At 34.4% G+C, this 1,105,632-nt stretch overlaps 26 protein-coding genes and 3 non-coding genes across 42 annotated transcripts; 15 read left to right on the top strand and 14 right to left on the bottom strand.

Annotated features, from left to right (window-relative positions):
- Window positions 1-4,248: 4,248 nt before the first annotated feature.
- Trnag-gcc (transfer RNA glycine (anticodon GCC)) lies at window positions 4,249-4,319 on the bottom strand. Its single transcript has one exon. It is a non-coding gene; the product is annotated as a tRNA-Gly (tRNA).
- Window positions 4,320-7,590: 3,271 nt separating this feature from the next.
- Trnag-gcc (transfer RNA glycine (anticodon GCC)) lies at window positions 7,591-7,661 on the top strand. Its single transcript has one exon. It is a non-coding gene; the product is annotated as a tRNA-Gly (tRNA).
- A 5,035-nt stretch (window positions 7,662-12,696) lies between these two features.
- LOC128559496 (uncharacterized) lies at window positions 12,697-32,161 on the bottom strand. Its single transcript, XM_053551299.1, has 5 exons — window positions 31,846-32,161; window positions 25,124-25,240; window positions 22,717-23,151; window positions 15,717-15,824; window positions 12,697-13,359 (listed from the first exon to the last, which is right to left on the bottom strand). Exons 1-5 carry the CDS (start codon window positions 32,026-32,028, stop codon window positions 12,838-12,840), a joined length of 1,365 nt encoding a protein of 454 aa, XP_053407274.1. The 5' UTR covers window positions 32,029-32,161; the 3' UTR covers window positions 12,697-12,837.
- Window positions 32,162-74,686: 42,525 nt separating this feature from the next.
- On the bottom strand, window positions 74,687-92,857 carry LOC128559492 (protein c-Fos-like). Of its 7 annotated transcripts, none has more exons than XM_053551279.1 (4): window positions 92,714-92,857; window positions 81,200-81,388; window positions 80,214-80,324; window positions 74,687-79,469 (listed from the first exon to the last, which is right to left on the bottom strand). In XM_053551279.1, exons 1-4 carry the CDS (start codon window positions 92,732-92,734, stop codon window positions 78,981-78,983), a joined length of 810 nt encoding a protein of 269 aa, XP_053407254.1. In that variant the 5' UTR covers window positions 92,735-92,857; the 3' UTR covers window positions 74,687-78,980. The 7 variants fall into 7 exon arrangements, with proteins under 7 accessions (XP_053407254.1, XP_053407246.1, XP_053407250.1 ...); XM_053551271.1 differs by lacking the exon at window positions 92,714-92,857 and adding an exon at window positions 90,316-90,366; XM_053551275.1 differs by lacking the exon at window positions 92,714-92,857 and adding an exon at window positions 89,299-89,562.
- A 37,406-nt stretch (window positions 92,858-130,263) lies between these two features.
- Window positions 130,264-161,747, bottom strand: LOC123533609 (uncharacterized). 3 transcript variants are annotated; one of them, XR_008372399.1, is made up of 4 exons: window positions 157,107-160,998; window positions 155,096-155,305; window positions 131,788-131,953; window positions 130,264-130,617 (listed from the first exon to the last, which is right to left on the bottom strand). XR_008372399.1 is itself a non-coding variant. In XM_053551252.1 (3 exons), exons 1-3 carry the CDS (start codon window positions 157,386-157,388, stop codon window positions 130,469-130,471), a joined length of 597 nt encoding a protein of 198 aa, XP_053407227.1. In that variant the 5' UTR covers window positions 157,389-161,747; the 3' UTR covers window positions 130,264-130,468. The 3 variants fall into 3 exon arrangements, 1 of the variants encoding a protein (XP_053407227.1); XR_008372396.1 differs by lacking the exon at window positions 131,788-131,953 and adding an exon at window positions 154,792-154,957 and having other exon boundaries at window positions 157,107-160,943; XM_053551252.1 differs by lacking the exons at window positions 131,788-131,953; window positions 155,096-155,305 and adding an exon at window positions 154,792-154,957 and having other exon boundaries at window positions 157,107-161,747.
- LOC128559490 (uncharacterized) lies at window positions 141,034-143,971 on the bottom strand. Its single transcript, XM_053551260.1, has 3 exons — window positions 143,766-143,971; window positions 143,478-143,643; window positions 141,034-141,901 (listed from the first exon to the last, which is right to left on the bottom strand). The coding sequence occupies exons 1-3, from the start codon at window positions 143,802-143,804 to the stop codon at window positions 141,771-141,773; spliced, it is 336 nt and encodes a 111-aa protein (XP_053407235.1). The 5' UTR covers window positions 143,805-143,971; the 3' UTR covers window positions 141,034-141,770.
- Window positions 161,748-162,827: 1,080 nt separating the features above from the next.
- On the bottom strand, window positions 162,828-170,457 carry LOC123545477 (uncharacterized). The gene is made up of 3 exons (XM_053537209.1): window positions 169,401-170,457; window positions 167,822-168,034; window positions 162,828-165,216 (listed from the first exon to the last, which is right to left on the bottom strand). The coding sequence occupies exons 1-3, from the start codon at window positions 169,686-169,688 to the stop codon at window positions 164,923-164,925; spliced, it is 795 nt and encodes a 264-aa protein (XP_053393184.1). The 5' UTR covers window positions 169,689-170,457; the 3' UTR covers window positions 162,828-164,922.
- A 19,346-nt stretch (window positions 170,458-189,803) lies between these two features.
- On the bottom strand, window positions 189,804-207,538 carry LOC123565059 (uncharacterized). The gene is made up of 5 exons (XM_045359069.2): window positions 206,839-207,538; window positions 198,345-198,722; window positions 197,508-197,724; window positions 196,730-196,915; window positions 189,804-192,022 (listed from the first exon to the last, which is right to left on the bottom strand). Exons 1-5 carry the CDS (start codon window positions 206,992-206,994, stop codon window positions 191,721-191,723), a joined length of 1,239 nt encoding a protein of 412 aa, XP_045215004.2. The 5' UTR covers window positions 206,995-207,538; the 3' UTR covers window positions 189,804-191,720.
- A 3,933-nt stretch (window positions 207,539-211,471) lies between these two features.
- LOC123545478 (uncharacterized) lies at window positions 211,472-217,118 on the bottom strand. Of its 2 annotated transcripts, XM_053537202.1 has the most exons (4): window positions 216,409-216,844; window positions 214,665-214,874; window positions 213,788-213,950; window positions 211,472-213,131 (listed from the first exon to the last, which is right to left on the bottom strand). In XM_053537202.1, exons 1-4 carry the CDS (start codon window positions 216,655-216,657, stop codon window positions 212,923-212,925), a joined length of 831 nt encoding a protein of 276 aa, XP_053393177.1. In that variant the 5' UTR covers window positions 216,658-216,844; the 3' UTR covers window positions 211,472-212,922. The 2 variants fall into 2 exon arrangements, with proteins under 2 accessions (XP_053393177.1, XP_053393180.1); XM_053537205.1 differs by lacking the exon at window positions 214,665-214,874 and having other exon boundaries at window positions 216,409-217,118.
- A 19,560-nt stretch (window positions 217,119-236,678) lies between these two features.
- LOC123545479 (paired mesoderm homeobox protein 2-like) lies at window positions 236,679-250,312 on the top strand. Its single transcript, XM_045331802.2, has 4 exons — window positions 236,679-236,942; window positions 241,477-241,727; window positions 248,586-248,888; window positions 249,701-250,312. Exons 1-4 carry the CDS (start codon window positions 236,810-236,812, stop codon window positions 249,800-249,802), a joined length of 789 nt encoding a protein of 262 aa, XP_045187737.1. The 5' UTR covers window positions 236,679-236,809; the 3' UTR covers window positions 249,803-250,312.
- Window positions 250,313-251,343: 1,031 nt separating this feature from the next.
- LOC123533624 (multiple coagulation factor deficiency protein 2 homolog) lies at window positions 251,344-302,682 on the bottom strand. Its single transcript, XM_053551239.1, has 6 exons — window positions 302,564-302,682; window positions 280,427-280,641; window positions 274,479-274,636; window positions 260,840-260,951; window positions 254,963-256,375; window positions 251,344-254,896 (listed from the first exon to the last, which is right to left on the bottom strand). The coding sequence occupies exons 2-5, from the start codon at window positions 280,627-280,629 to the stop codon at window positions 256,312-256,314; spliced, it is 537 nt and encodes a 178-aa protein (XP_053407214.1). The 5' UTR covers window positions 280,630-280,641; window positions 302,564-302,682; the 3' UTR covers window positions 251,344-254,896; window positions 254,963-256,311.
- A 17,430-nt stretch (window positions 302,683-320,112) lies between these two features.
- LOC123533646 (ras-related protein Rab-1A) lies at window positions 320,113-340,794 on the top strand. Its single transcript, XM_045315384.2, has 7 exons — window positions 320,113-320,278; window positions 328,121-328,193; window positions 329,719-329,766; window positions 330,167-330,214; window positions 333,304-333,399; window positions 334,455-334,586; window positions 336,580-340,794. Exons 1-7 carry the CDS (start codon window positions 320,265-320,267, stop codon window positions 336,775-336,777), a joined length of 609 nt encoding a protein of 202 aa, XP_045171319.2. The 5' UTR covers window positions 320,113-320,264; the 3' UTR covers window positions 336,778-340,794.
- Window positions 340,795-346,794: 6,000 nt separating this feature from the next.
- Window positions 346,795-364,366, top strand: LOC123545480 (uncharacterized). The gene is made up of 4 exons (XM_045331803.2): window positions 346,795-346,925; window positions 360,026-360,119; window positions 360,823-361,001; window positions 362,485-364,366. Exons 1-4 carry the CDS (start codon window positions 346,865-346,867, stop codon window positions 362,511-362,513), a joined length of 363 nt encoding a protein of 120 aa, XP_045187738.2. The 5' UTR covers window positions 346,795-346,864; the 3' UTR covers window positions 362,514-364,366.
- Window positions 364,367-367,338: 2,972 nt separating this feature from the next.
- LOC123545481 (uncharacterized) lies at window positions 367,339-372,282 on the top strand. Its single transcript, XM_045331804.2, has 4 exons — window positions 367,339-367,641; window positions 369,158-369,251; window positions 371,401-371,552; window positions 371,865-372,282. Exons 1-4 carry the CDS (start codon window positions 367,575-367,577, stop codon window positions 372,038-372,040), a joined length of 489 nt encoding a protein of 162 aa, XP_045187739.2. The 5' UTR covers window positions 367,339-367,574; the 3' UTR covers window positions 372,041-372,282.
- A 5,910-nt stretch (window positions 372,283-378,192) lies between these two features.
- Window positions 378,193-382,714, top strand: LOC123533652 (uncharacterized). The gene is made up of 7 exons (XM_045315397.2): window positions 378,193-378,348; window positions 379,102-379,174; window positions 379,747-379,794; window positions 380,034-380,081; window positions 380,276-380,371; window positions 380,767-380,898; window positions 381,160-382,714. Exons 1-7 carry the CDS (start codon window positions 378,308-378,310, stop codon window positions 381,367-381,369), a joined length of 648 nt encoding a protein of 215 aa, XP_045171332.2. The 5' UTR covers window positions 378,193-378,307; the 3' UTR covers window positions 381,370-382,714.
- A 2,181-nt stretch (window positions 382,715-384,895) lies between these two features.
- On the bottom strand, window positions 384,896-396,369 carry LOC123533691 (rRNA-processing protein FCF1 homolog). Its single transcript, XM_045315474.2, has 8 exons — window positions 396,283-396,369; window positions 393,709-393,776; window positions 392,160-392,246; window positions 390,565-390,713; window positions 389,589-389,661; window positions 388,912-388,999; window positions 388,046-388,140; window positions 384,896-385,015 (listed from the first exon to the last, which is right to left on the bottom strand). Exons 1-8 carry the CDS (start codon window positions 396,283-396,285, stop codon window positions 384,967-384,969), a joined length of 612 nt encoding a protein of 203 aa, XP_045171409.1. The 5' UTR covers window positions 396,286-396,369; the 3' UTR covers window positions 384,896-384,966.
- A 6,463-nt stretch (window positions 396,370-402,832) lies between these two features.
- LOC123533700 (gephyrin-like) lies at window positions 402,833-876,130 on the top strand. Of its 3 annotated transcripts, XM_053551160.1 has the most exons (27): window positions 402,834-402,977; window positions 405,263-405,338; window positions 406,941-406,998; window positions 407,296-407,388; window positions 411,043-411,137; window positions 411,466-411,532; window positions 413,779-413,886; window positions 436,125-436,191; window positions 438,004-438,167; window positions 438,643-438,810; window positions 439,178-439,309; window positions 439,700-439,901; window positions 440,223-440,338; window positions 441,453-441,668; window positions 445,509-445,577; window positions 446,911-447,037; window positions 452,930-453,061; window positions 469,028-469,120; window positions 469,492-469,547; window positions 470,147-470,325; window positions 470,824-470,977; window positions 471,894-472,015; window positions 473,314-473,401; window positions 473,693-473,766; window positions 474,235-474,403; window positions 479,953-480,194; window positions 876,081-876,130. In XM_053551160.1, the coding sequence occupies exons 1-26, from the start codon at window positions 402,902-402,904 to the stop codon at window positions 480,181-480,183; spliced, it is 3,132 nt and encodes a 1,043-aa protein (XP_053407135.1). In that variant the 5' UTR covers window positions 402,834-402,901; the 3' UTR covers window positions 480,184-480,194; window positions 876,081-876,130. The 3 variants fall into 3 exon arrangements, with proteins under 3 accessions (XP_045171430.2, XP_053407135.1, XP_045171421.2); XM_045315486.2 differs by lacking the exon at window positions 876,081-876,130 and having other exon boundaries at window positions 479,953-480,437; XM_045315495.2 differs by lacking the exons at window positions 436,125-436,191; window positions 438,004-438,167; window positions 438,643-438,810; ... (15 more) ...; window positions 479,953-480,194; window positions 876,081-876,130 and adding exons at window positions 417,933-419,379; window positions 419,615-423,275 and having other exon boundaries at window positions 402,833-402,977.
- Window positions 497,922-499,229, top strand: LOC123565068 (uncharacterized). Its single transcript, XM_045359080.2, has one exon. The coding sequence runs from the start codon at window positions 497,922-497,924 to the stop codon at window positions 499,227-499,229; it is 1,308 nt and encodes a 435-aa protein (XP_045215015.2).
- On the bottom strand, window positions 567,023-575,843 carry LOC123545482 (uncharacterized). Of its 3 annotated transcripts, none has more exons than XM_053551189.1 (3): window positions 575,467-575,645; window positions 568,981-569,111; window positions 567,023-568,089 (listed from the first exon to the last, which is right to left on the bottom strand). In XM_053551189.1, exons 1-3 carry the CDS (start codon window positions 575,550-575,552, stop codon window positions 567,644-567,646), a joined length of 663 nt encoding a protein of 220 aa, XP_053407164.1. In that variant the 5' UTR covers window positions 575,553-575,645; the 3' UTR covers window positions 567,023-567,643. The 3 variants fall into 3 exon arrangements, with proteins under 3 accessions (XP_053407164.1, XP_045187740.2, XP_045187741.2); XM_045331805.2 differs by lacking the exon at window positions 575,467-575,645 and adding an exon at window positions 575,234-575,368 and having other exon boundaries at window positions 567,025-568,089; XM_045331806.2 differs by lacking the exon at window positions 575,467-575,645 and adding an exon at window positions 575,703-575,843 and having other exon boundaries at window positions 567,026-568,089.
- LOC123545483 (uncharacterized) lies at window positions 580,072-585,233 on the bottom strand. Its single transcript, XM_045331807.2, has 2 exons — window positions 584,670-585,233; window positions 580,072-581,253 (listed from the first exon to the last, which is right to left on the bottom strand). The coding sequence occupies exons 1-2, from the start codon at window positions 584,803-584,805 to the stop codon at window positions 581,057-581,059; spliced, it is 333 nt and encodes a 110-aa protein (XP_045187742.2). The 5' UTR covers window positions 584,806-585,233; the 3' UTR covers window positions 580,072-581,056.
- Window positions 609,601-622,236, top strand: LOC123533717 (D-beta-hydroxybutyrate dehydrogenase, mitochondrial-like). Its single transcript, XM_053551177.1, has 7 exons — window positions 609,601-609,946; window positions 611,766-611,966; window positions 614,923-615,075; window positions 617,149-617,342; window positions 618,250-618,495; window positions 620,509-620,630; window positions 620,944-622,236. Exons 1-6 carry the CDS (start codon window positions 609,754-609,756, stop codon window positions 620,584-620,586), a joined length of 1,065 nt encoding a protein of 354 aa, XP_053407152.1. The 5' UTR covers window positions 609,601-609,753; the 3' UTR covers window positions 620,587-620,630; window positions 620,944-622,236.
- On the top strand, window positions 699,608-708,809 carry LOC123533721 (D-beta-hydroxybutyrate dehydrogenase, mitochondrial-like). Its single transcript, XM_045315528.2, has 6 exons — window positions 699,608-700,155; window positions 704,585-704,785; window positions 704,976-705,128; window positions 706,449-706,642; window positions 707,361-707,603; window positions 708,634-708,809. The coding sequence occupies exons 1-6, from the start codon at window positions 699,933-699,935 to the stop codon at window positions 708,721-708,723; spliced, it is 1,104 nt and encodes a 367-aa protein (XP_045171463.2). The 5' UTR covers window positions 699,608-699,932; the 3' UTR covers window positions 708,724-708,809.
- On the bottom strand, window positions 724,329-724,422 carry Trnak-uuu (transfer RNA lysine (anticodon UUU)). Its single transcript has 2 exons — window positions 724,386-724,422; window positions 724,329-724,364 (listed from the first exon to the last, which is right to left on the bottom strand). It is a non-coding gene; the product is annotated as a tRNA-Lys (tRNA).
- Window positions 775,903-781,781, top strand: LOC123545485 (D-beta-hydroxybutyrate dehydrogenase, mitochondrial-like). The gene is made up of 6 exons (XM_045331809.2): window positions 775,903-776,159; window positions 777,612-777,812; window positions 778,639-778,791; window positions 779,416-779,609; window positions 780,722-780,964; window positions 781,542-781,781. The coding sequence occupies exons 1-6, from the start codon at window positions 775,943-775,945 to the stop codon at window positions 781,632-781,634; spliced, it is 1,101 nt and encodes a 366-aa protein (XP_045187744.2). The 5' UTR covers window positions 775,903-775,942; the 3' UTR covers window positions 781,635-781,781.
- On the top strand, window positions 799,172-805,546 carry LOC123545486 (D-beta-hydroxybutyrate dehydrogenase, mitochondrial-like). The gene is made up of 5 exons (XM_045331810.2): window positions 799,172-801,250; window positions 801,400-801,552; window positions 801,995-802,188; window positions 803,817-804,053; window positions 805,290-805,546. The coding sequence occupies exons 1-5, from the start codon at window positions 801,016-801,018 to the stop codon at window positions 805,398-805,400; spliced, it is 930 nt and encodes a 309-aa protein (XP_045187745.2). The 5' UTR covers window positions 799,172-801,015; the 3' UTR covers window positions 805,401-805,546.
- On the top strand, window positions 828,897-832,456 carry LOC123552146 (uncharacterized). The gene is made up of 4 exons (XM_053518963.1): window positions 828,897-828,934; window positions 830,193-830,198; window positions 830,689-831,165; window positions 831,972-832,456. The coding sequence occupies exons 1-4, from the start codon at window positions 828,897-828,899 to the stop codon at window positions 832,057-832,059; spliced, it is 609 nt and encodes a 202-aa protein (XP_053374938.1). The 3' UTR covers window positions 832,060-832,456.
- Window positions 862,512-866,829, top strand: LOC123533729 (D-beta-hydroxybutyrate dehydrogenase, mitochondrial-like). The gene is made up of 6 exons (XM_045315550.2): window positions 862,512-862,754; window positions 863,062-863,262; window positions 863,475-863,627; window positions 864,052-864,244; window positions 864,732-864,974; window positions 866,433-866,829. The coding sequence occupies exons 1-4, from the start codon at window positions 862,532-862,534 to the stop codon at window positions 864,186-864,188; spliced, it is 714 nt and encodes a 237-aa protein (XP_045171485.2). The 5' UTR covers window positions 862,512-862,531; the 3' UTR covers window positions 864,189-864,244; window positions 864,732-864,974; window positions 866,433-866,829.
- A 79,267-nt stretch (window positions 876,131-955,397) lies between the features above and the next one.
- On the top strand, window positions 955,398-956,824 carry LOC123535853 (uncharacterized). Its single transcript, XM_045318607.2, has 2 exons — window positions 955,398-955,519; window positions 955,732-956,824. The coding sequence occupies exons 1-2, from the start codon at window positions 955,398-955,400 to the stop codon at window positions 956,822-956,824; spliced, it is 1,215 nt and encodes a 404-aa protein (XP_045174542.2).
- Window positions 956,825-977,290: 20,466 nt separating this feature from the next.
- LOC123533740 (uncharacterized) lies at window positions 977,291-1,002,479 on the bottom strand. The gene is made up of 3 exons (XM_045315572.2): window positions 1,001,059-1,002,479; window positions 981,098-981,220; window positions 977,291-979,434 (listed from the first exon to the last, which is right to left on the bottom strand). The coding sequence occupies exons 1-2, from the start codon at window positions 1,001,814-1,001,816 to the stop codon at window positions 981,133-981,135; spliced, it is 846 nt and encodes a 281-aa protein (XP_045171507.1). The 5' UTR covers window positions 1,001,817-1,002,479; the 3' UTR covers window positions 977,291-979,434; window positions 981,098-981,132.
- Window positions 1,002,480-1,105,632: the final 103,153 nt, after the last annotated feature.

The following is a 1,105,632-nucleotide window of genomic DNA, read 5'->3' as shown; positions in this document are numbered from 1 at the left end:
TAGCATTTTCAAAAACAAGAATTGAACACCGGGTCTCGAACCAACTTCTGTGAGTGGCAAATAAATTCCGCGACAGCAACTCGATCTCTCGGTCACAGAAACACTGTCCTGTATATAATTAAAGGTACAAGTGATCTTTTTATGCCCCCGGCATCTACTGATGCCGGAGGCATATAGTGATTGTCCTGTCCGTCCGTCCGTACGAGGTTAACCAAATGGGACCGTTTCGTCTAGCATCAATACCCCTTACTAGAATGACTTGATACTAATGCAGGTGGAACTGTGACCATTCCCCATTTTCAGACATCACCTGACCTAAGTTGGACCTTGAACTTGACCTCGTTTTGGACTTAGGTTGCTTTGTATCGACAATGATGCCACCGGGGGCATCAAGCGTTTATTGAACGCAGCTCCTTGTTTATTTCTGCTTTACATATTTTTAAATTGAAGAAAAGCAGCAGACGACTAAATCGTGACCACGTTTTTTGGATTCGCGCGACAAAATCATAGATGATAGGAATATGAACATTTGTAACTATTGTATGACCTTGTAAAGTGTATTCGATAATATAAAAATACCATTTTGTAACTATTCGAAAATTGTAAATTAATATTGTATTTCTTCCTATTAATATATGAGCCGTGCCATGGGAAAACCAACATAGTGGGTGTGCGACCAGCATGGATCCAGACCAGCCTGCGCATCCGCGCAGTCTGGTCAGGCTCCATGCTGTTCGCTTTTAAAGCCTATTGGAATTGGAGAAACTGCTAGCGAACAGCATGGATCCTGACCAGACTGCGCGGATGCACAGGCTGGTCTGGATCCATGCTGGTCGCACACCCACTATGTTGGTTTTCCCATGGCACGGCTCATATAAAGTGAACGTTTGATACAACGTTTGTATTCAGTACATGTCGCTTTCCTAGAATCTGTTATTTGAACTTAATTTTAGTCGCCACCGGTTACCCATATGGGCGATTCCTCCGAATAAGTATTAGGAGTTAGAGGATAGTGCACGGTACCCAGGATACTCCAGCTGGAGTAAAACGCCCATCACTGGACCTTGGTAAGTCAAAATCCGAAATATATCACAAAGTAATTTTATTAAGAGGAGCGTAAGATCGTGCTCGTGATCCCAGGTTTCGTAGCCTGGCATCTTACAACTAGACTCATGGGCCTCCGTGGCCGAGTTGTTAAGGTCACTGACTTCCAATCACTTGCCAGTCATCGATGTGGAATCGAAATCTCGTTTGGGGCGTATTCTTTTGGTAAGTACGTCATCTAGCTGGCTTATGAAATCCCGGTGGTTCTACCTAGGTGCCCGTCCGTGGGAGAGGCACCTGGGGCCTTTCTACGCCATTAAAAGTTGGAAAAGCCGCCATATAACCTAAACTGTGTCAGTATGATTCCAAGCCTAGCAAAAAACCTCGTCCGCTCTTTTATGGTGAATCCGACGACTTACTTTTCCTATACTGTGTTGATGCGCCGTAAAACCCGGCAAATAAATATTTTTTGTAAAGAAACTCTTAAACTGCGCGTGTCTTATTTGAACAAATGTCTATTTTAACTAACTTCAGTCGTTTACAGATGAAAAATTCGAAAAGCTTGCTAAAATATTATATCGTTTAATTACAATTTTATTACAGTTTTACAAAGTAGGAGGTTACGGTTTTCACTTCAGTTAAAGTAGCATCTTTAATACCAGTGGTTGATTGAACTTGATAATCGCGCAACCTCTTAATGGCTGATGGTATCGTATTTCAAAACGTGAAATTGATTTAATTCGATTTTCACACGAATTTGGACGAAAAAGAAACTATCAGGTGTCCCTTTCAATCGCCGTGCGACAATACATAAGCATTAACATCAATAAGATCCCATTAATTCGTTTACAATTTGTATTATGACAAAACACCTGCACTGCAGCTACTAAAGTGATTTTTTTTCTACGTCTGATTGATTTTATTGTTTTCTTTCAATTTTTTTGTAAAATAGAAACTTCTAAATTTCAAGTCAGCATTAATTGGCATCTGTCATAACGTTTAGATTTTACTGATAACGAACAAATTCTCATAGAATTAAATTTCAGCAGCGTATGATTTGTGATTTTTTTATTATAATGGAAAATGCATTTTTTCTTTGATCTTGATCGATGCAGTTAGTATTATACTATCGATATTCTTTGATTGATTTTTTTACAAGAAAACATTTAATTTAACGATAAAATTTCATGTGTGGTGAAAGGGCGTGTGAAAATAAAAAATATAAAGTATTATTACACTGAACAAAGATGAAAAGAAAGAAAAGACTATTTATTTAAGCGATGTTGCCTCATTTATGCGGTGCTTTGATTGTCTCTATTGTTATTCTACGCAGTTATATAATAAAAGGCACAACTTTCGTAATTGTACAAAAGGAAAATAAATATAAAAAAAAATGACTAAGTCACATTGTCCCGATTATAATACAAAATATTGATAATAATCTAAGCGTGGGCGGTGCCAGTGACACAAACATGTGTAATGAAAAAAAGCGTAAAAATTGTTCTCTGGGGTATAATAACTTATAATAGTTTGTTTATTGAAAGAACGTAACAATTACAACTCTTGTGTCAATGGCCAGTAGAATCTACATCGTGGTTTGGAATTATTCCAGGTGGCTAATAAGTGTTTCACAATTTACTTTATTTCTATTGTTGTTGTATTACTATCGGTGCTATTACTAACATGTTGGTAAACAATTACAGAAACTTCTTTAAAGTACTAAGGGTGAACATTCTCAGTTTAAAGCAAACAAGAATGAATAAATATATATTGTACTTTTACATAGCTCTGTGAAAACATCTTCGTATTGGACCAGTAGAGTTCATCATTAAATGAGGTCATTACAACTAAATCCGTTTCCAGTTGTTATATTTTCAGCATCATGTTCAAGAGTCAAGAGTCCGGCTTTAATTAAAAAAAAAAGGCCTTCATGTTTTTATGCCCCTGGGGTCAAAAACCTGAGAGCCATTTAGTGTTTAAACAGCGAGTCCATCCGTCATTTGTATATTCAACTACTGTTTCCATTCAGTTTGAATGAAATACATATCAAGGCGCATTGCTCCTGTAACACCGAGTTACAGGATGTGACACTTTGAAAACTGAAATGTCGCATTGGTCGTGTAGCACCAAGTTACAGAAGCGACACTTTAAAAATGGAAATGTCGCAGTATTCTCGAACGTTACAGATCGCGACACCTTAAAATTGGAAATGTCACATTGTTCTTATAGCACCAAGATACAGGCAGCGACACCTTGAAAATGGAAATGTTGCTTTTTTGTATAACCAAGTTACAAGACACACCTTAAAAATGGAAATGTCGCGTTGTTCTTGTAGCACTGACACCTTAAAAATGGAAATGTCGTTTTATTCTTGTACTTGAGAGGGATAATACGGTCATCGTCCCAGCATTACTTATCACGGGACAGCAATTAGACCAAATCACATGCTCGTGAAAATGTCATTTTGCCAAGAGGCTTGATCAGGTCATACAATAATTGAATAAATGTTTGATTTACCTCTGTTGATTAATATCGCCCACAAACGGGTATTAACGTGAAGAATAATCAACTTAAGAGGTTGACAACCCCGCAATTTATTGGTGTGTCATACTTATTATGTCATGCATATTTATCTTTCGCTAGATCTTGAAAATATCAAATCATTCGGAACGATTTTGTAGTGACAGGAAGAGAAATGAACTGCTGTTACTGTGTAGCTGACCGAGAAAGTGGGCTTTTTGTGGTGCAAACACTACTGCCTCGTGATCTGTTGTAAAACTCCCAAAACCACTTAAAATAAGCAAGTACTGAAGTACCTTCTAATTTTTTTCCGGGATTATTTCAAGTTTGACGTGCAAAAATCTTAATATGCGTTGGTACAGAACTACTGATCAGGACTTTTACAGCTCGCATTCCTACTATAAAATATCACATCATAAAGGATAGCCCGCTTTCATCTTGTGCAAAAAAAAAATCCCTTTTGTCCCAACTATTGTATATTTCTGTGCATGTTTGCATCTATCAGCGCTTTATTAAAGAATTACTTAATTTTTCGAGATCGCAGCCTGGATTTTCGAACACCTGTATTACACAGCACTCTAAATTACATGCAAGAATGCAAAAAACTACTGTACAAAAAGCCATTAAAAAATAAAATTGTAATTTAACTTAATTTTTAGATGTGACAAACGATACAAAAAAACTTGCATCGGCCGGGAATCGAACCCGGGCCGCCCGCGTGGCAGGCGAGCATTCTACCACTGAACCACCGATGCTTCACACACCTATATGGCCCAAAAAAATGGCAGTATCTTAGCTCGAATATGCGCGGTTATTTTAAATTGAGCGGACGGATTTTAACCGATTAATAACCGAGGTTTCCCTGTAAGCCTGATACTTGTAAAAAGTCCCTTTTATTTTGGTTTAAAGTTTCAGTACGTTGAAAGACTACACTACGCGTGACTTTTAATAACAAGATTTGACAGATAATTATTATCTCGCAATTATTGTTCGTCTCGTTAAACGTAATAAAGTGCTTCTATTTAAATTTATTATTATATACTTATGTCAAAGATCAACGTAAACTACCATTGGTTGTAAAATCTGATCTCTGTCAATGAATGAAGAGAATATAAAATTACTTAATTTACACACATTGCGGGGAAAGGGTTACTTAAGACAAACTACGTTGTAATTAAATATCTATTGTATACTTTTTTTGGAAGAGCAATTCATCGGTGGAGATTAAACAGTAGATACGATTATGGGACTATTTATCAGCTAAATTATCGTGTATGCCTATCAAATTATCTTTCTTTAGTCTTTTAGGATACCATTGGGGCCATCTGTTTATATTGAACCAATGTCAAAAACAATAGTTATTAAATCTCGTATTACCGGTAGGCGGTCTGGTTTGTCGCAGTTTTGGCGCCAACTTTAGAGATTGTCGTAGTAGAGAAATTTCCCAGGAAAATGACTCACTTAATGATATTTAAATAGTTCATTTAAAATGCAAATATCATGGTTTATTTTGTAATACTCGAAGCATGACCCTTGCTACATGTGCACGTGGAACTCGTGTTGTAAACGTTCACATAAAATACAGAATCTATAGCATGTTTTTTTTTTTCAATGAATGTTAAAGTCGAATATAAATATTACGCAACATTTAAAAACTAAAATCGTTAATCGACAAATATAATCTATGCATGTCGTTAAAACAACGCAAACTTTTTACTTATTATATTCCTTATTCACGGTCGAATTTCAAATTTCATCCGACGCGAGTTTTACTGACTGTATTTAGATGAATTAAAACACGAGCTTCACATGCACATAAGGCACTGATTATGCATCGAGTGTAAAAAAAAAAAGAAGTTTTGTTTTTTAAGTGTATTTACTGTAAAAAAAAATAAAAAGCAGGCCTGACCACCTTAGGTGAATGGCGCAGTTAGTTGTGGGGGAGGCGGGGGCGTGGGGTTGAAAACTCTTCAACCGAACTGCATGTGATGTCCAACTGTTTTCTTCTTAAAAATGTGTAAATACGACAATTTAATGACTTATAAACAGAAGTTGTAAGTTTCATGTTTGATTCGGGTAATGTCGTGACATCAACTCAAATCATGAATTTGCTAAATCATTCTGTCTTTACATGAGAGATCTTTCAATGCAAAACATGACTGTAATTTAAACTTAATGATTTATGTCTCTTTTACATGCATTTCTTTTCATGGTACTTTAAGGTATCAGATAACCAAAACATTGTTATATTTTAAGTCTACTACAATGACTCGGCGTAAATAAAAAAAACGTATCGCGCAGTATGACTCGCGTGTCCAATAGATTCGTTATAACCAATTTATGAATAAATCATACAGATACAGTATAAGATAGGTAAATTACATATATCGTCAAAGATCAGCTCGACAAAGTGTCGTCTGTCTAAATTAACAGCTGTTTTGGCGGTTCTGTTCTTCTAGGGTCACAGATTCGTTTGTTTCAAGGTCATCTTAATGGCGCTTATCGTACCTATCCCTATCTTCTTTGGTTCCAAAATCACGATCAGGCCGTTTAGTCATTAACGCTTTTTACAAAGTGACCTTGATTTATGGTCTGAGAAGCATGATGTAAGAATTAAACGAGTAAGTCTTTACGTTTAAAGGAAGCAAGTCTTTACATTTACTAAAAATAGAAGAACTATCACTAACAAATATCATGGTATTCCGTTTGGCACAAGCCAAGAACTCTCGGCAGACGAATCCGCCACAATAGTGCAAAGTCTAAGTTCAGGTTGATCAACGCTGCTAAAAAATAAAGCATTTCGCCCCTGTCGAAAAAGGTAGAGAGTCTGTCTCCCAATACCGGTGAGAAACCGTAACACACTTGCGAGAAGTTTCATTGATCTTAATTAAGTTTTTACTATTTATGTCCTGTTAAAGAAATTAGACTATCCATCTATTTATTTTTGATTTCACCTTCAAAATAGAGATTGACTGTATGTTGACATTTTGTGTGATACCCCGCACTGCATGGTAATTAAAACTGTTTCGGCTGGTCGTTTAGCCGTCAATATTGTAATCCCCGTTCTTTCTGAACTTGTGACCCTAAAGAACCCTAATTATCTTATAGACTAAGATGATGGTAGAGTTAAATGAAGCTAAAAAATGGGCGTGTCGTCTGCTAAAGCCAGTATGGTCATATCATTGTTAAGGGTCACAGCAACTTTCTGTCATTAAAGATGTAATTGTCGCAAGTTTTTATCAATGTACCCATCTCAAATTAACCCTAAATTATCCCAAATTAAGAAGTAAATGTTTGCCCTTTGTCAACAGAGGCTGGTAAATATATCGATGCTGTAAGATACTGATACCCTGATTGTACTAGGCGAGTAATGCGCAGTTAGAAAAGACCTTCTTTTATTACATCAAGGTCTACCCGTCTGGGTATTACATCATAATAAATTTGGGGTTTCCACTATTTTTTTATATTTTTTTTTTTTACTTTTGTTTGAAAACAAAATTCTGTCGTCATATTTTTTTATTCAAATTCTCCTATGTAGCTAGACGTATTTCTGTATTCAACAACACTGAAAAGTGATAGGCCCTATCTATTATTGTGTTAAGTTGTCCCGCCCAGTCATAATTATATTAGTATTTGTAGTAAAATACGTAGTTTAATAATAATTTAAGTAGACAGCTACGGAAAAGGTTATTAAATCATTTGTTAACCTTGCCGATATTCTAGTACACTGGTGTAAAAGAACGCGCCTAGTGCATTTTAATCGAACTCTTTAAAAAGCGCGCCATTTGATATCTACCTCATCTAACCTATTAAATTAATGATATAATGTAGGGTCATGATGAACTGACGTTTAACAATTTTCTACAAATTAATTTTAGTAGTATATCCAGATAACAAATCGATGAGAAAAGATTTAACCTAAAACAAAAAATATTTTCATTTAAACCAATGTGCCACGCGGCTGAACTGTAGTGTAGTCACACTACTTAGTGTACTCATGTTTATTTTCGACTGATATATATATAAGCATCGGTGGTTCAGTGGTAGAATGCTCGCCTGCCACGCGGGCGGCCCGGGTTCGATTCCCGGCCGATGCACATATTTTTTTCTTTCTATAAATGAGATGAAAGTTTAAAATAACAGTTTAACAAGTCAATTTGTTTTAAATTTTAGTCTGTGTCCAGACCATATATTTTGTTCACAGGAGATAACTTCTGAGGCTATTAAAATTTTGTATAAATATGTCCCTTTTCTTTCAGAGCACAGAAAGATCAAGTCAGAATATATAAGAAAATGATTAAAAGATTTTCAAAAAATCTAGTCAGTAGCCAGACTATTGAAATATTTGAAAGTCCAAACTATTTTGGGGCAGCTTCCATGTTGCTGAAAACAGAAACTTAATGTTAATTTTGCAAGAAAATAGTTCAGGTCTAATTTAGTCATTACTGAGAGATCTTCCCAAACAATATTTTATATTAAGCCTTAAAATGCAACTTCATAGCCTCATTATATGAGCCGTGCCATGGGAAAACCAACATAGTGGGTGTGCGACCAGCATGGATCCAGACCAGCCTGCGCATCCGCGCAGTCTGGTCAGGCTCCATGCTGTTCGCTAACAGTTTCTCCAATTCCAATAGGCTTTAAAAGCGAACAGCATGGAGCCTGACCAGACTGCGCAGATGCGCAGGCTGGTCTGGATCCATGCTGGTTGCACACCCACTATGTTGGTTTTCCCATGGCACGGCTCAATTATATGTCTCATGTTCCACAAGTTCAATAAATTCAGTAATGAAACTTTGGCCAACATTTCTATGAAAAATGTGACGGAAAGTTTACACCAAAAAACAACTTTCACAAACAATTTAATCTTTAAACAAATATCAATAAATAGGATACTACAAATCTAAAAGTAATGGATTAGCACAATAATCATTAGAAAAAATTTATCAGGTGTACCCGGTAATTCTCAATACTTTTCATGTACATGGTACAAAATCATTCAAATGTATACATTGAGAAAACTATTCACTGAATGTATAAGGTTTAATAGTTGCTCCAAAGAGCTATAAAAAGTATTTTATACTTCTTGGTTGCTCCAAGTTATTTTACAGATAAAACAGTAAGGCATTGTTTTTCATTATCATCTACAATAATCACTGGGAGCCTCCATGGCCGAGTGGTTAAGGTCACTGCATCAAATCACCTGCCCCTAACTACTGGGGGTTCAAAACCTCAGTTTTTCATGAGAGGAAGCCATCCAGCAGGTCAGTGGTTTTACCTAGGTGCCCAACTGTGCCTGAAATAATGCCTGGCGGCGTGGTACCTGGGGTCATCCTCCACCATGAAAAGCTGGAAAGTCATATATGACCTATAAGAAGGTGTGATGTTAAAACAACAACAAAAATATTGCAACAAAAAGGTTTTTGTTATTTGAATATAAACAGAGCTTAACCTTTAGCCTGCTGGTGGCAAGTGATTCTTGCCTTTGCGACCAGTGCAGACAAAGATCTGTCTTCACGTTCATGCAGGCTGATCATGGTCTGCACTATTCGCCATTTAGTCAGTAAAGTTTCAGTGAACACCCTTTCAAATAATAAATGGTATTGCCCAAATTGAATGATGGACCAGTTCATTTTAGAAATTTAGCAGGATAAAGGATAAGAAGTAACTTTGATGCTAACCATTCCCTTTAGCTTTAAATTATGGTTGATATTTGGCAAAACCTTTTTTTTCTAATTTAAATGTTCAATCTCTTTCACAGGGTTCTTGTTCCTCACCTTCATTCTGTGTCTAAAAATTCAGTATGTCTGCTTTACCCAACTGTTGAACATTCAAGCTTTATAATTCAAATTGTATATGACATCAAGTTTGACAACAGCAAATGAAAACAAAATGAAGCCTGAATTATGAATGATAAAATGGATAAATGAGCCGTGCCATGACAAAACCAACATAGTGGCTTTGCGACCAGCATGGATCCAGACCAGCCTGCGCATCCCCGCAGTCTGGTCAGGATCCATGCTCTTCGCTAACAGTTTCTCCAATTCCAATAGGCTTTAAAAGCGAACAGCATGGAGCCTGACCAGACTGCGCGGATGCGCAGGCTGGTCTGGATCCATGCTGGTCGCACACCCACTATGTTGGTTTTCCCATGGCACGGCTCAAATTAAAAAAATACTTACTGTCCACATGGTTACAAAATGCACTGGCAGTTTAAGTGGATGTAGCCGGCTGGCAGCACTGAAGAGTTCAGAAAACATATGAAGCAATATCTCATTTACCAGTCAAATATCTCAATTTAGCACGTCTTTTATCTTCAATATTCTTGAACAAAATTTGGCTTTGATGCCGACAGAGGTGAATGCACCTCATGCAGAAGTAAGAATGACACCTTGTTCTTGGTTATTAAATAGTATTTTGACAGCATTAGGTTAATATGAGGCAGTATTCTTAAATAGTTACTGCCTACTGACCTTAGCCAACTGACAAATTACTAAATTTAAACGGAATGGGGGACCAACTAAATACTGAGTATTGCAGTGGCAATACAAAAATTCCCTACCAACGGAAAACTTTCTATAGTGACCTTGACCTTTGACCTACAAGCATAGGTCATGTGTTGATACACTGTCTCATCATGGGGCACATTTTTGTGTAGTACTGAGATAATCCATCAATGCATATAAAAATTATTGAGCAGAAACAATTTTTACTTGTCAGTGACCTTCAATAGTGACCTTTGACTTACTAAGTCATGAATGTGCATAATCTACATATTGCCCTCTATTCACATACCAAATTTTCTGAACCTAGATTAAATACTTTTTGAGTAATTGCAGAGTAAGATTTGCGGATGGACAAACAGACAGACGGATGGAGAGCATTCCTTTAGTCCCCGCTGGTGTTCCACTGGTACGGGACTAATAACTTAACCTTAACATTATTGGCCAATTATCAAGGAAAACAAGAGCTCGTCAAAACACGAAATGCCCCCCTTGATGCATTCAGTAATTGCACCTTTGACCTTGACCTTTGACCTATTAACCTAACAAGAGATCACAGAGTGATCTTGGTTTCTGACCACTGAGCCATTTTTTAATGTTTCAAATTTTAAGACTAGCTCAAAATCAAAATTAAGGTTAAATTTCATTTCGGTACAAAACACTAAGCATGTGGTCCAAATTTGAAAACTGTGGCTTGAGAAATGTGAAAGTAGGTCACTAGATCATTTTCAAGGTAAAAGTTCATTTCGGTAGACAGAACTATGCAGGTGCTTCAGATCTGGAGGCTGTAGCTTGAGAAATGTGAAAGTAGATACTAGGTAAAAATCAATGTCAAATTTCAGTTCAGAACACAAAAATATGTAGGCAGTCCAAATTTGAAGCCTGTAGCTTCAGAAATGTCAAAGTAGGTCAATAGGTCAATCTCAAGATCAAAGTTCATTTCAGTACACAAAGCTATGCATGTGGTCCAAATTTGAAGGCTGTAGCTTGAGAAATGTGAATGTAGGTCACTAGGTTAAAATCAAGGTCAACACAAAACTATGCATGTGGTCCAAATCTGAAGCATGTACCTTCAAAAATGTGAAAGTAGGTCACTAGGTCAATAACAAGGTCAAAGTTCGTTTCGGTACACAAAGCTATGCATGTGGTCCAAATTTGAAGGCTGTAGCTACAGAAATGTGGAAGTAGGTCACTAGTCAAGATCAAGGTCAAATTTTATTTCGGAACACAAGACTATGCATGTGGTCCAAATTTGAAGGCTGTAGCTACAGAAATGTGGAAGTAGGTCACTAGGTCAAGATCAAGGTCAACTCACATCAAGGTTCATCTTGCTACTTAAAACAATACATGTGATCCAAATTTGAATGATGTAGGTTGTAGACATGAAGATAAGTTTTTCCCTATATAAGTCTATAAGAACCATGTGACACCCGAGGTGGGGCCATATTTGACCCTAGAGGGATAATTTGAACAAACTTGGTAGAGAACCACTAGATGATGCTACATTACAAATATCAAAACCCTAGTCTTTGTGGTTTGGACAAGAAGATTTTCAAAGTTTTTCCCTATATAAGTCTATGTAAACCATGTGACCCCCAGGGCGGGGCCATATTTAGCTCTAGGGGAATAATTTGGACAAACTTAGAAGAGGACCACTAGATGATGTCATATACAAAATATCAAAGCCCTAGGACCTGTGGTTTTGGACAAGAGGTTTTTCAAAGTTTTTTCCTATATAAGTCTATATACACAATGTGACTCCTGGGGTGGGGCCATATTTGACCCCGGGGAAATAATCTTAACAATCTTGGTAGAGGACCACTAGATTTTGCTACATACAAAATATTAAAGCCCTAGGCCCTGTTGTTTTGGACAAGAAGATCAGAAACCTTTTAACTGTTCCTGGCAAATGTGACCTTGACCTTTGACCTAATGACCACAAAATCAATAGGGGTCATCTACTGGTCATGACCAACCTCACTATCAATTTTCTTGATAACAGGCCTAAGCGTTCTTGAGTTATTGCCTGGAAACCATTTTATTGTTCCTGGTCACTGTGACCTTGACCTTTGATACACTGACCTCAAAATCAATAGGGGGTCATCTGCTGGTCATGACCAACCTCCCTATCAACATTCATGATCCTAGGCCCAAGCGTTCTTGAGTTATCATCCGGAAACAGTTTTACTGTTCAGGGTCACTGTTACCTTGACCTTTGACATACTGATCTCAAAATCAATAGGGGTCATCTGCTGGTGATTACCAACCTCTCTATCAACTTTCATGATCCTAGGCCCAAGCGTTCTTGAGTTATCATCCGGAAACTGTTTTACTAATCAGGTTCACTGTGACCTTGACCTTTGACATACAGATCTCAAAATCAATAGGGGTCATCTGCTGGTGATGACCAACCTCACTATCAACTTTCATGATTCTAGGGCCAAGCGTTCTTGAGTTATCATCCGGAAATGGATTGGTCTACATACAGACCGACAGACCGACATACAGACCAACTGACATCTGCAAAACAAAATACCCCTCTTTCTTCGAAGGGGCGCATAATAAATGTCTGATCAAGGACAAGAACTGGTGACACTGTGATCTGGATGCTTATCATGTCAGCTGGGTATACTTTGTATAAGATCTTTTAATAAAGTTAATTAATGATATAGAATACACATAATTCAAGATACAGAATACGAAGACTACACCACAATTTCAAAACAGACAGACAGACAAACAACACAAATATACAAAAGCAAATAAATATTTAATTTACATCAATTATTAATGGCCTGTCTATTTCTATAAGTTCAACATCAGAGTCATTATCAGAGTTATTTTGAACGTCTTCGCTTTTAATGTGTATCTCTCCAAAATTTCTTTCATCTTTTTCCACTAAATTGGCTTTAGTACTGCCAAAGTTATCAGACACAATGCTGTTTATTTCTTCAACTGTCATTTCTGTGTAACCTACAGCCACAGAGTCAGCAGTATCATTTGTGTCCTGACTACTGTCAAACTCAAACCCATTTCTGGTATCATCCGAATTATATTCCGAACTGGATATTATAATACTATTAGACAAATCTTCTTCCATTTTGAATTCTGTCCGAGGAGGAAGTTCGGGAATTTTAACTTCGGAGTTGAGAATAGATCTCAGCTTTTCGTTTGAAACTGAATCGTCAACTTCAGATCCAGTTGCCCATAATCTCAGGAATTGCTGCTGCTGTTCCAGTGTCGATATAATTGCATTCAGTGCGTTTTTACGCTCACTCAGTCTCTTCACCTCCTGTTTGATAAAAAATACCTTACTATGTACATATAATTTCCTAAGTATTGATACATTTGAAATAGATAGCAAACTTCTGATTGTTTTGCATGAAAAATGTGTTTCCGACTACTTAATACAACAAAATCATAAACTGCCACAGGTAAAGGGCCATAACTCCAGGGAAAATCACTGAACCATAACATTCAAACAGTATACACAACTAGACTTGGCAGTGGTAACTCCTCTGAAGTTTGGTGGAATTTCAACCAGTGGTACAAGAGAAGTAGCATAAATATCAAAGAATATAACAAATCAAGGGTCATGACTCTGCCAAAAATGAATATTAAAATCTGAACACTACAATGATATGCACTATTACACTTCACACTAATCATGTGCTAGATTTTGTAAAATTAAACCTAATTGTACACAACAAGTAGTGCCAACACTGTAAAATATGACAAATCAAGGGCCATAACTCTGCTGAAAATCACTGAACATGCACTTGTTGATGACATGCGTAACTAGGCTTGGCACTGATAACTCATGTAAGGTTTAGTGGATAACACCTAACAGGGTAAGAAAAGTTGATAAAATATAATTAAATTTGACAAATAAAGGACCATAACTCCCATGAAAATCACTGACCCAAAAAATGCTGACAGTATACAAAAATAAGATTTGGCACTGATCACATCTGTAAGATTTGGCGGAAATATACCTTATTATCAAAGAGAAGTGGCCAAAACATCATAAAATTTGACAAATCACGGCCCATAACACTGCCGAAAATGCAGATGATATGCACAACTAGGCATGGCAATGATCACTCTTAAAAGTTCAGTGTAAATCTGCCTGATGGTGTTGGAGCAGTTGCACGGACAAACTTTATAACAGACAGACACAGTCTGACAGCACTAAATCAATACGTCTACGCCACCACATAATAAATACAACCCATCAAACAAACAATGTTTCGCTTTTATATTTCTTTTCTATTTGACCGAACTGTTTCATCACAGTAAATGCAAGGCAAGGTTTTTCTATAATTTGACAAAGTGACCTGCTTTTTTCATCCCAGATATCAAAATTTCATGTTTGACTTAGATTTCATAAAGACAAACATCCTCAACACATAAATTAAGGAAGTAATTGTGACTTCTAGATTTTTCTTAGACAGTTGCCTAGTTTCAAACTTCACTTACATTTCATAAAGCCATTTTGGTCAGGTTTCATATAGATTAAGCCTAACAAAAAAAAATTGTTTCCAGTAACATGCTAAAAAAAAATGAGGGTAGGCAGGTCGGTATTTTTTTTTTTGTAATTTTTTTATTAAGTGGGACTTTTCGGAAATTATTTTTGTATCAAAAAATAAATACAAAGTAGGCAGTTATGACTTTTGAGCATCAGTAAATTGATTTCTAACATCACTGACCATGTTTAAAGCATAAAAAGTGCAGTTTTGCAACTTTTTGTTAAAAAGTTAAAATTCTCCAAAACCATAAAAACATTTAGGGTCGGGCCAAAAATTTAGGGTAGGTCGCGATACCGTAAACAAACATTTTTTTAGGCCTTAGCTAGAAAATGTGCCTTTTTGTGTGTTTTCTATGACTTGCTCTTGTGACCTACGTTTTGATTTTAGATATCCCGCTAGATTTTATTAGGGCAAACATTCTGACCAGTTTTCATACATGTCAGGAAGAAAATCTGGCTTCTAGTGTGTTCATAACTGTTTTCTATAATTTGACCCAGTGACTTACATTTAGATCCAAAATGACCTAGTTTCAAACTTGACCTACATTTCACAAACATTTCTACTGAAGATGAGAGCAAAAATGTGACCTCTAGAGTGTTATAAAGGCTTTTCTATTATCTGACATAGTGACCTAGTTTTTTACCTCAGCTGATCAAGTTTGAAGCTTAATTTCATAAAGATAATCATTCTGGCTAGGTTTGATAATGACAGGTCCATTAATGTGACCTCTACACTATTAACAGTAAAATTCTTGCAGATGCATGACATACTAGCCTTGTAATTCACTGAAGTAGAGCAATCATAACAGATTACCCTGAACGCAACATGTTGTGCTCTTATGAACTTTAAAGGTAAAGGTTTCTTATATAACATTAATCAATTTTGCAGCTGATGAAAGTTCCCACCTAGAAAGGGCTTTGCTAATGGCAAGTGTCATATTTATTTCCTGAACAGTATCAACATGGGTAATCACTCAGCAATGAACACTACTTGGGATATCAGGTGCAATCTGAAATTGAACCATATTTGATAGCACAGGGCTCCAACCTGCTAAACACTGCATATCCCTATTTACAAATAATTACCATTACATGTACATAGTAAAATTATCATTATATACCTGTGTCAAACTTTCCTCTTCCAATTTCCTTTTTTCTCGACATTTTCTTGCAGCTCGGTTGTTTGAGACGCGTCTCTTAATCATCTTTTCAATTTCTTCTTCTGACATCTGAAATATACCGTAAGGAATACTGACATCTGTAATATACCACAGGAATACTGACATCTGAAATATACTGTAGGCATACTGACATCTGTAATATACCATAGGAATACTGACATCTGTAATACACCATAGGAATACAGACATCTGAAATAAACCATAGGAATATTGATATCTGTTATATACAATAGGAATACTGACATCTGTAATACACCACAGGAATACTGGCATCTGTTATATACCATATGAATACTGACATCTGTTATATATCATAGGAATACTGACATCTGCAATATACCATAGGAATACTGATATCTGTAATACACAACATGAATACTGACATTTGAAATATACCATAGGAATACTGACATCTGTAATACACCATAGGAATACAGACATCTGAAATAAACCATAGGAATATTGATATCTGTTATATACAATAGGAATACTGACATCTGTAATACACCACAGGAATACTGGCATCTGTTATATACCATATGAATACTGACACCTGTTATATATCATAGGCATACTGACATCTGTAATATAACATAGGAATACTGATATCTGTAATACACCACAGGAATACCTACATCTGAAATATGGTATATATACCATAGAAGTACTGAGATCTGTAATATACCATAGATGTACTCAGTACCACTGCTTATGTACTTTTCCCTTTTTAAACACCCTGCCCTATTCAAACTCTAGAATAAACACTATACTGACATCTGAAATATACCCTAGGTGTCTGACGTCAGTACTAAAATGTAGGAATTCTTACATCTGTAACACACCATAGGAGTACAGACATCTGTATCACACCAAAGGAGTACTGAGATCTGAAATATACCATAGGAATACTGATATTTGCAATATACCATTAGGAATACTGACATCTTTAATATACCAAGGTAATACTGACATCTGTAATATAATCTGAAGTACTGACATATGTAATATACCGTAGGATTACTGACATCTGCAATATACCATAGGAATACTGACATCTTAAAATAATACTGACATCTGTAATACACAACAGGAGTGCTGACATCTGTAATATACCATAGGAATACTGACTTCTTAAAATAATACTGACATCTGTAATACACAACAGGAGTGCTGACATCTGTAATATACCATAGGATTACTGACATCTGAAATATACCATAGGAATACTGACATCTTAAATATACCATAAGGAATATTGACACCTGTAATACACAACAGGAGTGCTGACATCTGAAATATACCAACAAAATACTGACATCTGTAAAAACCATAGGAATACTGACATCTGTAATACACTGTAGAAATTCTGAATGGTCTGACATCTGTAATACACCACAGGATTACTGACATCTTCAATATACCATAGTAATACTGACATTTGTAACAAGCCTTAGAAACACTGACATCTATAATATACCATGGTAATACTGACATCTGTAACATGCCTTAGGAATACTGACATCTGTAATATACCACAGGAAGAGACCATACAAGGGACTGACAAAAAGTAGGTCAGATTTTTGTATTTAGAATGACAAGAAATACACTGAACTGCTGATATACCATGTGCCCAAAACTTTCAATATTTTTCAACATTTATTTTAAGATGGTGAACACTTCTCCCAGTCCACTGACCTTAAAAATCATAAATTTGCTTGACTATAACTTATAAGAATAGTTTGTTGTTTCCATGTGAAAAACTATGTACTAATTAGACTGGGGTGAAAATGCCTCTCTGAATGTTTTGTACTTGGTCACTTAAATTGTCCCTCTTTAAAAAAGAATGCCATTTGCAAATCAATACAAGAGGGCCATGATGGCCCTATATCGCTCACCTGTTATCATTGCACTTGAGGACAAGAAGGTCCTCAGAAACAATATCTAAGTCCAATGGAAAGGAAGAACAAAGGGAAGAAATTTAACCAAAAATAAAAAAAAAATTCTTACAAGGTACAGATATGTCAAAATACACCTAAAAATTGGAGGTACCATCCATGTTGTACCACAGAAGAGTGGCCTCGGATTTTCCCAACAGCCAATAATAAACAAGAGATCACAGAGTGATCTTGGCGCCCACCAATGTACCATTTTTGAGTGTTCCGAATTTCAAGACTTAATGGCTAGCTCAAGGTTAAATTTCATTTCCGTACACAACACTGTGCATGTGGTCCAAATTCGAAAGCTGTAGCTTGAGAAATGTGAAGGTAGGTCACTAGATCAATTTCACAAACAAAGTTCTTTGTACACAAAACTATATGCATGTGCATCAAGTTTGAAGGCTGTAGCTTGAGAAATCTGAAAGTAGGTCACTAGGTCAATCTTAAGGTCAAAGTTTATTTCGGTACACAAAACTATGCAAGTGGTCCAAATTTGAAGGCTGTAGCTTGAGAAATGTGAAAGTTGGTCACTAGGCCAAAATCAAGGTCAAATTACACTTCAGAACACAAATCTATGCATGTGGTCCAAATTTAAAGCCTGTACCTTCAAAAATGTGAAAGTAGGTCACCAGGTCAATGTCAAGGTCAAAGTTTGTTTCGGTACACAATCCTATGCATGTGGTCTAAATCTGAAGCCTGTAGCTACAGAAATGTGAAAGTAGGTCACTAGGTCAATCTTAAGGTCAAAGTTCATTTCGGTACACAAAACTATGCAAGTGGTCCAAATTTGAAGGCTGTAGCTCGAGAAATGTGAAAGTAGGTCACTAGGTCAAAATCAAGGTCAAATTTTATTTCAGAACACAGAACTATGTATGTGGTCCAAATTTGAAGCATGTACCTTCAAAAATGTGAAAGTAGGTCACTAGGTCAATCTTAAGGTCAAAGTTCATTTCCGTACACAAAACTATGCATGTGGTCCAAATTTGAAGGCTGTAGCTTGAGAAATGTGAAAGTAGGTCACTAGGTCAAAATCAAGGTCAAATTTCTTTCAGAACACGAAACTATGCATGTGGTCCAAATTTGAAGCCTGTACCTTCAAAAATGTAAAAGTAGGTCACTAGGTCAATGTCAAGGTCAAAGTTTTTTTCAGTGCACAAAACTATGCATGTGGTCCAAAATCGAAGGTTGTAGCTACAGAAATGTGAAAGTAGGTCACTAGGTCAAAATCAAGGTCAACCCATGTCAAGGTTCATCTTGCCACTCAAAACCATACACGTGGTCCAAATCTGAATGTTGTAGGTTATTGACAAGATTTTAAAAGCTTTTTCCTATACAAGTCTATATGAACCATATGACCCCCAAGGCGGGGCCATATTTGACCGTAGGGGGATAATTTGAACAAACTTGGTAGAGAACCACTAGATGATGCTACATTAAAAATGCCAAAGCCCTAGGCTTTGTGGTTTGGACCAGAAGATTTTCAAAGTTTTTCCCTATATAAGTCTATGTAAATCATGTGACCCCCGGGGCGGGGCCATATATGACTCTAGGGGAATAATTTGAACAATCTTAGTAGAAGACCACTAGATGATGTCACATACAAAATATCAAAGCCCTAGGCCCTGTGGTTTTGAACAAGAGGTTTTTCATAGTTTTTCCCTATATAATTCTATATAAACCATGTGACCCCAGGTGCGGGGCCATATTAGATTCCAGGGTAACAATTTGAATCATCTTGGTAGAGGACCACTAGATGATGCTTCATACCAAATATCAAAGCCCTAGGCTCTGTGGTTTTGGACAAGAAGATTTTCAAAGTTTTTCCCTATATAAATCTAAGTAAATTATAGAAATAAACAAAGGGCCATAACTCATTCAAAAACTGTTGAACCAGTCTGATTTTCAGGGGGACACAACTAGGGTACCAATACATCATTCTGACAAAGTTTGGTCAAAATCCCCCTGGTAGTTTCTGAGGAGATGCGATAACGAGAAATTGTTAACGGAAGGACGGACGGAAGGACGACGGACCATGGACGCAGAGTGATTTGAATTGCCAGCCATCTGATGATGGTGGGCTAAAAAGTTACTAAAAATAAGCTATTTATAGTAACGTAAAAGGGAAGTAATTAAAAAGAAAATTATTGTAAGTGAACAAAAGAAGGATCTGCCAAATAAATCTGTTGACATAAATGAAATTTCAGATCAGTATCTTCATTAGTTACGGAGATATACCCATTTTAATTTGAAATAAAGGGAGGTAATTTGATATAAAATCAGTCCATAGTTATCTACCCTGATTGGCTCAGTCCAACTAATGACAATATTGAAATTTCAAATAAGTCCTATAAGTACTTACTGATATAAATCCATTTTGATTACAATCAGGGGAGGTAATCAGATATAAAATAACTCTGGAAACTACGATTGGATCTGATTTGCCATGGAATCCAAGATTTATTGTTATTGAAGATATTTTGGAAGTTTGTATCAAATAAAACCATAAATGAAGTCTCTATATGGCTGCAAAAGCCAAAATAGCGAATTTTGGACCTTTAAGGTGCCATAACTCTGGAACCCATGATGGAATCTGGCCAGTTGAAGAAAGGAACCAAGATCTTGTGGTGATACAAGTTGTGTGCAAGTTTGGTTAAAATCAAATCATAAATGAAGCTGCTATTGTGCAGACAAGGTCAAAATAGCTTATTTTGGCCCTTTCAGGGGCCATAACTCTGGAACCCATTAAGGAATCTGGCCGGTTCAACAAAAAATCTTATGGCGACACAAGTTTTGTGCAAGTTTGATTATATTCAAATCATAAATGAAGCTGCTATTGTGCAGACAAGGTCAAAATAGCTAATTCTGGCCCTTTCAGGGGCCATAACTCTATAACGCATTAAGGAATCTCACCAGTTCAAGACAGGAACCAAGACCTTATAGTGATACAAGTTGTATGCAAGTTTGGTTAAAATCAAATCATAAATGAAGCTGCTATTGTGCAGACAAGGTCAAAATAGCTAATTCTGGCCCTTTCAGGGGCAATAACTCTGGAACCCATAATGGAATCTGTACAGTTCAAGAAAGGAACCAAGATCTTATGGTGTACAAGTTGTGTGCCAGTTTGGTAAAAATCAAATCATAAATGAAGCTGCTATTGTGCAGACAAGGTCAAAATAGCTAATTCTGGCCCTTTCAGGGGCAATAACTCTGGAACCCATGCTGGAATCTGGCCAGTTCAAGAAAGGAACCAAGATCTTATGGTGATACAAGTTGTGTGCCAGTTTGGTAAAAATCAAATCATAAATAAAGCTGCTATTGTGCAGACAAGGTCAAAATAGCTTATTCTGGTCCTTTCAGGGGCCATAACTCTGGAACCCATAATGGGATCTGGCCAGTTCAAGAAAGGAACTGAGATCTTATGGTGATACAAGTTGTGTGCAAGTTTGGTTAAAATAAAATCATAAATGAAACCACTATCGTGCAGACAAGAAATTGTTGACAGACGCAAGCACGGACGCACGGACTGACAACAGACGACGGATGAAGGGTGATCACAAAAGCTCACCTTGTCACTATGTGACAGGTGAGCTAAAAAAACCAAACAATTGATGAAAATATGTTAAAACTAGTTACTTGAAATTTCAGCACTGGGACTTTATTGCAAAATTTATGCAATAATAGAATTAGACCAAATATGACCATTATCAGGTACCAGTAGACAAAACATAGTCAAGGTGATGTCAGTTAAAAAAAGTCATCCGATTAACTTGTTTAACTTGACATAGTTTGTTTTTAATACTTCACACCAAACATATTACTGGTATAACTGATCTAAAAACAAAGAATAATATTATTATACCAATGTATGGGTCTCAGTCAACTACTTGTCTTGTTTTGGTGACTGTTTGTGTAATCTGAATATCCATTCATTCATAAAAAAAGTTCTAGATGAATGAGAAATATTTCATGAAGATGCAGTAAAAATGCGATTTCTAGAGGGCTGATCTTTTTTTCTTCTGTTTACTGTTCACTTCAGATTTTAAGTTTGGAAAGGAAAACATACTCCATAAGGAAAAATATTTTAACCAGATTTCATAAAGATCAGACAGAAAATGTAACCTCTAGAGTGTAAGGTTTTCCCATGATTGTAAAAAGTGACTTAGTTTGCCCTAAATGAGCTACTTCTGATTTTGCCTCAATGATAAAAAGTAGATATTTTACTAGCTTTCATGTAAGTGAGCTAGTAAATGTTGCCTCTCAGAAAATTTCTTTCAAATCATGCAGATTTAAAATTGCATAACATTATTTATTCCCCTTTGTAGAAATTCTGAGATTATCCCCCTTTCCTGAAAAAAAAGCACATTCCCTTCCTTCTTAGAAAAATTACCCCTGTAAAGTTAAAAACCCTTTACAGATATTAATCTTCATGAACTGACATAATAATGATAATATGAAGTAAAGTCGCAAGTATAAGTGGCAGATATTCATTTAAGAATGTCAAACATTTGAAACTTGTTCTGGTTTTTTTAATTACGACTTTGTCATGCTGTGCTCACAGATGTCGAAATAGTTCAAGGTACTTGCAGTTCATTCACTATCAGTAAGTGCAGATATACAAACAACGCAATATACAATATTCAAGCTACGATTTGCAATATAACAAAATCTAAAACATCAGAAAAACATTCCAATATGAACTTCACACGTATGCCACTATGGATATTTAAAAGAAAATCATACAAAAAATTTAAGGTAAAGTAAATGTTTTAGAAAACATAATAACACATATGGCAATGAAGCATCTAATATTTACACAATACTAATACATGTTTTAGTCGTACTGGAATTAAGCAATGCCTTCATGCTCAAATGTTTATAACTTCAATATTATTATTATTACGGCTGTCTGTTTAGATGCAATCTTAATTTTTTTTTATTTACAAACAAATGAAGGTCCACATGTAGGTTTTACTGATTGCTCATTACTAACATCTTATACAGACCTTCATATTCTGTGCGGCTTCCTGCCTTTGATTTTCTTCCTTCATTAAGTCAATCATCGTTTTTCCTTGAATCATACGTCTCTGTAAGATTGCCTGTTTCAGTTCGTGCCTCAATGCTTGACATGGCAAGTTTGAACTTTTTTCGGCATTCGCCGTCACAGACCCTCCTTGCATCGGGTTATGAATAGAAGTGAATGGCATGTGAATACTTGTACTCTTTGAAACAACTGGCGACTGCGGGCTTAGATTGCTCAAAGTGTATAATGGGAGCTTAATAACTGGGGCTTCAACCTTGGACTGGCCAGCTGATGGCCATGGATTAGTTTCTTCACGATTTCCAGCGTCTTGGTCAGATGTTGAAGTGACAGTGCAAGTGCTGGATGGTTTGACTCTGCCTACATCACTGCTTTTCTTCTCTTTCAATGGTGATGTTGTCTGAAGATAAAATAAATCTTTTATCTATAATAAAGTATAACAAACAGACAAATTCAGTGAACAGAACTTATCATTTCCAAATGGGTGGCAGTTTGGTCCCAATGTCTCATTCATTATTGATATTGATAATTCGGAAGTCAGTGCTAACATTGGACCCATCTGTTGAACCTTGATGTTCATGCCAGCTGCCTATATACCAAGTTTGGTCTCTAAACCTCATTCCTAACTTTCAGTTAATGAGCGAAAGCATTTTCCAATATTTAGCAAAAATGACCTTGCCTGGATTTAGCGTACGGCAAAAGAAATGATTTTATTAATTAAATGCAACAGGTGAGTAAATTTATTACAACGGCAACGTTACAATCTTTCTAAACTTAGAATATGATACATGTATTAAAACATCTGTCAGACATGATTCCAAAAAATTGACTTAAAATCAGCTCGAAATATGTTAATCTCTTTAGTCATGGGCAAATATCTAGGCAAATATCTTGTAAACAAGCGCAAGGACCTATACTTTATATTTCACTATATTTTGGGTTGTATGTTTATTTACGACTGTGAAAAGTTTCATTAAAATCTACAGTGTAGAAAAAATTCTATTTTCGAAAATGTTATCAAATTTGTGATTTTCCCTTAGCCTCCTACATTGTGTTATGGACACTTGTGCTAGGTCATATTTTTTCAAATCAGTTCAGCAAAAAATTTAGCAAACGACCCCACCTTTTTTATTTACAGAATTTTCTAAGCAAACTCTGAAGTTTTCAAAAATCAAATTTTAATCTAATTCTATATGGTAGAAAAAAATGTTGAGCCAAATGTTTAGAGCTAACTTAACAGATGCTATTAAGCAGCAAAACTGGACCTCTCACAAAAATACCCTACGTAAGTACTAAAGACCCTGACTCTAGTGTTCATCAAGTAACCTCAATGAAACTTGGAAGTCTGAAAAATACTCTGTGTACAATACCCTTTTCCAATTTAGATAAGGTGGGTGTATCTTGCGGTAATGCACAGTATTTTAAATTGACTTAAAGTAATTGGTGTAAACATTCCATGCACATTACTTTCAGAATAATCAAATGAGCCCCGCCATGAGAAAACTAACATAGTGCATTTGCGACCAGCAGATAAATAAAATTTTTAGCTCATAACTTTATTTTCACATTTAATAACAAACACTTAAGAACTTTGTTTTAAGAACTTCATTCAATTTCTTTTACATTTTACTACTACTTTCAAATTAAGCTGTCATGAATAAGATACTGTCCTACTACTTAACTGTAACAACTCGAAATAATGAGCCGCGCCATGAGAAAACCAACAGTGTGCTTGCGACCAGCATGGTCCGCTCAAGCCTACGCAATTAGAGGAATTGTTAGCTTCAAAGCATGATCATGGACTAGCTGTACAAAGCCAGGATGTGCTGTGATCCCTTGATCCTGCTGGTCGCAAATGCATTATGTTGGTTATATCACGGTGCAGCTCAAATGTGGATTTGAATCCACAGACTAAAATTCACTCATTTTAAAAGGACATTTTAACCTTGGTTCTGACTAAGTTTGGTGAACTTCTAAGAAGGGTTAATTAAGACAACAAGATAGCTTTAACCAAGTTTGATGAACATCCGACAAGAGCTTCATAAAAATGTTGTTTAAAGGTTTTGTTTTAAGCTCTGGTAGCCGGGCCTACATATAAATTCATTCAAAATACAACCATTGGATAAACTTTCCATTTCATGCAATGATGCTACAGACCAAGTTTGGTGAATATCAATAATCAGTTATCAACTCTTTTTAAAAGTAGACAACATAAATGTGACACTAGACTCAGGACAGTCACAATAACTCACCAACAAGGCTCTGATGCAGGACAGCTAAAAGGGAAAATGTTAAAAACTCAATTAATTTCTGAGTCCAAGACAAAAACATACACATGGTAAAAAGGTTATTAAACTTATTGCTACACCAACCTTTGATAAAATGCTTTCCTCTGGTACACTAGTTGTACTGTCTGTTCCAAATTTCGCATCCGTCTGCAAAGATGTCTTTATATCATCTGGTCTCTCTTTACAGATTAAAATCTGAACCTATTAAAAACGAAAATAAAATCAAAATTAGTAACTAGGTTGTATTGAAAGCAGTGACCAGTAATTTCCATTAATTTTGTGAACTTCAGTACTTCTCTTTTTCTTTGGCCAGCAATGTAGCTCATCTGAGGGTATCTGTACCAGCAAAAGAAGGCCAAAATCGCACAGAGAGAATACATATGCAAAGAAAAATTGCCAACTGTCATTAAAATATACAGGTAACAAGTAAGTCCTTCTTAGTTATAAAAAGAGGGCCATATGACAGCCCTAGATCTCTTAACTGAGTCTCACAGACGAAAATTATCCCGGCAATCTGAAATATGACTAGTGACCTCAAGTAGCCCAGTTTTGAATCTGATACAGATTTCATAGTGACAAATACTCTGACAAAGTTTTTTGAAGATCCAGTAGGAAAAAAATGTGGCCTCCTAACAAAGTTTTTCTATAATTTGACCGAGGGACCTACTTTCTGAACCCAGACAATCTGGTTTTGAACTTGTCTCAGATTTTACCAAGATAAATACATGTTATGATTATTAAAGTGCCATTTAGACTGGGCAAAAAATCTAGAATGTTTCAAACAGTAAAACGGTTGACAAGTTATGATGATGACACACAATCACCTTGAACAATGTGACTACTAACTTACCAAACTCTGAATTAGACTTTAATATTTAGTTTTGTTTTAACATTGTTTATTTATTTATTTATTTGGGTTTTACGGCGCACCAACACAGTATAGGTTATATGGCGCCAAACAGGACTACAAATTTTGCTTTCACATCTCATTTACATCGAAATAAAAAATGAGGAATGGAATCAAAATTTGTATACCTGCTGGAATCACAGAGTTACAGCAAAACCAAGTGTTAAGACCCTATTAGTCGCCTCTTATGATCATGCAAGGGTAAGGCAGTGGTTCCAATTCTTTTCATACACAGATCGTCCCAGAACCACATGGGGCCTTGTTTTAACATTGTATTTTATACCTAATATAACATATCTAAACTAGAGCTATCACTGAAGGTGATGAATGTAAAACCCACCACCCCTCCTGACACAGTACATTGTAGAGACCGTACCATAGCTCTTCGCATACTTTGATTTTTCAAACTAAAGTGATTTTTACAAGTGCACCGGTTACGATAAAAATGTAAACAACGGACTCTGTCTATGAAACTTTGAAATGAATGAATGACAGTCGATCTCAGTCATGATACTGATTGACAGTGAATGCTAATGACTCCATGTGTTGCAGAAAGGTATTTAGTTTGTAACTGTAATTTCCGATCAATTGAAATCCTCTCAAAACTGGTAAAATAATTACTTATATTTGGACAAATCTCATCGTCTTTGCCGTTCGGCAGCTGCAAAAAGGGCAAATATAAAAGAGTCAGTATAAGTAATATTTCACTGGTACTGCCAGTTAGTAAGTTCATACTCTGAACAACACGTCAGAGAAATTTGGGCAGATTTGACCAATTATGACGTTGGCAGCATTAGATTATATTTTTTCTTTACACAAAAATTGCCGTTAGGTAACAAAGCGAATACGCCGATAATCCGGAGTTCACCGATTATTGTTCCAGTTCACGCAATGTAATCCAGCAATTAAACTGCATAGCTATTAGCTACTGCTGTTATAGGGAAGTGGTAGAGTGTCTGCCTTAGGGGTGAGAGGTCCTGGGTTCGAGTCCCAGTTAGAGCTTAACTATTTAGATTCTGCTAAAACATAGTTTTGCTGTTAATAGACTGTTCCAGATGTTCTAAATTTTTAGCACACAGTATCATGGATCAGTATTTAGCAATCCAGATCAAAGTTGAATGTTAAATCAAATGCACCCAATTAGAAAATATTGACTATATTATGTCCCTTTGATGTTTATGCTCTCCATGTTCAAGAAGAGTTACATTTCCTTGATCACACAATTTTCGTTATCATGAAAATATTAAATGCTCATAACTCCGCACTTCTGGTTAAAATATTGTCTATATTTCTGTTTTTGAGAAATATATGGACATTTCTCTTCATTTCAAAGCTTTTTAACTTCAAACCTATGATTTGAAAAACTTAGGTACTATCTCTATACATTGCAATTTGACACACACAATATTGCATAATTATATGGACTGTATGTATACAGACTCTGTTATATAGTATACTATAGTAACAAAAAACAAAATCCCATAACTCTGCGGAATATTTTTCTGAAAGAACCTAACATGCACCATGTACAAGTAACACTGGTACTGATCACTTGTGTGAAGTTTCATTAAATTGTGTGCAATGGTTCGGGATATTAGGGGTTCACAAGATTGCATATGCAAACTCTATGTATATAGCATTGTAACACATAACAAAATCCCATAACTCTGCGGAATATTTACCTAAAAGAAAGTAACATTCACCATGCACAAGTAAGGTAAATCAGTTGTACATATATTAGACAAAGGGGTTGACCCAGAGTTCGAAACCATGGCAATGTGTATTCCCTATTAATATTTATGTAGGCTAAACACATGAACTTACTTCTAGACATAGCCCCTCACCTATGAAATAATTTAAGCTTAAACTAAAATGCAAGCCCTTGCTTTATATGAAGTTAAAAAAGAGAAGTTTTGAAAACAGAAACACTGAAGAAACAATTTTTTTTTCTGATTATGCCATGGTGACCTAAACTTTGTCTTAAACCCTTTGCAAGAACAGCATTTGTATAAAGCTTGCCTGTTTCATCAGATGGCCTTTAGAGTTACAAACTTCTTTCAATCTTGGAATAATCTTTTCTTTAAAAATATTAGCTGAAAGAAGGAGATATTACAGCCCACCAGTCTTTACATTAGGGTCCTAAAGATCCTGTATCACTCACCTGACCTAGTTCTTACCATCTAATTTAGTCTAGATAGAGACAAACATTCTTACCCTGTTTTATGTAATTCAGATAGATCAGTTTTTCAATGATTTGACCAAATGACAGTATTTGACCTCAGGTACCCTTCTTTTAAACTTGACCTAGATTCAGTACAGATAAACATTTTTTCAGATCAAGTTGAAAAATTGGCTTCTACAGTGTTAACCAAGCTTTTCTATGATCTGACCTAATGCCCTGGCTTTCTCCCTTAAATGACCCGGTTACAAATTTATCCTTTTTGAGTGTTAACAATGTCTTTCAATGATTTGACCTTGTGAACTAATTTTTGACCTAAATAATCCAGTTTCAAACTTCACCTAAATTTCATTATAATAAGCATTCTGACAAAGTTTTAAGAAGACCAAAAAGAGAATGTGGCCTCTGAATATTAGCAAGGTTTTTTATGGTTTGACCTAGTGTCCTAGTTTTTGACTAAGTAACCCAATTTTGACCTTGACCTAGATTTCATAAAGACAGTTGATTAACAAGGTCTTTCCATGATTTGACCTAGTGACCTAGTTTTTGACCTCATGTAACCCAATTTTGATCTTGATCTAGATTTCACTGAGACTATCATTCAGTGTGAGAAAGTTCTAAGTGTGGCCTCAAAAGAGTTAACAAGGCTTTTCTATGATTTAAGCTAATGACCTAGTTTTTGACCTCTGGTTAACCAGTGTTGAACTCGACCAACATTTCATAGAGAAAAACATTCTGACAAAGTTACATAAAGATGGAATTGAAAATGTCCTCCACAGTGTTAACAAGGTTTCTTTTCTATGATTTGACCTAGTGATCTTGTTTTTGACCTCCGAAAACCCAGTTTTAAATTTGCACTAGATTTCATAGAGACATAACATTCTAACAAAGTTTCATAAAGATGAGGTAGAAAATGATCCATATAAACTGGCCTAGTAGCGACACAGAAAATCTAATGTCAGGCAGTTTGTGGATGTGTTTAACTAGGGCTGTCATCGATAGAAACGATATCGATGTATCAACGATATTTTTTTGTCGATCGATTATCGATTCCCATTTTCAAAAATCGATATTTTACAGAGACAAATATCTATCCAAATAAACACTCAGACCCTAAAAAACAACTTAAGCTCACTAAGTTGTAAATTTGGATAAATTCAAAAATGGAGTGAAGGCAAAATAAAAATGAAAGATGCTATTAAAAATACAAATATAATCAAACAGAAATATGAAAAGTAGGCAATAAAACTAAAAATATCATTTACAGGAAGGTATATAGTATGCATATGAACAAATAGGTCGTTAACCTAACTTAACGACCAAATGACAGTATTTGATATATCGATGTATCGTCGATATTTGTCTTCTGATATATCGGTATCGCCGATATGCCTAAGACCCAGTCAATGACAGCCCTATGTTTAACATCCAATTTTGTAAATTAATGGAAATTTTCAGTGAAGACAGGAGAAATATTATGCTCTATGAACTATCATTGGTAACATTTTCAGTGATCTTTAAAACAAAATGTAATGTTATCTGTTGAAGTGCTTTAAATCGATATTTCTGTATGTTTGTATTAAATCAAATATTGATTGTACAACATGTTCCAGGTAAATTTAACCAACACTTTAATTAAGTTTAAATAGGCATCTTAAGTAATGCATGACTTTAGTAAAGTCATGTGATGATTTCATGTATAAATTACATTTCCAATGCAAAAATGTACATAATTATGGTAAATTAATTTAAGGCCTATATTAAAATGTAGACACATATACACAAATATTTATGTATGCATGCTGATTTCACTGTTCGTCGTATACTGTGCATGTGTATGTCCTCATGGGCTTTTAGCCTACTGGAATTGAATAAATAAAACTTATACTAGTTAAATGGCTTGTGTATAAGTGTATAATGCAGCTGCCATATTTTTTGCTGTAAAAAATGTTAATTTCTTAAGAATAAAAAATCCACTGTTTTGATACAAATGTAGGCCTTAAGTTACAGTAGTGATAATGAGCATTACATTTCATAAAATGGTCACAGTCAGTATATTATAAAAGACTATTAAGAAAGTTTAGGCTGTTAGAAAAACATCACTGTTTGCAGAAAACATGGACGTTCGGCGTTTGCCCACCCGATCACTGTCTTATCAGTTCTAAAAGTAGAAGATACGACAGAATTGTATACAAACACAATCTCTCCTATACATTTCTAGATATATTATAATTATAATGTTTTCTAGAGAGAAAAAATGCCAAAAATTCATTTTGAAATGTTTTTGGCCCTGTGGCTCATTGTCACAGGGGCCAAAAAAAATTCAAAATGACTTTCAAATATATTCATCTCAAAATAAAGTTACCTCTTTTAACTTTTAATATTTATGACATTATTAAACTACTATTATTATAGGGACCGCTAAAGTGCAAGTGCTCCTATAATTGTAATATTATAGGTAATTATAGGTGGGCCGGTGGTCTAGTGGTAACACGCTTGACTGTCAATCCAGAGGTCCGGGGTTCGAATCCCGGTCCAGGCACTGGAAATTTCTGAGATGTTCTTGAGTGTCTCCCACCTGTACTGGTTCTTCCCAGGAAAGTCAACTTCGCATGTATCGGTGTTATACACCTGGAATGTTAAAGAACCAGACTGTCTATTCGCAAAGAACTAGGCTAAGTTAGCCGGACAGGCCTGTATCTTCAAAGGATTTCTCTCTATCTGTTCTGGGGGTTTTATCTCACTCTGTCCCTCTGATCAGATCGCTCTGTGTCTGTACTAGTAGAGGATGAATTTCGCACCCTGTGTGACTGCGTTCGCTATATGTAAAGCGCCTTTGAACGTGTTTATCACGAACTGGCCATAAATTAAAATATAACTTACATGTATCTAAAGGGGATTCAATTCCTCATTAATCTATGTTAAAATTATCAAAAAAATATCCAAAATTACCAGTTTTCTGGTGAGTTCAACCTTTGTATGTACTGTACACGATAAACGTTTACCATGTGTTTACTTCCCATATAAAACCAATCGATAACTTTACATGACTGTGTACTGTGATTTAACTTCCATTATTTTGGTCCTTCAAAGTTTTGACGTTTAGATTGCTCGTCACAAATATAAAACAATTTGAACGTCTAATTATTTTGACTAAAGTGTCGGAAGCGATGAAAATTTCATTGGAAGTTGCTTAAACTATTTTGGTCGTTCGAGTGTTTGACGCAAGTGGGGATATTGTCCATAATGAAAAAAAATCTCAATACTTCCTAGGATCGTGTCAAATTAGTTGGCCTAGAGCATGACCTGATAAGCATAATGGGATATTAAGAGTTTTATAGCTTTAAAACGTTTGCGTAATAAATTAATCAGCCTTGTGTAAAAATTTTTACTGCATATGGAAAGATAAAAGGTCAAGGATTCAGGAAATAATTGCATTAGTCTCATTCAAAATGAGGAATTGGCACAGGAGGGCTTTGTAATATTTTATGATAACTAAAACAAGTTATGAGTTTAAGCAATAACTCAAATGGGTTATAAACTGCGATATCTTGAAACAGTTACACCCCTGATTGATAATGGAATGTGTCAAACTCCACCTCCTTATGTTTTGCATTATTTGAGACCAGTCAAGTTTAAAAATATTAACGATATTCAACTCTCGAGTATAATTATTTGGACAAAGTAAAGTTATGATCCGTGATTCAGATATGTGCCCACCTTTTTTTCTCCTGACAATGCCGTTAGACTTGCGGAGTTCTGCGAGCTTACTAACCCAGGTACCTCCTCCAGACCACTGCACAAGAAGTAGGTCGTTCCGGGTTCAACCGCAACATTCAAACCAAGCTGAGAATTCAGTCGACGGTGGAAAAACTCCGGCTTGCAGATTAATTTAACCGACATTTCCGAATTTAATATAACTTCCGGGATTATATGGACTGCCAAAAACCGTAAGGTAAAACCCAGAGATATCAAAATTAAAAAAGATTTGTGAAATTTATTACACAATCCAACTGATGCTAAAAATAGAATTACGAAACGGTGGCGTAGTGTCAGTTTTATATGCATGATAATCGACATTTTAAGGTACAAACCACTATATTCAACAATATCTTCAGATTGCACATATTCTGTAAAAACAAACAAACAAACAAACAAACAAAACCTATTAACTTCGACATAAGGCATAAACACACTTAATACCTAGTCTTCTTTATTCCATCTAAAACTGAGAAATTTCAAGTACAGGTCTGCAACATACACCAGTTTTGACAAACGGCGTTAGACCCAAAACAAACTAACAAACTTAAAAAGTCAGAAAAGAGAAAAGCAAATTCAAAAGTAAGACTTGTCTTTTGAAATTTCTCAGCTTTTGTTTAGTCCATACTGACTCTATTTCAGCTTACCGAGTTAATATCAAGCTCACAGTCCTTGAAAAAAGATAGTACTAACGTAGATCATGTCTAATATAGGACTCGAACCCGCCATTTCATTCGTTTGTATTGCGTCTCGTATTGTTAAATTTCAAAGTAATAAGAGGTAAATCCAAAATATAGTGGACTTCGTTTTAATTCATTACGAATCAGAAGCTACAAACTTGATGTAAAACTCATATTAAAATATTTGGTTGTATAAATGCGGGATACTTTAACCTCTTCACACACCAATTTCCCCTACAGTACTTTTTAAAATATATTGAAATGTAGCTTAAAAAGAAATAACTTTGGACAACGAAGTCCTTACGTTTTAACGTCGAAATAAAAACTAACAGGAACAGTCGCACTAGTTTTCATTTTGTGCACTACTGGCATTTCTTTGCACCAGATACAGCGCACTATAGGCATTTCTTTGCACCAGATACAGCGCACTATTGGTATTTCTTTGATCCAGATACAGCGCACTATTGGCATTTCTTTGCACCAGATCAGGGTCTTTCAAAAATGAAGTGACCCTGACCAGATACAGCGCATTATTGGCAATTTTTGCAAACGTTTCAGTTCGCTGTTGGAAAAGAAAACCTTTTATAAAACAAGAGATCACAGAGTGATCTTGGCGCCCACCAATGTGCCATTTTTGAGTGTTCCAAATTTCAAGACTTACTGACTAGCTCAAGGTCAAATTTCATTTCCGTACACAACACTTTGCATGTGGTCCAAATTCGAAAGCTGTAGCTAGAGAAATGTGAAAGTAGGTCACTATATCAATTTCAAGGACGAAATGTGAAAGTAGGTCACTAGGTCAAAATCAAGGTCAAATTACACTTCAGAACACAAATTTATGCATGTGGTCCAAATTTAAAGCCTGTACCTTCAAAAATGTGGAAGCAGGTTACTAGGTCAATGTCAAGGTCAAAGTTTGTTTCGGTACACAATCCTATACATGTGGTCTAAATTTGAAGCCTGTAGCTACAGAAATGTGAAAGTAGGTCACTAGGTCAATCTTAAGGTCAAAGTTCATTTCGGTACACAAAACTATGCATGTGGTCCAAATTTGAAGGCTGTCGCTCGAGAAATGTGAAAGTAGGTCACTAGGTTAAAATTAAGGTCAAATTTTATTTCGGAACACAGAACTATGCATGTGTTCCAAATTTGAAGCCTGTACCTTCAAAAATGTGAAAGTAGGTCACTAGGTCAATGTAAAGGTCAAAGTTTGTTTCGGTACACAAAACTATGCATGTAGTCCAAATTTGAAGGCTGTAGCTTGAGAAATGTGAAAGTAGGTCAGTAGGTCAAAATCAAGGTCAAATTCCAATTCAGAACACAAAACTATGCATGTGGTCCAAATTTGAAGCCTGTACCTTCAAAAATGTGAAAGTAGGTCACTAGGTCAAAGTCAAGGTCAAAGTTTTTTTCAGTGCACAAAACTATGCAAGTGGTCCAAATTTGAAGGCTGTAGCTACAGAAATGTGAAAGTAGGTCACTAGGTCAAAATCAAGGTCAACTCATGTCAAGGTTCATCTTGCCACTCAAAACCATACATGTGGTCCAAATTTGAATGTTGTAGGTTATTGACAAGAAGATTTTAAAAGCTTTTCCCTATATAAGTCTATATGAACCATGTGACCCCCAGGGCGGGGCCATATTTGACCCTAGGGGGATAATTTGAACAAACTTGGTAGAGAACCACTAGATGATGCTACATTACAAATGCCAAAGCCCTAGGCTTTGTGGTTTGGACAAGAAGATTTTCAACGCTTTTCCCTATGTAAGTCTATGTAAACCATGTGACCCCCGGAGCGGAGCCATATTTGACCCTAGGGGGATAATTTGAACAATCTTAGTAGAAGACCACTAGATGATGTCATATACAAAATATCAAAGCCCTAGGCCCTGTGGTTTTGAACAAGAGGTTTTTCAAAGTTTTTCCCTATATAAGTCTATATAAACCATGTGACCCCCGGGGCGGGGCCATATTAGACCCCAAGGAAATATTTTGAATCATCTTGGTAGAGGACCACTAGATGATGCTTCATACCAAATATCAAAGCCCTAGGCTCTGTGGTTTTGGACAAGAAGATTTTCAAAGTTTTTCCATATATAAATCTATGTAAATTATAGAAATAAACAAAGGGCCATAACTTACTAAAAAATTGTTGAACCAGTCTGATTTTCAGAGGGACACAACTAGGGTACCAATACATCATTCTGACAAAGTTTGGTCAAAATCCCCCAGTTAGTTTCTGAGGAGATGCGATAACGAGAAATTGTTAACGGACGGAAGGACGGACGGACGGACGGAAGGACGACGGACCACGGACGCAGAGTGATTTGAATAGCCCACCATCTGATGATGGTGGGCTAAAAATGTTTGCTGATAACATATGTTATATATAATTCATGGAAATTTTTTTTATTTATTATAAATCCATGTCACCGGCGGTTTATATGTTACACACATTGGAAAATAGGGAAGCTGAGAAATGACATCTTGAAAATATCTTCTCTGAAATTTGGAGAGGCCATTTTCTCGACTTACCTATATTCTGTCTATCTATTACGTTCGCAAGACAATATTATTTTTCTCATGGAGCATATTTTACATAACGGAAGTAGGGTGACCATTTCTAAACGCGGCAATTTAGGGGCCAGTGTCTACAGTTGGTATGCATTTCGTTACAAGATATTCATCCCCACCCAACCCCTTCTTCTTCTCGCATTTCAGTGTAGCAAATGTGTAATTGATGTCTTGCAGAAAAAAGAGGAGTGAGTGAAAATCTAGTAAGTATTCCAATGTGGTACTGAAGTTTCTTAATGTTATAATAATAATAAAAATACAGACTTTATTTAAGGGAGATTCACAGCTGGGCATGGACAAATCTTCCATATGGTCAGGCATGTCATATAATATGTGTTTTATATGGAACAAAAACAAACAATATCTTTTATTATTACATAACCTACAGAAGATTATTCGATTTAACTATGTACCACTCATTTATCCTATCAAATTTTAATTATTGTCCATTAACTTGGCATTTCACTGGGGAAAGTAATACCAAAAAAGTAGAAAAAATTCAGGAGCGTGCACTCCGGTTCATTTATGAAGACTATCATAGTCAATAGGAGGAGCTTTTAGTCAAATCTGGACTTCAAACGTTAAAAGTTCGTAGAATGAGGAATATTGCTTTGGAAACATTCAAAATTCTTTAGGCCCAAAATCCAAGTTATTTGCATGATCTAGTAGTTCAAACACTCGTCATATAATTTTAGGCATAAAAATATGACATCACTTCCAAAAGCTAAAACAGAACGTTATGATAGAAAATCATTCAGATTTGGTGCTAGTAAGTTATGGAATTCTCTAACTCAAGATTTCAGCGATACGTCAAGTTTTACTCAGTTCCGCTCCCTAATCGCTAGCTGGGATGGGCCTGACTGTTCGTGCAGTTCTTGTGGTAGATAAGCAGTCATGTTGTTTTTTATGTACAGGTGTTCACATTATATGTATTTAATTAAGCTTACTTTGCTAAATTGTAAATTGCATACTGTACCATCCTTTGTATGCTTGTGGTCATTATTTTGACATTTAACAGCACTTTTATGGACATGGATTTCCTGGTATATAAATATTATCACTACTGTAATAATTGAGTCTAGATTATCAATACTTAAAAAATAATGTTCTGTAATAATTATGTGATATGTAACTGATACTCATGTATAATGTGATGGTACCCTCTGTGATATTGAATATAGAATAGATAATTCTATGATAATTAGGTCTTTCTTAATCTTAACCTTAAAAACCAGTATTTTACTTATTTAACTGATGGACTTTTAATACTCGCTGATCTCTTATTTTTTAGTTTTTCGTATTGATGTATGTATATAATGTATGTCCTGCATAAAACTGGTATTTTAAATGCCAGCTATTTATTATGCGCTATGTTAAGTCGGTTTTAAAAGCTCACTGGAGCTTATGTTATTTGTTATATTTGCACCGACTTTGTAAATGAAATTTACTTGACTTGACTTGACTTGACTTGAATGGCATTTAAAGAATTGCCACTGATTTATTATTTCCGTTATGCATGCGCACGAAATAGTATGCCCGAAAAAAAACTGTTTTACGCATGACATCTCCAATGCAGCTGTGATTTAATATTATGATTGTAGCAAAAAAGAAAAAAGAAATCTGTGTAGTATCACGTTAAGAAATAATAAGAGACAATGAATAAAGATTGATAAACACAATCGGCTTTGATTTTTTGAAACTGGCACTGTACAATTCAAAATGTGCTTAATAAGTAGCTAGGGACAAACATATGAATCCTAACATGGCTCAGTCTTTTGTCAATTAAACAAAAAAAATTCAAGTTGCATATTCTGCTATAAACAAATTGTCGCACGGACCGGTGAGAGAACATTATAACGTCAATTATAACGTCAAATAGCCACTACGCGGATGAGTGAAGTCCAGTCTAATTTTCATCATCATGTTTTAATGCGCATGTTATATCGCAAATAAGCAAGAAAATCGCGTTACCTATCATCTCATTTACCACGGTTCAGCATTCAGATGCTTTCGGGCTAATGCTGTCATGGTTCAGTTTCTGCGCATCTGAACTTTGAACCGTTATAAATCAGTGGATTAACCACGCGAAAGATATGTAATAATTTGAAATGATAAAAATGTCAGTTCAGTTATTATAATAAATAAATTGTTATAATGCGTTTGAGCTTTTGTAAAAGCAAATACAATGCAACTGGAAGAAATGACCACCTTTACCTAGTATGCCAGTGGATTTGATAATTCTGAAATCCTCAGCAGGATGGAATTGTATATGTCCGAAGTTCGATAGAGAGTGGATAGGCAAGGGGTGGTGAGGGCCAGTCGGGGGGGGGGGGGGGGGGATGCTGTCTACTCGCCTTAGAGCCGCAGTACTTAAAAATGAAGTTGGTCTAGTGGTTACTTTCAAGGCACTAGCAGACGACCTCTCTATGTCGAGGACCTCTGAAATCTCAACATAGGTACGACGTTTATGAAAAAATATATCAGATTAAAAACAAAGATTTCATTCAGCAGCAAGTATTGTCTAAATATCTACTAATCAAAAATATATCAAGTCGCACTAACACTTGATCTTCCCTCCGATAATCCGAGATGGCGCGTGGCGTTGACATTATCTTCTCGCGATATCTCCCGCGACGAGATTAGTATCATCGGGCGCGTGCCACAAGTCGTCATATTTTAAATTTATACAAGGGTCTATTGTTTTCAGGTACATTTCAGTATGTAATCAACTTATTGATGCTTTGTCGAATTGAAATATAATTTTCCGTGGCGCTAATCAGCCAGACATATGTCACCAGCTAATGTCCCTGTAGTTGGTACAAGTTCTGTTTGCAATTTAAGAGTTTTATTATCAAAATATATATTACCACTCCAGCATTTTGATATATGATAAGATTCTAAATATTATAACATTGTCTATTCAAATCTGATTCAGCGTTTATTTTTTGCCTTCGGCAATTAAAGACTTCTTCTGAAGCCGTATCTGACAAAGAACATGGATCGTGGCTGCGGACTTCCATACCTCCTTGGCGGTTTCGCTGGAAGTGTGTTTGTTGCTTATATGTACGGAGTCCCATTCAGTGGCAGTTTGTCAATGTCTGTAGTCAATTTTGTCAATGACTAATTTGATAAACTTAATTTATCGCATAGTGCGGCAATTTTCCTTTGATCTTTGCAGCATGTTATACATAGTAACACACATTATTACTACAAAACTGTGCTGATATCTTACAAAACTGTTGCGATATATATCAACACGGAAATCTCTATGGAGTTTCATAAGAAAAAAAAGTGTTCCGATATATATCAGCACAGTAAAACTGTTCCGATATATATCGGAACACTTTTTCTCTATTGAGGTCCTATCAAGGGAGTATAATTTTTTCCTTTCAACGAAAAGATGATTTTAGCTCCAATTTACAGTTCACAGAGAAAGAATTGTCACAAACACCTACATTTATAAAGTAAAAGAATAAATAAACTAGAATATTTCAAAAACTTGATAGTTATTGCCAAATTCAGAAATACATGAAATATATGAAATTCTGAGATTTCTCAAATGTTTCTTTTTCTTTGATTTTTTTTACAAACAAAACAACAAGTTTTACAATATGTCTGGCCAATGAAATGCAAAGATTTAAAACCAATGCAGAAATTTGTTGGGTACTTTTATCTGGGGAACACATTTTCTAAAACAGAAGTTTTAGTGTTTCAGTCAGCGAGGCGCAGAAAGGGAATCAAAATAGTAAAAATAATAATAAACAAATTTAAATGAAAATAATATATAAATTTTAATGATAAACTATGCGATAAAACAGTTATAATATGTAGTGCTCGTGTGTTACCAGGATATATCAGAGCTAGGGGTACATCTCGTTATTCTTCTCTTCACATATCTGTCTCGGCCTACCGGCCTCGACGATATGTGCAGAGAAAAATACCCTCGATGTACCCCTAGCTCTGATATATCCTGGTAACACACTCTCACACATACTATAACTATTACTTAAACCATCAATAATAGTAAAGCGGCTTGTTTCCTTTTTGTCATACGCAAACAAGAAAATTCTACAAGTTTGAAAAGAAAGTATACAATTACAATTTTTTTTTTGTTAAAAAAAAAAACAACAAACAAACAAAAAAAAAAAACATCATTTGTTATACACCCAGCCAAATATGGCTTATGAGACACTGGTACAGATTTAAACTGCCCTGAGTCCATATTTGTAGGTTACAGGACCACATTATTAGTGATTAGTTATTAGAGTCTCATCTATGTACTTACATATGTCACATTTATAATACTTAAGATCTAATGCACATAGCCATTCTAATAAAAGAATTATAAGGTGCTTCTTAACTGCATTATGAAATAAAATAACTAAAATCTTGTCAGTTAAAGTGTACAAACTGGGGTGTTACCCCGCTACAGTCATACTAATGATAATGTTTGTTGCACACTATGCTGCATTAACATCTAACCGGAAACTATTTTAATGCTTTCTAATTTTTTTTTTGTATTTAATGTCGCACCGACACAATTATAGGTCATATGGTGACTTTCCAGCTTTGATGTGGAGGAAGACCCCATGTTCCCCTCCGTGCATTATTTCATCACGAGCGGGCACCTGGGTAGAACCACCGACCTTCCCGGCATAAGCCAGCTGGATGGCTTCCTCACATGCACGAAGAATTCAACGCCCCGAGTGAGGCTCGAACCCACGTCGATGAGGGGCAAGTGATTGCTTAATTTAAAAATAAGACAGTTAAAACACAGCATAAACAGTTAAAACACAGCATAATTACATTCTCATAATACTTAATATTTCTAATATTGCACTTCGTATAGTTATAGTATAAACAAAATACTGGTATTAAATGCACTTGTCTGTCTTCTATATGTTACAATGTACCATGTAAATATTTTAGATGTATATGTTATGTATTGTTTTGAGGGCCTCATGGAAGATTGATGTTGTTCGTCAAATGAGTTTTCCTCGTTAAATAAAGGCTTTATTATTATTATTATTATTATTATTATTATTATTATTATTATTCTGTAATTGTAAAAATAAGTTCTAAAAGTGAGAAAAGAAAAATCTTGACTAAAAGATCCTATCGCTTTAAAATGGTAAGGACTAAAATATTGTTGCACAAGACGTTGAACAATAAATTAACCATATTTATGTATTTAACTATAGTATGTTTTCTTCTTTTCAACATCAAGTTGAAACAGTTTGCAACCGAGAATTATAAACAGTCTGTAATCATTAAAAATTATTATTTTTTTTTTTGACAGAGGTTAAAACAGAGGTCTATCCAATATGCTTTTTCAAACAATTCATTCATGTAAGATCACTAAGAAAATACACTGTAATTATGTATAAGAAAATGGGTCTCATCCTCTGAGTCACAGTATATACACAGGAGTTAATTAACAGGGATTAATTTTGTTTGGCATATCGTCCAGCAAGAGGGAGGCCCTGAATGTAAAAGGAATATATTTGTGACAAATATAGGCGATAAAAGTGCCAGAGTCACTGCGATAACGCTGCTGTAGAAAAAAAATATCATGCTATATTATTAATTAAAAGTACAACATATTTGAGCCGTGCCACGGGAAAACCAACATAGTGGGTTTGCGACCAGCATGGATCCAGACCAGGCTGCGCATCCGCGCAGTCTGGTCAGGATACATGCTGTTCGCTTTCAAAGTCTATTGAAATTAAAGAAACTGTTAGCGAACAGCATGGATCCTGACCAGACTGCGCGGATGCGCAGGCTGGTCTGGATCCATGCTGGTCGCAAAGCCACTATGTTGGTTTTCTCCTGGCACGGCTCACTTCAATTCATTCTATTCTTTTCTGTTCATGCAGCGGAGCAACAACTGAATACAAAAATATCAACAAATAAAAACAAAATTTATCGTAAAATTATACGACCTTTTTTTCAGCATGTAATTTTGCCGAGTGTGAAGTTCTATAGTTTTGTTTTGACACCGAAACTGGCTGAAACTCCCATGAAAGTAATTGAAAAGGATTAATGACGCATAAGGGAATAAAAGACTTGAAACAAACACTCCAGTTCGGAAAAAAAATCCAAAAAGATACCAGGAATTCATTTTGGATGTCAGAAAATACAAACTAATATCCTAATATAAAATAATTGATTTGCTGATCATGACTAAAATTTTATTTCTGATACTAAAGAAAACAAAAACAAAAAACAAAAACAACAACAACATTCACGGTGGGGGCTGACAGAAAAAAGTAAATAAATGAGCTTGTCCAAATATTTAGTGACAAAAATTGAGGCGAAAATATGTAAGTGACCCGGTATCTCAGTCTATAGAGAGTATCGGAACGGTATTCTGAGGTCCCGGGTTCGAGTCTTAATTTAGCAGCACAATTGTTTGACCGTGAGTTCATACGAATTAGGTAATGGCAGTGTGCAAATAATATGAAGAATTTCGTGGGTAACCCAGTATAAGCACTAATGGTTTTAGCGTCGTTGTAGAAACCTGACCTATCTGTCAAACCTCTGAAAACACAACGGTTCTGGCTAACCGATTTCCGTTGATCGTTACGAATGGATTGAGTAATTACTGATGCGAATACGTAATAGCAGGAAAAACTATTTTTGAACGATATTTGTATCTGAGATAATTTTAGGATATAAGCCATTGGTGTGTATACAAAATTACGTATGCAATAAAATATGACGTCACTGACGTAGTGACTTTGCTCTTGGTATGTATACACGTGCGACCTGTTTTGAGACTAAATATAAAGACATTGCAATGAAAATATTATTTTTTTGTGTTTCTAAAACTTTGAAGTTTAGTATGGTGTATGGTTTAGTAGGGACTGATCACACAATGTATTTGTGCCGAAAAATACACCGAGCTCTACACGTGTGATTTCAAAGTGTGACGTTCCGTTAAAAAGTTCATCAACGGCGATATGTTCAATTTTACTCAAGCTAAAGAAAAAAATATATCAGTTGTATAAAATAATTAACATTTATTGAAGACGTTTTTGAATTTGATATAATTAGCTTTGCACAGAGAAATATGCACTTATTTTTGTCGCGGAATAATATTGCGCTCTTAAATTCGCGCGATGTTTCCGCGGCAGAACTAAGACATATCTGACACATGTCCCCGTGTACTGGGTTTCGGTTATTTCACAGACTGCCGCAACTAGCAACCTCGCTAATTGTTTGCCTGTAAACGGCAGTGTACAATTGCATTTTGTCACCTACTGTTTTAACCATTCAGTCAAGTACAACATTATGTCAAATTTTGCAACATCTTATAACAATAAAACCTTAAATTCACCATTGAGCTTGCTTTGAAAACGTGGTCCCAGTAAATGGATAACTAATAAAGAAATCGAAACAATTACCATATATTTGCTTTTTGTGACATTTGTGAAAATTCAATCAAGCAGCACTCAAAATGAACGTATCGTGTTGCACTATTTTATTCAGTGGCTTAATTGATTGTCGAGAACTCTGTGAACTTATTGTAATATATATCCTCAACATCTGCATGGAACTTGTTGAACTACTGAAAGTCTCCCATATTTCAATGCTTTTTAATTATTTATCGGGTTTGTGACTGTTTTTATGACAAATCTGGTGTGGATGACACAACGTTAATCGACTAAAATATTCTGACCCTCTGTAAATGATCTATGTGACCAATACTGGTGTATATATCTGTCAAATCGTTCAAAAGGTCCTTTATATATATATATATATATATAAAATCAAGTCGGACTGTCCTATTCGTACCTAACAGTATTTTGAGTCTCTGTGAATGATCATAATGTCCGAGACAATTATTTTAAGTCTGTAAAATACATACCATTGCAAATCCTTATGTAGACAATATTGAATGAATCGTTTCATTTTGTAAGATACATACAATATTTATGTCCAGCTGTGTCGTTAAATTGGTAAGAATTTCCGATATATTCGAGATCTGTGCACGGTGTTTTGTCGGGTCTTTACGTATTTCGCAATGTGAACGATCTATGCAAACTACACTGTTAATATCTTTTAAATACTACTTTTTCTTGGATTTTCTAGAAGTCCCAAAGTGGTTTATATCCGTCTTAACGTGTGTGCGAGCACACACACGCACGCACGCACGCACACGCACGCACACAAAACATTCAATTCCTATATTTATATTTTACTAGTAGTTTGCTACACTTTCCGCGGTTGTAATGTAATAAAACGTATTAGCTTCTGATGTCCCTTTCACGCTTCCGTAGAATCTACATTTTTTTCACCCAAAATTCATTTTAAAAATATTTCTAAAAGTCTAGATCTGCAGCTCTCAAATACGAAAATATCTGACATCCAATGCAAATACTGACACGTCGGTATTTTGTTTGCCAAAGATGTGGTAAAGATTTATCTCTTTTTCCAAAAATAAAAATTGTTTTCCTAGATCAGTGATATGCACATCCGTTGAGACATGGCTTAACCTGCGAAACACAGTATATTGATGTCAATCAAGCGTTTTATGACAAAATTCGAAATTTTGATAGTAAAATATCTAAAACAAATTGATTAAAAGATATTCCAACCGTATTTCTTGATTAAAACCCTCTTCAGGCATGGACTTATAATACGAGGTAGAAAAATTACTGTTGGTCTAATATTTCGTGGTTTTATAGAATGTTGCAGTTTAGCAGGATATGTTACAGTTGTGGGGTGCTGCTTCTGAATGTGTTACAGATTTAGGATGATACCTTTTCCTTCATCAGGATTCTGTTGTTAGATGTAAACACTGCTAAACAACATTTATTTTGTCATTTGAGGCAGTCAGACATGTACTAGAGTGGCGTTGCTGTAACGACGTTTAAAACACACCCTTTTCCATGCAAATTGACCGATCGTTTGAACAATCTCTGAATACATCGGTTGTTAAATGTTTTTCATAACTTCTGAATAAATCATCAAAGATATCGCGGAGCGAAATCGAAAAATGTTTTAAGTGTTTCTTTATTTATATTCACATAGATTAATTACTTTCGTTCAAATCTAAAAAGGGAGTGAATTCATGCGCGGATCCAATTTTGAAATTTAGCGCTTCATTTTCTGCATTCTGGGGGTATTTTAAGAGCATTTGAGAACACCTTACCACTGCAATTTTACATATAATATATCCCTTATTTTCACTGTTTTATGTGCTAATCTGTTAAATTTGGGGAAAAGGATAAAACCAAGTTTTCTTCGAGGTAGAATTTTTAGTTTCTTTAAGATAATTAATATAAATATGAATTATGTCGGGGTCGTATGAAGCAGCAGCCGCATATACTTCAAATGCGGTCCTAATATTGTCTTTTTCGAAAAAAAAAATACTTTCCTTCTTCTCTTCTTTCCTTTTCTGAAGGATTTTCGAGAGGGGGTCTGGACCCCCGCCCCCCCCCCCCCCCCCCACTCTGGATCCGCGCATGGAGTTACTATGTTTATAAGGTAACTCCTAATTTTTGAACAACCCGAATTTAATGTGCTCGTGCTCGCGTTTACGCAATGCCTACAGTCCTGAAACATGCCTTCTAATGGCGCACAGTCCTGAAAAGCCCTTGATACCGTCTATTCTCCGAATGCTGTAACGTTATCCAGGAATACTGTAACAGTAGCATCCTGAATCTGTAACATGATATCCTCCACAACCGAGTCTCGTGTAACAGTTCCTCCCCCGTGATTATTCTATAGAAAAAGTGACTCCTTCCATGTAAAATACTCACTGCCGAAATTACTACATTCGAACTCTCATACAATATCGATTCCCGGACATTATTCTATTTAAAAAAGTTACTCTTTCCGTGTAAAATACCGGCTCCTAAAAAGACTTTCGACGATAATATCAATTAAAAAGTGATCCCCACCAAACCTAACGGACAATTTTACTAGATCTACAACTCTAATACCCTCCATTGCCAATAGTCAACATTTTGATTGTACTACTACTACTGGTGCCGCTACTTCTATTGCTATTACCACATGTACTTCTTCTTCTTCTACTACTACTACTACTACTACTACTACTACTTCTACTACTACTACTACAACTTCTACTACTGATACTACTATACCTGCTTCCACTAATACGTCTTGTATATCTACCTCTTCTTCTTCTCCTGCTGCTGTTGTTGCTGTCACTTATTCCTCTGCTGCTGCTGCTGCTGCTGCTGCTACTGCCACTGCCACTACTACTACTACTACTGCTACTTCTTTCTATTGCTGCCGCTACCGTACCGTACTTTACTGCCACTGCTAAGTATTGCAACTTCTATTAATACTAAGTTCTATGCTAGCAGTTTCTTGTGCAGTTTTCTTCTGAAGAATTACTTCATACCGAAGTTTGCAGGGATTATTGACACTGGTGTGTTTTGTGAACGTATTGTGAATTGTTATTTTCCTGAAAAAAATGTATTCACCAAGATACAGCGTCTAGAAATAGAATCCCTTTTCCCGTTGCGGAATGCTCTGATTTCTGTGTCAAGTGATGGTATCTGGGGCTAATGGTCAAACGGAAGGACGGACGGACGGACAAGGGCAAATCTATATGCTCCCCTCCCACGAGTGGGGGCATAAAATGCAGCAATTAGGCCTTAGATACATGAGTTATCAGTAATTTGACCAAATGACCGGGGGTCGTTTTTTTTTTATGGGAGTCAATAGTCTTCGTGAGGTTCAGTTTACTTCACGTGGGGGAGTCAAAGTACTATGATCTGGAGGTCATAATACTATGACCGGGGGTCACTTTTTCTATAGAATAATGACCGGGGGGTCATTATTCTATGGGGGTCGAAATACTTCATTACACCGGCCGCATTGAGGCTTTAAAACTAAGCGGATATTGATCTTTTCAACAGCAAAAACCCCGCACACTTCATCATCTGATAAAAATACAGTTCCTGATTTTTAAAACATCATTCAGTCTAGGAATACATCATAATAGTTTTGATCTTTACGGTTCAGCTATTATTTAATTTAAGAAATAATTTATAGCACAAGAGTGTTTTAACACTATTTATGCACGATGGGCGGTTATACGTCGGGCGTAATAATTTCACGAGGGTGCAGCCCGGATGAAATTACTTGTACGACGTATTACCGCCCGAGTGTATAAATAGTGTTAAACCACTCTTTTGGTATGAATTATTTCGATTCTAATATGCTCTGAAAAATATAGTAGCGCTCTTTCTTGGTCGAAACAAAAACATTGACGTCACCGCACGTTTACGTGACGTTATTCTAGCGTAAGAGTGTTTTAACAGAGAAAAGCATATTAGAATGTTGTTTGTGAAGTTTTGGTCTCTAGTTTTGAAAGACGTTTTCTAACGACGTCATTTTGCTTATGTTTTTGTAAATGATGTAAGATTCAGTCTCGCGATAATATTGCACCAACGTTGTTTACACGAATTCTATGTAAAATTTTGATGCAGAGCATCAAATCGCCGGAGAACTGAATTTGCAACAAAGTAAAAACATCACGAAGTTAAATGATATTCATAATATGCTCCATATCGACAAAATTCATCATGTGATCAGAAACAGGTAAATAGAGTTTCCCAGCCAGTGTGTTTATGTACATACCACGTGTACACATTGCAAGGATTAATCAGTATTATCTTGAATAAATAACACACAAAAATTTAATTAAGTTTCAATTGTTTAAATGAAAGTACACAATTTTTCACTTACCCAGCAATACAGCTGCATTGTCCATCAAGAACATTTGAGCCGTGCCATGGGAAAACCAACATAGTGGCTTTGCGACCAGCATGGATCCAGACCAGCCTGCGCATCCGCGCAGTCTGGTCAGGATCCATGCTGTTCGCTAACAGTTTCTCTAATTCCAAAAGGCTTTGAAAGCGAACAGCATGGATCCTGACCAGACTGCGCGGATGCGCAGGCTGGTCTGGATCCATGCTGGTCGCAAAGCCAGTATGTTGGTTTTCTCATGGCACGGCTCATTTTGCTTTTAGAATGAATTTATTGTCTGTTTTACAAACAAAAGCATCGTGTGCGTAACATTCAATAAAAAAATTGTATCCTTTTTCAAAGACCCTGTTTTATTTCACCTTTCTTTTATGTAATCAGCAATATTTTATAATTCCATTTAATTTTTTTACTCCAATTCAAAGAACTACTAGAGGCCGTTTCTGAAATTTAATGTAGAATGTTTAAATTAGGATTCTGTGTAGGTTGAGGGTCTCATTGTTTATCTATTAGCAAGTGATAAGAAATAGATTAATTGTGGTTATTAATCTGACATGGTTGTAAGTCCATTGTAAAGGCATTCTCTCTGCAGTGTATTGAGAATGTTTACCAGTTTCAGATCACGTGATAGGGCTATTGATACGGAGTATAGGGATAAGTTTTTTTTATACATTTTTCTTATTTTCCTAAAAAGCTATCTTTTGAAATAATAAAAATCTTATGTAATTTTCAGCTACTAATTCCTTTATGTAAGCCTTTCATTAACTGGCTTATATTTCTTTTATTTACAATACATTTTTTTCATTGTCACAGTTCAATAGCTTCTCCTACCAGTTGCAGAATCCTAAAGCGTATCAAACATAGTCGCCGGTTTTGCCGGTTTCGCCGGTTTCTACCGGCGACTAATAAATCATTAAATGTCGTGATCTACTTAGAGTTTGTATCTGAGATAATCCATTCTACAAGTAGGCCTTCACACTATGGTAAGGTGACATTTTTCTAGGGGTAACCCGGACCCAATTTTTAACAAGGCATGTCATATACCGAAATGTTCGTAAAAGTTTGTGGATTCTGAAAAAGCCAACATAAATTGGCATAAATGGTGGCGAGCTGAGAAATCCAAGATGGCGTCCAAGATTGCCGCCGTAAAATGAAAACAAGGTGCTTTTTGTAAAAAATAAGGGTTTCTTCATTCATTTTTTTTATAGAATAAACTGCTGGCATATATTGTTTTGTAGAATTATTACAACACACCTTTCATGAATTGTTACTTTTAAAGGTAACAAATATGTCAAAAGGTCAAATTCCTGCTAAAAATACATTTTTTACCCATTCATTATCACTAATTTGTAGTTTTGAAGTTATAACTTATAAATCCTTTTGAAAGAATTCATAGAATGACACAAAAGGACTATCTGATACAAAGACTGAAAATGATTGATATTTTACGAAAAACTGTTGTAAAAGGTACTCATACTAATGTGACTTTATATGCGCGTTACAAGCAGGTAAACAGAAAAGTACTTGAAGAAGTTGATACATATTGATACATGTGTCTAATTTTCTTCCTCAAGTTATGCAGGTATGAAAAACAAATGTTGTGGTCAGGTTCTAGTTCTATTTTATGTTTTGTATTCTCCCAAGGATAGGGATTTATTATCCATTATGAGATCAGACCATTAGAATAGCTACATATTTGGTTCATTTACGGGTAATTGTTTTAAACTCTGTATATTGGTACATTTATTAATACTTGTTATCATGGACACCGATAATGTCGTATTATCCATAAACAGGTTTTCAATACAATTCAATTATTGTGCGCATATTGCCTCAAGCAAAGATTTGCATATATTTTTGCATAACTTGAAATATATTCACATTGACAGAACATTATAAAACGTTTTAAAAACGTTTCGACGATGTCACTGAAATAATTAAAAGTCTAATAAATCAGTTTTACAGGAACTGAAAAAATAATCATCGTCATATTTTCCAAAAAAAAATATATAATCATATTCGGTTTTAAATGTCAAAACTGAAAACAAATTGACACTATTACCTTGCTTAAACGTAAGAAAGATGCCATATATAAACTCTTTCTTCATACCCCTTGTTTAGTAGTTGACTGATAACCTATCCCAAAAGGAGATATGGTAGGTTGACAAAATGTCGCCCCTTTTTCGTTAGAGAAAGGGGGATCGATCCTGTGATTCGTGTATGTGGTCGCACGGTCACATTTATTTTTTACAACGGTGTCCCATTTTAGTGTGGTGAAAAATGTTCAGTGGGAAGGACTCTAAGTTTGCTGGGGTTACAATTTCTCGGTGATCATTGCTAATGATCAGTGTTGAGTGATCGGCACCGTGAGTACTGCTCACTGAGTAGTGTCAACGGCACGGTGAGTACTGCTCACTGAGTGCTTTTCACGGTACCATGAGTACTGCTCACTGAGTAGTGATCACTGCACCGTGAGTACTATTCACTGAGTACTTTTCATGGTACCGTGAGTACTGGTCACTGAGTAGGGTTAACGGCACGGTGAGTACTGCTCACTGAGTACTTTTCACGGTACCGTGAGTACTGCTCACTGAGTAGTGTTAACGGCACGGTGAGTACTGCTCCCTGAGTAGTATTCACGGTACTGTAAGTACTGCTCACTGACTAGCATTCAAGTTACTATGAGTACTGTACACCGAGAATGATCTTGAGGACGTTTTAGCATAAATACATCTGAAAACTGTCCTGGAATCATATGCTAAATATATACTTTTATCTATCCGATATTTGAGTTTTATGATTATTTGACCTTTTGACCTTTAATCTGCATAATAATTTTAGGCAATTTATGTTAAAAGGATACTCATAAAATCCGACATATCGTAGTAAAATATTAAACAAAACTAATTAAAATTTATATGAAGAAGTAGACATGATGGTGTGTTTAAACATTGTAGTCATCATTACCTTTGTGGCGGCCATCTTGGACGCCATTTTGGATTTCTCAGATCTCCACCATTTATGCCAATTTATGCCGGCAGCCTGATAAACTTCAGACCTTTATGAACATTTTGGTATATAGTTTGCCTTGTTAAAAATTGGGCCCGAGTTCAACTTTTTGAATGGCCTAATTGCCGCCCTACCACTACAACCTATAGCCTTGATCCTTGCAATAGGTCAGAAAGCGGATTCCTTAGATATTTTGCTCTGTAGAGCTAGTTTCCTTATTTTCTTTGCACTTTTTCGCTGAAATCAAATGACTAATCTTTGCTTGAATCTAGTAGGTAGCCTATTCAAAATGAAATAATAACATGACAGAATTTGGCATGGAAACTTAGATCATACACCATCACTTCGATTTGACCCCCAGTTTTCATTCTGATGTTTATTAAGCACTAAGAAATTGTAAGTTACATACATTTAAAATGGGCCCTGATGTGTGCTGCAGCCATTAGAAATATGTCAATTTTATATAGAATAAAGAAGAACAGCTATTTAGTGTGTTGTAACCATAAGTACACGACCCATACAAGCCGGGAACCAGTCGTCCCAGCTCTGAAGATATGATAAGTACTGAACTCACTCAATATTAAAAAGAACAAACTATCTTATAAGCTATTGTACCTGCTTGGTTCTATGGCATTCCGTTCTGGCGATCCTCGTGTTGACGCGGTTGAAGAACGCTAATTTGTCCATCTGGCGTGTAAGCGTGTTGGCGCTCTTCAGGCGCGCATACATGTAAGAACGAAATGGCAGAAATCATCAACTAGTGTGGGAATCAATCTAAATCTCCGCGTTGATTATTCACTATTAAAAAGTTTTATCAATTGATTAATCGTGTGTATCAATTTTAGCAAAAATAAGATGAAAAAGCTATTATTTTTTATTTTGAACAATAACATAATTACAGTAATTTTGGTAATTTTGAACGCATTGCCAAAGACAGTCAATTTTCACAATTCTGCGTAATTCAAAAATCATTTAACATGTACATTTGTACTAATGAAAGGCAATTTTACCAGATTTTGCTCATTTTAAGAGAATAATTACGAAGTCAAAATTCTCCAACGATAAACAATTTCATCAACGATCTCGTGATTGACCATTTATTCGTGATTTGTCCATGTCGTGCTCTCGCTGTCATAGCCTCAATATAATTTCAGGTCACGTGGAACAACTGCGCAACCGATATTGGTTATAATTTCTCATGCCTCCGTAAATATCAACTTGAAATGATGCATGTCGACTTAATCACCTCTTGCTGTGACATGCATATAGTCTTGTATATCACGATTTTTCCGTTTTATGTATGTCGACATAATCACCTCCTGCTGTGACATACTTAGCGACTCGTATATTTCTTGTCGCCCTGAGTGTCAACTTAAAATGATACACGTGACATTATTCACAGATAATATTTATTGACTTACATTGCTCCCTGTTTTTAACCCACAGAGATTCGACAGACATTTTTTTCTGATGTACATAAAGATACGACAAAATAGATTTCCCGCATGAAATAGGTTAATGAAATGTAGATGAAGGTTAGACCGGCGTATCTGTTTTAATCGTTATCGCATCATATTATAGTTAATTATTTACTTGTTTTTGTCTGAGTGGCATCTATCTATGCTGATGACAATCGTCAGCTAGGCTTTCATTATTAATAAGGTGAACCTATATTTGTCTCAATGAAAGATGGTTAACTCTAAGGTGTCTACTTATGTCTTTTATAAGGCTGTCTCACAGAAACGCGTTTATGAATTTTGCGGTTAATGATTATAATGACAGGTATATAGGACGCGCTCCCTGTCATAGTTAAATTTTATAGAACACTGGTTTATGTTTATGGCTGTTCTGTGCGGAAAAATTGCTAAAACGAGACTGAATCCAAAAATTATTTCTCTTTCGAAAGTCTCTGTACTTTCAAGTTGGTTTAAAAATTCAGCAATTTGGGCATTTTTAGTCTGAACCTTGCTAACTGTTTCATAGAAGTGCTTGTCTCTAGCTAGCATACTATAGCTCAATCCAAGGACAGAAAGTTTTTAGCCCGACCGCTGATGTTATTTTCCAAATCATAGACGTACTTGGTTTAATAGCTTAGTATGAAACGCATGTGACTGTCAATCTATATGACGTCCCGTGTTAGCAATTTTCTTTTTGTCTACAAGATTAATGAAATCTGTCAGATTCGAAACAGAGTCATCTAGAGTCAAAATATCTATATCAGGTGAGCGATAAAGCCCTTCATGGTCCCCCTGTTTGAATCAGAGGAGGGGCATGAAAGGCTTCAGGGTTCAGTATCATGGTCTGGCAGAATATGTGGCCTCTAGAGTGTCTAAAATGTTTTCTACGATTTGATTGAATGTCCTGTTTCTTTTTACCCCTGTGTTAATACCTAGCTTTAAACGTGACCTTGATTTTATGACAAACATTCTGACCATATTTCATAAAGATATTTCATAAAGATAAAGTAGAACACGGGACAACTGGAGTTGGATAAGCAAGCAGATGCTAATTCTAAAACGTAAAAGAATAATATTCAAAAGTTTTTATCATTCAACCCAATATCCTGTTTTTTACCCTAGTCAATAATATGGTGAAGCTATTGCTAAGTCAGTTATTAGTAAAGTTAAATCCAGGTTAGCGTTGCTGTAGGGTAAGTAAGTCTTTAACAGTGCATACGTAGAACAGTATTTTATCCTAGGGTCACTTATATTCTTTTAAATATGTATGTATGTTTGTCCTGTTTTATCTATATTTTTTACATTCATGATTTTTGTTAATGTGGAATGCATTATTTTTGTATGCGTATTTGTTTGTATTGTTTGCAATTTAGTCTGTAAAGCACTTTTGAACGTGTACATGTGCATGAAAAGAATGCTATATAAATGTGGTATAACAATAATAATAATAATAATAATAATAATAATAAATACTAGGAAACTACTAGTAATGTCACTTATTCAATGTCATTTTGACTATTCCTGATCCTGTTGGTACCCTGGTCTGTCCCAGTACTTTAAGAATAGGCTCCAGACTACCCAAAACAAGCGTGTCAGAAGACACCATGTTGGGCAAAAACATTTTTTTTTGTACTTAAACTGGTTACCAGTCCACAGAAGGGTCGAACAGATTATGTTGTGTCATATTCATAAGATCAGGTATGGTTCTGCCTCGGAGTATCTCGGAGAACACTTTATCCAATTAAACACAGTGCATAATTGCAATACATGCCAGGTCATGTGTTACAGTCTATTTCCACCCTGAATATGGTGATATTAGTTTCAGTTTTAGGGACACTGGTCGTTTTGCTAAACCTAAAGTCAACAGTTTTGGGAAGAAGTCGTTGCATGTAAAGGGGTACAGGGATGGAACAGTTTACCACGGTCCTTGTGAGATATCTACCCAGACTTCATCAGTTTAAGCCTGCTGTTAAAGAGCATTTTGTTGTCCTTGTATTCTAAATAACCTTAGGACGGCCAGCACATATTTATGCAATCTCGCCAGGCATATGTATGTTTTTGACAACACAGAAAATGACGTCACTCCACCTTCAGCTGTTTCCGGAAGTAAATAAAATGAAAGTAGAAATGCTAAACTTGAAAACGAAAGCCGCATTTTGATTCGTAGATAGTCAGGGGTCACGCGCAGGGGTCACCCCGTCTAAATGTATGCGCGTGGGCTTCTGTTTTTTTTTTTTTTTTTTTTTTTTTGCTATTGGGGAGTCAATTTTCAGCACTTTATTGCGAATTGAAATTACCTGGGCTTTAGTACAGCATGGCAGCGTTTAATCTATGAAAAAACATTTGAGCTCTGGGTAAACAGAAATCCCACAGGGGTCCGTAACGGACCAAGGGTACATTGATAATTTTGGAACTTCATCAAATCGCTCAAAATGTCATTTTTGATTTTGTCTGAGAGTGTCAGTATATGCCTCAGATGTAAGATATAACCGTATTTGAGAGCTGCAGACCTAGACATTTCAGAACTATTTTCAAAATAAGTTTCGTGTAATAAATGTTGTTTCTACGGAAGCGTGAAAGGGCCACCAGACGCTAATACGTTTTAGTACGTTAAGGCTGCGGAAAGGATATGTTACAAAGCTTTGAGATACTGTAATTGTTATTATTAGCATTCCAGTTACTACTTTTAGTCAGTAAAGTATTATACTGTGAAGTAACTTTTCCTAATTTTAAGTACCTGCCAGTTTTTAAAAATACTTAGTCCAATATAATTATCAATCGGTCTAAGTCATTTTTATTATAATTGACTGTTTTTTTATCTTTTAGTATTAAATTTTTATTGTTAATAATGTATCATTATTTCACAAATACTTTTGTTCAATATTCATTCTATTTATCTGCATTTAAGGTCATATGAGTACGTTTGTAGCTAAATTACATGTATCCATAAGCCATCTGTGATTAATATGAAATAAGGCAATGCTCAATTGGAAATCGTTATAGTCTATCAGAAATATGCGTTTGTATCAATTTAAAGTTAGATTTTGGATAAAAAAAAACAATACTGCCCATATTTGTACTGATGTGCAAGACGTTGCGGTTCGGACAAGGAAAAAGCGTATTCTTCTATAAAATTCCGAAGTCAGACGCTTTGTGCACGTGCCGGAAGACCACATTTTTTAATTTGATAGTACTGTATCTCATTTGGTACTTTCGTGTTACCGTATAGGGATCAATATCGATCCCCTATTAGACAATACTTGACTTTCCCATGGTTATGCCACTAATATCAAGGACCACAATGGAAATAACAGAAAATCTTTTTTCTCTATATTGTATCATCCTTGGTATTGGTGTGCATGACATAGTGATTAACAGTAATGTATGTTGAATATTGCTTTTTATTATTGCTGATATGCATATTTTTATTGCCATGCTGTGTTCAACATTTGATACCAAATAAATTAATATGAGCCGTGCCATGGGAAAACCAACATAGTGGCTTTGCGACCAGCATGGATCCAGACCAGCCTGCGCATCCGCGCAGTCTGGTCAGGATCCATGCTGTTCGCTAACAGTTTCCCAATTCCAATAGGCTTTAAAAGCGAACAGCATGGAGCCTGACCAGACTGCGCGGATGCGCAGGCTGGTCTGGATCCATGCTGGTCGCAAACCCACTATGTTGGTTTTCCCATGGCACGGCTCATATATCTATCCGTCTAGTCTGATACGTATTTCACAAAGACAAGTATTCTAACCAGGTTTCACGTAGATCGTGTAGTTTTTTTTTTATAGTTTATGTTTCGACTTTTCGGTCAAAAAGATTTCAGGTTTACACTTGACCTACAGTTTATAAAAGCAAACATTCTGAATATCTTTCATTTAGATCGGGTAGAAAATATGGCCTATGTTCTGTAAACAGGGTTTTTCTATGATATGACCTACTGACCTAGTTTTCAGCATAGATGTTCCTGCAGGATTTTATAAACCGGCAAACATTCTGACCAAGTTTCATGTAGTGCAGATAGAGAATTTGGTAGCATATTAACAATTGTTTTATATAACATGTCCTAGTGATATAGGTTTTAACCAAAGATGATAAAGCTTCGCATGCAATATAGATTTTCTGTCGAGGTTTTATGTAGATCATATAGATTTTGAGTAATAAGGCTTTTTCATGATTGACATGGTGATCTAGTTCAATTTGATTTCCCAGTTACAAAACTGACCTTGATCCATGATGACAAATATTCTGACAAAATATGGTTTAAAGAATATTTCTTTCTTTAGTTTGTCCCACTGACCTAGTTCGTAACCAAAGATAACCCAGTTTCAAACTTGACCTATATCTTATTACAACAAATATTCTGACCGTGATCTATACAAATCAGAAAGAAATTATGGCCTGTAATGTTATTACCAAACTTCTCTACTATATTCCTAAACCCTTACCCTGCTGTGTTTCTTAAATGGACTTGTCCATAATTCAGTATGGGCAGTACCATTTATTATTCAAAGGGGTGTTCACTGAAAACTTACTGACTGAATAGCTAACAGTGCAGACCATGATTAGTCTGCACTGGTCGCAAAGGCAGAATAACCTGCCGCCAGCAGGCTAAGGGTTAATGACCTAGTTCTTTTACAAAAGATAATCCAGTAAAGAACATGACATATATTTCATAAAAAAACAACAAAAAAAAAAACAAAAAAAAAAAACAACAAAAAACACCAAACAATTTGACAACACTTTTTAAGATAAGGAGAAAATGTGGCCTCTAGAATGTAAAAATAAAGTTTCATTTTGATTTGACTTAATGACCTAGTTTTGACCACATATCATCCAGTTACGAACTTCACTAAAATTTAATATAGACAAACCAAACATTCTGACATGGTTTCATGTAAATCATAGAGTAAATGTGAGGCAATAATAATGTTTTCCAATGATTTGACGGCCCACATAAGTGATTTACCCAAATGATCCACCTTTCAAAGCTGACCTAGTTTTTATTAAGACAGATATTGTGACCTTGCCTTACAATGACCAGGAAGAAATTGAGTGAACAATGTTTTTCTATTATTTCAAGAATTACTTTTTATCCCCATATGACCCAGTATCGAACTTGTTCGAGAGTTAACTGAAGCCAGGCCACGATATTATCCCATGCATGTTAATCACAGATAGAATATGGGAGTTTTTTCAAACATTTTGAAATTGTAACAGAAGTTGTTGTATGACCGAGACATGTGCTCAGTTTGTTTTAAAAGGCGAAAATATATTGGCTGAAGGTTGGCAGGGGCGGATTGGAAGGGGGAGGGGTGCTGACCTACAAGTGTCTTTTTTTATCAAACTGGTGTTTTCAGTAAAATTGTTACCGACGATCACATAAGCTACTTTTGAGCACTATGGGCTATTTTAAACAAACTAGCTTTCGTGTGCAATTTTAAAGTTACATGCTCTACCGTTATATTTTATTACATGGTATATTATACATGCTTTCTATTGGCTAGATGTAATAATCCGCCGCCGACAGATAAGTTAAAAATATAATAGGTGTTATTGCATTATGTTTGATTTATTTTACCGCACTGATATTATATTTCGCGACGTATTTAAAGACTCATTAATATTTGAACTAGTTGTATCTATTATCAATCAATATCACGGTATTGGTTGTTTAAATACAAAACCTTAACATAAATCATACGTTTGTTTTCTATAATTGGAATGACACTGATTCGCCTTTTTTCCTCAGATCATTAGAAAATAACTCATTGAACCCAATAAATTACCATTTAACTTTACTGGACCTTAATGTTGTTTTTGTCATTTTCAGGAAACATGTCTGCAACAAGGGTATCGGTTTACATGACACGTGACAGTGAAAACAGAAACAAATATGAAAAAAAAAAATGAAGTAAAGACATCGTTGAACAGGCAAACCATACTTTACAGCTTCTTTTGATCAATTAAATATATTGATTATGTGAATTTGATAAAATCGATTGTATCAGATAAAGATTTAGATAAAGAGCAAATCACTGTTTGAGATAAATTAATTCGGTTCTAACACGATTTCACGGTATCCACGAAATATTTTGCCTTTTTTTGTGTGTTTCTTTTCCGGCGCACTGCGATGACGTTTAACACGCAATGACGTAATAAATCTAACCTACTAACGGTGATTTTGTTAAAGAATTGATTTAGATCTATGTATTAATCACTGTTTCAGATATATTATTTCAAGTCTAACACGTTATCAAGGATCGCATAGTGCGGCAATTTTCCTTTGATCTTTGCAGCATGTTATACATAGTAACACACATTATTACTACAAAACTGTGCTGATATCTTACAAAACTGTTGCGATATATATCAACACGGAAATCTCTATGGAGTTTCATAAGAAAAAAAGTGTTCCGATATATATCAGCACAGTAAAACTGTTCCGATATATATCGGAACACTTTTTCTCTATTGAGGTCCTATCAAGGGAGTATAATTTTTTCCTTTCAAAGAAAAGATGATTTTAGCTCCAATTTACAGTTCACAGAGAAAGAATTGTCACAAACACCTACATTTATAAAGTAAAAGAATAAATAAACTAGAATATTTCAAAAACTTGATAGTTATTGCCAAATTCAGAAATACATGAAATATATGAAATTCTGAGATTTCTCAAATGTTTCTTTTTCTTTGATTTTTTTTACAAACAAAACAACAAGTTTTACAATATGTCTGGCCAATGAAAACCAATGCAGAAATTTGTTGGGTACTTTTATCTGGGGAACACATTTTCTAAAACAGAAGTTTTAGTGTTTCAGTCAGCGAGGCGCAGAAAGGGAATCAAAATAGTAAAAATAATAATAAACAAATTTAAATGAAAATGATATATATATTTTAATGATAAACTATGCGATAAAACAGTTATAATATGTAGTGCTCGTGTGTTACCAGGATATATCAGAGCTAGGGGTACATCTCGTTATTTTTCTCTTCACATATCTGTCTCGGCCTACCGGCCTCGACGATATGTGCAGAGAAAAATACCCTCGATGTACCCCTAACTCTGATATATACTGGTAACACACTCTCACACATACTATAACTATTACTTATTATGTACATTCTTGACGACATCCACCAAATACTTGCTGTTCTGTGTGGGTTTCTTTTCCAGCGCGCCGCTATGACGTTCGACGCTATGACGTCAATTCTGTGACGAACAAACAGTGAACTGTTGAATCTTCTAACACTTTTAAAAAAAATTATGTAAACGAAGACGGATTTTACAGTGTATTGTCTTGTCGATTAAAACACGTTTCGCAAAATGGCCTACTTTTGGCTATTCTGCCTAAAAAATCCAGATTAGAATCCCTTCCTGGTGTAATTCGATTGTGTTCGGCCTTCGTGATTAGATTACTACGCATCTGAACTCAAAACCTAGCCTGGGAATCCAGTCTGACAATTTCTAACTTTTTTTTATTCTACCTGCAAATTGACAATATCAGACAATGAACATTAATTAGCGCAAATTGAGTGATATCTTTAATGCATAAATATTAGGTATAATTTCTTTTGACAAAGCACAAATATTATCAACGGCTTCCCAGGCTACTCAAAACCGTGTTTTATTTGCCAACAAAGCACGCAAAACTAAAATCAGTTTCCCAAACAACATACAATTTGCATTTTTAATAGGAAAACAAATCAGGTTGTTTGAGAATAAATAATGACACACGATTTCATTTTTCTTTGCTTATGAAATAATAGATCCCAAATAGTGACTTGCTGTTGTCATTGTTCGGTGTTCAGATGGGAAAGAATTACATCACGAGAGCGCATCCGGAGTGATATAATAATAGAATAGATCTATATGCATCTGAACGACAAACGATGAAAAGTAAAAAGAAAAAGAAAACAGGCAGATATCGGGTGGAAATCTTCGAGCTATAGATAGCAGCCTAATCCTTGATAATGTGTTAGAATCGAAATAATGTACATAATATTCAGACGAGTACTAGTATGTCACCCGGGCTGCGCCCTTGTGATATAACCCCTTCACAACTTACTTGAAACAGTGATTTCATTCAACGACAAATCATTTTTTGACATATATTTTATTTCTTTAATAACACATGATTTCAGTCTTCTTTGATTGATAGGAAAACAGAGCTGGTCGTGTTAAAGCAGTCGTTAAAGTCCTTTAAGAATTAATCTCTCTGCTAAAAATCAACTCAGTTTAAAGGGAGAGAAAAGGGTGATTTTAGAGAAAATTTCAGTCCAAGTATGTGGAACGAAATAAAGTCAATTAAAGATTCATTGATCTAAACAGACTTTGTAAGTCTAAATAGGTCAAATCTTGAGAATTCCACCAGGTTTTTACCTTTAGTTTCGTACACCTGTTTCTTTATATCATTATATAATATATGGGATTCCAACAGGCGTTTAACAATTTTATTCAAATATTTACCTACATGTAACTTCCTGATATATACTGCAACGCAGTTTTATATCGTACTGTTATCTATCTAAATATGTACATGCATACACATAATATATTAAAAATCATGAAGTCAGTGTATACAGCTAAGGTGCGCGACATTTTGGTCCCTTATGACCTTGACATTTGATGACCTGCAATCCAGAATGATTAAATGTTAATTTTGTGCATTAAACGAAACATTAAACATATTATTCGGACTCGGACAGTAAAAACAAATAATCAGTTCCTACTGCCCTTGACCTTTTAACAATAAAAGTAATATTAATTTAACACAGGAGACACGAATGACCTTGATTGTTACATGTGCGGTTATGGATATATTAAATACTGTTAGGAATCCGAGTAAATAGGGCTCTGGTCAATTGAATCATCTATCATTTTGTATTTCGAAGCAAAATAACTTTTAAATCGTGATAAAAATATATATCATTTCCGTCCAAAGACGCACGTGCTTTATGCCGCACCAGGTACTGACGTAGGACAAACTATACTTTCCATATTTGATATATTAAAACGCGACAACGATATTGATTTCACTGATGTGCAAAAGAAATATATTTATTATAATGAAATAAATCATCAGTTTTGAATTATGTATTTATTTTCACATATTTATGCGTGCCTTGGGATTGAAACCCAGACTCATTGTTTGATTTTCTTCTATGTCGTCTGCCGTAATTTATAAGTTGTGAAAGAAGCAAACGTCCATATACCCAACGGAAATGGTTTCTGTTCATTCCTTTTGAGACATTTTCCCCCGCAGTCTTGCCTTATTACTATTTTAATTATATATAAATTTGGTGTGCACGAATATAGAAAGCAAGTAACTTTTGCACGTGTTCAGTTATTTCAGACATGCGAGGGAAAAATATTTATTTGTGGAAAATAAGAAATTACACATCTAGCTGCCATGGAGATTTAAATAAGTAAAATTAGACTGTGTACCGACTATGAATCAGCGAAAAAAACATTATTAATAGAAATTTGATGTATAAAAAACAAACGCGTAAATAAATATTGGTTAATGATGCTTCTAATCGTTATACAGTTTTGAGAATCGAATAAAGTAAATTCCTCTTTTTTTATATTTAAGCCTTGTCATATTAGGTTATAATAACTTTTATATCATTATATTAAAATGTTCTTTCAGTTTGTAATCCAGAAAGAAGAAACAGTTCAATTACTATACAGAAATTATATGTACCGAACTCATTTTGAGATAATGTAAGACGTAAAAACTGTTACGCTTCGTTTTGTATAAAATGCACTTTGTAACCGCACGCGTCTTCAAAGCTATTAAATAATTTCCTTAAGAAAGCCACTGTACTATATATAATATTGTTTTATTTTAATGGACGACTTCATCATTTTAAACTACGTATCGTTTTTAATATTTGTTCTGGATTTTATTTATTATTTTTTTTACAAAATACATATACTAGTATACATCTTTCCTATTCGCTTTGAAGTTAGGTAAAAAAAAGATCAGACAAACTTAGGTAACAAAAGGAATGGAAAGGTAACGCTAGGAAAGGAAAGGTAAAGTAATGAAAGGTAAGGTAAGGTGAGGTAAGACAAGTAAAGGTAACTAAGTAAAGGAAAGGTAAGGTAACATGACGTAAGTAAAGGAAATGTAATGTAAGTAAAGGTAAGGTAAGGTAAGGTAAACAAAGATAAGGTAAGGTTACGTAACGTTAGTGAAGGAAAGGTAAGGAAAGGTAATGTAAGTAAATGTAAGGTAAACCAAGATAAGGCAAGGTAACGTAATGAAAGGAAAACTAAGAAAAGGAATGGTAAGTAAAGTAAAGTAAAGGAAACGGGTAAGGCAGGGTAAGGTAAGGTAATCACCAACAATAAGCGAAACCAGTCCTAGTTAATTATTCATTAACATTCAAACTGAAGACGACGCTCTTGCTGTGAGTGACCATATCAAGAGGGACCAGCTCTCTGATATTGAAACATTATACAAAATATTGAAGTGTCTGCCGAATCGATCGGGTTTTTAATGTATTATCATCCAAATACATGTAACAGTCAATTTAGAAAATGTATTTATTTATTACTGCGTTTTATGTAAATATAAATTTTGTATTGAAACGTGTTATAAAATTAGCAATAGAAAAATATTAAGACCTGGGAGGTCGTGCGACATGGGATTACTTATGAATGTGTTTTATGTTTGAAATTTATGAAACTTTTTTACGATTTTTCCCCAGTATCATTATGTAATTTTATATTACATACAAGTGATAAACACGTCACCGGTGGTCCTTGAGTAGATTAGCGTATCACCTCACACTGTGAAACATTTGTTCGATAATAAGTAGAGATAGTACCTAAGTTTTTCAAATCATAGGTTTGAAGTTAAAAAGCTTTGAAATGAAGAGAAATGTCCATATATTTCTCAAAAACAGAAATATAGACAATATTTTAACCAGAAGTGCGGAGTTATGAGCATTTAATATTTTCATGATAACGAAAATTGTGTGATCAAGGAAATGTAACTCTTCTTGAACATGGAGAGCATAAACATCAAAGGGACATAATATAGTCAATATTTTCTAATTGGGTGCATTTGATTTAACATTCAACTTTGATCTGGATTGCTAAATACTGATCCATGATACTGTGTGCTAAAAATTTAGAACATCTGGAACAGTCTATTAACAGCAAAACTATGTTTTAGCAGAATCTAAATAGTTAAGCTCTAACTGGGACTCGAACCCAGGACCTCTCACCCCTAAGGCAGACACTCTACCACTTCCCTATAACAGCAGTAGCTAATAGCTATGCAGTTTAATTGCTGGATTACATTGCGTGAACTGGAACAATAATCGGTGAACTCCGGATTATCGGCGTATTCGCTTTGTTACCTAACGGCAATTTTTGTGTAAAGAAAAAATATAATCTAATGCTGCCAACGTCATAATTGGTCAAATCTGCCCAAATTTCTCTGACGTGTTGTTCAGAGTATGAACTTACTAACTGGCAGTACCAGTGAAATATTACTTATACTGACTCTTTTATATTTGCCCTTTTTGCAGCTGCCGAACGGCAAAGACGATGAGATTTGTCCAAATATAAGTAATTATTTTACCAGTTTTGAGAGGATTTCAATTGATCGGAAATTACAGTTACAAACTAAATACCTTTCTGCAACACATGGAGTCATTAGCATTCACTGTCAATCAGTATCATGACTGAGATCGACTGTCATTCATTCATTTCAAAGTTTCATAGACAGAGTCCGTTGTTTACATTTTTATCGTAACCGGTGCACTTGTAAAAATCACTTTAGTTTGAAAAATCAAAGTATGCGAAGAGCTATGGTACGGTCTCTATAATAAGAGATGAACGTCGTCATGTCGTCGCATGAAAACTGACTTCCAAATCAGAAATAACTTCAAGATTTTGTTGGTACAAGTCAATAACGTGGACTCTGAAAAAAAGTTATAGTATGGTTCCTCCTTAAATGAGATGTGTGGTCGCCTTATCGTCGACAGTTTTTGGCCCAATCTAAATGAAATCAGGTCTTACCTCAATATAGTTTAAAGGTATACTATACCAAAATTTCATATTTGAAAATATGAAGAATTACTACATGTAGTTAATGTTAACATTCGGTAAGCAAGTTTGTGTTTATTTACACATAATATGCACCAGGTTAAAAAATATTACACATTAATTTATGTATATAGCTAAACACAACACAAACGTGTACTACCACTAGAAGAAAAAGAAGTTTTTTTAACAAATGTCTGTTACTGCATGACATTTATTTGAGCATTAACTCTATATGAGCCGCGCCATGAGAAAACCAACATAGTGGCTTTGTGACCAGCATGGATCCAGACCAGCCTGCGCATCCGCGCAATCTGGTCAGGATCCATGCTGTTCGCTTTCAAAGCCTATTGCAATTAGAGAAACATTTAGCGAACAGCATGTATCCTGACCAGACTGCGCGGATGCGCAGGCTGGTCTGGATCCATGCTGGTCGCAAACGCACTATGTTGGTTTTCTCATGGCGCGGCTCATATACCTAATTATATTATATACTTAGTAAAGTTAAATACATTTGATGAGGAGTTTCTACATTCGAAGTAAAATTCTAAAGATGAAATATTTTAGTGAACTTTGAAGATGGACAGTGTATATCTTTAATAATCGGTTACATAGGGTCATGACTTTAGTCACTAGGTGAAATCATAGGGGAAAAAAACTTGTAAATTCTCTAGAGGCAACATTCTTTAATTGATAGAAATAAAATCTGTTGAAAATTATTGACTCACCAAAAACAATTTTGAAGCTATTGGATATCTTGGTTCAAAACCTTGGTAACTTTGTCAAATCATAGACTAGTATTGTTTGTAGACATTTTCAATACATAGTATGTTCTGCATTAAACCTAGATTTTTTTGTCTGTATCACACCTATTTTAATTTCGGAACAAAAAACACTAAGTCACTGGGTCATACCATAGAAAAACCTAGCTAACAAGCTAAAGGTCACATTTTCTATCAAACTAGAGATCACATTTTCTATCTGATTGTATGAAATCTGGCCAGAATGTTTGTTTTTCTGAAATCTATGTCAGGTATGAACCTGGGTGTAATACTATTTGAGCCGTGCCATGAGAAAATCAACATAATGGGTTTGCGACTAGCATGGATCCAGACCAGCCTGCGCATCCGCGCAGTCTGGTCAGGATCCATGCTGTTCGCTAATGGCTTCTCTAGTTGCAGTAGACTTTAAAAGCGAACAGCATGGATCCTGACCAGACTGCGCGGATGCGCAGGCTGGTCTGGATCCATGCTGGTCGCACACCCACTAAGTTGGTTTTCTCATGGCACGGCTCATTTCACTTAGACAAATCATAGGAAAGTGTTATCAACGCCCTAGTCTGGATTTCTTGTCTGTCTAGAACATGTTTATACCTGGATGGATATTCAAATAACTTGACATAAACATCATAAAAAAGGATGATGTGTCGCTTGCAAGACTATGTTGTATTTGGGTGTGGTGCATTTAAGTGTGCTCTTAATGATATCCATGTTCCCTTAAGAATATTAGTACCAAGATGAGCGATACAGGACCATAATGGCCCTCTTGTTTATTATAAATATGCAGTAAAAATAGTTATTAGTCTTCTAACATTACGATGTTACCTTTTTGCCTTTTCTAAAGAGGGTCAATCACATTTGAGCAACATATTATGACAATTTGCAGTTTAGAGATTTAAAAGAACAAGAAGACCCATTACATTGAGTTAGATCTCTAATGGAAATGTATATTTTATTTTTTTATTAAATTTTATAATGATCTCCCTTTAATATAAAAAAATTGAAGAAGATGACTCTTTCTTTTGATTTCAATAAAATTTTTAGTTTTACATTTGCATCTTGGATATTTCAATTACCTGAAACAAACGTGTAGCTTCAGAATTAATCTATTTATAATATATCTTGGTTGCGCAACCGAGATAGACAAAGGGAGGTAATAATTATTTTGTAAACTTGTATTTTTTATGAATTTTGGCAAAATAAGTACTTATCAATGCAAAACTTTGACAACTTGAATACAATGTTGCTTATATTCATTTTTTCCGTAGGCAAAATGTGTTTATTAGATTCATAGTTATGCTAAAATCACGCTAACTTGGTTGGGCAACAAGGATAGGAAAATCAAATTTTAAAAATACTTCCAGTGGAAATCTGACGTGTATAAAAGGTATATTAGATCGAACTTTCATATCTAAAAGCATGGACAATTACTTCATATAGTTTATATAACGTTTATGTGTGTGAACAGCAATATACATTAGGTTTAAATTGCATAGATAAACACAATGTAAATGTGTACTACAACTAAAAAAAACTGGCTTTAACAACCAACTGTTACTGCATGACATTTAATTATGAATGCGATTCTTAAATATCTGAAGATAAAATATTCTAGTGAAAGATGGCCATAGGATATCTTTAAGAACTCTGTGAACACAAACGGATGTAAATAATCAGTTGTTTAAGTTTTGAACAAATCCATTAGTTGAAACCACCTGCATGTGTAGCTTCAAAATTGATGATGCACTATATACGAACAAACCATATATTTCATGTAATATGTTTAATGCATTTTAATGGACATTATTGTGATAAAAAAACTTTAACAATATCCTTTTAAAACGCTATATGGTTTAATCACTTTCATTACATAAAAAGAAAACCCATTTTATCATTTTAATGAGCACGAAGTGTGTCTACTTGGCTATTGTTCAAAAGACATGTTGTTATAAACGCTCGTTTATAATACGTGTCATTATTTGCATTTAAATCTTTATTGCTTTTTATATCTCTTTGTGCAGTGTACTGTATTTATTAATATCTATATAAACGTAAATGGTGTTGATATATTTGAAATAGACTTTATTTTACGAGGCGTAAATTTCAACAGATATTAAAATAGATTTAGGTCAAAGTCTACTTCTTTAGTCTACTTCAGATATCGAAATAAGATTTAACACTTGTTTACTTTTTAACCTTATATTTCCCCACAGCTACTAGAAAAATATATATATATGCCAGTACATAATTACCGAATTACTTCTGTCAATTTTACACTACAGTACGTATTTAAAGAATAATATGAAACGTGCACTAGTTGTAGACCGGGCTCGCGTACACGCACGCACGCACGCACGTGCGTCATATGCACGCAACATAGTAACAGCCCTTATGTGAGCACTGAAAAGGGTGTGTCGAGTTCAATCAACTACTCCAGCAACACAACAACAACAACAGCAACACAACAAAATTTTAAAACAGGAAAACCTTAATATGGATGAGATACAGCTATCTAATACCGAAGTAAATTTCTTAAGTGCGCGTGTAATCAACAATTACAAATTCTGTGCAGTTCTTTCAGTTTTTATTTTTTTGTAAAAGTTATGACACAGCGTGTTCTAATACTGGTAATACAGTACCATGTTACAAAGTTAAAATTTGATACACTATGAAAGTGAATATTTCATGTTATGTCATGTTAACTTTAGCCCCGATTTGAAAGATGAAAGAAAAAATTTAAACTGTGATATATTTGATATACTATGAAAGTGAATTTCTCTTGTTTAATATGTTATGATAACTTAAGCACCGATTTGGAAGATGAAAGATACACTAAAACTGTGTTCTATTTGATATAATATGAAAGTGAATATGTTAAGCTATTTTAGGTTTAGGCAAATAAATTTTACTACACGTGACTTATTTTTACCAGATGATTATACAAGAACAATCATTTACTTCTCTTTCCGTCTTTGTTGTTGTATTGTTGCAGAAAAATACACGAATAAAACATTAACAAGACGAGCAAGTAGGTACTAGTAAATAGTCCCATGTTCCTTCATCGCCAATTTCACCAGTCTCACACGTTCAAACCATATTTTCCTCTCTCCGACCATACACTCTTCTCCCTAACCGTAATTCCTTTCCTCCAACGCTACACTCTTCTCTCCTACCTCCTACCCTACACTTTTCTCTCCTACCCTGCACTCTTCTCTCCTACCCTACACTCTTCTCTCATACCATGCACTCTTCTCTCCTACCCTACAATCCTCTCGTCAACCCAACACTCCTTTCCATCCCTGCACTCCTTGCGCCAACCTTACCCCTCTCTCCAAATCTACACGCCTATGTTACAACGGTAATCCTCGTAGTCATTCCAGAAGAAGGAAAACATATCTAGAGTCGCCTCGCAAAAGACATAAAAAAAACAAAAAAACCTACACACATGTTATAGCGTTTTTTTTTTTTTTAAAAAAAAATGCCCAATCTTCCTTTTTTGTATAGAGCCATGCAATCGACATATCGGTTATTAACTGTGTCGAGGAAGTTGGCAGGCTACCTAATTTATCACTTTGGTGTTCTCATCTATTAGGAAGGGAATTCTAGAAGAACGGAAAACTACCTGGTATATGTGCCAAAAGTAATATTTGCTAATATATGTATCTCTCTTGAGAACTAATTAAAAGTTGCGGTATATGATACACACTTATAGACAACCTGTTGTCTGTTAAGATACGCTGTGTCGTCGTACAAAAATATATTTTTAGTATGTATCGACTTGAAAAAGTCGTTGACGCCTATTTCATAGAGTTGTCGTCCTTGACTTCTGAGACGGAAGTTGAATTGAACTTTGCGTACCGTCCGTTTATTGACTGGTCAAAATGAACTGAAAATTAAGGGGGAAATCAAAATTTGTGTAAATAATACAATTTAGATTAGGCGATTTTTTATTTCATTTTCAGTACGCTAACTTGAACTTTGGCTGGAAAAAGGTCTTAAACAATTGTCAGTGGATTGTTCAATTATCAGAAAGAGGAAAAGATTCTTAACAAGCTAGAACAAATTGTTTTGTTCGTGTAAGTGTTTTACGTCATAACTACAAACTTTGCTATTTTTACAAGCACTTATAAAGAAGCAGTAAACCCATGTGCACTTAAGTCTGTCTGTTATCATATTGAACATAGCTTTTAAGTGTGCAAGTATTCCCATATGAAGAAACGCTCTTCAGTGTTGCATTATCTGGTGGTATACATCTACCCCACTTACCCAACGCCCATGCTCATATGAGCCGCGCCATGAGAAAACCAACATAGTGGGTTTGCGACCAGCATGGATCCAGACCAGCCTGCGCATCCGCGCAGTCTGGTCAGGCTCCATGCTGTTCGCTAACAGTTTCTCCAATTCCAAATTGCTTTAAAAGCGAACAGAATGGATCCTGACCAGACTGCGCGGATGCGCAGGCTGGTCTGGATCCATGCTGGTCGCAAACCCACTATGTTGGTTTTCTCATAGCACGGCTCATATAAGTCCCCCACACCCACTTCCTCATTATCTTGATGACTTCTGTGTACTCCGCTGTTATTTGTTTTTCCACGTTTAACACGTTTCATTCACACTTATGCTATAATACTATGATATTTCACACTGCTGCTATGATATTTCACTCTGTTGCTATGCTGTTGCTATTGCACACTGTTGCTATGGTATTGCACACTGTTGCTATGATATTTCACACTGCTACTCATAAAATTTTACTCTGTTGCTATGGTATTTCACCTTGTGGCTATGATATTGCACACTGTTGCTATGATATTTCACCTTGTTGCTATGATATTTCACTCTGTTGCTATGATATTTCACCTTGTTGCTATGATATTTCACTCTGTTGCTATGATATTTCACCTTGTTGCTATGAAATTGCACACTGTTGCTATGGTATTGCACACTGTTGCTATGATATTTCATACTGCTACTCATGAAATTTCACTCTGTTGCTTTGATATTTCACCTTGTTGCTATGAAATTGCACATTATTATTATGGTATTGCATACTGTTGCTATGATATTTCACACTGCTACTCATGAAATTTTACTCTGTTGCTATGATATTTCACCTTGTTGCTATGATATTGCACACTGTTGCTATGATATTGCACACTGCTGCTATGATAGTTCGCACTGTTGCTATGATATTGCACACTGTTGCTATGATAGTTCGCACTGTTGCTATGATATTGCACACTGTTAATCAAGAGTTGAATTTCCGACTAGCTTAGCTAGAAATTGTGTTCAGCCTTCAAACGGTTTTCATTTCTTTCCAGATCGGCATGGCAATGAGATAGTCCAGCTACAGAGGCTGGGTTAGGCCTAGTCCTGTACCGTGACCTATCATTTCCGGTACGTCTTCGTTAATACTACGCATCTGTTCGTCAGTACAAAGGTCCGGCTGCACTAGGCCAGGCCGTGTTAACACGAGAACATAGTTATCGTGCTTCAATGAAAGCACGATTATGATAATTAAAAGATTTTGAAGTAATTATTCGATAAACTTCATAAGGTATATTTGTATATAATATTATACTGAGCACGCTATATGATAAATATAAGTGATCTATACAAAGTGTTATATTTTTGTTTCTTGAGAGCAAATTATATTTTTGAGGTACATTTGTATAAATGTTTATTTTAATAATGGGCAAGCCAGTGTCTTGTTGACACAGTTGCCATGTTTTATTACATTTAAACACCTATTGTGTGATCATGTGTCATTATCTAATTCGCTTCATCGTTTACCTGTGGTATCAATGTCCTCCTGGATAATGGCTGTCCCTGCCTACATCTCACGCGCGCGAGATAATTAAATATTGGCACAAATAGTACTTCCAAGTGTTCACAGGAAACAGACCCGATTTGAGCTAGGCCAATGAACCTGTTACTAAATTTCAACAATTGAGAGTAATTACTTTAGGGTAATAAAATAAACAGATACAATAATGGCGCAATTTTAACGTAATTGTCAGTAAATAGATATTTTTACAATGTTCCGATGATTATTATCACATATGCTTGCTTCATCTCGGCTTTTTATTTTCTTTTACTGCGGATGTTTCATGTAAGAAAAGTTAAAATAAATCATTATGAACTGTCAGGGAAAGCCCCCGCTGTGTAAAAGGTGTAAAAAAAAACAACAACTGTTACATGTTTTGGACTAAACAGGGACGGGGTGTATCCAGCACAAAATAATTACAAACGCTTTTGTCCAATCTAAGTAAATTTTATCATGTTCAAGTGAAATAAAAGGACACGTATTATGACTCATAAATGTTCATAAAACTTGCACAACACTGCATGTTTAACTGTGACAGCTTTCAAATTTTGTTATATCGAAATCAAAAATATTACGCAATAAAATGTGTGGGGGTCTTCGATGGGGAAGGGGTAGGCGTCATATGCACATACCCAAGAAAAATCCACATAAATTTGATGCTAGCACCTGTTTAGTTATAAATATTGTCGAACAAAATATAATTATTCATTAGTGAAGTAATAATTATAGGTTATTAGCTTTGTATCGGGAAATATGCAAGAGTTCTGCAGCGAAAATTGTGCGCAACTTTAGTCCGCTAAAGAACGAGTGCATATCTCCCGATGCAAAGATAATAACCCTTTTATTACATACGTATCTACAAGTATAAATATTATGAATTTATTCAATAGTCTAAATGTGATTGACAATACTGAACTATATGAAAGAAGTATTATAGCTCTTTGACTAAACAAAAGAATTGATGAAACGACACACATTATGTTACGTCACGCGCCTGATATGAAATTCATAGTCAGTGTATAGAAAAATATTGACGTTTCCGGTACCATTATAACTTAACGGGGAACAGAAATGAGCCGCACCATGAGAAAACCAACATAGTGCGTTTGCGAACAGCATGGATCCAAACCAGCCTGCGCATCTGCGCAGTCCACTTTCAAACCCTATCGCAATTAGAGAAACTGTTAGCGAATAGTATGGATCCTGACCAGACTGCGCGGATACACAGGCTGGTCGCAAATGCACTATGTTGGTTTTCTCATGGTGCGGCTCAAATGAGTATGTAATAATTGGGAAGTACGTCAGTCCAACACTCAGGTGTAAATGGGGTTCAACACTAATTTCAGACATGATGAATCATACGTGCCAACAGAATGCCAATAGGAATAATAAAGAGAAAAAATAAATACTTAGTATTAAGTTTTCGAATCATTAAAACATTACTTTCTAACATTTCACTATTAGCTTACACTGATCAATACCTGCGTAATATTCTTGCGCCTACATTTCCACGAGACGACTGGATGAGACTTCATTGTGCAGAAATGTGCGGACTTTAGCCTAGATCTGCCAAAAGAAACATAAACATAAAAATGATGCATGTATGATTCATGCTTACGAGCGTTACGATATTGTAGTAACACCGGTGACCCATCCAGCGCCCTGGGTATAAAAAAGTAAACCACAAAGTTGAAATATCCAAATTCGGAAATCAGATAAAATGAATCAAAACGCAGACGATGAGACAGTGGTATTAATTTACAAACGAATGAATTCGAAAATGATCGCTGTGGTCTTAGGTCTTTTATTTACAACGACTTAGATGATTTTTATGTAAAAGATTTGCATCGGGTAACATAATATACCGTAACTTGCAAAGAACAATTGGGTTGGAAATGCATTGTCATTCTACGAGAGCAAATTACACCTTGATGTTCTAAACTGTTATCGATTTTATTTTTTATCATTAATCATACAATTGCCTTTGCCAATTGCACAATAAAGAACTTAATGTTTATTACTTATATGTATAAATAACGGCTTTCTCTCACTTATAATGGTATAAATATGGAAATGAAAATAGGCACTGTTTTTGTTATTAACATTTACTGCTTCTGCTACTGCTGCTTATGCTGATGGTGTTGTTGTTGCTAATGCTGTTGCTGCTAATACTGCCGTTGCTGTTGCTGCAACTACCGCTGATGATGATAAGGACGACAACATAGGCGATGATGTCTTTTTTTTCTGTTACTGCTATATACATTATACCGGATGAACTTGTTGTAGCTTTTCATATCATCTTTTTACCATTCAAATCGCGGAAAGATTAGAAGCTCTGTGTCAAGTGTTTTATGAGTATTATTGATGCTTTTGTTGTACATTTCATAAAAGAAAATACAACAGTTAACGAAATAACGTTAATTCGATCAAGGTTTATCACAATCACGTATGAGTAAAGATTTAATCTCAGATAAAACGAACGCAGTCCCATAATGTTAACTTAATAATGGTAAATGATAAAATCATTATATGAAATGGCGTGATTATTCATAAAAGCAATGGCGGACGGTGGTCAACAAACTTTCTAACATTTGATATCAGGTACAAGATCTCTATAGGTGCCAAGAATAATAATTAAATTGACCACTGTCAATGACCACAATTCACCTAGTGGCGGCCACTGAATCTTGGTTGCGTTTACATTTATTTGACGCCTCAAATGTTTGATACGCTCCCTATCAATTTGAAATGGAAGTTCGTGTTGAAATCTAAACTTAAAGGCTACCAATGTACTTTTTCCTAGTGGTGTCTTATTTTTTTAAAGTGCACTCGTTATAGATACTTATGAACATCCTTGCAGTTTGCTGCCGAAAATACAGCGGTTTACCATTTACAAGTACGTGTACGCTTACGTGTCGAAAACCCGTGTTTGTAGAAATAAACGTTTGCAGAAAATACGTGTTAAAGCTTTAGTCTAGATTATCTACACGTTTAAAACTACAGGTATATTTTGAACGTGGAGGAACGCTAAAATCGGTAATCATTTAAATTTCTTCAGACGCTTGTCAGAATAAAGACGGAACATCTACACGTACACGTGCACGTATGTAATCTCAGCATCTCAAACAGCCGGTGTCGGACCCCAGCAAACTTTACAGTACCAAAGTTTTACTAGTACGGTAGTCTATAATCTGTAAATTGAGCCGCACCATAAGAAAAGCAACATAGTTCATTTGCGACCAGCATGGATCCAGGATCCATACCGTTCGCTTCTAAGCCCTATTGTACTTAGAGAAACCGTTAGCGAACACTATGGATCCTGACCAGACTGCGCGGATGAGCAGGCTGGTCTGGATCCATGCTGGTCGCAAATGCACTATGTTGATTTTCTCATGGTGCGGCTAAATTGATAGAATAAGATTTTCGCGTTGAATTTGCGCATTAAATAGACTGCTTAAAATTAGTTCAAATATTTTGATAAGGGATATGGTATCAATTGAAGAACGCTGTCCCTTATCTGGCTGGCATTTGACGGTCCGTGAGCTAGCGCCGTCCACTAGGTTCACCATACGGTAGAATGTGGTAACAAGGTAATGTTTACGTATAAATATATTGTACTATTTAACTGTAGTTCTATCAAATGACCTTAACTAAATGACCGACATATGTCTATATTGAAATTTGTAATTGGATATTGACAATTAGCCGACTGGCCTTAAGTGACCGCTGACATGAACTCAAATGCCTATTACTAATTCTGTAATTGTGTCTGTTTTTCGTTTGGTACATACATGTGGTATTAAAATGATCATTTCCGTGTAATATTTAAATGATCCTAACCCAACAATTTCATTCACAATTGAAAGTGTTCATTTCCTTGTGCGTTGGAGCCTTATACATATGATCCAGACAACATATTATAGATTTGGCAAGCAGAACATCTTTAGTTTAATTAACCCTTATCACGCTGGACACGACTGATTGTGCCTTTGCGACCAGTTTATATCATGATCTGCCTGCACATCCGTGCAGTCTGATCATGATCTGCACTGTTCGCCATTCAGTATATTTTTTGTAAGCACCCCTTTTAACAGTTAACAGTAATTTCCAATTTGAAAGATGGACAAGTTCATTATAGAAATTTAGCAGAGTAAGGGTTGATATAAAGAAAATCTGTAGTTTAGCACGCTTAAGACCTTTATATACAAGTATAGAATGGTATACGCAAAACCTATAGGTTGTTATTTAGCAGACATACAATTTGGGTAGCAGACAGACGACATACAGTATGGGAAGCAGACGACATACAGTATGAGAGGCAGACGACATACAGTATGAGAGGCAGACGACATACAGTATGGGAAGCAGACGACATACAGTATGAGAGGCAGACGACATACAGTATGGGAAGCAGACGACATACAGTATGATAAGCAGACGACATACAGTATGAGAAGCAGACGACATATAGTCTCGAGGACGCAGGCGGCATTAGTCGTCTATATTTATCTCCTTTTTCCACACATATAAGATAGTTATCGGGCACATCTAATAAAAGGAATTGATTAAACCGTACCATATGTAGACTGATGAATAGCTGAAAAATGATTAATCGTTATTTACTGGGTACACGTGGGTTCAACATAATATGAAACAAAATTCAAAATTTGTCCATGTTTATTCATCATTTTCATTATTTTTAACATAAATTCAAATATCCCAGAACAATCCTTTATACTGAAACATAACCAATTAAGGCAAGAGAAAACACGTGAAAAACGAAATCAATTAGTAGATTATTACAATTCTTGTATGTACAAAAACAATACATTTCTATAAACATATTTTTTTTTCTAAAAGAATATTTCAAATATTAAATATTTCGACTTTTTTCATTGTTTTCTATCACCTTAAGATATGGTGTACAAAAATTAATTGGTAAAATGGGTATCAGGACAAAATCATTTCCGGAAAATAAACCCCTCCCTCGACCAACAAAAGTTTCTTTTTTAAAACATAAATGTGCTTAAATTAAAAAAAGAGAAAAGTTTTTGAAAAAAGTAAAATGATATAAATTGCTGTTGATATTTTTTGTATTTTATTTTTCTAATCCAAAAATGCCAAATGACATGCTTTTCTACCTTTGTTTGTATAATCAAAAAGTAAGAAGGGGGGAGGGTGGGGTTTGTTGTCCATGAGAGATTTTGCCTGACAAAGAATGAGATTCACCCTTCATATTTCACTTACAACTTCATACAAATTAACAAATGTCACCTCTTTTTCTGAATAAATTAAGTTTAAGTTATCGCAACTATTTCATTTTTCATCAGGTTTTCTATATATTTTCTATGCAACTACCCTTAAATATTTCAAAGAAAATTCATACAGGGTTATTTTTGTTTTAATTTTTAGAAAAAAAAAAGATAAAAGAAATTATGAAACTTTAATGTAAAGATATTAATCAAAGATAAATTTTCAAAAATATCTTTTCAATTCTTTCCATGTTCTAAATTTAAAAACGTAAAAAGGAAACTAAAACAATGTGTTGCGAGTTATTTTTACTAATTAAACAATCATTAAAAAACAATCATTAAATTATCGCTACTGTGAGATTATACATGTCCCTTATGAAACTAATCATCATGTGATTTAGTTTGTTTTTTTTCTGACCCAAAGTTCTATTCGTTAAAACACCTAAATAATCGATCCATTTTGGAAAAAAAAAACAAAAAAAACAAAACACTGAATCAAAGAAGCGTATACTTAACTGAAACCATTTTCATATCTATAAAAATTAATGCGATTGCATATACGTAAATATGTCTACATGTATATTTGATAAAAGTGCACGAAATGAACTGTTACACTTTACACGTACCGAACAGGGTATAGTCAAAATGAATTGTCCCTAAAAATATACTTGTAAAAATATATATTGAACTGCTCTAAAAGAAATGCGAAAAATATACCTTTTTATTTCATTATAGAAGTGTACTCCATATCTAATTATCCTTCTTTTTTGTTGAAAACACTTTAATACAAGTATAAAATATTCCTACCACTTTCTGAAAGAAAGCTAAAAAGTACAACTGGAGGATAGGCCGTGGTTTTCATCGACTTCTGATGAGTGTTTCGTGATGAAACTTATATCTACACAAAGAAATACATTAGTACATTTTCTATATTTTATTGTGGTATTGACATACTTTCATTCTTATTGAACACATGCGATTGACTGACTGTTTTTCTGCTTGATTTGAAGCGACAGATGTAGAAACCTGTAAAGCTAAAAAACTAAAAATAATTACCTATGGTCTGAGTGCTCAACTATTGCGATCAATATAAAATGAAGACGATACAATTGTTTTGCACTAGCCCATCTAAACAGTGCACTAAAACATGGATTTCATCCATGGGTATTTGAGCATAAGTCAGTGGTTCCAATACTTCTGTTCACGGTTAACCACTTAGTTTTTTTTATAGTTCATTGCAATTTCGAAATAGCACTTCTATTTTTGATCTATTAAGGTAACGGCATACCCATGAGTTATTTATGAACATCTAAGAGTATTTTTTTGTTGAAGTGTAGATTAAGGAGGTTTCAAATTTAGAAAATATAAAATATTTGATAGCTTCAAACATCTGAAATGTCTTATAGTATGATTCAAAATAACCACATGAGTATGAAATATTAATATAAAGAATGTAATTTTGTAAACTATGTTATGTACACTTATATTCCTTAAAAAAGAACATTGCACAATAGACTATCACCTATGTTCTATTTTTTCACTTAAGATATATTACATGGGTTGAACACGCAATTTAATGTTATCGTTTTAAATATATGTACATGTCACGAGACCTTTAGATTTAAAATCGTTATATATCATTTACTTAAATATTGGGAAACCTGACGATCAATGTCAAAAACAGTAGGCGGTATTCTGCGTCGAATTTTGTGATTGGATATTTAGTCTAGGGTTTATTTTTGAAGTCCTTTATCTCAAATTGTTATTATTCAAATACGAACCAATGGCAATTCGCCCGGTTGAAGTTAATATATTGAGACGTAATTTCTTCAACCACACAAGACCTAATTATCAAATTTATAGACAACCTTTCGGGGTTTATGAAGTGCGTAATAATCTAAGTGACAAGCCAGAGTCATAGATATGACAATATACAGGGGGTGCGTGAAGTTTTGTCTTACCTCAATATATATCTTATAAACCAGCAACAGAAAAAAAATACCTTTCGGTGAGAAATTGCAAAACAACAGGATAGTCTCTAACATCGAAATGAAAAAAAAAGCTAGCGACTACCACTCAAGTATTTTTGGAAAATGAAAATGCGTTCCTACGTGCCAAAGTTCATGCATTTCTTTAACCACTTATAAAAAAGAGCAGCTTTATGTTCCTTGGACTGTCCGTTTTAAACCACAACGAAACTTACACCCACACCCTGTATATCTGATTTAATGCCAAATGAATCAGGAAGGCTGTGTCGCCATGATTGAACGGTATTATACACAAACAAAATAATAACACAAAAAAGATGATTAACTTGGTTACAAATAAGATGATAATGAGGAATATAATGCAAAAATACTCCTAATAATCCAAGAACCACATATAAACATGCCACATTTTAAAATGGACTCATGAGATATATATATACGAGGCATTTTAGACTGAGTATACCAGCGCAATTTACACAAAAATGGACAAAACCTGTCATATTTTAAATTTCACATGCATTTAAAAAAATACATGCACTATGAAAATGCTGAATGATACATGCACAAGTGTAGTCAAAAAACATCACAATGTTAATATCAGGCAAAATTTGTCCTGAATATATTAGCAGATTACGGAATTATACAAGCATAATTACAAGATAGCTTTTTAGTCGGAATAACATCACGCTGTAAGTTATATGCAAATCACATTTTTTTTGTATACACACCCATCATCAAAATGCGGAATATTTATCAGTGGTTCTTGAATTTTTTAATGTTATATTTGAGATCACTATTCGAAAACTGATTGTCCCCAAACACCCAAGAGGACGAACACCACAAATATTGAGGATAAATTTATCGTCTGTTTTATCAAGGAAATGCAGAAATGCAGGTTTCGTGTTTGGTTCAGCTCGGTCCTTATCAATCAGCGTTCAAAGCCAAAAATAATTTCTTACGTAAGTTTTCAATCTAAGAGACAAACCACTTTTACTGTCCTTACGGAATTTCCTTCACCCGTAGCTTGCCGCAGAATCAAAATTTTCACTTTTTTCGTAAAAAGTGCATTCCTGCAAAAAATGTATAAAACTGAAAAGACCAAATTTATGACTTTGAACGCTCATGAAAACCACCCTCAAAAGTGTTCAGCTAAGCTTGGCTCGAGCCAACAGCAGACACAATATTCTAAAACAGTTCGTATACCGTCGGTATCCAAATAAAGTTAACAAATTATCTGCACCAAATGCCCAAAAGACTGAACAGCAGTCCCCGAACTTTTCTTTCAAATACACTGAAAATGTTAACTTCCTTATTGAATAACTCGCCACTGATATAGCAAAACTATTCCTGCCCAACTTTCTGTTTTTGTTTTAACATACTTTCACTAAAGGTTTATAGAAATGTTCCTATCTAAACCGTTTGTACCCACGTTTCTAAATCCAAAAAAGACAAAATATATTTAGTACAGTATGTGGATCAGACCCGAAAATGTCCAAGAAATAACACAGTTTTATTGATTATACATGTCCAGAACCACAAGTTTCAATACGCACTATATGTTGAACGTCTGTATTCGTTCTTTTGGCAAAGTATCAAAACCCTTTTATCTTCCTTTTAAAGTTTGATCAGTGTTGATATGAAATTAGTGTCAGTTAAATGAAAACAATGTTACACATTAGAATATGAAAAACATTTGTTTCTATGTGTAAAAAGTCATAAATTGAGAAAAGGTTCTTCGTCTAAATATTCACTGATTGACTGGCGTCCAAGTGCTACATCCGGCGACACGGGTGGAAAATCTGAAAAGTCGTCTGGAAGCTGGATTTCCGGTAATTCCCCTGCAGAAACGGTGCATGTGGGAAATGCCGTCTTTATCTCACTGGACGACGGTATGCCGGGATACATGAGAAAGTCCTGTTCCTGGTTCAAAGGGGCGTAATCGTCAAATGGATCCGCCAGTCCTGGAGTAGCTGTATCTCTCACAGGCATGGGCATTTCATTAGGAATACCGGGCGTTGGGCACGTGTACGGGCCATTACTGAAAAATGTAGTGTTACTGTCATAAGACGGTGACGGTGTGATGGCACGTGCGCATGTAAAAGAATGTTCCTCTAAGAGTTTTTGTAGCATTTCCTTTTCTACTTTTAATTTCTCTATCTCCATCGCTAGTTGACTGGTTCTCCTCTGTTCATTGATGAAGTCCTGAAATAGATAATATAATAATGCTTTTAAAAGTATACGCCTCTAAATTTAACTAAAAAGCTTCTCCGTAAACCTAAAGCCGTACCTGTCTTTATTTTGATTGATCTCTCATCAAAAATAAATTGAAAATAGACAGAGAGTTTGATACCTTGAGGTGATGTTTAAGTGGTCCATGATATAATTAGGTGGTCAGTGTGGCGAGTTTGCTGGCCAGTAATGTTTAAAAGCGTTAAACCAAACAGGGAATATCAATCAAATTCAACTTTGAGGTGTTTTATTGGGACTTTTAGTTGCTCTATTTTTATATTTGAATCCAAAGATGACCAAGTCATACGGCCCAATGTGAAATTGCGCATTTTTAACTAAAATGAAGGAATCTTTTCAATTAGAAGCTTTGAAAGGACTCAAAACTGCAGTTTTTCTTTTCATCTCAGCATCAAGAATAAATACTTAAAGCCTTTGCAAGTCAAGAATTTCAGACTTTGGTGCAACAACGAATATTCAAAAAATTCCTATTAAGTGATGTCTAAAAAAGATTCGCAGAAATAATGACCGTGGAAATATGTAATTTTAAGTAAATATACTAAGACCATTGCAGATATCTGATGTAAAAACTTGGCGATGGCACACAGGTTAAGTTCATGTTTATTTTTGTTTTACTTATAACGTTGACGAACACGCCGTGCTTTAATTTTACACTTAATAAAAATATATATATATTTTTTTTGAAAAATATACACTTACAATAGCCAGCTGTTCGTTCAAGTGTTTCTTTTTAACGCGACATCTCTCCGCCGCCCGACGATTTTGTTCCTTTCGTCTTAATTTTTTTTTGACTTCTTCTTCTGTCAGCTCCTACAACAAAATAGGTACACATAATTCTTCTCTCCCCCTCTTTGTAATAAAACCATAAAAAATGAATTTTTCAGTATACATATTTTAAGATTTCATTCAGTCATCACGCTTTGAACGACACCAGTTAAGATTTTAATATTTTCTCGCCCTCTTCCCTCACATATATATATATATATATAAATACATATTGCAAGACATCTGTAGATTCTATGAGTACTGTACTATACAGGTGTGAAAAAGAATGTCTGCAACCTCAAATATTCGCGGTTTTTTAGGTGCCGTATATTACACTATTTTTCTTTTTTCATATAGTCTCTGTCATATTTTTGTCATATATTAGATCTATTCACGAAATGGAAAAAATACACATGTTCAACCGCGATGAATATAGTACTGAAAAATCAAAGCAATTAAAAATTCGTTTATTCCGTTGAAATAGTGAGAAGTTTCAAACAGTGAGGGAGGCATGTTTAATGTACAAGTTTTAAATATGTGAAAATACAAAATTAGGAATGTAAAAAATGTGAATATTTTCATCGAAAAATAAAACTTATAATTTAAAACAAAGAACCTTTTTTTTCATATTTTTTCATGATAATTGTTTTTAGATGTTAAATTATTTGGTAAAGCAATAAAACCCAGACATCATACTACACAATTGCACAGATATTTATGAAACTTTAAAGAAGACCTGTTCTACAATTTCACCTCTTGTAACTGGATTGAAGATTAATCCGGAAAAAAAGTTGCGAAACATCTAAAATCCCACTGCGTCCTCAAGAAATACGTCACTGAACCACCGAGAAACACCAAAAACTATCGACTTCCAAAACCAACATCACCACCACCTCCATCACCATTTTTTTTTCACTTACCCTTTTGATTGTCGGCTTCTTTTCATCCAGGGTTATCTCCCCTTTCCCAGTCTTGTATCTTCTATTAAGGATAGTCAACTTTAACTCTTCTTTTAGAATCGGCATGATGGTCTTCGTATCTTTCGAAGCCTCAAATGCCATCTTTACACTGGGGTCAAGGTCGGAACTTCCAAGTGAACACTCCATTATCTGTAATAAAACAATAAAGACAAATCTATAATAACCCGGTCTAAGAATATGTATTTATTCACTCATCCCGGTATGAGAACTGCAACACACACGTAACATAAGTATTAGCTATTAGTTTGCAGTCTCATTTCACATTTATTTCCGCATTTAGAAAGATACATAAATATTTTACTTTAACTGTGTTTAACTCCTAACAAGAATAATGTTTTCAGATATCCACAAAACAAATAAGAATCATTCATTATTAATACATTGATCAGTATTATATTCTTACTTCAAATTTCCGACTTTTTAGTTTCCAGAAATATCCACAAAATGAAATATTGATAAACTTAAGCTAGTTAATTGTTTGAAATTTAAACCGACACACAACAAATAAGCATACTAATATAGTTGTAAGGTATAATCCAGGTTTTTCAATGTAAGTAACTTAATTCCAGTTCAGTCGAAATGAGAACACTTCTGTAGCAATGCATTAACTGATACAAAACTAGCAATGGATACGATTTATATATACATATTGGAAAAAGACATAACTCATTTAAACAATAAATAATATCAGGACTTTGAACCAGAGATTTTCATCAGTTGCGGTACAATTGAATGTTACCCAATAATAACATAACATACAGGCTTGACCACAATTCTTCAGAGGCGAATGACCGCCAGGACGAAACTATATCCTTAATGGTCAAGCCATTCTAGTCGCCAATAGGTGGACAATGTCCTCGTTAAATACCCTTCACTGCCAGGTAAACGAAAATGTACTGTGATTCAGAATTACTGACAAATCAAGGGTAATTTCCTGATTACCGACATAAGGCTCAAACAGATTTTAGGGATGAAGTATTTAAAGTAAAACTAATATGATCCGTGTCTCATATTTCGGCCAATACTGGTTGCTGCTTAGAAAATGTGTGTGCAGAGGTATTTTCTAGAATACAATGGGATATCAACCCAAAACATATACAAGATATGAGATACTCTAGCACTCATTTTGTCAACACTTTAAGTGTTTTGTTACTTACATCAAATTCACATGAAAACAGAATCTCTACGTAACTGGTAGGGGAAATTATATATTATTTCGACTAAATATTAGTATACAAGCAGCCTGAAGCAGCAGTTCTTTTAATTCATCACTTTCAATTAAAAACTGAACAGAAAACTTGAATTCATAGTCTATGCATGTCTTCAAATAGAACGAAATACTGAAATAAAAGCATAAAAAATAATGAATATTCATAGAATCTAATTATAAAGTTTTTAATTTTACTTAACAATCAAAATAAAAACATTATAAAAAATACAGCTTTATTAACAGGTTAATATTCGCTCACAAGTTATAAGTTTTAGCATTTGATAACCTAAAATATAATTCAATCGGTTAACTTTAAGTAGCATTTCTTCTTTCCTCCAAAATCAAAGAGCATACCCGCAAATTCTCACAATCAAAAATCAATTACAAAAGATTCCGCCGCCCGTTTTCCACTTATACTTGCGGCATAAGGAAGCTGGCCAAAATTCTTCTTGAAGCCACATTACTTGATTCTCAATGCAATTTATACTGGCAGGAAAAAACCCAACAGAAATATATACACAAGTGTCTATAAAAGCACCGTTAGAAGCATCGCATAACTTTATCATTTATTAATGCTATTAAGACAATAACAAACACATGACACTTGATTAAGTTTGAATTGAAGTATACACACCTTTTCTGGACGAAAAAATGTCCAGATGTTACAAAGTTCACCAGACACTGTCTACTGTCCTATTTAAAGGAAAACTAGTCTAGTTCAACTAAAATATAGGTTTCCTAGAAAAATCAAACGCGCTTTATTCGGTGAAATGTTGTTAAATTTGTCCCCCAAATTGTTCGTACGAATTATTTTGAAAAATGAAAATGTATATTACTGCTTTTAAATAATCGCTCCTTTTAAACGCATGCATTTTCACAACGCGATCGACACTCTAAGTGCATGTATCACGGCTGATAATAGGCTATTATTGATCAGTTGACTAGAGTATTGCGCAAATCAAACTTGACTGACCTATTTTTAGTTTCGATCAGCTGTTTTATCAAAACAAACGCACATGGCGATCGCAGGACTAAATACATTTTGAATTTAGTAACGTTTTTTTTTGTCTTTATTTCTGGGTGAAAAGTGCAAATGAACTATTTTTGTGGCTGTTAAGAGAGATGGCCTGATACATTCTAAAGCTACCAAAACCGCAAGATTTAACCACAAAATAATTAATTGTATGAGCCAACTATCGTAACTGGGCAAAAGTACGTTTCTATAGTTACAGCTCTATTTGTCAAGAAGTGTTCAATGTCACGTTACTCCAGCATGTTTTTTCCTACTTTGTTTTCAATTTTTGATGTCTTTGAGTACAACAACACAATTTTTAAAATCACGCAAATCTTTCAAATTAAAACGATCACTAGTGCACGAGAACTCGTGCAATCACGATAATAAAGTCCACACGATTGTCACAAAATTATGAAGAGTTTGCAGAAATACATTTTCCGACCTCTTTTTATCATTATAATGCAAACTCATGGTAGAACATCGCAGACGAGATCCGTGCCAAAAAGTGACTCACTCCCACCAGACTGGCGGATTCAAACAAAAAAAAAATCACGGAAAACTGCACAAAGAACTTACGTAAATCTCCACAAATTAATAGTTTTCCAATATTTTTGTCGCTCCTTTACACTGAAACACTTTTTTTCTGCAAGTACAGTTACATCAGAAAACGTAATTATGTTTTAATAATAAAATTATCACAGTGTAAAAATGAATCATCTGAGCAGGTTCGGTTGCACCGCAAAAATGATGTGATGTTCGTCCTTGCGGTCACTTTTATATGTTCGCAGCGCCAAGTTTAAATTCAAAATCCAAAACAAAAAATTGCATGCGTCTTTGTTGACAGTCGATTTTGATTTAATTGAAAATTTATCAAGTCATAACATGTCCAATATCATCACACGTGAGTAGGCGGAGTAACTTATCATCAATGAATATTCATGACCAATTAGATTAGCTTTTATATACCGGCGCGAGATGTGTATTGGTATACGCTTCGTGAGTGGCTACCGTTTCTTCTATTATTATATAGGAGACATAGAAACAGTATATACATACAAATTACTATAACAATCATCGGCCCGATTATGACACACGCCAAAAAGTAAATCTTTCATGCAATAGGTTACAAATAAATATAAATAACCTTTTCAAGGGCTTATGGAACGTGTATGCTTTTAAATGGCGTCAATATATCTCGAGAAAGAAAAAACGCACTGTTAAAAGCTAAATATAAATAGGTATTAATACATGATAGAAGAATAAGACAGAAAGAAAAAAAAAAACAACATCTTATACAAATATTATCTAGGTTAAGACTAACATATATGATTTTGTACATGTAGCTCAATTTTGATTCGGTTCATATTTTCTGGTTTCACGCAGCTAACAATCAGTTTTTAACAACAGGGAAAATCAGGACTTGCACGACCATAGCAACAGAAAAGCGCGCGGGATGCTGCGCTACGGAATCTGATTTGTGTTGCTATGCCCGTGACTGAATATTGAAAAAGCGCGCGTGCATTATTTGCAGACGAACATTTCGCTACTTTAAGAAAATGAATGTCATTTAAATGTGACAGAATGAAATTGCGCATTTTGTTTTGAATTATAAAGGTTATCATGTAAATATAAAATAGGACAAACGGTAGATAAATTGTGGCAGATCACTTAATTCTGCAGACGGTAGCTTTTGATGTCTGACGTCATCGATATTTTTAATTTTCTCTGACAGTTTGGGTCTTCCCCGTATATCGTCTGTTTCAAAATCGTTTCAATCACAATATGTCAAAAAGTTTCGCTCGGGCGCTCCGCAAGCTTGAAAATAACCTCAGGCGGTAAATAAACCGCACGAAAACTGCCAAAAACGGTGTTTTATTGTAGTAATTAACATATGAACTGATGTTGCGGCAACAACATCCAAATTATCGATGACTCAGGACCAGTAACTGTCCTCTTTGTAGCACATAGGTTAATCGGAATATTGCACTGCTTAAACACCCTTGGGAGCACTCAAACTTCTGTTATTGGAGCTTATAAATTTTGATTAAAGTAGTCCTTACGCAGCCGCGGGTACTGTTCATATATCATACATTGGTCGTCTGCCAGACTGCGTATTGGAGCTCGCACCTGGAAAAGTTGAGTGACTGAAGCCATCCCAGTCATTTTTCAACCGAATTGAGCGTCAGACTGCTTACCTAGAGGTAGCGGGTTCGAACACAACCAGGGGATAAATTTGATCTCTCGATTTCAAAGACCCCCTCCCCACTCCATCCCCCTGTTCCATCTCTTCAGTCCAAGGTACCGGTTTCGAATCACAAAAGCAGTAATTCGGGCTTAGTAACAGTTTGAAATAGAAGTTTAAGTGCATATTAATTGTTGTGGTTGTCCGCATCATATATCATGCGGACTGACACGAGTGCGCGGCACAGTTCTGCATTTTGGAAAGTGTCTTGATCTAGGTTTGTGGGACTACAAACTAGCGACCTTGAAATATGTAAATAGATATAGTTAATCACCAGGCACGAAACCGCAAATTACTCATATCACCCTATGAGGTCAAACCTAGTGACCCACTACTTGAGGTCAAAAACAACTGCGCAACTGCAGAAAAAATAATCAATATTAACAAGACTGATATGTAAGACTGGGTTGTTAAGTCTGAAGAAAAGTGTCAAAGGGTCTTACGTTCTGATCGATTTACTGTATAATTATTTCTGAATGCGACAGAAATAAACTACTTTCCGAGCAGACGTATTTTGTCGTTTCCGAATGAGTAGAAATGGACAAAGAAACGTACGCAGACGACCGAAGTTAACTTTTTTCCAGTGATGAAAGTCTACATCTGGTTTAGGAGTTATCGGGTGCAAAGGGCGAATAATAGAAACAGAAATGAAAAGTACAAATCTGAAAATTGTTATTTTTGCACTAAAACAACATTTCTTGTGTTATACTTGGTTATGCGAAGAAAAAGAAATGAGTCGATTTCGAGCCAGATTTTTGAGAATACCAGCATAGTTGCCGTGTGCAAGAAGGTACGGAAGATACGGTAGTGACCTCTGTAGGCTAGTTCAGATCAAATTTAACTTAAATTAAGCTACAAATAAAATTCGTAAGTAGACCTTGTGTTTTAAGGAATAAACACGCGACCGATCTATCAATATTTTTTTTCGTTTACATCCAATTCATCTGTTTTCATAACAGATGTTCTTGATTAAATACAGATAAAATAGCTTTATATCAAAACTAACTTCTAATTAAGTAACTATTCCATAATTGCGTTTCCATTAATTATTTTCCATATTTTTTCTTACCTTTTGTTCTACGTTATACTGTTACAAAGTTCATACGTTACAACATATATACATGACGTCTTGTTGTGAAATGCAGACGAAGACGTTTATTTTTAAGTATAACGATATTTTTATACCCTGTTTATACAACGGTCATAGCCACGCGTATAAACATTGAGTGTGCGCACGCGCAGAAAATGTGTTTTATCTAACTGCGCATTATAGTACTACGCTTCCTTATATGGAAAGCAGTGTAATGCATGATCTATACTGTATATTTATAAGATAAAGTAGGTGTTACAAATATAAGAAAACTAAAACTGCGCATTAAATTTTCATCAAGGCCTAGCTGTTTCAAAAACGTCAAAATTACCTTTTTTCTCATTAACACCTGTTTTTAAAAACTCTATTAAAAACATGTTACTAATTTGACTTAAATACACGTACTTTAATACATGTGTTTTTTTTCTCTTTTTTTATGACATGACAACATATTGTTGGCATATAAAACACGAATACAAATTGAAACAAATTTTACGGTTAACAACCTCGCAAAGAAAGAAGAAAAAAAAAAAACAAAAAAAAAAAAAAACAAACAATGTTTTACTAAAGCTAATAAGCCCTGATTTCAACTTAAAGTCGACAATGTTCATTGACTGTTAAAAGTTCTCTTTTCCATGTAGCCTTTCAGTTATTTTCGGCGCTTAGTTAAACCTGGCTTGTCAACTTCAAGGAACTGACAACCAGGGGATCAAACCTGGACACATACTTGACTTTAGACACATTAGCTACAGAAAACGTTCGCCGACCTGCATGCGATCGTTAGAGTCATCGGCTGTACCTACTCAGCTAACCGGGCGGACCACAATTTCCAGTAAGAAAAAGTCACTGATGAAAAAAAACATGTAACTCACTCTGAAGGAAAAGCCACGAAAACATTTTCTCAAATTAAGGCAAAAAAAAAAAAAAGAAAAAAAAAAGAAGATAATTCCGTGTTTAAAGCAATGATCTATAAAGGTTTGGTAGGGTAAGGAATGAGTTTTTTCAGTCAAGTAAAAACAGCAAAACCAGTCAAATGATGTGTAAAACGGTAATTATATAATACCAAATAAATCATGTGTAAATATATATCAAACTACATATTATAATTGTGAGATCTAGGGACAGTTGTGCTTACAATTGTATAGAAACACAACACAACTCTAAAAACATCATTAGGGTCGGGGTAGGTAGTGTCGGATGACCCTAAACCCAGAATTGGTTTTAGGCCTAAGGATGATTGGATGATTCCAATATTGCCTGCAATCATATAATACTTTATTGAAAAAAAAAAAATAACTGAAGCTTCTTTCTGTATTCTGTAAAAGCGTATGTTTATTATAATGTCACCCCTACTAAAAGGGGCAGCCAAGTTGGCTTATGAGACACCTACATACATTGAACAGCATTACTTCCCGATTCTTATTTTTTAAATGCCAGACACCAGGCAGGTAGGCAATCGGTAACCATTATTTAACTATCTGGCGGCTCACCAACCGGTCTCTCTTCAGTAACAAGTCCCGCCTCTGACAGGGCTCGAACCTGCGGGGCAGGTACCTTATCCATTAGGCCACCGCTGCTCGGTATATTACATGTCTTTTATACTCAACTGAAAATTCATAACTTGAATTGAATCAGTCTAATTTAAAGCTTTCAAAATAGCAGAAGTAGTACGTAAAATACCTTGGTTTGACATAACAAACGACATCACTAGATGTCACACTTACTAAAGACAATATTTCGCTAAGACATCAATGAGTGGTGTAATGTTTCCAACCGTAGCCGGCCAGTTAATATAAGCATGACTGTACTGTAAAAAATATTTTTTTCTCTCTTTCGGATAGCACAGTTAAAATCACTCGTTACTATGAAAAGCATTTATAATAGCCCTCAGCAAACGAACACACCTGATCGTGATGATGGTGTTGGTAGTTTGATCGGAATCATTTTGTTTCTAAATTTAAAATTCAACAATAGATAATTATTGCTTTTATAGGAAAATACAATAACTTTCAGAAAAAAACAAACGAAAAAAACAAACAAACGAAAAAACAACAACACAAAAAACAAGAAAAAAAAAACAACAACAAAAAAACAACAACAACAACAAAAAAAAACAACAGAAGATGAACCACCATAAGAACACAACAGAAAAAAAAACAACATCAAAAAACAATCCCCTTCTGATAGGTATATTTGAAACACAGTAAGTTATTTCGTACGTGTCTCATGTAATTTTTCTTTCAAGAAATTTGATTTTTTCGTCAATATGTTAACTTGGCAGCTCGTAGGATATTCTATGAAACTATCAGTTATTTTATTTTAAAATTATTTTCCATTTATCTCATGTCTTAAATTCATCAAGTAACACACCTGAATTTTATTGTAAATTTTTGAGACTGATAGGGCGCGTCTAATACGGAAACGTTTACCGATTTCTTTCTCAATTAAACAATTGGGTAATTTGTCAAAAAGTTTTACATACCTTGCTGCCAACTATATTACAGCCCATTCCCATATAAAATACAAGACTTAACGAAAACTCCTATATAAAGAGTATTGCAACTTGTTAGGTTTCCCTCTTCAACATATACAGTCACATGTACGTTTAGGCAAAACTTGTTCAATTTTCGGTTCCTGCAACCTGACGCGAGACGAAACACGTCATAAGTGACGTAGTTTATTAATCAATGCACAACATTTAATTAGTATTGTTACAAAATCTATGAATGCATATTAACAAGTTTAGTTGTCATATCCTCCGATAAAAAGCATACCCGGAAAACGTACGTCTTATCGTTTGTCTTAACCTAACATGTATGCTAAGGATACCACTTATGAAGTTTTCCAAGAATGATAACGGACGATAAAACCACTGTTCGATTAAAGTCGCCCAATTTCGTCCAGATAACGAATTTTATTTATATCACGGAACAATTGACGTAAAAAATGAAAACGAAAGCTATCTGTTGGTCATACACATTTTCTACTTTGCTTATTGACGTTGGACATCTGTTGCATTAAAATGAGGAATTTAATATCAGTATGTATATCGGCGCACGTGCTTCTAGATTTTCTACCGCGGATATTTTGACCAATGTATGTGTTGTTGGCGGCCCGCCTTGTGCAAATAGATCGATGTTTTATACGCCTGTACTGATCGCCGTTTCGCGTATTTTTAGCGTTGTATTTTATCTATGACCCGTTTGTTAAATTTTTATTCTGGATTTCCCAACCGAGATATCAAGGATTTATATATATATATAGCCTTTTAAATGAAATATTATCTTGTCTTAACAAAAGAACATAATTATGTAGGTAAAATTACGTGTTTACCTTAAACCTTTTGAACGCTTGTTTTTTTTTATCAAATATGTACCGTGTACAAGTACATGTATATACAATTGTTCTTCAAAGAAAGGTACTATTTTAGAACTTATCAATACACGGAAGTTAAACGTTCTCTTCTTTTTTTTTTTGAAAATGATTATAATACCAATACCTGTAATAAGTTCCTAGTAAAAAGTATGAATTGCATATACTTTGGTCACGATCACTCCGCCCTTGGTTAATATGTTCTGGGATCCCGTCATAAATATACCTATATAATACTGATATATACAACTTCCTGACCGATAAGTAGCTCACAGGTAAGGAGAAAACATTTCTGTTCTAATATTCAGACACGCATATCCTACAAGTTATAAAATTAATTCCAAGTGACACATTATACAGAACTCAGAATATGATACATTTCGTTCCACGCACGCCCTTTATGTCAAACATCTAAGGAATGCTATATCCGACTTAAAGGGTATGGGTAAGGAAAGCCTGATAATAAGTTAATAACATCATATGAAAGCTAACCTCAAGCCATTCATAACGCTGAAAGAATTTTTAAAATCGGGCCACTACTGAAAAAGATATGGCAGTTTGAAATTTAAGAAAATATATTTCTTGAGTGTAAGATGTAAAACATGGTAATTTCTTTCATTAGAGCTGGAAAAGGTAGAAAAATTATTTTATAGAGATAAGTAAGTATAGTTCAAATAAGTATCTAAAATTTTGATAAATCCGCCATGTTGTTTTTTTTGTTGCCATGGAAACAAAATGTCTGCCATTTTGATCAAATTTTCATTTGCTCACAACTGTCTCATTTTAAAACCGATTTTGAAAATTCTTTCACTCCTTTAAATGATTTAAGAAATCCTAGAAGATGGAATTAACATGAGAACAGCATTGCCTTTCCCTTTAAGGGATTTATACAGGTGTATAAAATAACGTACCAATATCATCGGTTCACTCTCTCATATTACGTACACGCGCTTTTCTTTTTCTTCTTCTGGGCTGAATGCGTATTCATATTTTTGACATTTTCTAAAACTCAGAACAACGTTCAATGAAAAAATATTGTTTAAAAATCGTGCGCAGTGACATTTATATTTAGCTGTTGCGAAAAGTATCACTTCCGTAACGGTTTTGTGAAAATATGCCCCTTTTCAAGTATGGCGCAATCAAGACATAATCAAGAGGGAGGGCATATATTTCTATAGGAACAAAAGTACTAGATAGGTAATCAAGCAGCACTCCCGGGCTAATGGCGGAAAGAAAAAATCCTCATATTTTCCCCAGCTAAAGTGGCATTTTCATGTTTTATGTAAGTCAGTTCCTGTTTTTATTTCATTGTGGGCCAATACATGACATTTTGGTAGCATTTTCAAGGAGATTTTTTTTTTGCATTTATAGAAATGTAAACAAACCTTATTACTCATGTGTTCATACCCACATTTTAGCTGTCAGTTTGGAAGATATTCCATAGTGTTGACCTGTCAGACAAAAATCTCTCTTAGAAGATACATGACCCCTACTTTTCTTGGTGTTTTTAGGTGGTTTATAGGTCATTTAAGAACATAAGGCTAGTAATTCTTTTTTAAAATGGGCCTGGCTATGTGTTACAGCTCTCAGAAGTTTGTTAATTTTATACAGAACATAATAGCAAATTTATTTACTACTGTATAGCCTATAGAAAATAAATTATCCATTAAAAATATAAAAATATAAGAATGGCGTCTTTCAGTTTAATAACTTTTCTGTTAAGAAATACAATTTATCGCATTATTTGTTAGAAATTAAATAAGTTTAAGGAAGGTAAAATATCATAACTGTATCACTCAGTTCATAATGTTTTTTTTGTTTCTTTTTGTTTGGTTTTGTTTAGATATTTCCGTTGTACATATAATTCTATTAGCAATTTTAATCTAAGTACTTGTCAGAATATATTACGATTCTCTGTGTCTTGAATTCTTATCTATTGAAATATGCCTGCAAATATTTTAAAAATGTGAAACTAGTGACACTTAAACCTATATGATAAAGAAATGCAAAGTAACTGAATTTTTAAGATAATTATAATGTGCGGTTTTCAATCAGGTTATGAAATATAACGAAATTAGACCTACTTAATAATTTCATCTCACGACATAGGTCATTTAAAAGTCAGTTGCATTCGCATGACGAAACGTAAATCATAGGTATTTATTCGATAAAAATATAAAAAGGCATACGAATAAGGGCTGATAAGCCATCTGTATACATGTATACCTTTTTCTCTAAAGACAACGCCCTATTGAAGTATTTTATCTGATTTCACCTCACAACATCTCCACAATAACCCGGATGCATTTATATATAGAGATGTAATATTCTTTAGATCTGTGTTTCACTTTCAAATAAACCAATCAGTTTAGATATGTTATCTTTTAAATACCCCCGCAATTTTTTTATGACAAGGATGTCAAAACAACGTAAAACTGACAGAATGTATTCTTTTTTTTCCGTTGAGTCGCCGCATAAAAGAAACTTCTGCAGAAATTGTAAATAATAAAAACCATTTTACTCACGTTTTCAACAACCTTCGCCATCGGCCAACGCGCTTGAACTAAATATTAACACGTGCAAGACCTTTTGCTAAAACATGTTGTAACATGCTGTCTATTTATGCGATGGGGAATCCCAAGTTACTAATGAGGCCAAGTGATACGATATGATTAGTTTTACATGCTATAACGTACAGATTTTACGTTTTTCTAAATTTTATATATTCCGATGACTTTTTAGCTTTAAATTATTTCATATTTCATCGAATTTTTAAGGTCCGCAGTCCTTTTACTTATACTTTGTAATCAATATTTTCCCTTATTAAATAAATTATGAAATGTAAATAAAATTTAAATTTTGACACAGTGGCGAAGAATTTATTATTATACTTGTATAATGCACTTGCAAGCATACGAAACTACTTTGATACAAACTTAAAACACAGTCATAAGTTTTTGTCAAATCTCTTGACATGCACTTGTTCAATACGTTTATCAGTTAGTATGTAAAAACAGTGTAGGCGAACAATTTTACTTGAAACCGCAGAACAGCTCATAGATAATTATATAATGATAATTTATTCATTTATACACTTGTCTGCATTGTCCCTGCTGATAAGACCTGCATTTATAATTTTTAAATTTTATCTTTTTCATGATATTACCTTTAGAATACAACATATAAACAAATCTAAAAATTGAAAATACAGAAGTCAAGTTTCTTTTACATTGTTCTTGACTTACGGTTTGATAAATTAGCATTTTATCATTTATAAATGTAAATTTTAAATTACAATGTATATGTTGAGTTCAAACATCATCACAATCACCACTAGTAACAACAGCAAAAAGAAAAAAGAAAAAAAGAAAGAAAGCTAGTAGCCCTTATTATAATTATCTAACATATTGTAGGGACATAGGATTGAGCTTAGCTTCATATTTCATGGACGATTAAATAATTTCAGAAATGTACATTCTGGATGTCGTCTGCTGAAGCAAACCTAAATGAAAAATAACGCAATAAAAGTTAATGTCAAATCATTACTAATGAATTCCAAGTTAATATTCGTTTCCGATTCTTGTTACTTCACCTGTATCTAATTAAATATGATTCATGTGTAATTCGTCATTTTCGGCTGCAAGGAAGGGTGTCGTCTGCTTTTTGACCTGACTCACCCGCAACAGACGACAATATCTCCGTGATGTCATTTTCAATTTTTGACTTTAGTTCCCACTTTAACAGTAAAAAAAGTAAAGAATATAATTATGTAGAAATAGTCTAAGGTCGAGAGAATTAGTTCCCCTTATATAATTTGTTTAAGTTTACATGTCAAGGGAGCGCAGTCGTATTTTTTTTCAAATAAAAACTGCTCAAGTTGTATCCCTTATTAGAAAGTGGAGGGCTTACACGGTTTGAAGGATTGAATTAAAATAGAAACTGTGATTTTGTTCATGTTTCGGCAACGAACCATATCCAGAGCGTGAAAAAAACAAACAAACAGACAAAGAAAAAAATAGGAACAAAGAAGGCGAAGAAGAAGAAGAATAATAATAAGAACAACAACAACAATAAAAACACAAAAAACACACACACACAAAAACAACCCACACAAAAAATCAAGTTCTTCCTGTTTCCGAAACATTTTTTTCTGTTTTTGTTTTCATCTACTGTTTGATAATGATTCATGTAGTTTCGGTCTATCCTTAATTATGACGTTGAAAAATAATTATCATATTACTATTTGAGATTGGTTCCTATAAAAAGCATGAACACTTCATATGTGTTCATGTATATTTTTGGTGTTATCGGTATATACGTTAGTGCCATTCCATTTATACCTACATAATACTTAATTATGCAACTTCCTCATTTTCATAAATCTGTCATAATTAGGTAAGGGAAAACAAATGATTATAATGTGAACTTTCAAAATTTGTTGTGACTAGACACACGCATCTATTAACAATGATGGATGTTCTAATAAGGGATTAATTATAATTGTATTTTTCTGACCTATTATTTATTGCCGCATGCTGTATATAGCTATGATGTAGAGGAACTGCTTACGTCAAAGGCATATTATCATTTAAAATATGGTTCTGTTCTATTCTGTTCTGCTTGAAGCACTTTACTATTATCAATTCAATTTCAGACATCATTTGTTCACAGATACACTGTGTACAAAATCAGTGTTTGGTATCGAATCTTTTATACGTTTAAAAATAACGAAACGTGACAGCAAATATCACCTTGTACATTGCACATGCACGCATGGACGCACGCACACAGGCACGCACGCACGCACGCAAGCAAGCAAGCAAAAAAAAAAATACATGTCGTTTTCTAATCAAATGTTGTTCTGGGTTCGAATGTCTAATATCGCTTGACTGTCCAATATTGTTCTGGATTCGGATGTTCAATATCGCTTCGAGTTCAAGAAACTGATGTAGAAAAGTCATGTTCAAGTTCGATAACCAGTTAGTTTGTATCACAGCAACGAGAGTTTCAGCCATTGCCTTAGCAATATTTGACAGTCTGCTATATAATTCATGATGTTCACCTTGATATCATACAATAACTGTTTACATATACAAAACTTAGACAGAATGTGTATCTTCATAATATCTAGGTCAATTCAATAACCACGATAATGCATGCATAATAAGTGGGAAACCACTTGACATGAATTATAATGATAGATGGCAATATTAGAAAAAAAAGGTTGCCAATAACTTAAATACCCTTCAGTTTGACTGGGTTGTTCATATCCTACAATCGCCAAATCATCAAAGCTCAACGGATGGCAAGAGAGTAAGATGGCGATGGTAGGATAGTAGGGTAGCGATGGTAGGATAGTAGGGTAGCGATGGTAGGATAGTAGGGTAACGATGGAAGGATAGTAGGATAGCGATGGTAGGGTAGCGATGGTAGGATAGTAGGGTAGCGATGGTAGGATAGTAGGGTAGCGATGTAAGGATAGTAGGGTAGCGATGGTAGGACAGTAGGGTAGCGATGGTAGGGTAGCGATGGTAGGATAGTAGGATAGCGATGGTAGGATAGTAGGGTAGCGATGTAAGGATAGTAGGGTAGCGATGGTAGGATAGTAGGATAGCGATGGTAGGATAGTAGGGTAGCGATGGTAGGATAGTAGGGTAGCGATGTAAGGATAGTAGGGTAGCGATGGTAGGATAGTAGGATAGCGATGGTAGGATAGTAGGACAGCGATGGTAGATTAGGGGTAGCGATGTAGTAGATGTAAGATAGTAGGGTAGCGATGGTAGGAAGTAGTAGATGGAAGGATGTGGTAGCGATGGATGGATAGTAGATAGCGATGGTGTTCATAGTAATGCATTAGACAGAGGGTAGCGATCAAGGATGGTAGGAGAGTAGGTAGTAGGTAGCGATGATAGGATAGTAGGGTAGCGATGGAAGGATAGTAGGATAGCGATGGTAGGATAGTAGGGTAGCGATGGAAGGATAGTAGGATAGCGATGGGCGATGGTAGGATAGTAGGATAGCGATGGTAGGATAGTAGGGTAGCGATGGTAGGATAGTAGGGTAGCGATGGTAGGATAGTAGGATAGCGAGATGTAGTAGGGTAGCGATGGTAAGGATAGTAGGATAGCGATGGATAGGATAGATAGGGTAGCGATGGTAAGGATAGTAGGGTAGCGATGGTAGGATAGAGGATAGTCGATGGTAGGATAGTAGGGTAGCGATGGTAGGATAGTAGGTAGCGATGGAAGGATAGTAGGGTAGCGATGGTAGGATAGTAGGATAGCGATGGTAGGATAGTAGGATAGCGATGGTAGGATAGTAGGGTAGCGATGGAAGGATAGTAGGGTAGCGATGGTAGGATAGTAGGGTAGCGATGGAAGGATAGTAGGATAGCGATGGTAGGATAGTAGGATAGCGATGGTAGGATAGCGATGGTAGGATAGTAGGGTAACGATGGAAGGATAGTAGGATAGCGATGGTAGGATAGTAGGGTAGCGATGATAGGATAGTAGGGTAGCGATGGTAGGATAGTAGGATAGCGATGGTAGGATAGTAGGATAGCGATGATAGGATAGTAGGGTAGCGATGTAAGGATAGTAGGATAGCGATGGAAGGATAGTAGGATAGCGATGGTAGGATAGTAGGGTAGCGATGATAGGATAGTAGGATAGCGATGATAGGATAGTAGGATAGCGATGATAGGATAGTAGGGTAGCGATGTAAGGATAGTAGGATAGCGATGGAAGGATAGTAGGATAGCGATGGTAGGATAGTAGGGTAGCGATGGTAGGATAGTAGGATAGCGATGGTAGGATAGTAGGGTAGCGATGGAAGGATAGTAGGATAGCGATGGTAGGGTAGCGATGGTAGGATAGTAGGGTAGCGATGGTAGGATAGTAGGGTAGCGATGTAGGATAGTAGGTAGCGATGGTAGGATAGTAGGATAGCGATGGTAGGTACGATGGTAGGATAGTAGGATGCGATGGTAGGATAGTAGGGTAGCGATGGTAGGTAGTAGGATAGCGATGTAGGATAGTAGGTGCGATGATAGGATGTAGGAATAGCGATGATAGATAGTAGGGTAGCGATGTAAGGATCAGTAGTAAGCGATGAAGGTAGTAGGATAGCGATGGTAGGATAGTAGGGTAGCGATGTAGGATGTACGATAGCGATGGTAGGATGTAGGTACGTGGAAGGATAGTAATAGCGATGTAGGTAGCGATGGTAGGATAGTAGGGTAGCGATGGTAGGATAGTAGGTAGCGATGTAGATAGTAGGATAGCGATGGTTAGACAGTAGGTTAGCGAATGGTAGGTAGCGATGTAGATAGTAGGAGTAGCGATGGTAGGATAGTAGGGTAGCGATGTAAGATAGTAGTAGCGATGGTTGGTAGTAATAAGCGAGATGGTAGGATAGTAGGTAGCGATGGTAGGTTAGTAGGTAGCGATGTAAGGATAGTAGGGTAGCGATGTAGATAGTAGATAGCGATGGTGGATAGTAGGTAGCGATGGTAGAAGTAGGTACGATGACAGATATAGGTAGCGATGTAGGATAGTAGGATAGCGATGGTAGGATAGTAGGGTATCGATGGTAGGACGACATGATGATATATTGCTTATTGCCATTCTTTTAACCTACTATTGGTGTTCTACCATCTTACTTTGATATTACCGCCATCCTACCATCTTACTATCCGTCTATCACGCATTGATATTTGGATTATGGGCGATGGTAGGATATGATCGGAACAGATTCCATAGGAAGGAATAGATGTTGCAGTTTTACGCCAAGAGTAGGAACTGCATAATGGGATGAAAAAAGCATTAGGGTGTCTGTTTATACGTATGTTGGCATAAACAAGAGAGCCAAGATGAGTAATATATCTCACCAGAGTTTCACGGCTCAAACAGGTATAAAAATAACTTTAAAAACTGGCCTGAAAGATCATAGGAGGGTATTTTCAACGTATTTCCATAGAGGCATATCGGGAAAACTAGACCAGTCCCTCTTTTTTACAATCAAGACTGCGGATGAAGTTCCAAGAACATTGAAACTATTTCAAATCAGACATTGGTTGGAGTAGAGTACTTGAACATTATTTCTGTTTTAGTCTTGTGACCATGTTTGACATCAAGCATTAAGAATATTCTATTAATTATTCAATGAACAGACGGAAATTGTTCGAATTGGGTCAGCGATTAACAGAATATTCCTTATTTCTTCTTATATAAACAGAAATTAACCAGGGCCTTGTGGCCATGTTTTTTGACAACAAAAGATTCAACACTCTTGGGAGAGGGTCTAAGAACAAGTCTTTGAAATCAGTTTAAAATTTAGGAGATTTTGTGTGAAGATTTTTTTCTATATTTAGCTCTGCAGGCCATGTTTTTCGAGAAATCGGAATAATTTTAAAATTCTTAGTAAAAGGTAGCCAAAGGGACATTTGTATACAATTATTTTAAAACTGGGCGAGCAATTTCTGACAAGATCTTTTCCAAATTTTCCATTTTAAGTAAAGTGGAAAGTAACCACGCTCCTTTCAAGTTCAAAGAATCATAATAATTTGAACAGTCTTGGTAGAAAGTCACCCATGGAATATTCTAATAGTATGATCTTTTTTTAAATCGCAGAAGCGGTTTAGGAGGAAATATTGTTTAAAGTATTTTTGTTTCATTTTTTAACTCTGGGTGCACGGTGAAAGTCCGAATATTGTATAATTTGTGACTTTCATTTTCGCCACGGTGTAGTACCCCGACAACATTGCTTGCCAATTGATTCAGGTGGGTGAGAAAATAATGGAGACTAAAACGAAGAAGATGGATATAAATATAAAAATGATTGCAACCTGTTTAGGAAAAAAATAGGTTAGACACGAGTTTTTTTTTCGCATTTACGGAACCCACGTTCACATATTAAAATGTTTATCTATAAAAATGTTAGAATGACCTCATTGTTGTATTATTTTTATTCTGGATTTCCCACTTTAAGATATCAGGTTCACAGATATCTAGATCTACCTGGCGTTTTAAATAGTCCGTTAAATGACAATAATCTAGTTGAAGGTAAATAATAGTTCATATAGAACGACATATGACTCAACTAGTTATGACTTAATAAAACATGCTGAAATTATTTTTTTCATTTTTGAAAAATGATAATGATCTAATGTCTGCGACTATTCTAAAAACGTCCTACCTTTTATCCGCCGTATCATCACGCCTTTTGGTTTATATATACAAGCTTTTGGAATACCATTACTTCATATTATATCTATATAGGATATACAACTTCCTGATTTTCATCGATCATTCACAGGTAAGGGTGGGGAAAACTAATGCATGTTCAAATATTCAGACACACGTGCACGGATTTGTTTGCAGTAACACTGCAAATTACACTCATGTAGGTGGACATACCAACGAGGTCATTTATTAGCATACGGAACGATTTAGGAACAGTTTCTACGAGAGACCGGTGGTGACACTTCAGACTTCACATTTCAGACTTCAGACTTCAAACTTCAGACTTTACACTTCATAGACATCACGTGACTTAACATCATCTGCTTATTGTGTATTGGCATACAGGTGTACGCCATTTCTTAACTGAGTGTTAAGTTTTATTAATTTTGCGACTTCCCGAGTATTCGAAAAATAAGGGGAAATTCAACGTCTTTCGCCGGTCCGTTTAAATCTTCTTGAGAAAAACTATTGGAATATTTTTAAACAATGTCACGGGAATGATCCATGGGTGACGCACATGAAAATTGCTAAAATAATTTCATTCAATGCTGAAGTCATGTTGGCATGGAAAGGAAAAATATTTTCAAAAATTCTTCATGTGTAAAAACAGAAAGGCCTAGAACGGGAGGGTGTGTGTGTGGGGGGGGGGGGGGGGGGGGGGAAGGGGGGCACCAGTCTAGAACGAAGACGTCACCGCCCCGAGGCACCTAGCGCCGAAAGCGGGTAGATACGGGAGCGGGGAGGAGGGACTTCTACCCATGTAAGGGGGTTCAGGGAGGTCTTGCCCTGTAAAGTTTTGAAATATAGGTATGAAATGGTGGCCTCTGGTCCGTTTCTGGTTCTAAGTTTTGAGAGAATATTATTCCTTTTCCGAAATAATTGGGTGCACCTTTGATAAGTATAGGTCACTTCTCAGCCAACTGTGGGGGTAGTCTTAGAGGTATTCAAATTATGCCACTGGATTCAAAATTGACCCCATCCGTGGGACAGTACTTTTAAACAGACTCATAAAGGAAAATCTTTTTAATATCTTCTTCTCTTAAGGTATATTATACTCTACTATATTTACTCAAATTATGCATCTGGAGCCAAAGGTAACTCAGTCAAAATCATTATACTTCAGTATGTCCATTCTCGGTAATTCCACGTTGTTTTTAAAAATAGAAAAAAAGAAGTGTGAAGTTAAAAGTGTGAACTCTGAAGTATGAAGTCAGAAGTGTGAAGTCTGAAGTATGAAGTGTAAAGTATGGAGTCTGAAGTGTGATGTATGAACTCTGAAGTTTGAAATGTGAACTCTGAAGTATGAAATGTGAAGTACGAAGTCAGAAGTGTGAAGTATGAAGTCTGAAATCTGAAGTTTGAAACGTGAAGTTTGACATGTTAAGTGTGAAGTCTGAACTAGGAAGTGTGAAGTGTGAACTCTGAAGTTTGAAGTATGAAGAAAGATCCTATATAATGATAAAGCATATAACCATGAAGTTTGAAGTCTGAAGTGCGAAGTATGAAATATGAAGTCTGAATTAAGAAGTGTCAATACCGGTCTTTCGTTTCGTTGGTGTCTCCCTTGGACTATGCGATATATAATACACATATACATGTATCTAGCGCAAATCAAATTCTACTATATTTTACAAAAAATATTATTTGTGTTGTCATGGTAACGGAAATTCCAACGCACCGATGCACCATGAGAAAATAGAGGCGTATAGATAAAGGGCCAGTGATCAAACCAAAAATACACGGATAAGTTATTTTTCAGTAAAATCATTTTAAACTGTCTCTAAATCTTCAAATGTATGATGTGGTAGAGATAAATGCTTAATTTGCTGCATTAAAGCAAAGATCTATAAAAATAAATATTTTTAAGTATTTTATACTTCTGTGATTAAAGACATGAAAAATATACAACATGCACAACAACACCAAAATGTTTTCATGTCAATCTTAACGTCACGTCTCTAAATGCCTAGAGGATTGTAAGTCTTCGTGAATAGTTTATCTTAATTTTGATGTTTTGAACGGCCCACATATAAATGTCATTTTTTCTGCATGTACGGTATCCAAAAATCAAGTGAGTTGGCCATCCTCACACGGTAATAAGCACGAAAGCGAAGATATTTGAACACCAGTTTACACTTTCTGCATTACAGAGGTTTCTTTCTGAATACACCAGATCTTACCGTTTCATTTTCAGAGAGCCCTTTGATTCCTATGCAACGCTGCTTATTGATCTTTATTTTTGTCATTCAAAATGATAAGCAAAAAGGTTATCTATTTTGAATTCAAATATTATTGAATATCAGTATTACATGTTTTACGTTATTTTCGTCCACACTGGTGAGTGAAATAAGTTAACAAAACATTTTTCTTCACAAATGAATGAAATGCGCCTAAAAATACGCTTGGAGTAAACTATTGGCAATTTATTTTAGGAAAAGTATCAGCGTTCTCATTTTTGGATATTTTTTTTAGATTTAACGTCGCACCGACACAATAATAGGTCAAATGGCGACCTTCCCAGGTGCCCCTCCCCTCCATGCATTATTTCATGACGAACAGGCACTGGGTAAGAACCACCGACCTTCCGTAAGCCAGTTGAATGGCTATCTCGCATGAAGTATTCAGCGCCCCGAGTAAGGCTCGAATCCACATCCGTGAGGGGCAAGTGATTTGAAATCAGCCACGGAGGCCCCCGGTATTGGATCAATGTGATGGATTAATGACATTTCGTAGGATCTGTAGTTTGTTTTGGGTTTAACGCCGTTTTTCAACAGTATTTCAGTTATGTAACGGTGGGCAGTTTCACTAACCGGTGTTCCTGGATTCTGTACCAGTATAAACCTGTTGCCAACTTCCCTACATGAATCAGAGGTGCAATACAAATGATTTCAGTCACAATGTCTATTATCAAATCGTCACGAAGAACATAAGCCTCGCCCGGGTATCGAACTCACGACCCAGCGTTCCGCAGACCTGTGCTCACCCTACTGAGCCAAGCGGCCGGCTCTTACTAGAGATAGAGGTTAAGGGGTTAATATAATGTTGATCATGAATTGTAAAGATAAGATAGATATGTCAGCTGTTGTGGAAGAGTGTTTTTTAACATTTCAGTGACTTTCATCAGAAAAAAATATATGCTCTATTTTTACCATTTACTAGTAGTTAGTTGTGTCAGGGCATTTTCATCAGAAACTGTTTTTTGTTCGTAGTGTATGTATGTGTGTTACCTTATTTTCAATGTATAATATATATATATTGTTGGGTTTAACGTCGCACCGACATAACTATTATAGGTCATATGACGACTTTCCAGCTTTGATGGTGGAGGAAGACCCCAGTTGCCCCTCCGTGCATTATTCCACCGACCTTCCGTAAGCCAGCTGGATGACTTCCTCACATGAAGAATTCAACGCCCCGAGTGAGGTAATTTCAGGTTAGAAGAAAATAGCAGTCCTATGAAATGGTTATGCAGCAAAAAACTTGCATTAAACTAAGAGGAAAGAAAGACTTGGCGTCACTTTGTCAAGTTCAAAGCGGTTCAGCTTTTTGGGATCACTGTCAAACCATCAGTCTGTCCTTCTGCCAGTGCATCTGGTATTTCATCTCAGATCCATCATTTGAGTACTTGAGATTCGTAAGGATATTTGTCTTGATAAGGAGATAACCCGTATCTATTTTGCGATCAAAAGGTTCATTGTCAAAGTCACTCGACTTGATTTTTGAAATGCTCCATAATTTGAGAACCCATACAAAGGATATGAACATATGAAATATTACATTAAGTCGTTATACTAGTACTAACAGAGGAGACTGTTCCTCTGAGTTGAATAAGAACATACAATACTCCCTGGTTACCGTGAATGTTCTTATCACCAGTGCTAAGATTTATTTATAACTATGAATGCCTGGTCAAGAAAAGGAAAAGCAATCTCAGTATTTATGCCGCACCATGAGAAAACCAACATAGTGCGTTTGCGACCAGCATGGATCCAGACCAGCCTGCCTCTGCTATTTTCAGAGTTACGGTCCATGAAACAGTAAAAAAATGCACATTTAAACCTACTGATGTGCCTAGCTAAAAAGTATTCGATTTAAATTCATGAAACCTTGCACGAGTCTTTATCATGATGTGACCTTGCACACTTTGCATTCTTCCTGAGAATCTTAGAGCTTATTCTAGCATAAAACTGCTGTTTTTGTCACTTTTCGGGGGTGTTTTAACAGGAGAGAAAACGTGTGTTAACAGAGAGATTCTCGCGCTCGCGTGCTGTTATAACACCTTTTTATATATGCGCGTTCCGTGGCAAAGCGTAAACGTCATTCGGCCCCCAAACGGATAATTCAAAACCAAATGACGTTAACGTAAAAAAACAACTCAGACAATCCCGCGCATTTCGTGGAAATTTAATGACGTTGAGTGACATTGTGTTCATTTATCAGTTTTTACGCGTTTTATGCTAGAATAGCGTTAGCGCATGTTTATTTCGTGTCATAACATCTGCAGAATCCCTCGGGATATGTTGGTACCCTCGCCCTAACGGGCTCGGGCACCAACCAATCCCTCGGGATTCTGCAGATGTTATAACACGAAAAAACATGCGTTATCCCTACATTACAAAGTTATGACCCATAGCTCAAAAAGTATATGGCATAGAATAATGAATCCTTTTTATAAAAGACTGCAAACTTTTGAATTATTGCCCCTTATTTGTGACAAATGTACCAGTGGGGGCACACCCTGTGTCCTACAGACATATTCTAGTTGAAAATGTTTTCTGCTCATTAACTTGACATATCATGCAAATATGGAATATTGAATTAAGTAGCTATATCTGTAATAACAGAGGTGACGTTTCCGCTGATACAAATTTTTAATAAAATTATTTGGCCAGTATAAATGTCTTCAATTTGAAATCATTTATACCCGAGATAAATAATACTTGTGATGTGTTGCCTCATAATGGTGTTTCTGTGTTCAGCAATTGTGAAATAGGTCAATTTGTATCACTTTTTAAAATTATGAAATAATTGTTACTTTTGATGGCATTATACATGTATATCTATCAATAATGTTGATATCAAATAGTGTTCACACTGAGCTCATAACGGTGCCTGTCCTTTGACAGACACATTTAAACTTTATCATTAATTTTGAAAGACAATTTTTCTGTAGCTCAGTAACTATTAATGTTGACTCTGCACAGTAAAAGTAACAATGTAAATGATGTAAACTTCAATTTAACTAATAGTGTTGTTTTATTTCTGAATCCAAAACTAACTGCCGACGTAAAAGTTTCATCAGACTGTGAAATATATATGTTCTGTTTGTTGCACAGAATAGAAGACAGTGTATATTATTCAACAATGTTGACTAAAATTGGCCCGTTAACAAATGTCTCGAGATCAACACCATATATGAAGGTGATCTGAACATTGTCCAAAGTCTTCAAGTCTCGTAGCAAACTGATTTAGATGAGACAGAAACAGGTGTAAAAATCAAAGGTGACTTTACGTGTTTCTTTTCAGGTATGTGTAGATCAAAGCTTCTGCACTCACGTCAGACAGAAAGTGCTTCTTCAGTTGGTTTAACATTTACAGCTAGCTAATCAAAAATTTGCCTTAGCTACATTGCATCTGCTATAGCTGTAACAAATGGAATTTCACTGCTAGTGCTTCCCATACACTTGTCTGCCTTAGGTCTCACTGACACTGAGAAAGATATGCAACTTTGAAGATTCCATTCATGTAGCTGAAGCAATTGAGTATTCGAAAACAGCTAGATATTTATGGCAATACAGCAGATGCTCCCATTGATCTGTCCACTATAGTTTCCAGTCTACCAAAGAGTATTTGGGCAAATAGAGACAATGTACCTTTACTTCAAAAGACGATTGTAATTCAAGTTAGCAGTTCGTCATAAACCAATTAAACCTAAATTAATTTAGGAATTTACATAATATTTTGTTGAAAACAGTGACTTATATAAAGAAGAGTGTATCACATTAAATGACAAACGATATGATCAATTACAAAAATATTCTGAAGTGAACTTTGCCTCAGATCAAAACTTGCAGAATTAGATGATCTTCAAACGGTAATGTTAACCCATCAGAATTTTGTAAAAAAAGTTGATATCTGGAAAGAAGTAACTAAAGAAAAGTTCAGTGTTGTTATATTTTCTAGTCCTTTGGGATCATGGAGTCCATTCATAAATGTGTAATAGAGTTCCGCTTAAGCCGGTTCTAGGGGGCGTGAGAGGTGTTGCACATTTCATTCCCCGTCATGAACAGACTCAATCAAACCGAGTCTGCTATTATTCCGCTTTGTTGCATTCTTTTCTTCCAAAGGATATTTTTACAGATTTTATTGACTATCACAACAGCAATCTAAGTGCCGTGTGGCGGGTGTAAAAACAATGATGAAAATCCAACAAGAAAAGCCACGTTCCAAAAACGCAGCCTCCCCCAACCGTCATCCGCAGCACGTGGACGCGCACACTAACAACAAACGCACAATCTCTCCCACACAAACACAACAAACGCACAAAGAAGACAAAACAAACAAAGAACACAGTGGGGCCCCGTCTTGGAACGGACAGTGGTAAAACATAACTGGGGAGCTTAAACTGGTTTATGGTGCACCTAACCTCACTCTTACCCCCACCATGTTCCAGAGTTACAGCAGGACAGTGTAAATAAAAGGTATTCCCGCCAGGTAAATTCCTAACATACGCAATGGAAACATAAGGGATGGTATGTAAAACATAAACATGCCCTTGTAAAATTATATATAAACAAACCTTAAGAACCAAATACGCATGTACTCAATGACTTTGCGGAAGACTGAGCATCAAGAGAAACGCCCTTATGTGCCCGACGAAACAGGCCAGAAGACAGGCATCAAAATAGCTCCTTCCCAGCGGGATTTAAGAACTGCCTATCATAAGAGTCCTCCACCTGCACCGAGAGGAAAGCATAGCGTCGGTTGAACACCAAACATGCGGTGTGTCTCAAAACAGTCGGGTCATAACCTCTTTTAATAAAACATATTATAACTTTACCAAACACAGTTGGAAAATTCCCATGACCCGAAGTTTGTAAACAACTTCCCCATAAAAGACAGGTTTTGCTATACCTTCTCTCAGAAGTGTACTTAAATTACTATTAAATTTTAAAACTAAATCTGAATTACGAAAGTAAAATTTAGCAAAGTATTTGCGTAATTTATAATAATGGTAGCCCTGCTGAAAACGTTTATTTGTAAAGTCTCCCCGTACTCAGTGTTGTTATATTTTCTGGTCTTTTGGGATCATGGAGTCCATTCAATAAATGTGTAATAGAGTTCCGATAAGTCGGTGCTAGGGGACGTGAGAGGTGTTGCACATTTCATTACGTGTTATGAACAGACTCAATAAAACCGAGTCTGCAATTATTCCGCTTGGTTGCTTTCTTTGCTTCCAAAGGATCTTTTTACAGATTTTATTGCAGGGTGCAGGCCATATGAAAACTATGCTTCAGAAGTCTGACTTATAAAGATGATGGTGTGCATATGATTCAGATTGAACCAGGTGAAACTAGTCATCCAATAAGTTTGTTTATAGATACGTATGCTCACGTAAAGTATTTTCCAATTCTATTTGATGGCGAATAAAGATCCGTAAAAAAGGTAATGGTATATTTCCCGGAGGCATACAGCACCCAAAACAAAGCCATAGAGCCATGCACCGCAAAGTAGGCCCGCAAGACAAGGAACCGTTACGAAAAAAATATAGTAGACGGGTTGATTCAAAAGTCCAACAAGTATGTTTTTTTCATTATATGCAAAATACAAAAAATAGGTAAGGGGTAGATAAAAGGGCGGCTGTTGGGGAAAGTGAAAAAAGCAAGAATGATTATTTAACAGGGAAAGTCACGCTGCAAAACAACGAAGTCTTCCTACATCGCATACCACAGCTGCAAAAACACGCACGTACACAAGACAAACACACACAGAGCAAACAAACAGACAAGCAGAAAAAACAACCCACTGGGGCACCGCTCGAGATACACATATATACACGAACAGTGTAAACAAGCAGGAACAAACAACACAGCGGGGCACCGCACAGGGACGGTCGGCGCCCCCCAAAATATGGTGGGCACCTAACCTCACTCATAGTAAAAGTTGAGGGGGCGTAAATGAATTGGGGGGAGAGTGGGGGGGGGGTGGGGGTGGGGGTGGAGAAACACCAACAACAAACAAGACATTATATGTATTATAAGAAGCAACAACAAAAAAAAAAACAAGTTGAAAATAGGGGCATCGCCTTAGACGGTCAGTAACCGGTTTAAACGCGTTTAGGGCATGCCAACCTCGCACTTACCATATTTCAACAAATTAGACAAGACAGTGTAAATAAAATAACTCCCCGCTGAGTAAGGCACTGACAACATACCAAATTATATAAAGTAAAACATAAATAGGGTCAAGCTAAGGTATAAACCAATGTACTCAACAACTTGTCTGAAGTCAGAGCACCAAGAACCTAACGTTAAAGGGCACGACTAAGCAAGCTGCAAGAAAGAAAAGCCACTCCCTCTGTCCATGTTTTTGTTGGATAGTCATCCTTGTTTTTGTAGGATTTACGAGAAAAGCAACACGGAGTCTTTCACCACAATTTGTCATCACACAAATTTGATAAATTACAGCCCCGACTTTCGGTGTCTGCAGGATTGTGTTTGGTATTTACGTATCGGAATTTAACATTTTCATGGCATATGATCTCCTTAACTCTTGATTTCTATGAAAACTGCCAGCTTTTTTAGACGATTTTCACACATTGTGAATCTGTCATCACTACTACTGAATCCAGTGGTAACTTAATCTGTGTTTATACAAACTGAATAGACCTTACACCTATAAGAACAGCTAAAAGTTCAAGCCTTGGTATGGACATGCTTTTTACTGGAGTATGGCTTACGGAAGGTCGGTGGTTCTACCCAGTTACCCGCTCGTGATGAAATAATGAACGGAGGGGCGGGGGTGGGGGTGGGGAGCACCTAGGGTCTTCCTCCATCATTAAAAGCTGGAAAGTCGCCATGTGACCTATTATTGTGTCGGTGCGACGTTAAAAAACAAAGAAAAATATCAAATAGGGAATGCCACGCACCCCAACAAAACAAATAAATATTTTACTGGAACAAGTCGGCTTTTACTGAAAATCAGATCATGATCAGACTTTCTGTCGTCCTTGGATTGTTGCTACAGATAGACTGATGTTGCATAAGCTTTCTTAGAAGCATCACAAAAACACACTTATATGTACTTTACGTCTTTCCGTGCATTTGAATGAGATACACACCCTTTTTATTTATTTCAACACTATCAATTGTCTTTAAGTCACTTTTTATTTCCAGCCATTCACTTGCATCTTCCATATCAAGGGGATGGTCCCAGTTCATATGTTTGCCCCAAACCGTTTGCATCAAGGTTTTTCCTCTCATTGTAATAAGAGCAAATAATCCTAGCGGATCGAAACACAAGTTTAGTAATATCCAGTTCTTCTTTGAGGATATTAGATTGTTCGATAGCAAGTGTGTCAGGTTAGATATGTCATGTGTGACCCAAAACTTCATCGACACATTTTTTGCTACGTTTTCTTTAGCAATTACATTATTCATTTCTTCGCTGCTGGTCATCCATTCTCGTAAGAACATTTTTTCATCGTTGAACATCGATTTTGCATCTCTATACAATGAAATTGCCTCTTTAACGGTATCAGTTCCCGTTATTACATTGTCCTTGTAGATATTTTCTGGTATTTTCTCACCTGGTATCGCTGAGTAGCTATTTCATCATCTGTATTTCCTTTTGCAACTGTAATTCCTATCGATTCAATGTTCCAGAAATCTTCAAGACTGAGTTTTGTAGGCAAGGCTTTATCAACATCTGTGATTACACTGTTCTCAATAAGGTTACTTCCATACGTCAAAATTAATATTTTCATGTCACATGAAGTTTTGGCCATATCAATTGATGTCGTTCTTACAGATAAGATCCAACCCAGCTTTGACGCTAGTAAGTACAATGCGGGATTCACTTCGAATTTTTTTCTGTTTCATATATATCCAGATATTAATCATTACCGATTAAAAGTTAAAGCGAATCTGACTCTCTTTCTGTTGGGATTGTATTCGCTTATACCAAGTTTTGAGTGAGTTATGCCAGCTTTATGTTCGGCCGGGTTGCGTTGTAGAAATCCACTGATATTTGGCACTATGTTTGCTGATATATTCATGTAATTTCCAATTTTTAGTTTTAGCTTCAGTGTTGTTTACTCTCGACTTTGCACTCCCAAATGTCACTAAATGTATTTCTTGCACGTTTTCCTCTACGAGATCTAGACGGCCTGCTAAAGACTTTGTTATGTAAGTCCTGTAGGAACCTGAGTCTAGGATCAATCGCAGGTTTTTACGTTTTTCACTTCCTTTTTCTTTTATTTCTGTTAAAGCTGTCTGCATTAACACTATTTCGTCATACCAAAGAAGTCCTGGTTCTTCCCATAAAGCTCTATATGACTGACTTCTTCCGAAAGATGAAAGATGTTAACATTCTCTCTGCGATTGTTTTGGAAATTTATTCTCACAAAGGCTTCTGTGATGTGTATTAACTTTTCCACAGTACACAAAAACTCGAGCTTTTACACTCCTTTGCCAAGTGGCCATTTTTCAAACATTTGAAACATCTCCGTTTTAATATTCTTTTTCTTTCTTCTACTGTTTTGTATTTGATCCAATGATCGCTCCAATGAGATTTTTTCACACAATCTACACTTCTTGGTAGGTGGTGATGTTGAACTTTTCTTCTCACTTGCAACAAACAGCCCAGGCGTATATTTAGGTACAGCCGGATAGTCAGGACGATTGAAGTTGGTGGCCTTTGGTGTTTGAAATCTGTGTACTTTATCGTTACGCTGAATTGCGTTTCAGAAGATTTGTTCTTTTCAGCTTTTTTTGACACTATGTACTGCCTAAGCAGATCAGGTAACTTTAATATTGTCCATTTATTGTCAGTTCCTTTCAGAATTTCTAGTTCTGGGTAACTTGCTATGGATCATTGACACAAACACGTGTAGATCGAGACTTCGAAACTGCGGAGATGGCATTCAAGATTACCCATAAAGTAATGTAGATAATTTACAAATATTGAAGATATTTACAGACCTATAGTATATGATTCGCCAGATGGCAGTTTGTGTGTATATTGCAAGCTATATCATGAATGAGGTCCGAGATAGGGACGATTAAGTTTTTAGAGACAGCTGCAGAAGAGCTAAAAACGGGAAAGACACGTTGCGTGATAAAATCAGGCTTATATCAATTTGTTTTAATCACTGTGAAGTATCTGTCCGAGAAACTGTATAATTATTGCTACAGCTAGCGATAATACAAAACTCCCAACATATGATTTTCTTAAACACGTTTCCGCCAGGAAAACGGGTTGAAATCCTGAAGTCGTTTCCTGAAATACAGCATTAACAGAAGTTGCTTGTCCAGGAATGATTGACAAGTGTTGTAATAGATCAGAGAATTTAGAGCTCTTATCTGCAGCAGAGCATGTAGCATTCTTTGAAAGGAAACCGCTTAAAAGTGAAGAAACAACTAAGGAAACTGAAGTCAAAATTGGTGACATCGGCAATAATATTGAGAGTGTAACACGAGGAACTGAAATTAGACTTTCTGATAGCTATCGACTGGTAAGCCTTCCAAAAGTCATACGGTATGTGAAGTACAATATTAGCACTCAGCCAGAACTACAATACAGGAAACTTCTAGTTTTATTCTCAATATTAAGAGATGAAATTTCTTTTATGGGATCAGCCAGTACTTACGAAGAGCGATGTTAAGTCTTAGATAAAGAAATAATTTGAGATGATTTTTCAACATCCAGAATCAACCACAACAGACAACGCTATCACCATGATTTCAATTACATTTTTGAGAAGTAGGTCTTCTGCCTCTGTTCCAAGGTGCAGATAAAAACTCTTCAACTCAATATACAAAATAATTATGAAAGGGAGCGCATTCGTACATACTTTCAATGAAAAGCATTTTGGGTTGTATCTCTTGAAACAGCATATAATTCAAACATGAGTAAAAAAGGAACTGAAACTCCATTTGTTTATAAAAACTTTTTTCATTTATATTTAAAGAAAGCTTTAGGGGTAATTACAGTTCAACTAGTTAGAAAATATTTGACAATTTCGAATCATATTTTTCTAATCTGTTTTTCATTAGAGCAGTTTCTTTTGCCAGGGGTATAAGTAAATAGACAATCATGAAATGTCTCAAAAATGAAAACAAGTGCGTAATATGATAACAAATTTTTTAATTTACAATTTGCTTTACATCAGAAAGTTTTACTGTAAAGTGGATATTCTTAGTTTTGAAGGAATCATCGAGTTAATTCTTAAATGTTCAGGCGTTTCAATAGATTGCTAGAAACTTATTTATATGTATACAAAATTTGTTTGTCGGTAGCAAAAGCATAAAAGTAGATTCTAAAATAATGTGCCTCTGCTTCTAAAATTTGTTTCGATCAATTAAATCAACAACAATAAAAAACAACAGATTTTTTTTCTAAAATTCGAAGAACTGGTATATATATTTTACATTTTTATAACACTAGTGACCTATTTTGAAAGCATAGAAGGGACGTGCGATTTTTTATTACATTTCGTGGCCACAACATAATTATCTCGTTCCCAAGACAAATTATCTCGTGGCCGCGACATATTATCTTGTGGCAAAGACTTATTATCTCCTGGCCACGACATCATTATTTCATGGCAACATCATACTTATCTCGTGACCACGACATAAATCAACCAGTTGCAGACCTGAAACATGGATGCCTTTCGTCGGATGACATTACATCTAGTGTTAATGATTAAAAATCTGTTGCAAATTATAAAAGTATTTTTGTTACATTTCGTCGAGATGGTACCTACCCAAGAAAAGGTAAGGGGAACAATTCTGAATTGACCAATAAACTCAAGCCAACATAAAACATTGGTCAAAAGTGAAAGAAAAATCAAATAGGTCCTTTTCCCAACAACTGATCAGGCAGACAAAATATGACCAAAATTTGTTTAAATCTCTTTGTATTCAATATACAACATGCACACTTTTCTCATGGCTTACACTGACAGTTATCTTTTTTTAGTTGTAGTGAGGCTCTGATAGAAAGTTTAGTAGTAGATGAAAATAAAGTAAAATAATATATAAATTCCTTTAAAGGAATTTTAAGACATTAATAAACGTTATTAAGTTTTGATCTTTTAGCCAAAGTTATTTATTGTTCTCAATGATGATAACTTGGTTTACACAAAATTTATATATTAAAATGTAAAATGTATATATCCAACAAAGAGGAATTACAAAAAAGTTAAATTGGTATCACCTTTGTGTAACAACGTAGGTAGATTGGTTATATTCAATATTTCAATGAATCATTTTGAAAGTGTTTCTTATGCTTTAGTCATTGTGAAGCATTTCTCTGACCGTTCAGGAGTAATTTGCTGCAAATAGTGTAACACAAAAAGTCAATGTCATCAAATGAAATTACAACATTTTAAGGTAGTGGTTGTAATTACAACATTTTAAGGTAGCTGATAGGTGGGGTCTCTCATTTACATTTATATCAACAATCATCACCAGAATTGAGTGCATTTATGAGTAGAAAATATTGATGGTAAAATTGTGTGGTTTGTTTACATTATAAAATCTTTAATAACTTCTTTCAGGTAAATTTTTGGTATGATTTTGGTAAGCTTATTATAAAGAGCATGTCATTCTCTTTCACTCAATTTTTTTTCATGAGATTTAGACTCTTGGCTAGTCTTGGATTTTGACTTTATTAAAAGACAAAAGGAATTTCAGTATAGGCTCTTTCAAAGTGTTGAAAGTAGACTAGACTTACACTATACTCTACTGAATTTATCTGGCTGTGAAGACTTTTGATATAGACTATAATTGGAGAAATCATTGCAAAAACGGCCAATACAAGAGTTATCCATTTTGCTTCAGATATTTTGAGAAAGTCATTTTTTAAATATCAAATATTTCTATTTTTACATGAAGTGGAGGAAAACCATAAATATATTTAGTAAATTGGTGCACTTAGCTATAATTTCACTCTGAAAAAAATCTGTAAAGATGAATTTGAATTTTTTAGGTACCATCTCTACATTGCACAGATGGACACATTCTTACACACCGACGGGAGTATCAGGTGTTTTCACCGGTGCTGGAAAACTCCACGTACGACCGTGGTGTAAGATGACTCGTACTCTAAATGATATATAACGAATTACACATATGTAAGTAAGTTTGTACAGGAATATTTCTTTTTTTTTACTCAGAACTGGATAAAAATCAAATACATTCACCGTTCCTTTCTGTTAAAGTGTATTTATTTCTCGGTTATAAAACTTTCTTTCCCGAAAGAAGATAACGTTACTCTGCAGATTATAAAATACTTGAGCTTAAAATTGTTGTTTTCTTTTGAAACGTAAGGACGTCTTCCCTGTTTGCGGATGTTTTTAACGCTCTTGACCTACTGTAATAGTGAAGAAAGGCATTCGTTTGATATTTTACTACTACTGGTTGAATCTGTAAGTAGTCGTCGAGAGTTAATTATGGCCTGGTAAGGGCATGTAAATTCAGTAAACAACATTTGCTATAAAACAATTTACAAAATATACATTGATGGGCATGTCTCGTGACTTACATTTATTTCTATTTTATAGCAAATAACTGTTTAAAAGCTATACATGTTCTCAACACTCCAGGCATATGAATATCTTAAGGTGACTGACTGTCTTACGTGCAAAAATGCAATAACAACCGGTTCAAACTCCCCGGTAAAGTGTACTTTGCCATTGACGGTTCCTCTCCGGTGCCCTACTGTTTGTATTTTGTTTGAAAGAATGAGTGTACGAAGACCTTGTAAGAAGGCCTGTGCTGACGTAAATATAGACTGGCTGTTTAATCTTAAATTTATTTGAGTCAGCTAGGCGGTATGGAATGTCTCTGCGTTAAATATATTTGTTGCATGTCAACTTGTTTACTATGCGTAGAACCCGTTTATCAAACTGCTCACTGTAGCTTAAGGTGAGAAATGCCCGATTGAAATAGGCTTTCATGTCCGCGGTTCTCATAGTATGCCAAGGGTAAGATAAAACATGTACAAAGGCCCCTTTTCTTATTTGGTGCCAGTGGATATTATATTGATTTCTGTTAATAATAAGATTAATAATGATACTGACAACTTTATTTAACGAGAATCCCATAGCCAGTCTAATATATGATGATCTTTAATATCAAGAATAGACAGTGAAATAAAAGACATGAATTATGAGAACCCATTTGTAAACAAACTTATCATTAGTGGCTTAAAAATAAACTTTAACAGTATGTAGTATTATGAATAACGATTAATGTCTAGGCGACATCATATATAAAATATATGCAAATGTTTGAAATGAAAGCTATTTGTAATCCGCGCACCAAAACCCTAAAAACTCTTGTGTGAGAAAAAAAACGGGAAAGCGTTGGATTACTTCTAAAAAGCAATACAATTTTTACTTAAACAGAATGAACTTGAATACTTGTAATAACAGACATAAACAAATAAAAAATGAAAATGACATAAGGACTATGTCACTTAGTGAAGGGACATAAAGGGAAAAATGAAATGTTTAATTGAAGAAAAAACTGAATCTTTCACTAATAATTGAAACTTATAACGCCCTAGATATTTTTTGAAAATCTTTAATAACAAATGAAGTATACTTATGCATCTGTGACTTTTTAATATAGGTAAAAGTAGTACAATAAATGATATGATGTCTTCACCATTTTGTTAGAATGATTTCTCGTTGTAATATTTTAGTTGAGAACTTTTATAACTGTATTATTAATATTATGAAAGATATTTCCAATACTAGGATGGGGCAATAAAAGTTTCGACTGGTGTTTAATTAAATAGTTACGAAGAGAATATTGCAAAAACAATGCCACTAAAAAAATAAGTAGGAATAAGTGAATAGAAAAAAGTATAGATTATGATGAATACAACTGAAAATATATGTAGCAGCTTAAATGTATATTCTTTCATGCCAGACAGGATTTTCTCTTGTTTTGGCCGGTGCTAGAAAAACTCGCCTTACACCCCGGGGAGTAAGATGACTCACGTGCTGTAACTTATGAATGAATACGATACTATAATAAAAAGTGTTCATAAGAAAAGCATTTATTTTACTTCATTTCTTCCATTGATTAAAGAATACGAAATGCAAGAAAAAGAATCTATCACTGGTTGAAGGTGCGGATGGAAATATCTGTCTCTGGGGTAACTGTCAGAGCCTCGTTACCGCCTTAGCAGTTAACATCGCGCCAGATATTTCCGTGTGCATCGTCAACCAGTGAAATATTCTTACAGTGTACATTAATACAATGATATAGTGGTGATAGTGAGCAGAAAATGAAATGCATAGATGGATTAATAATCACTTTCAATACAATTCATGTGGAATTGAATGTCAAAGCAATTCTGTCCAATATCCACTCACTGAGCTCAATGGGGATAGCGCAGATCTATGAATTATTCCGCGGTCCTTCTCTACAATAGTGGGTGCAAGGAAACTAACAAAAAATTTTAAGACAGCTTGTATATTAGGTTTGCTTAAAGAGCTAGAGAAAATAAATGAAAAATTATATTTCAACATACTAAATACTCCATTTTCTAAGGTCAAATACATCTTTGTTGGAAGTTAAAGCAATAAAAAGCTGTGATAAATTAAACCTTAATGTACAGCCGAAATATGGGTCCATGCTACAGTTATTATTACCAAATCCGTATTTTGTTAATCCAGATATAAGCTTTACGTCATTTTAAACGTCTTCAGGGTTTAAGTATTAACTCTTTTCAATTTTATGGTTCAAAAAATATTTTTTCTGTGTGTGAAATTCCGGTCCATGAACGTTTTTTCATAAATCTTTTTCTGTAATTAAGGCTAACCTACACATAACGTGAGTATATATCAATCTATAAACAAATTCTAAAGTCCAAACTGAAGCTTATTTTTATTGTAAAAATTTGTAGAAATATATAAACTGAAACTACGCTAATAAAGTTTTCGATGAAAAAATTCAGAAGTACTCTTAAAAATAAAAAAAAAAGTTCCGGACTTTTTTAGAATGTTGTATGATGTGGTATTTCATGTTCAAAGAGAAATCACGGAAATACCTTATTACGGAAATGGACCAGACAGTAGGTTTTAATGATGTAAAGTAAGCAAGAGTCTGCGAGTCGGATTACTTGAATCCTTGCAGAAAAATGGTCAACACTAATTGGTGGGTTCACAATATTCAATATACAATATTCAAGAGCGCCTAATATTTATAAATCATAATTTTGTGGAAAGCTGTCCACGTGTGTCTCCATATACAGTGCGGATGTCCCGTGACAAACTGATTTGTAATTCGTGAAATTGCTTCTGAATGCAATCGCGAATTTCTTGTGAAAAGAATTCCTTTATCCAAGACTGGGAGTCTTTCTTTTGACTAGTCTCCATGGTAGAGGTAGGACTATCAGAACTATACATATTGTAGCACTGTATGTTTCCGTCCAAATGCCTGTAAGTGCTTCCTGTAAAAATAAAGACTTAAGTCTAAAACGTGTAACTCAGTTATTTTTCTCGTATTTCAACTTTTTGCTTTAGTAATTTCTTGTCCTTTTTTATTAAAAAATATGATTCATTGGCATCGAATATGGATTCATTTTTAATAAAACTGAAGTAAAGAAACGCCACATTTATGTATGATAAATAGGGCGTTAACCAAAGGAAGGGGGTCCACGACAAATTAATTTGATCGGGTTATAAGCGGTGAAGTATGTTTGAGTTTAGCGTCTTTTCTAACAATTTTTCAGTCATATAAACTTGTCTGTGTTCTCTTGTGTAATGTTGAAAGTGTCAATATAAAGGTAGTACAAAACAAGTTTGGTAAAAAGCATTAAGTGATTTATGAGAACTAACCGTTTTAAATGCTGAGGATGAACAACGGATGTGGTATGATTTCATAAGCTCACCGTTGTCTTTAGTTTTTATTTGTAATAAATACCTGGTTTTATTCTAGGAAAAATTTCCACGAGACTGCTTGTGTCGTTTTCTTGGTCTTTGTGGACCCATTTTACTAATACGGAAGCACACTCATCTTTCTGCAGTTGTCTATCTGTAGAGGTGTCTTCCATGTCGACTTCAGTCTTCATGTCAAGCCTCTGTACAAAACGTTTCAAGCTCAGCTTCTTTTCTGTAAAATAATGAGATCCATTTGGTTATACGACTTTCGATTTTCAGTTCACCTCAAAATAGCGAACGAATGAGCCGGTAAAAAGTAAGTCGAAACCCGTTTGATCAGTATCGCATTACTGTTTCCGAATCGTGTAGATTTGTAAATGTCGGAAGGTACAAAAGTCTTTGTACACAAATGAACAACAGAATGTGATTGTAAACGTGCATTTATCAAATAATCGAAACATATGTACTTACATATTGCTCGTTTGATTTTGTTTTATTTCATTCCATAACAAACTGATGAACTTAAGTCTGCTCGTGTAGTGCCTTTGTACAAAAAGAATGATAAGACGGATGTTGGGAATTATCGTCCAGTTTCTATCCTTAGTATTGTATCTAAGATCTTTGAGCGAGTCATTTATGATCAGTTAGAACAGTACCTTGTGCAAAATAGTCTTTTGTATGAATATCAGTCAGGTTTTAGACATGGGTTTTCAACTGATACATGCCTTATTCACCTCACAGATTATATTCGTTTTCAGATGGATAAAGGTCATCTTGTGGGTATGGTTCTTTTAGATCTACAAAAGGCGTTTGATACCGTCAACCACTCAATTCTTTTAATGAAACTAAGAGCATTGGGTCTCACAGAGTCCTCTATCAGATGGTTTTCTTCGTATTTGTCTGATAGACGCCAATTGGTTGAAATATCATGTACTTTGTCTTCTTCTGCCAATATAACATGTGGTGTGCCCCAGGGATCTATATTAGGGCCTCTGCTTTTTCTTATTTATGTGAATGACATGTCAGCTGTTGTAAAAAACAAGCTGCTTCTCTATGCTGATGACTCAGCAATTCTTGTGTCTGCCAAAAACAAGTGTGATATTGAAAATCTCTTAAGTCAGGATCTGAATATTGTCAGTCAATGGCTTGTATGTAATAAACTATCTCTTCACCTTGGTAAGACAGAATCTATTTTATTTGGGTCAGTACAAAGGTTAAAAAAACATGGTAATCTTGATATAAACTGCAATGGTCAAACTATTGAATCCAAATCTTCAGTTAAATATCTTGGTGCAACCATTGATCAAAGTTTGTCATTTGAGTCAGTGGTCTGTTATTAAGAAATCCAATGCTCGGTTAAAATTCCTCTACCGTAAAAGTGAATTCCTCACTTTGCACACAAAAAAGCTCTTAGTTACATCACTTGTACAATGTCATTTCGACTATGCCTCTTCTACTTGGTTTAATAGTTTAACACAGGAATTAAAACACAAGTTACAGGTCACACAAAATAAACTTATACGTTTTGTGTTGAATTTAAATCCCATGTCACACATTGGAATTGAGCATTTTTCACGTCTTAACTGGTTACCAGTTTCAAGTAGAGTTAATCTAATAACTCTCTGTCATGTCTATAAAATAAATTCTAATATTGCTCCTTCATATTTAAGTGAACACTTTACCCCTATCAATACTGTTCATGATTATCCCACAAGGTTCAGAGCAAAGGCAAATGCCTCCCTTGATGGTACAGGTTTTTCAATGTCAGATAGTAAGAGATATGCTCTCCCAGTGGTCAAAGGTTTTGGGAAAAAAACATTTGCTTATAATGGTTGTTGTTTATGGAACAGTCTGCCACAAAATGTTAGGGATGCCACAACCATGTATTCATTTAAACGTAAGGTTAAGGAACATTTTTTAAGCTTAATATGACTTTTAGTTAGATTGCATTATAGATAGATTTTTGCATTGTGTTTTTTTACTAGTCAATCATTTTTTATACTAGTCAATCATTTTTAAGCATAGGATTTTTATACAAACTTATCTTCGGGCATTTTTCTGTGATTATTTTTTTACTGTGATAAATTATTCTTCCTATGTCATACAATACTATATCTTAAGGACCACAATGGAAATAAGAGTTTATTTTAACTCTTTTTTGTGTAATCCTTAACATATAATGTTGATTGACATGGCTATATTAATTCATACATGTTTGTTTATTGTTTGATTGTATGTTTTAATTATAAATCGCCATGTAAATTGTACATTTTATGTTGAAATAAATCTATCTATCTATCTACCGTTATTGCAGTCCTGGCACAATGAAAGTTTTTTAGAGTCGTACATTACGAAAAATATATAATGTTATATTGACTGATATTGTCAAAAGTTTTGAATTTAAATAGATGAATCTCACATACGGACAGCTTTTCTTACTTTATTAAAGGGTTAAAGATAGCTTAAATTGAGTATTAAGGTAGTTCTGCACGTTTGATAAACCGGAAGTGATGGCGTAACGCCATTTTTCCGGAAAACGTAGAATAAAGATTGGATTCGGCGTACGGAACAGAAAATCATTTTATGAATAAATTGCAACCTGTGAATAAATTTATTACAATGGCACTGTTGCTATATTGTAAAGTCAAAATATGATATTAAAACATATCACTCGTTAAATAATTCAAAATAACGTCTTAAAATTAGCGTGAAATGCACGGTTTACTTTAATCATGGTCAAATATCTCAAAAATAAGCACACGGGCCTATACATTTTATTTCATCAAATTATAGGCCATGTCTTTATTTACAACTGTGAGAAGTTTCATCCAAATCTACATTGTAGAACAATTTCTATTCGCGAAAATGTTATGAAAGTTATGATTTTCCCATAGACTCCCATTATGAAATATTGCGTGAGGTCCCTATTTTTCAAATCAGTCTCGCAAAAAATCAAGCACACGACCCTATCTTTTTTATTTGCTTAATTTTATAGGTATATTCTGAAGTTTTGAAAAATCAGTGTTTAATCAAATTCTACCTTGTAGGAATAATTTCGATCCAAACGTGCAGAACTACCTTAATTTTGAATCCTCTAAGCGGATAAACGTATATATAACTATGGATCTGCACTTATGGGTATGGACGCATAGACGTGTTAAGTTGCCCGGACAAACGGGCTAGGAAGAATCTTAAAGAAATCCTAAACACAACGATCACTTATTTAACCCTTAGCCTGCTGCAGGCGAATTTAACAGCCTTTGCAAACAGCTTGGAACCAGATCAGACGCCGATTAAATCGGCGTCTGATCAGGTTCCAAGCTGTTTGCTACTCTGACAATATTTCTTCCAATTTTGGAGCAAATTGAATGAACTTTACAATTTTAGCAGATGACATTTCCAGCAGACGACAATTTATCTAGCATGCTAAGGGTTAAGGACCTGCCATGCCTAAAGACAACTAGTCTAGATATCAGATTCTGTTCTGCATAATCAAATTTTGGGAGCTTAATGTACTTAAAGGGATATATGTACAAAATACAAAGAGAACGTTTTAGCAAGACAATAACTCTTACTAGTTGTACATTCTACTCTTAAACCCTTTGTGCAATTTAATTTGCTAAAACATGTTTGTCCTTTAGGTTTTGTTTCATATACTTTTCGGACAGAGCTATCGGTATACCCTTGCCAAAGTGCTAAATGACACAAACGTTGAGCAAAGCATCTGCGGAATTATAAGTTCCTAATAACTTAGCACGTGATTGTTTTCCAAACAGCCGTCCGTATGATTGCATTTGTGCTAAAAATAGACACGCATGCAAAGCTGGCCTCCTTCGAGGATCGCGATGACGAATTCACATATTCACAAAGAGCAACCAGTAGTAGAAAGCGATATCAGTAATGAATCTATAAAACGAAATCAATTGAAAAAACGTAAATAAATCAAATTCAAGCCTAGTTTTAGAAAGATTTTGATGGTGTATCAGAAATGTTTTACAAAGAAAAAAAAAGACAACACAAAATTAATGAAAAATGGTCTTTTTAAAATATTGTTCAGAAATAGCGCGACCTTTAGTGTTGCAATTTTGTAAAGATTTTAAATGTTGTCTTATATTCTTTCCCTTAGAATTTCATATCTCTGTTACTTTCTACAGAATGCTGGGGTCAGCTAGGGTCAGTGTGTATTTCAACACGTAGCTCGATAAATATCTACTAGGTGGCAGGACTAATGCTATAATTTATGAGATATCATTCCATATTTTGAGATAGCTTTCAATAGTTTGTAGCTGGTATAAAAGAGGGTTATTTTCATGTTTTCTGGGCTGATTGGTGAGTTTTTGAGGTGAAGAAAGAGGAAGAGAACTTATTGTATTAAAATAATAGCTGTACCTATTCGTTAAAACAGGAGTTTAGAGTAAACAGGAGTTTATGATTTGTGTTTTGTATATCCACATATTTTATTACTTTAGCCCCCTATATCTTAGCTCGTACAAACTCTTAGAATAATATCAGGGTAAGTTTTCAGAAACTTTAGATTAGTACAAATATTTTGAAATATGAATACAAACGTGGTACCTCCGTTTCTAGGCAGTTGCAGCACAACGTGATTCAGCTAAACTCCAGTCTTTTTAAAGTGTATGAAAACTGCACTAAGACTTAAATTTATGAGAAGGTAACATTGCTGACACCAGATTTTGGGTTAGAAAAAATATGTTTTTAAAACTTTTGGAAAAAATCTGTAAATCATAAATAAATGTGTATTGCAAGAACTTGATAGAATGTGTTAACATATTGAAGTTTACGATGTTTTTAAGTATAGACGACTTTACTTCAGCAGAATAAGCTAATATGTGATAAAAAGAATATTGCATTAACCGCATTGAACTTTATTAAAGGCTCAGAATGCCTTTGTTTAAAATGTGGCTGTCATATTTTCCGTTATAACACCACATGTGAAACCATCTTGTAACTTGCATTTTCAAACAGCTCTGTAGTTGAGTTTTCATTGTAACTTATGTAATCATGAATTATTTACTATGAGAAAATGATGAAAGTGTCCTTAGCATTTATAATAATTACAAAAGTAAGAAAGGAGCATATGATATTTTACCAAAACAAGCAAAATACAAAATAAGGGAGTACCATATTTTCTGCATATTCGCAACACCCCTACTTTTGCTTTCTTAGGGAGGTCTTTGAATTTATATAGATTTTCCCTCGGAGGTAAACGACGTAATTCATCTACACATTCTGCTAACAACCTCGGATCGTAAATATTTATTTCGTTTAAATCGTAAATACATGTAAAATACTACGGGCATAAAATTCAGACTACCAAAAACAGAATAGAACAATCTTTAATAATTAAAAAACGGCAGCAATTTAAACATAGGTTAAAACGGTTTTGTCAAACAGATTTCTGCTAAAGTCCATACTGTCGCATGATTATAGCGCGGCGTGTAGTTTATAAATAGAATAGGTGTGTACGTGACCTATCGGACGTACATAATATATGCGGTTTTTAAATAAGTAATATATGTCGTTGCGGTTTTTAATAAGTTTTAAATGAAACTTTGTTCTTATTTTATTATGTTTTTATTGTTCTTAATAAAAAGTATGATATAGGCAGTCCATGGCCGTGGCAGTTGTCCCTTGCATGTTTTGTGTGCAAGTCAGGAGGGGAACCGCGGGTCTCTTTATACATAAATTTGGTAATTAATAACTTTCAGTAAACAACATCAAAACATTTTGTAACATTTATTTAAACTTTTGAAACTTTTGACAATTTTGATCGAAACATTACAAAAACAAAACAATAATACCTCCACCAATACCCAGATATGTTCTAAAAATAACATCCAGGCTTTGAATTAAGGCCCCTTTTCATATATAGTACATTAACTACGATTTGGAACACATCCAGGCATCGACCTGTAATTGATAACAGGTCTCAAAGTTCAAATTTCGCTGGGCCTAACATTGATTAGTTTGGCCGGAAACGGCCATAACTACGCAGCGCAGCGTAACCAAATAAGAATGAACAAGGTTAGCTTTTAAAAAAAGCTAGAAAGCGGCTCGGTTTGTTCTTTTTATCAGGTAAGATGTGGACATGTACACAGTATATACAAAACCGTTGTGCAGAAATGGGTACCTGAATATGTATGTGTATGCTTTATAAGGAAAGACAAAGCATTGATATGAATATGTGACTAATTTTGGTTGTCAACAATTTGTCTTGCGTTCTCTGGATTGTGTGGGGCCAAATTTTTCCCGGGAAACTTCAGTGTAGAGAGTTAGTCTAAAAAACCCGAAAGACGCGAAACGAAACGAAAAGAACCCGAGTTAACTCAGTTCTGCTCTGCGTATTGGCTCATGATCACACATTAGTAATGTTACTTATGTCATGTTTATCTAGCAAAGTAAATCATTTATGTCCTAAATTAAAAAGTTTTCTGTTGCATGTGTGACTCAATCGAGTTCAAGTGCAGTATGCACTAACCGTGGCTCCCTATCAGTACCTTCAGTGCTTTGATCTTATGACGTCTCTTTTCGTTTCAAAGACATATTTGCGTTACTAATACTTATGGCCGCCAAACATGGGGGTAAATTTATGCTTTGTAAGCCCAATTTCTATTGGTTACTTTGCAAACGCAATATTTGGTCTTCGGTTTTTGTTTTATTGATACGATGAAGCTGGAATCCAGGTTGGTCCTAATTTTCGGAACGTTCGGAGTTATAGGTGTGTTCATGTTGTTTTCTCACTAAATTCCTAACGTAATACCGGCTCGCTGAGCCGGCATAAAGCAAAACAAAAGTAAACACGTGATAAGTACGATCGTCAAGAGAGATAGCGATTTATTTAAGCGATAGATACTTTATTTCCATTTAGATTACACGCCAAAAAGTAATGGAGATTTCCCCCAGGCATAATCTATTTTAGGAATAAGGTCAGTAATTCGGTCGAAAATGTGCTTCCGTGGTGTAGAAAGAAGTCCATAATAAATAGATCCTAATTTTCCCATTTTTTGCGCAAATTCGTGTAGAACGAGTGCTTTAATCACCATTTTTCACTACTAGAATACATTCTGCATGAAATGAGAAGGTTTTCATGTTCATACACCCCACATGGCAAGTTTTGCAGATCGAAACCGGAAGTAGGTGTTTACTGCGCGGACGAGAGCAAATATGCGCCATTTTTAGGGTAGCAGACCACAAATGACTGGCATTTCACTAGGAACTACATAACCCCCTATTTTCTTTTCATTTTTTCGTTAATTTGTGATAGAACTTCCATGAAAAAAAGTGTAGGAAAAGTGATGTTCTCTAAAGGTACGTAAAGACGACCTGAAGTTGTCGTTTTTTGTATGAAACAAAGAAGGATTTGAATTACTGACCTTTAACCTTTTAAGATTCCCTAATTTTAGGATACCTACGATTCTCGATAAAAGCTGTACCCCACGTTCGTCTCTTTTATCTTCGTTTCTGTGCTAAGTATATGTATATATATATTTATAGGAATTTGTTACTTTGGCATTCAATTCACCATAATTTACTTAAAGCTTGATAGAAAATGCAAGTATTTTTAACCTGATTAATATTCATACATAATTTAGAGGATGACATATCGAAGTATAGATGCTGTGTTTGTTACTTACATATTTTCCCTGATATTATGTCCCTAAAATTGTTTTATAAAAAAGTAAATTATCATTATAAAAATTATTAGTGAAAGCAGTGAGCTTCTTTATATACATATATATTAACGTTGACTTAATTTACCAATGTCAAAATGTGCAAAATCGTTATCAAAATTCAAGAGTTTTCACATTCTTTACTTCTTCTTCCTCTTTAGTTCCTCTGTTTCTGGTTATTATTCTTTATAAAACCTCATTTTTGTTTGCAATGTTCCTAACCAGTACGAGGTCTTGTTTTGCTCTGCGATACTTCTTCTGTTTGTACCACCTACAGCTTACACATTGATAGCAATTTCTCTGTCCTTTGGACACTTTTCTAAACAGGTGATTGCTTCTCGGTTATTATGATCTTTTTTTTACAAAACAAAAATACTTATTTATATGCAAGTCTATATTAAAGTCAACGAGTCAATTTGGCTTTTAAGTGTTGACTTTAATTTGGAACCGTGGTGGGGTGGGGGGGGGGAAGATAAGGTTACAAACGCAGCATTGACCGGTTTAAATTCACCAGTGGTGTGTTTGCCACTGCCAGGTACAAGACGGTGCCCGACTGTGTTCCTTTTATTGTTCATTTTGTCCTCGTTGTCTATAAGTTTTATTTTAATAGATATGTTTATGTGTACACATTGATACATACACTGCTATGGGGTTGCGGTTTGATGGTGCTGCGATCTCGGAACCTGACCTTTCCTGTTAGTTATTAATCTTTGTTTTTTTTTTTCAGACTTAGTTGCTTTTTGTCTCACTAATTGTCACTTCATCTCCAACGAAGCAAACACTATGTCTTTTTTCACCATCTGTAATCTGTAATATCATTACACTACCTTTCTCAAATTCAGTAGATGATTCCTCTCAAGAGTACCCCATGCTCACCTTATTTTGATACGGAAAACCCATAATATTTCAGATTTTGCAAACATCTTTCTCGCACAGTTTTCAATCAGTGTTTTGTGGTAGCCAGCATTTCTGTACTTTCAGTACTTTGATTTAGAATGCCGTCTATATAATCTTCCGTCTCTGAGTTTGGCTTTTTCCTACCTTATCCAATTTTCAATAATTCCTTACACGTGTCTGTCCGAAAATTGCACGTGGTCTTGCACGTTTTTGCCAGGAATCGAAGTATTATGTATTTTTAAAATTAACAACATGAAATAAATATTATTTTTTATTAATATGTTGAAACTTCAGTCGCTAACAGATAAAAAAAGCCTTAAAGCTCCTGTCATTAACGAAACCACTTAAAACCTCTTAAATAATACATCTGTAACAAACAACATGAGAGTAAAATAGGTATTTGATAAAATATACTTAGATGATCTAACGGAAATGCAGTTGATGTCTGTGTTCATTCATGAAACGTCAATTGTTTTGCAGCTATATATTGGTACTAAGAGAAACTATTTAGGAAGTATTATAAAAGTGCTTGCGTATCTATTTACTCGACTCTTTCAGGGTTAGGAGTTACGCAGTCTCTCCATACACAACTGCACCTCCCGTCTTCATGAAAACGGTCAAATTTCATTTTTGACACATTGTCATATACATGTTCAACAAAATAAATATTTTTCAACACAATAAGTACTTTTCAGCATAATAAGGCCTAAAAGTTGTTTGTTTACGGTATCCCGACCTCCCCTAAATTTTTGGCCCGAACCTAAATGTTATTATGGCCTTGGATATTTTTTTTTCAACTTTTTAACAAAAAGTTGCAAAACTGCACCTTTTTATGCTTTAAACATGGTCAGTGATGTTAGAAATCAACTTACTGATGCTTTTAAGGCATAACCCCCTTATCTGTATTCATTTCTGACACAAAAATAATTTCCGAATGTTCCACTTAATAAAAAAAATCCAAAAAAGAAAAACTACCGACCTACCTACCCTAATTGTTTTACCATGTTACTGGAAACGAACAATTTTTTGTTAGGCCTAAGTAATGTGCTTAATGTCAGTATCGCTTAGAGCGATTCAATTTGTAATGTTTGATAGAAGTAAGTCATCTTTAAGTCTGTTGTCTCATTTAGAAATATATGACAGCAATTGTTTCTTTGTACATTTTTACTGAAGATGCGAAAGACAAATCATAGTCGTTACCATTTTACATTGGATATGTATTAGCGCTTTAAACATGATATTGAAAAGGTACCGTAAAAGGAACAATTGGACAAGTAAAATGAGCCGCACCATGAGAAAACCAACATAGTGCATTTGCGACCAGCATGGATCCAGACCAGACTGCGCATCCGCAGTCTGGTCGGGATCCATGCTGTTCGCTAACGGTTTCTCTAATTGCAATAGGCTTTGAAAGCGAACAGCATGGATCCTGACCAGACTGCGCGGATGCGCAGGCTGGTCTGGATCCATGCTTGTCGCAAATGCACTATGTTGGTTTTCTCATGGTGCGGCTCAAATAGTTGTTAGTCGTATATAAATGGCTCTGAGCTTCGTTCGTCCGTATAAATGTCGTTACGCCTTATATGGGTAGATTAAATCTTATAAGATTTTTTGTCAACAGGCAGACTAAGTACCAGATTAATCCTAAGGAGAAAGGCGCCTCCTTATCAAAATGTTCTCACTTAATTCATTTTGATTAATTCCACGAGATTGGGGGCAAAATGTATGAGATTAAGTTATAAAATAAACAGTATTTTTCAAGATGTGTGTCCTATACACACAGGTGTTCCGTTTACTGTCATATATTATTTATTGACAATTAAAATTTTCAAGGAGAATTCATTGCTAAGAGTGTAAGGATACTAGAAAATGATAGATTGGAAAGAACAAAAATAATTCTTGGGGGTAGAGGTACAGAAACAATATGAACAACATTCCTTCATTCTAGCATAAAACTGATGTTATTGTCACTTTTCGGGGGTGTTTTAACAGGAGAGAAAACGTGTGTTAACAGAGAGGTTCTCGCGCTCACGTGCTGTTATAACACCTTTTTATATATGCGCGTTCCGTGGCAAAGCTTAACGTTTTATAGCCCAAAAACGGATAATTCAAAAGGAAATGACGTCAACGTGAAAGAATAACGTAGACTTTACCGCGCATTTCACGGGAATTTAATGACGTTGAGGGACAATATATTCATTTACCTCGTTTTTACGCGTTTTATGCTAGAATAGCGTTAGCGCATGTTCTTTTCGTGTTATAACATCTTCAGAATCCCGAGGGAATCGTTGGTACCCTCGCCCTAACGGGTTCGGGTACCAACGATTCCCGAGGGATTCTGCAGATGTTATAACACGAAAAAACATGCCTTATCCCTACAAAGGTTCATGACACTAGATTAAATACTGTTAGAAATGCATGTGACACAACCTTTTAGGCGCTGTATGAATATTTTTGACTAAGTCAAGAGTCTCAACTATGTCTTGCTGAATAAAATACCAAACACAATTTAATATGCTGAATAAAATGCTATCAAGTTTCGTTGTTCCACGTCGTAAATTTTTGCCCTAAATATAGAGTTATCCAACACTGTTTTTAAATAATTATGCTAATACTACCGTAGCTTGAGGAAAGATAGCGTTGATAAGAAATGCTATTTGACTTTCCTAATGAAATACGAATATATAATTTTGGTATACAAATAAGGTGTTTACGTTGAAACAGTTGGTTAAAGGTGAGGTGGTTATATAACTTGCGTTTGGTAACATTATGCCTTTAGTGTTATTTACAAAAATTGCCCGGGAGATTTCCAACAGGGGTATACCTTTAAGATTTTAGACACGACGTGCTGTAGTTTTTGTCGAAACGTGTTCCCAGTATATTTTTATCTGAGAATCTTTTGGTTGAATAAATTACAAAGATGAAAATTTGGTGCAAAACATCATTTTAATCAGTATTACACACATTGGCTTTACAAAGAACCATATCTTAGACAATACATTCAGACAAATAACTTAAGCAAATGAATATGTGCAATCCACAATTATATCACGATATACGGCAAAAAGCATTGCAATATGTAGTTTTATAAACACCCAATGACTTTCACAGAATATAAAAATGTTTTTATACACGAAACAAAAATGTTTTCTTTTGCGTAAATGTGGGTTATTGTTTATAAGCTTTAAAGAAAAAGCAAACATATGTTACTCTATCCAATGATAGCATTTTCATCTCTTGTTCATTAGTACCCGTATACAATTGGCTGAGAAACGGATTTCTTTCTCTGTATAAGTGAGTTATAATATTAGCAAATTTTCCTCGGTTTCTGTTTAGATATAACACAAATCAAGAAATCCGTTGATGTTATACACCACTCTGAAGAACAAGGATCGTTTTGAACTTTCAAAATATCTTGATATTTTCTGAAATTATCGTCGTCATAAAACGATATTGATGGGGTACCGCTATTTTCTACTTTAAAATTCAGCCATTGATTTCAAAATTCAGTTTTCGACAATACCTATTCATGAATTGTTATAAAATTTTCAATATGTCTTAGTTTGCATATACACAACACTTCCATGTAAAATGTTTGTAGAATTTCTTAAAAGATATTTATCGAAATTATAATTTTTCCCGATTTTTTTTTCAACGGAAAAAATATATTTTGACCATAAAGATATGCCTTGGAAAAGATCCTACTACCCTCATAGACACCTTTAGAATAATATACAAAATGAAGCCGCAATTCATGAAAAAACATGTTAATGATTAGGTATATAAAAGAGTAAATACATATTTCACGTATGCGTAAAATGTGAATCTTTAACATATATCATATTATTTAACAACTCGGCTCAATTACACCAAAATAGAACTGTGCTATTTAATATCATATACGCACAAATATTCTATACACAATACGAATAAATACGACTTGACAGATTGAAAAATATCCGTATTTACAGACTGTGGAAATCCCATTCTGTATATTGTCTTTGCTTGCTTTTTTCATTAATATTCATAACATGTTATACAAATTGTTTTTTGTTTCAGAGGAATGTGGAGTTGTTTTTTGGCTAATTTAAAGCAAAATAGGTAGGGAGTATATAAAAATGCTCATCTAGGATGAATTTTGCCCAGGCTGGATTATACTCGGTACCCCTGGTGAAATCCAAGCCAAGCAAAAATCAACATTTATTCACACTGATTTTAAAATTATTCTGCAACTTTAATTTTCAATCAAGAAGTATTTACTATGAAGGTTAAACATGAACGTTTAAATGAAGTTCTGAAATAGCATTTCTTTTACACTGATGTTTGTCGTCAAATCTTGCTGTTCTTTTTTTCGTCCAAGGAAACAGTTGAAAGGAACCTGTTTGGAGATGAGACTGAAAGAAGAACATCCAGTTTTGGATCATCGATGTATGCACTTAAACTCCTGATTGTATCTTGAAATCGCATTATTTCAGGGGCTGAAATAAATTCATATACACACACCATTATATGTAATACATGTGAATGCTACAGTTATATGGGAACTAAACTCTTCTTTAAACACACCTATCAGGCGATCATGATGTACTGTTAGAAAAGCAAAATAATTTACCTAAAATTCAGAAAAAACAGGATCTAACTGTTAGCTTTTTGGCTATCATAAAGTTTTTTTTCCCAGCCATAAATTTTTGTTTTATATTATGACTATAAACAGTCTTTGTAACAGAAATTAGGCCTATATACCCAGCGTGTTGTTCTGACCATTACAGTTTACTTGCAAAAGAATGCATTAATATTCAAAGAATTATAATAAAATTACTTTGCATGTAAAATTTTGACATGCAGGACATTAAAATTGTATACTTGTTTTATCCCGTGTCAGTCTGTAAATCCACTAGCATCATGACAAAAGCAAATATAATTTTGATAAACGAACAATATTTTAACCATATTTACAATATTCATGCCCAATACTTGATTACCATACAGTCCGTTGGTGTTCCATACTATTTGATACTTAAAATATCTAAAATAAAAAGGTTTCCCAATTTAAAAATGCCATTTATAAAGAAATAGAAATAAACAAACTGATTTAACCTCTTTATTAGAGCTTTCAGGACTTGCACCTTAGTTTCGTGTGGACATTAGTTTCGTGTCAGTACAGGACTTGGACAATAGTTTCGTGGCAGTGAAATTATATTCAGTGTTTGAGAAAGGACGTTACCAGGATAATGTCTACCATTATTTTTCAATTGACTTTACAACCAATGAAAACCCGACTGACCTAAAAGACAAACCATGTCCGGTATATATCTTTTGTTTACATACACTCATATTATGTACGTTTCGTTCACAACAAGTTGCCATAGAAAGCATGCATTGAGAATTCACTGTTCTAACAGCTATATAAAACGAGATTAATTAAAGAGAATAATAAAACTAAAAATATTAGATATGAATGACGACTTAAGCTATTTTAATTTGGGTATGAGTACATGGTTAATGTTTAAGAACTCGCTGATTTTATGGAAAATGTTTTAAACACTTCATGTAGTCATCCTTTCACTTAAAATATGCCTTTTTTTCAATACATAGCCACGATTGATTTCTTAGAAGAATATTGTTGTTGATATCTTTATACCACTTACTGAAAGTTTTGAAGAGGTCCGATGCCTGTTTTGACATTTTCACTGTTGAATCAATTGGACATGCCATTTCAGAATTTGTTAAATGGTGCAACTCTCGCATATGACTCGTCAGTCTTTCGCAATCCAACAATTGTTCATCGCATCTTTTGTGGGTGTCCGTCATCTCCTTGAAAAACAAAGAATATGGCGTCTGATATAAAAAAAAATACAAATGAATATCTGTATTTTGTATTCTTGCAACGTAACAAAATTATTCAGATAGTAACCCAACCGGAATGAAAAGATCAAAACCAAATACAGATATTCACCTTTATTTTTGAAGACAAAGAATGTATCTGATCTTCCATGGATTTTCGCTGCCTTTAATCATCTTTGATTTTGTCTTCATATTAGTCCAAAAGCTCTTTTAGAAAAGATGGATCAAAGTTGTTGACTACTTGTAACAGATTATGATTGCCAATTTGCACATTGTCATTAGCACCAAGCTCAACTAAACGATCTGCATGTTCCCTAGAAATCTAAAAGCAGAAAATGTTTATATTGATAGAAATATAGAAATGTTAAACTGTCGACACTTTGAATATGTTGTTGGCAACGCTGTGTACCAAACGTTCTTGAAATTTTAAGTGTAGTCAAGAATATAACTATCACAACATTGAATTGCCTGATATACATACACTTATTATCAGTATTTACTTTTTAAATTGAAACACAAAATAAGTAATAACAAACATATAACTTCACTGCACTTGTAATTTTTGCTTATAGCTTTTTGATGTTGGTCCATTGAAAATACTTTTAAGAAATGATTTTTTTTCCGGTGTTCATGCAAAATGAACGACAGAATAGGATTGGCAAATCCATGAATCACGCTAGAGATTCGTGTTTAATTTGCCGATCCTATTCTGTCGTTCATTTCGCACGAACGCCGAAAACAAAAGGTTCATTTCTTATATTTACATTTTATGCATTTAACATTAAAATCAGCTTCCCAGCCATTCAGTTCACCAGACGGAACAACTGCGACGTCATCTAAGGATCGTTCTCCCTGACCATACGCGGACGTCGTCAAAACAGCGACCCGTTATCACTAAGCAGCGTTGACGTAACTTTCGCGCCTTTCATTTTGCTATTCATACGAAATGAACGTCATAATTTTCAATGGAAAAGAATAGGGCGAATGTAAATATTAGGTTTTGAAGACACATTTTGTTAAATATTATATGTATTAGTCAGACGTTTGAAATATCTAATCGTTAACTCATTTCGTCATTTGATTCTTAGGTATTGCGTAAAAATGTGTCATATATTCATATCTTTACTTGGAAGTATTTATAATTTAGAAAAGTCACACACAGTTTTAATTGATATTAATGTAGTTTAAAGTGTCTTAAAGTGCAAGGACAAAGGTAAATCTGAAAGAGGTTATGTGGAAACATACTAATATACGCCATACTTAGTGATATGTCAGAATTGTTAATAATTGCTCAACTGCACGTACAAATTTCATCAGCTAGTAAACTATAACACATACACTTGTGTCAGTGAGTAATAAATGTATGAATATATCATTGTAATCATTTCACTATTGTCAATACATTGTAACCGAAGGCCATCCTGACAGGCATTCTCTTTACACTTTTAAGTATTTTTCAATAATTTTACCCATTCTCTTCTTTTACATGAGCTAGTTTAAAAAAGGAGATATTATATATTTTCAAATGTGTTAACTTACACGAACTTGGTTTTTATCATGTAACATAAAGCACCTTTAAACCTGTTGCAGTTCACAAGGAACTGTGTAAACTTACCTTAAAGTGCAGTAATGCAGTAACTTCAGGAAACATACCCTATCATTCATATTAATATGTTGTAAAGTTGGATTTTTACAACATAAGGTTACATAATATACAGTTTTAGTATTGCATAATATAATCTAACAGTCTAATATTTTATCATGAATGTTTGTACTTTCATACAGTATGGTATTTTAAGTTTTGAAAGCATAGACTTTAAACTAGTATGTTAAGGGCATCCGGCTAGTCTATTAAAGACTGATTTATCTAGACAGATCATTCTTCACATTCACACAGTTCAGTATATTCATTTGATAGTTTATTATTGCTTATATACTTCATAGTCATCAATACTTTCAGTTTATCTTTACTGTAACAAACTGCATTTAATATCATTACATACTTTCATTTTGTATTTTCATCAGCTATTTTTAGAAAGACCAGTTATGAAAGAACTTTGAGCTATTTTTAGATTATAGACAAAGAGTTTACATAAACATAGTCAAGGTCATAGCTGATATGTAAGAGAAATGTTGAATGGCTTATCAGAAAAGTGCTGACCAATCAGAATGTACTTTACATCCTTCATGGTTGAATGCATTCTGGAAGAGTTTACCTCAGTAGAATTTCAGAGCCAATTCTTCACCCTGGAAGGAATTTTTGGACTGACAACATCTAAAAACGCTCTTAGGGTTTAGTAATTAATAATTAATCAAATTTGTATTTATTTTTGGCTATATATTTAACTTAAGAGTTTTACTAAATTCGTTGTAATTTTTCTAAATTCTGTTGTTTTAGCAGTAATTATTTTAGATTTTCATCTTTAAATACTTTAATAATTATTGGTAATTAATTTACATTGCTGTAAATTTTAGGCACATAGTCATACAAGTATAGTGTCACAAAAATACATTTTGATACTTTAATATAATTAACATTTATTTAGATTATTATTTACTTTTTGGCAGAACTTAAAACTTTATTCTTTTCATTCAATAAGCTGATATGTCACCTTTATCGGTATTTTAGGCATTTTTCTATCTTGTATATTAAGTTCACTTTTTAAAATATTAATCTAGAAAGTTAAATAAAAATTTGGTTGGTTTTCAAATTCATTCAACATTTGTGTTTTTATTTTCCCTTTCTAAGTAAAGGATGGTGTCATCCTGACGTGTAAGTAATTCTGACGTAATAATTTACTACTAGCAAACTGCTTGACCACTGCTTCCAAGCAAACTATTAAACGAACAGACTGACTATAAAAAAGACAGCTTAAATATTTTATTCCCCACATCAATTAGAAGTGTTCGAAAGGTTAGAAGGGCAAAACTCAGAATGTCACATGAACACTTTCATGTTTAGAAAAACACTGTCATCCCAAAAAGGGTATCCATTTATGGCGTATAAACAGACTATTTTTCATAATAGGTGAATATACGGCATGTTTGTGCCTTCTTGAAATTATGGATAGAAGGCACACACCAGTCGTTTGTTGACCTTTTTAGCTTGTCTGATTCTTTAAAAAAAATCTACGAGGTGATCGTCGGCGTCGGCGTTGGTTAAACTTTTTGTTTAGGTCCACCTTTTCTCAATAAACATAAGAGTCATTATGGATCCACCAATGGCCGCCGCAATGAATGGCTGTTTTAACTTATATTTTTACTATTTATGGTTAGTTATATAATACATGTAATAAGATTTTAAACATCAATTTATGATATATACATTCAGTATGTATTTTTTATAGAAGGAAGATAATGTGTATCTGCATATTAACATAACTGGTGCAATAATATCAAGGACGATACTTTCCGCGAGACTGAACGTGCGATCTGACGTCGTTCACAAAAGATAATCTAAGTGGCGTCGTTCAATCTTTTTTTTTAATTTGCAACCACAAGTTCAAAAACAAATTCAATTCTAGATAAAACTCTTTTACCTACTGTAAAGATCAATATTGAATCGACACGACTTTGCGATTTTTCCTAGGATTTACGGATATTTCAAATTAAAATCAGAAACTGCATTTTTGTTGAAAGGCGACTTAAAATCTAACATGGGCGGATTTTATGGCTGTTCTATCTATTCGTTGTTAAGCTTAATTGTCAAATATTTATTAAAAGGTCTTCTTAGATTTATGGAAAGGAACCTCATTCGTTTGTGACAAATTGAATGTTATTTCAAGAATATTCAGTATAAAGGTACAAGAAATAAAACTCAAACCTTAAATATTTTCTTATTACGTTCGATAATTTGATACTTCATATAACAACAACATAAAAAGAAAGTTATAAAAATTACATTCATATATTCTTTAAGTCTTAATTTTCAAGACCCGAGTCAACATCTCATACCTGTTTCAATAGGTTTAGTTCATCTTCATACTGTTTAATCTTTCCTTCAAGAATTTTATGCTCATCTTCATACTTTTCAATCTTTTCTTCAAGAATTTTATATCCTTCTCTCAGCTGCATACATTTTTCTTTCCAGCTACGCTTAGTTCTTGATCGAGGGGCAAGACTTCCGGGCGGAAGCCAAAGAGGAACCCCATCTATCCGCCTTACGTGTTTTTCTCCGTCTGTTGAGCATTCAATGTCATTCTGGTTACGGCACTGTTTTCGGTTCTTTTTATCCATTTTTTTCTCAGTGACAAACGTAGCTAAAGAAATCGAAGCGCTATAATTATTATCATATTTCATTAAAAAAAAAGTTACTGTTTTCAATTCTTAACCCTTACTGTTTTACTTTGGCAATAAACACTGTTGCCTGTACGGTATTTATATTAGGCAAAACGTTATAATTGTTTCTATCCAAAAATGACACTGTTTTCGTTGCATCTTCCATTTTTCACTTAACATTGTACAATATTGCCAGGAATCGAAACATTACAATCTTCCATGTTTTACTTAACATTGCACAACATTGCCAGGAATCGAAACATTACAACCTTCCATTTTTTACTTAACATTGCACAACATTGCCAGGAATCGAAACATTACAACCTTCCATGTTTTACTTAACATTGCACAACATTGCCAGGAATCGAAACATTACAATCTTCCATGTTTTACTTAACATTGCACAACATTGCCAGGAATCGAAATTACAACCTTCCATGTTTTACTTAACATTGCACAATATTGCCAAGAATCGAAACATTACATTTGATTTTATAACTTAATATTAGGAAATAAATTATAAAAGTCCCCGAATTTACAGCTTAATAGCCATGCATCCTGTTGAAAGAAAAAATGTGTCTGAACACGCTCTTACATGAATGATGAATTCACCGAATAAATAAAACCGTTGACTTTGGCCCTAACACAAGACTAAAATTAAAGACTAAAAGTAAATATGTACTTAGCTTATTACTCTTGAAAGATCTGTAGAAGAAATGGATGTAGTGTGAATATACCTTACTTTTATGTGCGAATGCTTAAATGTTTCATGCTCCGATCAGAAAAAGCAGAATTTGATAAAATTATATGCGTAAAAATACAAATGTAAATCGAAGCAAACGAAAAGTATAATATGTTGTCATATATCATTATATTGCACAACTTTTTTAACTCCAGTCTTTGATTTGTTTTTGTTTTTTTGCACAACGGACTGTTGTTTCGGTAATTTTACACATGCCGACAAAACTCATATGGCACCACCCTCGTGCTGTAATCTACTACTGGTATGGAATGAAGATTGGAATATCTGGCTCTCGAGTTACTGTTCTGGTGGTAACTCGGCAGAGCCTCGTTACTTTTAAAACAGTTACCTTTGGGCCAGATATTCCCTTCTACGTCTACAATCAGTGACAGATTATTAAAATACTGACACATATCAATGAAAATTGGACACACTTTTTATTATTATTTTATTTTAGAAAAAACTTTCGGACAAAAGTTACTTGAATGAGTCGTGCCAGTCATAACATGGTAACCCTAAATTATTGAGAGCAACTGGGTGCTGGTAAGTGCCATCCTCGGGATAAAACACAACTGTGCGTTCAACCTTAAAGAAGACGTTCTTGCTAAGGTACGGAATACTACATGCATTATGCAAATGTACATTTAGGTTAAAATGTGCAAAAACCAACGTTAGAGCTTTGTGAACAGTTTGGATCCAGATAAGCTTCACAATTGCATTATAGTGTTAAAATTGACAATTGAACCGTATGGGCGTCAACTGATTCGGATCATTGCTGGTCGTAGTGCTCTAATGATGGTTTTACCACAGAGTGATCAATTTTATACGTTACCTGAGTATGCGAGTCGAAGATATTGCGCGACTTCAAGAGTGTAGTATTAATCATGCATACCTCTTGATGCCTAGCGATATATATTTTTGTTACATACGCCTTTTAATAAACTCATAAACGATACACATTGTTTATTTTGACTATGTAAAATTGGAAAGTATCGACATTGAAGTACGTTTTGATATCTAATATCGTCTTAGAACTACATTGTATATGGTCCGGCGAAAGACTTCACATTTTGATTTTGGTCTCAAAAGGCTTCACATTTTGATTTTGGTCACAATAATGTTTCAAATATGACTGTCTTACATGAAATGATTGCAAAGATTATACTTGTGTTAAAAAACAAAAATTAAACATAGTAAAATGTACTCCTCATATTCAATAATGACTGCTTAAAATGCATGTTGTGGTATATAACAACTAAAATCGCCTTTTAAATACAACAGACTAGAGGGCGGGTGACATACGATTGCAAACAACGCCCAATATGTCACTAAATCTGTGTTATAGTCCCTTCCATTTGTGACGACTAACAGTAAAAAGTCGAATAGGTACCATCACTGGATCTTATCTTGTATTTACTAATTTACACCCCCCCCCCACTGGATCAAATGACTGGGTCATATCGTTTTAGCTGTGTCTATCACAAAGTTTAACCTTGCTTAAAGCTCATTTATTTCTTAATGGCTCTCTTTGAAACTCACATACATTACTTCTTGCCACAAGTCATTCTCATAAATTTATAGACATTTCACCCTGACTTGCAAACACATTTTCCAGTTTTGGACAAATTTTTTTCATTTCTTTATGGATCCCTTTCATAATAACAGACATACAAAGTCAAGTTTTTCAAGGCAAATGCACACATTTAAAATTTCAAAGAAGTATAACCTAGTTTGTTGAAACAAATATTTTATTACAAAATAAATTATATTATTTTTCATCCGCCCATGTGCACTGTTACGAGCTTGAGCCAACTAGGTGGAGTTCGTGCCCAGAAACGTAGTCGAAGGCAATGTTCATTATATGCTTTTATAGTTTTTCCCCCATTTTATTATTTCGTTGATATGTCGTTTCTGAAACGGATTGTTATATTCGCACTCTTTTTCTACTGGGTGCTAATATTATTGTCCTGTCATAACCAAGAGCTTTAAAGTGACGGGAAAAACAAGGCACGTATCATGAATTCAAACAGACTCAATCAAACCGAGTCTGCTGTTATACATCTTTGTTGTATTCTATGCTTCCAAAGGATCTTTTTACAGATTTTATTTTTTACTGTTCCCTGATTCTTTCTGAATGGGTCTTGCAGTTTCTGTTCTTTAGATAGTTGTGCTTTGTTTTAGCTGACTGGCCATTCTTGAGTGCTTGGTCACTCTATACATCAGTTACCCACATTGTATACCGCTTCAACTGTTTCTGTCAATAGTTTTGGCCGCTTATTCTTAACCACTTACGGTTATCATTGGCTATCTTCAGTGATCTCTCTGCTATGTTGGTGGTAATGTCTAAGACTTGATGTACTGATGTAAGTCCTTATACATCTTATCTTGCTTAAGGATATCGCTAGGTTTGATAATCAAGGCCACTACGCCAGTGGTTTTGAAGTATTTACTACATACATTTAGAACATTTCTGAAGATCACATAATACATAAAATTGATTTCAATCAAACGTGTACACAACTTGTATTGGCATAATATCTCGGTTCCTTTCGAAAACTGACCAGATCCCATCATGAGTTCCAGAGTTACGGCCCCTCAAAGGGCCAAAATTGGCTATTTTGGCTTTTGCAGCCATATAGAGTTTGATTTCATACAAACTTGCAAAATATCTTTAACAATAATAGATCTTAGATTCCGTGATGAATCCGTCAGATCCAATCATAGGTTCCGGAGGTACGGACCCAGATAAACCCATAAAAGAGCCAAAATTTATTAATATTTACCTTGTGAACACGATAGAAGTGACACTTTACATTCGATTTTAATCACACTTACACATGACTTAAGTCACAGTAAGATCTCGGTTCATTTTGAAAAGCGGCTAGATTCAATCATGGGTTCTAGAGTTACTGCCCTTGAAAAGGGAAAAAAATCTATTTTGGCCCATTCAGTCATATAGAGGTTTCATTTATGCTTTGATTTGATACAATTTTGCAAGAATGTTTGCCTTGATGATTTCTAGGCCAAGTTCGAAACTGGGTCATGTTGGGTCAAAAACTAGGTCACAAGGTCAAACCAAAGGAAAAGCTTGTGGACACCCTAGAGGCCACATGTATAACCCTGTCTTCATGAAACTTGGTCAGAATGTTTATCTTGATAATTCCTATGCCAAGTTCTAAACTGGGTCATATAGGGTCAAAAACTAGGTCATCCAGTCAATCAAAGGACAAATCTTGTTAACACTCTTGAGGCCACATTTACGACTCTATCTTCATGAAACTTGGTCAGACTGTTTATCTTGATGATTCCTAGGCCAAGTTCGAAACTGGGTCATGTGGTGTCAAAAACTAAGTCACCCGCTCAAATCAACTCTAGAGGACATATTTATGACCCAGACTTCATGAAACTTGGTAAAAATGTTTTTTCTTGATGATTCCTAGACCGGATTCGAAACTGGGTTATTTGGGGTCAAAAACTAGGTCACCACTCAAATCAAAAGAAAAGCTTGTTAACTCTGTAGAGGCCACATTTATGTCTTCATGAAGCTTGGTCAGAATGTTTATCTTGATGATCTTTAGGCCATGTTTAATTGGTGATGTTGCTGTCTATGTATCTTTATCTAAAATCCCGCTATTTTACATGCATGTATTTGTATTCAAGTTATGATGATGAGTCAGCTTTGTTGAATAAATGTCTGTTGAATTCTAGTCTAAGTAGTAGCCCTCAGTGAAGTATGCTTAATACATGTATATATGAAGATCATTTCTGTAAGTGTTTTCGCATGACTTTGTTTCAATGCAAAGGTTTTGCCACTCTTTTGCCACTCTTTTAGTAAAATAGAATAGAAAAAGTGAAAAACCACAGGCCGCCCAACACGACATAAATGAAAATGTTGCAGGCTCGGCTTGATTTAGCCTGTTCATAGTATTTTCAAATACTAAATTAAGTCATTCACTATAAAGAAAATATAAAGTCTAATTGTTGAACTCATTATCATTTGAATTCGTTCGTTTTTTATCCCATCTTTAGTTTGAATTATGATGTAATCTTTATTGTCACAAACACTTATGTTTGTGGTGAATTATGGAGAGGTTTCGTTACGAAAACAGTATTTAAGATATATCAATTCAAATATTAATCATCATACTGTCATGTCTTACAACTATTGATTGTTTATTCAAAGCACTTTATCATCTATCTAGAGTATTTGTCTAGTATGAATTAACAAATATGCACTTTGCAAGATGAAGTATATAAAATGTCTGTCATTTGTTTCATTTTTCTATGTCGATATTAACACTAACAAATGATCAACTTAAATATCAAACTATCTTCTTAGTATACATTACTTTATATTCCTATACTGTCTCTGTCTAAATTTGTTAAAAGGAATGGCAAAACGTTTTGCAATAAATGTATAGCTACAAATACTTCAAATATCATCGTTTATAACAAGGCAGTTTTTGGTCTATTTCGACTTGATAAAAAACAACAACAATAGATAAAAGTATACTATTATAGCAGCAGCATAATCCTGGGTGTAATCTGCTCATCCTGACAAGCAGGATCACACTTGGCGGCACTTCTGTAACCCTGTCCTGGCAAATCCACTTCAACCGGTACAGTGTTTTGCTATAAATACCCCGAAGATATAAATCTTTTATCACATAACACTAATTAATGACTATGGTTCATCGAAATGTCTAAACATGCACGTGTAAAATAAGTTCTGAATTAACAATGCTCTTTGCCACAAGATCTTTTTAGTCATTTTCCGTCCAAGGAAATAGTTGCGAGAGACCTATGCGATGATGAGAGAGAAAGAATCTCTAGTTTTAGATCGTCGATGTACGCACTTAAATTTTTGACGTTATCCTGAAGCTGCATTATAACAGGAGCTGAAAAAAAATCAATGAATACATTATTATGTGTGATGCATGCCAATGATACTGCTGTATAGCTACTATTAAAACCCAATCTACTACACTCAACACAGATTTTTCTATGTTTTATGTAAAGCAAAACGTTTTAAATGTTTAATTTTCTTGTAAATGTATAGGAACAGTTTGAGTCTAATGAAAAAATATTTGATAGGGACGCTTTCCAGAGGCCGTAGCATTTGTTAACGTATGTTAAGTCGTATGGAATATGAGCATTTTACCTGATCTTACCCTTGGAAAGCGTGTGAGGGTAAGATTTTATTATGAACACATGATTGTGAAAAGCATCTGTGGTTATGACAAAGACCGATGTATTCCATGCCTAAATGAAAAGTGTAATATTAAGGTTCATTTCTTGATTTATTTTGTTGATGTCTATGGTGGTACATTTCTTCCTCGAGATAGCTAGATAATCTCGCCCTGTTCTTTCGTTTTGCGATGAAATAATAATCTTTATAATTCTGAATCTAGTCTAAAGCGGTTTTTGCAATACGTTTTCCGTTCAAGATCGTAACAATTATCAAGATCGTAACAATTATCATAAACAGTTGAACCTGCCTTAACGCCCCCTGTGTTAAACAGCTAGATTGTGCCGCTGCCATGGCTGGATGCTTAATACAGATTTTCCTATAGTGCCAGTGAGCACCATCGTTTATTTCACACATATAAAAATTTAATCAATTGGTTACTTTTCTTTCTATCACCTGACGATTCAACAGCAACCCTACTTTCTTATTTAAAATGTATTCATGATCTTTTAAGTACGTATAGCAATATCCAAAAGGTCTAAAACGCCATACTTTTTTGATATTGGACTCGAGTACAAAACATTCTTATTTTTCCATATTGGAATGGATAAGTCCCCCGATTCTTTATGCAAATGTCATTCGGAAATACATATCCAAGAAAAAAACTGCAATAATTTTCTTATTTCTGAACAAAACATTTAAGTTTGAGCACTCAGTTTCTTAGTTGCTATACGATGATAATGATTTAGGTTTAAAAGTTGTTTTGGGCGCTGTAGAACCAATATATTCTTTACTTGGAGTAATTACATTTTTAAGTGTTCATACCTGTGAATACCCTGCATCTAACATTAACATACGTATTATGAGGGACGGATAATTATTAAGAACTTATAGGGTTTATTGTAAGGTATCTGGGAATATTTCCAATCGTCAGTTCAATTTTATCATGGTATCTGTCTATCCTTTTATCAGACACAAAAGATGGTTCCTGCTATGCAAGAGATTTTTTTTTCATGAAATCTAGCTAAAGAAAATGGCAACTTGGACAATACGCAAGTCTTTATTAGCTAAAAATGGCCAGAGTCTATCCATAGCTATATCGACAGAAAAGATTTATCACGATATATGGTATTTTGTGATAGTTATGCTTGAACCTGTGCCGCTAACCGGTAGTAACTAAATGATTATCGTGATAATTTAGAGTCATCTTGAAAACATTTACGCGCCAGGTATCCAGCTATTCCGGGGCAAAAATATAACACAATAGATAACTCTATACCACTCACTGAATGTTTCGACCAGATCTTTTGCCTGCTGAGATATATTTACAATTGAACCAACTGGACATGATATTTCAGAGTTTGCTAAATGGTGCATTTCTCGCAGGTGACCTGAAAATCCACCGCAGTCCAGCAATTGTCCGCCACATACATTGTGCGTGTCCGTCAGCTCCTTAAAGACAAAAATTGGGTTCATATAAACATTAAATAATGTTGTTTTTTTTCATCGTTACAAAATTATTCATAGATTAACCTAACGATCATGACAATGTCAAGTCAAATACAGATATTCACCTTTATTCTAGTTGACAAAGCTTTTATCTGATCTTCCATGGATTTTCGTTGCTTCGTATCTTCTTTTATTTTGTCTTCGTATTGGTCTAGGAAATCCTTTAGAAAGGTTGAATCAAAGTTATTGACTACTTGCAATAGATTGTGATTACCAATTTGCACATTTTCACTAAGTCCCAGCTCGACAGTTCGAAATGTATGTTCCCTGGAAATCTAAAGGCAGAAAATATTTATACTCGGAGAAGTGGTAAACTTTCGTTTTTGCAATTATGTGTACCAAAAAAGTTATTTTCTTTAAATAATGTAAAAATAATTTTTGTACGAAATTGCTACAGGTGCCGTATAATACTTGAAGAAAGTCTTCTAAACGTTTGTATAGTTGTATTATATTTTGAAGGTTTATACCTATATATTTGTAAAGAGGTCTTTTAAATTCTTTGTACAGAGGCTATGAAGTGAAATCTTCATTATTAAGAAACCAATAGGGAGGGAGTATACGTTTTAAATGCAATTTGACTGTTAACACTCTAGAGGTCACAATTTTGACCTAATCTTAAAGAAACTTGGTCAGAATGTTACCCTCAATAGAATCTTGGACAAGTTCAATATTGGGTCATTGGGGTCAAAAACTAGGTCACCAGGTCAAATCAAAGGAAAAGCTTGTTAGGTGAACAATTTGACTGTTAACACTCTAGAGGTCACAATTTTGGCCTAATCTTAATATAACTTGGTCAGAATGTTACCCGCATAAAAATCTTGGACGAATTCGATATTGGGCCATCTGGGGTCAAAAACTAGGTCACCAGGTCAAATCAAAGGAAAAGCTTGTTAACACTCTAGAGGTCACAATTTTGGACTAATCTTAATGTAACTTGGTCAGAATGTTACCCTCAATAAAATCTTGGACGAATTTGATATTGGGTTATCTTGGATCAGAAACTAGGTCACCAGGTCAAATCAAAGGAAAAGATTTTTAACACTGCAGAGGCTACATTTATGACTGTTTCTTCATGAAGCTTGGTCAGAATGTTACTCATGATGATTTCAAAGTCCAATTTGAATCTGGGTTATGTAGGGTCAAAAACTAGGTCACCAGGTCAAATCAAAGGAAAAGGTAGTTAACATTCTAGAGGCCACATTTATGACCATATCTTAATGAAACTTGGTCAAAATGTTAACCTTAATGATCTATAGGTCATATTTAAATCTGGGTCAGGTGGGGTCAGAAACTAGGTCACCGGGTCAAATCAAAGGAAAAGCTTGTTAACACTTTAGAGGCCACATTTATGACTGCATCTTCATGAAATTTAGTCAGAATGTTAATCTTGATGATCTTTAAATCAGGTTCGAATCTGGGTCATGTGGTCTCAAAAACTAGGTAAGTGGGTCAAATCAAAGAAAAGTTTGTTAACACTCTAGAGAACACATTTATGACTATATCTTCATGAAACTTAGTCAGCATGTTAACCTTGGTGATTGTTAGGTCCAGTTTAAATCTGGACTATATATGGGGTCAAAAACTAGGTCTCCAGGTCAAATCAAAGGAAAAGCTAGTTAACACCCTAGAGGCCACATTTATGATCATATCTTAATGGAGCTTCGTCAGAAAGTTAATCTTGATGATCTGTAGGTCATGTTGAAATCTGGGTCAGGTGGGGTCAGAAACTAGGTCACCAGGTCAAATCAAAGGAAAAGCGTGTTAACACTCTAGAGGCCACATTTATGACTGTATCTTTATGAAACTTAGTCAGCGTATTAACCTTGTTGATCTTTAGGTCCAGTTTAAATCTGGATTATATGAGATCAAAAACTAGGTCTCCAGGTCAAATCAAAGGAAAAGCTAGTTAACACTCTAGAGGCCACATTTATGATCATATCTTAATGAAACTTGGTCAGAAAGTTAATCTTGATGATCTATAGGTCATGTTGAAATCTAGGTCAGGTGGGGTTACAAACTAGGTCACCAGGTCAAATCAAAGAAAAGCTTGTTAACACTCTAGAGGCCACATTTATGACTGTGTCTTCATGAAACTTAGTCAGAATGTTAATCTTGATGATCTTTAGGTGAAGTTCGAATCTGGGTCATGTGGGGTCAAATACTAGGTCACCGGGTCAAATCAAAGGAAAAGCTTGTTAACACACTAGAGGCCACATTTATGGCTGTATCTTCATGAAACTTAGTCAGAATGTTAACCTTGATGATCTTTAGGTCAAATCCGAATCTGGGTCATATGGAGTCAAAAACTAGGTCACCAGATCAAATCAAAGGAAAAGTTAGTTAACACTTTAGAGTCCACATTTATGACCATATCTTAATGAAACTATCTTGGTGATCTTTAGGCCAATAGGTCAGGTGAGCGATACAGGGCCTTCATGGCCCTCTTGATATTATTTCTTCCCAAGAATCGAAGTATTGTATATCTTTACAGTAATAGGTGGTTATTGCATCATTAGTTTACAAAAAAGCTTAGTAACCATCCTGACGAAAAATAAGGAGATAAAAATGTATCAAACACTTAAAACCCTTGTAATTTGCTAAAGGATGTTACCTTTTTACTGACTTTTTTTTGCGTCAGTGCTAAATACCACTACGACCTATTTGTTCCGGTATATTATCTGGTTAATAACTTTTAAGATCTCCAATTAAATATTTCAACAGGGTATAGATTGTCTCTCATCACAAGCGGCTGGAGGTGCAATCCGTTCATTTAACATTTAACTTTTTACAAAAGTAAGTCATATCTTGTTTGCCTGATCAGTTGTTATGAAAAGGACCTATTTGATTTTTCACTTTGATCATTGCTTTAATGTTGGCTCCAATTTAAATCATGTTGAATAGGTACCATCACTGTATCTTATCTTGTATTTGGTCTAGAAGCCCTTAAAGAAAATTGAGTCCAAAACTCTGGAATACTTGTTATAGGTTAGGTATCAGGCTCATATAACGGAACTTCGAGTTCTGTTGAAATCTATAAGCAGAAAATGTTTCTACTTACAGAAATTGTTAGTACGTGGCACATTAAAGAAGGCTTGGCAATAATGTATACCAAACATTTAAGAAATTTATAAAAAATGTAAAAAATCTGCAGCACGAAATTAAATTGTTTGAATGACACTTTAGGTGAGGAAAGCACAGGCAGGCTGTTGATATATGTAAATGTTACTCATCCTGTTTCTTGGAATAAAATATTAAAACTTAACGTGGTCGGTAGTATTTATTGCGTAGTATAATCATATTTCATACAATTACTGTGAGATACATATATTTTTAAGATCGTGGTAAGGGTGTTAGGGAAAAGAAAGAATCTCATTGAAGGTAGACTGAGATATTCCGCAGTACTAAATGATATGTAAGCAGTCTTACTGACCGTCACCGTCACAATACACATACACATTCGTCAGCGAGTAAATAATAGGCATTTTGCGGCGGGTCGTCAAATGCTCTCCAAGTCCGTTAAGTTACATGGAATTTGAAACGTGTTCAGTGAATATGAAATAAATATTATTTGTTATTATGTTGATAATTTAGGCGACAGTCTGTTGAAAAAAAGAGAAAGATAAAAATAGGCTTAAAACTCCTATCCTAAACGAAACCACTTAAAACCTCTTAAGTAATACATTTGTAACAAGCAACATGAGAGTACAGAGGTACTTAATATAATATACTTAGATGATCTAACGGAAATGCAGTTGGTGTCTATATTCATTCATGAAAAGTCAATTGTTTTGAACGCAAATTTTGGAAAAAAAATCTTTGTTAAAATAACCATTCACAAATGACACTTGTTGAAATGAATTCTTAAGAAGATGCTGCTGCTCATGGTCAAGTAGATCAGTCAGGTTTGACACATGCGCTAGCGTGTCAGTTGAGCTAATGACAATTCTGGCACTTGATCAAATCATTATTAAATTTCTTCCAGAAAATAAATATATATCTGGTTAGAAGTTCAGCTTTATTTGTAATAACTAACATATCCCCTCTTTCAGGTTCAGTTTGAAGCTATATATTGGTACTAAGAGAAAATATTTAAGAAGTATTCTAAAAGTGCTTGTGTATCTATTTACTCGACTCTCTCAGGGTTAGAATGTCGGCAGTCTCTCCATACACAACTGCACCTCCCGTCTTCATGAAAACGACGGTCAAATTTCATTTTTGACACATTATCATATACCAAGTGAATTTTTAACTCCTGAATAACTTTCCATGTCCAGAAATGAGATCGTGTTTTGAAGAGTATTGTCCCTTGGTTATTAGCCAAATTGTTTAAATTTGATTGTTTCCCTTTATACCATCTAAACGCGGGTATCGATTTTTGTTAATCTTTCTTATCTTGATAGTCTTGACTTTGCGCTGGTTTTGTTAAATGGGGGTATCGTAACGACATGGAATTTATAACTTGCCCGAGGCTATTTGCAGTATACATAACTTTGTAATTTCATCAAATTGGTGATTTTGAATGATAATCGGGTTTTTGTTTCAAAACTGAGAGCCGGGAAGGTTATTCCGATTACTCAGCGTACATTTTAGATATGTATTTAATCTTTTGATTATATATTTTAAGGGCAAAATATATACAATAACTTTAAAATCAATGAATAAAAATATAATTTTTAAAATTTAAATATTTTTATTCAAACATATAATTTAAAATAACACTTTTTATTTAATTTGACAAAGACGGAATTAGATGGACGTACATGTTTATTATCTGATATACATAACACTGCAATTTCTTCAAATTGGTGATTTTGAATGATAATCTGGTATTTGTTTAAAAATTGTCGGAAAGCATGTTATTCCTATTCCTCAGCGTATTTTTAAATACTTTTTACGGTGAAAATCGAAAAGCGGGTAACGCTTTACTCAAGGTTAACTGACTGGATTATAAATAATATATTTTGAAGTCATAATACTCTTATCCCGCTATATAGCGCTTTTGGTTACGACGGCGGGAAAATTTCTTAATTGCCGATGTGGTCATTGGTTCGGTTTCCGACGCGGTCATCCTTTTTTTTCTTTATTTGATTTTTTTTATAATATTTTAAAAACAAAAACTCATATCCTAATGTTCATAATATGAACAAACTTCAATTTGAGAGAAAGATGATTATCTTTAGCCGAATCTGGAGGTCAGTGCCCTAAAATACATATTTACATATAGTTTGTCAGTAATTAAGTTTTAAAGCCTTCTTAAGAAATATAGCATTTATTTCAAGATATCGGAAAATAATCTTGTTCTTGGACGATCTGGAGACCAGTCCCTTGAATTTTTTCAATATTTTTTTTAGGGTAAAATATAAATATGTATCTCGGGTCTCCTTGAAAAAAGTGTCTTTTCAATTTAAAAAGTATTTAAATATTATGGATCTGTGGCCTATAAATGCATTTCATTTTCCATAATGTGAACTTGGATTTTGAACAGTAAAAAAAAATTCAAAATTTATAACTTCATATCCATAATTTAGATTTTTACTTAAAAGTGTTTAGACAAGAGCTGTAATAATTGTCCCTAGCTGCGGGGCAAATCAGACAACCAGACACTAATCCAATTAGTAACCATAATATACACAAATCTGTCAGCAATCAGTTAACTTATTGGTAGAACGCGTTTTTTGACTTTAATCTTGTATGACAATATGATAGTGATGCTTGATTGGGGTTTATCATGTACAGATATGCAATAATTACGAATAATTGCAGTCGAATAATATGTTTTCATATTTGCCGATTACTTTTAAGTGAAGTATGTGAAAAAGAGTAAAACTTCAGATGTATGTTTTAATGTGAATATTACTTTCATTGTCCATGTATTTTATTTACATGTACAATATTCAAGTTTAACTCTAAATACTTCTAGTAGTGAAAATTAATATCAAATGAATTATAAATGGAATATCTTTATTTAAACATGTTATTTAAAATAACATTTTTTATTTAATCTGAAAAAGTAATGGCATTAAACACGGAATTACATCGACACACCTGTCTATCTAATTCAGAGACGTGTACCAGTTTAACCGTTGTCATCAGTACACGTGTACTTAGGCGGGTAAAAATTTCCAAATTAGTAAAATCAGTGATATTCAAACGTTTTGGGAAGCAAGAAGACATAAAAAAAACTTATAAATAAACTCATTGAAAGAAAGATTAACTTTTCTAGTTTACTTCAATAACTTAATAAATGTTGTGAGATGAGTATAAATATGAGAATATATCATTTAAAAAGACCATGTAAAGCTTAAAATCTGTCATTTCCTACAGAAATCAATGGGACTCGGGATAAAAAATAGTTACTTATTTCAAACGCTTAGGGAAGAAAGAAGATCATATTTCATTTTATTAAAAATTATATTGAAAGAAAATGTAAATATTGCAGATTACTTCAATAACTTAATAAATATTGTCAGATAATGCTTTTGATGTCATTTGATGTGTTAAAGTCTTTTCCCTTCTATATTTCAATAGGCGCAAATTGACCGATAACGGCTAATTGATACACTCGATAAGCTGTTATCAGGGGAGACAATTTCGCCAATAAGCCAGCAAATTGGCTTAGATTTCTGGGTATGATTGTATTTTCATGTTCAACAAAATAAGTAATTTTCAACACAATAAGTACTGTTCAGCACAATAAGGCCTAAAGATTGTTAGTTTACGATATCCCGATCTACTCTAAATTTTTGGCCCGACCCTAAATGTTTTATGGCATTGGATATTGTTTTCAACTTTTTAACAAAAAGTTGCAAAACTGCACTTTTCGCATAAATTGCATGGGAGATTTCCAAGATTTTAGACACGACATGCTGTAGTTTTTGTCGAAACGTGTTCCCAGTCTATTTTCATCTGAGAATCTTTTGGTTGAATAAATGAAAAAGATGACAAATTTGGTGCAAAACATCATTTTAATCAGTATTACACACATTTACAAGGAACCATATCTTAGATAATACATTCAGACAAATAACTTAAGCAAATGAATATGTGCAATCCACAATTATATTACGATATACGGCAAAATGACATTCACAGAATATAAAAATGTGTTTATACACGAAACAGAAATGTTTTCTTTTGCGTAAATGTGGGTTACTGTTTATAAGCTTTAAAAAACACAAAAAATATGTTACTCTATCCAAGGATAACATTTTCATCTCTTATTTATTAGAACCCGTATACAATTGGCTGAGAAACGGATTTCTTTCTCTGTATAAGTGAGTTATAATATTAGCAAACAGATATATATACGTTACAATCGAGGTAGACTAAATATTTGAAATTTCGAGTACGTTTCAAATATCTGTTCTAGCATAAAACAGCTGTTCTTGTCACTTTTCGGGGGTGTTTTTACAGGAGAAAAAACGTGTGTTAACTCGCGCTCACGTGCTGTTAAAACACCATTTCTTATATGCGCGTTCCGTGACAAAGCGTAAACGTAATACGGCCAGAAAACGGATAGTTCAATATGAAATGACGTCAACGTGAAAAAACAACGCTGACATTCCCGCGCATTTCATGGAAATTTAATGACGTTGAGGGACAATATATTCATTTATTAGTTTTTACGCGTTTTACGCTAGAATAGCGTTAGCGTATGTTCTTTTCGTGCTACAACGTCTTCAGAATCCCTCGGGAAATGTTGGTACCGTCGCCCTACCGGGCTAGGGCACCAACCAATCCCTTGGGATTTTGCAGATGTTATAACACGAAAAACATGCGTTATCCCTACATTAAAGTGCCACACTGATCTCCATAGAAATTGATAGTTTCAACGACAACACCACCGTAAATTATGTACACATTTCTGCTAAATAAAATCATTCAGTAAAAATAACATTCTATAAGTCAAGTATAAAGTATTTTTTTTTCTCTCAAAAAACGTCTAAAGCATGGCATTAATATCTTTCTAATTTCTAAGATATAATCCATTTACATAAAATTCTCAAGTTAAAGGTACTATACTTATAATTATACAATATTGCGTTTTGCAAATTCATCTACATGCATAGATGTATATTATGTCTTTCATAAAATCTACAAAAACCTGTGTAATACCAAATCTAATCTTTGCAGAATAATATACGTTCAATGTATTAAAATGTTTATTAAATGTCATTTTTAAATATTTTCCTTTATTTGAATTAACTATAATGGAAAGAAATACCACACTGCAATACTGCTGTGGTCTAACTTAGATGATTTTTTAATATTATTGTTTCAAGATATCACTGCCTAAATTTAAAGGTGGTAAAGAGTTTTGCAATGAATTCATATCTAGACGTTCTAAACAGAATTTTGTACAACATCAAAAGAGTAATAAAAATGAAAGGATATAAAGAGAAAAAATATTCGCAGTATTATCTATATACCAGACGTATTTAACGTGTGCATTGTAATAACAGTAATATGTTCAAAACCATACAATAAAATATGTAAATCAGTCAGATCAAATTTTAAATATGGAACAATACCTTTGTTTTCAAATCTAATTCCTGTATAAAATGAAGGTTAAACGTGAACGTTTAAATGAAGTTCTGAAATAGCATTTCTTTTACACTTATGTTTGTCATCAAATCTTGCTGTTCTTTTTTCGTCCAAGGAAACAGTTGAAAGGGACCTGTTTGGAGATGAGACTGAAAGAAGAAGATCAAGTTTTGGATCATCGATGTATGCACTGAAATTCCTGATTGTATCTTGAAGTCGCATCATTTCAGGGGCTGAAATAAATTCATATATACACATCATTATATGTAATGCCTGTGAATGCTACAGTTATTTGGCAACTAAACTCTATTTCCTAAATGCATCTATCCATCACGCTTCAGTGATCATGTGTGCAAATAGACAAGCCTGACAATTGACCTAATTTTCAGTAAGAAAGTCTTTAGGCCCACTATATACAGTTTTAATTACAGAAATCAAATACCCAGAGTATTATTGTGACCAACATTGTTTACTTGCAAAAGAATGCATCGACATTTATACTTTGCATATAAACCTTAAAATTGTGCACTTATTTTATTATATGTCAATCATTAAATCCACTAGCTTCATGAGAAAAGCAGATATAATTTTATTTAACGAACAACATTTTAACCATATTCACTATTTACATTATAACAATTTACCTGCCCAACACATTATTTACCATACTGTCCCGTACTGTCTCGTACTACATGATACTTAGATACGGACAATATTTTCAAAAAGTTACCCATCTTTTAGATAAACAACTTTCAAAACTACTGAAACCAATTAAGTCTTAATATTTTAACTTTCAGGACTTGAACATTAGTTCCGTGTCAGTGAAATTATATTCGATGTTTCAGAAGTGAAGATATCAGGATAAAATCTACCATCATTGACTTTACAACAAATTAAAACCCGATTTAACTAAAAGACAAATCATGTCAGGTATACATACGTTATGCCGTCGTATAATGTACGTTTATTTCACTACACGTTGCCATAGAAAGCATACAATTGAGATGCAACGTTAGACCATTCACTGTTCTAACAGGTAAATAAAACGAAATTAATTTAAGAGAATAAATAAAACTAAAAATATTAGATTTGAATGACCACTATTTTAATTTGGTATGAGTACATGGTTAATGTTTAAGTACTGATTGAGAGAATAGTTAACGTTTAAAGTACTCGTGGAGTACATGGTACGAGGGTCCTGCAAAAAGTTCTGTCATTTGGTTCGTATTCTTAGGTGCTACGTTTTATCAAAATTATTTTTATTACAAACCTTCAAAGTATTCCCTCTTTATCGAAACACATTTTTGTAACCTTTTTACCCAATCGCGAAAAGCAGATAAATAGTCTTCTTTTGATATCTGTTTGAGACACTGATAAATACCACTGCCAAGAGAACTTCTGGACTTATATTTCTTTCCAGAAATCATTTTCTTAAGCCTTGGAAATAAAAAAGTCACAGGGACTCAGGTCAGGTGAATAAGGCGAATAGTTTACAATCCTCTGCTTTGACGTTTCTTATTGTAAAACTCTTTCACTTTCTTCAGTACAGAGGTCTTGTAGAATCATTCAGTGACTGTATGACCAGATGGACAAGGCACTTGAACGACTGGTCCACTAGAATTGAAGAAAATTGCGTACACCATATATTTTTCGAGCTTATGGTTCTCTTGACAATAAAGGGGTGTTTTTGATATTTTCGCTTCCATTGCTTATTATCAGCCCTTCTCTGCGGCTCAAACATGTGCACCCATATTTTGTAAACTCTTGGCAAGTTAGAAATAACCCGTCTATCACAGCCTTTGTATGTTTTTAGAAGTTCCCGGGCACATTTAAGGCGTTGTTTCTTTTGCTCCTCAGTGATCAAATGAGATATCCACCTGGCGCAAACCTTTCTCAGGTGCAAACGCTTTTTTTTCAGAATTGTTTGCACACTGCCTTCTGATATGCCAGTACAACTGGTTATATCTCCCACCGACAATCGCGCACTCTGTTCGACCACAGCTTTTACAGCAGCGATATTTGCTTTGGTAACAGAGGACGGGTCATCTTCGACAGATAATTTCCCAGCTTTAAAAGCTTTAACCCTCCTACAAATTGTGCGCATTGAAATGGCCCGAGGTCCATATATACCACACAATTAATCAAATATCTGCTTTGAATCTATATCGAACCTAATACAGCATTTAATATAGCTACGAATTTCAGTCTTTTCGTCAATTTTAAAATGTGACAAGTAAATTGGTCAGTGTATATGGCGGCATGTATTTCAATTTTAAATAACTCGGTCGTTTGAAAAGCAATTTGCACGAACTAAACGGATATCGTTAGTTATTGGATTATTGGACACACCATGCAAGTGCAATGAAGCGTTTTAAAAAATACCTGGGATAAAACACTACGGAAGGCAGAACTTTTTTCACGACCCTCGTAAATGTTCTAAACACTTAATGTAGTCACCCTTACACTTCAAATATGCCATTTTCCCAATATAAAACCACGATCGATTTCTTAGTAGAATTTAGTTGTTGGTGTCTTTATACCACTTACTGAAAGTTTTGAAGAGATCTGTTGCCTGTTGAGACATTTTCACTATTGAATCAATTGGACATGCCGTTTCAGAATTTGTTAAATGGTGCAACTCTCGCATATGACTCGTCAGTCTTCCACAATCCAGCAATTGTTCGTTGCATCTTTTATGGGTGTCCGTCAACTCCTTGAAAAACAAAGAATATGACGTCTAATATAAAAAATACAATGAATGTCTGTATTTTGTATTCTTGCAACGTAACAAAATTATTCAGATATTAAACCTATAATAATAAAAATATCAAAGCCATATAGAATTATTCACCTTTATTCTAGAAGACAAAACATGTATCTGATCTTGCATGGATTTTCGCTGCTTTGAATCATCTTTGATTTTGTCTTCATATTGGTCTAAAAGCTTTTTCAGAAAAGTTGAATCAAAGTTGTGGATTACTTATAAAAGATTATGATCACCAATTTGCACATTGTCACTGGCACCAAGCTCAACTAACCGAACAGCATGTTCACTAGAAATCTAAAAGCAGAAAATGCTTGTATTGATAGAAATATAGAAATGTTAAATTGTCGACACTTTAAATACATTGTTGGCAACACTGTGTACCAAACGTTCTTGAAATGTTAAGTGTAGTCAAGAATATAACTATCACGAAATTGAATTGCCTGATATATATACATACACTTATTATCAGTATTTACTTTTTAAATTGAAACACAAATCAAGTAATAACAAACATATAACTTCACTGCATTTGTATTGTTTGCTTTTGGCTTTTTGATGTTGGTCCATTGAAAATAATTTAGGCATTGCAGACACATTTTGTTACATATTATATATATTAGTCAAATTTATGAAATATCGAAATGTTAACTCATTCTGTCATTTGATTATTAGGTAGAAGAACTGTATTGCGTAAAAATGAGTCATATTTTCATATCATTACATAGGACTATTTATAATTTAGAAACGTCATACACAGTCTTAATTGATATCAAATTGTAGTTAAAAGTGTCTAACAATGCAAGGACGAAAGTAAATCTGAAAGAGGTTAAGTGGATACCTGGTAATATATGCCATACTTTGTAATATTTTAGAATAGTTAATAACTGGTCAACTATACATACAAATATTTGTGATCGTTCATCAGCTAGTAGACTGTAACATATACACTTTTGTCAGTGAGTAATAAATGTATGAACATAACTTTGTTATTGGTATACTATTGTCAATACATGTACATTGTAACAGGAGGTCATCCTGCCAAGAATCAGCTTAACACATTAAAGAATTTATTCAATAATTTTACCCATCCTCATATTTTACATTAGTTAGTTTTAAAAAGGAGGGTGCAAATATTACTCTGTTATATATTTTCAAATTTGTTAACGTACACGAACATGGTTTTTATCACATAACATTAAACACATTTTAACCTGTTTCAGTTCATAATGAACTGGTAACTTACCTTTTAGTACAATAAAGCATTAATGTCTGGGAAACCTACCCTATCATTAATATTATTAGAAGTGTTCAAACGGTCAGAAGGGCAAAAAAAAAAACACAGCATGTCACATGAATATTTTCATGTTTAGAAAAACACTCACTGTCATCCTAAAATGGGTATCTATTCAAGGCATATAAAAACCTTTTTTTATAAGATTTAAAACATTAATTTTTATAAGAATATATATTCAGTATTTTTATAGAAGGAAGATAATGTGTATGTTCATATAAACATAATTTGTGCAATTATATCAAGGAAGACTGAACGTGCAATCTGATCTGACGTAGTTATCAAAAACATAAACATTGTGGCGTCGTTCAAAAGTCTTTGAAATTGACAGTTTCAAAATCATATTCAGTTGTAGACACAATGTAAATCTCCGTTTTCTCGCGGTAAAGATTAAAATTGAATCGATACGACTGTACGATTATTACTTGAATTACGGATTTTTCAAATTAAAATAAGGAACTGCATTTTTATTGGAAGGCGAATAAAATCTAACATGGGCGGGGTTTATGGCTGTTCTTTCTATTTATTGTTAGTCGAATATTTATTATAAGGTGTTCTTAGATTTATGGAAAGGAACTTCATTCGTTTGTGACAAGCTACTTTTACAATGTAACTACAAAGACTAAATATTATTTTTTTATGCATTGATTCAAGAATATTCAGTATAAACGTACAAGAAATGAAATTCTATTACGTTCAATACTTTAATACTTCATATAACAACAAATTAAAAGAAAGAATTAGAAAGTACATTCATATATTCTTTAAGTCTTAATTTTCCAGACCCGATTCAACATCTCATACCTGTTTCAATTGGTCCAGTTCATCTTCATACTTTCCGATCTTTTCTTCAAGAATTTTATTTTCATCTTCATATTTTTCAATCTTTTCTTCAAGAATTTTATATCCTTCTCTCAGCTGCATACATTTTTCTTTCCAGCTACGCTTAGTTCTTGATCGAGGCGCAAAACTTCCGTGCGGCAGCCAAAGAGGAACCCCATCTGTCCGCCTTACATGTTTTTCTCCGTCTGTAGAGCCTTCCATGTCATTCTGGTTACGGCACTGTTTTCGGTTCTTTTTACCCATATTTTTTCAGTGACAAATGTTGATATTGTACCGTATTTAAAGGAAGCGAAGCGCGATTATTATTAACATATTTCTGTCCAAAAATGCTAATATTTTCAATTCTTCCCACTTAATCACTGTTTTACCTCGGCAACGAACACTGTTACCTGTACCGTATTTATATTAGGCGAAAAGTTATAATTGTTTCTATCCAAAAATGACACTGTTTTCGTTGTATTTTCCATGTTTACTTAACCTTGCACAACATTGCCAGGAATCGACACATTACATTTGTTTTTATAGATTAATATCAGGAAATAAATAATTAAGTACACGAATTAACAGCTTAATAGCCATACATCCTGTTGAAAGAAATGTGATAAAATTGTATCTAACACGCGCTCTTCTATGATGAATAATACACTTGAACTTCGGGTCTAAACTTTGGTAACTAAAATGACATACTTAATATTAACATTCTTTAAAGATCTGAAGAGGAAATGGATGTAGTGTGACTAAAATTATCTACTTTTATGAGCGAAAGCTCCGACCAGAAATAAAAGCAGAATTTGATAAAATTATGTGCGGTAAAAATAATCGAAGTGAACGAAAAGTATAAATCAAAAAGCTTGGTAGTTCCTCTTTATTTCCTTATAGTATATATATTTCCTTTATTTTCAAATAAGTGTTTCAAAAAAAAAAAAAAAAAAAAAAAAAAAAAAGTACATAACGTTACGCTACAAATGATAAAACTAAACCAGAACTTTGCTGTTGTGCGTCATTAAATCGTAGTGTTGTCATTTCTGTTTTCAGTTCTTCGTTTAAACACGCTACTGTATTTCTAAGAAAGTAATCAGTTTTGCTTATTTATTGTATAATATGCAAGAACAATAATCTACCACTGGTAATAGATGAAGATTGGAATTTAATGAAGTTGACAAACGAACCGTATGTGTGAGGGCTGATATGGATCCTTGCTGGTTGGAATGCCCTAATGTTGGTTTCCGGTTTTATATGTAACCAGATTTGTTTTGAGAAGTATGCAAATCAGAGATATTGTGCGACTTCAGGAGTGTTATATTTATCAGTCCAGAGACTTCACATTTTGATTTTGTTCACAAAAAATGTATCAAATACGACTGTCTTACATAAAATAGTGGAATAGATTTCACTTGTGTTAAAAAATAAATTGTAAACAGAGTAAATTCAGCAATAACTGCTTGAGACCTATCTGTTCCATTTGTTTGAAATACAAGTTGTGGTATATAACAACTAAAGGTCTCCGTGAAAGTACTTTAACAGACTAGAGGACAGGTGATATACGATTGCAAACAATGTGTCGGCTCGTCCAATAAGTTTCTTGTTTCGCCGTTGTTTTACACATTTCTATATTCGCTAATCGAAACTGCTGCAGGTGTAATGAAGTATTTCGACCCCCATAGAATAATGACCCCCCGGTCATTATTCTATAGAAAAAGTGACCCCCGGTCATAGTATTATGACCTCCAGATCATAGTACTATGACTCCCCCACGTGAAGTAAACTGAACCTCACGAAGAATATTGCCTCCCATAAAAAAACGACCCCGGTCATTTGGTCAAATTTAGTGATAACTCATGTATCTAAGGTCTAATTGCTGCATTTTATGCCCCCACTCGGGGGAGGGCAGCATACAGATTTGCCCTTGTCCGTCCGTCCGTCCTTCCGTTTGACCATTAGCCCCAGATACCATCACTTGACACAGAAATCAGAGCATTCCGCAACGGGAAAAGGGATTCTATTTCTAGACGGTGTATCTTGGTGTATACAATTTTTTTCAGGAAAATAACAATTCACAATACGTTCACAAAACACACCAGTGTCAATAATCCCTGCAAACTTCGGTATGAAGTAATTCTTCAGAAGAAAACTGCACAAGAAACTGCTAGCATAGAAATTAGTATTAATAGAAGTTGCAATACTTAGCAGTGGCAGTAAAGTACGGTAGCGGCAACAATAGAAAGTAGTAGAAGTAGTAGTAGTAGTAGTAGTAGTGGCAGTGGTAGTAGCAGTTGCAGCAGCAGCAGCAGCAGCAGCAGAGGAATAAGTGACAGCAACAACAACAGCAGCAGGAGAAGAAGAGATAGATGTACACGACGTATTAGTGGAAGCAGGTATAGTAGTATCAGTAGTAGCAGTTGTAGTAGTAGTAGTAGTAGAAATAGTAGTAGAAGAAGAAGTACATGTAGTAATAGCAATAGAAGTAGCGGCACCAGTAGTAGTAGTACAATCAAAATGTTAACTATTGGCAATTGAGGGTATTAGAGTTGTAGATCTAGTAAAATTGTCCGTTAGGTTTGGTGGGGATCACTTTTTAATAGATATTATCGTCGAAAGTCTTTTTAGGAGCCGGTGTTTCACACGGAAAGAGTAATTTTTTTAAATAGAATAATGTCCGGGAATCGATATTGTATGAGAGTTCGAATGTAGTAATTTCGGCAGTGAGTATTTTACATGGAAGGAGTCACTTTTTCTATAGAATAATAACCGGGGTCGTTATTCTATGAGATTCGAAGGGAGTCATCTTTAGGGAGTCAGTATTTTACTTGGAGGGGTCAATTTTTCTATAGAATAATGACCGGGGGTCGTTATTCTATAGAGTTTTACAAAGGGAGTCAGTTTTTTATAAGGGGGGTCACATTTTCTATAGAATAAGGACCTGGGGTCGTTATTCTATGGGGGTCGAAATACTTCATTACACCGGCACATCGAAAGTGTTGGCAATGTCTCTCCTAAGTTGTATTTGGTGAAGTGAAAATCAATGTGAGAAAGAGTAGTACTACAAGGTCACAGCAGTGCGATTATTTTGTGATTTCAGAGTAAGTAGATTTTAGAAGATACATGACCCCTACTTTTCTCTTCATTTTATGTGAGTTTTATCATAATACTTTAAAATTAATATAATTAGTCAAGCTATGTGTGGCAGCTCTTTGAAAATTGTAATTTGAATATAAAAAATACAGGGAATACTATTTAGGCTAGTGTGCCCTAAAATTGTTAAGTGTCGTGGACGACAGTTAGTGGTCACGTGGTATTTTCCATCAAGGTCTTTGTAAGTACGTCGATTTTAACAATTTTACTGCTTCAATATAGAAAAAAAATAATTGACCACATGAAAGTGGAAAAATTGTTTTCAGTGGCGAAATGTTATTGTTCTGTGGAAAGTAGATCTAGCTTTAAATATGCATTTAAATAGTCTCAGCGCGGAAAAAAGACCCGCTTAAACGAAAATGAAGTCAGGCATCTTGAGAAGTTCACACGACGTAAATTTCATTTTATTTTATTATTTGCAGCAATATGTTGTAAAATTTTCATCGTTATGTTCTGTAAAGAATATAAGATTCTTTCTCTGGTTGTAGGTTTTTATGGGAATACCCGGCTCTCGGGTAACTGTTTATATGGTAACAAGGACCTATCCCACATGCACGTACAGCCAGTGACAAAATCTTTTTCTTGCATACCATATTCAAGAAAAGATATCAAATATTAGCTTCCATTTTAGCAACTTTTAGTCTCGGTTTTTGTTTAATCACTTGCAACGTAACGTCATGTATTTCTGAGAAAATAACGTTTTTGGAATAGAGAAATTAACTATCAGGAACAAAGAAGGATAATTACTGAAGATATTGAACTTTTATTCTTTTTGTATGAAGTAAGATTTAAATCACTATGTAAATCTACATGTACGTAGTTCGTAATATGTCATTAACAGCACGAGAGTCGCACAAGGAAATTTTCCAGCATCGGGGAAAATACTGAAAATCCTAGTCCACTGTGCAAGAATATAGCACGATCACAAGTTTCATCCCGTTTTACGCAAAAGCTATATCACTCACAGTGGGTGAGTGACATACAGCGAGCCGGTGTGGATTATATCTCTCTGATAAAACACATTTATTTCAGGTCTATAGGTCTAAACACAATAATTTGATAAATGTTAAAATATCGTATTGACTCGTAGACGGAACTAAAATCACTTACTTACTGACCTCAAGCAGTGACGTCATAAAACATAATACTTATGACGTCGAACCCATTACAACCGTTGCAAATGATTGGATTTTTCTCGAGTGACATTTTTATAATTGGATGTAATAATAAAACAATTGGTTTGGGCAATATGAGAATTTATCGACCAGGAAAAAGATGATATCAATCTCAGACTACGGTCTCGGTTAATATCACTTTTTTACAGATCGATAACTCCTGAAATCGACCTCTTCAAAGGGCAATAATTGTCTAGTATTTCATTAATTTGCATAAATTTCTGTATCATGCAGAGTAATGTTTAACGTAATAATTTTAAAAGTTTATTTTCAGAGGTTAGCATGTTTCAATATGTAATAGATCTACCTGTTTCAGTTATTTTGGGCATCTTCCAACAGCTGAATTGATTCCGCTAGCACAATATTTCCATCCAGTTTACAATGTTACTATGTTTAGTCATGAGCATGATGAGATGTCCTAACGGCACATATACTGGTGACCTATCCCTTCTCTTTGTTATTTCATTTGAATGTCAGTTTATACTTTTATTCCCATTTATTCCTCTATTCCTCTCTGAATTTAGTTCTAACATATGTAACATAGCGTTTAATTATACACAATTAATTTATAACTCACGAAACTTAGCCGTCATCCTTTTGAGAAAAATATGTTTAATTTCGTCTTTCCTCTTATATACACTTGTACTTTGTACTTGTCACGTACAGTAGTATTTCAGTAAGTACTTTTTCGGTTTTTAATCATTTGATAATGAAAGCTTATTGTTAGCATGTTTTGTTTTCGTCAGCCATGTTAGCCGACATACCACGATGATCACAGGTATGATAAATCTGACTAACTCGTGGTAACGAGATAGCTATGTCGTGGTAACGAGTTAGCTATGTCGTGTGAACAACTTACTATGTCGTGTGAACGTGATAGCAAGTCGTTCCCATGACATAGCTAACTCGTTCCCACGAGTTAATAAGTCGTTCCTTCGACATAACTAGCATTTCTACTGCACTATTCTTTTTTATTGCGCTACTCTTTTTTTTATTGCGCTACTCTTATTTTTCAATTCAATAGTTCTTATTTAAAATTGCACTTCTTTTTTATGTCGTTCGCACGACTTAGTAACTCGTTACCACAACATACTAAGTCCTTTTTAAGTGTCCAGATTAGCGAAAACGTTGCCATGGATGAAAATGACAACAAAAACAAAATGATGCCATCGTCGTTACCTACTGAAAACAAAGCATTTAATATTTGTATGATATCTAACCATCTTATAGTAGAAAACACACCTCTGCCTTTTTATAACTTCTATCTGCTCGTTTTCCAAAAACACAATCTTCGTGTATTTTTGTGACCTTTTAAAGATGGGAGGAAGAAGAGACAAATCATACGTTTGTGTGACTTTATACTTTTGGAATGCTGATATGGCATCAATAACATAATGATCAAAATGTATGCTACATCTCAAAGTACTTTATGTAATTTATAAGGCACTTGAAAAACAGCAAATGGCCGGTTATTTGTTTTTAAGTTTACATGTAGTAGGAATAAAATTAAAGATAAAATACACAATAACCATTTATCCTATGAGTGACTGTAATGCATATTCATATATTTGACACTTTGTTCAAAGCAACACAGTATTGTTTGCAATCTTGAATAATGAGAGATATTTCACTCCATTATCCAAATATCAAAATTTGATCTTTTTCAGTAAGTCAATGTCCCAATGATGCAAAACGTCAGAACCCAAAAGGAAATAATTTCGATCGAATTTCCTCAGTTATAGGTGAAATCAAGACTCCCAATTGGGGAACAGATTCATAAGAAATTCTTAATCTGCATTTGAAAACAAAATTGTCGTCTAGTTCAATCCAACGCTAGCTATGCGATCTTGCGTTCCATGCGAAAGACAGTTCTATGCTTCTGATAATGACCTTACCAAAACGTTGACAAAAGCAATTTCTACGAATTTCGTTTAAGATTTTATAATCATGATGTATCAGTTTTACCAACACATATTTTTCACTTACACATTCAAGATAGGTTGATCAGGTCCTTATGAGAAGTACGTTGTGAATTTACACCATAAAGACAAAAAACAAATAAGCCATCGATGCATTTTTTAACTTGAACCCATTTTATGGAAGTAGTCATAAGGATTGTCTTGTTAACATATGAATTCTTGCAACTGTGCCTATATTCTGCAAAAAAGCATTCTGCTAAAAAAGGCCACCCATCTACCTTATATCACTTCAGACAATCAATAATTTACATACACCATAACTAAGTCGATATCTTCTGGAAACATGTAGAGTATCGAAACATAATAATGATTATGGCACTTTCACGCTTCCATATGCCAAATCAGCATTTTTCAACATCATGTGAACAGGGCTTGGCTAAATCTTTTGAAAAATATCATTACCATGACCGATCTTGGAACAAATGAAAACGGCTCTGAACAAAAACTGATTGGAATGAGGCAATGGCCATGTTACTAAAACCTCTGCTGTGTAAAAACATATACTTTTTTGTCTTTAAAGTGCATGTACAGTTATCCTTGACCGCATTCGATCTTCCTGGTAAGGACAAGTTTTACTTTCCTGTTGTTCTAAAGATAAAGAGTAACCATTGGACAATAACTACAACAGAATATCACCAATGAGCAAAACGTGATCTGACACACATTATACTAAATGACGACAATTTATTTAATATGCCTGTATTTAGTCTAGTCTAGTTCAGTCCACTCATGCATATAAGTTGGTTTTCCTCTCTTCAAAACCCGTATGAGCTGCAATCAAAAATAGAATATGCTGATACAACATTCCTTTCGTATACTTGCCAAGTTTAGTTAAAGTACATACAGCAATTGAGATCAATTGAACAATTGTTGTACATATCTGACTTGATAGCACTGTAAAAGTCGACATGATTGTCAGAAACGACCATATGGTAACAATTACTTATTCTACGATGCTAGGTTTTGCATATAGGTCATATTTTTTTCGGGCGTTTCTAAGCAAATTGTTGTCCGCAATAGATATCATATGATGACCAATGTTTATATGCAATAAATGCTGAAACTAATTATATAATGAAAGTGATTAGAGTTGGATAATTACACAATGATATAAACATTTTAGCATGCAAATATATAGACCACATTTTGTTTGTTTCTGTTTAAGATCAAAAGATCTTACACCAAGTGAACACCAAATGCAATATATCCAGGAACGGCGCAGCCACCGATGAACTTGTAAAATATGGTGTTCAAGGGCGATAGGTATTTTGCTTTTATGCTTAAAACAAACAAATTTTCATTTTATTTTATATTTTAACTAAAGTGAAAAATAGATTTGGTGAAAATACCAGATATGTATATCACATCAATATTCCAATTATTTATGGAGTATGGACTTGCGCAGCTCTTCATTTTTTATATACTTAAAAGGACGTAATATAAATACGAGTTTATGCATTATATTATAAGATAAATTAATCAACTACAATTTTAAACATGCATGTTTAAATCTAGTTCGGAATTTATCCTTTTCTTGTTTTGGCATTTGCACCCATTGCTTTTGAATTGTCTTTCGTCTAAGGAAACACTGGAAAGCGCTCTTTGTGATAAACAAAAAGCATTAAAATTCTTTGCTAAATCTGTTATTTGTTGAGACATCGTTGCAATTGAACTATCTGGACAAGCCTCTTCTTGATCTGTTAATTGTTGAAGCTCTGTCTGGTTAACAATGTGTCCTAAACAATCCAGCATTTGTTCGCTTTTGCTACGAGCTTCCGTCAGTTTCTTTGAATAGATTGAAAAATGAAATGTATTAGTTTTAAATAATGAAAGTTCATTCCTATACGGATAAATGTGCGTATAAGCTTTCACTCTTTATGCATGATTGTGCAATTATGACACCTTATAGTGGTGCATGTTCAAAATATACATGTAAAGCCTAAATCTGAAGGTTCAAACGTGCATGTACAAATCAACTAGATTACAATCATAGTACATGAATGAGTGTTTTTATTTATCTGCGAATATTTACTCATCTTGAAATCTCAGTCTCAATGAAAAGTTTGTAAACAATTAACATCAATTATTATAATTTGTTTTGCAAAGTTTCAACATTCCCAGAAATTACGAGTTCAATTTTAGTGAGAAAAATGCTTTCTGCGACAAGTTAACCAGAGGCCCTAAAAACCATTTCAAGAGGAAATGTTGTCAATTAACTTGTAGAGCAATCTGTTGTTAATACACTTCAACTTAAAAATTTCAATAAGTTAAATGACGGTCTTTATGTAACAAAGTAACTGTTGAAAATGGTATTTCATACTTTTCAAATATACAATATTTATCACATTTCAACGTTAGCTAAATGACGTCACTTACGTCACTCAGCAACATTTGAACGTTATTCACAAGTCTGTTACTAAATTACAAGTGTCAAAAGACATATTGTTTGTTTATCTTCATAACGTCATCGGATCAGCAAGGGACGCGCGTGATTATTAAGTTTTATTGTCAGCTTGGTTACTCGACAACGAAAACATGTAAAATGCTCAAACAGACATGTACTGTACAGGGAAGAAAATACTCAGACCTCAATTTTTAAAGGCATCGGAGGTTCCTTCAAGGAAGGAGCGCATTAAATGATGATAAGGGCAGAGGTCTGAAATCTACCGTAGACGCGACGGTTAGTGACGTCAGTTTAAGACGTTATTGATGGTGACAGGCGGGTGAAAATACGTTATAGCTGCGTCGAGACAGGGCTCAGCTACGGGACTATTCAGCGTGTTGTCACTGAAGAAAAGAACAGGAGGAAGATTAGCGCGAGATGGATACCTCGACTACACAGTGTTGATTACAGGCGGAACCGGGTCAGTGCCTCTAGAAAATTCCTATATCGCTATCATCGCGAGGGCGCCAATATTCTAGATCGTGTCATGATCATTGACGAGACGTGGGTATATCTGTTCGATCCCGAAATCATAGAGCAGTCGCATCAGTAGAAAACCCCGGGTTCCCCAACTCCGAAGAAATTTAGAATCTGCAAACAAGCAAGTAGCAGATGTTCATTATCTTTGCCGACCGAAAGGACAAGATTCTGCAGCATGCCGTTCCAGTTGGATGTCAACCATACGTACTACGGAAAAGTAAGTGTTAGTTACTTAATATCAAGACTTATTACTCATAAATATTATTAATTATTGACCTTTATTTCTTACACTGGTTCTTAGAAGTGAGAATAAAAAGATAAAAAAATATTTTTTTAAGATTATTACATGTTGAATTAATAATTTGTGTTACAGGTTCTGCGAAGAAACCTCACACGAGTGTTACTTAAGAAGAGGTCCGGACTTAATTTCGAAGATGTCCTCTATCAGAACAAGGCGCACAACGCGCCTGCACATACTATGCAGACCACTTTGCTGGAGATAGGACTTCTCGGATTCCAGGTCATTGAGCACCCAGTTTATTCACTGGACATTACCCCAGTTTCTTGTTGTCAAGTCGGATCTGAAGGGCTACAGGTTTGATTCTTTTCTGGAACTGTCCCGCGCTGTACGAGATGTAGTATCTACTTTAGAGCTTACTTTTTATACTGACATGTTCGACCAGTGGATTGCTAGACATGAGAAGTGCGTTTCTTGTAAAGGCGATTACTTGGAAAAGTGACAGTCTTGAGCACTGTTGTTACATGGCGTTGCCGACGTCATTTACTGTTGTGTAATGTGCCCCGCTTACCTAATACTAGCTTTGTGTTTATGTAAATGTTTGTAATGTTTGATGTACTATTGTCATGGAAGTTTTAGGAAATAGTGCAAAAATGATCGAACAACTAAATATATAAATTCTAAAAATTGTTGTATTTCTTAAAAGAAAATTTCAAACCCAGTCCGGTTAATTATGGATCACCATTCGTATATCAAGAAGGCATGGCAAAAAGTAGTTTTTGTCTGATGTTGAAGGCCGACAATCCTATACTTTTCTTGTTTTTTAGCCAAAGGTCCCACCCAAAGTATTTTTCTTCACAATGAGCACCGTGACCCAACATCATACATATAAAAAAGTAATGAAATGTTGTTTTTATGCTAACAAACGTAGTCTGAATGTGTTTTTTTTTTAGAAAACACCTTTATTCAAAGTAACAATGGAAATTTTAAGATATTTGGATGTCTAAAATTGCTGATATTTACAATGGAAATCCTACTAAAATATTTCTAGACAATGATTTCAAAACCAATTAAGACAAATTATTCTTATTCTCACTCTTGCAGTTCTTTAGACTAATGTATGATTTATGTGCCATTGATTTATATAGTTATCTAGGAAAAAAATGCATTTACGTAAAACATGCATCAAATAATACAGTTGTATATGCAAATTTCCTAAATTGTCCAACCTCAATGTTTGAAGACAGATCTTGTATTTGCTCTTTCATCACTTGCCGCTGCCTTGCGTCTTCTTTAATTATATCTTCATACCGGTCCAAAAGCTTCTTAAGAAAGGTTGCATCAAAGTTATTCTGAACTACATGCAAATAATTATGGTTACCAATTTGTACGTTGTCACAGTTATCAAGGTTAACTAACCGGGCCGCATGTTCTTCAGAAACCTGGAATAAGATAAAAACAAATTGTCAACGAAGAATTGGCAAAACTTTAATAAACTGATATAAAGATAGTAAAGTTTCTCTCTTTCTAAAGAAGAAAATAATAACAAAAGAGTTTTCAAGTGAAATGATTTTAAATGAGATCATAAAATTAGCCTTAAAGTTTTGATTTTCTTAAATCGCTGGCAAATATGTTCAAATCAAATATATTTTTAGGAAAATATTTGAAAATTGTTTGAAAGTTATCATCTCTGATAAGTTTCATTTTAACACGATCCGCAGCAGTTGCAATATAAACATATAGCGCCGGGAATCGCCTATACATGAATCTACGATAAAATATAACTGTTCCATTCCACCCTACGATTGTATCATGACTGTGAGATTCTACTCTACTTCCGTTTTGTGCAGACTAAATACTCTACTTTTCAGTAGCAATAAAAAGTACATCAAATTTTCTGAAACAATCAATTTCTAAATGATGAATTTATTTGTTTATATTTTTACGGTAAGAAAATGTTTCAGACTTCAACATCGGGGCATCTAGATCTATATCTGGTCGTGTGCGTATTTTACAATTTCTGCGTTGTAGACACCACAAATGTCAACTAGATTCTACTTTGACAGTAAATAAATTATAATTCATGTTCCAATCTTCCAGACGCAAGTGTTTACATGTTTATATTCCGCAATGTTCTGGCGTGTATATTCAGTGCCATCATGTAGGTGACGTGTACTACTTTTAGAGACTGCATATATAAATTTTGAATGAAGTATTTACTTGTGATTTCTATATCCGACCTTAAATGTTATCGAAACATTTTCACAGCAGTAACAACTTAATACTTTAATTGAAATTTACTGAATATCGGAAAATTCCGTTTTATGCAACGCGTTCCATTCGTGGGAGGTTTTTATAATATCATATGACCAGCCGAAAATGACGTAGTGCTGTAAAATGCGAAGAATTTGCGTGGTTAGAATCGAAATAATAAATATGTTCCAATAATTTTATCAGTTAATAAAATATGGGCAGTCGTTCGGATGTGATGCTACGCACTCGTGATTGAATTATTATGCATCCGAAATCCTACCCATATCTTATTAACTGATAAAATATAGGGACACATTTATTATTTCTTAATTATTATTCTCAAACGGTCTGCATTTTTCCAAAACGCGAAAACATCCACATTTTTTAAAGACGCCTAGTTAAAAAAATCCTCGTTAAAGAAACGATGCTTTGAAAAATCAGAGTTAAATAAAGTTTAACGGTTTAGAAAATAAAAGATCTGAAAGTGCAGAATTGACTTAAGCAGAAAAATAAAAGCAGAAAAGTAATTAAAACTGCACTTCAAGCTTGACGTACCTCTTGCAATCGTTTTTGTTCATCTTCGTACTTTTTTATCTTTTCTTGTAATTGTTTATTTTCATCCCTCAATAATTGATTTTCTTCAGTTTGTGAAATGCATTTTGCTTTCCAATTTCGTTTTGTTTTTGTTCGTGGGGCTAGACTCCCATAAGGTAGCCAACGAGGATGCAACTCTTTGTTTCCCCCCGACGCCCCATTTAATCTCCCCTCGGTATCTTCAGCTGTTTTCTTTTTCGGATCTGTTTCTGTCGCAAGCCAGCTCTGCTTTCGTTTTTTCCTTCCCATTTAGTTGCAGTCAAACTAACAACGTGTTGTCTTAAATATTTTCTTATCACATATTAGTAAAGTTCAATATTTAAAACGTCACTGAGTAATACTAGATATAGTTAATTTCCCCTCATCAGTGAAATTATTGTTAACATATTGTTACAAGACAGGTTGTAACGATATTGTTTTTTTATTATCTAACCTAACAAATAGTCATTGAACACAAGCCAAATTAAACCAGACATGAGCATGTTTGTATAACAATCCCGACAATTAAAACAACCTATCAGTTATACTGTAACAAATGAGACAGTATCGATTGCGGTATCTGAAGAAGTATTTTCTTAGAACATTTTCTACTTTAAGAAAGGAAGTGATAGCAACGTTAACATTAAATAACATTAAAAATTAAACTTTAAATCCCATTTTTATCTGATCAAAATAAATAGTCCATCAGTCACATGAATATAACGCCTCAGGTTGTGAATGACTAACATATTTGTTCCAATTACATTGACATCATACTTTGATCCTGAGTATAAAGAGTGAAATAACTATGTTCTTAACCTAGTCGTTTTACTTACAATTATTGTTGTATTACATTGAGATAGTTGAGATAGTTAATCACGAACGGTACTCTGTTTATCTATGCTGCAATAAGGAAATGTTAAACATCATTTAGGCTAGGTGCAGCTTAAAATAGCATTTCCGTATCAAGTTCCTAAAATAATCGTTCGAAGTACTTAACCTCCAGTTTTCAATTGTTCTCCTTGAACAGCTGTCTTTTTTTCAAAGAAAATATCGTTATCCAGCCAACATTTACGGTTTCCCAACAAATGCATCGTCTGACCTTGAGTCTGTTTTGTAACATTCTACATATAATAACCAACTTTAACATGTCCGCCAATATGTTTTTAGTACTTGTCGTATTAAGGCAACATATTGGATTTATGGTGCAACCATTTAAAGAAAAACAAACACCTGCATTTTCTCTCTTTTCCCGTCACATCTTTCTTACATCTTTTAACTAAATATTAAGCTTATTGTATACATATGGATGTGTATATTAATTTTATAGATTGGCGAAAATGTTATAATTAATAAATACTTGTATGAAATGATTTTACCATCCATACAAACCACAAAGAAATTACACACATTTTGCTGTTTTATCATTTAATTATTTATTCCTTATATAAATTAGCATAGGCATTTTAAGTTCATTAAGGACAAACCCTCTCTAAACAGATGCTTTAAGTGTACATAGTTTTCGACCAATCAGAGCGCCCGATTTAAATCGCACAGTCTTTCAAGATTTGCATCTTGTAATCTAACGAGACAGCAAACGCAGTGGTCCTGTTGTAATACTGCCTGACCACGAAACCTTTGGTCGCTAGGTCGAACCCCGCTCCTTCAACTTAAATTACTAACACTCAGATAAGAGTCCTTAGTATGCGTAGTTAACATTGGTACGTTAAAGAAACTTAAAAGCTTCTGGAATTGGACCGACTTCCTAACCTATTTAACTTCTACTTTTCTTGTGTTGATCAGTTGTTTCAACCATTAGGCATTATTTGTCCCATCCGACTCATTTCGAGCATGAAGCCCGACTCGTTTCGACCATTAGGACCTATTGGTCGCATCCAACTCGTTTCGATCGTCAGGATCTATGGGTTCTTTTTTACCCAAAACTATGCTCTGAATTTTTTTATGTAACATACGGGATATATTAAGACTCATAATACAACTTTTTAAATTAGGCAACTTTCATAACAAGCTGCCAATGTCTTTGAGAAACTCCCCATGAACTTAAATTAGTAGCACATGGCTAGAAACTCATATCAGAGCATCACATTGTGTCAGATGGCTACAAAACAAACCTCATACATTTGCAACGGATTCTAAAATTTCTGTAATGTTGAATGCTTCAGTTTCGCGTTATATTTTAACTGTCTTTCATATCTCGATTTTTCGGCGTAGATGATGTTTCTAGATTAATTTCGTTGGCAGATTAACACCTGAATTGAAGAAAAGTCCTCAATTCAGTAGAAGCTTTGGAAGGTGTCAGACGTTTACTTGCAAAGGAAGTTGTAAAACGTTTTCTGACTCTCGAAGCCGGTGTAATGAAGTATTTCGACCCCCATAGAATAATGACCCCCCCGGTCATTATTCTATAGAAAAAGTGACCCCCCGGTCATAGTATTATGACCTCCAGATCATAGTACTATGACTCCCCCACGTGAAGTAAACTGAACCTCACGAAGAATATTGACTCCCATAAAAAAAACGACCACGGTCATTTGGTCAAATTTAGTGATAACTCATGTATCTTAGGCCTAATTGCTGCATTTTATGCCCCCACTCGGGGGAGGGGGGCATATAGATTTGCCCTTGTCCGTCCGTCCTTCCGTTTGACCATTAGCCCCAGATACCATCACTTGACACATAAATCAGAGCATTCCGCAACGGGAAAAGGGATTCTATTTCTAGACGCTGTATCTTGGTGTATACATTTTGTTCAAGAAAATAACAATTCACAATACGTTCACAAAACACAACAGTGTCAGTAATCCCTGCAAACTTCGGTATGAAGTAATTCTTCAGAAGAAAACTGCACAAGAAACTGCTAGCGAAGTTGCAATACTTAGCAGTGGCAGTAAAGTACGGTAGCGGCAACAATAGAAAGTAGTAGTAGTAGTAGTATTAGTAGTAGTGGCAGTGGTAGTGGCAGTTGCAGTAGCAGCAGCTGCAGCAGCAGCAGAGGAATAAGTGACAGCAACAACAGCAGCAGGAGAAGAAGAGGTAAATGTACAAGACGTATTAGTGGAAGTAGGTATAGTAATATCAGTAGAAGCAGTTGTAGTAGTAGTAGTAGAAGTAGTAGTAGTAGTAGTAGAAGAAGAAGAAGTACATGTAGTAATAGCAATAGAAGTAGCGGCACCAGTAGTAGTAGTACAATCAAAATGTTAACTATTGGCAATGGAGGGTATTAGAGTTGTAGATCTAGTAAAATTGTCCGTTAGGTTTGGTGGGGATCACTTTTTAATAGATATTATCGTCGAAAGTCTTTTTAGGAGCCGGTGTTTTACACGGAAAGAGTAACTTTTTTTAATAGAATAATGTCCGGGAATCGATATTGTATGAGAGTTCGAATGTAGTAATTTCGGCAGTGAGTATTTTACATGGAAGGGGTCACTTTTTCTATAGAATAATAACCGGGGTCGTTATTCTATGAGATTCGAAGGGAGTCATCTTTAGTGAGTCAGTATTTTACTTGGAGGGGTCAGTTTTTCTATAGAATAATGACCGGGGGTCGTTATCCTATAGAGTTTTCAAAGGGAGTCAGTTTTTTATAAGGGGAGTCAATATTTTACAGGAAAGGAGTCACATTTTCTATAGAATAATGACCGGGGGTCGTTATTCTATGGGTGTCGAAATACTTCATTACACCGGCATTAACTAGCTATCTCGATGCTGTCGACCATAACAGTCGAAAATAAAATGGAAGACGTAGATGCACTGGCAATTAAAAATACTGAATATGCAGCAGACGATAATTCTCTGTCTATATCACTTCTCATAGGCCATCAGTTCCAATAAATAAATATTCTTGCATACCAGACGGGGATTTCTAGTGATTTCACCGGTGCTGGAAAACTCCATCTTACACCCCGGGGTGTAAGATGACTCTCGGGCTGTAAATGACGTATAACGAACTACATATGTACAGAAGATGTGTGTAGTAATAATAATGTTTTTCGTGAAACGGGATAAAAATTAAATACCTTGATAGTTCCTCTTTGTTCTTTATAACATATTTCTCGATTCAAAAAACGTTAGTTTAATGAAATAATGTAACGTTTCATTGCAGATGATAAAACAAAACCGGATCTCTTACGTTGTTTTCGTCTCTGTAACGTCATGACGTACTTCCTGTTTACGGACGTAATGTTCCCGCGCTTTGTTAATACGCTACTATAAGAAAATCATTTGTTTGAATTTATTTTTTGCTCTTCTTTGTTTAATATGGTATGCAAGAAAAAGATCTATCACTGGCTGTAGGTGCAGATGGGAATATCCGGCCCTCGGGTAACTGTTTACACGGTTACTCGGCTGGAGCCTCGTAACCGCCTAAACAGTTACCCTCGAGACCGGAAATTCCCATCTGCACCTACAACCAGTGAAAGAATCTTATAATCTGTATTTTAACAACTACTCCTTCGCTGCGCCTCTTTAAATTGGTAGGGCATGTCAATGGCTCATACACTGAGACCTGACTAAGAGGCTTATTTTTTTTCACATGTATTACAGATACACTTGTGGATTTTTCTAACTAGACTACAAATATTGACACGAATTAAACTAAACATTTGACATAGATTCCTAAAATGTGCTCGAAAATAATAAAATTGTTGATTAATACTGTGTGAAAAATCGTTTCATTTCTGGTAAGTCAATGATCCGTGCAGATGAAAATATCAAAACTAATTGTTAAAATGGTATTCCATCTAAACCTTACTGTTTACAGTTTAACAGGACTAAATAATATTCCATTTAACTTCTATATAAACTGGACAATATGCACAGAACTGACTCACACTGCTATATATATATATCATTTTGAAGATTCATCCTAAAACTGACATAAAACAAAGATAAAAGGAAACTCTTTCAAAATTGCAATAATGTAGATGTATCTAATTGAACAGTATCGCATAGTTATTAGAAAAGATAATTTATCACGTGTCGTGGAGTGTAATGATTGGTATTACACTACCTGAAGTCGTTTAGAGATAGAAGATGTTGGTCAAACTGATTCTGTCTACATGAATGCCGAAAGTTTCAGTAGAGAAAAAGCTAGCATGTAATTAAAAAGAATGCTAATTTTGTGTCTTGCCATATTTATTTTAATAAACGCATTGAATAATAAGAGGGTGATCATAGGGTCAAGATGACACTATATCGCTCACCTGTTAAACTTGGCATTGGAATCATCACGATAAATATTCTGACGAAGTTTCATGAAGACAGAGTCATAAATACGGCATCTACAGTGTAAACAAGTTTTCCTTTGATGTGACCGGGTCACCTAGTTTTTAACTCAAATTGAACTTGACATAGGAATCGTCAAGATAAACATTCTGACCAAGTTTCATGAAGATAAAGTTATAAATATGGCCTCTAGGGTGTATACTAGCTTTTCCTTTTATTTGACCTGGTGACCTAGTGTTGACCCCACATGACCCAGTTTCAAGCATGGCATAGAGATAATCAAGATAAACATTCTGTTCAAGTTTTATCAAATTAAAGCATAAACGAAGCCTCAGGGACAGTAACTCTAGAACCCCTGATATAATCTAGCCGGTTTTCGAAAGGATCAATTTTAAAATGTCACTTCTATCATGTTCACAAGGTAAAAATAACAAATTTTGGCTCTTTCAGGGGTCAATCGTAACTCCGGAACCTATGATTATATCTGACGGATTCATCATGAAATGAAAGAAGATATTTTGCAAATTTATATAAAATTAAACCATACAAGAACCAAAAGCCAAAATAGCAAATTCAAACTATAAATGAAGTCTCTATATGGCTGCAAATAACTCTAAAACCCATGATGAGATCTGGCCGGTTTAAAAAGAAAAACAAAAAAACCCGAGATATTATGCCAATACAAGTGATGTGCAAGTTTGAATAAAATCGATTGCAAAATGTGGCCTATTTCGTGTTTACAAGCCAAAATAGCAAATATTGGACATTTAAGGGGCCATAACTCTAGATGATGGGATCTAGCCAGTTGAGATATTATGCCAATACAAGTTGTATGCAAGTTTGATTAAAATCGATTGCAAAATGTGGTCTCTATCGTGTTAACAAGAAATTGTGGACAGACGGAGGGACGGGCGACGGACGACGGGCAATCACAAAAGCTCACATTGTGACGTCACTACGTGACAGCTGAGCTAAAATGGTAAAATTATCAACAGAATTTGGCATTTCTAATCAACTCGTTTCACATGAAAATACACTACATTTTGATTCAACATTTCCGTAATAAATAAATAAATGGCATAATATATTGTAATAAAAACAACACAGTTTAACATTTTTTGAATGCTACGAAAAATGATTTTACTCATATGACACAGTAGATAAAACATATAAGATAAATATTGTTATAGCAGTTACCCGTATTTCTGTTCAAAGTAGATATGTTGATTTGTATTTTACAACAATTATGAAAGAAGACGTATGCTAAATTCCAAATTATGAAAAACATACGTGCTCTGTTCAAGAATACAGCTTAGTTAACTTATTGATATAATACAGTAATAATACGAAATAGGTTGCACTACAAGCATTAACTAACAGTGATAGCATCACAGAAACAAAAAGTATGTCTAAAATGAATTATTCCTAGTGATACAAAATAAATTATGAAGGTAGACAGATTTTTAAATGTAAGATTCTTGTTCGATTATTAACAAGAGCTGTCACTACTAGCGACAAATACCCCCGAAGCATGCCCAAGAATGCTACAGTTGCCTGCGCAAAAACAAAAAAAAAAAACAACACACACATCATTTCATGGACCTTGACATTGACCTTGACCCAAGAAACCCGGGTCATAAGCGTGACACACCATCTCATTATGGTTAACATTTGTATCAAATTATTTTCAAATCTCTTAATGAATGGCAGATTTATTGACCAGACAAGATAACCTTTGACTTCTAAGTGTGACATTGACCTTGAAGCTATGGGTCTGGGTCTTGCGCTGACACGTCATTTCTATACAGGGACCATTTATGCCAAGCAAAATTTAAAATCCCTTCATCAATGACAGAGTTATGGACCGGACAAGAAACAGACCATGTTAACCTTTAACCTCTAAGTGTGACATTGACCCTAGAGCTAAGGGTCTGGATCTTGCACATGACACGTCGTCTCATTCTGGGGAATATTTATGCCAAGAAATTTCAAAATCCCTTCATCAATGGCAGAGTTATGGACCGGACACGAAACAGACTCTGTTAACATTTGACCTCTAAGTGTGACCTTGACCTTAGAGATAAGGGTCGGGGTCTTGCGCATGACACGTCGTCTCATTATAGTGAATAGTTCGTCACCTTAGCGCAAGAAGTGAATAAGTCCTTCTTTAAGTCAATGGAGTAATCTTTTTGCACTGAGGTGACGAGTTATGCCAAGTTATTTCAAAATCCCTTCACGACAGAGGTACAGCCCGGACAAGAAATTACACGGATGCACAGACACACACACACGAACGGACGGACGGATGGACGGCGCGATTTTAATATGCCCACTTTCGGGGCATACAATCAAACAATATTTCCTGATTCAACAGATTTGCCATTATGGAATATAGACATTCGTCTTCTGCCATATCTTTACAACTTGGCTCATCCTTCTAAGGACGTAAATATAAATATTCGTTTTATTAAAGTAACCAAGTAAAGGGCTTCAGTGTGTTTTCAAACTTCAGAAATACCTCTATGAAATATAACAATTATTTTTATATTGTATCTCCTTAGTAAAAATAATTAAATCTAAACATTTTCTATTTCTCTCTTGAATTTACCGCTTATTTGAAATAGTACAGGGATAATAATAAGTTAACGCAGCTGAAGAGCAAAGGAAGTCTTTTTTTTTCTACAATATTCAAACTGAAATCTATGCAGATTAAATATATCAAATTTCTGCTCAGAACTTCGTATAGTGTCTGAATACAATCAATAAATTCTATTTAAAGTCGGCAAGACATCGTATCAAGAAATATTATTATTATTAATTATTATTTATCCGTATGCATTTATTTCCATTCATTTAATGTAATTCAAGTAATAAAACTATTACTAATTTGGTAGTTTTTTCGTTTGTTTTTCATTCTGAAATTGTATAACATATACAGGTGATATCTTTTTACCACAAAAACCCTCTTTCATAATATTTTTTATGATTTAATGTTTGTGATACAGCCTTCTACACAAACTGAAGCTCTGACCCTTTTTCAGTAATTATAGCCATTTTAATTTCTTCAAACTCTGGTTTTAGTGTGTGAATTTCATGTTGCACAATATCTCTTAACTCTTTCATTAGTCGCTCCCTAAATTGTTCAGATCTCTGGACAAGGTCATCGTTGGAATTCAGACTATCGGAACTATACGATGGGATCACAAATCTGTCTTGTCTTGTATCTCCCCTTCCTGAAATAATAGTAGCAAGCCTTTGTCCAAGTAATATTCTCAGCAGATGAATGAGCGTGGATGATGTGGATATTTACTATATTACATTTTACCTTTACAACAGTGTTTTTTTTTGACATAGAAAATATTAAATGTGGCCTTATTTGAATAGCACTGTAACATACCAAAGCGGGATACTCAAAATGGCTATATAACACAATTGTGCTTTTAAGAAAATGTCGCCCGACATTTAGTAGATATATTCATTACCATAATTTTCATTTAATAATAACTCAAGTATACCTGGCTTTATTCTAGGAAACATCTCTACCAATGCATTTGCATCATTTTCCTCGTGCAATTTAACCCACTTAACAAGTAGCGAAGCACAATCGTCTTTCTCCAAGGGTGAATCTGCAGACATCTTATTTTCGCTTACATAATCCTCCATTTCAAGTCTTTGGACAAATCTTTTAAAATTCATCCTCTGCACTGAAAATAGAAAACTTTTGCCATTATGTTAACAAGATAAAATGAAAAGACAAAATCAATTTATAATAATTAAGTTTCTGTCTGTCAGTATGTCATAGTTGAGCAAAATATTGAAAACGTTACTCATCTGTCGGTCTTTTGCACTTGCAGCGCGGTATCTTACTCGTTTTGCAAAAACGTGAACTTATTTGCGCATCTTTTCTATATTTGTAAGACGAAGAAAACGGACATAACTGAGCATCATATCGAGATTTTAAATGAATCAAAATAGAATTCTGTTCATATGTCAAAATATCGCATACTGTTTTATCTGGTAAAATATCCAGAATACCAAACTATATAAGAAACACATAGCCAGCTATATTACCACCAGAGAAGTTTATTGTCAATCAATTTATAAAAGTATCCTATTTTCCCCAATCCCCAATGATTATCCTTAACTATTTATCACCCGAGATCTCTAACAAATCAAAAACATGACATTTTCTTTTTAATTTTTGCATCGCAGGATTTTGCTGGCAAATTTCCGTAAACTTGAAAATATCTGATTGGTCAAATTTTGCGTTAAAGTCCACATAAAAAGACATGCTTTTTTTTATCACAATTGACCATTTGTGAACATATCCTGTCACAGAGGTCTCTGTAGTAAAACTGTTTGACCAAAACTGAGTTACTGAAATATTATTGCGAACGTCGTTTTTACCAAGTATTTTCACATTTGTAATTGAAAGACAAGAGGGCCATGATGGCCCTATATCGATCACCTGAGTACCATTGCTGTTGATGATAAGATCAAGTTTTGACATAGATCACATGGGCATACACATTTAATATTATCAGGATAAAAAATTTCTTATAACTGTCCCTTTAGACCTATGGGTCACATACTAGTCAGGGCCAATCTCCGTATCAAGTTTAAGCGTCCTAGGCTCAAATGCTGCATTTTTATGCTAACATGACTATTCCTTACCCTGGAAGACTTAAATAACATTTAAAACCAATCTCATTAGATGCTGCTGAGATATATTCATTTACATCAAATAAAGGGAGGTAATTTGTCATAAATTCAGTCGAAAGTTATCTACCCTGATTGTCCAAGTCCATCTGATGGCATAAATGACATTTCAAATCAGTATCTTCATTGGTTACTGAGATACACCCATTTTAATTTGAAACAAAGGGAGATAATCTGACATAAAATCAGTCAATAGATATCTACCCTTACTGTCTCAGTCCAACTAAAGACAATAATGAAGTTTATATTGTGTTCTATCAATATTTACCGAGATAAATCCATTTTTATTAAAATCAGGGGAGGTAATCATGCATTGGTATACGCATTTAGAAGACACAGAGTACAAGCCTGTACAACAATATATGAGAAATGTATTCATTTGATAAATGTTCAATCAAGAGTTAATTTACATGACTACTTCTTACCACGGAAGACATAAATAACGTTTCAAACCAATCTCATTAGAAGCTGCTAAGGTGTATTCATTTAGATAAAAAATAAAGGGAGGTAATTTGTCATAAATTCAGTCAATATGTATCTTCACTGATTGTCCAAGCCCATCTATTAACATAAATGAAATTTCAGATCAGTATCTTCATAAGTTACGGAGATATAACCATTTTAATTTGAAATAAAGGGAGGTAATTTGACATAAAATCAGTCCATAGTTATCTACCCTGATTGTCTCAGTCCAACTAGTGAAAATAATGGAATTTCAAATGAGTCCTATAAGTACTTACTGATATAAATCCATTTTGATTACAATCAGGGGAGATAAGCACATATAAAATAACTCAGGAACCTATGATTGGGTCTGACAGATTCATCATGGAATCCAAGACCTATTGTTCTTGAAGATATTTTGCAAGTTTGTATCAAATCAAATCATAAATGAAGTCTCTACATGGCTGCAAAAGCCAAAATAGCAAATTCTGGACCTTTAAGGGGCCATAACTCTAGAACCCATAATGGGATCTGGCCAGTTTTCGAAAGGAACCGAGATATTATGCCAACACAAGTTGTGTGCAAGTTTAATTAAAGTTGATTGCAAAATACTGTCTTTATCATGTTCACAAGCCAAAAATAGCAAATTTTGGCCCTTTAAGGGGCCATAACTCTAGAACCCATGCTGGGATCTGGCCAGTTTTCGAAAGGAACCGAGACGTTATGTCAAAACAAGTTATGTGCAAGTTTGATTAAGGCTGATTGCAAAATGTGGTCTCTATTGTGTTCACAAGCAAAACATAGCAATTTTTGGCCCTTTAAGGAGCCATAACTCTGGAACCCATGATTGGAACTGGCCGGTTTTCGAAAAGAACCGAGATATTATGCCAATACAACTTGTTTGCAAGTTTTTATAAAGTTGATTGCAAAATGTGGTCTCAATCGTGTTCACAAGCCAAAAATAGTAAATTTTAAGGGACCATAACTCTAGAACCCATGATGGGATCTGACCAATTTTCGAAAAGAACCGAGATATAATGCCAATACAAGTTGTGTGCAAGTTTGATTAAAATTGATTGCAAACTGTGGTCTCTATCGTGTTCACAAAAAATTGTGGACGGACGACGGACGACGGACGAAGTGCGATCACAAAAGCTCACATTGTCACTACGTGACAGGTGAGCTAATAAAAGCAGAAGACCCTTAAGGCTCGTACCTGTTTGTGTGTGTGGAACGTTCATATGTTAGTCTTAACTGTTCTTCTTACAAAATGCCTAGTTACGGTCTAGAAGCGATATAACTGTGTTCTAAGTATCTTATTTTTACATTCACCACATGTTTCGTTAGAAAGAAAATAACTTTTTATTTTTACATTGGTGCATGACAGGTAATTAGATGTGCAACACTCCTCACGGCTTCTAGCACTTGCTTAAGTGTAATTCTACTATAGCAAAACCGAATGCGCTCCGTGATCCAAAACGAACCAACACTGAGTTCAAATAATATACTGTCTTTTTACAAGAATCGCTAGCTCTATTAATAGATTTGTAAAAATTTCCAATTTTATTTATACACATTTTAACGTACAAAAATTAACTGTTCTTGTTGTACATACATGGACATTAATCAGATTTGTAACACAAGTTATTTAGAAGCCGTGACTAAATAATGGGGTCTTTCGTTTACCAAGAATAAACTGTACGGTTTTGCCTGGAAAATGAAAGTGCTATAAATCTTATATTTACCATATTTCTTGAATATTCGCAAAACACCTATTTTTGCATTCCCTGTAAGATCTGTAAACATATAATCTGTGGATCTTTCAGGAAGTGTTTGTAATTCGTAGACGCAATTAGCCATCAGTCTTGGATAGGTCCAACTTATAGTATAATCCAATAACTCCTTTGATACTTCTTGTTTTGTAGTGTTTCTGACATCCATTAATGCTCCTTTAACTTCCTGAAGTAATATGTCATTGTTCTTCATTAATTTTTTCAACCAGTTATTTAAAAATTTATTTCTGTTTTCTTGAAAGAAAAATGCTATAACTATGACAATGGAATGGTACTATACAAGAAATACATCTATGACCAGATTAAAAGAAATTACATTAGGAAAAAAAAACAAAGACCAAAATCAACAAAAAAGCCACATTCGACGAATGCAGCAATTCAACAATGGGGTACATATTGGCGTTGACTTACCTCCAGTACACTTTCTAGATTCAATATCTGGTTCCCTAGTTGCTCTTGAAAAGCTTTTGCTAACTTGAGATTGTCCTTGGCCAGTTTCAATTCGTGCATGATGTTCTCTAAATGTTTATGATATTGGGAAAGAAGCTCCAAGTCTGCTGTAAAAATATTCTGTATGTTTCCTGAGCCAATTTGTAAATTGTCCACATTGTTGAAGCTTTCATCCCGTTGTCTCAAATCGTCAAAGTCAAATTTCTCAAATGTTTCGCCAAAGCTTTTAAGCACCTGTTAAGTAAGAGTTTAAACTTTTAATGCGTATTCTTATATTTTTTTCAATGAACTTAATAAAGTCCCTATTAGACTATACGATCCCTGAGAATCACATAAGCCTACATTAAAATAGCTGGCCTGTAGTGTCAAAAGGTGGCCTGTTGGTCTAGTGATAACATGCTTGACTGTCAATCAAGAAGAATAGAGTTCGAATCCCGGTCCAGGCATCGGAAATTTCTGAGATACTCTTGATTGTAAACTCCCTTAACAAGATGCCATTACTGGTTATTCTCAGGAAAGACGGCTTCGCGTGTATCGGTCCTTCACACCGGGCACGTTTAGGAATCAGACAGTATATTTGCAAAGAGTTAGGCTAAGTTAGCCGGATATGTTTTCGGAGGACTTTCTCTTGCCGCTCTGTCCTCCTGGTTTCATTGCTCTGCGTCTTTACTGGTGTAAGATGAATTTGCGCCATGAGTGGCCCTGAGTGGTTACCTTTGTATGTAAAGCGCATTTTAACGTATTTGTACTGTAAAGGGCGCGATATAAATCTGGTATAATATAAAATGATAATAAAAATGATCGGTAGTTTCCATGCAATTGCGCATTCAACAACAGAAATAATAACAAAAATACATTTATTGCATAAAACATTACACAATGTATATATCAAATACAATTACCAATTACAAAATAAGCAAAAGATATGCATTTTGCAGGGGCAAAATATTTCTAATATCAATTATATTACATCAGTCGTTTTGGGTTTTCTAATTAACTTGCGAAATATATAGATTTTGCTGAGATTTTCACTATGTTTTTCTAGACTTTCCAGCATAGGTTTAGAGAAAATTGTATATTTGGCCAGGGTTAATTATACGATTTAACTACTTGTTTCTGAGAGTGCTGCACATAGGACGTATGGTAGGAAAGTGGTGCTCAGATTCAATTATTACTGTATAACAATTATTACATTTTCTTTATTTAGAGTTCGAGGTTGATTTTAATATCTTCCAAAAGATATGTCATGTGAAGAAATTTGGAATTTCGTCGATGCTTTTTATATTTATTCTCTTTAATGAATTCCAGGTTTTCAAATTAAAAGTATATAACCAAACGTCTTGAATTATTTATGTCAGCTTTGGTAATATATGTTTAAATTGATTTCACTTCATTAGCAAATCACTTGTTTTAGTAAGATAACCAGCATTCGCAGATAATAATTTTATCTGATATGCCCAATTGTTCTTATTATACGCATATTTAGTTTCTACATCTATTTAAGCGTGGTAAATGTTTAAACTGATTACACTTTATTAATTTTTCTAACACCCCTATATAACACGTAAAATTTAACTATGTCATACATAGATTTAATTGCTCCTGACGTTTTTAGAAACTTCTACCAATCCATGAATGCCACATATAATTTCCTTTTACTTGCTATTGCTTTTTTAATAAGAGCATGTAGAATAAAATACAGTCTACATTGGAATTATTCTTTTGAAAACCATATTAATTGTCAACCTGTTGTTCATGTTTATCGACACATTTTGGTTAATAACGTGATTAGAAATGGAGATATGCTTGAAAGGTAAGGTACCAAATAATCAGTTCTAGGACATTTAGAACTATTCTTGCACCTCCCCCACCCCCGCCCTCCAACCCCACCTCCCAGCCACCTAAATAAAAAAATGAATGATGAAGTCCGGAATATGTAAATTCTGTGTCTAAGTCTAATTTTATTTTCTTTCGTACAGATTTTCTGTTTCAGAATCAGTTCGGTCTTGGGATTAATTTATTCGCGACCCGTATAAACCATTCTAATGAACATACATGTCATCAACGATTTTCTGATTTATTTACCTGTTCTTTTTACACTGTATTTCAACATTTATTTTTTCCAAAATTATTTCGGACTACCTGTAGCTTGATTTGCTACTATTCTTCTTTTTGATTCATATCACGCATTTTATATTTACGTCTTATTTAAACCCAATTTTGATCCAAAAGCTCTATTTTCGATAGATTACGGATACTGTTGTGATTCAATATCACATTTTTGTTAGGCTTTGTTTATATTATATACATATACCTCCACTGTGTCTGACATTTTTAGTTCATTATGAAAAAATTATGAAACAGAAAAGTTCGTCCAAACGGAAAATGCAGAGTCATTCACGGGTCCGAACGGACAGTGCAGAGAGAGTCATTCACGGGTCCGAACGGATAATGCAGAGAGAGTCATTCACGGGTCCGAACGGAAAATGCAGAGACAGTCATTCACGGGTCAGGACGGAAAATGCCAAGAATCATTTATGGATCCAATACCTCAACCCGAAGTACGAAATGAGGTTAGACATGTTTTGTATATGCGATGTCTGAAATATTTTGTTAATGTTGTGTTTTCTCACCTTCAAATAATATTAGAAACAACAAATGGAATAAGAATGAAAAGGAATTTACCTGGCCAAGGAAAGAAAGTATCTCCTTGTTAGAGTTTCTGAATGACTCGTTATCATTCTTTAGCCCAATTATTTCTTTCTCTAATTGCATTTCTCTGTCTTTCAGAGCAGTGTTTTCGTTTTTAAGTTTTGTATTTTCTCTTTGAAAACGACTCAGGGCATTTTTAGATTGGTCTTTACAATCAGTTAGCTCTTTTTGAAGTTGTGCCATTTGGTATTTGTGAGTACCTTTTGTGCTCTTTGAACTGAACACTTTTCCAAACAAACCGAAGGTGCTATCTGTGACAGATTCCGTATTAGAAGCACTTGTTTGGGATCCAGATTTTCCAAATACTAGACTTTTAAAAGATCTACCCATTGACATTGTCGTCTTAGATCCTCTTTGAAAGCTTTCTGACCCCGAAAACTGTTCAGTGTCTGAATCACTGATTTCATCTTGTATCGGCTTTGAGTTTACTTCCAAATCTTCAAAATTATCAGATATCCCTCTTTCTTCTTTCACCGTTTCCATAATGAATACCTGCGTTTATCTTATTCTTTTAAACGCCACTTCGTATGATTTTAAAGCAGTAAAAAGGGTATTATTTGTAAGATTTTAAAGCAGTAAAAAGGGTATTCCATCTGACCAACACATTTATATATGTTAATCATATGATTAAGTATTAATATCGATATAAATACATTGGGTAATTCAACTTTTAATTAATCGTTTTAACCTTTTCACAATATATAATAATGTCGGTTATCAATTTCATTTGTAAAAATCCATGTCATTCTTTTGATAACAACAAGGCGTGATCCTGATAAAACACAGGAAGTATATTTGATAGACTGTACTTCATACAAAAATGCAAATTTATTCTATATTACTTGAGGAATTTGAGCATATAATTTATAATAATTTATTTAATTTATCTCGAAGCTATCAAGACACAATGGAAAAACTTCTCAGCTAGAATACAGAACTTTAGTGTTATGACATTAAGTTTGTTAAGACATATACATGTGCAGATAAAAGTATGAAGTTAAGTGATCAGTTCGTTACAGTTTCGTAAAACAGTTGTATTTGTCTTTCTAAATTGCAATCACTCTTTCAATACCAATGTCGTGACAGACACAATTTTGTGAATTGCATTATCGGTATTTTGTTATACTTTTACATACTTATAAAATATTCAACAAGTGTCAAAACGAAGTTAACTATCTTTAATATTTGTTTAATTTTATTTTCTTTTCGTAAACCTAGTATACTATTTTATACATAATAATTGAATATTTTGGTTCATAGAAAATCTTGTATATTAACTCAAGATTGTATCAGTCATATACTTACTTTAAGTTAATACTATTTGTATATATTTCCATTTAATGTTTAACCTAAACTTTCAAAATCCCATTTATTTTACTTTTGATTCTGTAGTGCGTTTTATTTTATTTACAGTATATTATTCAGTCCGTCAGAAGTGTTGAGCTGTTTTGCTTTTTCTGTTTTATTTTCTATTGTATTTATCAAAGAAAAAAAATGTATTTTGAAAAATCGCAACGTTCAATACGAATATAATTATTTTGCAAAAGGTTAGCGTGACGCAAAAACCCTATTCATAGAACTGTACATTTTGATTATAATTAATTCTAAACAAGATACACGAGTAAATTTTGAAATGGGATTTTGAAAAACATTTCCTGTTCTATCGATGAAAAAAAACTTGCATTGCCTGTAATAAAAACTTTTCATTTTCCTACTAAATATTTTCAAGCTTGATCATTAATATTATTATTATTTATATATATATGTAAGATTTCAATGCCTATGTTATTTTTTTCTCTCTTGATCGTTAGTGCTCGAGATCTGAGCATATTTGGTGTTCTTTTTTGGCTCCTTATATCCTTTTAAGTGTAACAAAGGTTGTCTTTTTGGGTATTTTCTATTTCCCAGACGTATACTAAATTCAATGTATTAATGTTGTTTTTGATTTGACTTTTTTGCTTGATATGCCATTTTTCTTAAAAAGTTTCGTTTCTAATAATACTATTAGTGTATTTTGGTTGACCTAACAGTTTATTTGGGTAGTTCCATTTAATGATTAAAGACACTGACCTCCAGATTTGGCTAAAATAATCTTTCTTTTAAAATGAAGTTTGGTCATATAAAGAACATTAGAATATGAGTTTTTGTTTCTAAAATATTTTAAAAATTCCAAATCAAGAAAAAAAAAAAAAAAAAAAGATCGCAGTTTGGAATCGAACTCCGGACCGCCGCGGCAATAAAGACATTTTCCTGTCGTCGTAACCAATAGCGTTACAGCCGAATACGTGAATTACGACTTCAAAATATAGATATTTATAATCGAGACAGAATACCTGGAGTAAAGCGTTACAAACGCTTTTCGATTTTATCGTAAAAAGTAGTAAAATCAGTAAATTCTCATGAGGGCTTGGCGCAAAACTAATGTATCTTGTTCTTTAGTTATATACACTTACAATAGTTTTGCACCAAGCCCTCGATGCGTTTCCGTAACATATAGTTTGTCAGTAATTAAGTTTTAAAGTCTTCTTAAGATATATAGCATTTATTTTCAGATATCTAAAAAATAATTTTTGTTGTCGAACGATCTGGAGGCCAGTCCCTTTAAGATATAATATACTGATATTCAGGAGTAAGTATAATGCCATTAGAACATATATAGATATTAAAAGTATATATTTATAAGCAATATGCCGGGCCTTTTTTTCGGGCTATACCAGGTCTATTTTCATACTTACTCAACAGGAATAACTCAGGTGTTTCTACAGAAAGCGTGTCCAGTATTATGAGTTCGAGTTTAGTATTGTGCTTATATACATTCTGTCTATCTTGAGACTAATGTTAGCTACTGCCGTACTGTGCTTAACTTGGTTACTGTATATACATTCTGCGAACGTTTCATGAACATTACTTATGAAATATGGCGTCTGACTTGTTATAAACGTGAACTTGAATATGATAATTTTGATTAATTCAAAGGAAAAAGCTCTGGTCTTGTTTCAACATTCTTAGCTTTTATCAAATTAGGCAGAATTGTATATACATTCTTTGTGAGTAGTAAATGTTTTATATATCTTTATATATTTACAGTAAAGTCTGTTGACTGATGAACGACATGGAACCTATATAATGTATCTGGTGTTAAGAGGAGGTAAACAGCATCTGTAAAGTTTTATTTTTACAGATACTAAAAGTATTTCCATAAGTACCACTTCAAGTTTTCTCTCCAACGTAAAACATTTTCCTTCACAGAGTACCTCATATGCCCTTGCCCATATATATCACTTACCCAGTCAGCGTTTTCTTCCATAAATGATAAAACAGGTTTTCTAAAATGTTAAAGATAATTTCATACGGCTTTATTGAAGACTTCTAAAATTTTGTTAAAAAGGAAACAACAGGGCTTTCATTATGTATCCATTAGGCGTTTTCGGGGGCTTGCTGACTTAGAATCACTTCCGCCCCCCCCCCCCCCCCACTTCCCCACCACGACACACACACACCAAAGTGATGCGCGGTTAAATGCATCTTCACCCTCCCCCCGTGTACATAAATATTAAATATGTCAGATTTACTGGACATTTGTTGATAAATATTTACATTATAATTTGATAAAGTAAAGATTTAAAAACAAGGAGAATATATTTGTTTTGTATCACCTTGGTATATATATCTTATTTACGTTCTGTATTACTCTAACATTTCTGTTATAGCATGTTTATCCATGTATTAGAACACATATTCGGATTTGCACAAGCACATCTCCTCTATTGTTTCCTTTTATATAGTTCCCCGAAGGGAGCCATATAGGGTGTGACAGAGTAACCCCGCTAGGATTTTTTTTGACAAATCCACTCACTCCCTCTAGACCATACGCCTGGCACCGCTCCTGATTATACTGGAATACGTCTATTTACTTAGAACTTGTAAGTGTACCTTATCAAGGTTATATATGTAGTTTGTTGTGTGTCTTTACATAGTCTTGACCGTATTTATTACTGTAACATTTTGTTTTTATATGTCGAATATTGCCTTATTGAACTCTGAGGATCATGCTAAAAGTTGTAACATGTATTGTATATTCGTAATCTAGTACCAGTCTAATCATTTATGCATTTAGTAACCCCTACTATTATACATGGTCTTATGGGGTAAAAAGTATTTATAAACAATAAACAAAGAAGAAATGCTTTCAGTCATTGGATATATATGGTATCATTTTAGGACAGAGATCAAATTTGTTTATCTCCATACAATGACTGGGACATTATGACAGGACAACGAAATGTAGAGTACGTAGTTACATAAAGACAGAAAAAAACAGCTTATCAAAAAGTGCTATATGTTTAGACGCTTTAATTAACTTCTAAAGGGAAAATTACTGGATAATAATATTGACGTTGGGATTGGTTTCATATATTTGAAATAGCATCTCCTTGTTGATGTCCAGTGTTTTGTTTGAAACTGGAAACGTTAAACAATGTTCTGTTTGAAAATATTTTCTATTTTAAGGCCATGTTATCTATCACAGGTGTATTGCAAGTGATAACAAGGGATTTCAGTAGGTCAAAAGTGATAGTGGAAAACCCACTCTGGGGTCATTAAAGTACTATTGATGTTGCTGTTATCATAGATATAACATGACTATATGTACAATTTCATCAGGAGTCTTCAGTCTACATATATAACAAATATACCGTGATGTTTCAACAATGCTTAAAACGATGCCATATGATAACTGCTTAAAACTGTCAGGAACTTGTAATTCAGTCTTTCACAAAAATGGTTTGTGGAACATGATCACACATTGGCATAGCTAACTAATATCTAACATAGCTTATTTTGTTTGTCAGTTAAACAATGAAGGAAGGCAAGCGTTTTATATTCTGCGCGGACAGGTTATAGAACAGAATCAAGTCAATTATGACAGCATATTACCACATAACACCTGGTTCATTTCTACTAGGAAGAAGTACAGCATATTTTTCATCATTTTGTTTTATTAAGTATATAAGAATGAAAATAAACAAGGACACAGTTTATCGCTCTGACTTAATCTGGGGATCGCATATTCGAATCCCACAGAGAGCAGAATTTAGTCGTTATCACCCCAATCCGCACATGAGGCCCGATTCAGAAAGCAGCGATTGAAATGACATAAGTTGTAAGAACTTTCTCAACATCTGATGTAAAATGTGTAATTGAGTACGCACTGATTATGTTGTCGAAAATCCATATACAGTGCATATGCCACGATTTCTAAACATATAAACAATTCCCTGTAAATTGAGAACATTGTCATATACGTCCACAAAATTCGATTTTACTGAAGACTTTCTTAACATAATGGCTCTCACTAATATCGCATCCGATTTACCTAATTGTAACTGATGAATAAATACATTTTATTTGATTTCACTTTTGAATATGGTACATGAATAGCTTGAAAATAAAATAGTTGTCTGTGTATGAAGCTGAAGCTTATTTATACACACAATGCACGTACATTGTCATATTTTCACTGTCAGTTACATTGATTGCATGAACTTTGTCGTTACTTTCAGATACTTCAAGGAAACTGAATAAACGAGTTCCAGATTATTTGATAAGGCCAGAATGTTACAAGTTTAAAACAATCAATTAACAAAATATACAAATACATCCTCATAGGATAATCATATATCGTGGGGTATGATACTAAAAAGATCTACACCAAAACGATATTAACAATTTTTACAGTGTATTTTGTCAACGTTTCATGCTTCCTCCAAGATAAACAATTTAGACAGAAGTCACTTAACGTCAAAACGACGATACTTATAATGGCGGATTTATACTTATCAATGAATCTATATGATTAGCCCTTTCCATTGGTCTGAAACACAGTCATATGATTAATGATTAACATCGTATTGACTTGTAAGCGGTGCAAACGCACGCAACGACTACGAGCAGTATTGACGTCATAGTTTTTGACGTCGTAGCAAGGTGATGCCGTAAAAAGCTTTAGACCAAAATATTTGAAAAATGTCCAAATGCTGCAAATCGAACTTTTTTCAAATAACATTTCAATTGTTGGATTCAGTGATACTAGTTTCGGTCAGCATGAGGATTTAAAGACATGGGAAAAGTGATATTAACCTCGGACTATGCCCTCGGTCGATATCACATTTTCAAAGTCCATAAATTTTCATATCGACACCTCTAAAAGTCAATAATTTTATGATAAACAAAATATTGAAGTATATTAATATGTCGTGCTTTTTGTCACCATTGCCAGTGTAAAGGATTCCTTTGTTGGGGATAACTATTATTTACATTGTCCTATAGCTTCAGAAAAGTTAGTATGGTGGGAATTATGAGTGAGCTTTGATACAAGATTAACGGTGTTTAAATGATCAAGTAGTACTTTTGCCATTGATCACTGCAAAGAGGAGCTCCTTTTGTGTTCCTCTTTGATTTTTATCGTCTAAACTATTTATATTTTACCTTGTGTGTATATATTTATGTTCATCGCTATCATACATACGTATCTAAAAAGTCGTGACATTATTAAATAATGAAAATAGTGACCACTTAAAAACTTTGAATTGATTGTTGCGTTGCAAAATGTTTTCAAAGGTGACGTTGACGTTATTTATATATGAAGTATTTCAATGTTGCGCTTTTAAAAATTCTTGAATGTATATATTTTAAAACTCACAAGTCGCACACACACACGCACGCACGCAAGCACGCACGCACACACACACACACACACACACTTGAGTAATTTACAAGACGCAGGCTGCACGCAGGCGCGCACGTACACATCTAAGCAATTTTATTTCTTTTCGAAATATACTTCCTGAACCAATATTTTACAACTTTTCTCCTAAGTTTTTTTTCGCTGATATTTTACAATTCCATAAAGTTTTTAATCTACTACTCGCAAGTAGATGTTTCAAGGGGTTGGCAACTTTATATCGGAAGGTTCTTTTGTCGTACTGGAAGAAACAAGACTTTTAATTTCACCGACGGACCTTTGGTGCTCCAAGCTGATTGTTTCCTTCAAGTCCTGTCCCAGCTGTGTCTGACCTCTCTTTAAAACTTGCATTTCTGTTTTAAAAGTCGTTTCAGCATTTTGCACACTAACTGAAATGTTCCTCATTTCTTGTAACAGTTCTGCCTTTTGTTCTTCAATACCAGCTAAAGATATACGGCTCACACTTCCGTCATATGTCATTGACCCAAGGGTTCCATAAACTAGAATAATTACAAGAAAAGGTTAAAGAAATGTTAATGCACATGGAAGTTTGAATACAAAATATAATTATAATGTGTCTTTTCAAAAATAATATGAAACAAACCGCTACGTATTCGACGGTTACAGTAATTGTGGTCCTTCTGCATAAACTGCTCTCCGCATAAACTGCTCTTTTCGCATGATGTTTTTAGTTCTTGACCGGCATTGTATTATATTAATGAAATTTAGGAATCAAGGAAAATCTTTAAAAATATATCTTAATTAAATGTACATAACATTTTTTTCACTTGCGCCACAGTAGCACTAGAATAAAAATAAAGGTAAAATCTTGTGTTAGAGAGTTAGAGATAATTTTGACCGTATTTTTTTTTTTAATTCATGTCTTCACAATGGTTTTAAACATGATTTTTTACATTTCACCCACGTATCGTCAGGCGTGGCATAAATACGTCAGCACAATAAGCGTGAAAGGCAAGTTTGTTCCCTAACCTTACAAAATACTTTTATCAATTTGTCAACTAATTGAAAGCCACTCTCATAGGATTTTTGTCTGATAAATATTATTTGTTTTATTGACCAATCATATTCTTCACTGCGAAACAGGCTGGTACAGGTAGTGATGTAATGAATAACAACAACAAAACTGTAACAACAACACCAAACCAGTGCTTAAACAGAAAATATTCTTAAGTCCAAAGATATATAGATTTTACTTTGCTCTGTTTAATATATTCATATACATTAACTCATTAACTACAGACAGAAAAGCCTTCGGGTTTCCTGTATTGAAAATAAGCGTCAACGTGATATTTAGCGCCATGTACGCATTTCAAATTTGATCAAATATTTTACTTAAAACATGTTTAAAACGAAATGTTACATAGCATAACTGTGTGGAAAAAGGACCTCGGACATTTTCCTATTCAGATTGCCTATCCAATTAAGGAAAAAGTGACATAGGGCTAGACTTCTGAAATTGCATAGTAACGATAGTTGAAGACCATTTCTTGATAAATGCGACTTTATTTTACAAGTTTACGAACAAAAAAGAAGACTTTGTAGACATTTCTCATTCTTTTCTATTAAGATATGAACATAAATCATTTCTACGTTTTAAACATCTTTCCCCCCAGTGACGCAGCAAAATATTTCACATGCCTTTGTAAATAATTATTATATGCATATGCTGCAAAAATGGTACTTCGTCACAGGGGGAAAAGTGTTTAAAATGAAAAAAGAAACTACGTACAGGGTGTCAGCAAATGAATTTTACATAAATAGATGATTTTACACGAGTTATTGGTTGCTCATGCTAACCCACGGATGTTTTGATTTTAACGCGCATGCGCTCTTTACGTGTGGCAAAAGAACTCTCAACGATAAGAAAACCTACATAAAATTATCATTTTATTACGAATTGTTTTGCCATTATTAAGATAATTTCAGTAATGTAATTTATTATACAGTATACTTTGATTAAAGACATGCATGTTAATTAATCATATCTTACCTGAAAATCCTGCTTTATTCTTAATATTCTTAATATTTATTTCATTACATCTATTTTTCCCACAACTTCTAATAGTTGTTATATATTTCTTTTTCTCCGTCTTGAATGACATCTACATACTTTGGGGTCGCGGCTCCATGTCACTGAAATTGCTATTTTAAGTGATATACCGGAAATCATTGCGTAACTATTATGTAAATAACATGATAAAACATAGATCACCTGGGTAATCAAGACCGTAACTTAATTTCTAAAGTGTCCCCTAATTAGAGCGGATCATAAAAGTCACTGAAGCAAATAAGATGGCTTTGATGTGATATACATAAATGCCTTGGGTCATTAATACCATTAAAAGAACGCACTCGGATTGATATATCACGTGGCGGAGCAGCTGTTTTGTGAACAAAAAAATAAACATTTCACGTGACATCTAGTATTTTAAAATCTATAAGAAGATACGTTGGAACTTTAATGGACATTTCCTTTTAAAACGATGAAAGTGCATTTACAAAAAAATCGAAATTCGTAAGATATGAATCAAATCAAGGACTGTTGCTACACACCGAAGGAAAATACCTGACATAAATCTCTATTTATTTTTGTTTCTTGTGTGTACATGCTGGATCATTTTCATATTGAAAATGTATTACAACAATTTTAAGATGATGATTATTATTTTTGAGTACTGAATGAATTGATCCCCATTTGAGAATAATTGGATACAAAACCAAAGACTGACCTTTGTTAATTTTCAACTTCGACTTTTAATTATATTTTAAGTATCATGTAAGCTAATTGCGAAATGTAGTAAGTTATGTGAGACCACGTTAGGAAAAAAACAAAGTCTTTGTTATTACCTAATTAATTCATGGAAAATATCATTCTTTATTTTTCTTAACCTAAATTTGTCGAGATCAAAATTGCGTCTATTAATCTAAAATCATCAATGATAATGCGCATAAGTTAAAGCTGTGGGTTTGCTAAGATCTACATATATTTTCCTTTGTCTTTCGGTGGATATTTACTATAAAACAAACCATTATTGATCGAATAGATTAAAATACAATATAACTCTAACGTAATTTATATTGTGCAGTAATGTCTTTTTGCCCTACGTAGAGTGCGCATGCGCGAAAATTGTTTCCCGTTGCCAAGGAAGTAGCTCTCTGTAAAAAGGTCTATATTTGGCACTTACTGCATGTGTTTCTTAAAATTTACGTATCTACAGCTTTATTCATTTTTGTAAATATTGCAAGCATAGAAAACACTAAACTAAATAAATAGCGAATATAGAAAGTCAAGCTAGAAGGCAGACTGATTCTTATAAGTTTATTTTATGAATTTTTCAATCAGATCTGTTACCTCTTGACAGTCTAAGCCCGTCGATTGAGTGTCATCAGGATTAACACAACTGCGTCTGTCGTAAATCAAGAACTAAGCAAGTGGCTTAGACAAATTACATATATATGTGTCTTCAACGTAAACATGACAATGAGATATAGACGAACTTCTATAGGAATAATGCCACTTTAGGGCAATTTTTTTACATTTTGTAGGACACAACTGAAGCGAACCTAGAATGCATTTTAAGAACAACATTTGCTTTTATTCGATCTAGCGTCCTATATACTTAACAGAACTACACCAAACACCAACTCCCTAACTGACCCCCTAACTGACTTTGTTGCTTCCAGAACTAACACTGACGCCCATAGAACTAGTACTGAATCGCCCAGAAATAAAACTGACACCCCCAGAATTAACATCATTTCGCTCACACGTCTGAAACTTATTTCGAAGCCAAACGAAATACTAGTAAGGACCTCAAAGAACTAACACAAACACCCAAAGAATATCTACATAAAAGTTGATACTAGCTAGTGAAGGTCTGTTCCACTGATATAAAATGCTAAAAGTAAGGCACCCCTGAACTCACAGTGGAATAGGCAGTCTCCTGCACCCCTCTGCTTCAACTGAAAAAGGCCAACTACGCCAATGTATAGCCAGCTACACCACTGCATGTATTCAATAATAATCCTCCACATAATGCCCGGTCAGTATTGCACATGTGTAAATACAGTATAGCAATAGATGTATAGAAAACAAACAATAGGCTATGATCAATGCATCGGTTATCATGGGCACTCGGGTGGAAATAACTAAAGTACAGTTAGGGGACCAAAAGTTTTGTTCCACTTTTATTTTTTCCTTTTCGTTTATTTTTTAAAATGTCAATAAAACTGATAATCTGCATGGTATAAGTTTATTTATTGTGTTAAAATATTTCATAGAAGACATACCTTAAATGCCAACCCTTTTTTTTAAACTAAAAATACACATTTTAATTTTTCAAAAATATGACCCTCAGTTACAAACTGTTAGAATTTCAAGTAAACGAATATGAAATAAAATTATTTTTTGTGACAGTTTGATAGGAATATAACTTATTTATCAGTATTTGAAGCCATTATATAAAACTATCAGCTATTGAAGTCAAGAAATAGCATTGAACTTAGGGCAAAATCCCTAGCATAATGTCCGATGTCCTTTTTTTACACAAACACTGAGTTGGTTATTAGCTGTGCAGAATATTTCGCCATCATTTGCGCCCTAATGGAACTATTCCGCAAAACGTATTACCATTTCCGGTCCTGGCGTTTATAAACGAAAGAGCGTGGCGACCTACCATTTGGCGCCATAAATGCGCAAGTAAACAGTTCTACCATATGCCATCTAAATTTTACAATAAAAGATATATTAGAACCTAAATAATTTATAGCAAAACCTTGTTTAAACACTATCATTACTCTCGGGCGGAAATGACTGCGCCCTCGTGAAATTATTACACCGACGTATAATTGCCCAACATTTATAAACAGTGTAAAACACGGTTTTGCAATAAATTATTTCTTAAATATCAAGATGCAATCAGTTTCTTGAAACAAAAGGTGAAAGAAAGACTTGCATATTTTCCATATTGCCAACTATCTATTAACCATGTTTCATCAATAAAAAAAGTTGAACTTTAAATTTCAAAGCAAGATCAACCTCTGTAACTGAAGGACAGACATCCGCGACAGCCGAATGGGCAGGCAAATGGACAAACTGAAATGTATATTCTTTATAAATTCCTTCTATGTATGTACATACAGCAGGTTTTATGAAGATACTGTTTCATAGTAGACACCAGTATTACCTGAACCATACTGTTTAAGTTTTGGCAGCTGCTCGCACAACGCTTCGTTGTCGTTTTTTGGGGATGTATGGACCCACTTAGTTAGAATCCATGTGCAATTGTCTTCGTTCAATATTGCGTCTTCTTCAATATCATATGCATCTATTCCCAAAATCTGTGCAAACTCTGCATTTGTAAGCTTCGGATCTAGAGATGTTGGAATGTTTAAATAAGTACGCATCATCCTGAGAAGCAGATGCTTGTTTTAGATATAAAAAAGCGTTTCAGACCAAGGGTTACAACGCTACCCCAAAAGCGTCTTTATTGCAAACATGTCATGACGCCCGTACAATTATTTCTTCTTAAAATTAAAAAAGTCATACACTGTACGTGGCAATTTACAGCAGGGTTCCTAGCTTTACAGTCGAACCGGCAAGGCACAAAAAATAATAGATTCAGAGATATCTTATAAACCAGCACCTACAGTATAACACACTGGGAGAGGTATATCATTGTTGTATTAAATGTCTGTTTTTGTTTGATAAATCAGCAGCGACTTTAACAAGCTATTCACTGACCCGGAACAGAGAAATTTCACATGCAGAGTGAATTAATGCATAGGTTTCTTTCTTTCTTTTTTAAAATAAATATACTTAAATACAAATTGATTGTTTCAACGGCAATAAATTGAAGATGACTATTATTGGCCAGAATAAATTTTTATGGGTTGTTTTCAAGAAAGAAAATAAGTATAAATCAATAGCCAAACCGGCTTGTACGAATGCATGACAACATATACCTTTCTGGCAGTATTTTCGTAAAATTCTCATGACACCGAACTTGGCTTTATCGGGGACGTCAGCAAAATGGTACTTCCTGTCTTGTTTATCTAATTTCTTTAGCTCATTGATGCAATTTGTCATCAGCGGTGACTCTGTAAGACCGATTGTGTATTTCAGTTTTAGAGTCTGGTTGTTATCATTTTCCTTTATATCCTTCAAGTCTTCGACCAGTTCCTGCAATTAAAATTTCAAGGACCTTATCTAGTATGATAATCACAAAGCATATTTTTCCATCGTGCCTTCCGGTTTAATAAAATCGGTCAAGTATCATTTTCAAATTTTTAATAACTAACTCAGGTACTTTACAAGAAAATCTATAAGAAAACATAGGGATAGAACGCGATCAAGCAAGATAAAGGCATATTCGATTTGAAACTGACTATGTTCATTAAAGGTAATGGAAAACGCAACACCTCTCACGCTTAGGAGAAACTATAAAGTATGAAATACACTGAAACGCAACACTCCTCACGGCAGCTAGCAACAGCTTAAATGGACTCCAAAAATGACGCCAAGATTTTTTTCTCTAAAGTACATGTAGTAACCAAAAAAGTATTTGCAGCTGACATTTGCAGCTGACTTCTTATGCCCTGTTAACAAGATTTTATCTTCGGGTGAAACTATAAGATTTTGCAACACAGTTGGATATTTGTACAAAACTAAAGTATCTGATCGCACATTCGTTTTGCACATTTTATCATTGATATTTAAATTAAACTGTGCAAGTTCAATGGTTATATACATTTGTACTTCTCATAATTTTATTTTAAAATAATAGCTGCCACATTATCAACCTGTAACAATCGGGTGCGTTCTTCTAGTCTTGTTGCTGTTCCTTCTAGTTCAGACTTGGTAGAACTAAGTTTTTCCGATGTTGATTCGAGATCATATTTTGTCTGTTGAAGTTCTTTTAGTTTTTCCTGAAGCGTTCTCTTAGTATTTTCTAGATGTCTCGTTGTGGTTTCAATGTCCACTTTGACTTTATTAAGATTTTCAAAGGCGTCTGTCAGACTAGTATGATAGCTTAGAAGAAGATCGTTCAGCTTCGAACCATCATATTCTTGAATAAGATTGTTGCTACCAACTTGAACTTTATCAGTATATGCAACATAACAGTTAATGTTCTTTTGGTCAAAATCATCACACAGTTTTCTTCGGTACAGCGAATCAATCTAAAAGATAAAAGAGAAAACATTTTTCTATTAAATGCTGATGTCTGATTTTAATAGTACGTGGCTGTGTAAAAAATGCTAAAATTGATAATATGACTTAAATTCATGTCTATATGTTATCTGCTAGATTTTTTTCTATGTTGTGTCTGTCATTTGCCACCCTTTGATTGACTGTAATTACATTTTTGATACTCTTTAGGCCAAGTTCATCTATGTTTCAGGGATACAACAATTATGTATATGTGTTGACTTTAACGCAATGATATCTGGAATGAGGTCTGTATTACGAAGAAATGTATGTTAAAACTAAGGGGGGAGAACGTAGCGAGAAAATGTATAATGGAATGAGAAAAGCTTTTGAAAAGAATGTTCAGCATAATAAAATTGGAGAGAAAAGCAGAGTAATGGAAGACATAGATAACTATGTCGGAAAAATCGGTAAAAAGATTGATAAAGTTGGATGGAGCAAGTACTGAACAATATTATACTACAGTTGAAATAAAGAATGGTGGTGGATCAGTTTCAAATAAAAGGGATGATGTGTTGGGAAAATAGAAATAATGCTTCGAGAATTTATTCAATCAAAGGTTAGGTTGCAGAAAATAATGGTGCTTTATGTTCAAAATAATTCTTTAAATTGTGATTCTCTTAAAAAGGAAACTTACAAATGCAGTAAAAGCTAAGAGTGACATGAAAGCAGCGGGTTTGTGTTCCGGTTAATGTTACTGTTCCATGTAAGATAGCGCACATGCTCCAGACAATAAGTAGGATTACGACGAAAAAGAACATTTTTATTGAAAAGGAGACTGCCTTTAACGAATGTGTAAAATATTCCTGCATTCTGTATCTTGACTGTGAAATTGAATATTACAAGTTTAACCGAAAATAAATTACAAGTGACTTAAATGTTCATATTTTAACAGGATAACCATAATTTCCAATTCCAAGGATGACAAGTACGTCCCAAACTTTTCGATGAATGCCAACATATTTACATGTAAATAAATTAATTTCTTTCATCTGCAGTGAAATATTTGAAGTAGAGAAATTCAACGCTCGCTTGGACAAATTTCTTTGCTAAAGCTTCAAAAACAAAAACAAGAGGGCCATGAAGGCCCCGTATCGCTCAACTGACCTACTGACCTAAAGATCTTAAAGATTAACATTTTGACCAAGTTTCATTAAGATATGGTCATAAATGCGGCCTCTACAGTGTTAATTAGCTTTTCCTTTGATTTTATCTGGTGACCTAGTTTTTGACACCCATATGACCAAGATTCGAAATTGACATAAAGATCATCAAGATTAACATTCTGACTAAGTTTCATGAAGATACAGTCATAAATTTAGCCTCTAGAGTGTTAACAAGCTTTTCCTTTGATTTGACCTAATGACCTAGTTTTTGACCTTACCTGACCAACATTCGAACTTTAACTAAAGATTATCAAGATTACCATTCTGAATAAGTTTCCTTAAGATATGGTCATAAACGAGGTCTTTTACAGTGTTAACTAGCTTTTCCTTTGACCTAGTTTTTGATCCTACATAACCCAGATTCATACTAGACCTTGAGATGAAGGTTAACATTCCGGCCAAGTTTCATGAAGATAAGTAATAAATTTGGCCTCTATAGTGTAAACAAGCTTTTGCAATGATTTGACATGGTGATCTAGTTCTTGACCCCGGATGACCAAATATCAAACTCTTCTAAGATTTTATTGAGAGTAACACTCTGATCAAGTTTCATTAAAACTGAGCCAAAATTGTGACCTCTAGAGTGTTAACAAGCTTTATAAAATGTCTAAGATTTCATTGAGGATAACTTTCTGACCAAGATTCATTAAGAGTGGGCCAAACTTGTGACCTCTAGAGTGTTAACAGTCTTTTCCTTTGATCTGACCTGGTGACCTAGTTTTTGACCCTACCTGACCCAGATTCAACCTTTACCTAAAGATCATCAATGTTAACATTCTGAACAAGTTTCATTAAGATATGGTCATAAATGTGGCTTCTACAGTGTTAAGTAGATTTTCCTTTGATTTGACCTGACGAGCTAGTTTTTTATCCTACATGACCCTGATTCAAACTGGATACTGACATCATCAAGATTAGCATTCTGGCCAAGTTTCAAGAAGACGTGGCCTCAACAGTGTTGCTCCAGATTACGCAACAACGAAAAGCTGTAGTTACTTTTTCTTTTTTTGCATTGATGGCGTACTTTTTATAAGTGCGCTTCGAATTATTGAGAAATAAATTTATACCAAAGCCTAGAAAAAACAACTATTGTTGAAATATAAAGTAGAGGCGACATTACTTGGCATTTTATTCATTAATTTTAAGCGTGACATTATTTTTGCTATATGTAATTTTTAAATGGGTTCCTTTTCAAATGTTTACAAACTGTGCATAAATGTTCATTCTGTAGCAACAGACATCTCAGTCAATCCCTTTGCAAAACATATGTTTAGGTGACACTGAATAAATCTTTGAACGATAATTGTTACGTTGAAGAAAAAAGAAGTGTCAACGTCTCTCAAAGAGACATTCTTGGCAGTTACCTAGGTGCCTACCATATGGCCTTAATTGTGTCATTGTAGAATAGATTTACTAGTCTATTGTTATCAGTATCACTATTATTATGCATTAAAAGAACCATTGTCATTTAATTTTTACAAAAGTTGTTGTTTATCTATGTCAATATCATCAGCAGAAAATACAGTTATTTTTTATATAAAGAGAGTAAAGGTGTCTACGAAATAAATGCCAAGCACAGATCCTCTTATTCGAGACTTACTGGGCCTAAAGTAAAACATTGGTTCCCCTCCTGCGACGGACGCCAAAAAAACCCCAAAAACAAAACAAATATATAAAAAAACAACAAAAAACAAGGAGCTGCGTTCAATAAACGCTTGATGACCCCAGTGGCATCCTTGTCGATAGATTTTGCACCTAACTCCAAAACCAGGTCAAGGTTAAGGTCAAACCGAGGTCAGGTGATGTTTGAAGATGAGGAATGGTCACAGGTTACATCTACATTAGTATCAAGTCATTCTAGTAAGGGGTATTGATGCTAGACGAAACGGTCCCATTTGGTTAACCAAGAGATGGTCCATATAAAGCAACCTAAGTCCAAAATGAGGTCAAGGTCAAGATCAAACTGAGGTCAGGTGATGTCTGAAGATGAGGAATGGTCACAGGTTACATCTGCATTAGTATCAAGTCATTCTAGTAAGGGGTATTGATGCTAGACGAAACGGTCCCATTTGGTTAACCTCGTACGGACTGACGAACGAATGAACTAACGAACGGACGGACATGCCTCACGCATCAGTAGATGCTGGGGGCATAAAAAACGCCGCGACCCAAAATATTTTATTGCATGATCCAGTTAGTTTTCTTTCTTCCAATTCTATTTTAATAGGTTTAGAGAGACAAAAACAAAAGGAAGTACATGCTGTATTTTTCACTTGGTTGCCTGTCATTAAAAAATCATACTGAACGTCTTTAGACTGATTTATAGAAACCATTCCGGTGCATTCCATGACTCCAGTTGATTTCATGACTTCAGTTTGTTTTGAGCAGCAAGGCCCCCATTCCCTTTAGCTCCGATGACTTGACACAGTAAAATGCGGTAAGAGTTATCCTTAAGTTTATTGACTGACATCGTGCTACATTGAAGTCCAGTCCACATGCGGTATCTATTACATTGCAAGATAATAAGAAACATGCACATTAGTTATTCCTCCGTGTTAAAATGCATAAATTATCTGTTAAAACGTGAGAAAATGTATAAACATAATAAATATATTGCATAATAAATCTATTGCATAAATTACTTCAAAACTGCAATTTAGTAAAAAATGATATATAATATATAAAGTATGTCAAAAGAAAGAATGTATGATTATTTTCTTACGTCTTAATTAGATTGTCTATATTTTTATTCTGAATATTTAACTGAATATGCTTTGTAAATATATATATAATTTTTTCCTTTACAAGTTGATTAGAAGCTTGATTTAAGATTTTAAAAAAAGGATTCATGTGAGTTATTTGGACGTCAACTTTTTTTAAAGATTTCTTTAAAATTGATAAGAATTTTGGTCTTCGTCTTTATAATGCATATTTTCTGACCTGGCGGAGATATTTTTAGTACAGGTTGTACCATTAAAATAAATAGGTAACTTGGTGCAATCGGATTTATTCGTACGGATTGAAACCAAATCTAATGATGTAGCCGATTACCCTAAACTAAACGATAGAATGGCCCATTGATGACCTTTCTATAAATATTTCTGCCAGGTCAGAAAATATGCACTATACCTGTACAGCAATTAGTAAACAAAGCATTAATTTTGCGTTTACGTATTGTTCTGAACACTGAAGTACTTTAAGAAGCATTTATATATCAAATAACTGAATAATTTTCAGGAGAAAGTAGAAAAGTAGTCTGTATGTGAGTGGAACTGGGATATATGCGTTTGTTTTATTAACTGGAGCATGGTCCGACGTAGATTTTCTATTTACTTCAGAGCAAGTATTTTCGTGCCTACCCAGCGGGGAAAGTGTGAATTTGTCTGAGCACTCGACGGGGATAGATATTCCTGTATGTGAGTGCAACTGGGATATGCGTTTTTCTTTTCAAAGTGGAGCATGGTTCGATGTATTAACAAATATTGTCTAGCTTACCCAGCGGGGAAATTAAACAGTTGTCCGAGCACTCGCCGGGGATATAAAATAGCGTGCACTAATATGATGTCACATTGTACTGGCACTATTGTGACGTCATAAACTTTATAAATAATTTTAGGAAATATCATACTCTATTTGTCTCCACGATCTATTTTGAATGTAATAGGCAAGGAATAATGTCTGCCTGTGTAAGACAGCTGTTTTTCCAACCCTCGGGACTTATTGGATAAAAACACCTCGCTAACGCTCGGTTTTCCATTCCACACTGTCCCTCGGGTAGGGAAAACCCCCGTCTTACACTTGTAGGCAGTTAAGTAAGATTTTATATTCTTGCCAACCTGGTTTGTCCGAACACGTGCCGGGGATAGATATTCCTGTCTTTCCCCGAGGGAAAAACCTTGTCTAAAATAGCGTTCTCTAAGGTGACATCACATAGTACCGGCATTACTGTGACGTTATGAACTTTATGTCAGAAAATGCCCAAATTTATTTGTCTCAACGATCAATTCTAAACGTGATTAGCAAGAAAAACTAGAGCTATCACTAAAGGTGATGAATGTACCCCCTGCATGCACTGACACAGTACATTGCAATTTGACTCACACAAGATTGCATAATTATGTGGACTGTATGTATATAGACTGTATGTATACAGTATAGTAACAAAAAACAAAGTCCCATAACTATGCAGAATATTTATCTAAAAGAATGTAACATGCAGCATGCACAACTAGGGCTGGTACTGATCACTTGTGTGAAGTTTCATTAAATTGTGTGTAAGGGTTTGGTAGATTAGGCACGCAAAAGATTGCATATGCAGACTGTATGTACATAGTATGTTAACAAGAAACAAAGTCCCATAACTCTGCAATTTTTGTCGCTGAAAGAACCTAACATGCCCCATGCACAACTACTGTTGTTACTGATCCCTTGTGTGAAGTTTCATTAAATTGTGTCAAGGGGATGAGGAGAGATGGTGCGCACAAGATTGTGTCTATGTATATAGTATAGTAACAAAAAAACAAAGTCCCATAACTCTGCAATTTTTTTTTTCTGAAAGAACCTAACATGCCCCATGCACAACTACTGTTGTTACTGATCACTTATGTGAAGTTTCATTAAATTGTGTCAAGGGGATGAGGAGAGATGGTGCGCACAAGATTGTATCTATGTATATAGTATAGTAACAAAAAAACAAAGTCCCATAACTCTGCAATTTTTTTTTCTAAAAGAAACTAACATGCCCCATGCACAACTGTTGTTGGTACTGATCACTTGTGTGAAGTTTCATTAAACTGTGTCAAGGGGATGAGGAGAGATGGTGCGCACAAGATTGTGTCTATATATATAGTATAGTAACAAAAAAACAAAGTCCCATAACTCTGCAATTTTTTTTTCTAAAAGAACCTAACATGCCCCATGCACAACTACTGTTGGTACTGATCACTTGTGTGAAGTTTCATTAAATTCTGTCAAGGGGATAAGGAGAGATGGTGCGCACAAGATTGCGTCTACGGACAGACGGACAGACGGCCAGACAGACATACAACCTGAAACCAGTATACCCCACCCACCCCTTACAACTTTGTTGTCGGGGGGTACAATGATCTCACATGTCTATCTGTGAAAGACAGCTGTTTTCCCAATCCTCGGGACAGTTTGGATAAAAAACCTTGCTAACGCTCGGGTAAGGAAAATCCTAGTCCAGCTCGTGACGTAATTATCACTTTCATTTTATTTCAGTCTGATATTTTTGTGGACGGACCGTCAGGGGAGGTAACTAGAGTCACGGATTTGGACTAGGAAAAACCGGTCTTACTAGTACACAGACAGGCGTGCAATACCCTTATAGTCATTCTGTTAGTTTTCCTTCCAATTGCTGTTTAAACATTATATACAAATAAATAAAACATAATTTTAAGCCATATGCATTTCAGATACTAGTTATCTGTGTTTGTAAAATAGAAGTATGGTTTACCATATAGAAAGTGCTGCATTCAGTGTTAGTTTAGCGACATTTTATGCTCCCTGAAGGGTGAGCATGTTAGTTGTTTGTCCGTCACACTTTCGTCCGGAGTACATTTTGAAAAGTATCATTGGCATTTAATTGAAACTTTACATAATCATAGAGGCCATTGGGACGAAGTGCAGTGTTAAAGAATCATAACACTATCATGCCTAGTTTTTTTTAATTATCTCCTTATATCATTCAAAATAAGGCTTGCCCGGAGCATTACATGAAAGGCCTTTATGGTATTTCATTGAAACTTCACAAAATGAGAGAGGCCATTAACGGAAAGTGCAGTGTTGAAGAACCATAACTCAACTTCACCTAATTTTTAGCTAACCTGAACAATGCTCAGGTGAGTTTTTCTGATCGCTCGATGTCCGTCATCTGTCTGCCGTCTGTCTGTTAACATTTAGCTTGTGTATGCGATAGAGGCTGTATTTTTCAATCGATCGTCATGGAATTTGGTCAGAATGATTGCCTTGTTGAAATCTAGGTCGAGTTTGAATATGAATTATCTGAGGTCAAAAGCTAGGTCATTAGGTCAAATCAAAGAAAAACTTTGTGTATGCAATTGAGGCTGTATTTTTTTCCAATTGATCTTAATGAAATTTAATCAGAATGAGTGTTTTGATGAAGTCTAGGTCGAGTTTGAATATGGGTCATCTGGGATCAAAAACTAGGTTACTAGGCCAGATTAAAGAAAAACCTTATGTATGTGGTAGAGGCTGTATTTTTTCAATTGATCTTCATAAATTTTCTTCAAAATGATCACCTTGATGAAATTTAAGTCGAGTTCGTATATGGGTCATCTTGGGTCAAAAACTAGGTCAAATCAAAGTAAAACCTTGTGTATGCAATAAGGGCTGTATTTTTCAATTGATCTTCATGAAATTTAGTCAGAATGATTGCCTCAATAAAATCTAGGAAGACTTTGAATATGGGTTATCTGGGGTCAAAAACTAGGTCACTAGGTTAAATCAAAGAAAAAACATTGTGTATGCGATAGAGGCTGTCTTTTTCAATTGATCTTCATGAAATTTGGTCAGAATGATTGTCTTGATAAAGTCTAGGTGAAGTTTGAATATGGGTCACCTGGGGGTCAAAAACTAGGTACCTAGGTTATATCTAAGGAAAACCTTGTGTATGCGATAAAGGCTGTATTTTTCAATTGATCGCCTTGATAAAAAATCTAGGTCAAGTTTGAATATGGGTCATCTGGGGTCAAAAACCTAGGTCACTAGGTCATATCTAAAAATACTTGTTTGAAACTCAAGAGACCGCATTTTTGGAGTACTTGTTTAATTATCTCCCTTTATTACACAAAATAAGACATGTCCGGAGCATTACTTCAAAAGTACTAATGGCATTTAATAATATCCCATACAATCTATACAGTATACAAAATACTCCTACCTTAGAAACAGATTTTAAATTGTCTTTGCATCTTTTCAATTCCTTCTTCAATTTTTCATTCTCTTTTGTGAGTTTTAGTTTTTCTCTGTCCTGCTTCTGTGTTTTTGGTTGGAGTTTTTTGTCCGATTTAAAGGCAGACGGACGTATTTTCCTCATTGCAGTCGAAACAACACTTGCAATGGAACTCTTAGAACCTGTGCTGGTTCTTGAAGTCGTTGAAAGTCTTCTTCGACTTGTTCTCCCATTAATCCGATATATACCAGCAGACGAAGCACCCGAAGCACACGAAGAATAACCAGACCGTTCAAATTCTGTGTCTGTAGCAGACGATCTACCCCAATCTTCATCACGTTTTCTCCAGTGATCATCAGGTCCACTCAAGTCTGTTTCCGAACCAGAATGATGGAACCTCCTTCGCTGCTGCTGCCTTTGGAACACTTCAAATCAAATACTTCTAACTAAATGAAGTGAGATGCAATTAACGCAATATCTGTATAAAACTTATGTTATCGTTCAGTTCAAAGGTATGTGAGTAAATTAAAGATTAAGATATCGGACAATTTTTACGTCTCCCTTTATTGAGAGGTTTATTTGTAAACTAATACGCGAACATATATATCACTGTAGTTGATAATATATAAGTACCTTCTTATATATGTACAGGTGCACTTCACAAAAAAGTTTCCAATGCGAGGTTATTTTTATGCACTTAATTATACGAATGTACCTGTTAATGCTACGGTCACAGCTATACATTACAAATACTGGAGTATATTCCAAATTAAATAATAAGGTCAGTTACTCCGGTAAAAGTATATGTTCTTGTATACTTGTATAAAATATGTCCATTAGCAGAAACACAAGGCATTGGCCATGATGTAGGCGTACATGTGAATGTCATCTAAAACCGCGTTGTCATTGACTAATCTCGAAAAAATTGTCCGATATCTTAATCTTTAATTTACTCACATACCTTTGAACTGAACGATAACATAAGTTTTATACAGATATACACGTGCATATCCATATATATGTTCGCCTACATACTGATGCGTGCACGTATATAAATATTTACATGCACTTATATATTTTTGCGTGCACGTATATTTTGAAACGTGTTCAAACCTAGCAAATATTGTAAAGTAAAAAGCAAAGAGATGAATCTGTTACATTTTAAGGATAACATGGTGTAGTAACCATATTTCATATCTTGTAATGGGATGGTAATATTTAAATGAAATTTGGTCACTTTAAAGACAATCAAAATTAAAAACGTTTCACCGAGAGATTTTTCTAATTTTATCATTTTTGGGGGAGATAATCGGTATTGAAGTTAGCATTAATGCCAATGGCAATTATATAATTTCTTTGATTATGAGAATTCGAGCTTGAGTTTCAAGAAAATTTTGCGGTAGAAAGCTGCATTATATGATTCTGATACAAATATCAAAAAGAAATCTAAAATTCCCCGTGGGGAAAAGGAGAAAATTAAGTTTTTCTGGTTTTCAGGGTAGGGAAAAGGAGAAAATTAAGTTTTTCTAGTTTTCAGGGGAGATAACTCATGAAAAACCAAAATTATCAGGGGAGGTAATCGAAAGGAAATTTTTGAGAACTTCTGTCACTATATAACTTGTCAATATGCACCTTATTTCTATCGTTTGACATTTTCAAAGCTTACATTATCAAGTTGTATGTACGCTTTTGGTGAAATTGAGGCCTACTACGGGTAGTCATCCTTAATACACAGTTTTGTATTTTGAAATTCGCTTATATGTTATATACATTAAAAGATATCGACATGATTTATATATGTTGCATAATTCATTTGAGATCGAATGTGAACCTCAGAACCTGCAAGCAACTAAAACAAGTCTGGAAGAATGAAAAGCCCAAAGCGAAAACAGATGTAGCAGATATATCCAAAAAGTCCAAATCGTCGTACATAACGAAAGGGGTTGCTCTGTCCCGTATCATTCTCTCCTCCTCAACATTTCTGCTATTACTTCATACAGAAAATTTAAATCAGTGTCTAAATATTCCGCCGCCATCTTTTCTTAAACCACCTATGCCCCAGGTTTAAAGTAACAATAGAAAGATAAGCCATTGCTGACATCGCTTAAAGCAGAAAAATTCAATCGAAGGTTTAACTTTTGTCGTGCCCCGTTATTCACGTGCTGTCTTAAGCGTTGTAAATATATCCGACACGGCTTAAATCGGGGGTTAAGTCATTACTAAATAGTTGAAAAACTGGCCAATAGTATTGTTATTTAATGCCTTACCATAAATAACGTCCAATCGTAAACGGTTAAGTGGTATTTCCCCAAGTTTAAATTCAGCCTAATGTGCTTTCAAATTGAAAATTACTGGCATGGTCTATCGGATTTCCGTTAACACTCACAAATATATTATAGCCAATGAAGCGTTGGGTTTCAAAAATCCACGTGCGAGAATTTCAAATGTGCACTGCATAGCACACAGACTGGCTAAAGCAAGTGCTGACTCTGCAAACCAATTACTTACATGAAGACAGTTTCATCCTTTCTATCAAAACTCTTTCATTTCTACCAAGATTCTGCAGTGCGAGTGGTAGGATTGAAACATATCGAGGTTTGTACATTTAATTTTATGTAGTTAACAATCTGCTATTTTTACGCGTACAAAATTTTCTCCTGTAATACCTGTACACATTGTAATCAGTTTTTATTACATTTTTTACAGTCAACCTTGGAGCTAAAAGAGGTCAAGTTTGTGAGATGGTTGTCACACATTGAGGCAGTGAAAACATAAGGAAAGGAAACAAGGATGAAAATTCAACCGGGAAAGCCACGTTCTAAAAACGCAGTCTCCACAAACGTAAACAAGTACACGGACGCGCACAGCACCGCCTTGCAATACAAGGTGGGTACTAGTGAATTACCATCATTAAAATATACGTTTGCTGTTGAATTCTCTAACAAGTTAACATTTTGAAACAAGGGTTCTACCTTGATAAAACATCACCGATATCAATATAAGCAGATACGTACAGGAATGTTTTTTTAAAGGCAACACCGATTCCAGAATGTATTATTATCTACTTTGCAGTGTATAAAAGTGTAACAAATATGACATAAATCTGCAAAAATGGAGACATTGTGCTCGATATTTAAATGTGACGTTTGTTACACATTACAGAACTAGAAATTCTCCTTTATTAAATTTGTTTAAACCAGTTTGTGGAAACGAATTTAGTAATCATCAGTGAAAATATTATATTTTCTGAAGTTGAGTTTGTTCATCTTCATACGTCTACATCTTTTCTGTTATAATTTTTTGTTCCCTGAATAACATTATAATAAGATGTAGATGGGAATATCCGGTTCGAGGGTAACTGTTTTTGGCGGTAACGAGGCTGTACCAAGTTACCGCCAAAATAATTACTCTAGAGCCGGATATTCGCATCTGCATGTACAACCAGTGCTATATTATCTTACTTGCAAACCGTTATATACGAATTATAGAGTAAATTTAGCAAAAAAAACAAACAAACTTTGTAGCACTCCCTTTATAGTAGCGTATTTAGTAAAGCGCGGGAAATTAACGTCAGTAAACAGAAATGACGTAATGACGTTTCAAAGACGCACAACAACAAAGTTCCGGTTTAGTTTTATCCGATGATTTATAGTGTAATGTTATGCTCATTCCGCATAATAACTTATTTTGAATCGAGAAATATACTATGAGAAATAATAGCAACTGTCAAGGTATTTGATTTTTATAGATACATTATTACGAACGGATGAATCGTTAGTTGTCATTAACAGCACGAGTGATACGGATGCCAGATGGGTTTTGCTGGCATGGGTAAAATCACCGGAAACCCCAATCCGGTGTGCAAGAAACACATTTTCCTTCAAGCTTTGTTTTGTTTTGTTTCTTAAAGCATAACTTCCGGGTGGCAGCCAGCGGAAAGATTCAGCTGTGCTTTTAACTACTTTTGACATTTTCAAGTGTTTCGTCAGTCTAAGCGGTTTTTGAAAATAGCCTGCACTGTTTTGTGGGGTTTCTTCCCCTTTAGTCGTAGCAGAATTTACACGGGTGACGTTTTGTCAAATAATAAGGTCATTTATTTCACAACAATCATTTTCCATGAATGTCAATTTATAGATCTAGTGTAACAGTAAATATTAAAACAACGAACGCCCTACGTTATTTTCGTCTAATCTAATCATCGAAACTATCCTTTCAGTTTTAACAAATACACGTAGTTATATTTATAACTTTTAATAAAAGTTTTTTCTCGAGGCTGACTTAACTGTTGTTTCGGGGAGCAAACCCCAGATCTTTTTGGTAAATCCGCTACCTCTAGCCCAAATTCGCCCCGAATTATTCTGGAATTTAGAACATGTTGTATAATTTTTTGTAACTGTTTCTGTACAATGGTCGTCAATATCAAAATGATGAAACAGGTCAAACAAAGTGAAAATGATTTTCCTTTTGTTTATATACAATACTTACCAAAAACCTGTCATTTTGATTTTATTATAAAGATGCAACCACTGCTATTGGAATAACATAATGGGATAAGATCAAATCATTTTATTTCATCTATAATCTTAACCATAGTTAAAAGAACCAGTGGAAGTTTCTAGAATTGGGGCTTCTTAATTTTGCATCTTTCGCTATTTCAAACATTATTATGGAGGAATCACCATTATGTGTTTTCGATCTCGATTATTATATTTACACAACATGTTATTAGAACGTTGTACTTAGTGGACCAGTGGTGATACGCAAAACTTCAAAACAAAGTTAGACGGTATTAGATCTAAACGTTCACGCTACTATTTTCTGTATAAAAATAACAATGTGTAACATCTTTTTTATCAGCATTTTTAGTCTTTCCCTTCTTGCGAGACTACCCTTATCGTGCAAAGTTTTTTTTTTAATCCATCCATAATTAGAATGATTATATTGTCGAAACTGACACGATTTCTCTTCATATAAACGATATATCAAATGTTTCTGTAGACTGAGAACTTTATCGCATACGTCCACAAGATTCGATTTTACTGAAGACTGTCCTAACGTAATGAATGCCATTGAAATAACATCACAAGTTACCCGATTGTAACTGATAAAAAAATACATATGATTTGATTTCACCTTGGATATGGTACATAAATAGCTTGCCAGTTAAACAGGTGTATATGTTTGAAGGTGAAGCTTATATTGTCATCGTTTAAAAACGGTGACCGACTTTTTGTGTTATCAAATTTGAGATAACCTCCGATAACTTACCTGTCAATAAGTTTCAATTGATATATCTTTCTAATTAATCTACAAAGTCATGTATCGTTTCGATTAATATACCGTTACGACTAGTAAAACTGAAATTGTTCAGGTCAATAAACGCTTTATTATGAGCCGTGACTCTGATCAATTGAAATAGCGAAGTTCATACAAGATGCTGATGACCAAGTTGTTGTTGTCGACATTGACGGTCGAATTCGTTCTAGTTCGCTCGTCTCATGTTTCATTGAAATTGGAAATGTCTGCAAGCACAATGATTGTCTACTACGATGAAAGTGAAAACATTGTAAATGTGTACAGCGCCCTTTGGTCAAACAGTGGCAAGAAAGCCCTGAAAGAATCAAACGAAGAAAAAAAAAGACTCTACAAGACAACAGAAGACGTAAAAAGGGCTTTAAAAAAGAATGAAGATAATAATGGTATAATAACCGGATATTTCGTCTGTTGAAATGTCATTGAAAACTATAAAGTAAAACATAAAGTTCTATTACATATTTTGTCATGTAATTTTTTGTTTCTTTTAGAGTAGACAATACACTTTCAGATGATACAAAAATATATGAGCTTACCAGGCATAAATATTTTATATATTTTGATAGCACTGTTATATAGATCTTGCTTATTTGTGGACCGGATATCTTAAAACATTATGCACGTACCCATGTATATCATACTTTTCTTTCGAGAATCATTCTAATTAGATCGGGTTTCATATAGAACTTCAAAACCGTCATGTATTACTGATTCTGTCCTGTAAAATTATAAGCAAAATGCTCTGCCACCATCCGCCAATTATAAGTGCGTGTTTAGACATAGATCTGAATTAATTATTCTTTGACACTTGCATTCTTCATCTTTCCCTAGTAGTCGTGCTTCGTCGAAGGACACGGTTGAACGCGACCTATGTGACAAACAGGGAGCAAACAGAAACTCTGATTTTGGTTCATCAATATAGGTCCTTAAGCTCTTCATGTTTTCTTGTAGGCGCGTTATTTCTGGGGCTGAAACACAGTCGAGATATAAGATAAAAACAAAACCATCATAAATCAAAACAAAAACATAATTTTCGATCTACATGTAGTAACAACAAGCCTTGTCGACCGTTTGCATGTATTGAACGGTATAGCAGACATATTACTTCACACATTATTCGTCATCAAGGAACACTTTAAAGAAAACATATCAAAAGCATACATGAAAGGAACATTGTGTATACGACCAATCATATTTGAAACAGGGGCACTGCCTTGTTATATCATGTGATGCACTTCGAATATAGCTCCTCGGGGAGCTGTATTTGTATATTTATTGCTCCTTAGGAGCAATATACGAAGGAGCACTATTCAAACGCAAGCCTGTGTTAATCTAAATGTGACTCCCTATACATGTATTAACATGCTATATTCGAAGGAAGCCGTGTACGGTGTAACACCGTCATTTGACAATCAACTTCCGGAAAAAAGAAGTTAAACAAGTTTGTGGCACGTCATTACTTTTGTTCTTTATTAAATCGGTATGTATTATGTGTATTATTATCATTATTATTGTTTCTTCATCGGCATTACTCATTACGAACTCTATTGCAGAAATGTTCAAAAACAGTAACATTAAAACGTAAATCTTAGGAAATATATAATAAAAAGATAGGATTGCATACCGACACTCTTGAACATTTCAGTTGTTTCTTTATATATCAATGCTATTGAACTAACTGGACATGCCATTTCTTGCTCTGGTGATGTGTGAAGTTCATGCAAGTGATCCATTAATTTGGAACAATCAAACAGTTTTTCACTTCTTTTATGAGTTTGCGTCAGTTCCTGTCAAGCAAAATAAAATGATACAGAATATATAATCTATTGCAATGAATTCACTTCATTTGATCTTAGCTTAAAGGCTTTTTTACAAAACAGAGCCAATTTATTCAACACTTTAACATTTATAGAATTTAACAATTGAATAAATTTTAACATACTTGGGTGTTTATAGTAATATCTAGGAATATATTGTGCTCTTAATAAGGCATACATTGGACATATTAAAACAAAATGATATTCATCTTCAAGGTCGTTACTTTGACAAAGTGTGCATTTTCTATCGTTTCTATCTATATTTCTGTGTCTACCAGTTTCAATAGAAAGCTGATGTGAAGATAAACGTAATTTATGTAAAATATTTATTAAACTATGACAATTCATTTTACTGATATATTCTGACATTTCGAAATCTTGTTTTAATTCTTTATATAAAAACAAAGAAGATCTTGAACATATATCTTGTCTCCACTTATTTATATATATATCTATAAGTCTAGTGCGCAAGACGGGTACAAACATATTAATATCTATGGAAGACGGAAATATCCATACTTCATGAAAGCCTGCGCTTTGTAATAAAGCCCTTACTTTTGAAGCCCAATTTACAACATTATTATTTTCAGCATCATTTCTTAAGACGTTTAAAGTGCTTGATAAAATACAGTTATTAAAAAATAACGAGACACAACTGCATCAAGTTACAAAAAAGTTCCATACTTCGATTTTTGTGGACAACTCTTGGATTGTTCCTTTCATTGACTGTCGTTGCCTTGCATCCTTTTCGATTTTATCTTCATATTGGTCGAGGAGATGATTTAGAAAGGTGGCATCGAAGTTATTATTGACTACTTGAAAGTTGTGGTTACCTATCTGTACGTTCTCACTGCTATCAAACTGAACTAATCGGGAAGCATGGTCCCTTGAAATCTGAAAAACGGTTAACGTCCGTCAAAGTTTATAAACGAAAAGAAATATTTTGTACTTGCTGATCTCGACCGGCCTGTCAGATTACGAGATTTTGTCTTTTACTGAATTTTATATTAGCTTCATTTTATTATGTTACAACAGTGTTTGGTATAAAATACGAATCTATGCTTTAAATAGCTCAGCATGCTATAATTATGCTTTTACATTATAAACTCCGTGCACACATTTTAAAAGAATAAAAAATTAATATACATGTACTTATTTTGTCATTTCTCTTTGTAGCATAAAACATGTACACACACTGCTACAATGTATATACGGATATTGAACATTTTTGTATGGCGGTTTTTAAGATTATTTAAGACAATTGCATAGATAGAGGATATTACATGAGTGTCTTTCCATATTGAATTTATTAAACTCGTTGAATAAAATTGATAAAATGCTCGAGCCGAGCATTTTATCAATTTTATTCAACGAGTTTAATAAATTCAATATGGAAAGACACAAATGTAATATTCTTTTTATCACATGTTAGCCTTTTCTATCGAAACATCAAAACTTCTACTTTCTTTTACTATATAAACAAGTCAGTTTGACCAACGTTTCCTATACTATAAATGACGTCGACGTCAAAGCTTTATTACACTGGTGTATTATTATTTTTATTTAATGGCTTTATTACACTCCCACGACGTCAGACATGTGATAAAATGTAATATATACATTCTGCAAATTTTCACACAAACTAGTTCAACCACACGACGTGTTATGCGCGGTTCATATTTATGATGGTGAAATGCTAATGAATTAAAGTCAGTGGCTTAAACCACCCGGACAAGTGTGTGTGTGTGTAGTGGGGGGGGGGGGGGGGGGGGGGGGGGGGGGGGAGGGGGGAGTTGGTGTCTAAAGTGGCCCTTTATCTCCTATTTGTTTTGTGCCTAAAATGTTACATGGAAATTTTATGTTTTTATTAGTTTATTAGTCAAATGATGCGATAAATAAGGGTATAAATAACTTGTGTCAGCTTGATAACTTACTACGTTTATCGCTGTGAAGATAGTTATGAGATAATTTCTCGATTTATATACGCATAAACTAGGGCACATAGTTTATGTTGCGTTAATTAAGTTAAAAGTTGTCATGGAATAAAAGTGATTACTTAATTAATTAACTGATTGCTTTGTTTATTGATTTATTAAGCGATACGTGTGACTATATATGTTTATATACCATTGGGTTCGGGTTTTAGCGTATTAGCACATTAATGTGCGGGTCAGTTATGAAAGAATACAAGCAAGTTTCTCATAATTAATAATGTAAAATTATGATATAGGCGTGATATCGACAATATAAATATATATATTCCCAAAATGGACACACAGGTATATGTTCAAATATGGAATTCTATAAACAATACTGCAAAACGGATGTTTATGATATAGAACAAAAATAATATCTTCGACGTTTTCTTTATACTAGTTTGTAGGAAAGAAATCAATAAATCATTCATTCAATAATAATATGAAAATACCTCTTGAAGTCGATGGTGTTCATCTTCATACTTCTGTACTTTTTCAGTTAGTTTTTTATTTTCTTCTCTTAATATCATACATTTTTCTTTCCAGCTTCGTTTAGTTTTTGTTCGTACGGAAAGACTTCCAGGTGGCAGCCAGGAAGGGTTCGGATCTTCCTTTAACCTCTTTTTAACATCTTCAGGTGTTTTGTCAGACGAAGTTATCTCCGACAACAGACTGCATTGCTTTCGGGATTTTTTCCCCATTTCGTTTCAGCCGAATTAACACATTTCGTTTTTTAATAATTAATATAATATATTCCTTTAATGTCAAATGATAAATTCATTTATTTCTAAGTGAATGTACGTAACCGCATGGTACTAACGTACATCAGGAAAGTAGTACTGGTATCGCTTTCATTTAATCTAATCGATGCATTAAATATAGATCAAAAACGTCTTTCTATTTATACCTTTATCTTACTTCATGATATGTCATACACATAATGACAATTCAGCGGTACTTTAAACAAATACTGAGGTTATATATCAACCGAAAAAAAAGTGTTCAAGTTTGTCATTAAACTTTTCAATAAATGTGGTAAAATCTGTGTACTTTGAATGATAAAATTTCTCAGCATACATGTATACAGAGAACAACGCTTAAAACATATCTGTTGTTTTAGTGATAAAACAGCCTTGAGTAAAGGCGAATCATGTGGATTTGTGTTTAAAGACACTTGCTGTACAGTCTCTCTGCATCCCACTTATCTAGTTGTTCCAGGACCTAAAATGAAAAAATCAAAGCACTGAGAGAACTGATGTGGGCAGCGGTTGACAGCTTCTGGTAATGGGCATGAACAGTTAGCTTAAGTTTAGTGATTCTCTGGCAAAAAAGTTCTAATTGTCTATGTGATACTGACCTTTGACCTACTGAACTCAAAATCAATAGGGGTCATTTGCTGGTCATGACAAATCTCCCGATCTCATGATCCTAGGGCCAAGCGTTCTCCAGTTATCATCCGGAAACTGATTTGTCTACAGACCGACCGACATCCATCACCAAACATTAATATTTACAATATACCCCTCCTGTATTCCTAGTCCCCCAATGCATAGACGTAATAGGCAAGAAGTCAATAGAGGATAGGAGCGAAAGACAAAGAGACACTAATGATTGGCTGCAATAGAGATCTTCTACTTGGCATGTCCAATCACCCTATGAAGTTGCAAAATTCTGGGTCAAGTGGTTCTCAAGTAAACCGTTTTCCATGTTCAGGCCCCTGTTACCTTGATCTTTGATCGAGTGAATCCAAAATCAACAGGGGTCATCTACTCTGCATGTGCAATCATCCTATTAAGTTTCAATATTCTGGGTCAAGTGATTCTCAAGTTATTGATCCAGAAAGAGTTTTTCCATCTTCATGCCTCTCTGACCTTTCCCTTAAGTCAAGTGACCCCAGAAACATTAAGGGTCATTGAATTTGTAATTCCTATCATCGTGTTTGAAGGTTCTGGGTCAAATGATTCTAAAGTGGTTGGTTGGAAGCTGTTTTCAAAGTTCTGGTTTCTGTGACCATAACTTTTGATCAAGTGATTTAAAAATCAATAGGGGTCATCTACTCTACATGTCCAATCATCCTATGAAGTTTCAACTTTCTGGGTCAAGTGGTTCCCAAGTTACTTATCAGAAACGGGTTTCCATGTTCAGGCCCCTGTGACACTGACAGGTGAATTTTTTTTTTCAAATGAGATATCATCTTGGTAAAAGCAGGCTAGGAATATATTATACATAAATTACATAGATTAAAAACACAGAATAGTTCCTAAACTAAAAGCAAACAATTATTTACAATGAAATTAGATGTTTCATTCAATTTTAAAACAACCAAAACAACTACTACTGTCTCCAATATCAGCACACATCATGCATATGATCTTAGGGTTGCATTCAGTCATTTTTCAGCTGTAGATTAATATAATATGCCTCATAATTTTGTTATAATGTATAGATTACGGCAAATATGTACTTAAGCAGTGCATTTTTTGATAAAGTTGAATCTCAGAAGCTTTCTGAAAGTTAAACAGACTTGAATTACGTAAAATTTATTGAGGACATGGAACTACTTGTTCTTCGGTTTCGGATAAGCTTTTTGACCGTAAATGTTTGGTATGGTAAATCTGTGGTCACGCTTCGCTGCCCACAAAAATGTACATATCATTTTTGATTATACGATTGGAATGGTAAATAATTGGTATGAAAATAAAGCAAAACATTAGTGTTAAAAACTATTTCTATGCAAAATGTATATAAATGGTAATTTGGCTGTGCCCATAATTATAGAATTGTGATCATATATACGCCTAATTAAACAGTTATTCTGTCATATAACTGCTGTTCTTGTTACTTTTCGGGGGTTGATTTAACAGGAGAGAAAACGTGTGTTAACGGATGGTTCATGACAATGGTAACATTAAAAGTATCGGCAACAACATGGGCTTTTTGAAAGTATTTCCTGGTTTTAAAACTATATGATCGAAAGTGTATCACAAGGTGGTAACTATAGATTTTATTAGTAAAAATATGAAAGTGGAAAACCCACCTTGAGATCATTTAATTACTATCCATGTTGGTGTTATCAGAGATATCACATGCCTACATGTACTCTTCAGTCTACATTTATAACATGCTATATATATTGTGATGTTTAAACTATACTTAAAATGAGGTAATGTGACTGCTAAAACAATTATCATCAACCTTTCATAAAGTTGGTAAAATCAAGACACTTTTGGAATATTACAACACATTGGCATAGTTTTGATGTATTGACAATTTTTTTAACCTGGATCGATTTGTTTGTCAGTTAAACAAAGGAGGAAGTCAAGAGATACATACTCTGCCGTAAACAACGGTTGACGCGCGAAACGGTTTGAGAATATTATCACGTCAACAAATTACTCTTTGTCATGTTTTTAAAATAAAAAATGGTCAATCCCCTGATTACATGGGTCATCATATCGTTAAACAGGATTCTGTTCACGCATACCAAACTAGATCTAGCCAAAATGGGTCATTTGTGCCACCGAAAGTTAAAGGTTTTGGTCTAAAGTCTTTTTCCTACTTGGGCTGCAAGTTATGGAACATGCTGCCTCCCCACATAAGACAATTGCCCAACATATCTAGTTTTAAAAGGGCGGTAAAGGACCACTTTCTTAACGATAAGCTTCGTTGCTGAACTTATGTGTTCTTTCTGTTATCTAGTCCCTGGTTGTAATGCATTTTTTTAAGAAATTATATTTTCACAATGTACTGTGATATTGATGTGATATTGGTGTCTATTTATTCATCTGTCTTTCGTTTAATTAAGAATCATAAATTGATTAGTTTGAGCAATTATAATTACATATGCATAACATATACGTTATTTTATAATAATGAACTCAGTAATTTTTTTATATATATTCATGTTAATGTTTCATGCCTCTCTATGTCAGACCATTGGTACCAAGGACCACAATGGAAATAAGAGATTTTTTTTCTCTTTCTTGTGTCATCCTTGATATTCTTGCATACCAGACGGGGATTTCCAGTATTTTTACCGGTGCTGGAAAACTCCATCTTACACCCCGGGGTGTAAGATGACTCTCGTGCTGTAAATGACGTATTACGAACTACATATATGTAGAAGATTTATGTAGTAATTAATATTTTATTTAAAAAACGGAATAAAAATTCAATACCTTGACTGTTCCTATTAGTTCCTGATAGTATATTTCTCGATTCAAATCACGTTATTTTATCAAAAATTCATAACGTTACGCTGCAACTGATAAAACAAAACCGGAACTAAACATTGTTATTTGTTTTGAAACGTCATGACGTCTTTCCTGTTTACGGACGTTGGTTTCCCGCGCTTTGTTTAAATACACTGCTATAAGAAATAGTTCTAAAAGGAAAGCCGTTCGATTGATTTTATTTTTATTATTATTTCTTGAAATCGGTATGCAAGAAAAAGAATCAATCACTGGTCGCGGGTAAAGATGGGAATATCCGGCACTCGGGTAACTGTTTAGGCGGTAACTCGGCTGGAAGCCTCGTTACCGCCTAAACAGTTACCCGAGTGCCGGATATTCCCATCTTTACCCGCGACCAGTGAAAGATTCTTATATTGATGTGACTGACATAGTTCATAACACATTACTTCATATGACAACTTTTATATGTGATTATAAATTTTATTATATGCATGTATTGTAACTATGTTATGTTTGCTCAATTATCGAAATAAATCTATCTATCTATCTAACGACGTCAAATTACCGCATGACGTCTGGTTCATTACTATTCGGAAGAAATAGAACATAAGTTATATGAGCATGTTAGAATGAAAATAAACAAGGCTTTCTTGTAACTTTATTGTCTGATTTAACATGATTCATCGTTCTGACTTCTAACCCAGAGATTGCCAAATGTGCATATGATTCGATTTAACTGAATACTGTCTTACCACTTTATCGTATCGACTGTCACTGATGTTGAATCCCACTTACCTGATTATAACTGAAATGAAAAATTGCATATGAGCCGCGCCATGAGAAAACCAACATAGTGGGTTTGCGACCAGCATGGATCCAGACCAGCCTGCGCATCCGCGCAGTCTGGTCAGGATCCATGCTGTTCGCTTTTAAAGCCTATTGGAATTGGAGAAACTGTTAGCGAACAGCATGGATCCTGACCAGACTGCGCGGATGCGCAGGCTGGTCTGGATCCATGCTGGTCGCCAACCCACTATGTTGGTTTTCTCATGGCACGGCTCATATCATGTTGAATTCATCTATGAATTTGTAACTAAATTTATGCATATAACGTAAAACATGTTTTTCTTCGCTTTTCGTAGTTACTTATTGGCCTTTACTCAGATACTGTATCAGTTTTACTCATAACGTACACATTTTTTTCTTGTATCGGACAGATTTTAGTATGTTAGATCTACATTATTATATCCTATGTTTTATTGTCAAATAAAAGCTATGTTCTGTTCTGTTCTGGATATTGTACATAAATAGCTTAAAAATAAAACACACAGAATACACAGAATGTACCTACATAGTCATCGTTTAATAAATTTGACCGATTATTTTGTGTTATCAAACTTGAGACAGCTTGCGATAAATTACCTATCAGTTATGAATTGTTAATTGATACATCTTTCCAATTAATCTACATCTATTGTTTCAATTACTATATATATTAATCTTTATTTACGTCTCATTCATGTACAATATCACAGTATAAAATTACATTTCAATACATAAATAAAATTAGTACATGACCGTTCAAATTTGAACTATAATAGACTTTCGCAAAAAATTACAATATCATTAATATGAATATTAATATGCGATGGTAATTACGATATATAAAAGTGAATGCCAGATCAATAAATATTCACTATGGACAACAGAGCAACTTTGAGTCAATTGATATAAAATATTTCATACAAAATGTCGATGATCAAGGTCTTGATGTAGACGATGACAATCGAGTTTGTTCTTTTTCGCTTGTCTAGTCCGTTTCATCAAAGCAAAGAGAGCTATACTGCAAGCACATTGTCAACCGCTGGTTATGTCCACTTCGATAAGAATATAAAAGTTGACATCGACATTGCGAACAACGCTCTTCGGTTAAACTGATAACAAGAAAGCATTGAAAGAAAAATATGGTGAAAATAAAGGTATCTCGAAAGAAATAGAAGAGTTAGAAGTGGCTGTGAAAACGGATGCAGATATAATGCTTTCTGTAGAAAAGGTAAATGAGATTGTAGCTTATCTGAAATGTGCAACAATTCCTGTGGTATGTAATGTGACAACTGTATTAATTCAAAGTTTCAAAGTTTCAAAGCTTATTGGCAAATTGGCATAAATACAATACCTTTGGCCATTAAACAATTTAAATACAGTACAGATGGCCAACATTTACTTCACAATACATGCGCAATATTCAATCTATCAATACAAAATATAGTATTTAAGTAACTAAGCAGGTATGATGTTTAGCGTTTCATTCCTTTTTGACATAGCATAGTGTACATATTCTGCCAAGTTTCTAATTGCTTTAGTATTCATACTTGACAATGTTTTGGTAAATTTCTGGATGGACAGGAATGGTACAGTAATACTATATTTTTTCTTAATTCTCTATATAATGGGCAATATGAAATAAAATGGTACTCAGATTCAACTACTTTTAAATTACAACATTTACAAAGTCTGTTATTTCTTTCAATATTTGTATATCTACCAGTTTCAATTTCTAACGAGTGAGAACCTAGTCGCAATCTTGAAAGATCTTTTCTTATTTTAGCATTAAAAACAACATTAAGATACTTTTCATATTTGAATTCACATTTGAAAAATTTATAATAATCTAACTTCGGCTGGCTAGCTATGGTTGCATTCCAGTTCTGTATATATTGATCATAAAGACTTTGTTTACACAAAGGCATGTAATTAACATTAGCATTAAAATCATCTCACATATTACTAAATCCTAGATTATCCAACAGTGTTTTCATTGCAAATGCCCAAGTATTATTTCTTTTTATATGAATAATTTATAATTGGTCAACAAAAATTGTGTGTATAGGATTATTCGTGTTTTTCATATTTTTGGTCCAGTACTTCAGTGCTTGTTCTTTACATTTAACAGTTAATGAATATCTACCTAACTCACCGATCACAGCTGCATTCGATGTTTGAGGTTTAACTCCAAGCAATTGTTTACAAAATTTAAGATGCAATCTATCAACTTCTTTGTAAATTGTAAATGCCCCATATTTCAGAACCATACAAGAGTATGGGAGATACCAACGAATCAAACATTCTAAGTTTAGTTTTAACATCAATGCTTATCTTATTAAATACCGAAAGCAAACTGTTGTTTAAGTGCCTGTTCATGCAGCATTTGTACAGCATACTTCATACAACCAGTATAGTGGAATTTAATACCAAGATACGTAAAAGAATCAACAATATCAATAGTTTCATCATTGACAGTCCACACAAAATTATGTCTAGTTTTGCGTTTTTCAAATACACATACTTTTGTTTTGTTAACATTAATTTTTAAACCCCATTTGCAAGAATATTCGAATAAATTATCTAACAAAGCTTGAAGACTGTTAGGATCAGTTGTAAAAAGAGCAATATCATCAGCGAACAACAGCATATATATTGACAACAATTCAATATCTTTATCAGTAATGTTTTCAAAATCAATTGACTCGCTTATATCATTAATAAATAAAATAAACAAAAGAGGAGAAAGCGGTTCTCCTTGTTTAACACCAAGTGACACATCAAAAAAGTCAGAAATACTCATATTTCTGCAGTTTCGTACACAAGATTTTACATTCATATATATTGCCTCTATCATGTTCGACATTTTGCAGCTCACACCAGATTTTACAAGTTTTATCCACAGAGCATCATGGTTAACAGTATCAAAGGCTTTTTCATAGTTAATGAATGCACAATACAATTTCGATTTGTTAAATAAAACCTTTTGGATAATACTATGCAATATAAATATACAATCCGTGGTGCTATGATTATCTCTAAAACCAAATTGTGTATCCTTAAAAATATTTTCATTTTTACACCATGTATTTATCCTATTTCGTAGTGTAAGAGAGAATATTTTAGCCATGATATTTACAAGTGTATAATGCCACGATAGTTAGCGGGATCAGCTTGATCTCCTTTCTTGAAAATAGGAACAATTATACCCTTTGTCCAAGACTCAGGATATTCACCTTTCTCATATATAAAATTAAAAAAAATTGTACTAGATATGGTGCAATAAAATATTTACTATCAATAAAGAAGTCTGCTACATTCTTAGTAATATCTGCATTTTATGTCTATTTAACACAGAGATAGTTTTGCATATTTCCTCAACAGTAAATGAACAATCTAAAATATCAATATCAACAATTTGGTCTCTATGTATATACTCATCGGCACCAAAAGTACTAGGGTGCGGTGAATTTGACATATTTCTGAAATGATTAACAAAGTCATTAATATCCGCTACATTATGATTAACATTGTTAGTATTTTTGTAACGTTTAATATGTTTCCAAAATTTTCTTGAATTGTGTTTGCTTAACATACTAGTAGATAAAGTCATTTTTTCTTTATTGTAAAATACAGATTTTGCAGCGCGTTTAGCTTTACAAAACGCACTCCTTGCATTTAAAAACAGCAGCTTATTTTCATTCGTTGGATTAGAGCTAAATAAACGTTTACATCTATAAAATTCAACCTTTTTACGTTTACAGTTATCATTAAACCAGCCCGACTTTTTACATTTTCTCGGTTTAGTTTGGCAAGTACGGTACTGTCTTTAATTCAAAAGAAATACCAAAAATAATATCTGACAAATTATTTACACAGGTATTTACATCAATGCTATTTGCGGACAAATCATCCATCACTTTATCAAATAACGGTTTTTTATTATTTAATACATCTTCATCGCAATTTTCCCATACAATCTTATCATACATCCTCCCATCAGTAAAATCATCATTCGTGTAACTTTAAAGTAAATGAGATAGAACAATGGTCCGAATATTCGGATAAATCATGAACACGCATATTGTTAAGTAACGAGTATAGGTTGCTATTGCAAATAACATAGTCAACAACACTGGCCGATATATATTGTTACGGTTTAAGTTAAAGCACGTAAAACGACATGGCTCCTTACGTCCATTCAATATATATAAACTGGACTGCTTACACATCGATAATAACTTATTTCCAAAATTATTCGATGTTTCATCAAAAAAGGACCGTACAGTTAACCCCGTAGGTACATCATTTTCGTAAGGTAAATCAACAAAACGGTGCATATTAATATTTGGTACAGTATCTGGTCTTTGACCCACACGTGAATTTAGGTCACCACATAATATAATGTCACCTAATTGAGCATAGTGGCGAATGTTTTCTTCAAGCGTATCAAAAGAAAAAGCAACTTCGAACAATGGTGAATCTCTTGACTTATAAACACTGGAATCCTCTGGAGGGATATAACAACAGCACAAATAAATATCATTTAATGATCCAAAGTACGCTTTTTTTAACTTGGTCCAAACAAGACCCTTTTCATTTAAGCTTTCTAGATTAATGTGACCTTTATGGTGGCTGATTTCTGCCATTTCGCGTTTTCGCCCCGCGACCCCTCCAAGCGAAAACACGAGAATTTACAAGTTAAAATGGCGGGGGCGCGGGGCGAAAACTCGCTGTTTAGCGGGGACGCGGAGCGAAAACACGATAATTAGCGGGGTCGCGAGTCGAGAGTTAGTAACTGGTATGTCGGGGGCGCGTGGCGAAAACACGATAATTAGCACTGCTTAAACGCCGAGTTTTCGCACCGCACCCCCGACATTCCAGTTCCTAAATCTCGCCCCTCGACACCGCTAATTATCGTGTTTTCGCTTCGCGCCCCTACTAAATAGCGAGTTTTCGCCCCGCGACCCCGCCGAGCGAAAACACGAAAATTAACAAGATAAAATGGCGGGGGCGCCAGGCGAAAATTCGCTATTTAGCGGGGGCGCGAAGCGAAAACATGATAATTAGCGGGGTCGCGGGGCGAGATTTAGTAACTGGATGTCGGGGCGCGGTGCGAAAACTCGACGTTTAAGCAGCGCTAATTATCGTGTTTTCGTCTCGCGCCCCCGACATACCAGTTACTAAATCTCGCCCCGAGACCCCGCTAAACAGCGAGTTTTCGCTCCGCGCCCACGCTAAATAGCGAGTTTTCGCCCCGCGCCCCCGCCATTTTAACTTGTTAATTCTCGTGTTTTCGCTCGGCGGGGTCGCGGGGCGAAAACGCGAAATGGCAGAAATCAGCCACCATAGACCTTTAAATTTACTCTTTTAATAAATTACTACACCTCTGCTATGGCGTTTTGCTTTTTTTTATTACATTTCGGACTTGGACAGGAAAAGCATTCATAATTATCGATCACAATTAATAATACATTTCAAGTATCTAAAGAAATATGTGTTTAAATTTAAAATAAATGAGATCGTGTTGATTCTGATTGACGAATTGAGTGGATTAGTTCTGGGTAAATCATTAAACAGTGTAGTAGTTATGATTAATCAGGAAAAGGAACTGAAATTTTAAATAGTCCATCTGAGGTTTCATTTGCAACCGTTACAATACTTAATTTATATATGAATACTCTGTAATAACAGATCATGTTCTCTAAGTGACGTTAGAGAGCCTAAATGACTGATTTCGTTTGAAAATTTCACGTTAAGACCGATTCATTTTCTTGAACAAAACATAAAACAACAGAAAAATGTAAAGCCATATATCTACGTCACCGCGGCATGCAAGTTTACTTCTCTCAAATAATGTGAATTGCTGTTAATAGAATTGATATTCACAGCAGCTACAGACCTCACACATGTTAATAGCAAACATTTTATTGTACTTGTAGAAAACTTTATTCGGCGTTAATTGAAATATATTTTGATTTAATATTTGCCTTCAAAAGAAGCTATAAATGCTCTACTCAAAGTTGACACAAACTTTTATTCTCATAATAAACGAAAAACGAATCGAATGCTAAAGTTAATTTTCCAGGATACTTTAGTAGGCAATCTGCACAATAGTATTCCCAAAACTTCTGTTTTCCCCTGTGAACCAAGGTTCTCAACAAATATCGCAAGTTTTTCTTAGAACCTAGGTTTTCAAGTCAAAGTGTTCCACATTAATAAATAAAACCCTGGCTTTTAAAACACATTGCATTTACCCATGCTGTTAGTTTAGATCATAAATTTTCCAGAGAACCTAGGTTTTGAAACTGCTGTGTATGCACAATTCCGTTAATCCCGGAATCTAACTTCAGTCCATAGACCTAATGAAAAGTCTGTATGTGTAACTGAGATGACAATTTTTGAAAACATAATCATAAAAACTGTCAATTTGAGAGCTCAAACTGAAGAAAAAGGCAACCAAAGGTGAGATTATAAGAATTTACATTCCCCTGATAGGATTGATAATTGTGTACAATACAGACTTTTGCTTTCATAAAGGTTTCAACAATAGAATGATGTCACTAAAATGTATCTAAAGATATACATGTATTTTGTACAAGATAATTTGATTTAAAATTAGTTCACGTTGTAAACTTATGATTTGATGATAAGAACATGATTTTTTTTAGAAAACCTTACGTTGTTAAGAACCTAGGTTCTCAAAATGTTGCTAGGTTTTGGAATAAAAACGCATTTTTTAAACTTTATACAATAATAATGAGAACCTAGGTTCACCGAGAAACTCGTTATCTCAGCTGAGAACATAACTTTTGGTAATTAATGTGTAAACCATATACTATATCATATGAAACAACTGCACCATTAGTAGTAAAGGATATATGAAAGAACAGTGGCATTTACAGTCAAATATACAGCTGAAACCGAAATCCATGGGATCGAGCTTTTATTTCGAGATAACCGAAATTCGACTTAAAATCATATGCTGTGTGCGTATTTTCAGGACGGGACGTGAAAGCCGGGATTTTGAAATAAACGAGTTCCAGATATCGAGTTTCAACTGTATATTCCAAATTAAAATTATCGTATTTGCACAGCTTATTTTCATTTAAAGAGTACAATAGCAAGTATTTGTTGTTAAATTTGGATTTGCACTAAACTATTGAAGCATACATGAATCTGTAAGAAATAAACTTTTAATCATTAAAAAAAATATCTCTTAACATTTACTTACTCGCTTCGATCTTACATTTATCATTAGTTTTATTTTCGTAAGTCAGGAACAAAGTAACAAATTATCCACTTTAATATATTTCTTCTACAAGGCTTTTCCTTTTTGTTTGAACAGTTCAATGCTTAGCATTCCAATAGGCTAAAGTACCAAAGTGGACCTACATGTTATTACCATAGGTTACCATAGGTACATCAAAATGGGCTAAGGTAGTAACATTTAAATCTAATGACAAACGAAGTTCAGACAACAGTCGCGACACATTAATAAACACTTACTTTACAATTATTATCATTGTATTATAAATCATATATACTGTCATGTTCATGAAAGTTATAAGTATAATACTAGTAGTTTGCTGATCCTGTTTCTTCCAGTTGTCCTTAAAATCAGTTTTATGTCATTTTAAGGTCTTACTTTGTCGTCGTCTTTTCGGGAATCAATTCAAGTGAACTGTCTATACGTACATAAATGTTTTAGCGCAACACTTAAGTTTTTTTGGATTTTTTGCCAGTTTCTTAAATGTTACATGAAGCACATTTCTGAAATTTGGGATACGTTTAGTGAACATGATAAAGAAATTTCAAAAGAAAAATGTTTTAAATTATCTTATATTTTGGCTCATTTTACGACTACATTTAAAAGTTACAAAACATAAATGATTGGAATTTTCTAAACAAGTAAATATGACTTTATCACAAAAACAAATTACAAAATGCACATAAACACCATTGTTTTATTAAAGCTAAAAAGAAAATTAAACTTTTTCGAGCATATTTTTGAACAAATTAAGTATCTACATTCCGGTATCCATGTAATACAACTTCGCTAATCTAGGCTCAGATCTTTATATACTCATTGTTTGATGTAGAAAGTTTATCGATGACAACAGAATTGAAATAAAACAACAAATCCTTGTCACAAATACGCAAATGTATTATTTCTTTCAAAAGTGTCTATTGATTAATCAACCTGGCTTTCGAAAAAGGGTGTTGCGTAAAAAATATACTCCCAATCAAAACCATTGCAAACCTTTCATATGAGAGGAAAGTAATGTTCAGATGGTCAACAATATTATACTTTGCAAATTAGCGATTGCAGAAAATAATAACCTTTTCAAGGGCCGACAGGAGTTTAACTTACGACTGAATAGAATTTCAAACGTTGCGTGTTGCATTGTTGTCTTCGTTATAATATAACTTGAATATACTTTCATTCAGAAAATTCTACGTTGTACACGCGGACATAGATAACAAATTATGAGCTTTTGAAAAATATCCATTGTCATAAGAGTACGAAAACAGTGGTAAATGAGCTTGGATTGATATAGCATTTCTTTAAGCTGATAACCAAATATTGTCATAGAATCGGGTAACAGTGCAACAAAAAGTACTATAGCTGGAACTGAGAAGATGTTAAAGAAAGACTCGCAGGGCAATACACAAACAAGTAATGTCTACCGAAATAAAGACATATGTAAGCTGAGTGGAGAGTTTCTCTCGTAATTTATAACCGTGTGTTTTTTAATTTAGATTATGGAGGAAAGTAACGGAAAATGCAAAGTTAATTATCTCAATAATTTAAAAAACAGCAGTAGCAAACGATGAAGACCCTAAAATAGTTTAAAATTGATCTGAATGACAAATGGAAGAGACATAAACGAACTATTAATGCAACTCGGTTGTTCTGGCCCAAACGTTACAGGGTAGTAACTGTAACGGATCTCAAACAGAACATTTGTTATAATGATATACAGATTCATTAAACATATACATATGCTTGTAAAGAGTTCAAATATAAGTTGAATACCTCTCGTAATGTATTGCCATTTGCAGTTAATGTTAATTTATGTTGTTGTGTACTACCAAAATCCCACTGTGTAACTCTGTATGGGAAATGATGACATAACAAGTTTTGAATTGAAAATGGGCAATTTTTATTTGCCGGATGAAAGCATGTTTAAGTAACAACATAAAACTAAGCATATGTTAATGCCATGAAACTGACCTACAATCATTATTCCCATATCTGGGCAGCAAGAAATCGCCGGTCTTAACAGCAAATTGATAATATTGAGACACATAAAATATATATACATACATGGAAAAAGTGTGGTTTTAACAGCAAATTGATAATAATGAGACAGCCCGGCAGAAAGCATATTAAATGAACCAAACGTTTGAGTGGCTAGACTGGTGAAGAAATATGGTATTATGCAAACGTTGAAATGATGACGCAGAGGAGGGGATGGAGGTGGGTTTTTTCTAGAAAACTGAAAGACTTCTTGTATTGTGAATTATACGCTATCTGATTGGCTGGCTCATTATTTATTCGTGTATGTGAAAAAATAAAGTTGTAAGAATGACTTTACTGGCTTAAGACTGCTAATACTTTATCGGCTTAAGACTACTAAATGAAACTGAGTACTGAAAGTGATACCTAACACGGGTAGCACCCACATAAATTATTTTATTTAACAATAAAATGCATTTATTTAATTTAACAATGATTTGTTTCTAGCTACAAAAGCATTTTGTACAAAATATCCTTTTCATAAAAGTTTTGTTTTCATGCAGAATTTTTCAGACAGATCTCACAAAACTTGATCGTATTTTTGGTCGTTTTCAGTACTTTGTATTAAAAAATGTTTCCATAAATCAGTATCTTGAAGGCATTTAATAATGAAGTGATATTCATCTTCAAGGGTGCTGCAAATACTACATGACCTTTCTTTGACTGATACACACATTGGTCTTGTCCATCTGTCCGATTCAATATTTTGTCTACGAGACGATACTCCTATTCTAGTTAATGAATGGCAACACTTATTCACTGCGAAATAATCTAAATATGGTTGAATAATATGAAATAATAAATCTAAGCTTGAAATCTTACTATTAGGATAAAACAAGCTGATTGTTTTGGTGTTGCCTACTTTTTATTCATGTGTTTCGCAGAGGGTTTTTATCCCAATTTACCTTACAACTTTAGACAGAAACACTATGCTAAACAAACTTGGAGACCTTGTACCAGCAAGAAAACATTACTTGTAACATTAACAGACTGGGAATGAAAATTATCGAAAACGATTGACATATTTGAATTGAACGACGTTCTCTGCCTTAACCATGAGAACATTTGTAGGCTTGTAACGGGTGGCCAAAATACGAAACAAAAACTTCAAAATATGGAGCAAAGCATCTTAGGCACTAAACCCAGACTTGAATTAAACAGCAGGGGCCCTTCAGTCAATAAAAGACAAACTAGAAAAGGTTTCAAACGATTTGATACTAGCCAGGAATAGATTTGAAGACACAGGTGAAAAATTCTGAGACACTTTTATTGCAGGTATAACCTCTTTACTTACAAATGCTTTGAAAATTATATCCGAATTTATACATTAATGAATAAATACTACGTTCTGTCACGATAAAGATCCCAGGGCGATGTCATGAAACTATTAATCGAGCATTGCCGAAGCTAAAATGGTCTGAATGCCATGCCAAGTTGGGCAGTTATTACTTTACCTTATATTTGACCATTGTGCGACATATTTGACGCATTTTGACTGCTCAATAATCCCTGAAAGCTGGAAGCAATAGGAACAACAAGCGTAACCAGAGCTACAAACCGCACTGTAAAGGAGACCAGCCGTATATAGACACTGTATTGGAACGGTATAGCAAATGCAGTTTTTCAAATACTTAGTACCTATGATCATAATCTTAATGAAAACAATATAAATCAAATTAAGGAGAAAGTAGGGTAGGAAAGGAGAGGGACAATGGTAGGGGAAAAATGTAAGACCGCTAACATACACGATAGAATACTAACATATAAAATGGTACGGAATATAGGAAGTTTTAAAATATGGACATCGCCTTGGGACGGTCAGTAACCTTTGTACCCTAGGGTTTTTACGCATTTGAGACATGCCAGCCTAACCCCAAATTCAACTGGCTTGTCAGACAAGACTGTGTAAATGAATTAGTACCCGCTGTATTACGCTCTAACATAAGTGGCAAATAGGGTCATTCCGATGTATCTGTAGGCTAATGTTATCAATAATTTATCTAAAATCAGAGAACCAAGAGCCTTAAAGACGTGTCTTGGCAAGTTGCAAGGAAAAAACAAATCCATCCGTCCGTTTTGTGTATAGTATATAATGTGTAGGATTTAGGACAAAGACATTGAGGAATATTACTTTTGCATTTACATTAAACAGAACAGGTCGATTTTTCCTGTAATTTCCTCTGTCGTATCGTAAAATGATTTAAATTGAGGATGCTGATGTATTGAAATCTATCAACTTTAATTCTATGCAGCCGGCAGTTTGTTCCCCAAACCCTATACTAATCCATTCTGCTTAAAAACGTAGATGTTTCAAGAAAACAAGTGTCTATTGTCTAATCTTAATGAAAAGTCATGGGAGCTTTAAAAAATATTGTCAACAAGGTAAATATTCTAAATATTTATCTTAAGCTACATCTAAATATGATACATGTGATCAAGTCGTATGTTTTATTAACAGAGATCATTGGTTTCAAAAAGAAGTCAGAAGTTCTGTGGTCCACTTGGGTAAATACAGTAAACAAAACTTTATTATATTGGTAAACGGTAACTTCAAATCCTTTGTTTCATATAAACTTCAACCACATTATCTCTGATTTATGTATCCTTAGAGAACATCATATTTTCTTACATACACTTTTCATGACAGCTCTATCACAAACTCACGGGGGAAAAAAATAAGAATTTGAATAGCATGCAATCTTTCACTTTCACATATCTGTTACATAAAATATATTTAGCTGCGTTTTCACTCTGACCCACTAGATAAGACTAAATGATTAAATCTTATAGTATTATTACTAATATAGTATACAATCAAGTTTTCACTGAAACATCTTCTTTAGAGACGCAGATAAATCAATAGTTCAAAAATCACTATTTATTGTTTATTGTTAAAACCACTCTTTAATATACTAGAAATAAATAAAGGTCCCAGGTATAATCCTTTTGTTGCATCTACTTTAATGTTTGCATCTTGACTGGCCATTTGCCGGGATGAATAATATTTAAAAAGTTCATAATAGGTTCCACACTAGGAATAACATGTTCACAGGGAAAATTATTCGTTTCTTGTATATTGAACGGTTCCTGAGGTAAATACTGATGGGGAGGGGGGGGGAGGGTTGATCACGATTTTATAATCCATAAACCTGGCACAATACTCATACCGAACTTCACTTGTAATAGCAATTAAATGACGACTTCGAGTTTTGAGATTTTATATATTAGACACGATATGCAACTATTAAACAATGTAAAATACATTGTACTATACCATATTATGAGCGATTTCACTTAACTATACATCTTATAAAATTTGGTAAACCGGCATCCATCATGAAATGTTGGGGTAACTAGCATTGAATGATGTGACTGACGGACGGACGGACCGTGAACTGATGGAAAGACGCCTACCAATATAGCATCAGAGAGGTCTACCCGCCCGCTTGGCTCAATAAGAAGAACGAAGATCCACGGATCGCAGGGTCAGAAGTTCCATTTGATATAATAGACGTTGTGCCAGGAGTCATTTCGTCCTACACCTCTTAATCATGTGGAGAATATGGCAGTAACTTTCGGAGAACAAGGTACAGAATTCAGCAACACTGGTAGATTAACTGTCCGCCGCCACATGACTAAACTACAGTCGAAAAAACGGCGCTAAACCCTCAAACAAAATCAGATAGAGATAGAAAAATGATAGATATTTTACTGCTAACCAGTGCTAAATATTTGCCATGCATTAGTGTTGGTTAAAATTGAATATTCCTCGCGTGACAGACATAGCTTGTGGTCAGTGCGAAGTTAATGAAGTCATTAGGAATACTCGATCAACTTGACCGTATGTAAATTGTTTTCGCCAGAAGTCGATACTGGGCTTCGGTAACTGACCGTGTCCGTAAATTCAAGTAGGATAAGTAAACATAAGAATGTAAAATTGTCCATGTGTTCATATTTTATTGCTTTATCTACAAATTTAAGTTTAATCAGTGTTAGCAATGATTAGACCATTGATTTTTAGCATTTTTTTCTGTGTCCGTACCACCACAGCAAAATGATTGTCAGCTGAAAAATAATAAATTTGAGGCCGGTAATTTAAGATGAAGTTAACATATTTTTTTTTTATTAAAGGACATTTGTCATCGTGTACTGTTAAAAATTATGTGAAAAGTTTTTCAAACTATTCCTTTATAATACTATTCTATGCTACTTAAAGCAAGGTTAATTAGATTATCAGGGAATCTTTGATGTTTCGTTTACATTTATTTGATATCGGTCTCTATATATCTCTTTAACAAAGAAAGAGATGCATTTTATGCAAAAAAGTGAGTATTAAAATCATGGACATAAGTCATTCCATGCCTGAATGGTAAGCTTTAATCCTTTAGCCATGCTGGCGGCAAGAGATTCTGCCTTTGCGACCGTGCAATCTGGTCATGGTCTGTCCTGTTCGCCATTCAGTCAGTATCTTTTTGGTAAGCACCTCTTTTAACAGTTAATGGTACTGTCCAAATTGAAAGATGAACAAGTTCATTATAGAAATTTAGCAGGTTAAGGGTTTAAGATAATGACTAACGTCTTAACTGACTTCGGCTGAGCTAAGCTTATTAAAACGCAGTCCTACAAACGGACGTGTTGAAAGATAGCGGTTCGGAAAACATTGGAAAATAAATTTTAAAAATATTGAAGTTTATTTATTTTAATCATTTAATTTCATTTTTACATATTACCAATAAACAATAAATCTAAATCTACTATCGACCCAAAAACATTCTGCATTGTAAGTATGGTTTGTTTCGGACTATTTGAAATTGATGAAACAGAAATTGTGTTTGTGCAATCACCACGATTAAAACACAACAGTGTTTATTGTTTACTTTTAACACTTGTATCTTTTAATTTTAGTGCATTTATATTTTTGCGAAAAAAAATGCATTTTGCACGTCCCTGTCATATTTAATCACAAGTCGCTAATTTTTCTCAAAATGTCACAATCCCTTTGATATTGCGGTGCACATCATGTTATGTTTGTAACACCCTTATTAAGACAATCACCCCGGGCAAGCCCGTGTACGCTGACTTCATAAGGCGTAACACCGCTACAATCTGACTAATAGCCCTCTAATTACCCGGTCCTTTTTTGTTTTAGGTGGCGGGGTAATACCGCCCTTCTTTACACATTGCTGTGGTCAGTTGTTAGCGACAGATGGATACTGTCCACTCCAGATTTTCCCATTGCAGAATGATAACATCTGGGCGATTTCAGTGGTGAAAACAAAAATATATCACAGGCTTGTTAACGAAAAATCTAAAAAGGTTATTCTTCTTCGCCCTTTTAATACTGATTTTTGAACAAATATGACAGAGAAATGTGCTGATATTAATTTTTGTTCAAAATTACTATTGAGAAAAAAAAAAGTGAAATATTTTATCATGTTGTAATATCATCTTTAGATGCATTCTGTTAAATGTCAATTATTGTCAACGTTTTTTTCCCCTCTAAAATAAATAGAAAATCTGATATAAACAAGGTTAAAGATACACTCAAGTATTTTTTCTTCATTGATTTTTAAAACGAAACTGTATTATTTTCTCAAAACTTTTTTTTCCAAAATAAATGTTAAAGTTAAACAGCTTCGTACTCAAATTAATTTTGTCTAACCGATGCTCACCCACGGGATGCAACATTGATACCATTTCTAATATTTTTTTTAAGAGAGCTGACCAGTATTTTGTCCAAATCCAATGCCATGTAGCATTTCTTGTAGCGTCCAAAATTTGACCACTACAGCAATAAAATCTACTGAATTTTACTATGATATGCTTAGCGAACATGGTCTTGCCTAAATTGTTTATTGAATATAGTTTTTATGTTTATAGAAGATCTTTATACATTAACCAAAAATGCTGCACATAACTGGTTATTAATTCTGGGCCGTCTACACCGAATATTCTATGTACTCATATTTTTCTGTTCAATTTAAGAGCACGTGCTCTTTTTCTCTTTCTGTAAATTTTATTACAGCAGCGGTCATATACACTGCCGACAGGAACGCCGGTAATAATTTTCTTCGTGTTCTTTTGAGACTGTCCGCTGAAATAAGACGTTATTTATGTATGAGCCATAATATTTGCAAATTGGAGGCATTATCACGTTTCTTCCATAATCGATCGCACTCGGAACTACTCGGATCTCCTTTTGGAGAAGAGTGCCATCGTCTTAGCCAATCAGATTACAGCAATCGGTGGCGCGTGAGATTTCCCTTTAATAATAAAACACCGTTAATTTTTATTGGCTAAAAAGTAACTCCCATCTTTTCATTTGTTCCTGATATAAAATGAATATCCAAGAAAATTTCATTATGTTTTGATAATTTCTTAGCTGTAGTTACGCCATAAAACTTGTGTTTAATCACACGTTTATAATTAATCGAATAAGCAAAGTATTGCGTTTAATTTTCTCTCAATATTGTTAAGAGGGTACCGTCTCTAAATTGTTTTAAGAAAAATAATTGAAAAAAGAAATATTAAAAAATGTTATCTGACGACGGTCGGCTTTCGATGGGAGAGGACGTCAGAGATGGAAAGAGGAAAATAGAAGAATTTGGAGGCTTATACTCGCTAGATCACACCGCTTCGTCTTCAAGATCTTTAAACGAGAATACAGGTAAATAAAACTATTTTATTAATAAAATATTTTTCCTCCTTTAATTCTTTTCTCTAGTAACGTCGAATTTTACACATTTGTTGTTGATGCTATTAACTCGAAGCTAAAGAAGTTGGACTTTTATGGTCTCCTGTGGAACTTTTCCATAGCATCTTAATGATAGCGGCATGTAATATGTTTAAACATAAGTAATTTCATTTTTTCGTTAACAAGTCCGCAAAATGAGGGTGTTAGACTTAGTTATCTAATACATTATGAGAGTAAACTAAATCCACGAGGGAATTTATTTTATATTGTTTACCCCCAAATAAAATAAGGGTAACGTAAAGACATCCCAAACCAGATTTGTTAGCAATAATTTTATTTACGGATAAACGAATTTTGAACAAGACGGTATTTCGCTTTCTTGACAGATTGCCATGGACTTGGTAATTAATAGAATTAATAAAAATTGCGCCAAATTGTATTACTTTAAACTCGTGCACTCAGGGCCTAGCAATAAACGAACGGTATTCAATTTGAAGGTTATGAAATTTCCATAATATGATATAGATCGTCGGTTGTAAACGGGTAATCAGATTTCCGAGACTTTAAAATAAAATGGCGAGTATTTCGTATGCGTTTAACATTTCTTCGTTGGAGGGTGAACTGTTTGTAATAAAAATGGAATAGAAAGGCAGGTATTTTTTAAATCGGATATGTTTTTTTTTTTCAACGGGTAGTACATTTCTTTGATTGCCGTTCTTATTCTAACATGACAAAACTGCGCTCGTATATTTTTTCCGCCATCTCTTAAACAGATCATTACGCTTTCTGTATAATATCAACATGAATGTGTTTCGTTCATGTTTTTCTAGGTCTTTTTAATAAATTTATATTTTCTTTTATAATAAATTAAAACACATTTAGATTACGAAATTAGGTCCGGCGTTCAAGCAAGAAATATACGCAAGAAAATACATGAAATGACACAAAATACGATGACTTGCAAGGAAACTTATTCTTTTTTATTCTTTTTCTCTTTTTGCTTACGTGAAATACCAGAAGTATAAAACATATTTCAATCACAAGCGAAAACACAGATTTTACTTCCTCAGTATCATGTGTATTAAAGATAAAACAAAATATCAAAAAATCAAATTGACCTTAGAAAAGAAAATTAAGCGTTCTTTCAACTCTCAATGCGCAATGATTTTGTTGTGTATTCTAATGTACTTCATATTTTTTCCACTTCAGTTAATTGGGAGAAATGTATAAAATTATTTTAAAATGCCCTAATAATGATGTCTTGAAGATATATTTTGAACAAACTTTGAAACATCAGACCCTTGGTGCTTTTATTAAGTGAAGAAAAAAACATACCTTTACTAAAGCACAGTTGATACAAATATGCACATTTAAACGATTCATTTAAAAAAGATGAAAATTGTGACAATGAGGCGCTTCTTTATCGCTTGAATGCAATCGCTTGAGCGTATTCATTAAAAAAAATAATAGTGGCCGTTTTACAAAAATGTATATGTACATATTTACACATTTAGTTGCTGCGTTTAGGATATAGTATCTTTATATATTTGTACTGTTCGATACTGTTGTGATGTATACCACTATGGGCTTATTAGCCTAAATGGAACGAAGTAAAATGAGCCGCGCCCTGAGAAATTTAACATAGTGGCTTTGCGACCAGCATGGATCCAGATCAGACTGCGCATCCATCCGCGCAGTCTGATCAGGATCCATGCTGTTCGCTTTCAAAGCCTATTGCAATTAGAAAAACCGTTAGCGAACAGCATGGATCCTGACCAGACTGCGCGGATGCGCAGGCTGCTCTGGATCCATGTTGGTCGCAAAGCCAAGTGCTATGTTGGTTTTCTCATGGCGCGGCTCAAATCGAGGGTTCAACGCAATAAGGGCGTATCTACATATGCCCTTATTGCGTTGAACCCTCGCAATGTCTGTTTGTCTGAGACATTTTCTCTGTTCGTCATAAACTGAGCGTGTTTATGTTTTCATGGGCTTATAACACATACAGGAATTGAGTGAATAAACATTAAAACTTGAGAAACAACAAACAAGAACCACGATTTTTATGCATTTTTTTCAGGTTTCGATACATGATTTTGACTAAGATGCGGGAAAGGCTTTTCAGTTTTTACAGTTATTATATATTTTGATATTTTTCATCATTTATTGATATATGTAGAATACAATATTCGGTCCAATTTTATTCTTTTATTCGTTGCACAAATTATGCACAAATTCAATAGTTTCATGGAAAGTCAGAAAACTATTACGGTTTACAAATTAATGTATCTATTTTTTGATTTGCAGCGTTGATTTTTTTTTCAAGCATATAAACTCTTGTACAAATATACTATTCTGGAAAATAGATAAATGAATTATAATTATGAAAAAGCGAGCGATTTTTTAAGGAAAGCCTGTGTAGATTTTCCGGAAGCTCAGAGCACTCCAGTCACAGTTATGAAGCCATGCATCTCAAAGTTGCCTAAAGATGCTCAAAAATGTCTCTATACAGAACATGTTTGCAATGTATTCTTGTCGATATTTTTGGAAATAACAAAATACTTGTATATAAGACGGCGGGTGTATTTTTTCCAAATTTTTACAAACAGATTCTTATTTTTCTCTTTCGGTCGCGTATCTATCATTTAAACATTTAAAGCGATTAAATATTGTATACCATTTGAAATTTGGTCCTATTTTTCTATTGAATTTTAAGTAGGTTTTCGTCCGTATAACATGGCACCGCCTCTCTTCTGTCATGTAAAGTATTTTAATAATTTTTAACCTCTGTTGTTGGGTATCTAAGATTTGTAATTTTCCTGAATTCTTTAACGGGAACCTTAAATTACCGTTCTGTCTTTTAGCACTGGGCCGAGAACCCGTACTTTTTTACCTGTTGAACTACTGCACGTGTTTGCTTCGATTTCGGATCTGGCTAATTGGCCAATAATTGATCAATATATAGCCGTCAATTTTTATACCTCTGAGACGTCATTACAAGGTCATGGAGACACGTGAACTTTGCCGCCATCTGTTTAACACTCTGTTACATCTAGCACAAAATCCAAACGGTCAGTTATCGAACTATATAATTTAATTATTCATATGTTTTCATTCTGTACTGTAGTATACATGTTTTCGTATGTATATGTTAATTGCCGATAACGGACTTCAAAGGTAATTTGTGACATTAATAAACCCGCAACAAGAGAAAAAGTTTTTGACTTATTCAAGTAATTTCTTTGCATCTGTTCAATGTTGTTTTTTTAGACTATAATAATATATTTCAATGGTGTACTTTTTTTAAAGAACCGCTATAAGCAACTCTTGATTGTTTCTAAGTATCTAAAATATTTTTTCCAGTTCATTAGCATTAACGTCCATATATTATTTGCCTTATTTCGAATTGAAATTACGATTTATGGAGAAAAACTTTGATTTAAAAAATCGGAATATTTTAGAAGGTATAACTAGAACTGAATTAATCCTTTCAGCTGTATGATATAGTTACCGTAAGGATTCTTAGTAAATCAGTTTTCTTTACTAAAATTGTCTAAATCATTTTCAAATTTCATATTACACTGATTTGTACATATTTTAAATTACTGGAAGAAAAACGTTAATTTTCATTGAAAACTTGTATAATTCAAGAGCTGTCAAGGAAAACAAAATAGGACATTTTTTATCGTTTACACTACATACATTCAAGTGCAACACTTACATGATTCTCAAAAACAAATAAAAATAGATTAAAGTAGGAAATCCTTTTTTGTCTAAAAATATACCGCATTAGCCGAATTTTGTTATATGCTATTACATCCTTTTAATTGTTGAGATGTTTACACAGAAAAAAGAAGAAGTTTTTCTCCGTTTATTTATAGGCTATCCTGCTTGATTTTCAATATAAAAATTAAAAAAAAAATATATATATTTATGTAATTTGTTAAATACGTTTGAAACACCTTTAACGTTACAAGGTTCTTTAAATATAGATAAGTACATTTTTAGATATCATTCCAAAAAAGCTAAAGGATGGTAATAACACTTCCTACTATTTTTTCTTAGTTTTGAATTCATGGTCAAAAATAGCCCAATAGCCTGACATTTTGAACATCAAAAAGTAGTAAAATTTGATTTTTTAAAAAAATTATTTGTCAATGGATTGTTGTAAAATGTTCAGGATATACTGATGAACATAAAGGCGATATTTTTTGGTAAAAATGTGTTTAAATTTTTTAGAAAAAATTAAATTTTGGAAAAAATTTTTTTTAAATGTTTTAGCGGTCAGGAAATCACAAAACACATTTTGCCCACACAACTGACATTATTCGAGACATCTTTAAAACTCAGAAAGTTTCGACCAGGATTTATATATTATATCTTGTATAATAAAACAAAACAAGTTTGTGGACCCTTTCTTTCAAGCATTCATGCGGCATCGTTTTCACATATACCTAAGTTACCTGCATTTATACGTAGTATACATCAGTTGAAACCGTTCCTTTTCCAGGACAAGAGGGAGCTTTTAAAAAGATCAAATCGGAACAATCACCCGTCACAACATCATCTCTCGGTACCGGAAGTTCTGGTTCTCATAATCCTAGCACGTGCCCAACTCCCGCTAGGCGGCGCCACCGGACGACCTTCACCCAAGAACAACTACAAGAGCTAGAAGCAGCATTCTCCAAGAGTCACTATCCCGACATCTACTGTAGAGAAGAGCTTGCAAGAATCACAAAATTAAACGAGGCGCGAATACAGGTCAGTTTCAACATTCTAGTCAGTATCTGTAGAATTATGCACAAATTTGTTTTTTTTTTTAAAAGCAAACGTTTCACTTAGGTTTTCATTTGTAACCTTAACATGAACACATAAACGCCCTTGAACAGAAATAAAATGTTCAAAGCCTTTCTATTCTCCAGCTAGTTATTACCACTTACGGAAGCTGGCCTTTTTCATTCCTATAGACCACAAGAATGCACAGGAGTTCTGAGTTAGATTTATACATTTTTATTTTCAAATGTCAAAAACACATGTTTTATGGTTTTTTTTTTTAAAAAAAAAGGCACAGCTTAAGATTCTTCTGTGTGTTTTGGTGACAGAATGAGAATTAATGAATACGAAAGCTCCAACATAATCTGGTAACGAAGACGAATAAAAAGAAATTAAGAGAAGAAAATTGCGGAAAAAGAAACATTTAACAAAATAGTGCAAGTAAAAAGATACAGACAATTGCATCGACATAAACCGTATGTTTATTCAAATGAAACCGAATATTTTTCCTTGGCATGGAGCAATAACTTTAACAAAAGATTGACGAAATTAAAACATAAAAGAAAAGCAAAAAAATGGATATCGTTATTCGCCTTTGTCAAAAGAAAGTAAATGCAGATGGCCGCCGTGAACGTTGTTGGCCTAAAAAAAAAAGAAAGAAAATAATGCGAAGCTTAAATGACGTATTTTAAAATGACTTGACTGATGAAGCAAACTTGGTTGCATTTCTTCTTTAGATGTGTGTTCTTTCTTATATCGCTTCATATTCTGAATTTATTCTTATCAATATCTTTCTTCAGTCTACAGTTTATGCCACGAAACAGGGTCGTTTATGTTTTGATTCACGTATCCCGCAACCGAGGCGTTGGCGGAGATACAGCCATTCATATAAACGGGAGATAATAGGATATTTCCATTTTATGGGGTATTTCCCATTGTAACTTTCACTAACTTTGGAAACAAAAAATCGAAATATTGCTATTCACCTAGACTGGCTAAAATTTACCGTACAATTTTGACATTCATTGAACTATCCAAACAAGGATTGTCCTTGATTTCTCTTTAAATATTAGACAATATCATTGATATTATACACCATTTAAAATAACTTCGAGGGCGGTAATACAAACTTTTTAAATGTTTTAAACATCTTGAATCTATGGTTGATGTTTAGTTTATCATAAAAACGATTTTAGTGGCGGTATTTTCTATTGCAAATTTATGCAATTTTGGACACAAAAAATTGTTAATATATAAATTTTGGCTTTATTTGTTTTTTAATTGTTATAAAAGTTTCACGATACCTTAGGTATTATAAAAGCAACATTTCCGTGTAGAAAAATGTAAAAACAAAAAAAAATATTAAAAAAAATCGAAACTGTGATTTTGTACGGATTTTTACCATGGGAAAATACACTTCATTCCACAAAACTGTTATTCTCAAAAATATTTTAAAAAGATTTCAAGATCCTACTACCACCCTCAGAGACCTCTTGAAGGATGTATAGTTTTATCTGGATCTAAAGCCGCATTTCGCGAAAACGTCTGTTACGGATTACACAGATCTAACAGTAGAAGTCTTGGTTAGATTAAAAAGTTTCATAAATGCAATGTAGTTTAATTGTTTTAAAATATTTTCTCAATGATTTTTCTTTCTTTTTTTTGGTCATAAAAACGGAAACAATTTCATGTATTTTTAAAATTCACAAGCTCCTATTGCAGCCTCTGGATGTCTGTACATCTTGAGGTACTGTTCATATTTGGTTTATGCATAATTTGGAAGAATTTTTTTTTTAATTTTGATCTCGTCTGCTTCACTTCCATAATGCATATTCGTAGCAACTGCCGTTGTACGAGTTAATAAACCAGAAAGTGCGCGCAACAATAAAATCGCATTCTGAAATACGGTTCACGAATCATTTTACATATATACGGTAAATCTTACACACAGCAAAATTAACACATTTAATGGTTTTTGTGCGTCTTCTGTTATTAGGCAAACTACATGATTAATAAGTTTCAAACTCAGACTCCAATTTCATGTACATGTACGTGAAAGAAGTAAACCTCTAATGAACATCACAGAAAGCAACATTTTTCTTTACAAAAAAAAAGGGAAAAAAGAGATCCGTTTCATAAAATTTAATATATTAAGAGTTGATATAAAAACAGTTCATTTTTATTTAATGCGTGACTTGCGCATTAAAGAGCTTTTCTACTTTTATGGATTATACTAGTCCTTTCAAACTGTTGCCAATATCTCGAATTAGAGAATGACTAATATTTCCCTTTACTAATAGAAGCAACTTCTAACTTTTGAAAATGTTGAAAACTTTAATATAGAGACTCGCCTCTTAAAGTTCTAAAGATACCTGTAATTCTCGCTGAAAAAGAGAATTCGGTATGATTAAGCGATGACCTAGAAACTACTTAATATTTTTAAGCAAAACTAAATAAATAAATAAATAAATAAATAAATAATAAAAATAAAAAATAAATAAATAAATAAATAAATAATAAAAATAGATAATAAAATAATTCATTATAATATGTTTTCCTGGTTTGGTAATGTAGTGTCTGAGTGTGTCTAGAATACCTTTGAAAAATCAAACAGAAAAAAATCCGACGACTAAACCTAAAAAAAAAATCAAACATTGGTGAAACAATACGTCAAAAATAATTTCTCCAAGAGGCATTCAATACATGCCCATAATTACAGACCGTGCATGCGTCGCGAAACATTATCCGACAAAAGGCGTTGTCTCTTATCTCCCGGCCTCTCAATACTTCAGGTCCACCTAAAAGGTCTTGGAATTAACAGATTTCAATTGATTTTGCCGGTTTTTCCTTGTCTAATTATCGTCCCTCATAGTACTTTTACCGTTATTTTAAATTATATTGGACTCCCCGGGGCGAGGCCGATCAAAACACTACAGGGTGTGCAAGGAGTTTCAAGATGTTTCAAGAGGTTTACGAGAAACAATGTTTTCTTTGAAAATGGTACTGTAGTGTCTATTAAGTTCGACAGAAGTTGTCGTGATGTCTTTGACTGGAATGAAGAAGACACTATTTCTAAGAAATTTAAAGAATGTGGAAGGAGCGTTAACAGATGGCGCTGTAAAATATGTCTGTTACTTTTAGATGTAACGGTACTAAAATAGGACTTAAAATCTGTAGTGTTTTCGTTTCGTTTTTCGTCCTTTAGCTTTAGCTACAATGCAGATAAAAAACTTTAAAGACATCACATGCCAATCTTTCACTAAGATATTTTATATTCAGATATCTACTTCAAATGTATTTAACTTTACAAAAATATATAAATCCATTGCATATGTACAGCTACAGACAGTACAGTCATAATTAAGCGTCCTATAGTAAGATAATTGTTAAAAAAAACTTCCAAGATTTTAGAGGTAACACAAATACCATGCATAGCTATACATGCATTCTGTACAATTTTAAACCTAACTCATAGTACTGTTTAAGTACAACTTTAATCAAAAGTACAATCAATCGCGGTGGTTCATCTTCATAGCATGAATTATATAAAGATTGAAGATGCGAAGAGTTTAAAAGGACCGTGCCATGTTGCAGTTAATGAAAATTGTAATTCTAAAATGCTTGTTATTTGTTACAATTAAGCCTTTAGGACAAATGATTATATATTTTCTGTTCTATTTAAAATACAATTTTTATGACGGGCGAATCTTTTATCGTTACTGCAAGGGTAGTAAAAATATAGAAAAATGCGGTTGATATGTTTATCTAAACATTTGTAAATGTGTGATGTAAGGTAGATTTTGTAATAAATAATGTTACATCGATCATAGTAAGGCGAACGAATATATTTGAAAAAAAAAAAGAAAATATATATATAATAAAAAACTATGGGGTTCACATCATAAATCATTTTGTCTTTGACGCAAAAACCAAACGTGCATTGAAAATGTCTTATCTATTGACCGGCTATTACTTATCTTCTAAGATTGCTATCGGCGGACAATGTAATTTTCGGAGAAAATAGCAACCATAGATTGATACTAAAGCAATTTCCATAGAAAATGCCCTAACAATTCTTCAAACTTAACGCTATAAACCTTTAGTAATATACTTTCAATAGATAAATATTCAAATACGTTTAACTGCTATTTTTGAGATAACGAAATTTCGAATCTCGACTCCGTCTTTTCTATGCTGATCAGAGGGTTCATTCCTTCTAGGGAAGACGAAATTAAATTTACGAAACTGCGGCTGAGTGCGTCGATGGCGATCGTGTGATGAGCATAATGAATTTTTAGCTGTCATTACGGAGAATTTCGATGCGTTGAGGTCTTTAGACATTAGCGACGATGCCCGTTCTAATCAAAACCTCGTCCCCAGTGCGCACGAGTTTATTCCGTGGATTTCTCTTTATTTGGAGAACAGTTTCTCGTGCAGATAGATCTTGTCTGCAAAAAATAGATTGTATGGCGAAGTAAACAGTAGTATGAAACACTTCTCTAAATTAGCATTTTTATTTGATTTTTTTATCCTTTTAAAGAATGGAAAACTAAGCTTTGATTTCCGAGTTGATTTGATTTTAAGTATTGTTTAAATTGATTTAAAGATTTTGTGATATTTTTTTTTTAAGAATCCGTTAAATAGGCGGTTTTAGTTTAAACATTTTAATGGCCAGCATTTACTATGAAGCAGAATTTCTATCTCTTTTTTTATCCAGACGATAATACTGCAATAAATGTAAATGCGTGCATACTCTTTAATTTGGCAATTGTACTAGAAAACAATTGACGATAATCGTAAGTTCTATGACTGGCGCGTGGCGTGTGAGTGCCGGCACGTGCTTCTGGTGAAATTCACGTCAGATGCGGCACACGTTTACAGACTTTTATTGGCTGTTAGTGAAACAAATATTTGTTTTGTAAATGATATACTAAACATACACGTGTGTAGGTGTAGGAATGTGACAAGGTTGATAATCATTTGTGTCGGGTAGACCTAATATAAAAGCATGAAGTGGCATTGAAAATGGTATTTCATTCAATGATAATTATCATTGCGCTTATATAATCTGGATAAAAGTAATCTGAAGATACAGTGATATATAAGACATGGCATTTCTTTAAAGCCCGTCGCGGTTGTGCACCATCAACCGCTGCATGCACGTTGTTCGCGGACCCAACAATCTGTCATTATATTCTAACAAGATTCATAATGTTGATCGTTATTCACTTAATGTAAGCACAGACAGTATTTTGCAGTCTTTTGTAGTTTTAGGGGAAATACCCATACTGCACTTCGATCCAAAGAGTGGAGACGTACTTTTTCGCCGGAGGGGAAAATGGACTTCGCGTACAGATATTTGCCATTTAAAAGATGTAGGGAAATGTCTTTGGCTCCATCTGAGACTAATTGAAAGCAAAGAAGCTCTCAGTGACTAAGGCCCGTCAATTTTCCCGCGTAATTCAATTACGTAAATGTGCTCGCATCTCAACTTTTCCTAACAGATATGGGAAGAGAAACGCTCTCGGAATTTCAACTAACGTACTACGAAAATTCGTGTCGGCTGCTTTATTTGGAGACATTGTTATCACGGAATGAAGTGAACTAATGGCTTGAGAATAGTCTAGTGTCCAATAGAGCGTGCTCCCACAACGCTGATCCTTTCATAGGGTCATTCTGGAATAAATTGAACATTTTTGTCATTTTTCTCTTTTCCTTCTGATTGCATGCTGAATTTTCAAGCGAGCGCTTGAATGAACGCCGTTTTCTGGAATCCGCGAACAGGGAATTGAAAAAACTCTTCTGAGAAATGGAACAATTATTTAAATCAATTCCGCTCGTAGGATTTTCCGCCGATCGCAAATGGCCATATGTACATGCTTGTCCCCGTATTGTGAATTTGTGATTTTGTACGGTAGCGGTGTTTTTCATGTTTCTCTCGTAATGAGGTACGCTCCTTCCTTCAGCCCAATCGATTAGGGGAATAGAGAAATAGAAGATAATCAAAATCTATTTTCGTCCAATTATTTATGCAAATGAAGCATCTCTTGCTTAACAGTTTACTTCATTAGAAGATCAAATCGAACGTGAAGTTCTCGGAAATTCCCCTGTAATCAACGATTTAACCTTTCCTCTGAATTGCTCGGAAGTCACACGAAAAATAAAAACGTACTGCGATTTTGACAAAAATTCTAGAATTTGTTTAGTACACTTAAAGAGCAAGTTTAAAAAAATGCACACAAACTTTTCGTTAATTGGAAACTTAATTGTTTTTTTAATTGATTCACATAAAAAATAGAATCGTTTGACATTGTTTTTTTTCTTCTAAATTGAGTTAATAAGCATTACTTTTATATTCACAGTTTTAACATGACACCAGACCAATCAGACTTGAAACTGCATCTTCGAGTGAATGTTATTTTTCACTTCGGTAAAACTAAGCATTTTCAAAATGAACCAGTAGTGACATCACACATTTTAAAAAATCAAATTCAACTCCGAGGATATTCTACAAACTACAAAATTTCGTTTCAATATAACATGGATTCAATACTTTGGTTTTAATCTAAAGTTTGAGATTGTGAACAAGAAGTCTAAGAGTTAAGTCCGTATAAAAATAGCCATTGCTCAAGTGAAATAAGTATCATTCCGCAATTTTAAAATTATGAATAATGTTATATGTTTAACTTAATGGTCATTGCGTATGGTTTATTTGGAAAGTCACCTGTTGATTTGAATAACGAGGCAGCTGTATCCGAATGGGCTCGAGTCTTCCTTTTGGAAGCATAATTTACATATCGCAGCCCTATTGAAATATAACTATTATACTGTTTCCTCCTTATTTAGGTATGGTTCCAAAACCGGCGGGCCAAGTACAGAAAACAAGAGAAACAACTAGCAAAATCGCTCTCCCCGGTCATACCATCCTGCAACAGCATGATGCGTAACATTTACCCGTCCAATAACCGACCATACGGCACTTATCCAAGTCCCGGAAGTATGAACAATATGGCGCGCTACCCGCAGATGAATACTTCCTATTCTCCAGTGGCCCAGTTTTCCAGCATGAACACGATGCAATCCAACATGGCGGCGACAATGCCAAGACAAATTCAACAGTTTCCAGGAATGACATCAGATTATAACTTGGTAAGTAGACTCTATATTTTCTTCATCAATTTCATAGTATTCGTTTTCATTAACATTTTGTGATAGTTAGATTTTATCCAGCCTGAACAGTTATGGATTTCCATTATAACTCTTGTTAGATTTTCCCAATCCGTAACAATGTGTTTCGTTAATTGCGGCTTTATTAAGTAAGATCAAGATAATTTATATGTGCTTCATTTTTAAGGTGTTTGATCTCTTTGACTTCTTATGTTATTTCAGTAATGTCAGTTTTAAAATCCGTTTTTAATGAGGACAATTATTTGACAAGAAACACATTTTTCCCTTTGTGGAAATAAGAATAAATCACAATTTCGAAAAAACAGTTCCTTTTATGCTAACTAAGTCACCCTAACAAATTTACAACAATCCATTCACAAACAGAATTAAAATTGATTTAAAAAAGGAATTGGTGCTGAAAATAGTTGAAATTTACTAACGGAAAATACCCACACCAAATTTGTTGATTTTATTATTTTGGGGGGATAAACTCAAAATTAACCAAGATGTTTTGAAATTTTAAACTTTAAGTTCTCTAGAACTGTATATAATATTGATGGAATTCTCTTATGCAAGAGAAATCAAGGAAAACCCTTACGGAAAAGGCGGATCCGGCTGTACAGCAGAATATACTACAAGTACATAGCGGTTACCCGGCATCCTTCGGTATATGTTCCACAATACTTTATGGGCCTATCTTGGAGATAAAGAAACTTTGTGAAATTAAGAAAAAAAAAACTTTTAAGATTTAATTATTTACTGTAAAGTGATAATAGTGAAATTCTTTGTTACAGGAAGTGCACGAAGACGACTGGTACAACAAAAGTTTGACGGCACTGCGCATGAACAATTCACATCCGGGTCTCGGAAATCCCATGTTGCAATACCAAGTGTAGACTGGCGGGAATTTTTAAGATTTAAAAATCCACAAAAAACATAATTGGTGCAATAGTGCTTAGATGAGATGAAGCTGGAAGACCTGATAAAGCATTGAATGGATATAATTTTCAATGAGCGAGAGCACGAGATGTTTAGTGATGACGTCAAACGTAATTTTTGCATAAAATTAAACACAATTATTTAGATCTATAGAAATTATGTGTTCAAATGTAAAGGCACACAATGATGCAAACTCGGAGCGACTGTATGGATTTATTTTCAGATCTAATAGCTGAAAGTATGTTGGTAACTGGTCTAAGGTAAAAAAGAGACAAACAAATTCAGTGTATGAATACATTTACTTTTAGGTGAAATGCAAACAACTAGATATCAGTTTACATTTAATTTACAATGATGATATTTTTTATCTTTAAATAGTGTAAATCTGTCATTTTATATACTCATTATTGTATTTATGTCACAGAGTCATTTGTTTATGGGATATTAAATTTCTAAAAATGCCAGAATGGGATATTTTTAATCATTTGAAAGACTGCTAGTATGAATGTGGTTGTTGAGCACAACTGCATGCACTCAGGTTGGCGAGCTGCCACCTTTGAATCATGTATCAAGAATTATTGGAAAATATCAATGTATATGAACTAGAAAAACTAGATTTAGCTCGATTTGATTAGCAATTTCTTCTCCATCCTAGCATTAAGGGGAGAGCCAGGAGTTCGGTTCGAGACCGTGAAAAATTCTGTGTCTATGGGGGCGGGGTCCGGGGCTTATCCACTTTAAGAAAGCCTCAAATGGTGCAATTCGACATATATCTGACATAGTTTGCGCATGAATATTGGACACAGTTTCATCTTATTAGGCACTTTGACAAAGTTGATAGCTTTTAATTTGACTGAAATCCAGTCCCAGCACTTCATCAACTATATATACAACTACTAGTAATATAAAGTTTTGCAAGTGAAGCAAGCCAAAGTGTTTTACTAAAAGGGCTGACGTCATCAAATGAACCCTCACTGGGATTAAAGCCCTGCTCCGCGGCTTTTCAAATTCTATTGTGTGTATGCAACCCATGATTACAATAGGTAACAGTTAATGGCCACCTGCCACACTTTAGCAAGCAAAACCACAGGTATTCTATATAAAATTTTATATAAAATAGGCCATTTTGACAGGCGTCACTGTTGTCAGGATTTTCAGTGACAATTTAAGGTTAAAAGGTAGGACTGGAGCAGGTCTTTAAGTGTGTGTGTGTGTGGTGTGTGTGTGTGGCGGGTGACACTGTCTTTGCCCCCCCCCCCCCCCCACCACTCCCCGCACTTGATCTGCCCTTGAGTATGCAGATGTTTAATGTCATGAACATGACACAGCCCATATGAGATCTTCAGACTCCTAACATCATTTAGTACAAAAATTAATGTATCTGAGAATATGTATGCCGAAGTTTGAATTAATAATTTAAACCCCTAGTGAATATTTATGAGAATACCTAAAGCCTTGAATTTTTTAAAACAAGGGTAAAGAAAAAACCAAAGTCCAATGAAGTCTTAATAAAATATTTTATTACAATAATTTATAGCATCGAATCACTATTCACAACGAAATATACCCCATATATACCATAATCATTAAAATACAACTAAACACATTCAAAAACATACACAAAATACATACTAGTCTAGGATCAAAGATCAAATATCCTGGAATGTATAAAACAATATACATCACTTTTGATTTCGAGGTGCGTGCGCAGTAGATTTTAATTCAAGTCCCGAAGTAAGAAAGGACCATCTGGTTAAATTCTAAAAAAGTTTTTAAGGTAGTGTGCACTTGTAATGAAGCTTGACAATTTCCGTATGATTTCATACTTTCATTACCAATTAACATTCTTCGGACATAAGTTGAACGTGAACACGGGTTTCTTTGAAAAAAAGGGAGAATGCTGAAATTGCATACGGCGAATATGACATTTGACAATTGTCAATACCCGTCCACTATAATGAGATTATATCTCATTAATAAAATTAACTATAAAACACCTTGTATGATTGTACATTTCACACAAGACTGGTAGGCTACATTTAAAATTCTATCATGTTGGTTTATCACCAAGATAATTCTGTCATGTAAAAAGGTGATTTACCAGCGGAATTTTTTTTTTTTGCTGTTTTTCATATTGTTCAAAAGCGGATTTATTTTTCAACAATAAAGGCAAGTTCTGTTAGTATCAGTAAGAGTTTAGGGAATAAATGCTGTAGACAAAGAGTACATTACCACAGAAAGTATTCAATATTTACACTTGAAGTTCTCCAACAACTGTATTTGATACAGTATTTTTTTGACAGTCCAAAGCCTGACCAAAGTATTTTCAACAGTATAACCTTTAATTTGAACACTGTACAAGTTTTATTCTTAATTACCTTTCATTATACCTAGTCCAGTTTGAAGTTTTCCAGTACCTGTGCACTTTGGTCCACAAACCCTAACTAAAAACTATATTGCCTAACTGGAAACTATTTTGCCTAACTATAGACTAGACTATCATAAACAATATGCCTAACAAGAAATTAATATGCATGTGTATTCTGCTATGCTGAACGATGTTGGAAGACACAAATGTGTATGAATACGGTACCTTTTGGCCAAATAGTTAAATATCCTTTTGCCGTTAAGCAACCTTTTAAAATATACGACTAAACAAAAGTCAAAAACAAAACTTGTGTAAATCAAGGATTGTGATTTACTATGTTAACCAGTCTGCATAAGAAGGCAACTAAATGGCATAAAAAATATTTTCTGTCTGGCCTCATTTTTCAATGATACAAGCATAAAATACCGCATAACATCTTGTGCAGAAAATAACATGTTCTAAACAGTATAAATATCTGAATATAAATATATCTAGAGTTTCTATGAAATGATGAAGCATATGTATAGGATGGTAAAGACGTAACAAACAATACCTTTAAAGCATCATGCCTGAATATACACATAAACACATCAAAGTTTTGTAAACATGAAGGTCTAAACAATTTTTCAAAGTTATAGTTCATGCAAGATGACATTTTTGGTGGAGCAGCTAACATTGCAAAATGTATGTGTTGAGTCATTTGTATTAGTCTAAACACAATCAAGTAATCTTAGACTAATAATCAAACATAGTACTAACTTTTAGGCAATGCCATAAACATGTAACTGACATATGTGAAAATCCTCACTAGCAATTTTGATAGAGCAAGAAACAGCTGTGACTGACATCATAACAAACACTGCTATATTTCTAAAATGGACAGGTCCATCATTAAATTTGGGCAGTACCACTTAATATTCAAAGGGGTGTCCACTGAAAATTTACTGACTGAATAGCAAACAGGGCAGATCCTGATCAGCCTGCACTAGTTGCAAAGGCAAAATCACTTGCCGCCAGCAGGCTAAAGATTAATTTAAAAGACAATCTTACTCTTCTACATCATGGCTAACTGGGTAAAGTATTGTTCTACATTTGAGTGATTCTTTAAGGAAATAAGTACTGTGTATAATACTTTAAACTATCTTATACTCCCTTATATGTTACATTGGCTAACATATATGTAATTTCTCATTTTCATCAATTTGGAGGCATGGTGCTTTAAAGTCATCTTAACTTACATATTATACAAGGTTTAATATTGTTAACACTTTGTTTGACTAGCATAATATAACAATTTAGATGTAAAGAAATACATACTGGACCTGGAAAGCCCTTTAACCACTCCTAATACTCTTCTTTTGTACAGAGTTACCTAGGTAAGAATTTCTTAGACCTAACTCATAAAAGTTTTTCGAGTTTTATATAATCTACTTAAATTATCACAAATCCACTTTGTCACAATAGTTTCAGAAAGAATGCAACTGCCATATATCTATATTTATATATACATTTACTATACATGTACTTTTCCCTAACATTCTTTCCTAACCTAAATATAAAATGTTTCATTCAATTCTAACAATCATTTGGTCTTTGAACACATTACACAAATGCACAAAGTAATGGCATTTACCCATGTATTAAAGCTATTTCAACAGCATATAAATCCTTAATCATACAAATATCAAAAGAGGTTAAAAAAAACACTTATTTTAAAAAAAATATACCAATACCAATACCATACAATTTATTTCCTCCGACTTGTATATGAACAAAAACCTATTTGGCACATCCCATCTAAAGCTTACACACTTTTTAATAATTCAATTGTACTTTAAAATGTAAGCTCAAGTCCACATAAATATGTCCATGCTTCTCACATATTTTCATTCAAAGCAGCTATTTCACATTTTTCAAACTGTTTTTACCAAAAGCAAAACTCCAGGAACATAAATTGCCTTCATTTTAGAATGTTTTTCTTCCTTTTTTTCCTTCAAAAGAAGTACACATCCTCATTACTCAAAGCATTATAAATAGCAAGCCTTTTCCAAACATTTTTCAAATTCTAAGGTACATGGAACATTTCACCATTTCTTTAAAGTAACTGGACATATTTATGTGATCCTATTATTTCAATGGTAATGTTAATACTAGATTTTGTATTATGAAATGTGTATATATATATAACATTTTAAAGAAAGGCAGACTATAAACTGGATTTCCTTTCAGTTAATAAAAATAAAAATATTATGAAAATGACAAAACAATAAACATGTATATAATAATATCTCAAATTTTCATAAATGTATTTCATCAGCAGAAAGCTCTAAAATTCTAAGATGTTGCTTTTTTTCAACAAAGCATTTTGTTATGATGAGACACTATACTAAACCAGGTAAATGCCAACTGGTTCTGTTTACCTTATCTGACTGGTTATGCATATTATTCATACATTCACAGTATGGGAGAGTTAAAGCTGCAGCTAAGAAATGGCATAACATACCGTATGGGAGAGTTAAAGCTGCAGCTAAGAAATGGCATAACATACCATATGGGAGAGTTAAAGCTGCAGCTAAGAAATGGCGTAACATACAGTATGGGAGAGTTAAAGCTGCAGCTAAGAAATGGTATAAAATACCATACGGGAGAGTTAAAGCTGCAGCTAAGAAATGGCATAACATACCTTATGGGAGAGTTACAGATGAAGCTAAGAAAGTTAAAGCTGCAGCTAAGAAATGGCATAACATACCGTATGGGAGAGTTAAAGCTGCAGCTAAGAAATGGCCTAACATACCGAAGTATCTCACTCACAAAAAAACTGAAGAATAAACTCCTTAATGATAAACAAAGTTGATAAGGGCAATTTCTTGATTAATGTTCAATTACCAGTATAGCATCCGAGAAAATTTATGGAGGCAAAAAAATGGTTAAATAGAACACAATATCATAATTACATTTAAAAATGAAACAAATGCCCCAGAAATACAAACAATATAACCCTAGTGTCAATCCAGTAATGTCAGGGTTTTTTCCCTATAGCGCCTTTTTGCTAGTGCCATTGTTTTCCACCAGCAAAATGATGGGTTCCACTAGCAATTATCTAAAGGTTGTTTATGTGCCAAATTTATTAAGCTGTTGTTTGGTTTCATATGAAAGTCTAATGATCAGCTCCATTTCCCACTTTTTCACAATTTGATTAGGCCGGGATGTTCTGGTTACGAACCAAAGTACTTCATGATTCTTTGGACTTTCGATTGGCTGCTTAACACATGTTTAACTGTACCTACATCTCTTTACCTTATGTTCTCTCATCAAACAAACTGACATTACTAAGAAAGCTTTCCTTCATTATTAGTATATTTTCATTAGATGCATTATTTTGTCATCTCAAATATAAAACCAAAGTAATACTATATTGCACTCCAAAAATTTGGTAAACGAATAAATTACTTCACTCAAAGGTAAACTAGGTGATCTGCTGCAGAACTTCAGTTCTCCTAAGAAACTTAGACATGCCAGAATGGACAATTCAATAAAATAAACAACAGCAAAACCAAAAACAACACAAATCCAGGTATTCTAAGATATAAACATGTGTGCCTCTTAAACTGTTGCACATCTCCAATGCTAATTCCTACTTTTCCAATCCTTTAGACCTTCCACTTAACTTTTGATTTAAATGCCATCACCATAAATATATCAAATTGTAAAATTACAAATTATGTCCTACTACTAACATAAAATTAACATAGGCTAATTGTAAGTTTAAAACATGTAAATGAAATGGTTCATATTGCAAATGATCGGGCCTAAAAATTATTACAAAGTCATATTAATCCAACGACAAGGTAATGGACCTGAAAAAACAATCTGCAATATCCTACATATTATCTTTTTCTTAAAAATGAGGGATGCTGAAATAGGATGCAAGCATAAGTAATCACAAAGAAACTGCAGATTGTCATTCCGGGTCCACTAAAGTAAATGGCTGTTACTTCCGTAGGAAAACTTCACTGATGAGGATGAGGATGATTTTTCCCTGTGTAAGATGATGATGATGATGATGATGACAAGGCAGATCGTTGAGGCATCAGCTGTTTATTTATTACCACCCCCTCTTGCTTTTCTCTGTGCCGTCACAAACTCTACATATTCTATATAGCTGAAAAAAAAGACCAGTTGCCTAATTATATTTTCACCGATTTTTCTGATATTAGACTTTCTTACAACAAGGAAGTACAACTACCAGAACTTTTGTACTATATATTGTAGATAACAATGTTTTTACATGTGATTTAATTTTGATCGATTTAAAGAGATGTACACTAGGTAAATTGTATCAACATTCATGTAACAATGCTATGAGGTGGGGTTATGTGAGGGGAGAGGGGTGCAGGCAACTACAGCACACAGTTATCTATCTTATTTGTGTGACATTAAAATGTTTCAATAAAATAATCGCTCATTCAAAATCCAAGACTCCATCTGGTACTGAATGGTTAAGGTCATAAATGTCTAACAAGAGGGCCATGCTGGCCCTATATATCGCTCACCAGAGTTGATCTGAGTCAGTCATTCAGACCAAGTTTCATAAAGATTGAGTCACAACTGTAGCCTTTAGAGTGTTCACAAACTTTTCCTTTGATTTCACCATGTGACCTTGTTTTTGATCCTAAATGACCCAGATTAAAACTTGACCTAGAGATCATCAAGACAAACATTCTGACCAAGTTTCATAATCAAAGGTCTAAAAGGCCTGAGAGTCGGCTAATGATTGATGTACTGGTAGTATAGTCTACCAGTTTCAGTTTGTTTTTAGTTTTTTTTTCCAAAAGTACAGAGATTTTGTTACAATAGATGAAATGGACATTCAATCGATGCCTAGTAAAACTTTGATTGACATTATACACGTATTTAAACCCAATATATTTCTCTAAAATTGAAGAAAAGTCCGTATTTTCAAACGCAAAGTTGTAGAAGCCTTGTTATAATCAGGTTACGTGTGTTCACCGACAAGTGCCCAGAATATTGTTAGGATTCATCTGTGAAGTCTCGCGGAAGAATTAACGTACTGCACATATCTTATTTGGGTCATTTAAAATGAAGCTGTCATAATTTAATTTCATCGATGTGGTAAACTCTTTGATAAGAGACATTCCAATGCTTTCAGAGGTACCCGTCTCAATTAAATACTAGCAGTATGTTCTGGAACTATATTTTGTTTTTCGCTGGATGTTACGCAAGCTTGGTAAGCCTGCGCAATTCATGAAATGCACAGCGCAATAAATTTGTTATTTGCGCAATGATTTTAAAGATTATTTTTTGAAACGGACAGGGTAACAAATGGATAATTTGGCTAGTAAGTTAATATGCAGTTTTTATTTGAATTTGTGAACATCATATTTGCTATTTTGTGACAAAATGGCATAAAATTAGTCACCATAATCATATGCAGGGATCACTTTTGGCAGATACTATTATGAGATTAATTCCCATTTGCCTTGAATCAATGAGATTTTTGACAAAATGAATGGGATTTTTTTTTATAATGGGATTTTACATCGGCGGACAGCTTTTATTACACTGAAAAGCAAACATCTGTTTATTTGTAAGAACAATTATCTTGTAAATAAACAAAACAGTTCCTTTCAGAGACACCTTTTACAACTCTAAAATTCAGTGCCAGGAATTGTTGAAAAGGTTGATGGAAGTTGTAACCAAGTCTTGGGTCGATCCACGTGGTTTTATTCGAGTATTGCACAATCACACTTCATAAATTTGACAGATTACATCGTATATTGGTCATAGCAAATGGGATTGGCATAACTGAACTTCATCCGATCAATGAACTCTTTGAAATTAAAGACAATCTAATGGAACTACATCAATTCGCTGTGTTGTGAGGCCATTTAATGTGAATGAGAAATCGGGTGATATGAAGGACTCATCAAACACTTTCAGCGTTTAGCCGACTCAAAAATTGAGTCACATCTGTGGCCTATAGAGTGTTCACAATCTTTTCCTTTAATCTGGCCTATGACCTAGTTTTTGAACCAACATGACCCAGATTTGAACTTGGCCTAGAGGTCACCAAGACAAACATTCTGACCAAATTTCATAAAGGTTGGGTCACAACTGTGGCCTCTAGAGTGTTCACAACCTTTTCCTTTGATTTGACCAGGTGACCTAGTTTTTGATCCCAACTGACCCATATTCGAATTTGACCTATAGATAATCAAGAAAAACATTCTGACTAATTCTAATGAGTTTCAAACTTGAATTGTGGTCTCTAGAGTGTTGACAAGATTTTCCTTTGATCTGGTCTACTGACCTAGTTTTTTACCCAGTTTCAAACTTGACCTAGAGATCATCAAGACAAACATTCTGACCAAGTTTCATTAAGATTGGGTCAGATTTAATCTGGCCTACTGACCTAGTTTTTGACTCAACATGACACAGTTTCAAACTTGACCTAGAGATCATCAAAACATTCTGACCAAGTTTCATAAAGATTGGGCCACAAATATGACCTCTAGAGTGTTCACAAGGCAAATGTTGACGGACAACTGACGCTGGACAATGACCTGTCACAACAGCTCACCAAGTTCTGACCAAGTTCATAAAGATTGGGTCACAAATGTGTCCTCTAGAGTGTTCACAAGCTTTTCCTATGATCTGGCCTACTGACCTAGTTTTTGACTCCTCATGACCCAGTTTCAAACTTGACCTAGAGATCATCAAGACAAATGTGGAATCTGGAGTGTTGACAAGATTTTCCTTTGATCTGGCCTACTGACCTACTTTTTGACCCAACATGCCCTAGTTTCGAACTTGACCTAGAGATCATTAAGAATAACAATCCGACTAAATTTCACACAGATTGGGTCACAAATGTGGCCTCTAGCAAGTTCACAAGCTTTTCCTTTGATCTGGCCTACTGACCTAGTTTTTGACCCCATATGACGCAGTTTCGAACCTGACCTAGAGATCATCAAGAAAAACATTCTGACCAAGTTTCATAAAGATTGGGTCACAAATGTGGCCTCTACGAGTGTTCAAAAGCCTTTCCTTTGATCTGGCCTACTGACCTAGTTTTTGACCCCACATGATCCAGTTTCGAACTTGACCTAGAGATCATCAAGACAAACATTCTTGGCAAGCTTCATTAAGATTGGGTCACAAATGTGGCCTCTGAAGTGTCCACAAGCTTTTCCATTGTTCTGGCCTACTGACCTTGTTTTTAACCAACATGACCCAGTTTAAACTTAACCTAGAGATCATAAAGACAAACATTTTGACAAAGTTTCATAAAGATTGGGTCACAAATGTGGCCTCTTGAGTGTTCACAAGCTTTTCCTTTGATCTGGCCTGCTGACCTAGTTTTTGATCCCACATAACCCAGTTTTGAACTTGACCTAGAGATCATCAAGACAAACATTATGACCAAGTTTCATTAAGATTGGGTCACAAATGTGGCCTCTAGAATGTTCACAAGCTTTTCCTTTGGTCTGGCCTATGACCTAGTTTTTGACCCAACATGACCCAGTTTCGAACCTGACCTAGAGATCATCAAGAAAAACATTCTGACCAAGTTTCATTAAGATTGGGTCACAAATGTGGCCTCTAGAGTGTTCACAAGCTTTTCCTTTGATCTGGCCTACGAACCTAGTTTTTGACTTCTCATGACCCAGTTTCAAACTTGACCTAGAGATCATCAAGACTAACATTCTGACCAAGTTTCATAAAGATTGGACCACAAATGTGGCCTCTCTATATATAGCTCACCTTGAGCACTATGTGTTCTGGTGAGCTAAAAATGGGCTTTTACCGAGCTGGAGCTAAAAACCTTAAAGGTTCAACATCATTTTCCAACAATATTTTTGTTATCAAATCTATACTGTGAAACTTTTTTTGTATGCACAAGTGTCATCATACATGTGATCTTTCCACAGAGGCCCACTGTGAAAATTGTCTAGCTGACCAGATTTTTCTAACAAGAAGAACACTGCCTTGCGGGTGCAGACGCTCATCTGATTTTTTTTTGTCTCTGTATGATTTAAATATTGTCCTACTCATGATTTTCTAAGTCCAAAAGGGGCCATAATTGTTGCAAAAAGCTGGATGGAGTTATATTTCTTGCTGTACAGGGTCAGCTACTGAAGGTGAACAAATGTTGCAAGTTTCAAAGCAATACTTTTGATAGTTTAGGAGAAAAACTGACCTAAACATAAAACTTAACCAAATAATGCCAACGCTGGTAAAGTGATGACAATAACTCATCATTCTTTTTTCTTTTTTAAAAATCAGATGAGCTAAAAATCAAGCATACAACACTATATTTTTTTCAGTGGCTGAGTTTTTTTTCTACTACAACGATGCTTTGAACAAATATGGTTTAATAAAATTCCACATTTTAGCACAATACTTGTTTCAAATATGCAGAACTACTTTTAGACACAATGTCTTCTTTCAGAGAACACACGAGGTTAAGAGACTGAACTTGTCACCTCTTGATTCCTGGGCTTGTGATCTATCTACTGAGCCAGCCAGAAGGGCTCCTTACCCAGCCTGACACACTCCCTTTATAAAGCTTTTTTAGTGAACCTGCTTCAATTTTTATACATACCCATCTCCATTTAAATCATCCTCTTTAAGCACCATATCAACTATATTAGCTATCTCTTCATCACTAAATACTTTTTGTTCAAATGCTTTTTTCTCTTGGTCACTTGTCTCCTCTGAAACATAATATCATGAACATATAACTTTTGGTGATCAATTTCATTACAACCTCACAAAGATCTGTTTAAAGTGAAAACTGGATTTACAGCAGTCAAACAGTTTTACAAAATATACAAGTGTTGATCTAGCTCCGAAGATATTCACAATTATGTTCAACTATGTTTTAGACCACAGCTGGTGCCAGATGAATTCTACTTTAATGCCATTATTATCCTGTATATCAATGAAGAAATATATTTATTTATATATAGCGAATGATATGGGGGTAGGGTGGACTTTGTCCTGAGCACCTGTGTTTTCGACCAATCTCAGAATGCAAACATGCAATTGGCTTATTCTTCAAAGTTAAGTCTTACCCTGCTAAGTTTCTAAAATGGACTACTCTATCTTTCAATTTGGACATTACCATTTATAGTTCATAGGAATATTCACTGAAGATTTACTGACTGAACAGCGAACATTGCAGATCATGATCAGACTGCATGGATGTGCAGGCTGATCTTGATCTGCACTGGTCACAAAGGCAGATACAATTGCCACTAGTATGCTAAGAAAAACTAATCAGATGCCACTGAATTTTTAGGCTGGTGTCTGATGTTATACTCTTTGATTCTTTGGTTATAATCATGGAACCAACAGTTTCAAAAAACTGGGGCAACAATACCTGAAATTCTGTCACTACCCGAGAAGGCTTTGAAATAACACTTTCAGGCATCGCACTCTTCTGGGCAATTACAAGAGCAAATACAATGGTGAACCTATTTATTGCATGTTTTTTTGGCTGATTTTACAGCCAACTTTGATTCAGAATCTCAAACAGAAAAAGAATATTAGACAAATTTTTGCAATAAAAACACTGGTATTCATAATCAAGAGACAAAAATGGGGCCTTAATTTTGCTGTAACTAAAGTCATAAAATAGTACCAAAAAAATGTTCTTATAATATTTGAGATAACAGTTTACATACAAAAACTTAACCAAAATTACAAATCTTGTAATGGATTAAACTTAACATATTCAATAATGGAACCTGTGCAGAGCATGTAAGATCAGGTTTGTGAAGTTTCTATCCCTTCCCCACTTGCGGTAACTGAGAAACCCACTTTCACACAAAAAAAACTTTACATATGAGGCTACAAATGGAAGAATGAGAGCTCTATTTATAATTCGAATAATTGAGCTTAAAGTTATCAGAGTCTGAAATTTACATATTTACTGTACAAAGAAACTACAACAGTTATCATGAAATTTTCATAATAAGTAACAGCTGAAAAACGGCCACTTACAAATATTTCTGAACAAACTGTAAATGAAATTAAGTTATGAATTCTTAAGTTCCCAGCTTTATATTCACAGTTACTGCTGAAGGAACTTTAGAGCTCATTTCTGACACTGTCTTGCATTACAATAACTCGTCTTACTCACATCTCACTGTCATGATATTATCCAATAAGAGACACTTGAGCAGACATTCACGTCTGTCTAACTCATTATGTATTCACAGGAGGCGGGGCTTGTTGACAACAGCATGTCAATCTGATGTTTTCAAGTGCTAACAAGAATTCTAATGAGATATCTCTTAACTTAAGTGACACAGGAACCATGCATCATCATTTACACTTAAAGCGATTAGTCCGCAGATATCTATTATTGTATTTTTGTAAAGAAGCCTTTCATTGGTACAAACTTACTTTTAAAATATGACGTTTTTTTTAATTATTATTTGATGTTATCATATTTAGTTAAAAGCCATGTTTTTTTTTGTTTTTGCTGGGTCGGTATATCATCACAGTGACACAGTTGGAAGGTCATGGAGCAACTTTCAGGTTTTCATGGTGGAGGAAGACCCCAGGTGCCCTTTCAGGCATTATTTCAAGCATGTGCTTGCTAGCCTTTAGTTCTAAAATGGACTGGTCCATCATTCAATTAGTGCAATACCATTTATTATCTGAAGGGCAATACCATTTATTATCTGAAGGGTAGTTCACTAAAAATTTACTGACTAAATAGCGAATAGTGAATTTAGATAATGATCAGCCTGCAAGGATGTGCAGGCTGGTCTTGGTCTGCACTCAAACTGCAAAGGTAAAATCTCTTGACACCAGCAGGCTGAAGGTTAGAACCACAGACCTTCCCATATGTCTGCTGAGTGCATCCTTACATGAAAGTATTCCACAAGTGCATTTTTGAACCCAAAGTGGTGAGAGGCAAGTGATTTTAAGTCAGCAACCTTTAACCAAGCCACGGAGGCCCCTAATGGTCAAGTGGTTAACGGTGCTGATTTTGAATCACATTTAAGAATGATCAAAATAAACATTTTGCTAAACTGTGTTCTTAATATTTCCGATTTAAAATTCAAGGACAGCTTTTCACTTGGGCATTTTGAAATTTCTCTAAACTTTTAGATTTTAGATAAACAATTTACATAAAACTGTATAATGAGGCAGCTTACTATAAATACTGACGAGCCTCAAGGTATCAAACTCTCTTTCAATTATTTCATAATATTCTCAATATGAAAAAGCTGACTGATGGCAGGGCATATTCTTATTATATAGAAACCTTTATAAATCTAATTAGCATGATTTAAATGTAAGATAATAGTAACAATAGTAATAATAGTACACATAACTGATATTTTTTGGGGGAAGTCAATGGACTGTGATGTAAACATATAGTATTTAAGGTCTTTTGTAAACATATAGTATTTAAGGTCTTAACACATACAGTTTATACCTAAGATAAAAGTTAAAATGCCGTAAGTTTTCTAACTGGCGACTAGTTTGTTTATAACTTTCTTATTTTAACTTGAAATTTTTTAAATTCTCACAACAAACAACACAAATTATTTAACTGTATTACATTTTCTTATAATCTATCAATTCAATCTTCAATCAAAGCTTTAATATATTTAAAATTTTGAACTAACTGCTACAAAAAAAATCAGCATCTACTTTTCAATTAATTTAACAGAAAAGACAAAATGATACAAAGAAATCCCGTTAAATTAGCCCAGCAGGCAATTGACAAAGAGGGGACAAATGTAGCATGGTGAAGATGAATCCTCGCGAGACTGTGATATTTGATCAGGAGCAATCAGCCAAAATGACCATCATCATAATTGAAAGGAATTCACAGTGGACGATTAGGGAACACGGAAATTGTTGTTATTGTGGTCACATAATGGTTCAAACAGTGACATATTGGGGTGAAAAAATAATGAAGTCTGCTCATAGAGTGTTAGATTGGAAAAAAATGAGAAAAAAAGTTTTGATTTTACTCCTTACCCTGATAAATTTCTATAATGAACTTGTCCATCTTTCAATTTGGACAGTACCATTAACTGTTAAAAGGGGTGCATATGAAAAAGTTATTGACTGAATGGCGAACAGTGCAGACTATGATCAGACTTCATGGATGTGCAGGCAGGCTGATCTTGGTCTGCACTGGTCGCAAAGGCAGAATCACTTGCCGCCAGCAGGGTTGAGGCTAGTTAAAAATAATCAAATTAAACTCCTGCAGGACAAGATGTACAGAGGTAAATAAAAACAGGAAAAAAACTGTTACAAATTTATGTTTCTATCACCTTTTTCCACAAAAAGGAAGGAAGTTTTGTTGTGATTCATTTGTTGATTGTTTGTTATATATTTTCTTTTCAAATCAATTCAGAAAGTTGTCTTTCTCTTCTGATTTGAATTTGATTTTTTTTTCTTCAAAATCACTTAAAAAATCACCCTCCTTGATCTTTTTCCTAACAAAAATAAGTTTACATCACACAAGCTATAATTAATTCATATATATAACTGTATTATACTTCATGAAGTTGTTACCTTCATGTAATTCATAATTTAACGTTAGTGTTGTCAAATAAACTGTACTTTGCAGCTTTCAATTAATATATAAAATCTAAAATTCTACTTTGTAACTTTATCCTTCAACAAGAAACAAAGATATTTGAGCCGTGCCATGAGAGAATCAACATAGTGGGTTTGGGACCAGCATGGATCCAGACCAGCCTGCGCATCCGCGCAGTCTGGTCAGGCTCCATGCTGTTCGCTTTTAAAGCCTATTGGAATTAAAGAAACTGTTAGCGAACAGCATGGATCCTGACCAGACTGCGCGGATGCGCAGGCTGGTCTGGATCCATGCTGGTCGCACACCCACTATGTTGGTTTTCTCATAGCATGGCTCATTTACCTGTTATAAAGCTATATATATAGCACCAGAGCAACAGGTAAGCTTTCCGAATAAATTCGGTAATACCCCATCATTCTGGTTTCAAATTGAATAGGCTACTGGCTTAACTGATAATTGGGTATATATTTTTTATGTTATCACCGTGGATGAAACTGTGTGACAAAGAAATAAACAGAATAAAGGATGTATATTCAGTTGAATTATTCACACAAGTATAAAATAATTTTAGGGCAGCCACGGATACTTAAAATTATTGTCATCATTTTTACACAACGAATAACCTGATATACCTGTAAGTCATTCAAAAAATATTTTTCACATCTGCACATGTTACCAAACCAAGGCCTACTTACTACTTAAATCTACATGAATTTTCTTTCTTCCTTAGAGCATAAAAAAAAGCTTTATTTTCAGTGCATTATTGATACTTGACATTAATCAATAAATTTGAAACTTGACTGCATCACAGTAAGCAAGAGTCAGATTATGAGCGGAAACTGTTACATTCTGCAGGGACATATATGCTATGATATACATACATTGGGATGACAGTTGGGTATTTTGGTTTTACATACGAGTTTTGATACTCATTAAACGAAAATTCTATTTCATATTTCACAAATTCTATTGGGTATTCACTCAAATACGCAGCATATCTGCTGCTCAAAGCACATTAATATAAATCCTAATTAAATGACCATATACCAAGACTCAATATTCCTTTGCTAAAAAAGACACACTTAAAAACTAATCAATCTCTATCCCCTGCCCCTAACAAAATTAACCCTTACCCTGATAAATTTCTATTATGAACTTGTCCTACTTTCAATTTGGACAGTACCATTAACAGTTAAAAGGGGTGTTTACCAAAAAATACTGACTGAATGGCGAACAGTGCAGACCATGATCAGACTGCACGGATGTGCAGGCTGATCTTGGTCTGCACTGGTCGCAAAGGCAGAATCACTTGCTGCCAGCAGGCTAAGGGTTAAAAGAATGCAAATATGAAAAATCAAAACTGTAACAATTTTTGGAAGTTAATTAGAGTTACTTTAAGAAAACTAATTCTAAGATAGCTAGTTAAAATGATGTCAACCTTGTCCTTACAAATATCTTAAACTTGTGAAAGTCTGGCAGTGACGCTATAAATATCTGCAACTGAAGATGCTTAACCTCAACTTTAGTGCAAATCTACAGAGCACTGGGATGAGAATTCGATCCCAAGGTGAGTCTTGTATTCTCTGTTGTGATTTCATAAAAGGAATTCTGTACGAAACCATTTCTTCTCCACCTCTGATTCATATGGAGAAGTTAGCAGTTACTTGCAGAGTATTAGCAAATACTAATACAGAATCCTAGAATACTGGTTACATCAACCAGTCAAAAGAGTATCTCAAATAGTATGACAGAACTGAAATTTTGATGGGAAATTAATTTCAACCTTTAATTCAGCAGTAAATGATCAGCCTGGTACACACTGCTTTTATTTTCATTTCATGGAACAGCTAATATGTCACAGCAGTGTCTGTGGTAAATTCCCAACCTCTCTCTCCTGATAAGCTATCTACAGAACAAGTTCCATCACAATATCTCATTCCTAACTTGAGGTACTAAGCAGGAACTATTCTTTTAATTTTCAGTAACCCTGATTTTGACCCAAACAGCCCCAATTATAGCCCAAAGCTTGGTCTCCATATAAGCTTGCTAAACACACAGCTGAAAACTGTTTTTCTATTTTTTGAAACAGTGTCATTCACCCAAGCAACCTCTAATGCAATCCCAACCTCAATCCCCGCTAAGCTTCCTAAATATATGTTCTATTGAAATATGCCATCCAAAAGTGCCACTGAAATGTGCCATTCAAAATTTAGTTATAGCATGGAAATATTTTCATTTTTAGTAACACTCACTTCAAACTTAAGCCCAGCCTCCCAAAATACAATACAAACTGATGTTTCATCTAAGCTTGCGATACACTTAGTTTAGAGACAATATGTCAATTCAATCTTGTTTTCCAAAAACTATTTTATGTCGCAATGACCTTGACCTTGAACAGCAGTCCAAAGTGCAGTCCCAGCCTTTCTATCTTTGAAAGCCAGCTAAACACCAACTTAAAGCTCTCAGAATTAGAACAATAACAAATTTCTACAAGCTACAAAACATGATAATTATTCTGTTTCAACTGGTCTTGTAACCTTAATATATGGTGGCTGATTTCTGCCATTTTGTTCTTTTTTTTTTTAGTTAAAAAAACTGTTGTTCTGGCAAATTGGTGCCCTGCAAATGACTGACAAATAAGCAGACTGATATGACAAATAAGGTATCTGTTGTGTTGGCATGCTAACTGGTTCTCCTGGCCCGTTTGAAGGGCGCCAATACACAAGAACAAAATGGCAGAAGCCAGCCACCGTATTAATGCTATCCTCATCACAACATTCACACAAATGAATCAGATGTGCAAGAAGCGCATTAAGTACATGTAATAAATTAAATCTTAAAATGTACATGTATTACAGTGAAAAAACACAGAATGTCACCCATGTGTCTGCCCACACAATAACTCACCTTTACGTTTCTGATTTTCTGGTAAAAAGAAACTATTTTGTCTAATATTACATTTCTATATACACAGAATAAAGTCTAAACCTTTCAGGTAATAAAAGTAGTTCAAAATATACATCTTATATCTACTAATAACAAGAGCTGTCCGTAAGACAGCCAAGCTCGACTATTCGAATTATTGTCCCAGAAGCAGGAAAATATTACCCAAAAAGGTTAAATATCAAAAGAGTTTTAAGTTCAAAAGGGGGAATAATTTGACCAAAATGCATATCAGTTATGGGACTTGCTGTTATCAACTAGTTTTATAACCCCGAAGGCACATGTGAAGTTTCAATTCAATATCTGCATTAGTTTTGGAGATAGAAACTAGCATGTAAAACTTTAACCAGAATTTTCAAAGTCCAAAAGGGGGCATAATTTGCCCAAAATACATGCCAGAGTTATGGGACTTGATCCAGTGAGGTTAGTAATTGATCTAGAAAAAGAAAAAATAAGTTTCAAATCTATATGCCTTTTAGAAATAGCTGTATGTACTTGCACGCAAAACTTTAACCAGAATTTGCTAAGTCCAAAAGGGGGCATAATTTGGCCAAAATGAAGGTCAGAGTTATGGAACTTGCTGCTATCAACTAGTTTTATAACCCCAAAGAAACATGTGAAGTTTCAAATCAATATCTGCATTAGTTTTGGAGATAATAACTTGCATGTAAAACTTTAAACAAAATTTTCTAAGTCTAAAAGGGGGCATAATTTGCTCAAAAAACATGTCAGAGTTATGGGTCTTGACCCAGTGAGGTTAGTAATTGATCTAGAAAAAGAAAAAGTAAGTTTCAAATCTATATGCCTTTTAGAAATAGCTGTATGTACTTGCACGCAAAACTTTAACCAGAATTTTCTAAGTCCAAAAGGGGGCATAATTTCGCCAAAATGAAAGTCAGAGTTATGGGACTTGCTGCTATCAACTAGTTTTATAACCCCGAAGACACATGTGAAGTTTCAAATCAATATCTGCATTAGTTTTGGAGCTAGTAACTTGCATGTAAAACTTTAACCAAAATTTTCTAAGTCCAAAAGGGGGCATAATTTGCTCAAAATACATGTCAGAGTTATGGGACTTGACCCAGAGAGGTTGGTAATTGACCTAGAAAAAGAAAAAATAAGTTTCAAAGCTATATGCCTTTAATTGATGGCTGTATCTACTTGCATGCAAAAACTTAACCAAGGTGTGACGCCGACGCCAGGGTGAGTAGAATAGCTAGACTATTCTTCGAATAGTCGAGCTAAAAATCATGAACAGATTTCTGATATATCCAGGCAACCATTTAATCTAGCTAAGATATGAAGTCAAGCCAAGAAGCAAAAATCCAGAATAACTGTATAACCAGTGCCACAGATGGGATACATACAAATTCCACCCTGCTCACTTTGACAAAGGCGGGAAAAATCCCCCCTGCTCACTTTGACAAAAGGGGACAAAAATCACCCCTGCTCACTTTGACAAAAGCGGACAAAAATCCCCCCTGATCACTTTGACAAAATGGGACAAAAATCACCCCTGCTCACTTTGACCAAGGGGGACAAAAATCACCCCTGCTCACTTTGACCAAGGGGGACAAATATCCCCCCTGCTCAACTTTGACCAAGAGGGACAAAAATCCCCCCTGCTCAACTTTGACCAAGGGGGACAAAAATCACCCCTGCTCACTCTGACCAAGGGGGACAAAAATCACCCCTGCTCAACTTTGACCAAGGGGGACAAAAATCCCCGCTGCTCAACTCTGACCAAGGGGTCAAAAATCCCCCCTGCTCAACTTTGACCAAGGGGGACAAAATCCCCACTTAAGACTTTTCCTACAATAACGGCAACATTTGCCATTGACATTTTACATAAAACAATTAATGCCTAGAACTCACCAACATGTATGTTTTAACAAATGACAGTGTTTATTAAATTTCGCAAAATTGACTGTAGTATTGAATTTCAAATTTTTCAGTTGTCTGAACAATAATATTTAAGTGAATGGTTTACAACTACTAGGGTAAGGCTATGAATATGCAGCTTTATAAAAATATTATTTGAGCCACACCATGAGAAAACCGACATAGTGCGTTTGCAACCAGCATGGATCCAGACCAGCCTGCGTATCCGTGCAGTCTGGTCAGGATCCATGCTGTTTGCTTTCAAAGCCTTTTGCAATCAGAGAAACCGTTAGAGATGTGCAGCTGGTCTGGATCCATGCTGGTCGCAAATGCACATGGCGCGGCTCATTTAAAATACAGTTGAAACTCGATATCTCAAAATTACAGATATCAGGGACATTTTTAAGTTACATCCTGTAAAAATGTGCACAAAATATCATTTGAAGTTGAATTTCGGTTATCTCGAAGTAAAATGCTTAATCCCTTGGAATTCAAGATACTGAGTTTCAGTGGTATATATTTGTCATATAAATACTAGCTGTCACCACCATCTTTAAATTTATTTTGGAAAGTTCATAAATTTTCAGTACAAATTTCGAGCTACCTGTGTAAACCCAATTCCCCTTCTCTCTCAACAGAACTGTTCCTATGCCTATGTATATGTACAACAGGCTGTCAACCAGCCTGCAGGTTTTAATGAAAATACAGGAATATTTTAGCCCTAAATATAGGAGTTTTAGCCAATTTTGGGGGTAAAATATCAGAAATTATGATGAAAATCTCAATATAGGAAAAAAAGGATATTACTTACTTGATATAATCACTATTTTCATTTTATAGATACCAAATATGCTAAAACCACTTTCAACAGCAATCTACTGTAGCAAGAGCACTATGTGATTGTAAAAATAGGTACAGGAGGGCGCATTCACTGCCATTGCTCACTTAAGGGGATTTTCCAAGGAAAATTTTAAAACACATGACAATGTATGATATGGTGGTCTTTGCTTCAAATTATGGGTACCCAAATATCATTCATCTAAACACAGGTCTGAATTACAGGCATATAACAACCTCACTAAATAGGCATACATCATTTTGGTTGACCCCTTCCCCAATTGCTGTTGAACCTGTAAGTGCTAACGGGTTCTCCCAAAAGAAAATTTTGAAATATAGGTATGGAATGGTGGCCTCTGGTGCATTATTTGGGTCTGAATTCTGAGTATGCAAATATAATTAATCTGTGCACCGGCATAGTCCAAGGCAAACAACGTCACTGCAGACATTATTCTGACAGAACCATAATGTTGTTCAACCTCTGCGAGTAGATATTTCAGGGTGCAATTCCCTCCTGTAAAGGGGTCTACCCCTGGAAATATATGTATGAAATGGTGCCTTCTGGTGTATTTTGGAGTAGGGGGACAATAATTCTCAGTCTGATCTTACTTATATTTTATGTGGACATTTTTTGCAGAGGTGCTCCAACAGATGGGCAACAAGTACACTGCATCCTTTTTAGAACAAGAGGGCCATAATGGCCCTATATCGCTCACCTGTTATCATTGCACTTCAGGACAAGAAGGTCAAAAAATCGTAATCAAGATCAATCAAAAGAATCATGAGTAAATATACAGATATGTCAAAATACACCTAAAAATTGGAGGTACCATCCATGTTGTACCACAGAAAAGTGGTCTAGGTTTTCCCCTACGGCCAACAATAAAGAAGTTACTAAATAAGCTATTTATAGTAACATAAAATAAAGTAACCCCTGGGACTGGGTCAATTTGACCCTGGGGGGGTCAAGATTTGAATTTTTTTTTTGTAGAGGTCCACTAGGCAATGCTACATGTCAAATATCTAAGCTCTTCTTGGTTTATTTTTTGAAAATTTTGAAAAATTTTCTATGTACAATCAAGTAACCCCATGGGGCGGGGTCAATTTGACCCCGGGGGTCATAATTTGAATGAATAATGTAGAAGTCTACTAGGCAATGCTACATGTCAAATATCTAAGATCTACGCCTTCTGGTTTATTTTTAGAATTTTTTTAAAGATTTTCCTATGTAAAATCAAGTGTCACCCCCTGGGGCGGGGTCAATTTTAACCACGGGGGACATGATTTGAACAAATTTTGTAGAGGTCCACTAGGCAATGCTACAAGTCAAATATCTAAGCTCTAGGCCTTCTGGTTTATTCTTAGAAATGTTTTGAAGATTTTCCCATGTAAAATCAAGTGACCCCTGGGTCAATTTTGACCCCGAGGTCATGATTTGAACAATTGTTGTAGAGGTCTACTAGGCAATGCTACATGTGAAATATCTAAGATCTAGGCCTTCTAGTTTATTTTTAGAAAAATTTTGAAGACTTTCCTATGTAAAATCAAGTGACCCCTAGGGCAGGGTCAATTTTGACCCCAGGGGTCATGATTTGAACAATTTTGTAGAGGTCCACTAGGCAATGCTACATGTGAAATATCTAAGCTCTAGGCCTTCTGGTTTATTTTTAGAAATGTTTTGAAGATTTTTCTATGTAAATTCAAGTGACCCCTGAGGTGGGGTCAATTTTGACCCCGGGGTCATGATTTGAACAATTTTAGTAGAGGTCCATTAGGCAATGCTACATGTCAAATATCTAAGCTCTAGGACTTCCAGTTTTTCAGAAGAAGATTTTTTAAGATTTTCTTATGTAAAATCAAGTGACCCCTGGGGCAGGGTCAATTTTGACCCCTGGGTCATGATTTGAACAAAATTGGTAGAGTTTCACTAGGCAATGCTTCACACCAAATATCTAAGCTCTAGGGCTTCTGGTTTTTGAGAAGAAGACTTTTAAAGTTTTCCTTTCGGTTGCCATGGCAACCAGAGTTCTGCATGGAATTCAATTCTTTGAACAATTTTGAAAGGGGGCCATCCAAGGATCATTCCTGTGAAGTTTGGTGTAATTCTGCCCAGTGGTTTTCAAGAAGAAGATTTTTTTACAAATTGTTGAAGGACGACGCACGACGCACGACGGACATCAAGCGGTCACAATAGCTCACCTTGTCACTTTGTGACAGGTGAGCTAAAAATGGTGATGCCTTGGAACACTGTAGACAGATATAGCTTGTAAATACAATTATCTAAAGGCAGTATTACTGCAATTAAGTTTTGAGACTTGTCACAGCCACATTTTGTGATAAAACACAGAACTATTAAAATATATAGGAATATACGGGAAATTCTAGTTTTTCAAAACATAGGATTTTTAAATAAAAATAGAAAAATATAGGAATATTAGAAATAGTTGAGAGCCTGGTACAGTCAGTCAGCCATGGGAGCAACACAATGCTTTAAGCAAGTAGCTGCTTATGACAAGTTAAATTATGAACAAGAGGGTCATGATGACCCTGGATGGCTCACCTGAGTAATATGAGCTACATGTTTCAAATGTAAAACTGATGATAAAATGTTAAGAAAGTCAGTAGGTCACATTCATGGTCACTGAAATTCAGTTTTTCGATTTGTGTGCAAAACTGTGCATGTCATCAAAATTTCAAGGCTGTATCTTAAAAAACAAAAAAGAAGGTCAGTAGGTCAAGGTCACAGTCAAGTGACATCATATTACTTGGGGTCATCAGGTAATTATAATTAAACAGTCTTGGAAATAGGATCAGATGATTTTATAAGATTTTTTCCTATATAACTCATATAATTAAACTAAGTGACCCCAGGGCGGGGCCTCTTTTAACCCCAGGGGCATAATTTGAACAATTTTGGTAGAGGACTACTAAACAATGCATCATACCAAATATCAATAGCCTAGGTTGTAAGGTTTCAGACAAGAAGATTTTTAAAACTTCTATATAAGTCTATATAAAACTTGGGACCCCTAGGGCAGGGCCTCTTTTCACCCAAGGGGTACAATTTGAACAATTTTGGTTGAGGACCATAAGACAATGCTACAAACCAAATATCAAAGGTCTAAGAGTTGTGGTTTCAAACAATAAGATTTTTAAACTTTTTTTCCTATATAAGTCTATGTAAAACTTGGAACCTCCGGGGCGGGGCCACATTTGACCCTAGGGGGATAATTTGAACAACCTTTGTAATGGACCACTAGATGATGCTACATACCAAATATCAAAGCCCTAGGCCATGTGGTTTTGTACAAGAAGATTTTCAAAGTTTTCCCTATATAAGTCTATATAAACCATGTGACCCCCAGGGCGGGGCCTTATTTGACCCTAGGGGAATAATTTGAACAATCTTGGTAGAAGACCACTAGATGATGCTACATACAAAATATCAAAGCCCTAGGCCATGTGGTTTTGTACAAGAAGATTTTAAAAATTTTCCCTATATAAGTCTATATAAACCATGTGACCCCCAGGGCGGGGCCATATTTGACCCTAGGGGGATAATTTGAACAATTTTGATAGAGGACCACTAGATGATGCTACACACTAGATATTAAAGCCCTAGGCCCTGTGGTTTTGGACAAGAAGATTTTTGAAGTTTTTCCTTTCGGTTGCCACGGCAACCAGAGTTCTGCATGGAATGCAATTCTTTGAACAATTTTGAAAGGGGGCCACCCAAGGATCATTCCTGTTTAGTTTGGTGTAATTCTGCCCAGTGGTTTTCAAGAAGAAGATTTTTTTAGAAAATGTTGACGGACGGACGACGGACGACACACGACGGACATTGAGTGGTCACAAAAGCTCACCATGAGCCTTTGGCTCAGGTGAGCTAAAAAGTCAATTTGGTAAGTAAGCTGACTAACTTACTGGCTAATTCAGATAAGTGGCGACTGCAGAATACAGGTGGACGCTATGGCAGGTTATATTGTATACTGAATAGCAAGCTCACCTTCATGGAAATGTGTAATAGCTTTAGTTATTTCTGTTCCATCTAGTTTATTATTTCCATCATAATCATGAAGTTTAAAATAATGGAATTCTAGTTCCTCTTCTGTCATCTGCTCTTTGGGCTTGTCAACAACGTCCTTTAAATGTTCCTTTATATGTCTGCAATATGGAAAGACAATGAAAAAATCATCCAAAAGTACAATGGACCCTTATAAATATCACGATAACCAGGCCCAGGCTCTTATAAATATCTGCAACTCAAAATAATCAGGCCAAGGCCTGCTTATCCACAACTGGAGTGTGTATCTATGGATGTCTGGGTTGTTATTTCAATCCCAAGTAGTGCGATCAATTCGTAACAGAAAATGCCAAAATACTTCAGAAAATGGGAAAAGCATCAAAATTGGCACAGCTATTTATTAAAGCATTAAAAACATTTTTTTCATGGGACCCATTTGATATCTGTCAAGATGGCCGATATGGCGGCCATTTTCCAAAATGGCCGCCAAAACTCAATATTTACCTTAGAAGATTCTAATGAAAGGTCATTATATTAACATTCACCCCAAAATGCACTAAATATAGATGTATATAATAAAATAAATCCTAAATTTGCATCAAATGCAAAAATAACAATTCAAATGATGTTAGTTTCTTTCTGTTTTCCATGGTAACGGCAAAAAATCTAACCTTTAAAACTTAGTTTAAGATTATCATTGTGTAGTTTTCATATTTTAAAGAATATTTTGTTTTAATATATGTAATTTATATTATTTCACTTGAATTCCTCCACAGCAGCATATTGAAACATTGTGTTATTCCCTTACCAGTATTTAGCCAGATGGGGCTTATGGGTTGCCCTGTATGCATGTCAATACGTCAGCCATGCAGAGTGGGATACTGCAATAACTTTGAAACTACAGCAGAATTTTTCATGATACATGGTACATGGATAGATGGCAATGCAGAGAATGCCAATGCCCATTTAAATTTGTTCCTATGGCAACAAATGTTGTTGCTATGGCAACAAATAGTGCACGATTATGACACAAAGTGTCATCCTGCATTTCTTCAAAACAAGGAGAGATTGTTTCTTGAGAAATTTTACATAGACAGAGGGACAAATTGAGAACATGCTTGTTATCTTATTTTCTCCTCTTGTACATCATTTTGTCCGTCTGTATGTCGGTCCATCATTTGCAAATGGCGGATTCTTCAATAACTTCAAAATTGCAAATTCTAAAGACTTCTTTATGAAACCTTGTTTATAGATGGTAAGTAATATGGAGAATGTGAAGGTCAATTAACTTAGTTGCTATATAAAATTGTAGTTTCTTTGACACCAAGTACGACAACTACCCCTTTCAGTTTGGGACTTCGAAATGCAAGAATAGATTATAGTGACGGGCTAGTAGGATCAAATGAAACAATGTTCCTTATTATGCACCTGCAGTCACAATGTCTGCGTAATAAATTGCTAACTGTGTAACAAAGAAGAGTAAGGCTGAAAATATAAAAGTTGCTTTCATGGACAACACTTAGTAACTATTCTGTGAAATATATTACTCTGAACATTGAGCTGAAATCTGAAATAAGGTACATGTCAGATACTCTTGTCAGTACACACAAGCACGAGATTGTCGACAACTTTAGTTAACTTGCATAAGGCAGTGCAGAGCATTTCAGCACGTTTGACAAATTACGTCTTCCTCGACAGACTTTATCGAGGTTGCAAATGCACTTGAAGGGCTATTGGTACGAGACTCGGGTACTTGAGACAAAAACTATTGGAAAGGTTCCAATATATCAAAGATCTCTCTGGTCAGCCTTATTTATCTTGACTAGGAATTTTAGGAAAGTGATAGAATACCCGACACCCATATGTGCTCGACCTAAAGGGCAACCTTTTTTAGTATGTTCAAGAGGTGTAGCAGATGATGCAGGAATGCACATTATAGCCCTAATCTATATGTGAACAGATGGTTGATCAAGCTACTTGACATGTTTTGCTGTAAAGAAGAGTATCGAAAGCCTCCATTTATACCCCCGAAATATAATCGAACAGTTTGCTTGTAGGAAGATGTAGAAAATGCATTTAAAAGCTTGATTCACCGGTAAGCGCGAGCTGTACTGGTTAGTTTTGTTTGACAAGACAGTGTTTATTCTTAATTGGACTGCTTAACTGGAAGTACAAATGGTAAATAGATAATATTTGTCGTCTTAAAACTAGTAATTTAAATTGGTATTAAAATTGTGTTTCGAATGTACCTGTGCTCATTAGAAAAATCCTCAAGTACTCACATTTAATTAAATTTTAATTTCAGTAAAATGTCCAGAAATAGATATTAGAGCACATTTTTCTTGTAGAAAGGATAGATTCGGCTCTTAATTTATACCCCAGTTACACTCAGCCACGTTCCCACTACGTTGTAAAAACTAGCAGGACACAGTAAGAACTTGTACAATGTAGAAGAAATACAGTAGACTCCGATAAGAACATGATAATTAATAATTTTGGTCTCCATGAGTGTAGAGAACGCGGTCGAATTTTGGACATGTTCAAAACAAATGTAGTGAGAACGCGGTCTAACCAGGAAGCAGGAAGGACGTAGTAATGATTAACTAAAACCTAGTAGGACATAGTACAAGCGTGGTGCGGGCGGGAAAGGCTGCATGGCGTGCTCACTGCGCTGTCATTGGGTTATCATTGCGTTCTTGCTACGTCAATGGAGTTCTTACTACAACTTATCTACGCTTGTGTGCTATGACCATGCTACGTGCATGCCACATTGTAGTATACCGCATAAGGTTATTAATACGTTCTTTCGGTTCTTAAAACATCTGTGTCACGTTTGCAGCAGGTTTCCGCCATGATTGGTTCAGATTCTGAAAATTAAGTATGAATACATGGATCCAATTCCCAATCACTTCGTTTTCAGTCAGCAATGGGTATCGAACATCATCAGGAATTGCCACATAATCATGGACTCAGCAGCACTGGCAGCTTGTAGTGGACTTTCGGACCTCCGTATATCCTTCACACTGCTTTTGCTTATTCCACGGCAGTCTCTCTATAAGACTGCTCTTTTTTCTTCACTGGGGCGTTGGGGTGGGGTGGGGGGGGTCGTCGTTTATTGTAATTTATGGCTGTTGAGTGTAGATGTGGACACAATTATGTCAATATAACTTGCAGAAGGAATGGAAAAAAAGAGACGCATGGCGTAGTATTTATAAGTAGCCGACGAATGCAGTGAAAAGGTGATAAGCATATGGTTAAAGCATGGTAAGCGAGAGGTGCAATCTGACTGATTGTACTAAGAATGTAGTAAGAACACACTGGACGTGAAGAAGCACGTGGTAAGAAAATTAGTGTGAACGTGTTAGACGTCGTGAGAACCTGGCAAGGATGTTAAAAGCGCGCAGTATGAACTTTAGAACTGCACATTTTTCGAGTTTGATCCCCGTCTCCACCGCGTCAAAATTTTCAGGAAGCAGTATGATCTTCATGGTCTTTGCCTGAGAGTGATCATGGCATTAGTGACTGTACATTATAAGCTTATGACATTAAACTATAAAACCATTGTTATGGCACAATGTGCTACAATTTGACAAAAACAGAATATTACAGGGACATGCAAATGTAAATTTGATTACGCTGATCAACCGGCAATGACTTTTTCCCAAAGAAATCATGATGATCTGACAGGCCAGGGATGTTCACATGGTCTGTCACACTAACATTATTAATGAATTATATAGTTTTATTAAGTGTCATTAGTTCTCTTAGTGTAAATGAATTGAAATGAATACGGCAACACTTACAAATTCTGAGTCACGAAAACTAATGACAAAGTGAAACACATGTCATTTATTCACTAATACACATTACAGACTAAAACTTCGTTTGCTCATACTCTGATAATTCGAACACCATTCTTCAATTAATCTATCGTCAGGTCCCAAACAAATTCCTTTATAATTATTTTTCGATCACTCATACTACGATAATTCGAATAAATTTAGTCGGTCCTGATGGGTTCCAGTTACCGAAGTTCGAATGTATTTATAATTAATTAATTACAATTGTTGTAAAGTTCTGCACAGGACTGTTGCCATTTTAAACTTTCTTGATATGCCAGTTACCATTATATACTTAATTTTGATTCATATAAACGCATTATGACTTTTTCTTCTGCTTAATAGACATTTTATCCAAGGGAGACAACTTTTTTCATTTTTGTTGGAAGAGCGGTATTTTTGTTAATATAATATGTTTTGGATTTATTCAGGCAGGTGGTTTTAGCTTATAATACTGATGACTGTAAGTGTCAATAGAAATTTTATATATAATATTATGTATTTTTGAAAATATATACATATATGGCGGCCATCTTGGATTTTTCGGCCATATTGGATTTTTCGGAGTGGGTCTCATGCTCATTTTTAGTATTTTGCCCTAAAGTAGTTATGTACCAAGTTTCATGCTTTTCCCATTTTCTGAAGTATTTTTACACCATTTTACTGTACTAAAGGTGACACTTTCCATGATGATTTGATAAAAGGCATTATGTCTGAAATCATTTGTCCTCCACCTCTGATTCATGTGGAGAAGTTGGCAATTACTTGCAAAGAACTGGTAAGTGCTGGTACTGGTTGTACATTCACAATGGAAATCAGACCATCTGCCTATAGATGCTTACAGCTCACCCTAAACTGTTGTGTTATATGGAGAGATAAATCAAACTAAATAATCATCTAATAAGAGTTGAATTACTTCCCTTGCATCAAAATTACATCAACTCAACAGAGTACCCAAAAGATTATACTAGGAGTTGATCTATATTTAAAAGACATGGTATAGATGACTAGTAGTCATTGACTACCTCTTTAAAACCTGAAAACAATGATGTAATTTCGCTGGCTAAAAATTGTTCCTACTGGTTGGCGACCCAGAATTTCGGACGACCCAGAAAATCAAACAGTCGCGTAAACGCTTATTTTGGCGTAAATTTTGATCATTTCTTGACAAGTACATAGACGTTTGCATTATGTGCAACATCATCTCGAGGGCTTAGAGCGAAACTGGTCTATCTGTATATAGAAATAGAAGCAGATAGACCAGTTTCGCTCTAAGCCCTCGATCTGCAATAATTGCAAATCAGTAAGTTAAACTTTCAAAAATGGAATATTTACATTTGTTCACGAAATGTTGTGACAGCTCTCACAGGGGGAAGCTGCATGTGCTTTCCGTGCACATGCGCATACATGTTTAGATGCCCCAACATTATTCAAGGGGAACTCATCTACAATCTGCTAAATGCCGACGAGAAAATTGCGTGTTATAAAACAAGTATCAATGTTTTCCCATCAATACCACGAGTTAAATGCATTTAAACCAAACTGTTTTACCTCAAATTTTGTGTCATATGTAGGCCAGCTAGATTTTTCAAACTCTCAGCAGCATCAAACATCAACAGTTGAATGTAAACAAGGTTAACAATACTTAAAATGTCTTTTTACCATTAAAACCAACCTAAACGTGATTCTGCCAAACAGAAGTGATGATAATTAGTATTTTCCTACTGTCCGATTTCTGGGTCCTGCAACACGCTGAAAACGTTAAATTTACGTACCCTCTTTCGGGCCTCAGTGACGTGTTCAGTTTATTTTTATATACAAACAAATTTGTGTTTAGCAACACCGAAGAACTGAACTTGATTCAGGTATCATTTTGTGAATCTTGAATTAAAAATTAAAATATGACAGATGAAAAGGTTGTGAAATTGTCCGAATCTGGGTCGTCAACCAGTAGTTTTCATCAATGAGAATATAAATTTGTTGACTACACATTTAAAAGATTAAGATGAAATAAGTAAGGATCTTTATCTGTGTGTCACTGCTTGATGCAATAATGAAATCTATAAAAAAAACTTTACACAGTATACTTACTCGGCATCATGTGGATTCACCCCAAAACCTTCTCTGATGTCTGTCCCATGTCCATGACCTCCTGGCTGACCATGACCTTCAGGCTGACCATGACCTCCAGGCTGACCATGGTGAGATGGGGGTATTCCAGGTGGGTGGGCACCTGGCTGACTACTACTGTAACACACACACACAACCAGGATGAAGAGAGTCTGTCTGATCATTGCTTAGGCTGTCTGAAAAAACAAAAGTAGCATCTACTTAAAACATTTTAATCAGGTTAGCCACATTATAAAAGATTTTATTAACAAAGACAGGAAAGGGCCTGTGTCTATTAGACCTTTTGGAAACACAGAATTCAACCAAGAAAAAAATAATAGCAGACATGGTTTGATTTAGCCTTGTTCATCACATGAGAGATAAAATGTGCAACACCCCGCCCCACCAGCACCAGATTCAGTAGCACTCTGATAAAGTAAACTAAAAGCTGAATGAACTCCCTAATCCCAAAAGACCAGAAAATTGATCATAAATATGGCTTCACTTACAGTGCAGGTTGATAAAACTGCTGTCGGTACACATGTGTATATAACATATCATGATTATAAATTAATAATAACTCACAGCTTACCATACTATATTTATACAAAGTAAATGCCCTGAAGGTTACTGAAGACTTTTCTGTCAAATCACAGCAACAGATTGTGGTCATGTCTATACTTTTTCAGTACTAAATATATTTATTATGTAATTTTCACAACTACTAGCCTAATACATCATCCATCTACTAACCTGAATAGTGATACCTGATAAATTCCAAGCAGCATCAGGCCAGTAGATTTACATAGTAATTTTTCAATTTTTTTATACAACAGTATAAAAATTACATACCTTTATAGCCACACTTTGTTCCTTAAAGTACATTTCTCAAAACAAAACAAGAGTTGTTAGTAGACTATGAAGCTCACCGCAAAAGATAAACAGTTTAACAAGAATGCATTCTGAGAGGGAGGTTATCTTTGACTGAACAAGAAACGATATTGAGAAATACAATGGATGGAGGGGAAGAATACTAACAGATACATAATATCAAGAAACACAAGCATCTGAAAGTGAAAAAGGACATATTTTGAGTGTGTGTGTGTTTGTTTGTGGGGGCGATATGCGTGGTATAATGAAGAAGAAACTAAAAGTGAAAGAAACATGGGCTTTACTTTTCGAACGGTTGTCCGTGAAGCAGGAATATTACTCTAAATGTTACAATATCTATAGAGTTGCAATCCAGTATCTGCATAAGTTTTGGAGATACATGTAGTAACTTGCATGTAAACCAGAAGTTTTTAAGTTCAAAAGGGGATATGATTTTGCAAAATACTTGTCAGAGTTATGGGCCTTGATGCTATGACCTAGTTTTATAAACCCAAAAGAAACATGTGAAGTTTCAATTCAATATTTGCATTACTTTTAAGATAGTAACTTGCATGGAAAACTTTTAACCATGATTTTCTCAGTCCAAAAGGGGGCATAATTTGGCCAAAATAAATGTCAGTGTAATAGGACTTGATGTTTTCACCTAGTTTTATAACCCCAATAGCACATGTGAAGTTTCAATTCAATATCAGCATTAGTTTTGGAGACAGTAACTTGCATGCAAAACTTTAACCAGGATGTCCAAAAGGGGGCATAATTTGCCTAAGATACATGACAGACTTATAGGACTTAATCCTGTGAGGTTGGTTACTGACCTAGAAAAAGAAAAAATAAGTTCAAAGCTTTATGCCTTTAAATGATAGCCATATGTACTTGCATGCAAAACTTTAAACAAGTTGTGACGCAGACGCCAGGGTGGGTAGAATTGCTCAGACTATTCTTCAAATAGTCAAGCTAAAAATGGTTAGTCGAAAAAGAAGCGTATTTTCGTAAAAATGTAAAATAGTGTTATGGAACCTGCATACTGCAGGTCAAATCATCACAGTGAACAAGGGTCTACGTATTCTTCAAACAGTCAAGATAAAAACAAATTATTTTTTTTTAAGTAACTATTTGTTACTTAAAACTGCTGAAGTGTGAACTCCCAACTATCAACAAAGTTTTGGCCAGCCGCTGATAATCTGTTCTGGTGCTAAAACAAGGTATTCCCCTTCAGTAATTATTATTGCAATAATCAAAGTAAATGTCAAGTGTTGTTTGTATAAGTTAGTGGGCCAACTATTCTGTCATTATTCACTACTAGATATAATTAGCAAACAAAAGGTGCAACAGAGATTATGTTAAGGACGTATGCTAGAATTCGGGATGAAATTTTTCCCAATAGGGGCAATCCGGGTAAGTACGGACGAATTTTACAACGGGAGATCAAGATCTAGCTACACGCAAGTAAATGAAAAGAATGATTACAAACTCTTTTCCGGTTCATTCGGAAATATATTCACGCGCGTTTTACCGTTTACTCCTTCCATTTGGTTGGTCCAAGATATAGAATATGACGTCTTAAAGTAAAGTGGCAAAAACGGCAAAGTACGGACACGGCAGGGAAAGTTCGGACACAAAAAAGAAAAACTACGGACACCATTAAATAGTAGGGAAAGTACGGACACTTCGAGCTTTTTAAAAAAGCGTTGAACAATTTTATTTTCACCTTAACAATAAATACATTGAAGATCTATTTCATTCGTTACAGATATTATTTCATGTAATTCATAAGGAAATTTAATTGTAATTTCAATTTACGAACATGATAATTAAACAAATAAACAATTATATCTTAATAATGATCTGAAACATATTTTTACAACACAGCTTTAAAACTTTTCTAGTTAATTTATGAAGATTTGCAATCAGTATGAGATTTTTTTATAAAGTATTTTGTCTTTACTTCTCTCTCTATATATGAAACTAACTCTATATAACTTTGAACATTAACCCATTTGCATTTAAAATCTTAGAAGCATCTTGTATGCGACCATCATTGCAGAAGAAGCCAATGTTACATCTTTGGGAAGGAACAACTCCTTTTTTGTACGTCGGTTCAAATTTAGGCTTCAACATCAAGGGTGATTGTACAAAGTTTTTTCGAAAAAGTTCAGCTACAGCAGCTGCATCTGATCGACGTAAGTATGCTACAGTGTCCTTGGAATCAGGGTACTGCAATATTGCTATAGCGTTTTCATCATAACGATTAACTGGTTCCGGTTTTGCAATATAGCTTTCGCCAACAGTCAATGCCCGGTTTCCATGGTGATGCATTCCTACAGCTTGAACGGCATAAATTATGACTTTCCTCATCACCTTGGATAAATCGTAAACAGTTATTGAAACGTTATCAAAGAATTTACACCGAAACACTGCTACAACTATGCACTATATATAGCCCATTTACTTTCAAGACAATGAAATTCAGTTAGTTACTAGCTAGCTGTGCTACGTTTTCATCTTCTACTTCATTTAACTACATATGTATGCAGACTATGTTTCCTTTTCCTTTTTAACCCTCTTAGTAGGTGGCCTACTTTTTTCTTCTCTCTTTTTTTCTTTTTTCTTTTTCAGTTTTTTCGTTTTCTATACGTAATTTTTCATTTATAACATCTGCACTGGTCAGCAAGCGATGGTGAGTAATAGATTTTCTATTTTTATTCTTTTTTACTGGAATGCTAACTGGTTTTGGGACGTAGGTTTCCTTTATTTCTTCGAATAAGCTTTTTTCTTTCTTTTCAGGGTAACTACTGGCTTCACCACAGAAACTGCTGTGTACGAAGAACTCATCTCCGTTTATATCTGTGAGCGGATCAGCCACTATATACCGTCTGATATCAGCTGGAATAGTTGAGCCGGGTCGCTTATATCAAGAACTTCATCTGCACACGCTTCATCGTTCTCTGCCCGGATAGACCTTGTACTGTTGTCGTTTGTTATACATTCAAATGATACTGATGGAGTTTCAATAAATGCCACAGAAAGAAAAGGGTCAGATGTTGTCTTGTAGAGTCATCAGGCAATGGAATAGCGGAGGCAGTGAACATCTCTTCTGATGCTTCTTCAGTCAGGCCGTGGGAAGTTTCCGTATCCAATAACTGGTTCTTTAGTTGTAATTCCGAGTTGGAAACTTCAGATTTCTCTGTTTTCCGACCTTTCAGCTGATCTAGCTTGTCAGACACCGAAAGGCTGGTTTGCTCAATGTCAGTCAGTGGTTTGTCAGTTGGTTCACTTGGACCGAACATTTGATCGGGGATAGCATTTCTGTTTAAAGGAAATATGCCACATGATCTGAAACCACTCTGGATATTTGAACTGGTTACTGCTTTATCCCATGATGTAGAAAACAATGCTGGAAAAGTCCACTTATTTATCTGGTTCAATGGACTTTCCTGTAGGAAACTTGAACACACGTCATTATACGCTCTATTAAGCGGACCAAAAACAGCCTTATCTAACGGCTGAAGGGCATGGGTTGTATGCGGTGGAAGAGCCAAAATATGAATATTCTCTTCCATAGCTCTCATAAGGATCCAAGAGTTTCATGAGATGAATGGCCGTCCAAAATGAGAAGTTGGGGCCTCTCGGAACCACAAAACTCTAAAAATACTTCATTAAAACCAACGTTCTCCTAGGTTATCGTCCATCCATCCGTTCTTTTGCCAAGCCCAACGTGTACCAATTGGGGCAGCGGAGTATTGAATCCATAAAGGGATCTTGAAGTTTTTCCCTTCACAACAAAATGGGTGGCATTCTTCTCCCAGAAGCGTTTACGCATGCCATAACTGTGATGTTTGTTGATTTTGAACTCGTTCTGCTCAAACAGTTTTTCTCTCCCTTCTCAGCAACAATGCGCACAGGATCATGTTCGAAATTCTTTCCCATCTCATTACAGTTCCATATTACCCTTGGATTCCCTTCAAGATTGAGACCTTCAACAATTGTACCTAAGTCATTAAAATAACTGTTAATTACTTCTCTATTCATCATACGTGCGCGTGTACTTGTCAGCTTTTCTGGTTTTCTGATGACTACATCCGGATGCCTGCGCTTCACTCCTTCCCACCAGTCCTTTCCTGCTGTAAAGTTGGTGTATCCCGATCCAATCTTCATTCTTCTGCAAAGAACGTTTGTTCCAGCAAGAACCTGCTTCCTGGTTAATCCAATTCCTCTCCTTGCCGCCATTTTTACCGCATCAACAATTTTTCTTTCTACATCTCTCGGAATATGCGGAGGGCGGCCGTTAGGAACATGTAACTCATGTTTACCGCTTATGCGGTCACCTATGGTGCTTTTTGGAACGCCATACATGGTAGATGCTTTCCGTATAGACATGCTGTTATCTTGAACAGCTTTCACTGCTTTTTCAAGGTCCCACTCTCTGTAGTTTTGTGTCTTCCCTCTTTTTGTATATACATACTTCTTCGGCATTCTGAAAGACGAGGATTACAATGAACATGCTGGATGTGAAAATACTACTACTACTACCACTACCACTACCACTATTACTGCTATCAAAAGCAGTCGTTGATGAAATACTTACAGTGCTACTATTAGAATAACAAACTGGTTGCAATAAAACAAGTACTACTACCACTACAGCAATGCTGGCCTGTTCACCAATACTGCTTCTCTATTTCTACTACTAATGCACATCCTAGTTGATTGATAGTACAATAAACACATGTGCAGTGAAACTATTGTGTAATTATTGTAATTGTAATGTATTTAAATATTTATGTAATAATTAAGCTATCTTTATACATTGTAATTCGTTACAAACACTCGAGTATACATGTATCTGCAATGACTGATGAAAAGAAATCATAGTGTCCGTAGTTTTTTTACATTAAAAAATAGTAGAGAAAGTTCGGACACTTTTTGTTTACTTATAAATCTTCACTAATTTAGTATTTTTCGACCTGATTTTACAACACAAACAAAGTTTAATAGTTATTTGAGCGTTTTAGCGTGTATTTCAAATGACAAAGAAAATATACAAACCTTTAATTGATGTTTTCTCTATACAATTTAAATTTTGCCGCTTTCAAAGTTTTGACGTGACGGAAGAGGAAGTGAAGGTCGAGTTTTCACGCATGTGTTAAATGGAGATAACTCTTCGACAGAGTTAAGGTTATTTGGAAATCAAAGTACCAAAAGGAGCGTTGAGGCGTAGGCATCGTCCCTTTGATAATCGATGTCAGAGTAAGCTTAGCACTTAAAAGCAACCTGAATAGGTTTGTCCGTTCTTACCCGTCAGTCCGTACTTACCCGGATTGCCCCTAATAGAATTTTTTAAAACTTTTTGGGGGAAAATGCCGATTTCAAGGGCAGATAACTCTTTTTCAATACCAGTGACCTATGATTTTTATTGCATATTTTTGTTTCTTAGATGATTGTCCTTCAATATTCGAAGTTTGAAGAAATTCTATTATTGGGAAAAATTTGCCCATCTCATATACAGGGAAATCTAGCGTACGCCTTTAATTCGATTTAATAGACTAAAACTACAGTTATCCATATGAAACTATTATTTAACATATTCTTTACCAGGGTTTTCCCTAGGATTTTTCATTTGGGGGACATGATGTCCCGTAGGTTTGCATTTTAGGGGACATACACATGATTTTTGGGGACATTTTAAATATTGATTATTGTTTGAGAACTTTAACTGTAGTTTTGCCCTGTATTGTTTAACAACAAAAAATGGAATAAAAACAGTGAAAGTCAATTCATGTTCTTTTTTTATCATTTTTAAAACTAACTTTTTAAACTGTTACTTTCCTGATACAGGTGACTGATACATGTTACGTAGGGTCCAGTATCATTTTCTTTCTCCGTACAACTTTATACCACCTTTTTGGAATTCCATAGTCTAATTTTAGCATTGGCGGAGATAGCCGATAGCTTTTTAGGCGGTTGAACATATACCGTCCGACAAACCAGATCGGCTTTTAGCAAATTAACCAAATAAGGTAATTTAACCTTGATTTTTCCCCGTTTGGTCGATGAAAGATAGGATGAGAATTTTGATTGGTTCGCTATATATTTCTGTCCAATAAAATAGCATGTTTCAAACTAAATTTGGCTTGCTCTCCAAGATGGACGCTCTGATAAACAAGAGCTGTCGCATGACAGCTCGCTCGACTATTCAAAGAACTGACTGAAGAATGGGGTCAAAATATTACAACAGATATTCAGATAAAAAAAATTTTATAGATTAGACAAACCATGTTCCTTTATTTGTGGATTTCGATAAGTCTTGCACTTAATGGCAATGTGTTGGTTGATGGTTATGAAATGTTCAAAGTTTCAAAGTCAAACAGTTTAAACAAAATATGGAATGGTATGAAAAATTTAACTGATTTCCAAGTTCAAAAAGGGCCATAATTCAGCCAAAATAGTGGTCAGAATTATGTACTCTTGCCTACAGATGGAAATCATGATGATAAACAAGTGTTCAAAGTTTAAAAGCCATATGTCAAATAATTTTGACAAAACATGGACTAGTATGAAAACAAAACAAATTTCCAAGTCCAAAAAGGGCCAAAATTCAGCCAAAATAGATGACAGAGTTATGTACTCTTGCCTACAGACAGAGAGAATATAATACTGAACAAGTTATAAAAGTTTCAAAGTCATATGTCAAATACTTTACACAAAATATGAACTAGTACGAAAAACTTAACCAAGATTTCTAAGTCAAAAGGGGCCATAATTCAGTCAAAATCCTTGATGGAGTTATGTACTCTTGCCTATAGCTGGACATGGTGATGGTAAACAAGTGTTGAAAGTTTCAAAGCTTTATCTCAAAAGACTTTGTCAAAACAGCAACTGGTACGAAAAACTTAACCATGATTTTTAAGTCAAAAGGGGCCATAATTCAGCCAAAATCCTTGATGGAGTTATGTGCTCTTGCCTATAGCTGGACATGGTGATGGTAAACAAGTGTTGAAAGTTTCAAAGCTTTATCTCAAAAGACTTTGTCAAAATGTGGACTGGTACGAAAAACTTAACCAATGTGTGACGCCGACACCGTGGTGAGTAGGATAGCTCTACTTATTCTTCGAATTATAGTCGAGCTAAAAATAGAAGATAAACAAAGATGTTGCTGAAAATTAAGTTTTTACCCGTAGGCTGTAGGGTACAACAAAAAAGAGCCAGAACAGAGACCGTTAAAAAAATGGAAGTGGGAAATGGATGAATTAACAAAAAAGAACTACGAGAAAAAAATTATCGGGAAGGACTTTTTGCGCGACATCGAGGTCGCACACCTGCAAATTTTTGGGGACATGACTGCCAAAAATCGCTGTAAGGAAAACCCTGCTTTACAGAAAATTAGTCCAATGCTTAATAATATGCATACCAGCAGCAGATGACAACGGGAGTACCTGGAGATGACAGCGATGATCTAAATTTAGTTGTTAATGTTTAGGCACTATCTGTAAACTTTGGAGCAATTGCAATTTGGCAGTCCCTACAATAATAGTGCTTAGTAGTTTAAGAATGTCTTAAAAATTAAAAGTTGTAAGCGGTAACTTTATTTTTAGATGCATTTGCTTGGGGGCTGCTGCCCCCACACCCCCACATTTCCCCCACTCCCCAACTTGCTGTGCATGAGCATTGTAAACTTCCGGGGACCGCTAAAGTGCATTCTACCCATAAACTTCTGTTGGAGAAAAAAGTTGTTTTTGGACACGAAAAAAAAAAAGAGAGGATATTTTGCGGATCATACTAATTTTAAGAGTTATTTTTTATGAAAATCAGACCCAAAACTGCTGATTGACTGTTTTACATGCATAGTTTTTAATTAGAATGTTGTAAACCATTAGTTTTAGAATGTTATAGCATTGTTGTGAAATTATATCTGATGTAAATATAGTGAAAAAGTGATGTTTCTGTTATTTAATAATAAAATTAAATGAAATTATAATGTTGTTATGTTATAAATGAAATTGTTACAACTGCATGAGGACAAAAGGATAATGGATCATAAAACAAGATGTTTGTAAACAATTTTTTTAAGTATCTAAAGTTTAATTGCACAATAATTAAATAATGTGGAAAAAGTTATAACTATTATATTCAACCACTAATTTTCTTAGTATCCTTGTGTATGTATACTGTCTGTCTCTGTGAATAGTGTGTTGGATTGTTATTTGTTTAAATATCGGTGCTTTTATAAGATAACGTATTTATGGAGTATCCTTGCATTAAGTGTAGAAACGAAGTCAGACCGCGTCAACATGCCATTGCCTGCGACTCGTATGGCAGCTGACAACACAGAACCTGTGACACAGGTAAGTTATATTCATGTTATTATTATTATTATTGATTTCTTGAATTACTTGACTTCAGTAAACAATATCTTTTGTGGAATACATATCATATTCCGAATTGTCTAACTACTTTTTTGGCAAATATGTAATTTTCTGGCTGAACTATACATCATATAAAATTATACATCATTTAGATATATACATTATTTAAAGGTGGTCAATCACATTTAAACAACATTTAATGACATTTTTTACTTTTTGTATATTCTGGTAGAGAATTATTTAAGGAACAAAAAGACCGATTACATAGAGTTTGATTCCTATTTGAAATGTATATTTTATTATTTTGTTTAAAATTTTGTAATTACTCCCCTTTAATATGAAAGTATATAAAAAGCTGAGTATTTCTTTTTATTTCGATAAAATGTCTAGTTTTACATTTGCATTTGATAGACATATCAACTACTGAACAATGATCTGAACCAAAAGGCAAGTTTTAAAGCTGTGTGTAGCTTCTGAATTCATTTATTTCCAATCTATCTTGGTTGCGCAACCAAGATAGGCAAAGGGAGGTAATAATAATTTTTCAAACTTGGTTTCTAATGAATTCCATCTAACTACGTAATTTTTAATGCAAATATTTTACAAATATATTACAATATGTCTAATATTTATACATTTCCTTAGGCAAAGTATGTTTATCAAATTTATACTTATGATAAAATAACTCTATCTTGGTTGGGCAACCAGGACAGGAAAATGAAATTTCAAAAATACCTCCAGTGAAAATCTAATTTGTATTAAGTGTTAAGTGAACATAAATGAGTGTAAATGATCAGATGCTAAAGTTTCGAACAAATCCGTTACATGGCCAAAATCTGATTATCCACCTTTAAGGAACAAAAAGGCCCATTACATAGAGTTAGACAGTTTGTATGTTTACAATGTTCCATTAGCTGACCAAAATCTGATTAACTACTTTTTACCATTTAATAATATTTTTATTTTATTTTATAAAATATTGTAAAATCTGGTCAGAAAGAAATAAACAATATACAGATCATAATCACATTATGAAAGCAAACAAATTCAAATATACAAGTAATCAATGCATTGTCAAGTTAATCTAATCAAAGGAGATAATGTGTTATCAGTAGGTGTTAATTCAATCAAGAGATTCTGTATATTGAATGGAATGAGAAATAAATAAAAAATATTTATTTTAAAGTACCAGAATTAAAAAGAAATAATGGGTCGTTCCATGAGGAAACCTGTATTAGTGACCAAAAAAATCAAAATTAAGATAACAAAATATTCATTAAGAACATTCTTTTATCTTTAAAATCTTTAAATTTGAAGTAATTATCTTAAAGTATAGGTCCATGCATTGGCCAGAGTATTCGCAACTTTGGACAGGTGATTATGTTCATGCTATTAGTATTTCACTGCCTTGATAAAAAAATTTATGAATTTTATAAGACTCTTCTCTTCCAGCAACAGCATGATAAGAGATTTTTTTCGGAAAATTATTTATAGTTTGTGTAAAAAGGTATTATTTTTTATAGTTTGTGTAAAAATGTATTAACATTCTTTTCAGTAATATCATTCTCTTACTATATTTTTTCAGTTACTTATGCATAATTTGTCATTTCTATCTCCTATAAATGTTTCTTATGTCTTTTACAGGTACCGTGCAAGTTCCTTGCTAAAAAAGATGAGCACCATTTACAAACCCAGGCTCACTACAACAGTTCACGAGGAGGAAAAACTGTGATAAAAACATTAACTAGCATAGGAGTGGATTTGACTTCTTGATATTGTGTAGCTGGAACACTTTGAATTGTTATATTGTGAATTTGACTTCTTGGTGTAGAACAGTGAATGAATAGTGCGATATGTGATTTTTACTTATTAACTATGCAGTTGTGACTGTTCTGATGTTTTATTAATGTTTTATAAATAAAGTTATAACTCTGATCAGGATTTTTGTTCATTCTACAAAAATTTAGATTGTATAGAAGAAAAGATTTTCCCTTCATAAATGTTCACACCTTATTACTGGTGATTAATGGGTTTATAACACCTACTAATATTAAGCCCTCAGCACAATTAATGCACAACCATGTATAGTTGATAGGTGTTGATTGCATTAATTTAGGTGCTAATAAATCATAAAATTTTGTGTATTATCAAAGGCAGTGGCTAGGGTTACGGTACCGTAATCCTAGCCTCCGATTCTAGGATTACGGAAGTTCCGTATTTCTAGACAACCCTATGGGGATAGGCTAGGAATACGGAAGTATTTAAGAGGCATCAAGTATATGTTAGGACATGAATAAATGATGTTGTAAACTTTCTTATTTCACTTAAAATTGCGACTTTTCATGCCTGTCGTATTATTTCGTGTTATCGATCCACCATTTGGGGTTAGTAAAAGAAGAAAGAGAAAAGAAAAAAAAAATAAAGAAGAACGATTAAAAATGAAAGAAAAAAATGCAAAATCATGACTATGAAATAATAACGTACTTTAAAAAAAATCAAAATCACAACAATGTTGTTTTTTTTTTAAAACAAAAAAAACACGATTATTTTTTTTATAGAAATTGAAAAGAAAAAGAAATGGGCCATAAACTGAGCGCCTCCTCGTGATGTGCCCGGATATAGTTGGACAATTATGTAAACATTGAAAAAATTACTATTGTAGACGCAACTTGACCGCGATGGTTGACTTTTCTATCATAATACATAATGAGGCACAACCTATTATCTGGAACAACTGATACATTATATTAGACCTTCCTGCTATTATTGAAAAGGAGTGTACGTAAAACACGAGCTGCATGAGAAAGTGGAATTTTAAATTTGTGAAATTATAAATTAGTGTATTGAAAAGTTTTAACTGATCACATGTAAGTATACATACTTTGATAATGCTCGTAAACAAACTAATTCCATATAAATATACATGGCCCCCTAATCACCCCTTTATTTCTACAAGAAATAATCGACATGAATAATCAGCCAAAGGGTCAACCATCGCGGTCAAGTTGCGACTACTATATTTTCGTTAAGATTTTAACTTTCATCATTCATAATCATTCATCAACAGTGCATAAATAATTGTCCACCTAAATTTTGCTAACTCAAAAAGGGCGAATCGATAACACGAAATAATGTGGCAGACATGAAAAATCGCTGTTTCAAGTGATACAAGTAAGTTTACAACATCATTTCGGCATGTCCTAACGTATATATTTGATTTCTCTTAAATACTTCCGTAATCCTAGCCTTTTCTCAGAGGGTTGTCTAGGAATACGGAACTTCCGTAATCCTAGAATCAGAGGCTAGGATTACGGTACCATAACCCTAGCCACTGCCATTATCAAAACATAATCCATAAGTTTCAAACCCTTTAAAAGATATGAATTAATTAAAAAGAATTAATAGATCTAATACAAAAAAAATTAGGGGGACGTTTTGACCAAATTCTAAACTGAATGGGGGACGTTTTGACCAAAATGGGGGGTGTTTTGTCCAGGGGACGTTTTGACTATGGGACGTTTTGACTTGATACCCATTCAAATGACAATAACTGGTATAAAAAATTCAGACAAACCAAAAATTAGTGACTGCACCAATTGTGTGTTCATTTAACGGTTATTAATAAAACCCGGCCCGGCCCGGCCCAAACCACGGAAATAGCCGATTCCGATTGTACGGAAACCCCCGGAACTTACGGACGGAAGGCTAATATAATTACGAATGGTGATACTGTCATCTTTATCAAGGCCAATTATGTGTATTTTATTCATTTTTATAAAAGTAGAAGCAAAGTATTTAATATTGATGATACGTGTGTTTGATGAAGTATTGCCTTGACATAAGCAAAGACCTAAAATAACAAGATATTTGAATCACACTCAATCAAAGAAGTAATACGTTCGGCAGTCGATGTGTCATTTTGTGTATCGGACAGACACGAGATAGCATTTGCAGATACTTTCAACAGAACTGGACAGGCTAGTTAAATGTAACGTCTTTATTTCACCCCTAACGAGTGACACTGGGTTGTGTAGTAAGGCGAAGGGTCTATACCGTGCACTGGAAGTATTATAAAATTTGGTTGCCCGCCCCAAGATAGCGTTTTAGCATATTAAGTATTAATTTTAATGAAAATATCTTGTCTTAGGAACATATGAATATAAACACTCTTATATTAAGGTTGTAAAAGATTTGCATTGATAAGTACACATTTGCAAAAATTACCTAGAAATGTAAGTTTATGAAATTATTATTATACTCCTTTTTGCCTATCTCGTTTGCGAAACCCATGATAGATCGAAAATAGATGAAACTAACGAAGCTATGCGCTGTTTTCATACTTGCCATTTGTTTCAGGTCGTTGAAGTATTCAAATTTGAATATAAAACTAAATAAACTGATAAATTATATCAAAATCTAAAAACATAGTCCACTTTTTACTTTTTTTTAATATTAAAGGGAGGCAATTACAAAATTTCATAAAAAATATCAAAATAAACATTTCCAGAAGAGGATAACTCTATGTAATAGGTCTTTGTTCCTGAAATACAAGAAAACTGAAGAAAAAAAAAAAATCATAAAATGTTTCTCAAATGAAATCATATGATTTAGCTTTAAACAAAACCGGGTGATTTTGTATTATGGAGATGATACCCGGAGTTACAGTAAGTTGTAGAAATGAATGAACTGGGTTATAAAATATGAAAGATCGGTCGCAAAGTCCCCCCCCCCCCCCCCCCCCCCCCCCCCCCAAACATGTCCGCTCAGTCCCGTTTAAAACAAAAAAATAAAAAACGGTAAATATCTAATACGGTGAAAATGGGAGGGTAGTGATAGCAATGAACTTTCATGTTTTTTAAAAATTTACTGTAACGTTATTTTTGTTTTTAGATTATTTAATTTTTGATTTCTCTTTCTTTTATATTTGAAATAATCCTAGCATAATCTATTTAACACAGAATTAAAAAAAAACCGGTCCGGTCGGACTACGAACTATCCTTTGCTATATGCTATACAACATCACACAATGTTAACTTTTTTGTTTTTAAAATGAACATTTTAAAGCATGGATTACAAATGTGTGCAATTCAGATGTAAAATTATTATACCCCACACAATGTCCAATGCACTTTTCCCATTAGTTTAACTTGAATAATATATCGTAAGCGTTTTTATATCTCGTGCGCAAAATCGTTATTTTCAATTTCTGCGCATGTGATATTATACAATAATTGCCTTTTGGTGAGGTCGATATGAGCCGCGCCATGAGAAAACCAACATCCGCTCAGTCTGGTCAGGATCCATGCTGTTTGCTAACGGTTTTTTCTAATCCAATAGGGAGCGGTGGTCTAGTGGATAAGGTGTTTTGGGCCCCTCAATCCAGAGGGCGTGGGTTCGAGCCCCACTGGGGTCACGACCATGACTTCTCATATGACACCAGTACTGTTTTTTCCAGGGAAACGGACTCGAGAGTGGTTACAATAAGCTTGAAGCTTTCATCACAATCGAGCTAAAAAAAATTTGTATAAACTAAAAACTAATCGCAATAGACAAAGTTGGTTTTCTCATGGCTTGGCTCATATGTGGATTTATCGGCCTGTTTAAAAACAATATCAATCTCGACGAATTTATCGACTTGATATCGCTTTAACAGGTCGATAAATCCACATATCGACCACACATAAAAACGACAATTGTTTTATTATCAAATCCAGCCTACTCATAAGTATAAACATTAGATACAAATGCTGCAGCCTTAGGTCATCTTTCGTGGTTAATTGTATACGACGTCGCATTGTTTTAACGTAATAAGCGTGGACGTCACAAACTGGAGGTCAATATGTGTGTTTTAGCTCCGCCTTCGAGAAAATACGATTTTTTTTTCGTTGACATGTGACTACATCTAGAACAATGGAAAGGACTATAAATATAGATTTTAAAGAAAAAAACAATAATTTCATATCACATGCGCAACAAAAGCTATTTTGTTTTTCTGCGCATGTGATATTACATTTTCATGTCTCCCTATGAGAGATCGATACTTTCGTACTGATTAAAAGACGATGCGCTTTTTTATACATAGGATTAAATTACTTTATCTTGTGTTTTATACATGTGTGAACCCGGCCTATTTTTTTTTTCTGCTTTTAAATGATTTGTTCTACATGCAACATTTGAAAACAATTTTTCATCAAATATCAAATGAAACTATCACCCTCAGATTGGGAAAATTTAAATAACTACTAACTACTAAGAAAATGAGTGCTCTCATTATATGTTCCGTAGTTATCGCCGCTTTTCGAATGTTACTGCTGCCCGATTTTGTTGAAGTATGCCCATAAATACAGCGTTATGTAAACCCCAAGACTATAGATTTCCTATCAAAAAGTAATGATTTTTATACAGCAAATTCGCGACAATTCTAAGTGCTTACTAGTAAAGTCTCCTTAATTCTGTCTTCATTATTTGGTAAGTAATAACTTTTTTAAATGTTAAATAAATCATTTCATTATTTTTTCGGTATAATAAAATAAATAATGTATTCCTGAGAGTGATCCCTCAATTAACTCTATCCGTGACTAATATTTTTCAATGTGACAATTGTAAGTTACTTTAGAGAAAGAATTTAGTATTTAAAATGTAAATGTATAATAAAATGTTGACGAAAATGGGCTTAAAATCCTAAAAGGCCACAACAGGAAATAATTCTTCCCGGCTTATTCTGACTTTTAAGTTGGTCGGGACTTTGATATGCACAATCAAAATTTTCCTAGCACCACAGCATAAAAATGAACCTGATAGTCATTTTATAATTTTATTTCATTCAAAAACATTTCAGGAACATTTTCAGAAAATAAAAGATACATACTAAGTGGCGAAGGGTCAGTAAAATGTTTAATAAGAAGTACTATATTATGTTTTTCATTACGCCGCTTTTGTGTGTAACATGTATTCAGGGATACACGCGTAACAATAAAGATCGGAAAGAAATCGAAAATGGCTAACAAAATAAGAATATAATTAAATGAAATTTATGCTGTTGTAAACTTTTTTGTGGTGATTACCTTATTTTTCCCTTAGATACAAGCATTTGTATGTAAAAATTGAGTGTGCAATAGCTGCGCGTGAAAATAGGGTAGGAGAAAATTAAGACAATACCGCGAAAACGAAGAAGGAGATCCCTGATTATTTTTCGCTCATATTATAATTCAAATTTTTTTTTTATCATAATTGTATTTGTGAAAAAAGAACACACTACTTAGTCATTCCATTTGAAAACATATAGGTTTCAATGGGCCTGTTATACCAAATGAAACATAATTACTATTTGGATATGATGGAAACCCAAAAAAAAAATAAATTAATCTCCGTAAAACAGAAACGTCACAACTATATATATTTAGGGTTGAGCTAAAATGTGATTTCTCGACGCGATTTGCGTAAGGAGTACGAATTTTTCCTTTTCAATACAATGTAATATCGGGTGAAGATCAACTTTTACTATTATGCAACTTGTTTTTGGAAAATCCCGCTCATTACACTTTCTTTACCGTAAAGATGAAAAAAAAATTGTAAGGTTAAAACTTTTCTGAGATGCTTTATGGATTTGGCCACACATGGGCAGTTTAACAAACCAATTATAGTTGAAGAATCACACTCAGATCTTTCGTAAAAAAATGCAAACTATCGTACAATTACTCGGTATATACAAAAGAAGAGCAACAGTTTTATTTGCATAATTAACGTGCGTGCGTCCGTAAACTTTTGCTTGTGACCACTCTAGAGGTCACATTTTTCATGGGATCCTTATGAAAGTTGGTCAGAATGTTCCTCTTGATGATATCTAGGTCAAGTTCGAAACTGGGTCACGTGCCATTCAGTAGGTCTAAAAATAGAAAAACATTGTGACCTCCCTAGAGGCCATATATTGCAAAAAGATCTTCATGAAACTTGGTCAGAATGTTTACCTTGATGATATCTAGGTCAAGTTTGAAACTGGGTCACGTGCCGTAAAAAACTAGGTCAGTAGGTCTAAAAATAGAAAAACCTTGTGACCTCTCTAGAGGCCATATATTTCACAAGATCTTCATGAAAATTGGTCAGAATGTTCATCTTGATAATATCTAGGTCAAGTTCGAAACTGGGTCACGTGCCTTTAAAAACTAGGTCAGTAGGTCAATTAATAGAACAAGAGGACCATGATGGTCCTGAATCGCTCACCTGTTCCCACATGACCCAGTTTTGAGAATGACGTTTTTTTCTATTATTTGACATAGTGACCTAGTTTTTGAGCTCATGTGACCCAGTTTTGAATTTGATCTAGATATCATCAAGATAAAAATTCTGACCAATTTTCATGAAGATCCATTGAAAAATATGGCCTCTAGAGAGGTCACAAGGTTTTTCTATTATTTGACCTATTGACCTAGTTTTCGAAGGTACGTGACCCTGTTTTTAAACATTCTCACTAACTTTCATGAAGATCTCATGAAAAATATGGCCTCTAGAGAGGTCACAAGGTTTTTCTATTTTTATACCTACTGGCCTAGTTTTTGAAATCATGTGACCCAGTTTCGAAACTGACCTAGATATCATCAAGGTGAACATTCTGACCAGTTTTCATGAAGATCTATTGAAAAATATGGCCTCTAGAGAGGTCAAAAGATTTTTCTAATTTCAGACCTACTGACCTAGTTTTTGACCGCAGTTGACCCAGTTTCAAACTTGACTAGATATCATCAAGGTGAACATTCAGACCAGCTTTCATACATATCCCATGAAAAGTATGGCCTCTAGAGGATCACAAGGTTTTTTTATTATTTGACCTACTGACCTAGTTTTTGAAGGCACGTGACCCAGTTTCAAACTTGACCTAGATATCATCAAGATGAACTTTCTGACCAATTTTCATGAAGATCCATTCAAGGGTATGGCCTCTACAGAGGTCACAAGGTTTTTCTATTTTAAGACCTACTGACCTAGTTTTTGATCTCAGTTGACCCAGTTTCAAACTTGACCTATATATCATCAATATTAACATTCAGACCAACTTTCATACACATCCCATGAAAAATATGGCCTCTAGAGAGGTCACAAGGTTTTTTCATTATTTGACCTACGAACCTACTTTTTGATGGCATGTGACCCAGTTTTGAACTTGACCTAGATATCATCAAGATGAACATTCTGACCAATTTTTATGAAGATCCATTCACAAGTATGGCCTCTAGAGAGGTCACAAGGTTTTTCTATTTTTAGACCTACTGACCTAGTTTTTGATTGCACGTGACCCAGTTTCAAACTTGACCTAGATATCATCAAGATGAACATTCAGACCAACTTTCATACAAATCCCATGAAAAATATGGCCTTTAGAGAGGTCACAAGGATTTTCTATTATTTGACCTACAGACCTAGTTTTTGAAGGGACGTGACCCAGTTTCTAACTTGACCTAGATATCATCAAGATGAACATTCTGACCAATTTTCATGAAGATCTTGTGTAATATATGGCCGCTAGAGTGGTCACAAGGTTTTTCTATTATTTGACCTACTGACCTAATTTTTGAAGGCACGTAACCCAGTTTCGAACTTGACCTAGATATCATCAAGATGAACGTTCTGACCAATTTTCATGAAGATCTCTTGAAATATATGGCCTCTAGAGAGGTCACAAGGTTTTTCTATTTTTAGACCTACTGACCTAGTTTTTGACCGCACGTGACCCGGTTTCGAACTTGACCTAGATATCATCAAGGTGAACATTCTGACCAATTTTCATAAAGACCCCATGTAAAATGTGACCTCTAGAGTGGTCACAAGCAAAAGTTTACGCACAGACGCACGCACGGAAGGACGGACGACGGACGCTGCGCGATCACAAAAGCTCACCTTGTCACTTTGTGACAGGTGAGCTAAAAACCTTGTGACCTCTCTAGAGGCCATATTTTTCATGGGATCTGTATGAAAGTTGGTCTGAATGTTCATCTTGATGATATCTAGGTCAAGTTCGAAACTGGGTTACATGCCGTCAAAAACTAGGTCAGTAGGTCTAAAAATAGAAAAACCTTGTGACCTCTCTAGAGGCCATATATTTCATGAGATCTTCATGAAAATTGGTCAGAATGTTCACCTTGATTTTATATCTAGGTCAAATTCGAAAGTGGGTCACGTGCGGTCAAAAACTAGGTCAGTAGGTCAAATAATAGAAAAACCTTGTGACCTCTCTAGAGGCCATATTTTTCATGGGATCTGTATGAAAATTGGTCTGAATGTTCATCTTGATGATATCTAGGTCAAATTTGAAAGTGGGTCACGTGCCGTCAAAAACCAGGTCAGTAGGTCAAATAATAGAAAAACCTTGTGACCTCTCTAAAGGCCATATTTTTCATGGGATCTGTATAAAAATTGATCTGAATGTTCATCTAGATGATATCTAGGTTAAATTTGAAACAGGGTCATGTGCGGTCAAAAACTAGGTCATTAGGTCTAAAAATAGAAAAACCTTGTGACCTCTCTAGAGACCATACTTATGAATGGATCTCCATAAAAATTGGTCAGAATGTTCATCTTGATGATATCTAGGTCAAGTTTGAAACTGGGTCACGTGCCTTAAAAAACTAGGTCAGTAGGTTAAATAATAAAAAAACCTTGTGACCTCTCTAGAGGCCATACTTTTCATGGGATCTGTATGAAAGTTGGTCTGAATGTTCATCTTGATGATATCTAGGTCAAGTTTGAAACTGGGTCAACTGCGATCAAAAACTAGGTCAGTAGGTCTAAAATTATTAAAATCTTTTTGACCTCTCTAGAGACCATATTTTACAATGGATCTTCATGAAAATTGGTCAGAATTTTTATCTTGATAATATCTAGGTCAAGTTCAAAACTGGGTCACATGAGCTCAAAAACTAGGTCACTATGTCAAATAATAGAAAAAACGACGTCATACTCAAAACTGGGTCATGTGGAAAGAGGTGAGCGATTCAGGACCATCATGGTCCTCTTGTTTGTAAATTATGATTAGCGGGCTCAAACGATTCTTCAGTTGTTTTGTATCAAAAATGCCGAGCACTAGCAAACTGACTGAAAAGGCATTCTGTATACAATAATATATCAAATCAACCTAAATAAATTGCAAAGTTTTGCAAGATATGTCTAACCATTGAAGTTTAATTTTGAAGTATCTAAATGCATAATCTAAAAGTGTAGAGCATTGGTAAATATCCAAACGAACCTTAACAAGTTTTTACTTGGTCTTTTTTCACGACACAGTGTGAATCGTTCTGTATATTGAGTGCAGTTAAATGGTAATTTTGTTCCCATTTAAAAGATTTCTTTTTCGCGTCGTGTTTTGGTTCACCAACTAATGTAAAATCCACTCGATGACTGCTTCCTTGAAAGTAACCAGTACTCGCACCGGAAGAAGTGACTGTTGGAGTCACGGTCAAAATCCGCTGACAGGATTCGACCCCGCGACCTCCGGTTTACGAGACATCTGTACAAAAAAGAAAAAAGGTAAAATTTGTATCTCGATTCTACTCTATATAGTTTTGAACTAATTTTAATATAACTTAAGTAAGTCAGTTTATTCAGAGATTACTTGCAAACTTAAAAAAAAAAAAAAAATGTTAAAACATTATAGCAACTTGCCGAATATGAAATCGATTATCGGAAGTGCAAATGCTATGCCACAAACTGCAATGTACCACAATATATTCAATTTGTGACTTTCATCGTACGTCAATTCAGTCGACTAAGTTCAAGAGATACTCAGAATACTGAGTGAACAAACCTACCTCAGTATTTTTTTCTATATATTTATACAGGAATATTTTAAAAATATGGGGTATCGTGTGTAAAACTTTTCAATATTCAACGCTGCATTCTTCGTGCGTAATCGGTATCCCGACCTATCCTATTTTTTTTTTACATGACCCTAAATGTTTTATGGTCTTTGAGATTTTTTAAAAACTTTTTAATTAAAAGTTTTAAAAAAATCCTGCTCATTCTATTCTTTAAAAATTGTCGGTGATATTAGAAATTATTCGTATTCATTTTTTCTGACATAAAAATAATTTCCGTAAAGTCTCATTGAACAAAAAAGTATAAAAAATCCTGCCTTTTTACTACCTATTTTTTTAGGCATGTTACCGGACACAAAGAATTATTTAGGCTTTGGGAATGCACAGGTGAAACAAAAACTCTTTGAGGCCCGAGAGGAATTCCTTTCTTCGAAATATAACATCTTTTTGGACAAAACGTGATTATAAAATAGTATATAATGATAACGATACAAAATATCGGGAACTAATTAGAAGGCTCGTCAAAACAACGCTATGTATAACGACTTCCTGTGTACAAGTTTACAAATTATATTAAGACGTTTTTGCAACCAGAAAGAACACGCAGTTTTAAACCATTCATCAAAGAAGTTCCTCGCGGGCATCATAAAGTTCAGTGTTTTTTTTTACTAAATTCTAAATATGTAAGTTGATATCGACACGATATCATTCGTAATTATATTAGCCTTCCGTCCGTAAGTTTCCGGTGGTTTCCGTACAATCAGAATCGGCTATTTCCGTGGTTTAGGCCGGGCCGGGCCGGGTTTTATTAATAACCTCATTTAACATTGAAAATGACACTATCTTATCCAGAAAACAGCATCAAATCCCGCACAATCTTTCAGTTCTTACATCCAATAAGGCTATTTCGTCCGGGCTATCCGAGTATTACATCACTTGTGAACATAAACATGTCAGTTTCCTACCTGAAAGGAACGGTTTTTTCACAATATTCAACTTGAAAACTGACAGAAAATGAGTGCTTATATTTAATTTTGTAAGTACTCCAAAAATATACTTACGTTTTAATTCAAAATTTGGAAAATATGTTAATTTTAGCAAGAAGTTTTGATGAGGTGTCACTTGCGGCAGTAGACTACTCTTCAAGGTGGAGATTTATCGCGACCGGCGTGATGGTCGAACACCACTAAATCAAGCTTTTCTTTAGGTTCGACAGACCTAAATAATATTCCCACTGACTGAAGGTTACCAGTAAATCTGGCTGTTCTTAATATCATACAAAATTCACTTACATGATAACGTTATTTCGACTTTTTCTAGAGCGTCAGATTTTCAGAGACTTATATTCTAATAAAGAATTGTATCGCTACTATTGAAAAAGGTAAAGAAAACGGGATGTTAACTAGCTTTTAAAAGAAATTAAGATGGTGTTGAGAGAGGGTACGAGGAAAGGAAGGAAGAAAGATTAGCACTATATATATCTGAACTACTTTCGACAAGGTCTGCGTAGGCTTACATGTTTTACTTCATCATGAACATCTTTCTCTCCCCTCCACAACCTAACTTTAATTTAGATGTGGCCGGCCAAAGTGAAAAATTAGTGTTCAATAACCTATTACGCCAAGATCAAATTACCCTATAAATTTTCTTTTTTTCTTCTTCTACTAAGTTTGACGTATAATGGAGTACAGAGGCTCTTGTTTGGATTTTTACCAAATTTAGACAAAACCCTTTTCAAATGACTATTTTATGACCTGTTAAGTAATATCCGGAAATAAGCCGTAAAATTTCCGGGTTTTCCAGGGAATACACATCTCCTCAATGCTAGTTCCTTAAGTACTATTAGATCTATATATTATTTCATATACAATCCGATTATTAATTTTGATAAGCATACTTCGATGTTTTTAGATATAAGATTTTCAGAGACGTATATTTCCATTTAACTCTCCGTGTTGACTCGAACCAAGGGCCTCGAAATACCGGCCCGATGCTCTATCGACCCGGTCGCTACACTCTTCTCCCAGCTTGTAACATTCAAGTCCTATACCGTGACATAATCCCCAGCCATATGAAATTCGTCCGCGAATTTCTAATGGGAAAGAGAACAAGATAAACATGATCTCGGAATATAAACCATCACGGTCCCATATTGGGCGACAGATGTCAAAGGGTAAGAAAAATGTGCAGCCAGTCTAGGACTAGAATCCAGGGCCTCAGAATAGCGTTCCGATGCTCTACCGACTGAGCTACCCGACCTCATTCACATCGTCTCCCCGTTTGTAACATTCAAGTCCTATGCCGAGACATCTCTACTACCAGTATATAAAAAGAAAAAGGGATGTTAGTCTCTACGTATTGAAGATATGCTTCATAAGCTACAATTCAAAAATATACTCATCTTCTTTCTGCGTCACCTTTCGGGACATAAAATTCTTATGCCGCCATTTTGTCAAACATGCGATAAGAGTATTCATTTTCTAAAGAATGCTGTAAATACTTCCTAAAACACAGCTGAGTAAAAGAAAACACGATGTCACTGAGGAAAGCACGAGGAAAGGAAGAAAGATTAGGTCTCATTATATCTGGACTAATTGCGAACAGATTTGCGTAGGCTTACATTTAATTTGGAAGTGATCAGCGGAGACAGGGGACACTAAAATTGATAAAAGATGGAGGAAAATAAATAAAATTTCTATATATCATGTAAAAAAAGCGAACGGTTCTTAGAGCTGTCACAGACAACCAGGTCCGTTTTGATAAAGATTTACTCACGCTATACTCATAAATGACTTTTAAAAAAGGCTCCAGCTTATTCACCGCGCTGTCCACGGTTTAGTCTCTGGTTTAGATTGTACTTTTTATACTGACATGTTCGACCAGTGGAATGCTAGACATGAGAAGTGCGTTTCTTGTAAGGGCGATTACTTGGAAAAGTGACAGTCTCGAGCACTTGTTGAACAGTTGTTACATGACGTTACCGACGTCATTTACAATAATGCAATGTGCCCCGCATACCCGATACTAGTTTTGTGTTTATGTACAAATGTAAATGTTTTCAATGTTTAATGTACTATTGTCATGAAATTTTCAGGAACTGTGCAACAAAGATTGAACAACTAAATATATAGTCTAATATAAATGCTACGAATGTTGTGATTCTTAAAAGAAAGTTGCAGACCCAGTCCGGTTAATTCTGGATCACCCCTCGTATTGACTAAAACAGTTCGAGAAAAAAAAAACACTGGAAAAAGGGTTTAAATCTGGTTCATTGAACAAAAACAAGAATCGAAAATAAACCGAGTATTGATTGGGATCGAACCCCTGTCAGTTTGAGTGTTATGCAGATGAATATTAAAGTATTCAGCAAACAAAAATCGCAATTTGACTGTAACGTGAAAGAGTCCAATTTCTAGTTTTAAACGCTCATTAGTTCATTAAAAGCGAAGGAACGCCAACGTTTTATGTCGCGTTGACATTGTATTCGTTAAAAAGCCTTCCGTAAATTGTAAACGTCAGCTCGGCCCATGTAAACTTATCAAAGGTTGCCAGTTTTTTAAAACTTTTTCCAAGCCGGTAGGAGACCGCCTTCCTTAATTTAATCAGAAATCACCTAAACACAGAGACATGAAAGAACTAAGGCATATACATGTTGTAGTTGGTGACAAGTAGGATAAATTGCCTGCTATGCTCTGGATTCCCAAATTGCACTAACAGCCTTATAAGGCTATTTTCTTTTCAACTTCTAGACAGTGTTCTCATACTTATATTTTCAAACTTTTAAAATTACTCACTGCTGTCAAAGAACATGTGAGAAAGTATTGTGATAAAGTATATGAGATTTCTAGGATAAATATTTTATGGTCAATAAAGAATAAAGAGTAGCGGAGACTTTCTTGACAGAATTTATATCAAGAACTACCAAGCTGAGTCTATAAGTACATATGAGCCGCGCCATGAGAAAATCAGCATAGTGGGTTTGCGACCAGCATGGATTCAGACCAGCCTGCGCATCCGCGCAGTCTGGTCAAGCTCCATGCTGTTCGCTTTTAAAGCCTATTGGAATTGGAGAAACTGTTAGCGAACAGCATGGATCCTGACCAGACTGCGCGGATGCGCAGGCTGGTCTGGATCCATGCTGGTCGCAAAGCCACTATGTTGGTTTTCTCATGGCACGGCTCAATTATGATTTCTCAATTTGATATACTACTCTACCACATAATCTTATTACAGACAAATTGATCGCTCTTATTGAAAACAACAACAACAAAACAAAACAAAAACAAAAAACATTTGCCCGAAAGAAATGCTTATATTTTGGCTGTGATTACGACAGAGCATTTTCACTAAAGTTAGTACATTTTAGTATATACAAATGCAGATAAACGTTACAAAAATGTGGGCTTTTGACGTTGTTTGCAAGATCGTCTCCTTTTTATTAGACAATATTTTTGTCAGGGTTAGAAATACTGTTTTCCAACAGGTGATTGGCATTCCCAGGTTAACTAATTGTGCGCCACTTGTCGCAGACTTGTTTTCATATTGCTATGAAAGAGATTTTATATTAAGCATATCCCAAGATCAATGTGAAAATGTCATCAATGCCTTTAATAGCACTTCTGGACGATTCGTATTTTGCTCCTATGACGGCTAATATATATCCTATAGAGCTTCAGTTAAATAAGGCTAACAACAAGGATACCATTGTTTCTTTTTTATATTTACATTTCTTCTTTGGTAATGGTATTTTACTTAGGAAAGCACATGGTAAGAGAGCTAACTTTAATTTTGATATTGTCGATTTCCCTTTACTTGTTGGAGATGTAGCCCGTGCCACATCTTATAATGTTTGTATATCACAGTTAATAAGACTTGTCAGAGCTTGAAGACTTTAATCGTAATATTGCTATTATAAAATGTTCATAATCTGTCTATATTTTGTGAGCGGAAGTCGCTGGCTGACGTCAGATGTTTTTCTGTGAGCTACAGCAATGTCGTCCACCCCGACATCAAATACTTTTAACCGGTCTATATTTTGTGAACAGCAATCGCTAGCTAATGTCAGATTTTTTTCTGTGCTGTCTGGGTTTTTTTGTGAGCGACAATCGCCAGTTCACCTCAGATTTTTTCTGTGAAGTTCTGTGTCGCCGATCCCGACATCAAATGTCCTTAAACAGTCTACGTTTTGTGAGAAGCAAATTTGTTCTGTTAAGTCACGCAATGTCGTCGTTCGACATAAAATGACCATTACTGAACGGCATACACTGGCTGACATCAAATATGTTCTGTGAAGTCAAGTATTGTCGCCGACAGACATATAATCCTGGTAACCTGTCCATATTTTCATGCGCTGCCATCGCTGATTTCGATCACATTTACTCAATGAAGCTAGGCAATATCGCTGGCCGAATCGGCACACCGGTAATTCGGACATACACAGCGCCAAGGTCATTTAACTCGTTTGAAATTGAATACACGAAGTCAGTTCTTACTTGGTTTACCTGGAAATAGAACAAAAATTTTGTGAAATGTTATGAAATGCTTGCATTTTCGTGAAGCCATCAATTACATGGTATAGACAAAATAGTACAAGATACAAATGTACTTTATGTTGTATAGTTTGCGAAGATGACTATTCCGTTGCCTGTGACATAAAAATACATGTATCTGGGGGGGGGTGGGGGGGTGAAACTTTTTACTTGAGTAAATAAGATCAAAGTATTTATTTTTAATTCAAACTTATTTTTACTGATATTGTATTGCAGAAATTCTGCCATTTCGGATAAAATTTTCGGTAACGATGATTTAAATTTTCTGTTGAAATACAGGCCGGAGAAAACAAAAGCTAGTGCTTTACACAAATGAACAAATTATTAGTGGGACTGGAAGGTAAATATTTTCATTGTGATAGCACTTCCTGATCTGCGAAAAGATGGCTAAAATGACAGCTTAACTTATATTACCTTTTAACGGGTTGACCTGTGGACAATCTGCTTGGAAGTCGCGGCCCGATGCCGACTTACATCCACGGATCGCGTCTGACAGAAGGAGGAACCTGTTTCTGGTATGCTGAATTAGCCGTCCGTGGTTGGTTTCTGGCTTCGTATTCCCGAATCTTTCGGCTAAAAATATCTTCCATGGCAGTCGATAAATCTGGACGCTGTGGGCCATTTTGGGCATGCAGGGTGGGTAGGGTATTCGAATCATTTCGTATTTTATTTTTCATCTCGTATTCGAGGACCTTTGGATTTTTCTCGAAAACACTCTTGTCAGCTACGCCTTCCATCAGCTGTATGTATCCTTTCTCATAATCTGTAACTGCATTTTGTCGGTTGCGGCGGTCTCCGAATTCTGTCTGGTAGGCGGAAGTGGTTACGTGAGCAGTCGTGGACCTTCTCATTGGTCGATCAATCTCCGTGCGAGTTTGTACTTTCTGTGGTTGTCTTTGTGCTATAATCATCAATACTAGCAAATCAGTACACTTTTCATATGGATAATATTTAATATCGCTGGTGCATCACACATTTGGTAGCAAGACTTTTCTCACGAAGAAGTTGAAAAGCTTTCGTAATATAACAACTGAGCTAAATAAACTAATTGTATGTACACAAGAACATGACTGTTACTAATCCGCTAAACGAAGTACAGCATTATTTGTTAGTTTAAATACATGATCAGTTTCATCATCATCATCAGCAGCAGCAGCAAGAGCATAATCATAACTATTGTGAAGATGTTCTTTAAAAAGATTGAAACTTCGAAAAGGTTATATCGAAAGAAATAGTTAGTGTAAATGCAAAGTAACTGATATATCACCATGCAGTTTTTTCCTTTCGTTGTGCCAGTCAGGTTCTTTATTCATCTGAAGGCGTCTGTCAAGCATTGGTCTTGGATTAGGCCGGTTGGTTACAAGATTTCGGCCAGCAGGAACTGCTGGGAGACGTACTCTCTCGGTCGCATCCCTGTGGTGATGTTTTGGACGAATGAGACAACCATATTCGTCCAATTTACGCCGATCTAGAACAATTACGATAAGTTTTGCATAAGTTTTGACAAGAGTAAATTTGGTTTCAATTAAACTAAAGTTTTATTGATATCAATGGGCATTTAGTTAACACTGTCTATCTACTAGTAGTTATATATTTTCAAAGATATGTTAGTAGAATTTACAAACGAGATTGAGAGAGCTTTCACTTTATATCGCTATAACATAATTATTATTGATTTTTCAAATATCAACTGAAAATTTGTAATACTTTAAAGTAACGTTGAAAGTTGGCTGTAAGATCAACCATCGTAGATGAAATTTTCTTAATATTCAAAAATATCAGGTCGTATGTCAGCATTCATATATTATCGTTCGGTATTCAGGCCTTCAATGCATTTAGCAAATCCAGATCATATCTGACCAACACGAGGTCCACTTTAATGAAGCCCATATAAGTATTCAGTCATAAGTGCCATTTTCCCGTACAGTGAAAGCCATTTTCATGCCAGATAAATTTTGCTGATGCTTGACTATAAAAGGAATGTCTGAGGGTGATTTTAAACATGTTATATACTTTCAAGTTTGCGCTATAGTAATGTATACGCAATAAGAGCGTCAGTCAAGTGACCATGGGTTTCTTGCATTGTAGTCAGCCCTTATTGTTTGTATTTTTCGGACCTACAAGGCAAGTGTCACAAGAAGTGAAGGACTGGAAATGCTGATTATACATTTCTTTTTTTATATATACATGTAGAAAGTGAAATCTATATCAACATTTGTATAAGATCTGATCTTCTTTTCAATTATCTAATTGAATGCTGCTACAGATCAAATTTCCACCAAGCAGTTCATTATTATTATTATTATTATTATTATACCAGATTTATATAGCACCTTTTCATGATCAATTTCACGTTCAAAGGCGCTTTACACAGTTCAAATGCAACCACACAGGGTGCATAAATTCATCCTCTACTAGTACAGGCACAGAGCGATCTGACCAGAGGGACAGATTGAGACAAAGCCCCCACGACAGAGAGATCAGGAATCAGATACAGGCTTGTCCGGCTAACTTAGCCTAGCTCGTTGCGAATAGACAGCCTGGTTCTTTAACGTGCACTGATACACGCAAGGATTGCCTGGGTTCCTGACCAGTACACCTCTAGTTGGGTGGGAAACACTGAAAAGCGTTTCTGAAAATTCCCGAGTAGCTGCCGGGGATCGAACCCACGACCTCAGGATTGGAAGGCCAGTGTGCAAACCACTGAGCTATCCGTCCACCCATGACGAAGAAGTCATTTAAGGATTTTTGTTTTCTATTTTTAGCTCTAGCGACCGCTAACATGGGTCAAGGAACCCACTCGAATAGGCTTATAAAGATGCTACAAGCCAAATTTAATGAATAACCATTAAGCGGCTCAGCGGCTCATAAAAAGGTCATTTAAAGATGTTTCTACTTTTACCTCTAGCGGCTAATTTCTCCTATTTAAATAAATATGGGAAAGGTCTTCATAATAATGCTACAGATCAAGTTTGAATGAGGGCCGACAAGACTTCATAAGATGAAGTTGTTTAAAGTTTTTTTTTTCTTTTTTTAAACTCCTGTGGCCCCTTCAAGGGACCAATTGCCCCCTCCCCTCCTTTTGATTAAAATCAGGAGAGAACCTTATAATAATGTTACAGAATAAGTGTCATATATATAGAAGTCGTTTAAAAGTGTTTCTATTTTTTAGCTCTAGCGGTCCCTAAAAGGGGTGAAGCGGAACCATTTGAATAAAATAGAGACGACCTTTCCTGAATGCTACAGACCAAGTTTGGTGTAATTCTGACAAGTAGTTATAGAGCAGAATATGTTAATGTAAATTTTTGACGAAGGACGACGGAAGCCCGACCATCCACCTATACTAACAGCTCTGCTTAACCTTCGGTTCATGTGAACTAAAATATTTTTTTAAGTTTTAGAAGTAACAAATGAGGACGAAATTGATTTATTTATTATCCAGTTTCATTTTGTTTTATTTACTTGATGAAGAAGTACGTCTAAAAATATAAAATTCCGATTTCAGTTACTTTAGCGTCTGTTCCACCTCCACTTCCCCTAAACACAAAAATAACGAAACTTCTACACCACCACCCCCGCAACAACACCTTCACTCCGCACCACCAACACCCTTTTCTCATATCTTGGTAACATCTTTCATATTACATGTACTAATTAACATTTAGGAAAAAATGATAACGTTTTAAACAGAATTTAATTACATTTTTCGATGATTTCAACCAAATTTTGTATATTTGATATTCTCACTCAAAATTGTATGCATAATTTTGACTCATCCACTAAAACCGTGTGATAAGTAATGATATACTCACTGTTGATATCATCAAAGTTGTACAAGTCGCAATACTCATCTTCACCTCTGAAACGAAAATTATACATCAGCTCACAATTTCCTTATGTATATATTTGATCATATTGTTCAATTAAGATTTAATTAAGCAACTTTCTTATGTTTTTAGCCTTAAGGTACTTCCGCCATCTTGAATTCAGTGTGACCTTCATTTGTGATGTGAAAATATAGTGAACCAAAATTTTCAAATGCCGCTGTTCCATAGCACAAGAACAGCTCAGTTTGCAAAACCTTAACTAAAAGTAGCTGTATAAAAAGTAAAACTGACATTTAGAAATAAACAAAGCAAATATTTTACCTGTAATTTTCCAAATGTTCGGTTACATTTATAAATCCTTTTCAATTACTTTATCAAAAATTCATGAATGGCAAAAGTTAGTTCAACGTTTCAATTAATGTATAGGAGAATTGTCTTACTGAATAGAACTAAACTTTTTACAAAATTTGTTTTCAAATCTGACCAATGCATGTATTAACAAGAGCGCCGCCAAGCGGGGCAATATACACCCGAAGGGTTACATCAGAGGATGGGAGCAAAATTTAAAGAACTTGACTGTTGAAGCCCAAAGGACAGGAACAAAAAAAAGAAATTAAAAAAAAAATTCTATGTCCACAAAAAAATTCTTACCAGGTAAAGATATGTCAAAATACATCTAATAATTGGATATACCATCCATGTTGTACCACAGAAAAGTGGTCTCGGTTTTTCCCTACTGCCAATAATAAAAAAGTTTCAAAATAAGCTATTTATAGTAACAAAAAAGGGAAGTAATTAAAAAAAATTATTGTAAGAGAAAAAAAAGGGATCTGCCAAATAAAAACAAGAACATTGCAATGCATAGCAATATACACAAAGCAAAGTCATATATGACCTTTGACCCTTAAGTGTGACCTTCACCTTGAAGCCAGTCATTTAAAACATGCGCTCTGCACGTGGCCTCAGTGTGGTGAACATTTGTGCCAATTTTCTTTGAAATCCTTCAAGCAGTTCAAGAGTTACAGAGCGGACACAGCAAAGTCATATATGACCTTTCACTTCTAAGTGTGACATTGACCTTGAAGCTAGTCATCCGAAACAAGCGCTCTACAAGTCGTCTCAGTGTGGTGAACATTTGTGCCAAGTTTCTTTGAAATCCTTCAAGCAGTTCAAGAGTTACAGAGCGGACACGAAACACACTCATATGACCTTTGACCCCTAAATGTGACCTTGACCTTGAAATGAGATATCCAAAACATGCACTCTGCATGTCGTCTCGGTGTGGTGAACATTTGTGTCAAGTTTCTTTGAAATCCTTCAAGGGGTTCAAGAGTTACAGAGCGGACACGAAATTGCTAACGGACGGATGGACGGACGGACGGACAGACGGACACCGGGACCATAACATAATACGTCCCTTCGGGCGTATAAAAACGAAATTTTCAGTATACATAAAAGTATTTCAGCATACATAAAAGTAGTGCAATGAGTGAACAAGATTTTTTCTATGTATGGTGTACCAAACTGCCTAAAATTTTCACTCATTTTCTTCCAATGCACTGTGGAGATAAGGTTCAGCGTAGCTTTCATGCTCGCAAATTTACCTACATATATATCATTTCGACTTTTATCATTTATTTTTTGTGTCCTTGCATTTCCAAAACTGTTTCGAGGATGCTGATTTTTCACATGAATTTCTAATTTCAATTTGCGGAATATTCTTAATGGTCAAAATTAAACTATTCTTAAATTGTAATTTCTGTTCGAGCCAAAAGGAATAAAGATTTAAATTTATGAGCACAATCAACAATTCATTTCATATGTATTTTACAGGTTTTTAACCAGTGTTTAGCTCTAAGTTTGAGTTTTCCTTCTATTTCTATGTGACCGCAGCACAAATATTCTAGACGTGTAAAAAGTAGTACCATATCTATTTTTTTATAATCTTTGTATTGTGTGAGTGTGTGAGCAACTGGGGACTAATGTTTTAAACAACAAAAACAAGCAGCAACGGATTCTAGAATAATTATGAACTTCGCATTCGAAATCATTCCGCTCTGTGGTTAGGGTTAGGGTTTAGGGGTTAGGGTTAGGGTTAGGGTTGAAATTGGCCCCATCCTGGGGCAAACTTAGTTTTACATAGAGTTGTATAGGGAAAACCTTTAAAAATCTTTTTGTCTTGAACCACAATCCACAGAGCTTAGATATTTGGCATGTAGCATTGTCTAGCGGACCTCTGCCAACATTGTTCAAATTATGACCGGTCAATGCAAAATGAAATGTTGATTCTTCAGGCGTATCGGTTGAAATATCACTCAATAAGCACTGGCTGGCTTTGATTTTTATTTTGTTGTATTTTTGCATGTAGGGCTTGATAATGCATCGTTTCTATTAAACATGATGACAAAAGCGTTTTAATAACTGTCACACGAGAGTTAACAAGTCTTCTAGACGCAATACAGTTTTCTCTTGAAGTACATATCTGAAATCTGGCATACGTTTAGACAAATATATTGTAAATTTCAAGAAGATAATTCAAGAAAATGTATTAAAGCCATCTTATATTTTTACTCTTTATGAGCTATTTTTAGTAAAGGAAGTACCAACTGCTTAATTTGTGCCAATGAAATATAGGTTCGCTCATTTAAAGCTAACTGCGTTTACTTCCGGTAACTTTTATGAAAAATCTTCATTAGAAAGTATCACTGATAAAAGGTGAATACTCGTCAAAAACAGGCAAGTGCTCATTTTATATATCCTTTCAAAAATCTCTGTGGATGATTTGCGCGCTCTCTCCTTCGAAATATTTTGACCTTAACGGGATCATAAATGATAGTACAAAAGTTCAAGTGTATTTGCAACTTTTACAAAATGCAGTTCCAAAACAAATGCTTCTTCCGTAAAAATGTGAGCTAGTTTGAAAATAAATGTGAGTTATTCATTTATTTTAAAATTCGTATGTTGCGACTTGATCAAAACTGGGTTATGTTTTTTAAATGAATGAAATTGTGTGGCTACTTATTTGAATTTGTTAAAAATTTGACAAACCATTAACATCACATTTCCGAAATGTGTTTAAACTGGTTTACAATTTAAAAAGTTTCTATTCAGTTATTTGAAAATTTTTGAGGAAAAGAAGATTTGTGAAGTGTATATTTAAAATATAGATATGATAAAACCTGTTAAATCAATAAAAATATATATGAGCCGTGCCATGAGAAAACCAACATAGTGACTTTGCGACCAGCATGGATCCAGACCAGCCTGCGCATCCGCGCAGTCTGGTCAGGATCCATGCTGTTCGCTTTCAAAGCCTATAGCAATTAGAGAAACCGTTAGCAAACAGTATGGATCCTGACCAGACTGCGCGGATGCGCAGGCTGGTCTGGATCTATGCTGGTCGCAAAGCCACTATGTTGGTTTTCCCACGGCGCGGCTCATATGTGGTGAACATTAGCACATGTATAAGATTTACTTGTACATTTTCAACAGTGTAAAAGACCGTTTTACATAGTGACCAAGTTTCTAAGTTTCTTCAATATATTCCCAGGTGGCATACATACATACATACATACATACATACATACAGAAATAAAAGACCAGAAGTGGACCCGTACTGGAGTAATTGGGTTGTAATGGGATTGGTACGGGCTTGGACTATATTTGACACTAGTGAAGAGTGTTTAAATTCAGTTCTATATCTTTATTTCTACACAACATAATGCGATATAATGAAACACACTACATAAATATGAGAACTAGAATAACAAAACACAAATGCAAACACTTACATTACAGGAAATATACATGTTATAACTTAAAAAAAAAGAATTATGTTGAAATATATAATATATATGTATGTGTCGTAGTCCAAACTGGAATCTAGACCGATTCCGGATCTGCCTTAACCAAACTCGAATATTTGTTATGAACTTAAAAAGATTATTTGTAACAGATGAAATTCGATATTCTAGTTTATATTTTTTGCATTAAAGCATTGAAGAATACTGGTAAGAACAAATGATAAATATAAATGCCTTAATTGGTTAAGTAAAATATATAATTACCAATTAAGGCGTTAAAAATAAACAAAGATGTAACCATATATATTGCCCATGTATACTTTCAAGCTCACATATCATTGCATCAATTTTATGTTCAATTTATGATGTAATACAGGTTTGAGAGTCTTATTGGCTACAAAATTCAAAACAAAAAGAAAATTCAGTGAACTTATGGATAATTATCTATCTTCAAGAAGATTCCAGTTTGGCCTAGGCAGATCCGGAATCGGTATAGCCATACTAGAATTCTAGTTTGGTCTAGGCAGATCTGGAATCAATCTAAACCAAACTGGAATTCTAGTTTGGTCTATGCCAAACTAGAATTCTAGTTTGGTCTAGGCAGATTCCGGATCTGCCTAGATTCCAGTTTGGACTACGACATATGCATGTCCTCAAAGCATGCATAACCTCTCCTGTAGCACTGCAAAACATTGTGCTACATACATATGATAAGGTTATATTGTAGGAAGTTCTTATAGAGGGAAGGACAAACAAAAAGAAAACCCATATTTACAAAGTTATAGTTGTGAGAGATCTGGCTGTCTTGCTCAGATATTAATCAATTTACTTAATTTTTTTGTATCTAAATAATCATAATTATACCATGAGGTATCTAGCACCCCCTCCACCCATCCAGCCCTATCAAGCTCAAACGGCCTGAAACGATTACTAAAATGAATCGAAAACGCGCGTTCATTCAATAATCTTGGAGGTGATTTTGGACATTTTACTATCTAATATTTACCTATAGTGCGGCATTTTCTAACTTCTTTCTGTATTTTACCGTTAAAAATATTTAATTTTGTAGAAATTTTGTCGCTGTTTTGGAACAGTACGTCGCTCTTCTGGACGACCGTCGTTGCTATACGGACGTTGCTTCCGGCGACTATTACGTAGCAACGTATCGTTACGCCACACGCATAATATAGTCCGTATTTCATTTATTCATTTCAGTGATAAAAATACTGATAATAATAATAACAAAAATATTATTGATACTATTATTATTAATACGATTATTGATTAGTTTTTTCTTTCCATTCTCCGGAGCTGCATAAAGTCGCTCTACAACAAAGTTTTCTTTTATTCGCATAAACTTAAAAAAAAAACTTTTATTAATGTTTAGTGCTTTTCTTAAAGACATAAGTGTAGGAATTTTCATAAATATTTTACTACAGTTTGTGCGACTAAATGTTCTCGCAAGAAGCAACATTTCTCTGCGCTGATAATGCCAATCCCACGATATTCATGCAGGAAATTTCATTATGTTTAAACCTGTTTTCCATTAAGGTTAAGAAGAAACAATATATATATGTTTTATATTTTCTAATGCTACAAGAGCGCATATTCTTACAAGAAGAAGCAAAGACATTCCCTTATGACACAACATATTTTGCGCCGCCGTACCGTCACCCATGTATCATTCATTATGTAATGTTCTGTGAACAAATGATCTTATCCCATTTTCATTCACATGACTGAGCTTAAGGAGCCACCATGGACACATTGTGCACAATACTGGTATAGGGAAATATTTACATTTGCGCAACTCTTTTCAACTGGAAATTATGACGTTCAATTTGTATGAACAGCAAAAGGAAAGGTCCCAAATTTACTACAACGTTGCTTAGTGACAACTGGTCGCTGTTTTGACGACGTCCGCGTATGGCCAGGAACAATGTTCCTTAGATGACGCCGCAGTTGTTCCGTCTGGTGAACAGAATGACCAGGAAGCTGATTTTAATGTTAACTGCAATAAAATGTGTGTCTTAATTTATAATTACAAATGGAAAGGAAATATAATGTAAATATACGAAATAATTTTTTCCCTAGTTCATGCGAAATTAACGACAGAAAAGGATCGGTAAATTAAACATGAATCGCTAGCGTTCATTTCGTATGAACGCCGAAAAACATTTTCATTTTTTTTTATTACGTTTCGCAAAATACAAGAAACGGGATACCTTTAACTACAGCCGAAATAGAAAAAGAGCGCAAAGGGCACAAGTAAGTATACAAGCGAAACACAATAAAGAATTATAAAATTGCAGATTACGCAGATTATGTAACAGTATACGGGTATTAAACGCATCGAGTTTACATAGCAAAAACTATCTACCAGTTATTGGTGCAGCAAGCACTGGCTTTTTAAGCAATTCGGCCTGTTCACATGCACATTTCTTGACCAAAAGTAAAGGCATATGCCATGCTGTAGATTAAATGATACCTTCAAGTCTACAAATAAGGTTTACGGTCTTGACATGGAAATATGAAATTAAAGTATGTACATCTGAAATATTTAAAGCACTCAGAGAATAATGCAACCATGCTAGCTGAAAGGTGGGCAAGACAGTAATATGACAGACAACAAAACGAGACACTTTTAACAAGAGAACAACAAGAGGCAACAAAGCACAAGTAGGATCACAAGAGCACAAGAGGCAAACAAAATAATTAACTGCACATAGTACACTTGCACATAGAGTCCGTCCAGGTGCGTATTACCAGGTACAGTCTTTATACTTATCCACCGTACACGTAGCCTATGTTGTTTGACAGACGTTCCTGCTTCCTGACAGACAGCTGTTATTATGATACGACCTCATTTCATATTCAGGGGGTAGGACGTAAATGGTGTCTTTCGGTGGTTTAAGTGAGCAAATTGTGTTTATTGGGTAAATATGGCGGATTTTGTTGACAAATCATCACCCTAGGTCGGATATTTCTTCTACTTTGGAAACATTGCATGCGTGCATTCTGTGACCACGCTATTTATCTCCTCCCGACAATTTACCTTCAGTCTATACCTAGCGCCGTAAAAAAGTTATTGAACGCTTTATACGGAGATAAACAGTTTAAGTCCTGCTCAAGTCGACTTTTCCAACGATTTTTGTAAAAACAACAACAAAAAAAGAAAAAGTGCAATTTCGGCCAAATTTATGATAGCCAATACTTTAGAATTATTAATTCTTACTTACGACTGCATAGCACAAGTTCAAGAACCTTTTATTGCCGATGTTTTCTTGTTTAAGCTGATTTCAGTATCTTACGGGGAACTTGAAGACAATTTGGTCTCTATTCGGGTGACTCTGTACGATTAGAGTTACTAGTATGATACCATTCCAATGTACAAGGAAAGTCGCCATAAAACATTTTTGATTGCCGAACCGTTTTCATATTTCATAAGACAAGTTAACAAAGGATGAGTTATTTTACAGCGTTGTACTGAATTACATAAAATGTGCGTAAATTTAAGTGCATGTACATAATTGTGAATAGATTATGGCATTTAAACGTTAGAGTAGTAAATTGTGATTTCCACGTACCGTCATGTTCTGTCTGATACATATAAGAAGATTAAGTGTCGTTTCCCAGTTGCGGGTTTAGTACCTCTATTCACAATTTTATGTAATTCAATACAACACAATAACATAAATCATCCTTTGTTAAATTGTTTTATGAACTGCTAGCTGTCACAACTGAAAACGGTTCGGCAATCGAAAATATTTTGTGGCGACATTCCTTGTACATTGGAATGGTATCATACTAGTAACTCTAACACAGTACAGAGTCACCCGAATAAAGACCAAATCTGAAATCGTTTTAAAGTTCCCCGTAATACCCCAGTCACACATACGGCGCGGATAGCTACGTTTAGCCACGGATAGAAACGTAGTTATCCGTATCGATACGTACCTGTGCCGTACCTGAAAGTAGTAATCAGTATCAATCCGTATTGACACTTGGTTAAAACGTATTCAAGACGTACTCCCAACTTGCAAGTTTCTCCAACTTTTGAACATGCACAAAAGTTTGAGCGATCCGTAGCCATTTGAGCGTGACTTAGTCCAACTTGGCCGAAACTTATTCATCCGTAGTTAAACGTACTAAACGTAGTTATCCGTACTGAAACGTACCTTGCCGTAGTTTGACTTGATGTCAAAGATAATCGTAATGAAAACGCTGGCTACACGTGGCCCAATTTATATGAAAATTACCGACCCGCTACTAAACCTTAATGCGAACGTAGTAATGCTTATTGATCCGTAGTTTAACGTAGTTATCCGAGGCAGTCCGTACTAAAGCGTAGTTCAGCGTAGTTCACCGCAGATCCGTCCACGCGCTGGACAAGTTGTCAGGCGCAGTACAACGTAGTTCAACGTAATACGCCGTACCTTTCCGTACTTATTCGCGTCCTGTATCTTTTTGTTCCCCGTTTCTCACCAATTTTCCCGTACTAAGACTTACTGCTCCGTACTTATCCGTGTCCAATCCCCCACAGATCATTCCCATCCGCACCGTAACTCAACGCACGGACATATCCGTATGTGTGACTACAGCTTAAGATACTGAAATCGGCTTAAACAAGAAAAAATCGGCAATAAAAGGTTCTTGCACTAATGCAAAATAATGCAGTCGTAAGTAGGCATAAGAATTAATAACTCTAAAGTCTTGGCTATTATAAATTTTTTTCGAACTTGAACTGTTTATTTTTTTTTTTTTACAAAACTCGTTGGAAAGATGGACTTGAGCAGAATTTGAACTATTTATCTCAGTATAAAGCGTTTCTTAAGGCGCCAGATACAGACTCGGGGTAAATCGTCGGGAGAAGGTAAATAGCGTGGTCACAGAATGCACGCATGCAATGTTTCCAAAGTAATAGAAAAACCGTTCACATAGGCCTACTTGGCAAAATATTTGCCCTAGGGTGATGATTTGTCAACAAAATCCTCCATATTTACCCCATAGACACTATTTTCTCACGAAAAACACTATGTACGTCCTACCCCCTGATTCTGAGGAGGGGCAGCCCCAAAAGTTTCTATTCAAAAAATGTTAGAGCATTTAGATTTACTGGTAAGGATTTTATGGCTGTAGGTGAAGATTGTTTATGGCTATCGGTAGCTATGGTTGCTGGTTGGCCTCCACCTTACCCGCCTCAACCCCTCCCCCATTCAACATCCCAATTAACGCTATTGTATCATATATCATTTATGAATTACACCGGCCTTATCCAACGCCTACGGCCAATGAGATGAAAAATATAGGCTGACGGGTTTCCTCAAAGTATAGGTATTTCCCGAAGATAGGATACCGGAAATAAGAAATTCCGATCACGTGAGGCCACGTTGGGAGGTGACGTCATACATAATATTAGCACATATCCACCTAGCGGAGAAGTCGGAAATCGGAAGAAGAAGCCATCTTGGAAAATAGGAGGGCAGAACCCGACAAAAACATAGAAAATTTGTGTGAATTCTGTTAATTTTGTACACCGTATATAGCTTCATTAGAGTGCCTCCAACATAAAACAAATTTACAATGAATCCAGAATAGTAAGTATGTCAAGAAATCATGAAATAAGCCCTGAATCAGATTGACAACACGTCATCAGGGATAAGTCGCAAAAACTTGTCTGGACTCTGGTTATGAGCTGATGACTGTGGCAAATAAATCACCATTATGTTTTAGCTGTAATGTCTGATAATGAGCGCTATATCGCTGTGGTTCAGAAGACGTAGACTGGCCGTCGGTCTATTGAGAAAAGAATTTCATCTGACCAGAAAATGTCTACCCCCACCCACTTTTTAATTTTGGGTGAAAATGAAGCTTAGCTAAAACATGTACATGGTTACATCTGTGTATATCTTAATGTGTGAGAAAACCCCAATAATTACCAGACATGGACAAAAGTTTGAGAAAGTAAACAATTCTTGAGGTGTAATCATGCTGAGCACGTGAATTACCTTGTTCGGGGTAAAACAGGAAAAGTACAAAAAACTTGTGTTTCTTTTTTCTTTAAGGTGCCATTATATATATCTTTTACTACAGCAATAGATGGTCAGTACTCTGTACCATTTTCAGTTTTGTGTTTGGTAGAAAATCTGAAATTATTTCAACAAAGAATAGTAAACAACCATCATAAACTATTTTACATCGGCAGTGGCTACGATTACGGTACCGTAATCCTAGCCTCCGATTCTAGGATTACGGAAGTTCCGTATTCCTAGACAACCCTATGAGGATAGGCTAGGATTACGGAAGTATTTAAGAGGCATCAAATGTCTGTTATGAAATGCATAACTCTTATTGTTAACTTACTTATTTCACATAAATAGGGTTGGATATCGTTAAGGACGAAGCGGTCCGATAACGATACCAACGAAACGATACGGTATTTTTAACGATACCGATACCGATACCAAGCTTTGAAGTACATCACCAGCATGCCCACTCATTTTTAAAGTTAAGGGTACATGTACCCCCTGCTTTTGCAAAATAGGGGTACACTTCAAAATCTGGGGGTACACTACATGGTAGATCTGAATTTTTTCTGTTTAACTACTGAAATTTGTATATCGAGGGTTCAATGCAATAAGGGCGTTTCTACATATAATTATTATATGTAGATACGCCCTTATTGCGTTGAACCCCCGATATACATGTTTTTTTTCATGCAGAACTCTCGTGGGTGGGGTATAACAGATGAGATAATTTTAGAGAATTTAAAATGTTTTTCCAAAGTTAAGATAGGAAATTTTGAATCATAGGACCCCTCCCAATATTATACTAAATATAAATAAGTTTTCAGCACGGTTCATGTATTCCCGATTTCGTGGACGGAACATGATTTGTCCGAAATAACATACAGTCAACTGAAGACTGATAAAAATCGCCAATCAATAATAAATGCCCAAACTATTACAGATATGCAATGTGTATCAAAATTGCAGTTAAATATCCAAAAATAAAATACTGTTAACCTTTAGTTGAGTTTATAAAAGCTAAAATGCCTTTTTGCATTTTGTATCCATACTTTTTTTGCACACGACCCATGTGACGTCTGACTAAAACACTTACGAAACCCCTCTATGCGGCTGACAATTACGCCGAGAATTCGGTGATGGAAATGAAATTATCACGACCCTGGACCGGATCTGCCTTTAAGACTGTACCAAACAATTGGCAAGTGCATGATGAAATAAACAGCGATTTGCCAGCTGAACAGGAGTTCCGAATCTCTGCGTGCATGTACCCCCAACAAGTGATTTTTATGCGTGCATTTGATATTTTGTGCGTGATTCACGTACTGCAGTGCGTGAATGGGCATGCTGCATCACATAAGTAATGATTTGGTTAGTATTAAATACACCCTTTTAAGTAGTTATGCAGGAAAATTTGCTTTGATATATAAAACACTTTAAGTCTGTTAATTTGATGTTGTACTAGAACTATGAGAGAGTAAAAAAATAAACATATCTAACAAACTAGAGTTTTCCAAAAAAAAACAAACAGAGTAGATACGTCGCTTACTGTGCAATTTAAATCTAGGACTCACTGGCTGTGGTAATGCTTGCTCAGCACTGACGAGAACTGTTAAATTCAACACTTACTAGCCTTCAAATTAGCCCATTTAACAAGTCAGACTCATTGTCACTCATGATAAATCGTCAACCAGATTAACTAGTAATGTATTTAAAGTGCAACATTTTCTTCAACACAATTTTCATTGACAAATAACCCTCAAAACTCTTGAAACAACCAATAATAACGTATTTCTATTAGTTCGCGAAAACCGATGACTTGTTTACGTAGGTTACAGCTTAGTTTCGTAACTTTTCATTCAAATCATTTTTGTTTTCATTTGTTTTGATAGAATATGACAAAGAGCAAACAAATGTCGTATATTTTGCAATTAAGTATGATTTACGTAGTTTAAAACGACGGGAAAAGATGTTTTTATAATAATATTTAGCATACAGAATTATTCGCAAGGCCAGCTCTCCATGTTATTCGGAGCGGTGTCACAGTAAACAATGTCGATCGCGTTATTGCTGTGTTTCAAATACTATTTGCTTATTTTCTGCTTTCTTTTGCCGCGGATTTGGTACTTATTTTGTTTATTTACTTTTATGGAAATACCGAAATCGGAACCGGTTCTTTACGAAACGGTATATACCGGTACTTTTCGAAGTGATTATTCGGTACGGTACCGATACCGGGAACCGGTATCCAACCCTACACATAAAATAGCGTTTTTTTCATGCCTGCCCTATTATCTTGTGTTATCGATCAGCCATTTTACTAAAAAAATTTTTTTGAAAATTGGCAGACAAATGAAGAATTATATTCTAAAAGGATTATAAAAAGTTTCTATACTTTAAATGATTTGTTTATGCCTGTCACTTAAATTTAGATTTCCGCGCATATAGAATCGGGCGAAATCAACACCCGAATACGTTTTTGTTTAAGTGAAATAAGTAAGTTTACAACATCATGTATGCCTGCTGCACAGTAAATGGGCCAAATGTGTTAGCATCAAAGTCAAAAATTAAAGTTAAAGATTACTTACCTGTTAAGCCTTTTTCATGAAATCATATGTTTTAACTTCATGAAAAAGTAAAATAATAGATAACTTTTTGCTGATTTTTGTTTTTATACATCATATTCTATCAGTGGTTGGGCAAGGGGACGGACGTTACATGGGAATGTAAAAAGCTTGTTTCTGAAGCTGTTTACTGTCATTAAGAAGAGAAAATTCACCAAATCAATAAACCAGTACATCTTTACAAGAAACTTATAAAAAATTTGCCAAAAATTGAAAAAAAAAATTTTTTTGTTATTTTACCTGTCGAAGCAGAGAAGGAAAAAACAGCCATACGCGTATTTTTCCTGTTACCATTTATAATATTATACTTAACTGGATAACAACCTTTTAAATGAAGACACAAGAACATAAGTTATTAAACAATTCAGTTTTTTGTATATTTCTTTTTTATTTAGGCTTCAAAACTAGTAAAGAGAAACTGATGGCAAAGGGGGACGGACGTTACATTATGAGGGGACAGATGTTACACTAATTATATACATTTGTTTTTCAAGCTTTAATGTGGCTCTACTGAATAAAAACAGATTCTGTTAATGTTAAACCTATCTAGATGAATGGAAAATGATATAAAGTAATAAAATAAAAAGAAATATGCTGAATTAGAGTCTTAAAATATGGAGGGAAAAAGAAAACAGTATCTTTTAATCAGGAAATTGATAGTGTTCATCCTATGTATTCACTGACTTAATGAAAGGTGTTTCTAAATTTTCATTATCATGCTAATGTTATTCAATAAAAGATATGTGTGCGGTAATGGTACATCTTACTGCTAGAGTTAAGTAAATTAGGATGGACGTTACAAATTCACCATAATTTCTAACAATTTTTTTTGCAAAAACTATGTTGAAGCATAAAACAAAACGAAACAGAACAAAATGAGAAAACGTATTAAAATATAACAAATGTATTTCTTTTCATGAACATGTAAATGGTATGTATCATATACTATCATACACTTTTAAGAAAGTGACAGTAATCATCATCTCAGCACAAGAAGGGGATAAGAGCTCTGACATCAAACACTTTTTTAACCGAGGTGAGGAGGATCATTTTGTTTCACTTTGAATTTCACAGATACCACTATAAATCATATTAATATACATAGATTAAGAAAAATCCCTTAAGTATGTAATCTGGAAGTAATGCTGAAAATACATTTAGATAGACAGTATTTTCTATTCCCCAACTTTGGGGATCGAAGGAAGGATCCATTAGGAGGGGGAAAATATGCTGTAATGACAAATACTATTTGGGTCCTTAATATGAGTTTGAAAAAAAAAATGCCCTGGACCCTGTACAACAGTTGGTACATTTACTTAAAATATCTGTGATTCATTGCCATGACACATCAGATTTTGTTTATGAAATGATCATAATTTAGAAAAAAAAATTATTCAATTTAGGGGTCTACACAACCATATGGCCATCATCACTGGCATGAGCCTGGATCATAAAATTAGTTCAACTTAAAAGAATTTCACACATTTAGTCCCACTCCTAATCTGCATATGACAGCAAGCTCCTCCCCTTTCTCAGTTTTTCAAAAGAAATCACTTTGTAGAGATAGGCCCTAAAATTTTCAATGATAATATTACATTAAATAAAGTCTAGAAAGTAATTTCCAAGTCCTTGAATAACCAAAATGATTTCACAAATGTGGAGTTATGATAGTTTTTGATTTATCAAGACAGAGTTTTAATATATAATTTAAGTTGTGATCCACAAAGAATGACAACTTTTGCCTTAGGCTAGTACTTATAATGTAGAGATCTATTGGTTTACTTCCCTTGCAATACACAATTGAGTGGAAATGAAAAACTGTTTTAAACACAATATCATACTTTTTGCACAACAAATCATTAAGGATTTATTTCATATGTTTGATTTACCCTTAAGACATGGTTCCTATGATTTGTTCAATTACATATGGTAAAAAATTAACTTTTAACAAGCCATTTAATATATATACGATAGTAACAGTAGGTAAATAATAGTGCAGATATTACAGTTTGCTTGTATCAAAATGTCACAATAGATCCACTTTTGTAATACAGAAACTGGTAGGATTAGTAAAGTGCAATTATATTGATCTCTATTTCCTATGCTACACTTTGTATATACAAGTTCATTAACGAGACAGTGTTTACAAGGACTAGGTATGGATCAGAAATGTATAGTACAGGGTCCAGTTTTATGGTACCTGTTACGCTTAAGTTTTCCCAAGTATGTTTTATACAAGATCGTTAGAGGTTAAGTGTTGTTTTTAGAATCTTACAAGGATCAGAGATATAAACATATATAAACTAGGCCCAGTTAAGTGGATCCATTTTATCAGTTTTGTTTATTTTCCTCATGTTGTTTTTATAGCCAACTGTTGTTCCAGCAGAGGTCTCGTTACATGTGACATATTATTGTTTTGAATAATGTCCTCATATTTGTAAATAAATGTTTCATTGGGAATGATTGAACACACAGCATCTTTATTTATCAATATATAACCTACAAAAAGTTACTGATGGATAACAAAATCAGAATATATGAAATATTCAATTATCATAATTTTTGTAACATCCGTCCCTTTTCTGTAACGTCCGTCCCCCTATTTTTCAGATGAAGATGATACAACATCATGTAAATCTAAATGAATCCTTTTTATATATTTATTACTTATTGATGCATGTCCTATCAAACAGGAGTTAATTTCATTTAAATTTCCTCACATAGCATAAAAAACAAAGATTTTTGCTCTAATTTTCAGGTTTTTTTCTAGTTTCAATTTAAAATACTCAAAAGTATGAAAAAAAATGTTTTTCAACATTGTTTTTGATAATTTCATACTTTTTACATACTCTTGTGAAATAATAGTATCAGATATTACCATCAAAACATGAAAACACTGCATTTTGTACAAGATTAAGAAAAGCATATATAGGGGGACGGACGTTACAGGGACGGATGTTACACATTACTTTTGATATTTCGTCATTTTTTTCCCAGCAAGGCTGCAGATCTATTTATTTTTCATTTTTTCATGATAGGTATGTCATTAAGCATATATGAAAGTAATTAATATCAATATATTCATATTCAATTATAAAATAATAGTGGGGGACGGACGTTACACTTTTTTTCACGCAAATGGTTTTTTGGGTGCTTAAATGGACTTTTTTACTAAAATGTCTATTGATAAGTGCTGCAAGCATTTTTTTCATATTCTACAAATACATAGTAAGACAATGAGCAAGAAAATTATTTTGAATGTGTAAAATTAAGACATTTTGTGTTCAATTCAAAATCTAGCATTTTTGTTAAAAACAGTGGTGTTACACGAGTCACTCTTTACTATCATATTCATAAAAATGTAACGACTTCAGTGATCATCCATGTTATACATCATTTTAAAGCTAATAAAATTATCTGTTTAAAGGTATTCAAATCAAACTTATATTTTGTTATTTGAAAATACTGTAGCATTTTTTGAAAAGTGTAAAAATCCAATGCTAACGCATTACATGAAAAAACGGCCTATTTTCAGCCATAAAATGGCTTTCAGATTTTTTTTTGGATGATTATGTGATTTTTTTTTTACTGCAGCATTTGAATACTAATAAGACACATTGAAAACAGTTTTAACAAAACTTGAAACAGATGTTCCTCTATAAATAAAATGCAGTTACATGTTTTTTGAAAAAATTGGCCCATTTACTGTGCAGCAGGCATGTAGCCTATGCATGCCTTAACATATTTTTGATGCCTCTTAAATACTTCCGTAATCCTAGCCTATCCTCATAGGGTTGTCTAGGAATACGGAACTTCCGTAATCCTAGAATCGGAGGCTAGGATTACGGTACCATAATCGTAGCCACTGCCTTTTACATCATACAAAGTTATGTGAACTTCAACAATTTCTTGATAAAATATATATAATTTTTTCTGTTGTTCTCCTAACGAGATAATTAACCCCTATCGAGAGATGCACCCTGCCTTATAATCTATGAATTTGTGTGAAATCTGCCCATGTTGCGAAATATGAATTGCATATATGTATTTGTGATCAGTTGTCTGCTGTTTTCCGGGCCATATAGGCATTGGAATGCTCTTTGTGTCGGAAATTTGTGAAGCAAAATTTAAAATTTAGACAGCAAGCTTTGTTCGGGTTCTTAAAATTTTCAGATATTTTAGAAATCGTTAAACAGGGATTTTTTACCTTTTCAAAACTGGGGCCCGAGCCCATTCCGTTGGGAAAAATGGCACATAAAACCTGAAAATTGGGAAATTCAAAAAATAAGTTTTACCATCATACAACCTTTATTTCAGCATTGTTATTGTTGGATGTCATATTGCAAGTCTTTTGTTTTATATATTTTTTGTCTTTTGAAAGTGTCTACGAAATTTTCTGGTATTTCTTCAGTGAGAAACTCACAGACACTCAACGTTCAGTAATATTTTGGGAAATTTAAACCTAAAAATTGTGAAAATAAGCTCATTTTTGCAATTGGGATGGGGCCCATATTCGGCCCCAAAATCAGCCTTAAAAAATCCCTGTTAAATGACATTGCAACCAAAATATTGTCTTGTAATAGGGGAGCTAATTGTAAGTGTGTCTGTGTTTAACACTGTTACTAGTCTGTTGGTCTTTGTGAGTTTTACAGCTGTATCTTCCAAGAAGCTGTATTTAAAAAAATCAAAAATTCATACTTAAAATCTAATTCTTTACTGCCAAGGTTAAATACTAGATAAGTAAGCATAAAGAATTTTTGTAACACTGTCAAAATTTGTTTTATTTCAGTGATTATCTGTTCAAGTTGTTACTTATTGGTGACTCAGGTGTGGGAAAGTCGTGTCTGTTGCTAAGATTTGCTGTAAGTAGACATTCCTATGTCCTTTGTATTTTTACTTCATCTTCAGTAGTTGCCTCACTCTAAAAGAGTATACTCGCGATTTGCATGCCTTATTTTTCAGCTACATGTATGATGCTGTAAAAATGAGTTATTTAAGTATGTTTGGCTTTTAGGTTGATAAGAGGCAGTGTTGGCAAAAAGCCGGTCAGTATGAATATTGACCGGGCGGGCAGTCAATACTGGTTAAAACAGGTCAATACTGGTAGATTCAGTACTATGGTCACTCTTGGGGGGTGGGGGGGTCAATACATGTTTATTTAACACTTTGACATTCACAGATAAGCACAGGCTATAATAGTAATATAAAAATAATAAAGCAATTTGAATAATATATAATTTTGTTAATTTTAAAGTATGTTTGGTCAATACTGGTCAATTCAGTTTTGGTCCGTGGCAACGTGTCCTGGTCAGGCTCCATTTTGGAAATACTTAGACTGGTCAATGCTAGTTTATTCAATTCTTTTATCTTATTACAATAGCCTTTATTTTACTTTGATTAAAGATTTGATTATTATAAATTACACTCAATGGTCAATTCTGGTCGATTTAAATTTTGGTCCTACACAATATCCCTGATCAATACATAATAGTAAATTATCATATAGTGATAAATTTAAAATACTGGTCAATTGAATACTTTTGATTGCTTTACATATTTTTAAAAAGTTACCAAGTTCAAGCATTGAGAATAATACTGCACTTGGGATTATTGATCATGACAGTTCCAATTTTTATTGGCTTAATGTGAGTTATTGAGTAACTAGATAAACAGGTCAGCAACTTATCTGTTGTATATTGTAAGACATGATGTCAATTAGGCAATGTGACAATTGCTGTCAGAACACAAACCACTTCAGTGAAAGGGTCCAGGTGTTCACTGCATTTTTTCATTATTTATAAATTACTTGTACTAGTAAAAATAATTATAATATATATCACAGTGTTGCTTTAACTAAATGATAATGCCTGAATTCACCTTAATCAAGCCCCAAAATGCTCTTAAACAGTCATTATTTAATTTTCACAAACTGCAAAATATCTTCAACAGTCAGTATTGACCAATCGACCAGTATTGACCATGTCAGGCAGTATTGACTGGGGGCGGTTTTAACCTGTAAAATTAAAACTGTCAGTTAAAAACCGGGGCGGTTTTAACCGTCCAACATTGATAAGGGGTCAACTGAGAGGATATTCCCATGACAGTTTCCCCATAGACACTAAGTTGTATTATTGTACTGTAAAAATTACATATATCTCTCATCGTCATCAGTTCCAAAACTGTAGGCAAACATCAGAAACCCTGTTATTTGAAAATAATGATATTTGCCATCTTATTTATCTTCTTTATAATGGATTCACTTAAATTAATGTTAATAGGTAAGTTGTAACATTGCATACTATAACTTTAATGCCATTATAAGTGAGATGAAAATGTCTGAATGTATATTGAAGCATTTCTTTATTTGACCTTCTTTGTTACTTTCAGGACGACACATACACAGAAAGCTATATCAGTACTATAGGTGTAGACTTTGTAAGTAACTAAATTATTATATCAGTATTGAGGAAAACAGCAGGGTTTCTTCATCTGACTATCCTTCGTGTAGTGGCGCAGTATTTAAACTCTTTTTGCTAAGGATTGAACATGATAAAAATAACTTCCGACCTCAGAAGTAATGAGTTAGTGAAAAATTGTAAGAAAAGGATATAAATTCTGATAAACTATGGGTCAAACTAAAAATATAATTGCATTTTGTCTTCAAAATTCAGCTTTAGTAGTACATTTTGCTGTCGTTACATGACCTGGATATTAAAATTACAAGTGAATTTGCTTGTAAGTTCTAAAGTCTGAATGGCATCTTGAAAAGTTAATTGATAAATAGTTATTGCTTTGTAATGTGGATATTATTATTATGTCTCTTTTTATATTTCAGAAAATTAGAACAATAGAATTAGATGGAAAAACTATAAAGTTACAAATTGTAAGTTGTTTCTCATTGCTGTATACTTTATGAAGTTTGTGACGTTGTGGCAGATACGCAATGTTTCTACATACACTTACCTTAACGTATTTTCAGCAGTTTCTATTGAAACAAAAGTTTACCATATTGCTGCTGAATATTCATACAAATCATATGATACAAGGCGGGTCAGATCGAAGCATATCCATATGAAATGGTGTGACTCTTGAGGCATTGATTTACATGTCCTTCTGTCTTTCTGCAATGAACATGAAATTTTATAACAGAAGCAACTCAAAATGCAGTCTTTGTCGATAAGTAATACTTGGTTTAAACATAGTTTATTCGTCGTTATCATATGCATATTATATAATACAAAATTATTGTACATGTATCAAATGAAATGGACGGAACTGGAAGCAAGATGCTTATATAATATTTGAAAAGTTGCTGTTGATGAAAATCTATAAAATTGTGTTGTTTTTTACTATTTATTTAAGACTATTAAATGCTAAATGAAACTTGTGTGAAATATTCAAACTGTCTGTTTTCTCATAAAAAAAATCACTTTTCCATTTGTGTGTCTAGATGAGACAGAGAGGTGTGTCTGTGACAGTTTTAGGTCTGCTGGAGAAGTCTTATATCTTGTTGTTACTGAGGAAAAAACAGTGATTGTCTAGATGTTTTGTTACCTAAGAATTAATTTAGATCTTTGTACTTGGTAGCTGCTGGTAACAGCAGTGCTAACTGTTTTCTGATAGTTCCTTCCATTAGATGTTTGATAAACCCATTTATGGCACGTTTGAAGGCTACGTTTTTAGCCAGATTGTGAGAACAAAGTCTTAAAACTAAAAAGTTTTCCTGACATTTTCCTTCAATTGGGAAATATTAATGGTGTATGTATGATTAAATTGAGAACTGTTAGTGAAAGTTTCTTCTATTGGGAAATATTTGTTATATAATAAAGATTAACATGAGGACATAGTAACTGTTGTAGGGTAAATAATTAGCTCGACTATTCGAAGAATAGTCTAGCTATTCTACTCACCCTGGCGTCGGCGTCGGCATCACACCTTGGTTAAGTTTTTGTATGCAAGTACATACAGCCATCAATTAAAGGCGTATAGCTTTGAAACTTATTTTTTCTTTTTCTAGGTCAATTACCAACCTCTCTGGGTCAAGTCCCATAACTCTGACATGTATTTTGAGCAAATTATGCCCCCTTTTGGACTTAGAAAATTTTGGTTAAAGTTTTACATGCAAGTAACTATCTCCAAAACTAATGCAGATATTGATTTGAAATTTCACATGTGTCTTCGGGGTTATAAAACTAGTTGATAGCAGCAAGTCCCATAACTCTGACTTTCATTTTGGCCAAATTATGCCCCCTTTTGGACTTAGAAAATTCTGTTTAAAGTTTTGCGTGCAAGTACATACAGCTATTACTAAAAGACCTATAGATTTGAAACTTATTTTTTCTTTTTCTAGATGAATTACCAACCTCACTGGATCAAGTCCCATAACTCTGGCATGTATTTTGGGCAAATTATGCCCCCTTTTGGACTTTGAAAATTCTGGTTAAAGTTTTACATGCAAGTTCCTATCTCCAAAACTAATGCAGATATTGAATTGAAACTTCACATGTGCCTCCGGGGTTATAAAACTAGTTGATAGCAGCAAGTCCCATAACTGATATGCATTTTGGTCAAATTATTCCCCCTTTTGAACTTAAAACTCTTTTAATATTTAATCTTTTTGGGTAATATTTTCCTGCTTCTGGGACAATATTTCATTAGTCGAGCTTGGCTGTCTTACGGACAGCTCTTGTTTTAATGATGTTTTCCTTAAATTGGGAAGTAGTCCTGGTGAATTAATGTTTATAGGAAGTAAAAAGTATATTAGGGAATATTTTTAGTGTATTATCTAATTTTTCAGTGGTAATTGTTTAACTTGATAGCATTTTGTAAAGAAAGGATGAAAAGCAGCTAAAAACATTATGTTATCTGTCAGTGTTGTAATTATTTCCTTGTAGACATTAAAGTACAAGTACGGTATATTTTGTTGAGGTCTAGGTAAGGAAAGGCAATCAGAAATTTTTAAGAAAAACATTTCTTCCTGTTGAAGTTGGTTACTAATTTTGCTGAAAAAAAAAACAAACAGCAGTGGAATATTATCTCAACAATGATTCTGCCAGCTTCTTCAAATCAGCTCTGTTTTTGTATTGAATTCATGTTATATTGTACATGTAAATCACAGTGAACAATTTGTTATCCACACATTCCCAAAGTGACAAAGTGCAGTTGGCCTTGTTGAGTACTAAGGTACAAATTCCATATGACTGAATTTGATTATAGACATAAAATATTTTTATGGTCATATTCTACTGGAGGTTATTCATTTCATAGAAACTGCTGCAGATATTTCAAGAATTTCACACAAACTAAAAATAATTCATGAATTGTTGCTACATGTGCATTTGTTGTCGAGCCCACTTGCGGTGAGCTCGATATAGTCGCCACTTTCGGTGTATGTGCGTCCGTACGACTGATTTTGTCCAGACCATAACTTTGACATGCATGGACCAATCTTGTTTATATTTTGCATGAATGTTAACCTCAATGAGAAGGCATGTCATGTGCAAACCCCATGTTCCTACCTCAAAGGTCAAGATCACACTTAGAGGTCAAAGGTCAAATTGAAGTTTGTCCTGAGCATTTTTTCTTCATGCATAGTGGGATTTTGATGTAACTTCGCATGAATGTTCACCATTATTAGACGGAGTGTCATGCGCAAGAACCAGGTCCCTAAGTCCAAGGTCAAGGTCACACTTGACAGCTAGCGGGCTGGCGGGTCCGTGGGCATACTTGTTATCTTAACATGTGGTAATACTTTACTATTTTTTTTTAAAAATTAAATCTCTGTTAAAAATTGTTTTGAGTCCCCAAAATGGCTACTTGTTCTGTTGAGGTAGATAAATATTACAAAAAAACCTTGGAACTATCTATGTTGTATAAAAAGCCAGAAAGTTGCCTTTTGATATTAATTGTACCAGTAAATTGTGTGACAATAATGTAACAAACAGATGTATTGATATTGCTTTGTTATTACAGTGGGACACTGCAGGACAGGAGAGATTCAGAACAATTACATCCAGCTACTACAGAGGTGCTCACGGTATCATTGTTGTCTATGATGTCACAGACCAAGTAAGTCTTTGGTTTTCAAGCCTTTATCATGCATATTCATATTGTAATAATGTCTCGGACAAGATTCTTCATTGTAGAGAGTGAAATTTTCAACTTCTGTGCATGTTGAACTACTTCAAAGAATGCTGAATTGCCTAACAAAAATATGCAATTTTAAGGAAAATGGTGAATGCCATTGTGGGTACAATATCAATCTGACTAAAGTACATCTCCTATTACGCTACGCATAGGATCTGAGAACGACCTATTCATAGCCTCGTTCTGACGACCCTTTCGCTAGCCAATCAGAGCTTAACTTACAAAATTTAGCAAATTACCTGGAGCCTTGTCTTTTGATATTTACAATTCTTATGTCAGAATATGTCAGATAGCCGGTTAGCTCAGTCGGTAGGCCACTTGCTTAGTAATCGAGGGGTCCCGAGTTCGAGCCCTGGAATAACTGCACATTTTTCTTACTCTTTGACATTCTAACAAGTCGTCTCATTGGTTAAAATAAAAATAGCAATGCTGGAAATCCAAAATATACAGAAGACGTATGTGAATGGGTCGTTCTCAGATCTTCGTTTAGAAGATCAAGTGCTTCAGTCAGATTGGGTACAATATCAAACATACAAGTTATTTATAAATTTATTGAAAACTATGTCTCTTTGTTTAATTGAAATACAGTTGGAAAAACATGTATAAGTTAGGTTAAGATTTCCTATGCACATGTAGTAAATCCCTATACATAACAATAAGCGACTTCTAGAATTGTCCGTTAACTTTAATTTGGTCGTCCACCCCAGGTAAATCATATGCAAGTCTATTTTACAGGTGCAGCAGAACTGATTATAAGTGTGTGGCTATATAATCTGAATAGTTTGTAATGTTTTTTGTCCTCTGACAGCTGTTGAAATAAAGATGGAAATCTTACTGGTATGCTTACTCATACATGAAACTGCAATTTTTTTGTGCAGAATGGGGGCTGTGTTCTATGAATTGCATAGCATTCTGCCTTTACCTTTCTTAATTCAGTTTGGATATTCATGTTTATACTGCTATTGTCAATATTGTAGGAATCTTTCAACAACGTGAAACAGTGGTTACAGGAAATAGAACGATATGCCAGTGAAAATGTCAATAAATTACTAGTTGGAAACAAATGTGATTTGACAGCAAAGAAAGTTGTAGATTACACTACAGCAAAGGTAAGGACAAGAGTTGTTCTGGGTGAATTGGGGTTTAATGTGAGAGCTGTAGTTAAGTGGAAAACAATGCGTCTCGTGGCTTGCTGGAGAAAGTATAAGAGTTGTTAAGCTGCCTGCAGTCAAAAGTTTTAAGCTTGACTGTTTGAAATTTTTCCCTGTTTTGTTTGTGTCAGTGTAAGAACAAGTTTTGCATGTAACTTACAGTAAGCAGGTTTAAGTACTAAGTCAAATGTTTTCAAACTTCATACATGTCCTAGGCATCATAAGGTGAACTCGAGAGAACAAGTTTTGTAACATGCTCTGTGTACACCTGGATACAGAGTGTTGGGAGTTGCCTGTGTCCACAGTCGGTCCATGTCCACTCCGTATCTTCTTAACCGCTTGGAAGATTTTCATAATGGAAACATCAGTTGTTAAACTCGTCAAGATTACGTGCAGCAGGATTTTCCTTAATGTGTAAAAAGCGTGGGATTATTTGATTTTTGGCAGTCGTCCCCAGATATCTGCAGGAGTGTGACCTCAATGTTGCGCAAAAAGTCCTTTCCAATAATTTCTTTCTCATAGTTCTTTTTCGTTAGTTTAAAAGCAAGACGCTTTATACAGTACATTTTAATAAGCGTCTATGTGACTAGGATATCTTTTGAACTGGCTATCGGATTTTTTGCCTTAAAATGCAAACCTAAGGGACATCATGTCCCACAAATGAAAAATCCTGGGGAAAACCTTGTGTGCAGCATGCACACACCTGGCCACAGAGTCCAAGGTCAAGGTCACACTTGAAGGTTAATTTGCTTAAATTCTTGTCTGCTCCACATTTTCTTAACCACTTGGAAAATTTTCATTAATTAAATATCAGTATTTTTAATCTCATCAAGAGGACTTACAAAGTGATCACAGCATTTTACTTTGTGTCAAAGCTGCATCTGGGGGTATTAATCGTCTTTAGTCAAAGTTTAGTGATTGCTCTAGTTTTACATTGCTGATACCAGATGCATACTAATGGCCTGTTATTGAATTTTTCACCACAGGGAAGTTGTAAAATACTTCTGGAAGTAGACTTAATCACATTTTATAGCTGTAATATGATGCATCATAATATAGTTGTAAAATTGTCAGTATAGCTTGCAAGCATGGGGGAGATTTGTTGATGAAGAAACTTTATAATAAACATTAAATTTTAAAAACATTCATAATCATAGAGAGTATTTTACTCAAGGATGTAAATGCATAATTAATGTCATTTTCTTTAACTTTTTTATTTCTTTTCATTAAAGAGGAAGAAAATTTATACTTGATGCTTCAGTAGCTATTAGGTTGTTTTATTACTAAAGCAGGTAGTTGAAGATTTCTTATGAAATCATCTTGTCAGCAGTGCCCTCCCAACCTCCAAAAGTCTGTAGACAAATAATAAAAAAATTCATCGGAATATAGTGCCACCGTAATTTGCACAGTAAAATGTTAAGTACCAATTGATTAAATTGGCAGCATAGATAAGTCTCTTAAAGCATTGTACAAGAATTTAAAACTAATTTTATCACTAGTAACAAACATCATATATTATGTTTCAACAATTTTAGAGCTGTTCCCTAGTTGTCTGAAGACTTTTGGAGAGCACCGTACACATAGATAAAGAAGTTTGAAAATGGTTCCACCAATACCCTTAATTTTATAAATACTGGTCTTTAAGACTATTTAGTGATACAAATTTTGGAAGTGATGTGTTTTCCCTTGATCTAGTTCTTACAAGCCATCCAGCTGGCTTACAGAAGGTCGTTCTACCTAGGAGCCCGCTCGTGATGAAATAATGCACGGAGAGGCACCTGGGGTCTTCCTCCACCATGAAAGCTGGAAAGTCGCTACATGACCTGTATTTGTGTCGGTGCAACGTTAAACCCAGCAAAAACAAATAAAGCCTTTTCAATGTTAGAAATATAGAAAGCTAAATGTATTTTAGAAATATAGAAAGCTAAATGTATTTTTAACAATTTTTCAGGAGTATGCTGATTCACTAGCAATCCCATTTTTAGAAACCAGTGCAAAGAATGCGACGAATGTAGAGCAGGCGTTTATGACAATGGCGGCAGAAATAAAGAATCGTATGGGACCAGTGACAGCAGCATCGGATAACAAACCAAATGTTAAAATAAACGCTAGCACACCTGTGAAACAAGGAGGCGGGGGTTGTTGTTAAGGATTGTTACATCTGTAGACTCGGAGGGACTGTGTAATTCATCTTAAAAGTGTCGGAATGTGAACGGAGCTCATTGACGGACTGATGAATTATTTTCACACAATTTTTGGGTCGGTCCGTCGTTCAAGAAGTGTAATTTTCGACATACTTGCCTGCATTTTAGTACTCTATCCTGCCAGTTTATGAAAATGAAAGACTGACATTGCCAAAATATGATGCTATTATTTGGGTGGCAGTTTAAATGTGTATACTATAATTGATGTTAAAACATAAAGGCTTTTTGGTTTTAAAGAATACTAAAATGCAAGCGAGTTATGCTTGTGTTCACATATACACATTTTATATGTAATATCATTAAATCAGTGATATCTTTCACACAAGTTCACCCTTGAAATATTCCTTATTTTCTTTCCAGAATGTTTTCCTATCGCATGAATTTTAAAATGTCATGTTCTTCTATTGAGAAGACTAAGAATATACAGTTTATCTTCAGGAATTAATCAGGTTACGCATACAAAATTATTTTTAATAGTGAAAAAAAAATTCATGCTTTCGCCCGAACACAAGGAAGGGCTGCCCTTTCTAGTTCTGTATATTTGTGTAAGAAGGGCTACCCTAGAAAAATAACTTTACGTATAAAGTGCGCCATAATGATTTCCGGTCTTAAAAAGTGTTTTAAGATCATTACAATTAAGGTTTAAGTATTTTACTTTTGAGTTAATAACTAATTTTTGTCCAGATTGTCTATTTCATTAATGATTATGTGTATTTCATACTTTATATTTACGAGTATATGATTATTTATGATGTGATATTGTAGCTATGAATGACTCGTTATTTGTTAGCGAATGTTTTATTTTATGTGTGTGGAGTAACTGATGGTCATAATAAAGTATCTGAAAAAATATATATTCATCTGTTAATTCATATATTGAGCATTCATTGCATTATGATTGATAGGTAAGTCTTTTCATCAAATGATTAAAACAGTTGTCATATTAACCCTTATCATGCTGGACACGATCGATTCTGCCTTTGTTACCAGTTAAGTTCATGATCAGCCTGCACATCTGTGCAGTTTGATCAAGATCTGTGCTGTTCACTATTCAGTATCCTTTTGGTAAGCTTTCCTTTTGACAGTTAATGGTACTGTCCACATTGAAAGATGGACAAGTTCATTATAGAAATTTAGCAGGGTAAGGGTTAAAGCAAAATTTAAAGTCTGCTTTAAAGATGCCTGCATTATCTAAGTATCTTGCTACAATGATGTAAATTATCATTCCATATAAGTGCTGTACAGTAAAGGAGATTTTGCTAGTTTTCTATAACAACAACTATATATACCTGCACTAAATGCAGGGACTTTTCGTAAAACTTTTTTTTTCTTTAACCAACATTAAATATCTGTTGGTGTTTATATTAGAATTTCTGAAGAGACTTGAAAAGTCCACAAGAAATACTCAAGGAGACTGGCCCTTTGACTTCCAGTGTATCTGTGTAAATGTTTAGATATATTATTGATTGAATGTTGCTTTGTGATTTCTTTAGGGAGCAGGACATTTTGAGGAAATAGTTGTCAAATCATGACCATATAATGTATTAATCATTTATAAATGTTTTTGGGAGAAAATATAACATAACATACCTGTTAATAATTCTTTGTGCAGAATGTTTCGGAGACATTTCAGGAATTTAAAAAAGCATAATTAAAAATTAACTGGTTTTAAGTACAAAATAATTGCATCACAGAAAAATCTTTCTTTTCTGTTACGATATTACAGAGGTCTGATGTTTTGGAAACAGTTCCAGAGTTATTTGAATTTTGATAGAGTGACTGTGCTAAAAAAGTTATAACACATTTTTTAGGTCATTGTAATGTTGTTTATTTCAAAGTGACAAATATCTCTTTACGGGTTTTTTCTTCAGAAGTAAGTAGTAAATTAAGAGAGTCGGGTCGTCATTAATTTCGTAAATTTTTGGAACAGTACGTTTTTGAAAACATGTTAAACACCAATACCCTGTGTGATATCTCTGTCTTCAAATAGCACTACTCTGTTAATAACTTTAAATTAGTGAATGATTTGTGTTTTAAAGGAAACAAAATTTATCATGTTTATAAATGTATACTTTGTATTTAAAAGAAGAAATGAAAATTTATATAAAGTGATCTAATGTCTTAGTTCATGACATATATCCCAAATTGATAGACCCTAAGGAAAGAACTACCGGTATAGTAGCCGTGTTGCACAGGTCCATTGTATGCTTTTCATAATATGATATATTTTCATTGTTTGATTTTAATTAATGCCATGATGTAAATACTTCTGAAATCTGGACAAGGCATTCCTGTACATTTATCATAGAATGTGTTTCAAAATATTCAGTCCAGTCGTGTTACATGGTTTTAAGTAATGAACATCACGTTTATCATTCGTTACCTGTTGTAGATATTTGAGTAAACACCATATTTGTGCATTTTTTGTGTGAACGGTAGAATTAATAGTTTTGAAGCAGGTCCGAGTCTATATGACCGGAGAAATATTGATCCCATTATAAGTTTTTAGAAAAGCAGTATGGAAGAAAGCATGTCTGCCAGTGCCAGGCTTAAATCCATTGCTGTCAGCAGTGTTCTAAGATAGTTTCAGACTGTTGTTAAATTCCTTAAAGTGATTTAGTTGATGAAAGCTGCTTGCTAAAATATAGACACCCTAGGGTTTCAAGTTAGCATTTTAAAGAAAATAATGTTACTGCAGATCTTATGGTTTTCAGAAAATATTTTGTTTTAATACATTTCAAAGCTCCAACAGTGATATTAGTGTCGCATCGATAACACTGAAAGATTTTATTTTAAAGTCTTATTGTAAATTTGAACATCACTTCATCCCTGTGACTTTTGGATTGTAAGAAAATACTGTGGTAGCCATAGAGGATGATTTGCTGGAGTTCGAAATTTCAGGCACAGAGACTTGTATTGAAATGGAAAGTTATTAAAACCATGCAGATTTTCATGCACTGCAACATTTTACAATGCTTTCACTTTGCAGTAAAGCTTTATGTTGAAAGACTGGGGGAAAATTCGAGAAACACCTCCAAAAGGGAGATAATAGAGTTATCAGAAAGTCATGTAAGCATACAACTAAAAGCATCTGTTAAATATATTTATTTCATGCTAATAAAAAACTGTTTTATCAATGAGATATAATCCATATCACTACCTGCAAGTGATATAGCTTAACCAGTCTATTGTACATTGTGTATTATTTCTAAGTTTTTTCATAAAATGGGATGAGAATTGTAATCACACTCTTAATTTATAGTATATTTTGCAATGCAAATAACCTTATCTTACAAGAATTTCATAACATTATCCTGCAAAAAATGAAATGAAACTGAGCTTCATGTCGAACGCGTCTTTGAAATGTCACAAGACTGGAGGTCATGTTCGTTTATTAGGGTCTGTTTTCCGCCCTGATATTAAACTTTATTGCAAAATGTATGTTTCAGAATAAGCATAAATAAAAAGAAAACATGTGAACATTTCTCAATGATATATGTTTTCCATATTAAAACAAACAAATCTCCTCTATATCTCTGTACTGGTATTAGAATTGGGACATCTGTAAAAAAAAAAAAAAAGCTTTTGTTAAGCTTGTAATAATGAAAGACGTGTTTGCTTTTTCTATGTAATCTAAAGGTTAGTTTGAGAGAGATGGCATGGAAGTTCTAATTTCAAATCTGTGAAAGTTAATATGCACTTTATGTATATCAAATTTATTCTTAAATTTTATATGTGTAAAGTTCTGTATATGTATTTAACTGTGGCTCTTTGTTTTGATAAAGACAGATGTCGAAACACTGGATTTTTGTGATTCAGTTTTTACTAGTAATTCTTTCTGTAGCTATTTTTACTTAAAAAAGTTTGTCTCTATCTTAACACTGGGGCCAAATGCTTTAATTAAGTCATGGATTTCTTGATAAAAATGAGGATACAAAATAAAAATGTACTATTATTTATAAGTTTGTTTTTGTTGTTTATTTCTTGGTTGAGTAATACTTCAAGAAAGGTGTGTGTGTGTTCGGGTTTAATGTCTTTTTCAACAATTTTTCAGTCATATAAACGACAGTGTCTACTTGTAGCAGTGAGCACAATGCCAAAGGTGTCTCTTCCTCACATGAAGTATAAAAATTATGTAGATTCTCTAAAAGCAATAAATAGATTCTCTAAAAGCAATATTCAGATTCCCTATAAGCAATATATAGATTTTCTAAAAGCAATATCCAGATTCTCTATAAGCAGTATATAGAATTTCTAAAAGCAATATATAGATTCTTTTAAAGCAATATTCAGATTCTCTATAAGCAGTATATAGAATTTCTAAAAGCAATATCCAGATTCTCTATAAGCAGTATATAGAATTTCTAAAAGCAATATATAGATTCTTTAAAAGCAATATTCAGATTCTCTATAAGCAGTATATAGATTTTCTAAAAGCAATATCCAGATTCTCTATAAGCAATATATAAATTTTCTAAAAGCAATATTCAGATTCATAGATTTTCTAAAAGCAATATATAGATTCTTTAAAAGCAATATTCAGATTCTCGATAAGCAATAGTCGGATTCTGTATAAGCAACATACATTTGTATAGTAGTAGATTCTCTAAAAGCAATATCCAGATTCTCGATAAGCAGTATATAGATTGTCTAAAAGCAATATATAGCTTCTTTAAAAGCAATATTCAGATTTTCTATAAGCAGTATATAGATTTTCTAGAAGCAATATAAAGATTCTTTAAAAACAATATTCAGCTTCTCTATAAGCAGTATATAGATTCCCTAAAAGCAATATATAGATTCTCTAAAAGCAATATTCAGATTCTCTATAAGCAATAGTCGGATTCTGTATAAGCAACATATACTAGTAGATTCTCTAAAAGCAATATCCAGATTCTGTAAGCAATATACAGATTCTTTAAAAGCAATACATAGATTCTTTAAAAGCAATATACAGATTCCCTATAAACAGTATATAGATTCTGTAAAAGCAATACATTTGTATATAGATTATCAGATTCTCTTATTAGCAATATTCAGATCCTCTATACTGTAAAATTGGAAATTTTCGCGAGGGATTAATTTTCGCTATATTTGCGAATAGAATCGCTTTTCACGAAATATGTGCCTCGCGAAAATTTCTGATTTTACAGTAAGCAACTTTCTAAAGGGAGGCATATTAGTTTTCAACTGTCCGTCCATTAGTTCGTTCGTTCGTCACAACGTTAACTTTTTGCATGAAGGCACTTTACTCGCGAACCACTGCACCCAGGACCTTCAAACTTCACATGCTGATAGTACTTATTGAGTACACGACCTTTACTGACTTTGGGGTCACCAGGTCAAAGGTCAAGGCGCTGCGGGGGCATTTGTCACCATTAGTAACAGCTCTTGTTTTAGATTCTCTTTAAGCAGTTATTGTGTCCTGAATGAAAATGGACTGTGTTGGTCCCATTGTCAAACCTAATGCTAATGCAAAGCTTGCATACACCATACAGCTGCAAATACAAGAAATGGATATCTGCATTTTTGCCCATATAGTTTTAGAGAAATATTCTCTGAACTAGTTTGTTGAAAGTGCATGTGTTATTTTTCAAAGGAGAAGAGACCGCAATAAAATCTAAGATCCTTGGGAAGCATAGAAGACAACCAAGCAAAAGAACAAATGACCAGGCAATATAATGATATCGATTCCAAATTACAACACACTGCCACACTGCTGCTGGGATAGTTAATGTTTAGGAGTATATCTTCAAAACATTGAACCGCCTCAATAGCCTAGCCTAGTGGTAAAGCGTCCGCTTCGAGTGCGGGAGGTCGTGGGTTCGATCCGAGGCATATCAAAGACGTGGAAAATGGTACCAGTAGCTCCCTTGCTTTGCACTCAACATTAAAAGGGAAACTGGCCTCTTCTCTCATACCCTCATGACGATGAATTCCAACAGGAATGAGGTGTCGAGAGTGATTAATGTAAGTTGTAGAACTGGCTTCACAATAGACCTAAAATAAATCAGTATAAACTAACAACATCTTTACCAACACTCTGCCTGACCATTATATGTTCTGCCGTACTGTCCCGTACAATGGAAACTTAAAATATTCTCAAAAAGTTGTCCTCGTTAGAAATGACTGTAAAGAAATAAAAATACACAATTGTTGAAAACTATGTTCAACGTAGTTACTAGTATGTGAAATTCCATCAAAACGAATATATGTAACGGTTCTTTGAAAAAATGAGTTTTTAAAGGTGCTGAAATTTCCGAGTGTGGCCCCTTTATGCATTCTTTTTCCGGAATTTAATGTATATATTAGTAAACCAACAGCTGTGTAGAGTAATATACATGTTTTATATGCTGTTCAATTTTCATATGAAACAAACTTCTTTCTATGATTTGGTGTTGTTTGATTTTTTTCTCAAAATGTAAGACCTAGCAAACTAATGGCAGATTCGGTTTCATTCGCTGGCTTAAACGGATTCGATTATAGTAAAATTAAATGGCCATGTTCACATTTTAGGTAGCTTGACACAAACATTTCTTAGACTTGTATCCTCAAGGCCATGAAGGCTGTTCTGGTTACTATTTTAAATTGTTAAATTTTCCCTGTGCTTTGACATTATTAAGGGGACGCATATTGCTACATTCACAGTTCATACAGAAATGCGGAAAGGGTGCATATTCAAGAAATCGATGGTGGGAAAATAAAAAACATATTCCTAAACTGATATAATACTGATGGACACCTGTAATATTCAGTATTTTGTGGATAAGGATGTGGTACTATGAATGTAATAGGAAAACAGAGGTCTTTGTGAAAGTACATTCAACACAAAATATTAAGCTTTTGTATCAGGAAAAAACAGGTTTTTTACAATAACAGTGTTCCAAATAATGTTGAAGGGATGAGATTTTCTTTCTAACACACCAGGTTTGCTTAAACATGTAAAAATTTAACACCACGCCATTTCAGCTCGGGATGGACGCCATATTTCTCATTGATAAAAATGTAAACAAAAAAATCAGAGTGGGATTAGCATTGCAAGGGCATAACATGACGTTCTACACAATGAATACCTTAGAACAGATATCTAAGATGCTACACAGGTCAGGCGGGTTAAATGCATAATGGCGATCACTTGAAATTCATCTTGAAAAGGTGGTTAATTTCAGTTTGTTTACATGGTTTTTAATTTTCCCACGACTTCTCGGCGATTCATTGCAAATGTATTACTGCGCCGGACGAAAGGTAACTCTAATAAACAACGGGAGACAACTTAGGTGTCAGCACGTGTACAATTTTTCAAAAAACATGTCGATGATTATAATTTCTTATCAAATAATGAATCCTATTCAGATATTCGTCTTTAATATTAGAAGATTATTAATTTCTGTGGACATTTGTCAAAAAATATTACTTACATTGGACTACTTTGCGCATCAAACTGGTTTCCGCTTCAGTTGTGAGGCACTTCCGTTATACTTTTTGACAACAATAACAAAACACAAAATGAATCAATAAAGTCACTTATAAACCGACTGCTACTTAAATCAGTGTAAGTAAAGTTGTTGTTACAACATTATACATGTTCGTTACGTTATGAGATAAAGTTTATCTTGAACTGCATAATCCATTAATTACGTTTAGATGATATTGCATTTACAACTTATTTGACCCCATTTTTTACGCGAATGACAGCATTCTCGTGCAACTCGTGCAAACAGAGTTATGAAAAGTATGGTGGAGAATTCAAGGACAAATTATAAATGACATTAAAGTGAGGATAACTGTATATTCGTCCAGTTTTGATCATTGACATGCCTGCTGTGTATTAGTAACTTTTGTGAACAAGATTAGAATGCTACTTTTGCACATATACACATTGATTGGACCTCTCAACCAAATTTCATACCTTATTTTAGGGATTTTTAAGACAATATATTTTCAAAAGTTTGTTGAATGTGTTTTGATATTTAAGTGCATTGTAGTTCATGAATACCAAGTTAAAAATTAATAATGGCAACATTTCTAGGCCCTTATTGTAAGCCACTAGACTTCTGTAACGATAAATGTTTAATGTATTGAGGGGAATATACTCTTTTAGTTTTGGAATGTGGCATTCCTTGACCACCGTATGTTTTCTTATGCACTACTTTGTAAACAAACTAAATAATGTGTTTTATCTTACATATGCGAAATGAAAAGCAAGACAGTGACCATATTTCACATTCTTTCTTTAAATTAGAATCTGTAGGACATTGATAAATGTTTGGACAAGGTGAAGCACTATTATTTTCGCACCAAAAAGTCTTAATTGTTGACTTTGAATGTACACAATAAGTCTTATGTAATTCAACAATAACTTTCTTGTTTCAGTTTTCTCGTTTTTATTTTAGTGAGCAATCCTTTGTGTACTTATAACAGTTGAAACAGTATCCATTTCATGTACCAAAACCTTGTACTTTTTTGCAGGTAAATTTTATCATACCCCACCCACTTTTTTCTAATTTCAAAGTATGCGTCCCCTTAATGTAGCACATACTGACAGTATTGCAATAATACTTAGTAAGAACGTGCCTTCTACACACGTAAACATTTCAGAAAAAAAACTTTGTTATATGTTTTGAGAATCACTGTAAAACTTGAAGGATTTTTTAAAAATATCTTACAAGAAAAACATTACATCGTTTGTATATAAAGTCAGCCCTCTTCAATATTTGGTATCATGTTCTTAATTTAGAAAAAAATACTGACACTTGGAATTCCATCATTATTTACCCCATACATCTATTTGATCGAAAACATGATTATCCACTCCGTTTTACGTATGAATGATTTAAAATTAAATTTTGAAAGTTGACGACATATGAGCCGTGCCATGAGAAAACCAACATAGTGGGTTTGCGACCAGCATAGATCCAGACCAGCCTGCGCATCCGCGCAGTCTGGTCAGGATCCATGCTGTTCGCTAACAGTTTCTCCAATTCCAATAGGCTTTAAAAGCGAACAGCATGGAGCCTGACCAGACTGCGCGGATGCGCAGGCTGGTCTGGATCCATGCTGGTCGCACACCCACTATGTTGGTTTTCTCATGGCACGGCTCAATTATATCTAAAATCTTTTTGATATCAAACATTTTACTTCAACTATTCACAGGAGAATTTGACAGAACTGCGTTCTTTGAATATGTCTTTCCTGTTTGACTTTTGTCCAGTCAAAAAGTCCAATCAATTCATCTTTGTCAATTCCTACGAGTTGATTTAAGCAATACGGTCGCGTCGCATAAGGCAGAACGCGCCAACGGACTGTTATGATTTTTTCACAAATAAAAGTTGACCATACTTCCTGGTATTTTTTTCCCAGTTCTCTTTTATTCTCTACTTTGCTGTTGTAAATCTTCAAACATGACGTTTTTTTCAGAAGAGCGAAAAATGACGTACTTGACAGGTATGATGTCTTGAAAGCTAAAGCGATTCAGGCTTGGAATCGCAAGTCTCAGTGCGGTTTATACCTGTGTAAAAGCACAAAAAAATAACATCTAATTCTTATGTAAATGAAAATAAATTACACTCAAAATGGAGGATGAAACATAAAAAGATAACGGACTTCGTAAACGACTATCTGTAGCCCGGATGACTGCACTAAAATGTGGGTGCCGCAGAACTTGAGAAAGTGTGCACTTTTATTAAAACGTTTCGATGTCAGTATCATGGTTTTAGTAAACTATCAAGTGAAAAAAAAATAATGAGGCTTAGATCAATCTTCATATGGTACGATTTTTAACTTTTCTCACATAGATTTACACAAAACTTTCACTTATTAATTTATAAACACGTGTTTTCTAATATGTATATAATTTATTATCTTGGGACGACAAGTTTATAAGCATGTAAGCACCAAAACTTCCTAGTTCTCCTCGAGAAAAGGGGTGATTCACTATCCCAAGATGTCAATAAATTAAATAAAAAGAACAGTTTTGCGTCTGTATTTGTCATCATTTTGATTTGGGGACGGAGAATAGGTTTTTATTGAAACATGGATGTCTTAAAGCAATTGATATATGTATGTTTGCTCGTGATAATATCACTTATTTTGGGTATGTTTTCTTAATTCATTGTTTTAGCAAAAATATGTCTAATTCGCAATTTATAAATATAATGCTTTTAAAACACCGGTAACGAGTAAAAATGTAAGGAACAGATGAATGACGATCGATTTTAGTCATTAATTTGCCGCATGAACAATATTAAGCAAAATAGCAGTTCTAAATAAGGTTTCAAATGAAAGACCATTGCTACCGTATATTAAGTAACCAAATACTGTCAATGTCATATCGCTATTATCATTTGTAGATATTGCCTTTCAAATATGGAAATATTTGGCCCGACACAATATTTTAACCAGAAGTGTATAGTTATGAGCATTTAATATTTTTATAAAAGATAACATTGTGTGATCAAGTAAATGTGTCTTTTAAAAATACATGTAGTCAATTCATTTAATTTGATAAAAAAAGAACAAAACTTATTTATAATCTAGTTTTTAACTTCGTATTGTAACTAATTTTTAATGTTATAGCTGAAAGCAGTATGCATTTTATAGTTATATTCAGACGGATAGATTCGTAAAATCAGTCGTTTTAATGTAGTTCATGCTACTATTTTATTGAAAAGAAATTTTTCGAAAAAAATACATAACAAGCGCTCGTCGGCTCCTACGACTTTGTAAATTAAACATTTGAACATTTAAAATTAAAAAGGGATCGGTTAGCTACTTTAAAAACTGCCATGCAGTTATTGTAGTGTTTGCATTATGCAGTTATTGTAGTGTTTGCATTATTTTATCTAAAACCCCTATGTATGATTACACCTAAAACTTAAAAAAAATGTAACAAACTGCAACGCAAAATGAAAGCTGTTCCCTCTTATCAAATTTTATTTTAGTTTCATTAGCGTATAAATTACATTGTATATAATAATTGTTTTCTCTTTAGCTTTGTTAGATAGGTACTTGAACAAAAGTTGTTAGTAAGCAAAAATGCCCCCATAATGCGCGTTCAACTATTTATGGTGTACTGTCATGCTATTTGATGCAAAAAGTATCGTACTGATACCAAATTTAAAATATGTGGTAAATATATTATCCTTGTTATAATGAGGTAAGAAATACTCGTTCAACATTCGTGAAGTGTGTCGTAAATCTGGCCATTTTACAACTTTAGTGACTGTTAAGGTATGACTGTAAGTGATATTAAAATCGTTTTATAATGTATATTATACTCAGACCACACCAGATTGATAACTTGGTCAACGGATTTCCTGCTCCATTTTTTTTCAGAATCAAAAAATAAGTTTTTATTGAAAATCAGCTTTCGCTCGCTTCAATTTTTGCAGACTGATTTCAAAATTTCAGAGCGGGCCTTTTTTTCACTGTGTAGGGGCCTTTTTTCACTGTGTATATAGCGACAAAGATTCATACCATTTAATACTTTTAATTATAATTGGAACATGTTTCAGCCTCTGTATTTGTCTCAACAATTGACCAGTATGCAAAATTGACAGCCGATGACAGAGTGGGAAAGATCATTAGGAAGAGTTTTCGCTAGTCATTTTCTTCTCAAGATGACATCAACATCTCATTATTTAAAACAGTGTCATCAAAAAATAACTGGTGATAAGAAAAACCTTTGCTGCGATTCTTAAAATACAATAGGGTTATTATAACAGTAGCTCGATCTTGGATGCTGTATTCGGCTCGAGTGGATTTTTGCCAGATTGGATCTCACAAGGCGCGCAAGCGCCGAGTTATGATCCAACCTTGCAAAATCCGCGATAGCCGAATACAAAATTCCAGGTCTAGCTTCTGTTATAATGACCCTTTTATTATATACCTCTACCTTTTTGTTTGATGTTTTGTTATTAAACGAAATCTTCAATGTATGGAACTAAGTGAAGTTGTTATGTGCGCTATTTATAGAACTGTGTCAGGTCATGCATACTAATGAATGAAGTCCGGCAGCATAGAATACCAAAGGTACAATACGGAATTTAAAAGGCACAATACGATTTTTTTTCTGCTTGTTCATATTTAATTGTGAAATACAAGCCGAATTTTTACAGAATTCATATAGATATATAATAAATATATATATATCGGCAATAATTGAGTAGCAGTTAAATGATGAACAGGTGATATAATTCAATTTGGACTACACGTGATATAGTGTTTTATTATACCTCACATAAACATCCAATGCAAATTTCCCATTAGTTTAACTTGAATAATATATCATATTCCCCAGTAATTTTATATCTCATGCGCAAAATCGTTATTTTCAGTTTCTGCGCATGTGATATGATACATAATTTCATATCACCTGCGCAAAAGCGCTATTTTGTTTTTCTGCGCATGTGATATTATTTTTTCATATCTCCCGTTGAGTAATTTCACTGAGAAAAAGACTTTAACGTTAACTTTTCAGAAGATGTGCTTTTATAATTAAGGATTAAATTTCTTTTTCTACGTGCCAAAAATTTCGAAAACAACTTTTTATCAAATATTGAATCGAAACTATTTCCATGAGATTAGAAATGATCTAACTAAGAAAATAAGTGCTCATACATATATGTTTCGTTTAGAAATATTAAAGTTATAGCCGTTTTTCGAATGTTACTGCTAGCGATTTCAGCAGTGTCACAATGTTAAAATGATAATGCGCATAGGCCTACTTTAACATAGGATTCAGCGATATGCAAACGTCTCGACTAAATCTATAAAAAATGTCTTATTACACAGAAGAGTTGCCATCCGAGTGCTAACAAGTAAGCACTCCTTAATTCAGTCTCCATTATTTGGCAATTCATTTTTAACGTTAGATAAATAATTTAAATCATTATGTTGATTTTACAGTAAATGTTTTGACCGTTAGTGTCATTTCGGTATAATAAAATAAATATTGCATTCCTGAAGTGTGATATGAAAAATGTTCACCCCTCGAAATATGAATATAGACCTCGGCTGGCGCCTCGGTCGATATTCATATATCTCGTGGTGAACATTTTTCATATCACCCTCTCAGGAATGCAATATTTATATATTATTATACCTCACATAAATGTCCAATGCAAATTTCCCATTAGTTCAACTTGAATAATATATCATATTCCCCAGTGATTTTATATCACATGCGCAAAATCGTTATTTTCAATTTCTGCGCAGGTGATATGATCCATAATTTCATATCACATGCGCAACAGCGTTATTTTGTTTTTCTGCGCATGTGATATTATTGTTTCATATCACCCGTTGAGAAATTCATACTTTCGCATTGATTATTTTCTTTTTTAAGCTACGTGCAAAAAATTTCGAAAACAATTTTTCATCAAATATTGAATCGAGACTACAACAATAAGTTTGGAAATAATCTAACTAAGAAAATGAGTACTCACACTTATATGTTTCATTTAGAAAGAAGAAAGTTATCGCCGTTTTTCGAATGCTACTGTTTGACGCAATGTTGAAATATTAGAATAAATATAGCTAGATGTCAGCGATATGTAATCGTCTCGACTAAATCTATCAAAAAAAATCTTATTACAGCAAAGTCGCCAAAAATTATGAGTCCTAACAAGTAAAGACTCTTTAATTCTGTCTTCATTATTTGGTTAGTAATTACTTTTTTAATGTTAAATAAATTATTATGTTGATTTTCCAGTAAATGCTTTGACCCTTATAAGCTTTCGGTATAATAAAATGAATATTGCATTCCTGAGAGGGTTATATGAAAAATGTTCACCCCTCGAAATATGAATATAGACCTCGGCTGGCGCCTCGGTCAATATTCATATATCTCGCGGTGAACATTTTTCATATCACCTTCTCAGAAATGCAATATTTATATAATATCATTGAGATTTTATTCTGTATGTGTGAGACAACAGTACTTGTTTCAGGCAGCTATAGTGATAACGATCCTTTCATCCGAAAGTTGTTGTGATTACACATTATCCCGTTAGCTCTTCAGTAGGAAGGCAGTAGGTATTGTTTACAAACTGCCAATTTCGCTAAATTTCTTCGTAAAAAGACTCGTATCAAATACAGTTTCTGAATATCCTCACATGATTTGTCCGTTCTAAAATGTTGATCAGATTGCCCATCAAAATGATATTTGTTTCAAGTGAATTTCAATTTCGGCAATTTTAATACTTTTTGTACATATGGGAAGAATTAAGTTCTCTTACCTACCATGATGTGCATACCTTACCTAGAGACCAAAATTGGGTAAAAACATGTGATAAAAATTGAACAAGTCTGGTGTCTATAGTCTGTTTGTGTATTTTAGGACAAATATAGTAAGGGCAATGGAACTACATACATGTGTTTGTGTAATACAATCTGACATTTGTAAAATACATGCTTTTGAATTTATTTAGGGCTCAAGCCTTTGACATTCGCACATTTACCTATTCCAAAAGTTATGTAGAGCCAAAGGCATAAAATAGTTTATGTTTGTCCTGCTGTTTACCTTCATAACTTGTAAGAAATAAAATATTTTTAACATAACTTTGAATTTAAGGAATGGTATATTGCTTCTATCAGCAGTGTTAAATGAACACAATTTTCCAGCGGAGAAGGGGTGCCATGTATTTTTTGGACAGTTTGTCATAAAACTCTCAATATTTAAGTATCTTTGGTTCTTTCATGTATTTTCAAGCCTTTTTGATATGTTTTAGCGGGGCTTGTTGATTCTTGTCACAAATTTTTTCTTCTTCTTCAGATCGCTCCTCGCCCGCTCCATAAATAGGTTAAATCCAAAAAAAAATTTTATTTCGCTCGCTCGCTCCTAATTGGTTTGGAAAAAATCCGATGACCAAGAAATTAATTTTGTGTGGCCTTAGTCAATTCATTAAGTGATTCATATATAAATGTAATCATGAAAACATTGAATTGCCAGAAAAAAAAGTTGTATGAATGTTTATAGTTCCGCCTAGATAGCTCAGTGGTAGAGCGTCCGCTTCAATTGCGCAAGGTCGTGGGTGAAATCCCTAGCTGCATCACACCAAAGACATATAAGAATGGTACCAGGAATTCCCTTGCTTGGCGCTCACCATTAAAAAGGAAACTGGCTTCACCTCTCTCATACACTCACGGCGATGAATATCACCAGGAATGAGGTGTCGAGAGTGTTTTATCTAAGTTTAAATAACTTGTTTCACAATGGACCTAAAATAAACTAGTATAAATCAAATCAAAATCAAGGCCAAAAAGGCGTAAAAAGTAAGTGATTCCACCGGATGTCGAGTGTTTGTCAAGTACATGATTTATGCTGATTTTCACTTTTGACCTACTGACACCAAACTGGATTTATCCAAGAACAAGAAACCTATGAAGTTTGAAGAAGACGTGTAAACAGTTCTCTAATTGTGGAATGGCAAACTTGTCAGGACCGATGGGCCTATAAAGTTGTAAGGTTCTATTGTACCCAAAGTTTCCCTAACTGTTCAACCCATTTCTGCAATTAGGGAGAAGCGATTGATGTAATGCATGTATTTTACTTGCGATAGATTGGTCCTTTGCGTGTTATTGAGCGTTCTCTAATTATGGATTGGACACCATTATAAGACTTATGTGACTTGATTTTGACCTTTGGACTCTAACTATTCAGGTTCTTCCACTTAACATGATCAATGCCTATGAAGATTTTTTGGAGTACTTCAAAGTGTACCTAAGGTCACCTGGCCTTAAATAACATTCTGATGTCATTTTTTTTTATCAAAAACAATGTTTCCACAAAGTTTAAGGTTCTATGTCAATTACGTCTCAAATTATGGTGTGCAAGCCATTTTGAGAGGTCAGGTCCGTGCGAATGTGACCTTTAGACCCAAAAGTGCTCAGGGTCAGTTACTTATTAGCACCAATTTGCCTATAAATTTTGTCATCACTAATAATTACCACAAAAAAGAAGCAGTCTGAATCATTCTGCCTAAAAATGAATATTAACATATTATATATCCAGTCCATGATATTTTTCCAGTGTTGATATCCTAATGGCATTTGTTTCAAATACGCAAGCTTCTAAGTGCTCAACTGGCTCAGTTACCCAAAGTTGCCCTAACTGTTCAACTCATTTCTGCAATAAGGGAGAAGCGATTGATGCAATACATGTATTCTACTTTCGATAGATTGGTCCTTTGCGTGTTATTGAGCATTTTTTGTTTATTAAAGATGGCCACGGCCTTATGGGACAATAGGTTACACTATACCAATTCAGTTCCTTCTTTATTTCATGTAAACAATAAGATCTTGAGTCCTTATTTTCAGTACGTTTTAGTTTTAAAGTGATATGAAAACCATATATATTCATTTAGTATAACATATCTTCCAAAAATTAAAGAAAATATTGAGATGTTATGTTACATATAAGAAAAATAACCTGTCCGAGAAACATCACCCTCTGAAAATGCTCCCATGAAAATTGCCGTTTAGCAATTACGCGTATGTAGACATTATCTCAATCAATAAAACTAAGACCTGAAAATTCACAGTGAAAATGGTCTACATCTTTTCTCAATACAATAAATAGGCAAAAAAAAATTAACTGCAACATCCTTATATGATCCATTATTTTAGATTTCATCAACAGCATGGAACTAGACTTTAGACTACTTCACAATGTAACACTGACTAGTCACTTCCTATTTCGTGTAATCAGTCCCAATATGCCTTTTGTAAGCTAGCTTTCGATTTGTCACTTTTCATAAACGAATCGCCATTTGAAAAGCTGCGAGCCAGGAATTGGAGATGTTCGGCGTTTTAGAAAGTTTTCATAATAAAATCCTTTCATAATACTGGCTCCCTGAGGTGAAATAGCATAATAGTAGGGTTAAATTAAGTGAATATTACCAAACCTTGATGATAACATCGTTTTGTTTTAAAATTGTACAGGCATATGTTTTTCAACTCAATTTGAAATAGCGGGACTCGATTCTTCTGTTTTGATCACCGATTCAGTTTTAAATTAGAGTTCAGTTCATTAGAGTTAACGTGTGCTAATCCGATAATATCCAGTTTTTATCAATAGAAATTACTCCAATTTAAAAATGGCACCCATAAACGTCACTATGGTAACCTCTCGCCCATAGTTACGAGACTAAAAGTCAATGAATTATACTATTCTCCGCACTTACTAATCTTTTGCATAACCACAATTGTACGCCATATTATCATGCAAATTTTGACTCATGGGTCTTAAATGACCTTCTGGTTGTTTTTAAGATAAACTCTTGAAACACTTGAAACTCTTGGTATAGTGAAAACTAGACAATATAGGTTTCTTACAAAGTATATCTGCCAAGACCATAATAATGAAGAAGGTCATACCAGTTAAAATGGTATTACCTCTCTACTGAAACATGTCTACAATACATATAATAGATCTACTTAGAAATAAAGGTAACACAATTTCATCATAAATGTAAACTTTTTTGTAGTATAACTTAATGAGATAATGCATTTTCAACAGCAATAATAAGTCTCCTAAAGCGTACCTTTTTATACATTATTTCATAACACTGAAATTCATATATGGTATTCGATTTACAATATTGAGAAAGCAGTAAAATAGAAAATTGGATGTCAAGTCTTTTAATTACCTCCTGTTTTAAAACTAGATAAATGCCATGCATTTCATTTGTCTTTTAATTACCTCCCTTTTACATGATAATTCATGACTACTTCTTTATATTTTATTATTTTTTCTTACTAATTAAGAAAATTAAATACAAATTAATTTCTTTATTGGTAAGAAAAAATAATAAATCTTTAAGGTTTAGAAGTATACCACCAAAACACAGAAATATTTGATAAACGAACAACATCGTTACCAATATCATCAAGTTAACTGACCATTACATGTTCTGTCGAACTGTCCCGTACTTAAAATATTCTGAAAAAGTTGTTCCCCTTTGAAAATGAATGCCATTTGTAAAGAAATAAAAATAAACAATAGCTGAAAACTGTGTTCCACCTAGTTATGTGAAATTTCAACACTCGCACGCTATTGTAAATGCATCAAAACAAACTTGTGTAACAGTTCTTTGAAAACGGTGAGTTTTTAAAGGCGTTTGACTGTCCGGAAGATGGACCCCTTTAGGCAGTCCTTTTCCGGAATTTAATGTTTATATCAGTATCCTGACACATGTTTTGTAGTTTTTTTTAATGATAGCGTATATATTACTCTACAAAACAACTGTCAGTATATTGATTTAAACATTGAATTCCGGAAAATGACCGCCTAAAGGAGCCCCACTTCCGGACAGTCAAACGCCTTTAAAACTCACCATTTTCAAGGAACTGTTACACATGTTCGTTTTGATGCATTTGAAATAGCGTGCGGGTGTTGAAATTTCACATAACTAGGTGGAACACAGTTTTCAGCAATTGTTTATTTATATATTTTTACAAATGGCATTCATTTTCAAAGGGGGACAACAAATATTTCTGTGTTTTGGTGATATACTCCTAAACCTTAAAATACAGATATTAACATTTGAAAGCAATTATAGATTTCCGGACATTCCAAACTACATGACATTTATAGACATGTTTTACATAGATACATTAGTTGTATGTTAATCTCATACTTAGAAGGCATGTAATATGTTTTGTGAAGTGTTCCTAAGCGGGGGATGGGGGTGGGGGTGGGGGCGTTGAAAACTCTGTTACAAATTCATGTTTATCATTATGTTTGAAGAACAAACACTTTTCCAAAACTTAAAAAATAGATATATCTTTTAAAGTCATCACATATCTATTATTGGAATCATACAGCGTAAGTCATAAGCCATTAATTTTGCTACTGAAGACAGAAACTCGGGCCACTAAAGGCGACTTTTACCAGGGAGGGAAGGAAAGCTATTTATCACGTGTTTGACGTCGCGAGAGTGTCAAGCCATTAAATAATCAAAGTACTGAAAGTACAAAAAGGCTGGCTACCACAAAACACTGACTGAAAACTGTGCGGGAAAAATATTTGCAAAATCTTAGATATTATGGGTTTTTCATATCAAACTAAGGCGAGCATAGAGTACTTTAATGATAAATCATCTCGATTAACTTGACAGACAGACTACAGATGGTGAAAAAATACATTATGTTTGCTACATTGGGGATAACATAGTTAGTGAGACTTCTTCTTCTTCGTTCGCACCGGAAGGCTGTATAGTCACAGCGATATTTCATGGTGGTGTGGTTCGTTAAGAGAGTGCCAATGGCCCAGCACCTCTGTCTTTAACTCTCTATGTGTCTGTCGGGGTTTCCTCACCCTTAGTTCCGAATTCATATCCTACCCTGGGAAGACGGGCTATTTGTCCCATAGCTGGGGGTCTGATCATATGCATCAGGGCGTGTCCACACACCGGTGGGACTGGCATGCCACATGTCTGTGGACAGATCTCCTCCGAGTCCCCTGCAGTTCTGCCTGAGGCCGAAAGGTGTTCAGTTACCGTTTGGCGCCAACAGGGAGGCACTGCAAAAGGGCTTGTCTGCAGAGAAGCTATGTACTGACAGGGAAGACATGCGCACTCGGCTTCTTGTTCACCAGAAGGCAATCCAGCGGCGAAAGCTGAAAGCGGAAGGTGACAGGCACAAAACACACAGCACACCAGATTTGACGCATCAGCAGACCAATGCCACACCATAAGTGAGACAAACAGCACATAATTCTCACTTGGGAATCTGAAAAACGCAAAGATTAATATCTAACAAAAAAGTCATGTTCCGAGAACGCACTCCAACCAAGCCACAACCTTGTAACAGTATATGTATTGATATATACACATAAACATATCTTCAAAATGTAAAAGAAGTAAAAATAAATAGACGAACTGGGTCAAAATGAACGATGAAAGAACACAGTCGGACACCGTCTTGTAAATGTCAGTGGCAAACACACCACAGGTTAATTTAAACCAGTTTATGCTACCTTTGTAACCTAATCATTGGCCCCCACCATGGTCTCAAAGTTAACACTAAAAAACCAAGTTGACTCATTGACTTTAATATAGCATGGACTTGCATATAAATAAGCAAAATCTCATATCAAAATACCGTGTTTAGGAGACTACTTTAACTTATTTTTCAGGGTGGCGTAGATTCAAGCCCCACCAGGACCAAACTTTATTTTTCATTATATTTCTTTTATCTTATAGGATAAACTTTTTTTCAAGATTTATTATCATTGATTTTTCAGTGTTGGAGCTTAATTTCTGTCCAATTAAATCCTTTTACTTGAAGCTCCCCAGAAAAATTGTTATTGACAAATTTATTTTGTGTTTTATAATTGTTACGCAATACTTTGACGTTTCTTTTAGCAAAATATTTGGTAAAATGAATTTTCTGCGATCGCTTTTGCGCAGTAGTCATCACTTCGGAATTTGTCTCTGTTTGAGCTTGAGAAAATAACATAAATCATGCAAAAAAAAAAAAAAAAAAAAAAAAAACACGGTAAAAGTCGTTTAAAAATGCAACACAGTCAGGATATATGTTAACTTCAGGACTGTATCAAGTTAATGCATTTGTTAAACATTACCATTACCGGACCACTATCTTAATATAACCTTTTAAGTAGCTTGTTTTCCAATCCATTCGATTAAAAATTTCTTTGTTTGTTTGTACTATTTTGATTGATGTATGTCTTTTTATCAAACTTTGTTAATTTAAATATAGTACTCATGTTTGTATATACAATTTGTGGAAATAAGTACAGTTTAAACTAATATAACCTGTAAAACAGTTGAAAACGTGTGTTTAAACAAAGATCTCTTACATCTACCTCCTTTAAGCAAATTAGAGACAAAGCACTTTTTACAATATTACTTTCATCTTTCGTCAGAACGTTTCTAAAACGAATTTGTTTGGTATAAAAATAGCCAAAAAAAAACAAAAAAAAACAAACAGAAAAAAACAAAAACAAACAAAACAACAACAAACATAACAAAACAACAACAACAAAAACTGCCGTTAGATCAAATAATATTTTATTTTCTATTGTTAATGTAAATTTTTTTCTGTAGCAAAATATAACATGTACGCTGTATTGGTATACAAATCGTAGAATATGGTCATTTGTTTCTTCTTACGTTACTGTGGCAATTCCACGCAGCGATTACGTCCCGTAGAACCTATAGCAACTGATCTGGAAGAATTGATTTTTAAAAAATATGCTTCCCTTTTACATTATAGATATTTTGTGCTCATTATTTATTGAATTATACGCAAAACCACACTAAGTTAAAGTAATACTTTTATAAAACATTTAATTAATAATGCGCAGTATAATTCATACCGACATTTCTTATGAAACTGTGCTCGGAACCAGTGTTTGTTTAATGAGCTATTTATAGACCGAGGTCATAATCTATAATGAAGTGGTCGCTGGAATTCCATTTAAACAACATAAACACTATCAAAGCGTTTCGATAAAATTTCAATTCGATGTGTGGTATATTTTTGTTAAATACGTCTTACATTTCACATAATTTATTAGCTTTATCTGCATATTACACAGTGTGTGTATTATGTCATTGAGTTTTACATTGCCAAAGATGAAAAAGTTCCATTCATACGGATATTTTATTCATGGGGGAGGGGGGGGGGGGGGGGGGGGGAATTAATTTACATTCATTATGTAATCATTTCTAATGTTATCTTAAAGGGTAACAGAGAGATGCATGACAATCATTTACAGTATAGTAGTCTATGCATTTGGACAGCTGTACGTTCTATTTATTCGTTGCTATTTAATATTTTCTTCAATTTCAAAAATTTCAGATGATAAAAACTTAGATGGAATTACAAAATGAACAGGGAATAAAAAGTACGTCAGGCCCATAATTCTAGTAAATGCATTTCAAAACGTTTGTTTAAGTGTTGAAAAACATGCAAAGAAATGACATACAATTCGAAAACTTTTTGAGACAATGACTTGTATGTTTTATTCGTAAGGTACCTTATGCTGGCTCCAGAAAATATTGTCTGAAAATAGTTAATCGACATATGTCACTTTCATGCCTATGAAATGCAGATATGCTCTTAAAATAGGTCTTTTTACTTGATTGTATTACTAATTCTACTTAAGGTCGGTTATCCGGACAACTAAAAATAAAATGTTTCAAAGATACTTGTTGGTCCAATGTGCGAAATTTTCCTTTGAAGAAATACATTATTTTTTTAAGAACAAAAATCAATTTATTTGGTATCATGAGTCCAGACTAGCATAGAGGTAGGTTAATAGTTTAATCGAAAAGTGGTGGTAGTGGCTGACTTACTCTTGCATTAGTTGAATGCTTTTGCTGAGATGAGAGAAATATAGGTGCAAAGATATTTAGAAAATTAGAAAAAAATCTTACTAAATAAAAAATACTGCGGTGTAGATCAAGAAGGTAAAACATAGTAAAAGGTATTAACATTTTGTGTCAATGCTTGACGACAAATATATATTATTGACGATTTGTAAGCAAATTGAATGGGGCAAATGCAATTATAATCATTCAGAATAAGAAAACCTTCTATATGTTTTGCATTGAATTTAGGTGGGACGGTGGTTTAGCGGTAACACGCTTGACTGTCAATCCGGGATCCGGTGTTGTACTCTTGTCCTTGTTTGTTCAAGGATATAAGTTTCTAAGACCCATAACATTTCGATAAAAGTAAGCAGTTTTGTGCCTCTGAGATTTGGACACACTTCAGCATGAAAACAAATTTAGGATTCAACATTTTATTGTTTTTTTTAACTATTGTGTGACAATGCTTCAAAGTTATGAACAGTTCTGTGCCTTCGATAAGTATTTTTACAAGATAAGTTCAATTTCCTATGTTCTTTACAGTCAGCACAGTGCATTTCTGCTATAACGTTTCACCTTTTTGCAAACGTAATTTAAAACAAATATTTATTTATTTGAATTTTATTAAATTCAATTTTTGGTGAACAACTTTAAAACACGAAATTTAACATGGGAGTATGTGTCTAGGTCGAAAAATCCTTGAATCCAATACAAATATATATTGTACGATCCCGTGTTTGCAACTTCGAGTCGTTAATTGGAAGAGCGAATTAGGTACAGAACATAAGTTAATAAGACAAACACGTGAAAACAATTTCTACTGTAATCTTTGCATGCATTTTCATTGTATTTTCAGATGTAAATAGTAAGGAGGTGTGCCACACTACAGACCTGTATGAATATTACTGTGACAGCGGATACTACTTCTGCGAAGACAACACTATGTGCTGGTAAATATTATCATGGGGCTGAAAATATCCAACGAAAGTAGGTCAAATAACATGTCAAAAAGTTAGAAATGATAAGCAGAAAATGTTATATGTTTTATTTGTTAATTTGGGCTATGTCAATGTTCATTAATGTATTATTTAGCATGGGAGATAATTGTGGTATTGTTGAAAGCAGAGTTACAGTTGTTATCTATTTTCGCATCTTTCTTTAAATTCCATTTACTCTGTTACTCTTTTTCTTATTGCAACCAGTTATTCTACAGGTCTCCCTCCACCCAAGTAGTTGCAAAGTTTTTGTTCTTATAACATATTAAAAAGTTAAGTTCAAAAAGGAACGTAATTGAAATATTACAGACAGTTTTGTTTTCTGCGCTGTTCATTTTTTCTCATTGCCACCTGTCCATATGGCAATTTTCTTAGAATTTCATGTAGTAATTGTAAAGGTAATGTCCGGACAAACGCTTAAAATAGAGTTATGGTTATTGCTCTGTACACTTTGTCTCCTTAGTATCTAAATTTTCAATAAATTACCTTTATAATGTTCAGATTTGATCCGGACAAAAATGTGACAAACTGACAGACAAATGGACAAACTGAAAACAGCAGTCCTGTGGGAGATCAAAATGATAACATGAAACGACAGGTCAGTTTAGAACAGTGACTTTTCGCTGTTTTATACTCTGTATTTTATTTTGTATTTTAGCCGTGGTTACAGTGGATCAAGTGGATCGAGTGGATCAAGTGGATCAGCCGGTGCAATTGCCGGCATAGTGGTTGGAAGTATCTTTGGCGTGATCTTTTGTATAAGAGGTATATGTGCTTGTTTATCGAAAATGCAGCGTCCTGGACGAATCACCCACGACGAACCAGTACAACAACCGGGTACTGTCACATTATATTTACGTAACTGAATCTAAAATTTCTTTTCAGATCGTGTCCTTATTTTTCTAAAGCTGGCTATGTTCCGTAACTAATGCCTCGAAGAATATGATAATAGTCACGGTAATTATGACATGAATATACAACGGAACAATTTAAAACACACATTTACATAACTAACTCTGAATACCTCCATAGATATACTTGTTGCTAAAATGAAACCCACCGAATTAGTAAACCTTATGATTTTCGCCTGGCTGGTATACGCGGACCATGAGGAAATGGTCAAGATAAGTTCTTGTTTTTTGTTCTTACAGTTTCCCTTTGTGACCTGCCTACTTTACAATGTATGGCCCTGTTTGCTGTACTCTGTGCTACCGAGAAATCTACGGCCTTACCTTTTTATTGTTAAGGTTTATGCAGCCCATCTTTATTGAATTTAAGGGTTTCGGATTTGTAGGGGACTGTTTAAATTGAAAAGTGTTATTTGTTGACTATCGAAAAAAATACCGATATGAAAACATTAGATAAAGCAAGATTAATTAGTACCTAAACTTTGCTCTCATTTTGTATTGCCGCCCTTTTACCAAGAAAAAGTAGTTTTCCTCTTGATTCGGTAAAAGATAGGGATCTTTGGCTTATCTAAGTAACCTATTGACAGATCTTAATTAATTTTTAAACAAATATAGATCATTACGGGACAATTGTGCACATGCAGTTCGTCAAGATCTCTTCATTTTCCAGAAATATTGTTCTTTAATTATTTTGAGGGAGGTGATGTATTCGAATCTTTCATTAGAATCTCTTTAGTGAATGCAGAGTTACTGGCCCTTCATTGTTTTAAATAAATCAAAGTAATCCATAAATGATTGATGGATCATCATGGAACATACAGACCACGAATGAACAGAGTTTTCCCTTGGATTTTGTAAATGATAAGAACCAACAAACGGTTCTTTTTGCATATATATTGTATATATCTGGAAATAAAAGATCTTTTAAAATATACTCCCCTCATTCACAAAACAACTTATTCGGCGGGGGATATAAATTCACTGAATTTGCTTGTTGTTTTGACTTCTTTATGTTTCTTATTCTTATCAAATCTGTTCAAGTACTGAAATAAATTGTCAGCAAATTAAAGAAGTCTAAATTTTAAAACGAGATTAAACATTTACATGCATTTTAACATAATATTAGTCGTTTACGTTTTTTTAACATTTAGAGAATACAGTAAATTTAAAATGCAACCTGTAACCTATACATTTCATTGATTTAATTTACTCGTCGAAGTCAATAAATGGGGAAAATGGCAGAATGTACCTCTAAGGGGTTTTATCGTTTTTTTCTCTCTCTCTAATTTTCGTGCCTATAATGACTGTCGGTTTCAGTACTACAACATGATAAACACATCTTGATATCTCTTCTTCCAAACAATTCTGTAATAATGTTAAAACGATTAATAACCATAATGTTTCAAATTCAGGGGTAGCTGTTATTTCCGACGGAAACTAGCACAGCCAGCCAAACAATGGCCAACAGTACTGTTTCCAGCAGTCAGCTAACGGTAATGATGTAGGAACCAGCAATGCAGCAATTCCACCGCCAACCTTACTACAGTCATAATTGTTTTGAACAATTAACCGTCGCACTGGCAACAGCGTTATCATAGAAACATTTAGATGCGATAATCAAACACATACCCGCCCAGTCATTATTGTACGACGAATTTGTGATACCATTTATTTATAATATTGTTAAAGTTTTAAGTGAAAATACCACATTTTTATCAGATTATTCACATTACTTACATAAGTTTCTTTCAATATCTTTTTTTTCATAAAAAGTGAAAATAATTGTTTTTGCTTTTTGATTGTATTTCTGCACTAATTCACCCTGCTGAAACGTATTCCTACAGGACAGGTGTATTTCGTCATTAATAATTAACATGTGCGTTTATTTCAAGACTCTTTGCCACATTCCTGATGTATCTAAATTAGTAAATCTAAACGTTTGAAAACAGAGAAAAAATAGAGAATATTATATTACTGTCTTTATAAATTTAAATTTAGTAGACAAATCGAAGAAAAATACAAGTACTGGTAATAAGTTGATATTCTGCTGAAACTGATTTAAATTTATAAAGACAGTAACCTAGTGTTGTATTTATCCTGTCTTCTGATTTAAGGTATTGGGCCCCTAATAGTAATGTTTAAAAAATGGCATTTGCTTGGTATATTCTTAAAGCTGACCATGTTTCACACTGTGTTGCAAATTTTAAACAACTTTTACCGTGCCGTTTTTTGTAAATTTTGTGTAATTTATGGTATTTCCTCACGCTAAAGAAGAGACACAATTCAGTGTGATGGCCACTATCTAAAACGTCTGCAGAGAATTCATTACAGCATTTATTTTGATAAAAGAAACATCAAGCTATTGTTAAACAATTATAAAACACAAAATAAAACTTTAAAAATCATTTTTTCCAGGGTGCCTCAAGTAAGCAGATTTAATGAGACAGAATTCTAACTCCAACATTGAAAAATTAAGATCAAATCCTGTGGGTCTGTTTTGAATTTTGTTCACTTCATTCAAAAATAAATTTGGGGCAATAGTAAAACCTACCTGCATTTCTTCCACAATATGTAATCTAAAGAATGAAGGCAAAATAGAGAACTTCTACCGCACGTAACTCAGTATTTTTAAAGATGTCTAACTCTACCCCTCCTGATTCAGAGGTAAATTCACATTGAACAGCAAAAAATCGATTGTAAAATGAAAAGTTTCCACTTTTGTACAATATATCCATTACTAGTCTTGAAAGAAGTAAAAACTTACGAGAAAAAAGGAAAACATGGAGAAAAAAATTTGGTCCTAGTGGGGTTTGAACCTACGCCCTCCTGAAAACTGCAGTCAAAGTAGGTTTATGGTAGGAATTGAATACTCTTCAAAAAGGAAATACTCTATTACGGGTCCAATACCTTAAATTAAAATTACTCTCCAGCTAGACATGTGTCTGTCTTAGCTTTGCCCCATGTGGTTCTGGGACGATCTATGTATGAAAAGAATTGGAACCACTGCCTTACCCTTGCATGATCGTAAGAGGCGACTAATAGGGTCTTAACACTTGGTTTTGCAGTAACGCTGTGATTCCAGCAGGTATGCAAATTTTGATTCCATATCTCATGTTTTTATTTCGATGTAAATGAGATGTGGAACCAAAATTTGTAGTCCTGTTTGGCGCCGTATAACCTATACTGTGTTGGTGCACCGTAAAACCCAAATAAATAAATAAATAAATAGCTTAAAAATTAAAACTCAAAGATACATTGTCCTTGCACAGGCTAACATGTATTTGGTTATTTGAATTGGAATAGCTTTGACTTAAAAATCTAACATCATAAAATAAAAGAGGAAAAACTTAGACTATTCGTACGTTTTGTACCGGACTTCTGTGTACTGTTAAACATTATTAAATTTGTTGCATATTGAAGTTTTTTTCCAAAGTTCAGTTTCAAGTCGGATACTCATGCTCATCAATCAAACGCTAGATCTTGGTTTTTACACAGGCTATAGCGCCGCCAGATTCAGGATATAGGTGACCGTTTCCTCGAAGATCTGAATTCATTAGCATTCGTTACTGATACAATTTTCCTTCATTTTAAGTGCAGAAACCTAAAATACTGCACAAACTCTATCCTTGTGAAGTTTCTTATACAAATTTAATGTTGTAGTTGCAAAATACATATGCGACGGCCTCACATACCTGATAAAACTCGTTTATTTAAATTGTTTTAGTAAAAAAAGAGTTAAATCCCGGCAAAACTATTTCATCACTGATCTAAAACAGCAAAATTTATTATTCCACAGGCGCGGAGTATTTGTGATAGCTTTTTGTCAGTGCAATGAATGCCGTAAATGACGATTTTGTCCTCTCGATTTGCAAAATTTCAAATTTTCATTTCTAATGTCTGGCCTGGCCCATAATAATGACATTAACTTTAAAAACACAAACAAGAAAAAATAGTTTCATAAGACAGGAAAGAAATAAAAGAGCAGAACAGGAAGCAACCACTTGGAAAATTCCTTTCTTTTTCTGTTTGATGAATGCGTTAGAAAGAAATAGTTTTGATCCATAAACTCTAAAATATGTGAATGTGCATTTCTAAAGCACATGGTGATGGAGTACCAATATTGTTTAAATGTAAGCGTATCCAAATATTTCGTTCATTGTGTTGCAATATTTTCGCCTTTTTTACGTAATTTGCATAAGGCTATTTGCAGTAGATGCGCATTTTTTTTTGGGGCGCAAATAACAAATTTGCGCATTTTGTAATCGCGCAGCGCAGATAACCAATTTGTGATTCAAGACGTACTGATTTTATCTTACGACAAAAAATCATATGAGGACATTTTATATAAAATTGTTTAATGATACAAATGACAAAAACCAGACATTCTTGAAGGTGTGAATTTTCTTTTTAAATAATAAAAAAGTGATCCATATATTCATGTAGTTATTTGGAGAAGATACATACGCCCTTGGTAATTTACGTACTATTTCTTTAAAAGTCGTTTTTAGAGTTACTTATCGTCGTCCCAGGTGTATTCTATAAAATTTATCGTTCTTACCTTTTTAATGCTTTTATAGTTTAATATTTAAAAACTAAAATTGTAACTTTCAAAAAACACACGAGTAAGATATCAAATCCTGGCATGTATACTAAGTATTTTTTTTATAAAATTTTGTTAATTTTACCGAGGAAATTATTTATGTCCTTAATCTTACTATTGTATGGCATTATAGTTCAAGGTTAAATCATGCCAATAGGTAATCTTAATTAAGCCACATTGCTATTTTTTCCTTTCAAGCCGAGTTTCTCGCCTCTATGTCCAACATTGATGAAACCCCGCCAGACTGTTTTGCCTAGGGTCTACAACAAAGACACCAGCATCGTGATGCCACTTCCTGTTCTACCAGTACTACATAATTATAAAGTTTTGTTTGGCTCGGAGTTTCCTTTTACTGCATGTTGCAGCCACTTTCAAAAAGGCTTATGGTGCAAGCCTAAATCATCTCTGCAATTAAAGCCCTCTACAGACGGTAAGTTTTTGTTGTACAACACCAATTAAATTCAAGATGTACAGCCAAATATTACCGTGTGTACGATGCTATTCCTTGATTTTGTAAATCTTAAGTCTTGACTTACAGATTAGGACATGTTCTATTTCGTAAGTTTTGCCTTACGTACCACCCACGTTGACAAACAACAAATTGGTAAATAATTAGTTGATAAGAGGCAAGTGAATGAAATTCCAGAAACAATTGCCCAAAAATAAACATAAATCTGAATATAAAATGGCTTCTAATGCATAATGGAAAAAGGATGACACTGAAAAGTTAAATGATTTGAGCCGCGTCATGAGAAAACCAACATAGTGCGTTTCCGACCAGCATCCGCGCTGTCTGGTCCATGATGTTAGCTAACGGTTTCTCTAATTGCAATAGACTTTGAAAGCAAACATCATTGATCCTGACCAGACTGCACGGATGCACAGGCTGGTCTGCATCCATACTGGTCGCAAAGCCACTTTGTTGGTTTTCTCATGGCGTGGCTCATTTGTGTCATGCGTAATCAAATTCATGGGACATAAAAAGGTGAATATTATTTTTTATTATTTATGGTTACATTCTTTTCAGTACCTGATGCACTATGCTTTACTAGGTAAATTTCTGTGATTTATATGGGAATGGAATACTGTCTGTATGTGAAAAATGCACAATTTCAAAATTGTACATCTTTGAGATAATTAGTGTTGTACAACAAAAACCTACCGTCTGTAGAGGGCTTTACTAACCTTGGCAACATTGAGTTACAAACCCCGATTATGCTGACATTGACAAAACTGAATCTAAAATGTAAACACTTCAAACATTTTTATGCACTCTATAGCAAAATATCGTTTTTTAACAAGTGCTTTATGTTTAATTAATTAAATCGGGGATATCGCGGCTAACAATAAATATATTAATCAGGTTTAAACTCGTTTTAATACATTTTGTTTTACAATCACCTATATATATATGATAAAGAATTTCAGTTCGACAAACATTCAAATAAAGGGCAGTTTGTTTTTCGTATGAGTTATGTGAAACAGCAAAGCTTGCACGTGATCACCGAGCTCCAAAGCAACAAACATGTGTGTAGCACTGCAATAATCCTTGGTCGCTTTGTAACCAGGAGCCCACATAGCTCAGTTGGCAGTACACCTGACTTGCGAGGTGGGTATCGTGGATTCTATTCCTACACTGGAGAGATATTTCTGTCCTTGAAAATACAATGGAGCTGCAAAAAACAAATCAAAGTTACCAAGTCGTAAAGATAATGTTTTTTTTTAATTTACATAATATCAGCAGAAACATAGACAAAAAGAATAGGCCTATAGCTTGGCCTTCGTTTTACAACATGTGTATTTTTGCATTATCTTAAAAATTATTGTATCCGCGTTTAGATTAGACATTTTGGACACAGAGGAAAGGAAAACACAGTTTTAACTGAATCAGTTGATCGAATAATGGATGCTTTAAAACAAACGGTACACATGTATATGCGCTTGCTGATGATAATATCTCTCCTTTGCGGTATGTTTACATAATTTAATTTATAATATTTAGACCTATGAATAAAATCGAATTCATCGTTTCATGTCATACCAGCATGAATTTTGGAGACCTATGGCAATGATATCTGTATATTAAGATGTGAAAGTGCACAAACAGTCTAATAAAAATTTTGTTTTCCTGTTGCAAAATAGGTCATTTTGCACCAGAACATAAGATACTAACTACTTATAAGGTGCCAGTTGAGTTTTTTTTCAAGATTTAAATGCAAGTTTGACTACTTTTGAAAGTAAGTTTAAGGTGTTATGGGTTTAAAAAGGTACGGTGAACCAATAATCAAATCGCAAGAGTCACTGTCAACTTTAAGTAGTCACTTATTTGAAAATGTTAAAGACACATGGTTTTCGATTAAAACATTTAAAGGTTGATGAAATAATACCCAAGATGTAAGGGTATGGCCATTTTTACCTTGCAATTTTAACCAAGATTTTGTGTTGCCCATTTTAAACAAAATAGTTTTCTGGACAAAACCAGTTCGCTTCAAATAACCTCGTAACCTTTGATATACACTATACAAATGTAAACTTGTAAAACTACGGTAAATGTAAGAATAGTGAATCAAATTATCCACCTTTGGTTTCTTGAATTATATCTATTTGTATTAGAATATGTCAAAAATCTTAAAACCATTGTCTGCATGTCTTGCTGATGTTTATTGTTATGAGAAGCTTGTATGACTATTGTCTACGATAATGTGTGCATGTTTTGCAGATGTATATGGCTATGGAATATGTTACTCCACTAGCTTGTATGACTAGTGTCTACCACAACATAAGCATGTTTTGCATGGTTATTAATTGTATTACTAGTGTCTACAACAATATGTGCATGTATTGCAGACATTTATGGTTATAAATTATGTCACTCCAGTAGCTTATTTTCTGCGAGCGATAATATGTGTAAGTTTGAAAATGTATATCGTTATGAATTGTGTTATCTCAATAGCATATACGACTATTGTCTACTATAATATATGTATGTTTTGCAATCTACAATGTATATGGTTATGAACTGTGTTACTCCTTACAGACCATTTATGGTTATAAACCATGTCACTCCACTAGCTTGTATGACTATTGTCTACGATAATATGTGGTTGTTTTGCAGATGTATATGGTCATGAATTGTGTAACTCCACGAGTTTGTGACCTTTTTACAATAATACGTGTATGTTTTGCAGATATACTAGCCTATGGTTATGAATTGTGTTGGTCCAGTAGCTTTTATGGCTATTGTCTACGATAATATGTGTATATTTGCAGATGTATTTGGTTATGAATAGTGTTATTCCACTATATGCATGAAAATTATCGTATGTTTGCAGATGTTCAGGGTTATAAATAGTGTTACTTAACAAGCTTGTGTGACCTTTTCTACAATAAAATGTGTATGTATTGCAAAAGTACATGGTTATTAATTGTGTTACTCCACTAGCTTGTATGACTATTGTCTACCATAATTTGTGCATGTTTTGCAGATGTTTATGGTTATGAAATGTGTTACTCCACTACCTTGTACGACTATTACTGTAGTGACGGATTCTACTGCTGTGTAAACAACACTAAGTGCTGGTAATTTCTTCATAGCTTTCGATACAGCATACCTATCCTAGTAAAAATTATTAGGCAATAACTCTTACATCCTATGATATTTGCTTTATTAGCTGGTTTTAGTTCATTTGTTTCTAGCTATAAACGATTCAAGTGGAGTTTCATCAAGTCAAAATTCCGATTTTCACCTGATAGAACATAAGAGGAAACACTCAGTATAACTAGAGAACTCCATAATATCTATGTATCTTATGTAAATTAGGGCCGAGTAAGAAGAGTCTCACTGAATAACCAAACATAATGCAGTACGCTTTAAAATTCAATTTTGAGTACAAAAAGGAAAATATGTGATCAATACCCACTAACACTTGCTTTAACAATACGTTATAGAACATACTGAACTAAAAAATGAATAATATAAAACTTCTGACGAAAAGACGTTACGGAGGTAAAATATTCTGTGAGCACTATTTACACCATTCCGATGGCATCTTTTTACTGAAAGATACCGCTTTATATGTTTTCTGAGTTTAGTCTACTTATTTTGTAATTATTACACGAATTACTCGGATTTGTTTCATTTTGCAGGTAAGTTTTGCGACATAGGTTGCAGCCACATTATTCCGCCCGACAACTTCCTAAGCCACTACTTTCGAGTTTTGAGAACATCCAGTTTTACTATAGGCATAATAGAATTCATTACCTCTCACGAACAGACTCTATCGAATCAGGTCTCCTGTTGTGTTGCTTGGTTGTGTTCCATGCTTCAACAGTACCTTTTCACAAATATTTCTCAGATTTATCTTAAATTAAGAACACATTTGTGTTATACATTGTCATAATGCATTGTATTACATGTATTGTCAAAATAAATACTGATACGAAACAGACGTAACAAAAGAGAAAAGTCAACAAACTTTCAACAAAAACAAATTCTAATATAAAAAGCAAGACTACAAGCGCAACATGAGAACTGAACATCCAAAACAAAGTATTTTCAAATATAAATGATGCCCAGATACTGAAAAGTTACAAACATAGTCTTTGTTACTGTCCTGTGACTTTGGTGCTCTGTGCTTCCGAGAGATCTACCCTTACCTATTATCTTTTGGAACATGGTGGTGATAAGAGTGATGTTAGGTGCACCATAAACCGGTTTAAGCCCCCAAGTGGTTTTGCCACTGCCACTTCCGAGGCGGTGCCCCACTGTGTTCCTATATTTGTTCGTTTTGTCCTAGTGTGTTTACTTTGTGTTCGTGTGTGCTGTTGCTTTGTGTGCGTGTGTGCTGGTGCTTTGTGTGCGTGTGTTGGTCGTGCTGGGTTAACGTTCGGGGAGGCTGCCTTGTTTGGAACGGGGCTTTCCCTGTTCGATATTTTTTAAAGCATTTAGCCAGAGACAAACACCACAAAGTAGAAAATGTGGGTAATGCCATCCTCACACTTTATTTTCAACTAGTTACAAAACAGACAGTGAAAATAAAACCAATCACCGCTTAGGTAAGCTCTGATATCAGACTGTAAACCATATAATAAGAGTCAATCCGAAACTCAATATCTTGTTTGAATTCAGAATACCAAAAAATAATTTTAAATGTCGATTTTTTAAGGAAAAACCGTTCAGACCGTTCTTGTATTTTGGAGGAAAGCGTCATTGAGTCTTGCACTTGATTTTGTCATCGCATCGTCAAATAGGAAAGCGTAGTAACAAACTGTACTGGTTAACTGTCTTCGCTGATCATGATTTTGTAACTTTATAATTCTATGTGACACATTAAAACCTTTTTATAAGGACTTATATAAAGTTAAGTATCCAAAAACAATATTTCCCACAATAATTTGAAACAATAACTAGGTCATCCAAGATTGTGCTCATTTGTTTGCAACCAAAGGGCTATAAATAAATATATATACATCTTTGTTGCAACCAAAAAGAACGTATACTACTCTTAAAAGATAACATGACTTTATTTAAAATGGTTAATTCTACCATATGTACAAGATAAGATATTTTCCTTGAGTCCCAGTAATCTGATAAATCCGAACCAGTCAAGTTTGAAAATAGTGATACAACTACAGCAATACGATAACTTTGCCATTTACATGTATGTCATTCAATTTCTTGCAATGCGCTTGCTGTTTTTCTAAATTCTCTATTTTGTCTACATTTTAGCCCTAACGCATCAGGCTTATCAGTTGGTGGCAGTGCTGCCGTGGTGATGGGAACTCTATTTATTGTCGTCTGCATTGTTGTAATACTAGTAGTCTGTGCAGCGAAGATACATAATCGACCAGGACAAAGGATACGGCCAATGCAACAATCTGGTATCAAAATAAACTCGTAGCTAATTACCTAAAATTACGTTCTTTCTAATGATATCTCAATACCTGATATTTTGTATGAAATGAGCATTCAGTATTATTGTCTTTCTGCTTTCTGTTTTAGTTGTCATGTTCAAATTATGGCGTGATGGATGTTGCATATTTCTTTGCCACTCATGAACAGGCTTAACATTTTGCTTGATTAGGTTCTCTGCGTCCAAGTAGGTCTGTATATCAGTTTTACTTTCAATATGCTTTGAAGATAGCAATATTCTGTTAAACTTAGATATTTTTTTCCAAATTTCATCTATTCAGGGCAAGCCATCATCGCAACGGCAAACCATCAAAGCCGTCAAGGTCAAGCCAACTTCGACCAGTCTATAAATGGACATCCGTCTTATGAGCAAGAACAAAATGGAAATTGGCACGTTATCGACAACAAGGCGGAAGCCAGCGACCTAGCATATCTCCCTAATCAAACGAATTGTTAGTGCATGTATCAGAGTAAAATTATGTAACCGTTTTCATGAAATAATTTTCAATGCGCTGGACAAATTCTCGGGCCATTGTTGCCAATGCATAGATAAAACAAACTTTTCAGTCATTAACAAGTTTTAAAATATGATATAGGAATGTTTTGATATTTCACTTTATATGAATCATTATAAATTAAGCAGAAAATATAAAAATGTGATATATTTCATCGCTTATTATTTAAAAGATACTGAATCTATGTTTGTTTTTGTTTGGTTTTAAGGTAGTGTATCTGAAATGACAAACGGTAATCTGTGAGGGAAAGGTGTTTGCAAAATCTTAATTTTATGGGTTTTCCATATCAAACTAAGGCAAGCATAGGGTATTGTTGTGCAGAATGATCTTGATTAACTTCAGAAAGGTAGTGTTAGCATATTACAGACTATAGCTAGTGCAAAAATACATTATATTTGTTCCATTGTGGATAATATAAGTAGTGAGACAAACGCCAATTAATTCTCACTTGGGAATCTGCAAAACGGAAAGATAAATATCTAACAGAAAAAGTTATGTTCCGAGAACGCAGTCCCATCAAACCTCAACCCCGTAGCAGTGTATGTATTGATGTATACACATAAACGTATGTACACAATATTAATGAAGTAAAACTTATATACAAACGAGGGCAAAGTGAACTATGAAGGAGCACAATCGGACACCGTCTTGTAACTGTCAGAGGCAATCACATCACTGGTTAATTTAAACAGGTTTATGCAACGCTTGTAACCTTATTCTTGGTCCCACCATGGTTCCAAAGTCAACACTTAAAAGCCAAGTTGATTCATTGACTTTAATATAGCCTGGGCTTGCATAAAAGTATAAATAAGCAGTGATAAGTAAAAGCTCATATCAATATACCTTGTTTAGAAAACTATCCCAAAGACGACGAAATTGCTTTCATTGTGCATGTTGTAGGGGGTACAAATTAAACAAGCAAATATTGCAGAGCAATACATGACTTCCAATCGAACATGCAATAAGAATAACGACATATAGTATAACAATGGTAAGACTTAGAATATGAATGACACAACATTGAATAACAATATCAGAGATACAGTAACAATAAGGAAATATAGAATAACAATAAGCCATAAGAATATCGAACATACAATAAGAATAACAACATATACAATAACAATGGTAAGACTTAGAATATGTACGTTAACCTTTGTGAGAAATAAGATGTTTGGCATGTTACAACAATGCCACTTTTCCATCTTCGGGTTAATACGTGTTTAGTAATGTAATCCGCTGAGCGCGAATTAGGAAAGAATAATTTTAACGTCAGAGGTTATTTCTATAAGGTCACGGAGTTTGACTGACCAGCTTGTAATGAGTTTGCGAGGTCAGTTTCTCAGTCAAGTGTGGCTTCCCCATTCTAAGTGTTCAAGAGAAGGAACAACAAGAGAAGGAAAAATGATAGGAGTAATTTTAGCATCACTAATAAAACAAAATCTGTTCTTATTTTGGTCTATACATGTATATTTAATATATATAATGTTGTAGATAGGTTATATGAGTATTATGAGCTATATAACTATATGCACATATATGTGATACTTTTGCTTCTGTATATGTCAAAATTGAGCGTACTGAAAAGATTGTGAATTTTATAGACGTCAGTACTTAACAGGTTGCCAATGCTTCTTTTTCGAAAAGTATTCCGAATTAGTTATATTTCACACTGTTCTTCGCATCCATATACAGGCAATGATGCAGCATAGGTATCATGATCACCAGATTCCTGTTCCATCAGTACCTGGTAATATGAGGTCAATCAAAAATATGTTTTGCATAGAAATGTGTAAGTATTATATGTACAACTTGAAAGGGGTGCATGCAAGATGAACAGATCTAAATCTGTCGAACTCGGGGTCTGAATTCGTATGTTTGTCAGAGTACGAGTTTACATTGCTTGTGCCAATCAATAGATTTCCGTGTCTATTTGGATGAAAAAATTACTTTAATTATCATATTACTTTAATGAATTCCACTGATGAATTTGCTTTTTGCAGGTAAATCTAGATTATTGAGAGATTCGAGATCAACCAGCTGTCAAACAGCAACACCCGACTGTACGCGAAAGTCAATATCGGTATATTCGTTTTAACTCAATAACCTGTGGACCATATTCTTTTCTTCGGCGTAGCTGTCTAAGCTCACTTTTGACCCGCTTAAAGAACCAATAAAAGTGGTAAATTTTTCAACCAATAAAAACAACGGGGCATGGACAGAAATGAATATATGCATTACTTTTTATTTAGCTGAAACAATATAATGTTTCACAAAAAGTTTCGTTACATTTTAATAGAGTATTACATAGAGATACAATACTGAGATACTGTCTCCTATGACAAAAGATTACTGTAGACAGGAGGTATTTAAACATTTTACCAGAATGATGATTGGCTTTTAGTACACGAATCCTTAAACTCCAAATTATCAATGTTTAGTATAGCTTACGGCCCTTGTAAGTTCGGCCATCTCCGTTAACTCTGTACTGTACTTGTGGATTAATTTCCACCGCTTAATTAAATTAATAGTAATAAATGCAAGTGTTTGATATGACTTGGGATCAAAACATTCCGTCTTTTTGCTAGTACATCTACCAAAAAGTGCCAGAAATGCAGTACTGATTTTAAATTGCACAGGAGTATTCAATTACTTTCGTAAAACAACGCGCGGGAGACTGTTCTTTATACTGTAATCCAACATTTTCATTATATTAAATCCCTACCAACGCCGAATATCTTTTTTTAAAGATATAGATCTAGAGGATATTTGTTTGTTTCAGTGAAATATCAATTTTATTTCACAAGTGAGCATCAAAAACTGATATTTTCACGAGTGGCTTTTTTTGGTGCTCACGAGTGAAATAAAATTGATATTTCACTGAAACAAACAAATTTTCTTTTTATTTCATGTGTAAAACTCTATTTTTGTTGCGTAATTTATAAAAATGTCGAAAATCGCGGGAAAGATCAACAGAAAGCATTACACAAATGACGTCATTTTAACGACGTCATCGTCATTATGGTCCCCGGTATTCATAACGCCCGGTATACAATTTGACTTCAACTGCGACGGAGGACCGGAACAAGTTCGGCAAAAACAGTGAAAATAAAAATGATAATCTACTGTTTCAAAACTGTGGATTATCACTTTTATTTCACTGAGAAAACTCTATAATTCACTGGAAAACATAAAATAAATTTCTTGTTTAAGTATGCTTTCACTTGGAATATTTCGCTGTTTCGCATCTAGTCGACCAACATATTAAAGCAAGCATCTTGTATCTATTAAAAAACGAAAATACTGTATACGTTTATTTCTCTGGTATGGATATTTTGGGCACAATTCTCCCACTCATCATGTTAACACCACTAAGTCAGCCAGTCACCGAACAAACTGTTGTATAAGGAGACATAGCAATCCGTAAAATGCTCCAAAAGGCTAAATTCAATAAATGCACTCAATAATTTAAAACTGCCCCGAAACATTTTTTGTTAATCCACTAAACTTCCCAATGGTAAGTCTTGGATGTTTTCCCCAGTTCTCCAACATCAGTGCTCTGCTTCAAAGTGTAAGCATGGTAAAATGTTGCATTGTACGTGTACATTGTGAAGTCTATGTAACTCTAGCGTCTGCGGTACTTTGTTGTTGTGATGATTTGGTTTGCAGTGCGCAGGTTCCTTAACTTTTATCACTTTTTACAAATTTATATCCCTTTTTATGATTTCGCAATTTTTGGAAATAATGTTTTGTATGTTAGCTGGTATTTCAGTATCCGCTAATGAAGATATAACATGTTTCAACTTAGCAATATATTTTCTCATTAGGCATAATATGAGACTCAAAACTGTTGTTCCCTTTTCGTTCTTGCTTATGCCTCTATTTTCATACCTTTAACTTTTTAAAAGGCAATGCTTCTGAATAGTCGAGAGTTGCTGTCTCCAACATATCTTATTACATGTATTTTAAAGACACTGACCTCCAGATCGGTCAATAACAGAAAAAAAGATATTTTTTTAGATAAAAAGGCCTTGAAACGTAGTTACTAACAGATCATATGTTACGGAAACTCATAAGAATTAAAAAATTAGTTGTTTCTACTATTCTTATCTTCATTCAAAATTAAAGAGCGTTTGTATCGGGGTACCGCAGGTAAACTGCCTTAATTATGAAGCTTAATATTTAACACTTGTCTAGTACGTATTCCTCCGTGATGCATTGGTTAAGACTGCTGGAAAATGTTTATTGCCATGGCGATCCCGGTTCGAATGCCGACTCGGGCATCTCTTTTTTTTCTTGATTTGGCAATCATGATAGTTTAGAAATAAAAACTCATGTTCTTATGTTTATAATATGACCAAACTTCGATTTTAAAGAGAGATAATTTTTAGCCAAACTCTGGGTGTCAGCGCCTTTAAACTTGGTCGAGAAAGGGATCATTACCGAGTATCAATGCAGCAAAAACAGTAGAGCATGAACAACACATACATTCAGATTTACAAAATTAAACTTCCTGGTATGACTACAATTTATGGACTTATGTAATTATATGTATGACTAACTGCGAGCAAACCCTCAAAAGACTTTTGTATGGACGCCGCCATATCAGAATGGTCTCCACGTCATTTTACAATGTTTGAATGTCTATGGGAAAAAATCACCAAATCTTGAATTTTAATTTCTTTTCACATTTTCAAAAATGCAAAACATGTACCGTCGTGCGACAATAAGATATCAGCATTCTGGTTCCCTCATAAAACATAATTTACATGTTGTCTTTAACATTTTTCACTCAATCTTATATACCGCACCACACTGGAGACGCGTGCTTACAGTTGGATGTTTCAACCCTCTGGGCAGGATATTTATTATTTTCAGTTTGTAATAAATGGTTTTAACCTCTATATGAAGCCAGTCTGTGCGTACCATGCAACGTTATGCGCACTGGTATCCGGCAAAATGGTTACGATAGCCTCATGAATTGGGGGGGTGGGGGGGGGGGGGGGGGGGCTGTTTCTGTTTGTTCGTTTCCATATTTTCCAGTTGGTGCATTCCATTTTATCTGACCACCATCATCTACAATATCATCCACACTTACATTGCATTTGTGTACACTATTCATTCTTCCTATTCATGAGTTACATATTGTAGGTTCCATAAAAATTCTTAGTTTTATACACTTTTAAAAAAATGTATTCATTATTATCTATGATAATGTTCTTTCGATTATTTCGCACTAAATTGTACCTAGTTGCACTGCTTTTGTATTATTCTCTTTTTATCCACTTGGCTGTCAAGAACTCGTATGACCATGATAACGGGTCTTAACATTTTTGTTTTCCGTCTACATCTTTTCTTTCTTCATGTTTTGTCACTAAGTGTAACTGTATTTGCCCTGTTCACATTTTATATACTTTCGTTTAGCCTATCTCTGTTTTTACTACATGTAGTATTTATGTTCATGCAAACAAATACTTCGATTCGAATAGATCCGAAAAAAATAAGGTGATTCGGAATACCTCATATATATATATATTTTATATTTGTTACAGTTTTGTCACAACCGTTTCAAAATTTATATACATACAGAGTGATAGGTATATAATGTAATTCATATCCGTTTATTATTTGTTTCGAGGAAAACTAAACATTACAATTTTCTCGGCAAAAATTTCTAGTAATATACGGTATTCTTATATGCTGTTTTCGTTTGTCAGTTATAGAGTGTAGAAAAACTTGATGACAAACAATATCCGTCAGTATCATAATAATGAAAAAGGTCATACACTACAATTGGTAAAATGTTTATCATAAACGTGCAACCATTATTTTTTTAAAATATAACATAAAGGAATAAACTCAGATTATTGTATTCCATCTATACTACGTGACGAGTAGACTGTATACTATTTTTTTAGTAAATATATTTTACTAAATATATTCATGGATAATCCAGTGAATCATTAATATAGGGTAGTGTCTATTTTTGGAAATTGAATCATAACCCAAGTCAAAACAGACCACGTCGCTTCAACTCACGTTTCAGTATGTTTACATTATACGGTATCAATCGTGATACGCGATTGGTCTATTTCTATAGCTGAAAACTACGTACTGTTGTGAAATTGCTTAAATATAAAAGTCGCGTTAAACATTTCATATTGTTAAACTTGACACTGGATATTAATTATTGAACATAACTGATAATAATGACGGCTACACATCAATATGATACAAGTCTACTGGACAAGTGAGTATATTAACTTTAAACAATCGTGCGACATGACATATATATATATATTTAAGTCTTGAATCTTTATGGGATTTACTATTAGTATATTCAATTACGCAAAATAAACAAAAATAGGTGCCATGACCGAAAAAAAAAAAAAAAAAAAAAAACAACATAAAAGAATCACAAATGAAAATTTTTGAAGGATCTGGATATTTGGTTGATTTTAGAGAGACAGTTCAATGAAAGGGAATGTCTCCAGATCACATCACTTTATTGCGTGACTAACGCTTTTGTTTTTCTACGTGTTCCACAGACAACAGTGTTTTATATATATATATGTAAATAACTGCTTAAACAGAACTTACTGACTCACTTGTTTACAGGTATACACAACTAAAGGCTTAAATACAGAACATGTACTGTTTTAATATAGTTCATTCCATCCTCTTTTTGATGTAACGTGTTGTTTATTTGTACAAATCGTCATGTCAGTGCAATAACTCAATAAGTGTATATATATTATATAAGCACTTATTGAGTTACTGCGCTGACATGACGAAATATAACATATAAACGTTTTATAGTAATGTAGACAAATGGACCACAAGTGCATTAAACATTGATAAAATTCAAGAACACGGTCCGTCCGACTGTATTTAGAAGAGCGGCGCGAAGCACTTCCGGTTTCTGTGATTATGGTGAAAAGTTGCAAAAACGTATTAAACGATAGTCGAAACAAATTTTAATCGATTTATATTTTTGTTTCAGTGACTTGTTGTTCAAAATGCTTATAATTGGAGATGCCGGCGTTGGTAAATCCTGCCTATTATTGCGTTATGCTGTAAGTATATGTACCGTCCTATACGGACATTAAATTCGCTAACATCGACTAGATGCATCTTTTTACATGTTTTGAAATAAAAGTTCTGGTGAAATTTTAAGTTTACCTAATAATTAGATTACAACTGGGAAATTTAAGACACGGGCTTATTTCAATGACGGGGAAGACCTCGAAACGTTTCACATCCAAGTACTTCAGGGCGAGTAGGGATTAGTCACTCATTCTTTTATGTCTATTTCATGTTCCAGAAACCCCTGATCATTAAATATTTTGAGTCTTCCCTTAAGACAATATAAATAAGTTATTTTCATATTTTCGTCATTTATATCATTTTCATGTTACGGCAACCATTTCCACGACAACCACTTATACTGTGATACGGAGGAGTATTAGTGCCATGTGCGTTTTGTTTTATTTATTAACTAAATTTCGAGTTAGTATAGAGTTAATAAATAACATACACTTGGCACTAATGCTCTGCCGTACTATGATGTATCGCGTCCACTTAATGTTCCGGCGACAAAAAAGAATCGAAGATTATAATTAACGTCTATATCTTATAATTATTTCAGGACAACGAATTTTCGGAATGCTACATCAGCACGATTGGAGTAGACTTTGTAAGTAATAATAGGTATTCTTCATTATCCGGAAAAGCATAGCCGAATTGATTGACATGGAAGAATAAGTAAAATACTCTAGACCAGTTTGCTGTTGAAGAAAGTCTTGTAAATGTACATTTAAATTGTAATATGAATACTTATATGCTTAAATCGTATTTAATTTAATGCTATTTTGTGACTGTTATTTGGGACATTTATACAAACTTTAATGAAATTGTTTTAACTTCTTTTTTCAGAAAATCAGGACTGTCGAGATGGACGGGAAAGTTATTAAATTGAATATGGTAATTATTCTATATATATATTTTTTTCATTAAATAGAATGTCAATTGATGATAAATGACAATTAAAAGGCAGCGGATTTACATTTGAGAAGTCAGATAACTCGAGATTCTCGGTAATTTAGTACGGACTTATACGAAGTGCACGTGAATGTATTCACAATACTAAATAAAATTTCACTGTTGCTTGATTTCAGTGGGATACGGCGGGTCAAGAACGATTTAAGACAATAACTTCTACATTTTACCGAGGAGCGCATGGTGTTATTCTTGTCTTTGATTTATCCGACATGGTAAGCTTTTATAAATATACTGTTGAACCTGCTTCAGCGGCTACTTGTCTCAAGAAACCAGTCTATTAACTTCCAAAACTGACTGTTATGTTATAAACGTGTCTGTAGTACTGTAGCAACGTGCTTAAAAAAAACCAAATTGTGTTGCTCCCTTGTAACTCTGGACAGTTTTGCAAACATTTCATTCGTGTTCAAAGCACTATTTTCGACAGCTGATGTTCTAAATTTTAAAATAGTTCAATCTCTGTTGTCCCCATAAACAAGCGAGAACTTCTTCACTTAAAATATCAAAGAGCTGTACAATTAAGTCCGCATTTGTCTTTGATATGCGAATATCTTTGCATGAGCTTTGTCATTTGCCAACATTTTATACAGGTATTGAATTATATTGACAGGAATCTTTTCAAAATCTGCGAGGCTGGTTTAAAGAAATTGATAAATATGGCGGACATCATGTGGCGAAACTGCTCGTCGGCAACAAGTCAGACATGAAGGCCAAACGGGTGGTTACCTATGAAATGGCTCAGGTATGTTTTACAGATACACCGTGTATGGTCATAAAGAAACCTATGTATAACCTGGCTACAATGAAATATTTTTCAGTAAAGGCAATTAAAATACTTTTATTTGAAAAAAAAGCAACTGACTCATGATGGACTTGGTTAGTGCTGATCTTAAAATACAACAGACACATTTCTTCAAACCAATTTCGATTTAAGTAGATGTTAAATATTTTCTTGCTCAACTACGGCAAGTTTGCTTATTTTGTTTATTTCTTTTATAAACAGGAATTTGCTGGCCAAATGGGCATTCCATACTTGGAAACAAGTGCAAAAACTGCCGCTAACGTTGAACAGGCTTTCATGACAATGACTGCTGAAATGAAGAAAGTCTTTGACACTGGTGCTTTCAAAAATCCTCCTAAACCAATCAAAATCACGGAAGGACGGCATGTGACCGGGAAGTCATGGTCGCTTGGCAACATGTGTGTTTGTTGAGTATGTTGTACGAGTGTATGTCTGGCGATATATTTCATTTGTTGTCCGGTTCATCAAAGAATGTGAAATTACAGTAGATTTAAGGATGACAGAGAGATACTTTAAAGGCCGCAAAGGAACAATACAAAGAGAATGACTGGATAGGGGACTGGTATGTACTCGGTCGAATATGTGCTGTGATTTCTAACCAGAGTACGAAAAATGCCAAATCGAAGTTCTTTTTTTCGTGGACTTTAACGTCACACTGACACAATGATAGGTCGTATGGCGACTTTCCAGCTTTTTAATGTGGATGAAGACCCATTGTGCCCTTCCGAGAATTATTTCGTCAGTGGCGGGCCCCAGGGAATAGCCAACGACCTTCCAGACAAGCCATAAATGTGATGTGCGAAAATAAAATATCATCCTCTGTATGTAATGACAGTTTTAAAACAAATGTCTACACGACGCTTTTAAAACTTGAGAAAGCATACAGACTAATATTGTCAGATCGTCTCAAGGTATTTGTACCTGGTCAAGCGTTCTGTATGTTACGCGTCTAAAACCATGTGGTCTCTAAACTGAATGCAAAGTAGTGTATCGTCGAAAAAGTGTTTAATAGTTCAAGCGACAAAAGTACCGTGCGACTGTGATCTAGTACAATGACCTCCCGTAACCAAATCCAAGTTCAAGCCAGAATTGTGATGTGCAAAAAATAAATTATCACCCACTGTGTGTAATGACGGTTTTAGAATAAACGTTTGAAAGACGCTTTTAAAACTTGAAAAAGCACGCAGAATAATTACCTGTACACACAATACGAGGCTGAACTGATTGATAAGATACAAGATGATTTTACTGAAACGTTTATGTTCACATAAGTGATATCAAAATACTTTTGCAACCTCAGCAGCATTGTGATGTATTTACGCTCGCTATATTAATGGTGAAAGATGGCGAAAAACTCCGTCAACTAGCAGAAAGGGGTTCATAGTGCTATTTAAAATCAATTTTGTTTTTATCTTCATCTACGACTTGGATGCACGTTTCAAAGTTCAGATGGTTGTGATTTTCCAGAATCTGGTGAACAACATAGTCCCCGCATGTTATTTTGTGCCATTATGTAGAGTACATACACCTTTAACTCAGTAAGATAATTTTAGACTAATAAATGATCAGACATGATCGGTAATATAATTATGACTTTCTATATTTTCTGCCTATTATTTTTTCATTGATCTGTGCAATATCTTTTGTTAACGTTTGTTGATATTTATAACATATTTTTGTAGACAATACATTTTAACGTTTTTTGTCAATATGTTATCTGTGATATAAAGTTGTAAATAAAGTTATTCTTAAAAGACACGATTTTCTGTCAGTGGACCAATTGTAGTTCCATTGTTGCAATGTTTTTGTCTCCATTCAACTGAAGAAATTGAAAAATTTCCTTCACTTCCCTAGAGAATTGATTTTATCATATATATATTGTGAACTTACCAAGGAAATTTTCAGGTACGGACAGTATATCAGTGCGAAAACAGGCCATTTCTAGATTGTTTAATCAAAGCTGTATTTCCCCAGGGAGTTGTCTGGATGTCACAGACAGCGAGAGAGATCTAACAGTATCTCGAGAGCATACCAATGTCATAAAATGTTTTTACCTCAATATAGACCCACACTTCAAAGATTAGGTATGAACATGTTTAAATGGCTTAATAAGAGCTATCGGAGGACATCAACGGTCAGCTGTTCAAAGGCTTTTTCATAAAAAAATACAGACATAAACAAGATTGAACATCACATCAGTTTTGAATCATAGGATTCTCCCCTCTTATGACGCTCAATCAAAATGAGATAACAGATCCAATAAAACAAGAGCTACCCAAATGTAAATATCAAGATGTTTAATTCGAAGGATATTTGACAAAAACATATCAGAATATGGGAAATTGATGTATCAACTAGTTTTATAAACCGAGAATGTTAAGATTCAATCAATACATTGTTTTGGGAAGTAACTTGCATGAACTTTAACCAGAATTTCTAAGTCCAAAGGGGCATAATAAGGTATAAAAATGTTAAGGTTTGAACTTGACCAGTGAGGTTGGTAATTGACCTAGAAAAAAATAAATAAGTTTCAAGTCATATTGCCTTTGGTATGAGCTGTATGTACTTGCACGCAAAACTTTAACCAGATTTTTCTAAGTCCAAAGGGGGCATAATTTGCCAAAAATACATGTCAGAGTTATGGGACTTGGTGCTATCAACTAGTATTATAACCCCCGAAGACACATGTGAAGTTTCAATTTAATATCTATAGTAGTTTTGGAGATAGTTACTTGCATGTAAAACTAACCAGGATTTTCTAAGTCCAAAAGGGGGCATAATTTGCCCAAAATACATGTCAGAGTTATGGGACTTGACCCAGTGAGGTAAGTAATTGATCTAGAAAAAGAATAAAAAGTTCAATCTATATGCTTTTTAGTATACGTATACTGACCAACTTAACGAATTTTAAGTCAAAAGGGCATAATCCAATACATGCAAGTTATGGACTGACAGGAGTAGTATTGATCAGAAAGAATAATAATTCAAATCTATATCTTTAGTAATAGCTGTATGTACTTGCACGCAAAACTTTAACCAGAATTTTCTAAGTCCAAAAGGGGGCATAATTTGCCCAAAATACATGTCAGAGTTATGGGACTTGACCCAGTGAGGTAGGTAATTGATCTAGAAAAAGAAAAAATAAGTTGCAAATCTATATGCCTTTTAGTAATAGCTGTATGTACTTGCACGCAAAACTTTAACCAGAATTTTCCAAGTCCAAAAGGGGGCATAATTTGGCCAAAATGAAGGTCAGAGTTATGGGACTTGGTGCTATCAACTAGTTTTATAACCCCGAAGACACATGTTAAGTTTCAATTCAATATCTGCATTAGTTTTGGAGATACATGTAGTAACTTGCATGTAAAACTTTAACCAGAATTTTCTAAGTCCAAAAGGGGGCATAATTTGCTCAAAATACATGTTAGAGTTATGGAACTTGACCCAGTGAGGTTGGTAATTGACCTAGAAAAAGAATAAATAAGTTTCAAAGCTATATGCCTTTAAATGATAGCTGTATGTACTTGCATGCAAAAACTTAACCAAGGTGAGACGCCGACGCCAGAGTGAGTAGAATAGCTAGACTATTCTTTGAATAGTCGAGCTAAAAATAGCTAAGTCAAAATGAGGCATAGCTTTGTGAAATAGCAACAGAGTTATGGTACCTGTGTAAAACACATCTTAACATCACAGTGAAAAAGTGTGTGCAGTTTCAGTAGTAGTACAGCTACTTATGTTTCCATGTGTAAGGTTTAATGCTACTTTTGAACAACAGCACAACCTGTGAGCCAGTTAAGTAGTACATTACATCTATTTGGCAAATTAAATCGAATATTTTTTTAGTAAGATTATAAAATTTGATGAAATTAAACAAGACTTCACGAAAATTCTACCGGTGTCTATCAAGATGTTGAAAATACAAAATACAAACACTAAATGCTGAGAACAATGTGACATATTTTATTTACATAACTATTCATACAGTAAATACAGACTTTTTCTTTATCATCATGTTTTAGGTGCCCCATAAGCATCTGGCATCCTTTCTATTGAGTATCTGGAAACATAAATTTGATAACTCTTTAGTAGTATAAATATAAACAAGAGCTGTCGGAGGACAGCAACGCTCGACTATTCAACAACCTTGTCGATGGAATGAATACGAAAGTCGAAAAAGGGGCATAATTTAGTAAAATAGCAAAATAGGGTTATGGAACCTGCATAGTGCTTATCAGCTCATGACAGTGGACAAGTGTGTGAAGTTTCAATCCATTCCCATTAGTGGGTACTGAGATACCAGCTTACATAAAAGAATTTAACCAAAAATTCCTAAGTCGAAAAAGGGGCATAATTTGTAAAATGCGAACTTGAGTTATTGACCCTTTGCACTGCATGTCATATCATGACAGTGAACAAGTGTGTGAAGTTTCAATCCTTTCCCATTAGTGGATACTGAGATACCAGCTTACATACAAAAACTTAACCAAAAATTTCTATATTGAAAAAGGGGCATAATTTTGTAAAAAAGCAAAATAGAGTTATGGGACCTGCTTTGTGCATGTCAGATCATGACAGTGAACAAGTGTGTGAAGTTTCAATCCAATTATCCATTCCCATTAGTGAGTACTGAGATACCAGCTTATATACAAAACCTTAACCAAAAACTTCGAAGTCGAAAAAGGGGCATTATTTTGTAAAAAAGCAAAATAGAGTTATGGAACCTGTGCAATGTAAGTCAGTTTATCACAGTAAATAAGTGTGTGAAGTTTCCATCCATTCCCACAAGTGGTTACTGAGATACCAGCTTACATACAAAACCTTAACCAAAAATTTCTAAGTCAAAAAAAGGGGCATAATTTTGTAAAAAAGCAAAATAGAGTTATGGAACCTGTGCAATGTAAGTCATTTTATCACAGTGAATAAGTGTGTGAAGTTTCAATCCATTCCCATAAGTTGTTGCTGAGATACCAGCTTACATACAAAAACTTAACCAAATCGGGATGCGGACGTGGATGCCGACGCATGGGCGAGTCCAATAGCTCTACTATTCTATGAATAGTCAAGCTAAAAATCTGACATACCAGTATATATTTTTTTCAAGGTACTTTTTCAATCAAAGTACACTGTGTTAAAATGAATCAAGTTTCCCAAAAAATTGTGAAAAAAGAGATGTAGAAGACAAACTCTCCTGTAAAATACCCTTTTTGAGACATGAATACTAAGATCGCGCCAACTTGTTAAAGCTATAAATGCAGTCTATTGAAATTCTACTATTACAGTAGTAATTCTAAATGCTTTCTTCATGACTACTGGTAAAATGCACTATTTGCATGAGAATTTCAAGGTTTGACAACTGTGAGTCTTTTGCTACTTCTGAGGCAAGAGGGCCATGATGGCCCTATATCGCTCACCAGAGTTGATCTGGCCTACTGACCTAGTTTCATATGACCCAGTTTCAATCTGACCTAGAGATCATCAAGACAAACATTCTGACCAAGTTTCAAAAAGATTGCATCACAACTGTGGCCTCAAGATTGTTAACAAGTTTTTTCTTTGATTTGACTGGGTGACCTAGTATCTGACCCCATATGACCCAGATTCGAACTGGACCTAGAGGTCATGAAGACAAACAAGCTGACCAATTCTCATGAGTTTCAAACTTAAAACTGTGGACTCTAGAGTGTTAACAAGATTTTCCTTTGATTTGGCCTACTAACCTAGTTTTTGATCCCAAATGACCCAGTTTCAAACCTAACCTAGAGATCACCTATACAAACATTCTGACTAAGTTTCGTAAGACTTGGTTACAACTGTGGCCTCTAAAGTGTTAACAAGCTTTTCCTTTGATTTGACTGTGTGACCTAGTTTTTGACCACAAATGACCCAGATTAGGTCATCAAGACAAACATGCTGACAAATTCTCATGAGTTTCAAACTTAAAATGTGGAATCTAGAGCATGTTGGGTGTTAAAAAGATTTTCCTTAGATCTGGCCTACTGATCTAGTTTTTGATCCCACAAGACCCAGTTTCAAACCTGACCTAGAGATCATCTATACAAACATCCTGACCAATTTTCATTAAGATTGGTTACAACTGTGTCCTCTGGAGTGTTAACAAGCTTTTCCTTTGATTTGACCGGATGACCTAGTTTTTGACCCACAAGACCCAGATTCGAACTTGATATAGAAGTCATCAAGACAAACACTCTGACCAATTCTCATGAGTTTCCAACTTAAACTGTGGACTAGAGTGTTAACAAGATTTTCCTTTGATCTGACCTACTGACCTAGTTTTTGACCCCACATGACCCAGTTTCGAACTTGACCTAGAGATCATCAAGACAAACATTCTGACCAAGTTTCATAAAGATTGGGTCACAAATGTGGCCTCTAGAGTGTAAACAAGGCAAATGTTGACGCACGACGGACGTCACACAATGACGGAGAATGACCGGGCACAATAGCTCACCTTGAGCACTTTGTACTCTGGTGAGCTAAAATCAAATAACTTTCAAAACAGTATTTCAGTTATGTAATCAGTTAACCTAACCAGTTTTCTTAGATACCATACCAGAACAAGCTAGTTTTCAGCAAATAACTGTGTCAACTTTCCTACACAGGTCAGTTGGACAAATGACTTAACAGATTGTCTTCTATCGAATCATCAAGGAGAACATTCATCTCAGTCAGGGACTGAACCTGTGACACCTCGGCTTATAGTCAGCCATTTTTGAATCTGTGCATACAGCTGAACCTGCCTTAGCAGGAACTTGTATTATGCAGCCACTTTCTTTAAGCAGCCGGTCAACTAACTTCTTATATTGACTTTTTATTCTAATTCAAACTTGTTTAAGCAGTTGCCTGCCTTACACAGCCAGATCTTTACACTGGCTGACTGGCTTCTTAATACAGGTTTGACTGTATAAACAAAACGTGTGCAAGATAAATTAGACTTGTGCATACTGAGCCAGCTGGGCACATGCTATTGAACCCGGGACCTACTGTTTCAGCAGAAACCTCCAAGAGCATACATATCATCTACACGTGTATGTCAAGAACCTAAGAAAGCCATTGGTTGATATATTACCTGTGTTGTTGAAGGTACATGATGGGCACTCCAGGTATCTTTCTTATTCTTCTCTTCAAGTCTTTATCACACGTTGCAACAATATAACACTTGTGCTGTAACAGAAACACACACCAGCCAACATTAATTTTCAAGTATATTACAACAATTTACGCTATTTTCATAGTATTGGGAAGTATTCATGTCGGTTTTATTTTTGCTAATATTTCTTAATAATGCCACCTGAGAATAAAAAATATTCCTAAATACAGTCAAACTTATTTGCTCGAACTTGGATAATTTGAACACCATCCTTCGTTTGAACTCATCGTCAGGTCCTGGCGAAATCCGTGTATAATGTTTATTACTCAATGGCTGGAACTGCCAATAACTCAAATTTTTCTGGTCTCGATCAAATTTTGTCAAATGAAGTTCGATTGTATCAATCTGCATCATGTCCTAAACAACAAACTTTCACGTACTCTCACGTATTCTTTACAGGAATTAGGCTGTTAACCATGAAACCATGAAATACAGTCTACTAAAAATTACCTAGAGTATTACTTTATCTCTTTTACAATCAGTTAAAATCTTTGGATCTTTGATTTATTAACAGTTGAAATATAGCTGAATATGAACAATAAAGTGATGTAGTTGCTACCAGCCATCACCTTTATAAGTATTTACTTGCACATCTTTAAAATGAAGCCCTACTTTTCTTCAACCAATAATATTTACTGGTGTCATTGAATGCAGCTTGAAAAACTTGAGAAACTGTTAAACACTGAATGCATTTGAAAGAGAAAATATCCCTGGCTAAATAAATAGTTGTAGGTTTGAATCTCGAATACATGGGCATTAACAACTGTATAATAAGCAATGCATACCTGTGTTACTCTTTGTACCAGGCAATCATCAGCATATGTTCCTTTATGTAGGCAGGGTAATCTCTCAAACCTGGCATCTCGTGCTATTCTGTGAAATAAATTAAGAAACTTTTTATAACTCAAAGCAATTTTTGTATTTAACTGTCACAAAGAGTGGTAAAAAAGAGAAACTACAGCAAAACTACAATATCTAGCAAAACCCTCAACACGAAGAACACTTTTTCAATCCCCAGTTAAGAGAACATTTTCTCATACACCGAAAGTTATATACAGATATAAATAAATAACTGTGACAAAATTTCGGCAAATTGGGCTATCACAATGACAGTAAGCTTTTTGTTTGTTTAGAACTTTGGGTTTTTACAGCTCCATACAAGTGCAATGAAGTCTAGGTCATATCGTGACTCTCCAACTTTGATGGGGGAGGATGAAACCACTTTACATTTAAAGCAGTGTTTCAGGCAGTCTAACATAGAGGGAGAAATTCTGATTTTCTTACATGAAAGAATTCTATCCCGTGAATGGGGCTTAACCCAACAGCAGTGAAGCACAATTCTAAGTCATCAACCTAAATTGTTAATCAAGGAAACCCTTAAACCAAAGGAGTATATATTCATTCAATTTGTACTTGAATGTTAATTAACGTGGGCCATTAACTATTACTTTCCTTTATTTACCTGAGAGCCACTCTGTATTTAGAACCCAATTTTTCCAGTTCAGCCAAAACACAGTCTGTTATATATGGTATACCTGATCAAGAAAAAAGAAGTTATTAGTGAAGTCCTGAAACTGCTATCCAAATAGATGTGCATAATTACATGGTATGAAAATGACAAATTTCAATACCTTACATGATCTCGTAGTCAGAGCCATAAAAGGAGGTTATGTAAACAATGTTATCAATAATTCTTTCGACTATGTTAATCAATATTCAAACCTTTGAGAACATATGAGAAAACAACGAATTATCAAAAAAAATCATATAAGAAAAAAAAATTCTATGTTCAGCCACATTATAAACAAAGGTATTATGACCCTTTAAGAAGCCGAAATTAGAACAAATTGTCTATTAGAAAGTTAACTAACTGGCTGTTTACGGCAAATTGCTGCTTAAAACAGGTGGCACTAAGGCAGGTATAATTTATGTTTGTTCTGCATTTCAGGTCTCCGCATTTTTCTCTTCAGTCCTTTCAACACATTTTTGTGTTTAAGCGGGATGCTTTGTACAAATTCAAGTGTATGTAATTTTATCCCAAAGGTTACTTGTATCCTTTTACAAAAAGAGGTTATAACTTTTGAGAGGGATTTAAATTCATTCCAAAGTGCTGTATAATAGTGTATTTCAACAGTACATTAGTTATGTAATGGTGGGCAGTTAACCTAAACAGAGGTCCTGGATTCTGTACCAGTACTAACCTGTTACCCACAGGTAACTCACAACCACTCTATATGAATCAAAGGTGGAGAACAAATGATTTGAGACCTAATGTCTTCTATCAAACATCACAGAGAACATAATGCTGTGCCAAGGGTTCAAACTCACAACCCTGAGATCTATAGATCTGTGCCCTTCCCACTGACCTAAGCAGGTAGGCAACAAAGCTGCTTTTATGTGATTTGTAAAATCCTGTGTCAAAGACAGTTGATACTTACATTTTGCATACAGACAATCCATCATGCCTTGTATAATGTCCACCTTGTTTTTTATAGAGAAGTTTATAAAGTTTGTATCCACTAGAACATGGTAAGGTGGTCCTAGCTGTGTGTTGTAACGGAAATACAATGCTGTAGATGCCTGTGGTCTGAAAAATAGTAAGTTTGTTTCTCTTGCAAATTATTTTTTTCATCTTTTAAGTTAATATTCAACAAAGCAGAAGTTTAAACAGTGTGACTCTAAGGGGGACTAACAATATAAAAAGCTGCTATCCCTTGTTATTTGAGTTATTCCCCTTAGAATCTATCTGTTGATTCTAAGGTAGCAGGGTACACTTCGAATTTTGGCCCCCGTCAATATTTGTTATAATTAGAATTTCGTGACTTTGGACGTCTGAAAATTACGGTGAGAGATAATGATTGTTAATTCTTTAGAAAAACAGCCAATACAGGTAAAATTCTGATGTAAGTTGTAAAACTAACTGCTGCTAGCTTTGTATGAATCGGTGAGTCACCTTGGCACGGGAAATTCAAATCACAGAAGGGTTCCGTGCTTGTTGATTCTCAGGAACTTTTTCGCTATTTTGTGAAAAAAAATGAGCCGGATGGGCCCCCATTCCGTTTATATCCTGTAGTTAAGTAGGGACTATTAAATTGAGAAATGCAATAAAATTGGGCATTGTTCTTGCAGCAAGATCATTGCAGGCTGTCAAAAAGTTCAAAATTGATGATTTTTGCATGCTATTTTTAATGGAATATGTTAAACTTTTGTTTTGATAACTTCCTGTATTCTTGTATGAGAATTCTGATCTTGCCATTAATTAAAAGCACAAAACATGCACGAAATTCATAAAATGGCCACCCTGATTCTGCTCATTAGGGAAGTGCAATATTGCGACTCGCTACATGTAAGCCTGGCCGTGCCCAAAATTTTCAAACCTAAGTGTACCCTGCTACCTAATGACATCACTTTATTTCTACAAGGATGTAAGCAACTATACTGTGATTTAATTTTTTTAGATAAAGCTTAAATGTAAGTCAGCACTTTAGCCTGGGAATATAACAAGATTAATGTACAATGCAAACAAGGCTGCTTACTATTTTATCAATAACGTTTCGGCCGAAATGTCTTAAGATTTTCTTTTTTCTTTTAAAATAATAGAAAAGATGGTGAAGAAAAGCTTTACAAAAAATGCCTGTCTTTTGTCTTTTCTTATCTTTTCTAGCAGTATGTTCAGTTATATTACTTACCAGTAAATCTATAAATTTGTGTATTTCTAACTGGTACCAACTAGCAATACCAGCACTTAGCATGTGACCAACTACACTCCTACTGTGAAAACATTAAAACTGAATTTTGTGGGTACAAAATTTTGTGGGCTCAAAATTTTGTAAACAGATGTTTTGTGACGAATTTGTGGATCACAAAATGAATGGGACCTTTACTTCTTTGTGTGGATTTAATTTAGAGGTTTGACCCTACAGTGAAATTCACAAGTAATAGTCTCCAATGAATGTTACTTGTTTCACAATATATGAAATACAGAAGTGAAAGATCAAACAAGAATGAGCAGAATGAGATACCCAGTACATACAGGTTTCTCTGTGTCATGTTGACAGATTTGTCTTTCCCTTTCTTCTTCTGTTTCCTCTTCTTACTCAAGTCACGGTCTTTACCCTTGCTGTAAACACAAAATGTAATAAACATATCATGAAAACTAACACATCAATACAGAATATTATTCTGCTGATCAAATGTGTATTTCCATTAATATTAAGATAAATTTCATTATGTCATTTTCTAATCATAGGCAGAGTTTTATGAGAGCACAGTGTTCAGTTACCAACTCTACATCACAACGTCACATGACATAAAATACATTTTATCAGAAAGATGTTGTACTGCCATGTGACATGACAATATTTGCTGTTCGAACAAGCACCAGCAAGCATCAGTCACCACATATAAGTTGAAAATTTAGTCCTTTCAGGGAGTTATAACTTTGGAAGTATGCAACCTTGTTAAATGTATACAGTACTAGACCCAAAATTCATATTTTTTTTTAATAACTTCACATGTTGATAAATATTCTTGGCAAGTTTGAAAAATGAAAAAAAAAAATTAAAAAAATGGGGGTGGGGTGGGGGTGTGGGGAAGGCGGGGGCACTGACCAGTGAGGGTACGAAACTTCACATGAATTTTGATGAAGGAAGTGGGGGGTGGGGGGAGGTGGGGAGAGGTGCATGATCCTGGTGGTGGGGGTGACCTGGTGGAGGAATGAGGTGGGGAGGACAACTGTGCATGTTGATAAATATTCATGAAAAGTTAAGGTTTAAAAAGAAAAGAAAAAAAAGACGTAATAATTTTGTTGGGTGGGGGGGAGGGGGTGTGACCTGGGCGGTGGGGGTGACCGGATGTAAGTACACAACTTCACATGTTGATAATAAATGTTCATGGAAAAAATGAAAGATGTTTAATGAAATTCTACCAATTGGTTAGTTTGTTATGTACAAAATATATGTGGATTGTTAAACAATTAAAGGGCAATAATTCTGAAGTTACTAAATAGATCCTGATGAAATTGTGTGTGCACTACCAAATTATGGTGATCTAAATTAAATTTAAGTCTCATAGTTCTATGTCAAATATGTCACAAGTTATGAAGCAGAAATTGCCATATCTATAGCACCATATACCGTTAACACTACTAAGTACCATAACTCTGGTGTTACGTACCATAACTCTAGTGTTACTTGGGCAATCTGACTGAAACTTGACGTGCCGAATTTCCCTATAGTGGTTAACATGTACATGAAGTTTAATTTAAATATTCCAAACCACTTCGGAGATATAGCTCCGGACCGATAGACGGACAGTTGGACTACGCCAAAACTATATTGCTCCGCCTTCGGCGAGGGATAGTAACTTTATGTGTATTATCAAGTCCATGCATTAGGTTAAAAATAATACACATTTAATACATGTTGGAGAACACAGTCTAATTATTTATAAAAGTTTTTTACAAAAAACTGCTACTGCATGAAATTAAATTATGAATGTAGCTTTACATGAACAATTTATATATTTAGTTTTCGAGATAAATACATCTGACAAGGATAGCACAGTATTGAAACATTACTTACATTCTTGAATCCCTGAGGCTAAGTACTCTTTTGACTTGTGCATACTTTTTGGCTTGTTTTGCTCTTGCCTGAAAAAAAGAAAATTAAAAACTAGAGCATAACATTTTGAAAGAATACACATCATGATCACCGCGGCCCTTTCTTATTTTCTAATAAAAGCGCAAAGTCTAACACCCTGATAAAGGGCAACATTGGTATATTGAATTAACTTGAAGTAATACCATTCAGCTTCCACACTGAAAAAGGTACCAAAGACATGAGCCTGAGACCACTTGTTTGCAGAGGCACTTTGATGTACATGTAAGAGGGAAAGCATACAGAAAATTTAGACTTGGAATGCATACATGTCAAGTTCCCAGGACAATTTTCCAGGAGATATCAGTTGAAAATCCAGGAGATTTGATGAAAATCCAGGAGTTTTATCAACCTTCATTTTTTAGGAAATTTTTGGTCGAACATAAAACTGTAAAACAGATTAGATCTAAACCTTTCTGACTTGATTAATTGATTTGGGCAATGGTTTCAGGGGTTGTAATTTATTTACATTTTATCCTTATCTGTTATCATGCTGGACACTATCAATTCTGCCTTTGCGACCAGTGCAGATCATGATCAGCCTGCACATACCTGAAGTCTGATCATGATCTGCACTGTATGCCATTCAGTCAGTCACCTCTTTTAACAGTTAATGGTACTGTCCAAACTGAAAGATGGGCAAGTTCATTATAGAAATTTAGCAGGGTAAGGGTTTAAATATTTTTTTCAAAAAAGTATTGATTAAAATTTATTCAATTATTATCTTTTAATAAGCAGAGGAGAATACTATCCAGTGAATAATCTGCAGGTCTTTTTGACATTCCTAGGATTTTAGCCCACAAGCAGTAGCTAAAATAGATTGGAAATGAATCTATTTCACCATTTTGACTTTATATAGTTTTAAAAAATTAGAGTTAGTGTTTTTATTCAATAAAAATGAAAATAAAAATACAAAATCATAGCTGTTAAAAAATGTTTAAACCTATTTCAAGTTGTTGACACTTCTGCCATCGGTGGTAATGATTCCCCTCACTCCAATTTATCTACTCAATTTCAAATGTATTAAATCTTTTCTCATCTAAAATTTCCATATCATGACGTTATGATTGTAAACTCGCCACTTAACACAATCTAAAAATATCCCATACATACACCTGTCTACTGATGTCATCAGAGCGTGACCTCGTTAAACTTTTATGATAGAGTGATGAATTAGGTCAGCCACAGTGTGTAATTAGTGATATAATATTTGATGCTTGGAATGAATTTTGGCCACTGGAATGTAAAAACTGTCTGGCTAAGGCTGGCATCTGTCCAAAATTACACTAGATATTTAAGAGATATTTAAGTTTTCCGTACGTCCGGGAAATTGGGTCTGAATCCGGGAAAGTCCCGGGAAACTAGCCATGTATGGGAATGTTGGCATCTTGCCAGTTGGGTAACACAACCCACTTAAAATTCAGTCTATAACATCTATTCTTACAGTCAGATTAAAATTTTAATGCAAAGAACTGTTACAAAATATCTCAGGTTTCAAATACATAAATATCATTTCACTCTAATGGCCATGGCTATCCACAAGACAATCAAGCAGATAATTTTCTTTATTAGCACGACCGTCATGCAGATTATTATCGTTTTCGTACGGCGATCATGCTTGGAAAGACATGCCGGGCATTGTTTTTCTGTTATCCACATGACTAAACATACTGCATAGTGCATACATATATGTAAAGTTTATTTAAACTTTTCTGAAATGTTCCTTGCTTATCACATCCCCATAGAACCATTTATTTGACAATTTTTAGTATGCATCATTTAGTAACAAGGTTTTTTTCGGCCAATTTTATAGCCGTTATTCGGTTATGTTCCCAATCGAAAATAGTATCTTTTTCTCCCAATTTCAAGCAAAAAATTTCCAATTCAAAACCAAAACATCCGAGAAAAATCCACCTGTTTATCGAGAAAAACAGCAAGTACGATGAAAATTGAGTAAAAAAAAAACGGTAGTACAATCGGATACATTCGGCAATCATTTCTATAATCTGCAAAAGCGTCTTACAGAAATAGACTGATATCAACAACAACAATGGAGTCAAATCTGGCCCTTAAAAATGCCTTCCAAGTCATGTTTTTCTTTGCTGGTCTGGGTAAGATCATTCCAAGCAGCACAGCTGGGGCTGAACGAGTGTTCAGTTTGATGAATCCTATGCACGGCTTCACAAAGCCGACTTTGCCAAGCGTCACTGGAGTCTGATGAGGATATGTATCCACAAAAAAGTCACCAGTCGCTTTCACCAGCACAACTTACCAGTCTTGTTGACTGATTCAAGAATATGGAAGTCCGGAAATTGATCCGACTTGATGATATATCCGTTTACTATCACACTAAATTTATCGCATAGCTGACGTTTCCAGAGAATCATATCAACCAATTTCCGAATAATTTGGAAGAGTTTAGAAACCACTTGCTGTAGAATTGTTTACTTTTGGATAAAGAGTGGATGTATGATGAGAAAACAAAACAAACATGCTTACCATAATACTTGATGAAATTTTACCAAGGGAGGTAATAATTACAGCACTGACTAATTTCTCTGATCTTCATAAGCCTTCCAATAATAAAGATCCGTCTATGTTGTACTGCCCAACAATCAATTCTGATTATGACTGGGAAACGCTTGCCTGGGAGAGACTGTTTAAAGATGAGCAAGCTCATTAAGTGCAAAGTTGAAAAGAGCTGCAATTATCCCCTTTTCTCGTATTCTCAAGGTTTCTCATATTCTCGTTTTTTTGCCTTAAAATTGTCAAATGATATAATGTTTGTTATTTTCTAGACAGGTATAGTACAAAACTGACACACTGAAAATTTCAAGTGATTTGAACGGATTAATAAAAAATATTGGCTTTTTACTGAATTTTCCAAAAAATCTTCTTCTTTTCTGGTAGTGTATCAAATGATTCACTATGCAATTAATTGTAATGATCAGTCTTGATCGAAGTCATTAATGGAAGAAATTGTCATATTTCTTGATGCATTTACCACAGAATATATCTTTTTATTACATCGTGGTAATTTTAATATATTAAATTCTGCAAGTTTTTTTGTGATGAAGAGTCAAATCTAAATCCACAGGAAAAGCCTACGAGAAACTATTGGTTCATTTCTGCGGTTGAGGGATCTATGGCTCCATCTGAAAGACAAATGAATTTTCTACAAAATTACACTCAAATATTGATTATGAAATGGTTAATATGTTACTGGGAATAAAATAATCCCTTAAGCCCCTGAGAATATAAGAAAACACCACACTAAGATTAAAAAACATAGATATAGATCAGATGGATACAGTTGAGAAATAGAAGTCTCTATGAAGATTTTATGGAAAAGCTGTCCCACCTAAATTTGGAACAGATGGTAAAAGTCCCAACCAGGTTGTCCAATACCCTTGACCTCTTCCTTACCTCCCATCCATCCCATGTCCACCTCGTCAAGACATTTCCCGGCTTGCAACCTCTGACCATGATATAGTATTTCATGAGGTCAAAATAAACAGAGGGCGACCCATCAAGCCAAAGAGACTAATAAAACATTATCGGAAAACTAACTGGGAGGCGATCAGATCTGACATGCGATCTTTTAGTAGTAGTTTTATTAGTAAGGCCCATACAAACCCTGATGAGGCTTGGAACTCATTTAAGGACAGCTTAAATGAGTCTTGTACCAAGCATATCCCTACTAGAATATCCAAATCCCGTGCCGACTTGCCTTGGTTAACTCCCAGAATTATCAGGCTTATCCACAGGCGTGATAAACTCTATCACAAACTCAGCAAATCCCCAAATCAAGCAAAGCACCAGAAACTGAAATCCCTAAAATCCTATATACAAAGGCAAATAAGAGCCTCATACTGGTCATACATGGAAAACGTCATCTTTAGCCATGATTCCCAACCTGGTAGAAATAAGAAATTCTATAGCTACATCAAACATAACAAAAAAGAAAATGTCGGCATAGCCGTTCTCAAATCAGATGGTATCACCCACACTGATCCAGTCACCAAAGCAAACATCCTTAATAAGCAATTTGAATCAGTTTTCTCCCCACCTAAGCCCCTAAGCCTTAAACATTTGTGCTCCAAACTGTTAACATCCCCTTCCTCCCTAATGGACCAAATAAACGTAACTCCAGAGGGTGTTGACAAACTCCTTCTTGACCTATCCCCACATAAAGCGTCGGGGCCAGATGAATTATCCCCCCCGTGTTCTCAAGGAACTTCTTCAGGAATTCGCCCCCGTCCTTTGCCACATCTTCAATTTATCCCTAAATACAGGCATCGCCCCTAAAGACTGGAAAAAGGCAACAGTTGCACCAGTCTTTAAAAAAGGTCTCAAATCAAAACCCAGCAACTGTCGACCGATTTCTCTGACCTGTATTGCGTCCAAACTCCTTGAGCACATCGTGGTTTCAAATCTTATGCCCTTCTTTGACAAACACAACATTATCAGCCAGTTCCAACATGGTTTTAGGTCGGGCCATAGTTGCGAAACTCAGCTTATTAATTTCACCTAGGAACTTTATAGCAATTTAGAACAAGGCCAACAAACTGACATCATCGTAATGGATTTTTCTAAGGCAATTGACAAAGTCGACCATTTGAGGCTAATTTACGAGTTACAATCCTAGGTGTTAGTCCCCAAATAACTAACTGGGTCAAATCCTTCCTCTCTAATCATACTCAGAAGGTCGCAGTTGAATGTCACCTGTCCAGTGAACTTCCGGTCCTGTCTGGAGTTCCACAGGGGTCTGTCCTTGGCCCCTGCCTTTTCCTTGTTTACATTAATGACCTGCCAGACTCAGTCAAATGTAAAACCGGAATATTTGCAGATGACACCATCGTATACCTCACAGTCAAATCAAATAATGATAGCATAGCCCGTCAAGAAGATCTCCATAAATTAGAAACATGGGAAAGAGTCTGGCAAATGGAATTTAACCCCGACAAATGTGAAGTCCTTAGAGTAAGTAGGAAAAGAAATCCATTATTTATCCTTACAGGTTACACAATACAGAGTTAAAGTCCACCTTATCAGCTAAATACCTAGGAATAACTATCTCCAATGATTTGAACTGGTCACAACACATAGAAAACATAACTTCTAAGGCAATCTCTTCCCTTCGATTTATTCAGAGAAATGTCAAGACAGATAACATAAAGGTCAAAGAAGCTGCATACACCACCTATGTCCGCCCCCAGCTAGAATACTGTTCAACTGTGTGGCATCCCTGGCAGAAAACTCTCGGCCATAAACTTGAACGAGTCCAAAGGTCAGCAGCTAGGTATGTTATGAATGATTACAACTATACAAGCAGTGTAACTGAAATGTTGAAATCCTTAGAATGGAAAACTCTCCAGTATCGTAGGTTAAACTGTTCATTACTTTTGTTTTACAAAGTAAGGACCCAGACCGTTGCAATTGACCAAGGTTACTTGACCCCCATTAGAAATCTGAACTACTTGATCCCTTATTCCAGCACTACTTTGCTAACTTATTTCCCTAGAAACATCCGTCTCTGGAACTCCCTCCCCACATCAGTCAAAGCTAGCCCCAGCCTCAGTATCTTTACAGAGAGGCTGGCGGCGGTCACTATGTAATTCTTCCATTCTGTCCTATTTTAACTGTAGCATACTGTCCTTTTATCTTTTACTTTTAATACTGTAATATACTAAATTTCTTTAACAACTGTTTCTCTGACAGCGCCGACCAGTCATAATCGGAAATCGATTGTTGGTTGTATTGATGTAGATGTAGATGTTGCCAGACTCTCAGTAAATACAATCAAGTTAGGGTTGGACTGTATTCATGTGTAGGGGGAGACCATTCCAAGAATGCATTGTTCCTGGAAAAAAGGAGGAGTTAGAATGGTACTGCGTAGGAGATTGTGGGATTAAGTAATTTAGGTTCCTTGTAGGTATGAGATGACTATGGTCAACTGCAATAAGACTGTACTTTAATCTAAAAAAATAAAATAAGAAAATTTTTGATGCGGCATTGTTAAAGGGATTGCAAATTAGGATCTTTAAGCATTCTGGTGACAATACTTGTTTGGCCATAGTTGTTACATACGTATCAAGCTGCAGATAGTTGTACTCGTTCAACTTTTATCGGAAATGTGCTCTTATTTCTTCATGTATCATCAAAAATGAATGAAACTGCTACATAATGTAGATTAGGGAATATTGAGTTGATATGACATGTGTTTTCTTTGGATAAATAATAAGTAAATGATAGTCCCCATGGCAACGTCATATGACGTCATCCGGCCCATTTTTGTCTCCTTTTCAAACTACATGCGCTAAAACATTACTTGCCACTGGCGTATTTTTCAAGCTACTTTTTCTTAATTGGGTAAATATAAATGTGAAGTGTAAGCGCTATGCCAATAACGTCATGCAAATTATAAATGTGACATCATTCAAATGTTTGACGGGCATATTGTGTTGGTCATCGCTTGAAGTCAGTGTTGAAAGGAGTCATGAGATAACACTTTGTTTTGAATCGAAAATCAAGAAAAGAGACACATGCGGTACTGCTAAAGGTTTAATGGACAATGCCCTGAAGTAAACAAAATTTTATTAGTGGAACGGGACGTTTAAAAGTGGTCAGGAGAATATCGCTGACGACTCGTGGTACGGACATGAAAAATGACGTTCAGTTACGTTTTATCAATTAAAGAGCTCCTTGATACGGCATCACAGTTCAGTGTCCCATTTCATCAGAACGACAGTTATATCATATGAACAATACTTATTTATTGGTAGGAATTTAAAGTGTAGAAAATGCATTTAATTGCGATAAACATTGAACCAATGGTAATCACAAGCTGTATCCATTAACTGTTTGTGATATGACACCGTCTTAATAATTCTTGGCCGCTTTTTGTGAAATGACGTTGCCTAGAAGACGATAAATAAATATTATATATGTTCTGATATTTGTAATTTAAATATTCGGACATATTATGTTTATATCAGTAATATTTCAATTTTCAGCAAAAATAGGACCAGAAATAAAGAAATGAGAGCACACTTCCGGATATTTATTGAACAACCCTCGTATTAGACAAGAGCTCCGATATTTCAGTAGAATCAGTACATTAATCTTTTGTTTCTGTTATCATTTTGTTTGGGTACGTACTTTCAAAGGATTTTCTTACATATTTGTTTATGTAACATTGTCATTGCTTGTTGTCCTAAACGGATACATTGTAATTAGATTTTGATTCAATGCAACAGTTAAGCTATGAAGCCAGTTTGCATATCATTAATTTGTTCCGGTCAAGTAAGTTAAATGAAACGTTACACGAGTTTTACTTGTTCCCTCACTTTCCCTTATATTTCCCTTTGGAACAACATTATAAATTAATGTTATGTTTAGTTTTTGAATATATTTGCCATACAATTTGCTGTCAAGTTTTTTTCAATAGTTCTAAATTATGTTACTTCTTTTGAAGGTAATTCATACCTCAACTGAGTTAGCCTACTCATTTGACATTAAAACCAATTACTACGTACGACATGAAGACCAGCTACCAGTTTGATAACAAGTTTTATTATTTTATTTTTCAGTCAATTAACAATCAATGAACGTTCATTCTGTAAAATGCTTGAATATCTGGTTTTGTATCATTCTGGCATGTCATAACTATAAAGGGAATTGGAATATAGCGGTGATGTATAACTGGTACTTATAGTTAATGCAATATTAAAAACAACAACAACAACAACAAAACACCTTTCAGTAAAATGGACATCGAGTTTTGCGGGAAGCGCTTCGAGGAATAATTTTTTGCAGATATGTTTCGGTGAGTTCTCAGACAACCATATGAGAGCCAATCCAGATTAATTTCAGGCAATTGCCACTGGTAAAAAAACAGGGATCAAAACATAACTTTTAACTTAAATTGGAGTACCATTTCTTCTGACGAGAATGTTAAACTTTTAGGTGTAACCTTTGATTTCAAACTAGAATTTGATACCCATATCTCTAACATCTGTAAAAAGGCTTCAAGGCAGTTAAATGTAAAGCAGTACATTTAAGACCATGTACTTGATTTAAAAACCATATAACATCAAAATGATATCGGCCCGATATTGGCAGATCATATCGTTGTCGCGAAATAGTGTGACAAGCAATGCTTCATCAGTTTTCTTCAAATATACACTTTATAAATTCTCAGAGTAATTTACTTGAGAACAGATGTGTCATGCATCATGTGTATGATGGTTATTTTATTTTATTGATATAATATTTTTCACAACTATTATACTACTTGTTTTATAGAGTTACGTAATTTTTCTGTATATTCTTAACACTATTAAAATTGTTCAGTTAGAATTTTAAACATATTTATATTTTCATTTTTTTTTTAAATATAAATATTCCTACGGCGGCATTCTACAAAAAATAAAAATGCATCTTAATTACAACCTCCTTTTATTACGTATAAAATGTTTATAAATACCGTCTACAAATTTTGCTTTTTGAACCTAGTTTGATTAATTCTGGCATACATCATATTTGCTTAATGAATTAGCACACATGAACAATTAGATTACTTTTTCACGTTTATCAATAATATTTTGAAAAATATAGCTATATTAGAGAATCCAGTATCGGCCCGATGTCAATTCGACTTAAGAAATGTAGTTACACTGACTGATGTCGATTTACCGATATCAATATATTTCGGCAGATCAACGGTCCGATCTCGGCGATGTATGATCATTTTGTGTCGATTCGCCGTAAAACCTAACTCACTCACTCACAACGGCCCGATGTCGGCGCTACATCGGCACATTTTGCCGACATTCCGACATTATACCTATATCGGGCCGATATAGTCATGCTGGCTGGGAAATATGTAAAATGTGTAATTTAACATGTTGATGTCTATGTATAAATATGTCGGTCAAAGTTATACATAGCTTATGTTTAAAATGTTATTTTATCTACAGTACCGACAATAAATAAATATTGACTTGACTTGACTTGAGTTATAGAAAATAAGTCAACATAGAACAATATTAACCTAATGAGGCTCCTGAAGAAAGAATAAAGTAAACGTTTGATCGAGTTAGGGAAAATCCAGGAAATGGCGTCAGGACAAAGTTCGGTGGCTTCAGCACTACACATGTCACAACGGCAGTTTAATGTTGGCATATTGACAGGTAAATTCTTTATAATTTCTGATAGCAATAAACTGCAACTGTCTCAATGCCTAGCCGTACTGGAGAAGTGTTTTTATATTGAGTTCCTGTTTTTGTTCGCCCTCAAAATTATTCGAACCAGTTATTGAATTTAGTAATTTTATTTACAGTTCAGGAAAGTTTTATATATTATGTATTCAACAGAGCATCTGTAAACCAGCAAATATTTTGATTTTACATTTTTTAAGTTATTTCAAAAGTAAGTTTGTGTAACGATAATAAAACAGGTAGGAGGATAAATCACAGTACACAGTCATGTAAAGTTACTGGTTTTATCGCTTGCGCATATAGCGGTGTAGACACGTTAACGTTAACCGTGTACTGTACATACATAAGATTTAGATCACCAGAAAATTCGTAATTTTGGATATTATTTGATAATTTTTACATAAATCAATGAGGAATTGAATCCCCTTTCGATGCATGTAAGTTTTATTTGAATTTATGGCTGATTCGTGAAATAATTGGCATTTAAACCTATAGCATGTAAAGCGTCAGCAGCTATGAAAATTTCATCGGTAATTGCTTCAACTATTTTGATCTTTTGAGTGTTTGACGCGAGTGGGGATATTGCCCATGGATATGAAAAAATTATCTCAATATTCATGATATTTCCCAGGTTCATGTGAAATTAGTTGGACTACTAGTCAATATAATTCGACGTTCTGATTGCTTTATATTTGTGGAGGGGCAATCTAAACGTCAAAACTTTGAAGGACCAAAATAATGGAGGATAAATCACAGTACACAGTCGTGTAAAGTTATTGGTTTTATCGACATATATTGGTGTGTAGACACGGTAAACGTTAATCGTGTACAGTACATATATAGGTTTTAATTACCAGAACATTTGTAATTTTGGATATTATTTGATAGTTTTTACATAAATCAATGAGGATTTGAATCCCCTTTCAATACATGTATTAAAGTTTTATTTGAATTTATGGCCAATTCGTTACATAATCGGCGTGTAAACCTATATAGCATGTAAAGCGTCGGCAGCGATGAAAGTTTCATCGGAAATTGCTTCCACTATTTTGGTCTTTCGAGTGATTGAGGCGAGTGGGGATATTGCCCATATGAAAAATTTATCTCAGTATTTCCTAGGATCACGTCAAATTTGTTTGACTAAGGCTTCTGGCTCTGCATGTACCTATCTTCCAATATTGCCTAACCCTTTACAGGGACATAGACACTTAATTCTCTCAATCTAGACACTGTCTGTCGTTAGAAAGACAAAATGTCTTAAAATCATTTCATTACAGTAACATTATTAATTCATTCAAACAACTAATTTAAAAGAAATTTTAAAAGAAACACTTTTTATACGTCTGAAGGGACGTATTATGTTATGATGCCGGTGCCGGTCAATTGGTCCATTCATCCTTCCTGTTAGCAATTTTGTGTTTGCTCTGTAACTCTTGAATCCCTTGAAGGATTTCGAAGTTAAACTTGACAGTCAAATGTTCACCACATTGAGACGACATGCAGCGCTCATGTTTTGGATGGCTCGGTTCAAGGTCAAGGTCACTCTTGGGAGTCAAAGGTCATATGACTCTGTTTCGTTTCCGCTCTGTAACTCTTGAACTGCTTGAAGGATTTTAAAGAAACTTGGCACAAATGTTTACTTGGTGACATTGAGATGACGTGCAGAGCCATGTTTTTTGGATGGCTTGCTTCAAGGTCAAGGTCACACTTAGGGTCAAAGGTCATACCATTGGGTGTATATTGCTCCACATTGCGGTGCTCTTAAATTTATACTAATCTGTTAAAATAAATCAACTTGGTTATGCAGCCTGAGGACAAGAAAAGTCAAATTTCTAAAATCATTCCAGTGAAAATCTAACTTGTACATTGCATTCAGTGAACAAAACTAAGTCTGACTGATCAGTTGTTAAAGATTCGAAAGTTTTTCCATCACATGACCAAACTCTTATTAACCTTTAGCCTGCTGGTGGCAAGTGATTCTGCCTTTGTGACCAGTGCAGACAGACCAAGGTGCATGCTGATCATGTTACTATTCAGTCTGTAAATTTTTAATGAACACCCTTTTAATGATAAGTGTTACTGCCCAAGTTGAATGATGGAGCAGTCCTTTAGCAGGCTAAAGGTTAAAGATTTAAGAAATAAATTGTAATTGCTATTAAGAATTATTTTTAGCTGAGCATTAGCGAGAGCAGCCTTGATGAAATACAGAATAACTTTTATTCCGGTCACTGTTTTTCATTATGAGACTTATATTTCAGTGAGTGATTCTTGTCACAGTGGAAGTTCAGAAGACAAAAGTGGACCAAATTTGAAGTTACTGACAAATACACTACTGTTAGTAAAACTTTCATCTCATCCCCAACCCCTATTCTTGTGCTCATGATAATATTATAGTAATTACAATGTATTTTCTGTACTGTCGAAGTAATCAATATTTTCATAGCCATAAATTGTTTCACAAAAGAATGGTCATTGAAATTTAATATGCATGTGATAAAGTATTTTCATAAACTTAATATGCCTGATATTCCTTATACATAGAGCTACTTATATGTACTACTGGTAATAACCAGGAGTTTGTTAAGGGGTGTCACCATATGTGAATCAAAGCAAGTGTGAGAAGCCCTGTGTGTTTTAAGGAAAAACTTAAAAAAATTAGGAATACATTCTTTGTAGTTTGACATGTACCATAAGATATATAATATTCTTGGGGGATTAAATTTCATGGTTGTGTCATTCCTTGAAAGTAAATCCAAATAAACAGGCAAAATTCACATTCATTTAATCTTCATTGAAATCCACAAATTCATTTCCCCACATTAAAATAGTCATTTTGGCAAAAACTGCAAAATTTCATGTCCACAAATTTGAATGATATAATTATAATGATACTTTTAAAATGCATGTATGCACTTACACATATGAGCCGTGCCATGAGAAAACCAACATAGTGCGTTTGCGACCAGCATGGATCCAGACCAGCCTCCGCATCCACGCAGTCTGGTCAAGATCCATGCTGTTCGCTTTTAAAACCTATTGCAATTAGAGAAACTGTTAGCGAACAGCATGGATCCTGACCAGACTGCACGGATGCGCAGGCTGGTCTGGATCCATGCTGGTCGCAAACGCACTATGTTGGTTTTCTCATGGCACGGCTCATTTACTCCCTGAAACGTCAATATTTTTCCATATTTACATCTAAACTTCATATCGGGTGCATGACATTTTAGTGTTTGACACAATCACAAAATCCATGAAGTTAAGTCCCAACAAACAAGCAATGTTAATCCCATTCTTTTATCTTGATAAGAGAAAATACACAAATTCATAACCCAAGGAAATTGCCATTTTTTTTGGCCAAGCACGAAATTTTATACTCACAAATTTAAATGATTTCATAGAAAATGTTACTATCTTTAACCCATACTTTCTATGCAAATGTTTACAAGTACTGTTTCCAAATAACTACTCACTTAAAGAATAGATTTTGTTTAAACAAGGCCTAATTTACAACTCATTATGTAAATACTTCAGTCCCAATGCTAAGATTAAAATCATCATTGTTAAAAGGAAAACATGGACTGACTGATTCAGCTCTATTCAGTTTATTGAAGATGGGTTATGGGTTATTAGTTACAAGTTTAATGCATCTTTAACGTCGACAACAGGGTGTATGACTTTATCGACCTTGACAAAGATCATGCTATGATGCCAGCAACAGAAAAAAAGCTGAACTTTCAGCAGTATATATTATGAAATAAAAGACTATTTGTCAACTTTGCACTAATAGGGTAGGAAAAAAAAGAGCGTCACTTGGTTTCCTCAGTATCGAATAAAAATGTAAGTTCAGTTGTTGTATTTTTATCTAGGCCAAGGTATGGATTCTGTTATTGAAATCTCAGTTGGAACTGTGGTATTTTTTTCTAAATATTGTAGGAACAATGGGTTTGTGACAGCTCAGGCAGTTGTTCCAGATGAAGTGGTAGAAATCAAGGTAAATGGAGCAATTTTGCATGACTTTTTCATGAGAAGGAATTTTCACAGTAACCAAGGTTTGTTAATAGAAGCATTCTTTGGGACCCATCATTTTTGGCCATTACAAATGCTTTGGTAATATTTGCAAAGTTTCTGTCAGAGTGACACGCAGTTTCAAGTTTTTTGAACCTCGGGGTAATAGTTTCGACTGCTGACTGACAAGCCATTCAATATGTGTATACTATGAGTTTAACAGTATTATGGACATAATGTATTTATCCTTGAAATGAAAATTATTGCTGTTGACACATTGCAGAAGAAGTTGATAGAATGGTGTGATAAATACAAGCTAAATCTGATCTTCACAACTGGAGGTACTGGGTTTGCTCCAAGAGATGTTACACCAGAGGTGAGTTTCCATATTTAATATATTGGGATGTTAAACTTTAGGAAGGTACTTAAAGCAACTAACCGACATATGACGGCTTGTGGATAATTGAAAAAACTGTATAGATATAAAACACCAATACATTTATATATATTTACAGTGGAACTAAACAGTCAATAAATTTCTTGTTTCTCAAAGTATTGGTAAATCAAATTTTCACACTATCAACGTTGGATCACAAATTCTGACTTCTGTCAAATCCCTTAGTCAAAGGTCTGTCAAATTACAAAGTCTAAATTCAATCTAATCAAAAAGTCTAATGTCTAAACACAAGGACTTAGGTCTGTCACAAAATCTGATGTCTTTCAAGTCACAGAATCTGTCAAATCACAAAGACTGATTTCTGTCAAATCAAAAAGTCTAACGTCTAAACACAAGGACTTAGGTCTGTCCAATCACAAAGTCTGATGTCTGATATATCACAAAGTTTGATATCTGATCTATCACAAAGTCTGATGTCTGATCTATTACAAAATCTGATATCTGATCTATCACAAAGTATGATGTCTGATCTATCACAAAGTCTGATATCTGATCTATCACAAAAAGTCTGATATCTGATCTATCACAAAGTCTGATATCTTTCAAATCATACAATCTGATGTCATTCAAGTCACAAAATCTGATGTCAAATCACAAAGACTGATTTCTGTCAAATAAAGAAGTCTAATGTCTAAAAACAAGACTTAAGGTCTGTCCAGTCACAAAGTCTGATGTCTGATATATCACAAAGTCTGATATCTGGTCTGTCACAAAGTCTGATGTCTGGAATATCACAAAGTCTGATGTCTGATCTATCACAAAGTCTGATGTCTGATCTATCACAAAATCTGATTGTCTGACCTATCACAAAGTCTGATGTCTGGAATATCACAAAGTCTGATGTCTGATCTATCACAATGTCTGATGTCTGATCTATCACAAATTCTGATGTCTAATCTATCACAAAGTCTGATGTCTGATCCATCACAAAGTCTGATGTTTGATCTATCACAAAGTCAGATATCTGATATATCACAAAGTCTGATGTCTGATCTATCACAAAGTCTGATGTCTGATATATCACAAAGTCTGATATCTGGTCTGTCACAAAGTCTGATGTCTGGAATATCACAAAGTCTGAAGTCGGATCTATCACAAAATCTGATGTCTGATATGTCACAAAGTCCGATGTCTGATCTATCACAAAGTCCGATGTCTGATATATCACAAAGTTGGATATCTGATCTATCACAAAGTCGGATATAGATCTGATCTATCACAAAGTCTGATATATGATATATCACAAAGTCTGATGTCTGATCTATCACAAAGTCTGATGTCTTTCAAATCACAAAATCTGATGTCCAATCACAAAGTCTGCGGTCTGTCAAATAACAAAATTTGATGTCAGATCAGAAAGTCTGATGTCTATCAAGTCACAACGTCTGTTTAACAATTCACAGAGTCTGATGGCTATAAAATCACAAAGTCTGATGGCTGTCAAATCACAAAATCTTCTGTCTGTCAAATCACAGAGTCTGATAGCTATCAAATCACAAAATCTTCTGTCTGTCAAATCACAGAGTCTGATGGCTATCAAATCACAGTCTGATAGCTATTAAATCACAGAGTCTGATGACTATCAAATCACAGAGTCTGATGGCTATCAAATCACAGAGTCTGATGGCTATCAAATCACAGAGTCTGATGGCTATCAAATCACAGAGTCTGATAGCTGTCAAATCACAAAGGCAAATGTCTGTCAAATCACAAGTTTGGTGTGTATCAGTTGGCTTTGAAAACAGTAGGTGCAGATTTCAGGATTTGCTACAAATTACAATATTTGAAATTTTAGTCTGTGGTTGAGACTGTATTTATATTTCGAGAGAACAACTGTGATATATTAATGTGCTGTGAAATTGTTGATTTTTAAGGGGGCCTATGTCACGTTTTTTATAGTTTCTGAAAATCTCATTGAATAATTTAAAAGTGAAATTGCATTTTTCGTCTTTGAAACTTTTATGTTGGCATAAAATGTCCACAAAAATGACAAAATTTGAAATATTTCACAATATCTCTTGAACCATTTTATGTGCAGTTCATCCAAAAAAGAAATTTAAGGAATCTTACTAAGAAATTGGCAGTCACACAGGCAGTTAGCTGCTTACATTATGGTTGTTGTATGTACAGATAAACTTCTTTTCAGAAATAATAAACTGCTTTCAAATTGTTTGTAGGTGATAAGTCTTGTCATTTTCATAAAAAGTTCTGATTCAACAAAGTCAAGTTATGTGGTGATGTTATTTTATACATTTTACAATCTCTACCCATTTTAAAAAGTCACACAATTATACGTACAAATCTCATTTATGAAACCATTGCATGGTAGATATTGAATTATTTCTGATACATGATCAAATATCTTTTTATGCCCCCGAAGGGAGGCATATAGTTTTTGAACCGTCTGTCTGTCTGTCGGTCTGTCAGTCTATCAGTCTGTCGGTCTGTCCGCATTTTTCGTGTCCGGTCCATATCTTTGTCATCGATGGATGGATTTTCAAATAACTTGGCATGAATGTGTACCACAGTAAGACGACGTGTCGCGCGCAAGACCCAGGTCCGTAGCTCAAAGGTCAAGGTCACACTTAGACGTTAAAGGTCATTTTTTATGATATTGCATTCGTGTCCGGTCCATATCTTTGTCATCCATGGATGGATTTTCAAATAACTTGGCATGAATGTGTACCACAGTAAGACGACATGTTGCGCGCAAGACCCAGGTCCATAGCTCAAAGGTCAAGGTCACACTTAGACGTTAAAGGTCATTTTTCATGATAGTGCATTCGTGTCCGGTCCCTATCTTTGTCATCCATGGATGGATTTTCAAATAACTTGGCATGAATGTGTACCACAGTAAGACGACATGTCGCACGCAAGACCCAGGTCCGTAGCTCAACAGTCAAGGTCACACTTAGACGTTAAAGGTCATATTTCATTATAGTGCATTGATGGGCGTGTCCGGTCCATACCTTTGTCATTCATGCATGGATTTTAAAATTATTGGGCATGAATGTGTACCACAGTAAGACGACGTGTCGCGCGCAAGACCCAGGTCCGTAGGTCAAAGGTCCTAAACTCTAACATCGGCCATAACTATTCATTCAAAGTGCCATTGGGGGCATGTGTCATCCTATGGAGACAGCTCTTGTTTCCCTAAGATATGGCAGGGTAAAGAAGTCTGTTTATTTTAACAAGATTTTCCATCCATATACAATGTAACCAAATTCCTTCATTTGTTAATTATAGGCCAGTTATAAAGTGTTTGTTGTTCTGTTGCAGTAAAACTCTATCTGTGTAATAACTTATAAATTGTCTTGAGTTTGCAAAATGAAACAAAAGATATCATGGCCTCTATTAATTTTTGTTGAAATTAGAAATTGCTTACTTAAACATATAACATATTTAAACATGTGAGAAATTTCAGGAATTTACTGTTTGAAATCTGTATTGTATTACAAAGATATCAGTTGAGGGTCCTCAGGTAGTGCTGGAGGGGGTGGAGTGGGGTGTGGATGGGGGGAGGGTCGGTTGTTAGAGGTTTTGTTAATTGTACATTGGATTTGATTTTTTTAGGCCACTAAGGCTGTGATAGAGAAAGAGGCACTGGGACTATCAGTCGCTATGTTGAAATCATCACTTGAAGTCACACCCATGGCTATGCTGTCGAGGTAACAACAGCAACTCTTGCCTTGATGTATTAATTTATGTCACAATATATTACACTCTTGAAGGAAAACTATATTGACATATTAAGTCTTGTGCATTTTGAAATTTTGTTTTCCATGAAAATTTGTCTAATGAAGATTAAAAACTATAAATTGTACATGTCAATGTTGCATAATTTCTGCCCTAGGACAAGTTTATATTTGCAGTTCAGTTGGATTATTTTACCCTTATAAGTAATATGTTTTAAATTATTTCTCAGTAATGTATTAGACTTTTCAAAAGTGGACTTGTACTCATTTGTTGACAGTATTTTGTTTGCATTTGTTTCAGACCAGTCTGTGGAATAAGGGGAGGGACAGTGATAATTAATTTACCTGGAAGTGCAAAGGGGTCTGAGGTACAGTCATTGTTTGTAACAATATTTAGTTCACCTGAGCAAAAATTTGCCCAAGACAAGCTATTGTGATTGACTTGTGTCCATCATCCGTTGTGATGAATCATTAACAATCTTGTGGTTTACTCCCTAGAGGACACAATTTTGAGTTAATCTAAATTATTTTGATCAGAATGTTTGCGTCAATAAAGTCTTTGAAGAGTTTGATATTCAGTCATCTGAGGTCAAAACTAAGCCACCATATTATATCAAAGAAAAATATTATTAACACTCTAAAGAGGCCACATTTCCTACCTGGCTGTCATGAAACTGTCAGAATTTTTGCCTTAACGAAACCACATTTTCCTCCTTGATGAAATTTGGCCAGAATATTTGTCCTTATTAAAGATAAATTAACCAAACCTTGAATTGAGAGGTTGCCTGTTGAATCTCCAGGCTGAAAGCTTAATTAAATTACAAATGACAATGTATCTAAAGACATTAAAATTTTGTTCTCCATGTTTGATTGATTTGGTGAAATTGTCAGTTTATACTTGTTAGTTTGTAGAGAAAGGTCATTACTGGTGTAGATTCTATGAACTTGAAAATCAGTTGAACAATGGTATTAAACCCAAAATCAGGCAAAAATAAGTTTGTTTGTTTGTTTTGGGCTTTATGCCATTTTTCAACAGTATTTCAGTCAAGTAACGGCGGGCAGTAAACCTAACCTGTGTTCCTGGATTCTGTACCAGTACAAACCTGTTCTCCGCAAGTAACTGCCAGCTTCCCCACATGAATCAGAGGTGGAGGACGAACGATTTCCGACACGATGTCTTTTATCAAATCGTCACGGAGAACATACGCTCCACCCAGGGATCGAATTCATGGCCCTGTGATCCATAGACCTAAGCAGGCTACAAATGTACTGAACTATGACATTGTTATATATTGTACATTCACTTGTACATAAAAGTTTTGATCATTTGAATAACTATATTATTTTCACTAATTTTTGTTTGGTCACTTTTCAATAGAAGCAGAATTGCTAATTGACTGTGGTTATACCAGTGATAGTGTTTAATCTTTAATCTCACTGCAAGTGATTGACAAATTACCCAAATGAAGCACAAACATAATTTGATCAGATTGAGATGTTTATGATGTGTGCTTTTTAGCTCGACTATTCATAGAATAGTGAGCTATTGCACTCGCCCATGCGTCGGCGTCCGCGTCGGCGTCGGCGTCCCCGTCCGCGTCCCGATTTTGGTTAAGGTTTTGTATGTAAGCTGGTATCTCAGTAACCACTTGTGGGAATGGATTGAAACTTCACACACTTATTCACTGTGACAAACTGACTTACATTGCACAGGTTCCATAACTCTATTTTGCTTTTTTACAAAATTATGCCCCTTTTTCGACTTAGAAATTTTTGGTTAAGGTTTTGTATGTAAGCTGGTAACTCAGTAACCACTTGTGGGAATGGATTGAAACTTAACACACTTATTCACTGTGATGAACTGATCTACATTGCACAGGTTCCATAACTCTATTTTGCTTTTTTACAAAATTATGCCCCTTTTTCGACTTAGAAATTTTTGGTTAAGGTTTTGTATGTAAGCTGGTATCTCAGTACTTACTAATGGGAATGGATTGAAACTTCACATACTTGTTCACTATCATGATCTGACATGCACTAAGCAAGTCCCATAACTCTACTCTCTTTTTTTTCAAAATTATGCCCCTTTTTCGACTTAGCAGTTTTTGGTTAAATTTTTGTATGTAATCTGATATCTCAGTATCTACTAATTGGAATGGATTGAAACTTCACACACTTGTTCACTGTCATGATCTAACATGCACTGTGAAGGTCCCATAACTCTACTTGGCATTTTTACAAAATTATGCCCCTTTGACTTAGCAGTTTTTTGTTAAGTTTTTATATGTAAGCTGGTATCTCAGTATCCACAAATTGGAAAGGATTGAAACTTCACACACTTGTTCACTGTCATGATATGACATGCAGTACAGAGGTTCAATACCTCTACTTTGCATTTTACAAAATTATGCCCCTTTTTCAACTTTTGTATTCATTCAGTTGACAAGGCTGTTGAATAGTCGAGTGTTGCTGTCCTCCGACAGCTCTTGTTGTTGATGTGTTCACTTATTACACAGTTTACTAAATTATAATCAATAGTTTGTTTCACAGTATATATTGGAGATTTATTTAACTAGAAAATCCATAGAATAACTAATATTTTTGACATTTACAGGAGTGCTTTAGGTTTGTTCTTCCTGCACTACCACATGCCATAAATCTTGTCAGGGGAGACAAGAAGCAGATTGTTGACACACACAAAATTGTACAGGAACAAGGCACAGTAAGTCTTCCTTGTTATCTCCCTTAGACCATGCTACTGGTGTTTGCAAAGTAGCACGTTTTACAGATACAAGAAAAATACAGTTTGATGGGAATACTTCTTTCTGAAGGTACTTCTCAACCATATTGTAGTGGCAAGTTAACCTAGCAAGGTACCTGGGTTTCTTACTGGCTTTAAAGAGGCCTCCATGGTCAAGCGATTATGATCTGACTTCCTTGCCCAGCACTGCTCTTGGTTTGAAACATTGCTTGAGATGTTTATGAGAGGAAACCATCCAGTTGGCTTGCAAAATTTTGGTTTTTCTACCCGAGTGCCAGCCTTTGCCTGAAAGAATGCTCGGAGGGGCACTTGGGGTCTTCCTCCACCATGAAAAGCTGGAAAGTTGTCATATGACCTATAAATTTCTCTGATCTGAAATACAACAAACAAACAGTTTTAACAGCACCGACTTCATGATTGCAGGCAGTGACAGCTTTCCAACATGTAGTAAAAGTGTATTGCCACAAAACATTTGAATTGCTTTATAATGTTTTATGCTAGACAGGGGCAAACCCGTTGAGAAAATCTCTTGCTCAATAAGATTTCATAGGAGGTAGCTACTATGACATTTAAGGTAAAAAATTGGTCATAATGCCAAGTAATAGAAAAGCCCTGTCTACAATTACACACTCAAGGAGCATACTTCCTACCTGATCAGTTATGTACATTTTTCGGTGTCTTTATGAAATTTAGAACATATTTGAAACTGGGTCATCTGGCGTCAAAAACTAGGACAGATCAAAGTATAACATTTTTGACACTCAGGGCCACATTTTGTTAGATTATTTACTTGATAAATCTTATTGGTTAACCTTGGGTCTAGGTCAATTCGGGCGGGGCGTATGTTCTCCGTGACTATTTGATAAACGACATTGTGTCTTAAATCATTAGTCCTCCACCTCTGATTCATGTGGGGAAGTAGGCACACACTTGCGGAGAACAGTTTTGTACTGGTACAGAATCCAGGAACACTGGAGAGGTTAACTGCCCGCCGTTACATGACCGAAATACTGTTGAAAAACGGCGTTAAACCCAAAACAAAATAAACAAAAACTACATGTAGGTCAGTATGTTAAACCTTAGAAATAAACTGTTGCACCCAAGAGGTAATATTTTCTACTTGATCTTCACGAAATGCCAGAATGTTTGTCATTTTGAAATCTATGTTAAATTATAGGAAAACATGGTACTGTCTGGATGTGCCACTTTTCTCACCTAATTTGATGAAACTTTTTCAGTCTTGGTAAAGTCCAGGTTCGAAATTAAGTCACCTGGCCCCAAAACTAGGTAATTACTACACGATTTTAGGTTAAATTGTTGTAAAACCTTGACACTCGAGAGGTCACATTTCATAGCCGACCTCTTTAAAACTCTAGTTCAGGTTTGAAACTTGATAAATCAGGGACAAAAAGTAGGTTACTAGGTCAGATCATAGAACAAAATTTGTTCACACTCCAGCGGTCTCATTTTTTTTACCTGATATACATGAAACCTGATCAGAATGTTTGATTCATGAAATCTAGGATGAATTTAAAATCGGGTTTATTTTTGATAAAAAACTAGGTTAGGTGAGAGCGTTCCTGGCCCTTTAATATTAAGATATCCACATGTAAGAAGAGAATGTATTTCGGTTTTAAATTACCACTCGGCATTTAAGGGATGTCATAGTAGTTGAATAGAATTATTATTACAGTGTTTATATGGCTTCTGGTTTTAATTGAAAAGTAAGACTGTTTCCAGGTCCAAGAACTATTTCATTTAAATAGGAAGGGTAAATCTGTAATGTTAATATAAAAGAAGCCATATGCAAGCAGCTGATTCAACAACATAATGCCGGATTAATTTCAAAATAGCTTTCTGCATTAAGTAATCCAAATTGTTATTAGTGAAATGAAATGTATCTTAATATGAGACACTTTCAGAGGATATTTTGAGATATCCAGATCTGTATGACATCTACATATGAAATTATTACTTTACACAATCATTAAAGAATATGTTGCAGAAAAGCAAGTCTTGTTGCAGTTGTGAAACGTGAGAATGATGAAGTACAAGTTTATAGGAATAAAAGTGCATTGCTATGCTTATTGATGTGAACTTGCATACATCAATTCATTTGAAATTATGAAAGAAAATAAGTCCTTAACATTGTGATGCGAATGTTTTCATTTAATTTATGACCTAATATTTCTGAGTTACTTAAAACACACTGCTTTAAACCTGTTTAATTAAAAGAAAAGTGACAAATATACAGACTACACATACAATTTTTCGTAGGACAATTGAATTGGATCAGTATGTCACAACTGTTATATTCGCCTTTCAGTACATATGTAATACTGTTGTATGATTTCTTCTTGACTTATTAAAAATGGATCAACACACATTTATACAGCTGGGCAGATCGTTTAAGGGTTTAATTCTTTAGATGTATTTATTATTATACAAAGATACTGTTCGTATAGCTGCTTTGAATGTTTGAATATAGCTAATGATTTATCTTATTTTACTGAAAAGATTGGCTATTACAGAGCATAGTTTATATTTTAGCAGGAATTAATGAAGTTTGAAAATACACGAATCCTTTCTTTTCTGGACTTACGTTACGAGGGTTCAACGCAATAAGGGCGTATCTACATATAATTATTATATGTAGATACGCCCTTATTGCGTTGAACCCTCGAAAATTTTGTGTATTGAGGAGTTTCTGTTTTTTTTAGTTCCTTCACTGGCTGCTTGATTGGACAAACATTTGTAACAATTATTTGTGGCAAATTTGTTTAATATATTCTCTGCATACTCCAAAGTGATTTGGTTTGGCTTTAACAGTTTTTAATATCATTCGCTAGCTGTCAAGTTTCACTGAAAAGCGTTGGTATAAGGAGATACGCATTTTTACCGAAGACAATCTTTAATTGAAAGCATTGGTATTTATATGAAATTAATGAAAACACTTCATTTGGGAATGGAATCTAGCTGATGGGTTTTGAGAGGTGACATCGGGTTGTTGTTCTATTTCCGAGGTACTTTTCAGAGATGCTTGTTATTCATGATTTCTTGTTAAATGTTGGAGAAAACTGAACTTGAAGTTAAAATGTTGTCATATATCAGTCCTTTATATGCTCAAAAGGAATTATTTACATCTTAGATTGATTTCTATATGACGGGATATATTGATTGTTTAAAGCGAGGAAATGCATGTCATTTCTGTTCTGTATCGAGTGGCAATTTTTCACTTGGAAGAGGGAGGCATGTTTCAAACACATGAGATATTGAACTAAACATTTGTCTATACATGTGTATTTGGAAATTTCTTCACCTTGATCATCACAAGGTTTAAAGATGATCGGTTTAGTCATTTGTAGTAACTTCAGAAATTTCAGTTTATATCTGTAACTGATGTCAATTTGAAAAGTCTGTGGCCCAGTGCATCTTTGCCTGGACCAATATCTGAGATTTTGCTATTGACGTTGTTCTCATTATTTGTAGATTAAACTACAGACAGGCCTTTGTTTTATCATAGCTGATTTGAATACCCTGTTATCAAGTCTAAGATGTCACCGCCTGAAGTTTCATTTCAGAAGCACCCTTCATTTGTTTGAAACACAATGTCGTTTGTTTCACATGAATTTACAAAACTTTTCGCATCAGCTCCTGAAAACGTTTGATACATGTATTTAACTGCAAGTGCATTTGAAAATCATAGATTCTTTGGACGGGCTGCAAGAAGTATAAATTAACGAAATAAACCATGCAGGAAAGAGACAGAATGCTGTAAGGAAAGATAACTTTCTTGAGGAAATGAGATAGTTTTCACCTTCTCAGATTATTTAAAGAGAATACATAGGATACCAGAAACCTTGTTTGAAAGTAGGGCATGACTTTGTTGACTAGAAAATGTTCATCTAAGAACTATTTGACATCTGCAACACATTGTATATGACATCTGTGCCCTGAGTTCCAACTGGCAAGAGCTAAAGATTAAAATTTGACAATATATTTTACAGAGTGATTTCTCGCAAGGGAGTCGAAGCAAATATTTGAAGCTGGACACCGGCAATAAACCCTGCACACAGAAGACAGCTAGTGAATTACTGAAGGGTAGGAAGAGAAGTTTCACAACAGGTCAGCCAACAGTGGACAACTTGCAGAATATTAATGGTCGTCAATTTGGAAGAACGGAAGAAAGGAAGAAAATGATGGAAGAACTGAAGGCAAGAAAACCTATACAAGTAAAGCCTGAGACACAAGGCGTGAGAGTGTACACTGTTGTACCAGTTCTTAAATCAGTACAGTCACCGTCTAATGAAAAGCCTCTTGCACAACGTGTATCAGAAGATGAATGGAAAAAACAAGTTTCAAAGATAAACTCAGGGTTATACAGAAAAGGAATAAATACTGATAAAAACAATAAAGATAATGCTAGAACATTGTCAAGCTCAGCAACTAACAATAAAGAAAGTTTAAGAAATGCTAAATATGTGCTTAATGCTCGTACAACTAAACCTTTAGACAAGACAGTTAGAAAAGATAAGCCAGTAGATTTTCCTGCTGATGATGATGACGATGATGGTGGTGATGAAGTTGATGATGGAAATAACAGTGATAATGATGATAACATAATAAGAACAGATGTTGATTTCTCAACAGAGATAAGCAGTCCTTTGAAAACAAAAAGTGGTTTGAACAAACCAGAACAGAATTGCGATGGGATAAACTTTGAGAGGGAAAGGGATTCAGTGTATGCCAAGATCTTGTGTGAAATGAGTAAAGGAAAAGGACCTATATGTCGAAAAACAAATGTTGAAAGAAATAACCATTCAGAAAGCATAGACAGTTTAAGAAATTTGAAACAGTTCGCAAGCAAAGATGCATCAGCGGACGCTGTTAGTAAAGACAGTATTGAAACTGCACTCAGTGAAGACAGTGATAGTGCAGTCAAAAGTTTACCATCGCAGTCCGAAATAAAAAAAGACAAGGTTAAATTTAACTTAAGTAGAGTTATAAGCAGAAGTGTGAGTGTGAATACTGATGAAGATATTGATCAGAACAAATCACAAAATCGCGTAATTAGTAAGAAAGCAAAGATACATTCTAGAGATGCTGAAGTTTGTTTTGCTCAGGTGGGCAGAAGTGCAAAGATTTGGATGCAAGAACATCCTCAGATCAAAGGCATATACCTCAACAAAGGCAAACGTGAAGTGAAGAGAAACATCGTGTCACTGAAGCGGTTGCCAACTGCTGTAGATAAAGGTAGTTACATGAGGAATGGGAGAATCAATGATAAAAATAGAATCGATGATGGGTTTGTTTTCACAGAAGAAGGACAAAGCAGACGAGATTTGTTTGAAGAAGGAAAAGTTCGAGATGAATACGTAGTCAACTGGTACATGTGGTGCCCTGGTCATGGGAACTGTAAACGAAAATGTGGCGGGTTTGGAAAATGCGAAGAAGGTATGTGTTGCTAAGCTTTATAAATAAATTTCATAGAATTAATATTTTTGTGTCAAGTTAGATCGCAGATCTATCAGTTAATATATCGGTAGTCAGCTTATTTTGATTATTGTTCAACCTATGGATCTGAATTAATTTCAGCTTGTTACTATATTTACCTAACTGTTATTCAGAAATTTTTTATTTTAGACGAAGGAAATATTCTGATATAATTTCTTTATTTATTAATAAACAGGCTGCACTGGTAACAGACATAAGCAAGATCGTCACAACTGTTCACTCATGATTAATTGGAAGCTTTATTTGAGTGATCTTGATAAATGGAGGATTCAGATTACTGGATCACATGTGCCGATTAGTATGGATTGGATATTGCCATATGGAGAAAAAGAAAGATTTGATGAAGATACAAGAGATCTGATTATAGAATGCTCACAAAAGGCAGCGGACGATATTGAGATTAAGGAGCTTATAGCACAGAAACAGAAGTTTGCATCACCAAGAGCTATTCCTTCGTGCCAGAGAATAAAAAGATTTAGAAAAAATAGAATCTATAAAGAAATGACAAGGGACCAAAATGTGAGAGACACTCTAGAGGTTAAAGAGCATCCTGTTTCTAATGAGATTGAAACTACCAGAGAGATTCAAGAACAGGTCGATGGTAATATGCCGATGGTACCGTTGAGTGACGATTGCAATGCAGAGGGTGAAGAAAAGCATGCTGATGATACTGCTGTCTCAATAAAGGATACTGCGTATGAAGAACAGAAAAGTGTGGAGGTGGTACAGGATGAAACTGGACAGTGGAAAGCTGTTGAAGGACCAGGTAGTGAGGGCTGTGTTGTGTCATACTATGATGGTGCACACATGTCTGGCAACATGTCTATGGATGCAACTAGTGACAATCAAGTTGATCAAGGGATGCTTCATCAATCTTATGATAGTCAGAATATAGCACAGACTTTACCTTTGGAAGTCATAAGTTGCAACTCATCTTCTCAGTTAGGATTTGCAGCAGGAAACACACCAAACATACAAGAGAGTGGATCAGAAATGGAATTAATAGCAGTTCCAGTGTCACAGTCGGCGCCACTTGATGCTGTTTCCATGCATCCTGTGTCGCAGATTCCGACAGTAGTGAATGCATTACCAGTGATAGTTGGTGGTGACGCTAATGGACAGCCGTGCTATGGGAACTTTGGAGATATCGCTTTCTTTGTTTGTCCACAGGACTCGAATCTGCAGGGACAATAAAACACGACAACTGCAAAAGATTGCTTTTGCTGTATACATGTATTTACGACAGCAAAGCTGCTACGTTTTCGTACTTTTTTAACAAATGACACATTTTCTTGGGGTTTAGAAACGACTATTTTTGCTGTTTAGGATATCCAGTTTATATGTTTTCGTTCATTAATATTTTTGTTGGCTGTGGAGGGGCGCATTTTGATTGATGTTGTTCATCTCTTTGACTAACCTTCATTTCTTCCTTTCTCATTGAGAAGTAAGTTAAAAAAATCTGGAGTCTTAAAACAAAATAGGATTTCTATTCAGTGTCTAAGTTTGTGCGCTGGGGTTTCATTTTCGATTTCAGTCAGTAAAACCACAGAGTTATGGATCTTGATTTAGTCAAAATATGTAGGAATGTGTGTGAAGTTGTGCACCTGTGGTTTTGTTTTGGATATGGCCTTTGCACAAAGGGCTTAAAAGTTTATGGCATATGTCTCAGAAGTATTTGACCTAATGTTATGAGACTTTGTAGGAATGTCATTTGACATATGAAGTTGTGCATCTGGGGTTTTATTTGAGACCCACCTTCTCAAAAAGCACTTTCTGTGCTCTTTCAGTTTCTTTCGTCTTCTTTTCATGTTGTGATGTTTGGTAGAATCCTCTCCTAATGCCTTTGACCTCTGACACGCAACTCAGATGTTGTTTTTTGCTCTTTTTTCTACTGTAATTATATCATTCTCTAGAAATTACTTTTTCAGTTTTAATTCCTTGTCAATGAATAGTTTACGTAGTACTGCAGTAACAAGTAACTTATGACCATGAAGTGGTAGTAAGTAGGGGCACTAGTGTTCTGTGTACACACGTCTAGTTTACTCTTAAGGTATTAGGCCCATAATAGAGTACCTCCTTTTTGAAGAGTATTCAATTCCTACAATAAACATACTTTGACTGCAATTTTCAGGGGGGCGTAGGTTCAAGCCCCACTAGGACCAAATTTTTTTCCCCTTATTTTCCTTTTTTCTAGTAAGTTTTTACTTCTTTCAAGACTTTTTATTGATTTATTGTACAAAAGTGGAAAAAAAAATCATTTGATATGCGATTTCTTGCTGTTAGAAGTGAATTTACCTCTGAAACAGAAGGGGTAGAGTTAGACATCTTTAAAAATACTGAGTAAAAGTTCTCTATTTTGCCTTTATTCTTTAGATTACATATTATGGAAGAAATGTAGGTAGGTTTTACTTCTGCCCAAATGTTATTTTTGAATAAAGTAAGCAAAATGCAAAACAGACCCGCAGGAATCGACCTTAATGTTTCAATATTGGAGTTGGAATTCTGTCTGATTAAATCCGTTTTCTCGAGGCACCCTAGAAAAAATGATATTGACAGTTTTTATTTTAAGTTTATGATTGTTTACCAATAGTTTGATGTTTCTTTTATAAAAAATAATGGCATAATGAATTCTCTGCAAACGTTTTGGATAAAGGCCACCACTCTGAAATTTGTCTCTACTTGAGCTTTAGGAAATACCATAAATTATACAAAGTTTATAAAAAACGGCACGGTAAAAGTTTTTAAAAATTTGCATATAAGTGCGAAGCATGGTCAATTGTAAGAATATACCAAGCAAATGCCATTTTTAGCTCATCTGATTTTTTGAAAAAAAATGATGAGTTATTGTCATCACTTGAGCGGTTGTCGGCGTCGGCGTCGGCGTCGGTGTCGGCGTCGGCGTCTGCGTCGGCGTTGCTTGGTTAAGTTTTATGTTTAGGTCAGCTTTTCTCCTAAACTATCAAAGCTATTGCTTTGAAACTTGGAATACTTGTTTACCATCATAAGCTGACCCTGTATAGCAAGAAACATAACTCCATCTTGCATTTTGCAAGATTTATGGCCCCTTTTGTACTTAGAAAATATCAGATTTCTTGGTTAAGTTTTATGTTTAGGTCAACTTTTCTCCTAAACTATCAAAGCTATTGCTTTGAAACTTGGAATACTTGTTCACCATCATAAGCAGACCCTGTACATCAAGAAACATAACTCCATCTTGCTTTTTGCAAGAATTATTGCCCCTTTTGGACTTTGAAAATCAGTTTTCTTGGTTAAATTTTATGTTTAGGTCAACTTTTATCCTAAACTATCAAAGCTATTGCTTTAAAACTTGCAACAGTTTTTCACCATCATAAGTGGACCCTGTACAGCAAGAAACATAACTCCATCCTGCTTTTTGCAAGAATGATGGCCCCTTTTGGACTTAGAAAATATCAGATTTCTTGGTTAAGTTTTATGTTTAGGTCAACTTTTTCTCTTAAACCATCAAAGCTATTGCTTTAAAACTTGCAACTGTTGTTCACCATCATAAGCTGACCCTGTAAAGCAAGCAACGTAACTCCATCCTGCTTTTTGCAATAATTATTGCCCCTTTTGGACTTAGAAAAATCATTTTCTTGGTTGAATATTATGTTTAAGTCAACTTTTCTCTTAAACTATCAAAGCTTTTGCTTTAAAACTTGCAACAGTTTTTCACCATCATAAGTGGACACTGAACATCAAGAAACATAACTTTATCCTGCTTTTTGCAAGAATGATGGCCCTTTTTAGACTTAGAAAATCATGGGTAGGATAATATTTCTATTATACAAAAAAATCAGATGAGCGTCAGCACCCGCAAGGCGGTGCTCTTGTTTAAACATTACTATTAGGGGCCTAATACCTTAAATGTTATCAAATGTCAATGATAAATAGTTTTCTCTTTTTTTCCTAAAGGAAGAAATGAGTTTGAACTTTAGTTTAATTAATATCGAAGTACAAAAATGTTAATGCATATTACTTGTACTTAAAAACTTCGTCTGACAGGATGCATTCTTTTTATGTATACTGTATGATACCTTAATTCAATACATACATCATAATGTGTTTCATTGAAATGTTGAAGTTTTAAGTCTTCACAAGAATGTGAATAATCTCCATTAAAATGAATTAAAAGATTGTATATCAGTGCTTATATTTTAACCAGATAATGAATCCCTTAAAGCTTCATTATTAAATGAAACTTTAAAAAATGCAAAAGGGTGTTAATAACCTTTACTCCGATAATGAATTAATTCATTAATCCCCGCCACAAATGGTGGGGGGTTATAGGAATGGTCTCTGTCCGTCCTTCCGTCTGTCCGTAACACTTTCCTGTCCGCTCCATATCTCCTAAACCTCTTCAAGGATTTTCATGAAACTTGGGTGAAATGAATCACCTCATCAAAACGATATACATAACTTATGAGTCAGCCATGCTAGCTCAAGGTTAAGGTCACAACTTAGGGTCAAAGGTTTGAGCCTTCCATTTTGTGTCCACTCTATCTCGTAAACCCCTTGAAGGATTTTCATCAAACATGGGTCAAATGATCACCTCATCAAGAACTCATGAGTCAGTCATGTCAACTCAAGGTCAAGGCATAACTCAAGGTCAAAGGTTTGAGCTCTGTATCTCCTTAACCCCTTGAAGGATGTTCATGGAACTTGGGTCAAATGATCACCTTATCAAGACATTGTGCAGAATTCATGTGTCAGCCGTGTCCAAGGTCAAGGTCACAGTTAAAGGTCAAAGGTTTAGTCTTTCACTATCCATAGCAGTGGCGGGGGATTTAGCTGTCTTTCAGACTGCCTTGTTGTCTCCCGCCGATGAAATCGGGAGGGGGGTATTGAAATGGCGTTGTCCGTCCGTCACGTCCGTGCATCCGTGCGTGCGTGCGTCCGTCCGCAGCCATATCTCAGTAACTAGCAGGTAGAATTTCATGAAACTTGAAATAAACATGAACCAACATACTGCGATGATGCCCGTCAAGTTTTTTTTTTGATTGGTCAATTTTCCTTAGAGTTATTGCCCTTGATTTAATGAAAAATGTCCGTCCGCAGCCATTTCTCAGTAACTATCATGTAGAATTTCATAAAACTTGAAATAAACATGCACCAACATACTGCGATGATGCCCGTCAAGTTTTTTTTGGATTGGTCAATTTCCCTTAGAGTTATTGCCCTTGATTTAATGAAAAATCCACGTCTGCAGCCATTTCTCAGTAACAAGCTGGTAGAATTTCATGAAACTTGAAATTAAAATGAACCAACATACTTCGATGATGTCTGTCATTTTTGTTTTTCAATTGGTCAATTTTCCTTAGAGTTATTGCCCTTTAATTGTTTGAAAATCTACAGATTTGTACATAACAAACCAACCAATTGGTAGAATTTCATTAAACATCTTTCATTCTTTTCCATGAACATTTATTATAAACATGTGAAGTTGTGTACCCACACCTGGTCACCACCGTGCCTTGGTCACACCCCCTCCCCCTTCCCCCCCCAAAAAAGATATTTTTTCATTCCTTTGTATTTTTTTTCAAACCTTCCATAAATATTTATCAACATGCAAAGTTGTACCATTCCCCCACCTCACTCCTCCACCCAGTCATGCCCACCACACCAAGCATGCATCACAATCACACCCCCCCCCCCATTTTTTTAATTTTTTTTTACATTTTTAATTTTCCATCAATATTTATAATCAACATACGATGTTTTGTACCCTCACCCAGTCACCCCCGCTCCACCCCCCTCACACACCAAAAAATAGCATTCATTTTCTGTTAAATTGATTTTGACTAATGAAATTATTTGCCTCTTAGTAACATCCTTAACTTTTTGCCGGATATACTGCTTTGCCGTTCCTCACCACAAACCCTTTCGGTGGGGGATACCAATTCATCGAATTTGCTTGTTTTATACAGGGACATCCGTGGCCGAATGATTAAGGTCACTGACTTCCAAGCACTTGCTCCTTGCCAATGTGGATTCAAGGTATAAATTGAGGAAGTTATCCATCCAGCTGGCTTACATAGTGTTGGTGGGTCTGCCGATTTTCTGGGGAACACTTCTGGAATGTTTTTTCTCCACGAAAAGCTAGAAAATTTGCCATATGGCCTAAACCGAACAAAAGTAAAAAATAAATAACTACCCCCCCCCACCCCAAAAAAACAACAACAAAAAAAACAACAAAACATTTCTTTTAATAACATGGGAGAGCAACTGTTGCGTTCTTACAGGAAATAGCTTGTTAACACTCTAGATGTCACAGTTTTGGCCCAGTCTTAATGAAACTTGGCCAGAATGTTACCCTCAATAAAATCTTGGATGAGTTCGATATTGGGTCATCAGGGGCTGAAAACTGGGTCACCAGGTCATGTCAAAGGAAAAGCTTGTTAACACTCTAGAGGTCACATTTGGCCCAATCTTAATGAAATTTGATCAGAATGTTACCCTTAATAAAATCTTAGATGAGTTCGGCCCGCCCGCTTAGCTCAGTAGGTAAGAGCGTTGGTCTACGGATCTCGGGGTCGCGAATTCGATCCTCGGGCGGGGCGTATGTTCTCCGTGACTATTTGATAAACGACATTGTGTCTGAAATCATTAGTCCTCCACCTCTGACTAATCATGTGGGGAAGTTGGCAGTTACTTGCGGAGAACAGGTTTGTACTGGTTCAGAATCCAGGAATACTGGTTAGGTTAACTGCCCGCCGTTACATGACTGAAATACTGTTGAAAAACGGCGTTAAACCCAAAACAAACAAACAAACAAACATAGATGAGTTGGATATTGGGTCATCTGGGGTCAAAAACTAGGTCACCAGGTCAAATCAAAGGAAAAGCTTGTTAACTTTGTAGAGGCCACATTTATGACTGTATCTTCATGAAAGCTGGTCAGAATGTTAATCCTGATGATCTTTAGGACATGTTCAAATCTTGGTCAGATGGGGTAAAAAACCTAGGTCACTAGGTCAAATCAAAGGAAAAGCTTGTTAACACTTTAAGAGGCCACATTTCTGACGTATCTTCATGAAACTTGGTCGGGAAGTTAATCTTGATGATCTTTAGGTTAAGTTCGAATCTGGGTCTTACGGGGTCAAAAACTAGGTCACCGGGTCAAATCAAAGGAAAAGCTTGTTAACACAAGAGGCCAAATTTAAACCTCTGTCTTCATGAAACTTAGTCAGAATGTTAATCTTGATGATCTTTAGGTCAGATTCGAATCTGGGTCATGTGGGTTCAGAAAGTAGGTCACCGGGTCAAATCAAAGGAAAAGCTAGTTAACACTTTAGAGGCCACATTTATCACCATATCTTAATGAAACTTGGTCAGAATGTTAATCTTGATATCTTTAGGTCAGTAGGTCAGGTGAGTGATACAGGGCCTTTATGGCCCTTTTGTTTTAACTAACCTGAGCAGTGTTCGATGTCCGTCGTCCGTCGTCTGTTCACACTTTGCTTGTGTATGCTATAGAGGCTGCATTTTTAGCTCACCTGGGCACGAAGTGCTCAAAGGTTAATTTTTGTGATCGCCCTGTGTCCGTCCGTCGTCCGTCGTCAACAATTTGACTGCAACACTCTAGAGGTCAAAATTTTGGCCCAAACTTAATAAAACTTGGTCAGAATGTTACCCTCAATAATATCTTGGATAAATTTGATATTTGGTCATCTGGGGTCAAAAACTAGGTCACCAGGTCAAATCAAAAGAAAAGCTTTTTAATACTGTAGAGGCCATATTTATGACTGTATCTTCATGAAACTTGGTCAGAATGTTAATCTGGATTATCTCAAGGTCCAGTTTGAATTTGGGTCATGTGGGGTCAAAAACTATATCACCAGGTCAAATCAAAAGAAGCGCTAGTTTATACTATAGAGGCCACATTTATGACCATATCTTAATGAAATTTGGCCAGAAAACTGTCGAAAAACGGCGTTAAACCCAAAACAAACAAAAAGAATGTTAATCTTGATGATCTATAGGTCATATTCAAGTGTGGGTCAGGTGGGGTCACAAACCAGGTCATTAGGTTAAATCAAAGGAAAAGCTTGTTAACACTAAGGGCCACATTTCTGACTGTATCTTCATGAAACTTAGTCAGAATGTTAATCTTGATGCTCTTTAGGCCAATTTCGAATCTGGGTCATGTCGGGTCAAAAGCTAGGTCACTGGGTCAAATCAAGGGTAAAGCTAGTTAATAATTTAGAGGCCACATATCATATCTTAATGAAACTTTGCCGAGATGTTAATCTTGATGGTCTTTAGGTCATTAGGTCAGGTGAGCGATACAGGGCCTTCATGGCCCTCTTGTTTAACTTTATCTTTATGAAATTTGATGATTGCCTTGGTGAAATCTAGGTCAAGTTCGAATATTGGTCATTTAGGGTAAAACAACTAGGTCACTAGGTTAAATCAAAGAAAAAGGGGCCTCCGTGGCCGAGTGGTTAAGGTCGCTGACTTAAAATCACTTGCCCCTCATCGATGTGGGTTCGAGCCACACTCGGGGCGTTGAATTGTTCGTGAGGAAGCCATCCAGCTGGCTTACGGAAGTTCGTTGGTTCTACCCAGGTGCCCGCTCGCGATGAAATAATGCACGGATGGACTCCTGCGGTCTTCCTCCACCATTAAAGCTGGAACGTCGCCATATGACCTCTCATGTGTCGGTGCGACGTTAAGTAAAAAAAACAACCTTGTGTATGTAATAGGGGTGCATTTTACATTGGATCTTCATAAAATTTGATCAAAATGTTTGTCTTGATAAAATCCAGGTTCGAAATGGGTTATCTGGGGTCAAAAACTACGTCACCCAGTCAGATCAAAGAAAAATATTGTGTATGCAATAAAAGCTGTATTTTTTACTGGATCTTCGTGAAATTTAATCAGAATGTTTGTCTTGATGAAATCTATGTTAAATTCCAATATGGGTCATCTGGGGTGAAAAACTAGGTCACCTGGTCTAATCAAAGCAAAACCTTGCAATAGGGGCTACATTTTCATTGAATTTTCGTGGAATTTTATCAGAATGATCTTTTTGATGAAATCTAGGTCAAGTTCGAATATGGGTAATCTTGGATTTAAAACTAGGTCACCTTTTCAAATGAAAGAGAAACTTTGTGTATGAAATAGGAACTAAATTTTTCACTTGATATTCGTGATCAGATTGTTTGTCTTGATTGAATCTAAACCAAGATTGAATATAAGTCATCTGGGGTAAAGAACTAGGCCACCCGGTCAAATCAAAGGAAAAGTTGGTATGTGCAATAGGGGCTGTGTTTTTTAGCTCGACTACTCACCACGGCGTCGGCGTCGGCGTCGGCGTCACACCTTGGTTAAGTTTTTCGTACCAGTCCACATTTTGACAAAGTCTTTTAAGATAAAGCTTTGAAACTTTCAACACTTGTTTACCATCATCATGGCCAGTTATAGGCAAGAGCACATAACTCCATCAAGGATTTTGGCTGAATTATGGCCCCTTTTGACTTAGAAATCATTGTTAAGTTTTTCGTACCAGTTCATATTTTGACAAATTCTTTGAAGATAAAGCTTTGAAACTTTCAACACTTGTTTACCATCACCATGGCCAGGTATAGGCAAGAGTACGTAACTCCATCAGGGATTTTGGCTGAATTATGGCTCCTTTCGACTTAGAAATCTTGGTTAAGTTTTTCGTACCAGTTCATATTTAGACAAAGTCTTTTGAGATAAAGCTTTGAAACTTTCAACACTTGTTAACCATCACCATGGCCAGTTATAGGCAAGAGTACATAACTCCATCAAGGATTTTGGCTGAATTATGGCCCTTTTTGACTTAGAAATCTGGGTTAATATTTCGTACCAGTTCATATTTTGACAAAGTCTTTTGAGATGAAGCTTTGAAACTTTCAACACCTGTTTACCATCACCATGTCCAGTTATAGGCAAGAGTACATAACTCCATCAAAGATTTTGGCTGAATTATGGCCCCTTTTGACTTAGAAATCTTGGTTAAGTTTTTCGTACCAGTTCATATTTTTTGTGTTTGACAAATGGCTTTTAAACTTTTATCACTTGTTTAGTATAATAGTCTCTATCTGTGGGAAAGAGAACATAACTCTGTCATCTATTTTGGCTGAATTATGGCCCTTTTTGGACTTTGAAATTGGTTCTGTTTTCATACAAGTCCATGTTTTGTCAAAACTATTTGACATATGGCTTTTAAACTTTGAACACTTGTTTATCATTATGATGTCCATCTGTAGGCAAGAGTACATAACTGTTTTGGCTGAATTATGGCCCTTTTTGGACTTTGAAATTGGTTCTGTTTTCATACAAGTCCATGTTTTGTCAAAACTATTTGACATATGGCTTTTAAACTTTGAACACTTGTTTATCATTATGATGTCCATCTGTAGGCAAGAGTACATAACTATTTTGGCTGAATTATGGCCCTTTTTGGACTTTGAAATTGGCTCATATATTGCCATTTAGTGCAAGACATCGAAATCAAAGTAATACAGGAACATTGTTTGTCTAATCTATTTATTTCTTTTGTCTGAATGTCCGTGGAAATATTTTGACCCCATTCTTCAATCAATTCTTCGAATAGTCGAGCGCGCTGTCATCAGACAGCTCTTGACTGGATATTAATGAAAGGGCATCGGACATTTTGCTATGGATATTGCCCAAATTTCAGTCCCATTTCATGACTTCAGTATCTGACAATTTTATATAATGGCTTCGAATAATCATAAATAAGTTATATACCTGTCAAACTGTCACAAAAAATAAGGCTTGCCTATTATAAAGTGTTTTAAAACAATAAATTAACTTTTACCATACAGATTATCTTTTTTATTAACATTTAAAAAAATACTTAAAAGCGAAAACTAAAAGTGGGACGAAGCGGAGGGGTATAGGTGACTATATAGGCAACTGTAGGTTCAGGGGTTGCCTGCGTTTTAGCATTTTATGACACATTTGGGCATGTAATAGATGCATCGTTTGCTATTTTCAAGGTCCCTATATATTATTGTTGGTGTGTTCGGTTCTTCAGTTTTTCGAAATCATGTTTAGGCACAGTCCTGCTGCGCTTAAATCAGGGTTCCCACGGTCAGGGAAAAATCAGGGAAAACCCGATTTTTTTTCAAGGTCAGGGAAAAGTCAGGGAATTGTGTAATTGGTCAGGGAAATTTGGAAATTGGGCAGAAGTCAGGGAAATTTGGAATTAGAGGTCGAGGGTTTAGGAATCAGTTTGTTAAAAAGCAGAAAGAATGAAATAAAAGGCTATGGCAGTTTCTTTGATTTTGGCGAAACCTAGCATTTTTACAAATATATCAGTGTATATTCTATATTTCACATCCAAATATTATAGTTTATCTATCATTAAGTCTGCTTAACAAAACTGGACTAAGTGTAGTATTTTAAGAGAAAAATTAACACTGTAGAACATACTTTTGTTGAGAAAGCTTATATCCATTCTGTTTGTTTCGAACAAGTGTCATGTTCTACAAATGCTATGAATTGTTAAGTTCTGCAGAGTTGAAAAATTATTTCATCGTAAAATGTACTGGCATAAAAGCCATAACAGTTACTGTTCTTTTCTGTAATTTATGCCTGCATTGAAATTTTACTGAGACCATTCTTATTTATCTTTTTCTTTTGCTGGTTACAAATTATAATGTGATCAAAATTACTAATACTTTGTTGGACTGTAGAGTAATTGATCTGAAATACTGTTGAAAACGGCGTTAAACCCAAAACAAACAAACAAAAGTACGATTTATCATCTATGTATTGTAATTTAGACACTAACCTAGTATATGATTTGTTTTTATCAACTCCTCTTTGCATTTCCAGTGCAGTTTATGAAAGTTCAGTGTTGAATACATTTGAATAGCTATGATGATAATTAGTGGTGGATTTTGTTAAAAATAAAAAGGTCGTTTTAATAGCGTGCTATGTCAGCATCTTAATTTTACCCTGTAATACTGTAGAATTCAGCTAACAGAAGAACTAAAAGATTAGGAAAGATAGAAAAGATGCGAACAAACTGATACTTAGGATGGAATACTTAGAGTGGAATTTAGGACATATTTGGCATCATGGCTTCAAGTCTAATACATTTGTATTGAGTTATAAAAGGGGAAAATCAATAAAAAAACTAAAATGTGTATGTAGGACACAGGGTGTGCCCCCACTGGTACATTTGTCACAAATAAGGAGAAATAATTCAAATGTTTGCAGTCTTAATGGGGTATAGCCTAAACAAACATTTTATGAAAAGGATTCATTATTCTAGGTCATACATTGTATACTATTTCGGCTATTTCAAGGGCCATAACTTTGTAATAAATGCGAACATTCACAGGAAGAATGCCAAGTGTGCAAGGACACAAGTTCATATCATGATTAAGACTCATGCAAGGTTTCATGAATCTATATCAAACATTTTTTGAGCCAGGTGTGTCACAAGGTGAACATGTGCATTTTTTACTATTTCAGGGGCCATAACTCTGAAAATCGGGGGCGGAGCCAGACGAAAAATAGGAGGTCCTCAAGTCCATATCATGATAAAGACTCTTGCAAGGTTTCATCAATTTATATCAAATACTTTTTGAGCTAGGCACGTCACAAGGTGAAAATGTGAAAACGAACTTCGGACGGACGCACGGACAAGACCAAATCTGTATGTTCCCACCACTCATGGGGGTGGAGGGTGGGGGGGGGGGGGGGGAAGGTGGGGGCACAATAATCAAAACACTGCTACTCTTGTATGTATAAAAGGTGTAAGGAAAGTTCTTTCCAACTGGAATAGCAAGTCAGCATAAATAATGGAAAACCAAGACATGTTAGTTTTGTGCCCCCCCCCCCCATGAGTGGTTGGGGCATATATATTTCGTCGCGTCCGTGCGTCTGTCCGTCCGAAGTTCGTGACGCGCCTAGCTCAAAAAGTATTTGATATAAATTGATGAAACCTTGCATGAGTCTTAATCATGATATGAACTTGTGCACCTCCTTTTTTCATTTTGGTCTGTCCCCCCTGTTTTTAGAGTTATGGCCCCTAAAATAGTCAAAAATGCACATTTTCACCTTGTGACGCGCCTAGCTCAAAAAGTATTTCATATAAATGATTAAAAACTTGCGTAAGCCTTTATCATGATATAAAATTGCACACCGTTTGTTTTTGGCCGGCCCCACCCCCTATTTTTTAAGTTATGGCCCCTAAAATAGTAAAAAAATGCACATTTTCACCTAATTATGTGCCTAGCTCAAAAAGTATTTAATGTAAATTCATGAAACCTTGTCTGAGTCTTTATCATGATGTGACCTTTCACACTTGGCATTCTTCTTGAGAATCTTTGCGCTTATTACAGAGTTATGGCCCTTGAAAGAGCAAAAATAGTGGATTTTTGTTTGTGACGCTCATAGCTCAAAAATATATGGCCTAGAATAATGAATCCTTTGCATAAAATGTTTGTTTAGGCTAAACCCCATTAACACTGCAAAACATTTGAATTATTGCCCCTTATTTGTGACAAATGTACCAATGAGGGCACACCCTGTGTCCTACAGACACATTCTAGTTTTTCAAATTATTGCCCTAGGTTCAAAAGTGTATGTGACATGTATGTAATATAGGTTAACATAGAAGAAACTTGACTCAGTACTTATACAAGCACACTTGAAGTCTTGTACACAGGTGAGCGCTTTAGGGTCAGTGACCCTCTTGTTATGTATCAACGTTATGAGAAGGTCATATGGAAGTATAGAATGCAAACAAGCAAATGTGTTCATGAGTGGTAAGGTGCAGAAGTAATAACACTTGAGTCAAAGTACTTTGCTAGTCGACAATGTATACGTAGGGGTGAGTTTACGTTCACCGCACGGCAGTTAATGGGGGTGGGGGATTGGCGGGTTTACGGCTACCACACTGCATTTAATGTGGGTTCTGGGATGGGCGAGATTATGTCTATCACACGGCACGTAATGGGGATGGGGGATCGGCGGGTTTAACGGCTACCATTCGGCTCTAAATGTGGGGGTGAGTTTACGGCCACTACATGGCACTTTATGTGGGACGAGTTTACGGCCTTTTTTCTGTAGATCCTTAGAAAGCAGAGAAACAGTTAAAACGACTAATAAGGTTTGATTAAGCCTCTTCAACAGAGGTAATGACATCTCATCCTCACCAGTAACAACTCGATTAGCCCAGTAACAGCACTATGTTGAAGTAAATCTGATCACTTTTATTTCTTGATGTTCTTAATGGCTACATGAAATCGCCATTCTATATACGGCTATATTGTCACAAATCTATATCAGTTGTCATTGAAATACGACATACAAAAATATCACAACAGTTTGAATGCTTAGTTATTAGCAACGCTATGTAAGTATAGGGATAGGTGTGATGAAATTGAGATCCAATAGGGAGCACAACAAATGGGCTATTCAAATATCGAAGCTACTCCAATCACTGAATACTGCATAGTGGCCTCCATGACCGAATGGTTACGGTTGCTGACTTTGAATCACTGGCCTCTCACCAACGTGGGTTCGAGCCTCACTTGGATCGTTGAAATTTACATTTGAGGAAGCCATCCAGCTGGCTTACTGAAGTTCAGTGGTTCTACCCAGGTGCCCGCCAGTAATGAAATTATGCATGGAAAGGCATCTGGGGCCTTCCTCCTCCATCAAAGCTGGAAAGTCGTCATACCGGTATGACCTTTAGGCGTGTCTATGCGGCGTTAAACCAGATAATAACAATAGCTCGCAGAACACGAAATGCCTCCCTTGATGCATTCAGTAACTGCACAAGGAACAGAAATTCTTTGGTCTCTGTGCACTGGACGTTTTGTTGTACTGACCTCAAAAATCAGTATGGGCAATCTGCTGGTCATGATCAACCTCCCTGTCAAGTTTCGTGATCGTAAGCCCAAGCATACTCGAGTTATCGTCCCGAAATGGTTTAACTGTTCGGGGTCACTGTGACCTTGACCTTTGACCTACTGACCTCCAAATCAATAAGGGTCATCTGCCTCCCTATCAAGTTTCGTGATCCTAGACACAAGCATTCTCAAGTTGTTGTTCGGAAATGGTTTAACTGTTCCGGGTCACTGTAAGCTTGGCTTTTCACCTAATGACCTCAAAATCAGTAGGGGTCTTCGGGTCTTCTGCTGGTCATGACTAACCTCCCTATCAACTTTCATGATCATAGGCCTAAGCGTTCTCGAGTTTTCCTCCAGAAACGGTTTAGCTGTTCCAGGTCACTGTTACTTTGACCTACTGACCTCAATATCTATAGGGGTAATCTGCATGTCGTGATCTACCTCCCTATAAAGTTTCGTGATCCTAAGTCTAAGCATTCTCAAGTTATCGTCTAGAACGGTTTAAGTTCCAAGTCACTGTGACCTTGACCTTTTACCTACTGATCTCAAAATCAATAGGGGTCGTCTGCTGGTCATGATCAACCTCCCTTTAAACTTTCATGATCCCAGGCCTAAGCGTTCTTGAGTTATCATCCGGGAACGGATTGGTTTACGGACGGACGGACCAACCGACCGAACATTGTTTTGTTTTATTTGTTTGTGTTTGGTTAAACGTCGTGCTGACATAATAATACGTAATGTGGCGATTTTCAGCTTTTAGTGGTAGAGGAAGCCACTCAGTGGTCATCTGGGCGTAATGTCAGGCGCGGGAAGGTACCTGGGTAGAAGCTCTGATCTTCTATAAGGCAGCTGTATGGCTTGCATGAAAGAATTCTACATCCCACCGATATTTCGAACCCAAAGTGGCAAGTGTAAGTGGCAAGTGATTCGTAATGAGTGGCCTTAACCATTAGGCCAGACGGCCACTTTTTCTCTGGAAATAACCCCGTTTAGCCAAAGTCACGTGTTTTTAAGGATCTTTTGATGACTGTTATTCTCTTTATCAGATTTCAAAATTAAAAATATTCCAAAGATAATGGAATACAGACATGGTATAACTCACCTGTTACATCGTTATTGGAAAGATTGAAAGATAATGAGTCTTAATTATAGCGTTGTATAAGATTTCTTACTATTTTTACCATATGATTGCTACAATGACATTAAAAAAAGATATGTCATATATATTTACTACAAATATTGAAATTTTAATGGCTTTTATAGAATTATGAATTCAGAACCAGCTGTGGCATTTGCTCTGATTTCTGTTGCACTTGAGTGGTTCGTAGTTGACATTGTGACCTAAACGAGAATAATGCGATTGATACTCGTTGTGATATACATCATGACGTCCTAGTAGATTTAGCTATACAAAGTTTGTGTCAAATTAAGTAAACCAAGTAAGAGCATAAGAACATTAATGAATACGGGTCCACTAGAATGAAATTTGTTTCGTTGGGTTTCAAGTCGCACTGACGCAGTGTCGATGACTTTTCAGCTTTGTTGGTGGAGACCTGAGGCTCCCACCCGGACATTATTTCAAGCATATTCAAACATCTTGATGTAAGTCAGATGGATGGCACAAGACGAACCAGGCGGGGCTCAAACTCACAGAGGTGAGATGCAAGCGATTCTTAACCATAGACAAACTATTGACCACGGATGCCCGTTACAGCGTAAGCGATGCACGTTTCAAATTCTGTACAGTACATACCTTGCTTATCTTATATATTAAAAAAATTACACAATATCTTTCTCTAGGTGAAGAAGGATCCACAACCGAATGCACATATCCAACATATTTCTCCACAGCTGGTCAGATTGCCTGGTAAGTTATGCCTTACATTGTAATTGTTTTGCGCATTCTGTTGCTTGGTACTGTGTCGGTCAGTCTTTCAGTTGGGTCGCCTCATGTGTACAATTAAACCATAACTTGGGTGGATATCAGTATATATGTTTTAACGACAAGGTTTTAACCATTTGGCCAAAAAGTGCAACATCGAGATAATCTCGTAGTTTACACTGATCTGAGATCAAGGCTTTGTCCACGCTTAAACTACAGTAAATCATTGGGTTTCATTTGTTACTATATATGAAGTCGTGTCAACCACAACTCGTTTATATAGCAATTATAATTTTATGAATGTATATATAATTGATACTCTGTATGGCTAAACTCGAAATTCATTTGTGCAAAGCATCATTTCAAACCTGTTATTAGCACCAGAATAAGTCTATTTGCTGATTCGATAGAATTCATAACATTCAATTTTCACAGTAAATAAAATTTAACAGTTTTCCTCACAGTTTTTCAATTTTTAATAGTTACATAATACAGTGGTCTGTGCTAAAGACACTCGACGAATTGAATATCTGCAACTTAAAAATTGAGATACTAGTACTTCTTGAAAATAGGACACCTTTAGAAAATATGGCTCTTTATTTTGGGTTACCTCTCAAATGAACTATTTACTTGGTAGATTATTACTAAGTCTTGTCAGAAATTATAAATCATATAATTCAGAACGTTTTAGCTAAAAATCGACTGCCCAAAGTCGTGTTAGTCCCTTAACGGTATCACCAGATGGGACTATAGGAATGCCCGCCGTCCATCCGTCTGTCCGAGCCAACATTTGCATAGTTAGGTGTGTCTATAGGAACAATATGTAACTGTACTTTTTCTTTAATGTCATTCATTCCGTAAGGCTTTTAAGTGGCTATTTTTCTGTTACGTAGCTAGTAGAACAAAAGAGAGAACAATATTTATAGTACCCATATAAAATTTTATACCCATATGTAGGAACGTCTGTCTCTCCATCCGCAAGTTTGGATCCTGCGATTACTCGAAAAGTATTCAAGCTAGGTTCATAAAACCTGGTAAGTGAATAGAGGGCAGTATGTAGATTATGCGCGTGTATGACTTATGCTTGTAGGTCAAGGTCACTATTGGAGGTCAAGTAAGAATTGTTTCTGCTTCATAACTTTTTTGCATTCATAAATTATCATAGTGCTACCCACAAATGTTCCCCATGATGAGACAGTTTGTCAAGACATGATCTTTACTTGTCGGTTAAAGGTCAAGGCCACCGGTAGGGGACTGCAGTACTCGGTCACTTGTCTTGTATAGACATAAGAACTTTTTCTTTTCACGTTGTTTTTCTATTTTTGTGTCTTCACACGTATATAGGTACCCGGGGATAATGATAATAAACTTGTACCATTATTAGAAGTATACATCAATTGGTAACTTACGCAGTTATAACTTCAATTTCGTTAAGGAAAAAATGCAATTATTTGAAACGTACACGTTTTGGATGACATGAACTTTATAGAGTTACCAGACTTCGTCTATCTTAAATTTGAAAGTTATTGATTGTACCGGACTTTATGTCTAAAACAAGATTGGCACTTATAGATTGTACCAGACGTTATGTCTGAAACATGTTTGGCACTTGTTGATTGTACCGGACGTTATGTCTAAAACATGTTTGTCACTTATGTCTAAAACAAGACTGGCATTTATAGATTGTACTGGACGTTATGTATAAAACAAGATTGTCACTTATAGATTGTATTGGAGGTTATGTCTAAGTCATGTTTGATATTTATAGATTGAACTAGGCTTCATGTCTTATTCCAGGTTTGATTGATGTGCACGTACACGTGAGAGATCCAGGTGCTACCCATAAAGAAGATTGGAACTCGTGCACATCAGCAGCCTTGGCGGGGGGAATCACGATGATCTTGGCAATGCCAAACACCAATCCACCTACAGTTGATGAAGCCGCATTTGAACTGACAATGGTAAGTGATTTATCTTTGTGTGGCTGCAATGGAGGTAGCTAGAAACTTTGTACTTGTACACTTGTTTAATATCATAAGACGAGAAAGAGGTCAAGAACCAGATCTCCCTTTAAATTTTGAAAGAATTATTGCCACTTTCAACTTGTGTATCTGTGTCAAATTTGATTAAGGTTTATTTTTCTTGACAGCTATAGCTTTGAAACGCTAAGTATTCTAGTTGAGGTAAAAGGTCAAGAACAAATCTTTTCTTGTATATTGATTTATGACAAGCGATGCACTTGTTGTATTTCATTTAATCTGAGTTATGTAAGCTTTTAAATTGCGATGTTAACATGGTTATTACTGTTTTTGAAAGTTGTACTCCAAACTACTCCAAATATAACCAAGACATGTTTTAATTCAGGGGGATAAAGTAAAGATTTTGCATATAACATTTATTTTTGACAGCGTAATCCTCTCACTGTATTTTTTTCAGGAAAAGGCAAATGCGGGTGCAAGATGTGATTATGGTATATTTGTTGGTGCAAGTACAGACAATGCCAGCAAACTTCCAGATATTGGTAGCAGAGCTGCTGCACTGAAGATGTACCTGAACGAGACATTCACAACACTCAAGCTGGACGACGTGTCCATCTGGATGAAGGTTTTAACTGTTTATAAATATGCGTATCATTAAAGGTCTGTTCGTTCTTTCATTTAGTATTTGTGGCGTGAACACCGTTGCCCACTCCCTCTCCCCTTCTTTCTCCACCCACTTTTGTAAATCAAGTTCAGAGACCTTTCCGGCACTATATATTATTCGCTTACAAACATGTCTTGTATCTATGAATTTATTATGACAGAATTGAGAGTGTTAGAATCTTAATTTACCCTTTTGCGTTGTATATCGGGTATTATGATCTCAAGATTTTAAAACTAATTTACGAATCCAAGTACTACATTTGTTGCGTTTTTTAAAATCTGTTGAATGTAAGTTTCATAAAACTGAATATTAACGCACTATGTTTCAGCATTTCGAACACTGGCCTGCACATCTGCCATTATGCACCCATGCTGAAGGGTCTCACACCGCTGCTGTTATTCTACTGGCAGAACTTTATAAAAGGCCTGTTCATGTCTGTCATGTTGCTAGAAAAGAAGAGGTAACAGAGTATCACATTTTCTTTTTGTTGAATTGCTTTTCATTTAGTCATTGTACTTGCATTAAATTGGTGATAGTTATCCAGTGCCAAAGGTTCTTTACCTTACAGGTGGACCAAAACCATTTACTTCATAACTCGTTCGTTATCTCTATTTCGTGGAGAGTGGGTGCAAGTTATTTTTGGGGGCCTCTGTACAAGTGAAGGGAAGTAATATGTTGAGTTTGAATCAAAAGTTGCTAAAGTCGCAGTATGGCATAAATTGTGTCGTTATGACTCTAAATTCCCAAGAAAATAAACAAACAAATAAGTAAATTACTTCATCAGAAATATGAAACAATTATAAAGAAATCAAGAAACATTTTTATCATGTCTCGTTAAAATGTCTTGCAGATTCTTGTTATTAAAGAAGCAAAGAAACGTGGGCTTCCGGTCACATGTGAAGTTGCTCCACACCATTTGTTTTTGACATCGGAAGATCTGGAGGTCATAGGTCAAGAACGAGGTCAGGTCAAGCCACCACTGGTTACAAAAGATGATCAAGATGCATTGTGGGAAAACATGTCAATAATTGACTGCTTTGCAACGGATCATGGTATGTTTGTTTTTGTGTTTATTTTGAATAATTGAAACTCCTCTGTTAAAAAATATTACATATTTTAGCTAAGTTTAAATTGACAAACTGCTTTAAAGACTCTTTAAAGAATCCAACAATTTTTCAAAGAACTTTTCAATGTAAACAGTTAATTGCTTGTTCTTTATTTCACTGAACAACAAACTTTTTTAAACCAAAGTGATAGTGGTGTCAGATACATTTTACATACCAAAAACGTTGTAGATTGTACTAAAATTTCATGAATATCGGCCATATATGTTGCATTAAGTATTTGCAAAATTCTATTTATTGCTATTTTAGCACCTCATACAAACGAAGAGAAGAACAGTGCAAAGCCTCCACCAGGGTTCCCTGGTCTTGAAACTATGTTACCACTACTTCTCACAGCTGTTAAAGAAGGTAGACTAACTCTTCAGGTCAGTGTTATTGTAACTGTTAGGTCAATTCTAAACTTAGTCTTGATTTCTGTATTATACTTACACATCAGGTTAGTTTTGAATTAGGTTTTCAGGTCAACTCCTTTCTGCTTTTGGCAACGCTATACCAGCTTTTTTTACTCATCAGTATGTGGTTAGGTTTTCGTATGTAAGGTGGCATCTTAGTAACCGCAAGTGGGAATGGATGGCAATTTCACTGTTCACTGTGATGATATGAAATGTAGCGTACAGGTTCCATAACTCTACATAGCATTTGACAAAGATATGTGGGAAAGCATGGAAAATTGTTCACTGTGTTGATCTAATATACAGAACGCTGGGGTTATAATTCTCAAAGTTATTCCCCTTTTTTCGACAGCAGGTTTTGGTTAAGTGTTTTTAAAATATAAGCTGATCTGTCGTAACTAGTGAGGTAAAAATAGACTGAAGGTCTTCACAATATAGTTTTTATATGATCTGCTTTTTCAAATAGCGCCCTAAGAGGGGGGATTTCTGTACATGTTAGTGATCTGATATCTCATGTAGCATAATGGGAGGTAGAAGTTCTATATATGTAAGTGATATGCTGTCTTATATAGCATCATAAAAGAAGGAAGTTCCTTGTATGTGATATGCTATCTTATATAGCATCATAAAAGAGGGAAGTTCCTTGTATGTGATATGCTATCTTATATAGCATCATAAAAGAGGGAAGTTCCTTGTATGTGATATGCTATCTTATATAGCATCATAAAAGAGGGAAGTTCCTTGTATGTGATATGCTATCTTATATAGCATCATAAAAGAGGGAAGTTCCTTGTATGTGATTTGCTATCTTATATAGCATCATAAAAGAGGGAAGTTCCTTGTATGTGATTTGCTGTCTCATATTGCATCATAAGACTCATGTAGCATCGTAAGAGGAGGAAGTTGGATATTACTTACTTTTAAGCAAACTTGTTGCACAGTTTGTACTTGTTTTTGTCATTGTACTTTAAGCAAAAATATTGCCCCCTGTTGTAAATACTTATCTCAGGGCATTCATTGGTTTAACTTTTTTGAGTAACAAGGCCTCTTGTATACTAAAGTCTTACACATTTACTTTTAAATGTAGGACCTGGTTGAAAAGCTGCATTCAAATCCAAAGCGTATTTTCGGTTTACCTGACCAGCCTGATACTTACGTTGAAATTGACTTAGAGTCTGCATGGACTGTACCAAAAGCAATGAAATTCAGCAAGGCTCAATGGACCCCTTTTGCTGGAAAGAAGGTGGTAGGCAAGGTGCAAAAGGTCGTTTTGAGAGGAACCACAGCTTTTGAGGATGGAAAGGTATTATATAGCTGTTATTATCAGCGTTGGATATGTTTTAATGTTACAGAGGTTTCAAAGTTAGTTAAAGAGGTGAAACACAAGATTTCAAGTCTGTAAGCCATATTTTGTACTCCGAGTTATCAGTTATTGTAAAGAATCTAGAGACACTAGATTTTTATTTATTTTGTTGTGTTTAACGTCGCACCGGCACAATTATAGGTCATATGGCGACTTTCCAGCTTTGATGGTAGAGGAAGACCCCATGTTCCCCTCCGTGCATTATTTCATGACGAGCGGGCACCTAGGTAGAACCACCGACCTCCAGTAAGTCAGCTGGATGGCTCACATGAAGAATTCAACGCCCCGAGCGAGACACTAGATTGGTTGAATAGCACTGAAATACTCCATTCCGTTCTGTTAAAATTGTGTGAACAAAGTGAGGTGAAAAGAACGCCAGTCACACCGCATACTATAATTTTAGGAAAAGAAAGGGTGGTAATTTAGGCCTTTCTTAAAAGTTTGGATTTTATCAACTATTTGTTATTTTATAATCCTAATAACAGTTTAGTTTGTTCGTTAAAAAACAAAAACGTTTCACTTGCCATTTTCAGCCTTTTTTTGAATTTATTTTTTTATTGTGATTTTGACTGTTCTTGTTATCGTATCACTACATCGTAGATCTGTTAAGAGTAAAAGCAACATAGTTATCATTATATTTTTGTAGTTATATTTTGAGAATTGTTTCCGCCGTTAACATGGGACTTTCTATAAGAACATATTTTGCTTGGTGCCTTCTCAACTCTTTTAACAAACAGAATATTGCAACGTCTTTTACCCTATTGATCGGGCATTGACATAATGAATTGATGACAATCCAACATGTTTAACTTACCCGGCTAAATTTCTAAAATGGACTGGTCCATCATTCAGTTTGGGCAATACCACTTATTATTCGAAGGGGTGTTCACTGAAAATTTACTGACTGAAAAGCGAATAGTACAGACCATGATCAGACTGCACGGATGTGCATGCTGATCTTGGTCTGCACTGGTCGCAAAGGCGGACTTGCCGCCAGCCCGCTTAAGGTTAAATATTTTCAAATACCTAAATCAGTTGAATTTTTTACCAACTAGTGGTGCATCATATCATCGTCAGCAGCCTTTATCAACCTTTGCTTAATAAACATACGCGGATAGTTGAATGAGGTGTAGAGTCTGGCATTTCCAATAGACCTTTAGAAGTAAGGAATCATGTAAATACCCGTATTTCACTTGCAACATTGTTGAAAACGAAATCGAATGCATTTTGACATATTAAGACGTTATTATTGCGTTACTAATATCAAATAGCAAACATGAACTAATCTGCTTTATGGTATTTTTTTTGCATAAAAGTTACCTATATTGCCCGTATGTAATCAATCAATAGTATTTTGTTACTTTTTAAAAGGAAACATATGGATGAAACACTTTGACAGCACATCCGAGATGATTATGAATTTATGTTTTCTCCCTTTGGCCATTTATATTTCATAAACCATCACTGCTTTGTGACTCATAGGATGTACAAACAATTTTCAGTTTGCAGTTTTTATGCGTTTGTTTTGTCTGATACTAATTACTGCAAATTTTAGTATTCCTACTTCAAGAACAAAACGGAGTAGGAACTCATTACGTTTAAGTGTAATTTAGCTATTAATGAGTTTTATAGCTGTCTTAAATCAGCGTATTGTTGTATCCATATACTTACGTTAAAGCTTGAGTATCTACTGTACAAAGATGAAATCCAGGGTATCCTCTTTTGCTGGAAAGAAGTGTAGCGTCAAATCTTAGAGGCCAAGCTTTGAGGATAAAGTATTGATAGTGCGTTTTTCACAGCTGAAGTTTATGTTAAAGGTTTACAGATAGTTCAGACAGGTGAACCCAACGTTTCAATCTGTAAGCTCATATTTGTCCCGAGATCAGATTTCCAGAACTGAGCCAAGATTTTGTAATTGTGGTTAACGTCGCCCCAATATGGTTTGGTACCCGTTTGGCAAGGAACCTGTTCTCCGTCATTATTCGTGGCGAGCGGGCCAACCTGGTATCCACACCTTATCAGTCTGGATGCTACATGATGATTCCCGCCTCGGGCGAACACATAGATTGGTTGGATAACTTGAAATACTCCATTCTTCTGTTAATTGTGTCGAAAAAGTGAGTGCAAAACGCCATCCACACGATACTAATTTGGAAAAAACAGGGTGTAATTACTGTCAAGTTATACAACAGTATTTTAATGCAATACTAGTTTGTCTTTCAGAAAAAAAAAACTATTGCAATTTCAGCTGTTGATTTGTCTTTTTGTTTACTGTTACTTATCTATCATAACACAATCTGTTGAGTACACATTTCATTCATATCTTTTGAACGTTTAATTTGAAATCTTCAACAAGGATTCATAACAACATATTTTGCTTGGGGCATTTAGTTTTTCAAAAAAATGTTTTTCCTGAGTTGACGGGCATTTGATTTTTGTGACAATCCACATTTAACTTACGCAAATTCTTGGACTGGTCCATCTCTCTTCATACCCTTATACGAAGTTTCATGAAATTACACAAAGCGACAGTACACCCATATCAGATCAGTTGTGCATGGGATTTGGTCTCTGTCGCAAAGGCGGAGTTGACGAGCGTTTGGTTAATTTTTAATACCTATAACAGTGAATTACAATCTTGTGGCATCATCTCTCGTCAGCACCTTGACACAATTTAATAAACATACGCATAGTGAATCAGTGCAGTAGTTGGCATTCATGTTTAGGGATCTTTAAAGAATTATAAATTGCGAACGAGTTTTGACTTTAGGTTTTTTCGTTACTAATATCAATACAACATCTAATATGCATCTTGTGGGTTTTTTATTGCACACTAGTTATATAAACTTCATAAAATTTCATAACCAACTGTTTGTTGGGACTCATAGGTTTTAGAAAAAAATTTCAGTTATGCATTTTTTTTTGTTTGTCTATACTAATATACTGCAAATTTTGACCATTCCTACTCAGACACGGTTATGGAACACACTAACGTTCTACAAGTTAAGTTTAGCATATGATGTTAGTTGTTAAAAACGTTTTCAGCGTTCGGGATTGTTGTTGTTACTATACTATTAGCCTTTCAACAATCTTGTTGCGAACCTTATCTCTCCTATTCCCTCTGACCACAATTTTCTCAAATTTACACAAGTGCATCACTTAAAACAGTAGTTGGTGGGGCAGTATTCTTAGAAAATATTGTCAAAGGTTTAGGGCTTCTACTTAAGTTTTAGCGTTTCTTTTGTAAATTACAGTCACAATTTGAATTTGTGCCGCCTATCTAACCCTTGCACCATTTGTTAAATCACAAAGAGAATTTAGAAACCCTGTTGGCACGAGATGTTGTCTTTATTTGTAAATATCCTAAGTTATGCGCTATCGGTTTCTGGTTACTAACTGTCAATCATAAGTCCATTCGATAATCCCATAATTATAGCACATTTGTGGATGCTAAATTGAAATGTACTATTTCCGGAGTTCATGCCGGACATATTACTTTTGTGATAGCATACTCGATCTCATATTTCCTCTCTGCTTTTGTTTTTTCTCTCACTATGTTCCTTTAGTCAGGTCACGGGTCTGTACTGGTAAATTATGAAAGTGGCGCCGAGTGGCTGCATATATCCGATATAATGACATATATCGAGTTAACAACAACCGCCAGACTAAACTTACATACTATGTTTCCTTTGACAGACTGTCATAGGCGTGGATGGGCACAACTATCTTGCGTAAAATGTTATTTGCGTTAAACTAACTTACATTTGTTTATCTGAATAGGTCTTAGCACCAGCTGGGTTTGGTAAAGATGTTCGCCAAGACCCTGAATATGCAAAACAACAACAAAAGGTAACAATTTTAAGTTATTTTTAGTCAATTTAATTACCAAAATTTACTGGGAAAAGTGAGACATGGAGTAGGTGCTAGTTTTATGTCAGCGTCAGTTTGATTCTTCCAGTACCCTGGTAGTTTTCTGTAGGGTGCTGTGCCTTTCTATTATGAGCACATAAAAAGGAATTAGCTCCAAATTCATTCAGTTTCAGCCGTGTAAGAAGGCAATTTTTCTGGCGAATATGCTTGAAATAATTACACCGCACCAAACAGTTTTGTTAGTTGTATTTGAATCACGTTGTTCTTCCCGTCTGTTCCATCGTCCACATCGTCCACCCGTTCATCCCAAATATTTAAGGCAATAACTAATGATAGGAAAGTAAGTTCTGGTGCAGAATACAGGAACACTGCTTAGATTAACTACCTGCCATTTCATAACTGAAATACTGTTAAGCTCAGAACAGACAAAACAATCTGACATTATTGAAAAAATATGAATGAAACACAAAGATAATGAGGAAGGAAAAGCAAAGTGGCCTTTGTGCTGAAATTAAAAGTTCCAACGTTAGTGGCTACGTAGTGGGTGTCTAATAAAATTACAAAAGATTTTTGATCATTGCAAACCGCCAAACAATTACCGGTCACAACGACTGCATTCAATTTTAGAAACAGTCTTCTTCGTTAGGAAATACATATTGAGAATAACACTGCTATGAATATAAAGCAAAAGTAACATATGTGAGATGGTGTTGGACCTTCAGTGTATTGAATGACATCTTAATCTTTGTATTTGTAAAGGCTTTGAAAAAGCGCCTTATTTTTCTGGACATTTAATAACAATTTTAAAAACAGACGCATGCTGTTTTTCGAAACAAGCCCGTAAACGCACTTTAGTGTGTAGTGTTGTGTCTTAAAGTTAGATAATGGTTACATTGTGAATTACTAAGTACAGAACAATTACGTAATGTCTAGTATTTTCCATTACGAGCTATGTTGAAACATTTACCGTCTTGTAAAAAAGACATTATTATGTCCTTTGAAACTACGTATCTACATGTATATTTATATTCAGTTTTTATGAAGTGGTCTCTTAGATTATGCAAATTTCGTTTTTTTTTTCATTTGCTGGCATACATATTTATACTGAAATTTTGCTGATTTTATGCAATACGTCCAATTTATAGTACAGATATGACTCCCATACTAATATTTTGTATATGTTTCACACTTTCATAATGTGGACGAGGACATGTATATGCGTCAGTTACTTACGTTGAAACTTCTGCTCTTAATTATTTAATCTGAAAAGTTAGTTTCAGTGTGTAAAATTGCTTCTAAATTATTTTCTTAGACGGAAATTGATAGTGCGACTGCTGAGGCCAGAAGGAGGAATGATGCATATATACACCACCATCATCACCATCGTGATCATCAGCATGATCACGGCTCACATCAGTGTCATCACGGACATCATTCTAGTAAGTAAATTCCAATGTATTTTTCTTCGTACATTGTGTCTAGATATTCTAGTAAGCTAATACCTATGTATTTGTCCTCGATCATTGTGTCGAGATATCATTCTAGGGAATCAATACCAGCGTATTTTCTTCGTCCACTGTGTCTAGACATTCTGGTAAGCTAATACCAATGTATTTTTCTTCGAACGTTGTGTCTAGATATCATTCTAGGAAGTCTATACTAACGCATTTTTGTTCGAACGTTATGTCTTGGTATGTCTATAGGAAGTCAATACCAACGTTTGTTTTGTCGTACGTTGTGTCTAGTTATCATTCTAGGGAGTCAATACCAATGTTTTTGTCTTTGTACATTGTTTCTAGATATCACTCTAGGGAGTCAATACCAACGTATTTTCTTCGTACGTTGTGTCAGTTATCATTCTAGTGTGTCAATACTTACCTGTTTTTCTCTGTACATTGTTTTAGACATCACTCTAGGGGGTCAATAACAACTTATTTTTCTTCGTACGTTGTGTCTAGGTATCATTCTAGGGAGTCAATACCAACGTTTTTGTCTTCGTACGTTGTGTCTAGGTATCGTTCTAGGGAATCAATATCGTCGTATTTTTCTTCGTACGTTATGTCTAGGTGCCATGCCAGGAAGTCAATACCAACGTGTTTTCGTCGTATGTTGTGTTAAGGAGCGCGGTGGTCTAGTGGATAAGGTGTCGGCCGCTCAATCCAGGGGTTGTGGGTTCGAGCCCCACTTGAGTCACGACCATGACTTCTCATATAACACCAGTTATTGGTTTTCCAGGAAGCGGATTCGCGAGTGGTTTCAATAAGCTTAAAGCTTTCATCACAATCGAGCTAAAACAAATTAGTATAAACTAACTAAGACATCGTTTTAGCAAGCCATTACCAACGAAGTGTTCTTCGTACATTATGTCAGACATTATTCGAGTATGTCAATGCTAAATTATTATTCTGCGTACAATTCGTCTAGATGTGTCAGTATGGCATGTCAGTACCAATGCATTTATTTCGTATATTTTGTTTAGACATCATTTTAGTAAGTCAATACCAATATAGCTTTCTTCGCACATTGTTTCTAGATGTGTCAAGATGCCGAAACGTTTTATTTATAAATATGTCTATTTTTTTAACATACAGGAATCTGCATGATATCAATAAAGAATCAGCTTTGGAGAAAAATCATGTGACAATGAGCTAAAAGCTTACCAGCTAAAGTAATATTTTCCAATCTCCAAACATTACGAAAGATTAGTTTCAAGTGTTTTCGATAGTTGACGTACATTCAAGTTACTAGGAAGTCAATTAAGGTAGAACCGAGGTACCCATATGTGCATTGTTTCAGACATTGACAAATATCATCTATATTTTTGTTGGCGAGGGGAGCGTTCATTTTGATTTACCTTTGTACTTACGTCTTTTTGTCCGTTCGTCAATCCACCCGTTTGTCTTTCCGTCCGTCAGTCTGAATTTGTGTCATGCCTATCTCAAATGGTATTGAATGTAGAGACATCAAACATCAGAAAATAGTTATACAGCGTATGAAGCTGTACATCTGGGATTTTTGTTTGGGGTTCACTCAATATACCAAAGTAATAGCCATTGACAGTCAAAAATATGCATAAATGTCTTAAATATTAAATAATTATTTGTTTTGGGGAATTAGCTCTGCAAACTTAGACTTCATGGCATTGACTTAGATAAAAATTTGTATAAATGGTCTAGAAGTTTGTGTTGAATGTATCTCACGAAATATTTGACCTAGCGTATTGAAACATTATAATATTGTTACGCAGCATGTATGTTATGACACTGGAATTTTGTTTTGGGGTTTCATTGTTCAAGATCAGAGATATTGCCCTTGACTTAGTCAAAATATACTCAAAGATCATAAACGTTTTTATCACTTGTATCTCAAAAAGTAGTAGAACTGGAGTAATGAAACGTTAAGAGGATTTTGTTATATAGCACGAAAAGCTTGGTTTCGTTTGTGGATTTCACTCCGCAAGACCAGAGTTATGGCCATTAGATTAGTCAGAAATATGCATGAAGGGCTTACAAGTGTGTCGCTTTTATCTCAAAAAGCATTTGACAAGGCGTGATAAAACATTAAGAGGATTGTAATCTAGCATGGGAACTTTTGCACCCGAGTTATAACCCTTGACATAGTTAAAATATGCATTAACCTTTACACTGCTAATTTTTTATAATGGACTGGTCCGTCATTCAGTTGGAGCAACACCACTTATTATTCAAATGAGTGTTCACTGAAAATTTACAGAATGAATAGCGAACAGTACAGACCATGATCAGCCTGCACGGATGTGGATGTGCAGGCTGATCTTGGTCTGCACTGGTCGCAAAGGCAAAATTACTTGCCACCAGCAGGCTAAAGGTTAAGGGCCTAAAAGTTTGTGTCACATTCACCTGAAAAAGTGTTTGAACTCGAATCATGCAAATCTAGAAATATTGTTAAGCATGTGAAGTTGTGCACCTAGTTTGGATTTATCTCACTCCCACAACCCCCTTCCCCTAACAAAAATTAAATAAAAATATATTTTTTTTAAAAGCATTTACACACTCAATTTCTTTAATCTTGTGTTTCGTGATGAGGTTTTGTAACATCCATACGCCCTGCAGCGCAGACTCACATCTAGACCCAAGGTAGACTGCAATTTTACTTAGTTTTACAATGTCAAGAAATAATATTTGACCCCGCACCGACAGGAAGTGGGGGCACCAGTGGACACACATCAATTTGAAGAAGCAATGTGAAACAACTATTTCATAGAAAACACATCTACTGCTAGAAAAGGAGTATTGAATAAAGAACATAGTACTGATAAAACGCCCTGCTGGCGTGTATGATTTGAAGTTCCTCCTATTTTTATGCCCCCAGCATCTACTGATGCGGGAGGCATATAGTGTTCGTCCTGTCCGTCCGTCCGTTCGTCCGTCCATACGAGGTTAACCAAATGGGACCGTTTCGTCTAGCGTCAATACCCCTTACTAGAATGACTTGATACTAATGCAGATGTAACCTGTGAACATTCCTCATCTTCAGACACCACCTGACCTGATTTTGACCTTGACCTTGACCTCATTTTGGACTTAGGTTGCTTTATATAGGCCATCTCTTGGTTAACCAAATGATACCGTTTCGTCTAGCATCAGTACCGCTTACAAGAATGAATTGATACTAATACAGATGTAACCTGTGACCATTCGTCATCTTCAAACATAACCTGACTTCAGTTTGACCTTGACCTTGACCTCATTTTGGACTTAGGTTGCTTTATATGGGCCATCTCTTGGTTAACCAAATGGGACCGTTTCGTCTAGCATTAATACCTCTTACAAGAATGAATTGATACTAATACAGATATAACCTGTGACCATTCCTCATCTTCAGACATCACCTGACCTCAGTTTGACCTTGACCTCGTTTTGGACTTAGGTTGCTTTATATCGACAAGGATACCACCGGGGGCATCAAGCGTTTATTGAACGCAGCTCCTTGTTTCCGTTATTGACTCTTACATTAACTCGTAATAACAATTTATCAACATTACTTCTAAAGCAATATTTTAAAATATTGAAGATTTTCCTCCTACAAGACACGTTTGCAAACCATTGCCTAATGCATAAACAGTTTATTTTGAATCTACAGAAATCATTAAGAAAAAAAAAAACACCAGTTTTTAACACCTCTGTCTTTGTTTACAATCTTTTGCTGAGATATATTTGAAGCATATTGCTTAATTGTCTTGAACACAGACGTTTATTATATCATCTTTCCCCACTTTTGTGATGTGATTTAGGGGGTCGGAGAGATGCTCATTCTTTATTAATTAGTATTTATAAATAGGATCATTTTCCCAGTAATTGAACAGCTCAGTTTTATAGTAATGATAGAAAAGTTTTTATGTCTTTATTTATCACGATAAATTGGAAAGTTCCAGAAATTTGACACTGTTTTTACCGGAATAAGGTTGTCTCAAGATTGGAAAATAATCAGTTTAAAAAAGCCTTCAGGGAAGAGTGTCTGTCGTCCTTCGTCGTCCGACGTCAACAGTTAAACTGTTAAAACTCTAGATGTCACAGATTTTGCCCAATCTTAATGAAACCTGGTTAGAATGTTACCCTTAATACAATCTCGAGGAGTTCGTTACGGGATCGTCATTAGGTCAGTTAACAGGAAAACCTTGTTAACATTATATAGGCCTTATTTTCCAAGTCATTTCAGTAATATTTTGTGTGAATGTTGTCTCTATGCAATCTAAGATTTGATACTGAGTTACTGAAGGTAAAAAACTAGGACACTATGTTAGATCATTGAAAATCTAGTTAACTTGCTATATGCTAAATGTTTTTTTTTTGTTCTTCATAAAAGTCTGTCAGAATGTATGTCTTTTCTGAAACGGAGGTCTTAAACCAGGTCACTAGATTATGCCATAGAAAAACCTCTTGATGTCATATTTTCAGCCTGATCTTCATAAATCTTTGTCAGAACGAAATCTAGATCAAATTCGTAACTAGGTAACGTGAGGTGAAAAACTAGGTTACTAGGTCAATCATTAAAAATCTTGTTAACAGTGGAGGCCATATTTCCGTTTGGTTTTCATACAAAATATCAAAATGTCAGTCTGTATGAAATCTAGATCAGGTTTTAATCTTGTTTTCGTGAGGTTTTAAACTAGGTCTCTAGGTCAGATCATAGAAAATATTAACAGTATAGAGCTCACATTTTCCTTTGATGATCATAGATCTTTGTCAGAATATTTATCTCATATGTACCGTAAATCATGTACAAAACTTGGTTAGCTGAGAACTAGGTCATATAGAAAAACCTTGTTTAAACTCCAGAGGTCACATTCTCTACTTGATGTTCATGTAATTTTGTTAGAATTTTGTCCTTCATGAAATCTAGTTCAGTTTTAAAGCTGGGTTATCTGAGAACTTCAACTAGGTCAGGAGGTAAGGTCATAGTAAAACTTTACCTAATTTTCTCCTTGAACATTATAAATCTTTGTCAGAATGTTTGCCACCAAATTTAAAAGTGGTTTACCTGAGATTAAAAACTAGATAACTGGCTAAGGTTGAATTATAGAAAAAGCCTTGTTAACAGTGTAGAGACCACATTATCTACCTTTTTCAAAATTTGTTTTCAGAATGTCTCTATGAAATCTACGTGTTTATATGAACTCTAGGTCAAATTAAGAAAAGTGATACTTGAAGCAGCAACTAGCTCACTAGGTGAAATTAGAAGAAAAAAAATAACAGTGTTAATACTTCAGAGGCCACATTTTCTTTATTTTCATAAAACTTTGTCGGAGTATTTGTTTCTGTAAAATTTACTTCAGATTTGAAACAGAATTATATAGGTCAAGAAGTTGATCAAATTATAGAAAGACATCGTTAACACGGGAAGAATGATTGTTTAAAATCTAGGATATTTTTTTGAGGTTCTGTAGGGCAAAGGTCAAGTTTACAGTGGCCATGAATTTGAAAATGGTTTTCGCCGAATAAGTAGAGACGAGCCTACAGTCCACACACTTTGTCGGATGATTGCATGTGGTCAGATGATGACCCCTTTTAAGCCCTTTTAAGTTGGGGTCTCATTCAAAGGTCAAGGTCATACTGATTTCTGGTCTGAGAATGGGACAGACCTTCATCGGTGGCAAACATGTTTATACAAACAGCTTATGTTTAATAAAGCAAAGATATTGTTACCTATCAATGTATGTGTGAACAAGTTTCATTTTCACCTCGGGATTCTCGAGTCTAGTTAGGTCATAACCATAATGGTTGGGAAGACAGCGTGATTTTCAAGTAAGACAGGTGCTTAAGTTTTAAATGTTTCCTATTCTGTATTATCAGGCCAAGTAGATGTCAGTCAGGTAGCTTACAGACCTCGGGAATCTCCGTTTCCTATGATCTCTGTTAGTGAAGCCGTTAACATAGTGATGGAGAACGCGTTACCGCTTTCGGAGGAGACCATCAACTTTACAGGTACGTTCATTTAAACCCTGGGGATATTTTTAAGAAATAACATAAAAAATTTCTAGAAATGTTAAATATAAATCAAACCCCAAGATATTTTGCATGTATATTACCACGTGTGACAGTAACGAATTTTCTGCAGATGTTTGAGTCATGGGTAATCCCATGATTATGGAAAAGAATGAATTATGATCAGATTTATATCTACACGTATATAGCTTTGTATGTATACGAAATGTCATGAGACTGCTTTGTGTCTTAATGTCAGGTTCAATCACTTGTACTTTATGACGTTTGTTTGTCAGTTTGATGCTCCAGTTTATCTTACTGGAAGTACAGTTACTGCTATTTCACTGTTTTTCACATGGGAATAGTTTTTGAGTTACATATTATCTCGTTTACTATGGATAGGTCGCAGCCCGCCCGCTTAGCTCAATAGGTAAGAGCGTTGGTCTACGGATCTCGGGGTCGCGAGTTCGATCCTCGGGCGGGGCGTATGTTCTCCGTGACTATTTGATAAACGACATTGTGTCTGATATCATTAGTCCTCCACCTCTGATTCACGTGGGGAAGTTGGCAATTACTTGCGGAGAACAGGTTTGTACTGGTACAGAATCCAGGAACACTGGTTAGGTTAACTGCCCGCCGTTACATGACTGAAATACTGTTGAAAAACGGCGTTAAACCCAAATCAAAACAAAATGGATAGGTCGCTGTGTTCTATATCACCGTAGGTGTGAAACCTTCAACTGCGTTAACTTATTAACATGCTGTTGTAATATTTCGAAATAAATTGCACAACAATGCCATGGTCTAAGTGCAATAACCTCACAACAAGAAATTGTAAATGTAAAAAAATTGAAACTTCTACAAAAGTGATACTTTATTAAAGTATTTATCATAGTTTCATAATTAATATAATAAACTGCATTTTGATATGTCATTGAGGCATGTTTGGTTTTGATTACCTGAAAAGTTACGATTATTCAATTTTACTCCTTTGGTAGGATAAGCCGTGCTGTTGATATATTACAATAGATGCATGTCCATATTCTAGAATGTCTAAGAAATGGTTTTAATTGTTTTGTCAGTTGTCACGCAAGAAACGTGAAAATTAAAGTTTGTCTACTTTCATGATTTTATTAGGTGGCCGATGGTCTAAAGGTTACGCGCTTGAATATCAATCCAGAGGTCCCAGCTTCGAATCTGGGTCCAGGCACTTACTCTTGAGTGTCTCCCACTTAACAAAAGGCCAGTACTGGTTTTTCTCAGGAAAGACTACTTCACGTGAATCAGTCCTTATTAACGGGGACGTTGAAGAACCAGACTGTCTGTTCGCAAAGAGCTAAACTAAGTTAGCCAGACGTGCCTGTGTTTCAAAGATTTCTCTCTCTCTGTGTTATGGTGGTTTTCTCTAGCTCTGTCCCTGTGGTCAGATCACACCGAGTTTGTACCGCTAGATGATGAACCGGCGCCCGACTGACTGCCATTGTAAGTACAGCGCCTTTGAGCGTGGTTGTCATGAAATAGGCGCTGTATATGTCTGGTATGATATATTATTTGTTCAGTGTTTCATACGTTTCACAAGATCATGAAAAAACAAACACTTTTGACTTATCTCAGTATCATAGTAATATTCGTCAGTTTTACAGATGTTGATAAATACTATTGTTTTTATTCATCACTATTTTAAAAATGAACTATGATCTTAGCTCTATAGCTTGCTGTTTTTCTATGAGGCCTTTTATTGGGATTTTGTTTACAAACGTCATACCATTTTTGGTAATGACAATTTTCCAATTATATTTGGTTAAGTTATATAGCGTTTTATTAAAAGAAAGTATGACCCAACTGTTTTGAGACACACCACATGTTTAGTGTTCAACCCTTTCGCAGTTGGACGCTACGCATTCCTCTTTATGTCCGATGGAACGAGCGAAGGACTGTATGATAATTAGTGCTTAAATCCCACCGGGACTGAGCTTTTCTGATATCTATCTTCTTGCATATTTCTTCGTTCCCTTGAGGGAGTTTGCCTTGATGCAGAGGCATTGAGTATATGCGTATTTGGTTCATAAGGTTTGCTTTTTATATAAATTTACAAGAGCATTTTTGTCTTTTACATAACTTGCCATCTGTTGCCATCACGCATGAAAGAGATTCATCTGGCGGGGATTACTTTTATTTACACTGTCGTGTGAGTTTGAAACATGGTGGGTGAGGATAGATTCACTATAAACCGGCTTTACCTGTTGGATATTTAGCTTTGTTTTTATTTTCGGAATGTATCTTGCTCGAGAGATAGTTACTGTTAGGCGGTAACGAGGCTATGCACAGTTACTACGTAAAAGATACTCGAAAGCCGGATATTCCAATCTGCACCAACAACCAGCGATAAATCTTTTATTTGCATGCCATATTCAACAAACAACAGAAAAAATTAATGACTTTCGTACAGCATTTTTTTTCTTATAGTAGTGTATTGAACCAACCGCGGGTAACTTAATGTCTATATAGAGGAAATGCGTCGTAACGTTAGAAAAACATTATAAAGATTAATATTTATCCAGTTTTAAGAAAAATGATAACAACATCCCAGTCAGGTAATCAAGAAATGTCATTTCCAGGATGGGCATCTGTTAAACTATGAATCGCAAGGCCAAACCAAAACGAGAGCCAAAATTTCCAAAAGATCTTCACGCCAGTAAAACGAATTATGTGACCAGGTTAAACTCGAGCGCTGCATTTTACGAATGTAGATTAATCCAGTATTTACTGAAAAGACACCCAGAGACAGTTGGAGATGAAGAAGGAAATTAAAATTATTTGAACTGACGTAGAACTATTTATTTTAAAACTAGATAACATATAGGAGGAAAATTATTAACAAGACCTAACACATATTATGGTAATATCGCGTAGGATGCAATTTACGATCGACTCAGTAATTTAGCGTGCTTAAAAAATCCAAGATAATCTTTGAGTCTTCTATTTTCTGAAATGTTATTGTTGTTAAACTACAATTCGTTGCACTAAATGACAAACGAATGCAGCAATACGTCAAATACTCTGGACTTTTACTACAACGCATTCGATAAACTTGGATATTCAAAACCGCTTGCAGAAAAAAGAGCTTTGCTCTGTGACAAAGTGATCGAACAATTTATGTTACGTGGTAAACTTTGGCATGAGAAGAATGATAATGTTGATTTGATCATTGCTGGCAGTCGTGGAGAAGGTTGTGGAATTTTCAGCGATGTTGACGTATTATTTGTCCATTTAAATGTTAAATGTTTTGAGGAATTTCCAGCTATTTTACCAGAGAGACCTTCACAGGCAGTATTTCAACTTGATTTTAAAGATGTTCCAAAAGGATACACAATGTTAAAATTGATAAAGATTGACGATCTCGTCGATGATTCCCAGAGAGCAAATGACCAGTATCTGACAAACATCAGGGCAGCACTTGTACAAAACAATGGATCGTATTACCTAAGAAACGATCGGTTAATAATTCATGACATAGAAGTTTTCCTTCATGTAAACGTCACAAAAGAAACTGTATTTGCGGACATAAATGGGCCTGCAAGATCATTCATAATTGATGCTAAATATATAAATTTGTCACTTGATCTCGTTCAAGCATTTCCATGTTCTTGTCTATCAGTTGGTTATAATTGGTGCAACCGACCTAGAAAGTATAACTGGCCATCTAAAGACTTGATAGAAACTGTGAAAGGACTAAATGTCCTAGTAGTTCCCGTTGGGAAGAAAGACGCAACAGACGAAATCTTACAGTGGAGAATCTCACAGACACTCGCTGAACAAGCGTTAGTACGTTCTTTTAACGATCCACAAATTAAAATATATGTCGCACTAAAAATGTTGGTAAGACACGAGCTAAAACCAGTTTGTGAGAATATTACTTCTTATATTGTTAAAAACACAATATTCTGGGTTTTCGAAAAATCAAGACCAGTTTACACGAAAGCTGACTTCCTTGATATGCTTTTGTATTCTTTGAGATATCTGAAGGTGAGCATAGAATGGAAGTACTTACCAAACTATATGATGCCCTCTAGGAATTTATTAGAAAATAAAGTATCTGTAAGGGACAGAACAGCATTAGTAGGCCGCCTTAATGACATGATTGAAGAAGGATGTGACGTTTTATTAAGATGTCCGTTAGTGAACGAAATGTTTGAAATGCCACACAATAGATTGCAAGAGAAAATAATTTACAGAGAGCTTCTCGATCAGATATTTCTGTCAACAGTCGCACTGCAACCTACAGATATAAAGCTGTACCTCAGATTTCTTTATGAATTGAAAGTTCAAAATAAAGAACATTTTATTCCAAAGTGGATTTTTGCGATTTCCCCATATATACGGAGATCTAATCCACTCGGATTTTTCAGTCGGATGATCTCGATGACAGATGAAGAAATTATTGTTCGTTTGTTTGAGGGATGGAAGCTTGGATACTATAAGGAGTGACTTGCAAAACGAACATACGTGTATTGTAAAGAAGTGAGATATTGAACATTCAGGATCAGCCTAGAGTCAATTTAGTTTTATGTTTTTATGCTACCCGAAGGGGAAGCATGTAGTCGTAGCTTCGTCCGTCCGTCCGTCTGTCCGTCCCGCATTTCTTGTCCGGGATATTTCTCAGCAACCACTGGATGGAATTTAGCGAAACTTCATAGGAAGCTTCACTATCAAGAGGAGATGCTCATATTATCTTCGTGTTCCGGTTGGATGATTTTTCACAGAGTTATTGTCCTTTGATTATTCAACAGTAGTATACTATAGTACAATTCTTGTCCGGGGTGTTTTTCAGGAACCACAGGTTGGAATTTAGCAATACTTCATATGGAACTTCACTATCAAGAGGAGATGCGCACATTTTCTTCGTCTTCCGGTTGGTTTTTCACAGAGTTATTGCCATTTGCTTATTCAACGGTAGTATACTATAGTACAATTCTTGTCCGGAGTATTTCTCAGCAACCACTGGTTGAAATTTAGCCATACTTCATAGGAAGCTTTACTATCAAGAGGAGATGCGCAAATTATCTTCATGTTCCGGTTGGATGATGTTTCACCCAGTTATTGCCATTTGATTATTCAACAATAGTATACTATAGTACAATTCTTGTCCGGAGAATTTCTCAGGAACCACTGGTTGGAATTTAGTGAAACCCAATATGAAGCTTCACTATCAAGAAGAGATGCGCATATTATCTTCATGTAATGTTTCACCCAGTTATTGCCCTTTGATTATTCAACAGTAGTATACTGTAGTACAGTTCTTGTCCGGAATATTTCTCAGCAACCATTGGTTGGAATTTAGCCATACTTCATAGGAGGCTTTACTAACAAGAGGAGATGCGCATATTATCTTCATGTTTCGGTTGGATGATTTTCACTGATTTAATGCCCTTTTATTATTCAACATTAACTATAGCGCCAACCTTATCTGAATACAATTTGCTTCAAACGATTAGTCGAACATCCTTCAAGTGAAAATTGTCTGTATTAAAAATTTTGCTACTTAGAGGATGTGGGGGCATCCGTGTCCTATGGACAAAAACGTTTTGTCAAAATGTTGCTACTTGTGCTACATGTCATCATAATATATTATTAATCGTCTTTTATATATTTAGCCACCAAAACGATAATGAATTTAGTTAGTGCAGGGTAAAAATAAGTTCAATCAAAAGAATTGAATATTATACTACAGCAAGTTTCATCAATTTTTCTAACATGACATACTTGTGGCAAGTTTGTGAGCATGGAAATGTGATCTGTCTGTTCGTTAATCCTGATTGACTTCAGTTTTAGAAAGAAGAATGAACGAAATAGATTTGTTTGAGAAAAAGTCTGGAAAATACTGAATAATACCACAAAATAGTTGGATATGTTGGAAAATGTATGGATGTACCCGTGATCAGTATATGAAAATAATATCGATATATCATTTTATTACGACTGTATGCAAAAGATAGCAGGATACAAAAAGGATGTTGGTTTACTGACTCTAGTAATTATCTATAGTATCCGTTTTAAGTTAGTAATACACTGATAATGGATTCAAAAGGTGCATGTTTATCATTGTGTATTTGCTAACCTGAATGTTGTACAGGATATGGTTCAGGAAAAAAATTGAGCCATTTACTACCTTAAGGGTGATGTTTTATAACCGAGTGTTGTTATTATTTTCCTGGTCCTTTTTGACCGCTGAACAAATTCAAGTTTACTTTGAAACAGCGTTGATTTTGCACATTTCACTGCCTCTCATGAACAGATCCAACTAAATCATAGTTGTTATTATTCTCCAAGTTGCAGATGGGATCTAAAGTTACCTACTGCACAAATATCTGAGGTTGATTGTGGATTCGCACCGTCTGGAAACTTTTCGTTTGAACAAAAAGTGATTTTGTTAAACTGCTGAACAGATGTTGGAGTATCTTATATTAGTCAACTTCAAAAGTGTTGAAATAATTGATGTATATATGTTTACGCCTACTGATAGATTTCTTGTCAATTACACGAGATATTACAAATTGGCTGAAGCCATTTCTCTTCTACATCTGTTGATAGTTGTCATTTACTTGTTGATAGCAGGTAAGTTTTGGTACAGAAGCCATGAATAGTTGTTGTGGTTGTAGATCATCGTTACGTAACTTAAATGCGACGTTAAAATCCAAATTCAAACCAACAAGCAGGCTTATCATAAATTAGGCAACAATTTATTCATTCACCTAATTCGCATCTATTTTCAGGACATATAATTATTAGATGACTAACTGCAAACGACTGTACTTGTTGTATAATAGTACTTTTGATAGAACGTATGTTATCATTGCTTTTCCCTGTAAAACTTAGATATTATGAGAATAGTGTTACGTCATCAATATAACTTAAATATAACTGAAAACGAGCTGTTCTAATTAAGAGCTAAGATATAAATCATAGCAATTAACTGATTAAGCTTGAAAAGCAAATAGATTTTTTTTTATCTTATGAGAACATGGTTTAGAAATTCTCATATTTTTACAATGCAAAGTTTATCACCTTGACTGGCTTAATTATAGACCTGCAACGCCCATTAACTTTTAACGTGAGGAAGCCATCCTTCTGGCTAACGAAGGTCAGTACCCACTCGAGCCTGAAAGCCCTGATAGGCACTTGAGGTCTTCCTCCACCAACAAAAGTTGGAAAGTTGTCAGTTGAACTATAATGGTGTTGTTGTGACTTAAACCCTATCAATATAATGTTACCTTATTATTCTTATGTATACTTGATTTTATTCATGTATGATTTTATTATTGATAGTTCGGGATCTTACATTTCAATCGTACGTTATTAAAATTCTCACGTTACTCACGTTCCCAGTTCTTGCGGTCTTTTTAAAACTACAATAAACAGGCATGCATAAAAAGTTTATCTTTCGTCCTGGGGCAAGTTTCTCAAGTGAATTAATTGAAAGTGATTAGCTTAACGGAAATTACATTGTGATGACTGATGTCGTTAACTGAAAGAAGGAAATTTCGTCTTACAAAGTACACACTGTATCCAGATTTCCTTGTCCCTGTATTTTTGCTTGATTTTGGGGTTCAGTATAATATATTATATTTTATCTGCAAAGTAATAACAATTAAAAGTCGCCTCATGATCATTTAATTATATATATGTGTGTGTGTGTGTGTCCAAAAAAGTCAGTTCAATCCATACATCGCAAATACTCAACACAACGTTTACCTCGCTAAAAGAAACATCTTTTAGACACGGCTTAGAGAATGTTTTAAAAACATCTCGTGTACAGAGATGCAAAATTGGTTCCAGGTGTCTTTTACATAATTCCCGTTCAGCTTTGTTTTCTATGCAGGACAGCGTATTTTGTCAGAATATAGTGTGATTAAGACAGTTTTGTGCCCCTTAATTATTTTTTTCGGGCGGAGTTGGGGGAGGGGGGCTAAAAGGTGCCCTTGTCCGTCCATCCGTCCGTCTGAATTTTTAAGACAGGGCGTATGTTCTTCCTTAAGATTTGGCAGAAGCCCATATGTCTGAAACCACATTTGATTCATATAAGGAATTTGTCAGTTTTAGGACTGATTAGGTTAACTAACGTTTTTACTGAACGGTGATACTGCCTTCGTTCAACGTAAATTCGATCAGACAAAAAGACAGACAAATACTTGTAATACAAATCTTACTCTTTTTTTAGCTCACCTGAGCCAAAGGTTCATGGTGAGCTTTTGTGACCGCTCAATGTCCGTCGTGCGTCGTGTGTCCGTCAACATTTTCTTAAAAAAATCTTCTTCTTGAAAACCACTGGGCAAAATTACACGAAATTTCACAGGAATGATCTTTGGGTGGCCCCCTTTCAAAATTTTTCAAAGATTGAATTGAATTCTATGCAGAACTCCATGGCAACCGAAAGGAAAAACTTCTTAAAAATCTTCTTGTCCAAAACCGCAAGGCGTAGAGCCTTGATATTTGGCATGTGACATCATCTAATGGGCCTCTATGAAGATTGTTCAAATTGTGCCCCTGGAGTGAAAAGGGGCCCTGCCCCGGGGGTCTCAAGTTTTACATAGACTTATATAGGAAAAAACTTTAAAAATCTTCTTGTCCAAAACCGCAAGGCGTAGAGCCTTGATATTTGGCATGTGACATCATCTAATGGTCCTCTATGAAGATTGTTCAAATTGTGCCCCTGGGGTGAAAAGGGGCCCCGCCCCGGGGGTCTCAAGTTTTACATAGACTTATATAGGAAAAAACTTTAAAAATCTTCTTGTCTGAAACTGCAAGGCCTAGGCTTTTGATATTTGGTATGTTGCATTGCCTTGTGGTCCTCTACCAAAATTGTTCAAATTATTACCCTGGGGTAAAAAGAGGCCCTGCCCCGGGGGGTCTCAATTTTTACATAGACTTATATAGGACATTTTTAGCTCACCTGAGCTCGATGTCCGGCGTCCGTCGTCTGTCTATCTGTCTGTCTGACAACATTTAGCTTGTGTATGCGATAGAGGCTGTATTTTTCAATTGATCTTCATGAAATTAGGTCAGAATGATTGCCTTGATGAATTCTAGGTCGAGTTTGAATATGGGTCATCTGGGGTCAAAACTAGGTCACTAGGTCATATCAAAGAAAATACTTGTTTAAACTCAAGAGACCACATTTTTGTTCCAATCTTAATGAAAATTGGCCAGAATATTTGTTTCCATGAAATCACTAGGTCAAACATGTTTACACTGTTATGGTATGTTTCTCAGGTGAGCGACCTAGGGCCATCTTGGCCCTCTTTTTTTAAAAATCTTCTTGCCTGAAACTGCAAGGCATAGGCTTTTGATATTTGGTATGTTGCCTTGCCTAGTGTTCCTGTACCAAAATTGTTCAAATTATGCCCCTGGGTGAAAAGAGGCCCTGCCCTGGGGGTCCCAAGTTTAACATAGATTTATAAAGGAAAATAAAATCTTCTTGTCTGAAAGTTCAAGGCCTAGGCCTTTGATATTTGGTATGTAGCATTGCCTAGTGGATCTCTAACAAGATTGTTCAAATCATGCCCCTGGGGTGAAAAGAGGGCCCTGGAGCTCACTTGTTATATGAGTTATATAGGAATAAATACTTCAAAAGTTATCAGATCATATTGCTTAGAATGTTTAATTATTATTACCTGATGACCCCAAGTGATTAGGGGGTCACCTGACTGTGACCTTGACCTACTGACCTACTTTCTTGTTTTTTAAGATACAGCCGTGAAATTTGGATGACATGTACAGTTTTGCACACTGATCTTAAAACTGACTTTCAGTGACCATGAATATGACCTACTGACCTACTTTCTTAATATTGTAGCATCAGTTTGCCATTTGAAACATGTTGCTCATATTACTCAGGTGAGCGATCCAGGGTCATCATGACCCTCTTGTTAATATATCACAAACAAACAAATGATTTTAGAATATTATGTTTAGCTTTTTACCTCTCTAAGTATAGGTGTTTTTTTTATTTACAAGTTTAAAACTACCTGTTGCGACGCTTTTCAAAACATGAAATATCAGGGTAAACACATGTTATCACAGAAAACATTTTAGGGAAGATAATACCAGTCTGTTATGTAGTATTTTTAGAATATAAATAATTGGTTGAATAAATGTTTGCTTTTTGATAAAAGTCCAAGATACAGCTATAAAATGTACCCTTGAAACCGAACTGCTTTTATTGAGCTTTACTTTAAAGAACTTGTACGTACTTCACAGCAATTAAGTAAATCATGTTTGAGCTTGAATAGAGGATATTTGATTATTTATTAGAGCATGATTTAGAAATCTCGTATTTTTTATATTTACCACCTATTTTAGATTAATAACAGAAACTTGGACGAACATAAGCCCTGAAATAGTTTTGTTTTGTTATATTAAGAAACGTATTGATCAGTGAACTAGTATATGTACCCTCAGGTACAAGTATATAGAATGAACTGCATTGTGTTCGTCCTTCTGTCTGTCTGTCCGTTCGTCCATTGGTCATTCTTTTCTGGATACAAAGTTGAAGTCAAAAGTTTCGTGTCCGCTCCATATCTTCTAAATTCCTGGAATCATTTGTTAACCTCATCAAGATAATATGCAGCAGATACAAGACAGATCCCTAGGACCAAAGTCTTGGTCATACTTGGAGGTCAAAGTCCAAATCTTTAAATGGATTTTCAAGTAACTACACATTATATGCACGATCATATTACCACGAAAGTCATGCATGAACCAGGTCATTAGGTACAAGGTTACTGTCACACTTGTAGGTCACAGGTCAAGATCATAACATTTACTTTCATTGTATGTAAGCGGTTTCTTGTTGTATTCAGTGATAGTTCTAGTTTCGCTTCTTGTCAGATAATTGTAAAAATGTTTTTATTCTATGAGGTAGAGGTATAAAATTAATACAGCCTGCTTAAAGTAAATGTATATATTTTGCATACGTAAAGAGATATTTAATAAATAGTGATTGGGTCATTAGTACTCTTAAGTCAAATATCTAGTTACCATCATTTGCACTATATAATATATGTTTTGAATTGGTGCCCATTTAGTTTTAACTTGTCATACACTGACATCCATTGTTTTGCCAGTTTCCACCAACCTCTTACACATTATAAGAAACAATTGCCGCAAATTTCCACTCAGAGCAACATATGATGAATTGGTCGAATTTAATATTGGTTTTCTCGATAAGTGCCGATCGGTTACCCAGAACTAGATGCCTGTTGACCAATACACCATGGAGGAATTTGTACTTGACTGTTTGTATAGAGCTTTTTATAAGGAATTTACCTTTGAAGCTTGTTAATTTTGAATAAATTAAATTTGATAAATTAGTAAAAGAACTAGTTATCATATATGTCCATAACTTACGGTCTGTTCCGCTAAAAGTGCATCAAAACGCAGCGCGAGAAAAATACAGAAGAAACAACAACTACATTTTATTTACAGCTTAGACACCATTTTATACTATCCTTGTACCTGTGCTTTCTTGTAAAACCCTTAAAGTGTTTTTTTATGCCCCCCTTCGAAGAATTATGCCCCCCTTCGAAGAAGGAGGGGTATATTGTTTTGCAGATGTCGGTCGGTCGGTCGGTCGGTCGGTCTGTATGTAGACCCATCCGTTTCCGGATGATAACTCAAGAACGCTTGGGCCTAGAATCCTGAAAGTTGATAGGGAGGTTGGTCATCACAAGCAGATGACCCCTATTGATTTTGAGATCTATATGTCAAAGGTCAAGGTCACAGTGACCCTGATTAGTAAAACGGTTTCCGGATGATAACTCAAGAACGCTTGGGCCTGGGATCATGAAAGTTGATAGGGAGGTTGATCATCACCGGCAGATGACCCCTATTGATTTTGAGGTCAGTGTGTCAAAGGTCAAGGTCACAGTGTCCCTGAACAGTAAAATGGTTTCCGGATGATAACTCAAGAACGCTTGGGCCTAGGATCATGAATATTCATAGGGAGGTTGGACATCACCAGCAGATGACCCCTATTGATTTTGAGGTCAGTATGTCAAAGATCAAGGTCACAGTGACCAGGAACAGTAACATGGTTTCCAGGCAATAACCCAAGAATGCTTAGGCCTGTTTTGAAGAAAATTGATAGTGAGGTTGGTCATGACCAGTAGATGGCCCCTATTGATTTTGAGGTCATTAGGTCAAAGGTCAAGGTCACATTTGCAAGGAACAGTTGAACGGTTTCTGATCTTCTTGTCCAAAACCACAGGGCCTAGGGCTTTGATATTTGGTATGTAGCAAAATCTAGTGGTCTTCTACCAAGATTGTTCCGATTATTTCCCTGGGGTCAAATATGGCCCCACCCCGGGGATCACATGGTTTATATAGACTTATTTAGGAAAAAACTTTGAAAAACCTCTTATCCAAAGCCACAGGTCCTAGGGCTTTGATATTTTGTATATGACATCATCTAGTGGTCCTCTACTAAGATTGTCCAAATTATGCCCCTAGGCTCAAATGTGGCCCCGCCCTGGGGGTCACATGGTTTACATAGACTTATATAGGAAAAAACTTTGAAAATCTTCTTGTCCAAACCACAAAGACTAGGGCTTTGATATTTGTAATGTAGCATCATCTAGTGGTTCTCTACCAAGTTTGTTCAAATTATCCCTCTAGGGTCAAATATGGCCCCACCCCGGGGGTCACATGGTTCATATAGACTTATATAGGGAAACACTTAGAATCTTCATGTCTATAACCTACATCATTCAAATTTGGACCACATGTATTGTTTTAAGTGGCAAGATGAACCTTGACATGAGTTGACCTTGATCTTGACCTAGTGACCTACTTTCACATTTCTGTAGCTACAGCCTTCAAATTTGGACCACATGCATAGGTTTGTGTACCGAAAAAAACTTTGACCTTGTTATTGACCTAGTGACCTACTTTCACATTTTTGAAGGTACACCTGGCTTCAGATTTGGACCACATGCATAGTTTTGTGTTCCGAAATCAATTTGACCTTGATTTTGACCTAGTGACCTACTTTCACATTTCTCAAGCTACAGCCTTCATATTTGGACCACATGCATAGTTTTGTGTACCAAAATGAACTTTGATCCTGAGATTGACCTAGTGACCTACTTTCACATTTCTGAAGCAACAGGCTTCAAATTTGGACTGCTTGCATATTTTTGTGTTCTGAATTGAAATTTGACATTGATTTTGACCCAGTGACCTACTTTCACATTTCTCAAGCTACAGCATAGATTGGACCAGAACAGTAGAACTTTTGTTTGCAGTGAGCTTATAATTTCTGATCTTTGTGCAATTATTGAATGCATCAAGGGGGGCATTTCGTAATCGACGAGCTCTTGTTTTCTCTGCAACACCTTGATCAATCCTTGCCGCTCTTTAAGTGTAGAAAAAATGCCACCTTTTAATGTCTTAGACGTATCACAGGTAAACGTCTAAGAATAATTTAGCATAATTGTTTTGAAAACTATATTTGAACTTGCAAGGACCTCTCTAAAGCATGTTGGTCTTGATAGAGGAACACTCGGAGGTTAATTAAATTATAAAAACGTGCCTTAAACTGCTTGATGGATGTTTTCGAGTCTTTATAAAATATATTCTCACATGACAAACCATATCTGTTTAAAGCGGCATGGAAGGCGTTGCAAATATTTCATCCAAGATGTCATTGAAATTATTGAGCGGAGTATTTTGAAAGTGACAATATCACTTGTTTTTATTAGCTCACCTGTCACGTAGTGACAGGGTGAGCTTTTGTGATCGCCCTTCGTCCGTCGTCCATCCACAATTTTTTGTCTGCACGATAGTGGTTTCATTTATGATTTTATTTTAACCAAACTTGCACACAACTTGTATCACCATAAGATCTTGGTTCCTTTCTTGAACTGGCCAGATCCCCGTATGGTTTCCAGATTTATGGCTCCTGAAATGGTCAAAATTAGCTATTTTGACCTTGTCTGCACAATAGCAGCTCCACTTATGATTTGAATTTAATCAAACTTGCACAAAACTTGTGTCACCATAAGATCTTGGTTCATTTCTTGAACCGGCCAGATCCCATAATGGGTTTCAGAGTTATGGCCCCTGAAAGGGCCAGAATTATCTATTTTGACCTTGTCTGCGCAATAGCAGCTTCATTTATGATTTGATTTTAACTAAACTCGCACACAAATTGTATCACCACAAGATCTTGATTCCTTTCTTGAACTGGCTAGATTCCGTTATGGGTTCCAGAGTGATGGCTTCTGATAGGGCCAGAATTAACTATTTTGACCTTGTCTGCACAATAGCAGCTTCATTTATGATTTGAATTTAATCAAACTTGCACAAAAACTTGTGTCATCATAAGATCTTGGTTCATTTCTTGAACTGGCCAGATCCCATAATGGGGTCCAGAGTTATGGCCCCTGAAAGGGCCAAAATTAGCTATTTTGACCTTGTCTGCACAATAGCAGCTTCATTTATGATTTGATTTTTACCAAACTTGCACACAACTTGTATAACCATAAGATCTTGGGTCCTTTCTTGAACTGGCCAGATCCCATTATGGGTTCCAGAGTTATGGCCCCTGAAATGGTCAAAATTAGCTATTTTGACCTTGTCTGCACAATAATAGCTTCATTTATGGTTTGAATTTAATCAAACTTGCACAAAAACTTGTGTCATCATAAGATCTTTGTTCCTTTCTTGAACTGGCCAGATCCCATAATGGGTTCCAGAGTCATGGCCCCGGAAAGGGCCAAAATGAGCTATTTTGACTTTGTCTGCACAATAGCAGCTTCATTTATGATTTGATTTTAACCAAACTTGCACACAACTTGTGTCACCATAAGATCTCGATTCCTTTTTATACGCCCTAAGAGACGTATGATATTATTGCCTCCGTGTCTGTCTGTCTGTCTGTCTGTTGGTTAGCAATTTCCCTTCCACTCTGTGACTCTTGAACCCCTTGAAGGATTTCAAAGAAACTTGACACAAATGTTCACCTAATCGAATCGATGTGCAGAGCGCATGTTTCGGATGGCTCACTTCAAGGTCAAGGTCACACTTAGGGGTCAAAGGTCATATGACTTTGTTCTGTATGTATATTGCTCTGCATTTGCGTTACATTAACGCAAGTAGACTTTCACACTTGGTGATGGATTTGAAAAGTTTCGTCGGAAGTTTTTAAAAAGCGCACCCTAGCGGACTGGTGCTCACAGGAAGTACTTCTTTCCGTAGTGAATACAGAACTTCATTCAATAGCTAAAAATTATTCATCACTCAACAATAATGAAAGAATGATTTCCAGTTGTTTGAAAAAAATATTATTTGCATTTAAAAGATCAAGCATCGGCCACAAAATGGAAAAAATGTCATTAATAAGCAGAAAGAAACGGGAACGCGGTAATGACGTCACCGTGACACCGGCTTCCCATAAATTTTGCAACGTAAGATATTCACTGTTATAGGCACGGTGACACTAAATGTAGACTTTTTCAAGTGAATAGGTTCTCCTGAATTCTTGTGACTAGCGAATAGTTTCTTTGTGACAAATAAATGATGCATAATATTTTTAGCTAACTCCGATTTCTTTGAGCTCGCTTTGAGGCTTTGCCTTATTTCATATTAATTTTTATACAGCTAATATATCCAAAATACTTTATGTATAGTTTCAGACTAATACATTGAACCATACTCGAGAAAACGGAATTTAAAAGTGTCTGTTTAAAAATGGCCCAAAAGTACTAGAAGGGTATAGTCGTCCGTGGTAGGTCTCTAGACTATGTCAAACATCTGATGGACAAGAATGCAGATGATATCACCTTGTGGTTTATGTGTACCAATAAGATATAGACAACTTAGAAACCCAACCATCATTCATATTTCAGCTCTACTGGCGTCTCTCCAGACCTCTACCAATGTGATATTATAAAACCGTTATTTTTTCAGAATGTTTAGGTTGTTTTCTGTCTGAAGATGTGTACGCAAAGGAAGCTCTTCCTCCATTCCCAGCTTCAATCAAAGACGGTTATGCAGTCATAGGTAAAAACATTTGTTATAATGTTTGTATGTACTCTGAAGGCTAACTATTACTGTTATAGACTTGTACTTCCGTATGCGGTAAAAGCTTGCTATAATTTAGCTCTCTTCAGTACACATTACTAATTTGATTTAGCATTTTATAGCGGTGCTCTGCTATTTACCATCGTTGCAATAGTTGCCTGAAGAATGGCATTCGATTTTAATGTGGAAAGCCTAGTCTGCAGAATATTGTATATTATATCCATGTATTTCATTTCCGGTATGTTGTCCAGAGGGATAAATATTTCGTCCATACTGTAGGGGCGACGTCGTGTATCATCGACTCCGTAGGCACTAGACAAACTTAATTTAGCTGTTGTTTTACATTTTAGCTGCTGACGGTGCCGGCACGAGATTTGTATCTGGTGGATCATCAGCCGGAGACGAGGTGAATTAATTGATAGTGATCTTTTTGCTAAGTCTAATAAAGACAAAAAGGGTTTCGAGATAACAATTTCACTGTTTTTTATTTTCGAATTGATCTAGCGCATTCACTTTCTTTACTCAGCCCCTGACAGTATTCTGTTCGTTTGTGGTTGTGTCTGCTATATGAAGATGTCAAACAATGACGTTTGATTAGATATTTCACTGTCTGCTGTATTCAAACTGTTACAGTATGCTTGTTTTGTTTGTTTGTTTTTGGGTTTAACGCCGTTTTTCAACAGTATTTCAGTCATATAACGGCGGGCAGTTAACCTAACCAGTATTCCTGGATTCTGTACCAGTACAAACCTGTTCTCCGCAAGTAACTGCCAACTTCCCCACATGAATCAGAGGTGGAGTACAGTATGCTTGTAGAGTCTTCGCAAGTTGTTACCCAAGATGAGTAACTGTTAACAGAACAGTTACAGACAAAATTAAATTTATTGTATTTTCGTGCAAAAACGACATAAACATTAAATAAAAACATGTGGTCTTTATGTCATACGACATTTTTAAAAATGATATTTCTTGATTCATTGTTTCTACCAATTTACTGCCGCACAGCCAGGAGGGAAAGTGGTACCAGGATATTGTGTTCGTATTAACACTGGTGCGCCTGTACCTGACGGGGCAGATGCTGTAGTTCAAGTGGAAGATACAATACTTGTGCGGTCAGCTGATGAAGGAAAAAAAGAATTAGAAATCAAAATTATGAAAGCACCAGCTGTTGGACAAGATATAAGGTATCTAAAATGTACTTAAAATATGGCTTTGATATCAGCAAATCTGACATACATGAGATGTCACCTTAAAATTAAAAGTCATTCTTATAGATTGTGATGCTCTTACAACATTCATTTAGCGAATTCAGTTAACGGACTTGCTATTAATTACTTACTATACTTTCATCTTAGGAGAGACGAACTGTACTAACTCTGCTTTAAGACAGAATTGACTGGTTCCCGGCCTGTAATGGCTGTGCTGAATGGGCAGCGCAAAAGTATTTTTCTTATTGCCAGACGGTTAGTTATTATGTTAGCATGACTGCATATCCTACCCAAGAGTTTTTTCAGCTGAACTTTAGGAATGCTGACAGCATAGGGTTAAATTCACACCTGGAAGTAATTGTCACTTATGTCGATTTTAGTGTGGCCATTTTCCTGAAATAGGGAGTAATTTGTGCAGTGTATATTATATTTTATTTCTAGGCCTAACACTGTCACATTATTCTTTTTCTTAAGAAAAATTGGGTCGGATATAGCTTTGGGAGAAAAAGTTTTGTGTAAAGGTCAGAAACTTGGACCATCTGAACTAGGAATCCTAGCAACGGTTGGAGTAACTCATATCAGATGCTTCAAATATCCAGTTGTAGGTGTCATGTCTACAGGAAATGAGGTTAGTTCTGTTTTAATTTATCATGTACACAATGAATTTCTGTTCGATTTTCTTAAATTTGCTCATTAATTTTCATAACAGTTTTACTTCGTGAAGGGATTGTTTGCATTGACAAAAACCCTTAACATTCTTTTAGACATTGGCCCAATTTGCACGGACTTTGCTTTTTGTTTCTGTTAAATGTAAAATATATATTGATAACGCATTTGTTTATTGAGTATACTTTGGGACAAAAACCTGACTTGTATCTGTTGTCCTGTTTTTCATGTAGCTGGGTTCTGGATTATCATCGGAATATCATAATAACATATTTCGTGTTATGAGAGTCTAAATAGAAGTTATTAAGTACAGTATTTCTTGAGTATGTTTAAAATTTCGTAACAAACGCATTAGAATTTAACATACTACATATATAGGTCCTCCTTAGACCTCATTAACTTATATTGATTTTATTTTTGTTATGGCCCCTTTTCAAAGGCATATGGTAATCTGATGGTCTGTGTGTCTGTCTCGTCGGTTTCCGATCGGTAACTGAAGAACGCTTTGGCGTAGGAACCTTAAACTGTACAGACAGGTAGACTTTTGTAGGCAAATAATCCCTACCGATTTTGAGAGTGGTTGCTTAAATTTCAAGGTCAATCATTAGTTGAAAAATCTGTTCCTGATCAATAACTGAAGAACGCATTCGCCGATATTTATCAAAACTCATAGGATGATTTTCTTTGGACAGTTGATGACCTTTGTTGTATTAAAGGTTAGTTGATCAAATAACATAGTAATAGTGATCTCGGTACTGAAAGTAGGTCAGGTCCTCGAAGGGAAGGGAGGGAGGCTTACGTGTTTTAAAAACAATTAACTCTGTTTGCAATAAGTTACAACTGAAAATGATTTTAAAATGTAACTCAATATTTAATAGTTGCTTGAGCCAGGGGAGACGTTGGTTCCCGGCAAAATACGAGACAGTAACAGAACAACTTTACTCGCACAGTTAAGAGAATATGGGTTTAGATGCGTGGATCTTGGAATTGCGGATGATACGTGAGTGGATTACTCTTTTTTTTTGCCATTATATTTACCTAATTGGTTATTTTTACTTTTTTCATTTGTTTTTCTGCAAACCTGAACATCTTACCTCGGACTATTTATTATAAATTAGTAGTTATTTTAAAACGAACTTTGTATTTTGGGCAACACTTCATAATTGAATGATGAATAACAGCGGAGTGTAATTTTCAACAGACTCCGCAAGAAGATCTTTTTGAAACATATAACTCAATCAAGCAACATGAGAGCAGACTCGGATTGATTGAGTTATGAGAGGCACTAAAACAGGTAGTACCCCATACGTTAAACTAGCACGGCTTTAAGTTAAATTCTCTTAAACTGATTCATTGAATGGTTTCCATGAGTAGGAAATATAACAACACTGAGACAAAGTACCTTTATGACTTTCATTTGCTTTGCACTCACTTGAACAGGAAATGTGTTTCATTTTCAAACCGATACACTGGTGTTTTGTATCATAAATAATGGTGTACTTCGATCATATTTGATCCGTAATTGACTTCGATCAAATTGTGATATTTTTGAGACAAAAAATGACTTTAGTTTTCGGTCGGTCATGAGTAGATATTGCGTTACGAGTTTGGCAGGTTTTCAATATTGAATAGGCGGGCCTCCGGGGCCGAGTGGTCAAGGTCGATGACTTCATATCACTTGCCCCCACCGATGTGGGTTCGAGCCTCACTCGGGGCGTTGAATTCTACATGTGAGGAAGTCATCCAGCTGGCTAACGGAAGGTCGGTGGTTCTACCCAGGTGCCTGCTCGTTATGAAATAATGCACGAAAGGGCACCTCGGGTCTTCCTCCACCATCAAAGCTGGAAAGTCGCCATATGACCTGTACTTGTGTCGGTGCGGTAACCCAACAACAAAAACATAATGTATATATATCTGTTTTATTAAGTCGCAGTATCATTAAGAACGTAAACGTAGTTGCTTGTAAAGCCATAGGTTACATCGACCAACTTGATATCATTTGTTGACGTTCAAGGTTATACGATTGGATTGTTGAACACCTCTTCTCCAGGTATTACTTCAGACGCCGGTGAGCACCTGTGTAAAAGAAATCGATAATTTGCAAGTTCATTCCAGGGTAGAATTCTACATCTAAAGTGATGTTTAATTAAGTGTGGGGAAGGTTTTTCGATTAACAATTTGACCACGATTGCCCCTGAATCATCAAGAAACATTTAGATTAGAACTCTTAGTATATTAATTAAGTGCTGGGTTAAGATGGTATATTGATGTACTTTCATGCGTTAAGTATTGTTTCAGTCCTGATGCTCTTCTAGTCATGTTAAGGAAAGCTCTAGATCAAGCAGATATTATTGTTACAAGTGGAGGTGTTTCCATGGGAGAAAAGGCTTGTATATTTAAAACAATACATTGCACCTTTTTAAGTTAAAGTTTCATTTTCATTTGACTATGAACGGTTCAGTTTGTTTGTTTCCTGCTGTTGTATTAAAATAACTACATTTAACTGCCATGAAATAATTTGACACTGTCATCTCAGCGGTTTTAATTTTTATGTAATGTTGTCTAAGAAGATTGTATGAAACAAGTTTCGTAAAATGTTAAAAAAAACTTATGTTACAAGCAGCTGCATTAAGTATCTCAACATAACAAGTAGTTAAAGAAAGTTGTATCTTTACAGGATCTTCTAAGACATGTTTTAGAAAAAGACTTGAAAGCTACAATACATTTTGGTCGTGTATTTATGAAACCAGGGTAAGAAAACTTCTTATGCAAACACTATCTGTCTCTTTCTCTGATGTCTTAAAGTTCCATAAAAATTTCATGTGACAAATAGATAAAGCAGTTGTCCAAATAGAGGCTGTCCATAATAATATGGTTAGAAAAGCGATGTTTTCAATATTACTCATAAACTAATACAGTTAGAATCATAAAGGGAGGTAATAAAACAGTGGATTGAGTTATCTTTTCATATATGAGGAAACATTTATCGATTATAATTAAACAACATTACGTATTTTTCAAGTTCACAGCAAAAACTAGGCAGCCACATCATGTATAAAGACAAAATGACCCCGAACATGTTTTTAGCAATGCATTGCATTTCATTTCTTCATTAGTGGCTCAGTTGAATACATGGAGGTCTTCATACGTTAAGAATGAACTGTTTTCCTTGTACGAAAACGTTGTATTTTGAAATACTTTCCTGTTTGAAATTTGCAGAAAACCAACGACGTTCTCCACTTTAGAATACAATGGACAACGAAAGCTATTCTTTGGACTTCCTGGAAATCCTGTGTCTGCAATTGTAACGTGCAACCTCTATGTCATTCCCGCAGTGAACAAAATTGGGGGAAACCCGAATCCTCAACGCACTGTGATAAAGGCAAAGGTAAACATATCGCTGAAAGCTTTAACGGTGAATATTTTGCTAAAGCAAACGTATAAATGTTACTATTTATTCAAAAGATACTATAAGTTATTTTTAAATCATATAAAGCTACTGTTGATAATTGTTTAAAGGGTACATTTCCATCTCCCTGGGCGGCACAGATTGGAGAAAACACGCACCTTGGTCAAAATCGACGTTAATATTTAAAAACCCACTGACATCGTTTTGTTCAGTCTAAATTGTTCGATCCTTGCTTTGTTGACCATAATTCTTTGTAATCCCTTAGAGAGTTGAAAATGACCTGTCTTGGTATAGTGGGGTAGATCTCCTTTTTACTGAACGAAGCAAAATGATGATAAAATGTACAGGGATGAAAAACTATTGCAAATTGTCTATTGATTTGTAGCTTTTTATGTGAAAAGTTGTCATCTTATGGAAGAAATATTATATTTGAATTTATACCAGCTTTTTATCCCGTGCCTTATTCCTTGATCGAATGTTTTTTATGAACATGCTTAGGGTGTTTTGTTTATTTTTAGCTCGACTATTCATAGAATAGTGAGCTATTGGACTTTCCCGTGCGTCGGCGTTGGCGGGATCTGGTTAAGTTTTTATATGTAAGCTGGTATTTCAGTAACCACTTGTGGGAATGTATTGAAACTTCACACACTTCTTATTCACTGTGATTTACTGACTTACATTGCACAGGTTCCATAACTCAATTTTCCTTCTTTACAGAATTACTCCCCTTTTTGTCCCCCGCCGATGAAATCGGGAGGGGGTATTGAAATGGCGTTGTCCGTCCGTTAGTGCGTCCGTGCGTCCGTCCGTCCCCAGCCATTTCTCAGTAACTTGCTGGAAGAATTTCATGAAACTTGAAATAAACATGAACCAACATACTGCGATGATGCCCGTCAAGTTTTTTTTTTATTGGTCAGTTTCCCTTAGAGTTATTGCCCTTGATTTAATGAAAAATGCCCCAAAATGTCCGTCTGCAGTCATTTCTCAGTAACTGTCATGTAGAATTTCATAAAACTTGACATAAACATGAACAAGCATACTGCGATGATGCCCGTCAATTTTTTTTATTCAGTTTCTCTTAGAGTTATTGCCCTTTAATTGTTTAAAATCCACAGATTTGTACATAACAAACCAACCTATTGATAGAATTTCATTAAACTTCTTTCATTCTTTTCCATGAACATTTATTATAAACATGTGAAGTTGTGTACCCACACCTGGTCACCACCTTGCCTTGGTCACACCCCCTCCCCCTCCCAACCCTACCCCCCAAAAAATAATTCCTTTTTATTATTTTTTTTTTCAAACCTTCCATAAAAAGCATTCATTTTCTGTTAAAGTGATTTTGACTAATGAAATTATTTGCTTCTTAGTAACATCCTTAACTTTTTGCTGGGTATATTTTTTTGCCATTCCTCACCACAAAACCTTTCGGCGGGGGATACCAATTCATTAAATTTGCTTGTTCGACTTAGAAAGATTTGGTTAAGGTTTTGTATGTAAGCTGGTATCTCAGTACTCACTGATGGGAATGGGTTGAAACTTCACACACTTGTTCACTGTCATGACCTGGCAGCAACTAAGTAGGCCCCATAACTCTACTCTGTTTTATTTTTCAAAATGCCCCGTTTCCGACTTAGCAGTTTTGGTTAAGTTTTTGTATGTAAGCTGGTATCTTAGTTTTCACTAGTGGGAATGGATTTAAACTTCACACACCCGTTCACTGTCATGATCTAATATGCACTGTGCAGGTCCCATAACTCTACTTTGCATTTTTTCAAAACTATGCCCCTTTTCGACTAAGCTGTTTTGGGTAAAGTTTTTAGCTTGACTATACGAAGTATGGAGAGCTATCCTACTCGACCTGGCGTCGGCGTCGGCGTCCTTCCGCGTCCGCACTTTGGTTAAAGTTTTGATGCACTTTATTTTTATCTTTGTTATTACTTGATCGCTTTACTTCAGACTTAAAATAGTTGTTCCTCATCACCACCCACATCATATGGCACAAGGGTCATAACTCTGGCACCAATATTTCATGAATTATCCCCCCTTTTTACTTAGAATTGTAGGTTAAAGTTTTCGTGCACTTTCACTTTATCTTAGTTATTATTTAATGGATTTGATTCAAACTTAAAATAGTTGTTCAGCGTCATCAATCACATCAAATGACACAAGAGCCATAACTCTTGCACCAGTATTTCATGAATTATCCCCCCTTTTTACTTAGAATTTCAGGTTAAAGTTTTGGCGTACTTTCACTTTATATCAGGTATAACTAAATGGATTTGATCCAGACTGAAAGTAGTTGTTCCACATTATCTCCCACATTATATGACACAATGTCCATGACTCTGATACGAATATTTGATGAATTATCCCCCCTTTTACTTACAATTTCGGGTTAAAGTTTCCATGCACTTTCACTCGATCTCAGTTATTACTAAATAGATTTGATTCAAACTTAAAATAGTTGTTCAACATCATCACTCACATCATATGACACAAGGGCCATAACCAGTATTTTATTTATTATCCCCATTTTTACTTATAATTTCAGGTTAAAGTTTTGATGCACTTTCACTATATCTCAGTTGTTACTGAATGGATTTGATTCAAACTTAAAATAGTTGTTCCACCTTACCACCCACATCATATGACACAAGGTCCAAAACTCTGGCATAATTTTTTCATTAATTATGCCACATTTTACAAAGAGCTAAAGGTTGGTTTTGATGCATTTTCACTATATCTTAGTTATTACAAAATGGATTTGATTCAACATGACACAAGGTGCATCACTTGCACCAGTATTTCATGAATTATGCCCCCTATTTGCTTAGAATTATACTTATTTGATGTTTTGATACACTTGATCCTTGTCTCTCTTATTACTTAATACTTTTGACACAGACTTAAGCTAATATCCAGTATCTTCATCCACATTGGAGTTATTAAACACTCCGATGACACCTCCAGCTTCATCAATTATGCCAAGTTCCGCTATCCACCATCGAAATAGTCGAGCGCGCTGTCTCCTGTAACAGCTCTTGTTGTATGTAAGCTGGTATTTCAGTATCCACTAGTGGGAGTGGATTGAAACTTTGCACATTTGTTCAATGTCATGATGTAACATGCACAGTGCATAAGTTTACTTTGCATTTTTTCAAAATTATGCGCCTTTTTCAACTTAGCAGTTTTTGCAGTGTTTGGTTAAGCTTTTGTATGTAAGCTGGTATCTCAGTATCCACTAATGGGAATGGATTGAAACTTGACACCTTGTCCACTGTCATGAGCTGATAAGCACTGTGCAGATTCCATAACAATGTTTTGCATTTTTACAAAATTATGCCCATTTTACGACTTTTGTATCCATTCAATTGACAAGGCTTTTGAATAGCCGAGCGTTGCTGTCCTCCGACCGAGCTATTGTTATATATTTCGTCACCTTAGCGCAAGAAAAGTGAATAAGTCCTTCTTTAAGTTAATGGAGTTATCTTTTCCTATCGATATGACGTTTCAAAATATGTTACTGCGACCGGTTGATTTTTTTATCAAATAGTAGAGCTATAATTGATGTCACTCTCTCGCAGATGTCGGTGTCAGCCTCGGCACCGCGTCTCAAATGTTTTGCATTAAAACTATCTGGACTAATGTTTTCAAAAAAGATGTATATGACATCATGCAATGATCTCACAGGATGAATATCATAACTCTTACACTCTAAACTTTAATTTGTCAGAATTATGCCTCTTTTCAACTTGTATCACTCTAGATTTTATTTTTTTTAAAAATCAATCCCCTTTTCAACTTAAAATATCAGGGTCAGCAGGTTTCAAACTTGACACATGTCTTTTGCATCAGAAGATGCACCTGACAGGATAACTTAATTCATATAATTCTACCTTTTTTGGTCAAAATTATGCCCTTTTATAACATAATAATTTCATGACACTTTCGCATATAAACATGTTTTTCAGGAATCACTTGACCAGACTTTTTATTCTTCTTCAGTTTTTTAGCTCGACTATACGAAGTATAAGGATGGCTATCCTACTCGCCCCGGCGTCGGCGTCGGCGTCTTTCCGCGTCCCCACCTTGGTTGAAGTTTTGGTGCACTTTCTCTTTTTTCAACTTACCTCTGTAATTACTTGATGGATTTGATTCAAACTTGAAATACTTATTCCTCATCATCATCCACATCATCTGACATAAGGGCCATAACTCTGGCACCAATATTTCATGAATTATCCCCCCTTATCACATAGATTTTCAGGTTAAAGTTTTGATGCACTTTCACTCTATCTCTGTTATTACAGAATGGATTTGATTCAAACTTAAAATAATTGTTCAGCATCATCACCCACATCATATGACACAAGGTGCATAACTCTGGCACCAATATTGAATGAATTATTCCCCCTTTTTACTTAGAATTTCAGGTTAAAGTTTTGGTGCACTTTCACTCTACCTCTGTATTACTGAATGGTTTTAATTCAAACTTAAAATAGTTGTTCAGCATCATCACCCACATTATATGACACAAGATGCATAACTCTGGCACAATTTTTCATGAATTATTCCCCTTTTTACTTAGAATTTCAGGTTAAAGTTTTATGCACTTTCACTCTATCTCTGTTATTACTGAATGGATCTGATTCAAACTTAAACAATTGTTCAACATCATTACCCTTATCATATGACACAAGGTGCATAACTCTGGGACCAATTTTTCATGAATTATTTCCCCTTTTTACTTAGAATTTTAGGTTAAAGTTTTGATGCACTTTCATTCTACCTCTGTTATTACTGAATGGATTTGATTCAAACTTAAAATAGTTGTTCAACATCATCACCCACACCATATGACGCAAGGTGCATAACTCTGGCACCAATTTTTCATTAATTATTCCCCCTTTTTACTTAGAATTTTAGGTTAAAGTTTTGATGCACTTTCACTCTGTCTCTGTTATTACTGAATGGATTTGATTCAAACTTAAAATAGTTGTTCAACATCATCACTCACACCATATGATACAGGGTGCATAACTCTGGCACCAATATTTAATGAATTATGCCCCTTTTTGCTTAGGATATACTTATATAGTGTTTGATACATTTTATCTTTACTTCTCTTATTACTTTAAGTTGATATTTTTGATATAGACTCAGGCTATTGTGCAATATCTTCATCCCCAATTGGAGTCATTAAACACTCCAGTGACAGCTCCAGTTTCCTCAGATGTGCCCAGTTTCACTATCCAGCATCGAAATAGTCGAGCGCGCTGTCTCCTGTGACAGCTCTTGTTAGGATGACCCAACATGGCAAGTTCCGTAATCCTGACTTACATTTTAGCACAATCGTACTCCCTTTTCAACTGGGATTTTTTTAAAAAAAGTTGTTGTGTGTAAGCTAGTATTAGGCTGACAGACATTAAATATTAAGCGCGCTTTTATTAACAGCTCCTGTTTAATTTGCCTTTGGATATAAAAATGAAAGTATTTTTGTATATACTTTTGGTACGTTTCAGGTTGATTCCGATATACGGCTGGATCCCAGACCTGAATACCATCGCGTTGTGCTTACATGGGACCCAGATTCACCTGTTCCAGTAGCGAGAAGTACAGGGAACCAGATAAGCAGCCGTCTGCTAAGTGTGAACACAGCAAACGCCTTACTCCTGTTGCCTCCACGTTCCCCAGAAAAGCCGGAAGTGAAAAAAGATGAAACGGTTGATGCCATGATAATCGCTAGATTGTAATGTGTTCAATAAATTACAGTCGCAATAGGTCTAAAACTATGCAGTCTGTAACAGTAAGAGAAACATTACAGTATAAATCCTTTTTAGTATATATTTAATTACAGTGATATAGATAAGTTCAACGTTTCAAAGAAAGAAAGTTGAAATGTGATTCTGTTATATTCAGATATAAATGTTTTGATGTTTAGTATTATAGACAATTATGTATATATATAATCAGGAAATTATGAAACAGAAGCGTTTTATCAACTTTTTGTAACTATTCAGTCATATAAATAAGTTGGAAAGGTTTGCGTGATGAAATATAATTGTGCAGAAAATTTTAAAACATATCGTGTTTTATTACTAAATTTATGAAAGATGGCGTAGTGCTCCTTTATATACTTTTACATATGCAGTCGCGATACCCCCAAAACTTTAACGATATTCTTGCTTAAAAACTTACTTTTTCACTTGATCCGGACTTGTATAAACGGCAGGAAAATCGTTAACTAATAAGGCGAGTCAGGTGTTGTTATTACATGAATTTTAAATGCTTTTCCAGGGACGAATACTTAATCCTACGCTGTTCAGGATTTCTGGTATCTGCGCCTTGTTTCTTTCTCACCTTTTTCATGGCTTAAAAGATAAATCTTAGTATGTGTTACAGTTACAATCCACAAATGCGTTACTATCTCCCTTATAGAGCCGACAGTATGCTTATTCACTACTTGCTCTGCGTCGCTTCAGTTTCTTTCGATAACTGAATATAATGAATCGCCTGTAAATTGTATGATTGCTTGTTTTAAGGACGATGTTGGGAAGTATCAGTCAGTATGTTTTATTTAATTTCTTACAAATTTTAAAATATAAATCTTTAAGGTAGTACCGCGTTTTGAATTTCCATTGATTCACGAAAACACAAGTTATCAGTTCTCTTTCCAAAAATTATGACGTTATGATTCAACACAATGTTGTTCTTTATTTATCAGAAAGTAATAATATGTCTTATGTTTACGAATCGGATAGAAATATTCGTCCCGAGGGCATCTGCGCATTGTGCGGTAACGAGGCTTGTCGAGTTACCGCCCATGTGCAGGTGGCCGAGGGACGGATATTTTTGTCCGATTCGTAATTACATGACTGATACTTTTTCTTGCATATCATATACAAATAAGCTTTTTTTCTTTTATTTCTCTTGCTTACCGTATTTTACTAATAATAGAATAAAGCAAATAGAAATGCACTCTTTGTTGTAGTAGAGTATGCACACAAAGCGCGGGAAATTAACACCCGTAAGCAAAAGTAACGTCATGACGTTTCAGTGACGCACAGTAACAAAGTTTAACTTTAGTTTTAGCGTTTGTAGCGTGACGGTATGTTTTTACCGTAAACAAAACGTATTTTGAACAGAGAAATATAGTATAAGGATCGGAGAGAAACTATGAAGATACCAGATTTTGTCGTATTTTACGTAAACAATATAACCAATGCATGAATCGCTAGATTATTTTTAACAGCACGAGAGTCATCTGGCATGGGGGTGACAGGTGAGTTTTTCCGCCGGAAACGCCAATCCGGTGTGTGTGCGTGCGTGCGTGTGTGTGTGTGTTCGGGTTTAACGTCTTTCTCAACAATTTTTCAGTCATCTGAACGACGGTGTCTACTTGTAGGAGTGAACACAATGCCCAACCTTATAGTGCTGCCTCACTCGAATATCACGCCGAAGACACATGACATGATACCCCACCCAGTAACAGTATACTGACACCGGACTGACCAGTTCTAGTACTAGTCTCTTAATGCTGAGTGCCAAACGATGAAACTTCTAGTACCATTTTTAGCTCACCTGTCACAAAGTGACAAGGTGTACTTTTGTGATCGCGCAGCGTCCGTCGTCCGTCCGTCCGTCCGTGCGTAAACTTTTGCTTGTGACCACTCTAGAGATCACATTTTTCATGGGATCTTTATGAAATTTGGTCAGAATGTTCACCTTGATGATATCTAGGTCAAATTCGAAACTGGGTCACGTGCGATCGAAAACTAGGTCAGTAGGTCTAAAAATAGAAAAACCTTGTGACCTCGCTAGAGGCCACACTTTTCAATGGATCTTCAGGAAAGTTAGTCAGAATGTTCAACTTGATGATATCTAGGTCAGGTTTGAAACTGGGTCACGTGCTATCAAAAACTAGGTCAGTAGGTCAAATAATAAAAAAAACCTTGTGACCTCTCTAGAGGCCATATTTTTCATGGGATCTGTATGAAAGTTGGTCTGAATGTTTATCTTGATGATATCTAGGTCAAGATCGAAACTGGGTCACGTGCGGTCCAAAACTAGGTCAGTAGGTCTAAAAATAGAAAAACCTTGTGACCTCTCTAGAGGCCACACTTTTCAATGGATCTTCATGAAAGTTAGTCAGAATGTTCAACTTGATGATATCTAGGTCAGGTTTGAAATTGGGTTACGTGCCATCAAAAACTAGGTCAGTAGGTCAAATAATAAAAAAACGTTGTGACCTCTCTAGAGGCCATATTTTTCATGGGATCTGTATGAAAGTTGGTCTGAATGTTTATCTTGATGATATCTAGGTAAAGTTCGAAACTGGGTCACGTGCCATCAAAAACTAGGTCAGTAGGTCAAATAATATAAAAAACTTGTGACCTCTCTAGAGGCCATATTTTTTCATGGGATCTGTATGAAAGTTGGTCTGATTGTTTATCTTGATGATATCTAGGTCAGTTTCGAAACTGGGTCACGTGCGGTCAAAAACTATGTCAGTAGGTCTAAAAATATAAATACCTTGTGACCTCTCTAGAGGCCATACTTTTCAATGGATCTTCATGAAAGTTTATCAGAATGTTTACCATGCTGATACCTATGTCAAGTTTAAAACTGGGTCACGTGCCATCAAAAACTAGGTCATTAAGTCAAATATTAAAAAAACCTTGTGACCTCTCTAGAGATCACATTTTTCATTGGATCTTTATGAAAGTTGGTCTGAATGTTCATCTTGATGATATCTAGGTCAAGTTTGAAACTGGGTCACGTGCGGTCCAAAACTAGGTCAGTAGGTCTAAAAATAGAAAAACCTTGTGACCTCTCTAGAGGCCATACTTTTCACTGGATCTTCATGAAAGTTAGAATGTTCACCTTGATGATATCTAGATAAAGTTTGAAACTGGGTCATGTGTCATCAAAAACTAGGTCAGTAGGTCAAATAATAGAAAAACCTTGTGACCTCTTCAGAGGCCATATTTTTCATGGGATCTGTATGAAAGTTGGTCTGAATACATCTTGATGATATCTAGGTCAAGTTTGAAACTGGGTCACATGAGCTCAAAAACTAGGTCACTATGTCAAATAATAGAAAAAACGACGTCACACTCAGTTCAAAACTTGGTCACGTGGGGACAGGTGAGCGATTCAGGACCATCATGGTCCTCTTGTTACGTCTTTGTTATAGCGAGGCCAGGGATCGAACACACGACCTCCCGCACTCGAAGCGGACGCTCTACCACTAGGCTACCGAAGCGGTTGTGTGGAAGAAGAAGAACCATTCCAGTGCCTTAGATCGTGTTTGGTACCCTTACTACCAACAATAAACTAAAACAATAGAAATTATCATGTGACTTCAGTGAGCTCAACAAAACCATTCAAAACACAAATAGTGATGTGAAATATAAAGTATGTTACACACTAGAATGTCTTAACAAAATGCAATGCATATACAGAAATAAGAGACAATAATTTTGAGTGAGTGAGTGAGTTGGGTTTTACGGCGAGTCGACACAAAATGGTCATATGTCGCCGCAATAATTTTGAAAGATCTAAATTTTATTTGGCGATGAGTCAAATCTTTCACCTGTCAAGTTTGTAATTAGTTTTTACGATCTTTCAATCTTTCACCTGTCAAGTTTGTAATTAGTTTTTACGATCTTTCAATCTTTCACCTGTCAAGTTTGTAATTAGTTTTTACGATCTTTCAAATTTGAAAGATCGTAAAAACTAATTACAAACTTGACAGGTGAAAGATTTGACTCATTCACTGTTAACTTACTGTCATTTTGTCTATATACCGCTCTGTAACCTAATTTCTTATACCCGCTTCGTGTATATGTAAAATCCCAAGAACATTGTCCACTGACCTGCTTTCCACCCGCAGAGTAAATTTAAGACAAGGCACTATGCGTTATATTAACTTTTAACGAGTATTGTGTGATGTTACACACAATCATATTCCAGCCATTTCTTCTATTGTATATGCAAGTTTAAAATAGTACCTAATAACGTCTTCTGTTGACCTCTCCACATCATGAGGCAAACAGAACGAGAACTGTTTAAAGTAGCTTGAAAGAAAGAATAAAGAATAGTTTTTTTTTCTGTTGTACATGCTAAAGATCCATGGCAATCTTAAATGCAATTTATTTTAAAGGACGGTATACACACGACTCACAAAATCTAACGAGCTTCTAATACAACCATCTCTGCAACATAAACATGCATAAATAACAATTATTTACCTGGTACCATTGATATCAAGGCAATCCAGGGCTGTAAATGTGGACAAGATTTAACCGAAGAAATTTCATTGCGTGACATTTTATCATATTGTCTTTCTTTTGAATTTACTTCTATCAACGTTAGACCATGTATACACTTTTACATTTCTTTTCACTGAACCAAACTGTATCGTCACTGCCGTCGTAAATTATAACCAAAAACATATATTCCAAAATTGGCATATCGTTCTAATTTAGAATTTTCTAGACACATTTTATGTTTTGGCAGAAATAATTTACGACGGCAGTGACGATACGGGTTGGGTCAGCGAAAAGAAATGTCTTTAACAGTCGCTGATGGGAAAAATTACGTCAAATTCCCAACTTGTTTGCCCTTGGGTTTGTAGGAAATTGACCATTTACCACTAAATTTAGTCCCGATATATACATAAGATACATCTAACGCCGCTGTACTCCTCGATTTTTGAAAAATGCTCCATTCAGTACTTAACAAAATGTCAAAAATGAAAATAATCACTCACCGATCTCGCTTGTTTTGTAAACATTAGCGAAATACTTGCGGTACCGGAAGCGAAATGCCTTCATTCCTCATCAGTACAGGCGGTACCGCAGGCACTGTTTAGTACCCGCGTTCAAGCCATAAAGTTGACATTTTTTAAGCTATGGTCACTTGTACACATACTTGTCATTATACTGTAGAGTTCTACTACTTGTTAAGATAGTAATAGACCGGAAGTTTAGATGAAACCTCGTTTACTCAGATAACGTAGAATAAATCCTGAAAATTGTTAAATGAATTAATTAAAACCCATGAATACATGTACTAAAACGATAACGTTACTAATTTCTAAATTTCTAAAGATAAAATACTTATCTTATACATTTTACACGTTAAATAATTCCAAATAATGTCCTGAGATCAGCGTGTAATATTTTAATCTCTTTATATTCCACAATATCAAAAAAAAAAAGAAAAAAAAAAAAAAAACACGGACCTATACAATTCATTTCACCATACTGTAGACCATGTGCGTATTTATGACTGTGAGAAATGTCATTCAAATCCACACGGAAAATTATGTTAGCCAAAATAGTGATGTCCAACAAATGTAGTCAGTCGACCATAAGACAGACTCCAGAAGAAGGCTGAAGGGTTCGACAAAATATTTTACCAGTGCAGCCAGGTCAGACCCGTAGAATGCAGTTTTAGGCTAGAAGGGTACTTGGACATGATACAGGGATACACGAGAGGTGAATTGTACCATCTGCAATTACAAATAAAATATGTTTCTGCACACCGTATTCAAAAATGAAAAATAATAGAGAAAATAAAATAAACTAAAACACATTCATATAGCACTTTTTTCTTAAAGTAGCGTTTTAACCAAAGCATTAAGGGTTTGCAGAGAGATGAAGAAGTTCGTTATACGTCATTTACAGCACGAGAGTCATCTAAGATGAAAATTTCCCAGGAATGCAAGAAATGGCCTTTCTAGGACAGATACCCATTACTGTATGAATTACAAAGGCTAAACAGGAATATGAGAGCGAAATATTTCAATTAAAATATCCATGCCAGTATAATTAATTATATGACCTGACGTTACTTATAACATATGACCGATCAGTGTAAGTGTAAAGGCGAGTCCTACATTTTACCGAAGTAGATTCATGCTGCAACATTTACTGGAAGGACACCAAAGACAATTGTAGATGAAAGTAGATTTTTTAACAAGGGAAAAATACTAAGTATCTTTATACTAGATAAAATATAATGTTTGTGGTTATACCGCGTGAAATACATTGTACTATCAATATCATTTCCGCATGCAACTAATTTTCCTGGATATTATTTTTGTTTCATATATTCTGAAATATTTATAGATGTTAAACTAACATTTGTTTTAGATAAATGACCTGTGCTTAAAATGACAAACAAATGCAGCAATACGTCAAATACTCTAGACTTTTACTACTATGCATTAGACAAACTTGGATATTCAAAATCACTTGCAGAAAAGAGAGTTTTGCTTTGGGACAAAGTGATGGAACAATTTCTGGTACGTGGTAAACTTTGGCATCGGTTGACTGGTAATGTTGATTTGATCATTGCTGGCAGTCGTGGAGAAGGTTGTGGAATTTTTAGCGATGTTGACGTATTATTTGTTCATTTATATGTTAAATGTTTTGAAGAAATTCCAGCTATTTTACCAGAGAGACCTTCACAGGCATTATTTCAACTTGATTTTAAAGATGTTCTAAAAGGATACACACTGTTGAAATTGATAAAGATTGACGAATTTCTCAATGATCGCCTGAGAGCAAACGACCCCTATCTGACAAACATCAGGGCAGCACTTGTGCAAAGCAATGGATCGTATTACCTAAGAAATGATCGGTTGTTAATTCATGACATATCTATTTTTCTTGATGAAAAAATCACAAAAGAAACTGTATTTGCGGACATAAATGGGCCTGCAAGGTCATTCATAGTTAATGTTAAATATTTAAATGTTTCACTGGATCTCGTTCAAGCATTTCCATGTTCTTGTCCATCAGTTGGTTATAATTGGTGCAACCGACCTAGAAAGTATAACTGGCCATCTAAAGACTTGATAGAAACTGTGAAAGGGTTAAATGTCCTAGTAGTTCCCGTTGGGAAGAAAGATGCACCAGACGAAATCTTACAGTGGAGAATCTCACATACACTCGCGGAACAAGCTTTAGTGCGTTCTTTTAACGATCCACAAATTAAAATATATGTCGCACTAAAAATGTTGGTAAAACACGAGCTAAAACTAGTATGTGAGAATATTACTTCCTATGTTGTTAAAAACACACTATTCTGGGTGTTCGAAAAATCAAGGCCAGTTTACACAAAAGCTAATTTTTTTGAAGTACTATTTTACTCATTGAGATATCTAAAGATGAGCATTGAATGGCAGTACTTACCAACCTATATGATGCCCTCTAGGAATTTATTAGAATATAAAGTCTCGGTAAGGGAAAAAGCAGCATTAGTGGACCGTCTTAAAGACATGATTGGAGAAGGGTGTGACATTTTATTAAGATGTCCGTTAGTGAACGACATGTTTGAATTACCAAGCAATACAATCCAACAGAAAATGATATACAGAGAGCTTCTGGATCAGATATTTCTGTCAATAGTTTCACTTCCACCTACTGAAAAAGAACTGTACACCAGACTTTCTCTTGCAGTGAAAAGGCGAAAAGAGCATTTTATTGCAAAGTGGATTTTAGCGATTGTTCCATATATTCGGAGATCAAATCCACTCGGATTTTTCAGCCGGATGATCTCGATGCCATGCGAAGAAATGATGTTTCGTTTGTCTGAGGGATGGAGGCTTGGATATTATAAGGAGTGACTTGTGAAAAGAAACGTAAATACGTCAGATATTGACTAAAAAAAAGGATAAATATCCCACAGGGGACGCCACGTTCCAAAGACGCAGCCTCTCTAAACATACAACCAGCACGCGGACATGCACACGGCCACCTCACATTACATATCATCACACACACTCACACAAAGCAAACACACTAGGTCAAGACAAACTAATAAAGGAACACACTTGGACACTGCCTTGGAAGGGTTAGTGGGAAAACCGCTACTGGGGAGGTTAAACCGGTTTTTGATGTACCGAACCTTACTTTCTGTTCACCACACCATGTTGCAAGGTCACATGACAATGTAGTTAGATTTAAAAAAAGTTGGATTTAACGTCGCACCGACACATGATGGGTCATATGGCGACTTTCCAGGTTTAATGGTGGAGGAAGACCCCAGGTGCCCCTCCGTGCATTATTTCATCACGAGCGGGCACCTAGGTAGAACCGCCGACCTTCCAAGGTGAAACCCTAACATACGAAAATTCAACTAAGAAGGCATATAAGGTAAAACACAAAATGCTCTTGAATATTTATACAAAAAGCAGCCCTGAGAAACCTAAAACGCATGTACTCAAAGTATTTAAAGAAGACAAAGCAATAAGAGAAACACCCTTAAGGTCAGAACAAAATGGGCCAGAAGACAAAATTCAAAATAGCATTGTCCCTGTGGAATTTAAAAACTACCTATCATAGAATTCTCCACCTGTTCCGTCAGGCATAAAGAGGGAATGCGTGGCGTCTAACTGTAAAAGGGCTGAACACCAAACATGCGGTGTGTCTCAAAACAGTTGGGTCATACCTCTTTTAATAAAACGTTCACCTATGTGTGTATTGTTGTTGTTTAGAACGTTTCCCTTGTTAGCTTTAAACGTTATAAGGCTGCTAAATCACCTTTGAGTCATTTCAAACTATATTTACGAATTTATAATAATAATCTTTAACATGCTTAGGAAAGGATATGCATAATTTTAGTTTGTTGCTTAAAAAGTTTAATTTCAATTTGCTTTGCAGTTCATTGGGATGATATGGTGCCCGTTTAACCATTATTTCGATATGCCATGTATGGGGAAACGTATGTTTTGAATTCGTTCCTCATTATTAACATAAATATTCAACGTTTTTCTTTCTTGTTTTTTTTTCAAACAATACATGTATAAAAATGTAGCTAGGTAATCAAGCAATACTTCCGGGCTAATCAGATAATGGAGATTGAATAACATTCCCATTTCTTTTCAGATAGTGTGGTATTTTTATGTTTTATATAAGTTCATGATATTTTGATAGCATTTGGAAGGACAATTTTTTAAACATGTGATCAGGCTCACGTTTTAGATGTCAGTTTGGTAGATGCTGATAAAGTTGACCTATCAGACAAACATATCTCTCTTACAAGATACTTTCTTAGTGTTTTTCTGTGATTTATAATTCATTTAAGTACATAATGTTAGGAATTCATTTTTAAAATTGGTCAAGCTTGTTACATCTACCACAAAATTGTTAATTTTGAATAGAACCTACAGTAAATATTTACTACTGTACTACCTACCTATAATTGAGACCAGTTCTGTACGACCACAGACGTCTTTGGTCATTGAAACACATAAAACATCTTTGAAAACTGACAGGTACAATTATGTAAGTTTTAAATAGACAACAAAGTAAATATTACTACTTTTCTACCTACCTACCTAGTAGATTTAAAATATAAATGTTAACAGTAAAACATTATTGTTAAAAGAATTGAATATCATGCAACATGTTTCACCAAATTACTTCAGTTTGCAAAACATAAATTCGAGCATTAAAATATGATAGCCGAAACTAACTGACTTTTAAGTTTTAGAATGCAAAATGATTACATTTAGTTCAAATATATATATTCATATATAATATGAATATGAATATAATTATGAAAATGAGCCGTGCCATAAGAAAACCAACATAGTGGGTTTGCGACCAGCATGGATCCAGACCAGCCTGCGCAGTCTTGTCAGGATCCATGCTGTCCGCTAACTGTTTCTCTAATTGCAATAGGCTTTGAAAGCAAAAAGCATGGATCCTGACCAGACTGCGCGGATGTGCAGGCTGGTCTGGATCCATGCTGGTCGCAAACCCACTATGTTGGTTTTCTCATGGCACGGCTCAAATGTTTTGAATAATACTACAGATCAGTTGGATAGTTTAAGAAATGTATCAAGATATAATCGTGATCAGTATATGAAAATGAATCTATATATCATTTTACTGTGATAGTATGCAAGCGATGTCTGCAATATAAAAGCAGGATAAAAAGACAACGCTAGTTTTTTTTTTTTTTGTTTTTTTTGTTTTTAAACGACACTGCCATTTATCCATGGTATCTCCATTCCATGAAATTCAATATATGCTAGTGATATATTGTTAATGAACTCAAAATGTGCATTTAAACCACTGTTTATTAATTTGACTTTTGAAGGAAAAAATTGAGTCATTTACTATTTTAAGTAGGATGTTTTGTAACCAAGTGATGTTATTTTCCTGGTAGTTTGTGGCTATTGAACATATTCAATCCTACTTTAAATCAGCTTTTGTTTTGCACTTACCATTACCTCTCTTGAACATATCAAACTTAACCGTGTTTGTTATTATTTTGCGTAGTTGCTTTCTTTAGGGATGGGCTGAGATTTAAAATTACCAACTTCAAAAACATCCGAGGTTTACTGTGGGTTACCATTTTACAAGGTCACAGAGTTGATACGTATTTGAGGAGCTGAACAGATATTGGACAGTCAAACTTCAAATGTTTTGTTTTATTTTTACTTGAAAAAATTGTGTGTATATGTTTACTCATACTAATATATTTCTTGCTACTTACTTGAGGATGACAATGTGACTGAAGCCAGTCCTCTTCTACATCTGTTGCTTGTGGATTACAGGCAAAGACTACTACAGAAGCCATGAACACTGGTTATAGTTGTTGGCGGCCGTTAAAATGAAAATCAAACAAACAAACAGACTCTTGTCTTAAACCATCAACTACGTGTTTATCATTCAAGCACGCAACAAAATATTTCGAAATATTTTACTTTATTTCTCTACTTAAATAAACCTATTTATTTATTCACCTGTTTCGGATATATACTGACTGTAATCGATTGTACATTGTACTTGTCGCGTAAATAAAATATTATTGTTAGAACGTATTTCTTACTTGTTTTTCCCTAGAAATCCTAGATGTTAATATGAGTTTTGTTGGGTATAACGTCGCACCGACACAATTATATGTCATATGGCGACTTTCCAGCTTTGATGGTGGAGGACGACCCCAGGTACCCCTCCGTGCACCAGCGTAGAACCATCGACCTTGATGGCTTCCTTACATGAAGAATTCAACGCCCCGAGTGAGGCTCGAACCCACATCGGTGATCGGGCAAGTGATTTCAAGTCAGCGACCGTAACCATTCAGCCACGTAGGCCCCTGGATGTTATGAGCTAGGATAAACACTACAGCAATTAACTGATTATGCTTGAAAAGTACATTATTTATTTGATTAGAACATGGTTTAGAAATTCTCATAATGTTTACAATGCAACATTCACCTTTACTGGCTTAGTTACAGACCTAAACCGCTCCTAAACGTTTAAGCTGTTCATCGTTCTGAGCAGGGAAGTATAAACTACTTTTTTTGGCTTGTCAAGGAAACATCTATAACTATTTTTGCTTTCTAATAGGCAAGTAAAAAAATACTTATGCATTAATATATTGCACTTAGTATTCCTGGATATGTTGCCTTATAGAGGGCCCTCCGTGGCCCTCCACTGATATCACTTGCCGCTCACTACTGTGCGTTCGATACCTCGCTGGTGGTGTAAAATATTTCAGGAAATCCTCCTTTGGCTAATGGAAGGGCGGTGGTTCTACCCAGGCTTTAGCCTTAAATAATGCTCGGATGGGCTCTTGAGGTCTTCATCCGCCAGCAACAGGTGAAACGTTGTAATTTAGTCATATAAATAAGTTGGAAAGGTTTGCGTGATGGAATATAATTGTGCAGTAAAAAATTACGGGGCCCTCAAGTGACATGTTACACACTTTTTTTCCAATTAGTTAATGTGAGACTTTTTTTTTATTTCGTTTAAACGAAATAAGTTATTTCGTTTAAACGAAATCATTTCGTTAAAACGAAATCATTTCGAGACAACAATTGCACTTTTTTTCACTTGCGCATTCACTAATTCTCTCAGCCCCTATCTGTGTTATGTTTCCATTTTTAATCGAGTCTGCTATATGAAGATGTCGAACAATGACGTTTGATTAGATATTTCACAGCTTGCTATATTCAAACTGTTACAATGTGCTTGTAGAGTCTTCGCTAGTTTTTACCCAAGATGAGTAACTGTTAACAGTAAAGTTGCAGACACATTTATTTTAACTTTAAGTAAAAACATGTGATCATTATGTCATACGATATTTGTTTGGAAAGCTATTTCTTGATTCATTATTTGCTTCTACAAATTTATGCTACACAGCAAGGCGGGAAAGTGGTACCAGGATATTGTGTTCGTATTAACACTGGGGCGCCTGTACCTGACGGGGCAAATGCTGTAGTTCAAGTAGAGGTTTGTACCTACATCGGTGAGGAGCAGGTGATTCGAAGTCAGCAATCTTAACTACTCTGAGGGAGTGGGGGATTTCTATAGTTGTATGTAATCTGCTGTCTCACATCCAGCGAGGGTTTAGGGCCTGTAGGTCCCCCGTACCAATATGAATAAAGATAGCACGGACATACTATCTTTTGGCACTAACCTCTCGATAGCATCGTAAGAGCGGACAGTTATATATTTTAATGTTCTCTACTATCTCGTAAAGCAGCATTAGTGCTGGAAGGTTTATGGTTGCATGTGATTTGCTAGCACATGTATTATCATAATACAATAGGTTTATTATAATTAAATAGTAACTTAATTTGCAAGTTGTATTCGGCTGGAATGGATTTTTGCTAGATCGGATCTCACGAGGCGCGCAAGGCTGTGTTTGATCCGACCTTGAGGGATTTTCTGTAAGGAGTTCATTGTTTAAATAAATCGGAGATCTTGACTAAGTCAAAATAAACACAAAGAGCATAAAAGATTTTATCACTTGCAAAAGGTATTCGAACTGGAGTAATGAATAAGAGGATTCTTATGTAGCACGAGAAGTAGTCACCTTGGTTACTTTTGGGGAATTTCCTCGACAAGACCAGAGTGATGGCGTAACGTCATTTATCCGGAAAGCGTAGAATATAGCATGGATTCGGCGTACGGAAATAAAACTCACTTATTGAATTAATGGCAACATGTGAGTAAATGTATTACAATGACACTGTTACTATCTTTCTACAGTGAAGATATGATGCTAAAACATCTGACACGTTAAATAATTCTAAATAATGTATTAAATTTAGCGTGAAATATGCGGTTTACTTTAAACATGGTCAAAAGTATCTCAAAAGTAAGCACACGGACCTGTACAGTTTATTTCACCACATTATAGGCCATGTGTTTATCTACAACTGTGAGAAGTTTCATTAAAATCTACATTGTAGAAAAAATGCTATTCACGAAAATGTTTTGAAAGTTATGATTTCCCCATAGACTCCCATTATGAAAAATAGCGCGAGGTCTAATTTTTTCATATCAGTAAAAAATCAAGCACACGACCCTATCATTTTTATTTTTTGCTTAATTTTCTAAGTATATTCTGAAGTTTTGAAAAATAAAAATTTAATCAAATTCTACATTGTAGAAAAAAAATCGATCCAAATGTGCAGAACTACCTTAAGAACTTAAATGTTTGTGTCGCTTGTATCTCAAAATGCACTTGACATGGAGCCATAAAGCATATGATTATTATCCAGCATGTGAACTTTTGCACAAGAGTTATAACCCTTGACAGTTAAAATATGCAGTAAGGGCCTGAAAGTTTGCGTCACATTCACCTGAAAACATTGTTTTACCTAGAACCTTGCAACTCAAGAAACGTTGTTCAGCATGACAAGTTGTGCACCTGTAGTTCATATTGGGATTTATCTCAATCACACATTACTTTCCCCTACTAAAAATTAAATAAAAAGATATATATTTTTTATATTCTTTACACACACAGTTTCTTTTAGCCTGTGTTTCGTAACGAGAGTTTGTAACATCCATCCCCCGTGCAGCGATGTCTCTCATCTAAACCCAAAGTAGTATGAAAGCTTACTGAGTCTTACAGTGTCAACAAATATATTTGACCTCACACCGACAGGAATTGGGGGCACCGGTGGACACACTTAAGTTGAAGAAGCAACTTGAAACAACTATTTCATAGAAAACGTAAACCGTTAGGCCAAGGAGTATTTAGTAAAGAACACAACAGATATAGAACGCCCTACCGGCGTGAATGATGTAAATTTCCTTCTACCTTATCCGTTATTGACACTTTCATTAACTCATAATAATAATTTTACAAAAGTACATTCAAAGTACATTCAAAGCAATATTTTAAAATATTGAACATTTTCCTCCTGAAAGACACGTTTGCAGATCATTGCCTACGCATAAGCTGTTTTTCTAAACTGTAAAAAATATATTTTGAAACATTTGGCTTAATTGTCTTGAACACTGACGTTTATCATGTCATCTTCCCCCGTTTTTGTCTTGTGATTTTGGAGGTCGCTGAGTGCTCAAGCTTTATTAATAAGTATCTATAAATGTCATCATTTTCCCAATTACTTTGAGGAAGAGGGGTATATTTTGCTCTTTTTCTACTGCTTGTCCGTTCATTGGTTGGTAGACCATTTTGTTTCTGATCACTAACGAGAGAACACCTTGTCTTACAATGGCAAAACGTTGTAGGATGATTTTCTGTGAGCAGTATATGATCACTACTACTTTTGTAGTCAGCAGGTAGAAAGAAAAGGTCACGGTGACAGCTCAATAACTAATGAGCGCTTTTGCAAACAGTCGTCAAACTTCATAGGCTGGTTGCCTGTGGTCATTGTCGAAATTAAGTGTTTGTCTTGTCACTTGTCATGCAAGAATATTTTATTTAAAAAATTGGCTACCTTCATGATTTTATTAGGTTGCCTTCTGGTCTAGTCATAGTATGATTCACTGTCAGTACAGAAATCCTGGGTTTCGAATCCTGGTCTAGGCACTGGAAATTTTAGATGTATTCTTTAGTGGCTCCCGTCTTACTAAAGGCATGTACTGGTTTTTCCAAGAAAATACTGTTTCGCGTGTATCGGTCTTTCATACCGGGCACTTTAAAGACCCAGTCTATTCGCAAAGAGCTAGACTGTTAGGTTAGCCGGACAGGTCTGAATCTAAAAGATCTCCCCCTCTCTCTCTCTTGTGTTATGGGGGCTTCAACTCGCTCTGTTCCTGTGCTCAGATCGCTCTGGGTCTGTACCGACAGAGGATGAAGTGGTGCCGTGAATGGCTGCCTTTGTACGTAAAACGCACTGGAACGTCTTTCTCATGAAAAAGGCGCTATATAAATCTGGTATAAAACATTGTATATATTTGAAATGTCAATGATTTATACGTTTGAAACAGTGTGAATTTAAATAAATTTAGTTACCTTGTTAGATATTTGTTCATTGCAGTCACAGTTTTTAATTATAAGACGAAGCCTGGGAAGCAGGTCTAATAGGAATTAAGAAAATAATGCATTTGCCTTTCAAAGAATGTCTGTAATAAGATGTCACCTAATTTATTGATTGTCTCAAATCATTTGGCTGGTATATGGAGTCTGCGTCAGGCAAACGTAAGAAGGATGCAACTGCAGTGCGGGATAAATACGGTTTTCTGGTGCTACATGAATTAATTAATTAGGAACAGGGTTGTCAAATCAATCATTGCAACATTAAGGAGGTAGGTTACATTGATTTTTGTATGTGCGCATACCCAACCGGAAGTTAACGTGACGATTTACGACGACGTTTACGACAAACTGAATGTGTTTATATATCCATTCTTCTTATAAAATGATAATGAACCTGTCTCCGATCTGATGCTTTATGGTTTAATAAGGGGGTATTGCTGTAAGTTTTGTAAGCTGTGAAATTTGTTAAAAAATGCAGATAACACGAAAATTTTACTTACGATAGAAATAAGATGATTTAAAGCCACATCAAGAAGAAAGATAATTCTGTTTAATATTTTTATACCCCCACAAAACGAAGTTTGGGAGGGAGTATATAGGAGTGAGCTTGGCGGTCGGTTGGTCCGTCCGTCCGTTGTTTTTTGTGGTTTCCGGATGATAACTCATAAAAGGCTTGACTGATTTGAATGATTTTTGATACACAGGTGTAACATCAGAAAATACAGGTCATGTTCGAATTTGGGGTCAATAGGTCAAAGGTCAAGGTCACGGTGACCCTGAACAGTTATACAGTTTCCGGATGATAACTTGAGAACGCTTGGGCCTATGATCATATATTTTGGTACACGTATGTAACATTATTATTATAAAAAAGGTCAAATCCAACTTTGGGGTCTGTAGGTCAAGGTCACAGTGACTCGGAACAGTTAAATGGTTTAAGGATGATAACTTGAGAACACTTGGGCCTAGGGTCATAATTTTTGGTACACAGATGTAACATCATTAAATACAGGTCAATTTCGACTTTGAGGTCTGTAGATCAAAGGTCAAGGTCACAGTGACTCGGAACTGTTAAACGGTTTCCAGATGATAACTTGAGAATGTTTGGGTGTAGGATCTTAAATGTTTGTACACTGGTGTAACATGATTAAATACAGGTCATGTTCGACTTTGATATTAGTAGGTCAAAGGTCAAGGTCACAATAACACGAAGCAGTTAAACGGTTTCCAGATGATAACTTGAGAACGTTTGGGCATAGGATCATGAAAATTGATAGCGAGGTTGGTTATGACCAGCAGATGACCTCTAATGATTTCGAGGACAGCAGTTCACAGGTCAAGGTCACAGTGACCCGGAACACTTAAACGGTCTTCGGACAAAAACTTCACAACGCTTTGGACTAGGATCACGAAATTTAATAGGGAGGTTGGTCATGACCAGCAGATGACCCGTAATTATTTTGGGTTCCAAAGGTCAAAGGTCATTTAAACCTCTTCCGTACAATAACTTGAGAACGCTTGGGCCGAGGATCATGAAACTTCATAGGGAGGTTGATCATGGTAGATGATCTCTATTGATTTTGAGGTCTGTAGGTCAAAGGTCAAGTAAGTTCAGCTTTGACATTGCCTTAGTTCTGTGACAAGGCCATATTGTGGGGTATAATTCGTCATTCCTGTGACAACTCTAGTTTTATAAGAAATAACGATAAAAAGCAAGATATAAGCTATATATTGGACATATATGTGTTACAGTACGAATTACAAAGGTCAAACAAGAAAATGAGAGCCTAATATTTTAATTAAAATATTCATGCCAGTAAGACAGATTATATGACCATACATTACGTATAACGTATGACCGTTCAGTGTAAAGGCGATCCCTGCATTTTACCAAAGTAGATTAATGCAACATTTACTGAATGGACACCAGAGAGTATTGTAGATGAAAGTAGAATTTGAATTATTATTTACCAGATTTTTATAGCGCCCTTTTCATCTATAAGATAAACGTTCAAAAGCGCTGAATTATTTGAACAAGGAAGAAGGACTGAGTATCTTAGATAGAATATTATATGTGTAGTTTCATCGCGTGGGATTATCATGCTATCAACTCAATAGTTCCGCGTGTTTAAACTATCCTAGATTTTCTTTTTGTTTCACAATTTCAGAAATATTTATGCATGTTAAACTAACATTTGTTTTATAACACTGATCTGTGCACTAAATGACAAACGAATGCAGCAGTACGTCTAAGACTTTGGACTTTTACTACAATGCATTCGACCAACTTGGATATTCCAAATCACTTGCAGAAAAAAGAGTTTTGCTTTGGGACAAAGCGATCGAACAATTTATGGTACGTGGTAAACTTTGGCATGAGAAGAATGATAATCTTGATCTGATCATTGTTGGAAGTCGTGGAGAAGGTTGTGGAATTTTAAGCGATGTTGACGTGTTATTTGTCCATTTATATGTTAAATGTTTTGAGGAATCTCCAACTTTTTTACCAGAGAGACCCTCACAAGCAGTATTTCAACTCGATTTTAAAGATGTTCCAGAAGGATACACAACGTTGAAATTGATAAAGATTGACGATCTCCTCGATGCTACCCAGAGATCAAGTGACCCATATCTGACAAACATCAGGGATGCACTTGTGGAAAAGAATGGATTGTGCTACCTAAGAAACGATCGGTTAATAATTCACGACATATCTAATTTCCTTAATGAAAGCATTACCAAAGAAACTGTATTTGCGGATATAAATGGGCCTGCAAGGTCAGTCATATTTGATGCTAAATATATAAATGTGTCAATGGATCTCGTTCAATCTTTTCCATGTTTTGGTCCATCAGTTGGTTATAATTGGAGCAACCGACCCAGAAAGTACAACTGGCCGCCCAAAAACTTGATAGAAACTGTGAAAGGATTAGATGTCCTAGTAGTTCCCGTTGGGAAGAAAGATGCAACAGACGAAATTTTACAGTGGAGAATCTCACAGACATTCGCTGAACAAGCGTTGGTGCGTTCTTTTAACGATCCACAAATAAAAATATTTGCCGCACTAAAAATGTTGGTAAAACACGAGCTAAAACCTATTTGTGAAAATATTACTTCCTATGTTGTTAAAAACACAATATTCTGGGTTTTCGAAAAGTCAAGACCAGTTTACACGAAAGGTGACTTCTTTGATGTACTTTTGTATTCTTTGAGATATCTGAAGGTGAGCATAGAATGGAAGTACTTACCAAACTACATGATGCCCTCTAGGAATTTATTAGAAAGTAAAGTATCTGTAAGGGACAGAACAGCATGTGTAGGCCGCCTTAATGACATGATTGAAGAAGGGTCTGACATTTTATTAAGATGTCCGTTAGTGAATGAAATGTTTGAAATGCCCCACAATAGATTGCAAGAGAAAATGATTTACAGAGAGCTTCTCGATCAGATATTTCAATCAGTAGTCGCATTCCCATCTACAAATTTAAAACTGTACTTCAGATTTCTCTATGAACTGAAAAAATCGAAATAAGGAACATTTTATTCCAATGTGGATTTTTGCGATTTATCCATATATACGGATATCTAATCCACTCGGATTTTTCAGCCGGATGATCTCGATGACAGATGAAGAAATTATTGTTCGTTTGATTGATGGATGGGAGCTAGGATACTATAAAGAATGACTTGCAAAATGAACGTACGTAAATACTAAATATTACGAACATTCAACCAAGAGTCCACCTAGTTGTGTATTTTTGAACCAGTTAGTTAATTGTTTTGCATGTTTTCCGTGTTAACTCATTTCAAACTATGAATTAATAACAATAATCTTAAAAATGCTTGCGAAAAAATAAACATAAATATGCTTACTCTTGTTTTAAATGTTTAATTTCAATTTGCATTGCAGTTCATTGGAATGATATTCTAGCCGTTTATCCATTATTTTGATTGGTCATAAATGAGAAAACGTATGTTTTGATTTCTTTGATAATAATAATCAAAGTTTCATTTTCGTTCTGTAAAATTATTGCAACTTGCGCTGTTATCATATAAAGTCGCTTAACCATGAGAAATCGTCTGGTATAAATATATATACAGGTAAATACGTACTAAACAGGTAATAAAGCAACACTTTCGGGCTATCCAGATAATGACGGATTGAGAAAAGTCCTTAATTCTTCTCAATTAAAGTGGCATTTTCATGTTTTAGGTATGCCAGTTCCTGTTTTTATTTCATTTTGGACCTATTCGTGACATTTTTGGTAACATTTTTAAGGACAATTTTTGCATTTAAAGAAATGTTTATAAAATCTGGAAAGTAGATCCCTCGGACGCACCGAGAACAAAGCAAACAGTGAAAATTGCAGACGCGGTTTTATTGAGTCTGTTCATGAGCAGTAATGGAATATAAACCTTATTACACAGGTATTCTTATCCATATTTCAGCTGTCAGTTTGGAAGATCTTCGTAGTGTTGACCTGTCAGACGAAAGATCTCTCTTAGAAGATACATAACCTCTACTTTCTTTGTGCTTTTTGTGGATAAGGCTTAGCCTAGTAATTCTTTTTTAAAATGGTACAAGATATGTGGGAAAGCTCTCACAAGACAATTTTGTATAGAACTTACTGTAAAATTTTACTACTGTGCTACCTTACTATATATAGATAGATAACCAGCAAAACTATAATTGTTTAAATAACGGAATGTCATACAACAGCAAGATTCCCCCATTTTTCTTAAACGACATACTTGGATTTGCAAAACATTCAACTTCCAGCATCAAAAATATGATCTACCTTTTCACCAAATCTGATTGACTTAAGTTTTTGAAAGAAAAATGACTAAGATAACTAAGATAGAGTTATATGCGAAATAAATAAGTGATTAAAGCACAAATTAGTTAGATATTTTTTGAAATGTGTTGATACACAATATATGAAAATATATCGATATATCTTTTTATTACGATTGTAAGCAAACGCTTACTGTATAAAAAGCTTTTCTTTAACAGACACTGCCAATTATCCATAGTATCTCCATTTAAGGAAATTGAAAATATGCTAGCAATACATTGATATTGAATTCAAAAAGTGCATTTATATCATTGTTTGTTTGTTAATTTGAATTTCGAACATAATATTCTCCAGGAGAAATTATGTATGAATAATGTTTAATAAGCAAATGATGCTATTTTCCTAGTCCGGTTTGGTCATTGAACAGACTCAAGCCTACTTTAAATCAGCTTGCTGTGGTTTTGTACTTTCCATTACCTCTGTTGAACATATCCAATTAAACAGTGCTTGTTTTTATTTTGCTTTCAATTGGTTGCTTCTTTAGGGAGTGATGGGATCTAAAATTACCATCTGCAAAAACGTCCGAGCTTTATTGTGAATTCACACCAACCGGAAACTTTTTGAACAAATCACATGTTTTAGCTGAAAAAGATGATTTGTTTTCCAAACAACCGCCTAACAGATACTGACACTGACTCGGTCAAAAAATTATTTGTATATGTTTACTCCTACAAATATGCTACTTACTTAAGGATGACAATGTGACTGAAGCCAGTCCTCTACTACATCTGTTGTTTGTTGTCATTTATTCGAGTATAGCAGGCAAATACTGCTACAGAAGCCATGAACACTGGTTATAGTTGTTGGCCGTTATAATTAAAATCAAACAAACAATCGGACTCGTGTCCTAAACCATATACTTCTTGTTTATCATTCAAGCACACAACAAAATATTTCGGAATATTTTGGCTCGCTTTATTTCTCTGCTACTTAAGGAGGAACCATACAGTAACTTTTCTTCAGACAAAATCTGCCTTGAAATTATTGTACCGGCAATATTTTTTAACGTAAATCCATAAATTATACATGAAATGAAAAATGACATGAATCTCCAGACGATGATTTAATCGGAATTGCTCTATGTTTTCGCTTTATAAAATGAGAGCCAAAAATCGAGTTTTCTTGTTACTTAAATTTTCCACAAAAAATAGCTTCGCTCAGCATTAAAAAAATATCCACCCGTAATTTTTGTTTACCAAAATTTAATACTGTAGAATCTGGTAAATAAGCGTATACGCCTATAATATTTATTCATTCACCTGTTTCGGATATGAGCCACGCCATGAGAAAACCAACAGTGGCTTTGCGACCAGCATGGATCCAGACCGGACTGCGCAGTCTGATCAAGATCCATGCTGTTCGCTAACAGTTTCTCTAATTGCTATAGGCCTTGAAAGAGTCTGGTCTGGATCCATGCTGGTCGCAAAGCCACTATGTTGGTTTTCTCATTCAATGCCCCGAGTGAGGCTCGAACCCACATCGGTGATCGGGCAAGTGATTTCAAGTAAGCGACCTTAACCATTCGCCACGAAGGTCACAGGATGTTATGAGCTAGGATAAACACTACAGCAATTAACTCATTATGCTTGAAAAGTACAATTTTATTTGAAGAGAACATGGTTAAGAAATTCTCATAATGTTTAAAATGCAAAGTTCACCTTTAGTGCTTTAACTTTACAGACCTAAACCGCTCCTAAACTTTTAAGTTGTTCATCGTTCTGAGCAAGGAAGTATAAACTACATTTTGTGGCTTGTCAAGGAAACATCTATAACTTTTATGGGTTTCTAATAGACAAGTAAGAAAAAAGTATGCGTTGATATACTGCACCTAGTATTCCTGGAACTTTTGCCTTATATGGGACCCTCCGTAGCCCTCCACTTACATCACTTGCCACTCACTACTCTGCGTTCGATACCTCGCTTGTGGTGTAATATATTTCAGGAAACCATTCTTTGGCTAATGGAAGGTCGGTGTTTCTACCCAGGCTGTAGCCTAAAGAAATGCTCGAATGGCCTCTTGAGGTCATCATCCACCAGCAACAGCTGAAACATTGTAATTTAGTTTAGTTTAAACAGTATTTTGTACTCAAATAAGCATAACATGATATGTATATAAGAAAGAAAGTGAAAAGGTGTAAAAATTTCTCAGCAATGAGTAGGGGAGAAAAAAAAGAAAAAAAAGAAGAAAAAGGTTCAGCTCTTAATGATTCAATCCCATCGCGAATCTAACAAAAGTCAAAACGGCCTGTCGCTGATATGAATTTCTGTGTTTTTTTTTAGTATTATCAGTTTATTTTGCTCATAAGTTAGATGTTAGTTGTCAATGGACAGGGAACAAGAGTGAAGATGGTGTGTCGTTGTTGTGTCGTTGTTGTGTGTAATTAGGACAGGGCGTTAAAAATGACTTACTGTCATAGCTACAAAAAGGAGATTCAATTTGTGTAGAAACAGATCATGTTTAAGTGCACGACATGAAAATCTAAGGCGTTGTTTGCGTTTAGATGTTTAAATGAATGTAAGGTTGTTTTGCTAGTGGTAGAAGATGGTAAATTGTTTCATTCTCTTATTGCAGAGGGCAAAAAAGGATGTTCGATACAGTTCTGTTCTACATCATAATAATGGTAACCTCTGTTATTGTCTTAAGTCAAATCTGTGCTGGATACGTTCGGGAATTAGTCTGTACATAAATCATTAGGAGTTAATTTGTATTTCATTTTATTACGCATCCTTCCTTTAAAAGTTTAGGAGTGAGCAGGTCTGGGCCACGGGACCTAGATGGGTTAACTGATGGCATTGCGTCTTTAATATCTTGTTCTGAAATGTGTATATGATCAAGGACGTGTGGCGGTTGGCCGGGATTGTCTTGGGTTGAGTTGTTGCTCTCGTCAATTGTTGATTGTTTTCAAAAGTAGGAGTTTCATTAACTTTATCTTTGTCGTCTGATGCTATTTTGCCATCATAGGACAAGTTAAGGAATGTAGATGACTTTATCTTATTCATGAATTTCTTAGATATTTTAAACCATGTTTTGACATCAAAATTTTCATGATTAAGCTGGTCATTAATTTTATTTTTAAAATCATTTTTGGCCTTTCTTAATTCTTTTGTGACTTCATTTCGTTTACTTTTAAATTCGTTCCAAAGAGATTCGTTATAACGTAGCTTTGCCTTTTTGAAAAGTCTACTTCTTTGTCTTATAAGTTTTCGAATTCCAGAGTGAAACAACGGTACATAAGAAGTATACCAGTCGATTTTGTTTAATAACCCACGAAAACTATCAAAGTCAGCCTTGTCGTATTTCAAAATCTTCCGTTGGAATGAGACTTTGTAAATGCTTTAATTTGACTTAAGGACACTAAGGGGTCGTATTATGTCGGTGCGACGTTAAACCCAACCAAGAAAAAACAAGAAACTAAGGGGTCGAGGGGTGTTTTACATGATTTTCCCCCATATTCTTAAGAATAAACATACTGTGTAGCATACCAAAATGAAGGTAAACAATTAAATAACATTCCTTTAGTAACATTTTCTGCATCATGATTCTTTTAAGACAACAAAATATATAAAAGTCGACTGTTATCTTCAAGCAGATTCAACTCTCTCATCAGTACTTCAAATGAGCTAAAGTTTTGTGCGCAGTATCGGAGGCCAATAAACTACCAACATGTATCAGAAATTTACCTAAATTGAAAAAAAAGAAAGAGTTACAGACAAAAGATAATAGGTCAGGGTAGATTTCGCGGAAGCACAGAGCATCAAAAACACAGCCCCAGAGCCACGCATTTGCAAACAACAAAAAGAAGCTGTAATCGAAAAATATTTCAGACGGGTTGCTTCAAACATCCAACAAGTACATATTCATTCATGCTAAATATTGATAGAGGGGAAGGAAATAGTAATAGACGAATTTGGGTTGGGACGGTGGGGGGGGGGGGGGGGGGGGGGGGGGGATGACCCGAAGTGGAAAGTTGAACAAGGACGAATATACATGGGAATTCCGTGTTCTTTAGAAACAGTCGCACTACAATGTAAACCACAATAGCGCAGACACTCATTTACCAAAGATAAACATACAATTACGATCAACTGAATAACATAGAAAAACGAACAAGCAACACATAAGAAAACAGTAGGGCACCGTTATAGACTCACAAGCATACAAACGCACCCACACAAGTAGGAAAAAGTCAAGTAACGTCTTTGGATTCGGCTGCCAAAACAAAGGGGAGCCACAAATACTTACTAAAAGTAAAGGGGGAGGGGATGCAAAAAGTAACGTAATCAAAGGGAAAGGAGCGGGCAATAAGGGGAGTGAGGCGGAGGAAAAACGCTTACAACAAACAAGAAAACATACGCAACAGACAATACAAGACAGACAATACAACCAGTTGAAAATAGGGGCACCGCCTTGGAACGGTCAGTAACCTATATAAAGGAAGCAATTATTTTGGAGTATCGGTTTCTTTCCCCCAATGAATTAAAAGTGATATAAATCAAGAATGGGTTCATTTATTTTACTGTGATACGCTTTTATAGAAAAAATTTCAAAGGAACAGACAGTTTGTATGCAATTTCCTTCATAAATAAAGGAATTGAATCACATCAGACACTTAACCTTCATTCTTTCAAACCATGTATTAATGGGTCCATAACTTGTACATTATTTATAATTATTCACAAATTATTAACCCACTCCACCAAGACAGCCAGTCAAAATCAGTTATATTTAACTGATGGAAATCACCCGAATAATTTCGATTTCATCAGGGCAATATAACTCCCTTTAACACTCCATCTAGAGCCTTGAATGACCACATAATGGTTATAATAATTGAGATATTCAGGAAGTCGTATGCTGTTTAAACTCATGTCAAATATCTTCTGTAATTCTGGAAATTCATCAAATATTTTTTATTTATATTTGAACTTTTAAATTCATTTTGGGCGTCTAATAGAGGAAAGTATGGTGCACTTATATGAAATAAAAACAAAAATGTCCAAAAAATGTCTATTGACCCCCTAGTGTATCCTTAAAATGGTGTTATTGTGACTTACATTCTAACAGTTTAATGTTACTTTATTGCTCTTACGTCTACTTGTATTATTCTTATATATACAGGTACTTTTATTTACATACGATTCTATAAGTAACAGTTCGGAATCTTATACTTAATTCGTATGTTGTTAATATTTATATCATGTTACTCCCGTACCCAGTTGTCACGATTATAAACACACATATTTCTTGTATCCAGGGACAGGTTTCTTAAGTGTACTAATTGAACCTATTAACTTAATGGAGAGAGCATTATACTTGACTGATTCATTAACTGAAATAAGGAAATTTCGAGATAAATGAAACCCCTTAGGCCTGACAAGATTAACTTCCGTATTTTTTTTGTCTCCGCTATGATTTGTTGTTCATCAAGTATCGCTGAGTATTTTTGTTTGAATCTTCTAGAATTCTATTTTTATCTGATTTGCAAGGAAATAGTAGGCACTTAAAAGTCACCCCATTATAATAAATATGTTTATAATAACCAACAGTCAGTTCACTTCCGTAGCTCTAAAATACTTAAAACAACGATGACTTCGTGCAGATAAAACAATTGCATGTTTATTGCTTTTAAACACGTCTCACAGTTTGATTTAAAAATTATCTTCTATATTGAGGTGCTAAATGTTTATAGGATAGCTTGAGTTTTTAACATTACTCCTGTTCAGTTTTAATCTCTATACAGAACAGCATATTTTGTCAAAACATAGTTCCACTGAACAATTCTTGATAACTAAGTTAGCCATAAGTGCTCTGTAATAAATTGTCTTTTTCTAATTAAAAATATTTTTGTCCAGTTTAACGTCACATCGGAATGGTAAACGATCATATAGCAGCTTTCTAGCACTCACGGTTGTAGAAGACTTCAGATGCCCTTCCAGGCAATATTTTAAGCACAGGTGGATATATGTGCAGAAAGACAGACCTTCAAATAAGCCACAGATAATTTTAATTTTAAGCTTTTAAATGTATAAATGGGTACAATAAACAGAAGACAAAATATTCTGAAATTATTTGTATGTTTGTATAAATTTTACAAATTGTTATATTCATGATACAAGTAATTGTTTGTCTGATTGGTTTTAAGTTTTAACGCCATTAGTATGTCAGTTAAGGATGTAGTATACCTTGTCCTAGGGCAGATTCAAAATAATTAAAGTTTTATTTCTTGTAATTCATTGTTTTAACTGCAATAATCTTTAAGTTCGTTGTCCCTGTCGCTTCAAATACAATTTTTCAATCAAGATTTGAAGAACATGACCCTCCAAAGGTAGTTGATATTTAATATAAGAAGGAAAATATGGATATTAAACACTTTTCAGTGTATTTCGGTTTTATTGTTATCGGTAGAAATCTGTGTTTTTGATTTTTTAACAGTATATACAATAACTTTCTAATCAAACCTTAAAATGTATATGTCGCGCGGATCGTGTTCCCATGGTAACGCAATTTCTCTTATTTTAAAGCAATTGTGTATGATAACATATTTTTCGAAGGCTTCAGTGCCATACTCTTTATGACCAGTATGGAATATTAGCATAATAATATTAGCAGAATATGAAATACTTTACATGGTACTCTAGTTATCTTAATTTTTAACTATTGCAACGCTAATGTTTCAAATTATCTTTAAGTTATATCTTGTTTTCTTAATCGTAATTTCTTAGAAAAATATCGAATATTTATATATTTCTCGTTAAATTTAGCTTCAAAACATGTTATTTCTAAGACAAGTAACATGATTGTTTCATTTGCCTTATTTTTATTTTTCTTCTTACAGCAATCTTTAAGTGCCATATGACGGCTGTAAAAAGTCTCCCCGTACTTAGATTCAGTGTTGTTATATTTTCTGGTCCTTTGGGATCATAGAGTCCATTCAACATCTTTGTAATAGAGTTTCGCTTGCCGGTGCTAGGCGGCGTGAGGATTGTTGCACTTTCATTACCTCTCATGAACAGACTAAATCAAAACGAGTCAGCTATTATTTCGCTTGGTTGCATTCTGTGCTTCCGAAGGATCTTATAGATTTTATTATTTATCTAAACAAATATCAAAGTAATAATTGCAAACCCAATGATTATTCCATAAAAATGTCAGGTGAAGACTGTTTTTAAAACAGTCTTCATCTGACATTTTTATGGAATAATCATTGGGCTTGCAATTAAAAACAGTCTTCATCTGACATTTTTATGGAATAATCAATGGGTTTGCAATTATTATTCTCATGGATAGGTTTGAAATACAAATGAAAAGCTGAAACTATGTTCCTGAAATAGACCAGTATCATTGCATATGAAATTTACATTTTAGACATATAGTTCATTGATTTCGTTTCCATGGTAACACTAATTCAATTGAGGATATCACTAATGTCTACAGAAATATGAACAATTTTAGAACACATATTTATCATATGAGTACAAAATGATCGATGGAAACGGAAAATAGGTATTACAAACCAAACTATCCAATATTTATTTGAAAATGGAATGAATAAGTAACCTTACACCCATCTATATACTCGGTAACATCAGTCTATATATCCACTTTTTACCTTCCACATTTGAACATTAGTGCATAAAATGCACAAATATGTTATTCAAAGCAACAAAATCATCAAAAATTAAAACAAATACTGACTGTTTGCAAATTAATCAAATGATAAAATGCCAGGAATTACGTACTTTCAAGAAATTAAGGTATACTATATCATTAAGTAACAACACCAGTCCTGATGTAACATCATTCGCATCCTAAAGGAGATATGTTTCCACCAAACCTTACAGGAGTTATCAGTGACCATCCTCGTTTTGCATATTGTCGGCATTTCCAGTTCCATAATTTTCAGGACAGTTATGATGTTTTGGCCACTGCTATTATATATGTTTATGCGGATATCCACCAAATCTTACAGCAGTGATCAGTGCCTAGTCTCATTGTGCATATTGTCGGCATACAGAGCTAACGTAATGAAACGACAAGTTCTACTTGTAAGCGACTAGTTTTATATCTATAGTATACACATATTTTTCATGTAAACCGCATCCAAATCCTAGTGAGGAAGCAGTTCAAAATCGCAAATTCATGGTGTATTCACTGCAATGATTTTAACCTTACAGTTACTCGGTTACAAGAACCTATGGACAAAATTTCTACAGTCAAATGAGGTACTAAGTGCAATCACAACCCTATTGTCTACAGTAATTTCTGATAAACGTTCACTTTTCTTGTCCTAAACTGTTATTTCACCATGACATTTAGTCTCATTTAAAGGTCACTATTTTCCCTGCTTAAAATGTAATGCTTTCTGAAGATAAATGCGCTTTCCTCGTAGATGACGGACGGTAGGTAACTGAAATGCTGTTAAGGTTCATGTTATGTGGTTGGTTACCTCCCCTCATCATGTTTACTAATAGGTGCACCCTTGCTCTTTGGAATTAACAACCCAAATTATTTAGATCAAGTGGGAGGGGCCTTCTAGAAAGGTTGTTATATCTTGGAATATAACGTAGTTTGCTTTAACCGTCCGTAGTCTGTTTAAGGGATAAGATATACATGTATGTTTTATTTCTTCACAAATACAGTGAGTGAGTGAGTTTGGTTTTACGGCGAATCGACACAAAATGGTCATATATCGCCGAGTCACAAATACAGAGATCAGTTATACAAATAAACACAGTGTCATATAACCAATCTTGCAATTAGTGAATGTTATACAAGCACGCAACTTTCAGATTCTCGCCCACTACTAAAACTAGTTTATTTTAATATTCTGAATCATCTGTTCAGCGTCTATTTTCAGAACATAAATTACAAGGTAAACACATGTCATGACCTGCTGCAAATGATTTAACGTATTTAACTGTGAAGTATTTACTAATTGTTTTAAAATGATAAAATATATGTTTATATTGTTTTGTTCTCGAATGCCTTGTTGCATAGATTGTTGCTTCAAACAAACTGTTATTTAACAAATAGTTGAACTTGCTTTTTTGCATTTAAGTACCTTGTTTAAGCTTAAGTAAAACCAGTGATATAAAAAGGTTATTCAAATTTCAATATTTATTTTATTTCCCATACAGACTTATTAAAGACATATAAAAGGAATAGTAAAAACCTTTTTGCAGTTTGTCAGATCTTTAAAGATTATTTTTATGTACAGAAAATCTCTTAATAAAACCTCCTTAAAATGAATTAACATATAACATCTTTACACAGAAAACACAAAATGAACTTATGCCATGTGATTATTCTTTGGTCATGCATCTTATTTAGCAGTTGCTAGTAACAGTTTTGCTAAAGATATAAGGATACAATACTTGTTCGGTCAGCTGATGAAGGGACTGAAGAGATAGAAAACAAAATCTTGAAAGCACTAACTGTTGGACAAGATATAAGGTATCTTAAATGTACTTTAAATATGGTTTATACATAAACAAATCTGATATACACGAGATTCCACCTCAAAAATAACGTAGAAAGGTCGTTTTTTTTATTAAATATCGAGTGTGATGCTTCGACTTTATCTTCACTTAGCGATTCAACTCACAGACTTGGGTAACTCTTGTAACTGCTAATAATCCATTCCACACAGAAGAGCCGATCCTTACTAACTCTGCTTTTAGGTGGAATTGACTGGTTCTCGGTCTGTAATTGATGTGCAGAATGAGCAGCGCAAAAGCAGTTTAACTTACTTCCAGGGCCCAGACTGTGACTGTAAATGATTGTAGATTGATTATATTAGCGTTACAGTCTACCCTTTAGTGATGAATGTTGATAGCATTGAGTAAAATGCACTCCTAAAAGACGTTGTCAAACCTTAAACATTATCACTACATACTGAGACTCGCTGACTCCATTTCTGCGGTTGTAACCTATCAAGTCCTAGCTTGTATCGATTTTTGAGCCATCTTCAATAATGAAGAATACTTAATTTATGCATATTATTGCATTTCTAGAACTTATACTGTTGCACCTTTTTTATTTTCTTAAGAACAATTGTGTCGGATATAACTTTGGGGAGAACAAGTTTTGTGTAAAGGCCAGAAACAAGGGCCATCTAAACTAGATATCCTAGCAACGGTTAGAGTAACCCTTATGAGATGTTTCAAACATCCAGTTGTTGGGTCATGTCTACAGAATATGAGGTTAGTTCTGTTTTAATTTATCGTGTACAAAATGATTTACTATTCCTTTTTCCGAACTTTTTTCTCACTGATTTTCTTAACACTTTTATTTCATGATGGGTATGTTTGCATGTAAAATAATACCGTTAGCATTCTTTAGACCTTAATGGCGACCCAGTCGTCACGGACTTAATTACTTTTTGTTTCTTTTTAACGTAAAACTGCACTGATAACGTATTCGCTTATTGAATATTTATTGGGACAAAATGCTGCCTTGCATATATTGTTCTGCATGCGTTTTATGTCACTAGATTCTGGATAATGAACAGAATATCAAAAGATTATTTTCGAGAAAAGTGTAACAGAAGTTATTAAGGACAATATTTCTTGAGCGTGATAACTCAAAAGTTGCTAAATCTGCAAAGGTTCGTAACTATTACAAGGCACTTTGACATATTATGAATATTACATAAATAGGATCTCCCTTCGTCTCATTTACTCTCATTGATTTTACTTTCAATATGCCCCCAAAGGGGCACCCGTCCAATCTGTTTCCAATCGATAACTGAAGAACTCTTCGGCACATGAACCTCAAACTAGGTAACTTGATTGTGACCAGCAGATGACTTTTATTGATTTTGAGATCCGTTACTCACAGGTCAAGGTCGCAATGGTTTTGAGCTTAAAATGTTAATGTTAACAGAAGGGCGCTTTGGCACACAGTCATGAAACAATAGCATGACTTGCTGTGGTCAGTAGATGACTTTTATTGTGATTAGGATCAGTAGGTCAAAGGGCCGTAAGTAGCACCAAATCCCTTTTGGTCATATTGCGGCGTTCCTGGCTATTATGTGGAGGAACACTTACAATTAGTTGCTTCTCTGAGTATTATTTCAGGCGCAAATGTGCCTCAGGAAAACAATTTGATACTCAGCAAGTTAATTCCATAAAAATAAATGAATTCTACACCAAAAGTGACGTTTGAATCAACAGATTGAGGGGCAAGAATTTCTATATCAGCGACCACAATCACTTGTTTACGTAGGCCCCCGAATCATCAAGAATTTTTTTAAGTAGAACTCTTCGAATATTTATCTAGTGCTGGTTAAGATGGTCCAAAACAGTGTAGCTTAATGCATTATATCATGCTCTTCTAGATATGTTAAGGAAAGCTCTTGATCAAGCAAATATCATTGTTACACGTGGACATGATTCCATGGGAGAAAAGGTTTGTACATTGTATGTATAAAATTTTACATGATATTTTTTAAAAAAAGAATTTCATTTTCATTTGACTATGAAGTTTCCAACCTGCTTGTTCTTGCTGGTGTATTAAAATAACTGAATTGTAACTGTCATCAAAATTGTGCCATGAAATAACACCAGATATTTGCTTTGACATTGTCGTCCCTACGTATTATATTTTTATGTAATTTGTCCTAAGAAGATTGTATAAAACAAGTGTGTTGGAAAGTTTTAAAACCTATGCTACAAGCATTTGCATCAGCTATCAAAACTTAACAAGTAGATAAAATAATAGAAAGTTGTATGTTTACAGCATCTTCTAAGACATGTTTTAGAAAAAGACTTGAACGCTATGATACATTTCGGTCGTGTCTCTTTCTCCGATGTCTTAATGTTCCATAGAGCTTTCAATTTTATGTAACGGATAGATATAGCAGCTGTCCAAATAGATATTATCGCCATACAAATAAAACAAGATGACACTTTAACACGTCTTGAACAATACATTGCATTTCACTTGCCCATTATTGACTCAGCTGAAAAAATAGAGTTCAATCTACCTTTAGAATGAAATGTTTTCCTTTCCCTTGTTGTAAACGTTGTATTGTAAGATACTTTCCTGTTTTAAATTTACAGACAACAAACAACGTTCTCTACTTTGGAATACAATTGACAACAAAACTATTCTTTGGACTTCCCGGAAATCCTGTGTCTGCCATGGTAACATGTAAACTTGATATCATTCCCGCTGTGAATAAAATGGCTAGAAAGCAAAATTCCCAACGTACTGTGATAAAGGCATATTTTGTTCAATATGTTTATTCTTGCTTTTTTTTAATAGTGTAATATGTTAGTATTTCTAAACACTTTAAAAATGCAGTATTACTTAAATCTTCGTCATGTGTTTTTGTATTGTGTTTCCATTGAATAGGTCAAAAGCTTTGACTCATAGTTTTTTCTGTTAATTTGCAAAAGAAAAAAATATGAATGCTATAATTTATACAAATATACAAAGTTCTATTTAACAGTCGAAACATCTGTTGATGATAGTATAAAGGGTGCAGTTTCATCTCTCTTGGTGGCACGGATTGGAGAAAACTTGCATCTGGATCAAAATCGACGTTAAAATTTCAAGATTTAAAAATTTTAAGATTTAAAAATTTAAGACCCTATATCGCTCACATGAGTTTAGTTGCTTGCTTATACAATTTTCGTTGCTAAAGCTTCAAAACAAAAATAACTAGGTGAGTAGGTCATGGTAAAGATTATTCAAGATAACAATTGAAATCTGCTTAATATTACACAAGTGGTCCAAATCTCTTTGCTGTAGCGTCAAAAACAAGAAAGTAAATTCATGGTGTATTCCCTGCAATGATTGTAACCTTACAGTTACTAGGTTACAAGAACCTATGGACAAAATTTCTACGGTCAAATGAGGTACTAAGTGCAATCACAACCCTATTGTCTACAGTAATTTCTGATAAATGATCACTTTTCTTGTCCTAAACTGTTATTTCACCATGACATTTAGTCTCATTTAAAGGTCACTATTTTTTCCCTGCTTCAAATGTAATGTTTTCTGAAGATAAATGCGTTTTCCTCGTAGATGACGGAAGGTAGGTAACTGAAATGCTGTTAAGGTTCATGTTATGTGGTTGGTTACCTCCCCTCATGTTTACTAATAGGTGCATAAAATCTGGAAAAACAAGAAAGTAGTTAAGTAGGTCAGGGTTGAGAATATTAAAGGTGAATATTGAAAACTGTATAAACAATTATATACATAGTCCAAGTTTCAATGCTGTACCTTCAAGAACAAGAAAGTAGGTCATTAGGTCAAGATTAAGACTATTCAATAAAATCTGGAAAGTAGATCCCTCGGAAGCACCGAGAACAAGGCAAACAGTGAAAATTGCAGACTCGGTTTGATTGAGTCTGTTCATGAGCGGTAATAGAAAATGCAACACTGCCCACGCCCCCTAGCACCTCAAGATGAGTATTGAAATCTGTATCAAACATTTTATATGTGGTCCAAATTTCTTTGCTGTAAATTTAAAATAAGAAAGTATGTCAGTAGGTAAAGGTTAATGACATTAAAGATGAGGATTAATCTGTATCAAAAGTTATAAATGTGGTCAAAATTTCTATGCTGGACCTTCAAAAACAAGAGAGTAGGTCAGTAGGTCATGAGTAAGACTATTCAAGATGTGTATTGAAATCTTTATCAAAAATTATACATGTGGGCTAAATTTCTATGCTGTAACTTCAGAAAAGTATGTCAGTAGATTAGTAAATCCAATGGTCATGTCAACAAACTTGATAGTGGACCACTCGACAATATTAAATACCAAATATCTAAGATATGGGTCTTTTGGTTCTGGACAAGAAGATTTTTGAATATGTTTCCTTTATAAGTCAATGTAAAACAAGGGACCCCTCGGCATGGCATTGACCGGAGGGTCATGATTTAAACAATCTTGGCAGACACCCACAAGAGCATGCCTAATACTAAATATCTAAGCTCTGGGTCTTATTATTTAAAACAAGAGTTTTTAAAGGTTTTTCCCTATACAAGGCTATTCAAACCAGGTGCCACATGGGGCGGGGCCAGTGTTAACCCCAGGTGGGGATAATTTGAACAATCTTGGTAAATGACTACTATACGTTGCTACATACCAAATATCAAGAAGCACTACTGGATGTACATACCATTAAACATGGTTTAAAACTCTGTAAAATATCCATTAAAATAGGAAAAACCGTTAATTAACCCCATTAATTCTTGCATCACTTTATTTAACAGGTTTCACAATATTAATGGGTTACATGTTAAAATACCATTAAAACACCCATTTTTGACCATGAATCATGCCGTTAAAAATTTGGTTTGGTGGCTAAAAAAGTTTATGGCTTTAAAAAATAATGAATGAAATTCTGTATATTTTGAATTTAACAGGATTATTCATGGCCCTTTACTTTGAATTAATGCCCATTAAATGTTTAGGTTCTGTACGATTTCATTTAAGAGTAAAATTAATGGCCCTTAACAGCAATGTGATGCCCATTAAATCCTACATTCTGTAAAATGTGATTCGTATATTTTCAGAAGCACAAAAAATATTTTTGTTTTTGGTTTTGGCTTGCGCTCGTCCCATTGAATGCTTTTAATTCCAGTCCAATATTGTTCTAAAATGGACTTTAATCACAATAAATACATACATACAACGCAAACATTGTCTATAATATATCATGATGTTATATTTATTTGCATTAAAGTTATCTTCCCTTGATGCAGTTCCGCCATTTTCTTCAAATGTTTGCCAAATTGTGTTCCTACGAAAAATCGGATTTATTTCAATAAATGTCGGATGAAAACATATTAATTTATTTGATACCATCAATCTGCATTATTTTGGTAAGAGTAAATACGTAATGATGCATGCCACTTTTCTGTTTTCTGTTTTTCCTGTCCAAGTAATCAGCATTTGTATACGAAAGTGGTAGGGGTAAGGAATTTACATTATGAGTTGTGTCCAGACCAGTTTAGATTTTCAAATTTTCCAATCCTCGAGTAGAAACTAAGGTTTATAGAGAAGTGAACAGTACACATGATTGTGAAGATTTACACTCTGATTTGAATTCACTTTGGGCATGGGCAGACCAATGGCTTCTTCGTTTCAGTGAATCAAAGAGTGTGGTACGCTTGATTAGGGGGAGCTACTTGTGATACAATCCCTCAAACATTTGCTCTTAGCTGTTTAAGTGCATGCACCTGAGCACAAAGTACTGAAGGAGAGCTGAATTGTGATCGCCCATTGTATGATGACATTGTTATCAACAGTGGCTTTTTGAATACACATGTACCAAAAATAATTTGTTAGAATGTTTGTCAATATAAAAATGTTGGTTAGTTAAAACTACCTACATGGTCACTTGATCTTAATAGTAAAACCTTTAAACCGGTACCTGTAAACCCTTCTCAGTACAACACAGTACAGTACAATACAATATCCATTTATTTTCTCATTTCATAAGAACATATGACAGAATAAGGATACAATATGACAAATGTTTGTACAAGGCTGTTACATGTGTTTACATAACAAAATAATGAGAAAAAAAGAATCAAATATTCTTCTAGCATTTTACAAAAGAGTACATATATATAGATACTATTACATGTGTAGTAATACGTAGTTTAAATCTATAAGGCAAATCTCAATATGAAGTTGATAATCTTAATAATGTCTAGTTCTGGAGGTAAATTTTCATGGCCTTTAATTTGATATACCATTGCAATATTACAAACTCATTAAAATTGAATCTGACATATTTAATGAGACCATTAACTAATTAACAGCCATTAATAGAGTATTAAAAAAATTAATGGCCCTCTTAGTTTTTACTAATTAATGTGAAATTAAGGGGTACTTTTTTAATGGCTCATTAATTTAATGCCAATTAAGAAATTTTCATGGGGTTTTAAGGAGCCAATTAAATTATTTTAATGGTTTATTTTTAGCAGCTTTTCATGGCCCTCAAAGTCATTTTAACAAAGTATATTTTACCAAGGTTTTAAAATACTTATTTCATGGCTTTTTAATATATGGCATTAAAGCTATGGTCATGAAAATGCCATTAAATAGTAAAAAGTAAGAGGTGAATTTTAATGGTGACCTGTTAAAACTCTGTTAAAAATGTTTGAAAAAATTAAGGCCAACTTCATGAGCCTTTTAATGGCATGTGCATCCAGTAGTGAAGATAGGATTATTAAAGTGGCCTTAAGAGTATTAACATGGTTTTCCTTTGATTTGACTAGGTGACCTAGTTTTTGACCCCATATGACACAGTTTTGAACTTCGCATAAGAAGAGATACATTCTGACCAAGTTACATTAAGATAGGGTCGTAAATGTGGCATCTTAAGTGTTAACAAGCTTTTCCTTTGATTTGACCTGGTGACCTAGCTTTTGACCCAACAAGACCCAGTTTCGAACTTGTCCTAGAGATCACCAAGAAAAACATATGTGCAAGTTGCATAAATGAAACCTCTATATGGCTAAAAGGGCCAAAATAGAAGGTTTTGCTCCTTAAAGAGGCAGTAACTCTAGAACCCATGATGGAATCTAGCCAGATTTCGAAAGGAACTGGAATCTTGTATTGCGACTTTAGTTGTGTGAAAGTGTGGTTAAAATCGAATGTAAAATGCCACTTCTATCCTGTTCACAAGGTACAAATTAACAAATTTTGGCTCTGTCAGGGATCAGTCAGGGGCCATAACTCCGGAACCTATGATTAGATCAGACGAATTTATTATGGAATCCAAGATCTATTTTTGTTAAAGATATTTTGCAAGTTTGTTACAAATCAAACCATAAATGAAGTCTTTTAAAGCCGAAAAGGTTAAAATAGCAAATCTTGGCTTTTAAGGGACCATAACTCTAGAATCCATGATGGAGTCTGGTCAGTTTCCAAAAGGAACCGAGATATTATGCCAATAAAGTTGTGTGCAAATTTGATTAAAATTGATTGCAAAATGTGATCTCTATCGTGTTCACAAGAAATTGTGGACGGACTACGACGACGAAGGGAGATCACAAAAGCTCACCTTGTCACTACGAGACAGGTGAGCCAAAATACAGAAAATCTTTTTATTTTCATTCTTATTTTTTTGAGTATAAATCTTTATCATCACTTAGTGTCAATATCGGTGTGACTTGGTGCAGAGAGGTATCTCTTTTATTGCACTGAAGTACCATGACTGTAAGCTATATAAAGAGGTAAAAATCGAACGTGCTGCAAATTGATAATTGAATTGTTGCATTTTGTGTGGAAGCAGGTGTTCAACTTAACAGAAGGAATATTATCCTTGAATTTATACCACTTTTTTTGTCCCGTAACTCATTCTTCTTATCGAATGCTTCTCACGAATCAACTTAAGGCGTGTTGCTTGATTTCTTTATAAGCATATACGAAAGTCTTCAACAAATATAAGAGATATGACTAAGAGACTGTACTAAAGATGAAAGGTAAGGATAGATTTCTCGGAAGCACAGAACACCCCAAATACAGCCGTAGTGTCATGCATCGCAAAGTAGGCCCCCAGCAAAAAGAAGCTGTAATAGAAAAATGTTGAAGACGGGTTGCTCAAAAATCCACCAACAACTACTTTTAAATTATAAAAAATATATGCCAAATTAAAGAAAATGGGGTTGGGGTGGTAAGGGGTAAATAAAAGGGTTGGATGTTGGGGGAATTGGAGCAAGGATGAATATTCAACATGGAAAGCCACGTTCCTTAAACGCCGTATTCCTACAACGTTCGCAGACACGCCCGTACAAAACACACGCACACGCACTCGCGCATGCGCAAACGCTCAAGCACACACACACGCACACACAACTGACATACACAGATTAACAAACAGACAAGTAAGAAAAACCAACACTGTGGGGCACACGCTTAGAGGACCATACGATATTAGTTGAAATGCTTGTTCAATATATGTAAACTGGTCGCTTTGGGAATATTTGTTGAATGCTCTCTATATGAATATCTTATCTTATATCCATATAGTGTTGATAGATATGCTTAAGCAAAAAAATTGTACAAATACCGTTAAGTAACAAAATCGCTTTTTATCAGTTGCAGATAAGGATCCTGCGTTATATGTGCAAAATTAGAGTTTTAAAACGTTCCAGATATGCATCAAATTTTACAATGTATTAGATAATGAAACGGCAAACATGCGATTTCAGCATTTTCAGGGTTTTGGGGAAAGCTATGTACATTTTGAGCTGTAATTTCATTGCATTAAGAGAGTACGTAACGGAAGAGAAATTGCCGAGTGTAATGAAATTCTTTTGGGGTACATATTGAAAAGCCAGGTCACTTTCCGAGGAAATGAAAGATTTTGTACAGTTTTAATGACCTGCTGCTGTAAAGAAGATGGAATTGCTCTGATATATTGTCTGTATTAAATATGCATTCAGTAATTGGGGAAAAAGTCACTCGTTTATGTTGCTGAATAATATACTGTTTACATCAGGTTTTAATTCATATTAATAGCAAAAAGACAATGTTAAAGTTCTCAATTGAGGCACTATGAATTGATTAGCTAGACTCTTTTCCCGCATTTTTCAGACACTTTAAGGATCTTTATAGACCTGTATTGTATATGAAACTCTCGTGTTATAACCACCTGCGGGAGAGCGTTCGCTGCTTATTTTGTTGGACAAAATTTACCTCCATTCCACTCTTATATGTTATGTTTGTGACCGAGACCGAGTTATGTGTATTAAAAGCTGCTGTGTCGAACATTAGGAAAAATTCTAAAAGTCGCAAAAAAGATATGTTGACGAAACTGTGCGAAGTGCGGTTGAACCGTTCTCATTTCCCTTGCATTAAATGAATTGTTTGTCTAGTTTAACACACGTTATTTCTAGTATATTTTCAAACAATTGATCTTCACCATAAGCAATTTCGTCTTCAGTGTTCATGTTAAATCAGTTGATTCACATTAAACTCAATTTGTTGACTTAAAACTTTTTGCAACATTTTCAGTTAAAATTCAAGTACATTTGTAATGAGAGGAAAACCATAAGGTTAAAGCATAACATAATATGCTGACAGGTATTTACTTGAAGCGGTTACACCTACTAGGTGACCTAGAGCAAAATGAATCTTTAGTTTCTCTAGTCCGTTTCCGCAGAATGAAAATATCCAATGTAATCACAAAGAATGTAAACAGGAAGGGGACTAATAAATCACTTTCATAAATAAACTTCAGGGTTTCAGAAATCCCATGTCTGGAATCCGGTGGCTACCAGAACATTCTGTCGGACTACTAATCTTTTTCAGAGCGTGCCCGCCGGACTACCTTGAAAGCCTGTATTAAGTAGCCTAGAAACCAATACTGTAGTCGTCATGCATAATTTTGACAGTAATCTATAATCCCATTGTTTATCGAGTGATACTAGTACACGCCGGAGGCATTAATTATCTTACAATCTATTGTCACAGTCGGCCAACAATTAACCATTTTTAATCATACCCGGAGGCAAATGTTTGTATGTGCACACGGGATTTTAGACTGATTCAATAGCATACAAGTCCCCGAATCAGTCTTAAAATTACGTCATTTTACAACCACCTGCCAAAGTGTACTTTCGTTTTCGCTGACCTCAATATTTATAGTTTTGAGAGGATATACAGGGATAAGTGACATTTGATTATGAGGGAGTGCTTACATAGACTTTATGCTTTTTAATTTAAATACTTGTACAGAATGAAAAAATGAACCATGATTAAGTAAAAATCGGCAAGTTCATGTCAGAAACTATATACAGGATTTTAACAAACATTAATTCGTATAAGTGATTACACAATGCCAAGAAAGTGAGACGTAATTTACTCGGCTTTAGTCCTTTTATTAGTAGGCTTATTAAAAGATGTTAAGAATCAGACAGAATTATTTGTCGACTTCAAATGATCTTATAAGAAAAACTGCAATTAATTAGAATGTTTGCAAGTTCATAAAAATGATTGATCGACTTTCTTTTTATGATTGTATATAGTAATAATTAAAGAAAGAAGAATTCCCAGTTTAAATATGTATAGTTCCATTTTCTAAAATGAAAAAGAAATGCAAAAATTTGAGAAGAAATGAGCGATGAAAATTGTTATTTTAGAGAAAAAAAATCTATAGCACCATATGGGTATGGCTAGAATTATGAATAATAAAATCTGTAAAAATATTCTTTGGAAGCAAAGGACGTAACCAAGAAGAATAATAGCAGACTCGGTTTGACTGAGTCTATTCATGTAAGGTAATAAAATATGCAACACCTCTCACGTCCCCTAGCACCGGCTTAAGCGGAACACTATTACAAATATCTTGAATGGACTCCATGATCCCAAAGGACCAGACAATATAACAACACTGAATCCAAGTAAGGGGAGATATTTTACAGCCGCCACACGGCATTTAAAGATTGCTGTTATGATAGTTAATAAAACCTGTAAAAACCCTATATTAATTTACACATTCCATCCCAACTGTAGACTGTAGCAAACAAGCACTAAGCAAATCATCCAAAACGGTCATTGCCGAATAAACTAAAATTTTCGGGCTACCAGTTTTGTAGATTTCTGAAACCTGAATAAACCATCAAAACGTAGTCATTATCTAAGGTTTTGTAACAAATTTGAAAGGAAAGAAAGGTACACCATACAGTGACATCCAAAAAGTATATAAATTGTTCTATATCCAATAAACTGATAGAAAATATGTAGCAGAACCAACAAACAAATCGATCAACAGAAATTTAAAAGTAATAAAAACAACAATAACAAGAGCTGTCTGATGACAGCACGCTCGACTATTCGAAGCATTGATTGAAGAATGGGGTCAAAATATTTCCACGGATATTCAGACAAAAGAAATAAATAGATTAGACAAACAATGTTCCTGTATTTCTTTGATTTCGATAAGGCTTGCACTAAATGGCAATGTACAAGCCAATTTCAAAGTCCAAAAAGGGCCATAATTCAGTCAAAATAGTTATGTACTCCTGCCTACAGATGGAAATCATAATGATAAACAAGTGTTCAAAGTTTAAAAGCCATATGTCAAATAGTTTTGACAAAACATGGACTTGTATGAAAACAGAACCAATTTCAAAGTCCAAAAAGGGCCATAATTCAGCCAAAATAGAGGACAGAGTTATGTACTCTTTCCTACTGATAGAGACTATTATACTAAACAAGTGATAAAAGTTTCAAAGCCATATGTCAAACACTTTACACAAAATATGAACTGGTACGAAAAACTTAACCAAGATTTCTAAGTAGAAAGGGGCCATAATTCAGCTAAAATACTTGATGGAGTTATGTACATTTGCCTATAACTGGACATGGTGATGGTTAACAGGTGTTGAAAGTTTCAAAGCTTTATCTCAAAAGACTTTGTCAAAATATGAACTGGTACGAAAAACTTAACCAAGATTTCTAAGTCAAAAGGGGCCATAATTCAGCCAAAATCCTTGATGGAGTTATGTACTCTTGCCTATAGCTGGACATGGTGATGGTAAACAGGTGTTGAAAGTTTCAAAGCTTTATCTCAAAAGACTTTGTCAAAATATGAACTGGTACGGAATATTAACCCAGATTTCTAGGTCAAAAAGGGCCATAATTCAGCCAAAATCCTTGATGGAGTTATGTGCTCTTGCCTATAACTGGATATGGTGATGCTAAACAAGTGTTGAAAGTTTCAAAGCTTTATCTCAAAAGACTTTGTCTAAATATGAACTTGTACGAAAAACTTAACCAAGATTTCTAAGTCGGAAGGGGCCATAATTCAGCCAAAATCCCTGATGGAGTTATGTACTCTTGCCTTTAACTGGCCATGGTGATGGTAAACAAGTGTTGAAAGTTTCAAAGCTTTGTCTTAAAAGACTGTCAAAATATGAACTGGTACGAAAAACTTATCCATGATTTCTAAGTCAAAAGGGGCCATAATTCAACCAAAATCCTTGATGGAGTTATGTGCTCTTGCTTATAACTGGCCATGATGATGGTAAACAAGTGTTGAAAGTTTCAAAGCTTTATCTCAAAAGACTTTGTCAAAATGTGGACTGGTACGAAAAACTTAACCAAGTTGTGACGCCGACGCCGACGCCGTGGTGGGTAGGATAGCTCTACTTATTCTTCGAATAGTCGAGCTAAAAATGATATAAATAAAAATTATGACGTAATTAACAAGAGTGAAAATAGAAAAGAAATGAACTTGGCACTGCTAATAACAATAACTCATTTCATACTGATGATGAAATTCTTTCAAACAAAGTAAATAAAACGTTTTACAATTTTCTTATATTCAGGAAAAACTGTATGTATCTTAGCTCAACTAATTGTTCTAAAAGCGTCGGTGCCATGTGTAAACACCTTGTTAACGTTTCTCAGCACACATCACAACTATATTAAACTTCAAACACTTTTCTGCTGTCGGTAAATCAACTGAATGATAAAGGTCTCATAACTCTCTCTTTGTCCATCTTTGTACAGCACATTTTTTCAACAATATTCTGTTTGCGATTGTCCAAGACTTCGCCTTTCAGTAACTACTTATTACAATTAAATGAAGCTTCACAGACATTTTTGCAATAATAGTACCAATTGAAGTACCATACCTCTCGCTATTATTTCGATGAAATTATGCCTTTTTGCACATAGCTTTTTTAAAAGAAATTTGATTTCAAGTTTCTGTTCCTTTTGCCTTTCATTATCTTCAGTAATCGCATCACCACTCTAGAAGAGTAAACTCGTGTTTTGGATATATTTTGTAATTCCCTTCTGTGCGGTGAAAGGGGGAATATACTTGTAGATATGTTGTTTATGCATCGATGGGTCCGTCCATCTATCTGCCCCCTTCCTCACACATCCCACGCACCTAAAAGCAAAATATATATTTTTTACTTTTAATTTCTTATGTTTCTTGATATAGTCTCTTAGTATCTTGTCAGCTGACCCGATCCTTCCCACCCTGTCCGCATTACTAATCCCCAATCACATTACCTCACCCCACCAAAAATGCAGTTTCAGTTCCTTGTGTTTCTTGTGTCTTCGTATCTCGTCTCTTCTCCTACATTACCCCAACATCACCCGCCACTACACACGTCCTCCATTCTTTTTCTAGTGTCTTGATATTGTATCTTAGTATCCTGTTTCAAATCTCCGCGCCCTCATTAGTCTCCATCCCCATCCAGCCCTGTTTCTCTTCTTAAAATTTAAATTTCTGATGTTTCTTGATATTTTCTCTTGGTATCCCTTCACCCCAGCCCCACCTCAAACCCCAACCCGTCCTTTTTTCACTCAGCCTCATCCAAGAACTATTTTAGTTTCTTGATATTGTCTCTTAGTAGCCCGTCATCCCCTTACATCACATTAAACTCACTTACACAACCACAGATTTTTTTCTTTAGTTTTAATTTTGTCTTTCCCTCTCCCCTACTCTCCAATCATCCCTTACGCTTCCAAGAGATTTTTTTACAATAAGTTTTTTGTGTTTCTTTATTTTGTCTTTTCGTATACCCACCCCCGGCCCCAACCCCTCAATCCTCTCCATCAACCTTGAAATATTTTATTCTTTTGATATTGTCATTAATCATCTCGTTACCACCGCCGACATTTCCCGCGCTACAACTCTCTACCCCCACCCCCCACCACCCCTTCCTCACCACAAAAAAACCTATTTGTTTTCATATATATTATATAGTTCCGTTACTTCGTTACTTAAGTGTCTTAACATGATACTCCTTTTCTTTTTTTAAAAAATAACCTCATATACTTTTCACTTTATTCTGTTCTCAATGTTGTTTCTTACTAAACCGACCCCAGTCAACAAACATTCCACACTATAAAAATAAACCCCCATTTGGAATGTGCTCTTACCTTAATTTTGCATCTTTTTCGACGAGCTTTTTGTTTACCGTCAAGTCTTGATACGTGAGTATGGCCTACAATAAAAGAAATTAATTTTTCAAGTTTAACAGACTTTTGTTATTCAGTTAAAGAATGAAAGATATAACAAATCTAATTATTATAACTAAACTTTACATACCACGCACAGAAATTTATTAAACTTTGATTGCAAGCTTAAAATGTCTCAGACGAAATGCTCAAACCATTCATTTCCATTTGTTAAAAGCATGCTGTCATCCTAATAGATTTATAATAGCCTAATGTAAAGTTATAGATATCCTTAAATGTCACCATAGCTATTAGTATAATATTGAAGCGAAATATACATGTACATAAAATGTATTTTATGTCTATTACACATCATTTTCAAATGTCATATTCTAACTATAGTAACTAATTTAGTTATATGGAGATTTACAATTAAACTGATGGCATTAAATGTAAAACGACAGTTTTAGTAACAATTTAATTTTAATCTGCTTTTCATAACTGCATTTAATTACATCCCACTATCTCTTAGTTGATCATACGAAGCAAGAAAATTTCACGGGAACTCGGTTAATGGAATAGACTTCTGTCGCATTTTAAGTTGAACCAGATCATGTAAATAGCTGATGCGTATTCAATTTGGCAATAAAGTTATGCTTAAAGAACTGGCCATTATTTATAAAGAATTTCTGCGTGATGTCAACAGAAAGCAAATAATTGTGTGGTTTTTAGAAAGGATAAATTCAGTGTAATACAACTTGCAGTACTAGCGCAATACTAATATGACCTTTTGTTGATAGAAGAAGTTGCGAGCAGGCTTAAATTCACACAAACATTGTATAAGAAAAGGATTACCGAATGTCACACTGATCAGACAGCTGTTGATGTGGAAGTAAATGTAAAGATATACGGTGCTGGCAAATATGAATGATGTTGACCGAGGACGTTATTTAATACAAAAATATTGTAATTTGTATTACGGTAGACGTTTGCCAAACTATCATTGTCTATGAAGGATATAGAAAGAAGTCTCGACGTTCAGCATAAAATACTATAATTTGTCAGTGAAACCTTACAGCTGCGACTTTTTACATTAATAGTCACAGGTTGATGTCCCTATGAATTTGAAATCGGTTGTTCATTGGTCTAAATGGCAATGACTTTGAGCTGAAAATCGGCTTCCGGTCGATTACTGAAGAATGCTTTTGAACAGGAATCTCAAAATTTGTGGACAAGTTGTCCGAAACCGGCATATGTTCCCTATCGACTCAAGAGTACGGTAACCATTGTTTAAAGGTTAGGACCAAAAATGGTCTCGGTAACTTTCAATTTACGGTCGGTTTTCAGTATCGATAACAGAAAAATGCTACGACACAGGAAGGGGAAAAGTGGTTACAGATTGGTTCTGATGGGCAGAAGACCCATATAGATTTTTAGTTTGGTTGCTCAGACTCGGTATAGTCTGATATTCACTCTAAACGTTAAAAACAAATGATACAGATATTTATGTATCTTACATGTTAAGCACTACTTTCACTACTGTACATGAACTTATACAGTTACAGTCACGAAGAGAGGTAATAAAAATGAACGATGTAATAAAAAAACAAAGGTTCAAACCTTTGGCAAATATTACAGAAAAGAATAATGGAAAATATCGATTTGTACTCTGAATGCATTTCATTTTAACGAGTTTCTATAAAACTAATTAGTGAGGCAATTTGATATACAATTCTTCTTTCCAAAACTGATACTTTTCATCTACTAACACATTATTTTTCACTACGTAAAAGGTCAACCTATCATAAGTATTCCACTATACACTCGATGAATAATGGAAGCGAGAACAATGGCTTATTTGAGTCTGATGTGGTCGACATAGGTCTGATTGATACACTAATGTATAGATATAATTGACACCCTCGCTATAAGGTGTCCTTTTCAAGCATATCATTAATTTTTGTATCGTTACAGCTGCGTCTTGTTATTAATACACCTCCATATAAGTTGAACGTAGATTATGTTTATTGCAATTTCAGGTAACTTCTAAAAGGACAAGTACACAATAACGAGAATAGATAACTCCTGTATAACAGCTTGTTTATATAAAATAAATAGCTGAAATTTATCACACGGATCTGATGCAAGGGGTCTTTAAAGTGCGTTCCTATTAAACAAATAGCTGTATAACTATATTGGGGTGAGAAACCGAGAAGTCCATGCTTTTGTTTTGTTTTTGTTGGGTTTAATGTCGCACCGACACCATTATATGTCATATGGCGACTTTCCAGCTTTGATGGTGGAGGAAGACCCAAAGGTGCCCCTCCGTGCCTTATTTCATCATGAGCAGGCACCTGGGTAGAACCACCGACCTTCCGTAAGCCAGCTGGATGGCTTTCTCACATGAAGATTTCAACGCTCCGAGTGAGGCTCGAACCCACATCGTTGAGGGGCAAGTGATTTGAAGTCAGCGACCTTAATCACTCCCCGAGAAGTCCATGCTATTTATGCAAAAAATACAAATATTTGTTTCATATTCCAGTCATGCATTACCACAGTCATGTATATAAATGTATTATATGCCTTTTCTAAATAAAATAAACTGGTGCTAAAATTCACACCCCTAGATGGGTAAGCACAGATCAAGCACATAAAATACATATGAATCTGCTCTTTGAATGTATTTGTTTCACGTAGTGAATGAACTACATTTCAATTCTAATTAAACCCAGTGTGTCAGTGCCTTATACCTTTGGTGCAATGTTCAACAGTATAAACCATGTATTGTGCCTGAGCGCGTACGTTCATACGCACGTCGTTGTATGTGTGTGTGTATGTGTTGGTGCGTGCGTGCGTGTGTGTGTGTCGTGTGCACGTGTACGTGTATGTGCGTTATATACTTGTACGAAACAGATTAATATTTAAACAGTTGCTAGTTAGTTGAAATACTAGAGGCAACAGAGAAACAAACCAGCAGCTATTAATAACAAAAGTAATTATTCAAATACATGTACATTGAAAGTGTTAACTAGCCGTATAGACCAATTATAAAACTACAAGAACAGTCTAAATTCTGTCTAGGCCAAATCTAAATTCAGTCGGTATTAATTCCAAATCTGACACAGAAACCAAACTGAATTTTATATATCCGAAGAATATAAATCCCCTCTTTAAGATATTTTTAAATTCACATTGTAACTCCATCAAATGTTAAATGTCCAAGCTGGTAATCCTTTGTTATTAAGAAATACAGTAAACTGGTTCAATAAGATCTTGTTTAGTTTCTTTTTTTCTGTTCTCATTCCTAATCAAAACATCATGGAAGATCCCAAAAAAAAACTTATTTTGGTCGGATAAAAATTCTGGCGAAATCCTGGATAAATTTAGAATTAATAATTACAAGGTGTCTTCAGTCAGTACATACGATTTTTCTACTTTGTATACGACTTTACCACATAACTTAGTAAATGAAAAACTAACTGCCCTAATTCAAAAGATTTTTGCCAGGGAAAATGCTACTTTTCTTGCTTGCAATTTTGATAAAGCTAATTGCATTGGTAAAGAATTATACTATGTGGGCCTGTGACGAAGTTTGTAAAGGCCTTTCTGTTTTTATTGAACAATATTTACATCAGGTTTGGGAATGCAGTTTTCTGACAAGTCATTGGTATTCCCATGGGAACAAATTGTGCACTCCTTGTCGCAGATACACAGGCAGACATAATTATTGCATTTAATAGTTTTTTTATGTTTAACGCCGTTTTTCAACAATATTTCAGCCATGTAACTGCGGGCAGTTAACCAAACCAGTGTTCCTGGATTCTGTACCAGTACATACCTGTTCTCCGCAAGTAACTGCCAACTTCCCCACATGAATCAGAGGTGGAGGACTAATGATTTCAGACACAATGCAATTTATCAAATAGTCACGGAGAACATACGCCCCACATGTGGATCGAACTTACGACCCCGCGATCCGTAGACCAACGCTCTTACCTAGTAAGCTAAGCGGGCGGGCTGCATTTAATAGTACATCAAGCTATCTAGATGAAATACTTAATATGGATAATCCGTTTTTTGCTCAGTTGTTGGATAATATTTATCCCCGTGAGCTGCAGTTAAATAAAACTAACAACTCGGATACTACCTACTGCTTCATTTCTAGATTTACATCTCTCTATTTACAACAATTTTATACATACCAAAATGTATGACAAGAGAAATGATTTTAATTTTAGTATTGTAAATTTCCCCCATTTGGATGGGGATGTACCCCAGGCTACATCTTATGGGATATATATTTCTCAGTTAATTCGGTTTGCAAGAACGTGTAGTCATGTTGAGGATTTCAATGAACGTAACCTATATATTACAAATAAACTTCTTCAACAGGGCTAAATTACGTAAATACTTTGCTAAATTTTACTATCGTAATTCAGATTTAGTTTTGAAATACAATAGCAATTTAAAGACACTTCTGGGAGAAGGTATATCAAAACCTGCTTTTTATGGGGAAGTGGTTTACAAACTTCGTAAGATTTTGGGTCATGGCAATTTTCCAATTGTATTTAGTCAAGTCATTAAACGTTTTATTTAAAGAGGTTATGACCCAACTGTTTTGAGACACACCGCATGTTTGGTGTTCAGCCCTTTTACAGTTGGACGCTACGCTTTCCTCTTTGATTGTGTCTGACGGAACAGGTGGAGGACTCTCTGATAAATAGTGCTTAAATCCCACCAGGACCGAGCTATTTTGATTTCCGTCTTCTTGCCTGTTTCGTCGGGCCCTTAAGGGTGTTTCCCTTTTTGCTCTGTCTACTGCAAAGGCATTGGGTACATGCGTTTTAGGTTCTTAAAGATTGTATTTTTATATATATATATATATATATATATATATATATATTTTTGTGTTTTACATTATATGCCTTCTGTTGCCTTTGCGTATGTTAGGGTTTTACCTGGCGGTGATAACCTTTATTTACGGAACATCGTGGCGGTAAAAATGAGGTTAGTGCACCATAAACCGGTTTAAGCTCCCCAGTTGTGGTTTTGCCACTGACCGTTCCAGGGCGGTGCCCCACTGTGTTCCTTTGTTTTGTCCTTCGTGTGCGCGTTTGGGGAGGCTGCGGCTTTCCCTGTTGGATACTCTTCCTTGTTTTCATTATCACCAAACATAAAAAAGATAATTCAGAAAAACCCTGAAAAGAAAACAAGACTTTGAATCAATGTCTACACCCTGTTTATCAGCTTGTATGATGAAACCTTCTGGAAAACCAAACAATATAAACAACTTGTTGACATGATGTGTCAGTAGCAGGACAAGCTTTTCAGTAAACAATGAGTGATCAAAATTCAAAAGGTAATAAGGTGAAGCATAATTAGAATGACATGTACATAATATAGGCCATCCAAACGTCTCAGAAAATAAAACAAAATGGCAAGAGCACATATACATGCATACAAATAGAAAATACAAAACACCGATTTAAGTGCAACAGTACTAATGAGGCGAATTGTAAAATCATTCACACTGTTTAAGGAAAAATATGTCCAAAACAGTGATTTGCATATAAAACAAAATCACTATTTATGGGTCATATGCGAATGAAAATATCTATCAAAAACATTGATCTGCCGTTGAACAAAATCATTCTTTTGAGTTCAGATGCGAAATAATTATATCACAAGGGCGCAGCCTCACAATCGATCCAATGTTAACAGTGTAGAAATTTCTAAGGCGGACCAAACAAAAGTATCAGTATGACATACATGTCTGTTGTTTTTTTTCTGACTGCAGTAACATATTAATACGCGAAAACTAGGTCACCGGATAATCTAGGTAAAGTAAGAAAAGTAACCCTGTTACAGTAGATATTACTGACATTGTTACTCACCCGCTTAGCAAATAAAAAGGGAATAAACATACATAATGATACATGCATAAAAAGAGATAGAAGTAAAAGTTTAAAAAATTGTAGTTGACAGTCGGGTATTGTGACAAGTGTATGATAAAACCTAGTCCCCCGAGTAAAAGTAATTGTATCACAAACTACCGAAAGAAATGTGTAGAATGGGGAAAAGGAGCCTGAAAGGGTCATACACAGTACCACACCCGCATCTGTCATCTACCATTTTATCACAAAATTAAGAGCAATCGGTTAATTTAAAAAGTAATGTAATCTATTTATAATAAATAGCTGCTCTAAATCTTGTAAGACATATTTTGATAATATTATATATACTAGCATGTATGACAAGGTTTCAAACAAACAGTAGACAGCTAAAAAATCACAAAGCATAAAAATAGTAACTATTAATAATACTTATATTACATAATTGGAATATATTACTTTGAAGATTACAGCTAGCCTAGAAGGAGTTGTGAGTTTATTTTGTGGCGATTTTGATGGAAACATTCAAAAGATTTTATGGAACTGGAAAAAAAAAACGTTCGAGAAAGCCAGAGAAATCTTTGAATTAGATTCGCAGAAAATATAACGGAAACCGAGTTTTTATCTGATTGTGATGGTGTGTAACGTTTTTATATATTCAGTTTATCTTTGTTTGTCTGTGTCTTCCTTGATCTTGTTCTCTGTTCTGATTTTTTAAGACGTTATTTGAAGATTACAGCTAAAAGGAGTAGTAAATATCATCTGGAGCGATTTTGATGAAAACATCGATAATATATTAAACTGAAAAGCAAAACAAAACAAAACAAAAACGTTATAGTTGAGTCAGATTTAAAATTTTAGAGAATGTTAACAGGAACCGAGATCGGGTTAAAATCTTTGATTTTGATGGTGTGAAACATTTTTATTTATTAGTGGCACCTGGGGTCTTTCTCCCTCGTGAAAACTGGAAGTTAGCTGTTGTGTACGACGTTAAATCCAAATCAATCAATGTTCACCATACAATCAAACCCTTTTGGCAAAACCCATAACTTTTATATGACGTTAATAGTTGTGCAAACTTTGAATTTTCTGTTCAGTTTTGTTAAAATCTACTTCTTGGTTACCATACCAGATACTGCTATGATACTTCATATGATAGTTGAACATAATAACTGAATGCATAAGGCAAGCACATGCGTTCCTATATCAAAGTAAACTTCACACATAGGATTAAAAGTCAAAATTTGTGTACACTTGTGTCTCCAGTTTATCACTTTAATCTTGTAACAGTTGTCCTGATATTTACGTATCTATTTGTACAATCTGAGTTGTCCGAGACAATCGATCATCCAGTACATTCCGTCCAGGTTTCATTCAAGTTGAGATATATATTATAGATTACGATTCTATCACAATATCAAGGACGATCGTTTACATTCTTAATGACAGCAACCAAAACTTAATATTTGCCTGTTCTGTGTGTGTTTTTTTCTAGTACGCCGCTATGACGTTAGACACTATGACGTAATGATTACGGCGTTCAAACTGTGACTTTGTTGCTTAATAAATACACCGTTTCAGACTCCTTTGTTTAAGAAATAATATACCCTAAACAGTGATTTATTATTGAATAAAATAATTGTTTGGAGGTCAGATGCGAAGGAAGTATATCACGAGGGCGCAGCCCTATTTATATAATAATATGACATGTAAACGAAAAACTACGATTTTAATTCAAGAGCAAATCATCGTTTGAAAATATTCATTTCGATTCCAACACGTCCAGAATAAATATGTACATTCTTGACGACACCAACCATATATTTGTCTGTTTTGTTTTTCTTTCCAGCTCGGCCCTATGACATTTGACGCTTGTTACGCACAAAATGCGAACTGTTGCTTAATAACAAACAATTTTCAGTCTTCCTTGTTTAATGGGAAAACAAATCGGGTCGTACAATATTTTTTTTTTTTTTTTTGAAAATACACTGTGGAGTGTAAGAATATTCAATAATTTACAGCATGATCAATGAACGTACATGTAGAAATATAAATTTTGTAACTGTATTTGCCTCTTTGTTTACCTCATCAGAGCTTCAAATTTGAATAGTCCCCAATAAATCATTGTTAGCACATGTGTTGAGTATAGACCGGTCATAGCAGAGACAATGGGCAACAATGTAAATGACAGGTATTGATTCTCGTTATAGGGTCATCAGTCTTAGAAATTGACTGCAACCTGCATTGTTTTCTTGTAATATCATGATGCATATTAATAACTGTAACTGTAAATTCGCCACTTACATTACGGGTTTAAAGTTGATACGTACATATTTAGCCCGCCAGCTTAGCTCAACAGAGCGAGCATAGATCTACGGATCGCAGGATCGTGAGCTCGAGCCCTGAGCGGGGCGTATGTTCTCCGTGACGATTTGATAAAGACATTATGTCTGAAATCATTCGTCCTCCACCTCTGATTCATGTGGGGAAGTTGGCATTTACTTGCGGAGAACAGGTTTGTACTAGTACAGAATCCATTAACACTGATTAGGTTAACTGCCCGCCGTTACATAACTGAAATACTTTTGAAAAATGGCGTTAAACCCAAAACAAACAAACAGACAAACGTACATATTTTATTAATAAAGACATAGTTTGTAAAATACGGAAATGTAAAAAATAATTTCAAATTACTTAAACAGAGGATATTACATTTGTGTCTTTTCATACTGAATTTATTAAACGAGTTGATTAAAATAACTAGATGCCCACGGGCAACATGTCGAGCCCGTCAGCTGTCAAAAGGAGTGAGAGTTGCACAGGGCACTCTGTCTCTTTGTCTCATTGTGGCAAAAATTCATGCCAAATAAAAAAGATTGCAAAAAGTTACAATATAAGTTATTTATAGAAACAACAAAGGGAAGTAAGTCTTAAAAAGGGAAGAAAAATATCTAAGTCCACACAAAATCCTTACCAGTCGAGATAGGTCAAAGTGCATCTCAAAATTGGATGTAACTTGCATGTTGTATTACAGAAAAGTGGTCTTGATTTTTTCATAAACAGTTACAATATAAGCTATTTATAGTAACAACAAAGGGAAGTCATTCTAGGTTCTTGCGCATGACATTCCGTCTTATGATGGTGAACAATTGTGCCAAGTTACATCAAAATCCCTCTATACATGAAAAAGAAATGCTCCGGACAAAGTTATTCTTGTATCTGACCTTGACCTTAGACCTAGAGACCTGGTTCTTGCACATGACACACTGTCTAATAGTGGTGAACACGTACACACGGAGATACTTTAAATACTAGTGTATTATCATTTTTATGTAATGGCCTTATTACACCCCCGCGATGTCAAACATGTGATAACTCACGACATAAATGTAATTGGGATGTACTGAACCACCATAGCATTTCCAACAATGCAAAATTGGATTAAAACATCATAAAATACAAGAATTTAGTTAAATATTATCCCTGAAGCAATTTTCACAGAAACATGCAATTTCTCGTACAGATTAAATAAAAGTCTTCAATGTAGATTTTAATATAACTTCTCGTAACTGTACATGTAAACATTTTCTATCACATGGCCAAAAGCTGTATGTAAAACCCGTGTCCTTAAGTTCGAAATATCTGCCTAAGATAAAAGAAAACCCCTAACTGGGCGCTGCTTCTATGCTGTTCTATTTCATACACTGCTTTACTCTTTTATTTGTGGTTTTGGCACACATTAATCGTTCCAGTCCGGTTCTTCTTCATGTTTTATTGTAAGTATTTGCAAGTATGATTTTATTCTAACATTAATGCATGCATTTATACATGTGCATGTGTTCAGTTTGGACAATCGTGACATTTTATTTAATACTAAACCGCAAAGCACGATGGTACGATGACGAAACAACGATGGTACGATGGTTAAATGGCGATGGCACGATGACGAAATCGCGATGGTGCGATGGTACGATGGTGAAATGTCAATGTAATATCGCGTTTTCGTCATCGTACCATCGCGTTTTCACCATCGTACCATCGTGCCATCGCGTTTTCATCATCGTGCCATCGCGTTTTCACAATCGTGCCATCGCGTTATCACCATCGTACCGTCGTGTTTTCACCATTGTGCCGTCGCGTTATCACCGTCGTGCCATCGCGTTTTCACCATCATGCCATCGCGTTATCACCATCGTATCATCGCGGTTTCACCATCGTACCATCGCGTTTTCACCATCGTACTATCGCGTTTTCACCATCGTACCATCGTCTTCCGGTTAGAAATGCGTAGTTCCGTGCACTTGTATTTTTGTCAACAATAGATGAATGTATCTCAATGTATTTTGTGAAAAAACATTTACCATTTAGATTCTGTTGTTTTGCAAAATGTTTTACAAAATGTTGAGTGCTCAGTTCATTAAAACTGTGTAACATCTTCAAGGCCATGTCCTTTGTATTTTATGTATGCATGAAAGTAAATAAAAAGCTGGATGTAATAGTCACATAATATCATTCAAACTCAGCTTATTCTTGTTAGGATGAAGAAGGTACATAGTGCAATGTGAAAATGAGATTGTATCAGGCCTGTATTTTACTGACACATATACTGTACCAATGAGCATGACCACTAGCAGGCGATGGTACGATGGTGAAAATGCGATGGTACGATGGTGATCATCCATGAATTCACCATCGCGTTTTTACCATCGTACCATCGTTGTTTTATCATCGTGCCATCGCACCATCGCGTTTTCGTCATCGTACCATCGTACATCGCGGTTTAGGATTCAATAAAAAGTCACGGATGTCAAAACGGAACACCGTAGGTATGGGAGGCAGCGTTGTTTGAATGCGAGGTTTCCTCCTGTTGAACTTTTTTTGTTGAACGTTTTTTTTTGTTAGTACATGTACCATTTGACAGATAGTACAGCAAAAGCGCATGTAGTCAAACTGTCTTACGCGGGTTCACATGTCCCGCTTAATCGTATTGTTATCAAACTCATCTTTATTTGATGACAAGATAATGCAGAGTGTAAAATCTGATGTGTGTGAATAAAGTTATGCAAACTGTTTTCTTTTAATCTGATACCTTTTGACCTTTGCATTGAAATAATTTACCTTACCGGTACTTCCTTTCCGAAACGATATAGCACAGAATAAATCACTTCGATCTGATTAGCAGTTTTTCCATATCTCTTTTTCCCCCTGTTTTTGCCATTTGTAATTCATTAACATATTGAACCACCATTGCTTTGTGACTCATATGATGTATAACAGTTTTCAATTTGCAATTTCTAGGCATTTATTTTATTATGTCTGATACCAATTATTTCAATTTTAATCTTATTGCGTTTAAACAAAACGGATTATGAAATACATCCAAGCAGTAATCCAGTTAAGTAGCCTGTGCTCATTAATCACTTTCGCATGTTGTTGATGTAAGTATCCACATTTAAAAGCAATTACGATCTTTTTAAGAGAAACCATATGAGCCGTGCCAAGCCTATTGGAATTGGAGAAACTGTTAGCGAACAGCATGGATCCTGGCCAGACTGCGCGGATGCGCAGGCTGGTCTGGATCCATGCTGGTCGCATACCCACTATGTTGGTTTTCCCATGGCACGGCTCATATGCTCTTATTCCAGCTGTCTCGGCGTATTAGACAGTTTCTCTACTTCCTTAAGCTGTAGCTTAATGTTGCACTTTTAAAGGTCTTTGCTATGCCATACTTGCCATTTGTAAAATAATATTCCTGTGTAAAGTTATTTTTCCTTATAACTTTATCTAAAACTTTTTGATGACCTAACGTTTCGTCAGTCTTTAAGTGCCGTGTGGCGCCTGTAAAAAGTCCCCAGTGTTGTTATATTTTCTGGTCCTTTGGGATCATGGAGTCCATTCAACATAGTGTAACAGACTTTCGCTTAAGCCGGTGCTAGGGGGCGTGAGATGTGTTGCACATTTCATTACCTGTCATGAGCAGACTCAATCAAACCGAGTCTGCTATTATTCTTCTTGGTTGCATTCTTTGCTTCCAAAGAATCTTTTTACAGGTTTTATTAACTATACCAACAGCAATCTTTAAGTGTCGTGCGGCGGCTGAAACAAATCTCCCCGTACTCGGAATTAGTGTTGTTATATTGCTGGTCCTTTGGGATCATGGAGTCCATTCAATATAGTGTAATAGAGTTCCGCTTAAGCCGGTGCTAGGGGTTGTAAGAGGTGTTGCACATTTCATTACCTGTCATGAACAGACTCAGTCAAACCGAGTCTGCTATTATTGTTCTTGGTTGCATTCTTTGCTTCCAAAGGATCTTTTTACAGATTTTATTGATTGCGATTCTTCCAGAGCACTGATGTCTTTAATGATTTTTTCATCCACAGTGGTATGCAATATATCATACTTCTGCTTCATAGATTTTATTAAAGTAGAAAGAACGTTTGGAGGTATGGCTTTCAAACTTCAAAACTAAATGGCTTGCCATCTGCCTATGACCCTCAAATCTCTCTTGGCACTGGAGGCAAAATGTGAAGGTCACAGCAATAATATTGCGTGTAACATCCAGGCTATAACGGGTTTGTGGAACATAACTACAGTGCATTCGCGATGCTACGAATCGCAATTTAACGAAATACCGGTATACTACGAAAAGGTGTTGTGGTCCCAGCTGCTTTCATCCTTATTTCTATGTAACAAAATCGCGGTTTTACGAAAGTGCAATTTTACGAAAAATGCGCTCCTACGAATATATTGTCATGCCCTTAAAGCCTGTTTTCAACTTGTTTAAGTTGCGATTTTACGAATGTATCGTCTAAGTGTCCACACCTACCATAACGGCGTGAAAATGCTCTAGAGTGGAAAGTGTCACTATCATTTAGCTGGGCGTAAACAGGGATTAAATTGTGAAAACCTAGTAATTAAATTTGAAACGCATACGCTGTACACTATGACACAAGTTAGTGCTTATTTTTTTCTCCTATAATATCCGATCGGGTGGCATACAAGACACACTTGCTTCGATATCTATACGTCTCAAACAATCACTGCATAAAGAAAATAAAACAATATTTAAGTCCTGATCGTCTGTATATTGTCGTTTTATTATACCAAACAATTCATTAAAGGGTAGATGAAGGTATCGGAATAATGCAATTGCGATTTTTTTCTAGTGCAACAATGTACCATGTATATGTTTTATGTACAGTGAATAAAAAGTTAAGAAATAAAACATCCCGTTCTACATTCTACATACCATCTGCGTTCAGATTCGAATAAGATTTGTAGTAAACCCAGATGTACATATAAAATATGTATACATGTACTCCATTACAAAAATCACGTGTTTAAATATCACGGGTTACGCCCTGTAGATATTTATGTGCCGTATAGCGAAATTTCCTAGGCTACGCTCGAACGAAAATGCGATATTACGAAAAAAACGGCCGGCTTTTCGTAGAATCGCGATTGTACTGTACTTAGTGTAAAATTTGATTTGTGTTACGCTAACTTTACTTTTTAAAATAGGTCTTAGCACCAGCTTGATTATGATGACATTAATCATCGTCAACTCTTTGAAGTCAATTTATATTGAAGCAAACATATTTTACTGAGATAAATTCTTAGTTTCTGATGAAATATTGTGTGACTGATCGGTTTAATTTTAGGTAAATTGTGAGACAATTTGTTTCTTCAAGCACATGGCCTCGTGGCCATTACTGTCTTTGGAGACCACTCAAAAGACAAATGAGCTATGATGAACGACGACGCCTAATTTGTAGCCATTAAAGATGGCATTTTTTGCAGTAGAAAATGTTTGAAATGATTTTATAGGCTATATTAAAATAATAAGATGCGTAAAGAAAATGTCAGACCACCGAAGCTTAAATTAGCACGTAGGCCTCGTAAATTAGGTATATCAACTAATCGCATTCACCACAAGAAAGGAAAGAAGTTTTTGTTAACATTTAAGTGTTTCAAAGATAAGAAGCGGTAGCCTTATCAGTAACAAAGCAGTCTGTGTCCAGTTCAACTTAGGCATTTATATATACGTATATTATACATAGATAAACTGATATTTAAAAAAAATGCATCGACTCTGCATATTTGTGTGAATCATTACCATTATTTTAAAAAGGTTTTTAAATGAAGCGCATTAGTTTTGTAAATTATTGTGCAAACAACAAATGAAAGGAAACAGTATTGAACCATAATTCAAAGGAAATCATTTAAATATTGCTAGTATCTACTGTTGTCTAGTAAAAAAACTAATAAGAAGGACGCCATCTAGTGTCTAAGCTTTGTCTTATTCCACTTTCTCACTGATACGAAGATCCACAAGTATGAAACTGTCTTGTTCCGAACATGCCATTATCCGCGATGTTTCAGTATGAACTTCAGCCAATTACGTAAACATGACAGAGGACAATATTTGAAATGTAGACAATCAAAAGGATAATCTTGCAGAAATCTCTAAGTTTATTGTGAGATAAACAATACCAAAGCCTGCACGCTTAGCTCAAAATGGAGAGCGCATATCCACGGATCGTGGGGTTGTGAGTTCGATCCTCGGGTGAGGCGAATGTTCTCCGTGACGATTTGATAAATGGCATTGTGTCTGAAATCATTCGCCCCTCACTTCTGATATATTATGGTGAAGTTGGCAGTTACTTGTGGAGAACAGGTTTGTACTGGTACAGAATCTAGAAAGACTGGTTAGGTTAACTGCCCGCCGTTACATAACAGAAATACAATTGAAAAACTGCGTTAAACACAAAACAGACAAACAAACAAACAAAACGTTCTGTCTAAACTTGACAAATTTTCCATTTAATACCCGTAATAAAACAGATGCATTTCTTTTTTTTCGAAACAAGCCCATGAATTTTATTTCAACATACATTGTTAAATTTTAAGTAGGACAATGGTTACGTTGTAAGTTGCTCAGAATAGTAAATAATATCTAATATATCTACTAGAAATTACTTATTAAAAAGTGTCGCTGAGACCTATACTATAATAATCTGCCAATAGATGTAGATGCAAATTGGAAACTCCGTATGAAGGTAAACGTTTTCGCGGTAATGATGCCCTTTACAACGGTCATTAAGCTCACGAGAGTCAAATGGCACGGGGAGATGCCAGATAGGTTACCTTGTAAATAGACACAATTGCGTTGGAGGATTTGTGGGCGCTGGCCTTGGTACGAAGCACAATGTTGTAGCGATGTCATTATGTTCATCCTGAACCGCTCGGTAGCCTAGTGGTAGAGCGTCCGCTTCGAGTGCGGGAGGTCGTGGGTTCGATCCCCGGCCGCGTCATACCAAAGACGTAAAAAGTGGTACTAGCAGCTTCCTCGCTTTGCGCTCAGCATTAAGGGGATAGTGCTAGGACTGGTCAGCCCGGTGTCAGTATAATGTGACTGGGTGGGGTATCATGCCCCGTGTCTACGGCGTGATATTCCAGTGAGGCAGCACTATAAAGTTGGGCATAGTGCTCACTGCTACAAGTAGACACCGTCGTTTATAAGACTGAAAAATTGTTGAAAAAGACGTTGAACCCGAACACACACACACACGCGCACGCACGCACGCACACACACACACACACACTCATCCTGCACGAAGTATTCTGCAATTTCGGCAGAGTGGCTGCAAATGTTTTGTTTCAATTTGATAGATTATTTAAGTAGGTACGGTCCCTGCCTGATTTGCATAGTTTTAGCAGCGCAAAATTGTTTAGTATACAGTATATATTATATTAAAGATGATCTTCAGAACTATTCCCCATGGTTTCAAGTCAACTAATAATTTCCAGGACTTATGATCCTTAGACGTAAATTTTGCGTAATATTCACGCAAGGTCAGTTTTACACGCAATCCTTGTATCAGGCGTGCGTACTTTGCAAGAAAGGTGTTGCGTAATTTGATCGTACGTTTATCGTCCATTTATAAAAGTTTTACGTTAACTGTTTTAGACTGCAACTTACAGTGCGACGCATGAAGCCAGAAATATGAAAGATCATGCACACATCGTCTCATTGTGATCATCAGCAAGGTAACGGCTCTTTTTTTATACACACATTTAATTTAGTATCAATCTGTATGATAAGTGTTAAATTTATCCTGCGAATCGTTGCGCATATAACCAACGTACAAAAATTTGTTATATGCGCTGCGCGTTTGGTAAATAGCGCAGATTGGTTATTTGCGCTCAACATATCCATTAAGAGTAGTGTTTCTGAGACAAAATCGTTTTCTATTGATCTCATAGCATACAAGCCAAGTCATGAACATACAGTTTGAACATGTTCTGTAAGATTCGTATATTTTAATTTTATACTTTTTCTTTTTCAAATACTAAAGGCTTGGTGCCTATCCGTGCATTACTTCATATACGGACAAAAGTAATTTTGAAATCTTGCATCTTTGAAAAGTCTTTTAAGCATTTTCATATTAGTAATTCATTTTTCCCGGCTTTATAAACTAAAAGCCTTGATAGACACGTGTTCCATAGAAAACAAATGAACCATCATAGTTTGATTATAGCGCTTGTGGTGCCAATTTATAGGATTTCTATTAATCACGGATTGCTTTACCTTCTTGGAAGTTAGAATCATCATCCATTATAATAACAACTCAGAATGGCATAGTACTTATTTCTTGAACTGAGTCACACATGCTACTGGGGTTCAATACACCGACAACGCTGTTTTGTTTCACCGTAAAATTTTGAAGTATAATTATATTCTTTTAATGATTTCGTTGTTATGTAAAAAATATGTTGTTTCATTATTATTGTCATGTACTAGTAAATTACATTTCAATGCATAAAAACATTTGCAATTCTTCATCAGCGGTATGAATAGTTTCGCAAACTGTGACACTGGATTCTTGGAGCCAGAGCCCCAAGATGCAATGACAATCCGCAATATTTGAAGCCAAGTAGTAGAGTCAATTGTTCCTTATGTAATTTGAACGTGTATGCAATTGTCCCGTGTTCTATTTAATATTTCATACTAATATTTGAAAAATAGATATTACAATGCGCTAAAGAATTCAATATTATTTTGTTTGATCTAATAGTATATCCACAACAATAGTGTATTAATTCACATAATGCAATGTTAAAGATGAATATATATAGAAAAATAACCCCATGCCAACAAAGTACTAATATGATATATACAAGAAATGTCAGGGCTATTAAGGCGATACAATTTTGTGTAGCTAAAATTAACCATTACCCAGTATAGATTATATTGAATCGTATTGACTAGACATTAATTAAATACCATAAAGGTTCACGCAAAAACATCACTGACCTCGAAACTGAACTATAGATGGATTATGTAACAGTTTAAAACAAACATGGCACTGACGAAAAAGAACCTGCTGATGTAGGAGTGTAATTTAACATATTACCTATTTTTCCATTTTCAGCTCTTATTATAACATAATTATAACGCTACTTCTCTCGCGATTTTTTTCAATATTGGAACATTTTCCTCCTACAAGATACATTAATTTTGCAGATCATTGTTAATGCATGACATGCATAAATTGTTAATACATTGCATCTGCTGGATACCAGAAGAAAAAAACATCAATTTTTAATGCTCCTGACAAGTTTTACAGTCTTTTATCTTTGGATCACTTTCCTTAATTGATTTTGATTATATCATCTCGCCCACATTTTTTAGTCTTTAATCTCCAATCTATTTGTTTGCAACCTTTGTGTACTGACTCAGCTTGTTTGAATTTCTATCCGCGGAAAAGGGTTAGATTTGCAGTAAGTAGGTCTTGCGAAAATGGTGTAATGCGAAAGGATAACTACTCTTTGTGGTTACTACTGTGGAAATATGGGCGTCAGTGGCCTTCCTTTGTGTTCTGTGATATAGTTGTATGATATACATAGCCAAATGTATAAATTTGGAAAACTGTCTTTTAAGCAATACCTATTTTATAACAATCGCTGGTATTTTATACAGATATTCCTTTTTCATTTAGTGAAACTCAACATGGGAAAAAGAAAATAAATACAGAAAGAAAAGATGTTTCTTTTGTTGAATGAATGAAGGAATGTCTTAATTTAAACTTCTTGGTCTTTGTGGCATGTCTTTTATACAACCATTATAACAGCTAAATGATTTCTATGTAATGTCAGAGTTAGACAACAAAAGCTGTTTCTGATTTCTTTACCATAATTACTTTGCTTAATATACAATCACTTAATTGCTTTCTTGTATAATTGTCTTTCTTTTCAGACAAATATAAATTCTAACATGACTGTGTTTAATTGTAGATACTTTATAACGAAATAACTAAATGAGCCACGCCATGAGAAAACCAACATAGTGGGTTTGCGACCAGCATGGATCCAGACCAGCCTGCGCATCCGCGCAGTCTGGTCAGGATCCATGCTGTTCGCTTTCAAAGCCTGTTGCAATTTGAAAAACTGTTAGCGAACAGCATGGATCCTGACCAGACTGCGCGGATGCGCAGGCTGGTCTGGATCCATGCTGGTGGCAAACCTACTATGTTGGTTTTCTCATGGAGCGGCTCAAAAACTTTCTATATTTGGTTGGCAAGCTGAATTTTTTCTTGCAAACTTAGCAAACGTTGTAAAGAAGGGAAGTACTAAGAATTTGTTTCTGAACAAGAAGGTTTGTCTTGATGTAGATTTTAGAGAACCAACAGAATATTCGAAGTCACATATGCTATGTTAAAGGTGAAAATTCATGGTGTACAGTTTTATTTTGCCTAAAAATGAATAGTTTTGATATGTTGTAATTCTAAAAAGGAGAACAGATGCTGACAAAATTGTATTCCTATAATGACCCTTCATTGTTGTATTTTAGATTCTTATTTTAGATTCATTAGAACAAACGAATTGTTTGCTTTCATATATTAGCTTATGCCAAAACAATATTTGTATATCGACTCAAGCTCATCTTTAAGTTCCGACTTATTCATTGTCAACGGTATCTGAAAACGCAGCACCATCTTATGCAAGCGTCAGTGTATCAGTGTATCAAATGAGATAGTAAAAACACTGTTAGAATAATGTTATATTGTTACTTCTTTCACATTCATTGTCGATATAACGGCTTCGCAATGTATGCCAAATACGTTTAACGATTGCGTCTTGGACCTTTAACACAGTATTCCCGAGTCGCTTTCCACAACCGACAGGTTCAAACAGTAGACACCACCTTTTCAGTAGATCGCCCCTCTAAATTAATAGATAAAAGGAAATCTTATAACCAAACATTTTTTACAGTGCTGAAAAAAAAAAAACAAGTAGTTTCTGTAGTAACATAAATATTTATGCATTCTAATAAATATCAAACAGCAGTAGAAATTTTATGCGTGAAACATAACAATAAAGTTCGACAATTTATTCGATTATTATGAAAGGGTATAACAAAACCACAGAATCAACAAACACATAATATGGAACACACAAGAAGAACACCAACATATATCGGTTGTGCATACTGAATTTTTACCTTCTGAAATAATATTTCTATACATCTTAAAGGAAAAAATGTTCAAAACAGTTTCAAATGTACAAAATGTTCGACAGTATTTTTTGGATCATATTTATACTCGTAGTGAAAATCGATTAAAACTAATAATTGTTATGTTATTTAGGTATCCTTTCTTTGATTAATCATGAGTGCAACCGCAATACATAAATTTGTCAGATCTCTATTACGGTGGAAGTATACCATAAAACATCCAAGTTGAAAAATGTAAAAGGCAAATTGTTTCCTATAATATCTATATTGTACAATGGATATTTCACCAATGCTTGATTTGAATTTTCAGAACACGTTCTTATTTGTTAAACATGGTTGACATGCAATCGTTAATTTCGTAAAGCAATATAGTTAGACTACTTTAGGGGGTAGGAAATAAATTGTTTGCTTAGAATAAATAGAACTCAAACGTATTACAAAAAAGCTTGTCAGTCTAAAGCTTACCTTAGCTTAAAATGTGTGTTCAGTCGTCCATTGTCTACTGTTTTCTTTAAACGACGTGTAACCGAAAATCAAAAACAAGTCCAAACTTTTCAAACATGTGAACCGCGCCATGAGAAAACCAACATAGTGCGTTTGCGACCAGCATGGATCCAGACCAGCCTGCGCATCCGCGCAGTCTGGTCAGGTTCTTGCTGTTCGCTTTCAAAGCCTATTGCAATTAGAGAAACCGTTAGCGAACAGAATGGATCCTGACCAGACTGCGCGGATGCGCAGGCTGGTCTGGATCCATGCTGGTCGCAAACGCACTATGTTGGTTTTCAATGGCGCGGCTAATGTGTATGTTTACATGCTTTCTTAACATAATAAAAAAGGTACAGACCTTTGAAGATTTTCGCGAACAGGATTTCTTCGAAAGTTGAGACTACGTTTAAAGTCATGTAAAACGCTCTGTCTGTATATAGAAAGGTGAGAGACTTCCTGATGTAATCAACTTAATGGAGTATATGTTTGATTGTCTTGTATCTATGTAAATCTATAGCTAGAGCACTTACTGAAAAATGTCACGACAGTTTCTACAACTTTCGTCTTACAAAGGATTATTCGGTTAGCTTTTTTTTACTGTATTTGTTCCAGCCCTTCCGATGTTGCTTCAATATACATCTGATCTTTAGAATAATTATTAAGAACTAAAAACAAAGTTCAGCAGTTTAGTATGTCTTGCCTTTCAAATATGTAAATAAATAGTAGTACTTCCGCTTTCTAAGAAAATATTTCGTCTAGGGTTGATTGTTTATGGACACTAAATATAACAATTTTATGGGCCTTATGAAAACAATAACATGGAGGGATGGAGAACTGTCTGTTAGAGTTGTACAATTTCCATTTGAAAAAAAATGTGAATCATTACAGTTATTCGATCATATTCAGTAACTCAGCGATAAGTCGGAAAATTATACAATCAGGAAACTACATATTTTATCCCTCAACTCGATATAGTAATGTTGTCCGTCCTTCCGTCTGAACTTCTGTCCGTCATACTTCCTTTTGTTCGAATGATCACTTTAAAAGGGAATTTAATGAAATTTGATATAATGATACATGGCAATGAGACGGTATCAGAACGAAAAGAAGCATAACTCCATATTGAATACCTTTTGAATTATCGCCTTCTTGTTCTTATTCTTTTATCCAGACGCAAAATAATAAAATGAAATATTATGAAACATAAGAAAAGGATAAATGAGTCGCGCCATGAGAAAACCAACATAGTGGCTTTGCGACCAGCATGGATCCAGACCAGCCTGCGCATCCGCGCAGTCTGGTCAGGATCCATGCTGTTCGCTAACGGTTTCTCTAATTGCAATAGACTTTGAAAGCGAACAGCATGGATCCTGACCAGACTGCGCGGATGCTCAGGCTGGTCTGGATCCATTCTGGTCGCAAACCCACTATGTTGGTTTTCTCACGGCGCGGCTCACATGGCAATGTTGTGGAGAACAGACTGAAAGAACCATTATTCTATCTTGACTATCTTAACTATGTCCCTTTATTACATAATTTTCTTTTGCACGGACCATAATTTTCAAACCACTGAAGGGTATATCATGAAATTTGAAATAATGATAAATGGAAATAGAGCTGGGTGGAGGGGGAAAGAGATATGATAATTTTAGAATAATTAAACTTGAAGTAAATTTCGAATAATTTTAGAATAATATCCTTATTTTTACTTAAGGCACATCCGATGGATTTTATTGTGCTTCTTTGTGCGTGTTGATTCTTTCCCGTCATTGTACTTTAGCTAAAATTACTCCAAGGTGTGGCCTAGAAGGGTTGAACCAGTTGATTAGATAAAGGCCGGTGGAGAACCCAAATCAAGAAATTAAAACAGAAATATTAACAATGTGTTTTATTCCCTTTCCAGAGAGCACTTTTTGCATATTAAACAGGGCTATCTCATCTTTAGGTGCTATTCACTTCTTCCTTTTAAAATACGAGTGGAAATTAACGGGTAATGCTACAAACAAAGTATTTCTTAACTTGTTACAGTCTATTGCAGTGACTTCAGTAATACGTAGAAATACGCAGTTTTGGTTATAATTTGTTTGAACCCTTCAAATGTACGTATACAGGTACAATTTATGAATACCTTTGTAAAAAGTCTGTCATATATGGCAAAACTTAATGCAAACAAGGTCCGGTTATTTTTACCTTGTGTTTCAAATCTGATATTTAACTAGTCTAGTAACACACACACACACACACACACACACGCGCGCACTCACGCACACGCAAACACGCACGGACGTATTTACGCATGCACACACACAAAGGAAAAATATATTTCTATAAAAAGTTTCTGTATTGAAAACAGTCTCGTCAATTTTGCACGTAAAACCAAAGTATTTATTTGATTTCAAAGCATGATTCCTTTATATAGAAATACATTTCTATGTCAAATTTGTTCAAATATCAACACAACAGAATAAAAAGAGATTCTCACTGTATGTATTGTAATTTGCATGTTTTGATGGAAAACTGTTATTTTTCTGTTTTTAACTTGGTCTCTCCCTTGAATGTTGGTAGCCGCAATCTATCAAATTAGTAGTTGATAGCTAACATATACATGTGGTTTAGGTCTTCATGAATATTAAAGGGAAATCTGTCTACAAAAAGGAAAGTACCAGATGTGCCTTTAATTGTCTAGACGATAACTTTAAAACCGCTGCTGGAATGTAAAAAAATCCAATTATAGATTGTTATGAGAAGACGTGCAGAGAACGAAAACCACCATTCTATCTTAAATACCTTTTTTTCACAATTATTTCCCTTTTACACTAAACTTTTTCCAAATCCAGACTATACTGTTTGAATTCCTGAAGAATTTTTATTTTTTGTTTGGTTTAACGGCACTCCGACACAACTGTAGGTAATATGGCGACTTTCCAGCTTTTGATGGTGGAGGAAGACCCAAGGTGCTCTACCAGGAAATATTACAGTCGGGCACCTGGGCAGAACCACCGACCTTCCGTAAGCTAGCTGGATGGCTTCCTCACATGAAGAAGTTTACGCCATAAGCGAGGCACGAACCCACATCGGTGAGGGCAGTTGAATTGAAGTCAGCTACCTTTAGCAATTATCTAAATGCAATGATACATGGCAATAATAGGAAGTGCTGTAGACTAAGTGTTTGTATCATCTACGTTATTGCACTGAAGTCTTAGAATGTCATACAGAATACTTTCTATTTCTGAACAGAATTAAACCAATAGATGGTAATATTTTTTTTCGCAAAAAAAAAAAAAACAAAGAAAAAAACAACAACAAAAAAAAAAAACCCACATAACCTCTTAATAACTGATTAATAATCAAACTCCCATTCCACTACTAAACATTGCCGAGGAAAGTGCTGTTGCTGACTTGTTAAATTTCATCTAAACAATACAGTAAAGCTGTCTATAAAGACCACCCTTGAGAGAATCATAATGTGGTCTTTATTGGGAGATGGTCTTTATTCACAGGTTAAAATACATTGTAAAATGTTAAAATGGGAAACAAAACATGTTGCCTTTAGAGTCAGGTGGTCTCTGTTCAGAGGTAGTCTTTAACACAGGGTTGACTGTATATTCCTTCCTCTTTTAACAATACATACAATGTATATACATAGACAATACACAAAACATTATAAAGAGGATTGTGTAACATAAGTAATTTCGGTTCTACCCCGAAGGTATATATTTAAAGACAAATTTATGGCATTGATTGCATTTTATTCTCAAGAAGACTAACAAAACGAATTTGGAGTAAATGTTGAATTTCAAATTGTCATAATAAGACCGTTCCTGTTAATTACTTTGTACAAATTATTTCATTTTTTTTTTCATAATGCTTCTTCAAAGACCTAGTTAGCTTAGCATCCAATTTAGCGGCTCTTTTTTTCTTGACTAAATTTAAATTGATGTACACATGTACACTCCTCAGGACGTTCGTGTCATTTTATTAAATTTTGTTAGTATGTATCAACATTATTTTGTCAGCCGGATCATATATGACAGCTAAGCTTACGCCACCTGCAGGAGTGCTTTTGTTTAAACTTTAGCCTGCTGGCGGCAAGTAAGTCTGCCTTTGCGACCAGTGCAGACCAAGATAATAAAATCTGGAAAGTAGATCCCTCGGAAGCATCGAGAACAAGGCAAACAGTGAAAATTGCAGACTCGGTTTGATTGAGTCTGTTCATGAGCAGTAATGGAAAATGCGACACTGACCACGCCCCCTAGCACCGGCTTAAGCAGTCTTCAATCTTCAAATCTAAATGAGTTGTAATCAATGATCCCGAAGGACCAGAAAATATAACAAGTTTGCTATTCAGTCAGTAAATTTTCAGTGAACACCCCGTCGAATAATAAATGGTATTGCCCAAATTGAATGATGGACAAGTCCATTTTTAGAAATTTAGCAGGCTAAGGGTTAAAGTGTTGAAAATCTACCCTCTTAGCACAGTAGATAAATAAGAACTGCGAATCCAGATATACGTAGTTCGAGCATCGACATATGAGCCGCGCCATGAGAAAACTAACATAGTGGCTTTGCGACCAGCATGGATCCAGACTGTTCGCTTTCAAAGCCTATTGCAATTAGAGAAACTGTTAGCGAACAGCATGGATCCTGACCGGTCTGGATCCATGCTGGTCGCAAAGCCACTATATTGGTTTTCTCATGGCGCGGCTCATATATACCCGTAGACGATATGACAAGAAGTTATTAATCCACTATTTGATTATGGAGTGTTCTTAACATGTGGATAAGAAACCAGATGCTGTACAGATCAATTAAATACACATGATTGTAGTTATAATATCTAATCGCCACTACATATAAGTAAAATAGGGCGTTTAACTCAGAATCAACTAGAAAAACATATACAAGTTTAATAAATAATGCACTTCGTGAATTTTGCAAAGTCAAACACAAGATTTCAGGGTATTACGGTTCGCGTTATTTCTTTACAGATAAAAACGTCTATTTATTCACCTGTTGGGTATCTATTTCAGGATACATACTCGTTATATGTTACAATCTTCTTACTTGTAAAAATATTATTGATCATAAATATGCTGGCATTGTCTTAATTTATAAGAGAACTGTGTTGCGTCATAAATACAACTTTTAGAGCTGCTTCATAGCAATTAACTTATTAAGCTTGCATAACACTGCTTCTATATTTTATGAGAAGATTGTAATTAATGCAAAACTTTACATATACCGCCTTAATATAATGTAAAAGACATATAAACGTACATATACATTAAAATAGTTCTTCGCTTCTATTTTACTGTTCTGTTCCAGGGGTGCTTGACTGATGTTTTTTTTTTTAACTATAAGCGGCTTTTCAAATTAAAATCTAAGTATTTTCTTCTGCTAGTAGGTTATTTAGGAATATAATATGTTTAAAGAAATATTGATTTGTTGCATCTGACATTTCAGCTCAGTTACGAAATAAACACATTGTTACCAGCATATCCATCATGTGGTCATTCTCATCCAAGGGAGGTTCTTCAGAATACCCCGAGAAGAACAAGAGGGAACCATGGTAGACCTCTGGTATGCGAGAATGTCATGTGGTATGTATTTTTTAATAATTTCTAATTGTTGGATATTATTTTCATTGAAAATCACTTATCGATTTTGAAGTAAAATCTTTGTATTTGTCTAATCATGTTTCATTACTAAACGTTATTGGAATGTTGTTCATTATGTGAAGTTGTGCACCTGGGTTTTATCTGGAATTTAGCCCTCCTATCCCCACCCCTTAAAAACTCTTTAGTTTCTTTAATTTGTGTTTCTTGATGATACTTTATAGAAAGCATAACTCTCCCATCCTCTGAGGACTCACACCTTCATCCAAAGGATAAATACAATTTTATTAAGTCATGCATTGTCAGCTGTTTAGTGACAGGAAGTGATGAGGCACCAGTGTCCTATCGACACATATCTAGTTTTCTTTTGTTTGGGTACTTTTGATCAAATGGAAACTTTCTAAATAAATGCATCCTTTTTCTAAAAAATACACGGATTACTAAGTTAGCTCTGCCTACGTGGTAGTATGTTGTACTTTATTTAAGGAAGTGGTGATATACACTTTTCTTTCCATAATCACTACTTTCATCTATAATTCAAGCGGATTAGCTCATTATGTAGGGTACAATGATATAGAATTGAGAGATCAGTCCCTCCTTTTGGGAAGATTGAGTCAGAAGTGATAAGTTATCCACCATGGTTCAAAAGGGAAGACGCAGGGGGGGGGGGGGGGGGGGGGGGGGGGGGCTCCGTGGTCGGGTGGTTAAGGTCACTGACTTCGAATCACTTGCCCTCACCGAAGTGGGTTCTAGCCTCACCCGGGGCGTTGAATTCTTCATGCGAGGAAGCCATCCATCTGACTTACGGATGGTCGGTGGTTCTACCAAGGCTCTCGCTCGTGTTTAAATAATACACGGATGGGCATTTGGGGTCTTCCTCCACCATCAAAGCTGGAAGTCGCCATATGACCTATAATTGTGTCGGTGCGACGTTAAACCCAACAAAATAAATAAAATAAATGAATCAGTGGGTTCGGGGTGAATTTCCAGTTACGTGTTGAGAAAAAGTAAGAACTAGTTCAGAATGCAGAAGTAATAGTTAGGTTAACGGACCACCGTTACTACGCTAGACAAAAAAAAAGAACAAACAGAAGTATAAAAGGACAGTAAATCTTGCTCTTTGTGAATATTTTACAAACGTACAAACAATTTCAGAATAATATGGTTCCCTATATTTTCCTTCTAAAAGAAGTCTGTTTACTTATTTAAACGTTAAATGAACTGTTACGTATCTATTTTAGAACATATGATCATCATGATAAAATAACAAACGCAATCTGCCTGCGACGTTTTATAGATGTCTTCGATGTGAAATTTGATTCGATAATACATAAATATTGCCTTGAAACTAATCTGAATTGACTAAGATTTTCTTTAAAAACTTGAATAGGAGCTGTTATTAGAGCATGGTTTAGATATCCTCATTTTTTACACTTTACCATCACACTGACTTAATAATAGAAACTTAGACGTACACAAACAGTATCTACATGTAGTTCTTTCCTGTTTTTGCCAAGAAACGTATTAGTAAAATACTTCTTTCGCTTCTTGTGAAATAAATAGTTGTTTTCGCTCTGATGAGGGTAAAGATGCAAATTCAATCTGTATCAAATAATCAATGCATTACGCCTATAAAGAGATATACAATAATAATTGAGCCGTGCCATGAGAAAACCAACATAGTGGGTGTGCGACCAGCATGGATCCAGACCAGCCTGCGCATCCGCGCAGTCTGGTCAGGCTCCATGCTGTTCGCTTTTAAAGCCTATTGGAATTGGAGAAACTGTTAGCGAACAGCATGGATCCTGACCAGACTGCGCGGATGCGCAGGCTGGTCTGGATCTATGCTGGTCGCAAACCCACTATGTTGGTTTTCTCATGGCACGGCTCAATTGATTCCATAATCAAGTACCAAGTTACCGCCATTTGCATTTCATATGTTTTATGTTGATTTCATGCTCCAGTTGGGAAGCCAGTTTCTTCCAGCTGATAGCACTATGGTTTTGTCAATACTGACCTTTTTCCTATCTTCCCTGTGCATCTCTCAGAGGATCTTTGGTACGTAGAGCGCAACCGAGCAAAATAATAGCACTTCCGGTTTCTGTAATGAAATATGCAACATACCTAACGCCCCTTAATATTGATTTAAGTAGAACTGTATTATACAGAATGTTGGATGGACTCCGTGATCTCAAAGGACAAGGAAATGAATATAAACAAACAAATAACTTTCAGATTCCCATGCTTACTTTTATTTATTTTGAATTTCAGAACCATCTGTTGCACGTCTATTTTCAGAATGTAAATTATCCAGGTGAACACATGTTATTATTTGCTGCAAACGATTTTGCGTGTTTTGTTTTGAAAAAACTTTCTAGTAATTATTAATGAAAGATATGTCTGCATTTTTTTCTCTGAAAGTGTAAGATGTTATGTGAAGTTTATTGCTGCGAAAACCTAATTTTAAACAAAACTGCTCTTTTTAAAGAGCTTGGATTTTCTTTACGGCAATTAAAGTATATTATTTAAGCTTACATAACACATGTTTAATCTTTATGAGAAGATGTAATATATTATGTATTTTATTGGCTATATAAAAGAGCCACAAAGAAGTATCAATTTTTATTGCCTTAAGCCAGGTAATAGTTAACACATTTTCTAGATAATTTTTGTTGGGTTAAACGTCTCCATAGCACAGTGAAGGCCACATGGCGACTCTCAAGCTTTTGGTGGTGGAGGAAGATCACTAATCATTTATTGACCATACTATGGCAAGAATAGGTTAGTAATTTACATGTACTAAAACATTATTGACAATAACGATTATCAAATCGTAAGTATATAAAGAATCAGTACAGAAATGCAATCTGCTAAACTGGCATTGAGGAGGAAATTTTATCGCTAATTTGTTTGCTTATGTTGTGACCCATCATTAGTGTGTAAAATGTTAGTGTTGATCAACAGAAAATATATATACAGCTTGAGCAAAAAGGTAAAATTATGTATTTTCAAGATATCCTGTATATATTCTACGCTTTCAAGCACCAGACACAAGCCTGTGAAACAATTCGTCGCCAAGTAATTCCTTTTTAGAAAAAAATGTAGTTGCTTGAGCATGGAAGACGTAAGTCCCCAATAAAATATTAAAAAGTACCAGACACACAGTTAAGAGAATACGGGTTAAAATGTGCCGATCTCAGAATTCTTAGACACCTGATTCGATGTTTTGGTTTTATCAGTATAATTACTGGATTGATTTTCTTAAATAATGTCCAACGTTACATAAAAAATGGTTACAAAAATACAAACGAACGTTATTTTTAATGGTGTAAAACACATTGTTCCAGTTAGGCAGACATATATGTATATACATGTATATTATTTTAGCGGGATGTAAAGGACAACAAGAAATGTCCATGCTATTCATGAAAGATTACCGTGTTCACGTTCTGGAGCTTATTACTGGTTAAATTCGGATGAATGTATGATTTTCAGTTACAAATTTCCTTTAGCTCATGTAAAGTTGTAGAAAATGTTTTATGTTTTTACTGAATCTTATTGTGTTAGACCACTTTCAGACTTAACAATACAAGTATTTTGTAACATAATAAAAAATGTCATTTGTTTCGTTTTACATTATAGTAGCCGAGTTTAATTTGTACAAATAATTATAATAAAAATAAAACTGTCGGTATAAGTATCAGTTAAAGAAGCAGCCTCGTACAACATACAGAGAATTTAGTTTTGTATCAAACATGATTTTTAGACAAACTTGATGCGTGCCAGTATCACCAAATACCTTTGTTTTTTTCGCTTTTAAGATTTTGTAATACTTATGAGAGGATTAACTGAGACGAGTCTGATAACATGTTTTGAATCCTTTATGATTTATCACACGCTACTTCATTAATAGTCATATACTTCACCAGGAGTGGCACACACTTTTGCATTTCCATTTATTCAGAAAGGCACCTTGTGCAATTTACAAAACAAATTATGATATACAGTGTTATTGATCGTAAAGATATAAGTATTAATACATTTATTTGTTCATTATTAGGATTAAACTGATGAAAAAATAGAATGAAGAGTTGTAGCGTATTATTTGTTAATCATTTAAAAAAGCTGATTTTAATATTAAATGTACCTTTTCGTTTTATGCAGAAAAACAACGTCTTCCACTTTGGAATACAATAGACAAAGACGTCTGTTCTACAATATTGACAAAGAAGTCTGTTCTTTGGACTTTCCAAACATCTTGTTTGTGCCATTGTGAGGTTTAACCACAATGCCATTCCCGATGTGAATAAAATGGCGGGAAATCCGAATTTGCAAAATATAGTGATGAAGGCAAAGATTTGTAAATTACCTTTTTACCATTTTTTTAAAAAAACGCGTTTTGTTTTGAAAAAAAAAAAAACAACAACACCCATTAAGCATAAAATTAATTTAAAGACAGGGTCTGCTATTAAAGTAAAAGAAATTAATGACAAATTTAGATATCTTCACACAAAGTTTTTTGAATGCAATTGTTTACTTGGAATACCCGATACGCCCTTCCAGAACAGCTGTTTCACCTGTTAATATTGGTTTACAGGGTGCAGTTTGTATCTTTCTGGGTGGCTTTGATTATTTAAACTTGCATCCGGATCGGAATATTCGTTAAATATTAAGAGCTCCTTAAATGATTCTGTATCTGAACGGTTTAATCAAAGCTCAGTTGAGCATAAACCTTTGACACTACTCAGAGAGGTGTGACTCAGTTCAGAAGAGGTAGGTCTATTTTTTGCTTTTGAATACAAAAGCTGTAACCATAATAACCAAATAAAAAAGCTAATGTGCTACAAATTGCAAATTTATTTGTTATATTTTGTGTGAAAGTAAGTGTTCAGCGTATGAGAGAAATATTACACTTGAAATTATGCCGATGTGAAGTACCATATCTTATCATTGTAAAACATTTTAAAAACATGTTTTTATATTTCTCGATAAATGTATTCAAAACGTAGTCCCATGAAATTTAGAGCAGTGATTGAATTCTCATATCTAGTCTTACTTAAAGACATTTTCTATATTTTTTCTATGGACAATTTTTTTTTCTTCAATTTTACATATATCTACTACAATATGTGCTCTATCGTTTTTAGTGATCATAAGTGTATGTCGGCATGTCCGTTTTTATATCATGGACAGGGTAAGTGCATGACCAATTTGAAATCGGTATTGAAATAATTATCAGAACCAAGAACTGAATCAGATACTAGGAAAAAAATCATGACAAATTGGTTTAATTATCTTAAGTTTCTTTCATATTTTTAACGTAATTAGCACAGATAACTATAACTTATTACAAATTTCAAAATATACGTGAAAAACTGTTTCTGTTTTTGTGAAAATTTCTCGGGTATACTGCAAATGTAACAAAACTTTCACAGTTAAATCATATTTGTTGTTTTTAACGAACATTTGTTCTTTCTTACTGTATAAATATAAAAATCATGGGTATCCATGCTTTTTCTGCGATATCTAGATATGTCTCGAATTTTGCCTGGGGCCATAACTCTATTGTCTGCTTGCATTGCTTCATTCCATGGATGTTTGATTCAGAAAAAAATCATCCTTTACATATGTTTTTTGTGGAACACGTAAAAATGCTCAAATATGAATAAGAATTTAAATGCAAGTGTATTCATTCGTGGCTACACCAGCCAAAGCTACATCTTTTATACTTTCAGCCGTCTTACTTGTAGACAAACATCTCTTTTTGTCTTTTCTTTAGATAGAAGCCGACCAATTCGCTTTAATTCGAAAAAAAGCATGTTCACAAACAGTTTGTTGTAATTCACGCAAAGTGTTCGATACCGTTTGCAAATTATTTCTATTTCTGTTTAACAGAACAGAACAGAATAGAACAGAACTTTATTCATAATAATATGACTTGAACATACGAAGTTCCTCGACATCATAGCTATGTACAGCATGCAGTAATAAACTATTTACATATATAGGTACAGTGAGAATGAAAATATACAGATATCTATGATAAAAATAATAGCAAATATACCTGGACTTGGCGATCAAATTTATGAATTCGTACTAAATATTTCATAGACAAAAACAGTACAGTGTAATATGTTTAAATACAAATCGTTTCAATCATACAAGTAATTTAAATTATCTAACGAAAAACAAAATCTATAAGTAACGGTAATAGGTTGCGCAGTCACAACTGCCGGAAATGCCCTTAAGGGGATATACTTGAGGAACAAACATAAAGTGACTGGCAAAAGTGGGAATTTGTTGAGTGTCACATATTTTGATATATTTCATTATTTTGTTTCCACAGGACTGTTGTCGACAAAACTGGGTATGCCAAACTTTCAGTGGAGCCGTTTTCTGTAGCAAGATAAAAGTTTCATTTAAACCTAACGGATACATTAAACAGATATTAGTATTTTTATTTCGGAAATTTTTGAACAATCTGCCGATTTTCATTACGGGTTTACCAGTTTAATCATAAGAGTATTGCGACAACACAGATAGAGGCCTGCTCACTTGCCATGTGGGTTCGAAATCCCAACTGGAGTGTAGAATTTTTCTCGTTTGAAAATGATGATTCTGACTTGCAGACGATCGCTAGTTTTACTACAAGGTACCGTCTTTAGTCTATAATAATGTCGAAAGGGGGCACATTTAATTTAGTTCTTTATCCACCGTCAAAGGCTGAGAAGTAACCATGTGATCACCCGGTATGACTTCTGCAGGTTGTTCAAGACGGCTTACATGAAAGTATGCAATATATCTAATGCAATTAGTGCATTTAGAACCACTGGCATCTGCCCTCTAAATCCTGGTGCCATATCTCCCGACGTGTTTATTCCGTCGACGACGTCAGAAATTGTCGGCGAAGAAGAGGGTCGCTGTAAGCAAGGCAACTGCTGCACTTCTTCCACTAACACCAATGCAGTCATGAAGCCGTCCGGCGATTCGGCCTGTCTAAAAGATCATTTCACTTCGGGGACACAATCTTCCGTTGATCGAGAAAATATTACTTCAACTCAACCTGGTTGCAGTTTTTCAAAATACCCAAAACTGCGTCGAAAGAAGAACAAAAAAGATCCTGACTGCGCGTTGCCTGACATAAAACGAGTTTATTCGTCAACTTGAAGAGAAAGATAAAGAAACACTCAGAAAACTTGAAGATAAAGAAAAGAGACAGAAAGAAAAAGAAAATCGCAAAGCAGAAAAAGAAAAATCAACAAGGGACAAAAGAAATTTAAAGAAAAAGGCTGCTAAGACAAACGACCGTGAAAATGCTGAGAACTTTTGTAGCTACTGTGGTGGCTTTTTCTTTGACGAGACGTCTGATGATGAAGACTGGGTTAAGTGCACTAAAGATGGCTGCAACTTTTGGTATCATGGGTCTTGTACAGGGGTAATTGGTTGGGGTCTCACGTCATTTGAATGTTCAAACCATTAGGAATACTACCCTGCGGCGTCATTGATATCTTCATCATTTTGCCACTGATGAACTAATTGACTGACAAAATTAGCAGTGGAATTGTATTACATGTTATGAACTCAAAACGTTCGAAACGCAAGATAAGTTGCACATCATACTAAAAGTTGTTTGTAAGTTGCTTCCACAGTGTTATGTTAAATGTTCTTTTAAATATGTTTTAACTTTGTTGTCCAAAAGATAAATCCTATATTAACGAAAAATACATTGTATTTGCTCCAAGGAAAGTTTGAGTATTTTAGTTGTTTAATTAGCCCTTGTTGTCTATTATCTTCACACATGAAGCTAGTCCACAGGAGGCCCCAAGCTGTAATTAAACGACTGTGTTTCATTGAGAGGGAAACTTTTGGTGTGAGTTAAATAACAACGTGTGTGTACATGTGTACATTAAATCATTAGACTTGTCTGACAATCACAATCAATCTGTCCGTCTGCACGTCAATTGATGCAAACACAACATTTTTGGTATGAAATTAGTCAGTATCTTGAAAACGCAAACACCATGAAACATCAGATGTCTATAAAGCCCACTACCTCATTATAAGACAACCGTCCACACATTCTCTTTAAGTGCAATATTTCTTGGCATTTGTAGACGTTTTGTTAGCTTTAAATGGATTGAACGATATTTGGATGCAGGGTGTTGCTTAAAACATATAGATAAAGACTCTGGTAGACGACGCAGTCCCAGCTTAAATAAGAAAATGCAAATTGCGCATGCGCAGAAGTATAAAGATATGACAGCTTGTTGTAAGATCTGCGACAAATTGTATACAAGTCCAGATGAGTATATTAGTTTATTTTTCTTTTTTAGTCCACATGACACAGGCGGCTCAGTTACCCTGACTATGTTGGGTTACTGAGCCATTTTGCACAATACATTCTGTTGCGTGTTCCAAAAACATCAAAATAACGATTCTGATATTTTTGCCCGAAATATGATACTAACATGTATCCCATCACTGAAAAAAAGTATTGTGAGATATTGTCATTTGTTTGCAAGAAACATGCTTTATAGTTCTTAAGTGGCTCAGTTACCCCTACTGGCATCAGGTATTTGATATATCAGTGTCCTACATGTAATACTGCCAGCAGAAATTGTGTCCCTAAAATCAGTTTATCAGTTTCCTGTAGATGTTACTGCCTCGTCATTTATTTGTATAGTTAGATATTTCACTCAATGCAGTTTCATCTGTTTATGTATGATATTAACATCTCCTGAATATGGGATTTATGAGGTTTTATTAGTTTCAAATCAAGTTCAAGAAGGCGTAATAGAGCGCCATCTAATGGAACGTCAAAACATTACGCTTGACGACGCCACGTCTTTGCGTTCTAAACGTTGACGGCAAACAGCTTGTTTGCTAGAGATTTCATTTCGCATCCATTTTTTTATCATTTTCAAACAATTTAGTATTTACTTGTAGTTCAAAAAAGGGGTAGATATAACTACTCCCCCTTTTAAATATCTTTTCCGATATATTCTTTTCCATCAAAGCTAGAACGAACGCATTGAAGAAGAAAAACAATATAAATGTTTAGAGTAATTATATGGCTTAGATTGTGTCAGCATTTGACCGTATTCATATTTATCGCTCAGATAAAAACTTCCACAGTTTTTATCAGCATGTATATTTTTTTTCAAATTTGAAAAACGTGAATATTATGACTGGATATAGCCACAAAATCGATGCCATTTTCAACTTTAGCTTGAAACAACAACTGGATGATATGAATGAACCGAAGTACGAAATACGAAAGATCGGTGCCGTCTCTAGACTTTTACGTAAAAATTTAGAACCCGGGTCCCCCGAAACATGATCGCTCAGAGTCTGTTTTAAAACAGCACTATCAAAAAAAAAAAAATAAATAAATATATTTTTTTAAAATATGAATATGAATAAACGAGAGAGAAGTGATAACAGTTAACTTCCGCGTTTCAAAAATTAACTGCTAACTTCATGTTTTTTCTTTTAAATATATTTGATTGCTCTTTGTTTCATAAATAAAATAATACAAGCATATCTTATGAACAAAGAACAAAAAAAAAAATAACAAACAAGAAAATACAACAACAAAAAATACAATTGGGTCGGGCTATAAATTATTTCAACATCGGCATATACAGCCATTACCACAATGTTAACTTTCACCTTTTTAAATGAACATTTTAAACCATGGTTGATAAATATATGCATTTCCAGTTTTGAAACTTTAAATACAAGTGATCCAAGGAACAAAAATGGTTAGGAATTAGTCTCTTGTCTAAATCATCCAGTCAAATATTATCCCCACCCCTCATATCGGACCGAATGACACACTTTTTGGAGAGTCGTCCGTCAATCGAGCGATCATAGGTTTAGTGTCCGGTACGGTCACTCCATCCGTGATTAATTTTTTTCAATGGGACAGTTGTAAGTTACTGTGGACAGAGAGTTTAGTGCTTGTAGCAAAATAAAATGTTGATGAAAACGGGCGTAAAACCCGGACACAAACAATATTTATTGACGGTTAATTCTGACTTTTAAGTTGGTTAAAATATGAAGAGACAAATCAACATGAAATTAACGACATACGTTAAAAGGGTGCGAAGTAAAGAGATAATTGCATTTATACATCTGATAAACCTTAACTGTGTTGAGTTTACGCCGTTTCTCAACATGAACAACCTTCAAATTATGCCAACCCGGACTCACACCCGCCTCACACCTCGACCCGGGCTCCTCCCAAACAAGAGTTTTCCCGGAATTGCGGTCACCTGTGCCTGGTGGGGGACAACTTTCTCTACAACGGCCACCCGGTCAGATCCAAAACTAAAGGTCTGGGGCGGATGGGGGCGCCAAAACTGAAAAAATGAAAAATTCCGAAAATGGCCTTAAACCAACTTTGAGACCCGCTCACGAGAAAACAAGAGTTTTCCCGGAATAGCCACTATGCTCAGCCCTAACTAAATGTCCCACAAGGACCTCCTATTAACTGCTGGAACGATTTTAGGCCACCCCGGACCCACGCCCGCCTCACACCTCGACCCGGGTTCCCCAAGCAAGAGTTTTCCCGGAATGACGGTCACCCGTGCCTGGTGGGGACTACCATCTCTACAACGGCCACCCGGTCCGATCTAAAACTAAAGGTCTGGGGCGGAGCTGGGGGTCCCCAAACTTCTCACATCCAAAATTTACATTATGCGATGGATTAACACCTAAATCTAGTTTAGTCCTAATTGTCCTTACGGAGCCAGGAAATCCGATTCAACCGCAAGCAACTTTTTGTCAATATTTATTCCTATCTTCACTTCAATAATCATTAAAAAATAGCACATTGAATATATATGCCTATAAAATACATTTACTCATTTTATTTAGAAAACGTGCCGGGCCAAACTTACCTTAAGTTTTCACTAATTTACCATAGGCGTAGGAGCGGGGGGTGGGGGGGGGGCGTTTGGGTGGGGGGCACCTCTTTCCCCAATTTTGAGCGTGAAATAACAGTACAGAAAAGGAAAAACGTCAATTTGAGACAACATTTAGATGTACTGATAGGGATCTACTTCATATGATGTCTGTTGTGAAGAAAGGGAAGGTTTTTATTTTACACAAAATATCTGATGTCAGTTACATCATCAAACTAGTGTAACAGCTTATGTACTGATGTAACTGCTGACAGTAGCTACGGCTGCTACTGCTGTACTGCCAACTTCAGGCCGATTAATTATTATGCTTGTTGGCGTCATATGTTTCCAAAGGTTTACTAGTGTAGCGGCTGTAAAAGGTATCCACTTACTTTGACTCATGGTTGCTGTTTCCTAGCCCTTTTGTTTGGAGTCTAATTGATTTTACTACCATACAAATCAGCTCGAGTGAGGGGTTTCGCATATTTCGTTACTTCTAATGAAAATACACTATGAATATAATTTGTGTGATCTTCTAATTGTTATTATCATTTATAAGTTGGTAAAAAGTTCTTAATGTGATATAGTTTGGGCTAAAACTAAACTTCGCTCAATGAATAATGCCTCTTCCCTCTTACAAAATATTTAGTCTTTATAACAGACTCCTGACAACCTGACAATTAACTTCTTATTTTCTAGTGAAACAATTAAACGATATTGCAAATAATACATAAAATCTGATTCAAACCTACTATACATAATCCTAAGTAAACTGATTTCTCTATGTCATATATGCTCTACTCAAAATTAAGAAGTAGAAGTATAATCGTAAGAAGCACTGAGAATACCATACGTAGTCAGAGGCCACCTACAATAAAATATGTAGTTGAAAGATACAGTAGACGCCAATATACATTCTAATAATATGAAAATGATAAAGAATTTGGGAGAAAAGTTAGGCGATATTTTTATTCCTAATTTGGAAAATTTAAAAGATTTTGCTTTGATGTGATCTGTGGCCACAGTACAAATAAGAGCTCTAATGACAGCGTACTCGATTTTTTGAAGCCCATTCACTCGATACTATCTTACATCAACAAAAGATTCAGCAAAATTTTCTCTTTTTTAAAAGAAGCACAGTTTTGCAAATTGTATGTCGGAGACATGCAGTAAATAGAAACCTGACTACATGCAAACTTTTAACAGAAACAACTTTCTCCAGTTTTAGAGCGGTAGAACGAATTCACACTTGGGTATATTTACATTAATTGTCATCTTTTTATACTAACACGCAATACTGTTTAAACATGCAAACATGCTTTGGTTTTTTACATAGACACTGTGCATTATATGCTATTGGTTTCAAACAGGAGTTCCCTTTAAGCGGAAGTTTATTATCCATACAACATACACATAGGAAGGAGCTGAATCGGGAATTTGTAAATACATAGTATTACATACATTATAGTATCCAATCTGCGCCCCAAATCTCTAATTATGAGTGACACCAAACCATTTTATGGGGAAAGACATAAAATGGATTCTTTTCGATGAGTTGAGAATGTCGTGACGTTCGTTATGAAAGAATGCAGCCTTTTTATGATTTTCCTGTTTGCTAAGATTTGCAAACTGATGACAAACGAACATCTACAAATGTAATTGTCTGTGAGATGCGAAATAGCGTGAAAAAAATGTGTTTAAGAGGCGACTGTTTCTGATGAAAAATAATGATAAAATCCTTTTCTTGTTATCTGATTTCCAAACAAAACATAGGTAAATACATTTTTACCTTCAGCAAACTTCAGCAATTTTAACTTCAATTTAAAACAAAGCAACACATTCCTTTCTACATTTAATACCATCCAGTTTAGTTTACTGTTTTGTTTGCCTGTCACTAACGTTTATTTGTGATGATCATATGATGGATTGTCAAAACTTAACATATCTTTACACAGCGATATCTTGAAATTGTCTTTTCTTTTATTTCAACAAGTTAAACAGTTTTAGGGTAATACAGATGTACAGAGAAATGATATTTTGCCCTCCGAATTGCAAAACATAGACCGTAAGGGGACGATGAATGTTAAGATTATTTTGTGCCCACTGTAACTTAATTTAATTTGTACTTTGTTGTTTTTGCAGTTTGATCAACATTTTCCGTAAGAAAAGTTCTGATGATTTTCCTTTGAATATAAGACAATACCTTTCACAACATACAGCAATGATTTCATCAACTTAAGGTTTGTAACATGAACCTTTTAGTTGAAAAACAAATTATGATCGCATAGTTTCCATTGTAAATTTAATCAATTTAGGACACGCAAAGTTTTAAAATTTTGAGTTTGGTTTTATTTGCTGATGGAGTAATTAGGAAATGATATCCAGTGTATAGCTTTTTTCTGGGTCTTCCAAAATTAATGAATGAATGAGTTGGGTTTTACGGCGAATCGGAACAAAAAGGTCATATACCGCCGATAAAAAGTTAAACGGATAACGTTAATTGCAAAGCATATATAAAACTATTAAAGTAAAAGTGTATATACATATATAGCGTAAAAAAATCAATTGCAAACATTAAAAAGTATAAAAGTTTTGAATAAAAATCAAATAAGGTTCAGATTTAATGATATATACCTATTTGTTTCAAAAATTGTAAAATGTTGTCGGCTGAAATTTGCTCAAACAGCTCTTTTAACGATTCAACATTATAGTATGAATTGCGCTGTGGATCGAAGTCTATACTGTCGATTAGAATATGTTTAATAGTAAGCGGTGTTTGACATGGTACACATTCAGGTTGATCTTCATTGTTCAGCAGATACGAATGAGTCAACCGAGTATGACCTATTCGACAACGAGAAAGAACAACTTTCACCCTGTGAACAGATCTGTTTCCTTGGTGCCATTCACCTAAAGTAGGTTTAATTTCATGAAGTTTATTGAACGAAGCATTGTTCCACGAAGACTGTCATTTAATTAAAATGTATTTGTTGATATATGGCCTAAAATCAGTATATGGTAATTTAAATTTAGATTGTTGTAATGAAAATGATTTATTTGCTGCGGTATCAGCATCCTCATTTCCATTAAAACCAACATGGCTAGGAATCCAACAGAATATGATGGACTTCTTAAAAGATAGTTCATTAACTCTGAGAAGAATATTTTGAATGAAAGGATTTTCCGTATTTCGGTTGTGAATTGATTGTAATACTGAAAGTGAGTCGGAAAAGATGATAAACTTTTCTTGATTATATTCTGAAATAAAATTAAGGGTCAAATCAATAGCTTTTGCCTCAGCTGAAAAAATTGTAGCGTTATTTGGCAAACGTAATTTGGATTGATGTAGGTGGCTAACGGCGGCACATCCAACCTTTGAATTATCTTTTGAACCATCTGTATAAATTGGAAAATGATCTTTGTAAGTCGACTTGATTTCATTATATTTGGATTTGAATATTTCAGGGTTTGTTTCAGACTTTTTCAAGGCGGTTTTCATATCAAAAAGAACTGTTGGAGAATTAAGAGTTCATGGTGTATTCAGAACTAAATTTTCTTTTAAACCATCGAAGTCAAAATCAGTTTCCTTCATAGAATTGCTCAAGCGAAATCCAAAAGGTTTAATTTGTTTCGGTTTGCTGTCATACGAATCTTGGTACTTGGGTTTAAATATGATTATATGAGCAGGATTTGATTTGTTGGCAGCTACCCTCAGAGCATATTGCAATGACGTTTTTTTCACGTCTCGCGTAAAGGGAGGGTTCGTTTGCTTCAACAAACAAACTTTCAACAAGCGATGTTCTAAATGCGCCAAGAGCAATACGAAGACCTCGATTATGAATAGTATCCAACATTTGTAAAAACGATTTCCTGGCTGATCCATAAACAACACAACCGTAATCTAGCTTGGATCTAATTAAAGCTCTATAAAGTCTTAAAAAAACCTTGAGATCTGCTCCCCAATCAGTATTTGAAATTACCTTTAAAAGATTCAATGATTTCAAACATTTGGCTTCCAAGTATTTTATATGTGGTATAAAAGAAAGCCTTTTATCAAAAATAACACCAAGAAATTTTGCTTCGTCAACAACGGGTATTTTTGTACCATTTAGAAAAAGCTCAGGGTCACAATGATGTTTCCGTAACTGACAAAAGTGGACACACTGAGTTTTTGATTGGGAAAATTTAAAACCATTTTCCATGGCCCAAGTTTGAACTTCATTCAAACACTGCTGTAACTGGCGTTCAATCGTACGCATATTTTTTGAACGATAACATATTAAAAATCATCAACATATAATGGACATTCTGTCCCTGGTAATAAACATTTCACTATATTGTTAATTTTGATGCTAAAAAGTGTAACAGATAAAATAGAACCTTGTGGAACTCCCTGTTCTTGCTCAAAAGAGTCAGGCAGGGTTGAACCAACACGTACATTAAAATTGCGATCAGATAAAAAATGTGATATAAATGTTGGAAGACGACCTTTTGAACCTAAGTCGTTAAGATCATTCATAATACCATTCTTCTAAAATTAGGTCAAAATGAATGCAAATCGTATAACGTAATTGGTGGATCTAACACTATATCACAATAAGATCAAGTAAACTTTAAATACGTATGCTGTACCCACTTCAGCTTAACAGTTCACTTTATATCATAGACTCAATTAAAATAGAAAAAGTGGAAACTCCACAGGTCGCTCAACACAACAAAAACGAAAATGTTGCAGGCTCGGTTTAATTGAGCCTGTTCATGGACTGTAGTGAAAATGCATGCTACCGTCCACGCCCTCTAGCCCCGGGTTGAACAGAACTGAACATTTACACATGCTAAAAGTACAAATAACAATTTAGAGACATCGGCAGATGTGTTCATACGGCGTTGCACATGGAACCTTCAATGCTAGTTTGCCCTAAACGAGAAAACAATGAGCAGAATTAAACAAACTAGAATTTAGAAAGAGGATCTGAGGTTATGGAGCCTGCATATCACAGGAACTGCCAAAAGACAAAATTAAAAAGCAGGCACCATATCCAAGGGGTGATTAAACAATACCCAAAGCTATGAAAGCGGGAGTATTGGAACCACCCAGGCCTTAAACCGAGTCTGCTATTACTCTGCTTTGTTCCAAGTTTCCAAGGGATCTTTTTACAGATTTTGTTAACTGTCACAACAGCCGTGTGGCGGCTAAAAAAAGTCTCCACTTACTTGGAATAGTGTTGATATATTTTTTTATCCTTTTGGATCTCGGAGTCCTTTATAATAGAGTTTATACTTTATATGTAAAACTTTATAATAGAGTTCCACAATTATTTTGTCAATCTACACACAAGTTCTACTGTTCTGGGTCAGTGCAACCTTGACTTTGACCTATTGACCTCAAAATCAACAGGGGTTATTATCTGGTTATGATCAACCTCACTATTAAATTTCCTGATCATAGGCTTAAGTATTCTCGAGTTATCGTCCAGAAACGGTTTAACTGATCCGGGTCACTGTGACCTTGACCTTTGACTTACTGACCTCAAAGTCAATAGGGGTCTTCTGCTGGTCATGATCAACCTAACTATCAATTTTCATGATCCTAGGCCCAAGTGTTCTTGAGTCATCATCCGGAAACCGTTTAACTGTTCCGGGTCACTGTGACCTTGAACTTTAATCTACTGACCTCAAAATCAATAGGGATCATCTGCTTGCTACGACAAACCTAACTATCAATTTTCATGCACTAAATGCACGATTAATCTTTTATCTTTCAAATAATTCATAACGTTGAGATGTATATTTTTACTTTCATTTTCTTCAAAATGTGGGGCTAAATCATACATGGTCCTTTCGAGTTAATAAATGATACGCACCTGGCACCAGTCCTCGTCCGCACCATATGGCCTTCATTATCTCTATATATTTGTAACGTCGAAATCATGTAGATTGAGCATTGAACTGCCAGTCAATGGACAAATATCCGAGCAAATAAAACACCCCGATGCATTTAGTGGTAACGACAGTGAAAGGCCGGTAGTCTGACTTTTACCAACATCGTGAAAATCGTCCAGATCCGATTGCGTTTGTTAATTTCGTTTATTTATTACAGTCATAAAATCATTATATATAATGCAAATACTTGAAACATGGTTAAACTACGTTACTGGTTGAACATGGTATATCGATTAATGTAAATGAGTTATAGTCTTAGTGTTAATGACGTAAGTTTAAATTGAGATTTCATGAAATTTTAAAGCAATCTTAGACTAATGATCCTGCATAATTTTGTATTGTTTAAAAGATAAAATGTAAGGGTAGATTTTCCGGAAGCACAGGGCACCCTCAACAAAAACAAAATGAAGCTGTAACGGAAAAATATTGTAGACATGGGCTATAAAAGAATGACAAATATACAGAAAATGTGTAGTATAACCACCTTACTCTCTGCTTGTAGAATCGATTAATTATTTCCATTAAACACCTCTTACATTAATTGACAGTCCACACCAATGACCAGCACTGAAATCTTTGAAAGTTTGAATAATTTCTTTGAACAAAGAGTGGTATAATAGTAATAATTGTTTTACTTTCATACAATATTTGGTTTCATTTTAGCGGAGGGCATTCATTAATGTTGGAAGACCTTGTTGCCCAACCCTTTATGCTTTTTTTGTGCTGTGCATCTGTTCTGTTCTTGTAAAGATGTAAAGAGCAAAAAAAATATGATTGAACTAAAATACATTTGCTATCATTTTACATGGCCACCATTCTTTCGTGATCATCATGTTAATGTTATTTTGAATTACTTTTCTTCACAAGTTTTTGAGCAGCCCATGTCTCTAACACCTTTGCGTCGACTTTGCGACTCTTTTTGTCCTTAGATTTATAACCTTCGTGTATTATTTGAACAGATTTTCCAGACTCCTTTGTAGTTACACGTTTTTTATGTATGTCAGTGCTAATTCTGACAGGAATATTTAACTTTTGACCACGACTGAAACGGTAGGCTTCATACTTTTGAAAAACGCACAATCTTCTGTTATCGTGTGTTAAATATTGACCCGACTTTTCTGCGCATGAAACGGTAATTATCGGAATTGATTCGACAGTGACCTTTCCGTTTTTAAGGTCGTCCAAAGTTTCATCCAGCGTTCTTCCATCGGCAAACTTGTAATTTATCTTATCTTGGGAAAAGCGTATCGTGCTTGGTGACATGTATTCAATTTTCTTCTCGTCATCTGAAAAACACAGTATCTAAAATAGTTTAATAGTAAAATGTCTCCTTTGCATTCAGCCAGAGGTTTTTTAATTCGGTCAATTCAGATCGCTAAGCACGATAGTTATGAAGATACTTGTGCAGATGTACACATGGTTAAAGGTCGCGGACAGTAGCATGCATTTCCACTACCGACCGCGAACAGGCTCAATCAAATCGAGATTGCAAACATTTATTTTTTCGCATTGGGCGACCTTTAGAGTTTCCACCTTTTCTGTTTATTTCAGACCGGCCGCTGTCCCTTTATGTGTTCTGTCATATTTTCCCATGTATACGTTTTCTTCATTAACAGTGAAAGTGACTCAAGCAGGTTAATTATATAAGCCTCTGTCTCAGAAAATATGTACATCAGATAAATATGTGCTATTTTAGAGGCTTGAAATTTACTTATAAAATGTTTGCAGTATATAAATAATAGCCATGCAGCCAGACTAGTTTCATAATCATGAATGATAATCTGACAATTTGTATCGCCTTAGTCCTATTTGGCCACAAAATCGATAACAAATGAAATCTGGTTAATTATATAATACTCATTTTAGGTGCCTTCCATTCCTATTTTTCACGATACATTTACTTACACCGGTAACGTCTGAACAGCAAAATGGTAAGCTTATCGTAGGTGTAGATTCTTCTGTTGAGACGAGAAAGCTTTTTCTAAGAAATAAAATTTGAGGCGGTCAAAGAATTAGAATATAACTTAAGTCAAAGATTTCACACTTTAATCGAAACCTTTGATGTACGTTGGACAAAGTTAACACACATTACAAATTGTTTCAGTCTGACACTACCGCATTATTCTGTTATTCAATCATACCATAGTTTCGATAAGAAGAAAAAAGGTAACACATACCATTCGGTGATACAGCCTGATCTTCATTTGCAGCAGCACAAGCTCCGCCTTTGGTACGGCCTGGGCTCGGTCGTTTCGGCGTAATTTCTTCATATAGTGACAAATTTGTTTGCGATCGTCTCTTGGGCATTCTGTTTAAATAGAGTGCTTCCATTATTTTGAATTAAAGTAAGGTCTTTATATCGAATGTAAAGAAGTGTTGTTTGATGTTGATGATGGTACCTGCTGTACAAGGATTCACATGAACGCAGGGGAGTCTGTGGCGCAGTGGTAAGCAGGTTGGACTACAACGTCAGCCGTCCTGGTTCGACTCCCGGTCGCGGTTGATATCCCGACTAGTGTATAGTGCTGGGTTATTTACTTAAATTGGTACTGTTTCCAGCAGAATCGGCCTAGACTGGATGCTGGGAAAGTAAATATGACGCCAGCCGTGAGCTCGGCTGGAAATAAGTTGTTCTATGCATTCCAGGTGGAAACTTTCGTCGACTACCCACGTTAAACAAGAAACTTTATCTTTACACGGAGTAAATGAAATAGAACGTACAATTCTATAATAATTTATAATTGCATTTTCGGATGTTTCATTGACTTCAAACTGTTATATATTTATGTAAGTATGTATACATGTGGATATTAAAAGCATCTCTGCAGTTTCTGTCTAGTAGACAGGTTTTTATAACGTGCCAGAAAATACACGTAAGTGTCAAATATCAACAATTAAAATGATAGGTAAGTTACAGTGCATAATTTTAGATTTCAAAACTGGAGTATCCACGGGAAATGACCCACTTGAAAAATTGAAAAAACAAAAGCAACAACAACAAAAACAACATGTTTTCTATCAAAGCATGAACAAGAAAATAAATACAATAAGAATCGTTAAGTATTTGTTGTTTTGATATCTTAACATACTAGTATTTTGACATAGAAATGTGACATGATGTAATTGAACCATGGTTTGACAGCAGAAAAATACTCAAAGCTTTACATGAAAAATTGCCCGGAAAAGGAATAGCTGTAGTTCTAAATAACTTTAAAGAAAAAAAAGACATATAATATGACCTAGACTGGCTCACGTCCCTATGTTTGTTCGTATTTACATATATATAAGTCTATTCATTAAGAGGGAAGTAACTCAGGCAGGTTGTTTCTGCACTGACTTTTGTATTGCCCCTGGCTCCGAACATAGGTTCAGCCATCAGATCAAATGTGCTATTTTAAAGGCTTAAGATTTTCTTATTTTGCATGCAGTATTTATATAAAAAATAACCGTGCAGCCAGGGAGCCAGGGAGCCAGGCTAACCATGACCCTTTTGTGCTACTACTTATAAGTCAGATCTATCAAACAACACAGAAGTAGCCTCACCTTGCTGTGTTGTTTTTTAAACATTTAATTCAAATCATTATCATCCCCTCTTTTACAAAGCATAAATTATCTAATTATATACATATATTTAAAGGATAACCAAAGGTGCATATTTCGTTCAATTAATTGCAAAAGTCACTGTTATATAGACCGTATCAATTTAATGGACCTGATCTGGTATGACAACAAAAAAGTGAGCAATAATACATGTAAGATATTACTAATAAGCTTTGATAATGTGGCAGTGGAGTCCAATAAGTCCAGGGGTGTTCAAAGATAATCCGTCACAAATCTATTGTCAAGCAATTATTGGATTTACCTGTATTGGAAAATAAACAGTGTCGATTGTATTGAGGTCAACTGCCACATTATCAAAGTTTATTAGTAGGTAACTGTTGCTTTATTAATTAATCAAAGTATTATTATTATTATTATTAAGAGGATGGGGTCAAAAGTAATGCAACTGGCTATTGTTAATCGCTATTTTTAGCGCGAGTACAAAATTTACGCCTTGCACGTGTTCCCCGTTGTAATAACTTTCAATCGACGTTTAAACTATACATGTAGACACAATATCTCGCTCACAATTCACATTTGCACAAACCCTACTCGTAGGCGGTAAGGCAAAATGGTTGGTAAAAGTGTAAAAAATGCGAACGAAATAAGGTCTCGCGCTTCACTCGGAAGAGGTTCAAAGGACATTTATGCTGACATATGTGCTGTTTATGGTAGTAATGAAATGTCCTTTTCCACAGTTTGCAGATGGGTTAGGAAATTCTGTCAGGTATGGAGTCTGTCAAAAATGCGCCTAAAACTGGTTACCTAAGTCTTCAAGTAGTCCAAGGATTGTTGAAAAAATCAAACAAATAGTATTTTCTGACGCAAGATATACTTCTCAGCATATTGCGGACATGGTTGGCATTTCAAAAGCATCTGTTTTGCGCATTCTGCGAAATATTTTGAAATTGAAGAAGAAAAGTGCTAGGTGGGTCCCGCATTTGCTCACTGATGAGCAAAAACGCACGCGCTTTAAGATGGCGCGCAAAACATTTATGAATGTAGTAACAGGTGATGAGTCTTGGATACATTTCTTCGAACTGCATCAAAAAATTAGTAATCGAGTATGGCTCACCAAAAATGCCAGACGGACTTGCATTGCCAAAAGGCTTGCAAGTGTGAAAAAGGTTATGTATGCCATATTATTCACTACTAAAGGTCTCGCCATCCAGGTTCCTGTCCCTAAAGGCAAGTGAATGAATGCAAAGTTTTATAAGAAAAAAGTTCTTAAAAAGCTTCTCAAGTATTTCTAAAAACGTTGACCAAAGACGGGTATCCATTTGTTACATGACAACGCCTCGAGTCACTAGGCTGGGATCGTGACGTCGATTTTGAATGAACAGGAAGTATATGTTCTAGAACACGTACCCACCCTATTCTCCGGATCTAGCCCCCTGTGACGTTTTCCTTTTCCCTCGTCCCAAGAAAAAGCTTGCAGGCAGAAAATATACATCCCGCCAAAAGTTGGGGGCCGCCATATTTAATCTCCTTAGTGATATACATGAAAAAGACTATCAGAAAGCTTTTAAGGATTGGATTAAAAGATTGAGACGTTGTGTATCTGTCAAAGGAGATTACTTTGAAGGTTTGAATTAAAGATTTTCTTAATCCAACCTTTAGTTGTCATTTAACACCATTGGTTGCATTACTTTTGATCCCACCCTCGTATAATATACCATATCTATTTAGCACTCTTTCATATAAAAATACGTTCAAAAGAGCTTTACATAAAAGAAAACAACAACAACAACAAAATAGTTAAATATACACAAAGTATAAAATATCATTATATATATTATATTATATATAAAGTATTAAATCACAATTAAAATATACTTTATAAGATAAGATAAGAAATTGTTTATTATAGCGGCATATGCTTTAATAATACAATTATAACAATAAGTATAAATAAAAAAGAGCACCCGATCCCCATGGTGCGGTGCCCCTAAAGTGACATGTTACGCACTTTTTTCCACTTAGGTAATGTGAGACTTTTTTTATTGCGTTTAAACGAAATAACTATTTTGTTTAAACGAAATCATTTCGTTTTAACGAAATAACTATTTCGTTTAAACGAAATAACTAATTCGTTTAAACGAAATAACTAATTCGTTTAAACTAATTAGTTATTTCGTTAATTTAAAAACGAAATGTTATTTCGTTTAAACGAAATCATTTCGTTTTAACGAAATAACTAATTCGTTTAAACGAAATCATTTCGTTTCAACGAAATAACTAATTCGTTTAAACGAAATGATTTCGTTTAAACGAATTAGTTATTTCGTTTAAACGAATTAGTTATTTCGTTTAAACGAAATAAAAAAAAGTCTCATATTACCTAAGTGAAAAAAAATGTGTGTAACATGTCACTTTAAGGGCACCGTACCATGGACCTATAAGTCACCTTAATTCATTATGCATGTAAAATGTAATTGATAATATATATGTATAATATCTCTCTTTATATATATATTAAACACAAATAAATCCACGGTACGGATGGAAAATAACTCGAAAATGTAGGAAATAACTATCAAATGTCTATAATATTTAATCGACTACCGGTTTCAAAAATATCATCAGGTCGATTTTAAACAATGTGACGTCGTCAATAGAAACAGGGGACGTCATTCTATTAATGTGACGTCATGTAAAATATTTACGAACGTTAATGACGTTATTTTGTTGTCGTCTTTAAACTAACGTGTTTCTGTCATTTTTTAAGTAAATGCGTAAGTTTGGAGGCTGTCTCTTACTTTTAATTATATTGTACCGTGATATAACAGACTTCATACGTTGATCACGTTTCAGAATATTAAGGTCATTCATAATTTTCCCAAATATTTCTGGATTACGCTGGTTATAGGTACTGATGTATGGAAGAGTGTCTGTTTAATATTCTTCTCTTGTTGTTGATATAATTTCTTCTCGGTTTAGTTCTTTGGCTTTTTGGATGCCTCCTGTGATTAAATCATCCATTTATATTTCACAGATTGTACGATTCGTTCCAGGTTTTCTTCCGGGCGATACCGAATGCAACTCGTATGTCACACACGTGAAGCATTACTAACTCCATTGTGTTTAAATATTTGTTTTATTTTCATTTGTGTAAAATGCATTTTGTAGCTGTGACTGTTTTTAGATATCGCTTTTAATCCACAGGCCTTAGAGTAGACCATCATATTGCCCAAACATCTTGATGCACTGCGCCCGTAATTTGGTAGCTAAGTTATTGCCAATGCAATTTTAGTCATTTATTTGTAACTGTTTACACCAAATTGGAAACGACTACTCAGCTTTACGTGTGAAGTAGTCCAAAGTAAGTTTCCATGTTCTAAAGTACAAATACGCCATGTTACATACTGTGACAATTGTTTTACATTACTAATTGTGTTGAGAAACTATCTAGAAAGCTGTTATTAAACGTTTAGATGTATATGTTTTATTCACTGAGTTAATGTTCTATTTCGCCTATAGCTTGACAGCAAGTTTCATGAAACGTTTTCAGACATTTTATATTACAAAACTGGTTATTTTTCTTATATGTAACGTAACATTTCAGTAGTTTTGGTAAATAGACTATTACTTCTTATATTGAAACATATCTAGACCGTTGTCATTGTTCATGTTTCATACAGTGTCACAAATTTAATGTCTACTAACGCGTAATTACTGTACCAGCGTAGTTGCTCAGCGTATAAAAATGCCGTGCGCCAGTCGTATAAAGCCCCCCCCCCCCCCCCCCCCCCCTGTACGTGGACTCAGTGTTGCCATATATTAATGCATCTGGCATCTGTTTCAGACTTCCGCTGAAGCCGCCTGTGCGTTGGCTGGGCGATGGCTGTTGCGTATTTCTTTACATCTTATGATCAGACTGAGTCTGCTATTGATAACACGTGTTCTTTGTTTCTAAAGAATTTTCTAACATATTTTATTTCCTTCACAACATGAATCTTTAATTAAGTGCAGTATAGGATTCAGTGCTTTTTATATTTTCTGGTCCTTTTCATAAAGGCCTTTAGGCTATTGCACTTTCCATTATCTCTTTCGAAATCACTCAGTCGCACGACGTATTCTTTGATATTGTTTAAATGCGTTATTTGCTTAAAGTATTGTCGCAAATATCACATTTTTGCAGATCAATTTTATATTCAATTTTAAAGCTTAAGTACAGCCTATTGCATTATGTGGTCTTTCTAAATCATTCAAATAACAAAAAAAAAAAAAAAAAAAAAAAAAACCGATATCTAAATTTAACATGATCATATGTATTGGATTTCATCGTACATTCTGTTTGAAATATTTCAATTACATTAATCAATATACATTTAAAAAGAAATTCATGCTCTTCGCGTATAATTACACCTTCTAGTGAAACCGCGTATGATATATAAATTATATAATGCTCTTCTGTTTAGAGAAAAAATACTTGCATTTATGTTTTATCGTCAATGTACTTTTTATTTGTTTTCACTAAGACTTTGATATACTTTCTGGAATATGAAATAAGCCCTTTTAAGCATGTAACAATTCTGTTTTGTGTTTATCATTATATTTTCAACGATTTAAAAACGTTTAATCGTCTGCATTGCTCTTCTTGTGTAACAACATGCAAATATAATAATGGAAGTGTATATGTTGAAGCATTCGTCCCATTATCATTTTCTGAAAATTAATCGTACATCCTTGCATACTTGATAAAACAGAGACATTTTCCGTCCCTCGATTTGTTTTGGTAAATGAAAAATATTTTTTTTTATTATCTTCAAACGGTACAATAACTTTGATATTCAAAAAATCATTACGACAAATTAAGATTTGACTTACCTGCCGAAAAGCATTAAATGTATCCAGAGTTTTAAATTGTTCTTTATCAGTTACAATTTCTCTCTAATCATTCAAGAGTGTACTTGGGTACAAGCTTTTCAAAAATGGCAATGGGCCTAATGCTTTACTTTCGTTATTAAGTATTTATGTGTAGATCTCTGACTTGACAAGACAAAAATTTAGTAAATAGATAAGAGACTTACACTTTTGTTATTATATATTCATTAGTATACCTTTCAATTGCCAATCGAAAATTTTTTCCCGACCTCCACCATAACAGCTTTTCCACACCGTTTTCAGAAAATATATATATAACCATTCCATTCTCTGATTACTGTATTGAGATCTTGCCATATTTCTTAAAAATGACAACGTTTGCCTTTATGGCAGCATTTGAAATTTCTTGTTTCCATTCTTTCAATTAGTTAAATTATAGTAAAATATATACATTCTGTGGTCTAACACTAACCTTAGTGATGTGATTGAACATTCATCCAAAGAAGAAAACAAAAACAACACAGCTGTTCCTCCTTATTTATACCGATAAAGGATCAAGGTAGTGTCAAGTGGCACGGTCACATTTGTTTTGGTTTAGTCATGAAGTTTCATTTAACTTCCTAGTACATTCAATTTAATAAATCGATTTGCTACCGGTATTGTTTTCTGCGTCATTTGAATTATTTAAGGCTCATACTTATGTTACAAATATGCTCCATATCTGACAAAAGTTTAATTTTCTATGTATATTTTTATTCAAATATCGGAAATTATAGTGCCTTAGTAAGGCCTGTATATTCTAATTACTATACTTCAATGAACAACAAAATATTAGTATTGTAAACACATTTGAAAACTGTATAATTAATTGCTATCTTCGAAGATGAGTATTAATTGTTTATTAATCTTAAAGACTTTAATTTTCTACATGTTTTTTTTTTTCTGTCTGGAAATGTTATAGCACTATACAAGACATCATATTATTTTTATTCCGAAAGAAATATCTCGTTAATCCAAGTACTGTAAATTATATATAAAAACGAATTGAAATTGAAAATTGAAAATAGAACTATCTATTTTTTTTCAGTTAATAAGTGAAATCATGTAGTACAAACATTATGCTTTGTTTTTGTTTGTATATGTATATGTATGTGTTTTTTAAAAATAAACGGGCCATATCTTATGGTTCGAAAGAGAGAAAAAACAGGCTTATACTTAGCGAACTTTGTATACGAATTGTAAGGATTATTTGTTACAAAAAGTAATTGAAATACAATTATAATATTCCCAACAAAGAAAAAAAAAAACAAAAAAAAACCAAGAGGGCCATTGACCCTAAAACGTTCATCTGTGTACAAGGCTTCTAGTATGTTTTTATAACGTAATGGTACAAGTACAGAGTTAGCTTTTTTCTTTGTTTAACTTAGCTTATATTATATATATATGTATATACCACACACATTTTTGAACCTATGGCAATAATTTGAACAATTACGGTAGACAGTAAAACCATAATATCACACGCCAAATATTAAGGCTCAAACAATTATGGATTCAGATAAGAAGATTTTCAAAGTTTTTTATAATTATATAAGGCTTGAAAATTGTTTGTTTCTGGTATCCCGACCTACCCTAAAATTATGGCGTGACCCTGTTTTGATAGCCTTGGAGAATATGTTTTCAACAAAGTTGCAAAACTGCACATTTTATGCTTTAAACATGGTCAGTGATGTAATAAATCAACTTACTGATGCTCAAAAGGCATATCCCCCCTTATTTGTATTCTCTTTTGTCACAAAAAGAATTTCCGAAAAGTCTCCTTTAATAAAGAAATAAAAAAAATCGATCATCCTACCCTACTTTTTTTAGCCTGTTACCGGAAACAAATATTTTTTTTTTTTTGGTCTAAGCATATAGTAAGTACATGTCACACACGGGAGTGGCATTTTTGACCCGAGGGCAATAATTTATTTAATTAAACCCTTATATCACATACCGAATATCAAAGCACTAGCTATAATGGTTTTGGAGAAGAAGAATTTTAAAGTCTGATAGCTGAAACCTATTTCATATGTTCATTGAACCGGAACTATTTGAACAACTGTGAAGGAAAGCAAGATATCATTTGTGAAAAGTTTCATCAAAATTCATTCGGTAGTTTTGGTGGAGATTTCATTTAAAAAAATGTTGATGAAAAGTGACCACGCCCTCCAGGCATGTTTTTTAACGGATCAGAATAATTTGAACCTTCGTAGAAGGTCACACAAGGACAAATTCTGTGGAATTATTTTAAAATCCGGCTAATAGTTTCATGCAAGTTTCTACTATATACATATCGGGAAAAGTGACCCCTGGCGGCCATGTTTTCGACGAATCAGAATAATTAAAACAATCTTGGTAGAGGTCACACAAGGATCATTTGTGTAAAATTATTTTACAAGAGGGTCATGATGGCCCTATATCTCTCACATGAGTTTAGTTGTTTGCTTAAACCATGTGCATCCCCATTCCGGGGCCGGGCCAATTTCAACCCCAGGGGGGATAATTCGGGGTCATCTACTCTGCATCTCAACTCATCCTACGAAGTTTCAACATTCCGGGTCAAGTAGTTCTCCAGTTATTAATGGAAAAGAGTTTTCCATGTTCAGGCCCCTGTGACCTTGACCTTTGCTCTAAGTAACCCCCAAACCGATAGAAAGATAATCTTATCTGTATGTCCTATTATCCTATGACGTTTGAAGGTTCTGGATCAAATGGCTCTAAAGTTATTGATCGGAAACCGTTTTCCGTTTTCTGGTCCCTGTGACCTTTAATCAAGTGACATAAAAATCAATAGGGGTCATCTACTCTACATGTCCAATCATCCTATGAAGTGTCACCATTTTGGATCAAGTGGTTTTCAATGTTTAGGTTCCTCGGACCCTGACCTTTGATATAGTAACCCTAAAATAATCGTGGCCATCTACTCTGTAAGGTCTATCAAGTTATAAGTTTGAACGTTCTAGGTCAAATGGTTCTCAGTTATTGATCGAAATTGAAGTGCGACGCACAGAGTGACCTCTGTAACCTTGATTTTTGATGGAGTGACTCAAAAAACAATAGGGGGGTAATTTACTGTGTAAGTTCTATCACCCTTTGACGTTTAAAGGTTCTAGGTCAAATGGTTCTCAAGTTACTGATTGGAAATGAATTTCAATGTTCTGGTTCCTGTGACCTTGACCTTTGTTGGAATGACCCAAACATCAATAGGGATCATCTATTCTGCATGTCCAATAAACCTATAAAGGTTCAACATTCTGAGTCAAGTGGTTCTTAAATTATTGTTTAAGTCTATATAAACAATGTGACCTCCAGGGCAGGGATATATTTGAATACAATTTTGGTAGAGGACCACTAGAAAATTTTTAAAGGTTTTCCTTTCGGTTGCCATGGCAAACAGTTCTGCTTGGAACAACTTTGGTAGAGGACCACCCAAAGATCATTCCTGTGAAGTTTCTTTAAATTTGACCCAGTTAGTGGTTTCAGAGGAGATGTTGTTTGAAAGAAAATGTTGACGGACGGACAACAGACGGTCAGCCAGACGCACGACGGACATCATGCGATCATAAAAGCTCACCTTGAGCCTCTGGCTCAGGTGAGCTAAAAGTAGGGCCAGCAGTTTCAAACAAGACTTTGAAAATTTCTAGTATATACATATAGTGAAAAATGTTTTTTGACGAATAAACATCAGCGGATACTTCAAACATTTCCATTTTTTGACGTATAATTTGAACAATATTGGTAGAGGGTGCAATAAAGACCATTTGTGTAAAATTGTTTCCAAATCAGACCAGCGATTTAGGAGGAGATGTCGTTTGAAGACTTTTCTATTTTTATGCCCACGAAGGTAGACATATTAAAACCGGACTGACCGTCCATCCGTGCGTCCGTAAGGCCGTCCGTGCATGCGTTCTTCCGATTAAATTCTTGTCCTGGCTGTTACTCTGCCATCCACAAAGGAATTTTACAGTGACTTCGCTAAAATTTTCACCATAATGAGATGACGTGTCATGCGCAAAACCCAGATCCTTAGCTCCAAGGTCAAATCACACCAAGAGGTCAAATGTAAACATGGTCTTTTTTTTTGTCCGGTCAAAAAATCTGCCATAGATGAACGGATTTTAAAATTACTTGGCATAAATGTTCCCTATATTGAGATGACGTGTCATGCGCAAGATCCATACCCTTAGCTCTAAGGTCAAGGTCACACTTAGAAGTCAAATTTTAACAAGTTTTGTTTCTTGTCCGGTCAATACCTCTGCCATTCATAAAGTGATTTAAAAATTTCTTGGCACAAATTTTCCCTAAAATGAGTTGATGTGTCATTTGCAAGACCCAGACCTCTAGCTGCTAGGTCAAGGTTATATTTGGAGAACATTTTTTGTCTGTTCACAAAATGATTCATACCTTAACTATTCCGGCATACTTTGTGCAGACAACTTTAGCATTCCTTGCTAGATTCGGGAGCATTTGTCACTAATGGTGACAGTTTTTGTTACCACTGGTGTTCCCTGTGTGAAACCAAGCTACGCAGCAGGCAGAGGACCACCCAAGGAACATCCCGACCAAGTTCCGTTAAAATTCATTCAGTGGTTTTGGAGGATATGTCATTTAAACACAATTGTTAACGACGGACGGACGACCAGACGGTCGGGCGGACGGACGGACGATGGACACAGCGTGATTATAATAGCTCATGGTGAGCACTTTGTGGTCAGGTCAGCTAATAAAGAATAATAAAACAGAATGCATGGTTTAAAGACATATACAAGTAGTGGCACTTTTGACACGTTGTTTTTGTTTTCATTGTTTATTGTGCATATATTCACAATACTGCCAAAATCAAAAAGAGTCAATTTGTCTATTCCACTTTTTAGGACATTTTTAAAACACTGTCAAGTTACAGCAAGTCAAAATACTCCAACATTTATTTAGCAGTTTTATCAAACTTGTTGATTTTTCCAAACTTATAACTATAAGAACTGGTAAGAATACTTTTCAAATGATGCGATCCTGGGCAAACCTCAGATATTTTTACTTTTTCGAAATTTCAGCTATCAACCTTTCTTTAGATATTTACCATTGGAATAGTTCTATGATCTATATGCAAATCGTGTAAGAGACAAAAATAAACGTACGATGAGATAATTGAGCCGCACCATGAGAAAACAAACATAGTGCATTTGCGACCAGCATGGATCAAGACCAGCCTGCGCATCCGCCCAGTCTGGTCAGCGCCAACGGTTTCTCTAACTGCAATTAGGCTTTGAAAGCGACCAGCATGGATGGTCTGGAGCTATGCTGGTCGCAAATGCAATTTGTTGGTTTTCTCATGGTGCGGCTCATATATGTTTTATGAATGATATAAATTGATATTGTGCATCTGTAACATTGAGTACATATTATGAATGGCACTTGTAAACATATCTCTTTACATATGGCCAGTTAAGCTGAAAAAAGTTGTTTTTTCTGCACTGTTCGAATGTTTGATTGTTTGTTTGTTTAAAAGCACATTTGCTTCGTTGTTTGTGTTATTAATATTGATGAACTTTTAAAATATTGACTCAGTCTTTACTTTTCGGACAAGTCCAGGTCTCTAGCAGTTTCCCGCCTTTTCTGCTGCCTTTAAAGTCCTCTATCATTATTTTAATAGACTTTCCACGGCTTCTAGGTCCTGTAGTTAGTCGTTCTCTTCCTAGATCTTCAGATTTACCGATGATGACAGGAATGAGTAACTTCTCCCCAAGATAATCTTCATACTTTTAATATACATATAATCTTCTGTTATCATGTGTGAAGTATTTTTCCTGCTCTTTTGCCGGTATAACGGTTATTTTTGGAATTGAATCGACAGTTTTCTCTCCAGAATTTCAAGCTGTTTAACGTTTCGTTCAGTTTCGTTCCGTCTTCAAACTTGTAATTTATCGTGTCTTGGGAAAAGAGTATCGTTTTTGGAGACATACGTGTAATTTTCTTCTCTTCATCTAAAAATATAACAATTTTGGTAAGCAGCCTGTAATAAATGATTAGCAGACCTATACTTGGTTTATGAAATACATTTAATCTTCTAATAACAAAATACAAGAGATTACAGAGTGATCTTGGCACCGACATTTGAGCCATTTTTGAATGTTCCAAATTTCAAGACGCGCTCAAGGTCAAAATCAAGGTCAAGGTTCATTTCGGTACACAAAACTGTGCATGTGGTCCATGCAAGTGGTCCAAATTTGAAAGCTGTAGCTTGAGAAATGTGAAAGTAGGTTACTAGATCAATTTCAAGGTCAAAGTTCATTTCGGTACACAAAACTATGCAAGTGCTTCAAATTTGAAGGATGTAGCTTGAGAAATGGAAAGTAGGTACTAGGTAAAAATCAAGGTCAAAGTTCAGTTCAGAACACAAAACTATGCATGTGGTCCAAATTTAAAGCCTATAGATTGAGAAATGTGAAAGTAAGTCACTAGGTCAATCTCACGGTTACAGTTCATTTCGGTACAAAAACTATGCATGTGGTCCAAATTTGAAGGCTGTAGCTTGAGAAATGTGAAAATAGTTCACTAGGTCAAAATCAAAGTCAGATTTCATTTCGGAACACAAAACTATGCATGTGGTCCAAATTTGAAGCCTGTACCTTCAAAAATGGGAAAGTAGGTCACTAGGTCAATGTCAAAGTCAAAGTGTTTTTCGGTACATAGACCTATGCATGTGGTCCAAATTTGATGTATGTAGCTACAGAAATGTAACAGTAGGTCACTAGGTCAAGATCCAGGTCAAAGATCATTTTGGTACATAAAACTATGCATGTGGTCCAAATTTGAAGGCTGTAGCTTGAGAAATGTGAAAGTAGGTCACTAGGTAAAAATCAATGTCAAAGTTCGTTTCGGAACAAAAAACTATGCATGTGGTCAAAATTTGAAGCCTTTACCTTCAAAACTGTGAAAGTGGGTCATTAGGTCAATGTCAAGTCAAAGTTTATTTCGGTACACAAACCTATGCATGTTGTCTAAATTTGAAGGCTGTAGCTACAGAAATGTGAAAGTAGGTCACTAGGTCAAGATCAAGGTCAACTCATGTCAAGGTTCATCTAGCCACTCAAAACTATACATGTGGTCCAAATTTGAATGTTGTAGGTTATGGACAAGAAGATTTTTAAAGTTTTTCCCTATATAAGTCTATATAAACCATGTGACCCCCGGAGCGGGCTATATTTGACCCAAGGAGGATAATTTGAACAAAATTGGTAGAGAACCACTAGATGATGCTACGTTACAAATATCAAAGCCCTAGGCTTTGTGGTTTTGGACAAGAAGATTTTCAAAGTTATTCCCTATATAAGTCTATGTAAACCATTTGACCCCCAGGAAGGGGCAATATTTGACCCTAGGGGAATAATTTGAACAATCTTAGTAGAGGGCCACTAGATGATGTCACATACCAAATATCAAAGCCCTGGGCCCTGTTGTTTTGGACAAGAAGATTTTTAAAATGTTTCCCTATATAAGTCTATATAAACAATATGACCCTCGGGACGGGCCATATTTGACTCTTGGGAAATAATTTGAACAATCTTGGTAGAGGACCACTAGATGATGCTACATACCACATACCAAAGCCCTAGGCCCTGTGGTTTTGGACAAGAAGATTTTCAATTTTTGTTTCCCTATATAAATCTATGTATATTACAAAATTAAACAAAGGGCCATAACTCAATCAAAAATTGTTGAACCAGTCTGATTTTCAGGGGGACACAACTACTGTACCAATACATCATTCTGACAAAGTTTGGTCAAAATCCCTCAGTAGTTTCTGAGGAGATGCGATAACGAGAAATTGTTAACGGAAGGACGGAAAGACGGACGGACGGACGGACGGACCACGGACGTAGAGTGATTTGAATAGCCCACCATCTGTGGGCTAATAATAAAATCCAAAAATCCGAGGACAGATTTCCTTTCCATATGATGTATGCTTCTATGAAGTTCGTGTTGTAACATTCGCAAACGAGCACTGACATTAAGAATTCCCCAGACATGATGACATGATGTAAGCTGATATTTATGCACTGGCTCAGTATTTCTAACATTATTGTAAATATTTACTTGCTTTACAATAATGTATTTAGGCCAAAAAACTCTTTGTTTCCGGTAACATGCTAAAAACAAATTAAGGTAGGTAGGTCAGACATTTTTTGTTTGATTTTATTTTATTAAGTGAGACTTTTCGGAAATTATTTTGTATCAAGAAATGAATATAAATAAGGGGCTATGCCTGTAGAGCATCAGTAAGTTGATTGTTTAAAGCATAAACAGTGCAGTTTTGCAACTTTTTGCTAAAAAATTGAAAAAAAATCTCCAAAACCATTTAGAGTCGGGCCAAAACTTTAGGGTAGGTCCGGAAACAAACAATTTTTTTACGCCGAATAAACCTAAACATGGCACACTTATAAAATACATGTGTTTGCCACAATGTTTCAGCTAAATACCAAGAACAGAATCAGAGCGTTCTACTCTTGTTCCATGATGTCATAATGGTATGTAAAGGTGAGAATAAAATTGACAGTGGCAATAATGTTCGAACCATGACGTGTGTCATTTATGCACTGTATCTAAATGCGTTGAACTATTGTAGCATGACAAAGTAACTGGTATTTTATCTATAAATTTCATTCATTTTTAAATTAGAAATGACTGTAAGTTGTCCAACTTTCAAGAATAACCATCTATATTTTTTCAAGGAAAATTTAAATAGTTCAAATATTTATTCAACATTGATATGTAATAAACCAAAAGCAGCATTATATCATGTAAATTGCAATATTGTACATCGCCGAGCTAAAATGAGGCTTCAACCGAATCATCCCGAGATGATCATTGCCGATATATGTTATACCAGTATTTTTCTGTATGACAACCCGATACCCTCCTTTAAATAGTGAACAAAAAAGTAAAAAGGTCTGGAAAGCACGGGTCTCCTTACATGATATAAATGAAAATGTTGCAGGCTCTTGCTGACTGAGCCTGTTCAAGGATGGTTGTGGAAATGCAAGCTACCGTCCACGGTTGAGCGGAACTGAAAATTTACACGTTACAAGTACCAAAATAAAATTTAGAAACACGCGCATATATATTCTTACAGCGGTGCACAATGATAAACAGAGTGTAATTCCATGAAAAGCGATGCTTTAAAATAATGTTGATTAGAAATTAAATATACAGCATTAATAGCTTAAATAATGAGTTTGTCCTAAAGTAAACGAAAGAGTAATGGGCAAGAACGTGTTTAGAGCAACAACAAAATTTTACTCGTATAACATCTAGTTAAACTACTTTAGAAGTATGTAGTCTGATTATAAGAAAAAGCTTGATTTAAAGTTTTAAAGATAACATTATTAAATTTACATACCCTTTGGTAAATCAGCAGACTTAGCATCAGCCCCTCCAACAGCATTCTCCACATCGTATTTCCGTTTTGGTGGCGATACGTGAAGTTCATCATATAACCCCGAATTTCCTCTAGATCGTCGCTGTCTCTTTGGCATCTCTTTGTTTTACATATTAATACTATACAAGTTGAAGCGTAATACGACACGCATGCTTACATGCACTTAACACAAACTCTGCTCCATTTGTACTTCATTAAACGAATTCAATGAAATATTTCAAATATTTATCGGCTAAGGGTTGATTTTGGTATACAAACGCATAGTGAATTCTTATCTTATCAAACATTTCCCTTTTCCTACATCTTAAGCAGTAGTGTCACATAAATATCTTCAGAAAAGAATGGAAAATTTGCGTTAAAAATAGATTGGGAAAATGTCGTAAAGTTATTTTCAGCTAGTATGTATTACTGATCTCTTTCACTATGTAAATGTGTTAATACTCCGCAGAGTACGCTGAAAACCAGACTAACCTTAAACAAGAGATGTATATTTAACTCAATTCTTAACGAGCATCCGTACAGTTATAGTAACCATTTCATAATAGCCCTTAAATAGCCATGCTTTTAGATAATTAACAATAAAATGAGATAAAACAACAACTGAGCAATCTGTTAAATGTTCAAATGTTCATACTGTAACCCTAGAAGCGTTCGCGAAAATATTTTTCGTGGGCGATTCAGCGGCTACACAGGTTCGAACGTGAAATTCACGACCACTAAATAGCAAAAGCACTTAGCAGACAGTCGCAGGTAAATACAAGTGAGACTGTAGATAAACTGGCTCCCTTATCTTTAACATGTTTTCCAATCTGCATTCTTTGTTATCGTTGCAATATTTGACTGTCGGCAACCACATATATTGCTGAGTTAATAACAAACGGAAACTGTGACTGTGAATTAAGTTGAAAAATATAAGCGTTTGTGTTTTCACGGTAACTGGCTGACAGTGTTTTGTGACTATAAAACTTCGCTGATAGAAACCGACCACGAAAGTCGTTAACCTGAATAGCGAGAGACCATTTCAAAATTCAAAGATCAAAATATATTCTTGCATAAAAACTACTTTTTTTTACTGGATCCGCCCATGTATAAACGGGAGAAAAATCGTGTGCAAACAAGGCAATTCACGTGCTGTTAATACATGATTTTTATTTTTGAAATGCTTTGCCAGGGATATATGTACATGTATGTATTTTTACGCACATTGATATTTGGCATCTGCGTCTTGTTTCTTCCTTAACAACCTCATCTTGTAGCATTATAGATACAATGTAATCCATAGTATGTTTAGCTGTATCTGTTTCCAAACTTCGGTCTCGGTCACAAACAATCCCGCGGGCTTCTGCAGACGTTTATACACAAAAAACGTGTATTATCCCTACAAAATACACGTAGCAACATAGAAATGCACATAGCACTTTACAAATATTCACAGAAAAACAAAAATTGAACATAACGACTTCAAACATACTGAAAAACACTAAAATGCACATAAAAACATACTAATAAACAGAAAAGCAAGCATTAAAATGCACATAATAGCTAACAAGTATTTAAAAACCCCCACTAAAATGCACATAACAACAGTTACTAACAAATATTTGTATCATAGCTCGGTGTTTTTCCTTAACAAATTTGGTGCAGGTAATTCGTATACTCTTGAGTACAGGGTGCGGTAACTAAAAGTGTGCAGGGTATTTAATACCCGCACGCTAGTTACTGCACTGTAGATAGGCAAGTATCCAGTGTCTGGAACAGTAGACAGCAAAGTGTATTTTATGATTTTCTGCTCTATATTGGGTTTATTTTACCTGGCTTTACACATGTGTGAAAGCAAGGATTTTAAGTATCACTGAACTGCTGTATAATGGCAGTGTGGACCGCCTAAAAACTACCATATATGGATGGCTATGATACAAAAAACAGAAAGAACATTAAAACTCTCGGGTAAACGATTTATACTCGGGGGCTACGCCCCCTCGTACAAATCGTTTACCCTCTAGTTTCAATGCTCTTTCTATTACACAGAATAGCATTAGAAATGGACAGAACAACTTCTACAATGTACATAACAGCTTGTGTTATGAACAGAGCACAAAACAACTTAATAAATTCACAACCTGCAAAACTAATAAACTGTACGTAACAATTTATAAAATAGAAAAAGTGGAAACTCCACAGGTCGCTCAACACAACAAAAACGAAAATGTTGCAGGCTCGGTTTGATTGAGCCTGTTAATGGGCGAAATGCATGCTACCGTCCACGCCGTCTAGCCCCAAGTTGAGCAGAACTCAACATTTACACATGCTATAGGTACAAAAAAAAACAATTAGAGACATCCGTAGATGTGTTCATACGGCGGTGCACATGGAAAACTTCAATGCTACACTAGTGTGTAATTCCACGAAAAGCGGCGTATGGTCCCCAGTTAAAATAATGGGTTTGCCCTAAACGAGAAAATAATGGGCAGAACTAAACAAACCGGAATTTAGAAAAGGGATCTGAGGTTATGGAGCCTGCATATCACAGGAACTGCCAAAAGACAAAATTAAAAAGCAGGCAACATATCCAAGGGGTGATTACACAATACTCAAAGCTATGAAAGCAGGAGTATTGGAACCACCCAGGCCGAAATGTTCATGCAGAGAAACTAAACAGTACCAATAACAGGACATAAAAGTCGTGCTGAACGATCTGAGAAGATCGAAATATAACAGCCCTGATTGAAACAACGCTGCTGTGGTAATAAGAAAGAAAAAGTGGAAACTCCACAGGTCGCTCAACACAACAAAAACGAAAATGTTGCAGGCTCGGTTTGATTGAGCCTGGAAATGCATGTTACCGTCCACGCCCTCTAGCCCCGGATGAGCAAACGCATAAGATAACCTTGTTTAGTGCACATTGCAAAGTCAAATATCACCAACGAGAGTCGAGGCAATTCATATTGATAAAACTCTTAACCAAACAACTTTATCTCTTGGTTAAGTATGATTTCCGCTCATCTCTTGAATCATTGAGGACAATTTAATCTTTATTTCAGTTTGTTGAAAACGAGTAGCCATTTAATTCATATTTGAAGATTATGTCAATTCATCTTTCTCTTTGCAATTTAGTTTGAATATGAACAGGCTGTTTGTTTGCCATTTGAGTTGCTTTCGAATCTGAATATAATATCAGTTATGCATTTAATATAAACTATTTCAGAACATACAATTTTGAAGTTATTACTGCATTCTTTTAAAATCATACCGTAGTAGTAATAATACGTGATTTCCTTATGTCTATTGGTACAATGTTTACCTGCTGGAGACTTCCAAGAAGCGACAACTTTGTCAATAGCCTCTTTTCATTTTGTTTAACCTTTAGCCTGTAATGATTTTGCCTTTGCAACCAGTGCAGATCAAGATCAGCATGCACATCCATGCAGGCTGATTATAGTCTGCACTTTCCGCTATTTAGTCAGTAAATTTTCAGTAAACACCCCTTTGGATAATAATTGGTACTGCTTAAATTGAAAGATAGACCAGTCCGTTTTAGAAATATAGCAGGTTAAAGGTTAAACATGACACAAATTTCATTCTATTGACTATTTCGCATTAGGTTAAGCATCTTTTTTTCAATTTTCTTGTCATATTAAAGACTTTCAGAAGTGAGCGCAATGCCCACTTTTATAGTGCTGTCTCACTGGAATAAAACAACGTAGTCACATGACATGAACCCTCACTCAGTCATATCATACTTACACCAGACTGACAAGCCTAAGAACTATCTTCATAAGCCTGACAGCCAAGCAAGAAAGCTACTAGAAACATTTTACACGTCTTTGCTTTAACTCGACCAGGGAGAGAACCTATGACCCATGATGACCTACCGCACTTGAAGCGGACGCTTGTACCACTAGACCATAGAGGCAGTTCAAATGAATTCTTAAATAAACTACGGCGATTTTAAGAAATAAGAAATGGCCATATTGCCACTGTCTTATTTTGTTCAAGATTCATATTTTCGGAATTCAAGAAAAAATCTTTAAATTTCGGGTAGAATCTTTCTGATGTCTCCACCTGCTGATATTGTTTCAGGGACTTCTAGATGTTTCAACCTGCAGATATCGTTTCAGGGATTTCTAGGATAAAGGTCTCAAGGTCAATTGCTTATTGTTCCCTATTCTCATTTTAATCAGCTCCTTGATTATCTGTTGTGAGCAAAGCAGACCTCGTATTGTGTAAATGATGTGATAATATACGGTGCAATTATTTCTCCATAGTATTCTTATATTAAATTGATTCAAAGAATAGTTGTTCTGTTGGATCTGTTTTAATAAAAATGTTGGCTGTCTGCGAATGGTGTGTCGACATTTTATCCTTAAAAAAATCCTCTGTTTGAAGTATCACGTGACATCCCTTGTACTGTCTAAAAGACGATATTTCGTCCTTAGTGTTCATGTTAATTCCGTTTAGTCTTACAATTACAGTTAATTTGCTGAAAGAACAGCATGTTGCAGCGCCTGCGTTTTCTATTAAGGTTCTAGCAATTAGTGGATAATGAGATATCAGATGTGTGCATTGATGTATCTCGTGCAAATGAATCATCGACATGTTACAAGTCAGTTATGAGGTTATCATGCTAAACATACCTCAAGTGGATCTTGGAAATAAAGAAGAAATTGTGAGAAAATGGAATATTTTATATATATATATTTTTAAAGAACACTTTTACGCAAGAATAACAAGACAAATAATTCTATGACAAAACAATACAAAACAACAACAACAACGGAAAAACATAAAAAAAAAGAAACAAACAATGACTGAATGAAAATGAGAATACTGACTTGTTAATTCGTAGGTATACGATATCAATATAATTTGCAAATATGTTATATATAACGGGTTATTGTGCACGTTTCAACTTCTCATTTGATTACATACATACATACATACATACATACATATTTCCCTCTCATTACTGAAAATATAGAGTAATCGTAAAGACACAATCTCAAAATAATATCACCTTTAGTGCATGTTCTGTGAAACCACATATCGTGGAAGTTTTGATTAACTTCAATTATGTAAATGTTATTTACCATGAAACTAAAATCTGTGCATAATAACTCTGTCTAATTACATACAAAAACGTAAGTTCTATTATGGACCATACTGTATATGAAATTCATCCTGATGTCTGAATTACTTTCCAACATAATACATAAAACTTATTACACTTTGTATTCTGAAATGTTTAGTTTTATAAACTATTTTTATAAAAGCGGAATATAGCTACAAATGAAACAGGCACGAGACAAATGAACAGATTTAAGAAATAACTCAGTTCTACTGTCGTATGTCTCAGTTTAGACTGGCTAACATCCATGTTTGTACTGTTATATTTCTCATTATATATAAGTTTTCATTACTACCAGCGGAAGTAACTCCAGCGGGTTGTTTCTATATAAACGTTTCTATTGCCCCGGCGCCAGGTCAGCTTTCAGACAGAAACGTGCTGTTCTAGAGGTTTAAACGTTAAGTGGCAGGGGCCAGTTACGTATCTGGCCCGGGTACGTTTTTTAAATAAAGTAGTTAGATTTACTTAAAAGACATTTATACGCCACTGGTTATTTATGATGTTTGTAGAACTAAGGATTCCTGCGTACGAGTAGTCATTGCGTAAAATAAATATGTGCTTGAATCGATTTTCCTAGCTCCGTGTAGACGGCCGGGTCTAAAATCTTTTTTGAGGTAACGGAAGTCAGACGAAATGGAAACGGTCATCCATCCATCCATCCAGATTCAGCTCAAATTTGCGGAAAAGTAAACGGTTATGAGACACTTTTCTTCCCACCATTATTTTCGTCTGTTCATATGCTTTGAAAATATACATGTTTTAGGTCAGTCATTTACAGATAAAACGGTACAGGTCGCGCAAGGTGTGCATTTTGGGCCATTTCTGCCTCAAAATTTAGTGCCCTGAAACCGGAGTTTTATCGTTTTTATCATAGAAACAACAGAATCGCAGACTGAAATGTCACATAATGAAGTGCTAAGTATATGCAATACATCCGCTCAACACTTCCCTGAAATTTCTCAAAATTGGATTTTTTAATGATTTTTTTTCGCACTGGTATCAGCGCAGATTTGTGGAACAATCTACTGTCCCTTGCCCCCTTATTCAGATAGAATGCTAGTAGTATGTATTAAAATAACTATGCAGCTAGGGAGCCAGTCTGCATTAATTTGCTAACATTTTAAATGGTTTAATAAAGTTAATTTCATTTCAGCAAACGCCGACGCAACGCAATTAATTAATATTTCATCCATATAATTCAAAATTTTACACATGCTGTCACAAATTTGATAACCACAATGCATATTTTAGTGGAAAAGCGCAGGGTGTCATCATTTATAATATCCTTTGTTATCATAATGTACTGTTAATCATGACTACACTGCATCATTATAATGAAATTAAATTTAATTCGTTTTAATAGTCTGTAGTCCTAAAATTGGTTAAGTTTAATGTCGCAGCAACACAATAATTATGGCGACTTTCCAGCACTTGATGGTTGAGGAACGCTCCAGGTGCATTACTTAAGGCACAAGTGAGCACCTGAGTAGAACTATTGACCTTTTGCATGGCTTCCTCCAATGAAAGAATTACACGCTTAATGTGAGGCTGTGAACCGTAAGTCATTTGGGAACAGTGATCTTACCCTGTCGGTCACGGAGGCCCCGATAGTGGTCCTTAAAGGTCAATATCAGTATAATTATATATACATGTACATGTCAAAGTACCTTACGGGGGTTTTATATCGTCATATAGCATCATTCATCAATTATATAATACTGCTAAGTAAGGGTCGTTGATAATAACACGCATTTAACCAAAGGCTCGTTAGCAGTCTTATTGTTTAATTGTTAAAGTGGACAACGATAATAGTGTAATAGAGCATGCATGAATACTTACACTGACAAGAATTCAAGACATATCATAACATTCCTTTTTGATACTCGGAGTGGGAATTCTGTCGTAGATGCCTTTGATGGCCTTGTCCAAGTTACAATTTATTGTCATTTTTAAAGGCTGGATGTATGTCAACAATCTTTGAGGGGTTTGGCAGGGCAATGCACAATAGGACGCCAAGAAGTTGTTTCATCCTATCTCCAATATTAAGCTTAATACTGGACGCTCAGTTTTTTCTTGTCTGGCTGGCCGCCGGATATTCCGTCGTGGCATGTAATCATTATATTGACTAATGTGAAAGATGACCTCTAGAACTCTACCAACTGATCTATTCATCTGCCTAACTGATGAGCATATGTTTGAATTCTGAGAGAAAATTTCCATATGAGCCGTGCCATGAGAAAACCAACATAGTGGGTTTGCGACCAGCATGGATCCAGACCAGCCTGCGCATCCGCGCAGTCTGGTCAGGATCCATGCTGTTCGCTAACAGTTTCTCCAATTCCAATAGGCTTTAAAAGCGAACAGCATGGAGCCTGACCAGACTGCGCGGATGCGCAGGCTGGTCTGGATCCATGCTGGTCGCAAACCCACTATGTTGGTTTTCCCATGGCGCGGCTCATATGTGAAATGGTTCCCTTCAGCAATACTTTAACGTACTAAGTCGCATGGACGTTTATTGCTTCTCGCCTCTCGAGAAATGTTTAATAGGACAGGAACACATGTATTTTACAAATTTCAGAACTGCTTGAATACATTGCAGCTACAATGATGCTGAAATTATCGTCAGTGCAAATGGTTCACGTCAAATTTATTAATTTTAACATTTAAATGGCTGTGTTTAGCATTTTCCTTGAAGAAAACGAAATTATGACTGGCAGTCTGATTAATTAAGTAAATGATTATGTCAGCACATTCCTACATTGAATACAGGTGTGTTTTCATGATGTACATACACAGATATTGCAAAACATCTTTGCCTCCGTTTAGACCACCTGCTGCCTAATTTTCAGAATAATATAACTATGATACAAAAATGATCTGTATTCGATAATGAAAGGCATCATGATTTAAACTTTTTAGACATGTGATACAAATCTTTTATTATCATCTTTATCTAGTACATAATTTAATACTCATAAAATATGAAAAAAATGTCATCAGCAATTTTTCGACTACTAGTTTCCCATACCCCATTTGAATTTACTGATTCAACATGCAAAAAGTTATTATTGTTTCATCAAAAACACTAACATTATTTAGATTTTGTTGTGAAACACACGGTTTTCTCAATATCTGAGAATAAGGTACTACAAATACAGATATATCATTTTATGTCATGAATACGATTTTATGTAACGGTATATTGGGCATTATGGAAACTACATATGAGCCGTGCCATTGGAAAACCAACATAGTGGGTTTGCGACCAGCATGGATCCAGATCAGCCTGCGCATCCGCGCAGTCTGGTCAAGATCCATGCTGTTCGCTAACGCTTTCTCTAATTGCAGTAGGCTTTAAAAACGAACAGCATGAATCCTGACCAGACTGCGCGGATGCGCAGGCTGGTCTGGATCTATGCTGGTCGCAAAGCCACTATGTTGGTTTTCTCATGGCACGGCTCATATTCCTCCCCTTAAAAGACACAACAATTGTGAAGACAGGTTACGATGCTCTCATTTTAGACACTGTTTCTGCCACATGAAATGAAAATTTTCTTCAGGTTATATATAATTATTTTGACAGATTTTGTTACTTTTTACATTTTATATAATTGTTCAAATTTACAAAAGGAAAGATAAATAATCCGCTAAGAATGCCTTGATAGAGTATATTGTGTACATTGCACACGTCTTTTGATATCTTTCTTCGTTGTTTAAACCATTTTCTTGTCTTATCCAATAAGGATGGATAAACGTACTTGCATCATGTACAAAATTGTATGAGCAGATTTATAGCAACTGCATAATGATATAAGCAATTGCAGAACGACCGCGACAAAGTGGTAAATATGTAATATGTATGTAAATTTGTGCACCAGGGGTTATATTTTAGATTTAACACTTCCCCTTTCCCCTCCTACTCAAAACCCTTCCACTTCCCTAACATGTTTTTACTCAATTTGTTTGATTCATCTCGTGTTTCATATTATAAATCCCGCACGATAACTCAAACGATAACATGTTTGATAATGATTTTTCTTCATTGAAAGGTTTCAATACAGAAATTATTTTTGTCTAACATTACAGTATGCATTAAACTTCTATCATTGACAACCTTTTAGAATTCAACGATGCATGAGAACCATAACAATCAAACGATAATATAAATATGCCGTCGTTTAAAGTATCATGCGGAAGTAGTACACCACCTACCCAAAGCTATAAAAGTTTACTTAGTAATGTTACGTATGACAGCACACAAACAGGGGGTAGAGTCCCAAGGACAATCATCTTGTATTATAACTAAATTTGACTGCATGTCACTATTCAAATAGGTCTAAGTTGATGAGAAAAATAAAGTCACATGGAATAAGTCGGTAGAATGGATTCTGTCACGTTTTAGCCTTGAAATTATCCTGTCAGTTATGATACTTAATTGACAATACAAAGGCATACGGAACGGCCGACAATTACAATGAATTCCTGCGTGATTCCATATATGCACGTTTAGAGTTTACAACGCAGCAAAAATAAGTGTTAGGCTTAGAATATGCTCAGTATTCAATAAATTGCAATACTAGTGGCATCTCTTGCTAATACATGGAATTCAGAAATACAAAGAAGCAGGCACTAGATGTTTTAAATCCTGTACCACACTCTACATTCAATATAACATAATGTAAAAGTAGGAAGGAAATGTCAACATATACAGGGAAACGGGCACTGAAAAATATGAATAGGAATGTTGTTTGATATATGAATTAGTAAGTTTCATCGAAATTTATCTAACGACATAAGGGAGGACGAGCTGTCGTTTCATAATCTCATCATACCTAAATATTTTGATGACATGATCATCTACACTTCCTGCTTATCACTGATCTGAAGTTTCATTAAAACCAAACCAATGGCTTAACAGAGGATATTCTTACTTACCTAGCGGGAAAAGTATACATTTGTCCGATCATATGCAAGAGATAGGTATTCTTGTCTGCCCGTAGAAAACAACAAACTCTTGTTTAAAATAGCGAGCTACCCTAGTGTAATGACAATTTGAAATTATAAAAGACTGTTTTAAGGAACAAAGGAAATGCTTTAAATACTACCTCTAGAGCATACATGCATGTTCCGCATGTTTCTACTGAGACAAATGCCCTGTATTACATTGCATATAGACTAGGTATTTTTAAGATATAATTAATAAAAGGCATCAACATTTATTTCCGGATAAACACAATATATTAATGTCATTTTCTAAATAGCATGCAGCTCTAGTATCTAACGTACTTGTAGGATTTCATTCCATTATTTCCGTCTGATTATTCCTTGATATCTTACTGCAATACATATCATATTTTACACAGGTCATATGAAGGCCAATAACCTTTTTAACGTTGTGTTTGTTCTTTGATTATTATTCTACAATCCCTTTCAGTTGCAAGGAAAGATTGAAATTACGGATATCACTTAATATTTTAAAATTCTTGCCTGATATAGGGACACTTGTGTCTAGCGCTTCTATGTTCCCTAATATAGGTATTTCATTTTTGTTGTCAGAAAAAAAAGTACAATAGGAGGAAAAAGTATGCTATAAAATTTTGCAGACATCAAAACTAGGAATGAGTGAGTTTTTGTTTAAAAACTCCAGGTCATAATAGTTTTATAGTCAACTGGTATTTGTACATTCGTAGTAATACATTGTGAAAATAATGTTATTAACCAAGATCAGCCTGCACATGCATCCGTGCAGGCTTATAATGTTCTGCACTGTTCGCTATTCAGTCAGTAAATTTTCAGTGAACACCTCTTCGAATAATAAATGGTATTGCCCAAATTGAATGATGGGCCAGTTCATTATATAAATTTAGTAAGTTAAGGATTAAGATAAACAGAACCTCCATCTATGAGATGAATAAAAACTGATTAAGTCAAATACTTTAAGACAATATTTCAAACACTTAACAAAGCACTTAAATTTGTCCAAATGACTATACAGCATAGCCTGAAAAAAGAAACTATTTCTTATTAAAGGTGGATTCTCGATAAAATTCCCATTTGGTATGGGTTGCAAAACGTCCCAACTGAAATAGCCTGTCTCCCTGGCTGCATGGTTTGTTTTTTTAAATAAATACTGCAAGCAAAATAAGAAAATATCACATTTTATCTGATGGCTGAACCGTATAGCCTGGTGAAAGTTGGCCAATGTAACCCTAGATTACCTCTGTAAACTGTTAACTACTGAGAACCCTATGAATTGTAAGGCAATTAACTATCCTAACTAATGACAAGTTCTCCTTACCAATCTGATAACGGTCATTTTAGAAAACATTAAAGATGTTGTTATTTTCTGGAAAAGTATAATATTGAGCCCATTCATGATTCAACAGTTTTAGCTTTAACCACTGCCAGAATAAAATATCATTTCCTTTTAAATACCCTTTTACAACACGTTGGTGGTCTTATTTGTTCATATTTTCATTTTTTTAGACTTTTAGGTATAGCTTCACCCATTTCTCTATTAAAGGTATAGTTTATAATTATCTAATTCTTGACATAGATCACAAATCCTCTTTTAAATATGTATCCCTTTTGTATGAAAGCACATTCCTGTTGCCTGATACGCCTGAGGGCAGGCCATAATTCGGTAAATTTGCTACGGCTCATTAAATGATGGCTAGCACATGAAACTCTTAGATAACATGTCATAATAGCAGCTGATTATAACTAAAAGAAATTAATGGGAATTTGTCTCACAAACTTATGAGTCGCTGGTAGCCAACTTTCCCCAGTCCCTATGTTTGGAGCCAGGGGCAATAAAAAATACCAATGTAAAAACAACCTGCTGGAGTTACTTCCCTCTTAATGAATAAACTTACAGAACAAACATAGGGACGGGAGTCAGTCTACAACTGAAATGGATAGCACGATATCCTCACATGGCATGGATACCACGAAATTTCCACCTAAATGGATGGCACTGAATTCACATCTGGAATTGACGGTATGAAATTCCTATCTGGAATGGACAGCTCGATATATCTACTAGTACCCGGAATAGATTGCACGTGCACGAAATTTCCACCCAGTTTATTTCAAGCTGAGTACATCTATTATATATTTATTTTATAGCATTAAGACTTGGTCATTACTGCTGGAAAGAGCGCCTTTTTAAGTTATCACCAGAGAGACCATTTGTCGACATATCATTGAAGCCGAAGTGCCAGCACTTAGTCCGAACAGTTCACCAATGTGTTGCTGATACTGTGACACGTGTAGAATATTAGTAAAGTTCATTTGTGGTAACCATTAATTGATGATTTAATTTACCTAAGAGCATGCAACTGATGATAACCCTGCACTTTTGGGTATTCGTCCATTAGAGCAGCAACATCAATGGTTTTTGCTTCGTTATTCAATTACGTCATTGATATTTTCTTATAATGTACTCAGGATTGTTAGCTTATTAACTCTCTCTATTTTCATTTCTTGTCGTATTTTGCGACTTGTCATTTGAAGCCTCTGTAATAGTTATAAAACTTGTCTGTTTTTCTAAAGACTAAATTGATGAATAAAAATGTTGACATGTGAAACAATCCAACACTGGTCATAAAATCAGCTTGAAATGTGCAGAACTCTTAAATCACTGTCAAATATCTCATCTTTAAGTACAAAATTCATTTTATCTCATTCTACCAAATTTACAACAGTTGTTAGAAGTTTAATTTAATCTATAAAGATACGTTTTTATACCAAAAATGTCAAAATTGCGATGTCCCTATAGACTCCAATTTGGGAAACTTGACTGATGTGTAAGAAATCAAGAAAATAGCCTCATAATTTCATTTTGTCGATTTTTTTATATTATTAAAATTCTTGGTTTTGTAAAGAAAAAAAATACATATGTAAATGAATCTCGACGGAACAAAAAAGACTCTTTAAAACCTTAGTAATAATATCCTCTAAAATTTAAGCGCGTAAAATAACAGACGATATCTTTTGTCTTAATAAAACCTGAATTTATCATTTAATATCTTACTGCCTAAAATTAACGAATGAACAAAAATAAGTTTGTTCAATTTACAGTACAGGATTGTTTACAAATCTGACATTTATTCTCTATTATTGGTTTGTTTTCTCAAAACTTTCCCTTTAAGATGCGCATATTGATGCCAATATGTCATCTTAGGAATTGATTTTATTTAGACTAAAACCATTATTTTGCATATAAAATATAATTGAGACTGGAGCAGGAGTGTTTTGATATTTACAAGAAACTCGTAATAATTCAGAATATAGAATTTTGATTTCATTTTAACCATGGTAATCACAAGTTCGTTTCGTACATATTAATAAGTTCTATTAAGACGTAAAAGAAACATTTTATCCAGAACATTTTAGAACTATACATCGGGCTCTCCTAGCTTTAGCACACAGACAGTACGCATATCAAATATACTCCCGTGTTTTGCATACATCATACACAGAAAAGAAAGTTAAAAACGGTTTTAGTCGTTCGTGTTTGCATATCGACGTTAATTTTCCAAATTACGATACCGTTTTCAAAGATGTCATTATTTAGTTCTTTGTGTGATTGCACTATGATCAAGTACATATATTATTATTCAATAAATCTAGTATAAGCTAATTTAATACGATAAGAAAGTCGACAATATTTTGCATTATCTCTACCAAATCATGCATCTTTCGGCCGCTATAGCAATATTTATTTATTTATTTGGGTTTTACGGCGCACCAACACAATATAGGTTATATAGCGCCAAACAGGACTACAAATTTTGATTCCACATCTCATTTACATGGAAATAAAAACATGAGGTATGGAATAAAAATTTTCATACCTGCTTGAATCACAGTTACCGCAAAACCAAGTGTTAAGACCCTATTACTCGCCTCTTACGATAAAAAAGGGTAAGGTAGTGGTTCCAATTCTTTTCATACACAGATCGTCCCAGAACCACATGGGGCGCTATAAGAATAAGAATAAGAGTACAGGAATATATGGTTTAAGGAAGGACTGTTAATGAATCCATATTGTCCTGGCTGGACAATTTAGTAAAGGTATACTAATGTTTTACGTCCAGTCGAACTTTGAGCAGTACTATTACTTCATTTTGGACGAGTACCCGACGACATTCTTTTGAATGAAGTTTCGCCCAACACGACATAAACGAAAATGTTGCAGGCTCGGTTTGATTGAGTCTGTTCATGTTCAAGACACGTTTAAAATTAAGGTTTGTCTGATCTGAAAGTAATCATGACTATATGTTAGGGCGGCGAAGTTTACATTCATGAATAATAAAGAAATGAATAAAAGATATTTCGGTTCTCTTTCGTGTTACACGTTAATAATGAAAGACGATATATATTATAACGTTAATTATAAAAAAATGTTTTCATATTGACTTAACATTTTGTCCTTAAGTATGATATTTGCCTCGGGCTAACGGCCTTAGTTTATACCACATTCTTCGGTCAAATAATAAAGGAATTATGAAAGTTCCTATTTAACAACAGTATAGTGTCAAAATAGATTTGTAGTTGATTTTGGTGTAAATACTTTGATTAAAAGAAAATAAACAATACAAAACAAAATTAAATATGAGCCGTGCCATGGGAAAACCAACATAGTGGGTTTGCGACCAGCATGGATCCAGACCAGCCTGCGCATCCGCGCAGTCTGGTCAGGATCCATGCTGTTCGCTAACAGTTTCTCCAATTCCAATAGGCTTTAAAAGCGAACAGCATGGAGCCTGACCAGACTGCGCGGATGCGCAGGCTGGTCTGGATCCATGCTGGTCGCAAACCCACTATGTTGGTTTTCTCATGGCACGGCTCATATTATGATTTCTCTGGCAATAATTTAAACTTAAAACCGGGTCTTGATATTCCAAACAAATAGCATGATAATGAATTATGAGTTTGTTTAAGCCAATGTTTTCTGAAATCAAGATTTCATTTGAGTAAGTAATTGTCTTTGTATTCATAAAGACTGACCGACATGTTTGCTAATCCTTACAAATGTTTCAAATTTATATGGACAATGCTGTGTAACGGGTACTCTATTCATGGAAAGGGCTTCTTTTGTTGGTCACAATAAAACAAAGTAAAAGGCATTGTTGTTGTATTTAACGTCGCAACGACACAATTATTGGTGATATGGTGATTTTCCAGCTTTTCCTGTTGGAGGAAGACCACCCATGCCCCTTCGGCCATTATTTCATGGGATAATGAAAATACTGTAGTAAACTTTCAGTAACTTTAACTAGAGCTGCTTTTGAAAAAAATACATGTCTTCCACAATCATGCCTAATCATCTGAATAGTATTATATAAGTCAAACATGTGCCAAGACCTCAACTCTGCCTCATGACTGTGTACAAATGTGCCAATTTACATCTAATTCCCTCCTGTATGAAAAAGAAATGCTCCGGACAAAGTCATTCTTGTATGTGACCTTTGGCCTCTAAGTGTGACCTTGACCTAGGGACCTGGTTCTAGCGCATGACACTATGTTTCATGATGGTGAACAATTGTGTCAAGTTACATTCAAATCCCTCAACGCATGAAGAAGAGATGATACAAAGTCTGTAAATTAACCCTAGGACCTGGTTTTTGTACATGTCACTCCGTCTCATGATGGCGAACAACTGTCCCAAGTTACATCAAAATCCCTCTATACATGAAGAAGTTATGTCCGGCCCGCATTCCCATAATACATCCCGTTTTTTTTAAATGGGTGTATAGAATTTTGACAAACTAGAAATGTGTCCATGGGACACAGATGCCCCCACTACATACCATTAAAATGACAATTTTTTCCCAGATCAGGGACCAGAACTCCTACAATACTGAATGAATCCAGATGCAAAAGCCCAGGTGCAGAACTGCACATGCTGACCAACATTCCTGTAAACTTTGGTGACTCTAGGTCAAATACTTTTGGAGCTACGCACGACACAACATTAAAATGACCCATTTTTAACTAAGTCAGTGGCTATAACTCCTACACGACTGAATGAATCCGGACGCAAAACCCCAGGTGCACAACTGCATATGCTGACCAACATTCCTGTAAACTTTGATGATTCTAGCTCAAATACTTTTGGAGCTATGCGCGACACAACATTAAAATGACCAATTTTTTTACTAAGTCAGGGGACATAACTCCTACATGACTGGATGAATCCGGACGCAAAACCCCAGGTGCACAACTGCACATGCTGACCAACATTCCTTGTAAACTTTGGTGACTCTAGGTCAAATACTTTTGGAGCTATGCGCGACACAACATTAAAATGACCAATTTTTACAAAGTCAGGGGCCATAACTTCTACATGACTGAATGAATCCGGACGCGAAAGCCCAGGTGCACAACTACACATGCTGACCAACATTCCTGTAAAGTTTTGTGACTCTACGTCAAATAGTTTCACAGCTACGTGTGACACAACATTTTCGGAAGGACGGGACAAGAGCAAATCTATATACCCCCCCACTCCCCGCCCCCGCAAAGTGGGGGCATAAAAATAAAAATTGCAATATACCCATTGCTTTGTACACTTACTGTGTTGTTTACAGGGAATCTTATATACAATTAATGTTCTTGCACACTGCACTTCCTCCCAATCAGTTCTATCAGTGTATGAAGTTTGAAGAAAATCCCTCCAGTACTTTTGGAGTTATGCACCGGACAAAATTCTTTAAGAAAATATGATAAAGGGGAATAACTCAAAAAAAGGCAAGGCAGAGTTACCGTTCTTGCACACTGCACTTCCTCCCAATATGTTCTATCAGTGTATGAAGTTTGAAGAAAATCCCCCCCAGTACTTTTTGAGTTATGCTCCGGACAAAGAATGTTGCGGACGCACGGACGGACGGACGGAGAGCATTTCTAATATCCCCTTCGCCTTTGGCGGGAGGATAAATAAAAAACATGGTCACACACAAAAAAAAGAAAATGTGTAATGTGTGTATACTGTATATGTCAAAATCTAGGACATAACTTTAGCATCCTACAAAGCAGGCCTGATTTGTAAAATATAAGACTCCAGGAACATATTTTTCATCTTGAAATCATAGTCAAACTAATTTGACGCAATCCTAGGAAGTATCGAGATAATTGTTTCATATGGGCAATACCTCCACTTGTGTCAAACACTCTAAGACCCAAATAGTGGAGAAAATTCCGCTGAAATTTTCATCACAGCTGACATGCTACAAGCTATATGTTTAAATGCAAATATGTCACAAGCTCGCCAAAGATTCAAACAAAACTTACTTTTAGCAAAAGGAGATTAAATTCCTGAGAACTAATTTATATTGCTTTAAGTAAAATTTATCAATTGATTTCCAAAATTACGAATTATTCGGTGATTTAAACCAATGCAATGAATGTAGGTATGTACTGTACATGATTATTGTTTACCACATCAGTCATCTGCACAGCATAACGCGCAAGCGATAAAACCAATAACATTACACGACTGTGTATTGTGATATATCTGCCATTATTTTGGTCTTGCAGAGTATTGACAGTTATACAGCTAAAATAATCCAGCTTCAGCTGTTAATGTTATGGATCTCTAATGGATGTGACTATTAGAATATAAAAATGGCTTCAGTTAAGTTATGGTAGCCAGAACTAACGTTTTGACTTCCCCGTCACAACTTTACATACCAATCTGATCGTCAAATTATGTTGACTACATGTAATACAAAGCTTGAAATACTGTTCTTAGGTATTTCTGGTATTTCCTATGAACAAATCATAGAGTCTGAATAAAAAAATAAAGTAGATACATGAAAATTGTCAGATCATAAACACTGATAAAACATGTTAATTGTTATGCCAGTAATCAAAACTTATTACGAGTACCTTTCCTGTGCGGACTGCCTGTGGAAAATATAACTTCGATTGCTGAAATAACTGTCAACAAATTTTCTCCAGAGATCTGTCGCTCATATTTTTCCGTAGTCCCTGAATGTGTATCCAGAATAGCACACGTTATGGTACGGAGTGTGTTTAACTTTCAATTCACGTAAATGATCCCGATGATGATTACCAAAAATAACAGGTTTCGAGTACGAATTAAGATCAACGCAACCTGAATCTGATAAATATAAACAAAGTTGGTCTTCTGCAATCATTTATTATGATTCCTAACGATAAACCATTTATATAGCACGACAATGACACTGAAAACTCGTGGCAAAGACAGCTCTCCGCCATAATTGTTTTTAAATGTTGCCTATATCTCCTCTGTGAAGATCATCAAAGGGGGATAAATCAGTAGCAGAAAGGGAAATAAGCTTTATATTAAAATCGCGTTTATGGGGAAACTAGATAGATTCCCAAATATGTTATTGATGTTTATGTAAGTTAAATTTTCTGCCAATTTAGCCCAATATATCAATTTATGCAAACCAGATGCATATTCAAATAACATTTACCAAAAGTAAGCACCTTTTAAACACTTTTTTGTTACATTTAAGGGCCTTAATGATGTATTATAAATCGTTTCGGCTGGTATCGTGAATGTTGAGTGAATGCTGAACACGAGTTAAACTATTTTGATGCATATCAATATAAAAAATATAGATGTTAAATGATATTATGGATAAAAATCAAATTACTGTACCAAGCGTCCGAGTATGGCAGGATTTTGTGACTTTCCTAAAAATACAGTTCGTTTCTATGGCAACCAGTTATCAAATTGAGGTTATAAATGTTTTTTATTTATTACATCTATCCTATCATTGTATGGCAGGAGTTTGAAGAAAATGCTTGACTATGCGTGGCACAATTTTCTCAGTGGTTACAGAGAATGACTGTTAAAATGTAAATTTGATTATAAAGAACGGCTATGAAAGTGTCTGTGAATTCTAATTTTATATAATGTTTAACAAAATGTGCAAAGTTACATTATCTGAACGCGTTAAAGTTTCTTTAACCTGAATCACAAATGGCTATTAAAACTCCTTTCCTGTTTGCAGAAAATGCTTCTAGAGTTCTTTAATCAAAATATATCGGATTATTTTATGAATGATATATGTCGGTGAAAATATTAAGTTAAAAAAATGTGGTAAAAACAGATTTCAATTATGTCTTTTTATGTCTCGTTTCTCAATTTTGTTTAGTAGTCGCCGTCGACCGTAAACTCGCGACTATATTTGATCATGGTAAAATAACCTCTAAGAAGATGTAAAATATTTTTAAGTAATTTCGCGAAATCTATATCTATACCACCCACAATTATAGAAAGCATCAATATCAATACTTTTACTAGGGGAACAGTATTGAAATATTTAAAAGAAATATCTTTACCGTTTTCTGGTATGATATTAATCTATTTTTTATCACTCATAATCTGGAAACTACAGATGCGTTTCATTATTAATATACACTACAATATTTCGAAATAAATTGAATCATGGAACGTTTCTAAGGGCTAGTACATAATAACGAGGCTTTAAGTGCTTGTAAAAACGTCATTGTAGCTGAGAATTATCATACGGATTCAAAAAAAAAAAAAAAAAAAAAAAAAAAAAACGTAAATGGTCTGTAAATGATCAAATCGCTGTATAACCATATTAAAATATTAAAGAGAAACCAATCAAGAGACTCGTGCTAATTTTATGACTATATTAATATACTTTTCCTTAAATGATAAATTGAATATTATGTTACCATTTAGGCCAGTACAAACTGTATATGTCTTAAAACCTAAAATCAAAGTTTACACCATTGTGGATGGATAAGCACAGATTTGAAGACATGAATTGTATTATGTGTTTATGTTTCAAGATATCTAAACTATGCACTATAATTGTTTCACATAGCAACTATGCTAGATTTTACAAACCCTCAACGTGAATATTTTATCATACAACGATGTGATTCTAAGCATAGGCTGGCACCTACACAGAACAACCGACATACTATAACCCTGCACGGGGGAATTATACATCCTCAGTTTGTGTTTCGAGCCTACAGATGTAAAAGACAAATAGATTTAGGCAACTGATGAAATGAGAAAGCGTTACTATATATACTTCGAAAAGGGGCATCATGAATGTTTTAACGATAAATCTAAATCTATTGAGGCTAAATTTGAAAATTTAAAAAGTTAAAGTTACCATCCAGTTTTTAAAACGACGTATAATTGCCTTTTTGTAGCGGTCACCGGAAACCTATATGGGCAAAATCTCGATGACGACTGCTGGTATTTTTTTCTGGAAGAATAGTGAAGTATACAAGAGACACTCCAATTTCAAAAGCTTTCATAGTTCTCAAGCATACAAGGTGTAAAGCACCCATAGATGAGACTCATCCAAATGCTGGTAATATTAGATAAAGGAGCCTTGGGTTGAACTCACAAAGCCTTGTTTCGTAGTAAGACAGTGTTACATCTTGACCACTCCTGTATATGACATCAGTCGTATTGTCTGATATTTGAAGAGAAATCAAGGAGACATCATGTTACGGAAAGTGGATCAGCAGTCGGTGTTTGTCTCTTTCAAAGGCGACTGGTTAATCACTATTCCAGCGCGTAATTACTTCAAATAATTTAAGACTTGACTCAGCTATGGGCGATGCAGTTTTAGAATCAGTCACACGCGACATTCCGGATATATATTCGTTGAACATATCATGAACGTACTACTGTAATAAAATCTCAACTGAAAACAGCAAAGTAACTGCGAAAGGTGATATATTATTGATTGTAAATCACTGCAACATAAGGAAAATACAACACTCATTCTTTTTTTTAAAAGGAGGCTAAATTAGGAATGATATGTTACAGCTAACAATTTACTTTGATTCAGATACTAGGCATCTTCTTATGTATTTTAGTTAGACAAATTGTCAAACTTTATATTCAAATTTTAAATCACTTACAATAAACAATATTGTGACCCCTGGAAGAAAACAAGAATCTTTAGAGGTGAAATTGCGTATCCGTCAAAACTGTGAAACAAACCAAGCTCGGAATATTTCTTGGTCTCGGCTCCTTACATCACAGTTTTAAATTGTGTTAGCAATATGTCATTGTGCCGTGTTGGTTCATCTTACGATCGGTCATATGTCCTTGAAACCTGCACTAATTTGTAAGACAGATAACATTTAATTTTAGGTGAAGAAAATTCTTACGATTTTATTGGTCAAAATGACAAGTAATATTTAGCATGTAATTTTAGAAAAATATACTCTCAAAATAATAGCACTGACGTTTTGATTTCTGTTTTACATCTCAATAGCGTCATTACGCTACAGTAACTGTGAAATAATTTTTATTCACGTAGGACGAATTTTCGCGTATTTCCTGAACGATGCGCGAATTTAAGACCGCGCTATCAATAATCCGTTTAATACATAAATATAAGTTTCATAATTCATTTCCTTTACGAAATATTATGTATATTTTACGCTAGTTGATTTCAGTTTTTCTCAAAATGTTACAATTTGAAATTTTAATACGCGAATTTAAGACCGTGCGAAACAGTTACTGTCATTTTTGCCGTTTGCACGAAATTTCATGTCGGCGAATTCAAATGATTTCACAGTTACTGTATTTGTTCAAAAGGAACAATTTTTACCTTTGATCGTTTAATCATTTTAAATTATTTTTACATTTTTTAAGTAATACATTTATAACATTTATTATTTCTCGGGTTTTATTCTAGCGTTTACAAATTCTCCTGAGTGTGCAGTATATTCAATTAGGTTGACTAAGCGTTAATGAGAAATATAGAAATCAGTAAGACTAAAAAGACAGATAACGTAAGGCGAGGGCATAACTGATTTATGCAATAGACAAGTTTGAAACTTCTGATATTAGAACCAAATTCTAATATGATCCGTAGCGTTTAACATATATCGTTATCACCTAAACATAAATCTACGGCGAAATATAGCTGTTTCATTCCACCCCACGATTGTAACATGATTGTGAGATTCTACTCTGCTTCCGTTGTATGCCGACTACATACTCAACTTTTTCAGTGCTACGTAGTGGTAATAAAAAGTCATCAAATTTTCTGAAACAAACAATTTCTAACTGATGCATTTATTTGTTTATACTTTTCCCGTAAGAAAATGTTTCAGGCAGACTACACAGTACCGATATCTGGTCGTGTAGATCTACGCTGTTTACAATTTCTGCGTTGTAGGCATCATAAATGTCAACTATTTTTAAATTCTACCTTGACAGTAAATAAATTATTATTTATGCTCCAATCTTCCAGACTCAAATGTTTACGTGTTTATATGCCGCAATATTCTGGTGTGTATGTTGCAGTGTCATCATAAGTGACGTGTACTCCAACCTAAGATGTTATTGAAAATAACATGTTCATAGCCACTTAATACTTTAATTAAAATTAACTGAATATCAGAAAATTCCATCATACAACGCGTTCCATTGTGTGGAGGCTTTTATAATAGCATATGACCAGCCGAATGACGTATCGAGCTTAAATGTAGTGCTGTAAAATGCGAAGAATTTGCGTGGTTAGAATCGAAATAATAGTCTATATGTTCCAATAATTTTATCAGTTAATAATATATGGGCAGTCGTTCGGATGCGAATATTAAATCACTCGTGCTACTCACTCGTGATTTAATCATAACGCATCCGAATTCCTGCCCATATTTTATTAACTGATACAATATAGGGACATATTTATTATTTCTTAATTAAAGGTAGAAAGATGTTAAACTGAGCGAGTTCAATATAACCTAAAGATATTTTTAGGTACCACTACTGGATGCACATGCCATTAAAAGGGTCATGAAATTAGCCTTAATTTTTTCAAACGTTTTTAACAGAGTTTTAACAGGTCACCATTAAAATTCACCCATTACTTCTTACTATTTAATGGGATTTTCATGACCATAGTTTTAATGCCATACATTAAAAAGCCATGAAATAAGTATATTAAAACCCTGGTAAAATATACCTTGTTAAAATGACTTTGATGACCATGAAAAGCTGCTTAAAATAAACCATTAAAATAAGTTAACAGGCTCCTTAAAACTCCATGAAAATATTTAATTGGCATGAAATTAATGTGCCAGTAAAATGTATCCCTTAATACCACATTAATTAGTAAGAACTAATGGGGCCATTATTTTTTTAATACTCTGTTAATGGCCGTTAAGTATTAAAAACCTGATTAATGGTCTCATTAAATATGTCGGATTCAATTTTAATGGGTTCGTAATATTTTAATGTTATATCAAATTAAGGGCCATGAAAATTTGCCATCAGAATTAGACATCTTAAGGTAATCAACTTCATATTGATATTTGCCGTATTGATTTAAACTACGTATTGCTACACATGTAATAGTATCTATACATATGTAGTGTTTTGTAAAATGATAGAAGAATATTTGTTTCTTCTTTTTTCTCTCATTATTTTGTAATGTAAACACATGTAACAGCCTCGTACAAACATTTGTCATATTGTATCCTTATTCTGTCATATGTTCATATGAAATGAGAAAATAAATGGATATTGTATTGTATTGTGTTGTACTGAGAAGGGTTTACAGGTACCGGTTCAATAGATCAAGTGACCATGTGGGTAGTTTTAACTATTCAACATTATAATATTGACATTCTGACCATGTTTTTATTGGTGCAGGCATTAGGCATCAGATGTATTCAAAAAGCAACTGTTGATGACAATGTCAGCGCACAATGGGCAATCACAATTTAGCTCTACTTCAGTACTTTGTGCTCAGGTGCATGCACTTAAACAGCTAAGAGCAAAGGTTTGAGGGATTGCATCACAAGTAGCTCCCCCCCCCCCTCCCCAATCAAGCGTACCACACTCTTTGATTCATTGAAACGAAGAAGCGGTTGATCTACCCACGCCCCAAATGAATTTAAATCAGACTGTATATCTTTACAATCATGTGTACTGTTCACTTCTCTATAAACCCTAGTAAATTCCTTACCCCACCCATTTTCTTATACAAATGCTGATTATTTGGACAAGAAAAACAAAAAAACAGAAAAAGTGGCATGCATCAATACATATTTACCCTTACCAAAATAATGTAGATTGATGTTATCAAATAAATTAATATGTTTTCATCCGACTTTCATTGAAATAAATCCGATTTTTGTAGGAACACAATTTGGCAAACATTTGAAAAAAAATGGCGTAACGATCAGGAATAACTTTAGGACTAAATAACATCGATTATCACGATGTGTGGTAGTATGTATTATGTGATTAAATCCTTTAGGCAATATGGACTGGAATATAAGCATCAATGATGCAAGCGAAAACAAAAAAAATATTCGAATCACATTTACAGAATGTGGATATAGGCATCAATTGCATTAGGGTCATTAAGTTACTTTAATGAAATCGTAAGAGCTAATATAATGCATTAATTAAGGGTCATGAATATCCTGTTAATTCAAAACATACAGATTCACTATTTTTTCAAAGCATTACTTTACACAACTAAATTTTTAATGGCATGATTCATGGTCAAAAATGGGTGTTTTAATGGTATTTTAACATGTTACCCATTAATATTGTGAAACCTGTTAAATAAAGTGATGCAAGAATTAATGGGGTGAATAAACGGTTTTTCCTATTTTAATGGATATTTTACAGGGTTTTAAACCATGTTTAATGGTATGTGCATCCAGTAGTGTACATGTATAGCACGGTATTTGAGATAAAATTGGAAGTAAAATGTTTAAAACTGTAAGGTTGTGTTAACAGTGTATACACACAAGGTCAACACATAAAACAAGATAAACTACACTTTGTACAACACCGATAGAAGGGTTCACACAATATAGGCAATAAACAGTGTATTTGTATTTATATACTTGTATGCTCATACGAAAAAGTTTGATGTGGAATTTACAAAAATGAGATACGAAACATATAGAAACTTGTTTGTAATTTCCATTATATTTTTGCCATACATGTTTACAAAATATTTCTTAATATGTTCTCTTACGTATTTTGTTTACAAAATCATTCGGTATGTTTTGGATCAAAGAACAACTAGAAGAATTTCGGCAAATGGAAGAGGAGTTTTCATTACCGGATGTGATACAGGTAACAGTTTTGATACAACATTTTACTTACCTCTTGATGACCATTATATAAATTTAGAAATTGCAGACACTTTTATAGCCTTCCGCCCTGTTTAAATATAAATTTTCGTTATATAAATTACCCCATAATCATTACAAGAGTCGGATATACTATGCACATTTAATTAAAATTGTGTGCATTAAGTATACATTTAAGATACGTTTCAGATACCCTGCTGAATAATTTGGCTAAAACATGCGGTGTAACACTAATAATTTAAAAGCATTATTTTAAAGTCGATTTAGGCCACGTTTTAAGTGTATTTAGTCAGAAAGTTATAACGAGATCTCCGATTTATTCATTTTTTCAATGTATACTGCCTGCTGTTGATGGAAATAAAATTAATTAAAACAAAAATGTCATATAACTTAGGTTAGTGTTTACATTTATTAAAACATGGTTCTGGTATATGTAATTTTGATTCAAATTTATCCTTTATGAAAAATGAGAGAGTGTGCATGAAATAGGGAAGTACTCTTTTATATGCATACAACATGACGTCAACAGGTTATGTTACATTGCCCGAAGAACAATATAGTAGCACGTACAGGACTGTGGAATCATTTTGCATTTTGCGGCCTAATAATTAATTCTGGTCATGCCAGTTATCACCATTCTGTCATATCATTTTATATCTGACATGTCTTACATACAAAATAGTTGGTTAGATATAGTTCTTTTCTGGAGCATGTATAGCTACGTAAAATCAGTATTTATTTCCTTGCTTTAATGAAAAAAAAAAAAACATTATTATTTTTCATACTCTTATCTATAACCATGATTGACATATGCCTCACTTTTAATTCAGTTTATTGTTAATATACTTCTTTGTGTAATACAGCACATTATTCTCGAAAAACAATACATCTGCCTTTGTGTGCAAATATTTGGTTCAGTTAGAACAGTGTTGGTTCGATTAGTTTACTTGTGCTAGTTTTTGCTTACTATACTGAAACCTAATTTTAAAATTTCTGTTCATTTGCTATTTTGTTTTCGCTACACCGAGCTACAGATCGTATGGCTACTTTGCAGCTGGTGGAGGAAGACCATTATTTCCGGCCAAAACTACTGACTTCTTGAAGCGGCATCATGGCTGTCTCACACGAAAGTTACCTTTTTACACGTTAATTTTAGATTAAGAAATAATTTAAATCAAAACAGTGTTATAACTCTATTTACGCACGATGGACAGTTACACGTCGAGCGTAATAATTTCACAGGGCGTAGCCCGTGATAATCAGTTCGTACAACGTATAGCTGCCGGGGCGTATAAATAGTGTTTAAATACGGTTTTACTACAAATTATTTCGATTCTAACAAGTATTTTACTGTAAAATTTAGATAAAATGTGACAAAACTGTTTCTTCGCAGATTTGTGGCGCCAAAATGTAGGTTGCCACGCCCCTTCCTTTATATTCGCCTGGACCGAAAATGGTAATACATCTTGTGATGATTTATTTTGCTCAGCGAATTACCAACTCAGTGTGTGTGTAAATTGATCAAAATAGTTGTGTTATGTGACATTCCATTTAAACGTGTTTTAAAATAAAATATTTAATAAAATTTGAAAGCGCTATTTCTCGATGCGTATATGGCGCTAAATATCACCTCGACATGACGTCAACATAATATTGTTGTGATGATTTAAGCATTGCCTAGTCATATAAGAATAAGACTTAATGCCAGATTGCAAAATTTTAATGTTTTCACAATCATTTGACTATGTTACGTTGAACTTCGTATTAAGACATTGCCTTTTACCAATTTGAACTAATTGTAGGACTTGGCTACTTGTTTGCAAAGCATTTCGATGAGATTGGCTTTACCGTGTTTGCTGGATGCTTACACAAAGAAGGCGAAGGAGCAGTCACCTTGCGATCACAGTCGTCGAATAGGCTTCATGTAGTCCCCATTGATATCACAGATGATAAAAGTGTTGAAGAAGCCTTTCAATATGTGACACAAAATATGCCCAGTACTGGCAAGTATTTTACATGTTACACCAAATTTAATTTTAGTCAGATCACTTTTAGTAGCACATTGTATATCCACTGTATATAAACAAAACTGTATCCAACCGGATGTTGCGAGCTGATTTTGACAGATTACACGAATCGAGCGGTCACCGACTACAGTAAAATGTAAATTTTAAGAAGTTTCTTCGGAATAAACATCAATTAAATGATATAGTCGTATCCAGCAGAGATGTTTATTCTTTCGGGTGTCTTATTTGCTGTCACACATCGTAATATTTGTGCGAAAACGGTATCACCAAAGATCACACCATCGTGTTTCGACCGGCAGCGAAAAACGAGCGATTTGCTTGTACTGGAATATGAAAAGGAGAAATATTAACCTGTCAAATTCACAAGTTGATGTATAATCTCGCATTTATCATATAATTCGCATTGGAATTGAAATAATTCACGAAAATATTGTACAAAACTTTAGACAGGTATTCTGTCTATACTGTATGATCTCTTTCGCAAACAAAAGTTATCATCTGTATCTTTCTTGTGAGGAGTTTGTATCAATAATTGCGAGATATACTGGTTGATTATGAGAAATTTGTATCAATTCTTGTGAGCTGCAGTTCTGATTTTGTCGTGTTTTAGCGTTTTCCTCGGCCAAAAAGTAGTTTAACCCTTAGCCTGCTGCAGGCGAATTTAACAGCCTTTGCAAACAGCTTGGAACCAGATCAGACGCCGATTAAATCGGCGTCTGATCAGGTTCCAAGCTGTTTGCTACTCTGACAATATTTCTTCCAATTTTGGAGCAAATTGAATGAACTTTACAATTTTAGCAGACGACATTTCCAGCAGACGACAATTTATCTAGCATGCTAAGGGTTAAACAACTAATCAAAGTGTACGGTTTACACGTAACATGGTACGTTATAATCAGTGGTTGTACCAACATCCCTGACCTGACAGAATGTCAATCGAATATTGGAAATAAATATTACCTGTATTTAAAAAAGGAACCAAAAACAGCATACAGAAAGTATGACTGATGCTTTGTATTGTTCATTCACTTATATATGAACATATTCAATTTTGAACAAATCAGTTCTGTATTGGCAATGAAACCGAAAGGAGAAATATATAATAATTTGAGCCTGTCTCTGGGATGTTTGGCGCTTATAACATGCTGAAAACTAAACAATTATGTTTGCACTTCAACAGATGATTCCAAAAGTGACATATCTTCGAAAAAAGCATTTAAGTCTTCCTCTTCTTTTTGAAATTCATTGAGTTTTTCTAAATTCTTGTGAACATCTTTAATTGGTGTTGCTGTCTTCGGATTTTTTTTTATTGGAGATTCATTTGGCATGTTAGAAACTCGAATAGTTTTTTCTCATTATTTGGTACAATATGTTTTTGGAAGCGTTCACATCTTTTGGTATTATCTTAAAATCCTTTGTGTATGTTGATTTTTGCTTTCTTGAAGATTCATATTTGGATATTTTAATTTTTACACATTTTTTTCGTGCTTTTCTGTGCAGTGTGTGATGGCTGTGCTGAAGTCTTGGGTTAAAAATTGACAATATATACAGTCGTATTCCTCCATGCCCTGCAAAAAACCAAACTTTCGTTTTAACCAATCATTTGTTCCTTTATAGAAATTAATACATAATCGCGATAGAACAAGCAATACGTCATACAGAATCAGCAATAATTGATTCAAAATCGCGATGAAAACTACCAAAAAGTCATACAGAACGAATATCTGTGCTCGCAAGAAAGCAGACAGGATCATTTCAATAAGTCATACATTCATTGTGCAACACCTAGCCTAACATTTTGACCATATACGCAATTTTAAAGAAGATACAAGTTTTCCTATATCTGTGTTCGACCCCAGTATTCTCAAAAACAGTTTGTTTGCAGCCAATATTTCCTCTTTAACATATTTCAGACTCAAAAATAGGTTTCCGCACAGACATGACGTTTTTACTTGTGTAAACGCCGGTGATTTACCAAGATTTTATGACATACATGCCGAATGGGGTTACAAAAGATAGTGAGAAAGGAACAATTTTATCCTCGGTTCATGTTTAAAAAAGGATTTCTTGCTGTTCTGAAGCAGTTATCCTGTAAATCACAATAATCTACAACCAGTGCGTGGATTTACTACTGTCGCCATCAAAATCAGCTCGCAACATCCGGTTGGATACAGTTTTGTTTATATACAGTGTATATCAGTTCATGTAATCATGTAATTGAATGAATATGTAACTGAACGTTTGGTATAAAATTTGGGACTCATCTTGATAAAACAAATAAAGGTCAAGTTAATCTGGTGTTGGTTGCGAAACGGCAATTAACGTGATCATGTAATTGGTTGTTGCTTTTCCTTATGATACCCAATGCGCATTTCTGTATAAACAAGTTTATTTTTAGATACTAGCTTTAAAGGTAGAGAATCAACTTTTCTTAAATGTGTTTGTAGAGCTGCATTCACAGTTAAAGTTCATGGTAACTAATAAAATAATTTGTGACAATTCTTCCAGATTTTTAGTGTAAGTTCACATACTGTCTAAAACTATATATGTATTAGGTATGCACCATTTTAAAGCTGCCACAAGTACTGTGATACTTTGATCTAATTGATGATATTTTAGGTATGAATTTTGGTCTTATAACATCCGCAAAAAATTTTTCCTCAATTTCGGAAATTTTGAATCGTGTGCAATATTGAAAGTTGGACCATTGCAGTCTGATTCTATAAAAAAATCCAATAAGACTTCAACCATTATTTCATTCGTATAAACAGTAGGTTCTTTTTAAAACTGGTTTATGTTTTTGTCTTAAATTATGCAAATAAATCAGACAGTACCTCACTCAAGCAGTCATGCATGCGGTATTAACTTGGAAGTAGTGTCACATTGTGACTGACTCATAAGTATAAAGTGTTTACATTTTTGTCTACGACAGGTCTATATGGTGTAATTAACAATGCAGGAATGAACATGTATGGAGAGGTGGAGCTGACGCCGATTTCTATTTACGAAAAAGGCTTTAACGTGAATTTTTACGGAGCCATTCGTGTAATGAAGAAATTTCTTCCACAAATAAGGCAGACTAAAGGTAAACAACGTGTTTTGTGATATATTAGTTTTCATTTCATCGCGTTTGAAGGTGGTATTTAAGAACAATCATTATTTACCACAATCCGTATCTAACCCAAAAGGATTACGCGAAATTATTTAATTTTTGCCATATGTAAACATAATAGAGATAAAGCTTGTGTAAAAGTCTATGAGAGAGAGAGAGAGAGAGAGAGAGAGAGAGAGAGAGAGAGTGTGTAGATAAACTATATAACAGTGACACATATGTCTTATTTAAAAAGCTTTTTTTTCTGAATGGCCAAATTAACACTTCCTTCTTGATAAGCCTTTGCAGTTGTTATAATTATTATTTGATTATTGTTTTTTGTCAAATAAAATATTTGCATTAATATGCATATCATGTTAAAAACAGCGTAATGTTGATCAAAGTGTCATCTGTAAATTACTAAATAATACTAGCCTGAATTGCGTTAAAAATAATGAATATCCTTCTGCAAAACGACTCTTGTAGTGGTAACTATTGAAAAAAAGAAAACACGAAAAATAACAATTTTAGCCACTGGTTCCCATGTGATTTGCACAAAATGTGTAGGCTAAAACTAGAATAGCTCCGTAGAGTTATCTAATAGCTAGTATAAAATGTTTCTTTTATGACTTTATAAAGCAAATATTCATGACTGGAGTAGTCAAAATGAAATTAAAATGTTCTGTTGTGCTTTATTACCAGCTTCTGGTAAATAGCAACACACAAAACTTGTTTCATACACTCCTGTTCCGATCTCTATATTAAATTTGATATGCAAAATAATGGCTTTAGTCTCAATAACTGAATTACTGAGATGTTTCAAGGAGACGGTTTGAGGAAACACACAAAAACTAGATAAAATATTCTGAAATACAAAATTCCAAGAGCACTGATGTACTACGAAAGGCCATCTCGTCTTCTTTGAACAAAATTACCGTCAGTTAAGAGATAAGAAAACATTTGCCAATGTATGGACGATTGTGCGCCTATATGAACATAAATAGCAATGAATAGCGGTAACCATTTAGGAGGCTTGGTAATACATGGACATGTTTAAAATATGTACTAGGTGCCTTATGTGCACTTTCAGCATAACTGTGTACATTATACCCAAGAAGAATATACACGAATCGTAAACCATACGTATTTCATTCACACTTTTATTTTTCTAACACATTTGTGATCGATCTTATCTACACACTTATTAATGCTTATAAAAGGGCATATGCAATATTGGCCAAAATCGGCACTCAAATTATCAAAAACTTTTATGATCCAAAAAATAGACCACAAAAAGCAGAATGTCACTTTTAGTCCTCAACTTTTAGAAGACAGCAAATTGCTCTTCACCACTTCCCTCATTTGTTCCCAAACGCGTCGCAAAATACTCATGGTATGGCATGTTGGCTTTAAAAGGCCGGAAATGGGTACTACTATAATTATATGCTTTTTCAACACATTTGCTGTTAATTGGAGATGCAATTTACTATCCTGTGAACTTGTTTTGCCCTACATTTACATATTCATTTTTATGCATTTCATAGGGACAATTTGTACACGAAGAAACATTAACGACTAAGTCGTCAATAAACGACCTTTGCTTGAAATATCACGAGTGGTGTTAAAAAATACTCGGAAAAGTAATTGTTTATTTTTATTTCTGGTCCTATTGTGCTAAATTTGAAAATATGATGGATAAGAACAAACATCTGTTTGTATTAAATGTGAATATTTAAATTACAGATTTCGGAGCATGCACATTGTCTCAAAGGCAACTTCACTATCTCTAATGTAGCTTGAAAAATACGTAGATGCAAATAATGTTCTAGCGCTCGCAAAATAGAAAAAAGAGATAAAGTTGGCCAGATGACGTCACATGACGCTGCCACAGGGACTAGTATTAACTTATTATGAAAATGTTATTTTGACCTGACATTGATTTTTTATGTTTAAGGAAGAAATGACAGCACTTTTCCAGTATTCATTAAACACCACTCGTATAATAGAACATGTATACTTAAACAAAATACTTGTTACTATGATAGTTCTTGACATTTTTTATCTCAGGAAGGATTATTAACATTACGAGTGTTCATGGTCGGTTGAGCAGAGCATGTCAGTCTAACTATGAGACGGCAAAGCACGGGATTGAGACTCTCTCTGACTCTCTTAGATTGGAGATGAAAAAGTTCGATGTGAAGGTCATCGTCATAGAACCAGGAATGTATGGATTATGTACGTCGGTCCAGTCGAAGGAAATGGTAAATGCAAACTTTTATAAAACTATAATTTACCGCCAAACAAAAAAAATAAGCTCTTTACATAAACTTATTTTAAAATCATAGAATGAGAGCATAAAATAATTACATTTTCACAAATGAGCTATTAAACTTCCTGAATATGACATTTTCTTCTTCGGTACATTAGCATATAAATCTGCAGTGTGAAATAGTTAGTGATTTTGATTTTATTATCGAACACTTTTCGGGTATTGATCCGGCAGACGTAGATACAAAATGTACTCTATTCAAATGAATTCATCGTTTTTGTCTTAGTTGTGAAAACAAGTTTCTTTATTTTGTAAATGATGCTTTACTTTGGCAATGCACTGTAAAATGCAATATCGATACATTGTACTTTGTATGTACGTACATGTGCCAAGAGTTGTCATTATTTGTGACCACAGGTACAGGAATTATTATACAATCTTACGCAAAATAAAAAAATGTTTCTTTTTTAATTTTAGGAATAGATCTATACAGATAAACATTATTCAAGCTTCTGTCTATAGAATTTTAGGTGCTATTTCTTAATCTCATCATGTTAAAATACAGTTGAGGCCTAATTGCGCAAAGTCATTGTACACAAAGTATATGTTAAAATATTTGGTACTAAACAGAACTATGATAATACAATTGTAAGCTTGTACAATTTGAAATGTAACATTTCTGCACCACATTAACGAACTTTAATCGAAACTTATCAAAGAGGCAAATGAAATAGAAAAAGTGGAAGTTCCACAGGTCGCTCAAGTCGTACAATTTCATAAAAACTGAGTATTTCATCTAAGCTTGTACATGACAAAACAATATAATTTTCCAGTTTCGTTTCGGTAATGAACAAACAAGTACATTTGGTTTCTTTTTTCAAATATTTTTATTTCTGTAGACACAGAGAAACATAAATGAAGTAGAGGAGATGTGGAACAGCGCACCGAAACACATAAAGAAAGATTACACAAGAGAATACATGCTCTCGTGGTTGCCTAAACCTATGGCTGAGTGGCCACCGAAACACCATGCATCATTGCCAGTAGTATTGGCAGCTGATCATGCTATGTGCAGTGACACACCAAGACCAAGATATCTAGTAGATGGATATGGAAATCGACTTTCGTTTATAGATGATTTTGCGGTAATTTCCCTTGAAGGGGCTATCCTAAATCACAACAGCATTATCATTGTAGATATAAAATATGTAACAAATATAATAACGTTAACGTTGTTGTCAAAATGTATGTTTGCATATCAAAAATGAAAACTATAATATACTTTCAAATTCGCATGTGTTAAGGTCTTTAGTATTTATAATTTTGTAGAAAGGTTCATGTTATACATATGCTAAAATTACAATAATTACAATTCATGTATTTCGGTGTTTCCGCTTGTATAAGTCATTATTAGATGGTCTTATACGATCCGCTGCGTTTGATATACAAACAGATAAGAACAGAGACAACTAGAGCTATCACTAAAGGTGATGAATGTACCCCCCGCATGCACTGACACAGTACATTGCAATTTGACGCACACAAGATTGCATAATTATGTGGACTTTATGTATAAAGACTGTATGTATACAGTATAGTAACAAAAAACAAAGTGCCATAACTATGCAGAATATTTATCTAAAAGAATGTAACATGCACCATGCACAACTAGGGTTGGCACTGATCACTTGTGTGAAGTTTCATTAAGTTGTGTGCGAGGGTTTGAAAGATTAGGCGCGCACAAGATTGCATATGCAGACTGTATGTACATAGTATGTTAACAAGAAACAAAGTCCCAAAACTCTGCAATTTTTGTTGTTGAAAGAACGTGATATGCCCGATGCACAACTGATGTTGTTACTGATCACTTGTGTGAAGTTTCATTAAATTGTGTCAAGGGGATGAGGAGAGATGGTGCGCACAAATTGTGTCTATGTATATAGTATAGTAACAAAAAAACAAAGTCCCGTAACTCCGCAAAAAAAATTCTGAAAGAACCAAACATGCCCCATGCACAACTACTGTTGTTACTGTTCCCTTTTGTGAAGTTTCATTAAATTGTGTCAAGGGGATCAGGAGAGATGGTGCGCACAAGATTGTGTCTATGTATATAGTATAGTAACAAAAAACAAAGTCCCGTAACTCTGCAATTTTTTTTCTGAAAGAAACTAACATGCCCCATGCACAACTACTATTGTTACTAATTATTTGTGTGAAGTTTCATTAAACTGTGTCAAGGGGATGAAGAGAGATGGTGCGCACAAGATTGTGTCTATGTATATAGTATATTAAAAAAAACAAAGTCCCATAACTCTCCAATTATTTTTTCGGAAAGAACCTAACATGCCCCATGCACAACTTCTATCGTTACTGATCACTTGTGTGAAGTTTTATTAAATTGTGTCAAGGGGATGAGGAGAGATGGTGCGTACAAAATTGTGTCTACGGACAGACAGACAGACAGACAGACAGACAACCTGAAACCAGTATACCCCCCCCCCACCCCTTACAACTTTGTTGTCGGAGGTACAATAAAATATAATACGAATTATCACATGTTTGACGTCGCTGGAGTGAAATAAAGTCATTACAAAAATTTAATAATACACTAGTGAAATAAAGCTTTGACGTTGACATCGTTTATTTATAGGAGACATTGGGCGAATTTACTTGGTCTATTAATTTTGATGTTTCGATAGGAAAATCTTACAATGTGATAAAAAGAATATTACATTTGTGTCTTTCCATATTGAATTTATTAAACTCGTTGAATAAAATTGATAAAATGCTCGGCAGAGCCTAGCATTTTATCATTTTATTTCAACTTGTAAATATCTTCTATATAAGGCACTATCGTAATCGGGAATCGATCTTTGTTCAATTCATTCAAATTAAAATTGAAAATGTATGTTTACGAACAATGTGCTTTAAAGTCACTTTCTTCTAGAAAATGTGTAACATATTTATGACAGATACTGTTTGTGTTATGACGCTAATTTTCTCCTATTTTAGCCGTTATGACGTGACTTTCCCGACCTGATTGGCCATGCCACTTTTCCAGATTTATTGGCGACGATAAATGCTCTTAATATTGATATAAATGTTTCCTGTGCTATTTTATAGTTCATATGACTGCTTTTTCACCTCTTTGTTTATAGGTACAAGCTAGGTTACACAATATATTGCCGACGTGGATTGTTGATATGTGGAAGGTTGCTGATCACATGAAAAATTAACGACAACTGTACTAGGTAGATCAATTACAAAGCAGAGAAATTAGGTAAGACATTTGTCTGACTACAAAAAGTCTTGTATTGTTTCCTTCTTATATATGCGGATGCGTTTTCTCAAAGAAATAAATAAATGTTATTATCACAGTCATCTTAATAAAACAATAAAAACATGAATGGCAAATTGCGACAGCAATAGTCCGTGTTGTTCATTTTAAATAGGAACAAGAACTTTTCTCTGCAAGTTTTCTTTCTTGGCTTGTTATTTTTTTCTACCAATTTATGTCGCCCATATGAGCGTATTATGAACAAAGATTTTCTAGATAAATTATTGACATCAAAGCTATTTATTTCAAATTGCAGTTTAAAGCAGATATAGCGTCCAGTTTGCCGCTGACCGACAAGACACAATAAAAACAGGACGGCAGCTTACTCGGGGATCTTGCAATGGATGTACTACTCGAATTAATGAATTTCTTATAACAGATGTATTATCATATGTGACATCAGTTGCCTACAGCAATGCTGCTTAAGATAGCAAAACAGTTTATATTCATTGTAACCAAAACATATGTATGGAAACAGTCAACGTATAAATCATTGTTCGTGTACCAATGTTTTAAGCTTCTCAAAATTTACTGAAACTACATTTTTACATTGATCTACTATCTGATTATAATATATATCGCACGTAGCGTAAAGGCATGTATTTTCTTTACTAAATTCTTTCACTTTGTTTGGAATAGAGAAATTTACTACATGCAACAAGGTGCATCTACAAAGGTTTTTATCTTCTAAACCGTTTTATGTAAAACATGAAAAATATTGTGTAAATAATACATATCGGAATATATAATTCTAGTACATAAATTCTGTATTAGGCCGAAAGAATTATATATTACAAAGTTGACTACTACTGAACAATATAAATGTTTTGATGCTTTTTTGAGACATTAATTCTACAGTTATTTCGTATAATTGTTTGTTCAGTTTAACGTCACACTGTACCAGTTATAGGTCAATCTTATCTTTATGGAAAATCTCCGAGACTTTCTTCAGGCACAGGTTGGCGATTGGGTAGAACTACTGACCTTCGCAAGCCAGTTGAATGTCTTCCTCACATGAAAGATTTCTACACCATAAACAAGATTTCGAACCAACAGCAGTGAGGGATAAGTGTTTTCGATGCATGCCTCAACTTTAAACAGTCGGCCATTGAAATACAAAACTGAATTCGGGATTTAAAAGTAGTTACTTTTACATTTTATCTAATGATTGAAATTAACAGGTAAAGAGAAATGGTTCTTGAAAATTTTAGACAGGCACGAAACGATCAATTGACATACATGATCAGGCTAGTTTCAATATGTAATACGTGACCGATTCAGTTTAATTTTATCATAAGCATTTTAACTATGATTAATTTAAGCAATTATAAATCAAATACTACAAGTATATGTTTCTTTTTAATCACATTTTTTCAGCATAACATATATTTGTCCTACATAAACACGAACATGCCATTAAACAAGTTTATTGTTGCAGATAAGCAGTCGGCACATGCACATCGCAGATATACATAAATTGCTAGAAGTAGAATTTAGAGATCCTAAAGTGGCTGTTAAACTTTACATTTTAAAATCAGAAACCAGTTGAGATATGTGTTTGTTATTATGATACACCCACATTATGGTTCATTTCAAAACGTGAAAATGGTTATGCGTTCAACCGGCTATGCGCCTCTTGTTCTGTAATGAACTTGCGTCGCCTCGGCAATTTCTTTCAAGAAACGAAGTAATTAAGCTAGTACGGATGCTCAGCGATTCCACAAAAAATGCCCAACCATGTCTGAAACAATGCCATGAGAAGCACCTGTGGTCTGTATCATTATCAGAAGTTGGAATGTCGCCATATGACCTCAAATTGTGTCGAAGTCACTAAAAATCAAAACGAAACATACAAACAAACGAAGCGTAAACAGAATATTCTTTAACACTACTAATAGTCGTGTTCCTTTCAATGCAAGATCACATATCTTTATCTGACGATTGTTTTACAATTCATTTTGTAATATTTTTACTTTCTCCGATATAAACGGAACCCTGCTAGGACCATGTCGTTTCGAATTGTCGAGCGTCCTTTCGCGTTGTCGCGTGTCGCATCGCGTTGTCGTTTGTCGTTTCGCATTGCCATGTGTCGCGATTCCAGCACAGTTACGACGCAGTACATTTCAAGACGACAATGCGAAATATCGATTTGCATTGTTGAGTGTCGCGTCGCGTTATCGCATGTCGTGTTGCATTGTCGCGCGTCGCGAGCAGCAAAAAAGGCAGACACGGCAATGCGACATGATATCGCGACAATGTGACACGACAACGCGACACGAGATCGCGATAATGCGACACGACACACGACAATGCGACGAGACAATGAGAAATATCGCGTTTTTGAAAGGCGACAATATGACATGACACTACGATATTATTGTCGTGTGTCGTGTCACACTGTCGCATCGCATTGTCGTGTCGCATTGTCACGATGTCGTGTCGCATTGTCGTGCGTCGACCTCAAAGCGACATGGTCCTAACAGGATTCCGTAGATATGAGAGGACAATGCTTAACATCCTTAATATGACTGTCTACATTTGCAGTTTATTTCCTGATGAAATAGCACTTACCGCTCGCAAACACGGCACGAATCTGGTCTATGGATATATTTATACTTCTATTACACAGTTGCTTCGTCACCAGTTCTTAAGTAAGTATGCTAGTTAAAGATTTTATGAAAGACAATAGCCCTCAATATTTTAACTTCTTCTCAAGAACGATGTCTTACGTTTAAGAAATAAATTATATTTATATACTGCTCACTTTAACTGTTGAGAATTAAAGTTACAGCCATTCCAATTGTTGTCAACGAATATGGCATGGCATTATGTAATTTAGTAAAAAGTTCGAGCTATTGTCTTTAAGAAGTTATATATCTAATTAGTTTGAAAAAGAATGGAAACTTCCATATAATACTAACTCACTTTTAAGTCATTAAAAATAACCGAATTAAAATTAAGAACCTGCTGAATCACGGTTTAATGAATGTCCATAAATATTATGTTATTGGTATTCGCATTAACATGCATAATATACGGATTTTGACCGTTATGGTCACCATTCTACTAAATATGGAACTTTAAGGATAACTAGTATATATCTTTTCAAGAAGCTATTACAATTAATTTAATTTTATGACTTTAATATAGTTTTATGATTAAACCATAAATCAAGTGTGGTATAAATAAAGGATATTAATAAATAATAACACTGTGAGCATTTCATTAGTGAAATTACGATTTATAGGTATAACGCTTGTCACTAAATTGAAGTTTATTGTAATGCATTTGCGTCGGCGTATGCAGAAATTAAGTTTACTAAACCTTTTGAAACGTTTGCTATAAAATCTGTGAAATCCGGAAAGTAAAATAAATATATCCAAGCAACTATGAAATCAATATAAGATAGCTTTTTGAACTAAATGTGTGCTCGCTAGATATGAACATTATTTGATATCGTATTATCCTTGCTAGTATGCTTTAATACGGGTATCAACAACTTTGGGAATTCTTGCAAATCTATGAATCGCAATAATAATCAGTTATTATGTTGACATTATACATTATGCCGAGCATCAGAACATCAAAAAACAAAATGTCAAGATAACGATCTTTTATGCATCAAAATAGAACAGACAAAATGACCAACTAAACTGTAATTCTCTTTCCAATAAAAATACAGTTTCTGTTTTTTATCTTATATATCGTTAAATCCAGTGAAAAATCATATAGTCGCTTCAATTGGATTTTGATGTTTTTCCGTCATTGAAATTGTTTTAGATATAACTAAATGTTCTATATGAAATTTTGGTGACCAATTTTGAAGTATTTTCAAGAACGACGCCATTTCGTTCGTGTTTTGTGACATCATATTGCAGTTTTTGCGGGAAGGGCCATCCTAGTTATCGCTACACCTAAACATACAAAAATGTACACCATTTTAAGCGAATGTAAATATTGTCAAATGTTTTATTGCCGGGAATAACTTTGGTTGTGCTAAACGTAAGTTCTTTCCAAGATAACTTATTCTCACTTCAAATGCCTAAGAAAAAAAAAAACAAACACACGCACGCACGCACGCACACAAATAAAATAAAACGACATATTATTTCTTCCCGTTTCCTTCTCTGTATCTGCGTTCAACTGGATGCGTCCTCAGTCTTGAAACCACTTTTTATAAAGAACAAAACTGATTGAAGAATCAAAGATTTATTTGCTCGATATATAACAGCGTTATGCACATACCTGTCAACATAATTATTATTTTAAGTTCTGATCCGTTGATTTTCTTCTAATTACTAGAAGCATAAATGAAAACACAGGTGCTGCAACAAACTGTTCTTTCAACTAATTATTAATAAATATTATGTGAATTAATCGATTTAACATGGACACTACATAGCAAAGCTCAAATGTGGTTCGTCTTACAGAAAAGTTTAAAGATGTTACATGGTATATCAAACCTGAACGTTTCTTGTACTCAGTGTTTGTTTTACACTTTCTGATCCTGTTGCATTATGGAGTCTATTCAGGATATGTGCAAAAAAAAAATCCCCTTAAGCTAAGGGACGCGAGAGGTGCTGACCTTTCCGTTAGTAACTTACCTCTCGTGAACAGACTAAATCAAAACGAAATTGCTAGTATTCTGTTAAGTTGCGTGAACAGACTTAATAAAACCAAGTCTATAATAACTTTGCATGTATGTTGTCTATGTTTAAAGAATCTTATTCTGGGTATTTTCAAAACGGTATTTGTTTTAATACAGATGATCTATCTGAGACTTAAAAAAATCTTCATTTACAATTTTCTATTTTCATTCTTCCATTTTTTTTCACGGAAGAAACAGGGACTTAACGTTTAGTTTTAACTGATACTATTTACATTAACTTGTTTGCGATAAGATAAAGTGTGAAATAAGCTAAATATTTGAATCACCCTCTGCATATATGATACTAAAAGAGGAACTATTTCTATTTTGAATAGCTTTATAACATTTTGTCGATATTTATTACTTCATTTTTGCTTATATCTGGTGAATTTTATCTTTCTGAAAGGTCTCGTTGTAATAAAGTAATACCATTTCTCCAGTCTATCAATTAATACTGCGAAAGACATTTGTATCCAAACGCAATCTTTAATGTATTTATACGTATAAAGTTATTGATAAACTCCCAGATATTGCTTTAACGTTGATGCCGAAGAGAAATAATGAACAGAATTGTTCTTAACGGCAAATCGAATACACAACAAAAGGTAAGGGTAGATTTCCCCCAAAAACACAGCCATAGAGTCATCGCAAAGTAGGCTTATGTCACGATGTCATACATCGCCGGGGAGTTGTGATAACAAATAAGAATCATCATGTTGTTCATATAAATGTTAAAATGAGTTGTAAGCATAGCAGTGTCGCAGTAAGTATACATCAAAGTATTTCAATCAAACCGTGTCTGCTATTATTTTGTTTGATTGCCTTTTACGCTTCGAAAGGATCTTTTCACAAACTCTATTTCATAATCAGATTTTATCGTAGATGTCTGTTTCTTTAAAACAGGATACAACAGTGTCGACAGAAACTTTCTAATCAACTCTTTCAAAGATTAGCTCCAAAATATGCACGAGGTCCACGCATTCAATTAAAGTTATTGACATAATGTACACTCAGTTTGATAATCAATCTTATTATGTTCTGAATATTTTAACATAATTATGATTAGCATATCAATACACGTTAAACTTGTATATACAACGTATCGCTTTACACGTTTTTTAAACATTATTAAAACAAAACATATATAGGTGATATTGGGAGATAGTGTGCTATTTGTGCTGGTAGAAAATGGCTGCAATCAAATTTTCATTTGCAAGTTTATCCATTTGTCATATGTGTTTATACGTTTGTCATGAATATAGCTGTTAATTTATCTGAAATAATATTGTGATAATAGCCACAATGTAATATATACATAAGGTTTGAAAATACATGGTAAGATTATGCTTCTTAATTTGGCACCAGGTTACATCGTGTTTGTTGTTTTTGCCGTTACTTCTAGCTAAGTTCATAAGACAATTTCTTTCAGAGATATTCATACAGAAATGTACATTATGGCAAATATAGTGACTGTTACAGAAGTTCAATCACCAGCAGTACAGGCATTTTTATAAATATTAATTTGAAATAAAACGTTTTATTACTCACGGCAGCATTCATTAGTGTAAATGAGCCGGTGTCATTCACTTTTGTGAGCTATTCATATCATGAATTTTTTTTGATCAGAGCACGTTTTCATTGATAATAAAATCTTTATATTGCTGAAATGTACGTAACTATCAATCATGCCCACATAAAAGAAAAGATGTATCAAATGACGTGAAAATTTATGTTATTATTAACATTATCTAGAAAAGAACACAACAGTGTGGGAACTTTTGTACTGACAGAACTGATTATTAACTGTGACCAAGTCGCGTTTATTGGAGCAGTATTTATCTTGAAACAATATTTCATGAGTGTTGTTCTTATAACCTCTCATAAACACCATAACTCAAAATATGTATACCAGAAATAAATATATGAGCCGTGCCATGGGAAAACCAACATAGTGGGTGTGCGACCAGCATGGATCCAGACCAGCCTGCGCATCCGCGCAGTCTGGTCAGGCTCCATGCTGTTCGCTTTTAAAGCCTATTGGAATTGGAGAAACTGTTAGCGAACAGCATGGATCCTGACCAGACTGCGCGGATGCGCAGGCTGGTCTGGATCCATGCTGGTCGCACACCCACTATGTTGGTTTTCCCATGGCACGGCTCATATAAATATAGAGAAATGTTGGATTTCGAAGTATTATTTGCAGAGCGCTGATGAATGCATGTCCAGGTAGAGATTTGGCAAACATATTTCATTTCTCTCTACTCTACTGATAAAAACGAAAGCAGGTCAGTCACAATTAAATGCCGTCAGGTGTAGGACTTACAAAATACTGAGGGTTTATTGGGAGTATACATAATGCTGTAATTGCATTGGACAATACGATAAAAGCACAGGTTGACATTTTATTATTATCTTAATTAAACAGTCTCAAACATTCTAAATTCGGTAAATTCGGTAACACTACAGAAAATGATAATAGGTTGCATGTAATGCCTTCCTATATACCTGAAATTTGTGGATCTCTTAAAGCATTTGGTAAACATTAAAATATAGCACGCATACTAATACTTATTATTTACCCATATAATGGATAATATGCCAAAAGAAATTGAAACATTAAAACATTTCTGAAACAATACTGCTAGTATTTAATTTGAGTAAATAAAATGTTGATGTTAACCTGCGCTAAAATGTCAAATATTGACCCATTTACAAAGTTGAAAAGAGTATTACATTTTTGGCTTCAGTACGTTATATAGGATCACCAACTTCCTCGCCGTATGCATGACTCTTTGATCAATTACTACTGTTTCAGCGAAGAAGTATTACGCTCTACCGCGCTCATTTAAATGTCTAGCCAACCTGAAATATCAATAAACAAACCGGAACTGAAATATTTCTTAAAAGTTAGGGTCAAACAATTAACGTTTTGTTATAGACATAACGCGCAGGTGTGATGTAAAGATAAAACAATTAAACACACATTTCAGTACAGGTTTTACATTAAAGAATAAAATCTGTACAACAGTTTACCTGTACTACAAATTGCGAATTCGCAAATGAATCTATCGTGGTAAATTGCTAAGGGAAAAGCAGAAGAAGTGACAATATCAATGTAGTGTCACTGATTAAATAGCTGTAATTTTAATACATTTAAAGGTACATAAAATGTGCACAATCTGTCATAGGAGGTAATAATCTATAAGTTTACACGAATCTTAACAAACTATACTGTACCTTACATCAATAAAGATGTTTTGACCCGTTTTTGTGTTGTGCAAAAATAAGAATTCTGATTTTCTAGGTCGTAACGCTTACAGCCTATAAATGCTACTAAATGTTCTCATCTATTTTGAAATTCGTAGCTTTTACTTGTTTATTAATGCGCACATAAACACATAGACTGAACTTAACCGTACTTAAAAAAAAGGAATTTTGCAGGAGAGGTGTTGTGCTGCAGGTAAGAGGTCACATTCTGAATCTGTGTAAAAGTGGTATATATGGGTATTTTAACTACAGAGACAAACCCCTAATAAGCAGTTAGCTGTGAGAGTGGTATTCTATGGCTGCTTAAGACAAGTTACTGCTCAAATGAGGTGAAAATTAAATCGAAATGTCAACTTGGGATATATGACAGACTGCTTACAGCAAGTAGCTGCTTATACTTGTGTCCTTTAATGCAAGTTTAAATGTTTTATACTGAAACACTAAAAAGTTTCTCCTTTGACATTACCATTAACAATATCAAATTCTAACAAGAACGTATACTATTACCCGATATTTGAAATCTTCTTTCTTCCGTTCTTTTTTTTCCCTACAGCATCCGCAATAATCAGATGATATAGAAATAATCAGTTAATATAGAATATAAAATTCTTTCACTAGTTGTAGGTGCAGATGGGAATATCCGGCTCTAGGGTAACTGTTTAAACAGTAACCCGAGAGCAGGATATTCCCATCCGCACCTACAGCCAGTGATAGAATCTTTTTCTTGCATGCCATATTCAAAAACAATTGTACAGACAAAGTCAAACGAATGACTTTCTTTATAGGACGTTTTTCTTACACTAGCGTATTTAAACAAAGCGCGTGAAACCAACATTGATAAACTGGAAAGACGTCATCACGTTTCAAAGACAAATAACAATGTTTAGTTCCGGTTTTGTTTTATCATTTGCAAAGTAACGTTATGTATTTTTCGTGAAATAACGTTATTTTTTTAATCGAGAAATATGCTATGAAGAGCAAAGAGGAACTATTAAGGTATTTTAATTTTATCTCGTTTTATGTACAATAAAACATAAATTACTGCATAAATCTCCAACATAGATGTAGTTCTTTATACGTCATTTAACACACGAGAGTCATTTTACACCCCGGGGTGTAACATGTTTTCCATCATCGGTGAAATCACCGGAAAACCCAGTCTGGTATGCAAGAAAAAATATTACTTCTACAGAAATTTGTATTTCACTGCAGGACAGTGATATATATAAATAGATTCAACCAAACCGAGTCTGCTATTATTTTACTTGGTTGCGTTCTATGTACCCAAAGGATCGTCTTACAGTGTTTATAAAGCAAAACCGTCTCAACAACAGTCATTAAGTGTCGTGTGGTGATCGTAAAATATCTCCCCATACTTCGACTCATCTATGTTACATTTTCTGATCACGAAGTACGTTCAGTATCTGTGTTACACAATTCAGCTTAAAGCGGTGCTAGCGGGGCTCGAACCCAAGACCCGCGGTCATTAACAGATTCATCAAACCGAGTCTGCTATCATTCTGATTGTTTGCATTCTATGCTTCTAAAGGATCTTCTTATATATTTCATTTTCGTAAGGAACTGAGTTTATTACTGAAGAAACCATCGAAAATATTTGTTAATTGTTATATGGACTGACTGCATAAATGGTCAATTTTAATCATCAAGTACAAAATGGTATACAAATAATTTAGTATTTCACTATTTTGCAAATAATATAGAGAAAGCTTAATGCTAGTAATGAAAGAAATAGGATGTTAAAATTGCAAGGACTACACAATTTGCATAAACGAGGTAATAAAACGAAAAAATACTTCGCACAATAAATCTTGTTTCTTGAAAAAACAAAATGACATAATTGATGTTTACATCAAACAAATTATGTTATTTATGCAAGCAGGGTTATTCTTTGTCTGTGAGAGGAAAACTGTGGAACAATGAGATCAGGTATGTCAGACGTGAATGCTCTCTCAATGGTGGTAATAAACACAATAGTTTCATAAACAACATATGTATATATAAAAAGCATATAAAAAGTGAAGTTTTGTTATGCAGCAGTGTCAGAATAAGTGAAACAAAAATATCCAGGTATTCAGGTCATAACGCTTCAACACAGGTAAAATTTGTAAATTGTTTCGTTTTGTTTTTAATGCATTTGATTTGAACTTAAGGATGTACGAACGCTTTTTCTTCAGGATATCCGCCATTTTGAAAAATATTTCTTCGAATATTGCATTCTAAAAAAGTTTTGCCGAAAATTAATGCTAAATAATAAAAATATGGCTAATAATGTACCATTTAACCAAATAGATTGTACTTTTTGCGAAAAAAAAGAATCACCCTTATATTTGTCTGGCATTTACCTAAAATTGATGTAAGATTTACAATGGGGGAGGGGTAGGTAATTTTAAATATCGATTAAAGTAGATCAGGTTTGGTTTTGATATTTTCCTGACTGATGCATGTAATGATAAGTTATAATTGAAATAAAAGTTTTCAAGATAGCTCTGTATATTATCTAGAGAAAACAAAAAGAACAAAAATATCAAAATTCACCAGTTTTTAACAGTTTTCTCTTAATAAATCTCTTAGATGCACGGTGACCCTAACTTTTTTCTTTCCATTTTGAAGCATTTTTGTGTGTCATTAAAGCTGCAAAATATTTTGAACTCTTAACGTCAGATTTCTTTTGTAGATCTAAATACGTTTATTCTATTGAAAATAAAGTGGGTGGGGTAATTGTGTCAGCATGTAAAAATGAAAGAGATTTGTTAGTGACATTGATGCTTATATAATACTGACAGCACTTTGTATTCATATTCACCTGTAAGACTTGAAATCCTTATAACATTATGTGGGATATTATATGTTTTATAAAGTACAACATTTTTTTTCAATTTTACACAATTTCTGAAATGCTTAAACAGTGGGTGAAGAAAATGCCCTATAAAATTAAAACGAGTTCGGTGACCTGTGTTTTTTCTTCTCTTATTTGTCTTGGAAACTAATGTTCTTCAAGCTCACAGAGTATGAAAAAATTCGTTCCTACATCCTTAAAAGTAAATTAGGTAGAACTCGGAAAGAAAAGCAAAATATAGGGAATGACCTTTTACTAATATTGGCAAACGTACTCAGCTTTAATTTATTTTGATACTTAAGGCTCTGTAATAACTCTTCCCATATCTTATAAAGAGTTTTTGCCCCAGATATTTTTTCAAATTTGATTAGAATTGTAATTTCTAATTTCATAGCCAGTTGGAACTCCTTTTTATACGCCCGTTTAAAAAATGGGACGTATTATGGGAACGCCCCTGGCGGGCGCGCGGGCGGGCGATTGAGCGGATGGCGTCCAAAGACTTTGTCCGGTGCATATCTTCTTCATGCATGGAGGGATTTTGATGAAATTTGTCACAATTGTTCACCATCATAAGACGGAGTGTCATGCGCAAGAACCAGGTCCTAAGGTCTAAGGTCAAGGACACACTTAGAGGTCAAAGGTCAAATTCAAGAATGACTTTGTCCGGAACATATCTTCTTCATGCATGGAGGGATTTTGATGTAACTTGGCACAATTGTTTACCATCATAAGACGGAGTGTCATGCGCAAGAACCAGGTCCCTAGATCTAAGGTCAATGTCACACTTAGAGGCCAAATGTCAGATACAAGAATGACTTTGTCCGGAGCATATCTTCATCATGCATGGAGGGATTTTAATAAAACTTGGCACAAATGTTCACCACCACGAGACGGAGTGTCATGTGCAAGAACCAGGTCCCTAGGTCTATGGTCAAGGTCACACTTAGAGGCAAAACGTCAGATACAAGAATGACTTTGTCCGACGCATATCGTCTTCATGCATGGAGGGATCTTGCTGTAACTTGACACAATTGTACACCGTCATGAGACGGAGTGTCATGCGCAGGTCCCTTCTTTAGAATTATTTCCCTTTGTTTTACTATAAATAGCTTATATTGTAACTTTTTCATTACTAGTCGTAGGGAAAATTCGAGACTATTTTTCTGTAGTACAACATGCATGTTACATCCAATTTTGAGGTGTATTTTGACCTAATTGTACCTGATAAGGATTTTTGCGTGGACATAGAATTTCTTTTTTAATTTATTTATTTTCTTTTTTTTTTAAGATTAACTTCCCTTATATTGTAACTTCTTTTATAATTGACCTTAGGGAAAAACCAAGACCACCTTTCTGTGGTACAACATAAATGCTACTTTCAAATTTTAGGTGTATTTTAAGGTATCTCTTCCTGGTAAGGGTTTTTATGGACTTAGAAAAACAAAAGAATTTCAATAATTACTTATTACTAAACAACCACAAAATTAAAATTCCATTTGCAAATACAGGTGTTAGTGTAACGAAATTTGCTGTGACGGGCGTATATTTTGACATTCTGGCACTCTTGTTTAACTATAACCAGACTACCACTTTCTACTGGTTTATAGTTTCATATTTCGAGAAATGTTCGGCCTGTTGCATATATGTAAACACACATTTTTATCTGCTAAATATGGCCTATCTGGCAAGACACTATACACTATATTCAAGTAGAAGTATGCTTTAGAGACATAAAAAGTTACTACAACATTATTCTATGAACGCTTTTAAAATGATACATAGTGGCTGGTTGAGTAATTGTGAAATATCGTGAAAAATGCATATTTTAGACACTAGTGTTACAATCATCTCATAAACTAGAAATAAAGGGACAATGGTATTTAGAAAATGTTGTTTCCTATACATTAAAACCATTTTTATTATAAAATTCACAAATTTTGATAAAGAAAGACCTCCCTTTGTAAATTAAAGGAAATTAAAAAAAATTGTTGTCAAATTAAAAATGTGATTTTGCCCGCTTTTGCAACTAGTAAACTGATTGTCTGAACTTAATATGTTTTGGCTGTTTTGGATAAATAAAAAAGGTTGCTTGTGCGAAACAATGTTAATCAAGTGCCCTTACTCTTGGCCTAATTGGTTCAACAAACGATACGTTCGTATGAGATATACCAGAGGTCGGGGAAGGCCGAAAAACGTTTAAGAAAGTATATATAATTACACAGACTATAATTATAAAATTAAGGAGATGCTTAGTGTGATTTTCTATGAAAAATCTTGTACATATTGCTCTATATATCCATTATTACTGAGAGGTAATACACTCTGAAGAAAAACTTTTATTTAGCATATCACTAGAGATGTATGTCAAATACCTCCTTAGAATATTCTTTGTTTATCGGCTAAAGAATGAAAAGAAACAATGAAATAGTGTGCACACAAAAATCATAGCTTACACCACCCCTATTATTGCAGCAGTTTCCGTGTTTCTACTTTAGTTTTACTTTATGGTCCGTATCTCTATTGCTTTAGAAGTGCAGATGATTTACTTTATGATACGAAAACCGACACATTTCAAACTTACAGTGTGAGAACTTGCAAAATAGTTAATTTTAATTAGCTTTAATGTGAAATACAGTGTAAATTGTCACTTTGCTATTGCCATTAAAAGTAAATTATTTCACAGATGACATGAAGTTGAGCAATCACGCATTCCTTTAGATTACGCTTTTGTGCATATCTGAAAGTCTAAAGTATAGTTTAGTACATCTAAATAAGAGTCCTTTTTTATAAAACGGCTCCGTTTCAAGTGAAGAAAATCATATCCCCAAAACACATGTAATAATTAATAAATTTCTTCGGTAACCACGAGAGGTTTGTTTGTTTTGTATTCACAAAGTGTTTATGATTATACAATACTTGGTAATGTCCATATAATAAAGCCAAAGTGTACTTTTTAACTTCTGGACACTTATATTTGCTTGTTTGATTGGTCATTTTAAGGTTCATATTAAATCAGTTAATATATATTATCTTCAAAATTGAGTACAGACACTCAAATGAGTTATTTCCATACATAACATCCTTCCTAGAAACTTAAATTTGTTACATATATTCTAAAACGCAATGACCTATGAATTTATAATAAAGTCATTAAAACCTCGTTTTTAAAGTATAGACTACAACGACGAAAAAAGACACTAAAACATAGCATAAAAGTTTACGAATGTGTAACACTATTCATCTCGCCCCCACCGCCAAACCCAATCTCGAAGCTTCGGTTTATGCGGGTCACTATTATATATAAAGATTTGGATGACTCTATGATGAAATAAAACATTTACTTGAGGAAATGCAACAAGGAACATAAAAAGAACCTTAATCATATTTCTGTAATTTTACCAGCTGCAACCCACTAGCAAATTCTCATATACCAGTACGAAAACGTTTCAAAAAGAATGGGAAGGGAAACATTAAGATGAAATTAATACTGGCTTTTATGAATTTTCATACAGGAGTTTTAAATATCAGGGAGAGCTGACAATTAATCTGTAAATCAGCATCAGTCTCGACTCAAACTTTTTGGATGCATGTTTTACTACTAAGTTTTTTAAACCTGAGCTTATAAACACTCATTTGTTACGGATTTTCCCTGGAAGGAAAACATTGCAGACAATAGGGAATTTAGGGCCTTACTAAAATGTTTCGTTTCTGGATGCTTGTTACCAAATAAAGTTAAAACAATTCTAGTACTACGGAACTGCCCTAGTCTTTGAATGCGGTTTACTGGGGAAAATGTATATCCATATACATTTCTAAATGTATATCCTTAGGACGACGAGCACATTTTTATACAATCTCGCCAGGCATCAATTAACATTGTACATCCCTTTACAGATGCAATACATTTATCTATTTTAAGCAGTTTGCAGATATATCCCTACAGAAAAGAAACATCTGCACAACTACTTATTTGAAAAGAAGCAAAAAACATTTTTGATTTATGCCTTTTGTAACGCATTTTTAAATGCAAGGTCTAATGTTTCTATTTATTAAGCTGATATAGGTGGTAAAATATAAAAGAAAATGTGAGAATTTCTAAACAAAGTTCTAACCAATCATAAAACATCTGCTGCTCAAGCTGAAACAGGATTTAGATAATTGTCATGAAGTATTTATAAAGTCTTTAAATGAATGCTCCGTAAAAGCAGTTCCGTTTCAATGATAAGTGTAAACATAATCACATATCTAAAAACAAATCAGACAGATGTAATTCCAATAACATTTATTCCAAAAAGGTTTAATTACCTAGCAAGTGTTATCGTTTGTAGTTGGTAACAACATGTGTTAACGCTGATATTTTGTTTAGAAAATAGACGCACAACGCACAGTGATTTTCAACTTTTAAATAAACAGGTTTACTTTAGTACATGAACAAAGCGAAGCATACATATTATTCTGAAATATTTTGTTTGTATGTAAATCATATAGTCTGCCAATATCTTAGGAAAATGTGACTTCTAATGGCATTTTTGTTAATGCTCCTATATTAGTATAAAAGTGGTCCTCAGAATCAAACATGAAATTTAAAAGGGGCTGTCGCCTTCTAGGGTTCTTCATTACAGTATATTGGAGTCAAAGGTCAAATGAGTGCATTTACAAATAAACTATGCCGCCAATGCCGCTGTACGCTTGTTTTATTTTCATATAACCACCTAAATTAGTTTAAATATTGTGTCTGAACGCCCTTTAGTATTTTGTTCATAAAATTGAAAATAATATTAAAATCATATATAATATAGATTATATTAAATAGACTTATATATGTGCATATACTTTACATGTTTTCCAATCTTTATATGTGGATCAACTGCAAACATATTTTGGAACTGTCGTATCCAAGGTTCTTTCAAATGTAATTTCAAGGTCACAGGCATATCGAAGATCAGATCTGAACTTTAGGAAACGTACTTCTGACGTATTAAAGATAACAAAAGGTGCTTATGTTAATTATATACTCAACAACTCTTCTTACTCCACACCTGATTTTGCCTCTTATCTCTCTCATATTTTGACAGATTTGAATGAATTTTTTATACAATGTATAACGATCATTTTATTATAATGAAACATAACAACGATCATAGCCTGAATTAAATTCATTTTGTCGTAAGAGTAATAATAAGGTAACCTTTAAACTAAAAGTCACATAATTAGTAAATTCCAAATCACAGCAGTGCATTTTGATCCTATGAATTTGATGAATTTAAAATTTTCATCATACAATGTATACTGAATGTTCAACTATGTTTAGTTGAAATGGAACATCCGTCAATAATTAAAAATGAACATGATTTTTATATCAGGTTTGTGACGTCATTATTGACACCACATTAATGGTTGACGTGGAACCAAGAAGTATATTTACCTCAATATTTATCAAATTTTCTCAGCCAAACAAGCAAAATATTTATGATTTTATAAGTAACAAGAGCTGTCCGTAAGACAGCGCGCTCCACTATTCGGCGCTTTGAAAGTAAAATGAATTTATGTCTCTACTTTAAAAGGAAGATACACCAAGTCATTATCTTATATTGTCATGGAGTTATATCCAGAAAACGAAGATTGCCAAAAATCTTTAAGTATAAAAGGGGAATAATTCTGTCAAAAATACAATAAGAGTTATGGGGATTGTAATTAAATATGCAGATGATGATTATAAAGTAATATGTTTAATTTCAAGTCATTACAACATATCTTTTAAAGTACCAAAGATATGTCTATAAACGTATAAAAGGCCCAGCTCCTGCACAAACTTAGTTTGTATGCTGGATAATGTTTATGTGAACTTACAGTAAGACATAAGAAATAGTAACAAAGATATGACAGAAATACAAAGGTTGCCGAAAAACTTTAACCTTAAAAATAACCTAAATATAACACCTTGGTGACCTTGACCTTTGGTATAATGAGGATATAATAAGATATAAGCAATAGAAACAAAGAAAAAACAAAGGTTTCTGTAAAACTTTAACCAAGAAAGCTCACGCCGACACCGGGGCGAGAGGAATAGCACCCATATTCTCCGAATAGTGGAGCTAAAAATAAATATGCAACAAATGTTGTTAAGCTTTGCATCGTGGAATATGCACTCTTGTTTTCGCGGAATAATATTGCACCACATATGTAGCGCAAAACTCGCGTATATTTCTCAATACAAATGTGATATTCTTTTAATGCACACTTGCAGAATAGTATCCTATGTCAGGACAAGATCGTATTCATAATTCCTTGGAGACTGAAATATTTGCTGCAAAACTGTTTAATCCCGCATATGTCAGTTCTTGCCACATAGAGACCAGAACCGAGTTGTGACTTTTTATTTTTGGGTCACCTTATCTGAACTGTCAGGGCTCAACTAATGTACTTACAACTGATATCACTGCTATGTTTATCTAACAGAACTGGTAATCAAACAATGTGTCCAATTTTCATTTAGATCTGTGGCAGAGATAAAAACAAAAGCCAGGTTTGGAGTTAAAAACGTTGATGATTATATTATTATAAATTCACACTGCCAATACATTTCTTGCACTTCAGGCAGCAATCAAATTTGAACTTTCGATTTGCACTGATTATAAAAAGAATATTTAAATATTTACTTATTGTACACTTTTTGAGAAATGTGTGCAAAAGGGAAAATATGGTATGTTTTGCAGAAGAAGACTACGACTGAAAATGAATTCAAGTAAATATATAAAAATTCTCATATCAACAGTTAAAATCACTTTACTGTCATTTATACAACCAAGACTTTTTAGCTCAGTAAGAACAGCGCAGATCTAAGGATCGCGAGGTAGTGAGTTCGATCCCCAGGAAATGTATATGTTCTCCATGACGATTTGATACTAGTAATTGTCAGGAATAATTTTGTCCTCCACTTTTGAATCATATGGAGAAGTTGGCAGTTACTTTCGGGGAAAAGGCAAGTACTTGTAGAGAATCCAGAAACACTGATTAGGTTAACTGACCGCCGTTAAATGTCTGAAATACGAAAATGATTAAATATGGTGGTTAATTAAAAGATGTAAAACTAACTTCTTGGAGGATGAGAAGAGCATGAAGAAGAGATTTGCTATTCGAAACGATGGATTTATAATAAACAAATACTGCCGACTGAATATGTCAGGCTAAGACGTCTATAGCGTGTAAAGTGGGACTATAATTGTGTTCGATGCTTTAGATCTGTCAAAAGTTAGTACAGTCGAACTAGAACTCGACGGGACAAGCACAATTTGTTCGAGATATCAGTAGTATGACTCAACGTAAAATAAACATTATATAGATATTATGCCGGGACTTGGGGATGAGTTCGAGCCAAGATTAGTGAGCGAATAATCCAAGTTCAACCAAACGAAGTTTGACTGTATAAGTCTTTATAAAATACGCACCATATATTTTTCTCCCGTCACTGCTCATAAAGACAACAAACCAGCCTTTTTCATAATAGATAACCTGAAAATGGAGGTTTTAGAAACATGAGAAAGATAGCTTTCGTAAATGAACAAAATATCAGTGTGTGAAAAGTTTAGCTCATTCTATAGAAATAACTTTAGTCTTTTTATATCTTGCCAGTCTCAAATTTTAATTAATCTACACAACGTAATTTGTTTTACTTCTAAAATTCATAATTATCACCAAAAAAGTACCAGTTTATATTAAAAGGTAGCAAAAATGGCGAAAATCTGACGTTTATAACAAAAATTAACTTTTTGACCTTTGACCTGGTTACTACGACCCTTAGAATGCAACAGCCCCCCTGAAGTCGGCTGGCTGTCAGGCATTAACAAAAAATGCCATCAAAGGCAATTTCTAGGCCTCTTTTTTGGATATATTGGCAGACTAATAGTATTCACAAAAAACAAGAATTATATGGTACTTAAGTATAGTTTTCATTTTGTTTGTTTGTAAGAAAGAAAACAAAACGGAAAAAAATACTGTCATCTCAAAGCAACTAGATATTTATTCTGTCAGTCTTAATCTGTATACGTTCTATGTCTCCGAATTAACTGACTTACATTTGGTTGTGTCCGTTTTGAAAGTAGACGAGGAAGGATGCTTCTGTCGGTATGTGGTACAGATGTTAACAAAATGTTTCCTTGTTTTACCTTACATTAAACCTTATAAATCAATATTCGTTTCTACTAAAGAATCCAAGAAACAAAGAAAGAGAATTATTCACACGTTTGGCGTTTTTAGGATGACATAACACCATGACACATTTTAAGTAGTTACATTATTGTATTAACATTTCGACGTAGGTGTCGATTTTAGTATAGAAGTCTTCGCTTGAATTAAGTTTTTCTATAATCGGTAAGGAAAGAAGAAATTTCGATGTTTTAGCAAGAAAAGGTCTAACATATGATACAAGGGAATCTTACGTTTGAGTCTTTCCATATTTAATTGAAGAAAAATGATAAAATGCCCCACAGAGCCACGCATTTCGACATCTTATTCAACGAGTTTAACAAATCTTATATGAGGAGGCTCGTTAAACATCCACTTTCTATCATATGCGAATAAATGTCGTTAGCACCTGTATTTTTGTCCTCTCCGAAAAATTGCCTGAGATAATATGCTAGGCTTGCTAACCAAATGTAGTACATTTTGTATCTATTTAAATCTTTCGTTGTAAACCACAAAGTAGAAACTATCTTCTTCTTTTTTCTCAAAATTAAATTTGTGCGATATTGTGGATTCCATTGTGAAATAAGAATAGAGTGTTACTTTATATATATTTAAATGGAAAGAAGCTTATTCAGGTAAGCAAATTTAATCAGAATATAATAAGCGACGAAATTAGAAATAGTGTCTTCTACAGATATATAAAAGACACGACTTCATGACCAAAATAGGTATCCCCGCATATCAATTTTCATCAGATAAAACTTCGTTTCTCTGTTTTGAATTTTAATTTCTGGACTTAGTTTTCCAAAATGAGGAAGGAAATGAAAATCTCTATAGAATGACTGCATGCAATTCCAATATGAAAAATTGCACATCCAGTTAATGAATACGGTTGTCCTTCAGCTATGTAACCAAATACAAATGAATGACACCAAATACTTGCCGCCATCAACATGAACATTCTAATGCTTGTAATTTTGCAGTAATAGCCGCTCTGCTAAAGGCCTGTATTATGTTTAGATTTAGACTTCAAAAGGCTTTCACTCAGCTCAGTGAAATGCTAGTGATACAAGATTGCCAGATAGATGATTGTACAATTTAAACTTTACATTTTAATATCGCCAACCAGTTGAGATATGTCTTTTTAATTATTAATACACCCACGTTATGGTTCATTTCAAAATGTGAAAACGGTTATGATTTGAAGAATGTATTCTTAACAGGCTATGCGTCGTTTGTTCAAAAATGCATTTTCTAGGCCTCTGCGATTTCTTTCAAGTGAGGAAGCAATTAAGCTGGCATACGATTGTTCAGCGATTCCATCTTAATAGCCCAAGAATGTCTGAAATAATGCCCGGAGGCGCTCCCGTGATCTGCATTTTGCGATGTGTGATGACAGTGATTAGCTCCCTTAACATTGCCATCTACATTAGCAGTTTTTTTCTTGATGAAACAGCACTTACCTCGCAAACGTGGCATGAATCTGTTATACTTAAGTTTTACACATGTACGCTTCCTTAAGTCGCCTCAAATATAGTTGATGTCCTGATTAAACTACATCTACTTTGCAAACGTGAAATGATTCTAGTCTACCGATGTATCTATACTTTTCTTTTACAAATTTAGCTATCTTAAATCATCTTCAGTTGTAGTTTATGTCCTTTATTTGCAAACGTGTAATTAGCTCACTTTTAAGTCATTATATATTAACTGAGTAAAAATCAAAAAACTGCTGACTGACGGTTTAAAGATTATCCATAAATATTATTTATACTGATATTTGCAATTACATGCATGTTTTACTGAGTTTGACCTTTCTACTAATATGGAACTTTAAGGATAACTAGTTTATATCTTTTCAAGAAGCTATTACAGTTTTATTTGACTAAACCATGCATCAAGGGTAGTTTAAATAAACGATAATAATAAGTAATAACACTGTGAGCATTTCATTAGTGAAATTACGATTTATTGGTACAACGCTGTTGTAGTATATGCGTCGGCGTATGCAGAAATTAAGTTTACTAAACCTTTTCGAAACGTTATATAATTCATCTTTAACAGGATTTCAAAATAAAATATGTAAAATCCGGAAATTAATTATTGTAAAATATATCCAAGAAACTATGAAATCAATATGATATAGAGTTTTGAACTAAATGGGTGCTCTTACCACTAGATATGAACATTATTCCATGTCTTATTTTCCTTATTTGTATGCTTTAATACGAGTATCAACATCATTGGGACTTCTTGTAAATCCATGAATCGCAATAGTATTCAGATCTTATGGTGACATTGTACAGTATGTTGAGCATCAGAAAATCCAAACAATGTCAGGATAACGATTTTTTAAGCATCAAAATAGAACAGACAAAATGACCAACCAATCTTCGTTTCCAATAAAAATACAGGTTTTGGTTTTTATCTAATATATCGTTAAATCCAGTGAAAAATCACATACTTATTAGTCGGATTTTGATGTTTAACTGTCATTAAAATTGTTTTAGATATAACTGAATGTTCTATATGAAATGTTGGTGTCCAATTTAGAAGTAATTTCTAGAACGATGCCATTTCGTTCATGTTTTTTATGAATGACGTCAAATTGCTCATGCAGTCTTTGCGGGAAGGGCCATCATTGGTATTGCTGCACCAATGTTGTTAATACGAAATAAAGGCATTTTCATTTTCATACAAAAATGTACAACCTTTAAAGCGATGTAAATATTGTCAAATGTTTTATTACCGGGAATAACTTGGCTGTGCTTCATGTTAGTTTTTTTTTCAAAATAATTTATTTGTTCAATTCCTTTGATTTCTCGGTTTAGTTTTGTAGAATAGTGTAATTCAAATCTTTAGTAAAACTTAAGATAGTGTCTTCCTTAATGATATGTGTTTGTAAAAGTGTTCAAAGGCCTAAGAAAAAAATAACAAAATATTATTCCATTTCCCCGTTCCCTTCTCTGTATCTGCGTGCAACAGGTTTCGTACTCAGTCTTGAAACCACTGTGTATAAACAACAACACTAAGATTCATTTGCCCGTGATATAACCACGTTTACACAAACCTGTCAATATATTATTTTAAGTTCTGATCCGTTGATTTTCCTCTAATTACTAGAAGCATAAACGAAAACACAGGTGCTGCAACGAACTGTTCTTTCAACTAATTGTTAATAGTTATTATTATGTTAGTTAATCGATTTCACATGAACAATTAAGACAAAATTGTAAATGGCAAGGTCAAATGTAAATAGTCTTTTAGAAAATGTTACCGATGTCGCATGGCATATCAAATGAAAATCGTCTTTTAGAAAATGTTACGGATGCCGCATGGCATATCAAATGTTAATGTGTCTAGCACTTAGAACGAAATAAGCTTATTTGAATCATACTCTGCATATACGATACTAAAAGAGGAACTATTTCTATTTTGAATATCTTTATAACATTTTGTCGAGATTTACTACTTCATTTATTCTTATATTTATTTATCTTTCTGAAAGGTCTCATTGTAATAAAGTAATACCATTTCTCCAGTCTATCAGTTAATACTGCGAAAGACATTTGTATCCAAAAGCAATCTTTAATGTATTTATACGTATAAAGTAATTAATAAACTCCCAAATATTGCTTTAACGTTGATGCCGAAGAGAAATGATGAATAGAATTCTGCTTTATGGTAAATCGAATACACAATGTCATACATCGCCGGGATGTTAAGTGATAACAAACAAGAATCATCATGTTCTTCATATAATGTTAAAATAAGTTGTAAGCCTAGCGATATCCCACTAATTATACATCAAATAAATGAGTCATACCGTGTCTGCTTTTATTTTCCTTGGTTGCCTTTTACGCTTCGAAAGGATCTTTTCGCAAACTGTATTTTATGATCAGATTTCATCATAGATGTCTGTTGTTTTAAAAAAAGTATACAACGTGTCGACAGAAACTTGTTCAATCAACTCTTTCTTAGCTTCAAAATTTGCATGAGGTCCACGCAATTAATTAAAAGTTATTGACATAATGTACACTCAGTTTGATAATTAATCTTATTATGTTCTTTAACAATCATATGATTATCACATCAATAAGCGTTAAACTTGTGCATGCAGTGTATGTATCGCTTTACACGTTTTTTTTTAAAAAAAGAAACATTATTAAAATAAAACAGATGTAAAAGAGAAGATATACATGTAGGTGATATTGGGAGATAGTGTGCTGTTTGTATTGTTAGAAAATGACTGCAGTCAAATTTTCATTTGCAAGTCTATCCATCTGTCATATGTGTTTATACATTTGACACGAATATAGCTTTTAATTTCTCTGAAATATATAGTGATGATTGCAACAATGTAATATATACACAAAGTTTGAAAATACATAATAAGATTATGCTCCTTATTTTGTCACCATGTTGCATCATGTTTGACGCTTTTTGTCGTTAGTACAGTCTGATGCCAAAGCTAAGTTCATAAAACAATTTCGTTCAGAGACATTCATACAGAACGTAATTTACGGCAAATATAGTGACTGTTAAGTTCTATCACGGGCAATAAAGGCATTTTCATAAATATATATTTGAAATAAAACGTTTTATTACTCACGATGATAGCATTCCTGTAGTGTAAATGAGCAGGTGGCATTCACTTCAAATTTGTGAGGTATCTCATATTGTGTCATACTTTTGTTCAAAGCACGTTTTAATTGATAATAAAACGTTTATATTGCTTAAATGTACGCAACTAACAATCATGCCTAGACAAAAATAAAGATGGGTCAAATGACGTGAAATTTTTTATTATTATTAACTTTATATAGAAAAAGCAAAAACAGTGTGAACTTTTTTGCATTAACAGAACTGATTAATACTGGTGACCAAGTCGCGTTTTTTCAAGCAGTATCTATCTTTATACAGCATTCAGCGTTGTTCTAAATCTCTCATAAACACCATAACTCTGCAAAATATGTATACTAGAAATAAGAATATTAATATCGAAAAATGTTGGATTTAGAAGTATAAATTGCAGATGTAGAGCGCTGATTAATGCATGTCCAGGAAAAGATTTGGGAAGCATATTTTATCTCTCTGTATCCCACCGATAAAAAAGAAAGTTAATAAAAAAAACCTTTAAAATTGATTTTCTGTTATCAGAGGCTATATTTAACATATTCTTTGAGTAGTGAAAATATTCAGTGCAATACAGAAATACTGGTACTTTGTTATCCAGTGAACATTCTTGTTTGAATTAATGTCATTTCTTAGGTCATGCAAACTTTTTAAAATACTAGATATCAATTTCATTCATTCATTGTGGCATACTTTCTTAAAATGCAGTTTTAAAGAAAAGTCATTGGTTTAGCCTAACATACATGTTAGATAAACAAGAAGTAATGGCGACACGTCATGTATCCGTCATGTAATATAGAATAAAACATGGACAAGGCATACGGAAAGGAAAATCATCCTGCATACAGATGTGTCACAGGACGGCAACACTAAGGTTGCATATAGTGCCTCCTTACCACTTGGAATTTGTGGATCCCTTAAAGCAGTGCAAAAAATCTAAAAATAGCACGCATACCAATACATATTATTTAACCATATAATGGATAATATGCCAAAATATGTTGAAACATGTCAAGACTTCTGAAACAATACTTCTAGCATTAAATTTTAGTAAATAAAATATTGATATTAACCGGTGCTTAAATGTCAAATATTGACCGATTAGTTTAGAATATAGTTGAAAAGAGTATTACATTTTTCTGGCAAACTTCAGCATGTTATATAAGATCACCAACTGCCTCGCCTTATGCATTACTCTTTGATCTATACATCCACAGTTCGTCTTTGGAACAGAAGTACTACTGTTTCATCGAAGAAGTATTAAAAGTAGACTTTAAAGCTCTACCGCCCTCATTGAAATGTCTAGCCAACCTCAAATTTTCAATAAACAAACCGGACTGAAATATTTCTCAACAGTAAGGGTCGCACAATTAACGTTTTGTTATACACAGAACGCGAAGGTATGAAGTAAAGATAAAACAATTGCACTAATTATACCTGTACTACAAACTGAGAATTCACAAATGAATCTATTGTGGTGAATTGCTTAGGGAAAAACAGAAGAAGTGACAATATTAATGTATACATAAATATAAGTGTCACTGATTCAATAGCTCTAATTTTAGAGGACATTTACAGGTACACATAATGTGCACAATCTGTCGTAGATGGTAATAACCTATAAGTTTACATGAATGTTTCACAAACTATACAACCTTACATAAATAAAAATGTTTTGAACCGTTTTTGTGTCTGCAAAAATAAGGAATCTGAATTTCTAGGTCAAAACGCCTACAACCTATAAATACTAGTAAATTTTCCCATCTATTTTCATAGTTTTTACTTGTTTATTAATGCGCACTAAAACTGAACATAACCGTACTTCAGAAAAAAAAAGAAATTTTGCAGGAGATTGTGTTAGAGGTAAGAGGTCATATTCTGAATCTTGGAAAAGTGGTACATATGGGCATTTTTAACTACAGAGTCAAACTCGTATTAAACAGTCAGCTAAGATAGTGATATACTGTGGCTGCATAAGGCAATTGACTGCTGAAATGATGTGGAAATTAAATCGAAATGTCAACTTTGGATATAACCTGACAGACTGTTTAAAGCAAGCAGCTGCTTATACGTGATTCTTTAATGTAAGTTTACACACTGGGCAGGGGACTATTCAGATGTCCGGGCAGATATCGTGCTTGAACTTTCAGACAATTCCGTACATGAACCCGTAATATGAATAAATCAAAACTGACCTGATCACCAGTTTTCCTCCGCGGCATGAAAAGATGCATTCAATACAATAAAAAGTTTCTCCTTTTTACTATTGACAATATCAAATTCTAACACGGACGTATACCCGATATTTGAAATCTTTTTTCTTTCGTTCTTTTTTTTCCTACAGCATCTGCAATAATCAGATAATATAGAAATAATCAGATAATATCGAATATAAGATTATTTCACTAGTTGTAGGTGAAGATGGAAATATCCGGCTCGATAGTAACTGTAACTGCCAAGTTAGCGCGTAAACAGTTACCCGAGAGCTGGATATTCCCATCCGCACCTACAGCCAGTGATAGAATCTTTTTCTTGTATGCCATACTCAAAAACAATTGTGAAGATAAAGTCAAAGGAATGACTTTCTTTATAGGACTTTTTACTTACACTAGCTTATTTAAACAAAGCGCGGGAAACCAACATCCGTAAACAGCAAAGACGTCATCAAGTGTTAAAGACAAATATACCAATGTTTAGTTCCGGTTTAGTTTTATCATTTGCAAAGTAACATTATGTATTTTTCAGAACATAACGATTTTTGAATCGAGAAAAGTGCTATGACGAACAAAGAGGTATTATAATTTTATCTCGTTTTATGTGATAAAATATAAATCACTACCTTAATCTTCTACATAGATGTAGTTCTTTATACGTCATTTAAAGCACGACAGCCAACGTACACCCCGGGATATAAGATGAAGTTTTCCAGCACCTGTGAAATCACCGGAAAAACAAGTCTGGTATGCAAGAAAAAATATGATTTCTACAATTATTTCTACAGTAATTAGTATTTTCAGAGTTGAAAAGTGATATTTAATAATAGACTCAATCAAACCGAGACCGCTGTTATTTTGAGTAGGTGCATTCTATGTATCCAGAGGATCTTCTTACAGAGTTTATAAATCGTCTCAACAACAGTCATTTAGTGCCGTGTTGTGATCGTAAAATATCTTCCCCTACCGCGACTCATTTATGTTATATTTTCTGATCCTTTGGGAACATTAAGTACGTTCAATATCAGTATAACATAATTCAACTTAAAGCGATGCTAGTGGGGCTCGAACCCAAGACACGCGGTCATTAACAGATTCATCAAACCGTGTCTGTTATCATTTTGCATTCTGTGCTTCTAAAGGATCTTCTTATAGATCGTATTTTCGTAAGGAACTGAGTTTATTACCGAAGAAACCCTCGAAAATATTTGTTAATTGTTATACCGACTGACTGCATAAATGGTCAATTTTAATCATCAAGTACAAAATTTTATACAAATAATTTAGTAATTCACTATCTTGCAAATAATATGGAGAACGCTTAATGCTAGTAATGAAAGAAATAGGAAGTTAAAATTGCAACCCTACACAATTTGCATATACGAGGTAATAAAACGAGTTGCGCACACAGGTACTTCGCACAGTAAATCTTATTTCTTGAAAAAAAAAGACATAATTGATGTACACATCAAACAAAGTTATGTTATTTATGCCAGCAGGGTTATTCTTTGTCTGTGAGAGGAGAAATATGGGACATTGAGCATAGGTATGTCAAACGTGAATGCTCTCTCAAAGGTGGTAATTAACACAAGAGTTTCTTAAACAATATATCTATTTATAAATAGTAAAGTTTTGTTATGCTGAAGTGTCAGAATAAGTGAAACAAAACTATCCAGGTATTCAGGTCATAACGCTTCAACACAGGCGTTTCCTTTTTGTTTCATGCATTTGATTTGAACTTAAACGTAATAAGGTAAAACTCAGAAAGAAAAGCAAAACAGAGGGAAGGACCTTTTACTAATACTGGCAAACGTATTCGACTTTGATTTATTTTTATCATTAAAGACATTTTAAACCATAGTCTGTAATAACTCTTCCTACATTTCATAAAGAGTCTTTGCCCCTTATTTTTTATATTAATTTTTGATTAGGATTTTTCATTTCTATTTTCATAGCCAGTTGAAACTTTCTTTTTTGTTTTTTGAACCACAACCAGACTACCACTTTGTACTGGTTTACACTTTCAAACTTCGTCATACCAAGGTAATATGACAATCATTATACAAGCAAAAGAAATGTTAGGCCTGTTGCCTATATGTAAAAAAAATTTCTTTCTGCTAAATATGACATATCTGCTAAGAAACTATATTCTATATTCAAGAAGAAGTATGCTATAGAGACATAAAGGTTACTACAACATTATTCCGTGAACGCTTTTAAAATGATGCATAGTGGAATGTTGAGTTATTGTGAAACAATTGTAAAAAATGCACTATTTTGCGTATTTTAGACATTAGTTTTACATTCATCTCCTAAGCTAAAAATAAAGGGGCTATGATATTACCTATACATTGTAACCATTCTTATGATAAAATTCAGAAACTTTAATATAGAAAGGTTTCTTTAATTTAAAGGAAATTAGAACAATTATGGCGGCCATATTAAAAATGTGGTGATTCTGTCCGCTTTTGCAACTAGGTAACGGATTTTCTGAATCGTAAAATGTTTTGGCTGTTTGGCCGAAATAAAAATGTAGCTTGTGCGCATGTAAGTGTCCTAACTCTTGGTCTTATTGGTTTACGATTTCGTTGCTCATCAACTGGTACGGAAACCATGTGTTCGTATAAGATAAATTAGAGGTCGGGGAAGGCCGAAAAACGCTTAAGAAAGTATGTATAACTGTACGGAAATTGTCGATTGCAATTACAAGATGAAACAGATGCTCAGTGTTGCTTAACAGTTTGATTTTCTATGATAAATCTTGTACTTAGTGCTCTATATATCCGTTATTACTGATGGGTGATACACTCGGAAGAAAATATTTAATTTAGCATATCACTAGAGATGTATGTCAAATACCTCTTTTGAATACACTTTGTTTATCGACCAAAGAATACAAAGAAACAATGGAATAGTTCGCACACAAAAATCATAGCTTACACCACCCATATTCTAGCAGCTGTTTTCGTGTTTCTACTGTAGTTTTACTCTATGGTTCGTATCTCTATTGCTTTAGAAGTGCATATGATTTACTTTATGATATAAAAACCGACATTTTCCACACTTACAGTGTGAGAACCTGCACAATAGTTAATTTTAATTAGCTTTAATGTGAAATACAGTGTTAATTATCACTTTGCCATTGCCATTGAAAGTAATTTATTTCACAGTATGATATCAAGTGAAACAATCACGCATTCATTTAAACTAAGCTTTTATCCATTTCTAAAAGTCTAGAGTATAGTTTAGTACATCTAAACAAGAGTCCTTTTTTAATACCTATTTATTTTCCCGCCATCTATTGAGGTCAGAAGGAGCAGAAGGTGAACAACATTGTTAAAAACTTAATTAATTAATTAATGTTTATCATACTTTATCCCTTAACTTCAATGTTTACCTTAACTAGATAAAACGGATCCGTTTCAAGTTAAGAAAATCATGTTTCTAAAACACATCTTATGATTAATAAAATTCTTTGTACTTAAATGTGAACATGTCGGCAAAAATAGTCAGTTGACATACGTATAATTAACATCTGTATCTCTATAAGACCCTAGATTTCTCCTAAATATCTCCTTTAAACCTAAAAACTCTGGAAATAACATTTTGTAAATATTTCTGATGAAAATTTCTCGAAACTCTTCCAACGCAACATTAAATACGAACGATACGTCCCGGGACATTACATCGACATAGATTAAAGCATGATATTTTTCTCATCAGTTTCTTTCTTATACACTGCAATAGATAAAATGCCACACAGTATGGGGAATCCTAAATAAAACATCATACATAAAAAAGGGCATTTGGGGCTTTAAGTAGACAATCCGACTTAAAAAATATGCGTTTCCGGATGCTAATTACCAAATGAAGTTAAAATATTTCTAGTTCAGGGTAGGGAATACGCTACGGAACCGCTCTAGTCTTTGGATGTGGTTTACTGGGGAAAATGTTTATGCATATACATTTCTAGTTTAAATAGTCCCAATCTCAATGATGCAAGAATATTTTATCAATTTCTGTAAACATCCATCAGGTGGTTAAAGGAAGGATTTACATGAACGAATTTTGATATTTAAATGAATATTTACTACAGGCGGTTTCAATATGAAATCTAACAAAGGTATTAGAACAAATTTGAAAAAGATTCACGAAACCCAATATAGTTTCCCAAACAATACAGTAGGACTAAACTATGCTTAACGCACCTTCAAAATATCCAAATGTTGCAAGGATTTATCAAGAGATTCATATGAACAAGGTATTAAAGGCTTTCGAATTATGGTATCAAGTGGTGTCAAATATGTTATTCAAAAGACGTTGCATCTGTCTACAATAGGCCAGAAAACTGTGGCAACAATTTTGTGTATTTTAGTAGAACATATTTTCGTAAATGACCTTCAATAATATAGAGCTATTAGATGTAATACTACTACTAATAATAACTGGAGGTGCTTTCGAGAAAAGTGTATGTCTCCCACAAGTGCCTTATCATCTGAATAGTAATTCTTTCTTTATATACTGTATACTCACAGAAAATATACCTTTGATAGTTTAAGAGTAATTGACTGCAACTGAAAACTTAATATGAGAAGGTAATAACAGAATACAATATAGTGAATATATAGCACACCTGTTAATATTTTCTCCAAACACAATGTATGTAATGTCATGATAGCTACAGTATGTGGTATTACGCCACTGGAAGCACACTCTATATTCTTCACATAGATGTGGTCAATGGTGGTCCTGCAAGCTGTAATAGACTGTGTTATTAGTTGTTTGTACTTTAAGTCAGCCATCTGTTGTTCCATTTTAGTGTTTGAGACATTAAAGTCCCCGACAACTATGCTTCTTGTTGTGTCTAATTTTCTTAGTAAATACTTTAGCTGTCTGATAAGTATGGTTGTGGCAACTGTGGGGGTCTATATACATTGAAAACTGATAACTGGAATGATGGAAATTTTGCATCTATGCACTCTATATCACAGTTCTCTGTATCTATTAATTGATATCCAAAGTCTTGGTGTATAAAGAAGCCAACACCTCATTTGTGGGCTGTCTTGAGAGAATCTGGCACTTCAGCGATTCCGGAATAATTTCGTGGTTGTAAGTGCAGGTTGTGGTAAGGCAGCGGTTGATTCACTACATATTCTGTCCAAGTTTCTTGCAGACAAATTATGTCTGACTGATGAGTAACAACATTATGAGCAAAGTGTTGCAAATGAGAAATAAATCCTTCAATATTGTGACTAGTTATAATACACTGGCCATCGACGCATGTCCAAAGCGGTAAAATCTTTGCATCTGGCATTGATTGAAGAGCTTTGTGGACAGACATATCACTATAAATTTATTTTCATCGTACTCTTCCTTGACCAAATAGTGACCATTTAGTGATGTAACCCTGCTTAATGCTACATAACCCATACCAGGCTTGAAAATTCCAGATAGTGATACAGCTATGTTTTTCATTGTCATCCCTTGTACTTATGAATTGTCACAGACCATGCCAAAATAAATGGATATTGATGCCGTTTTACTGTTATGGGTTTCTTTTGAATAACTTCCTAATGTAGGTGGATCATTGTTGATGATACCTGTACACTTGCTGGGAGGGTTTGCTTCTCTCTAGCTGCTGCTCCAATTTTTTCATTGTCAAACAATACACAAACAGCTTCTGGGAAGCCAAGGGGCTCTTTACCTTTGATAATTTGAATGACTGTACCCATAGCACAATTTGTTAAGCCATCTTGAACATCAATGTTTGTAGTAAGCATGACTCTTGCTCCAACACAAAGTGTTAAATAAGAAGGTAAACTTGATTTGTCAGTTATAATAGGATCTCTTCTCACATAACTTCGATGACTTTGCTTGTCTGTGCATGTGTCTGCTGCCATAAGGGAACATCTTTCTTTACTCTCCGGTATCTGATTCATCATATACTCATTGTGTTCTCTAATGGTCGGGGTAATAACTAAGCAACTGTTGACACATTCGAAGGTACACAAACTTCAGGTCCATGTATACCCTTTTGCTGTCCTCTTGGTAATGCAATGATTTTCATGAATGGTATTATCGGCGATATTAGATGTCTTTCAATTTGATTTAAAGACTTCAGAAAACCTAGCATGTTGCATGATGCCTGAATTGGTACTTTATTTTTACTCAGATTACAGTCACACGTTGTAAATATCCACTTTGCACACTGTTTACATGTTTCGTTGTTATGTTCTTTTTCTATACACTCTTCAGAACGAACATGAAGTTGATTAAATTCAATGCACTTCTGAATCAGTTAAATATTTCTGTAGTTAAGTGTGAGAAGGTATTTCACTTGCTTTCTAAACAGAAGACGGTAACAAATAGCACAGACAGAAGATGGTGTTTTCTGACACTCTGAATGAAAAGATTTAATCATTGTTTGTATATCTGACTGTTCTTGTCCGTCTTAGACGTTTTTCTTCTTTCTGTGCTTTCCTTTCTAAATTTCTGTTTTTGTGGGTTCTTTCTAGTCCGTTCTTGACACAATCGGTTTCTTTCCCTGTTTTTATTTCTCTTTCCAGGTTCCTTTCTGCTGGTCCGTTATTTACACAATCGGTCAATATTCCTGTCTTTATTTCTGTTGTCAGGTTCCTTTCTGGTCCGTTCTTGGCACAATCGGTTTCTTTCCCTGTCTTTATTTCTCTTTTCAGGTTCCTTTCTGGTCCGTTCTTGGCACAATCGGTTTCTTTCCCTGTCTTTATTTCTCTTTTCAGGTTGGTTTCGGTCCGTTCTTTACAAATTCTGTCAATTTCCCTGTCTTTATTTCTCTTTTCAGGTTCCTTTCAGGTCCGTTCTTGGCACAATCGGTTTATTTCCCTGTCGTTGTTTCTCTTTTCAGGTTCCTTTCTGGTCCGTTCTTTACACAGACGGTCAATTGTCCTGTCTTTATTTCTCTTTTCAGCTTCCTTTCTGGTCCATTCTTGACACAATCGGTTTCTTTTCCGTCTTTATTTCTCTTTTCCGTTTTTTTTTTCTAATTAGTGACCGATACAATCTGTTTCTTTCCCTTTCATTTTCTGACACTACTGATTTTGCTATACGTTTCTGACAGTCAGATTGTACATTATCAAGCCTGTCTGCAACAAAGTTTATTCCATCAAGTGATTTTAGCCTATCTTCATTGTTTGTTTTTTTTCATTCACTGCAGATGTACGGTTGACATACACGGAAAATCTGTAAACTGACCTTCTTGGAAACAAACTTTCAATACTCCATCTTTCATAGCCTTGGGTATTGTATAATCACCCCTTGGATATGGTGCCTGCTTTTTAATTTTGTCTTTTGACATTTCCTGTGATATGCAGGCTCCATAACCTCAGATCCCCTTTCTAAATTCCAGTTTGTTTAGTTCTGCCTATTGTTTTCTCGTTAGGGGCAAACCTATTATTTTTTTATCTGGGGACCATACACAGCTTTTCATGGAATTACACGCCACAACACGTGTATCATTGAAGGTTCCATGTGCACCGCCGTATGAATACATCTGCGGATGTCTCTAAATTGCTTTTTGTACTTTTAGCATGTGTAAATGTTGAGTTCTGCTCAACCCGGGGCTAGAGGGCGTGGACGGTAGCGTGCATTTCCACTACCGTCCATGAATAGGCTCAATCAAACCGACCCTGCAACATTTTCGTTTTTGTTGTGTTGAACGACCTGTGGAGTTTCCACTTTTTCTATTTCACATGCTGTCTCAACATAGCGATGTCAACAAATTTCGCAGCGTTATTTTTAAGCAGATTGTAAGCATTACAAACAGCAAAAAAGCCACATAAGTTTGTGTTGCCTTGAGACTTCCAAACGGTATATCGAATGTTTTTTAAATGTACATCATACAAAATCTTTAACTGGTTTTCAATTGCTGACATACGTGTTAGGTTGTAAAGACTGTCATATATTGTAACAGATCCGTGCTTTTGTTCAGACACAACATAGAGACCATCTCCCTAATGAATTTGCATAGCATGAACTGTCCTACGAATGCGAATGTCTCCAATATTGGGTCTGTCTGGATGCATAGATAACGCATACAAGTATGATGGAGGTAGAAGGCCTGCTTGGCAGTTGTATTGCACTTAAAGAATCTGGGATGCTTAATCTGACATCTGGATAGACATCTCCCCAGTTACCAGATCATCTACATCAAGACCATGGAATGACTGTTCATGAAGACATGGTAACTGAAAATATAATTATCAATTACAGTTAATATCTTTCTATTTTATACACAATTGTTTCTGCTAAAATTATGATTTACAACACAGTTGAGTAGAAATAACATTTTTGCATTATATTTTGTTTACGGACCGATGAAGTGAGATTTGCAAACCAAAATACCCAATTATCATCGATAAATATGAAATGGTTTCTTATTCCAAATGTTACTTCCACAAATAAAACACTGAGATTATAATCATTCCGTGCGAAAATGTTCCAACTGCCATGCTAGTGTTCTTCTGGCATGCACCCAAGAGCTCTCTTTCCTGGAAAACACAGTAAAAGTGTAGAGACAAATTACATATTTCCGTTTTCTTGCAAGTTTTATGCTTGTGTTATTGCGCCTAATTAATTAAAAACTTTCAACATAGCAATTTCAAGCCTACAAAATATACTGTTTAATGCAATTTGCATGGTAAAGGTCTGCGTAGCGTTTCTGTGTTAAGCTAAATAAAGATATATTACCTAGAGGCAACAGATGAAAAATAAAGTATATTTCTGTCTATAAACAATGAAGATATTTTGCACAACTGAAAGCACTTACTTGTGATGTTTTTACTGCATCAGGATACGACTGTGGGTAGTGAGCTGTCTGTCCTACACTAGTAGAGGTGGGCTCTTTTACAGAATCATTGTTCTGGGGTATGTGCTTTCCACTGGACACAATCGGCTGCAATTAAAACATCAGATTATTTATGGGATTTAATGTTGCACTGATACAATAATTGGTCATATGGTGACTTTCCAGCTTAAATTGTTTAGGAAGACCCAAGGTGCAACGCCCAGCATTATTTGATTATGAGCGGGCACTTGGGTAGAACCACCGACCTTCCGTAAAAAACATCAGAAGAAATCATATGACAGAAAGTATCATTTCGAAAATGTGAAATGATGTGTTTTGGAATTTCTTACATTTCTAGCTGTTTCCTATGCACATCCTCCAATCGTCTCTGATCTGCAGATTTCCTTTTAAGTGTTGGCATTGTTATCTACCTGGAAATAAATTATTTCCATTTTTATTAAAAATATCAAACAATCATTGAAATAAAGTGTTTTTTACTACTATCAAATAATCATTGAACAAAGTGACCATGCATGTATCATTGCAATAATTGACCATGAATATATGTCTTAAAAAAGCACCTGTATCTAGAGCAGTCACTACAAAATGAAACAGCATATCCATACAAAAAAAATAAAGTATCCTAATTGTTTTACTTTGTAGATTTTAGGGCATAGTAAATGGTATATTATTTATGTATAGTAAATGGTAGTAAATGGTATATTATTTATGTATAGTAAATGGTATATTATTTCTGTAATTGACACATATAAACTTGTGATACTAACTAGTATTAATATAAACAATAATTGTAACAACTGCCCATACTGACTAGTATTATTAATAGTAAACTAAAACAATTTCGTAAGAAATAAACGTTCATTAACAAATTTCTGCATGTGTCATTTTTCTTTTGGGTCATGTTTTATGACCTGCACAAATGCAGTTAATACTGAATTATATGTTAGGGTGTGGAACATTTGCAATGTCAGGGTCTGGAACATTTGCAAGGAAATTTCCATCATCTTCATCAAAGTGTTTGATTTTTGACAGTGTAGCAATTTCCATCTTTTGGTCCTTGATGATCTTCTCATTTTCCAGAATTTGGCGATGCTGCATTAATTGCCTTGTTTCTATGCCATGGATCTTCTGTTGGGCTGCACTTTGTTGGAGCCGTATTTTTTTGTCAGTTCTTTAGCAGTCCCCGTGTTTACTTTGAGGTTGGACCTTGTTGCTTCCAGAGTTTCAATGGCTTGCTGGCTGTTGCCATTTTGAATATGGTACAGAGCAGATGTTAAGTTAAGTTCAACATTGACATCAACTAAATGGATGATTTCTTGAAGAAGATCAGCTTTCTTTTTCTTTGGTGAAGGTGTTGTGGCATCTAGCTGGGAAGATTTTTCAGGAGTTTTTTGTGACATGTTTTGATTTTGTGTTCAATCTTGAATTATCTATTCAGCTGAAAATAAATTTACGTAGTGGTGATTCATTGCAGGGAATAACTGAAGTTAGTAAACAGTAACTAACAAAGAATACCTGGTTCTATGTTGGAATGAAAAAAGAAAGAAAAACATCCCATGCGAAAGAAGTCAAAAGCCTACAAATGCCGCTGGGTTGACAGACATCAAAACGACATCCCTTTGCCTTTGGGTGGAAAAAAACCCAAATACATCCACAAGATAAAATGCACACGAAATCCCAGTCTACACAAGAGAGAAGCATCAATTAGTATAAAGAAAGCAGACATAACATAATAAGCAATAAGCACATGTGTGGCACATTTTTACTCTGAGGGAATAGTCTGCAAGATATGGATATAAAATAAACATTAATTGAGAAAGTGACATTAGTCACCTTGGGTCCAACTTTAGATAATAATGTAATTCACACAACAAAAGACCAGCAGCACAATATTCATGCGTGATAGTGATAGTGTAAAGGGTACTGTGTGGCATAATGTACTCAAAGTTTGGAATAAAAGTCTGACAGTTTTGAGTATTTTTCACAATTTTTCACAATTTTGAAATATTTTACATTTGAAGGCAATAAAAGAAACCTTTTAATATATAGTCATTATCAAAGAAATTAATGATAAGTAGCATATTCCATTCCTTCTATTACATATTGGTTGAGGTGCCATATAGGAAAGGTTACATGTACAAACATAGTAGACATGAGATACATAGACACATGCTGAGAGATACAAAACTGGCTATAAATGTGCATTAAATGAGGAAGTGCCCATATATCAATGCAACTCACCTTCACTTTAGTTGCAAGTTACACAACACAACAACGAAACTGGCAAGTCTTGAGGTCTGCACACGATGCCATGGCGGTTGATAAAAAATCCGAATGAACGCTGTTCGGCAAAACTAACTAGACTGATTTTGGATTTTTAGACATTATTGAACTTGCCCTACTAGAGCGCATCCCGATTTGGCTCATTATCGAACTTGGCCGAGGAGTTATGGTCAGACGCATTTTATTCAAGTTTGGTAAAGATCGGATGAGAAATGTTCGACTTAGAGCACGGACAAGAGTAAAAACGCCGTTTCGGTAATTCAAGGGCCATAATTCCGAAGTGCCTGGGTCGATTTGGCTAGTTAACTAACTTGGCCAAAGACTTATGAACAAACACATTTTGTTCAAGTTTGGTGAAGATTGCACTTAGAGCGCACATAAAGTGGCCTAAAGGGACTCCTATACTTTTAATGATTAGTACGAGGATCCTCGTAGTATATTGGCCCTTTTAGGTCCCAAGACCTGGGCATATTTCGGTAATTCAAGGGCCATAATTCCGAAGTGCCTGGACAGATCTGGCTAGATATCGAACTTGGCCGAGGTCTTATGGTCAAACACATTTTGTAAAAGTTTGGTGAAGATCGGATAAGAATTGTTCGACTTAGAGTGCGGAAAAGGTTTGTGACAGACACACAGACACACACAGAGATACACACGCATTGGAGTGAATCAATATGTCTCCCACACCACTGTGTGGTGGGAGACATAATAATAATAATAATAATAATGATTATGTTGATGATGACGATAATAGTAATAATAATAACATTATCTTTTTTTACGAAGGTTACTTTTTAAGACAATACACAATTTTACGGACCGGACCGTCTTGTGTGTTATTTTTGTTCTAAACTCGGGCATTCCATGTAGCATATCTGCAGGCCAGGACGCTCAAGACAAAGTTTATTAAAGAACCACAAAACGCTTCAAAAGAATGAACTATTACTTTCACTATATTTTTTAAAATATTTTTTATCAGCTATGGTAACTCAAATGGGACTGACTTAAGTGATATTCTTTGAAAGGTCAAGATGGTCTTAAGGTTTAAACTAGTCGCAAGCACTTTCAAACATAAAAGTTGAAAACATCCTGAGTGCTAATGATGATAACTGGACTCTAGGGTGATGAACACAAACTATGACATCAACTAACATTATACATCCCTTTACAGATGCAATACATTTATTTATTTATTCAAGCAGTCTGCATTTATATCTTTACCCCCTAGAAAGAAACATCTGTATTACTATCTATTTAATAAGAAGCGACAGAAGTATAAATTGGATATATGCCTTTCTTAACGTATATTTAAACGGAAGAAGTATTTAAGGCTGATAATGTTTCTCTTTATTAAGCCGATATAGGTGGTAAAATATAAAATAAAATGTGAGAATTTCTAAACAATGTTCTCATAAATCATAAAGCATCTGCTGCTCAAGCTGAACCAGGATTTAGATAATTGCCATGAAGTAAGTACAAGCTTTTAAAATAAATGCTCCATAAAAGCAGTTCCGTTTCAAGGATAAGTGTGTGTCAGTAAACATTTTCACATATCTATTTTTTTTTTATAAAAAGACGATACAGACAGATATGAGCCGTGCCATGGGAAAACCAACATAGTGGGTGTGCGACCAGCATGGATCCAGACCAGCCTGCGCATCCGCGCAGTCTGGTCAGGATCCATGCTGTTCGCTAACAGTTTCTCCAATTCCAATAGGCTTTAAAAGCGAACAGCATGGAGCCTGACCAGACTGCGCGGATGCGCAGGCTGGTCTGGATCCATGCTGGTCGCACACCCACTATGTTGGTTTTCCCATGGCACGGCTCATATCATTCCAATAAAATGTATTCCATAAAGGTTTAATTACCTTACAAGTATTATCTGTTACAGTTTGTAACAACATGTGTTTACGTTGATATTTTGTTCAGAAAATAGACGCACAACAGGTGATTTTGAACTTTTAAATAAACAGGTTTATTTTAGTACAGGAGGTCTCTGTGAAGTAAGCAGAATAACAGAATAGCAGAGTAACTCCAGCAGAATAGCAGAATCCAGCAGAATAGCAGAATCACTTTTTTCCATTTTACCCCGCATCTGTATGACAATTAAAACTAGCCTAAGACTATTTTTGCTGTAAACATGTAACTATAATTTGTTAGGAAACCATTTATGTCAGTTAAAAGAACAACTTTATACATTATACGTCTTGCATATTACCTTTAACATTAGCCTAAGACTCTTTTTGCGACACGCATGTTACCATTATTGCTTTAATTATGACTGTAAATCATTTTAGTCTGTTAAAAGAACAACTTCAGCAGAACAGCAGACACAATAGCAGAACAACTCAAGCAGAATAGCATTAGAATTTTAATGTAACATGTTTACCGCAAAAATAGTCTTAGGCTTATTTTGATTGTCATACAGATGCGAGGTAAAATAAAAAAATCATTTCTACTATTCTGCTGGAGTTATTCTGCTATTCTGCAGGATTTATTCTGCTATCTTCTAGCTTAGACTAATATTAATTGTGCGAGGTAATATGCAAGACGTATAATGTTTAAAGTCGGTCTTAAAGTTGTTCTTTCAACTGACAAAAATGGTTTTCTAGCAAATTATGGTAACATGTTTACCGCCAAATTTTATTTGTCATACAGATGCGAGGTAAAATGAAAAGAAGTTATTCTGCTATTCTGCTGGAGTTATTCTACTATAATAATTCTGCTATTCTGCTGGAGTTATTCTGCTATTCTAACTTCAAAGGGACCATATCATTCTGAATCTTTTGTTTGTATGTAAATTATAGTATTCACAAAAAGCAAGAACTATATGGTATAAGTATAGTTTTCGTTTTTTATTTAGTTTTACGCAGTATCTCTGTCATGTAACGGTCATCGGTTTACTGCATACATTAAAAACCAGAGGTGAAGGTCCAATTATTTTAGATAAAGAAAGAAAAACATTACTGTCAACACAAAGCAACGTGATATTTATTCCCCAGAAGGAGAATGTATTGTTTTCAACTTTGGGAGAATTTTCATTTTTATACATTAGAGTACTCTATAAGTGTTATGAAAAAATATTATGTGGCTATTTATGAGACACAAAATATTATAAATGACCAAAGGGAGATTTGTTTGATTCCGCAAAATTATTTTAACAGTTCAGAACTGTTTGAATCAACAGATTAGAGCCAGACATGTTTTACAAAAAAGTATTGAAAAACTTATCTTGGACTAATATATAACCGGATGTAACCTAAAAAGTTCAACAGGATTTCTTTTATGGGATAAAATTTAATTATTCTAACTGAATAAAAAGCTGGGCCATGTTTAAATTTTCCTCGGCGACTTTATATTATCCTGCACTGGCGATGCATGCTAATAAGGTCTAATCTAAGACTGAAGACGTAGCTTATTAACTATTTATATGAATTAGGTACGCTTTAAGATGTTTCAAGTGTTGCAAAGAGGATTTTAACTTGATTTTTGCGATACGTTCGTTATTTGTGTCACAAAGAACACAACGAAGGGAAATAATTGCAGTCGTGGTTTGATTAAGTGCGACGTTACCCTTCTCCCTGTCTGGCTTAAGTAGAATGTAATTCTCAAGTAACATTGCATGGACACAGTGATACCAAAGGATCAGAAATAGTATAATCATACATACGATTGTGTTCTATACTTTAAAAGGTTCCATTCGTAATACTTCTTATTTTTGAAGGTTCACCTGAACTTTATTCTCCCCGTCAAACTGATATGTGAGGGTCGGGGAACCATCCCCCTCCATACCTTACAATATTTCATACAGCATAATATCATATCATTATATAGTACATTTGCATATATATTACATATACAAGCCACCATGTTAAAAATTTGTCAAAGGTTGTGTCTTGATGAACCGACAATATGCCAAGTTCAAAATATTCACATAATGTCATACCTTTTAATACAAGATACAAACAAATATTTCAAAGAATATATTCCAATACGATACTGTACAAATGACCACTTAACTTTAAAACTTCGTTCACATTAACCTATATTATATATAATGTTTAACAGAAAGAGCGTATTTCAGACTTCTATATTAACTTCTATAATTAAGCCCAGTTTGAAAATTTTCAGTTTTAATACATAGTTATCTGAGATTCTTTAGCTTATTACAGATTGTATTATTTGCCAGGTATTGACAAATGAATCTAATGTTTGATTTTTAACTGCAATCGTTTTATGTATATTAAAATGATGTAAAAACCTTTTATATCCAGCCAATGACAGTTTACAGTCTAAAAGTTTACAGGTGAATATGAATTTCTTAAGATAGAGAATCATTATATTTTTGGAGACATTATCAACTCCAAATAACACACTAGTCTCATTAAAAAATACTTCTACATGTTTACTTTCAAGGGAGGTACATAAAACATCAAAGAACTTTCTAACCTCTTTACATCTCCAAAGAAGATGTTCTATTGTTTCAATGTCTGTTTTACAGAAAGAACAATGATCTGAATCTTTAAGGTTTATGGTTTTTAGATATTTATTAACTGGTAGAATACGATGTAAAATTCGAAACTGCATCCACTGTATATTACTATCTTTCGTTAATGTAAAAGGATTACTATGAATACTCCTCCATTTGTCATCTTCAAAAGAAAAATCCACCATCCATTTAGTTTGACTTGTCGGATAATCCTTATTCATATTAAGCAAAGTGTATATATCCCTACACCCAGCTGCAGTTTTAAGTAGCGTCTTTGCTGGTAACGGTATCAATGGATAATGAAAATTCACTCCATCTTTCAGTGACTTTGGATTGAGATTCAGTTTTTTTTTGTGGAAAGTTTGTACAGCGTTTGTTATACCAAGATAATTCAAACTATTTATTTGTAAATTTGTTTTACGTTCAAATTCTTCCTTTGTTAATAATTTATTATTTTGATACAAGTCATTGATATACCTATATTGATGCCCTTTTCATACCATGATCTAAAATACAGGCTCTTGTTTCCAATCAAAATATTAAAAAGGCCTGCATGTTATCAACAGGGACAGTTTCAATAAAATCTGAAAATGATTTTAGAACATTTTTCCAAAACATGTTAACTTGGTGCTTTTTTGAATCATTTTATCAGCATAATGTTTACCACAATTTATAAGTTTGTGAAAATCAAAGATATGATTGGTCATAGATATCCATTTTCCTTCTGTTCTTATTACTCTTCTAATCCAAGTTATGTTTAAACTTTTAATGAAACACTCAACATTCGTCATCCTAAGTCCTCCCTCAGAGTAATCTTTAGTTATAACAGATTTTTTAACTTTTGCTGGTCCATTCCATAAGAAGTCATACAAAATATTATTTAGTTATTTCAGCATTTTATCACCTGGATCTGAAAGGGAAAGGAATAAATGGTTGACTGATGGCAATAAGATACTTTTTATAACTGTAATTCTTCCAACTGGAGTTAGATTTCTTCTCTTCCAAAAATTAACTGCAGTTTTTAAGTTCTTTAATTTATCAGTATAATTAAGTGCAGTCATTTTTTTCTAAATCCACATGAAATTTTATTCCAAACAATTAAAACTACTTTTCCCCCAATCTAACTTGAACTGGGTTTTATTGGATGATGAGCTAAATTTTGTAGAACCAATCCAGATCACCTGAGTTTTTTTTCATAATTGATCTGAAGGCCAGATACACTTGCAAAAAAGTCTAACACTGACAATGCTTCACTAAGTGATTCATTAGAGCCATCTAATATAAGTGATGTATCATCCGCAAAAAGTGACAGTAAGTGTTCCATTCCAATGACTCTTAGACCTCTAATGTTTTTATTATTTTTCATAAGCTGTGTGAGAATCTCAGTACACAAAATAAAAAGATAAGGCGACAAGGGATCTCCTTGTCGGCAACCGTGGCCAATACTGAAGAATTCTGTCAAAAAACCACACTGGCATATACAAGACTGTATATCTGTATAAAATAGTTTCACCCATTCGACAAGGCTTTCGGAAAATTGGAAAAAGTGAAGAGTTTTTTCTATGAAGGACCAAGAAACAGAGTCAAAAGCTTTTTCAAAATCAATCAGTAATAATAGGTCTGGGATGTGATTTTCTTCAGCATAGTGCATAACATCATAGATAAGTCTTGTGTTTTCCCCTATATATCTATCTTTTACAAATCCTGTTTGTTCATTGCTGACTAATTTACTTAAAACTGTTTTTATTCTGCCTGCTATAGTGTTAGAAGCAATTTTGTATGCAGTGTTTAAAAGGGTGATAGGTCGCCAATTTTTTAGAAAATGTCTTGATTTGTCTACTTTCAGAATACAAGTTATTATGCCTTGTCTCTGAGTAACCGATAACTGACCTATTTCAAATGAATAATTCAAAGATCGAACTACAAAATGACAAAAGAAACGAAAAGGATATTTCCAAAACATTTTAAAGAAGTTTGCAGAAAAAACATCACTTCCAGGGGATTTATCATTTTTTATATTTAAGAGCACTTTACTTGCCTCTTGGTATGTTATTTTACCCTCAATATTAATGTTATCATCTTGAGTAAACTTATTAACTGGCACATTTTCAAAAATATGTTCAAGGCAGAAATTCAAAAGTTTATCGTCACGATTAGAGAATAACGATTTATAAAAGTTTTCTATTTCACTCAAGATTTCACTTTGAGAATAAATTATCGTTCCATCTGCTTTTTTAATCTTTGAAATTATCTTACTTACATAATTTTGCTTTTCCAAATTTCAGAAAAAAAAATGGATGGTTTTTTCACCTTCATCTACCCATTTGGCTTTTGACCTCACTATTTATCCTTTTAACTTAGTCTCTTTGATACTTTTCAGCTCAGTTTTCAAATTCTCAAGTTCTTCTATATTATGTTTACTTAAATTTTCTTCAAGTTTGTTTATTTTTGAGTTAAATTCAGTTTCTAAATTATCAGACATTCGTTTTTTTTGTAGGCATCATACGAGATTGCAACTCCTCTGAGTTCCATTAGCAAAGTTTCTAAAAAATAACTGAACATTTATTACAAATTGAATTTCATCGAGGGGAATCTCATCTAAATTTGCTAAATTGTAAACAGGCAAGAAATATTGTTGTTTATATTCATTTATTTTTCTTTTAATAAATTCAAGGTATTCTGTATCTTGTAAATGTATATTGTTGTGTTTCCATAGACCCTTTCCATGTTCTGCTGTAGTAAACTTAATACTCATAGTTATAATTATAGAATGGTCCGATTTGTAGCTGGATTCAGTATCACATTTTCCGATACTTGGTAACAAGTCTTCTACTTTTCAGATTTTATTCCATAACAAGGAAGAAATCTAAGCGTGCTTGTTGTAATAGGTTTGAACGATGCCATGTATATCTTTGTCTAGTTGGATAAAATTCTCTGAAATGGTCAAAAAGTTGCCGATATTCAATGAATTCTAATAACTTCAATCTGGCTTTGCTATTGTTAGCATGTTTATAGTTATAATAATCCACAGACGGGTTCAAAACCATATTGTCATCTCCGCAAATTATGTACGATTCTTTACCTATTTTATCAATCAAACTGAAAATATTTTCAAAAAATGATGGCTCATTATAATTTGGGCCATATAAATTGACAGGTGAAATTCTTTTTGAATCAACTGTTTCATCCATAGCTAGGAAATTGCCAGTATCATGTTCAAATTCTTTATTCTTTACCCCTCTCGAATTTGAGGTTGCAAAACTGAAGTAACCTTTATTATTCCACTGGGAGTAAATAAATTTTTCTTGATGTTTCGTGAAATGTGTGTCTTGAAGACAATACCTATGATACTGTTTGTCTTTCAAGTATTTAAAACATCAGTTCTCTTGTCATTTCCATTCAGGCCGCGGCAATTCAAAGACAAAATTTTTAATTCACCCATTATCTAAGTACTGTCCAAAGCATTTGTCATATTTCAAATCTATCTTGAATCTGATATTTTTCATGCTGCTCTTTCTTTTTAAATAACATATGTAAGTAAAGAAAAAAACTTGTGATATAAGAAATACAAATCTGTGCATTACAGTAATATGTGTATAAATGAAACCTCTTCAGATACAAATTTATAGCATAAATTACTAAGCTAATCAGTTCTTGGCTAAGAGAAATAACACATCTTGATCTTGCAGGCGGAACCTTCTACCTTACTTAGACTAATTTACTTCTGTCTTTGTATAGTACTCAAATTATTAATGTGAAATTTCAATATTGAGAGAAACTAGATTACTGAATTCCATAAACTGAATTGATGGATAGCTTGATTTTCAGACTACTCCTACTAAATAAAAAATAAATGGATTTTCGTGCCTTTACATTCTGTACACTTTACAATATATGTATGTCCATACTGTCTTAGCATTAAAGTAATACTTTTTATCATCACAACAGCGGTCTTGTGTGGCGGCCGTTACAAGTCTGTTTAAGCTGTTACATATTCTTGCTCTTTTGGGTCTAGAAGTCGATTTAATATTTCTTATAATCAAGTTAACTGGGGATTTGGTATTTTTGCAAAATTTGCCAGAACGTGCGCTGGAGCGGAACCATTTGACAATTTAACTTTAACGATGGTACAGATAAAGTCTGATGAGAATCTACTATGTTATTTCAAATACAACTTAATTGCAAGACTGTGTTCCAATCAAATAACATGTAACATTTCTTCCTTTGAAATGTACCTTTCTGTATAATTATATGACAAAAATGTTGTGTAAAGTGAATCTTATCAGTGATTTGAAGATGTAAAAGTTATGTTTAGAAATGGCAGACATTGTCTGCACGACCCTCAAGTGTTTGCGTTCTTCTTCTGTGTCCAGTATATCATTTGTTTGCTAATTGTGTGGTTTTGCTACGCCTTTAAATCATCATTTGGATAATTTGCGGCCTTCGTTGTTATGTTTCACACAAAAAATAAATTGTCTACTGGTGCTTGATATCTATTATGCAAACCATGTGGCCTACTTCTTTTCCTTTAGTTTCATCAAACAATTCTTATAATTACGTTCAGTTTGATATATTGTACAGATTAAAACGCGTTCGGTAAACTAGACTGTTTCTCAGCTGTTCGTTCGAATTCATCAGTGTTTGCTTTTCTTAATAGTTTCTGTATCAAAAGTCCAAAAGGCATATATACAAACGAACATGGCATAAGGGAAAACGTTCTACCACGGACGTAACATGAAACGATTTACGTACAATTATCAGATAATTTCTTTGTCTTACTGTCAGTCCTAATCAGTATACCTCTACGTCTCCGAAATAAAGACACACATTTGGTTGTGTAAGACGGAGTGTCCGTTTTCTGAGTGGACGAGGAAAAATGCTTCTGTCGGCATGTGGTACAGGTGTTACCAAAATGTTTTCTTGTTTAACCTTACACTAAATCTTATAAATAGATTTTCGTTTCTACTTAAGAATCCAGGAAACAAAGAAAGGGTATTTATTACACCTGTAGATGATCATTGTTGTCTTCAAATTTTTGTATAATTCAGGACAATAAAGAAACAGTTTAGAAACATTAAAAACGTTTGAAAATGCTGTTCTTGTGACATGTTTTAAAAACGTATCTGTTACAGCCATTTTAGTGTTAATTGGATTACTTCCCTTGAACCTAAAAAATACTACCGGCTCCTCCAAAAAGTGTGCCATCACCCATGTCATGCTTGCAAACTCCAACACGAAACTAGAACTGACTATGGTAATGGCGTATATTGTACCGTCAGACAATCGCCATTTTGTTTCTCTGAGAAAGACTTTGAGACAGTCCAATCCTTTTCGTAAGAAAATTTGAGAAAACTTTCAGCGCGTAAGTTGAGATTTTACTGAGAGATTTTTAGTGAAAGTCAATCAAATTTTTTCTTTTTTTGTAATACCATAAAGGCAGCCACCTTTCATTTCGGAGTGTTTTTGCCTTAAAACAACCCTAGGAATATCGTAAGACTGCTCAATAGCAGTCCTAGACATAGGATTGTTTTTGGTCATAAAATTAAGACTAAAAAGTTAAGACTCTTTTTAAGACTTTCTTTGAAACGCAAAATTGTCACAGTTTTGGTTTTTAAGACTGTTTTAAGACTTAGGACTCTCCATTAAACGCAACCCAGAATTCTACCTCAGCATACATCTTAGTCTTTGTCATGTTTGAGAGAGAAAAAAACGGAATTATAATACATAAAATACATTGATCTTGGGAAACGTGTTAAGATTATAATGATACACAATTATTCATTTTGTAAACAAAGTTTTAGTTGATCTCATACATATCACTCTACCATTTAATGAGACACACCAACACAATTTCGGTCACATGGCGACTTTTCCTGCTTGTGGGAAGTTTTGTCATAGATGCTTTTACCCGCTGTACATGCAGATGGGGATACTCGGCTTGAGGGTATGATCTGACGGTATTGAGGCCGAAACAAAATTCGAGGGATTAATGCAAAAATGAACCACAACCTTCTTTAATTATCAGCATTTGTTACTCTTTTGCATTAATGGCGCGACATATCAATGTCTGCCTTTATAGTTCTCTTTTCTTACAGTAGCATATTTAAACAAAGCGTGTGAAATTAACGTCCGTAAACACGAAAGATATCGGGAGGTTTCAAATACGAATAACATTGTTTAATTCCGGCTTTGTTTTATAACTTGCAGACTGACGTTATGCATTTTCATAAAAAAATTCTAATTATAAGATACACTATTAGCATCAAAAAAGATTTGTGTTTGGTCTTCATCATGTTTTTGTGATAAAGAATAAAGTTTTGCATAAATCTTCTACAAAGATTTGTTTAAGTCAATTACATCACGAAAGTCACCTCTGTAAGATGGAGTTTTCCAGCGCCGTTGAAAACAAAGAAATGCGACGAGAATGCAAGAACGTATGGACCGGCACCTGGGTATAACAATCAACCTTTCATAAGCTAGCTTGATTACTATTACCTCTCATGAAGAGACTCATTCAAACCGAGTCCAATATTATGTTGCTTGATTGCGATCTATGCATCCAAAGAATTTTTAACACATACTATTGATTATCACAACAACAGTCCTTAAGCTGTAAAAATCTCCATGTACTTTGACTCAGTGTTGATATAATTTCTGGTCTTATCAAATAATGGAGAACATTCATAATTCAGTTTATATCAATGTTCTGGGGTGTTAGACGTGTCGCATATTTCGTTTCTTCTAATGAACAAACTCTGTCGAAATGAGTCTGCTATTTTCTTTCTTGGTGGCGCTCTATGCTTCCAAAGGATCTTTTCACAGATTTTATTTGCTCACAGAAAGAGTTCTACATGTCAAGCAAGGTTTCCAACCCGCACCAGCAAGGAGCAAATGTTTGGAGAAAATCCTTTTTGTTTTACGTAATACCATGATGTTCTTAATGATACTGATGTAAGCTGTTAGCATTCCGATGACCATAGTGTTAGCTACAGTGAGGTGCATCATTCGTTCTTCTGTCATCAGGAATAGTGGTATCAAAACAGTCTGTGAACATTTACAAACAAATATACTAAAAAAATAGCTGACTGAAACTGAGTACTGCAACGAAAACAGACTGTTCTGAGGTACCGTTTATTGTAAAAACAATTTGCAATATCAAGACCTATAACAGAGAACAGTTTAAACACCACAACTATATTAGACACAAATTGGTTTTTATGTATAATTTTTCCGTCTTGCTATTTTTCGACCCTTTTATCTTGAATGGACTCTATGATGAAACAAATCACTTACTAGAGGAAAGGCAACAAGCCACATAACAAGAACCTTAATCATGTTTCTGTCATTTTACCAGCTGCCATCCACTAGCAAAATCTCATATACCTGTACCGAAACGTTTCAGAAAGAATGGGAAGGGAAGCATGAAGATGAATTTAATACTGGCTTTTATGACTTTCATACAGGAATTTTAAATATCAGACAGTTAATCTATGAATCAGCATCAATGTCGACTCAAACTTTTTGGAAGCATGTTTGAACTCCTAAGTTTTCTAAGCCTGGGCTTATATACAGTAAAATGTTACGGATTTCCTCTGGTCCGAAGATGTTGCAGAGGAGAGGGCATTAGGGGCGTTAAGTCGACAATTTTACTTTATAAAATATTCTTTCTGGATACTTATTACCAAATAAAGTTAAATAAATTCTAGTTCAGGGTAGGGAATACACTACGGAACCACTGCGGTTTGCTAACAACGTATATGCATATACATTTCTATTTTAAATAGTCCCAATCCCCAATGATGCAAGAATATTTTATCAAGTTTTGTAAACACCTATCAGGCGGTTAAAGGAAGGATTAACTTGAAGGAATTATGATCTTTGAACTACAGGCTGCTTCAATAGGAAATCTAATAATTATTGAAACAAATTTGAAAGAGGTTTACCCAAATCCAATATAGTTTCCTAGGCAATACAGTAGGACTAAACTATGCTTAACGCGTTCACCTGCATAAAGCTTCAAAACATCTAATGTTGCAAGGATTTATAAAGAGAGTCACATGAACAAAATATTACAGGCTTTCGTATTATGGTATCTAGTGGTGTCTAACATGTTATTTAAAAGACGTTGCATCTCTCTACAATTGGCCAGAAAACTATGGCGGCAATTTTGTGTATTTTAGTAGGACATACTTTTCAACTTTGTTTTGTGAATGACCTTCAGTAATATAGAGCTATTTGATGTAATAATAATAATAATAATAGTTGCCCGTCATCGATGTGGGTTCAAGCCTCACTCGGTGCGTTGAATTCTTCATGTGAGGAAGCCATCCAGCTGGCTTACGGGAAGTCGGTGGTTCTACCCAGGTGCCCGCTCGTGATGAAATAATGCACAGCAGTGCACCTGGGGTCTCCTCCACCATCAAAGCTGGAAACTCGCCATTTGACCTATATTTGTGTCAGTAAAGAAACATCTGTAAAACAATTTATTTGATAAGAAGCGAAAGAAGTATTCCATTTATGTCTTTCTTAATGTATATATAAACGGAAGAAGTATTTAATGCTGATAATGTTTCTATTTATCAAGCCGGTACAGGTGGTTAAGCATAAAATAAAATGTGAGAATTTCTAAACAATGTTCTCATAAATCATAAAGCATCTGCTGCTCAAGCTCAAACGGGATTTAGATAATTGCCATGAAGTAAGTACAAGCTCTTTAAATGAATGCTCCGTAAAAGCAGTTCCGTTTCAAGGATAAGTATATGGCAGTAAACAGTTTCACATGTCTAAACGTTTTATAAAAAGATGATACAGAGAGATATAATTCCAATGAAATTCATTACCAAAAGGTTTATTTATCTAACAAGTAATAGTTTGTAACAACATGTGTTTACACTGATATTTTGTTCAGAAAATAGACGCACAACATGTGATTTCGAACTTCAAAATAAGCAGGTTTGTTTTAGTACAAGAACATAGCGAAATATACGTATTATTCTGAAATCTTTTGTTTTTTATGAAAATAACAGTATTCACAAAAAGCAAGAATTATATGGTATTAGTTTATTTATTTATTTTTTTTTTATTTATTTAGTTTACGCTGTATGTCTGTCACGTAACTGTCTTCAATACCAGTAATAATCATTGATCTACCGTAACTAAAAACCAGAGCTGAAGGACAAATTGTTTCAGATAAAATGTCACAAAGAACATTTCTCGCGTCCTTTCCATTCATAGTCTTGTCTTAAACTCTATCTGATTAGAGACTGTCTTCAATTTGTTTCTCTTGGTGTTAACACGAAGCAACGTGATATTGAGTCCCCAAAAGGTGTATCTATTGCTTTTAACTTTGGAAGAATTTTCATTTTTATACTTTATAAGTGTTATGAAAAAAAAAAATATTATGGGAATATTTGAAAGACGTTAGCATCGCCCTTAGATGTTTTAAGTGGAGCCGAAAGAAGGATCAGAAATAGTAATATCACACTTAAAGGCAACAAATTACTCATTTTTTTCCGTTATGTATTCCGTCAGATAATTTCTATACTAACTTAAGTAACCAAACAAAATGATACAAAACGAATTAAGCATCTCAGTGTGAGTGTATTGTCAGCATACTTTATACCTGCTATGGGAAGATAATAATACGCATGTTTTACAAGGATATCGATGTTCAGTTAAATATCTTATATTAATTGAAAATATAATCAAACGTCCTCTTTACACAATGCTTCCCTTTTACAGCAATCACTTAGATAATATGATGTTTTCGATATTAAATAAACCTAGGATTTTTTGGTCTGAATGATTAATGAATACGAAACCCTGCATGTATTCAACTCATCACGAATACTGAAAAACAATAAATGGCGGGACTATTTGCTCAAGGTGTGATCTCAAATATGAAGTCCGAAATACCGTAATGATTGCGTCTCGACGTTTCATGCGCCAAAACGGTACGATTATATGCTATTTCAATTCAACTAGATTCCATGAATGTGTTCCAAATAAACATCATGATCTTTCTTCCCCTGAAATGAACTTTTCTATATATATGACAAGACTGGTTGTAAAGTAAATATTATCAGAGAAAATGACATGTCATTTGAAAATGTAAAAGTTATGTATGCGTTTTTCTTGCGCAATATATCATTTGTTTGCTATTCTGTGCCGGTTTTGTTACACTTTTTAATCACAATTTGGATAATATGCAGACTTTATTGTTACGTTTCACATAAAAATTTAATTTTATACTGTTGCTAGATATTTATTCTACATACCCTGTCGACTACTTCTTCTCTTCAGTATGGTAACACAATTCTCAGAATTATGTTCAATTTAAGAAGGCAAACTGTTCGAATCTTTTCCTCAGAGATCCAAACGTTTCCGAGGCAATAAATTAACGTAAATGCATAAGCTGGAAAAACGTTATACAATGGACGTTACATAGAAGGGTTTACGTACAATGATCAGATAATTTTTTTATCTTACTGTCAGTCCTAATCAGTATACGCTGTGAGTCTTCGAATTAACTGACACACCTTCGGTTGTGTAAGATGGTGTGCCAGTTTGGCTAGTGCTTTTATCGGTATGTGGTACAGGTGTTACCAAAATATTTTCTTGTTTTACCTTACACTAAACCTTCTTAATAAGTATTCGTTTCTACTAAAGAATTCAGAAAATAAAGAAAGGGCATTTATCACACGTTTTGCGTTGTTATGATGAAATACCGCCATGCCACATTTTTTTAATATAGTTACATTAGCGTATTAACATACGTCGATTCTAGTATAGAAGCCTTTGGTCGAACTAAGTTTGTCTATAACAGGTAAGGAAAAATGAAATGTCGATGTTTCAGCAGGAAAACGTCTAACATGTGATACAAAGGAATCTTACGATGGAGTCTTTCCATATTTGAAGAAAACCGATGCCTGACAGAGCCACGCATTTCAGTCTTATTCAGCGAGGTTAACAAATCTAATAGAGGACGCTCGTGATCCTATATTTATCATATGCGAATAAATATTGTTAGCATCTGAATTTTTCTGTATACGTGTATCATAACAAGAAAGAAAAATGAACCACATTAATGACAAAATAAGTATACAAGCTGAAGTGAATTGTCCCCTGTAAATACATAAAACAACGTTTCGTACTTGGGTATCTGTCCTCCCTGAAACATTTCCCGAAGTAATTAGCTAGGCTTGCAAACTCCATATAATATCTATATAATTATTTCGTTGTAAAGTAACCACAAAAGTAAAAATCATGTTTTTTTTTCTCATAAATTTGTGCGAGGTTGCGGTTTCAACTGTGAAATACGAACAAAGTTATTCTTTATATCTATTTAAATGAAAAGAAGTTTATTCAAGTAAGCAAATTTAATCAGTGTATCAATAGCAGATATTTTATGGGGACGAATGAGAAATAGTGTCTGTTACAGCATTATAAAAGACACAACTTCACGACCAAATAAACATACCGCATATAAATTTTCATGAGATAAAACTTCGTTTCTCTGTTTTGATTTGTAATTTCTGGATTGAGTTTTACCAAATAAGAAAGGAAATGAAAATTTCTATAAAATAACTGCATACAATGCTAATATGAAAATTAATGAATACGGCTCTACTTCAGCTATCTAACTGAAAACAAATGAATGAAGCCAACTACTTGCCATCAACATTAACATTCTAGTACATGTAATTCTGCAGTAATAGCCACTCTGCTCTGGGCCTGTATAAATAAATGTTTGGCGTTTATAGACTTCAAAAGGCTTTCACTAAGCTCAGTAAAATTCTAGTGATAACAAATTGTCACATGAATGCTTCTACAAAAGCATGTGAAATTTAATAGCGAGCTTAAAGAGCTCGTCCACAAATGGCAAAGTGAGTATATTTCTCTACATTGACGGAATTGGAACAATTGGTACCGGAAGTTACCATGTCGTTCCTAGTGGTGAGGAAAGTATTTTTTCGGTAGTGAAGAGATAACTTCATTCGATTGCTAAAAATTTATCAAAGCAGTTTGCCCGTAATATGTTCATTAACGAACCGCGGCGATTTGCAAATGACAACAGGACTCCGCAACAAATTTGCAAACTTACAGGAATGGTGCATTTAAAAAATGTAATTGTTTTACGAGATATTCCACTTTGATTTGTTGTTTATTTAAGAAATAATAAGTTCCCAAGTGTGGTTTATCGTAGAATAACCCGTGTATTGAGTTCTTATGCGTAAGAATATATCACGAAGGCCGTACGAAGGCCGTAGGCCTGAGTGATATATTCTTTCGCATAAGAACGAAAAACTAGGGTTATTCTATGATAAATCACACTTGGGAACTTGTTATTACAATTCTAACATGACATACTAGTGTGAACAGTGTTAGAAAGAAATGGTAACTACTTTTTTTGACCGTGCTACTCACCTGGATCGGATGACGTCATTGCACGCGAGTAGTTTATTGCAGAATAACCCGAGATAGATTTTGCTCTACATGTATGTAGGTTATTCACTGGTCGTGTAAGAATTTTGAGTAGTGAACAGTTGGATTGTAACAAATGTTTTTGCATTTATATATACTATATACCCTTCTCAAATGCGCTCATTTGACTGGTCGAAAGGAGTGTACGCGCGGGTCCGCAAAAAGCGATATTGACCCGCAAAAAGTGATAATGACTCTTGTCATTTTCACGAACGAGTAGGTATAACGGGCACCGCCATAATAAAAATGACAGGAAAGCGGCGTCCAAACGACAATTTGTACGCATTTCTAATGAAGATTAAGACGAGTTGAAAGAAAATGTGAACGCCCGGGCGGCACAGAAATCAACAGCATGTGCTGTGAAAGCATTCAGAGATTATTTGTTGTCGAAAGGATTGGATAAAGACTTTTAAATAATGAACGCTGGGGATTTAGACTGTGAACTTGGATCTTTTTTGTTGAATTGAGAAAAAATTAACTTAAGGATGGCGAACTGTACAAAAAAAAACAACAACATTGACGGCATACACGCATAGTATACAGGGCTTCCTCAGTACAGTGCGTGATGATTTGAACATTATTCATGGCGGTCAGTTCAAAAACTCCAAAACTTAATTCCAAGCTCAAACCAAAAAAAAAAAAAAAGAAATAAATAAAACGGAAGGTAAAGCCAAGATTGATCACCACCCTCCAATCGTAGAAGCTGACATGAGACTCCTGCATGATTATGTTTGTTCGGAAGACATTGCTGCTCTCCTTCAGAGAAAGGTATAATTTATTGTTGTAGAATAGAACCGCACAGAATTTAGAGTTATTCTCCAATTTAAACTGTTTCGGGTTAGTGCAAATAATTGTACTCAATAGATGAATATCGTTCTAAATTCTTGACTGGTCGATATCCGTCTGCGTAAATGGCGGATAGTATTTTTGAAAGTGGTAAAAAAGACATTTTTTGTAAACTGTCCAAACGTTTTCAAATCAGGTCACTAGTCTAATAATTATTTTAATTGTTCCATAATTTCAGACAGTAACAGATGTCCAGTGAAGAGCTTCGTCAAGTATTTAAAACTGAAATCCTCTCTGTCCAAGATTCTTTCAGCAACCTCGAGAAGCACCTCTAATTGAAGAAATATATTATAACAACGTACCATTTGGTCACAATAAGCTGGGAATTATGATGAAATCAATGAGTCTGCTGGTTTGTCGCGTATATATACGAACCACTCTCTAAGAGCTACCACTGTACGTGTTTTAGATTCAGCTAGATTCCCTAGTAGGCACAATATGTCTGTGACAGGACAAAAACCTGAAACATTTCTAAAAACCTACTCTGGCCAAACTGATCAAAAAACGAAGAAACTTATGTCGCGTAAATTAATTGAAAATGGTGTAATAAACATACAACCAGTTCCTTCTTCCTCAACTGACAGTGACATGCCACTACAGCCACTTACCAACTCACAAGAACTGGCTTTGATTGAAGAGTTTAATAATGATGAAATGAATGATGTAGGGAATGTATTCTCGGAAATATCAGCAGCACCACCACCACAGTCTCACCCACAGTTTGTGGCAAACAGTTTTAGTTATAATGAAACAAGGCCTAGGCAATTTCCTGTGTTAAACAATTGTAGCAACATCACAGTCACACTGATATTTTAACCAGTAAAATGTTAGAAACTATAAATATCAAAAGGAGAAATTGTGTCAGAGTTTTAAGTTTTGTTGCTATATTTTGTTGCTAATTTGAGTAGTTTATTGTGACTAATAAAGGTAATATTCTGGTCGATATGACTTTTTCTTATATGTATGAAATATGGGCCAGTCAAATGAGTGCATTTGAGAAGGGTATACAATATATCAATTATTATAGACTTATGTTTCAGTCAATATCATTTTTAAAAGTCTGTAAAACACATATTGACCTCAACATAAGTCAATAACTGTATAATATTTACCTACCCTGAATTTTCACTTCCTTCTGAGTATTAAATAGTTTCGTTGAAAAACATAATGTTGTATTGTGAGCCGGTCATTAATCAAGTCGTCAGAAAATGCTTATTGCTTTTCATCATTTTCCTAAACGGAGCTGTGTAGGCTAGAACTGTAAAAGGACTTTTTTTCTGAAAAAAATATTGATAAGCTAAAACATTTATTTTAGGGTATCTCCCTTCTTCTTTAGACAGCTGAGAGTATTTTCCTCTGTCTAATTATTTGTAAAAGTGCAAAATCATCATAAGTCTAAAACGTGTGGCAGATTAATATTATCAAAATGAATGCTAAAGTCAATTGGGCAATGTGTATTAAAGATGCTTGTATTCATAGTCGGATAAATTAAAAGTTACTGTTTGTTTCTCTCGATAGATAAGCTTCAAAAATGATCTACAAATGTGTTTTGCAATATTGCTTTAGACCTAGTGTTGCCAAATTGTAATCACGAGTTAATAAGAAAGCTAATCATGTGAAAATGGTTAAATTATTGCATCACACTCCTGCACTAGCAGTGCGTTTTATCAGTACTTTGTTTGCTTACATAAAAATCAATGAATCAATGACCTGGCGGCTTTTGAGAAACGCTTGCCCCTCAATGTTTTTGGTTGAAAACAACATTTAGTCTTGAATTATTCATATTAAATCTAAACAGATTTTTAATGGTGAATTATGTCAAGATGACGTTTACCCAGGCGTGAAATAATGCAGGCATGTTCACCAGGTCCGCGTTTCATGGAGAGTCTTAACTTAGTCCTAAGTCCTAGGACCAAAGTTAGGATAGAATAGGTTTGCACTTAAGACCGTTTCAATAAACTGTCCTATCTTTTGTCACAGACTTAGTCCTAACTTTTGACTTAGGAAAAAATATAGCGTACTATTACTATATTGTACATGTTGTATGGCATATTACATTTTATATTTAGAGTTTTAGGAACTGCAATTAAGGTAGTAGATGTGTAATAGAGTACCTCCTTTTTGAAGAGTATTCAATTCCTACCATAAACCCACATTTACTGCAATTCTCAGGGGGGCGTAGGTTCAAGCCCTACTGGGACCAAATTTTTTTCCCCTTATTTTCGATTTTTTCTAGTAAGTTTTTACTTCTTTCAAGACTTATGATAGATTTATTGTACAAAAATGAAAAAAAAAAACATTTGCTAAGCGATTTCTTGCTGTTCAAAGTGAATTTACTACTTAAACAGAAGGGGTAGAGTTACACATCTGTAAAAATATTGAGTTACATGTGGTAAAAGTTCTCTATTTTGCTTCCATTCTTTAGATTACATATTGTGGAAGAAATTTAGGTAGGTTTTACATCTGTCCCAAGGTAATTTTTGAATGAAGTAAGCAAAATTCAAAACAGAAACAAGGATTCGACCTTATTTTTTCAACGTTGAAATAAGAATTCTGTATCATTAAATCCGTTTACTTGAGGAACACTATATAAAATGATATCCACATTTTTATTTTGTGTTTAATAATTGTTTAACAATAGTTTGATGATTCTTTTATTAAAATTAATGGTAAAATGAGTTCTCTGCAAACATTTTATATAGCGGCCATCACTTTGAAATTTTTCTCTACTTGAGCTAGAGGAGATACCACAAGTTATACAAAATTTAGAAAAAACGGCATGGTAAAAGTTGTTTAAAATTTTGCAATACAGTGCAAAACACGGTCATCTTTAAGAATATACCATGCAAATGCCATTTTGTAAACATTGCTATTACACCTCTACTACCTTAAGTATAAGGCATTCGGCAATAAGCATGGCACACTGGCCTTCCATACAATTCAGTGTTGTGTGAAATACCAAGTGTGTGTGTGTTTGTGTTCGGGTTTAGTGTCTTTTCCAGCAATTTCTCAATTACATAAAGGACGTAGTGAGCGCAATGCCAAACTTTATAGTGCTGCCTCATTGGAATATCACGCCATAGACAGGAGACATGATACCCCAACCAATCACATTATTCTGACACCGGGCTGACCAGTCCTAGTACTATCCTCTTAATGCTGAGCGCCAAGAAAGGAAGCAACTAGGTACCATTTTTCTTTAGTGTAACGCGACCAGGGATCAAACCCACGGCCTTCCTCTCTTGAAGCAGGAGCTCTACCATTAGGCTATGCAATATAATGTCAAAGTACAAGACTTGATTTCTAGAAAAAGGAGATTTTGTGTAGACAGGCTGTTAGCTCTGTTGATAGAGTGACACTGCTCGCCCTATAAGTTCGATCTCCAGACTGACTGCATATTTTACTCACCCCGTTACATTTGGCGCCCAACGTTGGACCATGACTGTATTTACTCCTAGATAATTATGTCCCATCAGAAATTCGAGGGCGAAATTTATATAGCTGGGGAGTGTGACATGGTATAGGACTAAATTACTTCAAAAGGGAATTTGGGACAACTGCACTTTACCAGTACGCATTTTCAATAGATACTCTCCATTTATTCTTAATGGAGCCACTGTCCCCACACCCTCGTTTTTCTTTTTGTTTTATGAACAGATTATTGGTACAATTTATCTGATTGTTAATCACACACTGCCTTTTAAAAGCCTAGCAGGGGGTGCGTACCGTTAAAGTGCATTCTAGCCGAAAGAATTTTTGTAGGCAGCCGGTTAGCTCAGTCGGTAGATCACTTGCTCTTTAAGCAATGAGTCCCAGGTTCAAGACAGGGACTGACTAAACATTTCCTTACCATGAGACAGTAAGCTGCGAAATAGAAAGATCATAATTATGTTGTGTACTAAATTGCCTTAGAATAAGTATAAGGATACTTTTGAGCATAACTGCACACAAGTCACAAAACATCTGGTTTTATTTTGCTGTTGTTGTTTTTCATATATATTTCAGTACCATTGTTTTTGTTACAGTTTAGAAACATTAAAAACGTTCGAAAATGCTGTTCTTGTGACATATGTTTTAAAAACGTATCTGTTACAGCCATTTTAGTGTTAATTGGATTACTTCCCTTGAAATTAAAATAACTACCGGCTCCTCCAAAAAGTGTGCCATCACCCATGTCATACTTGCAAACTCCAACAAGAAACTAGCACTGACTACGGTAATGGTGTATATTGTACCGTCAGACAATCGCCATTTTGTTTCTCTGAGAAAGACTTTGAGACAGTCCAACCCTTTTCGCAAGAAAATTTGAGAAAACTTTCAGCGCGCAAGTTGAGATTTTACTGAGAGATTTTTAGTGAAAGTCAATCAAAATTTTCCTTTTTTTGTAATACCATGAAGGCGGCCACCTTTCATTTCGGAGTGTTTTTGCCTTAAAACAACCCTAGGAATATCGTAAGACTGCTCAATAGCAGTCCTAGACTTAGGATTGTTTTTGGTCATAAAATTAAGACTAAAAAGTTAGGACTGTTTTTAAGACTTTCTTTGAAACGCAAAATTGTCACAGTTTTGGTCTTTAAGACTGTTTTAAGACTTAGGACTCTCCATAAAACGCAACCCAGAATTCTACCTCAACATACATCTTAGTCTTTGTCATGTTTGAGAGAGAAAAAAACGAAATTATAATACATAAAATACATTGATTTTGGGAAACGTATTAAGATTATAATGATACACAATTATTCATTTTGTAAACAAAGTTTTAGTTGATCTCATACATATCACTCTACCATTTAATGAGACACACCAACACAATTTCGGTCACATGACGATTTTTCCTGCTTGTGGGAAGTTTTGTCATAGATGCTTTTACCCGCTGTACGTGCAGATGGGGATACTCGGCTTGAGGGTATGATTTGACGGTATTGAGGCCGAAACAAAATTCGAGGGATTAATGCAAAAAGGTACCACAACCTTCTTTAATTATCAGCATTTGTTACTCTTTTGCATTAATGGCGCGACATATGTCTGCCTTTATAGTTCTCTTTTCTTACAGTTGCGTATTTAAACAAAGCGTGTGAAATTAACGTCCGTAAACAAGAAACACATCATGACATTTCAAATACCAATAGCATTGTTTAGTTCCGGTTTTGTTTTATCCCTTGTAGAGTAACGTTATAAATTGTTCATAAAATAACATTACATTTAATGGAGAAATACACTCTTAGGAACAAAGAGGAGTGGTGTTTGCTGTTTATCATGCTTTTAGTAGAAACAAATACATTTCTGCATTAAACTTCTAGAAAGATGGTGTTCGTTATAAGCTTTTTCCAGCACGAAAGTAATCTTGTGTGTAAGATGGTGTTTTCCAGCGCCGGTGAAAACAACGGAAATCAGCGTCCGGAATGCAGGAATGTATTGACGAGCACCTTGGTATAACAATCGGCCATCCAGAAGACAGCTTAATTACTCATCACCTCTCATGAAGAGACTCATTCCTACCGAGTCTGGTGTTTTGTTGCTTGATTGCGTTCTATGCTTCCGAAGGATCTATTAACATATGAGCCGCGCCATGAGAGAACCAACATAGTGCGTTTGCGACCAGCATGGATCCAGACCAGCATGCGCATCCGCGCAGTTTGGTCAGGATCCAAGCTGTTCGCTTTCAAAGACTGTTGGAATTAGAGAAACTGTTAGCGAACAGCATGGATCCTGACCAGACTGCGCGGATGCACAGGCTGATCTCGATCCATGCTGGTCGCAAGACCACTATGTTGGTTTTCTCATGGCGCGGCTCATATATTATTGATCATTGTAACAACAGTCTTAAAGTGCCGTGTTGCCTGCTGTACTTTGACTCAGTGTTGTTCTTATTTCTAGTTCTTTTGGATCACGTAGAACAATCATAATTCTGTTTAATCCGGTACTGTTGAGCTTGAGGGGTGTTGCTATTTTCATCACCTATAATGAAGAAACTCAATCGAACCAAGTCTGCCATTTTCTTCCTTGGTTTTGCTTTATGCTCCCAAAGGATATTTTCACATATTTTATCTGCTCACTTTCCAAACCCACATCGGTGAGGAGCAAATGATCGGGGAAAAATATACAATGTATTAATACTTACGTATTACGATGATGCGTTGTAATATTGATGTGAGCCGTGATAATTCTGATGACCGTGGTTGTAGTGACAGTGATGTGCATCGTCCGTTCATCTGTCCTTAGCAGCGGAGGTATCAATTACAGTTTGCGACCAATTATAATCAAATATAAAGAAAACCTTTTAGCTGACAGAAACTTACCACTGCAACAAAAGCAGACTACTCTGAAATACCGTTAATAATTAAGATAGTTGTTTGCGATATCAAGGCATATAACAGAGAAGCAATTAAGTTCAAGAACTGTTTCAGACATAAATGACTTTTTATCTATGTTTTCTCTTCCATCTTCCTCCTTTTTAGACCCTTTTATCTTAAACACTTATATTATTAGGTGTGGTGAAAACAAGGAAATAACTTCACTCAGACGTATCAGTAAACCTGATTTTCAGGAGTCGGATTTTTTAGATGTCATAAACCTATGTACTCATCTTCGCGGTTAAGCCTTACATTTAATAGTTCCTGTTATAACGTATTAATAAGTGATTGAGTATTTCCTCATAATAATAGTTGAATTTCATATCCTTATACGTGGTAAGAACAATCATTATAAGGAAAGACAATTTATCTGAATGAATCTTGGTCTAAAAAGCAGAATAGTTTGATTTAAAAAACTGTCAGTGTTAATAAAACTTATTTGCAATTCTCAGACAAATAACAGATAAGTACCATAACTGTATTAGTCCAATACTACTGTTTTGCCTATAACGTTTTCTTTTGTGGCTACCACCTTTTGAGATTTTTAAATTTAACAGATATTTCTATCATTTGTTGCGGGGAATGTCATATATTTAATTCAGGAGTCAAACATTTCATATATACATTAGACGTTTCATAATACAACGCATTAATAAATTATTTCAACTATTTTCTCATATTACAATAGCTGCCGTTTGAAAAGTAAAGCTCGAATAGAAAATCATTTCCTTTTATATGGTCATAGATGGAATGTCACGCTGTACTTACATTTTATTTGAGGCTTATAAAGATTGAACATCCGCTTGATTTGTCATCAGAAACCACAAACCGTAGTTAATATTTTCTCTTTAGGGAAATTAAAAAAAAATCAAAATAAATAATGTTTATCATGCTTTTAGTAGAAACAAATACATTTCTGCATTAAACTTCTAGAAAGATGGTGTTCGTTATAAGCTTTTTCCAGCATGAAAGTAATCTTGTGTGTAAGATGGTGTTTTCCAGCGCCGGTGAAAACAACGGAAATCAGCGTCCGGAATGCAGGAATGTATTGACGAGCACCTTGGTATAACAATCGGCCATCCAGAAGACAGCTTAATTACTCATCACCTCTCATGAAGAGACTCATTCCTACCGAGTCTGGTGTTTTGTTGCTTGATTGCGTTCTATGCTTCCGAAGGATCTATTAACATATGAGCCGCGCCATGAGAGAACCAACATAGTGCGTTTGCGACCAGCATATATTACGACTGAGTATAAAATGACCATTCAAGACATCAGTGTCCCCAGATGAACCTCGCTCAAGACGAAACGTAAGGAGGAAACGTTAGAACATATAGTTAAAAAACTGATACCTTCAGATAAGCTGAAATTGTGACGCAGCAAAAGCTTCTAAAAGTACAAGCCGTCGTTAGTTGCCGAAACTGAAATAGAAGAACTAAATTATGTGCCGAGTCGGCAAATATAAAAGATTCTGGTCTTACTTTTAATATTTTTGTTAATGGCTTTAAATAAGACTTCCCTATCAACCACATGCGAAGAGTTTACTAAGTAAATATCACGGCACTAAATTTCATTAGCAGCTAAAATACTTGATAAGCAGTTGTTAAGCGTGTTTTCTAATCCGTTGTATTATAGTAGAAGAATATATATTATTAATTATATACATGTATATGCATTCTATGAGTGACGCATTATCCAACACTGGTAGTAAATTTATAACAGCATTATAGTGCCTTGCCATTCTTTAAGCTGTAGTTTCTTTTCACCTTGTCTTCTACATTCCTTCCAACAAAGGGTGAATATATCACCACAGGAACCCATTCAGGCGACTAACAGAAGGCCGGCGGTTCTATCCAGGCGTCCTCATGTCTAAACCAATGCCCGGAGGGGCACCTTGGGTCTTCCTCACCATCTAAAGCCAGAATGTCGCCATATGACATTTCATTGCGTCTATGTAACTCTTAACAAAAACAAATAAAAAAAAGGATATTCCTAGATTTTATAAACGAACACAAGAATCGTATTTTCAATAACAGCTGTTCAAGTTTAAGGCTTCATTAAGCATAATAGTAAAATGATACGGTTCGTCTATTACTGACACACCTTTTCACAATCATGTTGATCTTTCTTACTATCAAGAGATAGTTAGATGTGACCTCGTTCTTGGGCTAAGGCTTCTCAGTCTTCATTGGTCAAACAAAATGGAGCAGAGCAACTTCACAAATTAATAGAAAACCACATTTCATTGCTTCTTTAATAGCAAGTATCTGCATTTTAAGACATAATTTGTTCTAATGCTTTTAATTAACCTCTTATCGCTGCTTGCCCGCTTCTCTGTTGGTACCAGTACATGTAGTATATTGGGCATCTAATGCCACATTGGTAGAAACACCGGCCTTTCCGCATGTCAGGTGAAGAAATTCAACATTGAGCGAGGAGAGGGACTGATTGACATACAATATTTTATATTCTGCAAAAGGCATTGCACTTGTTTATATCCATTTTAAGGATAATTATTATAGAATATGTTTAATGAGAGTAATAATGTGAAAGTAGTTATTCGAAATAACAAGAGTTTCTCGATGTCTTTCTATTTCTGTATACTTTTTATTTGAAATCACCCACAACTACCCACCACGTAAAATAGATGATAAATGTCTTGTAACGCAAATCGTTCATTTTACATCAAAGCGCTCAAAAGGGAAACCTTTCGTTGTTGCTTGATATTGTCAACATCTTTCCAAAATCAAGCTGGTGCTAGTACATATTTGAGTTACCATAACAGCTGATAATATATGAATATTTTGGAATTCGATATATAACTAATATTTATCGGTCATAGATAGCGTAATTTGCAAATCGTATATGAATATATCATTGTTTATATACTGTTATTTTTATTTTCTCTATTGTTCAAATGAGATAAATTGTGCGCTCAGAAAGGTGTTATTTATAATTAGTTGAATTGCATTTCGTACATACAATTGTTTTCTGCTTCACATAAACCGACAATGAGAAGCTGTCATTACGAACAGAACATTTATCATTGGCAGGGATAAATTTTAAGTAGTCTGGATAGAAGTTTAATTTTCACGTACGCGAATTATTAATCTGGCCTGCTTAATCATGTAATCTGGTGCCAAACAATAAGTCACTGTTACTTTAAAAATAATAGCAATCATCCACTTACCGTATTACCTGCATATGCAAAGTGTTATAAACAAAATGCCAATGGTTTTCATGAAATTATGAAGATAAATATCTTTGCAACGCGGTATGATCTGATTAGAAGTCTTTAATCATTATGACTTTGTGACTCATAGGATGTATTAACTTTCAATTTGCAGCTTTTAGGCGTTTATTATGTCTGATAGTAATTATTTTGACTTTTAATAGTCCTACTTCCAGAACAAGACGGATAAGGAAACCCATTAGCGCCTTAGTGCTAATTCAGTTATCCAGCTATTAATGGGTTTTAATGGTTTGTTAAAAACTAAATAATCATCCTCGCATGTTGTTAATAAAAACAGTCTCATTTAAAGCTATTCATGTTCTGGTTTAAAGAGAAACCTGTATCCTCTTTTGTTAAGCTGACTAGACTCTGATTTTTATTCGGTTCTTCTTTTTCTTTATTTTGCAACTAACGGCAGCTCATTCTTTCAAGGCACCGCGGGTGAGTGACCTTTTCTCAAAACGTGAGAAGGCCAGCCGGCCGGATTTTGGTATATATGTTTTTTTTTTTGTTTTAATGATCGTATGTATTACATACTAGTAGATATGCCGCTGTGGGGAAGGTTTGTGTCACTGCATTTTCATGTCCTTTCCACAGCCATAACGTAATTAAACGTATTAGCGTCGGATGGCCCTTTCATGCGTCCGTACAATCAACATTTATTACACGAAATTCATTTTAAAAATATTTCTGAAATGTCTAGGTCTGCAGCTCTCAAATACGGTTATATCTGACATCCGAGGCATATACTGACACTTTCAGACAGCATCAAAAATGACCCTTTGAGCAATTTGATGAAGTTCCAAAAATATCAATTATACTCTTGCTCCGTTACGGACCTCTGTGGGATTTGTGTTAATCCCGAGCTCAAATATCTTTTCGTAGATGAAAAGCTGAAATGTCGTACTAAAGCCCAGGTAATTTCAATTTGTTAGACAATTGACTCCCCATTAGCAAAAACAAAAGTCCACGCGCATGGATTTAGACGGGGTGACCCCTGCGCGTGACCCCTGACTACCGACGAATCAAAATACGGCTTTCGTTTTCAAGTTTAGCATATCTACTTTCATTTTCTTTACTTCCGGAAATAGCTGAAGGCCGAGTGACGTCATTTTCTGTGTTGTCAAAAACATACATATGCCTGGCGAGATTGCAAAAATATGTGCCGGCTGTCCTAAAGATATAAGAGAACAGCGATGGCCACGACAATGCACTTAATATTAAACTTTGGCATTAAAAGAATATGTATCCCCTCATCCTCAAATGCATCTGAGCATTTCCAAAGCATTATTTGACACCTTCACAAAATATTCAAACAGTTTTCTTATGGGTAAACAAGAGACACAATTTTTACATTTGAAAATATGCATGATTGCTACACATCGCCCAAAAGCTCTACAGAGCTTAATATGTTCATTCTTTCACAAAGCGACGGAAAATAAAAATTACCTTTACCTTTTACCTTTACCTTTATACACTTTAAATATAGAATAAACATTATTTGTTAAGTTACAGTATAATGCATTGAATTTGACATACAGTTGACATACAGGTATAGCTAACGCATTTCCACACTGGAATCCATTTACGAGCTAGGTGAAACATTCGAATTAAGTTTATCCTTACCTTACTTAATTTCTATAATGAGCTTGTCCATCTTTCAATTTCGACAGTACCATTAACTGTCAAAAGGGATGCCTACCAAAAATATACTGACTGAATGGCGAACAGTGTAGATCATGATCTACACTGGTCGCAAAGGCTGAATCAATGGTATCCAGCATGATAAGGGTTAAACGCTTATGCTTCCCAATGACTATAAAGTTTATCGTATGTTAAATCTTAACTAACCAGAGTTTAAAAAGTTCCAACGCTTCATAATGTGAAACTGTCTGTCTCGGAAGAGCACATATTATGCAAAACAATTAATTCATACATATGAAAGTTTCATTGACTAGCCGTGCAATGCTGACATTTTTTTCTGTTAAAAAGGTAATACGTAAAATAAAAGTTAAATGTTCAGTTGGTCTGTTAAACTGGATACTGTAATCGCAAAGGGTGTAAACTTAATTATTTAAGTTTAAAAGTTAATTAAAACGTACATCTTTTATGTTATTAAAATATGGTATATTCTTTGTCCTGAACTTTGACTGCGTCTGTTCATAAGAGGTAATGAAATGTTTAACACCCATCACGTCCCATCCCGTCCGTTGACGTCTTTTTTTTTAACCGTAGCAAACATATAGTATTTCCTGCTGCTATCACTGTAGCATCATTACAATGTCTCAGAATAAACTGAAAACTATTTAGAATTACCCGTTAGATAATAAAGCTTTTTAGGTTTTAACCCAAAGATACCTAGAATCATAAAATGTATTCAATTAAGATAGATCTGTTCGTCCGTATCATAATTCTCAGCATTTACCAGTTACATCGTAAGATGATCATAAAAATCTAACAGTACAGTGGAACCCTTAATACATCTCTCACACTTATAAATTTATATAGTTTCTATCGTATGGTCAAAAGTTGTAAAGAATTCTACATCATTCTATATCATACAGTGCTGTACCTGCTAGTGGATCGTTACTTTTTCTTGTATGCATTATTTACGTTAAATCTTTAGACAGATATAAACAGACAATTACGTTGCTAGTTTCATCAGTCAGCAAGAGTTGCCATTTATTTGCCACATTTTTGCCGTTCAGTATGCCGTACTCAGGCTCTGTTCAAGGTAAAGGACGTTAAGTGATGTGATAACTAACATATGCAGGGGATTCTCCTGGAAAAATCTTAGTAATACAGAAACAATATTTAGTTTAAGAATGAGAGTTGGCGCAAATAAACGGTTTAACTTCCTCAGAAGTAGTTTTAACAGCAGTGAACTTCCTGCTTTTCGCCGAGAAGTCAAGCAATAAGCTCACGAACTTCAGGACTCATGAACTTCAGGATCGATTTTTTAAACTGGTAAAGTGGTATATAGAGCAGTGGTTTGCAGGTACATGTTTTGTACGTCGAAACTTGGGATGTTGACGCATATTAATCGCATGTAAGATGTCAAAAAATCGATTAAAAAGAGAAATAGACAATTTCACATTTTAGTCATATTAAAGCCATAAAATTAAGCAACTCATTTGTTTTTGCTGAAATATGTACCAAAGCGCAAGTTACAAAGAAAACATCCTACATTAAAATCCCTCTTTATTTAAACATTTCTCATCCCAATAAGTTTAGTTCCGTATTGGAAGATAATTTTTGCGATGACACTACCAAACATAGATCTATAAGTGTCTATGAAAGTTCAATGAATATACCCAACAATGTTCCATTATTTTACAAACCTTGCGGCACATTGGAATGCCAAAGTGGGCGTAACAGCTACAATAACAATACTTAATATTCGGAATTATGTCTGCGGTGTTAATTGATTTCTTTAATGTATTTTAATCTAAAGAAAATAAAATGGCAAATGGTCAGATATAGTAATGGTTGTAAGCAAAGCATCTACATAGCACACCTACAATTCCGTCTATTATTAAAAGTATTACTTTTGAAAGACATAAGAAAAATATAAGTTTCGTTAAATGTAGAATTATGATAGCAAATTGGTAATGTCTTAGAGAAACAATTGTGCGTTTTCAAATTAATCAGATGTTTATTTCACAGGAACGCAATATTATGTCGTAATAATAACCTCATCAAATCTTTTAGTCATGCCAGTTAGATCCATGAAGACAGTCGTTTATTGTAATCTACAAAGGAACTCGTGGGTTGGAAGACAATTTGTAATGCAAGGAGATGGCAGTTATGGAAAAAAGACGTTGAAAAATATCACTATTCTTGTTTTCAAAGTGTAACGATTACAGTTTCGGTAGGATAGATTTGAGCATGTACAGATCATCTAAATATGTATTGTGCCCATATGTCACTAAAAATCTTTTATATCTTAAAAATCTAAAACGTCTCAATCAACTATACTTGACTTATGTGTTTCTTATATACAGCTTGTTAGTGACCGAATATGGGATATACACTGTCTTTAAAATCCATATCAGGCTCGAGCGTGTAACGATTTATCTTGCCAACTACCCTTTACTTCCACATTTTCTGAACTTGGACATTACAGATGTTGTTTTTAAAATCCACACCTTTCCATCTACTCTGTGTTTGAACAGCATTTGCTAAATTCGTCATAACTGGACAACCTTACTGTGAACGGTTACAAAATGATACAGGCTAAATACGTGTCGACTGGTGGATAATGGTATAAATGAGACATAGAACGCTTTAAATTATCTCCTTGTTCATTTTGTACTCTGCAACTATTTACGAGATATTGAAGAGTATAATAAAATCTTTTAAAATATCCCCTGGAAGCAAAGAATGCAATCAAGAAGACTAATAGCAGACTCAGTTTGATTGAGTCTGTTCATGAGAGGTAATAAAATATGCAACACCTCTCATGTCCCCTAGCACTGGCTTAAGCGGAACTCTATTACACATATGTTGAATGGACTCCATGGTCCCAAAGGACCAGAAAATATAACAACACTGAATCAAAGTACGGGGAGACTTTTTACAGCGGCCACACGGCACTTAAAGATTGCTGTTGTGATAGTTAATAAAATCTGTAAAAAGATCCCTTGGAAGCAAAGAATGCAACCAAGAAGAATAATAGCAGACTCGGTTTGATCGAGTCTGTTCATGACTTCTATTGTGATAGATGGTAATGAGAGGAGTAAGTACAGACTACTAAATCCGTAATACTATCCTGAGCAGTCTTTAATCTCCCATTGTTTCCACATACTTCCTTTCAGGTTTGTCTGTACAGCAACTGAATTGAACTGGCATATTGAAAGATGCGAAAGAGTAAAGGTGTCAGCCATTATTTCAGCTTCATCAGTTTGTGATTTATCTCCATGCCACTGTAAAAACTCATTGGCGTGAGATACGTCTGTCTCCCGTGTTTCATTTGCAATGATAAACTATTGAAGAAACTAAGCGGGGGAGCTGATGAGTGATATTACTGCCGTATAGGTCATGCAAACCGGCATGTCGCTTTCATAGCGTTATATAGATATGAATAATATAAGGAAGGATAAATCGAACTGCCATTTAAACAGACTGCTTTGGTGGAAATTATTCTGTATTTACAAACATGATTATCAGTCAAATCAGCTTTCGTTTACACTAAGTCATTTAAATTTGTTTTCCGGTTGCAGATATTACTAATTAAAAGCGGTATACTTCAAACGATCTACAAATAAATCATTTATGAACAACGAGTCTAAAGTTTACAAAATAGAAAAAGTGGAAACTCTACAGGTCGCTCAACACAATGATTGAGCCTCTTCATGGACGGTAGTTAAAATGCATGCTACCGTCCACGCCCTCTAGCCCCGGGTTGAGCAGAACTCCACATTTACACATGTTACCAGTTACGAAATTGTATGTTTGCAATATTGCATAAACGTCATTCGTTCCTCCCACTATGTCTATAGATATATGACCTATTAGCCACTATTAACAGTGTCACCGTCCTGCCGTTAATACTATATATAGTCTTGAGCACTGTGTTCGGGCAAGGTTATTTATATCAATGTCTGTACGAGTAATTTGTTAATTTAATACCGTTTCCATAGCGCTTTGATTTAATCTGTATGATGGATATTTTTTATTTCATTTGTTTTTAGTTCATGATAAAAATAACTAGTACAATAATAAACAATCAATACAGTGCATATTATGAAATAACAGCATTGCAAATGTTAGTAAAATAATACTCGTGACGTAATTATCACTTTCATTTCATTTCAGTCAGATATTACGTCCAACTCAATCACGCCTGGAATTGGCGTAATCGTTAAAGATTCACATCCGAATATAAAATGTAAGCCCCAGAGTATAAGAAATTAAAATGATTTTTTGTAATAAATTTATTTTGTGAATAAGACGTTCATCAGCATATTATTCTTAAAGCTATAACAAAAAAAGCTATTTAATAATTTCAAAAGTTTTAATTTGATGCTAGATTCTTGTATAAATACAACTAATAATGGGTTAATACACTTAGAATTAGACTCCCATTAATACCCCCTTCACATCTACGATTTTTTCTTACGATTCCTTTCGATTTGCCAACTCGTAGGCAGTCGCACGCAATCGTAAATAGCTCGTCGGTAGTCGTAAATAGCTCGACACTACTCGCAGACGATCGCAAGCAATCGTGAACGCTGATGTAATAATTTTGACATGTCAAAAATTTCTTACGATCGTCCGCGATTTGAAATAGCTCGTAAAGAGCTCGTTACAAGTCGTAAGTATCGTAAACAACACGTACAGCACTCGTAAGCACTCGTAAATGTATCGTTAACACTTTGTTTTACGATTAAATACGATGTGTTTACGATGTGTTTACTAGTTCTTACGAGTTCTTTCACGATGCGGTACGAGGGGTTTACGATTTGTTACGGGCACTTTACGAGTACTTTACGAGCGAGTACGTATGCTTTACGATTTATGAGAGGTATAAAAGCTGTCAAATCGAACAGTTCCTTTCAGTTGCTGTCAATGCGTTAAAGGAGTGAGACCTCAGTCATATCTGCAACAATGCCACCTAAAATGAAGGTAGTCAACAAGAAGAGGAGAGCACGCTCGCCTTCGTGCAAATTTAAATTGCAAAAACATGATATTCGTAAATACTCGTGTCTGTTAATCTGTATAAATCTGAATACAGAATTATGTTCAAATATCTTACCAACAGGAAAGTAAACAATCTTTTCACACTTAAATTTCATGAATATGCAGAATCATGATATAATAACTGAGACTGAACTACATATTTGTTTATTTGTGCCATTTTACTTGTTTGTATGTATACACTTGTTTTTTTTGTACACTGATTGATTAAATAAAAAAATAAATAAAAAAATACTCGTATCTAACACGCAACTACTCGTAACAACTCGTAAACAAATCGTAATGTACTCGTAAAGCCTTTGGTGAATCACGATATTCCGTAATTCACTCGCATCAGCTCGTAAATAACTCGTAAATAGCTAGTAAAACGATCGTATTAATCCGTAATTACTCGGAACAAATCGGTAATTTTAGTCGTAAATGCATCGTAATAACTCGGAATAAATCGCAATTTGATCGTAAACAGCTCTTAAATAGCTCGTAAATGAAGATACTGCTAACTTAGTGCTAAGTGCTCATAGCATGACATATAGGGTATTGTACAAAAACAAGGACAAGAATAAATTAGCTTTTCAGAAATTGTTTTCTTTTTGCCATTAAATCATCATTGTGTTAGAAATTATGTCTCAAAGACTGAAGTACCTCGATTATGCCGATTTTTAATAGCTGTTGCTTGTGACTCTTGGACGGACCGTCAGGGTAGGTAACTAGAGTTACGATTTTAGACTAGTAAAATAACAACATCGTGAAAGTTTTTTGTCCTCAGTAACGGGGGTTAGTTTTTCTGTCAATGGTCCCTGACGAATGAAAGGAGGAGTCTATTTTTAGAATAGCATTCAGAACTTTTTGACGTGTTAGACAATTGATTTATCTAAGGTATCAAAAATTAAATCCTGGAACCCGTATCAAATGTGTTTGGCTAGTCCAAATACAGTTTTAATTGTACATGTATTGTATATTGTATACGCGATATTTGTTTTTGTTTCAGTGTAAGATCAAAATTGCTCCAATGGAGACCATAAGGTGATTGATTTTACGGAGTTTTGGGGAGTGACAATCTAGGATATAGCATTCACGAGTGAATGATATTTAATTTTATATGCAAAAAAAAAAAAGTTTTTATTCCACGCCATGTATGTAACGTTTCACATTTTATATTGGCGTACTAAAAAAAGGTTGACATTTTTCACTCTGAATTAAGCTTAATTATTTACTGCACAATCACGTAATAACATAAAATAATAACTCAAACGCTCAATACATAACACAATCTGACATACATATATCATTTCTAAGTTAAGTATCAAATGTACCAGCTGAGGCTAAATCGTTCTGAGAATAGATATATTACAGCAAAGTTAATGTCACCTTTATAACTAAAGTTCATCTTTGAAATAGTATAATTATTAAAGTAGTATTTATTGACAATAATGCTTTATATCATTGGTATTAAGTTTGAACTTAACTCCTTAGTACTACAGTTGATCCTCCGGGATTGTGGATAAGGTCATATCTGTTTTACCACTGTTGGTCTCAGCAAACAAGCCGACTTAAAGAAAATCATTGGCCTGTAAACGTTTCCGCCCAAGCCCAAAATAATCGCTTAGAGCCACTTCAGGTTTGCTTTTATATTATGAATGTCGTCATATAGGTTGTCAGTGTGATTTAAAATCCATAAAGAGAAGTAATACTACTGACATTTCATTCATCAGTGACTGGCGAAAAATCTACCGAAAACGCCAAAGCCAGTCAAATTCTTTCGTGAACGACTTCAAAATCGATGCCATGATCTCTACTTGTACTCACCAAAATTTCAAGTAATTTCGATTTTTTCATGCGTAGCATTTGATAAGCTGTTGCTTTCATTACGACATGCCAAACCATAGGAAAACATGGCTGGAGCCACTTCGGATGGTAATACCTAATGCAGATGCTCAACAAGTCAACACACACAAAATATTATTTAGGGACTATTTTAAACCTTTGATGAATAAAAGTGGTATAATATACACAGTATTAAGTAAATAAGTATCTCGTCTATAGATGGGCAGCTGTTGCACTTATTCATACCACTGGTTGCATATGATTGTATTACCTTACTAAAGTTCTGGAAAAGCAATTGTTTTATTAGTTTGCTAAATTGTCATGTTCAGTAAAGCATACCCCCGGAGTAACCGTCAGTATAAAACATGTTTAGTGCAGTCCTTAAAACAATCTTTAAAGCCATCATAAATGTCCGGAATAAGATTTATATTTCCCCAAAAACACGCCAATATCTAATACGTATCTAAATATTTGTAATGATCACTGCGCGTAAGTGTAATGAATTAAATCATTTTATTTATTTATTTGATCAAATATTTCACCTGCTGTTTGCATCAAAAATGACCACCACACGGGTCATTTACCTGTAAATAAGGCGTTTTTATTAAGAAACTGAGAGGTGCCTGATGTTGCCTTATTTTTATCAGTATAACCGCTAATTCTGTAATATCATGCCGTCTACCTATTGTTCAATATAATCAATGCCCAATAAATATGTGTACAACATTTGCCTAAAGGTAATAAAATGTAAATAAACACTGTTAAATTTACTGGTCAGCAAACATAAAAAGTGAAAACTTGCTTCAATATAAATATTCTAGTAATAATTTGAGTGTTATTACCTGGTGATCGGCAGTTTTTGGTCTAAATTGACTTTTGTATTTAATAACACTCGTACCTGATGTTCTAAACATTATCTTTACAAACGGCATTCGGGCAAAAACACAGGCAAAAAGGAGTTCTGTATATAGAAAGTAGAAAGATCTTTTTGTCTAATCATGGTCTTTGTCATTTATATTTTTGCTTAACAGTCGCAAATAGTTCAAAGACTGCTTAAGTTTCAATTAACTTTTTAATAAGTTTTGATCTCTTTCATTTGCATTTGAAAACTTGAAACTGTTTTATTTGATTAAACGCTTAATTTTACGTAAAACATATTCAATGGCGTTTTACAAACACATAAAAAAAATACGTCTAAAAATTAAAACATTTTAAAAGATGTAAGAAATGAATGAGCATAAATATCATTGTGAATAAACTATTAAGTAAGAGATCAGGCATTTTAAAACTTAAAAAGATAAGATTAATAAAATATTAAAATATTAAGATACAGTAAGCTGTTTTGTTAGTAAGTAAAAGGTTAATTATAGTGACATGTACATAAGTTATCCAGTTCACATGACTGTTACTTCTGTCAAAACGTCACTGTTGCAGAAATATTTTGAAAATAGGTGACTTATTTAAGGACAATTTGGAAGTTTAATTGTGTTGTTTTGGCGCTTATGCCACAATAAGAATAAGAAATTTTCAACGCGCCACAGCTAAACATTGAATGCAACAGACTTGCAATAGCAAGCACACACGCAAGGACGACACACTAAAAATGATACATAAACCGAACGCGACAGAACGAAATGTCATAAACAGGCCACCACAGATGTCCATGGGACATGCGACCATAAATACACAGTTTGAATACAATAGTGCAAATACTATCTGATTAACATATTGGTATTAAAAACGTTTTCCTTTTTGGTTTGTTTATGTTGATAAAAGTAAAAAAGTAGGCAGAACTAAATTCAAATACAAAATAACATGAAATTACAATTCAAACATTGCTTTTATTTATGTCTAGGTGTCCTAATGGCTAATGGTAGGTTAACCGCTTTGTGTGCGGGAGGTCGTGGTTTTATTCCCTGATTGTGTCATTCCATTTTGTACCAATGTAAGCTCATACAGGATAAAGATGTACCAAGAGGTGTTTTGGTATTATTAACACTAACCGTTCCAAGGCGCAGTCCCACTGCGGTTATTCATGTGTCTATTTGTCTGCTTTTAGCCCGACTATAGCTCTAAATCAACAACCAAGTTTCAACCTTGCGTCGTTTGAGCTTTCCTTCTATTTCTTTGTGACTGCATCACACAAATATTCTGGACGTGTAAAAATAGTCCAATATTTATGTTTTTTAATCTTGGTATTTTGTGAGTGTGTAAGCAACTGAGAACTACTGTTATAAACAACAAAAGCTAGCAGCAACGGATTCTAGAATTATTATGAACTTTATATTCACATTCGAAATATTCGGAATCACTCCGCTCACACTGTCTTTTGTATCAGTTTTTCTACATGAACCCGCTCTCGCGTATACCTAAAATTCTACTCGTAATGCAACGCGCAAAACAAAATTCCGTGCGCTTTGATTGGTTAACAGCATGGAGAGACGGCGTTTGGGTTGTTTAACAGCATTAAGTGGCGCCATATTCTAGGAAGATCGAAGTTAACCCTAACCCTATCCCCAACCCTGAAATATCACTAAATAAGCACAGGCTATCAGTCCTTTCAGGGCTTTGATTTTATTATTTGTTTCACATTTTCCCTAGTATTTCTGTTACTTCAACACATATACTGCTTTCGGGATTTACTTTGTGTGCTTGTGCTTGTATCGGGGCGGGGTTGGGGGCTGGTATTGAGAGCTGTATTATGATATTTAAAATGTGGCTATCTCCTCTGGTGCAAATGCTCTCATGTATTTATCTGCATAGTTTAGAGATTACAGCCGTGTTTTAATAGATCACGCTCTGCCTGGAATTTATTTTGGGACACATTCTTTTACCCTTTATAGAAAATAATTAAGTGATTGAAACACTGCAATTAATCTAGAGGCGCACCCCTTTTAAATTAGATTAAAAAGTAAGACGACATCTAAATATACTATAATTATAATGGCAAATGATTGCCATTAATCGTAGTGGAACTAATTTCATTTTCTGTTAGATTCATATTAGGCATACAACCAGAACACCTTGATTTCAGTACAGTTCAAACGCTGGTCAATCTCGTTACTTGTCTGGTAAAGTGTTTGTCTGTACTTAACTGTCTGAACTTCTAGTTTAAAGTCAGGGTCATAAGTATATAACGTTTACTTGAATACTGATATCTGGGTTATTTTCGCGAAGGTTTTATGTTCACATATGCATGTACATGTATTTGCAAACAATATGGCACGCAAATTAAAAAAACTATGAATATCAAAACATGATTATTTCTTTTGCAAGCAGCGAAGAGCAAATTATTAACACAAAGTGAAGTAAAAAGTGAAAAAGTGTATACCAAATCTAGTTTTTGTAAATCCTCGTGTAGTATATTACATTTTTTATCATTGTTTTAAAAGCACTCTAAACGTTTTACCCCTTTCATAACGCAGTGTTTTACCTTACACGTATTCTGGGAAAAAACACTGTCACACTGTTACAAAAATGTAGTTTGAACTTAAGTCATTTTACCAAATAAAGTTCAGAAGTCGCTGTAATCCTTTAATTTATTACACACATGTCACGTAAGAAAATGTTACTAGACAGAAAAGAACTAATTGAAGTTTTAATATTTTAATAGAATTTCCGCTTAATATTGATCAATTATGAAATTAAATTATTTTTACTGAATCCTGGCATGTCTTAACGGAAGAAAAACCGCGTGCACAAGGCAAATATACAATAATAAGCGGCAATAACGCCGATCAGTTACTCTTGCGCAAGTCAATGTAACCATTCAAAACCGGTTACTGAAGGAGCTCCAATCCTGTTGTAAGGACCCGTTTTAGCTAATGTCTTGTTGGTACAGTGAAACACCGCTCGCTCGAGCATCGATGACTCGAGCACCTGGGCTCGCTCGAGCAATTCATGTGGTCCCGGCCGATCTCCTTCTATTTTCTATGTGAAATTACCATGGCTGGGTCGAGCATCGATAACTCGATCGCTCGAGCATGACACCTGGTTCCTGTGGATTAATTTACTCTTTGTTGCTTATGGCAAACTCGAGCAGAAGTGTCAAAATTTTTCACACCTTCGGCGGTCAGAATGTATCGGTTAATTTAAAATTTTCACTCGTCGTGAGAATTGCATGGTCTATTCCCCGACTATCTTAAATGTTTGTCGGTATATTTGATCTGATAATAAGATTAATTATTGATGAAAGGTGAAAGAAAAATTTTATTGATCAAAATTGTTATTAATTATTACTTTTTTTCTGCGGGATCGAGAAGATAATTATGAGATCTTAATATTTTAATCAACAGTTGTTTGCATTCAAATAAAGGAAATAAGATAGCCTTTTCATAAAATTGAGACGATAATTATGAGATCTTAATTTGGAGAAGAAAATTGCGGATTCTATTAAAGTATTTCAAATAAAAAAAATAAATAAAATGTCAGTTGTTTCTTCATATGTGCCATTTACGATCTATCATAAATAACTTTTGTAATACGTTTTTTGAAAATGTCACGAGTGTGTTATTATTACGCATCACCGTTTCTTCTGCAAATGGTCTCGATGACAATTGATAAAACAAACTTTAATTTTCTTCGTATGTTGGTCAATGTTTGGGTCGCTCGAAACCATGGATAACTCGAGCATTTTGCTCATCCCCTTGCGACCACGAGCGAGCGGTGTTTCACTGTATGTATATTAATATACTTGTTGCGATTTAAACTCCTTTTGGGTCCTTTCAGTTCTGCACATGGAAGAAGATCGTTTGCAAATAAATGTCAGGGTTGTTTTTGCTTCTAATCGAAGGAATCCTTGTTTGTTTATACTTGCTAATGTTTGATATATGGACGTAATTATTCTATGCGCATTCAGGTTTTGTGAGGGAATAATTGTGGTATTTTGAGATTTTGTTTATAGATTTATCAGTTATGCAGTTATATAGCAGGGAGTTATCATAATGACTACATGTTTACTGGTGGCGGTTGTCAAGATTTTTCCACGTTGTTCCAAATTCTCGACATTAGTTAGATCAGCCTCCACGTACCAGTATATCTTAATTTTGTGTAATAAGAATTTTGTTTGTTTCAAGTATACTGTATTAGGCCTCTGTTCCCGTGGCCTCGACATCTGCATTTTAACATATACTTTATATCATATGTATTTGTATATTGACATTTATGTGAAGCTGTGACCAATTTCTGCCAAACATTAATCAAAACGAAATAAGATATTAGTTGCTACTTTGCTATAATACTTTGTTAAAAGTAAAAATAATGTAATCATACAAATGTCTTGAGTTGTTCTTTTATAGTACTATTATTGTTCTGTGCCAAGGTATCTTCAGTAATGTGTTTTAATGTTAACCATTCAAAAGCGGTTAGTGAAGGAGCCCCAATCCTGTTGTAAGGACCCGTTTTAGCTAATGTCTTGTTGGTATGTATATTAATATACTTGTTGCGATTTAAACTACTTTTAGGTCCTTTTAGTTCTGCACATGGAAGAAAGTCGATTGCAGATAAATGCCAGGGTTGTTTTTACTTCTAATTGAAGGAATCCTCGATTGTATATAGTACTTGCTGATGTTTAATATCCCACCCTCCACGCCCCTTATTTTGCTTGTTAGATGCTCTCTGTGTTCTCCTTTTTCTTTAAATTTTCAGGTACATCTTATGTGTTCAAGTTAAGCCTACCCCTTCCTTGCCTATCTATTTTTTTTTCAGTCAAGGTCTTTTTAGTAATATAAACGTTGCCAAAGCGTGGTTTGCAACAGAATTACTCTGTACTATCCCAACGCACTGCCACATCCCTACACATAAGTTTTCTTTGTACAATTACAATTTTTACAATTAGGGTAAAGAACAAATATATATCAGTTATATAATAATTATAAAGCAGGTGCTTATATAATAAAATATTACACTGATATCGAGAAATATTCACAATCACATTGCATTCCTAAATTAGCGCACTATTTGCTAAATCATGTAGCTATTTGACATATCGTTTAATCAATGAAAGTACATTGTATAACCACAATTAAAGTTAAGGTCAGTATAAGGTAAAATTTATACTGAAGCGGTGATACTTATATATGTGTAAATGTATCTATGTCTAAATGTTTTTGTTATAGTATAACTCTCCACATGGTTTAATGTAACGTGTTTCGCAGCATAAGCATAGTTTTACTGAAAACACGATCGACATGACATAGTTTATATGTACATTAAACTGTTATATCCTGCATTCTCTGTTCGCTACGGTTTGTAAACAACCTAACGAAAAGTTCAATTCATGTGTTAAGTTAAACACATTTAGGCAAGATAAGGGCTAGTACAAAATACTACACGAGATAAAGATTCATGTACATAATAAAAGTATTTAACGCTAAGTAGACACTATTTAAAATGAAAGGCGACGTGAATTTAATTGATTTTGTTGGATATGAATTTTTTCAAATTACATTTACGGTAGCAGTATGTTTTATACCGTATATGTTCTTTAAATATACCTTGGTGATACTCCTAGGCTATGTGATATGGAGGGTGTTATACAGAATATGGTCAGCGTTCCTGGAGCAGACGATAGACATTTCCGGTCGCGGTGTTTTCATTACAGGATGTGACTCAGGTACCACATTGAACATGTTTCGAAAGTTATGCAAAATAAAAATATTATAAAGTATGAATTAAAATATGCACACTTTTATATATTTAATATATGTTCCTTCTGTCTAATACAATAAGGAAGATGTTCGAAATTTAAATATATACTTTACATTTGAGTGAAGATTTCTTTTTAAAATTATAGAACGGGGACAAATGTACCGACATTCGGGTCATTTGAAGACCGCCCGTTTTGACCCCTATTTAGTGCAATAACTATAGATATTTCGGCATATTTTATCTCGACAATGCGTTCGGTCATGTAAAGAAATGTTTATTGTAAGCATTGATGTTGCTATTAAGAGCCGCGGCAAGACGTCATGCCAATATACACGTATATCGCATGCTGTAAAAATATACGTGAACTCACCGTATAATTAACATAGCTTTATTTCTTAAATTTAAACACACTATAAAAATATCGATTTAAACTTTCCAAAAAGGCAACGTTACCGTTACTTCAGCCAAAACAATATCAGTGAATGTATATTCACCAAAAAATAATCCTAATTTTCCTAGATAATTTTGGAAGCAAAGCTTTGTTATTCATTACCGCGCCATTTGATGTTGACCCTGGTCCGCAAGGCGTGTCTGCTTCGGTAAGTGTATACAATATTTTATGGAATATTTTGGCATGTTTGTAGATAACAACATTAATTCACGATCTTTAAAAAACTTGATGAATTCTCAACCACAAATGGAAAATAATAAAAACAGCCACGTTGTAAATCTGCTTATGCTAAGCATCCAGTATAAAAGGTAAAGGTTTGCTTAATAATTGTAACGTCACATATATAATCAACATGCAGTAACAACACGAGCCACAAGGCTCTTGTGCGATACACTAGTAAATATTCAGTAATTGATACTTACCTGTGCTTATTTTACCTTCTACTACAATCCTTTAAATTCAGAGTGTCAAGCAAGAAAGGTACACTACCATATTTTATGTCTTTGTTATGACGCTCCGGGTGTCGAACCCCAGTTCTCCCGCAATCAAAGCGGACACACTTTCACTGAGCTATTGCGGTATTTGTAAACCTCCTTTAGTGACAATTACCTCCCTTTGCTAAATATCGCCATTTTTATATTTAGACCAGCAGAAGAAGTGGCATGTGATCGATGAGCGAATACGGTGTAAAGACGGCAAGGTCAAATGGAAGTACATGTGTATGTTTTCAAATTCGAATACATTTTCAGAGTTTTATAATTAGATTGTTCCAAACAACTGCTGAAAAATATATATAATATCCAAATATATATAATATCTCAAGAAAATTTCTGATGCTCATTGGGGGTGACAGTTTGGTTTATTATTTTGATTTACTTCTTTGTAAAATGCAAGGAGATTATGTATGTTTATATCCGAACTTATTTTGTTTGTACATCATTTGGAGAAGATATGTGTAAGGAAAATGAGCTATACATGGGTCATATTAAGTCCTGAATTTCTGTTTCAGTTTTCAGGTTTCTTTGAAGCAGTCTGATGTGATAGAGAACATACAGAGTACAATTTACGTGTGGACTTACATCGTATTTACCTTGTGCACTACGTATCTTTGAAAACACTTTTTAGAAGAAGTACTAAGATTGAAGCTGTCAGAAACATCTATGAGCCGTGCCATGTGAAAACCAACATAGTGGGTTTGCGACCAGCATGGATCCAGACCAGCCTGCGCATCCGCGCAGTCTGGTCAGGATCCATGCTGTTCGCTATCAGTTTCTCCAATTCCAATAGGCTTTAAAAGCGAACAGCATGGAGCCTGACCAGACTGCGTGGATGCGCAGGCTGGTCTGGATCCATGCTGGTCGCACACCCACTATGTTGGTTTTCTCTCGGCTCCTATAATGACAACTGAAAACATTGAAAAGTATTGATAAAATTATAGCAATTCTGACATGGTTGGAATCAATATAGATATTGAACAGTGGAAAGCATCCTGAATTGAATTGAATTGAGCTTGTTTTGTTTTAATGTAAGACACAGATGTTAACGTATTTATTGAATTTTTCATTAAATATAGAATGTCAGAAACAGATGCGTACAAAAAATCTGTAAATCAATAATGAAAAGTTATAAAAGCAACATGTCTGTGTGATGTTACATATGACATTTATCTTTATAGAAACATTGAACATTTTTAAGCATATTTATTCTATACCAATATTTTTCTTCCCGTCAGTGATTCGCATTTGCACCACGTGTCATTCATTTTACATGTATTTCAATATTGAATAATTTATAATAACACCCAACCAAACTTTGGTTTAAGGGCTATATAGGAACAACTTTTTCCCGTTCGTCCCTGTCCCGTCCCTTCTAGGGAACCAGTACAAATATCAATACAGTATCATACAAATATCAGTCAATATCATGTTGAAACATTCAGTCATAAGATAAGTTCATAATCTAGGTCCCATAGGCCCGACTTCTATTGTGACAAAGTTATTTGCCCTTTTCAGTTGGAAAAATTCAAAAATTGACATCTCGTCCAATATTTCTGAAACCTATGCATACTTTGATTGAAATTTTAAACAAATATTTGAGATCATAATGCATGTTTACAGACTAGATTCTATAACTCTGCCTGTAGCTTTTACAAAATTATTCCTCTTTTTAATTTCGAAAATTTTACAAATATAATATTTTCTTTTAACAAAATCTGTAAAACAAATGTAGTTATTGCACTGGAACTTGAATGGAAGCTGAAAGGATCATATCAAGTTCACATATTAGAACCCATAGCTCTCACTTCTCTGACAGAATTATTTCCATTTTTTCAATTTTAAATGGCCAAAAATAACTTTTATATTTCTTAATACTATCCACGCAATTTACACAAACCTAAAAGACATATTGTTAGTTAACATTTAAAATTACATAACTCTGTCTCTTTTTGTCAAAATTATTTCGAAAAGAGGTTGTAAGGATCATAAGGCAAATTCATGTCCATAGTCACATAATTCTGAGTTTATTTTTGACAAAATTATTTCCCTTTTTGCGTTTTGAAAATGTTCTTTTTTTAAGTTTTTCTTTGTTTTATAAAAATATGCATACAATTTTGAATCATAATGCAGTAAAAGACAATTAAACTCAAGTTCCATATGAACTCTGTGTTTTATTTACTCCCCCTTTTAAACTTTCAGAAAGAGTATTGGCAAAATTACTGTTTTTCTAAAATAGGTCTGAAGCCAGAAAAGTCTAAAAGGACTATTTGCTTTAGTGACATTCATGCATCTTACAATGCTGTATCATATAGCAATAATACACACATCAGGTCAAATTCTACATGACTTCTGAGTTTTATTTTGCAAAAATACTCCTCCTTTTAGACTATCAAAACATGTATTGACAAAATAATTGTTTTCTTTAAATAGCTTCCACGTACCCTTTCCTAATCCTTATATATCCCTATAAATTTCTAGGTCTCCTTTCTGAGGTCAAAAGAAATAGACTAAAACATATTGCCATGATTTGCTTTTGACTTTTCCTTTGCATCGTAAATGAAAAAAAGTCACATTTATATTAAAATTATTGTCGTTAATTTTAATACAGGCATTACTTCCAAAGACAACGGTAGAATTCAAACAATTTTACGAACTCATCGACATTTTGCTTATTCTTCTTTAAATAAAATATGATGAAAAGGGATCCCAATTTCTTATTTCTTACAAGAAGACATGATATAACACTATATATCGACGTAAACTATAACGTCCTTTTCATTTTCACATTTTCACCGCCTTTACCTTTTTGGATCATGTTGCATGCATGTTCTTTTTTCCTGTGTAAAAATATGTATGTCACCAGCTATGTCATGAGAGGAATAACTTCAAGTAAGCGTAATTGAGCCTATGACCAGTGTTAGAAACTTTTTTAACAAGACCAAAATAAATTGTGGCATTTGCCTTGATATTTTCCAGAATGCCACGATATTGCACGATATGTCGAGATAACCTCTCTTGACATGTCCGTCATTTCACATAAACTGTAGAAAGGTCAGTGAACTTTTCCATAGTAATCAGCTTTGTATCGAGAAATATGCGCGAGTTCTGCAACGGACATATTGCGCGACTTCAGAAAGGCAATTTTAAACCGCGTATTATTCGATGCATAGCTATCTTTTTATTTATTTGTTTAAATATCTACACATATTAATATCATAAATTTGTTCAAAAGCCTGAATAGAAATGAGGAAAAACAATTAACACTACGACACACATTAACTTGTCGGCACGTTTCCGATATGAAATTTAAGACGTCAATATGGAGAAATATTGAAATTTCTGGTTCATTGTTTATCAACAGGAAATGAAAACGAGTATGTAATAACCCTGAAATATCATTAATAAAGGTAATTAAATGCGACAATATCATTAGCAAATATTTTCAGGATTCGGTTTCGCATTTGCAAAGCATTTCGATGAACTTGGCTTTATTGTGTTTGCTGGGTGTTTAAACGAAAAAGGGGATGGTGCCAGGAAACTTAGAAGTGACTGTTCGAAACGTCTCCATATTGTTGAAATTGATGTCACAAAAGAAAGAAGTATTTCCAGTGCGTTCGCCTATATCAAGAAACATATTCCAAGAAATGGTATTTTTATTCTTTTAGCATAATACAATTCATGTATAACTTGTTTAATGTGTTTCTTTTAAAATCTTCTAAATTGGTCATGTTCGAATATCAAAACGTTTATCTCTTTTTAATTTATTAGAACGATCGGAAACTTCAAATGCATTAAGTTTATTGAAGTAAACGTTTTATATATTAAACTATGTTTCAGGTCTATGGGGAATTGTGAATAATGCTGGTGTCAATTTCTTTGGCGAGGTGGAATTGACTACAGTCTCTCTATATGAAAGAACATTTAACATCAATCTTTACGGACCAATTAGAGTAATGCGGGAATTTCTTCCACTTATAAGGCAATCACAAGGTTTGATGTTTTACAAATTATAAAAGCAACTTCCATTCATGTCAAATATATTCATGTCATATTTCATTATGATTTCCAATTTGTATGCAGATATTTTGATATACATTACATTCAATATAGTATCATCATACGGTGATATCTTTCGTAACCATTGTCATCTATGCACGTGGAGCTCGTGTTGTAATCCATGTCATCAGAAATCAGTAGGATATATTTACAACAATCAATACAACGGCAGACTGTAGTATAGGAAACCGCATGTGACATCAACACGTCAACCTCTTTAATTACGTTAAAGTCTCACACGAAAGCGTTTTACAATAAACATTTTATAATTGAAAATCCTGGTCGGTTTATTTATTATTTATTGTTGGCTTTTCGATATTCCTTACCGACGATCGAATTTCTGTATATCCGAGTACGAGTTTCACGGGACGTAGTCACGCTTCAATATTTCGTTGATACATGGCGTTTGTTGGGCAAAGATGAGAAATATGAATATTAAGGAAATCTTCCTGGAATGATTAGATGCAGTGTTTATAAATTTCATGAGTGTATTAGGTTACACCTGCCAATAATTGCTTTATTCAGAGAACAAAGACAACAACTGTCATATTTTGCTGTTCTAGACTTACGGAAAGACATGGATATACATTGTATCAACATAACCAACTTAAAGATGAAATGCCTTCAAATGTTTTACATTTTTACATCTCCATGAACAATTAATTTGTTTATGAATCGAAGTTGCTTTGTTCGTTCATGCAAAACTTTATATGTGCTGTTCCATTAAGTTTTTTTGGGGGGTTTCCAAGTCATAACAACACTACTTAGGTGATATGGAAACCAACAAGCTTCTGTAAACCGGCTGTAAGGCTTCATGACATGAAAAACAACGATGAATATCCAAGAGGGAAAGCCAAGTTCCAAACACGCAGCCTTCCTAAACGTTGACCCAGCACGCAGACGCGCACACGACGACCAAAACACACACACTCTCACACAAAGACTGAATCCAAAGCGGGGTTTTGAACAGACAGAGGTGAGGAGCAAGTGATTCGAAGTCAGCGACCTTAACCACTCGATCACGATGTCTCCCGAATATAATATGATATTATACTCACATTTTTGATTGTCATATATTTTAATGAAAGGTACGTTACAGTTTTTGAGCATTAAACAACTCTTTTTACGTATAGTTATTTAAACACAAAGAGCATTTTGCACAGGAGTAGATCTACTTGATTAATAGAACTTGCCATGACTTTCTTCAGCTTTATTTGATTGGTCGAAAGTATTCAATATTTTTATCTTACGTAGGAAGGGTTGTCAATATTACAAGCGTTCACGGGCGAATGACTCTGCCTGGACAGTCAAACTATGAGACTGCAAAACATGGTGTTGAAACACTATCAGATTCTCTGAGACTAGAAATGAAGAAGTTTGGAGTAAAAGTGAGCATTGTTGAGCCAGGCATGTATGGACGATGTACTTCCGTGCATAATACAGCAGTGGTAAGCTAAATATCAATAAAGAATTATTATGTTTACTAAGAAAGAGGGGCAGTTGATAGCAGATTGGTAATCTGGTTTCTGTCATGTGGATTTTTTCCCCTTCTGTTCGCGATGGTGACTTTCGTCGACTCCCACCTGAACAAGAAACATTTACTTTTATCTCTAACTAATTTTTGTGTGTCATTGTTATTCAAATCTGGGAAAAGATCCTTTGGTTTGATTGAGTCTCTACATAAGAGGAAATGACATGTGCAGCACCTCTAATCCCCCGCTGGCACCGGTTTGAGTGGAAGTATCTTATAGTAGCATTTATCCCAAAGGACTAGAATGCATTATCACTCGATGTATGTATATTAACTATCATGATCATGTTACAGCTTTTTTTACCTTGCTTGATTCCATTTCTTTGGTAAGAAGTTAAGCCGTTCAGAATGTTGACGTTGTTAGTAATTAAGAAACTGTAACTAACGATAAAGCAGACTTTAAAAAAATAATTTGTATATAAGTTCATTTGAAAGGGCGCTTTTAAAACTAGTTTTATAATTACTTTCCATGAAATAAAGAAACTACTTTTACAATTCCCCCCTTGTTAAAGGCCAGTAAAAAGGAAGACTAAGGACAAAATCAACCCACAATCATATCTTGAATAAAATATTTGAGCTGTTGAATCTCATTTAACGTCATACTAACAGAAACAATTAGCCAGTTTTATATTAAGGTAAAAAGACAGACTCGAGAGATAGATGAAATGTGGGAAAATGCATCTCAACAAGTAAGGAAAGTGTATTCGAAAGAGTACTTGATGTCTTGGCTCCCAAAGCCAACAGGGACATGGCCTCCATCTGATGACGTCACACCCGTTGTCTCAGCTGTAGAACATGCGCTTGTCAGTGCGTCACCCAAGAGTCGATATTTAGTGGACGGGGTTGGCTCCAAGTTATCTTTTATAGACGAGTATGCGGTTAGTATTTTATTCGTTACATTATATTGATAGGATTGGTTCAAAGTTATCTTTTATAGATAAAAATGAGGTAAGTCTTCTATTATTCTATTATATTGTTTGCACTTTTAGACGGATTTTAATTATTTCAGTATGTTAATGGATTGATTTCTAATGAAGTCGGTTAATTCCTATTTCGTTTCAGGTGACTGCTGTTTTATACAACAGATCACACCAATGCTATATAACTTATCATTAAAACAGCACCAGTCTGTTGTTGTGTGTTATTTTTTTTGACAAACTAACGGAACATTGATAACGCAATTAGTTCAGTAGGTTGGCTAAGATACACAATTAATCATTTTGTATTCTGTTGAGCCTACAATAATGAGAGGGCAATAGAATGAACCATATTTAGACAGCATATACTCCAAGTACCAACATCCATTTACAGAGAAAATAATCCCATTTCAGTTTGTAAGTTCTTTTCTGTAATAATGTATATTGAAATGTCACATTTCCGTTCTTTTCCTCAGTTAAATAAATAATTGTAAATTTCAAATCGAAACATTGCTTTATTGTTATATTGTTATATTTGCTGGCGTACTTACGTGTTCTATAATTATGAACTACATTCGTCTAGACCCGTTAGGGCAAATATGCACGTATGGTTAGCTCAGTAGAATAAGCTCATGAAGGAAGTTGTTAGTTTCAATCGCGAAAGGTATATGAGTCTTCGTGATGATTCACTTAAGCGGCATGAAGTTACCTGATGAAGTTGCCATTTACATTAAATTTATGTGGAAAAGGTGTCTGCTACTTGCTTAGAACTGCAAAGGAATGCAGGGACACATTATAGGGCCCATTTGTTCGAAACTTTAACCGACTGTTAAACTTATCGCCTATAAGTTTTTCAATTTTGTTTACTATTAAAACTGCTATTCCAATTTTTCGCACTTGAGCAAACTATAGCTTCAGTCCGTTCTGAAAACAGTATACTACGCATACATCATGATATCAATCGCTTTAACGAAAGTATTTGTTTTTTCAGACATTGGCAAGATTTAACAATATTCTACCGACATGGATAATTGTGAAATGTGTTGCAGCATGGAGAAATTGTTATAAAAGAATTAAATAGATTATATTTGACTGCTGTATTGATACTCCTTGTAGTATGTACATGAATACATATAAATACAAATAAAGTCAGCTGTAGCCGCCGCAGACAGGTAGTTAAGGTCTTGCTGGCTTCAAATCACTTGCCCCTTACTGCAGTGGGTTCGAAACCTCGACTAGGGTATAGCATTGTTCATATGGTAGCTTACAGAAGGCCAGTGGTTCTAGCCAGGTGCACATCCATACATTCAATTAAGTCGTGATAGGCACATGGATCTTCCCCCACCGCGAAAAACTTGAAAGTCGCAATTTTCTGAAAAACCTATTACTGAGTCCCGAACCCTTTCCTGAAAACAACAAAAATATATACCAGTTTAGCCGTAAGCAAATAGGTTGGCCACATGCTTTCCCACATTAATTACAGCTGTTCTCTGTCAAATGTTGGAGTGGAAAAGAGCGGAAGACCACAGATCACCTAACACGATATACGGGCGTAATTAGACATGTCGTAGACCCGGTTTGATTGAGCCAGTTCACGAATGGTAGAGAAAAATGCAAGCTATCATCCACGCCATCTTGCATAGGGTTGAGCAGGACTCGATGTTCATTCATGTTACAAGTACAAAATATAATCATCCCAGCCCGCTTAGCTCAATAGGGAGAGCTGTGATCTACGGATCTCGGTGTCGTGAGTTCGAGCCCTGGGCGAGGCATATGTTCTCCGTGACGATTCGATAAAAGACCAAAAAAAGTGTCTGAAATTATTCGTCCTCCACCTCTGATTCATATTAGGAAGTTGGCAGTTACTTGCGGAGAACAGGTTTGTACTGGTACAGAATCCAGGAACACTAGCTAGGTTAACTGCCCGCCGTAACATAACTGAAATACTGATGAAAAACGGCGTGAAACCCAAAACAAAACAAAATATAATCAAGAGACAGATACAGATGTATTCATATGGGAAATGCACCTCGTATGGTCCCCATTTGAAATAAAATAATTTTTGTGTCTTTAACGAGAACAATATGAAAGACCAGACTTTAGAGAGGGTATCTGTGGTTATGGAGCCTGCATGTCACAAAATCTGCCGGAACACAAATTGATTAGCAGGTGCCATATCCAACAGGGGGTGAATAAACGATATCCAAGCTGTTAAAGCGAGAGAATCGGAACCACCAATGCTACATTTTTATGCTGAAAAATTAAAGTACACTTACACAACAAAAATGTTATGCTGAAACATCTGAAGAGATCGAGATATATATTTTAGAACATGTTTTATTTGATACATTTTGTCAGATGTTATGTTTAACAATTGAATATAAATTGCACCTGAATTAAAATTAAACCAAATGTCTTTTTACGCATTGTTACATAAGTGTCATTTGTTCTCGTACAAATCTGAACCAGTACTGAAAGATGTAAAGCTAGAAATATTGCTGATCCATTGTGGATTTAATATGTGCTTGGAAAATCCCTGTAAGTACAAAGAATAGTCAATGATCCGTATTCTAATTCGTTCTATTAGTTTTAACACTCGCAATGAAGCGTATGCTGCGTATAAAGGTTGTATTGGTAATGTATACCTTCTGAGAAATAATAAGATACGTATAGGTAAATGACAAGTAAACATATTGGTGACAAACAAATTTCGCTCTTGTATATCGATTCAATGAACACTTATGAAACATGTATTTCTGTACCCACCTCTTGATCTCGTGTATGTATCACGCATGTATCAAAGCAAGCAAGATCGTGTTTTTTAAGGATAGTTAGTGTCTTATCAAACTAGAAACTCCCAGTATTCCTTTAAGGAATAGAGCAACAAATCATCATATGAGCCGTGCCATGAGAAAACCAACATAGTGGGTATGCGACCAGCAAGGATCCAGACCAGCCTGCGCATCCGCGCAGTCTGGTCAGGATCCATGCTGTTCGCCAACGGTTTCTCTAATTGTAATTGGCTTTGAAAGCGAACAGCATGGATCCTGACCAGACTGCGCGGATGCGCAGGCTGGTCTGGATCCTTGCTGGTCGCAAACCCACTATGTTGGTTTTCTCATGGCACGGCTCATATATAATGTGCGTGCGTTTGTGCGTGATTAAGAGGTGACTGGCTGTCTTATTAACATACGCCCAAGATTCGTGCAGGCTACATCGACTTCATGCATTATTTATAAACATGAAACACTGAACAGAAGAAAAATAGATCTGTGCAACTCTAAAATACTTTTCTGAGGCCGGCCCAAGTCGAAATAGGTACGGGAAGGTCAATGTATGGCAAAGTGAAATGACAATAATGATGCTTTGCACTACATATTAAAGACAATCCGTTATGAGACATTGCACGAACTATTGTAAGCACAGTGGTCTCAATTCACATATACCTATCTGCAACATTGACACCCCTTTCCGATTAAAACTTTTCCCATACTGGCTGACTGTTGTCATAACTCGTCTTGAAATCCATAACAACTATATGTAAACATTTTATTGTCTTAAAGACATATGTAAAACAATTCTTGTAGACACATTATACCTTCAAGTGTCATTTCAAATTATGCTATGCCTGGTCTCGATCTACACGTTTTATAATCCAACATATAAATATTTCATGATAAATAGCAGCCATTATCTGTAAACGATTGCTCGGGCTCTTTGTGGTATCTAGTTATACCCGGGTTACAGTAGCATATATGCGCAGTATGACACAACATTAAAACACAAATTTTACTTATGCTTTACTTCTTATTCTTTATTCGATAAGTAATAGTTATTGTTCAAGGAATAGGTCTGCATTGTGTTTATAGACCTGTGAGGGATTTGTGAACCGAGCGAGCGTAGCGAGCGAGGTTTTCAAATCTCCTCACAGGTCTATAAACACAATGCAGACCTATTCCGAGAATGATAACTGACTTATCTACATGCTTCTTTGTTTTACAAAGTCCAGATGGGTTTCGGTTTTGAAGAACGTTTGTAACGTGTATGTATGATAAAATAATAGTCAGAAGAAAAAACAAAGACAATATGTGTCACAATGTATTTGATACTATTGATATAACATAATGCCCAACGTGCTTCGAACCTGTAAAAATATCTGTCAGCAATTAGGACATGACATTTTGTATTGCATAAAAAATCCGTGCACATTTATGAAATAGTCTTCCTCTGAGATCATCAATGTTTGTCTAGTCAATCAGTCAGAATTTGACGCGAATGGTATTTTATGGTGTTTTTTTTCATAATTATTTAAAAATAAATGTTTATTAACTCTTTAATTTGACACTTAAATATACATTGCCGTATAAAAAAATATTGATATAGATTTATCGTTACATTATCACAAGAAATGCGTATCATAATATACCATGATTTAGCACACGCCATAAAGACACAACGAAATGTGCTAAAAACTGCGCGGACAGCATCGAGAAGATATAAAAAGCTTCAGTTTTTTAACAATGAAAGTAATGAGTACAACTAATTAACATTAAGTTTGTAGTTAGAGGCCTCCGTTTTGATTGACATGGCAACGATTTGAATAAATGTTATATAGTTTAATGTCGTTTTGTTTCTCCACACCTAATTCACGTGTAGAAGTTGTCATATACTCGTGGATGTCAATACAAGTATAGAATCAATGCTTGTACAGTGCAAAATATCTAATAATATAAGGCATAAAAATGTCAAATGTTAGTTCGATATGAATTAAAGACATTTAGCAAATTTAGAACAATTTTCAGAAAACAAGAAATGCACTTTAACAAGTTTCTCATCAATTTCCAGTACCTAAAAACTGCATTTAAATTATGTTTAAAATGTCAGTCTTATTTCAGACACGCTCGGAATGTATCACGATAATTTAACTTGGTGGTTTTCAAAAATACAACTTTGTTACTTATGTTCCATGTTAATTGTACAGAAAATCGTCAAATTCCATTAGCAGACTATTCATTAACTTGGAGCAAATGTGTGTATTTGTTTTTCAATATATCATTGTCAATACTTATCATGTATAAGAAAGAAACAACCTGACGAAGTTGAAGCGGCGTGGTCCAGAGAGGGCCACTTATTCTACAAAAGTAAAGCAGGATCTATTCACGGAGTTAATTTTGAACAGTACCAGGAATGGATAGATCTTCCGTGGTCTGAACCGCATAGATCAAAAACACAAAACAGCGCATGGGGTACATCCGGAGCGGCGGTCGCACTGTCAGGCACTGTGAAAGATAACACAACTTAAGCTGACCAGCGGAGCAGAAAGTGTAAAAACTGTGTTTGATTTAAAAATGTTGAATGCTATATTAGTGACTTTAAAAAAAACCTGGAATGGTTTTGGTTTTGGTTGCTTTGTTTTTGTAAATAAAATATGCGTAATAGAATATTTTATCGGAAAAATACATGAAAATGTACGGTTATATTGAATAAAATAATGATTTTTTAAATCTAAACTCACTCACAGCTCGTTTTAAAGCAAGTTTTGTATGAAAAGAAACAAGTATATTCGTGATACGGAATCATGAAAGAATATTTTATTCCGCAATATGAAATCATGTAAAATAGGAATAAAACAAAAATGTTATAGCTTTAGAATGATTGTAATTTATTGAACAGACTACAAAATAGAAGACCTGCTTTTGTTGTTTTGCATATATTATTTATAAAAAAATACTAATTCAGTAACTTATGTCTGTATAGAAGAGATATTATACTCTTTGGTTATCCACTGACTGATGTTTTATAAAAAGAAAGTTGATGTATATACTCAATATAGTCTATGTTCTTTTGCTATTGACAGTGAACAAGATATAAAAATATAATACTGTAGTAAATCGAAGGAAGGGCACAGCATAAAATATGTTATACGTATACTCTGCTTTGCGGGGATTTTTTTGCGATAGAATATGTTATGAATTTAGTGCTGTCATAGCTCTTTAGTACTTAGACATTTGTATTGATAACTACACTTAAAATATATTATTAAAAAACTATTTAAAATATGGACAGATATAAAGGACACTTATTTAATATGTTTTTGTAGGAGCATCGTGTTTTTGCTATTATTTGGCGATAGAAAAGGGTATGAATTTTAGTGTGCTGCTATAGCTTCTCAGAATACATTTGTATCGATAACTTTTAGGACAGAGGTAAAGTACACTTAGCTAATATGTTGTTGTGGGTGTGCTATACTTTGTTTTCTTCCAGCTCTTTATTATTTATTTGTATTGAAAGCAATACTTATTAAAGGTAGACTCATTAAAACTCTCTAAAAATGAAAAGATGTAATAAAAACGTGCACTTATATAATATATCTTTAAAGGTGTACTATACTTCAAAGTTTTTTGTTTGTTTCTTTTTTGCGAAAGAAAAGATTATGAATTTTAGTGTGCTATTACATGTATAGCTTTTCAGTATATACATTTTGTATTTGTATTGTTAACTATACTTATTAAGGGTATACTGATAAAAATAATATTCTCTAAAATATGGAGATATGTAAAGTATAAGTGTTAGTTAAACTTCTACTTTGTTTGATTTTGTGATAGAAAAGAATATGAATCTGGAAAGTTGTTATAGCTCTGCAGTATGTATTTGTATTGATAGCTACAAATGTATACGTATTTAAAGTATAATGATCAAATTTCTCAAAATATGGTCAGATGTAGAGTGCATTTTTTAAAAATATTTTCTGTAGGTATGCTATGCTTTGGATTTTTTTTTTTTGCGATAGAAAGATTATGAGTTTAGTGGGCTGTTATAACTTTTCAGTTTATATTTGTAATTATTCTTATTAAACTATACTGATCAAAATATATTTTGTAAGGGCGCTATACTTTGCGTTTTTGTCTCTTCGATAAAAAAGGTTTATGAATTAGGTGTGCTATTACAGCTCTTCAGCATAATTTGTATTGATAACTATATTTATTCAAAGTATACTGATCAAAACTTTCTTAAAACAGAAACAGACGTAGTGTGCGCTTATTGAAAATGTTTTTTGTAGAGCACATTTTTTTGAATATATTTTTTGTAGGTGAACATTGCTTTTGTTTGGTTTTGTGGTATAGAAAAGGTTATAAAAATAGAATGTTGTTACAGTTTTCAGTATATACTTGTATTGATAACTATACTTATTTAAATTATACTGATCAAACTCTCTAAATTATTGATAGATAAAAAGTAAATCTATTTAATATTTTTTGTAGGTATACTATACTTTGCGATTTCCGTTCTCTATTTTTCTTTAGAAAGACAAACACAGGTATTTATCTTTTAGAGAAAAACATACTTAGTGAAGACGTCTTTATTATGTAGATTTTTTTCGCAAAGACAAGGATATCTATTATTATTCAATATATTAGGACTTTTATCCTAAATTGACCTAACCATTTTCGCTCTTTTTTTCTGGTAAGGAAAAAAAATAGGGATAGAAGAAAAAAGGAAAAGAAATTACAGTACAGTAGCACTTTATTTTGAAACATGAAAAAACTATATATAGATATTGTAAAACACTGAAAAACAAAGTAATGTCATTAAATAACCAAGAACAAACAAAAAATATATTGATTCAGTTCACGAACATTAACCTTGGTACATATGGTCAAACATGAATGGTTTTAGTTTGCAGCATATTTTTGATCATATTTAGCATTACGCTTTCTGTAACAAAAGTAAAGGTCACGAACGCACATGTATGTGTATGTATGTATGTATGTATATATATATATATATAAATATGTATATGTATATATGTATGTATGTGTATGGGTATATATATGTGTGCGTTCCTGTATGTAGTTGCTACATGTCTGTTGCAATAAGATACAAATGAACAAAAACGAATAAATTAATATGTTCACCATTTCTTTGCGTCTTGTATCCATCTGTCGTGTTTCTGAATAGAGACTTTGTTTTTTATGTAAATGAGTATTAAGTTGTGTAGTCTCAATGTCAGAGGGATAGGAAATGAGTCGAAACGTAAAGAGTTATTCCATTGGCTAAAACGGCAAACATGTGATATATATCTTTTGCAAGAAACTCACTTAAATAACGATAAAAGTAGTACTTGGCAATCAGACGTGGGGAAGGGGTCATATTTCAGTGGGGAAAAAAGTAACAGTGCAGGTACATGCATTTTGTTAAACAATTATTTTGCATTTGAAAACATTAGATTTACAGAAATAATCAGGGGTCATTTAATAGCAACTGAACTAGACATCGAAGAGAAATCTTTTCTGATAGTAAACATATATGGACCGAATAATGATGACATTTCAATTTTTAGTAAATTAGAAGAATTTCTTACAGAGCATGAAGGCAAAAATGTTATATTGGGAGGCGATGTAAATACAGTTTTAGATCCAGAATTAGATAAAAAGAACGGAAATTCAAATACTCATAAAAAATGCAGAAAATTATTAAAATATGTAATGGAAAAATTTGGTATTTGCGACATCTGGAGAATAAAAAATCCTACAAAATCACAATTTACTTGGCACTCTAGCGATAAACCGCCTATTTTTTGTAGATTAGACTATTTTCTGATATCTCAAAGTCTTGCCAATAATACAAACTCATGCGAAATAGATGTCGGGTAAAAGTCAGATCATTCAAGAGTAGGTTTAACACTGAATATACAAAATCAACCGAAAGGAAAAGGATATTTTAAACTGAATAACAGTCTCTTATTAAAAGATGACTTTCAAAAAGAAATAAAGGATATAATCAAGGAAACAGCTAGATTAAATGAACAGGCAAATCCAAATACTCTTTGGGAAGTTATCAAGGGAAACATTAGGAATGTAACTATAAAATACGCTACAAAAGTAAAAAAAGAAGAGGAAAAAAAGGAAAAAGAATTACAGTTAAAAATACAAGACATAGAAAAACAAATTTTACATGACAAAAACAATATTGAGAACCTAACAGAGGAATATGATAAGTATACAACAGAATTAAATGAATTAAATGAGAAAAAGATACAAGGAATAATTATGAGGTCAAAAGCTCAGCAAGTTGAATATAATGACAAAAATAGTAAGTTCTTCTCAAACTTAGAAAAACAAAACTATGAGAAAAAATCTATGAAACAGATACATGTAAACGGAACTATTATAACTGATCAAAAGCAAATTTTGAAAGAGCAAAAACGTTTTTATCAAAATCTATACAAAAAAGAAGAGCAAAAAAACATCACAATTCGATTTTATGGATCCACAAATAAACACCCTAAGTGAAATAGAAAATTAACAATAAGTGAAGAATTAACAGAACATGAATTCAGCATTGCCTTGAGAAGCATGAAAAATAATAAAAGTCCAGGATCTGATGGGTTAACAACAGAGTTTTACAAAATATTTTGGAATGATTTAAAACAACATTATATAAAATCCGTTAAGTTCTCCTTTGAAACTAACTCTTTAACAGAGCTGCAAACACAAAGTATAATAACGCTTTTACCGAAACCAAACAAGGATACAACATATATTGAAAACTGGCGACCCATTAGCCTGCTGAATACAGATTATAAAATAATGGCTAAAGTAATAGCTAATAGAATTAAGAATGTTTTACCATCGATAATAAACAATTGTCAATCGGGCTTTATGAAAGGGTGACACATAGGAGACAACATTCGTGTTATTTTTGAAGTTCTTGAACAAATGGAAAATTCAGGACAGGAAGCAGTCTTATTTTTCTCTGATTTCGAGAAGGCCTTTGACAGCCTTAATCATAATTTCATGTTTCAAACAATTGAATTCTTCAATTTTGGTAATTACATAACAAAATGGATAAAACTGTTTTACAAATAAGCAAAAAGTTGCACTATAAATAACGGTCATATATCAGAATTTTTTGAAGTCGAAAGAGGTGTACGACAAGGATGTCCCCTTTCCCCTTTCTTGTTTATTATTTGTATAGAGTTATTATCAAACTGTATTCTAAAAAACAATGATGTAAAAGGAATACATATCAATGATATTGAAGTTAAAAATGTGTTATTTGCTGACGATGCCACATTTATAACTGATGGATCAAGAAAGTCTTTTGAAACGTTAATAAGTATATTAGACAATTTTAGAAATATTTCCGGTCTAAAACTAAATGAAAAAAAGGGCAAGTATTAAAAGCTGGTTCAATACGTAATACAAATTTTAAATACTGTACAAATAAAAAATTTAGATGGACATCAGATTCTGCGCAATCTCTAGGAATTACCTTTTATACAGATGTACAAAAGTCACAATCTAAAAATTTAGAAACAAAAATTGAATCCTTTAAGAACTGCCTCAAACAGTGGCAGCATAGGAAACTGACGCTACTGGGAAAAGTCACAGTTATAAAAAGTTTTGCTCTACCAAAATTGATTTACTATTTATCTGTTTTACAAACCCCACCAAAACAAACAATAAACCAATTAGAAAAAAACATGTTTGAATTCATATGGGATAAGAAACCAGATAAAATTAAAAGGGAAACAATAAAGAAAAACTATTTAAATGGACGTATAAAAATGATAGATCTTTGCAAGTTTAATAGAGCATTAAAGGCCTGTTGGGTTAAAAAGTTACTGGATAAAAATAACAAATCAATAATAAAAGCTATTTACATAAATAAACTAGAAAAAATAGGAGCAAACTTGATTTTTGAATGTAACTTAAATGAAAGAGAAATATTTAAAAAATATAAGACAAATCCCTTTTTAAGAGATATCATTACAGCGTGGATTGAAATCGGTATTCTGTCCGAATGCACAAATGTAAACAAAGAGATAATATGGAACAACAGGAAAATAAAAGTAAACGATAAAACATTTTTCTATAGAACATGGTTCGACAAAGGTGTGTTATATCTCGAACATTTATATGATTTCCGAAAAAATCAATTCTATACATATGAAGACGTTAAAAATCTGTATAGCCTTCCTGAACATGACTACCTCAAATACATGTCTTTAATATAAAGTATACCTACAGAACTAAAACAAAAAATCAAGATAGAAAATGTACCTTTAACTTCAAAAAGAAATGCAATTTTGAAAAGGTTTACGGACACAAAAAGGGCAAATAAATTCCTATATGAACATCAAATAAAAAAAGAAGCAATGAAAAATAAAGCTGAAACGAAATGGGAGAATATTACTTCAAAAGCAAATTTAATATGGAAATCAATATATAGAAATATCTTTACAGCAACGATAGATAGTACATTTAGAAACTTCCAGTATAAATTTATACACAGAATAATAGCGACAAATAAACTTTTACTAAAACAAGGTCTTATCGAATCAAACCTGTGTGATTTCTGTCAGATGCATGTTGAATCCATTGAACATCTTTTCTGGGAATGCCCACATATACAAACTTTTTGGAGAGATTTGAGAAAATTTTTCAACAAAATAACGTACATTTAGAACTCACATATGAGACAGTGGCTTTTTTAATTACGGAACCAGTTCTACAAAGTAAAGCTAAAAATGGTATCATTTTAACAGCAAAATATTTTATTTATAAAAATAAAATAAATAAAACTATGCCAATTTTGGAACATTTCTTAAGTTACTTGAAGACAAGATTGGAAACGGAAAAGTTAATAGCGCTACAACATGACAAAATAAATGAATATTACCATAAATGGAATGGATTCCCTCTACAAAAATAACTACATAATTTAAAAAAAAAAACTCTCTAAACATACTTTTAGATTGGAATATGGCAGTTGGATACAAAACGTAGATATACAACACTATATCTGCTGATATCACATATGTATATAAGGATATGTGTGAGTGTGTGTATGATATGCGTGGGAGGTTGTTTTGTATGAAAATTTGTATGTTTGAGGGTGGGTGTTAGATGGATGTGAGATTTCAAGAAATTTCCTGATGTACATTAAACAAATGATAATATATGAGCATCATGGTATAAAAATAAAAAACTATAGAAGCAGACATGTACTCGATATATAAAACTAGTTGGTAAAATTGTATATGTATTATGTAACGTTATTATTATTGTCTGTATGATGTACATGAAGGGAAAACAATAAATAATAATAAAAAAAAAAATTGTCAATACTTTTTATGTAAAATAAAGTCCTGTTTCATGAAGCATTCTCCACTCTTACGGAAGAGTATGCCCGTTTTACCTTTCTGACAAACATCAAGACCTGCTTAGAATTGAATGTTGAATGAACTTTACAGTAAAGTCATGTTTAGATCAATTTTCAAGATATGTAAAATTGGTCGAATTTTCTTTTCTACTTAAAACGTACTTTTTGAAACAATTGATACTATATTTACGGAGTCAATCACGCGTTCATCTTAAATGTCGGACTTCTCATGATTCTACTGCATTGTTTCGGTCGCTTACGCAAAACTTTAAATTTAATCTCAGACAAGAACGTAAGTATGTCGACAATTTGGCTCAGTGGTTAGAGCACTGGACTAGCATCGGAGTGAGTCGGGTTCGATTTCCAATATAAGCACTTGAGATATTTATGTAGACAGTAAATATAGGACAGGTCTGGAAATTCTTATAGACCTCATAAGCGGTCTATAAGGTGTTTATAGACCTCATCGGAACAAAGAAGCCGGTAGGTAACTTTTAATATGAGCCTCTTATAACAAAACCTATACACGTGATCGTGTGCCACCGAGTTTCACTTACTGAGATGATCTTAATAGTACACACATGAGGATTCTCTTCTGCAAGTATACACACTTTCATTATCGCTCCTGCAGGTATTTACATAAGTTAAAAAAAAGAAACGTGTAAGACCTTCCTGAGGCATATATACACACAATCCAAGCAGACACGTGTGATGGCTTTCTCATAATTTCAATGACTGTACTACTCGCACGCATTCTTAGTTAAATTACAGATAGTTTCTCTCATGCAAGTACATTTGTAGCATTTAATGTCCTGCAAGAATATATAAGACATATGCGAAATCAACACTTTATAATGAGAGAAATTATTTCAATAGGAATTTTGATAGAATACTAGTATTACAAAATCCTTTTACACCGTAGGAATTTGAGTGAGGCATTTTGTCCTTTTATGAATGTAAAGTTCCCTTTTCATACCCTAAGGTAGGGGTCGATATGCCATCCACTTTCATAGTTACAGCCGTAAAAAAGACAAAATTACATCTGTAAATATGCTTCAAAGTTAAAGCTGCAGAAATGTAACAGGGGTTGAAAAATTAACGTAATTTCACGGGTCGAAAGATGTACAAAAGGTTAAGGATAAACATTAACTTTAGACTAGGAAAAGGCAACAACTAAGGCTTCACAGGCGACCTAGTTAATAAAGGACAACTAAAGCTATCATTAATATGAACCGCTTTGATACAGAGAAATTCAAGTGTGTCATTAACCTTGCAGCTAGTGATCTAGACTGTACACTCTGCAAGTCGTCTTGAAGCGGTTAACAATTGATAGATTTATGAAAGTCCTAGCGGTTAAGAGGATATAAAGCGGACATAGATATAAATCATTTACCTTGACACCTTACTGTGACATTTACCATTAACTAACTGACCTTTGTTGTGCTATATGCATGACATCTTAACGTGGTTTACTAAGAAACCAGTGCTAATTTTGTAAAATTAAAATTCTAAAATTAATTCCTGTTGTTATTATTTTCTGGTCTTTTTTGGGATTTTAGCGTCTATCAATAAATGTTCAATAGAATTCCGTTTAAGCTAGTGCTAGGGACGTGAGGGGTGTTAGATTTACCATTTCTTTTCTTTTACAGACTCAGCCAAACCGCGTCTGCTATTATTTGGGCGGGCCGTTGATCTAGTGGTAACACGCTTGACTGCCAATCCAGAGGTCCGGGGTTCAAATCCCGGTCCAGGAACCGCCGGAAATTTCTGAGATGCTTGAGTGTCTCCCACCCGACTAAGAGGCCTGTACTGGTTCTTCTCAGGAAAGATGGCTTTGCGTGTATTGGTGCTATACACCGGGCACGTTAAAGAACCAGACTGTCTATTCGCAAAGAGCTAGGCTAAGTTAGCCGGACATGCCTGTATCTCTCTCTGTTCTCTCTGTCTGCTCTGGGGGCTGTATCTCACTCTGTCCCTCTGGTCAGGTCGCTCCGAGTCTGTACTAGTAGAGGATGAATTTCTCGCCCTTTGTGGCTGCGTTTGCTATATGTAAAACGCCTTTGAATTTGTTTATCATGAAAAGGGCGCTATATAAATCTGGTATAATAATAGTAATAATAATAATTTTGCTTTGTTGCATTGTATGCTTCCAAAGGATTATCTTACAGAGTTTATTAACTATCACAACATATATATGTGCCGTCAAGCGGCCATAAAAAGTCTTTATCATGTGCTTGAATTCAGTGTTAAAATGTTCACATGATGGGTGTTACACTTTCCATTACCTCTCATGAACAGATTCAGTCAAACCGCGTCTGCCATTATTTTGTTTGATTGCATTTTAGTCTTTAGAAACATTGTCTTACACACAGAATAGACACGAAATTATGCCATTCGATCTTTAATCAGAAAGTGTAATCTTGACCTTGAATCCTGCACTCAGCTTGTCGTTAGAGAAGGAAGCTAAGTATTTTACATTCAAGTTTTACATTGACCTTTAAACTGGGAGACCGGGATTTTGTGTTTCGAACGTCGTCTTGAAGGGGTAATAATTGATTGCAGTTCTTTGAAAATATTCCATAAAGAGAAAGGAGCTGTTAAGAACATTTTACTTTTTTCTTTTAAGTGTCACCTTGACCTTCTATGTGATTTGTAAGTCGTCTATATAAAGTAATCAGATGATGCTTGTTTTATAAAATCTTTCAAGCAATTTAGGCGATGTGGATTGGGCATAAGCATAATATTTGAACTTCAGGCGTGATCTTGACCTTGACCCTTGTGACACGGGTTATGTATAAAAATCTTGCTAGTTGATAGAAAGTTACAGAGAGGACATGTTTGTAAAACTAACAGACGGAAGGACGGACCAACAGACTGACCTGCGTGACTCCATTTTAGCCCCCATATAATTTATACCGAATATTTTACAGTCATTAAGAGGTATTTTACAATTGCAGTATTAAAATACAGTACGTTTTACAGCTATAAAACAGAATTTTTATAACAGGTTGTCAATATGAAAGATATGTTGTGTATTTTTTACAATGAACTTTAAGCTACAAAGTGAAGATACTGAACGTTTAAGAAGTTCCGAAATTGTCATTTTTATTAATGCAATCATGTAAAACACTTTGAATTCGCGCGAACTTTATTTCGCACATTTGCTGTGATCTGAATTACCTTTTATATTTTGCTAAATGTTGAATTCGTATCACTTTGAATAGTGAACCGATAATTCATATGGACATGCCATGTATACACTTGTACGAATGTGTCTAAACATTTTGTTCGCATGGGATGAGAGTCAGAAATTTTAGCTAAGCTGGAGTTCTAAAGGATCTGAAAGACAGTAATTTCATATTAATTGCAGATGAAAAGACGATATTTCTCTTGTAGCGGATTTTGAACTACAGCGTAATTTTCATGCATTATCATAGATAGAAAAATTAAGAACTTAGTATCTTTCTTTATTGCAGATAATTGTTTAGAGGGATAAACGGTATATCCATAAAACGATAAAAAGTAGAATATACTGAGAAACCTCAACATTGTTTATTAACTGTTAGAACAAGTTTAACTGCATGTTCGCCTGTTAACACCATAGTCTGACTTTCTGCCTCATAAACACTCGCAATAATTGAAAATACAGCCATTCTTTTATTGGCAAGGTATAAATATATCACTTGTCTAGGCAAAACCTCAAACATAGAACACACACGTATAATGTAATAATATATTGTTGTGCTATTACAAAAACTGATGACGGTTTTTACCTAAATAGCAATAGTTTTTACCTAAATAGCAATTATGGGAATCTAAAGACCAGTCAAAAAAGCATAGCATTAAAAAATAAAATCAGTGATTTCAATTTGTCCAGAAAGAAAAACGAACCTAGTTGTTATAAAAACTAACCCGTATGGTTTTGGTTACGTATGATTTTGTTCTTGTGAATAGAGAACAAGATGAAACTAAGAACAAACTTCTAAAACACTAGAAATGTACATTACAAGTGAGTTTCTTTTTTATTTTATGCATCTATTTTAACATTCACGTCTTCCATGGATATAGTGTGAAAAGTACAGTTTTAAAGGTAAAACATAATCCAAAGGACACACACTTTAGGAAGCAAAAACATTATCGTGGTCTGTGAATAAAGGTTTGTGATAAAATGCATGGATGCTTTTGAATTATAAGCAAAAATTTCATGTATACTCCAATGCCAGTAGAAAAATTGATAATTTTATCGAAACAAAGACATGTTTATTAAATACGTAGTTTCTAAAGGATTTAATTCAATTAATTAATCATAAATGTAGCTAGACAAAACGATATCATGCAAATTTTATCATGGAGACCAATTATTCGCATCAACAAATGCATAAAGCATGATCCATCCTCTCAGACGACTCGTGAAACTAATTGTGATTGGTCAATACACACAAAGTCGAAAGCCATTTTCTCCGTAGGTATCCAGCGGTTTTTAATGTCCTCACAATAAAACAATAACAAAAATGTTTGCGCCCAACATGGGACTCGAACCCATGACCCTCAGATTTCAGAGGTGTACGACAGCCTTAAAAGTCTGATGCTCTACCGACTGAGCTAGCCGGGCGACATGTATAATTACAATAGTTATAGTATCAATAATCTTGTACAATTCATATTGTAGTACAGAGATCAATATAAAAACTTATACTGTAATATTTTAAGACGTATATTCGACAGATACCTGCATTGCTAGATCATTTAAATCCCAAAACATACAATTAATTCAATTAATCAAATATGAATAATTATAATTAGATAATCAGTTTTAATCTATTTTTGTGTGTTGAACTGTTTTTATTAATATTACAGAAGGCCACATTGAAATTTAAGATATTTAATATGTTCTAACACTGTTATATATCTTTATGTGTTACCTTCTTTAAATAAAGTTATTATTATTATTATTATTATGCCCCCTGAGGGTCACATGGTTTATACAGACTTATATAGGGAAAACTTTGAAAATCTTCTTGTACAAAACCACATGGCCTAGGGCTTTGATATTTGGTATGTAGCATCACCTAGTGGTCCTCTACCAAGATTGTTCAAATTATCTCCCTAGGGTCAAATATGGCCCCGCCCCGGGGGTCCCAAGTTTTACATAGACTTATATAGGAAAGAAAGTTTAAAAATCTTCTTGTCTGAAACTGCAACACTTAGACCTTTGATATTTGGTTTGTAGCATTGTCTTATGGTCCTCAACCAAAATTGTTCAAATTGTACCCCTTGGGTGAAAAGAGGCCCTACCCTGGGGGTCTCAAGATTTATATAGACTTATATAGGAAAAAGCTTTAAAAATCTTCTTATCTGAAACCATACGATCCAGGCTTTTGATATTTGGTATGATGCATTTTCTAGTAGTCCTTTACCAAAAGTGTTCAAATTATGCCCCTAGGTTAAAAGAGGCCCCGCCCTGGGGTCACTTAGTTATTATGTGAGTTATATAGGAAAATAATTAAAAAATCATCTGATCCTATTTCCAAGACTGTTTAATTATAATTACCTGATGACCCCAAGTAATATGATGTCACTTGACTGTGACCTTGACCTACTGACCTACTTTCTTGTTTTTTAAGGTACAGTGTACAGCCTTGAAATTTTGATGACATACACAGTTTTGCAAACAAATCGTAAAACTGAATTTCATTGACTTTGAATGTGACCTACTGACTTTCTTAATATTTTATCATCAGTTTGACATTTGAAACATGTAGCTCATATTACTCAGGTGAGCGATCCAAGGTCATCATGACCCTCTTGTTTGTATTCTTCTTGTTTCATTACTAGATGCGTCAGAATATTATAATCCTGTACCTGAATTAATCTGCATATGGTACTTATTTGGTAGTCTTTTTCTATCATACTTTAGCTGTTTTAAAACGTATTAGTTATTCGAGTACATTTCTACCTTTGGAACGAAATTCCACGTTTTATGAAAATCCAAATGAAAACATTTTTATCGTACAAATACTTAAAGGCTGACTGAGATAGAACGGATAGCAGGTATGATAATAGGTTTGGTAAACTTAAAGCTTCGAAAAAACATTTAACTACTAAAAACATGATTAAGGATTGTGGAACTAGTTGTTGTTTTCAAATTGAATCTATTGTATCAGAGTTGACGTTTTAAAAAATTGCATTTTGGCAGGTTTATAAAAGTTTTTTTGTAATTACTTACGATTTCCGAAGTAAGACTGAGTATTTCATAAATACTACTAATATCTTAATTAGGAATTATTATCTCCTAATTGAGACTTAATATCTCCTATATCAGATTTAATATTTCCAATTAAGAACATACTATCTCGAAACGTGGACTCTGTATCTCATAATACATCGTCGGTTCTACATTTGTTAATAGGAGTAAGCGACTCATTAATCGCTCTGGAGGTTGCTTTGGTTATTTTGTATTTAAGCTTTATTTACAGTATTTCTGTTTATTCTAGTTAGTTTTATTCACTGATTTAGATATTTCTTATATCAAAACTAATGATTTGCTTAATGATTTATATTTTATGTTTTATTCATGCAAAAATATTATATTAAATATTGGACAATCCCCATTTATGAAAATTGAAATGAAAATGACACTAACTATTCAGATATGAATACAATACGTTTAAGGTTGGCAGTCAAGTCTTCTTTTATTGTATTGTTTTATTTGATTACATTCTTGCATTTACAATACTTTTATACTTTTTCTAAGCAACCAGTCAATGTAAAATACCTCTGGTTATTATGTCTCTCACATGAAGTTTGGGAGACATATCGATTTAGTGCTGACTTTCTGTATGCCAGTCTGTCTGTCTGTGTGTCACATAATTTGCTCTGCAATGCCTTTTCCAGATATGTGCTTTTATGTTTTGAAAGTAAAACATAATAATGCATATGATAAATACCTACTTACTGTCTTGTTCAAGTCCTATTGTGATGTATTTATGATAAATTGAAGTCCTGGAAAATTTCAGCTAGAAAGAAGTGCCTGCATTGAAGCTCAAGATAGAAATTCAAATATTCTGTACCTCGAACAGAACGAGGCGCGCATGGGTCTCCGATTGGTCATATGGGCAACACGTGCCTCGCAAAATCGAACAGATGTTACAGTAATACATTTAACATAGACGGAACAGGTATGATATCGAAAAAGTGAAATTGACATTTATAGAATTGGTAGAAAGAATATCTACAGAAAATGTCTTTTTATACAAGTCTAAACTATTTGGTGCGATAATATAGAGAAACTTTGAGATACTCGTCCATAAAAATAATAAATCAAGAGCATAATTGAAACACCCTAATAATTATGCACTACAAATGCTCACAATGTTTATAGCTTGTTAAAACAATTGACACTGGATATTCATCTTTTAGCACGTTAGTCAGACTTTCTCCTTCATTTACATAATTATGTAGTAATTGGTAATCCATCTACTGGAACATCCATTTCTTTCATAGGTAAGGTGTAAGAATATCAGCTGTCTGAGTAAAAACCAAAACCATGACCACACACGTGTTGAAAAGCAACATAATTACTATGAACTATGAGTAAGCGCTTAATGTTTAAGTTGATGACCTTTCCGAACTAATAAGCAATTGTGTTATGAGTCTTCCAAGACAAGTATACAAATGCAAACGGTGAAAATGTTAAAGAATGGAATAAACACGTGTATATCGAACGCTTAGTCAGTTGAATGCTATAAAGTTTATAATCAGTATGTTGTCTGTTTCAATTATTCCGTCAGTCAATAGATTCAAAACATGTATCTTGTATAGAAACAACAAATGCTGGTAAAGATATCGACCAGATGTATGTGAACTACAATGTAATTTTGTTGTGCAAGTAAGAGAATACGGAACTGTTTCTCAAATCTATCTATTTTTCATATTTAATTCTTTTTCTTTTAATATGTGCAACGCACACACAACGGATATCTGGGAATTTTATCATACCTTATTACTACCTTATATAAATGAAAGACTTGAACGTATTAATCACGATCTGACCGTAACACTTACATTTCACGGTGACGAAATTTGTTTTATTGTCACGTCTCTAAAATAACAATAACTTTAATAGCTTCAGACTGCGATCAAAGTGATGCTTTTTTTCAGCTGGTTTATAATTTGTCATTATTTCAAGACATACGCATGAATTGGTAATTTATATGAATAGTCTATTTTCAAAATAACAATATCAATGGTTACAAAATAATAAAAAAACTATAATGGGAAAAACTTCTCATACCACCATTATAGCCTGTTTTGGTATCATTTTATGAAAATCTGTAAACGGAAACATCTCTCAGCTTAGAACTTCATCAGAATCTATTCCGCAAATTTCACAAGTTTGACTAGAATAGATTTAAGGAGTCTTGTTTGGCTTACAATAACTTTGTACTTGCATCATCCACCCAGAATTACTTTATACAAAATGCAAATGTAACTGCAAAAATAGTAAACATTTTGTATCAAAATTTGCTACATCAAGATTATATCCGTATCTTTAAAGACCAATTGATACTGTGGCAGAGATAAAGAATAGTTTTACATAATTTGAAACATTCTTTTGGATATTTTCTTGTTAAAAATAACTTTTGAACATAATGTATTAATCTTCTTCAAGAAGATGTCATTGCAATTGTGAAGTTCCCTTTTATAAGTATTGTGTCTGAATAAGCTAGATAGGCAAATAAACTGAGCCGTGACAAATTGATAGTTAGTGTCTTATCAAACTAGAAACTCCCAATATTCCTTTAAAGAATAGAGCAACAAGTAAACATATATAATGTGCGTGTTTGTGCGTTATTAAAAGGACACATGTCGTCTTTTTAACATATGCCTGTCTGCAGCATTAACACTCCTTTCCTATTAAAACTTTTCCCATACTTGCTGATTGTTTAGGCATAGGAAATAGAGATCAATATAATTGCACCTTTACTAATCCTACCAGGTGTTCTGTATTACAAAAGTGGATCTATTGTGACATTTTGATACAAGCAAAACTGTATTATCTGCACTATTATTTACCTACTGGTACTTCGTTTTATTATTGGCTTGTTAAAAGTTAATTTTTTACCATATGTAAGTTGACAGAATCATAGGAACCATGTCTTGAGGGGTAAACCAAACACAAATGAATAAATCCTGAATGATTTTGTTGTGCAAAAATGTATGATATTGTGTCTTAAACAGTTTTCATTTTCCACTCAATTGTGTAATTGCAAGGGAAGTAAACTAATAGATCTCTACTTATAAGTACTAGCCCAAGGCAAGAGTTGTCATTCTTTGTGGATCACAACTTTAAATTAAAAATTAAAACTTCTGTTATTGATATTAACAAAAATATCATAAACTTCATATTTGTGAAATCATTTTTGGTTATTTCAAGGACTTGGAAATTAATTTCTAGACTGTATTTAATGTAATTCTATCATTGAAAATTTTAGGGCCTATCTCTAGATTGTTGTCTTATAACTCGTGTTGAAATCCATTACAACTATATGTAAACATTTTATTGTCTTTAAAGATATATGCAAAATTCAGCTGTTCTCGTAGACACATTATATCTTTATATCACACATTATATCTTGCCATTTCAAATCATTCTATGCCTGGTCTCGATCTACACGTTTTATAATCCCACATATAAATTTTTCATGATAAAAAGCAGCCACTATCCGTAAATGCTTGCTCGGGCTTTTTGTGGTATCTAGTTATACCCGGGTTACAGTAGCAAACTGTATGTGCGTAGTCCGACACAATATTACAACACAACTTGTCTTAAGCTTTATTTCTTATTCTTTATTCAATAGCTGTTAATTTGAACCTCTTGTAACAAAACCTGCACATTTGATCACGTGCCTCCAAGTTTCACTTCCTGAGATGATCTTACCAGTACACACATGAGGCCTCTCTTCTGCAAGTATACACACACTTTCATTATCGCTCCTGCAGGTATTTACATAAGCTCAAAAAACAGGAACGTGTGAGACCTCTCCGAGGAACATATACACACAAGTCCAAGTAGACACGTGTGATGGTTTTCTCCTGAAAGTAAATATATGATTTCAACGACTGTACTCTCAGTTAAATTACAGATGGTTTCTCTCATGCAAATAGAATATCATTTGTAGTATTTTATGTCCTGCAAGAATATATAAGACATGTGCGAAATCAACACTTATTAATGAGGGAAATTATTTCAATAGGAATTTAAATAGAATATTACAAAATCCTTCTACACCGCAGGATGTTTGAGTGAGGCATTTTGTCCTTTTATGAATGTTAAGTTTCATACCTTAAGGTAGGGGTTGATATGCCATCCGCTTTTATAGTTATAGCTGTTAAAAAGACAAAATTACATCTGTAGATACGCTTCAAAGTTAAAGCTGTAGAAATGTAACATTCAGATGTTTAGAAATAACGTAATTTTAGGGGTCTGGACGTGGTTAGTAACCGATGCTAAATTTATAAAATTAATTCTTGTTGTTATAATTTTCTGGTCCTTTGGGTTTCTAGAGTTTATCAATACCTGTTCAATGGAAAGCCGTTTAAACTAGTGCTAGGGACGTGAGGGCTGTTAGATTTACTATTTCTGCTCTTTTACAGACTCAGTCAAACCGCGTCTGCTATTATTTTGCTTGGTTGCATTGTATGCTTCCAAAGGTTTTATTAACTATCACAACACATTTGTGCCGTCTGGTGGCCATAAAATGCTTCATCTTGAGCTTGAATTCAGTGTTGTTATATTTTCAGGTCCTTTTGGATCATGGAGTCCATTCAATATCTGTGAAATAGAGTACTAAATTGTTTCGCTTTAGGCGGTGTTCGGGGGTATGAGGGCTTTTGCACTTTCAATTACCTCTCATGAACAGATTCAGTCAAACCGCGCCTGCCAATATTTTGTTTGGTTGCTTTCAGGGCTTTAGAAGGATTGGCTTACAGATAGAATAGACACGAAATCATACCATTCGATCTTTAATCAGAAAGTGTGATCTTGACCTTGAGTCCTGCACTCAGCTTGTCGTAAGGTAAACACTAATAGATTCATGAAAATCTTCAAAACGATTAAGAAGATCAAGTGAGGAAACGAAGCTAAACTATTTGACCTTTAAGTTTCACATAGACCTTGAAACTAGGGATACCGGATTTTGTGTTACAAACGTCGTCTTGAAGAGGTAATAACTGATTCCAGTTCTTTGAAAATATGCCAAAAGAGAAAGGAACTGATACGAACTTAAACCTTTTACCTTGACCTTCTATGTGTTTTTGTTGTGTTGAGCGACCTTTGCAGTTTCCACTTTTTCTATTTTATTATCACAGCAGCGTTTTTTCTCCCATGTGACGGCCGTGAAAGGTCTCCCGTACATTCAGTCAGGGCTGTTATATTTCGATCTTTTCAGATCTTTCAGCACGACATTTCGGCCTGGGTGGTTCCAATACTCCCGCTTTCATAGCGCTGGGTATTGTATAATCATCCCTTGGATATGGTGCCTGCTTTTTAATTTTGTCTTTTGGCAGTTTCTGTGATTACAGGCTCCATAACCTCAGATCCCCTTTTTAAATTCCAGTTTGTTTAATTCTGTTCATTCTCGTTTAGGGCAAATCCTTTATTTTAACTGGGTAACATACGCCGCTTTTCGTTGAATTACACACAAGTGTATCATTGAAGGTTCCATGTGCAAATATCTGCGGATGTATCTAAATTGTTTTTGTACTTGTAGCATGTGTAATGTTGAGTTCTGCTCAACCCGGGGCTAGAAGGCGTGGACGGGAGCATACATTTCCACTACCGTCCATGAACAGGCTCGATAAAACCGAGCCTGCAACATTTTTAATTTTGTCGTGTTGAGCGACCTGTGGAGTTTCCACTTTTTCTGTTGTATGTCGTCTGTATAAAGTAAACAGATGATGCTAGTTTTATTAAAATCTTTCAAGTAAGTGAGGCAATGTGGATTGGGCATAAGCTATCAGTATTTGATATTCAGGCGTAATCTTGACCTTGAACCAAGTGACAAGGGTTATGAACTCTACACTTTGTCTTGATTACGCTAACATTTAATTCAAGTTTTATAAAAATCTTGCTAGTTGGTAAGAACTTATAGAGAGGATATATTTGAAAAACTAACTGACGTGCAGATGGACCAATAGGCTGACGTGCGTGACTCCATTTTAGCCTCCATGTACTTTGTATCTAGGGTATAATAAGAAATATTTTACAGTCATTTAGAGGTATTTTACGCCTGCAGTATTAAAATACAGGCCTTTAACATAGGTTTTACAGCTGTAAAACAGATTTTTGTGTATAACAGGTTGTCAATATGAAAGGTATGTTGTGTATATTTTACAATGAACTTTAAGCTACAAAGTAAAGAAATCCCGAAATTGTCATTTTTATTACTACAATCATGTAAACCACTTCGAAAACTTTATTTCGCATACTTGCTCTGATCTGAATTATCTTTTTTTATTTTGCAAAATGTTGAAATTCGTATCACTTTGAAAAGTCAAAAAAACAAAGACAAATATCAAACAGGGAATGCCACGTACCAAACACGCAGCCTCCCGAAAACGAAATCCACAGCACGCAGACGTGCACAGCACAAACACACACACGCACACAAAGCCAACACACAAGGACAAAACGAACAAACAAAAGAACACAGTTGGGCACCGCCTTGGAACGGTCATTGGCATAAACACCACTGGGGAGCTTAAACCGGTTTGTGGTGCGCACCCAACCTCACTCTTACCCCCACCATGTTCCAAAGACACGGGACAGTGTAAATAAAAGTAATCCCCTCCAGATGAATATCTAACACATGTAATGGAAACAAAAAGGCATGGCATGTAAAACACAAAAAATGCTCGTGTATTTGTAACCCCTTTCGCCTCAACTAGCTCAGTTCCTGTATATATACACTTATATAGTCTACTTGGCTACATGATGTGGCAATTTCAATGAGGCCGGGTCGGATGACAAAACAATTTAATCAGTTCAATAATGGGTTTATTGGTGATAATTACATGATGTTGTTTTACTACAAAGAAGTAATTGTAATCTGAAAATATAAAACAACAAATAGTAAACATAAGCGAGAAATAGTGAAACGTCATTTGACAGATGACAGCTGTCAAAAATGTAACAAACGAGTGTTACAAAAGGTGTGGTGGGGCGTAACTGACCGCTTTCGACACAGTAAATTTAAACTCGTAATAATGTATTAAATACATTACATATCAGTACAATATATTAGACACAACAAGAAATATAATTACAAAGTACAAAAATGGTATTTACCTGAATATATATGTAATATATCCAAAGGTACTTGGCTCATTTTGCAGAGTATGAAAATATATAAGTTCAAAATGTTGACCTTTGAAGTGACCAGACCGTGATTGGTTAAAATAAGTCACATGCCAAAATATTGGGAAGATTAGTATAGGAGGTCATGATTTATTTCCCTTGGACCATTCATAAGTATTGGAGTATTTTGGCAAAAGTATGGAACACCAGACGGGACAAAAACAGGAAAATGAAATAAAATAACCAAAACTTTAAAGAGATTTACATGTACCGTTATTTTACCCTACGACATACTCCCCCTGCTTCGAAAATGGTGTCCCGACATTTAACATACAAAATGAAAAGTACCATGTTGTATAAGCATTTAAATAAATTAACCAAATGAATTAAATAAATTAATTCACGAATAACATCATATGGAATATCAAATAATATAACAAAAGATAAAAAATTAGAATACATAATATTATATGGTGTATAAATGAAAATGTATATATCATTTAAAATTACATGTGGGAGGCATAGTGTGTGTATGAGGTAAGTATGTGTGTTTCAAGTGGACTTAGTCCAACGTGACACTTTTAATACAATCCTCGCTTCAAATGTAATTCCATATGTTGTACAAATTACAAGTACATGTTCACAGTTCATTCAGCATTTAACTTCAATCACACATGTTTATACTCGATAAAAATATGAAGTCCTTGATTTTCTTATTATACACAACTCTTCCACATTAAAGCTTATTTAATCATACACTCATATTTCAAACATATGTGTCTGTTTATCATATTTACAACTGTCTATATCACACTTAGATTCACTTAATTAAAAACCCAGTCGTTCGAGCGTTGCCATATTGGAATTTGTCTCGCACGTATTGGTCGTCTGTATGTTTGTCACCGGATGAATGACGACTTTTAGAATGTTCATTAGCCTTCGGAGAGTGCCTTCTAGCAGGTATGATATATTTTTCAACTCCTTTGATGGCGGTTGGAAGAGTTATGTCCTTCACTGGAAGTTGAGCTGGATGCGTATCGTTGCCGTTGTCACTGAGGTAAGTATTTTCTGTTGTATTGCTCAGGTAAGTATCGTTTTTAACCTCTTCATGTCGATTCTTGTTATTTTCATGTTGCAGGTAAGTATGATTTACTTTCTTTGTTAAAGGTAGCCAGCAGATTTCGATGAAGTGTCCTGGTTTTCCTGGCTCGTGGACAATCTTTACGAACTAGAAAAACTGGAATATTTGGATTTGGCTGATCTACCACTATATATGGTGTCTCTTCCCATTTGTCGGCGAGTTTGTTTTTGCCACGAAGTGTAACATTTCGAACAAAAACGAGATCTCCAGGAACTATGGTACTTGATTTGGCTCTCATGTCATACCGCCGTTTGTTTTTCTCTGCTGCATGCCTAGCAGTTTCCTCTGCTTTTCTGTATGCGTTGGATAGGCGTTCCTGAAGTTTTCTAACGTACTCGCGATCGTTTTGTGTTTTGCTGTTGTCGTCATCTGAAGATAATCCAAGAAAGGCATCAAGAGCTAGTTTTGGGTGACGTCCAAACATGAGAAAATATGGTGAGTATCCAGTGCTGTCATGGATAGTCACGTTGTAGGCGTGGACAAGTGGAGCTACATGAGACTTCCAATCTGCTTTCTCGTGGTTTTCTAGTGTCCTTAGCATTTTTAGCGATGTAGAATTAAATCTTTCAACTTTTCCGTTACCGATTGGGTGGTACGGGGTTGTATGGCTCTTTGCTATTCCTGCTAGGTCACATAAATCTTTGATGAGAGAAGATTCGAAGTTGGCTTCTTGATCGCTGTGGATTCGTAGTGGAAAGCCATAGTGTATAACAAACTGGTCAAACAGGATTCTGGCCGTTTTTTTTTGCGGTCTGATTCTTTGTAGGGTAGGCCTGAGCATATCTGGTGAAGTGATCAGTGACGACCAAGATATTTTCAAACCCACCTTTGGACCTTTCCAAACTAAGGAAGTCGACAGAGTATTTCCATTGGTGCAGAAGACCTGATGTTGACGAGAGATGCTGTACTGGGTAATGTTTTTCTTCTTATGCATCTAGGGCACTGGCTAACTTTATCTTGAATACAAGTATCCATTCCTGGCCAGTAGAACCGTTGACGAAATGAAGAAGTCTTCCGATCTCGACCTTGATGGCCTAAGTCATCATGGAGTGCCTTCAATATATCTTCCCTAAGATTTGCAGGTAAGATGACCTGCATGTATTCCTGACCGTTGAGGATTCCACGACGTTAAAGGACATTGTCTCGTAGTACTAGTTTGTCCCAATCTCGTAAGTATTTGATGACACCAGGATCTGTTGACGAGATTCGCTTAGCGAATGGCCTAGTTCCTCTCAGGTGAGTATATACTTGTGATATTACATTGTCGTCATGTTGTGCTTTTCTCCAGTCTTTAGAAGATAGAGATTCTGACGCAACCAAATCTTCAGGGATTTCAACAAATGTTGTCGATTCTACTTCAGGTAATGTTTCAGGTGTTAGAATACTGTAGACAAGAGGAGCGTGTTGGCTACTGACGGTTGCAGAAAAGGTAAGTGCATTTATAACATCTTTTTCAATTGTAGTATTGTAACTATCAAGCTCATGTTCATACTTTCGAGAGAGACCATCTGCATCTGCGTTTTGTGTTCCACATCTGTACTTTATTGTAAAGTTGTAACCTGTGAGGGCAGCCATCCAGCGATGTCCTGTGGCATCTAGTTTTGCCGTTGTCTGAACGTATGTGAGGGGATTGTTATCCGTCAGCACAATGAGATTTACCGTAGAGGTAATCGTTAAACTTTTCTGTCACTGCCCATTTCAGAGCAAGAAATTCCATTTTGTGCGCCGGATAATGTTTTCCTGATGGCTTCAGACTTCTACTCGTGTAAGCAACAACTCTGTCAACTCCTCCTTGACGCTGATATAATACTGCTCCTAGCCCTGTAGACGAAGCATCTGTGTGTACCATGAATGGTAATTGGTAATTGGCATAAGCATGTATGGGAGGGTGAGTAAGTCTATGAATGATAGTATGAAATGCTTCCTCTTGTTCTTGATTCCATTTGAAAGGTACTCTTTCCTTTGTTGATTTTTCCTTCTTTTTGGTGGAATGTCCGATGAGAAGGTCATTGAGTGGTCTAACAATGGATGCATACCCTATAATGAATCGCCTGTAGTATCCCGTGAAACCAAGAAATTTTCTTACATCTTTGGTTGTTTTTGTTTGTTTGTTTGTTTTGGGTTTAACGCCGTTTTTCAACAGTATTTCAGTCATGTAACGGCGGGCAGTTAACCTAACCAGTGTTCCTGGGTTCTGTACCAGTACAAACCTGTTCTCCGCAAGTAACTGCCAACTTCCCCACATGAATTATCAGAGGTGGAGGACTAATGATTTCAGACACAATGTCGTTTATCAAATAGTCACGGAGAACATACGCCCCGCCCTAGGATCGAACTCGCGACCCCGCGATCCGTAGACCAACGCTCTTACCTACTGAGCTAAGCGGGCGGGCTTTTGGTTGTTTTTGGTTTGGGCCATGATTTGACTGCTTCAATCTTTTCAGGATCTGCATGCCTTTTGTATTCCTTGGTTAGAGACATGTCCGAGATAAGTTACGGAAGATTGGAAGAATACACATTTGCTTGGTTTTAACTTTAAATTGTGTTCAGCAAGTCGAGAGAAAACAGCTTCAATCTTTTCAAGATGCTGTTCAATGGTTGAAGAAAAGATAATGACGTCATCAAGATAAATCAAACAATCACGTAAGTTTAGATCACCCATACATCTTTCCATCAGTCTCTGAAATGTTGCTGGTGCGTTTGTAAGTCCGAAAGGCATTCTATTACACTCATAGAAACCTAACGGTCCTACCGTGAAAACAGTCTTTGGTTTGTCTTTTTGTTTGACGGACACTTGCCAATATCCTGCCTTTAGATCAAGTTTTGTAAAATATTTGGGCCCAGAGAGAAGATGAAGTGTATTTTCGATCCGAGGATTGCAATAAGCATCTTTAATTGTACGTTCATTTAATTTTCTAAAGCCGATACAAAAGCGAATGCTGCCGTCCTTCTTCCTTACAATAACCACATTGGATGAAAATGGAATGCTGGATTGACGTATTGCCCCACATTCTATCATTTCTTTTAGATGTTCACGAACTTCTTCAAGTAAACCAGGTGGGATATTTCTGTGTGGTTGTTTAAATGGTTTTTCATCAAATAGATGGATTTCATGTTCTATCAAATCAGTATGTCCTAAATCTGTTGGACCTTTTGAAAAGATGTGTTGCCATTTTGAAAACATAGCATATACTCTGTTTTTCTCTTCAGTAGATAGGTTGTATTACTCAGTTTCACTCCATATGGCTCTTCTTTGTCTTCCTCATTGACATTTTGCTGATAAGCAGTAACATTATCCGGATTTATAGCGTTTGACTTGTTCAATATTGGTGCTTCACGTAATACTGTTACTTCATGTAGCTGGCATAAGTTGGATTTCGCTGCGATGGATATTCGTTTTGCAGAGAGGTTAAACACTCGTACTAGTATTCTCGCTGTTTTACCAGGCTTAGCTAACGTTACTACTCGAGGACAAACACTGACTCGGCTAGAGCAATGATCATCTGAGCATGGTTCAGTAACAGCGGACTCTACTATTTTTGTTTTCCGAATAATGCCAGTAATGGTTCTGGTTTGATATGGCTGTAGAGTATATCTTTGAGTGGATTTCACAATACATGCTGAATCATCTGTCAAACTGTGTATTGTCATATTCCATGCCTCAGGAAGATCTGCATTTGTGTTTGTACTGTCTAGTTCTTTTCCACATAGGCGAATAAAATTTGTTTCAATAATTATCGGTATATCTCTATTGTTATCTATCATTGGAACAACTAGCACTGGTACATCAAACCGTTTATCTTTTAAAAATGGCACAGTCATTCTAGTCTCTACATAACCTAAATAAGGCACTGTTTCACCATTTGCAGCATTTATTTGGAGATTGAACTGATCTAATGGAAGAAGTGGTGGTTTTTCATCTAAAAAATGGAAAAAAAATGTATAGATATTGTCATTATCATGGAACCTGTATCTACAATTCCTTTAGTGTATGTTCCTTCTATTTCAATTTCTCCAACGTTGTTGCTACCAATATAATAATGTTTTCTTGGAGCATCCATTCTTTGTACTGTCACCTATCTGCTCCCCGACAGAGACGTCCTTGAGTTTAAAGAACTCTTCTTATCCTAGTTCTCATAATTCCTGTGTTTTTCTTCTCTATAATCTCTGTTTTCCTTTTCTGCATTTACACTACTATTACTTTTATCTTCAGTGTTTGTAGTCTGTCTTCTTTCTTCTCTGTTATATCTATAGCCTCCTTCTTCTCCTGGTTCTCTCCTGTATCAACTATCTCGATGACTTGGTGATCTGTAATCCTCATAATATTTGTGTTCTCTTTCATCGTCTAGTTGTCTTCTATCTCTGTTTTCTTTCTCACTTGTTTGCCTGTAATCTCTATAGTATCGTCTTTGTTTGTCATGGTCCAAATAATCAGTTCTATCATTTCTCCTATCTCGTGGGCTGTATCTTCTCCTTTCTCTATAATCACCATATCTGTCGTCATGTCTTCTATCTATTCCGTTGTCTCTGTTATATCTTTCGTCGTCTCTTCTTCTATTATCTCTGTAGTATCTGTCGTCATATCTACCACTTCTATTGTGTCTCCTCTCTCTATCATACGCGTCGTCTTTTCTGTTATATCCTCTGTCTATTCTATGGTAGTCCCTGTATCTACTTCTATTCTCGTTATCTGTTACTTTCGCCTTACTAATTTCCGTTTCTAGATGTTTCATTCTATTAACTAAGTCCTGTAGTACATCCGTCTGTTCTTCGGTCTGTACTTGTTCTTTAATGGTGGATAATTTGTCTTCTATCATAGGTTCATCTCTTGCACTTTTCATTTCATTCTCCTCTATCCTCACCTCTTTCTTAATTCTTCAAATGTTTGTGCAGTTTCAAAATACATTCGTGTTGCATTCTTAAGTTTTTCACTACACAGTTGCCTCCAATATCTTGTTTTTAGCATTTCTTCCTTTTGACTTTCTTTTATGTGTCCTTTCTCTATTGCTTTTTGGATAATGCCTTCTAACCTGATTCCCATTCTGCTATTCCTTTATCTCTTCCTTGTCTAGCCATATAAAACTGTGCTAATACTGATTCACCTGATCTTACGTTGCCATAAACATTTTCGATCTTGCTTATGATTTCTTTTGTAGTAGTTGACGGCGGTATTGTGAGTAAGATCTTTCTTGTTTGGCCACAAAGAGAGATCCTTTCTGCTTGTCTTAACATACTTTCTTCATATAGGCCTGAATTCATGATCACTTCTACTTCAGTTTTCCACTCGTCAAATGTGTCTTCTGTTAGGTTGGGTATCATAGGTTTCAGTAACTTTCTTTTCCAATGATCTTTTTCTTTCAAAACCTGTCGAATTTCTGTCTTGTCTTATCTGTGCTTTGCCTTTCTGCTTTTCTCTTTCGTTCATACTCGGTTTCTTCCTTCAGACTACGTAGAGTATTCTCTTGTTGATTCAATTCCTTTGCTAACCTATCGTTTTCAGCTTTCAGTTTTCTTGACCTTTCATCCCTTTTCCATTCCAACTCCTGTTTTATCTTTAACTCTTCAAGCCTTTTCCTTTCCATTTCCTTTCTTTGTATGTCTTTTAATAGTTTGTCCCGCTTTATCTCATTTTCAACTTTTATCTTCTGTGTTTGTAGCTGTTCAATCTGTTCTTTCAGTTTATTTTCTTCGGGCCTTTCGCCATAATCAGGTTCTCCATTGAACTCAATATCTTCTTTATATGTAACATCTTCTCTTTTTAAGTCTTTATCATATATATGGTGCTTGCTGTTCTCTATCGGTTTATCTCTGACCTCAATCTGTTTTCTGAGTGTAAAGTTTCTATGACTCATTTCTTTTTGTCTGTGACCCGATGTACTTTTTCCTGCATGTTGTACTTGTTCTATATTTTGCAGTTCGCATTCTTTTACTTTGCTTTCTAACCACTGTGTTTCTCTTTCTATTGTCTTTAATTTAATCTGGTGACTATCAATGAAGGTACTGTTGTATTTCAGACTACTTAGATTAACTAATTGTTCATTATCTTCTTCATCCATGGTTGTGTATGAAGAGTCAGTGTGATTACTTTCTTCACTCCTTTCATCACTTGAATCTTCATCCCTAAGGGCAGAATCATGCACCATACTTTGTGGCACTACATTATCAATATGGCTTCCTTCGACATCTTCATTGATAACTGGATGTTTATCCATTATTGTGAGTCTCTCTTCCATCAGTGTTTTCTGTTCTTCCAATTCTTTCAACTGCCTTTGTTTTTGTAAAATTTCTCTCCTCCGTTCTAATTTTTTCACGTTTTTCTCTCCTTATCCTCTCTTGTTGTACTTTCAAATCTCTTATTGCTTTCTCCTGATTTTCTTTCAACGCTCTATCTAGTTCTTCTAACAACTTTCTTTCTTCTTCTTCCTCTTTCCTTCTTTGTCTTTCTATCTTTCTCCTTTCCCTTTCTGATAAATATTCAGCCGTTTTGAATTCAAATAAATGTATATAGCACTTGAAGCTGAAACAATATTACAATGTTGCAACACTTTGTTTCTATTATTCAGTCGGCGCAGTAATCAAGATTTATATCAAGTATGTATAAAATTTACAGATGGCTCCTATTATTCACCATAGTATTCAATTTTTATTTACTCCTATAATTTTCAGTGTCATTTCACTAACTATAACTTCCTAAATTTCTATTTTCCACAGACAATTGTTTTACTCTCTATTCACACAATATTATGTATCTGCATGTACACCATATATTCAGTTATGCTTCACATTAAGTTTTATTACTTCACTTCACCTTTATTTCACTTCAGTTCTATTTCACGTCGCCTTTACTTCACGTATCAGTTCTGCTTCACCTTAAGTTCTATTTCGCTTCACTTGTCAATCGTGCTTTACTTCTAGTTTTATTTCACTTATCTTTTACTGCACTTTTCTCTTGTGCTTCACTTTTACTTCTATTTACTTCAACTTTACTTCGCTTTTCTATTATGCTTCACGTTTAGTTCTATTTCATTTCATTTCATCTCTACTTCTCTTTTCTCTTGTGCTTCACATTTACTTCAATTCACTTCACTTTTACTTCACTTTTCCATTATGCTTCACTTTTAGTTCTATTTCATTTCACCTCTGTTTCAGTTTAAGTTCTATTTCACTTCGATTCTACTGCAATATATGTATATTTCACTTCACTCCTGCTTCACTATAGTTCTATTTCAATTCTTGTTCACTTCTGTTATTCTTCAATTTAGTTCCACTTTTCTTCCATTATATTTCACCACAAGTTACCCTTTAAAACTTACTTCCCTTTCAAATATATTCAGTTATCAATACGTACCAATTATCGTATTTTCAGTTCTCAAAACGTATCAAGTATTTTATTTTCGGTTCTCCTCAAAATTTTACGTTTCAACCACACTTTTATTTTATCATTTCAAATTTCAATGATTCAAGCTCTTGAAATTCAATATTGTATATTTCAGAAAAAATTCTATCTCTTTATAACTCTAAGTACTTCAGCTGCCTTTCACTTTTGTATGTGTATGTTATATTTGTTTATGTATAGTTTATTTTCTTTTTGGTATTTTTTTATGTGTGTGGTAAGATATCTACATGTATTTGATTGTGTGTATATATATAGTATTCGGTGAGAAAAAGAAAAAAAAAAAGAAAAAATGAGCAAAAAAATGTTCCGCTGTCAAGAATTGATCCGGGATTGCGAGATTGGAAGGCCGCTGCCTAACGCATTGGGCCACCGAGGCAGTTATTTAACACGGTGTCAAATATCGACCAGAATAAAAATAAGCCGTGTATCGGAACAGCGAATATTGATTTTACGGCTGATCAAAAATTTAACGCAAAACGGCTAAGTCACTGTCTGATCAAAACCGATGTATTACCGGTAATAAACAAACAGTTTTTAACTATTGAATACACAAAAGAATGGACACTTTAATAGGGGGTAAAATTTATATCTTTGTAGAAACAGACAAAATCCGTTTTTACACTGATATAAAAATGAATATACAGTGCTGTACAGAGAAGTTCAACTATGGTCTTTACTTGTCTGGCTACTAAATAGTTTCTCAATATTATAGGGTATAATTCATATAATAGATATAGGACTGATTATATAAATCAGATAATAGATATAGGACTGATTAATTTGATATTAATCAACAAGGCTTTAAACAATGTGAATGTGCTCAGATGAAAAAATCTATATCAATGAAAACTAACGTATCAGAATATCACACGACAATATAATGTCTATGAAATTTTACACCTTAAACTTGTTGAAAAAATACATAAAATAATAAAGACATGGGTAAATAATGAAGTCACTCACCACACCTTGTACATCTTTCACAATATAAATCCTTATAGGTCTATCACAATATCACTAATAACCATACACACAGTATATATCACAAATTTGTTTAAGTTAATGTTATGTCCACAAACACGAAACGAATTCCATCCTATCCTGTGCTCGGAATCCTGTTGAACTTCTTGTATCCTGTTTAAGTTCAGTTCTGGTATCCTGTTGAAGTTCTCGCATCCTGTTGAAGTTCTGGTATCCTGTTGAAATGTATCCGCGGTGCAACGAATATTCTATACAAAGTAGCAGGCAGGGCCCTGTTGAATAATGTTCCGGTTAATCCAAACTGTCTGTGCTATCCATTATATAAGTAGGTCATTAATACTAAGGAGGTAAATCTCCTATAGCTTTCACATTAACTTCACTTTGCTATATTCCAAGGCAACCCATATAACACGATGGGCGCCATTTGTCACCCCTTTCGCCTCAACTAGCTCAGTTCCTGTATATATACACTTATATAGTCGACTTGGCTACATGATGTGGCAATTTCAATGAGGGTGGGTCGGATGACAAAACAATTTAATCAGTTCAATAATGGGTTTATTGGTGATAATTACATGATGTTGTTTTACTGCCAAGAAGTAATTGTAATCTGAAAATATAAAACAACAAAAAGTAAACATAAGCGAGAAATAGTGAAACGTCTTTTGACAGATGACAGCTGTCAAAAATGTAAACAAACGAGTGTTACAAAAGGTGTGGTGGCGCGTAACTGACCGCTTTCGACACAGTAAATTTAAACTCGTAATAATGTATTAAATACATTACATATCAGTACAATATATTAGGCACAACAAGAAATATAATTGCAAAGTACAAAAATGATATTTACCTGAATATATATGTAATATGTCCAAAGATACTTGGCTTATTTTGCAGAGTATGAAAATATATATGTTTCAAAAGACTGACTTTTGAAGTGACCAGACCGTGATTGGTTAAAATAAGTCACATGCCAAAATATTGGGAAGATAAGTAAAGGAGGCCATGATTTATTTCCCTTGGACCATTCATAAGTATTGGAGTATTTTGGCAAAAGTATGGAACACCAGACGGGACAAAAACAGGAAAACGAAATAAAATAACCAAAACTTTAAAGAGATTTACATGTAGTGTTATTTTACCCTACGACATATAAATATATAAAAAACAAACCTTAAGAACCAAAAACGTATGTACTCAATGCCTTTTCAGAAGACAGAGCAACATTAGAAACACCCTTAAGGGCCCGACGAAACAGGCCAGAAGACAGATGTCAAAACAGTTCAGTCCCGGTGGGATTTAAAAACTGCTTATCATAGAGTCCTGCCCCCTCTTCTGTCAGACATAATCAAAGAGGGAAGCGTAGTGTCTAACTGTAAACGGGTTGAACACTAAACATGCAGTGTGTCTCAAAATAGGTGGGTCTTAACCTCTTTTAATAAAACGTTTTGTAAGTTTACCAAATACAGTTGGAAAATTACCATGACCCAAGATCTTACGAAGTTTGTAAACCACATCCCCATAAAAACGGGTTTTGAAATACCTTCTCGCAGAAGTGTCTTTAAATTACTATTGAATTTTAAAACTAAATTAGAATTACGACAGTAAAATTTAGCAAAATATTTACGCAGTTTGTAATAACGGTAGCCTTGCTGAAGAAGTTTACTTGTAATATATTGATTGCATTCATTGAAATCCTTAACATGACTACACGCTTTGGCAAACAAAATTAATTGAGAAATACATACCCCATAAGATGTAGAAACCGGAAATGCATATTGACATGCCATGTACATTGGTACAAATGTGCCTAATTGCTTTGCGTAAACATTTAGTTTGCAAGGTATGAGAAATATTTAGCTAAGCCAGAGTTCTAAAGGATCTAAAAGACAGTTATTTCATATTTATTGCAGATGAAAAGACGATAGTTCTCTTGTAGCGGTTTATGAACTACAGCGTAATTTTCATGCAATCCTTTGGATGGAAAAATTAAGAACTTATTATCTTACTTTGTTGCACATAAGTGTTTAGAGGGATAAACGGTGTATCCAAAAAACGATAAAAAGTAGAATATACTGAGAAACCTCAACATTGTTTATTAACTGTTAGAACAATTTTAACTGCATGTTCACCTGTTAACACCATAGTCTGACTTTCTGCCTCATAAACACTTGCAATAATTGAAAACACAGCCATTCTTTTATTGGCAAGGTATAAATATATCAGTTGTCTAGGCAAAACCACAAACATAGAACACACACGTATAATGTAATAATATATTGCTGTGCTATTACAAAAACTGATCACGTTTTTGACCTAAATAGCAACAGTTTTATGAGAATCCAAACATCAGTTAAAACACACAAAGCATTTAAGAATAAGATTAGCGATATCAATTTGTCTACAAAGAATAACGTACCTAGGTGTTATAAAAACTTATTCGTATGGTATTGGTTATGTATGATTTTATTCTTGTGAATAGAGAACAAGATGAAACTAAGAAAAAACCTCTAAAACTATAGAAATGTACATTATAATTGTGTCTCTTTTTTATTTTATGAATCTGGTATTTTAACATTCACGTCTTCCATGGGCATGGTTTGACTATTACAGCTGTAAAGATAAAACATAATCCAAAAGACACACAAGTTAGGAAGCAATAACATTATCGTGGTCTATGAATAAAGGTTTGATATTAAATGCATGGATGCTTTTAAATTATAAGCAAATATTTAATGTATATTCCAAAGCCATAAGAAGGACTGATAATTTTATCGAACCCAAGGCATGTTTATCAAATACATAGTTTCTAAAGGATTATTCAGTACTTATAAAAGAATACAACGATTGTGTATATATATTATTCACATAGAATATTTAAATGAAACTAATTGAAAATGATAAAATTAGGAAAATGTACACTACAATTACATGGTTAATCACCTGTATTTTCCACTCGATTATGTTTTCTTCGTATTTGATTTCGGCATTCACCGGTTTTTACTTAAGCCATTGATCCTATGAGGGAACAACATCAAAATAATAGGCGATAATCCGAAATCGTATGGAAGATCTTTATATCAAAGTTTGACTTTCTCCCTCACTCACATAGACATCCTCTGAAAATAAAACTGAACACGAAAAGCTGTAACAGTATCAATTACACACTCAATTCTTATTGTGTGACAGCTGAAATAAAACGAGGTTGAATGTCACAAATGCTTAAATGTCTCCCTTGTCTTTCACTCATTTCCGTGCGCGGTGAGTTAAGCATGATTTTCTATAAATATGTGATTACTGTTAGTTTTAACTATGCCTGAGAAAGCTTTCCAAATATGTATATCTTAAAACATGTATTTGAGGTATTTTTTCCATATTTTAGATTTTTTTTTCAATTTTCATAATTCTTCTTTGCGTCATTTCTTTAATTGTAAAATGTTAAATTGTAATTTCAGATATTATTTGTCGTTCGATTCTAAAATATTATTTTAGATAGCGTAAAATGGACCAGGTGTTTGAACAATTTGGTAGATTAATACAAAATTATTAAATATACGTTTAAAACTAAAAGTATTCTTTCTTACATCCAAACAAACAGATCTTATTATATGACATTTTTCTTATGTTAATTCTTGCAAAGAGTATGATAAATGCTCGACAATCCCTGTTACGAAATATTTAATTCAAGTAATTAATCATTTATAAATGTAGAAAGACAAACCGATATAGTGTACTTTTTATTATGCAGACCAATTATTCGCATCAACAAATGCATAAAGCAAGATCCATCTTCTCAGAAGAAATTAGAAACTGTTTATATCCGGAAATTAAGTGAAAAGCAGGAGTTAATTATCAAAGATGGTTATAATTGAGATTTCTTATTAGCGTAGGCTGAACAGTTAATGTTTAGTTGATCAAAATCAAAGTCAAGTTATCTCAGACAACCAAAAATAGATCTTTGCTAATAATATAAATTTAAAGTATCAAAGAAAATGCAGATCTCAGGTCTTGCTTCTTGCTTAACAGCATTGACTATTATGACATGAGTACAGTAGGGTTACGTTGGAAACTAAGTCTTGTGTTACTTCGGCTGGTTGCGTTCTTTGATATGAAATTCTTTATATTCTGTAAGTCACACGAAGATATAAAATCGCTCTAGAGGTTGCTTTGTTTATTTTGTATTTTTAAAAGCTTTATTTCAAGAGTTTTTGTTCATTCTAATAAGGTTTTATGCACTGATTTAAATATTTCTTATATCAAAACTAACGTTTATAGAGAAAAAATATTTCCTTAATGATTTATTTGTTTATGTATTATTCATGCAAAAAATATAATAATTATTGGACAATCCCTGTTTATGAAAATTGAAATGAAAATGACATTAATTCTTCAAATATAAATACAATACGTTTAAAGTTGGCAGCTGAATCTTCTTACAGATTGTAATGCATTGTTTTATTTGATTACATTCTTAAATTTTCAATACTTTATACTTTGTCTAAGACACCAGTCACTATAAAATACGTCTGGTTATTATGTCAATCACATGTAGTTGGGGAGAAAAATCAATTTAGTGCTGACTTTCTGTCTGTCAGTCAGTCTGTCTGTCTGTTACAAAATTTGGCCATGTGCTATGCAACGCCTTTTCCAGATATATGTTTTCATGTTTTGACAGGAAAACATAATAATGCACTTACCTACTGACTTTCTTGTTCAAGTCCTAATGTGATGTATTTATGATGAAATCAAAGTCCTGGAAAAATTCAGTTAGAAAGAAGTGTCTGCATTGAAGTTCAAGATAGCAATTCAAATATTCTGTACCTCGAATAGAACGAGGCGCACATGGGTTTCAGATTGATCATATGGGCAAAGCGTGCCTTGTAAAATCGAACAGATGTTACAGTAATACATTTAACATAGACGGAACAGGTATGATATCGAAAAAGTGAAATTGACATTTATAGAATTGGTACAAAGAATATGTACTAAAATGTCTCTTTTATACAAGTCTGAAATATTTTGTGCAACAATATAGGGAAACTTTGAGATACTCGTCCATAAAAAGAATAAATCAAGAGCATAATCGAAACACCTTAATAAGTATGCACTACACATGCTCACAATGTTTAAAGCTTGTTAAAACAATTCCACTGAATATTCACCCTTTAGCACGTTAGTCAGACTTTCCACTTCATTAACATAATTATGCAGTAATTGGTAATCTATCTACTGGAACATACAATTCTGTTATAGGTATGGTGTAAAAATATCAGCTGTCTGAGTAAAATCCACAACCATGCCCACACACGTGTTGAAAAGCAACATAATTACTATGAACTATGAGTTAGCGCTTAATGTTTAAAGTGATGACCTTTTCGAACTTATAAGCAATTGCGTTACGAGCCTTCCAAGACAAGTACATTTTTGTATACAAAGGCAAACGGCGAAAATGTTAAAGAATGGAATAAAGACGTGTATATATATATATATATGCAATAAAGTTTATAATCTATATGTTGTCTGTTTAAAATTTTCCACCAGTCAATTGCAATGTATTCAAAACACGTATTTTGTATGCAACAACAAATGCTGGTAAATATATCGACCAGATGTATGTGAACTACAATGTAATTTTATCATGTAAATAAGAGAATACGGAGCTGTTTGTCAGATCTATTTTTCATATTTCCTTCTTTTTCTTTTAATATATGCAACGCACACACAACGGATATCTGGGAATTTTATCATACATTATTACTACCTGATATAAATGAAAGACTTGAACGTATTAATCACGATCTGACCATAACTCTTACATTACATGGTGACGAAATCTGTTTCATTGTCACGTCTCTAATATAAAAATAACTCTTATAGCTTCAGACTGCGATCAATATTAAGCTTTTTTCAACTGGTTTATAATTTTTCATTATTGAGTAGCTTTAATAACATTAAATCCGTAAGACGTACACATGAATAGGTAATTTATATGAATACTCTGTTTTCATAATAACATTATCAATGGTTACAAAAAGAAACTATGATGGGGAATTTTCATACCATCATATTAGCCCGTTTTGGTATCATTTTATGAAAATCTATAAAAGGAAACATCTCTCAGCTTAGAACTTCATCAGAATCTATTCAGCAAATTTCACAAATTTGACTGGAATAGATTTAAGGAGTCATGCTTGGTTTACAATAATTTTGTACTTGCATCATCAGAACTACTTTATACAAAATGCAAATGTAACTGCAAAAATAGTAAACATCTTGTAATAAAACTTGCTACATCAAGATTATATCCGAATTTTTAAAGACTAATTCATACTGTGGCAGAAGAAAAGAATAGTTTTACATAATTTGAAACAATTCTTTGATATTTTCTTGTTAAAAATAACTTTAGAACATAGTGTATTAATCTTCTTCAAAAAGATGTCATTACAAATATGAAGTTCCCTTTTATAAGTATTGTGTTTGAATAAGCCAGATAGGCAAATAAACTGAGCCGTGACAAATTGATAGTTAGTGTCTTATCAAACTAAAATCTCCCAATATTCCTTTAAAGAATAGAGCAACAAGTAAACATATATAATGTGCATGGGTTTGTGCGTTATTAAGAGGTCACTTGTCGTCTTTTTAACATACGCCGAAGATTCGTGCAGGTTACATGGACTGCATGCATTATTTATCAATATGCAACACTGAACACAAGAAAAATTGAACTGTACAATTCTACAATACTATTCGAATTAAGACTTACAAGCTGAGGCCGGCTCAAGTCGACATAGTATGTAAAGGTCAATGTAAGGCAAAGTGAAATGACAATAATGATGCTTGGCACTACATAAAGACAGTCCGACATGAGGCATTGTACGAAATGTAAGCATAGTGTTCTGAATTCACATATACCTGTCTGCAGCATTAACACCCCTTTCCTATTAAACTTTTCCCATACTTCCTGATTGTTGTCTTATAACTCGTGTTGAAATCCATTATAACTATATGTAAACATATTATCGTCTTTAAAGATATATGCAAAATTCAGCTGTTCTCGTAGACACATTATACCTTGCCGTTTCAAAGCATTCTACGCCTGGTCTCGATCTACACGACTGTCCCACATATAAATATTTCATGATAAAAAGCAGCCACTATCCGTAAATGCTTGCTCGGGCTCTTTGTTGTATCTAGTTATACCCGGGTTACAGTAGCAAACTGTATATGCGTAGTCCGACAACTTTATTAAGCTTTAATTCTTATTTTTTATTCAATAGCTTTTAATTTGAACCTCTTGTAACCAAACCTGCACATCTGATCACGTGCCTTCGATTTTAACTTCCTGAGATTATCTCAACAGTACACACGAGGCTTCTCTTCTGCAAGTATGCACCTTCATTATCGCTCCTGCAGGTATTTACATAAGCTCAAAAACAAACGTGTGAGACCTCTCTAAAGAACATATACACACAAGTCCAAGTAGACACGTGTGATGGTTTTCTCCTGAAAGTAAAAATATGATTTCAATGGCTGTACTACATGTACGCATTCTCAGTTAAATTACAGATGGTTTCTCTCATGCAAATAGAATATCATTTGTAGTATATTTTATGTCCTGCAAGTATATCAAGTATATCTAAGACATGTGCAATCGAAATCAGCACTTTCTAATGAGGGAAATTATTGCAATAGGAATTTAAATAGAATATTACAAAATCCTTCTACACCGCAGGATGTTTGAGTGAGGCATTTTGTCCTTTTATGAATGTTAAGTTCCATTTTCATACCCCAAAATAGGGGTTGATATGCCACCCACTTTTATAGTTATAGCTGTTAAAAAGACAAAAGTACATCTGTAAATACACTTCAAAGATAAAGTTGTAGAAATGTAACAGTCAGATGTTTAGAAATTAACGTAATTTTAGGGGTCTGGACGTGGTTTGCAACCGTTGCTAAATTGATAAAATTATTTCTTGTTGTTATTATTTTCTGGTCCTTTGCGATTTTAGAGTCTAAGAATACCTGTTCAATGGAAATCCGTTTAAACTAGTGCTAGGGACGTGAGGGCTGTTAGATTTACCATTTCTGCTCTTTTACAGACTCAGTCAAACCGCGTCTGCTATTATTATGCTTGGTTGCCTTGAAGACTTCCAAAGGATTATCTTACTGTATAACAGTTTTTATTAACTATCACAACATACTTGTGCCGTCTGGCGGCCTTAAAATGTCTTCATCATGAGCTTGAATTCAGTGTTGTTATATTTTCAGGTCCTTTTGGATCATAGAGTTCATTCAAAAACTGTGAAATACAGTACTAAATTGTTCCTCTAGGCGTTGTTCGGGGGTATGAAGGCTGTTGCACTTTCCATTACCTCTCATAAACAGATTCAGTCAAACCGCGTCTGCATTATTTTGTTTGGTTGCATTCTAGGCTTGAGTAGGATTGACTTACAGATAGAATAGACACGAATTTATGCCATTCGATCTTTAATCAGAAAGTGTGATCTTGACCTTGAGTCCTGCATTGATAAGGTAAACAGTAATAGATTCATGAAAATCTTCCAAACGATTAAGAAGATCAAGTGAGGAAACGAAGCTAAGCTGTTTGACCTTTAAGTTTCACATTGACCTTTGAACTAGGGAGACCGGGATTTTATGTTCCGAAAGTCGTCTTGAAGAGATAATAATTGACTGCAGTTCTTTGAAAATATCCCAAAAAGAGAAAGGAGCTAAAACGAACTTTTTACTTTTCTCTTTTAATTGTCACCTTGACCTTGTATGTGGTTTGCATGTCGTCTATATAAAGATGATGCTAGTTTTATTAAAATCTTTCAAGCAATTTAGGCGATGTGGATTGGTAATAAGCTGTTAATATACGAACTACAGGCGTGATCTTGACCTTGAACCTTGTGACACGGGTTATGTACTCTACACATCGTCCTGATTGATAAGGCTAATACTTATTTCAAGTTTTATAAAACTCTTGCTAGATGATAAGAAGTTATAGAGAGGAAATATTGGAAAAACTAACTGATGAACGGACGGACCAACGGGCTGACGTGCGTGACTCCAATTTAGCCCCCATATACGTTGTTTCTAGGGTATAATAAGGAATATTTAACAATCATTTTTATTTATTTTACACCTGCAGTATTGAAATACAGGCCTTCAACTTAGGTTTTACAACTGTAAAACAGTGTTTTCTTTATAACAGGTTGTCAAAATGAATGGTAGCTTGTGTATTTTTTACAATGTTTTACAAAGCTACAAAGTGAAGATACTAAAAGTTTAAGAAGTTCCGAAATTGTCATTTTTATTACTACAATCAGGTGAAACACTTTGAATTCGCGCAAACTCTATTCGCATATTTGCTCCGATCTGAATTACCTTTTATATTTTGCGAAATGTTGAATTTAGTTCGCATAGGAGGAGGGTCAGAATGTTTAGCTAAGCTAGAGTTCTAAAGGATCTAAAAGCCAGTAATTTCATATGTATTGCAGATGAAAAGGCGATAGAAGACTATAGTTCTCTGGTAGCGGTGTATGAACTACAGCGTAATTTTCATGCATTCGTTTAGATAGAAAACTTAAGAACTATCTTGCTTTGTTGCACATAATTGTTCAGAGGGATAAACGGTATATCGATAAAGCGAAAAAACTAGAATATACCGAGAAACCTCAACACTGTTTATTAACTGATAGAACAATGTTCACTGCATATTCACCTGTTAACACCATAGTGACTGTCTCACTTTCTGCCTCATAAACACTCGCAATAATTGAAAATACATCGTGGGCTGAGCCCGAAACTATTGTAACTGTATATAAATAAAGAACAAGATACAATAGTTTCGCGCTCAGCCCTCGACATCCATTCTTTTATTGGCAAGGTATGAATATATCCCTTTTCTAGGCAAAACCACAAACATAAAACACACACGTACAATGTAATTGTTGACGTTTTTTTTACCTAAATAGCAACAGTTTTATGAGAATCCAAAAACAAGCTGACAAACGCATAACATTTAAGAATACAATCAGTGATATCAGTTTGTCTACAAAGATAACCTAGTTCTTATAAAAACTTATTCGTATAGTATTGGTTATGTATGGTTTTGATTTTGTGAATAGAGAACAAAAGATGGAGCCAAGAACAAGTCTCTAAAACACTAGAAATGTACATTAGAAGTGTGTTTTTTGTTTTATGCATCTAGTATTTTGACATTCACGTCCTCCATGGGCATAATGTGACAATTACAGTTGCAAATTCCAAAGAACACAGACGTTCAGAAGCAATAAAATTAACATGGAATATGAATAAAGGTATGGTGTAAAAGGCATGGACGCTTTTAAGTAATAAGCAAATACTTCGTGTATATTCTAAAAAAATATATTTTTCTCTGGTAAGGAACTGAAAAAATGTAAATTTAGTCAAAACATGAAATGAAAAAAAAGAAGATATTTGTTTTACACGTAAGATAAAAATATCTTTCACTCATGAACACCATATTTTACTTTTAATACTCGTGGCTATTCCACTCGTATATCCACTCGTGAAAATATTGCATCTAGTGTTCACTCGGAAAATATATTTTTAATCTTACATTGATACAAACAAATATCCTATACTTACTCACAGATACTATTAAGATGGAACCAGTTGAAAACTAGGAAACACCTTAGAAAATGTACACTGTGTCACAGGGTCAGAAAAATGTTCAGTCAGTCCGGGGCTCAAACCCGGGACCCCTTGCTTACAGGGCGAGTGCTCTACCGACTGAGCTAACCGGCTGCCTGACACATATTCTCCCCTCACGTGACCAAGTCCGTACCGTGACGTACACACCCACAAACTGGAAATTCGCCCTCGAATTCCGGAGGTACATAATATTGCAAGCGTAGTAAGACTGACCAAGCAAGCATGCCACGGTCCCATGTTGGGCGCCAAATGTCACAGGGTGAGAAAAATGTTCAGTCAGTCCGGGGCTTAAACCCGGGACCCCTCGCTTACAGGGCGAATGCTCTACCGACTGAGCTAGCCGGCTGCCTGATACATCTTCTCCCCTAACGTGACCAAGTCCGTACCGTGACAACTGCAAATACATTGTTAATCACCGGCATTTTCCGTTCGATTTAAGAAATAATTTATATCAATTATTGCTATAAATTATATCACGGTCTACGGATCGCGGGGTCGTGAGTTCGATCCTCGGGCGGGGCGCAAGTTCTCCGTTACTATTTGATAAACGACATTGTGTCTGAAATCATTAGTCCTCCACCTCTGATTCATGTGGGGAAGTTGGCAGTTACTTGCGGAGAACAAGTTTGTACTGGTACAGAATCCAGGAATACTGGTTAGGTTAACTGCCCGCCGTTACAAACCTGAAATACTGTTGAAAAACGGCGTTAAACCCAAAACAAACAAACAAAAAATTATATCAATTCTAATATTTATTTGTTGTAAAATTTAGATCAATATTATAGAATTGTTTCTTCGCGTATGCATGGCGCCAAATGGTAGGTCGTCACACTCCTATATTTATACACCCCAGGACCGAAAATGGTAAAACGTCTTGCGGAAGAGTTTATTTTGGGCGAAAATGATGGCGAATTATTCTGCAAAGCGGATAAGCAGCTTAGTGTGTGTGTGTAAATTAATCAAGACAGTTGTGCAATGTGACATTTCGTTTTAAACATGCTATTAAGTAAAAGATTGGATCACATTTGAAAGGGCTATTTCTAGATGAATACATTGTGATGATTTATGCATTGCTGGTCATATTAGAGTATGTTTTTTCGTATGTGATTTCAGCATTTACCGGTTAATACTAAAACCAATGGTCGTATGAGGCGAACAATACCAAAATAGCAGGCGATAATCCGAAATCGCATCGAAGTTGCCGATTGTCCTTACGGGTCCAAGACCTTTATATCAAAGTCTGACTTTCTTTCTAACGTAGACATAACTGAAAATAAAACTAAACACGATAGGCTGTAACAATATCAATATATAAATACACAAACTTCTTAAACATATTTAATTTTACAATGTTACGGATGCTTAAAATATCTCCCGTGTCTGTCACACCTTTCCGCGCGCCGAGTGACGCAAGAATTTCTATGAATATGACACTACTGTTAGATTTATCTATCTCTGACAAAGATTTCCAGCAATATATATCTAAATACATGTATTTTATGATAATAGTTATTTTATACATCAGTCTAAATAATTGTAAAGAAATTTTTTTATATGTTTTAGAACAAATAAGTATTATTTAATTTTCAAAATTCTTCTTTGTGTTTTGTCTTCAATTGTAATTCTAAAATATCATGTTAGATAGCGTAAAATGAACCAGGTGCTTGAACACCTTGGTAGATCAATACAAAATTATTAAAACCAAAAGTGTTCCTTCTTACATCAAAAACAGAAGAAGAAAAAAAATCTCATTTAATGACTTTTTTCTTTTGTTTGTTCCTGCAAAGATTATAATAAATGTTCGACAATCCATAAATCAATTTAATCATTAGAAAGGGTAGCAAGACAAAACGATATAATGTCATTTTTATCAAGGAAACCAAATATTTGCATCAACAAAATGAATAAACTTTAAGCAAGATCCATCTTCTCAGATGAAATTCTCAACTGTTTATATTCAGGAATGTAGTTAAAAATAGCGGCAGTTAATTATCAAAGATGGAGTTAATTTTGATTTCTTATCGGCGTAGGCTGAACAGTTAATGTTTAGTTGATCAAAACCAAAGTTAAGTTATTTCAGTCAACCCAAAATAGATCGTTGCTAATAATACAAATTTCAGGTAGACCTCCTTATTTATTCATTTAAGGTTTTATACAATATTTTATATATTTCGTACATCCAAACAAACATTTACAAAAAAGAGAGATTTACTGCAGGATTTAGCTTTTATGTTTTATCATGCAAAAAAATACAATAAATGTTAGCCAATCCCTGTTTATGAAATTAATTGAAATGAGAATGACACTAATTATTCAGACATGAATACAATAAGTTTACGGTTTATAGATTTGATTGTATTGCATTCTTGAGTTTACAATACCTTATACTTTCTCTAAGCCACCAGTCAATATGAATTGGAGCTGACTAACTGTTTGTAAGTCTGTCGGTTTGTGTGTCACAAAGTGTGCTCATGCAACTCCCCAGACTCTTCTTGTTTGTGATGTGCTATGTGAGCTTTCTCCAGTTATATGTTTCGATAGGAAAACATAATTATGCAGTTGATATTTACCTACTGACTTTCTTTTACAAGTCCTTATGGCATGCATTGATGATAAATTAAAGTGCTTTGAACAAATTAGCAAGAAAGAAGTGCATGCATTGAGGCTCACGATAACAATTCAAATATTCTGTACTTCAATCTGAACGAGGTGCACATAGTTTTCAGATAGATCACGTGTTGTAAAATTTGAGGTAAAGCGTGCATCGCAAAATCAAACAGGAGCGATATATCTAACATAAACGGAACAGATATGATATCGAAAAAGGGAAATTGCCTGAAGAAGGATCAGTGTAATTTAAAACATTTGCCACTAATGTCCATTTGAAAGTGGTCTCACACCTTTTCTTTTTTGAAAAAGTTGAAATCATTTCACAATTTTTCTGAGATTTTGCTTTAATGGTTTCACAAATAATCAAAATCAAACTTTTCTACTAAATTGGTAGACAATATCTACTGAAAAAATTTAAAATGTCTTTGTTATTATACAATTCTAAACTATTTGGTGCGGTAATACAGAGAAACATTGAGATACTCGTCTGCAAAAAAGATAAATCAGGGCATAATCGAAAAACCTAAATGATTATGCACTACAAATGCTCACAATGTTTTGTAAAACCAATCTCAACTGGATATTCACCCTTTAGCACGTTAGTAAAACTTTCTGCCTCATTAACATATGCAGTAATTGGTAAACAAAATACTTGAATATTCATTTCTTTCATAGGTAAGGTATAAGAATATCAGTTGTCTGAGTAAAAACCACAACTATGGCCACACACGTGTTAAAACAACATAACTACAATGAACTATGAGTAAGCGCTTTATGCTATAGTTGATGATTTTTTTGAACTAGTTAGTAATTGTGTTGTGAGTCTTTACAAAGGCAAACGGCAAAATGTTGAAGAATGGTATATCAAACGCTTAGTCTTCAGAATGCAATAAGGTTTATAAACTGTAACATATAATTTGTATAAAAACAACAAATGCTGGTAAATATATCGACCAGCCATATGCGAATTACAATGTAACTTTATTTGAAAAGTAGAAGAAAACATCAACAGAATTGTCACTCAAAACCATATTTCCTACTTTTTCTTAAATATTTGGTCATCGCGTCTATTAAATTTAGCAACAGAACTGAAAACTATTTGAACTTGTCTTTATGCGATTACCGTTAAGTCGAGTCATTTTAGGATTTAATTCTTGTTGACATATAAAGGTTTAAATAGCGTGTTCAGTTACTGTAATACATGCCACGTCAATTTTTCTTACAACAGATGTCGCAAAATAATTTTAAACCAGTTGTTTTAGCTGAAGCATAATTATCTTTGTCCTGCTTAACCATTTCCCACTCTGATCTTAATTAAACCAAATGACACACGAGCAAAACACGCCTAGTCTCGTATCTGACGGCTAGAAATTAGGCACATTTACAATGAAAGATGTATTTGTCGATAAAGGTCCTTTAACACATTCTTCTTTTTCCTACACAGACTTTCACTGAATGCAGCACACAACAGCACACATTTTTAATGTCTGTAACTTATATAATTATTCAGATCTTACAGATTTTATTTTATATTCCGACAGAACATACTAAGTGCTAAATCAAAATGAAAGTAAAGCGTAGGTTCATATATAATGCATAAAATACTTTGCAAAACGAACACTGTAAACTCAGCTAATAAATGAGACCCAAAATTGTGATGAAAATATATGATGATGAAAATGTATGACACAAGTTTTCATTGCAATTATTTCATAATGAAAATACAACACAGACCTCTGTTGTGATTTCAGCATGATATTGCAATGTAGTTGAAATTGCGATACTGAGCCATCAGGGGGCTATTATAATTCACTATTGTTTTGCGCCATTTTTTTTATTTAGTGTCTGTATGCCTTCAAAACAAGCAAAGTGTTAACAGACACCGTTCTAATGTCGTTACTTGTTTGTTATATATTGTCTTCTATTCATAAAATCTGTTGAAAGATCCTTTGGAACCTGTATTATAGTCTTTGTTTCTATTCGTTTGAATAAATTGTTGATAGTACAGTATACCGTATTTATCAAATGTATATGTATCAACCATTTAGACGTAACGTTTGCTTCTATTTTACATGTTTGTCTTGAAATAGGAGCACAACGGCAAAACGTCAAAAATTTAAAAATGATATCATGTTTTTATATATATATCTTTTTACTATTTAGAGAATATAGGACCCACCCGCTTAGCTCAGTAGATAAGAGCGTTGGTATACGGATCGCGGGGTCGTGAGTTCGATCCTCGGGCGGGGCGTATGTTCTCCGTGACTATTTGATAAACGACATTGTGTCTGAAATCATTAGTCCTCCACCTCTGATTCATGTGGGGAAGTTGGCAGTTACTTGCGGAGAACAGGTTTATACTGGTACAGAATTCAGAAACACTGGTTAGGTTAACTGCCCGCAGTTACATAACTGAAATACTGTTGAAAAACGGCGTTAAACCCAAAACAAATAAACAAACAAAAGAGAATATAGGCAATACAGCTATTTATCTTCATTTGATGTTCGTAATTAAAATTGAGAATATGAAGATTATGAGAATTATTAATCTCTATGTTAAGAAAATAGGTCGCTTAACCGACAAAAAAGTAAATTTTGCAGGCGCCTGTTCATTAACGTTGTTGGAAATACATGCTATCGTCCACGCTCTATACCACCGGGATAAGAAGAACTCAATATCTGAAATCGACGAGGTGAAAAAACAACGTGCAGTTAAAGCCAGACATATATGTATCGCATTTTTTCTGCTGTGTGCGTTCAAACAATTTCGAATAAGGGCGATTTTCACATTTCCACAGACACAGGCTGCAGTGCAAACCACTCAATATATAACACGGCTTAGGAAAGATATAGCATGACTGATGCATCAGATACTAGTTAGTCCTCTTTAGGTCAAAAGTTTAAGGTCTGTTTGCACTTAACGTATATTTATGGCTCTGCATAGAGGTCCTTAATGGGCCGATTCGTTTTCACTGCTGCGGCGTACGCCGTTTCGCCCAGGGAAACCGGCTAGGTGTTCATTTGGCTTCCCGGCATTCCCCGGGTCTCTCCGGCGTACGCCGATGTGTACCGGACTTGCGAGGTAGGCAAAGCTGCATACTAAAAACGGGTATATATTGTAAATTATCTACGTCTGGAGACAGTCAGGGGATTGACGGATAGTAATGAGATCCAGAATGTGCTTATGACTACATTTACAAAGATCACTGTACACGAGTAATAATGTATACAACGTGGAGAAAAGCAAATATTGGTACAGAAGGCAATAACGCAATAGTAGCAATACACTTGTATTCCAATGCTATGAATGCACTTTAAAATAGATTATATCCATGTTCAGGTCTGTGGACAAAGCTGTACCTGACAGGCACGAAGACAATTAGAAGCATATAACGCAACAAAGCAAAACCGATGCCGAGTCTGTTTAACTGAGTCTATTCATGAAACCATGACAATTGCAATACCCCTCACGTCCTGTAGCAGTCTGGGAATTCTATCATAAAATTTATTTTTACTACCTACTTGAATGTATTAATCACGATCTGACAATATCACTTGCATAAAACGTTGTGTAGAAAATTGCTTTATTGTCACGTCTCTGAAATAACAATGTCTCATATAACTTCAGACTGCTATAAAAGTGATGCGTTTTTACAATTTTGTGTTACTTTAATAGCCCTAAATCCTTTAGACTTGCACACAAATAATCAATTTATATGAATACCCTATTCTGAAAATAACAATATCAACGGTTACATAATAAAACAAAATAAATCTAAAGATTATAATGAGGAAAACTGCTCATACCCGCAGACTGCGATAAAAGTAATGCTATTTTGAATTGGCTATAAATTTAACATTATTGAATAACTTTAAGAACCCTAAAAGAACGCTACATCCGTAAGACGTACACACGAACAGTTAACTCATTTGAATACACCATTCTAAAAGCAACAATATTAATGGTACATAACGAAAATAATCTAAAGAATATAATAGGAAAATATTTTCTCACAGTCTTTTTGAAGAAGTAAATTTTTTTCTCTGAAGACTTAGTATGGCTGATATTTGGTGTCTAGCTTTTTCGTTTCCTTCTTATTTTAAACTTAAAGAAAAATAAAATTTACTTAATTCTTAAGATTTTATAGACGCACTTCATGCTTTCTTTAAATTAGATGTGGAACCAAAATTTGTAGTCCTGTTTGGCGCCATATAACCTATCCTGTGTTGGTGCGCCGTAAAACCCAAATAAAAAAACTCTGAAAATTACTATTCGAATATTTTCGATCACGTCGATGGTAAAAATACTACTTTAAGATGGATATATTTGTATAAGCCCAGGATATATGTGTAGCTACACATTAAACTGATGTCTCTTTAATTAAAACATATTGTTCTACATTCATGTTTCTGTTACTTCAAAACACTACATAAATACGCATGTCATGCTTTTATGTATTGCCAAAGCGCCTTCACGAAAAAAATTCCGTTCTCATGTTTTCTTAAAATTGAATAAAATTGTAATATATATGCTTAATCTTTCGGAGAAAAAAAACACTCGTCTTCATTTGCTTACTGCATTTACAACATTATAACACGATTTGTAATGTTATCAAATTATCATAAAATAACACAATTATAGGAATGGCGTTTCTGTAATTATCTTTTTAAACTACAGTTATCATTTGAAATAATATATTCTTTTAATAATTGGCATATTTTCTTTGAAATTTAGAGCTTTCTTAGCAGGATAATGGGAGTTGATAAAGTCACAGAGAGTTCAGATAAAATAATCAGTTTAAAGCCAAAAGGTCGGATCATAATAGCTCTTTTGACTTTGTATCTGAAGCACAAACTGATCGACTAACGTAAGTGTCTGGTTGCTTCTATGAAAAAAAAATATCATAGAACATTTCTGGGCTATAATGGTTACGAAGTACAAAATCTGGCGAATGTGTTGAGATAGTTATAAAATATAGCTTATTATGAACATTAGGACATTATATAATATTATAAGGGCATGCTACACGTAAACAAAGACATGAAACATGCATAAAGTCTAATACGTGGTAAATATCTTTTTCTTTATGACGAGGAACTATACATTAGAATCTTAATTTACAAACTTCAGTGTAACTATGCAGATATTAATTAAGAATCTCAAATGTGCATATGAAATGTTTGAAAGTCTGTAGGAGTATCCATGTATAAGGTATATCGAAAAATCACCTGTGACATTTTTTTTCCCAAAGAACATAAAATATAGAGAAATTCTTTTCTACATCTTCTCTTCACGTGAGGAAGCCATCCAGCTGGCTTACGGAAAGTCGGTGGTTCTACCCAGGTGCCCCTCGTGATGAAAGTATGCACGGAGGACTGGGTCTTCTCACCATAAGCTGAAGTCGCCATGACTAAATTGTGTCGGTGCGACGTTAAACCCAACAAAATAAAAAATAAATAAATACATCTTCTCTAAATGGATCCCAGCAGAATATTAATTAATTTAATGTTAAAACAGGCATAGATTTGAGCATAATCTGGGAAAAAATAATCTTACAAAAATGTCTGAAAATTCAATTGAAGTCTTCTTTCACTATTAAAGCTGTAACAATGCTAATAAACGAAGAAAATAGGTAGATAGATAGATATCTTTGTTTACTATAATAACTATAATGTAGAAATAGTCTGCGTCTTTTTCAATAAGGTACAACAATCATGTGTAATTATCGACATTTATTACTAATATAATTATCACAATACTTTCTAACATATTATGATATTAGAATTTATCTCTAACCTTATTACAACATAAGCATGCATTTGTAAAAGGTCATAGCAAATAGTTAACGGTTATTCCATTCCACGAATCTAATAACAAAAAGCTGGTAGATACGAGGAAAAGAAGTAAAAGAATTTTCAAGAAAAATATTAGCATTGTAATTGATACGGACAAATTATTGTTTATTATATTGGAATTCAAACAAAAGAATCATAAAGTATCATATTGCAATTTATGTAGAAGAAACGTTTATCATATTGTAATTTATGCAAAAAGAAAGTTTCTGTAATACTAAACGTCATGCCGAGGGGACGTTTATGGTATTGAAATGCATACCATGGAGACGTTTATCAAACTGCGATTCACAAAGAATGAACTTATATCACATTGAGATTCATTCAAACGAAATGTTTATTATATTGCAAATTTTACCGAACAGACGTTTATCATATTGCAATTCATATAGAATAAATGTTTATCATATTTCAATTAATACAAAAGAGATGTTTTTCATATTGCAATTCAAATAGAAGAAACGTTTATCATATTGCAATTTATACAAAAGAGGCGTTTATCATATTGCACTTCATACAAATGAAGCTTTAGCATATTGAAATATATACAGATGAGACGTTTAATTTATTGCAATTCATACCATACCAAAGCAGAGATGAAAGAAAATGGAATTAATATCAAGGAAGATAATTCTGTCTCTTTTGTAAGTTTTTGACATTTTTTGACAAGTTATATTGACATTTTTTAATGTAACTTGTAAATATAATTGTTTAAGACAGTTGGCGTAAGGAAAGCCTTGCAAACATTATATGGCTATCTAATACTACAACGGCTAAATAAATAAATGACACCCTGTATCGAGAAAAATGTAAACGATGTCATTGAAAAAGCGCTGCCTGATATCTCGAATGATATCAGGATGAAATCTAAACGTTTTATACATTCTTAACTTGAATATGTTGAAAGACATGTAGAAAACCTTGGATATTTCTCTTGCTCTTCGTGGGACTACAAATATTTGTAACTCGTAATGATAAGCAAGCGCTGTGCACAGTGGCCTTTAGCAAGACTCAAAGACTAAATGCATATATGCAACATGAATATATACCTGCAATTAGAACGGCTATGATTCAATGTTAAGCACACGGAAAAGAGGGCAATTTTCTTCAGATGCGTATAGATTTGAAATTTAAAGAAACAAGACAAGGATGTTGTCTGTAATCAAAAAAATTGAAAGTTGAAGCAATATATGACCAATGTGAAATGGTTTGTATATTTGTGTCCCCAGCAATTTGTGAATTTCTATAGAAAGTAACTTCCGGATCATATAAAAAAAAATAAAACAAATACGCCTGCCTATACTTTTCCAGATTCTTTGCTTTAAATACCATGTAATTGTGATTGTCTGTTAACATTTTAAGTGTAATATTTATATTTAAAGTAGTTCCACACGTTCGGATCAAAATCTTAACACTGCAGAATTTGAGTAAACTATGATTCTTTTTAAAGACATCAGAATATAATTTTGCAAAAAAAAGCAGCCTCGTATGCTTGCATGATTATTTGCTGGAGAGATTTGATAAGTTTGGGCACCGCATAACGTTTTATAATTGGCGTCTGTAGGAAAATCACAAATTTGATAAGATTTTTTTCTGTAAGTTTATCTAGCATACAAACTTGTTATGTTTGGTAGAATATATGAAGAAACGGAAATAAGAAATAACCTTTGACCACAACTGCAAATATTTACACGACTCATTATATAAATCAACGCGTCTCACGTTGTTTATCTAATTTTAGAAATGTTCAACTGTCATCTCCATAGTCTGACATTCTGACTTGTACGCACAAGCAATAGTTGAAAAAAGAAGTTATTATATCATTCGTGTCTTTCATTGGCATGGTGTAAGTATAACCAATGTCTCCAGATGGGGCCTCCGTGGCCGAGCGGTTTGGGTCGCTGACCTCAAATCACTTACCCCTCACAGTGTGGATTCGAGCCTCATTCGGGGCGTTCTTCATGTGGGGAAGCCATCAAGCAGACTTATGGAAGGTCGGTGGTTCTACCCACGTGCCCGCCCGTGATGAAATAATGCACGGAGAGGCACCTGGGATCTTCCTCCACAATCAAAGCTGGAATGTCGCTATATGACCTGAATTGTGTTGGTGCGACGTTAAACCCAACAAACAAACAAAACAATGCATCTAGGCAAAACCTCAAGGATTAAACACACATGTCAAAACAATATTATTACTACGAACTATTACGAAAGCCAATTACCTTTTAAAGTAATAAGCAATAGTGTTCTAAGTATTCCAATACTAATAAACAAGTAGACTAGCCACTAGACTGATAATAACTATATTTCTATATTTTTCCCTTTTTTGACAAATTAAATTTCATAGAGACAAAAGCCGGTCTATTTTAGAGATTTTCACACAGGACTGATGTTGAAATTATCAGTCTAGTACAATCCGAAATGCTTTCAGAGAGATGATTGGCACCTATGGCTATTAGATTACCCATGGATAATTTGGTACATCATGCCAGTGGTCAAGTGCTATGCTGCTGGTCATAAATCTGTTTACCTAACTGATTTTTAATGGTGATAGTTGAAGAACCATTCTCATCTAGAATAAACCATTTTGCTACTTTTGAAATCTTGATGGGTTATCTTGCAAATATATTTATTAACAATAATATGTTTATCTTATTTAAAGGATTATTCTAATCATTAAAATTCTGAAACTGAAGAATGGATTTTAAAAGTTTATTACAGCATGTCTTTGTCAAAGGCACATTTTAAAAAATATGTCGAGTTCAAGTTTATTCAAACGATAAAGAAACTGCTTTGTATAATATGTGGCAAAAAAAGAGATTATGATTGCTATCATATAAAAATTTACAAAGGTGTTAATAATAAAACCGAGGCGTGTTGTCCCAATGGAAAGCCAGTAGATATAGGCAAAATTATGAGAAAGCTGTACCAAAATTAAAAGAAATACAAGTGTCAGCATAAAGTTTCTATTCAGTGACCAAGCACCATACTGCAGTCACTGCAGCACCAAACAAAAAAGACCTTTTATTTTCTTAACAAAGATTGATAAAAAACAAAACTATTGAAGGTCAATGCATATATGGAAGGCTGATGCACCATTCTTATTGCCAGATATCTAATGCTAATCGCTAAATACAATATTCTTACTCATAATAAATGCAAAAATTTCAAATATCTAATATCTATAATGCTGAAAGATAATGCTAATTGTCCTTTGATTTTATGAAATAAAGATCTGCATCATGTTTTATGAATCTGATTTGAAGCATCTTCTACCATGTCATGCCAGCATCGGACAATGCATGTTAGCATTCAGCTTTGTATGGAGGGCCGGTTCGTCATGCTAATTGCCAAATGTCAATTTTAATGCTAAATGCTAATAACTTTACGCTAAACACATAATTATTATTTAATGCTAAATGCCATTTTTATTAAATTATATCTCATTTAGCATTTTGCAATTAGCACGACGCACCGTCCTTCCACAGTATTGCTTTGCCATCGCATTTGAAAATTATGACTCAGTGTTTAAGATCTAGCATTTGGCATTAAATATTTTGCATTTGGCATGTGGCATTTTTCAAATGAAAGGGCGGAGTTATAATGTTAACTCCTAATGCTATATATTTTATGCGAAATATCAAATGCTTACTTGTATTTAGAGTATTAAACATTTTTAACGTTAAAATGAAGCTAACAGTTACACTAATTGCAATAGGTTTTGAAAGCGAACAGCATGAATCCTGGCAAGACGCGCAGGCTGGTCTGGATCCATGCTGGTCACAAAGCCACTATGTTGGTTTTCTCATGGCGTGGCTCATATTTTTCACAAATCAATTATTTTTATTTTAAAACATTTGACTGTGCTAATCTTTACTAAAGATTATACAAGTATGGGGTTTTCTATATTTGTATAGTAGTAGTTAACTAACTGGAATTAATAAGGAATATTATATAAGTATGCAACATGCGTAATTTGCACAAATAAGAAACACAAGAATTAGAAGCTTAAATGTATATCTTACTTTGAGACGATTCTATCTTCTGCAGAAATACCAATTTTGATGTAAAAAAATGTGTTATCATGTATTTACATATAGATTTTTAAAGCTAAAAATTCCTCAGAAAAGCTAGTCATAGACCTTTTAACTAACAGAATACAGGATAACAAGAAATGAAAGTATTCTGTCAGAATATTCTCAGAGCAAGATTGCAGATTTATGTGCCTGTACTTGTGTTTCACTGTCCTTCAAATACAAAACTTCAATATGCATTATTCAGCCCCTGAACCTGGATTATATTCATTCATGCACCAAGAGGTGATACCACTATATTATATGTGCATTCCGTCTATTAATGTTCAAGGTTTCAACACAAATATCGCAAAAGCTATCTTTTTCCGCTACCAGTTCAGGAAAAAGCACATCTGTTCTACTTCTTTATTGTTCAATTACAGTTTAATTCATTATAAGTTAAGTCCATTTTATGACATGCCATAGGAACGTGTATCTTTCAGATTTTCCAATCTAACTGCAAATACCAATACAGAGAAATGAAAATTCATTTCTGGTAAAATTTCAACTCAGCTGACCCCTGCAGTTGTAAATCCCAGCTACCAGATGGTCTCAATAAATTGCATAAAAATGTGGCAGTAAACCACTGATCTCTATCAGCTAGGCTGTGGTCAGTTATTGACATTGATTGATAACAAACCTAAAAAGAGGTTTGTGAATTTTCGGATTGTACTAGACTATGATATTGGACATAGGATATAGACTGGCTCAGTTCACTACATTCAATCATAAAATTGTAAAAAGATATATCATAGTCTAGGAGCTAGTCTAATAAACAAGCACAACGCCTACACGTTTATCAAATATGAGCATTGCAATTCTTTAAAACAATATGTACAGTGTAGCCGATGTTTGAGAATCAGTCAATAATAAAACACGAAAAATCATTGTTATCGCTACTTATACAAAATTATCACACGTTATAACAAATTTCATTTCACGCTCAACTACAAACACTTATAGTCATAAATACACACAAAGTTAATGAACATTTAGCAATGTAAACATACATTTCTTTCAAGACTATCAATTGTATAGGCAAAAACCTCAATTATGGAACACACACATTAAGAAGCAAAAACATCATTATGTCATTATGGGCTATGAGTAATTATTACGTCATATTTGAACTATACAGCATTATCCTTCCAAGATATAAAGTAGTGTATATTATTCAAGCTATAATCTATATATATATATATATATATATATATATATATATATATATATATATATATATAGATAGATAGATAGATAGATAAAACACAGTTTTATTCATTTGTCTCCTTAATTAATATTTGGCAATATTTGATCATAGAATTAATGATAAATCAAGAAGATATATTGTTAAGCATTTAACACGTTCCATTTGCAGTTGACAGTTTCCATACTGTCAAGTTATGTCATAAACTAGCCAAATATGAATCAAATACGTTTTATCATGAAATTTGGAAATAATATTTTCTTTACCTGTGACATCATTCTGAGGATATATCCATTTATCACCAGTCTGGTAAATGGAGAATAAAGAGGGACTGGTGCTGGTTCAAACTAAAATACATTCCATAATTATACAAAACGAAAGTTGCAGGTCAAGCTAGCAAAATTTCGTTATAGCATTTCGGACATTATGCTGATTAGTTTAGTGTATCGTGTTTCAGATTGGACCATGAAAGTAAAATAGTGAAACCTTTGTAATAAGATTGTTACAGCGCAATTCCGCTAAAGCGTAGATTTCTGTTTATATATCACTTGACTTTGAAACAGATAAAACAATATAAGCTTTTATTTTTCTGACTCGATAGCGTAATTCCGCTAACGAACATTTAACATAGAGTATATGAGTTAACGAAATTTCGCTAAGACCATGCAAACATTATCAAGTTAAAACTGTTTCAGTGTAGATAATGTAGCAGTAACATACTGAAAATTTGAGAATACCTGTAGCTCAGGTGTAGATTAAATCAAACTTTATGAAAAGTTACGAATCAATGGGACCCGCCCGCTTAGCTCAGTAGGTAGAGCGTCGGTCTACGGATCGCGGGGTCGTGAGTTCGATCCTCGGGCTGGGCATAGATTCTCCGTGACTATTTGATAAACGACATTGTGTCTGAAATCATTAGTCCTCCACTTCTGATTCATGTGGGACTTGCGGAGAACAGGTTTGTACTGGTACAGAATCCAGGAACACTGGTTAGGTTAACTGCCCGCCGTTACATGACTGAAATACAGTTGAAAAACTGTTAAACCCAAAACAAACAAACAAAGAAACGAATCAATGGAATGAACTAGATATTATTTTCGACTATGTTATTTTCGAGCTCTAATTAAAGAGTTGATATTTAGAATTTTAAAAAGCTGACATTTTGCCGAGGTATTTCGTTCCCTATCAGTAACTAGTATGTTTTTTTTAGATAACATAAGTAACTAGATCTAGGAAAAGTCAGAAAATAAATTTAAACACGTATATACTAACATGTAAATATTACATTTATATTCTATTGACTGGACTGGGGAAGAAAATATAGTCAACAGGAGGAGATTTCCATATTTTTTAAACCATGTTGGACTTTGTTCATCCGAATGTAGACAATGATACAATGTAATATTTATTCAATCACAACTAGAAATAAAAGGCATTGTTAATTTGTTGTTATTTGAATAACAAAATATTCAGAAGCAGTTAATGTTAAAGGAACAATTATAAGTGACTTAAAGGCACTAAATATGCTTAGTTTCTACAAATTATAGGCATAAAGGTAAATACAATATTGAACTGCTCTGTCCTAAGAAGACATGCAAATCGTGAAGAAAGCATGTAAAAACTAAAATAATATTCACAATAAATAAAAACACATTCAAAAACTTAATAAATAAAATCTGTTAATAAGAATGCAACCAAGAAGAATAGTAGCAGACTCGGTTTGATTTAGTCTATTCATGAAAGGTAATGAAATGTGCAATACCTCTCACGTCCCCTAGCACCGGCTTAAGCGGAACTCTATTACACATATGTTGAATAGACTCCATGAACCAAAAGGACCAGAAAATATAACAACAATGAAAGTGTTGACATATTCAAATAAAAAAGAATTTTCAATGTCTTTTATTTCTAGTTGTGATTGAATAAAATATTAGACTTAAAGTGAAAATAAATTAATATAATTGTTATGTCATTGATTTAACACACTAAATAACTTATTTTGTACATAGACAGATTGCAATAGAATTATTTACATTGGATCTACTTTTAGTTTAAATGTGAGCCTTTGTTTAAATCTTTGATTTTTTTTAGATAAGTGGCTCTGATCTCAAGTGAATTTATAAATTAGATCTATAAAATCATGTATCTTGCCAGTCTTAATTTTGCAGATAGGATAGCAATGCAGTGGTTTCATTTTATTTGTAGCAGAGGCAGATAAGCGATACATTGCCACTGATCATATCACTTAGCACCTTATATGAATATTAAACAGATTTTGATAAAATGATGTCCATTAAATGGTCATACAAATTACACGCATGCATTAGGCGATACCATAGAAATTCCATTACGACCTTTAGTAACATTTCTAACTGATAAAGCGGGACAGCTTTGCCTATCATAAAAATCAATATACCCAATTTTGATATTTTTTCTTCTAACAATTGGAAAACGTACTCAAGATATCTCATTTCTTACATGATCACACGACAACACTCTCTAAAGTCGGGGTGATAATTTGGCCCATGAAAACTTTAACCGGATGTTGTAAACTTAGATCTGATTTTTTATATTTTCCTACAAGATATATTTAGAAGAAATCTGCCTCCCCCAACAATCCCACGCGTTTATCTACCACTTACCCATTTTTTGCATTTTGCATAACTATAACTAAAATAAACTCGTTAGCAACCCACCTACTATATCGTTCTATTTTTTTTGAGCTATTCTTCTAAAAATGGTAAATACATGAACTTCGTTTTTCAAAGCATATGGACTGGTAATCATAATTAACATTGTTTTTTTTTTCAGAATTTTTGATTAGATATTTTTAAACTAATTACTTCATTACCAAGTTCATACTTTTGTCAAGACGTCGACAGTTTTTAAACGAGACTTATTTAGAACATATGGAACACAACTGCGTCAAATTGTACAAGGGAATATCACCTGAAATCTAGTGTCATTTACGCCCACGAAGGCCATAATGTAGGAAGTTATTTTTTTGTTCCTTTAATGTTGAATAATTGTCGTGCTATTGTACCGAAGACAGTCGTGATATCCAAAGGACAATTAGAGATCAGTTAAAATTGAAAAGCTTATAACTTGATTATTATATAACAGATATGCATTCAAATGGTCTAAACCAACAAAGTTTGTTTGTTTTGGGTTTAACGCCGTTTTTCAACAGTATTTCAGTCATGTAACGGCGGGCAGTTAACCTAACCAGTGTTCCTGGATTCTGTACCAGTACAAACCTGTTCTCCGCAAGTAACTTACCCACATGAATCAGAGGTGGGGGACTAATGATTTCAGACACAATGTCGTTTATCAAATAGTCACGGAGAACATGCGCCCCGCCCGCGGATCGAACTCACGACCCCGCGATCCGTAGACCAACGCTCTTACCTACTGAGCTAAGCGGGCGGGTCAAAACAAACAAAGATCTCGTTATTGCAAACTTTTCAAAAACAACTTTTCCGGTCATCTACTTGTCAATCTATTTTCATAACCGCATGTATGAAGATTTATAATGATGAAATGTACATATACATTTAAAACTTATTTACTACTACCCTAATTCGTTTGTTTTTGGTTTTAGGTTTAACGCCGTTTTTCAACAGTATTTCAGTTATGTAACAGCGGGCGGTTAACCTAACCAGTGTTACTGGATTCTGTTCCAGTCCGCAAGTAACTGCCAATTTCCCACATTAATCAGAGGTGATGGACCAATGATTTGTCTTTTATCAAACCGTCACGGAGAACATACGCACCGCCCGGGATCGAACTCACGACCCCGCGATCCGTAGATCTGCGCTCTCCCTACTGAGCTAAGCGGCAGGTCTTACTACTACCCTGAAGAGCCAGTTTAAATGTAATAGAATAATCAACAAATTTTAAACATTTGCTAGTCTTAGAAGGAAACAATTACAATATAATCGAGAAGTGTTTAAAACTCGAAATGTATACGAAAGTAAAGGCATACCTCGGAAAGTTTTACCGCTAGATTAGTTCAAATATTTTTAGGATCAGCACATATATAGATATTGACTAGAACAAATGATGACTTTGCATAATATTGTCATTTCTACGTGGTTATAAATTTAGTCCAACCTCCAAAATATATTCATAGAAATTTGTGTAGAAAACTGAGAGATGTAAAATGTGTTTGGGAGTATTTTAGGGCACTATACACGAAAGTGAGGTTAACATCTCTCTAGATGTACATAAAGTAACAGTCAGTCTCTGAAACGGGGGTTAAACCTATATATTTCGACCAATTAGTAAGTATGGCAGAACGTAAAATGTCATAAAATTTGCTCACACTACCAGTTGGCTAGGTACATAGATACCCTTTATAGTAGAAAAAAAATCACGTAAAAAGCAAGAGAATCTGCCTGGCGACGTATATAAACAATAAATTTTTCAGAGGTTTTCTTTCAGTAACTTTTTTATTCCTTTACCTACTAACTTGAAAAAGAAGCAAATTGAAACTTAGAAACTGTAGAGTCGAAACGCGTAATCATTTTGCAGAAGTATTAAGGTAAAAGTGCTTACCGGGTAGAAAAATTGAAATCGTTTGAGAAAATTTACTTCTTTTCCGCCATTTTCAACATCAGACTCCGAACACCTCGCTTAAAGTACGTCAGGCACCTAATACGTTCGCCTCCAATGTTTTTGAAACATTGCGTTTATAAAAACGACTTCTCTGGAGCTAGTTAATATCTCAGTATTTTTTCTGTTTGTTATATTTCGTTAATAATAAGCATTGCAACGAGCAAAGTGGCATTGAAAAAGTCACAGAAGGTTCAAATGAAACAAAAACCTAAATTACAAAATGCCAAAGCATCATGCTTGAATAATATAAAGCTTGTTATTTAAACCATTATATGAATGATTAGCAGAAGTAACTTTTTGTGTCTATAGCAAGACTTTTCATGGGATATTTTTAGAATTAATTATATACAATAATTGAGCAAGTTCAAAAGTCGCAATTTGCAAAACAGCTTAGTGAGCCTAAGGGCATGCCTCTTGAATAAACAAGGGCTTTAACCACCCTCGCAAAGTGAGATAAAAAGAACATGAAGAGGTATGAAATATTTGAAACTTCTGACCGTTTCTCTGTTGAATGCTACAAACATAACCAAAATTTATTCATTGTGCAAATCATTTAGAGAGGTAAATTCGTGAGAAAATGGTTAAATAGGAATAAAACGTTTCGCGTTTGCATAAAGTTGTTTGCTTTCTAGAGTTATCTATACCAGATTATACACCTGTCTGCATATCAGTAATAAACATGTTATCTGAATACTTGCAAGACAAGAGCATTTGCTGTAAGTACATACAGTTCAATAAAGTCCATACATGTAAGTAACATATTTTGCTAATGTTAGCAAACAACACCTACTCAGGAAATAATTCGAATCTAAAATTCTATTACATTTTCAAATGTTCATTATCATCTCATTCTCAATTCTTATATCAAACCTTCTTCTACTATCCTGTTTTTGTACTGGCTGTAAGTATGAGGTTGAAAGAACTCATATGCTTAAGCAACAACAGTGCGTTGTTATTTTCATATATTTATGGCAGCAAAACATCATTAGCCGAATGTTAATGAAATAAATTCCTAAATTCATTGAATTCGTTTGTTAAATGCCAAACTTTTAAAGAAGTTTTTTTTCTCATATTTAAACTGCAGTGAATTTTACCTATCCTACTTAACATAATTTTCAGCGAATTATTGAAATATGACAGAGAAATATATCTGGTGATTTCGAAAAGACAAAATGTCAAATATAATTTTGCCAAGCGGCTTAAATTGTGGTTTAAAGCACTAAAGAAACATATTGTACATGAAATGAAATTGTTTGTTTTGTATAGACTTAGATAAAAAGATCAAAATATCTTAAACTCTTGAACACCATATCAAAATTTTCTCTAAAGGCTACCTCAATGGTGAAAATATTGCACCCGCCGTTTCCTCTGTAAAAGATTTTAATATGATGTTACAGTAAACAACAGTTGTTCATTTTTTGTATGATGTAAATTCTTAAACCTTTGCTTAGATCACGTTCGATGTTGTTGAATTATTATAATATTATTAGTGTTTTTGTTAAGTACGAAGTAAACCTTAAAAGTATATGCACGGGGTGGCAACTTAACCCTTCTGTTTACTACAATAACGATACTTTTTCGCAATTAAGGTTTTTGGGGTTGGGGTTTTGGATAGAAGGGTTAACAAGAGGTTCATTCAAAATTGGGTAATAATAATTATTGCAGTTTAATCAAAATCACGTATTATTTCCAAACTAAAATTATATGAATTAGCAAGCGTTTTTTTTTCAGACGGTATAAACCCATTGTAAACCTCGAATGTTTTATAACCTTTTCCGACCCGTACCTATATCAGTTAATGAATTTATTATTTGTATCTTGTCCTTTGGTTCTTTTTTACTAAAATGGATGGTTTCCAATTATAACCATTTTATTTTGGTTAGTTACACGTGTAACGATTACCAAAGCTGCTTGTTATATTTGTATCCCTTTGTTACTAAAATTTCTGGATACACATGTACCTTTTTGGTTACTAAATTGATGGTTAATACTTATTTTTATTTAACTGATTGGTAATCGGCCATGTAACATTTGGTAACTAAAACTGGTTGTTATATTATTACCCGTTTTGATTTGGTTGATTATACATGTCACCTTTCGGTTTCTAAAACTGTTGGTTATATTTGTTTGTTTGTTTGTTTGTTTCCGATTTAACGCCGTTTTTCAATAGTATTTCAGTTATATAACAGCGGGCAGTTTACCTAACCAGTGTTTCTGAGTTCTGATCCAGTTCTCTGCAAGTAACTGTCAACTTCCCCACTTGAATCTAGGTGGAGGACGAAAGATATCAGACACAATGTCTTTTATCAAATCGTCAAAGAAAACATACGCCCCGCTCGGGCATTGAACTCACGACCCCGTGATCCGTAGATCTGCGCTCTCCCTACTAAGCTAAGCGGGCGGGCCTGGTTATATTTGTAACTTCCTTTTTACTGAAATGGTTGTAGCGCTGAGTTTTAAAATTCGCAACCTCACGGTTACTAAAATGGTTGGTTGCATAACCTATTTAAACTCTTTGTTACTAAAATAATTGGTCACCTTTGTAACCTTTCGGTTTTAAATTTCTTTCTTACATTTGTAACAGTAATGGAATTACAATACTGAAATTTATAAATTCATAATTGTTGTATAATGACCAGAGCTTATTCACATAAAATCTATTTTAGGACACTCTTTCTTTCTTAGAAGCAAACTAGCACAGAAATAATACGCTATTATTACAGGACTATTCATATAAAAAAACTAATTAAAAACATGAAAATCATCATGAACAATGGTGATGATTGACAATTCTTTCAGTTTGTGTATATCATTATATCACATACAGTTACGGAATTACAGCTATTGTAAAGTAAGTTTCATATTTAGACACATATATTGTATATTACCATTATACTGTCAAATATACAGGATATTAAGATATACATATAATTAATTGGACCATTTCTTCAGATTTGTGGTAGTTTTTCCAACAATATATCTTCTTTCTCACTTTGGAAAATAAATTGATATGATCCTGTCATTTAATATTGAATCTGACGTGAATGTGTGGGCAATACAAATCTAATCAACTTAACATTTTGTGGTTTTGATACACCGATAAATCTTGATAATTATAAAATTAATTAATGTAATACATTTTTTTCTCTAAATATATGAATATACAAAACGTCTTTAATGTACAACAAGCTACATAATTATCATGAGAAGGAGATGACAATAAGGTTTCTTTTCTACGTCTTTTTATCTGGAAACGCCCAACTGAAAAGCGGCATGAGAGGTCGCATGCTAATATTAAAAGTAAGAAATTGCGTATTGTATTTCTGAACTATTCGCGCTATTTAATGTTCTTTTTTTTCCGTAAGGTATACAAACACATCTCTTTCCGAAATGATTTAATCTAATTTTCCCTCCTTGCGTTTTTCCGTAAAAGCATATATCAATTATTAAAAAAACAGATTTTCCGTTTTTTTCTGTATAACGTTTGTGCAAGTAACATGTTACTGGTTAGCTGTATAATTCTAAAATTGCGTGTTATTTAAGAAACATGAATATTACGTGTGCGCCGAAACTTGACAAAGTGACTTATGATTCATGAAGTAACATTATTAGTAATTAAAACTGTAAAGTTCTATTTAAAACGCTGCATTGAAACGAATATGGATTTCTATTATTAATGAGCCGCACCATGAGAAAATCAACATAGTGCATTTGCGACCAGCAAGGATCCAGACCAGCCTGCGCATCCGCGCAGTCTGGTCAGGATCCATGCTGTTCACTTTCAAAGCCTATTGTAATTAGAGAAACCGTTAGCGAACAGCATGGATCCTGACCAGACTGCGCGGATACGCAGGCTGGTCTGGATCCATGCTGGTCGCAAATGCACTATGTTGGTTTTCTCGTGGTGTGGCTCAAAATTTTATGTTTCAGTCTAGTACACCATTCGTGGCATTAGATCATGTTCTTTTGAATATTTTTATTATTCTACTACATTCCTACAGATGATTATTGCATCTTAATGCCAAAAATATTTCAGGTTACTATGTAACAGATAAAAGAATACATCTCACCATTTAGCTCACTACTTATGCAATGAATGCACAAACAAGCAGCCGTCATTGTTATCTCACAAACTAAACTTTAATTGGGTCATGGCCGTGGTTTATCTTTAAATAATAACGGTTTATATTGAAACAGTTAAAATGTCTTGCGAAAATCGTGGTTTATTTAATTATGGATTTTACCAGATCACTTTTCTTCTAGCAATATGTATGTCACCATGTGTTCTGATAAGATATTATGTTATTTTTCTGGCAGTGTTTGGCATATTTAAAACGGTGACATTTTTACTGGACCGGTATGCTTTAGGATATGTTGATCCTCAAAATCGCGGTGTATTTATAACAGGCTGCGATACAGGTATGTCGAAATTAATACAGAGATGCATTATACAATGTTCGGTTTAGGCTTATTTGATCTTACAATTACTCTTGTCAGTTACAACACAACTTTATATCCAAAACACTATTCAATGAACACTTGTATTATTATTTTGTTTTCATTGCGTAAAACATCCATGTACATGGACGTGTCACTAAATAATATATTAAACAGATGTAGTGTTATAGGTTATATGTACGATACGATACGAAATGATATGGTTTAAGTTGATAACTGTTGGGAGTATGGCAGATAGTATTGATATGAGATCCAGGAAGCAGGTGTCAACTTATTTGATAGATATTCTAAGAATGTGTCTTACCATTCACATTTAATATTGTATATCCACATTCACCGGAGAGCAAATATGTCCTTAGAATAGCAGATCTGTTTTCAACTAATCACTTTCTGTGTAAAGAAATCCTTAGTATCATTCTATCTTAAAGCACTGCTCTACTGAGTTTGCTACCTTATATATCAAATTTCTTCTGGCATAAATTTTCACTACTTAGACGCATTTTTGCTTGTCTTCAAATCAAACTATAGCCAATGACTGTGGTATTAAAAAAAGTTCAAGTAAACCAGAAAAAAGCAGAAAATATTATCTACTTCCGTGAACAGGGGATATACATGAAATGATATTTCATCTATATTTGTCAATACTAGATTTCACATGCAAGGAGGTATAAAGATATAGTACTAGTGATACATATATACGTAGGTATAACATGTACTACAACTCTTGTTCATAAATCTGACATTTTCACCAAACCAGTTGAGTCCTATTTGCATCAAGCAAGAGTTGTCGTTGTTGATCTCAGATATAACAGTTATAATCAAAATTCATTTATTGATATAAAAATACTTTAAATGGATATTCTATTCGGCTATTTCTTTAAGAAATAGATACATGATATTTTCATATCCTTTTTTACTGAACCAATTAAAACAAACAAGAGGCTATTTAATTGAATTAAACTGTTGCTATAGTAGTCGCTATATGATTGTAGGCGGGATCGCGGAAACGTATGAGAAATTATCCACACATGACTTTAACTATCAAACTCTAGTAAGCTTACACTGTCTGTAGTAAAATGAATATCGTTGAAAACGAAAAATGGAATATGACGTTTTATAGCAATTACCAGAAATTATCCTAAGTCAGGTTAGCAAAATCATGAATATCGCGAACCCATGTCGTCAATGTTAGAAGTAATCTATTCATTTTATCTAAGCATGAAAGTAAAATGTAAGAAATATCGTTTTTACTATTAATGGAAGGTTTTTTAATTTTAGTCTTCAATTTTATCTGTGTGTCCGTTAAATTAAATACGCGTTTGTAAACATAGACTTTTTGTGATTTAGAGGACTTAGAAATCTATTTCTAAGCTTTGAATCATACTATCTCTAAATTATATGATTTTCATTTAGGACTCGGAAACCGTTTTGCAAGATATTTAGACGGAAAAGGATTTACCGTTTTTGCTGGATGTTTAAACAAGAACAGCGCAGGTGCTCAGAGTCTGATTTCAGATTGTTCGCCTAGAATACATGTCGTTGAAGTAAACGCCACAAGGCAAGAAAGTGTATCTGCCGCCTTCATCTTCGTCAAGGATCATTTACCAAGCAAAGGTGACATTACTGCAAATTATTCATAGAATGAATTCAAAGAGAGAAACAAAAGATAAATCATTGTTATCTAAATCTGAAAATTGAGGGCTCGAATGCCACAGTGGATCAAATCTAATAATATAAATAGTCAAACTATGATCTTTCAATAATACAAATGACAGTAAAATTCAACATGTAATTAAATAAATATAAATCATTAAAGTAATAGCATTTTCGCGATTAGGCAGACAAGCGGATATAGTGGTGAAATTTTATTATTTTATGGTATCCATATCCATGATGACAGCAAATATTCGGGTTTATTTTAGTCCGCTTCGACATGACTTTAACGGCAAAAGAGTAACGCTAAAAGTGCATATCAGTAATAATCTTAAATCAAAGTTATGTCATAACAATGTCGCCAACTGTTGTCTCATTAGGTAAATGAAAATACAATAAAACATATCCAACATAACGACACGACAATGCGGCAATGCGACATAACATTATATCAACACGACACGGTATACGACAATGCAACACAAAGTTATGAAAGTGCGACGCAACACTAACAAAATGGCCATTCGCAACACGCGGCGTAAGAACATGAATATGCAACATAACGCCAGTATGATCTCGATATCGCGTTGCAATGTCGTTGTATCCGGTTTTGTGTTCGTCGTAGTGTTGTTTCACTTTGTAGTTATATCATGCCGTATTGATGCAAATCGCAGCGCAATTCTCATTGTCTTAATGCCGTGTCGCATTGTTGTGATTCGACCTAAACGTACACAGAGTAACCTGCGACACCTTTAATAGGATATTAAAACATTACTTCCATTTTAAGGACTTTGGGGTGTGATAAATAATGCCGGAATGGATATGCTTGGAGACGTTGAACTGTCGCCTGTATCACTGTACGAAAAGGGATTTGAGCTGAATTTGTACGGATATATACGAGTGATGAAAACCTTTCTTCCTCTGATTAGACAATCTAAAGGTATATATTTTGATTGTCTTTGTATTAAAATGTCAATGCTTTTGAGTGGGCTTTTGTCATTAGAATTTCACAGTTCAGAGTTAAGTTACGAAGAAATCGAAATACGAGGTTATCAGTCCGAGTGTTTATATATCAAAACATTTGAACGATGAACTGTGGTAAATCAGATGATAACCCGCAAGATATTGTTTATTTTCATTTATACATCATTTTCTTTAAAACATTTGAATATATTTTATGCTTGACCTCATTTGAACCTGACAGCAATTTGACATAAAAACTAACGTCATTATTTTCTCTCAACGGTCAGTGCGTCAACTGTTGTTTATCAGAGAATATATATACAACAGTTGGCCTTCTTCAGTGTTTATCTGACAATCAAATCGAACCATGTTATAAATCGGTATTAACTTCTGTCTTTTTTAATGATGATTCTTTTATGTTAGAATGGAGATGTTATAAACAAAGTTTTTTTTATAGATACTCGGAATTCAAATCAAGAACAACATTTCAAAATTATCATTGTCCAAATTATAGCAGTCTAGAAATAAAACAATATGTTGTCAATTTAGTAATCTGTCTCATGAAATAAAATAACAACAAGCATTATAACAATATTTTCAGGACGAGTAGTCAATATAGGCAGTGTAAGAGGCAGAATTGTTGAACCGAATCAGTCTAATTACAGTACTGCTAAACATGGAATAGAGACGATCTCTGATTCTCTTAGGCTCGAAATGATCAAATTTGGAGTCAAAGTGTGTATCATTGAACCTGGAAATTTTGGCAACGCGACGGCAATTGGATCAGAAGCGGTGGTATGCATTCAAATATCATTATTTTTTAAATCAATTACTGGTTCATTTTTACAAAATAAAATATTGTTAAAATATTACCATCAAGTTTGTTACGGAAAATGTCTTAAGTATTTGATTCGATTTTATAAACGTGTACTAGTAATTGCATATTTTGGTGAGGGTCTTCCTTTCCAGCTGTTCCAAAAAAAAATAGGAAGTTAATTGATACTAAATTTGACGACTTTGTATGTTTGAGAATGAGCAGATTGTCACCAAACCTAAGAGAGATATGTTTAAAATACTACTAAAGAATGGCATTTTGATTGACATATGCCAAGGAATCCGCAGATTAACAACAGGAAGGCGTCCCGCCTCCGGATAGTTCGAAGTTTTTATTATTAAAACTGTAAAACGTGTACATTTTATGTATTTACAATAATGTGCGAGTCCTAGAATTAGTAAATATGTCAGTCTTCATTGCTTTAATATTTATTTTCTATGATTCCGCTGCTCCGATATTTGCAATTTTTGACAGGCTGCCGGTCATATATTAATTGTAAAGGAAACAACATCTGTAATAAAATGAACATATTGACATTTATGAAATCGACATGATTCATCCATGAAAAGGAGACTACAAATCATGAAACGTTCCACTGTTGTTTCTTAAACGACCACATTGTTCTGTACTGTTCCATATTTATGGATACTAAAATTATTCTCAGAAAGTTTGCCCCCACCCCTTTAAAACAAAATACCTTTTGTAATGAAATGAAAGTATTTTGTCCTTTAAAATTGCTGAATGTTAAACGTAGTTATGTGAAAATTCAGCATTGATACAACATTGCAAATGCATTGAAAATATTGAGTTTTAAAGTCATTCAACTGTCCGAAGTGTTGATCATTCATATAGTCTATTAAATGTTTTATATTCTGTTCCATTTTTATAACAACAAGTCTTTCTATGATTTGGCGATGTTCAAAGTTCTGGTAACACAATTTCGTTCTAAATCTTGACGAGTATAATGTTTCTACATGAATTCACGAAATTTTGCTGAGGTATAGCCAGCCTGTAATTTAAGATTTAGTTGTAAAACGAAATAATATATTCATCCTGTATTCCTTATGAACAGATTAAAAAAAACCACCAAGAGATTGATAACATGTGGGAGTCAGCCAGAGATGAAGTTAAACAATCGTATTCTAAGAGATATCTTGAATCGTGGATCAACCCACCTGTAGGTGGCTGGCCACCAAAAGCGGACTCAACAGTTGTGGCAAAAGCCGTCGAGCATTCGCTGTGCAGTGCAAGCCCCAAACATCGATACCTCATTCAAGGAAAAGGGTCGCTTGTGCCTATTGCTGATGAATTTGTGGTATGCAGCTAAATATGTTGATTCCGTACTCTAGATTGGTAGTTTATACAATAACTCCAGACGCTGAGTAAGTTAACCTTTAAATCTGGAATTATTATTTTAAACTGCGGTATAGTTGTAAAAGAATATTCATGCGAATATTATTGCTTTGAAGCACGTGCTTTGGTCATAAATGTGTTCTGAAACTTTTTTGTTTGCTTTATGTTTTTGTTTTCTTTGCTTGTTGGTATTGTTTGCTCTTAACGTTAAACTATATGTTACTGTTTATGCATTGGACAAACGTAATTTTTATCCACCATATATAAGTCATATACTTTTCATTATATTAAAAGCAAAACTTTTACTATTATGACTATCAGGAAATGAATTCATATATTGATAAGCTCTTGGTAGAGGAAACTGACAACGGAGCATGAATTTTAATGTTTTTGTATCGATAACAAATGTTAAATTAAAAACGAAAACTTGTAGAAATAAAATCCTTCGTCATTTTTGTTTATATTCAATTTCGCTTTCTTGTTTTAATATCTTTTTCTACTACTTCTATATGCTTAAATTATTTTCTTTCTCATTCTAGGTATTATCACATGTTCATAACATTCTGCCGACTTGGATTGTTGACAAGTATAAATCTCTTTGGAAAAAGCGGTTTGTGTATGCGGCACCATGAAGTCTAGTTACGCGTGCGTTCGGACTTTTCGAGACCCTTGTCCGACGCGAAAGGAATGTGTTCTGATTAAACAAATTTAATTCTCAGATACTCTGTTATACACCATCAGAAAAGAATAAGAAGAAACAATAAAATAATCTTGCATGACTTTTCAGTTTTATTTCAAGCATGAAATATGGTTAGATTTTATCCGATGGTTCTGACAGGCAGTACAACATTTTTCAGCTGCCGATGTATAAATAAAAGGTAAGGGGAGGTTAACCGAAAGCACAAAGCCCCCTAAATATAGCCATAGATCCTTGCATCACAAAGTAGACCCTCAAGAAAAAGAAACTATATCGAAAATATATAGCAGACGGATAAAGGGAAGTGGGTGCTGGGGAAAGTGGAAGACAACAAGGATAGATATTCAACGGGGAAAGGCACGCTCCAAAAAATGCAGCCTCCCTGCACCGCAAACCACATCAGCGTAAACACAAACATACACAACACAAACACACACACAAACTGACACAGACAGACAGACAGACAGACAGGCATGCACGCACGCACGTAAATGAGATAACTGCACCCCCCCCCCCCCCCCCGCTGAGAAAACTAAAAACAGACATTTTCAAGATCCTGTCTCTGCATAACCAATGCACTGAACAATTTTGACACAAATCTATAATCGAAGTAATGTCATAGACCCTTTCTTGGAAGGACTTATATTGAATCTAATATTCAATGCCTTTACAGTTCGAATGTACATTTAAAAATCCTTCGCACACAGGGCAGTGCGATTAATCACGATTTGTATTGTATGCATAATTGTCTAGCATGTTGTTCGTAGCAAAATTTATTATATTAATTATTAATATTATATAAATAATAAAATCGATAAGAAAACGTTTTAAAAGTAGACCCTGTTCATGAGAAATGTGTATCACCCAACACATTCCTTATACCGTCTTAGTAGGAAATATTGAATGCGCTCCGTAATCCATAAAATATAAAACTTTGAGGGCGTCCGAATACGGGGAGATGTTTATTAGCATGTGATCAGCCGACACAAGACATATAAATAATAAATCTATAAGATGATCCTTTGGAACGATATAAGGGATCCAAGCAAACAAAGCAGTCACGGTTTGACTGTCTGTTCATGGGGATAATGCAATGTGCAGCATCACTGACGCTCCCTAGATACTGCTTAAGCAAAATTCTACTATGTATATATTGAAAGGATTCCATGATCTCAATGGACCAGAAACATATGACGCGGAAAGTAGATCATCCTATAGATTCTCTTTGGAAAAGAGAACCTGCAGTTTATTCAGATGAAAGAATAATTATATTATTTGTACTTATATGCATGAATCATAGTTACATGTAGGACAATTATTATAGAATCAATGTATTTCGAGAGATTAGAAACGTACTGGATGAATTAATTACTGTTTCATTTGAACTAAACTTAACTAATAGTGCGTAGGTGCATTACATTTTTCTTTAGATTATGTTTATAACCTTGTCCTTTCTTCTAATAAGTTCAATTATAAATAAGTATAATTCACATCATATTTTATCAGTTCGGTGATAAGAAATATATCCTGCAGAGGGCAATTTATCTTTCTTTCCATTTACTGGACATATGTGTCGTCTTTATTATAATTTTAGTTCTAAGTTGTTAACAAATAATAAATTATTCATATGATTCTACTTCCATGTTTTCTTTACATTTTATTCATTTAATACGTTTGTGATTTATGCAAGTTAACGTTTTATCAAGTTCTCGAAATGAAATCTTACCTTAAGAACGAGAAATAAGAAAGCACAATTCAGTCAAAAGCTCACGTGATCAAAGCATCAAATAATTGGATGATTCCTGCAATTCTTGTATCCAAAGACGGATATATTTTTGAAACAACTCTTTTATAGAAACGACACCTCTGTAACTAGTTAATATCTCAGTAATAGGTTTTGTGTGTTATATTTCGTTTATAATAAGCATTGCAACGACGAGCAAAGAGACACTGAAAAAGTCACAGACAGTTCAAATGAAACGAAAACCTAAATAACAAACTAATGGCATACTAATATAAAGCTTGTTATTTAAACCATTATATGAATGATTAGCATAAGTAACATTTTGTGTCTATAGCAAGAATTTTCGTGGGATCTTTATAGAATTAATTATATACATTAGGAAGTTCAAAAGTCACAAATTGCAAAAAAGGCTAAGTGAGCCTAAGGACATGCTTCTTGAATAAACAAGGGCTTAAACCACCCTCGTAGTTCGCACAGTGAGATTAAGTCAATATGATAAAGAATAAAATATTTGAAACTGGTGACAATTACTCTGTAGCAATGCAACAAGAATAGCCAAAATTTATTCATTTTACAAATCATTCAGATTTGGAGAGGTTAATTTGCTGAGAAACTGGTTAAATAGGATTGAAAATATGCGCCTTTGCATTGAGGTATTGGATTTCTAGAGCTGTCTATACCAGATATTGCACCTGTCTGCATATAAGTAATAAATATGAATACGTGCAAGGCAGGAACATCTGCTGTAAGTGTACAAAGTGTAATAAAGTCCTTAAGTAACATGTTTTGCTAATGTTAGCAAACAAAACTTATTCAGGACATAATTCAAAGCTAAAATTCTGCAGCATCTTCAAATGCTCAGTGTCAGTTCATTTCACATTCATGTTCTCAATTCTTATATCAAATCTCTTCTACTATCTTCTTTTTAAACATGCTTTAAGGTATTAGGCCCCATAGTGATGTTTAAAAAATGGCATTTGTTTGGTATATTCTTACAGTTGACCGTGCTTCGCACTTTGTTGCAAATTTTTAAAAAATTTTACCATGCCGTTTTTTATAAATTTTGTGTAATTTATGGTATTTCCTCAAGCTCAAGTAGAGACAAATTTCAAAGTGGCAGCCTTTATCCAAAACGTTTGCAGAGAATTCATTATACCATTATTTTTCATGAAAGAAACATCAAACTATTGGTAAACAGTTATAAAACTTAAAATAAAACTGTCAATAACATTTTTTCTGGGGTACCTCAAGTAAAGGGATTTAATGAGACAGAATTCTAACTCCAACATTGAAAAATTAAGGTCGAATCCTGCGGGTCTGTTTTGAATTTTGCTCACTTTATTCAAAAATAACCTTGGGGAAGAAGTAAAACCTACCTACATTTCTTCCACAATATGTAATCTAAAGAATGAAGGCAAAATAGAGAACTTTTACCGCATATAACTCAATATTTCTAAAGATGTCCAATTCTACCCCTTCTGTTTCAGAGGTAAATACACTTTGAACAGCAAGAAATCACTTATCAAATGAATTTTTTCCACTTTTGTATAATAAGTCAGTAACAAGTACTGAAAGAAGTAAAAAGTTACTAGAAAAAAAGAAAAATAAGGAAAATAAAAATTTGGTCCCAGTGGGGCTTGAACCTACGCACCCCTGAAAATTGCAGTCAAAGTAGGTTTATGGTAGGAATTGAATACTCTTCAAAAAGGAGGTACTCTGTTATGGGCCTAATACCTTAAGCATTAGGTTGAAAGAACTCGTGATGCTAATGCAACAACGGTGCATTGCTATTGGAAGCAAAATATCTTTAGTCCAATGTTAATCTGATAAATTTCTAAATCAATTGTATTCTTTTTTTAATTTTTTTTTCTTAATGCAGTTTTTACTCATATCAAAACTGCAATGAATTATACCTATACTACTTATTACAGTGTAAGTATTACAGTGAAATATATCTTGTAGTTTCAAAAAAACAGAATGTCAAATGTAATTCTTACTTAGCGGCTAAAATTTGATATCAAAACACTGATGATACATGAAATAAACTGTTTGTTTGTATAAATGTATTTCGACGAATTAGATCAAAAGATCAAAATATTTTAAACTCATGAACATCACAATAATTTTCACCAAAGGCTACAGCAATGGTGAAAATTTTACATCTTCCGTTCCCTCAGTAAAATATATTTCTACGTTACATGTACAATAGATCAACAATAGTTTATTTTTTGTATGATGTAAATTGTTAAACTTTTGCTTAGATCACTTGGGATGTCGTGTTATTTAAGTGTTGTGTTAAGTACGAAAGAAGAAAACCTTAAAATTATGCACGGAGTGACAACTTGGGACTTTCTTTGATTTTCAAGATTTTCAAAAAGATGCTCTTTCCCAGTTTTGGCGAGGGCGAGGAGGGGATGAGCGGAATGGAGTAAAAGAGTTAAGTTAACATTAGGTTCTTTCAAAATGATAATTATTGCAGCTGAATGAAATCATAGATTATTTCAAACAAACAAAAAATGTAAGAACTGGTGAACAGTTTTTAGTGACAAGGCACACACTTTAAACCTCATATGTTTACAACATATTCCAATCTCTACATCAATTAATGAATTTAAGGGCCGTTCCATGTAAAAATTGTATTGATGACAAAAAATCAAAATTTAGCTAACAAAATACTCATGAAGAACATTCTTTAAGCTTTCAAATTTGAAAATTTGAAGAATTTATCTTCACTTTTTCAAGATTTTCAATGCTTTTAAATAAGTCACCAAACGCTATGAACTTCATGAATGCAGTATGACGTAGTCATGCATGGCGCGTATTTTCACGTCATTTACGCGACAAATTATAATTATGTTTCACTAACTAAACATCATACATTTGAATATTTAAAAAAACAGTACCGAAAAACTTTACCGTGTTTTTTTTTTATATCATCACGGGTCTTTTATCTATACACCTGTATATTCTCATGGTGTATGGGTAGTCTAGAATTTCCACTGTCATGACAATACAAATTTATTTACATTTATTTGTAAAATATTGTAAAATTAGATTTGCCTTAGAAAACTGAATAACAATACACTAGTTTCCAGTTTCTGCAATAACATCGGAAAATCTATAATTTTTAAGTACTTTGAAGAATTTTTAATTAGCAATTATAATTATATCAGGTCACTTAATTATACAGGTTTTCTCATGGAACGGCCCATGTATCTTTTTGTTTTTAGTCACTAAAATGTATTGTTTCTGTTTATAATCTTTCTGGTTTGGTTATTGATTAAACATGCACTTAAGCTTCCGGTTACATATGTAACGTCTTTATTACTAAAATTACTGATAACACATGTATTATTTTGGTTACTAAAATTGATGATTATATTTGCGACCTGTTCTGTACGAACAACATGCAACATCTTGGTAATTACAAATGCTGGTTACATTTGTAACTCTTTTTATCGGGTTAGTTACACATGTAACCTCTTGGTACTTGCTCGTTATATTTGTAACATATATGTTTCAAAATGGTCGGTTACAGTGCTAACATTTGTACAACCATAATGTTGTATAATGACTAGAACTGATACCAATAAAATCTATTTTAAGACACTTTTCCTTTCTCCGACACAAAACCTGAATGAAATGTTATGTTATTATCACAGGTCTATTTATACAAATAAAACTAACTAAAAATATTAATATCATCATGGAAAATGGTATTAATCAACAATCCTTTCAACCAGTGTATACTATTATACTACATATAGAAACTACAGCTATTGTAACATGAAATGAGTTTCGTTTCATAATTAGACAAACGTATTATATATGACCATTATACACCCAAATATACAGGATATTAATGTATTCATATCATTAATTTGACCAAATAATCGAAACTTTTCATTTTTTCCTACACTATATCTTCTTTCTCATTTTGGAAAATAAATTGCTAAAACGATTGTCATTTAATATTGTAATTATATGACTATTTGTGCGGACAATACAATGCTCATTAACTGAACATTTCGAGGTTTTAATATAGCAATAAATCTTAAAATTAAACATGTTATACATTTTTTTTCTACATATAACAATATTGTCGTACAGAAACTCCCAACTGAAAAGCGCATACAATCGGCATGACAAGTTGCATGCTAATAACAAAAGTAAAAAATTGCATATTGTATCTCTGAGCTGTTCATGCTAATTAACTTTCTTTTTCGTACGGTATACATAAACATTTCTTCGGAAATGATTAGGACTAATGCCGTAAAGTAATAAAATTGTCAATAACCAGAGTATTTGTTTCGTCTGTTGCAACTGACGAAATCATATCAGATGCTGGATAACTTTGTGCAAGTAACATATTACTGATTAGCTGTATAATTCTAAAATCGCGTGTTATTTAAGAAATATGTTTACCGGTATATCATATATACATGCTATCATGTGAAAATATGTCCCGAAACTTGACAAAGCGACCTTATGCTTCATGAATTAACAGTATCGTTAATTATAAATGTAAAGTTCTATTAAAATCTCTGTTTTTTTACTGAATTAAAACAAATACTTTTTTTTATTTTTATTTTGGTTTGTTTTGATTTTTATGTTTATGCAGTATACCATTCGTGGCTTTAAGTCATATTCTTTCGAATATTTTTATTATTTCACTACATTCCTAGAGGCGACTATTGCATCTATTATCTTAATGCCTAAACTATTTCAATTTACAATATGATAGATAAAACAACACCATTTAGCTCATCCCCATCTGCAATAAATGGAAAAACTACTGACCGTCGTTGTTATCTCAAACATAATTTTAAATTAGGGTCATGACCGTACTTTAACCGTTTTATCTTTAATGGTTTAACGACCTATTGTTTTCCACTTTTTTATTTTATACTGAAACAGTTAAAATGTTTCACGAAAATCGTGGATTATTTAATTATGGATTCTATTAGATAACATTTCTTTTAGCAATATGTCTGTCATCGTATGTTCTGATAAGATATTATGTTTTTTTCTAGCAGTGCTTGGCATATTTAAAACGGTGACATTTGTACTTGACCGGTATGTTTTAGAAAATGTTGACCATCAAAATCGAGGTGTATTTATAACAGGCTGCGATACAGGTATGTCGAACAAAAATACATTTATTTATTTTATTCTGTTGGGTTTAACGTCGCACCGACACAATTTTAGGTCATATGGCGACTTTCCAGCTTTAATGGTGGAGGAAGACCCCAGGTGCCCCTCCGTGCATAATTTCATCACGAGCGGGCACCTGGGTAGAACCACCGACCTTCCGTAAGCCAGCTGGATGGCTTCCTCACGTGAAGAATTCTACACCCCAAATGAGGTTTCGAACCCACATCGATGAGGGGCAAATGGTTTGAAGTCAACGACTCTAAGAACAAAAATACAAGGATGCATTATACAATGTTCGGTTTTGGCTTATTTGCTCTTACAAATCTAGTTTTTACCCTTGTTAGTTAGTAACAAAACTTAAGCAGAAAATATTATCTTCTTCCTTGAACAAATAAATTACATAACGTGATATTTCATTTATGTTTGTCATTACTAGAATTCACAAGGAGGTATAAAGACATAGTAATAGTGATAAATATAGTTATAACAAGCATGTACTGTAACTCTTGTTTATAATATCACGAACCAACGTCGTCAATATTAGAAATAATCTGTCCGTTTTATCTAAGCATGAAAGTCAAATATAAGAAATATCATTTCTACGATTATTTGAAGGGTTTTTAATTTTCGTCTTCAATTTTAACTGTGTATCCGTTAAATTAAATACGTGTTTGTAAACATAGACTTTTTGTGATTTAATTATAGGATTTAGGAATGAATTTCTAAGCTTTGAATCATGCTATTTTTGATATACTATCTCTATATGATTTAGGACTCGGAAACCGTTTCGCAAGATATTTAGACAGCAAAGGATTTACCGTTTTTGCTGGATGTTTAAACAAGAAAAGCGCAGGTGCTCAGAGTCTGGTTACAGATTGTTCGCCTAGAAAACATGTCGTTGAATTAAACGCAACAAGGCAAGAAAGTATATCTGCCGCCTTCATCTACGTTAGGGATCATTTACCAAGCAAAGGTGATATTACTGTGAATTATTCAAAGAATGAATTCAAAGAGAGAAACAAAAGATAATTAATTGTTATCTAAATCTAAAGATTGAGCGTTCGAACGCCACATTGTATCAAAATGAATAATATAAATAGTCAAACTGTGATCTTTCAATAACATAAATGACAGTAAAGTTCAAGATTTCATTACAAATCAGTAAATAGATATAAATCATTACAGTAACAGCATTTTCAAAATTAGACAGACAAGCGAATATAGTGGTGAAATTTTATTATTTTATGGTATCCATATTCATAATGATAGTTAATATTCTCGTTTATTTTAGTCCACTTTGACATAACTTTAGCGGCAAAAGTGCATACAAGTAACAATCTTAAATCTAAGTTATGTTACATCAATACCGCCAAATGTTGTATCATTAAGATAGACATTCAACAATACGATAAAACATACCCAAAATAACGACACGACAACGCGTCAATGCGACTTGACATAACATCGACACGATATACGACAATGCGAAACAAAATTATGAAAGTGCGACGCAACTCTTTACAAAACGACCTTTCGCAGCACGCGGCATAAAGACATGACAATGCAAGAATACTACATAACAAAACGACAATATGGTCTTGATATCGAGATATCGTTGTATCCAGTCTTGCGTTTCCTATCATCGTACTATTGTTTCCTTCTGTAGTTATATCGTGCCGTATTGATGCAAATCGCATCGCCATTTCACAATATCGTGTCTCATTGTCTTAATGCCGTGTTGCATTGTTGTGATTCGGCATAAATGTGCGCAAAGTTACCTGCGACGGCTTTAGAGGATAACATAAAAACACTGTTTCCAATTTAAGGACTTTGGAGTGTGATAAACAATGCCGGAATGGATATGCTTGGAGACGTTGAACTGTCGCCTGTTTCACAGTACGAGAAAGGATTTGAGCTAAATTTGTACGGATATATACGAGTGATGAAAATCTTTCTTCCTCTGATTAGACAATCAAAAGGTAGATATTTTGATTGTCTATGTTTTAAAAGTCGTCGACTTTGAGTGGGTTTTTGTCTGTAGAATTCACAGTTCAGAGTTAAGTCGCGATGAAATTGAAATACGAGGCATCAGTCCGAATGTTTAGATATCAAAACATTTGAACGATGAAATGTGGTAACAGATGATAAACCGCAAGATATTGTTTAATTTTTATTTATACATCTTCTTTAAAACATTTAAAAAAAATTATGTTTGATTTCATATTAACCTGACACATAACGGGAAATTGACATAAAAAATGACGTCATTATTTTCTCTCAACGGTCAGCGCGTCAACTGTTTTTTTATCTCTTAATATACAACAGTTTGTCATCTTCAATGTTTATCTGACAATCAAGTCGAACTCTGTAATAAATCGCAAAATAATTTCTGTCTTGGTGAATGATGATTCTTACACGTTACGATGGAGACGTGTTACGATGGAGTCGAAATTAAAATTTTTTGTATAGATACAAGTACTCGGAATCCATTTGACATTTGTCAACGCGACGGCAATTGCATCAGAAGCGCCAGTATGTATCCAAATAATTATCATTTTTGTTAAATTAATGAATGACTAATTCTTACAAAAAAAGATATTTTAGAAATATAACACTGTTTGTTAAGGAAGTTATCTCAAAGAATTCGACAAGTAATTACAAATTTATGGTGAAGTAATTCCTTTCCAGGTATTTAAATAGAAGTAGGAAGTTAATTGATACTTAATTTCGACAAGTTCTTATGTTTGAGAATGAGCGAATTATCACCAAACCTAAGAGAGATATGTTTATAATGGTACTAAAGAATAGTCTTTTGATTGACATATGCAAAGGAATCCGCAAATTAACAACAGGAAGGCGCCCAGCTTCCGGATAGTTCGAAGTAGTATTTAATGCGATACTTTAATATCAAAACTGTAAAATGTGTACATTTTATGTGCAATAATGTGCGAGTCCAAGAATAGGTAAATATGTCAGTTTTCGGTAGCTTAATATCTATGAGTCCGCTGCACCGATATTTGCAATTTTTGACAGACTGCCGTTTACAATTAAATCTAAAGGAAACAACAACGTTAATAAAATGAACATAATGATATTTATGAAAAGACATGATTCATCTATGTAAAGGAAACTACAAATCATGAAATGAACTTCCCAAACGAAAAATATATTTACCATCACACAGTTTTAACGCACTGTTCTTACGGTTCCATACTAATCTTATGGATACTAAAACTACCCCCTCCCCGACCCCCACTCCCTCCAACCTCTTTAAATCAAAGTACCTTTTGTAATGTAATGAAAGTAAATATGTTTAAAAATTGCTAAAAACGAAGTAAAAAGCAGTTATGAGAAAATTCAGCGTTGATACAGCATTGCAAATGCACTGAAAATATTTTTTTAAAGGCGTTCATCTGTCCGGATGTGTTGCTCATTCATACTGTCCTTTTCCGGAAAACAAGGAGAATATATCAGTAAATTGACAGTCTTAAATGTTTTATAAATTATGTTGTTCAATTTTTATGTTACATTTTGTAACAAGTCTTTCCATGATTTTGCGATGTTCAAAGTTCTGATAACAAAATATTGTTCTAAATGTTAATGATTATAATGTTTCTACATGAATTCACGAAACGTTGCTCAGGTATAGCCAGTAGGTAATTTAGGGTTTGGTTGTAAAACGAAATCATGTGATATTCATCCTGTATTCCTTATGAACAGATTAAAAGAAACCACCAAGAGGTTGATGACATGTGGGAGTCAGCCAGAGATGAAGTTAAATAATCGTATTCTAAGAGATATCTTGAATAGTGGATCAACCCACCTGTAGGTGGCTGGCCACCAAAAGCGGACTCAACGGCTGTGGCAAAAGCTGTCGAGCATGCGCTGTGCAGTGCAAGCCCCAAACACCGATACCTCGTTCAAGGAAAATGGTCACTTGTTCCTATTGCTGATGAATTTGTGGTATGCAGCTAAATACTCTTGATAGTTTATATAATAATTCCAGACGCTGAGTAAGTTAACCTTTAAGTCTGGAATTATCATTTTAAACTGCGGTATGGTTTTAAAAGGATATTCATGTGGACATTGGACGCTTTGAAGCACGTGCTTTGGTCTTAAATGTGTTCTGCAAACATTTTTGTTTGCTTCTTTGCTTGTTGGTATTGACTGCTCTTAACGTTAAACTATATCTCACTGTTTATACATTAGACAAACGTAATTTTTTATCCACCATATATAAGTTATATACTTTTCATTATAGTAACAAAGGAAATAAATCTTTATACTGATAAGCTCTTGGTAGAGGAAACTGACCACGGAGCGTAAATTTCAATGTTTATGTATCGATAACAAACGGTAAATCAAAAACGAAAACTTGTAGAAATAATCCTTTAGGGGTTTTGTTGGTGTATATCAGCGTACTTCGAAGAATATATCGCACGTATATATCATAAAAGTGAGAGTTCATGTATGAGTATTATGCTTGCCGATCAGTTATGCTTTTCTACTATTTTAAATATAGGAACATAATTGTCGTGGTCACCTGTATCTACCTTTAGTAAATCAAACGACGTTTTTGTCTTTGGATACATGTAATAATAATAATAATGATAATAATAATAATAATAATAATAATAATAGATTCTTTATTTAAAGAGGGTAAAACTCATTTTCATACATAACATACAAACCTTATTTTCAATGATGCCCTCTAACAAACACAAAACCATTTACACATACAAATGAAAATGTCACAGTCATTCCATAGAGCAGACTTTAAAATGAAGATAAACGCATGTCACATAATTAAAAGAAAGTTTCTAAGTCAATATCTAAATGAATTCACTGCGCTAGCTTTATTAATTGAGTAAGGTATGTCTTTCCAAATTTCTACAGCCATAAAAGAAAACTAACGTTTAAGGATTTTGTTTTTTTAGGTCGAAGGTGCTGTAGATTAAACTTCGTTTTAGAACGAAGGCTATAGTATGTATTGATACAAATTTCTACTGTGTCACAAATATAGAATATATAATTAAATACTGTTAGAAAAAACCGTACCTTAAGTAATATGCCCACAGACATATAAATAACGATACCAACAGCAGAATACCCCTCCCATTCCTGTGACATTGCCGTTTGTGCTTAAGGAAAATATTTTTACACTACATAATATGCGCAAATAACCCGATGTAACATCCCGATCTACACCGTATGAACACATCTGTGGATGTCTCTTAATTGTTTCTTGTACTTGTAACAAGTGTAAATGTTGAGTTCTGCTCAACCGGGATTTGAGGGCGTGGACGGCAGCATGCATTTCATACCGGCCATGAACAGGCCGAATCAAACCGAGCCTACAACATTTACATTTTTGTCGTGATGAGCGACCTGCCTATTCGTTGGACGTTCATAATTATATTGTCAAATGTATGTGTTTTGAATGATGTATTATCAATTTAAGCTTTTTTCTGGTTTACCTGTTGTTAATATTTGCTTTTATGTCTTCCATTGGTTGTTCAGTTCTGTTTTATTGTTTTTTTTTATTCAATGGAAATTGTTGCTTGTATAATATCAATTTACTTGTGCATTATTTTTTTTTATTTATTTTTAATTTCGCTTTCTTCTTTTTATTGTGTGTTTCTACTTTTATGTGCTTAAATCATACTTTATTCTGATTACAGGTATTATCTCATGTTCATAACATTCTGCCGACTTGGATTGTTGACAGATATAAAGCTCTTTGAAAAAAGCGGTTTGGGTATGCGGCACCAAAATAACACCAAGCAGACTAGTTTCGCTTGCGTTTGGACTTTTCGAGACCCCTGTCCGACTTAACTGAACGTAAGGGAAAATAATGTATTCTGGCTAAACCAATTTAATTGTCAGAGACTCTGTTATACACCAATAAACTATCTTGCATGTCTTTTCAGTTTTATTTCAAGTATGAAATATTGTAAGATTTTATCCAAAGGTTTTGAAAGGCTGACGATGTAAAAGTAAAAGGCAGGGGCAGGTTTCCCGAAAGCACAAATACCCTTAATACAGCCATAGATACATGCATCACAAAGTAGGCCCGCAACAAAAAGACACTATATCGGAAACATATAGCAGACGGGTCTTCTAAATCCAATACATTGAATATATCACTACAAATGGTAGGGTAATAAAGGGTGGGGAAGGAAGTGAAAAGCAGATGAATTACAGGAAGGACGCTCAAAAAAGCATCCTCACTGCAACCACCAGCGTAAACCGCACGTACCTAAGACAAACATACACACACATAAACTTACAGACACCGACAGACAGACACGAACGCACGCATCCACGCACACACTGAGCAAACAAACAGGAAAATAACAACACAGTGGGGCACCTAACCTCACTCGTTGTAAAAAGAGATGGGACGTAAATGCAAGGACGCGATGGGGGCGAAGAGGAAACTAACACTTACACCAAACAAGACAGTATAAAGTAACATACAATACATGTCTACCACAACTGTCTAATCGTCTGAATAGTAAGTGTGTCTTTATATACTGTTTACTCACAGAAAATATACCTTTATACCTTTGATAGTTTTGGAGTAAGTGTACGAGTAAGCGGCCTAACGGTAATTCAAGGGATATAATTCCGAAGTGTCTAGGCCGATTTGTCTAGTTATCGAACTTGGCCGAGGACTTATTGGCAAACACACTTTGTGCAAGTTTGGTGAAGATTTGATGAGAAATGTTCGACTTAGAGTGCGGACAAGATTTGTGACAGACGGACGGATACACAGACAGACAGACAGACAGACAAGAGTAAATCAATATGTCCCCCACCACACAGTGGTGTAGGAGACATAATTATTAAATCTTCGAAGTTTGAACAAATAATATAGATCTGTTCAATTTCGTCCGTAACTTATATTCAAATAGAATAATGTTTTCGCTTCAAAATATTCAGTTTTAACACACCTATTACGCTACATAAATATTTGAACATTTCGATTTTCTTTTTTTCTCATATAAACACATTAAATTCCAGCAAACAGAAATATAAAATGTACATTATTAACAAAAATATCAACATCAGCGTTACTTAAAATCTACATCTAATCTATTTATATTCATGTATACGAACATAGTGTGACACGCGCTGAGCGTGTGTAAAATATAGAGAAGTTGTGACATTTACATCCATCTTAAAAAGTTTGAAGAATTATTAAGTTTATAAACATGTTTTATTTAAACACATATTTTTTATTTTATATAACATGTCGTGTTGTGTTAGACTAAGTGTACGTGTACGAATATTTCAACCGATCATTCATTTCTCTGATGTTCAGCTAACGGAATTCAGTCGTTAGTTTATATAGTTTATACATAATTTATTTTAGGTTGATTGTGAAGGAAGTTCTACAACTTGTATTAATCACTCTCGACACCTCGTTCCTGATGAAATCCATCGCCACGGGGGTATGAGAGAAGAGGCCAGCTTCCCTTTTAATGCTGAGCGCCAAGCAAGGGAGCTACTGGTACCATTTTACACGTCTTTGGTATGACGCGGCCGGGGATCGAACCCACGACCTCCCGCACTCGAAGCGGACGCTCTACCACTAAGCTATCGAGACGATTTAATTTTATTGTTGAAATCATCATCCGACGAAAGTGATATTTCAAAATCAGAATGATAATAATTATTTTCTTCATTTTTAGAAAGATCACTGGTAGACGACATTATTGTATTCTTTTGAAAAGTCAAACACATAATGAACGAAACAGCGGAGTTCGTCTTCTTTATTTCTTTTACATGACCGCATAATTACAAACATTTATTTTAATAAGGGAACTAATTATTAACACAATTGATAACTAGAACTGCTTTTGAGAAAAGCGCATGTCTCCCACAACTGCCTGATCATCTAAATAGTAAGTCAGTCTTTATATACTGTTTGCTCACTACAAATATACCTTTGAAGAGTAAAACGGCTAATTTTGGGTAATTCAAGGGCCATAATTCCGAAGTGCCTGGACCGATTTGGCTAGTTATCGAACTTGGCCGAGGACTTATGGTCAAAACATTTTCTTCAAGTTTGGTGAAGATCGGATGACAAATATTCGACTTAGAGCGCAAACAAGAGTAAAAAGGCCGATTTTAGGTAATTCAAGGGCCATCATTCCGAAGTGCCTTAATTTTGCTTTTGTCAGGATTATCAAAAGTTAATAAGTACGTGACGCAATCAGCATGATCTCGGTGCCGCGACTATACTCGTCAATCGGCGTCCTGGGGAGTCCTTATAACGCGCGTATAGTCGGATATCGACGCTAAAGGGTAGAAAAAATAACGCTATAGTCGCATTTCGGCCCCAGGGAGTTAAAAGCGTTTGTGGCATGCCAAGCTCGCACTTATCCTTTTTTTCAACAAGTTAGACAAGATAGTGTAAATAAAATAACCTCGAGAAACTTATAAACAGACATTTTCAAGGTCATGATGTCTTTGCAAAACCAGTTCACTGAACGGGAACAATGAAAGCCATATTGTGCAATTGAAGTTAATTATGTCTTTTCATGGCGTTTAGCGGAGGCTTTGTTTTTGGAACATGGCATTCCCTGTTTGATATATGTCCTTGTTTTTTTGTTGTAAATAACGGCTCAATTGTGACACAAATCTATGATCAAAGTAATGTACCCATGCTTGAAAGGACTTACATTGAATCTAATATTCAATGCCTTTGCAGTTCGAATGTACATTTAAAAATCCTGCGCACACAGGGCAGTGCGATTAACCACGATTTGTATTGTATGCATAATTTCCTAGCATTTTGTTCGTACATGTAGCATAAACATGCTATTAATAATAAAATATGTAAGAAAACCTTTTAAAAGCTTAGAAATGATAGCAGACCCTGTTCATGAGATTTGTTGAAATGTGTATTACCCCCCAACACTTCCTTACACCGTCTAATTAAATATTGAATGCACTCTGTGATCTGAAAAGACCAGAAATGTAAAACTTGAGTCCGTCCGAATAGCGGGGATATTTAACGGCCGACACACGACATACAAATAATAAATCTATATGATGATCCTTTAGAAGGAGAAAACAAAGCAGACTCGGTTTGACTGAGTCTGCTCATGAGAGGTAATGCAACGTGCAGCATCACTAGCTACTGCAGAAGTCTACTACATACATGTCTCCCAATGTGTGGTGAGAGACATAATTATAATATCTAAGAAGAAATAATAGCCAGTATGCAAATTAATTTTGCTTTTGTCAGGATTATCAAAAGTTAATAAGTACGTGACGCAATCAACATGATCTCGGGGCCGCGACTATACTCGTCAATCGGCGTCCTGGGGAGACCTTATAACGCGCGTATAGTCGGATATCGACGCTAAAGGGTAGAAAAAATAACGCTATAGTCGCATTTCGGCCCCAGGGAGTTATAAGCGTTTGTGGCATGCCAAGCTCGCACTTATCCTTTTTTTCAACAAGTTAGACAAGATAGTGTAAATAAAATAACCTCGCGATGAGAAACTTATAAACAGACATTTTCAAGGTCATGATGTCTTTGCAAAACCAGTTCACTGAACGGGAACAATGAAAGCCATATTGTGCAATTGAAGTTAATTATGTCTTTTCATGGCGTTTAGCGGAGGCTTTGTTTTTGGAACATGGCATTCCCTGTTTGATATATGTCCTTGTTTTTTTGTTGTAAATAACGGCTCAATTGTGACACAAATCTATGATCAAAGTAATGTACCCCTGCTTGAAAGGACTTACATTGAATCTAATATTCAATGCCTTTGCAGTTCGCATGTACATTTAAAAATCCTGCGCACACAGGGCAGTGCGATTAACCACGATTTGTATTGTATGCATAATTTCCTAGCATTTTGTTCGTACATGTAGCATAAACATGCTATTAATAATAAAATATGTAAGAAAACCTTTTAAAAGCTTAGAAATGATAACAGACCCTGTTCATGAGATTTGTTGAAATGTGTATTACCCCCCAACACTTCCTTACACCGTCTTATTAAATATTGAATGCGCTCTGTGATCTGAAAAGACCAGAAATGTAAAACTTTGAGTCCGTCCGAATAGCGGGAATGTTTAACGGCCGACACAAGACAAACAAATAATAAATCTATATGATGATCCTTTAGAAGGAAAAAACAAAGCAGACTCGGTTTGACTGAGTCTGTTCATGAGAGGTAATGCAACGTGCAGCATCACTAGCTACTGCAGAAGTCTACTACATACATATTGAAAGGATTTCATGATCTCAATGGACCAGAAAACATAAGACGCGGAAAGTAAAAGCCCTATAGAAAAAAAAATCTGCATATCACTACTTTACCAAATTTGGAATTATACATCGATAGATTTGCTAAGTTATTGCTATCCAATAGAGGTGACATGATCAACGGCTTTTGCATTATTCTAGAACTTTCAAAATATATTCCGTGTTTGTCATAGATTGTTTGCAAAGTTGAAAAAGTTTGACACGGATCATCGTTGTTATCTTACTAGCAGACCTATTTTTAAATTTGGGTCATATCTTTATCACTAAATTTTCATTTCACGTTCGTAATGGTAAGGATGTCTTGCAACAATCGAGGATTGTTTAAGTATGGAGTTTATCCATTTACTTTTCTTCTGGCACTATGTATGTCAACATATGTTTTGTTAAAATATTACCTTATTTGTCTAACTACGTTTGTCATATTTAAAACAGTGACAACTACGCTAAACCGATATCTCCTACGAAAATTTGATCCTCAAAATCGCGGTGTGTTTATAACTGGATGCGATACAGGTAGGTTTAACATTAATATAACATTCTTTAGTATATAGGTAGATTACTCACTCTAGCTTGAGTTTTAAAATCTGGAATTTAGTTTATATCTAAGCTAGGTATCTAAAACATAATAAGTATTGTATTATATTAGAGTCTAAATAAATATACACCAGGGGCCGTATTCATAAAGCAACTTAAGTATAAGTAGAAGAAATTGATTATTTACTGAAGTATTACTTAGGTAAAAAATTTATTTTACTTAAGTATATTTGTTATTCATAAAACAACTTAATAAGTAATTCTTTGCTTTAATTGTGGAAGAAAACATTGAAAACAATAACATTAATTTCAGACAGATACAACATGCACAATTATGTTTAAAGTGTTTTTATCTGAAAAACAACACTTTAACCGTACTCACGACGCTATTATGTCTTCTGACTTAAGTCATTTCTTACGTATCTTAAGTTTAAGCTTTTTTATGAATAGGACTTAAGTTTTTACTTAGACTTAAGTTGAAATCACCACAAACTTAAATAAAATCTTCAACTTAAGTCAAAACTTATACTTAAAATGCTTTATGAATACGGCCCCAGTTATCTTGAAGATGTTGTTCACTGCTTTATATCTCAAATTATCTTTAAATTAACATAGCCGCATTTTACATGTACGAAAGAACAATAGCGCAAGATTCGTTTTACTTACTAACTTGAAATATTGATTTAGTATCTTGTCTTATCATATGCAAAGTTGGAACGTCTGTCTTTCTGTCAATGGACAAATATTTGAATGGGCTACTTTATTCACTTTCAAACAGTAAGGGGCCTCCGTGGCCGAGTGTTTAAGGTCGCTGAATTTAAGTCATTTGACCCTCATCGATGTGGGTTCGAGCCTCACCGGGGCGTTGAATTCTTCATGTAAGGAAACTATCCAGCTGGCTTACGGAAGGTCAGTTGTTTTACGCAGTTGACCGCTCGTGATGAAATAATGCACGGAGGGGCACCTGGGGTCTTCCTCCACCATTAAAACTGAAAAGCCGCCATATGGCCTATAATTGTGTCGGTGCGACGTGAAACCAAACAAATGAATAAATATTCAAACAGTAAAACATTATTGCTGGTTTACTTACCTACACATCCATACATTGTACCTAGCATGACATGACTTGAACACATTCTGTCGTACATCAATTTATGATCTACCCCAGCCTCTAAAGCTATTGTAGATTTCAAACTGTGCCTTTGATATATAACTACATTTACGTGTATAGTATGTTCCGGTGGTAGAACTACCCGGTCACTGTATATGACCTCTACTGCAACACAATAGATATCCCGGCACACGACCTTGGTAGGACTCATAATTACACATTCATTTCAGTTTTTTCTTGCCATAGAGGATCAAACATGGTCTCAAATCCCAAAGACTTAAACATGCATAATATAGTGACATTTTTAGAGTGAACACTGCCTATTCATCTTTTTTTTACCCTCTTGGGTACCTGAAGATTACACACTTTTAAAGGTACCTTATCTCGTCCAGGACCTAAGCACTTACTTATACTATGGTAATTAGTAGCTCGCACATATCTTAAAAATGAAATCCATATGACCCTAATACTGCGTCGTGTGCATGTTATTATTTGCTGTTTTTTTTTATTTCATATGCCTTGGAAACCGCTTTGCAAGATATTTAGATAAAACGGGATTCACAGTTTTTGCTGGATGTTTAAACAAACGTAGTGCAGGCGCTCAGAGTTTGCTGACAACCTGTTCGTCTAGGACACATGTGGTGGAAGTAAATACAACCAGACAAGAAAGTGTTTCTGACGCTTTCATCTTTGTCAAAGATCATTTACCAAGCAAAGGTTTGATATTTGACTGTACGAGAAGAGTTATAAGATTTATATAGCAATTTAAACTGTAACAAAATACGTTTGCATTCCAATTTATATTTCGCAATTATTGCAACCAAGTAAAACTGCATTATTTAAATCCATTTGTACTTATTTTCAAGGACTGTGTGGTATTATTAACAATGCTGGTATGGATATGCTCGGAGACGTCGAACTTACTCCCATTTCTCTCTACAAGAAAGGATTTGAACTAAATTTATATGGATATATTCGAGTGATTAAAACGTTCCTTCCGCTGATTCGACATTCGAAAGGTATGCAGATGTTATAACTCTAAAACTGCAAATAACATAATGCTACATCAAATGTTCTCACGTTTTGTATTCTTATTGTAAAGTCCAATCTTACAGTTGTTGAAATATTCAGTTTCGTACCAGTCAATTACTATCATGTCAATTCTTACCATTGCATTTGTAAGGGATTACATGATTTATACTGCGCTGTTGCTATGGGACATGGTTGGGGTTACGATTGAGGCTTGGGGTTCAACATTAACCGGTATAAAGTCCCAAGTGTTGTTTTGCCACAGACCCACTACTTTGTTTCGTTTTTGCTCAGTTCTTTGACAACAACAAAAGCGCCAAAAAGGTAAATTTCGCATTTCTTTGATCCCTGTTAGATGAAGTATCATTACCCGTTTTATAACTGAAAGATATGAAGATCTTTTGAGATGTATGTTTTGGTAATATTTTGCAGGACGTGTGCTCAGTGTATCCAGTGTAAGGGGCAGAGTAAGTGAACCAAATCAGTCAAACTATATCACGGCTAAACATGGAATAGAAACTCTCACTGATTCTCTTAGACTTGAAATGATAAAATTTGGAGTCAAAGTCTGTATCATTGAACCTGGAGATTTCAGCAACGCAACTGCTATTGGATCAGAAGCGGTGGCAAGTACTCTATATATCTGCACATTTAAAATATCTCTTTCGTGAATATACACATGCTACGGTATTGCTATATCTTTTATAATAGAGATAACGATAAGCAATACTTAAGTTGATTGACTTTTGTAAAAGTGATATAATTATAATTACATACAAAATGGAGGAGATCAAAATTTATTTCATCTAGCGGATACAACGTCTGGAAGAAACAAGAATTACAAAAATCAAACAATTTTATAATTTCAAGCTATTTTGTAATAGTTTAATTGAATAGTATAATTGAAAAGTTTATTACGTAGGTAATTTCGAACCACATAGAGTACCGTAACTTTAAGCATTTCTTAACTGGGTACTTCGCAAATAGCATAATGTCATCGAATGTAATTTTAACAAGTAAAATAAATTGTAAGATGCATTTAATTTTGCAAGCCCTACAGTAATCTTAGAAACCCACATAAAACCTCGCATTACTCTAATACACAAAAACTACTCGCCCTCAGTTTGGATGGAAGGTTTCAATGTTTCATTTCCACCAGATTTGGCATAGAGGATAATCATTTAAACATGGTCGGTGAAAATAAGTGTTAGCTGTTGGAAAAACAGCAAGAGGAATGATGATTTTCTCAGCTATTTCAAAAGTGTTGTAACGGTTTACACTCTGCTGCATAATATTTGTGGTTATGTACTAGGAAATCTTGCACAAATCACATGTCAGCTAGTTTGTACCATTGGTCGTTTTCACAGTACTCGCGTTTTATGGATTTTCAAGGGAATTTAATCGCCAAAAGACCTTCACTTAAAAGACCTTGCTTTGGGGTCCTCATTAGGGTTCATCATAACAATTATCACTAGCTTTGAGTGGAGTGCATTCGTGAGATGATAAAATGCTCTTACAGTGCTTTTTTTTATTTTTTACATTTTAAAATTTGTTTCTGACTTTCAAGCTAATTGTTTCTTTAAATGTTTTAGATTCTTGGCTAGTCTTAGGATATGAATTTACTAAAAGAAAAAAAAATTTTCAAAATGTTGAAATCAGTGTCATATATTATACTATGTCTTTGCCTGTCAAGACTTTTGATATAGCCTATAGTAAGTGAATTCCCCAAGTCTGAGAAATACTTTCAATATAGATGCCCATTATGCTTAAGATAATACTTCCGTTTTTTTTTTTTCATAAGGAGATATAAATATTTAGTAAAAAGGTGCGCTAGGCCACCATTCCATATGGAAAAGAAAACTTAAAAATTAGAATATAAAATGTTTAGGTACCATCTCTATTATAACGTCACGCGCGGCAATAAGTAACTCATTAAACGAAAATATCTCCTCGATAGTCTGGGTAGAATAAGTATTTTTTAAAAACACAGGTATCAAAATATCATTTGAAGAATCATATTGAAATGTCATAAAAGTAGTAGAATTTTTAATTCATTATGTATGTTTCCGATGATTTAATGATTTATCGATTGTATCCTTCCACATTTGAGAACAGTTCCGTACTTGATAATAATTGATAATCACACTAATCGTAACAATTTATCATATTCAACAACAAAGATATACTTCATTCTGCTTTCTAATTTAAAATTCATCCTACTTGATTACATATATTCATACCTTATACATATTAGACTAAACGAAAGCAACTAGAGATTAATGAGATGTGGGAATTAGCCAGAAACGAAGTAAAACAATCGTATTCGAAGAAATATATGGATTCGTGGATTGACCCTCCTGCAGATAGTCGGGTACCTAAGGCCGACATAACGCTGGTAGCGGAAGCTGTCGTGCATGCGCTATGTAGTGTGTTTCCAAAACACAGGTACATCGTTCAAGGGAAATGGTCAATAGTTCCTTTTGATTCATGGGTATGCTATTTACATAATATATCTTGTTGCTACGTTATTTGGGAATAAAGTCTTAGGAAGGTACACAATTATGTTGTGGACAAATATCTAACAAATGCATGGTAAACATACAAAACTTCACATTAAATTAACAGTGTCATATACACAAAATTACAGCGAAATTAAACCGAACTATATTTAAGTGGGTTTTTTTTTCAAATTGCTTATAATAAGTTGTTTAATTTTGTTATTTATTCTATTTTTAGCCCCTTACGCGGAATTTATAAAATACTGTGTCAGAATGAAAGGAGACATAATGATTATTACATTATGTTCGCTTTAATCTTTTGTTGGCAAAACGTAAACGTCTTAAGATAATAGGTTTCCTCTAAAAAATCCTAAAACCTCCACCTCATAGAAAAAGGTGTCCCACTTCAAGTGTCTAAAAGTAACGTATAATTCATGTATGTATTACAACCTAACATATCTTGCACTATAGTTGATTTTATTTATCAAATCATCTACTAGTATATCTTAAATCATTGATACTATCTATGTCAGTGTTTTGTATCTACTAACAACTTCTAACAACTTCTTGCATTTATTGTCAGTAAAAATTCTGCTTCTACGATATCAGCGTGCAGTAAAAGTTTTGTTTTCATGTGTTACATTATTGTAAATTTCAACTATCCCGAGTTTCAGTGTATGTACATAATTTTCTAATTACTCATGTATTGGTATTGCCGATTGCTTGTTTCCTGCGTTTCGTTTATTGCCATTTTTACAGGCTCCAGTTTGATGTAATTTTCTGAGTTTATATGAATTTGTTTTCCTTGTCAATTTGACGATTGAAATTCTGTTATTATTTACTTGTTAATTGACATTGTTTCACTTTCGGATTTATAAAGATCTTTTCTTCTCCTTCTGTTTTACCTTGATTAATTTCTACTTTCTTGTGTTATATATCCTGTAAACTTATTTTTTCTTGTGTTTCTGTAGACACTAGAGCTGTATTAATTCTAATTTTCATTTCGTTTTATGTATTTGTTTTTCTATTGAGAGTTTAATGCTGCACTATTGATTTGCTTTCATATTTCAATGTGTAAAATGTTTTCGCTTTTTACCCCTTGTTAATTTTTCAAGGTTTGCTTTCACGGGCTTTATTTATTCTAAATATCTACACTTACGTACTGTTTTCTATGTATGTTACATTCTGATATAAGGTGCTTTCTTATGTACTGTGTTTTCTGATTACAGGTGCTGACATATGCGCACAATTTTCTTCCAACTTGGATAATGGACAAATATATGTCTATATGGAAAAAGAGGCTTGTGTATGCACCTACTGAATACACACCTGATGACTAAACTTTCTTCGGACTTTTTTAAAAAAAGCGTCGTATTTATCTAGATGAGCACTCTTAAAATTTTGCACGGTAGAAGAATTTCTACAAAACTGACTGCTTTTAACGCAACATATTTTATGATTTCGTTACATAGAAGAATAAATTTTCTCTCAGATTTCTCAGTGCCTTTCGTTTTTATTCGAAAACCTTAAAAAGGAAGCAGATTTCAGTTTCAAATTGAATGTTCAAGCTTATAGACGTTATATTAAAGAACGTCGAATCATAAAGTCTATATGGATACAATAAAAGTATTTCTAACTTAACTCCACCTTATTAACAGGTAAGGCATACAATAAAGTGATCATTGACAAATATTGGATGCAAAAAGTCACTCGTAGTATACATGTTTATAACAATTTAATACGAATTCCGTATGGTAGGCCAACATTCTTGCCGTAATCTTATAATATAGTTTTGTTTTGCTTTCCTGTGTTACCAGAGAGCCATACCGACAAAAATTTATATTTATATGGCAACCTTGAATACCTTTGACGATGAAGGAAATTCTCAGTTTGGCATTGTTTCTTTTTTTTTTTTTTTTTTTATTTAACGTCGCACCGACACATGATAGGTCATATGGCGACTTTCCAGCTTTTTAATGGTGGAGGAAGACGCCAGGTGCCCCTCCGTGCATTATTTCATCACGAGCGGGCACCTGGGTAGAACCACCGACCTTCCGTAAGCCAGCTGGATGGCTTCCTCACATGAAGAATTCAACGCTCCGAGTGAGGCTCGAACCAACATCGATGAGGGGCAAGTGATTTGAAGTCAGCGACCTTAACCACTCGGCCACGGAGGCCCCTTGGCATTGTTTCAGACACATGTGAGCAATTGGGTAGGACCCTCCGTAAGCAAGCTGCATGCCATCTCCACATGATAAAAGTATACATAACAAGCGAGGTTCTGAACCCACAACGATGAGAGGCAAGTAATTTCGGAGTCAGCAACCTTTACCACTTTACTATGGAGGCCTGTAGTAAACCCTAACAATGTGCAATGTATCAATTGTTGTTACTTTGATATAATTGTTATCTTTAAAGTATAGTGCGAGTGTTAATATCAATACACGAACTGGGAGGCCGGACGACGAAGACGAAGAAAAGCCTTCATGTGTACGTCTCGCCTTTTAACTATCCATACTTTTGTTTTACAGTATATTGGTGTTCCATTAGGGTCATCTGTTTCTCCCTTTCGCTATGTCGATTTTGCAGTAATACGATGGACATTCAGGGAATTATTACACTAACGTACTTTCGCAGAAACTATTTAGGTACAAGCCCGATTGTTTTATAGACTTCTAGGGTGTTTCAATAGCCGTGCACATTCAAGGTTTCAGCAAAATTGATTTTGTTAAAACTGTGTTACAAGCGTTTTAACACACCTCACCCTTATACACTGAAGTTCTTTTATCTTATGGATCGAGGCTTCAGGTGGGAAGGAAATTAAATCCTAAATAACATGCGATATTTTCTAAATATACCAGCAAAGCAGACTCTGCAAGAACTATGGTAAATCTTTCCCATCCAAAGCCATTAATTTTTAAACAGACTACTTTGCGACTTTCAGATAATTAAAAAACCTATTTTGTAAATAGTAAATAATTTGAGGGACTGGTGTTAGCAATATGCTTAATACAGAAGATAATAGGTAACGGTAAATTTCTCGGAAGCACAGAGCACCAAAATCACAGCCCCAGAGCCACGCATTTGTATAGCAGGCCCACAACAAAAAGAAGCTGTCATGGAAAAATATTTCAGACGGGTTGCTTCAAACATCCAACAAGTACATATTAATTTATGCTAAATATAGATTGTGGGGAAGGAAATGGTAAGGGGCAAAATGTGGTCGGGGAGTGGGGGCGGAGAGGGGGTGGGGAGGAACCCGAAGGGGAAAGTTGAACAGACACTCATGTACCAAAGATAAACACACAACTACGATCAACTGAATAACATAGAAAATCGAACAAAAAACACATAAGAAAACAGGGTTTTCTATTTTCCTTTATATAGACGGTCTCAAACTTTTCTGAATTGCTCTTATACGATGCGAAAACTCGATCGCACGCACTCACTAAAGAAGCTATATTGACATCACACTTTTGAACCAGGCTTATTGAGTTTTTTTCATCGTTCTATCACCCTATTCCATTTTAGCTTACGGCGATATTACGGCGATATCTAGTTTTATATCGCACTAACCGATGATCGTGCTTTTGAATTCAGGCTTCATAGTACCGTGCCGCCGCAATTTCGATCTTGGAGCGATATTATGATATGTTAATGCTCTTGCACTGAATACGAAGTGCAATATTAATGTCAAACTTACAAGACGTAGTGCCGAAAAACAACGACCCTAACAGAACATCGTGATATAGGCTGTAAACTTTGAACATGACTGTTCTTACTAGATATTTGTCATTGATTGTTTCCCGCTCAATCCGTCCATTGTAATAGCTTATATATTAACGTAATTAAACACAAAGCAAGGAATCCCGAAGTTCAGATAGTCATGAATATGATTACAAAGCCAACGCGAAAATAGGGACTCCGTGGTCAAGCAGTTAGGGTAGCTGTCTTCTAACCATTTGCTCTTTGCCACTGTTGGTTCGAAAATCGCTTGAGATTTAAATATTTCATGTGTGGAAGCCATCGATGGTCAATGGTTCCACCAAGGTACCCGCCCGTGATGACATAATGCCCGGAGGGGCGCATCAGGTTTCCCTACAGAATCAAAAGTTAGAAAGTCCCCATACAACCTGTAAATGTGTCGGTATGACGTTTACATCAACAGAAACACACGAAGATGGAATACGTAAAAAAACGCAGATTCAATATAAGATCTGAGAACGCTTACAAAACATATGAGCCGTGCCATGGGAAAACCAACATAGTGGGTGTGTGACCAGCATGGATCCAGACCAGCCTGCGCATCGCGCAGTCTGGTCAGGCTCCATGCTGTTCACTTTTAAAGCCTATTGGAATTGGAGAAACTGTTAGGGGACAGCATGGATCCTGACCAGACTGCGCGGATGCGCAGGCTGGTCTGGATCCATGCTGGTCGCACACCCACTATGTTGGTTTTCCCATGGCACGGCTCAATTATCATAATATAGGTCAATATTGCAGTTGCAGTTCAGATCGCAACATACTTACTGTTTATAGATTCACAGGCTGTAATGTTCATGCAGCAGACATTGAAAAACTGTCAAATAAATAAACATAAACTTGTCAGGTAGTTATTTTACGAATCGGAGGCAAAATATACACTTATTATGACTTGTCGGTCGATAGTAAAAGAAATAGTTTTGAGTATTGATTGATAGGTCACCCAATAAGACAAAACAAATAAATTTCCACAGATTTGTTTAGGACTTTACATCTGTCAAAACATATGTTATGAATTAAAACCAATCATATATCACAAGTTATGGAGCAGTTATTTTTATGACGAGATATTTTATAATTATAAACGTTTGATTGAGAATTAACCTACAACTACATTTAAATGGTCTGTTACCAGGATAGTGAGTAATTAAACTGAATGTTTCAAACGCTTCGTGAAATGTCATAAGGTAATATTCAAAAGTGTCTTAGCATTCATTATCAAGAATTTTGGGTAAAAGTAGAATTTATTACCAATGAAGTCTTAAATTAACTAACTTCTATTTACGAGATCTTTCAGTATCTAATATACTAAAATATGCCTAAAGAGAAACTTGTTGACAAATTCTTAAAGACTGGTTAGATGATACAGAATTTACGCCAGTTGCTTTTTTGTTAAGGACACTGAGGAATAACATGTGTGCAGGTGTTATATTGACAGCAATGACAATTTACGTGTTATGATATAACACCACTTAAAACAAGCTTCGTATGATTTTAAGCTTTCTGCTTACAAAAACCAAACGAATATAATCCATAAATTTTAAACATTTACTGTTAAGAGTATGTTTTCCCTTATATCAAAAACAATAAATAACGATTTCAACAATATCTTAAGAACTTGTTCAGTCATCATTTATTTTTTACCGTGTGGTAGAAGCTAAATGCACAGCTGCGTTATGTAAAGGATAAATGTTACTTCTTGTGCCTATATACGGTAACAAATGAATTCGTGACTTTGTGACATTTGGCCAGTCATGACTCATTGTTACACAGAAGCGATGCCAGAAGTTCCAATATGATTTATACACGTCGTGTAATAGCACAAAAAATAACATTCAGTACCCGTATCCCTGAACTTATTCAATTAGTAGTAGCTAACTAAAAACTAAAAAGTTCCTTTCAATAAGTATAAGCTACCTCGGCTATAGATCTATACAGTTAATATATAGATAGAACAGGCAGAAAGACTCTTCACTGTGAAAGATTGATTTGACTTCTGATACAAAAACAGTTCCTGATCCTAGTTTCATTTAAATTCAAGGAAAAGTCAAATACATACATGGTCATATCGGATCAATTTGGTTTTTTACCGTGAGAATAGGGAGTTAAAGTTATCTTTATTTCGAAGGTTCTGAACGACGTCAGATCACTTGTTCAATCTTGCGAATAGAGATGTCCGCGCAGTCTGGTCAGGATCCATGCTGCTCGCTTTCAAAGCCTAATGCAACTAGAGAACGCTGGTCTCAAACGTTCTATGTTGGTTTTCCCATGGTGCGGCTCATATTATGACTTAAAAACAACTGTCATGCAAAATGAATCTTTTTGCTACATTTCAATGTTTACAATCACTTTACAAATCGTCCTAAGTACCTCTATCCTTCTGCCTGCAGTAAACAGACAAAACAACTGTTAAGGACACCACAAATGACACAAAATTTATATCAATATATATAATATAATATATATAATATATAAAATACTTTTGAAATTTAACCAGTCAAAATAGAGATGGCTTAAATTTGGAGACGGCACAATTTTAAAGAACTACTTTCTAAGATACACCGGCCCGGAAGTACTTCAATACCGGGGTGACAACTTGAACTACGGTTCACCAATGTTTCACATGAAGAAACTTAACGACTGCTTTGTGTAACAGGTAATCTCACGTGAAGTTAGATACCACACACATTGTCTACATTACATCCGAGAGAAATATTAAACGAGGCTTCATTCATATATTTTGAGTTAACGGCAAGTGTTCATTTAAGATACAACAGTATAAACAAATATAACAATATTCTGATAACTTCCTGAAAAAATAATTATTTTTGGCGCAGTGTACGTCATTTATGTCTATCATGAAATCCTGTGGTTATTGTGAAATATACAATTGTCATGATTGTTCCTGGAAAGTATCAGATCTTCGTATTCTACTTTAAACGACCTCCAAATGCTTTTATCCTCATTCGTTACTGTGGTTTCGCATTTCCTTAGAATTACGAATTACAAAAATAGAAAGTAAAAAGACTACAGGGAAATCAAATAACTTTTGTACTAAATGATAAAAGGTAAGGGTAGATCTAGACTTCCTGGAAGCAAAGAGCACCTTTAACACGCCATAGAACCATGCATCGCAAAGTAGGCCCACAACAAAAAGAAGCTGTAACGGATATATTGTATACGGATTGCTTCAACAATAAGTATATTCACGGTGCACAATCACGTGGTCTATGACGTCATGCTGTAGGTATCGCGCCAAGCATTTTTTGTCAACAAAGCGTCGATTTGAGAAGAAAAATCGTCGTAAGTATTTTGTTACGAAGTTTTGTAAAATGTCTTTAGTATGTCGCAAGTCCGTTTATAAATGCGTACCTCCGATCATACTGCATCTGCCCGTGTTTGCTTTAGTTTGGCTGGAAAACGGGACAAACTGACCAAAATCTCAAGATCGCTCTTGTTATCGCTCCAAGCTGATTCAAGAACCGCATTAAAACCAGCTTTCTCTTGCTGAATTCTCCAGATGGCCGTTTTTGTTTGTTACTTTTTGTCTCAAAACAGCCGCTGATAGATTATTTTTCACGTTAAAAGTGTTATTTTCAAGTAAACCCAAAGATAAAAAAGTATGCTATTGCGGCAAGTTCTGAAAGATAATTGATATCGCAACAAGCTTAAAAAGTATGCTCTAGCACGTAGTTCTAAAAGATAAATGCTATCGCAACAAACTGAAGCATTTATGTGCGACGACGGCTTGAAAGGTTTGAGCGTGATTTTCAGGATAAATCAACGGCTTTGAAGCAAAAAAAAAATCTGTTTATATGTTAATGTAGAGCGGTATATTCGCATGGCTATTATTATCATGTTACAAGATTAAATGTTAGTCGTCAAAGAGGACTAATAAAACATATACAGTTCTTATGTTTGTAATTTGTTCTGTAATTTACAACGATTTGATTAATGCCAGTATTTTATAGTTCAAAGTATAAGTTTTGTTGCAGTAGTCATTAAATACAGTCACAATTGGCCGGACGTCAACAATCCGTCTAATACATCGCCCACTCACATGCACGCTTGAACACACACACGCTTGAAAAATCGCCCATGCCCTTGCAATGCTTCCCAAAATGGCCTTTAGATCCTTTACGATCTGCATTAGATCTTTTACATGAGGTGAAAAAAATGCTTCTATTTGCCGCCAGGCTGAGTAAAATAAATTTCAACCAATGAATTCCATCATATACACAATACACTTTAGGACATTTCCGTTACAAAAATATACACCCGGAAATAAACGTTTATAACCATATCATTTTAGGCCATGAGTGCAGTTTATTTCCGGGTGTATATTTTTGTAACGGAAATGTCCTTAAGTGTATTGTGTATATGATGGAATTCATTGGTTGAAATTTACTTTACTCAGCCTTCTTTAACAAACAAACAAATTGACGTCATACTTCTTGTAATGCAAAATCAGAATTACGGGATTAAGAAGTATTAACGTAGTCTTTCTATTTTCAGAAAAGAAAACGTACTGTTGATATATTAAGCCTTGTTCACTTTATTTACAGATAAACATTGGGTCTTTAAGAAAAACAAGCTAAAGCGATCAATAGCTAAACAATTCTGGCATTATTTTGCAAAGTAAATATAAAATGAATGTTCAGAAAAAATTCATTCCACTTTTTCAGTAGCTAAAAATATAGGGGATATATACACACCTTTAAAATTGTAGGAATTGTAATACAGAGAAAATAGTTTGCAATTGATACAACTATGCTTCGACATGTGGAGCAGTTACTGGAAGAAATTATTTTGAAGTTTCGAAATATAAAATTTTAATATCGTATGTTACATTCACATTCATTGGCAAAACTGGTGTAAGCGTCTGATTTTATCCGAAATCCATCATTACAGAAATAATATACATATTTTAGATACTATAAACAAATCTTTAAAGTTTACAAAATTAATGTAAAAGTTCTTTTAACACATCATGAACTATTGTTTCAGAAATAACAGGATTTCTTACTTTCAATGTAGAGACAAGGTATATGTAAAAACCAAATATTCATAGGAACGAATTTTTGGGAAATGACACATTATTTTACAATCATATGATAAGTGTGAGTTTTATCTTGTTTACGTATGATTATACATGAAGTTACATGTCTTTAAAACTAATAAAAATGAAGCTGAAAGTTCTGGAATATGTTAGTTGTAAAATATTACAAATGTTTAAACGAACTGACTCAGGAAAAGTCCAATCTACATCATGATACATAGCCTTAAAGGCTTACGAGAGTTAACTGTGTAATAACTAAAATTTCCAACATATAAAATGTCTTCAAACTTGGTCTATTTACTCATGACAATGTCTAAAATAGAATTTTGAAAGAAACGTCCTATGTCAGCAGCTTTGAATTTTTAGTCGAAAGGCAGTCAAGTAACACGCAAACATGTTGTGTATCATCAGTTTCGAGTCCTGTTCTAACGCTCAGAGGGATCATAGTTTGCTTTCATTCTGCCTTGCACTGCTGTCCCATCGAACACAAAGGGGTCCCATTTAACAGCATTCCTGTCTAGGCTCACTTTAGCTATCTTTTTCATGCACAAGACCCTAGTTCTCTCTGAGCGGTTAAAGTCGTGGTCCCTGTAACAAGCAAAAAGACAAATCTGGTAAAGTCATAAGATTTAAAATGACTTATTATAAATGCAAATGTGACATGTCTTGTGCCTGCTATAACATGTCGCCACGTATTTAATCCCAAAACAAATGAATACATACATGTACTGCTTAAATTACTGCGTTGCCAAGGGCGTTGATAGTTTTGTTTTACTCACAGTTAGTTATGAACTGACTCAAATCGAATGTTAGTTTCTTTTGTCTTTTTTTTTTTTCTACGGATCTCTTCAGAGTTTATTCAATTATTTTGTAACACGAAGGCGTTTCCTATTAAGTTTGTTTGTTTTGCCGGTGTAAAGGTTATTTCAGTGAGTTTACAAACTAGAATTTCCCCTATTATTATCATTATTGATAATTAAAATGATATTATGATTATGATTATTATTATTGAATATAATTTATTACCTGTCTTCCAATGTACAACGCTTATTAGTGGGCACACGTTGTATGGATCTGTCATCTGCTTGTTGCTTTGTCCACCAGATTGCAAACAGTCTTCCGGCTAGTTCGATAGTAAAAGGACCTGTAAAATGTATAATCCAATGTCATATTTTCTCAAAATAAAAGTATCAAATATTTCATTTGGCATTTGCATTATCATTTGACCAGTTTCGGTTTAGGTAAAAGAGTGATATGCGTTGATTTACGTACGAATACTGATGGGAAAACTGACATAAAATAAGAATATCATTTCAGCTTGTTGCGATATCATTTATCTTTCAGAACTTGCCGCAATAGCATACTTTTTTATCTTTGATTTTTCCTGAAAATAACACCTTTAACGTGAAAAATAATCTATTAGCGGCTGTTTTGAGACAAAAAGTAACAAACAAAAACGGCCATCTGGAGAATTCAGCAAGAGAAAGCTGGTTATAATGCGGTTCTTGAATCAGCTTGGCGCGATAGCAAAAGCAATTTTGAGATTTTGGTCAGTTTGTCCCGTTTTCCAGCCAAACTAAAGCAAACACAGACAGATGCTGTGTGATCGGAGGTACGCATTTATAAACGGACTTGCAACATACTAAAGACATTTTACAAAATTTCGTAACAAAATACTTACGACGAATTTTCTTCTTGAATCGACGCTTTGTTGACAAAAATTGCTTGGCGCGATACCTACGGCGTGACATCATAGACCACGTGATTGTGCACCGTGTATATTGATACATCCCAGTGTTTTGTTTATGTATTCTATTTTTAGCACAGTGTCAGTACCATTTTACTAAGATTTCTGCCAATACTATTGATGTCATCAATTATTTACTAGGTAAATCATTTCTTTACTTACTATTGCATTATTTTAAAGTCAGACTGTCATCATATTTGTTGTATTTTGTAAGTTATTGCATTTTAAATTGATTACAGTGCAGCATCCCTGTCTGGCTGCAGCCATTTTGCCCCATTGCAGTCTGGGTAGTTACCCTTGACAACCTAGTAGAATGCCAGGAATTATTCCAACTGTCAAAATGATTCTAAGCTAAATTTCTTTAATTTAAGCAAAGGATCAGAGTTTTTCAGGTAATAGTCATTTTATTTAGGAATTATACCTTTGATTTATGTCCAGTTTTCATGCTACTTAATTTATTTTAGTAGTTTAAACTTTGATTTTTATGATTTAACAATAGTTTTGGCTGTTACATGTACACATTGTTTTGATGTGTACATTCTGCACACAGTTGTACGTTCACTCAGAGTTTGGTTGTGTGCACCCACATAGTTTTTGGTGTGCACTTGGTCAGTATAAAAGCTTTTTGTAGCTCCATAGAGGGGACTCTCCAGACTTTGAACTTCAAGAGCTTAACCTATTTTTGGTAACTGCCAGTATTCTATTTTTGACTTTAGAATTTTTCAAGACTTGATCATTTTTGGCTTAAGTAAATAACTTTTAACAGTAAAATAAGATTACTTTTAAGATTTAATACTGAGCTTTATAGGCAAGCATTTGTTTCATTTAAAGATTCTAAATATTTAACATTGTTTGTTGTTAACTAAGATGTTTTGCTGATAAATTATTAGTATTTATTTAGAGTCAGTATTTTATATGCATTGTCTTAACTTTTGCTAGGGATAAAATAAATAAATTTGCAATTTAAATTTATTTGATCTTAGTGATTTCTTATTAGTGTTAAGTAGAACTTATGTAAATCTTGGTAAAATAAGTAGTCTAACTTGAGTAAAATAGCCTTAGTGAATCGGCCACAAAGCAGAATTGCATTCGAACCCAGTCTGCTCTTAACCACGAAACCGGAAGTCGCAAGCCTGCATGATAGTCCAGTTTTACGTAAGCACACAGCCCGAGTTCGAGATCCCAGCCCGGTAAATCCTACTCAACTTCTCTTGCCGAACCACAACCAGTCCCGAGACCATCCGAGCTAGCCAGAGCGCAACAATATTATAAATATATGCAAAATACAGAGAGATGGTGATGGGATTTTAAGGGGTAGATAACCTAACTCTTGCCTCCTAGGATTCTTTTTAACTTAAAAATACGATCAAGTTGATTCCTTGGATCTCCCTCGCTATCAGAGACACATGTATTGATATACATGCTCAGGAGTGGCATTAATGGAAGGTAATAGTGGTATAGCAATGTCTACCGAAACAAAACTAAGACCCTTATTATGAAATATAAGTAATAACTATGGAAATGTGTACTGCCATAAGTAATTTAACGAAGTCTACAAGAAGCCTTAACCAGAAACTGTGTTCGGTTTACCCAGAAAGACACACACCGGAGTTCTCACAAAATAAATGTAAGCTTCTGAAACTTGTAAACGACCATATAATCGAGAAATGATATAGTTTAAAAATGACAAAAGGTTTTGATTTCAATGTTGTAAAAACGGATATGTTAGTATCGTTCTTGGGATAAAATATGATATTGTACAGTTTGACTCATTAGATAATTCCAAAATGTTTCTTGAAATCAGTTTGAAATGATGTGCAATTCTCTTAAATCAACGATAAATATCTCAAAAGCAAGGACACGGACCTATACATTTTATTTCACCATATGTTAGACTATGATAATCATTATGTTATAATCACGACTGTGAGAAGTTTCATTAAAGTCTACATTGTAAACAAAAAATATATTGAAAAGGACAAGTATTTGCACGATGGGGAAAATATTTCATGATGGACCTGTGCATTCTTTACTTGTGGGTGAAACAGGTCTCATAAGCGTAAATACGACTAGCTTCTACTGATTATAAAACATACCGTACGATTTGTTGTGAATCAACTGTTGTTATACTTTTAGTAGTTCAACCGCCACCCTTGTTTAAGAGTAACATTTAAAAAACACGTTTTTTTCATCATCAAGTAATAAGTAAGTAGACTCGCCCAGTTTAATCAATCTAGACGCATAATCTACATAGAGCGCTTACTTCACCCGATTTACATTCGGAACATTTTCACGCGTTTCGCGCTTTATCGTATGTTTAACATGGGATTTTTGAACCGTCCAAAGATGTTGGAAATGTTTGTCTCATTGTTTATTTTTTTTTAATAAAAATGTTACTGCTTTCATTGTCTACCACTTTTTTTCCACCCTTGCCTGAAAAAAAAAACAGTAATGGGTTTGTACACTGTTCAGACAATTGTGCTCTGTTGAAATTTAACCAAACACAAGTTTACCTGCATAAACAGAAAGCATGATATGTCACCATGCGCGGATCCAGATGGGGGGTGGGGGACCGGGGGTCCGGACCCCCTCTGGAAAATCTTTATAAAAGGAAAGAAGACAAGACGGAAAGAAAATGTTTTTCGAAAAAGGCAACATTAGGAGTGCAAGTAAAGTATATGCGGCTGCTGCTACATACGACCCCGACATAATTCATATTATTTATCTAAAAGAAACTAAGAATTTTACCTTCAAGAAAGCTTGATTTTATCATTTTCCCAAATTTTACAGGTTAGTCCATAAAACTGTCCCAGAATGCAAAAAATGAAGTGCTAAATTGCAAAATTTCCAGTGGGGGGGGGGGGGGGGGGGGGGCAGGGGATCGGACCCCCTCTGAGAAAATTGGCTGTGTCCGTGCATGGTCACTATACTTGTCCAATACTGGACATTATGGTAAACGCTTCTTTGCTGCACAAATGACAATTTCGCAAATTCTGTCCGGTTTGTACAAATTTTTGGCCGCGATAAACCATTTGACTTGTGCAAACTTGTATGAGGTTCAATATATTCATATCAGCCTAGCAAAAAATCCAGCACACGACCGTAGTTTCTCCTTGCCGAGTTTTCTAAGTATATTCAAATTCTACATTATATTAAAAATGATCCGAACGTTCAGTATTAACTTAAAGGGTTTCCAGTATTTTAAACACTACATTTGACTGCAAAAAAGAAGCACATTAGCACTTGCTATCAAGCGATACAATGTCCTAAAATGAACGAAAAATCATCTGTATGTTACTAGATCTTACACAACATAAGCCCGACATACACCGAATCCTACAATCGACTGTTTATTTCTATCATAGCTCAAAATTTATATGCAGTTTGAGTTATGTATACACAAATACAATAATATCAGATGACGTACTAAACAAGCACTATTTTTAACTCCGATATACGTCATTTATGTCTAACATGGAAAAACGTTATTGTTAGGTAGCAGTAAACGTGCTGCTAGAAGTTAACAGCAGATTTTCTTATTTGACTTTTAAACTTCCTCTAAATACTGACTGCTAAAATCTCATTCGTATTTCATTTTAAGGGCAAAGCACTAAATACTTTTGTTTCACCAGTGTAAGAGGGAAAATGTTTATGAAAATGCGACAAAGCAATTGTAACTTCGATATTGATTATCTCGAAATTGCGTTAAACCATCTTCTGACAAATATGTTTTAAATGTTGTGTATATTGTCTTGTATGATAATTGATTTATTCCTTTCACCTCTACCTTTTATGCCCACTCCCCTTTTTATCCCATCCGCGTTTATTATATATTTCATTTCATTTCACTAAAATGTACTTGTTGGTTGGATGGATATTTTATGTAACCCGTTTACTATATCTTTCCATGTCAGTTTCTAGTTGTTGTTGGCCTTCTTAGCGATGTGTGACTCTGACACTGTTTGTTGTGCTAAATACTTCCGAGGTTTTCTATTTTCAAATTAACACTTATCACAAATAAATATATTTGTCTGAAATAACCTATAATTATAAGTATATATTATTTTGTTGTTGTAGATAATATAATTGAAGAGATACCCCAACTGTTTGACAAGACGATTTTGTGCTGACGGTATTTTGCAATAATACCTGTTTGTAAACCTAGGTCAACTGAGTTTTTTCTTTGTCAAAGTCCTTACTTTTTATCGGAATTTCAAATCGAAGACGTTCGTCAAACATTCGCAGAGAACCTGTCAAAATATAGGGAAAATGTGAATTATGGGCCATATTTCTAGCCTTTCATTTGGTTTCAGTTCTCATTTTATGCATGAACTTATAATTACGAAGAACAATTTATCAGCCAGTTGCATTTCTCAGTGGTCGACTACGCGGCATGATTCCTTGTTCGCAATGTTAACGGACTGATGTGGACTAACCTGTTGAATGACCAGAATAATTGTGCTGGCCTCAATAATATATGCACAATATATGTCACATTGTTAAGCACACTAGGAAAACTTTTTACCAGAATCATGAATACACGACTAAATAAATGGGCTGAATACTATCACGTATATATCGAAGCACAAGCAGGTTTTAGATCGCAAATGGGAACAGTTGACAACATTTTTGTCCTACAAAGTGTAATAAATCATATACTTAACGAAAATAAACATTTGTTTGTTTGCTTTGTAGATTATACGAAGGCTTTTGATTTTATTGTGAGGGATAATCTTTGTCTTAAACTAATCCGGATAGGCGTAAGAGGGAAAATAATGTCCGTTCTAAAATCTATGCATTCAATTGTTAAGTCAAGAAATAAGGTACAAAATTCGCTGAGCGAAAGCTTTATATGTATGCTAGGGGTTCGTCAAGGGGACTGTCTGTCTCCTTTTCTTTTTTCTATGTACATAAACGATCTAGAAGATACTTTTATCCTCAAAGGTTTCCATGGCATCGATCTAGGAATGTTTAAACTATTTTTACTATTGTACGCCGATGATATCGCTATTATATCCGAAACAGCAGAGGAACTCCAATACGGTCTAGAGGTGTTAAAGGAATATTGCGACAAATGGAAACTTACTGTAAATGCAAATAAAACAAAAGTTATGGTTTTTAGAAAAGAGGGAAGAAATAGAAGAAATCTTAGATTTGTATATGGAGATGCAGAAATTGAAATAGTTAGTAAATTCACATATTTAGGAGTAGTTTTTACTACAGGCGGATCATTTTCAAAAAAAACATGAAGCTCTAGCAGGTCAGGCACTAAAGGCAATTTTCAAGCTTAAAATGTATATACAGAATTTCAATAATTTTTCAGTAACACACACACTAGACCTTTTTTGATAAGCTGATTATACCAATTTTAAACTATGGTTGTGAGGTATGGGGCTTTAAAGAATCAAAGAAGTTATTTATTAGGCGTACGGTTACAAAACAAAATTCGTTTATATATGGAGAGTTAGGAAGAGAACCTTTAATAAACCATAGACTGTATCAGATAATAAAGTTTTGGCTTAAAATATTGAAGTCGGAAAGAAACCGATATATAAGAAAAGTTTATGATATGATGATATTTCAGATAGAACTTAAACCAAATAATAACTGTTGGGCAAAATCAGTCAAATCATTATTAGAGCAATTAGGATTTTATTATGTTTGGTTAAATCAAGGAGCAGGAAATGAAACTTTATTTTTACTTAGCTTCAAACAAAGAATAAGAGATAATTTCATGCAACACTGGAATAAATCTTTAGAAAATTCTTCAAGATCTTCTTCTTACAAACTGTTTTGAACCTTCGGTTTTAAGTCCTATTTAGATATGTTTATATAATGAAATTTAGAATAGCATTCACACGACTGAAATTGTCAGCGCATAAGTTATTGATAGAAACAGGCAGATGGCATAAGGCGAACAAAATTCCAAGAAATTATAGGAAATGTGTTATATGTAATAACCTAGAGGACGAATTTCACTTTTTACTAGAATGTAAATTATATAAAGACCTCAGAGCGAAGTATATCCATAAATATTACTGGAAAACCCCAAACATACCAAAAATTACTGAACTGTTATCAACTGAAAATATTTCGACCTTGAAAAAAACTGTCCAACTTTGTATACAGGGCTTTTGAACTTCGTAAAACTATTTATTACACTTAACACTTTTCTCCTCTCTGACATTTTATCCTGATAATTACGTTATGTAGGTTCCCACTTAATAATAACGAGTTTAGTATGTGTAATGGTCACTCATTCATGAAATGTAGCTCCTCCCTCCTGCACCGCACTAGCGTATAGCGTGCCGGTTCTAAGAACGTATACATGTTTGTATTATACTGTTAAATCAGTTATCTTGTATTAGCTGTAGTGAATAAACGTAGTGTTAAACAATCCCGTCTTGAATTGATCGGATACTGTTGATATTTATTTTCTTTAAAGTTTGATGCCTTTCTTTTGTTTGTGTTATAAGCTTCACATTATATTTTGTTCTTAGAAAATACGATTATTATAAGATTTTAAATCTGAAGATAGGAGGGATGTAATGGTCACTCATTCATGAAATGTAGCTCCTCCCTCCTGCACCGCACTAGCGTATAGCGTGCCGGTTCTAAGAACGTATACATGTTTGTATTATACTGTTAAATCAGTTATCTTGTATTAGCTGTAGTGAATAAACGTAGTGTTAAACAATCCCGTCTTGGGTCAGTCATTTAGAATACAAATCCCTTTAAGGGTCCGAAATGTTCATATATATAATCAGAACATTACAGTATGTAGTTGATTTGTTCAGTGAGTTATATGTCAACTGACAAAACTGTTTATTATCAAGACAATTGTTTAAAAATATGTCAGATTGCATAGATATACATGTTAGTTTATGTGTATATGTAAAATCACTTATTTTATACACCGCCATTGACATTACTATTTAAATGTTATATGATTATATGTTATATGTGAACTCATGGGTTTGTAACCTTTTGTTGATAAACTATCTATCTATCTATCTATCTATCTATCTATCTATAAAGTGATATGTTTGGCATGTGTTTTTGTTTTAGATTTCAAATTGAGAAATTTTGGTAGTTTAAATACGTATATAAGTAAGCTCTTTTGTATTTGTAAGAATCCAAGTATTCACGTATAACTCTAAGACGGAAATCTAAAACTGTGAATTATGTCAATAAGACGTTTGCATTTAATTACATATAACACAGAAACTTCTGATAAGCAGAGCAAAACAATATTCAGAAAACAATAGATTTACGCTATAAAAGTAACACTTAGTTTATCTAATTAACATGATTAAACTTACACAAAGAATTTTTTTATCAAACTAAACCTCGACATAGCAACCGCTAACCGAGAATGTGCGAGTTCGACATTGATATATTAATTTCAGTCGATGGTTGTAAAATGTGGACAAAAGGTTATATCATACGCCAAGTTTAACTTAGCAAAATCAAGTAGATGACACACAAATACGTGGTGCACGAAATAAAGAAAGCCTTTCAGATTAAAAAGTATTTTATTAGCATATTTACATATAAGTAATAATACAAAGGATTAAGAATGAAGCTATACGCTTATTTTGAAATATTTCTTTCTCAGTATATGAAAATGTTCTTGTAAATTTATTTAAGAACCAAAAAATGCTAAGTCATAAGGTCTCGTTCACTTTGTTATACCGTCTCCGCAAACTGAGAAAACATCATGGATAAATATACTCAAGGGAAAACTACAGCATCAAGTTCCATTCATGCATATTTTCAAGTTATCTCAAGAGCTTACTCAAAGTGCTTAGATAAACAAATGTGAAGGTATCAGATAACTTTCTAAACACACGGTAATCATGTCTTAAAAGAAACTTCCTATTCATATGCGGTTTATGGTGAAATCGTAGATCTTTAGACGCAAATCATCGTTTTTATTCAGGAATATATCAATTTTGTTTGTTTCTGACATCTGTCGGCCTCCCGATTCTTAAGTCACAGTTTGTTTTAATTTTGCTTTCTATGCTTTGATGCCGCCTTAGATGGAAAACGTCATATGAGAATCCGGTTGCAAATGGTGTCAAAATTAGAATTTTTACTAACAGTGCAAAAATCGAACTAAATTAGACGTAAGAAATTTAATATCAAATATTTGTTCTTCCTATTACAATCGTCTGATTTAATTATACATGCCAATATGATCTTCCATAACAGCATTTCACATAAAAGTCGGAGTAATATTACGAACCTGTAATTTACTTACCAACTACAGGTGCAATTTTTAAAGAAGTGGAAGAGGAATTACGTGTGCATAAGTTACATTTTACATATAATCAAAAGACAAAAACTTTAATTACGTTATTAAACAATGTTTAAAATGACTCCAGATTTGTAAATAATCAGTTTTATAAATTATTTGAGACATCAGTATTAGTCGGAATGACTTAATCATAATCCTTTGTAGCCTCTTTAGCCAAGTGATTAAGTTCGCTGACTTCGAATCACTTGCCCCTCGCCGCTTTGGTTTCGAAGCCTTGATTTGGGTGTCTATAGGATGCCTTCGTGCACGCAACTCTTCCAGATTGCTTACGGAACGTCGGTACTCGCTCATGTCTGAATTAATGTTCGGATGGACACATGGGTTCTTCTTCCATTATCAAAAGCTGGAAAGTCTCCATATGACCTATAAATGAGTTTGCGTGACCTTAACCATTCCCTCACCCCTCAAATAGGTTATTATTCATCTAATGGGGCACCTCTCTTTAGTAGTTAATGTACAAACTATATATTGCCTTCCTTTACTATTTCTCTGTAACGGTGTGGTATTTGTAATAATAAAACTACTGTTCTCAGTAAACCAAATGGATGTCAAATAAAATTGAAAAACGAATATGTGTTGCGCGGTTTTAGTAAAATATAATTTAGCCGTGCCATGGGAAAACCAACATTTGCGACCAGCATGGATCCAGACCAGCCTGCGCATCCGCGCAGTCTGGTCAGGATCCATGCTGTTCGCTAACGGTTTCTCTAATTGCAGTTGGCTTTAAAAGCGAACAACATGGATCCTTACCAGACTATGTCGGTTTTCTCATGGCACGGCTCATAAGTCTCTTTTAAAAATATCTGCGATGTTCAATAATCAGACGGAAAAGTTCTTTATTTCCTCACATTACAAATAGCAGGTATTTCCCAAGCTACGTTTTCCTAAGGTTAATTAGTATTCAGAGAAATATAACCGTTACGTCAATAATAGAAAAATGACTGAACCATGCTTTGATATATCTAAACGATATAAAGAGGTTATACTGACGCCGGTATAAGCAGGATTGCTCTCCATGTACATCATATAGGTGAACTTGTCATACTTAAGTTTTGGATTTTCTTGAAGAACAGAGATTTATACAATATGTGCGAATGAAACTATGTGAATTTGCAAATGCGAAAATTTTAATGAAATCTACAGGGCAGATTCATTTTCTATACTTTCACTTAAACCTGCTTGCTTGAGATCCAAATTCATAAAAAGCTAATAATTATGAGAAATATTCTGACGTGTCTTACAGACAAATTAGCAAATGTTTTGTTATACCAGCATTCCTTTAGATAATTCTAGGCAGTGCATTTCATTCATGACTGCAGGTGCCTATTCAAAAAGTCATTTGATCAGAATATTTACGTGGTTGTAGAATACGGAGAACGACACGCAACGATGAAATTCTATAGAATGTAGTATCTTTAACTACACCAGTGATAACCTCTCCTTGTGCTTAAAGTTTACTTTCTGTAAGGAGAGACCACTATACAGGAGATATTTATTTCGAATACAGTGGGTACATACATGCATTCATACAAGTGTGCTATACATATGAGCAGAATATATATATAGGATTAGAAAACAAGTCTTCGAAAAAGACTTATATGAATTCATTTCCTTAAAGCAATGGTCACATTTACGTTCACGCACGTAGTTGGTCGTAGTTCATTTTAAACGTAGTTTGTCGTAGTAATACTACGGTCAACTAGGTTGAAGTACGCTCGAACTAGGTTTAAAAGATGAAATATGGAAAGTCTAAGTACGTTGAAGTACGTGTAAGTACGAACAACTACGTTCAACTACGACTAAATCGGGTAGGGTTAACTAGGGTATCACTACGTTTTACCACGAGTTACTACGTTACACTACGTATATACTACGATCGAAGTACGAACAACTACGACAAATTACGATCAACTACGTTGAGCTACGGAAAAGCGTTGTGGTTGCGCCTGCGCAGGACGGCTACAGTCATTTTGCTCAAGGAAGTTGACGAGACAGCATCATTTAAGCTTCAGTATGCCGCCTAGGAAAAAACGATGTTATAAAACAGAATGGCCGAAAACTGAATTTAAAAGTAAAATGCATAAAAATGCGCAATTTATACCACAGATTTGCTAACTAATGCAGAGAAAATATAATTTAAATGCAATATTTAAAATGGATTTTCCCCGGTCTTCATGGTAAATGAACAGTTGATTGCTAGCGCGATTCATGTACATGTATTTGCCGATCCAAATCTGTTGTTCATTTCGCATGAATACCGAAACAATTCTATTTAATTTTTTAAGTATTTATAATTAGCGATATTATCATACTAGAATTGAAATTAATTTATATAACAGTAAAGTTTTTGTGTAATCGGCTCTCGTTTCATATCATGTTTGTACTAGTACTACGATCAAAAACAATACACACTACTGTTAAGTACGATCAAGTACGTTTAACTAAGATCAACTACGTTCAAACTACGGTCACAGTAGGGTCAAAACATCGTAGTTAATCGTAGTCAGATTTTGAACATGTCGAAAAATTATTTGCTTACTACGGACAAATCATAAGTTCGAACTACGATCATTACTACGTTTGACTACGATTATCTACGTGTAACTACGCTTAGTACGATCAACTACGATCAACTACGATCATTCCTTACTACGATTAACTACGTGTAGTGTGACCACGCCATAAGTGTGTAAAGCTAAATGGCTTTGATCTGATACTGAAGTATGAGTGTGTATATTTATGAGGTAACATATAGTAAGAGATTTTCGAAGGAGGAAGAATAAAAGAAAAAGAAATTAACAAATAAAAGAAAGGGGTACTCGGGATGGGCTGTAAACTCGCCGTCTGTGTTCCGTGCTCCGTCTAAATTTGTCTTAAAACGATATATCTTCTGAAACCATTTGGTGAAAGTGGTGAAACTTAGACTGGTTGTTCCCCGGATAGTCCGAACGTTTTTATTTCTTCAAAATTTGCATTCTTCTAAGCATGACTGTGACTGCCATTGCAACGGAAAAAAACACGTTTAAAATCTTATTCTTAGAAACCACATATTCCGGATCGATGAAACACATGGCCGCTAGAGGGTATGGTCACGTTCCCTAATGCGTATATAGTAGGAAATGAACATCTTCTAATCCGAAACTGTTTGCCCAGTTTCATGATAAATGTATTTCTCTTTTACCCTCCTACATTTTAAAATTTAAAACATTATATTCAAATGTTTTAATATTTACTTACTATTTTTCAGTAAATCTAATCCAATATGGTAGTTTCCTTTGTGATATTTGAAGTGTAACCGGTGTCACGCTCGTGCTGTAATTTACGTCTTACAAGCGCATTTACAAAAATTAAGTGGTATTACATGTTAAGATTAGTTTCAAACTTATGAACACTTTCAAATTCCCCGACTTTTATGAAATTGCATATCTAATCATTTTAGCAGGCATTGATTTTTACTTTTCTCAGGATCAGGCGTTTCTCAAAATCTTTTCTTGAAACCTTTTACAGTGAAAATTTCGAAAAGCATCTAATAACTTCGATATATGAGAGTCATTAAATTATATCTAACATTTTCTCTAATATTCCCTCATACTCTAAAACCTAATTTTTGTACTTTAATCATATATATTGACCTTTGACACACTTACCTCATAATCCATAGAAGACATTTACTATTTATGAGCAATGCGCATTGCTGTTTGATAATCTCAGGTTAGTTAAAGTATTCTTATCATATTGAAACGAGACAAAATCGCTGACAGACAACCAGACGGACGACCTGTGGTTTAATCACTAACAGTAATAGAGACATTGGCCTATAATGCACTTATCTCAAAGTCAACATAGGTCATTCGCTGCCCTTGAACAATGCGAATGTCGAGTTTTGAGGGTAATATGTCAAAGAATTCTGAAGTTATTAAGCGGAAACAAATTTGTGAGAAAAAATTACATAATACGTACCTGTCAATATTCATATACTAGTATTTGGCTATGTTTTTGCTTTTAATCAGTAGATCTTTGTTTGAATTTTCCTATTCATGCATGTGACTTAATAATTTCCTCTGATGACAGTTCAAACCTAAAGGGTTAACTAGCAAGTGATTTGAAAGCATACTCGACGACGGAGGCCTCTTTAACTAAGAGTACAAGTGGTTTCTGTAAACATAACAAGCAAAGGTAACACCAGTCTCATTAGTCTGTTATGAAACGCAGTTTCATGAAAAGTACACAATGAAACATCTTCATTTTGTTTTTATTCTCCTAATTAGAATATCTGCTTGTGATTAATATCTTAAAGACAAAATAATATCTTAACGAGCTGCGTGGATAATTTTGCTGTAATTTCAATCCTTTTGATTACAAAGAAACATAGTGTTTTTAACTTAATAAATCATATCGTGCCTAACATAATTAGATCCGAACTTCAATCACGACCCTTTTGCACTAAGTACCTAGCGGATAATTGTAGATTCGTTTCCGTTTACACGAATAAAGTTTAGAATAAATTATGGTATTTGTACATTTATAAGGTTTAGCCACATTAATTACTAGAGTACTTGAACCGTATCGTTTTGAAATTTCTCAAACCTCGATTTTTTAAAACTAGAATGTTTGAGCCTTTGTAAGCTTTAAATGCAACAAAGCAAATACCAGCAGACTCGGTATGACTGGGTCCATTAATGAAGGGTTATGAATTGTTCAACGCCTCATAAGAACACCAAGCTTCTTTGTAGATTTAATATGTCAAAGATAACATATTATATTCTCGTGTAACATTTGATATTTATGAAGAAATACTTAATATATATGAATATTCAAGGTTAGCATTTCTGTCTTGTTATTGCGGTCAGTTGTGCCAAGATATCCCTAAAGCCGACACAAACAAAGTTTAAAGTCGGTTTTGTGCAAACACAAACATCGGATATACAAAAGCAAGAACACAGGCACGAACACACGCACGAACATACGGAAAGGGTAATTACATGGCCGCCTCAATTTTTAATAACGGAGGCACAAAACGGGTCATTGTATCGGACGATTGAGGTCTAGCAGAATCCATTCGAATCGAATTCAACATCCCAAATCAAGCTACTTTTATACTTTATTCAATTAACTTAACAACTAGACATATTTCAATAGCATACACATGAAAACTATTCAAACCACTACAATTATGTGTCTGGATTTAATGAATTTACTAGTATTTAATGTAGGTAATAACATTTGAATTCTGCAACAGAATTGATCATGCTAATACATCATTTTATTCAATTTAGAAACACAGCCCAATCATAAAAAGTCATGCACACACTTAAATGTCTAGACTTTAGAACTGAGCGATTAACTTAATTATAGGAAATGAACATTATGACATAAAATAAATTCTCCATCCCGCCATATCTAAAAACAGACTTCTTTGGTTTGATATGTGTCCATATTTTGTTATTTTATCATACGTGAGTTATCATTTAACATTTACATTTCTGTTACTTTGAAAATAAAATTCATTGTTCGGTTTAATACCACATTGACTTAGTTATAGTCATGTAGCGACTCCGAAGCTTTCGATGGTGGAGGAAGACCCCAGGTCCCTCTTTGTGCACTTCATCACGGGCGGGCACATGCGTATAACCATTAACCTTCCGTGAGCCAGCTTAAAGTGGGAAGAGGTAATGAAATGAAAGAAATATCATTATAGTATTCAATCTCTTTGAATTTTAAAATGCGTAGTTTAATGCGTGTTTTTCTGACTGTGTGAGATATTTCATTATTGTACTGCAGAGTATATACATTATTGTAAATACATGTATTGTAAACAAAACAAAAAACCATTGACAACATTTAAAAAATCTTCTAGGTTTTAAATTCCCTTAGAACTCGCACGTATTATCAAAATATATCGTACATGCAAAAGGTTAACGAACTGCAAACGAACTATTTTAACCATAATGCCCTTCACAGGTTTGCTTGGTGGTGGCGGGGAGGGGTTAGGGGTGGGGTGGGGCGTTTGGAGTAGCAAAGTAGGAATTCTTCATATGATTTTAGGTATTTTATATGAAGGCAGATATAAGTTAGATATTTATACTATTTAATTTTAAGCATAACCAAAAGATGAATATACTAGCTTTTGAATAGCACATATCTGTATTTCTGATCATGATATTACATGTTATGTATGGCTCTCTTGAGAATGTTTGCAGTATGATTAACACAGGAAGTTAGAACTTCCCACACAGAGCAACGTGTTAATGATTCATCTTCTTGAACGTTTCTTTATTCTAATAATTATGATGATGCCCGATTATGTTTTTGTTTCGTTTCTTGGCTAAACTTCTATACTTGCAGCTAGTAGTCTATAGCTTCCTACAGGGTAGTGCGTCATCGCTCGTTACATTCATGGCAGATAATTCCACCTCAAGGACGTTACAATTATATTGGTAGACGCTAATTATTGAACAGGTGTTGTTAGGGCAATGCAGTTTCTAACGAGCGTTCTAAGTGGCGAAAGATATCTTACATAAACTGTAAACTCTCCATCTGGTGAATATAAGTTCTACCAATTTTCATTTTTAATTATAAGTATCTGACCCATCACTTAGCTTTCAAGACAACTCCAAAACATTCATTGACATTATATGAGCCGTGCCATAAGAAAACCAACATAGTGCATTTGTGACCAGCATGCTGTTCGCTTTCAAAGCCTCTTGCAATTAGAGAAACCGTTAGCGAACAGCATGGATCCAGACCAGACTGCGCGGATGCGCAGGCTGGTCTGAATCCATGCTGGTCGCAAATGCACTATGTTGGTTTTGTCATGGTGCGGCTCACATATTAAGTTATCTGATAGTACATTGTGTGTTAACAGGAACTATAAATCAAATAATTTTTCTTGGTAGTGATTTTATAACAAACTATCAGGGTAATTGCTGAAAAATTAGTTCCGTTATTATTTGCATTAGCCACATGAAGTAGTGAAAACACATTTATTGGATGCATTTGACCTATTTAATGCAAATGAATTTAAGCCATTTTAGTTAAAACATGTTTTTCTTACTTTTTAAATTGTCACCTTGTTATGACCTTGAACTGTGGAATGTGTTATTTTAATGACTTGTTATTTTAGTTAATCAAATGCAAATACATTAACAAACATATAGATAATATGCTGCTATACTTCATGCAACATAACATAAAACATGCATTTATGATTATTTTATTAGACTTACATTTCATCTTAATTACAGATGGAGGTAAAATCGCATATTCAATGTAATTTTATCATTATTCAATAACTGACCATGAAATAAGATTTGTTATTATACCTCACTTTTGTATACAATGGTAAAATCCCATTACCCGAAAAAGAGATATTTTGACTATCAGAAACATTTTCAACCTTTTGACACGTGACCAAGCGAAAATTGACTGTCAGGTCATGTGACCGCAGTGATATTTTGAATGTCATATAAGGGCAAATAACTGCTTCAATATTTAAGCTAAATCATGACGTGATTGCCTCCCTTATACACATACAGCAGTGACGTCACTATTCAATGTGTACACAAAAAACATCAGACGACAGGAACTGTCAGCATGTAAACATGTCTCGATTTGCTAGTATTTCTGAAGATGATTTAGACACTCTTGATGGACAGAAAGACTCAAAAAACACAAAACGTGTAATAAAAAGAAGTGTGTCTCTGTTTCGTGAATTTCTCGGCGAAAACTGTGAATTTGAAGATTTTCAAGCGAGGAATTAAACAAATCTCTTCGAGCATTCTTTGCAAGCATAAGAAAGACAGATGGGTCGGAACTAAAGAAATCATCACTGACATCAATTAAGTACGGAATTTGTAAATATCTGAAAGATGAGTGTAAAATTGATGTGTGCAATGATAATTCATTTTCGTCATGTCTTACCACATTTAAGAGCAAAGTGACAGATCTGAAAAAAAAGGGTAAAGGATCTATTGAACACAAAGATGAAATTTCCTCTGAGGATCTTCAAAAACTTTTCAGTAGTGAAAATATAGCATTTGACATTGACACACCATGTGGGTTACAGAAAAAGGTCTGGTTTGAAATTATGTACTTTCTTTGCCGGAGAGGGCAGGAAAATCTGAGAGGAATGAAAAAAGACACCTTTGCCGTCGCTGTCAATGCTGCCGGTAGGAGATATGTCTATCAGATGGTGGATGAAGCTGATAAAAATCATGGGTAAGAAACAAATTTACAGAAATTTGCTAGATCTAAATCTATTTAATCACACTGCAGTAATCTTTAAAATTCAGTTGACACATGCTGATGAAAAGCTAGTCCAGCTAATCTGACGCGCTCCTAGGAAATATTGAGATATTTTTTGCAAATGGCCAATATCCCCACTCAAAGACCAAGATAGTTTACTACAGTAGGGTGTAACGATATATTGCAATTCTCTGTATCCCGATACCTTAGTCTGCCGATACACATATTGTTGCATCTGTATCACGATATGTATTGTATCGTGAGACTAGCGTATCGTTACACCCCTTAAAATAGTTGAAGCAATTTCCAATGAAATTTTTATCGCTATTTGTATGCTATAGGTTAAAATGTTGATAATTTCACAAATTGGCCATGAATTCAAATAAATCTTACATGTATAGAAAGGTCGGATTCAATTTCCTCATTAATCTATGTAAAAATTATCAAATCTCAAAAATTACAAATTTTCTAGTGATTTAAACCTTTGTGTATGTTTACACGCCATATAAAACCAATAACTTTACATGACTGTGTACTGTGATTTATCTTCCATTATTTTGGTCCTTCAAAGTTTGACGTAAGATTGCCAGTCACAAATATGAAACAATCTGAACGTCGAATTATTTTGACTAGTCAAAACCTACAGATATATCAACATTGCTTATGTTCATAATATTATACTATCTACCGACAATAAATGAATATTGACTTGACTTTATGCAAATTTTCAGGTAATTTAAAAATAAACTATTTCTCAAAACATTTCACTTTTTTTTCAGTGCCGAGTCGAGCTGTGATGAAACCATTGGCGAAGGGAAAATGTACGAGCTTCCTGGTGATGTCAATTGTCCGGTGGCTTCGTTTTAAAAAGTATCTCAGCAAACTGAATCCAGGAATTGACTGCCTATGGCAGCGACCGCTTGATAGCTTCGAACTTGATGGACCAATTTGGTACTGTATGGCTCCCTTAGGAAAGGGAAAACTAGCTGGAATGATGGGCGATATTTCGAACTTGGCACATTTGTCTAAACGGTACACAAACCATTGTATTCGAGCCACATCAATATCCGAACTTGATAGAAATGGAATCGAGGCTCGACACCTGGTACGAGTGTCTGGACACAAATCTGAAATGTCTATTCGTAGCTACTCGAGACGTTTGTGTGACGAAAAACAGCAGCAAATTTCTGATACACTGGCTAAAGCCCTGCAGAAAAAGCCAAATGTGACAAATATAAATCAACAGGCTCCAATAATCAACATGCCCCAAATGAAACAGCTACTTCTGGGGGTTGACATTAGCGATCTTGACTTTCTTGAGGAGATTTTTCGTGATGATAATGTATTCATTGAATTAGATACCACTGGGAAGGAGAATAATCCCCCAAATATGCAGCCACATGTTAGTGACAAACCCGTTGTCACACAGGCGAGTACAAACATTGCATTGCAACCAGTGATAACTACTCAGGCATCATCAGTCGCTAATAGTGTATTTCAGCAAGTCCATGATAATGTAGGAACTATGAACAATCACATGCCTGCCCCCCAAATTATAAACACCGATTTGAACAAGCAAGACCACCTTTCATGTACAACATCAATCCAAATATAAGTAACTGTGGTCAAGTACATTTCCATTTTCATGGAAAATGAACAGTCAAGTACAGTAAAAAAACAGTTTTTGAAGGAATTTTAGCATAGTTAACAGTGGAATTTTGTTCTAGATATATGTGATATTTTGTTTACCTTGTTAAAATTTGTGGTTAAGTACATTTCCATTTTCATGGAAAATGAACAGTCAAGTACAATAAAAAACAGTTTTCCAAGGAATTTAATTAGCATTGTTAACAGTGGAATTTTGTTCTTCCTGATATATGTGATATTTTGTTTACCTTGTTAAACTTATTGAATTAAATGAATTAAAAACATTTTAAAACTTTTTTATGTACTTAATTTTGTTCGGTATAATAAAATAAATATCATATGGCAGCATGTGTGACATTGATATTGTCAACCCTCGAAACAGAATGTCACCCTCGGCTTACGCCTCGGGTGACATTCTGCTCTCGGGTTGACAATATCAATGTCACACATGCTGCCATATGATATTTATATATTGCTATTTGCATCGATAACAAGATGCCATAAAACATTTGGCTGAAACTGTGCGAAGGAAATAAAACGTTATGTGTACAAAAGTAATAGAAGCATTTTGGCATTTCGACCTTGAAATGACATTGACCTTCATCTTCAATGACCTTGAAGTGTGGGTAATCAGAGAGAACTATATCCTGTGCATGCATTGTCACACGTATGTTATGTACTATTTGATAAACGACATTGTGTCTGAAATCATTAGTCCTCCAGCTCTGATTCATGTGGGGAAGTTGGCAGTTACTTGCGGAGAACAGGTTTGTACTGGTACAGAATCCAGGAACACTGGTTAGGTTAACTGCCCGCCGTTACATGACTGAAATACTGTTGAAAAACGGCGTTAAACCCAAAACAAACAAACAAACAAATAACATGGATATACATTTCAGGCAACTTAAGCAATAACATGTTATTATCGTTATTTTATACCCTTATATTTCATCCAAATTACAGATGGACTTTGTGTCACATAATTCGATCTGATTTCATGAGTATTCAATTTATGACCATGAACTAAGATTTGTTGTTTATTGTATTGATAACAAGTTGTCACAAAATACTTTCTGGAGGCATATGGCTAAATCTATGTTAAAGAATAAAAATGTTTTATAGAAGAAACGGGTTTAAAAGTGTCTTTTTACATTTTGACCTTGAAATGACCTTGACCTTTGTTGACTTTGCTTTGGAGATCTTTAGAAAGCTATGTATTTGTATATGTGTTTTCACACACATTAAATTCAAATTATGTTGGCATTTAATTGGTATAACAGATAAAGTTAAACTGGTCATAATGGACGCCATCTTGGTTTCTATGGAAACTGCCATGATGTCAAGTGTCCACCCTAGCTAAAATTTTACTTCAAGCTTCCCGTTACAAAAGGGTACCAAGAAATGCTCTAAACTAAAAATCACACCAATGCCCCGAGGGACTGCATTATATATGAAAATACTAAATTTCAGTTCCAGTATTTATCTTAATGTGAATTTATTACCTTTATAGCATTCATGGCCATAAGATAAGACTTACATAACGGTTTAGTAAGCCGACAAGGAACGAAGAACTAACTGACGAAACTGCAACGTTTTTAATCCTACCAATTTGTAAATATTGTTAATAACTGATACGACCTTAAGACAGAACATCGACATTTACTTCCAACACATGTTAACATTTACTGAAATGCATTAATTAAAGTAAGACCCGCTACTCATCAAATGCCTTTTATACATCACCTAATGCACTGGATAAGTGTTAATAAAATATAATCCCTCGGTCTTGGCTTCGTTAATTCAGTTTGAACTAAAGAAATTACATATGAGTAACCAAAGTTTATAAAGTCGTACGAAACCATAACCATTAGGATGATGTTGCCCACTGTATGAATAATAAAATCTACAAGAGGATCCTCTGGAAGCATATAATGCAATCAAGCAAATAAATAACACATTGTAAAATACCCAATAAATTTTATTTTCAAAAACATAAAACGTGTTTTGTATATTATTATTGTACATTTATCTCGAACCGATTGGATAATGATGTAAGTCCTATCTATGAGGATAAAATACAATAACAGTAAGTCGTCATTCCTCTGTGGAAAGATTTCGTATAGTTTCCAAAACAAGCCTTGATAATGTACATTTAATTTTATGTTTCAAAGTGACTAATTACAGTACAGTTCGCTATTTTATCCATTTCTACCATCGTGTCATAAATGACAGGACAGAAATATATTTTTACACGTCCGAAGTAAATTGCTAGTAATAAATAATGCATCTTTACCTAAAATTCTTAACTTTATTTTCACCGGTTGTTCCTGAAACCTTGCATTTGGAAAATGTTCACGTTAATGCATGAAAATCCCCCTTAAGATTTTATCCAGGAAACGTTTGATACGAGAGTAATTTCTTGCATGCCGGACAGGATTTTTCCCGTGCTTTTCCGGTGCTAGAAAAACTCATCTTACACCCAGGAGTGTAAGATGACTCACGTACTATAATTCATGAACGAATGCGTAAATTCATACGCTACTATAACTAAAAGCACCTTAAAGAAAAACCTTCGTTTTTCTTTATATCTTCTTCAAATTGAAGAAAAAGGCATGCAAGAAAAAGAATCAATCACTGGCAGCGGGTAAAGATGGGAATATCCGGCTAGAGGGTAACTGTTTAGGCGGTAACGAGGCTCCTGTTACCCTTGTGTCGGATATTCCCATCTTTACCCGCAACCAGTGAAAGATTCTTATAATATATGCCGCGTTCTTAACAGTACAAACACTAGGCTTGCTGTCAGGTTCTGTAGGTGCCCTAAAACAAAATTTTATTTAACGTACTTTGTACATTTTGTTTTGAACATTTTCTGATGTTTGTACTTAACTATTATTTGATAATTGATATATTAGGAGGCTAGCTGCATGGTTAGTTAAACAATTGTTATATCGTCACTGTGCTATATTTACAGACACCCAACATATCACAGTTTAATAGTCAATAAAATTGTATGTATATTGTTATGTCTATAAAATCAATCAAAATACAAATGTAGTTTGGGTAAGGCTGTTAGTAAATATTGTAAGTCAATAACCCATTGTGAAAGAAGGTATTAATAATAGAAGTACTACTACTAATGCTTTGAAAAATGTAGAATGAAAAATCCTTTCAGAAAAAAAAACACATTTTCTGTAGGAACAACTATTAAATATTTAAATGATGTCAGGTTATATATACCAGATACTTTCATCTACAGTTAAGAGTATCATGAGTACAGAAAATAAGGTTTTTATATTACTTTAATTTAACGAGATTACATCGTATTTCTTGGCAGTAGATGCTATATACATCTTTTTTCCATTCCATATAATGTTTTTATTACGAATATTGACATTATCTAACAAGTCTAATGACTACATTTTGTTGGCAGTTAAAGTACCTCGAATAGGTATTAATGTTATTTTAGATAAACAAATAAAATAAGGAGTAAAGTCTATGACCGATTCTTTTATGTTTAGTTCTCCTTTCTCATCTTCAATTTCTTTAATATAAATAAATTAAATTGTTAAGAAAAGTCTAACAAAAATGTTATTTCTTATACTGTACTGTCTATTCAGACATAACAAAAACAATAAAGAGTAAAGTTAAATGACCGATTCTTTCATATTTAGTTCTTCTTTCTCAACTTCAATTTCTTTAATATAAATAAATTGAATTGTTAAGAAAAATCTAACAATAATGTTATTTCTTATACTGTACTGTCTATTCAGTTAAGACAATATTAGGTAATATTTTACGTAGTTTGATTATTTTGTAACAAAGAGATACAGGATCGAGGGTTTCAACATCTTCCTGATAGATCGAATACATGTTCGTAAAATGTTTGTTGCTTAACTCTCAAATTTAAAAGAAGTAGTCAAAAAAAAAAAAAAATAAAACATATTGTTCATAAGTTGCCAATATTTTTAATTTACTGATTCTAGAAGCCATTGTGCAGTTATTCTTCTTCATATATCTGATGAAGTTCTTTCTTATTCTTTTATGCGTCGTTTACTGCTGATTTTAGCCTCTGATAGCTTAAACATCCTTCGCCAAAACCTGCAAAAGTTCAAAGAGAGTTATATTCGTTGGATAATCACAAAAATAGAACGTTTTAAGCAAGGTAGAATGACAAAAAATATTATATTATGACTTACAAATTGCAGCTAAACGAGGGAAGCAGTAGTTCACTACATAAAATAGATGGTGTAATAGAGATTTTCAACTTACATCGACGCGGACTGCGGTCAGCGGTCTGCGTACTTACAGCAGGGGTTTTCTCAAAACATTTAAAGGTACGCAAGAAGGAAAACATACCTACGCTATCTGGGTTTCTTTTACCTATATGTGTAGTACATTTTGTCGTCTTCATTGTAGAAATTAGTATATTGCGATATAGTTCTCTGCTAATACAATACATACGTTTACAAATACATGAATAGTGAACGGTTGGACACATCTTACACGCAATTTTCAGAAGTTCATATGCTATTTTTTTAGAAACCAGTTTTTGACATATTTTAACGATTCAGCTCCACAAATGTCTACATTTAAGATGCCTCTAGATTCAGCTAAATATTTTGTCGCATTTTACTTCCCTTTAGCATGCCCTGCATATATCCGTATGATTTAACATTGATTTCATATTGAGACATTGCTGGCGTTACCTAGGCGTATCTTCTCCGCGACGGTAAGACACAACTCTGACGTCACGATATGAGAAGTTTTGAACCCAAATTACTACGATAACACTTCACCTTAATAATCATTTCATGCATTAAAACTTTACAACTTGCAGTATGCATTTGAAGCTAATGGCGATTGCTATAAAAACCAGATTGGATTCAATTTGTGTCCGTCAATACGATCTCTAATTTTACTTTTACTTAGCAACAAGGTAAGAAAAATCGCTGAACAAAATATAACTGTGAAAAAAAAATAATTAAACGTTGTGAATAAAATAACGGTTGTGAATAAAATGAACGGCCGTTCGCGTAGACTTCCGTACGGAAAAGTAATTGTTTTTCATTAATTTTTGATAATTGTAGAATGTTCTATAAAATAGAAAGTTAAATGAAATATCTTGAATGCGTTAGTTCAACCCTTCGTCTAAACATACATGAAGTTCTCATACATGTATCGTTCAACCCCGTCGGAACGAGCTCCAATACCTTACCATAGTTTTGCGAAAATATGTTGAATTAGTTTTGTATCAGCATGTTTCAAAGAAAAGAATAAGGAATGGCTACTTCGTATTTCATAAGCTGATATCAGATTTTGAAAGTCTCAGTCTTGAGGAGTGAGGCCACGCCAAGATTCAATTCCTGGACTTTTGTTTTTTAAAACATTTTGAGTCTCAGCTGGGTTTGATAATGATATTTGTCGTTTATACTAAAATTGCATGTTAAAATTTCAATGTTAAATTCTATTTCCAAGTGACTATTCAGTATGGATGGTCAGTCTTAACTGGAATTAAATCTTTAAGTACTAGTAAATCTAGCTGTCAAAATTTCAATCTCAAACCCAGCTTAGACCGAAAATTGTTTTGCTTGTTTGTTTTGTTTTCGGTTTAATTAACGTATTTAATAGTATTTCAGTTATGTAACGGCGGGCAGTAAACCTAACCAGTGTTACTGGATTTTGAACCAGTATAAACCTGTTCTCCGCAAGTAACTGCCAACTTCCAAACATGTATTAATCAGAGGTGGAGGACGAATGATTTCAGACACAATGTCTTTTATAAAGTCGTTACGGAGAACCGCGTCCGGGGATCGAAATCACGACCCGTGATCCGTAGATCAGCGCTGTCCATATTGAGCTAAGCAGGCGGGCAAAACACGGAGCCTGGGAAGCGTACAAAGTCAATATTACAATAATATTCCAAAAATGTTTTTATGGGCCGTTCATGCATAGAAGTGTAAACGATATTGTTTTTGTTTGACTTTGTCAACTCCAGTGACACCATTTGAGCCATTCTGTTTGGTCATTTGATAGACCAGCTTAGTAGTTGAGCTTTTGATTATTATTGACAAAGCTTATTTAGTCGAGAACCTTTTCGAACACATGCATATATGGTTTATGTAAATACTCGGCTTAAGTGGACTTGAACAAAGATAAAAACTCATGAAAACATATCTATGTCTATATTGGTTTGAAAACATACTGTAGCCATCATGATAATATGACCAGGAAATGAATTCAGTACAGAATAAAACTGAAATTGTATGGTTTGATATGGTTACGAATATATAATACCACATGCGACATTATTTTACCGCGGTGCATTAAAATGTCAAGCATTTTATCGTATTCGCGAGTTGCATAGTATCCAAAAAGTATGCGTCCCACAGTATAATTTTAGCGTCGGGAGTGCAATGATACGAAACTGCAGTGACTCAACATTTCCATATACACTACATACATTCTTTGATATTAAATTTTCAATTAAAAATAACTTGTAACATATGTTGTTGTGATCCCCTACGCATAGGGATCGACTGATCTAAAATAGTTGAACCTCTTGCGGCGCGGGGAAAGTGATTGTCTCCTCACCGGGTGGTCATTGGTTCAAAATCTGGATTAAAGGGGATTTTGATCGTTGAATCAACTGCCGTTTTTACTGCTAGCGAATACTTGCTAGAACCTCACGAAATTTACAGCAAGCGTATAAGTAAGTTGCAGCACTTCAATTAAAAAAGAACAAGTTCGCGATCCTCTAGGTTCTTGTTCATAAATACGATAGTCGAATGATCAGAATAGATACATTAACAAAAAAGCGATATAAAAGTTAAACGGGTAAAATTTAAAAAATGCGCCCATGCTGTTAAAAATGCTTGTTAGACAAAATATAATGGTAATTCATATAGAGTACAATAAAACGGATATCAATAATTCTTGTAACTTTAGTCATCGTTATCTTCTCAGAAAGATATCAAAATAGAAACAGTATTACGGCATTAAAACCGGATGCTAAATTTGCCACTGTTCAGCTATGAATTACTTCATTATATACAGGTTGAGAAAACCCCTATAGTAAGTCCGCAGTCCGTAGTCCGCAGTACGCGTCGAAGCAAGTTGAAAATCTTTAATAGTGAAGGGTAACCTTTGATAACACTTACATTTATAGACCTATTAACCTAACAGATGTTAAATAAAACTTCACTGGACACGATTCCTGTTTTTCTAACCCTTTAATCTATATAAGCAAAAATTATCAATAATGGAAATAAATAAAATTAGATGATTTAGACACTCTTCCATTAGTAAACTATATAAATGTTCTAAAAGTAAAAAGTCTAAAAGTCATTATATCTTATGAATGTAATGTGTATGTAGGTGTTTTTTCAAAATACATTTTCATGACTGAAACGTTTGTTAATTTGGTTTTTTGTTTGTTAATTTGGTTTTTTTTTTTTTTTTTTTTTTTGTACTGTCATTTTTTTATTTTTCAACAAGCATTTTTAATTGATTTCAAATATCAGCTTTAGGAAGGCAGAAATGAGAGATTTTGAAAAGAAAACTTTTATGAGATAACATCGTTTCCTAAACCTTGCTAATAAAAGGAATCTGTGAAAAACAGTATTTTTCTACACCATACAAGCTATAACTACATCTAACAAAATATGAATTACATGTCCATGTAACGTTTGATATTTAAACAGTAATATTTGAGAAATTGACATTGTTTTCGTACTATAGACATAAAGAGAGCTGTCCCCAAACTTTTATAGACACATTTGAACTATCATCAAGAAAATAATCAGACGCTTGTAATGAATGTTAAAATGTAGTTATTTGTAATTTTAATTCTTATATTGACCTTCTTCATATAAATGGAGATATAGGGTAAATATTCTAAGCGAATACGTTGATTGACAGATCATGATACAGAAAATATTAAGATCATGACTGAATAAAGACATTAACTAGGTAGAAACAATAAATCAATTATCTCAATTTGCCCAGCTGTCTAGTTTAGAAGTAATAAGTACAATATATCACATATATGTTTCTTGTTATAGACATTCCTATTATTCTATCGTTCCATTAATGTTCTGGCATATCATTCATATTATAATTTGACACCTTCCAAGGACGTAACTGAATGTCACGTTTACCACTGTAATGGCTGCTGTACTTGTTGTCTATTTCTAGAGGATGTAACTGTATATCCTTCGCACTATATGGCATATTGATAAGTCAATAAGTAAAAAATAAAATATTACTAGTGCGTATGAAAATAGAAATAGTGTCAAGGTATATTTTACAGTTAAATAAATTGCGTTTGTAACTCAATGGCAATATGAATTTTGTGTTTGCAGTATGTTTGATACCTGTATAAGATTATTTATAACGCAGCTTCTCTAAAATTAATTTTAACAATCACTTTGGATTATCATATTTCATTGCATTGCAGATATGATCAATAGCGTAAATGTTACATATTCCTTTCGTTACTTTCATATACACGTTATTTTGTAGTACTGTAGACAATGGACATTCAATATCTCAACTAACTGTCCTATTTGATTCTGTAGATATATGTTGATTCTAGGAAATTACAAAAAGTCAATAACTTCAAGGCGCTAATCAAGCCGTGGGTCCTCTGTCAAGAGTTTTATTCTGAACATTGCGGTGTACAATAGGCCTGGATGGGGGTTACTTATGATGCAAATAATGCAATATGTCGTGACTGATCAGTCAAGTCGTTGCATTATCATTGACACACCAGTATGTCTTCATTTATGGTGGCTGATGTCTGCCATTTTGATCTGGCGTGTTGGAGCGTTTGAATAGCGCTAAAACGCCAAACTAGCGCGCCAAGACGACACATAACGTATATTTGTACAGTATTTGTCGTATTGGCGCGCTATTTTGGCGCCAGAACGAAATCATGACAGAAATCAGCCACAATACTTCATTGACACTTATATATACTTTTGTGTTTAATAAGAATTTACGCATGTTTCAATTCTTTAAAGGCGGTCAGATGGCCTTAATTTAATATTTGTCAAGCGGAACAGAAACTCTTGTTGAATTAAAATGCAAATCTGAAATATCGGCGTGTGTAGCTTGACTTCGTATATTATCCTCCAGATGCAAATACGTTCGTATAGGACACATATAGACCTAATCATGCAATATTGGTTGTACAGACGTTATATTATGACTGGAATAATTGTCTCAACAACTACAACATGTCACAATGCATTCGAACGGAAGAATACAGCACCTGTTAAAAGATTGTTAAAAGATACAATGATACAATGTACTTCCGGTTGAAGATTTGTGTTGTATCCCTTAGCATGGGGTTTTCTTAAATTTGTGAAAGCAGCAATGTAGCCATCTAACTACAACAGAAAATTAAGTTAGAAAACTGACTCTTAGTAAGCAGTATATCATTGCATTTATATTTCATTAATCAATGAAGTAAGCAAAAATCTGCAGAAAGGTAAAATGCAGAATTCTGTTGCATGATTTATTTTATAGATGTACAAGCATACCTGATCCAGGGAATGCCAAAATTGCATACCGGGAATATGGAATTGAAACGGAACTTTCAAACTGCCCTTATGAGTCCAATCCCTTAAATAATAAGCATTTTTTAGAATTGTACAACAAAAGTATGGTGGCTGACTAAGGACGCTTCATTATATGGCGTTAGTGAGCGTTTTCGGTGCACGCCAACGCGACAAAACGAAACTCACAACGCGACAAAGAGAAACATAGAAGGCGACAGAAAGAAACATATTTCGTGCGAAAGTAAGATAGAGAAATTATCTGATAATTGTACGTAAATCTTTCCATGTTACGTCCACTGTGGAACGTTTTTCCGGCTTATGCCATTATCATTATTATTAATAATAATGATTATATTAATAATAATATTATTATTATTATTATTATTACATACCACGTTTATATAGCACTCTTTTCATAAAAGAAATACGTTCAAAAGTGCTTTACATAAAACAATCTATATAATTTTAAATTAGAAATAGTAACTGAACTAGTATAGAATGAATTTAAAATTACATTACGGTAATAAGATACGTAGCGTTTTAAATTAAAGGTAAGCAAATTAAACTCCTAATTAAAACAATAACAACAAAATTGTTAAATATACACAAAGTATAAAATATTAAATCACAATTTGAAATATACTTTATTTTATTTTGTCACACTAGAGTTCTTGACTGGCCGATCAAGTACCTGCATTACTCCACCAGGTACTTCGTGAAATCAATTCCCAAAGCATTGCATGAAATAATGCGTTTATTTTATGCTTATTGGTGAACTACTGGAAAATAGCAGTGAGATATAAATCGATATCACTCACAGTGCCGAACTTCTTTTTTTTCCAGATAAATTATCTCCCTTGAAATATATTCTTTAATTACCTCCCTTTGCTGCCTTTAAAATTACTTGATTATACTAATACTCAAGCCATATAGGAGTCATGAACTGCTAGACAATCCTATATAGAACAGGCTAGCTATATAATTAAATTTGCAAAAGAAATAATGCTACCTTTGTCAGCTTGGTTGCTAGGCCTTGCCATTCATGTAGCTACAGACATGTGTGCTTCCTCTACTTTTTTCCATTGGTTCACTATCGTGTGGTAGATTTTACTGGCGACAACACATTTAGTTGGTTGTTGTCTTAGTTAATTATCACAAGACATCAACTCAACCTTACGTAATATGCCAGCATTTCCGTCGAAGTACTTTCCCACTCCAACTTTAAGCCCAGCCAGTTGTGTTCCAACTTCCATTCATTTTGTTATGCTATGCAGCTCCTAGATCAATATTTCCTAGCTATTTCTATTGAATCCATGATGATATTTAATTCTGCAGCTTGATTTTCCAAGGACTTACGCATATTCCACAGTTGTTTAGATTTTTAGTGTTGTTTTTTAATCTGACCTTCAGCGTGTGTTTTGATAAACAAAGCAAGCTTCCGGTTATTCAACGAACTGACGGATTGACCCGAAAAGTTTTAAATATGCTTCTACTTAACTACCGGCATTTGTCAATGTCTCTGTTAGCCGCGGACTGTGTATTTTTACACAAAATATTTAAATGCAGTTATTGTTTTTAAAAACAAAATGGCGTCGTGTTGATTTAATGAACCTAATCACCAATATTCGATATTAATGTGCCTAAGTGTCCATGGTAATTTAGCGGATGTATCATATGTAACACGGTAGCTTAAATAAATCCGAATTTCTTCATGAAATATTGGATTTATATGAACATTTATGCACGTAATAAACAGAAAATTCGCTGATCTTCACAAACTAGCATAAAATAAAAAGAAAATTTGTTTATTTGCAGTGAGATATCGAAATATATCATCACCGATAAGGGAGACAATTCTGATATTTTCACTCAGGCTCCGCCTTCGTGAAAATATTTAATTGTCTCCCTTATGGGTGGTGATATATTTCGATATCTCACTGCAAACAAACAAATATCCTCTATGTAGCGCTTTTTTTGAAACTTTGCAAGGTCTTGCAGTCTGTTATGCCAGATGGGAGGGCATTCCATAACCTCGCAGCTGCTGTCTGAAAGCCGCACGGATTATTTTGGGATCTCCGATTTTCTGGATGGCGTATATATTTACCAACATGTTCACTACATAAGCTGGTGATTGATCATTGAGTGCCTTATATGTATGTGTTAGAATTTTGTATTCTACCCTGCACTGCACAGGAAGCCAATGGAATTCACGCAACACAGGTGATATATGGCCGTATCTGGATGTTCTCTGTCGTATTTTGGACATTTTGTAGTTTGTTCATTGACTGTTTTGGAATCTCATATACAATAATCCAAATGTGATGTAACAAGAGAGTTAATTAGGGATTAGGTTGCGTTTGTGGTTATATATTGTCTGATGTGACCATTTTTGCCGCAACTGTGCGAAGGAATTCTTATAGTCTTCATGTTGCTCCATCTTCATGTTCGAGTCCAGGAAAGCACCGAGGTTCCTGACACTGCCTGATTGTTTGATTTCAAATTCGGCCACTATCACAGAGATATTTGATACAGATTGTACTCTGTATTCAGATGAAAATATGCCATGTACGTTCGTTTGTTTGCTTCTTAGACTTATGATTCAAAATCTCCGAAGAAAAGCAAATAATAATAAATTCAAACAATTGCCTCCTCATAAGCAGTCCAATTTACTGAATTTGCTTTCATCTGAATAACATAAAATATTAAATGTACTTTTAAGAAGTAGTCCACAGGGCATGCATAATAAATATCAAGCAACAGTAGACAATTAAATTTTTGTGTGAAACATAACAATGAAGACCGCAAATTATCCAAATGATGATTTAAACGTGTACCGAAACCACATAAATAGTAAACAAATGATATATCGAACACACAAGAAGAAAGCAAACACGCGAGGTTCGTGCAGACAATTTCGAATGACATTTCTAAATATTTACATTCGCCCTATTTTTTCCATTGAAAATTATGACGTTCATTGTGTATGAACAGCAAAAGGAAAGGCGCGAAAGTTACGTCAACGCTGCATAGAGATAACGGGCCGCTGTTTCGACGACGTCCGCGTATAGTCAGGAGAACGTTCATTAGATGACGTCGCGGCTGTTCCGTCTGGTGAAGAGAATGGCCGGAAGCTGATTTTGATGTTAAATGCAACATGTGTGAAATTAAAAATGTATATTTTTTTTCAAATAGAAAGGAAATATAATGTAAATATAAGAAATGAAACTTTTTTTTCGGTGTTCATGCGAAATGAACAACAGAATAGGATCAGCAAATTAAACATGAATCGATTCATGGGTTTGCCGATCCTATTCTGTCGTTCATTTCGCATGAACACCGAAAAAAAAGTTTCATTTCTTAAACATAATGTTTACGTTTTCAATGGACATTTCATTTTCACTTAAAAGATTTACTTTACAAAACAGTTTTGTCATTTATACAGAAAAATTCATTTCAGATGAAGAAAGTACATGTTGTGTATTTGGAACATATCTATTCAATCCAGATGTATTGAAATAGCACAGTAGATTCTCACCAAACCGTGTCTGTAGCATCGTACAAGTTTGTCAAAGATTCCGCACCAGCAGACCGTATATGCCAAATCATGGCAACACGCATTCAGAAACATAAAATCAATTTTTTGACCTAAAGGGCATGAATACACTGATTCCAAAATGAAACAGGCTTGTAACGGTTGCCACATAAGACCGCTGTTGTGATGATAGAAAGTATGAAAGGAACCTTTTGTTGCAAAGAACGCAATCGAGCATAATTATAAATCTGTTAAAATTGAAAAGTAGAATTTGCATTCTTCAGCAATGTACAGCTAATATTATCACCTGGAACACGTTTGTCAAATACTTTTGTACCGATTTAAAGGCTGTTTTAGTAAATACATACGCCTATTGCCAGTGTTTCATATTTGAAATCACAACTAAAGCAAATAGTCCCATCATTTAATATTTTTCAGTATTCGTAAATACTTTTTTTCGTCAAACATGACTTTCAGAATATTTTTAGCTCGGATTTGTTGATTCAAACAGTTCTGATCTGCAAAATGATTTTTGAATCAAACAAATCTTCCTTTGGTCGTTAATAATATTTTATGTCTTTCAAATAGTCCCATAAGATTTTTTTCATAACACTTATAAAGTATGAAAATGAAAATTCTTCCAAATTTGAAAACAATACATTCTCCTTTTGGGGAATAAATATCATGTTGCTTTCTGTTGACAGTATTTTATTTCTTTTTGTTTTCTCTTTTTTTTAATGTTGTTTTTGCTAAAAAAGACCAAGAGAAATAAAGGCAGTATCTACATAGACAGAGACAGAGTTAAAGACAAGACTATGAATGGGAAGGACACGAGAAAAGCTCTTTTTGATGATTTGCCAAAAGACACTTTATCTGAAATAATTTGTCCTTCACCTCTGGTTTTCAAGTACTGTAGATAAATGATCAGTACCGGTAACCTGTTAAATGACAGTGATACTGCGTAAAACTTAAACACAACCAAAAAAAAAAAAAAAGAAAAAACAAACAAACAAAACGAAAACTATACTTTAGTACCATATAATTATTGCTTTTTGTAAATACTATTTACGATTTCAGAATAATATGTATGCTTCGCTTTGTTCATGTACTAAAATAAACATGTTTATTTAAAAGTTCAGAATAACCGTACGTTTTGCGTTGTGTAAGGAGGTATCTTCTGGCCACGACATAGTAAATTGTAGTCACAATTATTATTGTTATTACTATACAGCGGCAAAGATACAACGGCCGTTTTGATTGGCTAAACTAAGTCGTGGCTACGAGTTACTATATTGTGGCCACAACTTAGTAAATCGTGGTCACGAGTTAAATCATGGCCACAATATAAGAACTCGTGGTCACGATTTACTAAGTTTTGGCCACAAGATAATAACTCGTAGCCACGACTTAGTTTAGCCAATCAAAACGGCCGTTGTATCTTTGCCGCTGTATAGTAATAACACAGTAAGCACCCCTGATACAAAAAAGCCATTTGGCCTTATTTGTTAAATTTCAACATACAGTATTAATGTTATGCAGCCATCCAGACTATAGGACAGATTTTTTCACGGCGAGGTATTGAGCGTGAGGTGGTAAACAGAATGTCTTAGGAAAAGGTTAGTAATAGACATATATGTGCAGCCCTAAATAGAAAAAGAAACGTAATTCTGAAAACGGAGATACGAGAAATGGGTTGTCTAAAAAGTATTCTGTAGTTTTTCATTTGTGTCTTCTTCAGCAAATAAATAAAACTTTTGAAGTGTATTAATGTGTACACTCTGAAGTGTGGCAAATGAAGGACGTGTTTTACTGAGTTTTTCAGCGACGCCGTCTAAATTCGTTTTCGTTACCTATGCCACGTGACTTCAGTTAGCAAATCAAACTACTTGATAACGCATTATAGATAATTTATCAAAATGGAAGATTTATGCAACACTCTGCTTGATTGGACGAGAGTGTCAATTTCTTTCACTCTGTTGATTGTGCTACGCTGAGTGAAATTTAGACAAAGCGTTTGTCCTAAACGACGCTGTTCACAGTTTTAAAGATAACTTTGGCTCAGTATATTTAGCAAGAATATTGATATATCTCAAAATGATAAGTAAGTTTAATAAATATGATATAAACCTGTTCAAATACCAACATATATCAAATTAAAGAAAGAGCTGAATACGGTCTGCGTATCACATGAATAAGGGTGTGATAAAAGCCTTTTATGAAGAGAAGTGCTTTTTAAAAGATTTTCCTTGTTACAATTGTCGTCTGTATATGAAAAAGTTTCTTGCTTTTGTGACTTATTCAATTTGCATATTAAAATGAGTACTTGTTTGTTTTGATATATTTGTTATAAATTATCTAACTGATTTATTATAGATGAATATCTTTCTTTAGTATGGTGACGTCATTGTCCAAAGATTCATGAATAGCGAATATGCATTTGTTAAAGCGGGATCAGTTGGCCTATTTTAGAAATAAATAAAAAATAATAAATAAAAAAATCCTTTAATTGATTTTTTCTCATGTATTCTAATCAAACTTGATTTGTAGCATCTTTATTAGGCCCGCGGCCAACTTTGTTCAGCTGGGACATTTAACCCCTTTTAGGGGCTGCTATAGCTAAAACTAGATATGCCGTTATACAGCGTCTCATGAACAGCTTGGTGGATCTTTGTTGTACTTGGTCTGGAGCATCATTATAAGGTCCTCTTCCAAATTAATTTATATAGGAACTTGGGACCTATTTGGGACCACTATTATTATAGCTAAAAGTAGATATGCCTTTCTTCGCATTAACCACTAAAATGTAATGGAGTTTTATCAAACTCAATGTGTAACAATATCGTAAGGTCTCTTGCTATTTTGTTACAAATTGGGGTAGGGACCAGTTTAGCTAAAAATATAAACACGTTTAATGACCTATTCTCATGAACCGCTTCATGAATCTTCATCAAACTACTGCTGTAATTATTCGTCTAAGGATAAACGAAACAAAATTGCAACCCTACGAAATCTTTGCGAAACATTAAAAGAGAACCATTTTAATTGTTAAAGTGCGGTGTTTAGTTTTGCAAAATGTTAGATGAAAGATGAATGTTAGATGAAAAATTCATAAACGTCTTTCCTTATTACAATTCGCCGACCATCATTTTTAAAGATATTTCTTGTTTATGTCTTATTTTCCTTTGAAATTGAATTGCATATTCAATTTGATCTTTACGCATTCACATGCATCTTGCCTCCCATAAAATCTCGTGTAGCATATGTACTCTGTGTGTACATATAACTGTTTCTGCAAACTGCATTGGCTTAGTGTCAATTTGATCAGTACATGCCATAGACAGAAGCCTACTCCAGCTACTGCATAAATCTAAAACATACCAAACGTTCAAATGCTTCTTTTGCCTGGACAAATTGAGGGATCTCAGCAATTGTTCATAGTAGAATGGAATAAATAAGCTACATAATCATGTCAGTCAACTTGCATGGAATATAAACAAAGTGCTAGCCAAAACCACTATATTTAGAGGATTTCGATAGATGCGGGAACAAAGCAAAAGCACTAACCCAGGTCCGCAAACCTTAACGCCGAGGCACTTTTTCGTGGAATAGGCCAAGTATCCATAAAAAACTCTTTAACCTTCAAGAACCATGGAAAAATTTACTTACTTGCTTCACCGTACATTTATACCTAATATATCTAATGTTTGTTAGCTTTTCTCTGCTGTAGAACTAGGTTGACAAATTATTACACTGATGAACGTCCTGGCCGACAAATCCTGACCAGGTTGCATCGACTTGGTGTGCCGCGTCCTTTTTAAACAGATCGGGCCTTGTATGGTCACAACCGAACAGATCATACAGGTGGCCGGGTGGCTATGAAATATCTATACGGTCTGTACTGTTCCCGCACGTGCACCTTACCGAGCTCGTATACGGTTAAATGCAATGCTTTTTATGAATCAGTGGCCTAAATTCAACTTGCTTCAGCAGCAATGGGTATGAGGAGATAATATTTGCGAATGTTTAACAAAATGTAGCCTAAACCGTTTCATACCTGTCAAGTGTCACGCATTTTAACCAAAATCACGCTCACACGCATATATGTTGCAATCTCAGTCATTTTGACATTTTGCTCGAAAGTTTTTCTGTTTAGAGGTATTTTCGCACGTTTTTGGCAGAAAAAAACAGGGAATGTATCTTTTACTCGCTTGCGGTATAATTATATTGAATATGATTCTGACTTTTGTAGTTTGACAGCTATGACGTTTACATATGGTACCAATAATTATCATTCGCAACAATTTTTGGGTATAACATTACTAGAAATAATTCGCAAATTTTATACTCAAACACGCTATTTTATCTTCCTTTACAGCACTTGAAAATGAAGAAAACCTTTGATTTCACTGTAAAGTTTCACACATACATAATATTACATTTATAAATACTGTGATCAATGATTTTACTTTTTGTTGTTGCGACGAACAACAAATGTTAGAACGCATTGAGTCGTATTTTTTAATCTCTTAAAACGATTAGAATATGGCGAACAAATAAGCGGGGTTATGCCCGTCCAGAATGCTTGATCAAGTTAACAACAAAATCAACAAAAGAACTAGCGTCACTGTACTCTCTTCGTCTTACGTACTCTGTGCAAACGATCTCAGTACTCTGTTCAAAGGATCTCAGTACTCTGTTCAAATGCCGTACACTTCTTCTAATTCCATTTCTTTCCTTAAAAACGGTGACAATATCAGCATAAAAAGTGCCTACCTAAAAGTAATCTGATATAAGGCTGCCCCTTTCTTCGTCCGTATTATTCACTTTTGTTGAGTACAAATGACGTTTTCGTATCAGGGGTGCTAACTGTGTTATCACCATAAAGCAGCAAAGATGAAACGGCCGTTATGGTTGGCTAAACTAAGTCGTGGCCACGAGTTATTATCTTGTGGCTACAACTTAGTAACTCGTTGCCACAAGATACTAAGTCGCGGCCACGAATTAGTAACTCGTGGCCACGATTTATTAAGTTGCGGCCACAATATAATAACTCGTGGCCACAAGATACTAAGTCGTGGCCATGATTTAGTAAATCGTGGCCACGATTTTCTAAGTCGTGGCCACAACTTAGTATCTTGTGGCCATAATCTATTATATTGTGGCCACAACTTAGTAAATTGTTGCCACAAGTTACTTAGTTGTTGCCACAGTGTAAATAATGTGTTGCGGATGTCACCTCTGTGCCACCCTAGTTGTGTGTTGTGCGTCTATTTTCTGAACAAAATATCAGCGTGAATACATTTGTTACAAACTAGAAATGATAACACTTGTTTGGTAATTAAACCTTTTTGGAATAAATATTATTGAAATTATATCTGTCTGTATCATTTTTAGATATGTGAAAATGTTTACTGCCAAACATGTATCTTTGAAACGGAACTGCTTTTACGGAGCATTCATTTAAAGAGCTTGAACTTACTTCATGCCATTTGGTAATTATCTAAATCCTGTTTGAGCTTGAGCAGCAGATGTTTTATGATTTACGAGAACATTGTTTAGAAATTCTCACATTTTATTTTATATTTTATCACATATACCAGCTTAATAAATAGAAACATCATAAGCCTTAACTAGTATGCGTTACAAAAGGCATAAATCAAATACTTATTTCGTTTCTTATCAAATAAATAATTATACAGATAGTTATACAGATGTTTTTTTTTTCTTTTGGTAAAAGATATAAATGCAAACTGCTTGAAATAAATGAATGTATTGATTCTGTAAATGGATGTACAATATTTAATTTAGTTGATTTTATAGTCTGTGTTCATAACACCAGGGTACAGTTTACGTCATTTGCACTCGGGATGTTTTTAACTTTTATGTTTGTTTAATGGACCAGTTTAAAAGTCATGGCGACTAGTTTAAACCTAAAGACCATCTTGACTTTTCGCTTAATTCAGTCCCATTGGAGTTATCATAGCTGATAAAAAAAATATTTTTAGAAATATGCAAAAAGTAATAGCTCATTCTTTTGAAGCGTTTTGTGGTTCTTTAATAAACTTTGTCTTGAACCTCCTGGCCTGCAAAAGTCTTAGATATGCTTATTGAATGTCCGAGTTTAGAATAAAAATACCATAAATACCGTAAAATTGTGTATTGACTTAAAAAGTAACCTTCGTAAAATAAAGATATTATTATTATTATTAATATTACATCTAATAGCTTTATGCTATTGAAGGTAATTTACAAAACATAGTTGAAAAAGATGTCCTACTAAAATACATAAGGTTGCCGCCCTAGCTTCCTGGCAAACTGAAGACAGATGCAACGTCTTTTAAATAATATGTTAGACCCCACTCGATACCATTCTTGCACCTTTGCAAAAAGTGGTTGTAATTCGAAAGCCTGTTATACTTTGTTCATATGAATATCTTAACGAATCATCGCCTTTGAAACTTTAAGCAGGTGAACGCGTTAAGCATAGTTTAGTCCTACTGTATTGCTTGGGAAACTATATTGGATTTTCGTGAACCTCTTTCAACTTTGTTCAAATAATTTCGTTAGATTTCACGTTGGAGTCGCCTGTAGTAAAAATGCTTTAAGTGACTCTTTTCTTTTAACCGTCTGATAGATGTTTGCAGAACTTGATAAAATATCTTCGCATTATTGTTAATGCGATGGAAGTTTGGATTATTTAAACCAGAAATGTATATACATATACATTTTTTCTAGTAAACCGCATCTAAAGACTAGAGCGGTTCCCTAAACTAGAATTGTTTTAACTTTTTTTGATTACAAACATCCAAAAACGGATATTTTTAAAGTCTGATTGTCGACTTAAGGCCCTCAATGCCTTCTTGTCTTTTGACCAGAGAAAATCCGTAATAATTTAATGTATATAAGCTCAGGCTTAGAAAACATACTAGTACTAGTAAAAACATGTATCCAAAAAGTTTAACTCGATATTGTTGCTGATTTATAGATTAATTGTCAGATCATCTTAACATTTAAACTTCCTGTATGAAAATTCATAAAAGCAAGTATTAAATTCATCTTTGTGCTTCCCTTCCCATTCTTTCTAAAGCGTTTACTTAGTACTGGTACATGGGATTTTGCTAGTGGATGGCAGCTGGTGAAATAACAGAAATATGAATGTGGCTTGTTGTCTTTCTTCAAGTAAGTGTTATATTTCATCATAGAGTCCATTCGATCTTTAAGTATGATAGTGTTCCGCATAAACCGAAGCTGGGAGTTGGGGTTGGGGTGATGCTGGGGTGGGGTGGGTTGAGGAGTGTTACACATTCATAAATGTTCGTGCTATGCTTTTTGTTGGGTTTTTTTTTTTTTTTTTGGTCATTGCTTTTCAGAATATATGTAATATATTAAAGTTTCTTGGAAGGATTTTGTGTCTTGGAATGTACTGTAACAGCCTTTTATAACGCATTTTAATATCTGAACTTTATTTGAGGAGGGAATATAACTTGGGGTTTTTTTTTCGTTTTTTTTATTTCAAAAATATGACATGAATCTTAAAAAGATGTTAGTTCAAATCAGTCAAACTAACAAATATAAGTGTCGATTTGTTTTTGTTTGTTTTGGGTTTAACGCCGTTTTTCAACAGTATTTCAGTTATATAACGGCCGGCAGTTAACCTAACCAGTGTTCCTGGATTCTGTACCAGTACAAACCTGTTCTCCGCAAGTAACAGCCAGCTCCCCAACATGTATGATTCAGAGGTGGAGGACGAATGATTCAGACACATTGTCTTTTATCAAATCCTCACGAAGAACATATGCCGCATCCGGGGTTGGAACTCACGACCCCGCGATCTGTAGATCTGCGCTCTCCCTATTGAGCTAAGCGGGCGGGTAAATGTATGTGTCGAGAAGTTCAAGTTAAATGTACACTTTGGCTTTAAGGACATTACCAAGTGTTGTATATCATAAACACTTTGTGAATACAATACAACACACAACTCTCAGACTCTCGTGGTTACCTTTATTCCATATCTAAAATACGTTTATTTCAATGTTCAAAGCCATCTGTAGCACTTTTATTTTCAGAATTTAAACGTACCTAGCTTGATTTCGCGTGTTATATTATCACATATTTTCTAGTTATTATTGATGAAAGATATGTCGGCATTGTTTCTCCCATGAAGGTCTTACATGTTAATATGTGAAGTTTGGTTAAATAATTTACTTTCAATGGTAATGGCAAAGTGATGATTAACACTGTATTTCACATTAAAGCTAATTAAAATTAACTATTTTGCAAGCTCTCACACGTTAAGTGTGGAAAGTGTCGGTTACCGTATCATAAAATAAAACATCTGCACTTCTAAAGCTATAGAGATACGAACCATAGAGTAAAACTAAAGTAGAAACACGGAAACAGCTGCTAGAATATGGGCGGTGTTATCTTTGAATTTTTTGTGCACACTATTCATTGTTTGGTCGATAAACAAAGAATAAACTAAAGATATTCATTTGTTATTTGTTGGGTTTAACGTCGCACCGACACATTTATAGGTCATATGGCGACTTTCCAGCTTTGATGGTGGAATAAGACTCCAGGTGCCCCTCCGTGCATTAGTTCATCACGAGCGGGCACCTGGGTGACTGGGTCTAAGAACTATCGAGCTTCCGTAAGCCAGCTGGATAGCTTCCTCACATGAAGAATTCAACGCCCTAAGTGAGGCTCGAACCCACATCGATGAGGGGCAAGTGATTTGAAGTCAGCGACCTTAACCACTCGACCACGGAGGCCCCTATATTCTAAAGCGGTATTTGACTTAAATCTCCAGTGATATGCAAAATAAAACTTTTTCTTTAGAGTGTATTTAATTTACCTCTCAGTAATAATAGATATACAGAGCACTGAGTACAAGATTAACCATAGAAAATCAAACTGTTCAGCTGCTTAAAAATGTGGAACCGTAATTGAAATCGACAATATCCGTGCAATTATAAAGACTTTCTTAAGCGATTTTCGGCCTTCCCCGACCTCTGTTATATCTCAACTAAGTCTTACGGTTTTCCGTACCAGTGGATGAACAACGAAATCGTGAACAAATTAGGCCAAGAGTTAAAGGCACTTTAATTTACATTTTGCGCACAAGCAACCTTTTTGTTTCAGCCAAACAGCCAAAACATATTACGATTAAGAAAATCAGTTTCCTAGTTGCAAAAGCAGGCATAATTACATTTTTAATATGGCAACACTTTTTTTTCCCCAAATTTTATGCAAATTTCCTTTAATTTACAAAGGGAAACCTTTCTATCTCAAAAATTGTGAATTTTATCAAAAGAATGGTTTTAATGTACCGGAAACAACATTTTCTAAATACCATTGCCCTTTATTTCTAGTTAATGAGATGTTTGTAAAACTGATGTCTAAAATATGCAAACTAGTGCATTTTACGATTGTTTCACAATTACTCAACCATGCCAGTTTGCATCATTTTAAAAGCTTTATGTCTCTAAAGCATACTTCTACTTGAACATAGTGTATAAATCCTTGCCATATATGTCATATTTAGCAGAAAAAAATATGTTTGTTTACATGATATTATACGCAACAGGCCAGATATTTGTTGAAATATGAAACAGTAAATCAGTAGAAAGTGGTAGTCTGGTTATGGGCAAAAATAAAATTTTCAACTGGCTATGAAAATAGAAATGACAATCCTAATCAAATGTAAAATATCATGGACAAAGACTTTTTATAAGATATGGGAATAGATATCACAGACTATGATTTACAATGCCTTAAATGATAATAATATTACAATTACTTCACTATTATACGAAGTAAAAAATGCAAAAGATGAAATTTTGTGACAAATGCTTTATTCTAGTGGTTAGTCTATAAATTACTTTACGCTTATTTTCCTCAAATTATTTTACAAAATGTAATGAAATTAGGCTCAAATGTAGCATACCCTTGAACAAACACTCTGTAGTTTATATATATATTTCAATGGAAGTTACATAAGATTTTGAAGATTTAGAGGTTGGAAACCTAAAACTGAATTTCAGATATAATACATATAATAATATGGGCCATGCTTTATATTAGTAATACAATCTCTATGGCGGGACAAACGCAAACGCATTAAAGACATGTTCTAAATATATAAAAACAGACCGCGTGATATTTCATAATCAAATCTGACCAAGACTCACTGAATTACTATAGTTTTATGTTTTTATTATAATTACTAAGAAATTAATACAGTCCAATTACACAATTTGAAACTTCTAGATCGAGACGTACCTCTTGTTATTGAGAGTACAAATAATTCTTATAACATAAACCATCCATTTGGCCTTGAACATAGAAAGCGAAGAAAGATTTGACGTGTATGTTAGTTAATTTGTTCTACTGTGCAATTAAGCGTTAAACGTTATTCTTGCCAAGTCATTTGTAAACATTCCATGCTTGTGGTTTAGTATAGCTGGAGCTATAGTAGCGAACTGATGAATGACGTCTTACTCAATCCCATGAAGATCTTTGTAATATATGCCATGAATTATTGCATGTTGTTTTTTTATTCGCTGTTATGTGCAGAAACTGTTTGACGAAACACAACGTCATCCACCGTGTAAACTCACGTGTGACTTGCAATCAGAATAACATTCAATTTACAGAAGCTCCCAACATGAGCTGAACATATCTAAAAATTACTAGAAACTGACATATTACCTTACCTATTGACTGCTTTGATACGTAATGATTTCCTCACAGCTTCTGACATTGTCGTGTCGGGACTATTTTACACGTTTCTATTTTCTACCTTGTGTACCAGGCCTTGAACGCTAAAAGTGTAGAGAAATTTACCGTACTCAATTTGTTCTACAAGGTAATAAGATTTTAGCTACCGTGAATGTTATAACTTGTCTTACACTATAAGCGCGAGCTGATAACTAATTGACACCCTACTTTACCCCAAACAATGTAACAGAGTATACGTCGTATAAAATGGCTGGCAAGTTTTATTTAGTACTGCATGGTTATGTTATTTGACGGATCACAACGCCCTGTGGCGCTAACGAACTTTGATTTTAAATCAGCATGAAAATTGACTACATTAGTTCCCGACATGTGTTTCACTTATATATTAATAGTAGCTGTCGCAGTAACTAACTTAGTAATTGTTTGAAAAGTCTTGGGGATGATGGATCTAAAACACATTAGTTTACCGCGTTCGATTTTGTTGTGTCTGTAGAGGTCAGGAAACGTCAATATATAGTATTTGCATACAATAAACATTCAGTGTTTTATTCAGCCGTCCTAGTCCAGTCCTTACACATCTGCAATATTATCAGATCAGATTAATATTGTTGGATGCTATTCTCATTGTAAAACCTAGGTCTTTCGTGCATTCTGACCTGCAGCCGATGTTGGGGTGTTATTCCATCTCGATCGGGTGGTATAGTGTATTACGATAGGGCATTTGAGCCGCGTCATGAGAAAACCAACATAGTGGCTTTGCGACCATTTTGCTTTGCATAAGAAACAACGAAGAAAACCGAAGCTTCCGAGCAAATCTGCTAATATGCTGAGTGAAAAGCTGAGGAAAAGCTACTGAAATATTATAGCCAAAGAGATTCTTTCTAAATGAAGCGTGTTTCTATGGTACATCTATATCTATCAAAACAGAGATAAAGATGACACCGCCTCGATAGCCTAGTGGTAGAGCGCCCGCTTCGAGTGAGGGAGGTCGTGGGTTCAATCCCTAGCCGCGTCATACCAAATACGTTAAAAATTGTACAAGTAGCTTCCTGTCTTGGCACTCAGCACGAAGAGGACAAATTAGCTAATTAGCGAGGTGGCGGGGCGAAAAGGCGAAAATCTAAGCATTACAATGGCGGGGGCGCGGGGCGAAAACTCGCTTATTGTCGGGGTCACGGGGCGAAAGGTCGAGATTTAGTAACTAAAAAGGCGAGGGCGCGGGGCGAACACATAGGTTACATTCTACCAATTCAATTCCTTATTTATTTCATATTAACAACAAAACATTCAGACCTCATTTTCAGCACTTTAGAACATTTCTGTGATATGAAAACCATATATGGTCATTTAGTATAACATGTCTTCTTATCAAAAATAGAACAATATTGACATGTTATGTTGTATATAAGAAAAATAATATTTTCTGAGAAAGATCAACCTCTAAAAATGCCCTCATGAAAACAGCCGTTTAGCAATTACACGTAGGTGGTCATTTTTCGCAAAGAATAAAACTTATTCCAGGAAATTCACAATAAAAATGGTCTAGATCTTTTCTCAATACAAAAAGCAATAAAAAAGCCGAAAATTTAACTGTCACCTCCTCATGTCACTCATTATACCAGATTTCATCCATAGCATGGAACTACATTTTGGACTACTTCACATGTAACACTGAGTAGTCACTTCCGGTTTGGTGTAATCCGTCAACACGATAATTAGCGCTCTTCAATCGTCGAATTTCGCACCAAACCGTAAAAAGAGAAAAGTGTAAAAACCTTAAGTCACGACATAAAAGAAAATCTTGTAGGTTCGGTTTGATTAAGCTTGTTCATGGACGGTAGTTAAAATGCAAGATATCGTCCACGCCCCTCTAGCCCCGGGTTGAGCAGCATTCAACATTTACACATGTTATAAGTACCAGAGTATTATTTAGTGACACCCGCAGAGGTATATATACGAAGATGCACATGGAACCTTCAATGATGCACAGAACTCGTTAGTATTTTCAACATTTTATACATATTCCTTAAGTATTCTGATAATTTACAGCAGGGTTTTATTTTCATACCATCATGCGTACTGACCTCTTTTGTCATACCATCGTGGCGGCGGAATACCAAGAGTTATTAATGTAAGTTGTAGAATTTGTTTCGACTTAAAAGAAATTAGTACAAAATAGCTATGAAAAATTGACCAGTAATTGAACCATACTGGAATGAAGGTGGGCATCAGTAATGGTTAATTTGATCCTTTTAGAAATAAAATTAGTTCTGCTGCCTAATAGACATTCCTTATAAAGCAGGTTCTGATATGATATTTTGTTTTATCTTACTAATCGTTTAGTCTCGTTTTATGGAGGTACGCCTCCACTTTTTTCGATATTAGACGAAGCATCCATTTGCTAGTTATCATGAAACTATCTTGGCAGTCTTTATAAAACTACTGAATGTAGAATATGTAGAAATGCTTTCTCTAGCGCCAGTAATGTATTGAAACGTATTTCATAATAAGCAGTGTAGCTGTACTTAAAATTCCTCATATTCACAAATTATTAACGTATTTTCAATAATTAAAATTTAGGCCCTCTTTTAACCATGTCGTGGACACAAACATGCAGTAAAGCTATAATAATAATTTCAGCACAGGTGTTTAATGCCTAAACATTTTACTAAAATAAATCAGCAGTATGCACAATACTTAAATTTAGTGAAGTTCAGACCACACTTTGTTTTTACAGTGTAAAATTGTTATTTATTTATGTTTTTATAAGTATACTGAAAAGATATTGACTGAATAAGTTAGCAGAAGATGTACTGGAAACATGTTTATTAACCCTTAGCCTGCTAAATTTCTAAAATGGACTTGTCAATCATTCAATAAGGGCAATACTATTTATTATTCGAAGGGGAGTTCACTGAAAATGTACTCACTGAATAGCGAACAGTGCAGACCATGATCAGACTGCACGGATGTGCAGGCTGATCTTGGTCTGCGCTTGTCGCAAATTCAGAATCACTTATCGGCAGCAGGCTAAAGGTTAAGGGCATAAATTGTCCACCTGTCTACATGAAGTATAGCTGTATCATGAATATTTTTCATTATGTGGGAGGAACAATTGATCACTAGGTTGTGGTGGGTCATTTAAAACATCTCTTTCAAATTACAGTAACAACAGTTTTATAGAATAAGCCTTTCAGAGAGTAAAATGTCAAGTCCATGGAATTGCAACGTTATTAGTAACAACAAATATATAGTTTTCTTCATAAGATATTTCTATATTTAAAGAAAAAAAAGTACAATACAGCTTTATTAGCTTCGTACGTAATAAACTAAATAATAGTAGACACAATGACAGCTGTATTATATTAAATGCTCGGAACATATTGCAATAACCACTATTACATTTGAAATTACGTTTTTGATAGGTTCTATAATAATGCAATTAAGAATGTAAAATATCATTGACTAGACCATTACGCCTACTTTCTATCCAAGTTCGCCTTAAAGGTTAGTATAATCAGATAAGTTATGGATTGTTTTATTTGCTTATACCAGTTGAATTAACCCTGAAGGTAGATTTAAAACTTGATTATTACCTTGGTTGCCCAACCAAAGTAGAATTCTTTCAGCATAAGTATAAGTTTGTTAAGCAAATTCAATGAATTGATATCCCCCGTCGAATTGGTTTGTGGATGAGGAATGGCAAAGCAATATATCCGGCATAATGATAATAAATATCGATGGAAAATAAAAAATGGAAAAAAAATGTTGGGGTGTGGGGTGCATCATCGGGGTGGTAGGGGTGACTGGGTTGATAAATATTCATGGAAGGTTTAAGGTTGAAAAAAAGGAAAAAAACAAATAAAAAGAACTGTTGGGATGGGGAGGGGCGGCGGATGACCAGGGCGGTGGGGGTGACCGGGTGTGGGTACACAACTTCACATGTTGGTAATAAATATTCATAGAAAATAATGAAAGAAGTTTAATGAAATTCGGTGGACGGATAGCTCAGTGGTTTGCACACTGGCCTTCCAATCCTGAGGTCGGGGTTCAATCCCCGGCAGCTACTCGGGAATTTTCAGAAACGCTTTTCAGTGTTTCCCACCCAACTAGAGGTGTACTGGTCAGGAACCCAGGCAATCCTTGCGTGTATCAGTGCTATACACTGGGCACGTTCAAGAACCAGGCTGTCTATTCACAACGAGCTAGGCTAAGTTAGCCGGACAAGCCTGTATCTGATTTCTGATCTCTCTGTCATGGGGGCTTTGTCTCACTCTGTCCCTCTGGTCAGATCGCTGTGTGTCTGTACTAGTAGTGGATGAATTATGCGCCCTGTGTGGCTGCATTTGAACTATGTAAAGCGCCTTTGAACGTGAAATTGATCATGAAAAGGGCGCTATATAAAACTGGTATAATAATAATAATAATTTAGCAACTCTAATGGCTTATCAGTAGATGGATGATTCTCACGGTCTATTTTCAATCGGTTTTGTGTTTGTTATATCTAAATTATTTGATTTCAATGCAAGTCACTACAGAGCACAGCGAAATGATTTGCCATTACTCTCTGCATTTCTTATTTAGTTGGGATACTTGAAGATATTCCGTCTATTTCAGCCACTATTTATTGATCCTCTTTTATTCGTATGCTGTTTGCTATCAAACACCATCCGGTTTTTATCTCTGTATATAATTCACTGAAGTTCAACGTTTGACACAACCACGTGAAACTATTGAATTACGTCGGCATCACCTACATTGGCATTCCACAAGGTTAAAGTAAACTTAACTTGATGTCATTGGAAATAGTAGAGCCGGTTTAATTGAGTTTGTTTATGAGAGGTATTGAGATGTATCTCACGCACCAATAGATACTGGACGGAATTAAACGAATAACAGCGCTTCGTGTAGCACCAAAACTTACCACCTTAATATCCTTTTCTGTTATTCGCATGTCATAAGCATATACATAATATATATATACACAAATATTATTATACATAGAGAAAATCTTCTAGGATCAAAGTTTTAAGTGTTTAGACAATGCGTTTGATAGTCCTTGAATGCAAATTTTGTTCATTTGAACGTACGATGTATTGTGTCTTGTGCGGTATGAATTTATATGATATGTAGCCATATTATTTTATATTTTTTGTCTAACAAGTTTAACTGCCACGTCCTGTATTGTCAGCATATTTATTTTGTAGTAGAATTTGGCTCATTTTTATTTCCTGCTCTAATAGGTTTATTTAAAATATATATAGCACTCATTTGAACTGTTCCGTAGGGAGGAAACTGCACACCGTGTTTGCTTATTGTTCATTTCACGTTTTAATCAGATACCTGATGGAGAATTTTGAACTAGAAAATACCTAGAAAGTCCATAAAAATCGCGTTGATTTTATTACATAGTCAAAAGCATAACTCTAGTGCTTGATTGGCTGAGTTGGACCATATTGTGTCTTGCGTAATAAGGTATACTAGTACTGGGTTGCAAAGAAAATAAGGTAAATTGTTATTCAATCAAGCATCTGTGTATTTATGTTTAACATTAATTTCTCCTTCGGGTTTATGCACATGTTAATGTAACTGCCAACAAAATATTCTTACTAATATATTGCCATATGTTAAATTCTAGTGTTAAATGGGATCAATATGTGATGTGAGCTCTCGGCTCTACTATTACTGAAAGCCGTTATTATATAGTAATATTTGCTTTTTAAATTAAATCCTGCATTTCTCGTATGCCCCGGTGCGTAAACAACCGATTAATTTAGGCCAGATAAGACCTAACACAAAAATACTACGCGATACAATAAATGTACATGTTTACTCTCTTATTAGACAGACACTGTTTAAAATGAAAGACGGCGTGAATTTAATTGATATTGTTGGATATGAATTTTACCAAATTACTTTTGCTATTGCAATATGTTTTATACCATACATGTTCTCAAAATATACCATAATGACAATCTTAGGATATGTGATTTGGAGAGGTCTACAAAGAATTTGGTCGCTGTTCATGGAAAAGACGATAGAAATTTCAGGTCGCGGTGTTTTCATCACTGGATGTGACTCAGGTACCACATTAAACATGTCTTAAAACAGTACAGTTACAATGATTAAAAAGTATTATTTAAATCATGCAAAATTATACATTGTTAATGGTTCTTTTTTTAAAATAGACTAAAGTCAATAAAGAGAATATCTCTTTCTTTATCGTTGATTTCTGTTTGGGAGGTTGACATCAAGTTGCTGTGATCACAAAAGTACTGGAAATTATGCGTAAATTGTAACATATAACCATGTATAACTGAAATGTCTATTGATAATCTTAATTATATCTAACGAAACAAACAAACGAATACCTTAAAGATAAATTTTCAGGACTCGGTTTCGCATTTGCAAGGCATTTCGATGAACTTGGCTTTATTGTGTTTGCTGGGTGTTTAAACGAAAAGGGGGATGGTGCCAGGCAACTTAAAAGTGACTGTTCGAAACGTCTCCATATTGTTGAAATTGATGTCACAAAAGAAGAAAGTGTTTCCAGTGCGTTCCAATATGTTAAGAAACATACTGCAAGAAAAGGTATTTTAAGTTAGTACTTTACAAAAATAATTTGTTTACTTTAAATTGTTCCTTTTAAAATCTTCTGATTCATCATATGATAAATCATTACTGTTCATAATCAAGAATTGATTTTTGTCAGATTAATTTGGAGTACTAATATTTGCGTCATAGAAATTGCAAACGCACTTTTTCATTGTAGAAAACGCTATGTATGTTTTACCATGCTTCAGAACTTTGGGGAATTGTTAACAATGCTGGTATCAATTTCCGTGGCGAGGTGGAATTTACGACAGTCTCGCTATATGAAAGAACATTTAATATCAACCTCTATGGACCAATTCGAGTAACAAAGGAATTTCTTCCACTTATTAGGCAGTCAAAAGGTATGTACGTTTTTTTTGCATATTATGTCTAGTTTATAGATAACAAATCTCAGATTTGTTTGTTTCACACAACGGAAGACGCAGTTATCAGCAAAATCTATTGTCGAAGAAATTACAATACATTAAACAATTTACATGACCCTCAAAATGTTCAGCTGTTCATAATCTGAACAGGTATTCTTCCCGCCTTTGTTATTAGCTACTGCACATACATTTTCATTTGTTACATGTCCTAATGAAGGGTAAGTATACTTTAAGTATTTCAACAACTCCTTTTTTACCCATACAGAGGAACCAATAAACTTAAAAGTAAGTTTCGTACAAAAGAAAATCTACTTGGTAAATACTTTTCATGCATTACCCTAACAGTTTCTTCCCAATTTGACAGGTCGAAAATATTTAATACTTTTTTTTTCTTACATAGGAAGGGTTGTCAATATTACAAGCGTTCATGGGCTAATGACTTTGCCTGTACAATCAAATTATGAGACTGCAAAACATGGTGTTGAAACACTATCAGATTCTCTGAGACTAGAAATGAAGAAATTTGGAGTAAAGTAAGCATTGTTGAGCCAGGCATGTATGGACGATGTACTTCTGTAAACAGTTCAGCAGTGGTAAGTAAAATTCTGTTAAATGATTATTATTCTGTTTTTAAGAATTCCGTCTTAGCGTTTTATTTACTCAATATATGTATTGTTAATATATTCAAAAGAAGTTTTGGGAACTGTACATGTAAACCATGGTAGGATGAATTTCGTTGGCGAGAAAATCAGTATAAAAGTAGAATTCGTTGATTCTTCAATAGAGCTTATAAATCGTTTTGACAAGAAAAGATCAAAAGGTCTTTTAAACAAAAATGGCTTCTCAATATGTATATGTATTTTTCATTTCTTACGAGTCCGTTGAAAAGAAAAGCTTTTGGTTTTCAAACTTTCTCTTCAAAAGCTTTGAAATGGTCCCATGAGGTAATTGATACTAACAAAAGAAGGACAAAACAAAATCATTTAAACAAGTCATATTTTGAATAAAGCATTTCAACACACTGAGCATAATCACTTTGTTTTAATGGTAAAAAAGAGCCAACTGTTATTGATTTCTAAGGTAAAACGACATATTCAAGAGATTGAAGAAATGTGGGAAAATGCATCTGAACAAGTAAGGAACGCGTATTCGAAAGAGTACTTGATGTCTTGGCTCCCAAAGCCAATGGGGACATGGCCTCCATCTGATGACGTGACACCCGTTGTCTCAGCTGTAGAACATGCGCTAGTCAGTGCGTCACCCAAGAGTCGATATTTAGTGGACGGGGTTGGCTCAAAGTTATCTTTTATAGACGAGTATGCGGTAAGTCTTCTATTTATTCCAATGTATTGATTGATTCATTTTTATTTTTGCAAACGGGTATGCAATGGGTATCTACGGTCTATATCATGCAGGGTGAAAATGAGATATAAAATCCCAGTCGGTAAATATCAGAAAATGTGAAAAACTTTAAAAAATTGCAGAAATAATCAGAAATTGGAGATAAAAATCTAAAAATGATTCTAGTCGTTTTTTGGAAATAAAACAAAAGAAATATAGAAAATAAAATTCGATTAAAATATAGTGTCAAAAAGAAAATCATTTGCATAATAATCGTGAAGATATGGCTGCAAGGGGATGGTGGAGGTCTTATGTATACAACTGTAAACGGAAATAATTAAGATAAATCACATTTCAGTCGAGGAATAATCAGGACATTTCGCTTTTAGATTTTTGTTGCCATCCCGTAATAGTTTTAGATAATTTATATTTAATGTTAAAATGATTAAAGTAGCACCGGTTCGAGTTGGGCATGGCAAATAATTGACTATCATTACTGTTCAAACCGTTTGCGACGTGTTAATGTGCTCATTCTATAAAGCCTATGATAATAAATGAAAGACAAATTACAATTTTGTTACATAATGTATTTTTTATGTAACATAGAAATCTGCATGAGTGTTAGTCAATCAAATGTTAATTGTAATGCTAATTTTAATGAAATTCTCTCATATAAACTAAAAGAGATTATGTTTTACTCGCATAAGTAAGCTCAATAAGCATGACAGAAGATTTTCAATTAATCCCAATCCTCCTCTGTGATATCAGTTATCATGACATTATACAGAAAAGTATATAAAATAAAGACATTTTCTTTGCTACTATTCCACCATATTTTAACCAAATTAGAACACATGGTGACAGAAGAAATTTTAACCTTCCTCTCCAAAGACATGTCACCACATTATGCATCAACTACAAAACCAATTCTCCAAAAACATGTCACCACATAATGCATCAACTACAAAACCAGTTCTCCAAAGGCATGTCACCACATTACGCATCAACTACAATTTAACCAGTTCTCCAAATACATGTCAACATATCACATTTCGCATCAGCTACAAAACCAGTTCCTCAAAGACATGTCACCACATTACGCAAAGTGTTACAGTACAACCGGTTTTCCAAAGACATATGACAACATAACACGTCTAGAGTAAATGCAGTTCTCAAAAGAAATGTTGGCATATTACGCATATAGTGAAAAAAACGGCATTTCACTATATTACACATACAGCTGGACCTGCTTAAGTTGACACCTGTATTGAGCAACCACTTCCCTATAGCAGCCAGTAAGCTAATTTCTCTTTGTTTTGTTTTCAAGTTTTTTCAACAGCCATCTTCTTTTGCCAGCCGAATGTTTTGTTCCCTTGGCTGGTTGTTTAAAATAGGTCTGTCTGTATACTAACATATATTTAACATCATTAATATTTTCAGACCTTGGCAAGACTCAACAATATTCTACCGACATGGATAATTGTAAAATGTGTGGCTGTATGGAGAAATTGCTACAGAAGTGTTACAGAAATCGCATTTGATTGCTACTATGAGTGACGTACTATAAAGTGGATACATGTAAATGTATTGAAATGAATATAAATTCGAAGTTAGTTTAATAAGCTTAAAGCTTAAACGAGTTGTGTCACAAGATGTTCCACATTCATTACAGCGTTCACTTGACACTAATTTCTGTAAATAAAAAATGGCATATATAAACATAAAAGAGTATGACTGTGAAACAAAATTTTGAAAGATGTTTTATTTTTATATGACACAATTCGTCAAAATTGTCAGATTTATGACTTTCCATAAGCTGAATACAAAATACATTTGATTGATGTTTTCTCAGATAAAATTTTCAGCACAAGTTATTCGTATACGCATAAAGTGTTACTAGAGGTCAGTTCAAAATTTTTATCAGTTCTCTCTTATTTATATCCAGTTTCAATATATTAGAAATACTATTGCATTATTGCAATATATAAAGCTAGAGGTATCTATTGCAATATATAAAGCTAGAGGTATCTGTATGTTTCTATAGATGAATTCCTTAATATGAATGCAACATCTGTATATTCCCGCATAGGCATTACTTTAATATTTACAAAAATACCTTCAAAAGATCTTCATTTCAGTAAAGACGTAAACACTCGTTACGTGTAGACCGCTTTTGGATTAAATATCACAAATAATAATAGTAGATAAGTTTTATAATAACTTTGAAGAAGCCTGTTTATATCTTTAATATAATAAGAAGATTATAGTCCTTACTAGAAAATAAATATTTTTCTTTACTAGAGCCAATAATCAGCAATAGGTTGACCATGCAAAATGACGTGTTTAAAGTATGGAAAAACGTAAGTGCCATGTGTGTTATATATTGACTCGGAATGCCGGGATTTTATGATAAAAATCATCCAAATATGAACAAAACAGTGACATGTTTCAAGTATCGAAATATTCTCTCTCCTCTCCTCAAATTCTAGAGCTACCCTGGTACCCCATTGTGGTCAGACTCAAAACTACACGTTAATGTAGGATGTATGTATGTATTTCCTTGCCAAATAGGCTCAAACTTGGTCGAAAATCTTCAAGCCGTAAACATAGTTAAAACAGCGAATTTCTTTAGAGAAAATGATACCCATTCATCTTAAATGATCCTCCAGAGCTACCCGAGGGCTACACGAGCTACCTAAACCTGGCCTGGACCTTAACGTTCTATACTATACTTAGTAACTAGAAATTTCCAGATACGTTACACGAAATTATGATTTAGTTACTTGAATTTTGAGCGAGTTGTCTCGTATTTGTGACTTTTAACACATACCTGGCACTTTTTCTTTGCCGTATTGAAGACAAAAGAGATCTACTTTATCGAAAGAAATATGACATAAATAACATGCAACATTCAACATCTATAATTAGCCTTTTACCAGAGAGTCGTCAGATTTGTTCTTACTATGCGGTACCACAAGTAGATGAGTGGTCCGGTGTGTTTTTGCTAGGCAGTAACGCGAGTGGTAGTGTGGTCATATTTGTTCTCGCTAGGAGGTAACACAAGTGGTCGACTTGTGAGACTTGTTCTTGCTAGGCGATTACGCAAGTGGTAGTGAGTGCGGTTAGATTTGTTCTTGCATGGCGTTAGCACAAATGGTAAGTAGTATTGTTTGTTCTCGCTAGACGGTAACACAGCTGGTAGAGTGGTACCAGGAGGTTATGCTTGTTATAGAGTAGGTAAATTTGTACTCGCTAGGAGATGACTCAAATTGTAGAGTGGTCAGATTTGTTCTCGTATGGCAGTTACTCAAGTAATAGACGGTCAGATTTTCCTAGGCGATAACGCAAGTGGTCGAGCGGTAAGATTTTCAGGTTTGTTCATGGTAAATTGCTGTCTCTGTGCAATTGTAAGTTCGAATCCATCATCCAGGATTTCTAATTCTAGAGTGCTTAAAACCAGTCCAGTCATTTTAATATATGCTTACAACGTGCTTAAATGGATCAACATTTTGTAACTTTATATAATCCCTATGTAGCATAGGCAGTCCTGTGAATTACTTTATGCAAAAATCTAAATAATTATTTTTTGAAAATAGAATTTTAGACAATCTTAAAACGGTCTGATGTTCCAAGAAAATTACATACTGCTTATCTTTCTTCGCATTCTTTCCTTTTTTTATGCCCTCGAAGGTGGGCCTATTTAAATCGCACTGTCTGTCCGTCCGTCCGTCCGTTCGTGAGTCTGTGCGTGCGTCCGTGTAAATTCTTGTCCTGGCAGTAACTCTGTCATCCATAAAGGGATTTTAAAATAACTTGGTATAAATATTTACCATAATAAGAAGACCTGTCATATGTAAGTCCCAGACCCCTAGCTCCAAGGTTAAGGTCACACTTAGAGGTCAAAGGTTAACAGGGTCTGTTTCGTGTCCGGTCCATAACTCTGCTATCCATGAAGGGATTTTGAAATAACTTAGCATAAATGATAACCATAATAAGATGTCGTATCATGCGCCATACCCAGACCCCTAGCTCCAAGGTCAAGGTCACACTTAGGAGTAAAAGGTTAACATGGTCTGTTTCATGTCCGAGCCATAACTCTGCCATTGATGAAGGAATTTTGAAATTACTTACTATAAATGTTCCCTTTATTGAGATAACGTGTCATGCGCAAGACCCAGACCCCTAGCTCCAAGGTCAAGGTCACACTTAGAAGTCAAAGGTATTTCTTGTCTAGTCCATAGCTCTTTCATTTATCAAGGGATTTGAAAATAATTTGACACAAATGTTAACCATATTGAGGCGTGTCACGCTTATGCCCCGGGTCTCTCGGGTGGTCAAGGTCAAGGTCACGAAATGATGTGTGATTTTTTGCGCAGACAACTGTAGTATTCTAGGGTACGCTTCGGGGGCATTTGTCACCGATATTGACAGCTCTTGTTTTATTCTGTATTATAGAAAATAATATTTAAGCAATCAAATCGGTACAAATAAATAAATTGATAATTCTATATAAGCTTAAGTGAAGTTCTGAAAAGCCTAAGTGATCTTACTGCTAGATATTTGCATCGATATGTAATAAGTTCTCTATGCTGAACTTATTATTTAGACCATTTCAGATATGTTTAATTAATATGCAGAGGTTTACGTACAATTTTATTCTCATTTTATAAAGTTATGGAAAGCTAACATCGTCCTATACACTTATACTGATTTTTTACGAACTCTGAATGGTATCTTGTGAATTACTAATGTTGTGTTGACATAAGACGATCAGTATAACATATTGTTTGATACTTAAACTATAAAATATGTGTGCATATCATCATAATGATTTAATTGAACTTGCCGAACTATTAGTACAACATTCCTAGTCTTTGGCTTATTTGGTGATCTTTACCCTGTATATATCGGCTCCAAACCGAGTGGTGCAGAAATATCCAGCCGATCTCTATGGATACGCGGATGACCACAAGATTGCGTTAAAATTCAAGCGGGAAATTCTCAAAATGAGAAAACTGTTTTTCAACAACTTGACAGGTATCTGAATGAAATCATAAAATGGATGACAATCTTTAAACTGAAAATGAATCAGTCTAAAACTGAAATAATAATGTATGGAACCAAACAACAGTTAGCGAAATTGAACATCACAAGTGTAAACGTTGGTGGGTGTGACGTAAAATGCGTCGATCATGTCAAGAGACCTTGTGTGTAACTATGACCAATACACTCAACTTTGACCATCACATCCAGAAAAAGTGTCAGATAGCTCATGTGCAGTTACGAAACCTTAGAGCTGTACGGATACATCTTACACAAAAGTCAACTGAATCATTAGTGCATGGATTGGTTCATTCCCACATTGACTTCTGCAACGGTTTATTTACCGAAATTCCAGCCTACAAAATCAACAAACTACAGTGAGTCCAATATTATGCCGCTAGAGTAGTCATGAATGCTTCCTATGAACAACCAAGTTCTGAACTTCTGAAAGAATTACACGGGCTTTCAGTTAAGGCTAGTCTAAGAGTCATGTTCAAAGTCCTAGTAATAGTCGTCCGTGTCATCAGTGGTACAGCTCCAGTATATCTGAGGAAAATGTGTGTACCTACTCGATAACGGTACAGACTACGCTCACAAAGTGATACTAACTTTAACATCCCTAGTCGGAGAACAAAATTATTAGACAGATATATTGCCGTCGTTGGTCCCAAATGGTGGGGCGATCTACCTAGCTATCTGAAAGCCATTCATTCTGAAGCCAGCTTTAGATCAAAACTGAAAACACACTTGTTTAGTCAGTTTCATGAACAGTGAGTGTACTCTTGTTAAAATACAAAATATCAGTAGTGTATAAAATAGTATTTATATATGTCTAAATCTAAGTTCTAGAATCCTGTTCATATTTTGAATGTATATGTTTTAAATGTGTGTTATGTAATCGTAAAGCGCAATAGAATATTTTATAATTTTTGCGCTGTATAAATGCCATGTATTTGTATTTGTATAATACATTTGAAGATGTTTAAGCATGTCAATCGGCAAAGTCCTCCCAAGGGTACGTCGTTTATAACCCTAGGCTACATCTAGACACATATGACGTCACAATAATTTGTTTGGCATTTGTATTGTTAATTGTAGATTTAAAATTGAATGTATACTGAATCCAACAGCTAACCCACCATCTACTGTTTTGCCAATATCTTTAGCATACATATAGACATAGTTTAGTTTTGTTTAAAGTTTGAAATTTGATCAAAATCATATAGTTCTGAGCTTACGTTAAATTCAAAACAAGGAACTATTCAACCAATATTATACTGCGTTTCAAATGGATTTATTTATGTCTAGTAAATTCTCTTATGAAAACAAACAAAAAAGAACACGCAAACATCAAATATCAAATGTTTATTAATTATAGGTATACACATTTACTTTTGTTAATTTCACTACTGCCTCTGCCATATAAATTAGATTGTCTGAAAAAAAGAACAAACGTAACACCTAGTAATTAATCAGTGACGAGATGAAAATTGCATACTACGTGCGACAATGGCCATTTCTTATGAAAACAAACAAAAATGAACACGCAAACATCAAATATCAAATGTTTATTAATTATAGGTATACACATTTACTTTTCTTAATTTCACTACTGCCTCTGTCATATAATTCGATTGTCTGGAAAAAAGAACAAACGTAACACCTAGTAATTAATCAGTGACGAAGATGAAAATTGCATACTACGTGCGACATGTTTTCTGTATAATAAACGTACTTTGAACATAGGTAATAACTGGCCTAATTCGCCAGCCCTACTTATTGAAAGGCACAAAAGTAGACCAGATGATTACAATTTAGAGTGAGAAAATTTCTAACACGATGGATTTTATACCAGCCGAAAAATAACCTTACACTGGAACTTGCTGAAATATCGCAAAATACGGTATTTGTCAGTCGTTCTAAAAGTGGTTAGCTTTCACAACTTTATTTCGTGTCGCAAACTAAGAAAGTATATTCAGTTACTTCAGGAGACAATTTCATTTTCTTAAAATATATTATGAACAATTTTTCAAGCAGTTTTAGAAATGAACATTGATTCGTTGACATATACAATACAAAGGTTGTACAAAATAAATAAATAAATAAATAAATAAATAAATAAATAAATAAATATTGTAGCTTAGCTTATTCGTTGTCTTCTAGTTATTTTCCGTTCAACACAATATGTATCATTTAACACAACGAACTTAGAGCGTTTTGGAGAAGGAAGAACAGGGTCTCCTTCATTTAGCAATTTGTAATTAACAGGCTTAGTACAACGTAGCGATCTTCGCAAGTAAAATGTATAAACAGAACGCACAAGCGAAAATTCATTGTTCGTCATTATTTGTCGACATTTTAATGATTCTGTTTCCTCCATTGTGTTCCAATCATATCGTATTAGCCCATTCTTTCAATTTGTTGCGTTATTTTCAAAGTTTTCCAAATGAGAAGTTTCTTTTGCTCAGTTAATGAATCGGTAACTGGTTGTACCTGTACTTGTCCCTTTAACGATTAAACATAGCGAAAATAAAGAAATTAAATAATTCATTAAAAAAAGTTTCAGATGAAAAGAAAACAAAACAGAAAAAAAGACAAAGAAGATTAGAAAGCATTCATATTGTAATCGACCATCAGTATACTAATGCATGTAGTAGGTCTAGCTATGTAATCATGGTAATACGCGTTTCACAAAAAAATCATTTTTTAAAAACACCTATAACATCTTCATACTTAAAGTTAGTGCACATACGTGGATAAAATTTGTACTAAAATTATAAAAGTACGAAAGTACGAAATAACTATTTGGAAAATGGTCATTTACGAAAAAATGACTCTTTTCCTTTCTGTTTTCTATTGTTGGAATAGGGAACGATAGTATCAACTTTATAACGAGTAATGAAAGATTAAAGTTTGTGCTCATATGTGAATAAATTATGTGGCATAAAAAATAAGAAAATTCTTACATTTAAAAATTCATTTCCTACATATCTCTATAGTAGCAAAATCTGTCGGGTCTAGCAATAACGTATTTTCAAGGGAGACAATTTCATCGATAAGCCAGCGATATTTCCCTCTTTAACCAATGTGACGTCATCTTGTCCATAAAACTGTGAAATGACTATCAATGTCTTATATAGCCCAGAGCGTGATTTGTAGGGGTGAATTTAGTTCACGACACCCTTTTGGTATCATATTTTTAGGCAACATAGCTATTCATAACTATGATAAAACTCTACACTTCGGCCAATACACAGTTTACGGATTAGGATTCGCTGCGGTCCAGTCAGATGTTTAGCCTAGCTGCCCGTTCTGTAAATCTGCGTATGGAACTCAATGCCATTTGTTATATGTTCAGTACTATGAAAAGTACAATTAACCTTTCATAACTTTTTTCTGTAGTACATCTGGCTTACGGAAGGTCGGTGGTTCTATCCAGGTGCCCGCTCGTGATGAAATAATACACGGAGGGGCACCTGGGGTCTTCCTCCACCATTGAAAAGCTGGAAAGTCGCCATATGACCTATCATGTGTTGGTGCGACGTTAAATCCAACAAAAAAAACATCTACGGCAATATGCTTTATGGGTATCAATACCTACATTTCTATTGCAACACTTTTGTAATATTAGAGAACGCGTCTATTATCCAATTACGTTTGTTAGACATCTTCACAATACAAACACATTATTCCTTTTATATTCAATTCGTAAATAGAAGCTATTCATTTTAGATAGATTGTTCTTTGGGCAATTTTGACATCTTATGGCGTGGGCCAAATTGCTTGTGCTATCTTTGGCATCAATTATTTTGAATATAACGATGAGAGAAATATATTGCAAATAACTCTGCGCACTTAAATAGGTTCATGTTTGTGAGGTTCAAGAATATCTAGAGCAGAACATATATCATGATTGGTTTAAACAATAATTTATTCATATATATACATTTACAATATGAAACGCTACATAATTAAGGCATGAAGGATTGAGTAGAAAGCTAAACTTATGTGAAACTCTCTCCTTATATATATATATATATATATATATATATATATATATATATATATATATATATATATATATATATATATATATATATCATGACTGTTTATGTGTCTTTTGTGCAATAAGTCAAATATAATAAGCTACTCAAAAACACAAAGGAGCACATGTAGACCTATTTATGTAGAGTGTACCATTGCTAGTTATTCAATAAGTGTTTGTAAAGTCGTAGATATGAAATAAGACCGTCAAAATTATATACATGAATTATTAAACGCTTATTTTGGAAAACACTAAATAACACACTAGCATCGATGACCGGTTCATTCTATGATAAAATCTTTCATCTGTATCTGTTTCTTTTTAACGAAAGTTCAACTGTCTACTCAAATAATGTAGGTGGAAAAAATAAAGCTCATTAGCTAAAGAATATAGTTCCCACACAAACTATATATCAATATTAATAGAATGAGACCGCCCGCTTAACTCAGTAGGTAGAGCGTTGGTCTACGGATCGCGGGGTCGTGAGTTCGATCCTCGGGCGGGGCGTATGTTCTCCGTGACTATTCGATAAACGACATTGTGTCTGAAATCATTAGTCCTCCACCTCTGATTCATGTGGGGAAGTTGGCAGTTACTTGTGGAGAATAGGTTTGTGCTGGTACAGAATCCAGGAACACTGGTTAGGTTAACTGCCCGCCGTAACATGACTGAAATACAGTTGAAAAACGGCGTTAAACCCTAAACAAACAAACAAATTAATAGAACGTATCTACGTATCATCATAAAAGTTGAAATGCATACGTGACATATAAAAATGCCTGATACATTTTTTTTTTCAAACGTCTTTGCACTAGTTTTCTTTAACTTCATGTATAAAAATATTGACGTTTACATTTATTTTAACACGATACCAAAACAATCTAATGTAAATTATGATCATGATCCCTGTATTTGAATTTCAACTCAAACATGTATGGCAAGTATAAAGGCGATTTTCACTGACACTTTTTCCTTGTATGTTGTTTTAATATTAATCGAAGGATTTTTCTATTAATTGTATATACTCTTCAGTCAAAAAGGCTTTGATTTACATTTAGAACTAGCAACAAATGGTATAATTTCTTTTTCCACATTTCCGATAGTCAGTCCATAACTTCTTTTTTAACGAATTAACAATTTATTTCAAAACATGCATTAGGTTATTTCTGGGTCAAATAAGTTGTATACATGTACTGATATATTTGTTTAATGATCAAATATTCATTAAGCTTGATTTAGACAGTGTAAAACATTATATCTGTGGCGGACTTTCCAAGTAAAGAATAGGTTGTTGTTAATTAATCAAACGTCATTTGTACCTGCTCAACATGATGTACGTGAAGTAGTCGGTTACTTCCTAGGAACAAACAGTACCATCATAGAGATTAGAGATAGATGCAAGTAATTGATCCGCATGTATAGCTGAAAACCCGTTGAAAAGCATGTAATGAACTACGTAAAACAAGCACAAAATACAACTTGAACACATATTTACAGGTTTTGGCTTGACAGTTTGCAAGGTATTTCATTTTTATTTTGTTTATGCCGGCTGTTTGAAAACTGGGGCATACTAGAAGGAGACTGTTCAAATTAGCACATTTAGTTGAAAATTAAGTCAAAATAAAACTGTATATAGCGCATTTGACTTTTTCCAGAACAAAGTTCCAAGATACGGCACTCTGTAACAGAAAACGCAAATATAAAGAGAAACAGAACTTGCTAAATATGTAATACATCCTTATGCATATTATGAATTAGTCCTTAGATAATCCATATGGTTAAGATTTCAACTCTGTATGGTATAAACAATTTTTACTATTTAAATTTGTGTCGGTTTTGCTTTTGCTACTGATTCTACTTTTCTTCCATTTCTACAAGTTATATTTACGTACACTAGTACGTAGAATACCTTACTTGAAAATATTAACAAATAACAAAAGTACTCAAATAAAAACAATATCAAGAAATGGTTCACAGAGTTTTGTTTGTAGGTTTATATATACTCAGTTCCAAAAGAAAGTGTGCACTTTTTAAGTTTAAATATTTCAAAAAATTCCCCGACGTTTTTGTTTCATTTTTTTCATACACTAACTCTCAGGTATAACTCAAAATCTAAATGCACACCAATTTGTTTACGAACTGATTTAAATTCTGGTACCAAACATTATAAGTTTTCGTGAAAATAACCGAGAAAAAATAACAGAAAACTAAGTGCACACTTTCTTTTGGAACTGAGTGTATATATATAGATCATTACCCAGAAAATGGTATCTCACGCTTACACTGTAGTATTCTTCAGTACATATTACATGTATATGGATAAAATTGTGATCTGTCTTTCATCTATATCAACTTTAAAAAATGTTGTACAAATATTAGTTCGGTTTGTTCATATTATAAAACGCTTTTTAGATTCAAAATATTTCAAGGCAGCTAGGAGAAATCGATACACAATTGTCAAATAAAAGTAAACTGAAGCATATAATTCACAAGTATATGTTCTGTCTGTTTCATATGTAATGTTATTGCATATGATTTAGAATCACATCTGGCTGATATATCACAAGGCAGCATTTTCATTTAGACACCAACTGCCCACTTTCGGGTTAAATGTTGCCAGCTGATGCATGTAGGCTAGCGTGTATCAAATGTGTTTACACCTACGTTATAAAATAAAGTCCAGTTCATCACATGTTCATCAGGAAATTTGTTTCGTTTTATCATCACGATCATCTTTCTAACTACATATAATAAGTAATAAAATCTGTAAAAAGATCCTTTGGAAGCAAAGAATGCAACCAAGAATAATAATAGCAGTCTCGGTTTGATTGAGTCTGTTCATGAGAGGTACACCTCTCACGCCCACTAGCACTTTTCAGGGTCAACACCATTACTTTCAAACCGTAAATTCAATCAAAGTCGCCCATCCTAACATCCTAAGTTATCATAGAACTAGACTAAATTTTGAAAATATATACATAAATTTGTCCAGGGCCATATTTGGAGCTTTTCTGTTGATTCCCCACTGTTTTATTTTGTATTAACTTTTGAAAACATTTATCTGAACAATTGTGTGAAGGTAAACAATCTGGTATAAACCATCAATAAATCGCATTTCTCCATTATTGAGTATCACAAATCTATAAGATTTGGTAGAGATTAACTTTTAAGTTAGTGTTTTACTTCTATTTTATTTCCTGTTTACAGTTATGCTCTTCAGGAACAGTTAAAATGTAGCCGCTATCACTTTAGGTAAAGGTATATATGTTTAATCGTTTTAATACAGTACTAACTACTGTATCCTGTTTTGAACCTCTTTGACTCCCTTAATTTTCAAACAGTGCTATAGTGCAAACCATTTTGCGGAAGAAAGTAGTTAAGCACATAAAATCATTTTATGAAATTTTCATGCAAACAGGCAGCCAGATTCTCTAATATTATGAAAAATAAACTAACGTTGAATTTGAGCCAGATCTTAAACTGCGTATAAGATGTATTTTTTAAAGAGAAAGGGATGGGACAAATACAGAAGTTCTCCTTCAATTGGAAAGCCTCTGGTGTAAATGGTAAGTGATGGCTTAATTAATACATGCTGTATGTTGTTTATGGTTTATCCGTCAGGTATGAAAGTAATATAAAAGATTTACCTTGAAAAACAAAGTCAAATGACATTGATACATTATCACCTTCCTTCTTCGTAGTCCAAAATAGAAATTCGATTATAAAAAGTAATTAATAGCGAGACAAGTGTAAAATTTAATATCTTAACAGCGTAGCCTGAACAGTAATTCTTTCTTAGATCAAGTCAAACGTTAAGTGCCTTAAGGTCAGTTTCAGATATCAAATGAAAGATTATTCCCAAATTAATTCACTTATTCATGTATTGTCTGGAGCTTTAACGTAATTGCGAAAAGAAATAAACATTATCCATTATTATGGCATTTCCTTTAAATTTGAGCACTATGGAAGCTTTTGTAACTTGTGTTATATCAACAGTGTGGCCATCAGTATACGCTTGTCATTTTAGTATAGATTAATGCTATTAGGGTTACATTTCATTTGGTGCGTTGGGGGTGAGGTGGTAACGTAGTTGGTAGAGTGGTCAGATTTGTGATTGCTAGGTGGTAATGCAATTGGTAGGCAGTATGGATATTTTATTTATATGCGGTGTCGCCGATCCAATGTTGGTTCAATTCATTTCCAGCTCCGGTTGAAATAGTTAAAACCAGACCTTATTAACGTATTATCATATTTTGCACCATTTTTACTTTAAAGTAGATATATATATATAATTACAAAATCTGAATTTTTACAATACATTGTAGTCTGAATCAAGAGGTTGGTTCTGTGACATAACACAAATATTGAATAAAACTAAATTGCCATAATTCCTACTAAATCAGGCGAATAATGTCTGCTATCTAGAATTATTATTTTCAGTTGTAATGCAGTATTAGGATGTATGTTACATTTATGTGACTGCATTGGAACCGATGTTATTGCCAGGTATCGTTTATGACACTTAACAATCACCAGGATTATACATACATTTATTTACAAGAAAATTGAGCATTCCCCAGTCGCAGAAAGAATTAAAGAGTTGTTTACATGAATATTGAACTGTAAATAAAACATGTACATTATTTATATATAGAATATCATTGCCAATTAAATTCCAGGAAAGGACTACATGAAGAGGCCACTCTTGCAGTTATACTGATACATTTCTTCGTTTTGATGCGTTTTCGACAATGTGCTAAAAGTTTACACAAATATACTTTTTCTGTTAGATATTCAACCATGTTTGTAACATCAGTTTCTGCAATATCGAAAATTGTTTATTAATCTTTTTTGCAAGTGGAAATCGTATCATAGATAAAACATATTTTATTTTTCTTTGGTTGCGCAAATGACCCATTGGTATATCATCCATAGAAAAGATGTATAAAGAATAGTGTTTGTGTATATCACTAAAGTATTTAAGACGACAGAAACTATTTTGATACAACCCTTCGAACACCCTAGAAACTATATACTGCAAACGCTCACAATATTTATTATCTGTTCGAACAATTTACACTGCATGTTCACCTGTTAACACATAGTCTGACATTCTGCCTCATAAACACACGCAATAATCTAAAATCCAGCGATTTCAACATTCACTTCTTTCATTGGCAGGGTGTAACAATATCAATTGTTAAGGCAAAATTTCAACTATGGAACACACACGTGAAAATGCAATTATATTACTATAAGCTATGAGTGAGTAAGAGTTTTATGTATAAAGCAATGAATTTTTATGAGTCTTTCAAGGTCAGTACACAAACATATTATCTTTTAATATTAAACAAATCTATAAGAAGATGCTTTAGAATCGTAGAACGTGACAAAAGAAAAAATATAAGCGGAGGCCGCCGTGACTTTATTTGATTTAATTTAGTCTATTAATGAGAGGTAAGACTTGTTTATTAAAAGCAAAGCCCATAACGAAAGCCATTCCTTATGAAAATAAATCCATGCTGCTTTTGAATTAGTTTAAGGAATCAGTAATTGCATACAAAAATACTTTTCAATGTGACCTCATTCGGTAAAAAACGAACAACAGTATATTGACAGGCCAGAAGGGCAATTTACACAGGTACCTGTTCTTACGGCACCGTTTTAGTATAGTTTTAGATTGATCACTATCAAATCAAATGTAAACCTCCGCAGGTCTAATCACAAGTAGTCCAGATTTAAATAGTGCATATCTTTCTTCCTGTCCTCCTGCCCCTTCTCAACAGAATCGTGTTTTCTATTACTCTACCGCGTTTCAGTATGTTTGTGTAGCATTCTATCGAAATCGACATGTTCCTATCGCATGCTAGGAAAAAGTGGCGGCGTAAGAAACTTATGTCTCGAAAAGAGACATTGAAGTAAAAGGAAAGGAGTAAATTCAGCGGGTTGTATTTAGCGAACTGTAGATTTCTTATATAAAAGTTTTTCCTTTTTCTTTTTCACGGTTTTACCATAAAAGCGATATAATTAAGCCTAATAATATTTCATGTTTTAATGACATAGAAGATAAAATATATATTTGAAAACACATCAGCCTCTCTAGAGAGCTTCTTCTGACTTATAGCTTACATGAATGCACTGGTGGCGAAGACACAACATTACATAAACCTTAATGATGATGATTTGTTATTCTACATATGATTTTAAATGCTATCTTGCAATATACCATCTATAGAATATAGTCTTATTTTTATCTCTCATAATGTTTAAGAATGTTATATCTAATAATGGCTTCGCAATATCTAACACCTTCCTCTTCAAATACTTATTTTTATGTCTTTGCTTTGCACCTGCTAATATCGTCGATGAGCACGAATCCCTTTCATTTTGCTAATTGCCTTAACGAACAGGGAGAAGGTGCAAGGAAACAGGAGACAATGTTCAATAAAACTCCACATTATTGATATTTACTTTCCATTGCGTTCAACTAATATGTTATAAATATATTCCAAAAATGGCTTAATTTCATACCAAAACTAGTCTAATCCTGGTACATATTACTACTGATACGCGGATCGGCATCTGTCATATATCTCCGACTTCCCTATTGTTAACGTTCTTTTTTAGCTTAAACTTGTGAATATCGTAATTTGGGCGGCTCTTTTTAATAAAAGGTGGGTTTGTTTATACTCTGTCAGCATTTCAGGTAAATTAAACCTTGAATTGGTTTCAACTGCCACATTGCAAATCTGTCGTTAAGTTGGAAAGTAAAGTAAAGTTGGTATTCATTCATATTCCATGCTATCATTTAGGTATTTTATCCAATTGTGGCGTGTCGCTCTTTATTTATTAGACATTCATACTATATGACACCATCATATCTTAAAAAAGAACTACTTAAACTGAAAGTATCAATAGACATGGCGACCTTGTGCTATCACTCATATTACAAAGTGAAGAAAAGTGATATATTGTCACGTCTGTTGATAAATAATACCTGTTATTTCCCTCAGCCTGCAGTGAAACTAAAGACACTGTCAAATTTCTAATAATTAAACACTGTCTAATAACATTAAAAGTCATAAACAAGTAGCGCACGAATATTAAAATGTACATTGAGCAGAATGTAAATATTTAGATACAGGAAATAATCAAAGTACTGAGAGGACTGATGGGGGCAATGCTTTGCAGTTTCAAGACTTGATATAACCCACTCAAGTCAGGGAAGTACAAGCAGGCATTATGTAATGTACTTGTGTAGGGCAAGAAATGGAGTGGTCACAACTTTAACAGTGCACAACAATAAAATTTATTAACTTTGTTTTCAATACACTTCTATATTTTGATAAAAAAATCTATCTTGTTCAATAGCAGTTGTTATCGACAAACAAAACACTTTCATTGTCAGATTTGATAAAATGAAAAAGATAAAGCTATACACTGTATTTCAATTTCTTCAATACTTCTATGTCCTGACATCATGTGTTCTTGACAGTGTAACAGAAACAGGAAAACTTTGTAACACTTTATGAAATTTTGGAAAAAAAGTCAAAATATTCCAATATGTGAAAGTTTAAAGGAACAGGATTTCCTTGAACTGACATTGAAAACATCTAGGCTATGTTTTCTATTGTGTACAATACTTATTTTTTTTAAAAAGTCAGGAATGTTATTTTGTTACAAATAAGCATCATTTTAATAAGGAGTCGTCATTAGTTAACACACAAACACCTGTAAAAAATAATTTTACAGATCTACCTTTATTCTTTTCCATCTATTGCTAAAATTCAGTAACTGCTTTCGTAAAAACATACATGATATATGATGATATTATTATTTATATTGTTTGTTGTTTGATGTTTAAAATAACATTGTCTGTTTATATTTTAAGTTATTTAATATACACCTGTATTTCAAACTATCAATATCATAATATAAGAAAAACATTAAACACTATGAAAACCGTGATTCATCATATCAATGAACCTACCGAACTGGCGTATACAGTTAAGTTCGAGTAAATGAGGATACGAAACGCCCGCGGAAAAAGAACAAAATTTCTGGTGGTTCTGCCTTCGAATATCACACTCAGAAACCATTTGCACCTTCAGATAGATGAAATACATTAAACTGGTAACATAAATGTACATCTGCAGGGATAATTACCAAGAAAATGAGGCAAAAATATGATGGGTACCTGCCGCAAGTTATCATCGCAAATGGTGGATAGCAAAAATTACTCGGTGTGAAAAATGTTGAAATACGTATATGTGTTTTCGTGCAGTTATAACAGTATTTAGCGCACTTTTTACGCTAAACGATAATTTTCCTGCAGATAAATACCAGTTTGATCAGCGTATATGGCGTTTCTATTTTTTAATATAAAAGTCTGGGAATGAATTCAAGGATTTCTCGAACATTATATGTTAAACACGTCATATACACAATGTTCTGATCTTCAGACTAAAGAATCGGGTACATGTTCAGTTTTGGAAATGCTGTATTTTCCCAGAATAAGCGCGTTCCTATTTGCCCTACAGTAAGGTCGGATTTCAGGAAAAAGTAAAAAAAAATCCCCTGATTTTCCGTGTCGTGGTGGTTGCTATTGAAATTACTGCATGCCCGCAAGATTCTGATATCATAAGTTTTGACAACATCTCCATGGATTCAACTCCTCTTCCCTAGATAACATGTATATTCAGGATGGTCTCTCCAATTCACAGTACATATCCACTCTTTGCGAAATATCGGCACCGACTATTCTTTGCTATAAACAGTGCCCAGGTTGGTAGGGAGGCGAAAAGTCGAGCTGCCATCCACGATCAAAGGTATACTGCTCAAAAATAAGTAGAGCACGGAACATAAATTGCCTTTTCTATGTTTTATAGTGTTTACTTTTTAACTATCAGCGATTTTGCTCGCAACTCGATGAAACTTGTTGATGGTGTACTGACATGGAACATTAGTCCGACTTTTCCACTTTTCCCCATCTTTAACCAGTTTTTGCTTTGATATCATACATATCAAGCGCACTATATGTTTTCATTTATCAATATTCTTCCAAATAATAAAGATAAATAGGCCGAAATGTAAATGGATTTTTTCAAAACCACTTACTTTCGGTTTTGTCGTGGCACCTTTTAATGCAACTTTTGTGGACAAGACATTTTGATTAACGATTTACAGCTGATTTCGAGATCAAAATATATAAATATACATAATATACAGTCACGAATATGGACGGTCCGACCAAGTACATAAATATGCCTTTAAGCTGTAAATGTTCTTAATAGTTTGTGTAAATTTAAATGGAAAACAATAAGAGAAAAAATCTACTGACGATTATTAGATTAGATAATAATTACAAAAAAAAAAAAAAATCAAACTGTCAAATTAATTCCTTTCCTCCCCACCCCCGAACCAAACTGACGAATAAGTAATGAATATTTTTTCTACCTATTCTATTTCAAGTAAAACACTGTTTTTATTTAATTTATTATTATTCTTTTGTATAGTATTAATTCTTATAAATAACATATCTCTTGATAATATTTTCTTAGACATGCGAAAAGTATTTCATTTCAGCACTGTATTTCCTGAAATAATATTTTAGAAATAACACCTGCACAGAAAAGATATTTTAACAGATTGCGAATCGGGATCTATATGATTTTGCCGCATATTTATTGATTCGCCTACTGATAAACGGTACTGATCGCCGCATATTGATAAAGTTTCTACATAACGCAATACACATCCACAACATAGTCGAGGCACAGCATGAAAAAATCAATAATCTATCGGCTTATCAGTGGCGTTGCAATTCCTTAGTAGTTGCTATTTTCACGCAGAATCATGAACACATTTTTTAGCGTATTGAAATTGGTTATTGGATTTCAGAATAGGTCACATGATCAAAACACGTGTCGGTTTCAGAATCGATCACGAGATCAAATCAAGCGTCCCTATTATTCTTACGCTTACGAAGATCTATTATAATTTATATTTATAAAAGGTTAGTTTTCTTCACATACTGTTGTTAATATAAAAGGTGTAGATCTATTTAATCATATCTGGATCAAAAATATAATTGCAAAATGCATATGAAAATTATGTTTGGTAAATACTTTGGAACTTGTTTTCTGTGTTGTCAGGTTGGTCATAAGCTCGACAAGAAAATTGAAAAACGGTTTGTTAAATCTGGGGGCATTGCCCCCCAAAACAAAATAGGGTTGACTTTATATAGGAACCCTTCTTTGCAATTCGTTTTTGATAAAAGTTATCAAAATTCATTTCTAGTCAGTGTAATGCAAAACCTGTAGGGTTTCTTCTGAATTCAGTCACTATATTTATAAAGCTTTTCACAGAAAGAAACGGTTTTTCTAATCAGGGTCCGTATTTATCAATGTTTTAAGAATGGAATTTAGACATACACTTTTAAATACTAGTTTTTTTTTTCTTTTTCGCTGTCGTTCTTAAATTAAAATAGTATTGTAATGACAGTTTGCATGGATAAGCCTTCTTTAGCTGCAGATAGCCCAGCAAAATTTCAGATTAATACGTTGACTGCAAATTCATTTATGGTAAATTGAATATTTCGCGTTCCTAAATCTATGTCTGAATTTCAAACACTGACGAATACTGACCTTGGGTTTTCATAGTTATGTTCATTTTGTACTTAGATATCACGCTCCAACTACATAAATCAAGTTTCGACTTTATACGGAAGCAAGTCAAATAAAGAAATAGTAGGTGGGCCGGTGGTCTAGCGGTAACACATTCCAGAGGTCCGGGGTTCGAATCCCGGTCCAGGCACTGGACATTTCTGAGATGCTTTTGAGTGTCTCCCACCAAACTTAGAGGCATGTACTGGTTTTTCCCAGGAAAGACGGCTTCGCATGTATCGGTGCTATACACCGGGCATGTTAAAGAACCAGACTGTCTATTTGCAAAGAGCTAGGCTAAGTTAGCCGGACAAGTCTGTATCTGAAAAGGATTTCTCTCTATCTGTTCTGGGGGCATTATCTCACTCTGTCCCTCTGGTCAGATCGCTCTGTGTCTGTACTAGTAGAGGATGAATTTCGCGCCCTGTGTGGCTGCGTTTGCTATATGTAAAGCGCCTTTGAACGTGTTTATCATGAAAAGGGTGCTATATAAATCTGGTATAATAATAATAATAATAATAATTACTTTGGTAAATAAGAATGAAAGTATTCACTTTTAAAATTAAGAAACAGATGAAAAGAATCACCACATCATAACATCATAAGAACCATCATAGCTAAAAATGGCAAAATTTTCATAGGAATTTTGATTTCTTCTGAAAATGAAAAACATATCTAAATTTCAAGCTTCCATTAAAACATCAAGGTTTATTCTTTGATAAAGGGATGTACATATTTGTCCATAAAATTCTTAAACTTGCTTTAGTAACTAATATATATTTTATATTAATAGCCAAAATTACCTCGACTGGAGCAGATAAAATTGATGTATGCAATGTCATACTATATATATATCTCAAATTTTATATAGATAAAAGATTTATAGAAATCAAATTAGAAGCAAGTAATAATCACTGTACATTTCAACACGTTAGATTCTTTGGCGTGCGCAGGACTACATTGTATGAGATAAACTGTAAGTTCAAGGTTTATTTTATTTCGCTAGTTCAGTCTTAGTATTAATTTTTATCAGTTACTCCATTAAGATGTGTCCTGTGACAGGAGTAAAGCTATAAACAACAAGAAATGTCTTTAAAAATAAATAAACGGCGCATTTACAATAAAGACATTAGTTTGGTATATTCAAAACACACAGTGGTACTTATGTATCCTTTTCTTGCCCGCCATGTGCAGGTGTGCTTAAAACTGTGATATTTACTTTAGGATTTAACCCGGGGTATTTGAGGCCCACTTCTTCAGTTGTGTCTTTACAATAAAGCCTTGATTTTCTATCCAGTTGAATAGTCACAACACAATACTCTAGTGCGCTTTAATGTTATTTTAGCAGACGGGCCTCAAATTGTCAACGTCTTTAATAAAGTTTTATTGTTGTGTCATTTTATGACAGGTCACGAGGTTTTCGTGTTTCGACCTAGGCCAAGTAATGTTGTGTTTTTGCTTCTCTGCCCCGCTCTATCGATTCGACAGTATATGTATTTAGATATACATTTAATCATTATTTTCGCGCATCCGTTAAGGCAAATTTCTAACAGTAAATGAGCAACACACACCTAATCTCCTGTATCAGTTGTAAATGTTGTAAATGTGTTAATTCAGAACTTTAAAAAAAGAAGAAATAGCTTGCATGTGAACCAAACAATATTTTACATATGAAAATATGAACCTGAAATCCCAGAACTAATCGGCACAGACATAAAATGTGATTTTTACTGGCTTTCCCGCGCGTTTTTCTTTCCATACACGATAAGGCGAGATTTCATTGTTCCAGGGAGACATGCTTAATTTCCATATTCAGTGAAAACAAACGGCGGCGCCGAAAAATAAGTTTTCTTCAATTGAAAACAAAGATTCGTATGAACATAAAATTATGACTCTTCTTTCATGCTTAATTCACTTCAATATACGGCAGAAATGCTTTGATTTATGTTACTGCAAGGTTTAGTGACTAAATCGTTAATGTGTTAGTTCTTGAAGATTCGGACAAAAAAGGCATGACGCTTTATTAAAAACATAAATACCCTATTGTCCTTGACATCAATATAAAACACGATATAGAATCATACCACGTTTTTTTTTAGATAATATGAGAACAGAAATTGCAATTTTTGTAATCAGTCTTTCTTTTTTCACTAAAGTTTTCTATTAGTACCAGGCAAACTGAACTAGTTAAAAAGACAGCTGGTCAAATGCCAATAGTTCGTTAAATGTAATATTGAATGAATTATTCTTTTCTTTGCGATACAGAATAATTATATGAAACTTTATTTACCAACTATATGATGCTAGAACTAGAATAAATATCAGGAAGCAAACCTCTTCTGATTGAATGTCCTACGCGCTTTTGTAAGATTTACAGTATATATCCGTATTTTCCAACGTACTTGCAACTTTAGTATTAGTAATGTCTTCTTCGTATTCCGTCTGAACATATATATATAGCATGTGTAATTTTCAAAAATAAATTTTGCAGTATACATGTAGACAAAACAGGTCAAGTTATAGTCCCGTAGTGCTTAAATTGACTATGATCCGTTGCTTCTCGTAAAATCTTGCCAAGCACTGATTTGATCGTCCTTGCATAACAAACACTTCTTCTTTTTTTTCAACCGCTTTCTTCTTTTATCCATTCATGTCACACAAGTCGATAGTATTGACAAACGAATGGCATAAGTGACAGAAAAAATGGAGACAAAGTCATGCTCACAAAGTTGTGGAATCGCGTTATATGATATATAAGCATAAAATCTGAAATTTCAAAACAGCTGTAACTTGAATATATTCATTGACAGTTACACATTTTATGGACTTAAAAGGTCTGTTAAGGTAAAGGAATCTTTAAAGTTTATATTTTCATACCGACACTGAAATGTTCTCTGAAACCCCTTTTTTCATACTTGACTCGTTTCACCAGCTAAACCAATAACAACCAAGAATAATATAACTGAAGAAGCAAGCTATCATGCTAATGCTCGAGGACACAGTGGATAAAACTGTGTCACTTATTCCCAAAGACAAGTTTTGAAGCAACCCGTCGGCTACATCTTTCTACGACATTTTTTTTTTCTAACCTACTTTGATGCATGGCTTTCTGTGGTGTTCTATGCTTTCGGGAAATTTACTCTAACGTTTTATTTTCCTTAGTTATATTCATTTCGTCCTGTAGTCAGTGCACCACCATGAAAATGACGCGCGGATTTGGGTCATTTGAATGAAAACTGTGAGAAACATCGATCCTTAAAACCCTAATTATATGGCTGCTAGGTGCGACTTCTTGTAAAATTATGCCTTAATACAATTTAAACACGAATATGTTGACATGCTCTTAATAAAGAATAGTGTACTTTGATTGTAATATGAGGATGGAACAATGTGTTGTGATCAACATTCCCATTCGGTCCTGTGAAAGTATGAATTGGAAAAAATGTTAGGACAGCATGGTCTGAAATGATGGATTGACTAGTGAACACTAGTTGTTTCTCATGAGTAATTGACTTTTTGTATCATTCACGTTTGAAAGTAATAAAAACTAGTTATGGCGAGTTTTAAATGATGAAACTAAAATCAATGCCATGATAAAGCAAAATCGTATTGATTATTATATATGAGTACAATATTTTACTGCATGTGTACCTATTGACACCGTAATCTGACTTTCTGCCTCATAAACACGTGCAGTTCTGAATTTTAATTCTCCACGTTGCAGTGTATTGCGGAAAACATTTGACTGAACTGTTGCGTTGACTAGTTCGGTCACGTGACTGTGACTATTTATACGGAGATTTTGATGAACAGTTAGTTCTACGCAGACCGCTTTTTTGGTTACTTACATGCTTCGCATTAAATATTCAACCTTTTATAAAAAGTATTAACGTTAGAATTTAGTATTTAGGCCGGTATATATTTGGTATTTACATATAAAACTTAAACACAATTATAGTGCTGAAACCTATGTTTGGTATATAATTCAACATGTCTGTTGTTTTAGTTAGTAACACAGTGTTTAGGTTTGAACTGTACAGTTTAATATACCGATTCGATCGTGGCATGCGTCATAATAGATATGATAACGGAATCGAATCATATTTTACGTATGTGAACAAAATTTACAAAGAATTGTTACGGTTCCCGTAAAGTGACATGTGAAACTTTTTTTTATTTCGTTTTTACGAAATAACATTTCGTTTTTACGAAATAAGATTTCGTTTTTACGAAATAAAAAATGTTTCATATGTCACTTTACGGGCACCGTAAATTGTACTGTATGATGCCGTCACAGGTTATTTTTTGTTAATGGTTCATTCAGTAATTATATTGTATGCTATATGTAATCAGTAACGTTCTTTTGTATGCTGACTCTCGATTGCTTAAGCTTACCAAATAAGCGTGTCTCGTCTTGAAAACAGTTGTTGTTGTTGTTTGCAAAGTCAGTTGAGACTATACAGATATTAGAACATGATTTTTTCTTCATTTGCAGGTTGCTACAATACCAGTTGTCTCTTTTCTCTTTCTTGTCATCTTTACAGACTGTGGCGACTAATATATGTATTCAAACAGGCAGTAAATAAGAAAGAAAGCACTGATATTTGAGTGTTGTATAAATCAGAGGCAAACTTATTAAACTTAAAACCTAAGTTCGTGAGTCCCGATATAAAGGTAAGATTGCATTATAAAATAATTAATTCTCGTAAATGCATAATTCATATGTCTGGAGTCTCGTCAAAAGTGAAATACTGGAATTAATAACAACAGCCACAATCCTACCATTATAAAGATTATAATAACTTGCGTTGCTATTGTCACGGCGTCGGAATAAAAATGTCTATGTTATCCTTAGTGATAATTATTTCCCATTTTCTAAACTATTAATTTAAAACCTAAAATAACAATTCTGCGATCAAAATATGTATCAATATCTTTTGTACAGTCTATTTTATCCTTTCATAGTATCTGTTATAACTGAACCAACTTTGTAATGAAAAAAAAATTAATAGAAAGTTTCCGTGAAAACATTCGGATAATTAATTTTATTTAATGAAAATTTCAGAAATGTTACATGTACATTCTTGGTCACTATTAGACATGTGAATACGTCATAAAACACGTGTTTTACTTTGCACTTCGACGAACTGTACAGTCCAGCAGCAGCACATTGCACCGAGTTATAAATATTTTTTACAATATTTTTGAACGACTAGGAAACGTACGGTAATCTGCAAATGAGAAAAATGGAGATCGCTCTAAAAAGATGACAGTAAAATATATAATTTTGAAATAATCATATTAATGTTAATCTACATTGACGGCCTAAATAGTGCGAACATCCTAAGATAACATATGAGCCGCACCATGAGAAAACCAACATAGTGCATTTGCGACCAGCATGGATCCAGACCAGCCTGCGCATCTGCGCAGTCTGGTCAGGATCCCTGCTGTTCGCTTTCAAAGCCTATTGCAATTAGAGAAACCGTTAGCGAACAGCATGGATTCTGACCAGACTGCGCGGATGCGCAGGCTGGTCAGGATCCATGCTTGTCGCAAATGCACTATGTTGGTTTTCTCATAGTGCGGCTCAATTATCTTGTCACACAAAAATCAATACTCCAGTTGCTATTATGCAGTACCTAAGTACAGATTTAAATCATGCATAGTTATTGTTTATTAAAGATTATTTCAAATGGCGTCACCCATTTTTGATTATAATTATTTCTTTCTTACGAATTCACAGATGATTTAAGAATCCATTGTTAATTAACAATGATTTTTGTTATCAAATTTTCATATCCATATACCCTGTAAAAAGGGAGAAAATAACGGAAAATCTTAACCAAGAGGTTTTTAACCTCATCTATTTAGTTACAGTCGTTACCTTATCTCAGAATGGCGTATACTGCCATTTATCATTCACAAGGAAATGATTAAGTTTTGTAAAAAATATAACTGTTGTACAATGTAGTGACGCTTACGGTTACTGGATAACCTAATGGAGTTCTTTATACTTATATGTTTTATATTATGAAATGTTGTTTGTTCGAACCGTGATAACTCTGTGCATTTTTTCTGAACATTTTTTTATTTGACAATTTTTCTACTTCTTATTATTTTTTTTTTTATCTGTGAAGGTTTTTTTCTTATTTTCTTTATTACGTTAAGTTTTGTATCATATTAAATTTTACATGAACTACCTTCGTCAGCAATCAGTGTATACTCAAAATTGAGCCGTGCCATGGGAAAACCAACATAGTGGCTTTGCGACCAGCATGGATCCAGACCAGCTTCGCATCCGCGCAGTCTGGTCAGGATTCATGCTGTTCGCTAACGATTTCTTTAATTGCAATAGGCTTTGAAAGCGAACAGCATGGATCCTGACCAGACTGCGCGGATGGCACGGCTCATATGTCACAATCTGAATAATCTGAAACTGAAAAACTGAAACTGTTTCATTTGATTAAACGCCTATTTTTACGCAAAACATATTCAATGGCGTTTTACAAATACATAAAAATACGACAAAAAATAAGATATTTAATGACATATAACATAAATGAGCATAAATACCATTGTGAATAAACTATGTAGTAAGCATTAAAAAAAATGATCAGACATCAGATAAGATTAATAAAATATTAGAATATTAAGATACAGTAAGACAGCTGTTTGTTATTAAGTAAGAATAAGTGGGTTATTGCGACATGTCCAGAAGTTATTACAAACAACTGTATTTTGTATTTGTTATAATATAGTTCATTTTCGAATGTATTTACACAATAAAATCATCCAGTTCACGTTACTTCAGTTTCTTAAAAATTACAGTCACAGTCTCTAAAAGAGTGCAAAGTAATCTCCAAAATAATGAGTTTTCAACTTCTTTTTGAAAACATCTGTTGAGTCCGAGTTCCTTATTTCGAGAGGCAATTCATTCCAGAGTTTAGGTCCAACAGTTCCAAAACTTCTGTCGCTGAACGTTTTGCGCTTTTTGAAAGGAACAACGAAACACCCAGTAACGGAGTTTGAAGAACGCAAGTTTCTTTTCTGTGTTTGTTTTATGAGAAGTTCAGAAAGATATTCTGGACAGTTTCCAGCTGAACAATTATACATGTAGGTGAGCATTTTGAATGTGATTCTGGCTTTGATTGGTAGCCAGTGAAGGTCATACAGCGCTTGCTTGGAACTGTCATATTTTCTTCGATTTAGGACAAGTTTTGCACACATGTTCTGAATTCGTTGCATTTTGTTTACTTCGCTTTGAGCAATACCATACAGAATGACATTACAATAATCTAAATGGGATATCACCAATGACAGGACAAGGGTTTCGGTAGCCTCTTTGGTAAGATATTTCCGGATACATTTTATTCTGAAGTAGTTGAGCATCGCTGTTCTACACTTTCGTTTTACATGCTCTTTTAGATTCAAGTTTTCATCCAGGAATGCACCTAGATATCGAATAAAGCTCACTGATTCCACTTCATCACCTACAGTGCATACTTTTGTCAGTATAACACTTAGAGAGCTGTTGCCTACTACCAAACATGATGAACTCGATTTTGAAAGTGTTCATTTTAAGCTTATTTTCATTCATCCAGTTGTTGATTGTTTTAGCACATTGTTCAAGTTCTCGTATTGCCTGGGATTCTACTGTTGGAGATGATGGTTTAAAGCGTTTATTAGCAGTGTGGTCATCCGCAAAGCCGTAAACTGAAATCGACGGCGGAATAACATCAAACAGTGTCCCCGCATATGTCAAATATAGCCAAGGTCCTAAGCAGCTCCCTTGTGGAACGCTACAATTTAATTGGCGTGGAAATGACATGGCTGAATTAACACTTACACGACAACTTCTGGGGCGCAGATAGGAATCAACCCAGCTCAGTGCTGTTCCACGAACGCCATACTGCTTGTTTAACACATCAACAAGAATGTCATGATCTACAGTATCAAAAGCGGCACTGAGATCGATGGCAATTAGCGCCGTAACTTCTTTCTTCTCCATAGCATCCAGTAAATCATTTACAAGACGTAACAGTGCTGATTCGCAAGAATGGTTTTTCCTGTAAGCAGATTGGTTTTTTGGCAGAAGATTGAGTTTGTTTACATGATCATTGAGTCTGAACAGAGCTGCTTTTCCAATTAATTTTGACAGAAACGATAGATTACTAACAGGCCTGTAGTTTGCGAATTCAAGTTCCAGTCCCATTTTCTTCAACAAAGGTCTTACAATTGCCTGTTTCCACTTTGTTGGAAAGATGCCGTCGCGCAACGACAAATTAACCAATTTGGTAATAACAGGCAACAGCTCATCCAAGTATGATTTTAGCACTTTTGTTGGTAGAATATCAAGTTCACATGATTTTGTCTGTAGTTGGTTTATAAATTTTCTAACTTCTTCCTCGCTCAGATCTTTAAAACTGTCAAAACAAGGAATATCTTTTTCGCATGGTTGAAACTTATCGAAATGTTTCAACGATTCTCGAATTTTTTCGATTTTATTCATGAAATGTTCTGCAAATTTCTCAGCCAGTGTACTGTCATGTCCAGTTGGCATAGGGTTCTCAGACCTAGTGCCTGTTGTCTCAGATACAAATCGATAAAGCTTTTTCGAGTCACCTTTTGCATTAAGAACTTTTTCACTCAGAGATGATTTTTTCTCATGTTTGAGTTCTTTTCGTAGTTTTTACGTGCTGTTTTGAAGGCTTCATGCAGATGTGATTGTCTATGTTTCTTCCACAAACGTTCAGATTTGCGAGCCACTCTTTTAAGGTGAAGAAGTTTTTCTGTGAACCAGGGTTTTGGAGCGCGATGGATGATTGTTTTTTCTATAAATGGTGCGTGTGAGTTCATAATCTTTTCTACTGCTGTCTGAAATTCTTCAACAAAAAGGTCGACATTATCACTTTCGACTGTCATTTTTCTCAGACCGCTTGAAAATGTGTTCGTATCCATGTCTTTGAAATTTCTAAAGAGCACCACCTCACTTGTTATATTTTCCTTTCTAACATTTGTCACAATTTTGACTGCACAGTGATCAGAAATATATGGACCCTGTTCACAAGAAACTACTTCAACACCATTTACGACTTCCGTAAGGACCAAATCAAGAATGTTACCACCAGTGTGTGTACTAAATTGTACATGTTGTTGTAAACCCATGGCGTACAAAGAATTATTGAATTCTGTTACTGCACTTGTGTCATCGTGGATGTGAAGATTAAAGTCACCCATGACCATTACATTTGAGTACTGTGATAGTACTCCCTCCATATATTGAAAGAAGTCTGTAACGAACTGGGAACAAGTGGATAAAGACGGAGGTCTGTAAATCCCAACTACATGCATAGTAATGTTCTTGAAAATCAACTGCCAAATACCATATTCAAAACTGTGAGAATTTCCTGCCGAAAGTTTGCGCATGTTTACAGCTGATCTACACGTCAGTGCAACACCACCACCCACCCTATTTTGCCTGTTCGTAACACTCAGTTTGTAGCCATTTTGATTTAGATCAGACGTTTCATACTGGTGTTGTTTGTCGTCCGAAAACCAAGTCTCTGTAAGAAGAGCAAAATCTATCTTTTCCTCGCGTAATAATTGACCAATAAGAACATCCTTGTTTACTGCCGAGCGACAATTTAGCGTCAAACATGTAAGCTGTTCATTTTGTCCATTCAATTTATTTCCATTTTTCTTAGGGTATATAAGGTTGCTTAAGTTTACACCTCTGAAAACCACTGGTTTACCGTAGCCACTTTTGCTATTGTTCAAGGATTGTGCCTTCAGGCGACCAGCTCTTTTTCCTCTGTACTGTTTCAATATTCTCAAATCTTTTAACCTTGATAACACAATAGGATTAAGTCTACACCTTGTTGATTGTCCAATTTTGTGTAAGAAATTGCTGTCATACATAATAAAATCGACTTCTATCTCAGTCAGTTCTATATTTATGGCATAGTGGTATTAAAAATTGTATCAATGAACGATATGAAATGGGTAAAATATAATGGAAACTCGTAAAAATGACATATTTTGATACAAACAAAGAAACAAACCGAACGCTGACGGTCTGTTTCTACAACATTGTTGTAGTCGGACAGCCTCCCTGCCGACTAGGCTTATAGCCTAATAACCTGAAGATATTAAAGCGCGTTTAAGAAATTTCGACATATTATTTTTTAAAATGTATGGCATTTTATGGTTCTGTCTTTAAATAAATACTATTTTTTGTTTGTTTGAAACAATACAAATTTGCACATACTGTAAATGGTTTTAGTCAGGGAAACCGAACAAGTTACTGCGGACTCGAGAGAAAGTTTTCATGAATCGGCAGTTACTTATGGTTCTCCAATACTTATTGATATGTACATTTAAAATGCTGTACTTTGAAGTACGGGAACAATCCATCAGAGAAATGTAACCTGTACATGTATATGTTTCTTTAAAAATAATTTTTAAGAGATGCCGGTTATCATGTGTTATTTAATACATAATTCATGTTTACAAATCAAATAACATCTTTGTTAAACCAGCTCTCTGAAACATATGACAAAGTGATCCAGAGTAGGGGGGAAATGCAGAAAATTATCTAGATCGGGACATTTATAACAATGAAATCTTATAGCGTTAGTGAACAAAACATCCATGCAGACATTTGAATTAAAGAGCAACTTTTAGCAAATTGAATGAAATATTACTAAGCCAAGATAAACATGATGAATTTGAATAGCTCTGTCTACCAACATAACTGTCGCTTCTTCGTATTACGACTGTCTCATTCATAAGTTCCATTTTGGTAATTTTGAATTTGTTTTTGCTAGGCCGGTCTCTGGCCTGGTCTTTAGGAGCTTTGTATCAAATAGCAGTATACGTTGTACATGTATAAAGAAATTCAGATGAATTTATTTACATAAAAACACACAAGAAGGGGAAAAAGTAACTAACTTGCTGTACATCAGCTAAACGAAACAAAAAGTTATCGATGGTTCAGGAATTTTTATAGTCTGGTTTGTTATGAAAAACTGGTTTAAATCAGGAATGTCTCTGTTCATAGGGGAAATGTACGTGGGTTGCTTTCTTATCAATATCTGTTCCAAAAGTGTTTTATTAAACTTAACCTTTATGGCGTATGAAAAACTCTTTTCCGAAAATATTACCTACCAATGGATTGTCATATTTCCTTCTTTTTGTTAAAAAAATCCATTGTTTAAGCACCATTAAACAGTTGATTTAAGAAAAGTTTTAAAATACTGATATGTGTTTGAATAGATCTTTACATCATAGATAAAACAGAGAAATCTCATGTACTTCCTTTTTTTCGTGTTTTGTATATTATATGTGGAAACATAATAACTTTAAACTTGCAGATTCTTCTTTTACTATTTCTCTTATTGCCTTTTGTTGAATATTCAAATAGCTCTACCGCAATTAAAAATTTGACTTCAGTGTATATCAAATATAGTTTTAGGTTGAAAAGTATATCACAGAATTTTTCGGTAAACGAACAACATCTTTACCAACAGTCTACATGTCTATTACATCTTTTAAGGTACTGTCCCAAACCATTTGGTACTTTGAATATTCTCAAAAAGTTGCCCCTTTAAAAAAAGAATGCCATTTGTAAAGAAATAAAAGTAAGCAATTCAAACCGATGTTTAACTAGTTATATGAAGTTTAAGCACTGGGACATTTTTGCAAATGCACCAAAACAAAGTCATGTAACAGTTCTTTAAAATGGTGATTGTTTAAAGGCGTTTCACTGTCAAAAAGTGTAGCCCCTGCATGCAGTTCCTTTCCTGAATTCAATATATATATGAGAAAACTGACAATGGTTTTGCAGAATAATATAAATGTTTGATATGCTGATATAATTTTTATGTAAAGCAACGCTTTCAATCTATGATTTGGTGACGTTCGATTTTTTTTCCCAAAACTTGAACCTACCTCTTTATGTATCCATATTTTTAAATAATTCTTCATTGCTTACAAATTCAAGAATTTGATGTACTCGGAAATTCCGAACGAATATTTAGAAATTTAAATCGAATGGAAGTTATGCTTCAGCAGGTGCACTTTAGTTTTTTACATAATTATTCATTAAACAGACACGTGAATTGCCAATAAGACATTATCCGACTTATGAAATATCGCTTACTTTGCCAAAAAAATTTATTTTACCGACTTCAATGAACGCGACTATATTGAGTCATTTCTGGGTATTATGGGTATTCCATGGCTTGAAAATCAGTTCTACCTGTAGATGTCTTCATATGGGGTCTAGTTGAGTGAAATAGGCTACTGAATTCTAACATAATACAATCAGTTTGAATTAAAATTAAGAACAAAAGACTGCTTTTACTTTTTTTTTTTGCTATAACTTTCACGATGACACAAACGATTATTCTATGCATGTAAAATGAACCAGACTAAGAACTGACACGGGTTCAAGACATTTTTAGGTGAATGGGGTAGCATTGGTGAATATTTAAGTGTGAGGAAGAACCTAAACACAAGGTATGAACTATTAACATTTTTTTTGTGTACAACAACACAAAACATTTATAGTGTTTTGGAATATATATAATTAATTAACTTATATAACAACTATTTCAAAATTTACATATTTATAGTGTGATAGATATGTAAAGTATTTTATCTCCGTGTATTATTTTTTTACATACATACTAAGTGAACTTAGTTACATGCTCGTAACTAGGATATTTCTTTGATAATGAGCACTGAACACAAGCAAACTGTTATTGATAAAGTCAAAGGGAGGTCAAATGAAAGAAACACTTTCAAGACAAAAGGCCGCATTTAGCTATTCCACAAAGTTCGTTATCTAGCGCAGCAAATGAATGGGTATCACAATTAACCTTTGTTTTGATATCAAAATTTCTCAATGAATGATTTATAACTAATCACTGTCGCACCAAGTTCAAACGTCTGGTCAAAGTGCCGAGCCAGTTTACAAACGAAGCTTATTAAGAACCTAAGGAACAAAATGGCATTATTAAGAACAAGGGCATGCCAAACGTACAGGTAACTTGAACATCCTAAACTCCATAAGCAAGGACATAGTTGTATAACAGAAATTCGGAGCCTTCATAATGACCTTCTAATTAATATTCAGTGTGAGGCCGAAAGTCAATAAGCCTGTACGAGGCACGACTAGTTTATTATGAATTCAGTTAATAATGACTCCAAGGGTGACACAACGTAATGGAACTGTTTGTCTGTCCCTTAGGCAGTCTGTTCGTCCGTTTGTCCAGGGTAAAACTTAAAATCTGTGCAAGCGATTGACATTAAAACCTGGAAAACAGGTGTATGTTGTCAAGTGGGAGTGCATTTGCAATGATATCAAAACCTGGAATACTGGTGTATGTTGTCAAGTGGGAGTGCATTTGCAATGATATATCTCTAGCGTCAGTAGTTTTGGAGGGATTGCGCTTTTTAATTTTCCCTTTCCTTTACTTGTCCAGAAGATATCTAAAGAACTTATATAAAAATAAAAAAATATGAATAAACAAGTAATGATAATAATAATAATAATAAGGAGAAAAATAATAAGAATCTTGCAAAAGAATGACTTCTGCCTTTATATGTACGGAAATGGTGACAAAGAGTGCAATGTGTAATAACATGTATAGCATCACTAATCTTTGAATTAAACCTCTTTTTTTTTCTCGCTTTTCTTTCTTGTACAACAGATAGGTGGCAACGAGTTTTAAAACTGTTTTATAACTTTTTCAGCAACATATTATTTTTACATTGCAGCGTCTCTGAGATATCTCTTTCATAGCAAAAGAAAACAAATGAACAAATTTAAATTTGATATTTTTACCATGACTTTACAAGCATATAACATCTTCGGTGCGTTTAAATACATCTAAACAGATTTCTGATAATTTTTATTTTTCATTTTCTAAATTTTAAACAGAATACGACTGCTTTTGCCAAACATTTCAGTCCTAACTATACACCTGAATGAAGATTTTTATGTTTATGTGTATTTATTAAAGGTTTATAAAATGCTACAAAATTTACGTCAATTTATTAAACGTTAAATACACTATATAGTTATAATTGTGGCGGAAGTAAAATGGTATAGACATTTTATGTACTTTAATTGATGCAAACACTTAAAAACTTACATTTATGTGGGCTTGCCAGTCATAATAAGTAGCCATATAGTAGCAAACCACAATGTACTGACATTTAAAATGACGCTTTCTGTATTTATAACCTAAAACAATGCTTTCCAATACATATTAACAAGCACATGTAAACTTATTCCCATATTCGACCGTCCTTGATATTTGTTTTGTTTCATGCCATAGAATAGAAATTAATTATGAAGCTGTAAAGTGCATTCTACGGACATGTTCCGCGAATTTTCCAACTGCTATCGCGTGGCAGTACGCAATTTGAAAACACATTTTGTGATTTCGGAGGCAGAATGATTATTATTTCAAAGTACATCCAGATTTACTGAGTCTACAAAAGCACAATTCGCCGTAATGTTAATGAAGATATTACACCGGAATATGTTTTTACATGTTTATTGTAAACCCTTGCTTCCAACAAAATTCATATGTACAGTACCACTGAGTGTAAAGTGAAGAGTCAGACAAGTTTTGATAGTCTAATGTTTGTTGAATACATACCCTTACATAAAAACAGTAATATCTTTTCTCAACAACTTTATCAAATTTTAAAGTACAAAATGTGAAATAAGAATAAAGTTATAGGTATTATAAGTTTGATACTATGCATCAAAGTAATCGGAAAAATTAAATTGAATTAAATAATTTAAAATCAAATGTTCCTCTTTAAAATCTACCAACCTTTTTTTTAAAAAAAACGCAGAAGCGTCACTTTTTTCTTTGGCTTGAATAATATTAGTGAAAAAAGCTTGTTACTATTATAAAACATCACCTGAATTATATGAGAAAACCAACATAGCGGCTTTGCGAACAGCATGGATCCAGACCAGCCTGCGCATCCGCGCAGTCTGGTCAGGATCCATGCTGTTCGCTAACAGTATCTGTGGATGCTCAGGCTGGTCTGGATCCATGCTGGTCGCAAAACCACTATGTTGATTTTCTCATGACACGGCTCATATTTCTTAATGGCATCATCGACACTATGAGCACTACAGTGGAATGTTTGCATTATGTTTTTCGCAAAAGCGACAATGGCAATCATAAAAGCAATAAAACAATAAAAACAGTATAAGTTCTATTAAACTGTTTGAACAAACACATTCTTATTCGTGATGTACCATATGCTAAATAAGCATTCCATTTCATTATTATAGATATCTGGTAAGGAAATATGTTATTCCAACTTGCTATATAGGTGTTTGATTTACATTTTATTAGATGCTCTAAAGTACTGTAAGTAACGTCTGAGGATGTAAGCCTATATATTAAATGAAGAAAGAAAGAAATTAATATCATGTCACCCATGTGATATTCGGGAGAAGCAGTTATTTCTGTCCAAGCAGAATTCAAGAATCTATTTGAAATACATACTCTGGAATCATCTTTCAGTTTTTCTGCTCCTTGCATTAGTAAAGAAAAGTAGCCTGAAATCAATACTTTCCTTAAAGTACTTGTTATAACAAACTTTGTGGAAAGATACTGCGATAAAGTATATGAAAACTCCGGTAAACACTTATTTTTGTCGATTAAAAATTCTGGCGAAATCTTGGATAAGTTTAAAATTAATAATTACAAGGTATCTACAGTCAGTACATACGATTTTTCTACTTTGTATACCACTTTACCACATAACTTAATAAATGACAAACTAACTGCCCTAATTCAAATGACTTTTGCCAGAGAGAATGCTACATTTCTCGCTTGCAGTTTTGATAAAGCTTTTTTTACTAGCAATATTATTAAACATTATACAATGTGGACCTGTGACGAAGTTTGTAAAGCCCTTTCCTTTTTATTGATCAACATTTACATCAGGTTTGGGAATGCAGTTTTTAGACAAGTAGTTGGTATTCCCATGGGAACAGATTGTGCACCCCTTGTCGCAGATTTGTTTTTATATTGTTATGAAAGAGACTTTATGTTGAGCCTTTCTCCAGATACCCAGGCAGATATTATAACTGCATTTAATAATACATCACGCTATCTGGATGATATTCTTAATATGGATAATCCGTTTTTTGGTCAATTAGTAGGTACTATTTATCCTAGGGAGCTTCAGTTAATTAAAACTAACAATTCGGATACTGATGCTTCGTTTTTAGATTTACATCTCTCTATTTATGACAGTATTATATATACCAAAATTTATGACAAGAGGGATGATTTTAACTTTAGTATTGTAAATTGTCTCCATTGGGATGGGGATGTACCTCAGGCTACATCTTAAGGGGTATATATTTCTCAATTAATCCGGTTTGCCAGAGGGTGTAGTCATGTCAAGCATTTCAATGAACGTAATCTTTATATTACAAGTAAACTTCTTCAGCAAGGCTACCGTTATTACAAATTGCGTAAATATTTTGCTACATTTTACTATCGTAATTCTGATTTAGTTTTAAAATTCAATAGTAATTTAAAGAAACTTCTGTGAGAAGGTATTTCTAAACCCGTTTTTTATGGGGATGTGGTTTACAAACTTCGTAAGATCTTGGGTCATGGTAATTTTCCAAATGTATTTGGTAAAATTATCAAACGTTTTCTTAAAAGAGGTTACGACCCAACTGTTTTGAGACATACCGCATGTTTAGTGTTCAACCCGTTTACAGTTGGGCACTACGCTTCCCTCTTTGATTGTGTTCGACGGAAGAGGGGGAGGACTCTATGATAAGCAGTTTTTAAATCCTACCAGAACTGAACTGTTTTGATATCTGTCTTCTGGCCTGTTTCGTCGGGCCCTTAAGGGTGTTTCTCATGTTGCTCTGTCTTCTGAAAAGGCATTGAGTACATACGTTTTTGGTTCTAAAGGTTTGCTTTTTATATATTTATACACAAGCATTTTTGTGTTTTACATGCCATGCCTTTTCGTTTCCTTTACGTGTATTAGAGATTCACCTGGAGGGGATTACTTTTATTTACACTGTCCCGTGTCTTTGGAACATGGTGGGGGTAAGAGTGAGGTTGGGTGCGCACCATAAACCGGTTTAAGCTCCCCAGTGGTGTTTTTTGCCACTGACCGTTCCAAGGCGGTGCCCCACTGTGTTCCTTTGTTTGTTCGTTTTGTAATCGTGTGTTGACTTTATGTGTGTGCGCGTGTATGTGTGTGTGTGTCTGTGGTGTGCACGTTTGCGTGCTGTAGGTTTCGTTTTGGGGAGGCTGCGATTTTGGTACGTGGCATTCCCAGTTTGATATTTGTCTTTGTTTTTTTTTTTTTTGTTACAAATGTACAGGTATTTTGCCGTATTCAAGCAGACATTTCTCACTTTAATATAACTACACATATTTCACTAATATACGAAAACTGTCCGCAAAATAAAAAATATGCAAAAGATTAAAATGGCATGATAATTATATCTTGCAATTACAAAAAAAAAAAGAATACCCGTAATTCATAACGCAGTTATAGCCTTATCAGTTGTGTTGCTTTAAAGCTCCTTATTTAGAGGTAATTGGCAAGTTTTATTACAGGTCCAATAAAAAATTGTTTACGCGTGATTCATACAACATTTTATTACTTCTATAAACTGTCATTCAATAAGATTACATTATACAAATGGGTTTCATGTAAAATTATCTTGAATTGAACATATACAATAAATTATGAAAGTAAGTTAATCACGACGACTTTTATGATAACTGAAAAGATCATGAAACCAGGTAAAATTTTCACGAAAACAAAAATAATTATTAAGTTTAACACTGAAGTAAAAGTCTATTCTGTTTTAAATGCAGATACATTATTTACATTGCAAAAACATTCTTGTACACAAAAATACTCCGGACATATGTTCCACCTTTGATTTGATAAAGGAGGACGCTGAATTTATTTACTAAAATTTATTAATGTATGTGCTATTTGATGACACAACTTAAAGACATCTGTCTGTTTTACCTTTTTGTACTGTAACTGAAAAAATACCGACAGTTTGCATTTGTGATCTAAGGGCCGATAGAAAAACTTTCTCTTATAATGTTTCATTGACATAATGGCATAATTGAAACTGATATTTAAATGTATATGAAATACGGTGAAAACAACAACATAAGAAGAAATGGGCATCTCTTTCTTTTTAGAACCGAAATATTCATTGCAATATTTAATTGAATTTCATTTGTTGTTAATTTGTGATATTAACACAAAATGAATTACTTGCGAAATAAAATTACATTAAATAAAACTTACACGAATAAAACATTAAAATACAAATTAACTAAACTGATTAAATCATTACTTTAACCTTTTAATCACAATACCGCATGTTCACGCGGCATAATAATATCGTCTGCATATGACACTACAACAACAACTTCACGCTGCTGTTAATTTTTCTTCCAAATTAGTGGAAATAAACCGTCTGAAAACGAATCAAATTTTATTTCACAAAAATGAAATAAATATCAGTCAAAAGATAATTTCAATGAGAGCAGGAAATTACTTGCACCTAAGCTTTCGTATCAATGGTTTTATACAAAAAATTGCTTTTAAGAAACGCATGTATGAGATTTTTACACATTTTATATGGAAAATAGAAGGGAAAAATGACGAAATGATGGCATTAAATATCATGTTGGGAACGAATCAAAAATAAAGATAAAATTTTATTTAAAAATACCGTGTGATGAATCAAAGGTTGAACTTTGGCAATATTTTTGCACCTAAGGTTTCTTATTTTTAGTAATTTTGTTATTAAGTAAAATGTTGTTTTCCAATCCATGTATTTGACATGTAAAAATTTGTTGTACATGTTATGTGTATGTTGCTTAAAAATAATAATAAAATATTGTTTAAACTAAGTAAAATGTGTACATGCCCTTCAAATTTCTATATAGAAAATCTGACCGCTATCGATTATTGGCCGGAGGAATATTCTTCGGTATGTTTAATTTTTATAAATCTATTATTGATTTGCTAATATTAAAGTTGTACGATGTTATTTTGATTGCAGTATGTTATACTGATAATTTCAACACATGAACTGTTATCTGCAATTTTATACATAAGCAGGACGGTTGGAGAGGTGAGCACAATCTTTTAAGCATAATATATAATACTGCCTTCTTATTGATAAGGCCATACTGATAGTGTTATTCTATAAGGTCACTAGAATTCCGCATTTGGATTTTGAAATATTCAAGCATCCATGCTCACACATCCTACAAAGGTCTCGCTCCCTAAAAAATGATTATTTACTCAGAATACATATTTTTTCGAGGCCAGTTGACATTGTACAACATAAACGTTATAAACGTAGAGTAACCAACAACCATAATTTAATTTTCAGTGTTGAAATCCATATGGAATTTAAGATTCGGCATGCACAAATTTCAAACTTTTTTGAGAGGGAGGACCCCATACCCTAATCATCCTTCTTCAACAATTTATTAAAGAAGACAACTAATTCGTTTCGCATTGAGTTAATTCTTCAGAAAAACATACAATGTATACTGACATGCTTAAGCAAATCTTAAATACAGAATGTATAATAAATTATGTTTATCGTGATCATTCGTTTAAAAGTATAACAAAAATATTTTTAAAAGATAAAGATATTGTCTTTTACTCAGAAAGAAATGGTTCTTGCTTTCAAGTCCTAAAAAAATCTGACCTTCATAGAAGGTAAACAAAATTTCTCGGCTCAAAAAAGTAAAATTTCAGCCCTCTCTTGAAGTTCAATTCGTTTGCCTTTTATCTTTCAGTATAGAAATATACTTCTCTACATGGCGCCTTTAATATATATGTAATAAATTGCGTTAGGTATTTACATTTATTTTTGTAGTAAAATGCAGGTGAACTGACACACTTCTGTCGTTATCGCTCATGATGCTGTACATGATGCAAACAAATGTCAAATATACTCTAGGGTAAAGTACAAATATCATATATATGGAATTATTATGTAAACAAACATAGCACTATCAGATAACTTTCTAAACATACGTCATTACTAGAAATATTAACGTCATTTGAATATGATACGATATCTTATCTATCTGTGGTAATAGTGAAATGATAGAAGCTATTGGGACGCAATCCAGTTTTCTTGCTCCTGCTGAATTTCAGTTTTTGTTTCATTCTGATGTTTTAACCACTGTTATCAACGGAATTACAGCTTTTTCCAGGTGAAATTTTGTTTTCGTTTTAGCGTTTACAGATATTCAATGGCTATCTTTCATAAAATATGTTACATTTTGATATTTACTGCAAATGTAAAAAAGCCAGTTGTATTACATATCTACACTGTGTTCAACCATACATATAAACAACGTGTATAATTTATTTCTTAACCGGAGGCTTAGTACTGTTTATACACATAAACTTGTTAATTTCACGTTTTACATAATCTATATGTAGTATTTGTTATTGATTTGGGAACCCGCTGGCTTTGCTCAACAGGGAGAGAGCAAATTTACCGATCGCGGGGTCGTGAGTTCGATCCTGTGTTTTCCGTGACGATTTGATTAAAGACACTGTGTCTGAAATCATCCATTCCCCACCTCTGATTCATGTGGGAAGTTGACAGTTACTTGCGGAGTACAGGCTTGTACTGGTGCAGAATCTAGGAACACTGGTAAAGTATATAATGACGGAAGGGCGAGTGGTGTTAGACTGTTACATTTTGTGACGTCATAGTGTCGACATTACGCAACGTTACTTCAAACACTGATAATTTTAGACATTCAAATGGTAGCTAAGAAAATTCGTTGCTAAAACCTAAACGTAGCAGTCCCGTAAATCTCAAATTGTTAATGTATTTATAATTGTTACGTACTTTTCATATTACAATTTGGGGCATTCTGCCTTATTGACATATATTCGCTTTATTTATTTTTTTTTTTTCTGTTTAACATCCTAATGTGGTTGTTTGATGCGCCAACAGTCTACGTCCTCGCACATAACAAACTTGGTGGTCATTGATCAAGTAATTCATGGCTATTATTTAGTAGTATCTGTCCTAAATATCTAGACTCTTCCACGCGTTTGTCAACATACTATTACTACGTATTGCTAATTGTTGCGCACAATGAGAGGGTCGCAATGGGGTTTGTTTTCACATATTGACCATTCATTCAAAGGTACCGACGTAAGTTAAACTGTGAGAAATACGATGTTTGGCATTATTCAACAACGCCACTTTTCCATCATGTTATCCGCGGAGCGCGTTCAGCCAGAGAGTCGCCTCAATTAGGAAAAATAATTTTCACGTGAGACGTTATTTCTAAGGTCACGGAGTTTGATTGCCCAGCTCGTAATGACAACTGTTTTTGAGGTCAGTTGCTCAGTCAAGCGTGACTTACCAATTCTAAGTGTATCAATAATTTGATGATATACTAACGACTGATAGACGTTGATTCGGCATTAGTATCAGTGTGTCTGTATTCTTATTCCGGTAAACCTGTCTGTCAAAGACTTTACAATCGTTAAGACGTTCAGATATGTTTTGAATAAAGTAACTTTAAGTTAGTGTGATGTTTTACTGTAAAAGCACATATTTTCGCTGGGTCAAAATTCCGCGAATTGAAAATTTTGAGCATGTCCGCGATGTTTAATAATCGCGAAATTGTAAAAATGGTATCCTGCTTGAATTAGAATTAAACTAATGTTAAATATTTACGCGAGGTTAATTTTCGCTAGATTTAGGGCCTTGCGAATATAGCGAAAATTAAACCCTCGCGAAAATTACTGTTTTTACAGTCACTGTAGTTCAATTTAAGATGATGTTTCTAAGCATCCTTTTATCTCCCCCACCACACACGCGCGTGAATCCGTCACCCCAATCATCAAATATAATATTTTAACTTTCTGTTCATAAACTCACTCCCCGCGAAATATTTATTTTCCGTTCAGTTTAGTTTCTTTTGCTTTATATATCATACTTGTAGTAAAAGCCGCAGCCTCAACCCCTCTTCCCAGCCCCCATGAACCAAAGTAAAGAAATAACTTTAAATTTTGTACAGTCAAGTTCTTGATGTATGTTTAGTTCCTCCATTTATATGTGGCCCCTAAAATTACCCACAACTCTTAATTACAGCCTGACCCATGCTGCTTGCGAATGGACGTGATATGCTCCGTTAGGCGGAGCAGTTATTTCCAGTTTATCACAAGTGATCACTTTAATATGATCTCATACGAGAAAATACAGGAATGGCTGGTAATAAGGTTATCATGGGAATATTTACGTCATTTTATGTATAACATGAAAAATAGTTGTTAATATTTGGCTCTACAATATTGTTATTCTATAAAACGTCATTTCATGTATAGCATAAAACTTGTATATCGATATTTTAGATCTACAAATAGATAAAACATGATCACGGGGTTGGAATTTGTTTGGGCTCGAAATCGATTAAAGTAAGAGCTAAAGGTTTGTTAGTGTAAAATGGAGAAAATGTATGAAAGTAAAAGTTTTGCCTTCTTTTTTTCTGCTTATTTTTAGTATTACGTGATGTAGAGATTAACATTGTGTATATATATTAGGCAGAGGAAATAGATATCAATATATATAATTGCGCCTTTACTTACCTACCTGTCCTGTATTACAAAACCTGTTATTACAAAACCTGTTCTATTGCGTCATTTTGATACAAGCAAAACTGTATTATCTTCAGTATGAAATACTTACTGGTATTTCATTTTATTATCAGCTTGTTAAAAATTAATTTAAAATATACCTTTGAGTAAAGTCCTAATCAGTGGACTTATATTTCAATGAATAGATGGTATAGCTGTCCACGGTCATATGGCGGAATACATGGAACAATACAGCTTGATTAAACTTCTTCGTGACTGTTTCCTGCACGTTGGTAACAAAATATACATGTAAGTCTGTATTTTTATAAAATTAAACTTGAATATATATTCGCAAGAAACGTATCATTTTCTCGGCATTATTTGTGGACTTACTGGCGAGCAGTGAAGCGCATTTGTCACCCGTTAGTCATCTACTTGATTGTTTATATACTTAACACTGTTTAGTCAATGATAATGGTGGCAGAGATAAAAACAATATGTTGATGTCCGTATGTGGATGTTCCCCTACGAGGACGCAAAGTAACATAATCTTTACTTATTCCTTTGCTTATTCGTCATTGTGAATAATAAATATAAGTCCAGAGATTTTAATTTTGTATGTGAATGTAGATAAATAACGCTATTTTACCAATTTTATATGTGCACACAAGTCTACGGACTGACAAATAAACGGACGGCAAAGGTAATTCAATATATGCATGTACGCTCGCCCGAATCACCACCCCTTCCCCCTCCCCTGTGAATATGAGGAAAAAATGATACAAAACCTCTGTTTGATATGTTCCTAATAAAATGATATCATTTTCATAAATATCAGTCAAGGGTTTCGAATTTTATTCAAGAAATTTTTATGTGAAAGTATCTAAAAAAGTGCTATTATTTTCGTGGGTTTTTACACTATAACATGTACAAGTCCAGGGACTCTCGGACAGATGTACAGTTATTAAGGCATGTCCTTTATATAGTATTCATTTAAAATAAGTATGTTCCTTATAAAACAATATGATTTAAATAAATGAAGGTCTAAAGTTGAATGTATGTAACTTGTCTAGGTACAGTTTGTTGAAAGTGTTTTAATTCTATTTGTACTGTTCCATGAATCTCTGTTTTACTGTTCAAACTGTAGTCTTCTTTTATTGATCTTAGCTGACATCTCTGTTTTACTGTTCGATAATCTATATCGCCATTCTTTTATTGATCTTAGTCTGCCCTGGTGTTTCGGCAGAAATAGCTTGTTGTACTAGCGTTTGGTTGTTTAAACGGAAAATGATTACCTGAAGGAATTCATAAGCATTACCTTTTGACCTTTTCTTGTACCTTGGCATCTTTAAATAAATTAAATAAATCGTTCATTCTTTGCAGATGATACAAAATAAGTTGTTGTACCGTCCTAACTCTACAGGTTATACAAGTGTTTTGAAAAATACACGGCAGATAGACAGCATAAGCATAAAACCCCCGTTCATGTCACTTTAAAAAAAGAGTAAAGTTACAGAAACAAGATTGAGTGCTGTTTACCCATATTTTCATATATATGGTCGTTCCATGAAGAAACTTAATTTTATCACGCACCAAGAGGAAATGGACGCAAATCGAAATTATATTCATTTAATGTAATTTCGCATTATACATGTTTTATGCTACATTAGCGTTCCTCGTTGTAGCAGCATCAGACTTAAGAAAAACATGCGTTATCCATACAATAAAAACCTCTCATGCAGTTGAAGCGTACAATCAGTGTATCAAACTTCCGTGCATTCGTACTCCATATTTTTGACAAAACGGCTTCACAATACAACTGTGTTGACTGATAAAAGCAAACAGGCTTCCAGTTAAGTTCCAAACTTTGTAAAATATGAAACGCTTAGCATATATTACACTGTACTAATTTAATTTCCTTTTGTGACCTTATTTTCTGTACTTTAGAGCATTTCGGCGACATCAATGACATTAACACCATGTAGAGAGCATTAAAATTATAGTTAGCATAACATGTCTTTTTTCTTAATAAAACTGGAAAAAATATAATGATGCTATATAAGAAAAATATAGTGTTTTAGGAAACGACACCAACTGAAAAACAAGAGGGCCAAGATGGCCCTAGGTCGCTCACCTGAGAAACACTAACACAACATATTAAACAGAGTAGACATGTTTGACCCAGAGACTTCGTGGAAAAAAATATTCTGACCAATTATCATTGAAATTGGAGCAAAAATCTTGAGTATAAGTAAATATTTTTTCTTTGATTTGACCTAGTGACCTAGTTTTTGACCCCAGATGACCCATATTCGAACTCGACCTAGATTTCATCAAGGCTATCATTCTGACCAAACTTCATGAAGATGAATTGAAAAATACAGCCTCTATCGCATACGTAAGGTTTTTCTTTGATTTGACCTAGTGACCTAGTTTTTGACCAAAGATGACCCATTTTCAAATTCAATCTAGATTTCATTAAGGTAATCATTTTGACTTAATTTCAGAAAGATCAATTGAAAAATACAGCCTCTATCGCATATACAAGCTTTTCATTTGATTTGACCTAGTGACCTCGTTTTTGACCCCAGATGACCCATATTCAAACTTGACCTAGATTTCATCAAGGTTATCATTCTGACCAAAATTTATGAAGATAAATTGAAAAATACAGCCTCTACGGCATACACAAGGTTTTTTATTTGATTTGACCTAGTGACCTAGTTTTTGATCCCAGATGACCCATTTTCTAACTTGATCTAGATTTCATTAAGATAATCATTCTGACCGAAATTCATGAAAATTAATTGAAAAATACGGCCTCTATCGCATACACAAGGTTTTTCTTTGATTTGATCTAGTGACCTAGTTTTTGACCCAAGATAACCCATATTTAAGCTTGGCCTAGATTTTATCAAGGTAATCATTCTAACCAAAATTCATGAAGATTAATTGAAAAATACAGCCTCTATCGCATACACAAGGTTTTTCTTTGATTTGACCTAGTGACCTAGTTTTTGAACCAAGATGACCCGTTTTCGAATCTGGCCTAGATTTTATCAAGATAATCATTCTGACCAAAATTCATGATGATTAATTGAAAAATACAGCCTCTATCGCATACACAAGGTTTTTCTTTGATTTGACCTAGTGACCTAGTTTTTGACCCTAGATGACCCATTTTTAAATCTGGCTTGAATTTCATCAAGGTTATCATTCTGACCAAAATTCATGAAGATTAATTGAAAAATACAGCCTCTACGGCATACACAATTTTTTTCTTTGATTTGACCTAGTGACCTAGTTTTTGACCCAAGATGACCCATATTTTAACTTGTCCTAGATTTTATCAAGGTTCTCATTCTGACCAAAATTCATGAAGATTAATTGAAAAATACAGCCTCTGTCGCATACACAAGGTTTTTATATGATTTGATCTAGTGACCTAGTTTTTGTCCCAAGATGACCCATTTTCGAACTTGGCCTAGATTTCATCAAGGTTCTCATTCTGACCAAAATTCATGAAGATCAGTTGAAAAATACAGCCTCTATCGCATACACAAGCTAAATGTTGACAGACGACAGACGACAGACAGACGCCGGACACCGAGCGATCACAAAAACTCACCTGAGTATTGCTCAGGTGAGCTAATAATGTTCCCATGAAAATTGCGATTGAGCAGTAACACGTACATGTATGTAGGCATTTTCTCAATGAATAAAACAGAAATCTAGAAATTCACAACGAAAGTGGTCTAGAACTGTTCTCAATACAATAAACAGTATTTAAGCAGTAAAGTATAACTGCCAGCATCTTATATGACTTATTATACCAAATTTCATCAGCATATGTAACTATATGTTTGACTACTTCGCATGTAACACTTCCTATTTGACAATGTGTAAACAGTCCTTTTAGGTGACTATACGAATTTAGTTTCTTCTTTATTGCAAACAAACAATTAAATTTTGAGACCTCATTTTCAGTACATTAGAGTATTACAGTGATATGAAAGCCATATGCAAATGTATAGTGAGTAAACATAACATGTCTTCTTGCCAACAATCAAGATCTGTTATGTTACATATATAGAGAGAGAGAGAGAGAGAGAGAGAGAGAGAGAGAGAGAGAGAGTATGAGAAAATATATGTTCAAACAGTGTCAAAAGTGTAATTATAAACCCGAGCGCTTTCGGCTTTTTAAAAAAGCCTTTTTCAAGGGTAGCATAAATCAAAACAATACAATAACGGCGTAAATACCGCCTGTATAATTCGATATATAAATGCTAAATGAACATATCGATCAACAGAATTCCATAAGATCAGGTTAATTGCAACAGGTTACGGTCATTGGAAGAGTTATCTAAAAATAGCACACTAATGATTTGTTATCTCTGCTAGGATATTTTTTGAAAGCAGAAAATAGCGGTTTTATAAAAATAGAGCGTTTCTGATTGGTTCCCTGGATTTTTCCTTAGGATTTTGTTTGTTGGTTTTGTGTTTAACGCCGTTTTTCGACAGAGAAAGCAGCGGAAAAAGAAAATCTATGTTATGGTCGAGGTTAATTAAAAACTATGTCCGATTGCCTGAAGTGATAAAAGAGCTTTATATATCTGCTTAAAATGAAATACTAGTATACAGGGGCCGTCGGAAGCTTTATTAATTTAAAGATATCATTTGTTCACTAATTTTACAAAACACCGGTGCTTACTGAAAACATTATTTATTGAAAGGTTTCTGATGCAATTATTGTTGAAGTAAAGGTTGAAAATAACGCACGGTAGATCAAATGTAAATTAGAATTTACGTACATTATGTTATTACTGGTATAACGGCTTGTATTTGAATTTTATGCAGTAGTTTTATCAATTGTAGGAATATACTAAACCGCTTTAAAATGAAAGTTAAATTTAACTTATATTTGTAGACGAATAAAATTAGTTTAAAAACTTAAATTGTAAATCTTGCTCTAAAATGCAGATATCAATGTGAAAATTGAAAAAAAAAACGCACAGCGGCTTAGAAATGATAATACTAAGCAAATGACAAAAATTGTGTTATCTTATAAATAACATAATTGATTATGTAGGGTCTCGAAAGTTGTTTTATTGATTTAGCTAATTGTCTATACCACTTTAAAACATAGAGAGAAAAATGAATGAAACATGATAAACTTGAGTGTCCCTATAACAACCATGCATAATATATTGTTAGCCGCCATTTGCGATTTTTTAGTAGAAATAGGTATTTTACTACATTTGTCCCCCTGTGCGTAACTATTAAAGAAAGGAAGCAATTTCTTTCATTTATAGTTTATTTTGTGGATAGATATTTTCACAAAACAACCAATGCACGCACACAAGACTATGTTTAGCTGAAGTCTTTCTGTTCAGATTTTATAGGGGTCTATAACTGGCGCCTTTAAGTTTGGTGTTTAACAACGACATTGTTAATTTTAGACGTTCATATTCAGTAAAATACGACTAGGATACGAAAGCTATTATACTTGTTTGTAAAAGTAACATGTAAATTTAAATAGTAAGTTACGATGTGTTGGAGAAGTGAGAAAAAACGGAAAAATTAAGAGGCGGGGGTTATGATATACTGGTTTTCTGTTAAAAGTGAAAACAATTGTGTTTTCTGAGGGATGTATGTAAAAGCTTATTTTTTCTGTCAAGATTATCTCAAATAATACACACGAATAAAATTTTGTAATAATAAATCAAATGTATGCGTATCTTAAGTTTAAGCAAAAGTTCAGGTTCTATTATAGTCTTTTTGAATTATTGTGTTAAGGATGCGGGGCAGGTTTTATAATTAAACTTTTGACACTGTTTGAACATATATTTTCTCATACTCTCTCTCTCTCTCTATGTATATATATATGATATAAGAAACACAAATAATTTCGTTTTGAAAAACAACACCCTCTAAAATTGTTCTCATGAAAATTGATGTTGAGCACTTACACGTATGTAGACATTTCCTCGATGAATAAAACTAAAATCTAGAAATCCAAAAAGAAAGTGGTTTAGATATTTTCTCGACACAATTAGCAATAAAAGAAAACCAAAAACTATAACTTTCACATCCATTTATAGCATATTATACCACATTTCATGAGCAGTGTTGAACAACATTTTAGACAACTTCACGTGTGACACTAAGTAGTCAAATCCTATTTTGTGTAATCCGTCCGCAATTGATTAAAACAGATCCAAATTTTATGATTTTGTTACGAACTTTTCTTAATGCTGCTTCGACTTATATGAATAATTTCTAGGCATCGCTTGCAGAAAAAGATGTTTCTATCAAAATAATGATGAAATTGTAGAACTCGTACCACTTGTCCATTTTATATTTGCGATTGTATAGAGGATATATGTTTGTTCTCAGTGTGATATCAAAATATAACTTCGCCCATAAGGGAGGGAGACAATTCAATATTTTCACGCAGGCGGAGCTTGAAATTGGTGCAAATATATTCCGATATTTCACCAGAAACAAAAAAAAAATTCTTTTTATTTTATGTTAATTTGTGAAGATCAACGAATTTTCTGTAACTACGTTCTCATATATTTAAATCAGACGGCTACTTCATGAAAATATTCATTTAGGCTACCGTGTTACAAATAATGCATCCGCTAAATAATCATGGACACTTGTGCACAGTGATATCGAATCCGTGAAATCAACACGACGCCATTTTGTTTTTATAAACAAAAACTGTATTTAAATATTTTGTTTAAAAATACATAATCCGCGGCTAGCAGATAGTGGCAAATTTCAGTAGTTAAGTATGCATATTTAAAACTTTTCAGGCCAATGCCGTCAGTTCGTTGAATGATCGGCGAAGTAATAAGTATCTTACATTTCATGGAATTTTTGCGTTTCCCGGTCAAAATGCAATAACATTGAAATGCAAAAGTGTTTGTTGGCACTATGCTTTTCCAACACAACTCTACTCATACGGGTATTGATAGGGAACAAATAGTCATCATCATCATCATTATCGCCATCATTTTCATCATCATTCTTGTCATCGTTTATTATCACTCATCACCATTTTCATTATTGTCATTCATTTTTATTCATTCCATTTTATAATAATTCATCACCACCACTCGTCATCAACTTTGATTATCATTGTTATTCGTTAATGTTATTTCCAATCTCCGACCAGGAAAGAAAATATGTAACCTATAAATTATCAGCATTCTTCATCAATATTTATCATAGTAATTCATTATAACTATCAAACATTCATCATAGTTCATCACCATCATCATCACTGTTGACCACAGTCGTCATTCTTCTTTATCATCATTACCATCGTTTATCATCATTAATACGACATCATACGAAAGGAAGCGACGGTTTAGTGATTAAGGTGTCGGCCGCTCAAGGCGGTGGTGGAGTGGGGGCGTGGGTTCAGCCCAACTGGGGTTTCGACAACACCTTCTCCTATGGCACCAGTACTAGTTGTTCGAAGAAGCAGACCCAAGAGAGGCTTAAGTGATTAAGATAAGCTTGAAGCTTTCATCACAATCGAGCTGAAATAAAGTATTATAAACAATTCGACTTGATCATTCAACTTTAGTCTTGATTATAATTCATCATCACCATCACCAATTATCATCATCATTATTCATTTAACCGCCTCGGTAGCCTAGTGGTAGAGCGTCCGCTTCGAGTCCGGGCGGTCGTGGGTTCGATCCCCGGCCGCGTCATACCAAAGACGTAAAAAATTGTACTAGTAGCTTCCTCGCTTGGAGCTCAGCATTAAGAGGGTAGTGCTAGAACTGGTCCGCCCGGTGTCAGTATAATGTGACTGGATGGGATATCATGTCACGTGTTTACGGCGTGATATTCCAGTGAGGCAGCACTATAAAGGTGGGCATTGTGCTCACTGCTACAAGTAGACACCGTCGTTTATATCACTGAAAAATTGTTGAAAAAGACGTTAAACCCGAACACACACACACACACACACACACACACACACATTATTCATTTATCGCTAACATTGTAATAAATAAATTAGCTATTCGTGGCTGAACTGTTTAACTCCATGTACTTCAGTGTAATAAAACAGATCTTGGTTTACACATCAATCTTGAAAATGAATGGTATAAAATTGGACAAAAAATACAGAGAGACAGAAAAACTATTTTAACAGTTTTATCTCGTAATTACCTGCATTTTGGGGTAATAAAATGTATTAATATCAGACAGATCTATAAGAACTATCTTAGTTCAACGTCACCTTGAATTTGAATCGAATATAAATGAGCATCCTTAAGAAACAGAAACTTGCAACCAAGCAGAACAATGGCAGACTTTGTTTGACTTAAAACCGTCTATTTTATGTGTTTTTTTTTCTTTTTGTTGCTTTTTTGAAATCGTAGATCAAAAGATTCAAATAACTATTCTTTATAAAGGAGATTTGTTCTGTCTTAAAAGAATAGCAAAAAATGAATAATTATATTGTATTCTTTTAATATTAAAAAAACTACCTTTTTACGCTGAAAATATATAAATTAGCATTTACCAGATAGCACATTGGCACATATGGCAAAGAAAAAGTGCTGCGAAGAAATTCTGGCTCATATACCTTAAATTTTTTTTTCTGTTTCAAAATATACAAGTTTCTAGCAAATATAGTCTGAAAGTATATTAAATAGAAACAAACAGGTAATATAGAAAACTTTTAATTGCAAACTGAGGTCGAATTACCGAAAGGTATCGAATCAGTTATGATGATGATATGATGAAAATGATAACAATTATGATAATGACTACCAACATCACTATTTTCATTATAACCACCATACTTCCGGTACTTCATTATGTATAAAGGGTTAAATATAATAATGAAATGGCTTTTTTTATTATTATGATAACTGAAGTGTTACTCAGTTTCGTGTCACATTTTATTTAAACATTTAGACAACATTACAAAGATACAAAAAAAAATCAAGTAGCAAAAAACATGCTCAAAGAATGCAGCCTCCACAACCTGCATCACCGTAACGGTATATATTATATATGGATGTGTACTTGGTTAATAAACAAATAAACAAACCAACGACAAAGGAAAACATAACGGGTACGAAGACAGACCGTACAAATAAAGGAACGCCAGGAAATGATGTGGCAAGATCACTATTGGAGAGTTTAAACCATTAAATTACACTAATTCGTTGTTCTTGGGGTTCTTTGTTTGTTGGTTTAATGTCAACATAATTAAAAGTCATATGGCAACTTTCAAATTTGCATTGTTGAGAAATATCCGAGGTAAGTAATACAGTAATATTTCAAGCAAGAGTGATCACCTTGTTAGAACCACCGACCTCCCGTAAGATATCTTCTTAATATGAAACGGTTTTACACCCCGAGCGTGATTTCGGAACCGCAGTGGCGAGAGGAAGTCAGTTTCCTCGGTTGGTCGCGAACAATCACATGCCTAGTCTCCAACATGATCCAAAGCCACAAAACTGAGTAAATAGTAGTTATCTTCTCCGGTTAGATCTCTCACACACGTAATGGTATCATATATCATCGTAACACAAAAATGCTCTTCTTAATATATACAAAAAAGCCAAGCCTAAGGAACCATCCACCCATGTACTCTGTGCCTTTGTTGAAGACCGATCCATTTTGGACCCGATGAAAAAAGTAAAAAAAAAACAACAGATATCAAAACAGCTTAGTCTCGTTGGGGTTGAAAAACTATCTATAATGGAGACCTCCTCATGTTCCGTCAAACACCGTGAAAGGGTTGAAATGATGCTTCTCGAAACAAACGAGTCATAACCTCTTCAAATAAAAGGTTTTATCGACATTGGAAATAAAACGTTTTATAGCTTCACGAAATCGAAACTGGAAAATTGCCATGATCCAAAATCCTAACATCGGCATTTAAAATCGTAAACAATTATTAAATATAAATCCATAATTTCATGATACTAAATATAGTAAAAAAATATATATGTGGATAATTGAGCCGTGCCATGAGAAAACCAATATAATGCGTTTGCGACCAGCATGGATCCAGACCAGCCGGCGCATCCGCGCAGTCTGGTCAGGATCCATGCTGTTCGCTAACAGTTTCTCTAATTGCAATAGGCTTTGAAAGCGAACAGCATGGATCCACTATGTTGGTTTTCTCATGGCGCGGCTCATATAACTAATTTTCCATTTATTTTGAAAATGTCACGGAAAGGTAATCTGTAACAAGACGCAAAAAAGTGATAATAAAAACCAAACTGGGTAATTGTAAATAAAATTTAACTACTTTCGTAAACAAGATTAGCGTTTTTATCAACATCTTGCAAAGGTAACCCGTTTGGCATCTCGAAAATAAATGATATATTAACTACATTGATTTAATAGTCCGCGCATAATACAACTAATAAAATCAACAGAACGAAATATTGAGAAAAAAAGGTAATTATTTCCAAAGTAATAGTCGACAAAACTATGCTAAACAAGCTTATTGTTTTCACAATTTGCCACTTTACTGATTTACTGATGATGGACATTTAATACATTGCATGGCCATAAAAGCATTTGTGAGATTATAAATATTCTCATTTTCCAACTTCACATCATCATTTATGTCTTATTTATTTATTGGTATTTTACTAATTGTACCGTGGCCGTATTGAACAAACCTAGGAACCCTTGACAACAGAAAACGATATGAAACGAGATACAAACTTTCCATCTCAGTATGGACAGAGTATAACCTCATGCTTTAGGGTTTTACTTATCTCAGTAATAACTGTCTTACCTGTAAACATGTAAAACAGACGGAGAATATCTTACTTACATAATGGTGACCTTCCAGATTTTACCTTATATATACATATACATGGAGAAATATCATAGATAACCCTATGCACAATATCATATGCGGGACTTGGAATTTCTGGCCTTACAAGCCAATACTTGAATGAGTTCTACATAAACCGAAGGAACAGTAAGTTATAGCTAAAACGAATTTTTCTAAAGGAAAATATCACACTACTACACAAAAACGGGAACTTTTGTTTTATAGGGATAATACTCTATTCATTATAATGACTGATAGTTGAAGATTTCGTAATGATTTTCTTATATTTATGGAAAGAAACTCAGCATTTCCGTATAAAGCTACTGTAAGAATTGAATATTTTCTTCTTCTTCTCGTTCGCGACTACACTGTCAGACCAGTAGCCTGGATGAAACTTGTGGTTTGCCGAAGATCCTTAATGCCTCCATACAGTTTCTGGTGGATTGAGGTATGTATCGGCCAAGTCGCAGCTCGCTCCTGCTTATGCGTTTTACATCTCTGAAGTATATGCTCCGCAATACGATCTTCCTCACCACATGGACAAGTTGGCGATGTTGCCAGTCTGTATTTCTTGAACATGTGAGCATTGAGCTTGTTGTGCCCTGAGCGAAGCCTGACCAGCATCACTTATTTAGACCGATCAAGGAGTTGAAAAGCATCTTCCTCCATCCTTGGTCTCGTTAGTGCCTTGATGATGGTGACTTTCTCCTTGTAACTCACATTTGATTGTTCTGACTGAGCTCCTAGCTTAGCCAGTTTGTCTGCCTCTTCATTGCCTGCAAGTACACAATGGAATGGAATCCACTGAAATGCTACTTTCCAGGGTATACTCAGGCTATGCATTCTCCTGGCTAGCTGCGGCTAGCTGTATTGTTGATCAGTGGTTCCATGACAGACGGTGCATCCGTGAGAAAGACGTCAGGGGAGCTTTCTTCTGTCGAGTCTTCAACCACTGAGACGGCCTTCATGAGTGCTTCAGTCTCTGCCTTGTAATTGCTGCAGTGTTTACCTGTGGCTGCATGTAGTGTTTCTCTATTGCCAGATGGGTATTGAATGAAAACTCCTGCTCTTTCATCTTTGAAGGCGCATGTGACTGATCCGTCTGTATAGAAATGAGTCCATGATTCCGGAGGATAGTCTTCATTTATCATAGCAAGTGTGAGGCTCTTCCGAATACCTTCATCCTCTTGCTTCCCACGGTCAAGACGAGGAACAGCAAGTCTCACAGTCACTGAGGACAGATCATTCGCTAATGAGTTTATTATGTCTTAACTAGCTAGGGGAGTTGTTGGTATGTTCAGCTCAATGTTGAACTCTCGGTTGAGTTTCTTTGCCTCATGAACGAAGCTGCCACGTTTGAGCCGATTTTGGGTGTAGCCGTCTAGCTTGGCTTTCGTGGGATGGTCTTGAAAAGAATTAAATATAATTTCATATGTTTTTATACGCCCGTTTTGAAAGAAAAAACGGAGCGTACTGTGTGATGGCGCGTCCGTCCGTCATAACTCGTGTCCAGAGCATACCTTTATAACCATTAAAGATATTGACTTTGGCATATAGGTAGGCATTTAGACGATATACAGAGCCTTTATATTAAAACGGCTCTGTAAGTTAAAGGAAGCAACACCCCCATCTCCTTAAAGAGTTTAAATGAAAAAGATTTTTTTTTTTCATTTAATTTCTTGCCCTTTGCCTAATGGTGAAAGACAGCCAGATTGCTTAATGTATGTATTTTATCATAAAATTTGTTTATAAAGGAACATAAAGATTAAGAAACTGTACTATTTACATCTTTGTACACTATTTACACTACTATTACACTACTACTGTTACATAATAGTACTTCGAAACAGGTGATCCTGGAAATTTTACCCTCAGCCTCCCGTATCTTACAGATTTTTGATCTCTGAGGGTCCCACCTTACCTCAGACATCCAATTTCACCAAAATTTTCACATTTTTCTATTATTCTTTCTCTAGTTTGCTCATTTAACTCCATTATTATTACAGACGACAAAAATAAAAGTGAACTAGATACTGACCCGGAAGTACTTTTAGGTATGACGGTATTAAAAACATTTCTTCTTTGAGTCATATTAAATTGTCAAAGTCTACAGTGTTTTATTTTACTTTTCCATTCTTTCACTTTTTGCCAGATCATGTTCCTTTTACAAAATAATCCAAATGCTATTAAAAACACATGAAAAAAAAACACAATATGTCGACCATAATGCAAGAGCACCGGCTAACTTTGAATGACATCACTATTGTAAACAATGTATTCTTCCGCAAACTTTCCCAGATTCCTCAGCTCTCACTAAGCAACATCCTTAAACTACATATTATCAACTTCCATATATCTGACCTCTTCTAAAATACTCTATAAGGATATAATTACTGATCAAATTGAAAATGAAAGCAATACCTTGCATGAAAATGCCTTTTTTACCCCCAAAAATATTTGAACTATATAGTGTCAGGGACTACATTCGAATGGACCACGGAGGAATACCGGCGCATTACTCTCGTCATACCTAAACAGTACTCTGATGATATAGCTTTCTACTATAATGTCAATTCTTTGATGTTTTGAAATGCGGTGATTTGGCTGAAGGTGCCCAAAGCTTCAAAAACCTTTGTCACAGTAGTAATACATGAGGAAATAAAAATATATAGAGGATATTTGTTTGTTTTGTGTGAATATGGAATATTTCTCACTTCGAGGTGAGATATATTAATATTCACGAAAAACAAAGAAATGTTCTTTTTATTTTATGCTCAGTTACGTTGAGATGTGCATTTTGCAATAGTTTTTAATCTCAGCGCGGGAAACAGACGCGCGTAAACAGACATGACGTCAGACGTTACAAACTTTAAGACGCAATCAACATAAAGTTCCATTTTATTTTATTTTTTGCTGCCTAACGTTATGGGATTCTCATTAAGTAAAATAATTTGAATCGAGAAATATATTATAAAGAACAAAGTGCAACTACAATTTTCATCCTGTTTTAAGCAAATAATTTAAAATTCATACACAATGTATGAAGGGGCTGTTCTTTTCATTTCAATATATGATTATCTATTATGTATGTTTTGTATATATGTAGAAATGAAAGTTATACGCAATAAAATATGATTAAACTAAACTAACTAAACTATGAGGGGCGGAGCTATATCTCTCACAGTGTGAAAATATAGATTTCGTATTTTCACAGTGTGAGTGATGAGATATAAAATATTTAACTGATAGAATACAGTATTTCATTAGTTAGCATAAGATAAAATCTCATTAAAATTTTATGACAATTTCATAATGATATCCAAATTTATGTAAAATATCATTATTATATAGAAAGGTAACTGTGTTTTCTATGACATTTCAATGTTAACTTTGTAATTAGATTGTACACTGGATAATAGTGTCTATAATTAAGACATTACCAATGTTACAAAATTTACACCAAAATTCTTGAATGTTAAGTGCCATTCTGGAAGAGATATTAAAAACTTTTGATGCTTTATGTCTTACTTTAGGTGGCAATAATTCTAAAAACGTCTTATTTATAGTGGTTCTCTTCAATAATAAGCAGACAAATAAGAAACCACAATACGTTGACATTTTAATAAATGTTATTCTAGCATATTTATCATACCTTATTAAGGCGTTTCGAAATACAAAACAAAGGAACGGAATTACATCAGATTATGTCCAATAAAAATAAATTAGTAAAAACTAAATAAGATAGCAAAAATGGCCAGCTCGCGTGAAGTTGTAATTCGCTTTCTAAATAAAATACTGTTCCCGGGTTTATTAAATGTATCGTCATATCCAAGAAAAAATTATATAGCTGTGTCGATTCAGTATTTATCTTTAGCGGTAAATGTTGTTTTTCTTTTTTGTTGTTTTTTTAATTTTGGTGACAAACTTTGAAAGCTTTTTTTTTTGCGAAAAACACAACTTCGTTCATGTTTTAGAGAATTGTGCAATGACGTGGAAAAGTTCACCCTTTATATAATTGCATACGAAAACGAACGCTATTTTTTCTCCATACAAAACATACGGTGAACGTAAATATAAGTAAATAAACGTACAAATTCTGTATAAACACTTCGTCTTCATTTGATTATGGGTGGACGATGTTTGCCATCCTAACACAAGGAGTTAGTTTAACAAATTCTTCATTCTTATACCATTGCCAAGTCATAAATTTCAGTAAAAAATAAAATTAAATACACTGTTCAAAGTTTAAACAAAAAGAAGTACAATACGATAAATTACATAATTATAATCCAAACAATTTTAACCGTTGCAAGAATTTCCTACATATTGATCACATATCTTTCCACTTATTCCTTGCGCCAACAAGCAAACTGCATATTTAACTATATTACCGCTGCTTGTCTACTGCTGCCACAATATTTTCAGAAGTGTTCAAAAATTTATTAAAGATACAAAGCAATTTGAGAATTGAAATACTACAGTGACTTTTGTGTCCAAATTCATCTAGATTTAGTTTTGCAACAACAAAGACAACAATAAAAATCTACAAAGCAAAATATAAAATATTAGTATCAAGCGAAATATTAACATTATGTTGTACTTGATCTAACTAGACTTCCTCTTACTATTCTTTCTTTCCTCTTTCTCTTTTCTTTTAACTTCAGTTATATAAAAAAATTGTAGCCGAATCTCATGTAAGTGAAATTTGTTACGGGGAGGGTATGTAATAATGTTGAGAGAACTTGTTACCCAACCCTTTTGCATATAATATTGTTAAGTTTTGTATTTGAGATGTAGATATTATGTATATTGATATGCAATAAAATATGTCTAAACCAAACCACAGTATTATGCGATACACGTAGCTCCGTTGGGTTCTTCTACATTTAATAAACATTTATCTATTATAACTTAAAAATAGAAAATCAGAGAATATTTAAATTTTCATAAAAAACGTAATTATTATGATTTGTTTACTTATACGCAGAGCCGTAGGAACCAGGGGGGTGGGGGGGGGGGGGGGGGCCTCCAATAATTTGACCGATTATGGTAATAAGCTTAGCAAATTTTTGACAGCGGGTCAATTTTAGCTGTGACCTGTCACCAGAAATGCAGTGTTATAATTGTTTTAGATGGACTAAGCATGCACCGTGGCATCGTTTTCTAGTGTGAAAAAAAAATCTGCTGTAGTATTAACTACCAACAAAACAGGAAAGCATGAGTAGGAACTGAGCACAACGAATCAATCAAACGATAGTACAGGCCTGATTAGTCTCAAAATAGTTACCTTCCTTTGATAGATACTTTTATGCCATTTCTTGCACAGTACAACTCGTGTTAAAAGACCACCAGAGGGAAAGACAAAACGTGGTCTCTTAACACAAATGGTCACTTAAAGTGGAAATATGCGTATTTTTCAAGTAAAAATCCACCTGAAATAGATGTGTGTATGAAAAGGGTGGAGGAAATTAAAGCTTTTAACCCAATATACCAAACTCTTCCTGTTACCAGTACGAAAGAAAAACTTTCCAAATATGACATTTCTTATTTTGACTGGGGCAGTATTTTAAAGAAAATTCTAACCGCGCGCAGGAGCTGCTTCCCTTCAACTTCAGAAATCTCTACCTGTAGGTAAGGGAGATCACTGCGTAGGAGATTGAAAAAAAAAGAACCATTATTTCATTAGTCTGCTTTCTTTATTTCTAAAGTATCAATTTCAAATACTTATGCGGCATTATCGTTAATTTAACACAATGTCATTTAAATGCACAGCAACCGAAAACTGCTTTTATAAAACATTTTCCAAAACACACTATGTGTAGTAAGATGCGCATAATGCCACTTTAATACAACATAATTTGTTCTAAAGGAACCAAAAAATGTGGTCTCTAAACGCAAGTGGTTTTAATAGATTTAAAATCTCGAGCAAGTTGACTGCAAAATATTCTAACCTAATTTATTAAAGTGTCTTGGTAAATTTCATTGATTCTTCGTAAAAAAAAAGTTGTTTTGATAAATGCATTGTTCTCAACCACGCTGTTGTTATCATGTCTCGGCAAATTAGGCATACATTTATGTTAAGCGTACTCAAGGGAAGACTAAAATATCAACTTTCAATTCAAGCATATTTTCATCTTATCCAAAGTGCTTACACAAAGCATTAAGATATAAACAAACATAACTTGTCAGATTGATTTCTAAATACACGTCATAGTTGCTATTCATATCTAAATAAAAAACTTTCTATTTATAAGCGGTAATGGTGAAATTGTAGAAGATCTGTAGGCGCAAACTTACGTCTTTGTGTCTGGAAAACATCAGATTTTTCAGTCTAATTTGATTCGACCTGCACATACTTAGTTCAATTTTCACAATGTTGTTTCTCGTAAAGTCTGAATTAAATGCATTTATATTATTTTACCACATTCCAATAACAATAAATAAGTTAAGCTCACTAAAAATGTCAGTAAATTTGCTCTAAAATCTTTTGTAATTTTGCAGGTTTCGTTAATGTTTTTGATATTAGAACCAGTTGCGTATTTTTCATAAGAATACACGTATAAATTTATCGCATAAGGAAATGTCTGAAAATGCTCTAACTTTATAAAAAAAAAATATATTGCTACATAATATTCAAAAATGTAAGAAGCCGAAATTAAATGTAATCAAATCTGTACTAGTTAAAAGGATATTAACTTATATGCGAAATGTTTATGATTTAAGACAGAATTATATAATCTGATTTAATTTTTGAGTACTCTTTAAGCACAGGCATGTTTAACATGTGCGCAATAACTTATACATAATTATTATTTGAATATATGATCGAAAATATGTAAATTTTCTAATATGTGAAGTGAAGATTCTTTTAATGCCCCCCTTCGAAGAAGGAGGGGTATATTGCTTTGCAGATGTCGGTCGATCTGTCGGTGTGTCGGTCGGTAGGTCGGTCGGTCGGTCGGGATGTAGACCAATCCGTTTCAGGATGATAACTCAAGAACGCTTGGGCCTAGGATCATGAAAGTTGATAGAGAGGTTGGTCATCACCAGGAGATTACCCCTATTGATTTTGAGGTCTGTATGTCAAAGGTCAAGGTCACAATGACCCTGAATAGTTAAACGGTTTCCGGATAATAACTCAATAACACTTGGGCTTAGGATCATGAAAGTTGATAGGGAGGTTGGTCATGACCAGCAGATGACCCCTACTGATTTTGAGATCAGTATGTTAAAGGTCAAGGTCACAGTGACCCTGAACAATTGAACGGTTTCCGGATGATAACTCAAGAACGCTTAGGCCTAGGGTCATGAAAATTGATAGGGAGGTTGGTCATGACCAGCAAATGACCCCTATTGATTTTGAGGTCAGTATGTCAAAGGTCGAGAACGCTTTGGCCTAGTAGCAGAAAAATTGATAGTGAGGTTGGTCATGACCAGCAGATGACCCCTATGGATTTTAAGGTCATTAGGTCAAAGGTCAAGATCACATTGGCCAGGAACAGTTAAACGGTTTCTGATCTTCTTGTCCAAAACCACAGGGCCTAGGGCTTTGATATTTGGTATGTAGAAAAATCTAGTGGTCCTCTACCAAGATTGTTCAGATTATTTCCCTGGGGTCAAATATGGCCCCACACCGGGGGTCACATAGTTTATATAGACTTATATAGGAAAAAACTTTAAAAAAAAACATCTTGTCCAAAACCACAGGGTCTAGGGCTTTGATATTTTGTATATGACTAGGGTTTTGATATTTGTAATGTAGCATCATCTAGTGGTTCTCTACCAAGTTTGTTCAAATTATCCCTCTAGGGTCAAATATGGCCCCGCCTCGGGGTTCACACGGTTCATATAGACTTATATAGGGAAAAACTTAGAATCTTCATGTCCGTAACCTATATCATTCAAATTTGGACCACATGTATAGTTTTGAGTGGCAAGATGAACCTTGACATGAGTTGACCGCGATCTTGACCTAGTGACCTACTTTCACATTTCTGTAGCTACAGCCTTAAAATTTGGACCACATGCATAGGTTTGTGTACCGAAACAAACTTTGACCTTGTTATTGACCTAGTGACCTATTTTCACATTTTTGAAGATACAGGCTTCAAATTTGGACCGCATGCATAGTTTTGTGTTCCGTAATGAAATTTGACCTTGATTTTGACCTAGTGGCCTACTTTCACATTTCGCAAGCTACAGCCTTCAAATTTGAACCACATGCATAGTTTTTTGTACCGAAATGAACATTGATCTTGAGATTGACCTAGTGACCTACTTTCACATTTCTGAAGGTACAGTCTTCAAATTTGGACCACATGCATAGTTTTGTGCTCTGAAATAAAATTTGACCTTGATTTTGACCTAGTGACCTACTTTCACATTTCTAAAGCCACAGCTTTCAAATGTGGACCACATGCACAGCGTTTTGTACCCACTGAAATTTGACCTTGATTTTCACCTTGAGCTAGTCTTGAAATTTGGAACATTCAAAAATGACTCAGTGGTGGGCGCCAAAATCACTCTGTGATCTCTTGTTAGGTTAATAGGTTAAAGGTTAAGGTCAGATTGAACCAGAACGGTAGAACTTTTGTCAACAGTGAGCATTTTCTGTTCCTTGTGCAATTACTGAATGCATCAAGGGGGGCATTTCGTGTTCGACTAGCTCTTGTTTCTATATTGCTTTCATTAAAACTTGCTTGAGATAAAAAAAAATATCAAGTAAAAAAAAAAAAGAAGAAAGAAAGAAAGTTACACTGACGAACCTAATTTTTTTAACTGACTGAATTTCCTACGTATATCTTGATGTTGTAAATAATCAGAGGATATTGTAGAAACAATATTGATTTCAACAAGCAAAACTACCTTAGGTTCCGCGTCACCATCTACGCCAAGAAATTAGTAATGAGATATAGTCTGACGTTCCTGACAGACAAATTAGCGAATGTTTTGTGATACCAGCATTCCTTTAGGTAATTTTAAGCATTGCGTTTCATTCATGACTGCAGTTGCCTATTCAAACAGTTGTCTGACTGGAATAATTATATTCTTGGACTACGTTTGCATAGACTGACGTTCTTTTGTTCAAAGCAGTGATATTTCATATATTGCAATTTCTACGTGCAACCAAATCTCGCTTCAGTTCTTAACTGACATCAATTAGCAAGATCGAGTATTGGCTTTTACAAAGGGTTTTCATTATACATTTCCTAATTTTAGGATTATTTTTGCATTTGTTTGCAATCCCAAGAATGTGACGGCTACATATTTCCGGTTTGTTCGATCAACAAATAAATTTTATCTTATATCATTCACTAACATATTAAAATACATTAAAAAATACTTCATGTCCTTTTTTCTAATTTAGTGAACGATCATTTTTAAACCAAACAAAACAACAACAACAACAACAAAAAGGTACATAGAAAAAAAAACAAAAGAAAAACTCTATCATAGCATTGTAAGAAAAAAGAATTAGTTTAACAAAAAAAAACATAAATCTACATGCTTATGATTTGAGGATGCATTGTAAGTAAAATGAAATAATTTAAGAAATAAACAAATAAACATAAATCTACATGCTTATAAATTGAGTGTTTTTTTTTACAATTTTTTGGGCTAAAATGCATGAAATGTTAGCAGCTGTCGTCGTTATTTTCAAAATCATGTTTACGCCATTTTAAACTTACGCATTAATCAGGCTTGTAAAATAGTTCGCGCACCAAACAAGGAAACAAGTGATTTGAAAAACAATGACGAAGGTCACACCTCGTGTGGAGCTGCGTATGGTCATCAAATGTGTAGTATTCAGTTTGAAATGACCCCTAAAGTTTATTTCAAGAAACATTTCAACTGCTATTTTGCCGATAATAAAATGATTGGTGGAAGCACTGCGACAACAATGAAAATGTTGCAAGTCCGGTTTAATTAAGTCTGTTCACGGACGCTAAAGGAAATGCATGCGTTAGTACGGCCCTGAACATGGAATCTTAGACAATACAGTGGAAAGAGACGTATGGTCCCCAGTTGCCATAAACGAAAAAAATACCAAATAAAGCAATGGACAGATCTAACCAAACTAGAAATTAAGGTATTGATCTGAGCATGTATATGACAGAAACTGTCAAAACACAAAGTAAAAAAGCAGGCACCTAAGGTTGAAAATTTGTTTATCGCTGCCATCAACAGTATTACTGTGGACGACAGGCAATGAACATGACAAACGCAATGCATATCGAATTCCATTAGTGAAATGATGAATTAATCAAGAATGTCGTATATCATTTTGTGCTTAAGGATGTGCTGAAGACGACAGGAGAATATCACAGCGAAGGAAAATCATTGCGAATTTTGGCATAAGTGAATTGAAAACTTCATCAAGATATTCGCAAATCAGTTCGGAATAAACGGTGTCTGCATGGTAAAAGCAAATCTTTAATTCACAAAAAAGTTATGAGCTAAACAATAAACAAGGTGTGCGCACGTAGGGTACAATGGCATGTTGACCTTTTTTGATGAGGAACGAAAACAACGTGTTCATGCTTCTAGAGAGATAAATAGAAATGTATGATCATGATCAGAGACGAAAACTACAGGGACATTTTTCGGCGACGCCGTCTAAATTGTTTTCGTTACCTATGCCACGTGACTTCAGTTTGCAAATCAAACTACTTGATAATTTATCAAAATGGAAGATTTATGCAACACTGCCTGATTGGACGAGAGTGTCAATTTCTTTCACTCTGTTGATTGTGCTACGCTGAGTGAAATGTAGACAAAACGTTTATCCTAAACGACGCTGTTCACAGTTTTAAAGCTAACTTTGGCTCAGTGTATTTAGCAAGAATATTGATATAACTCAAAATGATAAGTAAGTATAATAAATATGATAAAAACCTGTTCAAATACCAACATATATCAAATTAAAGAAAGAGCTGAATACGGTCTGCGTATCACATGAAAAAGGGTGTGATAAGAGTCTTTTATGTAGAGAAGTGCTTTTTAAAAGATTTCCCTTGTTACAATTGTCGTCTGTATATGAAAAGGTTTCTTGCTTTTGTGACTTATTTAGATTGCATATTAAAATGAGTACTTGTTTGCTTGATATATTTGTTATAAATTGTTTAACTGATTTATTATGTGTAAATATTTTTCTTTAGTATGGTATGCAAATATTGAACTCAGTTGAAATCTGTATTATTATATATATACTATATAATGACTGAATCTCATTACACTGAAATGAAGGTACGCTGCATACAGTTTATCTATGTGATATGACTACGGTCAAACTTTGCTTATGAAACAGAAATATTGAAATAATTACAATTGTATGTTTTGCTTGACCTTCACTTTTTATAGGTGTGACGTCATTGTCCAAAGATTCATGAATAGCGAATATGCATTTGTTAAAGCGGGATCAGTTGGCCTATTTTAGAAATAAATAAAAATAATAAATAAAAAATCCTTTAATTGATTTTTTCTCATGTATTCTAATCAAACTTGATTTGTAGCATCTTTATTAGGCCCGCAGCCAACTTTGTTCAGCTGGGACATTTGACCCCTTTTAGGGGCTGCTAGAGCTAAAACTAGAAATGCCTTTATACAGCGTCTCATGAACAGCTTGGTGGATCTTTGTCATACTTTGTCTGGAGCATCATTATAAGGTCCTATTCCAAATTTATTTATATAGGAACTTGGGCCCTATTAGGGACCACTATAGCTAAAAGTAGATATGCCTTTCTTCGCATTAACCACTAAAATGTAATGGATTTTTATCAAACTCGATGTGTAACAATATCGTAAGGTCTCCTGCTATTTTGTTACAAATGGGGATAGGGACCAATTTAGCTAAAAATATAAAGACGTTTAATGACCTCTTCTCATGAACCGCTTCATGAATCTTCATCAAACTACTGCTGTAATTATTCGTCTAAGGATAAAGAAACAAAATTGCAACCCTACGAAACCTTTGCGAAAAATTAAAAGAGAACCATTTAAATTGTTTAAGTGCGGTGTTTCAAAGTACTCATTTTAATATGCAATCTGAATAAGTCACAAAAGCAAGAAACCTTTTCATATACAGACGACAATTGTAACAAGGAAAATCTTTTAAAAAGCACTTCTCTACATAAAAGACTTTTATCATACCCTTACACACCCTTATTCATGTGATACGCAGACCGTATTCAGCTCTTTCTTTATTTTGATATATGTTGGTATTTGAACAGGTTTTTATCATATTTATTAAACTTACTTATCATTTTGAGATATATCAATATTCTTGCTAAATATACTGAGCCAAAGTTAGCTTTAAAACTGTGAACAGCGTCGATTATGATAAACGCTTTGTCTACATTTCTACATTTCACTCAGCGTAGCACAATCAACAGAGTGAAAGAAATTGACACTCTCGTCCAATCAGGCAGAGCGTTGCATAAATCTTCCATTTTGATAAATTATCTATAATGCGTTATCAAGTAATTTGATTTGCAAACTGAAGTCACGTGGCATAGGTAACGAAAACGAACTTAGACGGCGTCGCCGAAAAAAACAAAAGAAAAACTCCATCAAATCCGTAACGCCGCGAAGCATAAATACACATGCATATGATTTGAGGAAAACACATTTTAATCCCCGCATTTTAAACAAAAGTTTGAAATGTTATAGACCATTGGAATTATTTATTATCTTTTCTTCCCTAGTTATTTAAAAACTGGATTATGTCCTGATGAAAGGTTATAAGTTCCGTCAAGTAATTACACAAAACTACTCGGCGAAATTCCGCTAAAGTAACAAAACTACAATAGTCGGTATTCATGGTCAGAATTAAGCGGGACTCGGAGGAATTCCTCGCTTTACGGTATTTTTCCTTCGGAGAAAAACGGAAAGTGGGGGTTTCCGCGTGCGCTGATCTGTAAAATTGAAAGCTGGAGGTAAGGGGCTTTAAACAAAAGATAATAGGTAAGGGTAGATTTCTAGGAAGCACAGAGCACCACAAACACAGCCAAACTGCAAAAATATTGGATAGGTTAACACCTGATATGATATTTTAAAGTACCATTTGTAAAATAAACAATAGTGTATGACTCAATGGAACACATAAAAAATAGCGTTTTATCGACAATGAGAGCATTTCTTATCCTAGTACAAGTTTAAAAGAAAGTTGACATTTTAGTCAACAAGTCACCATAATTTACAATTGAATTTATCTTTAATTGAAAAAGTCATTGCAAAATGAAAATGTCATCTTACCCATTTGAATTCAGAATAATTATGCTATGTATTGACTATCTGAAACTCTACATATCAAAGACAGGTATACACGAGCCCTTCCGGTATCAAAACGTATTGCAATCAAGATATTTTTCCCATGCTTGTCCGGACACAGATGGATGAATGAAGCAATGATTAACTGGCAGAGTTATTACATTTGCGAAAATGTTACCGTACAAGGGTTTTACCTGTAAGATAAAAATAAACGAACTTCTTGAACGGCTGTAAAACGTCTGTTAAAAGCCTGTTATCTAAAACTAAATTATGTATTCATAATTTATTGGTATTATTGAATGATGAATATAGGCGAGCGTTTAAATGGCACATTTTGGTATTTCTGAATGTAGTGCAACTTTCCATTTATTGTTCTTTTGAGGATGTTTTCAATGGCATTGTAATGCCTTTCATATGACTAAACACCTCAAATAGCAATTATGAATAAATCATCTAGATGCAATGACGGTTTCTGTATTATAGTAATCGTGATGATGCTGGGCAATATTCTTGTATCGTATTTACTAACGGGACTTTATTAGCAGCTAGGCGTGTATTTATTTTTTCATATGGCGTCCTGCAGGGCGGTACGTCAAAGCTTTTGCAGTATATGATCCCATCTAAGACACGGTGTTATTTTGTTGATACGCACTGATATTTTTTGACCATAGGTCAGAACGATTTAAATCTAATGGACACTCCTAAAAACTTAGAAGTAATAATGCGTGGAAACAGATTATATTTTTATGTTGTTTTATAATTTATTCTTCTGTTTCTAAAACGGTTTCAGAACACCTTTTCATCCCGCTTGAAAGAAAATTTCAGAATATATATCGTCTATATATAAAGCATGATTCTCTTGTCATAATATTAGGCTGAAACAACGATTAAGTCGGCCATTAGAGGGAGACAGACATAAATAACAAAACGTTCTGAAGATATTTTACGTATAATTATTTTGCAACTTGCAAAATACACTCTTGTCAAATGACTGAACTTACTGCACCAAGGAAAGTTCAAAGCCATAACAGTTTTTCTTCCTTTTCCTCCAGCTTAGACTGCGTAATCATTTCAATGCACATCTAAACACTACCAGCATTTCCGGACTTAATTTACCTAAATGTTTTGAAGTCGGACCTGTTACTCTTCAAATGCCTGTTAGACATCATTAGACATCAACGCGTGCAATACATATAGTGGAGTTTATACTATACGCTGCGGGCTCCGCTTCGTTAATGCAATTTAAAATCATTAAACAGCAATAACTGCATATGAGAAATTGAATAAAACCCAGGAAACCTTTACAACTTGCTCAGGATGTTTTCCATTCTGAGAATACCTGATAATGCTATGTCATTACAACCAAATTTCTGTATACAATCTGTATTTGTGTGTCCACCGTAAATACCTCAACAAGTTTTGAAGAATAATAAAAAGCAAGGATAAATATCAAACAGGGAATGCCACGTCCCAAAAACGCAGCCTCCCCAAAACGAAACTTACAGCACACAGATAGATCTATGCACACTACAAACATACACACACTTGCATACAAAGCAAACACACGAGGACAAAACGAACAAACAGTGGGGCATCGCCTTGGAACGGTCAGTGGCAAAAATCAACACTGGGAGCTTAAACCGGTTTATTGTGCAGTCCTACTTTTAAGAATATTTAATAAACAGTTTTGTGCCTGTAATACAAACATATTTAAGGTCATTTTGTGACCTACCAATCTTAATGCTAGAGATGTACCCCAGGCGCACCTCCGGATATTAAGCTAGGTACGGGCGGCCACCAAGTTAGAAACACCGGTCTTGCACAAGCCAGCTAGATGGCTTCCTTACATGACGAGCACGGTTTGAACAAACAGACGTAAGGGGCAAGTGCAGTCAGTGACTTCAGTGGCCCTATATCACCGTCAGAGATCATTAGTATTTGGTATTATGAAAAGAAAGATTTCTTGTATTTTACAAAATCCGTGTTGTGTATTTAAGTAACAATAACTTCTAAAGCCATTTTGTCTCCTGAACTATACATTATACACTATGGAATCGTAATTCAGTTACACTTTTTTCCAAAATATTTTAGATCATACAAAACAAGCACACTAATTAATTCCTTTCAGATTATTTTCAGTTGAATTTCATAACTTTTATTCCATTGCATGTTACAAATCGAACATGACATCACTCAATATGTCATGCGTACTGCGCTTCTTTGATACCCAAGTTTATGTTTCAGTTTTGTAATTATTTCATTGAATTTCGTAACGTTTTATTCCATTGCTGTTACAAACGACGCATGTTTATCCAAAATGTTTATGGCTACGTTCAGTTCTTATTGAATCAAGTAAACGTACATTTTCAAATTATTTTACATTTCAATGTGTAAACTTTTATTCCATTGCATGTTACAAATCGAACATGACATCACTCAATATGTCATGCGTACTCCGCTTCATTTGATATCCCAAGTTTATGTTTCAAAGTTTTGTAAATTTGGAAAGCTGTTACATGACGATTTCCCCGTTAAACGGTAGTCAAATATTCGAAAATTTCTGTCCATAAGAAAGACTTCTGTTTTCGGCAAAAATGATTTTATGAAGCATACAGTTATATTGTTTTTTAAGACTTGAATCAAACGTAAACGACAAGAATTTATCAAATGCTTTTTACATTAATTAATCGCTGTAGATTAAAAATAGCTGTCACAGCAAAATACATCCACCCCATGCCAGTAATAATATATGTAGACCCGCCCGCTTAGCTCAGTAGATAAGAGCGTCGGTCTACGGATCGCGGGGTCGCGAGTTCGATCCTCGGGCGGGGCGCATGTTCTCCGTGACTATTTGATAAACGACACTGTGTCTGAAATCATTAGTCCTCCACCTCTGATTCATGTGGGGAAGTTGACAGTTACTTGCGGAGAACAGGTTTGTACTGGTACAGAATCCAGGAAAACTGATTAGGTTAACTGCCCGCCGTTACATGACTGAAATACTGTTGAAAAACGGCGTTAAACCCAAAACAAACAAACAAACAAAGATTTTATTTTCCTTTATTTCAACAATTCAAATTAAATATTATGTTTTAATACCTTTAATATGACATAATTGCACTTATAGTTTACCATTAAGAACAATTCCTAGATCTCTTTAAGTATCTACTTCAGTATGTAATCAATCATTAGGTGTACATCACCATGCCCGTTCGTATGTTATGGATAGGACATAATATCTGATTTCCTTAACAAACTGATTTGAGATTTGTTTGAAAATAAATTATTTGTATGCGCTATTTTAGAAAAAAAAACCTGAATACTTATATCTTAGGAGGATATTTTGAAATAACTATTACAAATTGAAAACATTTAATATCTAGACCGAGAATATTTCATTTTGAAAATATTTTAATCTCTTACATTTTTCTTACTAAGGCGTATTCAAAGAAATCATTGAAGACAACACTTGGTTCATGTCCCATCTGGAACAACCATGCGTTTACCCTAAGCAGACTTTTTCATCATTCTTGTTACTGTCTAAACATTTAACGTCATGAATAATTGTGTGGATCATTTCTGACGAAACAACTCTTACAAGTCATACATGTTGAAGATCAAAAATTGTGTTTTAAGCATTATCATTGTAGCCAGTAAAACAGAATGGGTTGTGATGTAGGTATGTTCTAAAGGTTTGCTTTTTATATATTTATACACGAGCATTAATGTGTTTTACATGCCATGCCTTCTTGTTTCCATTACGTGTGTTAGAGATTCACCTGGAGGGGATTACTTTTATTTACACTGTCCCGTGTCTTTGGAACATAGTGGGGGTAAGAGTGAGGTTGGGTGCGCACCATAAACCGGTTTAAGCTCCCCAGTGGTGTTTTTGCCACTGACCGTTCCAAGTAGGTGCCCCACTGTTTCCTTTGTTTGTTCGTTTTGCCCTAATGTGTTGGCTTTGTGTGTGAGCGCGTGTATGCGTGTATGCGTGTGTGTGTTTGTGGTGTGCGCGTCTGCGTGCTGTGGGTTTCATTTTGGGGAGGCTGCGATTTTCGGTACGTGGCATTCCCAGTTTGATATTTGTCTTTGTTTTTTTTTTTGACCATGAGACCTCGGCTAAGGTCGATCACTAGCCAAATCCGCCTAGGCATTTTGGAGTTACGGTCCTTGAATTACCGAAAAATCAGCGTTTTTGCTCTTGTCCGCTCTCTAAGTCGAACAAAAGTTATTAAATGGGTTCTATCTTTCAATTAACGATTGTGGTGTACTCGTAGTTTCAGCTGTTAGTGTCGAATTGGCCAGGGCCAATACAAATAATACAAATAAGAGACATTTACGGATTGAAGTGTATATAATAATAATTGCTAGAATTGAAGTGTCGGGGGCAAGAATTGAGTTTCAGTTATTGGTAGAAAATAAGTTGAGTAGCATTGATCTTGAAATTATGACGTAGTGACTTGCAGATGCGAAAACATGCCTTCGTTGAGCTAGCTTAAAGTGGAGTTGTCGTTTTAAGCCGGGGTCTCAAAAAGTGGAATAGTGAAAAAACGGTACGGATGGCACATATATTTGAGCTTTTTTTCAGATTTTACAGTGTTACCACGGACCTTTCTGCAGCGAAATTCACGAAATTCAGATCTTGTAAACAGAAAACTAGATATTAGACATGTATTGCAGATGGTTTGTAATGATAAACATACAGTCGTGTTAATATTGCAATATCTTTATTTCAGGTGTGTGGTTACAGAATTTTGTGTGAGGTTTTTAAAGTCAAGTAGGCGACTACAGTCCGAAAAGCTCTGAAAACTGTTTACTGCCTCCCAATTTTGAAGGAAATATATATTGAGAAAATATGCGAAACTCAGATTAAATCAAAGGATGAGACTTATCTTAAACAGATATTTAGATAGTGTGTATTATCTGTGCAATAATAATAGCGATACACATGCTGGGAAGTGGTTGAACAGTATTGACTGCAAATTCGAATGTCAGTTGTAAACTGCAAACAATTTCGGATAAGAATAAAACGAGGCATGGGGGTGTATAATACGTGATTGGTTGGTTTTATAATCTTGATCAACATACATGTGTATAATTGTGTGTCTCCCAAAAACGTATGTACTCAATGCCTTTCCAGAAGATAGAGCAACAAGAGAAACGCCCTTAAGGGCCCGACGAAACAGGCCAGAATACAGATATCAAAACAGTTCAGTCCTGGTAGGATTTAAAAACTGCTTATCATAGAGTCCCCCACCCACCCCCCTCAAACTGAATTAATTGAGAAATATATACCCCATAAGATGTAGCCTGAGGTACATCCCCATCGGAATATGGAAAATTTACAATACTAAAATTAAAATCATCCCTCTTGTCATAAATTTTGGTATGTATAATATTGTCATAAATAGAGAGATGTAAATCTGAAAATGAAGCATCAGTATCCGAATTCTTAGTTTTAATTAACTGAAGCTCCCTAGGATAAATAGTACCCACCAAATGACCAAGAAAACGGATTACCCATATTAAGAATATCATCCAGATAGCGTGAAGTATTATTAAATGCAGTTATAATATCTGCCTGCGTATCTGGAGAAAGGCTCAACATAAAGTCTCTTTCATAACAATATAAAAACAAATCTGCGACAATGGGTGCACAATTTGTTCCTATGGGAATACCAACTACTTGTCTAAAAACTGCATTCCCAAATATTGTTCAGTAAAAAGGAAAGGGCTTTACAAACTTCGTCAAACATATTTTGTTCAAGTTTTGTGAAGATCGGATGTGAAATGTTTGACTTAGAGTGCGGACAAGAATAAAAAGGCTGATTTTCCGGTAATTCAAGGACTGTAACTCCAAAATGCCTGGACCGGTTTGGCTAGTTATCAAACTGGCCGAGGTCTTTTGGTCAAACACATTTTGTTCAAGTTTGGTGAAATCGGATGAGAAATGTTCACTTAGAGTGCGGACAAGCTTTGTGACAGACACACAGATAGACACACACACACACACACACACAGACAGACACACACACACAGACTGGACTAAATCAATATGTCTCCTACACAACTGTGTGGTGGGAGACATAATAAGCTTGCTGTACATCATGTTTGGTGAGTGTATGTCAATCGTAACTAAAGTTGTAAACCGCAAAACCACCTTTTATGTTGAGTCCAGCAAACTAAATTCTATTTTAAGACACTGTGACTCTAACCTTGAAGCCCGGACCAGAATTAGAGCCACTAATAATCCGTCACTCTCCAAAATAACTAGATTACAAAAGATACAATATCCCAAATGCCTTAGACCAGTGCGCAACTCAGGAATTTCTTCTAAGCATGCACATTAAACAAGTAATGGTGATCTTGAACTTAATCCCACTGACCCCATATACAATCCTCACCTTGGCTTTTCTATAAACTACCTATGTGCCAAGTATAATTTCAACACATCTCATTTCTACCTTACCGGAAATCATTTTCTATCTTAGTAACATTGACCCTAAATATAATCAGAAGTAAACTCTTCGTAATAAGCTTTCTGGACGTTAAATCTGGCGACAGTATGTCAATTTTCACTAAAGTTATAAACCAAAAGTCACTTTTTTTGTTGATTCCAGCTAAAAATAATTAAAATCTATTTTTGTAACTGTGACCTTGACATTCACCCTGTGTCATCTAAACGCTTCATTTTTATTGCCTAAAAAAAGAAAACAAAGTTAAGCCCAGACCTGCATTAGAGCCACTACTCGTCCGCCGCACTCTACAATTGATATATTACAAAAGGTACAATACCTCAACGCCTTATACCACTTCGCCTCATGGCATTTTCACAGTATGCACATTAAATCAATTGTTCTGATCCCACTGACCCCATATATAATATCAGCCTTGACTTTTCTATAAGCGTCTTATATGCCAAGTTAAATTTCAAATAGAAAAAATGGAAACTCCACAGGTCGCTCAACACAACAGAAACGAAAATGTTAGTGGATACGATCCATACGTTGCAACTTAAGTTGAGCGCAAACAGGTTTTTCCTATTTTTTGTAACCGTGGCCTTGACATTGACTCCACTGACGCCAAATTCAATCCCAACATTGGTTTGACTATGAGTTATCTAATTAATATAACTAATATAATCTAAGTTTCATTTCAATATCTTAACCTAAAATAAAGTTATTGAACTCTAACCAAATCTTAACGCCTGTCATCCATCCATCAACTATCCACCCAACGACAACACCAGTCTAAAAACCAGGTTTTCAGATTTTAAAAATCTGGTTTTAAAAGCCTTTTTTCTGTCAATCAAGCCCTATGAATTACTGTAAAAGCATGCGCATTAATTGGCATGTGTAATGAGATTTTATCCCCTTTTAGCCGATCTATCACAGTGGTTCGCTTCTTGTGACATTAACTTTCACGGCGCCGCTACAAATGTCAGTAAGCATGTAACATACAGATTGTTTCAAATTTAAGACAGATTAATGTTTTGACGTGTATTTGCAATGTGATAATTAAGAGTAATAAAATTATCGGTAAAATGTGTTTTCATAGACTAAGTAGTCTTGTAATAGATCATTTTATTTTCTAAAGTTTTTGCTGTTATAATAACTTACGTGGCTGCATTTTATTTGTAGATGTTTTTGAATGGCTTTTTAGTCGTGACATTCGAATCGATCGTAAAATAGTGCCGGATTCATTTTTGGGTCCCTTAACTGTCTTTTGATGTTTTTATCATATATAGCATCACTATTAACTAAACAAATGTGCGGATGACTAGGATCCATACATATATTAAACACATGCACGAAATTGTAGCATATAACGTTTGACTTACCTAAATAAATATATGAACTGTCGTATTGGCATCTTTATGATCTATTACAGAGACATTTTGAAAATACCTCTTGATTTACATTTTATGTCTGGTATATCAGTCTAGTGAATGGTCTATCTTATGTTTAACATAGTAATTTATTTCTGAGATCTTGTTCCTGAAAAAGGTACAGGTAACCGTACATGAAAAGACACGCGGAACACAATGTCAAAATTATATAAAATTACATGTACCTAAAGTTGTATTTGTTTGGCTTTCAAGTCAAACTAACAGAGCTTATGTTAGGTTTTCTCAAAGTGAAGAAGGACCCCCTCCCCCACCCCCGCCGCCCGGTACCTCTCCGAGCATTAATAATGATATAAGAGGGCATCTGCTTACAACTATTAAACATTCGCCCCTTTGTCTGATTCCACTCTTACCTAGGTTAGGACCCGAGAGAGAAACCCACAAAAGCTAAGTTCGTGTAATTCGAAATCAGCGACCTTAATCACTCCCCCGCCCACCCAAGGCCACGCCATGTATCTAAAGGCTGTATGCGAGAACTGTAAATCTTAGCACAAATTATATTTTACTCATGTTTATGTAGGGCTTTTTAAAACTGCCGCTATGACTATTACATTTTGTAAATACCATTAAATGTTTACTTTTGCTACGTTTGTAAACAAGTATAGAATATAATGAAATTACAGGAAACATCTCCACTCAATCGTTATCTTCAGCAGAACATCCATATTTTCATTGGCAATAGCCATTTGATATATAGCCTTGAACTGAAAGCGTTGCATACGTAAGTTTCGAACAAAGCTTGAATGTTTCTTATAAACATACTTTCTTGTGATGTTTATTTTATATAATGAGCGTCAAAATTTGCAAGCCTTTGTTTTCTGTGTGTGAAATGTCTTATCAACGTTTAATTTATAGAAATCAATTTCCAAAGCCTAATAGAACTTGTATGATTATTTAAATGTTATATTTAAAAGATAAAACACTGAATCATCATGAATAAACACCAAATATTTACAATAAAATGAGACGACAAAAACCGGCTGTAAAGATACTCTTGATGTTATTTGTATTTCATATTATTCAATTACTTCATTTTCTAATCGTTCGATGTGTACGTTATATTTATTTTTTTCTTCATTTCCTCGATCATATTGATATATACCGTGGTCCGTCTTGTAAAATGCATACCTTGCATATATTTATAGCTTTGATCGTAGACTACATAAATCAATTATATTCTGGTTTTATTATCTTTATATCAGATAATTATCAGTTAAACGTTTTCTGAAAGACATGTCATAATAGACAGTTGGCTAACTGGGAAAAGAGGCCTGGTTAACAAATCCGTGGGCATGGTTTAGTACAATATGGTATCATACCTCAAGACATTTTTATTGTTTCTTTTATTCAACAGGGTGGATATCAGGCTCAAAAATCCATTTATAATTTTTGTGAGGCCCCAAAAGGGAACAATTAGTGATTTTTTTCTACATTTTAAGGGAAATTAAAGAAAAATTTCATTTTACCATTACTTGATGAAATGTGTATCTGGTTTAGATTAAATTTGTTGCAATATGAATAAATATATTCACTAATTGTTTTGAAAACTGAGGCCCCTACAAGGTATTTTAAAACATATTTTAAAATTTTAGATAGGTAACGCATAATTTATAAGTACATATACAAAATGTATACTGTTTTCACTGTACTTTTAAATCTTCACGATAGTAAGGTTGGGTATTTAAGGTTCAGGTGAATAACAGACATTCTACTACATAAAATGTTAAAAATGGTATCACTATATGGGGACATATTTATTGTAGAGTAATTGATTAAAAAAAAATAAAGTTCGTCGAAAATTTTCGTAAATTGCCCTCTTTTCTTCGTATGTTGTAACCATAAAATGTACCAGCATATTATTTTCAGCAATTTAATATTTGTTCTTAGGTAGATCTTGTTATTTTTACCAAAGAAAAACAATTTTGAGGCACCAAAAGGGTTTCAGTTACTCACATTTCATTTAGATTAACAAGTAGTTATTACTTAAAAGAATCTTTGCCGAAGTATGTTTAGTATATAAGGATTTATGATTCATCATTTTATATGTATTGGAGTATTCACATCTCTTTAATAGGCAATTCTAGCCTATCCCGATGCTGACGTCGATAAAATATTGTGGGTTTTCCCAAATGCATTATAGTATATACATGTAATGTACATACAAGGCTGTAGCAATCGGTTATGTATTTTCGGGGAACACTATACATTGTTTTAGAAAATTAATCTGATGGATTTGTTAATACCATATCTTGTAGAAAACAAAGCATTATTTGACTTCTTCTAATCGTTTTTGTCTGCTTTTTCTAGGGTGCATGAACACATATTATTTAAGTTCGGTGCGTTTCAATAATTTTGTACATACATTGCATGCGTTTAAATACATATCAGAACAACTGTATGTTTAAATGTCGTTTATCTTTTGTATTATTATCGACCTTAAACGATTTATATTTTTGTAAATCGATATTAGTTCCTTTTGATTTTAACATAATGTATGTTCTACTCTTCTGTTTGAAGAGTGATTAGGCTACCGATATTATTCACATTTTTAATGCAATTTGTTATAGTTTCTGGTTTCAGAAGTAAATGTTATTCTATCAATCTTAGTTTCGCATTGACGATAGACCAAAGAAGTAACAGAAAATCAAACTATCATTTCTTTTCTAACTACTGAGAAAAATATTCTTTAATATATTCGTGAAATTGATGATTCTAACAACTGCATGTCAATTGGTCTTGTGGCGTACTACTACTTTAACAAAATATGTTTGAAAAACGCCTGTTCTGACCATGAATAAAAGTCGATAACGATTTATATAACAATAGCTGTCCAAAAGACAATCCGCTCGACTATTCAACAACTTCTAAGTTTAACAAGGACCATGGCTGGGCAAGACTTACATTGCAACATTTTCGTTTTTGTCGTGTTGAGCGACCTGTGAAGTTTCCACTTTTTCTATTTTACAAAACCGTGTTTCAGACTATTACAATTTAATACAAATGAAATTTAAATACTGGTAATGACAGCAACTTGCATTCAAAACTTCAAACAAAATTCTTGATCAAATAAAGGCCATATTTTTAAACAAATTTAAGCAAGAGTACTTTAAACTGCTTATATAAGTGGACACATTGTGTAATTTCAGTCGTTACTGAGACACAGCTAGACTGGCATCAGTCGTTAGTGTCTTTTAACAGTAAATCTCTCTGCCGTAAAGTTCTTTTTAACACAAAACATAAACATCATTTTTCATCTTGGTTATTGCCTGTGGTTTGATGACAGGAAGCACTATGTAAAGTTTTAATCAAATACCTGTAGTTACTGATATACAGCTTGTTATTTAGGTACACGCTAAACTTTTACCAAATTTTTTGGTTGTAAAATAACCATAATTTAACCAAGATTTATTTAACTGGTTAGATGACACAAAAACCTTATGTAAAGTTTTAATATAACACATACATTGGGAGCTAAGATATGAACTTACATGCAAAACGTATCCAAGGTGAGGATGTCAACAAAGGTGACACTAACACCAGAGTGAACAGAATAGCTCTCACTATTCTTCGAATGCACTAGAATTTTGAAAAAATGGGCAATTTGATATGTGTATCAATATACATCAAATATTTACACACATTTTTGCAAAAATGAAATATTTGCCAAAACGTGATGTTGCGTTTTTACTTTTTTGATTGTACAATGTAATCATCGGTTCAGTATTCCATTTTTGGGTAATTTGACTACATTTGTCTCAAACGTTAGTATTATTAAATTGATATTTTATGCACTTTTATTGTAGTAACATTAAAATGAAAATAAGGAAAATGAAATGCAGTAAAGTGACATGTATGTGTAATTTATCCGCTTTTCCTTGAAATTCTCAGAGTTACTTATTCTATGATATTTCTCACACTTATATCAATGCGTTTTGTAAAAGTCTCGGTTTTATAGTGTTTTCAGACCTCAATAGAAAGTGATGTTTCAATAGTAAAAATATTAAGATAGCTTTACACAAGAAGTTTTAGTACAGTTAATGTTTTATTATAAGACTGCTTGAGTATATCCACTTTATTGAATGTTACATTGATCGCAAAAATGATATACCGCATGTCCAGTTAAAATGTTCTTTTTGAGTGTAACTTTCTTTGGGGCCTCGTGAATTATATATGAAAATTCCAAGAAAATGGAATGTGTCTTAGTTTTCTATATGCACTGGATATTATAGAAGATAAACATTCATTTCTTATTTACAGGTTAATACGAATTTAACACAAATTTAAACACAGGGGATACGTGTACATGTTATCTGATGGTGAATCCCCCAATTGAGGGCCTCTAAGTCACTTTACTTGAAAATTACATTTGTACCTTAAATTATATAGTTCAATTTTCTCACTATTATATTCTTAAGTCAGATTTACTTTAATCTGTAACTGAAACAACATTTTACTTTCATTATTATCCTTTATCACGTGTCCCCCGCCCCCCAACCCCCTTTTGGGGCCTCACAAAAACTTGAATTGGGATATTTGAGCCTGGTATCCTACCATGACTGAATTCCATTTACCACAACGAAAATGTTGATGTATGATACCATATTGTACTAAATATGCCTAAGGATTTTTATCCGGGGCTTTCGCCAACTGCCTATAAATAGTGTTATAAATGAGAAAGTATATTTCATCTACTTAAAGAGTTCATTGATCATTTAACATCGAAGCTCTATGTATATATATATTGTGGTTATTATTTGATATATGTTAGGCTAATATTTTGAGACGTGTTCAGTCACAAATTGAGATGTATCGATAGCTGGAACAATTGCCTATACAAACCGATAAATGTATGCTAATCCGAAAAAAATGTACGTGTCTGCTAGTCCGAAAACATACGTACACAAATCGACATTTGTCTGGTAGCCCGAAAACATGCCTTTGCAACCTGATATGTGCCTGCTTTTCCGCAGAAATATATCTCTACAACCGATACATGTCTGCTGTCCCGAAAAACATGTCTGTATAACCCGACATGTGTCTGCTAGCCCGGAAACATGCGCGTTTCTTCTCATTTTTTTTTTTTTTGGTTTATCGTCATACCGACACAATTATAGGTCTTATGGCGACTTTCCAGTTCTGATTTTTGTGGAGGAAGACCTAATGTGCCCCTCCGTGCTTTATCATCATGGTCGGGCACCTGGGTAGAACCACCGACTTTAATCACTTGACCTCGGAGGCCCCCGATACGTTTCTGCTAAAATATTAGCTTAACAATACTTTTCGTTACTATGCATTAGTTTTAACATAAGCAGCATAGTATTTATCGCGGTGTTAAGAATAATGCTTTATTATATTCTTGTATCACGGCTTGGCTGGATATTATTCGCAGCTAGATGTGGTGTGCATTTATTTCTAATATGTTGTCCTGCAGGGTGGTACGTCATCACCCTTCACATCCGCGGTAGATATTCCTATCTCAGACATGGTTTAATTATGTTGTTAGACTAATTACTATAGAAGATTTATAATTTCTTACATAATTAGAACGATGGAAAGCTAACGAGAATCCTTACAAGTGATGATTACCTGTACATTGCTGGGATATAATATTGTGTTTTGTTAGTATGCTTCCTGTTTTAATAAAATGTCTGACAACATTAAAACGTATTCATCAGCTTGCATGGTAAATCAAGATAGTTTTTCGTCATTATAACTGCAGAATTATGCTTATACATATTTCGTTCAAACGTATCTTACATACTTACAGTAGAACGATTACATTACCTTGAAATTCGTATGTGATTGTAATTATAATATCTGACATCTTGCCATTTATCACTTACATGAAGCTGCTCAATATACATTTTGCAATACAACACATCTATTGTCATGCGTGTTTTTGTTTTATGTTTTTTTCGTCCAATTTTTCTTTTTTCTCTGATAAAAAGCTTTCTTTTATACCACATATAAAATATCTGAAAGCCAAATGTTTGAAGTCATTGAATCCTTTAAAGTTGATTTCAAATACTGATTAGGGAGCCGATCGCAAGGTTTTATAAAGACTTTATAGAGCTTTGATTAGATCCAAGCTAGATTAAGGTTGTGTTGTTAATGGTTCAGCAAGAAAATCTTATTTACAATAGCTAGATACAATCCATAATCAAGTTCTTCGTATTGCTCTTGGTGCATTTAGAACATCGCCGGTTGAAAGCTTATATGTTGAGTCAAACGAATACTCTCTTTACACACGCCGAGAAAAAAACTCTCATTGCAATATGCTTTGAGGGTGGCTGCAAACAAATCTATTCCTGCTCATAAAATCACGTTTAAGCCCAAGTACTTCGATTCATATAAGAAAAAAAAACAAATAAAACCGTTTGGATTTCGCATAAACCTTTGCTTCTCCTACGGTTCTTTTTGATATGATGAAAGTGTCTGAAAAGAACCTTGAAATATTCAATACAAATACAAATACAAATTTTTTATTGGAACTACTAACGTGATTAACAAGCACATACAATTAAAACATGAACAATTGTCAATACTGGTAATGATATACCACATTACAAATCCAAACAAGTCATATTGAAATCAAGTCAACTTACATGGATTTTTACCAATTTACACAGACGGTTTAAAAACAATTTAAAGGTTGGCTGTGCTGCCGTCAGCGACCTTCATCGATCAAAATTACGTTAACAATATTTTCAGCCAACTTGAAGGCGAGAGCTATTGAGGTAGACCTAAATTTTGTATCTAAATGATTATATATTGAAGAAAAGTTTATAGTCTTTTTCCGACTAACTTTCTGTGTTACAGTCAATTCGTAACCGAAATATGAAAAATCCTTTCATTCAAAATATTCTTCTTAGGGTTCATGCACTATGTTTCAAAAGGTATATCCTATTGGATTCGAAGTCATGTAGGTATTTATGGAAAATGAGGATACTAATACTGCAGCAAAGAGATCCCTTTCATTAACAATCTAATTTGAAATTACCCTGTAGTGATTTTAAACAAAATATAAATAAATACTTTTTATCTAAATGGCAATCGTCATGGAACAATGCTTCGTTCAATAAACTTCATGATATTAAACCTGCTTTAGGTGAATGGCACCAAGGGAACAGATCTGCTCGAAGAGAGGAAGTTGTTCTTTCTCGTTGTCAGATAGGTCATACATATTTGATTCATTCTTATCTTCTGAACGAAGAAGATCTAACTAAGTGTGTACCATTTCAAACACCGCTTACTATTAAACATGACTTCATCTGTGTGGCATCGCCCCACGGCGCAGTACATACTATAACGTTCAGTCTTTGAAAGAGTTGTTTGAAAAAAGATTCAATCAGCAATATTTTATCCTTTTTAAGCACGTAGGCATTTATTACAAAATCTAAACATCATATATTTTTATATACATATTTTACAAAATTATATTTTGCCACTGATTTTGTTAATCCTTTATATGTTTATACGTTTTTACACTTTACGTAAATATTTTAGAGATCCAACTCACTCACTCACTCACTCACTCACTCACTCATTGTCTTTCATTTTTTCTTCTTTTTTGTTCTTTTTTGTTCTTCGTGTAGTATAGATACAGTATTATATATTCAACATACTCTCATAACATATTTCGTAGGTGACGTTTTTTTATAGAAACTGCAAAAAACATGCAAATTTGATCATCAAAGGAAATCTTGATCAGCTGTTTGATGACATTGATAACGCAATCAACGTTTTAAAAACCGTTAATGTAAGTGTTACAATCTAAATTCTTTGACAATTTTCCATTTGTCTCCATTTTTTCATTATAGATATGAATTTGCTGTGTCATTTTTGTACTTTACAAATACAATAAGTAGCGGAAAATCTACTATCATTCCGGTCAACGCCTGTTCTTACAGAAAATAAGAGAGAACGGATTAATTACTACATATTTCTAAATAAATCATGACAGCAAGTTTGTAAGCTCATCTTCCGTTCTAATTAATTCCTAAAGTACACCTATGTGATTTTATATAATTATGTTTTTCTATTTCTTGAATAATTGCACAGTTACCATGGTGTAATCCGTCTACTGTTAGGCCCACCTTTAACTTAACCGAAGTTTTTTCTCATTTTCTCTCTTTAAATATAAAACACTGCTCCATTTTAGTATAATTAATCATTTTAAGGAACTCCTTGAGTGGTAAAAGAAACGCTTTGAATTTCCAGATATCTTGATTAGTTTTGAATTTAACGTCAGAAATAATATAATACAACTTCAGCCATTGTTGATATCAAAATAAATTGAAATTCCAAATTTTGGCTTTATTTGTTGATGAACTGTTATTACATACTTTGATATCTAAGCGTATAAAAGCAAAACTTTCTTGTAAATGTAAATATAAATTCAAGAATCAAAACTCTTCGTGGGCCAGAATTTACAAAGGAAAAAAACAACATTTTTACATATACTTTTAAATTCGAAAAATATCCTACTGCCGTCCCTGTAGACCTTTAGAATGATGTAAAACTTATATCTGGACCTCGCACAAGAAATCCGAAATTTACGAAAATCCTGTCATGTATTGGCTGAATCGAACAGTAAGTTATTGTTCAGCACTGATTGTAAACTTGCTCCACCAATTATTGAATAAGCAAACTGTCATTTACAAATGAAACCGATAGTAATTAGATTTTACGGACTAGTGAATGCTGTAAGTTTTATGGACTTGTAAATACAATATGATATCTTGAGAAAAAAACACTTTATCTATGGTAAATTATAATGCATCAATTTTGTTTACACTCTAGTGATTTGTTTGTGTATGGTTTTAATTAAGCAATTTCTAGAGGATTTAACAAAACAAGCTCGATGTTAGATAGAAATATAAACACAAAACACAAACACTTCAGGGAAAAAAGGTTTGATTTTGACATTTTGCCTATCGAGTAAACTAATTTTATATGGGGAATGAAGTTTTAGATTTCATTCTCGTAATAGGAATACTTGCACGGGCGCACGTGTGTGTATGATCTTATTTCTGTAGGTGTCCGAAATGAGCCGAACCATGAGAAAACTAACATAGTGCATTTGCGACCAGCATGGATCCAGACTGTTCGCTAACGGTTTCTCAAATTGCAATAGGCTTTGAAAGCGAACAGCATGGATCCTGAGCCTGGTCTGGATCCATGCTGGTCGTAAATGCACTATGTTTGTTTTTTCATGGTGCGGCTCAAATGTTAAAATTAAGAGCATTTCAATTTTCTAACAGTTCATTTGTCCATGTTCTAAATATACTGGTCAATCCTAAGTCTTAATGTAATCGTACAGATGTACATGTAGCGCTGAACTTAATAGGAAATACTTTGTCAATTTTCTACAAACGCTTTTTTATTACGTATAGGAGTTTTCTCAAGGTGCATTGAACTCTCAGCCTCTCTGTTGCCTATAAAATGTAAATGGGGCTCGACTATCGTTATTGGCAAACAGTATATTCACAGAAATGCTTTGTAAGAAAGATACTAAAAGAAAAAAGAAGGAAAAAAGCAGTTTCTTTCAATAGAAAAATATCTCAGTCTGTGCAGTATTATAAAACAAGTATTTACAATAAAATTGTCATGTTTACCGAGTTACAGTTTCTTGTTTCTTAATTAACTACTGAATTAGGGAAAATATCAATATTTACTACAATGAATAAATTGAGACTGTAAAATGTTCAGCAGGGAATTATTTTACCAACACTCTTATCTAACCTTATCTTGCTTGTTGAAAATATGGTCGGTGCAAGGTTGGTATGCCTTCAATCCCCAATTTCCTTTTTATAGGTTATTGATCGTTCCAAGGCGGTGGCCCCTTTTTAACTTTTTTGTCTGTTTCAAATTGTGTGTTTTGGCTATTTTGGTTAGAATGTTGATGGTGTATGTTGATGGTGTTACTTTCCTTGTGCCCAAAACCCCTGCCCCAACTTATTCGCCCACTGAGTGATGTCAGACACCAACTGGTGATTTTGCTACCGCCCGTCCCTGTGCGGTGCCCTACTTTGCCCCCCTGTGTTCAATGGTTTGTTCATTGTGTCCTACTTGTCTGTTGACCTTGCTTTATCTGTGCGTGCGTGCATGTTTGTGTTGGTCTTATGCACGTCAAATTTTATAGTCTGCTGTTGTTTGTGGTCTGTCCTCCCCCTTCACCCCTTCCTTTACTCCGTCTTGCATATACAGTACAACCTCTCCATAGCGGCCCTCTCTTAAGCAAAAACCTCTCTATAACAACATCCTCAAAATGGCCCTAAGCTGAAATATACTATCAAATTTGCCTCTCCAGAACAACAACCTCCACATAACAGTCATTATTACATACTCGTTTCTATTCCCCGTTAAGTTACACTGGTACCGGAAACGTCAATATTTTTCCATACACTGACGCCTGAATTTCATATCGGGTACGTGGCGTAATTCAGTGTGTGTTGGTGCACTATTGTTTTTTCTATTAAGTTCAACATTGTCAATCCTATTCAGGCTGTTGAACAAATTTTTGATATTTACATAATATTTTTACGCGTAGATGCGTATGTAATAAAAAGGTTATTATCTTTGCATCGGGAAATATGCACTCGTTCTTCAGCGGAAGAATATTGCGCTCCTAAAGTCGCGCAATATTTCCGCTGAAGAACTCGTGCATATTTTCCGATACAAAGCTAATAACCTATAAATATTTGTATCTCCCAAAGGATGTTGCTCTACAGAGGTTGCACTGTAATTAATATATATACTTGTTGTTGCATTTTTGAAGCAACCCGTTTGCTATATCTTTCCACTACAGTTTATGTTTGGCGAGGAAATCTACCCTTAGGCTAACCTTTCAATTTCTAATGTGTCATACTGAAACACGTTCTACCCTAACAAATCTATGTATTCATGTTATTAACATAAAAAATAGACATGTAACACAATAATTCCTATATTGGTAAAAAAATAACTTTTGTCCTGCTGAAAAGATGAGGAAAATGTCTAGATCTAGCAATATTTGGATTCCGTTCTGTTTAGATTAGATTGTTTCAAAAAATCAGTTATTTCCATGTAAATATTTAGATTCATCATTTCAAAGTGCAATTATTTATATTTATCATCTCTAAGCGCACTTATTTCATGACTTATTATTGAAAAAAAAAACACCATATACGAGGGGCGTTCAATAAATACCCGGAAAAGTGCTCTCAATTCTTCATGTATCATCAAAAATAAATGAAAATGCTACAAAATGTAGATTAGGGAATACTGAGTTGATATGTCAAAATTAGATTGTCTTTGGATAAATAATAAGTAAATGCGAGTCCCCATGGCAACGTCATGTGACGTCATCCGGTCCAATTTTGTCTCTTTTTCTATTTTACATGCGCTAAAACATTACTGGCCACTTACCTATTTTTCAAGCTACCTTTTCTTAAATTGGGTGAATATTGATATGAAAAGTAAGCGTTTCGCAAATAACGTCAAATTATAAATGTGACATCATTAAAATATTTGGCAGGCATATTGAGTTGGTCGTCGCTTGAAAATCAGTGTTGAACGGAGATGTGAGATAACATTTTGTGTTTTGAATCGAAAATCAAGGAAAGAGACAAATGTTATGCTGAAAAAGGTTTAAGGGACAATGCCCTGAAGAAAACAAAATTTTATTAGTGGGACGTGACGTTTAAAAGTGGTCAGGAGAATATTGCTGACGACTTGTGTTACAGACATGAAAAATAACATTCAGTCACATTTAGTAAATTAAAGAGCTCCTTGATAAGGCATCAGTTCAGTGTCCAATTTCTTCAATACGAACAGTATTTATTTATTCTTAGGAAGGTGTAAAAGGCATTTAATCGTGATAAACATTGAATCAATGGTAATCACGAGTAGTATTGATTAACTGAGTGTGATATGACAGCATCATAATGACGTTGGGCCGCTTTTGGGGTGATGGCGTTGCCTAGGAGACGACAAATAAATATTGTGCATGTTCTGAAATCTGTAATTTAGGTATTTGCATTCAGTATGTTCATATCCGTCATATTTTCAAATTTTAGCAAAATGAGACTAGAAATAAAGAAATGAGAGCACTTTTCCGGGTATTTATTGAACACCCCTCGTATTTCAATGTAGATGTTACGATTCATCATTTCAATCCGCACTTATTTCAACGTAATAGTTTGGATTGGAGAGATATATCTTAGCCTATAGTAAATATAGTCTTGTATTTTTTAACAAATTATTATCTGAAAATGATAATTTAAAACTTTCACCTGCGAATAAAATATTAGCAAATCTAGACACGACCTAATATATACGCACATACGTTAGCACTTGATGGTAAGCCAGATAAAACATTGGAGACGTGTGGATCACAATGTTTCCGGAGAGCACTATCCTAATTTCAAGAATCTGAAAAGAAATAGCATCATCTATACTAGCATTAAACATAGTCTTTACCACGGACATATAGAAACCATAGCACATGAGGACTATTTTCACGTATGTTGAAACATATGATCAGTCTGGACTTACTTGCAATTGTGTAAGTTCTGAAAAAGATTATCTTTATCTAGAAGACCACCGCGACATGTCCTGTACCTGAAAATATAAAATAATAAAGCACTGTTATATGTACATAACTGCTTGTAAATCGAGCTCATTATATATGCTAACTGAAGTAATATGGAAAAGTTACGTGTCAGCAGCATCAATTAAAACAGGCATCTTTAGTTTCAAGCAGAGTATATGCATTTAAATTGCATTACGTAGGAGCTCAACTTTTGTTTTGATCACAGAGTATATGCAAATATCCAATAAGTAAACAAAAAAGAAACAGAATATGATTATAATTCAATAAAACTTAAGTGTTACCAATTTGAACACCGAGTGTATACTTTCTCAAATCAAAAATTTAAAAGCAAATAATATACTCTCATGTACATCAAAATGTTGTTCATTTCTTGAAGATTGGCCATTTCTTTCATTCATCATCACAGAATAGGCACCTGGGGTCTTCCTAAATCATGTAAAAAGCACATCAGGCTGGAAATTCGCCATATGACTAACTGTTGTTTGTGTAACTTAACTAGATATTTAAAATGCAACCTACAATATTTAAAAATTTTGTCGCGATAAAAGAAAGTGAAAAATGAAATTTCGATAAAATATTGCAGTTAATAGGACACGGCTTTAATTTCTCGTGTTTTAAGGTATGGAACTGAACAAGACCATAGATATGATTGTTTAATGTAGAGATTAACAATTTTAGAATCACAATTTCAAAGGAAATGAGATTTCACGTCAAACTCAATTGTATCGAGTTATTCAAAGTTTGAGCAGTCAACTGCAATTGCACTACAGCTAGCTTCTAGCTGACTCTTCCTATGTATCTTGTACCGATTTGCAATAGTTTAGATTGTACACAATACGTTAAAACCAAACGTCTCACAAAAACAATAAGTAAATTATTATGACAGATGAGATGCGAGGGATGTTCAAAAAGTAATGGAACCAATTTTTAAATTTGTTCATTTTTTATTTGAGTGACAAAAAGGATTTGAACACAATTTTAAAGATTGACGTATTAGTTTTATTCAGTAAAATTTCACTGGAACTTAATGCCTATGGTACATGTACTGTCATATCAACTGGCAATAAAAGGCAGTTTGATCTGCAAGATGGTTTGGCGCATACGCAATGTTTGGATAGTTATAGTACAAGTAGCACGTGTCTTTGTTAATTTCTGTAATATGCCCACCCTCTCCCTATGAGTTTGTAGCATATTTACCAGACTTATATGTCATTACTTTTGTACATGGGAAAAGTGAAATGGTACTTGGACTGCGTGACATATTTTGAGATAGCTGAATTAGTAAATATACTTAAAAAGCCTTTTTCATTTCATTCAGCAATATTTATTTATCTTAATATTTACTCTGGGAAATAAGGTTTGCTGCTTTCAGACACAGTTTCGTGTTTTGAACACACATCTTTAAGACTTTTATTTATGTTTTACGAGTAAGACAGATATCAGTTTATTACATATTTATATCTCATAAGTACTTGCACTCTCATCTAATACATGTGCTAGCATTTAAACGCCACACTTCGGTATTTCTGAACACGATATAAAGTTTTATATACAGCTCTCTCGAGGATGCTTCTAAAGTGATTTACGCAGAAACTGCCTCTCACATGGCGACTTCCGATAAAGAACAACTTGTTAATAAATTATCTTAATGCCATGAACGTTTCGTTTATCATGGTATTTTCCGACCAGTTCTTGTATCGTTTTTCTTCGCTGCACATCATTTGCACAGGCACAAGTATCGGACCTGGGGCGAAAAAAATATGACCAGACTGATAAAACCACCTTTTTTCATCCTAAATGTGTCCAAAATGAAAAATAAATATTGAAATACGGCCCCTTCATATGATATGTACGATCTACTGAAAGCCGGAATCCAGAGATTCTAGCCTGCGGGCAGTGGGTTCACTTCCCTGGCCGTTTCGAAGTAAATCCTCCAGAAAATTACTAAAACTATCTACCACTATTTCACATTATGTATTTAGTTACAAAATGAGACCAACCCCAAGTCTCTAACCCTTCCCGTTCATGAAATATCTATCGTGAAACGAGTGCCTTCCTGCTGCCTGCTGTCCCATGTAGATACAAATATGGCACAACGAAACGGTACGAGAACATCGACTAAGATATGGTAGATTTTTTGCATTTACGGTAGGTGTTCGACATTAAATTTTACGGTAGGTATTTTGTCATTAAATTTTACAGTAGATATTTGACATTTACAGTTGATATTTCAATCTAAGAGACAGTGTACTAATATTGTGAGCCGCTACTTTTAGAAAAAGTTTCTTCTATATCCCATAGGAAACAAATAAGAATTATTAAATGTGAAAGATAACCTGTAAAATATATTAAATATAATTTCTTAGTTTTATCCCGTCATCTCCTTCTTAATTTTGTTGCGATTATATGACTGCGTGTGATATGCATGTGATTTTTATATACTAGCTGGAAAAGAATGTGGGAAAAATATTTGATTGTAATTCTATGAGACATCAACGCAAAAAATGCACGCGTGGTGAGTAATACACCGTGGAATCACTTGCGTTAATGCTGCTGAATGTTAATGAACATTATCTAAAAGCATGAATAATAAATGCTTAATATCGGTCAATAAAACAATAGGAGCTTAACCCGTCCATTCATTCCGTTTACAAATATGCCCTTATAACCCTGTCTTTTTTCTGGCTAATATTCATAACGTTAATATATATCAATTTTAAGATACGCAATAATGACTTAAGGCTTTTTCTAAAGAAGGTGAAATTATTAAATATCAGCTCTCATTTTACTATTAAGTTTATGGATTTCGTAAATTCAAAGCAACTGAAGTACATCTTATCATTATGTTGTCTACTTCGCAGATTTGATTACGTTTGTACCTACAAATGACGAAAGCTTATTTTAAGAAACAGACTATAATTTTACAGCAGATAATATTCAACATTTCTCCAAACATTTTAAGCCTTGCGGCAGGCATGTGTATAGTAGACGCAACTTGACCGCGATGGTTGACCTTAGGCTGATTATTCATATCGATTATTACATTGTAGAAAAAAAGGGTGATTAGGGTAGCCATATATATTTATATAAAAATAGTTTATATACATTGCAGTATCAAAGTATGTTAGCCTACATTTGATCTGTACACTAATTTATATTTACACAAATTTATATTTCAATTTTCTCGTGCAGCTCGGGGTTTTTGTTCAACATTTCCTTGACATGTACTATACTTTGTATATAAGTAGCGTCACCGTACATTACTTTCATTTTAAAATGGCTTTTTCCTTAGATGCTCGAAAAATCATTTCAAATGTCACTAAATATTTTGAAAAAGATACTTCAAATCGAGCCTTTACTAAAATGGCAGCAGAGGCTACAGGTGTTGGAATGACAACCGTTAGAAAAATACGAAAGGAGTCATTTTCCGGGGAAGGGCGAAATGAAGAAAATTTAGACCCATTACCAGCGTCTTCGTCTGAGAAGTATATTTTAGAAACTGAATTACATGTACTTTAAAGTTCTTGATATAAATAATTACGGCATTCTGTTAATTATTTTAGATACTTTTTTTTTTTGAAATACATTTATGTTGCACTTATAGTTCTCTCCAGTAATGTGAAAAGTGCGAGTTAGAGAAGTTGGTATTTAAACTGCAATACTTTATTTCTCATGATTCCCTTTTATAATTTTTCAGAGTGAAAACCAATCGTATTGTCCCTGACGATTTTGACTGCGGTGTTATCAGAAGGAAAATAAGGGAATTTTATGTAATGAGGAAGCAACTTCCAACGGTGGGAAAAATTCACAAAGAACTGGCATCAGACATTGGCTTCCATGGAAGCATCACGTCCCTTAGGAAAATATTGAAAAATTTAGGTTACAGATGGAAGAAATGCGGAAGCAACAGGAAGGTTTTAATGGAAAAGCCAGACGTATCTCGTCTTAGATGCGAGTATGTAAGGAAGGTAAAGCAGTACAGAGATAGCGGCTACGACTTGGTCTACTTAGACGAGACATGGATAGACACTTCTCATACTGCAAAGTATTGTTGGCAAAGTGTTGAAGAACGTGGTGTTGCAGCACCTTTCAACAAAGGACAACGCTTGATAGTTGTCCATGCAGGTGGTCAGAATGGATTCGTACCCGGTGCAGAGTTAGTTTTTAAAGCAAATTGTGCTACCGGAGACTATCATCATGAGATGAATGGTCCAAACTTCGAAAAATGGTTGAAGGAGAAGTTACTGCCCAGTTTGCGAGTCAAATGTGTGATTATTATGGATAATGCCTCCTATCATTCCGTACAGAGTGAGAAAACTCCATCATCATCTACCAGAAAGGCGGACATTCAAGAGTGGCTGAGAAACCGTGATATACCTTTCGGTGAAAAACTAACAAGACCAGAGCTGCTGAATATTGTAAAAATATACAAACCTAAAGAAAAGGTTTACAGGATTGATTCACTTATAAAAGAAAGGGGACATGAAGTGCTACGTCTGCCACCATACCACTGCGAGTTCAATCCCATTGAACTGATTTGGGCAAATTTGAAGAAAAAGGTTGGTCAAAGAAACTTGACATTCAAACTCACTGATGTCCAAACACTCACACACAGTGCACTGGCAGATATTGGAATTACAGATTGGGAAAATGCTGTGAGTCATGTTTTGGCAATCGAGGAGAACTATCGCCAAACTGAATTGTTGGTTGATGACCAAATTGATCAGTTTGTTATACCCCTCAGTGATGAAAGTGCTACCGATACAGCCAGCGAATTTGATTCTGACTGAATTGTTTTTAATATTATGTTTATACATATATGATTAAACTAATATCTTTGAATAAAATAATATTATATGAAAAATGAGTAAAATAACAAAAAATAAATACAAAAAATATAATAAATTGAAATAGTAAAAGAATGAAAACCAAAAAAAAAGCTGAAAGATATAAAAGAAATTTTAAACAATCCCTCACAGGACTCGAACCTATTACTCTATATATAACTTAACAAAAATAAGTTCTTCGTTCAAACGCCTAAACCACTGCAGTAAATCTATATCACTATATACGTACGTCGATTTTAAATTTATGAATGCAAAGACATGATGCGTTTTACGTACACTCCTTTTCAATAATAGGTTGTGCCTCATTATATATTATAATACAAAGGTCAACCATCGGGGTCAAGTTGCGTCTACTATACAAATAAGAACAATAGAATGGGTTTCTGTTATTATGTTAGTACCTTACAACAAGAGGGCCAAGATTGCCCTAGGTCGCTCACCTGAGAAACACACCATAACAGTGTCAGTGTAAACATGTTTGACCTAGTGATTTCATGGAAACAAATATTCTGGCCAATTTTCATAAAGACTGGCCCAAAAATGTGGTCTCTTGAGTTTAAACAAGTAATTTCTTAGATATGACCTAGATTTTGACCTCAGATGACCCATATTCAAACTCGACCTAGATTTTATCAAGGCAATTATTCTATATAAATGTCATGAAGATCAATTTAAAAAGTCAGCCTCTATCGCATACACAAGGTTTTTCTTTGATTTGACCTAGTGACCTACTTTTTGACCTCAGATAACCCATATTGAAAATCTCTCTAGATTTCATCAAGGCAATTATTCTGACCAAATTTCATGAAAATCAATTGAAAAATACAGCCTCTATTGCATACACAAGGTTCTTCTTTGATTTGACCTAGTGACCTACTTTTTGATCCCAGATGACCCATTTTGGAACTAGGCCTAGATTTATCAAAGCAATCATTCCGACCAAATTTCATGAAGATCAATGAAAAATACATCTTCTATCGCATACACAAGGTTTTTCTTTGATGTGGCCTAGTGACCTAGTTTTTCATCCCAGATGACCCATTTTACCCATTTTCAAACTTGACTTAGATTTTATCAAAGCAATCATGCTGACGAAATTTCATGAAGATCAGTTGAACAATACAGCCTCTATCGCATACACAAGGATTTTTATTTACCTAGTGACCTAGGTTTTGATCCCGGATAACCCATTTTCGAACTTGGGCTAGATTTCATCAAGGTTATCATTCTGACAAAATTTCATGAAGATCAGTTGAAAAATACAGCCTCTATCGCATACACAAGCTAAATGTTGACAGCTTGTCGAGCGATCACAAACACTCACCTGAGCTAAAAATGCATTAAATCGGAGGACCACAAAACTTGTATAACATTATTTTTTAAATGACTGTTTCTGTTGCGAGAAACTACAAAAAAGTAAAATCGTACTGGATCTCTTAATGTTACAGTATCGTCATTTTGGACTGATATTTATTTCTTTTCGTTACAGTATTTAGTATGACAAAGCTAGGTCTATATTTAGACCATGCTCTGACTAAGAGATGACATTTCAAATACCATTTTCTACATCTAATATTTCATGCGGCGTGGATGATGATATATTTGACCACAACAAAATGACGAATGGCTATAATAGGGAAAAAGGTTATTCATGCAATAATGAAAGGAATTATTCCCCAAGCTGTTGTTCTAAATAATACATATTTATATGTTATTAGCTTTGTATCGGGAAATATGCACGAGTTCTTCAGTGGAAATATTGCGCGACTTTTGGAGCGCAATATTCTTCCGCTGAAGAACGAGTGCATATCTCCCGATGCAAAGATAATAACCTTTTTATTACATACGCATCTACACGTATAAATATTATGTAAATGTCATATATATGTTCAATAGCCTGAATAGGATTGACAATACTGAACTAAATAGAAAAAATAGTGCAACAGCACACTCTGAATTACGTCACGCACCCGATATGAAATTCAGGCGTCAGTGTATGGAAAAAATATTGACGTTCCCGGTATCAGTGTAACTTAACGGGGAATAGAAATGAGTATGTAATAATAACATTTGCACACGTGTGTGAATTACAATAAGGTATAAACTTAAAAAGGACATCATCTCTCGTTCAAAAAATGTCGACTTTAAGCATATTTCATTGAATTTTGGATATAACATGGTTTTCTTTTTAAAAGTATTGGCATCTAACATTGTCTGAAAGCAAACAGCACCAGCTTCCTGAGACAACGTTTGTGTTCTCGCGCTGTAAATGAACGTCAGTAAACGTTAACTTGGATGTGGCGTATTTCGCCGAAGTCTTGAACTTCTTTATCCGTACTTATTCATGTATCTGTCGCTGAACACATCTTTAGGAATTCAAAATTCCGTTTTCGAGTGCACTACCTGCAAAAGGCAGTGTTTACGAACCTGTGTCTTAAATAAAAGTTTACTTACATGCTCCTTTATTCGGGCCTCGATGTGCCTCTCGGTTTCTACATCATATACAAGATATTATATTGGGGTCCCTTCTAGTCTACACGAGCAAGGATACTCCCAGCCAAGGTATTTATACAGAGAATCTTACAATAGAGGAATATATGCTCTCATGGGAAATAAATTTATGTTATTTTTCAGTAGACACGCAAGAGCTATAATTTCTGCTTCTGTTATTTCAATCCAGTCCATATAATATAACGTGCCTCGATTAATCAATTTCACGCACGAGCAGTTCACGGGCATGGTCATTTTGGTCATTTTATATTTCAAACCGGTTTATTCCTTCACAAATAACTAAGCAGGCAAGTCGACACTTCGTGCACAAAAAAAATATATTCATCACATGTTTGAAGAGCTAGCGTTTTTAGAGAGGATGCGAGCAAAATGCAGATAGGTTTTTGAACAAACCTTGTCTTTTTAGTTTATTACGTATTTCATTAAATTAAAGAGGAATGAATAGATATAATTATTGTTCCCTAAAACTCATGAACAATTTCAAATACTAGTTCATGCGTTATTTACAGATCAGCTCACGCGGAAAACCCATTCTACTCGATCCTCGGAGGATGGCCAAAACGAGTGCCAAGGATCCGACTCGAAGTGTGTTACAGTTTACGTCAAGGAATTTCGCTGTCGGACTCCGAGTATTGATGCGAAGTCACTCGAAGGAAATCCAATTAGCGGAATACACACCTGTATTGGTTTCTTTTGTTCCCGAGTCACTTGACGGAATTCCTTCGAGTGACTCCGAGACGAATAAATAATTACCTATAAAAATTTAATTGGGTCTTCGAGTGCCTTCGATGACAGATTTCAGATTACATGGAGCAAGATAATTATATTTTGCCTAGTGATACGCGAAAAAAAAAAATAATTTATGAATAATTATAATAGTATCTTTCTATTTTACATTTATAACATTTTATGACTTTTTGAGTCGAAACGTCAGCAATTATTTCCCCTTTTTATAATTTCTTCCATATAAATAATTGAAAGACCATTTTCATAATGAAAATTAATCATTTCTCCTATAATTTTAAATAATAAGATCACTATTCTTTAACGGCCATGATCTTAAAGTTTATCTAGTTTTATATAGTTCTTAATTTGGTTCAACTTACATACATCTGTTTCTGAATTTAATTTGCACTGTCAGAAACTATTTCAATATGATATTTAACAACTCCCTAATCTTTAACGCCAGTTATTTGAAAGTTTGTTTAGTTTTATATAATTCTTAGATTTAGTCCATTTTACATGATTTATTTCTTATTTAAATAGCATAGTCAGAAAGTAGTTCAATATCATACTTAACAATTAACTTTTTAGCGGTTGTTATTCTAAAGTTTATCTAATTATAAATTATGCTTAATTTAGTGCATTTTACATAACTTTATTTTTTAATTTAATTCACAGCCAGAAATTATTTCAGTATCAAAATTTAACAAATCACTTTTCTTTAACGGCTGTCATTTGCAAGTTTATTTAATTTCATATGATTAACAATTTAATCCATTTTACATAAATATGCTGCTTAATCTAATTCGTATGGTCAGAAACTATTTCAATATAAAAGTTTACAAATATTAATCAGTAAAAAGAACAAGCTAATTATATAAAAAATAATCCATCAAGGTAGTGTATTTTCATGAAATTATCTCGCGTCACCCGAAATGACAGAGTAATTGTTTATTACAGACTCGGAGTCGCGCGGTGTTGCCATAAAATACCGGAAATCATTATAGTGTTACCTGTATAATTTCGACTCGGAGTTCCGTGAGTAACTCGACGAAATTCCGCTCAAGTAATAAAACTATAACCATCGGTACTGCGAGTCAGAATAAGGAATTCCTCGCTATCCAAGACGTTTCCTTCGATGAAAAACGGAAAGTGGAATTTCTGCGTGAGCTGATCTGTATGTCGAACAATCATTGGTTATTTATGATATCAATAAAACTAGGTTCTTTTCTAGGGAAACCCCCGTAGCAACAATCATCATTTTTTGTTTGTTACCATTTTGTTGAGACATTGTGTTTTGGATATTGGCTGACGGTTTTACATTGTGTCATACCCTAGATTTGACACGTCGGAAAATTCTAATAATTTAGGATGAAAACACAAATTTTCACACTGCTTATACAGTCAACCCTAGACTGGCATCAGTCGTTAGAGTCATTGAATGTAAAGCACCTGGCCATAAAATCAATCCTCTCTGATACCACTTTCTAAAAAAATTTACAATACCTCTTGCCTCTGTCTCTAATGAGCCTAGAGAGAAAATGTTTTTCTGAAAAAATAATTTAGTGTCAGTGTGAAGAAATTAATATTATTACAGACTATTTGATCTCAACAGACTTTGTAAGTCTAAGTCAACCCTAAAAATAAAGAAAATGTCTTTGGAAGGTCTCAGTGCGTGCATATTTTTAACAGCATTATCAACAACATTTTATTTGTTTCACTACAGACTTAAATATACACTCTATTACAAATGGAATGCCAAAATTAAAAAATGATTGAAAATTCCTGAGATTATTTTCGATAATGAATGAACGAACCTTTCTATGGTTGTTGCTACTATTAGCTGAATACTTTGAAAGCGTGATAATCTATCATGCTGTCCGTTATGGTCTTGTGGTGATAATACAAAATATACTAGAACGAATTTAGTAGATTTATGTACAAAAGGACGATGTTGATGAAGACGACTAGTGGTCAAGACGATTCTTATGATGATGTTGAAATGGACGATATTGATGATGATCACAATGATTATCATTTTTATTACTGACGTTGTTACTTAAGAAATGCAATAATGTTGTTATTTACTAATTGTTCTATGTCATCATTTTGATGGTATCCTCATGGTGATGATGGTGATGTCGACGATGAGTTATTAATCATACTTGTAAACGCAAAAACAAAATATGTTGATGATAATTATGATGATGATGATGGTGGTGGTGATGGTGGTGGTTATGATGATGATGATGATGATCGTGGTGGTGGTGGTTGTTATGATGATGATGATTAGATTATGCATTTTACTGTACATTGGGTGATACTTACAGCAATACTATGTTGACCCTCTGAAACGGGAAATGGTTTAATTTATGGGTGGGTGCTAGGGTATTTATATATATATATATATATATATACAGTCAAACCCGGCTGCAGAACCTCCCTTTGGGGACTGAAAAATGCCGGTATTTGTGAAAACATATATTTTCTCAAGACAGGTGACGTATGACCATAGTAAGCAGGTTATATTTTTTGGAGGCTGTCTACAGTACGGGTCTGACTGCATAAGGGAGTTCATCGGTTCTAAGACAAAGGTGATTGTACCAAGTAATATAGCAAAAACAAAACAAAATTATGTGGGATAAGGCCGTGACTTTATTGTAAATTTTCAAATGAAAATTATGGCATATTGTAAATATATAGCATGGTATATATGAAAATGATGAGAAAATATGAAAGACAAAGCTCCAGCTAAAATGCCTGGAAGCAACATAGCAGCGCGAAGGTGCAGAAAACTATGAAAATAAGCGCAGAACATACCAGACCTAATAGGAAATTGTAGGTTCTAGTACTTCGCACTAATGAAAGAAACGAGGCAAAGATGCCCTCAGAGATCTCTATGACATGAGATGATATACCAACAAAAATATTCTTCCTTGATTAAGTAAATGCGAAATGAAACATAACACCAAGATCAAAATAAAATCTGATGTAAGTCAAGAAAGTCTTCAGCAAACAAAAGCACAAAAAAAATTAAAATATTGAAAAATTGTTTCAATGTAATATATGAATTATGAACAAACGGACCGGTGCGAGGGAATGGTTATAGCAAACTATGCTACAATAATAATATAATCCATCCAAGCGATTGACTGAGCTAACCAGCAGACTGGAAACGTAAGAAAACAGGGGGGATTTACATGTCTGTTTCAACATAACCCATGTGTTAGAGGTTTGTAGCAAAGTGATCCACAAATTATAAAAATATGTACGGACCTACACGTACATATAACAAATGCAACTTTCGGCTGATCACTAATAATCGTATGGCCGATAAGTTGAACAACCCTGTTTATATAAGACACAGTCAATCCATGGACCAGGTGAATGGCCGACCACATGGTACAAGTCCCCCTCTAACGGTTAAAGAGCGCCCGCCCAATAACACCAATAATAAGAGATGACCAACCGAGCGCGAGGTTGCAGATACGAGAAGGTCAACCTAGACAAGTGAGCTTTTATTTTGATACTGCCGTAGTATACAAGAATAAAATATTTTGTGGATCACTAAATATTGCTCACAACACGGACAAAAATTAAAATGAAATTAGAATTGATTTGAGCCAAACATTTTAATAAAGAAGACTTTCTTTACTGTACCCCGTATAAAGATTACAATTTGTAAGCGCCATTTAAGTCACGACAATAAAATAATTCTAAATTGATGAAATCAGATCAATGCAAATAATGTATGTTTACTAATAAAATCAAGTTTATATACGCATAAACGCCTTATTTCTTTCCTTTACTATATAACTAATACCAAACAAACAACTTAAACTGGTTTCAAAGATGGTGGTTAACTACTGTTCATATAACAATCAATATCCCAATAACAATGCATCAGTAGAATGCCTTCGAAATATATATAGACAGAAATATCATAATTCTTTCCAAATACGCATGTACTTAAGCAATTAATATGCTGAAAGAAACATAGAATATACCGGACTATTTATGAACATATGCAGTAAGACAGAATACAAAATGGACAATTCATATGTAATATGACAAATACTTGTCAAGTTATCTTAATCTTTACGCATTATTAATATTATCATAATTATTATTTTTTTGTTTTAATTTCATCTAAATCTACCCAGAAAGACAGGTTAATCGTATGCTGCGAGCCGGCTGCCCCAACCCTAACTCTTTTCTATTTTTTTTTATATTTTTTATATAAGAGGGGGGAGGTAGGGAGAATCCGAGGCTCTGACCAGCGAAAAGGCTCTCTCCACCCCCTGCTTTCCGAGTATTTACTATCATCAATGTTTCTAGTAGATAAAATAAATGTGCCAAACAGAACAAAAACAACACGAAAAAACTGGGTAATGTTCATGAGCTGTCATCGAATTATAAATCGATGTACAAAACGATGTCCTACAAAAATATTTCAGTTATGTTTGTTTGTTTTTTTTTTTTTTTTTTTTTTTTTTGTTTTTTTTTTTTTACAGAATAAATGACATTAAGACCATCTCCTCATATTTCTGCAAATACAATGCCAGAATTTGGCGAACCTGCATGCTATCGTTTTGTGTAGTAAACCCACACTAATTCATGATATCTTCGGCTTAAATTCAAACCAAATTTAACAAAAAAACAACAAACAGAGTACCAAAAAGAAAAAATTAGTAACATTCGGAATGAATACATGCAGTTAAAAATCAAGCCCGTTTCATTCAACCGTATTGTTCCATGATGATTAAATGTACCAACAGAAGCATACTAGCAAAATTGAGTTTATACACACACAATATAAAGAGTTTGTTCTCCAATAGACCATAGATTACAGAAGCGACGTGACATGTCTGGTGCAGCAGTACATTTTGTGGCAGGGTTCAGCAGTATGATTCACCATTGTGACCCTGAAACAGATTAAACTTGGCGGCAGAAATATGTTAAAAAACAACAAAGTTACTGTAATGGGAAGGGTGGGAGGGAATTTTTGTAAACGATCTGTCCTCTACGGATTTCCGATAAAGAATGTACTTGTCACTGCACTAAATTTGCCCATGAAAATCCCGTGGGATTAAAACTTGTCAGACTAGTATTTGAACTGATACGACTATAAATACAAATACAGGTGCGGATTAGCAGTGAGGCGGTATGTTAGACAAGACGATACCCACCAAAATTAAAACAATTTATTTCATAAGAGAACATAAATTTACTTAAATTAATGCATTAAGTATAAGATTGTGTCACACTTTGTCCAGTATACAGCAGTACAATCTTTTGTTTTGTTTTATTTTTAAACAGGTACTGAAAAGAAATTTCTTTTGAGCCATGGGTCATGTGGACAATACAAATTTATGCTGGTATTGAGTAAACGTAGTTAGAATATGTTATTTGGTAGCAATACCTGAAGGTAAGTAGTCAGGTAAAAGCTAAATGTTATTAAACCCTTGTCTTTGGTCCCTTTTGTTCTACCGTCTACATGGGTTTGTGACCAAATATTGATGTTAACGCTTGTTAGTAAAACTGTTTTGCTGTGGTTGTTGTCAAAGTGGACAGGTATAATTTAAATGTTATTGAAACGTTGTTTTTGGTCCATTAAGTCGTCCTGCTTTCTTCTACCATATATGACACAGACTATACATAGGTTTATATCCGTAATATCTATAATAACGCTTGTTGTTAAACTGTTTTGCTGTGGCTTTAGTAAAATCGAAATTTTCTACGGAGGTGAAATTGATCGAACCGAATTGAACGGCATATGTCATACAAATTTTGCTTTCGAATGGCGGCTCTGGCTGTGTTTTCTGTGCTAGATGCTTCCTGTGCATGCAAGTATTACGTAGGAAAATAATTCCGTATTATACTGTCAATGGCTTAGTCGCGCAGGAAATGCAGTAACATTGATTCCTGAGTATTGTATCAGCATTATATCTTACTGCCGCCATCTAGGTAATAATTTTTGTCCACTGTGCGCTTTGTGACTTTATCGTAATAACGAAACCATTCATCAATAACTAATACCTGTATAGTATTTCTGTTCTTTAGATATTTGATTGCGCGACTTTAAACCCAACAAAATAAATAAATAAAGTTGATATTATTTGATTGACTTTTATTTAGACGCTTGTGTATGCAGCTTCTACATCCTCTTGTCATAACCGTTGCGCTGTTGATATATGCTATTATTCGGAGCCAAGGGAGAAGCACCGCCGATTCAAACAGTACACTAGGAATAGCAGGGTTGCACGAGAGCACTGTCGAACCAATTGGCGGATAGCACGAGAAACATTGTCAAATCTAACAATACACTGGGAGTGGCAGAGTGGCATGACCTCGGTAGAGTTGTTTCATCTTAGACTGGTGAAAACAAAGCTTTGCTAGAAGGGTAAGCAAAATTTATTAAGTAAAACTACGAGTTGATCTATTCAAATATACTTCTATCTCATACAGTATGCCATGATATTTCATTAATTTTCTGCAATGATATTATGATAATAAAAGTCACGGTTTTATCCCATTCAGTCCGCATATGGTATTTATTGTCAATAGTCAGAAGCGACAGGCCACTCTTACTGTTATATGGTTTAAATCTAGGTCACTTCTCTAACATGCCTTTCAGTGTGCAGGCGAGTCTGTCGCTTCTTATATTCATATCCTACTGAGAAAATAACTGTCACGTATCACGATTTTTTAGTGGTTAGGTTAAATATTTTGTTGGAATAATAAAATGGCACAAATAGCTTCATGTAAATTCGTTTGTGTTTCAACATACAAAGGGAGCTTTGGGCGTCTATGCAACAAGTTAAAACATATTTTAGTAAACAAACAACTTTCAAATAATTGAAAACAAAAGTAAATTAATGATACAATATTAAAATTGCCAACTCTAAGGAGCTGTATTAATATAAGCATCTACAGGCTTGTTTACATATCCTTAGACTAGAAAGCTATGTTCATGTTATTATTTATTGCTATATAAAACTGTTTGACTTTGTTTATAATTTATAATGAAAATAAATAGTTTTAACTAAAATGCCAACTGCTTTTTAATCGCTGATGTTTTACACTAAATTGACTGCGCCCGTCAACGCTGTGTTACGTACTAGCATATATAGTAAAATACAAATCGTGCAAAATATTGCACACAAAAATCACAAATTCCTTGGGTTTTAAAAAAGTAACATCTTTCACATGCATTGGAACATTTAAAAGGACATTTGAAGAAGTTATTTTCAACTTCAGTGTTTTCATGTCATGCATCGTTAGGAATTAATTATAACCGTGTTGTGTAGGATGTTGATAGTTTAAACACCTCTAGGCTAAACAGTGCCAGTTCCATAGCATAATACAACGAAATGTACTAAATCTAGTTTCATTGTGATAATTTGTAACCAAGAATATCGTACATTTTATTACAAGGTATATCAAATGAATTTGATTGAACATAAAGAATAAACAGTTTTATTGATGAATGGCGCCTTTAAAATGATCGTGCCATCACAATATTATAGTTTATAATTGCGTTGATAATTTGTTCACCAGCGCAAAATCTTCCGGTAAAAAACTGGAATTGCTATTCGATATTAAGAATTCCTTAAAATGTAGTCTCTTGGTGTTTCCTTTTCTTATTTATGCGTCTGTGTTTCAATATTAGAGAGATTGAATAATCTGTATTGAGCTTTTTCATAAACTGAGATAAATTTTCATATTTTACGGGTGTACAAAAAAAAAACTAGAAAAAAAAACACCGATAATACTTGCACGCATAAATATTTGTTAATTTTGAAGATATAACATGTAAAATTGCATTTTCATACTTGTATTGATAAGCGTACACGTATGATTTCATATTGAAAAACAATTGAATTGTCAAAATTCATAAAATTACAATTTTCACACAGTTTAGCCTTAAACTTTTAGAATATACTTGTAACATGCTAAATCTTACGTTTTACAAGTTTAGTGAGGATTGATTTTATTTCAAAAATGTTACAGATGTCAAAACTCTTACATCTTACGCATTCAAAACATACTTGTGACACGCTAAATCGGGTATATTTGATTAATTTTAATAACGTTTGAGTTGTCAAAAATCAGAACATTACATATTTTACACAATTGAGCTGTACAAATTCATAATATTCTTGTAACACGCCAAATCGGGTATATTTGATTTATTTGAATAACGTTTGAGTTGTTAAAAATCAGAACATTACATATTTCATACACTTGAGCTGTACAAATTCATAATATACTTGTAACATGCTAAATCTGAAGTTTCAAACGTGTAAAAATTTATAAAGTATAAAGTTGCAATAAATGAATTGAATTGATTTCATATATACTTTGTAGTGGTGTTCTGAACTGATAGCGTTTATCTAATACCTATATATATATATTCATTTCGATCCGATACTCCCCGCCCATGTATTTATGTTGTTCACATTTTGTCCTTCTCGATTAAATTCACTGCAGCAACTCTTTAGGTCACATCATCATTTCATACTGATTTTTAATCATTGTTTCTATTCTAGTCTTTAAACTGACAGGTAATCCACGATTTACAGATGCAGTAAAAGACAATCATATATACTTTACGAATTCTGAACGTTTACATTAATCTTGCATGTAAAAAGTTTAAGGCGTAAAAAAAAAATTGTTTGTTTCCGGTATCCCGACCTACCCTAAATTTTTGGCCCGACCCTAAATGTTTTTATGGCCTTGGAAAACATTTTTTTCAACTTTTTGACAAAAAAATGCAATACTGCACTTTTTATGCTTTAAACATGGTCAGTGATGTTATAAATCAACTTACTGATGCTCTAGAGGCATAACCCCCCTATTTGTATTCATTTTTTGACACAAAAATTATTTCTGAAAAGTCTCCCTTAATAAAAAAAATCCAAAAAAAAAGTTTTTCCGACCTACCTACCCTAATTATTTTTGAGCATGTTACCGGAAACAAAGATTTTTTTTAGGCCTAATTAGAGTATATTGTACTTTATTAGAGTATATTAACCGGTACAAAAGTTTTTATACATCACTAAATGATAACAGTTTCGAGCACATACTGTTATAAAAATTAAAATGATTAAACAGATTTATATATAAAGAAACTTCGACTTCGAATCACTTGCCCCTCAGCGTATGTGTATGTGTGTATGCCCAAGATTCTGGAATATCATGCCCGTAGACACGTGACATGATACCCCATCCAGTTACATTTTACTGATCAGTTCTTGTACTATCCATTTAATGCTGAACACCAAGCGAGGAAGCTACTACTACCATTGTTCTCGTCTTTATATATGACGTTTCCAGGGAGCGAACCCACGACCTCAGGCACTCTAGGCGGACGCTCTACCACTAGGCTACCGAAGCGGTCACTAATCCCTTACCACTGTGATTTTCTTTCGAAACGTCGTCTAGATGCTAGAATTCATTCATGTGAGGAAGCCATCTAGCTATAGCTTTCGGAAGGTTGGTGGTTCTACCAAGGTGCCCACCAGACAAAAAATGACGCTCAGACGGACACATGGGGCTTCCTTCAGCATGAAATGCTTGAAAGTCGTAATATGGCCTATAATTGTACTGGTGTGACGTTAAACATAATAATCAATATAAATCTGTGTACATCGTATAGTTATACTCTGTAAATGGTGTTTAGACCGAGAAATGGTGACGATTTATATAAGTAAACTCAGATGCATATTATTTATTAATTCTTATATTATATTCTTTTACACTTTTTTCATATGAAGCCATCCTATTATTTAGTAAAAACAGATTGCAATTTATAACAACTTTATAACAAAGAGTATTTATTAATTTAAAAGTTACGCTGAAAAATAAGATTTGTTGGTTTCAGACATAGTTTTGTGTTATTATACAGACCTTTTAGACTTTTATTCATGTGTTACGAATCATAGAGAAATAACTTTATTACACATTTATATCTCACAAATAGTTGCACTCATGTCTAGTTCATGTTCTAGTATTTAAAAATAGTATTTCTATGAACATAAATAAAAAGGTTTATACAGAGCTCTGTCTTGGATGCTTCCAAAATGATTTATTCAGACAATAGCTCGATGATTTCCCCAAAAAGAACAACTTGTTAATAAATTATCTTTATGCCACGAACATTTCGGTTATCGTGGTATTTATGATGATCTTAGCTCATATTCTTCTTTCATTTCTTGGCTGAACATCATCCGCAGTCAGATGCGTGTTTACGAGTGCGTTCTTCGGGGAGGTACCTCATTACTCTTGATATTTACGGAATATATTTCTATCATAGAGACAATAGAATGATGTTGTTAGCCACTCAATCTTAAAGAAAGGCTTCAATTACTACAGTTAGTGCCGTCGAAAACATTCTTAGCTGTGATGATTACCTGTAAAACCTCTAGATAGATTGTGTTTTCTTAGCCTCATTCCTTGTTTTTTCCTTCTTAAATTTCTTGGAAATATCTGACCGCAAGTGATATGCATGCGATGCTTGTATACAAGCAGGCACAGAATGTGAGATGCTTGTGAGTGTAGCTTTATCGGAAAATTATGGATGAGAGACATAATTATGGGAATATTGTTTTCCTGTAAGCAAAGTTCTGTCGGATTAATTAGTCTTTTTTGCTATTACGTTTATATATTTTATGCATTCAAAACCACAAAAATATATTGTGTAAAACGCAGTGGATGAATATATTTCCAAATGAGAAACCCGCACGCTTAGCAAAACAGGAAGAACCCAAATCTACGGATCATGGGGCTGTGAGTTCGATCCTCGGCCGAGGCATACCTTCTCCGGGACGATCAGATAGAAGACATTGTGTAGAGATGGTACCTACCCAAGAAAATCTAAGGGGAACAACTCTGAATTGACCAATAAACTGAAGCCAATATAAAACATTGGTCAAAAGTGAAAGAAAAATCAAATAGGTCCTTTAAACAACAACTGATCAGGCAGACAAAATATGACCTACATTTGTTTAAATCTCATTGTATTCAATATACAATATGCACACTTTTCTCATGGCTTACACTGACAGTTATGTTATAAGTTGTAGTAAGGCCCTGATAGAAAGTTTAGTAGTGCATGAAAATAAAGTAAAATAATGCATAAATTCCATTAAAGAAATTTTACGACATTAAGAAACGTTATTAAGATTTGATCTTTAAGCCAAAGTTATTTATTGTTCCCAGTGATGATACATTGGTTTACTCAAAATTTATATACTAAATTCTAAAAACATAAAATGTATATATCCAACAATGAAATATTACAAAAAAAGTTAAATTGGTATCACGTTTGTGTAACAACGTAGCCAGACTGGTTATATTTAAGAAATAATAAGTTCCCAAACGTGGTTTATCGTAGAATAACCTGAGTTTTGAGTTCTTATGCGTAAGAATATATCACGAAGGTCGTAGGCCTGAGTGATGTATTGTTTCGCATAAGAACGAAAAACTCGGGTTATTCTACGATAAATCACACTTGGGAACTTATTATTTCGATTCTAACCACAGGTTATCGGCGTGTGACTTTGACCCCTTATGAATGATGGACCCCCCCACCCTGTTCTCTACAACCCAGATCCCCAACATAATAACAGAAAAACACATTTCCAAAAAAAAAATAGCTATATATATTTTTCCTTAATGTTTGACCGTAAAGTAACATACCTTTATCTTTTTTATATATAGCATTTTTTTTTGGAAATGTGTTTTTCTGTTATTATGTTGGGGATCTGGGTTGTAGAGAACAGGTAGGGGTGTCCATCATTCATAAGGGGTCAAAGTCACACGCCGATTGCCTGTGATTCTAACACGACATACTAGTATCAACATTGTTAGAAAAAATGGTAACTACTTTTTACGACCGTGCTATGCACCTGGATCGGATGACGTCATTGCACGCAAGTGGTTTATTGCAAAATAACCCGAGATAGATTTTGCTCTACATGTTTGTAGGTTATTTGCTGGTCGTGTTAGAATTGTTATTTCAATCGATCATTTTGGAATTGTTTCTTATGTTTAATTTAGTCATTTTGAAGAATTTTCTCATACTTATCAGGTGTACTTTGCTGCAAATAATGTAACACAAAAAGTCATTATCATCAAATGAAATCACAACATTTTAAGGTAGTGGTTGTAAGTACAACATTTTAAGGTAACTGATAGGTAATGACTCTGCAATGTATTTTTAGCAAATTCAACATTTTCTGGATGGAACTCTCACCATCATTGTTTTCCATGAAAATAGAATAAATGCTGAAAAAGCATAGTATTATGGAGATTACTTTGATGATTTTTGTTACTGGTCAACTACCCTTAAAAAACTACAAGGTGTTTATTTATTCTTGTAAACAAGGTAAGCGAGTAACTTCAGATATCAACATTAATTTACAACTTAAACTGCTTGCACAACCTGAAAAAAAGATTTCGTTAGGGCCTCTCATTTATAATATATCAACAATTATCACCTGAATTAAGAGCTTTCATGAATGAAAAATATTGATGGCAAAATGGTGTAGGGGTTTGTTTACATTATAAAATCTTTAATATCTTCTTTCAGGTAAATTTTTGGTATGGTTTTGGCAAGCTTATAATAAAGAGCATGTCATTCTCTTTCACTCAGATTTTTTTCATTAGTTTTAGACTCTTGGCTAGTCTTGGATTTTAACTTTATTAAAAGGCAATAGGAAGTTCAGTATAGGCTCTTTCAAAGTGTTGAAAGTAGACTAAACTTACACTATATTCTATTGAATTTATGTAGATGTGGAGACTTTTACTACAGACTATAATTGGGGATGTCCTAAAACCATTGAAAAACGGTCAATACAAGAGTTGTCCATTTTGCTTCAGATATTTTGAGAAAGCCATTTTTTAATATCAAATATTTCTATTTTTACATGGAAAGGAGGAAAACCATAAATATGTTTAGTAATTTGGTGCACTTAGCTATCATTTCACTCTGTGAAAAATATGTAAAGATGAATTTGAATATTTTAGGTACCATCTCTACATTGTGTCAAAAGTCATTTTATCGTCCAGTTTTTTGTCATGCAGAGACCAAGTGAGTACTGGTACAGAATCCAGGAGCACTGGTAAGGTCAACTGCCCGCCGTGACATAACTAAAATACTGTTGAAAAACTGCTGTAAACCAAACGAATAATGAAAACATATTGCATAAAACAGAACATGGTAATCTTGAAGCATGCATAAGGGTGACATTGTGTATATGCATTTCAAATGGTCTTTAAATTTCAACGTCACAACACTTCAGTCGAAGCGCGGTCTTTATTTTATTGTTACAAATAGAGAAACTATCTCTGCCCTAGAGTTTCATCTGAGATTGAGCAGCCTAACTACTTAGCTCCGACAGAATCCATCGAAAACAAAAACTGTAGAATAAATTACGAATACATAACTTAATATTTGTAACAGTGAGTTTTACACCGTGACCACCTGCATTAAAAGCGAGTGTCTAACCTTTTGACCACTGAAGTGGAATATAATGTCCTAAAACTAAAGGTAGTGTATAGCGATTTTTCTTTCCCCTGTTTGTGACATAGATTTGATCCTGTTTAGAATTATACAAAATTTACTGAATCATATGTACAGTTTGCCAGACCTGTACTTTAAATCGAGGAGTTAACGATGGGCATGGAACTACATTTTGAAATCATTTCATGCGGAAAAGCTATATTTGCAGTAACAGTTTACAGTAACTGAATGACCGTCTCCAAATTTAAGGTTACGCCACCATAAATATATAAAATGCATGAAATAAGATATAAAAAATGTTTTCTTCGGTAAGGCAAAAATGACGGTTTCGATGGCAATTACGTATGATATAGCTTTAAAATTCAAATGGCTATGTGAAGTGATTATTTTCTTCTTCTTTTCAAGCATACCCCTTTACTTTTATAATTACATAATAGTATGTCTCGAAATTCTTAAAATCTAAATAATTGAAAACACGTCGAATATAAGCGATGAACTAAAATGTCCCTGCCGTTTTCAATCTTTGATACTTTATTCCAACTAAATCGAGTTTGAACATAAAAGCGCCTTGCTGCTGCATACAATAAGCAACGCAGCGGTCTCGCAAACACATCATCTTGCATTGATTCTGATAACTGATTTCCGCATGCACACAAAGATCAGAAATTCCTTTGGTAATATCTTAAATCTGCACAGGAACAGTTAAATGGACTCGCATCTGAAAAGTTATTTTTAATTCCATTATGTTAATGTCACGCATCGTTTAAAATTAATTATAAGATTATAATAATAGTTTAATCACCCATTTGCAAAACAGTGCCATTCCTAAAACATAAAGAACGTATTTATTTCAGTTACATGTTAATAATTTGTTACATTTAATTACAAACTTGCGATCACATGAATCTGGTATAGTGTAAACAATATACAGTTTTGATGAGGTAGGGGTGTCTTGGGAATGATCACTCCATCCTAGCGCAAATGTTTTCAACTTTGACAAATTGTCTTTCTTTAGTAAAACGTTTATTAATTTGATACTGTGTGTGCAATAATTCGCCTTAGGATTTGGATCATACTAGACACAAGAATTGGCATTTGATATTATACCCCGCTCCATACCAGTGATTAGTTGCATGGAAACATTTCTCCATACCAGTTCCACACGTATTAACGCTCGTTGATGTAACTTAATGCAGTCGGTCCATAATCACACTCGGTAATTTCCGCGTGATTACGAATAACGGTAAGGGAAGTCGGCCATTCGGCATTCTTCGGGTGTTAATATAGCATATCCTGCACATCGTCACCTTAGCGCAAAATGTGAGTAAGTCCTTCTTTAAGTCAATGCAGTTATCCACTTCTTGCATTGAGGTGACGACATGGCTTTCCGTCAAAACCGGAAAAAGTCAACATCGCATACGGAGATTACAGACAATCATTACCTTATACAAAAGGTAGGAAATGTTCGTAGTTATACATCTTTAATAATGATAATGTTGCAAATAAGGATCTGTTATCAAATGTTTCATTTGTAACACTAAGTAAATATGACTAATAAGTGTATTGTTATGTTTCCATGAAGTGCAGAATTTCATGTAAGATTTCCTTGCATTAGTTCGGAATGTAATGATATCGGCATTATATATCTAGATAGTAATATAGTCTATTTAATGTGGTTCTTTTCTGCATCAAAATGAACAAAGAAAGCTGAAATAAGATATTACATGTTCTTATTTTGGCAAATGACAGGTCATATAACGTCGCCGACCGTTCCAATTAATGTCAGATGTAAACCCATGTTGTTTGGACATGTTTTTTCAGTTTCTCAAATAAGTTCTTATTGATATCGCTAAAGTTAATATGTCAAAAGTGCTTCTCCCAAATATTTGGTTATATTTTGCAATAACAGAACACTGTTTGAACAGCAAGAGGCTGAGATCGTGTGATACTCTGATTAATCACAGTGTTGAGAAATCACGCATACCTAGTTCATGGCGAGATATCCAACGAGGATATGAAAACGTCTATGGATTCTGACGTCATAACTATGGTCCTAAATTAGCAAAACTATTGTACCTAAACTCGTACTGGACTACCCACTTGGCCTATTAGGCGGTATCTGTGTTTAATTATGTTTAATGCAAACGTTAAAAGGAGGCAGGAAAATTATACATTTATACTGTTTACACTAAAACGATATTGTACAATTTAGATTTACTGGTTATACTATAATAAATAAGTATACTCAGTGCGTGAATATAAAGTGTATATATGTGTTAGTTTCTGAGTAAAATCAGTACTGACCAACGTTAGCGCTTTGTCTTTCTGGTTAACACTATTGTTATCAAAAGAAAAAAGTGATATGGGAATAATAATACAGTCGAATACCGTTACCTCGATATTCAAGGGACTGTAAAAAATGCATCGACGTATCAGAAGTTCGACGTAACGATATTGACTGTCTGGGACAACTTTGTACTTGTGTTGGACGTCTTTATTGTCACTATATCCAATGCTGTTGTTTTTCAGAGGGTTTGAAAGGAGAAAGAAATAATATAACGTTAATACGATTTTAATTTTATTGACAAATAAACATCTTAATTAAATAGTACATACTTACATTTAAGTTTTAAATTTTTCAAAATATACGTGTAAACATTAGCATTTTATTCCTTCCATAAACAAGTCTGAATGCAGCTGTAATGTTCCGAGTTGAGTAGTCATTTCGACTGTGCTTCGATAAGGAAAATTTTCCTGTGTAATACGCATATTGTTACTCAATCCTAAATGGCAGATACAGAAAAACATTTCATCCAAATTAGTTGTTATATTGGAAAACAAGTTGCCCGCTTGCACGCTGTTTTATAAGACTTATTACTGGGAATTAAATGCAAACTTCCTAACATTTGAACTGGATTAAAGATTAAATTACAAACACACTAACTTTATTATGATAAATACATCGCCGGACAACAATAGGTTGCTTTTCGCACCTAACAAATAACATGGATATTTTTTGACACGTTGTGATATCGACGAAACCAGGTGTAAAAACATTACAGGTAAGTTGACGGGACTGAAAAATCTCATCGAGCTAAACAAAATATCGAGCTAATCATATCGAGGTAATGATAAATAATTACATTAGAATATATAGCGAAAAAACGGGACCGACTAAAATACATCGTGCTAACCGGAGTATCGAGCTAACCGATATCGAGGTAACGATATTCGACTGTATATATAACACTAATGTGGTAAATAATTGTTACGCGACCTTCACCTTTCATACATACAGCTAATCACTAACGACAAGTTAGCAAGGACAAGGAATACAGAAAATCTTTTCTGTTAAAAACATCAATAGATCTATATTTTATCAACGTTTTATTTTTTTCAGTGATTAATCGTGCTGTTTTAGGACTGCTTCTGCGGCGATTGTCCACCTTGTTTGTGATTGTGGAGGAAGACCCCAGGTGCCCTTCATCATGGGCGGGCACCTGGGTAGAACCACTGACTTTCCGTAACTCTAAATTGTTATAAGCCACTTTAATTGAAAAATATGTCTTTAAGTGGTGGCTGTGACGATTACAATACCGTTGTTTGACGATGTTTAATGCAACGGAAACAAACAAGAAAGTCTTGGAAAAAGTTACCAACAATTATTTATTGATCAATTTGTATCATATATACATATTAAATAAAACAATTACACCATGGTCTTGTTAACATACACGTATTCCCTTTACAAAATATGTCAAATACCTTTGACGGAATATTTTTATTTATAAATGAAATTTAACAATAGTCTTCATAAAAAAGAAAACACAACGAAAGATATATATATTAACACCTAATGACCCAAATATTAGTCACATGACACAAACAATGTGATGTTGATATATTTTTATATGTCGTATTGAAATCAAGAAGAATAACAGTACGACACATAAAATCGTAATTTGTTAAAATAGTAACAGCAGCTTCTTGCTCTAATTTTATTAAGCAGTCTAAACAAATTCAGCATACCACTCACTCCATTAAGTATATATCTCTCTTATAGTTGCAAGGTCTGCTTCTGATAGAAATGTAAAAAGTACTGTCTTCATTTTTAACATTTACTTAAGATTCCTACATAAGTGAAAGGAAATCCTACATTATTTTCATGTTCATAAAAAGTACTTCTATCATATAATCAAACATTAAATTAGCACCGCCTTGGTTTGTTAGATTTTAGCTGTCTTTAAAATAGAAAACATTTGTTTCCAAAAAATTGTTTAACCTTTAGCCTGCTGGCGGTAAGTGATCTGCCTTTGTGACCAGTGTAGTCCAAGATCAGCCTGCACATCCGTGAAGTTTGATCATGGTCTGCACTGCTCGCTGTTCAGTCAGTAAATTTTCAGTAAACATCCCTTTGAATAATAAATGGTATTGCCCAAATTGAATTGTGGACCAGTCCATTTTAGAAATTAAGCAGGGTAAGGATAAATACCATCAAAACAACTTCTTAATACATTTTCAAGTTGTAACTCGCTAGCAAGACTGAATTGCTGAATTGAGAATATTAGATCAAACAATTTCTGCTAATGGTAATCAAAACAGGATAATTTGAAATAAGAATATGTTAAGTTTTAGGTGTTTAGATATTTGAGAGTCCATCTTATTTTGCTTACAAAACTTAAATAATGCTCTGACAGACAGAATATATTGATTTCGGTACCTTAATTATTAAGGTACAAATATAACTTAAACAAAAATGAAAAAATACATGATTATCTAGATATCAGCAATAAATAATGTACCTCAAATTACACGTCTGACTTCTTTCTAAATGTCACCAGCAATTTCTTAGATATTTATTATTTCCTTGTAACAATACATTTGACCACATATACAATCATAAATGTCAATCCGTATCATTCACAACAAATATTACATCATCGGCGATACTTTCCAAGGGCTTGTATGTTTTTAAGTTTGCACTTCTGTTATTCTATTGACACAATCTTAATCGTATATCATTTAATCTCCAGAAAACAATACTTATGAAAGAGATAACTAAATCATGTATTAAAACCGGTGTATTACAAATCAAAAGAAGAAAATATTCAAATCAATGACGTAATTAGCTTGACATTTTTTAAATATTTCCAGACTGAACATTTCATAAGATAACATTTTGTTCGTTATATATGTCACTGATTACTGTCAGTATTAAGAATAAAACCCCATAAATCTCTAGGGTATAATCAACTTGACAAAATTTAGTGTTTTTGTATAAAAACAGTTTGAAGTGATTATTTCCTACATGCCATTTTGAAAACAAAGATGAAATGTCTTGTTTTACCAAATTAAAGGTTACCGATTAATGCTAGTAAAGATAAAGACAATTTTAGATACTACTAAATCCTTAAGGCCATGACAGACTCTCAGTAAATGTTAGTCTATATTCGAGGGTTTGTTATTCCAATGCGTACATTTGGTGATCGTTTAAAAACATTTCAAGTTAAGTTGACTCGATCTTTACAGCAACACGAAAGTATGTGTACATATTACGCCAAATACAACCTGTTTCATCATAGTTGAGAATGTCCTTACACTAAAGGCATCGTGCAACTTTTCAACTTTGCTTGACAAAGTTTTTATAACACAATTGATACAAGAAATGAAAGTTAAGCTTTGAAACACCGAGAAACATCTCCGTATGAAGTCGCTTGCCATTATACCAGTAGTTCTAGTTGAAAAAGATGATGCTCCAATACTCAGGTGGCTTCCACAACATGTCATGTACCTGAAAAATTATAAAAATACTTACTATTATGTACCAGTAATGACTTTATTTTGAACGAAATCAACTGTTTATCCGCAGCACTTAAAACTATATCATATTTCTTTTTATTTCCGTTCATGAAAAGACTTTTGACTTTTAATACTGTTATAACATCAAATACTTCCTCAAATTGTAAAAAAATCAACTACTATCATCTGCGACCTTATTTACATCTATCGTGTTTACAAGAAGTAAAACAGACAATTAGATATTATATTAAAGCTGATGTTTTAATAAATACAAATGTAATAATTTGCTTATTTCATAAAATACATTTGAAACTCGCTTATATCAAAATCTATCTCAAAACATTTTCAAGGCTCGTCCCGAAAAAGCGTTTCTTGAAATCATACTCGTCTATCTTTTATCATTTCAACTGCTAAAAGTAAGTTATAAATGTCTGTCACAAGCATGTTCCATAATGTACACGAGTGTTGTGTGGATTTAAAGAGATTCTATAAATAGCCAAGAATTGACTTTATATATTCTATTCCATTATCACAATATCGGTGAGAATCTAAATGTTTTATCCTTTTTTTTTTTTTTTTTTTTTTTTTTTGGTAAATGAGTTGAAAGACGCAAATACCGCGCAAACAGCTGTGTTTGTGAAACACCAACAACAGGTTTTCCTTCCAAAATCCCACAAAACAAGAATGTTGACATTATTTTGCATTTAATAAATTCAAGAAATAATAGACACCCCTCTCAGAAAGAGCATACTTGTTTTCATTGGCAGAAGTAGTGTGATCCGCAGCGTAAAAGCGTTGCTTCAAATAGCAGCATGTTTGTTTATTTATTGTAAATTTACTATCCCGTGTTGTTTATTTTATAAATTGAGCGATGGAATGCTTATGATTGTGTTTGTGCAGGTATTACTCATTATCAACGGTTAATTTACAATAAGTATTGACTGAACACGATATAATATATCCCGTAAAACAAAATAGTCGTTAGATAATAAATAAATTGAGCACTGTAATGTGTATGATCTTAACCTAACACGTCTTCATAAAACCGAGGCAGAAACGAATGATTTTAGACACACTGTCCTCTAAAAAGTTACAAGGAGAACATACGAATCGCCCATGGATCGATCGCACGACTCCTATATCCTAAGATATGTGCTCTCTCTATTTTGTGCCAAGTGGTTGCGTGTAACAACATGTAGTAGTACGTTAAGGCAACATCTACAAATACGCAACAGCAAACGAACAACTTCGAACCAAGTCTTACAGAAAAAGGTATTTGAGGATAAGGCTTGATACTGCCCGTTTATACATGATCATTTCGCCCTATTGCATATACCACTTTAAAACATAGTTGTGTGAGTACTGAAATTTCAGTGTTCTTCAAACTTTATTCCTAATGATACGAAATACTCGTTTTAACGTAGTTGACCCGTAATGGCAATGAACATGTTCCGTGTGATTATGTACTTTCGTCTGCTATTTCGGCATCATTCGGGCATAACATTTTTGCAACAGGATAATGCCGAAATCGCATACAGAGTTTACTTAATGGAATGGAAAATGCCAATTGTAATTTCGGGGCAACAACCTTAAAACATGCGTTTATTATCAGATTTATTATCCAGAGGAGATGTTCTGTTCAGAAATTGCCTTACCCGTTTGAACTCGGAACCATGCATGAATACATGGTTTAACCAAAGAACTCGTCTGAAAGGAGAGCTAATAGGAACTCCTGGTTAATCATTTCACATCGAAGACCCGTGTATCCGATCTTGCACCTGAAAATATAAATAAATATCCTTCTTGCAAATGGTGACTTGTAATTCTTAAAGTTCATACTAGAGCAAAATACTAATATGCCCAATTTACCCGAATATAAGCACATAGGCGTTTCGAACAACGTTCTTATTTTAGACACTTAATCAAGGTATGTAATATTTCCTTTTCATGATAATCATCTACCCAAACGTGCACAATTATGAACGATAACCTCAGTCATGACCCGAGTTGTAGGCTCAAAATTGAACATGAAGGGCAAATAGATATATCCAAGGAAATATTTCCAAAAACCAAAAGTTAGCACATAATTATGTGGTAAGAGTTAATTCTTTCAAGACTGGAGTAATAATAGAAAGCAATGTCTGGTTGTTCCTACTTTATCGGGTATTTTGTCTTTGAACTTAGTGTAAGTATAAAATTAGCGACTTTTTACAAGTTACAAAGAGCGAGTGATACATCTAAAATGATTACAGTAAAAAAAAAACATGAAGCTATTTTCATCGCTTTCAACAGCAAGTACTGGTTATATGTGACACCTTCACGTCTGTATTTGCAAAATAAAAATACCACAGGATATTTTTACATACAGGGAACGCATAAACCGGACCTTTCTGCATTTGAGGATCAATGTATATTTCATCTTGTAAAGACCGTTATGTAATTAAAATCGTTGAGGAAACGATTTATTTTCTGACCCAATTGGTTTGATTGTTGTGGATAAGTATCTGACTTGAAACTGAACTTCCTCTACCTCTGATTCATTTGGGGAAGTTGGCAGTTACTTGCGGAGAAAATATTTGTACTGGTACAGATTCCAGGAATACTGTTTAGGTTAACTGCCCTTCGTTACATAACTGCAATACTTCAGTAAAAAATGGGTTAAACCCAAAACAAACAATCAAACCGAGTTGTTATGTTGATTGGTTGCGTTCTATGCTTCCAAAGGATCTTTCCATAGACTTTATTACACATTTTTTTTCGACTTGCCTAAATATTTTAAACTTATAAGACAGTAACCTAATATTCTCTACATATACTATTCCCACTATGATGCTTTCAAACTGATTTACGCAGAACAAGCCTTTCATGTGACGACTTCCCTAAAAGAACAGCTCGTAAATAAATAATCGTTTGTATGGTATTTATGAAAATGTTCTCGGCCATATTCTTTTACTGTTACTTGGTTTTCAGCCCGCCCGCTTAGCTCAGTAGGTAAGAGCGTTGGTCTACGGACCTCTGGGTCGCGAGTTCGATCCTCGGGCGAGGCGTATGTTCTCCGTGACTATTTGATAAACGACATTGTGTCTGAAATCATTAGTCCTCCACCTCTGATAATTCATGTGGGGAAGTTGGCAGTTACTTGCGGAGAACAGGTTTGTACTGGTACAGAATCCAGGAACACTGGTTAGGTTAACTGCCCGCCGTTACATGACTGAAATACTGTTGAAAAACGGCGTTAAACCCAAAACAAACAAACAAACAAACAAAAAAGTTACTTGGTTTTCAGCAGCAGACGTAATCGTATAGTGTATTGTTTTAATTAAAGTACTGTGGGGTGGTACATTATCACCCTTCATATTTGCGTCAGATATTCTAATCTCAAAGGCAATTAAATCATATTGTTAGGTACTGCGGTTCCTCAATGACTCAATCAATAAGATCGATGAAAAGCTTACGAACATTCGCAGTATTGAAGATGAGCTGTAAAAAATGTAAACAGATTTTATTTTCTCAGCCGAGCCGAGCGCTTCAAATTTCTTCTTTATCCTATAAAAAAATATTTAGACCGTGTCTATCTATCCTTTCATCAACTCATGGAGCCTTCGTCTTTGTCTTCGTCAACATTAAAAATGTTGAGTTTTAAAATAGCTCACACAATGTTTACATTAGAATGATTCTCTTGAGAATTAAAAATGTACTTTATATGATCCGTGCCATGAGAAAACCAACATAGTGCGTTTGCGTTTGCATCCGCGCAGTCTGGTCAGGATCCATGCTGTTCGCTAACAGTTTCTCGCAATAGGCTTTGTCTGGTCAGGATCCATGCTGTTCGCTAACAGTTTCTCGCAATAGGCTTTGAAGGCGAACAGCATGGATCCTGACCAGACTGCGCGGATGTGCAGGCTGGTCTGGATCCATGCTGGTCGCAAACACACTATGTTGGTTTTCCCACGGCACGGCTCATATATAATCGTGCATGTGAATACGGGTTAACATAACAGTACTCATTCGGAATTTGACCTGATGATGATTGCTAAAACATCTTCAAATTATGGATTTATTTTTTATTATGAATGATTGCAAGTGAACACGTGTTGTCTTGCCTGAAGAAATGTTTCAAATGGCTAAATTGCAAAATGTCTTTTTATGTCACAAATGCAACTGTTTAAAAAAACACCTTCTTACAAGTTCATCTGTTTTTAACCTATCAAGACCGCCTCTGGTGGCTTTTCAAGGGCAATAATATTTTAAAATAACCCTTCTGAAAAATGATCGAATATTGGCGCACGCTTCAAAGGATAGAGAATTATAAAACAATTTGTTGCAAACTGTTCTATATCATTTATAATTTATTGGTACCAAATCGACTTTACATCCGAAAACGCTGTTAAGTTGTGCATAATTAGGAGTGCAATGCCTTTCAAATCCAGGCTCACAAGCGCGTCATCGTGCATTAAATCACATAATTAATTTTAGAATACACACAAAGATCACAAATTTCTTTGGGTTTTAGGAAGTAATATCTTACACATGCACGGAAACTGTTAAATGTTAATTACTTCATTCACTTGTTAAGAAGTTATTTCTAACTACGTTATTTTCTTGTCATGCATCGTTTGGAACTAATTATAACCCAACGGTATAGACTTTTGATGGCTTTAACACCTACCGGCAAAATTGTCGGTTCTAAGAGGAAACAAAAATAGAACGTATAAAATATTGTGGGATGATGATACTTTGTTACTAAGAATAGATACATATTAATTAAAATATACATTCAGATGAGTCCTAGTAAAGATGAAACATAAACAAAATGTAGTACAACAAAGAAAAATATATTTTGAAACTTGGATACCATTCCTATGCGAACTGTAAATATGACCACTTAATGTTGTTAGTTCATTTAGGATACGGATGGTAATAGACGGAATTATTTTAAGTTTCTCTTCTAAAAAAATATATAAAAATTATCAACGATTCAATTGCTTACTGGTTAGCAAGTTGTAATGGTAGCGGCTGATATCCCGACCAATGATCACTACTTGGTGATTTACTCAAGTCGGTACCGTTTCCAGCAGTATAGTCCTAGGTTTGATGCTTGGCAGGTTAATATGATACCTGCCGTGGGGTCTACTACAATTAAATTGTTCCTTTCCACCCAGATGGGAACCTTTTTGAGCACACACACTATACAGTGAATAGACAGGCATTAACGTTTATGTAATTAAAATAATATAAAAATAAACGCAAGAAGATATAATGATATGAAATAATGCAACATGTAGTTGTCCAAATATAAGTCTGAGCCTCTCGTAAATAGTTATTTCTTGAAAAACAGAGATAATTTTAAGCTTCTATATTAAACCTTTGAAATTTTTAGTACAGAGAATTCTCTACAAATTGCAAATTTTACGCAGAATAACTGTTGTAAATCTTATAAGATTTGTAAAAACTGCTTTTTATTACTCAGTTCAGCCAATATAAACTCTCTCTCACATTTTTCTAGAAATGAAAGAAAGAATGATATGTTAGAAAGCAATCAGTATAAAAGACCTGGTGCTATTCCAGTTAAGTCCAGACATAAGCCAGTGTTGCAATGTTGCTTTTGTTTTTACAGTTTCACGAATAAAGTTTCATTCATATCGCCTAAGATAATCGGTCTAAGCAATTTCCTGAAATAGTTCGGTTATTTTCGTAACAACAGTGTAGGAGTGCGGTACTAATTAAGTCATAACGTAAAAATTGTCCTACTTTGTACCAGTAATTAAGTGAACAAATTGAAAATATCAAGTAACGCTGAGGCTTGAACAAAGTACTTTATATAGGATGGAGTTTCAAATGCAAAACAGTTTATAATTTAAGCTACTGTTGGATGCACAAAATACGCCACAGATTGATTGAATTTTGCATTTGAGATATAAATAATCCTTTATTCGAAAGATATTCCGAAAAGGTAGAAGGGACATTTTGCATTTTGAAAATAAGTAATGACATTTAATGGCATAAAATATACTTTTCCTCTAAAAAATATTTCGAAAATAACGCATTTTTTATAACTTAAACGATTTTACAGGGAAATATTTCTGTTATAATATATTAAACATACAGTAAATTGAATTAGATTACACCGACAGATAAAGTTAAAATGGAAATTATAAGCTTTAAATGTACCAAAATGATTGAAATTTACAGTGGAAAAAGTTTGAGATAGTAAAAGTAATTCATCCATATGGTTGTCTTCAAATATAATGTGTATGCAGGTGAGACAATGAGTGTAAATTCATTATTAAAGTGATAATAATGACTTGCTTGAAATGTATTATATTAAATAATACAAAAATATCCTGTTAAAAAATTGCTGGAGGCAAGACAAATAAAAATAAACCTTTTTTTATCTTGAATGGTAATAGGTCGCATCCGAAATACAATTCACAATATTAACTCTACTGATTGTCCAAAACAAATCATTTCCTGTATTTTTTTGAATGTTTGATTTATTTCCGGATTCTACTTCCAACAATTGTATTTTCGTTCTTGAAAACCCCATGAAGTTAAGCGTATTTTTTACACGTGCTTTTAGCAAACTTTTGGAATGTGAACATTTTTTACCAAATAATGTATGGTGACTTCCTAATTTAGTTAGAACTTTCCTCTGTAACAAGCGGTATTTTCTGTCTGATTAAGGATAATACCCCGTATACGATTCCGGCAATCTACGAATGCTAGAGAAATCAGAGATGAGGCGTTTGAACCTCACAGTTGTATTTCATATAAAATCTCTTTCTTCTGTAGCTAATTGCTTTATCAAAATCTACTTTAAATTTGCTTATACATTTTGTATCTTCTTTTTTTTAAAATAATCATCAGTACTCATTGCGTTCAGAAGTGCATTATCAAGTTTCCCTAGACTGACGCCCGTCGTCCATAACTTAATTAACAATGGTATATTTCGCAACCAAAATATTTCATACATTTTATGGAACTATAGCACTTTGAGATAAGTACTACTTTTCATATCAACTTGCCTTCTCCTGCTTAAATTCCCATTGTACGAACACCATGCTCTAAAAAACCTGTGTTTTCAACATTTTCTTCTTACAGAATTGGGTAGCATTGCGGTCAGTTCAGTACTATAGGTTCATTTGTTATGTTTTCAAACTCATGCTGAATTTGAATAAGACACCACGAGGGTGTGGGAAATGCCTAAATGACTTCGAGTAGAATGTTTAAAAACTCCCGGGAAAGTAACTAAATAGATCATCGTATTACTTCCTGCTGTTTTTAAGCTTTTTGACCTTGTTATTGTTTCTACTTAGCTTGCTTCTGAAATAAACTGCAATGTATCTACTTTATGCTTTTGAAACTCGGAAATCAATATGTCATTTGCAATACCATACGTGTCAACTTCAATTTGTTGAGTTTAGAGAAGCACCGACACAATTTAGGTCAAATGGCGACTTTTCCAGCTTTCGATGACAGAGGAAGAGCCCTGATGCCCCCCTGGCATTGTTTCAGACATGGTCGGACACCTGTGTAGAACCACCGACCTTCCGTATATTCCTCAACTGAAGAATTTTACGCCATAATCAGACTTCGAACCCACATAGGTGAGGGGCAAGTGATTCGGAGTAAACGACCGTTACCACTCTTCTACGGAGGCCCTTGTATGTCAGTTTCAAAGTGAGCAAGCACTTCTTTACTCAATATTAGGTAATTGCCATTTTTTCTATTTATGCCTGTTTTTGTTTCTTGTTCATAAAAGTGTCTGCTCAATTTTGGAAATAAATACATAAAGACGAGTTCATTCCTGGAAGCATATGGCGCTAAAAATGTAGCCGGAGCTATTCATCGTATAGTTCAGTGGCATTAATGGGAAAGGATATTGGACAGAGTATTTTATACACCAACCAAGAGAATGTAATACCAAGCTATTCATCATAATATATCTATCACTTATTATAGTTTTGTTACACGACACAAGTCAAAAGAGACAATGGTTAGTATTGCCAGTTACAAATGAATTAATGCATAAATCAATTGATGATTTATACTAATGTTCTGATGTCAGTCCAAAGCCATTGAATATTCTCTTTTAGAAGACGCCGAACAATGCAACACTATCAAAAATATGATACATTAATAAATTTGTACGTAAAATTTCTATAATGAACCTGTCCATCTTTCAGTTTGGACAGTGCCATTAACTGTTAAAATGGGTGCATACCAAAAAGATATACTGACTGAATGGCGAACAGTGCAGGTCATAATCAGACTTTACTGGTCGCAAAGGCAGAATCAGGCGTGTCCAGCATGATGAGGGTTAAAATTGCCTGCATATAAATGGGTTCTTTCAGATGAGAAAGTCATTCAGCAGTTTCAGAAGGCCAGTGGATAAATCTAAGTGCCAATTTATATCTGATAATACCAAAAATATAGAGCCAAGAATACAATAACTGCTAAAAAGTCGAAAAAAACATGCGATATAAATTCTCCCCCGATTCCCATAAAAAGAAGAAAATATTGCATTGTAAAAGAGCCGCTGCTAGAACGATTGCTTCACACAAATTAAGCAGAAACAAATGCGCCTTTTGCTTAAAATTTTTAATCGATTACACAGGAATGAAATCGGCTTGTTTTTTTTTTTCCAAAATAATTTAATAAGAGAGCGTATATCTAGAAAAAGAAGGTACAATACATATACTACTTCAATGAAAGTTTTCGAGCAATATATTGCAGAGCGTAGAGTATGGTAGACAACGGATCTAAACGTTTCTCAAACATTTAACGGAAAATATTCTGCATCTGTAGATATATTCGTGTTTTGGAAATATTCCCGTGTTGCTCTTTCATTAAAATTAATGATCTCTTTCTCACCATCACTGTTAATGATTAACAGTTTTATCGGCATTGAAACAATGAAGTTTATTACTTCCAAATGCATTATTTGTATGCTCTGCAGAAACAGAATATAAAACCATACGTTTTTAAGGAAATGGATGCTATTTCTTAAACATAAATTGCCGAAAAAAAGTAAGTATTACAAAGATGTTTACAAATGTTGAGAATATAATGCAGATAAAAAGAATTATATTCCCTTTTTTCATCCCACGTAGGTCCTATTTAAGAACTGTTCTCGAGCCATATTATAAACTAAATAGCGTTTGGCATATATGATTATAATGAAACCACCATTTCATGTACATTGAAGCTTGTAATTCATTTGACCAAAGCAGTCTTGAATAGATATTAACGTAAGATCCTTTATATTATTTCAGACTGGATGCAAGTAATCGCAGAACTCATATCTACATTTATGATTCAGTGTCACAAGAATCTTTGTTATATATCCCTCCACCATAGCAACATTATTGTTCGTTTTATTTCGTGTTTAGTCACATCGACATAAGTTAGGATTTTCAACGGCGGAGATAACACGATGTGTAAGCGAAATTTGATTGTACTGCGTTTGTGTGCCGTCGTTATAAAATCCCATAAACCTATCGTTTTACGATATATCTATTCTAGTACACTCTTGAGTACAATAGGTGAAGCTATAAACAAGATCTGACATTTTTATTTTCATTTTATAGTTGTTCTTTATTAGTTCTAAATAAAAAACGTACTAGGTATTACAGCGGAAAATTTACGAGTGTATTTTAAATAAACAGTCATCTAACACATTGTATCTATAAAATGTATAAAAATATATTCTTAAAAAGCTCTTCAGTATTCCTAAATTTACATTTCAATAGAAATAAGAATGGTCGGGTATACATTTTTTGAAAATAAAGTACATTTTGATATTATATTTACACAAAAAAAACACATATTTACACGTTGTAATCAGTTGTAATAATATATAAAAATAAATGCCAAATAAGTGTTTACCGGTGGTTACAATTACTTTTCGCTGATAACTCTTTGATAGTCCTTTAGCATAATGGAGTTCTTACAAAATGTCTGTATTATAGAGTTTGCGGAGTGTTGAACATTTCATTACTGTTCGTGAACACACTCGACCAAACACTGTCAGACTCTGCTGTTTATTCACTTAGTTGTGTTCCATGCTTAGAAGGGTGTTGCATATTTCATAACCTCTCATGAACAGACTTAATCAGACCGAGTCTTCTGTTATTTTACTATATGTGTTCTATGCTTCGAAAGATCCACTGTGCATCCAAAGGATATGTTCACAGATTTTATTTACAGAGGATCTCCTTTAGATTTTGCTATTCTTTAATACATGGGGCTTTAATATCTAAAGTATTTAATTCAAAAATAAACTATCAAATTGTCTGTCTAAATATCAGTGAACGCTCTGAAAGATATTGGCGAAAACATCATTATTTTAATCCATGTGATATATACCTGACTGAGTCCCCGCTTCAAGATTTTCTTTGCGGATATAGAGAGGATTGTTAGCATGTAATAAAACTATTTAGAAAGATGATATCAGGCAATTTTGAATAGGGGAGATTAGTCACGAATTTCCTACAAAAATAGGAAACCAGCTTCTAAAATTAAAAGATAATATGTTTATTTATAGTATAGAGTGATTTCATTATTTGAAAAGGATTGTATAAATAAATAATTCATTCTCTGAAAATATGTTCCTCCCTGATCTTGGGTGTGTTTTGAAAAGAGGTTTGACATATTTCATAAACATTAGTAAATGCGCTGGTGATAAAAACTGCTTTCGAAATTGTTATCCTCTTTCTAAAGCACTGTAGATTGTTGTAGAAACTTTTTTTAAATTTGTAGGTATCTTTAAAAGTGTCAATTTGATGGCAAAATTTGTATTATTCCATGTATGAATTTTTAACAATGAATAATATCTATTTATACGCATTTTTCTCTAAGTTTACAGGACATTGTCGATGCTCAACTAACAATGATATTCTGAAAGTATTATAACATTCCATAGCATTTTTATAGTCTTTTTGTGTTCAAAATGGCTATACACTTAACAGAAAAAAACCTACTGAAATCGTGTTCTATGATAAGTTAAAGACTTAGCGAGGTATTTTGTATATATCAAAACTCTCCTTTTTATCTTAGAGTTTGTTGTATTTATGTATAAAATGAAAGGTAATCTCACAAATTGAAACAGAAAACAAGGAAAAATACGCAAAAGACTGATAAAATAGTATCTCCAAGCAGTGGGCATATAAAAGATTTTTCAATCTTATTCTTTCATTTGTGTTTATAACCTTCTCCGCGCCGTCTTGATTTACGACAAAACTGCGTTTTATTTGCATTGAAACAATGCAGTTTATTACGTCCAAATGCATTGCTTGTATATTCTACGAGGGAATGTGTATAAAACAGTATGTTGCTATTTTGTTAATGTTCAACTTAATTCCTTGCAATTAATTACAACAAATATTTTAATAGGCATTCAAACATTAGGAATATTATGATCTGCATTCTACTACTGCCAACCAAATTGCACTCGAGCGCACGTAACAGCTACGCAAGTATATTAACTTACTGACGAACTTCGCTAAAACCAACTGTGGGGATAATGCATGTTTTTTTTTTTTTCGTGTTATAACATCTGCAGAATCCCGAAGGTCTGGTTGGTGCCCGAGCTCGGCAGGGTGAGGGAATCAACGTATTACGAAGGATTCTAAAGATGCTATGACACAAAATAAACATGCGCTGACGCTAATTTAGACTAAATAATGCCAACTTGAATAGGTTGACGAAGATAGTCCTTGATATGCAAGGTTGCTATTCTAGCATAAAACTTTTTAAAATCTAAAAAATGAAAAACGTGTCCATCAACGTCATTAAATGTCTATGAAATGTTTTATCACGTTGAAGTAATTTCCTTTTGAATTTTCCGTTATGGGGCCGTTGTACGTTTACGCTTTGTGAAGGAAAGCGCATATATAAAAAGGGGTAGCGCGAGAATATTTCTGTTTATACACGTTCAGCAGTTTTATGCTAGCAAGAAATTTCATGTGTGAAATAATGAACGTTGCAAATTTAAATGTATGTTTTACAAAGAAATTGAGTATCTTCAGAAAGCATTTTCTATGACTTAATTCTCATCTTGTATAAATAATGAGTTGTTTTATCAAATATTCTAATATTATTTTCCATTTCCTCAGATGAAACTTTCATTTCAGTCTATACACGGTATAATTTTTCGCTGTGTTGTCGTAATTACAATATCTGTGTTATGCCAAAAAGCAGCGTGTCCGACGCATGATTTTTGCGTGAGTTTGTAAACTTGTTTATTGGTACAAAAAGGTTTAATCAGAACCTACAGGTAATATATAGAGTAATGAGTATTAGTCTGTTTCTTAATAAATGAGCCGCGCCATGAGAAAACCAAAAAAAGTGCATTTGCGACCAGCATTGATCCAAACCAGCCTGCGCATCCGTGCTGTTCGCTATCGGTTTCTTTAATTGCAGTAGGCTTTGAAAGCGAACAGCACGGAATTTGATCAATGCTGGTCGCAAATGCACTATGTTGGTTTTCTCATGGCGCGGCTCAAATCTTGATTAGTTACAGTGTGTACCTTCATTTTCTGTGAAATTAAGCAACCGCATAATAGCCTATAGAAGCCGTTGTTCAGTTTCTATGATTGCATACTTGCATTTTTGTTTGTATTTCCTAAACTTGAAAGTTGTAGTACAGTAAACGAAGCATAGTACGTAAAATTGTGTGACAATATCACCACTTCCCCCACTCCCACTGTCTCTGCCATTCTAAAACTAAACATATAAACAAGCCTAAAATGAAAAAAATCCATTTGTAACAATTTGTTCCAAATTATTTTATGACCTAATTTATTTACTACAAAACTAGTAACTTGTACTGTTCGCTGTAATTAACAATTCGCATAGTGTAGTAAGAGTAATGAAACATCTGGAACACCTAACAGCAAATAGTTTGCATTTTGCAGAGGTCTGTGGTTTACTTATATTTCCGAAATATCCCAGTTTTGCTCTTTCATTTTCGTTTACGAGCTTTTTTCTCACCGTTATTGTTTATGACGAACAGTGCAGTTTATTATTTGTAAATGCATTGTTTGTATGTTTTACGCTGGGATAAGTATTGAAACACACATCTTACTGATTATTACTAAAGTGTTAAGATACATCTACATGCAGAAAAATGCATACGGATATTTCATTGAATAGATGTTTCTATTGCCAACAAGGTTGCACCCTTGCATACTAAGCAATTTTAACAAGCGAAAGATAGTTTCATGAACTAAGCCGGCGTCCTATAAATATCAATTCACTATTTTCTCGTTCGGGTTTAGCGCCGGTTTGGAGCAGTATTTCAGTTGTGGATCGGCGGGCAGTGTACTTGATTCTGGCAATGCAAGTAATTACCAACTTCATTTGAAACAGAGGTTCAGGACGAACGACTTCAGACCCATTGTTTTGTATCTAACTCAAGACCCTTATCATTTATATTTGGTATGGGCATAACTTTACAGAATCATGAAGTGATTAACAGTACTTTTATGGCATTTTTTCTAACAAATGCAAACCATTTTGTAACATATAATCAGAAACATATAGAGGCTCTTCTCAATCGGTAGCCTATAGTGGTAGAGCGTCCTCTTCGAGTGCGGGAGGTTGTTGGTTCGATCCCCAGCCGCGTCATACCAAAGACGTGAAAAATGGTACCAATAGCTCCCTTGCTTGGCGCTCAGCATTACAAGGGGGAACTGGCCTCTTCTCTTATACCCTCGTGGCGATGGATTCCGTCGAGAGCGATTAATATAAGTTCTAGAACTTGTTTCACAATCGGCCTAAAATAAATTAGTATAAACTAAATCTGCCATATGAAGATGCTTTTGTTCATTGACAACTGAAATTCACAGATAATTTGATACTGAAACTAACAAATTAAAAACAAGTGTATATAATAGGATTTTATACAAAAATATTGTTGTAATGGTAATGATTTTTTAATGAATAATTTATGTATTGATATTTAGAATAGTTCCTCTGCTCTGCCTCATTGCATTGGAGTATGCTTAATAGCGAAAATATTTTATTACTATTTAATCTGCATAATTGTAACCTCTAGTTATACATGTTTGCGCAAATGATATTTTATCATTAACGAGCCTACAGAGAATTGTATGCGTCAGTTTCCCAAAAGCCATACTGTTTGCAACACTGCGAGTAAACAGGTCAAAATCGTCATAACATACACGCTCATATTTGCAAGCAAACTGAATCTTCTGCAAAAAATGTCAGTCTAAACTAGACCAAAAAGAGTAGAAACTAATGATGTTAAAAGTAGACATATCAATTAATACACAGACCACTTTCTTGCAAATGAAACAGTCTATCATAAGAAAACTAATGATTGTAAATGTAGGCATATCAATTAATACAAAGACCTCTTTCTTGTAAATAGAAAGAAGATCCAAGTTTGCAACATCTATCACGACTCCTATTCTGAGACATTGAATAGACTTCCCATACGAGAAAGCTATAAATTACAGGATATAAACAAACATTATTAGTAACCTTCACGTTACTGTAGTAATATCGTAGTAATACATGTCTTAACATTTCCGTTATGAAACATATGGAATGCCTTACTACACGTCTGTGGTTTAGTTATATATCGGCTTGGCTCTTTCATTAACTTTTATGATCTTTTTCTCGCCATCACTGTTAACGATAACAGCATTTCATCGGAACTGAAACAATATAATTTATTGCTTACAAATGCATTGTTTGTGTGCTTAACGCGGAAATGGGAATAAAATTGTCTGTTCTGATGAAACTGTTTCTATTTTTAATGCTCAAATTGCCTAAACGTTATTAATTATTATAAAGATGTTTACTGACATTTTAGAGTATGGAACTTTTATTGCATGCATGTTAAGCTATAACTAACAAAGTTGCACTCAAGCGCACCAAACGTTCCTGTAACTGGATAAACTTATCAGCTAACTGTAACTCTTGGCTTTTTGGCTTTTTTTTGTAGTGATGCCATCCATTCTACGCTAACGTTTAATTTTGTACAGTGCTGGGGTCTTTTATTTCATTTTTTTTATTTATTTCATTTTTTTTTTCTGTTGACTGTTCAGTTTTGTTTTGGTGAGTTTCTGCAGGGATAATAATAGTAAACTGGCTTATGTGTACGACTTTGCTTATCTGCATAATATTTCTAAGTTCAACACTGCTTTGGAGTAACAGTGGCAAATATCTAGACTGCATGTATTAAAAGGAAGTAATAATGCATGTGAGATATACAAGAATCTTAGTGGAAGACTATTTTCGCGGCTATAAGTATGTTAAGTAATTGTTGGGAAACATCATATTACTCTCTGATATATATCGTTCTAAGTAAATTAATAATGTTCAAGAATATAAAGCTATTAAGCTACTGAAGAGGTCACTGGCCCTAACTTAAAAAAAAAAAAAAAAAAAAAAAAAAAGAAAGAAAAAAAAAACGCTTAAGTAATTGCATAGCTAAGACTGTTATTTCAAACGCTTGTTTTGCCCTTTAAGCGTCTTCAATGTTGACTTTTTCGTCTATATTAGAACCATCATATATGACTTATTCGTAGATCAAAACACAACAATTCTGATTTTTACAGAAAAAAATATAGAAATAAGAAATATTCTTAAACAAATACTTAAGTTTGCTATATCGTGCTTAAATAGAACTGTCATATTTGCGTGACTGAAATATTCACTGCAGATAAATACAATTAACCATAGTATAATTTAGCTATAAATATACTGTTATAGAAAAAAATCAACATTAAATAACAATAACGTATTTTAAAATAACAGACTTAACTAATTACTTAAGATTTTGCGTGAAATTCGGGCCTATTGCGTGGTTTAGAAACCGCGGCTTGTAGTGTATAGTTTATTTAAATGATTCATACAAGAATATTATAATAAATATACTAAATAGGAACTTTCACTGTGAATTCAAGATATTGGTGAAAACATTTAATTAGAAATAAAGAAGTAACTGCATCAAGGGTTTAATTACAAAATTAAGTATTCTCTTTAAAGAAAGTTATTCACACGGTGAAAAGTGCCAATTGTTGATTGCAGAAACGCTATTGCTACATATAAAATTCCTTTGTGGTGCTTCTTCAACAATACATATAAACGTATTATTATGCACCCTAGTTTTGAAGATATTTTGATGGTGCCCTTTACATTTTTCCGAAGCGGACATCTATATAGTGCATATATTTTTACCATTTACAAGTTTTTAAGTGTTTATGTAATACCGGGGATCAGTCTATGGTCAGTCACGGATGAACTACTGGAGCAGGGCCAAAAATGAAAGTAAACTTTCTCTAATTAAAATTAAATTATATAGAAGCTATCGCACTACAGAAAGCACCCCCTTCGTTGGGAACCGGATAACCGTGACTGCGCGTTGAAAAGTGTTGGCAAAACATCATTATTTTAAGTCATCGCATATTTAGCAGACTTAGGCTTTACTCCAGGATTTGCAACGATGATATAAATCGGCTTGTTAGAAAGTAATAAAACCATTAAAGAAGATGATATCAGACGTAGCTGAATTGAGGAGATTAGTCACGAATTGCCAACAAAAATAGCATAAATGTTCCAAAAAAAAAGAAAGATAATGGGTTTGTTTATATGATAAATTGGCCTATTTTATGAAAATGATAATAAATGAATAAATGATATCGCAGAAATAGGTTTCCCTCTGTTCTGTCGCATTACTTGGGCGTATTCGGAAATGGGGTTTTGAACTTTTTTAATAAATATAAGTGGAATTGCAGTGTATACGCTGGTTCCAATCCCTTGTTTTCGTAGTTGCAATTACTATGATTATAGTCGTGTCTCCAGGGAAGCGCTTGGGGTCGACTTATAAAAGAAATATTTTTGCTTTTTTCAGCAATCACTCATAGAAAATAATCATAACTCATAGTGGTAGTAAACATGAATTTGCAAAAGTTTATCAGAGGTTGCACACGTTATGATTTTTTTTCAGTGTTTTTTAACTATTCTCTAGAGCTCTTTAAACATTTGTTTTATAAAAATCACGAATATAAAAACTGAAAGATCACATGTAACATGTATCAATAATTTTATAAAATACGTGAAAACTTCAGAAGAGCTGTTACATTGTTTACTCAAATATCTATGCTTGACAGAGTACATTTCTCAGTATGTGACCAAACTTGTACGTCACAGACTACACTGTATGTTAGTACAATAGCTGACTGATAATTTACATACAGTCCAATGCATATCGGTGTTATTTTTTATATTTAAGAATGTGTACCATAGAGTTGGTCTTTTAAAACAAAAAACCTCACTGTGTCTGTAAGAATAGTCACTATCAGAACGATTAATGCAGTCCTATTCTTCGCTCAAGAGACAATGCGTACTTTGCTATGGTTTCATTACCTACAAACATATCAATCGTTACAAATATATAGCATATTCTCAGCCTTTGACCTCATTAGCAGCATGTCAAACATTCGTGCAAGTATTTTGACACACTTGCAAATAAACAGACAGAGTAGTTAGCAGCATTACTCAGATGATAGTCCGTACACTGGTACTACTGTTTGTAAGATATTTTCCGTTACTCGTAATTATTTCCTGGAAAATCGTCGATTTATGACTGGTTGCCTATGAATAATAGTCAACACGAATCCTGGTTTTTGGAGTAGTCACTAGATTGACGAAACAAATGCTTCACATTTTATTTCAATGCACCTTCATGGAGTTAAAAACAAGTCTACTCTGGAAAATCTGAGAAGTTATTGTAAGATTATCAGTCTAGCCACTAGGCTGATAGTAATAAACAATAAGAAAATATGTATTTTATTTCAATGTAATAATTTCAAACGACTCAAAAGCCCATCTATCCGGAGATTTTCTATGAGAAAAAAAATGTTAGATTACAAGAGACTGGCTATACTGTCTAGAACTAAAATTTAAAAGAAAAAAAAATGATTTAAAAAAAAAATAAATATATGACAGCCTGTGAGACAGTCAATGGAAATGATTTTGATTAGCGTGGAACATACTTAACGTGCTATGTTAATTGAATTCAATTTAATTAATTGCTAAAAAAAACTTGCTTGCTACGAATGAATGTTACAGGAAATGTCAACTGTTTGCAATTGTTATTACATTTTGAGATTAAAACTTAAGTTATGAATGTCAAACGACTACATTAATAACTCAATGAAAATTGCAGATATTGCATACGTATTTTTATACTGGAATGCATGAGGCTGGTTGAATCATAAGGGGATAATATGAATGCCTGCAAGTACGTTCACCAAAGCATAAAGCGTTTATTTGAAATGTGAGAACCTTAACCGGCAAAATATCAAAACTTGTTGGTATTCAAGCTAAAATGCTCAAAATTTTAATATTCTATCAAGCTATGTATAAATGTCAAAGTGAGATTAGACAACACGTTGTATCATGTCCTATGGTCAGCAGAATTCTAAATATACCATCGGCTGTGTAACATTATTTTGATGTATACGTTAGTGTATTTTCGATAAAGACTTAAGCACAGTTTATTCAGATGTACCGACTTTAATTGTTTCTTAGTACTTTAAAGATTTTAGATAGTAATAAAAATGAAAAGCATTTTAGTACTGTGTGTGGTCATTGGTACGAAACATAATTAATTTTAAAGATATTTATGCAAGTACATAACATATGCAGTCTCTTATAATTCATACTGGAATGGCATTTGTGTGTTCTATCTTACGTTTTAAATGCTGTATGGCGTTGATGTACGACGAAGATACTGTAATTAAGGATATGACTGTTCTTGTAAAACGACGATGGGTAAAAACGTTTAACAAACTATAGAAAGAAACTGTTTTTTTCTGCTTGGGAGCACTGAGTCTTTGTCTGTCGGTATGTAATGGTTCTGTGTGGTTTTGCTTTAAAACAATTCATCATATATCTGTCAAAACAAAGACGAAAATAACATCTGTATAAACTATAGGACCTCGTCGTGAATAATCAAACCTTGTCTGGCACTTTCAGCTACCTAGCTTGCAGGCATGACTCTTCTCTATTCAAATCCAAATGTTCTTTGAATATGTTTAGAGGAAAATATTTTAGAAACAGTAGTCTGACATAAGCTATTTGGATACACGTAAACCAGATTGTCCAAAAAATATAAATGATAAAATCATTTATATTTTCTTATTACTTCAGTTAGTAGTGACCTAGTTTATTGTATGACTTGTTGTTTGTACGATGTTGATTGTTTGTTTATGTAACTAGCAAAATATTTTAAGTGCTCAGGTCACTGTTGAATGCGAATAGTCACATTTTAGTAATTAACCAAATACGTACATAAAGAAAGATGAAACGGTTATCATATATAATATACGCGATATTAAAAGTGTCTTTTTATACGTAGATGAAAAGCAATATTCAAGAACAAACAAATATGTTGTGAGCGGCTATCGACAAAAAACTGCATCATTTCTTCTGTCCGTATGGTTTACCGTTACTATTTATATATACCGTTACTAAATATAGATATTGTCGGATATTCTATAAGTAGTTATCGACATATATGGCAATAAGTTAAGACTTTAAGCAGATTGTGTAATATTTATATTTAATATAATTTATCAAAATTGTATTTAACATTAAAAGTGCATAACCTATAGCAAAAACTAAATCAGGATGAAATGTTTTTAAACAACTGCAAAATATGGAAAGCATAAATTTTATTACCTTCACTTATTATATAAGTTATTTACCTTGGCAATTTATAAATGTTTAATGAGTCATAGTCTTTTGTAAAAATATCATCATAACAACGTCTCTTATACAAAAGCGTCTGCGGCACTTGTGCTTTATTGCATTTACGCTGTAATAATATAATAATTATATAATAATAACTGAGTAGAGAATAGCATCAACTTCTAAAAACATATCTATAATCGGGCTCTCGTGTTAATTTTAAAGGTAGTCTCTAGTATTTACAAATAATCGTCTAATATACCCAGGAGACTGTAATTAATTTCATAACATGTTCGCATATAATTAGACTACAGTCGGTCTTTTTATCTTTTTTTTTTCAACAGTAAATACTTTCTCTTTATATTTTTGGGGGAGAAAATGCTTATACTTAATCACATCTATGACTCATAGTTTATCAAATGTACCTTCGTGGAATGTACTGATTAACAATATTTGCACAATATTCATCATAAAAATGAAATTACTCTAGTTTGGGTATTTTTGTTTCTTGCGTTTTTTGTGGGTCTCAGTTTTGGATGGTGCACTAAACATGTTGACTTTACACCAATAGCTACTTATCAAGACAACTTGACTTGAAAAAAAAACAAACTTGATAAATAGTTTTATTTTTTAAAAGGACTGCGTTCAAGAATTTGACTTCAAATGGCCTTTCCTTAAAATTGAAGTTTGATCATATCATGTATATTAGAACATAAATTTCTATTTCCAAACAGTTTTTTAAAATGCTAAATCAAGAAAAAGAAACATGTCTGATTCGGGAATTGAACCCGGATTGCTTCGGCAATAAAAAACTGTCCTACAATATTTATCAATACACAATGAAGGAATTCGTACTAAACGATCGTTTATATAAAGCTATATAACTAAGACAGTTTACTTTAACTTTGGCACCTTTGACAATGCTTTTTAGTTTAGAATGAAAAAAAAAAACATATTATAAACAACTACTTCTCATATCTTTCCATAACATATAATCTGTCAGCAAATACGTCTCAAAGAGGTCCTAAGAGATATAGCAATGTTTTCCTTATATCTTACTTTTTTTTGTTTTTCCTGTGTTTTCATGCGTTAATATATTACAGTACTTGTAATTCTATATCCATTGATGCCGAATGTGGTCAAAACACCGATTTTCATAAGCAGTTTCTCAGATGCAATCATATAATGTTGTAGACCTATTTATCAAAAAGTCGATCGAATGAAACACACAAAAAAGCTCTTGAAAAATAAACGGGAACAGATATTGGTTTAAATTCTTGATAGAAATTAGCTATATGTGTTTGTTTAGAAATGCCGCTTTGCTTATCTGGAAACCTATTTTAAGTGTAAACGATCCAAAGATCCAGACCCTTACTACAATATATTTTATCAGAATATTTGTAAGATGTTCTTATCTAATATTGCAATTACCCTGACCCAGTCTTGTTACTGTGTAAACAATATAGCGTAAGCATTGACAAGTGCCAGTACTGTTTTTTCTCTATTAAAGAGGTCTTAATTACTTACTATACAGATAGATTCTATTAAACGCAGACCTATCGCTCTACCGCTATTTTAGACATCATACGATTATTAGTTTTGGAACTCTTCAAAAACAGATAATAAGAAACTGAAATAATTTTCCGAGAAAAAGAACAATAGTTTGATCATATTTAAGTTGAATAGTTGTTATTGCTATTGAACGTGCAAGTTAATACCAAATAATGTTACCAAAAGTTAATACGAGCATACAGGTTATTTCGACATAATGCTGTATGAGAATGAATCTGTTCAATTCTCACTTACAATAGAAACCATATTAGTTTAACAAATGTAATTGCTTTTCCCGATAATTGCTCAAGTATATTTACAAAGCAAACATACTCACCGGCAAGTTTTCATCTCTAGTGCTCCAAGAAAAACACATGTGCCGCCATTTAAACAATAATGTCTGTCGGCATAATCACAGGGGGATGTGTGAGCACCAAATACAACGTCTGTTTCATCGTTTTCAAAAGCCGATTCAAGTCCTATTCCTAAATCCGAGAAAAACGACCGCCGCCGTCGGAAATTCCGTAGTCCAGGAAGCCATCGGTCCACTTTTGATTCTGCCGGCGATGGCATTTTGATAGTGTCTACACTAAATTTGTTTTCAGATTTTTTGCTAACGCCCGTATATTTTGTCACCGACGGCTTTGCAACTGCAATGTCCGTCGTTAGATTAGTTTGCATTATTTGAATACTTTTGCTATCTCCCAATATCACATCGGAGTTTTCGATGTTCGTTATTTGATGTTTTCTTTTATTATTTAAATAATATTTTAACATATTAGCTATAGTTTTTTCGGTGAAACCTCTGATTACCCGGAACACTTTTTCAAGGTTATGTTTTAAAGTATTTCGAGCTTTTAAATTAGCACCAGTTATCTGTCCATTCCCCAGCTTTTCGAACACATTTTCATTTTTCTCCCTTTTGATAGCCGCTACCCGATTACCTACTTCGCCAAGAATTTCTTCAATCATCAAGTTTTCCTTTTTATTTTCACTCCGCAAGTTGCGGTCACTTATCTGCGGGAAACTATCACAGTTCGCTAGGAGCAAAGTTATCAGAAGAAAGCCAAGCATTTGCTGTAAAATTTCACCCATTTTACAATCATTTTGAAAGTTTGAATTCACGCTGACATTTTACAGTTTTAACAGTCATTATTTATTTCGTCAAAATATTTAAATATTAACTAGCAATATAATTTTATTTTGTCAGTTTCTTTCTATAAATCCAGTGTTTGTCTTTCTAAATTTTCCAGTAACAATAACACCAACCTAATAGAACTTCATTTCAAATCCATATTTGTTAAGATATCCAAAATAAGATTAAAATATTAAACATTTTAATGCATTTAAATTATATATGTATTTTAATATCGTATCTTTTGCAGCGTATCTGTTAGTAAGCGATCACTGCTAAAGCGATTGCCGCTGTTGTGAGAATTTTTTCCTAACAACAGCTGAAATGATTTTCGATGCTCTTTTATACGTATCCGATTCCAATTATAGATCCGTTATTATCCCATTTTAATAACGAGTCATATTTTGTCTTATATATAGTTAAAAGTGAAGTGCTTAAAATGATAAAGCAAAAACCTCATACTGTATGACTTCCGAATCGCTCGAATAGTTGTACTGACTAAAACAAAAAGTGTAGATAATTAAATGCCTCTCGTACGAATAACCACTAAGATTTAATCACTAAAGCACGCGCTCAAACAGCGAGCGTACATATTTGCTTTTTGTTGCAAAGCTTTTATCGCAATGCTTTGAGCGTATATCTTAACCAGAACGATAGATGTATAAAACAATAGAAACGTTGTTGTGCCGTATTATAACTTTGCCATTACCCCTAATATATCATTTTCTTTGACTTGAAGAAATTTCTGTTTTTTACTGCAGTAAAAACAACAGTTTTGCGGAAAGAAAAAGATAAATGTTTTGCCATTTTTGCTTTGTCAAAACATCTTCAAGAATTATTAATTTTCTAAGCGATTTCTCAGCAATTCTTTATGCTTGTCATTGATAGCCTTGTCAAAGTTTTCTCTTGCTCTTTAGTCCTAAACAACGAAAACGACGTGAAAAAGGTAGATTTTTATATGTGAACCGTCACGCTAAAATGTTTTGTTGGATTTAACGTCACACCGACATAGCTCATGTCAAACGGTAAAAATCCAAATTTAACTGCAGAGGAAGACCCCATGTGCCACTCGGAACGTTGATTTAGGCATGGGGACCGACCACCTTGGCAAAACTACCGATCTTCCGCTAGCAAGCTAGGTGGCTTCCTAATTGACGACCTGAGCAGGGCTTGAACTCATAGAGATGAGGTCACACCGTAATGCAAAACGTTTTTCTGATTGAGAGGCGACCTCTAAATTTTATTCACAGTCAAGTTTATTTATCATATTTCGGCGTAGATTGAAAATTTTACAAGTATAATGCAAAAAAAAATCGTGAAGTTATTTTGCAAATACTTAAACCAGGATCTCCCATTCCGCATGACGACTTACATACATCTTTTCTTCGAAATCGCCGAAATGTGGTTTCCATTAACATATTTTTAGGATCTGTAATTCACATTTAAGTGCATATTTCGTCACAGATAACTTCATTCGTCAAGGTCTTTTTTTACAATATAAAATCATGTGTGACTTCCTCCTCCGCTGTGTCAACCAATGCTAAGTATATCTATATTTTTTTTGTAAACTTCCTAGCGGTTTCATAAATGGCAATATTACACAAGCTTTGACGTCAGTGATAATCATTAAAACTATGCACGTTATTTTCTATGATAAATACGTTTACTGTTAAAAGAAAACTGAACCAGATGCGCACATTTCCAAAGTTGAGCCGATAAATTTAGCGTTATTGTAAAAAGATGTAAGGGTTTTTAAAGATATATTTCATGTATTCTTGTGAAACGCTTTTGTTGCCGAACTATCACAAAAAATAGTTTGTTTGTATTTTTTTTTTTTTTTGGGGTGGTGGGGGGGTTAACGCCGTTTTTCAACAGTATTTCAGTCATGTAACGGCGGCAGTTAACCTACCAGTGTTCTGGATTCTTACCAGTACAAGCTGTTCTCCGCAAGTAACTGCCAACTTCCCACATGAATCAGAGTGAGGACTATGAATTCAGACACATTGTCGTTTATCAATAGTCACGAGAACATACGCCCGCCGATCGAACTCACGACCCGCGGTCCGTAGACCAACGCTCTACCTACTGAGCTAAGCGGGCGGGCTCCAAAAATAGTTATTATCATGAATTTTACTTCATGTGGCATCTTTGTAAACTAGATACTGCAAGAACAGATATTTTGCGCAAACTTTCTACCACCAAAACAGAGGTTTCATACAATTTCACTTACTGCAAAAATCTTCCTTTTTATCGAAACTTTAAACATCCGTTTGTTCTCGCGTGTGCCCGTTTAACCACCATCAAATCGTTTGTTATCGTCATGATCATTCCATTGGCTTTCCCAAATAAAAGCTCACAGCGAAACAGATACGTAGCTGATAAAAGAATTATTCTATATTAACAGTTGTCGTTAAGTAATGAGGTCAGGATAGTAAAGGTAAAGGTCAGTTGTGTGACATTTCTATGTTTAAGGACCGAGGCAGAAGCAGTTTGTTCTGATGTGGTTCCGTGATGGCATTTATACACGATTTGTCTGTGGAAAATGGTGAAATAGTATTAACATTGTTATTAAGGTTTCAAATCGAGTTACAAATTGACAGGGTCATTAAGAAGACCAAAGTAATGTTAGTTATCACAGCATTTTCTAGAGTTGCATTAGAAAAAGTAGCATTTAATAGCTGTGAAAATACAATATTTAGGAAGTGCTTTAATTTGTCCATTTTCAACTCGTGGTAGAATTGTATAATTACGATTTCCTTCAAGTTCATAGTTGAATATTGGTCGTCCTGACTATGCATAGGAAATAATACCTGTTCAAATGTTATATACTTAACATGCTGACGCTAAACCTATCTAAGTTTTACATACCGTTTTGTTGCGAAGAATGTTTGCAAGATTGGCCTTTTTCGAAGTGTTAGATGACAACCACCAAGTCAATAAGGTCATGATGATGTAATTGCTATCACATGTTTTGAACAATAAAAATGCATCAAAGTCAACCAGAATTCCTGTGCTTTTATTTTCACAAAATGTGGGGATTAAGAGTTAAAGATTATGAGCAATAAGCCGGTTAATACTCATCTGAGATGTGCGCACACCACAGGACGAATGCTGTAACCCCACTGCATTTATTGTCGACGTTAGCAGTGAGCACAATGCCCAACTTTATAGTGCAGTCTCACTTGAAAATCGCGCTGTAGACACGTGACATGACACCCCACCAAATCACATTATACTGACACCGGGTACTACCCTCTTAATGCTGAGCGCCAAGCGAGGAAGCGACTAGTTTGATTTTTTACGTTTTTGATATGACACGCCCAGGGATAGAACCCGCGACCTCTCGATGAGGGCTCTAACACTAAGCTACCGAGGCGATGTGTAAGTGTATAGTATATGTGCATTCATATACACTGTTGTACTAGGTTTTCGTTTTAATATAATGACCGCGTTCTCTGAATCTTTATTTACTTTTTCTCGTGTTTACATATACTAGGCAAACTTCTTGTAACGGCGGGATGGGTGAATATATTCTAGACGCTTTCGTGCTAAATATAAACTGAACCAATATCTATCTCAACAAGGCTTTGAGGAAATAGTTCATTTATATCTTGTAACTTTGTTTCAATCCTATTATACATGGTGATCATGTTGAGAAACTAATATAGTTTTTTAAATCGGTATTCTTTTGATTGATGCGTGACCAAATGCGTGTAAACCGTATCCCGGAAGGCAGATAGGCTTGATTTTCATACCTATTATTGTCACTGTAAAAACTTTCAATGCATTGATTCTATTAATGAAAATAAACTTTGACTGGACGTTAATGAGATAAATAAAATCCATAATTAATTACTCATATGGTCATATGCCTCATTTACCACGGTGTGCCCATCCGCCTACACTCGCTAACGATTTTCTCATCCCCAATGGAAACTAGAAATATAGGATTGCAGTGATTTAATTCATATTTTGTTACACTGATTAATGCAGTTGTATTTCCTGTCCACCAAGTGGGAAGAAATACAAAACAATACGTGCTTAGATCTATCCTTACACGTTATAAATAACGTTCTGTAATTGTGCATTTCGCAAGGCCGCCGCTTGAAAATTTTAAAGTAAATGTCTTTAGTATCACTATATTCAACAAATAACAAATTTTGCCCTTATCAGGTACATCTACACCATTATGGAACAATATGTTCAACAATGTATAATTATAAACATGGTCATCTTACCAATTATGACCGTGAAGAAAAAGTCAATGATACAATGACACCACGCGTGAGGCTTTGTTTTGTAAATGACCATTTTAATGAGAATGGAAGCACCCATAATTTTATCATCGCCTGATTTGTTTGACAGTAAAACAGGCAAATAAGACGCTATGTATAGCGATATGAAACGCAAACTGGTGGGAGTTTATAATGACAATAAATTTTGCGACATGACGTCAGGTTCATTACCACGCTATGAAAGTAGAACAAAATAGTTTGGATGGTAATATTTAGACTGAAAATTATCACCCCCAATTTGAGACTTCTCGTTTAATATACCACGTTTTATCGTTCAGATGGTTGGTACATATGAACTCTGAACATGATATAAACTATTTAATGTGTAGGGTTAAGAGTGACCTTCATGATATTTTGTATTTAAGCATTGGAATAACAGTCGATATTAATAATATTTGTCCTTACATCTTTGTTTGACTGTCTACTTCCATCGGCAGACACCCAAAGCTAAAATCATCTATATGCATAAGGAATTAAACAAAAAAGATTTAGAACGTAAGAGTAACAAAAGTTTATAACCAGAACTATTGTTACAGTAATGTTGTTCCTTGTCATACGTTTTGTTTATTAATATTTAAACCATTTGAGCCGTGCCATGAGAAAACCAACATAGTGGGTTTGCGACCAGCATGGATCCAGACCAGCCTGCGCATCCGCGCAGTCTGGTCAGGATCCATGCTGTTCGCTTTTAAAGCCTATTGGAATTGGAGAAACTGTTAGCGAACAGCATGGAGCCTGACCAGACTGCGCGGATGCGCAGGCTGGTCTGGATCCATGCTGGTCGCAAACCCACTATGTTGATTTTCTCATGGCACGGCTCATTTGCTTTTGCTAATGCACTTAAAGCACGACTTCAAGCTATTCTGGCAAGGGACCATATTTGGTCCAGAGTTCTTCGACCTTTCTCTAATTTTCGTGCTGGCTTATTTCTTTGTGTCTCTACCACTGCCAAACATGTTTCAGTTCTTTTCCACCACACTACGACGGGATTTAAAAAATATGTAAGCCTTTAAATTAATTAGGTTTTATATTTTAAATGTATTTTACAAAGGGCCGAATAGGGCATCTTACCAGTATACATATCAGAGAAAATATGCAGTCTAAAGAGTCATATATGTACGTTTGAATACTTCAGAATCTAAGTATTTGAAATATTAGTCTGTTACATTCAATATATTTCATATTTGTCTTTTGTGCAATATTATTGCCATATACAACGATTTAAGATGCAATTCGACAACTTTGCTAAAACAGAACTTAATAAAAAGGAAGAAAATAGAGTTATCTTTTTAATAAACTGATAATATTCAATGTAAACGAAAATGAACTTTACGACAAAAATATGACGTGTTTAAACTGTAGTCAATATTTGAACGCTAAAAAAACTAAATCTGCAAATGTATAATTAAAGTTCATAAATCATCGCAGAATGATGTGAAAGTTACTATATTTTAATGCTGTATATCTTTATTAAAAGTATGTTGTCAAACAATGAGTTATCACTGCCTTACAACAAAAATATGACGTATTTAAACTGTAGCTAAAGCAAAACTAAATCTGCAAATGTGTAATTAAAGTTCATAAATTAACGCAGAATGAGGTGAATGTTATTATATTTTAATGCTGTATCTCTTTCTTGAAAGAATGTGGTCAAAAAACGGGCTATCACTGCATTATGAATATGGCGAAGATATGTTCCATTACGGTTCAAAGTCAATATTACCTTATTCAGAAAGTCAGTCAATTACCAGCTATATCACCCATTTCAGGCTTCTAGTCAAAAGTAACGCATTCGTTAATACATTTACTCTAAATGATGCGTATCCTGTAAAAATCATCTGATAAGACACTGGCTTAAAGGTAAATAACACTCAAATTTAGAGGTTAAAGGTAACAATTGTCCATGTCCAAACAAGAACGTTGTAGTGCATTAAAGGTTTCCAAAAATATTGGCAGGCATAAATGACAAATGTATGCAAAACACAGATCCAGGATTTAATGGCATTTTTCCCTTTCAGTCTATAACTTTTGTATGCACTGATAACACTTTAAACAATTTGTCAATATCTACCATAACAAGACAAATTACCAGGTGCAAGACTTGGACATCTAGATCAAAGTTCAAGGTCACATCTAGATATCAATTATTTTGTTTACTGTTTTATGCATAGATGGAAACATAAATAACTTGGTAAAGATTCAACATAAATAGACAAGATGTCTGCACGCATGTCTTAAACGTTTGGCTCGGTCATAATCACATTTGAGCCGTGCCATGAGAAAACCAGCATAGTGGGTTTGCGACCAGCATGGATCTAGACCAGCCTGCGCATCTGCGCAGACTGGTCAGGATCCATGCTGTTCGCTTTCAAAGCCTTTTGCAGTTATAGAAACCGTTAGCGAACAGCATGGATCCTGACCAGACTGCGCGGATGCGCAGGCTAGTCTGGATCCATACTGGTCGCAAACCCACTATGTTGGTTTTCTCATGGCACGGCTCATTTAAGAATTATACCTTTCAAGTCATTAAATCACTTGTTACAATTTACCACCAGAAAGGCACAGGATCTTTATATAGTTGGGATGGGCAAACTTCTAGTTTAAGATAATTTAATTATGTTTCTTGCATCATTTCTCAATCTTATTTCTTTTTGTCTTAGTGCTAAGAGATATATCTATAACTGTTTTCTTCAAGAATCTGTTTGATGACGTATATACTTTCTTAGACCATTTTTACTTGAGTAAATACATGTCTAAAACACAATCAGATCTGCATTAATGCATTTAACCCGGTTTTAAGGCACATTCAAATATTTATGATAATTAGACATATCTCACTTTCAAATCCTTAGGACGACGGGCACATTTTTTTTACAAACTCGCCAGGCATACGTATGTGTATGACAACACAAAAAGTGACGTCAGACGACCTTCAACTTTTTCCGGAAGTAAAGTAAATGAAAGTAAACAGGTTAAACTGAAAACGAAAAACGCATTTGCATTCGTCTATAATCAGGGGTCACGCGCAGGGGTCACCCCGTCTAAATGTATGCGCTTGGACCTCTTTATTTTTAGTAACGAAAAGTGAATTTTCAGCTCTTTCTAACAATTTGAGAATACCTGGGCTGAGGCACGACATGTCGGCTTTTCAATTACCAAAAATATTTGAACTCGGAATACACACAAATCTAAGAGGGGTCCGTAACGGAGCAAGGGTATATGGACAATTTTGGAATTTTGTCAAATCGTTCAAAAGGTCTTTGTTGATGTTGTCTAAAAGTGTCAGTATATGCCTCGGATGTTAGACATTTCTGTATTTGAGAGCCGAAGACTTAGACCTTTCAGAAATAGCTTCAAATGAATTCAGTATAATAAATGTTGATTCTACGGAAGCGTGAAAGCGCCATCAGACGCTAATACGTTTTATTACGTTACAATTAGCTTAAACTGTCACTCTAAGCGTGTGATACACACACAATTTACAATAACCTTGTGTTATTTTGTTCTTTATAGACAAGAATTTATGTTTCACTATGCTATTGTTATTAACTTTGTTGACATTTTTTTGAGCGGATTGTTTTGTTTTCCGATGTCTTTTGCAATGCAATTTGTGGTTTACAGCCAAACGCACTGAAAACGTACGTGTTGTATTATGATCAGATTGGATATTTCCGCCTAACTAAGTCCTGTTAATGACGCTTTTATTAACTTCAAGTGCAGTCAATCTTAAGGACTTCCCGAATGAGACATTCCAATAACCCATTATGTAAACTGCACCACGTGACACCTAAGATGATATAAACAATGAAAAGACAATAGCGTCCGTATCAATGAAGAACATTCAGGTTACTTTAAGGAAAACGCACAATTAATACAAATACCCATCATTATTCACAAAATTTTTTTTTCTGTATTTTCTTCCAATTTAAAATAAAACAGCGGTACTTACATAATGCTTAAATTCGATTGTGGAAAGATTTTTGTTTAAGTTACGACCTAGTGTATTCAGTATAGCGCTGCATTTTGCAAAGCATTGTCTGCTTCGGGTACATACTTTTTACGGTTACATGTTTTGTTTTATCCATATTTATTAATCTTTCTAAGAGTATATTTGTGTTTTACAATGTTTTCTTGTTGTTAATATGTTGTGTGCAAGGGACTCTACTGACGAGGAGTAATTCTTTTACATCCTTTTGTAATTATGAGACATGTTAAAATTAAAGAAAGGGATTTTGCGCAAGCAAAGTGGTGTAGTAGGCACCGAGTACAGCATGGCTAAGTTTTCTCTGAATGCCAGCTATTATTATTGTTGTAATAATCAGATTCTTACAATCGTGTACTTGTATAACAATGAAAGAAGACAATTGAAGAAGGGAGACAATGCTTACTGCTATAAAGTGTAATATGCTCTGCGAGGTTGCAGTCTAAATTCACCAATACAATTCACAACTTTTTTACTTTAATATGAAGCCTAAGAAGGTAATCATTTCCTCGTCACTTTCTCGTTGTTGATTTTCTTTTCATGTATTCATTGTTTATTTGACTGGTCATATTATACATGCAGATAACTGTGACCCTGTCTAAACTAAGCCTCTTTTCAAGTCCATTTCAAAACGTTGTATAATTGATGACGTATTAGCACCTTAAGTGGACTAGAATAACACCTTGACGAAAACATCCTGAACAGCGACGGATTAAATAGTTCACGGGAATGCGTGTTTTAACAATTACTTCCTCTTTTTTATAATTCTTTCATTTATAACAATAATTATAATCCTTTTTAAATGTTGCAAAAGGCTGTGTCAGTATATTCCACAGCTTAAGAAAACTGTTCTATTAATTAGAAGTAAAAAACAAGAGGCTCGAATGGGCCTTTGTCACTCACCTGAAGAGACCATCAAATTTTAACTTTGTTTTTGACTACGTTTGATGGACTTTTATTATGCAGTTAATTGGAAATTCTAAAAAGTGTTTTCCTTTTCTTTGCTGTAAATGCCCAACAACGGCAAAAACATTTGAGCAAACTTAAGAGAGGTCCAATCAAGGGTGCTAATTTTGTGAAGATCCATCGAATGGTTCATGAGAATACTTAAGTTGTTTAAATTTTTTTTTCTTTTTCCAGCTCTGGAATCCTTTTCCTGTAGTCAAGTGGAAGCATTGCAACAGTCACGAGATATCATTTAAAGGGTTCTATGTTTTAGCACAGGAGGTTCCTATAGGAATCATGCGGACCCATGTTACAAATCTTGAAAAAAGACCATACAAGGATACTACATACCAAAATTGGTGACAATCCATCGAGTGATTCATTAGAAGTCATTTGAAGCTCTTTTGTAGTTTAAGTTTTGGTGGCCCCTGAAAGGGGCAAAACGGAATTATTTGAACAATATTTAAGTGATGTCTCTACAAGTATATCATGGAACAAGTTAGGTGAAAATCCTTCTCATGGTTAATGAGAAGAGAGATCATTTAAAAGTATTACTTAATTTTAGCTGAGGGACTGAAACAAACTTTGAACAAACTCGAAAGAGAAACATACAAGGATTCAAAGGCTACTGTTGGTGCGGATCCATCAAGTGGTTCAAGAGAAGTCGTTTAATGCCTTTTTTCTATTTTTGGCTCGCTAAAAGGGGCGAAGCTAAACCACCTGAAAAATATTGAGATAGAACCATACAAATATGATATTAAGTGAAAACCTCACCAAGTGATTCGTGACAAGAAGTTTTTTGAATGTTTTCTCTATTTCAGTTCTCTTGGCTCCACAAGCAGAACTACCGGAACAAATCTGAGATACAACCATACAAGGTTAAGGATCCATCAATATATTCAGGAAAAGCCATTCAAAGGGATTTTAAGTCTTGCGGTGCTTAAAATGGAATAGGCTAAGTGGAGCCACTTGAACAAATTTCAGAAATGGACCATGCAAGGATGCTACAGACCTAGTTTGGTAAAGATCCTTTCAATTGTTCATGAGAAGAAGTCTTCCTACGCCTTTTTTTCTGTTTTTAACTCTGGTTGCCCTTAAAAGAGGCAAAGCAGCACTGTTGAATATTTTGTGAGAGAGGACCATGCCAGGATGCTATAGACCATGTTTGATGTAATTCTAACGAGACGCTGTTAAAGTAAGAAATGTTGTCGCAGGACAAAGAATGACGGGCACGCCGGACCATGATTCTATACTATTAGCTCATCATCTTGCATTTTTCTCTAAATTTCAAATTTTGCCCATATCATGGTCAGCTTTTAACGAGATTTTGCAAGAATTCTCTCCCTTAATTATTGACTGTGTTAAAGCAATTCCCTTCAAATTGGATTACCTCCCTTACATTAGCTAAAGTCATGTCATTCATGACCTAAGTCAATAATTCTTTGTCATGGATTTTGCATTGATCTTATATTTTACTTTACTCCATAGAAAGCAACAAAACATGTAGCCAGTTTTTTATATAAATCATGTTGTTTTGTAGATTCATACAGAAGTATTACTCACGTAAGGATATAAAACATTTCTGTAAAAACCATTATGTTAGCTTACGATACTGCGAAATTCGTGTTGTCATGTAACAGAAAATGAAAACATTTAAATAAATTTCTTTTCTTTTGAAACTTTGAATCCCGCCAAACATTGAAATCCGAAAATTATTTCATAAAGAGCTTTCCCACAAACACATGTATACATAATAGTTTTCCTCGAGAAAAACGAAACTTGTGTGAAGATACATGTATACCCATTTTGATTGATTTTTCTTGCCCATATAACGGTACTTTTGTTTAACTTCCATGCCTTGGAGTTAACTCTTTAAAACACTATAAAATAAAGTAATAAACTAAGCGATACTGTATTTGACAGGCAATGGCAAAGAAAAAACCCGAGCAATTTAACAAACTTAAAAAAAAAACATACATGTTACTAAAACACGCACACATATGTTCATTAACTGGTCTTGATCCAAGATTTTCCATAGAAATCAAAGAAAGAAAGAATCTATTGAATTATGAATCAAATTTCTGATTTTTTTCTGATCAGCATTGGTGTATGTGTATCATAGAGATCCTAACTTATTTTGTTAAACAATTAGCTCTGATTCATCCTATCAACTTCTTTATAGTGTCTAAGTTACTTGATTTTACATAAATCAAATATGCCGTTCAGATATGTGTTTGTACATACTATACAATTCAATTATTAAATCAAATTTATCGTGTAAACTAAAGTATTTAGCTGTAAAGGTGGCTGTTTTTCATGATTTCCACGAACAAAACCGTGACAAAAAATGTAGGTCGTACTAAAGAGATAATCCTACCGTGCAAACGCATGGAAAGCATGCCATTTTTTTTTCAAGCTTGGATTTCATTTCTAAAATAGGCATGATATTGTGCGTCTGTTAATTTCACCATTTCTTTGCACATCGTGGAAACCATGCTGTGTCTTTTGTTTCTTTTGTTTAAATAAATGTACACATTCTCTCTCTCCCCCCCCCCCCCCCCCCCCCATCCCCACTCACCAGCTTACAATGAACGCCTAACTTGCAAATTATACTATTTCATTAGAAAATTATTCTTTGAAGTAGTTTTCTCCTGTCGTCGTATGTTTCAATATTCCAAAGATATTTAGCTTTCAGCCGGAAATTATGTAATTTATGTTGATTCGTATTGTTCTCATAACAGTTGGGTGAAAAATCAAAGCTCTGTTCTATTCTGTTCTTTTTAATTTTTTTTTTCTATTTTTGGACTAATTAGACAATTATGAACGTTATTATTTCAAAAGACTATATTGAATCGTACGTCAGTTGTTGGTATATGCAGTTCCGTAAATTAACACGGTTTAAGTTACATCAGAACTTTAAGAAATCCACAAGTTTTTTTTTATTTCTTGATACAATTTTAAGTAAAATGGAAGCAAGAAGCCTTTACCCTATTACACTTAAAGTTATATTATTGTATTGTTTATAAAGTCAAGAATACCTACATATGTGATAATAAATTGTCATGCTTTGGAAAATATGATTTATTTGCCTCTAAAGTAAAAGAAATTGGAAGTTTACTGTTTTTCACTATATGTTCAATATAAGCGACGGTGATACTTTAAAAACAAAATTGGAAGCAAGAAGATGTTCAGTTAGAATAAATATTTTCACATTAAATTGAAGAGAAGAAATTGAAGTTTACTGTCATATCTGGTAAAATATTCACAAACCAAAAGACATATTTGAAATTAATCATTAAAAATAAATTTCCTATATGATCTATTGCTCAAAGTAATATCAATAGGGAAACCAATATTGATTATCGGATAATTTTCAAGGGGGACAACCTACTATGATAAGCCAGTCAAATATAATAAAAGCTGGGGATGGAAACATAATATCTTCGTGCGTGTCAGAACTGCTATTTAAGGTAAAAAGAACATACCGTATGACAAACAACTGTTTTGGATAATAGTTGAAGAGCCATTTGAGCAACGCCATGGGAAAACCAACATAGTGGGTTTGCGACCAGCATGGATCCAGACCAGCCTGCGCATCCGCGCAGTCTGGTCAGGATCCATGCTGTTCGCTAAAGGTTTCTCTAATTGCAATAGGCTTTGAAAGCGAATAGCATGGATCCTGACCAGACTGCGCGGATGCGCAGGCTGGTCTGGATCCATGCTGGTCGCAAACCCACTATGTTGGTTTTCTCATGGCGCGGCTCATTTTTTGCCATGTAGATCAATAGTCAAATCAATAGCAGTCTCTGATCGAATAATACTTGGATGTCAAACCCCTGACAAAACAGTAAAGGAAAATGACAAGTGCGCGACGATGTTTTCATTCCAATAATTATAAAAATAATGATTTCTGCTAACCATGCGTACACTCCAAGATATGATAAAAATATGTTAATTGAGGCTCATTCTACCGAAAAAAAGAGTGGTCTAAATAATTTAGACTTGAGGGTTTTTACTGAACGTAAGTGTATAAAAAGTATATACCATTGTTTTCGTTAGGTAGGACGTATACGGCCAACTAGTCAAAACTACGACGCTTTTATTTTTAAGCCCTACTACAACCCATTTGAGAACAAAATTGGTCATATCTTTGTAAACATACAATATACATCCGAAGGTCAATAGAGACTATGCAAACCCGGCGAAACGTCAAATATTTCTTTTCTTACCGTAACTCGTATTACAGTTTCATAACAGTCTTGTCTTTCAAATTCAATTCCAGTCACACATTTATGTTTTATACGCACGCGCATATTCTTATCATTTTCATTTTATCATAAAATCTTCTCTTATTATTTCTTTGTCCAAGACCTGTGTACAATTATCGAGAAAATAAATTGCATATTATTATTCCAAACCGTACAACTACTGATATACTATACTATAATTGCCTTATATATTCAGAATATTTAAACTTTCAGACATTTCTTTGTTCATTCTAAGTGTGATTATGTTATTTCACTGAAGAAACATGTACATTGTATAAGTGGTGCTATTAGTTCCTTTAAATATACCTATTCCGCGACAGACTGATGCGTGTTTCTTTTCAGTAATTAAATATATTTGAATAACTTGATAATTATAATAGGTAACAGAATATACCTTACAGCACGAACACAGAATTCAAGTGGCAAAAAAAGTTGACAGGAGAACTACGTAGGGTTGGTTCTAAGATACACACTTTAGTTCAAATGGTGATATTCCTGTTCTAATTGTCAAAGGAGATCCCAAGTGCCCCGCCGCATCTGGCGGGCGTCTTGATAGAGCAACAGATAGTCCGCAAGTCAAACGGATACCGATATTCCTAACTGGGCGAAGAACACTTGACTTGGAGTTATCTTAGAGTGTTGCAACACCGGAATCAGTACATAAAATCAACTAAAAGTTAGTAAATCTTTCTCCGACGACAATTCTATTTTCATTTTGCCGACGAAAATATTTTAGATGCAGTCGCAGACAAATGCAATGGGATTCCCCACTACCACAGTTTTTTTTTCGATTATTCAAGGAAATGAATTCTCCTCAACTTTCAGCATATGCATGTGGTACGACCATCCTCATTTGATAGTGTCAGCATTATTCTAATTATATCATAGAAGATACCTTAAGGAGTTTACAATCCCCATTAAATAAAAAAGAAGTTTGAAAGACTGTCATTATGTAGCTTGACTGGAACAGCAACTCTATATGAGCCGTGCCATGGGAAAACCAACATAGTGGGTGTGCGACCAGCATGGATCCAGACCAGTCTGCGCATCCGCGCAGTCTGGTCAGGGTCCATGCTGGTCGCTAACAGTTTCTCCAATTCCAATAGGCTTTAAAAGCGAACAGCATGGAGCCTGACCAGACTGCGCGGATGCGCAGGCTGGTCTGGATCCATGCTGGTCGCACACCCACTATGTTGATTTCCCATGGCACGGCTCATATGTGGAGTCTCAAATGTAAATTAAATGGATATTTAATATATCATGACAGGAAAATGAATGAGCTGGTGCGCGGATATGTTTTATTGTAGCCATGAAACGATACATTTTTTACTGATTAAAGGAGAATGATAAATGGGCAATCTTATAAAACACCGATACTGTCTTTTGTAGCCATGAAAAGCTACTATAATGTGTTTTGTTAAACGGTATGTATTATGTGATGGTGCACGCGTTATCTATAGGTCCGTCTTATTTCGTGTCTGGGCCAAAGCTTATAAACTGTTCAAGGTATTGGCTTCCAAAGTAGCCTACTGTCTTGTGACGTTGAGACAAGCTCATGAGCCGGGTTGATAGGTCAATCCTTGATTAATCAATGACACCAACTGAGTTCAAAGATCAAATTTGTGCATTATATTTCGTGTACATAGCACAACTACTCATGTTTTTGACTTGAAACTTGTAATGCAGATGTGCGGTGAAAAGAATGCAACAATCCATATCACTCCTCATTTGGCCACTGATTTTATGTTAATTTCGGTTTATTGGTCAATTCAGAGTTGTTTCTCTTAGATCTTCCCGGGAAGGTAACGTCGCTACTACATAAGACTTATAGGTCTTGTGCCTTAGCATCCCCTCAACACGCCGCCCCACACCCAACCTCTACCCTCAACGTTACCGCCTCCACACACGCAGTCTTATATTTCGTGCGTTTATTGCCCCGCTCTGCGGATCTTTACTTTTTATATAATGTATCAAGATTTTTATACTCTGTGCAAATATATTTATGTTATGTGACTATATCTTTATATGTTTTTGCAATTATTAAGTTATATATTTTTAATTTTATATATGATGTACATACAACGTTATATCATGTAACATGTCTAATGTCTTTAAATGCACACATTATTACATTATGTGTATTATACTTCATTCTAACATGATTCGGTTTGGTTTCCAGTTAAACAAAGAAGGAAATCAAGCTCTGTATATTTAACAAATAATCAAAGCATTCGAGTGGTTTATCGTCTAATTTATCATGGTTCAGAGTTCAGATGCGTAGGAATTGAACCACGAGGACGTTAGCCCGAGTGGTTAAATACTGAAGCATCTGAACGACGAACCGTGGTAAATTAGACGATAAATCACAAGAAGGGCTTGATTGTTTTCATTCTGACATGCTCATTGACATATTATAAAAAATATTATGCTGGACTTCATTTACCCGAGGAGCAATGTATCGGACGTCATGCGGCAATTTGACATCATAATTGACGTCATAGTGCTCTCTTACCGGTCCGCGCGTCAACCGTTGTTTATCACAGAATATACAGAGCTTGATTTCCTTCTTTGTTTAACTGGAAATCAAATCGAGTCATGTTAGAATCTGCGATAAACAACGGTTGACGATAAGAGAGCATTATGACGTCAATTATGACGTCAAATTGCCACATGACGTTCGATAATTACTCCTCGGTAAAATGAAGTCCAGCATAATATTTATTAAAATATGTCAATAAGCATGTCAGAATGAAAACAATCAATGCCTTCTTGTGATTGATACTCTAATTTACCACGGTTCATCGTCCAGATGCTTCAGTATTTAACCACTCGGACTAACGCCCTCGTGGTTCAATTCCTCCGAATCAGAACTCTGAACCATGGTAAATCAGACGATAAACCACTCGAAGGCCTTGATTATTTGTTAATTATATTACGTCCGTTATATGTTATATTAATTTGTTAAATATTATTATGATCATATGCCTAATTTGAACATTTTGTGCATCTTAACGGATGTATTAATGTTGGCTTGGATACCAACCAGACACTTTGGGTTCTGCAGATGTAATAACACGAAAGAAAACATGCGTTACCCCTACATTTACCATCTGCAGAATACCGAGGAACTTATTGTAGCCCGAGAGATTCTGACGAAGTTATAATAGGTAACACGTGTTAACTCTTTTTTAGAATAACACATGTAAAAAGATGAAACATAAATATATTTCCATCAACGGTATTGAATAATCATGAAAATCGCAGAAATTTCAGCGTTGTTTCATCACGCTCATGACGTTTTCTTTTTCATGATGCGTTATAGGGATGTAATACGTTTACGAATCACCAGGAAACGCGCATATGTATAGAAGTCTGTTAACAACGCATTAGCGCGAGAAACTCTCTATTAACGCTTATTCACCTGTTAAAATACCCCCTGAAAACGACAAAAACAGCTGCTTTATTTTACAACATATTGTCCAAACTTTGTTATGTAGTGTTAATTTTATTACATATGATGCAGTGGATAGTTTTAGTGCCTGTTCACTGGAAAATGCGAACATGCGTCGTCCGATTTCTGTCATGTCAAGTTGTCCTGGCAGGCACGTGAACTGAAGTACGTCAACATGACAAATGCAGAAAGTGTCATACTATCGTGCTGTCGTGTCGGCGGGGCAAAGACATTATGAAAAGACAGCTCGACAAATTATGGAAGTCACAAGGACGTTTTTATACCCGCCAATACGAAAACTTGACAACAATATTTCTCGAGACTGCGACCTTTATTTGTCGTTATTTCGTGTAAAGTCTAAAGATAAATCTACATAATCTAACTAAAATGATAAAAGTACAAAAGAAAGACACAACATATTACAATATACTCATATAAAATTAATAGTTTTGTACCACGTGTCAAGAACTATTATGATAAAACACACATATAATAGTAGATTTACATGACTACAAAAGACATTTCTGGCGTTCCATACCTTCTTCGAAACAATTTAATGATCTTCTAATACATGACTGAAAATGTAAGTGTAAGGCGCAGTTATATGTTCTGTGAATCAAGTGAATTATTGTTTTTGATTGATGATTAATGAACAATTGCGTTCAACCAGTTTTCACTGAATATATTCATGTAAATACGACTGTGAATAAAATACTTATATATCCAGCATTACCAGTCACAACCACTGAGCTAATACGTAAGATCTGGATTTAATTAGCATGGATTCACACTGTTTTGTACACTTTGACTATTATTATATTACCATTATTAGAAATATTAGTAGTATTAATGATACACTTTATATTCTTTTTGCTGGCTTGACAAAGGTGTCATATTTTCAAAACATATCTTTTATTATATATCAAATATCTATACAGTTTGTTTATGATATTCTTAAAGGTGGTCATATACAGTGCAGTGAAAAAGCGTTGGAAAAATAAGCTTAAATTAGAAGATTTAAATGAAGTAAAAGAGCCAGTTTATCAAAATAAACAAAATAAAGTAGATACAAAAGAAATAATAAATACCTCATAGTTCGGAACTTCAAGAACCATTTTACCAATCAATTGAAACTATTTCTCACAAACAGTCATAATTGGAAGAAAATCGTCACTTAACCCAGGCGAAATGCATGTCATATGACCATGAACTACCATGGTCTACCGTGGTGGTAGTTCATGGTCATATGACCATGGTTGACCGTGGTCGACCACGTTTTGTTAAATGACACCACGGTTTTTGATAGTCAATAATCAACATGGTCAACCTTGGTTGGGGACCATGGTTGACCATGGTTATGGACCACAGTCAACCATGGTTGACCAAGGTCCACGGCCATGGTCAAACGTGGTGATTATTGACTATAAAAAACTGTGGTGCCATTTAACAAAACATGGTCGATCATGGTCAAAACGTGGCCGACCATGGTCAGGACCATGAACTACCATGGTAGTCCATATACACAGGGATCAGTCTTGACAGATACCTGACAGATAACTAGCAAACACAAAAGCTAAAATGCTCATGGTGAGAATCAGTCCTCACATGAGGTTAAAAATGGACAGAAATAAAATCAAATGTATATCTGACTACTAAAATTTAATTCCTTTTTCAATTATTGAAGTATCGACTTGCATTTTTTTTACATTTTAAAGAAGTATGCAATATGGAGGGAAGCATCCCTCAGATTGTTGATATCTTGTTCGATGATATTATAATTTATAATGGAACATTGTCGGTGGCTAAATTTTGATAAAAGAAACTGACTGTTCCATAAAATCATATTGGAGAAAATTTCAAAATTCTGAGAGACCGTTTCTTCGGTAGAAGTTACTTAAGTAAATTTACAGAAAAAATATGGGTATACTATGTGAAAAAATTACTTTGTAACGAGAAATCAAAATACACTATTTTGATATATCTTAAAATCTATATATTTGAAACAATGTTTTGCACTTTACAAATTATTCAAGGTTTGTTTAAAATATATCAAAATATTTCACCAACACAGATAAGTAATTAAATGTATAAATATAAATTTGAAAGGGTCGTGAACATACATGACAAAAGCAGTCTATATCTATTTTTGCAAGTCAGTCATTTATTTGTCATAAAATTGCTAAGATGACAACAAATTATAGTCAGACTATGAAAGTTTACCTTTGAATCTGTCTATAAATGCAGGAAAACTATTCTATATCTAGGAAAACTTTTGGAGCCAAAATGCAGTCAGGCATCTTTGGTGCATTGTAAAACTTGATAATTGTGAAAATTACTAACGTGACCATGGTAGTCCATGGTCAAACCGTGGTTGAAAAAAGTTGACCACGGTAGACCATGGTCAAACTGTTGATTGTCCTTTCTGACCATGGTCGACCATGGCCAATTTTCTCTCACCGTGGTCGACCATGGCCGACCCTGCTCCTGACCATGTTTTCACGTGAAAACATGGTCAACCATCAAAAACTGTGGTGACCATGGTCATCATTTCGTCTGGGTATAACTCTAGAAGGTGTACAACTGAAACCAAGAGCTGCCCAATACAAATATCTAATGCAAAAACGTACCCAGTAATTATTTTTATAAAAGTGTCAACTATCTCTGTCAAATGTATACAACTTTTGCTTTACATGTCTTGAGAATGTGAAGTAATCCAAAAATTATGGAGCGACATCGGAATATATCTTTGTATGAAAAATATGTAAGATACCAAACTAGACATTAAAATATATCTTAAGGGTTGTTTGGAATACTGGGAATTATAAAAAAAAGTGTTATTAATTGTATTCTATTTTTTTCAAAATATTTAATTTTTTTGAAGTAGATTCTTTTATGGGTTTAGCTTCATGCCGACACAATTACAGATCATATGGCGAGTGTACACCTTTTGATGGTGGAGAAAGACCCCAGGTGCCCCTCCGGATGTTATTTAATCATGGGCGGGCACCTACATAGGTAGAACCACCATCTGGATGGCTTCCTCACATGAATAATTCTAAGTTTCATGCAAGGCTCTAACCCACACCGATAAGGGCAAGTCATCTGAAGTCAGCGACCTTTACCACTCGGTAGTGGAGGACACTGGGTTCCTATTCTGTATTAAATCACAAGTGAATTTTCTTCTGTAGTTAAGCGACCTTATCTTAGTATTCTCTTAAATTAGCATGTAGTCTTAAAGTAGATATTAGGTTTCTCCAATAATGGCACTTAATAATTTACATAATCCTATCTCTTAAATATTCTTTATAAAATGTGTATTATTGGCACACACAGCCAGGCCTATTAAGATTATTAAACCTTACCTCATGTTAAAGTCTATAATTTCAGACAAAAAGTAAAGAACTAGGGATCATCTAATTTAATTGTCCTATTTTGGTTATTACATAACTACATAAAATGACACTGGTGTGACCTAATGTATTACTTACATTTATATAAGTTTAACAAAGGTTCAGTTTTATGGAACACTTTTACTGCCTGGTGATGCCCCCACCCCCTGTCTTAAAGTCCTGTATTACCAGCATTACAGTATATGTAAATGTATTTTTATTTCATATTGAAACATCATTATATCATACAGAATTGCCGTTACATTAATACTAACATACAGAAACTGATACCAGAAAATGTAAAATTTTAGTCACGATAAGCCTACATTATAAGAACCGTAATAAGGCTCTGCCGAGGTACCGCAAACACAGTTACCGGAGTGCCAGATAATTCCATCCGCACCTTCTACCACAGACAGATACTTTTCTTGCATACCGTATTCTTCAAATAATAATAGAAATGAAATAAAATACGAATGATCTTATTCTAAGCACTATTTTGTTAAAGTATCGTATGAATTTACGTTTTTCAATTTAAAGTACAGCACGAAGGTACACCCCGAGTTTTTCAGGCACTGGTGAAAACACGGGAAAATCCTGTTTGACATGCAAGAAATATACCGTATGATCTTTAAAGAAATCATCATGACTTAAATGTTAAATCACCTGGTATTAATTTATGTTGGAACCGTTAGTTTATATTTCAGAATATTAAGGAATCACTCACAGTTCCATATTTCTAATTAGACTTGCATTAGCTGAATCTATTTATTTTTTTTTTATTTTCACACACTAACTTCGACATATAACATCTATTATTTTATTTTTATAAAACAAATACAAAACAGATTTTATTGCCGTTTTATTTATACATAAAATGAAGAGAAACTACCTCGTACATACCGAAGCTCATTTACACCAGGTTTCATCTCGATATTCAGGAACCTATACCCTGACTGAGCATGAAAGACAATGGCTATATTTATGCCACGAGAGACTTTATCTAGAAACTCGCACTAGGATAAAAGAATATACCCTTCAAACATAATCCTAGTGGCTCAATATATTTATTTTACATTTACATAAATATATCAGCGCCTCGTGGGATCCAGGCCTAGCAAAATCCTCTCGAGCCAAATACAATATTACAGATCAAGGCATTGTTTACCCAATTATATCAATCCAAAGAGTTAGGTTGGGGTATCCTCAAATGACTCGGGACACTCATGAGGCATTCTGAACTATCAGCTGTAGTCAGACACCTACAAATCCCCTTAATACTATAACAACGTTTATACACAGTATACACTAAAACGATAAAACGATGAAAGACGTGCGTATGCTATACGGGTCATCAATATTGGACGTATCCTGATGTTGTAAAGGCGTTCCATACGGTTTGGTACATTGTCGCTACTTAACATTCTTCAACTGAGAAATAAGAAAGTGATTTACATCATTATTTCTAAAAAAAAATTTATACTATCGTTATATTCTATAAAAATCTTTTTCTAGTGACTATCTAATTCGTTCTTCTGTGGTAGTCACTATATCATTGTAAAAGAGCAAATGTAACGGAGAATTGATTTTTGCAAACTCACGAGAGTTTAATTCGGGAATAAATCATAATTTTCGTTCATACGAATAATATTTCATGTTTGCATCAAAAGTTGTTCCTTCATAAAATTTGATTCTAGTACATTTGTTAGGGGAGAGGGCCTACTAAATATGTACATTTTAGTAATTTTTTGTTAAACATGAAGCTCATATGAGACAGCGATGCTATTTCGCAGCGTCGTAATTCAATGTACTTAGCTCAGTGTGGGGAAACACGTGACTTATAATGGCGACGTGCACGGAAAAATGGCCGATACTTTCTCTCGCTTCAGCAGGGAAATCAACGTATTTTATGTTGTTAAACCTCAATCAAATTTGAATATTACATGTAATGGTACAAGTATTAAAGCTACTAATTCAGTGAAGTACCTTGGTGCAATCTTGGACCAGAATATATCTTGTGATGAAATTGCAAGATATGTGGTTTCTAAAGCAAATGCCCGTCTGAAATGTTTGTATCGTAAGAGTAAATTTCTGACTCTTCACACCAAGAAACTGTTGGTAATGGTTCTTATTCAGTGCCACTTTGATTATTTTTGTTCTTTCTGGTATTTCAGTTTGACTAAATACTGGAAAAACAGGCTTTCAAACTACGCAAAACAAGATTATTCGGTTTGTCCTTGGTCTTGATAGTATGTCTCATGTTGGTCCTGAGCAGTTTAGGTCCTTGAACTGGTTAGCATTGGTTAAAAGGGTTGAACAGTTAACTCTCTGTCATGTGCATAAAATAAAGATGGGTAAAGCCCCTGAGTACATGAATGATAAATTTGTACCCCTTAGCTTCATACATGATCGATGCACAAGGTCTAAAGTAACTGCTTTCCCTAGTCAGGATTCCAGTGTTGGTTATTTGTATACTGATACTGGGCGGTTCTCATTGCCCAAGGTTGGAAGCTTTGGCAAAAAGACTTTTGCCTTCAATGGTATTGCTTTGTAGAATCACATTCCCCAGGGTCTTAGATACATTACTTGTCCTTCTAAATTCAGACATGCCATCAAAATCCAATTAATGACCAGTTAGTTTTCAAACTTTCTTATTCTATTTTATCTAGTCACTTTTATGTTGTGCATGATATATTTCTGTTTTTAATACTGACCTCTTGGTGTCTAATACTAAAATACTGTGATAGTAATATGTGACATTAAATACTGTGATAATACATAAAACTAAATTATCTGTGATACATTTGATTTAAAGGTTTAATATGCAACTTATTGTTAAAACATATACATGACTTTCTGTGTCATGCCGCCAATAACAGGAACCGCAATGGAAATAAGGGGAACTTTTGTTTCTCTTTTTGTGTTATCCCTGGTATTGGTGTGCATTTCATGGTTTAGAATATATGTATGATTGTATTAGTCTGCTTGCCACCATATTGTTGTTATATATCATGCATCTGTTTTATTGCCATGTTTTATAATTGATATGTGTGCACTTTTACTAAATAAAATCTATCTATCTATCTATCTATCTATCTATCTAAACTATCATATGCCCCTTACCTTCCGATTTCTCTGGATACCCGTAATGTGCGCCATGTTTTGGTATTTTCTTAGAACACCCGGGAAGTTTGAAAGCACTCGTCATTTTTTGAAGACACTTTCCACGGACCGACAAAATATTTGAAAGAAAATGCATTTTTAAAAACTTTTACGCCTTTATATGACAGTGCTATAATATGAAAATATTAATGAAAATTCAATACAGATAGAACATTAATTTTGTACACGTGCATAATAATATGTTTTATAAAAGAAAATATTGAAATATATTCAATGGCAGCTTACACGTACGTACGTTTCTATGAATTTATAGTTTTTTGTGTAAACAATTAAGGTGACAAATAACGCTGGCCAAGGTATATCGTATATATTCCAAAATTCTTTTTTGGTACAGGAGTCACCTCTTGCTGCAGGCCTTAGTCAGAAATTGATGATGGGCAAGCTATTTTATTCCCTTTAGTGACCTAATCATAAGAACCATATACGTGTTTAGGGATGTAATACAAAAAGAAATTACAACAAGAGCTGTCTGTTGACAGCGCGCTCGACTATTCGGAGAATTGATAGAAGTATAGGGTCAAAATATTACCAGAGATTTTCAGACAAAAGAAAAAGAATAGATAAGACAAACGATGTACCTGCATTGGTGGATTTGGATAAGTCTTGCACTATATGGCAATGTGTGACCATGATAGTAAGCAAGTGGTCAAAGTTTCAAAGTCATATATCAAACAGTTTAGACAAAATATGGAATGGTATGCGAAACTTAACTAATTTCTATGTCAGAAAAGGGCCATAACTGAGCTAAAGTCCTTGTCCTAGTTATGTAGTCTTGCCTACATATGTAGACTATGATGGTAAAAGTTTCAAAGCCATATGACAAACAGGTTAGGCAAAATATGGACTGGTATGAAAAACTTAACTGATTTTCAAGTCCAAAAAGGACCATAATTCAACCAAAATACTTGACAGAGATATGTACTCTTGCCTACAGATGAAAATCATAATGATAAGCAAGTGTTCAAAGTTTCAAAGCCACATGTTAATTTTTTTTTGACAAAACATGGAATTGTACAAAAACTGAACCAATTTCCAAGTCCAAAAAGGACCATAATTCAGCAAAAATAGTTGACAGAGTTATGTACTCTTGCCTACAGATGGAAATCATAATGATAAGCAATTGTTCAAACTTTAAAAGCCACATGTCAAATAGTTTTGACAAAACATGGACTTTTACAAAAGTTGTACCAATTTCCAAGTTCAAAAAGGGCCACAACTCAGCCAAAATAGTTGACAGAGTTATGTACTCTTGCCTACAGATGGAAATCATGATGATAAGCAATTGTTCAAACTTTAAAAGCCACATGTCAAATAGTTTTGACAAAACATTGACTTTTACAAAGGTTGTACCAATTTACAATTCCAAAAAGGGCCATAATTCAGCCAAAATAGTTGATAGAGTTATGAACTCTTGCCTACAGATGGAAATCATGATGATAAGCAATTGTTCAAACTTTCAAAGCCACATGTCAAATAGTTTTGACAAAACATGGACTTTACAAAAGTTGTACCAATTTCCAAGTCCAAAAAGGGCCATAATTCAGCCAAAATAGTTGACAGAGTTATGTTCTCTTGCCTACAGATAGAGACTGTTATAATAAACAAGTGATAAAAGTTTCAAAGCCATATATCAAACACTTTACACAAAATATGAACTGGTACGAAAAACTTAACCAAGATTTCTAAGTTAAAAGGGGCCATAATTCAGCCAAAATCCTCGATGGAGTTATGTACTCTTGCCTAAAACTGGACATGGGGATGGTACATAAGTGTTGAAAGTTTCAAAGCTTTATCTCAAAAGACTTTGTCAAAATGTGGACTGGTACGAAAAAGTTAACCGAGGTGTGACGCGGACGCCGACGCCAACGCCGACGCCGTGGTGAGTAGGATAGCTCTACTTATTCTTCGAATAGTTGAGCTAAAAATGTATAGATTTATACACTTTCATTTCTAAATATAATAGAAAAGATAAAATACGTTCAACGCTTTAAGTGATGCGTTAAGGTGAATGAAATAGAGAATAACCGTGAAAGCATGTGCTGTTGAAATCCGCAAATGATACATAGGTTTATATGAGAAATAAGTATATCTTGTTCTTCAATATAAAAAACTAAAATATACGAGCATATCTGAATATTTAATCTTACAACAACATATTGGCACTAAAGGCCTCCTGACACAAGTCCTAAGGCGGGAAATTTCATGTCATAAATCAACTCGACAGGTTTGTTAAGGAATGGGTATGGCTTACATTTACAACTTCCGGTCTAAAAACGATCGTTGTGTTTTTAGAAATTCCCTAACAATTTATTCAGTCTGAAAAATCGAACAAAAATCCAGTTTTACGAAAAAATCTTTGTTTATGAACAATCTCTGAAAACTTTGACCATTCGGTTTAACAGATGTATCTTTTCGGATTATCTCTGTGAAGTTTCAGGGAAACTAATTATGAACATTGCCAAGAGAAAAAGTATTGAAATATAATAATTATAGAGAATATTCAATCTCAAGAATAGCTCCCCTATCAGCACAGGATATGATTGGATTTATAATTCTTGCATATGTTCTGAATTCCCCAAGACATGAGAGATGCTAACATCGTAACTCTCTAGAAGAATACCACAGCGACTGCAACAACTATCGAGGCATCTCGCTGCTCAGCATTGTTGGAAAACTGTTCGCTCGCATTACCCTAACCAGACTACAGCAACTGGCCGAGGGAATATATCTATAGTCTCAATGTGGTTTTCGTGCCCTGAGGTCTACTGCAGACATGATATTCTCCCTACGCCAACTCCAAGAGAAATACCGAGAACAGAACCAACCCTTGTACATCGCCTTATTTGACCTAAGGACACACTTAGGGGTCGTGGGGTGACCTGCTTTAACATGATTTTTCTCCATATTTCTGAAGAATAAACATGATGTGCAGCATACCAAAATGAAGGTGAAAGATTAAACTATACCATGTTAATATTTTAATAACATTTTATGCATCACGGTTCTTTTAAGATAACAAAATATGTAAAAGTCTATTTTTATCTTCAAACAGTTTCAACTCTCTCATCAGTATTTCAAATTAGCCAAAATTTTGTGAGCAGTATGGGAGGCCCATAAACTACCAAAGTGTGTCAAAAATTTTCCCTAAATTGCCAGTAAAAAGAGTTACAGACAAATCAATTATTAATGGGTATCTGTTTCCTTCCCTAATGAATTAAAAGTGATATAATTCAAGAATGAGTTCATTTATTAAAAAACTGTGAAACACTTTTATAGAATTCCCTTCAAAGGAACAGACTGCCAATATTTATGCAATTTCCTTCATAAATAATTGAATTGAATCACATAAAACACTTCATCAAGTTGTGAATTTCTGTTTTGAGAAAACGAAGAAAATATACAATGAGAACTAAATCCTTAGGCCCCACCTTCATCAAACTTAAGCATGAACTTCCCTAATTTGTCTGCCAACGAATCAGACTACTTCATTATTCCATTCCATGTATTAATAGGTCCACAATTTGAACATTATTAATAATTATTCACAAATAATTAACCCTCTCCACTAAGAAAGCCGACTACAAATCAGTTATATTTACCTGATGAAAATCACCCATATAATTTCCATTACATCAAGGCAATTTAACTCCAATTAACGCTCCCTCTAGAGCCTTGAATGACCCCATTATAATTATTGAGATTCGGGAAATCAAATGCTAAGCTGATGTTCCAGAAAAACCGTGACTAAATTTATAGTCTGGCTGTTCTTTTCAGAAGGGTGTTATTGTAAACACATGTCAAATATCTACTGTTATTTCTGGAAATTCATCAAATAAAGGTTTAATATTTGAACTTTTAAATTCATTTTTTGGGGGCATCTGATAGAGGAAATTATGGTGAATTAATATGAATTAAAAACAAAAAATGTCAATTGACCTCTAAGTATGTCCTTAACAAAGGCGTTCGACCTTGTGACTAGAGATGGTCTCTTCAAAATGCTTCCGAAGATAGGTGTCCTCCCAAGTTACTCAGCAAAGTGAGATCTTTCCATGACGGAATGATGAGTACTGTTCAGTTTAACAAAGACATATCAGCCGAATTTGGAGTAAAGAGTAGAGACAAACAAGGCTGCGTACTAGCCCCAACACTCTTTGGAATTTCCTTTGCCCTTCTCCTCAAACACGCTTTTGGTACATCGACAGACCGTGTCTACCTCAAGTCCAGATCTGACGGTCGTCTATTCAATCTGTCCAGGTTCAAAGCCAAGACAAAGGTCAGAAAGGTCCTCATCAGAAATATGCTCTATGCAGACGACGCTTCAGTAGCCTCACACCAACACGAAGGGCTACAAAGGCTAATGAATAGGTTCTCAGAAGCATGCAATCGTTTTGGACTCACCATCAGAATGGATGATGGACGCATACCAAAGGACATGCTGTATGGGTAACTTGCCACAGGAGCAAGGAGCAGAGGGCGGCCGCACCTTCGGTTCAAAGACGTCTGCAAGAGAGACCTAAAGGCATGTGGCATAGACACAGAGTCCTGGGAGTCATTAGCAGGAAATAGATCTCTCTGAAAACAGGACGTGACCAGAATAGGAAGCCATCCGAGACGCGAATGATGCAAAGAGGGCCAGACGCAAACCCAGACGGTCAAGAGACGTATTCAGACACAGCAACACGGAGCATCAGCACATGTATGCCAGGGATGTAACAGGGTCTGTGTATTTCGTATAGGCCTGTACAGTCATGCCAGAAGATGCTCATCCGCTTCGACCCAGGGCACAATACCATAGTCAACATCGACTGAAGGATGTCAACAAGGGATATGTTGAAAATTTCAATGTGTTGGGCTCTTCAAATTATTTTTTACAAAGTGAACGTTCGGAATTTATTTTCGTTACTGGGCTTGTAACGCCTATGACACGTGATGATAAACCGGACTAAACAATTAAACGGAAATATCTTCACGAAAGGTTAACTGATGCTTGCAAGAAAAAGAAAGACATTCGGCTTATGTCAACAGAGTTATTTTCGTATAATATATCAGTAACAAGCAGAACTGTATTTCTAAAACGCTTGAAGGGTAAAGGCCATTTCACTTATACAACAAACCGAACCGAACAGAAAAAAAAAACAGAATGCATTACGGTCAATTGGCCATTTCAGATATACGTCGAAACTGAACCGAAACGTAAAACGAAACGGAAACAAAAACATGCACGAATTGAAATCCTAGTCTGGTAATGCACCAGTTTATTTTCACGAGGGATGTATTGCATGTTGATATTGTTTCAGCACAGTCACGTTTTGATTAACATATTTTCATTCAGAGATTCAGATGAAAATTTTGCTCATATATGTGAAAGCCCTAGCCGATTCCGCAACGAAAAATAAATTGCATTGGTTCGCACTCGGTTTTGGTTCGGTGTATATGTGAAATGGCCTTAAAATAATTTCATTACTTACAGCACTTTTAAACGTTAATAGTAACTACTTTTAATATAAATTCTAATGATTTTCAATATGTATTCTGTAATATATTTATCACGTGATTTTTACACTTTCCTTAAATGTTAAGATTGATATGTTTTTGTACGTTTAATCTGCCACAGAATTTGATGTACGTGTTCGTCGCCATTTTATTAATTTCAGTATAATCTTTTCATACAACATATTTTTATGCATATAAACAAAAGTTCTTACTGTAGCGTAAACTCAGTCAAATGTTTGTGTCTTTGCACTGCCATTTATTGTTGTAAGTACTTAAAATATGTATTTTTTTTTTTTTTTTTTGTAATAAAATATGTATGTTTTGTAATAAATACCGTAGGTCTGTGGAAACTGCCTTTCAAAAAAATGACAGACGCATTAAAACTTTCCGAGTGTTCTTAGAAAGTATGAATACATGGAGGACATTACTGTCACCGGAGGAAATCGGAAGGTAAGGACCATATGATAGGCTATGTAATAATATCTAAAACGATGGTTTGCAACATAAAATACCTTGTTTTTCCTGCAGAAGCGAGAGAAATGTCGGCCATTTTTCCGTGTACACTATCATTCAAAGTCACGTGATTCCCCACACTGTAGATGTTGCTTGAATGTTCAGTTCGACGGTCCGAATAAAGAAGAACATTGACTGGCTGAAACCACTCTCAGTAGTAACGAGTGTGCATGCTCACCAAATAAACGAAAAAAATACATCAGTCTTGGAATTATGAAGAAACTCTGCTGGATAAGAATGGCATGTCTGTTGAAGACAGTGTTAACTAATTGCCTTAAATTTTCTTTGCAGACCGTCATTTCAAACAGAGGAGTTAAATATTCCTTAACCAGACATGTATTTTTTTTTTTTTTGTCTTTTTTGGGTTGTTGAAATGCAATAATAAATGAATTGATTTTATCAGGTTTTATTCTAAATTGCCTGTCTAAATGACAAGCAGCCACATCTTTCTATCATAACAACCGTAACCGTGAATATATTCATATAAAATTAGATATATAGAGAGAACACGTGGTTGTATTTCTTGCCAGAGCTATTTTTTCTAACTATTTATAGTTTGCCTACATTTATTATTGATTTTTATGCCTTTAGTGATGTTATATTTTCTAGTTTGTCGAGATCATTGAGTACATTCAATTTTACTTTAATAGAAACCGCTTAAGCCGTAGCTTGGAAGAGCGAAGGTTGATGCACATTTCATTACCTCTAAATCAAACCGAGTCGTCTGCCATGTTTGCTCGGTTGCGTTCTATACTACCAAAGGATCTTCTCATATATTTTATACTATCGCAACTGCAATCTTGAAGTGCCGTTTGGCAGCTGTCAAAAGTCTCCCCGTACTTTGAAGTGTTGTTATATTTCTGGTCCATTGGAATTATGGAGTGCATTCAATTTTACTATAACAGAATACCGCATAAGCCAGTGCTAGGGGGCTTGAGGTGTGTTGTACCTTTCATTTCCTCTCGTGAAAAGACTAAGTCAAACAGAGTATGCTATCATTTTGCGTTCTTGCTTTCTGTACTTCCAAAGGATCTCCTTGTAGATTTTATTATTTATATGTTTGTATTGTCTACATTGTCGACATGTTTTGCTTTGTCTAGTATATACTTGTGTTTTTGCTTATCTATTTTCTCTACATAGACTGTTATAGAGTTTTAATTTAAATGGTGCGTCCTTGGAGTGTGTCTGTTCTTATTGCATTTTTGTCATTGTCTTTTATGTTTATCTACCGGTTTAGTCACTATGACGTATTTCAATTTAATTCAGTTGAAATGACACTTGATAACCTCCACGACAGAGTACAGGCATGCTGAACAGTGTCTTTAACAAAAATTGGCTATACATTTTTATACTGCTTTCGCGTAATTCAAATGTTTTTTTTTTTTTTTTTTTTTTTTTTTTTTTTTTTTTTTTTTATTTCATAAAAATAGAGATGTTTCAATTATCCCTATATTGTGAACACAATGTAGATTATTTTCCTCAAAATCACTCATTTCAGTATTCGCTTAATTTTGAAGTATTCTGCTACAGATGAATTTGTAATGAAAGGCGTTGGATTTGAACCTCGACAAATATAATTAAAGTATCTATTCTATCTTTGAGTGTTAGACGTAAGGTATTTACAAATAACATCAATTATATAAAACAAGTTTGAAACACTTAAGAGAATAACTAATTTGTTGATACTTAAACGTATCATTTAATACTGAACAACATGCTACAGGGATATCAAACGCCAGATATATTGTTTGATAAGTCACACCCCTCATTCTATTTTGTCACTATAACTCGAATTTAATCAACGATGATGCCTTTAATGGATGAGTTAAGTTTGATGTACTATTATTTTGAAGTATTAATGTATCAAAATTTTCCTTTGTGGCTAGAAGACATGAATTTTTAATAAATCATGACAGGATTACGATGATTGGATGGTGAAATTTAGTCGTTTACTGCTTTTTTATATTTTTGCACTTACTTCTGACGTAGTCAAAGCAGATCATGCTGTAAAGAAATTCGTTTTTCTTATTGTCATTCTAGAAAACATGATACTTTCACCGAAGGTTTAGGTTGACCAGTTGGAAAATTGAACTATTTTGTCAACCCTCTCGTATTGTACTTACTGAACATCTCTTTTTTGTCGGGTATTTATCAAGGTGAGATGATTGTATGGAACCGCCGCGTGATCAGTGCGTGATATCTTTGTTAATTGGCATATTCACGGAGCGTGATAGTGCGTACGGTTTTGAGTTTTTTGTTATATGACGTAGTACTAGTCGATATCTCTTTATTGCCTTTCAGGTATCTGTATGCTACTAAACTTACAGTAGTTCAGCAAAAGCCTGCTACATGATCAGGTTATCTTGTTAACCATAAGCATATATTTTGGTTATTCCATTAGATTATATAGACAGTTCAGCATAAGACTGCTGTCGTTAATCTTGTCAATCTTTAGCATAATTCTTACTGATTGCATATCTACATAGACAGTTCAGCATAAGACTGCTGTCTACGCTGTAAATCATAAGTTTTACATGTTACTTCAGACTTATTTCGTAATGTATTCTAGTCAATTTAATTTAAAATGCCATTGATTTTATCATAGTGTTGTTCGTCTTGCTGCAAGGAGTTTTGGGTGGGTCGATGCAAAGGTTTTGCATCTTTGGCGGTTTTTATTTTGACCCACCTTTGCTTTTCAATTGATTTGTATTGGAAAAACATAATTAACGGTTAAGAATTGAGTAACAGTTTCTCTTGTTGTTTCATATTAACAAATGTCATTTTAAGAAATTAAAATTGACAGTTTTCACTCACATGGTCTTGCTCTGTTATTGCATTCAAAAAGCAAATTAACTTACTCCTTGCAGCAGTGTTATCTATTGCATATTTGTTACGTTGTATTACATTTAGGGATTATTATATATAAACAATTGAATAATGCCCTGTCCAACTGGTTCAATTCAAATGATACTTTCATCGAAGATAAAGTGGTTTGGGTTGACCAGTTGGAAAATTAAACTATTTTGTCAACCCTCACGGATTGTACTTACTGAACATCCCTTTTTTGTCGGGTATTTATCACGGTGAGAAGATTGTATGGAACCGCCGCGTGATCAGTGCGTGATATCTTTGCTAATTTACATATTTACGGAGCGTGATAGTGCACTGATAGCGTGATAGCATCAGTAGCCATTTTGTATCTGCATTGTGCGGTCGAAATGCAGAATTAAAATTCAATTAAATATAGTTTAAACCGGTGCACCTCCGCCTCCCCACCTCCCCCTTTCTGTTGTGTTGAGGTTTAACTAGAAAAAAGGCATGTTCAGTACTTATTGGCGGTTTTTATTGACCCACCTTTGCCCCTCAATTGATTTGTATTGGCAAAACATAATTAACAGTTAAGAATTGAGTAACAGTTTCTCTTGTTGTTTCATATTAACAAATGTCATTTTAAGAAATTAAAATTGACAGTTTTCACTCACATGGTCTTACTCTGTTATTGCATCCAATAAGCAAATGAACTTACTCCTTGCAGCAGTGTTATCTATTGCATATTTGTTACGTTTTATTACATTTAGGGATTATATATAAACAATTGAATAATGCCCTGTCCAGCTCAATTCAAATAGATTTTGCCATACATACAATACCTTATTTTCGTAAATTAAAGTTTGATAAAACAGCCTGCAGTGATTGTTTTGAAGTGTAATGTAATTACATACTGGTAGTTTAAGAAAAGGGTTTTGCAAAACAACCGCTAATAATTAACCATTTCCTGTCCAATTTCATCCAACCGCCACACCAGTCGGTTTTGCAGATTACAATGAAATGCAGACATTCATACTAATTTGCGCTTCAGGTAAAAGAATATAGTTTGTGGCACAGCCATCGTTTAAATATTTATAAACAGCACAGTAATTACTCCAAATATGTCTGGTATTCAAAGCCATCTCATCATTGTAAAACACCAGTTGGATCTGAATATGAAAAACAAAAAGAGAGAGGCTAAAGGCAACGGATATTAATATTCATGCAATAATATGCCTAATTGTTGCGATATGTCCTTCTGATGTATTCGCTAGAAACTTTACAGTGTGACATTTTGCATTAATTTCATCAAACTAATGTTCTTAATAAACACAAACGCATTTTCTGTCGATCAATTGGGAACAAAACAAAAATAAAATACACACAAGCAAATGAAATACCACCCGCAAGCAAATGAATTAATTTTATATTCTCTTCAATTATTGAAATATCAACGGAAACCCTGTCAGGAAAAAAAAGAATAAAATAGAAGGATTATAGTGGTAGCGGCTGAGCTGACAATATGCTTTTTCTAGGCGATATCGTCATAAAAAAGCGGGTTCAGTTTGCGTCATCGGACTTATAAAGTTAGAAACCTTATGTCAGATGCCATTTCAGCAATCACAGTGATAGTAAAAGAGCAAATATCTAACACTGACCTTCTAACACCGATCTTCTTTAATCGGTCTTCTAATACATTTCTTCGATTCTTTGGTTACCTTTGTATTACTCTTCGCAACATGTATTATTGTGGGTACAGTATATGATGGTAATGTTCTTACTCTACGCAATATGTGTCATTGTGGGTGCAGTATATGAGGGTATTGTTTTTACTCTACGCAACATGTATCATCGTGGGTACAGTTTATGACGGTTATTACTTTGCACAACAAGTATTATTGGGGATACAGTATATGACGGTACTGTTATTTCTTTACGCACTATATATTATTGAGGGTACATACAGTATATGACGCAATTGTTATTACTTATGTTATATTGAGAGTACAGTATACGATTGTAATGTTTTTACTGTACGCAACATGTAATATTGTGGGTGCAGTATATGGGGGTATTGTTTATACTCTACGCAACATTTGTTATTGGGGATACAGTATATGAACTGTACCCAATTATACATGGTGACTTTACCCACCATGTATAATTGTGGGTATAGTTTATGACGGTTATTACTATACACAACAAGTATTATTGTGGATAAAGTATATGACGATTCTGTTGTTACTCTAAGCAATATGTATAACCGAAGTTACAATATATGAGCCGTGCCATGGGAAAACCAACATAGTGGGTGTGCGACCAGCATGGATCCAGACCAGCCTGCGCATCCGCGCAGTCTGGTCAGGCTCCATGCTGTTCGCTTTTAAAGCCTATTGGAATTGGAGAAACTGTTAGCGAACAGCATGGATCCTGACCAGACTGCGCGGATGCGCAGGCTGGTCTGGATCCATGCTAGTCGCACACCCACTATGTTGGTTTTCCCATGGCACGGCTCATTTGATGATATTGTTATAAGTCTACGCAATGTGTATTAATGAAGGTACAATATGGGATTGTGCTATTATTATTCTACCTAAGACATTATTACACTACGTTATGTATTATTGTTGGTATAATAATGATGGTCTTTAAGTGTTTATGGCACATCTTTCAAGACATGGAGAGCCTTTGGAAGCATGAAATGCAACCATGCAAAATAACAGCATACTCTGTTTGACTGAGTTTGAGACGTAATGAAATATACAACACCCTTGATGCCCCCTCCCCGCTCCCAGAACCGGCGTGAGCGCAATTCTGTTATAACAATATTTCAATAAACAATGATCACTTACGCTAGAAAAGATTTTTTCATGAAAAGTTAGAATTATAACCAGTTATACTAAACAATACGTTACAGGGATATCGAATGCTAAATATTGATAATAAATATCTTCATTCTAGTGTGTCATATTATCTCCTACTTGACCAAAGATAATGCATTTTAAGGCTGAGCAACCCCTGTAATCAACCAAACTTCATAGAATGCAATGTCGAATAAATGGATCTGCATTTTCGTTCGTGACTTAAGAGTTAAGAATGTTAAATAAATCATGACAAAATGACGATGCTAGCATAATATGGTATAAAGAGTCAGTGATTTATTGCTTTTTCGTTATCTCCTTCCCACTTGCCTGCAGGATATTTCCGTGACAATTGCCAACGAGATAGTTTTGTACAGTTTTGAGATACATGTACAACAGAATCGCCCATCCAAATAGATCAAAGACCACATGGTCTGCCGATCAGTTAGAACACAAAATCAGTCAAAAGGTCTTGAGTTGATAAAACAATGTGCGTTGTTGTCTATTTCTGAGTCATATTGTAAAGTTGAACCTGTTAACTAGTTACGTTCATTGAGTGGCGGCTGTAACGGCTTTTATCCCAAAACTAAAATTGTGTATAGGACATGGATGCTCCCACATACCATCCTCTAAATAGCAAAGTTTTTAGTTTAGGCAGTTTGAAGCAAATTGTATTCAAATAAGGTTGTGCATCTTAGCAACTTGATATCCATTCCTTCAAATGTGTATGAGGAGTTGAATACACCAAATTTTTTCACTATTGTCTATTTTGTAAAATTAAGAAAAGGCCATCATTCTAGAAAACATAGCCACAGAAAAAAGTCCATTATTTATGGTCATCTTCACATCAAGGTCCTTCATCAGTGAAATTTTCAAGCATATCCTTTCAATAGTGTATGAGGAGTTGGACACAAGAGTCTTCTCTATATTCTTTATAGCAAAACTTACAAAGGGCCATAACTGCGGTAAAAATAGTCACAGCAAAAGGTCCTTCCTTAATGGTCATTTGCACATCAAGCTTGTTCATCTGTGAAAGCTTGAGGCAAATCCTACAAGATAGACTAAATCGAAACTTTGTACAGTAACAGTTAATTTAGCTACTTCTGTTAAGTCCGTGTACTTCATTTGGTTTTGTTTTTTGTTGTTTTTTGTTTTGTTTTTTGTTTTAGTTAGATTCACACCGACGCAATTTAGGTAAGATGACCGCTTTTTCAACAGTTGCTGCTAGAGAGAGATACATGGTGCCCTTCCGGACAGTAGTGGATAGCTTCCTCACATGAAGAATTCTACACCTATGCGAGGTTTTGAACGCATAATTGAGCCAGCGTCTTCTAATCATTCAGCCAAGGAGGCAATATGCTTCATTTTTGAGAGATTTGCCCTAGAGAACCCTACTTGAAGCAAATTTTATGGCATTATTTACAACTTTTTCACGTGCAACAATCGTGTTATTATTTTATTTTAGAAGGATACTAGTATTAGCATTGTTAGTTTTAATCAATCTTTACAATAGATTCCATTTATACGTTGCAGAGTTAACGTTTCTCTATGCCGAACCCAGGTTCTGTTCTAGGTCATCAGGATAAAATACGTAAAGCTATGCCGTCCGTTGTTACAATACGAGCAGCAATACATTAAATGTGCACGTTGCTGTCAACCACGGAATGTCGTGGCAGTATATCGGTCATTAAATTACTATTAATCAGTTTGCTTTTCTGCAAACCCTCTAGTTTTGTTATAATATACTGACTTATTTGTCCTGTTATAGTGCTATGTTTTTATAATACAATTTATCAAATCAGCCTCCTATTAATGATATATGACATGACCTGGCAGAAAAATCAAACACTGACGTATTTCCTTTGAAAATGTTAATCAAAGTTTCAACTGACAAATTAAAATATGATAGCTATCATAATTTTTAGATACATTTATATCTGAACAGTTCTATCTTGACAAATATCGAATTCAGCCTTTGATTTCAGCAAATGCTAAAGTAATAAAGTCTATTGAAATAGGAAAGTTTGATGAAATATACATTTTGTATAACATATTTAACTAAATGTACTTGGATATAAATAAGAAACATCTGCTATAAAAGAATATTTAAACTTTACCAGAACTACGTGTGCGTATATTAATGTCATTGCATCATGTATTATCTAATATTTCGTTTTGAAATATATCTTTTTTATGAGATTTTATCGCTAGGAAACACAATTATGTCGTCGTAAATTAACGAAAAGGTACTTGGCTGGAACCACCGACCTTCTGTATTGCCAGTATGATCACTTCCTTGCATGAAAAATATGTACACACCAAGCGAAGTTTCGAACCCACAGCAGCGGCATGCACAATTAAGCGATCGTAACTACTCTTCCACTAAAGCTTCTATTGTATTTAATGTATAAAGCATTTACTGAACTCAAGATCTGATCTCAATTGTTAAGCTTCTCTATTATTTCTTTCCGCGGTTATACATGTGGTCAATGCTGATATTTTGAAGAAAACAACTGCCATTTTTGTATGATTGGGTCAAAAGTCTACATGATGTGCTTAGTAGTAATAAAACTCGTCAAAATATTCTAGTATATGCATACGTATGTTTGATCATTGACATATTTAAAACAAATTATTTCACTGTAAAAATAGTTTGTACTGATCCTTGTTTCAGTTCTAACCTTTCACGTGTAATTAACCCAATCTTAACAAAATCATCTCATTGCAATAAAAGAAAACAACGTAATGCAGCTTGACTTTATATAAATCTAGCATAATTTTCAAGATGTATTTGCATTTCTCTTCTACCTAAGTTTTACTATTAAGTTACGTAGTTGCTTAAACTGTTTCCTGGTTCGTATTCATTCCAGACAATTTTCCTAAAATAGTCTCAGCACACATGTCCCTTGAATGTTCATGGGAGACACGTGTTTGAAACAAGTTTTGTTAACGATTACTTTAAAAATTATCAATATCTTAAGATAGTTTGTAGACGAATGATATTTGTTTAATTGCAGGACAATTGTTGTCTGTTGAATTATAAGTTTTTTCCTATTTCTTTGTTGAATAAATTCAGTTTTTCGTCTTTTTTGCACTGATCTTTATAATACAATTTGCATCTACCAAAACCAATTAAAACGTAAATGTTAATATCTAAACGTAGGCATTGGAACTAAAAATATAAACTTCAAGTAGGCACTATCTATTTTAGATATATGTGTAGCCAACTACATGAAAGTACACAGTCTGAAATATTTAAGATACAAGTTTTTGAAAAAGATTTATATGAGCTGAAAAAAATGATCCTGGGTAAAATATTTGGAAAAAAATGGAAACAACTCCGCTGAAAATTATTGTTGGTTTAGGTGGCTATGTACATAGTATCTCATGCAAACCATGCAATTTTTACCTCTAGGCACGAAACTTTCTTGCCTAATTACTGTAATGGTCAGCACTTTGAAAAGAAAAATATGTAAATATCAAATTATTTAATGCCCTGGGGGAAAGTGTGACATTTTTTGGTTTGGTGAAATTTGTCAACAAACAGACGGTTTTTTAAATTTTAAAACCCACAGAGGTAAAATAAGTTGAGGAAGCTATTGCTGGAAAGAGAACGATCTCTACTTCCCATATATATGCGTCAAAGTATGGGGAAAATATCTAGAAATATGAGAAAATCAAAGAAAACAATTTCAGGACTGTTAGATGCATGACTGTGTTATCCTATATAGCAGATAACATAGATAGCTTACTTTTACATTGCACTTATATAACATGGACAGGATTATGATTGACAAACGGTGTTCCCTCAAAAATTTACCTCTATAAGCAGATTGTTTTCCTTGTGTAAAGAGGCCTTAGGGTAAGTCTCTACTAAATATATGTGTTGAAGTAGGTTTATAAAGATTTTATTAACTCGAAAAGTAGCCAGTTTTAAGAACTTCCAGAGAGAGACATTCAAATAACCTATCATACAAGCTGCATCATGTTACACCAAAACAAAAAAACAATAAAAGACAGTAGGCCCGTATATTGAAGACCATCCTCGTCTTTTAATGCAGGGAAACTTAGACAAAGAGAAAGACCGAGACGAAACAGGAGGTGAAGAGGAAGAAAAGTAGAAGAAGGTGAAGAAGACAAAGAATAAGAATCTATATTTATGCAATTAATCAAACAATAGGTCAATACATTCATAAATTTGCATATATTTATGCATTGCAAAATGGTAGGTTTCATGAAAAATACAAACTCCTCACTGCTGTATTGATCAAAGTAAAATTGGGAATCTTATCACAAATATATACTTTACAAGATAAAATAACATTGATTAGCAATATTCATTTGCTTTTAAGTATTATTTATTACAAGACGCTCCAAATATATGTAATTAAAAACAAACAATAAACAAACTAAAATAAATATCACATACTAAATATATGGTTTATTAATGGTTAAAATGAAAAATTGAAATACACTCTGTACAATTGTTTCTTTACTTTGCGTTCTGTTAGTTTTTATGCTGTAAACTCGTATGATTTCGTTAGCATGATGCGTTCGAGCATTTGTTCAAAACTGTAAAAATGGCTGTTCAATATATGCTTTTAATGTGTTCTGTTAAATATTTTACTTACGAAATTGGGCGCGTAATGACATTCGGCTAGTTTCGTAAGGGGCATTTTTCGGACGTAAATGTAGCTGAACGAGCACATGACTTTCAGTAAAAACTGGACAGTGCGGAAATCTCATAAGGAGAATACGTCATTTATCGATTTTCATTACGGGTCAACTATCTTAATTCTAGTCAAGTAGATTTAATTGAAATGTTGCTGTATTTTCTTACATCTTCATATGTAGACTATTTTAACTGCTGGGAGATGCAGACTTTTTTTGGCAGATTTATCAAAAATTGTCATTGACTGTTTGAATACGTGATAATTATTAACTTTTGAATTGGTACTATTTTGTTTTTGATTATTGAGTTATCAATCTACAGATGTGATTTAGTTGATTATTGTCAAGACAAGCTTCTGAATCAGATTAACAATTGGCGGATATCACAGTTAACATAAAGTTTTGTTTGTTTGTTTTAGTTTCTGTTTGGATTAAATTTCTTTGACTGACGAAAAATGAAATGCTAGAAGAATGGTTCTTAAAGGATATTATTGGTTTCGCAGTATCAGAATCTCAAAAGCAATATTACTCTAACGTTTCTATGTATTCGTCTTAACAGATTGTCGGATAGGTAAGATCTTTAGCATTTGTAAGTGTTTGACAAAAGGACAGACATATTCTCTTTTAGGCCTGATATTGACATTACTAGTTACTTGAATGTGTAAACGTGTTAATTAAGTGTTACAGCGTAGGATACATCTGTGCAAAACTCATTTAAGAGTGTTTTCGTAACGAAAAAGTGGGCAAATTTTCTGTGGCAACAGTAGTGATTAGATTTTTACTTTCCGCATTCGGTCTAACACTATTCAATGCAAGCGTTATCAACTGTGATGTCTCAACACCATTGAATTTGAATGTAATTAAAAACAGAGTGATAACATTAAATGGCAAATGAATGTATTTTTATTCATGGTTTAAAATAAATACAAACTATTTGTTTGTTTCAGTATGAAATGGAAATATTTGCCACCGAGTAAATACCATGCATGATTTTCGCGAGTAGCGTAGCTATACCTGGAGCTATTATTGGATCTTAAACCTTGTGTTTTTGAGGAATAATCAGTCCTCTAGTATTAACACTATTTTGATAGACTGAAATGAATAAAATTTTGAAATGTATAATGATTTTGATATGTCGACATTCTGAAGGTTTCGTATTTCCGCTAAATTAGTCTTTATCGCCATTTGCCGCCAGTAGTCAATCATGACAGATTTAAAAGTCATTTATTGTCTGTCCTACTCTCACATGTTTCAATTAATAATTGGTCAACCGATGCTATATATACTTCGCATTGATTAACTTAGAATTATAGATTGGCCGTTTTGTTCTAAAATTCAGCAAAGTTACGTCAATTGAAAGCTAATACATTAGCATAATTGAAAATTTCAAATATCTGTCGCCAATTTGATACTGTGGGTTAAGAGAGCTACCGAGTATGATTTACGGATTTATCAAAATACGCTATGAAACGACATACATATTCACTGATTTCATCTTAAGTAATCAAGACTGGAAAGTAACTGATAGTTACAGAAAAACTGGCGGTTAACATTATCGGTTGTATTAGATCATCAGATTTTATCATGACTGAGATTAAGGCGAATATGTATTATTATGATTTTTCTTTAGAAAAGTTTGGTAAAGCATTGCAACTGGTGAAATATTTATGGAAATCACACCTCCAATAAACAAAAGGGGGCCAAGACGGCCCTAGGTCGCTCACCAGAGTAACACACCATAAGAGTGTAAACCTGTTTGACCTAGTGACCCAGTTTTTGACACCACATGACCCAGATTCAAATTAATTCAAGCTTTCAACAAGTTTCATGAGGACTGGAGCACAAATGTTGCATCTAGAGTGTAAACAAGATTTTTCTTCGATTTGGCCTAGGGTCCTTGTTTTTTAACCAATTTCATGGAGACAAATATCCTTTCATTAAGAGTGGACCAAAAATGTAGCCTCTTGAGTATAAACAAGCATTTTCTTTGATTTGACCTAGTGACATAGTGTTTTACCATACATGACCCAGATTAGAATAAGTCCAAGATTTTATGGAGACATTCTGACAAAGTTTCGTGAAGATTGGAGCAAAAAAGTGGCCTCTGGAGTGTAATCATGCTTTTCCTTTGATTTGACCCAATGACCTAGTTTTTTACCCCACGTGATCCAGATTCAAAATCGTCCAAGATTTTATGGAACAAACATTCTGACCAAGTTCAATGCACATGGCGGAAAAATGCAGCCCCGATTGCACACAAATCTTTTCTTTGATTTGACAGAGTGACCTAGTTTTTGACCCCAGATGACCTATATTCAAACTTAACCTAGATTTGATCAAGACAAATAATTTGTTCAAATTCCACGAATATCCAGTGAAAAATGCAGCCCCTATAAGTTTTTCATTGATTTGACCAGGTGACCTAATTTTTGACCCCAGATAAGACATACTCGAACTTGATTTAGACTTCACAAAGAATATCATTCTGATTAAAATTCACAAATATCCAGTGAAAAATGCTATTGCACACACATACAGATTTTTTTATTTGACTGGGTGACCTAGTTTTTGACTGAAGTTGGTTCATATTTGAACTTGACATAGATTTCATCAAGACAAACATTCTGATTAAAGTCCACGAATATTCAGTAGAAAATGCAGCCCCATGTTGCATACACAATGTTTTTCTTTAATTTGACCGGGTGACATAGGTTTTGATTAAAGATAACCCATAATAAACTTGACTTAGATTTTATCAAGACAAACATTTTGATCAAATTTCATGAAGATCCAGAGTAAAATGCAGCCCCTATTGTATACTCAAGCTTTTTCTTTGATTTTTGATAGGGTGACCTAGTTTTTGATCCCACATGACCCAGATTCTTATCTGACCTGGAAGTCATCAAGACAAATATTCTGACCAATTCTCATGAGTTTCAGACTTAAAATATGGTCTCTAGAGTGTTAACAAGATTTTCCTTTGATCTGGCCTAGTGACCTAGTTTTTAAATCCACATAATGCCATTTCAAACTTGGCCTAAAAGTAATCAAGATACACATTCTGACTACGTTTCATGAAGATATGGTTATAAATGTGGCCTCTATAGAACAAGCTTTTCCTTTGAATTGACCGGGTGGCCTAGTTTTTAATTCCACATGACCTAGATTCGAAGTTAACCTAGAGGTCATCAAGACAAAAAAAATTTCCAATTCTCATTAGTTTCAAACATAACCTGTGACCTCTAGAGTGTTAACAATTTTTTTCATTTGTTCTGGCCTACTTACCTAGGTTTTTACCCTACATAAACCAGTTTCAGACTTTACCTAGAGATAATCGAGACAAATATTCTGTCCAGGTTTCATAAAGAGTGGGTAAAACAGTAGATTCTTGTTAAGGTAAATGTTGTCGGACGACGCACGACGGACGACGACGGACGCCGGACAATGACCGGTCACAATAGCTCAAAATACTTCGTGCTCATGTAAGCTAAAAAGTACTTGGATTTTTCATGTACTTAGAAAATGAAACGGTAGTCGTTAGGGCAGTATGAAACTCCGTTCCTTATAATGTATTGCAATTACCAAATATTATTTAAAATAGCAAAGTTCAGTCTTACTGGAAATTTTAAGTCAGGACATGTTCATTATATCGAAGATATATGGTTTTTATGATATTTTTACCTCTTAAATATAATTCTTCTTATTTATTATTCATTAATTTACCTAATATGGTAAGTCAAGTTTCCAGAAAGAACCGTTATGTCATAGCTCCTGAAACGACCACCGCTGCTTCAGTAGCAGAAGTTTGACGTAACTCCAGGTCTAACAATAACTCCATATTCTCATATATTTATGATGTATTTATGATTGAAACACTTCAAAAATCTATAACATATTGTGCACTTTATATAATACAGTTTGGTCAATCGAATACTGGTATACCGTACCAATTGGTAAGTGTTAACTTGTACTCAAACGTTGTTTTATTGTCAAACAGCGATAGAGTATAAATAAACCTAACGTTTTAATGACACGTGTAAGATATTTCTCATTCATAAATCATATGAAGAGAGTCAATGGTGCAGTGTCTAGCAGGTTGGACTAAACCTGCACTAATGTCGCAGTTTGTGTGTACCGACTGGTGATTTACCGACGTATCAGCCTAGGCTGGATGCTTTTGGAAGTAAATATTATACCTGCCGTGTACTGGACTGGAAATTAGTGGTTCCGTCCATTTCAATTGGAGACTTTCGTCGACTACCGACACTAGTCCTTCATCTTCAGGATATGCATTATGTCTCGCAGAGTGTCTCACCAGTTCGCTAACCACCAATTCTCTTAGCCAAAGGGGAGTTCGGTGAATAAAAATTTCATTTAGAATAAATTGAACAGTTGTAAATTTTCAGCCCGACTACATGTATTAGAAGAAAAGATAAAGCTGTTGCATCCACACGTACATTGGCGTAATAGTCCGCCTCTCTACTTGCACATGTATCACAATAGCCGCTGGTGAGAATAGATTGAGGCTTTATAAAGTTTTCACCGTGATATCTTACATGCAATGCACAAGTTCAGTTACTAGTTTTTGCTTGTTCACAAATTTATGTCCAGTTTTTCACTTTCAAAGCCTATTTGGAGTGAACTGAATTTTACTCACTTGGTCACCTTGATGGATCTAGCATGCAATATATAGATTTATAACAGATTTTTGATTTTACACAAATTATGACCATTTTCATTCTTAGCAACAATATACAGGCTGGTGTCTCAGTTACCACCAGCGGAAAGGGATTGAAACTTCACGCACTTGTGTACTTTGGAAACCTGACATGAAATGGACAAGCTTCTTTTAGTTGGACAAAATTATGTCCCTTTTTCGACTCTGCAATATTTGGTTATTTTTGCTATCTACAAGATGGTTTCAGAGTAACCACTTATGTTATAAGAACAGATTTAGATTTCATTTTGACCAACTGCTGTAAATTACACTGATTCTTTCAATCTGTTCTTAATTTTCACAATGTTATGTTAACAAAGCATATCTACCAAAATAGAACAAAAGACATGTAAGTTCCTTTTTGTTGGGTTTAACGTCGCACCGACACAATTATAGGTCATATGGCGACTTTAAAGACATGTAAGGCATAGACATCCTCCGCCGCAGTAAATGTAGCCAAGAAGAGGAAATATTTGAAATGATGGATTGTATGTAGTTAGAGAAAAAAGAGTGTTATCAAGACTGCTGTGGTTAATATATATATGCAAAAGTTATGGTTTATACATGCTAATCCTGTGGTTTTCTTTACCAAACTTGTAAAGATTAGATACATTATGAAAAACGTTTTAGCAAAATGTCTTCATAGCTTTTTAAGTAACGTTCCAGACAAAGTTTAATTAGTAAAATAAGGGAGATAATTCAAGGATTAAGTAAGGTACAGGATTGATTTTTAATTGGTACACTTCATCTCAATGTACTCCATTTTTGTATCCATAAGATCCCTTCAGAATTCAAAGAGATATTTTTGGGGAAAGTAAATTTAATAAAGGGGAAAATTGTTGAAGAAGCAAAATAAAGTTATTGTTTTTGTATACTACACTTCCTAGCAGTAACATCTGACGTTGCATGAAGCTAACATCTTTCATGGTTGTAGAGTTTCAAACAGAGTGCAATGAGTACATTAAATAAATGGAGGGAATTCAAAAGTAAGCAAGATAGAGTCATAGTTCTTACACTATGCACTCTACCTTAATAATATCTATATTTGTATGCAGTTTGAACAATATCTCTTCAACACATAAAGCCCTAACTCGGACAAGTATATTTAATAAAGGGAGATAATTCAAGAGCTAAGTAAAGCTGAGATATGTTTCTTATACAATGCACTTTCTCTTAATGAGCTCTATCACTGTTTGAAGGTTTAACAAAATCCATTTAATAGTTTTGAAGTTATGCTCAAGACGAAGTGTGACGGACGAACAGACAAATGTTTTTATGAGTAAATTAAATAAAGGAGGCTATTTTAAACAGTTAGTAGAGTTATAGTTCCTGTTCACTGCACTTTCTCACGATAATCTCTTGTCAATGTATGAAGACTTAAAAATGTTCCCGTAATATGTCTGGAGGTATGCTCCGGACAAAAGTGTTATGAGTAATTTAAATTTAAAAGAGAGAAAATTCATAAACAAACAAGATAGCAAGTATGATTCTTGTACACTGCACTTCCATTCAATGCCTTCTGTCGTTGTGTGAATTTTTAACAATATCCCATCAATAATTCTAAAGTTATTCCCTGGACAAAGCGTGACGGACAGACGCACAGACGGACCGAGACTATTATCTTATATCCTTCGCATCAAATTGATTTATATAAGCATCGGTATAATCACAATACTTTGAATATATGCAGAAGGAATATCTAAAAAGGAATGATAAACGGAAAAATGTAATTTGAGGGAGCTGAATATGTATGGGATAGTCTCTATTTTTCTTAAAATGTTTTAGAGACGGACATTTAGGAGTGGCTAAATTTTAGTTCAAAAGAAATTTGGAAGCATTTGTGTCTAATCTATCTTTCATCGAAGCTATTTCATTTTGCCAGGACAACAATGTATACGCTAACATAGATAGTCAAGAAAAAGTTCAAAAATTGGTGCCTTTCTATATTTCATTTTAAAATATAAAAATGAAAAAAAAATGTAAGATGACAAGTAAGTTTTTTTGGGGGGATTTTTACTTCAGTGTTTCCTGTACAACCGATTCAAACTGTCGGGAATATTTCCAGTATGTAAGAAATCATTCGGTCTATTCCATAAAATACGGACGTGTTGACACTGCCGACACAAATGTTTCAGTTGTTTCCAATGTTCAATTGCAAAAGTCAAATAGATTTCTAGAAATCAAATACTTGTTTATTGCGTTTATTGGTAACAAACGCATTACAATCTATAGTCTATATACGCTTCCAATTAATGTCAATTTTCAAAAAATTGTTTATATTTGTATTCCTCTTTTACAGCGTCAGTGGAAATACACTTATGTAACAGTAGGTAATGTAATGCCTCTACTATCAATCAATTATGAGTCATATAATACATGTTACTTTTATTTGTTTATGTCATTGTATTCATTTATTTAACTTCTTTTTGACAGCTTTCTTCCACCAGCACTTGTTTTATATCGGTGTTATACTGTACCCTGTGCCGACGAAAGCAATCTAAGTTGTTCCGTTTGTTAAACTTATCAGGATGTAGTCTTCAGTATCATATGTACAATTAGCGTTTCTTTTTCATATTGTCATTGTTCACATGAATAACCTGTTTATGTTCTTAATTTGACCAAACTAAAATAAACAGCGTCCATTATCAGTATTTTTGTCAATAAATGTTATCATTTAGTAGATTCCAAATATGGCAATGTAATGTCGTGACTAGCAAGCATGTTCAAAGGTTTATCTACTGCTTTCTTACCCAACTTTAAGTCATGAATGACGTATTTCAACCGCACTCAATAACCTTCCCACAAGAGTACAGGCATCCTGAACATTGTCTTAAACAAAACTTTACCAAGGTCGTGTTTTATCGTAATTCAAAAGCTCCATTTGTTTTCAATTTTATAAAATGTTTAAGGATATTCCAAAGTCTCCTGTATATCGTTCACTTCAGTCTGCGTTAAAATAAATATATATTCTGCTAAAACTGCATTTGTATTGAAAGGCGAAAGATGTGTACCCAATGATTATAATTGAATTATTTGACAATAGTACTTACAAGGGGTGATCGCAAAGTTCGTATAAATTGCTTATAACTTATTTATTTTATTCCAGTACACCTGAAACTGCATTATCAAAAAGATGAATTTAATTGCTGATAAAATATGGAGCAAAATATTAATCGGGCAACTATAGCAAAAATTAACAGTTTCCTAGTTTTAAGAGCGGGAACATTAAAAATCTCAAACAGTGTTTTCAGAATACAACAATTTTATTTGGACATCAAAATGTGCAAAATCCCTTGGAATGATATTCTACACAAATCTTAAATTGAATGATATATTAAACCTTGAACCACAACTATTAGAATTTAAAAATTGCCTAAAACAATGGCAGCATCGTAAACTTACACTTCTGGGTAAAGTAACAGTTGTTAAAACATTCGCATTGCCAAAACTTGTATACGCTTTTACAGTTCTACTAAATCCACCCATAACAACAATTGAAGAAATAAATACACATATATACAGTTTCCTATGGGACAGTAAGCCAGAGAAAATAAAACGTAATATACTAGTAGCCGATTATGAAAAAGGGGTTCTAAAATTAACAGACATCCAGTGTTTCATAGCTTCTGTTAAGGCATGCTGGGTCAAAAGACTTATTGCAGATGAAAACAATGGTATATGGAAATGTTTTTATGAACAAATATTAGATTAAATGGGAAATGAACTTCTTTTTAATGTAACATGACGTCGAAAGACATTGAGAATAAAACAAAAGATAACATTTTCCTAAGAGATATCCTAACTTCACGGTTCAAAATAAAGACGGAATAATGTCATTCAGAAAACAAACCAGACATATTATCTGGAATTACTCTGAAATAAAAGTAGAAGGAAAAACTATTTTCTGGAAATGCTGGTATGAAAAAGGCATAAAATATATTGAGCAATTGTTCAATTTTAGAACAAATACATATTACAGATTCACAGAAATGAAGATTCTGTATCGATCATGTCGATTACAGGAACAAGACTTTCTTGATTACTGTAAACTGAAAACAAGCATCCCTAAATGTTATAAAAAACAAACTCGACCAAGAATTTTTGACACAACCCAGAGAAGAATCGTTATTACAAAGACTAAAAAGAGCTGTAAAAACCAAATCAGTTTTTATATAATATACAGATAAAGAATAAAAAGATAGGAACTAGTAAATCTGAAAATAAAACTTTTATAAATGACAGTTTAAATTGGAAACAGTTATACAGCATTCCATATTCAACAACAATTGATACACTATTTGAGAAATTTCCAATACAGATTCTTAAGGGGTTTAATACCAACCAATAAATATATCTTTACATGTAAATTAGTACCATCAACCCTCTGTGACTTCTGTAACATGAATATAGAAACTGTTGAACACTTATTTTGGGAATGTCCACACGTACAAACTGTATGGTCCCAGCTTATCAGCTTTTTAAAGTCTAAAGTCTTAAACTATTGTTTAAGTTACAAAGATATTTATTTTTGCATATTCGACAACAGAAGAAATAATGAAGTTGTCAACTTAATTATAATTCTTTGCAAATTGTTTATATTTAGAATGAAATATAGGAAAACAATTCCCAATATTTGAACACTTCAAAAATTCTATCAGCAATAGAATAACAGTAGAAAATGAAATTGCACTAGTAAAAAACAAGTTAGAAAAACACAATCTGAAATGGTCTCGTCTGTTTTCAATTCCTTGCATATCGTAGTTAACCATAAGAAATCTTCTAATAAGTGTTAACATAGATGGAGGCGATCAAATATGTTTCCCTTTTCTGCCTTCCCTTTCTTTCTTTAAAGAATAACAATTTTCAACCTGACCAAAATTAAATGATATTATTTCCTCAGTATGTTACTGTTGTCCCCTTCTTATCAGTAAATAAAGTAAGCAATTTTACACACTACATTTAGCTTTTATCTACTTTGCATGATCATATTTTTGTGAAATACAAGAATACAATATATTTTAAATGAAAATGTAGACAGTGTAAATGTTAATGTTATGACACTATATATGCAAAATGTAAATGTGTACCTGTATGTATGTATAATGGATAAAGAAAATAAACGGGGTTTCCTGAAGGGGGCCTAAAAACAATTAACGGTATCTTTGGCAACGCAACAGGCCCTAGTCGGCGCACGCCAAAATGTGTATATATTCTATCATTCATTCACCTTAAATAATGCTATTTTTACACTTTAACGTGTACGATTTACACGAAAATCTTACAAGTTAAACGTCAACTTCATGCATCATTCAATGTTGTTTACTACATCCTGTTTGAAAATAGCAAATTTTTTATTTGAACAGTCGAGGAAACCGTACCAACGTCATGACGTCAACTGGAGACATTGAGTTAAGGAACGTCATTAAATTTTGTGTCGGAATAGGAAAGACACCAGCTGAAGCGATTGAAATGATGAAAACGTGATATAATTTGAAGGATTTGGCCCGACAGTCGTCTACAAATGGCACAAAAGATTCAAGAAGGAAATCAATTGAAGACGATAAGAGAGAAGGTAGGCCTTCGATAGTTGTTCCAAGTGTTCGAGAAAAAATGAGAGGTATCAACCAGGAAGACAGACGAAAAACTTTGAGACAGATTGCCAGTGAACTCGACGTATCTCCTTCAACTGTGCACGGGATCCTTACGAAAGAGCTAGGTATGTCAAAATCAGTGCACCTGGGTCCCGAAGTTGCTATCAGACGAAGAAAAGCAGACGCGTGCAAGGTGGTCAGATGCATTCTTGGAACGGTACGCTGCAGAACAAATTCATTGATAGAAAAGTGACTACGGACAAAACTTGGCTTCATCATTATGATCCGGAGACGAAGGCCCAATCGTCGGTATGGAAAACTCCAAGGACATCGCCACCAAAGAAAGCTCGGGTGCAAAGAAGCTGCGGAAAAGAGATGTTCATCTTCTTCATGGATCGCTACGAGATAATACTTCAGCACAGTCAAAGACGGAAGAACGGTGAATGCTGACTATTACGCAACGGTAAATATCTATGCAACCCACGTATGTAACTAATAAATTTATTAATAAAATATAAAGATATAAAATTAAAATGTTCATATATAGAAATATAGCATTTACTTAAATTTATATTAAAATACTTGCTTGTATTTAAAAATCACCGCCAGCATTGCTGACTGAAACACGTTGATTTTCAGGTTTTAAAAAGGGATCTCGTCAATGCTCTGAAGAGGAAACGGCCTGCTTTGGGTCTGGATCGGGTAATTCTGCACCAGGATAATTCACCTGCACATAGGGCCAACTCTACACAGTTAGAGATTACTTTACTGGGATTTGAACTTTTGGAACACCCTCTCTACAGCCCTGACTTAGCGCCCATGGATTCAGAACGTTTCCTGAGATTAAGACTTCCCTCCGTGAACAAGGTTTCCAAGACGTTGCTGATTTGACATTGGCATCCCGTCAAAGAGTTTCACAACTTGACACAGACTGGTACTGGGAGACATTTATCAAGTGGATTGCGAGACATCAGAAATGTGTAGCCTTGCGCGGTGACTACGTAGAGAACGTGCGTCGTTCATTGGACCTGGATGACTTGTGACGTTATTTGACGTCGTTTACGTTTTTGATGTGCGTCGAGTGATGCATAGAGACTGTTTTGGGATCGATGTAACTATCAAACTTTTAATGGATTCGTATCATATTTTTTAGAGAGTATCGTATAAATTCATTAAACATTATTGTGGTATATTTTTCAGTTCTTTATTAGCAATAGAACACAAAGCACAGTATGTTTATACGAACTTCGCGATCACCCCTCGTATAGATGACATCAGTTAAATAAAATCATTATTCCTAATTATATAAGAACGTTTCTAAGTTACTTTACAGCATCACTTAGGAAGGATTTATTTTGTTTGAAAGACTGTCGTATTCAGGCATAAATTGATCTATTTCTAAAGTTGTGGGATTATCTTATAAAATCATGTCAGAATTACGAGGATGGGGTGCGGTGATTTAGTCGTTTATTATTTCTCGATATCTCTTTGCACTTGCCTTTGAGGGAATTACGACAGCTTACGCTGTAAAGAAATAAGAAATTCATTTAAAATAGCCGTCATTTAGACTGTTTCGCCGTACAGAGGCATATATATTTAAACGAAAATATGAAAGAAGTGTCTTTGAAGACACAGAATGCAAAACACAATATAAAAGTAGATTGAGTCTGCTCATTATAAAGAATGAAATTTGCAACACTTTGACATCTCTAACAACCCCCTACCACGAGCATATGCGAAACTCTTAAATTAAATAGAATCCATCATCTGAAAAGACCAGAAAATATAACAACACTGAACACAGGAAGTAGGAAAGGTAAAATTGCCTGTCGCGAAAGTTTCATTCAACTATGTCGTCTTTGATAAATGTACAGAATGACATCCTCACGTCTCTCGGCCATAATTACGTAACAGTCCTCGTGTATCCGATCTGTCTGCAACTTTCGGCATGATTGGCCACCAAATACTATTACACCGACTCGAATTTCATTTTGGAGTCACAGACAGAGCACATGCAAGGATTCCATGATACCTAAGTGACCGCTTTTAAACTGTATGCGTTGATGGTGAGTTGTCGACGCCTATGTTGGTCAATTACAGTGTGTCCAAGGGATCAGTACTTGGTCCAAAGAACTATATCAAGTACACTAAACCCGTTGGTGCCATATGCATACGTCATGGATTGCTTTATCATTTTCACGCCGATGACTCTCAATAATACCTGTTATAAGCCGATAATACCTGTTATAAGAAATGAGGCTTTGCTCCGCATTGAGAGTTGTCAGGCTGAAATTGTCTCGATGATGCATTGCAACATGCTGAAGCTCAATGCTGAATAAAAGGGAGGTAGTGTTATTCACATTAAAGCATAACTCCAGGTAAATTGAGGACACCTCGGTGAAGGTCGGTGACTCTGTCATAAAATCCACAAAATGTGTAGGAATCTTGGTGCAGTATGGATATGGAACAACAAGTCAACTTTGTGTGCCGGGCTGGATATGCACGCCTTAGCAGAATAGGTCACATCAGACAGTTACTTACCAGTGATGCCACAAATACTCATGTCAATAGCCTGGTTATCTCACGGTTAGACAACTGTAATGCCTTGTTAAGTGGTATTCCAAACAGCACAACTGGCAACTTGCAACATGTTCAGAACACGGTAGCTCGCGTTATCACTAAGACGCCCCATCGCAATCATATAACACCGGTTCTGAAGGAGGTCCATTGGCTGCCAGTGAAATACAGGGTGCAGTACAAGGTTCTGTTCAACACGTTTAAGGCTCTACACGATCAGTCCTCTGCTTATATAAAAGATATGATAGAAGTGTTTAAACCGGTCAGAAACCTAAGATCACACGACACGCTGGCACTGGTTATGCCAAAGACAAAACCGTGATGTATGGCAACTGGAGCTAGCTTTTTATTCGCTGCTTCCAAGCTTTGGAACTCTCTTCCCGTTATGATCAGGGAAGCTGACACGCTAGCTGCTTTTAAAAGCTTGCTAAAACCCCATTTCTTTGTACAACATTTCTTAAACTGGCCAATACAATTTTCTACTTTTCATATCACAGCGTACAATATTGTAGAACATTAGTTGAATTAGTTACAATGAAAATAAAGGCATTAAAGAAATTAGCAATGAATACGTCATGCCGTTTTGAGCCTCACTGCTGCGCTATTTCATTTTATTTATTCACCTGGAGCTTAACAATGCGATCTTTGCATTAATTCCATATGTTTCCGTTAAGGGAACTGGAAGCTAAAACAAACGCCGTCAACACCATGAGCAAAAATGATTTCAATAATATTTTCATTAAGTAATACAAACTCATTGGAAATCCTCTTGTCACTGAAAGAGGAATTCAAATATTGGATTATGGATGTAGCGATAGTCAGGAATGTTATTATTTCAAGGCGATACCGAGTAATAATGCGGGTTCAGTTCCTGGCTTCTAGGCTAGCAAAAAATATAGAAACCTTGAAGTAAAGATGCGTGTATCATTCGATTCTTTGTATCCTTAAATCATTTTGTCAAAATATGTCGAATTTTATGCCTTTAAAGGACAAAAGTCCTCTTGTAGTACATTAACCTTGATGGAGTGTGATGTTGAGGCATTTATGGATTTACATCTTTGTTCAACGCATAAACTTATGAATATTTCATAAATCATGAGAAAAATGCGATGTTAAGCAGATAACGTGTGACGATTAAGTCATTTGTTTCCTTTTCGCATTCGCTTCAAGTCGTAGCAGGTGATGTTATTTTAAACGTTTTCTAAAATCATCCTAAAATCATCGTCTCAGTTCGAAAGTAAAATATAGACAAGATATTTCAGTGCACACTTTCTATATGTCTCGAGTCGAATTTGGTAAGATTGAATTTCGCGATTTTTATATAAAAAAATAGCCAGTCACAGCAACGAGAGGTGTGAAATTTTATACTTGTTTTATACTTCCTGTTATCGATTTTACATATACCCCTTTTTAAGTGTGTTGGTGGCATGAAATAAATATTTGTTTTATACGTTCCTATGGTAGGATAAATAAAATTATCGTTTGTTACTCGGACGTTTTCCTTCAAAAGAATATAAGTTCCAGAGCAAAAAGAGAATGTAAATTTCATCATTTTTATATACATTGTATAATGTCAATATATCCGAAACACTCTAACAAGTATTGGGCCCTATAAACACCACTGTAATCAAATCTTATAAATAAGAAGTGCACACGTATACTTGGAGATATATATCTCTATAAAAATATATTTCAGGTGAATGTATGGTAAACAAGAGCTTTGGGAGACAGCAACTCTCGGCTATTCGACAGTCTTGTCAATTGAATGAATATAAAGTCCGAAATGGGGCATGATTTTTTAAAAATGCAAAACAGAGTTATGAAACCTGTGCAATGCAATTTATCACATCACATCACATAGATTATGTTTTAATTTTCGACCCATTGCCAGAAGTGGATACTGAGATCATACCAGCTTACATAAAAAATCTTAACCACGGATTGTTTAGTCGAAAAGGGGGCTTAATTTTGTAAAAATGTAAAGAAAAGTTATGAAACCTGTGCACTGCATATCAGATCATCACAGAGAACAAGTGCGGGAAGTTTCAGTCCTTTCCATTTAGTGGGCACACTTACAAAAACTTAACCCATAATTATATGTAGGAAAAGAGCATTATTTTGTAAAAAGTGATAATAGGCAAGTCAGTTCATCGCCGAAAATATGTAATGTTCAATCCGTTACCATCAAAGGGTACTGAGATACCAGCTTAACTGTCATTGGTGATATCCCATTTAGATTATTGCAATGTCATTCTGTATGGCATTGCTCAAAGCGAGGTAAACAAAATGCAACGAATTCAGAACATGTGTGCAAAACCTGTCCTTAATCGAAGAAAAGATGACAGTTCAAAGCAAGCGCTCTATGATCTTCACTGGCTACCCATCAAAGCAAGAATCACATTCAAAATGCTCACCTACATGTATAATTGTTCAGTTGGAAATTCTCCGGAATATCTTTTAGAACTTCTCATAAAACAAACACTGATAAGGAACTTGCGTTCTTCAAATTCCGATACTGGGTGTTTCGTTGTTCCTTTCAACAAGCGCAAACCCTTCAGCGACAGAAGTTTTGGTACTGTTGCACCTAAACTCTGGAATGAATTGCCTCTCGAAATAAGGAACTAAGACACATTAGATGTTTTCAAAAAGAAGTTGAAAACTCTTTATTTTGGAAATTACTTTGCACTCTTTTAGAGACTGTGACTGTGATTTTTAAGATATTGTGGTAACATGAACTGGGTGATTTTTACTGTGTAAAAACATTCGAATATGAACAATACTATCACAAATACAACAAAACAGTTGTTTATAATAACTTATGGACATGTCACAATAACTCACTTCTACTTACTTACTAACAAAACAGCTATCTAACTGTATCTTAATATTCTAATATTTTATTAATCTTATCTGATGCCTGATCTTTTGTTTAATACTTACTAAATAGTTTATTCACAATGATATTTATGCTCATTAATTTCATACATCTTTAAAATATCTTAATTTTTAGACGTAATTTAGACGTAATTTTTTTATGTGTTTGTAAAACGCCACTGAATATGTTTAACATAAAAATAGGCGTTTAATCAAATAAAACAGTTTCAGTTTTTTTTCAGTTTCAGACACCAGTTACTCGGCTTAAACCCTCTGTTACTGCGAACTGTCGAGATTTTTCTCATCTTAAAAGCGGTCAAGATATTTAGTGTATCACAGATATTGTGTGTGTGTGTTTTTTTTTTTTGTGTTTTTTGTTGTTGTTGTTGTTTTTTCACTAATTAATGGTTGACTTCATTCCGCCTGTCTGACTGCAGTGCCGCACCGATTCACTTACAAAGGACATCGAATTATAGTAAAAAAAAACAGTTGAAATAATAATTTTATTAATATTATCTTTACATATTCATTGATAAGTATCTCATGTCTTTATATTCTCTTATGTTGTGAAAAAAGTACAGCATCTACAATAAGTATTGTTGTCCTAATAAGGCTAAATAATATCGTGACAATCAATGGTGTTCATATGTTTATCTACTGGTTTCTTTTCAATCGTTACGTCACTATGATCTATTTTAACAAAAATTGCTAGATCTATTTAAAAATCAAAAATATTACATGAATTCAAATATAAATACCCTCATACCATAGTACAAAATAAGTCTGATTTAGTCAAGAGAGTATTAGTTCAATGAAATGTCGTTTTGAAGCGCTTCTTAATTTTGTATTGAATATTTAATAAATCATTACAGACTTACGCCGATTGCATGTTCAGATGTAGTCGTTTATTGTTTCTTGATGTCTATTTGTACTTTACTCTTACTGAGTTATGGCTGACGATGCTATAAAGATTTCGTTACTAAGGGTTTTTTTCTAATTGTCATTCCAGAAAGAAGTAAACATTTTACTTGTACATACAGATGATATGTGTTTATTTTAGTGTATGATCGAAATATATTTCACTGAATGAACACCTGATGCAATAATTTCACAAGGAGGCAGCCGGGAGTGAAAACTTTAGACCTTGTTTTTCCGAGTGAAAGATATGTAGTGGAGTAGAGTGCAAGAGTGTCCGTTCTTATATTTCATTCCTATAGAGTTAGCTTTTACAGTGATATGAAAGTGTTCGCCTTAGAAGTGAGAGATCCCAGGTTCGATTTCCGGTCAGTGCTAAAGAATTTGGCTGGTCTATCGACGACCAAGTCAAAACTGGATATGTCGATACAGTGACTACATTCAAACTTCAATTTAAACAAATTTCTTTCTAGAACATTTGTTTTCATTTTATAGTCTATATCCCAACTCTTCAGTTTAATTTGGTTTAAATTTACAGTTTCTTTGTAGGGTGTTCAGTTACACAATTTAGATCAAACAATTTTTCCTGTTCTAATTGCCAACGGAAAGTACCCCGCGTCTTGATAGAGCAACAGGTAGTCCACAAGTCGAACGGATACCGACATTCCTAATTTGGCGAAGGACATTTGACTTGGAGGTACTTAAAAGCGTTGCAACGCCTTAATCAGTAATCAAAATCGACTAAAAGATAGTTAATTCTTCGACAGGGACAATTTTATTTTCATTTTGCCGATGTAAACATTTAAGATGCAGCCGAAGACAAATGCAATGGGATTCCCCAACACCGGGTTTTTTTCAATTATTCAAGGAAGTAAACTCTCCTTAATCATGTTAACTTTCAGTATGCATGTGATACGACCATTCTCATTTGATAGTGTCGGCATTATTCTAATTGTAACAGAAGATATACCTTAGGGAGTTAACGACCCCCATCAAATAAAAAAGAATAGCTTGACTGGAGAAGCAACTCTGTACGTAAATTTAAGGTTATTTAAAGAATCATGACAAGAAAATGAAAGAGCCGGTGCGGGGATATGTTTTATTATTGTTATGAAACGATGCATTTTTTTTACTGATTAAAGGAGAATGATAAATGGACAATCTTATGAAACAGAGACACTGTCTTTTGATGTTAAGTTTATATTTAATGAGTGCAGCCCTTTGCATTGCACTACATACAGCTATGCACTCCTAAACAATCAAACAAATGCTTCAAAATGAGTCAAGCCTCTGAGAATGACGAACTGAAATGATGAATATAACACACCCTACAGATGTTTATACAACTATGTGATACTAGTTTAAACATTTGTTTTGTAATTTCACATTGATAGATACACAATCAATATTTCATAAACTTGTTGTAAACCAAGTTATCTTCACTGAAAGCAAAACAGTGCCTTTAGTGTACCTAAATTTAGATATTTGCAGTAAAGTCTTCAAGACGTAAAATTGTATGAATGAAATCCATGAATTTTTACCTTTTGATGCACTTCAAACTTTCTAATAGGACCTTACTAAATGATAATTAAGTGCAAGCCGTGAGTAAAAGATTAAACCAAATTCCGGTTATAATTTGTCTGCTTGATCAGTTGTTGAGGAAAGGGCCTATTTCTATGATTTAGTTTTTCTTTTACTTTTGACCGTTGCTTTTATGTTGGCTTTTGGTTTATTGGTTCATTCAGAGTTGTTTCTCTTAGACCTTTTATGATAGGTAACATCGACCCTATCGCTGCTACATGAAAACTTTTAGTTTTTGTGCCGTCGCCCCACACTCAACCTCTACCCTCAACATTACCCCACGTGCAGTCTTATATTTCTCGCATATATTGCCCCGCTCTGAGGAGCTCTACGTTTTTATGTAATGTAATTTTTATACGCTATGCAAACATATTTATGTTATGTGACTATATCTTCGCAAATATTACAGGATATATTTTTATATCATATACATACAACAATATTACATTATGTGTATACTTCTTCATATTACGTCTATGGAACGCTTAGACTGCCTTGACATGAAATTTTTTATTTTATTACGTAGTCATTCCAGATTGTGTTGTGCTTTTGCTAGTTTGTGCTGTACAATTAATACTTCCTCATGTGCATTTTCTAATATATTCGGTACAAATTATAATTTGTTAAGTAGATTAAACAGTTTGTTATGTACATTTACTAGTTTCTCTGGTACATTTTTAGTTTGTGGCCTGTGTGTATTTACTAGTTTGTTCTGTACGATTAATAGTTCGTTATGTGCATTTTGCAATATAGTCGGTACAAATAATAATTTGTTATGTAGATAAAACATATTCGGTACAATATATAATACAGATAAAACAGTTTGTTATGTAGATAGCTAGTTTGTCCTGTACATTTCTTTGTCTGTGCTGTCCAATTGGCAGCATTTTCTAGTGTATTAGGTACAAATTATAATTTGTAATGTAGATAAAACAGTTTGTTATGTACATTTACTAGTTTGTCCTGTACATTTCTTAGTTTGTGTTGTGCATTTAGCAGTTTGTTCTGTACAACTGAAAGTAAGTTATGTGCATATTTTTTAATATATTCGGTATTATTTACGAAGTTTGGAAATAAATATTAATTAAATTATGATGTGTTATATATATATATATATATATATATATATATATATATATATATATATATATATATATATATATATATATGTGTGTGTGTGTGTGTGTGTGCGTGTGCGTGTGCGTGTGTGTGTTATGAATAAAAATATGAAAATTAATACACTTTAAAAACTACATTTTTTTCGCTTAATGAATACCCGACTGTAAGTAATAGACTACATACAAGCATAAGTGATGAGTTGTAAATTATAATTTGAACGGCGGCTAATTTCTCACCTGCCAAGTTGTCGTTTGGAGGTGCGAAGGCAGGCGCCACAGCTGAAGTACGTCAACATGAAAATGCAGGAAGTGTCGTACTATCTTGCTCTCGTGTTGGCGGGGCAAAGACACGGTAATACGATAGGAGTCAGGCGAATTGTTTTATACCCACAAATACGAAAATTTGACAACAATATTTTTCAACATTGCGACTATAATTTGCCGCTATATCGTGTAATGCCTAGAGATATACCTACATAAAATATTATAACGAAAAATGATATAACTACAAAAACGACACAACATATAACAATATACTCACATAAAATAAATAGTTTTGTACAACGTGTTATGAACTGTGTATATCATAATCACAATAAAACACACACATAATAGTAGATTTACACGACTACAAAAGACAGTTCTGGCGTTCCATACCTTCTCCGTTTTCAGGTGTTCAAAACAATTTGATAATTTTCTAATACAGTTACATAACTGAAAATATAAGTGTACTGCGCAATTATATGTTCTGTGAATCAACTGAGTGATCGTTTTTCATTGCTTTTATGTTCGTCCAAAAAATCAATCTAGTTTGTTTACGATATTCCTAAAGATGGTCATATACATTGCTGTGAAGAAGTGTCGGAAAAGTAACCTTAAATTACAAGATTTAAACAAGGTTAAAGAGCCAGTTTATAAATTAAAAAAGTAAATGCAAAAAAATTCCAATCAATCAAAATAAAAAAAAATGAAACATTTTCTCACAAACAGTCATCATTTGAAGAAAATTGTCACTTACTCTAAAATGTGCACAGCTGAAACTAAGAGCTTTCAAATACAAATATCCAATGCAAAATGTACCTAATAATGTCTTATAAATGTATCAACTTTCTCTGTCAAATGTATGCAATATTGGCTCACTATTTCCAGAATCATATACCCAAATGTCTTTAGAATGTCTAGTAATCCAAAAATTAAGGAGCGAAATCGGAATATATATTTGTATGAAAAATATATTAGATGCCCAACTAGACTTTAAATTGTATCTTTAGGGTTCTTTGGAAAAATGTGGAATTATAAAAATGTATTATTAATTGTATCCTAATTACTACAAAATGTTTCTCCTTTTGGAAGTAGATATAGCAAAACACAAGCTAGTTTAAAACATAATCTCCAGAGGCTAAACAATATAGAATATATAGTTACCTGCTAGATGGACAAGTTAGATGAATGTATTGAATTTCATAATGATGCATATTAACATAGGAACTTGGTTGAGCAAAACAGCTAAATTCAATTCTCTTCTCTCATCTTTTCTCCCCTTTCCTTTACTATTTCGAAATATGAAACATTCAAAACACGTACCGTTTTTTAATCAATTTATATCTTACAATGTATTTGAAAAAGAACCAGAACCAGATACTTTGTACAGTACAGTTTGACCTTTTATAATAAATGTATAAATTGACATATTTAATCTTGAGTTTTGATTTTAACAATACAACATATCATACTGTTAGACATAAAGTAGCATTCATATTTTTTTCTTGGGTTAAGCTTCATGTCGACACAACTTTAGGTCATATGGTGACTCTACCGGTTTTGATGGTGCATAAAGACCTCAAGTGTCCCTACAGGTATTATATCATCACAGGAGCTAGGCAGAACCACCATCTGGATGGTTTTCTCACATGAAGAATTCTAAGTTCCTAACGAGACTGAGATCTTAAGTCAATGTCCGTCAGCACCCTGCACTCATATTATGTATTAAATCTCAATTAAATTTATTTTTGCAGTTAGGGCACATGTACGACATTGTCAACAGATCTTAAGTCAACGTCCGTAAGCACCCTGCGCTCATATTATTTATTAAATCTCAATTAAATGTATTTTTATAGTTAGGTCACATATACGACATTGTCTTAAAATTCCTTTACAAATAGCATGTAGTCTTAAAGTAGATATTAGGTTTCTCCAATAATGACACATAATAAGGGGTAAATTTACTTAAATTTAAATACGGATAATATAGCTGGAACAAAAGATTGAAGGAAATGCCTTTTTGGTATTACATAGTTTAATTGAATTAAATTACAACTTAAAAATCTTAACCGGCTTCACCATTAATATGGATCTTAAGGAGAATGGTGATGACGCCATATATTTACCAAAACAATAGCTATATTTCAACAATCTCTATGTTGTGCAAACATTGTAGATTTTCCTAAAACACATTCATTTCAGTATGCGATAGATTTTGAAATATACTGCTAAACTTAAATTTGTAATGAAAGGAGTTGGATTTTTACCTCCACAAATACCTAAAGTATCTATTCTACCTATAAATGAGAAGGTTTGAAAATTAGACGTAAAGTATTTGTAAATAACATCAGTTATATAAAACAAGTTTGAAACACTTAAAAATATTACTAATTATTTAAGAATAATCTCGAGTTACTTGAAAATGTCATTTTATACTGAACAATATGCTACAGGGATATCAAACGCTTGAGATATTGTTTGAGAATTCACACCCCTTCATTTTTATTTTTGCATTAATTGTATAAAACTAATGATCTCAATAAACACAAACATTTTCTGTCGATCAATTGGACAAAAAAAGAAAGAAAAATACCACCAAGTAGCAAATGAATTGGTTTTCTTATTCTCTTTAACTATTAGAATATCAACGTAAACCCTGTTAGCATAGTACGAATAAAGCAATAGGATTATGGTTGTAGCGATAGAGCTGAGAATGTGGGAGGGGCTGGGTGGATATCTTCATATTAAAGCGGACTTATAAAAGTTAAGATCCGTATGTCAGATGCTATACCAGCAGTTATAATTAAAGTAAAACAGGAAATATCTATCATTGACCTTCTAATGTTGGTCTACTAGCACCGATCTTCTTCTCAAACCGGTCTTCTGACACTGTCCTTCAATTCTTGTTACTCTACGAAATACGTATTAATGTAAGTTTAATCATATTTTATTGCTATCCGTTTCAATGTTACACACAATATTACATACATTTTTAACACACAACAAAAAACAAAAGGGTTGGGCTACGAGTTATTTCAAGATCAGCATAAGCCCTTCCCATAGAAAAAAAAATGTTATATTCTATTAAACAGCTTAAATGTGAGCAAGTTACTTGAGAGAAAAAAATACAAATTATAATACAAGAGAGAGAGAGAAAAAAACATATCAAAGAATACATTTTCTGTAATGGAGCTACTATTTTTGGTTCATGAAGCTGCTCTGCATCCCGACCGTACCCAAAAAAACCCATGCTTGATACAAATCCATACTTTGTTCAAGTAAAGAAGAACAAAAATAGACAGTTTCATTCATAACAAAATGTATGTAAATTTTTACGTTATTGAATTTATTGTACTTACTTAAACCGATTAGCTTGTTGAATAAAAGTTTGCACTGCAAAACAAATAATACCATTTCTTCTTCAGTTAGTTCTACTTTTCCAAAGAGTAATATATTTGTGTCTAAAGGATGGAATTGTCTTGTTGATTGAAATAAACGAAGTCTTTCCTCAGAATATATTTTACATATAAAAAATAATGTTCTGCGTTTTCTTCTCCGCATCCACATTCATAAAAAAGTGTCATTTCGTAAGTGATTGTTGTAAAGATCGTAGTTAAGAATGCTACATTTATTTCTAAAGCGAGTATGATAAACTGCATTTTCTCTTTCTCCAATAAGGAAATACTTTGGTACGATGGGAGGCTTAAATAATTTTTTCAGTTTTGCTTTAAAAATGTTTAAGGAGGATTCTCCAATTGAAAGTTCTAATTCATTCCATAACTGATCATGGTATTACAGATTTTGAGAATATTTCTGTTCGACGTGCTATAGTCACAAAGTTGTCATTATTATGAACATTATGTAGCACTGTTTCGTTAACTAAAGGTGGGATAAGTTCATTTAAGTAGACTGGTAGTGTTCCGTGCCTTCTTTTATACATTAAAATCCGTTTCTGTACTTCACGCCGATCAGATAAAGAGACCAGCCTATTTCTTTTATTAAATTGTTTATTGAAACTGAGCGAGTTAAACCGGTCACTGTTCTGGCCGCCTCATATTGTAGTTTTTCTTGTTCATAATGTGTGCAGCTATTCCAAACAACTGATGTATATTCAAGTATTGGTCTCATATGAGAAATGTGTATTTGCTGAAGAGATTTTCTGGTTAGTTTAAATTTTAATGCTCTCATTGATCCTAATACTTTAGATGCAGATTGAACAATATTTGATATGTGGGTATGCCATGTTCCGTCTCGACTAAAGGTTACGCCAAGATGCTTGTGGTTTTCAACAATATCTAATGGTACGTCATTAAATACTAACTTAGGAGGATTATTATTTATCAGTGATAAAAAAAGAACTTCCGTTTTGTTGGGATTACACTGAACCAACCACTGTTTCGCCCAGTCATTTATTGTTTTTAAATCATTGTTAAGGATACTTTCAATTATGTTTACATTACAGTTTGATTATAAGTTGTCGGCTATATTATTAACGTAAATAAGAAAAAGTAAAGTTCTTAGCACTGACCCTTGTGGTACTCCAGCATTTAGGTATCTAATACTAGAATAAGATGTATTAAGAAATACTTTTTGATTTCTGTCTTTAAGGTAATCTGAACACCAAGCCGACAAAGAACCAGTAATGCCATTTTGTTTAAGTTTAAAAAGAACGCCCTTGTGCCAAACTTTATCAAACGCCTTCGAGATGTCACAAAAACACTACATGTAGACTGTTTTCCGTCGAATGCCTTACATATTTGATTATAGATATCTATTAACTGATAAACTGGCTTGATTTTTATGTATTCAGTCATTACAATATAAATGACTGTAGACGTGTTTAAAGACTATTCTTTCCATGACCTTTCCAACACAACTGATTAATGAAATAGGTCTGTAGTTTGACGGCAAATCGCGGTCCCCCTTTTTAAATAAAGGCATAACATTAGCGGTTTTTCAAGAGTTTGGATAAATATTCTCATGTAGTGATCTGTTAAAAATAATTAAAGTGGCATACAAATGGTTTTTGCTGGGTTTTTTTAAGCATATGATGACCAATACCATCAGGACCGTTGGCTTTTTTGATGTCTAAATTAAGAAGAATGTCTGTTATTTCTTGTTCGTTTATATCAAAAATATCTAAAGTTTCATTTGTCTTCATTGTAAAATTAGGTAAATTTGTATTCGAGTCATCTACTGTAGAAACTGAGACAAAGAAATCATTTAACTTGTAAGCTTTATCAGAATCAGATATTGCGAAAGTATTATCCTGATTCCTTAATGGAGGCATTTTTTTCTGACGCTACAGTGTTCTCCTTAACTAAAGTTTTAACTATATGCTGTATTATCTTTACGAAAATAATTACTGTACTCTTGTAGCGCTAATTAAGTAACTATTATAAAATACGTTAGTAAGGTGAGTTTCAGTAAAGCAAATAACGTCGAAATCAGTAAAATTATTTTTGATATACTCTAGCTTGTTACGAACACTACGAACATTTAGATGAAATATGGACAAACTTTCTGTCGGACCAGGATTTTTTTCTACGTCTCCAGCTAGTAGGAGCAATTTAGATAAAATAAAGTGAAACTGAATGTTATAAATAGGAGACACTCGCTATACCAGTTGTTGGATAGTGGCTAAAACTGAAAGAATTGAACGTCATTAACGTGATAACTAATGAAAATTGTAGATTCATAAGACAAGTCATGACGAATAAGAATATTGTTCGTAATATATTAAAAAAAATATTGTTTTTGAGAGACATTAGAATTTTGAATGCCTTAATAAGCGGGTAACTTATAAAAGAAAATGACTTCGGTAAGCATTGCTTGACATTATTATAAAGTCCAATTGCCGCCCTCCATGATATTAGATCATTACCCATTTGGGTATAACATAAGACAAGACTGCTTAGTCATTAGGGTCGACAATTGAGCTTGGTCAATATAAACAAAGGTTTTTGTTCGGGTGCTTAACTTCGGTACGGGAAAGCAGCTGGAGAGAAAACGTGTGTTAACTGAGAGATTTTCGCGCTCACATGCTATTATAACACCTTTTTATATATGCGCGTTCCGTGGCAAAGCGTAAACGCATTACGGCCCCAAAACGGATAATTCAAACGGAATTGACGTTCACGTGCGTTTCATGGAATAATGACGTTGAAAGAGAATGTATTCATTTATTAGGGCTTTTTTCGCGTTTTTTGCTAGAATAGCGTTAGCCCATGTTCATTTAGTATTATAACATCTTCAGAATCCCTAGGGGTTCGGGTACCAACCAATAACTTGGGATTCTGCAGACGTTATAACACGAAAAAACATGCGTTATCCCTACAAAATAACCCTGATTTTGCCAAAATATTGTTAGTTTGATAACAGGTAACGATGAAGTGCACACATATACATTTTGTGGCTATGAATAGTTAATAAATCATTACAGGCATACGATGATTAAGATTGAGTCGTTTATTGTTTCTTGATGTCTATGTGTACCTTTCTCTAACGGAGTTATGGCAGACGATGCTATAAAGATTTCGTTACTAAGGGTGTTTTTTTTTCTAATTGTCATTCCAAAATGAAGTGAAAATTTTACTTGTATATACAGAGGATATGTGTTTATTCTAGTGAATGATCGAAATATATTTCACGGAGTGAACTAGATACGGCACAAAATGAGCACCTCTGCGCAAGTGTGTCCATTTGTAACCTACTATATGCATTTGGTTACTGGGGTTACTTACTATATTGCTTTGGTTACTCTTCTAAATGTGTAGCAATACACATAACCAATGACTTTTATAAGATTTTGTTGAGAAAAAATCATGTCTGTTTTTCTGGTTACTGGGTTACCCTTCTTTACTTCGGTTACTTCTGGTTACTAGAGCATATACTTATGAAACAAAGCCATACAGTCGACATCGTACTTGCGACCACCTCTATTAAGCGATTTTTGTATTAAACGACCGGTCAAAATCCCTCCTGAACGTTTTCAGTACACAAATTCATTCCATTAAACGACTTTTTATTAAACGACTAGCGGCCACATTAATGTAGTCCCGACAGGTAAAATATTCGACAAAAGTATCTATTAAACGACCGGGTGCCAAACTTCTACCGAGCATTTCTTCATCTGTGTAATTAGTGAGTACGTTTTGCACGTGACTGCATGAAATTAACCTTTGTATCAGTCGAACTGACAAACAATCTAGCCATGATTTTACTTGGAAAAGTATTCACGATGTTAAAACAGATTTTTAAACCATACATGTATGTTCATAATTAATGCTGTTACATTAAGAGTTAAAAAATAACTTTTCTTTTCATCTGACTGAAATTCATTAAGAGACCATTCCATTAAGAGACCACTTCTTGGCAGTCCCTTGGGTGGTCTCTTAATACAATGTCGACTGTAGTCTATATCCCAACTCTTTAGTTTAATTTGGTTTAAATTTTAAACTTCTCTTAACAGGACCTTAACAGGCGATTAAGCTAACGGTTGATTACTGTGAAATCATTAATATTCGTGGGGGACTAATTTTCGTGGATTTCGTGGTTGAGTCAATCCACGAAATTTAATCACAACGAACAAGTAAACTCCCTATTCATTTTTTTATGTTCAAAAGACGAAATCCACGAATTCATATCCGCACGAAATTGCCGTTTTTACCAAAACCACGAAATGTCATGCCCACGAAATTAAATGATTTTACAGTAACTTTTAGGATTACTTATCAACATTTTAGAAGACATAGAAAAAAAGTGTATGAACACTAAAATCAGCCGGTCAAAGTTTCGAACAACTGGGCCCTGTTCTTATAATTGTAATCGTTTCGTCCATGTTTGTTGCAGACTATTGAACTTACATAACATGAAAAAATGCTTTATAGATATTGAATAATAAATAGAATGTGATTATTATTATTATTATTATTATTATTATTGTTGTTGTTGTTGTTATGTCAGGGGGCGTTAAGAAACAACAGGAAAAGTTCTCCAGAGACTGTAGTAACGTTAAATATGTGAACCCGGAGAAGTGTCAGTATTTCTTTTCTTACCGTACCTCGTATTACGGTTTCATAACAGTCTTTCAACCTCAATCCCTGTTAAATAATTATATATGTATACACACGCACATACTCTTATTATTGTTATTTAATCAGTACAATTATCGAGAAACTAAACTGCAAAGGACTTCGGACACTTTCTATATGAATTTGCCTACTCAAAGAGTGAAAAATAAACCACTAGGTAATAAGTATTTAATTATATATGCCATCAAAATACATATTTCAGATTATTTCTTAAAGTCAAATTTTCAATATTTGTTTCATAAAACGGTGATTTTTATTCTAAATAGAATTACGTACCCTGTTATATAGATATAAAAAGTGTTTTGCTTAATATAACATTGTTCCCATCCATGCATCAAAACCATATTTGGTCAGCATAATGTAGATATTAATTGTACACATTTTCTGTGACTATTGTGTTGATGCAAGGGGTGGAACAGTACTTTTAAACAAAAAGTATAACTACAGGGTGTACCCAAATGTAAAGTAACCAATACTTTTTATATTCATTTTTAATAAATTGATAGTCACATAATTTTACATATGTTTGTAACTCAAATACTATACAAATGTTTGAAAGAGTACACATAGGTATGTTATACATTTATAGTTGTGAGAGAAGCAAATACTGTGAATTCATTATTATTCGTTGGGTTAAATTTTCATTGGCTTATCCTGGTTGTTTGTTGCAGTAGATTGGCAAATATGTGCTTTAACATACTTGCAACACACCAGGTAATCTTCTGCATGCCCCCTCGCGATGCGCACGCCACTAGCGATGAGGATGTAATTTGTTTTCAATTTTGTTTTTATCATTTTTTGTATTTCTTACATATTTTTCATTTCTTTATTTTTTCACCTTCTTCTGTGCGTTTATATTTATTTCTTTTAGACACATACTAAATGTCACACGCATTCATCACTTCATGTTCTTCTTTTTGTGAAAACTGAATTGAAGGCTATTCTTTGCGGCGGACTAGGCCTAAACACCATAAAAAGAGGTGATATTTGCACTGTGCACAGCAGTTAATCTGATCCTGACTATAGTCTACCTAACAGAAATAACGATTGGCATTGTTATGTCTGTGATGCATAGGTCAAGAATAGTAGCTTCGTGGCAGGTCATATCAGTTACGGTTTCACATTCAGTGTGGTGCTACGAAAATTATGTGTCAAGTCGCTTTCAATGCAGATGGCATATATAAATACGGCTAGACGCGAAAATGAACTGAAAGGTCCAGCCGAGTTTCAGGTGGATTTTTATGCAGCGACCTGCTTCTACTTTAGCCCTACAAATGACACATTTCGAATGTGCTTTGCTAACAACTTCAGCCCTGATAAGACATAATCTTTAGACTGGTTGTTATCAGACTTATCCCGATTTAACTTTTTCCGATACCGCTTCCTTAGGCAAGCCCCACAAGGAACTGTCATTTCGGATACATTTTTATTACATGTTCAAGTCAAATGAGCCGTGCCATTAGAAAACCAACATAGTGGCTTGGCGACCAGCATGGATCCAGACCAGCTTGCGCATCGGTGCAGTCTGGTCAGGATCCAAGCTGTTCGCTTTCAAAGCCTATTGGAATTAGACCAACCGGTAGCGAACAGCATGGATCCTGACTCGTCTGCGCAGATGCGCAGGCTGGTCTGGATCAATGTTGGTCGCAATTGCACTATGTCGGTTTTCTCATGGCGCGGCTCAAATGTTATCTGTGCCACTGGTACTTATCCCAAGCAAGAACCAACTCCACGACCTTAAAAAGATGACTGCCTTTTCTTAGTATATTAATGTTATACAGCACACAAATATCTGCCATCACTTATAACAGAATTATACAGACATGTACATGTACTTAAATAACTACCTGAACCACTGTTATAAAACTGACCGGTCACTTATACATGTATACTTATTCACACATGTAATGCACCAATAACTTTACATTACGAACAGTGTATAGATAAATCAAGTACAGGTTGTTTGCAAAAATATCGTTCTATCTTTTATTTATTTATAGTATTTTAATCTTAAAATGTTATTTTGTTCTTAAAGGTCCATTACTAAGGGAAAGTGAGTTGGCAATTTTTTAATAGCCAGTGCATAGACTTCTGCAAGACACTAAATAATGAAGATTGGCAGGTCAAAATTTACAGAAGGTCTTTGGAACTCAAAGAAATATATGTGTATTATGTTGAAATTTCAATGAATCGACAGAATGACCCGCCAGGTCTTTTTAACTTTATTTATACTTCATAGAAAAATAATTGTACATATACTGCGATTTATTTCGAATTTCTACATACCAACTTTCATTTTCCAATAAAATGAAATAGTTTCTGTGCTTTTTAAAAGAAATTAAAATGTTCACTTTCCTTAGTATTGGACCTTTAAATAAACAGATTTTGTCACTTTATTCGACTGGAATTCATATATTTAAAACTTCCGTAAAATGATGACATTGTATTTTTACGGAAATCAAACATTTAATTTTTTCAAGAAAATATACCCTGGCCCAGATAAAATAAGAAAAACGTCTTGATAGGAACAGATACAAACCAGTTTTTGCTGTAATAAGTTAACTTACACATTGGTTTATCATTGACTCGAAACAATTTGGGTATTGTTTAAATACTTAATGAGAATTTTGCCTTCAAAATGTAGGCTAGAAGCATATGATAGTGTCCGAAGTCCTTATTAAAGCAAACAGTACGACTACTGATATACTATACCATAACTGCTTTTTATGGTCAGAATATTCAAACTTTCAGACATTCCTTTGTTTATTTTAAACGTAATTAAGTTATTTCACTTCACTGAAGGCCCTAGGAATAATACAGTGTGTCAAATTAAACGAAATATGTATGGGTGGTTCTATTATTTTCTTTAAAATTTTAACATACCTTTTTCGCGTCAGACTGGTGCTTGCTTCTATTCAGTAATGTGACACATTTAAATAATTTAATAACCATAAAAGAAAACATGAACATAGTATTCAACCGACAAAATATAATGACAGTAAAACTACTGTTCTTTGTTGGGTGCTCAGTTACACAATTTAAATCAAACAATTTTTCCTGTTCTAATTGTCAACGGAAAGTACCCCGCGTCTTGATAGAGCAACAGGTAGTCCGCAAGTCAAATCAGGAAGTTGGAAGTCAGAAGTGTGGAAGTTAGAAGTCAGAAGTGCGGAAGTTAGAAGTAGGAAGTAGGAAGTCAAGAAGTTGGAAGTGAGAAGTGCAAAAGTTAGAAGTGGGAAGTACGGAAATCAATTGTCCCTCCAGGGCTTCCATACTTAAGGGAGTTAACGATCCCCATTAAATAAAAAAGAAGTAGACTGTCATTATGAAAGTTGACTGGAACAGCAACTCTGTATGTAGAGTCTCAAAAATAAATTAAATGGATATTTAATGAATCTTGACAGAAAAATGAACGAGCTGGTGAGGGGATATGTTTTATTATTCTTATGCATTTTTTACAGATTAAAGGAAATGGTAAATGGACTATTTTATGTAATACCGACACCGTCTTTTGATGTTAAGTTTATATTAAATATCAAATTTTGGTGAGTGCAGCCCTTTGCAGAACGGGCCTATTTCAATGATTTAGTTTTTCTTTCACATTTGGCCATTGTTTTTATGTTGGGTTCAGATTATTGGTCAATTCAGACTTGTTAACCTTAGACCTTTTATGGTAAGTAACATCGTTACTACATAAAACACTTTTAATTATTGTGCCTTAGCATCCACTCAACGCCGTCGCCCCATACTCGACCTCTACCCTCAACATTACCCGCTCCGCACGTGCAGTCTTATACTTCTCGCATTATATTGCCCCGCTCTTAGGAGCACTACATTTTCATATAATGTACAAAGATTTTTATACACTATACAAACATATTTATGTTATGTGACTATATCTTTACATGTTTTTTTTTTTTTTTTTTTTTTTGCAATTATTATATTTATATAGTTTTATATCATGCACATACATCGTTATCACGTAGACGTCTTATGTCTTTATTTGTACACATTTACATGACAACAAAAGACAGCTCTGGCATTCCATACATTCTCCGTTTTCAGGTTGATAATTTTATAATACAGTTACATGGCTGAAATTATAAGTGTACGGCGCAATTATATGTTCTGTGAATCTACTGAGTGATCGTTTTTCATTGGTTGACACTCAACCAGTAATCACTTATATTAATGTACATATGACTGTGAATAAAACACTTATATAACTTGAATAACCAGTCACACACACCTAGCCAATACTCAAGATCTGGATTGAATTAGCACACATTCACACTGTACACTTCGATTATTATTATTATTATTATTATTATTATTATTATTATTATTATCAGACGTAGTAGTAGTAGTTTTAATGATACACTTTCTCACAAAGTTGTCATATTTTCAAAACATGTTTTTGATTATATATGAAAAAATTACTAGTATACAGTTTATCTGTGGTATTCCTAAAGGTGGTCATATACAGTGCAGTGAAAAAGCGTTGGAAAGGTAAGTTTAGATTAGAAGTTTTAAACGTAGTAAAAGAGCCAGATTATCAAGTTAAACAAAATAAAGTAGATACAAATGAAAAAAAAATGCCGTATAGTTACATATTTCACCAATCAATCAAGATAAAACAATTATTTCTCACAAACAGTTATATTTTGGAAGAAAATTGTCACTAACTCTAGAAGGTGCACAACTGGAACAAATAGCTTTCCAATATAAATGTCTAATGCAAAAAGGTATCCAATAATGATTTTTATATAAAGTGTCGTCTGGGTCTGTCAAATGTATGCAACGTTTGCTCCGTATTTCCAGAATTATATACCCACATGTCTTAGGTATGTCAAGTAATCCAAAAATTAAGGTGTTATTAATTTTATTTTATTATTGCAAAATATTTCAGTTTTAAGTAGATATAGCAGAACACCTGCACGATTGAAAAATAAGCTTTATATCCACAGACTAATCGATATAGAATATATTGTTGCCTGCTATAAAATGGATTGAATTTCATTGTGATGTATACTAACATAGGAAATTTGTTTAGCAAAACAGCTTACTTTCTTCTCTTATCTTTTCTCTCTTTCTTCTTTTCATGTTTAAACCTTCTTTCTTCACAATATTGAAATAGGAAACATTCAAAACGCTTACAACTTTGTTTATTTCTTTTCTTCCTAAGGAAACTCAAAAATTTATCATTCATCAATGATTTTCTATCTTCCATTGTATTTGAACAAGAATCAAAATGCTTTGTACAGTACCTGTACGTAACTGTCCGACCTTTTTGATTTTAATAAATGTATAAATTGACATATTTAATCCCGAGTTTTAATTTTACCAATACAATATATCACATTCTTTGACTTAAAGTAGCACTCGTATTCTTTTTTTCTTTTTTTTTTTTTTATTTAGCTTTATTTCGACAAAAGGTTAGGTCATATTGCGACTTTACAGCTTTTGGTGGTGGAGGAGGTACCCCTCCGGTCATTATATCATCACTGGCGGGAAGCAGAGTAGAACCACGATCTGGATGGCTTCCTCACATTAAGAATTCTAAGTTCCAAATGAGGCTAAAACCCACATCAATAAGGGCAAATCATCTGAAGTCAACGACTTTGAGCACTCCGCCACGGAGGCCTCTGCATTCATGTTCTGTATTAAATTTCAGGAAGATTTGTTTGTGTTGTTAAGGCAAGTATGCGACCTTGAACACTCCGCCACGGAGGCCACTGTATTCATATCCTGTATTAAATTTCAGGAAAATTTGTTTGTGTTGTTAAGGCAAGTATACGACATCATCTTAGAGTCCTCTTAAAATAGCATGTAGACTTAAAAAGTAAATATGAGGTTTCTCCTATAATGACAAATACTAAGCGGTAAAATTTCTTAATCTTATCCCTTAACCATTTTTTTTATAAAATGTATATTCTATAAAAAAAAATGGCACACACAGCCATGCCTAATAAGATTTTTTATCCTGTCACTTGCAGTATTTTCGACCCGATATCAGGGTGCCGTATATCTTTATTGATATACCGTCAGTTGATCATGTGACCAGTGATATACGGTCAGTTGATCATGTGACCTTATGATCGATATTGTTGTCATAAGAAATTTTGCAACGAAACCATCATCATTGTGTTGGAAATGTCCGAACTAAGAAAATGAATGGTCAAATAATGAGTTTTTATTCAAAAACGAAGAAATTATTGCGATTTTGCCGGTAATCACGTCATTATATAAGTGACGTCATTACGAATATGACGTCATTAAAGCGGTTGTCGCACACTTATTTTTGTAAAATAAATTGCCAAATATCGGAAAATGAAGTAATGACAAGATAAATAGAATAATAGGTTAGTGCCTAAGATGAAGAAAGTTTATCTGGCTCGGCTCCGGACGTTATCAGGTTCGCCTTCGGTTCACCCGATAACCTCCTCCACCTCGCCAGATAAACTTTCTCATCTACGGCACTAACCTATTATTCTCTATATCACATGTTTGACGTCGTGAGAGTTTAATAAAGCCATTACATAAAATTGATAATACACTATAATGTAATAAAGCTTTGACGTCGACGTCGTTTTAAGTATAGGAGACGTTGGTAAAATTTACGTCTTTATAAAAGTTTTAAAAGAAAGGTAGATTCTTTATGTTTCGGCAGGAAAAGCTAACATGTGATAAAATGGATATTACATTTGTGACTTTCCACATTGAATTTATTAAACTCGTTGAATAAAATTGATAAAATGCTAGGAAGAGCCTCGCATTTTATTATTTCATTCAACTCGTTTAACAAATTCAATATGAAAGGACACTCATGTAATATCCTCTATATAAAACCGTACCTTATATTAAAGACTAGAATTTAAAGAGACAAAAAAGAAAGAACTAGCGAACTTCTAAGTTTATTGTCCTATTTTTGGTTGCTGTATAACCACATAAAATGACACAACTGTGACCTGATGCACTACATGCATACAAATAAGTTTAACGAAGGTTCCGTTTTATGGAACGCCTTGACAGCCTGATCCCAGTAAACACCTGATGTCGTACCGACGTTGGTTAGACGTTGGATTTTGGTCGCGACGTCGGCGACCTGAATCCAACGTCTAACCAACGTCATAACCACGACGTCTAATAGACGTCAGACTTAGACGTCTAGGAGATGTTGGAATTAGGTTGGATAGAAAGTCTGTTTAAATGTTTTCATTTATGAAATTAACTGGTGTAATTTTGCTATAATAGTTTAAAGATAGTTATGCCTGAACATGCGCTTATAAATAATAGTTCATTAGCACATCAAACATTATTATTAATTATGTTACAAAATCGCATGAGATTGTCTATTTTCGGAAACGGATTTCTTTTTAACCAATTTAAAACTGTTCAGGAAAAATTGTATTATATACACATGTATAAATTATTCTAAATTCACCTAAAGATCTTCTTCTACACATGCATGTTGTTTATTAGTCGTGCCTCGTGAGATAAGCCTGCATCGGTTTACACAAGTCTTCCGGTAATTTGATATTTGTGGGATAAGATAGAGCAAGTTTATAAATACTTTACACAAAGGGATCCGCAACGTGAGTAGCAGATTTTGGAAAGTTGTACTTAGTTAATAGTTATTCTTTTTTAATGTTACGTATTCTTTCAAAGATTGATGTATTATGTTTATTACTTTAAAAATCAATTGCGTTTAACATAAAACTTCATTACATTTTATGAGGTTATAGAGGTTTCTTTTAGAATTTAAAATATAACATGTTTGTTTTGCACATAGCAATTATGTTCTTTAGTAATGGCTCTATCATACTTGTATAAGTTTTCAAATTTTATGAAATGATGAAACTGTCAAATTTTATACATTTCAGATGGGAATTTTAGCAGAGTTGAAGAATCATGCAGACATGACTAAACTTGAAAGTTTCAATCACTTGATTACCTTTTTTGGATTTATGATATTAGACTTATGTCGCTATCATGTGAAATAAAGATAATAAAATACATGTGTTGATTACTTGTTTAATTGCAAATTCTGTTGAAAATTTGGTCAGATTTTGGTTGGAAAGTGGTAAGATTTTGGTTAGAAAATGGTCGGATTGCGACGTCTAGCCAACGTCGGGATCCGACGTCTAAACGGTTTGCAAATCCAACCAAAATCCAGCGTTAATCCGACGTCGGGGTCCGACGTCTATACGACGTCTAACCGACGTCAAATGTCTACTGGGATGCCCCTATTGTATTAGATACGTTGTTTTGTTGTTGTGGAATAGCAAAAAGTCAGTTTATGGTTTTTGATGTTTATTAAGATAATATATCCAGAATAAAATTTAAGATGTTGTCAGGTCTAAAGAGTCTAGCAAACTGATACAGAAATGCAGAGGTACAGAAATATAATTGTTAAAGCAATTACAAAGGCAGCATTCAATGACATATCAATGAAACAAACATATTGAATCAAAAGATTTTATAGTAAGGTGTTAATGATACATGTCAATCAACATGGAAAATAAGAGACTTTGAAGAACTAATTATAAACTAAATGGAGAGATTTGGTAACAAGGTTCTAATGACAAATGTCAATTACTTTGGCCTTCCTTAACTCTTAGAAGTTTGAGACCACCCAAAATTCTAGAAAATATACAAAATGTACATGTAAAAATTATAGTTGTGAATATCACATATATAACAATAGATGTGAATATCATATATATAACACTATATCGAGGTCATGTATTTCCAGCATTACAGTATGCGCAGTTATAATAAACAATGTCTTTGTTACATGATAAGGAAAATGTGCAGCCAGGCTGGGCCTCGGAATAATATTCCGATAATCTACAGGTCGAGCTGCCTGGCCGCCTACACATTTTCTCACCGTTCTATACTGTGACATATTCCCCTGATATATGAAATTCGTCCTCGAATTTCTAATGAGACAGAAAACAAGGTAAATATGATTTCGGAGTAAATACTGTCACTAGATATTCTATGTTGAGCGCCAAATGTCACTGGGTGAGAAAAATGTATTGCCAGATCAAGACTTGAATCCGGGCCCTCGGAATACCGCTCAGATGCTCTACCGACCGAGCTACCCGGCCGCTTACTCATTTTCTCACAATTTTAATATTCAAGTCCTATACTGTGACATCTTTAACAAAGAAAATGACCATTCATTTTTAACTGCAAAAGTTTAATTCAAAAGTGTTCTTATTTCATTAAATGGATACATTTTAATAATCACTATGTTGTGCAAAAAATGTAGATTTTCCAAAAACCCGTTTTTTTCAGTATGCGCTTGATTTTAAAGCGACTAACCCACACATCGAGGTGTCAGAATTTAGAAAATCAAACTTTTGCTATATTCAACTATATGCTGCAAATTTGATGTTCTTACATTGTATTTTTCATCAAATTCTGTTGAAAAATCGTTGTTTTCCTAATAAATTTAAGATAAAAAAACATTCGTCTACAATTTCTGATAAGGGTTTCCCGGTTTATAAAAAAAAGCAAACCACGTGATTATCAACAGTGCGCACACGTATAGGTATCGCACAATATTACGACGTTTTGAAATAAAAACAAACTAAACAATAACATAAAATGAAGTCAGTACACTTAGTACGTTTACGATGCAGTCAGAGATTTCTCGTTGGCCTATATCGGTTACTGTATTCGTATGATACCTTTTCGTCGAGAGTTCGATTCCCAGACCCGTTAAATTTTGTCTTAATTTTTTTTCTTCAACACAATTCAATGAAGACAAAACGATTTAGTAGATCTAGTTCTAAAATGTTCACTAAAATTAAATATGTCACAATTGACACGTAATTATGTCTAAATACACTCCACCTTTAATATGATATAATGTTTTTAAAGCTTTTCTGTGATATTTTAAATCTGTACGAGTTATAAGTTTTATAACAATTACATCACTTTGCCCGGTCATAACTTTAAGATTGATTGATTTATAGTTACAAAATGTACAACCAAGTTTATACGAAAATAAGAAACAAAACAATCAATTAGAAACCAGAGAAAAACAAACTTACACAAATTATGTAATGCAAACTGAAAAAAATGGGGATCGAACTCCCGACGGAAAGGTATAATACGAATGCCGTAACCGCTCGGCCAACGAAGATAACTAAATCGTAAACTCAGTGTATTAACTTGATTTTATGTTATTGTTTTGTTTTCACTTCCAAACGCCAAAATACAGTGCGGGCCGTTTTGAGTTTGAACTTAGATGAAAACAATTTGAAGTTAGAAGTGATGACTTAGAACTTGACCTTAGAACTGGGAGCTTAGATGTTAGAAATCTAAAAAACCGCAAATGTACAGGTGACAGCCGGAAGAAAAAGGACAAGGTAAACCTTCAAATTCTATTTTTTGATGTTTTTAATTTTTCTTTTAGTTTGACGACCACTTTCAACAAGTTTTCAGTCATATACAAGCGGATAGTTTCTTAACCATCGTTCCTGGGAAGTACCAGTACTACACTTAAAATATGTGTATGTCTATACAGTTAAACGCAGCTAACTCAGGGTTGTCTTCCACATAAAAACTCCAGCACTCCAAAATTTCGAGTTTTCGCAGGTTAACTGTGGTTAAGTTTTGTTGTGCACAGTTGTAGTTCCATAGTTTTTCGACAGTTTTTAACCGATGTTTGGTCCCCTTCTTGGACATTAAGTATGACAGACTATGCAGGTCAAAAGTTCTTGAAAAGGCACTGTAGGTTTATTTACTCGTGTTTGGCACAAAGAGGAATATCATAAATATAAAGCATCAAGATCTTACTGTATTGTTATTTCAATACTACGAGATATTAACACTTAGTAATACCTTTAGAGCAGACTTTTTAAAGATATAAATTAGTAGTAGCTGCAGTAGTAGTAAACAATAGTTACAAAAATATCATCTTTATGTTTTTTCAGTACAAAATGTATTTGCAAAAATCATTTTTATGTTTTTACAGTATTTGCAAAAATGTATTTTTTATGTGTTTTTTTTTCTCTTCAGACAATAGCCATGACGTCTTACTACAGACAGATAGTAGTCTGCCACAGAAGCAGGTAAATACACGTTCGCCCAAGAATCTGTCAGATACCAGTCTATCCCAGCCGAAGACAGTCACTAGGGAGGTGAAGACCTTAAGTTCTGATGAGATGTCAATTGCACATATTGATTTGCATTATATTGTCCTTGGGAATAAGATTGGAGAGTTATAATTTGGAGAGGTATATAAAGGCAGTTGGATTGCCACTGATATCGCTATTAAAACAATCAAAGTTAAAAGAATGAAGTATTGTAAGAAGCTTCTTTTGCGTGAAATTGATGTACACAGCAGAATAAGACAATTTCACGAGTAGTAAGCTTTGTCAATCGTGGTCTGGATTACAACAGTGAAGAGCGCCCGGCAGCTATTGAATTTATTGCAGAGTTGAAATCTAGATATAACTCAATGGTATAAGCTCAAATGAGCTAAGTCTCATGTTAGATTTAACGATGTCTCATTGTTGATTGAAATTGTGTGTGATTTTTAGCTCACCTAACAAAAATCTTCTCCTTCAAACCCACGGGGCAAATTTACTCCAAACTTCACAGGAATGATCCTTGGGTGGCCCCCTTTCAAAATTGCCCAAAGAATGAAATCCGTGCAGAACTCTGGTTGCCATGGCAACCAATAGGAAAATCTTTAAATATCTTCTTCTCGGAAACGTTCAGCTTGATTTGAAAAATATTTTGTAGGAATGATCTTTGGATGACTTTCTACAAAAATTGCCCAAGCCGTTCTATTTCAATAAAAACAAGGCCTGCAGGGGGATTGGCTTATTTTCCCTATATGTCTCTATAGTAAACTTCAAAAATCTTCTTCATAACCACTTAGCAGATTTACACCAAACTTCACAGTAATGTTCCTTCGGTGGCCTCCTTTCGAAATTGCCCAAATAATTGAAATCCATGCTGAACTTTGGCTACCTTAGCAACCGAACGGAAAATCTTTAAAATTCTTCTTCTCAGAAACTATCGGCGAGGTCTCAGGATTATTTTGTAAAAATGATCTTTGGGTGACTCTCTACAAAAATTGCCTAAGCAATTCTATTTCGATAAAAAAAGCATGGCCACCAGGGCGCGGGGCTTATTTTGCTTATAATGCTGTATTGTAAACTTCAAAAATCTTCTTCAAAACCACTGGCAGATTTACACCAAACTTCAAAGAAATGTTCCTTAGGTGGCCCTGCAATTTATTCTTGATCTTCATGAAATTTGGTCAGAATGTTTGTCTTGATGGAATCTAGGTAAAGTTGAAATATGGGTCATCTGGGATCAGAAACAAGGACAGTCGTTGAAATCAAAGGAAACCCTGTGTATGCAATAGGACTGCATTTTAAACTGGATCTTCATGAAATTCAATCAGAATGTTTGTCTTGATGAAATCCATGTCAAGGTCACATACTTGGTCATCCAGTCAGATGAAAGAAAAACCTTTTGTATGTTATTAGTCCTCTCCAGGCTTTTCTTAGCACAAATTCTTCAGTCACATTTTTAGCAAGATTATTCCAGATGTTCTCCGGTGAGCGACCTAGGACCATTTGGTCCTCTTGTCTTAATTTCTCAGTGCAATTTTGACAATGTTCCTTTGTTGTTGTATTGTAAGCATTGTTCTTTGATACTTTTTAAAGTTTATAGAGTTTTATTGAAGTTTTATGAGTTTATCTGGTTTTATTATCTTATTTCAGCTACATTAACATTTGCTTCTTTGTAGTCCAGAATTGTTAGCACTGTTCACAATTTCTCAAGCTGTAAAATGTGTTTATGTGGTTGTTTAAGTTCACCAATCGGAGCTCAGTTTTTTTTTTTTTTTTTTTTTTTTTTTTTGTTAGATTTAATGATGTTTTCTCTGGCAAGAGAAAGTATACAAATACGTGTGTACACTTTCACAGTCATTTGAAGAGTTCTAAAGTTTGTCTCGTACAAAATATGTACAAAAATAGTTGGCCACATTTCTGATAACTTAATTTTTGACATTAAAATTTGTTGAGAGATGATTCGATTGCTGTGTTTAATAAAGAGGTGTTAATACAGTTAAAAGTTGTTGTTGATAGATTTTGATTCCTTTGTTGTAATATCTCCATTAATTTTTTGTTACTGATAATCTAAGTTAATGATGATTTATGCTAAAGATAATCCAGGTTAATGATAATTTAGGTAAATGATCACACAGTCACATGACATTATTTACTGAAAAAGATAGGAAAAGTGTTGACCTTTTGCAATTAGCAAGTTATGTTTGTGTAAATTAAGCAGACATGTTGTAAATTGAAAATGGTTTTTACTCAGTAACTCCAGAACTATTTCACATAGGACCTTGACACTTCACAGGCATGTTAGTCTTGATGTGTAGATGATTCATATTGATTTCAAGGGGTCACTAGGTCAAAGGTCAAGGTCACAGGGACCTTAACATCGAAAAATATTTCCACGCAATAACAGGAGAACTATTTCACATAGGACCTTTAATCTTCATAGGTTTATTGGTCTTGATGTGTAGATGAACCCTATGGAGTTTGGGGTCACTGGGTCATGGTCAAGGTCACAGGGACCTGAACATTGAAAAATGTTTCCGCTCATTTACTAGAGAACCATGGAACCTGTATTCAGATTTTGTTACGTAGAAAAATTTCCATAAAAAAGATCATTCAATGGTGGGCGCCAAGATCCGTCTGGTATCTCTTGTTCATGTAAAAGTCCAGCTAGATGTGTTTGTAAAAAGGGTGGAGGAAATAATAGATTTTAACCCATAACACCAAACTTACCTTGTTACTAGTACAAAAAATAATTTTCCAAATATTACTTTTCTTATTTTGACTGGGATAGTTTAATAAGGAAAACAAATTGCATGCAGAAGTTATTTCCCTTTCACTGCCAAAATCTCTACCAACATCAACAACAACAACATTATAAGGGAGATTACTGTCAAGAAAGGAACTATTACTTTCTTAGTCAGATTTTTTTATTTCTGAAGCACCAGCCTCAAATATTCATACGGCATTATCGTTCACTTAACACATTTAAGTGCACAGCAACGGAAAATTCCTTTTTAAAACTGTCACCCAAACTGCCCTATGTGCAGTAAGATACGCATAATGCCACTTTAATAATTCACAGAATATTTGTTGCTTCATTATACTAACATCCTTAACTCTTCGCCGAATATCTTTCCACTCCTCACAGACCATTTTGTCCAAGTTTGATCATTTTCGCACACCTTTAATGGAAATCAAGGCAGCATGTTAGACCAACACAAACCATTATGTTCAGAAGTGTACATGCGCTTGCACAATTGATTATGGTTACTAACTGATACATTATTTTAAGACTCAACGAGATAGGAAAACTAGGCTTAGGGCATTGACTTTTTCCTGCGGAACAGTTTCACAAATACTATTTATAGAACGACCATTGGCACTTCTAAGGTAATGTATTTTAGACAATTTTCATTGTTGTCCATTTCGTCTATAAGTTGTAACATATTTGTGTACGTGCAGGGGCTTCTTCCGCATTTACACTTACAGAGCAGTTTGATAACTAGTTAACACTAAAGTTTAAAATATTAAATCTTTCAATTTCATATATTTTATGGATTATTATTTGTGATACTTTAGTAACGGTATTATAAGTGGAAAGAGGATGGGAGACGTAAGAATTTATCAGAATTATGATTGTGTTACAAATTGTACATTTATATAAAATTTCCAAGCTCTAAAATGATGTTCAAAGTTGTAAAGTCTTAGTTCCAAGTTGTTAGTTCTAACTTCTAAGTTCTAAGTTCCAAGTTGTAAGTTGTAAGTTCTAAAATGTAAGATTTAAATGGTTTCTCAAAATTTTGGAGGCCATCTTGGATTTTAAGCAATCGACCCTTGTACGGCCATTACAATGTCCAGTTCCTGAAACTACATACAATGATACACATATGAAATTTTTTCTCGTGCTCAAAAGTGTAATTAAATCGGTCTGGGCTCTGGGACTACTTGCACAGATACTCTAGATTGTGAACTGGACAAAACTATAAGTTTATTTATCCCCCCGCAAAAGGCGAAGGGGAATATTAGAAATTGTTCCCGTCCGCGCGTCCGAAATATTTTTGTCCGGAGCATAACTCCAAAAGTACTTGACGGATTTTCTTCAAACTTCGTACACTGACAGGGTACATTGGGAGAAAGTGATGTGTGCAAGAACAATAACTCTAACTTTCCGATTGTTTTAATTATTCCCATTTTGTCCGGAGCATTACTTCAAAAGTACGGGGCGGATTTCCTTCAAACTTCACACACTGACTGAGTACTTTGGGGGAAGTGAAGTAGGCCAGAAGAATAAGGCTATATACCAATAAAAGAAATTGTTCCTTGTTTCATATAAAATTCAGCTACTTCAGAACAATTTTGTTACAGTTTCTAGATTTTCACTCCGACGTAGACCTATTTTCTACGAGATATCCATACATTTGCTTCAAGAAAACGAAAAGAAAAAGGGGTGTTGAATAGTGTGCAGTGAAATGCAAGTCCACTGAAGTCAGGTACCCTCATATTGCCGCATTTCAGAAAGCGGTCCGCAGAATAAATACCCTACTTTCGTTTTCAAGTAAACAACTCGAAAACATGCGAGTATTAGCATGAAACGTGTCCTATTTTATGTACAATTTATTCCACGAGTGAAATAAAGCCCATTTGGCCCCCGATTTACGCGCAAATGCGCGAAAAATGGAAAAATTAGGATCTTTTATTAGGGACTTCTTTCGACTACATCACGGAAGCACATTTTGGACCGAATTACTGCATTATAACCTATAACTCTACCTTATCGATTTTTTCAAATTATTCCCCTTTATCATATTTACTTTAACGTTTTTGTCCGGAGCATAACTCAAAAAGTACTTAACGGATTTCCTTCAAACCTCATACACTGACAGAGTATATTAGGAGCAAGTTTAGCCTTCAATTCACGTTTCCCGCCGGGGGATTGGCCATCTTATTTAAATACTGATTTTAAACACATGTGTATCATCCATTAACATGTGTAAGTACCAGTGTGCAAAATGTCATTAAAGGTCAGGAAACAAATACATGTACATAATTATTTCAGCGTTACACGAGCAAATTGATCGAGGGTGAATAATATGATAATATGAACCAAAATAATACGCCAGATGCGAATAAAATACTCAAGACATAAGAAAAGTATTAGTTTAATTTGTCTTAAATCATTTTCTCGTGTTTTAAGAGTACAGCTTATGTACGCCTTATACGTAACGCTTAAAACACTTAACAGTTTCAGAATAATTTGATTTCAGTCAAGACACAAGTTTGTAAACACTTTAAAACGGTCCACAAAACATGAACTTGCCGCCAGTTTAACTAACGATCAAACATTTCAACGACTGGCTACATGCGAACTTTTGGTTTGCTGCCCATGTGATGATAGCGCGCGTCTCGTTCTATATTTACCAAAATTTACAAAATAAAGCGTTGTAACGGTTTATAAAAGTTCATGAGAAAAACTGCAAAAATTGAATGGTCCCGTAATTCTTGAAACTATAAACTGGTCAACAATTATGTTTCATGTAAATATATGAAACAGTGGCGGCATATTGCTTTTCGGTGATAAATTATTTTAAATATTACAAATCACAATCATGTGACAATGTGTGGGTTAGTCGCTTTAAAATATTTTGCTAAGATGAATTTGAAATGAAAGGCGTATATTTTTACCGCGACAAAAATACCTAAAGTATATATTCTATCTATAAATGACAAGGATTGAGTATTAGACGTTAAGTATTTATAAATAACATTATTTTGCTATATAAAACAATTTCTAAATACTTAAGAATATAAATAATTATTTATGAATGTTCCCAAGTTACTAGAAAGTATAATTTAATAATTGAACAACATGCTACAGGGATACCAAACGCTTGATATATTGTTTGATTATTCACTCCCCCTCATTTTATTCTGTCAATATGTCTCGATTTTAAGCAACGATGATGCCTTTAAGGGATAAGCTTAGTTTGATAGATTGTTATTTTGAAGTATTAATGTATCTATATATTTCTTATTATGGAATACATTCAAATGCAGACATTCATGCTAGTTTGCGCTTCAAGTAAAAGAATATAGAGTTTGTGGCACTGCAATCGTTGAAATATTTATAAATTACACAGTAATTTCTCCAAATGTGTCTGGTATTCAAAGCCATCATATCATTTTAAAACACCAGTTGGAATTAAACATATGAAAAACAAAATGCGAAAAGGCATTAAGGACAATGGATATTAATTAGTCGTGCAATAATATACCTAATTGCTACGATATGTCCCTCTCCTGCATCCGCTAGGAACTTAACAGTGTGACATTTGCATTAATTTCATCAAACTAATGTTCTTAATAAACACAAACACACTTTCTGTCGATCAACTTGGAACAAAAACGAAAGGAAATACCATCAAGAAGCAAATGAATTATTTTGTTATATTCTCTTTAACTATTAAAATATCGACGTAAACCCTGTTAGTATAAGAATAATAAAACAATAGGATTATGGTTGCAACAATAGAGCTGAGAATATAGATTTTCTTTTGGGGGGGAGGCAGGAAGGTGCGGGGTTGATATCGTCGTATTAAAGTGGACTTATAAAAGTTAGGATCGGTATGTCAGATGCCGTATCAGCTGTTATAATTATAGTAAAACAGGAAATATCTAACACTGACCTTCTAATGCTGGTCTTCTAGCACCGATCTTCTTCTAAAATCAGTCTTCTAATACATTTCTTGTTGTTACTCTGTGAAATACGTATTAATGTAAGTACAGTATATCAAGATCTACACAACACGTAATATTATTTTGGGTATAGTATATGATGGAAATATTACTCTACGCAATATGTAATATTGAGCGTACAATATATGATAATAATCTTACCCTACGCTACATGTATTGTTGTATGCAAAACTGTATGATTACTCTACGTTATATGTATAAATGTAGGTGTAGGATTATGATGGTCTTTAAATATTTATATCACATTGTAGAGATAGGCCCTAAAATTTTCAATGATAGAATTACATTAAATAAAGTCTAGAAATTAATTTCCAAGTCCTTGAAATAACCAAAAATGATTTCACAAATGTGAAGTTTATGATAGTTTTGTTAATATCAATAACAGAAGTTTTAATTTTTAATTTAAAGTTGTGATCCACAAAGAATGGCAACTCTTGCCTTGGGCTAGTACTTATAAGTAGAGATCTATTAGTTTACTTCCCTTGCAATTACACAATTGAGTGGAAAATGAAAACTGTTTAAGACACAATATCATACTTTTTTGCACAACAAAATCATTAAGGATTTATTCATTTGTGTTTGATTTACCCCTCAAGACATGGTTCCTATGATTCTGTCAACTTACATATGGTAAAAAATTAACTTTTAACAAGCCAATAATAAAACGAAGTACCTGTAGGTAAATAAGAGTGCAGATAATACAGTTTTGCTTGTATCAAAATGTCACAATAGATCCACTTTTGTAATACAGAACACCTGGTAGGATTAGTAAAGGTGCAATTATATTGATCTCTATTTCCTATGCCTACACATTGTAAACTAAAAGATTTTAAGACATGAGATGCTTTTGGAGGCATAGAAATGCAACGACGCAAACAAAACCACACTCGCTTTGAATGAGTTTGAGAAGTAATGAAATAAACACACTTCATACCCAACCCCACAGTAACGGCTGACTTAAGCGGAATTCTGCTATAATTAGTTATCAAATAACATTGAATGGAATTCGTGATGTCCGTTAGCGCTTACGCTAGGCAAGAATTCTTCTTAGTAAATTTAAAGTATAACCATTAAAGGTCCATTACTAAGGGAAAGTGAGTTGGCAATTTTTTTCATAGCCAGTGCATAGACTTCTGCAAGACACTAAATAATGAAGATTGGCAGGTCAAAATTTACAGAAGGTCTTTGGAACTCAAAGAAATGTATGTGTATTATGTTGAAATTTCAATGAATCGACAGAATGACCCCCCAGGTCTTTTTAACTTTCTTCATACTTCATAGAAAAATAATTGTACATATACTGCGATTTATTTCGAATTTCTACATACCAACTTTCATTTTCCAATAAAATGAAATAGTTTCTGTGCTTTTTAAAAGAAATTAAAATGTTCACTTTCCTTAGTATTGGACCTTTAATACTAAACAATATGTTACAGGGATATATCGAACGTTAAATATTGATTATGAATGTGTCAAAATATCTCCTACATGACTAAAGATAATGCATTTAAAGGATTAACAGTCCCCTATAATTAACCTACCTTGATATACTGTAATATCAAATAAATGGATCTGCATTTTCATTGATGGCTAAATACCATGAATATTTAATAAATCAAGATAAAGTTACAATGATGCAATGATAGGGTATGAACAATTAGTGTTCTGCTGTTTTTGTTTTCTCTCTTTACTTGCCTGTATGTGATTCAGTGATTTTACATGGTTTCTTTAACAATAGTTTCAGTTTTAAAGAAAGTCTAGATATTTCCGTGTTTACAAGTTTTTATTTCTAAGGTCATTATTGTGTTAATAATGTAAGTTTAATACAATTTTGAGATACAACTGAATCCGCCTATTCAAACGGACCAAAGACCGTATGATACGAGATGTGTGAAATAATATGTATATTGATTTTATTTAAAAATCATATTTTGACTTCAGGCACAGACTTGGTAGAAACACCGATCTTCCGTAAGCCAGTTGAGGATAGCGTCGTGTCATAAAGTATGCTATAAGCCAAATGTCACAGATTAAGAAAAATGTGCAGCCAGACCAGGACTCGAACCCGGGGCCTCGGAAAACCGTTCCGATGCTCTTCCGACTGAGTTAATCGCCTACACATTTTCGCCCCGTTTTAATATTCAAGTTCTATACCGTGACATATTATACACTTAAGCGAGTTTTCGAACCCACGTCGAAGCCAGCGATCTAAATCACTCAGGCAGAAAAGACATGTACATCATTTTTGAGAGATTTTGAGAGTTTTTCCCAAGAGAACCCCAAATTTGATGCACATTTCAAGGCATTGTTTGCAATATTTTCATGTTCAAAAATCGTGTTATGATTTATTTTGAGAAGGATATTAACACTGATAGTTTTACTCCTTTTAACACTATTTTCCAAGGTTCTGTTCTAGGTTATTCGGATAAATTACGTTACACTATGCATTTTGTAACAGTTACAAAATCCAGAATATAAGGATCTTACATGCCTGCCTGTGTAAGACGGGGTTTTCACTACCCGAGGGATAGTGTGGAATGGAAAACCGAGCGTTAGCGAGGTTTTTTATCAATGCTGTCCTAGCGGGGAAAGTATACATTTTCCGAGCACGCGCCGGGGATAGATATTCCTGCCTTTCCCTAGGAAAAAACCTTGTCTAAAATAGCGTGCACTAAGGTGACGTCACATAGTACTGGTAAAATTGTGACGTCATAAACTTATATCAGGAAATACCCAAACCTATTAGTCTCCACGATCTATTTTGAATATGATAGGCAAGAAAAATGATCTAACATGCCTGCCTGTGTAAGACAGCTGTTTTCCCTACCCTCGGGACAGCATGGATAAAAAACCTCGCTAACGCTCGGTTTTCCATTCAACACTATTCCTCGGGTAGGGAAAACCCCGTCTTACACAGGCAGGCATGTAAGATCCTTATAGACCAGATCATCAGTCATTGAATTAATAATTATTAGTTTGCTGTTCTGCGAACACTCTGGTTTCTACTTCCTTGTGCTATTATAGCGCAATGTTTTCACGAATACCATTTATCTATTCAGAAATCAAGGACTAACGTATTTCTTTTGAATATTAAAGTTTCAACTGACAAAGAAGAAAATGATATCCATCATAATTTTTAGATACATTTACATCTTAACAGCTATATTCACCCTTTGATTCCAGCAAATGGTAGTGCAATAAAGACTAACAAAATAGGGAAGTTTGATGACATATATAACATAATTAACCAAATGTACCCGAGTATAAATTAACCCGTAGCCTGCTGCAGGCGAATTTAACAGCCTTTGCAAACAGCTTGGAACCAGATCAGACGCCGATTAAATCGGCGTCTGATCAGGTTCCAAGCTGTTTGCTACTCTGACAATATTTCTTCCAATTTTGGAGCAAATTGAATGAACTTTACAATTTTAGCAGACAACATTTCCAGCAGACGACAATTTATCTAGCATGCTAAGGGTTAAGAGGCATCTGCTGTAAAAGAATAACTTTACAGCAACTACGTAGATGTTTGTTAACGTCATTGCATCATAAAAAAAATCTAATATTTCTTTTGAAAGTTTTTTTTTCATGAGATTTTATCGCCAGGAAAAACAATTACATGTATGTGATTGTCGTAAAAAAACGAACCAATACTTAGGTGGAACACTTACTTTCCGTATTGTCAATAGGATATTTTTCTCATCCTGATACACTTAAATAGTAGACTCAAATATCGGAGCCTAGATACTACATTTGATATATTAATGTAATATTATTGCATTTAGATTTTGAATAAAAGTAATAATGATTCACTGCAAGGTGTATATGAATATACTTAAAGGAGTTCCGCACGCTCAGATCAAAATTTTTTCTGCAATATAGAATTTGATTAAGCCCCAATTTTTTAAAACTTCAGAATACACTTAGAAAATTCTGCAAATAAAAAGTCAGAGTCATGTGCTCTATTTTTTTGCTAGACTGATTTGAAAAAAAATTAACCTCACAAAAATCACAATCATAAATTTTGATAATATTTTCGCGAATAGAACTTTTTCTACATGCGTAAATAAACATACGGCCTATAATATGGTGAAATAAAATGTATAGGTTCATGTACTTGGATCCGTTTTGCTAACCGTTACTTTCCACAAAATGCCGTTTTCAAGCGCAAATAACTCTTTTTCATTACCGGCGACACATGCTTTTTATTGCATATTTTTGTTCCTTAGATGATTGTCCTTCAATATCCAAAGTTTGAAGAAATTCTATTATTGGGAAAAATTTCGCCCATCTTATATAAAGGGAATTCTAGCGTACGCAAGCTCAAATTAGCAGCGTCCATAATCAGTATTTATTGCTGTCATCTAGTAGATTCCAAATATGGCAAAGAAATGTCGTGACCAAGTAGAGACAGATCCGAAAATTTTCAACAATAAAATACATGAAATAAAGTCTAGAAATTATGATTTTACAAATGTGAAATTTATGATAGTTTTGTTAATATCAATAACAGAAGTTTCAATATTTCATTATAAGTTGTGATCCGCAAAGAATGACAATTCTTGCCTTAGGACAGTACTTATAAGCAGAGATAAAATAATCTATTAGTTTACTTCCCTTGCAATTACACAATTGAGTGGGAAATGAAAACGGCTTAAGACACAATATCATACTTTTTTGCACAACAAAAGCATTTAGGATTTATTCATCAGTGTTTGATTTACCCTATAAACCTGCGTCATATGATTTTGCCAGCTTACGTATGGTAAAAATTTAACCTTTAACAAGCTGATAATAAAATGAATTTATAGTGCAGATAATACAGTTTTGCTTGTATCAAAAATGTCACAATAGAAAAAACTTTTGTAATACGGAAAAAGTAGTACTAGTGAAGAGGCAATTATATTGATCTTTATTTTCAATGTTTATTGCAAGATCGTGTTTGTTCACAATTCCCAGGCTATTGCAAATTATCCAGAAAGTCATTTAAGTTTGCGTTAAATTAAACATGCTAAATTGTGACGTGTTCTGGTAAAAGAATTGCATTTGTATAGAAAAGCAAAAGAGAGAATTATATCTCAATAGAAAAAAAATCTACTTGTTGTATTTATTACGGAAGCCTATTAGGGACATTTTGTCTTAGTTTTTATGCATTACCTCTTATGTTTGATGTATTATGCGTTACTTATTAATTATTATCTCTTAGATTATACACGTAAGGTAGAGGTGAAAAGGGAAACATGAACTGAATCCTTTACTAATATGTGGAATGTATAAAGTTTTCTTTCACAAAGCTCGACCGAATAGCTCTGTTAACTTGAATCTACATTCTGCATGGTCTAATGTATTTTGTTACCAAAGTCTTTGATCGGTATGACTTTGGCAAGATAGTACGCTAAGAAGATGTCAATATCTGCTGTGAAATGTGTGGTTCCCATAGGAAGATATATAGCCAAGACTCAGAATGTCTAGTAAGACTGCTCAAACCTATAGTGTTCAATTTTCCATACATGTACAAGATGCTATATAGAGAGCTATTAACACTCGTTGAAGAAAATCTTGATTTAATCACTTATTTACGTAATGAAAATATCTTTCATTTCATCATATCAGTTTTCTTTGCATCTGTGAAAATAAAGATACTGTAACTATTAGATATGATACAGATTTTGTTAGGGAAACTTCTATGACGTTTGAACCAATTGCTTTGCCTCAGGGAAGTTTTATGTAAATTTAACTTGGGTTTACGCAGAACATTGATTTGTAGCAAAAATCGCACGTACGCTTTAAGAATATTTTCATCGAAATTCTTAGCTGAAAAAGGGACACTAAACTGCCGAAGTGATAAATGTTTTGTTTTTAAACGTTGGTGTAAGGTGTAAAATAGCGTTTAATACTGGTGAAGTTATATATACGCTGGAAGAAAACTTCAGTCATTTGTGCAGCGCGAACTGCCAATTCCTACTATTTAAGTCTTATTTATCAGCTCTTGCATATATAAAATGTACATAATTTTGCATTAGGTATTTCATCTTACATCTTATGTCTAAGGTATTAGGCATTAGGTATGTCATTTTATGTCAAAGGCATTAGGAATTAGGTATTTCATCTTATGTCTAAGGACTTATATACTCTCTATTGTGGCTGTCGTACTTCATAATAGATAAAGTATACAGTTTGTATAAATATATTGCTCAGTTACAGACATAAGTTAGTTCAGCGGTTACTAACTGCGCAGTTAACAAAAGACGACGCACAAGATCTGTAATGAAATATATAATGCAGCAAGATAACAGAGAAAAAAAAAACAAACAAAAAAACAGAAAATAAGAAATGGGTTTATTAAGCCTGTTTATGGGCAGTAATGAAATATATTATCCTGCAAGACAACAAACTGAAGTGAATCACTAGGAAATAAGAAATTGGTTTTATCGAGTCTAATTTTGGGCATTAATGAAATACATAATACTGCATATGCCCATTTGGGACAGTTTAAGCCATTCTCTATTTTTAGGAACAGCAAAACCCCGACTTCCTTTTACAATGAGTGTGTTTTGTTTAAGTCATAGCCATGCTTTGGCTTTGTCAACTCAAACCACAACACCAGAAGTACAAAGTAACATGTTTAATAACAATCCTAGGTCTGGTGACTCTAGGTTAAATACTTTTTGAGATATACATGACATATATTCGGACAGACGCACTGACAAGAACAATTTTATGTCTCCCATAAAACAACAAGAAACAAAAGCTGTCGGTTGACAGTGCACTCGACTATTCGAAGAATTGATGGAAGATTGGTTTCAAAATATCTGACAAAAGATAAAAAATAGATAAGACAAACAATCTACCTGTATTTGTGGATCTAGATATATCTAGCACTATATGGCAATGTGTGGCCATGATGGTAAGCAAGTGTTCAAAGTTTCGAAGTTATATATCAAGAATTTTAGACAAAAAATGGAATTGTATGCGAAACGTAACTTATTTCTATGCCAAAAGAAAACACAATAACTGAGCTAATGACCTTGTCCTAGTTATATAGTCTTGCCTACATATGTATACTATGATGATAAACAAGTGGTCATCAGAAAAAGTTGCTTAAAGGCGCTTGAATTTCTGTCTCTAATGACTTCAGAAAGGGATCAAATGCCCCGTGTTTAAACTACAGACAAAGTTTAATGGAAATTCAGCAAAAGGCTTCATGAAAAAAATGTTTAAAGGTATTTCTGTGTTTAGCTCTAGAGAACCCTTCAAGGGGACCATTGCGCGTTTTGAAACAACTTTGGAAATGACCTTATATTGGTGGTACAGACCGAGTTTGATCAAGATCCATCATGCTGTTCATGGCATAGGTCGTTTAAAGCTTTTTCTAGTTTTAGCTCTAGTGGTCACCAAAAGGGTTAAAGTGCCACAAGCAGTAATCGTTAACGTCCGTCAATTTTGTTTCCCTATTGAGAACTAGGCAAATCTAACTTGTGATAAGTAGCACACAAGATATAACACCCAAGAGGTAATACGTAACATGTAAGAGGTAACTGATAACACGTAACACATAATATGTCATACATAAGAGATAATGCATAAAAACTAAGACAAAATGTCCCTAATAGGCTTCCGTAATTTATTCATTCTTTACATAAGAAGATTAAAGTACTTGATGCTAGGTATTTATAAATGACATCAATTAATAAAAGGCATTTAGCACTAAAGTGTTCTCCTTATCTAAGAACGTTTCTGAGTTACAGAAAAGCATCACTTAAACTAGACAATGTGCTACAGGGATATTGAACGCTATATATAGTGTTTGATTACTTGTATGCCCATTTTATTATGTCAGAATGATAACAACAATTTACCCAAAGGTATTCGTTTGGTTTGACAGATTGACGTACTGAAGTATAAATTGGATCCATATTTACGATGATAGGGTGCGGTGATTAAGTCGTTTATTTCTTGATATCTCTCTGCACTTGCCTCTGAGAGAATTGCGATAGCATACGCTCTGAAAAAAAGATCATTTTCAATAGCAATCATTCAAATTAATTCACCGTACTCAAGAATTTATATCTAAGAAAGTTCTCTGAAGGCACAGAATGCAACCTCGCAAAATAAAAATAGACTTGGTCTGTTTATGAGAAGGAATGAAAAGTGCAAACGCTTTGACATCCACCCCCACCCTTCTACCACCGGCATAAGCGAAAATCTTATACATAGAGTTTGAACAGACTCCATGCTCATAATGGACCAGAAAATTTAACAACACTGAGTCCAAGAAACTTGGCAATTAAATTTGATGAAATTGGCTGTCGCGACTTTTTAAAATGTAAAATCATTATCGACAATATAATACAAGCATTCACACGTATGTGCGCTTAAAATAAAAGAAAGTACAGTTTGGCAAACCAAAGTCTTTCAAACTATTATAAACAGCAAAGTAGTTACTCTGAATTTGTTTGGTATTCATGAAGATCTTACGAACACCATAATAGATGTTGAGCATGAATATAAGTAACAATGAATATAAGTATAAATAAAAGTATTACATACATCGGCTGTTGATTAGTGATGCCACAACATTATTGCTGCGATATTTTCTTCTCCTATGTTCACTAGGAGGTTAATAACGCAACATTTTTCATTTAATTCCATACCTTATGTTCTTCGTTTGGTTTAAACAATATTTTATCCATATATATGTATATAATATATATATATATACATTTACAACATGAAACGCTACATGATTAAAGCATTCAGGGATTAAGTAGAATGCCAAGTTTATTTGAAACTCTCTCCTTATGTTCTTCAGTAACGCAACTGGGGGCTAAAACAAATGAACAAACCACCACTAGCAAATCATTTTAATTTAGTAGATATATTTTAAAAACAATCACGAAAAGAAGGTTCAAACAGTAGGATTATAGATTCTATGTGATACCGTTGTGGGTTCCATTCCCAGTTTCTGACTTAAAAATAGAAACCTTAGGTAAAATGCTGTTCAAGCAGGTATTATGATCTTATATCTAACACCGGTCTTTATTTTTTTGTTATTTCTGTATTAAATAGATACTATTGTTGGTACATCAAACGGTGATATCTTCATGCCACATCTGTAACAAGAGTCCTTTCAGATTGCACATATTAATCAAATATATATATGTCCAATATACTGTGTGCTAAAGCTTGCATACAACCTTTCTTATTTAGATAAAAGTATCATTAATACTAAACGATATACCATGGGAATAATGAACTTTACTTACGTTATTCGATTTTCATTGTGTCACTTACGACGATGCTTTTAAAGTATTGAATTCCTTTCATAATAAACTTAACTTTATAGGCATTAATTACATACATCTTTAGTCTTAGCTTTCAGTCGTGAAAATTACAGAAATCATGGCAAAGATGTCATGCTGGCAGATAACTTGTGCAGATCTAGTCAGATATAATTTTCGCAACTGCTTCTGACGGTGTCGTGGCAAGTGGTGTCGTTTTAGCATTTACTAAATGTTCGTTTGATTTTTAAAGAAAAATCTACACGAGCCGTGCCATGGGAAAACCAACATAGTGGCTTTGCGATCAGCATGGATCCAGACCAGCCTGCGCATCCGCGCAGTCTGGTCAGGATCCATGCTGTTCGCTAACAGTTTCTCTAATTGCAATAGGCTTTGAAAGCGAACAGCATGGATCCTGACCAGACTGCGCGGATGCGCAGGCTGGTCTGGATCCATGCTGGTCGCAAACCCACTATGTTGGTTTTCTCATGGCACGGCTCACATATTTTATTGTACACAATTTTTATGTCTAATATCAAATTTGATAAAACTGTATTTCGATAGGGCTTTTTATTTATCAGAATTTGCACAACAACGATGGGTGTGAAATGTGGTAACTTAAGATGAAATTTAAACTTGTTATTCACAGGGGAATATGCAAACGGTAATGGAATAACTAATTGCTAACAATAAGCAATTTGCACATTATCCCTTTTTCCGTGTGGATTGCTGTATTTGGCCACTGCATTGTTTGAATTTAGCTTTTCTTGTTGCGCTTTGTTCCCTGCTGTGACCAGCTCAGTTCTTGCTGAAGATCTACTTTCCCTGTTTGAATTTGAACCACATTAAAGCTTCCTAACGTACACGCGATTACTGTAGATTATGATAATGTGTGCGTACGTGTGTGTGATCTGCTTTAGCGTCTTTTTAAACAATATTTCAGTCATATAAAAACGTGTCCACATGTATATCCGTGCACACGATGTCGCTGCCTAATTGTAAAAGTATTGAAGAACTGTTAGCTTGCCAAAGGTTTCGTATTCTTAATGGTAAATTCCTTTCGAGTGGTATTTTAAAACAAGAAGACATGATGTTAATAACTTTGATATATTGATATGGATACATGAGTTTGAATTAGCAATAAAATAAGCTCTATATGACTGCTTACAAGTAAACGTAGTCCTGGTTTCATTTCCAGAATGTTCAACATTCCAATGATATAAAATGCAAAGTACATTCAGTGATACCAAACAAAATATAAAAGAAGCAGAATATGCTATTTTCGCGTGCCTATAAGACGTATACATCAAAGAAAGAGTAAATATACATACGATTGTAATATGCACTGGAGAATTTAATACAAAATTAGCATTTTGTGGTTAATGCCAAGGTTGCATACATTTATAAAATGTACGTTTTACAATGCCTTATTGATTTAAGTACTATAGGATATGCATTAAATAATACAACTATCAAAATTAAACAAATTAATATTACCAATTTTTATAGCATATTGCATTATTATTTTTTAATGTAAATCATTAATCCGATTATACCTAAAACTACATACCAACTATTTATGTGAAACAGCCAGAAATATGTATATGTACGACTTTTACTTATTTGTTTGTTTGTTTGTTTTGTTTTTGGTTTAACGCCGCTTTTCAACAGTATTTAATTTATGTAACAACGGGCAGTTAATCTAGCCAGTGTTACTGGATTCTGTACCAGTACAAACCTGCTCTCCACAAGTAACTGCCAACTTCCCTACAAGAATCAGAGGTGTAGAAGGAATGATTTTAGACACAATGTTTTACCCAACTGCCAGGGAAAACATACTCCTCACCCGGGCATCAAACTCATGACCCCACGATCCGTAAACCTGCGCTCTCTCTTTTGAGCTAAGCGGGCAGACTGTGTATGTTTGTACATTATTACTTATGGCAAATTACGAAAGCACGGAATGTAAAATCATTTCATCGATGTGAATCATTATATTAAGTTACTTTTGTCAACGTTTTAGTTAAAGAGTTAAAGAGATATTTGCAAAAAATCATTAAAGGTTGTAATTGCATCAAAAGCGTGGGCAAGTATGTCATTGTGGTCGTTGTAATGCGGGTTCAATTCCCGGATCCGGTCTAACATTTAAAATTGAATTATGATTGTTTTATTCATTCAAAATTCTAAACAGATTGATACCATCAATTTGCGAGAACAAATATTTCATTCATTGGTTCCTTAGTTAGTAACAGTAATTGTCTAATACTAGTAAGTCATTTGATGAGTACTAACTGACAGCTATACGTGATAAAATTAAAATAAAACACGATGGCGAACTTTTCTTAGATACTATAGGACATCAATATACCACAGAGCTTTTGCTACGTTATTTATTGTGCCACAAGGATTTCTATTTAACCAGACATGATGACTAAGAAATTAAGAGCTTTTAATTTTTTAACTACATCTCCATTTGTGGCAAAAAGTCTAGAATATTGTCAGTAAATCAAGTGATCCTGCTCAAATGCTCGACTTCACTATAGAGTGTTATTAGAAGCACGACTGACACATCCTGTGCTCCCAGTCTCTTGCTTCTCGATACTGACCAGTTACTGAGCAAATATGTGACAGTTTTGAACCATTCTTCTAATACCCCAGTCACACATACGGCGCGGATAGCTACGTCTAGCTACGGATAGAAACGTAGTAATCCGTATCGATCCGTACCTGAGCCGTACGGATTGGTATGGATTGATACGGATTACTACTTTAAGGTACGGCTCAGGTACGGACCGATACGGATCGACACGGATTACTAAGTTTCTATCCGTGGCTAGAAGTAGCTAACCGCGTCGTATGTATGACTGGGGTATAACGCCCAATCTAGTACGAATGTCATTGAGCCCATAATTACCATTCTCCGCAGTATGTATGTGTTGGTGCCTAAACCATGTAAGAATGAACGAACAAGTCATTTAGCCAGTGCTTAAGCAACCGGCTATATCTCTAAATCTCTCAACTACAAAGTTTCAACCTTGCGTAATGTATAATAGCTAATTACTATTCTATCTATAAGTGAAAAGGTTTTAGTATAAGACGTAAGGTATTTATAAATAACATCAGTTGTATAAAACAATTTCGAAACACTTAAGAATATAACTAGTTATTTAATAAGAATGTTCCAGAATTACTTAAAAGTGTCATTTTATACTGAACAATATTCTACAGGGATATCAAACGCTAGATATATTGTCTGATTAGTCACACCCCCTCATTTTATTTTGTCAATATATCTCTATTTTAATCAACGATGATGCCTTGAAGGGATAAGCTTAGTTTGATAGATTGTTATTTTGAAGTATTAATGTATCTATATCTTTCTTCGTGGCTAGAAGACATGAATATTTAATAAATCATGACAGTATTACGTTGATGGGATGGTAAACTTTAGTCGTTTATTGTTTATTGTTACCTTTTTGCACTTACTTCTAACGTAGTCAAAGTTTTTGTTATTTTTTTATCTTATTGTCGTTCTAGACAAAATAGCTTCTTCCATGCACACAATTCCCGATTTTTCTAATTTCAAATTTGATAAAACTGCCCACAGTGATTGTTTTGAAAAATGTTGTAATTATATTATATACTTTAAGAAACGGGTTTGCAAATCTATCGCTAACAGTACATCATTTCATGTCCAATTCCATCCAGTTCACACGGCATTACAGTCAAATGCAGACATTCATACTAGTTTGCGCTCCAAGTAAAAGAATCAAACGTTACAAATGTGATACCACTTTTATTTTACGTCAAAGGTACGTTATAGAAATGCACAGGTTATCAAAGGCCTAATGACATTTATACATATCTCAGGGGACTGATGAAACTAATTTAACACCACACTAGTAAGCTTGGCTTGTATATTTTTTTCTTATTCAGTCAAAACAAAATTCAAAGAACTTGCCGATTTCTAATGTTGGTAAAACGTTTTGAATTGTCAAACTATTGCCAATTTACTGACTGTATATATATATAACCTTGTTGAAACGTAAATTTCACATAATAGAATTCTTCACACATAATTCCTCACACCTTTGTTGCAAATACGGCCGGAAATGTTACAAATCAGAAATGTGACGTGCATGTATTTGCTTTACAGGTGCGAAACGTAAATTTCACAAATTTGTGACATATTCGTACGATTTTTATGAAATATTAGCACGAATTTTTCACACATGTTAGGAATTCGCAAGAGACAAATATTGCGACACATCGAGTGCAGTATGTAACATACTGATACATAAGTATAATTTTGCATATCTGTTGAAAGATACTGGTGTATTCTTGTTCATATTATATTCATACTAATACATGCTAACTCAGATAAATCTGAAACAATATTCAGAACATTTGAAAAAAAAAATTAAGTATAAATATCACAACATCAAAACCAGCCTTTCAATAAAGATATTCCAATTGATTTGTGAATTATACTGGGTACTATTATCATGAACACTCGTACGTACACACTAAGAAAAATTTTCATGTAAAAATATTATAAAAAAGAATTTTTAAAACTATCAAAAATCTAAACCTTTTAGAAGAAAAATAGTGCAGTCAAATCCACTTAATGATCATGGATGTTCCAACGAGGACAACTACCTCAAATCCTAATAATTTTTGTTCAGATATCAAAATCATTAAAATGATATTCAGCAAGTTAAGAATATCTATTATCCTAATTTTATAGCAGTTAACGCGAACCTTTCAAATAGATTGTTTTATCAAATCAATTCGAGCAAGATGGAAAATCTCTCACCGCTGATCCATTCTGACATATTTTGTTGAAAATTTGTAACATGGTGATCAGTTTCATTAACTATTATCGGAAACAATCTTAAAAATCTTTGAATATTAGTATTTAATAACGTAGTAACGTAAATTACTTACATGGGCATATCAAAACGTAAAATCTTTTATGCTGTATACTATACCTGGTAGTAATATAAATTAATTAAATAGTAAATGTTCAAGCAAATTTAGATTATTTTCATTCAATCTTTTAAGAATTACATAAAGTAACTTACATATAACAAGCACTGATACATATAGATGAACTGTCAGACGGAAATGAACACATATCATTTTCGTAAGGTTTTCAATTAGTTTTTATTAATTTATCATTTTGTTTGTTTTTGAATACATCATGAATAGTTGACGCGAACTGATATGGGGCCAATAGCAGTATGTCAGGGGGTAACGTAATTTGTAAAGGATTTATTCTAGGAAGAGAGTAAAAAGCTGGGACAAAATGAAATTAACATATGGCTGATAGGCCACTGAGAAAATACAAAAATGATTAAATGTTTACAATGTCAAAAAAAATGATAAAACCCGTTTCTGTAAAAATGAAGTTTTGGAAAGCTTTAATAGGTAATGTGTATGTAACGTATTGTAACAGCAATATTTCCATAACACCCCAACGTCCAGACGGCAGAAAACAGTACTATATTAAACCAGTGTAGAATATTCCCTATTGGGAAAGGAGTTTTCACACTTTAATGTTGTCATATAACGATAGAAAAAATATTTAACCTAAACCCTGCTAAATTTCTAAAATGGACTGATCCATCATTCAATTTGGGCAGTTCCACTAATTATTCAAAGGGGTGTTCACAGAAAATTTATTGACTGAATAGCGAACAGTGCAGGCCATGTTCAGCATGCACGTCCATGCAGGCTGATCTTGGTTTTGACTGCACTGGCCGCCAAGGCAAAATCACTTGCCACCAGCAGGCTTAAGGTTAGTTATATTTATGATGCACTTTGTGCAATAAAATAGGGTTATTATAACAGTAGCTAAATCTGGGATGCTGTATTCGGCTCGAGTGGATTTTGTCAGATCGGATCTCACGAGGCGCGCAAGCGCCGAGTGTGATCCGACCTTGCAAAATCCACGAGAGCCGAATACAAAGTCCCAGATCTAGCTACTGTTATAATGACCCTTTTATTATATACCTTTGCCATTTTGATTCTTGTTTTGTTCTTGAACGAAATCTTCAATGTTTATCGATATCAAATGGAACTTAGTGAAGTTTTATGTGCGCTATTTATAGAAATGTACCGGGTCATGCATATTAATGAAAATAGTCCGGCAGCATACAATACGGAAGGTACAATACGGAAATTAAAAGGTACAATACGGAATTTTTGTCTGTCTGTTCATATTTAATTGTGAAATACAAGCCGATTTTTACAGAATTTATATAGGTATATAATAAATAGCTTTATTTTTCACGGACTCTACACTTGAGACTAACATAGGGAACGTGATGTGCGACGACAACGATAATACCAAGTTACTTAATTAGCCTGACCACTCGTAGGTAATTTCCTTGGTAATTTTTTCCTGATCAATCGTAAATTTCGTGTTTTGCAATTTTTACGAGGATGGGATCAAAAGTAATGCCACTGGCTATTGATAACCGCTATTTTTAGCGCGAGTACAAATTCACACCTAGCACGTGTTCCCCGTTGTACTAGCTTTCAATCGACGTATAAACTATACATGTAGACACAATATCTCGCTCAGAATTCACATTTGCACAAACCCTACTCGTAGGCGGTTAGGCAAAATGGTTGGTAAAAGTGTAAAAATTGCGAACGAAATTAGGTCTTACATTAAGACTTGCGCTTCACTCGGAAGAGGTTCAAGCACATTTATGCTGACATATGTGCTGTTTATGGTAGTAATGAAGTATCCTTTTCCACAGTTTGCAGATGGGTTAGGAAATTTTGTGCAGGCGTGGAGTCTGTCAAAAATGCGCCTAAAAGTGGTCGACCTGTGTCTGCAGGTAGTCCAAGGATTGTTGAAAAATCAAACAAATAGTACTTTCTGACGCAAGATATACTTCTCAGCAGATTGCGGACATGGTTGGCATTTCAAAAGAATCTGTGTTGCGCATTCTGCGAAATATTTTGAAATTAAAGAAGAAAAGTGCTTGGTGGGTCCCGCATTTGCTCACTGATAAGCAAAAACGCATGCGCGTTAAGATGGCGCGCAAGCTTTTGAAAAGGTTTCTAAGATACGATCAAAAAACATTCATGAATGTAGTAACAGGTGATGAGTCTTTGATACATTTCTACGAACCGCATCGAAAAATTAGTAACCGAGTATGGCTCACCAAAAAACCCAGAAGGCCTTGGATTGCCAAAAGGATTGCAAGTGCGAAAAAGGTTATTATGTATGCCAACTTTTTCACTACTAAAGGTCTTGCCATCCAGGTTCATGTACCTAAAGGCAGGTCAATGGATGCCAAGTTTTATAAGAAAAAAGTTCTTAAAAAGCTTCTCAAGTATTTCCAGAAACGTCGACCAAAGACGGGTATCCGAGGCATCCATTTGTTACATGACAACGCTTCGAGTCACAAGGCTGGGATTGTGACGTCGTTTTTGAATGAACAGGGAGTATATGTTCTAGAACATCCACCCTATTCTCCGGATCTAGCCCCCATGTGACTTTTTTCCTTTTCCCTCGTCTCAAGAAAAAGCTTGCAGGCAGAAAATATACATCCCGCCAAAAGTTGGGGGCCGCCATATTTAACCTCCTTAGTGATATACCTGAAAAAGACTATCAGAAAGCTTTTAAGGATTGGATTAAAAGATTGAAACGTTGTGTATCTGTCAAAGGAGATTACTTTGAAGGTTTGAAATAAAGATTTTCTTAATCCAACCTTCAGTTGTCATTTAACACCATTGGTTGCATTACTTTTGGTCCCACCCTCGTACTCTGAAATGTTCACAAAAAAACAATTTATTTAAATATCAGTTTCAGATACAATAAAATCGTATATATTTTCAATGTATCCTCGTCTATGAGCCTCGTCTGTGGCAATCCTCGTCTTTGTGCCTCCCCTCTATGGCTGAAATCCTCGTCTTGGTAGCTTCTTAAACAAAAGTCTTACAATTATAGACTAGCTTGAAATTTATTTACATGTCAGGATTGTCTAAGGATTTATCTGCATAAGATTTGTTGACTGCCTTATCTTTTACACTAAATCTAATTCTAAATGAAATACTAGGGTTCCACGGTCTCAGGAGTTTCTGGTCATACCAGGAATTATTTGTTTAATCTGGAACAGGATACTAATCTTTCGGGTAGATCTAGTTGTTTTTATTATGTACATGATTGGCTGAATGGCTGAATATTTATGAAATTCTTTGAACGTTTTCTGACGCATATTATATGATTAAGTTATGTTGAATCCTATCGTATCTTTTGGGATGAAGATAAACATACAAGGTATTGATTCACGGAACAAATCATGTGTATAAGGTATATAGGCTTCAACAGAGATCGCGGTTGTTCGTAGTGTTGTGGTTTTCGGATACTACACGATTTCGGGTATCCAAATACTATAAGAATGAGCGGTAGATTGATTGTTACAGTGCACCCTACCAGACGGATTCAGTCCCTGAATAAGCACGAGGTAAGTATTACAAGTAAGTGATGTAGGATAGCTCATTCAATCAATCATATAGATTACATGTTCAAAAGGGATGTAGCTAGTCATTATTTGTAATTTCCGGAAATCATGGGTTATCTCCCTGTATTGTTGGTAAACTTAATTATTATGTCATGTATAATGTATGTATACATCAGAAACACTCTTTCCAATACACTTGTCATAGTTTGACAATAAAGGACATAGATTAATTATAATTCTAACACGACCAGCAAATAACCTACATACATGTAGAGCAAAATCTATCTCGGGTTATTCTGCAATAAACAACTCGCGTGCGATGACGTCATCCGATCCAGGTGCGTAGCACGATCGTAAAAAGTAGTTACCATTTCTTTTCGAACACTGTTGATACTACAATGTCGTGTTAGAATTGAAATAACAAGTTCCCAAGTGTGATATATCGTAGAATAACCCTAGTTTTTCGTTCTTATGCGAAACAATATATCACTCAGGCCTACGGCCTTCGTGATATATTCTTACGCATAAGAACTCAAACACAATAAATCACACTTAGGAACTTATTATTTCT

This window comes from Mercenaria mercenaria, chromosome 1, assembly GCF_021730395.1.
Source record: "Mercenaria mercenaria strain notata chromosome 1, MADL_Memer_1, whole genome shotgun sequence".
NCBI lineage: Eukaryota > Metazoa > Mollusca > Bivalvia > Venerida > Veneridae > Mercenaria > Mercenaria mercenaria.
The sequence above is the reverse complement of the archived record's forward strand: the minus strand, read 5'-3'. Positions and strand labels throughout refer to the sequence as shown.

What these genes read in the sequence shown, in the direction of transcription:
- LOC123533646 (XM_045315384.2), top strand. An exon ending in GTCTGTTGCTAAGATTTGCT is followed by an intron (nt 328,194 to 329,718) that starts GTAAGTAGACAT and finishes TGTTACTTTCAG; the next exon opens with GACGACACATACACAGAAAG. An exon ending in TAGATTACACTACAGCAAAG is followed by an intron (nt 334,587 to 336,579) that starts GTAAGGACAAGA and finishes ACAATTTTTCAG; the next exon opens with GAGTATGCTGATTCACTAGC.
- LOC123533691 (XM_045315474.2), bottom strand. An exon ending in GGATTGTCTGTATGCAAAAT is followed by an intron (nt 389,662 to 390,564) that starts GTAAGTATCAAC and finishes TTTCTTGATCAG; the next exon opens with GTATACCATATATAACAGAC. An exon ending in ATGTACCTTCAACAACACAG is followed by an intron (nt 385,016 to 388,045) that starts GTAATATATCAA and finishes TTATGTTTCCAG; the next exon opens with ATACTCAATAGAAAGGATGC.
- LOC123533729 (XM_045315550.2), top strand. Translation starts at nt 862,532, where the DNA reads ATGAAAGACGGCGTGAATTTAATTGATATTGTTGGATATGAATTTTAC. An exon ending in CATCACTGGATGTGACTCAG is followed by an intron (nt 862,755 to 863,061) that starts GTACCACATTAA and finishes ATAAATTTTCAG; the next exon opens with GACTCGGTTTCGCATTTGCA. An exon ending in ACTTATTAGGCAGTCAAAAG is followed by an intron (nt 863,628 to 864,051) that starts GTATGTACGTTT and finishes TTTCTTACATAG; the next exon opens with GAAGGGTTGTCAATATTACA.
- LOC123533721 (XM_045315528.2), top strand. Translation starts at nt 699,933, where the DNA reads ATGAAAGGCGACGTGAATTTAATTGATTTTGTTGGATATGAATTTTTT. An exon ending in ACTTATAAGGCAATCACAAG is followed by an intron (nt 705,129 to 706,448) that starts GTTTGATGTTTT and finishes TATCTTACGTAG; the next exon opens with GAAGGGTTGTCAATATTACA. An exon ending in CTTTTATAGACGAGTATGCG is followed by an intron (nt 707,604 to 708,633) that starts GTTAGTATTTTA and finishes TTGTTTTTTCAG; the next exon opens with ACATTGGCAAGATTTAACAA.
- LOC128559490 (XM_053551260.1), bottom strand. Translation starts at nt 143,804, where the DNA reads ATGGAAGATCAGATAAAAGCTTTGTCAACTAGAATAAAG. An exon ending in CTTTGTCAACTAGAATAAAG is followed by an intron (nt 143,644 to 143,765) that starts GTGAATATCTGT and finishes TTTGTCTTTAAG; the next exon opens with GAGCTGACGGACACGCACAA. An exon ending in AGATCTGGTCGAAACATTCA is followed by an intron (nt 141,902 to 143,477) that starts GTGAGTGGTATA and finishes ATTTTTTTTCAG; the next exon opens with CTCCTGTTATAATGCAGCTT.
- LOC123533740 (XM_045315572.2), bottom strand. Translation starts at nt 1,001,816, where the DNA reads ATGGGTGAAATTTTACAGCAAATGCTTGGCTTTCTTCTGATAACTTTG. An exon ending in CTAGAGATGAAAACTTGCCG is followed by an intron (nt 981,221 to 1,001,058) that starts GTGAGTATGTTT and finishes TTATATTTTCAG; the next exon opens with GTGCAAGATCGGATACACGG.
- LOC123545485 (XM_045331809.2), top strand. Translation starts at nt 775,943, where the DNA reads ATGTCTTGCGAAAATCGTGGTTTATTTAATTATGGATTTTACCAGATC. An exon ending in GGATCATTTACCAAGCAAAG is followed by an intron (nt 777,813 to 778,638) that starts GTGACATTACTG and finishes TTCCATTTTAAG; the next exon opens with GACTTTGGGGTGTGATAAAT. An exon ending in CTATTGCTGATGAATTTGTG is followed by an intron (nt 780,965 to 781,541) that starts GTATGCAGCTAA and finishes TTCTCATTCTAG; the next exon opens with GTATTATCACATGTTCATAA.
- LOC123545481 (XM_045331804.2), top strand. Translation starts at nt 367,575, where the DNA reads ATGGATGCTTTAAAACAAACGGTACACATGTATATGCGCTTGCTGATG. An exon ending in GATAATATCTCTCCTTTGCG is followed by an intron (nt 367,642 to 369,157) that starts GTATGTTTACAT and finishes CATGTTTTGCAG; the next exon opens with ATGTTTATGGTTATGAAATG. An exon ending in ACGGCCAATGCAACAATCTG is followed by an intron (nt 371,553 to 371,864) that starts GTATCAAAATAA and finishes TCATCTATTCAG; the next exon opens with GGCAAGCCATCATCGCAACG.
- LOC123545482 (XM_053551189.1), bottom strand. Translation starts at nt 575,552, where the DNA reads ATGGTTATATATATATTTTCTGAAAACGGTGTGGAAAAGCTGTTATGG. An exon ending in TTTCGATTGGCAATTGAAAG is followed by an intron (nt 569,112 to 575,466) that starts GTATACTAATGA and finishes CTATTTAAACAG; the next exon opens with AATGCCCAAGAGACGATCGC. An exon ending in TCAGGCTGTATCACCGAATG is followed by an intron (nt 568,090 to 568,980) that starts GTATGTGTTACC and finishes TGTGTTTTTCAG; the next exon opens with ATGACGAGAAGAAAATTGAA.
- LOC123565068 (XM_045359080.2), top strand. Translation starts at nt 497,922, where the DNA reads ATGACAAACGAATGCAGCAGTACGTCTAAGACTTTGGACTTTTACTAC.
- LOC123545478 (XM_053537202.1), bottom strand. Translation starts at nt 216,657, where the DNA reads ATGGGGAAAAAATCCCGAAAGCAATGCAGTCTGTTGTCGGAGATAACT. An exon ending in AGTTGTCCACAAAAATCGAA is followed by an intron (nt 213,951 to 214,664) that starts GTATGGAACTTT and finishes TTTGCTTGACAG; the next exon opens with GAACTGACGCAAACTCATAA. An exon ending in TGAAATGTTCAAGAGTGTCG is followed by an intron (nt 213,132 to 213,787) that starts GTATGCAATCCT and finishes ACTGTGTTTCAG; the next exon opens with CCCCAGAAATAACGCGCCTA.
- LOC123533624 (XM_053551239.1), bottom strand. Translation starts at nt 280,629, where the DNA reads ATGATCAGACAGACTCTCTTCATCCTGGTTGTGTGTGTGTGTTACAGT. An exon ending in GTGAATCCACATGATGCCGA is followed by an intron (nt 274,637 to 280,426) that starts GTAAGTATACTG and finishes TCCATATTGCAG; the next exon opens with ACATATAAAGGAACATTTAA. An exon ending in TATTACACATTTCCATGAAG is followed by an intron (nt 260,952 to 274,478) that starts GTGAGCTTGCTA and finishes ATTATGTTTCAG; the next exon opens with AGGAGACAAGTGACCAAGAG.
- LOC123545480 (XM_045331803.2), top strand. Translation starts at nt 346,865, where the DNA reads ATGGATGTCTTAAAGCAATTGATATATGTATGTTTGCTCGTGATAATA. An exon ending in GATAATATCACTTATTTTGG is followed by an intron (nt 346,926 to 360,025) that starts GTATGTTTTCTT and finishes TTGTATTTTCAG; the next exon opens with ATGTAAATAGTAAGGAGGTG. An exon ending in GAAGACAACACTATGTGCTG is followed by an intron (nt 360,120 to 360,822) that starts GTAAATATTATC and finishes TTTGTATTTTAG; the next exon opens with CCGTGGTTACAGTGGATCAA.
- LOC123533700 (XM_053551160.1), top strand. Translation starts at nt 402,902, where the DNA reads ATGGCGTCAGGACAAAGTTCGGTGGCTTCAGCACTACACATGTCACAA. An exon ending in CAGCTTTTGAGGATGGAAAG is followed by an intron (nt 441,669 to 445,508) that starts GTATTATATAGC and finishes TTATCTGAATAG; the next exon opens with GTCTTAGCACCAGCTGGGTT. An exon ending in GCACTGTGATAAAGGCAAAG is followed by an intron (nt 474,404 to 479,952) that starts GTAAACATATCG and finishes GGTACGTTTCAG; the next exon opens with GTTGATTCCGATATACGGCT.
- LOC128559492 (XM_053551271.1), bottom strand. Translation starts at nt 90,351, where the DNA reads ATGCAATTCATACTTTTTACTAGGAACTTATTACAG. An exon ending in TTACTAGGAACTTATTACAG is followed by an intron (nt 81,389 to 90,315) that starts GTATTGGTATTA and finishes GTTTTATTACAG; the next exon opens with ATAATGGAGTGTTCACTTGG. An exon ending in TGAACGAACAGCTGGCTATT is followed by an intron (nt 79,470 to 80,213) that starts GTAAGTGTATAT and finishes TATCTATTTCAG; the next exon opens with GACTTCATCAATGAACAGAG.
- LOC123552146 (XM_053518963.1), top strand. Translation starts at nt 828,897, where the DNA reads ATGCCCTTCACAGGTTTGCTTGGTGGTGGCGGGGAGGG. An exon ending in GAAGCTGATAAAAATCATGG is followed by an intron (nt 831,166 to 831,971) that starts GTAAGAAACAAA and finishes CTTTTTTTTCAG; the next exon opens with TGCCGAGTCGAGCTGTGATG.
- LOC123545477 (XM_053537209.1), bottom strand. Translation starts at nt 169,688, where the DNA reads ATGGGAAGGAAAAAACGAAAGCAGAGCTGGCTTGCGACAGAAACAGAT. An exon ending in AACAAAAACGATTGCAAGAG is followed by an intron (nt 168,035 to 169,400) that starts GTACGTCAAGCT and finishes ATCTTATTCCAG; the next exon opens with GTTTCTGAAGAACATGCGGC. An exon ending in ATCTGTCTTCAAACATTGAG is followed by an intron (nt 165,217 to 167,821) that starts GTTGGACAATTT and finishes ATCTATTCAAAG; the next exon opens with AAACTGACGGAAGCTCGTAG.
- LOC123533652 (XM_045315397.2), top strand. Translation starts at nt 378,308, where the DNA reads ATGACGGCTACACATCAATATGATACAAGTCTACTGGACAA. An exon ending in GATACAAGTCTACTGGACAA is followed by an intron (nt 378,349 to 379,101) that starts GTGAGTATATTA and finishes TTTTTGTTTCAG; the next exon opens with TGACTTGTTGTTCAAAATGC. An exon ending in AAGTTATTAAATTGAATATG is followed by an intron (nt 380,082 to 380,275) that starts GTAATTATTCTA and finishes GCTTGATTTCAG; the next exon opens with TGGGATACGGCGGGTCAAGA.
- LOC123533717 (XM_053551177.1), top strand. Translation starts at nt 609,754, where the DNA reads ATGAGATACGAAACATATAGAAACTTGTTTGTAATTTCCATTATATTT. An exon ending in ACAAAATATGCCCAGTACTG is followed by an intron (nt 611,967 to 614,922) that starts GCAAGTATTTTA and finishes TGTCTACGACAG; the next exon opens with GTCTATATGGTGTAATTAAC. An exon ending in CGGTCCAGTCGAAGGAAATG is followed by an intron (nt 617,343 to 618,249) that starts GTAAATGCAAAC and finishes TTATTTCTGTAG; the next exon opens with ACACAGAGAAACATAAATGA.
- LOC123545479 (XM_045331802.2), top strand. Translation starts at nt 236,810, where the DNA reads ATGTTATCTGACGACGGTCGGCTTTCGATGGGAGAGGACGTCAGAGAT. An exon ending in ATCTTTAAACGAGAATACAG is followed by an intron (nt 236,943 to 241,476) that starts GTAAATAAAACT and finishes TTCCTTTTCCAG; the next exon opens with GACAAGAGGGAGCTTTTAAA. An exon ending in TGACATCAGATTATAACTTG is followed by an intron (nt 248,889 to 249,700) that starts GTAAGTAGACTC and finishes TCTTTGTTACAG; the next exon opens with GAAGTGCACGAAGACGACTG.
- LOC123545483 (XM_045331807.2), bottom strand. Translation starts at nt 584,805, where the DNA reads ATGCCAAAGAGACAGCGACGATCTAGAGGAAATTCGGGGTTATATGAT. An exon ending in GTCTGCTGATTTACCAAAGG is followed by an intron (nt 581,254 to 584,669) that starts GTATGTAAATTT and finishes TTATATTTTTAG; the next exon opens with ATGAAGAGAAGAAAATTACA.
- LOC123565059 (XM_045359069.2), bottom strand. Translation starts at nt 206,994, where the DNA reads ATGAGGAAAATACGTCCGTCTGCCTTTAAATCGGACAAAAAACTCCAA. An exon ending in ATTTAAAATCTGTTTCTAAG is followed by an intron (nt 198,723 to 206,838) that starts GTAGGAGTATTT and finishes TTTATCTTTTAG; the next exon opens with ATTGATTCGCTGTACCGAAG. An exon ending in ACTTAAACAGTATGGTTCAG is followed by an intron (nt 192,023 to 196,729) that starts GTAATACTGGTG and finishes TAATTATTCTAG; the next exon opens with TTTATGGAACCCTTGGGTCA.
- LOC123545486 (XM_045331810.2), top strand. Translation starts at nt 801,016, where the DNA reads ATGTTATTATTTGCTGTTTTTTTTTATTTCATATGCCTTGGAAACCGC. An exon ending in AGATCATTTACCAAGCAAAG is followed by an intron (nt 801,251 to 801,399) that starts GTTTGATATTTG and finishes CTTATTTTCAAG; the next exon opens with GACTGTGTGGTATTATTAAC. An exon ending in GCTGATTCGACATTCGAAAG is followed by an intron (nt 801,553 to 801,994) that starts GTATGCAGATGT and finishes AATATTTTGCAG; the next exon opens with GACGTGTGCTCAGTGTATCC.
- LOC128559496 (XM_053551299.1), bottom strand. Translation starts at nt 32,028, where the DNA reads ATGTCGGTTAAATTAATCTGCAAGCCGGAGTTTTTCCACCGTCGACTG. An exon ending in CATTGTCAGGAGAAAAAAAG is followed by an intron (nt 25,241 to 31,845) that starts GTGGGCACATAT and finishes CGTTTTTAATAG; the next exon opens with GTTCAGATTTTAATCTGTAA. An exon ending in AAGCCGCACAGAATATGAAG is followed by an intron (nt 15,825 to 22,716) that starts GTCTGTATAAGA and finishes GGTATATTTCAG; the next exon opens with ATGTCAGAAGAAGAAATTGA.
- LOC123533609 (XM_053551252.1), bottom strand. Translation starts at nt 157,388, where the DNA reads ATGGGTAAAAAGAACCGAAAACAGTGCCGTAACCAGAATGACATGGAA. An exon ending in AACTGGACCAATTGAAACAG is followed by an intron (nt 154,958 to 157,106) that starts GTATGAGATGTT and finishes TTGTTTTTCAAG; the next exon opens with GAGTTGACGGACACCCATAA. An exon ending in AGATCTCTTCAAAACTTTCA is followed by an intron (nt 130,618 to 154,791) that starts GTAAGTGGTATA and finishes AATTTATTTCAG; the next exon opens with CCCCTGAAATAATGCGATTT.
- LOC123535853 (XM_045318607.2), top strand. Translation starts at nt 955,398, where the DNA reads ATGGCAGCAGAGGCTACAGGTGTTGGAATGACAACCGTTAGAAAAATA. An exon ending in CCAGCGTCTTCGTCTGAGAA is followed by an intron (nt 955,520 to 955,731) that starts GTATATTTTAGA and finishes ATAATTTTTCAG; the next exon opens with AGTGAAAACCAATCGTATTG.